The 1,147,285-nt window shown below is 45.1% G+C and overlaps 1 protein-coding gene and 1 long non-coding RNA gene across 3 annotated transcripts; both read right to left on the bottom strand.

Moving 5' to 3' along the window:
- Positions 1-202,979: 202,979 nt before the first annotated feature.
- Positions 202,980-737,794, bottom strand: LOC138284178 (aminopeptidase Ey-like). Of its 2 annotated transcripts, none has more exons than XM_069222674.1 (21): positions 737,427-737,794; positions 576,789-577,552; positions 558,044-558,186; positions 527,000-527,136; positions 526,787-526,913; positions 519,153-519,307; positions 509,155-509,268; positions 478,274-478,417; positions 468,160-468,225; positions 464,409-464,474; positions 446,285-446,460; positions 428,692-428,768; positions 414,605-414,744; positions 400,923-400,978; positions 398,549-398,696; positions 362,465-362,556; positions 320,570-320,680; positions 300,244-300,411; positions 262,920-263,060; positions 257,390-257,471; positions 202,980-203,696 (listed from the first exon to the last, which is right to left on the bottom strand). In XM_069222674.1, exons 2-21 carry the CDS (start codon positions 577,391-577,393, stop codon positions 203,547-203,549), a joined length of 2,898 nt encoding a protein of 965 aa, XP_069078775.1. In that variant the 5' UTR covers positions 577,394-577,552; positions 737,427-737,794; the 3' UTR covers positions 202,980-203,546. The 2 variants fall into 2 exon arrangements, with proteins under 2 accessions (XP_069078775.1, XP_069078776.1); XM_069222675.1 differs by lacking the exon at positions 737,427-737,794 and adding an exon at positions 735,929-736,072.
- Positions 737,795-807,198: 69,404 nt separating this feature from the next.
- On the bottom strand, positions 807,199-815,861 carry LOC138283211 (uncharacterized). The gene is made up of 3 exons (XR_011201131.1): positions 815,809-815,861; positions 813,432-813,552; positions 807,199-807,430 (listed from the first exon to the last, which is right to left on the bottom strand). It is a non-coding gene; the product is annotated as an uncharacterized lncRNA (long non-coding RNA).
- Positions 815,862-1,147,285: the final 331,424 nt, after the last annotated feature.

Below are 1,147,285 nucleotides of genomic sequence, written 5' to 3'. Positions count from 1 at the left end.
CCTGAGCGCACTGGGGGCCGGGGGCGTGGGCTTCCGTCCGTCGTTCGTCGGCCGGGACTCGCCGCGCGGCCGCTGAGACCTGGGAGCAGCGCTTGGCGCTCCCGAATCAAGTGAGGCGCCGGCATGACAGGATATCGGGGGCCCAGTCGGGGCCCGAGGCGCAGGGCCGCTCCGAGCAGCGACAAAGGAGCAACACGTGAGCCAGTAGCCAGACAGTGCTGCCCGTGGGTGGATGATCCACGCTGCGGTGTTCGACCCGAGGGGGAGCCCAGGCAAGGGGCTCAGGCTACCACCGAGCATGAAAGAGGTGAGGGGGAGAGTTATTGGGCGAGTCATTGCTTAAGTGTGGGGGAGCCACTGTTAACTCCCCCGCACTCCCCCCCTCCTTCTTCATATTCCTTCAGCTGCCGATGCGCGGCTTCAAAATGGCGCTGGAAGCCGCCTGAAACAAGGGAATACCCCGGGTCCGATGAACAAAGCAAAGACACAACTGCCAACACCCTGAAAGGCTGATTTACCCCAGAGGAGGGACCGCATCAAGGGCAGAGGACACCTATCTGGGCCCACAAGACATAACTCTACAAAGTGTGTACAGCTGTCTCTTGCTCTTTTAGAGCATTGCTAGCGACTACAAAGGGGTACCCGTAACCCGCCCAGAGGCCAAACATTTGCTTTTACCCTGGTGGTTCGCACAGCCCTACATCCTGTTTCTTGCTGCGCTCCCCCACACCCCCCCACACAATAATATTCCACTAGTCTACCCCTATTCAGTCATAATGGCTGGCAGGGCTAAGTCATCCAAGAACTTGGAATCGGACACGGCCAGCTCTGTATGCACAATAACGGGCGAGCTAGGTGGGCCGAAGATCCCCCCAGAGCTGCGGACGAACTTAAATCGAACTCACCTGCTCCCATGGACCGATGCCACTAATATTAGCAGATAAATGGAGATACAGGGGAACCTGTGGCGATGGCAGGAGTTTAGGCGAATGCACCACCAGCAAAGGGTATCCTTGGTGCAAATGAACAATTAACCATGGTGGGGCGGCCCGGGGGGCGACATGTGGGATGAGGGGGCGGGGCTTGGAGCGCACATAATACTGAGGGGCTCCCAAACAGCGGAAAGATGTGAGTCCTGTAAAAGAGCCACATCTGGTAGATATGATTACTCCACCATCGAAATCCAACTGGATACGGTTTTTTTTGCACACTTATAGTTTTAGTAGTTGCGCACTAGTTGTTAGGGGGGTTGGGGATCCACTTGGGGGGGCTGGGGTTAGTAGATTAGAAAATTCACACACGCCGGAATCACTCAAAGCACAGAGGAAATTACTGCACATGCCCCATCTAACAAATAGCTATGCCAAAGGGGCAATGACCAAGTGGGCCAAAATTAGGGACCAGGACCCATGCACAGTAGGACATCCCAAATACTCTAATGGCGCCACGAGGGAGGAATAATGTAGATCAGTTTACCATAGTGACATGGAATGTGAGGGGACTGGGTACACTGAGTAAACGGACGAGAGTACATGCGCGACTCAGGCGTATAGGAGCACACATTGTCATCCTGCAAGAAACACACATAGTAGAGGCGGACCTCCGGGAGCTGCGCGCGAGATGGGGTGGCCAGATTATAAGCACTACATACTTGGCCTTCGCGAGGGGGGTGCTGATCTGGATCGCAGCTAGGGTCCCATTTTTCCTGTCAGCCCACAAGATAGACCAAGGAGGTAGACACGTGATAGTGGAAGGCCGAACGGATGGCAGACAGCTGGCTGTAGTCGGAGTATACGCTCCAAACACTGGGATCGCAGGATTTCTGGGCTCTCTCAAACCTACACTATTGACAAACCCTATGGCTCCGGCCCTCTGGGGCGGAGACTTTAATAGCACCCCAATTGCAACGCAAGATAGATCTCACGCTCAAACGGGCTCGGGGGTAAATAGGTAAACCCCAGGCCCACTGCAGGAATGGGCAGGCGCTATGAGATTATATGATTTATGGCGCCTGGGGCATCCGCAACAGAGGGAATATTCGTTCTACTCAGTCCCACCCAAAACCCACACCAGAATAGACATAATACGGGGCACCCAGGATATAGGAGCACTGCTCGGCGAGTCAGAATACTTAGCAAAAACACTGTCTGATCATGCACCACTGAGAGTAACATTGAACTGGGGCAGGACGCGACAGGCGGTTCCTACTTGGCGCTTGCAGGCGGAAGCTTTGCGAGACCAAGCATTTGCAGATACACTGAAATCCACACTAAGTCAGTATTGGGAGGCAAATGCCATGACCGCAACAACTCGAGCTATTGAGTGGGATGCACACAAGGTAGTGATTCGTGGTTTCTGCATATCCTCCACGTGGGGAGTAAGACGCACTCTACAGACGGAAATTGGCAAACTAGAAAAGGAGCTCAGGGGGGCGGAGACTGTAGAAGCACGAGAAGAAATCCCCCACGCAGTCCTAAAAGAAAGGCGCACAAAATACAATGACGCGGACAGCAAACTCCGCTGCCATGATTATAACTATCATTTAATGCGCCTGCTAACAGAAGGAGACAGGTCGAGTAGAATGCTGGCGTGGTTGTTGCACGAGGATAGACAGCAGCCCCCAATTGGGGCCATCCGAACTGACGCACATGGCATGGTCACCACACAGGCGGAGATAAACGGAACGTTCAGAGAATATTACTCAAATTTATACATCAAACGCACCTCATGCACTCCCATGCAACTCAAGTCTTTTCTCGCGAAATCCCTCCTACCACAGCTTGCACAGATCGATAGGGAAGCAATAGAAGCCCCCCTGACAATGAGGGAAATAGAATTAGCCCTAGCACAGATGCCCAGGAATAAAGCGCCTGGCTCAGATGGCCTTCCAGTAGAGTATTACACTGCATACTCGGCCCGCCTAGGACCCCATCTCTTGAAGGTGTTCGAAGAAGTGTGGGCTAATGAATGCCTACCCACATGACAGAGAGAAGCAATGATAGTGGTGCTCCCCAAACAGGGCCGCAATCCCACAGATGTCAAATCCTATAGACCACTATCACTCCTAAACTTAGATTGCAAAACACTGGGCACAATTCTGGCAAATAGACTAGCTCCTGTCATGCACACCATAATACATGATGATCAAAACGGCTTTATACCAAGGCGCAACACCTTCTTAAATATTCGTAGATTACTGTGCATAATGGGAGACACACCCCCAGACGCACACAAAGAAATGGTACTCTCGCTGGATATTGAAAAAGCGTTCAATATGCTTGAGTGGGACTATCTGTTCTCTACAATGAACCGATTAGGGATAGGCCCCAACTACATACGCTGGGTCCGGACATTGTATTCTGGCCCACAAGCCAGGGTGAAGACGGGAGAGGTGATCTCCAACAGTTTTTTGATTTCTAGGGGCACGAGACAGGGATGACCGCTATCCCCGCTATTGTTTGCAATAGCAATGGAGCCAGTAGCGGCAAGAGTGTGCTCCATGGAACACAGCTGGGGAATAGTCAGGGGAGGGGTCCATCATACAATCTCACTTTATGCAGATGATGCATTAATGTATATCCGGAAAGGCCACGTGCTTGTTCCATCAGTAATATCTCTTCTGGCTGAATTTGGTGCCCTGTCGGGCTTGGTGGTGAATTGGGAAAAGTCATGTGTGTTCCCGTTTGTAAAACGGCCACTTGAAAGACAAGGGGCCCCTTCGATGGGGCGCCTGAAATGGTGCTTTGAAACGTTTAAGTACCTTGGGATAAATATATACCACAACACAGAGGATCTCAGAGATGGGAACCTGGGCAGGGCGTTGGACGCTATAAAAGGCTCGCTGCAGTTTTGGAATAAGCTGCCGCTCTCTCCGCCAGGGAAGGTGGCAATTGCGAACATGCTGATTTTGCCCTGGCTGTTATACTACTTCACGGCTTTGCCGATCACTATCCCCAAAAGCTTCTTCGGCAACTTGAACACAGCTCTCCTGCAGCTCATCTGGGGCGGGGGCAGAGCTTGGGTGGCTCTGGCCATGCTGCAGCGGCTGGTAGAAATGGGCGGCCTGGGGGCCCCTAACTTTGAATACTACTATGCAGCAGCACAGTTACAGTGGGTTCACAATTGGATCCACAGACCGGCCCTGGCGGAAGCCATGCAGCTGAGGACCTGGTTAAAAGGAACCCCCCTGTTAATGTGGCTGTCATCTAAGCACTCTAAGGCAGATATCGTTGTCCCGCTGCTGGCAGTGGCGCATGCCTGCTGGGTCAAATATGTGCAGGGCGGGAGCTTCAAGCTCCCCTACAACCCATACATACCGCTGGATCACCTACCGGGGTGGACTGGGGCGCGCACGCAGGTATTGGCGGTGTGGACGGAAGCAGGGGTGCAGACAGTGGGCGATTGCTTTGAGGACGGTAAGCTAATGTCATTCGAGGCCATACAGGCCCTATTCGACATAAATCCTGGTCAATTCCTGACATATCACACCATATGCCACGCAATTAAAAAAGCATGGGAGAAAGGCACCACAGAACCAGAATCATTCACTGTAATTCACTATATATTACAATATGACGCCCAATCAAAAGTAATATCAAACCTATATAAAATCCTAAATAAACCCCCCGAGCTGCAAGCGGAGAAAGCCAGGGAGAGATGGAACGCCATTCTCCCTGTCCTGATCGCACTAGCGGAGTGGCCGAATGCTCTGCAACACGTCCGTGGAGTGTCAAGGAATCCCAGATTCAGGTACACCCAGTTTAACTACACGCATCAAACATACTTGTCACCTGCTAGGATAAAACGCATGTTCCCAGACTCCGAACCGGTTTGCCCTAGATGTAAAGCGCCGCTAGCACACTTCTATCACATGGTCTGGGAGTGCCCTAACATACAAAAGCTTGGATGGAGGTGGTACAGGAGATCTCTGAACTAACGGGGCTGGCACTGGCGGTAGAACCCAAATCCTGCTTGCTGGGGCTTAGGTCAAGATCTAAAAAAAAAAGACACTTGCACAAATTTGCAGACCTAGCCTGCTTAATGTACAAAAGATTAATAGTACCCGTCCGGAAATCTTGGAGCACCCTAACATTATGCTGGACCCCTACAGAATACCAGGTATTAAAGAAGTTGGCGCGGGAGTGACAACAGCACACAGGGTGTACCGCTTGGGAAACACTGGTAGCCAAACTTGAGGCAAACAATTATGATAAACCCCCATGAACCGGGGAAAGCACGGACTGAATAACCAGCTCATGTCCCTCAGTGCACCCATCACAGGAGCACAACCCAACGTGCAGCACATCAGCATTAATTAGGCTTGCACACTCCCTCACAGGTACACTGACAGTACACTAACCCACCGGCACATGCACAATTATAATACACAGGGCCAACACCTAATCTCCATTAGTATCTATACTTGCAGGGCCCATTGAGAGCCCATAATAGGTGACAGGCAACACAGTTCCAGCAGCAAGAGGGCTCACACCAATCATACGTGCGATCCCTTAGCAGTTACTGAGTAGGCGCTAAAGGACTCAGTTAATGCAGCATATAAAGATTCTGAAGGATAAATAATGATCCGACACGTGTTTGTTGTGTGAGGTTTGGGGTTATTAGATGTTTTTCTTTTAAGCAGTTAAGTGGAATCCTGTGGATGCTAATTGTATTGCATGTAATGTGTTTCGGATATATGAAATCAATAAAATAAATGTAAAAAAAAAATACCTATGGCAGGTCACCCAGGTTCTCCTAAAACTGTTGAACTGATCCAACGCTATTTTTGGTGGCCTACCCTAACAAAATATGTAAAAGCAATGGTAAACAACTGTGAAGTTTGTGCTTGCATTAAAACAAGTCATTCAAAACCAAAAGGGTTGTTACATCCACTTTCAACCCCAAGTCGTCCATGGGAGCACATTTCTTTAGACTTTATTACCGGCCTGCCAGTGGTTCAACAGCATTCAGTAATTCTGGTGGTAATAGATAGTCTCACGAAATATGGACATTTCATTGCCTGTAAAAAATTGCCCACTTCTAGTGAGTTGGCAACTATTTTACTGAACAGAGTGGTTCGTTATCATGGACTGCCAAAGGTTATCCTCTCCGATCGGGGGTCACAATTTTCCTCCAATTTCTGGAAGACATGGTGCAAAACACTCCAAGTGACATCTACGCTATCTACTATTCACCATCCTCAAACAGATGGTCAAACGGAGAGACTAAATCAGACTTTGAAACAATACCTTCGTGCCTGCGCTGAAAAGGCACTTCATTCTTGGACATCTATGCTCTGGTTAGCTGAGTTAGCTTACAATAACTCATTGCACACTTCTATTGGCGTTACGCCATTTTTTGGTTTATTTGGCTATCACCCTGACACCTTGCCCATCACAATTCCTCAAGAAAGTTTTCTTACTCCAGCTGTGTCAGAAACCATTCAGCATTTACATCAAACCCAGAAACTGATTCAACAGCATTTAGAAAAAGTCAAACAAAAATATAAAAGGCATTATGACAAGAAACATTGTGAGGGACCGCAATATCAACCAGTTGACAAAGTGTGGCTTTCCACAAAACATATAGACTTCAAGAAGAAGCACATGTTTAACCCCAAATTCATAGGTCCTTATACTGTCCTTCAGCAAATCAATCCGGTGACCTATAAACTAAAATTGCCCAAATCCTTACAGATTCATCCAGTGTTCCACACTTCCCTCTTGAAAAAGGCAATCCAAAAGGTCCACCCTCATCCAGCTCCTGTTCTAGTACAAGGGGAAGAAGAATACGAAGTCAAAAAAGTGTTGGATTCTAAACTGAGAGGGCGTAATCTATGGTACTTAATCTCATGGAAAGGTTATGGTCCTGAAAGTAACTCATGGGTTTCCGCATCTGATGTTCATGCTCCAGTACTTGTGAGACGCTTTCATCGTCTTAATCCAAGCAAACCAGGCCCTAGAGCGCATCTGGGAGAGGGGAGCACTGTCAACACCAGAGCAGTACGCGCCCTATTGGCGACAAAAATGCAAAAACCCAGCACTCTCAAAACAACGTAATTTATGCATTGTGCTGATATGTTGTGGTTTAACCTTTTGCATTGCAGAGTTCAATCCTCAAAACTTATTTTTAATATGCTTACAAATACTGCTCCTTTGCAATGTATTGCTGCAGGTTTTCAGAGTGTGTTAGGGTGTGGCCCCTTTCCAGGGCCTTCCAGAGACTTTCCCTGCAACATGCCTGGGCATGGTTCTGGGCTGGGCCAAGACTCTATAAAAGAGAGCCAGCCCAACTCCCAGTGCTCACTATTCAGAGGTCCCGGTGCAGAGCAGCAGCTTCTTCCTGAGCTCCTGTCCTGGCGGCCTATTTGGATCTTCCAGTCTTCTGCCCTTCATCCTTCATTGGTGATCATTGTTTCAGGCGGTAAGACGGTGGTTGGACTGTCCCGACACCGTTATTGAGAATTTTCATATTCTTGGTTTAATTCTTAAATGAGTAACAGATTACTTGTGCACTACCATTTCTTGACATTTATATGGTAGTTTACAAATAGGCAAGATGCACGATTTGTTTCATAAAGGTTTGACTTTGTTGTTCATTGCGGGCTACCATTTCTTGACATTGGCATGGTGGCTTAAGAATCGGCAAGATGCGCAATTCGTTTTCTGGTGTTTAAACATTGTTGTCCATTGCGCGATACTATTTCTTGACATTTACATGATGTTTTACGAATTGGCAAGACGCGCAACTCGTTTCATGAGGATTTAACTTTGTTGTTCATTGCGTGCTACCATTTCTTGACATCTACATGGTGGCTTAAGAATCGGTAAAAGAAGGGCGATTCGTTTCATTGTACTTTGATCTTGTTATTTATTGTGAGCTGTTATTTCTTGACATTTACATCGTGTTTAATGAATCAGCAAGACGCGCGATTCGATTAATGATGATTTGACTTTGATATTCATTGCGCGCTACCATTTATTGGTATTTTACATGGTGACACTCGCATCGGCAAGACGCACGATTCTCTCCTCGAGTTTAATTCATGTTGTTTATTGTATGACACTGTTCTAAAATATTTATTATGTAATATTCGAGTTGACAAGTTCTGTGATTTGTTTCCTGAATCCATATTGTGTTATTCATGGTGCACAATCCTTTTATGGTGTTTACTATATATATATATATATATATATCTCTACAATATGCGCAATTTGTGTTGAAACATTTTAAGAGTACACAGAAGGCCAGAATTTCTAGATGCAATATTGTATGGTTCTAGTATACATTCTCAAAACAGGATTTATATGACTGGTTTAAAATGTTGTCAGAATGTTGTTCTGATTCTCATGTAAAGGAAAGTACTTGAATAAGAAAGTTTTCATTTAATTCATCTTGATTCCCCTACAGGTATCCGGCCATCTTGAAACTTAGTCATTTTAAACTTAACTCTTAGATTGTTCATGTTTTCAGAGTGACTAGGCTTAGAATCATAGTCTAGTATTGATTTCAGGAGATATAATTTTCATGTTGTGTGTTCTAATCTTTTTCTTACTACAGGTCTCCTTCCCAGCTGTTCCCTTCCTAATCCCCTCTTCCTCTCTTGAACTCTCTCAGTCTCTGTGATTTATCTATCAGAGTCTTGGAGCTGTTCAGTGGTGGACGTGTTGGGAACGTGCACAGACCCCAATGATCTGGTGACTCTGACAGTTGCCCTGCTTACTTTGCTTCCTACATTGGGGTTTATTGTGGAGACTATGCGAACCATATCCCTTTCTCCCCCATCTGCGATTCGTCTTTATCACCAGCATTGGATGTTTGGAAACATATACTGACTGTTGATTTAATGACTGTATTATAGCTGTTTCCCCCTTCTTTATTTTGTTCAGGGGGATCAAGGGTGTCTATTCCTTGATCCCTTTTTTCCAATACAGGTCATACTAGTGCTGGCATAGTACTATTAATACATTTCAGCTCATTTGTTATCCCTTGCAATTAATTAGTATGTACTTTACCCAGACTGTTATTTGCCGTCAGCACTTCTAAAATTGCTTGCATTCACACCTGCAAGCACTACATCCTCAGTCCCAGATCCTGCCACCTATACAGCCTTGCCCACAGTCACCACAACAGCAGACACCCAGACTAGCACCCCATTCACCACACGCGCAGTCACCATCACCACCATCACAACCACATGCAGCACACCCACCTCACTTGTGGACACCACCACAACATACATGCACACAACCTGTTTGTCCTAGCCCACCCTGTATGCCCCTCCAAAGAAACATAAACGCTCCCATTCAGACACTCAAGAGCCATCCAACTCACACATGCACAGTGTATATGCACCTGCCACCCAGTCCAGCACACCTACTCCCCCTACAACCACTCCCTCAACCTCCACTCTCAAACCTCTGCCCAACTGTATCTAAGAAACTTTTCCTTGCCCACCTTGACCTCTTCCCACCTCCTGACCCACCCTGTCTTGTCTAGAAAAGGAAGGTCCAGCTCCCCCAGTCCAGTACCTCCAGCTCACAATCCCCTCATAGCCCCCTTGTGTAACACGTCTCTCCTCGCTAAGACACCTCCTACTATGGGCCACAGGACAGCAACTCTGACCCCCGGCTCCAAGCACAGTCCTCTAGCCCCTAAACTGAGGAGCAAAGGCATCCCCTCTCCCAAACCCAAATCCAAGGACCCCCTTCCCAGAAAAACCCCCCGAACTCCGTGACCCCCCATGCCCTGAGGACTTCCACATCAATGTCCCTGCCCAGTGGAGTCACGTGGCCTGTCAGGAGTCAAGGTGGGCCTCTCATGTTGCCATGTGTAGTGGCATTGACACTTTTGGACTGGCCAATGGCCCTTTGTGTATATAGTTTGATTTAGTTATTGCGATCGCTGTTCTCACTGGATTACAATGGTTGGACCAAAGGTATTTGTCCTGGCATCTTTTTTACTTCTGGCTTCTACTGTTGTACATTTCAGCGGATTGTTCTCTCTGTGTGGTATGTGTGTGTAGTGTGTGTTGTGCGTGTGGGTGTGTCACTCTCCCCTCCCTTCCATTGCATGGTACAGCATTGGTAGGGCTTCCAGTTCGGGTTTCATGGCGGCCGCTGGCCCCTCTGTGTCCCTGGATTCAGATGGGACGTTTCTGCCAGGCTTTTCGTGGTGGTGGTCCCACCCCAGAAATCCAGGTGGTCAGATATGTTGTAATATGGTGGGTGGTGAATGGTGTTACGCCAGCCTGTAGGTGGCAACCGCCGTGATCGGTGGCCGGACTGCACTGGCGGTTGAGGCTGTGCATTGGCTGTATATGGGAGGGATCACCACCATCGTCATACTATGGCGGTCTTCACCACCAGCCTGGCGGTGTTACTACTGCCATTGCCAGCATGGCGGTCAGCTGACCGCCAATGTCATGATGAGGGCCAATATGCCGAGGGATGATTTGGAGCGCATTCAAAATACTGGTTGCAGGCATAACAGAAAAGCCAAGAATGTTGCAATGGAATGGAAATCTACCTACAGGGATAGAACAAAAGAGTGCATCATGCATAAATAATAAGGAGTGGCCATTTCAAATGCCCTTTTCAAATATCATAAGGATTATAAACTATAAATGACCGAGCAGTGGAATTTATTCAGATACCACAGATCGATTGAATTACACATGCGAAAACAAAACCAAGCAAAGAGAGCCATACCAAGTAGGTCAATAAGGGCCCTCCAGCAGGTGACTTTTCTTATCTTTTTAATGCTGTATTGGAAGCAAATACCTAGAGCTCAAGGAGAACAGAGGACCACATTGCCAGGAGATTATGACAAGGTTAAGCCTGGCCCCCTGCTATACCTGCATAAAACATTTTTAATTTGTGTTTTTGGATTATTAGAGAAGTAATTTAGCTTGGATACATTGCTGATCTGGTCCAAATTTTTCTGGACTACATTTTTAAAAGTGGTGGATGTGTTGCAGTTATGGTGTAATATTGCAGGAACCATAAAACCTATATACTTCATTTTGGTGTTACAATATAGGTTTTGGGGGTCAGGTAGTCTTGTAGAGACAGAAAATAATTCCTCGGAGCAACCCCTTTGCTATTTATCAAAATGGTGGCTATATTAGATGTATATAGAAATGAAACAAATAATAATGATTTTTAATCCTTTTATGTGTACACCAAACAATTTTTTTGATCTGAATATGAAAAGAAATATTTAACATTCCTGTTTTAGACATATTTTCATAGTTCACTTTTTTTGTTTGTTTCAGCAATAGCTTGTGGTACATTTGCAGAAAATTTCAGAAGAGCATACCGACAGGGACATCTTTTTTTAGCACAGGTTTTGCAGGTATACGTATGTGTAGGTTCTGTGGGTAAAGGCTTCAGAAATGTCTTAGGTTTTAGCACCCCATCAATATCTTCCCTACCAAATTCAAACTGATCTTTCTCTACATATGCATGATCCGAAACATTTACACATCTTCTGATCAAGAAGAACACACTTGTATCTAGGCACAGAATATGACATCAGTGGAAGGTCACTTAGCGGGACTGATCTATTGAACTCCCTGTACCGAAGACCCTAAAATGTGTGACAGTCAGAACTCTTTTCCACATACGCACAAGGTATTTTTCTACATCTTTAAAGTCACATTCTTCTTCTTTCTCAGCAAATCCTTTTAGAAACTTCACAGGTTCAACAGTTAAAGCTCCAAGCTTTGTTCCAATTTTGCTCATAGTGTCATCACCCGTAAGAATATGTGCCTTGATAAGAACACTGGGCATCTCTGGGTGAAGTTTCTTGTACAGAATATGAAGCTTGATTAAGTGTCTTTTCTTGCCTTCTCCATAATGATCCATAACTCTGATAATCCTTGATTTATGAACACTACAACAAATGTATGTAGCACAATATCAACATATGTGTCATTTGACAGTTCAGTGACTCACTTGGAACCATTTTGAACAGCTCACCCAACATTCGGCACAACATGAAGGTCAGCTTCCTCCAATTTGCCGTTAAGTTCAATGTGAACAATATGGCCCATACCTTTTGAATATATCTCTGCAGGTGTCAGCTCCTCATTGACAATCATTCTACTTGCAATCATTGATAATTCAGTGTTCACTGAAGCATCAACAATGTTTTGGTGTGTTAACATCTCCAAGTTCATCTTGTTCAATGTTGATGACCAGAATGTATCAAGTTGCACAGATATAGGTGTTGAATTTTTGGTGCAGACAAGGTCACTTGTTCCACTTGAAGACATTTGTCTGATCCTCCAACATTCTATAACAGATAACTGTCAAAGACAATGTGCAGTTCTTGCAAGATGCATATTGACTCCGATATCTGTAGAATAGTCTGAACGACCTCTCCAAAGTTTTGCATGGATGAATTCTTGACCATTCACAATTGTGACATATAGTCCACAACAACAGAAGCTTCCAATATGGACACCTTTTTTAATTGAAACTCTTTAGTTGAAAGTTTTTTTCGAGCTTTTGTACGAGTTTGTGCTTCACTGGTTTGATTGCAGAATCTCCATCAACTAATGCATTTGTTGGAAGAAGATCATGCGACAGAATGTTCTTGATAAATTCATCCCTTTCTTTTGCTACATCCATCTCTCTATGTGCTTGCAAAAGTTGTTTTTTTATAACCTCTTTTGTGGTGGCGGGCTAGACAAAACCCTTGCCATGGCAATTAAAGCGTGGAAGTTTAGCTTTAGTGATTATGTCAAACAGCTTTTCTCTTTAAATAAAAATCTCTCCTTCTTCAGTTCTGCATATAGTTTTGATCCATGTTACAGAACATCTAGTAGACGTGTTTTTATATCATTATCCACATATTGTTTTGTCAGGAAGTTGTGTAGTCACACAGACTCAGTCATTTCAAATGTGTTTCCTTGCTGCTGCATGAAATGAAGAAGGCTGTCAATATGTTCATTAAAATGTCCCATTCTCTTTCCCACAGGTTCGTGATGAGAAACAGTTTCACAATGCTCCATTAATTTTGAATTTGTCATCTCTCTGAAATCATGGCAAATAGGAAGCACTTCATGGTAAACTAGCTGCCACTGAGCAACATATTCACTTTTAAGTGTCTGACCAACAATTCCCTTGGAGCTTTTCTGTGATCTCTGGATCATCTTTTCCAGTTTCATATCTGGAGCCACGGCATTGAACCTTCCCTCTCTGTCTTTCACCAAAAAATGTCTTTGGATGATTTGGATGTCAGCAGGGCTGAAAACACTCTGGTCAACACGTTGGAGAACATTGGCTGGGACATCCCTGATGCCATGGCCACTGTTGTTTGGAAGGAACCACGTGCCAGGAAATGGAGCACTGACAGGACCTGCACTAGAGGAGGGATACCTGTGGGCTGGCGGATATCTGACATCAGGTCTGGCTCCAATTGGGCACACAGTTCTTGGATGGTGGCCCGATCAAGTCTGTATGTAATGATAATGTGTTGTTCCTCCATTGTCGCAAGGTCCACCAGAGGTCTGTACACCGGTGGATGGTGCCATCTCATATTCAGCCTAAGCGGTTGAAGCCTATGGAAGAGAACGGTGAGCAGAGGGACTTATTCCCACATCTATTGCACTAATGATGATTTGTTTACTTTACAAAAACAAAATGTGAACCCGACTGTCAGTTGCCGTGCCAATGTCTGCTGTGACGCAGTTAGGTGCCATGCCCTGTGCCCCCCTGAAATTTCGGATGCCTGACCTATAAGGAGGGACAAGTGGAAATGAGGTAATTGCACTGGCGTTGTGCGCAGTTGCGGTAGGCGGTTGATGACCGCTGCGCGACTTTGCATTGGTTATCATTGGGCCCCATGGGTTCCAGGAGCCAATGGCGATGTACGCCGGTGGTGACGGTACGCACCACCACGGACATGACAGCCATTTTCTATCTATCCACTCACTTGCTACCTGACCTTCAACAGGAGAGGACCTACGCTGCAAGTGCTGCTGTGACCTGTGTCTGGAAGCGACAATGGCTCATGTGTCTGGGGAAAGGGCCCCTGCCTTCACTGCGGAGGAGTCGGAGAAACTGGTGGATGGGGTCCTACCCCAGTACACGTTACTCTACGGTCCTCCAGACAAACAGGTGAGTAAACTGTGAGCATGATGCATGGGCCATAAATGTATGGAGTGCTGTGTATGTAAGCCACACATGGGGGGGGCAGAGGGGTCCTGGCCAGAGTGCAGCATGTAAGGTGAACAATGTATGTTCATCAGGGGATGAGAGGGTTCGGGTGGGCCATGAGTCTGACAGTCCGGCGGTTGGCTAATTCCCTTTTCTGCTGTCTTTCCCCTGCAGGTCAGCGCCCACCAGAAGAAGGGTATTTGGCTTGCCATCGCCAAGGAGGTGCGGACCCTGGGGGTCTTTGACAGGTAACCGCAAGAGGTGGGAGGACCTGTGCCGCTGGTTAAAGAAGAGGGCGGTGGCCCAGCTGGAGCTGACCTCCCAACGAGGAAGGAGTGCCCGTCGCACCATGACCCCCCTGATATTCCGCATCCTGGCAGTGGCCTATCCAGAGTTGGATGGGCACTTGAAGGCGTCACAGCAGCCACAAGGGGGTGAGTACAGAATCTGACTCCTGACTTTGCACAAGTTAAGAGGTACCTGGGTGGGGTATGTGGGCTATGGGTGCCTCTAGGCCAGGGCGAAGATGGCAGGGTAGGCCCCTTGTTGGGCAGGCTCTGAAGCACTCCTACCCCAATAGTGTTAGTGGGCATCTACTAATGGGTAGGGTCCTGTGGGTTTCTGGTGTCTAGCTGATGGCGTTAGGCATTGTACCCCATGGGCTGGTGACTATCTCAGTAACTGGTTGGGCATGGCCTAGTGCATAGGGCTGCTCCCTGAGTGTTGTGTCCGCCAACGGTAGTGATGTTGCTAGCATTGACCAAGTGTATCCTCTATATCTTCCCCCCACTTTTTATTTTGTCACCCTGTCCTTGTGTGCATTAGCATCATCTGGTGGAGGAGCAGAGGCACTGGCGACGGAGGGAGCTGCATCCCACGTGGGCCTGGAGGCTGAATCCACCGAGGGTGAGGGCACTAGTGGGACAGAGGGCGAGGGGAGCACCACGACGGGGACAGGAGGAGAGACCACAGACAGCGACTCCTCCTCCGATGGAAGCTCCCTGGTGGTGGCAGACACCTCTGTGCCCACCCCAACAACAGGTACAGCCGCCACCCCCCCTACCAGCACCACCCTCCCAGCAACCCCTCAGTGTGTTTCCCGTGCCTGCTCACCCAGGAGGGTGGGCATCTCCTTCGCCCCAGGCACCTCAGGCCCTGCCCCAGTCAGCCCTGCTGCCCTAAGTGAGGAGTGAGGAGGCTATTGACCTCCTGAGATCCCTCACTGTTGGGCAGTCAACCATTCTGAATGCCATCCAGGGTGTCGAGAGGCATTTCCAACAAACAAATGCATACCTGGAGGGCATTCACTCTGGCGTGTCAGCCCAACAGAAAGCATTTCAGGCTCTGGCCTCCACACTGATGGCAGCCAGTGTCCCTTTGTCTAGCCTCCTCTCTCCACCTTCCTCTACCCAGTCCCAATCCCCTCCACCCCAGCCTATCCCAAGAACACCTTCAGACCAGCATTCACCCAAATCAACACACAGAAGTGATTCAGGCAAACACAAGCACCATACATCATCCCACAGGCACTCACACAAGCACCATACCCATGCAGACACCAACATCCATTGCCTCCACTGTGTCCCCCTCTTTCTCCTCGTCCACCTCACTCCCAGTAGCGTCTCCACTCACACCTGCATGCACTACATCCTCATCCACTACCTCCATCACCAGCAAGCCCATCACTAGTCACCCCTCACTGGCAATCACCACAACCACATCCATTCACATGTCCCCTGTGTCCTCTCCCAGTGTGTCTGTGACCCTTCCTCCTAAAGTACACAAACACAAGCACACACCCACCCAACACCCAACCACCTCACAACAGCATCCAGCCAATGCACCTTCACCCAAACTCAGCAGACAGACACCTCCTACCTCCACTCCCTCTTCCTCCACTCCCCAACCCTCTCCCTCTTCCCGCCCCAGTGTGTCTAAAAGGCTTTTCCTGGCAAACATTGCCCTGTTCCCTCCCCCTCCCCCAGGTCCTTCTCCTCAGGCCAGGGTGTCCAGAACCCAGGCCATCACCTCAGCCACCAAGTTGGCATCTGCTGTGGAACCTCCAACTCCCAGAGGCTCAAAGGGGGAACCCACCAGGCCAGCCAGTGTGCCACCAACCCCTACAAAGGACCAAACCATTCCGCCACCTGCCAAGGTGAAGAAGGGGACGACATGCAGCAAGGGCAAGGAGCACGACCCACCCAGCAAGGCCTCCTCCAAAACTCCAGCTGCCAGAGCCCAGGTCACAACGGCATCTGCCAACGTGAGGAAGGGGCAGAAAACCCAAGGCAAAGCACGTCATCCGTCGGAGGCTGCAGGTAAAGGCCTGGTGCCCACTAGCAGAACTGCCAGCCCCGCCACCTGCACTGCCACCTGCACCGCCACCTGCAGCAGCAGCATCCCCAGTGCCATTAGCAGAACTGCCAGCCCCGCCACCTGCACCCCCACCTGCAGCAGCAGCATCCCCACCGCCACCTGCACCGCCACCTGCAGCAGCAACATCCCCAGTGAGCAGCTGTCCGAGGCTGCAGGTGAAGGCCTGGTGCCCACAAGCAGAACCACCAGCCCCGCCACCTGCACCTCCGCAAGCACCACCGCAAGCACCGCCACCTGCACCACTGACAGTAGGACCACTACCAGCACTAGCAGCCACAGTGGGCAGCCGTCTGAGGCTGCAGGAGATGGGCTGGAGGCTCCCACCACCAGTTTGCAGCCTTCGGCACCGCAGCATGGAGTCGAGCCCTGCCTCTATGGACAATCATGCAACCTGATCCCTGGAAATCTCGTGCCTCAGACACCCAGGTGAGGGAATGTGAACTACCACAACCCAAGTGCTTCATCGCTCGGCACAAGGCACCCTCCAGAACCAGTGGAGAAAGGCATCCACTCAACCTATCCTTGGCAGGATGAAGCAGACTGGGCACAAGGCCCCCTTTAGAACCACTGGAGAAAGGCATCCACTCACCCTATCCTTGGCAGAATGAAGCAGACTGTGCCCAAGGCCCCCTCCAGAACCAGTAGAAGAAGGCATCCACTTGAGAGACTGTGGCCTTTTACTCCCCAGGACCAAGCAGTGGCCAAACCACCTACTTGAGAGACTGCGGCTTTGCACTCCCCAGGACCAAGCAGTGGACAGACCACCCACTTGAAAGACTGTGGCCTTGCACTCCCCAGGACCAAGCAGTGGGCAAACCACCCACTTGAGAGTCTGTGGCCTTGCACTCCCCAGGACATCGCTGTGGGCATGGAGCCCCCTCGAGGAGCAGTGGCGTTATTCCATCTTCCGGCTGAGGTGCCCCCTCTTTCCCGCCCCCCTGAGGTGCCTGTGTGTTTTTGACCTCATGCCCCTGCAGTGTTCTCTCCGTATTGAGGCAGGAGTCAAGTGTGGGCTTGGCCCATGATTTTTGGGCCAGTGACCCACGGACATTTGGAAAGGACTATGTACAGACTTATGTACATATTGTATATTTCTGTAGATACTGTTTTTTTAATTGTTACGTATATCTGCCTATTTCTAAAATTACACTGATTTAACTCTTTCCCTTTTGTCCTTGCATTCTTCCAGGGGGTAACGGGGTGTAAATGTAATGTCACTCTCTTTTTCCTCCCCCTTCCTCTGTGTACTAGGTGCAGTACTCACATGGTCGTCGTAGCCATCTTTCGTATTCTTGGTAGATGAGGAGGTAGACCATCATGGGCAGGACCTGTAAGTCGGGCTCCATGGCGTCCTGGTACTTCGTTGAGTGTTTTGATAGGTGAGTGGTTTCCCTTCCAAACACTGTTTCCACAGTGCTTTTGATGGCGTTGGTACTGCCTCTGAAAAGCTGGCGGATTGGCGGGTTGTGATTGGGTGGGCGGTACATTGTCTTCCGTCTGTCTGTTGGCGGTGACCGTCGCAGTGTTTGTTGCTACCCCGTGGCGGTCGGAGTGTTAAAGTGGCTGTCTGTGTTTGCGGTTTCCTCCGTAGTCGTAGTCCCATTTTTTTGCCGCCGGCCTGTTGGCGGTATTACCGCCACTTTAACACCGACCACCAGGGTTGTAATGAGGGCCAAAGTCCCTCATTATGACATTGGCGGTAAATGCTGCTTACAGCCACGCTGACGGCCACCAACATACCGCTGTGGTGGCGAATATTCGTTTGCCATATTATGACACACACACACCAGTCTGACAGAATACAGCCACATACACAAATCCGCCAGCTCGAAGGTCAGTGCAAAAGTGGTGGTCCCAACATCCATACCGTTACGCTAACAGAACAACGCCCACCACATTATGACCCACGAATCACCACGGCGGACATTCAACGGCGGTAAATCATTGTCAGTACATCCGGCCGCGCTCAGAATGGATACCCATATGCAAAGCAACACCATGTTGGCCAATACGAAAAACACACACCTGACACACATACACACACCACACCCACACCACTATAAAACTCTCACCCACATTACCTACAACCCTTTATAATTACAAATCATTGCACCAGACTGACACCAAGACCACTGAGACAACTAGAGACACACCATACACTCACGCACCCCACATTGCACACCCCACCACATTACTCAACACTCTCTCACCAACACACACCACACAACACCCATGTCCCCACAAAGGCACCCCCGTTTCACAGATGATGAGTCAAGAGTCATGGTGGAGGAAATTGTCAGGGTAGAGCCACAGCTGTTTGGAGAACAGGTACAACAAATATCCATTGCAAGGAAGATGGAGCTATAGCGGAGATTCGTGTACAGGGTGGATGCCATGGGACGGCACCCAAGAATAAGGGACGACATCAGGAAGAGGTGGAACGACCTACGGGGGAAGGTATGTTCCATAGCAGCAAGGCACCAGCTCACCATACAGAGAACTGGCAGTGGACCCCCACAGCTCACAGTATGGGAAGAGCAAGTCTTGGCAATACCGTATCCTGAGGGACTCACTGGAGTAGCCGGAGGACTGAACACTGGTAAGTCAGCATTTACCACTTATCACCCCCATACCTGCATGATATCAGATCCCCTCACCTCACTCCCATCACTCCACTCTATCCCACAAACTGCACCTACACATATGACTAACAACAATGCCAGGCCCTGTATGTGATACCACTGCATGGACAGCCCTCCCAGCCCTGCATGGACACCCATCACAAAAGCATGCACAGCATAGGGAAACCAAAAATCCCACAATACATCACCATACACAAGCGAAAGGTGGCAGGGCAACACCAGCGATAGAGGAGCAGCCAGGGATGTACAATATGTCTTACAAATGAAGCATAATACATCCATTACATCTCACAGGTACCCCAGCCAATGTCAGTGGAAAGGAAGTGCCACGACTACCCAGTCCCCCAACAGAAGATGCCCCTAGTGATGACAGTAACTCTGGACTACAGGATCTGGATGAACTACCTGGCCCATCAGGGACCACTGGTCAGTCGATCACCCCAGCCCACTCCCAGTTAACCACAGAGCCTTCCCCATCAGGAACCATCATCACACCACCCACCCACCCAGCATACCCACACCTCTGTCCCTAGGACATGTCAATCAGCAGTGTGCCCACCTGTACAGTACCCCAGTCCATACCTCGCCCTCAAGACAACCAGGGACCTGGGGTCAGTGGCAATGGGCACACCGTTCAGGGGACAGAGGCACAGGCCATCAGGGACTGCTGTGCACCAAGGGAGGACAGGGCCAGGGAACTGACTTTCCAGGAGGCACTCTCCGAGATCCTGGGAGCCTACCAACATTCCCAGGACAGGATGGGCTAGATCCTTGACAACATGCAGGAGAACAGGTGGCTGCAGGAGGGACAGTATCAGGGAATCAGGGAGGACTTGCAGGCCATTAACACCACCCTCATCTCCATAGCACGGGTGCAGGCAAACATGGCCAACATCATGAGGGAGGCAACAGCACACCAGCGGGCCCCTGCCACCAGCCAGTCCATTGACCAGCCCTCCACTTCCACTGCTGCTAGTGGGCAGGAGGCCATGCAACAGGACCCACAGGCCACCATCACCCCTACCCCTGCAGAAGGTGAACAACCCCACAAATGTTCCCTGCGACACAGACAGAAGCCAGAGACACTTGCCAAGACCCCCGTCAGGAAATGAGACTCTCATGCTTGTCTCCCTTGTGTCCCACTCAGTGACCTTGTCCACTTTGAACTGCCTTTGCTCCCCTTCCTATGGCCCCTTGGACACTGGACCTGTGCTACAAACAGACTGAAACAATACCCTTGACTTTCCCCCATCATCACCCCATTCCATTGCATTTTCCCCTAAATTTCTTAGCACTATAATAAACACCCTTGAACACAACTCGACTACTAGTATTTGATGTGTTGAAAATGTGTATGCAGGTGACTCTGGTTACCCAAACCTATCATGGCTGCTGACCCTGTAAGGAATGCCAGGACAAGGGCAGAGGAACGTTATAATGAGTCACATGGTCGAATAAAAAGGATAATTGAAAGAAGCTTTGGCCTCGTGAAGGCCAGGTTCCAGTGCCTCCATTTAACAGGTGGATCCCTGTGCTTCTCACCCAGGAAGGTCTGCCAGATAGTAGTGGCATGCTGCATGTTGCACAACCTGACTCTCAGATGACATGTCTCTTTTCTGCAGGAGGAGGGGACTGGAGATGCCCGTGTGGCAGCAGTAGACCCGTGTGGACAGTGAGGATGAGGAGGCAGAGGATGAGGATACGGACAACAGAACATCAGTTATTCAACAATACTTCCAATGACACACATGTCATATCATTATCAATTACACATTCACCCATGCAACTATTCTAGAACTTTGTGCATTACTGAGTCCTGCACTGGCTACTGCAAATCGTAATCAGCATGCCATCCCTACTGAAGTGCAGGTGCTTTCTGTACTCCATTTCCTGGCCACGGGCTCATTTCAAGTGACAGTGGGCATGGGTGCAGGTTTTAATGTTTAGCATTATACTGACAAGATTCCTGAATACATGTGTACAACACCTGCAGTCCTATGTGAGGTTTCCCCAAAGCTCAGACCTCCCTGCCATCAATTCGGACTTCTATGCCTTTGCCAACATACCCCATGTGATAGGTGCCATCGATGGCACCCACATAGCTATCATCCCCCCAAGAGTTAGTGAACAGGTGTACAGAAACAGGAAGAACTTTCATTCCTTGAACATTCAATTGGTGTGTGCTGCAGACCATTACATCACACATCTGAATGCCATGTTCCCTGGTTCACTTATTGCCACCTAGCACACAGCCTGGCTGTCTGCCTCTGAGGCTTGTCATTTAAAGTTGTGTTGTGCAAATTTTTTTAGGTGATTCTGGCTATCCCAACTTGCGTTGGCTCCTAACACCAGTGAAGAATCCTGGAACAGATGCAGAGAGGAATTACAATGAGGCCCATGGACGTTCTAGGAGGGTGATAGAGCGCACAATAGGTCTCCTGAAGGCTAGATTTCATTGTCGACATATCTCTGGTGGTTCCCTGGCCTATGGGCCTGAAAAGGTGTGTAGAATAGTGGTGGCCTGCTGCATGCTTCACAACATGGCTGTGAGATATTCTATTGCCCTCTTGGAGGAGGAGGGTGCTGACCAACTTCCTCAGAGGGGGGATGAGAGTGATGGTGATGATGAGGAAGGGGAAGATGTAAATTCTAGGACCCAACTGATACACCTCTACTTCCAGTAACTAAGTGGGACAATTGGATGAGATTGGTGTCTGTGCATCATACTGTCAGTGTGCCTTGTCATCTAGGGGGGGTTGGATCACTACTAATTGCCACTGTGACTAGGTCTGCATAGGACAGATTACAATTTAGTCTATTATTTCAACACATACTTAGGCACAACAACATGTAAGGCGTATGGTGCTTTTCATGCTACTCAGGTACAAATAAAGGAGTTATCAACCAGGTGCATCTATACTTCACTTGTTCACACTTGATAACAGGGGACATTGTAACAGGTGAAAATTGTGTTTTATTTGGTGCAGGGATTAAATCGTGCAGATTACAGTGATGGGAGTGGGTCAATGGTGGTTATCCAGAATGGCATCATGGTAACAGCATTGTTGGCAGTACTGGTAGGTCCACCCATGCTTACATGAGTTTTCATTATATGTAGCACTGTTTGGTGGCTGATTGAGTGGGAGACTTGGTGGACAGTTTTTAGCAGAGTCACTTCTTAGAGGGACCCTTGGCAGGTGTTCCTGTCCCATATCTTGCCCTGAGGATCCATTTGGGCGCCTGTTGTTGGCCTGTAGGGGTTGAGATGGATGTCCCCTGTATTTCCTCAGAGTGTGAGGTTGATGTTGATGCTCTTGTTGTCCGGTCTGTAGCCTGTGCTGTAGTGGGGGCTTCCTGTTTTGTGTGGACCTCAGGCTGTGTTTGGACAAGCTGCAGCAGCGCACCTGCTATGCTGGCCATTGTGGCGTTGTGAAGTTTCCACTGCTCCATGGCCTCTTGGTAGTGTGCTTGCTGCATCCTCTGACTCTGCTCCAGGGTGGATACTATCTGGGCCAATCTGTCCTTGGAATGGTGGTAGGCTCCCAGGACCTCCGAAATCACATCCTGGGCTGCAGCATCCATCCTGTGGCCTCCCCCCTGGGCCACTGATGCCCTTCCACTGGACCTAGCCCCCTGTGCCTGTGTCCCCTGCACAGGTCTGGCGGTATCACTTGTACTGGGGCTATCATCTTCCTGCCTGTTGGTAGGGGGTGACTGTGGCCTCTGTACTTGTGTTCCACCAGTCTGTGGCCTGGATATACAGGCGTGGGGACGGTTGCCTTGGGCTGATGTTATTGGCTATGTGGTAGGGGTGTCAGTGGTATCCTGGGTTGGGCTGCTGGATGGTGACAATCCAGGACTGTGTGAGGGGCCAGTCTGATAGTCAATGTCCAGGGTTCCATCCCCAGTGTCCTGTGAGGTGCCTCTGTCTCCCTGTGGGGCACTGGCACTCCTTGTCCTGTCCCTCAGGGTGGCATGGGTGGTGCTGCCTGTTGGGGGAAATGGACATGTCTGTTACATTAGCATGGTCAGATGGGGTGCAGAGGCCTGGGCGGGTTTGTGCAGCTTACACACTTTCGGGCCATGCAGGATGCTTTGGTGAGGTTAGCATTGCTTTTAGCTTAGGATGTGGAGGTGCATTATGGGTGTTATGGGCCATTGTGTTTCCTTGCAGGGGTGGGTGGCTGTGCACAACGGGAGGGATGTGGGCCTCTTAGTGGGTTTGTGGGCATGCAGGGGGAGTGGATTGAGTGCCTGTGGGCTGGGTGGGGTAGTGGACCTGGTGAGTGTTGAAGGGGTGGGGTGGTGCATGCATTCTAGGTGGAATGGATATGGTGTAATGGTAGACGACTTACCCAAGTCCATTCCTCCAGTGAGTCCAGTGAGGCCCTCAGGGTGCAGGATGGGCAGTACCTTTCCCTCCCAGTCAGTGTAGTCGGGTGGCGTTGTTGGAGGTCCTCCCCCAGTCTTCTGGACTGCAATGTGGTACCTAGATGCTATGGCGCTGACCTTCCCCCGCAGGTCGTTCCATCTCTTGCGGATGTCGTCCCTGGTGCGTGGATGGTGTCCCACTGCATTGACCCTGTTGACAATGGCCTGCCATAGCTCCATCTTCCTTGCAATGGGTGTGTGCTGCACCTGAGCCCCGAATAGTTGTGGCTCGACCTTCAGGATCTCATCCACCTTGGTCCTTAGCTCCCTTTCTGTGAAGCGTGGGTGTTTGGGGGGTGCCATGGTGAGTGTCGTGAATGGTGTCTGGTTTGGATCTAGGTGAGGGTGCTCTTGTGTGGTTGTGTGTGAGTATCGTGGATTGTGGTGTTCGGTGTCTGCTTCTGGTGTTCTCTCTCTTTGTTAGCCTACTTTTGTTGCAAAGGATTGTGGGGTGTGTCTGTGAGTGTTTTATAGTGTTGTGGATGTGTGTCAGGTGTGTGGGTTTCTAACTTATCCAATGTGTGCACTTCTTACTGTTGGGTCCACTTGCTGCCCATGGCGGTCTGCTCCGCCAGTGGTCGTTCGGCTTCCACTGACCGCCAAGGTGATTTGTGCATCATTATTTGGTGGGTGGGGTGTTGGTGTGCTCGGCGGTGGTGGGGTTGGAGGTCCAGGATTTCTGCCGACAATGTCCTGGCAGAGACTGGTGGATAGCTGATTCTTTTCAGAATCAGATTTTTGATTCATTATATGGCAGGTTTCTGTTCACCGCCAATGGCGGTCTTCTGTTCACCGTCACCACAGCGGTTGGCGGTGTTTGCCGCTGTGTTCATAATGAGGGCCAAAGTTTGATTGCGTTTTTGCATCAGTTCACCTTAATTAGTGCCTTTGTTGGTGTCTTATTTCTTATCTGTAATCACCAACAACCTGTGGTCGGTGCGACCATTGTCACTTTGTCTCTTTGTCAACCGGTGATCCAATTTGACCACTAAATCAATTAGCTCTTCCCAAGAGTCGGGTGGATTAACTAGTTGAGTTAAAAGATCCTTAAGTTCATCTTTTAACCCTCTATAAAACAAGGACGCCCTCATCTCTGTCGGCCAATCTGCCGCAACCACCACTCTATTATGTATGTCAGCATATCCCTATTACCTTGCTTTAGATTGAGTTTTTCTGAGTCTATTGCTTTGATAAATGTATGTTTATCAAACAATTTTTTCATTTCTGTTTTAAAGGTCTGATAGTCATACAACAATGGCTCATCCTGTTCCACTAACAGAATAGACCATGAGGCAGCAGTACCAGCAAAATAAAAGAGAACAAATGCCACCATAGACTACTTATCGGGAAAAGAGGTTGGTCGACATAAAACATGAAGGTGACATTGATTTGAAAATATAGGAAACTTAGCAGGATCCCCTGTGTACCGATCTGGGGGGGTTAATGGCACCGGAAATGGTGTAGCAACCTGAATTACTGAGGCATTATTCAGTGATTGTTTGTGAGCAGCCCCCCACTTGAAACAGTTGAGGCCTTGCTCCAAAGAATGCGGGTTTACTTAAAGGAAGCTGTTTGTTGCAAGTGCTGAAGGGCATCTAACTGCTGTAACAGTATCTGGGTTTCATGTTGCAAACTCTCCAGCATGTGTGCCAAATCAGCTACGGAAACGTCTTGAGCCTCTATTGTGTGTAGGTGGAAATTTTAACGTAATCTTGCTGTACTATCAAGCATTAACCTGTTCGTCCCACATAGACACAATGTTGACCAAGCTGCTTGTTCCCCACTCCACCTAAACGTTGCGTCCCACCCACTTAAATACACGTGATCGGCACTGCAACATCCCGGGGGAAAGGGGAAGATGAGAGAAGGAGAGAGACACTGGAGTCGCATGGCTGGATCCGGACACCTAGTGATGGTTTTTGAAGAGCCGGTCTTTCCTATGATAAATTACACATCAGTCAAATAACTAATATCTCATAACCCATGTATACTCTACTGTTAAACTTCGATGTGCAAGCTATAAGTACCTGTTGGAGTCCCCCTTCCCATTTTTGATGGCTCTTCCTCTCTCTAGGAATTTTCAGAAATGATGTGGATTATCTTTATTAAATAAGAGCCTTGAACCTCCTATACTGTCTATAATTAGCCCTACTGTGATCCCAGATTAGTCCCTCGTCACCTCAATTAAGCCTACATAGATGTTCCTTAACGTTCAGTGGATATCTTGTGTGTTTCACCTTGATAAGATTTCCCAAGAAGCTGACTCACTTGACTCATAGACATTTACATAGGCAACTGTAATAAGATCAAAATCTCAGGGAATTAGGTTCTCGAGATATTCATGGGTTAATCATTGTACTGTGCTAGTATTGCGAGGAACGCAATTTAGTGTTTAAATCACACTGAAAACATAGGCTTAATATCAAGGATTAGGGTTCACGTTGTATACTATGAAAACATACGGTTAATCAATATCGTTCACTGTTACAACACAGCGTAATTTTGAGCATGGTAAAGATAAGCTTAAACTTCGTTTAACCCCCAGACACATTCCGCATCACCAGCAGCAATTTGAAATAATGCAAATGCCACTTAGAACTCAGAGATAATAACCATATTCACAGTACATCGTATCGCTTACAACAATAGTAATGCCACACTAAACTCAGCGATAATAACTACAATAAGCTTTATAGCATGACAAGCAGCGAACATCCCAATGACCTTAAAACCCAAAGATGTACCCTTTTAGGTGCTACAGATCCTGTAACATTTGCTTATCAAGTTTCAAGTCAGCAACTATCAAGTTTTAGCTATAAAGGTTCTTAGATTGAGCACATTGCTTAACTGCCTTTTTAAGGGTTAATTCTCTCAGTCTCTTCTTCTTCCAGTAGCGGCCTCCAAGACGCTGGACAGAACAGAATGTGAAGATCAAAAGCAGAGGAGTAGAGATTCCTTCTCTGCAACTGGTGATCTTTACAGCAAGCAATTCACTCAGGCCTGGTGTGGTTTAAATATCTGCTGCATCCAGCCACACCCATTCTGAGTCATAGGGAGCCACACCCAGTCTAAGTCATAGGGATGCTGGATGGTTGTGCATGCTCCTAAAAAAAACATTGGTCTCTAACAAGCATTAGTTCCAACAAGCATTGGTCTTTGCAAACAAGCATTGTTCACTGTAAACAAGCATTGGTCCCTGCAAAGGCAAATAATCAACTCAGAAGTTTTTTTCTGGGGCATAATCGGGTTTGCAGGCCCGACAATGGTGGGACAATGACAATCCGCAACAGAAACACAACTTCTTTTTCCATATAAACATTACTTTGTGTCTTTCAGCCTTGCCTGCTCTTCATGTTCATGGCTGATGTACTTTGGACAATTCTGGCCTCCATGTAAGCAGCTTGGCGATCAGCACGCTCTTCAACTCTGGCAGCCATGATAGTTTGTTCCAGACTAAGGGCCTGATTACGAGTTGTGGCGGTCCGAACGCCACATTACTGGGTTGGTGGGCAGCCCCGCCTACCTACAGCCGCCTCCACCGGGATCTTCGATCCCGACTTGCTGAAGGTGGCAGAGGTCAGAATCAGTGCTGCCCTGCTGATTATGGGCTAGTTTCACCACCATGAAAAGGCTGTCAGAGAACTGGTACAGTGGGCCATAGGGGAGGCTCTGCACTGCCTATGTACTTGGCATGGGCAGTACAGATGTCTTCCTGCCCAGCACCCTTGCAATGCTCACTGTCTGCTGTGCACCCTGCTGGCGGCAACATTGCCACCGCCTTGATTACAAGCCTGCAACAATGCTGCCGCTACTCTCCACTTGGGCTGACGGGCGGAAACCTTGGTTTCTGCCCATCAGCCCAGTGGGAAAGTTGTAATGGGCCCAGCAGGGAGGTAGCCAGTATGGCAGCAGCCTCCCTGGCGGAAGTTCGGCAGACGGGTCTTCCCATCCATCAAACTCATAATTAGGCCCTAAATTTCTCTCAGCATTCATCCTCTGATTGAATCTGACAGGCATTGAGCAATGACTCTGAGATGTATTGCTTCCTCATCATTACATTTCTTGAACCTACAGCGTTTGATGACTGTATTTAGTCTTTCAACAAATTAGTCTATAGTTTCACCAATTCTTTGTCATTCCTGACTGGAAATATGCCTTTTGTAATCTATAAACTATAATTGCCATTGGATTGGGCTTGAGGTTCAAGGATTCTTTGATTTGACAGTATGTTACCTCATCAGCTCACTGCATCCTTTTTATGACTTCATTTACACTCTAACCAGCAGGATTCCTAAGGTATTTGATCATCTTCTTATTATCTGTTCCTTGTAGTGCATCAATGAAATCATCAAATGTCTCTATCCATGTAGTCCATCTGTTGCCAATATTCTGCTTTTTGGTGGTATCGAAAGTGGTTGTGGTTTCAGGAAGGTGGCAGCATTATAACTATTTATGAGATTAGCTGAATCTGTGAATGGAGTTCTTTCTGATGCTGGTTTGTGATCTTGTTTATGTAAATCATCTCTGAAGCCTTGCTATGTGCTGGCCTCTGGGTCATCTTTGATAATTACAGAAATGTGTCCTCTTTCTTGGTCTCAATTGGAGCCCTTCACTTGTCTGGAAACTTCTGGAGTTGTTCTGAGCTGCCACCCGGCAGCTTGGTGTGCTGCTTCAGGGATGGATAGCTCCATAAGCACCACCCCAGACACTGCTTCTCAGGCCACCTCATCTAATGATGTGGTTTGATGACTTTCTTTGATCGGTTCTGGTAAGCAGATGATTATTCCTTGAATCTGGATCACTTTGCTTTTAAGCATCTCTATATACTGTCTGACACTTGCTTGACCACTGCCTCGCTGCGCTTCTAATCGCAGTGTTATCTTGCAGTTTACTGTCACTATTTGTTGCTCTTTCAAATCCTGGTTTTATCCACCTTTAGTGTTCGCGCTCCATTTGATGCTTTAGCTTGTGTAGTACTTCTCTTTATGGCTTTACCAGCAGGTTCTTGGCCAACAATGTGTAGACTTCTCAGTGAAGCTTTTGCCAGCTGGAGTTTGACTCCACATATGCCAAATGTTCATTTTGCACTTTGACAGAGGCACATGTGGCACTCATGAGCAGTTTGCTTGGACCACTGCAAACTCTCTGGGAGACACTGTTGATCTTCTGGTTACTTATCCCCTATCTCGTTACCAGTTGCAGCGTCTTCCCCAGCCTGGGTACATGCCGATGACTATGCCACACACGGAGCTGTGATTTATGTCTTTATTCATCTGCATGCAACCACAAACTCAACATTCTAAACCTGCATTCACTCCACTACTCTAACACTTACATCAGCATTCTACACAGTCAATCAGAAGCCAAAAAGGTTCTGTCATTAGTAACTCAGACAACACTACAAATCCTGAAAGAGAAAACCAAATTTAGACTTTTGATCATAAAAAAATGACCATTAATGGATTGTAGAACATAAGCACCATGTATTCTTTCACATTTTTTTTTTGGAAGTACGCATAAAAAGTGTTCTTTCAAATGATTTTAGATGGGAGGCCGGATTCTGGGTAGATTACAGGATCCTGGATGCAAGAGCTCAATAGTTGAGGGTACTGTGGCTTAAGCCTTATTAATGTTGTTGCTTGGTAGAAACTAAGGGCCAGATGTAGCATGCATTTTGCATGGTGCAAACTGCAAAAATCGCAGTTTGCGGCATGCAAAATGCCGAATACGATGCTCATTCACAATTTGCGAGTCGGTACCGACTCGCAAATTGTGAATGCGACTCGCAAATAGGAACGGATGTCCCCTCCCTATTTGCGGCTCGCATTGCTGTGCTAAATTGCTTTGTTACTGCGAATGCGCTCGCAAAGCAATTTGCAGTTACCACCAGTGTCACGCTGGTGGTAACCCATTCGCAAAAGGGAAGGGGTCCCCAGGGGACCCCTTCCCCTTTGAGAATGTTGCCAATAAGGGTTTTTCAGGGCAGGGAGTGGTCCAACGGACCACTGCCTGCTCTGAAAAACCAAAACCAAATGATTCCGTTATTTTTTTTATTTTGCAACTCGTTTCCCATTAAGGAAAATGGGCTGCAAAATAAAATAAAAAAACTGATTTATTTAAAAATCAGTCACAAACATGGAGGTTTGCTGTCTTCAGCAGACCATCATCCATGTGAGTGCAGGGACTCGCTATGGGGTCGCAAAATGCGACCCACCTCATTAATATTAATGACGTGGGTCTTTGCGACCCCATAGCGACTCGCAGAAGGTGTCTGAGACACCATTCTGCATATGCACCGACTCGCAATTTCCGAGTAGCAAAAGCATTTCTTGCTACATCTGGCCCTAAATGCTGATTGTTGTGTCTATAGAAAAATAGGTTTTGCTTTAAGGGCTTGCAAAGGGAATATGGTCAACAAGAAAGAGGTGAGAAAATTGGGATACTATCTGCAGAAGCAGGAATGGGAACTTTTTTCTGGGGTATGCAAGCTAAAAGGGGTGGTGTCTGCATGTCAGTGGCTGAACGTATACATGCAAATGAAGATGACATAATAAAACAGGAGGAGGAGAGAGCAAGAGTTACAGGAAAATTGTGACATGTGAGGCAACAGACAAATGTGAAATGAGGGATGAATTTTTAACTGAAGAGGAAAAGCATCATTTCTTTAGCTACAGGGCCCAAAGCGAGGAATCACATCTCAGTTTGTCATCAGATGTCTCCAACATGATCTTTTAGAAATTAGAAAAATCATACCTCCTGAGGTCAATAGATAAATACCTTACTTAAAGTAAGAAATATTGTATCCACGGTAAACCTTTTAGGCAATCATGAAATCTAGGTTCACTCAAGTAATTGTTGTCTTACTTCACCAAAGTTATCTATTATGCAAAAAGTAGGTCTTTAGTTTAAGGATTGATAGTGGATGATTGTAGCTAAAATTCGAATGCATCACACATTTCAGCAAAAATTACATGTTCAAAAGTAAATATGTTTCCCCACATTAGAGGTGTGCAAAATTCTCAAAATGTGCTTTGTGTAATTCAGTTAAATTTTGTCCAAATTGCGCAAAAATCCACTTAATTAAGTGAAATGCAAATCCATATTACTGTACGATATTTTTAAAGCAGAATGCATCCTTGAGTCAATTTTTGATGAGAGGATACATTTTTATGCTAAGAAAGTAAAAATAAATAAAAGCATAGCGCACAATAGCTACTCATGTTCTGTTGTTCCTGTGCATGCTCTGTATATTTTTAATACAAATGATACGTTTACTGCACATTTTTACACAAATGGTGCATGACTACACAAAGTGGTATAATGGCATATTGCAAAATTAACAAAATTACATGAATTATGCCAGAGTAATTTAAATTTCTCCCAGCCCTTAGCCAACAGGCACACTTTACCCAGTGTTGTGAGAGCCATGAACAAATTATTGCAATCAAAGGTCAAAGCATTTAAAATGATCATACATCAGACGTTTAGGCACAAAAAGACAAATAATTAGAGGGGGCATTGGTAATGAGTGATGACATTAAGATCAATTTTTACACAGTATTTTATGGACTATGGTATTGGTCATGAGTCCAATAGTGATCTTTGAACAGTGAATGTTTAAAGTTGTTGCCAGCCCTCTTTGAGTGATCATAAGGTACAGGGGTTATCTAGTGTAGAGATGAAACATTGTTACCTTTGCTCATTTTGTCATTACTAACAATCAACAAAAGACACTGCAGAATGCTCCTTTGTTTGATGCTGCTTGAGTTTTGAACATTATTATGACATCCTTCATCAATGGCCCTTTTAATTGTTTTTGTGAAAGTGAAGGATAATGTATTATAGACGCCTAGCATCATAGTCAGTTTCCTGTGAGGAAGCCAAAATGGGGTAGGGAGTAGAAAAGAGTTACAAATACTCATTAAGAGGGTGTAGTTTTGTGGTTCTCTCTTGGTCGAGCCATTGAACTGTTTTATATTGGGGCAGGCTAAGGCTAATTTGCATAAATGTGGTCCCGACCTGTAGTGGCACTGTGAAAAAATAAACAATGCACTGGAATATGGAGCAGAGTAATTACCAGTATCTGATATTAATTCAAGCATTGCACTGCCCAGAGAATAAGAGGAGTTATCCAATGCATCTCAGTGTTCACCACATGTTCACTTTTATTTTGCAATTGAAACCATGGTAGACTCGGGCAAATAAAATGTGGCGATATTTGTTATGTGAGGCCTGGAAATGGATGCCCACTGTCTCCAGGTTTTGGATGCATGATAACAGATCTGGTATGTTGTACCTTTGACCATAGTCTTTCCACTTAAGCAGCTGCTGTCATGCACATAGAAACTCAAAGGCATATTTCTTTAAATTTGGCACCGCATGGCATGCTATGTGCAAATCACACCTGCAAATTTGACATACCTAAGGATAAGTGTTTTTCCTGCTCACCTCTAATGACGTAAAGACTGCTATATGGCCACCGCAGCTCTAGCAGTCCTGTTCCAAGGACCCCAGGCACGAAGCTCTCTTCTCCCACACACCACCACCCATGGACTTGGATTTGAAAAGGCAGATTTTATTGGGAGCAAGATGAAACCCCATTTACTTCGGATGAGCTAACAATGCCCCGAACATTTAGTAACATCAGCATACTACACCAACTAAAATCCACCCAGCTACTAACTCTTCTCTTTGGCCTAACCTTTGAGCCCACAGCCCTAACTGTCAGAGCAAACTAACATCCTTGCATTATTCATCTGGTAATGTTAACCCTTGCTTGTGATACCTGTCCACATTTGGACCAAGCCAACCTCATTGACTCCTCCATCCATTGGCTGTCGCCCACCTTTTCCTACTTCTACTTCTCCACGTGTACTCATTTCTCCACCTTTCTTCCTCCTCCACCACCAGAAAAACCCTTTCCTGAAGTGTTATTTCTGTCCTACACTAGCAGTCCTCTACTGCACTTGTCAGCGCATCCATGTCCAACTTGTTTCCCACTTAGGACAACTGCGCCCCATCATGCCAAAACAGCAATAGACATGTGTACACTAATTCTTTGTTACTTATGATGCTTATGCTGTTTGTCCTACAAAATTGCTAGAGGCTTCCGTGCCCCCTCCACATACAGCTGGGTAGGAAGCGTGTTCAAATAAACTCTGTCCTCTCCTATACCCCTTTAACAATAACAATTGCTACTTCATCAACTTGATGAGCACCTGCCATTTTAACTGCACCAAGTCATTTTCCCTCGAAGAACGGCACCACCAGGCATACCCTCTGCCTCCTTAAATTCCTGCAATGCCGGTACTAAGTGTCCCCAATGCATCCCACCCAAACTGTGCCACTGTAATGTCATCTTCTCTATGTCCATCCTCAACTGCTTGCCTCTGAATAGCCATTCTGCCTGCACCTTTGCCCATTTAACATTTGAATGCTCAAAAATTTAACAGCCGAATCCTTTATCCAGCCACTCAGCTCCTAAAGAAGCACAAACAAGAATTAGCCACTCAACATGTGCCCCATATCCTGCCTCATGTAACCCTTCATGTAGTCACAATACCATCTTCCCAGCCTTTCAACCATTCATCAGTTATACCCAACCAAAATCCTTCAGTTGGTGCCCTAATGCGAAATAAATTTGTCCGATAACCCTCTATGCCCTGACTTTTCCAAGCACTTTGATATCACTGCTAGTATCTGCCTAGCTAACATTCTTGATCCATCATGGCGCCTAAGCGCTGACCCTTTCTCTATGGCCCTTCTCTGCAGATACCTCTCTAGTATACAAACCGGACACACATCCCTGAACCCTGACCACTTTAACAAGATCCTGTAATCTCTTCCTTTCAGATCCGTTTTGAATTTGTGTAGGTGTATCTGTGCCCCATCATAGTTCCAGCTCAGATCCTTCATCACCAGTACCTGGTCACCCTTGCCTCGTACCAGTTCAGGCACTCTGAATTCCCCAAAACAGAGTACTGCGCAATGCTGCCTTACAGGTGCACACACACACACAATTGTCACTGGATGAAGCACCTTCCTCACTAGCCCAATTAAAATTAGCTTCCTCTTTGGGTGCCAAGCTGCCCTCTCCCTCACCCAACCCTTTAATATGTACAGTGCCAGCTCCACCTCACAACGGTCATACCCACAATTCATCATGGCATAGAAGGCAATGCCTGCTAGCTTTCCCCTTGTAGTTACGGCCATCTACCCCTTCCCAATTTGTCCAATCACAAACCTCACCATGTCCATTCTCCTGTCTTCAAGGCCCTTTGTACAGTCAATCAGATGCCTTGTGCGTGTGTCCAAAAATTCCTTCCAGTCCTGCTGATAAGTCCATTTTATGGAAACTGCTAAAATGTTCTCAACCAGATGTCTCACTCTCACTTCCTAATCTCCCACAGCTCAATCAGCACTTTCAAGCCCTCTCTCTTCACTCTTGGGGCCCAACCATGGAATCTCATGCACTGCGAGTGAGGGAGTGTGTCAACAAGGCCATTGTCAAGATCAGGAATATGTGTAGCCCAGAAAAAAATGTTGTAGGTGCGGCTCTCTCAAGAACCACATTATCCACTCATTATTCTTTGCTATACTATTCAGGTGTCTCCAACCAGTCAACCAGTAGGTCCCAGAAACCTTGAGAGTAGCTCTCATCTTTAAGTTCATTTTTAAATAAGCATAATCTCACATTTTCCTTTTAAAGTTAAGGTGAGGCTATGTTTAGTTTACATTATTATCATCAGGCTGCAGATAGCAGGGTGTGATAACGAGCAGTTCTCAGTCAGATGTTTGACCCAGGTTGGGCACAGAGGTGAAGAAGTGGAGCTCTGAATTATTACATCTTAAATGAAAGTCCTTGTCAACTCAAAATTAGTGCTGAGAGCAAACTTATGTCGCTTTTTGAATGGAAGTAAATTAAAAAGATTTTTTTTTTTAATGATTAAGTTAACTCTTCATTTTAATTTTCTCCCATTTCACAGTGTTGCATTTACAAAGAGGCCTCTTGCTCCTCGTGGTCAGTAGACACTGTGCCATATTTATAACTGAAAAATTCTGTCTTTTTTTAATGGGAGAAGTTTAAAGTGAAGAAAAATATTTCTAGGAAACATTAAGGGCCTGATTTAGATCTTGGAGGATGTAATACTCCGTCACAAACGTCACAAATATATTGTCCGCCTTATTACAATCTTCATTGGATATAATTGGATCATAATACAGCAGACGAGACATATGTCCTAAAGGCCTGATTTAGAAACTGGTGAATGGGTTACTCAGTCACAACGGTGACAGATATTCCATATTTAACTTTGTGAATCGTGCCATCTGTTTGTGCCCTGCAGTACTGGGTGACTCTCCCTGCATTTCAAACAGTTGTGGCAAAACTTGCTTTGTTACCAGTAGCATGCCCCTTTGTTGTTGTTCCAGCAGGCCCTTGTAGGCTCCTGCCTGATAGTGCTGCTGATCAACCCCTCTTGGTGGGGGGTAGACCTTAAAATGGAATGTAGGGCACAGGAAAACTGTTAGCCATGTGAGCTAGGTGAATTGGATGGGTTGATATTGTGTATTTCAATCACAGCTCATTGTTAATGGCCCACCATGATTGCCCTCAGGTCATACTTTTCCAGGTCCTAAACTGCTCATCATACAGCAGCCATGCTACTTCTGCAAAACTAATGTGTGCTGTCCCAATAACATTTAAGTAAGCCAGTCCTTTAAACATGTTAAAAATTGCGTTACACCCAACTGACAACTTTAATTTACTTTTCAGTGGCTAGTAAAGTGCCTGTAAAGAGCCTGTAAATTAAATGCTACCAGTGGGTCTTCAGCTCTTGTTGCGCTACCTACTTAAGTACCCCTTTAAAACATTTCACAGTCCTGCTATTTCAGTTTTAAATTCCCATTTCAAACTGGCAAAAAACGCTTCTTACCAGTTCTAAACCTTCCATGTAAGTTACCAGTAGGGTAGACCCTCAATAGCTGAAAGGGCAGGATACAGTGTATTTAAAAAGTTAGAGACTTTTTTAGGCTTTGCATTTCCTGGGAGTCAAAAACTCTTGCATTCATATTTTTTTACTACTGCAAGGCCTACCTCTCAATTAGGATAACATAGGGTTACCTAATTACATTTACTAAGTGCTAACCTTTTTTGGTGGACAGGTAGCGATGGAAAGTTTACAGTAAAGTGAATTGCAATTTAAAGTCCTCTTTAATGGTGAATTTGGAGTTTACGTCATAATTCTGAAAATGCCACTTAAGGAAAGTTGGCATTTTTGTGTCCTGTTTTCACTCTGTTAGTGTTTGTGTACTTTGTCAATACTTTATGCATTACCTTTAAGTTGAGCTTGACTACTTTTGTGCCAAGCTAATAAAGTGTTACGCCCAGGGCAAACTGGAATACATTTAAGTACCTTGCTTTAAAATACATTTTAACAGACTGCATCTACCAATAAATGATAAAGTGATATTGGCAGCATGTCCCATTTCCAGATAAGAGGTACTGAATTTGTTAAAAGTGGGTTATAGTTTATTTAACATATTAGGTGTGGATATGAAGACATTTGGGTACTCTAATGAATGAGTAGCATAATTAGTGATTCATTTTGGGTTTTGCAGTGTTCAATGCATAACCTGATATGTCACCAAACTGCAGGGTGGTTTCTTCAGTAGCAGGTATAGCAGTAAATACATCTTTAATAAATATAGACACATCATTTGCATATGTCACAGCTTTTAAAAATTGAAAGTTAAATTGAGAGCTAAGGAGAACTGGGGACTGGGGATATATGTCTTTAACTTTAGTAATTACTTTTCTAGATTTAAAGCAAACAGCAAAGGTTATAATGGACCCCTGTCAAGCTCTTCTTTGTATTTTAATGCTAGTGGATTGTTTCTCCCTGATTATTATTCTAACAGAAGTGCTCAGGTACAGATTCTTGACCAAATAAATAAAACTTAGTTCAAATTTAGCATAGTTTTTAGCATCTGGGCCAATGTGATCCTCGTTGTGAAGTAGGTTTACATTTTTTAGAAAATCTTAAATCAATGTATATCTCCATGAGAGGGGCCAGACTACCATTATATACACTATCTGGTACGTCCATATGAAAACAAACTATTATATCCTGAAAGTTGTTATAGAATTTGACTTGAGTTTTATTTTAAGTCCCTACTGCCATTATTTACTTCTGGAGGGTGTTGAAGTGCCAGTGGTTGGCCATGTGGGGTGATAGGCGTACTCCAACTCTGACCTAGAGTAGTTTCCCACTATGTTTGGTGCTTGTTTTGTCTGTAGTATTAAATAAATGTAGTTTGTGAGTAACAATGGGCTTACTCTTTTGTGGGAGGGTGCATGTCATCCCTGAAGCCCCTCTCTAACCATACCTAAACCTCTCCCATTTAGTAGTATGAATCCCCTTTTGATTGAGTCAAGGAGTACTTCTAGTAGGACATGACTTTCATTTATATATCCGGTGAGAAAGGTTTACAGAAAATAGTTTTGAATTGCATAATGTCACACATGCTTTTGACCTACCAGAAATGTTTCATTATTGGAGGCACAGCCCTACAGAGGTATTATTGCAAGTCTCTTTGCACGGCCAGGGCATGTGATTTATGTTAATTTGTAATCTGTTTTTTTCTTTTTCTCTGGGTTGGTATTCTTATTATTGACGTATTCAACATTTAAGCTCACAAATGGCAATCTACATGTGACCACAGTGATATGTTGGCGTACAATTCTTAATAAGTAGTTTGTAAAGTGGGGCACTGAAGGCCTATATTGAAGTGCATTCACTGTAGAATAGTAGTGGCATTCCACTGAAACTTCATTTATATACATTTGTTTTGATATCATATGATATTTCATAGTGGTTATTAATAGAGTGCACTAAATTAATTTATTAAATGTCAGTAATGCAGTTCTGCATTGCACCTAATGAAAAGTATTAAGAGTTAGTTCGTTTTTAAATCTACTGTAACAGGAACTCTCAAGGAGTTTGTTAATAATGAGTTCATAATATTGATATTATATGTATCCTGATTATTATGAATGATCTTTCCATTTTAATGCATTTTGGTTAGCCTAAGTGAGGCTTGCAAGGCCCTGTTTCATAAACATGAGAAAATGTTTAGTCATTCTTGCTAACATGACATTGTTTCCAAATTTCATTCACAAAAAACGTTTGTTTGGGAATAGATATTGTATTCTTTTACCCATAATGAGCCTGAGAAATTAACCTTGAAGGGACACATGAGGAACCGGTGGATGTGAGCATTGGACATTTGATAAAAAGTTTGTTCTAATATCGTACAGGATGAAGAAGATGGATATTTTCCTATGTGGATCATGTGAAAATCTTCAAAAGTTGAAGATGCCCCATTGTGTCATAAATTATAATTGGTTAAGATGGATAGCTCAATGTTCGTGGTGCCACCCGAGAGCGAGTCAAATTGAACTTTGGACTTCAACTTACCATTCCCACCTGGATGAGCAGCACTTCTCTATTGGATTCTGAGAGGTACAGACCTCTCCACTTTCTAATGCTTTCATCTCCCAGACTTTGAAAGTACTTCTTTCCTTAGACTTCAACAGGTGCAGAACTCTCCTCTTGCCCCTTTGCTTTGCCCCTTTTAAATACTTTGCTTGGACATTGCCTTTTTTATGGACTTTATTAGGAACAGGCCTCTTTAATGTAGATTTTCCTAGTAATTTATGACGGAAAGTCTTAATTTTATTAAAGACACGGAGGCGAATATTATGCATTCTTTTCTTACTTTATTTTAAACAGCAGCAGTCAAGAACTACAACTTCCAAAAGGCCTACCAACAGGCTAGCCAATGGGAGCAAAAGAGAGTCAAACACTGGACCAATAAGGGGTCAACACAGACCATAGACTACACCCTTGACTGCAAGAAACCCTCTTTTTTTGAGTGAGCAGATCAAACAGAGTCATAGGACAAAGGGAAAATCAGCCCTATAATTGCCAAAGCGAGAGAGGCGGAGAAAAAGTCCTGAACACAGGCAACGAGCCAGGTAAAAGTTGGTGAAGAGCGAAGGTCCTGAGTAGGCTGGAAAGCGGAGCATTGAAGTCCTGCGTCGGGAGGAGCGGGAATGGAGGAACTGGAACTATCCCAGTGACGGTGGTAATGCTGGAGTCGCTGGGGGGGGGGAAGAAAAAATACATGTTAGCAAAAATAGCGGCAGGATAATATTTGCCTCCGTGTTTGTAATAAAATTGAGACTTTCCGTCATAAATTACTAGGAAAATCTACATTTTATTTCAAGACCGGAGGCTCTATTATGCAAGTTTAAAGCTTGTCAATAACTAAAGAAGTTGCAGTTTTAACAGGTTTGCAATAAAAGGTTCTGAAAACATTATCATTAGACCAATCAGTCGACCTGAGAATGTCCTCCAAACTGGAACCCAGTGAAAAAGCTTTGGAAGCCATTGCTCCCCTGGAAGAATGGGCACCAAAGGTGGAAATATCTATACTCGCTAAGGACATCACCCATTTAACCCAACGGGCTAAAGTGGCTGATGAAACTGGATTGTGAGGTTTACGAAAGGAAATTAAAATTTGGTGAGAAGAGGACGTTCTCAGGTTACAAGTTCTTTTTTCATATTCCTTTAAACAAAGACCCACACAGGGGGTCATTCCAACCCTGGCAGTCGGTGTTAAAGCGGCGGCTAACCCGCCAACAGGCTGGCGGTAAAAAAAATGGAATTCTGACCCTGGCGGAAACCGCCAACAGAGACCGCCACTTTAACACTCCGACCGCCACGGCGGGACAAACAAACAGCGCGGCGGTCACCGCCAACAGACAGGCGGGAGTCAATGTACTGCCCACCCTATCACAACCCACCAATCCGACACCTTTTCTGGGGCGGTAGCCCCGCCGATAAAAACACGGCGGAAACAGCCATTTCAAATGGAAAACGCTCATTTCTACACACCCCACGAGGAATCTGGACAGCATGGAACCCGAACTACACATACTGCCAGCTATTGTATTCCTGCTCCTCTACCAGGAGCACGAACGCTGGCGCAGAAGACAATGGTGAGTACTGCACCTACGACACAGGGGAGGGGGGAGGAGAAAAGATTACGGGCACACACATACGCGACACACCCACCCTCACCCTCACCCACTACTACACACACATCAATGCATAGCAACAACTCAGAGTGACACCCCCAAACCCCCCGGAAGAATGCAAATACCAATAAAATGATTATGAAATTTGAGATATATTGTACGGCTGAGTAAAAAAATATATCAAACATCTATAACTATATACATATATAAAATGTCCTGTCCGAATTGTGTATCAGCCATTGTTCGTAGGCCACTGGGCCAAAACACATGGGCAAAGCCCACACAGGATACCCGACTCCAATGGAGAGAACACTGCAGGGGCATCAGATAGGAAAACTACAGGCACCTCAGGGGGAAGGGAAGGGGGGCACCTCAGCCAGATGAGTCCACGACGCCAGATCCACGAGGGGCCTCCATGGCCACTGTTCAATCCTGGGGAGTGCAAAGCCACAGTCTCTCAAGTCTCTACAGTGGGTGGCTTGCCCACTGTGCCATCCTGGGGAGTGCAAAGCCACAGTCTCTCAAGTCTCTAAGTGGGTGGCTTGCCCACTGTTCAATCCTGGGGAGTGCAAAGCCACAGTCTCTCAAGTCTCTACAGTGGGTGGCTTGCCTACTGTGCCACCCTGGGGAGTGCAAAGCCACAGTCTCTCAAGTCTCTACAGTGGGTGGCTTGCCCATTGTGCCATCCTGGGGAGTGCAAAGCCACAGTCTCTCAAGTCTCTACAGTGGGTGGCTTGCCCACTGTTCAATCCTGGGGAGTGCAAAGCCACAGTCTCACAAGTGGATTACAAACTCCACTGGTTCTGGAGGAGGCATGGTGCCCAGAGTGCTTCGTGCAGCCCTGCCCGACACAGATGCGGGCCTGCCCCTTCTGCCAATGGGCCAGCGGTGCTTGAGACGGCGGTGCCCAGCGGAGCGGTGCTTGAGATGAAGGGCCCAGCGGAGCGGTGCTTGAGATGAAGGGCCCAGAGGAGCGGTGCTTGACCCGGCGGTGCCCAGCAGAGCGGTGCTTGAGATCAAGTGCCCAGCGGAGCGGTGCTTGACACGGCGGTGCCCAGCGGAGCGGTGCTTGAGATGAAGGGCCCAGCGGAGCGGTGCTTGAGATGAAGGGCCCAGCGGAGCGGTGCTTGATCCGGCGGTGCCCAGCGGAGCGGTGCTTGAGATGAAGGGCCCAGCAGAGCGGTGCTTGAGATGAAGGGCCCAGAGGAGCGATGCTTGACCCGGCGGTGCCCAGCGGAGCGGTGCTTGAGATGAAGTGCCCAGCGGAGCAGTGCTTGACACGGCGGTGCCCAACGGAGCGGTGCTTGAGATGAAGGGCCCAGCGGAGCGGTGCTTGAGATGAAGGGCCGAGCGGAGCAGTACTTGACACGGCGGTGCCCAGCGGAGCGGTGCTTGAGATGAAGGGCCCAGCGGAGCGGTGCTTGACACGGCGGTGCCCAGCGGAGCGGTGCTTGAGATGAAGGGCCCAGCGGAGCTTGAGATGAAGGGCCCAGCGGAGCGGTGCTTGAGATGAAGGGCCCTGTTCAGCGGTTCTTGAGATGGCGGTGCCCTGTTCAGCAGTTCTTGACTTGAAGGGCCCTGTTCAGTGGTTCTTGAGATGGCGGTGCCCTGTCCAGCGGTGCTTGACTTGAAGGGCCCTGTTCAGCGGTTCTTGACTTGAAGGGCCCTGTTCAGCGGTTCTTGACTTGAAGGGCCCTGTTCAGCGGTGCTTGACTTGAAGGGCCCTGTTCAGCGGTGCTTGAGATGAGTGTCCAGGTCAGCAGATCCGGTCATGCTATGGATTTCACTCGCCACCTGACATGTGGCTGCCGGGCCCTTCCTGCTCATCTGTCTTTTCGCTTGCGGGGCCCTCCTGTGCTGCCGTACCGGGCCTGTGGGTGTCCTCCTGCACACCTGGAATCGGGCTGGTGAGGCCCTCCTGGGCAGCTGGCCTGCTGCCGGACTTGTCGGGCGTGCTGCCCTTGACACCCTTCCCTGCTCGTCTGTGGCCCTTTCCTCCCTTTGGCGGTGTGCCAGGTGGCACCCCACACCCTGACGGAGCCAGGGTAGGGATTTTGGAGCCTGCTGTCCTTGGCCTCTCGCGCCGGTCACTGGCTTTCTTTGCTTTTTTTTCAGGGGGTGGGCTGCCCGTGTCTTTGCTCCTAGCCGAACTAGCTGGCCTTGAAGGTGGGGGACTCCAAAGTCCTTGGACTACTGTCTTTGTAGGTCCGGGTTTTGTGGTGGCTGAGGTGCTGATTGCAGTCTTATGAGATGGATGGGGTGGGTGAGTTGTTGGAAAGAGGTCAAGTTTGGAAAGGAAAAGCAATTTAGAAAGAGAGGGACGGGTAGGTGTAGTGGGTGTGGGAGTGGAGGAACAGGATGTGGTTGTAGGAGAGTGAAGTCTGGTGTCTTTGGGTGCAGGTGCAGGTGCTTGAGGCTGTAGTGAGGTGGATGGCTGTTGGGTGGGTGGCTGCCTGCGTTTGTGTGGTTTGGAAGAGGGGGTGACAGACACACTGGGAGAGGACACAGGGGACGTGTAAATGGCAGTGGGGGTGGTGACTGCACGTGTGCGGAGTGTTCTGGTGGGTGTGCTGGTGATGGACGTAGTGGCTGATGATGTTGTGCATGCAAGTGTGAGTGGAGACGTCACAGGGAGGGAGGAGGGAGACGAGGAGGAGGGGGACACAGAGGAGGCAGCGGCTGTTGGTATGTCTGCATGTGGATGTTGCTTGGGTGAATGCTTGTGTGATTTGTGGTGCTTATGTCTGGATGAGCTTCCCTTGGGTGTTGAGGTGTGTGCAGGCTGGTCTGATCGCGTGTGTGGGATAGGCAGAGGAACAGGGGTCTGGGTCTGGGTGGAGGAAGTTGGAGGGGGGAGGCAGGAGACAGGGACAAAGGCTGCCGTCAGTGCTGAGGCCAGAGCGTTGAACGATCGCTGATGGGCAGCCTGACCCGAATGAATGCCCTCCAGGTATGCATTACTCCGGTGCACCTCCCTTTCTACACCCTGGATGGCATTCAAAAGGGTAGACTGCCCAACAATGAGCGTCCTCAGGAGGTCAATGACCTTCTCACTGAGGGCAGCAGGGGTGACTGGGGCAGGGCCTGAGGTGCCTGGGGCGAAGGAGATGCCCACCTTCCTGGGTGAGCGGGCACGGGGCGAATGCTGAGGGGCTGCTGGGAGGGCGGTGCTGGTGCGCTGGGTGGCGGCTGTACCTGTTGTAGCGGGGGGCACGGATGTTGCCGCCACCACAACGGAGCTCCCTTCCGAGGACGAGTATGTGTCGCTGGTGTCACCACGTGTCCCCGTTGTGGAGCTCCCCTCGCCCTCCGTCCCACTGGTGTACTCTGAGTCCGTTGCATGGCCCTCCAGGGCCATGTGGGATGCAGCTCCCTCGTGCTCCGATGCCACTTCTCCTCCGCCTGATGATGCTAATGCACATATGAACAGGAAGACCACAAAAAAGGGGGGGGGGGGAGAAATAAAGACATGTTGAGTGCATGCATTGGCGACACCGTTGGCGGAGAGGACAGACACAGAAGCCCCCTGCACTACGCCGCGCACTTGGGGTATACTACTCAATCAGTGGGAAATGGCCTACAAGCCTATGGACGACAACTCCACACCTAGGTGACACAGGGCCATGATTAGCTGTACCAGGCAACCTACAGAGGTGGGGGGCGGGGGCACAGGGCCATGCTTTACGGAGGGGCCTACCCTACAGAAATCGCCCTGGCCTAGGGATACCCACAGCCCTCCTCCCCCACCCAGACACCTCCACTGCGCGCAAAGATAGCAGAATGTGCTTGTACTCACACCCTTGTGTCTGCTGTGATGTCCTCACGCGCCCATCCAAATCGGGGTAGGCCACTGCCAGGATCCGGGACATCAGGGGGGTCAAAGTACGACTGGCACCCCTCCTACGTTGGGAGGCCATCCCCAGCTGAGCCTCCGCCGTCTTCCTGCTCCAGCGTTGGATGTCCTCCCACCTCTTGCGGCAGTGGGTGCCCCGTCTGTTGTGGACCCCCAGGGTCTGGACCTCCTTGGCGATGGCACGCCAAATGTCGATTTTCTGATGGGCGCTGACCTATGTGACATGTACAGGGGGAGAAACAAATCATCACCTTCTGCATGCTCGATGTGAATGGCCCCCCATCCCCACCCTTGCCATGTGGCACATGCTCTCATCTGTCGTTTGATGCATGCTTCAATCGCTCCCCTCCCCACCATCTTTCATTCACCACACTCAACACAGGCATTGCTCACTAAGCATGGTCCCAGTGTACTTACCTGTTGGTCTGGAGGACCGTAGAGTAGCGCATACTGGGGGAGGACCCCATCCACGAGTTTCTCCAATTCTTCAGAAGTGAAGGCAGGGGCTCTTTCCCCATTCGCAGCAGCCATTGTCTCTTCCAGACCGAGGTCACAGCAGCACTTGCAGTATAGGTCCTCTCCTGTGGATGATCAGGTATCGAGTGATTAAGTAGATAGAAAATGGCGGGCACGCCTGCGGTGGTGTGTACCGCAGCGGTGCGTACCGCAACCACCGGCGCACATCGTCATTGGCTCCTGAAACCCATAGGGTTCAATGTTAACCAATGCAGCTTTGCGCCGCCGTCTTCGACCGCCTACCGCCATGGTGTGCCACGCCAGCGCATTGACCTCACATCCCACTGTTGCACTTCACAGGTCAGGCAGCCGCCATTTCAAGGGCCCACATGGCTTAATTTCTACTGCGTCACACATACCTAGGCCTTGCATCCACACTCATACAAGCCATTCAATGCATTGAGAATCGTGTTCTGTGCAAGCTGTGGGAACGTACCTGTGGGTTGATTGACTCTGTGCTCCATGTTGTCCTTCCTAGGCACCGTCCGCTGGGACATGCGAGGAGATGGAGGAATCTTCCTGTGTACAGACCGCTGGTGGACCTGTCGACAATGGAGGAACGACATGTCATACTGACATACAGGCTTGACCGAGCCACTATACGGGAACTATGTACCCAGTTGGAGCCCGAGCTGATGTCACCCATCCGCCAACCCACAGGGATCCCCCCTCTAGTGCAGGTGCTGTCAGTGCTCCATTTCCTAGCTAGTGGGTCATTTCAAACAACAGTGGCCATATCATCAGGGATGTCCCAGCCCATGTTTTCCAAGGTGTTGTCCAGAGTGTTGTCTGCCCTGCTGAAACACATGCGGAGCTACATAGTTTTCCCTGAGGTGGGGGATTTGCCTACCGTGAAGGGTGATTTCTATGCCCTTGGACATATCCCCAACATCATAGGTGCCATTGATGGGATACATGTTGCTTTGGTCCCCCCCAGCAGGAGTGAACAGGTGTACAGTAACAGGAAGAGTTATTATTCCATGAATATCCAGGTGGTCTGTTTGGCAGACCAGTACATCTCCCATGTGAATGCCAAGTTCCCTGGCTCTGTGCATGACGCCTACATCCTGCGGAATAGCAGCATCCCTTATGTGATGGGTCAACTCCAAAGGCACCAGGTGTGGCAATTAGGGGACTCTGGTTACCCCAACCTTTCCTGACTATTGACCCCAGTGAGGAATCCCAGGACCAGGGCAGAGGAACGGAACAATGAGGCCCATGGGAGAACTAGGAGGGTGATCGAGCGAACCTTTGGCCTCCTGAAGGCCAGGTTTAGGTGCCTCCATATGACAGGTGGATCCCTAATGTACTCACCAAAGAAGGTGTGCCAGATCATCGTGGCCTGCTGTATGCTTCACAACCTGGCTTTGCGACGCCTGGTGCCTTTTCTGCAGGAGGATGGTCCAGATGGTGGTGTTGTAGCAGCTGTGGAGCCTGTGGAGAGTGAAGAGGAGGAAGGCGAAGAGGACGACACAGAGAACAGGAACACAGTAATACAGCAGTATTTTCAGTGACCCACAGGTAAGAGTCCAACCCGTCATTTTACATATACTTCAACACTCCTACCTCTCTACTGTCTGACTTTGTTCCCCAGTGTATGGTAACTGTGTTGTGACTTTCCCGTCCGTTTACAGAGATGTGGGCCCCACTGCGTGACATCTGAATTGTTTCCCCATGGACTACAGCTGTGTGACAGCGGTTTGTTGGCATCACAATGCGAATGTACATTTTTGCTCGGTCATGTGTAATACATTTGTTAAAATCACAGCCAAACTCCAGATTGTTTTGTGCAACAAGTGTGTTTATTCAAGTGCTCAAAATTGGATGGGTGGTTGCAAACCGGTGAGGGGTGATGGTGGAGGATTGTCCATGGCAGAGTCCAGACTATCAGTATCACAGGTGCATTGTCCAAATGCCTGTGGGAAGTAGAGCAGGGGCAGTTTAAGGTTGGACAGGGTGACAATGTGGGACAGTGGGATGACAATCAGAGCGGTATCCTTTGCTGGTGGGGGTCTTGACATCTTACTCTGTCTTCTTCCTGGATCTCAGGGCCCGCTTGCGGGGTGGTTCTCCTTCTGCAGGGGGTGGGGTTCTGGTGGCCTGTTGATCTTGTGTTGGGGCCTCCTGTCCACTAGCACCGGCGGAGGTGGTAGGCATTTCTTGGTCCATGCTAGTGTCAGGGGCCCTTTGTGGTGCCACAGTGTCCCGCAATGTGGTGACTACCTGATTCAGGGCCACTACGATGGTACCCATTGCGGAACAGATGTTTCTTAGTTCCTCCCTGAACCCCATATACTGTTGCTCCTGCAGAAGTTGGATCTCCTGAAACCTGGCCAGGACCGTCGCCATCGTCTCCTGGGAGTGGTGGTATGCTCCCATGATGGAGGAGAGGGCCTCGTGGAGAGTGGGTTCCCTGGGCCTGTCCCCCCTCTGTCGCACAGCAGCCCTCCCAGTTCCCCTGTTTCCCTGGGCCTCTGTCCCCTGGACCGTGTGCCCACTACCACTGCCCCCAGGTCTCTGTTGTTGTTGGGGTGGTGGGTTAGCCTGGGTTCCCTGTAGTGGTGGACACACAGCTGATTGACGTGTCCTGGGGACAGAGGTATGGGCCCGCTGGGTGGGTGCTGTGCTGGTGTTCCCAGAGGGGGGAAGGTCTGCTGTGGCCTGTGACTGCCTGAGGGGAACCGACTGTCCCGAGGTCCCTGATGGACCGGGCTGGTCATCTAGATCCAGGTCGACAGAGCTGCTGTCCTCACTGTGGGCCTCTTCTGGGGGTGGAGTGGACATTTGTGGACCCTCCTGCGCGGTGACGTGGCGTTCGGGTCCTGCAGGGGTACAAAAGTATGATTATTGCTTCTGTGTGTTACATAGTGTGCAATGGGTGGGTGCCCGTGTACCCCAGGGCTGGCTTTCCGTTGTGGGGGCTGTTGTGACGGTGCTTTGGGGGGGTGTATGGGTATGTGCAGTGGGCATGCTTTGGTGATGGTGTCCATGGTTTGTGGTCGGATGCAGGGCCAGGTTTTGGGATGGGTGGGTTGTGATGGTGAGACATTTGCAAGGAGTAGGTGTGATGGGGGTGGGGGTGAGGGTGGGGGTATGATTTGGCATGCAGGTGGGGTGGGGGGGATAAAGTAGTTAATGGTTTGACTTACCAGAGTCCATTCCTCCAGCTACTCCCGCAAGGCCCTCAGGATGCAGGATGTTCAAGACTTGCTCCTCCCATGCTGTAAATTCTGGGGGAGGAGGTGGGGGTCCGCCGCCAGTCTTCTGCACCTCAATGTTGTGCCTGGATACCATGGAACGCACCTTCCCCCGTAGGTCGTTCCACCGCTTCCTGATGTCGTCCCGATTTCTTGGGTGCTGTCCCACAGCGTTGACCCTGTCCACTATTCTGCTCCATAGCTCCATCTTCCTGGCAATGGTGGTGTGCTGCACCTGTGTACCGAACAGCTGGGGCTCTACCCGTACAATTTCCTCCACCATGACCCTTAGTTCATCATCTGAGAACCTGGGGTGTCTTTGAGATGCCATGGGGTGGTGTGGGTGATGTGTGGGGTGGTGTGTGTGGTGATTAGTGTGGTGATATATAGTGGTGTGTGGTGTTTTGTGCGTGGGAGTTGTGTGGGTGATGGTGTTGTGTGCCTGTGGCTGCTAGTTTGTAGATGGTACTGTCTCTCTCTGGCCTTCTCTCTGTAATACTGGTCGTAGGGGTTTGTGGGTGATGTGGGTGTGTGTTTTATATTGTAATGGGTGTGTGGGAGTGGTGTATGTATGTGTATCAGGTATGTGTATTTTGAATTGTCCAATGTGATAGTGTTTTGTACAGGTATGTGTATTTTGAGCGCGGCGGTGTGTAGAGCCAATGAAATACCGCAGTTGAAATACCGCCGCGTGGATTCGTGTGTCATGATAGTGTGGGCGTATTTCTGTTGGCGTGACGGTGGAGGTTTGGTCATCGCCAGTTTCTCGCTGGCCTTTGGTGTGGCGGACTTTTGTGGATGTCGGGATTTTGGCGGTTTGCCTCTTGTGGGCCAGAATGACCGTGGCGGTTTACCGCGACCGCGGCGGTGTTATGGCGGTCTTCTGTCTGGCGGTAAGCGCCTTTTACCACCGAGGTTGGAATGACCCCCACAGAGTTTTGGTTTGTCAGGAAAAAAGGGGTAGAAGACAGAACGTAAATTGGTTTTGGTGCGTTTGGAAATGTGAAATAAGAAACCCGTAGGCATAAACTGACGGGCGGAAACATCTAAAGATTTATCATCTGAGACTCGTTTAATAGAAATTAAACACAACAACATTGTTAGCTTGGCAGAAAGCATTTATAATGAAAGACCTGAATTGTCCGGCCAATCGAGAAACAGGTTCAAAACTAGAGAAACATCCCAAATATGGGAATACTTGGAGGAAGGAGGTTTTGACGATTTTACTCCCTTCAAGAGTCGACAAATTAAAGGATGTTCCCCAATAGGCTTGCCATCGAATTAACAATGGTGCATAGAAATAGCAGATCTATAAAGATTTATAGTTCTATAAGACTTACCTGCGCTAGCTTGGGCAGCTAAGAAATTAATAATTAAATTTAGATCCGCGGAAAAGGGATTGGCACATTTTCCCACACACCAGCCTGACCAAAGAGACCAAGCTGATCTGTAGACTCGCCTTGTGCCAGGAGCCCAGGCGTTACTAATGAATTCTGAAGCCTCTGCCGAAATTGGAAAGGTCTGTTGGGGGACCCGGAGACCTTCGAAGCTGAAAGGGTTAATGGATTGCTGAGGATTAGATTGTGGGGGGATCCGGATGGTTCCAGAAGAAGAGACAGGAACACCGGAAGGAGAATGGGAAAATCTGTTGATAGCTCAAGAAGAGGAGAAAACCAGACCTGGGACTGCCAGAAGGGGACTACAAGGACCAGGGAGGTTTTTTGACGCCTGACTTGGGCAAGCACTCTGTTGATTAAAATGAAAGGAGGAAAGGCATAATTGAGCGACCAGGACCAGTCTTGGAGAAAAGCATCCGTGGAGATGGCCAGAGGATCGGGGCGCCAGCTGAAGAAGAGTGGAAGTTGAGAATTGAGCCGAGACGCAAAGAGGTCTATGCGAAAGGGGCCCCATTTGTTCACAAGTTTTTGGAAGACTGACGGATGCAATTTCCAATCGCTGGTGTCTTTGAGATAATGGGAATGCCAATCTGCTGTGGAATTCAAGGAGCCTGGGAGGTATTCGGCTAGAAGGGACAATTTGTGGGAGAGATAAAACTCCCAAAGGCTCTTGGCCAGGAGGACAAAGGGTCTGGATCTGGTGCCTCCAAGATGATTGATGTACCGTACTGCAGATATGTGGTCCATAAGAAGAAGGATGGAACACTGGGCCCTGTTTTTTGTAAAACCTCTGACCGCAAAGGAGCTTGCAAGAAGCTCTAAACAGTTTATGTGCAATTTTGACTCCTCTGTGGACAATAAACCGCCAGTCGATATCGAACCACAGCGGGCGCCCCAGCCCATGAGACTTGCATCTGATTCTGATACAAGATCGGGCACAGAGGGGAAGATAGATCTGTCTTTTCAGGCATCTAAATGGGATATCCACCACTGAATTTCCAGCCGGGATTCCTCGTCTAGAGAAACGAGGTCGGAAAAGGCAAGACCTCTGTGAAAGTGAAGGATTTTTAGGCGTTGCAGAGCGCGATAATGGACAGGCCTGGAAAAATGGCCTGAATTGAAGAATAGAGAAGACCTACCACTCTTGCGAGGGACCTGAGAGAAATTAAATCCTTTTGGAGCGTGAGATTAAGTTATTTTTTGATTGCAGAAACCTTCAATGGAGGGAGGAGGAGGGTGGCTGAGACAGAGTCTATTTGAAACCCTAGAAACTCTATTTGTTGGGAATGGACGACCAAAATGTTTTCGTTATTTATAAGGAAACCTAGATCGGTGAAGAGCAAGGTTGTGGTATGGAGATGAGAAAGAAGAGAAGACACGTTCTGGTGCATGATAAGAATGTCGTCAAGGTAAATTATGAGTCTGATACCCAGAGATCTGAGATGAGCTACGACAGGTTTCAACAGTTTCGTGAAACACCAGGGTGCAGAAGAAAGGCCAAAAGCAAGGGAGGAAAATTGCTAAGTTTTTGACCTCCATTGGAACTGTAAGAATTTCCTGTGAGCAGGATGGATGGAAATGGTCAGATAAGCGTCCTGAAGATCTAATCTGACTAACCAGTCGTTTTGAAAAAGAATGTCCCTGAGATGTAGTATAGTTTCCATGTTGAAATGTTGGTACACTACAAATTGATTGAATGATTTGAGATTGATTACTGGCCTGAGTTTTTTGTTCTTTTTGTGAACAAGAAAAAGGGAACTGATGAAACCAGAAGGATCGGGGAGAGAAGGTTGGATCGCGTTTTTGACTAACAGCGATTGAACCTCTGAAGTAATCAGAGAGGACATTAAAAGAGAGAATTTTGGAGGCGGGGAGGTTGGTACTGAAAAGGAGGAGAGAAGAGTTTGATGTAATAACCCTGAACAGTGTTGAGAACCCAAGGGTCTGATGAGATTGACCGCCAGTTTGGAAGGAAAAAAACGCCCTCCCACGGGAAGGCCAGAAAATCGGTTTACCTTGTAAATTGCTGGTTCTGGCGTAACAATGTCCACGGTTGCAGAAGCCTCTGGACCTTTGCAGGAAAAACTGCGGTTTGAACTCTTGACCGTAGAAATTGAAGGGGTTGGAGGAGCCTCTTGTACCCTGGTTTCGGTACGAGCGGCTGGTAAAACGGCTCCTGCCTCTACCGGCCCATGCAAAAACCCGTTGGTTGAAAAACCTTTTTTAAGGATTGTTGGGCCTTATCCAGTGACGAAAAGGTGGAAACGTAAGACTGAGGTCCTTAATGAAAGAGTCGCCAAGGAGTTTTCCATCAGCTTGAATGCCGGGATCCAGAGAGGCTAGGTTAGCCAGGTTAGGGTCCATTTTTAATAAGAGACCCTTCCTTCTGTCATGGATGATCGCTGAGTTGGCGTTTCCTAAGAGGCAGCAAGCTCTTTGAGTCCAGAGTGAAAGATCTGACGTCAATGGGAGAACCATCTAGTCTGGCTGACTCCACCAGATCGAAAATATGAGCCAGAGGCCCCACCACATCTAAAAGTTTGTCTTGACAAGTCGTCCAGGCCTTATCAACCACTTTGCGGGGGTCCTTATCAAACTTTGTGAAAAAGGTTATAAGGGACTAATCAATAGAAGGAGTGGTGGTGATGTTAGAGGCTAGGGAAGGTCTAGGGCACTCTGATCAGAGCTTTGCACGTGTTTGCTTATCCAAAGGGAGACGCAGACGGGATGAAATATAATGTCCTACGTGCACAGAATGAAGCCACTCGGTAGAGTTAGGATGGTGGATCAGGGAACATTGGAACACCCTCGGAGTCTACGATGTTGGATGAAGAATCACTGAGTGAGAGTTTTAGGCGCTTAGAAGGAGGAGAGGATGGTGGAAAGTTGTTGTCAGGATTGTCAGAATGAGACAAATCGTCCATGTCATCAATTTTTTAAACAATTATCTTTTATGGCGTATCAATATGTTTTGATTTAAATTTACATTTGGAATGAGAAGAAGTAAGCTTTTTAGAAGTATTCCCCTCCTTCACAGGAGGCCTGGGAGGAATCAAGTCTTCAGTCTGTTGTGATGCAACCTCACTGTCCATTTGAGCACCTTTAGTAGGTCTAGAAGTAGCCTGCTTGCATTTTCTGCCTTCCCCCGCAGAATGGGCCAGAGAATTGGACACCATAAACTTTACCGTATTCTCAATGTTCTTAGACATTTTTTCCATGGACGTTTGTAAAGCATGTCTCACTGACGACTGAATAAACATATTCAAATCCTGTTTAAATTACCTCCTCATCCTCATTTATTTCAGGCATGACAGGAGAACTGTCAGAATCCATAGAGGAATAATGAAATAATGTTTTGTGGTTGAATAAAAGAGAAAAAACACTATAAATGACTTTAGAAAGTCAGAAAAAGAAACTCCTGGCTAAATAAGGGTTAATTGAGAGAGGCAAATCTCTTCGACTGATAAACCACTCCCCGGGGGTGGGGCGGTGCAGGGAAACCGGAAGACGTGAGAGGCTGCGCTCCCAAACACTTCAATACGGACCGCAGAGGAAGCAGCGCGGTCAGCTCAGCGCTTGAAGCCGGAGAAAGCCGGTAAAAAGGAAGGTGCGCCGCCGGCAGAGAATGCGGAAATCACAGAGTAGTCAGGAGCGCGAGAGCCCAGCGCACTGACCGGGAACCGAGAAGAGCTGGCAATAGAACGCACTACGGTTGGTAAAGGCAACGAAGCGCGTGAGGAAAAAACACCTGAGGGGGGTGGGGATCTGAGGAAACGGGAAACACTAGCAGTAGCGGTCACCAGGCAGGTCGTTCCCCCCATCTGCCACGCAGCCCCCTGTGGGTTGAACCTCCGTTGCCGCTTTTGCCGCCTGACTACTCGCTCCCTTTTTTCTGTACCCCTGCGCTTGGCTTCTGTGCCACTTCGTTTTTTCATTCTGTGCCCCTGTGTTTTGCTTTCTGTACCGCCTGTGCTCTGTTGTCCTTCTCCCGCCGTTTTTTCCCTGGGTTTTCCCCAGGGTTTTTCCCCAGGTTTTTCCCTTGCTGCTGAGCCCCTGCTGAACCGCCCCCTTCACTCCCATTGGCCGCCCCGCTCCCACCTCCCAGCTGCTCCTCCCGCCCTCTGCCCTCATATGGAGGCCGCGAAGCGGGCGCGCAGTGGACGAGCACAGCGGGCGCGCCGCTGGTGTGCCGAACGCACTCCTAAGGCAAGCCCGTCTGCGCCTGCCCGCTCCTGGACCGCACCCAGCACCAGAACCCCTGGAACCCACACCCCCGCAACGCCAGACTGCACTACGACGCAAGCACCCTCCACGCACTCAACACCAGACGAGACCACCCCTGCTACCGGGCCACCCCGAAACGCACCCAGGGGCCTTTCACCTGCCGGAACTGCAGATTTACCAGCATCCAACCCTCCACACCACCAGCCAGAGAACCCAACCACCTCCGCTGCATCCTCCTCAACACCCGCTCCGCTTGCAAGCATGCCATCGAACTTTGGGACCACCTAGACTCCACCGCCCGACGTCGCCTTCCTGACGGAGACCTGGCTGAACGCCACCTCAGCACCAGACATCGCCATAGCCATCCCACAGGGCTACAAGATCTCCTGCAGAGACCGCACCAACGGAGTGGTAGGAGGAATCGCCATCACCCACATAGACTCCATCAAAATCTCAACGAACACCGATGACACCCTCACCACCGCCGAGCACATGCACTTCCAGATCCACACCGACCCCAACACCACCCTCAGAGGAACTCTCATCTACAGACCTCCCGGACCCCGCCCACAGTTCAGTGACACCATCGCCAACCTCATCAGCACCCACGCCCTCGCTTCCACCGACTACATTCTCCTCGGGGACCTGAACTTCCACCTCGAAAACAACAACGATGCCAACGCCACCGCCCTGATCGACAACCTTGCCAACCTCGGACTCAAACAGCTCGTAACGACACCCACTCACGCCGCTGGACACACGCTCGACCCCATCTTCTCCGCAAGCCCCCACGTCTCCTTCAACCACACCACCGAACCACACTGGACCGACCACAGATGCGTCCACTTCACCTTCAGAAAACCCACCACACACCACTGCACCCAACAGCTACCACGCCGCTGCTGGGGCAAGGTCACCGAGGACCAACTGACTACCGCCCTCCCCCTGAGACCACCCACCGACCCTACCGACCCAGACACCGCCGCGACCTACCTCACACAGTGGATCAACGACTGCGCCAACACCATCGCCCCTCTCAAAACCTTTACAACCAACCACACCAACAAGAAAGCCGCCTGGTTCACTGAGGACCTCCGGATCTCCAAGCACACCTGTCGGAAGCTGGAGAAGAAAGGGCTCCACGACCGAACACCAGACAACCACACAGCCCTCAAGAGCGCCATCCGCAGACATCACCAACTCATCAGGACCGCCAAGAAGACCGCCTTCAAGGACCACCTAGACAACAACGCACACAACACCAAAGAGCTCTTCAGCATCGTGAAAGAACTCTCCAACCCCAGCTCCATCACCAACGACATCCCGCCATCTCAAGACCTGTGCGACTCCCTGGCCACCTTCCTCCACCGGAAGATCACCAACATCATTGACAGCTTCAACCCCGACCCCCCCACACCCACCACCGAGTCCACCACCCCTGCGACTACCACTCGCACCAGTCGCCTGAACGTCTGGTCCAGCATCAGCGACGAAGACACCATCAAAACCATGAACTCCATCCACTCCGGATCCCCATCGGTCCTCTGCCCTCACCACGTCTTCAACAAAGCCAGCGCAGCCATCGCGCCCCACCTCCGGAAAACAATCAACTGTTCCTTCGAGACAGCAACCTTCCCAGAAAGCTGGAAGCACGCCGAGATCAACGCCCTTCTGAAGAAGCCTAAGGCGGACCCCAAGGACCTCAAGAACTTCCGGCCCATGTCCCTGCTCCCTTTCCCGGCAAAAGTGAGCGAGAAGATTGTCAACAAACAGCTGACCTGCTACCTCAAAGTCAACAACATCCTGGACCCTTCCCAATCCGGTTTTCGCAGTAACCACAGCACCGAGACCGCCCTCATCGCCGCCACTGACGACATCCGGACCTTGATGGACAAAGGAGAAACAGCCGCCCTCATCCTCCTGGACCTATCAGCAGCCTTTGACACGATCTGCCACTGCACCCTATCAGCACGCCTCCATGATGCCGGTATCAAAGAGAAGGCCCTGGCCTGGACCACATCCTTCCTCTCCGGCAGAACCCAGAGCATCCGCCTCCCACCCTTCCGCACTAAAACCACCGAGATCATCTGCGGCGTCCCACAGGGATCCTCCCTCAGCCTGACACTGTTCAATATCTACATGGCCCCCCTCGCCCACGTCGCACGACAACACAACCTCAACATCATCTCCTACGCCGACGACACCCAGCTGATCATATCCCTCACCGAAGATCCCCACACCGCCAAAGCTAACCTCCACCGAGGAATGAAGGCCATAGCGGACTGGATGAAGGACAGCAGACTGAAGCTAAACTCAGAAAAGACGGAGGTCCTCATTCTCGGACCCACCCATCAGCCTGGGACGACTCTTGGTGGCCCACGTCACTAGGCACAGCCCCGGAACCCACGGACCACGCACGCAACCTGGGGGTCATCCTCGACTCCACTCTCTCCATGACCAGGCAAGTCAACGCCGTCTCCGCGTCCTGCTTCAACACCCTCCGTATGCTCCGCAGGATCTTCAAATGGATCCCCCTCAACATGAGAAAAATTGTTACCCAGGCCCTCATCACCAACAGACTCGACTACGGGAACGCCCTCTACTCAGGAATTACAAACAAGCTCCTGAGACGACTCCAACGCATCCAGAACGCCTCAGCCCGACTCATCCTCGATGTCCCCCACCGCAGCCACATCACACTCCACCTGAGAGGCCTGCACTGGCTCCCCGTCAACAAAAGGATCACCTTCAAGCTCCTGATCCACGCACACAAAGCACTGCACAACACTGGACCCACCTACCTCAACAACCGACTCAGCTTCCACACCCCCACCCGAAGCCTCTGCTCAGCCAACCTTGCCCTCGCCACAGTCCCCCGCATCCGAAAAACCACCGCCGGCGGCAGATCCTTCTCCTACCTTGCCGCCAAGACCTGGAACACTCTCCCCACCATCCTACGACAGACCCAGGACCTGCTGGCCTTCAGAAGACTCCTCAAGACCTGGCTCTTCGACCAATAGCACCCCCCTCCCCAGCGCCTTGAGACCCTCGCGGGTATGTAGCGCGCTTTACAAATGCAGTGATTGATTGATTGATTGAGCGGTAACATAAACAAAATATGAAAAACAATAGTAGTAGGTAATTAAAAGAGACCAATACACGAATATTATTGAACACAGTTAATAAGGAACGTGAAAAGTACTTATCTTGACTGCGAGCAGCAAGAAAAGAGGGCTGCTTGCAGTCAAGGGTGTACTCTATGGTCTGTGGTGACCCCTTATTGGTCCAGTGTTTGACTTTTTTTTTTTCCCATTGGCTAGCCTGTTGCTAGGCCTTTTGGGAGTTTTAGTTCTTGACTGCTGCTGTTTAAAATAAAGTAAGAAAAGAATGCATAATAGAGCCTCCGGTCTTGACATAAAATTTTACTCTGCCCTGTCACATTGGAGAGCTAACAGTTTGATTTTTCTGACCCTGAGAAGACTCTTGACGAGCTTCTAAATCCTGCCACTTTCCCTTTTTACTTACTTTTTGCCGACCTTGGTTAGTCTTACTCGTCCTCAGATGTCATGTTCCAATTCATTTTTGTCTTTTATTTGCTTGCCACACTTTGTCCACCTGTGTTGTAGCCCAGCACTTATGACTAATGAATTCTGTGTTTAACAGAATAAAATTATCCTCTTAATGTTTTGTGCGGCTTTCACAGAAAGTTTAGTCTTTTTCCTCTTAATATTTTGTTTGGCTCTCATAGACTGTTTAGTCTTTTTGTTGTTGGTGCGTTTAAATTTCTTTAGGCACTTTGGGCAGCCTATTCTAAATGTGTATCTTTATAGTCTTATCCTGAAAATCAAATACATTAACTTGAGTCTTAACTTGTAATAAAACCCTTTATCAATTTTTTGACTGGATTCTCCTTGTATGGCCCAATAGGTCATACTATAAGAATAAATTGTTGAGGTGAGTTTTGTCTGACCAAACATTTTCTACCTTTAGCTGGGTGAAATGACCCATTGACCTCATCAATAGCATTGGCCACAGGGAAGTGCGAGAAAGTAGCAGAAGTGCTCTGGTAGCAGAGGATGGTTTCAAGCATCTGACTTCTAGATCACAGAGTAGGCACACTTCCGCAGCTATTACCTTATAGTTGATTCTAACAGTAACAGTTTTGCCCTTTTTTGCACCTGCTAAGTAAACATGTGGACCCTTGTTGCTTGCTTGATTGAACCTTATTAAAAGTATAGCTCTCATCATGGGGCCATTAGTATGTCCCCTCAGATGATGGACAGAAAGGTGGTGGGTGGGAGCTAGAGAGCCCAAAGAAGATGGCCCCTTTTGAAGATCACCCCAGCAGCCACAACATTCTAACTGCAACAAAAGATCTGAAATGCTTGCACAAACATGTACCTTTGGCCTGAAAGCAAAGCTCCACTAGATGTGCACCAGGAGACCCCTACTCCTACACATCCCTTCCTGCTGTGTGTTGGGGGAGCACCCAGAGGAAGGTGAACTCACTGCTGAGATGCTCCTGATGCCAGTCTAGTGACAGGTGATGCCTCCCTCAACCTCAGTGAGATATGAAATCCTAGCCCACCAACAAGTATTCAGAGAGGAAATGGGGCAGAACCCACATTAACCACATTAAACACCCACTCCCTAGCACTGCTGGCTCTTTTGTTGAAGGCGAAGATTTGAATATGATGGTGCCTCTCACTTGCTATGGTCCCTGTAAGAAATGAATTTCTTAGCAGACGTGCTTTCTCACTGAATCCATCCATACACAGGGCACTGTCTTTTATTGACGCCACAAGTGTTATGCCGTATTAAACTGCTGGAACAAGATCAGCCTATACACTTAAATACTGTGGATAATTTCCTTTGAGGATTACCTCGGGTAGTGGTGAAGAGATAGATGCATATACAAAAGTGTAATCCTAAACAAGGGAAGTTGACCTCTGAAACAAACAAAATGGCACACATCTTTTAGCGCCCCTGAGCTTCAGCCTATGGCAGTGGAGTCCAGCTCCTCAGAGACTGACAATAATGAAGGGTTGAGAGCACCACTGACACCAATGTCAGGTAAATTGACACACAAATTTACACTCTAAGCCAGAGATTGGATTCTATGAAAGAAAAGATCAGAGGTCATGAACCATGTATAGCAGCACATGAAACCTTTGTCTCCAATGTGAAGAACAGTGAACAATGTGGTCAGAGTACAGGTAGGTATGGCGTATGATCTGGAGTGGGTAAAAAAGAAAAAACAAAGATTTGGATGCAAGATCAGGCAGGTCTAGTATGTATCATACCAGTACCTTAACTGATGGCAATACGTACTGCAGAAGACTTCACAGAAAAATGCTGATTTCTATCTTTGGGTGAGAAAAAACTGTCACCAGTGTCTGTGGCTGAGACAACATATCACACATTGGGACCAAGACCCGTGTCAGGTGCTCCACCATGACCTATTTTGGTCACAATTATAAAGACTGAAATTCCATATTGGCGCTGTCAAGAGACATAAATGATATTAACTATGTAGGAGTGTTGGAGGCTGCGGGTTCTGGTTGGCTGAGGCAGGACCCTAGCCAGGCAGAACCGGCCACTCCTGTCCAGGGTGGGTGATTACACTTACTGGATAACCTGTGCTCACCCTTGGGTAGCTTGGCACCGAGGAGTCAGGATTATCACAGAGGTAATGTGTAAAGCAAAGACACAGCACTTCCCCACCAAAACCACGTTGCAAGGCACAAAGGAAACTTCACACAATGTGTATGTAGAAAAAGATTGTATTCAGCACGCACCTTGCCAACACAGTACAGCTATACTGCACCTCTGGGCCTATGCCCCTATTTGCAATGAAAGCCACTATGTGAGGCCCAACTGTGGTTAACACTACTACTGTATGTACATATGAGGGAAATGGTCAATTTCATCCCACACCCACATAAGGTGCCAAACGATGTCAGCATGAATCCCACCCTAGAATTCCCCACAATCCCCATAAATTCAGGGTGCAGCCCGGTTCCCAACGTTAACTGCAAAATGTAAATACAAGCTTTACAACACTTTCGCATAGCACTGCGGCTGAAGGCGCACTAGTAAGACATAATGCCAAATGTAGGAACTCCCTGACAGGATAAATGTGACCAGCAGTACCACAGTACTGCTTGCGCATTCACTTGCCCTCACCCTTGCACATTCACTCTTCCCTGCTGTGCTGTGCTACAGGTATCATCCGTCACTCGTACGCAGTCACTCCTGACACCCTAATGCGTGCAGAATGCAGCACACATAGAAAAAGCGAAAACAATGAGAAATGAAAGTATTTCTCCTTGTTGTGCCATGCTAAAGCCATTCCTGGAGTGAAGTTAGTTTATGATGCTGCCACAGATTTATGAATTCTAGTAAATCTGGGGCAGAATCAAAAGCAATGTGTGTTGCAGTGGAATGCCCACAACATCGCCCATTGCACATACCTTTGCTGCAGAAAACTGCATTGGAGGGACCCACATCTACAAAGAGGCATTCAGACACAAAAAATGGCTTAGCACCGTCTTGTGAATATGGTACAGTGAACAGCACCACCAGAGCGTCCCAAAAATTGATGCTCCAGTGGAGCTAGCAGCATGTAAATATGCCCCTGATTTTTCTGAGCACCCTGAGTCCCAAATCATCCCTCATCCACCAACCAGCTTCAACTATCCCGCCCACTCCATGACCCAAATATTGCATCAACCTTTCCCTGGTTACTGAACCGATTGCGGTTAGTCACCAGTCTCAGGGTTCCGGGGTCAAGCTGGGGGAAAGCAAAAACAGCAGCTGGTAAATAATTAAGGAGAAGACGTTCTGGCTTCCCACCTGAGGTTCACTCAGAGGTCTGCTAAACACAGGTGGAGGGTCACTGGGGCCGCCGTTAGACACCAAGGCACCCAGCTCAGCCAGACAGTTCAATGTTACCAAATAGTTGGCAATATCAGCACCTCTGGAACGGAGAGACACCAACGAGGCTTATTGACTTGAGTAGCCCTTGACATTTCCAGTTGTACACAACAAGTTGCTAGGCCTGTGCCTTCTGTACTAGAAGATGCCGCATCTGGGGCAAGAAGACTCAAGCAACCCCAGATGGTTATGAATTTACATGAAAAGTGCTCAGTGCTGTACCTCCGCAAAAAGGAGGCACAACATCAGAGGTCTGATGATGCGAGTCACCTTGACCGTACATTCACTCAAAAGCCAATTCCCAATGTAGTACCCCCTTGGAAAGAGGCACTAGTCTGGTGCATGATGACTTGAACTGCACCAAACAATCCCTGACTCTCCCACAAAGGATGAAAATCTTGCACGCCTCTGGAAGGCACAATGAATAGCATGTGAAGATTGAGTCGCACTAGTCTCTTTGGTCACACTCAGAACTTGGTTTCCCTACACCTCTGGAATGAGGCACACTGTCTAGTGCGTAATGACTTTAAATGCACCAGACTCCTTGGTAACACACTTCGACACAAGTTCGGCCATGTCATACGAGGCCAAGTGCAGCACAACTCAGGTTGCACCCTCACCCCCAAGGGTCACAGCCAGTGAACGGGGCACAACACACAGTGAGCATGAAGCCGAGGCTCACACAAGAAAAAAGTAACACACTCCGCAATAGTGAGCCCCGTAGGGTCCCCCACCTGGTAATCCTGCTCAAACCCACAAGATTTTTTCCTCTTCTGTTTAAGAAACATGGCAGCCATCTGGTGATCCACAAAAATATGCACCTTTCAATCCAACTGGAATTTGAGTTATACCAAAAAGAGCATTGCATGTTTGATTTTCATTCCTTGTCACTTTTGTGCACTGCAATGAATTAACAGTGCACTTCTTGTACTGAAGGTGTGGTCTGGGTAGAATGCAAATAGCTCCCTGTTGGACATGGCTCTGCTGAGGTAATTTTCCTGAAACATTTTGCTTCTTCCTCCCAGTCTTTGCTGACTCTGTGCATGACCTTAGGACCCTGGGTATATCTCTTTCCCTCTGGCAGTGGGAAAGTGGGTGTGCCCGTCTGACCTATGGTAGGAATGGGTTGGTAGGGACGTGTGTACGCAGGAGGGCCCTGTGAAACTAGTATACCCCAAACCTGGAATGGGTAAGGCACTGGCTACTAGGGGGACGTGCACTGGGTGTGCCACCCCCTAGAAGGTCCTGTTAACCATGTCCTAGGCTCATGGAGAGGCCTGCAGGGGTGCTAGTGCTCCTGCACTCAGGGTGGTAGTCCTGATTCCAGGGCCACCTCTGAGCTGCCTTACGCCTTCCCCAGAGGGCCCTGATGGTGAGGCTGCGGGTAGGCAAAGGGCAAGGCGGGGATATAAAGGTGTACGCTGTCCAGGCAGAGAAGCACTTCCATGTGGGTATCCCCTATTTAAAGGGGGGACCAAACACATACCGAAGGATGGGCCGGTCCTCTACTAGTGGCCATGGGCACTCTCCCTCTGGATGAGGGGAGGTGGTGCTGACCAACATGTGTGGGTCCAGCGATGGAAATGGCCCTGGGTGGGGGCAGAGGCCATGGGTCGTTCAGAGGTACTGAGCCTGGTATACCAAGCCAGCGGGTGGACACCTGCATGATGGAGGATTTCATGTATGTTGCGCCTGGTACAGCTAGCCAATAGGGACACCCTTGTCAAGGGGCACCGGAACATGTAGTGAGCCAGGCCCAGGGGGTTTCTCCATGTCCATGTGTATGTGGGAGCTCATAGGTAGGGGGAGCTTGGCATTCTGGCCTCGAGGTGCCTACTTGTGCCAGGGCAACATACTCTTAAAGTAGACTACCACAGCTTGCCAGTGTGTGCATACTTGCACATGGGTGTCGCCATGTGTGAGTGGTGACTAGTGACACTAGCCTGGGTGTGCAACTTTCACCCTGGTGTTTTTTCTACATGTTTGTGTGAGGCTATTCTAAGATAGGAACTGAGCCTGATGGAGCAGGTCACTATTGTTGCACTTGCACCTTTGTGGTGGCTTTAACAAAAGTGTCCCACATACCCAGTAGGCATGGGTATGCACCAGACCATATGTGCCCCAGGGACTAACGAATAACTATGCATGTTTACACTACATAGGAGAGATGCTCTGCCCATAAGGTAACATGGGAGAAATACTCTTCTTAAGTCTGGGTGCGATAGTGGATTTCAGGGGATCAGGCTCATGATGTTTAGTATTGTTGGATTCAGGATGACAAACCCCTTTGGATGGTGAAGGTGGTTTTGTCTTCAATGCCCTAGAAGTGCCACTTCTGTGGTTCTTGTGGCCTGTAAATTAGGTGTCATTCCATGAGCAACAGGGGAATATAAAATCTGTGTATTCCCCAAGCGACTGCTATAAAACTCCAGCATCCAGAATGACAGTACCCTGCCATTTGGGGCTTAGATAGATAGATTGAGGTGAGAGGTTTTTGACACTTGGCCTCTCAAAGCCAGAGCATGGCCCCACTAAAGATAAAGAGCTACATTCCAGAGCCTCAGGGCAGTCATGGAGAACATCTGTGGTTCAAAGTAGAAACCTTTAACCCACTCCCACTTCAATGGAACCATCTAGTATGAGTATGGGTACTCAATGTGTGCAAGGCAGAGTAACCTTTACGGTGATGTGGGACAGGTGCTGCTGGACCACGCAGGCACACTTCCGTAGGAATCTGTTGTGCCCAGGAGGATAACTGTCCAAGAGGTGATCTGCACTCCAGTTCCCACTCAGAGACTGGCCTGGGGGTGATTGCCTGTTGATGTGTAACATCCCAAAGGGTAACTTTTCAAGTGCACTACAAACTCATCGCAGTGCAAAAGAAAAGCTAACAAAATTAATATCAAACATGCAATACTCTTTCCCACACTGTCCCACTGCCAGAGGAATTGCACAAGGAATACATTGATCTTCTAACTCCAGATCTGTTAGAAATGTATGGGGAAGTGATTAAAAAAAGATTGCTGCCTCCCATGGAGAGGCGTTGGTTATAACGCTGCATTAAGAAGGGAAACTCCGTAAGATTGTAGCTCATGCAGACCACTGTCATTAATAAATACTGATAATATCACATGGGCAAAAACTCTGATGGGAAGATTCGTGCCAATATTACATGGGCTGGATTTACTGGACCAACCTGGATATATACTAGGATGATCTACTGTTGACAGCCTACAAAATTTGTTTACAGTTATATATCAATTAGACCATGGTATGAAGTCCATGGTTGTGTTTCTTGTCATCAACAAGGCTTTTGACTCTGTCGAGTGGCCTTATTTATTGATGGTGGTAAGCAAGATGGGATTGGGAAAAGCAATGTTTCAATGGAATTAGCTATTATACACTGCCTTAGGTGCACAAATATAAGTCAAATACATGATGTCAAACCCCATTGACATAAGGTGAGGCACTACGCAGAGCTGCCTCCTCTTTCCTATCACTTTGGTTTATTCCTGGAACCTCTAGACAGCTTGCAGAGAGAGCCCAATGAACGTGGGAGATTCAACTGGAGAGATCAAGGGTGCTGACTTTCGATATGTGGATGATATTCTGCTCCTGGTGAAAGATTCAGATACTCATCTAGAGGCAATCATTGTGGAGCATTGCATGAATGGTCATGCCTGAACTATTCGTCCAAATCATTGATGCAGCTGCTTGCTGGTGGTACAATTCCATTGTTATTCCAGCACCCCTTGAACTGGCAAGAACAGCTGATTAAGTACTTAGGAATTTAGATTCATTGAGAGTTGAATGTACTCATAGGTGAAAATTATGCAAGGCAATGTAAAACATAGTGGCCAATGTGGAGAAATGGATTAGATTACAGTGTTCCACTGAACCGTGCTTTTTTTGATTGATTCCGATCTCTGATGATTAAGTTTGTTTTGGCAGGATAACAGCCATACATTGGCTGGAAGGTACTTCAGAAGTCATATTACCAGGGAGAGTTTACTGTACCGCATTTCAAAACATATTACCCTGTGGCTTAGGCTCAGTTTGCTAAGCACTGGTTTCACAATAAGAAATGGGTTCCTCACCAGGCTTTGGAACTGGGGTTAGTGGCTCCTTGCAGTTTGAAACTGGGGTTGGTTGCTCCTTGCAGTTTGGCCAATGTTGTGCTAGCTGCTCTGATCAGGCCACTGGATGAAATTCACATGATCTGCTACATGACCTGTGACTGGTTGCACGTGTCATGGGTTTGAACAGTGTCCTCACTGTCGGAAAGTGGATTATTGGTAAGGGCAGGTAAGCACCTACATTTAGCAATTGACCACTAGGTCCCACTAGGTCCAGGTAGGTCTCAATAAATGAACCTCACCTCAGCCCTTGGTAGCTTGGCCACTAGCAACAAGGCTTAACTTAGGAGACAATGGCCCTCATTACAACCCTGGCGGTCGGTGTTAAAGCGACGGTAATACCGGCAACAGGCCGACGGAAAAAAAACTGAATCACGACCTTGGCGGAAATCGCCCACACAGACAGCCACTTTAACACTCCGACTGCCACGGCGGTAGAAACAAACACCGCAGCAGTAACCGCCAACAGACAGGCGGAGGACAAAGTCCTGCCCACTGTATTACAAGAGGCCTATCCGCCACCTTTTCCGGGGCAGAACCAACGCTATCAAAAGCACGGCGCAAACAGTACACAGAAGGGAAAACACTCACCTCTCAACACCCAACAAGGAACCAGGACCCCATGGAGCCCGAACTACAGGTGTTACCAATGCTGCTCTTCTTCCTGCTCTATCAGGAGCAGGACAGACGCTGTAGACGACCACGGTGAGTACTGCACCTACAACGCAGGGGGGGAGGGAAAATAGAGTGACACACACACACAACACGCAATACCCCCACTCTCACCCACCACAACATACACACAAATACATGCAGCAACATTACATATAATGGGGCATCAGATCGAAAATATACAGGCACCTCAGGGGGAGGGGGAGGGAGGCACCTCAGCCAGATGAACGCACAACGCCACTGCTGCACGAGGGGGCTCCATGCCCATTGCTGTATCCTGGGGAGTGCAAAGCCACAGTCTCTCAAGTCTCTCCAGTGGGTGGTTTGCCCACTGATTTATCCTGGGGAATGCAAAGCCACAGTCTCTCAAGTCTCTCCAGTGGGTGGTTTGCCCACTGCTTTATCCTGGGGAGTGCAAAGCCACAGCCTCTCAAGTGGATGTATCTCTCCACTGGATCTGGAGGGGGCCTGGTGCCCAGAGTGCTTCATCCTGCCAAGGACTGAGGTAGTGGATGTATCTCCCCACTGGTTCTGGAGGGGGTCTGGTGCCGAGAGTGCTTCATCCTGCCAAGGACTGAGGTAGTGGATGTATCTCTCCACTGGTTCTGGAGGGGGCCTGGTGCCCAGAGTGCTTCATCCTGCCAAGGACTGAGGTAGTGGATGCCTTTTTCCAGTGGTTCTGGAGGGGGCCTGGTGCCCATAGTGCTTCATCCTGCCAAGGACTGAGGTAGTGGATTAATCTCTCCACTGGTTCTGGAGGGGGCATGGTGCCCAGAGTGCTTCATCCTGCCAAGGACTGAGGTAGTGGATGTATCTCTCCACTGGTTCTGGATGGGGCATGGTGCCCAGAGTGCTCCACGTGCAGAGTGCCTGGTACAATTCCCTCACCTGGGTGTGTGTGCCATCAGATTGCTGAGGTACAGGTAGCATGATACACCATGGAGGCAGCGACATACCCCACACTGCTGTGGCGTCGCCTTCCACCTGCAGGTGCAAACAGTGATGGAAGTCATGCCTCATGGAAGCTGGGCAGGGTCCAGGAAGTCTCCTCCAGCCTCGGATGACTGACCGCTGGGGATGGTAGCCATGTCAGCGGTGGTGCCACTGTCCGAGCACGTGGTGGGCTGGTGGCGGTGTACGCGGTGGTGTCTGTGGCGGCGGTGCTGGCGGTAGTGCATGGGTCAGCACCTGCTGAGGGACACAGTAGGATGTCTCCTGCAGCCTCGGACGGCTGCCCACTGGGGAAGAGGCAGGGGACTGTCGCTGAGGCTGTAGATGTGCCAGTGGCTGTGCAGGTGGCGGTGCAGGCGGCGTGGCAGGTGGCGGTTGTGGGTGCGGGGCAGCTTGGGGTGTGCACCGCCGTACAGATTGGTGTGTTCATGGACAGACGGTATGACACTGGTCCCCCAGTCGGTGCCACCGTGCCCTGTCCTGACCTGCTCTTCTGCTTTTGTCCCTTCCCCACCTTTGATGGTGCCACAGTTGTCTTGCCACTATCCCCTTTTGCTTTTGCTGAGCCCTTGGTGGCTGGTAGGAGCGACTTCTGCCTACGGGATGCAGGCACCTTTTTCATCTTGGCAGGTGGCGGAATGTCCTTGCGCTTGCTACGTGGCACACTGGCAGCCCTGATGGGTGGTACACTCGATGACCCCACAGTTACTGGCACCACTGTGCCTGGGGATTTGGTGGCCGAGGTGCTGGGCTGGGACCTGGAAAGCCTGGCCCTAGGGGAAGGACGGGGGGGGCTGAAGGGAAGAGGTCAAGGGTTGCCAGGAAAAGTTTTTTAGACACACTGGGACGGGAAGATGGAGGGGGTTTGGGAGTGGAGGAAGAGGTAGTGGTTGTAGGAGGTGTACGTCTGCTGAATTTGGGTGAAGGTGCATGGGCCGGAGGCCTTTGTGAGGTGGATGGCTGTTGGGTGGGTGTGTGCCTGCGTTTGTGTACTTTGGGTGGAGGGCTCACGGACACACTGTGAGAGAACATAGGGGATGTGTGAATGGTAGTGGGGGTGGTGATTGCACGTGAGCGGTGTGTGGTGATGTGGTGGAGGTAGTGGCTGAGGATGTAGTGCATGCAGGTGTGAGTGGAGACGAGACATGGAGGGAGGAGGAGGACGTGGAGGAGGGGGACACAGTGGAGGCAGTGGATGTTCCTGTGCCTGCATGGGGATAGTGCTTGTGTGAGTGCCTGTGGGATGTGTGGTGCTTATGTTTTCTGGAGCCACTTTTGTGTGTTGACGTGTGTGCATGCTGGTCTGATGGTGTGCTTGGGATAGGCTGAGGTACAGGGGATTGGGTCTGGGTGGAGGAAATCAGAGGGGGGAGACTGGACACAGGGACAATTGCTGCCATCAGTGCTGAGGCCAGAGCCTGAAATGCTCTCTGTTGGGCCACCTGCCCCGAATGAATGCCCTCCTTGTATGCATTTGTTTGTTGCAAATGCCTCTCAACACCCTGGATGGCATTCAAAATGGTAGATTGCCCAACAGTGAGGGATCTCAGGAGGTCAATAGCCTCCTCACTGAGGGCAGCAGGGCTGACCGGGGCAGGGCCTGAGGTGCCTGGGGCGAAGGAGATGCCCACCCTCCTGGGTGAGCGGGCACGGGACACATGCTGAGGGGCTGCTGGGAGGGCAGTGCTGGTAGGTGGGCTGGCGGCTGTACCTGTTGATGTGGTGGGCACAGAGGTGCCCGCCACTGCAAGGGAGCTCCCATCAGAGGAGGAGTCGCTGTCACTGGTGTCTGCTCCTGTCCTCGCCGTGGAGCTCTCCTCGCCCTCAGTCCCACTGGTGGCTTCAGACTCTGTTGCTTCACCCTCTAGGGCCAAGTGGCTTGCAGCTCCCTCCTGCTCCTGTGCCACTGCTCCTCTGCCTGATGATGCTATTGCACACAAGAACAGGGAGACCACAAAAAGGGGGGGAAAGACAGAAGAAAAACATGTTCAGTGCATGCAACACCACTACCGTTGGCGGACACAACACACAGGGAGCAGCCCTTAGCACTACGCCATGCACTAACAGTTCCTAGAAAATTCACCTGACCATGGGGTACGAGGCCTAAGCCCAATTGCTGCACACCTGGAAGTCACAGGAGCCTGACTAGGTGTAGATGGCTCTTACCACTAGTGGGGTTGGGGTGCCACATAGCCTGCCTCACAAGGGACCTTGCCTACCAAGTTCGCCCTGGCCTAGGGGAACCAACTGCCCACCTCCCCCACCCAGACACCTCGTAATGCGCGCAGAGTCAGCTGAATGAGAGTGTACTCACCCCCTTGTGGCTGCTGTGATGCCCTCAAGCGCCCATCCAACTCCGGATAGGCCACTGCCAGGATCTAGTACATCAGGGAGGTCATGGTGCGACGGGCACTCCTTCCACGTTGGGAGGCCATACCCAGCTGGGCCTCCGCAGTCTTCTTGCTCCAGCGGCACTGGTCCTCCCATCTTTTACGGCATTTGGTGCTCCGCCTGTGGTAGACCCCAAAGGTCCGGACGTCCTTGGCGATGGCACACCAAATACCCTTCTTCTGGCGGGCGCTGACCTAGAGGAATGGTACAGGGGGAAAGGAAATTACTCACCCGTCTGGATCATCATACTCATTGCCCACCAGTTCCCACCCATGCCCTGACGCACATACACTCACCATCCGCACATGCAGGCCTCAGCCCTCCCCCCCCATATTTCTTCCATCCACACCACTCAAAGCAGGCATTGCCCATGCAGCATGCTCATAGTGTACTCACCTGTTTGTCTGGAGGACCGTACAGTTGCGTGTACTGGGGGAGGACCCCATCCACTAGTTTCTCCAACTCCTCCGAAGTGAAGGCAGGGGCCCTTTCCTCAGACACTGTAGCCATTGTCGCTTCCAGACACAGGTGACAGCAGCACTTGCATTGTAGGTCCTCTCCTGTTGAATGGCAGGTATCAAGTGAGTGAACAGACAGAAATGGCGGTCACGTCCACGGTGGTGTGTACCGTCACCGCCGGCGTACATCGTCATTGGCTCCTGGGACCCATAGGGCCCAATGTTAACCAATGCTAGAGCAGTTACCTCATGTCCCCTTGTCCCACCTTACAGGTCAGGCAGCCGCCATTTCAGGGGGCCACATGGGATGGATGAAAACTGTGTCACACCTATCTAGGCCGGGAATACAGACAGATACCAGCACATTGCAGAATACTAACATTTCTGCAAATAACACATTGTGATACCTCAGTGTTGGATGACTCTCTGCTCGATGTTCTCCTCCATAGGGCACGTCTGTTGGGGCAGGTGATGAGATGGCAGCATCCTCCGGTATACAGACCCCTGCTGGACCTGTCGACAATGAAAGACAGACACATCATACAGACTTGATCGTGCTACAATCCTGGAACTGTGTGCCCAGTTGGAGCCAGACCTGATGTCAGCTATTCGCCATCCCACAGGGATACCCCCTCTAGTGCAGGTCCTGTCTGTACTCCATTTCCTGGCCAGTGGGTCTTTTCAAACAACAGTGGCCATGGCATCAGGGATGTCCCAGCCAATGTTCTCTAACGTGTTGTCCAGAGTGTTGTCTGCCCTGCTGAAACACATGCACAGCTACATCGTTTTCCCTCAGGTGGAGGATTTGCCCACAGTGAAAGGTGACTTCTATGCCCTGGGACATATCCCCAACATCATTGGTGCCATTGATGGTACACATGTGGCATTTGTCGTCCCCCCCGCAGGAATGAACAGGTGTACATAAACCGGAAAAGTTACCATTCGATGAATGTGCAGATGGTGTGTTTGGCAGACCAGTACATCTCCCATGTGAATGCCAAGTATTCTGGCTCTGTGCTGTGCATGACACTTACATTTTGAGGAATAGCATCCCTTATGTGATGGGGCAACTCCTGAGGCACTGTGTGTGGCTAATAGGTGAGGCCAAGGTCCCAATACAGTTGACATAGGTGTCTGGGTATTGGGTTGTCCCTAAGGGTTGGTGTGTGTCTAACAGTTGTCCCTCGACATTTGCAGGTGACTCTGGTTACCCCAACCTGTCATGGCTACTGACCCCAGTGAGGAATCCCAGGACAAGGGCAGAGGAACGCTACAATGAGGCACATGGGCGAACTAGGAGGATAATAGAAAACACCTTCGGCATCCTGAAGGCCAGATTTTGGTGCCTCCATCTGACAGGTGGTTCCCTATACTACTCACCAAAGAAGGTGTGCCAGATAATTGTGGCCTGCTGTATGCTGCACAACCTGGCTTTGTGACGCCAGGTGCCTTTTCCGCAGGAGGATGGGCCAGATGGTGGTCTTGTGGCAGCTGTGGAGCCTGTGGACAGTGAAGAAGAGGAGGCAGAAGAAGAGGATATCGACAACTGAAACAACATCATCATGCAATACTTCCAGTGAGACACAGGTGAGAAGATGTCACTGCTTCCCACATCTCATATTATTGTTGGAACTAGCATAAGTCTGTCATTTTCACTCAGTTTATGGACACTGACTTGTCACTTTGACTTTCCATTTCACAGATCTGGGTCCCAGTTTGCGCCCTCTGCTATGTTTACTCCTGGCCTACAGCTGTGTTACATTGGTATGTGAACAATTATATTGACATTGCTATATTCCAAAGATATTGCAATTACACATTTGTGAAAGCACAGTCTGACTCCAGATTGTTTTGTGATTGAAGTGTGTTTATTCCTGTGCAAATAAATGTAGGGGGTTGTAAAATGGGCTGGGGTGATGGTGGAGGTATGTCCATGGCAGAGTCCTATCTATTTGCTTCACAGGTGCATTGTCCAAAGGGGCATAGGAAGTGGAGCAATGGCAGTATAAGGATGGACAGGGTGACATAGTAGGACAGAAGGGTGACATTCAGGGGGCTCTTATTTCCAGGCAGGGGTCTTGGCAGTGTTCTCTGACTTGTTCCTGGATCTCAGGGACCGTTTATGGGGTGGTTCCCCATCTGCAGGGGGTGGGGTGCCGGTGGCCTGTTGTTCCTGTGGTGGTGCCTCCTGTCCACTAGTGCCTGTGGAGATGGAGGGCTGATCATCGTCCAGGCTAGTGTCAGGGGCTCGTTGGCGTGCACCTGTGTCCCTCCTGGTGTTGAGAAGGTCTGCCAGCACCCGTGCAATGGTGACCAGGGTGGTGTTAATGGATTTCAAGTCCTCCCTGATCCCCAGGTAGTGTTCCTCCTGCAGCCGCTGGGTCTCCTGAAACTTGGCCAGTACCGTGCCCATGGTCTCCTGGGAATGGTGATAAGCTCCTATGATGTTGGAGAGTGCCTCGTGGAGAGTGGGTTCCCTGGGCCTGTCCTCCCCCTGTTGCACAGCAGCCCTCCCAGCTTCTCTGTTATCCTGTGCCTTTGTCCCCTGAACCGTGTGCCCACTGCCGCTGCCCCCCAGGTCCCTGATCATCCTGTGTTAGGGGGGTTGCCTGGGTTCCCTGTAGTGGTGGACACACTGCTGATTGGCGTGTCCTGGGGACAGAGGGATGGGCCTGCTGGGTGGATGCTGTGGTGGTGTTTCCTGAGGGGGGAGGTTCAGTGATGGTTTGTGACTGTGTCAGGGGAACCGACTGTTCGGAGGTCCCTGATGGGCCGGGCTGGTCATCTTGATCCAGGCATGCAGAGCTGCTGTCATCACTGTGGGTCTCTTCTGTGGGGGGACTGGATATGTCTGGCACCTCCTATCCGGTGTCATTGGGTATGGATCCTGTTGGGGTGTAAATGCATAGTTATTGTATCTGTGTGTGCCATCTTGTGCAATGGGTGAGTGATCATCTACTCCTGTGCTTCCATTATTGGCTTGGTCCTTGTGTGATTGGTGATTTTGGGGCATGAGTGAGTCTCTGTACTGGACATGCTTTGGTGATGGGTGTCCATGCATTGGTGTTACATGCGGGGTTTGGTTTTAGGATGTGTGGGTTGGATTAGAGGGGTATCTGTGGGTTGTTGGGGTGATGGGTGTGAGGGTAAGGGTGACGGTATGTGATGGCATGCAGGTGGGCTGTGGGGAAAAAGTAGTATAGATATGTCTTACCAGAGTCCAGTCCTGCTACTCCTGCGAGGCCCTCAGGATGCAGTATTGCCAAGACTTTCTCCTCCCATGTTGTTAGTTGTGGGGGAGGAGTTGGGGACCACCGCCAGTCCTCTGTACAGCAATCTGGTGTCTGGATACCACGGAACGGACCTTCCCCTGTACGTCGTTCCACCTCTTCCTGATGTCATCCCATGTTCTTGGATGCTGTCCCACTGCGTTAACCCTTTCGACAATTCTGCACCGTAGCTCCATCTTCCTTGCAATGGAGGCGTGCTTCACCTGTGATCCGAATAGCTGTGGCTCTACCCGGACTATTTCCTCCACCATGACACTGAGCTCCTCCTCACAGAACCTGGGGTGTCTTTGAGGTGCCATGATGTGGTGTGGGTGATGTGTGAGTTGGTGTCTGTTGTGATGTGTGAGGGGATGTGTTGGTGTGTGTTGTTTGAGGTGCGTGGATGTTGTATAAGTGATGGTGTTGTGTGGCTGTGGATGCTGGTGTTGTTTTAGGTAGTCTCTCTCTCTGGCCTTCTTTCAAATTTTTGGATGTAAGGGTTTGTGGATGATGTGGGTGTGTGCTTTATATTGGATTGGGTTTGTGGGTGTGGTGTGTGTATGAGTATCAGGTGTGTGTATTTGAATTGTCCAATATTGTTGTGTTTTGTAAGTGTGTTTGTATTTTGAGCACGGCAGTGTGTACCGCCAATGGATTTACGTGGTTGAACGACCGCCGCATTGATTCGTGGGTCGTGATAGTGTGGGCATATTCCTGTTGCGTGACGGTGTCGGTTTTGGTATCGGCAGTTTATCACTGACCTTTGGTGTGGCGGACTTGTGTGGGTGTCTGTATTGAGGCGGATTCCGAGATGTGGGTCGTAATACCTGTAGCGGAATTCCGCGGCCGCAGCGGTATGTTGGCGGTCTTCTGCACAGCGGAAAGTGGGATTTACCACCAGGGTTGTAATGAGGGCCAAAGTGTGTAAAGCATTCACATATCACAAAACAGTAAAAGAATAAAACACAGGAAACAGTTTGAAAATCCAAAACCAGTTTATGAAAATAGGAAATATTTGTATCTTTGATTTCACAACAAAACTAATAAAATTGGATAAGGGGAACCGGAAATATGAATTTTTAGAGAATAAATGTTTTTTAGTACTTAGAAACTGAGAGCGCCACTTGGCATATGTGGTTGAACCTCGACCGGTGAAAAGTAAAAGTTTGAGGCCGACTGCGATGGAGCCCTGCTCGGCTACAGCAGGCGGGAGGCCTCATCAATTTGTGACACAAACGAGGCGCAAACGTACAAAATATAATTGTATTTTTTAAGTTTGCACCGCTTTTGCATCAAACAATGGCACAAATGCAACACTAAAAAAGTGTAAATATGGGCATTAGTCTTTTTCTTGAAGATTCTTCTCACTGGGACGAAGTCGCAGATTGAATCTGACCTCCCTGGAGCCCTCTTCGTATACACATCGCAGGAGACCTTGGTGAAGAATTCCATCTTCAGACTTAGTCTATTTTTCTGCCCGAAGTTGAAATTGGGTCCGACATCCCTGGAGCCCTCCTTGGATACGCTGTGCGGGAAGTCCTGGTTAACTTTTTACATTTGGATTTTGTCATCTTTTTGGAGATTTTTCTCTCTGACGTCAAATGACCTTCCACAGCAAGCCTATTTCGAGTCAGCATCGTCGGATTACCTTTCCAGGAGCCCCCGGTGAAATCCTGTAAGTCTGGGGCTCCGGAGCTTTATAGCGGGATGAACCCGCAAGTCAGGCTGGATCACGGCTGACATAAGCCGGCTTGACTCACGATGGTGGGTTGGTCCCTTTATGGAGCTTTTTGCCAAAAGTAATCCAATCTTCTCCAAACTTCTGAGTCTTCTTCCAGAAGGTATTTAAAGGTCCTTTAGGAGTCCACAACTTACCCCAAGGTTCCAGAAGCTCAGAGTTTCTCCTTGAGGGTTAAGACTCCAACTCCCAGAATGCACCTGGCTCAAATCCAAAAGTGACCACTGGTCAGTGGTCAGCTGGTCAGTTTCTTCAGGGTTTGATGCAGGGGTCTCTGGTTAGCTATTTTCTACCTGTAGCAATCAAGGAGTCCCTTCTTGAACCGGTAAAGCCAGCCAAAGTCCTTTTTGTGGTGAAGCCCAAGTGTGCAGCAAGTGGAGTCCTTCAGAGTGCAGTGTCCAGGAACTGGTCAGGGGTCCAGCAGGACACTCTTTCTCCTTCTTGTCTTGTTCCTGGTAGGGATCTAGGGTGTTGGTGCAGCTCTGCCATATTTATGTATGCTCCTGGGGTGGAAAGCAGCACGGGGCAACTCTCCATTGACAGGCAGGCCACTACCCTCTTAGATGACCACTTCCGGGGAAGTGTGGCAAAAATCAATCTCAGGGAGCAATATTCTTTAAAAATCCAAAATGGCAGAAATTCAATTTTAGAGCTTAGGTCTGACATAGTCCACCCACCGGTATGGCTAAAATTCTTAACACGCCCCTTTCCTAATCTAATCAAGAGGGAAACTGGTTGTCTGGGTTTTCAGGAAATGGGGGAGTCCTGAGTTGCTCCAAATGTCCTTCCCTCCTTTGAAGTCCAGTTTGGCTGCTCTCCCCCCATTCTGTTTCATAATCTGCTGAGGCAGATCTCCTCCCCCAGGCACTCCCTTTGTCCTCATCCCAGACCACTTCATACCTCATCAAGAAAGTCTGGCCAGGCTACGAGAGGCTGGCTAATCTGAGAAGGGCACTACAGAGATGAAGTTGGAGATTTTCACCAAAATATCACTACAATAAGAGAAAAACGAATTTGGCTATTTTCCCTCACCAGGGATAATAAAACATCTTTTTAAGGTGCCTGCTTATAATTACACTGTACCCAACCCTGGGGGCACCTAGGCCACACCATAGGAGTGACATATATATATAAATAGGGTAGTTGGATTGCTAAAGACTTTATTCGGTCAATTAACCATCAAAGCATCACATACATTAAAGGAAAAATTTCAACTCATTTTATAATCTGTACAATAATTAAATAATTTTATAAAAAAAACACATAAATAAATACATACATGTGATATCAAAGTATTCATCTAAAATCCTGCCTGAGCACGCTTCATGGGTCCTTGATTAAAATGGTGATCACGTATATGCCATGCTGCCACTAAAAACTTGCTGACTGCTAAAATTAATTAATTTGATCTATGGCTTTTTTAAAACCCTTATTGCTATACTGCAATTTTCCAGCCCCATTTCCCTACAGGTTTTTCGAATCCATTTTGACTGTGGAAAAAAATATGTTGGGCAAAAAAACATAAAATGCATAAAATGTTCAACTGTTTCCGGGGCACCGCCACAAGCCGGACATATATCTGAAGTAGTGATTGGCCCCCAGTTGCAAGTTAAAGACAACATTGGTAAGGACCCAAAACGGAATCTAGCACATAAACCTTTGCCCTGTAAATCTAGTATAATATCTAAATAGGATTCATACTGCGGAAACCACTTAAAATCAATAAAAAGATTAGATAATCGACCATGAGTTTTACAACAAATATAATTGTTCCATACATTGGACCAGTAAGCTGATTTCAAAGCAGTTTTATGGGATTTCACTAAATGTTGGGGATTCTCCCAATAATCTCCGAACCCCAAGATACAAAACCAATTGGACACATATTTCATCAAGGAATAATAGCTGCATTTGGTCTCTTTAGCAGGTCAAGCAATGATGCTTTGTATAAATCCAATTCAGGGTGGTCCAAATCCTTATCCAATATAATAGAGGTCATAGGGAAATTAAATCAGCTACTTGGTTTAGCCCCAAATCAAGAAACATTGGGATCAGTGGTGTACTTCGGGGGCACACTATCAAAGCCCTCGCAAAATTGTTTTCTCCCACAGTTATATTTGTACATACATAGCTTTATTGGTTACTTTCAACCCTAAAAGCAAAACAACCACCGGTAGAAAGATAAAAGATAAGTAAAAATTAAGTTAAAAAGGAAATAAGAGGAATAAAAAAGAACATCCTTTACGGCCTTAAAACACATAAAAACCAAACACCTAATCTCCTACTGACTGTCATTTAAATCAATCATGGGGTATTGTTCCAGTCTAGGTGTGTGGTTAAAATTTGATGACTAAAACATTCCATTGTCAGTTTTTCATGTTGTCCTTATTTGGAAGTAAGTTCCGCATCAGCAACTTTCCCCAAGTGATTAATACGTACATGCCAGGCAGCTGTAATGTACTTACTAACCGCACAGGGCAAGGGGGGGGAACTTTCCCTCATCAGAATTCTTAAGGCAACAATACAATGTCTTACCCCCATATTTCTACACAATAGGGTAGTTATTTTAATTCCAAAGTAGAATTTGAATTTGACTTTAATTTAAAATCAGCCAGCAAGGCAGGTCTGCTTTTAAAATGAAACTGGGCACCCCAGCAGTGCACCTACGGGTGCTACACCTATGCTGGGGTCCCTAAAGCTACCTGCCCTACCATATACTAGGGACTTATAGGTAGGTTTATACTGCTAATTATAATTAATCTAATTTGAATATCCACTTTCAACTGAGCCCTGGCCCTAGGACTGATTAGCAGTACCCAGGGCACAGCCAAGAGTCAGTAACCACCAGTGTGTGTCCAAAATGCTTGGGTGCAACCAGGGCAAAAAGTAGGACTTTCTTATACTCACCATATATTAAGCCAGCACGTTACCTCTAAGCTATCAAGCACAGGTGAACTATTTTTGATACCGAACTTGTGAGACAGAAATATCCCAGAGGTAACAGATCTCTTCTTAGAGTGCAATTTTCTTCCATTTATCTGACAGTCATTGAGACCCTGTTAGAGAGGCTTTCCCTACATTTCTGAGGGAACTGAGGACTGGAGGGTGGTTAGCCTACTGGCCACTGGCCTCTGGTACGGCCCCTAAAAGAATGATCATGCTGATGAACAATATCACTGATGAATATGCCGTTTGGGACATACCAGACCCTAGACAGGTGGTCAGAGCATTTTGGAGTCCCATTGATGGAAGCACTGTGGAAATTCTGCTGTAGTCAGATTAAAAAAGTGTTGACAAACTGCAAGCATTGGATTTTGCACTATAAATCTCTTCATCAGATGTAACATCACTTACTAAATACAAACATGGTTGGAGAGAAAATGCTGATTGTGCCAAATGCAGGGCCCCAGAGGCAGTTTTTTTAGGTCTGGCATTAACCAAGGCCTTTTGATTAAAAAAAATATATATAGTTATAATATGCATATTTAAATAGTCTTTCTGCCATCTATCTGCATCCATTGGTCTGCTGATGTGCCCTTCACAGTTTGCTTCTGCCCACTGAACAAAAACATGCAGAAAGGGGTTAGCCTACTTCAGCCACTAGAAAACTTCAGTTTGAGTCACTGCATTTTGATATTTTTCGCTCTTTCAAAAGGAGCATATCCACACAGAATGTGGTTCTCTTCATTTGCAGTCTTTTTGTTTTTACTTTATTGCTTTGGTGTTGCCTTTATCTTTAGAGTCTGATGTCATAGCAGGGCGATTGCTCTCAGCTTTAGCATGTTGAACAAAGGGCATATTCCAGCTTTATCAGACATTATCTCCTGCTAAAGGTGTTGTAAATTCCTTTTGGAGTGTCCTGTTTTTCTGACTGCTACTATTTTACAACAAATCAAATTGTATCAGTTTTAAACCATTCTTCACAACGTTGCTGCTTTTCAAGCATTCAAGCAATGGAGTACATTTCAACTCCACTCCTGTATGTCATGCTGGTATGAATTTTAAATAAAGACTGCAGTTATAGTTGTACTTCAGTTTAGTCTATATGTCCTGCTTATATTGCATTCTAATGTGCTTTCAGTGCACTTGTACGTATTGCTTATATAAACATTTAACTAATATCATTACCATTACTAACTATCTATCTATCTATCTATCTATCTATCTATCTATCTATCTATCTATCTATCTATCTATCTATCTATCTATCTATCTATCTATCTATCTATCTATCTATCTATCTGTCTGTCTGTCTGTCTGTCTGTCTGTCTGTCTATCTATCTATCTATCTATCTATCTATCTATCTATCTATGCAGCTCTATCTGTCTAACTACACAACCCTGTAATTGTCTATACAACTCTATCTATTTATCTATCTATCTATCTATCTATCTATCTATCTATCTATCTATCTATCTATCTATCTATCTATCTATGTCACACTATCATTGCAAGCCTCTCTATTTGTCTGTCTTCGCAACACTATCTATCTTTGCAAGCCTTTCTGTTTGTAAGAACTTTTTGCAAAAATATTACAAAAAAATCAGCAAAGGCAGGAGGCTAGAAGCCAAGGTCAGACCAATTAGCTTTTTTATTTCAGGTGTTGACGAAGACCTTTTGGTTTTGCTACAATTATGAGTATAACACAGTTTCTTATAGAGGTTTTCAGCCAGGGTTTATCCATTAGTCTGTTGTTGTGTCATTCACATTTGTCCTTCAGTCTCTGTAGCACGTATCATGGGGAAGTGGGTTATAACACTTCAGCCACTGACTGCTTTCACTTTGAGTAACAGGATGCTGCCCTTTCACAAGGAACACATCCACACAAAGTAGTCTTGTTAAGCGTCAGTGACCACTGTTGTAATGAGTGCTTTTTTGAAACTAAAAAATATTTTTCTCTATAGCCAATCTTTGGGTGTAGGTGCTTATCTCACAGACTGAGTATTGACAGATTGGGCTATCACCTCTGTGCTCTCGCTAGATGCTAGGTATTAGATTACGAATACGTATTCATTGCAATATGCTGGAATTGTTCATCTTTTTCTCACTAACTGTCATAATCCTAATTTTGGTATGCTTCACTTTCCTAATAATTGCAGCTCATATAGTTTATTATAGATTGCAGTCTTTTCAATAAATATATTGACAACCACCCTGCATCTCTTTATTTCCTGTGTACATGTATGAGACCTTTTGCTTACGAGAGAAAGGGGTGAGGTCTGTTTACAGCAACATCCCTGAGAGGTAACAAGAGTGTCATGAGATAGGCTGCCATAAGTCACCTTTCCTCCATGGGTTGGGCCAGGTGCTGCTAGCAAGCAGGTAGGATTAGGCCAACAGCTGGCCAACTGATGTGGGAATGACTCAGTCACCCACAAGTGGTGGTGCTTCCTCCCCAAATCCAGCAGTCTTGTTCAAACAATGAGAGTCCTACAACACTCTCTTTTATGGTGTGACTTTTTTCAAATGCTTAAACTTGTTTTCAATGTTTATTCTTATTATCCCGCCAGGCATCACAATTATTTCAATATTTTGTGTTCCTGTAGCTGACTTCCTCCTGTTTCTTTACTAATCTGTAGCTTAAGCTTTCTTATGCTTGGTTTTGCTGTCCATCTCCCATAACATTAGTGCACGATGTAGACTGGTACTGTAAGACTAAGACACTAAGGGCCTGATTTATGAAAAGTTAGCACCACCTTAGTTTAATTTTTTGATGCAGAAGTGGTGCAAACATACAAAATATAACTATATTTTGTATGTTTGTGCTGCTTTTGCATCACAAAATGACGCTAAGGCGGTGCTAACTTTTCATAAATCAGCCCCTAATTTAGGTGATCTATTGTGGAGACTGCAGACTTTGCAGACCCAAGCAAGCTCTTCTATGCTTGTTTGCTGGGAAGGATTCAGAAATTTCTGTGGTCCTAGGGGGCCAGTAGCAATGTACTTATACTGTGCCACTTTGTCATTAAAAAAAAAGTGTTTGCCCAGAACATTCTGTGCAATTTGTCTTTTTTTTCTTTCTTGTTATAGCTACTCTTGCTTGACCACCACCACCAACCCAGCAGGCAATCACAGCCTGGCTCCAGTGGCAGAGGCTGAAGGCCTCCAGGGCACACTACCAGTGGCTGGTGGATGAGAAGGGCCCGGCACATGGCCCTCTCCTGGACCTGGGCCCAGTTCCACCAGCCAAACACCTGTGCCTCCAGCCTCCAGGCTTGACCAGCACTGCCAGCAGTTTGGAGCTGCCCATCCCTGTCCCTGTGCTGCCACCCTTTCAGATCAGCTCCACCATCACTGAGTGCTGTGCGAACTAGTGCACTTGGGCCGTCATATGGCATTCTTGAGGCCTGTTTTCAACATCTGGAGACCCTCATAGAAAATGCCCTCTATTAGCCCTCTTAATAATTTGTTTTGGTGGGAGGGAGTTGTGAGTTGAGAGGGTGGGAATTTGGAAAGGGCATTTTTCTTTGTAATGGACTCTTTGAATTTGGACATGGACATACTTATTTTGGAAAGTGGTTGGGGATGGGGAATGATGTAGGAGAGGGGTAGGCCTGTAGAGGTTGGAGAAGGTGGGTTTTACATTTAATTATTTATATTTTATATGTTAGTAAAGGGGAAATTTTCTAATCCACTTTGGGGCAGATTTATACTTTTTCACGCAAAACTGTGTTAGTGCAGTTTTACGTGAAAAAGTATAGCCCAGGCTAGCTCCATTCCAAGGCACCAGCCGGGGACCATATTTATAGAATGGTGCTAGCAGGTGCTAATGCCCTGTCAGCGTCCTTGGAAAGGACTCTAACAGGGTGTGGGAGGCAGAGGAGAAACCAGGGCTTTTGTGCCAAATCATGGCACTTTCCCTGGTCTCTGACCATGGAAATATGCCTACAGGTCCCCTTACACCTGCCCATGCCCAGGCATTGTATATTGGCACTAAGTAAGCTTAGCGCCATTATTTAAGGCCCCCATTCCTCGTGCTGTATTTTAGCTTGGGGGATAAATATGGTGCAAAGGCCATATCGTCCTTTTCTGGACGGGAACGCCTACCTTGCATCTCATTGATGCAAGGTAGGTGTTCATGTCCAGAAAACGACATCAACTCCATACCTTTGGCGCTAGACGTGTCTAGTGCCAAAGTATGAAATATGGAGTTAGGTTGCGCTGAATTAGCGTAAAAACAAAATGACGCTAATTCAGCGCAAACCAAGTATAAATATGGGCCTAAGTGTCTGAAGATTTTTTGTGTGTTTTACTTTAACCTTGCACTGATGCTTTTTCACTCAGCCTCTCTTTTTAAAATCTATTCCTCTAAGTGCATGCCAGTTAGGAGAGTATTCTGTCAATCCATATATTGCCTACAGAAACACAGATAAACAAGCACTTACCTCATCTGCAGTAGAAGTTAGTTATGTACTGACTAAAGTAGTTCACTTCACCTCATAGTTATCTTACCTGATAAGATGAAGTGATGGTTGACGGTTACTTCCTCTGTCAACCTTCCAAGTTCCAACACCTTACTGGAGGTTTTCCCAAGGTGTCCTCTTTATGGTAGTGGTAGTCCGATAACAAGAAAGGCAGCACACCAAGGTCCCACTCCCACCTAGGTGATCTCCAACTGTATGTTTAATCAAAAGTATTGCAGGCAACTAAATTAAAATAAACAAGTTAGTAGGTAATACATATGCATTTATATTATAGCTTTGGAAAGACTGAGGACAGGCTACTACCACCATGACACATTAAAGAATACCACAGAACACAAACTAGCAATACTAAGTTATTCTGAGCATGAAATTAGAAAATCAAAGTTATGAAATCCTAAAGTTAGGAAAAACACACTCAAAGTCTGTACTCTGTAGTTCACAAGGTTAAGCAATTTATTTATGCATAACAAAGGACTGAATGATGATGTTGATGTTGAGGAATGACATTCTTTCTTACTTATGCGTGGTTGGGTAAGTGAGGCTAGTGTGGGCTATTGTTCAGGTAATAAAAGATCCTGCAGTGAGTTGGTGATGCATTTAACCACAACTGCCCAACCAAGTGTGTGATCTATTTGGCGTAAATGTAGTCACACCTCAAAAAAATCACACAATTCGGGGTAAGAGGGTTAGAGGTTTGATGAATGATGAATTACCTACACAAAGAACACAGCATGTCACCACACACCCCGTCCAACCGGCAGACACCGGGGCAAAGTTACAGAAGCACAGCTCACCAACGCTCTCAACTACTACCTCCCACCGGACACAGCGGACACAAATGAAGCCGCAAGCAACCTACACCGCTGGCTCTAAAACTGCACCAACAACTTAGCCCCCCTAAGGAAATCAGCAGGGAATCAACAGAGCAAAACACCTAAGGGGTTAACGCCAGACCTTCAGGAATCCAAGCGCACCTGCAGACAATTGGAATGTAAATGGAGGCTCAGCAAATTCACCGAAGACAGCATAGCCTACAAAAAATGCAGTCACCATGTACCACCAGAACATCAGAGCCGCCAAAAAAGCCACCTTTTAAGCACTCTTCAACACCAACACTCACAACAACAAAGAGCTCTTTGTCATCGTCAAAGAGTTTACGAACCATGGGGCAGACACCTCATCCATTCCTCCCTCCCAAGACCTCTGCAACAACATCACCACTTTCTTTTACTGTAAAAACCAGGACATCTATGAAGGCTTCAGGAACTAGAGCCCACCAGCACCGCTCCCCACCATGGACCTTGCACCTCACCTGAACTCCTGGACCCCCATCACTACAAAGGACACCCAAAGACTGATGAACTCCATCCACTCGGGAGCACCCTCAAATCCATGCCTTCATCACATCTTCAACCTGACCAGTACCACCATAGCACCAGAGCTCTGCCGAACCATCAACTTACCCTTCAAGACTGCCACATTTCCCTCAGACTATAAACACACCAAAATCAGCCCACTACTCAAGAAACCCAGCGCTGACCCAAGGGAGCTGAAGAACTACAGACCCACTTCTCTGCTCCCTTTCCCAGCCAAGGTAACGGAGAAAGTCGTCAACCAGCAACTCAACGAGTTTCTCGAGACACACTGTATCCTAGGCCCTTTCCAGTCTGATTTCAGAAGCAACCACAGCACCTAAACTGCACTCTTAGCAGCCACCAATGGCAAACGCATCATACTGGACCACAGAGGCACTGCTGCACTCATCCTCCTCAACCTCTCTGCCGCATTTGACACAGTCTCCCACTCCGCCCTCTGGGACAGGCTTCACGACATCGGTATCCAAGACAAAGCCCTGAACTGGATCAGGTCCTTCCTCACCGGAAGAACACAGAGGGTCAGACTACCACCGTTCCCATCAGAACCTAAAGACACTTGCTGCGGAGTGCCCCAAGAATCCTCACTCAGTCCGGTGCTTTTCAACATCTACCTGGCCCTGCTCACTAAGATCGGCAAACAACACAAGCTAAACATAGTCTCCTACACCAACGATACCCAAGTGATCCTCTCCCTGTCCAAGGACTCTGCTCAAGAGAAGAGGAATTTCCACAATGGATGACAGGCAGTCGCTGCCTGGATGGAGGCCAGCTGCCTCAAGCTCAACTCAGCAAGACAGAGATCCTTGTGATCGACTCAACCCTTTCTTCCTCGAATGACTCCTGATGGCAACCGCTCTGGGTGATGCTTTCACCCCCACTGACCTTGTGCACAACCTGAACATCATCCTGAACTCCTCTCTATCGATGACCCACCAAGTTAACACCGTCTCCTCATCAAGCTTCCACACCATTCATCTCCTGTGGAAGATTTTCAAATGGATTTGCCCCGACACGAGGAAGACATTCACCCACACACTCATCACCAGCAAACTTGACTACAGCAAATCACTCTATGCCAGCACTTCCAAGAAACTTCAATCAAGACTACAAAGAGTCCAGAATGCAGCAGCCAGACTTATCCTGGACATCCCCCGACACAGCCGAATCTCCTCTCACCTTAGAGACCTATACTGGCTACGAGTCAACAAGTGCCTCACATACAAACTCCTGATCTACGTCTTCCAGGAACTGCACAACATAGGACTGGCATACTTTAACCACCGCCTCACCTTCTACGTGCCCAACAGACATCACCATTCCTCCCATCTTGCCCTTGCAGCTGTCCCCAAGACCCGGGAACGTACAGCAGGAGGAAGATCCTTCTCCTACCTAGCATCCGGACATGGAACACATTTCCCCTCAAGCTCAGGCAGCCCACATCACTGAAGCAGTTCAGGAAGGACCACAAGACCTGGCTCTTCAACTGAGCAGCACGCCTACATTCAGCGCATTGAGACCCTATGGGTGATAAGCCGCGCTTTACAAATCCATGATTGATTGAATGGATGGGAAAGGAGATTTGGGGAAAGGTGTGACAAAGAAAAGCACAACATAACAGTATTCATCAGAGTGATGAATAGCACGCCATCATCAATCGGTTTTGGAAGGAAAGCTAAATTAATTGCAAACGGTCCTTCTGCCCCCAAGACCCAAGCTATAGATATCTAAACGTTCAGTAATCTAGGTTTGAAAAAAATCTAATTATGGAGCAGTGAATTGAATTCACCCAGTACTAAAAAAATATGATTCTTAAAAGAAAAATGGTACTATATTGCCAAAGTGGGTGGTGGGTTCTCCTAGGAATGTCCGTCACTCTTCGGTGCCTGTCTGAATTGGTCTAGTAGGTGAGCAGAAGTGTTGAGCTTACCTTTTGCCTTTCGGTCATGCAGGAGAGGAGAAGGCCTGTGGATTTGAAAACAGTAACTGTATTACAGAGTCACGGAGAAAGAAAGAAGGTAGATAAGCTTCATGAGGAGTGTACCAAGAAGACTCAGAGGCAGAGCAGAAAACAAGAGGACTCAGAGGTTCACTGTTGCCACCAGTGCAATACACAAACTCATCAGAATTTCCCAAATCAACACACCTCTCTCCATTCCACATAGCTGAGTTCTAGGCCTCAGAGAGATGGTTTCTATTAGAAGTCGATAACTCCCTTCTTCTAGCGGTTGATGAGGTAGTCCCACCCTGAGTCCTTCCATCCTCCTCCTGAGTCAGAGTAACTCCGTCCCAGTCCAGACCCGAGCAAGATAGTCATGTGGTGCACTGCTTTTGAAGAACAAGTAGAGAAACAAAATTGCTGTAAGTTGTATAGATATGTGTTTGTTAGATTTGCAAATGCCAAACACCTTCAGGAAAAATGATCACCCATCAGGCACCAAATATGGATCAAAGTTTACTATTAATAGAATACCCTCTCTCACTGTCTGCCACCACATAAATCATCAATCATCACTCACAATCACTCAATTATTGTTGAAATAGTTGTAGTTAGTTATAGTTACCTTTTCCAATCCAAGTACTGTTAGGTTAAGAACCAAATGGAATTTGGTGTTGGCATTCTTGTAAATAAATGATCTTCTGGGACAGCCCTGCTAAGTGATAGCCATGCTAGGGAGGGAGGTATTGTCTCCAATGTCATGAAGGAATTGTGTAGGCTTCTTCACTGCACATTGGTCCAAAGCCAATCGAGCCATATATGTGACTAAAACATGGTGGGTCAGCATAAATCTAACATAAACAGAAATGGTCCACTAGCGACTGTTTTTTGCAAAGAAGTTCAACGACAAATAATGATAAAGTTTTGTGGTGGCACTGGATTTCTTACTCCAGGAAGTAAAGTTCATCCTCAAATTCAAGTGGTTCACCCAGAAGTTGGTCAGCTAACATACTTGAGTCTGACCAATCCTCCTGTAATGTTTCAGGAACAGTGTAATCAGGTGGTATGAATTGTTGGTTCATTTTGATCATGGTCAATCTTTCCATATTTTGAGGTAGGAGGAGGGTCACTCTCACTTTAACAGCTGTGCAAGCTGCACTGAACACATGCTCAGCAGACACACTGGCTACAGTACAGGCCAGTGTCCTGTTGGCGAATCTTCCCATACCAATTAATCAATGGGTTTTGATCCACATAGACTTCTTTTGGGTCATCCAGATACTCCTGGAACATCGCCTGAATAGTCATTGGAGCTGTCACTTGCTTGACCTCTTCTGCCTTTGCCTCTACAGTGGACTTAAGACATGCTACTTGATACCAAGCCTTACAGAGGTTGGGTCTGATTCTTCTGTTGCTGTTGTTGTCAGTTTTCTTGTTGCTGGTGCTGTTTGCAGCAAGACAAGGCTGTCCCCTCTGGAAGTTGAAGGCGGCACTCAATAACTATTCAGTGGTATTCTAACTTCTAGCCATTCTTACAGGTCTCCAGCTTGCTCAATAATCCACCTCTTGTATTTATTTTGAAACATCCCCTTCAGCATAGGGAATGAAAGTGGGAAGGATTTGTTTGTACCGTGGATCATGTAGTGTGGCACAGATGTACTCTGTGGACGAGATAATACAATTTTGCAGCCTTACATTTTAAGCCAAGAGTAAAGATTAAGCTCTCAACCAAAGCATGCGTTTCTGTGTCTTTGTTCACACCTCCGAGTGCAAACCTTTCAGACACCTTCTTCAGCTAGATCTGTAGCAGATGCAGCAATGGCATTGCTTGGGCCATCGTACTGTCCTCCTTCCTAAGTTCCGATGTGAATACCTAAAAATCGAGTACCATCTGTATCAGGCATTTGAATAGGCTCCATTTGTCTGCATCCATGGTCATAGCTTTTCCAATTGCATCACCTCCTCATAATCATTGATCTGTCTGTACTGCTCAAACAGATGTTGCAACATGTAAGAGGTTGATTTTAAATGTGTTGGCACCTCCTTTATCAGGGCTTTAAATTGAACACTGTAGGCACGCTGAATAATCCACATGTGCTGAATGGCTTAAATGAGTGCAGATTCATCTGCAGGTGGTAAGTATGTTGCTGACTGTGTCTTCTTCTTTGACAAAGTCTTGTACAACCAGGTTGATACAGTGTGACAAAAACAGGACCCTGACACATCCACCGACTGTCATGGCCTCTACTATGTTACTGCCACTGTCCATGGCAACAAAATCCAACTTGGAGACCTTTGGGTGGCAGCCATTCAGACACTCTGAGAAAGTCATCCTTTTGGCCCTGATCAGCCCCAAACCTTTTGACTGATACTGGTGGTCACTAACTCTGACTTTACTGTATGCACTGCTAACCAGTGCTCTTTTTATAATTGGCTTTGACAACCTACTTTTAAGTCCCTAGTATGTGGTAGGCCATGTAGGTTTAGGGACCCCAGGGTAGTCAGGCACCTGTGGGTGGACTACTGCAGGGTCTGGTGGCCTGCCTTGCTGGCAGCTCTTGAAATAAAATTAACCCCAATTTCAACTTTGGAATAAAACGTACGTCCAAAGTCTCAAGCTACCTTATTTTCACATATGTCACCTCTAAGTCTGCCCTAGGTGCACCAAGGGTTGGGGGCCTTGTAAATATAAACAGGGACTTTATAAAAAGATGTTTTATAAGGCCTGGTGAGGGACAACTGCCAAATGTGTTTTGCCCATTGTAGAACATTAGCTCCATAGGCTAACATTGGGAGGCTTTATTTAAAAATAATAAAGTTTCATTTCCGCTAGAAAAGAGCTAGATATGTCATGCTTAATGTCAAATTAAAAGTTAGAATAAATCCAAGAACTTGCCAATGTTGGATTTATTATAACTAGTACGAAGAAAGAGTTTTATAACTCTTACCTGAAAGTTAACAAAATCAGCCCTGTAGTGCTCTTTCCTGATTGGCCAGTCTCTGTCAGCCTGAGTCACACTACCTTAATGAGGTGTGAAGTGGCCTGGGCTGAAACAAAGGAAGCATCTGGTGGGAGGTGAACTGATGCAGAAGATGGCAGAGCAGGATGTGGGTAGAGTGGCCAAACTGGTTCTCAAAGGAGGGAAGCCACATGGAACAGAAACCAGACCTCCCCCATTTTCCGCTCCCCCAGCCAGATGGGAGGCCCAGTGATTAGATTAGGAGAGGGGCCGTAAGGGGTGTGTTAGGGAAACATAGCCACTCCAGTGGGTGGGATCAGCCAGCTGTAACCTCCAAGGAGATATTTTCTTCAGCTCAGATCTTTAGAGAATGGTGCTTCTGAGATTGATTTGGCCTATTGGTCAAGGGTGGCCCCCTGCTTGCCAAACCACGAATAAGGATAAATACTGTAGAGCTGCCCAGAAATTCAGATCCCTGCTAGAAGACTGGAGAAGAAGGACTGCCCTGCGGAACGCCTGGTGTGCACCTGAAGTACTGCACCCACAAGGACTGCATCAGCTATACACTCAAGGCTTCACCAAGAAAAGGACTTTGCCTTGCTTCTATACCACCAGGAGTGGGCTCCCTGGAAGCAACAGGTACAAAGGAGCTAATCAGAGTCCTTTGCCTGAAGTCCTGCATGAAGAGTCCAGCTGACCAGCTTCCCGCGGCCATTTGAGGATTCTCACTGGGTGCATTTTAGGAGCTGTAGTCCCAACTTGCAGGGAGCAACTCAGGGCTTCTGGAACATTGAATCAAGTTTATTAACACTTCAAGAACCCAAAAAGAACTTCTGGAAGAAGATCCAGAAGTTTGGAGCAATTTTGTGAAAAAGCTCTATAAGATGACCGACCCTTCGACAAGAGTCAAGCTGGCAATGTTGAACTGCGGCCAGTCCTCAATATCAGGTTTGTCCCACTGAAGCTCCAGACCTTTTCTCCATCAATGAGACTTCCTGGAGTTGACCAGGTACTTGCGCTGAGCCAACACAACGATGCTGCATCGCAAACCGGCCTGAAGAGGAGCCTCAACCGATGATGAGTGAAAAATCTGAAAAAAAGAGACTAAGGGGCAGATTTACAAGAAAGTGGTGCATCGGTCCTGCTGTGCCACTTTTCTTGATTCCCCCTTATCCCCCCAAACATCACCATCCATGGTTGCGCCATATTTAAAATATGGTGCACCATGGAGGTCGGTACTACAATAGCATCAACATTTTTTCAGGATGTTGTGGCGCTTTGCTGCACTAGCATCAAAAATGTTGATGCTAGTGCAGCAAAGCACAGGGAGGCAATAGATTTTTATGGGGGCATTACTTTAACTCCTTCCCGAGCAGGTGTTAAAAATGACAAAAAAATGGCTCAATGAAATCTTGTAAACTTCACTGCACTGCTTTTTCGGGCCTCCCTGCGTGGGAATGCTTCCTTGCATACATTATGCCTGACTCAGGCATAATGTGGTGCAAGGGTTTGCAAAGTGGTGCAAAGCATGCATTGTGCCACTTTGTAAATATGACAGGGGAATGGTCACCTTAACGCTGCCTTAGTGTCATAAAAATGATGCTAAGGTTGCTTAAGGCAGTGCTAGAGGCTTGTAAATCTGCCTCTAAGTCCAAAGGTAAAACTTTGACCTAAGTCTATGGCTCAGTGTGTCCGACTTGGGATCCATCACTATCAACCTCAAACCTTGACTTTGTCCTGGTCAAACACGACCAGATGTCCCCAATTGGTGCTTTTTGCTTTCAGACACAAGAAAGCACATTTTTACATGTAATGTTTGAAAATTCATATCCCTGGTTCCCTAAATTAGATTTTTTGTCATTTTGGTGTCATTTTAAAGATAAAAATATTTACTTTTTTTTATAAATCTGTGTTGGATTTTTAATATGTGTTGTGTTTTACCTATTTACTGTTCTGTTGATATTAAACGTCTACTAAGGTAATCCTAGCATCTTGTGGGCCAAGCTACCAAGTGTTGAGCAAGGATTCATTTACTGAGACCTTGAATGGACCTATTTTGAGATTGTGGCATATTACTAAATCTGACCCTTGCTCTTAGGCTATGTTTGCAGTATACAAAACTAAGAAAAAGTAAAATAAACAACACTCTTTGAAGCAGAATTGTCACTGAAGAAAAAGCAACTATTTTTAGGTAGATATCAAAGTGCTCAGGCTTTGTGCAGTCACTAAAAGTAAGGGACGTCAAAGGATAAAAGTGAGCTGACCTTTTGCACTATGCTGTATCCTCTTGTGTGTGGAAGCAAAGGGTGATTGGAAGCCAATTTAACAAACAAATGGATGAAACCTCTGACCAAAAGCCCCCTCTGAGTGTGTGTGGTGTATATCTTTAGTCTATAGTGTGGCAAGAAAGCTAAAGCTGGCATAAAAGCCAGACCGAAAAAGTACATTGTCCAAGTACGATCACTCCAATTTCTTTGAATTCTAAACCACAGAATTCTTGAAGGCTAATGATAGCACTTGACCTGTCTCTTATTAGGGCACTTTGGGGCGTGGATTCAACTGCGGACAGTTTTCAACCTCAAAATGTGTCAGTGGCAAATTTAGTCTGTTACTTGACAGATATTCCCTTGATTTGCCCGTTGTTTCAGTTACTTTCAAATGAAAGTTACTCAATGTTGAGAGATCACGGTTGCTGTGGGATGAGAGCAGGTGTCCTGTATGTGATTTCTGTTTTTCAAATATTGACCTGCTGCGGTAACATGGTATTCTCTCCACCCCCCACACATGAAATCAGGGTAGCAAGTTTTTGGCCTTCCATTCCATTGAGATTTTTTCCATTAAGTATTTATTTATGGAGTTGTCCTTTGAGACTACATTCAAGCTTCAAGTCGCCTTGTATGAGCAATCCTACGTGAACAATTATGTTTTTCATTGGGCTCAAAAACTGCAGGCATTGCACAGGGTGCTACTTCCTTTGCAGAGACTGGATCATGTCTCATGTATGTTCTGCTGGCTTGCTCACTGAGGCTTTGATGGTTCTGTCGTCTGCAGAGGTGGGATTCTCCTTGGACTCCCTTTCCACTAATGTGTTGGATGACATCATCGCTGCCATTGATGACTTTCAAATTTGGCATTTTTCAAACAAAATAAATTATTTTTAATTGGCTCTTTTTAGCTGTTTGCTGTCCTTGTTGGTGTGAGAATTTTATTGCTTTCAGGATTTTAGACATGTTGTTGTTTATTGGTGTAGTACTTTAGATGGTTAGTAGAATCTGTCTTCTCCGACTGGCAGGGGGAGGGTGTCATGAGGACCTCTAGAACCCGAGTTGGTCACCCCATGTTTTTGCTTTGTGTTACAGTTTAGATTTTATACATTTCAGCAAGGTTGCTCTTAGCAGTGAATTCTACATATTTTTATGAGCTTGTAGTTAAGGAATTCAACAAACAATCTGCTCATTTTGGGCTACATGTATGAAAGTTTGGTTTTGCGACTCGCAATTTGCGACTGCCAAAACCTTATGTTGCACAGTGTCAATGACACTATTTGCGATTCGCAAGGGGGTCGCAATTTGCAACCCCCTTGGAATGGCCGCCCTCACAGGGATGGTGGCTTGCTGGAGACAGAAGACCACCACCTCTGTGACTGCTTTTAAATAAAGCAGTTTTTTTAAATGCAACCAGTTTTCCTTAAAGGAAAACAAGGTGCATTTCAAAAACAAAAAATGAAATGTTTTCGTTTCATTTTTTCAGAGCAGGCAGTGGGCTCTGAATTTTTTTTTTTAACACCAGTCACAAAGGGCATAATTTCATAATTTTGGTTCTAGCCTTTTTGAGAACACTCTCTTCATAACCTCTATTTCGAAATTCCAGCTCATTAGTCAATAATCTTTTCTCAAACTGCTCTTGCTGGCTGCAATTTCGGCGGGCTCTCACCATTTCACCACATGGTATGGATTCTATGGTCTTCTTCGGTTGTGCACTTGTGGCATGTAATACACTATTGCATGCGGTGGATTTGACGAATACGTCACTGTGAATGACATTATTGTCTATAGAGAGCTGTAAATCTAAATAATCAATACTTTGTTTATCATATTTCAAAGTTAATTTCACATTAAATCTGTTGTCGTTCAAGAAGGAGAAATATGCAAGGAGATCGGTAGTACTTCCATTCCATATGATGATGTCGTCAATATAGCGGCCATAACAAATTATGTTATTAATCCATTTAGATTCATAATTAACAATACAATAATTGATTTGATTGATTATGATAGGAAGAATATTATGTTGGATTTGATGTGTATATAGCAACTGATGATTGTAGAGAACAGTGTATAATAACATATTGAATATCTTGTATATTTTTAGCCCTGATAAAGTCCAGTAGGATAAAATGCGTTGGCTAGTTCTATATGGATAAAGATCATCAAGACAAATTAATTAAAAAAAATGTTATGATGGATTATCTGAATACCTTTGATTTAGACATACAAATAAGGCATTATACAGTCAAAGATCATCCTTTGCAGATTGCGTGCTGAATTCTGCATTTATTGTATATCAGTTTGAACTTTATTAAACATTTGTAATCCTATAGGAGGACTCCCTTCTTTGGGCCACCCTTGAATTGAGTACTCTATAACTTTATTATCACAAGGTCCTTTGCAAGAAATTTCCTCCAAAACTCTTCAATCACACTCTTTCTGTCACTATTGTTCCAAAACACATTTGCCACCAAACAAGCAACATCTTGTGACTCTCCTTTACTAATTTCTTCTGCCTCCTCACAATGATGATGAGGACGTGAAAGAAAATATCTTCTTCTGTTCCACCCACCAGGGACATACTGAACATCAAAATGATGCTCAAACAATTTCACACTTAGGCCCTCATTATGAAGATGGCGGTAAACACCGCACCGCTGGTGGTGGCGCTAAAAACCGCCAACAGATGTGCGGTCCGGACCGCCACATAATTAACCAACTGAAACACAGGCTTCCTGAAAACCGCCAGCAGAGGAGTGCCAACAACGATGGCAGAGCCCGCCCACAAGCTGACGGAAAGGCCCTACCCGCCCATCAAATAATGAACTACTAGACCGCCGTCAGTTCCGGGGCAGGAACCACTGCCACGCAAAGCCAGGTGGAAACAATCCAAATATAAGGAAACACTCACCAAAGGCTAACACAACATGCCGAAGCAGACATGGATAGAGAGCTGCAGATCATGCCAGCCCTTCTCCTTGCCATATACCTCCATGACCCAGACCGCCGACGAAGACGACAACGGTAAGTACCGCAATCTACGAAACAAGGGAAGAAAGGGCACAGTTATAGACCCACCCACTCCACCCTCCCTGCAACGCTCCCAGAACCCTTCACAGCAGCACAACCCATACACCCCATAGCAAGAGGTACTTACCCAACACAAGGCAAATCCAACCTGTCCAAATTACATACATGTGCCCCACACCCACAAACAATGAAACGAGAGAACAGGGATCCAGAGTGTGCCGCTATAAACACAGGCCACATATTAACCTTTTATTGTGCTCACTGAGCAAACAAAGTGGATCTAATCCAATGGCCAGTCCGTCATAACACCAGTCCGATGGGCCACAATGGCCCCAACCTGACTCCCACAAGTGCTTCGGTACTCCACATCATAGGGGCAACAATGGGGCATCCAGGCACCTCAGGGAACAGGGGCAGGGGACAAGGTGGGTGTGCTTGGACCGGATGGAGGCAGATGGAACAGGCTCAGCACGGGGCTTCTTCCTCTCTGGGGAAGGGGCACGGGAATGGGAAGGGCGGACAGGAGCAGGCTGTGACATGGAAGGAGTGGATAGGGCAAGGAGGTGTGCACATTTAAGGACAAGATGGGGTGGGCCAGTGGGTTGGAATAGGTCAGCACAGGAGAGGAAAAGTTTCTTTGGTACAGTTAGGTTGGGCCTGGAGGAAGGCGTGGGAGTGGAAGAGGGAGTGGTGTAGGTGTGCGTGATGTGGGTGCAGGTGACTGGACAGTATGCTGAGGTGTGGTGGATGTGTGATGGGTGGGTGTTTTGGTGCATTTGAGTGTCTTGGGAGGAGGGGGGTGGACACAGTGGGACAAGACAGGGTGCCAGTGTGAATGTATGTTGTCTGGGTGTCTGCAAGTTTGGTGAGTGTGCTGCATGTGTCAACTAAAGTAGTTGTGGTGAGTGCAGGTGTGGTGTCTGGGGTGCATGTATGGATGTGTGCTATTGTGCAGACTGCAGGAATAGGCTCAGCAACAGTGAATAAAGGTGCAGTGCCTGGGGGTGTGCATGTAGAGGGGACAGACAGGGAGGCGGAAGAGGTGGTCACACTGGGGGAAGTGGATGTTGTTGTGTGTGTATGTGTATGTTGGCTGTGTGAATGCTCGTGGTGGGAGGTTTGGTGCTTGTGTTTTGAAGTGTGCTTCTTGTGTGTTGAGGTGTGTGCCTGCGTGTCAGAATGTGTGCTTTGGACGGGTGAAGGGAGTGGGGTGCTGGAAGGGGTAGAGGAGGTTGGAGGGGGGATGGAATGACCAGGGACACATGGCTGCCGTCCAAGAGGAGGCCAGAGCCTGAAAAGATCTCTGTAGGCCAGCCACAGCACCGTGAATGCCATCGGTTGTCTGCCCTACAGAGATGGTTCTCAGGAGGGCAATAGCCTCATGAATGACAGGGGCCAAGGAAGAGGTGCCTGGGGCGAAGGAGACGCCGACCCTTCTTGGTGGGTGGGCACGGGCACCTTGGTGGGGGGCAAATGGGAGGGCGGTGATGGTATGGGGGTGGTGGAAGATGACACAGTAGGGGTGGGCCCACTAGGGTTTGCCACCGCCAGGGAGGCCCCATCGGAGGAGGTATCGGAGTCACTACCTCCAGTGGTAGTTGCCTCCCGGTACTCCCCTTGCCCTCCAAGCCACTGGTCCCCTTGGCGTCGGACGATTCTGCCTCCGAGGATCCGTGGGCCGCTGCATCCCCACTCGCCAGTGCCGATGTACACAGACAACACAAGAGAACAGGGATGGGGAGACAAAAAAGCTGAGACATTTGGAAATAGCTGAATGGATTTAACATTGCGGTTCATACACACACCCACCCAGAAGACCCTCCTACAGGCAGCACCTACTGCTATACCCATGGCTATGCCCCTGACTAGTGCCCAGAACCCTGCTCTATAGCCATTCCCCAAATAACTGAAGGACCGACGTGTAGTAGACCTGACCAAAACACCTATATTCCCCACGGGGCCATAATGTAGATGGACATCAGTCAGAGTCCCTGAAACTAAGCAGCATAAGTCTGAATGTACACACACACATCCATCAAGGGACAAATAAATGGGATGGGTACTCACCCCCTTGTGACTGCTGTGCAGCCTTCAATCGCCCACCAAGGTCTGGGTACGCTACAGCCAGGATGCGTTGCATAAGGGGGAGGACTTCCCCAGCTGGCCCTCGCAGATTTTTTACACCAAGTGCCGCAGGTCCTCCCACCTCTTACTGCAGTGGGTGCTCCGCCGGTTTTAGACCCCCAGGGTCCGCACCTCCTTGGCGATGGCATGCCAAAGTGCCCTCTTCTGGTGGGCACTTACCTAAAAGGGATACACAGAAATGTAACACAGAGGTCAGGCACTGGCCAATCATGTACAGCTGGCTATACGTCCACTATGGGATGGACAGTACAAACCGACGAAAAGCACATACACACGCAGCATGTCAGGAACCCTGGCCCATCCAGTGTAAGATGTGCACACATGTATGCAGCCAAGACCAACCATTGCACACATCCATGGCCCCCAATCCTCCTACTCACTTGTACCTCTGGCCGTCTGTAGAGCTAAGCGTACAAGGGCAGGACCCCGTCCACGAGCCTCTCCAATCCTTCTTGGGTGAAGGCTGGGGCCCTTTTCCCTGCAACACGTGCAACTTCCATGACCAGAGGCAGGACACAGCAGTACACTCAGTGGAGTACCTGCTTGCACGAGTTCAGGGAGTCAAGTGAAGATGGGGTGATGACTTTGCGTACGCCCCGTGGCGGTGTGCACCGGCAGCGCTGGCAGCGATCACGATACTCTAGGATTCCCCATTGACATCCATGTTTACCAATGAATTGGCGCACAGTGGTAAACACCGCCTTACGCTGGTACGTCAACCGCTAGCGGTATGATGTCACTTCAAAAAACGACAGCAGGCATTTTGGCAAACACTACGCATTTTTAAAACTCACATCTGCACAATGCAGGCCCATTGTTCCCCAAAAACCCACAGGCATGTGGCAATGAACATTACCGCACCTGACAAGCCCTGAGCTATCATTGTGGTCAAGTTGCTGTTATGTCAGACACACTATGCATTTGAGTCAACGGCAATCATGCCAGCAGTACTCAATGACTGACAATGTCTGCTGATGTATGTGTGTTCTCACACATGTTTTCAACTCCTCCTAGGTACAGACCCTTGTGGCAAGTAACAGCCCCATCAGTGTACAGACCACTTGTGGATTTGTGGACCATGGTGGAGCATCACATCATTGTGAATTACAGACTCACTTGTACAACTATTCAAGAACTTTGTTCATTACTGGATCCTGCACTGACTCTGGCAAATCCTAATCAGCATGCCATCCCTACTAAGGTGCAGGTGCTTTCTGCACTCCATTTCCTGGCCACTGGCTCATTTCAAGTGACAGTGGGCACGGTTGCAGGTTTTTGACAGACAATGTTTAACATTATACTGACAAGATTCCTGAATGAATTTGTACGACGCCAGCAGTCCTATGTGAAGTTTCTCCAAAGTGCTGACCTCCCTGCCATCAAGTCAGACTTCTCTGCCTTTGCCAACATACCCCATGTGATAGGTGCCATTGATGGCACCCACATAGCTATCACCCCCACAAGAGTCATGGAACAGGTGTACAGAAACAGCAAGAACTTTCATTCGATGAACATTCAATTGGTGTGTACTGCAGACCAGTGCAGCAAACATGTAAATGCCATGTTCCCTGGTTCAGTCCATGATTCATTTGTACTGAGGAACAGTAGTGTGACACACAAGAAGGAGCAAATACAAGAGGACAGAGGGTGGATCATAGGTAGGTGTTTCTGTCACTTATTGCCACCTCGCACACAGCCTGACTGTCTGCCTCTGAGGCTTGTCATTTAAAGTTGTGTTGTGCACATTTTGCCAGGTGATTCTGGCTATCCCAACTTGCGTTGGCTTCTAGCACCAGTGAGGAATCCTGGAACAGATGCAGGGAGGAATTACAATGAGGCCCATGGACGTACTAGGAGGGTGATAGAGCACACTCTAGGTCTCCTGAAGGCTAGATTTCATTGTCTATATATCTCTGGCGGTTCCCTGGCCTATGGGCCTGAAAAGGTGTGTAGAATAGTGGTGGCCTGCTGCATGCTGCACAGCGTGGCTGTGAGAAATTCTATCCCCCTCTTGGAGGAGGAGGGTGCTGTATATCCAGACCAGCTTCCTCAGAGAGGGGATGAGAGTGATGGTGATGATGAGGAAGGGGAAGATGTAAATTCCAGGACCCAACTGATACAACTATGTGGGACAATTGGCTGAGACTAGTGTCTGTGCATCATACATCAGAGCGCTTTGTCATCTAGGAGGGGTTGGATCAGTACTAACCACTGTGACCAGATCTGCAAAGGACAGGTTACAATTGAGTCCATTATTCCAACACATATTCAGGCACAACAACATGTAAGGCGTGTGGTGCTTTTCATGTTACTCAGGTACAAATAAAGGAGTTATAAACCAGTTGCATCCATACTTCACTTTGTTTACACTTGATGACAGGGGACATTGTAGCAGGTGAACAATGTGTTTTACTTGGTGCAGGGATAAAATTGTGCAGATTACGGTGATGGGAGTGGCTCAATGGTGGTCATCCAAAATGGCAACATGGTGGCAGTATTGTTGGCAGTATTGGTAGCTCCATCCATGCTTACATGAGTTTTCATTTTTTGTTGCACAGTTTTGTGGTTGATTGAGTGGGGCACTTGGTGGACAGTTTTTAGCAGAGTCACTTCTTAGAGGGGGCCTTGTTCTTGGCAGGTGTTCCTGCCCATATCTTGGCCTGAGGGCCAATTTGGCTGCCTGTTGTTGGCCTGTAGGGGTTGAGATGGATGTCCCCTGTATTTCCTCATAGGGTAGTACATGTGAGTTTGATGCTGTTGCTCTTGTTGTCTGGCCTGTCTCCTGTGCTGTAGTGGGGGCTTCCTGTTCTGTGTGGGTCTCAGCCTGTGTTTGGACAAGCTGCAGCAGCGCACCTGCTATGCTGGCCATTGTGGCATTGTGCAGTTTCCACTGCTGCATGGCCTCTTGGTGGTGTGCTTGCTGAATCGTCTGACTCTGCTCCAGGGTGGATACTATCTGGGCCAATCTGTCCTGGATATGGTGGTAGGCTCCCAGGACCTCTGAAATCACGTCTGGTGCTGCAGCATCCATCCTGTGGCCTCCCCCCCTGGGCCAGTGATGCCTTCCCACTGGGCCTAGCCCCCTGAGCCTGTGTCCCCTGCACAGGTCTGGCGGTACCACTTGTACTGGGGCCATTGTCTTCCTGCCTGTTGGTATGGGGTGACTGTGGCCTCTGTACTTGTGTTCCACCAGTCTGTGGCCTGGATACACAAGAGTGGGGATGGTTGCCCTGGGCTGATGTTATTGGCTGGGTGGTAGAGGTGTCAGTGGACTGTGTGAGGGGCCAGCACGTTCATCTGTGTCCAGGGTTTCATCCTCAGTGTCCTGTGAGGTGCCTCTGTCTTTCTGTGGGGCACTGCCGCTCCTTGTCCTGTCTGTCAGGGTGGTGCCTATTAGGGGAAATGGACATGTCTGTTACATTAGCATGGTCGGATGGGGTGCAGAGGCCTGGGCGGGTTTGTGCAACTTACACACTTTGGGGTCATGCAGGATGCTTTGGTGAGGTAGGCATTGCTTTTAGCTTAGGATGTGGAGGTGCATTGTGGGTGTTATAGGTCATTGTGTTTCCTTGCAGGGGTGAGTGGCTGTGCACAGGGGGAGGGATGTGGGCCTGTTAGTGGGTTTGTGGGCATGCATGGGGAGTGGATTCAGTGCCTGTGGGCTGGGTGGGGTAGTGGTCCTGGTGGATGTTGGAGGGTTAGGGTGGTGCATGCACTCCAGGTGTGATCGATATGGGGTAATTGTAGACGATTTCCCCAAGTCCATTCCTCCAGTGGGTTCTGTGAGGCCCTCCGGGTGCAGGATGGCCAGTACCTTTTCCTCCCAGCCAGTGTAGTCGGGTGGTGTTGGTGGAGGTCCTCCCCCAGTCTTCTGGACGGCAATGTAATGCCTAGATGCGATGGCCCTGACCTTCCCCCGCAGGTCGTTCCATGTCTTGCGGATGTCATCCCTAGTGCGTGGATGGTGTACCACTGTGTTGACAATGGTCTGCCATAGCTCCATCTTCCTGACGATGGGTGTGTGCTGCACCTGAGCCCCAAATAGTTGTGGCTCAACCTTCAGGATCTCGTCCACAATGGTCCTTAGCTCCCTTTCTGTGAAGCGTGGGTTTTTGGAGGGTGCCATGGTGGGTGTCGTGAATGGTGTCTGGTGTGGATCTAGCTGAGGGTGGTCTTGTATGGTTGGGTGTGAGGATTGTGGATTGCGGCGTTTGGTGTCTGCTTCTGGTGTTCTTTGTCTTCGTTAGCCTACTTTCATTGCAAAGGATTGTGGGGTGTGTCTGTGAGTGTTTTATAGTGTTGTGGATGTGTGTCAGGTGTGTGGGTTTCTAACTTATCCAATGTGTGCACTTCTTACTGTTGGGTCCACTTGCCGCCCGTGGCGGTCTGCTCCGCCAATGGTCGTTCAGCTTCCACTGACCACCAAGGTGATTTGTGCATCATTATTTGGAGGGCGGGGTGTTTGTGTGCTCGGTGGTGGCGGGGTGGGAGGTCTAGCATTTCCACCGACAATGTCCTGGCAGAGACTGGTGGACAAGTGATTTTTGGCGGAATCAGATTTTTGCATCATTATATGGTAGGGTTCTGTTCACCACCAATGGCGGTCTTCTGTTCACCGTCGCCATGGCGGTTGGCGTTGTTTACCGCTGTGTTCCTACTGAGGGCCTTAATCTGATCAATCTGGCTGTTGCTTTGGTAGAATGCACCTTTGTTCCATTCAAAATGAAACTAGAGGTTTTTGGTCTGTGCATATCAGAAATTGTGCACCCCAAACATAAGCCTTGAATCGCTCAACAGCCCACATGCAGGCAAGCACTTTATGCTCAATGACTACGTATGAACTTTCTTGCCTTGCCAAAGTGTGTGAAATAAATGCCACAACTTATTCCGGATCACCTTTCTCTTGAGGCAGAGATGCCTCCAATCCCACACTGAACTGAAATTAACAGTGATGCATAGTAACGTTCCAGGGGAAAATGGGCTTAGAACTGGAGCCATACCCAATTTTATCTTTTACCTATTGAATGCTAAAGCATATGTAGAGATTCAGCTATATTTGCAACATTTTCAATAAACTCAGCATTATCCTCACACTGGCCTAAAAACTATTATAGTTATTCATGATTAGTAGGAACAGGTACCTCTTCTATCGCTATCAGTAACCCAGGACATGGAGCAATACCTTTGCCTGAAACAACGGGTTCCAGATACTCTACCTCTTGTGCTTCAAATACACACACGTCTTTCCTCAGTTTAAGTCCTTTAAGCTCCAATATCTCATCCTGAAATACTAAGGGCCAGCTTTACAAGGCCCTAGTGCCTCTTTGCACAACACTAGTGACTAAAGGAGACATTTTGCGCCATGCCATATTTACAAAGTGGAGCAATGCATGCATTGGACCACTTTGCAACCCCTCAAGCCACAATACGTCTGTGTCAGGTATAATGAATGCAAGGAGGGCATTCAGGCATAAGGAGGCCCACAAAAATGGCACAGTAAAATCTACAAAATTTCACTGCATTGTTTTTGACATTATTTTTAATGCCTGCACAAGACAGGCCTTCAAGTGACACACCCATTGTAATCAATGGGCCTCCTTGCACTTTGCTGCAGTAGCATCATAATGTTTGATGTTATTGCAGCAAAGTGCCACAATAATGTCAAACATGTTGATGCTATTGGCCTAAAGTGCACTATGGTATCATTAGGCAGGGCTGGAGTGACGCAAGAAAAATTGCACTACAGCACTGATGTACCAGTTTCTTGTAAATATGCCCCTAAGGCTCCAGGCAGACACTTCAACACATTGCTGATGACACTCTGGAACACAGAAGCTCCTGACATTAGGCCAAACAGCATTCTGCAGTATTGAAATACTTCACACAGAGTGACCAAAGCTGTAAGTTGCCTAGACTCTTTGGCCAAATCTACTTGATCGTTAGCTGAATGCACATAGATAAAAACATTTGCCCCAGCCAATGTAACCACCATTTCTTAAAGTTTTAGGGCCAGATGTATGAAGATTTTGCTTTGCGAGTCCCTAATAGCAAATTTTAAGAAATCGCTATTTCCGGCACGCAAAATGTGATGTAACAAAATTGCGAGTCGTAAATAGCGATTTCTTAAAAATTGCTACTGCAATTTGCGACGTCCAAATACCGAATCGCAAACAAAATTGCGATTCAGTACTTGAAAATCGCAAATTGAGAAAACGGTTACCTGGCACAGCCTGCTGACATCACAAGCAGGAAGTGAGTCAGCCCATGCTGTTTCCAGGTACCACACCCACAGGAGCAGTCAGAGAGTCACAGACCAGTCCCAGGGAGCAAGTGTGGGAGCAAGCTAGGACCTAACACCAACATGGCCGATGCTGGCAATGGGAAGGAGAAGGGAGAGAGGAAGAGGAAGCTGAAATTTAGTGAGCAAGAATTGGAGGTGCTCACTGAGGAGGTGGTCAGGAGCCATGACCGGCTCTTTGGGAAGAGCTCACTCCAGGTACCAGAGAGTGAGAAGCTGAAACTTTGGGCTGATATCCAGACCAAAATCTGCACAGTGGGGGTTGCACAGTGCTAAGTGAAAGAGATACGCAAGAAGTGGTATGACCTGCGTTCCCGTGCCATGGAGAGGGTGGCCAGCAAGCTAAAGGAGGCAAGGAGCACAGGAGGCGGACCATCCACCCAGACACCCTCCACCCCCTTGGAAGACCTGGTGGAGTCCACACTGCTTCCAAAAGCTGTCAGTGGGGTCACTGACATTGACACTTCCGTCACACCCAGCACCAGCAAAGGTAAGTCCAATAATGATGTGTATCCCCATATGTGCATGTACAAATGCCCCTTAGGAAATAGCAATTAGTGCAAAGCATTGTGATAAGTAGTCCATTCCACATCTTACATGCGGCACAACAATGCCTTATGGGAGTGGTAGTCCACAACCCTGAGCTGAAACTAGCACATAGATAGCAATTAAGTATACCGACACACAGAAGAACAAAACACACAGTTCATAGTGATACGATGTAAGTGTACATTTATTACCATTGTGCCACATTTGGTGATACATACATAAATGACATGCTGCACATTGTCGTTGCAGAAGGTTCAGGCCCAGTAGCAGCAGATTGTGCCAATGTGGGGGATGCAGAAACACAGCCTCTGTCCGACTCAAACACCAGCGAGTCATTGTGTATAGCACCAATGAGACGTAGGGCAAGTGTGTTACCTCTCCACGAGTTGAACCTGGACTCTGATGAAATGGCGGATGAAGGCCACACACCACCCCCAGAAGCTAGATCCACAGGAAGGAGCAGTCCCCGCCCCAGCGTCACTCAACTCCCCGAAAGAGGCCTCACGATGCAGGCACACAGCACACAGATGAAGGTGAGGGTCCATCATTCTTTGGTGGCCTTGTAGCGTCCATGCTCAAAGTGCAGTGCCTGCAATGCAAAAACATGAGGGCAATGCACAGGCAGTTGCAGTCACACAATGCCAATATTGGGGGACTGCACAAGCAGTTGGAGTCTCTGAATGCAAACATCTGCAATCTGCATGAGGGACAGCAAACAGCAGCAGATAACACCAAGGAACTGACAAATGTCATTAAGGAACTCTGTACTGAGATCAGGCATGAGCGTGTTAGCCACTGCAGGCGCGAACAGCAGTTCATGGGAATGTTCAATGGCTTTTGCAGATCTGTAAATCGTCTTGCTAAATCAACTGCCCTGATATCAGGACGTGCTGTATCCGCACCGGTGGAGGCAGCACATAGCAGTCGGGACATTGCCCAGGGATTGGTGCAAATAACCAACGTTCTGGATGCTATGCTGACAGCACGCAGTGCTACACCCAGCGAACTGGGTGCTGGGGATTCTGAGGAGTCATCTAGCCTCAGCAGTCGTGCAGTCCCCATGATGGATCCTAGGCGTCGCAGTGCCAGGCACAGTACTGCCTATGAGCCTGATACAAGAGGTGCAAGCGAGCCCACTGCGCACTCAAGTGGAATGCGTGTTCGTAAGAAGTGACATTGAGGGCTACAGGGGACTACCTTCACATGTAGCAATACAGTAAAACTATGATGATAATAGTGTGACACTGCCTCATTTATATTGCTTTGTCCTAGTGACACTTATGTTACCTGAAGTCAAGGTAATAAAGGTGCTAACTACTGGAATACATGTCAGTGAGGTGGTGTGGTCATTACTTACATCTGAAATGGTTGTGCGTGATGTCAGCACGCCTTTGCCTGCCCTCTGCTGCACTGGTCCTGTCTGCTGGCTGCAGGGGTGGTATGGGATCATCATCCTCATCTGAGTCTGGCTCCGATATTTCCACAGGTATGCCCCTGGTGGTAGCTATATTGTGCAAGAGCGCACATGTGGCCACTATTCTACAGGTCATGTCCGGGCTGTACTATAGTGCCCCTCCACTTTTGTGGATGCACCGGAAGCGACTCTTCAGCAGGCCAAAGGTGCGCTCCACCACATTGCGGGTTGCCCTGTGTGCTGAATTGTATCTCCGCGCTGCTGGTGTTGTTGGATTTAGGGCGTCATCATGTAGGTGCGCACTGCGTAGGCACTGTCTCCTGAAAGGAACAGAGGGTATAATGAATAGCTGTGCCATCTGACGTCACACTGCCATCAATGCAACATTGCAAAGTTGGAAATTACCTAGTAGATATACTTCACCAAATTCCCAGCTAGCAGTCTTGTGTGAATCCTGCTGTGGCGCAAGATGTACGAATCATGTGTGCTCCCTGGGTACCTGGCCATGAGATCAGTTATGATGTAGGAGGCATTGCATATCACCTGTATGTTCATTGAATGTTGGCATTTACGGTTGCGGTACACATACTCTGTGGTCGATGGTGGACAGATTGCAACAAGTGTCCCATCTATGGCACCTAGGACATGGGGGAACAGTGCTATCTGGTAGAAATAGATTTTTGTCTGCTGTATTTCCTGTGGGGTGTGGGGAATCTGATGTACTGGTGTATCCTGCTGAGCATGGCATTTAGAAATGCACTGAAAAATCTAGAGAGGGCACTCTGTGATACCCCTCCAGCTGCTGCTATGACCCCTTGATAGCTCCCTGAGGCAAGTAGATCTTCAAAAACAATTACATGTTTCTCCAAAATGCTTTGTAGACTAGATGGCACTTCTGTGACGGCATTTACATCATCAATCCCCAACACTTTTTTCACACACCCAGGTTTTAGACTTTTGCCCAAACAACCATGATGATGCCACACAAGAATGCCAGGACAAGAATGTGATACATAAACATTTCCAGTAGCAGATCGTCTTTTGAATAAAAATGTAGTTTGAAAAAAATCATCAAGATCAATTTCTGTCCATCCTAGCTCTGAGGAGTTATATCAGGAGATGACAAAACATTCTGCAATTTCTTTCAATTGACTGTCTTTCTCGAAATTATGGTTATCTTTGATCCAGAATCTGTCTGCAAAGGTATCTACACAACCTCTATGCAAGAATTCTCAATCGGATCACTGGGCTTAGGAAAATTGTCCTTGTACACCTGTATGCACAGGACTAGATTTTCCATCCTGCTGGTCACTCCATTTCATCTTCATTTCCATCAACAATTATACTTACGCCAGATGACTTGTCATTCCTCCGGAAAACTCTAGCAAATATGTTCAGTGAAACCACATTCGGAACATTGTTTACTAATGGCTGGACACTGTTTAAATGAAACAAGTAGAAATGTTGATCCACAATGAAATGCAAGCAATTTGAACGTTTCTTCTTCTGCATAACATTCACTTTGTTGGTCTTATTCCTTTTTGCAATATATACTGCACCCTAACTTTCCTTGTTTAAGACCTTAGCTGATTCTCTTGACTCTTGTCTACTAATGGCTATGTCTACTACTTCTTCAAGAGATTGATTTTTGCAAGTAAGTAACCTCTACTGTATTTTTTTGTTGAAGTATATTGTAACTAATTGATCCATGTTGATGTTGATCAGTAAGTGAATGAACTAATATTTGGATGCCAAAACTCATAAGGAAGCTACATACATATCTATGGTTTCTGCAGCTAACTGTTCTTTTGAAAATAACTTGTGCCTTCCAACTACTAAATTTGAAGGCTTTGAAGAATGTTTTCTTAGTCTTGTAATAGCCTCCTCATACTCATCAAGTCATTGCTTCTCATTCTCTGGAATAAAAATAGGTAACTGCTTAAAATGTGTTTATCCTTCTCCCATCCCAAGTAATGCTCCAATAGTCATCTATTTCTATCCCCTGTAAAATTGAACCCATCGATGGCACCTAAATGATCATTGAATGCTCTAAACCACTCCTTTCAAGAAATAACTTTTTCTTCCAGTGATTGCAGGTAAGGTGGATGGGGATTAATTGCTTGCATATTAATAAAGCTAAATTCCAAGTTGACAGTCTGAATGCATTTTCCATATGTACTCATAGTTTTAAGCAAACAATACGAGATAGATAAATACTGATGAAATTGTGCACTGCTGTCATTAGCACTTCTTACTAATTCAAAGAAGGACAGACAAATCCTTCTAGTGACAAAATGGCTGTCCAGAAATGCGTACTTTGAAATAAATGCAAATTCTGTCATCAACCCTTTATTAAAACAGATTTACTGTAATGGCAATTTAAATGCTGAGATCTTGATTCCAAGACTGGAGCCAAAAGAGTAGTAGCTGCCCTTCTTTGCCTCACCTGTGAACCCACCTCACAAAGACGTGCGTCATCCAATCAGCTGCTGCAGTGGCTGCTCAATAACTTACTGTATCCCTTTGGCTCCTGAACCAGATGCCAACAGCTGCCCTTTCACAAACGGGTATGAAACCACTCATTGTTTCGTTTTTTATGCAAAAAGACAGCACACGCGAGTAAAAAGTGTGTTTAATAAGTAGAAAGCGGGCAGCTATGCCTCTCCGTCCAACCCTCAGCAAGTCTCCTTCTCTTGTCCTCATTATCCTCTGACCAACTATTTTGTTCTGGAATCTTGATCAGATGCACACAGCAAAATGAGATAAAGATCACAAGAGTGTCCTTCAAGGAGATGACTCAATCAAAGGGACTGGACTGCGCTTTGGGCGTTATGAAGGCCCAGGACTGTAGAATGGTGGCAGGAGGACAAAAACAATGCACCAGGGATTCTTCAGCTCTTTCAGTCAGAGCAGGCACCACTCACAAGCAAGAAGGCTTGTAAGTATTCAGGGACTGGTAAAGGATGCCAAATAGGCCTCCAAGGTGTCGACCAGTGCTTCAACTCGAATCACACAATGAAAGCCAAAATACTCCCAGTTTGCATTCTCCCCTCAAGTAGATAAGCTTTCTACTCCACCCACAGAGACGAGAAGCCACAAGAGTTATAGAAAGCTGGGTAAGGGATGCAGTTCCTGACCAAATGCTGGGAAAACATCTCAAACAAGCTGCGCCAGAGGCTGTACAGTGAGTTTGATCAACCACATATTCTAGTGATCCACTTGAGTAAAAATGAATTACCTACCGTAGGTGGGAGTTACTTGACCCATACCTGAAGGAAACAAAGTATTACAGCAGTGGATGTATGCGGTCATATAAAATAACATGGTCTGAGATCATTCCTTACCATTTATGGCATGGGAGCCAGGTTAAAACTGCAATTGGGCTTTCTCCAGGTGAGTTGGCAGTGCTATGCAGAAGTCTGCAGTGCAAAGAGGCTTTGTTTTTTTAGAACACAACCTGATCAATGCTCATACAAAGAGCTATTTTAAGGAAGATGGGATTCACTTATCAGAAGTGAGCACGGCAATGTTCCTCTTGGACTTACAGGAGACACTAGTAACAGCAAGTTGCAAGTTAGAGGGGCACAGCAACTAGGTAAGGCATTTTAGAGGTGGGTTCAAAGTGGCTGTGGCCGCTTGTGTGGTTTGGAGAGTTACAAGGGTATCCAAATGATTTTAGTGCAGACATCAACCACAAGAGTGACCCAAAAGGATGGGGAGTTCATGCAAACTCCCCTTGAGTTTTCACAGCATGAACCTGTGATGAAAGCAATGGCACCCTGTTAGTTCAGTGGAAGTTGTGAACAACCCACTGGACTTGTGAGTGTGAGCAACTGAGGGCTTATTCAGTAGTACTCTGCACCTGCATGAACATTCTTAATCCTGGACTATGGGTTTCATAGTTTGACTAAACCTCAAAAGGCATAGCATATGATGGAGTGTAGTCTGGGTGCAGTTTGGCTGATCAGGTGGTTGGTTAGCATAGGTCTTATCCTCACTTGCCACCCTTTTGATCACCCATAAATTAACCCATTTCTTTGCCTATCTAAAATAAAACTGCAGCAACATTTACTCCATCACTAACTGTTGTAGTCTTACCTCTTTCTATGCATTATGGTCGTTATTCTCTGGGGACATGCATTCATTCAATTGCAGTATTATGTGTGTACCGGCCAATAGGATGTGGACGCTATACACTGGGTACAATGCCATAGCAAGGTTCAGGAAGTGATCCAGATTTCAGTACCAGCAATGAGGCAATGATGTATGAATGCTCACTGAGCAAATGACAGAAATTGCAGAAACTTTGAGCAATTCTTTGTAGATCACTCATATGTCGTGAAAGGTGGCTGACTAGATTGATTTTACTGATTTGTGATGTGTTGGATTGTGTTGTCAGTAAGCTTTACTCACTTAGTTATTTGCCACTGGATCAAACACTTTAAAAAAATGTAAAATAACTCCTTTTGTGGGTAATCTTCCATCAATGTACTGCTAGTAAGTTCATAGTACAAATCTTCTACACATCTCATAATGACTGAACCACTTAATTAGCCTAAGATGCCCTCTAGAAAGGCATCAATGAGATCCAGTATCACCTAATTTTGTACTTGTTTATTCTTCCTATCAACTGGGACAAAAGTAGCAAGGGTGAAATGTAACCAATGCATGAGGTTTTATGATATACATTCATTTTCGTTTGCACTGTCTATAAACCATATTAGTTCATCTAACACAGTCCTTTTTTGGCAGATAAGATATCTGTAATTTAAGTCTTAATTATGAAAACAAGCCCAAGAGGGGCACAGGATGAGGGAAATCTGTGGGAAGAAACCTGGCTACAGAGAGGGAAACCAGTCAAAGTGTTTAAGAAGGCCATTAGCTTGTCACGATGGGAGTGGTCCTGATGGAGGTATAAAATGAGACAGCAGTGGTAAAGTGTTTGAGAAAAAAACTTTCACAATCTTGGCATCAGAGAATCTGATACAATCTAATACCCTCTCCGAAAGAGAACTGACTTTGTCTTCATGCATGCATCATATCTGATCTTACTTTTGATTTCACTATGCTCAATGTTCATATGTATCCCACCAAGGTGTTGCCTGACATCAAGTTTAATTTTGGACAAGTTACTCAACCATGCAGGTTTCAGAAAATACAGTGGATATCTCCCTGTCAGTGCCGTCAATGTTGACATCCCAATAACACTATGAGCAGTGTTCTCGTAATACCACAACATGGCATGAACAGCATGAATCATGTCCACTTCTTCAATGATTGCTCCACTCACACACTCATGTACCAGTCCATTAGCTCTCTCAACTTGGCCATTGCTTTGAGGATGATGACGACTACATCTCTTATGCCTAATACCAGCGTCTCTCAAGAATCTTACCATCTCACATTAAACAAATTACACAGCATTATCTGAAAATAGTTTAGTTGGAAAACTGTCTCTTGAACAAATATCTGTCAGAAAAGCAATCACATTTTTTGTATTAGCATAATTCACAAACCTAACTTCCATCAACTTGGACAGGTGTCAATTAACACCATAGCAAAATGTTAATCAGTGGGAAGTATGCAGAAAGGGCCCAGAAAACTCAAGCTCACCTTGCTCCACACCTGCTCAGGACTACCTATGTCTACCATGGAAGGTGTTACTCACTTTAAACTCTTCTTATTCTTATTCTGTAAGCACACAACATATTTTTTGACAAAACACTTCACATCCCTGTCCATACCAGTACGTTTCCTTCAACCTTTTCTTGGTGAGTGTAATTCCCAAACAGGCCTCATGCCTCAGTTGTACAGGTTTGCACCTAATGCTGCTTGGTGGGATCAACTTGTTCTCTCTGAACAACAAACCTGGCTCAAGAAACAATTGTGATTACAAGTGACAGTATGGTTGTAAGGAAACCCATATGTCTTTGTTTTGGCCACCCTGTAACTATAAACTCCACAACTTTCTTCAAAAACAAATCCTGATCCAACTAATTTCTCTCCTTCAATTATACACTTGGTCTCACCCTCACAACACTTTGCCCCAAGCAATATTCATCATGGTGACCATTCACTTCCTCTTCCAGATCATCACCTGCCCAAGGAAATCGAGATATGCAATTTGCTTTCTTTAGTTTTTGCCAATCAGAGATATAATCCACTTCAAATTGATATTCCAGCAGTTTTCCACTTAATCTGACCAATCTGGCAATTGACTTTGTAGAATTAACATTAGAATGATTGATAATTAGTACTAAAGGCTTATGATCAGTTTTATATTACTCCACTGCCCATACACAAGCCAACATCTCAAATTCAATAACTGAATGGAGACCTCAGTGTGAGTGAAGCAAAATCAATGATACATTAAGAATTGCCTTTTCTTTGAGATAGAAATGCTCCTAGACCAACACTACTAGCATCAACTGTGATATGCAAAGAAGTCCAGGGGGACAACAAAGGAGCATTAGTAAGTTCCCTCTTGATCAGATGATAAGCAGCTTGTTGTGGCCCACCCCATTTAAACTTTGATTTTTTTAATAGACACATGAGAGCTTCTGCTTTAGTTGTAAAGCTGAGGATGAATTAGGCATAAAATTCAGACATGCCAAGGAATGCTTGGAGCTGTTCACAATGAATCAGTGTTGAAACGTTCTCAATAGTTGCATAGGGAATTCCCTCTCCTGACACAACATGACCCAAGTATTTAACTTTGTTCACATTAAAATCACATTTATCCCTTCTAAGTTTCAAACCTCATGCTTTGAGTGCAGGGAGAACTGTATTAGGTCTTGAAAGATGTTCAGTGTCATTATTAGCATATACTAGGATACTGCCCCGGAAAACCAAGACTCCCTTCATACCTTTCAGCACTTCCACAACTACTCGCTAAAACACAGCAGCCACTGATGCAAGGTTGAAAGGCATCAAACAAAATTGAAAAACTCAAGATGGCGCCACAGAAACAGTGAGATGCCTGGATTCTTTTGCAGGCATTATTGGTGATAGATTGACTTCATATCTAGCTTAGAAAAACATCTAGCCCCAGTCAATGTAATAATCATTTCTTCAATCCCGGGCAAGGTATTTCCATCCACCAATATGTTTTTTTTGAGGTTTCTAAGATCAATACACATCCTCAATTCATTGTTGTGTTTGCGGTCCACCATAATGGCAGATAACCCTAAAGATGACTCAACTGGTTCAATGACACGATCCGGATATAATTTAGATAGAAATATGTCCAGTTTGCCACTAATGCTTAATGGAACACATCTGAGTTTGTCTTTAATAGGTACACAGCCATCCTTAACCTTAATAACACACTCAAACTTGCTCAAATGACTTTTTTTTTTCAAAAAGTTCCTTATGTTTAGTTAACAGTGTTTCTAGTGTACAATTAATTGTAGGTGCATGTATATTATCCTCTTCTACAGATAACACATGGATTGCCCTCTCTACCCTCCACAAAAATCCTAATACCCTTGGTGATTCCAACCCAAGTTATCTGGACCGTGGTGCGAAAAATGCACTTTGCCTTGTACTTTTCACCCTTTGAATTGTCTCACTGAATTGATACACTCTCCCAACTCACTCTTCTAGCCGTTGTAACCCAAAGGGTTTATGCCAGGAGTCTCTAAAACATGCATGAAACCTTTACTCAAGAAAATCCCTTTTGAAAGAATAATTACTTTTGAACCTGAGTCTTTTAATAATGGTACCACTTTATCCCCAATAAGAACATTTTCTATAGGATCCTCAGACTTTAGTAAATCATTCTCATACACTCTCACACATAAAAGCATATTATTTATGCTAAGAGATGATTCTGATTCAGTATTCTCATCCACAAACTTTACACTATTCTTCCATAGTTGAGAATAGCAGACTCTGGCAAAATGTCTTGAAGTACCACACGTAATGCAATCTTTACCTAAGGATGGACTTTGTTTAAATGAAGCAATATGACATTTAGATCCACAATGGTAACAAGTACCCCCCACCACACACATATACACTTTGGTTCTGCTTTTTATCTTTAACTTTGTTAGAAGTAATTTTGCTTGTTTTGGCTAATAGAACCACATCTTCTATATCTTTATTAGGTTCTTTGACTTGATTTTTCAAATCCTGCATACCTTTGGCAATGTCCACTACTTCATCAAGTGAAGGATTCCTGCATGTCAATAAACTCTCCTAGATTTATTTTTATGACCTGTAGTTACCAATTAATCCCTGATAAGCTGGTCAGTAAATGTAACACATTCACATTTGGTCACCAAAACCCACAAGGATACTGTATTCAACAACGGATTGTTCTGTTGAAATAATTTATGTCTTCTAACAAATAGATTGGGAGGTTTGCAAAAATGTTTAGTCAGTTTCTTTACCATCAATTCATCTTCATCTATTTCATTGTCTACATCATCTTGAAATGGGTCAGGCAAATGTGCAAGAAATTCTTAGTTCAGCATGTCAAGTGAGTATCCAAAAATCCTCCCCTTCCTTTTTGGTTCAACCTTAAAACCATCAATTGCTCCTAAATATGCATTAAATGCTCTAAACCATTCCTTCCAAGCTTTAGGTGGTCCACCAGGACATTGTCAAAACGGCGGTAGAAAATTGATGGCTTGCATGTTGATAATAAAACAAAGGTGGTGATTTGACCAGCCTGGCTGTACTCAGACAAATAATACATCACTCACATGTGGGTCAATATCCACTAACTTGTTTGATATACTGTGACAGAAAAAAAACAAAGAAAATTGTGGTGGATAAAGAAGAATTGCGCCTGCATCTGATAATGATGTTGCCTGACTTCCGCGGTTGGATACTCCAGGTAGATGAGATGGCTGCCACAATGTCAGAATGCCTGACTCCTTTCAGACCTCAACAAACCACCTAAAATGGCATCTAGACATGCACAGTAACTTACTCATATGCAGTACCAAAACACCAAGAATTGGAATATAGATGTCCATAATATGCACAATGGGCACAAAAGGAAGTGAGCGGTTGCCTATATGGATTCCAGTAAGGTAAGCATGTATACGGCTGAGGCTGAGAAGTAGAAGAAGTGTTCCTTTCAGGTGGCAGACAAAACACTCTGGTGATCTGTATCGCTCCAGTGTTAAATTGAAGACACTGTGAGGGGTGTGAGTGGAAGTGGTTTATTCATGTAGATCTGAACAAAGGTAATGACCCACCGGCTCAGTAGTGTACTCTTTCATGCGCCCACCCTCCTCATCTGTTATTGAATGCTGACATAGGGCCTGATTCTAACTTTGGAGGACGGTGTTAAACCGTCCCAAAAGTGGCGGATATACCACCTACCGTATTACGAGTTCCATAGGATATAATGGACTCGTAATACGGTCGGTGGTATATCCGCCACTTTTGGGACGGTTTAACACCGTCCTCCAAAGTTAGAATCAGGCCCATAGTCTGCTTTCCAACACTACACAAGGACGATGGGTGTATAAGCACAAGCACGGAGAGTACAAGGGCAAGAACATAAAGGTAGGGATAGAAAACTCAACCTACAGTTGACAGGTAGGTGGCTGACAGATGGAGGTATGTCCTGGTTTCCTGAGTCACAGCATCTCCAAGACAAAATTGGGAACCATAAATTTATAAATTACAAATCAAGCACAGCTGTTTTCCAACTCCTCTGAGTCCCTATCTCATCTATTTCAGTTCCTCTACCTATATAATGCATAAATATATATTTTCTGAATAGTATATCTTGTGCTGCTTTTGAAAGGCTAGCTGTATTGATGCTCATCCTATGTGTTAGAAATTGGGTCTCTAGTTGGCAAGGGTTTGCACTCTGTCCAAGCTGGGACCACAATCCTAGTCAGGGCAAGTAAGATACACACTAAAAGTTTATCTGTGCTCAGCCTCTGGTAGCATGGCACAGAGATGTCAGGCTAAACTAAAGAGGTAATGTGTAATTTGTGCACACACACAGTAACACAGTAAAAGCACCCCAAAAAGGCTTTGACACCAGTTTAGAAAAATTGCCAATATTTATCTGAGTCAAACAAGTCCAAAACAACAAGGACTGGATTTGGCACAACGTGGCACAGCAGGTATCACAGCAGGGCAGCCCAGGTACTGGCAGCAAGATGCAGGCAAAGTCTTTGATATCCTTGCGATTTCACAAACAGAAGGCAAGCTTAGCCAGGCTCTTGGAGAAACTTTAGGTTGCAGGATGTAGAGAGTTGGATCCAGTCCTCTCACTTCCAGGCAAGAAGTAGCAGGCAGCAGGTAAACACAGCAGAGCAAACAGAAAAGTGTCAGTCCCTCCTGACAGTACAGTGCTCCTTCTTCCTGGAGTGTGTTCTGAGGATATGGTGTCCAAGGCCTATTACTTATACCCAAAATGTTCTTTGATGTAGGAGTAACTTCAAATGAATTCTCTGAAATGTACAAGGTTCCCTTTCAACCCAGTCCTGGCTCCAGACTACCAGTAGGGGATAATCAGTAGGGGTGGGTGGAGCTCACAGAGTTCTAGTTTATGTAATTCTGCAGAGTTAGCTAAAATCTCAGTGAAATTCTGCAGAGTTCTGCCAGCGGCAGAATGCTGCCTACCCTAAGACCCTGGCTTGAATGTGCCCAATCTCGGAAGCGCTAAGCACTGTCGGGCCTGGTTAGAAGTACTAAGTACTTAGTGCTTCTAAGATCAGGCACATTCAGGTCAGGGTGGTATGCCATAGGTAGCGAAAGCTGCAGTTTCAGGCCTCTGGTGCTGACACAACCCACCGTCCTGCAGTCTACTCCTCTCAACCACGCCTTCACACTTCCTTCACCAACTGCCCTTCTTCACAAATTTTCTATGGAGGGCCAAGCACACACCCAGTCTTGCACCAGCTTTACAATCACTTCCTCTGCACGTATGCACAACCTCCGGCCACCCTTTCTTTAGAGCCCAGGACTAGCAGCAGCAAATCAGCTCATCACCAGCAGCCTGGTATTTTCACAGTGTCTAGCCTTGCTTGCCACTGGGCTCTAAGGCACTCTCTTAGGCCACACGCATCTCTATCTGGTGGGGGCTGCCAGACTACCACTCAGCAGCTGATGCTCCACCCGTCTCCCGTTCTCCCTGCTGGCCTCAGCACCGTATCGCATAACACCACTTCTTTTCCCAGGGACTCTGGGGTGACAGGTTGTTTTCAAGTGGAGCTCTGACTGCAAGTTTCCTTTTTTTAAAAGCACAGACCCCTCTCATATGAAAATGCTTTCCATGCCCAGGGCCAGACTCCATGTGCACATACAAGAGAAAGGGAAACGAGGGTCTGACCTGAAGCTGGGTTGAGGGTCCCTGTTGCAAGCAGCCTGGATCTCTGCCCCATGCTTCCAGGCTGCTGAGGACAGTGAAAGGAGGGAGGCCTGGATCCAGTTCTAGCGCATTTGTAGCCCCACAGCAGCAGCTTGCAGCAGCTCCATGCTGCCAACCAGCAAAAGGCAAAGCCATAGCTAGCTGTCTCTTTGCCTATCATAGGGCAAATGTCGTCTTCATTTTGGGCTGAGGGTAAAGTGCAGCCCAGTTATGGGCCACACAGCACAAGTGCAGACTGCACTTGCGCTGTGTGGTCCATAACTGGGCTGCAGTGCACATGCCGGTGAACTCTACTCCACTGCCAGGCAAGTGGGGTTTTTGGTCGGACTCCGCACTCCAAGCGAACTGCGGAGTGATAACAACTCTGTTAACTCTGCCAGCAGAGCAGAGCTCACCGCTCACCCCAAGTAATCAGCCCTTTGTGGGAGAGCAGGACAGAGCCTATCCAGATGTAAGTGCAAACTGCCTCCTGCCTCTCCCTCTCCTTGCCCAGGATGACTCTCAGTATGCAAATGAATGCAGATGTATCTCCTGTCACCCCCAGCCCTTCCTGTTTGTGGCTGTCTGGAGAGAATGCACAAATGTAACTGTCACCTAAATCCAGATTTGTATTCAGAGACATGCTCGGGCACAGAATGATTAAAGTAAGAAAATGCCAATTTTCTAAAAATGTCATTTTTAGACCTGCAATTTGAAATCCAACATTACCAAAAGATGTATTTTTAAAATGTGAGTCCAGAGACACCAAACTCAATTTTTCAATGTCTTCCCAACTGGAACCACTTAGAAGATGTCCCAAGATTACCCTATGGGAGAGATAGTCGGTGCAATAGTGAAGAACTAATTTAAGAGTTTTTCACTACCGGGACATGTTAAAAGTACATGTCTGACTTTTTAAATACACTGCACCCTGCCCTTGACTTACATGTAATAAAAAGGAAGGTTTGGGGCTGGCAAGTGGATACACTTGCCAGGATGAAATGACAGTTTAAACTGCACACATAGACTCTGCAATAGCAGGCCTGAGACATGCTTGAAAGGCTACCGTAATGGGTGGCACAACCATTGCTGCTTGCCCACTAGTAGCATTTTACTTACAGGTCCTGGGCCTACATAGTGCACTTTACTTGGGACTTATTAGTAAATCACATATTCTAATCATGGAGAATCCAATGCTACCAATGTTTTAGACACAGAGCACCTTCACTTTAGCAATAGCAGTGGTAATGTGCACTGAGTCCTAAAGCCAGCAACAAAGAAGTTCAGCTCACAGTCAAAACAGGAGGTTAGATAGCAAAAAGGTTGGGGAAACCACACCAAAAGGTGCCAGTTCAAAGACTATGTAAACATTCTGTGTACTGTAAATCCTTCATATCTTTGTAACTATCATATCTAATTGTCATGCTATTGGTGTAAATATTTTGATGACTTTGGTCTTATATTGTACACTGTACAGCACTCTGAAACCCAGTTGCCTGGAGTCTACACTTTATTAAATAACTAATAAATATATAAAATAAAAAAATAAAATCTTCAGTCTTAGGGTACCACACCATTTTAACAAATGCATGAATCGCTATATGGAAAAAAGTATGCAAAGAAAGAATGGTGAGAATTGGAAACTCAGGCATCTTCAACAGCAGAGTCCCCACCCCCAACATTTTGCAAACTAAAAGAGTGTCTGTCAGGCTGAGCTCATGTCAGCCTGACATATACTCTTCATGCTCAGGTCATACAGTCATGTGCTGTCCATGCATTTAATGGGCAGGAGCCTCACTGCATGAGCTGAACTTTTCCAAGATGAAGTTTTTATAACCCTGTGGGTGTGACCTCCTCTGCCTGGTGAAGTACTTGGAGGCCTTCCTCCTCATAACAAAGGGATGTGTCATTGATAGACTCTGACCTGGGGGCTTCAGTTTTAAGCCCTGAAATGCCTAGGGCTTCAGTGACACTCATCAAATAGTGAAATACGGTCAGCAGCCTTATTGTCCCATCCCACTCTGTGATTAGTAAGGCACGGCCACCTCCTTTCATTATCTGACCCATAAGAAGGTAAACCAATGAGAAGAAGCGGCAATGCCAATCCCCCACGAACCACCAACCTCCCTCCACCCGAGAACACTGATGCGGCCCAGTCCGTTATTTTTTTATTGTTTTGTGCATGCATGTGTGCATTTGTGTGAATTAAATTATGTGTATTAGTGCATGTGTGATCTTTGTGCGTGTGTGTGTATGTATTTGTGGATGGTAGGTGTAAGTGTGCATGCTTGTGACTATATGGATGTGAGTGGGTAAGCATGTAGATGGATTAGTGTGAGCATGATTGTGTGTGCATGTGAGGTCTCTCCCCTCACACCCACATCTCCTACTCAAATTACCAGTTGCCACTGGGGAAACTGACTCAAAGCATGGGTTGCTGGGCCATTCAAGGAAGTAAATGAAACTAACTGATTAGGACAGTTACCTGAGATCAATGGTAATAAGGAAACAAAAATGAGGTTTCAGGTATCCTAAAACTCTGAAAGTTGTGCAAGCAGACATATAACTGCTTAAGTCTTTGGTTGGTGTAAAGTGAATCTTTTTGTTTCTTTCTGGGTTCAAAGAAACGCTGGGCGCTCTGTATATTTTGTATTTCGGTTTTCATATTGGTCCTTCCATCATCCTTACTTGTGTTTCTCGGGTTCACTGACTGAGCCGCTGTTTGTGGATACCACCATGCCATAAAGACACTAGTATCAAAGGTTTGGGGTGCATGGTTTAACACAGGCCCCTCCTGCATGGAGGGACACCAAACCTCTAGGGGGACAACTCTTTGGGGGGACGCTGGGGGCTTTTAGCCCAAGGCCAATGAATATTTGGAAGATATGGAGGACTGATTTGGGAGCACCTCATCAAGTTCTGCTTGAGGGGAGATGATCATTTTGAGTTAAGTCACCATGCCCCCGATCTCATGCTCCTTGTGAGATTTTTGGTACACCAAAGCATTGCCACATCATGCGTGGTGCAAGTTTATTTGAGCATCTCTATGTGAAATACAATGGAATAGTCTTGAGCAGCAATGAAAACCATGTTTTTACTCTGTTGGTGGCTGGCTCAACCCCTCCCGTTTATATGTAATCAGTTATAAAGGTCCAAAGGTGATATTTCGAAATGATAAACATTTTTAAAAGGTGAAAAAAAGATAACCAACCTTTAGAGTCAATTACTGACATCATAAAACCATGGTATGAGTTCCAGGATTAGGGTAGCAGCACATCCTCATTGGCACTTCCATATCTGGACGAAAGAAGCACAGAATGCACCGTCGCAAAGGGCGCAAAAGCTCTCTGATTTATATGCCCAAGGGCAGACTTCACAGACGGAGGTGGAGACAGTCGAAAAAAAGGTGTGTGTGCAGATTAATTTCCGGGTGGTTGCCTTAGTGAGTGGAAGCAGACAGAGAGCTCCCCACCTCTCCGAGAACTGAATCACATAAAGTTAGCACTGAAATTGCTAATTAACTCCCATTACAATAAATTGGTATCTAAGGCACACTTGTAAGGAGGGCCAAAGTGAGCACTGGAAAGGATAGCAGAATTTGTTGACATCTCTTAAGTCCACAAAGAGCACAACACAACACATTAACTCAGCAGTTGTTTTGTGTTTTGGTGAATCTAGTGACATTATGTTCTTGTTTTGTTGGATTTTGTTGGATTGTTTTGTTGTATTATTATGTTGTGCTGTATTGCTATTATTGGGGTGTGAGCTGTTGTATTAAGGTGATTTGTTGTGGTGGTGTTGCTTAAATATGTACCAATAATTTTTGTCACAATTTGCCACCTTCACAAGTCTGATTTAAAAATGTGGTGGTGAAAATGTTTGCACCAAGTACTACCTAGCTTACCGTAGAGGAAATCCACCAGTCACAAATATTTTTTAATCCACCATGACTCAAAGCACAGCAGAATAAATAAGCAAACAAGAGAAAATAAAGAGAAACTGTTAGACATAGGGTCTTTGTTTGGCAGTCAGGTTACCCCCTGTCCAGGCATGGACCCTCACTCTAGTCAGGGTAAAGGAAAATCATATTCAGTTAACCCCCGCTCACCTCCTTGGTAGCGTGGCACGAGCAGCCAGGCTTAACTCAGAGACAATGTGTTAAGTATTTGTACCAGCACACACAGTAATACAGTGAAACACTACAAAATGACACAACACGGTTTAGAAAAATATTAAATAGTTTAGACATATAAACAAGACCAAATACGATAAAAATCCACAGTATACAGTTACAAATATAAATTTAGCACTTACAAACAATAAAACAATGATTTGAGGTGAAACACTGGAAGTTGGTGTCGTAACAGGGTCGTTTCTTACTACGCAGCACCAATGGCGCCATTCACAGAGTCGGTTGACCCTCAGGTACAGTACCTTCAGAACAAGTAGAAAACAGGCTGGTGCACAGAGTCTGGGAGAGCAGCTTCACTGGGTCCGATGCGGCATCGGTTTCCATGCCACGGGCAGAAGGACTGCAGCGTCGCACAGCGGCGTCGAGTACTCTCTACAGGGCGGTGGATGTGGGGCGGCATCAGATGCGAAGTCGGTCCCTTGCTTCCAGCAGATGCGAAGTCCGGCGGATTTATGATGCTTTGGGGTGACCTCACGGGGTCGTGATGATGTCACAGGGCCGAAGGTGCTGCAATGGCGTTGGATCATCACGGACATTGGACTTACGACAGTCCGATGTCAGCGAAGTCAGCGAAGTCAGGCAGGATCAGCGGTTGCAGCGACGAGAGGCCCACGGGGTCGTTGGACTTCTACGAGGTCCATTGCCTCGGGGTAGGGGGTGTTGTGGTTCTGGGGTAGTTGTGTCAGCTCACAGGGCTGTCAGATTCACACTCAGCGAGGTCCATGGCCTCAGGGCAAGCAGTACTGCGGTTCTGGGCAGCGGCGCACTTTGTGAAGTTGTATGGTGCCGTCCGACGTCGCAAGCTAGAGTCCACAGCAAGTAAACTCAGGTCTGGTTGGTGAAGCCTTTGCTGTCCCTGAGGCTTCAAAACAGGAGGCAAGATCTACTCCAAGCCCTTAGAGTCACTTGTCAAGTAGGAATGCAACAAAGTTCAGTCTCTGTCCCTTTGCACAGGCAGAAGCAGCAACTGCAGGATAGCTTAGCACAATCACAGGCCAGGGCAGCACTTCTCGTCAGCTCTTCTCCAGGCAGAGATTCCTCTTGAATCCTTGAAGTAATCTAAAGTCTGGGGTTTTGGCTGCCCTTCTTATACCCCTTTCTGCCTTTGAAGTAGGCCTACTTCAACAAAAAGTCTCTCTTGTTTTTAAGACCCTGTCTTGCCCAGGCCAGGCCCCAGACACACACCAGGGGGTCGGAGACTGCATGGTGTGAGGGCAGGCACAACCCTTTCAGGTGTGAGTGACCACTCCTCCCCTCCCTCCCAGCACAGATGGCTCATCAGGATATACAGGCTACACCCCAGCTCCCTTTGTGTCACTGTCTAGAGAGAGGTGCAAACAGCCCAACTGTCAAACTGACCCAGACAGGCAATCTACAACCAGGCAGAGTCACAGAATATTTTAAGCAAGAAAATGCCTATTTTATAAAAGTGACATTTTCAAACACACAATTCAAAAATCAACTTCACTAAAAGATGTATTTTTAAATTGTCAGCTCAAACACCCCAAACTCCACATGTCTATCTGATCCCAAAGGAAATATGGGCTTAAATCATATTTAAAGGCAGCCCCCATATTAACCTTTGAGCGAGATAGGCCTTGCAACAGTGAAAACCGAATTTGGCAGTATTTCACTGTCAGGACATGTAAAACAGATAAGTGTGTGTCCCACCTTTAACATACACTGCACCCTGCCCATTGGGCTACCTAGAGCCTACTTTAGGGGTGCTTTACATGTATAAAAAAGGAAGGTTTAGGCCTGCCAAGTGAGTACACTTGCCAAGTCGAATTGTCAGTTTAAACTGCACTCACAGACACTGCAGTGGCAGGTCTGAGCCATGTTTACAGGGCTACTAATGTGGGTGGCACAACCAGTGCTGCAGACCCGCTAGTAGCATTTGATGTACAGGCCCTGGGAACCTCTAGTGCACTTTACTAGGGACTTACTAGTAAATCAAATATGCCAATCATGGATAAGCTAATCAACACTACAATTTAGACAGAGAGCACATGCACTTTAGCACTGGTTAGCAGTGGCAAAGTGCCCAGAGTCCTCAAGCCAACACAAACAGGTCAGAAAAAATAGGAGGCAGGAGGCAAAAAGATTGGGGATACTCCTGCAAAAGGAAAAAGTCCAACACAATCGTTTTGCATTTTTTTGACAGAAAGGAGGATCAGGGAATACAAAGATCACTGCAATAGGCATGATCAGTAATTATGCCTATTGCAGTGATCTTTGCAGCCTGTAAATAGCATCTTAAAACTAGTACATGACAACTTAGAACTCATCATTAAACTTCAAAAAGAAGCATTGTGTTTGGGCGCAGATGTCAGGAACACATCATTTAGGGGCCAGTTTACTGCCATGTGCACACCTATTAATTCTATGAGCCTGGTTTCTGAGATATTTGTACATTAATCATTTCCCGCCTCAGTGTGGCGCCACAAAATGTTGTGCTTGTCTAAATTACAATGTATACCGCCTCAAACATCAAAGGTTTCACTACTACCATTCCATCCAATCAGATGCACAACTTTCAGGTGTACTTACCACATATGCATACACGTAGTACAACAACCAAGTTTCCAAACTTAATTCTCAGTGTCACTGACAAATATAAGTATCTCTTGTCCCATCTGATATATATAGGCATCTCTCGTCCCATATGTAAAGACATTGTTCAGGTGATAACGAAGAAATGCATTTCTAACATTGCCTATTTACCTTTAATTTATCAAGTGGTTTGTGAATGAACTTGATATGGCGTTAATGAACAAGCGTAAGCAACAAGCTGAAGGCAAGACCTACATCATAGCAAGGGTGAAAGTAGTTTCATTCGTAAAATGAGTGAAGGGAAGCTGTAGGTTAAATCTAGAAAAAAAGTAAGTATTGCTATTATTCTGACATACCGTATTTGAAGACAATAATAGCCAGGTGTACAAACGTTTAGCAATTCGGTAACCAGTCACAAACTGGTTTCTGATTGCTAAATTAAAGATTTCATATGTATGAAAGCCCTTTTGGTCTTTTTTTTGGATGCGACTGAATTCGGAATCGTAATTTTAGTGACTTCAAATATCGAATTCCTATTACTGATGTCCTAATAGTGATTCAGTATTTGTACCCATGAAACATTCTCATACTAGTAGCAGAATGGTGTTTTTGCATGTGCAATTTGCCACCAACTCTATTCAGGTGGATGCTAATCAGGTGCAACCTATATAAACAGCTCCCAAAATGCATCAGGCCCTTTCAAAATGGCGGTTTTGTATGTGTTGGCGTGGAGAACGAGGATTTTGGCTGGTCTGCAGAGGTGTGGTTGAACAGTAGACAAGTGTATACTAGCTAGTGAGGCCATTATCATATATTTAATTGCAGATTTACAAATACTTCTAGACAGAACAACAGACAGAAGTAATATAATCCCACTACTTGTCCATGTAATCTGTTCAGTACACCTTTTAGATTCAGGACGTTACCAGGGAGTATTTGCAGTAGCAGCGGTAGTGTCACAAAATGCCTTATCACTATTTTTCAGTCAATGAATCCACATATATGTTTCCTAACTCACAAGAGGAGTTACAACAGACTAAACTTAATTTTTATCCTATTGCAGAATTCCCCCATGTTATAGGTTGTGTTGATGGAACTAAAATTGCTATTTGCCCACCATCAACATATGAGTTTGTGTTTCGCAGTCACAAAAATAGCCACTCCCTCAATTTCCAGGTCATGTGTGTGTGTGTTATGACAAACCTTGTAGTCTGGTTTCTACCTAAGTGGAATTTGTTATTGTCTTTTTGGAGCAGACTTTGGAGATGGATATATTCTTGGTAAGTGTGTTAAATACTGTGAACACATATATTTTTGTAAAACCCACAAGCTAGGGTATTTTTTCATTTGTAGGTGACAGTGCTTGTGCATCATGTCCTTCAGTTATGACACCATATATAAATCCCACCACCAGAAATTAGCGCAGATATAACCAAGTCCGTGAAAAGTACACGCTCAGTTAGAGGGCACACATTTGAGATTCTTAAAGGAAGATTCAGGTGTCTGCATAAAGGTGGGGCAGCTCTCCAGTACAGGCCAGATATCGCCTGCAACGTAGTATCAGCATGTGCAATGCTGCACAGGGTTGTATGACATTACAACGTGTGAGTTTACAATGCACGCTTTTATCACACATCCTTTACCCTGCAATGCCTTTATCACATATGTCTTTACCATGCATACACCTTTACAACTCGTATATATTCACTAAAAAATCACAGGTTACAGTGAAGTTATAGTTAAGTTCAGGTTTTACACACACAAAACCACAGAAATTCAGCAGTTATAATTAGAGTTATCTCAAGTACCTATTAGTCATGCCCTTCCATCCACTCGGGTATGGCCTTGCGTATGTAAAAGGGGAGAAGTTATGCAGCCCCATCCCCCGGCCTCGTTCAGACACGCAAACCCCATCCCCTAGGGCCGGATGTATGTGCATAGTGGGAGGGGGGCATGCACCTGCTTCCCTGAGCCATTAATGCACCTGGGGAATCAATTCCCCAGGCTAACTCATAGAATATATCCCACGGCGCCCTCTTCAGGTCATAACAGTTTCTCTGCCTGTAGGAAGCTGGCTCTTCACATCATAAATCAAAATGGGATACATTGTGCAAATAGTCCAAGGGCTCCCTTACCAGTGGATAGGGGCTTGCTCTAGCAATCCCAAGGTGTTCTTTTTAGGAATTAGTGTGGATGAACAGCCTTAGGCTTATCAGAGAGGAATGTTAGACCTCTGCAAATACACACACAGTCAATTACTGAAACAAACGACTCAAGAAGGAGATCCCCACCAACTTACAAAAATAGCAAGTATCTTTATATATGTTTTAGGACCAGTGTCAATATGATCAGGTAAGTACACCTTGCAAAACAAATCTTGACAGTTTTGAAAAGTTGACTGCAGTTTCTGAAAAGCTGCAGTGTTATCCTATAGAAAGAAACACAGGTACTGCATTCAGATATAGTACAGCGACTTACAAGACCAATCTCCTGGACTTAAAGTAAGTAATAGGTAAGGGTCAGGACCACATCAACAGGTCACACAGGACAGCACTGAAGCAGCCGGGTGCAGAGGTGTAGTATGGCACCAGGCACCCATGTTAGTCAATGGGAATCGGTCCAGTTAAAAAGTGGCTGCAGGTCTGGACAGGGAGTCCAGTCAGAAAAAAACAACAGGTGAGTTCAAGTCTTGAGATGCTCTGGGTTGGAGGGACACCTTTGGTCCTCTTCTTCATGGAACAGGGGTGCAGAGGTGTCCACCCGGAGCAGTTATGTTTGAGGGGCCTGTGGGCAGAGGCTGCAGGCATCATCAGTGAGTCCAGAGTGGCCAAATCAAAAGTGGGCTGGTGGACCATGTTGGCACCATTGGTCCACTTCAACTCAGGCTAGGCGGGACGGATCCAGTGGTTCTCCCCAGTGTCAGCTTTTCAGTGGTCCGGAGTACTCACAGTAGTCTTGGGGTGCCTGCAAGATGCAGGGAAGCAGCCCTGCTGCTCCATGAGAGTTCCTGGGTCTTTTTTGAAGGCAGGCAGTTTTTGGAGACACAGCAGCATGCAGGACAAGTTGACTTTGATGCAAATCAGCAGGAACAGCAGGCAGGCTGGCAGGGCTGTGGCCAAGTCAGGTGCTTCTTCCTGAGGCTTTGCTTTTGCTTTTCTTGAGTGTCTTTCTTCATAGGTCAGCCGGAATCTGGTTTCCTGGTGCCAGGGGTTCCCCTAAATACAGAATTTAGGAGCAGTTTGGGGAGTGTAGGGTAGGAGCCAATGTTCTACTTACCCCTGGGGTCACTACACCCCCTATATGATGACTTCCTGTGTGAAGTAGGCATAACCCTGTCTCAGAGTTCCTAAATCTGCCAACACCAAGATGGCAGATTTTAAAAAGTTGTGTCCACATCAGGCAGCGCACCTTAGAGATGGGACTGACCTGAGGGGATGGACACCCCCCTGAATACTAAGGGCCTTATTTAGGAAAAGTTAGCACCGCCTTTACGTCATTTTTTGACACAAAATCGCCGCAAAGTTACAAAATATAAGTATATATTGTAAGTTTGCGGCGCTTTTGCATAAAAAAATGACGTAAAGGAAGTGCTAACTTTTTATAAATCAGGCCCTGAATATCCCACCTGTCCAAGTGCCAAATGGGCCATGGGTTTGGGAGGTCAGCACCTCTCCTGTGAGTGAAGCCAGATTTAATATCAAGGTCAATGGGCTTCTTTGAAGCCACCTGCCTTGGAATGCTGGTTTGCAGGTCATCCTGTTGGGTGGGCTGTGTAAGCATCTCTCCCAGAGCAGGCTTTATGACCACCAAGAGCAAAGGCTTCCACCGTTGGGGGGGTCAGACTCATATTTGGTGGTGGCAGGCTAACTAAAACTGGTCAGCCTGCACACAGGTAGATGGTAGGTTTTCAGCACCTCTAAGACACCCCCGGAGTTCATGTATTAATAAACCCATCACTGGCATCAGTTAGGGTTTATCAATACAAGATGTTTGATACCAAACATTCCTACTTTCAGTGAAGCCATCATGTAGTGGGGGAACTCGTTTTGATATACTTGTCCAGCACATGTACTTAAAATGGCTTCCCTGTTCACTCCCTGTGTCTAAGAATCAACAAAGACATAGCAGGGGCATATCTACTTAGGCAGATATGTCCTCACATGTAATATAATGAACCCTGCTTTGGGGCTGCAAAGCCTGTTGTAAGGGTGACTTACGTATATTGCACTCAGTGTTAGGGGGCCTGGCACACAGGCTGTGTGTCATGTTGTGTTTTCAATTTTAGCTACAGCAAAACAGGCACCCTGCAATGGCAGTCTGCATGTGCTAGGTGAAGGATCCCTGAGAGTGGCACAATACATGCAGCAGCCCTGGGGGACCCTATTTTGTACCCATGCCCTAGGTACCAGGGCACCATTTACTAGGAACATATATGGGGGCAAAGGTATTGCCAATTGTGGAACAACTGCACAGTTTTAGGGAAAGAGACCTGGCTTTTGGGACCTGGTTAGGAGCGACCCAGTGCACTTTCAGTCAAAATTGCATTGAATACCAGACAAAAAGTGGGAGGGACCATGTCAAAAAGAGGCACTTCCTACACTGCCCTCACTAGCATCGGCAGGAAAACCTGTGCATCCTTTTGCTTGGTGGGAGCAATTTAAAACCTTCCACCAAGCAGGAGCAAACTCCAAGTCTGCTCCCAGTGGGCAGGAGCTTCAAAAATTCTCATACCCACTAGGAGCAGACTTTAGATCTGTTTCCCTGTCCACGGTGAGTGATGCAGGCAGGTAAACAAATCTAAATATTGCTCCCGCCTGCAGGTGGCAGCATTTTTAGCTGCTTCCTGTGGATGGGAGCAATGTCAACTCCTGCTGGGTGTGGGGAGTTGCCTCGGGCTACGGGGGCCTTGGGGCTCCCCCTGCAGGCCCCAATAATAGTGTGGTGGGTGCCATGGGTGGGCATCAGGGCACCCACCCTATGTTGTCCAAGCTTCAGCAATAGGGTCCATGGGGCCGAAATAGGCCTAGGGAGGGCAGACACTTGTCTCCCTCCGCCAAGAATATTCATGTCATGCCTCAGGGGATGGGAGTCCCTGGGACCAAAATCAGCCCAGGTGGGGGGTGCGTATCACCCCTCTCTCTTAAATATGGTGCAGAGCCCTCTGACCCCAGGGATGTGGTCGCTCTGGCTGAAATCCACCTGAGGAGGGGGCTGCATGCTCCCCTCCACTCCCCTTTAAATATGTTGCCAGGCCCCATAAGATGGGTTCTCCAGGGCCAAAAGTGTTCCGGGTAGGGGGTCCATATGCCACCCAGGAAAATGCACCATGACAACACATCACCACACATACCGAAAGCCCTGTGCAGCATGGGGTTGGTTGCCTTTGAAGGGGCTGGCCAGGAGGCCTGGCTGCAGGATAGGCCTTGTGGTCAACCCCCACTGCACACTGCCAAAAGTCATGCAGAGTGTAGGTAGTTAAAGTTAGGACCACTTTCTATGGAAAAAGCATTTTTTTTACTTGCCTATATCTTTTTCCCAAAAAGTTCAACGTTCACATCATTGTCTGTCTGGGAAAGTTTTAGGTGATCGGTGAAGTGGGAGCCAAGAAAAAGTGGGGGTCCAAAAACACTTTTTCCCCATTCATTTTCCATGGGAATTTTGAACAGGAATAGCACCCAAACCACTGGATGGACTTACACCAAATTTGGCAGAAAGGTAGCTCTTGGTCCAGAAAGCAACCTTTTTATTATTTGGTATACATCTGTTCAGTAGTTTTTAAGTACTTAAAGACAAAAAACAAATTTGTATATATAGGGGCGTGAAGGCTCTGCAAACCCTCCCGATTTGTGCTGAGATCTTATCTGCTGCTCACCTTCAAACGAGTCCCAGACAAAAATGTAAAAAATCCGGCCAGGGAGGGGGCCCACGTGGCCCCTCTTCCCCAGAAAAAAATACATCAAATAATGCCGGTCCCCATGGCATAGGGTCCCGGGGCCAAAATCACCCAGAGGAAGGGGGCATTGTGTGCCCCCTCACCCCCAAAAATAAAGAAGGCCAGGCCACAGTGGATGGGGTCCCTGGGGCCAAACTCAGCTAGGGGATTTGGCCACGCGGACCTGTGGCCAACTCATGCTGCGCATGACCAAAGGCCATGTGCAGTGCGGGGTTGAGTAGTTAGGGGTGTCGCTGCACAGACTGGGTGCAAGCCAGGCCCTGCGACCAAACACACGCGCATGACGGAAGGCAGTGTGTGGCATTAAGTTGGGTGGCTATAGGGGCTTGGCCACAGGGCCTGGCCACAGGCTGGGCCCTGCAGCCAAACCCCGCTGCCCACAGCCGAAGGGTTTGCCGGGCACTGGGTTGGGTGGATATAGGGGTTGGCTGAAGGGCCTGGCCCCAGGTCCTGTGGCCAACCTCCATCGCACACGACCAAAGGCTATGCGCAGAGGTGTTTGATTAATGTACAGTAATAAAAGTTACTTTACATTAAAAAAAAAACATAGAAATTCACTTAAAAAACAAAGGTACAGTGACGCTATAGTTATGCTCACATTTTAAACATACCAAACAAAAGAAATTCACCTGTTATAATTAGAGTTATCTCAAGTATCTAAAACTTGTGCCCTAAGGTAACTATAGCTCTCACCCTCCTCAATGCACTTCTAATTACCCCACAAGTTATATCACTCATGACATCGTTGAAACCTCATTGATGATATCAATGTAATATTTGCAATAACGTTTTTGATGAAAAAAGTGTGCATGGCGGGGCATGAGTTATAGCTACCTTAAGGCAGAGTTATAGTTACTTGAGATAACTCTTGGTTTTTTAGATGAATTTCTATGTTTTTTAATTCAATTTCCTAACTATAACTTCCCTGTAACCATAGAAATTCAGCAATTATAGTTAGAGGTATTTCAAGTAACTAGAACTTGCGCACTAAGGTAACAATAAAGAGTGTCCCCTCCATGAATATAGTTTAATATGGTGAAGATTAGCAGACATTACAGCAATATGCTTTCCTTTTGCATGTATTTTGTATTTGCAAGATACCATGTTTCATTAGAGTTGACATTTTGATTTTGGAGCCCCTTTTGCTGTCAATAACAATGATTTTGTGTTTTTGAATATTAGACTCATTAATAATTTAGACATTTCAAGGTGGCTCTGATATAACCATGAGATTTGCTGTCCTTCTTTTATGCTTATACACTCTGTCTGCACCTACGTAGCACTGGTGTTTGTTGGTTTTGTATATCATGAGCAAGATCGTTGTTGGTTGAAACGCATTGACGGGACAATAAGCTCTTGTTTGAGCACTCCTGAGCGTGTGGTTTTCTTGCTTTGTTCAAGGTCCTGTGTACACATACATACACACACACACACACACACACATATATACTGTATATATGTATATATATATATCCCCAAAATTCATATTGCATCAATAAGAGATCCGAACTCCCGTAGCAATTTGGTAAAAAGCTTTTATTGTGCTGAGGAACCAACAACATGTTTCGGCACAAGCCTTGTTCATGTTAGTAGTGCCATTCAATTTTCACTTTTTTTTATATACTACATCCTTTGTGACAACAAATCATAGTCTTATAAAGATAAAGGAAGGACAACAACATATTTTGCTCAGAATCCACCATCTTGAAATAGTTCTCGATTGTACAGAAAATTAACTAAACAACTTTTGCACACTGGGGTGCTGGCAGACATGGCCAACATCATGAGGGAAGCACACCAGTGGGCCCTTACCACTAGCCAGTCCATTGACCAGCCCTCCACTTCCACTGCAGCTAGTGGGCAGGAGGCCCCGCAACAGGACCCACAGGCCACCAGCATCCCTTCCCCTGCAGAAGGTGAACCACCCCGCAAACATTCCCTGCGACCCAGATAGAAGCCAGAAACACTTGCCAAGACCTCCACCAGGAAATGAGACTCTCCTGATTGTCCCCCTTTTGTCCCACTCAGTCACCTTGTCTTCTTTGAACTGCCGTTGCTTCCCTTCCAATGGCCCCTTGCACACTGCACCTGTCCCTAAACAGACAGGAGCAACACCCTGGACTTACCTCCACCATCACCCCATTCGATTGCACTTTTCCCTACATTTCTTAGCACTACAATAAACACCCTTGAACGTAACCTGACTACTAGTAATATATGTTTTGAAAATGTGTATCTATGGAAACAGTCACATCCATTGCAAATGAGCTGTACACTGTTAGAGCATAGAAATAATGACCTGTAGCTGGCTGTAATCAGCACATCAGTACACAGTTGTTATATCACCAACATCTGTAAAATGACAAATCATAGGTGACAGTAAGGTGAGATAATAAGGAAGTCAATGCCATTATGCCACAGCCCAACAGAATACACCAATGGTCATAAAAATGTCTCTCCTGTGTGTCATTGGAAGTAATGACTGATAACTGTGGTTCTCTTATCCTCAACCTCAGCCTCTTCCCCCTCACTGTCCCCAGGGTCTACTGCTGCTACAGGGCATCTCCAGTTTCCTTCTCCTGAAGAAAAGGTACATGGTGTCTGAGGGCCAGATTGTGCAACATGCAGCATGCCACTACTATCTGGCAGACCTTCTCGGGTTAGTAGCACAGGGATCCACCTGTTAGACGGAGGCACCTGAACCTGGCCTCCAGAAGGTCAAAAGGTCCTTTCGATGATTGGTCTGGTTCGCCAATGTGTCTCATTGTAACGTTCCTCAGCCTCTGTCCTGGCATTCCTCACAGGGTTTAGCAGCTACAATAGGTTTGGGTAGCCAAAGTCACCTGCAAGTATTGAGGGAGCACATTTAGCCACACACAATCCTATGGGTTTACCACCCGAAGGCATTCACTAACATACAGTGGGTGGGGACCAAGTCTCACCTATTTGCAACACCCTGTGCCTCTGTAGTGGGGCTATCACATTTGGGATGCTGCTATTCCTCAGAACAAAGGCATCAGGCACCGACCTAGGATACTTAGCATTGATGTGGGAGATGTACTGGTCCGCCAGCACACCATCTGTACATTCAGTGAGTGAAAACTCTTACGATTCCTGAACACCTGTTCATTCTGGCTGGGGCAAACGCAATATGTGTAATGTCAATCGCCCCAATAATACTGAGGATGTATCCCATTGCATAGAATCCGGCCCTCACAGTGGCCAAATCGTCCACCTGGGGGAAAGCAATGTAGCTGCACATGTGTTTTACCAGGGCAGGCAACACTTTTGCCAGCATGATTGAGAACACTGGCCGTGATATTCCTGCTGCCAAGCCCACTGTCACTTGGAAGGAACCAGTTGCCAATAAAAGGAGCACTGATATAACTTGCGCAAGAGGCGGGATCCCAGTTAGATGACAGATAGATGAGATCAGGTCTGGCTCCAATTGGGCACACAGCTCTGTCATTGTGGTGCTATCCACTCTATAGGTGAGGATAATGTGCCTGTCCTAGTGTAGCCAGGAGTCTGTACATGGGGGTATGTCTCCACCTCCTATTCATCCGCAGCGGTAGGTATCTAAGGGCCACAAGAGTGAGTAGGCTGACCTGAGACACTGGCCATGGATGCCCGAGGAGGCCCAGCTGGGGATGGCCTCCCAATGAGGAAGGGTTGCCCGTCAGACCCTGACCCCCTGATGGCCCACATACTGGCTGTGGCCTACCCTGAGCTGGATGGGCACTTGAAGTAATCATAGCCGCTACAGGGGGGTGAGTTCGTGATGTCTGCATTCTCTCCAAAACATTGGTTATTTCAACCAATCCTTGTGCAATGTCCCGACTGCAATGTGCCATTTCCACATGTTTGCCCACAGCACGTCGTGATATCAAGGCAGTTGTGGTAGTGAGCCGATTGACAGATCTGCAGAACCCATCCAATCTGCCCATCAATTGGTGATGGCGCCTACGGTGGCTGACATGCTCATGCTGCATCACAGTGCAGAGTTCCCTAATGGCGTTTGTCATCTCCTTTGCATTTTATGCTGCTGTTTGCTGTCCCTCATGCAGCTTGCACATGTTTTCATTAAGAGACTCAAAATGCTTGTGCATTACTCCCATGTTTTCATTGAGAGACTCAAACTGCTTGTGCATTGCTCCCATGTTTTCATTGAATGCATCCACCTGCTTGTGCATTGCTCCCATGTTTTCATTGAGTGCATCCACCTGCTTGTGCATTGATCCCATGTTGTTATTGTGAGACTCAAACTGCCTGTGCAGTGCACCCATGTTATGATTGATTGACACTAACTTCCTGTGCATTGACCTCATATGTTTACATTGCAGATGCTGCACTTTCAGCATGGAAGCCTCAAGCCCACCAAAGAGTGATGGGCCCTCTGTGCACTGTCTGCCTGCTTCGCGATGCCTCCTGAGGGGAGTGGACTGACGCTGGGGCAGGGGCTGCTTTCTTACTGTGCTTCTAGCCTCTGGGGGTGGTGTGGGTTCTTCATCTGGCATTTCATCAGAGTCCAGGGAATACTCTGGGAGAGGTAGCACTCTTCCCCTGCATCTAGTTAGTGCATGTATGAAGGACTCACTGGCGCTTGAGTCGGACTGTGGCTGAGTTTCGCTATCCCCCACATTTCCACCTTCTGCTTCATCAGGGCCCGAAACATCTGCAACAACAATGTGCAGCATGTCATTTTTGATTAGTACTCAAATCGCTGCATACTAGTATTAAGTGTACACTGGCATAGTATCACTAAGAGTCTTTTCTGTTTTTTCTCTTTTTGGCTTTACACTATCTTGCTATTGATGTGGTATTTGCACTTTAGGGGTGTGTACTACCACTCCCATAAGGCATTGTTGTGTTGTATGTAAGATGTGGCACAGCCTACTTATCACACTGTATAGTGCCAATAGCTATTTCCTAAGGGGCATTTGTAAATGCACATATGGGGAATCACATCATTACTGCCCTTACCTTTGCTGGTACTGGGTGTGCCTGTGGTGTCAATGTCAGTGACACCACTGACAGCTTCAGGAAGCAGTGTCGACACCACCATGTCCTCCATTGGTGTGGATGGTGTCTGGGTGGGTGGTCCTTCTCCGGTGCTCCTTGCCTCCTTTAGCCTGCTGGCTACCCTCTCTTTGGCACGGGAACTCAAGTCGTACCATTGGAGCGCTGCACAATACCCACTGCGCATATTTTGGTCTGGATGTTTCCTCATCTCACTTTCAGGTACCTGTAGTGAGTTCTTCCCAAAACGTTTGTTGTGGTTCCTGACCACCTCCTCAGTGAGCACCTCCAATTCCTGCTCACTGAATTTGAGCTTGCGCTTCCTGTCACCTTTCTCCTTCACATTCGAATCAGTAGCCATGTTTCTTTGGTCCTGACTGGCTCACAAGGCTGCCTTCCTGGTGCTGGGCTGTGTCTCTGTGCCTGCTCCTGTGGGTGGGGCTTCTGGAAACAGCATGGGCTGACTCACTTCCTGATTGTGATGTCATCAGGCTATTCCAGTTTGCAGTTTTCACAATTTGCGATTTGCAAATACCGATTCACAATTTTTTGCAATTCGGTATTTGCAACTCGCAAATTGCGTTTGCGAATTTTAAGAAATCACTATTACCGACTCACAGTTTTCATACATCCCATTTTGCATTTCTAAAATAGCGATTTAAAAAAAATCACTATTTAAGAAATGCAAACCGGGGGCTTGATACATCCGGCCCCAAATGCTTGAATGGATTTACACCAAAATTGGGAGAAAGCTAGATGATCTTAGTCTGGAAAGAGTGTTTTTTGTGATTTGGTGTAAATCCATTCAGTAATTTTTGAGCAATTCATTCTCACAAAAATGTTAAATTTCACACCACGGAGGATCTGCAGTACTAACAGAGCTCATGGAGGGATCTGATTGGCTGCTACTACATAAACACTGATTTAGCAGCAGGGTCCAATGCAAAATATTTTTTCTGAAGATGAGGCCCTCCTTCCTGAGCCCAGAGATCCCATTCCCCAGGGCAGAATGTGGTTGCTGCTTAGTGGATGCAGGCACTAGGGCTTCCAGCTATAATTCAAAAAGGCCCAAGGGGATGGGGCCTCCGAAGCCACAATAGGCTTGGGAAGGGGGGGGGGGCTTTGCACCCCTCTCATTTAAGTGAATTGTGGACTTGAAGGCTGGATTCCCTGGGGCCTATTAAAACTCGGGGCCCACCTCCCCTTTTAATTGGAATTTGGCCCTAGGAAATAGGGCCCCTGAGGCATATTAAGGCTCAAGGAGGAGGACTACACATCCCTCCCCTTAATATATATGTTCTGGCCCCAAGGGATGGGGTTCCTGGGTTACTATTGGCTTGAAGAGGGAGGCAGTGTGCTTCTTCCCTTAACATATATGGTTTTGCCCTGAGGGATGGGATACCCGGGGCTACTATTGGCTCAGGGAGGGAGGTAGTGCACCCCGTTCTCTTAACTAATAAATGGATTTCCTGGTGTGCCTTCTGACTCAGGGTGGGGGTCGATGTCCCCCCTCCCCTTGACAAATATAATTGGCTTCTGGCAATAGGGCCTCTTGGGGCCCAAAGTGGTTCAGGGAGGGCAGCTACGTGCCCCACTTTAAAAAAGTGCCCGAGGATAAAAGGATTTCAAGTATTACACAATTCACTCCCCACTTAACTTCTGTCTGTCTGTCTCTCTCACACACACACACACAAATCTACACACAGACACATACATGCAACCCCTCTTAGATAGATCAATTGATATACACTATGCCTTACTAATAACCCTCAGGTTATTTTATATGGACTGAGGCTGACCATCCAAACACACTGTGCCACATGTACAGCTCTGAAAACTTTGTTCACATGGCCATAAATGTTTCATTCTCCATTGGTTTCAAATGTGACACCCTCCACTATCGCTATGTTTCATCCTCCTGGGAGCACAAATAAGAATGCAAAACATGCACACATGTAGGATCATCATTGTTGTATGAACTACACAGCACAAGAGTAGAAACTTGAAAGTTTACTTTTTGTGTAATCCGTTGTGTTCCCTCTTTTACCTCCTTATGGATCCAACTAAAGCGGAAGTATGTGATGATTTAGTGGATGTGCAGACATACAAAAAGGAGGCTGGCACATTGGCCCAAACTTGCCATGGAACAGTGGTTCAAGATACTTTGTGCGTGGGGGTTGTTTTTATGATGTGTGCTTTATTCACACATCTTACCCTCCAGGGTTTACAGTGGTGTGTTTGTCAATGCTAATGCTGCCATTTGGCTATGTCTCAGTTCTGTGCAGATGGAATTGTGTTCCCATGCACATCACAATTAGTTTTGTGAATAAGGAAGAAGTAGTTCTAAGTTAGTATAGCTATTGATATATTTATTTAATGCTCTTCAAATAGAATAGTCTTAGCTTTTTTTAAGTAACAGAATAGTGCTCAGCTGACATATGTTTGTATTCGACTAATTTGCAGTGAACCTTTTTCAAGACTTTCGTACAGATGTCTAGTCAGAGTGGCGTTACTTGTCACGTTGTTTACAGCCCCCAAAATGTCTATCCATTTAAGTCTATTTAGTAAGTAAAGACTTAAAAAGACTGACCACTTGTTGACTGACCAACACAACGTAAGTGTGTTTGCTAAATAGGCACAACTTGGGTTACCTGCACTTGCAGAGGTTGTTTGTTGAAACAGTCTTAATCTAGGGCTTGGTGATGGGCAAAAAGATTTTCTAGGAACTGTGTCAACAGTCCTGGCCTCTTTTAACTGCCAGAGAACCTGAGCACTCTTTTCCACTTTCTGAAAGTACCAAAGAAGAGTCCACACAGGTCTATTTGATGTCACTGTTTTAGTGCTCCTCATAGTTATTTCAGAGAAATTGAGTAAGTGTTCTTCAAGTTGCAGTGGAACTCCAGTTTCTATTTCTGGCCCTTAACAGTTGGGAAGCAGTCTACTACGAATAAGAGACAGTGCATTTCCAGTGAGTGTGACGGTACCAGATGGCACTGAGGCACGCATGTGGGGCAACAAGGACATTGAGGGTGTGACCGCGTATTGGTGTGGCCCCACACCTCACCTTCACGTGGCACCATAGTCCATCAGCTCCTGAAGCCCCATCACTGAAACCAGGGGTGGGACTGCGATCTACTACCACCGGATACTGCTGCTGAGAGCCTGCATAGTGGTGCCCGCCAAGTGCAGGTTGAAGACCCCTGACCTTGGCCCCTATGTGCCTCGTATTTGACCTGGGCTCTAGGTGCACCTAAACGTATGTGAGAGAGTGCATGGAATGCCTCCAAACTGTACAGAGACTTTGCTTGTGGGGCCCCATTGTTTTCCCTCTCTCACCCCTGAACTGGTGTCTAGGGATCCTCCTCACCTGTAAATGGACTAGATTAGAATTAAGGGGTAGTACACCCCTCCATCATTCTGTGTCCCCCTAGTGGGACCCTTGCTGTAGTCCTATCTTGTGGCCCAATAAGTAACAGTGTGGGACCTATCTTGGCGATACCGTGGAGAGAGTTGGCTACTGCCCTGATCGACCAGAGACATTCCCAGGGGGCAGGGTTGTAACATGTTCACCCCATCATATGTTGCAGGTGGGGTTACCTTCTAATTGCTTGGGTGCATATGGAGGGGTCACCTGGAGACCGAAGGCATATGGAACAGGACAACCTGGCATATGCCGGAAGCTCTCTGGGACACTTCCAGCCTCAGTGCTATAACTATGGCCAAGGCAACGTGCAAGCACGAGTTATACTTTGGGGTCTCAACCCAGACTTGTGATCATGTGTACAACCTGCTGCTGCTCAAAGTGGAGACCCAGGGAGGTCCCATCCTCCAGGATATACTGCAGGCAATTTTGGCCTCCAGGGAAGCGCTAAAAACCAAGATCGACATACTGGGAGCGGATTTGAGTATTCTGAAGGATGATTATAGACAATATGCTGAGAGACTCACAACTGCAGAAAGGATGATGGCAAGTATGCAACCAGGCATCTTGGCTATGAGAGAGAGACTTACTATCATGGAGCACAAGGTGCGGACACTGGAAGTTAGGGTAGAGGACAGTGAGAACAGGTCGAGGAGGAACAACATTCAAATTACTGGCCTCCCAGAACACGTTGAGAGAAATGGCATCTTGTCATTTCTGGAATGATGGCTGACAGAGGATGTGGCCCCAGAGGGTTGCTCCTTATCCTATTTCCTGGAATGGGCACACAGAGCCCTGGCTTGTCTGCCCCCTCCCGGAGCACCACCTCACTCTGGGCACAGAGATCAAGATCATATACTTGTCCGAGCTAGAGTTAAAGGGGACATAAGAGTGGACAACAATAAGGTTCTTCCCTGAAGTCGAGAAACAGAGATCTACATTCACTGAAACTAAAAGACAACATTGTCAAATGGGCCTGCAATATGCCATGACGTTCCCAGCCCATGGTATTTCCAGAAGGGGTTTAGACATTTCAGACCCCGCAGGAGGCATGGGATTGGCTGGAGATGTGACCAGAGCTTGACCCTGTCAGGGGCCTCCATGAGAAATGCCAAAAACAAAAAGAAAGAGGCTCTGATGAGGCGCAGTTCTTGACTGGGCCCCAACTGATGTGGAAGTGCAGAGGGAACAGCAGAGGGCAGTAGGAGTAGCCGCAGCAATGAGTGGAGAGGGACATGGATCGGCCTCCTCGCTGGGTGGACAGGAAGCCTGGGACTCAGAATTGCCCTGTAGTCCAGGTTCCACTGAGAATTCAGACAACAAACTGCCTAAGGCACCCCTTGAATGGCCAATGGCCTTTTCTGAGGAAAACTAAGACTTTTACTGAGCCATAAGAAGGGGTTTGGAGTCTCCTTGTTCCACCTGAGCTCATGGGTTTCAATGATGATTGCACACCTGGGACCATGCTATCTCCTTCTGCTAGCAGGATTGGGTGGGGGGGGAGCTGGGTATGGTTAGCTGGCCAGTACCTCAGTTGATCCGAGGTTTTGGTGGGTGCTCCCACAAATGCTTGTTCTCTAGTTGTGTGTGTATGGATGGGATGTGTCGACCTGCTTGTCCTGGAGTGGGAGAGTTGGGGAAGTTTCTGTTGGTTGTCTAAGAGATGGGGAACCGTGTATGTCCTAAAGATTTACTGCATTAAATTTAGGAGGGAGGGACTCCTAGGTGAGGACACCATGGATACTCCAAGGGGTGTCCAGGGTCATCCTGATAGAGTATAATGGTGACCCCCGTAACATATCAAATTCTGACTTGCATTATCAGGGGGGTATATACAATAGACAAGAAGCACAAACTCAGTAGGAGGGGGTGTGAATATCGCTTCTCCAAGAGATGCATCTAGTAATCAAGGAGGGCATTGCATTGTAACGTGGATGGATGGTACAGGTCTATTATACCACCTACTCGGCCTATGCAATGGGGTGCTGGTATACATTTGTCCAGAGGCCCCCTTTCACCACACTGGACACTTGGTGGACCAGGAGGGCCGGTATGTGGTGGTCACAGAACACTTGGATGGCAGGGATGTTACTATAAGCAGCTTCTATGGCCCAAATGCAGACCAGGTTGCTTTTTTGAGGACCTCTCTCAGGTGCTGGCTCCCCATTTAGTGGGCTCTATAATACTAGGAGGCGACTATAATTGTGTGGCTGACCTAGGTTCTAATAGATCACATCCCCTGCTGCAAGACTCCCTGGCTTTTAGTGTAGCTTGGGTGTTCTCTGTGTGGCAGAGGGGGTGGGGTTTGCTGGACTCCTTGTGTTTTCATCACTCAGGGGAACAGGACTATTCTTTTTTCTCTGCCCTACATGAACTCCAAATCAGACTGAACGTGATGCTTTGCTCCCTAGACGTACACAAGCAGGTCCGCACCACTGAATATTTATCCCACACTATCCCTGACCATAACCCATTACTAATGGGACTTGAATGGGGGCAGAGAATGCCCCCGCATTCCATCGTGGAGACTGTGCCTGGAGGCAGTGGAAGACCCAGTCTTCCAGAACACAATAAGGAAGGCCCTCCGACAATCTTTTGGTGGCAATACTGGCACCGCAGCATCACCTCGGTTAGATTGAGATACGCTCAAGGTTGCACTTAGAGGCAGGTGCATTTCAGAATCAGTTAGAGTCTGGAGGATTCCAATGCAGGAAATTCTGCCTTCCGAGGCCACGTTATGCACTTGTGAACAAAGCAGACTTGGGCACCCAGAACTGCAGCCTGATATATTGGACGTTAAAGAGTGAGTGGCCGAAAATGTAGAGCAGCTGCTCTGTTTCGACTACCGGAACCATATGGTGTGGGCACATGAGGCGGGAGAGCATACCGGTCGCAGTTAGCATGGTTAGCATACCCAGCCAGACGGGGATCGGTGCTTGTGGAGTTGGAGGATGACAGAGGGTCTATAGGCAGGAGGATATCAATCACCAATTCTATGACTACTACGCTACCCTCTACCGCAGCATTGTAGGAGATGCTACAACTTCTATTGAGGCTTTTCTGACACCTTTGGTTCTTACTACTCTCACACTGGGCAAGGTTGCGGAGCTGGGGGGATATTACTCACCAGGAGGTCACAGCTATCATTAAAGCTATGGCGCGGAACAAAACGCCTGGCACCGACTGTCTGACAATTGTGTTTTACTTTGCCTACGTGGACGACTTAGCCCCCAAATTGGTGGACCCCTACATGAGAGCCAGGGAAACAGGTTGACTACCACATTCCACTCGTGAAGCCCTGATCATGCCTTTACTCAAACCAGGGATGGAGGCCCACGACAAAAAAAACAATTGACCGTTGGCGATGCTAAACACCAATTATAAAATATGAAATGCGGCACAAAATATTCGCAGGCTCTTTGTGATATTGAGGGCCACTAGGTATAACAGGGCGGAGGCAGTAGTCTTTGCTCTAGACATAGAGAAGGCCTTCAATAGCTTCGAATGGCCATTTTTGTACAGCATGATGACGCAGTTGAGTACTGGACAAGGATTCGTAACAGGGACCAGGTTATTGTACAAGGACCCATCGGCCAGGGTCCGGACTGGATGCATTATCTCAGACAGCTACAGAGTGGAGCGGGGCACCAAACAGAGCTACTCCTTGTCTCCTTTCTTATTTGCTCTGGCCATGGAGCCATTGGCTTGTTATGCTACAACTGGGAATATTTACCAGAGTATCAAGGTGGGTAACCAGATCCACTACATTCCACTCTATGCAGATGACCTACGGCTTTTCTTACATGATGCATGGTTGGCCCTGTCGAACACCCAGGAATTGCTGGGGGGACTTGGCTCCCTGTCAGGCCTCCGCTCTAACTGGAAGAAATCCTACTTATTCCAGACGCAAGAGTCCAGGGCTCCTCCGGAGGGGCTAGGTTTGTTGCAGTGGGAGCTCAACTGCCTTCCTCATCTGGGGGTTACAACAGTCCTGCAGACATACTGGAGGGCAACATAGGCAAGGCCATATGTGCCCTACGGGCTAGTATTGAATTCTGGTGGACACTGATGCTATCACTAGAGCCATTGCTAAAAATGGTTGGCCTCCCCCAACTTTTGTATCTCTTTGTGAGGCTCCCAATTTGGATCCCATGGGCATTCTTTCAGGACATTGATAAGATCATTATGAACTTCCTCTGTGGCTCAGGCCGTCACAGGGTGGCGTTGTCCACGCTCTGGCGGCTGGCGCCTGGAGGGCGCTTACCTGTGCCTGACTTCAAGTCCTACTACTATGCAATGCCGTTGCAATGGCTGATTCAATTGGTGGCATGTAGACTCTCTGCAAGGGGAAAGAGACCCCCACTGGGAACAGATTGACACAAACTGGCTAGAGTATTACTCAGACTTCCGAGCCCTTCAGAATGACACTATTGAATTCCAAGCCCTGTGCTGATGTTGGACCAGGTGCCTGCAGAAGATGCGGACACAGGTTCCATATTCTCATAATATTCTGATGAGATTCCTAATTGAGCTCCCACATGGAGGAGACTAGCTGGGACTGGCAGAGTGGGTGGCAACTGGAACAAAGAAGATGGAGGCCCTCTTCAAGACTGATGATTTCGCCTGAGGAACAACTTAACCCCTGGTCATTTTCTCTTACATAGGGCAGTAACAACAGCTGTTCATGGGCATTGCAGAGCAGGCAATGTGGAGTCTCCACAGGCGGCTTGCTGCCAGTATATGGTTACTATTGCAGGAACCTCTGAAGCCGTATCTTACTTATATAGGAGATTCCGAGGAGACATAGGTGGTCATAACAACCCTGGCGGATGGTGTTAAAGCGGCGGTAAGACCGCTAACAGGCCGGCGGCAAAAAAATTGTATTTACGACTGTGGCGGAAACCGCCAATAAAGACAGCCACTTTAACACTCTGACCGCCACGGCGGTACAAACAAACAGCACTGCGGTCACTGCCAACAGACAGGCGGAGGACAAAGTACCGCCCACAGTATCACAACCTACCAATCCGCCACCTTTTCCGGGGCGGATTCACCGCAGACAAAACATGGCGGAAACAGGACTTCGAAGGGAAACGCTCACCTCTACTCACTCCACGAGGAATTCAGACGCCATGGAGCCAGAGCTGCAGATCCTGCTAGCCCTTATCTTCTTGCTCCTCTACCAGGAGCATGAACGCCGGCGGCAAAGACCACGGGGAGTACTGCACCTACGACACGGGGGGGAGGAAAAAAACAGGGACACACACACACGCAATACACAACACCCCCATCCCCACCCTCACCCACGACAACACACACACTAATACATCATGATACATTATAGTTACATCCCCCAACCCCCCAGAAGAATGCAAAGACCAAAGAAAATTAGTGTAACCATTGTAATATATGAAAATACAGTACGCAAAAATATACATATATACACTATAAACAAAATATACACCAAGAATAGTAGTCCAGGTAGTGCTCCATTGAAGTCCGTGGAACACTGGGCCCACACGGTATGGGCGAGGCCCACACAAGATCCCCGACCATGACGGAGAGAACACTGCAGGGGCATCAGATAGCAATTAAACAGGCACCTCAGGGGGAGGGAAAGGAGGGGCACCTCAGCCGGTTGAGTGCACAACACCAAATCCACGAGAGGGCCACATGCCCACTGTTCAATCCTGGGGAGTGCAAAGCTAGAGTCTCTCAAGTTTCTACAGTGGGTGGGTTGCCCACTGTTCAATCCTTGGGAGTGCAAAGCCACAGTCTCTCATGTCTCTACAGTGGGTGGGTTGCCCACTGTTCAATCCTGGGGAGTGCAAAGCCACAGTCTCTCAAGTCTCTACAGTGGGTGGTTTGCCCACTGTTCAATCCTGGGAAGTGCAAAGCCACAGTCTCTCAAGTCTCTACAGTGGGTGGGTTGCCCACTGTTCAATCTGGGGAGTGCAAAGCCACAGTCTCTCAAGTCTCAACAGTGGGTGGTTTGCCCACTGCTTTATCCTGGGGAGTGCAAAGCCACAGTCTCAAGTGGATGACAGTCTCCACTGGTTCTGGAAGGGGCTTGGTGCCCAGAGTGCTTCATCCTGCCAAGGACTGAGGTAGTGGATGTATCTCTCCACTGGTTCTGGAGGGGGATTGGTGCCCAGAGTGCTTCATTCTGCCAAGGACTGAGGTAGTGGATGGATCTCTCCACTGGTTCTGGAGGGGGCTTGGTGCCCAGAGTGCTTCATCCTGCTCGTGGCGGACTCAGTAGCGTCAGTGCCCTTGGCACTAATGGGCCAGCGGTGCATGTGGAGGTGGTGCCCTGTTCAGCGGTGCTTGTGGCGGCGGTGTCCTGTTCACTGGTGCTTGTTGCAGCGGGGTCCTTTGCAGTGATTCAGCTGCTGGCGGAGCTTCATGGCCCAGCGGGGCTGGTGCAGGCGGGCGTGTCTGGCCCAGCGGGGCTGGTGCTGGCGGTCCTGTCTGGCCCAACAGGGCTGGTGCTGGCGGGCCTCTCTGGCCCAGCGGGGCTGGTGCTGGTGCTCCTCTCTTGCCCAGCGGGGCTGGTGCTGGCGGTCCTGTCTGGCCCAGCGGGGCTGGTGCTGGCGGTCCTCTCTGGCCCAGCAGGGCTGGTGCTGGCGGTCCTGTCTGGCCCAGCGGGGCTGCTGGCGGTGGCCTCCTGGGCAGCAGGGCAGGTGCTGGCGGTGGCCTCCGGGGCAGCAGGGCTGGTGGCGGTGGCCTCTTGGGCAGCAGGACAGGTGCTGGCGGTGGCCTCCTGGGCAGCGGGGCAGGTGCTGGCGGTGGCCTCCTGGGCAGCGGGGATGACGGTGGTGGCCTCCTGGGCAGCGGAGATGATGGCGGTGGCCTCCTGGGCAGCAGGGCAGGTGCTGGCGGTGGCCTCCTGGGCAGCGGGGATGACGGTGGTGGCCTCCTGGGCAGCGGAGATGATGGCGGTGGCCTCCTGGCCAGCGGGGATGATGGCGGTGGCCTCCTGGGCAGCGGGATGATGGTGGTCTTCTCCGCCATGCTGCTCTTCCCAGACCTGCTGACTTTCTTGTGGCCCTTCCCCATCTTGGAAGGTGTCACAGCTGACTCCACACTCCCACCTGTACCCCTGGGTGCGGCTTTGGTGACTGGAGTCTTCCCCCTCTCCCGCCGCGCACTGGCCAACTTTTGATGCTTCACAGTTGGGGGACTGTTCGTGCTGTGGCTCTGTGCCACACTGGCTGCCCTGGTGGCCGGTGCACTCCAGATTCCGGTGACTACAGGCACCACTGGTCCCGGAGATGTTGTGTCTGAGGTGCTAGGTTGGTACCTGGAGAGTCGGCCCTAGGAGACGGATGGGGTGGGGGAGGTGTGGGAAAGAGGTCAAGGTTGGACAGGAAAAGTTTTTGGGAAACACTGGGACGGGTAACTGGAGGGGGTTTGGGAGTGGAGGAAGAGGTTGTGGTTTTAGGAGGTGTTCCTTTGGTGACTTTGGGTGAAGGTGCATGTGCTGGAGGCTGTCGTGAAGTGGATGGCTGGTGGATGGGTGTGTGCCTTCGTTTGTGTATCTTGGGAGGTGGCATCACAGACACACTGGGAGAGGACACAGGGGACGTGTGAATGGCAGTGGGGGTGGTGACTGCACGTGAGCGGGGTGTGGTGGTGTGTGTGCTGGTGGCAGTAGTGGCTGTAGATGTGCATGCAGGTGTGAGTGTAGATGAGACTGTGATGGAGGAGGGAGACGATGAGCAGGGGGACACAGTGAAGGCAGTGGATGTTGGTGTGTCTGCATGTGTGTGATGCTTGCGTGAGTGCCTGTGGGATATGTGGTGCTTATGTTTGCCTGAGCTTCCCTTGTGTGTTGACGTGTGTGCATGCTGGTCTGAAGGTGTGCTTGGGATAGGCTGAGGTAGAGAGGACTGGGTCTGGTTGGAGGAAGTTGGAGGGGGGAGGCTAGACACAGGGACAATGGCTGCCATCAGTGCTGAGGCCAGAGTTTAAAAGGCTCGGTGAAGGGCCGCCTGACCAGACTGAATGCCCTCCAGGAATGCATGTGTTTGTTGCAACTGCCTTTCTACACCCTGGATGGCATTCAAAATGGTAGACTGCCCAACAGTGAGGGACCTGAGGAGGTCAATGGCCTCCTCACTGAGGGCAGCAGGGGTGACTGGGGCAGGGGCTGAGGTGCCTGGGGCGAAGGTGATGCCCCCCTCCTGGGTGAGCGGGCACAGGCAAATGCTGCAGGGCTGCTGGGAGGGCGGTGCTGGTACGGGGGGTGGCGGCTGTACCTGTAGATGCAGGGGCACAGATGTTGCCACCACCACAAGGGAGCTCCCATCAGAGGACGAGTCCGTGTCACTCGTGTCAGCTCCTGTCCCCGCCTACACTGTTCAATCCCTGGGACATGGCCTACAAGGCTATGGACGACATCTGCACACATGGATGACACAGGAGCCTAACTAGGTGTACTTGGCACTGTACACAGATGGGGTGAGGTGCCACAGGGTCTGCCAGAACAAGGGGACCTTGCCTACTAAACTCGCCCTAGCCTAGGGAAACCCACAGCCCATCTCACCCACCCAGACACCTCCACTGCATGCATAATCAGCAGAATGAGAGTGTACTCACCCACTTTTGGCTGCTGTGATGCCCCCAAGCGCCCATCCAACTCTGGGTACGCCACCGCCAGGATCCTGAACATCAGGGGGGTCATGGTGTGACGGGCACCCCTCCCACGTTGGGAGGCCATCCCCAGCTGGGCCTCTGCCGTCCTCTTGCTTTAGCGGCGAATGTCCTCCCATCTCTTACGGCAGTGGGTGCTCCGTATGTGGTAGACCCCCAGGGTCCGGACGTCCTAGGCGATGGCACGCCAAATATCTTTCTTCTGGTGGGCGCTGACCTACATGAATTGTACAGGGGGAAAAGAAAAGTTATTACCAAATGCACCGTCTCAGTCATTGGCCCCCATCCCTACCCTTTCCATGATGCACATGCACTCACCGTCGTTTCATGCACGCCTCAATCTCCCCCCCATCTTTCATCCACCCTACTCCACACAGGCATAGCCCATACAGCATCCTCCCAGTGTATTTACCTGTTTGCCAGGAGGACCGTAGAGTAGCATGTACTGGGGGAGGACCCCATCCACGAGTTTCTCCAACTCCTCCGATGTGAAGGCAGGGGCCCTTTCCCCAGACGCACGAGCCATTGTCTCTTCCAGACCGAGGTCACAGCAGCACTTGCTGTGTAGGTCCTCTCCTGTCGAAGATCAGGTATTGAGTGATTGAACAGATAGAAAATGGCGGTCACGTCCACGGCGGTGCGTACCGTCACCGCCGGCGTACATCGTCATTGGCTCCTGGGACCCATAGGGTCCAATGTTAACCAATACAGCATTGCGCCGCGGTCTTCGACCGCCTACCGCGACGGTGTACAACGCCAGCGCAGTTACCTCACATCCCATTGTCTCACTTTACAGGTCAGGCAGCCGCCATTTCAGGGGCCCACATGGCTTAATTTTTAACTGCGTCACACATACCTAGGCTTAGCCTCAACACACATACAGGCCATTTTCAGATTATGATTCGTTTTCTGTGTAAGCTGCGGGTACGTACCTCTGAGTTGTTTGACTCTGTGCTCGCTGTTGTCCTTCATAGGCACCGTCCGCTGGGACATGTGTGGAGATGGTGGCATCCTCCGGTGTACAGACCGCTGGTGGACCTGTCCACAATGGAGGAAAGACATGTGATCATCACCTACAGGCTTGACCGTCCCACAATCCAGGAACTGTGTGCCCAGCTGGAGCCAGACCTGATGTCAGCTATCCGCGATCCCACAGGAATCCCCCCTCAAGTGCAGGTGCTGTCAGTACTCCATTTCCTTGCAAGTGGGTCATTTCAAACAACAGTGGCCATAGCATCAGGGATGTCCCAGCCTATGTTTTCCAACGTGTTGTCCATAGTGTTATCTGCCCTGCTGAAACACATGCAGAGCTACATCGTTTTCCCTCAGGTGGAGAATTTGCCTACCGTGAAAGGAGACTTCTATGCCCTGGGACATATCCCCAACATCATAGGTGCCATTGATGGGACCCATGTGGCTTTGGTACCCCCCGCAGGAGTGAACAGGTGTACAGAAACCGGAAGAGTTATCATTCCATGAATGTGCAGATGGTGTGTTTGGCAGACAAGTACATCTCCCATGTTAATGACAAGTTCCTCAGCTCAGTGCATGAGGCCTACATCCTGCAGAATAGCAGCATCCCTTATGTGATGGGGCAACTCCAGAGGCACCGTGTGTGGCTAATAGGTGAGCACCTGGAAGCAAGTCAGTGGGAATGGTTGTCTGGGTCTGGGGATATCGCTACATGTTAGTGTGTGTCTAACAGTTGTCCCTCGCCATTTGCAGGTGACTGGTTACCCCAACCTGTCATGGCTACTGACCCCAGTGAGGAATCCCAGGACAAGGGCAGAGGAACGCTACAATGAGGCACATGGGCGAACTTGGCGGATAATAGAGCGGACCTTCGGCCTCCTGAAGGCCAGGTTCAGGTGCCTCCATATGATAGGTGGATCCCTATTCTACTCACCAAAGAAGATGTGCCAGATCATTGTGGCCTGCTGTATGCTTCACAACTTAGCTTTGCGACGACAGGTGCCTTTTCTGCAGGAGGATGGTCCAGATGGTGGTGTTGTTGCAGCTTTGGAGCCTGTGGACAGTGAAGACGAGGAAGCAGAAGAAGAGGACATAGACAACAGGAACTCGGCGATCCTGCAATATTTCCAGTGTGACACAGGTAAGAATACAAACCTGCTTACTACATGTACTTTAACACTACTACCTCTCTACTGTCTGTCGTTTTCACCCAGTGTATGGTCAGAGATTTGTCACTTTCCCTTACGATTTCACAGATGTGTGTCCCACAGTGTGACATCTGCTTTGTTTCCTCATGGACTAGAGCTGTGTGACATAGGTATATTCACATTACAATTGAAAGAGCATTTTGTCACTGTAATTGCTAATACACTATTTTGAAATCACAGACTGACTCCAGATTGTTTTGTGCTCCAAGGGTGTTTATTTAAGTGCTCAATATTGGAGGGGGTTGTAAAATGGTGAGGGGTGATAGTGGAGGAATGTCCATGGCAGAGTCCAGTCTATTAGTCTCACAGGTGCATTGCCCAAATGGGCATAGGAAGTGGAGCTGGGGCAGTTTGAGGATGGACAGGGTGACAAAGTGGGACATTAAGCTGACATTCAGGGTGGTCTCATTTCTTGGCAGGGGTCTTGGCATTGTTCTCTGTCTTTGTCCTGGATCTCAGGGACCCTTTGCGGGGTGGTTCTCCCTCTGCAGGGGCGGGGTGATGGTGTGGTGATCCTGTGGCGGTGCCTCCTGTCCACTAGCGCCGGCGGAGGTGGTGGGCAGTTCATCGTCCATGCTAGTGTCAGGGGCCCCTTGTTGTACCACATTGTCCCTCCTGGTGTTGAGTACTTCCTTCAACACCCCTATGATGGTTCCCAGGGTGGAATTGATGGCTCTGAGTTCCTCCCTGAAGCCCACATACTGTTCCTCCTGCAGGCGCTGGGTCTCCTGAAACTTGGCCAGTACCGTTGCCATCGTCTCCTGGGAGTGGTGGTAGGCTCCCATGATGGAGGAGAGGGCCTTGTGGAGAGTGGGTTCCCTGGGCCTGTACTGCCCACGTCGCACAGCAGCCCTCCCAGTTCCCCTGTGTTCCTGGGCCTCCGTCCCCTGGACCGTGTGCCCACTACCACTGCCCCCAGGTCCCTGTTGTTGTTGGGGTATTGGGCTAGCCTGGGTTCCCTGTAGTGGTGGACACACTGCTGCTTGACGTGTCCTGGGGACAGAGGTATGGGCCCACTGGGTGGGTGCTGTGCTGCTGTTTCCAGATGGGGGAAGGTCTGTAGTGGCCTCTGACTGTGTGAGGGGAACCGACTGTCCCCAGGTCCCCGATGGGCCGGGCTGGTCATCTAGATCCAGTTGGACACAGCTCCTGTCATCACTGTGGGCCTCTTCTGTTGGTGGTGTGGACATGTGTGGACCCTCCTGTCCGGTGACATTGGGTAGGGGTCCTGCAGGGGTATAAAAGGATGTTTATTACATCTGTGTGTGCCATGGTGTGCAATAGGTGGGTGACCGTGTAGCCCAGTGCTTGCATTCCTGTGTGGGACCTTGTGTGATGGTGGTTTAGGGGGGTGTATGGGTATGTGCAGTGGCCATGCTTTGGTGATGGGTGTCAATGCTTTGTTGTTGCATGCAGGGCTTGGTGTTGGGATGGGTGGGATGTGATAGTGGGACATTTGTGAGGGGTAGGAGTGATGGGGGTGAGGGTGAGGGTGGGGGTATGTGATGGCATGCAGGTTGGGTGGGGGATGTAATAGTAAAGCTTTGACTTACCAGAGTCCATTCCTCCATCTACTCCTGCGAGGCCCTCAGGATGCAGAATCGCCAAGACCTGCTGCTCCCATGTTGTTAGTTGTGGGGGAGGAGGTGGGGGTCTGCCGCCAGTCAGCTGAACCGCAAGGTAGTGTCTTGAGACCACGGAACGCACCTTCCCCCGTAGGTCGTTCCACCTCTTCCTGGTGTCATCCCTATTTCTTGGGTGCTGTCCCACTGTGTTAACCCTGTCCACTATTCTTCGCCATAGCTCCATCTTCCTAGCAATGGAGGTGTGCTGCACCTGTGATCCAAATAGCTGTGGCTCTACCCAGACGATTTCCTCCACCATGACCCTGAGCTCTTACTCAGAGAACCTGGGGTGTCCTTGCCGTGCCATGGGGTGGTGTGGGTGATGTGTGGGGTGGTGTGTATAGTGATAAGTGGGGTGATATTTAGTGGTGTGGTGTGGTGTGGTGTGTGAGGTGTGTGGAAGTTATGTGGGTGATGGTATAGTGTGCCTGTGAATGCTTGGTAGTTGTTTGTGGTGTCTCCCTCTGGCCTTCTCTCAGTAATTGTGGTCGTAGGGGTTTGTGGGTGTGTGTTTTATATTGTAATGGGTGTGTGGGAGTTGTGTGTGTATGTGTATCAGGTGTGTGTATTTGGAATTGTCCAATGTGGTAGTGTTTTGTAAGAGTGTGTATATTTTGAGCGCGGCGGTGTGTACTGCCAATGGAATCCAGCGGTTGAAAGACTGCCGCGTGGATTCGTGTGTCGTGATAGTGTGGGCATATTTCTGTTGGCGTGACGGTGGAGGATTTGTTTTTGCCAGTTTATCACTGACCTTTGGTGTGGCGGACTTGTGTGGGTGTCTGAATTATGGCGGATTCCGAGCTGTGGGTCATAATAGCTGTGGCAGAATTCCACGGCCGCAGCGGTGTGTTGGCGGTCTTCTGCATGGCGGTAAATGGCTTTTACCGCCAATGTTATAATGAGGGCCATAATGCTTTCCTTGACTGCTCTGAGGCTGAAAAGGAGGAGATTCTGGGTACTGCTATTCTTGACCAGGAATGGGAGAACATTCTAGAGTGTGTCCCCAAGGCCACTAGAAATGCTAGGTTCAAACTTATCAACTTCTGTGTGTTGCATAGAACATACCTTACCCCAGGGAGGATCAACAGATATTATGTGCTGTCGGATGCAAAATGCCCTCGCTGTGAAGAGGGAGGAGCCGAATTCTTCCATATGTTCTGGAGTTGCTCAGAGCTGACCAGTGAGACCATAGCAGAGATATTAGCTGAGACCACCGAGAAGGAAGTCCCATGAACCCTGGCCCACTGCCTCTTGAGTTTGTTCCCGCACACAGCGAAGACTAAGGCTACAAGCACATTTCAAGATTTAGCCTTTGTCCTGGCTAAAAGGGAGTTTGGCAGAAATTGAAAACTCTTAGGGGAAGAGAAAGTTGATTAAGTGGGCTGGGTATGAGAGTGAGGTGAGGCTTCTGGAAGCCAAGTGGAATCAGGGCTCCCTTGACGTGGCCCCGGCACTAGAAGACACACTGTAGCACCCTGACCTATCAACACCTGAGGAGACATATCAAATCCCCCTTACCTCACCAGCAGTTCTAGAGGGATAACCTACACAATGGGGTGCATACATAGACACTACTGGAAGCAGGACAGCCCATCAGATTTTGGGTCCCTGAGGCACCAGGCAGAATTTACTCCAACGATATGTGTCTTCACACACCCTACAGCAGTGGGGTACAACAAGGGTATGCACCAGGGGGGAGGGAAGGAATCAGGTGGGAGTTATGGCTCTTAGTTATAGGTGAGCATTGAGTGCATACATATCTAGGTAGGGTACAACATGCTTTCATAGACAGGAGGTCCTTGATCAAGCACTACATATGACCTGCATGAATTATCCTCCTGCTGATTCTTTGCTATGTGTAGTTAACCCTTGGAGTCCAATACTTAGAAGTCAATGTTCTGTAATGCAGATGTGCCTCGAGGGGAAGTATATTTGTTATGTTGAAAACTGCAATAAAATTCATTTTTAAAAAAGATGCTGGAATTTGTATGGCCGAAATTCTGGAAGTGGAGAAAAGCACTGACATGTTTACTGGTGTGTTTCCCACATATGCTCAGGACTTGGCAATCTCTGATTGAAGCCAGGGAAACACAATTCCCGGCATTCCAATGTCTAGACCATGTTTGGTGAGAGAACCTACTTCAGAGGATGGAGTTGTGAAAATAAATCTACGTCTTAGGCAAACTCAGGAATCTTTACACTTCCCCTTGAAATGCAAAGGTCAATTACTTCTCATAACTATATGGGGTCCTGTTACCCACCCTTGGCTGAGTCTGCCACAGGTCCACTTCATCCAACTGGGTCAGATTCACCCACCACTGTTGTACAAGCACTGGAAATGGCACCTTTGTGTACAGTGGGGATTTGTTACGAGATGTGGTCTATGGCAGAACTCTGCAGGACCCCTTGCAGAGCCTAGGAGTTAATAGATACAAGCTTTCATTTAAGTTTCCTAGTGGTTCCCAGAAGAATTATTTTTTATTGTATGGATTTGTGGGAGATATTGTGGGTTTTTCAGTATGGATTTTCTTTTTCCAATTTTGATGGTAAACGGTCACCTATTAACATTTAACTTTTTTATTTTTTCATATTGGTAGAATATAGATTGTTTGCTACTATTTTTCACCCATTGGCTCAATCTGCCAGAGGTGGTCAGTTTCTTGGCCAGGTATGTTGAAGTCTTGTTTCTGAAGACCTAATTCTTCTTCCAGCCCCAGATACCTGTATTGGAGAGTGCAAAGATGCTGGGGTGGGATGTGTTTTGATTGGCTTTCTACAGCATCAACAACACCTCTTTAGGAAAAGTTTGGGGGTTCTCAGATTCCTGGCTTATATGTGAGTTGTTTTCTTTACCTGGTCTCCAAGGAACCTGATGAACACCTTCTCATGTTGTGTGTTGAGGGGTCCTCTCCTCACCAAAGCCCTAAAGAGTCCTTTTTGCTGCTGCTTAGCTTTTGGTTCCTTAGCTAACAGGTAGCCCTCCTCATGTTGAATTTCTTCCCTCCAGGTGAATGAGTTAAGAACTCTCACACAACTCTGTACTGAGACCATGGACCATAGAGTGGAGCTCAACATGTGTAAAAGAGTCTGCAAAATAGTTTGCGTACTCAGAACCCCATATGTATATTTTTGCCGCAAAACTGCACAAACTCAGTTTTGCATCAAAAAGTATAGCGTAGGCTTGCGTCATTCCAAAGCGCTAGCCAGGTGCCAAATTTATGGAATCCCACAAGCCATCGCTAAGCGTGGGCTAGGCTCAGGAAAATTGATGGTAGCCATGTGGGGGTGGTGGTACGGGGGACAGGGGTTTTGCCTTAAAAAATGATGCCAGGCTGATTAGAGGCGGAAAAATGCTGTTAACCTGTTAGCATAATCTTTCATACCACATGACTCCTGTCTTATAAAAGACAGGAGTAATGCCCTCCACCTAAATGGCCAGCACAGGGCACCAGTGTCCCCTGGGCATGGCCATTGCACCCAGTGACATGCAGGGGGGGCATTTCAGGGCCCCCAATGTCACTTAAATAATCATAAAAAACTACTTAACAATACTTACCCTACTTAATTGGGATGGGCTTAATTGGGACTCAGCATGTGTCTACTAGTTTCAGAGTTCACAGAGATTGTGGACTTTGGAATGGTAATAAAGAGGCATATGAATGCTGGTGTTTGTGAATTTCAGCAGTGTTTTGTGGACCAGTTTTTTTTTAAACTTTTGAACTATGTGGGGCATTTGGGGGTCCCTGGCCTTGACCTGGGGACCAGGGGGTGGCCACCCTCTCTCTGTATATTGTCTTTTAGCTGTTTGCAGGATGCAGGGACTATACTCAGTACCAAAAAAACTCAACCACTTAAAAATTGCTTAAAATAAAATGTAGATGTATGAAATCTGACATTTTTGTGTGGTCATATGGATTCCTTGCTTTTTATAGTACTAAATATATTTTTACTGGCTTTATAACTATGCAATTTACTCCTGCTAACCTGGGATAAAGTGTTCCTGTAGTAAAGTGCTCCTCATTTAAACATGTCCTCATTGGAATACAGCTAGTCAGTATATTTAACTTACCTATAAATAGTATATGGTACAAATGTACCCAAGGGATCTGGGCATTAGATTCCACTAGTGGACTGCAGCACCTGTTGAATGGGGTAATTAATCATCTCTTATATGTATCTCAGTATGGATCCAAAGTAATCACGTAGCTCATAAAGGGTGACAAAATGCTTCACAGATGCCCTAAAGCTGACAAACTGTTTCACAGATGTAACTATTTATTAGATCTTCACAACATCTGTCTAATCCAGCATCCCCCTTCTATTCAGATGCAGAAATCCTCCTAGATGGAAAGCCTTCCATAATGAAGTCTCTAAATTGCGAGGCATCATTCTAAAAAACAAAACTGAATCTAAAAGCCCATATTTGACTATATGCTCTCACTTCGGCTAAAATATCACACTACCAAATCAAACTTCTCATGTATATGAACTACCTCATCACAGCAGATGATTTGAAACAGTTATGCAAATGCTAACCCCCTCAAATCTTAACTAAAGTAATCACCTGTTACTGGCAGCCTTAATATACACATTACTCTAACAGCCATGCTAATTCCTAAACTTGACTGATATCGGAATGCAGATGATTTGACCATATAACCCTGACCCAGTTTAAGTAGCAGGCCATAAAGGGTACAATAGTATTCAGACTAGACTGATTAGTCGATTAGAATACATGCAAGTCCTCAAAATCATTTAGCAAGCAAATAGGTCATCTCAGGTGATCCAGGATCCCTCTGAAGTGTGCACTATCTGTACCTAGAAAACCCATCCTTCAAAAATCAAAAACCCTGAATCAAACTTTGTCAGGAAGTGGGCCCTGAATATGTTGTTCAATTCTCCCAACATCAGATTCATTCATCACATAGTGCTTTAAAGTGAGATTTCAGAGTCCTCTCAAAGCCACTTTCAATTGGCAGTAACTTTTATATGGTACTGTGACAGCATGAGTATATGACTAAAATGAATAGAATATGCAGTGAAAAGGAATCTGATGTTGCATTGTGAGTTAGGTGAGAGGGACAATTTCTGGGTTTGCTGCTCAGCTACCTTTGAACCCTTACATTTGGAAATAGCCCTCTGTTAGAAATTGGGTTACTGGTTGAGCGGGTTGAAACCCTACTCAAGCAGCAAAGTTTCTGTTAGAGTGAAGTCACAAACAAACCCCAAATTAACCAGTCCTTAACCCTATGGTAGCTTGGTAGAAAGGCAGTTAGGCTTAACTTAGTGGCAATGAGTGAAGTATTTATGCCATACTTCAAACAGAAATAATGTGAAAGCACAACACAAGAAAACTCCCACACCAATTAAGAAAAATAAAATACAATTTAATAAGCTCATTGAGACCGAAATGACAAAATGCCAATCAGTAGAATCAGATATGCAATTTAAGGTTTTAAGTAAAAAAATAGTGCCTAAAAGTACAAAGTGCCACCTGCGGTTATCAGGTGTGCCAGACCAGGGCAAAGTCACAACTTCAGGCTGACCGCGATGGAGCATGGTCGAATACATTGACCAAGTTAGGTCAGCAGAACAAAGCACATTAAATCCTACTTGCCAGATCCCACGTCGAGGTTGTGTTGTGCAGCAATAGTTTTGAGGAAGCTGCGGACTGCGATGCAGAGTCCTGTGTCATTTCCAAGGATGCCATCGATGAAGTGCTTGCAATGGGAAGGCCTGAGTCAAGGATGCTTCTCACAGCATCGGTTCAGAGGAGACAGCGGGCTGCGAAGAGAGGTCCGGCACCTGGGAGGAGTCAAGCTGCATCAGTTCCGAAAAGGAGCTGCATCAGTTCTGCCCACAGGACTACAGCTGGGCTGGCAGAGCACCTTCTCGCCCACTTCCAAGGGTCCATGACTGGGGTGGCACTGATTAGGGGTAGGACTCACAGCAGACTGAGTCCAGGTTCTGGGTCAAGGTGAATGGAGCCTTTTCTGTCCCTTAGGGTCTGATCAGGAGGCCAGCCAACAAGCCCTTAGAGTCACTGTAGTAGTCCTGGGATTAAGAAGCAAGTCCAGTATTTTTACTGGTGCCCCAGGGCAGCAAGGAAACAGAGAAGCAGTCTGGTAGATGTTAGGTTTCTGGTTGGGGGAGGTATGCACCCTGTCCAAGTAGGACCATCAATCCTAGCCAAAGTAAGTCAAAAACATACACTAAATGAACCTGTGCTCACCCCCTGGTAGCTTGGCACAGAATAATCAGGCTTAACTTAAGAGGCAATGTGTTAAGTATTTATGCAACACTTCAAACAGTAAAATAGTGAAAACTCCACAGAAACAAAATGCCATTGCTTGTTAGAATAGAGCTTACTTTAATAAACAAAACAAGACCAAAATGACAAACATTCAATGCGTAAAACTGGAGTTATAATTTTTTTAAGAATAGACTGAAATGTTGTGTTTAAAAGTATAAAGTGCCAACCAGGGCCATCTGGTTGTGCTAGAGCTGAAAGGTCAGGCTGACCGTGATGGCGCATGGGTTGGATAGAGGGACCAGTCTTCGCCCGCTGTAAAGTACCATGTTTGCATCAACGTAAAGGGAGATGTGAGGAATAGAGGAGGCAATGCATTTTTGTTGATCCTTAGATTGGAGGCAATGCGTCAGCGTAGAGCCGCATAAAGTCAGAGATGCATCGGAAGCTGAAGATGATGCAGCAAGCAGGTGGCGAGGCAGTGTCCGCAATCCTTGCAGAAGTGGAGATCCATCAGCTGCGAAGGAGATGCACCGTTTTTTATCAGCTCAACAGCATTGATGCATAGTTTCTGGTAGTTGCAGCACTTTATACCCACTTCCAAGGGCCCAGGACTGGATAGGCACCAATTGGCAGGGCAAGACTCTCACATGACAGAGTTCAGGTGCTGTAGGTGATGAGTTTTATGTCTTTTGTATCCCTAAGACTTCAGAAAAACAGGAGGCAAGCCAGTAGCTCTGGTTCTGGGTTCAATAGTTGTGCGCTCAGTGCTTCTCAACCAGGCAAAGAGGGCAGCAGGCAGCGATTCAGTCCAACAAGAAAGCAGTTCTTCCAGAGCATCAGTCCAGCAGAGTAGCAGTCCTTGTAGCAACACAGCAGTACTTCTTCCTAGCAGAGTATCCACAGGTCCAGATATGTACCTGGTTTGTAGGGTCTGAATCCCAGCTTATTAAATGGAATAAGGAATTCTCAATGTTATCCTATGAGAGGGGTGGTCGGCCCAATAGTGAAAAAGGAATTTGGGAGTGTTTCACTACCACAACATGTACAGATTGCAAGTACCTGTCCTACCTTTTAATTACACAGCACTGTATTGTATGGGCTGCCTAGAGCCTACCTCAGGGGTGACAAATGTAATACAACAGGCGTTTAACAGTGTAATACTGCATGCAGGCTGCAATGGCAGGCCTGACGGATGTTTTGAAGTGATATCTAAGTGGGCGGTACAATATATGCTGCAGACCCACTAGCAGCCTTTAATTTAAAGGCCCTGGGTATATTGTATACCACTCTACAAGGGATGTAGAAGTAACTTACATATGCCAATCAGGTATAAAACCAATTAAACCTTGTTTTGGGGGTAGAGCACAAACACTTTGGCACTGGTTCGCAGCAGTAAAGTGCAAAGAGTCCTAAAGCCAACAAGAGCAAAAGTCCAGCAAAAGGTGGATGAGAGAGGCAAAAAGATTGAGGGTGACCCTGTTGAGGGGGTAATTTCCAACACAGTCCTTCCTGTAGAGCAGCACAGCAGTCCTTTGCCGTCTTCCACAGGTCCAGAGCTGTACTGAAGAGATAAATCTGAGGGTCCAATATTTATAACCGGTGCCACCTTTGAACCAGGAGAAGGTTCTGGAGGTTCCTACCCCCAGAGGTGCTTGGAATTTCCTGCCTCTTTGCCCTGGCCCAGCTTCCCTGGGATCACAAAAGACTATTGTCAATCTATTTGTGAGTATGCTCAGGCAGAGGCTTTGTCATGTTCATTTGTGTTCAAGGAGATGCATCAAGTTTCTCCACACAGCTCCAAAGTACTGTGGTTCCAACTGTGATGTACTGATCTGACCTTGTAGCAGCAGCGATGTGTATGAGTTGATCCCTAGAGTGGAGTCAATGGACCAGTTGTGATCCATGCAATGAGGACGATATGCCAGTTTTGTACCTGGCAATAGTGACGATGCATCAGTTGTGGCTGGAGCAGCACCTTTTACCCTCTTCCCAGGGCCCAGGAGTTGATTGGAACCACTTGGCAGGGCAAGACTGACAGTTGCCAGAGTCCAGGTGCTGTAGTAAGTGAGTTGGAAGTCTGTTGTGTCCCTGAGACTTCAGACAACAAGAGTCAAGCCAGCAAGCCCTTGGAGTCATTTTGGTTCTGGTGGGAGAGATGCAGGTCCAGTCCTTCCCACTACCAGGCAAGGAAGACAGCAGGTCAGCACAGTAGGAGTCTAGCAGAGTGGCAGTCCTTCTAACAACACAGCGGTCCTTTTTCCTGGCACAGCCTCTACAGATCCAGAAGTGTACTGAAGTGGTGGTGTCAGATGTCCAGCACTTATACTCAGTTGTGCCTTTGAAGTGGGGGAGCTTTAAGAGAGAGGACGTCGAAGTGCACAGAGTCCCTGCCTTACTGCCCTAGCTACAGACTCTCTACAGGGGGGTATGCAGCCCTTTGTGTGGGGACAGGGCACAGTCTAATCAGAGGTCAGTATCAGCATCTCCCTCGCATCCTGCCCAGGATGGCCCAACAAGCTGTGGATGGCCCATCAGTCACACCTAAGCTCCCTGTGTGTGTGGCTCTCTAGACGGAATGCACAAGACCAGCTGTCACCCATCCCAGGTATGTATTCAGAGATAGACAGAAGGTACCAAATGGTTAAAGTAAGAAAATGTTAACTTTCTAAAAGTGGCATTTTCAGAATTACAATTTAAAATCCGACATCATAAGTTGTGATTTTGAATTGTGATTCAAAGGACCCCAAACCTTGTTTTCCGATCCCTTCCCAATTGGAAACTGCACATATAAAATGTAATAAGGTAATCCCAATGTTATCCTATGAGAGAGCTAGGCCTTGCAGTAGTGAAAAATACATTTAAGAGTTTTTCACTACTAGGACGTGTAAAACACAAGAATACATGCCCTATATTTTAAATACACTTTACCCTCCCTTGAACTGTACAGGGTACACTTTAAGGGTAACTTGTATGTATTTAAAAGAAAGGTTTGGGCCTGGCAAGTGTGTTAACTTGCCAGATCGACAGAGTAGTTTAAAACTGCACATGCAGGCTCTTCAATGGCAGGCCTGAGACATGCTTGAAAATGCTAGTGAAGTGGGTGGCACAATCAGTACTACAGACCCACTAGGAGCATTTAATTAACAGGCCCTGGGAACAGCCAATGCACTTCACTTATAAGTAAATTAAATATGCCAATTGCAGTCACACCAATGATACCATGTTTTAAGCAGAAAGCACATGCACTTTTGCATTGGTAAAGTGCCCAGGGTCCTAAAAATGAGGTCAGCAAAACAGGAGGTCTGAAGGCAAAAGGTCAGGGGAAACCATGCTAAGGATGTCAGGTCTGACAGGTATTTATAAAGCACACACTCATCCTCTAAGTGACATCCTGGTGCATTACCACCAGCTCTAAATCAGATCTCCTGATGTTTTAGAGAGCATTCAATTGAAATACATATTTCAAAGACCTCACCTATGAAACCACCTGTACACACACCTGCACATTTATTTGGTGGTTTCGTTTATTTCCAAGCACTCTTGTATGTAGCAAATCAAATACTTTTGTATTCAACAGGGATGTGTGCATGCATACAAACTAGTATTGAGGTCGATAGCACAAAGGACCATAGAATAAATACCAAAACATATTTGTAATATAACACTAGCAAAATACTGCCTTTGTCAAGCCAGGAGAATGTTGGACCTGGACTTTCTGCAGGGTTGCCTTCAGACTCCTATTTCTGAACTTGTTTTTTTGGCTTTTAGGAAGCTGTGCACTTCACCACTCCTAATCAGTGCTAAGGTGTTTGTGCTATCATCCTTAAACATGGTGAAAATTGTGTTACACCCAATTGGCACAATTAATTTACTTGTAAGTCCCAAGTAAATTTTTACTACATATACCTATGGCTTATAAATGAAATGCTGCTAGTGGGCCTGCAGCAGTGACTGCACTACACACCTAAACATGTCTCAGGTCTGCCACTGCAGTCTGTGTGTGCAGTTTTAAACTGACATTTCAACCTGACAACATAAACCCTTCTTTACAATGCGTATAAGTCACCCCTATGGTAGGCTCTAAATAGACCATAGGGCAGGGTGCTGTGTATTTAAAAATGTGGACATTTATTTTTCATTTTTACATGCCCTAGAAGTGAAAAACTCTTCTTTCCACGTATTCCATTAAATAACTTTCATTTGGGATCAAGTAGGAATGTCAAGTTTGGTGATTAAAAAATGTAAAACCCTCTTTGGTGGTAAAGCTTTAAGTCACAATTCTGAAAATGCCACTTTTACAATGTTGGCATTTTCTTGTCCTAACCATTTGGTCCCTGCATCCCGTAGTATGGGCCACATGACTAGGTATAGCTATCAGTTGATCTTTGTGTATTGCTCCCAGACAGTGAGACAAAGGGGAATGGGTGGTAGCAGGATAAGCCATCTGTGACTTGAACAAAAGGACCTTAATCCTGGTTGTGTTAATGGAGATCGCTGTTGTCGATCATGCAAAAGAGGAAATGTGTGGATTTTGCCATGCAGTCATGAACATGCATCAAGTTTCTCCACGCAGCAGCAAAAGCGATGCAGTGGCTCCAAAGTACTGTGGTTCCAACGGTGATGCACCAGTTCTGACGGCCCCACTGGGTGACTGTAGCCAGCCCGCGCTCCATTATAGTCGGCCTGAACTCTTGGCTTTATCCTGGCCCATTGCAACCAGATATCTCAAGTAAGCACTTATTGCTTCAAGGCTATTTTATGGTTTATTCTTAATAAATTCATATCTCAAGTTCTACTTATTAAATTTTTGTCATTTTGGTCTTGGTTTGTTTATTAAAATAAGCTCTATTATTCTAAACAGGTATGGCACATTTGTGTATGGTGTTTTCATTGTTTTACTGTTTGAAGTGTTGCACAAATACTTTACACATTGCCTCTTAAGTTAAACATGACTGCTCTGTGCCAAGCTACCAGGGGGTCAGCACAGGTAAATATAGGGTGACAGGTAAACATAGGGTGTATGGTGACTAGGAACAACACCTTAAATAAATAAATACATAGTAAAATAATGGAAAATTCTCTAATTTCTGGTGTGTCATAGTGAGCGTAAAATCCACTAACTGAATTTACAAAAACTGCTCAAGTGGGATGTTATTAGGGTAATTCATCTAGTGTTTTTACATTGAGATTTCACTTTTTCCTTAGGAGAAATACAGTGGAAGTACTTCAGCTGATGGATTTTTCCAAATGTAGCATATATCGCCATACATCAGGGATTCTGCATTATCACCCTAATCCAAATCAGTTACTAAATGATTTTGGGAGACTTTAGCAGGACAGTCAATGTTGTGGGACAGAGACAGGCCATGAAGGACCTGGGCTCTCCTGCTGCAGCAATCAGAGTAACCTATTGGAAAAGTTACCTTCATTCTTATTTGAGAGCTATTGGTCAAGTGAACAAAGCCATCTAGTGTTTAGAAACACTACAGATCAGTAGATCACGGGCTTTGTGGCAGCCATTAAGGCCCATATTTATACTCTGTTTGTGGCAGATTTGCGTCAGTTTGTTTGACGCAAATCCAATGCAAACTTAACTCCATCTTTATATTTTGACGCTAGACCGGTCTAGCATAGAAAAATATAGAGTTTGCATCATTTTGAGGATGCATGAAACTGCCTTGCGTCAATGAGATGCAAGGTAGGCGTTTCCGTCCAAAAAATTACTCAAACACCTTAGCGCCATGTTTATCCAACAGGGTAAAAATGACACACGGGTGGGAGGCGTAATCTTCTGTCCATTGCTTCCTATGGGAAAAGTCTGGTTGTCCCTTTATACTAGAGTCTCTCCTCCAGGACTTGTGCAAGACTGAAGCTGCACACACCTGTGACCTCTCTTGTGCAACCCAGCCATGTGACTCTGCCCTGGCCTTAATGCTCCCTGGAACTGTTTAGAAGCTACCATTCCCTGAAGGTCCTCTTTGTGCATTGGAGAGTGAATCCTTTGTGTTCCAGAGCCCTTGTTGGATTGTGTTACAGTCCTGATTACGCATGAACCTGATCTCTGTTTACTCAGTCCTGTTCCTGCTTGTTCCAGTCAGAGTCCACTCACTGTTTCTCAGCCTTGTTAATGTTTGTTTCTGCCAGAGCCTACTTTCTGTCACACAGACCTGTTCCAGCCTTTGTGCAACCTGAGCCTGTTCCCTCTGCCTGTCTTTGTCTCCTAGTTGGTTCCCTCGCTTTCTGTTTCCTCTTGGGTTATCGTGTCTGGTAAGTGTCCTATCAGTCCTCACCTGTCTAGAAGTGTTTTACTTTGTATTTGGTCTGGCACCTGGTTTCCAGGAGGCAAATCCTGCCCCCATCCTTTGTCTAGTGTTGCATGTAGTCATTAGTGCCTAACAGCGACAGTGTGCTATGGCTGTATTCCATGAATTGTTACTGTGTCTCCAGCCAGACCAACAAGGGCTAGTCTTGTGTATGTAAGTACAATCCTTGTTTGTGCCCTAAGGGTCCAGACACAGATTCACTTCTGCTGCCAGCTTTCTATGGGGCTTGTGTGGTGACTAGCCGTAAGATTAATCTGCACAGAGGCACTGACGTTCCCTATTGCTGTGGGATGTTCTGAGCCCTACCCTGTGTACAATCTTAGTGATACGCCCTGCATGTTTGTCCATTACTGGCCCGTTCCATATTTGTCCACACTAAGGTTGCTCTGTCTTCACTTTTCTGTTTTTCCTGCCTTACCATAGCTGCCCTATCCCCTTGTAGGCCTTTAGCTGCTCTTCTGCATTGGTACACTTCTTCCTTGCAAGATACTCTGTGAACTCAAGGGTTGCCCCTAACAGACTCCTGACTAGACCTGCACGAATCCGTAACACAATGGAGCCCAATCCTGACACAGGGTACACATGCCCACACGCTTGAACTGGACACGTCTGTGGAATGCACATCTGAAAATATGTGAACACATGCAGCAGGTCCACCACAGCAACATGAGTAACATAGATAATTTTCATCAGTCAAACTGACACATACATAACATTTTTATAGGTGGAATTAAGGCACAGTGTCTCAAACACTGTACGTACCAAACATGTACACATGGCCGACATGTGGGTAGTTCACACACAAGTCACCATGAAGTCGTAGCCAAAAATCAATGGCATATGAGTGGTAACATATCCGACCTAGCACTCATCAGCCATCCTCAATCATCTGTGAGTTATGTTTGTCATGTGAAATGTAATGTCCCCAAAGTCAAACAAATACATACATCAAATGAGTCAACACATATTACAAACACATATCATGACTGTTGTATGTCACTGATTGACATCTGATGTAGATACCCATTTGTAACAAATTCTACATGATCATTAAGTCAAATGTATTGCATGCCGTTCCTTCAGAAGCACATATATTATTGTTATAGAACATTCACACACAAAACACACAGGCCATGATTTATACTTTTGTTGCGCCACATTGCCGTCATTTATTGACGCAAAAGCGGTGAAAACTTACAAAATGCAATTGTATTTTGTAAGTTTGCGCCACTTTTGCATTAGAAAATGAAGGTAATGCTGCACAAAGAAAGTATAAATCTGGGCCACAGTTGCATGCTCTACCACATGTGGCCAACCACTATACCACACACAGCAGGCCATACCATCCTATCTCCATCTTGATACAGGATGCATGCACGTTAAGTATTTGAAAATCACGCAAACACAGTTTGAGTCAAAAAGTTTGACCCAAATGCATCGAAAAACAACACAAATGCTAACTGAACATACATGGGCACTTAGCTTTAATTCCACCAGCGCACCACACGCATGCGGATATCCATTAAAATAAAAGTTTCCCGGTAATGCGTGGTATTTTGCAGAACATGTAGGTATGCATCAAAAATATTCACGAAAACATCGTATGCATAAAAAAAAAATACATGCAAAATGGAAAACAGGCCACAAAAGGAACAGGAAGTGATGTAATAGGAAATCCTGTTTACAGACATGGTACTGTGGGTGTACTTTCACTTTCACTTTACAGACGGTACAGTCTTTTTCTTGACTGTGTGGCTGTGTCTTGGTGGTGCTCGTGTCTGGATTGTGTTTCTTGTATCTTGCGGTGTTTCTGAGTAGGAAATTTACGGCCAGACCACTGACTGCTTTAAAAAAATTGTTATAGTCATAATATTGGGTTTTAAACACTTTCCGTTTACCTCTGATGAAATAAAACTGCATTTAAAAGAAAATATACATCTCTATTTGAAAGCAGTCACAGAGATGGTGGTCTGCTGAGCCCAGCAGGCCAGCATCCCTGTGCATTCCGCCATTCCCAAGAGGTTTGCAAAATGAGACCTACCTCATCAAAATTCATGAGGTAGGTCATTTGCTACCCAATTTCTGATTTGCAAACAGTGTCATTGACATAGTTGTACCTCAGCTCATCCTACATGCAAATTGCTAGTTGCTAAGTCTCGCAATGTGTGACTCACAAAACCTGATCTTGGGACATGTGGCCCTTAGTAACACATTTCAGGTGCAATGACAACACCTGTGCCCATGCATTCTGTAATGATGATCAGGTAAGACACTGTCAGCATAACACATTTCACAGTATTGGGACAGCAAAGTGGGCAATCCATGTTTAGCGCTACATTGTCATCATTACACACACATGATCCCTGCCATCATGTTGGCACAGGGGGCATATACGGCTTAGGGGACACTACCAATGGGGCAATTGTTACCTACATACAACTGTGCCACATCTGTTATGAGCCACTGAACGCATGATAATTGCTGACTAAACATCGAGCCACATGTCCATCACACAGTAGCTCAGTGTCCATTGATGAACAAGCCACAATACCTGAGTTACTTGTATTGCAGTGCAACACGGAAGTGCCATTGAAATTGTCACCCAATTACAAATCATAACATGGAATACCATCTGAAATGGATTAGCCACAAATGTTTGTAGTCAGGTTTAGCACCACATGATTGTTAGGCCCAGTGCATGTGTGCAAATGTGTGTCTATCACTCACTGGAGTGTCAGTGTTAATGTGAGTTTGCAGTGGTATGTCTGTTGGAGTGTCTACATGCAGGATCAGCAGCTCACTCATATAAAATGTTACACACTGATATGTTGTCCACATGTTTGTACAGTGATCTAACATTAAGCATGTATTTCTTTTTCCTGTCTTACAGGTGGACCGGCACCCTAAACCATCGGGGAAGTGGCTTGATTGCAGGACTCAGACGTATCCAGTAAGTGTGATAATGTCTGTCCTGTGTAGTGAATGCAGTGTTCCATGCAAGGGTTCGACATTCACAGGCAGAGAGTCATATCTTGGGAGTCTTGTGCTGTGCACCAAGCAGCAGCATGTGAACAAGGTGAATAGTAGCCACATGTAGGCCCACATGTGACTTGGAAGTGCTCCAGTGTCAGACTATTGTCACCTAGTCATACCCTCATTTTCACAAGCCAGTGATGCATCAGTTTTCGGCACAAAATTGTGCATCCCTGTATTGTAATGTACATGTAGGACTCTATGGGTAACTGTCCCCCAGCATCTAGCCGCATAAGTTGTACTCCATTTATGTCACACATATGTGGTATGTAATAGGCGTGCATGCAGGTCAAGGCCAGACGTGCGCTGTCATCAATGTGGGTGATTTTGGAATTGTTGTGGCAGGTCAGGTGTTGATGGTTGTCCACAACTGGACACATGAATGTAGATGTGATTGACCTATGGATACCTCATTCCTAGGTGGCAGCCCTCCTCACGTGTGTTCACTCACTAAATCCATGTACAAGTGGACATGGTTTTGTGGTTGTCCTCGACAGTTGTGATGATGTATTGCATGCCCATCCCACCTGAGGCACAGTGGTACGGGAAGAACATATATGTATGTAGATGTGATGGTCTCAGTGTAGATGACAGTAATCTCATTCAAGCACGCATGTGTCCCAAACAACACTGACCCCTGATGATTTGCAACTGCATACCATCCTGCCAATTACATTTACAAGTCACTGGTCTTGGGTGCCTTGAAGTTGACTCGGATGATAAAGATTAGTCGGTCTGGCCCATGTGAAGTACTTGCTGCATTTGCATTGTGACACATTGCACTACATCAATGCACAGATCACTTTATTTGGTCCACCTCTTTTTGTGCTTTGCTGTGCTATTAAATACTTGATGGGTAGGCAGCGTTGGCTCTTCATTCGGTGATTTGGACTGCATGTGCAAATTGAGGGAGAGTGTTAGATTATCATCTGTACATGCATCACACAATGATGACACTGATGGTTGACTGTCTCAATTTTACAGCTGCCAACATGAATGTAGCGGAGATCATGGATTTCCAGAAGCAGGCAGTGAGATACAGGCACATATTAGATGTCAAGTCTGGGTACCGGAGGATGGCAAGATGAGTTCAGAGAGAGAGAGCCACAGGAGAATGGCGGGGTTTTCAGCCAAGTGGGACTGACATTGGCCATAACAGTTGGAGCCACCACCACAACTGCACCCAGTAGCACAGCGGACACCATCACATTAGCCCCACCGTCAACCTCGGGACCACCAACCACCACACCTGCTGCACCTTCCACATCAGCACCACCGACCATAACACCTGCAGGAGCAACAACCTCTCAAACACAGACCACCACATCTGCTTCATGGGACATGGCGGACATTTCCGAGCTCCAGAGAGACATGAGAAAAGATTTGAGAAAGTTTGACACTCTACAGGGGGACGTGGACAAAAATACCCAGAGGCTCAAATCTATAAAGAAGACACTAAGGAGGGCAAACCTCTGAATCCATGCCTCCCCTCACCCCTAATTCAGTCCTCTCCCTCCTCATTCCTCATCCAGTTTTCTAGTGGGTTTAGGGGGTTTAGTGATAGATTAGAATAGGGTAGTAGTTTAGATAGGATAAGTAGATTGGGGGTGAGGAGGCTTCATATTATTACATGTTAGTTTGTGGGTGGGTGATTGGGCTGTTAATGTTGGGGCTTTGTGTATTTTAATAAAAAAAATATATATATATAACTTAAAATAAATACAAAGAAATATTTGTTTAGTATAAATTAGTATCTGTTTAGGTTAGTATATGTTGTCCTACATGTGTCTCGTCACATAAGTGGGGTGGGGGGAAATGTTTAGCGTGTGTTGTTAAATGTGGTAAGTAAGCTTAGGGCCAGTTGTGAGTAATGTATAGTTAGGATAGATTAGGTTAGTATAGGTGTGTTACATAGTTTTAAGTTCTGTTTTGTACATAGTTATTAAAGATTTAGGTACTCCCTTACTGCATGTGTCATATACTCGGGGCGCAAGGTCTTTGCATGAGTGTACAGTGCCAATTGTCCGTCCTGCATCCTCATCCCTCTCTCGACATGCTAATTCTTACTTCCAACTGAGCTGTCACATTGGCAGCTACAACAAATCTAAATCTCAATGCATCTGCCATCCATTGTACCCACCACTCAACGTGACTATGGTTCCAATGTATTGGACAGGTACGTATGGTTTTAAAGCTCTCCTCATTTGGGCACTGTCGGACATCTGCCTGCAGCCTGATGTTCATCTGAACACTGCTAAACTGAGTAGTGCCAATTTCAGATGAAGTCATATATACAAATTTCACACCTATGTGTTTTACTTGTACTCCCAGCTGACGTTATTGGCCAAAAACTCTTACATAGCCATTCCTGCTGTATGTTGTGGGTGCGGCATATATGTTTTAAAGTAAATAGACATACACAATGACTTTCTTGTAGGGGATGTGGCCAGCATTGAGTTTCATCTTGTAGATACCTTGGCCCAGAATTTTACTATTATTGCATGGTATTTGCCTCATTTTTTGACACAAAAGCAGCACATACTTACACAATGTAATGATATTTTGTAAGTTTGCGCTGCTTTTACTTAAAAAATGATGCACATTCAGCGCTGAAGAATTAGAAATCAGGGCCCTTGTGCGTAAATATCTGCCCACATTACTTCTGCAGTCTGGTATTGACACTCTGTGACCATAGACATGTGACATGCATCACAAATCTCCAGCAAAGTAGATGTGTAACATTAGATAGAGACAAAATGGATGTGTAGGTGCTGTTTATTTTAAAGTGCTGTAGTACAATATTTACAGGTTTGTGACCCCCATTAGTGTAAAGCATTTTATTGTGACGCAACTCAAGTGCAAGGTTGAGGGACATATCGTTGGACATACTGAGAGGAAGTGTTGTTCAGTGCAGAGGAACATAAATTGCCAATTGAGTAGTAAAAGGCAATTACAGTCCATAGTGGAAAGGTTAACAGTGTGTCGGTGAAGAGTGCATGTCACCAACTGAAGCAACACTGGCATGTTGTCAAGCACAAGACAAAGGAAAATCAGTGCCCATGTGGTATGGGCTGGTGGTAGTGGGTACTCCTACGGGTGAAGATGGTCTGTTCCACATCTTCATCCTCTGATGTGTGTGTCGTCTCCTCTGCCCTTGATGGTGGTGCTGGTGGGATTGAGGGGGCAACACATACTTCAGTGGTTGGAGAAGTAGACTCCAAATTCCCAGCAGCTGCCATCTGTGGAACTACATATGGCATAACTGCAGCAAGGAGGAGCTGCTGATTATTGAGTACGGCAGCAACATCTCTGTGGTAGGCAGCCATGTCAGCCCTGAGGGAGGCCAGTTCCCGGTGCATGGATTCCAGCTTGTTTTCATGCATGCAGCTGCAAGATTGGAAGGGCAGGTGTTGTGGCAACTCCCTCGCAGCAGTAGTGAGGTCCCTCACACACTGTTGGACTCCTTGCAGTAGGGAGTGTGTGACTTGTATGGCTGCTGACTGTTGTGCGGACGTCATCATGCACATGTGCATCCCCTCACTGCTGGCTGCCATAGTTTGCATCGCCACCTGCATCTCCTTGGCCAGCTCCCGTTGTACTCCCACTACTGTCCTCTCAAAGGTGGTCCCTGTGTCATCAGAGTCCTCAGCTGTGTTTGAGCTGGCAGGTCGTACTATTGGGGTGGGTCCTCTGGGATGGCTGCTACATGTGTGCTCCTTCTTTGCGACTGGAGGTGGTGTCTGGAGGGTTCCCAGGACATCTTGAAGGGTTTCCTGGCTGATGGTTGTCAGCTGGTCATCCAGATCATCAGGTTAGCCCAGGACAGACAGATTCACAGAAGTGCCATTGTCCTCTGCAATGAGATATTGTACAATTAGTGTGTCTGTGTTGTAACAGTTGTAATGTGACATCACTGACTTCCTATTGGTGGTACATTGTTATATTGATTCCCATGCATTGTTTCTGTCATTGTTTGCAGTCTCTCAGCCCTATGCCCCACCTGCATGTCACATGTAGTGTGGGCAGTTTGGGGAATTTTCTACATCACATCTTCTATGTGTGGGTTCTGTCCAAATTGTGGCTTGCCACCTTCTTGCCCTCATCAACCCCCCCTCTGCTTCCATTAGCCTGGTGAGGCCTTGCAATGATTATTGGTGTGCCGATGTCACATGCATCACACATAACAATATGGCCCTGTCCCAGTCTATCATTTTTCACATACACCTATGCAATGCTGAGACCTAGCACCATACCATGTATTGCATTTCCCTGAAACAATACAGGTATCACCATTGGTAGTTTCTCATTGATATTTGCGTATGTGTGCTACATTACATTGCACTGATGGAACTGGCAGAGTTCCATTTCCTCTTATGACGCAGTTTTGTGTCAAAAAGTATCAATCTGGCCTCAAATGGCTTTTGGAATGTACTGAGCTCATTTTGTGATTCAGTTTCTGGCTACCAAATTGTAAAATGGGTTTAGAAGAGCAAAACGTATCACGATTTGGATAGGATATGTTGAGGGTGCCCTACCAAATAGTGATTTTATATGCTGTGTGCTAATGTGCGGTAACCAAAATCCAGGTGCAAAACTTTGGAATTTTACTAACTCCCAACACGGGGTGGTAAACCGTTTGCAACAGGGAAAGCCCCCCAAGGTACCACTTCCCATTGTGAACGTAAAAAAAGTTGTGTTAAGGAGTAGGCAGTGGGTCAGGGGACCACCGTCTACTCTCGAACAAACGTTTGAAAATCTTTCTTTTTTTTAAGCAGCTCCCCTGCTTTAAAATATAGGCTGCATTTAACAAAAACATACTTCTAAAAAGTGCTGACATACATGGTGGTCTGCTGACCCCACCAGGTCACCATCACTTTGATGGCTACCAATAATAGTGAGTCACAATTTGTAACCTACTTCATGAATGCTCATGAGATTGTTTGGTTTGTGCCCACCTAAATTAGTGAGGCGTCAAAAATGTTTACCGCCGGCTAATGCCATTCCTACGCGCCATATTTAAGGAATGACGTTAGCCGGCGCTGCGGACTGGTCTGAGTAAAAAAAAATGACTCAAACCAGGCCGCGCCGGCGTAGGGGAAAATGGGGGTTGTGCGTCAAAAAATGGTGCAAGTCAGGTTTGAGGCAAAAATCATGCCTCAAACCGGACTTGTGCCATTTTTTGATGCACAATCCCCATTGAAATGACTCCTGTCCCCTGGGCATGGTCATTGGGCAAAGTGGCATGTAGGGGGGCCCAAATTAGGCCCCCCTATGCCACTTTAAAAAAAATAAAAATACTTACCTCAACTTACCTGTACTTATCTGGGATGGGTCCCCCCATCCATGGGTGTCCTCCGGGGGGGTGGGCGAGGGTGGCAGGGGGTGTCTCTGGGGGCAGAGAAGGGCATCTCTGGACTCCTTCCATGATCAGAGACCATGGAAGTGAGCCCACAGGTCCCTCAACGCCTGCCCTGACCCAGGCATTAAAAAACAGCGCACATCAGGCTGTGGGCTGTTTTTTAAGGCCTGCCCCTGCCTGTGCGTAAAAATGACGCAGGAGTATAAATAAGGAACACAGGCCTTAAAGTAATTTTTTGGGCAGCAACGCTTACCTTGCATGTCATTAACGCAAGGCAGTTTCCTGCATCTAAAAAATTACGCACACAGGGGAATTTTGACTTCCGCAGGCTCGGGCAGCAAAGTTTAAATATGGTGCACGGTTTGCGCCGAATGTGCGTCAAAATGTTTGACGCACATTCGGAGCAAACAGAGTATAAATATGCCCCTGAATTTTAGTGAACTGACCTATGAATACATAGGTTGGTTTGCAGAATTCTACACTTTTTCAAGCAAGTGATTTGCAACCAGTGTTTCATACATCTGTCCCCTGATTTCACAAATGGGAATTGTCTGTAAAAGGGAGGCAGAAGAAAAGTGTATTGTCCTTGTATCTGATTGATGGTCGTACCCGGTTATGTATTTTTTGAGCACAGAATGTTCTCTGCATTGTCAATGGTGCTAGGAGTTTCAGACAATGCCACTATGTTCATGGCCAAATGCTCCCAAACTCATGTTTTCTTGCATCAATGACAAAAGAGGCAGCCAAGTGCTCCTCTCGACCTATAGCTGCTAGTTCTTGGTTTTAAGGAGCTTGCAAAAAAAGCTATGTTCCTGGGTTAGAGTAATCTTCACACTCTTTTGAAAGACTGGTAGAGACCCAAGGAGATGCTGAGCACTTTTTGCTTTTATGACTATAGGAACTTTCAGCTGATAACCGGAGTACAGGACATTAAGGCCCGGATTTACTTCTTTTGATGCATTGGTGGTGCAGGGTGCTGACCCATATCTACAAGGCTACCCAAAGCCACTTTGTAGGAGTTTACATGACCTTGTAGATATGGAGTAAAGCAACGCAGCACAAGTCGCTGTGTAGCCTTATTTTGCTTTGGGGAGGCTTGTCTATGGGTGTTTCCATACAACACCCATGGATTTTGATGCATTCCCAGATTTACAAGATTTTGTAAACCAGGGAATGCCTCAAAGCCCTACACCACCCCAAGGGTTATGCATAAGTGATGCAACAGGGAGAAATATCTTTATTTCTCCCCGTTTTTCCTCTTTCTACGTGTGCTGCATTTTTCAGCACACATAGAAAAAGGAAAACTCCTCTTGGGATTGTTTTTGTGCAGACCGGTGCCCCTTCATCCCCACAAAGTAGGCACCCTTACACCAGGGTACAATGGTGCCTGCGTTGGTGCACAGCAGCAATTTGTGAGCCAGCGCAGGGGAAAAAGACAGGATTGCACCATATCTCGTAGATAAGGCCCTTTTGTTTTGACGCAGGGCAGCGCAGCAAGAAGGCTTGCGGCGCTGCCCTGCACCAAAACATTGTAAGTCTGGCCCTAAGCTTTGACAATGGCGGTAATTCCCGGTTTGTGCCACAGTGACGGCTGCTAACATACTGCCGCAGTGATGGATATTCGTTCGCCATATTATGACACACACACCAAACCAACAGAATACAGCCATACACACAAATCCGCCAGCCCAAAGGTCAGTGGTAAACTGTTGGTACCAACACCCATACCATTACGCCAACAAAACAACGTCCACCACACTATGACACACGAATCACCACGGCAGACATTCAACGGCGGTAAACCATTGGCTGTACACACCACCGCACTCGGAATGGACACCCAAATACTAAATTACACAACATTGGCCAATTCAAAAAACACACACCTGACACCAATACACACACCACACCCACCCACCAACACCACTATAAAACACACACCCACATTACCCACAACCCCTTACGAATACAAATCATTGCCACCAGGCAGACATCAAGACCACTGCAACAACTACACACACACACACCCATACATCCCTCACACACTTCACTATGCACACCTAACCACAGTCCCAAAACACACACACACCACACAACATCCATGGCGCCACAGAGGCACCCCCTTTTCACAGATGAGGAGTTGCGGGTCATGGTGGAGGAAATAGTCAGGGTAGAGCCACAGCTCTTTGGAGCACAGGCCCAGCAGATATCCATTGCAAGGAAGATGGAGCTATGGCTGAGAATCATGGACAGGGTGAACGCCGTGGGACAACATCCAAGATCAAGGGACGACATCAGGAAGAGGTGGAATGACCTACGGGGGAAGGTACGTTCTGTGGCAGCAAGGTACCAGCTCGCCATACAGAGGACTGGCGGTGGACCCCTACCTCCTCCCCCACAGCTCACAGCATGGGAGGGGCAATTCTTGGCAATACTGCATCCAGAGGGACTCACTGGAGTAGATGGAGGACTGGACACTGGTAAGTCAACATTTAGCACTTATCACCAACTTACCTGCATGCCATCTCACCCCCTCACTCACATCACTCCACTCCTTCCCACACACTGCACCAACGCAGATGATTAACCCCAATGCCAAGCCCTACATGCTATACCAGTGCATGGACAGCCTTCCCAGCCACGCATGGACACCCATGAACATAGCATGCACAGAATACGGGAACTAACAATCCCACAATACATCACCATGCACATTATAAGGTGGCAGGGCAACAGCAACAATAAAGGGGAAGCTAGGGATGTACAATATATCACAGGAATTAAGCATAATACATCACTTATATCCCCACAGGTTCCCCAGCCAATCTCAGTGGAGAGGAGGTGCCACGACTATCCAGTCCCCCAACAGAAGATGCCCCCAGTGATGACAGTAACCCTGGCCTTCTGGATCTGGATGAACTACCTGGTCCATCAGGGACCACTGGAAGGTCAGTCACCCCAGCCCACTCACAGTCCATCACAGAGCCTCCCCCATCCGTATCTAGCACCACAGCACCCACCCAGTGTCCCCACACCTCTGTCCCCAGGACACGTCAATCAGCAGTATGCCCACCTGTACAGGGACCCCACTCCACACCTCGCCCCAAGACAATCAGGGACCTGGGGTCAGGGGCACACCGTTCAGGGGCACAGGGCAACAGGGACACTGGGAGGACCGCTGTGCGCCAGGGGGAGCACAGGCCCAGGGAACTGTTTCTCCAGGACGCACTCACTAATGTCCTGGGGGCTTCCCAACAATCCCAGGACACGATGGGCCAGATCCTTGACAACATGCAGGAGAACAAGTGGCAGCAGGAGGAACACCATCAGAAGATCAGGGAGGACTTGCAGGCCCTCAGCACCACCATGATCCCCATAGCAGAGGTGCTGGCAGACATGACCAACATCATGAGGGAATGGACAGCACAGCAGCGGGCCCCTACCACTAGGCAGTCCATTGACCAGCCCACCACTTCCGCGTCAGCTAGTGGATAGGAGGCCCCGCCACAGGACCGACAGGCCACCAGCACCCCTCCCTCCGCAGATGGTGAACCACCCTGCAAACTTTCCCTGTGACCCAGACAGAAGCCAGAGACACTTGCCAAGACTAAGACCACCGCCAGGAAATGAGACTCTCCTGATTGTCCCCCTTGTGTCCCACCATGTCACCTTGTCCACTTTGAACTGCCTTCGCTCCCCTTCCTATTGCCCCTTGGACATTGGACCTGTGCTACAAACAGACTGGAACAATGCCCTGGACTTTCCTCTACCATCACCCCATTCCATTGCACTTTTCAGTCAATTATTTGCACTACAATACACACACTTGAACACAATTTGAGTGACACTGTTTTATGTGTTGAAAAATTGCATTTTTGGGAACAATCACACCTAGTACAAATGATCTGAACACCATGATAGCATACAATTAATGACCTGTAACTGTCTGTAGTGATCACATCAAGACATTGTTGTTATATCACCAACATCTGGAAAATGAGACGCCATAGGTGACAGTAAGTTGCAATGCAAAGGAAGTGAATGCCATCATGCTACAGTCACACAGATAAAAACAATAATCAGAGCAATGATCAGTTCCACTGTTTCACCAGTGTGTCATTGGAAATATTGACGTATAACTGATGTTCTGTTATCCACATCCTCATCCTCTGCATCCTCCTCCTCACTGTCCTCAGGGTGCGCTGCTGCCACAGGGGCATCTCCAGTCTTCTCCTCCTGCAGAAAAGGCACATGTCGTCTGAGGGTCAGGTTGTGCATCATGCCACTACTATCTGGCAGACCTTTCCGGGTGATGTTCTGCTTTCCTTCTTATCTCGTATCAGAGCTTACAGAACATATCAAGAATGCACTTCTGAGTTCAAAGAAGACCTTTATTGTTGTTAATTCTTCCCCACCCACAAGTTCGTGAGAGCCGAATTAATAGATTTCAAGCACAAAAGTAGTCACAGCATTAAAACAAAATATATCTCAGTTCTTCTCAGTTGCAATGTACACAGCAGGTTATATATATAATGCAAAGCAAAACAAATACTTCACCGTGTGAGAAACTATTTACAGCTTCATCTTTCTGGGGTCTGCAAGTTGATGACTCCGGTCAACTGCGAGAAAGAGATTATCTACCCACACGGGAGACTGGCAACTGGCACCAAGTTCCAGCCCGAAGTCAAGCAGATTCAAATCTAATTCTCTGAAGCCCGAGCCATCCTTACAAAAGCGTGCCCCCTCCTCTCAGACTCAGGAAAACTACGCAAGCCTTTGGAGACTGGCCAGATCTCCTAGACTTCTCCTCTTCCCAAGCCTGAGCAGAAAGGAAAACACCAAATGTACTCTCTCTTATCATGTCTAGTCTGCTGTGCGAAGAAAACAGCTTGGTTCATCTTGTGGAAAAACATAGCTTGGAAAAATACAGCTTGAATTCTCAACTGCAATGTCTAACCCCACGTTGAAGGCAATAGGCAGCTAACCTAAATATCAAATGTAATGTCTAATGTTATGTCAAAGCCAATAGGCAGCTGAGCTGAATACAAAATGCAATGTCTAATATCATGTCAAAGCCAATAGGCAGCTGAGCTGAATACAAAATGTAATGTCTAATATAATGTCAAAGCCAATAGGCAGCTGAGCTGAATACAAAATGTAATGTCTAATATCATGTCAAAGCCAATAGGCAGAATACAGCATGTAATGGCTAATGCCATGCCAAAGCCAATAGGCGGCTAGGCTGAACAAAACATACAATGTGCTGCTGGTGAACATTGAGCAACTAATATGCGCAGTGGTGAAACACAAAGTCATTGGTCAAACTCCATTAATAGCATCACATTCCACACTATGACCAATGAATTTTTGTTTTACATATCTCTTGTTTCAAACAAAAAAAACAAAAAAAACATCAGCACAAAAAAAACATTATCAGCAAATCAGATTTGAATGATCAAAGCAATCACTGCAAAGCAATGGAAATGGATTAACATATTGATCTCATAACCTTTCACATCAGATACATCTACACAGAAAAGACTGAAACTTTTATACTCTGAATAAGATGATAGTGTCTCTAAAATAGCAATTTGATGTAGCATGAGTACTACTCATGTAAAGGTGCACAGTCCACCTGAAAGGTATGCTGGAAGGTAAGTGAAAGTCAGAGTTCCATACGAAAAAACACAGACAGTTAACTGTTAAGGTTGCTTAGTTCCAGTGGAAGAATGCAATCAAACAAGTTGAACTTGAACTGAAGGCGCCATTTGCGCAAAATGGATCCATGGTGCTGGGACTTTACTCAGCCAGGTTCAGGTTGGGGGTTTGATCCCTTCCCCGACCGCACACGCACACACCCGAAGGGGGACCACACAGCACACTCAGGGACAGTGGCGAAACGTGGTAGGATCTGCAAAAGAAAAAAGTATGACTTTTCTTGCAAATAACATTTGTCATTCGAAATGTACCCTTCCTCTTTCTTTCCCTGTTTTATAATCAGCAGGACATTTTTGGGGCCCTTTGTTATAATTTCTGCAGGTTCTGGAGGGTCACTTGGGGCTTCAACCCACACCTCAGCACAGAGGTTTTTATCTGCTGCACCACAGCTTCTCTTTTCTTGCTCTGTCAGAGGGGCTGGGACAGACTCACTTTACCAAACCTCCATTCACTGCACTTTTGACAAGTTGGGCCATTCTGTCTCCAGTTTGTATGAATGAATAAAATTATTTTCTAGTTATCAGCATAATTTTGATTTCTCCTTGGTAATCTGCAGCAATCATTTGCCCTAAAACCTGATCAATTTGCCATTTCTGTCCTGGTAACTTTCCTCTCTCCAACTGCTCTGTGACTGCTTGTGGGACAGATTGCTTTTGTGCGTGCTGCACAGTTTTTATCAAATCTAGGGGAATGTGCATCTCTTTCATCTCTGCCCACCTGTAAGTGGCTTTTTCTCCCAGCTGTTCACATTTCTGGTGCACCCACTTAGCCATCCCCACTAAGTCAGAATTCTGGGTGAGCACTTCTCTCTCTGAATATTTCTCTTTAACATCTGCAAGGGAATTGAACCAGTTAGGTGCAAGCCATGTGGAAAACCAAACGGCTAAACCATTGGCAATGAACCAAGAATCAGTGTAAAAATGACACATCTCAAGCAGCTCTTGCTTTAAAATCTGACACACATTGTACAACGCTGTTCCTTCTCCTGTGCCAGAAAACAACATTTCAGTCAATGAATCATTAGTAAAACAAACATGCTTTTTATCCTCAGTGGACACGAATTCAAATGGTGCACTCAATTTCACTGGTGACTCTTTTACCTGTGGTACTCTAGCCCTGTCTTGCAGGTACCAGATCCAGTGTATGATCCTAGCTAGGGGCACTCTTTTCTTCCCCTGTTCTTGATTTACATGTAAATCAGTGTTTCCCTCTTGCACTGTGCAGAAACCTAAAGTCTGCATTATTTCATTTACCAAATCACAAGCGCGCAGCTGCATATAATTTTTCCCAGTGACCATATACCAAAATGTTAGGATTTCACTCAGATGAGGGCTATTCTGTTCCCAAAAATCAAACAAGCTAATGAAACTCGGTGTCTCTTGCTTAGTGCAAACAGTAAGAAACTCTAAAATCTTTCGGTTTACTTCATTTTGCAACTGTAACTCGTAAATCACATTCTGAGCATCGTCGTTCTCCGTGTTATCAGTTAAGGAATGCACTTTGACTGCCAAAAAACCTGGCTCACACGAAGGCTCAGAGTAGCTCGAAGCTGTCTTAACCCTCTCATTACTGGAATGGGAAAAGACAGATTCTTCTAAAACAGCATTTTTATACATTTCAGCATTATCTTGCATTAATGTATTCTGGCTAATTTGCTCACGTAAATTCTTATTTTCATGTTCTAACTGCCTACATTTCTCCTGCATTTCTCTGTAAGCAGATAAAAGTATCCAAACCCTTCTGTCAAAAACAAAAGGATCATCATCACTTCCAAAAGGCACATTTTCTAAATATGCTTCATCACAACAAAACATGTTTCTCACAGCACCATTAGGCAGTTTAACTACACATGCATTTTCAAACATGGTCTGCCGTGCTTCTGTAATTCTCCAAACAACAAAAAACAATTACACTTTTAAATTGTGCACGTAGAAATCTATAATTCGACCCTACCCCACTCCTGATACCAAAATGTTCTGCTTTCCTTCTTATCTCGTATCAGAGCTTACAGAACATATCAAGAATGCACTTGTGAGTTCAAAGAAGACCTTTATTGTTGTTAATTTTTCCCCACCCACAAGTTCGTGAGAGCCGAATTAATAGATTTCAAGCACAAAAGTAGTCACAGCATTAAAACAAAATATATCTCAGTTCTTCTCAGTTGCAATGTACACAGCAGGTTATATATATAATGCAAAGCAAAACAAATACTTCACCGTGTGAGAAACTATTTACAGCTTCATCTTTCTGGGGTCTGCAAGTTGATGACTCCGGTCAACTGCGAGAAAGAGATTATCTACCCACACGGGAGACTGGCAACTGGCACCAAGTTCCAGCCCGAAGTCAAGCAGATTCGAATCTAATTCTCTGAAGCCCGAGCCATCCTTACAAAAGCGTGCCCCCTCCTCTCAGACTCAGGAAAACTACGCAAGCCTTTGGAGACTGGCCAGATCTCCTAGACTTCTCCTCTTCCCAAGCCTGAGCAGAAAGGAAAACACCAAATGTACTCTCTCTTATCATGATTCTAGTCTGCTGTGCGAAGAAAACAGCTTGGTTCATCTTGTGGAAAAACATAGCTTGGAAAAATACAGCTTGAATTCTCAACTGCAATGTCTAACTCCACGTTGAAGGCAATAGGCAGCTAACCTAAATATCAAATGTAATGTCTAATGTTATGTCAAAGCCAATAGGCAGCTGAGCTGAATACAAAATGCAATGTCTAATATCATGTCAAAGCCAATAGGCAGCTGAGCTGAATACAAAATGTAATGTCTAATATCATGTCAAAGCCAATAGGCAGCTGAGCTGAATACAAAATGTAATGTCTAATAGCATGTCAAAGCCAATAGGCAGCTGAGCTGAATACAAAATGTAATGTCTAATATCATGTCAAAGCCAATAGGCAGCTGAGCTGAATACAAAATGTAATGTCTAATAGCATGTCAGAGCCAATAGGCAGCTGAGCTGAATACAAAATGTAATGTCTAATATCATGTCAAAGCCAATAGGCAGAATACAGCATGTAGTGGCTAATGCCATGCCAAAGCCAATAGGCGGCTAGGCTGAACAAAACATACAATGTGCTACTGGTGAACATTGAGCAACTAATATGCGCAGTGGTGAAACACAAAGTCATTTGTCAAACTCCATTAATAGCATCACAGGTGAGTAGCACAGGGATCCACCTGTCAGATGGAGGTACCTAAAGCCGGCCTTCAGGAGGCTGAAGGTACATTCGATTATCCTTCTGGTTCGCCTATGAGCCAAATTATAAAGGTCCTCAGCCCCTGTCCTAACATTGCTCACAGGGGTCAGGAGCCACAATAGGTTTGGGTAGCCAGAGTCACTTGCAAGTATTGAAGGACAACATGTAGCCTTACACAATGCTATCGGGATAACACCTGAAGGTATACACTGACATACTGTGGGTGGGGACTCTGGTTCACCTACTAGCCACACCCTGTGCCTCTGTAGTTGGGCCATCACATTTGGAATGCTGCTATTCCTCAGGACAAAGGTGTCATGCACTGACCCAGGATACTTGGCAGTTGTGTGGGAGATGTACTGGTCCACCGGGCACACCATTTCCACATTCAGTGAGTGGAAACTCTTAAGATTCCTGAACACCTGTTCATTCGGGCGAGGGGGACAAACGCAATATGTGTACCATTAATCGCCTCAATAATATTGGGGATATGCCCCAATGCATAGAATCCTGCCTTCACAGTGGCCACATCTTCAACCTGGGGGAAAGCAATGTAGCTGCACATGTCTTTCACCAAGGCAGAAAACATTCCTGTTGTCAAGCCCACTGTCACTTGGAAAGAACCAGTTGCCAGGAAATGGAGAACTGATAGCATTTTCACAAGATGGGGGATCCCAGTGGGATGATGGATAGTTGATATCAGGTCAGGCTCCAATTGGGCACACAGGTCTGTGATTGTGGCCCTGTCCAGTCTATAAGTCAGCATAATGTTCCTCTCCTCCAGTGTAGCCAAGTCCAAAAGGGGTCTGTACAACGGGGTTTTTCTTCTCCTCCCATTCATCTGCAGCGGTAGGTATCTAAGGGACACAAGAGTGAATAGGCTGTCACAATTTGAGCAATGGAACCTCCACCTCAGTGCACATAGTGCATTTATGTGATGGGACAGTGGGAATGGCAAGGTATGTGCAAATTTAGGCAGTGAAGCAGTTAACGTTAATCTGATCGTTGTCCACCACCATGAAAAGGCAACCGCCTGTTTCTGTATGTAAGCACAGGTGGAAGTGTGGTAACTCCGCCGATGTTGGTCGTCGTGGCATAAGGCGGTCTGGCCCTGCCATGCAATTCCTCATTGGATAATATGGGGCTCTATGGAGTACAGTGGCCAATGGGGATCAGCGCCGGCGGTGACGATCCACACCGCCGCAGACGTGACCGCCATTTTCTATCTGAATCCTCACTTATTTCCTGACCTTCAACAGAAGAACACCTACACTGCGTGTACGGGTGTGACCTGTGTTTGGAACCAACCATGGCCCTTGTGACCTGGGAAAGGGCCCCTGCTTTCACTGTGGAGGAGTTGGAGCAATTGGTGGATGGTCCTACCCCAGTATGGACTGCTGTATGGGCCTCCAGACCAACAGGTGAGTACACCTTGGGTACGATGCATGTGGGAAGGATGCATGGAGATGTGTGTGCATGCATCGTGTCATCAGGAGAGGGTGCACATGGTGGGTGCCGGGCGATGTGTGTGCCAATGGTGATGGAAACGGGATTGGTGGGCCATATGTGTAACAGGCTAGAATGTATGTGAAAAGGTGTCCTCCCAAATGTATTGCCTCTGCAGGTCAGCGCCCATCAAAAGGAGGAATTATGGCGTGTCATCCCCAAGGACGTGGGGACCCTGGGGGTCTATGGCAGGAGGAGCATCCACTATCGGAAACGGTGGGAGGACCTAGAGACGCTGGGCACGGAAGACCGCGGAGGCCCAGCTGGGGATGGCCTCCCAACAAAGAAGAGGTGCCCATCGGTACCTGACACCCCTGATGGCCCGCAGACTGGCAGTGGCCTAACCAGAGCTGGATGGGCACATGAGGGCATCACAGCAGACACAAAAGGGTGAGTACAGTGGCCGTTACAACAATAATTGGTAGGTGGCATGACATCAGGGTGGTGGGTGTCAGTTAGTGTGTGCCCCTTAAAGCCAGGCCAGACATTGCAGCGTGATCCAGCTCAAGGGTAATGGTTGAAAGGGAAATCCAGGTAACCTAGCTAGGTTGCATTCCATGTCAGACAGGGCTTAGTGGGACCCAGGAGGGGTGCAGTTGGCGGTGGTTGGCCCTCATCTTGCTGTGGCATCGAGCCAATTGATTGGCAGTGCAATGCATAGTGCTCAATCCTGATCCCTGTGTGTGATGACACTGTGTATGCCTTCTGTGGTGTTGGTGCAGGAATTGACATAGTGCTCCCTTTCTCTCTCCCCTCCTTTTTTCTTCTGTCATCCTGTCCATGTGTGCATTAGCATCATCTGGAGGAGGAGCAGGGGCACCGGTGACAGAGGGAGCTGGATATCACAGCACCCAGGAGGCAGAGTCCACCAATGCCAAGGGAACCAGACAACATAGACTCAGATACATTCTCCGATGGAAGCTCCCTGGTAGTGATGGACACCTCTGTGACCACCCCAACTGCAGGTACAGCCACCACCCCCGTATCAGCATCACCCTCCCAGTAGCCCCTCAGTGAGTTGCCCATGCCCGCTCACCCAGGAGGGTAGGCATCTCCTTTGCCCCAGGCACCACAGGCCCTGCCCCATTGAGCCCTGATGCCCTGAGTGAGGAGGCTATTGACCACCTGAGATCCATCTCTGTAGGGCAGTCAACCATTCTGAATGCCATACAGGGGCTGGCAACCCAGATGCAGCAATGCATTCCTGGAGGGCATCCACAGTGGATTGGCAGCCCAACAGAGATCGATTCAGGCTCTGGTCTCCTCTCTGATGGCAGCCATTGTCCCTGTTCCTACCATGCCCCCTCCAATTACCACTTCCCAGTCTCCTCAACCTCACCCATCCCATGCACACGTATAGACGAGCATGCACACAAGACATCACAGAAGAGTGGCACAGTCAAACACAGGCACCACACTTCAGCCCACTGCAACCAGACAGTTGCAGACACAACCACATCCACTGCCTCCACTGTCTCCCCCTCCTCCTTCTCTTCCCCCTCCCTCACAGCCACATCCACACTCACATCTGCATGCACTGCATCAACATCCGCCACCAGCATCACCACACCAAGCAACATACACACCTCACTAGCAGACACCTCCACAACATCCATCCACGCGTCCCCTGTCTCCTCTCCCACCCTGTCTGTGTCCTCCTCCCAAAGGACACAAGCACAAACACTCAGACACCCAACAGCCATCCACCTCACACACGCACACTGCCCATGCACCTGCACCCAAGTCCAGCAAACATACACCTCCAACAACCACTCCCTCAACCTCCACTCCTATCCCTCCTCCTTCTTCCTGCCCCACCATCCCTAAGAAGCTATTCCTTGCTCAACTTGATCTCTTCCCTCTCCCTCCCCTGTCCTGCCTGTAAGAGCAGGGTCCCAACGACCCAGCCCAGCACCTCAGCCAAACTGTCCATGGGGGCAGTGGAGGCACCTCCTAGTCATGGAGGCAAGACAGGATCCCTCACCACCAGCCAGGAAGGGTAAGGATCCCACGCCTCCTGCCATGAAGGGGAAGAAGCCCTCAACTCCTGCCATGAAGGGGAAGGAGCCCTCAACTCCTGCCATGAAGGGGAAGAAGCCTTCAACTCCTGCCATGAAGGGGAAGGAGCCCTCACCTCTTGCCATGAAGAGGAATAAGCCATCAACTCGTGTCATGAAGGGGAAGAAGCCCTCAACTCCTGCCATGAAGGGAAAGAAGCCATCAACTCCTACCATGAGGGGGAAGAAGCCCTCGACTTCTGCCATGAAGGGGAAGGAGCCCTCATCTCCAGCAGAGGCTGGCAGGGCACCACCACCCGTGGTCATCGAGCCCTCACCTCCAGCTGAGACAGTGAAGCCCTCATTTCCAGCAGAGGTTGCCCAAGAGGCACCTTCCCCAGCTGAGGCAGTGCAGCCCTCTGCTCCTGCAGAGGGTGCACCTTCACAGGCTGAGACAATGCAGCCCTCACCTTCAGCAGAGGCTGGCAGGGTAACACCACCACCACAAGTGGTCACAGAGCCCTCACCTCTAGCTGAGACAGTGCAGCCCTCACCTCCAGTTGAGACCGTGCAGCCCTCACCTCCAGCTGAGTCAGTGCAGCCCTCACCTCCAGCAGAGGGCATGTAGGCCACCCTCCAGGGACTGCTGTACAAGGATCACCCACCTCAGAGACTGTGAAATTGCACTCCCTAGCTAAGATAATGGGCATGGAGCCCTCTCTAGAACCAGTGGGCAAGTCACCCATCTGAGAGACTGTGACCTTGCACTCCCCAGCATAGGTATATGGGCATGGAGCCCCCTCCAGAACCAGTGGGTAAGTCACCCACCTGAGAGACTGTGAACTTGCACTCCCCAGCAAAGACAATGGGCATGGAGCCCCTTCCAGAACCAGTGGGCAAGTCACCCATCTGAGAGACTGTGACCTTGCACTCCCCAGCAAAGATAGTGGGCATGAAGCCCTCTCAAGAACCAGTGGGAAGGTTCCTGACTTTGGCTGAGGTGCCCCTCGCCCCCCATCCCCCTGAGGTGTCTGCCCAATTGCAAAATGATGCCCCTGCAGAGTTCTGTACAGATGATGTCAGGAAACAAGTTGGGCCTTGGACTGTGTCCTGTGACCATGTGGGCCCTTATTATTTCGGACTAAGCATTGGCCCTTTGTGGACATTTGTACATATCTTTTTGTTATCCAATTGGTTCATTTGGTGGATGTTCTTATTCAATACATTCTCATTACTATCTTCTTGTTGTCCTTGCATTATTATGCCATGTGTTGTGTGCCATTGCTTTTCGTCTGCAGCTGTTTGTGTGTATGGTGTGTGTGTGTCTGGTGTGTGTGTGTGTCACTCTCCTTTTCTTTCCTCCCACACTTGTGTGCGAGGCGGCTGTACTCACAATCGTCATCTTAGTTGGCGTTGGTGTTCCAGGTGGAGCATGGCGTAGAAGAGTATTGGGAAGACTTGAAGTTCCGGTTCCATGGCGGCGTTGTCTTTCTCTGTGTCTCTGATGGTGAGTCTTTTGTCTTCTGTGCAGTGTTTCCGCCAGGCTTTTGATGGCTTTGGTTCCGCCCCGGAAATCGTGGTGGTGTGCTGTGTCGTGATATGGTGGGGGGTACTTTGTCTTCCGCCTGGTTGTTGATGGCTACCGCCATCGTGCGTGGTGTTAACGCCCTGTTGGATGGTGTGGTACATTGGCTATCTATGGGAGGGATCACTGCCATGGTCATAATTTGGCGGTAATTACCACCAGCCGGTTGGCAGGATTTCCGCCACTTTATCACTCACCGCCAATGTCATAATGACCACCTATGTACGTTAGTGGACCACAAGATTAGAAGAAAGTCGAAAGTTGAGAGTGAATACTAATGGATAAATATTATCAATGTCCAAATTTCTCTCTTCATTGATTGGTACAATTTAAAGTCATGTCTGTCTGCTTACTTATCATCACTGATTCTTCTGAAGCGTCATAATTAATATAATGTATTTATCAGATTAAGGGGCAGATTTAAGAAAAGTGACGCTGCACCAGTGCAGCACCACTTTTCTTGTGACCCTTAGCGCCCCCCTACTGCCACCATGTATGCGCCGTATTTAAAATACGGAGCAGTATGGGGGTAATAGCGCCAACATTTTTGACAGTAGTGATGTACTGTTCAAGGTTAGCATCAAAATTTTGGCATTAACCCTGAAGAGTACACAAGGGCCCATTGTAACCAATGGTGTGCCCCCTTTTAATGCCTTCTCAGAGCAGGCGTTAAAAGAAGCCGCAAAAAATGATGCAGTGGAATCTCTTAACCCTCTTTGCATACATCATGCAAGGCGCATGCATAATGTGGCGTAAAGGGTTACAAAGTGGCACAATGCATGCATTGTGCCACTTTGTTACTGTAACGCAGCATTTTTGCCATAGTACTGCCACATTAGCAATTACAAAATCATGCTAATGTGCCGATTTATGGCCCGAGGGGATCTTAAATCTGCCTCTAAGTGACTCCGTGTGGATGTATAGTTTCTGGATATCAGTCTAAGGTGTCAAGTGTTGTGGAATGGCAATAAAAGTACATGGGCATAGTTTCTGCACTTCAAACTCCACAACAGTGCTGCACCAACTTCAAATGTGAAAAAGTATGTAATATTTTCACAATGTTTTGTGAAATTCCAAACAGATTACATACAATGATGCTATTATTGTGAAATGTGGTTTTCTATTATCGTATGTGATTTGTTTCAGGCAAGTGTGCAATGTGTTTAAAGAAAGTCTTGTGATGCCAGCAGACTGGTTTGTGCGGAATAATGTCTCCCGGCAGACATGTTCTATGCAAACGAGTCTCTGTGGCATTCTGGTGTCTTGTGCATGAGAAGGTTGCTGGAGGAAGATTCCAGCTCTGAACATTTGTGTGTACCAGTTGCTAGAAGTCTCCTTCCCAGTGCATCTACATTTAAGTAAAGCTCTTGCCTGCACATCGGACTCCATTGCGTCTTTTCACTGGTAATGAGGCTCCGGGAGGTGCCTGGTGGCAGTGTCATACCAGGGTGGGGAAAGGTAGATGATGATGAAGCATGACACAAACTGTGTGTGAGGCTTCTTCTTCAGAATGGTCTTCCCACGTATCCAAACAGTATTTCTGTGACATTACTAATTTGACTGTAACTTGTGCTCCTAGGGAGAGGAAACAGTCAATGTTTTATGATTGGATTGACTGCACCCATTTGTGATTTAGTGGATTGACCATAGCACAGGATAAATGCATAATTGGAGTCCCTGGTGTAGAGTATTTGGGTCATTGGATAGATGAGATAGGTATTTCACCCATAATAAAGTTAGTGTCAGTGATCGTGAAAGCTCCTTACCCCTTTTCCTGTGAACAAAGATCAGCTAAGGTTATTGTTAGACCTGTTAGCCTTAGGGTTGCTGTATCTTTTTGTTGGCCTTGAGACTCTAAGCACTTTACCAATGCTGACCAGCGCTAAAGTACATGTGTTTCTCCCCTAAACATGGTGACATTGGTGTGTCCACAATTGGCATATTTAATTTACTTGTAGGTCCCTTGTAAACTGTATACCATATACCTAGGGCCTCTAAATTAAATGCTACTAGTACGCCTGCAGCGCTGATTGTGCCACCCACTTAAGTAGCCCTTTAAACATGTCTTGTTAGGCCCTAGGTAGCCCACAGGGCCGAATGTTTGGTAAGTAAAAGGCAGGACATGTACTTTTAAGTTTTAAATGTCCTTATAGTGAAAAACTCCTGAAGTCGTTTTGCACTACTGTGAGGCTTACTCCTCTCATAGGCCAACACTGGGATTCCTTAGTATACATTTAAGCTGTAATTCCTGATCTGAAAGGAGTAGCTGCATCATGTTTCATATCATTGGAATGGTAATGATAAATCCTCTTTAGAGGTAAGGCCAGATTTAACATTACTATTTCATAAATGCCGCATGTAGAAAGTGGACATTTCTAAGCTTTGACTGCTCTGTGTGCCTGTAGCCTGTCGCCTGTCTCCAGTGCACGTCTGCAGTAGATGCATTCCCTCTAGATAGCCACAAACACAGGAAGGTTAAGTATGTCTGAGCACTGACCGTACATTCATCTGCATTCTGATGGTTCTTCGTGGGAAGGAAGGTTTGAGGGGAGCTGACAGGGCTAAGGAAGAAAGGACCTCTGTGGTCTTCAAAGACTTTGAAGTCACCCCCACTTCAAGGCACATCTGGATATATGAACAGTGTCTCTGATCCCCCCAAAATCAGTACCATACTGGACCTGTGAAAAACTCTGCCAGGAGTAAGGACTGCTTGCTGGAAGAATTGCCACTCTGCTGCACTGCTTTCCAAGAAGGACTGCTCTCTGCTTTGAAGAAGTAACCTGCTGCCTGCTGATCTCTGCCCTGCTGAGGAAGGACTGGACCCCTCCCATCTGAACCCAGAGTGACTCCAAGGGCTTGCTGGCTTGCACCCTGTTCTTCTGCAGTTTCAGGGACTTCATAGACTGCCTGAAACCAGCACCTGGACTCTGTCTGCTCTGAGCCCTGCTCTTCCAGTCCTTAGCCATTGGAAATGAGTGCCTGTGCTGTAACTCAACAAAATCAATACATTGACAACTTGCGGAACTGATGCATCTTCTCTCAAAAGCAACGTATTGCCACTGCTGCCCAAACCTCGGCACCACATTGTTGACTGAGCGACACATGATCCCTGGATTCTGACGCATCTTTGACCTTGCATGGCTCAGCACCAAAGAATTGCTCCAAACCAGTGGTTTGACGACAGAACATCACCTCATTGTCTAACGCTGCCTAATCTTTGACTCTGCCTCGACGCTGTGCAGCTCAGAACTGACATGTCCCCTAGATGTCCTCGATTGACAGTGACACGACTCCTCCTCTGCTCCATGCATCGAGCCCTCTACATTGACGCTTCTTTCTTCCAAGGTACTTTTTCAGTGGACACTGCATGGGTCTGTGGCTGGCCTGCCTCCATCGTAGTCGGACTGAACTTTGGATGTACCCCGGTCTGGCGTGACTCAAGTAACCTTTTTGCGCTATTGACGTCTAAGCACTATTTTTGGTGTGTTCCTTTAAAATTCATATCTCAACTCCTACTGATTGGATTTTTGTTGTTTTGGTCTTGTTTTACTCATGAAAATATAATCTAGTTTTCTAAATCCGTGTGGAGTATTTTTGTGGTGTCTTCATTGTGGTACTGTGTGTTGCACAAATACTTTACACACTGCCTGTTTAAATTAAGCCTGACTGCTCTGTACCAAGCTACCAGAGGGTTAGTACAAGTTATCTCTTAGTGTGTATCTAGCTTGCCCTGACTAGAAGTGGTGATTCCTGCTTGTACAGGGTGCATATTCAGACAACCAGAAATCCCAGTTCAAACAGTCATTCCTAGGTTTGGCCAAATATAATTCAAGATTCAGTCCTATGTTTGCTGACAAAACCAAATGCATGAGGGATCTTATGTTTAAGAATGAATATTTTGTGTAGTGTGACGAATATGAAAGGGAATTTGTTGGTTTAATGAAGGACATAGCATTGTTCCTGAGCTGAAACCATTTGGTACAAAGGATAAAACCATTTTGAACATTGATGCCTGCTTGGTGGGTCTAGGCGCAGTCTTGTTGCAATGTGGAAATGGTAAGGAGGTAACCATTGCATTTGCCTCTAGGCCTCTAAGAGATGCTGAAAAAAATGACTGTACCATTGAGAGAGAAGCTCTTGCATGTCGGTGGGGGGTGAATCATTTCAGGAGGTACTTGAGGGGAATGGAATTTGTGATTCGCATAGATCATCGTCCTTTGCTTGGAGTTTTCTCTACAAAGGGGACTCGAAGGACTATGCCTCGCCTTGAAGGACTACGCCTCAATGAGCAATGAGGCTGTTGAAGTACAATTACAAAATCAAATATATGTCTGGAAAAAAAACATACTAGTGACTGTTTGTCAAGATTGCCTCTGGAGGCAGATGAATGGAAGAGGTTGATCATGAAGAGTTGGCTGTGCTAGCGACTAGCAGGATCACTGAGGAGAACATTTTCCATGACATATGGATCAAGGCAGATCAAAATGATCACATTTTTCAAGGAGTGAAAAAATATGTGTGCGGAGGATGGCCTTTGAGAGGAAATGCTTTTGTGGATGCTGAATGTTTCCATCAGGTGGGTGTGGAGTTGTTGATAGTGGGAGATGCGATGAAGAGAAGTGAAGCGTTGGTAGTTCCTACCAAACTAAGAGGGCGTGTGATGAAGTTGGCCCATGAAAGCCATTTGAGCATGGGTGCTACAAAAAGACACATCAGGGCTAAATATTAGTGGCCAGGTGTTGATTGGGATGTGGAGCATCATATATAAGTGAATGGGGGCTTTGTGCACGGAGTGATGAGCCCCAGAAGGCTGTGAAGTATTCCCCGGTAGAATCGAATGAGTCAGATGGTCTTTGGAAAAAAATTGCTATTGACATCATGGACCAGTGTATACATTGGGCAAATCACAGAAGCATGCGCTTGTTGTTGTGTATTATTACTCATGCTGGCCTGTGGTAAAATTCATTGAATATATCACCACTAAAGTAGTGATGGATTTCCTGGAAGAACTGTTTGTGTGACGAAGTGCTTGAAGCCATAGTTTCTGATAATGGGGTGAGTTTTAGAAGCTATGAAATAATTTTTTAGGAAATATGGCGTTGAACATATCTGTGTGTTCGTTTATTACCTCCAAAGCAACGGCTTAGTGGAGAAGTGGAACAGGACACTTAAAGAAGGTTTACAATCAGCCTTTTGCAGTGGAGTGGGTTGGCCAAGGGCCATCAAAGACTTCTTGTGGTCATATCACACCGCTGGACATGGAGTTAACAGGAGGACATGTTTTGAAGTGATGCGTGATCGTAAACCCAGGGAAATGTTATCTAAAGGTGCTGAGAAGAAGGGTGTAAGGCACAATGAGCTTGTCTATCGAGTGGATTTGAAGGTTGGAGACTGGGTGGGAGTATTGAAAGGAGGAGGAATGGTCCACAAGTGCGAGTCTATTTTTTCCAGGCCTTTAAAAGTAAGGAAGGTGTATGCATATACTTTGTTGCTCAGTGATGGAAATGTATGGAATCAGAAAAAAATGTTAAGTTACCAAATTGTTTGGCCCAAGAAAGGCCAGTTTTTGAGGGAAAGGGTGTTTCCGTCATATTCTGTCTGGTGGCATGTCTGATGGTATGAGTCAAACTCCTTCTCTGAGCAATCGCAGAAAGATTAAGGTGGTCATTCTAACCCTGGCGGTAAAAACCGCCAGGGCGAATGACCGCGGTAGCACCGCCAACAGGCTGGCGGTGCACTGCTGGGCATTCTGACCGCGGCGGTTCAGCCGCGGCCAGAAACGGAAAGTCGGCGGTGTACCGCCGACTTTCCGCTGCCCTTGAGAATCCTCCATGGCGGCGGAGCGCGCTCCGCAGCCATGGGGATTCTGACACCCCCTACCGCCATCCTGTTCCTGGCGGGTCTCCCGCCAGGAACAGGATGGCGGTAGGGGGTGCCGTGGGGCCCCTGGGGGCCCCTGCAGTGCCCATGCCAATGGCATGGGCACTGCAGGGGCCCCCGTAAGAGGGCCCCACAAAGTATTTCAGTGTCTGCTATGCAGACACTGAAATACGCGACGGGTGCCACTGCACCTTCCCACTCCGCCGGCTCAATTCTGAGCCGGCGTCCTCATGGGAAGGCTGTTTCCCACTAGGCTGGCGGGCGGCCTTTTGGCGGTCGCCCGCCAGCCCAGTGGGAAACCCAGAATGACCGCTGCGGTCTTTCGACCGCGGTACGGTCTTCTGGCGGTTCCCGCTTGGCGGGCGGCTCCCACCGCCCGCCAATATCAGAATCACCCCCTAAGTTACCAAAGCAGTTGGAAGATTGTGAGTTGGATTAGTGTGCATGATCATCTTACAGATATCATTGTATTTAATTGGCAATGATTATATCTATGTAGTAATTACTATTTAGTGTGTTGAATTTGTACTTTGTTCCCATAGCATTAATTGCATCTGTGGACCTTTGTTAATTTGTTAATATTGTTTCCTAATTCCAGTTGTGATGTTAGTTTTTATTTCGTTTTGTTTGTTTTTGTTTATTAGTTTCATTAAGGAAGGGAGATGTGTGGCTTTCTGGTGTCTTATGCCTAAGAATGTTGCAGGAGGAATATTTCAGCACTGAACATTTAGGTGAGTCAGTCGCTCGAAGTCTCCCTCCAGGAGCATCAACACTTAAACATAGCTCTTACTTGCACATCGTTCTCTGTTGGGTCCTTTCAGTCTCCTGGAGAAGAAAGTACACAATATTCGATACTTTTAAATTTGAAGAATTTCACAAATGTTACCAGCATAACACGCAACTGAGATTTTGCCTAGGCCTAAGTACTACATGCCAAAGGAAGACTGTGCCCAATTTCTAAAGACATTTGCACCCTTGAGTTCAACTCTGTTGCACAAAGGACAGGATCTGCAAGTGTAAATCTATTTTTGGAGGTCCCATAGCATGGATTTAGAACTCTTAAAAAAACTTACCAACTGACATTTGTACAGGTGAGGAAATATCAGACAAAGAGCAGCGAAGGAGCAGGTTGGGAATGTTCTAGAACGTTTGTGCACATCTACAAAGTTACAAGTTTTTTATGGATTCACAAGCATATTCATATATCATTCTCAAACATTAAATGGGTGTATATGTTTGCATGTTAAGAACATGAATGAGTAAATTTGTGTTTAGGAACACTGGCAGGGGAACAACAGCAAAATGAGTGAAGATAAGAAACTATGCACCTTGGTGCATGACAATTTTGGTTTTACCCCCGGCGACCTGTAACTCATACAGCTTTCATATATACACTTGGAATCCTCCGCAAATTGAAGAACTAACACAGGTGATTTTAACAGAAAGAAACCTACATGCGTAAATGTCTGACTTCATTGGCAGGGCATAATGGAGTTGGAAAATAGCCAACGTTTGTGTTTGGAAAAAACTTTGGAACTGATTTAGAGTTTGGCAGATAAGTTCTCCATCGCAAATATGTTGGTTAGTCTGTCAACCTTACTACAGGTGGATTACGAAAAAGGATATATTCTTTCAACACAGATGGGAAAGGTATAACACATGGCCTGCTTTAGAGTTTGGCAGACTGGTACTCAATCACAAACGTGTTACAAGATGTGAGAAAATCCCTCTTTTTGACTCATCACTCCCTTATTTGTTGCTGATTGTTATTGCTGGTTGTAAGACCTGACAGCCTTAGGGTGGTCGCCCCTAACTTTTTGCCTGCCTTCCTCCACTTTTTAGATTCTGTTTTTGCTGGTTTTAAGACTCTGCGCACTTTACCACTGCTAACCAGTGCTAAAGTGCATATGCTCTCTCCCTTTCAACATGATAACATTGGATCATACCCAATTGGATTATTTAATTTACTTATAAGTTTCTAGTAAAGTGCACTATATATGCTCAGGGCCTGTAGATTAAATGCTAATAGTGGGCCTGCAGCACTGATTGTGCCACCCACTTAAGTAGCCCCTTAGCCATGTCTCAGGCCTGCCATTGCAAGGCCTGTGTATGCAGTTTCACTGCCAATTCGACTTGGCATTTAACAGTACTTGCCAAGCCTAAAACTCCCCTTTTTCTACATATAAGTCACCCCTAAGGTATGCCCTAGGTAACCTATAGGGCAGGGTGCTGTGGAGGCAAAAGGCAGGACATGTACCTATGTAGTTTACATGTCCTGGTAGTGTAAAACTCCTAAATTCATTATTACACTGCTGTGAGGCCTCCTCCCTTCATAGGCTAACACTGGGGCTACCCTCATATACTGGTTGAGTGGTAGCTGCTGATCTGAAAGGAGTAGGAAGTTCATACTTAGTATGGCCAGAATGGTAATGCCAAATCATGCTGGCTGTTGAAGTTGGATTTAATATTACTATTTTAGAAATGCCACTTTGTCTGCACTTAAATCCTTCTGTGCCTTACAATCCACGTCTGGCTGGGTTCAGCTGACAGCTCCCTTATGCATTCAATCAGACACACCCCAAACACAGGATGCTCAGCCTCATTTGCATCTGCATTTTGAATGGGTCTTCCTGGGCGCGAAGGGTGGAGGGCCTGACACTTACATGTCAAAGGACTGTAGCCTGGCCTCACACAAAAGACTGCCACACCTCCTACCGGGACCGTGGTAGTCAGGATTTAACTGAAAGGGGACCTTGTGCTCTTCTAAGCCACTCTTTGAAGTCTCCCCCACTTCAAATGCACGTTTGGGTATTTAAACAGGGCCTCTGCCCCTACCAACTCAGACACTTTCGGGAGAAGAGAACCTGAACCAGAACCAGAACCTGCATGCTGCCAAGAAGTTCTGCCTGGTTGCCCAAAGGACTCACCTGACTGCTTTCTGTGAAGGACTGCTGCCTTGCTGTTGCCCTGCTGCCTTGCTGCTCTCTGGCTGTGCAGACAGTGAATAGCTGTGTGGGGCTGTGCCAGGGGGCCCCTGCACTGCCCATGCCAAAGGCCAAAGGCATGGGCAGTGCAGGGGCCCCCAGGGGCCCGTGACTCCCCTTTCCTCCAGCCTTTCCATGGCAGTTCCTACTGCCATGAAAAGGCTGGGGGGAAGGGGACTTGTGATCCCTGGAGGATTAAAACCGCCGGGACCACCGTGGCTGAAAACTGCCGGGACCACCGTGGCAGAAAACCGCCGGTCCCTGCGGTGCGACCGCGGCGCTTCGGCTGCAGTCGCAATATGCGAGTTTGTACCACAAGCCTGTTGGCGGTACGACCTCCAAAACAGCCCTGGCAGTCTTTGACCGCCAGGGTTGTAATGAGGGCCTTTATATCTACAAGAAGGACTCCATGTGTGGCGAAAATAGATGCACAGCCTGCCAGAAACGAAGCACGGCCTGCATTGCGGTGATAAATTCACTGCACGCCGAACCGGACCAACACAGCCTGACTTTGCAATGAGAAGATCGATGCAGCGTAGCAAATGGAAATTCAACCCACGGCCCACTGGATCGAAGCACAGCAGAGCCGGAACGACACAGCCTGACTTCCAGAGAGGAATCGACGCAGCACCTGTCGTGCGGTAGAAATTTTCATGCAACGCTCACCGGATCGACTCAGCCCCTGTGACTTTGTCCTGTCAGTGCTGGAAATCTATGCATCATCCCCGCGGCATCCGAAAACCCTGCAACCCGAAGATCCATGACCGAGCGCCGGAAATTGCCGCACAGCCGTCCCTGCATGAAAACTAAACAACGCATCACCGTGTGCGGCCTGAGTATCGACACACACACCCCCATTTTCCATGCATCTCCTCCTCTGCGGTTCCTTGCTGAGATTTTGAACGTGAACCAGGTACTTTGTGCTTGAAAGAGACATTTATCGCTTTTAAAAGACTGAAGACACTTTATATCACTTTTACAGTGATATCTCAACATATACATATTGCATCTTAATAGTTTTTGGCCTGCATTTTACCATATAAATATTTTATATTTTTCTAAACACTGTGTGGTGTATTTTTGTGGTGTGCTGCTGTGTTATTGCATGATTTATTGCACAAATACTTTACACATTGCCTTCTAAGTTAAGCCTGACTGCTCAGTGTCAAGATACCAGAGGGTTGGCACAGGGTAATTTGGATTGTGTGTGACTTACCCTGACTAGAGTGAAGGTTCTTGCTTGGACAGGGGGTAACCTGACTGCCAACCAAAGACCCCATTTCTAACACTGGTTTTTAACTCTGCACTCTGGGGCACTGCAGTTCAGGGCCTTGTATATGTGCTCTGACCTCTAAAACATGATAAAACTGGCTAGTTCCTAATTGCCATATTTAACTTTCTATAACTGTCATGGTTTATGGTGTGCGAAAATACACCAATTGGCATGGAAAAGTTAAACATAACCTGTGAACAGCAGCACATGCTGTGCCATCCACTAGCCTGACAAAACATGGCTTCTGGCCTACATGTTAAGCCTGCCAACTGCAGCTTTTAAAGCTGCTGGTGAACCCTTTTTGATGGGAAAGAACCCAGCTTTTCAATATCAGATAAGTCACCCCTAAGTAGGCCTTGTTCCAACAAGGTAGACTGCATAGTATTTAAAACTGGTACATACAATAATTTAATGTCTGTATGTACCTACAATGACCAAGGCCCAAAAGCTATTTTCACTTTAAAGAGCAGTAGCTGTCCAATGAGAACAACAAAAATTCAGAATAAACTCATAGCTCTGTTACCTTTGGTTTTAACAGTCTACCAAAATGATTCAACCCCTATTTTTAATGTTGATTGACAATTTAATTAAATAATGAAGTTGGGTTTTAATAGATATTTAGGAAAAGTGACAGATAAAATGTTAAACATTTTCGTCATGAACCTCCTGAAGGCTCCAGCTGGGCTCTGTCAGTGCTTCCCAAAATGAGGTATGAAATATGAAATACTCCCAAAGAAGAAGCAATGGCTTAAGCATGCCAAAATCCTGCCCTGTTAGGAAGGGTCAGAGGTCCCTCCACTGGTTACCAATTAGAAAGAGTGCAATCTTTAAGTCTGTATGTTTAGTGCGTAAGGCTCGCCACCAGTGGGGTGCAGATTATCTTAGGTCCGCTTTTAACTGTTATGCCCCTAGCAGATTGCTAAGATCGGTGGCACAAAGAAAAGTTGCCATCCCCAGGTTTCATAAATCCAGATGGGGTAACGTGCTTTTTCAGTGGCTGCGGCAAGGCTGTGGAACAGTCTTCCCGAGCCCATAAGGACACTTGATCCATATCTTAGGTTTCAAAGGCAGATTAAAACTTGGCTATTTGTATTTACATAATCAAACAGCAGTTTTAATGTCTGGGTGGGTGGTTGTCTGGTCTTCACCAGTGTGCTGGAGTGTCTGACCTTAGCGCTTTGATGCCAATTAGTTATATGCCCTTTTTAAAATATATAAATACAAATAAGAACAAATAGACTTTTTTTACAGGAAGACCAGGGTGTGAGATATGTGACTCATTGATAAACACCTAAACAAACCCCTGGCAGGCAACTTCACAGTAGCCTTAATTGACAGAAAGGTTCTACTATATTGAATGTCCCTCTGAATAGTGAAATGTGGCATTGTTTGCTGTAAGGCAAACATGATGTGCTATGGAAGTGGGAAATTATGTCTTGGGAACCTTTGTCTTATTGGTTAGGGAATGTCCAGATGCACCTATCATCCACTAGCTACTGAGTCCTACAAATAGTAGCACCTCACCCACAGCTCACCAGAGTACCTGAGCAAAAACAGGAAGATGACTCGACCGTCTGTCTATGACATGTATGGAAACATAATGGGCTGTACCTCCTCCCAGTTCTACTCACGACTGAGAAGGGTACTCCAAGTGTTAGTTAGCTGACCTCTGGGGTGGCTGCAGGGGCACAACAAGTTGCAAGAAGCCTTTTTCCTGAAGTGACCAGCTGACCAGTAGCAACTTTCTCTGGAGTGAAACCCGCTTTTGTTCTCTGCTGGTGTCGCTGAAGTCCTGAAAGTCTTTAAAGAGTCAAAGAGGACCTGCTTCAGAAAGCCTGCAAATGCTTGTACACCCAAGATGTCTCGAATGCCAAAGGACCTTGTTACATAAAAAGAAAAAATTGTCAAAATCAGCTTCCAGCCTTACCCTCCTAGATGATTTTGCTCTCCCAAAAACAGGCTAAGGGCCTTAGTCAGAATTCGGAAGATGGAATACTCCTGTTAAACATTGGCAGGCTTTGAGAGGTTTCTGGAGGGTTGATGTTCACCCAAAAAGAAAAAAACATTAGTGACGTATATATGTATATAAAAAAAACACTATCAGTACTTAAAGGAAATAGAAATGAAAGGGCTCAAGCATAACTATGGAGATAGGCAAAAGCACTAAAACAGCTGTATAGCATCACCTGATATTGTCCATGTGACACAATAGAAGGTGCCATAATGAGGATGAAAAATAGCACTCCAAGATGTGCGCATCATCGCATGACATGCATCATCACATGACCTGATGGATGACCCAGTAAATGACGGTCGCATCACTGCAGTGATCTTGTGTCAGGAAGCACAGGATATGCTTCAAAAAAATGAAAAGACGTGCTCCTTCTACATCAAAGTCAGATGCAGGAGATTGGAGTGACATTTAGGAAAAAGGCTGGTTTGGAACCTTTGAAGAAGTAAGTTGGGGGACGAAGGAGTATGAATGAGATGTATGTTTGCTATAGACAAATCGAGTGGGCCTACTCTAAAATGCCCTAATATGTGCTTTTTAGCCCACGGTGTGTGACTCAAAGCCGAACCAACCCAAAAGTCCCCAAGGGGCATTGTAAAGTGAATGATTTGTGCAGATGAGGCTTTGATACTGCTTGGAGTCTGCTGCATGTACATGAACACACACTAGACCATTAGCCCTCACATGTACAGATAAAGAGAATAAAGAACTTACTCTTAAGGTCAGTAGTTTCTTTACCAAGTGCATGACAGTCATTGCCTTGCAGTGCTCGTTGAATGGACCAGAGTGAAAAAGAAATGTAGTTACTATGGTTAATGTACTAATGATAGTATGCATCTTTCACCTAGAGGTACCAACTACAAAACTGGGGAAGTACATCAGGATAATTGATAAAATTACATTGGCATGTATTTCCGAATGTTGACTGTGAATAGTGTGGCACGAATTAGGGTACACCAAGAAAAAAAACAGCAAGAATAATATTCCAAACAGGTTTGCTTAGAGTCGACATTCATTTTGGTCAACATGAAAGCCAACAGACCAGTTATTGTTGTTACTGTGGCCGAAATATGTAGACCTATGATGTTGGAGTGCATAATTAACTCCAAGAACATCACCTATGTTTTTAATCTTGCAGCAGTCAATCAGGAATTTCAATCAATCAGGAATTTGTAAAGGGCACTACTCACCCTTGAGGATCTCAAGGCGCTGAGGGGAGGAGGGGAGGGAAGGAAGGGGAAGGTGCTCCTACTGCTCGAACAGCCAGGTCTTGAGAAGTTTCCTGAAGGTAAGGAGGTTTTTGGTCTGGCGCAGGTGGGTGAGAAGAGTGTTCCACGTTTTGGCGGCGAGTTGCATGAATAATCTACCACCGGTTGTAGTTCTGCGGATGCGTGGGACGGTTGTGAGGGCGAGTTGGCGGAGCGGAGATGCCGGGTCGGGGTGTAGAAGGAGAGTCATCTGTTAGAGGTATTCTGGTCTGGTGTTGTGCAGTGCTTTGTGAGCATGGGTGAGGAGTTTAAAGGTGATTCTCTTTGGTGCTTATGAGGGCTTGAGTGACTGTTCTTCTGGTTTTGGTGGGTATCCATTTGTAGATCTTTCGGAGCATGCGGAGGCTGTTGAAGCAAGAGGAAGAGATGACGTTGACTTGTTGGGTCATGGATAGTGAGGGGTCCAAGATGAATCCTAGGTTGTGTGAATGTTTGGGGGGAGTCGGAGCGGTTCCGAGAGTGGCATGCCACCAGGATTCATCCCATGCGGAGGGGGTGGAGATGAAGATGAGGACTTCTATCTTGTCGGAATTGAGTTTGAGGGAGCTGCCCTTCATCGATTCGGCGATGGCCTTCATTCCTTCGTGGAGGTTGGTCTTGGCGGAGTCCTTGGTGAGGGAGAGGATCAGCTGGGTGTCATTGGCGTATGAGATGATGTTGAGGTTGTGGGATCGGGCGATGTTAGTGAGCGGGCCATGTAGACGCTGAAGAGGGTCGGGCTGAGGGACAAACCGCCACAGATGATTTCATTGGCCTCCGAGCGGAATGGGGTGAGGCGGACTCTCTGGGTTCTGCCGGTGAGAAAGGAGGTGACCCAGTCCAGGGCTCTGTTACGGATTCCAACATTGCTGAGGCGTGAGCGTAGGGTGTGGTGGCAGGCGGTGTTGAATGCAGCCTTACAGGTCCAGGAGGATGAGGGCTGCAGTTTCGCCGCTGTCCAGTATGATTCTGGTGTCGTCGGTGGCGGCAATGAGGGCGGTTTCGGTGCTGTGGTTGCTGCGGAATCTAGACTGTGAAGGGTGCAGTTCTCCTCGAGGAAGTGGGTTAGTTGTCTGTTGACAGCCTTCTCTATGACTTTTGCCTGGAAGGGGAGCAGGGAGATAGGCCGGAAGTTCTTGAGGTCCTTTCGGTCCACCTTGAGTTTTCTGAGGAAGGTGTTGATGTCAGCGTGTTTCCAGCTCTCCCGGAAGGTGGCAGACTCGAAGAACCTGTTAATGATCTTCTGTAGTTGGGGTGTGATGACGGAGCTTGCTTTGTTGAGGATGTGGTGAGGGCAGGGTCAGATGGAGAGCCACAGTGGATGGTGTTCATGATTTCGATGGTGTCGTTGTTGTTGACGGGGGTCCAGGAGAGCAGGAGGTTGGTCGGAGGTGAATCTGTGGTGTTGGTGGTTGCCGGTGGGGTCTGGGTGCTGAAGCTGTCATGGATGTCTGCAATCTTGTGGTGGAAGTAGGAGGCTAGAGAGTCGCAGAGGTCTTGGGATGGTGGGATGTTGTTGGCGTTGGAGCTGGGGTTGGAGAGTTCCTTCACGACGTTGAAGAGCTCCTTGTGGCTGTGTGCATTGTTGTTGATTCGGTCTTTGAAGGCGGTTCCCTTGGCAGCTCAGATGAGTTGGTGGTGTCTGCGGATGGCATTTATGAAGGCTGTGAAGTTGTCCAGAGTCTGATCTTGGCGCCACTTTCTTTTGAGTCTCTGGAAGCTTTGCTTAGATTCGTGGAGGTCGGTGTAAACCAGAAGGCCTTTCTGTTGGGGCGTCTGTTGGAGGGATTCTTGATTGGGGCGAGAGTATTGGCACAGGTGTTGACCCATTGCCTGAAGTTGCGGGCAGCTGCATCAGTGTCGGAGGGTCGTGATAAGATGGTCTTCGGTGACCTTGTTCCAACTGCGGTGGGGGATCCGTTGTGGGTGGTGGTGTGTTGTGGGTTTCTTGAAGGAGAAGTGGATGCAGCAGTGGTCCGTCCATTGGAGTTTGGTGGTGTGGCTGAAAGAGACGTGATTGCTGGTGGAGAAAATAGGGTTGAGTGTGTGTCCTGCGGTGTGGGTTGGTGTTGTGACGAGCTGTTTGAGGCCGAGGTTGGAGAGGGTGTTGAGCAGGGTGGCAGCGTTGTTGCCTTTGGTGTTCTCGAAGTAGAAGTTTAAGTCCCCGAGGAATATGTAGTCAGTGGATGCAAGAGAGTGCGTGCAGATGATGTCAGTAATGGAGTCGCTGAACTGCTGTCATTGGCCGGGGGGCCTGTAGACGAGAGTCCCTCGGAGGTTGGTGTTTGGATTTGGAAGTGCAGGTGTTCGGAGGTGCTGAGGGTGTCTTCGGTGTTGGTCGTGGTCCTGAGGGTGTTCTTGTGGATGATGGCGATGCCTCTTCCTGGTTTCTTGGAGCAGTCGCTGTGGGTGATCTTGTAGCAGTCCGGGATGGCTATGGCGATGTCAGGGGCTGAGGAGGGGTTTATCTAGGTCTCGGTCAGGAAAACGACATCTGGGGAGGCTGAGTTGAGTAGATTCCATAGCTCTACTGCGTGCTTGTGGATGTAGCGGGTGTTGAGGAGGATACATCTGAGATGGTTGCGTCCTGCCTTGGTGGGTGCGTCTTTGGCTTGGACGCTGGTGAAGGTGCAGTTCCGGCAGGAGAAGGGTCCGCAGGTGGTCTGCGGGGAGGCTTGAAGGCAGGAGGGAGATCGGCCGGTGTTGAGGGCTTGGAGGGTATTGGTGTCGTAGTGAAGACATGTGTGGCGGCGGTGGTGGGGTGGGAGCCAGGGGTTCTGGCGCTGGGCACGGTCCAGGCATGGACAGGTGCAGAGGGGCTTGCCTTTGGCGTGCCCGCTGTGTGCGGCTGCTGCACTGCCTTGCAGCAGCTGCCATTAAATAGGGAGGTGGGGGGAAGGAGAGGACAGCTGGGAGGCAGGAGGGGGATGAAAAACTGCACAAAAAAGGAAGCAGGGACGCGAGGGCAACAGCGGCATGGGAGAGAGGGAGAGAGTGAAAGTGAGAGAGAAAGCGGAGTGAGAGGGAAACAAGGAAAAGGAGCACTAAGGGACAGAAGAGAAGCAGAGCAGAGAGCAAAGAAAAGCAAAAGGAGAGAGGCAGAAGGTAGCCTAGTACGAAAACAGAGCTCTCCCACTAGACAACAGGGATGAGGTGAAGTCAGAAGCCTGTGGATGGAGGAGGGTCATGAACTCCTGACAGTTGTCAGGAGTTCAGAGGAGCCAGGGAAAGGGCTCTACTTACAGGGTGGAGCCACAGGAGGCAGAGCAGTGCACTGACCAGGTCAGTGATATTGCTCGACCTACCACGCAGCGGCCAGGGAGGTGGGGGGAGGAGAGGACCACTGGGAGGAGGGCGGGCTAAAAACAGCTTGAAAAAGGGGGCAGGCCGCGGGGCAGCAGTGGCGAGGGAGAGAAAGAGGGGTAGAGCGAATGTATCGTTATACAAACCATTCAATAAGCCTAAACACAATCTGGCCTGGTTACCCCACGGCAATTTTATCATACGGTCCCTCAAGAAAGTACCTTCAAGAGCTCTATTGCAGTTTTCAAGGCTGAACCCACCCACATACCTAGGTGTATCTGGTCATTGACTTGATGATGGAGCATGCCATTAATTGAACCAACCGTGAGTGAGAGTCCTTTCAAAAGCACAAACTTATGAGTTTCTCCCAGCTGGACCCAAATGTATCCCCATGGTATAGTGCATTAACTCCTATTTGATTTATTGGTGTGCAGATATTGGATGCAATTTGAAATGCTTTTGCCGCCCCTCTTTCTGATGTGAAATTGTATCCAGTCTATCATGTTATCAATGCCACAGATTAAAACATACTTATAATACAGCAGACGGGATATCTGCCACGTTTATGATTGATTATCCCATCTAATTAAGACGGTAAGTCCACAGGTAGAAATCTCGATAGGGCAAAGGCACAAAAAGTATCCCACCAATGAGAGGGTTACAGCACCTGTGAAAATGAATTTTCCCACTCAGAGATTTTCTCAGGAAAACCAAAGTCCTGATCTGGACCTCCTCCAGCAGCTATCCAATTTCGAGAGGACTTCTCAGGGTGCAGCCTGCAGCCTTCCCCCACTGGGAGATTTCAACTTCCATTTAAGAGACTACGGTCATGATTTATAGGGGGTTATTCCAACTTTGGAGGAACTGGTAATCCGTCCTAAAAGTGACGGTAAAGTGACGGATATACCACCAGCCGTATTCCGAGTCCATTATATCCTATGGAACTCGTAATACGGCTGGTGGTAAATCCGTCACATTTGGGACGGATTACCACCTCCTCCAAAGTTGGAATAACCCCCATAGTTTGTTGGGCAGGTTACACCATCACAAATGTGTTGGATATCCTGTACAGTTTATTACAAGTGCATTATAACCTATGGCCCTCGTAATAGGGTAGACGGCAGATCCATCAAATTTGTGATGGAGTAACCTGTCCACTAAACTGTAGCCTGAGTCAGAAGGTAAAATCTTTTACACAAACTGACCCTCTTGAGATATCCAGCATCCGCTCCATTACAACTGGCCTGCAGTCATGCCTAGGTTCCAGTCAACTGCAACTAGTGACTTCTGGTTGGTGCACATAATTTTGTTGTCATTTTTTGCCCTAAAACTTTGACAATTCATATCTCTGGTCCCCTTATTAGATATTAGCCAATTTGCTGTCATGTTTCTTGTTAAATATTTCTCTATTAGGGAAATTGGCAGTGGAACTTTTAATGTGTTATTTTTTGTCATTTGAATTGCTTTAGCACAACGGAATACTTTACCTTAACTTAAGCCTATCTTCTCTGTACCACAACTACCAGCTGTTGAACCCAGGTTTATTTACAGAATCTGCGTGCTAGACCTGTCTGAAATTTGAACATATTATTTGGGAAGGACTCACATCTTCCCCACCTAATAACCCCTTTCCTTACAAAAGTTCATTAGAATATAATGCACGTGTACTAGGCTGGCAGGATATCCATCACATTTGTGAAGGAGTACCCATCTCCCAAACTCTAAATCAGGCCCTTTGTTTTACCTTTCCCCGCTCCTAGTTCTGACTCCAATATTCATGGTGCTCAATGATGAAGGAATTATATGTTCTGGGCAATGGGTAGCAACAGATCAGATTCATGCAGAGAGTCAATTAGAATAGATGTGATATAACTGTACACTGTGTGTGTGGCTTCTTTAGTGGGGTTTAGTGCACTACAGAACATGCCTTACTTGTGCCATGTGAGAAAACAGAACCTTCTCTTTATAAAAACCAAACGTATTTATTATTTGTCTGCATCATTCTTTTTATTTCCATTTTACATCATACTGTTTACATCAGGGTGTATCATGTAGATTCATCCAAATAAAAATAGCTCACACTTTTTTTTTTACATTTTTACATCAAAACAGTGTGTAAAAACTAAAAACAAATATCTTGCAGAAGAGTTAAGGAAGGTGGAGGGTGACAGAGAGAAACAGATGGTATTTCCAAGAGTAGAGGAAACATTCCATCTCATAGTAAATTGTGAAGTTTGAATGTAGCTATAAGGTGGAAAAACATTGTGGGAAAGGAAGTAAAGAGAGGAATGGGCCTTACAAATAATCAGTGTAGGTTCACCCGAGAGATCCAAGATCATCAAACTGTAACAGGAACATCAGATTAGAGCAGCAACCATTTTTTTAAACATAAAGGTCCTGATTACAACTTTGGAGGAGGTGTTAATCCGTCCCAAAAGTGACGGTAAAGTGACGGATGTACCACCAGCCGTATTACGAGTCCATTATATCCTATGGAATTCGTAATACGGCTGGTGGTATACCCGTCACATTAAGGACGGATTAACACCTCCTCCAAAGTTGTAATCAGGCCCAAAATGTGTTCGTTCTCAATGTTGTTTGCATTTAATTTACTTAGGTTTACAATTACCTGTTTTTGTCTTTAAGATTGGTAATTTCTATTTTTATTTTCAATCGGAAATTTTCCCTGCTCTAGGTAGGCCTCAAGTGAGGACATCTCATGGACAGAAAGCAAAAGGAAAGGGTGGCATCACTTCAGGAATATACACTTCGAGCTCATAGTTCAGATATATAATACATAAAGTGTAATGATGTAATATGGCCCAATTTTGTAATCGAGAGGCTCTGGTGGCATCTTAAACGAAGGCTGAAACCAAGTAGTTTATACGTATCACCAGAACCTCGAGATGGCAATAGAGAACCACATTATACATGCTAGCTGTTATGATTTTTTTTTATATTACATGGATTATTCAGTACAGGTATCTTGAAAGATCTGTTTTCTTCAAAGTGCAGCTCACAATGAGCACAAATTAGATCTAGGATGTTTAGGTTTACTATTCATGGATATACAGTTGATAAAAGAATGGACAATGGTGAGAGAGAGAGGAGTTATGTGATTCTGTGGCGGCAGCATTAACCACATTCTGGATTTAATGCATTTGCCATTTAACATCCACATTTACAGATTTGACAAAAAAACACTGTTTCTATCTGAAATGGATGAAATGAATACTGCCAGAGAATATGTTGCATAATTTAGAAAACCTTGTTGCATAATTAGATCTTCCATTCTTCATATTTCTAGTAGCCCATTCAATGGTAAAGCTGTGGAGAGTGCTTTTGGGGGAAGCCATTACAATAATGCTATCTTAAATTCAGAGGTAACCATTGAATTTTCCCATATTTCAAGGTTCAATTTGAAATATGAGTTTTATACCACTGCATTTCGTGCAATAAAAGGAGCTAAAGAGAAACACTTTGGTGTAAAAACCGCGTAAATGAAGATAACAATCAGAGACATAAGGTAGGTTGGCTCATTCATTTATGTTGCATTAGGGTGGCCGTCCGCTGGTAAAGGTGATATGTTCTAAAATGTAATACTGAAGAAGGTATCAAACATACACATATTTCTGTAAAAGGTCTACTTAATTTGAAAGAAACGTAAGTAATGAGTTTAAATAATGCACGCTGCACATGAATAATATGGGAAACTGTTGAGGTATATTCTTGTAAAAGGTTTACTTTCTGTTCAGCTGCTTTCTGATGGCAATAATGGCGTTATCTTTCCAAAGCAGTTTGTGTGAGGGTCGGACCGCCTGCCTTCCACGTTTTCCTACACGATGATCTATCTACTGTAAAAACGTTCCCCCTATGGTTTTCGTGATAGAACCGCCCAATTTGCGATTTCTAGCGCGTGGTCAACATTTTCATACATGGATCAAGGAAACGACTATTACAGAGAGTTGTAGCCCCACCAAAGAGTCGGCTCCAGACGTGTGCTTTGCAGTTCCCGTCAACACCTCTCCTTTCCCCTCCAGTCGCCAAGAATCACCGTAGCAGCAGATGTGAAAAGCAGAGATGACGGTAGTCCTTTAAAGGTTGGCTTCAAACCACTGCCGCACAGGTTCACTGTTCTCCTGCACCCATTTGATGTTCGCTTTGGTCTTTTCCAGCGCCTGCTCCAGTGCCCGGGTGGCAGATCCAAAGCCAGTATCTTCATTGTCCTTTTTGAACTGCTCCAGCTACGAGAGAGAAGAGAGCTTGAGAAGTGTAATTTTAAGGCACAAAATGTGAATTGTTTAATTGATACATACGGGTTTAAACCAGAGTCGTTTTAAGGCGTGGGCAGAGTGGGCTCTGGCCCAGGGCCCGAGCCTTTTAGCCCCCACCATAGAACCAGCTCTGTTCTGCACAGAGGCTTGCCCTGATGACCTTGAGTAATTCTTAATCAGATTGCCTTAAATAGTGCTTTGCTTTCATAAATTTTTAATGTTGGGTGATGTGTGAGTCTATTACCGACATTTTGCAGAGAAATGTTGTTTATGTTTCATATAGCATCCATAAAACACTTTTAGATCAAAACAAGCCCTCACATTTGAGAAATTGGAGGGTGTCAGAAAGATTATTTGCAGTAATAATAATAAACTGCTGCAGTGTTGAAACACACCTCACTAGCTCTTATCATTAATTGTAAATACAATTAGAAATTGGACGAGTGACCTGACCTAATAAGGCATGAAAGAGCACAAATTGGATCAAAAGTTCAAAGCTCTTCAAAGCAGGGCCCCCGAAACATGTTTGGCCGAGGGCCAGCAAAATCCTTAAGATGTCCCTGGTTTCAACACTGTAAACACCCTGGTAGAGTTGTTGGAGCTGCAGGATGTTACACGGCTTGGCTGTAGTAAATGGCAGTTTTCACTGGGATCAAATAGAATGTGCTTCTTTATATTGAAAATGCAGCGGCATTTGTTAAAGTCTATGAAGGAACTGCACTCCACAACAGAACATAATCATATCATAATAAAAAAAATATAACACAGCAACATAACATGAAAAAACACCAAAAAAAGGAACGCAGCACAACACAAAACCAAAGCAATAATAATACAACCATAGAGCAACACAAGATACCATAATACAAAAACAAAAATGACACAACTGTGGAAATAACAACACAGCACACCACCAACACAAGCACAACAAACTGTAACACAGCCAATAAACACCACAATACATGACAAAAGACAAACCAATCTAACAACAGGAATCATAAATACAATACAAGGCAGCACAAAATTAGATTACAGCACAAACCAAAGGTAACAACATAGTAGCACAATAATACCACAGCAAAAATACAGCAGAGCATAACAAACACAGAATATAAGACTACCACAACAGAACACATCTCAACTACACAAACACAATACAATACAATATCAATAAGACAATGACGATTTCCCACCAAAAACGTCTTTAAAAGAAGAAGCCAGGGAAGAACATCTCATTTCACATCGTCCATCTACAGAGAAAGTGGCATATCTGCATCCCCCATCATCTAGCTGCACAGGAAGTGACATCACTTCACTCCTTTTCACTCCCTAAGTGAACTCTTTTGGGAGTCCCATCGCCTGGGCATCCCCTTCAAAGTGCAAACAAAGAGAAAACATTGCCTGTATCTGCCTATTATGGACTGAAAGGGTCTCCGGCCAGAACCTACAAGGTAAGACTGTAATCAAGTTCCTCACCTAGCATTGCATACTGCATGTCCCCATAATCACTGAGATGTAGACAGCCCAGACACTTGCATAACGGTCACACAACAAATAGACCCAACCCCACACACATCCCAATAACCTACTACACATCCTCAAACTAAAGAACTCACATCTCAGTTCATGCTCATTAATGCTCACTCTGCAGTACTCCATGCACCGGATATCACAGATTTCATCACCAAGCACAAGCTTGATGCCCTCTTCATCACAGAAACATTCACCCCCACATCTGCACTCATCCTACAGGGTCTATCATGTGGCTCATGCAGATAAGAGGGGAAGAGGCCTCGCTGTCCTCCACAATGTTGTGTCTCTCAACTCCATGGAGCTGCTGGCATGCCATTTCACTCTCCCTGCAACAAAGACCCCCAACCTTCATCTCATCTACAGGCCTCCCAGGCAGAATAAGGACACTCAACATGGTACATCATGTCATACAACCAACACACTCCAAAGGCCACATGCTTTATCTTGTCTTTTCAACATTACCGACAATCCAATGTAAACCATTCATACACTTTGACTGGACTGACCACTCTGCTTGCCCTATCTCCCTGCTCATCGTACTACGAACAAACCAAAGTCAACACAAGAGAGAAGACTTAACCTTCAGATCTTTCAAAGACTTCTCCATAGACAAACTAATACTTAAAATAATTTCTCAACTCATCTACTCCACAGCCAATACCAGCACCCTTCTATTAAATTTTTTGTAAAGCTATGTGAAAGTCTATGCCTCAATTACAACCTGCAGGGGCAAAGCAAATCCTTCGTAGGCAGTGAAGAAAATGGAAGGAAAACAGAATTCCCAAGGACCACTTGATACTGATGGTCCTTCATGCAGCTCTTGCTTTTCATCACATCAGCCAAATTAAAGTACTTTAACATCACCATCAGTGAAGCCCCCAGCAAAAGCATAACTCTGTGCAAGACAACCATGCACTGCATCAACCCACTACCAACTCCCCCATCCCTCAATCCACCGAGAAGTGCAATTCCTATTCTTCAGTAAAAAAATATATAGAAGATATGTCAGATTGAAGTTAACACGCCTCCTTCATCTCTCTCATACAGCCCCTTTCCTGCAGAATTCTCTGCGATCTGGCTGACATACTCAAGTCTTGAAAGAAAATTGTTTTGAAAATGATGTCTTACCATTGTGCTTCATCAAATCACTCTCTGAGAGTGCTATCTTACCCCTTTGTCAATGCCTCCTTTACTCAAGGCATCTTTCCAGAAGCAGTCAACTGCTTAAATCCTCCACCTCCTAAAGAAGCCTACACTCAACACTGACGGCCTTGCCAACTACTGCCCATCACTCACCTAATTTTCATTGGCAAAATCAGTGAAAAAGCAGTCTACGTTCAAATCACATCAATGCTAACCATCGTCTGCATGACTAATATTCTCGCTTCAGGTCACCCTGCAGCATGGAGACCACCATCTTACAAATGACAAATGATGCCCTATTGACCACAGATGAAGATGGCCTCAGATCCCTCCTGATATTGCTGGATCTCTCCGCTGCCTTTGAAACAGTAGACCTTCCGACTCCCATATGCAACACAAGTCAAGAGTGGGAGTCACCAGCAATGTCCTACACTGGTTTTACTTCTACATTTCCAACAGACACCAGCTTGCTCACAAAGAAACATCCAGGTCACAAAAAAATCCTTCTTGCCTGTGGAGTCCCCCAGGGTTCTATACTGTCTCCTGTCATCTTCAACCTTAACATGGACCTGCTTGATGCTCTACTCATTAATAACAGCATCAAGGTTCACCATTATGAAGATGATACACTACTCTACAGAAAAGACTCCTCTGCTTCAGACATCCAATGCCTCAAACACTGCCTGCACATCTTCAAAACCTGGATAGCCAGCTTCTACCTGAAACTCAACTCAACCAAGAAGGAATTCCTATGAATTGCCAAGAACAACAAACAAGATACAGTACAGACCTGGCTTTGAACCTCAACTCTCAATTAATGCCTAACAGCTTGAATCCAACAAAAACACCTACCTTCCCATCAAGGAGCACATTGCCAAAAAACATATACACCCTGGTACCAGCTCTCTCTTCTCAAAATGTCAAACTGTTTCTTCCAGAAAGCAGCTTCAGAACTGCAGTTGAAGAGTCCACAATGACACCCGAGGGGCATCCTGCATGCCACAGCACATCTCAACCAGGACCTAAAGAGATGTGATCATATCAACACTCCCTGGATGGAACTCCATTAGCTCCACTTTTCAGGCTGCAAAGTCTTCTAAACCAGTAGCATCATTTACAGAGCACCCTTGCATATCATGCAGGCAAGTTCACCATCTCTGGTGATTTATTTACACATGTAGACAGGATACCATCAGACTGCAGACTAAGAAATATAAAAAACACAAGGTTCACACTATAGATATGCCATATACATACAGTGCTACTATGACAACAACACAACAAACAATATAACACAGCACCAGTGCACCAGAAACACAAAGCTATGCAACAACACACACAATAACAACACACAACACCAAGAAAATAAAATTCAGGAACACAAAACAACACATCACATCTACAGTAGAAAATACAACAGAAAATAGTACAACAACACAAAGATAACACCGTTGCTTTAATTGCTGTTAGGTATTGGTTTCCCATAGTATTGTGTTGTGTTTTTATCTTTTTTTTTATTGCTGTATTGTTGTACTTTTGTATTCGTTTGCTATTGGTATTTTGTATGCTTTGGTGCTGTTAGGCACTATGGGGGTCATTCTGACCCAGGCGGGCGGCGGAAGCCGCCCGCCTGGCGGGAACTGCCACATGGCCGCTCCGCGGTCAGAAGACCGCGGAGGCCATTCTGACTTTCCCGCTGGGCCGGCGGGCGCCCGCCAAGGGAGCACCCGCCGGCCCAGCGGGAAAGGCCCTGCAACACAGAGGCCGGCTCCGAATGGAGCCGGCGGTGTTGCAGGGGTGCGACGGGTGCAATTGCACCCGTCGCGATTTTCACTGTCTGCTAAGCAGACAGTGAAAATCATGGTGGGGCCCTGTTAGGGGGCCCCTGCACTGCCCATGCCAGGGGCCCCACGACACCCGTTCCCGCCATCCTGTTCCTGGCGGTAAGCGCCGCCATGGAGATTCAGCCCAGCCAGGGGTAATCCGGCGGGAAACCGCCGGATCCCCTTTTCTGAATGGGCACTGAAGAACCGCCAGCCTGTTGGCTGTGCTTCCGTGGCCCTCCACCCTGGCGGTCATAGACCGCCAGGATTGGAATGAGGCCCTATATGTTGTGGTTGTTTTGTTAGTAAATTATAGCAAGGGTATGTTATGCTGTGTTTTCGTTTTGTCGTCATGTTGTAGTTTATTTTTTTTGCATGTTTGATTCATTGTGTAGTGTTGTAGGTTTTGTTTCAGTTGATCTAACTTCCATTCTAATCACTCCATTTTGTTCACGTTTGAATTCCTTAAGGAAGTGAAACTAAATCTGACGTTACAATGGTGAACTTTCCAGAGTGATAGAAGGCAGGTAATGTCAGTAGCTCTACGCCCCTAGTTCCTGTGAAATGAAATCCATACTTTCACTTCTCCAATTACATTTCTAGAGACCATTCTCTTGATGTTTAACCAAAATCCAAGGACATATGATAAGGTTGTGTAATGCAATCTGGTTCATATTAGTGGGACAATCTAACCAATTTTTAAGTTTTATCTTATGTGACCATTCAGCAGCACGAAATGTGGTATTAATCTATGGAGACATTTTCTTAAATTAGGCTTTGTTATTAGCAGCTTGTGCTTCCTCTCACGTGTTATGTTATGTTTCATTGATAGAGCCCAACTTTGACATATGTGTGCGCCCCTTCTATGTCCTAAGATAAGTTAACTAGATAATGCGCAATACCTCACATCTCCCTTCCTAGGTACAGTTCTTACGCATTTGCATTATCCCAACTCACATAAAAGAACTCCTGATTTAAACAGAAGACTGGCATAAGGAATCCAGAGTACAAGGATTATTTAAATAAACAGCTGAGTGGGGCATGTCCAAGATGGCGCCCGGGCGGTAATGACCTTGCAGAGCTTTGCTATTTGTCTTACTGCTTCTAACAGAGTTCGGGAGCCAGCCCACCATGCCGAATAGCACCAGCACAGCCTTCTGAGACATGCAGGATTGAGGAGGCATGCTTTCCTGATAGCATGGCGATCCCTGCGCCCGGATATCACACATCAGTCACCGTGCTTCGTGGCATGCCTGCTCTCAAAATGGTGGCTGCTCGGATCTGAACAGCAGAAAAGGCGTGGGCTGCACCACTGCCTGCGGCACAGTGTTTCTGCACTACAGGACCATGCTCCGTGGCATGCCTGCTCTCAAAATGGTGGCCGCTCAGAGCTGAACAGCAGAAAGGCCCGGGCTGTGCTACTGCCTGCTGCGTGGTGTTCCTGCACTATGGGCAGACCCTCCAGGGACTATTGAGGAGTGATCAACCAAAATCACCCATGACAGGTGAGCTTGGGACACCCCTGATTTTCCACCCTGGCAGCATGGTGCTACACAACGCGTGCCCCCACGCTACCTCAGACTCTATTTTCATGCTGCACGCCTGCCCTCTCCCAGGGTGGGGGCACTGGGAGCCTATTTCAAGGTTGAGAGATTGCTGTGGTAAACTTTGGCAGCGGAGAGCTGACTGGCTGTTGGTTTCGACTCCCCAAGGATAGCATGACATAATTGTTCGATCTTGGATATCTCACCAGCTGCGATCGGTTTGGTTGGCCGGGAGACTAGCTTCTTGGTGCACTGTGACTACAAAGACACTTTCTTCTTGAGGTGGACCTGGTGGCGGTTCGGCTAACTAATGAACAGCATCTGTCAGCCCCCTCCAGTTCAAGTTGCGTAAAACAGTAGGTACTGGGAACGGTAGGTACTGGCGGAAGGGTGAACATGGCAGGTCTGAGCAATCATAAGAAAGATGCCTCCATCAAGGTCCTCCTCGCCAAGCCCACAAGCAAAAAAACAGATCAGCATAGCGGGACTTCCCGCTCAGCATCATCTGTGGCTGACAGTAATGGCTCTGAGATGGCTGGTGGAACCGAACCAGTTACTCGTGCCTTCCTGGAGACCCTCTTTGGTGCTTTGCAGGCCGATATCGCTACCCTTAAGCAGGACATAGCTGCAGATATTAGGGGTCTCATGAGAGAAGTGAATGACATGGGACACCGGGTTACCAACCATTAACAAACCAGTGATGCACATGGAGAAGAACTGGATGCCATTGCGTGAACTGTTGGAGTTGCAAGATAAAAAAGCTCAGCTGTGCTACCAGGTAAAAGACCTTGAAAACAGGTCTCAGAGGGCTAATATAAGCATTAAGGGGGTCCTGCTGCAGGCTGCTGCTGGAGGCCTGGAAGATTATGTTGTTTTGGAGCTCGCACCTCAGGACATCGTGCTTGAGCGAACCCACAAAGAGGGACGTCCTGCTAAATCTCCTGGTCAGCCTCAAGACATCCTAACCTGCTTGCACTACTAGAGGCAGAAAAAAAACATCATGTCTGCCATACGAGACAGCAATGCCATAGACTTCGAGGGACACCAAATTCTGGTTGTATGAACACCTTTTTCCTATCAGTTTGCAATGTCATAGTCTGCTGCAACCCATCATAGAATTCCTACAAGAGAAAGGAATCTGCTACTGTTGGGGGCACCCATTCTGCCTTACCTTTGTATGGGACAGTAAAACTTGCAGTGTGCACATCTTGGAGGAAGCCTGTCGCTGTCCATCAGGGAGCAGAGTCATCTAGTACACCCCCACAGAGTCCCTCACACTCATCACCAAGCTACAGATAATCCATATGAAAGAATACGGCAAAATCAGCCAAGCCCACTAACCTGGAGAGCTGAAATGAAACAACAGCCCTCCTCCGCCAACTTCAACATCAAGATAATGCCTCCGATCCTGAAAGTGATTAGCTAATGTCATTACTGTAGCTCAAGCACAATAGCCCCTAGCCCTTCTCTTGACACTTGTGAAGATGTCCACTCCCCTGTGGCGGTTTGCAGCTTGTTTGGGACACATTTCCACTGTGCAGGGTTGATATGCGTCAACGGTGGAGCACCCTGTTCTGTAGATTGATGAACGACCCACCTTGGCTGCTACGACATGGACTCCAATCGACTGTTCAATGTTGGTTTCTGGAGAGACCACTTTGTTTCTGTTGTTTTTTATTGATCTTTATATCATTTTTCTTCTCTTCTTTTTCCCTTTACCAATCTACCACCTAAGAAGCAACATGGCCTACATACACTATCTGGGTGCAGCGCGCTAGTCCGACTTCCTCTGGCAGCATCTTGTCTGGACTCCTCACCCGCACTCTTACACCAGGTGTTCAATGATCCACATAATTAGCTATAATGATCAGGGTCTCCAAGCATCTGCAAAATGCTTGGTATTCCTATCTATGTTACTGGAGTCCAGGTGTGATATTTGTCTCATCCAGGAGACACACCTCCTTAAGGAAGACAGGAAGCGCTTGGGATCCCAATGGTTCAATCACTAATATTTCTCCTCTGCGCAGGGAAAAGGGCAGGGGCAGCTGTACTCTTGGCCTCCCATTTTCTTTGCAGGGTGGTTCAGATGCAGGCTGAAGTCCCTGGTAGACTTTTATCACTTTGAATTACCATACAGAAATACATATTCATGCTAGCCACCTTATATGCTCCAAACGATCACCTGATGGACTGGGGCGGGTGATGGCCACTATAAACACAGATGTTCTAATTAAGGGGGATTTTTATTTGGTCCCTGATGCAGGACTGGATAGGTCTGTACACTGAATGGGACAAACAGGTCCATTATCTTTCCAGGGTCTGATGCAAATGACCACTTATGGGCTTACAGACGTATGGCTGCCACCCTGCAGAGAAGGACTATACCTTCTTCTCGGCTGATCACCATACTTGTGCAAAGTTAGACCTATACCTTGCACCCCCAGGCTTTTGGCATCCACCACCACAACTGACATAGGAGCAGCAGCACTCCATGTCCCGCTTAACATCACCTTAAGTCTCCCAGGCCTCACCCCCCCAATACCATACCTGGTGTCCTAACCAAAGGCTCTGAACATGTGAAGCAGGAGCAATTAGTGACTTTCTGAACACCTATGATAACCCAGACACACCCATTTCACTCCTATGGGATACACTGAAAGCTGTACTTTGCAGCTGGTTAATTGTCCTGGCAGCGTGCCTAAACAGAGATAGACAGAAAAAGAGGGTGTAGGAAGTTGGCTCTGCATGTGCTATTTCAAAGTAAGGAATAGCATGCACAGAGTCCAAGGGTTCCCCTTAGAGGTAAGATAGTGGCAAAAAGAGATAATACTAATGCTCTATTTTGTGGTAGTGTGGTCGAGCAGTAGGCTTATCAAAAAACCCTTGTACCCAAAATTGGTTTGTGAAGAAGCTCTGGGCCCACCCTCCTGTGCAGGTTTTTGGGGGCCTGTAGAAGACTCTTTACTATTTTTGTTTTTGGATGTCTCAACACCTTTCCCCTGTGGAGGCCTTGTGACCCCTTTCTTTTGGTCACCCCCTGTGGAAGTCTTGGTCACCCTAGTCTTGACCCAATGGTCCGCCTTCTTTCCCAATTCTTGGGGAGAAATTGGTCCTAGGTCTACCAGATGCTGATGCAGTTTGTCATTGAAACAATTACTTAACAGATGTTCTTTCACAAATAAATTGTACAGCCCATCATAATCATTTACACCACTGCCTTGAATCCAACCATCCAGTGTTTTCACTGAGTAGTCTACAAAATCAACCCAGGTCTGGCTCGAGGATTTTTGAGCCCCCCTGAATCTAATCCTATACTCCTCAGTGGAGAATCCAAAGCCCTCAATCAGGGTTCCCTTCATGAGGTCATAAGATTCTGCATCTTTTCCAGAGAGTGTGAGGAGTCTATCCCTACACTTTCCAGTGAACATTTCCCAAAGGAGAGCACCCCAGTGAGATTTGTTCACTTTTCTGGTTACACAAGCCCTCTCAAAAGCTGTGAACCATTTGGTGATGTCATCACCATCTTCATATTTAGTCACAATCCCTTTAGGGATTTTTAACATGTCAGGAGAATCTCTGACCCTAGTTATGCTGCTGCCACCATTGATGGGTCCTAGGCCCATCTCTTGTCTTTCCCTTTCTATGGCTAGGATCTGTCTTTCCAAAGCCAATCTTTTGGCCATCCTGGCTAACTGGATGTCCTCTTCACTGGGATTATCCTCAGTGATTTCAGAGAGGTTGGTCCCTCCTGTGAGGGAAACAGCATCTCTGACTATTATGTTTGGAGACAGGGCTTGAGAGGCCCTGTTCTCCCTAGTTAGGACTGGTAGGTGGGAATTGTCCTCCAAGTCACTATCTTCATCCTCTGTGATGCCATCCTCAGAGGGGTTGGCCTTTTTAAACTCTGCCAAAAGCTCCTGGAGCTGTAGTTTGGAAGGTCTAGGGCCCATTGCTATTTTCTTTATTTTACAGAGTGACCTTAGCTCCCTCATCTTAAGATGGAGGTAAGGGGTGGTGTCGAGTTCCACCACATTCATATCTGTACTAGACATTATGCTTCTAAAAGTTGGAATACTTTTTAAGAATCTAAAACTAGTTATAGGTTCTAATTCAAACTTTCACAAAACTTTTAAACTCTAAAAGAAATGCTAACAGGGACTAACACAAGGCCCTAGCAGGACTTTAAAAAATGTAGAAAAATAGTTCAAATTGCAAAAATCAATTTCTAATGACAATTTCTGGAATTTGTCATGTGATCAGGTATTGGCTGAGTAGTCCAGCAAATGCAAAGTCTTGTATCCCACTGCTGCCACCAATGTAGGAAGTTGGCTCTGCATGTGCTATTTCAAAGTAAGGAATAGCATGCACAGAGTCCAAGGGTTCCCCTTAGAGGTAAGATAGTGGCAAAAAGAGATAATACCAATGCTCTATTTTGTGGTAGTGTGGTCGAGCAGTAGGCTTATCAAAGGAGTAGTGTTAAGCATTTGTTGTACATACACACAGGCAATAAATGAGGAACACACACTCAGAGACAATTCCAAGGTTTTTGTATAGAAAAATATATTTTCTTAGTTTATTTTAAGAACCACAGGTTCAAATTCTACATGTAATATCTCATTTGAAAGGTATTGCAGGTAAGTACTCTAGGAACTTTGAATAATCACAATAGCATATATACTTTTTACATAAAACACATTTAGCTGTTTTAAAAGTGGACACTGCAATTTTCACAGTTCCTGGGGGAGGTAAAGTAATGTTAGTTCTTGCAGGTAAGTAAACCACCTACGGGGTTCAAATTGGGGTCCAAGGTAGCCCATCGTTGGGGGTTCAGAGCAACCCCAAAGTCACCACACCAGCAGCTCAGGGCAGGTCAGGTGCAGAGTTCAAAGTGGTGCCCAAAACGCATAGGCTTCAATGGAGAGAAGGGGGTGCCCCGGTTCCAGTCTGCCAGCAGGTAAGTACCCGCGTCTTCGGAGGGCAGACCAGGGGGGTTTTGTAGGGCACCGGGGGGGACACAAGTCCACACAGAAAGTACACCCTCAGCAGTGCGGGGGCAGCCGGGTGCAGTGTGTAAACAAGCGTCGGGTTTCCTATGGATTTCAATAGGAGACCAAGGGGTCTCTTCAGCGGTGCAGGCAGGCAAGGGGGGGCTCCTCGGGGTAGCCACCACCTGGGCAAGGGAGAGGGCCTCCTGGGGGTCACTCCTGAACTGGAGTTCCGATCCTTCAGGTCCTGGGGGCTGCGGGTGCATGGTCTTTTCCAGGCGTCGGGATTTCAGAGTCAGGCAGTCGCGGTCAGGGGGAGCCTCAGGATTCCCTCTGCAGGCGTCGCTGTGGGGGCTCAGGGGGGACAACTTTGGTTACTCACAGTCTCGGAGTCGCCGGAGGGTCCTCCCTGAGGTGTTGTTTCTCCACCAGTCGAGTCGGGGTCGCCGGGTGCAGTGTTGCAAGTCTCACGCTTCTTGCGGGGATTGCAGGGGTCTTTAAATCTGCTCCTCTGGATACAAAGTTGCAGTCTTTGCTGAACAGGGCCGCTGTTCTCGGGAGTTTCTTGGTCTCTTGGAAGCAGGGCAGTCCTCTGAGGATTCAGAGGTCACTGGTCCTGGGGAAAGCGTTGCTGGAGAAGTTTTCTTTCGAAGGAGGGAGACAGGCCGGTAGGACTGGGGCCAAAGCAGTTGGTGTCTTCTTCTTCTCTGCAGGGTTTTTCAGCTCAGCAGTCCTCTTCTTCTGTAAGTTGCAGGAATCTAAATTCTTAGGTTCAGGGAAGCCTTTAAATACTAAATTTAAGGGCGTGTTTAGGTCTGGAGGGTTAGTAGCCAATGGCTACTAGCCCTGAGGGTGGGTAAACTCTCTTTGTGCCTCCTCCCAAGGGGAGGGGGTCACATTCCTATCTCTATTGGGGGAATCCTCCATCTGCAAGATGGAGGATTTCTAAAAGTTAGAGTCACTTCAGCTCAGGGCACCTTAGGGGCTGTCCTGACTGGCCAGTGACTCCTCCTTGTTATTCTCATTATTTCCTCCAGTCTTGCCGCCAAAAGTGGGGCCGTGGCCGGAGGGGGCGGGCAACTCCACTAGCTGGAGTGCCCTGCGGTGCTGGAACAAAGGGGGTGAGCCTTTGAGGCTCACCGCCAGGTGTTACAGCTCCTGCCTGGGGGAGGTGGTAGCATCTCCACCCAGTGCAGGCTTTGTTACTGGCCACAGAGTGACAAAGGCACTCTCCCCATGTGGCCAGCAACATGTCTCGAGTGTGGCAGGCTGCTAAAACCAGTCAGCCTACACGGGTTGTTGGTTAAGGTTTCAGGGGGCACCTCTAAGGTGCCCTCTGGGGTGTATTTTACAATAAAATGCACACTGGAATCAGTGTGCATTTATTGTGCTGAGACGTTTGATACCAAACTTCCCAGTTTTCAGTGTAGCCATTATGGTGCTGTGGAGTTCGTGTTTGACAGACTCCCAGACCATATACACTTATGGCCACCCTGCACTTACAATGTCTAAGGTTTTGCTTAGACACTGTAGGGGCACAGTGCTCATGCACTGGTGCCCTCACCTATGGTATAGTGCACCCTGCCTTAGGGCTGTGAGGCCTGCTAGAGGGTTGACTTATCTATACTGCATAGGCAGTGTGAGGTTGGCATGGCACCCTGAGGGGAGTGCCATGTCGACTTACTTGTTTTGTCCTCACCAGCACACACAAGCTGGCAATCAGTGTGTCTGTGCTGAGTGAGGGGTCCCCAGGGTGGCATAATATATGCTGCAGTCCTTAGAGACCTTCCCTGGCATCAGGGCCCTTGGTACCAGGGGTACCAGTTACAAGGGACTTACCTGGATGCCAGGGTGTGCCAATTGTGTAAAACAAAAGTACAGGTTAGGGAAAGAACACTGGTGCTGGGGCCTGGTTAGCAGGCCTCAGCACACTTTCAATTCAAAACATAGCATCAGCAAAGGCAAAAAGTCAGGGGGTAACCATGCCAAGGAGGCATTTCCTTACAGAGGGCCACACTCGAGACGCGGGTGAAAGAGATAGTAGTGGAACACAAACAAACGGGCTCACAAAAAATACGCCACCAACTTACTGCAGCACTTAAACAGCTTAAGCCTCTAGGCATGGATAAAGTAGAATATGCCCTCTTACGCACAAAACAGAAGCATTATGCATGGGTATTAAAGCAGGGCACATTGTTTGTGGGCCCAAGCTGTTTTACAATGGATAATTGAACTTCGCCAGCTTTAAGGAGAGTGCCTCTTCCAAGATGAACACATTGCCTACTCTTTAGAGCAATTGTACACCACTTTCTACTCCCCTGAGGACTTGGGGAGGAAGATGCCAGCTCATCTTTAGCACAGGCCACACTATAGCACCTAACACCACAAGATGCCTTACAATTGGAACAGAGCATTCACATAGATGAGTTGTTGACAGTGATTTCCCCCTTGAATTCCGGCAAAGCCCAGGGATAAGGACGGCTATACCTCTGAGTTTTAAAACCTTTTCACCAACTCTGTGGCCCCTATACTCACCTGACTATATGATTAATTTACCACCATGGGCTTCCTCAGAGACACCATGAAGCTCACCACCATAACAGTACTGCCTAAACTCGGTAAGGACCCTGTGCATTGTTCCTCATACCAGCCGATTTCTTTACTAAATGTGGACACCAAGTTTTTTAACCACCACCTTGGTGAACCGGCTGGCACCTTATATGCTAGGCCTTGTTGATGCAGACCAAGCTGGGTTTATTCTCAGAGAGAAGCTGTAGCGACAAAGTGAAAGGCTTATGCCATCTTTTAGGCAAGACCCAACATTCCAGGGTTCCAGCACTGTTATGGTCAGCAGATACAGAGAAACCGTTTGACCAGGTACATTGGCCCTACCTGTTCACGCTGTTCCAGAAGGGGGGCTTTGGTGAACAGTTCAGATGCTGGTTTTGGTATAGCTACAGAGAGTCCAAGGTAGCAGTTTAGGTTAATGGTTTGACGTCCTCCCCTCTTTGACACTGCCCATGGTACTTGGCAGGGCTGCCCCTTGTCCCCATTGCACTTCATGCTGTATATGTAAACCTATGCGGAGCGTATTTGTAGAAATTCCATAATTACAGGAATCCCCATGTGAAGGAGGAAACATAAGATAGCTCTCTATGCAAATGACATTATGATAGCTCTGATGCATCCTCTCAAGTCCTTGCCTCCACTCATGGAGGAACTGGAGGCTTCCGAAAATGCATATGGGTTTAAAGTTAACCTCCAGAAATCACAGATACTAAACATGACAAACTTATCCTTAAGCGCTGTTTCCCCTTTTATGGGCCAGGCAGGGAATAGTATTCATAGGACTCTGAATCCACTCCACAACGGTTCAAACAGGGGATAGCAACTATGGCACCCTTCTGACGAACGCACAATCAGATCTCTAGTCTTGGAGAGCCTATGCGCTTTCTTGGCTTGGACGCATTGCAGCGATCAAGATGACACTATTGCCTAAAATTCTGTATGTTATGCAGACATTACCTGTGCCACCCCGGCATGTGTTGAACAAATTACAACATCTTATTGAAGACCACATCTGGTAAAAAAGCATGCATAGCCAAAAAAAAGACCTACTTAACCCTGGAAGAAAGCAGTATAGGGATTCCTCATATCACACAACATTACCAAGCCGCACAACTTGGGTACATAGTAGAATAGACTAGAACATTCACAGAGAAACATTGGTGTTTCATTAATCAGGCAGGTAAGTATCTGGAAGGTGCCCTGACTGCCTAAACTCCATAGACCACCAGGGTTATGCAATTCACTGATTATTAGAGGTACTAGGGGAGCCTGGAAAAGTACAGATCCTGAAAAAGCTATCCACTCAAATTTCCCCACTCTCACCAATCAATGGCAACCCAGTATTTCCCCCAGTATTCCAGGGTACTAGTTATATACAATGGCAACAGGCTAACTGCAAAAGAATAAGTGATTTCTTTGATGACACAAGGCTATTAAACTTTCCTCAGATCCAACACCACTACAAGCTTCCATCCACAATTCACTGTCAGTACCTAGCTATACATCACTCGGTCCCTCAACCCTCCATCCGCCCTCATGCTAGTTGTCCTCTATTATCTCACCAGAAACATTGATAAGCACCTTATCTCTGATATTTCTCCCTTTCTCAGTGCACCACAGGCCCATGTCAAATCCTCAGCACAGCTTAGTTGAGATACAGAATGTGAAGGCCCCTTCACCACTAAAGAATGATCAGACATTCACAGATGAGTTCACTCCTCAGCACATAGAACTTTTTGTGGAGAAACACTCCTAATAGTGGTCCATTATTGGTACTACATGCCTCACCAACAGCTTGATGGAACAGTGACGGGATGCACATTGCTGGCAGGGCTATGGCCAGGAAGGAACCCTGGCACACCTTCTCTGGTGGTGCCAGAAGCTTCAATATTATTGGGCCGAGGTCCTCGATACCGTTGACCAAAAGTACAACAGTGAACTTCCTCAATTTCTGAGCTATATCTTACTGGGCCTTCTATATGCCTTAACTTAACCTTTGAAATCCACATGAGGGCGAGCCACCACTCTAGCGTTATGCACTGCTAAACAGGTCTTGCTGTCACACTGAGGTACTGCCAACATACCCACTCATTTAGATTGGCTATACAAAATCTGGGATCTCCTTAGCATGAGAAGTTAACGGCTTCAACAGAATAAACATTGCCATAATTCTACAAGACATGGGGGCCTGGTTTGAAGTTTCTATCACAGGAATTCCTAGAATTAACATGCCTGGCTTATCTACGCATCCTCCACCTTACACCTGTAGACCCAACCCCTGATTATCTCTATAGAGTGCTGCTATGGCACCTATGTTCAGTCACCAAAAAGTGTCACACATCGCTCTGTTCTCAAAAGCTACCCACTCAGCTTGATAGGTAACTTACTCCCCACCTTATCTTATAACCTTTCCTCGTTGACTACCCTTCTAATGCCTACCTTCTTCCCTATTGTTACTCACTGGCTGATGGATTTAGGTGAGACTTTTTTGTACTGTTTCGCTCCTCTATTAAAACTGAAAAACAGATTTGGATGTAAATAAATGGCTGAAATCCTTTTCCCAATGACCAGGGGTAGTTTCTCCATTAGAGAATATCAAGAATATCAACTAGATTTATTTATTTATAGATACGATTGTATCTCTAAATAAATCAATGCATTTAAGCCTGGGCTGCCTCTCCCAGGCTGACTGCTTTACCTCACTCTAAACTATGAATTGGAAGACAGACAGGAAATTAATTTTCTGCAATGAGATACATGGTCTAACCTTTCTTAAGCCTTTCTGTGCGATTGTAGCCTATGGTGGTACCTGATGTAGGCCAGTGGCACTATTAGCGACTGCACCCCTGTGCGAGATCAGACGTCCATCATTCACAGATACAGCGATCCCACACTTTTGTCACAAGGTAGGGATGGATTTGAGTGCTGTACGTGAGATTTGGTACCTAGTCTTTGTTAATAGTAAGTGTTATAATGTCAAACTTGTATTCTAACAGTTTTTAAGGTGACTGCTCGTTCACCAATGCTTTATAAACTTTCTTTCTTACTTTCTTAAATTCTTTATTAAAATTTGCTTTAAAATGCACCATTTGTCAATCTTTTTTCTAGATTTTCTCGGGAGGAGGACCCCAACCCCCAAACCCGTTTGTTCATTAAGCTTGCTTGGCTTGTTCACTACAAAAAAGTCATACCCAACATTTACACCCCACCGTTTTCAAATGCCATTAGCCTCCACTGCCCATGACATTACAACACGGTACAGTCTCTTTATAGCTTAATTATTTTAAGGCAAAAGTCAGGAAGAACGTCCTACTTAGAGGAGGGAGCTTGGGTGGTCTCTAGAGGATGTGTGTATTTGTTGGGGTCAGCTTAAGGGTGTTGACATTTTGAACACTCAAAGAAATTGAAACATACCTTACAGAATAAATAGACACATGAAAAAAGACACTAGCCCTAACAGAAATAAAAGAAAGGTCTTCAGGATTTGAAAAGTGTGTAAATTTATATTCAAAGGGCCCAACTGGCAAACGGTCTTTTGTAGTAAGTCCTACACTAATAAGGACTCACTCAATACAAAATGCAATTAACAAAATTTCGGCCAGAGAAATCCTATCTTTTGTGGGCTGAGATCTCCACTGCATTTGGCAGTTCATGTGGTGGGACAAGAGAGCAAGAGTGACTGGAAAATGGGGAATACTTACTCCTACACTTAAGGGATTAAGGCAATTTATGAAGGAGCTTGGGCGGAACATGCTAAGAAAAACATACGCCCACAAAAGATAAACAATTACAGTTCATAAAATACTCTTATGAAGTTACTATAGCCCTAAAGATGTCAAAACAGATATAGGGCCTGATTCTAACTTTGGAGGACGGTGTTAAACCGTCCCAAAAGTGGCGGATATACCACCTACCGTATTATGAGTCCATTATATCCTATGGAACTCGTAATACGGTAGGTGGTATATCCGCCACTTTTGGGACGGTTTAACACCGTCCTCCAAAGTTAGAATCAGGCCCATAATGTACTCCAGCCCAGTCTTGGAGTACATCAAGCACCACACATGAATGAATCAATCAATCAATCATTTGTAGAGCACTGTAATATCACCCCTGGGGGTACCTGAGTGCTGGGGTGCGAGGTCTCACCCGAAGGGCCAGGTCTTGACTTTGTTCCTGAAGTCCGTTACAGAGGGTGCTGTGCAGAGGTGGAGGGGCAAATTGTTCCAGGCCATAGTGGCAATGTAGGAGAAGGAGCGGCCACCGCTGTGGCTGCAACAGATTCGGGGGTGGGATAGCACGGTTAGCGAGGAGGAGCACAGGTGTCTGGCAGGTTGATGGAAGTTCAGTCGGTGATTGATGTAGGTCATGTAGGGCCTTGTAAGTGAGCGTCAGGATATTGAACTGGCATTCCTTCTGGATTGGGAGGCAGTGGAGGTCTCTGAGGTGGGGGAAAGTAGAGGAGGTCCAGCATGAGGTCCAGGATGAGTTGGGCTGCTGCGTTCTGCCTGGTCTGGAGTCTTTTGAGCAGTTGGGTGGAGATGCCGGAATAAAGTGTGTTAAAGTAGTCAAGGTGGCTGGTGACAAGGGCTTGGATGACTGCGTTCCTGGAGTTGACTGGCATCTATCTGAAGAACTTGTGTAGCATGTGGAGGGTGTCAAAGTAGGAGGAGGCGACTGCGTTGATTTGTTGCTTCATGGTTGCTTCACTGTCAAGGATGATGGCAAGGTTGCATGAGTGGTCTGCACGTGTAGGGGTGGGTCCAAGTTCAGATAGCCACCAGCTGTGGTCCCAGATAGCTGTGTTTCTACCAAATAATAGGACTTCTGTTTTGCCAGAGTTGAGTTTGAGGAAGTTCACTTTCAATGGCTATACCGGTGGAAAAGTTAGGGATGGCCTGTTCTAGGTCTGACAAGGCTTCCGGTTGGGAAGTGCTGAGGGCCCGGGTCCGCTGTGTCTCTGTTAACTTGCCTCAGTTGTGGTGGAAGGGGTTGTAGTGCATGGTGACAGTATGTTGAACAACGGAGATGGTGAAGTGAACTATGGTGTGGTCAGGCAAGGTGAGTTCTGTGATGTGATTGAATTTGACTTTGTTGCTGGAGGTAAAGATGGGGTTGAGTTTGTGTCCAGCTTTGAGCGTGGGTTCGGTGACCAGTTGAGTGAGGCCAATGTTGGTCATGTTTTCCAGAAGAGTGGTGAAGTTGGTGTTGCTGGGGTCATCGATGTGGAAATTGAGGTCACTGAGTAGGATGCAATTGTTGGAGATGATGGCTAGAGGGGCGATGTGGTTAGGGAATGCATTGCAGAAAGGCAGGTCAGGGTCCTGGAGATCTGTATACAAAGGTACCTTTTATAGTTGTCTTGGTGTCAGTTTGTAGCTGAAAGTTGAGGTGTTCCACATGACATGTGCAACCATTGGCACTACAACACACTCCTTAGAAATCAATGGAAGTAAGGAATTAAAAATGTCTTCATGTGATCTAGAGAATCATAGGAATTATAGAAACTAATGTTAAAAACAATTAAATTACCTCAGTATATTATCTATCTATGTATATTCACTAACTAGAAAGGTTAAAACAACGGTAAACTGACGTGAAAGTTAAAATAAAGCTATTTTTGGCTTTGAAAAGCAGGAGACTCCCATCTTAACTGGTGGTGTTAGCATGTATGTAATGCCACCTTAATTGTAAAAGAGTAACAGTTTTGTAGACAGAGAAGATTTTTCTTTAAATCGTAATGTAAATGCATGAGAAGAGATTTCTTGGATACACAGAGGTTCAGAAAACTTTTTGCAGGCAGGTCGCACATTTAAAAAGAATAGATTTGTGTTCTGATAGGTAGTGATGCCTTCCAAATGAGATGCTCTTTATCCATTTAATTTTTCATGTCACTTTTCCCGTTTATTTTTGTCAGTTGCATCTTCCTCATGAAGGTGCACTGTCTTTAAAATAATTTTTATTGTGAATTAATTTTAGGGAAATTATAAAACACATTTAAAAATATGTATGTATTGCCTAGAGAAACGTGTCTCTGTATATCTCATAAAGAACTACATTCAAATGCATTTAATTGAAGCATCTCAAAATTACCAATGATAATCAAGCAGAACAATGAGGCAACTATTTAAAAAAAAATTAAACTGTTGTGGGCTACACAATTTTCATAGACAGGGAACACTTTAAATATAATACAAATATGAGAAAAACAGTTTATTGGGAGGCTCATTTATTCCAGAAATTTCGATGAGAACCAGGTTAATTCAGCCTATGGAGAGGAAAGTAATGTTTCTAAATCTGTCTTCTCCAGCAGAATGTTTCCCAGTACAGGAATATTTTGTTAAGTAGGCAGACACCGTACTTAGGGCCGGATGTACGACCCCGAGTTTTGCGACTCGCAAGACCTTATGTACAACACTGTTTGAGATTCGTAATGGGGTCGCAAATGACCTACCTCATGAATATTCATGAGGTAGGTCGCAATTTACGACCCCATTGGGAATGGCCCCCCTCACAGGGATGGTGGCCTGCTGGAGACAGCAGACCACCAGTCTGTGACTGCTTTTAAATAAAGCAGTTTTTTTTTTTAAATGCATTTAAAAAAATAAATTAAAAGTTTCCTTTTCACTTTGTCAGAGCAGGCAGTGGTCTCTGGGACCACTGCCTGCTCTGAAAAAATATTTTCGCTGCCATTCACAAAGGGTAAGGGGTCTCATGGGAACCCCTTCCCGTTTGCGAATGGGTTAGCAGCAGTTTGAAACTGGTGCTAACTGCAATTGTTTTGTGACCGCATTCACGGTCACAAAACAATGCTACATCAGGCTGTGACTCGTAATTAGGAAGGGAACGCCCCTTCCTAATTGTGACTCGCAAACCTATTTTGCGATTCGGTAAATACATTACCGAATCGCAAAATAGGGTCTGTACATACCAAAATGTTTTTTTACTGTCTCAAATGGTCAGATTCTGTGAATTGTGCCATTTGCAACAGGAAAAATGGTACAAATATGTGCCCCAAAGTGCTTTATTAGAACTCTGTGATATTGACAGGTAGCTGTTAGAGAAAGAAAGTATAGTGATATGTAGGTGGCTAGTGTAATGTACTTTAATAAAAGCTCCTGGCTAGTTACTGAATGGTTAGGAGCCAATCAAAATGCAGCACTTTTACAGTGTACAGCTACCTGACTTGATTTAAACGATACATATAGCTGACAGAAAACACGTCAATTCTCACTATTATAGGGCAACACTTCTCTCCAGCATATCACAAGAGAAGGATATGTCTTGTCTCATCTCTTACTCCACCACACACACACACAAAAACGCTGAAAGCACATTTAACCACGCTGGCAGTGGAGAGCAATGACAGATTGTCTGCTAGGCTGCAACAACAGACTGCAGTTTTGGATTGAGAGGAGTTTGATTCTCAACAACATGTAAAGGGATATGGCCACCAGGTGAATGAGGTAGACAACACACAGCATAATTTATCCAATGTACTGTGCTCAAGGCTCAGTGTTGCATTAGTGTGGCTTCTTCCTCTGGAATCATCAAGAGTGGGTACACTAATTCAGTCAAATGGCAGCCCAAGAAGGTGAATCATATCAATTTTACCACTGCAATAATCCAGTTTTCAAAATGCCTGTTTTATGGCAGGTAAAAAAGGTTTCAGCTGTAGGAAAGTTTGTGTGTCATCAACATAATTATGCACAGGCAATCCTAATCGTGTTGGCTTTTCTGTATTAAAATGTTTTTAAGGTGCTTCACTAATACACATCATAGATAAAGTATAGGCAAGCACTTTGAACTTTTTTCTACCACAAATAGCAACAGAAGGTTCCTTCTCTGAGACACAATAGTTAAAACTAAGGTAGCAACAGTGCATTCTTCAGTTACGTACACAGAACAACTACAGCGTAGGCAGCACAGTTCATGTTTCCTTGAAACACCAAAAAGGTATTGAATGTGTGGCTGCAGTACACACTTTTTTGTGAGTAAGAGTGCACATATGTGTGTGTGTGATGGTATGGGAGTGTGTGTGGAAGGGAAACAGGTGGAACATGTTTTTATAGCATGTTGTGGGGTGGTGAGGAGAGAATGAGTAAGGGACTTAGATGGGGGAAAATGGAAAGTCAGAAGGGAGGGTAAGGTGATGTCATCAAGTGTGATATGATGATAAGAGAGTGAGGCAGTTATTGAAAAAGGAGAAATAAAAGTGGAAAAGTGAGGGCGCTGGTGAAGGGATACAAGGGATAAGGAATAAAAGGGAGGGTGTTAGACTTTTTAGTTTATGCAGGGTCATCCCCAATCTTTTTGCCTCCTGCCTCCTATTTTTTCTGACCTGGTGCCGTTGGCTTTTGAACTCTGAGCACTTTACCACTGCTAACCAGTGATAAAGTGCATATGCTCTCTGTGTAAATTGTATGTAATTGGTTTATCCATGATTGGCATATTGGATTTACTAGTAAATCCCTAGTAAGGTGCACTAGAGGTGCCAGGGCCTGTAAATCATATGCTACTAGTGGGCCTGCAACACTGGTTGTGCCACCCACATAAGTAGCTCTATATTCATGTCTTAGACCTGCCACTGCAGTGTCTGTGTGTGCAGTTTTAACTGTAAATTAAGACTTGGCAAGTGTACCCACTTGTCAGGCCTAAACCTTCCCTTTTCTTACATGTCAGGCACCCTAAGGTAGGCCCTAGGTAGCCCCAAAGCAGGGTGCAGTGTAGGGTGAAGGTAGGACATATATGCCCTCATTACAACCGTGGCCGTAAATGCCGCTGTGTTGACGGCCGCCAAGAAACCGTGACTGCAGCGGTAATCTGCTACGGGTATTACGACCCACACTGAGAAATCTGCCACTATACAGACACTCACACAAGTCCGCCAGACCAAACATCAGTGATAAACTGGCGATAGCAAAACCCACACCGTCACACCAACAGGAATATGCTCACAGCATCACGGCCCACGAATCACCGTGGCGGTCTTTCAACTGTGGTAAACCATTGGCGGTACACACCGCCGTGCTCAAAATACACACACATTTACAAAACACCACCACATTGGGTAATTCAAACTATACACAACTGACATATTCACACACCACACACTCACACCACTATAAAACACACACCCACATTACGCACAACCCTTTACAGCGAAAAAAACAATAGCACATAGAGAGAGACAAGGCAGGAGCACCCACTCAATCAGAGGCACTGAACACCATCACCCATATACCATCCACGCACATCACAGCATACACCACAACACATCACCCCACACATCCTCACACATATCACTCGCACCACATCCATAGCACCCCAAAGACACCCCAGGTTTTCTGAGGAGGAGCTAAGGCTAATGGTGGAGGAAATCATCCGGGTAGAGACACAGCTTTTTGGATCACAGGTGCAGCAGACGTCCATAGCTGGGAAGATGGAGCTCTGGCGGAGAATAGTGGACAGGGTCTACGCCATGGGACAGCACCCCAGAACAAGGGATGACATCAGGAAGAGGCAGCGAAACAGAGGACTGGCGGTGGACCCCCACCTCCTCCCCCACAAGTAACAACATGGGAGGAACAAGTCTTGGCAGTAATGCATCCTGAGGGCCTCGCAGGAGTAGCAGGAGGACTGGATTCTGGTAAGTCATATCTTTACTATTATATCCCCCACTCTACCTGCATGCCATCACACACCCGCACCCTTGGCCTCACTCCCATCACTCCATCACCTCACATATACCCCACCATCACAACCCACCCATCCCAATACCAAGCCCTGCATGCAACATTAATGCATGGACCCCCATTACAGACCTGCATGGACACCCATCACCACAGCATGCCCAGTAAATCACCACTCACACAAGGCCAAGCTGACAGGGAAATCACAATCATAGAGGGAAACACACCCACGCACAATATGGCCCACACAGATACAATAACACTGCATTTGCATCCCCACAGGACCCATACTCAACGTCACTGCAGGGGAGGTGCCAGCTACATCCAGTCCCCCCACAGAAGAGGCCCATAGTGATGACAGCAGCTCTGCACGCCTGGATCATGATGACCAACCTGGCCCATCCGGGGCCTCTGGACAGTCGGTTCCCCTGCCACAGTCCCAACCCACTACAGACCCTCAGGAAACACCAGCACAGCACCCACCCAGCGGGCCCATGCCACTGTCCCAGGACAAGTCAATCAGCAGTATGTCCACACTACAGGGGCCGCAGGCCATCCCAAAACACAGGACGATCAGGGACCTAGGGTCAGTGGCAGTGGGCCCACGGTTCAGGGGACAGAGGCACAGGACAACAGGGAAGCTGGGAGGACTGCTGTGTGACAGGAACCCACTCTCCACAAGGCACTCTCCAACATCCTGGGAGAATACCACCATTCCCAGGAGATGATGGACCAGATACTAGCCAAGCTGCAAGAGACCCAGCGACTGCAGGAGGGACAGTACGTGGGGATCAGGGAGGACCTAACAAAAATATACACCATCCTGGTCACCATTGCAGGGGTGCTGGCAGACATGGGCAAGACCATGAGGGAGGCAGTGGTACAACAACGGGCGCCTGACACTAGCCAAACTGAGGAACAGCCGTCCACCTCCGCCGGCGCTAGTGGACAGGAGGCCCCGCCACAGGACCAACAGGCCACCAGCATCCCACCCCCTGCAGAAGGAGACCACCCCGCAAATGGTCCCTGCTATCCAGGCAGAAGACAGAGAACACATTGTCAAGCCCCCCGCCAGGAAATAAGACTCTCCTGATTGTCACCCTTGTGTCCCACACTGTCACCCTGTCCATGTTGAACTGCCATTAATCCCCTTCCTATTCCCCATTGGACAATGCACCTGTGATACCAAGAGTCTAGACTCTACCCTGAACTTCCTTCCACCATCAGCCACGCCCCTTGCACCACCCCCTCGAATTATGAGCACCTAAATAAACACCCTTGGAACAAATACCAATCTGGAGTCCGTGAAATGATTCAAATATGTATTAGTACAACATTATCAAAGCATTGCAACTCAAAAGTACAGTGAAATATACTTTAGGATGACCTCTGGTGGGCAGCAGTGCACGTAGCAGGAGCCAGAGTGAGTCACAGAGATCTGAAAATGGAGATGGCAAAGGGTACAGTCAGTGGCCATAGACATAGGGAAACGGGCTGCCTTGTACAATGTCCAACAGATAACTGAAATGTTAAGTGAAGTTACAGTGTCTTACATGTGTGTCACTGGAAGTACTGCCAAATAATATTGGTTCTGTTGTCAACATCTTCTTCCTCTGCCTCCTCTTCCTCACTGTCCATAGGCTCCACTGCTGCCACAAGACCATCTCCAGGCACATCCTCCTCCAGAAAAGGCACTTGGCGTCTCAAAGCCAGGTTGGGCAACATGCAACTTGCAACGATGATCTGGCACACCGTCTTGGGTGAGTAGTACAGGGATCCACCTGTCAAATGGAGGCACTGGAACCTGGCCTTCAGGAGGCCGAAGGTTCTTTCTATAATCCTCCTTGTATGCCCATGTGCCTCACTGTAACGTTCCTTTGCCCTTGTTCTGGCATTCCTCACTGGGGTCAGTAGCCATGAGAGGTTGGGGTAACTGGAGTCACCTGCAAATATCGAAGGACAACTGTTAGACACACACTAACCCTTAGGAACAACGCCATACACCTACTCATACTGTGTGTGGACCTTTGGCTCACCTATTAGCCACACCTGGTACCTCTGGAGTTGGCCCATCACAATGGGATGCTGCTATTCCTCAAGCTATAGGCATCATGCAAAGAGCCAGGAAATTTGGCATTCACATGGGGTTTGAATGTAGTGGCCGCCAAACACACCATCTGGACATTCATTGAGTGATAGCTTTTTCTATTCCTGTAAACTTGTTAATTTCTCAGGTGGGACAAATGCCACATGAGTAGCATCAATGGCACCAATGATCTTGGGGATTTGTCCCAGGGCATAAAAGTCAGCTTTCACTGTGGCCAAACCCTCCACCTGCGGGAACACGATGTAGCTGTGCATGTGTTTAAGCAGGGCAGACAACACTATGGTCAACACGTTGGAGAACATCCCTGATGCCATAGCCACTGTTGTTTGAAAGGAACCACTTGCCAGGAAATGGAGCACTGACAGGACCTGGGTTGGCCGGAGAATGCCGCCATCGCATATTCTGCCTCAGTGGTTGAAGCTTATGGAAGAGAACGGTGAGCAGAGGGTCACCACTACTGTCTGCAGCAGCGTCCCTACTGGGCAGCCATCCAAGGCTGCAGGAGAATGGCTGGAGCCTCCCTCCACCACTGGCAGCACCAGCACCAGCACCTACACCACAGCCAGCACTGCCAGCATCCCCGCCGCAAGCACCGCGGCAAGCACCGCGGCAAGCACCGCGGCAATCACCTCCACCTGCATCGCTGACAGTAGGACCACTACCAGCACCAGCAGCCCCAGTGGGCGGCTGTCCTCGGCTGCAGGAGACGAGCTGGAGCCTACCACCACCACTGGCAGCATCCCCACCAGTACCAGCACTACCACTACTTAGCAGCCTTAGCCTCCGCAGGATGGAGTCTAGTCCTGCCTCCATGTACTATCATGTTATCTGTTCACTGCAAATCTCGTGCCTCAGACACCTAGGTGAGGGAATGTGTACTGGCACACCCCAACTACTGCATCACTGAGCACCAGGCTCCCTCCAGAACCAGTGGATATATGCATCCACTCACCCCCTCCTTGGCAGTATGAAGCACACTGAGCACAAAGCCCCCTCCAGAACCAGTGCAGATATGCATCCACTCACCCCCTCCTTGGCAGGATGAAGCACACTGGGCACAAAGCCCCCTCCAGAACCAGTGGAGAAGCCATCCACTTGAGAGACTGTAGCCTTACACTCCCCAGGACCAGGCAATGGGCAAACCACCCACTTGAGAGAATTGAGAGACTGTGGCTCTGCACTCCCCAAGACCAAGCAGTGTGCAAACCACCTACTTGAGGGACTTGAAAGACTGTGGCTTTGCACTCCCCAGGACCAAGCAGTGGGCAAAACCACCCATTTGAGAGACTGTGGCCTTGCACTCCCCAGGACATCGCTGTGGGCATGGAGCCCCCTCGAGGAGCAGTTGCGTTCTTCCATCTTCCGGCTGAGGTGCCCCCACTCCCTATCCCCCTGAGGTGCCTGTGTGTTGGATCTGATGCCCCTGCTGTGTTCTCTCCGTATTGAGGCAGGAGTCAAGTGTGGGCCTGGCCCATGACTTTTAGCCCAGTGGCCCACGAACATTTGTGATGGACAATGTACGGACTTCTGTACATGTTGTATATTTGTGTAAATACTGTTTTTGAAATTCTATAGTATATCTGCCTATTTCTAAAATATCGCTGGTTTGACTCAATTCCTTTTCTCCTTGCGTTCTTCCAGGGGGTTACGGGGTGTACCTGTAATGGTGTTGGATCTGTTTGTGTGTATGGTGTTGTGGGTGACGGTGGGGTTGGGTGGGGGTGTTGCGTGTGTGTGTCACTCTCTTCCCCCCGTGTACCAGGTGTAGTACTTAACGTCGTCGTCGCCGCCGTCTTTGGTGTACCTGGTAGAAGAGGGGGTAGACAAGCATCGGCAGGACCTGCAGCTCGGGCTCCCTGGCATTCTGGTTCTTCGTTGAGTGTTGAGCGGTGAGTGGTTTCCCTTCCAAACACTGTTTCTGCCATGCTTTGATGGCGTTGGTACCGCTCCGGAAAAGCTGGCGGATAGGTGGGTTGTAATGTGGTGGGCGGTACAATGTCTTCTGCCTGTCTGTTGGCAGTGACCGCCGCGGTGTTGGTTGCTACCGCCGTAGCGGTCGGAGTGTTAAAGTGGCTGTCTGTGTTGGCTGTTTCTGCCGTGGTCGTGATCCCATTTTTTTTACAGCCGGCCTGTTGGCAGTATTACCGCCGCTTTAACACCGACCGCGAGGGTTGTAATGAGGGCCATAGTAATGTGTTTTTTGTATGTCCTAAATTCGTTTTTCACTGTTGCAAAGCCTGTCCCTCTCATAGGTTAACATGGGGGCTACCTTTAAATATGAGTAAAGTGTAGATTCCCTTTGGGAGCAGATGGACATGTGGAGTTTGGGGTCTCTAAGCTCACAATTTAAAAATACATCTTTTAGTAAAGTTGGTTTTACGATTGTGTGTTTGAAAATGCCACTTTTAGAAAGTGAGCATTTTCTTGCTTATACCATTTCTGTGACTCTGCCTGTTTGTGGATTCCCTGTCTGGGTCAGTTTGACAGTTGGGCTGGTTGCACTTCACACTAGACAGTGACACAAAGGGAGCTGGGGTGTAGTCTGCATTTCCTGATGAGCCATCTGTGCTAGGATGGAGGGGAGGAGTGGTCACTCACACCTGAGAGGGCTATGCCTTCCCTCACACAATGCAGTCTCCAACCCCCTGGTGAGTGTCTGGGGCCTGGCCTGGGCCTGGCCTGGGCAAGGCAGGATTTCAAATTCAAGAGAGACTTTCCTTTGAAGTAAGCCTACTTCAAAGGAGAAATTGGGTATAAGAAAGGCACCCAAAACCACAGACTTTAGAACACTTCTGGAAACCAAGAGGAACCTCTGCCTGGAGAAGAGCTGAAGATCTGAGAAGAGCTGCCCTGCCTGTGACTCTGCTTTGTGGAGCTATCCAGCAGTTTGCTGCTTCTGCCAGAGTAAGAGGGCAAAGACTGGACTCTGTGTGCCTTCCATCATGTGAAGATCTCCAAGAGCTTGATTTAGAGCTTGCCTCCTGTTGTTTGAAGTCTCAGGGATTCTCTCTGCCAGCACCTGGAGTCTCTGGAGAGACTCCTACTATGCCAAGTGGTGCCCATCCAGTTCCTGGTACCCTGAAAGGAGAAGCTGGCAGTCTAAAAGGAAGAAATCCATGCACAGAACGCCGTGCAGGAAAAAGATGGACGCGACTACAATCTGCGACTGAAAAATCGACGTGCCGCCGGCTTCGTGGCTGAAAATCGACGCTCGCCTGCAACGCGACCGGAAGATCAACGCACAGAGCTGGGGAAACGATGTGCAGCATCGCTGACGGAGGCTGGGAGATCGCAACCAAGGCTGTGTGGTTTTCAGATCATCGTGAGGCTGGATTTCCGATGCAAGTACCGCTGGGCTTGTAAAAACAACGCAAAGCCTGCCGGGAACCGAGAATGCTGACCGGATCGATACATCGCTCTCCTGTGGAGAGAAGAAACGACACACCCGTGACCCGACAAAAGGAGAAACGATTCAAGGTCTCGCTCATGAGTGAAATCAACGCATCGCAAGCCCTTTGTGACGCACACTCGTCCGTGCAGGGTTATTTTTGACACACCCAAGGTACATTTTCACGCTAACAGTGTCGGTGTATGTTTAAAACTACACAAAGACTCTTTTTTGCTTTCTAATTGATAACTTGACTTGTGTATTGTGGATTTTTGTTGTTTTGGTCTTGTTTTGTTTAGATAAATATTTACTATTTTTCTAAACCTGTGTTGTGTCATTTTGTAGTGTTTTCATTTAGTTAGTGTGTGTGTTGGTACAAATACTTTACACCTAGTACTCTGAAGTTAAGCCTACTGCTCATGCCAAGCTACCAAAGGGGTAAGCAGGGGTTAGCTGAGGGTGATTCTCTTTTACCCTGACTAGAGTGAGGGTCCTTGCTTGGACGGGGGTAACCTGATTGCCAATCAAATACCCCATTTCTAACATAAGTAATGAAAGAAGGGTGCATTGGAAAAAAGAGAGTGAGGTAAAGAAAGGAGAGTTGGAGAGTAGAGATTAAATGAGAGCACATGGAGGCGAAAATAAGGGTGAACCTGGAACTAGATTTCCAGGTAAGAAGAACAGCAGTGCCTAAGGGGTGAATTGTGAAAGAGATGGCAAAGCAGTGCAAAAGCACTACACTCAGTGGGATTCTAGAGAATTGAGGAAGGTGATGGGTAGTGTGAAAAGTAAATTTTGAAAGATGTGCTAAGTATCAGAGGAGGCGCTACTTTCTGTTTTTTGATATACGCCTTTCAGCTCAAGTCCTCTGAAGTGTTAGGCCATTCATTGGCTTTGGGTTATCCTAGGTCCTCTGTGGCTTGACTAACTTATTGCCTAAAAGAATAATCAGCATCCAAGGAAAAGTTTTAATATAATGCAGGTAATTATGCCTCTGCTATTCATGAACTAAAGGAATCTGCCATAGTGGCAGAACATTAATAAATAGAGTGCATAGAGTGGAGGAAAAGAACGCCAAAACAGTCATTCTTTAAGGAGGAAAAAGCCCCTTTTGGACTTAAAGGGCATGCTACTGTTATTCGGATCTTCTGATTTTAGCCTGGTCTCAGGCCAGCAATCCTTTTTACAGATCCTGACCCTTTTGGCTGTTGACAGCAGGCAATGGTGGGTTAGAGAGGTAACACAACCTTCTTCAGATACACTGCCCTCACATGGAAAAATCAGAGTACACTACTTAAAACACTTATCCAGTAAGTCAGGCTATCACTATATTCTATACCAAACCAAGCATTGTTGCTGGCTGGTCCTAACCAGCTTGCCACCCCAGACATGATTCTGGATCCCTGGGTTGAGTGCTCCTCTCTGTGGGACCTGAAGATAAAGCCTTTCCTGGGAGGGATCACACCTCCTCCCCAGGAATGTGCTCTACTCTGGCAAGAAGCTTCAAAGGCCATGCCACCTTGGAACACCACTCTAGCCATTTGCAGCTTGAAGCAGATGTACACCCCCGTCCCAGGCCCCACTTTTGGCAGGAGGAACAGTGGGAAAATTAACACAGGACAGGGGAGTGACCACCCTCAGCCCCCTCTCCCACCAATCTGTTGCAGCAAAGGTGGGCACTCCATTTCATTTTCCTCCATTGGATGGCAGGAAAGTACCCTATCAGGGTTATGATTGTGACCTTTTCATTCAGGAAGTGGACACATAGTGGGTGAAACAACCCTAAGGAAAGTGCTGCATTGGCCACTACCAGGTACTCCCATTAACACCTGCTAAATGCAGTATTTAGTGGGCATCCCTAAACCTGCAGATCAGAAGACCAGTGACAAAGAAGACCCCAAGCTCGAGAACAGAATTCCTGCTGCAAGAAGAAAAAGGCTCCAAACTCTGCCGATGCACCCAGGACTCAACAGTCATCGCTGAAGGGGTCAACTGGAGAATTGAACGGACTCTAAAAAAAAAAAAACGACCTCCAGTCTTCTAAAAATTGCCAATAACCTCCCTCCAGAGGCATCACTCCCTGCAATCAGCAGGCAAGACCCAGTGAAGTCCAGTTCACTGACTGGCCACTGACAAATGAACCAGACATAGCAGCCAGACCAAAGTCCACCCAATGGACCCTTAGGACAAACCCTGCCAGCGTGCAAAGTTTGGTGGCACTGTGATCTCCAGTGGCTGAGACGCGCTGTAGACCGAGGTACTGGACCCCCAACAGGGACACCACAAGAAAATTCTACTCCGGACTCTCCGAGGACCAGAAGCAAGCTCAAGTCGAGGAACTTCAGGGCACCCAAGATCCACCCCCAGAGTTGTCCTGCTGAGCAGCAATCCACCCTCCAAGTTACCTGCACCTGGCTCCAAGGGCTCCAGGACACACAACTCTAGGCTGCCTATTTTGATCAATCAATCAATCAATCAATCAGAGTAATTGTAGAGCACACTACTCACCTGTGAGGGTCTCAAGGTGCTGAGGGAAGGGGGGGTGGCTACTACTCGAGCAGCCATGTTTTGAAATGTCTCCTGAAGGTAAGTAGGTCCTTTGTCTGATGCAGGTGGGTGGGAAGAGTGTTCCACATCTTGGCGGCGAGGTGGGAGAGTGATCTGCCACCGGCGGTCATTCTGTGGATGCATGGGACAGTGGCGAGAGCAAGGTCAGCAGAGCGAAGCTGTCGGGTTGGGGTGTAGAAGGAGAGGCGTCTGTAGAGGTATTCTGGTCCGGTGTTGTGCAGTGCCTTGTGAGCGTGGATGAGGAGTTTGAACGTGATTCTCTTGTTGACAGGGTGCAAGTGTAGGTCTCTCAGGTGGGCTTTGATGTGGCAGTGAAGGGGGATGTCCAGGATGAGGCGTGCAGAGGCGTTCTGTATGAGTTGCATTCTTTTCTTTGGCCGCGGTTCCTGCGTAGAGGGCATTGCTGTAGTCCAATTTGCTGCTTACGAGGGCTTGTGTGACTGTCCTTCTGGTTCCAGTGGGGATCCATTTGTAGATCTTCTGAAGCATGCGGAGGGTGTTGAAGCAGGAGGAGGAGATGCGTTGACTTGCCAGGTCATAGATAGTGAAGAATCCAGGAGGAATCCCAGGTTGCGTGCATTGTTGGTGGGTGTTGGTGCGCTTCCCAGTGCGGCAGGCCACCAGGAACGTCCCATGTGGAGGGGGTGGAGCCGAAGATAAGAATCTCAGTCTTGCTGGAATTCAGTTTCAGGCAGCTGTTCTTCATCCATTCGCCGATGGCCTTCATTCCTTCCTGAGGTTGGTCTTGGCGTTTGTGGGGTCCTTGGTGAGAGAGAGGATCAGCTGGGTGTCATCGATGTATGAGGCGATGTTGAGGTTGTGAGATCGGGCGATGTTAGCGAGTGGAGCCATGTAGACATTAAAGAGGGTCGGGCGGAGGGACGATCTCTGGGGTACACCGCAGATGATTTTGGTGGCTTCAGAGCTGAACAGAGGGAGGCAGACACTCTGAGTTCTGACGGTGAGGAACGAGAGGATCCAGTCCAGGGCTCTGTCACTGATTCCTGTGTCACTGAGGCGTGTGCGTAGGGCTTAACTTAGAAGGCAATGTGTCAAGTATTTGTGCATCACTTAATTACAGTAACAAAGTGAAAAACACCACAAAAAGACTCAACACCAGGATAGAACAATAAATAATATTTATCCGGTTAAAAGAAGACTAAAATGACAAAAATTCAATCAACAAATCCTGAAGTAATCATATGGTTATATAATTAATCAATAAACAGTGATTCTAAGTGGAGCACCTTTCAGAGCTTTTTTTGGTAATTACACTTCCCTCGAGTTTGGTGAGGTTCCAATTGGCCTTGCGGAGATCGGAGTACAGTCCAGACAAGGATCCACCTTCAGCTGCCCTGGAAGTTTTACAGGAGTGTGGGTGGGTCTCCTGGCCCCAAACACATAATCCCAATTGGGGGCGAGCCTCTACTCAAAATTACAGGCAGGCCTTACCCTGGAAAAGCGGGGGTCGGGCTGCAGCACAGATGTCGAGAAGAAGGTGAATCCAGCAATCCTCGGCTATGGCGGCCTGATGCACAGGGCTGTGTCGAAGGAAGCAAGGGTTACACAGCTGCAAGGCTCTTTGAAGTGAAGCCCGGGCTGGTGCACAGCAGTGTCTGACTCGCAACACAGTTCCTCTGAGGCTTTCACACATGCAGGCAGGGCTGGGGTACAGGGGTATCTGAACCAGTCCCTTGGCCTCAGATATTCGGGGCACATCCAGCGCATTACAATGGCAGAGTGACCGAAAGGACAATGCACAACCCATAACATGGCAAGGGAATTTACAGCCACTGACACAGTGCTGGCAGAGTGGTGAAGCTGCACTTGTGATTTTTCTTCAGTGCTCAAGTGGCAGTATTGGAGTGCAGTCCAATGGTGCTGGGACAGGCGAAGCACTGTGCCCTTTCCCTGAAAGTCCAGTCTGCCACGGTCTTGCAGCAGAGCATTCAGTACATGGGGTCTTTGATGTCCCGGGCACCTCTCGAGAACCGGTGGCAAACCTACAAGCCCTTGGAGTTTCCTTGAGAGAGTAGACATTAGAGAGGGGAGCCTTTATTTCCTCTCACTGCACAGTCAGCAGGCCAACACTGCAGTTCTAGTTACAAGTGGCAGTCCTTCCTGGTAGCACAACATTAAGCAGGCAGCGGGCCAACATAGCAGGCAAAGTGGTACTCCCTCCGGACAGTGCAGCTCTTTTCAGTTGCAGAGTCTCCTCAGGACCCTGAAGTGAACTACTTTCCTGGGTATAAGGTCCAGTACTTATACCCAAAAAAGTCCTTTCATGTGGAGGAGACTTCAGAGGAGTCATCTGAAGTGTACAAGGGTCCTTTGCATTCCAGTCCTGCCTGCCAGACTATCTGTGCCTTGTCTTTGTGTGGAGACAGGACACCCCCTTTTGAATAGAACGTGTCAACCCCTCCCATTCCCTCTGGCCAGGAAGACCCATCATCATGCAGATGCAGCTGAGGGCCCTGTGTTTGTGGCCGTCTAGAGGGAATTCACAAAGTGTAGCTGTCCCCAGCCCAGCCAGACATGTATTCAGAGACAGGCTAAAGCACAGGATGTTTAAAGTAAGAAAATGTAAACTTTCTAAAAGTGGGATTTTCAAATTTACAGTTTAAAATCTGACTACACCATAAATTGTGATTTTAAATTGTCCAGAGACACCAAACTCCACAATTGTACCTCTTCCCCACTAGAATTTACACTTAAAAGATGTTCTAAGGCAATCCCAATTTTAACCTATGGTAACCTGTGCAACCAGCAATCCCTTTCACACTTTCACACTGGTAGCATAGACTACTCAGAACAGCATCAGGATTGGCTGGGAGCGCCCAGCCAGGGCGCACCCAGGCAGACTCAGAGCCTGTGCCTGCTCTGAACACAGTGACAGGCTGGAAAGAGCCTGCTGCACATGTGTGTTTGACCAGCCTGAGACGGCTGCCAAATATACATGTGCACTGAGGGGAGTGCACAGTGCACTCCCCTCCTCCTCGTCATCCCCAATGCCCGCCCCTTTAAGAACAAAAACAATAATAAACATGGCTTATTGTCATTTTGTTTGTAAAAGGATTTACAGTGGCTGCTGCTGGCGGGGGGAACTCCTCTGCTCTAACGGAGGAGCTGCCGCTGCCCTACACCATGATAAGGGTCAAGGAAGTAGGTGCAGGAAAGGTCCAATCAGGCAGAGTGCAGTAACAACATCACCATATTTAGGACAATCTTTTCCCATGAGCATCACCACATTATGCTGTCATATTGCTCTTCTTTCTGTCTCTCTGCCCATGGCAAAGGCTGTCAACCTTTCTGGTCGGATGACATCGGAGCTCACCCACCCATTGACTGAATGTGTGATATGCATGAGTGGTGCATTTGCATATTGAAGGCTAATTCCATGCTCCTTACAGCTATGTGCATTGTGGTGCACTCTTTGGCGGATGCAGGGATACCTGTTGGAGGTTTGTAGTCCAGAATCGTGGACTGAATTTTGTGTTACAAGAATGTCGCAACCAAAATATTGAGGAACATGTTATCTCAGGTAACTATAGCTCATGCCCTAAAGTGACATTCACTGATAATGACCTCACATATTACATCACTCATGACATGTTCTATGAGATCACTGAAAGCATCACTGCAACATCTGAAATTACATCATTTACGACAACATTGTACATGCAGGGACTGTGGCCAGGCCCCCCCACCCAACCTCCCATGGGTGTCCACTGCCTCGCATGGTGGAGCTTGATTCCAGTGGTGTGAGAAAACAGGGCTGATTGCAGAGGCCCCCTAACTTTTTGCCCCCATTTTCCACTTTATGCTGGTGTTTTCCTGACTCTGATGGTGCCCTGGGTACTGCTAACCAGTCCCAGGGCCTGTGCTCTGTGTAAAATGGATATGCAAATTAGGCTAATTATAATTGGCTAAGTTAACCTACCTATAAGTCCCTAGTATATGGTAGGGCATGTAGGTTTAGGGACCACAGCATAGGTGGTGCACACCTAGGTGCACTGCTGAGGTGCCCAGTGTCATTTTAAAGGCAGGCCTGCCTTGCTGGCTGCTTTTAAATTAAAGTTATATGCAAATTCGACTTTGGAATTAAAAGTACTTCCAAAGTCTTAAACTACCTTATTTTTACAAATAAGTCACCCCTAAGGTGTGCCCTATGTGCCCCTAGGGCTGGGTGCCATGTAACTATAAGCAGGGACTTTATAAAAATAGATTTATAAGCCCTGGTGAGGTAAAAACAGCCAAATTCGTTTTTCCCTCATTGAAGTAAAAGGCCTTCATAGGCTAAAATGGGGAGACTTTATTTTAAATTTTAAAGTCTCCTTAAATGTTGCATACCAAGAATTTGGTATCAAATTAATTGTTGTAATATATCCCACAACTTCCAGTTGTTGGATTTAATATAACTTGTTCAGGTAAAAAGTTTAGACTTTACCTAAAAAGTTGCCAATTTCAGCTCTGCATTGTTTTTGCTGCTGTGCTCTGATTGGCCAGCCTGCAGCAGCTTAGTCAAAGCTGCCATGATGAGGTGTGAAGTGGCCTGGCTTCACACAAAGGAATGTGCTTGGGGGAGAGAATCTCCCCTCAGCAGATGGTGAGGCAGGAAGGGGGAGGGCTGCCAAACTGGTCTTCAAAGGCAGAGAAGGACATCTGGAGCACCCAGCAACACCCCCACATCCTGCAACCCCAGACAACTAGGTGCCCCCTTGATTAGATTAGGAGAGGGCAGGAGAGGGGTGTGTTTATGATTTTTAGCCACACCAGTGGGTGGGCTCAGCCAGATGTAACCTCCAAAAATCAGATTCAGCCATGTTGGATTTTTAGAGACTGTTGCCTTTTGGGATGGATTTTTGCCACACTTCCCAGGAAGTGGTCATCACAGGGGGACGACCCTGTACCTGATTGGAGGACCAGGACCCCCCTGCTTTTCACCCAGGAGCAAGGATAAAACTGGCAGACCTGCCCCCACACCTCAGATCCCCGCCAACTTTCAAGAAGAAGGAACTTAAGGAGAAGAAGGACTGCCCTGCTGGACCCCTGGCCTGCACCTGGACCCTGCACTCAGAAGGACTGCACCAGCTGCACACTTGGGCTTCACCACAAGAAGGACTTTGCCTGGCTTCAACTGGTTCAAGGAAGGACTCCCTGTTTGCTACAGGTGAAAAATTGCTATCCAGAGTCCCCTGCACCAACTCCTAAAAAAGAGACCAGTTGACCACTGCCCAGTGGCCAAAAAGGAGTTTGCACCAGGTGCATTCTGGGAGTTGAAGTCCGCACCCCCCAAGGACCATCACAGAACTTCTGGACCCTTGGGGTGAGCTGTGGACCCCAAAAGAACCTTAAAAGAACATCTGGGTGAAGCCCCAGAAGTTTGGAAAAGATTTGAGAATTTTTTTAAAAAAGCTCCAGAGAGGGACCGACCCGCCGCGGAAATTCTAGCCGGCTTGCCTCAACCGCGACCCGGCCTGACTTCGTGGTTCGTCCCGGTAAAGAAAAACATCCGAAAAAGAGACTAAGTCCGAACGTAAAAAGTTGACCGGGACCTCCCAGCCATCGTATCCGAGAAGGGCTCCACGGACGTCGGATCAAGATCCAGGTTTACCCCGTCGAAGGATTTTCATCTCGAAAAAACGACTAAGTCCAAAGGTAGAAATCACCACCGAGGAAACCCACATCGCGTATCCGGACAAGGGCTCCAGGAGGTCGGATTCAACTGGCAGGTTCGTCCCGGTGAAGAAAAACTTCAAAATAAAGACTAAGTCAGAAGGTAACTTTTTAACCGAGGCCTCCCGCGACTTGTAGCCGAGCAGGGCTCCATCGCGGTCGGCCTGAAACTTTGACTTTGTCCCGGTCCTGGTGCAACCAGATGACCCGATTGGCGCTTTTTGTTTCTAAGCGCTAGAAAAATAATAATACTTTAAAAATTCATATCTCCGGTTCCCCTGATCCAATTTTATTCGTTTTTGTGTCATTTTAAAGATAAAAATATAAACTATTTTTATAAATTGGTTTTGGATTTTTAAACTGTTTCCTGTGTTTTATTTAATTACTGTTTTGTGATATTTGAATGCTTTACACACTGTCTCCTAAGTTAAGCCTTGACGCTCGTTGCCAACCTACCAAGGGTTGAGCTGGGATTAATTTACTGAGACCTAACTGTACCTAGGTGGAGGTTAGTGGCTTGTTGCTAGGTGTAGGTACCTACCTGCCCTTACCAATAACCCATTTTCCAACATTTTTGGTGGCAGCGGTGGGATCCTGTACTTGTGTTCAGTATCACGTTACAGTTTAAGTAAAACAAATTAAAAATCCTTTAAATTGTCTTAGTGCAAAAAAAATTTTTTTTTTAATTATTATTATTTTTTTATTTTTTATTAATTTGGATTAATTTCAATTATTGAATTTTTGTAATTTTTCTAAATTCTTGTTTCCAATTTTTGCAAAAAAGTTTTTGTTGACACAAAACTAGGGAACCATGGAGCTTGATCTGGCTAGCCTACCCTCACTGACAGTAGTCCAGCTTAGGGGGTTGTGTATTGAAAGAGGGTTGCCTGCAACCACTGATCTCAGGAAGCAAATCCTGATTAAATCCCTGACAGCATGGGCTGAGGCCCAAGAGCTAGGCACAGAGGAAGCTCCAGAGGAGGAAGAAAAAGGGGAGGATGCTAACTCTAACCTCTCAGGGGAGGGAAGGCATCTGAGCCCAAGTGAGGATGATGAAGAACGGTCCTCAGTAAATACAGTCACTAGGGGCAGACCCAAAGCTAGTGGTGGGAAGGGGGTCCTTTCAGGAGGAGAGAACCCATCCATCAGAGAAAGAGAGCTGGAGGCCCAGCTAGCATACATAGCTTTGGAAGCAGAGAAGCTGGCCCTAGAAAAGAAAAAGTGGGCAAAGAAAGAGAAAAGAAATGGTGGCAGCGACAGAGAAGTTGAGGTGTCCATGGGTGGGGGAGGTTGCCCCAGATTACCCAAGGGGGTGGTTCCTGCCTATGTAGAGGGGGATGACATAGATAAGTGGCTGGGGGCCTTTGAGAGGGCCCTCCAGATGAGGAGAGTCAAGCCTCAGTACTGGGGTTCACTTCTTTGGGAGTTAGTTCCCAACTCTTGGAGGGATAGGCTCCTAACCATGAGTGGGGAGGATGTAGACTCATACCCCAGTATGAAGAGTTGCTTGACTAAAAAGTTTGGTCTGACCCCAGAGCAGTATAGGCTCAAGTTTAGGGACACCCAAAAGACAAGCACCCAGTCCTGGGTGGACTTTGTAGACACCTCACTTAAGGCACTAGAGGGCTGGATTATTGGTAACAAAGTAAATACTTATGAGGGGTTATACAATCTGATCATGAGAGAGCACATCTTGACCAATTGTACCCAAGAAAGGTTACGCCAGCATCTAGTGGACTCTAAGCAGACCAACCCTAGAGAGCTAGGGGAGGCAGCTGATGAGTGGTTGAGAACCAGGGTGGTTGTCAAGTCCCAGGGGGGAGACTCCAAGAAGTGGGGGTCAGGTCCCCAAAAACCTAAGGATGGAGGTGGTAAGCCCACCACAGAGACTCCCTCTGTACCCCAGAACCCTAAGAAGGAGGAGAGTAAATCCCACTCCCACTCTGACAAGCAGAGACAGGGAGACCCAGGGTTAAAAAAGCTCTTGGACAGTAGGGCTTGCTTTGACTGTCAGCAGACAGGTCACTTCAGAGGAGATGCAGCCTGTCCAAAGAAGGTGGTTAGCATTGGGCTGTCCAGTGTAGCCATGGAGGAGGACTCCTCAGATGATGAAGTCCTCCTAGTATTGAGCTGGGAGACAGGACCACATGGTAAGCTGGTGATCCCTGAGGGTGGAAGTAGGCACTTCCACCCCATTCAGGTGAATGGGATCCCTACCACTGGCCTGAGAGACACCTGTGCCAGTCACACTATAGTGAGTGACCGGCTAGTGACCCCAGACATGTATGTCCCAGGAGAGACAAAGAAAGTCAGGATAGCCACAGGGGAGGTCACCTCCAAACCTGTAGCCATAGTGTCCCTAGAGAGGGAGGGTATCCTTGACTGGTTTAGGGTGGTAGTCAGTGCTGACCTCCCCCTAGATTGTATCCTGGGCAATGACCTCCCAGAGGTGAGTCTGGTCCCAGATGGGGCGGTCGCCCAGGGCGCCCCCCCAAACCAAAGTCCTGGGGAGTTAGTCCCTACAGTTAGGAGACAGGGGTCCCCAAGAAAAGGAAAGAAGAAAAGGAAGGATAGGCCACTCTTAAAGAGAGTTCCAGGGAGCCAAAGGCCTTCTGCCCCAGTAGGGGGGGAGCCCAGAGTTGGCACTGGTGAGGCCTCCCCCGACCCCAAGGAAGTCCTGAGTAGTCAGGCAGCTGTCCAGATGCAGGGTGTTGCCCCTGCACTGACAGAAGGGAGAGTGGAAGGAGGGTGTCTGCCACAGGAAGTGGTAGCCCCCCACTCTAGACAGCAAGAGGGGTGCCAGGACCCCAAAGTTGCCCCTAAAGCAGCTCAGCCACCTGTCAGTGGAGAGCTTAGGGTGTGGTTCTGGGTACTGACAGCTGTCAGTAGCCTCTGCTGGGTGCTAGCCTTCCTGGCAGCACTGTACTTGGCCTGGGAGGCAGACCCCAGGGCCAATAGCAAAGTAGGCCCCCTGACCCTATTGGTCATGGTGGGGTTGCTCAAGTGTTGGGTGACCTCTTTGGGTAAGCTAGGTGTTGCCCTAGCAAAGTTTGGAGTAGGGGAGGTGGGCACCTCACTACCCAAGTTGGCAGAGAAAGAGGAGAAAGACCCTCCTAGAGGGAAGTTTCAGTTTGAGATGGGTCCTTTCATTGTTGGGGTGGGTTCACTACCCAGAGGGAGTGACCCTGACAGGAGGATGTAAGGCAGAGTAGGCCCTGCAAAGGGACAGCCAGTTTTCTTCACTGTCTTCCTCGCCTAACAAGCCAGGAAGACTCTCCCAGGGTTGGGCTGAGTCTCCTGGGCGTGTGGGCTGGGGGGGGGCTGTGTGAGAAAACAGGGCTGATTGCAGAGGCCCCCTAACTTTTTGCCCCCATTTTCCACTTTATGCTGGTGTTTTCCTGACTCTGATGGTGCCCTGGGTACTGCTAACCAGTCCCAGGGCCTGTGCTCTGTGTAAAATGGATATGCAAATTAGGCTAATTATAATTGGCTAAGTTAACCTACCTATAAGTCCCTAGTATATGGTAGGGCATGTAGGTTTAGGGACCACAGCATAGGTGGTGCACACCTAGGTGCACTGCTGAGGTGCTCAGTGTCATTTTAAAGGCAGGCCTGCCTTGCTGGCTGCTTTTAAATTAAAGTTATATGCAAATTCGACTTTGGAATTAAAAGTACTTCCAAAGTCTTAAACTACCTTATTTTTACATATAAGTCACCCCTAAGGTGTGCCCTATGTGCCCCTAGGGCTGGGTGCCATGTAACTATAAGCAGGGACTTTATAAAAATAGATTTATAAGCCCTGGTGAGGTAAAAACAGCCAAATTCGTTTTTCCCTCATTGAAGTAAAAGGCCTTCATAGGCTAAAATGGGGAGACTTTATTTTAAATTTTAAAGTCTCCTTAAATGTTGCATACCAAGAATTTGGTATCAAATTAATTGTTGTAATAAATCCCACAACTTCCAGTTGTTGGATTTAATATAACTTGTTCAGGTAAAAAGTTTAGACTTTACCTAAAAAGTTGCCAATTTCAGCTCTGCATTGTTTTTGCTGCTGTGCTCTGATTGGCCAGCCTGCAGCAGCTTAGTCAAAGCTGCCTTGATGAGGTGTGAAGTGGCCTGGCTTCACACAAAGGAATGTGCTTGGGGGAGAGAATCTCCCCTCAGCAGATGGTGAGGTAGGAAGGGGGAGGGCTGCCAAACTGGTCTTCAAAGGCAGAGAAGGACATCTGGAGCACCCAGCAACACCCCCACATCCTGCAACCCCAGACAACTAGGTGCCCCCTTGATTAGATTAGGAGAGGGCAGGAGAGGGGTGTGTTTATGATTTTTAGCCACACCAGTGGGTGGGCTCAGCCAGATGTAACCTCCAAAAATCAGATTCAGCCATGTTGGATTTTTAGAGACTGTTGCCTTTTGGGATGGATTTTTGCCACACTTCCCAGGAAGTGGTCATCACAGGGGGATGACCCTGTACCTGATTGGAGGACCAGGACCCCCCTGCTTTTCACCCAGGAGCAAGGATAAAACTGGCAGACCTGCCCCCACACCTCAGATCCCCACCAACTTTCAAGAAGAAGGAACTTAAGGAGAAGAAGGACTGCCCTGCTGGACCCCTGGCCTGCACCTGGACCCTGCACTCAGAAGGACTGCACCAGCTGCACACTTGGGCTTCACCACAAGAAGGACTTTGCCTGGCTTTAACTGGTTCAAGGAGGGACTCCCTGTTTGCTACAGGTGAAAAATTGCTATCCAGAGTCCCCTGCACCAACTCCTAAAAAAGAGACCAGTTGACCACTGCCCAGTGGCCAAAAAGGAGTTTGCGCCAGGTGCATTCTGGGAGTTGAAGTCCGCACCCCCCAAGGACCATCACAGAACTTCTGGACCCTTGGGGTGAGCTGTGGACCCCAAAAGAACCTTAAAAGAACATCTGGGTGAAGCCCCAGAAGTTTGGAAAAGATTTGAGAATTTTTTAAAAAAAGCTCCAGAGAGGGACCGACCCGCCGCGGAAATTCTAGCCGGCTTGCCTCAACCGCGACCCGGCCTGACTTCGTGATTCGTCCCGGTAAAGGAAAACATCCGAAAAAGAGACTAAGGGGGTGATTCTGCCAGGGTCGGCGGGAGCACCGCCGACAGGCCGGCGGTGCCCCGCAGGGCATTCTGACCGCGGCGCTTTGGCCACGGTCAGTGCAGGAAAACCGGCGGTCTCCCGACGGTTTTCCGCTGCCCCTAAGAATCCTCCAAGGCGGCGCAGCTCGCTGCGCCGCCGAGGGGATTCTGACCCCCCCTACCGCCATCCTGTTCATGGCGGGAAAGCCGCCATGAACAGGATGGCGGTAGGGGGGGTCGTGGGGCCCCTGGGGGCCCCTGCCGTGCCCATGCCAATGGCATGGGCACGGCAGGGGCCCCCGTAAGAGGGCCCCGCAAAGTATTTCAGTGTCTGCCTTGCAGACACTGAAATACGCGACGGGTGCCACTGCACCCGTCGCACCTTCCCACTCCGCCGGCTCGATTACGAGCCGGCATCCTCGTGGGAAGGGAGTTTTTCCCTGGGCTGGCGGGCGGTCTTTTGGAGACCGCCCGCCAGCCCAGGGAAAAACTCATAATACCCTCCGCGGTCTTCTGACCGCGGAGCGGTAAAATGGAGGGCGGAATTCTGGCGGGCGGCCTCCGCCGCCCGCCAGAATCAGAATCACCCCCTAAGTCCGAACGTAAAAAGTTGACCGGGACTTCCCAGCCATCGTATCCGAGAAGGGCTCCACGGACGTCGGATCAAGATCCAGGTTTACCCCGTCGAAGGATTTTCATCTCGAAAAACGACTAAGTCCGAAGGTAGAAATCACCACCGAGGAAACCCACATCGCGTATCCGGACAAGGGCTCCAGGAGGTCGGATTCAACTGGCAGGTTCGTCCCGGTGAAGAAAAACTTCAAAATAAAGACTAAGTCAGAAGGTAACTTTTTAACCGAGGCCTCCCGCGACTTGTAGCCGAGCAGGGCTCCATCGCGGTCGGCCTGAAACTTTGACTTTGTCCCGGTCCTGGTGCAACCAGATGACCCGATTGGCGCTTTTTGTTTCTAAGCGCTAGAAAAATATTAATACTTTAAAAATTCATATCTCCGGTTCCCCTGAACCAATTTTATTCGTTTTTGAACTATTTTTATAAATTGGTTTTGGATTTTTAAACTGTTTCCTGTGTTTTATTTAATTATTGTTTTGTGATATTTGAATGCTTTACACACTGTCTCCTAAATTAAGCCTTGACGCTCGTTGCCAAGCTACCAAGGGTTGAGCTGGGATTAATTTACTGAGACCTAACTGTACCTAGGTGGAGGTTAGTGGCTTGTTGCTAGGTGTAGGTACCTACCTGCCCTTACCAATAACCCATTTTCCAACAAGTTGCATAGTGAGCAAGGGAACCACATCTTGGCATACTCTTGACAACTTAAAGAGTTACATCAAACACTCGAAAGGTGATTTGATGGTGCTTGCAAAAGGGCTAACCACTGGCAGTCACTTGTGTAGCATTCCAATTCATCAACCTGACTGAAAAGCCCCAGCCAGGGCAAAACTTGTCTTGGATTGGTTGGTTTCATATCCAGAGAAGACCTGGCTTGGCAGGTGGGGTGGACTGTTCCTAGTGGAGCAAGGTCCAGACTGATTTGCATGCAGCTGGGGCTAATCTGAAGTGGCATAGTTGCCCAAAGAATGATGGGTTGAAATACTACCCTGACGGATTGTCAGTGGCAAGACTCGTCCTATCACCTTTTATGCATTTGAGATATGACTTTAAACATGTCAGCTAGGAACATTATCTTTCCTACCTTAAAGGACCGTATACTCTTTAATTGTTTGATATCAGCTTCTTCTCTCCATGTGTATTTATTTACTTGCCTGAGTTGCAATTAAACGTATATCAGAGAATTAGTTCCTTTTTCAAATGGTCATTCAGATGGAAACCTCTTTACTTAGTACCACCAAACACATCCACATTATTTTACACTAACAGTGTCCTTTAGTTAAAAATAATTTTAGTGATTTGGCATTCCCGTTTTGTAGATTTTCAATAAAGGTATAGTGCTAAGGCACCACTAGTAAGTAATGCAAAACAATCAAGTTGGGAGAGGTCATAAAGCAACACAGCTAGATAGTGATGAACATTCAGGAATGGTGTGAGATTGTAGGAACTCATGCCCACTTTAAGAAATTCTTGAAATTCAATAAAAAAAAAAAGATTTTATTGCATTTCTTAAAGGGTACAACATATCAACACAGTTACCATCACATCAGTCTGAAGGTACAATTATCCCAAAAATTTAATAAGTGAGCCACATGGCAATACATTACAAACAACATTGGATCAAAAATCCCCCAGATTCATTTACAGGCTGCCTGCCCTGCAGTATAATGTAATTTAGTCAAAACATAAAACAGCGGGGATATACAGCTCAGTAGTATTATTCAATATCAGCAATGGTAACCAACTAAAAAGAGATTTGAAAAAAACAGAAATAGAAATGAGAGAAGGGGAGGAGGGGAAAGAGGAAGAGGGGTCCGCACAGCATTAGCACCACCCCTAGAAGGGTATGGTGTGATTTTGTCCCCTCAAGGAGCGTTATCGTCTATTTATGTCTGATACCTTGCATCAGCGGCTACTTAAACCCCTACGGCTGGGACGTGGGAAAGGATCACAAGGGAGTCCATATGTCACGTGGCTGGGAGTTAGATGGCATCAATGACCAGTGAGTTGTTAGTTGTTCCTGACAGTACGCCGCATCTCTCAACTACACCTTACAGCAGGGTATCTGTTTCTTCCCGCAGCACATCGCCACTCTATGCTTGGCCAGCGCCAACAGAAGCCCCACTAGTTTCCTGTGGTCGGGGGCACTTCCCTTACATACCCTATGAAAACAATCTTGGGATACTGCAGCAGTGTGAGCCCGACCATTTCCTCAAGCGCATCTAGCACCTCCATCCAGTATCCCTGCAGCGCCCCACATCTCCACGCCAGGTGCAGAAAATCCACCTCCGGCGCCAGGCATCTCTCGCATCTATCATCCATCCCAATGCCCATCCTCATGAGGCGTCTTGGTGTATAGTACAAGGGGTGCAGGAAGTTAAAATGTATTAGGCGCAATCTTTAGTTGGGGGAAAGCTCTCGAGTATGCGCACAGCAGTATCTCCATACATCGTCCGGAATGGCCTCATTCAAGTCCACTTTCCAATGTGCTCGTCTTGGGTGCGACCTGGGCCACAGTCATCTGCATGCAGAGATATAGACCTGTGATGGGTCTACTTGGAGACAATGATTTGTACACCAGATCCAGCGCCGGGCACACCAGGGGCGCCTCGGGGAAGCAGTGGTATCTGGCCTGAAAAACGCCTTGATTCTTAAGTAAGTTAGGTGATTTAGCGCAGTATCTAGCGTCTCACCAAGCGTGGTTTCTGGGGATATGAACAAACCTTCCAGGAACCAAGACCCCAAGGTAACCATATTTAGATCGCGTAGGTATTCACATAACTGCCTTTCCTCCGGTATCAGCAGGTTCATGATGTCACGCATTGGTGTCGAGGGCGCTAAGGCCTCTCTAACCCCTTCATGCTTCAGGAGTGCCCCCCAAGCCTGCGCCGTGCATGCAACATTGTCAACTACTCTCGACCTGAGCCTGAGTTGTCCATAAATTACTTTAGAGAGCCTACAGGGCAGATTGAATTGTGTTCTGGAGTCAGAAGTGGTAAATATTTTGTAGTGTGCAGTCAAAAAATGCGCAAAATGGGCTTTGGGACAGTCATAGTAAAGTTTCAGATCTGGGGTCGCCAATCAGCCTAGCTCAAACGGAAGCGTCAGTATTTCCCATGAGATTCTGGGCTGCCGATCCGCACAGGCCAGAGCTATGAGTGAAGATCTAAGCCGTTTCAAGAAGGTGGATGTGAGGACAAGGGAAATGTTAACAAACAGGTAGAGAAATTTAGTCAAAATTACCATCTTGGCTATGGCTATGCGGCCAGTCAACGAGAGTCGAAGGGAGCGCAGAGCGCCACTTTATCCTCCAACCACATGATGGCCTTACCATATCTGGCCGACCGTAACTCAACCACGTCCCTGCTAAGCCATATGCCCAGGTAATGCAGCGGACCATCAGCCCAGCCCAAGGGATGTCTGGAACAGTACTGCACGTTTGCAGACGACAAAGGTAAAAGAACTGACTTGAACCAGTTGATCGTAATCCCAGAAATCCGGCCAAAGCATATTATCTCGTCTACCAATATATCAAGCTGGAGCTGTGGGTCCCATATATATAGTGCAACATCATCCGTGTACATGGAGACCAATATTGGGCATTGTCTAAACGCCAGTCCCCTATGGTTATGATGTTGTCTCAATCGTGCTGCCAGTGGCTCCATCACCACCGAAAATACCAGCAGCGAGAGGGGGCATCCTTGCCGAGTACCTCTAGCTATCAACAAAAGTTCAGAAATTGTCCAATTAATTTTCAGTCTAGCAGTGGGAGAAGACTATAGTAAGTGGATAAATTGAATGAATCTAGGACTCAGACCCACCCTGGCCAAAAGAGCGAACATATACGGCCATGTAAGAGAATAAAACGCCTTTGGTAAAGTCCAGGAACACAGCCGCCGTGCGGTCTTCAGGAGTGATCATTGGGGACACCACAAAAAAGGTACGGAGGTTATACAAGGTCGAACAACTAGGCACAAACCCAGATTGGTCCGGAAGCAGCAAAGACGGGAGCAGTGGTTGCAGTCGAGTCGCAATTAGCTACGCTAGTATCCATTGATAATGGCATATATGAGTTGCCAAAAAACAGATTTTTACCTGGTTTCTATATGGAAATGATGAGGGCCTCACGCCGCGAGGGTGGGAGAACCTCATTCTTGAGAGCCTCCACATACACCTCTAGCAGGTGCGGTGCCAAAAGATCTGCGTATTCCTTATAGAAGGCCGATGTGAGCCCATCCAGCCCAGGGGCCTTGTTTCCTGGCAGACTGCGTATAACCTGCATGACATCTTCAATCTTGAACGGAGTGTCTAAGTACTACCTGTGTGTGCTTTTGGGCCAGAGCAAGCTGATGTCATCAAAGTATTCTGTGTACACCGTAGAATATAGGGAAGAGTAGAAATCAGTCAAGACCAGCCTGACCTCCTCAGTGCCATCATGGTGTACTCCGGCCAAGTCAAGCAGCTCCACAACATAGTTCCCTTGGCTTCCTTACCCAGAAAGCAAACCTCACGAAGTGCCACTTCTTCATATTGTGTCAGCTTCACTCTTATTTCATCCAAAAGGGCACTAGACATATCAGCATACATACATTTCTCCATACTAGCGAGCTGGGCCTCTAGGTCTGCCAATTTGCGATGGATGCTCTAAGCACACCATCACTAACTTGAATGCCTCCCATAAGGTGCCTGCCAAGGACACCGACCCCTGGTTAACTGCAAAGTATTCCACAATAGTGGCTCGGACTCCCTCCCCAAAGGCCTGATCTCTTAACACACCATGCGGCAGCCGCCACGCAAACTAGCGGCGAGGGCCCCCGGGTATTATCAATTCCAATATAACCGAAGAGTGATCGGACAGAGTGCGGGGCATATGTTCAATAGATTCTGTCCAGAGCTCTACATCTCTAGTTCCGAGCAATCTATTAATGCGGGACCAGCTATCATGGACGGTATAAAGGCATGTTCCTTCTCTAACCGCACCATGCTTTACTCTCCATAAATCCACCACAGCACCCTCAGACATAATGAGGGATAAGGCCTTAGCAGCTGCCACAGGTTGCGGACAGGCCCTGCTTTTGCGATCTGCCTCAGATTCCAATCCCACATTAAAATCTCCTCCCCATCACAGGTACCCCGAGCCCAGGGAGTTTACCAGGCACCATACCTCCCCGAAGAAGTCCAGGTCATCAACATTGGGACTGTAAACTGATAACAGATGAAACGGCCTGTCTTGCAATGTACCCTTCAACATAACATAGCGGCCGTTCGGGTCTGTAAGGGCTTTCTTAGTATGCCACTGCAGTCACTTTCTAAGCAGGATGGCTACCCCCTCACATAATTTGAATATACTACTACATGGCTCTCCCCAATCCAGCCAGCCCTCACCCTAAATTTTGTGAAATTAGTCAAGTGAGTTTCTTGAAGCATGCAGATATCTATCACATGGCGCTGGATATAAGCTGATACCAATTTCATTTTACGACCATCATTCAACCCCCGAACATTCCATGTGAAACATCTCACAGGAGTTGCAGTTTTAGGAGCCATCGGGGTGCACATCAAAACTGCTCCTCAACCTCTCCCATCCATACTTGTATTTAATCAGCTTTGGGGAGGTGAACGGTACGGGAAGGAAAGAACAGAGGGAGAACATCAAACTTAGTAGCAAGCAATACACCTGCCGCCCCCCCCACCCACTCAGCCCCCCCAACTGGGACCATCCACCCATCCCACCCCCACCCAGAAACATAACTCACCTCAAAACTACTGCCAACTGATTAGGACAAATCCAACTGGGTGCTGGGACAGCCATCAGACTTCCCACCCAGCATGAGTGGGGTGCAGGACCTGCCAAGAAGTCCAAAGCTCCACGGGATGGCCTACCCCAAAGTGTAGAATGCCTAGGGGCCCGAGAGGCCACGGGGCACAGTCTAGACACACTGATTCTCCTTATGTGCTACTGTTCTCAGTCATTGTCACGTAGGCGATTTCCATTCTCCCCGCCTGCCAGGGTCAATTTTTTTGAGGGGGAATACCTTTCGGGAATTTTGCTGCCTATTTTCTGGATCTGAGAAAAAGTGCAATTTGCCTTATGTTGGACGTGCAACTTAGCTGGGTAAATAAGGGAGTAATTGGCGTCCGTGTGGCTCGGAGTGCGCTTAACTGGAAGAAACACCCTGCGGGCCATCTGCACGCCAGGGGTATAGTCAGGGAAGATGCTGAGTTTGTTGTTGTTATATACAATGGGGCGGCGGTCACGAGCAAGGCAGAGGATCGTGTCTCTATCCCTGTAGTTGAGGAGGCGTGCAATGACAGGACGCGGCGGTGTCCCACGTGACGACCGTGGACCCAGCGACCTGTGCGCCCGCTCCAACACCATCACTGGAGAAAGCTCACACGAGAAGAGCGCAGAAAGCATCGCCTCCACATAGTCCTCCATGCTCCCAATGGCTGTCGATTCTGGAAGGCCTAAGATGTGGATGTTGTTGCATCTATAGCGGGCTTCCAGGTCTTTGTTTTTATTCCGAATGACTTGTAGCACTTGCTCCATTTGAAGAAATCGCTTGTTCTCCCTGCGCCGACCATCTTCCAAGTCCAAAATGCGGGATTCCGTTTGATCAAGAAGGGTATCATGGTCTTCCACCCTATCTTTCAGCCGATCCATGTGATCGGTCAGATGATCTAGCTTAGTATATATGGCCCCCAGGCTGTGCTTGAGGTCCAGAAACATGGCCTTGACTGAGGGCAACTAGCATTCTTCCTCTTGGGGTAATTCGTCCATCAACCTGACAGCTTGCATGCTCTTTTTTTTGCCCTCAAATTACAGCTTCGATTGTTTGTGGTACCCCTTTCCCATCGTGACCCGGGTACACCCCTGGAGGGGGAAGCGGAAGGGGGGCCCTTCGTCCAGACTCAGTATCCCGGTGCCCGGGCCAGCCCCATGCACCCCCAGTCATCGCCACACAAGTCAACCAGGCGTCCCCCGCACTGAAGGCCACCAGCAACACACCGGGCAAGCCACCCGCTCTTCACCCCCTCACACAGCCTGGCCCAGATGCCACAGTCTCACAGTCCCACACCAAGGCTAAGGGATCCCAGCTCTCCATCCAAGGGAGTTCTCCTTCTAGGCCCTCTCCCCACAGCTGACCCATACAAGGCCACACATCCCGGGGGTCAGTCCGATAAGCCTCACAAGTCAGGGCTAGGCACGCCGACAAACACAAGCGGCGGGCCTCGGCCAAGCTGCCAATTGAAGCAGGGCGGCAGGGGCCTGGCAGCCAGCCCCCCGCCCCAGCCTCCACCTCCACTAGCTCAATCCTTGATCCAGCTGTGCACCCACCTGCCAGGCCCGCGATCCGGCCTGCACCATCGGCCCAGCCTCGTAGGTTCCAGCCGCCCGACCAGCACGGGGGATCCAGAGGCATTGCAACCCCGGCCAACCAGTCCGTGCCTTCGACTGGGGGGCAGTTGCCTGCCCCAGATCCTTCCATGACTCCACCGGCCCATGCCAGACTCCGCTCACACCGTTTGTCCCACTCAGCCCGCCGGGTCTCAGCTGCACCAGGCCGATCGGGTCAGCGCCTGGCCCCTACCGCCGAGCTGGCACCTCCTTGCTGGCCCACGCCACTGCAATCGCTGCATACCCAAAGCGTGCTGAAACCAGCACCTCAGTGCAGCCGATCTACGCGGATCTCTGAAGGGTTTATGCCCCTGCCCTGCAGAGCCTCACAAGGTGGCGGCCATTTTACAGGATGGCCAGGTCACGCGCCATAATAAAAAATATTGATATGGTAATCATCTTACTAACTCACAACCCCATCTAAGGTCTTGACAAAGCCTCACCTATGCCAGTCAGTTATACACCTTGACCTCCTCTACCAGAAATGCAAAACAGGGCCTCACACATTTAGTGTGATAAGATATTCCTGAAAACATAGGGCATAGCCACGGTCACTTCAGGAGGTGCAAACAAGTTATACTTCCTGTTCTTTGGCTGGAATCCTAAGGAACGTCTGAGTTTTTGATTAGTTTCTCGAAAGGCAATCAGATCTCTTGACAATGGCATGAGCAATGTATTTTTGCTGGTCTGCTGAAAAGTAAAGTTTCATCCAAAATGAATCAAAACCATTGACAGGCATATGGTGAGAACATAGAAATCTGACCATATATGTCCAAGTCTTTGGAACCTGCAAAGGAACACTGCAAAATTCCTCAGATGCACTCTACCAGCCAGTATGCTACACTTATTGATTCTTTCACCTATCTTCACTGCAAATCCACATCTCTAAATAGAGAGCAAGTACATGACCATGGGGTTACTGCCTAACATCCCTCACACCAACTTTATCTCGGACCATCTACTTTCCATAATTTGCCCCATAACTTGCCTGCTTCACACTAAGCAGGCCATTTCCCTGTACATTTGGCTTGTCACGCCCAACTGTCTATCAGGCAACTGACACTTCACAATAATTCTGCAAATTGCGTCAAATCATCTATGTAGATCCCTGGCTTTACCCACCATACACAAGTGCACTTCCTACAGGGGAAGAAACCTAGGCATAAACCTTTCATCTAGATAACTTCACAGCCAGGTACCTGCACTCTCCTCATCATTGTACCCATAAACCATATTTAAACAAGAAATAGTAATCTGCCCCTCCCCCGCCTACAAGGCCCTAACTTGAATGACTACCTGCAGTTTCCAACTTCAGTTTCATCAATGGTTGTTAGCTGCAAAGCTCCTCACGTAACAGACATCCATCTATTTTAGAAAGCTTACCATATGAACATAATTACATAATCATAACTGTAGTAATTAAACTGAACAGCAACAGGGGTTTTAACGGCCACATCCCCATTGCATATGCTGCATGTGAAACTAACCACAAGCTGAGGAATCGCTGCACTATATTAGACGTTTTGAATGTGTACTTAAACCTTAGGAAATGCAACAAGTACAAGGACCAACTACTTTTCCTAAAAGCAACCATTCTCAACATAAAAACAGAGTCCCCTCAACAACGGCAAGAGCTACCTCTTGTTTCCTTGTTTGCGGAGATTTAAACACCTACCATCCAGAAGACATATGGGAGGCAGCGAGAAGTACAGAGGAGAACATCCCCAGAACTGGGTAGCTCCCTCCCACTTCAGTAGGCGCAAGAAAGAGAGATTATTCAGCAGCCTCCTCACTAAAACACAGCTGAACTTCCTGAATGGCATAAGACAGCCCTGCAGTGCCCACATTTTGGAACAGTAGAAGATCTAGCCTGATCAGCTTTTTTCTTTTCCTCAGAGAAAGTGACAATGACCCTTTAAGTCTTAAGTGCGCCATAATGATCGGGCAGAGAACAGACAAATGCTTTGCTACCCTTATCACCCCTAAAACCAACAGACCTGCAGTAAACTTGAATAGAGAGAACCAGCTGAACAAGGAGACGCCCCTTAAAGCCTGCCCGGAACACTTTGTAGCCTGCACCACAGACAGTGATAAACGTAAGCAACATTAGGAAACAATACCAAACTTTCAAAGGAGCTCTGGTCTGCACCATGGATACCAAGGATCAAAAGCAAGAAACTAGATAAAAGCTGGTATGACAACAAGTACAAAGGAGCAATAAATAAGTTGAAGCAAGCGTATAGTAAGTGGCATGATAAAAAGTGAGAAGAGCTATTGGCATTCTTCCCCATGGGAACAGTCCAGCTTGAAATGCCAAGCCAGGTCCTGTCTGGACTGGAAACAAGCATCCTGGGACAAATTTCACTGTATCACCCCTCATCAGCAGGGTATCTCGAATCCAGTGGTGCAGCGAACAAGGGAACCATGTCTGGCCATACCCTATTCACTTAGGGCACACATAGCAACTAAAATGATGGATGGAGTGTTGAAATTCTTCAAACACTCATCCCCAGTCACTGATCTGAGTTTAATACATTGTTATTTTGCTACTATTTTGCTTTTGTCACCACAGTTGGGACCCAGCCATATGCAAATCAGTCTTGACCTTCCCCCCCATGGAAAAGTCCAGCCTGAAATGCCAAGACAGGCCCTCCCTGGACCAGAAACATGCTTCCACAGAACGGTTTCGGGTATCACCCCTCAGCCAGGCTAGTTTTAATCCAGTGGAGCAGTGAGCAAGGGGCCAATGTCTGGGCATACCCTGGCCACTTAGGGCTCACATAACAACACCACAAAATAAAATGATGGAGTGTTGAAACTTTTCAAACACCCAACCCTTGTCACAGATCTGGGTTTAATCCATTGTTGTTTTACTCACAACGTCACCCCAGTTTGGACTTAGCCATATGCAAATCAGTCTTGGCCCTCCTCCCCATGGGAACAGTCCAGCCCGAGCTGCCAAGCCAGGTGATGATGTACATTAAAACAATGTGTATTTTTACACTAGTTAAATCTAACATATTATTATTATGTTTTTGATGTTGGGGAGTTGAAACAACCAAATGGGATTTATTATAAACACAACTTTGCTTCGCCATGCCATGACCTTTGTTGATTGTTCAAACAGAAGAAGAGAAGGAAACCAACATCAAGTTGTACGGCATAAGGAGCAGCAGACTGGTGCCCACCAAGGGTTTCTGCCAAGAAGCCTAGGAGAGTTTCCCTGCCTTTAGCTCCTCTTGAAAAAGTAACAAATTAATCAAATTAAAGGAAAGTTGCAGGTTCAGTCGCCCTTTTGTGCCAAATGATAAAAGTGCTGAATTAGGCGAATGCAGTGATGGCTGTGATATCTAATGATTATCTTAGCTGAGCCAGTGAACTAGTTGTAGATGTAACAGAGAACAGCAAGCTTTTTCACATATTTATGGGTATATTGCTGGCCTATATTTTAAAAATACAGTCTACTAGACACCAAGAAAACTTTGCAGGCAGAGGCTTACCTGTTTTAAATCAAACTCTGAAGAAAACCTGCGCGTTACTCTTGTAACCAGGTTTGCAAAAGAAAATGATCCCGCACCATGCCTGCAAATTATGAGAAAAAATTTAGATGTTTATAGTAGCTTACGGCTGTGAGTAATAATTCTATAGAGACGTTCCATTCCTTTAAATTGCAGGAATGTCACATCCATTAAACTATTTACATAATGTTTACATATAATGTTTATAAAAAAGATACTTTAAAGTGCCTGTGCTCACAAGGTGCTTTCTGAAACGATGATTTACAATGAAGATACATTATTATGAGACTTAACATAAGCTATATGAGCATATGCCACCAAAACTGAATATTATTTTCCAAACTGCAGGAGACCTGTATTTGTCTGCTGCTGTAATCCTTTGACCTTTCACAACAATAATGAGGACACACAGAACGAAAAATGTGGGTCTCTGATTAAGAAGTCATTTACAGGACAAAGACTGAGGGGCTCATTTACAAGTGGGTGGTGTACCATTTCTGTCTTTCCTGCTTGGTCACCCCAGATTTTTCTCCCTTTTGTGGACCCACTTTTTGCTGGTTTTTGAACTTTGTGCACTTTGGCCCTTCAGTACAGGACTAAAGCTCTTGTGCTCCCCCTTTAAACATGGTTAAATTGGCTTACTCCTGATTAACCTATTTAACTTGCCTATATAGCTCTAGAATATTGCATAGGCAATACCCCAAGGGCCTCGAAGTTAAATGCCACCTGTGTATGCTGTCATCCACAGGACTGGTCTGTGAAACATGGCTACAGACCTATCATGTATACCCTGACTGCAGCAGCCTTATAACCTGAGGTCAAACGTATCAAAACCTCTGTTTCTAGATAACAATAAGTCACCCCTAAGTATACCTTGCCATCCACAAGGTAAGGTGCCTAAGATTTAAAAGAGGAACATGTTTGAAATTAGAATTTGTATGTTTGTCAAGTGATTAGGCCTCCAAAAGTTGTTTTCACATGCAGGGCAGTAGCTAAATCATAGAAAATGTAAAGGTGCAGATTATAATCTTTAATCCGTGACTTTGACAGGAAATGCCTAAAATAGTCATTCATGGACTATTTCATATTTATTAAAAGTCTAATTCGTTGATAAAATTAGGTTTGTATTAAATATTTAGGAGGTGTAGCTTTTAGAAAGCTACCTTTTCCAACCTTGCAACTCCAGGAGGCTATTTTTCATTAGCTCTTCAACAGCTGCCCAGTCAGCATTAAGCCTTAATGAGGTGTGAAAACTTCTCCAGGAGTAGAAACAAGGGCCTGTGTATAGTAGGTGTTTTTCTTCCCCTTGAGAAATACCAGTTAGAGTGGACCCAAGAACTTCATTAACTTGTAAAGAGGCTTACCCCATTTCACAATTTAATATAAGGTGAGACCTGGAGAAGGTAACCCTTTATGCTCCCACGTAGGCTGGCAGACAGAGGAGAGGTCTACTCATTTCCCCAGCCGCAACATTGGGTGAGCACACAGGCTCTGCACACGGAGGAAAGGGCTTCTTCATCTTGAATTTTAAGAGTGAGATGCACTGTTGGATTGTTTGCAGTAGGGCACATAGGAACATTTTACTCATTAGTAAGAAGTGTTCAGGGGTCACTCTACTCACTAGCTAGTGGCAGCCATCAATTTGGCACCCTGAGGAACTCTCCTCAGAACACTTTCTTGTCTTGTGGAAGAACAGAAGAGGACTGGAGCCTGCTTGCTTTAACTTAAGAGGAGACCAGCAAGACTGGACCTGCTTCCTCTTGTACCCAGGAAAAGCATGAGCTACAAGGGTGAGTTGGCTATATTCCTGTGTTGCTACAGGGTCACAAAAACATGCAAAAACAACTTTACTTCATGTGATCAGTTGGACTTGGATTTGATCTCGTTTGGGGCCTCTGCTGAAGTGAGTCTTGGCTCTTAAGTGTTGTGTGCCAGTGTCTGGGAGCCTTAGAAGTGAGCCAGAGGAACTGCTCCAGATACCCTGAAAAGTTAGGACTTAGAACATTTTTGGATTTCCAAGACCTCCAAAACCATCATGCGGACCTTGCTGCAAAGTTGTTCGATTTCAATGCACCTTCCTGTGATGCAGCTTCAGGTTTGCCCTGCTAGAGGATTGAGGTCCAAAAAAAGAGACTAAGGCCCAGATATAAGAAGCTCTAGCTCCACATTAGCATAATTTGTTTTAATGCTAATGTGGCGTTAGGCTTCAAAAATCGATGCACCATATTTACAAAGTGACACATTATGCATGCACCATGCATAATGTATGCAAAGGGGGCGTTCCCCCGCTCAGAGAAGGCGTTTGAAGAGGGCATGCCATTGGTTATAATTGGCCACTATGTACTGTTCAGGGTTAGCGTCAACATTTTGGTGCTAACCCTGAACAGTACATCAATAGCATCAAACATTTTGGCCCTACTGCCCCCTACCCTGCTCCATTGTGCACAGTATTTTAAATATGGCGCACTCATGGTGGCAGTAGGGAGGCGCTAAGGGGTGCAAGAAAAGTGGCACTGCACTGAGTGCAGCACCACTTTTCTTAAATCTGCCCCTAAGTTGGGTGGTAATATATTTGACTAGGACTAACACAGTTGCTGTATCTGACTGAAATCACACCTAGGTCCTCGGCAACCTCTTCCATAGCCTATCATTGGTTCTTAGTGCTCCTTGACGCTGTTTCTACTTTTGTCATTTTATTATATTGTAGTCTCTTTTTCTAATATGGTTTGGGATTTTTGTTGGTTGGTATTTTGATGTTATCACAGTTCTGGTGCTATATAAATAATGTATGCATTGTCCGTAGTTAAGTCTGTTTGCTCTGTGCCATAGCTACCAGGGGGTTAAGTTCAGGTTAATTTGCTGACTTAAGGGATGACCCCCACAAATTAGTGTTAATAATGCTTGAGATGGGCAGCCACTCTCCTCAAGCATTAATCTGCTTTCTAAAAGGGTGGTAAAGAGCCATTTGCCAAAAAGTCAGGAGATGCCAGACTGCTCAACTCTTAGATCGCCCAACTCATGCATAGCTGAGCAAACTACTTTGTATCAGATGGCAGAGCACAAGTTGAGTGAACCACATTCCTGATAGCCATGTGTTGGATAACTGCTTGCTCTAAGGTGAAAAATGCCCTGTCCTAGTATGACCTGATCTTCTTATGGCCTTCATTATGACCCTGGCGGACGGTGGAGAAGTGGCAGTAATACCGCCAACAGGCCGGCGGCAAAAAAAATGGAATTATGACCATGGCGGTTACCGCCATGGTCATCCGCCACCTCTCGGTTCCGACCGCCGTCACAAGACCGCCGGCGGAATCACGACCCTGCTGACTACCATGGATTTCATGGGGTTGGGAACAACCATGAAATCCATGGCGGTAGGCACTATCAGTGCCAGGGAATTCGTTCCCTGGCACTGATAGGGGTCTCCCTCACCCCGCACCCCCACCCCTGAGTCCCCCCTCCAACCCCCACCCCCCTGCCACTCCCCAAAGGTGGCAGGACCCCTACAGACACCACAAATCCACATACACGCACACATACCAACATACATACCAACATACACACACACACACAGTCATACACACACACATACTCACAGACATGCACACATACTCACAGACATACAAACAGACAGACATGCACACATATTCAGACACACAACACCCCCGCATGCATACATGCACTCACACACCCCCTCTACATACTAACACACACCCCCCCATGCACGCACACAACACCCCTCTCCCCTAATGGATGATCAACTTACCTGGTCTGTTGATCCTCCAGGAGGGGACGGGATCCATGGGGGCTGCTCCGCCGACAGCACCCCGTCACCAGAACACTGCCACGCCAAATCACGGAACGTGATTTGGTGGGCGGTGTTCTGATGACGGGGCGGTGGAGGTGGAGCAACCTCCACTTCCCCGCCACCCGATAGTATGGCTGCTGGCGGCTCTCTGTCCGAAAAAGGACAGAGGGCTGCCAGCAGTCATAATTTGCAGAGCGGAAATTCCCCTGCTCTGGCGGTCTTCAGCACGGCGGTTCCTCGGCGGTCTTTGAAGAAGACCGCCGAGGTCGTAATAACCTCCTAAGTTTCTTTTTACCTGGGCTCTTCGTGCAGGGGAAAAAACTGCTCCTGCATCAGGGATATTGATTACTCCTTTATGGGAAAAACAGCATTGATGGCTTCTTGCCTCAAATGTGCTTTGAAGAAAAAGGAATGCTGCAGCAGGAATCCTGTCACAATCACCCTCAACCACCATTGCACCAGGTAGAAGGTCTTTGGGGTTAGGACATTACGGGGCTCAGACAAAGGACCTTGGACAGGGCCTTTGCTCAGAAGGAACCCTTTTTCCTTGTTGATGCCCTCAGGAAGATGACTTGCATTGATGGTTCTTGTACTAAGCAGGGGAACTTGCAGGTTTATGAGGGCTGCACTTGTGTAGGATTTATGTCATAGAGAGCATGGGGTTGGGGTGGGAGCTCTGAGAGAAAGCAAGGGGCAGTCACCTTTTGGCTGCCAGCCAGTGGCTCTGCTGAGCAGCTCTGAGAAATAGTTGGACTATTTTACTGATCCCAGCGGCAACTAAAACTTTCCTTTTCAAAGTCTCGGCTTCAGGTTTAGCTTTTTTTGGCATACTTAATATTTCCAATGCATAACTTATAGTTAGAGTGAAGATTCAGTCAGTGCTTTGTTTATAACTTGTTGGATTTGTTGGCTATCTGAGGAGTTTTCTCTTGATTCAGTTGCTTTGTTCATTATTCTTATGTTTGTCCTGCTCATGAGCTTTATGGCCTCAGGATGACTTGTATCCTTCTGCTACAGACTGTGTTCATTTGCATGTAGTGATCTATTGAGGTGCTTGTGTTTCTTTGCCTTCCACCCCATTTGTTCATGTTCTCCTAATGCTCTCTGCACTCCCCTCATCCACTTCCAAAAAGTTGCCCATATTGCTCAATGTCCCGTTCCTGTTTTAAATAATGTATTATTTAAGTATTACTAGGGGCCCAGTAAACATAAGTACTACAGGGCTGCTCGCTCCATTCATTTTGCATCTTTTGTATATTTTCTTTTAATTAACTGTTCTAACATGGGCATATGCCATTTTAGAATGTGTGTGCATGGATCACAATGCAAGCATACATATTGGTGGCCATCTTGAAATGGGTTTCATTCGTCATGACAAAAGTGTCTTCATGCAAATGCAAAAAGCATTGGTAAATCCAATTAGCATTTTAGAGAGAACTATTGGCTTTGCAACTGCTTGTTGAAATATTGAAAGCTCTGTACTTTGCAAAGATTACAAAGTTTTCAAAATTTCAAATAAATGATGTCAAGTTGGCAGACGGCCAGCTTTACAATTTTGGACCTCCTTAGATAATACAACATATACTGCATTAGTAACAGGTAGGTTGACCATTTCAACCACTAATATCTATATCATTCCATCGTCTTAAATTTCAGCCCATGCCCAATAGGTATCGACTCCTGAATCCCTGGCAGATAACTTACTGACTGAAAAGTGTCTTCCAGTTAGCTCGAACAAAGTCCCAAGCGAGGCTCTGCCCGACGGCATTGTTGGCAATATAGGTAATGGTGGAAGTGCTGTCTTGCTTCCGGATTTTTGTGGGATCCAAGGTATATTGAAGATATCTAGGAAGCAACATATGAATGTATGACGAGTATTAGAAACAAGAGGACATGTTAAAAATCACATTTTGGAAAAATCTTCCTAAAAATATTAAAAAACTGAGAGTTACATGCAAATTAGTAAAGCTCTCAAAACCTGGCCAGTTGAAATTACTGGTAGGATGAGTTCTCTCTGTCTTTGGAATTCTTTAGCACCAGTACGACTATGGGCAATAGTGCGCTCAATAAATTGTATTTTCATTTCTGTTCATTTCACATTCCACTAAAATATTGCAGGAAGTTCAGGGCATCGTACACAACACTGTTAGATACACAGCAAATATTTTAGCAAATATGAGCACGTTTAAAGCATTTGGGAGTTTCCTGATCATGTTGCTTTAATTTGCAATCTGTAGTAAGGTAACCAATTATCTTTAGGGTAACATTGCAAAACCAATTTCGGATTTACTACCCGAAGGAATTTGCAAAATATTCTTTATAAAGAACAAGCATTCCTGTCCACATATTGTAAGGTTTCTGTTATGAAAACGCACCACAACTCTCATGATACACTAATATGTGACAATAGGATTGAGCAAATTTAATGAAATCCACACACTTTGTTGCAAAAGTATATATGTCTGTCAGCCATGCAGTAAATAGTGGGGTATTCATTATTCTTGAGCTGGTATTAGCACTGAGTAGAATTTGGTCTTAATAACAATCCTTTTGGCAATTTGTATGTTAATTATTCTGAAAGTAGAATTTATTTTAGAGAACTGAAAAAAACACATTCCATAATATTGATGCTATTTATGTGCACAGATTAATAACTTTTCCTTTTTCAGTCATAAATAATTAGGTCTGGTGTTATACAAGATCTTTTGTTTTTAGATAAAATCATTAAAAAATACATACCTATATAACATACATACCAGATGCTGAACTTGGCCCTTTCTGCAAGGTCATCTCCAGACTTTTTATCTTCCTCCTCCATTTTGCTGATCTAATTTCTGTTGGCCTTAGGACCCTGTTCACTTTACCACTGCTAACCATTGCTAAAGTGCTTGTTTTCTCTCCACTAAGCATGGTAAAATGTGGTTATACCCAATTGGCACACTTGATTCACGTGTAGCCTCTAGTAAAATGGTACTACAGGTACCCAGGGTCTTTAATTTATGGTACTAGTGGGCCTGCAGCACTTATTGTGCCACCCATTCAAGTAGTCCTGCAAGCATGTCTCAGATTGCAGTTTGTGTGCGCAGTTTTAAACTGCTATTTCAACCAGGCAAAAAAAACACGTTACAGGCCTAAGTCTTCCTTTTATTACATACAAGGCACTCCTAGGGTGGGCCCTGAACAGCCTGAAGGGCAGTGAAAAGTGTATTTAAAAAGTTGGACATGCACTTTTAAGCTGTAGATGTCCCTGTAGTGAAAAAAGATAAATGTGTTTTTCATTACTACAAGCCCCCAATCCTAAGTGTCTGCTGCCTGCATCCTGGGTCACATGACGAGGTGATCCTGGCAGTTGGTCTTTGTGTATTGCTACCAGACAATGAGACAAAGGGCAGCTAGGTATTGGCAGGATGGGACATTCAGGGTTATTGAGGGGGAAGGAGCTGTTACCTACCACACTCGCACACTACAAAGGCCCTGTCTCAGCACTCTCACAAAGGGGGTTGACACTTGGTCATTGTGACCCCTGACAATCTGGGGCTAGGGCAAGGAGGAACTAAATTGGAAGCACATCTGGGGGATGGAACCCTCAGAAATGTTCTTCTTATTCATAGTGGGCCCTTGGGTGCAAATATTGGACCATAGAGCCCAACTCTTCAGTACACTTCTGGATGTGTTGAAGACTCTGCCAGGAAAAACGACTGCCACCTACTAAGTGGTGCCACCCTAACCCTAGGCACTTGGAAGTGGGCCTGAGGCTGCACTGCCAATAAACCTATGGACCAAGCAGAACTGATGCATTTCCTGTGCTCCCTGGGGCAACTCCGAGCGGAACCAATGCATCACTTTTGTTGTGTGGACTTTCCTGGCATTACCGTAGCAGCCCGCAGTCTCATCGGAAACAAAGCTGCTCGATGCTTGCAGGCCCTCACATAGCAAGTCCCTCATTAACTGCTGCCTCGACAATGACGCAGGACTTCGCGTTGCAAGCCTGCAGCTTTTTTTAAACCAGCTGGTGTGGCATGCATCCTTGACACAGGACTTTGCATCGAAAGCACCCTCATCAATGGCCTCCTTGACAACAATGCAGGACCTCTTTGCTACAGCCTCGCAGCTCCCTGCAGCCAAAGCACAGTGATACATCTCCGACCCAGACCTTCTGTTTCCTTGGCTGCACAACAAAACCTTAACACAGGACCACACAACGCTCCGTAACCAGGATTTAAGGTACTCTTGTTCAGCTGACCTAACTAGGTCCCTGTAACTGCCCTGCACTCCATTGCAGTTTGCCTGAACTTGTGATTTTGGGTCAGTCCGATTTGTCCTTTTTAGCACTATATTCACTGAAATATTTCAAATAGCATATCTCCAGGTCTACTGATTGGATTTTTGTAGTCACTCTACTGTTCTAATCTGGTATTGGATCCTTTTTGTGTTGTGTCTTTTTCTTTATTGCTGTTGTGAAATGTTGCACAAATACTTATATACTCTCTCTACGTTAAGCCTGACTGCTCTATGCAAAGCTACCAGAAGGTTGATCACAGGTTAATCACAGGTTAATTTGGAGTTTGTATTGACTTCACCCTGGCAAGGACTGTGGTTGCTGTGATTGCTGCTTTAGTAGAGTTTCACCACCTCAACCAGTAACCCAAGTTGTTACATGGGGTATTTCAGTCAGCCTTCTTCATCTATTAATTTCTCTGTCTGCCATTCACTTTTATCTTCTTCTACATACTGACAAGCAACAAAGGAGTCCACAGACAGTTAATGCCAATGTAACAAATATCTTTGACCACATTTCTGCTTTTCCTACTCTTCCAACTCCCAATCAATCAGTGTACCTTTACTAGAAGAAACCAAATACACAAACTGCAGCCCAAGGCTTTGCTATCTTTCTCACAAATGGACTAATAGTGTGCATGTGCAGATACTTCCTAGTGTTGTCAGATCACTGCTTTGAAATGATCTGTGACTTTGGGGTTGCCATATTGCAACAATCCTTTCCTTTATTCAAAGTAGAGGAAGGTGTACCATCAATGCAGCCTAAGCACAATATTTTGAAAAGTAGAAAATATATTTGCTCACGTTCCTCCAAAAAAAGGTTGGACTTGGTCCTCTCTGCAAGGTTGCCCCCCCAAAAGTTTGGCTTTTCCCTTCCTGTTTGTTGGACTTCATTTGTGTTGGCTTTAAGACTGTGCACTTTATCACCGCTAACCAGTGCTAAAAAGCTTGCACTCAGTCCTTAAAATATGGTCAAATTAGTTTACACCCAACTGGCACACTTAATTTACTTATAAATTCCTACTATATTGGTACTCTATGCACCCAGGGTGTGATACCTAAATGCTAACTAGTGGGCCTGCAGCACTTATGGTGCCACTCAGTTCAGTAGCCCTTTGAAACATGTCCCAGGCCTTTCATTGCAGCCTTTGTGTAGTTTTAAACTGCAATACGACTTGGCAGAGTACAACTTCTTGTCAAGCCTAATTCTTCTTTCTTAATGCATGTAAGTCACCCCTGTGTTAGGCTCTACACAGCCCATACGGCTGAGTACATTATATGGAAAACATGGGACATGTACTTTCAAGTTTTACATGTCCTGGCAGTGATAAACCCGTAAATTCATTTTTCATTACTGCATGGCCTACTTCTAACGTAGGATAACATTGGGTTACCTTATTACATTTAATAGGTGTTAACATTTAAATGGGAACAGGCTTGAAACTCATGTTTGGTCTCAAAAGAATTGTAATTTAAAATCCTCTTTAATGGTAAAGTTACAATTCAGAAAATGCTACTTTTAGAAACTTGCCATTTTTTTGCCCTAAATATTTTATGCCTGTATCCTGGGTCCTGGGTCACATAACTGGGTGCAGCTGGCCTTTGTTTATTTCTCCCAGACAATGAGACAAAGGATCATTAGTGTTGAAAGGATGGACTATCATGCCAAGATGGAAGGGTGGATCTGTTCCCTGCCCCACTTACCTTTAAAAGTGGCTGCCTTCACACTCAGAAAGAACTTGACACCAACCAACTGTCACCCTAGACCTCTGGAAACCTGGACAAGGGAAGGGAAGTAATTTCCATAAACAGGTGTAGGAAGGCCTAGACATTTCTCCTACTTCAAAGGCTGGCATCAGGCAAAAATATTGGACCCTCAGAGCAACTCTCCAGTACACACCTGGACCTATGGAGGACTACAAGAGGACTGCCTTGTACTCATGGACTGGCCTGCTGCTTGAGGCCTGCAGGGCTTCTCAGAGGACTGCCCTGATGCTAACAGAAGTCTGCCCTGCTGCTTGAGGCCAGCCTTGTTCTTCAGAGGAATGCTCTGCTGCCTGAGGTCTGCCTTGCTGCTTGAAAGAGAGAGGACCATCTCCATTAACTCAGGGCTACCAAAGTGACTCAAAGGTTCAGTTGGCTGACTTGCTGTTCTGAGCTACAGGGAAACAAAAAGTTCCAGAGGCCTCCATGCAAATGTCCAGCTGGCTTGCTGCAACTAGACCTGCAACTGGATCTGCCTGTGCCCTACTGGCCTCTGCTAGAGTGAGTCCCTGATTGGCAAGCGGTACCTTTCTGGGTCATGGAACCTTGGCTGGCAACAGAGGGCACTTCTCTGGAAGGAAAAGGAGAAGCCTGATATTTTGGTCTCTACTCAACTGCAAACTGGCCTATTTGGACTGTGATTTTGGGAGCTGTCTGCAGTTAAAGTAATATGTGTGCCCATATTGCAATGCCATTCCAACTTGTATTTATGGTTTATTAATGAATAGCCTTCATTATTAGGGTGAGCACTTTAAATAGGCATTTTAAGGTCGCACTGCCCTTCTGACAGTGGTTCCAGTAAAAAAAAAGTGTACACACATTTGAAAAGTTTAACAATATGAGGCTAGGTATAATGCTCCCAGAATTCTCTCTGATTAGATGCAAATGTTTCCAGAAGCTTGTAAGCAAGAATGATGATTCTTTGCTTTAAAAATAAAATGTTCAGAAACAAATTCAAGTAGGAAAAAAACCTTAGTAAAAAGTGTTGATGCATGGTAGTATTTCCCAAAATATTCCTAATGAAACTAGTATAACCATTTTCAACAAGATTATGGAAAGCACGAAAATAAACAACCACTGGCAAAGCCAACTGATCTGACATTTTTGTGAGTCTTTTGGTTTCCTCAATGCCTGTCTTGTTTTGACATGGCTTTTGTAACACTTTATTGTTGCGAGAGTTGCCAGGACCCACTATTGTAACAAACAAAAAGGATAAAAGGGTTTTGGTCCCAGAAAGCACACATTGCCACCAATGGCGTAACAAAGGCTCTGCAACCCCCCTCCAGAGGGGGACCCCTCAGCACAGCACCTGCTCTGAGTGAGTCTGGAGGGTGGGGCCTCCATGTTCTTTTCAGGGGGGGGGCCCTCCAGTTTTACTACGCCAGCTGATCTACAACCCATACTGCAGCGCACCACACACAGGACCAATAGTATACCCACTCATGTTCAGGTATTATGCTCCATGCACTGATTAGCCTCAGGGAGCTACCAAGGGGTTAAAGCAGCAGCTGGAGGGGTCTCACATAGTGCTCTCTCATGATTTTTCAATGCATATCTCAATGCCATGCTGAGCAAAATTCAACAGCACATAAGATTCCCCAACACCCCACAGGAATTACTACAGACAAAATTTGATTTCTACCAGATTGCCTGATTCCCACATGTAATAGGCGCCATCAATGGATACACATGTAGCTATCTGTCCACCATAGGCCACAGAGGCCCTCATTATGACATTGGCAGTAAATCCCACTTACTGGCACACTGACGGCCGCCAACTTACCGCCGCGGATATCTGTTCACCATATTATGACACACACACCGTGCTCACAATGGACACCCACATATAAAACAACACCATATTGGACAATTCAACCAACACACATCTGACACCAATACACATACCCACACCACTTTAAAACACACACCCACATTATCCACAAACCTTTACGATTACAAACCATTGCCACCAGAGAGACATCAAGACCACTATTAGCCACACACTACTCACACCTATACACCTCTCATGCACTCCACATCACACACCCCAACACATTACCGAACACACCCTCACCAACACACCTCACACAACACCCATGGAACCACAAATACACTCCCGTTTCACCGAGGAGGAGTTAAGGGTCATGGTGGAAGAAATTGTCAGGGTACAGCCACAGCTATTAGGAGCACAGGTGCAGCATATATTTATAGCTAGGAAGATGCAGCTATGGCGGAGAATTGAGGACAGGGTCTAAGCCATGGAACAGCACCCAAGGACTAGGGATGACATCAGGAAGAGGTGGAACGACCTACGGGAAAGGTACATTCCATTTCAGCAAGACACCAGCTTGCTAACCAGAGGACTGGTGGTTGACCACCACCACCTCCCCCACAACACACAGCATGGGAGGAGCAAGTCTTGGCAATACTGCATCCTGAGGGCCTGGCTGAAGTCGGAGGAGGACTTGACTCTGGTAAGTCAACTCTCAACTTCTATCACTCACCTATCTGCATGCCATCACATACCCTCACCCTCACTCCCATCACTCCACTACATCCCACACAACCCATCATCACAACCCACTCCTCCCAATGGCAAGCCCTGCATGCTGTACCAATGCATGGACACCCCTCACAGCCCTGCATGGGCACTCGTCACTAAAGCATGCACACCATAGAGAATTAACTATCCCACCATACACTAACAGACACAAGTGAAAACTGCCAGGGCAAAGCGAACGATAGAGGGGAAGCCACGGATTTACAATATGTCAGACACATAAACCACAACACATCATTTACAACCCCACAGCTAGCCCAGCCAATGTCAGCGGAGAGGAGGTGCCAGCACTATCCAGTCCCCCAACTAAAGAGGCCCACAGTAATGACAGCAACTCTGGTCTTCAGGATCTGGATTACCTACCTGGCCCATCAGGGACCACTGGACAGCCAGTTACCCAGGCACAGTCACATACCACCACAGAGCCTCCCCCATCAGGAAACACCACCACAGCACCCCCCAGCATACTCATACCTCTGTCCCCAGGACACATCAATCAGCAGTGTGTCCACCTCTACAGGGACCCCAGGGCACATCTCGCCCCCAAGACAATCAGGGACCTGGGGTCAGTGGCAGTGCAGAGGCACAGGCCAACAGGGACACTGGGAGGACAGGACCAGGGAACCGACTCTCCAGGAGGCACTCGCCGAGATCCTGGGAGCCTATCAACAGTCACAGGACACAATGGGCCATATCCTGGACAATGTGCAGAAGAACAGGCGGCTGCAGGAGGGACAGTACCAGGGGATCAGGGAGGACTTGCAGGCCATTAACAACACCCTGATCACCATAGCAGGGGTGCTGGCAGACATGGCCAACATTATGAGGAAGGCAATCTCACACCAGCGGGCCCCTCCCACTAGCCAGACATCTGAACAGCCTTCCACCTCTGCTGCTGCTAGTGGTCAGGATACCCTGCCACAGGACTCACAGGCCACAAGCACCCCTCCCCCTGCAGAAGGTGATCCACTCCACAAACATTCCCTGTGATTCAGCCAGAGACAATTGCCAAGACCCTCGCCAGGAAATGAGACTCTCCTGATTGTAACCCTTGTGTCCCACTCAGTCACCCTATTCACCTTGAACTGCCATTGCTCCCCTTCCTATGTCCTCTTCGACAATGCACCTGTGCTACAAACAGACTGGAAAAATGCCCTGAACCTCCCTCCATCGTCACCCCATCCTATTGCTCTTGCCCCCTCTATATATTTGCACTTTAATAAACACCCTTTGAAAAAAATACATTTGGAGTATGTCATGTATATCAAATATGCATTCATTGATACAGGTACAAACAACTATACAGAGAATGAGCACTGACTAATGACCATTAGCTGGCTGTAGTGATCACACCAGGAGCATTTGTCAAATCACCAACATCTGCAAAATGAATTGCCAGAGGGAATAGGAAGTGGGCATAGAAGTGGAAAATATCAGCAAGCCATTGGAACACAAATGACACCCAAAGTCACTGGAATGTGATTTAAGACTGTCCTACCTGTGTGTCATTGGAAGTATTGTTGGATCACATATGTTCCGTTGTCCTTATCCTCATCCTCTGCCTCTTCATCCTCACTGTCCACAGGGTCTACTGCTGCCACACGGGCATCTCCAGCCTCTTCCTCCTGCAGGAATGGGACATGGCCTCTGAGGGCCAGGTTATGCAAAATGCAGCATGCCACCACTATTCAGCAGACCTTCTTTAGTGAGTAACACAGGGAACCACCTGTTAGATTGTGGCACCGGAACCTGGCCTTCAGGAGGCCAAATGTTCTCTCAATAATCCTTCTGGTTCGCCCATGTGCCTCATTATAATGTTCTTCTGCCCTTTTCCTGGCATTCTTCACAGGGGTCAGCAGCCATGATAGATTTGGGTAACCAGACTCACCTGCACATATTGAGGGGCAACATTTAGCCACACACTATCCCAAATGGCCCACACCATACCCATACACCAACGTGTACTGGGTGGGAACCAGGGCTCACCTATTAGCAACACCCTGTGACTCTGTAGTTGGACCATCACATTTGGGATGCTGATATTCCTCAGGACAAAGGCATCATGCACCGACCCAGGATACTTAGCATTGACGTGGGATATGTACTGGTCTGCCAAGCACACCATCTAAACATTCATGGAGTGGAAACACTTACGATTCCTGAATACCTGTTCATTCTGCCGGGGGGGGGGGGGACAAATGCAATATGTGTACCATCAATTGCCCCAATTATGTTGGGGATATGTCCCATTGCATAAAACTCAGATTTCACAATGGCCAAATCCTCAATCGCGAGGGAAACAATGTAGCTGCACATGTGTTTTATCAGGGTAGACAACACTCTTGTCAGCACTATCGAGAGCATTGGCTGTGACATTCCTGCTGCCAAGCCCACTGTCACATGAAAAGAACCAGTTGCCAGGAAATAGAGTACTGATAGCACTTGCACAAGAGAGGGGATCCCAGTGGGGTGACTGATAGCAGATATCAGGTCAGGTTCCAACTGGGCACACAGCTCTGTGATTGTGGCCCTGTCAAGTCTATAGATGAGGATAATGTGTCTGTCCTCCAGTGTTGCCAAGTCCACCAGGGGTCTGTATACGGGGTATGTCTCCATCTCCTATTCATCCGCAGCGGTAGCAATCTAAGGGACAAAAGAGTGAGGAGATGGTCATAAACTGAACAATGTAGCTACAACAGTAGTTTGTATCCAGTAAACATGTAATGGGTCAGTATGATTTGTCCAGTATGTGCTAATATCTCTTGTGACGCAGCATTATTCCAGGGCCTGCCCCACCCCTGAAATGGCATCCGCCTGTCTTGTGTGGAGGGACAGGTGGAAGTGAGATAATTCTGCTGACGTTGTGCGCCGTTGCAGGAGGCGGTCGGGAACCGCTGTGCATCTCCTATTTGGTTAACTATATGCACCGCCTCGGACGTGACCACCATTCTCATCATATTCCTCACTTGCTACCTGATCTTTCATAGAAGAAGACCTACACTGCATGTGGTGCTGTGACCTGTGTCTGGAACCTAACATGGCCCATGTCACCGGGGAAAGGGCCCCAGCCTTCACTTCGGAGGAGTTGGAGAGACTGGTGGATGGGGTCCTTCCTCAATATGGACTGCTATATGGGCCTCCAGACCAACAGGTGAGTAAACTGTGACTATAATGCATGTGGTATGAATGCATGGAGTTGTGTGCGGGAAGGCCTCATGTAAGGGGGGTGGGTGGATGTCCTTTTGGCGGCATACAGATTGTGTGCTGGGCCATGTGTGTGGAAATGGTGATGGGAACGGGTAGGGTGGGCCATATGTGTAACAGGCAGGACTGTTTGTATAATGGTATTTTCCTGTGTGAATTGCTTTAGAGGTCAGCTCCATTCAAAAGAAGGGTGTATGGTGTGCCATCGCCAAGGATATGCGGACCCTGGGGTTCTATGGCAGGTAGAGCATCCACTGTTGCAAACAGTGGGAGGACTTGAGACGCTGGGCATGGAAGATGGCGGAGGTCCAGCTGGGGATGTCCTCCCAACGAGGAAGGGGTGCTCATCGAACCCTGACCCCCCTGATGGCCTGCATACTGGTGATGGCCTATCCAGAGGTGGATGGGAGCTTGAGGACATGACAGCAGCCACAAGGGGGTGAGTACAGTGGCCATCATTGAAGGAAATGGCTGGAAGGTTAGTATCCGGGTGGTGGCTGTGTGTCAGTGGGTGCCTATAGGGCAGGCCTGACATTGCAGCGTAGGTCCCCTGTTGGCTAGGGCTCTGAAGGGATAATCCTGCTACCGAGCTCGTAGGCATCCACTACTGGTCAGGGCTGCGTGGGTCCCAGGTGTGCTGCATTTGGTGGTGTGTGCCCCTCCCCATGCCTTGGTGGCTAGCAATATCACTGGTAGTGCAATGCATAGTGCATAGGGCTGTTCCCTGTGTGTGAGTGTCTTCTCCCCCTTTCTTGTTTTGTCATCCTGTCTTTCTGTGCATTATCATAATCTAGCAGAGGAGCAGAGGCACCAGCGACGGAGGGAGCTCCATCCCACAGGACCCAGAAGGCAGAGTACACTGACGGTGAGGGCACCAGTGGGACGGAGGGTGAGGGGAGCACCACAGCGGAGACTGGAGCGTACAGTTCAGACACAGATACCTCCTCCGATGGAAGCTCCCTGGTGGTGGCGGACACTTCTGTGACCACCCAGCTACAGGTACTGCCGCCACCCCCATACCAGCACCACCCTCCCAGCAGCCCCTCATCGAGTTGCCCGTACCTGCTTACCAAGGAGGGTGGGCATCTCCTTCACCCTAGGCACCTCATGCCCTGTCCCAGTGAGCCCTGCTGCCCTGAGAGAGGAGGCTATTGACCTCCTGAGATCCATTTCTGTAGGGCAGTAAACTATTGTGAATGCCATCCAAGGGCTGGCAGCCCAGATGCAACAATCTAATGAATTCCTGGAGGGCATTCACACTGGATTGGCGGCCCATCAAAGATCTATTCAGGCTCTGACCTCCTCTCTGATGGCAGCCATTGTCCCTGTTACTACCGTTCCCCCCTCCAACTTCTACTGCCCAGTCCCATTCCCTTCAACCCCAACCTATCCCAGGCACACATACAGATGAGCATGCACACAAGCCAATCCCCAAGAGTGTCACAGGCAAACACAAGCACCACACTTCATCCCACAGGCACTCACACAAACACCATCCAGTTTCAGACACAACAACATCCACTATTTCCACTGTCTCCCCCTTCTTCCCCTCCACTACCTCCCTTCCAGCCACATCCACACTCCCACCTGCATGCACTGCATCATCATCCACTACCAGCATCACCACACCAAGCAGAACACACACCTTACTGGCAGACACCTCCACAACATCCATGCACACGTCCCCTGTGTCCTCTCCCACTGTGTCTGTCCCCCTCCTCCTAAAGTAGACAAACACAAGTACTCAGACACCCAACAGCCATCCACCTCATGACAGCATACAGCCCATGCACCTGCACCCACATCCAGCAGACAGACACCTCCAACAACCACTCCCTCATCCTCCACTCCTATTCCTTCTCTCACTTCTCGCCCCAATGTCCCTAAAAAGCTTTTCCTTGACCAAACTGACATCTTCTCTACCCCTTCCCTCTGTCCTGCACGTATGGCCAAGGTATCACGAACCCAGCCAAGCACCTCAGCCACACAGTCCATGGGCCCAGTCCTAACCGCTCCCACTTGTGGTGGAAAGGGGAGCAGGCAGGAAGGGCAAGAAGCCTGGACCAGCAGCTGTGATGGAGCCCCCACCACCAACCATGGTTGTGCATCCGTTTGAGGGTGCAGGGAATGTGCAGGAGCATCCCCCCACCAGCAGCACCACCACTGTGCATCCGTCCGAGAGTGCAGGGGATGTCCAGGAACCTCCCCCCACCAGCAGCACCACCACAGTGCACCTGTCACCACCGGCGGGCACTAAATAATCCTGCCTCCATGGGCTGCTGTGCAGCCTGCCCCCTCCAGACCCAGTGGGCAAGACACCCACTCGGGAGACTGTGGTCTATCACTCCCCACGACCAAGCACAGGGCATGTTGCCCCCTCCAGAACCGGTGGGGTATTCACCCACTCGCGAGACTGTGGCCTTGCACTCCCCACGACCAAGCACAGGGCATGTTGCCCCCTCCAAAACCAGTGGGGTATTCACCCACTCGAGAGACTGCGGCCTTGCACTCCCCAGGACCAAGCATAGGGCACGTTGCCCCCTCCAGAACCAGTGGTCTTGTTTCATCTCCCGGCTGAGGTGCCCCCCGTCTCCCTGAGGTGCCTGCCTATTTATGAAATTGATGCCCCTGCAGTGTTCTCTCCGTGTTGAAACAGTTGACAAGCGGGGCCTTGGACTTTGGCCTCTGGCCAGGTGGCCCACGCAAATTAAGGACTGAGCTGTGTCCCTTTTGCTGTAAATTTGAATATATGTTATGTTGCCTAACTTATTATTTCTATTGTATTGTTCTTATTACAAACACTTTGGCGAAATCGTTTTGTCCTTGCATTATTCAGCCGATTTACGGGGATAAATTGTTTTTCTTGTGCATATGGTTGTGTGTATGGCATGTGTGTGTGTGGTGCGTGTGTGTGTCACTGTCGTTCCCCCCCTCCATTGTATGCTAGGTGGCTGTACTCACCGTCGTCGTCTTCGCCAGCGTTACTGTTCGTGGTGGAGCAGTACGTACAATATCATCAGAAAGGCATGCAGTTCAGGCTCTATGGCGGCGTGGTTCTTCCCTGTGTTTCCAAAGGTGAGTCCTTTCACTTCTGAGCTCTGTTTCTGCCGTGCTTTTGATGTCGTTGGTACCGCCTTGGAAAAGGTGGTGGTTTGCAGTGTCTTAATATGGTGGGCGGGACATTGACTTCCACCTAGCTGTAAGCGGCTACCACCGTGGCGGCTGTTGTTTCCACCCTGGTGGTCAGTGTGGTACATCAGCTCTCTTTCAGAGATCTTTCTGCCATGGTCATAATTTGACAGTAGTTACTGGCAGCCTGTTGCCGGTATTATCACCACTTTATCACCGACCGCCATAGTCGTAATGAGGGCCAGAGTATGTTTATCGGAACTGTAAAAATTCACATTCCATGAACATAAAAGTAATTAGCAATGCCTCCAACATTATAACCCAGTGGTTCCCAACCTTTTGACTCCCGAGGACCCCCACTGAATCACTGTTGAAAGCCGGGGACCCCCAAACAATTTGTACAATTTAAATTTCAAGAATTAAAACAGTAATTTGCGGAAAATACACAAACAAGAACCCATCAAAAAAATACTTAAATTACTAAAGATATAATTATTTTATTTTGAAAATATGCACAAAAACAAAAGATTTTAATGGGAAGGTCGATACTGCATCTCGATGACTAACTTTTCAATATTTGGTTTTATGTAGGGAAGCAGAATCCTCTGGTCAGATTCTACATTTCCCAAGCCATTTGTTTCTATTTTTAGGTACACAAGAGCTGAGAAGCTTTTTCACATAAAATTTGTGGTGGGGAAAGGAAGTAAAACCATAAGGGCCTCTCTTCTCTCCATAACCTCTCTGTCACATGTAATTCATTTGTTTGATAGCACCTCTCATACCACTGTAGGGTGTCGGAGTGCTTTACAGTGGACTACAAAGTGTAGTATTCACGTCATCTATACTGGCATTTTGTAAGCGTGCTTAGTTTGGAGATGTGCAAATTCGGGATTCAGAACATAACACTGTGGTTAGCATTGACTTTAATAATAAGAATGTATGCCTATGAAAGCAAACATTTTTTTACATAAATTGCTCATTTCTGCCAGGCGGGTTGCATTCAGCTCTTTGACCGCAGTTCATAGCTCTCTGTGCTACATTACGATTGTAATTTATGAAATGCACAGTGACAAAATAATCTGTCACAAAAGCAGTAACCCACTGTGCTGTGCACATAAAATAATGTTCTTTGCATAATGTACGTTCTTTGCAGCAGGCATGTTAACCCTCTGCGCTACCTTAGATGAGTCAGAACTATCGCTAGTCAAACCTCCCATCTCTCTCCTGCAGGAACATTAATCATATGAGTTCTCTTGACCTTTTTATTTTTTGCGTGAAAGTTGGTGGATGAATTTGAAGTGCTTTTTAAACTGCTGCATAAATAAAGTAATTAATAGAAAAACATGCTCGTGTTTCTGGGAGGCCCCAGCTGGAGAGGTGTCTTCCTGCCAGCTCAGGCCTGCGGACCCCCTGGGAATGTGTCAGGGACCCCTGGGGGTCCGCGGACCACAGGTTGGGAACCACTGTCCTAGAGTACTCTCTGGTCTTGAGATTAGCATGTGTTTTTTTTTTTTTTTTATAGCTTTCATCCAGAACAGCGTCTTCGATACTGGAATGTTGGCTTTACCTATCTCTCAGTCTGAGAGTTTTACCAGCACTTGTATAGAGATTAATTATTTATTAGGGGCATTTAAGTGTGTTTAATCGTTTTGAGGTGATCAATGCTTTTTGACATATAGATATGTGATTCTGTGTCTAAAAATACACTCATTGCTGACACTTTAATAGCACTTGTGCTGTGTTTTAATATTATGTCCGGGCAAGAGAATTATCTGGTAGACAAGGAGGCACACTTGATGGATATCCAGTTTGGAATCCATTGAAATACATCTTAGCATTGCTCAGCTGTACCTATACCTGATTGTTGACTTTGATAACTCTATTCTCAGTTGTAGAGTCTTATTAGCACAAGTTACCCTGTATTTATATATGAGGGAAAGTCTAAATCCACTTAATGGTTGTGAGGTGGAGGAGATCAATGCTTTGTTACATGTAGATATGCACCTTTGTGTCTAAAAATACATTAATTGCTGGCACATTTATAGCACTGGTTCTGTACATTATGTTGGGGCAAGACAGGGAGGCACACTTGAAGGATAGCCAGTTTATCAACCATTGAAATGATAACGTTTGCAAAAAAATTATAAACTATACTGCTGGGGGCAAAAATTGAGTAGAGGGAAAGAGTTTGCAAACAGTTGCTGCGTTACTCCAAATGAATGAGGTCACAACCGGCAGATTCCATAGACCACAAAATAAAACTGTGACCTAGTTGGGAAAAAAAGGAAACTGGCAGGTAGCTCTCAATCCTCCAGTACTGAGTTATGCTAGGGTAGGTAAGAGTGCTAGAAATCAGATATGCCTATCAGAGAATCTCTCATATCCGGCTGGTATATACAGCACCACACAACAAATGCCAAATGCCATTTGTCTACAAATCATGTGCAACTACACAAATTAAGGCAAAGGTTAGGTAAACCCTAATCATATTTGTCATACACCCCAAACCTTCTAGCATAAAATATTTCTAAATTATACCCAGCCTTTAAACAGCCTGGTTACATTAGTTTGTCATAATATGCCAAAAGAAAACTTCTCTTGTTCCCTATCTTGACATCAAGCCTGAGGCTCGTACTTCACATTTGTGCATCCATCCAGCAACTGTTTTAAGTGTTTAACCCTGCCCCTTCACTGGTATCTTATGTATCTTTCTTATGTATGGTATTATATGTGATGGTAATAGATCATATCCAATATCTTTATTCGGTGAATCTCACCATCAATGATAATAGAAAAACAAGCAAGTATATACATAAAAAATCAGAGTAAAAGAAAGAGGAGAACAAAATCCATTGACATATTATGTATAGTAAAAACATACAAGAAGATAAAACAGCTTAATAATATATGCAAGAGAGTTAAAACGAGATATTGACAATCGAGTGGGTACCTAATAGTGCATTACAGAGCTTCCATTGAAGTGCTCTTTGCCTAATCCTACACATCGCCATCACGAATCTCTACACAGCAAAGAAAACAAATTGCCTGGTGTCGGATTACATAATTCTTTAGGCTTCTTTAAATTCCCTTACCCCAAAACTGTGACACAGTCGGGCAACCCATTTCATCCTAATGCTGTGATAAATGAGGCAGAAGAATAACACGTGTTCAATGGTTTCCTGCCATGAGTTGCAGAATGAACAATAACCATTTGATTGATTACTGGTTTGACCCCACCTGGTGGTGTTCGATGCAAGGAAAGAGTTTCATATCTGAAGTGAAGATAAAGCTTTCTTGCGTGCTAGGTTATATATCACCCATGAACTGCCCTAGTGCAAAATCTACTTTCTGCATAAGAAAGGCCTGCGTCATTGAACCCAAATTGGGATGACTATACAGTAAGCTGTTTTGGTATGACCAGTATGCCCTCTTAACTTGCTCTTTGGAGATCGTGCATGCCTGCTTTCAAGTGGTCCACAAACCTCAAGACCAATGGTCGTTAGTGTGGACCTCACATATTTAACCTAGACGACTTTGCCCATACTGGGCAGGCACAACACTTCAGACAAACCCTGTTGATAAGAGCTCAGCTCCGGTGATGACCAGATCCTCTTCCAAAATAGAAGGGGTCGTAACCTTGCTATGTTAGAGATCATTTTGAGCCCCAAGTCCATCCACAGGGGTAGCAATGTTGTAATTATTGGCAGGCCAACCAACTGTTGCATAAAGTGGTTCTCTGTAGTAATCAAGGTGGGTACCCCCGTGTCCCCAGAGCTCAACTCCATACAAAGAAGATCCCAGTGCCTGGTGATTATAGACCTGCAGGGCTGGAGAAATGGGACAGTAAGGGGAAGCCCTGTGCATTTCTAGCAGCCCCCCAGAGCTTTGATCTAGTTTTAGTTCACACCTTGCAATATGAGGCTGCCATCTGAGCTGCTCAGTCAGGATTACACTGAAATATTCAAAGTTATTGACTCACTCCAGAGGGCTCCCCCTCAGTGTTGGACTCGATTGGATGAAGTGGCAGGGATTAAAAACCATATACAGAGGGCCTTATTATGAGTTTGGCGGTCAGCTAGCGGGGAGGACACCACTGTCATACTAGTGGCGCTCCTCCCATTCGTATTGCAATGTTCCCACCGGGTGACTGGTAGGAACACTGTATTATGAGTTCCTGCCAGACTGACCGGCAGGAACAGTGCTTTGATATTGATCTTAGCTCCCTTAAGGGAGCCTAGGCCAATACTGTAGCACACCAGTTCCATCGGAATATGCACTCTCTGCAATGCAGATAGTGCACATTCCAATGGTGCCATTCCGATGGTGCTGAGCAGGGAGGCCCCTGCACTGCCCATGCTATGGGCATGGGCCGTGCAGAGGCCCCCCTGTGGCCCCCGGCACTGGCTTTCCGCCAGCCTTACAATTTTGGGGTAACTGCCATGGAAAGGCTGACAGAAAGCTGAGTTGTAGTCAGCACAACAGGAGCTGAGTTAAACTCAGACCGCCGTCATCCTGTCGGGAACAATGTTCCTGGTGGGGACAGCGATCCCCTGGTGGGCCCACCCACCAGTGTTGTAATGCGGTGGTCAGACCGCCTGGAGTGCGGAGGTCCAACTGTCACCACAAGTGTGGCGGTCCTCGGACAGCCACACTCAAATGAGGCCCTTAGTTTTTGCAAGGTTGTTGTCTAAGCCTTTCACTCTGCAGAAGTTATCAAATCTATTGAGAACGTTTTGCAGGCCCATGGGAGATTTGGTCAGAAGTAACATATCATCGGGAAAACCTCAGTGCAGAAACCCTGATGTTAGCCAGGCAGGGTGCGTCTGACTCAGTGTGATCTACTTATCTTACTAAATCATTTATGAACAAGGAAAATAACGAGTGCAAAGATGCACCCCTGCCTGACACCCCTATTAACCGGGAAGAGACGAGTCAGCTCCCCCATCTGCCTATATCTTACTTAGGCAAATATTATTATAGAGCCTTATGATCGTATTCAGCACATAATGCGGGACACCCATGTCTGCCAGAACTTGCCACAACTTCAAATGGGGGACAAGGTCAAATGCAGACCTAAAGTAAAAAAACACTACGTATAGGTGCCCATGCCCCAACGGTACAATAATTCTAGATAATAAAGATGGAAGACCTGTCCTAGTGTCGCGTAGGTTCTCTTTAGCTTAATCAGACTACTGGATTAGGGCGTCGCTGCTCAAAACTTGTAGAGGGACATCTTGACCAGCAGTGAGAGGGATTTAGGGACTACAGGTTGTTCCTCTTGGTCTGCTGTGCAGGATCGGCAACATGGTGTAACTTGACGTTGTCGATGGCGACAAAGCAGTTTTCTTTAGAACCAGGCACCGGTGGTAGTATAACAGTTCTGGTACGATGTATTCCCAGGACTGGTACAGGTGCACGATCAGGAGGACCAAACTCCTTTTTCACAGCAACTTTTTCACGTACTAGATTCCCAACCTTTGGAATCCAGCTGGTAGATGTTATTGATACAACCTTAATTCCTAAGGAGGCAGCACTGACAGAAACGTTGTTATCACGGAACTAATTCCTGCAAGACAGTGCATGTTCATTTATGTCAAAAGGTGTTTCTGCCACATCCACGCCAAGACCATCAAGATCTGGAACACACATTTGAGTTCCAAATAGGCACTTGTATGAAGTACAACCCCCAGGGACTATCTAGGCAGATTATTAAGTGCTCTCTGGACTCCATACATGTGATTAAGCAAACTACGACCTGTACCTAATACTTTGGCTGTTAAGGATTGCCTTCAATCTCGGTTTCGTCGATCCACAACACTATTTCCCTTTAGATGAAATGGAGACGAGTAATGGAGTTGGATCCCTAATGAAGCCATGGCGTCTCTGAATGCCCTTGAGGCGAAAGCAGGGCCCTGGTCCAAGTGGAAAGCCGCAACTGCATATGTGCCGATAAAGACTTGCATTTCTTTAATAACAGTCCGAGCGTCAGCCGAGCGTTGTGGCCACACCCATAGAAATCTGGAACAGGAGTCAACAGCGACTGAGATGTATTTGTATGCACTGTCAGGAGTCAGGGGACCAAAATGGTCCAAGTACACACATTGTAGTGGTTTGTGAGAAATTAGGAGGGGTGTCTGTGGTGAGAGTTTGACGGTGGACCCCTTAATTTTTTGCCAGATATCACAACAAAGGACATACTGTTTGGTCTGTTTGTATAGACCTGGCCACCAATAATGAGCCTGCAATAATGATATTGTAGCCGCCACACCAGCATGGGCAGAGGCAACTCCCTCATGCACAGCTTTGATCAACTCTGGTCTTAGGTCTTTATTGGGAATTACTCAAACTCCCACACCTGGAATTTTAACTTCTGCGTCAAGGAAGCCTCCATCCAGTAGGAATATTTAATGGTATATCCTTTAGGTAAAGGTGTGCCGTCAGCCTAGCTTGCACGGCAGCCAGTATTTCATCAGCCGGTTTCGTTCTAGAACGAGTTACCGCGGCAACAGAAGCCGTGGCTACTGTTGATTTGGCTGCTTCATCATCCAGTGTATTTCCAGCAACGTGTATTCCAACGTGCTGGTGTCCAAGTGTATGTACAACATGGACATTTGGCAACGTTTCCTTCAGATCCACTATTTTCCCCCACAGAAGTCTATGTTTGATGGTGTTACCTTTGAAATCTCTGAACCCATTCTGGTGCCAGTAATGCATATATTCATTGAAGGACTGGACACAATAATACGGATCACAACCAATCAGCGTTAGCAGGTCAGGATCCATATGTCCCAGTGCCATCACCAGAGCCTTTAGCTCTGCTAGTTGAGCAGTGCAATCCCTTAGGGTTTGAGTAAAGGTATGCTGTGGATAGAATTTATTACCACATACGACTGTGCAAGCAGCGGAGTATTGAAGCTTAGTGCCTATTGCAGGTTGTGCTGAGCCATCAGTGTACATGACTCTGATACTGACCAATAGGCAATGTATTTGCCGGAACTGGGTGTTCTAGTTCATACTGCAAAAATTCTTGAGTTTGTAACTTTGGGTCAAAAATATAGTCAATGTTAGTGGCTGTCAGAGACGTTGCCCCTTGGATCCAATGTGAATGTCATGTTTTGGTGTTTGGAACACTGGCTTTCATAACAGCCTCAAGGGCCAGGATTGAAGATACGACAATAATGCGTTTCCCCTGGGCTAGTGGTCTTTCTTTAATGACAGCCATCTGAACAGTAGTGAGAATTTTCTCAGTGGGAGCAAAATGTTGTTCTGCTGTTGAATACAAATGTGATTTGTATGCAATCAGGACTGTCTCACCCTCATTAAATGTTACATAGGTGAAACCAATGACACCAGCAATTACTCTGATGACCAGATGCTTTTTATTGTCCCTCGTGTGTAAGTGTTGTGCTGCAAGCATGTCTTGTTGCAATGGTCTGAGAATCCATGTGTGTTCAACTGTCCAGAATTTCCTAGAAAAGTCAGGATGTATTAAGTCATATAAGGGTTTTGTCCGTAATGCAAAACCTGGAATGTATGTTCTGCCCAAATTTTTGAAACCCAATAGGGATTGGAGTTTTTTAAAGGTATTTGGAGGTTGTTACTGTGCGCATTTTTCTAAGAATTGTGGCGGTAGACTCTTTCCTCCACTTAATAATTCGAATCCCAGAAAAAGGACACTAAGGAAGGCTATTTTTGTTTTTTTTAAGTTTAACTTATAGCCGAATTCGGCAAATCCTACAATAATGCAGGCTACCTGTCTTAGGTGTTGCAGTAATTCATTGTCTGCAAGGTAGCTATCATCTACATAGGACAATGCTTCACGGTCAATGTCGTGCAATATTAACGTTACACATGCCGCAAACACTCCTGGACTTTTTTTATACTCCTGTGGTAAACTACAGATTTTTTTCTGGGAGCCTAGTGCGCTGAAACTTGTTAAGTCTCTACTCTCAGTAGCTATACTTTGGCAGAAGAAGCCATTGGAAGTAGCCCATATTGTTTTGTATTTTTTGCACACCATGTTGTTCATAAGTGCCGTGTTATGAGAGTTTTGTATAGCATATGTGCATGTATGATTGTTTAAGTGGCTGTAATCTAAGACTATTCTGTGTGAATGGTCTGGATTAGGTACAGTGAATAGAAGATTATTCATTGGTGAGACACCGGGTTCTATTATACCCTGGTACTCTAGTTGTGTGAGGATTTCACTCACAGGTGCTTTAGCATCATGTTTTATTGGGCACTGGGGTTGAGGTTGGGGCTGGCTTTTAATTGGAATTACATGATAGGGGGAGTCTTTATCCCACCCTACGTGGTTGTGATTTAACATGGGTGCCTGCGCCAATTCCCAATCAATGGCATAAGATTCTGCGAGCTCATCGGGAACAAGAGGCGAGAAAGAAGGTTTGACAACCTTTTCCCCATATGGGCAAGTACAGACAATTTCAGGTGGTCAATCCTTCACGGCCAGTAAAATATTATAAATGTTAATGACGCGGTCCCAGACGATTGCGTCAATTGTGCGTTCAATGTCTCCTTCTAACTGTATCATTACTTTATACACCCTATCAGACGTGGAGACATGCATGCCTGCAGTTTCAACTTGTAGAAAGAAATTATCAGTTGCTTTCACCTCCAGATGCTCTTGAAGATTCCGGCGAACTATTGTGACCTCTGTTGTGCTGTCTAGCAGAGCTAGTACCCATGTCTTGTTCTTCAATAGAGCCCTCTTCCTAAGTGGCATGACAAATCCCAACTGCTGCCACTTTTTTCTTATTAAGTTGGGGTTTGTGTTGAGGAAGTTTCTCTTCTTTTTTAACAGAAACTTCAGTTGGGCATTGTGATTCCTGTCTCCATTTCACTTACCCAGTTCCTCGCTCTGACCACCCACCTCTCTCACTGCATTTTTCCAGTGAGTCCTGAAACGAACGAGATTGACCTGTATCAGTATATTGATATCTGTCAGGTGTTTTTACATTATCTCTGTTTCTGAGATTATATCTATTCTGAGAGATCTCTGAGTGCGGAGATTCTCCATTTTCTTTTTTAGGTCGAGCGTTAGCGTTCGGCCTGCTGTACACTAATGTATACAACAGAGTGAGTTCCAGCGTTCTGATTTGTTAGTTGTAGTGTCCTTCAAAAATCCTTGCTTGCAAGTGGTTAGTTTGCCTTTTTTTCACTTTGGGAGCAGCACAAAGTACTGTGTAATTACGCTATGTCCTGTTTATCTCTACTGTAAGGGACTTTTTTTGGCATTTGCCTGTTTCACCTCAACAGTGTGGGTGCTTGTTCAGTCCCTCCTCCCCACCAGCTCCCTCTGTAAACATAAACCAACAGCAGAGGGGGGCTTTTCCAGGGCCAGCTCACCCTCGCTCTCTTCCTTTTGTTGTTTTCAGTCTGTGTGGCAATAAAAGTCCAGTCAGTAATTTATAACAAAATGAGCTCTAACTCGAGCAAACACAAGACTATTGCATTCCAAATGCTTGTTTATGAACTACAGTTGAGCATTACACTTGTAAATGTGCCCATCTGCTTGTGCAATTTTATTTTAAATGCCCTAATGGCTGTTGAATCGGATCCTGGGAGCTGCATTCAGAATTCTGCAAGTTCCTGTTTTATCTGTGATAACAATTGATATGGGGCACGATTCTGGCATGAGACGACTTCCTGACCGAGAGGAAACAGCAAGGCTTATTTATTCTGAACAGCTGAGTCGAGCCAAGCCAGAGTGCTTGCTTCAAGTTTTTTATGCAGAGGTCAGTCTCTGCTGCGGGGAGCTACACTAGGGACTGGCGGAAGGGACGCGAATGCAGCGCTCAGAGAAACACAATGAGGTCACGTCCGGATGTGTGCCGGGAAAGCGGGGCTCCCACATCTGTGCTGCTGAATAACACATAGGCTGGGAGGCACCGTCTGAAGTAACTGGAATGGTGGCTTCATCTGCTGCCGCCACATCTTAATGGATTCAAATAATTTCAGTGAGTCACGGCACCCCTGCAGTCTTCACAACAACCGGAGAGCACTAGAATAAAAACACGCATTGGTTCTTTATTCTGTGAATTGGAGTAAAAACGCTTTCGAATATTTCCTAATGAAACAAATGCCTTTGATAGTTCTGATAGAACTATGCTTGTTTACAAAATGGGACCATATACAATTAAAGAACCGGATGTGTTCCTGGCTACATCCATGGATGATACTCCGTGTGGTAATATGTCGCACACTTTCCTTCTTCATGGCAAGGCTCTGGGGGTCTCATTACGTGTTGCGCAGAAGTCCAGTTTGCCAGTGCTTCATTTGTAAAACAATTGGTGTAGTGCCCAGAATTTTGCTCTGAAGCTTGTTTTGATTGCCTTTTCAGATTCTTAAAAGGACATCAAAACACACTGAATCCTGTTTCACTGCAGATGACAGTAAGTGGGACGTTAACACATGAATGGTGAAGAATACATCCGAAACTGACATTCAATGCCATTACATTTGAGTACCCAGGAGCCATTACTTTAGACCTACAGAGTACGTATTATTAAGCACAGCTAAACTCTTATGACGAAAGCACTGCAACTATTGCTTGAAGGTAGTGAGTTGAGGTGCTGACAAAATCAACTCTGGTGCAAGAATTCTTTGGAGCATCAGGCAAAACAATATTTTTCTGTTTGGCTGCTCCCCTTCACATAACAAGAATGTATTTTTTTTAATGAACGCTGATTCAGATTGGTGCCAACTAGTGGCCATTTTTGGTGGAGCCAGAAGCCAGCACCAGTTCCCTTAATGTAAAACCCTCCCTCTGTGAAATGTTCTACTGCTAAACAAATGCATCATGCTAGCTGTCAGTTGGCTATCTTGTGGGTTTGATACACAATGGCATACACACACGTCAGCAGCACTGTGTAAATAACACCATGATTGTGCAAACAGTTTACAGTTCACAAAAATTTCTTATATTCACCAAGACGTTGCGCATTGTGAGAGAGAACAAGGCAGTTGCACAACTCAACTTTGTGCAGTCGCCCTTCCTGATGAATATGTGCGCACATCCTGGGTCCATCTTATTTTTTGCCTCACCTTCAGCGTTGTGCTGGTGGGGCCAGAGGCATAGTCGTGGCAGCATGTCTCTGTTCTTGAAAGCAGGAAACTCAAAATCCTCAGGCTTTAATGACCTTCCTCAAAATCTGAATCACGGTGTGGCAGGCATTTTTACCTGCAGCCAATCTGACTTGACAAAGGGAAAAAGTGTTCACTATGGATGCAGAATGACAAGGAAGTGCATTGTGAAATTGAAATAACCCAATAGTGCACTCCTCTGCCCACACAGTATATAAAGGGGGTGGGCTCTGGATCTTCAAATACCTTTGAGAATGAATGAAAACAAAATAAAATAAACGTCCCTTTTATAAATGAAACGCTAGGTTGTATCAATTGCTGTAGGGCAACAAACATTGGCAAAGCCAATAGGTCTGGGTTTAATGTGCTAAGGCATGCCGCGTTAGCACATTAGAGTCAGACACCTAGGAGGGATCCAGCAGGAGTGGAGCTCGGTCTATAATTGTAAAGTACCCTTTCTTCCAGTACAATGCATAGGACCGACTTGACGCTGAAGTATACACTGAAACAGCCAATAGTATTAGGTGAGGGAAGAATGTTCCACAGGGCTAAGACGTGATTGAAAAAGTCTCAAGCCAAGAAATAAACTAGTTGAAGAAAGGCAGTGGTTAAAAGGGGAGATCGAAAGCCTTCTTAATAGATGTTGTTAGTGATAGGTCTCTTTCAGCAGAATCAAAATCCTGACCTAAAAGGTTCAATTGAGGTACTCAATACTGATTAGGTATTAAAAAAAACTATCACTTTTTTGGTGGTAGAAAAAGGTAGCAGCAAATATACTGTCATGCATGCAGAGAAGTGAGATGTATGCGTTTTTCTTAAATCTTCCATCATTGAAAGGCTAGTTAAGTTATTTGGTAATTCTATTGGTCAATCAACCAGGCAAATCAGTGCCATGCAAGCCTTAAAACTACATTTGCAGTTTTGCAAAGCTGGAAGACACTCCATCTAACTAAGTGGCATTGTATGAATGTAACCTCCAACAGGTTTGTATACTTGCAGGAACAATTCAGCCGTTCATCCTTCTAAGGTTGACACATTGAGGACCATAGTTCATGCTATTTAGAGTGCTTTATAACGTTAAAAACTCTGATGACCAGGACTACATAATTAATGCATTAGAATTATCATTGGAGTTTTGAGCAGACAACCTTTAAGTGCACCACAACAGTGCCTTAGTCAATGCTGAAACAAGGGCCAGAGTAGTCCTCATATTACAAATGCTCCTGGCCTATCAAGTCTAAAGGATTGTAATGGTTATTATCAGGGGGATTTGAAAAGAGATTATACAGCACATTTTGTGCCTTTTCTGCTTGTATAACAACATTTGACATATTACTTTGAGTCTTGACCTCAGAGTAAAATATATTTTTCCCAACTTTGAAAAAAAAAACAATTGTGAATGGGGACTCAGAAACCAGAATCTTGATGTCCTCAAGTAACACTGTAAGTTTTGCACTAAACAAAGTGGCTTGCCGAGGACAATCAAGCCAGTTGCCATCACTTTACAGAAAAGCAAGTCCTTAAAAAACAAGTCGCAGGACGAACTAAGACTTTTTTTTAAAACATTCTTTTTTTTGTAATGAGACTTTAAAGTACACACTGTCATCACACAAACAATGGTACAAATCTCCAGTCTGGAGAACTGAAGTAAGACCCTGTTTGGGGTCACCTGTGGGATCCTACTCACAGCTCCATCAGTGCACCATAGTTCACACACTCCAAGCCCTCAGACATGCCAGTGCCAGGAACCCCATACACGCTGTTTGCCAGAGCACCTCAGTTCTTGCAGTCAGTACACTCTGCTGCTCCAGTCCTGGGATCTCGGGCACAGCTCCATCAGTGCACCTCAGCTCATACACTCCAAGCTGCTCAGCCGTGCCCAAAGCCCACACACACTTTCTGCCAGAGAACCTCCTTTTTGTTTACTCAATGTTTTCTTTCTACCCCACTTTTCTCTTTCCAACTCTTAAAATCCACACATTAACAGTTTCTCTCTTTCTTTCAACTGTTTATTTCTACTTCTTTCCCTTTTTTTTATTTCTGTGTTCCTCTTGCTACCTCCTCTTTCAAACTCACAAAAACTTGTGTTCATTCTTTCACAATTGCTTTCTCTTCCCTTCATTCTTTCTTTGTCTTTTTATTTGCTCTTTCCTTTAACTTGGTATGCATTCTTCCAATTTTTATTTTAGATCTTTCTTTCTTCCTTTCTCTGGGGTTTTCTTATCTTTATCTGTCAATTCACATTTTAGTAAAAATTCCTCTTTTTACCATCTGTGTGTGGAGCCATAAGTTACTTGCTGGGACCCGAAGTGTGAAAGTGGGTTTCCAATTTTTCGTCTGTGCGAAATGTGTCAGTACATACGTTTCATGGTTCTTTCGCTGCTTGTTTCTTTCACCATCTCTCTTTTTTCTCTAATGTTCATTTTTCTCTTTTTTTAAAAACTTCTTTCATTGCTTTTTCCTCTTTATCTTTCATTCGCTAGCTTCCTTCCCTTTTTTCTTTTGTTTCACGTTTGCTCTATTTCTTCTCTTAGTTGTGTTTTCTAGTTCTTTCTTTCCCCTCTCTCTTTTATTTCTTTGCAATCCCTTCTCTTTCTTATTTTTGTCTGTTGTATTCCTTTCACTTCTCTTCTTCTGCCCCATCCGCTTTCTCTCCTGAGGTCTAGTTATCAATGTAGCAACAGGTGGAATGTCACCATGGCACAGAGATCTACAGACCTCACTCAACTCCAATTACTGCTGTATTTTCCTACTGAAATTGCAGTCAACCATTTTCCTTTCTTACTCCAGGGCCCAAGGCACCGTTACTACGGCAATCGTCCTCTCCATCTTTACTTCAGACTCCCTCTTTCCTTTCAACCTCCAATCTGTCCCAAATTATATTTTTGTTATGGTGTTTTGAGCATTACACTCTCATGGCAAATGTTTATTTCTGATAAAGGTTTATATGATAATTGTATATGTTTTAAGATAGAGGAAGAAGGTAAATAGAAATGGATTAGTTAAATGCTGGGCCACTGGAATTTTTATGGCAGGAAAAGAGGGTTGACCAATTTATGTGCCGAGAAGAGTCCAGTTATTAATTCAGAATGCCAATAGCTCTAACTCCAGAAAATGTGAGACCTATTGCATTGCAAATGCTTGTTAGGTGTTTGTTGTTTTTTATCCCAGCAATTTTTAGAACCCTCAGGTGTTTGCTTGATAGAATCTTTATTAGATTTACCCTGAAACTATGATTTTGTTGGTCTGGCCTCAAGACTATCTCAACCAATACTAAAGTAGGTCTCTGCAATAATCTTTGGCAACTCACAATCTTGATCCTGTGGAGAAATGTCCCGGAGCCGCATACGCACTGCTAGTGAAACTGCTTCCCCTTTAAGGTTACTTAATAGAATTGAAGATACCGTGGCAAAATTGCCCATAAGTTGCATCCCCAAGTCGAGGGCCGGGGCAGCCCTGTATTCATCTTGAATTTGTTTTAACACTTCCGGTAGATTGGTAAGTGTCAGTGTACCATGTGCAGTAGTATAGAGCAAGGCAAGTACTGTGCCCCAAGTATTGCAGTTATCTACTGTGGAAACCATGCTCTTCCCGTTTGGCGAGTACTTTACCCATGATCTAATGTACAGTCGCAGGATTAATACCTTGAGTTACTGCATGTAGTTGCAGTGGGGAAGCACGTTCTGGGTTTGTATTTATTTAATGTTTGCATTACAAACTGTTCTAATAGTCTGTATATTTTCATAAGCTCAGTATATAAGCAGCGAACCTCAGCTACCGTCAAGGTTGGTGCATAAGGGCGTGGTGTATATGTGGCCAATAAAAGCCAGGTAGGACCATTATTACTTAGAGGACCTAACCTAACATGCAAGACTGTATGTGGTAGAGCTCCAGCAAGCCAATTATTATGGTCTTGATAAAATAGAGATATTTCTAGATTTGCATATGCTCCCTCTCTCTCTCTCTATATATATATATATATATATATATATATACATATATATATATATATATATATATGGGGCCCAAGAATAGAACATTTCTATTATATACTAAATAAATGTGCAGTAAGGGGTGGTTGCATATTGACCACAATTGCTACCTGTTGCGGGTTCGCCATTATGAATGGTAAATTTTGTTCAGAGATAAGCACTCCAAATAGGGATTATCCTTTTAGGGTTCAAGCTTGAACAACCTACAGTGTTAATTAGGTACTCCCTACTTAGCTGAGGAGGAAAATCCTCAATACCACAGACATCTCCGTAAAAAGTACTGAGATGTCTTTGCATGTAGTGAGAGAGATACTCAGGAAGACCCGAAAATTAGTACCTGACAAAACGTTGGCGGCGCTGTGTCGCGTAGGTTCGCATTATCCTAATGAGACTACTGGATTCGGACAGCAGAATCACCTGACTGCAGGGAACTAAGTCTGATCCCACACCATGTGACATTTGTCGGCCTAATCCGGGTTTGTTCCACCTAACTAGCAGTGCCTCATCTCCACCCAAGAGCAGGGATGATTGGGCAACCGGGCGCATGACATAAATGACTCCTCAGGGAAATTGTGGTCACTCAGATCTCATCTGTTTCTCTTAGTTATATCAGTCTCACATATCCAAGGACAATCTGAGGCAGAGAAAAGCTCAATAAGGTTTTATTGAAGTAACTGCATCTTAGATAATAAAGCATGTATTGCAATAACTAGGACGATGAAGCACAACAAGATTAAAATTGTGACAAGGAGAGTAAAACACAAAAATAACACTACCATGTTGTCACTAAGGATTGATAGGGACAGTTCCTACCTAAGCTATGTTAGAGCACAGTATGTTAAGCTCTAATTCTGCCTTTAAGGTTTCCCCTGGGAAGACATTATCCCTCATACCTGAGGAAGAGGCCTGTAGTCTACATAAGCAGCTGCAGCAAAGCAATCAGCAATCAGCATACAGTCGTGGTCATCTGGCTGGAATCTCCATCTAATGTGCATGGGTCAAAGTAGTGTTTTTATAATAAAACAGCTGATGTTCCAAGAAAGGATCCCCATGTAAGATTGTGTATGTTTCTGTGAACATTGGAGACAAAGCCTACCACTTTTGCCGGCAACCTATCTTACTGCAGCCTTGAGAAAAGCACAGAGTGAAAGAAATGTCTTGTTTGAGAAAGCAAAGCTGGCCTATGCAAAGAACAGCTAGATAGAGAAAATAAAACAAGACCGCAAATGTGGCTACTGTTAAAATAGTTAAAATAATATAATTAAGCTAAAATAAAACATATCTAGGTTAAAGTGCACGGTGGCAGGCCTATTTTGCTAAAATAACGTGTATAAAACTATGGTTAAAATGGCTACACAACACTAGTGTGCTAGTACACTCTCTGAAGCCTGCTTGTAGCGGGGTCAGTATACCAGAAGTGGTCATTCAATCTTGGAGATTTCTCATGATGCGAAGACTTTCTGAGTGCTGTCAATGAGGCTTATCGGCCTATAACTAGTGGGGAGGATTCTGGATGGCTTCTTATAAATAGGGACAATCTCAGCTCCAGCCCACATTGATGGAATAGGGGCTCCTTTCAATATTGCATTAAAAAGGATAGCAAAATAGGGGGTCCATACTTCAATCTCATCCAATTAGAGGTCCATAGGAATCTTTATGCTGTGCAATGGCCTGTCTTACTTCCTCAAGACCAAAACTTATAGTCTCCTGCAGGCCATTTATCAGAGCAGATAATCTAATAATAGGATGAAGATCATTATAACTAACTGGAGCTACATCACAGTTATCTTAATCATGATATATAGGCTGTTCCTTGGAAGAATGCAAATTGGAAGAATATGCAGCCAATTCTGACATTGTAATATAATTTCCCACATGAATAAACAGCGTCACAGGAACCAGTTGCAATGATATTCCAAAACGATTGTGAGTCTTTTCTCTTGACTGCTGCAAGTAGGCAAGGCCCATTTCTTGATTTCCTACTCTCTCTTGCCCCCACATATAGCATCTTTATATGCCCTTCTGGCTATTTGAATTACTAGTCTGTTGCTCTATTTGATTGAACCTGTTAACACCTTGAGAGCCTGACTAGGGCCTCCAAACTGAGCGGCTAGCCTCTTTGAGGAAATGGCACCTTAATTTTAAAGACAATGGGGCATGGTTGAGACTCAAGTTGGTCAGATTCGCACTCTGATCTGCAGGTGTGTTTAATAGTGACATCTGCTCCTGAGTCGCCTCAGAAGCTGCTTTATAGACTTCAGCGATTGACTCCCTAGACCACGATAACTCACTCCCTTCGCCTTTTTGGGGCCACAGTTAACTTTCTATCAAAGGGCTTAATAACCTCTGGCTGTGCAGCTAGAATATGGCATCTTAGTTCGAGAGCCAACACATTATGATCACTATCCTGGCAGGGAAGGACCTCCATATCAGTTCACATAGGCCAAAATCGGAGGTCAAATAAAAAGTAATCAATTAGACTTGTGGACTGTGGTGTATTCGAAGGTATGATTGCCTTCTTTATCTGACTTGGGCCTACCATTACACACTCTCAATCCTCCATTCAATACTAAGGATTTAAGTTGGAGAGTCAGAGGGGTCAATTTGTTTATGGGGGGATGGCTATCTTAGGGATGTGCCACAATTGGTCTTCCTCTCTTAAATAAAATTCCACATGAGCATGTAGGGGCTCAAACTGACAATTAAAATCTCCCCCTACCATCTTAACAGTCTTGCCCGGAAGATCGGCCAAATGGACGGATAACATTTGGATCACTTCAGACTCAGATTTTCTTGCTGTTGGCCAGAAATAAACATTAAAGATAAAACAGATAGCCATACCTGGAGAAGTTAAAGTGATACACAAAATATCTGGGTAATCTAACACAATTTCAAAAATACTACATATAAGGGTAGTTTTGACCCAAGTTGTTAAACCCCCTGCTGGCATACCCCTGCCGAGAAAAATTGCCTCCTTGCTATATGTCACAAACCCTGAACAGTGCACTTGGACATATTTTCTAAAATATACATATATCATAAGTATCGATGAATGTAGATCACTTAGGGCAGGACAATTTGTATGTCAGACCATCTACATACCAGGATAACAACCTGGTGGTTGTAGTGATCAAGGCCGCACCTCCCCCACACCCCTACCCTCAACCTTGTCAAAAATGTACAAAACAGACCATTTTTCCCCTAGCAACTACATGAGAAAGAAGTAATACTACCCCAACATGAGGGGTACTGGCACTTTCGTCTGCATGAAGTGCAGCAGGTGCAGTTTCAACCAGTCTATCTTCCTTTAGCAGATCAAGCCCTCCCCCCAATGCCATCCATAAGGACCTCAGCCACTGCCGAGTTTAAAGCATCACAGTTCATCCTGTGGAAATAGGAACCTGTAGCTAGGCAGTCTGGCCCACAGGGTGTCAATCTTATAGAGGTGGATGCGCGATCTAGTGGGCTGGAATTCCTACAATGATTAGCCATCCCAGCAGCATTATCTTAGCGCACACACCCCTCTTTTCAGAAAGTCAGTCATTACCACCCATATCTGCTAGGACCTGGAATCTTTTTTGCAGGGGAAGGTTAGAGTGAACGTGCTGTCTGCTATGGGATTGAATTGAAGATTGACCCCAATCATTCCTGTGGATAGGCTGGGACAAATGTCTATAGAAGAAACCAAGCGGCAAGATTTTAATTAAACTTGGTTTAACCATACCATCTTTTGCTGATGCCAGTACTTGCCTTGCAACCGCAGGGTCGCGAATACTGAAGATTATAATGTCTCCTTGAAATTTCGTCCCCATATGGCCTATGCCCCCCACCCACCCTACATAAAGAATCTCATTATGAAAGTTCCCTTGGCAGCTCACATTATTGTTCAGCCAATGGATACTTTGTTCTTTAGGGCACTTGTTGGTTCAGGTGAGTCAATCACAAGGGTAAGAATATTGGCTAGGGTGATTACGTAATCGCGATCAAAGGGATCAAAGGGAAGGTAGCATGCCTTTGCCAGCGGCTTCCAGGCAGGCCACCAGGGAGAACTTGGGTCCCACTTCTCTGAGGCACAGTGTTGGCGACTACTCCTGAAGTCATGGCCCAAGACAGAGTTATGGTGTCTGCACCATCTCTAGACTCAGCTCCCCTTATATCAGATGAAAGCTGCATGGCTGGTACTGCACTGGAGGTTGGTGGATTAGCCCCGACTGCACCGGGTGCAGCAGGTGACTGTGTCATTTGTGAAGAGACAGGATCACATTCTCCTAGTTTGATTAAAAGGTTCAAATTGGGCTCAATGATAGCAAGGCGATCATAGATCGGACGTAGTTTGGAATCCAAAAATTCACTAAGACTCGTGCTCAGACCATCCCAGAGATTGATACTCGGGTGCATGAGATGGTCTGGTCATCGTTAGTTAGGTTGGTTTTGAGTTAATGTTTTTTTTGCTTCTGTGACCTTTTCCTTTGCTTCACCATGGGCTCAGGTTCAGGTGTGCACACTAAACTTGCGGAGCCACAGGAGCAGCGGCGGCCCTATCCCCCAGAGTATTCCATGCAGATCCAAGATTAATGTCAGTATTCGCCCAAGGGAGAGCTAGAAATGCATAGGCCTTGGTCAATGGATGTAGAGGGGTTGTTGCTGCTTGTGAAAGAAATTCTAGGTGTTTTAGTTAGGGGCAAGCTATCTAACTCCCTAGTTACAAGTGAAAGTTGGCATTTGGACAACTTTGTTTCATTGGAAACAAGGTCCACTGCCTGCACCAAGAAATTCTCAATGGTTGAACGAGTGTGTGTGAACTTGTGTGTCTAAGGCACTCACCATAGTAGCCTTTCTTTTTCCCATGATATATCCAAAGTGCAATATCCAAGGGCAAGTAGTGCAGTATCAAATTAAAATGACAGTTAAAAACCTTTAAGAAAATTCTAGCAGGTATTGCAGACAACCCAGGTAATCCAGGTAGTGCAAGAAGAAGTGCAAATAGTGCAAATTCTACCACAGTGCAGGTGTGGTCAATGCCGTGGGTGAGGGCCCACCAGGCCACAAGAACGACAACAAGCAGCAGAAATACTACTTGTATACTTCTCTACAGCAACAACAACTTCAGCAACCAATTGGCAGCAAACAACAGTGAAAATAGTCCACTTCCCTCCTCCCACTAGGCCTGCAGGTGCCGCCGCCTCCACGCACACACTCAGCTGAAGTTGAATCCTTTTGGCTGTACATCACAGGATAGCCTAGCACAACATGGCATGAGCTTCCCCCGCTGACCAACCACCTCCCATTGCCCTCCCACCGCCTTACCACCCTGTCGCACACTGTGTTTACCTGTCTCCAAGAGTGAGGCGAGGATTTAGAGTACAGTGGCAGCAGACAGGTAGAGCGACAGACAAAGCGGCAGCAATACTGCCTACTTTTACAGCATGGCAAGAAGTGGACTGGGGTAGAAATGAAGTGGCATATGGGAGATAAGGTGAATCCGAAACGGCCTCAAAGGCCCTGTTGTTCATGGCGCTCCCTGTGGCTTTACCTGGGTGCAGCACATGTGGCCGGCACAAGCACGGCATCAGAGTCAAGGGGGAGAGCCCACTAGGAAAAGAGTAAAATCATCATGCTTGGCTCTTGTTTTGTAAAAAGGATTTTGAACTAATGCTTCTTTTAAAAATGTTATTCAGTACTTCTCAATGCTTTGTCAGAAGTCTGCATTCTGGTGAATTGTGGGGGTCATGGAGGAGCCACAAATCACCTCAAAATCAAAACTTCTTCAAGGAAAGAAAAGCTGTAATACCAAAAGGTGTAAGTTTGCAAATCTACAGCTACAATGTGCTGAAAACATATTATTTTATTTTCAAACAAAATCAAAATGGCCAGGCACGTGATGCACAAAAGATCATCAGAACCAACATATTTAGCCTCTTTAGTGCAGTTGTCGACTTGTTGCCAACAGCTATACTACTTTAACAATGTGGTGATTCGGAAACAGTTGGTGGCTGCACAAGTAAATCAAAAGCTTCTGGTGAAAACATAAGAAGCATTTTCTTTTAAAAAATTAAAGTCAGAATGTGAGAGAAAAGATTAATTTGCATCTCAAGCTTAATATTTTCTTTGCTTTGTTATAACACCAACACACAGACACCAAAGCAAAACAAAGTGAAAGTAGACTGCACTAATGGTGTGATTTGCTCTCATTTTTGATTGGTGCTGGGGACATAACTCTGCCCCCTGCCATGAATCTCTGCAGGAGAGGCAGCAATGGAAAAGTCACTATGGGCCACATGTAGCAACATTCAGAATTGCGACCCGCAAATTGCGAGTCAGAGCGACTCGCAATTTGCGAGTCGCAATTCTGAATGTTGCATGGTGTCCCTGACACCAGCTGCAATTCGCAAGGGGGTTGCAAATGCCCACCTCATGAATAATCATGAGGTGCGTTGCATTTGTGACCCTCTTGCGAATGGCAGCCCTCACAGGGATGGTGGCCTGCTGCGGACAGCAGACCACCATGTCTGTGACTGCTTTTTAATAAAGCTGTTTTTTTTTTTTGTAATGCAGTCCGTTTTCCTTAAAAAAGGAAAACGAGATGCATTACAAAAGCGAAAAATGAAATGTGTGAATTTCATTTTTTCAGAGCAGGCAGTGGTCCTTAGGACCACTGCCTGCTCTGAAATGTTTTTGCAGTGCCATGCAGTGAAATGGGTGTAAAATGCGTTTGGTTTGCGACGGCGTTCGCGGTCACAAACCAATCCTACATTGCACTGCGACTCGCAATTAGGAAGGGAACACCCCTTCCTAATTGCGACTCGCAAATCCATTTTGCGATTCAGTAACCAGGTTACTGAATCGCAAAATGTGGTTTGTGCACTGCAATGTGTTTTTTGCACGTCGCAAACAGCAAAATTAGCTGTTTGTGACGTGCAAAAAGCTTGCTACATGTGGCCCTATGTCCTCTGTCTACGGCAATCTTCAAGAAGGGATCAACACCACTAGTCACCAGGAAGATCTTTTTTATTTTGTGGGTGAGAGGCCCCTTGTGCAAAAAACAATGCACCCCTCCAAACTGAGCAATACAATCTTTCTTTTGGGGGACTTTTCCCCCAAGGGAGAGGAAGGTCCACTAGACACCATGTTTTTGAAACTTAAAGGAATGGGGGCAGCTCACCCTGGCATCAAACCATGTCTTCATATAGTGTCCCTGGACAGCAGGAATTTATTTTTCGGGGGTGGAGCAGCTCCTTTGACAAGGGCCAAAGCGCCTCTTCACCATCCAGGGCAATACAATACTATAGGATAGGCCTATAGTTTTATGTGTAGAGGTCTCCACCTAGAATGTGGTATTCCCACAGTCATAAACTTACAAATATATATCTGTAAAAATACAGCGATGATTGAGCCACTGTGTAGTTATAGATACAACAAACTTCATATGAAGAGTGTTTTTTGTTTTGTTAATAGCCTTGGAGGGCCATACGCTGAATCCTAATAACATTTTTTTTTTTAAAGTACTTCCACCTCAGCTCCTTGAGAACGTGAATGGGAGAAGCAGTTGTTACTGTGATCAATATGCCTATTACAGGTTTACATATTTTCATTAATATGAAGGCTGTTTGAATGAAAAATGCCCTTGCTATGCATAGTCAAAAGACATCCTGACACAACAGCTCAGTCCACTAATTATGTTGATACAATCAATGTTTTGCCCTTTTTACATGCACTACAGTTCCGGGGGAATTTTTGCTTTGTGAATGATAAGAATAGAGTTATATGATGGGATTATCTAGCTCCTTTGATCAGCTGTGTGAACAACTGTAAAGAGAGCAAAATACTTTTTCGCAGGGATAAGCAACCTAGTTTTGTCCTATCAATATAGGGAAAGATCACTGCTTGGGCCATAGCTTTAAATTTTCAAGAAGAATACATTTCTTGATTTTTAATAACAGTGCTAGTTGACAATATGCCTTCTTGGATGTTTTATAAACAACTTTACAATGATAATGGAAAATCCAGAAGTAGTCTAAGCTATATTTTGCCAACATTGATCTAAAATCATGGATGTTTCATAAGAGAACAAAAATGCACTTAGTTATCTTTTGAGTGAAAATAATATTATCCTCAACATCTGAACCTTTCTGACACATAAACAGTTCCTTAGGCAGTGGATATCCTCTGTGGATGACTCCTGTAGATGTAGCTGGTTTTCGTCACTGTACTGGTGAATGGAGAAACTCATACCAGCCACAAGCTCTCCCAGCTGCTTGTCGTAAATATTAAAAAGTAAGGTGGGTGACAAGATCAATTCCCAGGACACAGTACATGTAGATGGCAGTTGAAGAAGTCTTGTTGAGATCATCTGGACAAATTGTTTATGTCCAGACATGGAAGATGTGGCTGATTCTAAGATGTACAGGTTAGAAAATCCATTACCTTAATGACATAAATTCAGAGAGCAGGGATAATTAGAAAGCTTGCTATTTGGGACCCTGTCATAGCAGAAAAGTGTCTCCCCCTTCTCAGAGTCAGGCAGTGAAAAATAATATGATAGTCAAACAATTTTATTTTCATTTTATTTATCACTGTCTGAGCCATGGAATCTAGGGCGGGGCCAGGCCATGTCAGGGAGGAAGAGTGGTGGGCACTGTAATGTGCGCATGTCGGTTTGGCCGGCTGTCTTAGGACAGCCAAACTGACACACATACCAAAATTTTTCCAAACTAGCTGAGCTACAAAGCCCGGTGGAGAAATGGCAGACTCCCTGTGCCTGAGAGAGCATCAGACCAGCCCGCTCAGGCCAATCCAAGCGCTCCTCTCATACCTGGTATAACAAGAGAGAAGCATCTGGATTTGGAGCCTGTGCTTTGTGCCCCAGTGACTGCCAGGAGGATGAGGAGCACCAAGGCGGATGGTGCCGGGGCCCAAAGCAGCAGTTACGTTTTTATTCTTTATTCTTGTTCCCCTAACACCTCATCACTTTACATTGGAGACAGCTGCCATTGCTCACCGGTTTAAGATCCAGGGTTCCTTAGTACAAGCCAGTGCTGCTCTCAGTTTGTCAGCCTCTGTTGCAACGGTGGCATTTTTGAACATTTCCCAGGCAAAATTCCACTCGTTTTCCCCACCTTTTGCTATAGCGTGGCAGTAGATGGTGGACTTCAGGTTTGGAGCAATGCTGTAAGAATAAAGGATAAAGACACATGAAGGTGCATAGTTGCACAATTTTTATGCATATTTTTTTTTAAAATTGATTAATATTGTTATTTACTAGTAAAGTTTACGTTCAGATTGAAAAGTAGTTTTCTCATGCTCCTATATGTAATTTCTTAGCTTTAGATACATTACATGTTAGGTCAATATTGGCTCAAATATTTTTATATTGTTAAGTAAAGAAATGTTGATGGTGTGACAAGCTAATGCTGATAGCACGGGGAGCAAAGCATGACGTCTCTCATGGAAAGCCTGATAGAAGAGTATATTCCATGAGAGTGACATGATTCATATTAGTATGGTTTGGAGTTCACATTCCATTGTATAGTCCTTAGTTTTACTTGTGTCTTTTGGCCTGTGTGGAGGATAAGTAAAGCCTTGTTCCACAGGCTTTTTTCAGTTGTCCACTGCTGTAAAGATACCTCATCCCTTGCTTCAATTGTCCTGCCTGACCAGTGGCGCATTCTGCCATCCTACCTGAGTAATAAACAGGTATGTGACAGTGGTGTAACAAAGACCCCTGCAGCCCTGTGATGCTGGGGGCCTGACCTTCCGGGGGGGCCCTCAGCACAGTACCTGGTCTGAGGCATCCTGAGTGAGTTCAGAGGGGGCCCTCCATGCACATTTCAGTAGAGACGCCTCAATTTTCACTAAGCCACTGGTATGACAAACCACTAATAGGATGTTTAAAATTTTGGGCCCCTTAATACTTGCTGTTCTATTAATCTGCATGCCCAAGAGGATCACCTCCTGAACTACACTTGTCAGGGTAGGAGCAGGCATTAAAAGACAGCATGTGATGAGACGGCTGGAACAGAATTATCAGGAGTTTTTTAGAGGATTCACTAAAGGTCAGCATATTCAGCCAAAACTATGATGACACTACCACCATCATGCTGAATTTGCACTCTATATCCCTATTGTGAAGTGTTCAGTTAAAAAAGAATTGATTCACTTTCACAGTTCTTTGCTTTATTTGTTCAGAGCATGCCGGATTAAAATGTTGCATGTGGTTTTATCAAATTGTGTTAGCATTTGCTCTATGTGTTTGGTATAACATTAACATCACTAACATCAATCACAGAGTAGCAGTGTCACACTACCAACAGCAGTTTCACAATTTTCATAGAGCACTAGTCACAGGCGATCAACAGGACTCTCACACTCTCAAAGCCTAGTACCAAAATCCAGTAAATTTGGGTGATAGCGAAAAGGCCTTTCATTGTTTGGTGAGTTTGTGTGTGTGCGTGTGTCAGAGCTACTGGCTTTGCCAATGCATGTATAATTTTATTGAGTAAGGCTAAGAAATGTATACCTCTATCCCCCTCCTAAGTGAAAGGATGTAAAAATCTCAGTATCCTTTTGAAGCATGCCATATTTAATTGGTTCCCTGCATATGTGCTATTTGTTGTAGTAAAGCTCAAGAAGCACTTAGTAGGTAAGGGTGTTTTAAAACAAGCTTGAAGATACAACCTCAGAGCCACCTCTAACAGAAATTACACAAATGACAGTAGGACTCATCACTTGCATGGAATGAACTAATACTGAGGAACCGAAGGGGGGCAGGCAGATGGGCCATACCATGCAGTACTGTATATAAATATACATTAGGAAGATATAAATGTCCTACTTAGTGTGGCATTAATAATGAAGTAGATAAATAACTACATTGAATTAAAATTGGTACAAATCTCTTTCCTATAACACATTTTCTTTTCTTATTCTTATGAGAATAACACATTGAAGAACATGGTTCCTAAAGGTTGTTGCTGGAAAATATAATCTCTATACCAGACAGGACCATAGCTTTAATGAGACTTTACTTCTGGTTCGGACTGATCAAAACTAGATATTGGAGATTCATTGTTGCTGAAGCTTGTCACTTGATTGGGGGGCAGCCCCTTAGGCAAGGGTTGCTCACCAGTGGGCAAATTGTATTTAGGCTATTTCGCCCCCCTATTGTTCTTAGACACTAGGTATTTTTTTGTTTGTTTATAATGTAGGGTCGCTCCCCTGGGGGGCATTTAATTATTAGGCATTTTCTGCCCCACCGGGGGCATATCGGCCTAGTTAAATTAGGCCGATCTGCCCCCCGGGGGAGGGGGCAGAAGCCACTAGACATCAGGGTTAATTTTTTTTTTCTTTTTTTTTTTTAGATGAGGGGAGCGACCCCTTAGGCAAGGGTCGTTCCCCTGGGGGCTAATTGTATTTAGGCCATTTATGCTCCCCTGGGGGGCACACTGGCCTATTTTTCTTAGGCCAATATACCCCCAAGGGGAGCAGAAACCACTAGACACCACGGATTTCCTATTTGAATGTCAACTTCATGGAAGGGGAGTGACCACTTAGGCAAGGGTCACTCCCCGGGGTGGACTAATTTATTTTAAACCATTTCTGCCCTCCTTGGGGGAAGATTGGCCTATTTTAATTAGGCCAATCTGCCCTCGGGGAGAGAAACCACTAGACACCAGGGTTTTTTTATTTTTATATGTTTTACAGATGGGGAGCGACCCTTTAGACAAAGGTCTCTCCCCTGGGAGGCAATTTTATTTTAGGCCATTTCTGCACCCCTTGGGAGCAGATGGGCCTCTTTTTCTTAGGCCAATCTGTCCCCAAGGGGGTGTAGAAGCCTCTAGACACCAGGGATTTTTTTTTGGACCAATTTCACGCAAGTGTCGCTCCCCAAGGGGGCAAATGTATTTTAGGTCATTTCTGCCCCCCCTGGTGGCAGATTGGCCTCTTTCTATTAGGCCGATCTGCCCCCAGGTGGGGCAAAAACCACTCAATCACCAGGAATTGGTGTGTGTATTTTGTTTAGGGGGGCAGTCCCTTGGGCAAGGGTCGCTCCCCATGGAGGCACATTACTGATGGCCATTTCTGCCCCCCTTGGGGGCAGATCAGCCTATTTTTGGAAGGCCCATCTGCCCCCAAAGGGGGCAAAAAGCCCAGCAGAGACCAGGGAAGATTTTTTTTTAAAAGAGAGGGTGGGGATATGACCATACCCCAACCCCAAATAAATGGGGACAAAGTTGTTCTGCCTGCCGGTGGGCAGATGTGGCAATTACCACCTATTCACTCACTGGGAGGGTTGGGTGGGCAGAAAACCTACTAGATGCCAGGGAATTTAAAGAGAATAAAAGAAATAGTGGGATGGTGGCTACCAACCAGTATGGGCATGGTTATGCCCCCACCCCAACTGAAGGGGGTAACAGTCTTTCAGCTCTCCCCCACACACTAAAACATCTTATGCCACTGCAAGCAAGAGGACATTTGATTATTTTGGGTTTTGGTTTTATATTTGGGCCTTGAGAGCTTGTCTAACTCTCAAAATCGTCCCACTTGGAATGGTGAGGGCTGGACTTTTTGGACTTTGGGACACTGCCATGTAGAAAAATCTGCGAGACCTAGACACATCTCAAAACTAAACATCTAGGTGAGTCCAGGGTGGTGTGCTTCACTTGCACCCTGCACCATTTTCTTACCCACAGTGCCCTGCAAACCTCCAACTTTGCTGGAAATCACACATTTTTCCCACATTTTAGTGATGAAACCTTCAGGAATCTGCAGGAATCCACACAAATCCTACCACCCGGCATTGTCGCATCTATACCGATAAAAATTCTGCCCCACTTGTCAGCTTCAAAATGTTTTTTTTCAAACTGCCCTTTTAAGCCCGCTTTGGTTCCTCCTCATTTTTGATATGTTTTGGCTCTATACAAGTGAGGTATTGTTTTTCCTGGGAGACTGAGGGGAGCGTTGGGTGATAGGAAATTTGTGCTCTTTGCTGAGGATTCTGGGTGAGAAAACACTGGGAGATCCACACCTCCCAGGACCCCCTTGGTGTCTAGTTTCCAGAAATGTTTGGGTTTGGCGGGTTTACCTATATGGCTGCTGAGCCCAGGACCAAAAACGCAGGTGCCCCCCACTCCATATCCCCCACCTAAAAACAGGTAGTTTTGTATTTGATAATTTTGATGTGTCCACATGGTGTTTTGGGGCATTTCTTTTTGCGGGCACTAGGCCTACCCACACAAGTGAGGTACCATTTTTATCGGGAGACTTAGGGGAGCACTGGGTGGAAGGAAATTTATGGCTCCTCTCAGATTCCAGAACTTTCTGTCACCGTAATGTGTGGAAAAAGTATTTTTTCGCCAAATTTTGAGGTTTGAAAAGGATTCTAGGTAACAGAACCTGGTGAGAGTCCCACATGTCACCCCATCTTGGATACCCCTAGATGTCAAGTTTAAAAAAAAGCACAGGTTTGGTAAGTTTTCCTAGGTGCCGGCCGAGCTAAAGACCATAAACCACAGCTTGGCACTTTGTAAGAAACAGGTCAGTTTTCTTCAGGAAAATGTGATGTGTCCATGTTGTGTTTTGGGGCATTTCCTGTTGTGGGCACTAGGCCTACCACAAAAGTGAGGTGCATTTTTATCTGGAGACTTGGAGGAATGCTGGGTGGAAGGAAATGTGTGGCTCCTCTCAAATTTCAGAATTAGCTAGGCTCTTTCCAAAAAACATGTCAGTTTTCAATGTACAAATGTGTTGTGCCCATGTTGCATTTCCATTTTGATTGGGAGACTCGGGGGAACACAGAATAGCAGAAGAAGTGTTATTGCTCTTGTGTTTACCTACATTTTTTCCTTCCAAATGTAAGACAGTGTGTAAAAAAGATGTCTATTTGAGAAATGCCCTGTAATTCACAGGCTAGTATGGGCACCCCGGAATTCAGAGATGTGCAAATAACCACTGCTTCTCAACACCTTATCTTGTGCCCATTTTGGAAATACAAAGGTTTCCTTGATGCCCATTTTTCACCCTTTATAGTTCACCAAATGAATTGCTGTATACCAGGTACTCAATGAAAACCCATTGCAAGGTGCAGCTCCTTTATTGGCTCTGGGTACCTAGGATTCTTGATGAACCTACAAGCCCAAGATATGCTCACAACCAAAAGAGTCCAGCAGATGTATCGGTATATTGCTTTTGAAAATCTGACATCACAGGAAAAACTTACAGAGTAAAACGTAGAGAACAATTGCATTTTTTCACCTCAATTTCAATATATTTTTATTTCAGCTGTTATTTTCTGTAGGAAAACCTTGTAGGATCTACACAAATGTTTAGCTTTCCGGGATCCAGCATTTGTTTCACACCCATTTCTGCCACTAACTGGAAGGAGGCTGAAAAAAGCACAAAAAGTAGTAAAAATGGGGTATGTCCCAGTAATATACCAAAATTGAGTTGAAAAATGTGGCTTTCTGATTGAAGTGTGTCTGTTGCTGAAAGCTGGGAAGATGGTGGTTTTAGCACCGCAAACGCTTTGTTGATGCCATTTTCAGGGAAAAAAACACAAACCTTCTTCTGCAGCCCTTTTCTCCATTTAAAAAAAAAAAAGAAAATGTTGCTGTAGTTTGGCTAATTTCTTGTTCTCCTCCAGGGGAACCCCCAAACTCTGGGCACCTATAGAATCCCTAGGATGTTGGAAGAAAGGACACAAATTTGGCGTGGGTAGCTTATGTGGACAAAAAGTTATGAGGGACTAAGCGCAAACTGCTCCAAATAGCCAAAAAAAGGTCTAGCACCTGAGGGGGAATAGGCCTGGCAGCGAAGGGGTTAAAGGATATATACATTTCTAACATTCCTAATAAAGGTATAGGATCTTGGTTATAACCAGATGACCTGATGTCAGCATTTTGAAGGGTGCAACCTTTAACTTTCAATTTTTCTTCAAATATTTTCTGATCAATGAATGTATAAGGCGAGCATGAATCTGCATATACTGTTATTTTTTACTCATCTAGAAAAACTTCACATGCAGTGTTGTGTAGCTATTTTAGCTAAATCTTCATGCACATTATTTTAACACACTAGGCCAGACCCCTGTGCACTCTAACCGAGATATATTTTATTCAGCTTTGTTTTATTATTGTTACAATAGCCACTTTTACGGTCTTGTTTTATTTTCTGTTTATCTAACTGTTTTTGCCTGACCAGCACTCTGTTTTCAAACAAGACATTCTTGCTCACTCTGTGCTTCTTCCAAGGCTACAGCACAGTACATTGCCGGTGAATGTGGTAAAAGTTTAGTCTCCAACATTCGTAGAAAACACACATTCTTACGTAGGGACCTTTTCTCAGAACATCAGCTGTGTTGTTATAAAAACACTTCCTTGTCCCTTACAGATTAGAGGGAGATTCCAGCCAGAGAATCACAACTGTATGCTGATGCTTCGCTGTCGATGCTAACGCAGATCGCAGGCCTTTGCTCAAGTATGGGGGATGATATCTTCCCAGGGGAAGCTGATGGGCAGAATTAGAGTTTAACATGCTGTGCTCTATTATAGCCTAGGTAGGAATTAGTCTATTGACCATAGTAACAATATCATAGCGTTATTTCTATGCCTCAATCTCCTTGTCACAATTTTAATGCTGTCATGCTGTGTCGTCCTGGTTATTGCAGCTCACGCTTTGCTATCTAAGATGCAGTCATTTGATTAAAATCATTATTGAAACATATACTGCCTCTGTTTGTCATTTATATATGAGACTAAGGTAACTCAGAGAAACGGATGAGACCTGAGTGACCACGGCTTCCCTGAGAAACCAAATATGACATGCGCTTGGCTGCCCAGTCATCCCTGCCCTTGGGTAGAGATGAGGCACTGTTAGCTAGCCGAAGCAAAACCCCTATTGGAACGTCAGGTGTCACCCGCAGTGGGTCAGACTTAGTCTCCCACGCCGCAGGCAATTCTGCCGTTCAAAATCCAGTAGTCTCATTAGAATAATGAGCCTACGTAACATGGCACCCGATGTTTGGTCAGGCTCTAATTTTCAGGTCCTCCGGAGTATCTCTGTCTGAATATATACAATGATACCACAGTACCGTATACAGAGACATCCGTGGTACTGAGGATTTACACTCCAGCTACTTAGGCTCTCCTATCTGAGGCTAGAGGTTATTCAAGCTTGAGCTTTAAAAGGAAAAACCCTATTTGGTGTGCCTTCTCTGAACATATCTTCTAACATGGCAAATCCGCAGCAGGTAGCAATAGCAGTCAATATGAGACAACCTCTGACTGCACACTTACTAGCAAATGGCCTAACGGCTCAGGAAGGTCCAGTCACATTTGTGGTGGATGCCCATTCAGCTTATAGAATAGAACTCTTCTATTCTTGGGTCACATTCCCAGCAGTTAATGGGAACACAAACACATTTCATCATTATACACTTGCAAACGTACCTGGACAATACAGGGCATATGCATATTTAGAAATACCATTATCTTATCAAGAACATAATAATTGGGTTGATGGCACCCTACCCCACACAATATTACCAGTAAGGTTAGGTCCTCTAAGTAATGATGGTCCTACCTGGCCTTTATTGGCCACCTACACACCACATCCTGCAGTAGCAAATTTTACAGTAGCTGAGGTTCGTCGCTTATATACTGAATTTACAGCGACATATAGACGATTAGTACAGTTTGTTATGCAAACATTAAATACAAACTTAGCACATGCTGCACCAGCACAACCACATGCAGTGATGCCAGGCATAAACCCTGCGACTGTACATTCGATTAAGGGTAAAGTACCCGCCAAATGAGATGAAACTCCGTTTTGGTTAGCACAAAAAATAAATGCGCTGGAAACAGTATTTCCCCATACGGAACCTCAGGATAAACAGAGAATTCTAATGATGTGCTTGCCATTTGGGATGGTCCCTACAGTGGATAACTGTAATACTTGGGGCACAGTATTTGCCGCGTTCTATACAACCGCACATGGTACACGGACAATTTCCCGGAAGTGTTGAAACAAATTCAAGATGAATACGGGGCTGCCCCAGCCCTGGACTTGGGGATGCAACTAATGGTCAATTTTGCCTCAGTATCCTCAATTATTTTAAGTAATCTTAAAGGGAAAGTGGTCGCACTAGCAGTGCACATGTAGCTCTGTGACATTCCTCAACAGGATCAGGAACACGAGCTGCCTAAGTTTATTGCAGAGACCTATTCTAGCATTGGTCGAGATAGTTTAGGGGCCAGACCAACTAAACCACAATTTCAGGGCAAACCTAACAAAGATTTTTCAAAACAAGCTCCTGAGGGTAATTAGAAATGCTGGGATAAAAACAACAAACTCCTAAAAAAGAGAGGGGAGAATCTCCACATATGGAGACCCCACAGAATAGATATAGGGCCATATGTACGAAAGCTTTTTCCCATAGACACAGAATGGGTAAAATCCTTTCGTACATCTGGACCATAATCTCAGAATCTTAGAGATACTATAAAAACACCTGATAGATATCAATATACTGGTACACACAATCTCGTTCCTTTCAGGACTCATCGGAAAAATGGAATGAGAGAGGTGGGCGATCAGAGTGGAGATCAGAGTACGTGAAACCGAGACAGGAATCACAACGCTCATCTGAGGTTTCTGTTAAAAGGGAAGAGAGCAACAAAAACATCAATTCAAAAAGAAAAAAGTGGCAGCAGTCGCAGTTCGACATGCCACTCAGGAAGAGGGTCCTCTTGAAGAACAGGAAGTGGGCACTAGCACTGCTAGGCAGCGCGGCAGAGGTCACAATAGTTCGCCGGAGTCTTCTAGAGCATCTGAAGGTGAAAGCAACTGATGACTTTATACAAGTAGAAACTGCAGACATGCGTGTTTCCACGCCTGATAAGGTGTATAAAGTAACGCTCCAGCTACAAGGTGACATTGAGCGCAAAATAGACGCAATCTTTTGGGATTGTGTAGTAAAGATATATGTTGTTTTGTTGGCCAAACAGGATTGGCCGCCTGAATTTGTCCGTACCTGCCCATATGGAGAAGATGTTATTAAACCTTCTTTCTCACCCCTTGTTCCGGAGGAACTCGCTGAATCCTATACCATTAATTCGGCTTTGGATGGGATAAAGAATCCCCCTACCATGTAATTCCTATTAAAAATCAACCACAACCTCAGTATCCAATTAAACATGATGCAAAAGCACCTGTGAGGGAAATACTCACACAATTAGAGAAGTAGGGCGTAATTGGACCCTGTGTCATCCCCAATGGATAATCCATTATTCCCAGTAGCTAAACCAGACCATTCATAGAGAATAGTCTTAGACTACAGACACGTGAACAGTCATACACGCACATATGCTATACAAAACTCACATATCACAGCACTAATGAACAATATAGTGTGTAAAAAATTAAAAACGACACTGGATATTTCCAATGGTTTCTTCTGCCAGAATATAGCGCCTGAGAGTAGAGACTTAACAAGTTTCAGTGCACTAAGCTCCCAGAAACAATTCTGTCGTTTACACGAGGGGTATAAGAACAGCCCAGGACTGTTCGCTGCTCATGTTACTGCAATTTTACACAAGATTGACCCTGAAGCATTGTCCTATGTAGATGATATTTATCTTATGGATGATTAATTACTACAACATTTAAGACGGGTAGCCCGCATTGTTGTTGGATTTGCTGAATTTGGCTACAAGTTCAACTTTAAAAAAACTAAAATTGCCTTCCTCAGTGTCCTGTTCCCTGGATATGAGCTGTCAAGTGAAGGAAAGAGCCTAGCGTCACAATTCTTAGAAAATGCGCACAACTACAACGTCCAAACACGATCAAAAAACTCCAATCTCTATTGGGTTTTCTAAATTTTGGCAGAACTTACATTCCAGATTATGCTTCATGCATAAAACCTTTATATGATTTGATACGTCCTGATTTTTCAAGTACATTTTGGACAATTGAACACACACACATTCTCAGAGAACTGCAGACAGACAAGCTTGCAGCACAACATTTACACACAAGGGACAACAAAACACATTTGGTCATCAGAGTAATTGCTGGTGCCATCGGTTTCACCTATATGACATTTAATGAAGGTGAGACAGTCCTGATTGCATACAAACACACTTGTACTGAGCAGCAGAATAACGCTTTGCTCCCACTGAGAAAATACTCACTGCTGTACAGATGGAGGTTATAAAAAAAAAAGACCTCTATCCCAGGGCAAACGCATAATTGTTGTTTCCCCAATTTCAGCCCTAGACGCTGTTACAAAAGCTAGCGTTCCAAAACGCAAAAGCATTGCATCCATGCTGGATATAATGGGCCATGTCTTTGACAGCCACTGATGTAGACTACATTTTTTACCCAAAATTACAAACTCAAGAATTTTTGCAGTATGAACTAGAATACCCAGTTCCAGCAAACACACTGCCTATTGAAAAATATCATAGAGTCACGTACACCGATGGCTCTGCACAACCTTCAATTGGCACAAAGCACCAATATTCTGCTGCTTGCGCAGTCGTAAGTGGCTATATGGAGGACAATACATTTTTCCCCTACATACATTTCCGCAAATGCTAGAGGATTGCACAGCACAATTGGCAGAGCTAAAAGTTCTGTTGATGGCACTGGAACATAGGGATCCTGCGCAGCCAACCCTGATTGTTTGTGATTCGTACTATTGTGTACAGTCCTTCAATGAATACCTGCATTACTGGCACCAGAATGGGTTCAGAGATTCTAAAGGTAACACCATTAAACACAGAGTTCTGTGGGGGAAAGTAGCAGAGCTGAAAGAAACCCTACCAAATGTCCATGTTGTACACACACTTGGACAACAGCGCGTTGGAATACACGTTGCTGGGAATACATTGGCTGATGAAGCTGCAAAGTCAGCAGTGGCTGCTGTTGCTGCAGTAACTTGTTTGAGTACAAAACCAGACGCAGATATGGACTGCCATGACAGCTACGGCGGATGGTACGCCCTATCCAAAAGGATTTCCTGACAAACATTCCTACAGAATGGGAGGTATGCTGAACGCTGAAGTTAAGATACCAGGCGTAGGGGTACGAGATATTCCCAACAGAGATATAAGATCACAATTGATTAAAGCAGCGCATGAAGGGGTGGCATTTGCCCATGCTGGTGTGGCAGCTGCAATCTCAATTTTACAAGCATGTTATTGGTGGCCAGGCCTCTACAAAGAGACCAAGCAGTATGTCCTTTGTTGTGACATATGCCAACAAATTATAGTTTCAACTGCCAAACGCCCGCCGCAGACACCCCTCTTGATTTCAAACAAACCCTTGTACACCAGCACGTTCGAATACACGTTGCTGGGAATACATTGGCGGATGAAGCTGCAAAGTCAGCAGTGGCTGCTGTTGCTGCAGTAACTCGTTTGAGTACAAAACCAGACGCAGATATGGACTGCCATGACAGCTACGGCGGATGGTACGCCCTATCCAAAAGGATTTCCTGACAAACATTCCTACTGAATGGGAGGTATGCTGAACGTTGAAGTTAAGATACCAGGCGTAGGGGTACGAGATATTCCCAACAGAGATATAAGATCATAATTGATTAAAGCAGCGCATGAAGGGGTGGCATCTGCCCATGCTGGTGTGGCAGCTGCAATCTCAATTTTACAAGCATGTTATTGGTGGCCAGGCCTCTACAAAGAGACCAAGCAGTATGTCCTTTGTTGTGACATATGCCAACAAATTATAGTTTCAACTGCCAAACGCCCACCGCAGACACGCCTCTTGATTTCAAACAAACCCTTGCAATGTGTGTACTTGGACCAATGTGGTCCCCTAACACCGGATAGTGCATACAAGTATATATTAGTCACTATTGATTCTTGCTCCAGATTTTTATGGGTGTGGCCACAACGCTCGGCTGACGCTCGGACTGTTATTAAAGATTTGAAATTCTTTATTGGTGCATATGCGGTTGTGGCTTTCCACTCGGACCAGGGCCCTGTTTTCACCTCAAGGGCATTCAGGGATGCCATGGCTTCATTGGGGGTCCAACTCCAGTACTCGTCTCCAATTCATCCAGAGGGAAATAGTGTTGTGGAGCAACTAAACCATGATTTAAAGCAATCCTTAACAGCCAGAGTCTCAGGTACAGGTCATAGTTGGCTTAATCACCTTTATGGAGTTAAGAGAGCACTTAACAATCTGCCTAGAAGGTCCCTGGAGGGTCGTACTTCATATGAGTGCCTGTTCAGAACTCTAATGTATGTTCCAGATCTTGATGGTTCTGGCGTGGAGGCGGCAGAAACACCTGTTGACATAAATTAACGTGTCAATGTCTTACAGGAATTGCAACAGTTCCGTGATGACAATTCTTCTATCAGTGCTGCCTCCACAGGAATCAAGGATGTACCTTTAAAGCCTACCGGCTGGATTCCTAGTCGGGGATCTAGAACATGAAAAGGTTGCAGTGAAAAAGGAATTTGGTCCTTCTGATCGAGCACCAGTACCAGTCTTGGGGATACACGGCACCAGAACTGTAATTCTACCACTGTTGGCAGGTGCCAAAGAAAGTCGTTTTGTCTCCATCGACAATGTCAAACTACACCATGTGGCCGATCCTGCACAGCAGACCAAGAGGAACAGCCAGTAGTTCCTGAATCCCTCTCACTACTGGTCAAGAAGTTCCTTTACATGTTGTAAGTAGCAACACTGATGCCTCTCTGAGCTTGGGGAGGGTGGGAAATGATCTTGCGTTGGTTCCACTAACATCGAATAATACAGAGATAATTGATCGATTCGATACAGCTTTAACACAAATGGATGGTGCTATTTATTCTGTGCCACCATGAGAAACACCAACTCCACCAACTAACACTGCTCCAGCTTTTGCACTAACTACTTCTGGATATTTTGCTGACATCAATGACGACGTCTCAGACTCATTCGCCTCTTCAACACTTGAACTGTCAAGAACACGTAAGCTAATGAACTGGCTTAAAATAACATACTTTATTTTTCCATGGAACTATCTATGGCTTTCCCTGACTGTACTAGCCTTCCTGCTTTGGATTGGTTTTGTTATCACTTTCTTTTTATTAATACATGGCCATTTCCTTCCTGAAAAAACAACCGTTGAATTGGTGGATGAGGTCTTAAAACCACATTTCTCATCACACAAGGTCTGAAGAGACTTATCTTTTGTGAACATTTCCGCAATACCAATTACTGATAGGATTGTTTGGGATAAAGTAATATTTGATATATACGGTCCCACGTAGGTTATTCAAATACCATTTGTGTTCAAACTATCTATGAATTATATAATAATACCAGGCATCGTTTCTGATGATTGGGATGTGAAAACAGGTGATTCTATGATGACTGAATTGCAGTATTATACTGTATTTTAAAACGAAGATGTTTATCAAGCTAAAGAAAATTATGGTGATATGTTTAGCTATAATTATTATGGGCACCATTTCATACAGAGAGCGAGCAGCCCCAAAACTGATTTTAATTATACACAATGGGAACATTGTCCAACTCCACCACAAGGGAGTTCAAAAACATATTCTGAAAAGTTTACATATTTTTCTGGGCATGATGTAAAAAATGCTGAGTCGTATTATTGTTAATTGCCACCTACTAAAGATATACATATGTTATTGCCGAATACGAAATTTATATATTCGGAATCCTTTGTTTCCCAGTTGGCTTTAGAAGGCTATGAATATTGGCTAAAGTCAATTGACTTAAAAAGTATATGGGGACCTAGACATTGGCAAATAAGGGGGAAGGAAGCTTTAATCAGAGCATGCCTGATACCTATACAAATGAGATTCTGAAATCAAACTGTACAACAAACAAGTTGTCTAGGCTTAGCAAAGATTAAAGAACTAAACACGCCCAGTCTACCAGCCCCTCCAAAATTTTATAAATGGCAAAAATATACAAGTGCAACTGAAGACCAGCTTGATGAATGGGTCCAGAATGGTACATTTAATGTTTCACTGACATGTCCTGGTGGGTGGTGATTGTGGCCAGTAGATACCAATGGGTGTCACCAACTTTTTATTAACTCCTCTGGGTTTTAGAACTAATAGGCCAGACCCTCGCTATATACCATCCGAACATGCGGGTATAGTTACAACATACAGTGTAGGAAAACTATTCCAGCAATGGTTAAGAACTTCCTCACTAGATGCTGTTAGAGAACACCTCAGTCTCCTGTCTAATAATACTGATTTACAGGATTTCCTGTTAGGCCGCAGAAAACACAGCAGAAAGCGTCTCTTATATGAAGTATATAATGACATTTGGAAGCTTTCCCAACAAGAAGCAGCTGCCTGGTTAAGGCAAGTAGACCAAGAAAATCTAGAAAAGGCATTAGCTGTTGTGGATAATGGGATTAATACCCTGCCTGACCAAATATAGACCTTAAATAACATTTTCTCTTCTGCTATAGACATTATACAAACACATATGTCTTCTTTACACCAATGACAGAGTCAGCTAAGGTCCATTATGCAGTTGGGTTGGACACTTCATACACTGAAGGCAGGTCGCGTTCCCTGGCAGCATGTCAGCGCAAGGGAAATAATTCCTTCCTTTAATTTAACGCAACAACAACAACTAATGGCTAAGAAAGAAGCGACTTATGTCATGTTAAATATCGAGAAATTAGAAAAGTTGCCTTTTACTGTGGCTGAAATACCATCTGCTGAGTGGCTAATACACAGGGTCATCAATCTCAATCTGCCTATTTCTACACTTCAGTTCACCTCCTGTTTAAAACACATTCCAGTAGGCACATATGAAAGGCTGGAAGATAGCTATATCCATGATGTGTGGGAGCTTCCCTTCTCATAAAAATGTCTCAGTGGCATGAAAGAAGTCTTTCTTAGCGGTAGTGAATGTGAGACTTCAGTCAGCCATTTGATAATTTGTAAACAGCTGTCCTTGCATGGGGTATGTAACGCGTCTGCAGCGAGCTTGGCTTGTTATCTGAAGGGAGTTCCAGTCCCGTTCATTAGACCTACGTTCCAGGTGCTTTCAAACAGAAGCTATGTCCTCCTCAACGGTGAAGACTGTTGTGGGATGCGAGCCGGAATAGTTTCTATTGTTTTGGTCTCTAATGTCTTTACATGCTGCGGGAAGGTACTTTTTCCCCCTACTAAGATAAACGAGGTAGCTGACATTTGACCTCACATTGCTACTTCAAATGTGAATTTTGACAAGTTGAGCAGACTCAAGGCTTTATTGTGTCAAAAGCATGTGGCCCCTACATCTGCACGCAAGACCTACGCACTTCAGGTGGCAAGGTCGTCAGCAGGAATACAGTCCCTTAATTACAAACTTTCCGAGACACTTTGGTGAACTTGTGGGACGGATATTTAATGCGCCCAGTATAACTGGAATCGCACATTTCTTTAAGGCTATTGGTTCTGGTTTCATTCACACTTTCTCCTCCAACTTCAGTTTAATACCATCAGCCATCCAATCAATTTTTTTGAGTATTTTGGAGGGATTTCCAATAACTTTGGCCTTATTAGCTGGCATTTTGCTGCTGCTATTTTTTATGCACAATGGCTGTCCTGCCGCAACAGGGAGGAATGAAAGCGCTCCCATTAGTGCAGCTGTGTCGTGAACGAATGATGCAGTATTTTGGAGCAACACTCCTGGAGCAACTGGAGTGTGGCTGGTCTCTGTCACTTGGACCGGTTTTATGTTGTGTGCAGCCCGTGTTTCGGTGCCTCTGGTGCTCTTTCGAACACGCAGTGAAAGTCTGTCTTTCTACACAGCGCTTGCTTTCATTGGACGCTGATCTGTTGATGTGCTCGCTAAGGGATCATTACCGGACATGTGCGTTGAGGTTGCGTTTGCTACGGGAAGCTACTTATGAGTTGCCCTTCCTGGAGGAGGTGGCTCTTAACTCATCTTTGGGTACATCACGGAATGCCACCTTGGCTGAAGCTGAGGCTATGGAACACGACTGCTCCTTAATCCTTCTTGGTGATGCCTTTCCAACTTTAACATCTGCCGAAGTAGAATATTTCCTGTCCTCTATGGTCCCGGAATTGATTGGAACTTTTCAAAATAACTTTGCCTTTTGAAATCCAGTCTTTAATGCCACATGCTCACGTTTTAAATTGTCCTTCTACATGCTCACGTGTCCCTTCGACTTGTCATAATTGCATTGACTTTAACATATATATCTTAGGTTGAGCTTTTAGTAGCAATTTTATATGTCTTTGAGCTTTGAACCACCTTCAACCGACCAGAGGAGGGTGTTGTGCTATTTTAGCTGTAGCTTTGTGCACGTTATTTTAACACACTAGGCCAGGCCGCTGTGTACTCTAACCGAGATATATTTTATTCGGCTTTATTTTATTATTGTTACAATAGCCACTTTTACGGTCTTGTTTTATTTTCTGTTTATCTAACTGTTTTTGCCTAGGCCAGCACTCTGTTCTCAAACAAGATATTCTGGCTCACTCTGTGCTTCTTCCAAGGCTACAGCACAGTACATTGCCAGTGAACGTGGTAGAAGTTTAGTCTCCAACATTCGTAGAAAACACTCATCCTTACGTAGGGACCTTTTCTCAGAACATCAGCTGTGTTCTTATAAAAACACTTCCTTGTCCCATACACGTTAAAGGGAGATTCCTGCCAGAGAACCACAACTGTATGCTGATTGCCGAATGCTTCGCTATCAATGCTAATGCAGATCGCAGGCCTTTGCTCAGGTATGGTGGATGATATCTTCCCAGGGGAACCTGAAGGGCAGAATTAGAGCTTAACATGATGTGCTCTATTATAGCCTAGGTAGGAATTAGTCTATTGACCACAGTGACAATATGATAGCATTATTTCTATGCTTCACTCTCCTCGTCACAATTTTAATACTGTCATGCTGTTTCGTCCTGGTTATTGCAGCTCACGTTCTCCTATCTAAGATGCAGTCATTTTATTAAAATCATTATTGAAACATATACTGCTTCTGTTTGTCATTTATATATGAGACTAAGATAACTGAGAGAAACGGATGAGACCTGAGCGACCACGGCTTCCCTGAGAAACCAATTATGTCATGGGCTCAGGTGCCCAGTCATCCCTGCTCTCGGGTAGAGATGAGGCACTGCTAGTTAGCCGGAGCAAAACCCAGATTGGAACGACAGGTGTCACCCGCAGTGGGTCAGATTTAGTCTCCTACGTCATGGGCGATTCTGCCGCTCAAAATCCAGTAGTCTCATTAGAATAATGAGAGCCTACGCGACAGTAGGATAATAATTTCTGGATTCTGACTTATCTGATGTTAATTGGAAAACAAACTTATGGACACAAATTTCTGTTTCTTCAAACGCATGTGCTTGCTTGCTTTCCATTTCCCCATTTCTACACACAACGGCATAATGACCTCTCTTATTACACTTCCTACAAATACATTATCTTGCTGGACAATTTGGGTTATTTGCTAAGTGGTTCTAATTTACACATCTATAACATTTACACTTTTCTTTCTCTTTAGTCTTTTTGATATCTGTATTTTTCTGAATCTGTGCAGTTCTCAAAATGGTATTCCCTTCCTTTATACATTCTGCAGTATGCTCAATACTTCTAGCGAAGTCCATTGCTTCTTTCAAATCAGGATTGCAAGCTAGTAACTTCTGCACATGGGGACAATTTGTGTGCCTTACAAGCTGATCAAGAATTAGTGAGCTACATAAGGGACCAAACTCACATAGGTCAGTTATACCCCTCAAGCATGTAATCTAACTAGTGACGTTTTCTTCTTTACCTTGAATTCTGCAAAATAATTTATGCCTCTCAAAAACAATATTGACTTTTTTCCAAAAATGCTCTTCCAGTTTATGCAATGTCATACCATACACATCTTCATGACCTTCTTCTTCACCCTCTCTTCTTCGAGTGCAGTAGACACCAAATTTCATAGACTCTCCTTCTTTGTACTCCAAGATTGTGCAGTAAAATATGCTGTTTCCTCAGTGAGGAGAACTTCTCTCCCCCAATAGCAATTAAGTAGAATTGGAATACCTTTCCATGGTAAAGATGCCTCTCCTTCATCATCCAGGAAGGGTGGTGGCTGCGACATATTACCGCAGCCATGAAGCTACTAAAAAGGAATTATACAATAACCAAACTCCAATACACACACTGCTAATTTCTAACAGTTTTAATGAATAATTAACAGGTCGTGCCTATAAGCGAGGCAGGCACTGAGCTAGAAAACTCTATATAGTACAAAGAGTGGCAAACTAAGTGGCAACATTATCCCCACACTTTAATTATGTGTAAAGTTAGATGTCATCCAAAATTTTGAAGAAATTTAATAGCTAAGCCTTTCAGTGCGACAGGCTCCGTAAAAGCACTTAAAGAGTTAAATTCCTATGATGTTAAGCTGTGCCTATCAGTATGATAGGTTCCATGTAAGAACTTGAAGAGCAGAGCATTAATGGTTAAAGAGGGCGTAGTCCCTTAAGAAGGGGCGTTTATATTGCCAGGCGGCTGCCAACCAGCATGACAAGCGCCATGGAGAGCAGAGCACAAATGGTTAAAGAAGGCTGGGCTCCTTAAGAGGGCACGGTTGAGTTGCCAGGCAGAACAACAGGTCTGACTCTGTCCGACTTTAGGAACAGGGAGGTAGCACTTTCAACCCTTCATCAAGAGGCTCCACAGCATCACGCTGTGATTGCTGAGGGAAGGATCATATGGTGAGTGATGAGGAGATTGCTTCAAATGGGCAATTCAAAAGCAATCACACTAATGTCCCCTTCACCAGGTATGTGGCAATTTCCCTTGAGATAAATGGCTATTATCTTGAGAGACGTTTATGCATAAGGATAAGCGCCGTAACAGCAAGATTTAACAATAGAACGTTCTTTACTGTGAGGCAGTTGTGGCCTTCAGGGCAGTTTTCTTTTCACACATTATGGGCCTCATTATGACCCTGGCGGCCGTTGGTACACCGGCGGTAACACCGCCAACAGGCTGGCGGTGTACCACCAGTGGATTATGACCGTGGTGCATTAGCCACGGCCATACCGCCGGCCCCTCCAACATACCGCCAGGTTTCCGTCTGGCAGTCATAATCCCCAACCCCAATCCCCAACCCCAACCGCCAGCCTATCCATGGTGGTAAACACCGCCATGGAAAGGCTGCCGGTAAGGGGGACTCGGGGTGCCCCTGGGCAGTGCAGGGCCCCCATGCACAGCCCAATCACACATTTCACTGCCCGAATTTCGGGCAGTGAAATGCGTGATGTGTGCTGCTGCACCCGCTGCACACGAACATTGCCTCCGGCTCTATTATGAGCCGGTGGCAATGTTGATGTGACTTTTCCACTGGCCCAGCGGAAAAGTCATAATAAGGAGCCACATATATCGGCGGTATAGTGTCTTCTAGTAAGACCGGCAAAGTCGTAATGAGGGCCTATATATTTTCCTTTTACCCATCAAAATAGTTCTTTGTAAATAAATTTAGAGTCCATGCAGAATAGTTCAACTCTTGATGGCAGTGGATTGTATAATTAAACAGTGCAGTATAAATATATGGCAGCGCAAGTTAACGAAGTATAATACGCAGTCATTTAATTAAAAGTCATAAATACAGTTTAGAAGGAGATTTTGCTCGTAGAGAGGGCATTGTTTCTCTTTACGTACCCAGTGTCTTCACAGCATTGAGGAGATAACTACCACACATCAATGTACCTTGCAATACATGGCTAAAATGGACACAGGGGTGATGTTGTTGTGCTGTTCCCTGCACTGCTGGATCTGGTTTCCCTACTATCATCACCAGTGTTGTAGTAAAGGTCAAGAAGCACTTAGTAGTTAAGGATGTATTAAATACAACCAGGAAAGATACTTCATCACAGCCACCTCTCACAGAAATTATAGTAGGACTCATCACCTGCATGGAATAAACTATTACTGCAGAACAGAAGTGGAGGCGAGGAGATGGGCCATACCGTGCAGAACCATATATAATATCCTACTTATTGTGACAATAATGAAGTAGATAAATAACTACATTGAATCAAAATTACAACACTATTGTTTGTTAATTATTGTTGATTTATGTTTCTTACTGGGAAGCAGTGAGGCTTGAGGGCTGCACCAATTTATTCAACTGTTTTAAGATACAACATTGTGTGGAAATCATCTTCCAACCATGTTCCATGCAATATATTTTAGTTTTTATCTGCAGGTAGAGGGCAGGGGAGATTTTACAATGTCACAAAATGGCATACGGCTTGACAGTAAGTCAAATGTAGAACTAAAGAAGGTTCAGAGAGACTACTTACGTATTGTGGATAGGATTGCTCATCCATTTCTTATAGAGGCCAGAAGCCAGCTCCCAGCACTCTGCCATATCACAGGTGCAGGCAGTGTTTATGGCATTAACTTCATTATACCTGAAAATAAAAATAACCGCTGTTAGACACAGAGATTAATTTTAGCTGAACTTTACCAATGAAACAGCAATTATCCCATATATCCAAATTGAGAATTGGGAATCATGGGTATTTACTATACCAGATAATTACCTTGCCCCGTGATGATGATATTGTCTGGTGTCACCACCCTACGCAACTCAACTTGGAATAATGGACTATGTCATAGAATGAAATGCTAAGAATGAGGATTTCTTGGAATCCCACAAAGTTATCGATGGAATCAACTATTCTGTTTCATTAATGAATCTCCAGCATTCCATTAAGAATCTCCAGCATTTGAACCCTCGGACTAAGAACAACAACTTTACCAACTGAGCTATCACAGCAGATTATTCAAACTGAAATAGACATCTCCTAAAGTATACATCACATATCCACTAGTTATCACCCACTTGCTAATATTTTTTACTTCATAGAGTGAATTGTCCTAATTTTACAAACCAAAACGCAGTTAACTTGAAAGTGCGAAATGTTATGCTAACACATGTATAATAAATGAGAAACTGAAGTAGGAAATCCTATTTAGGCACTGTAAGCATGAAATGAAGTAAAATCATGTACTGACTTAAGTTAGCCTAACTACTGATACTGTATTAACATTGATTTATACAAGAGGTTGAAAGGTCTGTTTTTCGCATTTAACTGTTGTTGCCACAACATGTTTTTCTCTTCCACTGCAGATGCTGTAACTTTCTGGAAGATCTCTTTTAGCTAGTGCTGAGACATTTGTTTTGTATTAGACATCTGATAGTGAGGTTCTCACTAGGAAGAGAGGAGATGGCATAAAATGTGACTCATGGGAAGAACTAAGTGAGCCGCAAGATGTGATTGAAGTAATTTTTCAAGGATGTGATTCTGAGGCCTATTGTGAAGACATGAGAAACTAGGGAGTTAACCTGCTCCCACGCTGTGCTGAAATCCAATTGGATGCCAAGTAAGGGGAAAGCATAAACTATTACAATCAACATTTTAGCAGATTGATATTAGATTGTGGCCCTGGAGCGGTTAGGATTCTTAGGATTACCTTTCTTCAGGAGAGATCCCCTTTGAGCCTTTCTTTTTGCAGAGATGTTCTCTGATTTAGAGCTCAGAATAAATTCTCTGTTGCATAAATGCTAAGACTTCATTCCCCAATGTTCCTATTCTCTCATCAGAACTCTCCATTGGGGTTTCTGAATTGACACATTTCTTTGCTTATTGAAGAAATTGTCATTCACATGCTTAATCTAGATTAGGAAATTCTTTTATGGAACACACTTGCTAGATTTTCTCTATTTTTGTTGTAATACTCACTAATTTGTTTTTTTACCTTGTCATCAAATACAGACTAATGGATTACTTGAATTTGTAATAATGATGACCAAAAGACTGATATTTACTGAGGAAAACAATGTAATCTTACACTAGGTTTGTTAATAGAAGCCTTTAACTCGCACATCTCTCTCTAGTAACATTTGCAAGGTCCCAGATGAACTTCTCTGTTCATGTTGTTAGATGTAAATTAGTACTCATTCTCATTTCTCCCTGTCGGCAGACAAAGGTTCACATGGCCATCGTGGGGGTTATTTATTGATTAAACTCAAAGACTGAGATATAAAAATCCCTGTACCAGGCACACTCAAGAAAAAGATGGTTAAAGAATTACTATGTATGGGAGCCATAGCTGTCTACTATTGTGGATGTTTTTATTAAAAAATCTGGTTATTACCAGCAACTAAGTTGGGGTAGTGAAAAAAGCTTTTTTTGTTCCTCTGTGGTGTAACATTGCATACCCCCTGATCTTTGTTTAGCAGACAGGAAATAAAATAAAATAAAATAAAGCAAAACCGCAGCTCTATAAAACCCTGCTGATAGATCCACGTAATCGTATCTTTCTTTGCTCTAAATGTTTTTTATTTTGCTTCGATGTTTAAAACAATTAACTCACACACGTAATAATAAAGTTTCGAAATTCTAAAAGCCGATTACTGTTAGTACACAGGTATAGGACTGATTAGAAGCTGAGAATAAAATAGGTGTTTTCACCTCAGCAATCTGACAACTCAAGCTTTGCTGTGATCTATCAGATTTCATTAGGAACGCCTCAGTAAAACATGTCCCCATTATTCATAGTCACACATCTATATTTTTATCATAATTCAGTATTAATAACTGTTAAAAATTATATGTTCTACTCTGAATTCCTTTGTTCAAAATACATTCAGAGAATTTGAAAAGGTATGATGGCTGTCCTTTGTCTCAGAGAAGAAAGATGGGGAGCGAATATGATTTACTTTCTATCAGATGCACTTTACTGTAAAGGTGGAAGTACAATTGTTAAGTTCATTTAGCTTCATTCGCCATCAACAATGCCAGCTGAAGCAGCATCTAAAAATGTTAATTCTTAGAAAGTTACATCCTAAGTAAGAGATTGCAAACATTTAGAATTATTGGCCCCTGTTCTCAAACTACATTTTGAAATATTTTTAGTAGTACTACATTAGCACTACTAAACGTACTACAAAAAGATTTCATTAACCTATGTGAGGATGTTTTTGCCTCTCCCATCTTATATGTGCAGCAATCTCCTTCCTGGCTGTGGTGATCCCCACACACACATACGTTTCAGTAATAAATGTGGGTGGGATGGGGCAGTGGCTGCAAAAAAGGAAATATTTGTAAATGGTAGGTTTTTAGGGAAGAGAATGTACAGGTGGTAGACCTGTAAGACTTAGGATGGTATTCCCCCCTTTAATCTTCACCCTCCTATTTGTATGCATTCATTTTTTTTTGGCTTTAGGACTGTGCAATTTACAACTGCTAATCAGTGCTAAAGTCCCTGTGGTCACTCCCTAAGACAAGGTAAAATTGGCTTACACGTGATTGGCATATTTATTTTACTTAAAATAAGTCCCTAGTAAAGTGGTATACCATATACCCAGGGTCTGTAAATTAAATGCTACTAGTGGGCTTGCAGCACTTACAGTACCACCCACTTAAATTGCCCCTTAAAATATGACGTAGGTGTAAGACAGGTCAGCCTTACTGTGGTCTTCACCCAAACTTTTTGCCTGCTTGCCTCCAATGTTGCTGAATTTGTTTTTGTTGGCCTTAGGACTCTGTGCACTTTACCACTGCTAACCAGTGCTAAGGTACTAGTGCTCATTCCCCTAAATATGGTTTGATTGGTACATACCTAATTGCTATATTTATTTTACATATACGTCCCTAGTAAAGTGCACTACATGTGCCCAGGGAGGGTGAAATAAATGCTACTAGTGGACCTGCAGAACTGATTGTGCCATCCACATAAGTAGCCATTTAAACATGTCCCATGCCTCCCATTGTAGCCTCAATGCAGTGTTACACTGCAATGTCAATTTGGTATTTACAACCCCTTGCCAAGCCTTAAACCTCCCCTTTTTTTACACATGTCACCTCCTAATGTAGGCCCTAGGTAGCCCACAGGGCATGGTGCTGTATAATTAAAAGGTAGGACATGTGCCTTTCTGTTTTACATTTCCTGGTAGTGAAAAAAAAAAAATGTTTCACTACTGTTAGGCCTACTCCTCTCTAAGGAATTCCTTACTACATCTAATAAGCTGTAATTCCTGATTGAGAGGTGGTAGATCTGTCATGTTTAGTACCTATGGAATTGTAATGATAAATCCTCTTTAATGGTAACGTCGGATTTATTGTTACAATGATGAAAATTCCACTTTTAGAACATTTGCATTTTTCTGTTCTTAGCAATGTGTGCCTGCAGCCTGTCTCTAACCACCTGTCCGGGGTGGGTGACAGCTGAGCTTTGTGTATTCCCTATAGAAAGCCACATACAATGTTCACAATGTGGTCGGCCTGAACTTTTGATTTTGTCTCGGTCTGGAGCAACCACATAGCCCCCATTGGCACTTTTCTTTGCTTGAGATCTCTTTTCTACAGTTTATTCTTTGAAATTTTATAACTCAAGTTCTACTTATTAGATTTTTGGCATTTTGATTTTTGTTTTATTTCTTAAATGAGCTCTATTTTGCTAACCAGATGTAGTATCTTTTTGTGTGGTATTTGGGTTGGTTTATTGTTTGAAGTGTTGCAAAAATCCTTTGTACATGGCTTCTTAAGTTAAGCCTAACTGCTCTGTGCCAAGCTACCAGAGGGTGAGCTCAGGTTAATGTAGGGTGTATTTGTGACTTACCTTGACTAGGAATGTGGTTCTTTCTTGATCAGGGTGTATACCTCTGTCAACCAGAAACCCCTGTTTCTATCCAAAGGACTGCCATTGCAGCCTACAGGCAATTATAAACTGCTGATTCAACTTGGCAAAATAACCTGCTTGCCAAGCCTTAAATTCCCCTTGTATTAAATATAGCTTGACCCTAGGGTAGCCTTTAGCCAGCCCATATGGCATGATGCATCATAATGAAATGGTTTTTCATGTACGTTTAAGGTTTACATGTTCTAGCACCGAAAAACTCACAAATTAGTTATTTTTCAATACTGTGAGGCCTACCTCTCCCATGGGATAAAATTGAGCTACCTTGTTACATTTAGTAAGTGATAATGTTTGATTGGGGACAGGTAGAAAAGTCATATTTGGCTTCCGTGAAATTGTAGTTTAAAACCCTTCTTTAATTGTAAAGGTGTATTTTAAATTACAATTATGAAAATGTCACTGTTACAAAGTTGGCATTTTCTTGCGCTATTTGTTGCATGTGGCCTGGTCCTTGGCCACATGACTGGGTGCAGCTGGTTGTTGTATATTCCTCCCAAACAGCCATACAATAGAGGGATTAGGTATGCCTGGATGGGTCATCATTGACAGGATGAGAGGAGTGGAGCTTCACACTAGTCCATTGTGCCAACAGCCAGATTGGAGCCAGGGCATGGAGCAAGGAAATTCCAAGCACTTCAAAGGGATTCTTTAAAAACGTATCCTACTTCAAAATTAGGACACTCGGACCCACTCTGGACCTATGGAAGGACACTCAGAGGCCTGCATGCTGCTGTGGCTTACGCTGTACTTCAGAAGACTGCTTTGCTGTACCTCGAGGGACTACCCTGCTACCTGAATCTTGCCTTGACGCCATAGAGTCCTGACCTGCTGCTTGAGTCCTGTTCCTCACCGGGAACCCAGGACTACCACAGTGACTCTAAAGACTAGTTGACTGGCCTCCTGATCAGAGCCTCAGAGACAGAAAAAGATCAAACCATCTTGAACCTGCACTTGGACCCAGCTTGAGTGAGTCCTGACCCTCCAAGAGGTACCTCTCCAGCCCTGGACCCTTGAAAGTGGTGCTAAAGTTGCCCGGATAGCCAAAGTCCAAAACTTGGGATCTCTGATCCTGGCGGAGACGGGTGTCTTTTGGTGGCACAACCACCAACCTCTTAATTTGACAATTGGACCGTCAACGCCGCAGCTGTCCAGACCATCAATGCGAGTCTGGCGGTCTAGGAACAGGATTGAAGTCCAAATGCAGAAATCTTCACCACAACTTCATCCATCGGCTCCACGAGGATGAAACTTCCTCCTCGGACACCACCTGCAGCCTTGTCGCCCTGAAAGTCTACTTTCTCAGAGACTTTTTCTTTTATTTATTTTTAAGTCCAAAGGTAAGTGCCAATCAGGCCAAATAAATTTTTTTTAACCAACTCACGCACCATTGCAGTCACCCATATTTTGTTTTGTCCATGATTGGTGCTTTGATCTTTTAGGTGCCAGTTTTTACTTGACAATTTAAAAATTCTTAACTCATGTTCTATTGATTAGATTTTTGTCATGTTGGTGTGAAATCATTTATTGAAATGTACTATTTTTTTAATTGGTCTGGGATTTTTCTTGTTTTGTATTTTCACTTTTTTACTGTTAGTGTACTGCATCAATACTTTATACATTACCTTAACAATAAGCTTGGCTCCTTTGTTCCTAGCTACCAGAAGGTTATGCACAAGTTAACGTAATAGCTTTAGTGGGTCAGCCTGGCAGGGATTGTGGTTGTTGCTTGAGCAGGGTAGCACCCTTTCGAACCAAAAACCCAATTTTTCACAAAAATCTAGGGTTCCAAAAATAGCTCACCATTCCATGTCTCTAAATTCTCCAACTACCAACATAAATCCTCTTTTGCCTCTTCCTCGTTACAGTCTTTTGTATTACAAAGGCCCCTTTTACAAAATGTGTTCTTTAATCTTTTCAAAATTGTATTGTAATGGCTACGTGAAAGCAGCAAGCATCAAAGATATTAAAATACCAATTGCCAATGCTAAATTCCTTAAACTGACCATCAGGGCCGGCTTTAGGGTGGTGTGACCGGTGAGGCCGCACTGGGTGCTGAAAAGCACCTGCTGAAAAGTTCCTTGTGCAGCCTTCAGGAAGCAATTAAAATGCCAATATAACTCTTGTGAATAATGCACTTGCTGGAGAGAAAGGGAAGTTTTTACTCAATATACAGTAGCGCAGAGGGATAATATGCCTGCAGTAAAGAACAGAGCTATGTTTTATGTGGAAAGCTGATCTGATTAATAAAGTCAGCCTTTATAAGGGCTTTAAAACAAATTAAATGTATGTGAGAGGGGCTATGGAGAGATGAGGGGCACTTTTGCCGGGTGGTAGTGAGGGGATCCAAGGAGATGGTCATGAGGTGGGGGTGCCAAAAAAGACTGTTGCACTGGGTACCACCAGCGCTAAAGCCGGCCCTGCTGACCATGGCTTGTTTGCGAAATTATTTTGTCATGCTCTCTTTCCTATTCAACACCTGCAACTGAACCTTCTCCATCTTTACTGTGTAACCTAAAAAAATCCAAAATCCTTCAAGGTATCCACACAGACATCCCCAAATTCACAATGAACTAGTTGTCACAAAAAAGTGTTGTTTTCTAAAAATACATCATCCTAGCATATCTGAAGAATGTTACTTAAATAAACCTTTAGCCTTACTATTCTTTCTTGCCAAAATGCCACCACAGGTTTCAATATCTTTGTGAAACACCAAGGCACAAGAAAGCCAAATGTAAGACACAAAACAACTGACATATATTTGAACTGAAGATAAGGACAACCCTCCTTCATCACAGTCACATAAAATCTGCATTCTTGAAGTCCATTTTCACTAACTAATTGCCTTCTACTCCTCTATCACTGGGGAAACGTTGTTGTTTTCTAGAAGCCACAGCATGTACTATTACTCCATAGCCATATTAGGGCATAACAACTCATTAGCTAAGAGATTTTCCCCTTCTTCTGGCCCTTCCCTAAATACTAGCACCTCTGAACAATCTCTTAATGGGGGTATGCACTTTATTAAAGGCAGTGAAGGTAGATATATATTTGACCAACTGTTTGGCCATTTCTACCACAGATAACAGACCCTTAACTTCATCACTTGCTTCTCATTTCACAGAATATACCAGTTTTGGGCTAATACCAAAATTCCTTTACCCTCTCTGTAATTAACCCTGGGTCAGCCTTGCCTAGACCGCAAATCACCACGTCACCAGCCTTTAAGTGATGTCCATTCCATGTCTGCTACTTTAACACATGCCTCCTCTGTGAAGCCAAAGATCAGTGCTAATTACCTGTACACATCTAGCAATTTATCTTGACATTGTGCAGAAGACCTTTCAATCCCTTCAGAGGGTATCTTCCCTATTTAAATGTGTGTGTTATGTAGGCACTCTTCCTCTTCTATAACTGTTAAGAAGCATTACACTGTCATAATCCCAATTTCCTCCTTCTCTAAAGGTTTCCTTAACTAGTAATGAAACTATTGTTACAAATTGTCTATAGGCTACCACTGTGAGCTCCAAAGGTGTCTTATCTGTTTAGGATTAAACAACTACTAACCCAAAGAGTTTTTCACATTATTTTAACAGAATGTTTTCCTTAATTCACATTTATAAAGTGATCTAAATTAAGGTCTTCACTCTCCAGATCCCAACATATTAGTCCAAATTGGATGGCACCTCACATTCAAACTAGAATTGCTGAAGCTCCTCATCAAGATCGGGCTAATCTGTTTTCTCAGCATGCTGCCACAGTCTCCTTTCTCACGTATGTCAATTCTGATACACATTTCCCTATTATTAAAATATCTCCCTCATCTTAATATTTCCTTTCCCTCAAGAACTTTCCACCTGATCGTTTGTGCAATCTGTCATCTCATTTTCCTCAACATCTTTTCTCTTAGCCTTCATAACCGCTTTGACCATCTCCTGAAGGAACTCTTGCAGCTACTTCTGAATAATTCCCCTAATTACTAACACTTCTATACTCTCTAAAATCTTTACTAATCTTCCTACATGCTCCTTTCTCATCAACCATTTCTTAAATGCTTTGATTTTGTTTTACCTTTCCTTCCAAAATATACAAAATCTAATTGTCTCTTTGCCTCCAGCCCCTTTTCATTATGAAAAGACAGCTGACCCATTGTCTAAACAGAAGGCAACAGATGTGCCTCCTCGCAAAATTTAATCTTTCAACTTTAAATGCGGACATGAAATGAAAGAGTCTGATTGTTGATATGTCCTACCAAAACTGTACCCAATTTTTGTGAGACCTGTGAGCAACTGCCTTTTTGTCATTGCACTGACGTGTAAACTCCAGGAAAAACTGAGGATCTGCATCATTTTCTGGCTGTGCTACATCCAACCTAATAAACTGCTTGTGGAAACACCACCTTCTGCCCTCTCACTAACGTTGTGTAGTAAAACCATCCATATCTTTCAGAATGTACAAAGTTTCTTAGAATAAAAACACATCCTTTTTTATCAGTCTGCTAAAGTATCATCACATATTACAGTCTCATCTGAAAAAAACTACCAAATCACATTCTCTACAAAAACACGTAAAAATGCATTCAAAATACTTAGGGGCATATTTATACTCTGTTTGCACCAAATTTTGATGCACATTCGGCGCAAACCTTGCCCCATATTTAAACTATGACACCCAACCCCGCGGACGTCAAAAAACCTCTGTGTGCGTAATTTTTTGAATGCGGGAAACCGCCTTGCGTTAATGGCATGCAAGGTAGGTGTTCCCGTCCCAAAAATTACTTTAATGCCTGTGTGCCTTATTTATACTCCTGCGTCATTTTGATGCACAGGAGGGGGCGGCCCTTAAAAAACGGCACACAGCCTGATGTGTGCCGTTTTTTAACACCTGGTTGAGGGCAGGCGTTAAGGGACCTGTGGGCTCACTCCCATGGTCTCTGACCATGGAAGCAGTCCATAGGTGCCCTTCCCTGCCCCCAGGGACACCCCCTGCCACCCTCGCCCACCCCAGGAGGACACCCATGGATGGGGGGACACATCCCAGGTAAGTACAGGTAAGTTGAGGTAAGTATATTTTTTAATTTTTTAAAGTGACATAGGTGGGCCTAATTTGGTCCCCCCTACATGCCACTGTGCCCAACGGGCAGGAGTCATTTCAATGGGGGTTGTGCGTCAAAAAATGGCACAAGTCCGGTTTGAGCCATGATTTTTGACTCAAACCTGACTTGCACCATTTTTTTACGCACAACCCCCCATTCTTCCCTACGCCGGCGCTGCCTGGTTTGAGTCATTATTTTTTACTCTAACCAGCCTGCAGCGCCGGCTAACGCCAATCCTTAAATAAGGCTCCCGCATGGCGCGTAGGAATGGCTTTAGCCAGCGTCTGCGCTGGTTTGCGTCAAAAAGTATAAGTATGGGCCTTATTGCGTGCTTGAGCCTCAGACAAAAGAGGAGTGTTGGGGTGCAGTCATTTACAGGAGTACACTTATTCTAAATCTTTTGTGAGTTGATTCTACGTTCTTTGAAATGCTGGAGGAGCAGAAAACTAAAGAGTGTATACATAATGCTAGCCCCCTATCTTGGCAGAAAAAAACCCAAAACTGGTGTAAAATTTTATTTTTACAGGGAATGGAATTCTGAGCTTTGAAATAAACACCAGACCTCCATAGCTTTCCACGTAAAAGACCTGGAAAAAATAGATAGCTGAGAAAGTCAGTGCATCAAAAAACGATTATGCATGTTATACCTCATTTCCAAGTTGAAAACTCAAAATAGGAGGCAGTTACCACACCTGGAAAATACCTCACCCTAGGGTATTGATATTTACTGGGTGCAGTAAGCACTCTCCATCCCGAACGCTTTACAATAAGGACCTTTGATGTCCTTTAGATAGCCATTACACCATTTTACACCTTTGCATATCAGATTGAAATATAAAAAATATAAAAAACCCTAAGTAACATTTTTAAATTGCAATAGACACCCCATCTCCTTACTTATATCATTAATTTACAATGCTTACCAGGTAAACTTAGGTGTAAACATTGCTCTCAGAGTTGGCATAAGAAGTGAAGAAATCATGTCAATTGCATTGTTTAAAATTAGTATTTTTAGACAATGTAGAAGAAAACATATAGAGGAGAACTATGTATTTCAAAGTCTCATATGTCTACCCAGTGTACAAACAGCATTGAACTTCAATAAGCAATTAATCTACTGAAGACTGAGGGGTACCTAACATTTGGCAAATTTGCCAAACGAGTTAAAAGAATATTCATTTTTAGGCCACTGCAGAAATTCACTATAACAATAGAAAATAATTCTTAAATGAAACAGTATTTTTATATGTAGATACTGTTGCAGCTTTGAAGCTTTCATATGTCATGGCTCTGTTTATACCACCAGCTACAAACGAAAATATATTTTACACCCAGAGGTTGACTCAAGGGTAGGCTGTTTATAGTAAATACTTTCTCTCTCTGCTCAGGATAAATAAACAAGTAGCAAGCTTCACCAAGACCACAATAGAAATCACAACTAGCAAACCAAACCCCTAAGGGGCTCATTTCCAGTTCCATTGGCCTGGAGTGTCACGGACTGCAGCCTGTAACTCATTTGCATTATGAAGATGTTTCTTGTCGAAATTGCTTGTGGTGACATGGCAGGAAAGCATTTAGTGGAGCTGCTCAATGCCGTCCAATCTGCCACTTCATGGTGGCTGCTGGAAATTTGGTTACTTGTTCCGGGGCATGATACCCTACTCAAGCAGCAGTCACAGTTTACTGTCACAGCAAAGTCACATGACAACCCCAAATTAACCTGTGCTTAACCCTTTGGTAGCTTGGTGCGAGAGCAGTCAGGCTTAACTTAGAGACAATGTGAAAAGTATTTATGCAACATTTTTAAAAGTAATAAAGTAACAACACAACACAAGAAGAATCCCACAACAACTTAGAAATATATAGTAAACTTTCATCAACTATTTGTTACCAAAACAAACAAAAATCCAATCAGAAGAACCAGAGATAAGCTATTTCAAAGTTTTAGATAAAAACAGTGCCAAGAAGCGCAAACTGTAGTTATCTGGTTGAACCAGACCAGGACAAAGTCACAAGTTCATGCCAACCACAATGGAGGACATGCTGGGTACAGGAACAAGGTTATGCCCACCCAACAAAGTACCTCAAATTTGCTTGAGGAGTGTTGCGAAATACCGCATCAACGATGCAGTTCCAAGGAGCAGCGAGACTGCAATGGAGGTCTTGTATTATCATTGAGGATGCCACAGATGAGGGGTTTGCATTGCAAAGTCCAGCGTCGAAGATACGTTGCACAGGGGTGGTTCTGAGGAAGGTGTGGGACTGTGATGTGGACTCCTATGCCATCGTCAAGGATGCTGTCTATCAGGGACTTCTAATACGAGCATCTGCATCAGTGCTGCATTGTGTAGCAGAGGTTCTGAGGCAGAGATGCATGGAATTGCATCCCACTGCATCGGTTCTGCCCACAAGACCACAGCTGGGTTGGCAAAGCCCATTTAGGCCCACTTCCAAGAGTCCAGAACTCAGGTGGCACCACTTGGTGGGTAAGCCTGAGCTTTTCTGCCCCATAGGCTCTAATCAGGAGGCCAGGCAACTAGCCCTTGGAGTCACTCTGGTGGTCTTGGGTTCAACATGCACGTCCAGTACTTCACTCTGGCAGTGTGCACAAGGGCAGCAGGGCAGTAGAGTAGCAGTCCTTCTTGCAGAGCAACGCAGCAGTTCTGCTGAATCTTCCACATGTCCAGAGGTGCACTGAAGAGTTGAGTCTGAGGGTCCAATATTTATTTCTGGTGCCCACTTTGAAGAAGGAGAAGGTTCTGAAGATTTCCACCCCCCAGTAGTGCTTGGAATTTCCTGCCTCCCTGACCTGGCCCAGCTTGTCTGATGTCACAATTGACTACTGTCATTACGTTTGTGAGTGTGCAAGCATTTTAGGTCACAGCTCCTCCCCCTCATCAAGTCAGAGATATCCCATCCTGCCAACACCTATGTCTCACTGTCTGGGAGTAATATACAAAGACCAACTGCCAGCTACACCTAATCATGTGACCCAGGAAACAGTCTGAAGATGCCAAATGGTTAGGACAAGAAAATGCCAAATGTCTACAAATTGCATTTTCAGAACAGTGACTTAAAATTCGACTTTACAATTAAACATTTTAAATTACATTTCTTTAGAAACCAAATTCTACATTCCTACCAGTTTCCAATTGAAAGTTATAATGTATTATCTGTAATAGGTTTAACCAATGTTATCCTATGGGAGAGGCAGACCTCACAGTAGTGAAAAACAAATTTAAGAGTGTTTGACAAACAGGGCATGTAAAACCTAAAAGTACATGTCCTACTTTTTAAACACACTGCACTCTGCTCTATGGGTGCAAGGCCTAACCTGGATGTGACTTTTATGCATTCAAAAGAAAAGTTTAGGCCTAGCAAAAGGTTTATATTGCCAGGTAGAAATGGCAGTTTAAAACTGCATACAGGCTACAGTGGCAGGCCTGAAACGTGTTTAAAGGGATACTTAAGTTGGCTGCACAATCACTGTTGCAGGCCCACTAGTGGATCCTGTGCACATTGTGTCACTAAAACCAAGCTGTACCTGGCTGAAGAGCCCATAACTAAGGTGAAACTGGTCCTAGGTTGATTGTGTTCTGGATCAAGGAGGAGATGGCTTGGCAGTTTGGGTTAGATTCTTCTCATTGTAGCAAGGTCAAGACTGATTTGCATATAGCTGGGTCTAAACTGAGGTGGATTGGTGTGCAACATAGCAATGGATATGGATGTGTACCAAGTGATTATCAGTGCCTGAGATTAATTCAAGTATTCCACCAATCACTGTTTTGTATACTTATTGTGCAGGTCCATTAGTAGCATTTAATTTACACTCCCTGGCAACATGTAGAACCACTTTACTAGGGACTCACAAGTAAAATAAATATGCTAATTGGGTGTTACCCAATTTCACCATATATCAATGAGAAGGACTTTAGCACTGATAAGAAGTCGTAGAATCCTAAAAGCCAACACAAATGGGTTCAGAAAATGGGAGGGCGAAGGCAAAAGGTTTGGGGATGATCCTGCAGAAAGGGCCAAGTCCATCACTGGACTCTTATGATTAATCATGATGCTCACACTCCCATTTTGAGTTGTGTTGAAAAATCTGTATTCCATCAGCCCCTAGGTATTTGTGAATCCATCTTATATATAATCCAATGTGTTGGAGAAAGTATTTTTGTACAGCGCCTACACTCCATTTTTCACTTTTGTCACTATTCACATTCACAGTGTCATTTTTGGAGCACCTGATATGTTATATGATCTGTTACATTAAATGTTTTTGAAGATCTTATCCAGTTTGTTAGTATGATTATATTTATCCTAGAAGGCCTAGGCTATTATCCTCCTCATGGAGACCAATTATTTTTTTGCATTTCAGTACCACAGGTTTCCAGGGTTACGCAGCGCTTAATTTGTAAATAAAAACGTGCCAGTTCTCAAAGCCCTCCTCTGAAACTCGAGGCTGCTGCTTTTACGCGCGAGAACGGAATACTGAGGCAGCGTAATCCTGAAGCCATCTCCAGACCCTTTAGTCCATTTAAAACCACTCCCTGCCCCTTCAGCTCACTCTTGCAGCTTTCTGCTTTCTACCTTTGTGACGTGTTTTTGTTTTTCTCGTCCTCCGTCTTTCCCATATGTGTCTTTTGCTCGCAGCTAATGCTTGAGGTAGAAGAATAAGCACCGGCCCTCAAAAATAAGTGCCGGTGCTCAGCACCGGAAACGAGAAGCACAAAAGAAGCACTGGGGTTACAGGGTTTCCCCAAACCACTTTAGCCCCATGGAGTTGGCAGCAGCCTTGTCACTCGGGACTGAAACACAGGAAATTTTGAAAAGCAAGTTCTAGGTTGTAGGAGGGTGGCCTGGCTTTTTTGTGGGTACCTGATGGTACTTACACCTTGTGCCAGGTCCAGTTATCCCTTATTAGTACATTAGTAGTGTTCTAGCAGATTAGGATGATAGAGGTAGCTATAGCAGAGCAGCTTAGTCTGAACTAGGAGACATGCAAAGCTCCTACTATACCACTTATATCATATAGCACTATATCATAAGAATCACAATACTCAGGGGGTGATTCTGACCGCGGCGGACGGCGGTCGCCGCCCGCCAAGCGGTTCCCGCCAAAAGACCGCTCCGCGGTCAAAAGACCGCAGCGGTCATTATGGCTTTCCCACTGGGCTGGCGGGCGACCGCCGATAGTCCGCCCGCCAGCCCAGCGGGAAACACCCTTCCCACGAGGAAGCCGGCTCAGAATGGAGCCGGCGGAGTGGGAAGGTGCGACGGGTGCAGTTGCACCCGTCGCGAATTTCAGTGTCTGCAAAGCAGACACTGAAATTCTTTGTGGGGCCCTCTTACGGGGGCCCCTGCAGTGCCCATGCCATTGGCATGGGCACTGCAGGGGCCCCCAGGGGCCCCACGACACCCCATACCGCCATCCTGTTCCTGGCGGGTGAACCGCCAGGAACAGGATGGCGGTATGGGCTGTCAGAATCCCCATGGCGGATTCCCATGGGCAGCGGAAAGTCGGCGGTACACCGCCGGCTTTCCGCTTCTGGCCGCGGCTGTACCGCCGCGGTCAGAATGCCCGGCAGAGCACCGCCAGCCTGTTGGCGGTGCTACCGCCAACCTCCGCCATGGAGGTAATTACCGCCAGGGTTAGAATGACCCCCTCAGTGTTATTAAAAATAAAGGTACTTTATTTTAGTGACAATGTGCCAAAAATATCTCAGAGGATATACTCCCTTAGGAGGTAAGTAAAATACACAAAATATACACACAAACCAAAAACAGGTAAGTAACCAGTTAGGAAAGTAGTGCAAACACTGTAGAATACAATAGGATGCAATATGCCTAGGGGCAATACAAATCATATACTAAGAAAGTGGAATGCGAACCACTTAGGGACCCCAGGCCTAGTGTAGTGTGTAGTGGGTCGCTGGGAGTGTAAGAAAACACTAAGGGTGTCCAAGATACCCCACCCAAAGACCCTGAAAAGTAGGAGTATAGTTACCTGACTTCCCCAGAAACACACTAAAGTCGTGATAGGAGATTCTGCAAAGACAACAACTGACTGCAAAGCACAGAAGTTGGATTCCTGGACATGAGGACCTGTAAAGGAAGGGGACCAATTCCAAGAGTCACGAAAGTGTCCAGGGGGGGCAGGAGCCCACTAAACCCCAGATGAAGGTGCAAAATGGCTGCCCCTGGGTGGAAGAAGCTGAAGATTCTGCAACAACGGAAGGTGCCAGGAACTTCTCCTTTGCATAGAAGATGTCCCACGGCATGCTGGAGGATGCAGAGTTGTTCTCACGCAGAAAGACCACAAACAAGCCTTGCTAGCTGCAAAGGTCACGGATGAAGAAAATGGGTGCTGCCTGGGCCCAGGAAGGACCAGGAGGTCGCCCCTTGGAGGTGGGGACAGAGGGGGTGCTCATTAACACAGAGAGCCCACACAGAAGTAGGCAGCACCCGCAGAAGCACTTGAACAGGGGTTCAAGAAATCTGAGCACGGCGGCCATCTCAACACTACAAAGGAGGGTCAACTCAGTGAGTTGAGCAATGCAGGGCGGAGTGCTGGGGACCTGGGCTATACTGTACAAGAAGGATTCCTTGCAAAAGTGCACAGAATACCTAGCAGCTGCAGTTCACACAGTACACAGGATTACTGTCTGGCGTGGGGAGGCAAGGACTTACCTCCACCAAATTTGGACAGAAGGACCACTGGACTGTCGGGGTCACTTGCAGGGTGAAGGCAGACAGCCCTCAGATCATGCACCACCAGGAAAGAGTTGAGAAAGCGGGCAGGATTAGGTGCTACAATGTTGCTGGTAGTCGTTTTGCTACTTTGTTGCGGTTTTGCAGGCGTCCTGGAGCAGTCAGTGGTTGATCCTTGGCAGAAGTCGAAGAGAGAGATGCAGAGGAACTCTGGTGAGCTCTTGCATTCATTATCTCAAGAGAAGCCCAGAGGATAGACCCGAAATAGCCCTCAGAGGAGGATTGGCCACCTAACCAGGTAAGTACCTATCAGGAGGGGTCTCTGACATCACCTGCTGGCACTGGGCACTCAGAGGCCTCCATTGTGCCCTCACATCTCTGCATTCAAGATGGCGGAGGTCTGGGACACACTGGAGGAGCTCTGGGAACCACCCTTGGGGTGGTGATGGGCAGGGGAGTGGTCACTCCCCTTTCCTTTTTCCAGTTTCACACCAGAGTAGGGGCTGGGGGATCCCTGAACCGGTGTAGACTGGCTTATGCAAGGAGGGCACCATCTGTGCCCTTCAAAGCATTTCCAGAGGCTGGGGGAGGCTACTCCTCCCCAGCCCTTAACACCTATTTCCAAAGGGAGAGGGTGTAACACCCTCTCTCAGAGGAAATTCTTTGTTCTGCCTTCTTGGGACTGGGCTGCCCAGACCTCAGGAGGGCAGAGGCCAGTCCGTGGGTTGGCAGCAGCGGTAGCTGCAGTGTAAACCCCAGAGAGCTAGTTTGGCAGTATCCGTGGTCCATGCTGGAGCTCCGGGGATGCATGGGATTGGCACCCCAATACCAGATTTGGCATAGGGGGACAATTCCATCATCTTAGACATGTTACATGGCCATATTCGGAGTTACCATTGAGAAGCTACATATAGGTATTGACCTATATGTAGTGCAAGCGTGTAATGGTGTCCCTGCACTCACAAGTCCGGGAAAATTGCCCTGAACTATGTGGAGGCACGTTGGCTAGTGTCAGGGTGCCCTCACACTTAGTAACATTGCACCTACCCTTCCCTAGGTGAAGGTTAGACATATAGGTGACCTATAAGTTACTTAAGTGCAGTGTAAAATGACTGTGAAATAACGTGGACATTATTTCACTCAGGCTGCAGTGTCAGTCCTGTGTAAGAATTGTCTGAGCTCCCTATGGGTGGCAAAAGAAATGCTGCAGCCCATAGGGATCTCCTGGAACCCCAATACCCAGGGTACCTAGGTACCATAAACTAAGGAATTATAAGGGTGTTTCAGTGTGTCAATCAGAATTGGTAAAAATGGTCACTAGCCTGCAGTGACAATTTTAAAGACAGAGAGAGCAAAAGCAATGAGGTTCTGTTTAGCAGATCCTCAGTGACACAGTTAGGCACCAAACAGGGAACACGATCAGGCCACAAACTATGAGCACTGGGGTCCTGGCTAGCAGGATCCCAGTGAGACAGGCAAAAACAAACTGGCACACAAGTAAAAATGGGGGTAAAATGCCAGGCACGATGGTACTATCCTACACAACGCCCCCCCCCCCCCAAACTAGGGACAATAAGGCTAACCTTGCCCAGATGAGTCTTCATTGTCTAAATAGAAATATCTGGAGAGTCCATCTGCATTGGTGTGGGTACTCCCAGGTCTATGTTCCACTGTATAGTCCATTCCCTGTAGGGAGATGGACCACCTCAACAATTTAGGGTTTTCACCTTTCATTTGTTTAAGCCATAATGGAGGTTTGTGGTCTGTATGAACAATAAAGTGAGTACCAAACAGGTACGGTCTCAACTTTTTCAGTGCCCAGACCACAGCAAAGGCCTTCCTCTCTATGGAAGACCAACACTTTTCTCTAGGGGTCCACCTCCTGCTGATAAAAGCAACAGGTTGATCCTGGCCCTCAGTGTTAAGCTGTGATAGCACTGCCCCCACCCCTAGTTCAGAAGCATCAGTCTGGACAATGAACTTCTTGGAGTAACAAGGGCTTTTAGGACAAGTGCAGAGCACATGGCCTGTTTGAACCCACCGAAAGCCTTTTGACATCTAGCTGTCCACAATACCGTTTTAGGCATCTTCTTAATACTGAGGTCATTAAGAGGAGCTGCAATGGAGCCACAGTTCTTAATGAACCTCCTATAGTACCCTGTGAGGCCTAAGAAGGCTCTCACCTTGTTTTGAGTTGTAGGGGGAGCCCATTCCATGGTGATCTGGATCTTCCCCTGCAGTGGTGCAATCTGTTCCCCACCTACCAGGTGGCCTAGGTAAACCACTCTCCCCCTGCCCTATCTGGCACTTTGAAGCCTTGATAGTGAGGCCTGCCTTTTGCAGGGCCTCCAAAACTTTCCATAGGTGGACCAGGTGCTTATCCCAGGTGGAGCTAAAGACAGCTATATCATCTAGATATGCTGCACTAAAAGCTTCCAAACCTTGCAGGACTGTGTTCACCAACCTTTGAAAAGTGGCAGGTGCATTTTTCAAACCAAAGGGCATCACAGTGAACTGATAGTGCCCTCCAATGGTGGGAAATGCAGTTTAATGTTTAGCATCTTCTGATAATGTAATCAGCCAATACCCTGCAGTTAAATCAAAAGTGGTTAGATACTTGGCAGAAGCCAGTGTGTCTATTAGCTCATCTGCCCTGGGTATAGGGTGAGCATTAGTTTTGGTTACTTGATTGAGACCTCTGTAGTCAACACAAAATCTAATTTCTCTTTTACCATCTTTACTGTGAGGTTTTGGGACAAGCACCACTGGGCTAGCCCATGGGCTTTCTGAAGGCTCAATCCCTCCTAAGTCCAGCATTTTCTGTACTTCTTGTTTTATGCAATTCCTGACATGGTCAGGCTGCCTATAAATCTTACTTTTGACAGGTAAACTGTCTCCAGTTTTGATTGTGCGCTCACACCAGGTAGTGGAGCCTGGTATCAGTGAGAAGAGGTCAGAAAATTTTCCTAGGAGACTTACACAGCTGTCCTTGTGCTCAGCAGTAAGGCAATCTGCAAGTACCACTCCCTCCACTAAGCCATCAGCTTCAGTGGTGGAGAAGAGATCAGGGAGAGGGTCACTCTCTTCTTCCTGTCCCTCATCAGTTGCTATGAGCAGGGATAAGTCAGCCCTGTCATAGTAGGGTTTTAGGCGATTGACATGGAGCACCCTAAGGGGACTCCTGGCAGTGCCCAGGTCTACCAAGTAGGTAACCTCACCCTTTTTCTCAACAATGAGATGGGGTCCACTCCATTTGTCCTGGAGGGCTCTTTGGGCCACAGGCTCCAATAACCACACCTTCTGTCTTGGGTGGTACTGGGTCAGGACAGCCTTCTGGTCATGCCATTGCTTTTGGAGCTCTTGGCTGGCCTGAAGGTTTTTACTGGCCTTTTCATGTACACAGCCATTCTGGATCATAGGCCAAGTACATAGTCCACAATGTATTGCTTTGGAGCTTTTAAAGGTTGTTCCCAACCCTCCTTCACAAGTGCAAGGGGACCTCTCACAGGGTACCCAAAGAGGAGGTCAAAGGGGCTAAAGCCCAATCCTTTTTGGGGTACCTCCCTGTAAGCAAAAAGGAGGCATGGCAAAAGGACATCCCATCTCCTTCTGAGTTTTTCAGGGAGTCCCATAATCATACCTTTGAGAGTTTTATTAAACCTCTCAACCAGACCATTTTTCTGCGGATGGTAAGGAGTAGTGAACTTATAAGTTACACCACACTCCTTCCACATAGCTTCGAGGTATGCAGACATGAAGTTACTACCTCTGTCTGACAACACTTCCTTAGGGAAGCCCACTCTGGAAAAGATTCCTAGGAGGGCCTTTGCCACTGCAGGAGCTGTAGTGGTCCTTAAGGGAATTGCTTCAGGATGCCTAATGGCATGGTCCACTAACACAAGGATAAACCTATTGCCTAAAGCTGTTGGAGGGCCAAGGGGGCTAACTATGTCAACCCCTACACATTCAAAGGGCACCCCAACCACAGGAAGTGGAATTAACGGGGCCTTAGGTGTGCCACTAGTCTTGCCACTGGCTTGGCAGGTCACACAAGAGCAACAAAACGTTTTAGTGTCCTCTGACATATGAGGCCAGTGAAACAATGGAACAAGCCTGTCCCAAGTTTTACTCTGGCCCAAATGCCCAGCCAAAGGAATTTCATGTGCCAAGGTTAGAAGAAACTCCCTATACTGCAAAGAGATAACCAATCTCCTGGCAGTTACAGGTTTAGGGTCCCTTGACTCAGTATAAAGGAGGTTGTCTTAACAATACACCTTATGGCTATCAGTGATATCCCCATTCTGCTGTTTGACAGCTTGCTGTCTCAACCCCTCGAGTGTGGTGCAGGTCTGCTGTGCCACACTCAGCTAGTCCCTAGCAGGCCCCCCTGCACCCAAAAGCTCAGCAGTGTCTGATGCCAGCTCATCTGGTGTATGTTCTACACAGGGATAGGATTCCTCTTCCTCAAAAGGGGAATCTTCTGGAGAGGGAGGGATAGCGGACAAGGATTTACCCTTCCTACCCCTAGATTTTCAGAGCTTTTGGTCCATTGTTCCAGGATCCAAGTTTCCCTGTCCTCTTTGCTTATTGGCCTGAGCCCTTGTCAAAGCAGAGATATGCCCAGGAATGCCCAGCATTGCTTCATGAGCCTCGAACTCCACTTCAGCCCAAGCTGACATCTCCAAATCATTGCCTAGTAAGTAATCCACAGGTAAATCAGTGGCTACCACAACTTTCTTTGGATCAGTAGCCCCCCCCCCAGTTGAGATTCACAACATCCATGGGGTGGCTAAGAGTGTTGTTATGAGCATCAGTCACTTGGTATTGCTGACCAAGAAGGTGTTGATCAGGGTGAACCAGTTTCTCAATCACCATAGTGACACTGGCTCCTGTATCCCTGTAGGTATTGCTGACCAAGAAGGTGTTGATCAGGGTGAACCAGTTTCTCAATCACCATAGTGACACTGGCTCCTGTATCCTGTAGGCCTCAACCTCAACACCATATATTAGGGGAAGTTGCTTGTACTTACCCGTATTAAGGGGACAAGCAACCAAGGTGGCAAAGTCAATGCTACCATCAGAGACTGTTATGTTACAGTTTATAGAGTGCATGGATACCCTCGGGTTTCCCAGCAGTAATGGACCCTAACCACAAAAACGATGAAGAAGACAAAATAAAAGCAGACCTAAAATAACCATGTTTTCAAGGCATTTCGAAACTCCAGTTCTTGATCTATCAACCGAAGTTTAAGGGGCAGCGAGTTCCACGGTTTGGCTCCTAAAAACGTCAGAGAGGACCCACCCCATCTAACTTTCTGTTTTTTTGTTACGGTTGCTAAAGCTATTGTAGCAGATCTCAAGTCTCTGTTCAGCTTATAGAAAGTAGCCAAGTTCTTAAGGAGCAGAGGTCCTCTGTCATGCCAGGACCTGTGGATGTGACATAGGGCCTTAAATTTGATCTGTTGCTCAACCGGCAACCAGTGCAAGGACACTAGCCCAGCTTGCACAGATAATCTTCTTGGGATGTTCAGTAGTAAACGAGCTACGGTGTTTTGAACTCTTTGTAGTTTATTTTTCACATAGACTGGGGAACCTAGGAAGAGACCATTCCCATAGTCTAGCCATGAAAGAATGATGGCCTGTACAATAAGTCTTCTAGCCAATGCCAGAAGGATGACAAAGACTTTCCTGAGAAGTCTCAGTAAGACAAAGCAAGTTTTAGATATTTTCCTAACATACAGGTCTAATGTCAAAAGGGGATCCAGACTGATTCCCAAGCTCTTAACTTGCATTTTGGGAACCGGGAACTGACTAAGTGCCAAAGGACAAGTGCGAAGGATTCCAGGCCTTGGTTCTGGACCCAATATCATCACTTCTGTTTTCTCCTCATTTAGGTTTAATTTACTCTGGGTCATCCAGCTTGAGACCGCTTGCATGCATGTGTGAAGAGCGGCTCCTCCTGAAGTAGGCTAAAGTAGCCTCTGTGGTCTCCTTAACAAGACCAACCCCAACTACATTACCAGTGAATGAATGAATGAATGAACCTCCTATAGTACCCTGTGAGGCCTAAGAAGGCTCTCACCTTGTTTTGAGTTGTAGGGGGAGCCCATTCCATAGTGGTCTGGATCTTCCCCTGCAGTGGTGCAATCTGTTCCCCACCTACCAGGGTGGCCTACCAGGGTGGCCTAGATAAACCACTTTACCCTGCCCTATCTGGCACTTTGAAGCCTTGATAGTGAGGCCTGCCTTTTGCAGGGCCTCCAAAGCTTTCCATAGGTGGACCAGGTGCTTATCCCAGGTGGAGCTAAAGACAGCTATATCATCTAGATATGCTGCACTAAAAGCTTCCAAACCTTGCAGGACTGTGTTCACCAACCTTTGAAAAGTGGCAGGTGCATTTTTCAAACCAAAGGGCATCACAGTGAACTGATAGTGCCCTCCAATGGTGGGAAATGCAGTTTAAAGTTTAGCATCTTCTGATAATGTAATCAGCTAATACCCTGCAGTTAAATCAAAAGTGCTTAGATACTTGGCAGAAGCCAGTGTGTCTATTAGCTCATCTGCCCTGGGTATAGGGTGAGCATTAGTTTTGGTTACTTGACTGAGACCTCTGTAGTCAGCACAAAACCTAATTTCTCTTTTACCATCTATACTGTGAGGTTTTGGGACAAGCACCACTGGGCTAGCCCATGGGCTTTCTGAAGGCTCAATCACTCCTAATTCCAGCATTTTCTGTACTTCTTGTTTTATGCAATTCCTGACATGGTCAGGCTGCCTATAAATCTTACTTTTGGCAGGTAAACTGTCTCCAGTTTTGATTGTGTGCTCACACCAGGTAGTGGAGCCTGGTAATAGTGAGAAGAGGTCAGAATATTGTCCTAGGAGACTTACACAGTTGTCCTTGTGCTCAGCAGTAAGGCAATCTGCAAGCACCATTCCCTCCACTAAGCCATCAGCTTCAGTGGTGGAGAAGAGATCAGGGAGAGGGTCACTCTCTTCTTCCTGTCCCTCATCAGCTGCTATGAGCAGGGTTAAGTCAGCCCTGCCATAGTAAGGTTTTAGGCGATTGTAATGGAGCACCCTAAGGGGACTCTTGGCAGTGCCCAGGTGTACCAAGTAGGTAACCTCACCCTTTTTCTCAACAATGAGAAGGGGTGCACTCCATTTGTCCTGGAGTGCTCTTGGGGCCACAGGTTCCAATACCCACACCTTCTGTCCTGGGTGGTACTGGGTCAGGACAGCCTTCTGGTCATGCCATTGCTTTTGGAGCTCTTGGCTGGCCTGAAGGTTTTTAATGGCCTTTTTCATGTACTCAGCCATTTTGAATCTTAGGCCAAGTACATAGTCCACAATGTCTTGCTTTGGAGCTTTTAAAGGTTGTTCCCAACCCTCCTTCACAAGTGCAAGGGGACTCCTCACAGGGTGCACAAAGAGGAGGTCAAAGGGGCTAAACCCCAATCCTTTTTGGGGTACCTCCCTGTAAGAAAAAAAGGAGGCATGGCAAAAGGACATCTCATCTCCTTCTGAGTTTTTCAGGGACTCCCATAATCATACCTTTGAGAGTTTTATTAAACCTCTCAACCAGACCATTTGTCTGTGGATGGTAAGGAGTAGTGAACTTATAAGTTACACCACACTCCTTCCACATAGCTTCGAGGTATGCAGACATGAAGTTACTACCTCTGTCTGACAACACTTCCTTAGGGAAGCCCACTCTGGAAAAGATTCCTAGGAGGGCCTTTGCCACTGCAGGAGCTGTAGTGGTCCTTAAGGGAATTGCTTCAGGATGCCTAATGGCATGGTCCACTAACACAAGGATAAACCTATTGCCTGAAGCGGTTGGAGGGCCAAGTGGGCTAACTATGTCAAGCCCTACACATTCAAAGGGCACCCCAACCACAGGAAGTGGAATTAACGGGGCCTTAGGTGTGCCACTAGTCTTGCCACTGGCTTGGCAGGTCACACAAGAGCAACAAAACGTTTTAGTGTCCTCTGACATATGAGGCCAGTGAAACAATGGAACAAGCCTGTCCCAAGTTTTACTCTGGCCCAAATGCCCAGCCAAAGGAATTTCATGTGACAAGGTTAGAAGAAACTCCCTATACTGCAAAGGGATAACCAATCTCCTGGCAGTTACAGGTTTAGGGTCCCTTGACTCAGTATAAAGGAGGTTGTCTTAACAATACACCTTATGGCTATCAGTGATATCCCCATTCTGCTGTTTGACAGCTTGCTGTCTCAACCCCTCGAGTGTGGTGCAGGTCTGCTGTGCCACACTCAGCTAGTCCCTAGCAGGCCCCCCTGCACCCAAAAGCTCAGCAGTGTCTGCTGCCAGCTCATCTGGTGTATGTTCTACACAGGGATAGGATTCCTCTTCCTCAAAAGGGGAATCTTCTGTAGAGGGAGGGATAGCGGACAAGGATTTACCCTTCCTACCCCTAGATTTTCAGAGCTCTTGGTCCATTGTTCCAGGATCCAAGTTTCCCTGTCCTCTTTGCTTATTGGCCTGAGCCCTTGTCAAAGCAGAGATATGCCCAGGAATGCCCAGCATTGCTTCATGAGCCTCGAACTCCACTTCAGCCCAAGCTGACATCTCCAAATCATTGCCTAGTAAGTAATCCACAGGTAAATCAGTGGCTACCACAACTTTCTTTGGATCAGTAGCCCCCCCCCCAGTTGAGATTCACAACATCCATGGGGTGGCTAAGAGTGTTGTTATGAGCATCAGTCACTTGGTATTGCTGACCAAGAAGGTGTTGATCAGGGTGAACCAGTTTCTCAATCACCATAGTGACACTGGCTCCTGTATCCCTGTAGGTATTGCTGACCAAGAAGGTGTTGATCAGGGTGAACCAGTTTCTCAATCACCATAGTGACACTGGCTCCTGTATCCTGTAGGCCTCAACCTCAACACCATATATTAGGGGAAGTTGCTTGTACTTACCCGTATTAAGGGGACAAGCAACCAAGGTGGCAAAGTCAATGCTACCATCAGAGACTGTTATGTTACAGTTTATAGAGTGCATGGATACCCTCGGGTTTCCCAGCAGCAATGGACCCTAACCACAAAAACGATGAAGAAGACAAAATAAAAGTAGACCTAAAATAACCATGTTTTCACGGCCTTTCGAAACTCCAGTTCTTGATCTATCAACCGAAGTTTAAGGGGCAGCGAGTTCCACGGTTTGGCTCCTAAAAATGTCAGAGAGGACCCACCCCATCTAACTTTCTGTATTTTTGTTACGGTTGCTAAAGCTATTGTAGCAGATCTCAAGTCTCTGTTCAGCTTATAGAAAGTAGCCAAGTTCTTAAGGAGCAGAGGTCCTCTGTCATGCCAGGACCTGTGGATGTGACATAGGGCCTTAAATTTGATCTGTTGCTCAACCGGCAACCAGTGCAAGGACACTAGCCCAGCTTGCACAGATAATCTTCTTGGGATGTTCAGTAGTAAACGAGCTACGGTGTTTTGAACTCTTTGTAGTTTATTTTTCACATAGACTGGGGAACCTAGGAAGAGACCATTCCCATAGTCTAGCCATGAAAGAATGATGGCCTGTACAATAAGTCTTCTAGCCAATGCCAGAAGGATGACAAAGACTTTCCTGAGAAGTCTCAGTAAGACAAAGCAAGTTTTAGATATTTTCCTAACATACAGGTCTAATGTCAAAAGGGGATCCAGACTGATTCCCAAGCTCTTAACTTGCATTTTGGGAAGCGGGAACTGACTAAGTGCCAAAGGACAAGTGCGAAGGATTCCAGGCCTTGGTTCTGGACCCAATATCATCACTTCTGTTTTCTCCTCATTTAGGTTTAATTTACTCTGGGTCATCCAGCTTGAGACAGCTTGCATGCATGTGTGAAGAGCGGCTCCTCCTGAAGTAGGCTAAAGTAGCCTCTGTGGTCTCCTTAACAAGACCAACCCCAACTACATTACCAGTGAATGAATGAATGAATGAATGAACCTACTATAGTACCCTGTGAGGCCTAAGAAGGCTCTCACCTTGTTTTGAGTTGTAGGGGGAGCCCATTCCATAGTGGTCTGGATCTTCCCCTGCAGTGGTGCAATCTGTTCCCCACCTACCAGGGTGGCCTACCAGGGTGGCCTAGATAAACCACTTTACCCTGCCCTATCTGGCACTTTGAAGCCTTGATAGTGAGGCCTGCCTTTTGCAGGGCCTCCAAAGCTTTCCATAGGTGGACCAGGTGCTTATCCCAGGTGGAGCTAAAGACAGCTATATCATCTAGATATGCTGCACTAAAAGCTTCCAAACCTTGCAGGACTGTGTTCACCAACCTTTGAAAAGTGGCAGGTGCATTTTTCAAACCAAAGGGCATCACAGTGAACTGATAGTGCCCTCCAATGGTGGGAAATGCAGTTTAAAGTTTAGCATCTTCTGATAATGTAATCAGCTAATACCCTGCAGTTAAATCAAAAGTGCTTAGATACTTGGCAGAAGCCAGTGTGTCTATTAGCTCATCTGCCCTGGGTATAGGGTGAGCATTAGTTTTGGTTACTTGACTGAGACCTCTGTAGTCAACACAAAACCTCATTTCTCTTTTACCATCTATACTGTGAGGTTTTGGGACAAGCACCACTGGGCTAGCCCATGGGCTTTCTGAAGGCTCAATCACTCCTAATTCCAGCATTTTCTGTACTTCTTGTTTTATGCAATTCCTGACATGGTCAGGCTGCCTATAAATCTTACTTTTGGCAGGTAAACTGTCTCCAGTTTTGATTGCGTGCTCACACCAGGTAGTGGAGCCTGGTAATAGTGAGAAGAGGTCAGTATATTGTCCTAGGAGACTTACACAGTTGTCCTTGTGCTCAGCAGTAAGGCAATCTGCAAGCACCATTCCCTCCACTAAGCCATCAGCTTCAGTGGTGGAGAAGAGATCAGGGAGAGGGTCACTCTCTTCTTCCTGTCCCTCATCAGCTGCTATGAGCAGGGTTAAGTCAGCCCTGCCATAGTAAGGTTTTAGGCGATTGTAATGGAGCACCCTAAGGGGACTCTTGGCAGTGCCCAGGTCTACCAAGTAGGTAACCTCACCCTTTTTCTCAACAATGAGAAGGGGTGCACTCCATTTGTCCTGGAGTGCTCTTGGGGCCACAGGTTCCAATACCCACACCTTCTGTCCTGGGTGGTACTGGGTCAGGACAGCCTTCTGGTCATGCCATTGCTTTTGGAGCTCTTGGCTGGCCTGAAGGTTTTTAATGGCCTTTTTCATGTACTCAGCCATTTTGGATCTTAGGCCAAGTACATAGTCCACAATGTCTTGCTTTGGAGCTTTTAAAGGTTGTTCCCAACCCTCCTTCACAAGTGCAAGGGGACTCCTCACAGGGTGCCCAAAGAGGAGGTCAAAGGGGCTAAACCCCAATCCTTTTTGGGGTACCTCCCTGTAAGAAAAAAAGGAGGCATGGCAAAAGGACATCTCATCTCCTTCTGAGTTTTTCAGGGACTCCCATAATCATACCTTTGAGAGTTTTATTAAACCTCTCAACCAGACCATTTGTCTGTGGATGGTAAGGAGTAGTGAACTTATAAGTTACACCACACTCCTTCCACATAGCTTCGAGGTATGCAGACATGAAGTTACTACCTCTGTCTGACAACACTTCCTTAGGGAAGCCCACTCTGGAAAAGATTCCTAGGAGGGCCTTTGCCACTGCAGGAGCTGTAGTGGTCCTTAAGGGAATTGCTTCAGGATGCCTAATGGCATGGTCCACTAACACAAGGATAAACCTATTGCCTGAAGCTGTTGGAGGGCCAAGGGGGCTAACTATGTCAACCCCTACACATTCAAAGGGCACCCCAACCACAGGAAGTGGAATTAACGGGGCCTTAGGTGTGCCACTAGTCTTGCCACTGGCTTGGCAGGTCACACAAGAGCAACAAAACGTTTTAGTGTCCTCTGACATATGAGGCCAGTGAAACAATGGAACAAGCCTGTCCCAAGTTTTACTCTCGCCCAAATGCCCAGCCAAAGGAATTTCATGTGCCAAGGTTAGAAGAAACTCCCTATACTGCAAAGGGATAACCAATCTCCTGGCAGTTACAGGTTTAGGGTCCCTTGACTCAGTATAAAGGAGGTTGTCTTAACAATACACCTTATGGCTATCAGTGATATCCCCATTCTGCTGTTTGACAGCTTGCTGTCTCAACCCCTCGAGTGTGGTGCAGGTCTGCTGTGCCACACTCAGCTAGTCCCTAGCAGGCCCCCCTGCACCCAAAAGCTCAGCAGTGTCTGCTGCCAGCTCATCTGGTGTATGTTCTACACAGGGATAGGATTCCTCTTCCTCAAAAGGTGAATCTTCTGGAGAGGGAGGGATAGCGGACAAGGATTTACCCTTCCTACCCCTAGATTTTCAGAGCTCTTGGTCCATTGTTCCAGGATCCAAGTTTCCCTGTCCTCTTTGCTTATTGGCCTGAGCCCTTGTCAAAGCAGAGATATGCCCAGGAATGCCCAGCATTGCTTCATGAACCTCGAACTCCACTTCAGCCCAAGCTGACATCTCCAAATCATTGCCTAGTAAGTAATCCACAGGTAAATCAGTGGCTACCACAACTTTCTTTGGATCAGTAGCCCCCCCCCCAGTTGAGATTCACAACATTCATGGGGTGGCTAAGAGTGTTGTTATGAGCATCAGTCACTTGGTATTGCTGACCAAGAAGGTGTTGATCAGGGTGAACCAGTTTCTCAATCACCATAGTGACACTGGCTCCTGTATCCCTGTAGGTATTGCTGACCAAGAAGGTGTTGATCAGGGTGAACCAGTTTCTCAATCACCATAGTGACACTGGCTCCTGTATCCTGTAGGCCTCAACCTCAACACCATATATTAGGGGAAGTTGCTTGTACTTACCCGTATTAAGGGGACAAGCAACCAAGGTGGCAAAGTCAATGCTACCATCAGAGACTGTTATGTTACAGTTTATAGAGTGCATGGATACCCTCGGGTTTCCCAGCAGTAATGGACCCTAACCACAAAAACGATGAAGAAGACAAAATAAAAGCAGACCTAAAATAACCATGTTTTCAAGGCCTTTCGAAACTCCAGTTCTTGATCTATCAACCGAAGTTTAAGGGGCAGCGAGTTCCACGGTTTGGCTCCTAAAAACGTCAGAGAGGACCCACCCCATCTAACTTTCTGAATTTTTGTTACGGTTGCTAAAGCTATTGTAGCAGATCTCAAGTCTCTGTTCAGCTTATAGAAAGTAGCCAAGTTCTTAAGGAGCAGAGGTCCTCTGTCATGCCAGGACCTGTGGATGTGACATAGGGCCTTAAATTTGATCTGTTGCTCAACCGGCAACCAGTGCAAGGACACTAGCCCAGCTTGCACAGATAATCTTCTTGGGATGTTCAGTAGTAAACGAGCTACGGTGTTTTGAACTCTTTGTAGTTTATTTTTCACATAGACTGGGGAACCTAGGAAGAGACCATTCCCATAGTCTAGCCATGAAAGAATGATGGCCTGTACAATAAGTCTTCTAGCCAATGCCAGAAGGATGACAAAGACTTTCCTGAGAAGTCTCAGTAAGACAAAGCAAGTTTTAGATATTTTCCTAACATACAGGTCTAATGTCAAAAGGGGATCCAGACTGATTCCCAAGCTCTTAACTTGCATTTTGGGAAGCGGGAACTGACTAAGGGGGTGATTCTGACCCCGGCGGTCTTAGACCGCCGGGGCCAGGGTCGGCGGGAGCACCGCCGACAGGCCGGCGGTGCCCCGCAGGGCATTCTGACCGCGGCGCTTTGGCCGCGGTCAGTGCAGGAAAACCGGCAGTCTCCCGCCGGTTTTCCGCTGCCCCTAAGAATCCTCCAAGGCGGCGCAGCTCGCTGCGCCGCCGAGGGGATTCTGACCCCCCCTACCGCCATCCTGTTCATGGCGGGAAAGCCGCCATGAACAGGATGGCGGTAGGGGGGGTCGCGGGGCCCCTGGGGGCCCCTGCCGTGCCCATGCCAATGGCATGGGCACGGCAGGGGCCCCCGTAAGAGGGCCCCGCAAAGTATTTCAGTGTCTGCCTTGCAGACACTGAAATACGCGACGGGTGCCACTGCACTCGTCGCACCTTCCCACTCCGCCGGCTCGATTACGAGCCGGCATCCTCGTGGGAAGGGAGTTTTTCCCTGGGCTGGCGGGCGGTCTTTTGGAGACCACCCGCCAGCCCAGGGAAAAACTCATAATACCCTCCGCGGTCTTCTGACCGCGGAGCGGTATAATGGAGGGCGGAAGAATCGCCCGCCAGAATCAGAATCACCCCCTAAGTGCCAAAGGACAAGTGCGAAGGATTCCAGGCCTTGGTTCTGGACCCAATATCATCACTTCTGTTTTCTCCTCATTTAGGTTTAATTTACTCTGGGTCATCCAGCTTGAGACCGCTTGCATGCATGTGTGAAGAGCGGCTCCTCCTGAAGTAGGCTAAAGTAGCCTCTGTGGTCTCCTTAACAAGACCAACCCCAACTACATTACCAGTGAATGAATGAATGAATGAACCTCCTATAGTACCCTGTGAGGCCTAAGAAGGCTCTCACCTTGTTTTGAGTTGTAGGGGGAGCCCATTCCATAGTGGTCTGGATCTTCCCCTGCAGTGGTGCAATCTGTTCCCCACCTACCAGGTGGCCTAGATAAACCACTTTACCCTGCCCTATCTGGCACTTTGAAGCCTTGATAGTGAGGCCTGCCTTTTGCAGGGCCTCCAAAGCTTTCCATAGGTGGACCAGGTGCTTATCCCAGGTGGAGCTAAAGACAGCTATATCATCTAGATATGCTGCACTAAAAGCTTCCAAACCTTGCAGGACTGTGTTCACCAACCTTTGAAAAGTGGCAGGTGCATTTTTCAAACCAAAGGGCATCACAGTGAACTGATAGTGCCCTCCAATGGTGGGAAATGCAGTTTAAAGTTTAGCATCTTCTGATAATGTAATCAGCTAATACCCTGCAGTTAAATCAAAAGTGCTTAGATACTTGGCAGAAGCCAGTGTGTCTATTAGCTCATCTGCCCTGGGTATAGGGTGAGCATTAGTTTTGGTTACTTGACTGAGACCTCTGTAGTCAACACAAAACCTCATTTCTCTTTTACCATCTATACTGTGAGGTTTTGGGACAAGCACCACTGGGCTAGCCCATGGGCTTTCTGAAGGCTCAATCACCCCTAATTCCAGCATTTTCTGTACTTCTTGTTTTATGCAATGCCTGACATGGTCAGGCTGCCTATAAATCTTACTTTTGGCAGGTAAACTGTCTCCAGTTTTGATTGTGTGCTCACACCAGGTAGTGGAGCCTGGTAATAGTGAGAAGAGGTCAGAATATTGTCCTAGGAGACTTACACAGTTGTCCTTGTGCTCAGCAGTAAGGCAATCTGCAAGCACCATTCCCTCCACTAAGCCATCAGCTTCAGTGGTGGAGAAGAGATCAGGGAGAGGGTCACTCTCTTCTTCCTGTCCCTCATCAGCTGCTATGAGCAGGGTTAAGTCAGCCCTGCCATAGTAAGGTTTTAGGCGATTGTAATGGAGCACCCTAAGGGGACTCTTGGCAGTGCCCAGGTCTACCAAGTAGGTAACCTCACCCTTTTTCTCAACAATGAGAAGGGGTGCACTCCATTTGTCCTGGAGTGCTCTTGGGGCCACAGGTTCCAATACCCACAACTTCTGTCCTGGGTGGTACTGGGTCAGGACAGCCTTCTGGTCATGCCATTGCTTTTGGAGCTCTTGGCTGGCCTGAAGGTTTTTAATGGCCTTTTTCATGTACTCAGCCATTTTGGATCTTAGGCCAAGTACATAGTCCACAATGTCTTGCTTTGGAGCTTTTAAAGGTTGTTCCCAACCCTCCTTCACAAGTGCAAGGGGACTTCTCACAGGGTGCCCAAAGAGGAGGTCAAAGGGGCTAAACCCCAATCCTTTTTGGGGTACCTCCCTGTAAGAAAAAAAGGAGGCATGGCAAAAGGACATCTCATCTCCTTCTGAGTTTTTCAGGGACTCCCATAATCATACCTTTGAGAGTTTTATTAAACCTCTCAACCAGACCATTTGTCTGTGGATGGTAAGGAGTAGTGAAATTATAAGTTACACCACACTCCTTCCACATAGCTTCGAGGTATGCAGACATGGAATTACTACCTCTGTCTGACACCACTTCCTTAGAGAAGCACACTCTGGAAAAGATTCCTAGGAGGGCATTTGCCACTGCAGGAGCTGTAGTGGTCCTTATGGGAATTGCTTCAGGATACCTAATGGCATGGTCCACTAACACAAGGATAAACCTATTGCCTGAAGCTGCTGGAGGGTCACGGGGGTCGACTATGTCAACCCCTACACATTCAAAGGGCACTCCAACCACAGGAAGTGGAATTAAGGGGGCCTTAGGTGTGCCACTAGTCTTGCCACTGGCTTTGCAGGTCACACAAGAGCAACAACACTCTTTAGTGTCCTCTGACATATGAGGCCAGTGAAACAATGGAACAAGCCTGTCCAAAGTTTTTCTCTGGCCCAAATGCCCAGCCAAAGGAATTTCATTTGCCAAGGTTAGAAGAAACTCCCTATACTGCAAAGGGATAATCAATCACCTGGCAGCTCCAGGTTTAGGGTCCTTTGACTCAGTATAAAGGAGGTTGTCTTCCCAATACACCTTATGGCTATCAATGACATCCCCATTCTGCTGTTTGACAGCTTGCTGTCTCGAACCCTCTAGTGTGGTACAGGTCTGCTGTGCCACACTCAGCTTGTCCCTAGCAGGCCCCCCTGCACCCAAAACCTCAGCAGTGTCTGCTGCCAGCTCATCTGGTGTATGTTCTGCACAGGGAGAGGATTCCTCTTCCTCAAAAGGGGAATCTTCTGGAGAGGGAGGGATAGCGGGCAAGGACTTACCCTTTCTACCCCTAGATTTTGGGAGGACTTGGTCCATTGTTCCAGGATCCAAGTTTCCCTGTCCTCTTTGCTTCTTGGCCTGAGCCCTTGTCAAATCAAAGTTATGCCCAGGAATGTCCAGCATTGCTGCATGAGCCTCCAGCTCCACTTCAGCCCAAGCTGACATCTCCAAATCATGCCTAGTAAGTAATCTACAGATAATTCAGTGGCTACCACAACTTTCTTTGGATCAGTAACCCCACCCCCCCCCAGTTGAGATTCACAACATCCATGGGGTGGCTAAGAGTGTTGTTATGAGCATCAGTCACTTGGTACTTGGTACTGCTGACCAAGTAGGTGTTGATCAGGGTGAACCAGTTTCTCAATCACCATAGTGACACTGGCTCCTGTATCCCTCTAGGCCTCAACCTCAACACCATTTATTAGGGGAAGTTGCTTGTGCTTACCCGTATTAAGGGGACAAGCAACCAAGGTGGCAAAGTCAATACCACGATCAGAGACTGTTATGTTATGTTATGTAACACAGTTTATAGAGCGCATGGATACCCTCAGGTTTCCCAGGGCTAATGGACCCTAACCACAGAAAAGATGAAGAAGACAAAATAAAAGCAGACCTAAAATAACCATGTTTTCAAGGCCTTTCGAAACTCCAGTTCTTGATCTATCAACCGAAGTTTAAGGGGCAGCGAGTTCCACAGTTTGGCTCCTAAAAACGTCAGAGAGGACCCACCCCATCTAACTTTCTGTATTTTTGGTACGGTTGCTAAAGCTATTGTAGCAGATCTCAAGTCTCTGTTCAGCTTATATAAAGTAGCCAAGTTCTTAAGGAGCGGAGGTCCTCTGTCATACAAGGACATAGGATGTGACATAGGGCCTTAAATTTCATCCGTTGCTCAACCGGCAACCAGTGCAAGGACACTAGCCCAGCTTGCACAGATAATCTTCTCAGGATGTTCAGTAGTAAACGAGCTGCGGCGTTTTGAACTCTTTGTAGTTTCTATTTCACATAGATTGGGGAACCTAGAAAGAGACCATTCCCATAGTCTAGTCTTGAAAGAATGATGGCCTGTACAATAAGTCTTCTTGCCAATGCCGTAAGGATGACAAAGACTTTCCTGAGAAGTCTCAGTAAGGCAAAGCAAGTTTTAGATATTTTCCTAGCATACAGGTCTAATGTCAAAAGGGGATCCAGACTGATTCCCAAGCTCTTAACTTGCTTTTTGGGAAGCGGGAACTGACTAAGTGCCAAAGGACAAGTGCGAAGGATTCCAGGCCTGGGTTCTGGACCCAATATCATCACTTCCGTTTTCTCCTCAATTAGTTGTAATTTACTCTGGGTCATCCAGCTTGAGACTGCTTGCATGCATGTGTGAAGAGCGGTTCCTTCTGAAGTAGGCTAAAGTAGCCTCTGTGGTCTCCCTAACAAGACCAACCCCAACTACATTACCAATGGTGAGCCCAGCTACACCCTTTGATTGGCTATTTGTAGTAGACTTTCCACCACCACTGCTATTACCAGGGGCACTAGAGGACGCAGTTGGGGTTGTGGTAGTGGGAGCCTTGGTGTTTTTCTTTGAACAAGTGGAATCACCTGCCCAATGGCCTTTACTCTTACATAAATAACACCATGGCTTATTTTGATTGTGGGAAGAGGATTTGGGCCCACCACCCCCAGAGGATTTTTGTGGGCCTGTTGAAGATTCAGAATGTTTTTTTATCTTTGTCCCCACCCTTGTCAGAAGACTTCCCATCCTTCTTCTTCCCATCCTTGTCACCCCCTGTAAGAACTTTTCTGTTCACTCTTGTTCTGACCCATTTGTCTGCCTTCTTCCCCAATTCTTGGGGAGAGGTCAGATCTGAGTCTACCAAGTACTGGTGCAACAAATCAGACACACAATTGTTCAAAATATGCTCTCTCAGGATTAGATTATACAGACTTTCATAGTCAGTCACCTTATTGCCATGTAACCAACCCTCCAAGGCCTTCACTGAACAGTCCACAAAGTCTGTCCAGTCTTGAGAGGACTCTTTTCTGGTATCTCTGAATTCTATCGTGTATTGTTCAGTGGTTAAGCCAAATCCATCTAAGAGAGCATCCTTCAAAACTTTGTAATTATTAGCATCACTTTCTCTGACAGTAAGGAGCCTATCCCTACCCTTACCAGTGAAAGATAGCCACAAGATAGCAGCCCACTGCCTTTGAGGAGCCAACTGTACCATACAAGCCCTCTCAAGTGCAGCAAACCACTTGTTAATGTCACCCCCTCCTTGTAAGGGGGAACAATCTTATGCAGGTTTCTGGAATATTGTTCTCTTACAGGATTGCTATCAAAAACACTGCTGCTGCCACCATGGGGAACTAACCCCAACCTCTGCCTTTCCATCTCTACATCTAGGGATTCCCTGTCTAAGGCCAGCTGCTGCTGTCTTAGCTTCAGCTGACCTCTTCCAACCTCAGCTTTCTGAGTTCCCTTTCCATAGTGTTATCCTCAGGGTGGGAGAATTGGGAATTCTGAGACACAGAAGAATTGTGGGAATTGGCAGAGTGAGACCTGTCTCTAACTGGCTGGACTCTAGTAACCTGGCCTTTTGGAGTGAAAGGCGCCCTACTAGTGTGTGACCCCCCTCCCACTACCAGTGTCACTAGGAGGCCTGTTAGCTGGCAGGTCTTTGGATGAACCCTCCCCAGCATCCTCAGGGGACTCCTCTGAGTCTTGCTGGGTACCCCCCTCCTCTACCGCCTGATCCTGGGATGGGCCAGACTGGTTCTGGTCACTTTCTAGGAGAAGGCTAAGGAGAAGATCTTTGGTAGGGTTCTTTCCAATGCTTAAACCTATTTCTATGCAGATACCCCTCAAACTTTTAAAGGTTAAACTACCATAGGTTGCCTGGATAACTGTGGGAGTACGTTCTACTGCAGACATGATTGTTAGAAAGGGTTTAGGACAGAGAGAAAAAAGCTTAGAAACTTTTAGAGAAAGGAGAAAATCTTTTTCAAACTTTTCAAAATGTTTGAAAACTTTTCTGAAACTTTTAAGAAAGTTTGTAGAAAGAAAGATAAACTGTTTAGGTTAACTGTGTATATTTTTAAGTATTTGGTATATGTTTTTCTTATGAAAAGCACCAATGACAAAGTGGTAAAGCAGTCACAAGTACTTTTCCCACCACTGCACCACCAATGTAGGAGGCTGGCCTGGCTTATAGTGGGTACCTGATGGTACTTACACCTTGTGCCAGGTCCAGTTATCCCTTATTAGTAGATTAGTAGTGTTCTAGCAGCTTAGGATGATATAGGTAGCTATAGCAGAGCAGCTTAGGCTGAACTAGGAGACATGCAAAGCTCCTACTATACCACTTATATCATATAGCACTATATCATAAGAATCACAATACTCAGTGTTACTAAAAATACAGGTACTTTATTTAGTGACAATGTGCCAAAAATATCTCAGAGGATATACTTCCTTAGGAGGTAAGTAAAATACACAGAATATACACACAAACAAAAATCAGGTAAGTAACTAGTTAGAAAAGTAGTGCAAACACTAGAATACAATAGGATGCAATTGGCCTAGGGGTAACACAAAACATATACTAAGAAAGTGGAATGCGAACCACTTAGGGACCCCAGGCCTAGTGTAGTGTGTAGAGGGTCGCTGGGAGTGTAAGAAAACACCAAGGGTGTCCAAGATACCCCACCCCAAGACCCTGAAAAGTAGGAGTAAAGTTACCCGACTTCCCAAGAAACACACTAAAGTCGTGATAGGAGATTCCGCAAAGACAACAACTGACTGCAATGCACTGAAGATGGATTCCTGGACATGAAGACCTGTAAAGGAAGGGGACCAAGTCTAAGAGTCACGAAACTGTCTGGGGGGGCAGGAGCCCACTAAACCCCAGATGAAGGTGCAAAATGGCTGCCTCCGGGTGGAAGAAGCTGACGATTCTGTACCCACAGTGTGCTGGAGGATTCAGAGTTGTTTCCACGCAGAAAGACCACAAACAAGCCTTGCTAGCTGCAAAGGTCACAGTTAAAGAAAATGGGTGCTGCCCCGGCCAGGAAGGACCAGGAGGTCGCCCCTTGGAGGAGGAGACAGAAGGGGCGCTCAGCAACACAGAGAGCCCATGCAAAAGCAGGCAGCATCCACAGAAGCACTTGAACAGGGGTCCAAGAAATCTGGGCATGGCGGTAATCTCAACACTACAAAGGAGGGTCCCACGAAGCCGGTGGTCAACTCAGCGAGTTGAGCAATGCAGGACGGAGTGCTGGGGACCTGGGCTATGCTGTGCAAGAAGGATTCCTTGCAAAAGTGCACAGAAGCCCTAGCAGCTACAGTTCACACAATACACAGGATTACTGTCTGGCGTGGGGAGGCAAGGACTTACCTCCACCAAATTTGGATGGAAGGACCACTGGACTGTCGGGGCCACTTGGATCCAGCTTCTGTGTTCCATGAACCACGCTCGTCGAGATGAGAGGTGACCCAGAGGACCGGTGAAGCAGAAGTTTGGTGCCTGCGTTAGCAGGGGGAAGATTCCATCGACCCACTGGAGATTTCTTCTTGGCTTCCAGTGCAGGGTGAAGGCAGACAGCCCTGAGAGCATGCACCACCAGGAAACAGTCAGGAAAGCTGGCAGGATTAGGTGCTACAATGTTGCTGGTAGTCGTCTTGCCTATTTGTTGCAGTTTTGCAGGCGTCCTGGAGCAGTCAGCGGTCGATCCTTGGCAGAAGTCAAAGAGAGAGATGCAGAGGAACTCTGGTGAGCTCTTGCATTCGTTATCTGAAGAGAAACCCACAGGATAAACCCTAAATAGCCCTCAGAGGAGGATTAGCCACCTAACCAGGTAAGCACCTATCAGGAGGGGTCTCTGACGTCACCTGCTGGCACTGGCCACTCAGAGGCCTCCATTGTGCCCTCACATATCCGAATTCAAGATGGCAGAGGTCTGGGACACACTGGAGGAGCTCAGGACACCACCCCTGGGGTGGTGATGGACAGGGGAGTGGTCACTCCCCTTTCCTTTGTCCAGTTTTGCGCCAGAGCATAGGCTGGGGGATCCCTGAACTGGTGTAGACTGGCTTATGCAAGGAGGGCACCATCTGTGCCCTTCAACGCATTTCCAGAGGCTGGGTGAGGCATAAGTGGGAAGGCTATGCCCAGACGTGGGTCCCGTGCTTCCCATGCCACTGGATTCAAGCTAGCCTGGCTGATGAGAGGTGAAACCCCGAAACCGGTCCCAGGATGCTTGTTTCCAGTCCAGGGAAGACCTGGCCTAGCAGTTCGGGCTGGACTGTTCCCATGTGGAACAGGGTCAAGACTGATTTGCATATGGCGGGGTCCAACCTGGAATGGCATGGGCAGCAAAAAAACGATGGATTTAGGCCCAGATCACTGTACTGGGGGTGAATGTTTGACAATGTTCAGCATTCCGTCCATCACTTGTTATGTTTGCTTTGTCGCCCTAAGTGGGAAGGGTATGCCCAGACGTGGGTCCTGTGCTTCCCATGCCACTGGATTCAAGCTAGCCTGGCTGATGAGGGGTGAAACCCCGAAACCGGTCCCAGGATGCTTGTTTCCAGTCCAGGGAAGACCTGGCCTAGCAGTTCGGGCTGGACTGTTCCCATGTGGAACAGGGTCAAGACTGATTTGCATATGGCGGGGTCCAACCTGGAATGGCATGGGAAGCAAAAAAACGATGGATTTAGGCCCAGATCACTGTACTGGGGGTGAATGTTTGACAATATTCAGCATTCCGTCCATCACTTGTTGTGTTTGCTTTGTCGCCCTAAGTGGGAAGGGTATGCCCAGACGTGGGTCCCGTGCTTCCCATGCCACTGGATTCAAGCTAGCCTGGCTGATGAGGGGTGAAACCCCGAAACCGGTCCCAGGATGCTTGTTTCCAGTCCAGGGAAGACCTGGCCTAGCAGTTCGGGCTGGACTGTTCCCATGTGGAACAGGGTCAAGACTGATTTGCATATGGCGGAGTCCAACCTGGAATGGCATGGGCAGCAAAAAAACGATGTATTTAGGCCCAGATCACTGTACTGGAGGTGAATGTTTGACAATGTTCAGCATTCCGTCCATCACTTGTTGTGTTTGCTTTGTCGCCCTAATTGGGAAGGGCATGCCCAGACGTGGGTCCCGTGCTTCCCATGCCACTGGATTCAAGCTAGCCTGGCTGATGAGGGGTGAAACCCCGAAACCGGTCCCAGGATGCTTGTTTCCAGTCCAGGGAAGACCTGGCCTAGCAGTTCGGGCTGGACTGTTCCCATGTGGAACAGGGTCAAAACTGATTTGCATATGGCGGGGTCGAACCTGGAATTGCATGGGCAGCAAAAAAACTATGGATTTAGGCCCATATCACTGTACTGGGGGTGAATGTTTGACAATGTTCAGCATTCCGTCCATCACTTATTGCGTTTGCTTGGAGGCTACTCCTCCCCAGCCCTTAACACCTATTTCTAAAGGGAGAGGGTGTAACACCCTCTCTCAGAGGAAATTCTGTGTTCTGCCTTCCTGGGACTGGGCTGCCCAGACCGCAGGAAGACAGAAGCCTGTCTTTGGGTTGGCAGCAGCGGTAGCTGCAGTGAAAATCCCAGAGAGCTAGTTTGGCAGTACCCGGGGTCCATACTGGAGCCCCGGAGATGCATGGGATTGGCACCCCAATACCAGATTTGGCATGGGGGGACAATTCCATGATCTTAGACATGTTACATGGTCAAATTCGGAGTTACCATTGTGAAGCTACATATATGTATTGACCTATATGTAGTGCACGCATGTAATGGTGTCCCGCACTCACAAGTCCGGGGAAATTGCCCTGAACTATGTGGAGGCACGTTGGCTAGTGTCAGGGTGCCCTCACACTTAGTAACTTTGCACCTAACCTTCCCTAGGTGAGGGTTAGAAATATAGGTGACTTATAAGTTACTTAAGTGCAGTGTAAAATGACTGTGAAATAACGTGGACATTTTTTCACTCAGGCTGCACAGTCCTGTGTAAGAATTGTCTGAGCTCCCTATGGGTGGCAAAAGAAATGCTGCAGCCCATAGGGATCTCCTGGAACCCCAATACCCTGGGTACCTAGATACCATAGAATAGGGAATTATAAGGGTGTTCCAGTGTGCCAATCAGAATTGGTAAAAATGGTCACTAGGCTGCAGTGACAATTTTAAAGACAGAGGGAGCATAAGCACTGAGGTTCTGGTTAGCAGAGCCTCAGTGACACAGTTAGGCACCACACAGGGAACACATTCAGGCCACAAACTATGAACACTGGGGTCCTGGCTAGCAGGATCCCAGTGAGACAGGCAAAAACAAACTGACACACAAGTAAAAATGGGGGTAAAATGCCAGGCAAGATGGTACTTTCCTACATAGGTGGACATATATTGATACAAACTACATCCTTTTCGCCTATCTTTCGAAGAGTCTCCTAAAATCAGCGAGAACTGCCTTCATGAGAAACGCCTTCTCTCGTGTTTTGCAAAGTTGTATCCAATCGAATAACGAGCGAGATTGTTATTAACATAGAAGCCGATTGGTCTATTATGCACCAACTCAAACAGTGCTCTTTTTCCACGCTATTGCTATTGTCAACCAGAGCCTTGAAATCTTTGATGTAATTCTTAAGTTTTGTAATTGTTGTATTTTCATGTCATTTTTTTTAGCAGATACTACATGCATGGGAATTGGGGTTTATTGTTTTTTTGCTAATTATACAACTATAATTCTCCTAGTTTGAAACAACTTCCGCACTTAATGGTGAGAAACATAAACTTCATATTACTTATTGCATGACACTCTGAAGTTTGCATTGCTGACGTGTAAACTTTGTAATTTTAAAATTGTGTGAGCCACAAAAAAACCAAACCAACCAGCTAGCAATGCAAGCACAGGTGACATGCATTTATGGTTTTCTGAGTTATATATATAGATAAATGTTCTTAATGTTGACACATTAGATTCCAAAATATGCTTAATTCTAGTAAAAATAAAATGAACGTGCCACCATAAAACTACTTAGGAAAGTTTAAAGCTTTAAATTGGTTTTCGCAAAATGCAGGAACTTGATCGTAGACGATTGTTTAGCTCATGTTCAAACTTTACTCTGATTGCTCCGATTATGTATTGAAATTTCCATTTATGGAGCGCTTAGTACCTCTGAAGAGGCTTTGAATTGTGACTAAGACCTTTATATAAAAAATTGTTTCTACCGTGAAGCAATTACCATCTCATCCAAGCACAAACACACAGAAAAAGAGGACATCTAAAGATACTTAGAAAAGAGTGAAGGGAAATTACTTTTCTTCTGTCTTTTCAGTCTTCTTCAATTTACATTAATGACACTCATTGGCTTAAACCTCCGCGGACACTGTGAAGACTGTTAGTTGATTGTTAATTGTTCGATTGTCCTAGGCATGCAGTTATTGAAGTGTGGGTTTCTTCTGTGTTGTGGCGTTGCTGTACTTTTATCAATGATTCTCTCTCGTAGGGTTTGACTGCCTAAAAGCCCATGAAGATCCAGTAACTTGGTGTGCACGGCTGGCCTGTTTCCAGTATCAACCAGTTAGCACTAAGGGAAGTAGCAAAATTATATTCTATTGTCTGCAGATCACTATTTGGCTCTGTCATCATCTTCCACAATCCTTCTAAAACACTTTGTACCAGTTCAAATAATAAAAAAAAAATCATAATACTATTCTTTTACTCGGAATAGACTGAAATAATAAAAGTTAGGCAGATACCATAGACGCTGACCCTGATTCAAAGGGAAGTGAAAAAGAAATAAGAGAACCACAACATTCTATGAACTTACTGATTCATCAAGCCATCTGGAAGGACTGTCCAGTTTCTGGTTACATTTTTGAAATACTGGAATAATGGCGTAACTTGCTTTTGAAGATATTTCTGTAAAGGAACCAAACATACTGTTTTATAACATCATAGCAACCTTAAAATGACCACACTGAACACAGGATAACATTTAAAGCTTATTTTTATGGATGGTATTAACTTCCAATTGAATCACATCACCAAGGCCTGACTTGGATCAGAAACAGCCCCTCAAAAACACGTTTTTGCCATCATTGAGCGCCCAAGTGAGTGTATCAAATCCAGACCCTTGGAAAATTAGTTCCCCACTGAAAATAAGTTAAGAAATGTACCCATTCAGCAATGTCAAACTAGTTCTGAGTCCAAGTCATGACTTTCAGATGTTTCCTGCGTCCAGTTGCCTAACCGCCAGAATCTGTAAAGTACGGCTTTCAGATATGCCCAGAAGACTTTCGGTGCTGGAGGTGGCTTTCAACCACTGATTGTGCCAATCTCCCAGATGTTGATTTCTGACACGCCCTGCAATGAATCCTCATTCTCCGAGAGCCAGTTCTGCATAGCCCTAAGGCGTTACAATAAGATTCTGGTGCAGGGCACGGCCTTTGGCCATTTATTTCCCAGTACTTATTTACCCAGAGGCCTCAGATGTTTCCTTGTACTGTCGCAAGGTGTGTCCTTTGGCCATCCTGGGGCTGATTTCCGGGCAATGTCAATTGGACTCTGGGGTTGTCTAGCCATGCTTGTTACTCATGCTCCGAGCTCTACTGTCCCCTGAGCACAATCTTTGATCAGTCATCTTGTACCTAGTCTTTTTTATTTATCTTCCTCCATGACCTCTAAAGGTGTTTTAGCACCTGAGTGTGATCCAAAAGTCACAATTCACAAATTAGTACGTGGTTTGAGAACCCTTATACTTTTTATCTGACAAAAACATTTTCTGTTCCTAATACGTGTGTATCTATTCAACCTCTGAGCTTTAGAGGTGGAAAATACATCTTGTCCCAACGAGGCCAATTTTTTTTCATATTGACTTTTGTAAACCAGAAAAAAATGGTCTATTCTACTCGTCAAAAAGGTCTAGTTTCTGATTAGTTACCCGGTTCACAAACACCACCACTTAACGTGCCGGTGTCTTCTGTCTACAACATTCAAATTCCACCACCCCAGGGAAAGCATGGCATTTCCATAGGCAAAGTATGCCAGGAATATTAGGGCATGACTTAGTGGTGGTGCCTAAGTGATAAAAGGGAAGGCCCACAAATTAAATCTTTATATTCAATTTTGTGTCATTAACGGAAAATCTTCACTTCATTCCTTGTTCCAGGGTCGTCGTGGTAACATCTGGAGTTTTGATTTCCCTGCGCTGGTCCCAGGAAAATGTTTTTAGAGCAAAGTCTAGTTTGTCAAATGACTCGAAAACAAAACAAATGTGATACATGTAAGATTTTTTTAAACTTTTTTCTCCTTTAGTTAAATTGAACGCCTAATCAAGAAACCAATGCTGAAATCTGAATATGCAGGTTGTATTAACGCTCATTCAAAAAAGCGCAGAGCTTCTCAAAGTTGTTGTGTACCCAGTCCATTTTTCGAATTCCAGGCGACAGGAGAAGGCATTTTCTTTTAAATATTTTTAAAAAAATGTAAGGCTGAGAGAGTTCCTCTTGTGTGAATGTGCTGAATGTGTACAAACTGACTAGTGCACGCCCACTTTGCCATAAAGCAAAAGCCGTGCTTCGGGACACATCAGGAGGTGCGCCATGAACAGATCTCAGTTAATCCACCATTCACGCAGTGACATGCTAAAATCTGTTGTAAGGCACCTTCTGGTGTACTCTACTGCTGCTGCATGAGAACCGGAAACGTAGGCAAAGAAAATAAGCATTAGCAACCAATTGGTCTGGATTTTGCTGCCAATTTATGACTTTTACAATGTTTGCAAAGAGCTTTCGTAAAACTGTACCGAGGACTACTTTTTGTGCGTAGCTGCACATTGGAGAAGTAAGACACTGGCTGAAGTGGGCTGACCCTGTATGCTGTGGTGGGCAGAACAAAAATATCAATGACACCCTGATAAGACTAATGAATGAAGAGAGCTTTCTCAAAGCCCTCATATGTACGTATATTTTATACATGTAATCATACTAAAATCAAAATATCTTTTCTTATGCCATACCTAACAAAAGTTGAAAAGCCAAGCAGTCCGACCTTTGGGACCTAATGGCTTTGCCAACGCTTTTTGAAGATGCTATACAGCATCAGCAAAAAGCATGTTCTGCCGATGCTATATGCTATGCCTTAGGGAAAAAGAGAAGATAAAAGTCCTGATGACAGCCTCAACTGAAAGACACATCGTTTTTTTGGTCGGGCCATGTGTGATGATGAAAGGCAACTGCATGCCTACGAAATGACACAGGCTCTGCAAATACAGAAATGAAACTGAAGTAGCACAAACTTTTTTTGATGAGGCAATGGTCGAAAACAATTGACAGCCTGGCCCTCCCAAAAAATATAACATTAAATAAAGGTTCGTACGGTGTGTGTGGGGATGGGGTAATGGAGGAGTAAATGAGAGAGCAGGTGGGGCAAAATAAAACAGAAATAAAGCTGAGGGGGAGGGGAAAAGCAGCACTTAAGATTGACAGTAACATGGAGGGTGGGGAACGAAGCATATAACGGCAAAAGCAAAAAGGGACGAGAGGAGGAGCACATGAGAGATAGCAAGCAGAACGAGGGAGGAAGAGTAACACAGAGTGTGTGAAAAGGGGGAGAAGCACACAAGGGAAAGAGCTGGAAAATACATGAACACTGATCCGCTACCTAACCAAAAAGAAAATACAGTTCCCTAAAGGTGAGCAGTGGATGGATATGTCAGCCAATGAAAAGGATAATAAAGAGGGTCAGGTCTAGAGTAGAGGCAAACACAAAAAGACAAAGGCCAACCAACAAAAAACAGTGAAAAAGAAGCAAGAAAATGAGGGTGACAATAAAGCCAATCAAGGGGACCAATGGATGAGCTCTAAATTCAATTTAAGTTCTTGGTAACGTCAGCATACACACTTGCAACCAGAGAGCTCGCACTGTCTGGTAGGTGAGATGTAAAATGACAAATGTCTACTCTGTTGTCCCTATACTCCACCGCTCAGGGAATGCAAGGGTTATGTGGTACAAAATTATATTTTGACATTCACCTAGGGGGTAGAAAAATATTCTGTCATACATATATGGCCTCAGTAAAGGTTGTACTAAGGATTATGATGTTTAAGAAGCTGACTTTAGATAATGAAGATTTTCAGCTAGTAATTCAGCCAACATTTTCAACACAATGGTACTGTACTAAATCTATGACCTTACAGAGTATAACAAGAGAACAATAAAATGAACTGCTGCTCCTCTTAGGATTCAACTATGAAAGATGAAAATAACTGAGCAAGCGTTTAAATCACTAATATGTTTTGATATGTTGTTATTCATTGGTGTCAATGCCGTGTGTGGGTGTGTCTGTGCATGTACATGTGCTTGTGCAGGACTGTGTTCCTGGACCCCGTCCTAATGTGGTCCATATGTTTCTGTGTGTATATGTTAGTGCAGCATGTAACACATAACAAACTTCTTTTTGATCAAAATTATGTTTTAAAAATGTATAAAATATATATGGGGCCAAAAACATTTAAAAAAAAAAAAAGATTTAAATCACCTTATTCCCCAGGGACAATTCTTTAAAAAAGGGGAGGGGTGTGTGGATCCCCCTCCCATGGCATTTTCTAGACCCCAGGGACAGGGACTTCCATCTCCCTGAGGCTAAGTAAAAACATAAAGGGGAGGAGGTGAGTGGACCCCTCCCTGAGCCTCCTGGAGGCCTCAAGGACACCACCCCAGGACAGATTATTTAAGTAAGAGGGGGTGGCACTCACCATGCCTCCTTGAAGTCTCAGGGATCCCATCCCCCTGGGCCCATAAATAGAACTGGGAGAGGTGGGCATGAAGCTCCCTTCCCCAAGCCATTGTACGGGCCCCCAGGACACCATCCCCCAGGGCTGGCTCAATTGCAGTGTCCAGGGGACCCTGAAACCCGGTGCACTGTGATTTCCCTGTCCACTAGAGCACCAGTGTCCCAGGTGGCCACTGAGACCCCAGGTGGCCACCAAAATGACTAAAATAATAGTGAATGAATGATAAATAATTTGACAAGGACCCCTCATTCATTAGTCACTGGTCTAAGCAAAGAGCACCCCATAGTGACCTGCAAGGGCTTTTAATAAAGGTTTTGAGTCTGGTGATGTTTCTTCAAAGAGGCAGGTGCACCACCTAGCATTTTCTTCAATATTTTAGGGGCCTGTAGAAAGTTCAAAAGCTCCCCAGCAACAGTGAAAAAACTCAGTAAGTTTCTTAGGTCATTTAATCCATATTCCCAGTTGGAGCTCTGTGCTCTTCGGCTGGAGTGAAGGGCCTTCTTTGTATTGTTTTTATGGCTGTATTTTTCGAAAAATGATAAAAGAAAGATTAAAAGATATGTTTTTTTTTATAAAACTTTATAACAAACTTATAACAATCACTTTTACTAAAGATGACACTGTGTGAATTAATGAAATATACATTTGAGTACGATATCTGGGATTTTTGTGACAACAACAATAGGTCTTTGTGAGAAACTGGGTTGTGGGTTGACTGGGGTGAGAATCATGGACAAGCAGCAACCACAATCCTTGTCAGGAGAGGGTCAAGTCAACCCTAAATTAACCTGTGCTCAAACCTCTGGTAGTTTGGCACAGAGCAGTTGGGCTTAAGTTAGAGGCAATGTGTAAAGTATTTGTGTAACATTTTCAAACTGTAACAAAGTAAAAAACACCACACAAAGAGCATCTCAATCCAAGTTAGAAAAATAGAGTGGATTCTGACAAAATACAAGATCAAAACAACAAAAATGGAATCAGTAAAATGGAAGATATGTACATTTATAGATTTCAGTGAAAATGGCATCAAAAGCACAAAGTGACAACTGTGGCTATCTAGGTCACGAGTTCAGGTTGACCCTGATGGAGCATGGACAGGCTACAGGGACCCAACTTGGTCAGTTGAACACAGTACCTTAATTCCTAGTACAATGGCTGTGCGGTTTTGCTTTGCAATACTTCGCATCATTTGGCGCTAGTTCTAATGAAGCTGTGCGGAAAGACTTTGCAGGGCTTTGTGTCAGTTGAGAAAGTTGTGCGGTGTAGCTTGACTGGGCAGTACATTGCTTTGCATCAGATGCAATCACCTGGCAGCTGTGCAATGAGTCTTTGCAGGGTTTTGCGTCACTTAGCGTCAATTCTGATGAGGCTGGCAGCTGCGCGTTGAGGCTTTGCAGGGCTTTGCATTGGTTATGACAGGAACCACAGATGGGCTTGGCAGAGCACTTTTAGGCCCACTTCTAAACTTCCAGGACTGAGGTGGCATCACTTGGGAGTGCAGAACTCACAGATGACAGAGTCCAGGTGCTGGGCTCAAGGTTGTTGGAAGTCTATTGTGTTGCAAAGGCTTTGATCAGGAGGGCTGGCAAATAGCCCTTGGAGACACTTTGCATTCCTGATTTTCATAGTTGGAAGTCCAGTCCTTCTCACCCAGACATGAGGGTATCAGGCAGAAGGTCAGCACAGCAGGGCAGCAGCCGTTCAGAGCAGCAAGCCAGAGAGTTGTAGTCCTTTCAGCAGCACAGCAATCCCTCTTCCTGGCAGAGTATCCACAGGTACAGTAGTGTACTGATGAATTGGTGTCTGAGGTCTAATACTTGAACCTGTTGCCCTTCTGCACGGTGGGAGAAACTTGAAGTCACCAGTCATCCTGCTTTCCTTGCCCTGGCTCCAGACTAAGGGCCACATTACGAGTGTAGCGGTTTTCAGGTGGTCCTAACCATCACACTTGCTGTGACGGTCAGGATCTCCACACATTAAGACCCAGGTGGCCAGACCACCAGGGTTCCTCCAGCACCGCCAGGATCCATGATCCCGGTGGCCTGGCTGTGTCAGAGATCATAATTTGCCAGGGCAGCGCTGCATGAAGCGTTGCCCTGCGGATTACGACCGAATGCAGGTGGCAGCAGGGGGGCCCCTGCACTGCCCATGCACTTGACATGGACAGTGCAGAGGCCCCCCCGCCCAGCACCGTCTCAATGTTCACTGTTTAATTTGCAAACTGCGAACATTGCTAGGGTGCTGGTGCAACCTGCAAGCAACAGCATTGCCGTCAGCTCGATTACGTGCCGGAGACAATGCTGTAGCCTGCTTCCCGCTAGGCCAGAGGATGGAAACCTCGGTTTCTGTCCACCAACCTAGTGGAAAACTCTTAATAGCTCTTACAGGATAGTCACCACAAAGGCAGTGGCCACCCTATCGGGTATTTGGTGGACGGGCTTTTCCGCCTGCTAAACTCTGAATAAGGCCCCATTTATAGGGGGTATGGAGCCCTTCATGGGGAAGCAGAATACAGCCTACACAGCATATTCAAGTGTTAATTAGAGATGTGGCCAGCTCCTTTCTCTCATCCTGCCAGTGATGGCCCATCCAGGAACAGAAAAGCTCTCTTTGTGTGTGCCTGTCTAGAAGGAATACATAAAGTCCAACAGTAAGTCATACCCATTCATGTGACCCAGACATAGGCTAGCAGCACTGAATGGCTAAAATGAAAATGCCAACTTTCTAAAAGTGACATTTTCTAAATTGTAATTTAAAATCTGACTTTATCATGAAAGAGTATTTTTCATCACAACTCTAAAGACCCCAGATGTGAACTGATTATTGCTTCCATTTGGAAATTAACACTTATTGGGTGTAATAAGGTTACTCCAATGTTGGCATATGGGGCAGGTAGCCCTTGTACTAGTGAAAAGGTTAAGGGTTTTTCACTACAAGGACATGTAAAACTACTAAGTTCATGTCCCACTTTTTAAATACACTTCACCTTGTCCTCTGGGCTGTCCAGGCCTATCCTAAGGGTGACTTCCATATATTAAAAAAGAAAGGTTTTGGCCTAGCAAACAATTTTTTTTGCCAGTTTATGGCAGTTTAAAAACTGCACACAAAGGCTACAATAGCAGACCTAAGACATGTTTAAAGTGTTGTGGAAGTGGATGGCACAATCAGTGCTGTATACCCACTAATAGCATTTAATTTACAGTCCCTGGGCACAGGTGTGGACTTACAAGTACATTAAATATGCCAATTGAGCATAAGCCAATTCTACCATATTTTAAGGAGAGAGCACACGTATTTTAGCACTGCTTGGCAGTTCACAGAGTACTGAGGCCAATAAACATGAATTAATCAAAAATTAAGGTGAAGCTGAAGAGTGCCCCAGACCTGTTAGTGCTAGAGATTGAGAGCAGAAATATGTTGGGTTCCTTGTGGATGGTATTTCTTTTTTGTTTTTAGTCTTACCTATAGTCCCCACAGAATAAAGGTCATACAACAGGGAACTGCAAGGTATTTTTTATGCACTAATCTGTGTTCCGGTCTTATCCAGTAGCTTTTATTTAAGAACTTCCTCCTGCTCTGAATTCATCAGGAGGTTGAGTCCACCCTGGTGGTATTATCCTACCAGGTTGGGGACAGGTAGCCGATGATGAAGCATTGCACTATTAGGTATGTGAGGCTTCCTCTTCCATAAGAAATGATCTTCATTGGATAAGGGCACCTGGGCAGGGACTCCACTCTTTCTCTTTGGTGGTGTTTACTCCTGCTTATTAGGAGGCACAAAAATGGAGTGGGTTTTCTACCAATAGCAGCCACCCTTGGTTGTGATGATACCCTTTATACTGTGACATTACATGCTGCACATGGCCTGGGACTAGCCTATGCCCATGTGCAGCATGCAGTTGGCAGCGGGCCTTGCCCTGAGCCCAACCCCCACTGGTGCCTAACCCCCTGCTATGCTCAAGCCATGAAGAGCAAGTTTTTGGGTGCAGGACCTGGCACCCAACCTCTGGAGGGCACACATAGCTGAATGTAAGGGGTGTTATTTTAAGAAAGGGAGAGCTACTGAGTTTATTAGAGGGTCAGAACGTCACAATATAAAAAGTGGGCCTTTAAAAAGGTGTCAGAATATCAACATATATAAAGCACATGTATTGTCTTTGTCAGAAAATGACCATAATTATAATGAATTGTATATTTCATTAATTCACCAACAGTTCAATGTTTAATAAAAGTGATTGCCATTAAAACATTTAATAAAACTTTACTAAAAGAAAGCAAGCTATCAACATGTCTTTTAGTGTTTTTTAAATTTTTAAACAACAAACTGCAGCCACAGAACTGATCAAAAGGGGGATCTGCGATCCATCTGAAGAGCATAGAGTTCATGTATTCAATGATCAATGAGATTACTGTGTTTTTTTTTAATATTGCTGTGGCGCTGCTGCATTCCCTACAGCCCCCTCAACATTATTATAAAAATGTTTGGTGGCAGCCCTTCTTTTTCTATGGGCACCACAAGCATTAAAATGTATTTTTGTAAAATGCCTTATGGCATTAGGAGGCGCTCTTGCAAGGAGCAGTAAATAATAAATGAGCTGCTCATGCCAATGATTTATAATTCCTTTTTTTCAAATATATTTTTGGTGTCCTTTGCTCACACAGGACACCCAGATCTTTTTTATGTTATTTTTAGGGGACCCCCGCCTGAACATTTACAGTCCAGTGGACCCAATCCCCTGGTGCCTCTTTTTTTAAGGGAACGGGGCAAGCCTCTCTCCTCTGCCAACTTCTTTGTTAGGATGTTGGCCAGAGGGGACGGCGCCCCCTACCCTCCTCCCCTTTTATTATTGTGCTGGGCCCCAGGGGATGGTGTGAGCGCGCCCTTGACTTTCTATTTTGTTATAATAATAGTAAGTGGACGCATCCCAAAGGTCGATTAACCTTTTGACTTGTTTAAATATATACAGGAGCTATATAAAAGGCACAACAGTATCAAACAATACAAATCCTTAGCGAGTCAATAAAGAACGCACCATGACCCATTTGGCCACAAATAACCACACCTTTAGTATCAAATTAAAATGTTTATTTCCCTGTATTAACAATGCTAAGGTCATGAAAATTAGTCTCAAAACCAAATGGTACAAATAAAGAAGCATCACAGGTTGCCCAAAACACCTAAAGAATCTCAATTTAAACAAAGCAAATAAAACAATAATTTAAATAGCGGAAACACTAATTAATAGCAGCAATATTTGAGTAAGAGAAATAAAATACATTTGTTCAACAATGGAGTGATGTCATAGCATAGGTATAGGGAGAACAACTCACTAACTTCAGATTAGCATTAGCATGTTGGGCTACATGCAAAAGTTTTATTAACACTAATTTGGAAAACATCTAGCTATGGCGCAATCAAAACAGCAGCAGTATCAAAACAGTAGCAGTTTGTGCCTCAAAAACAAAAGACAAACAACAATGCACAATTCATTCATATTACCTATCCCTAGGGAATCAGCAAAACAGCTTCAGCTTCATCAGGGGGTCAGATGCATCAGCATCAGGACTGGAGCATGGAAACGGAGACGGTTTAGAATTTGGACTATAAGATCACTAAACCATAAGATCATTATTCAGTATTGAACAAGCAAGGTGAACTCAGAAAATAATAAAGTACCAGAACGTCAGTAGACTGACTGGAAAGACATGAAGGGGGTCATTTTGACCTTGGCGGACGGCAGAAGCCGTCCGCCAAGGTACCGCCGCTGAATGACTGCACCGCGGTCAAAAGACCGCGGCGGCCATTCAGACATTTCCTCTGGGCCGGCGGGCGCTCTCCAAAGGAGCGCCCGCCGGCCCAGAGGAAATGCCCCTGCAACGAGGACGCCGGCTCAGAATTGAGCCGGCGTAGTTGCAGGGGTTCGACGGGTGCAGTTGCACCCGTCGCGTATTTCAGTGTCTGCAAAGCAGACACTGAAATACTTTGCGGGGCCCTCTTACGGGGGCCCCGCGGCACCCCCCTACCGCCATCCTGTTCCTGGCGGGAGACCCGCCAGGAACAGGATGGCGGTAGGGGGTGTCAGAATCCCCATGGCTGCGGAGCGCGCTCCGCAGCCATGGAGGATTCACAAGGGCAGTGGTAAAACGGCGGAAGACCGCCGGTTTACCCTTTCTGGCCGCGGCTGAACCGCCGCGGTCAGAATGCCCTCGGGAGCACCGCCAGCCTGTTGGCGGTGCTCCCGTGGTCGGTGACCCTGGCGGTCACCGGCCGCCAGGGTCAGAATGACCCCCGAAGTGTCAAAATGACAGGTCACAGTGAGAATCAGAAGTGAAGTTTCTACAAAAACTCTCAGCACACAGTTGTTAAATTAAAACTATCACACCTCTGCTGTTGGTCAGAAGCATCAGGTGAAGAACATTAGATATTGGCAATGTACTAGAAAAGATACAACAAAACATTGGCAATGTGATATTGGGTCTCCCCCATTTGCGTATCTCCAAACTATACTGAATGTATCATCCCGCTCTTCCTTCCGTCCACAATCAGTAGGCCTTTTTGTTCGGCACATTCCAAATACGCTGCTAGACCGTGGTTACAGAGACTGCAGAAACCTTCAAAAACACGTCAGTTCCTCAAAATACATACATTTTGTTAGTGCAAAACGTCTAGACAGATTTTCAACTCAAACAATAGAATTCTGTTACACAACGCACATGGAATCATTTCCTAAGTTACATCTTTCAGCACATTGGCAGACAATGAACTTTAGCTGTGGCCTTGCTTGCTTGAGACTCTGCTGCTAGCACAAATAAAACTCATATTATTTAACCATTAATATAACAGATTAATGCATTTAAAAACGAATAGTATTCTCAATTCAATAATAGTACATTATTTGTGAAAGATCATGTATGTGGGGCCTTACATATGATGGTGGCCAGTCAAGTAGGTACATTATGTGTCACACGTTAATTAATTTCAACCTTAACATTTTTCATATATCAAAAACAAAGGCAAAATACATACAAATAATTAAATATCTGGTCAACCTAGAGCTGGTCAGATACTGGGTTTTAGACCTAGTAAGCAAAATCTCATTTGAATGGGGAACCATTACAGTAAGGGGATAACCCATTATTGTATTCTAGCTCTGAGCGAGGCTCTGCTCAACTACTGCAACGGACCGCAAACAACCTGGTAAAGCTGCTGCGACTGGATCCAAAGTGGATGAAAAATATGCCACAAGTGATTCACACCGCCATGAGTTTGTGTCAAAAGAGACAAAGAACATGCATCACGTTCATGACAAAACAAAAGAAAAGGTTTTGTTTAATCAAGCATTCCCAAAGCTGGAGTTTGGCACAAACTCTTTCAAATCAGTAAATGCTTTCATACAGGCTTCATCCAGCACTAAAGGATCGTAAGCATCCTTATGAGTCAGCTTCTGTAAGGGCTTTGAGAGAACTGAAGAATTCGGGATCCATTGGCAGCAGTAACCCACCATTCCCCAAAACATTCTCACATCTTTGTGAGTAGTTGGTGCTGGAATTTGCAAAACAGTACTTCACTTCTTTCTGGAAATATTGTAATTTAGCCGGGAACACTTTATGACCATTGTCTCCCAAAAAGTTCAACAATGCAATTGTATCATATTTGTACCCTTCTCTAGTCCTGGACACGATCAGCAGATCATCATTTTCCCACAGGGCTTTAGCAGTCCCATTATCGGTGAATGACGCGGCCTTCTCAACACTTTCTTTAAAATTCCTTTCTCCACAAACTCTCCTATTAACAGTTTCACACCCTCTATTGCATCTTTTGACATGGTGTATTGTGGAGTCTGAGGGAAACCTGCATTGGGCTTAGCTGCTACTCTAACTGGCTCAGCTCCATTTATCAACCCAATGTCCTTTCCTGAAAAATCCCAAACCTTGGTCATGACACTTTTCTGGAAATCAGCAGGAAGATCTTTCACTGCAAATAATGGAAATAAACCAATTAAAGGAGCTTCCTCATTCACTGGCTTATCACAACTGATCAAAGGAAATTCTTCGGTCACTGACTCATTGTTAACAGTAAGTATTGGGTCTTCTTCATCTTCACTGTTTGTTTGCATTTCAATGCCCTCACCTGAACAGGTAATTGAGCATCTTGTTTTGCACAATAAATCCCTCCCCAGCAAGGACACAGGGCTTGAATCACAAACCACAAATTTGTGCAAACACTTAAAATTGCCAACTTTAACCAAGACTGGTTCAGTAATTGGGTTCGTCAAATATTGATTTGCAACCCCAACAATCTGAACTGTCTTGCCTGATAAAGACAGGTCTGGAACCTCAGCAGATCTCACTGTTGAGCATGTAGCTTCAGTGTCAACCAAAAATGAGACTTTGGCCCTCATAATGAACATGGCGGTAAACACCATTCCCCGCCGTGGCGACGATGAACAGAAAGCCGCCATTAGCGGTGAACAGAAACCAGCCATATAAAGATGAAAAGATATCAATCCGTAAAACATTTCCCAGCCACCAGTCACTGCCAGGACCTTGTCGGCAAAAATGCAGGACATCCCACCCCACCACCGCCGAGCACACAAACTCCCCGCCCTCCAAATAATGATGCACAAATCACCATGGCGGTCAGTGGAAGTCAAACGACCTTTGGCGGTACATACCACCATAGCCAGAAATGGAATCCAACAGTAAGAATTGCACAAGTTGGCAAGTTGGAAACCCACACACCTGACACACATCCACAGCACTATAAAACACTCACAGACACACCCCACAATCCTTTGCATCACCAATAGGACAACTGAGATTGAGAACTCCACAAGCAGACACTGAACACCACAACACAAGAATCACACACACAACCACACAACAGCACCTTCACCTAGATCCACACAACACACCACTCACAACACACACCACAACACCCCCCAAGCACCCATGCTTCACAGAAAGGGAGCTAAGGGCCCTGGTGGATGAGATACTGAAGGTCAAGCCACAATTATTCGAGGCACAGGTCCAGCACACACCCATCGCCAGGAAGATGGAGTTATGGCAGACCATTGTCCACAAGGTCAATGCAGTGGGACACCATCCACGCACGAGGGACGACATCCACAGGAGATGGAACAAACTGCGTGGGAAGGTGAGGTCCATGGCATCCCAGCACAGCACTGCAGTCCAGAAGACTGGGGAAGGACCTCCACCAACACCACTCGACTACACTGACCGGGAGGAAAAGGTACTGGCCATCCTGCACCCTGAGAGCCTCACTGGACTCACTGGAGGAATGGACTTGGGTAAGTCGTCTACAATTACCCCATATCCATCACACCTGTAATGCATGCACCACCCCAACCCTCCAACATCCACCAGGACCACTAACCAACCCAGGCCACAATCACAACATCCAGTCACCCTACATGCCCACAAACCCACCAACAGGCCCACATACCTCCCCCGTGCACAGCCACCTACCCATGCAATGAATCACAAAGGCACTAAACCACCCACAATGCACCTCCACACCCTAAGCAAAATGCAATCGCAACCTTTCAAAGGCACCCTGCATGGCCCAAGAGTGGAAAACCTGCACAAAACAGCCCAGCCCTGTACACCTCATATGATTATGCAATTGTAACAGACATGTCCATTCCCCCCAACAGGCACCACCACCCATGCCACCCTGACGGACAGGACAAGGAGTGGAAGTGCCCCACATGGAGACAGAGGCACCACCCAGGACACTGGAGAGTGAACTCTGGACATTGAGGAATACCCTGGCCCCTCACACAGTCCTGGACTGTCACCACCCAGCAGCCCCACCCAGGACCCCACTGACACCCCTACCACACACACACCAACATCAGGCCAGGGCAACCAGACCCACACCTGTGTATCCAGGCCACATACTGGTAAAAACATAAGGACAGAGGCCACAGTCACCACCTACCAACAGGCAGGAAGACGATGGCCCCAGTACAAGTGGTACCACCAGACCTGTGCAGGGGACACAGGCACAGGGGGCTAGGCCCAGTGGGAGGGTATCAGTGGCCCAGGGGGGAGGCCACAGGATGGATGCTGCAGGCCAGGACATAGTCTCTGAGGTCCTGGGAGCATGCCACCATACCCAGGCCAGATTGGCCCAGATTGTGGCCACCCTGGAGCAGAGTCAAAGGCTGCAGAGAGCCCAACAACAAGAGACTGTGGAGCAGTGGAAACTGCACAATACCACCATGGCCACCATAGCAGGTGCACTGCTGCACCTTGTCCCAACTCAGCCTGAGACCCCCACAGACCAGCAAGTCCCCATACTACAGGCTAAAATACATCCCAGCCAACAACAGGAGCAGCAACTGGACTTGTGCCACCATCTGAGGAAACACAGGAGACCTGCACCTCAACCTGTAGAGGCCAACACCAGGCACCCAGATCCCTCAGGCCCAGATATGGCACTGGGACACCTGCCAAGACTAAGGCCCCCTCTAAGAAATGACTCTGACAAGAACTGTCCTCCAAGTGTGCCACTGAACCACCGTCCACACTGTGCAATACCACACCCCAAAAACTGTAAATAACAGATGGACATATTACCACTGCCAACAATCGTTGAGACCATGTAGCCAATATGGACATCCACAAGTAGCCCACTCCCATCACTGTAAAGAGCACCATGGCATCCCTGACACCAAATAAAACATCTGTTCACCAATGTAAATGTCCCTTGTCATTATGTTGAATCAAATGGAAGTGTGCATGCAATTGTCATTGAAATTATTTATTCATTTCTTAATTGCAGGAATGGCACCCCACGCCTAACATGGGGTTGTGCCAACATAAATGTCAAACAAGTTGTCCATAATGTCACATGTCCCATGCAAACCTGGTCACAGTCACAATGTCTATAGACCCAACACCCCCATTGAGGATAAGACATACCAACAGTATGCTGCACAGACAGCAACAGCATCAAATAGTACCACTTAGTTACTGGAAGTACAGTTGGATCAGTTGGTTCCTGGAGTGTACATCTTCCCGCTCCTCATCATCACCATCACTCTCATCCCCTCTCTGAGGAAGCTGGTCTGGATATACAGCCCCCTCCTCCTCCAAGAGACGAATAGATTTCTTCACAGCCACGTGTACAGCATGTAGCAGGCCACCACTATTCTGCACACCTTTTCAGGCTCATAGGCCAGGGATCCCCCAGGAATATGGAGGCAACAAAATCTAGCCTTCAGGAGATCTATTGTGCGCTCTATCACCCTCCTAATATGTCCATGGGCCTCATTGTAATTCCTCTCTGCATCTGGCCTAGGATTCCTCACTGGTGTCAGGAGCCAATGCATGTTGGGGTAGCCAGAATCACCTGCAAAAGGGGGTAAAACAGGACTGTCACTGACAACCCTCAGTTGCAGACAGCCTGGCTGTCTGCTATGTGCCAAAAAGTGTCAGACACACTTACCTATGATCCATCCTCTGTCCCCTTGTAGTTGTTCCATCATGTGTGGCACACTGCTGTTCCTCAGCAAAAAGGAATCATGGACTGATCGAGGGAACGTGGCATTCACAAGTGAGATGTACTGGTCTGCAGCACATACCAATTGAATGTTCATGGAGTGAAAGTTCTTCCTGTTTCTGTACACCTGTTCACTTACTCTTGGGGGGATGAGAGCTATATGGGTTCCATCAATGGCACCTATCACATGGGGAATGTTGGCAAAGGCATAGAAGTCTGACTTGATGGCAGGGAGGTCAGCACTTTGTGTAAACCTCACATAGGACTGCAGGTGTCGTACAAATGCATTCAGGAATCTGGACAGCATAATGCTAAACATTGGCTGTGGAAAACCTGCACCCATGCCCACTGTCACTTGAAATGAGCCCGTGGCTAGGAAATGGAGTGCAGAGAGCACTTGCACTTCAGTAGGGGTGGCATGCTGATTCCGATTAGCCGGACTCTGTGCTGGATCCAGTAATGCACAAAGTTCATGAATAGTAGCACGGTTGAGTCTGTAATTGATAATGATGTGAAGCTCCACCATGGTGCCCAAATCAACAAGTGGTCTGTACAACGATGGGGCCCTCCCTCGCCACATGGGTCTATACCTAGGAGGAGTTGAGAACACATGTGTAGAACACACATACATCTGCCCAACATGTTAAATATTCAGCACTGCTGGCATACAAGTCAATGACACATATGCATGATAGGATGTTTAACTGGCGTGACCTGTCCTTAATGATACATCAGGGCTGTTGTGGTGAGTAAATGTATATTTGTTCATGTCTATGGGGGTTGGGGACAGTAGGGGGCAAATGAGAAATTAATAACTGCGTAGTGATGGCCAATATGTCTGTTGGCGTAATAGCATAAGGCGGTGTTCACAGCCGTGCGACCATTCATTGGTTAACATGGTTGTCAATGGGGAATATTAGCGTATCATGATCGCCGCCGGCGGTGATGGGGCACACCGCCGCAGAGCGTACGCCATCTCATCACCCCAACTTCAACTTCACTTGATTCCCAGATTATGTGCATGCAGGTACTCCACTGAGTGTGCTGCTGTGTCCTGACTCTGGTCCTGGAAATGGCACGAGTGGCAGGGGAAAGGGCCCCGGCCTTCACCAGCGAAGAACTGGACAAGCTTGTGGACGGGCAACTACCCCTGTACACCAAGCTCTATGGTTGACCAGAGGTACAGGTGAATAGGTGGATTGGGGGGCATGGATGTGTGTAATGGTGGTAGATGGCTGTAAACATGTATGCATGTTTGACACTGTACACTTGTGGGATTCATGGCATGCTGCGTGTGTGAGGTCCTGCTCTGCTGTTGTGAGTGTCCATCACATAGGGGACGTATAGCCAGCTGTATCTAATGTGCATTGTCTGACCTCTGTGTTACTTTTTCTGTGTGTCCCATATAGGTCAGCGCCCATCAGAAGAGGGGATTCTGGCACGCCATCGCCAGGGAGGTGCGGACCCTGGGGGTCTACAACCTGCAGAGCACCCACTGCAGGAAGCGGTGGGAGGACCTGCAGCACTGGGTAAGGAAGACCTGCGAGGCCCAGCTGGGGAAGTCCTCCCAGCGAGGAAGGGGTGCCCGTCGGGCCCTGACCCCCTTAATGCAATGCATTCTGGTGGTGGCATATCCGAGCCTAGATGGGCACTTGAAGGCTGCACAGCAGACACAAGGGGATGAGCAAAGAAACCATTGTATGCCTCCTTGATGGATGTGTGAGTGTGCTGTGGTATGTGTGCTGTCTATTGGCAGGGACTCTGACTGATGTCATTTTACATAATGGCCCCCATGGGAAGTAATGTTGTAAAGGACAGGTCTGCAGTACTTCAGGTCCCTCTTTTCTGTAGGAAATGACTGTAGAGCAGGGTTGTGGCCAATAGTCGGGGCATAGCCAAGTATATAGCGATAGGTGCTGCATGGTGGAATATTTGCTGGGTAGGTGTATGTGTGAACCAGTTATGCACCTCCATTCAGCTATTTACAAGTGTCTATCCTGTTTTGTCTCCCAATCCCTGTTCTCTTGTGTTGTCTGTGTACATCAGCATCATCTGGCGAAGGAGCTGTGGCACCGGCGAGTGGGGATGCAGTGGTCCAAAGGTTCCAAAGAGGCAGAGTCGAGCGACGCCAAGGGGACCAGTGGGTTGGAGGGCGAGAGGAGTACCACGGGGAGGCAACTACCACTGGAGGTAGTGACTCTGATACCTCCTCTAATGGCCCACCCCTTCTGTGTCATCTTCTGCCACTCCCATACCATCACTGCCCTCCCATTTGCTCCCCACCGAGTTGCGCGTGCCCGCTCACTCAGAAGGGTGGGCTTCTCCTCCGCCCCAGGCACCTCATCCCCTGCCCCAGTCAGCCCTGATGCCCTCACGGAGGAGGCTATTGACATCCTGAGGACCATCTCTGTAGGGCAGACAACCATTGTTAATGCCATCCAAGGGCTAGCATCAGAGGTGCAGCAGACCAATGCCTACCTGGATGGCATTCACGGTGCCTTGTCTGGCCTACAGAGATCTTTTCAGTCTCTGGCCTCCTCTTTGATGGCAGTCAGTGTCCCTGGTCATTCCGTCCCCCCTCCAACCACCTCTACCCCTTCCAGCACCCCACTCCCTTCACCCGTCCCAAGCACACATTCTGACAGCCATGCACACACCTCAGCACACAGGAAGCACACTGACAAATACAAGCACCACACTTCCTGCCACAGGCATACACACAGCCATCATACCAAGGCACACACACCAACATCCACTTCCCCCAGTGTGTCCACCTCTTCCGCCTCCCTGTCTGTCAACTCTACATGCACATTCACAGGCACTGCACCCTCATTCATTGTTGCTGAACCCAGTCTGGCAGTCACCACAAAATCAGACATCCATTCATGCACCCCATACACCACACCTGCACTCACCGCAACGACTTTGGTTGACACATGCAGCACACTCAACAAACTTGCAGATACACAAACAACATACATTTACAGTGGCAGCCTATCTTGTCCCACTGTGTCTACTCCCCCTCCTCCCAAGACAACCAAACATTCCAAAACACCTACCCAACACACATCCACCACACCTCAGTATACTGTACAGTCACCTGCACCTACGTCACGCACACCTACACCTGTCACAACCACTCCCTCTACATCCACCCCCACGCCTTCCTCCAGGTCCACCCCGATTGCCCCCAAAAAACTTTTCCTATCCCGTGTTGACCTATTTGAACCCATTGGCCCACTGCATCTCGTCCCTAAACGTGCCTACCTCCTTGCCCTGCTAACTCCTCCCACGTCACAGCCCGCCCTTGTCCGCCCTTCCCATTCCTGTGCTACCTCCCCTGTGAGCAAGAGACCTCGTGCTGGCCAAGCTATATCTGCCCCACCCCTGTCCAAGGCTGCTCCACCAGCTTCAAGACCAGACCCAAGCCCCCTCTACCTCCCCAATGTAAAGCCAAGCCCCCTCTCCCCATCGTAAGTCCCCACCCTCACCACCCCATGCCCCTGTTCCCTGAGGTGCTTGGATGCCCCATTGTTGCTCCTTTAAGGTGGAGTACCATTTGCACTTGTGGGAGTCAAGATGGGGCCATTTGGCCCCATTGGACTTTGAACTATGTACTGGCCATTGGACTTCTGTTGGACTTCTGTTGCTCCTGGAGCTTAATAAAAGTTTATGTGGCCAGTGTTGGTTTTGGCACACTCTGGATCCATGATTCATCGTTTCTTTGTGGGGGGGGGGGGTGTTATGCACATGTGTTTACTTTGGGCAGGTTGTCTTAGCCTTGTGTCAGGTAAGTACCTCTTGCTCTGTGGTATATGACTTGTGCTGTTGTGAGGGGTTGTGGGTGCTTTGCAGGGTAAGTGGGTATGTAACTGTGCCCTTTCCTCCCTTGTTTAGTAGGTTGCGGTACTTACTGTCGTCGTCTTGGTTTGCGGTCTCAGTCATGGAGGTATATGGCAAGGAGCAGGACTGGCATGATTTGCAATTCTTTATCCATGTCTGCTTCGGCGTGTTGTGTGAGCCTCTGGTGAGTGTTTCCTTATATTTGGTGCATTTCCGCCTGTCTTTGCGTGGCGGTGGTTCCTGCCCCGGAACTGTCTGCGGTCTAGTGCTTCATTATTTGATGGGCCGGTAGGGCATTTCTGTCAGCCTGTGGGCAGCCTCTGCCATCGTTGTCGGCACTCCTATGCTGGCAGTGGGTGGTCTTCAGGCTGCATTTTTTCAGGTGGTTCATAATTTGGCAGCCCAGACCGCCTGACTGTTGGCGGTAGTTACCGCCATCGCCGGTGGAGCGATCTTTCCCGCCGTGTTCATAATGAGGGCCTTTGTAACCATTCAGCTTTCCTTTAACATGAGGACCTTTCTGATTCACCTCTAAAGAAGTAGCAAACACACATTAATCCGCATCCAAACTCTCAGACACCCGAACATCGTTTATTACATCCTCACTGTGTAGTGGAAATTGTTGTACAGTAGTATTACTCTGATTCACTCTTTGACCTGTGACCGTCTGAGAAAGCATCACCTGCTGCTGATCCATAGGGGCTTGAGGTATCTGAATTTGCTGTCTAGGCATTTGAATTTGTTGTCCAGGCACCATTTGCACCTGTGGCTGCATCTACTGTAACTGGGGCATTTGTACTTGTAATGACTGTACAGTTTGCAAGGGCTGTAAAGGTTGGAAACCTTGCATCAGATTAACATTATTATGGAAATTTGGATTTTGACCTCTCATTCTCGGTCCTCTCACATTCTGAAAAGAACTGACATCATTCACTTGCTGAACAACACTGCCCTGATTTACCATCAGACACTCCCGTTTCCAAAGCCCGATGCCCCCGCAAGCATGACAAGGGGGCTCTCCTTTTATCATTACTGTATTCAAATCCGAACCACGATTAACACTTCCCATTCCACCACGACCTCTACCGCTACCTACATTCTGAAACGGCCTGTTTCCATGCTGCTGCTGAGGCTGAAAACTTCCCTGAATCCTTGTCTGTGCAGCCTTAATCTGCATCACTACTGCATTCTCTTTCAACTTTTTCTGTTTTAATTCAATCTCATCACTACAGTATTTCGCATACTGCAGCACCTCATCAATCGGCGTGGCTTGCCAACAAATCAAATGGCTCTTAATCATATGACTAATCTCTGGTCTGAGTCCCTCAACAAATCTGAACACAAAGTGAATCATGTCTTTCGGCTCAATTGTTTCTGTTGCCCTGTAATGTTTGAATGCTTTAAAAAATCTCTCATAGTATGCATTAATTGATTCTTTTGCTTACTCAGCTGTCCTGTCTATGCGCTGCCAATCAATGTTTTTGGGCGAAATTCTCTTTTTCAAAAACTCAATGACTTTATAGTAAGGTTTCATTACTTTAGGGGATGGTGCACCTGTTAGTGGATCTCTCGGCAGCTCACTTGTTGGCCAATCTACACTCCTTTTGCATTCAGTCCATACGTCTGCTGGAACAACTATCTCTACGAGAGTATTCAAATCCTCCCACAGGCATTTTAAAAGTTTCACAAACCTATCTGTTTGCTGATACCATTCTTTTGGTTTCTCCCTCAGCCTGGGATAATCATTTGCAAAGGACAAAATGTCACTCCTACTCCAAGGCACATGTACAAAATTCCCTCCTGGAATCTCTCTCATTGGTAAAACGTTAACTGCTTCCCTATTCTGCGGTGCTTCTGCAGAAGGTATTTCAGGACTCTTTTTTGGCTTATCCATGTTCTTCACCCATCTGCCTTCCCATTTGTCTAATGCTCTCCATATATGGATGCCATGAAGTAACTCTCTAATGTGTGTTTTCATCCCTGAGGATCTCATGTGTTCGAATTATTTTGCCTCAAAATCTAACCTGTAACTTCTTTTTAAACATTTCATTTTGAAAGGTCTATTCCATATTTATCTGCTATCTCTTCTAGCCTTTGGCGTACTTCATCCTCTTCCTTTGTGATTCTCGGGCACAAATATTGCAATTCTGCTTCAGTGTAAGACTCTAGTCAATTTACACCTTTGGTTCCCTCAACAAGTTCACCTGCTTCCAATGAAAGCCTAGTACAGTTAATATAATTCCCTCCACTAGAAGCATCTTGTGGAGTACTCAGCTTTTCTAATAATTTGGGTAAATGTTGAGCTGTCAAACCCTGTAATGAGATGTTATTAGGCTGAGCACTAGTAGCGATTGTACAGTTAAACTCGGAGGTTGGGGTGTTAGTAATTTCATGTTGGTGCCAATGTGAGACCCTGTTTCAGTATTCAAAAGAGCTCTGAAAGGGCTCAGGCTAACATTGACCCTGTTCCATCAAACGTCTGTCCCATAGGTGAGACTATCCTGGTATTTTCATTGATTCCTCCTCCCTCCAAACTCTGATTTAAAATTCCCTGACCATTTGTGCCATTGTTACCCTGGGCAAACAACGGTATGACGGGACCAATAGTAACAGGTACAGACACAGCATCTGGATTTGGTCTAGCAGTTGCGTTGTGAGACTGCATTACTCTTGTGTTCTGGCTCATTAATATAGACATATCTGTCTGCGTGCATGTTATAGGAGTGTATTTGGGAATTGCTTGTGGCTGTATTTGAGGCAGTAATAGTGGAGTTGGCTGTGTCTGAACCAACACTGGTTTCTGATAAACCTGTCGTGTTGGCACTATTAGATTAGTTGACGCATCTCCAATAGGCACATCTGGGTAAATCCTAGGAGTTCTCTGTGGTGGTATTTGATTCTGCACTGCAGGTGCAGTGGGCATGCGAAAGCTGCTCTCCATTGATACTTGGGCAAGAGGAGGACTAGTCTGTATTGAGCTCTGGGTCACGTTAGGATTAACCTGTACGGAACTCTCAGTCATGTTAGGGTTACTCTGTACTGGTCTCTGTGACACAATAACCGATGTTGGTGCAGAGGGGTTCACACTAGTACTTGGACGCTCTTGTGCCACATATGGTGGTGGACGATTTCTCAATAACTGTAAAATAAACTCATCATTGCCTGAATCCTCATCAGGAGTTAAAGACTTCATAGCCTCTTTTGATTTCTGCTCTTCATCCAAAGATGAACTCCCTTTCGATTTTTTAGAAGCTTTCTTTGCTTCCTTCTCTCTGTCTTGTGAAATCACAGAAAACATTCTAATACATTTAAAGGGATCTAATCTCCATTGTCTCTGCTCACTATCCCACCTAGTTTCTGCTATTGTCTTCTCTGTTCTTGTCATTTTTCTCTCAAATCTCAATGCTTGTTGTTGTCTGGCTACTAGCTCCCAGATTGCTAATGCTTCAAACTGTGCTGGTTTGAAACCATACATTACTTGTCTCAAATTTTCTAAAATTCTCAAATTCAAGGTTTCATTTTCCAGAAATGCTAAGCTTCCTTCTTTTCCTGTAATTTGGCACCAATTGTCAACATCAGGACAGTGCGCGCTCTACGGGCGACGTAAATGCAAAATCCCAGTTCTTATGCAGGGTCATAATTCATGCATTGTGTTTCTATGCAGTATGTTAACCTTTTGCATTGCAGAACTTTTACCTTGAAAAGCCATTAATGCTGTTCGTAATGTATTGTTCATTTGCAAAGCTTTGCTGCAGGCTTACAGGGTGTGGTTAGGGAGTGGTCTCTATTCTAAGACTTTCTAGAAGCCTTTCCTGTAGCATGGCTGTGTGTGGCTCGTGGGTGGGGCTTGGCTCTATTTTAAGGAGCCAGCCCAGCTCCACGTGCTCACAATTCAGAGGTCCCAGTGCAGAGCAGCAGCATTTTCCTGAGCTCCCGTTCTGGAGGCCTACCTAGGCATTTCCAGGCCTGCCCTCATTTCCTTGGTGATCCTCAAGCGGGGCAGTAAGGCGGAGGTCGGGCTAGGCCCCTGACTCCGTTTTCAGTGCCATTCGAGTTTTGGGCCTAATTCTGAAATCACGTATGCGATTGTTTTTCCTGGCATTTAACCTTGGCTTTCAGGTCGGCAGTGTGCGCGATCATTTCATGGCATTTGCATTGTGATGTTCAAATCGGCAACATTGTGCGCGATTCATTCCTGGCATTAAACTCTTGACATTCAGGTCGGCAGTGTGCACGATAATTTCTTGGCATTTCCATTGTGATGTTCGAATCGGCAACAGTGTGCGCGATTCATTCCAGACATTTACCTCTTTAAGTACAGATCGGCAGAGTGCGCAATCATTTCTAGATCTTGAAATCTTTGATGTACAGTTTGATTATTAATGTGCATAATATTTCCTGAACAATTGAAACTTAAGACTCTTAGACCGAGTGTGATGTTGTAGTGTTATTCATGATTCTAGTACAGTTCATTCATGAAGGAAAAAACATGTGTTCTTTGATCTTTATTATAATGTAGTGACTATTCTAAGAACCAAATGGAGAGTGTTATTCAATGGTCAGACTATTCTAGAAACCTAGATCAAACAGAGTGTTAGTCAATGTTTGGAGTAATATTAAGAATCAGACTCAACAAAGTGTTATTCAATGTTCAGAGTATTCTAGAAACTCAGATCAAACAGAATGTTATTTCATGTTCAGAGTATCCTTGAAACCCAGATCCAATAGAGTGTTAATCCATGTTCAGAGTATAAAATGTTATTCTAAAGATGCTCATATATAAGTTTGCATAATCCTCATTACTTTCCAGGTACCCAGATCTATAAGACCAAGTTATAGTGAAGCTCTAGGCCATTCAAGTTCTCAGTATAATGTTATTTGAAAACAAAGCTTATTGAAAGTCATTGTGTTTAATCTTGCAATTGTGTCGTTTAACTTGCTTCCACAAGTCTCCTTCCCTGCTGTTCCCAACCCAAAACCCATTCCCCCACTTGGTCATTCTTCAACTCTGTGAAATAATATCTAGTAGAGTTTGGAGCTGCCAAGAGGTGGACATGTTGAGAACACATACAAGCCCGAGGATCTGGTCTCCCTGACACCAATACTTTAACCAAAGACATGCTCAGGTGCCTTTCTCTTCAATAACGATATATGCCGGAGTACTTTCTGGTGGACAAATTTATCCTACCCCAGCTGCAATATATTTATCTCCCCTAACAGAGCTTTTCAAAGCTTTAAAGAACTTCATTTTCACAAATGTATGTCAAAAATCAATAATCAGGAAGTGACTTTTAATCCCACAATCCTCCCAGCCTACCTTCTCAACCAATTGCGCTTCACAGTTGCCCACTAATCCCTGCGTGACCCTACTCACTAACCAACCTATCTCAGTGCGGCTCAAATGACGTCACACTTACACACAGCGGCTGACAAAGTTGTGCGGCTTAACTCAAAAACACTCAAAATGAATGCAAAATTATTGCGCGTACTTCAACAACAAAAAAAAAAAGTGTCTGTTTACTACAGGTAGGGAAATCGCAACCTCTTGGGAACCTTACTGATTTGACATTGATGGCTTTCGTTCTAGCAGCTATGCTTTCTTAATCAGTTCTCCAGATTCGCAAGCACAATTCGACCTGCAAATTTTACTCTCAGCTGACCAATGGGCCTGGCCTGGTGCACATAGGACTCGCCGAATAACAGTCCAAAAGACAAATTACAATAAAAAACAAGAGTCTCAATACATTTTTAATATACTCCGGAGTCTTAGACTTCGCAGGGCCTGTTTACCGAAAACCACATGGACAGTTTTTGAGCACCAAGCGCCACACACATGTGAAGTTTGCTGACTTTCCTACTCTCAAACTGCGGAGTATGCAAAATCCTTCTGTAACACCATTTGGAGTACGCAAACTACCTAAACCCTCACAAACAACGCAATTCTCCTGCGATTTGCAAAAGCTGTGCAAGCGCATAATCTACTTCATTCAACCCGTTAATAGAATGCTGAAAACACTCCCCACCAACATAGGCAAACTCCAAAGACCGGGGAAAGTCACCTTGGGCATTTAGGCACACATCTTCTCCATATTCTGCATCAATATATTCAACAAATCTCAAACAAAAATCAAACTAACACCTTTATAATTTGAAGAGACATAACTGTCAAGCTCTGCTACCAAAACTGTGAGCGCACCCTGGCATATCTATTTTGTTATAATAATAGTAAGTGGACCCATCCCTAAGGTCGATGAACCTTTTGACTCGTTTAAATTTATACAGGAGCTATACAAAAGGCACAACAGTATCAAACAATGCAAATCATTAGAGAGTCAGTAAAGAATGCACCATGATCCATTTGGCCAAGAATAACCACACCTTTAGTATTCATTAAAATGTTTATTTCCCTATATTAACAATGATAATGTCACGAAAATTAGTCTCAAAACCAAATGGTACAAATAAAGAAACATCACAGGTTGCCCTCAATGCCTAAAGAATCTCAATTTAAACAAAGCAATTAAAACAATAATTTCAATTGTGAAAACACTAATTAATAGCAGCACATTTTGAGTAAGAGAAATAACATACATCTGTTCAACAATGGAGTGATGTCAGATTATAGGTATAGGGAAAACATCTCACTAACTTCAGATTAGCATTAACATGTTGGGCTACATGCAAACGTTTTAGTAACACTAATTTGGAAAACATCTAGCTATGGCACAATCAAAACAGCAGCAGTATCAAAACAGTAGCAGTTGGTACCAGAAAAACAAAAGACAAACAACAATGCACAATTCATTCACATTACCAATCCCTAGGGAATCTGCAAAACAGCTTCAGCAAGGGGTCAGCAGCATCAGCATCAGGACAGAAGGAGGGAAAGGAAGATGGTTTAGAATTTGGACTATAAGATCACTAAACCATCAGATCATTAGCTCCGTATTGAACAAGTAAGGTAAACTAAGAAATTGATAAAGTACCAGAACGTCAGTAGACTGACTAGCAAGACACAAAGGCCCTCATTACAACGTGGTGGTAAATCCCGCTTTCCACGTGCAGAAGACCGCCAACATACCGCTGCGGCCGTGAAATTCCGCTACAGGTATTACGACCCACAGCTCGGAATCCGCCACAATACAGACACCCACAGAAGTCTGCCACACCAAAGATCAGTGATAAACTGCCGATACCAAAACCAACACCGTCACATCAACAGGAATACGTCCACACTATCAGGACCCACGGGTTACACACCGCTGCGCTCAAAATACACACACATTTACAAAACACAACCACATTGGACAATTTGAAATACACACACCTAATACACATACACACACCACTCCCACACCGAATCAAATATAAAGCACACACCCACATCACGCACAAACCCTTACTAATAAAAAATTGAAAGAAGGCCAGAGAGAGAGACTACCTAAAACAACACCAGCATCCACAGACACACAACACCATCACTTACACAACATCCACGCACCTCAGACAACACACACCAACACATTCCCTCACATATCACAACAGATACCAACTCACACATCACCCACACCATATCATAGCACCTCAAAGACACCCCAGGTGCTCTGAGGAGGAGCTCAGGGTCATGGTGGAAGAAATCGTCTGGGTAGAGCCACAGCTATTCGGATCACAGGTGCAGCAGACATCCATTGCACTGAAGATGGAGCTATGGCGCAGAATTGTCGACAGGGTCAACGCAGTGGGACAGCATCCAAGAACACGGGATGACATCAGGAAGTGATGGAACGACCAATGGGGAAGGTACATTCTGTGGTATCCAGACACCAGATTGCTGTACAGAGGACTGGTGGTGGACCCCCACCTCCTCCCCCACAACTAACAACATAGGAGGAGCAAGCCTTGGCAATTATGCATCCTGAGGGCCTCGCAGGAGTAGCAGGAGGACTGGACGCTGCTGAGACTTATCTTTACTACTTTATCCCCCACACCCCACCTATATGCCATCACATACCCCCACCCTTAGCCTCACACCCATCACCCCAACAACCCACAGATATCCCATTAACACAAACCATACATCCCAAAATCAGGCCCTGCATGTAACACCAATGCATGGACACCCATCACCAAAGCATGTCCAGTACAGAGACTCACTCATGCCCCAAAATCACCAATCACGCAAGGACCAAGCAATAATGCAAGCACACTCACCCATTGCACAAGATGGCACACACACATACAATACCTATGTATTTACACCCGAACAGGACCCCTACCCAACGTCACCGGACAGGAGGTGCCAGACATATCCAGTCCCCCCACAGAAGAGCCCCACAGTGATGACAGCAGCTCTGCACACCTAGATCAAGATGGCCAGCCCGGGCCATCAGGGACCTCGGGACAGTCGGTTCCCCTGACACAGTCACAAACCACCACAGAGCCTCCCCCTCAGGAAACACCAGCACAGCACCCACCCAGCGGGCCCATACCTCTGTCCCCAGGACACGTCAATCAGCAGTGTGTCCACCACTACAGGGAACCCAGGAAACCCCACTAAAACAGGACGATCAGGGACCTGGGTCATTGGCAGAGGGCACACGGTTCAGGGGACAGAGGCACAGGATAACAGGGAAGCTGGGAGGACTGCTGTGCGACAGGGGGAGGACAGGTCCAGGAAACCCACTCTCCACGAAGCACTCTCCAACATCATGGGAGCATACCACCATTCCCAGGAGACCATTGGCACAGTACTGGCCAAGTTTCAGGAGACCCAGGGGCTGCAGGAGGAACACTACCTGGGGATCAGGGAGGACTTGAAGTCCATCAACACCACCCTGGTCACCATTGCAGGGGTGATGGCAGACCTTCTCAACACCAGGTGGGACACAGTGGCACACCAACGGGCCCCTGACACTAGCCTGGACGATGAACAGCCCTCCACCTCCGCCAGTGCTAGTGGACAGGAGCCACCACCACAGGAACAACAGGACACCAGCACCCCACCCCCTGCAGATGGAGAACCACCTTGCAAACGGTCCCTGAGATCCAGGAACAAGACAGAGAACATTGCCAAGACCCCCGCCAGGAAATAAGAACTCCCTGAATGTCACCCTTCTGTCCCACTATGTCACCCTGTCCATCCTTAAACTGCCATTGCTCCACTTCCTATGCCCCTTTGGACAATGCACCTGTGAAACAAATAGACCGGACTCTGCCATGGACATACCTCCAACATTACCCCATCCCATTTTACAACCCCCTCCACTTATTTGCACAGGAATAAACACACTTCAATCACAAAACAATCTGGAGTCAGTCTGTGATTTCACAAATGTGTATTTGCAATATCTATGGAATATAGCAATGTCAATTTACTTGTTCACATACCAATGTAACAGAGCTGTAGGCCAGGAGTAAACATAGAAGAGGGCACAAAGTGGGGCCCAGATCTGTGAAATGGAAAGCCAAAGTAACAAGTCAGTGTCCATACACTGAGTGAAAATGACAGACTTATGCTAGCTCCAACAATAGTATGAGATGTGGGAAGCAGTTACATCTTCTCACCTATGTCTAACTGGAAGTATTGCATGATGATGTTGTTTCGGTTATCGATATCCTCTTCTTCTGCCTCCTCTTCTTCACTGTCCACAGGCTCCACAGCTGCCACCAGACCACCATCTGGCCCATCCTCCTGCAGAAAAGGCACCTGGCGTGCAAAGCCAGGTGTGCAGCATACAGCAGACCACGATTATCTGACACACCTTCTTCGGTGAGTAGTATAGGGAGCCACCTATCAGATGGAGGCACCGGAATCGGGCCTTCAGGAGGCCGAAGGTGCATTCGATTATCCTCCTAGTTCGCCCATGTGCCTCATTGTAGCGTTCCTCTGTCCTGGGATTCTTCACTGGGGTCAGTAGCCATGACAGGTTGGGATAACTAGAGTCACCTGCAAATGTCAAGGGAAAACGTTTAGACACACACTAACTCATAGGGACAACCCCATACCCAGACACCTATGTCAACTGTATTGGAACCTTGGCCTCACCTATTAGCCACACACAGTGCCTCAGGAGTTGCCCCATCACATAAGAGATGCTGCTATTTCTCAAAATGTAAGTGTCATGCACAGAGCCAGGATACTTGGCATTGACATGAGAGATGTACTGATCTGCCAAACATATCATCTGCACATTCATCGAATGTTAGCTCTTCCGGTTTCTGTACACCTGTTCATTCCTGCAGGGGGGACAAATGCCACATTTGTGCCATCAATGGCACCAATGATGTTGGGGATATGTCTCAGGGCATAGAAGTCACCTTTCACTGTGGGCAAATCCTCCACCTGAGGGAAAACGATGTAGCTGCGCATGTGTTTCAGCAGGGCAGACAACACTCTGGACAACACGTTAGAGAACATTGGCTGGGACATCCCTGATGCCATGGCCACTGTTGTTTGAAAAGACCCACTTGCCAGGAAATGGAGTACAGAGGAGGACATGCACTAGAGGGGGTATCCCTGTGGGATGGTGGATAGCTGACATCAGGTCGGGCTCCAACTGGGCACGCAGTTCCAGGATTGTTGTACGATCAAGTCTGTATGTGATTATGATGTGTTTCTCTTCCATTGTTGACAGGTCCACCAGGGGTCTGTACACCGGAGGATGCCGCCATCTCATTACCTGCCCCAGCAGACGTTCCCTATGGAGGAGAACAGTGAGCAGAGAGTCATCCAACACTGAGATATCACAATGTGCTATTTGCAGAAACGTTAGTAATCCGCTATGTGCCGGTATCTGTCTGTATTCCCGGCCTAGATAGGTGTGACGCAGTTTTTTCCCATGCCATGTGGCCACCTGAAATGGCGGCTGCCTGACCTGCAAGGTGGGACAAGGGGATATGAGGTAACTGCGCTGGCGTTGTACACTGTCGCGGTGGGCGGTCGAAGACCGCGGCGCAATTTAGCATTGGTTAACATTGGGCCCTATGGGACCCAGTAGCCAATGACGATGTACATCGGCGGTGACGGTACGCACCGCCGTGGATGTGACCGCCATTTTCTGTCTGTTCACTCACTTGATACCTGACCTTCAACAGGAGAGGACCTACACTGCAAGTGCTGCTGTGACATGTGTCTGGAAGCGATGATGGCTACAGTGTCTGAGGAAAGGGCCCCAGCCTTCACTTCGGAGGAGTTGGAGAAACTAGTGGATGGGGTCCTCCCCCAGTACACGCAACTGTACGGTCCTCCAGACAAACAGGTGAGTACACTGTGAACATGCTGCATGGGCAATGCCTGCTTTGAGTGGTGTGGATGAAAGATACATGGGGGGGCTGAGGCCTGCATGTGCAGATGGGGAGTGTATGTGCGTCAGGGCATGGGTGGGAACTAGTGGGCAATGACTATGATGGTCCGGACGGGTGAGTAATTTCCTTTCCCGGTACCATTCCTCTAGGTCACCGCCCACCAGAAGAATGGTATTTGGCATGCCATCGCCAAGGACGTCCGGACCCTCGGGGTCTACCACAGACGGAGCACCCACTGCTGAAAAAGATGGGACGCCATCTTGCTGGAGCAAGATGACGGTGGAGGCCCAGCTGGGGATGGCCTCCCAATGTGGAAGGGGTGCCCGTCGCACCATGACCCCCCCCCTGATGTCCCAGATCCTGGCGGTGGCATATCCGGAGTTGGATGGGCACTTGAGGGCATCACAGCAGCCACAAGGGTGTGAGTACACTCGCCTTCAGCTGACTCAGCGCGCATAACGAGGTGTCTGGGTGGGGGAGGTGGGCAGTGTGTTCCCCTAGGCCAGGGCGAACTTGGTCCCATGTGAGGCAGGCTATGTGGCACCCCAACCCCAGTGGTAAGAGCCATCTACACCTAGACAGGCTCCTGTGACTTCCAGGTGTGCAGCAACTGGGCTTAGGCCTCGTACCCATGGTCAGGTGAAATTTCTAGGAACTGTTAGTGCATGGCGTAGTGCAGAGGGCTGCACCCTGTGTGTTGTGTCCGCCAACAGTAGTGGTGTTGCATGCACTGAACATGTTTTTCTTCTGTCTTCCCCCCCCTTTTTGTGGTCTCCCTGTTCTTGTGTGCAATAGCATCATCAGGCGGAGGAGCATTGGCACCGGAGCAGGAGGGAGCTGCAACCCACTTGGCCCTGGAGGGTGAAGCAACGGAGTACGAAGCCACCAGTGTGATGGAGGACGAGTGGGAGCTCCACGCGGGGACAGGAGCAGACACCAGTGGCAGCGACTCCTCCTCTGATGGGAGCTTCCTAGCGGTTGCGGGCACCTCTGTGCCCACCGCATCAACAGGTACAGCCGCCACCCCCCCTACCAGCTCTGCCCTCCCAGCAGCCCCTCAGCGTATGTCCCGTGCCTGCTCACCCAGGAGGGTGGGCATCTCCTTTGCCCCAGGCACCTCAGGCCCTGCACCAGTCATCCCTTCTGCCCTCAGTGAGGAGGCTATTGACCTCCTGAGATCCCTCACTGTTTGGCAATCTACCATTTTGAATGCCATCCAGGGTGTTGAGAGGCATTTGCAACAAACAAATGCATACCTGGAGGGCATTCATTCCGGGCAGGCGGCCCAACAGAGAGCATTTCAGGCTCTGGCCTCAGCACTGATGGCAGCCATTGTCCCTGTGTCCAGCCTCCCCCTCTAACTTTCTCCACACAGACACAATCCCCTGTACCTCAGCCTATCCCAAGCACACAATCAGACCAGCATGCACACACATCAACAACCAAGAGTGGCTCAGGAAAACATAAGCACCACACATCCCACAGGCACTCACACAAGCACCATCCCCATGCAGACACACCAACATCCACTGCCTCCACTGTGTCCCCCCTCCACATCCTCCTCCTCCCTCCCTGTCTCGTCTCCACTCACACCTGCATGCACTACATCCTCAGCCACTACCTCCATCACCAGCATGCCCATCACCACACACCGCTCACGTGCAATCACCACCCCCACTACCATTCACACATCCCCTGTGTCCTTTCCCAGTGTGTCTGTGAGCCCTCCTCCCAAACTACACAAACGCAGGCACACACCCACCCATCAGCCATCCACCTCACAACAGCCTTCTGCCCATGCACCTTAACCCAAATTCAGCAGACGTACACCTCCTACAACCACTACCTCTTCCTCCGCTCCCAAACCCCATCCATCTTCCCGTCCCAGTGTGTCTAAAACATTTTTCCTGGCAAACTTTGACCTCTTCCCTTCACCCCCCGTCCTTTCCCCAGGGCCAGGCTTTCCAGGTCCCAGCCCAGAACCTCAGCCCCCAAATCCCCAGGCACAGTGGTGCCAGCAACTGTGGGGTCATCAAGTGCGCCAACCATCAGGGCTGCCAGTGTGCCACGAAGTGAGGGCAAGGACATTCCGCCACCTGCCAAGGTGAAAAAGGTGCCCACATCCCAGAGGGAGAAGCCGAAACTACCAGCCACCAAGGGCTCAGCAAAAATAAAAGGGGATAATGGCAAGACGACTGCTGCTCCAGCAAAGGTGGGGAAGGGCCAAAAGTAGAAGAGCAGGTCAGGAGAGGGCATGGTGGCACCGACTGAGGGACCAGTGTCACAACTTCTATCCATGACCACACCAACCTGTACGGCAGCGAACACCGCTAGCTGCCCCGCCACCTGCACCGCCACCGGCATGTCTACAGCCTCAGCGACAGTCCCCAGCCTCTTCCCCAGTGGGCAGCCGTCCGAGGCTGCAGGAGACATCCTGCTGTGTCCCTCAGCAGGTGCTGACCCATGCACCGCTGCCAGCACCACCACCACAGACACCGCCGCCACAGACACCGCCGCTACAGACACCGGCCCCGTGACGTACTCAGACAGTGGCACCACCGCTGACATGTCTACCATCCCCAGTGGTCAGTTGTCCGAGGCTGGAGGAGAGTTCCTGGACTCTGGGCAGCTTCCATGAGGCATGACTTCCATCACTGTTTGCACCTGCAGGTGAAAGGCGAAGCCGCAGAAGTGTGGGGTATGTCTCTGCCTCCATGGCGTATCATGCTACCTGTACCTCGCCAATCTCGTGGCACACACACCCAGGTGAGGGAATTGTACCGGCCACACTGCACATGGAGCACTCTGGGCACCATGCCCCCTCCAGAACCAGTGGAGAGATACATCCACTACCTCAGTCCTTTGCAGGATGAAGCACTCTGGGCACCAGGCCCCCTCCAGAACCAGAGGAGAGATATATCCACTACCTCAGTCCTTGGCGGAATGAAGCACTCTGGGCACCAGGCCCCCTCCAGAACCAGTGGAGAGATACATACACTACCTCAGTCCTTGGCAGGATGAAGCAGTCTGGGCACAATGCCCCCTCCAGAACCAGTGGAGACTGTTATCCACTTAAAAGACTGTGGCTTTGCACTCCCCAGGATAAAGCAATGGGCATGGAGCCCCCTCATGCAGCAGTGGCGGCTTGCGTTCATCTTTCTGAGGTGTCCCCCTCACCCTGAGGTGCCTGTATATTTTCGGTCTGATGCCCAAGCAGTGTTCTCTCCATTTCCAGTCAGGTATCTAGTGTGGGCTTCGCCCATGCATTTTGGGCCCAGTGGTCCACAGACAATGATTGGTACACTATCCAGACTTGTGTAGTTGGTGTACATATTTGTATATACTGAATTATGAACTTTGACTATCTGATTTTTCAGGATTACACTGGTTACAATAATTTCACTTTGTCCTTGCGTTCTTCCAGGGGTTGGGGGGGTGTATATGTAATGTTGCTGCATGTATTTGTGTGTATGTTGTTGTGGGTGAGGGTGGGGGTGGGGGTATTGCGTGTGTGTGTCACTCTCTCCCCCCTGTGTTGTAGGTGCAGTACTCACTGTGGTCGCCGCCGCCACCGTTTGTACTCCTGATAGATGAGAAATTATACCAACATTGGTAACACCTGTAGTTCAGGCTCCATGGCGTCCTGGTTCCTCGTTGGGTGTCGAGAGGTGAGTGTTTTCCCTTCTGTGTACTGTTTCCACCGTGCTTTTGATCGCGTTTGTTCCGCCCCGGAAAAGGTGGCAGATAGGCATCTTGAAATACAATGGGTGGTACTTTGTCTTCCGTCTGTCTGTTGGGGGTGACCGCTACAGTGTTTGTTAGGGCTGGCTCCTGCTATGTCCCAGGGGTGCACACACAGTATGCATTTGAATATTATTTTGCCCATTGGTTTTCATGGTGAATACTAACCGTGATTACTGTTGTATGAATACAGTTACAGCTTGACAAAGCCAATAGGCTTGCCTTATATATTGATGTGGGGACCCCTTGATTAAGGCAACAGGTCTGCCTTATATATAAATCACACCCCTTTATATTGTGATGTCGATCTGGTATAAGTGGGGGGCATTTTGATTATGAAGTTCAGGACCCAATATGGGTGAAATGCAGTATAAGGCGTGTCACCAATGGTCTTTTCAGGTACCTCATGTATATATATATATATATATATATATATATATATATATTGTGTGTGTGTAATAAATGTACCTTTCAATGTTATAAGAAAAAGCACTGATTGGACAATAATTTATTGATGTGAGTGATTTTTGTATTGCTAGTTACACCACCTATCCTGAGTAGGCCTTGGACTGCTCTGCTTCAGTAGCCCAAGAAAGTCAAGTGGTCCCGTGGGTAGCTAATTCCAAGTATGAAAACAGTTGTGGACCTAGTACCTGTAAAAAGATCTTGCTTCATGTTAAGTTTTCTGAAAAGTGATGTTACAGTTAGGTACATAATAAAGACTTTAACTTACATATAAAAAAACTTAGAAATTCACTAAAAAACAAAGGTGAATGATTGTTATTTTATATGACAGTGTCAGCTATATTGTTGCTTTTTATACCTGAAAAACACAAAAAATCGCTAGTTATAGTTTGGTGAGCTAACTATAACTCATGCCCCTGCCATGCACAGCTTAGGACCTCACATATTCCATCACTCCTGACATAAGATGTTCAATGTCATTATTGATGATATAACCCATGACATCTCAAAAAACATCACTGATGACATCATCCAAATTACTGCCCTTCAGTCTATACAATAAAACACTAAAGCATTTCATATATGTAAAGAAGTACAAAATGGCACAGAATCGTGTAAAGCATAAATTACATACAAGTACGTGCATATATAAATTATTAAAGTGAAGTCCACAACTTCGGGGTACCAAAGACCACTTATGTGAAGAAGCCACTACTACACAAAGCCTTCACCCTGTACTCAACTGTTCACTGAGATCACATTCTCTCTAGACATCCAATACCCATCAGGCGACTAATACGAGCAGCCTTCACCCTGTGAAGATCATTTTATGGAGACCACACTCCCTCCAGATGCCTAGGCATGCTTTGGTGGTTGAGCTTCTACTACACTCAGTCTTTGCCTAGTGCACAACTCTTCAAAGAGAGCTCACTTGTTCCAACCTCGGGTACTGAACATAATTTTGTCCCAGACATGAAATAGTATTTGGAGAAGGCTGCACTATGCCAAAACTGATCGCCTATTACGTATTGGTTTGAGTTGATTCCAGATAGTCATGCTTTGCTAATACAAAATAATGTCATTCATGAGTAGACAGGATGGCCTATAACCATATCTATTTTTTATGTCAGGCACTATAACTATATGATAATGCCACATCTCAGGTATGAGTGTTATGTAATTACCTGCAAATTAATTACTTAGTTCACAAGATAGACAGTAATATGAATCCTACCTTCATGGGTCCGTAAACATTGCTGCGATCAAACATTATGGTGAAGTAATTCAAACTGCTAAGCGCAGATTCCCAAGGCATGTATTCCGTTTCATTTGTAAGAAACTTGGTCGTCTCCAATGCAGCTGTTGTTTGTATGTATTTAGCTCTAAAATACAGCAATAGATTATAATATAATATAATACAATACAATACATTCCACTGTGATATAATATGATATAATATAATATAATATTATATAATATAATATATATGTTGTGGCATAAAGCTGTACACATAGGTTTTTGATTCTTTTATCAATTGCAGCAATAGCAGTCGGGTTGAAGGCACAGGATAGGTGCGGTAGAGGGATGCAGCACAAGAGGTCTAATTTCATATTGTGGCCTTCTATGTGTGCGTAATCTTCGAATGCGTCTCTGATCTACTCCATGGAACATAAATAGCTCCTTCAATATGACTATGTGAAATTGGTACCTAGCATTTTCTCAGCAATGGGAAGCTAAACACAAAGGCCCTCCTTATGAACATGGCGGTCTGATTTACGGGCAGTGATATGCGCAACGGGTGCTGCTGAGCCCGCCGCACTGCTACATTGTTGACTGCTCCATGTGAAGCCGTCGGCAATGTACAGGCCCTGCATTCTGCTGGGACGGCGGGTGGAAACACTGTTTCCCAGCGGAATGTTGTTTATTTGGCTGGCGGGGTCTTCAACGTGCTGGCGGTTGTTGTTTCGACCACCAGCACCGAGCTCAGCAGGATTTCCCACCAAGTTCGTAATTAGGGCCCAAGTCTCGAAATGAGTTATTTTGAAAAGGTAACAGCTATGGGAGCATAGAGCTCACAGTAAAAAGGCAAACCAGGATTAAGGGAGTGATTTACATATTGGTGGACGAGTTACTCTGTCACAACGGTGACGGATATTGCGTCTGCTGAAATCTAAATTGCACAGGATCTAATGGAATTTAGATTTTGGCAAACGAGATATTCATCACCGTGATGAAGTAACTCATCTGCCAATATCTAAATCAAGCCATAAACCTTTGGCTGAGGCTGATTAGGCTTATTAGGGGAAACAACATTTGGTTAGGAATGGTTGGTTAAAATTAAAAAAATACGAAATCCAGAATGCAATATCTAAAACCCAATCCTTTAAGTGGTAACCATGAACCTGAAGGACACATCAAGATATACTTGGGTGTTATCAACATATGAGAGCTGAATATTCCTAACCCAGCAAAGAGATGCTACAACAGCTCTGCCCAGATAAGAGATCTACATCCACTATCAAGCAAATCCAAGTTATCTTCCCCCACAGCATCATGGCCTGGAGCTAGACTTGTACAAAGCTACCCAACTGCATCATAATGAGAAGGATCATTAGTGTCCAACCTGGCTTACTTAATAAAGCCTATCCGGTCATTAAATCAGACACACAGATACAGATAATATACCTGAACAGAGGCACTGACTATTCCACTAATAAATGAAAACATAGCTTTTGAGCACAAATCTTGTCAATGCATCTTCACCATCGGATGTTCTCATAAGGTTTGCGAACTATATGAACACACATTTTCATTTTGTTCCAGGAACGATGAATGGCGTCCCATGGTGAGGCAGAGTAGTGCACTTATCCTCAGTATCTGGCTCGTGGTGAGAATTGACTGATCCCAAAAAAATAATACATTTGTTAACGTTAGCATAATTAATGTAAGGCCATGGGCTAGGGTTACAACAATGTTCAATAGTTAAGAAAATATATCTTGACTGATTTTCTGAGGTAACTGTCAATTCTGTTGTTTTCTCAACTGTCTGCAAATACTGCCAATTGATTTAGTCCGACACCCTCATTAATTTATCTTTGAGTGATGAAAATGTATTTTGAATTATTTGATCACAATTAGTTCTAAATTGTGTTTATACTTGAGCTGCATTCAGCTCAGTTGCTGGGTTTTGCTAGAATAGAAAGAATCCTTGGTTATCCGAAAATCCTTAGCACCCTTCTTTGCTCCTAACCTGTCTCCCACTGCCCGTTGACTCTGAGCCTCCACCCTCTCATAACTTAAGGTGCTCATTGTTAAATACCTTTAAGATTCTAAGGTACTTATTAGCAGGCTTGGTCTACATCAACATGCATTCCTTTTATTCATGTATCTTTAATGTGTTGACCGTTCCATCCACTTACAGAAGCTAAAAAGGCCTAAAGCAAGAGAAGAGGCCTCACTCCTACTTGGAGATTCAAAGATGAGATTACAGTCAAGTAACTATTCATGTCGATTAAGCTCTTACCAGGTTTTCAATCCACATTATAAGTTATGAGTGCATAATTTCAATGAAGGACTTAGTAAACAAGTAGGACACACTTTGAACTTACCTTGCCAAGTTGAAGGCATCATCAATTATCTGTGCACGATTAATAACTGAAATAACCTGCAAAGTAATAGCAGCGGTTTAATATCAGTTATCCAAGGAGTTAGAAAGGAGTAGTTCTACCTTTTTCTAACATTTCTAAAAATATGGCTGAATGTCAAAATATAATCTACAGAAATATTGCACTACAGACAAACTATATCAAAAATATTTTCAACCAAAATATTCTGGAGATAGATATATATTGGTAAATATAGATTTACTATTCTTAACGCTGCATCCATGTACCATGAAGACAGATACGGTCAAGATTCATATATGTGCAATTAAGTATAGTGAAGTATACTAAACTGTGGAGTTCTATGCATGTCTGCATACCTATGCATCTCTAAGTTATCATTCACAATTTATTTACTTGGTGTTCCATATTATAATGTGTTTATCTATGCTCTGTGGAGTGTGGTAGTACAGTTGAAGGGTGTTACCTGATACTACTATGGCTGATGTGCAGACCAGAATAAACTTGTATGTATCAATTGTACTCAATCCTGTGGCCTCCTTCTTCACAATGGTAATGGGAAACTGTTGCACCACAACAGTGGCAAAAATATCTACTCTAATCTGCTAAATTTGAGTTATTGCTGGTATTTGGACCTGGACTATGTTGCACTAAAAGCTGTTAGTGCACCATTTCATTCTGTGGTGATTTTTACACAGAAATCTAATTAATAGCAGCTCAAGCACCTGCATCATGTTCAGGCAAGGTCAGACACTCAGTAAACTCCAAGCACAAACTGCAATCACACAATACCCATTGTCACTTTTAAGAAAGAGTCAGGCATTGTTCTAATTGTGTCAGCTGTATACTACTCATGTCTGTTAAACATTGTCCTAGTATCACCCTAAGCAACACGCAAGTGGTGGGCTCACATGCCCTAGGTGATTCCATATGCACACTTGGCAACTTTGATGCAGGAGCCACTGCAGGAGAACACATATCACTCACCATTACTTCAGTGGGTAGTTTTGTCTTAAATAAGGCACATTATGGTACTGCTAGGTGCATACACCTAAGGATGGCAGTTTTCTTTTACAAGAGCTGTGAGGTAGGTAGGAATTTTCATGATAAAGCTGCCATTTATTGTTATCGTGTTACTTAAGAAATTTAGGGACAGATGCACTATAATACTCATCAAAAATGCTAGTTGCAGTGTGAGACCAGTATTTTTGTGACAAGTAAATCATTAATTTAACCAACCTACCTACATGCCTCGGAATAGTTTGCAACGCTTTGGGATGGGGGTCAGCTGGGGCCAGCTTCCCACCATCTTTGTGATTTCCTTTCAATATTGCAAATGTTTATTTCAATACAGCACCTTTTTCTTAAAGGAAAAAACACTGTGTTTAAAAAGAATGGTTTACTTTTTTAAATAGTCTGAGAGATGGCATTGGTCCCATGGACCACTGCCTACTTGCTAACAATCTTTCCTTAAATTCATGAAGTGGAAGTGGAGCCAAGGGGAGCCTTTCTCTTTAAAGAATGGGTTGCCAATCCATCTTGGGAGCCATAATTTGTCTATGGTTTATGACTGCTATTTCAGTCCTAAATATGGAAAGGAATTGTAATTTGAAGGGCACCTACAAAATTTCACTTCCAAACAGTGATGCATTATCCATTTCTAAAACCATTTTATAAGTCCCAAAAGAGTTAATAAAATGGGCTTAGTATATTGCAAAATGCATTTTTGTGGTTGCTAACTATGAATCAGAGCCTTTGCAACCCCAAAAAGGCCTTGTATGTCTTGTCATTTTATTATAAAGCTTAATGTCTGTCTACCATCATTGACATACATGCAATTTTTTTTTTTTGGGGGGAGTAAAGACAACACATCTCTACAAAGAATACACCAACAATTTCTTCTCAACTATTGCTTCAGATGCAAAAGTGAGCTAATGTTGTGTTATCTGCTGCTGTTAACTTTCTAGTGCTGTGAATTGTATTTGGTATAGGTTGTTATATCAGTCAACTTCCTCAGTCTATCAGAACATTACAGCTTCACCATTTTTCCTCACCTCCCCCAGGAAACCCTTCTATCAAATGGCAATATAGAAGAATATAGTTGGTAAATATGCCAAGCAAGGTCTGTGGCCTCAACCTTCTAGCGGAAAGCTAAACCTCTCTAATCGTATGCATTTTCTAGGTGGTGAGGGTCAAGAAGATTTTAAAAAACTAGCTGAACCTGATTAAACAATTAGATGTAATGAGTATGAGCTGTGCATTAAACAATTAGATAACAACTAGATTTGCACTATTTACCCAAACCTGGAACTATGTTGGATTGCTGGAACTATGTTGGGGTGTTATGATTTGCAAATGAAGGAACAAAATTAGGAAGAAAGTGAAAGGAATACATCATCACATTGAGGAAGTTAGGCTTGCCCTGAAAATTTGGCATGGGTTTAGATTAGCTCATTAGGGAAAGGTTTCAATGGACTGTGTTGAAAAAACTGAGAAGGAATGAATGGGTTTAGCTGTAGTACAAAACATTGCTGTTAAAGCAAAGGAAAACTAAATAAGCTATTCAAATGTTAATTTCAAATTCAAGGGATATTGTTCAGTTATGGAACTTTAGGACACATGGCTAACAACAAGGGGCATCTTGCCATGAATGTGAGAGCCAAACAGTGTTAAAAAAAGGACACCTTGCAAAGAGTTGCAAAGCTGGGAAGCCATTTATAAAAGTAAATGAAGTAATCTATAAGGGCAATGTACTAATGTAGAGTGTTTTTTACAAGCCAAAGTGCGTGAGTTAAAGGGGCATCCCAAAGATATTGTAAATACTGGTGGTCCCACAACTGAACTGCTGTTCGAGTCTGGAACTTAGCATTAATTTCAAATGGGATGTATGAAAACTAATTGAAAGAACCTATTGTTCCAGGAGATTATAGCATAGCAGTGACACCAGGTAATTAATAGGATGTTCAATTTCAAATTGAATTAATGGGCCAACTATGGAGTGAGAAAGTTTATGTTCCTGTTTATGGAGACAGTATACGTACATGGCCCCATAAAAAGATGAATCATATTTGATCCCTATGGCAATCCATCTGCCAGATTTAGGAATGACTAACTCAATACTTAAAATAAAATTACATTTCTGGGGAGTTTATCCTAGATGTGATCAAAGCTGTTGCATGATATGAAAGCGAGTTTCAGTATCACACAGTGTTATTTCACTCATTGGGACACTTGAGGTTGTAATTGGAAATACACCCAGACAATGCAAAATTGGACAAGAGTAGCACCTTGTTGCGAGGGGCTGTAAGACCTCATAGTATTTGAAGTTGGGGAATGTGCTGCCTTGTAATGAGAAATTGCAAAGAGGAGTACCCCATAGTGTGCGAAGTCAGGGAAGAATAGTACCCTGTTGTGAGAAGTTCCATAGGGGATTACCAATGGGTGTGCTGTGGCGCAAGAGAAGTACCATGTCATGAGGGGTTTCAGGGGAAGTACGCTTAAGAGTGAAAATGTGGAGAAATGTAATACTGCGTGATTTTGAGCACACTTTTTACAGGAATTTGTTCTAAGACCAATTGTCTTCCTGTAGACATGGGTAATTTGTCAGGAGCGTGGTAAAGGAGGCTGAGTACATTTGTTATTGACTTGTGTTGTGTTTATTTCAGTTTGTGTGCAATGGAGTCGGTCAGTGTTGTGTCTGAATGGTAGAATCTCATGTTGCTCTATTGCATTGCAGATGAGTACTTTACCTGCAGATATGGTCTGGAGTTAATAGTTGTATTGCTAAGTGTTTGTTGTGTTGTGTGCACAGTTTTTCACGATCTATTAGACCCTGTCATTACTGTACTGGGAAGATGTCCTGACATTTTCTGATGCACTTTCCTGTGGGAAAGTTACAGGGTTCAGAATAAGTGCTTTATTCTTCCCAGCATTTGGCCATGTTGGGTCGGCTAGCTAGTGTGAGAGGGTGTGGGTGCAACTGGAGTGCTGAAATGACTTTTGTGTTCTGTTGTACCTTTGGTATGAACAACAGCCAAGTGACGATGTTCCTGGATTACCTAGTGGTGATTCAGGCTAGATGGCCCATCTTTTCTGACAGTTAAGAAGGCTCTGAGTGAGAAGGGCTCACACTACTCTCATGTGTCCTGCAAAACTGAAAATCTTGGAAGATGGCAAGTTGCATTTCTGCCAGGACCCAGAAGAAGCCTGGTCCTGGATTGAAGAGTACTGTGCTGGAACACCAAGGCCGTAGCAGACTGCTCCAACTGGCAGGGAACACCAAAGGACCAACTGGCGACCTCGATGGACCACATGGGACAGGACAATGTCCAAGCCCTCCAAATCTCAAACAGACTGAGACAAGGCAGCAGCCAGGATGCTGGAGAGCTGACAGAGGTCAGAGGTCAGGGGCACAGATAACGTGGTGGAACTCATCCTCAAGACAAAGGTTGGAAAAATCGCAATCAGACGGTCCTGACCAATTGGAGTTTAGTCCCTCTATAGTCACCCCACAAATGTCTGACAAGATTGTTTGAAATAAGTGATGTGGGCTCAAGAACATGAGGGGTACCACTCAACCCGCACAGCCCTCAGGCCAGGGTGAAAGTCCTTCTGGAGGCTGGTGAGGTAAGAGTGGAGTGCTGGAGGGACCTCAGGCCTACCCCTACCTCTGATCTCATACACTAGTCATGGAGTTCAATGGAAATTACTGTTTTTTAGCCTTGACTAGTTAGGGTGGCCAGCTGTTGCTGGTCTGCTCTAGGGCTCGGTTGCTGGGGTTACAGTTTTCACTTGCTTTTTGTTTGTTGGATTTGCTTTTTCACATGCACCTTTTATGTGGTGGTGGATGCAAGGAGGGACATGATGGAGTATGGGTGTCAGGGGCCCGGACATGTGCAGGAATCCATCACATGGGGTACACTACATGAGTTTAAACTCATAACTTAGATCATTCGTGGTATGTGGGTGGTGGCTGAAAGACAAAAGAAACAAATGCACCTCAGGTGCTGTGTGGTTCACATAACCATGCTTCAGAAAACCCACCTCAAAATAATAGAGGCTGAAAGGTTGCAATGCCACTGGCATAGTCAGATACATGCTACCACATATCCTGTTTGCACAGGGAGCACTTGTCTGGCCCCTTTTGAAGATCCAACAGGAATAACTGAAAAAGAGGGGAGATATGTCCTGGTGGAGGGTAGACTGTGTGGTAAAATGATATTACTTTGAAACATACATGCCCCAAATCAGGACTACTCTACATTCTTGACATCTCTCTCGACGCAAATGAGCGGGTTGACAGAGAGGGCCCAGCTTCTGAGGCAAGATTTTTTTTGTGTCCTGGGCACTTAGGGGCATATTTATACTTGTTTTGCGCTGAATTTGCATCATTTTTTTTAACGTAGATTCGGTGAAAAACTAACTCCATATTTATACTTTGGCTTTATGGAGGAAAAGTCATTTTCTGGACGTGGAAACCTACTTTGCGTCAATGAGACGCAAATTAGGCATTCCTGGTCAAAAAATGACTCTATGGCCTTAGCAACATATTTATTTACCTGTGCTAAAATCACGCACAGGGGAGGAGGGGTCAAATAATGGTTCAAAGCCTGCTTTGCACCATTATTTAAAGCCTGGGTCAGAGCAGGCGTTAGGGTACCTGTGGGCCTATTTCCATGGTGGAACACCATGGAATAAGCCCACAGGTGCCCTCCCCAGGCCCCAGGAACACCCCTACCCACACCACCCACACCAGAGGGACATCAGAGGATGGGGGACCCCATCCCAGGTAAGTATAGGTAAGTACAGGTAAATATTATTTTTTTAAGAACCATTGGGGGCCCTGAAATGGGACCCCCTACATGGCACCGGGTGCAATGGCCATATCCAGGGGAACCTGGTTCCCTCTGCAGGCCACTGGGGTGGTGGTAATGACTCCTGTCATGTGGTATGGATGGTTTTGCATCAGAAAATGATGCTAGGCTGGTTAGAGTCATTTCTTTTTTACTCTAACCTGCCTAACGTCATTGTTTGGAGCAAAACCCCCTTCTTCCATACCGGAACCCCACCCAGCTCATGTCATTTTTTTTACGCTAGCCTACCCTTTGCACTGGCTTTCACCATTCCATAAATATGGTGCCCGGCTGGTGCTCCGAAATGGTGCAAGCCAGTTTTGCACCAAAAAGTATAAATCAGGGCCTAAATTAGAATGCTCCACCCTGCCCTTGCCCAGGATACAGAAGTACAAGACAGCGAAAGGTAAGACAGATTGGCTCAATCAATCAATCAGTATTTGTAAAGCGCAGCCTCTCACCTGTGAAGGTCTCAAGGCGCTGGTGGGGAGGTGACGGGCCTCATCCGAAGAGTCACGTCTTGAGGTTCTTCCTGAAGATGGTGAGCAACGGGCTTTGTCTGAGGTGCAGGAGAAGGTTGTTCTAGCTCTACAGTGTAGATAAAAGATCGTCCTCCAGCGGTGGTTTTGTGGATGCGAGGGATGGTGGCCTGGGCCATCGCGGCAGAGCTGAGGGATCGGGTGGAGTGTGGAAGGAGACGCAGTGGTTCAGGTAGGCAGGTCCTGCATTGTGTATGGCCTTGTACATGTAGGTGAGAAGCTTGAAGGTGATTCGCTTCTTGACTGGTAGCCAGCTCACACATTGAGACATGGAAGACGTGTGGCACACACAATACACTCACAACAGGGACTACTCTTATTACTCTGGCATGCATCAACTGCTATACCAGGACAGATAGGTATATCTGCTCGAAGGGGACCTTGCTGATTTGTTAAACACACTGAATAATTGGGCAGAATGTTGTCAGATCACAGCCCTCTCAAGCTGACCCTGTAACCGGTTGATGAACGTCCTGCGATACCGACATGGAATCTCCATACAGCAGCCCTCAAGGACGTGCCGTTCCAGGATATGCTGTATGACTGGATAACCCACTACTTTGAAGATAACTCTGGTACTGCTTCAGACAAACTAGTGTAGTGGGATGCATTCAAGACAGTCATCTCGGGACACTGCCTGAGCCACACAGTGGGGATCCGCTGGGAGCTTAACTGAGAGTTGTCCCAACTAGACACCACACTTTATCGCCTAGGCAACACGCATGGCATAGACCCGGAAGCCCCTGCTAAACTGCTTGAAGCTCTTGATCAATATAAAATGATGATGGAACATTTGTGGTGTCACTATAATAGAGAATACGTGGCTTGCACACACAAAGAGGAGGGTAGACTGAGACGTATGCTGGCATATTTGGCCTGAAAGGAGGGTAGGGGCTCCCCGATCATACATGTGAAGTCAAGAGACTGGGCAATTCTCTTCACTCCCCTCCTGACATTAATGCAGTGTTATGAGATTATTACATGAAGCTTTACGGATTCCAAGGACTGGGCTCTATGGGAGACCTGGTGGCACTCCTGCATCGGGTGACGATGTGGAAACTTTCAAAAGTGAAGGATGCAAGGCTAATGGTAGAGATAACAGACCCAGAAATCAAGGCTACGATTTAGGGCATGGCATCAGGCAAATAACAGGGACTTGATGGCCTCCCACTTGAGTTTTATGCAGCCTATGCTGAGATACTGACCCCACACCTACAGACCCTATACAAGGAGGAACGCACGTTGGGGAGGCTTCTGAATTCGGCAATGGAAGTCTCAGCGGTGCCCTAGCCAAAGATCTCAGCACGAGAGGCCAGGGCAGATGATTACAGACTACACTTGATGCTTAATACCGACCTTAAGATACTGAGCAAAGCGCTTTCCTCAAGCCTGAAACCATACATGCCCGAACTGATACATCCTGAACATTACAGGTGTTGGACCGGGCCCTTTTTGCAGTGTTATCCCTAAACCTTTTGCTGCCTTCTTCCTATTTTTCTGACCAGTTTTTGTTGGCCTTAGGACTCTGGGCACTTTACCACTGCTAACCAATGCTAAAGTGCATGTGCTTTCTGCTTAGAACATGGTAACATTGGCTTAGCCAAAATTGGCATATGTAATTTACTTGTAAGTCCCAAGTAAAGGGCACTGCATGTACCCAGGGCCTGTATTCTTTAAAAAATCATAACTTAAGTTCTACTTATTGGATGGTTGTTTTTTTGGTTGTGTTTTATTTATTAAATTGAGTTATATTTTGCTGACCAGGTGTGGTATCTTTTTGTGTGGCGTTTTCACTGTTTTACTGTATGAAGAGCTGCACAAATACCTTACACTTTAATTAAGCCTACCTGCTCTGTGCCAAGCTACCAAGGGATGAGCAGAGGTTCATTTATGGTGTGTAACTGACTTACCCTGACTGGAACTGTGGCTTCTGCTTGGACAGTGTGTATACCCCTGCTAACCAGAAACCCAGTTTCTAACAGTCACAATGTTGCAAGCAGAAATATAGTCTGACATGAATGCTGTTTTCAAAAATAATTACCATTGAATGTAGATTTTGGAGTATTAACTCAAATGGGGCAGTATTTTCTTTAATGATATTTAGGAAAAAATATTTATGAAGCCCATATTCTGACAACAATACCATACCTGCAACACACCAAGGATGCAGGCTCTATACACCTTAAGATCATTAAAGAGGTGGTATTAGACCAACAATACCCATGTTTCCTGTTTATAGTTCCTGAATGAAAAATTCTCATTTCTACAATGGGAGATGGCTTGGGGGTGACCGTTAAAGTTTTCGTCCTTGGCGTGGTCTCAGTTAACCTTTTGCATCTGTTTTCCAGGTTATTGATGGGTGCTGGACTCTGATTTTACTGTTTTTTTTACTCTGGGCACTTTACCACTGCTAACCAGTGCTAAAGTGCAAGTGCTCCTTTACAAAATGTGTATGTAATTGGTTTATCCATGATTGGCATATTTGGTCTACTAGTAAGTTCCTAGTAAAGTGCACTAGAAGTGTCAGGGCCTGTACATCAAATGCTACTAGTGGGCCTGCAGCACTGGTTGTGCCACCCACATACGTAGCTCTGTAATTATGTCTCAGACCTGCCACTGCAGTGTCTGTGTGAGCAGTTTTAACTGTAAATTTAACTTGCCAAGTGTACCCACTTGCCAGGCCTAAACCTTCCCTTTTCTTACATGTAAGACACCCCTAAGGTAGGCCCTAGGTAGCCCCAAGGGAGTGTGTGGTTAAGGTAGAACACATAGTAATGTGTTTTATGTGTCCTGACAGTGAAATATTGCTAAATTAGTTTTTTACTGTTGCAAGGCCTGTCCCTCTCATAGATTAACATAGGGGGCTACCTTTAAATCTGATTAAAGTGTAGATTCCCTTTGGGAGCGGATGGACATATGGAGTTTGGGGTCTCTGAGCTCACAATTTAAAAATACACCTTTTGGTAAAGTTGATTTTAAGATTGTGTGTTTGAAAATGCCACTTTTTTAGAAAGTGAGCATTTTCTTGCTTATACCATTTCTGTGACTCTGCCTGTTTGGGGATTCCCCCTCTGGGTCAGTTTGACAGTTGGGCTAGTTGCACCTCCCACTAGACATTGACACAAAGGGAGCTGGGGTGTAGCCTGCATATCCCGATGAGCCATCTGTGCTAGGAGAGAGGAGAGGAGTGGTTACTCACACCTGAAAAGGCTGTGCCTGCCCCCACACAATGCAGTCTCCAACCCCCTGGTGAGTGTCTGGGGCCTGGCCTGGGCAAGGCAGGATTTCACATTCAAAAGAGACTTTACTTTGAAGTAGGCCTACTTCAAAGGAGAAATTGGGTATAAGAAGGGTACCCAAAACCACAGATTTAGATCACTTCTGGACATCAAGAGGAACCTCTGCCTGGAGAAGAGCTGGGGAGAAGTGCTGCCCTGCCTGCTTTGTGAAGCTATCCTGCAGTTGCTGCTTCCGCCTGTGCAAGGGGACAAAGACTGGACTTTGTGGTATATTCCTGCTTGAGAAGGACTCTCCAAGGGCTTGGACTGAGCTTGCCCCTGTTCTGAAGTCTCAGGGCCATCAAAGACTTCCCTTACCAGCACCTGGACTCTCTTCTGAGACTCCTGCCCTGACAAGTGGTGCCCTATCCAGGCCCTGGGCCCTTGAAAGGAAAAACTGGTGAAAACTCAAGGAAGTCGACTTCGGACGACTCCGGACAGACGCCGCTGCTGAATACGGTGACGCCGCCTGCATAAAACTCTGTGATCTTCGCTGGAACGCGACGACCTGTCAGGCCCGACACCGCTGCAGCCCTGCCGAAGTCCACAATTCTGTGGAAGTCACTGCACCACGCCGTGACTGATGCCGCTCAAAGTGCGCGGAATCAACATTTCGCACAGATGGCGCAATCCCTGACTTCACTCATCGGCTTGATTCCATTCTTCACCAAGGTACTGTACCTGGGGGTCTACGTGACTCCGTGGCCGGCGCCGCTGGTGTCAGATTGTTGGGAACAACGCCGTCACGATGCCGTGTTAACACCTCATCAAAGCATTTTGTGTTCCTAAGCGCTATATTTGGATTTAATCTTTAAAAATTCATAACTTGACTTGTGTATGGTGGATTTTTGCCGTTTTGGTCTTGTTTTGTTTAGATAAATATTTCCTATTTGTTTTAAACCTGTGTTGTGTCATTTTGTAGTGTTTTCATTAAGTTACTGTGTGTGTTGGTACAAATACTTTACACCTAGCTCTCTGAAGTTAAGCCTACTGCTCTGCCAAGCTACCAAGGGGTTAACCAGGGGTTAGCTGAGGGTGATTCTCTTTTACCCTGACTAGAGTGGGGGTCCTTGCTTGAACAGTGCTAACCTGACTGCCAACCAAAGACCCCATTTCTAACAGCGACCAAGAGGTGTCACCTGTTAACACATGCCTATTGCTTGTTTTTCAGTGGCTTGGAAGCTTTTTTACACTGGAAAGAAGAAACTTCAAAGATAACCCATATTGTGAGCTGGTTCATCAGTCTTTTCTACACAATGCTGTAGAGGCTAAGACCCAGAGAGATGCCATCTATTTCATTTTATATAGTTGCACTATTTAAAGGAGGAAAAGTATTTGGTAAAGAAAGTTTGGGTTAATCTGCAGTAAAACTAAATGGGACTGGGTGGGTTTGTAGCACATTGTGGTATTCCTACTGCAATGAAAATACCCCATTGACCATAAATCACAAACTGAGGCTTTTATCACTGCCTAATTTCTTTTGTAAATTGTAATTACAAATGCAAGACTTATCGAAAAGAAGGCCACAGTTGACCGACCATGTTTCCTGCATTTTGAAGCTCTTGTTTGTGCTTTATGTCCAATATGATATTTTCATTGTATGCTACAGGGTTAAAGTTTTTCAATCAGACAGTTCTGAAAAGCTTTCATTTGTCCTTAAATCTTCATAGCTCTCACATGCACACTTAGGAGCAGCATTAGTTGCAACTCTCAAAATAATTTGTTTTTGTCAATTAGGACTGGTAGATTTATCACAGAATGCTACTCCTGGACTGATGGGAATTTCAAACTCAATCAGGAATATAGTTGGATCATTCTACTTTGAAACTGGGAATGGCCAAAGATTACTAATGTAACATTGGAAATCGCAAACCCATTGTATTATGCTTCTGGGAATTGGTGAAGTTAATTTCCACCACCTCCTCTACCTCTAATGCATAAAAAGGAGAACAAATAAAGCTAAATGTTTTTGACAAGCATTTACATACATTTTGTCAAAATTCTCAGTTTATCAACTGTGTTTTAAAGTAAAAGGTACTGTTCACATGCCACCAATTAATTTGCAGTAATGAGGGGTAGCATTGAAATACCACTTATAATCAGGGCCTTATTAAGAGGTAGGTGGTAACGGAGCATCTTACAAAAATTAGCAGATGACATATCCACCTTCTTCTCATTTAGAGGTGGAGGAAACTCTATATCAGAAACATATTGTGACAACACAGCCACCACAAAATTGCCTGCTCTGTGGTTTTGGAAGGAGTACTTTCTACCCGGGACCACCGTGGTTGGCATGGTGGCCCTGGGCAAGAATAAATGACTAGTCTGTTTGGTACACTGGCAGAAAGCTTCAGAGACAGCAGGAGTACTGTTTTGCGTTTTTGTTTTTGAAAATACAAAAAAAAAGTCCAGGCACACCATGACAGAGTTCTATTTGGTGGTCGGTTAATAGTCCAGGCACACCATGACAGAGTTCTATTTGGTGGCCGGTTTGGATCTGTGGCAGGATGTTAAGCAGCAAGGAGAGCTTTGATTTAGGCAATGAACAAGAACTGACTAGCATCACCAGGAAGACGGTGAGGTGAATGTGTTCATAGATTTGGGGTCTAGTTGAACAGCAGTGGGCTGGCTTTTTCTGTCCAACACTAGGAGTTTAGTCATATCTCCTATCAACAAAAAAAGCTCTCTTTCTTCCAGTGTAATATATGTTCCATTAGGGGTGGTAGCCTGAATACATGGTTGGTTTCCTAACTGTAACTAGATCTGGATGATTTCACCACACTTTCAAACATTGATCCACTACTTTTCAAGATGTTGTGTTAAAGGTTAAAGCTAATGCATTTCATCTCAGGCAGACAATTGTTCCTTTTATTGGTAAATTTGATGCCAATGTATTCTTTGTTTTGTTTTATTTTGAGTGGAGCCAGGATATCCAAGATGAAAGATATATTGCAGTGGATGATTTCAAAACAAGCACCAGGCCTGGAGCATTTTGGGGAAAGTGTGTAGTTGGATTTTACTTCAGTGTAAATTATATCCAAATCATTGTTACTTACATTTTCGCAGTATTTTACAGGGTGTCTGGGCCCTTGAAATACTTCTAGAGGCTCTTTTCAAACACAGAAACGAAACAAATTTGATTTGTTCCACATACCAACTCAACAGTTCTGCTCCGCCGACCTAGCTACAGTACCCCGCATCCAACGCACCACCTCTGGTGGCAGATCCTTCTCCCACCTCGCCGCCAAAACCTAGAACCCCCTCCCCACCAAAATACGCAAGACCCAGGACCTCCTAACCTTCAGAAAGCACCTCAAAACATGGCTTTTCAAGCAGTAACCGCCCCCTAGCCCCCTCCCAGTACCTTGAGACCCTACCGGGTGAGTAGTGCTCTTAAGAAATGTATTTGATTGAATGATTGATTGATTGATTTGTATACCATTGCATTCAGCTTTGTGTTCCTGGTAGATGGCAGGAGAACCATTTTACACACAGTGGCGTAACAAAACTTGAGGGGGTCCCCCTGCACAGTACTTGGAGGGGGCACCCCTCCCCCAGCACACCACCTTACACATCCAAGATCCAGTCAGTGTACTATATTGGGGGGCGCATGGAGCTTGTGTCCACCTTCCCCCCCAATCACAGTGGCTGGGGGGACTACTTTTATCCCACTGTTTACAGGTCATTTTTACAACCTTGATAAGGACCATGACACTCATGAAACAATTAAATATGTTGAACTGGTAACAGTAGAAGAAAACAGATCTTTTGATACCACTTGCCCTGTGCTCCTCAGTCATTAAGGAGTTTTTGTTGACAATTGTATTAGCAGTTCATGGATTTAATTTGTCTGATTTTTGTTATTCTCAATATCGTATTTTTAAAGTGAATGTATAGATAACATACTCTTTAAAAATGGTAAGGAGCAGCTGGGGGATGCTGGGTATCATGCAGACTCTGAGAAAAGAGATGTGAGATGCAGGTAAATTCAAACCTACTGTATGGTCCTTATGCAACTGCTGAATAATCCTCTTCCAGTTCTTCTGGTCATAGTTAACTCTGTAATATCCAGTCATATTGAGGTTAGCCAGTATCCAGTCTGAGCTGCCCCCATCCACCTTAAATGCATCGTTCATAGCTAAGCGAAAACACAAAAAATAAAGTGTACTGTGAGGTGGTACATTAACAGTAGTAATACTAATAATAACAATAATAATAATAATAATAGTGATAAGTACATATAATACTTTCTATGCTTTGTTTAGGGAGTATAGAGAGCCATCAACTCATAAGAGGAAGCCAAGAAAGGAGACACACAACAACCAGCTACTTAGTGCCAATTAAAGACAACATGTTAGTGGTCAGCTGACTCCTGGGTCTGATATCTGCATCTGAGACACAGTTCTTTGCCTTAGTGTCTAACAGAGATTCTTTGGCTGAAGGTTGGAGGGGTTTAATTTCCTTCACCCCTTCTTCAATCACAGATTGATCCATACTAGGGGGATCTAGTTGCTGACACCTACAAAGAGATAGCCATCGGGACTACTGCTGTAGTTGCCTGATTCACAAAAATGTCTAAATCCATGCATCATGAACATAGCTTTTGGGGCCAGATGTATGAAAGCTTTTTTCATTCGCAAACGGTGTGAATGCCCGTTTGCGAATGCAAAAACCTATTTCAGAATGTATTAAAGGCATTCTGAAAGCAATTTTAAGGAATCGCTAAAATAGCGATTCCTTAAAATTGCGACCCTGTGTAGAGAGTTGCAAATTGCGACTCTCTAAATAAGAAATTGCAAATAGGGATTCCTTATTTAGGATTTCTAAGCACATGTAAGAAGCAATTCCTTAATGTAAATTGGGCATTAAGGAATCGCTATTTACCACCAAGTTGAACTTGGTGGTAACCATGTGCAAATTTTAAAAATGCATTTAAAATGCATTTTTAAAATGTACATGTAAAGCACACATGCCCTTTTGGCATGTGTGCACCTCGCATGTCCTAAAAAACATTTTGGGGGGCAGCAAAGGCGGCCTTAGGCCCCCAGCACCCTGGGGTTTTGCAGTTCCAAAATTGCGATTTCCAGTTAAGAAATCGCAATTTTGGAAATGCAAAACATTCGCAAATATGGGCCTATAGGCCCTTAGGTGCGAATGGGGCTGGTATTGCAATTTGCGATTCAGTAATAGCATTTGCGATTTTTAAGAAATCGATATTGCCGAATCGCAAAATGCCTTCCTGGTACATCTGGCCACTGGTTTGGTAATTACACACTTTCAGTGCTTCACAAAACTTTGTAGAATTTGTAAGGAAATGCACAAAATCATCACATTTTGGAGGCTACTCCAGGTACTCTTGCGTAATCCATCATATTTTGTGCATAGGAAATAATGTTCTGGAGTATAGACACGGGGAAAACATTTTCACTCACAGAGAGATTACTGCTGCAACAACCAGATTTTAATATGGGTGTCCTGCTTCTTTTTCCAATCTGGAAAGACAGTTCTACTTGCTTTTTGCAGATGTAGCTGTCCAGGATGGAAAACAACTGTGACTACATATTGTGACTACATACCATCCAATGGGTTCGAGGGAGTTCACACAATTATGCATTGAGAATGTCCATACAAAAAAAAGTCCACCTCCCTCCTCTAGACTCAGAGTGCTGGTGCGATGCAGTCTATGGGATACAACTAGTTCTATACCATGGAGCAAGTCATGAGGATGTAGTGACACTTCACTGTATACCTCTGCCTCATGATCCTGCCACGTTTTATATGAATATATTTAGTGGATACTAAGGAAAGGGGTTTACAATATGAGCCCTTTTCATTAATAAAAGTTGTTAAGTAATATGCTCAAAATCACAATTACATCTCTATACAAGAATGGGCATCCCATGTGCCCTGAAAATTGAGATTTCAGCTCATCGGGAGAGCAGTTACAGAACCGGGGTCCCAGGACTGCCTCTCATCGTACATCGAATTGAAGCAATTTATATATGTTTTCTCTGGTTGCAATAAAGTCAGAAAAACATTCCTTCCTTGGTATAAATGTGAGCAGTGTGAACAGTTGCAAAGGAGTAATAAATACAATTCCAGATAGGGGATGCAGGTGCGCCTCGACCTGATGTGGACGCAATGTGGGCCAGCGAGTACGTGTCCAGATGTCCGGCATGAAGGGCGCATAGTCCCTGTGTATTCCTGATTGGCTAAGTGTACCTAACTACATGTGGCAGTTAACTTTATGGTGTTTTGGCAATGCATGCATCCCTCTGGCCGTGTGAGTTTTATTGGGGCCAATCTCCAGGGACCATTGTAGTGTTGCTGCCTATCTGTGGGATCTGATCTAAGTCTTCATGTTTGTGTGTTTGGCTGCCAGCTAAGTGTTTCCTCACCTGTGACCTGTCAGTCATTAATCTTCAGGCTTGGGTCTCAGAGCCTGTCTGACCACGTATCTAATTGCGGGGGTTGATGGAGAATTCATGACAGGAGAATCTAACAGTGGTGATGCAACTTTGTTCATGTATGAAAATGTCTTGTTTGTGTATAAAAATGTCTTGTTATCATGCACATCCTCATTGATCAATACAACATCAACACGTACAAGAACGAGAGATTCTAATACAGAGAATCAGGTAACAGGCGCAGAAAGCTAGCTCCTCTAACTAGCAACCGTTATGAACATACTTTAAAAAGACCAGTAGAGGCATTGGTTATATTGCAGGCATTTTCAAAAGTGCCCTACATTGTAAAGATAGTTAGTAATAATAGTAATTAGAAGACTTTCTAGAATTCCACATTTCATAGAAATCATATAAACTGAGTCTGCATGATTTGTCTGTGTACATTAGGAAGTGAGCAAAACATTCTATTTGATTATTTTAAGTGAGCGTATGGCCGTGAATTCACTAAATTTCCAGGGGTAGTGCAAGTTACATCACACACTCTTTGACCTTAATTGCATCTCAATAAGTGACATAATGTGATCTTTGATCCTGAAGCTCCACAGGGAATGCTGTCATAAAGCCTTAACCACGATGACTTCACAATAAATGACAAAGCTGAAGTTTCATAATAATTATCACAGACAAATGTCTATATTATATGCCGCATATATTAGGTCTGTACTTAGTCAAAAACATATGTTTAATTAGACGATAGTCTTGAAAACAAATTCTAAAACCAAAATCGCACATTCATCCAATATAAACAATCAAAATGAACATAAACATAAAACAATAACATCTGGTGCATTCAGATATAAAATCTATATATTCTAAAACATGACTGTTCCTTAAAAAGGGAGCTCCGCTCTGATTGATTGACTTATCACCATTTGACTGTAGTAGATTATCAACAGAATTAAAAAATTGCCCCAAGGCACATGTCACATCAAAAAACTAATTTCAGCCAATAATTTAATAGCTTGTCCCCTATCCCTAATACCATATTTTGAGAAGATAGACTTTAAAAAGACCTTCCATTGGGATAGAAACCACAGACAATCCACAAGGACATGCACTGAATTCCCTTTTACATTGAGGCTATATTAACAGATTTTCCCTTCTCTTAATAGGATACCGTGATTCCCTGATATTTAAATTTGATTTGATCCACATTTAAATCTAAACAGGCTGCAACGTATCTTAATATTCGACAGTGTTTATAGGTAGGGGAAGAGCACACTTTTTGTCCATGAGCTCAATAAAGTGAGAGACTGATTGCCTTTTCCTCAAATAAGTGAAACTGCCTAGGTACCATACCCTTTTTAAGGTTTATTCATAAGGGGTAGTGATCACTCCCCTCCAAATGAAGGACTTCAAATTTCTCAATTAGGGCAAAGGCCCATAGCAGGACCAAGACATAATCAATTGAATCATTCCTATTACCATACCAAAATGTTTTCCTAGGGGGGGTCTCTTGAGGCACGCAACTATTTAGACCGACCAAGCCATTTAAAAAGAAGAAATCCATCAAAGAAACGGCCCATCCTGATGCTGCATTTGATGGTGTACAAAAATGTTGTATAGTGAAAGTGGCTAAGGAGTCCTCATATTTGTCATTCACTATCCCAGAAAGCAGTTTGTGATTAAAATCCCCTATCAGGATCATCAGGTTGTCGGCATTCAGGGCAGCTATATTAACTACATATTCTATAAACAGTTCAATAATCTCCTTGTAATCAGAGGTACTATATGCATACATATATACATTTAGAACAATAATACATTGCTCCCCGGGTCTCCATTCTCTATTGTATACCACAGGCTAAAATCCATTTGCACCATGTTTTAACGTGCGAGAGACTTGAAGTGATTTTGGAGGCTACTAACGTTGACAATCACCCTGAGGGCCACCCTGAAGAAATGTCTGCTGCCTTCAGATAAACTCCCAAAAATACATCTATACGCTGTGGCTCTCTGCACAGCCACGTCTCCTGGAAATCTAGAATAGAATACTACTTTTTAATTTCCTTAATCCCCTGTAATTACCATGGGTGCCCTTTATGTCAAGGATTACCTCTAGTATGCCAGTACCAGTCACAGGTGTCTGTAAGGCTAACAATTGCTTCTGTATTCCAGTGGCAGAAGTTTTCCATGGGTGCCTCTTATATGCCAATATTTACCACCAGTATGACAAGGCAAATGGCAAACTCTAAGTCAGGACCAGAGGCGAGGATTATGCCTTCTTTCTCCACTTTATTAAACAGCAGCCGAACAATACATAAAATTACTATTCCCATGAGCACTTGGGAATCAGAGTACCAAAACTAACCAATCAAAATAGAAAACAAAAAAACAATTAGGAACAGGCAGTCCAAATATAGTCCATTAACTATCTTCAGGCTTCCTCTTTCTTCGCTGCTCACAGCTGAGAAAAGTTATTTTCATTTAGTCTGCTCGCTTTATTTATGGTATTTGTATATTTATGTGTGACAGTTTTGGCGATTATTGAATTGTTTATTTGCTAATGTTGCTGGAATGTTTTTGTAACTTCGCAATTGTTTTTCATTGTTTACAAGTGTACTAGCGGTGTTCGAATGACACCAGGTGGTGCCCGTTTGAACACTCGCGCTGAGGAGACTCACGTCCCCCTTCAGCTGTGTTGAGTCTCTCTCACTTCTCTTTTCCTGGACAGTGATGCCCTTTATAAAAAAGGGTCTGTAACCATCATTTTATGTTCCGTTTTTACAGGGGGCAGTATTGTTTAATTTCTTACACCCTAAGAACACGCTCCCAGACAGCTTCCTCTAGTCATATATATATTATATATTTCATATGTTATAGAGAGGTTTCTACCCCTGTTAACTATTTTCTGTGCACTGGGAAGAGGTGTCCCAGGCTGAGGCCCTTGTACGTTACTGTGCTTTCACGCTTTAATCTTTAGCTGACACCCAGCTCCTATAAACTACTATTATTATTGTGTAATATAGTTAAGAACTCAATTTTTTCCTATTTGAATTTCATCATCTAGTTTATTATGGAACTAACAGATGATGAGGGGTTCTTTGATGCTGTTATTGCCTCTTTTTATAAAGCTGTTTCTGAGGCAATTGGTACCCTTGAAGACAGACGTTCTCAGCAGATAGCACATGAATGTGCAAAATTTACAACCTCTAAAATAACTCCCTCAGCACCACCTATATCCCTTATCGATTCTCAATCCTCCATCACTGCTGCAACTCCAGCAAAGCATTGTCGGGTGGCAGGAGTTGATCACAATGTTTTCAATCGTGCAAAAAATTCCCTTTTATCTCTTGCTGATTCCTCTTTTTCCATAGATTCTCCGTCTCTCCAATATGCTGACTCCTCTGGGGGCAAAGTTGATGAAGATGCCGGTCCATCGTGGCTTCCTTCCACCTCTCATCCTACACCTCAAGAGTCTATTTTGGACATTTCTGATATGTTAGACCCAGATGAGATTATTCATGCCAGGTCTTCCGAAAGGGCACCGTCTCAAAAGGTTGCAAATTATGTGGCGGGCCGCAATCGGAAGCCTTTAGAAAAATAATCTTGTAAGTGTCTTAGGGCTGAGTGTCCCCGTCCCTCTCTACCTGATAAAGTAGCCATAACTCCTGAGCTGGATTCCAGAATGTCTACATTCTTACAGAAATGCATAAAAGATCCAAAAAGGGAATAGATAGGTTGTGTCATGCTTGTCGGGATAAGCTTTTAGATATTTTAGGCCCTTTAACAAAAATTCTTGACATGGTCTGAGGATGTCAAATCCTCTGGTGTGCTTGTCTCTCCCAATATTCTCTCAGGTTGGGCTCAATGTGCTATAATTTTCCCGGGCAATGCAAATTGAGCGCTCTCTACTGAGCGGCGCCGTTCTCTTCTGATCAAAGTCGACCGCAAATTAGGAGATTTGGCTGACTCAGAAGCGGGCGCTGTAGATCAAGGTGGATTATTTGGTGAACCCTTCATTAAAGAACTGGGAAAGTTTGTGAAACTTTCACTTCACTGGATAAGGAATAGTCATCTATGGAGAGGGTTTTATCCACCCGTTTTTTCCACGGGGCAGGTAAAGGCAGGGGCCGCTCAACTGGCTGGACTCAAACACCAGCCTCATTCAGTGGCCAAGACTCGAGACAAAACTAGTTTCAAAACCATTCAAGATTCGCCAACTTCTACCCTACAAGAAGCAGACGCTTCAGGCATCGAGGTGGTAGAGAAGCTTCAACATCCATTTCCGGTGAGTGTTATCCCTTCTTCCCTTCAAAGGATACATGGGTCTTAAAAACAGTCAAGGGTTTTAACATAGAGGCGGTCATTCTTACCCTGGCGGTCCGAGACCGCCAGGGTAGGGTACCGCGGATGCACCGCCAACAGGCTGGCGTTGCATCCAGGGCAATTCTGACCGCGGCGGTACAGCCGCGGTCAGAAACGGAAAACCGTCGGTGTACCGCCGGTTTTCCGCTGCCCAGGGGAATCCTCCATGGCTTGCTGCGCCGCCATGGGGATTCCGACCCCCATACCGCCATCCTGTTCCTGGCGGTTGTCATAGGGCCCCTGGGGGCCCCTGCAGTGCCCATGCCAATGGCATGGGCACTGCAGGGGCCCCCGTAAGAGGGCCCCACCAAGATTTTCAGTGTCTTCCATGCAGACACTGAAAATCGCGACAGGTGCTACTGCACCCGTCGCACACCTTCCACTCCGCCGGCTCCTTTCGGAGCCGGCATCCCCGTGGAAGGGTGTTTCCCGCTGGGCTGGCGGGCGGCCTTCTGGCGGTCGCCCGCCCGCCCAGCGGGAAACCCAAAATACCTGCGGCGGTCTTTTGACCGCGCAGCGGTATTCTGGCGGTTCCCGTTTGGCTGGCGGCACCCGCCGCCAGCCAAAGTTGGAATCACCCCCAGAGTTTGTCGCCACTCCCATACAAGTTTTTCGTCCAAATCCCCTGGTTTTTTCCCTCTCAGGATACCATTCTGGTGGATGTGGAGGTTGTGGCACTGTTAGACAAAGGAACTATTTGTCCGACAATCCCACATCATCGAGGGTTCATCAGCAATCTGTTTTTAGTAGACAAAGATGATGGAAGTTAAAGACCAGTCATCAATCTAAAAGCATTCAACGAATGGCAGTTTCATCGCCATTTCAAAATGGAAGGACTCCATCTTCTTTGGGAAGTCTTGCGTCCTATGGATTGGTTAGCTCGTCTAGATCAGTAGGACGCTTATTTGACCATTACGATCTTTCGGCCGCACAGACGTTTTCTTCAATTCATGTGGAGAAATCAAACCTTCAACTTCACAACCCTTCCATTCGGTCTCTCCTCAGCACCATGGTGCTTCACAAAGATTCTCAGGCCTGTTGTGGAACATCTCAGTGCACATGGTATTTGATTAATCATTTATCTCAATGACATCTTACTCCTGGCTCAGTGTCCCAGGAAACTCTCTGCTCAACTTTAGATAACTGTCAACTTACTACAAGACGTAGGTTCTGTCATAAACAAGTCCAAATCTCTTTTAATTCCTTCACAAAAAGCGGTCTTCCGAGGTTTCACCATAGACCCAACTTCCGCCACCTTAAGTCTGCCATCTCGAAAGATGGCAAAGATCTGTCACGAATTGCGACAGGAGAGCAATCTTCGGCTCTGCTCCAGATCTCATAATAGAGTCAGACGCTGTCATGGTTTCGGGGGGGGGATCTGATCAGGACTCTGGTTGGGACACCCCTTGAGGTCACCGAATATCCTAAAGAGGTAGTGTACTGGGCAGAAGAGCAGCTAAAGGCATACACGGAAAGGACAGCTATGGACAGGCACAGGAAACAGGAAAGTAAAAGCAGAGCAACCCTTGTGTGAACAAAGAGGAAACAGATTACTAATGGACAAACACGCTGGGGTTGTACAGAGAGTAAGGCGCAGAACCTCCTACAGTGACAGGGAATGTCAATGCCTCTATGCAGTTTGCTCTTACAGATAGTCACCCTTCCAGCCCCATAGAAAAGAGGCAGCAGAAGTGATTCTGTCTCTGGACAAGGATAGTACTTACATACACAAGACACGCTCTTGTGGGTCCAGCTGGAAACACAGTGGCGATTCCTAAGATAACAGCAATAGCACACTGTCACGTATAACACTAGACAAGGATGGGGGCTGGAATTGCCTCCTGGAAACCAGGAGCCACCATAGTACAAAGGAGGACACTTATACACTGGTGAAGACTGCTAGAACACTTACCAGACACAAATACAGAGAGGAAACAGAAACAGAAGAGACAAACTAAGAGACAGAGGCAGGAACTGGGAACAAGCTCAGGCTGAAGCAAAGGCAGGACTAGGACTGGAAAACAAGGCGCAAACGTCTGGCTGGGACAAACAGAGACAGGACTGGGAAACAGAGAGCAGGCTCTGGCTGGAACAGGCAAGGACAGGGCTGGAATACAGCGAGTAGGAATAAGCAGTAGACAGGGCTGGGAAACAGAGAGCAGGTTTAGGCTGAAACAAGGCAGGACAGAGAAACAGGGAGCAGACTCTGGAAGAAACAAACAGGTACAAGGCTAAGAGATAGGGAGCAGACTCTGGCTGGAACAATCAGGAGCAGGGCAGTGAAACAGGATCAAACTGGAACAGAACAGGAACAAGACTGGAACTTCATCCAATAAAGGGTCTGTAACACAAAGGAATTAAACTCAAATGCACGATGGGGATCTTGAGGAAATGGCTGCTTATAAGCAGTTCCAAGCTGGGGTGCACAGGAGAGGTCTCAGGTGTGTGTAATTTCAGACACTTGCAAGTCCTGGAGGAGAGGATCTGATGAAAAGGAGGAACTGGACTTCTCCCATAGAAAACAATGGGAAACAGAATCCAGGTTTTTCTGACCACCAGACTGTGCATTATGGGCTTTGCAGTCCCAGGAAGCAAATGTAGTACTACAAAAGTATACCATGGCCACAAGAGAAAAAACCGGAGTCAGCAAGGGACTCTAGATAAGTGTTCAAGGTGATTCCCAGGCTTCCGACTGTCCACTTACAGCGCCCCGTGGAAATGGGACGACAGAGTCGGAACAGACGCCAGCAGATCAGGCTGGGGAGCTCAATTCAGATTTTTACTGGGGTAACATCGTCTCCGGAGGAACAAAATTGACATATAAACTGTTTGGAACTTTTAGCTGGTTCATTTGCAGTGAAGTGCTGGACCAAAGACTCAATCCACTTGTGTGTTCTCCTGAAAATGGACAATATTTCGGCAGTCCGTTATATGAACCATCTTCGGGGCACTTGTTCCAAGGCTCTTTCCAATCTGGTGACCAGTTTTTGGCAATTCTGCCTGGATCATCAAATTTCAGTCACTGCTCAATACCTTCCAGGCAGTCAAAATCAGATTGCGGATTTTCACTCCAGACATTTCAGGGACTCCAGTCTTTGGAAACTTCATCCGGAGGTGTTTTGTCATCTTCAGGATTTATGGGGTCCATTTACAATAGATCTCTTTGCATCCAGACTGGATGACCAGCTTCCCAGATTTTTCAGCTGGAAACTGGATCCTTTGGCAAACGCCACAGATGCTTTTCTTCAGGACTGGAGTTGGGAGAATTGTTATGCCTTTCCCCACTTTGCGATGATAACTCGAACGTCTGCTCAAGATCATGGCCAGCAAACAGACTTGGTCTTGGTGACACCAATTTGGAAGTCACAAGTTTGGCTTCCAGCTCTTCTGGAACTTTCTTGGGATTCTCCAATCTGACTCCCCCAATTTCCCTCGCTGCTTCTCAATCCGGACAATATGCCTTATCAGATGGTTCTGGAAGGCTCTCTATCATTGATGGCGTGGTGAATTTCCAGGGTCAATGGTCGGTCCCAGGACTTTCGCAACAAGCTGAGGGTCTACTCTCAAAGCCTTGGACTCCCAGTACGTCGAAGCGTTACAGATCAGCTTGGGGTCGATGGGCACGAAGGTGTTTGTGAAGGGCTTGAAATCCCGTGGAAGCTGATGTAGTTCATGTTTCTGGCTTGTCTTGCTTCTAGAGGAATGGCATATCAATCTATTATTACTTTCAGGTCAGCTATTTCAGCTGGTCATTGTATGGTTGATAGTGTTCCGTTAGGGGAACATAAACGACTATGTTGTCTCCATCGAGGTATTAGACTTTCCTTATAGCCTGAGCCCCGTTATTCTTCCCTTTGGGATGTGAATCAAGTACTGAATCTGTTCTTATCTTGGCAGCATAATCAATATCTTTCCAGGAAAGAACTTTCTACCAAGCTAGCCATGCTTCTCTGTCCTATATCCTGTAGAAGGGTTTCTGATGTCCGTGCCTTGGATGTATCTGATAGAACCTTCTCTCCTTCTGGAGTATCCTTCACTGTAAGTTGACAACAAAAACTAATACCAGAATAATTTATTTTCTGGCTTTCCCAGATGTTCCAAAGTTGTGTGTGGTTCGTTGCCTCAAAACTTATGAGGCGATGACTTCAGATATCTGTCCTCCTGAAGAGCGTCAACTTCTTATTGCTCTGCCTACACCGCACAAAGCAGTTTCCTCACCCACCCTTGATCAGTGGATTCTTTTTGTGATGCAGAAGGCTGGTATCAGTATTTCCGTTTTTGGTGCACACTCTACCCGTTGAGCTATGGCTTTTAAGGCATTTACTTTGGGTGCTCATCTGGAGGACATCATGAATGCTGCAGACTGGTCCTCGGATTCCACCTTCAAGGGATTCTATTTCAAGCCAGTTTTTGATATGGCTCAGTTAATGGCGAACAAGCTTTGAACTAGCATAATCCTTGCCTTCGGTCCTGACATAGAATGAAAAATTTCCTAGCTATCATAATGGAAAGTTTCAATTCTATTAAGGACTCGGAGGTAGAAAATTATCTATTTAGATTTATTGTGGTAAAACTTTTAGAATACAATGAATTATTTAGATTTGCTCCTATGTCTCTTCCTTTCAGTCCTTTTCTTCAATGTACCGAATACCTTGTTCTAAAACTTCCCTTTCTTCATAGGAACTGAAACAGCAAAACAGGATTCTTAACCATGGATGACAGTCTGGCTCACGCGACGAAAGATAAAGCCTGAAGATAGTTAATGGACTATATTTGGACTGCCTGTTCCGCCTCGAGTCCTTAATAGAATTGAAAAGTTCCGTTACGATAGCTAGGAAATGTTTCATTCACAAGCATAACAACATATTTTCACTTATGATCACTTGCATTTATCTGCTCATGCTTCTTCTCACTCAACTCCCACTCATTCATTCACACTGAGTTTAACTCACTCATTCTCAATCATCTATTGCACTAACTCTTAATCCCTCTTACTCATTCATAATCTGACTCACTGGTCCAGTCTCACTAACACTCGTTTGCAGTTGCTCTTACACTTACTCCCTCATTCTCACTCACTTTCCACTTATTCTCTACTCGTTCTGACTCACTAATTTTCACTCATTCATTCACACACATACCCTTGCTCAACCCTCATTCACACTAATTCTTACTCTCAATCATTCTTACATATTCTCAAGCACTGTTGCTCATTCATTTTCACTCAGTTACACTCACTCACTGTTGCTCACTCATTCTCATTCATTCTCGCTAACATTACCTCATACTCACCCTTACTCATTATCATTCACCCAATCTCACTCATTCTCACTTACTGATATGCAATCTCATTCATCCTTGCTCACTAGGAATCACTGGCTCTCACTTACACTTTCACACACACACACAACACACACACAACACACACACATATGCTGTCGCATATGAACAGGCACATGCTTTCATACAAATATGCTCTCTCTCTCACACAAACACAGTCTCACCACAAGCATGCATCCAATAAACATTTAAAATGATTTTTACTTACCATAACTGCCAGCGAAGGTATCATTCAAGTTCTTGGTGCTCCACTTTTTTATTACACTGATAATGCATAACAGACTATTGTTCACTACTAGTATATTTAAAAAATTGCAAAAAAAGGTGAGAGGAGAATATAAGGGTGAGCTGTCCTTATGTTCTTTGCATTCATTTTGCCACCTGTGAGGCAAGGGGTCACAAGGAAGTGTCAGGGCTTGCAAAGGGTAAGCCGGGGTCTCAGTCACAACCCCCTAAATGATGTCCAGGTGTGAAAGTAGATATGAGACTAAAATTGCTGAAAATCTAGTTTTTTGCATTCCTAATTCACAATGCAAAAACAGTGTTCTTTAATTGCAGCCTAGTGAAAACCTGCTTTCTATAATGACATTTTCATTCTCACTTTGTCAGAAATGTCCATTAGTCATTTCAGAAGATTTGTTTTCTCACATAGATAGTATTAACTTGAAAGCTTATCTTCAGTTTAGACTAAAACAAAAAATATGTCAGCCTGCGTTATTGCTCATAATAATTCCGACAAATGATAGGCCAGCTAGCTGAGAATCTGACATGAAAGTTTTTATCAAATGTTCATATAACATAAATCTGGTATTATTCATTACATGTAAGACAGCAGTACATAAGTAGAGTGATATTTCCATAAAAATGACTTAAAGGAATCACTCTGGAGTAATGGTGGTTGAAGGAAGCATGATAATAGGTTAGGGTTTTTAAGATGCTGGGGCGTAGCCATGGTTAGTGCAACAGGTACAGTGACACTGGGGATGTGAGGGACCCTCCGCATCTCATTGTGGCTGTAATTTCCCACCTGCATTGAATCACTGGGGCTGATTTCCAGATTCGATTAGGGTCCTTAGTACCCTTGCTGCACAAATGTTATGATAGCTTTTGGCACAAGCCCTTGAAAGGAATGATTACATATAGCATTAGAGAAGAGTACTATCAATAACTAATGAGTGGACTAGAAAAGGTATGTATGGCTTCTTTGTTGATGCTTGCACACATTCACTTTTAAGGATTCTAGACATCTTCTGAGGACAATAATGTTTATTAAATATTAAAAGCCACACAAATCAAGACGAGGCCTTTTAGAACTGTTATAGCCCAAGGCAGAAGGGCTATAATGCTACCCACTAGAAGCAGAATATTCTTCATTAAAAATGGAGAAACAGAAAGACAAACATTGGAATATTTGAGCAGACGATCTGTAGTACCCATGTATGGCCTTAAGCTCCTCCATTGCCTTCAGTAAATCTTCCAACATTTAGATTTTCAGTAACAGCATTTTGCCAATTTCCAAGAAATATAAGTTGCTGACTGTTCTGGGCCTGAGCTGTAAGACTGAGTCACAGGCAAGGGCCATTTAAATGGGTGAGCTCCATTAATAACTAGCATAGCCCGAGGCAGAAGGGCTTAGAACATTCCACCCAGGGGGTAACGTTCTAAATTAAAAGAGAGCATCAGAAAAGCAAATAGTGGAATGTTGAAGCAGAAGGTTTAAAGAAGCCATTGTTGACCAACAGACAATCTATTGTCTTTAATGGGCCTTGCAACATTTCACTTTTCTAATACGGTTTACATACACCAATTTCTAGTTTATGTTAGTGACAGTATTGGTTTGAAGTAATGACAGAAATCATACATGCTTCACAACAACTTGTTTTATCATTTTCCAACACTGTGAATTTGGCTGGACACTGTTTATTGAGGTATCTTATAGACAGCTGTGAGTAGGGTGTCCTATATGTTACCTGAGGGTTCCTGAAGCCAGTAATCCGGCTGTCTGCTTCCAGTTCTCACTGATGTGACTGGAACAATCCATGTGTAACTGAAACAAATAAAATATGATCTCTTTACTTTTTAAAAAGACCAGCCCGCACAATGGTCAGTTTTCCAGCAAAGCCTCATAGACTTTGCAGGACACAAACATAAATGTTCAAACTATTGTAGATGCTTTTCAGATTGCATGGGCTATGAAAAGCTTTATCCTGCATAAGGCATTATCAACTAAATATTTTGGACTGATGCTGCTGTTTTATTTTATTCTGGTTTACTGGGACTCTGCTAACCAGGCCCAGCACTTGTGCTCTGACCCCTAAAACATGTCAAAAGTGGCTGTAGTCCTAATTTGCATTTTTAACTTACTTATAAATCTCTAATATATGGTATGAAAGTACAGTGAGTAACTTGAATGTCATTTGTGGACTGCAGCACACATTGTGCACCACCAGAGTGGCAGTGCAAAACATGCCTGTAGGCCCACTACTGTAGCCTGTCTATGCAAATCTGAAACAGGATTAGCTGTTCCATAGGAAAGCCCTGGGATACATCAGTAAAGTTAATAAAGTTGTCTCTGTCAAGGAACCAGCTAACATATTAATTGTTAGACTTTTTGAAATATTCATCACAAGCCCAATTCATTGGTAAAACTGGATTTGTACTAAATATTGTACAAAAGGTACTATGATGGCCATGTAGGCAGTAGCCAGGAAGTTAATAAACTTAAAAAACCTACCCTGTCACAGGATGATATAGCTAATGCCCTGGCCTGCCCCATCCTTTTAATCTCTAGTCAGCTAGACAACAATTCCAGTGGGAGAGGAGCTTCCACCAGAACCGGGTTTGAGTAACCAAAGAGGAATGTTTGCTCATTTCCCTGGCCTCACTTCTGGAGTGGGCACAGAAGCTCTGCACAAGGGAGAAAATGTTCTGCCATATTGTATTTAGGCAGAGAGGGACACTGTGTTAATGTTTGCAGTTTGGCACAGAGAATCTACTGCAAAAGTGAGTAGGGTTACCGATGGTAAGTTTTTTCCTACTAATTTGGGAGGGGCCAGGAGTCACCCCCACCTACAGGGTAGTACCAGCATAAATGTGGCACCCCTGGCCGTGCACAATCACCCATAAAGGTATCACGGTGCTGGGCAGGTGTGAGTACCTAGCCCTGCCCATGGTAGGTAGGCAAATTGAAAAACCAGGTCCTCTGCTTCTCGCACTCTCAGAATTCAAGATGAAAGGAGGCTCTGATATGGTGTGGGAGGTTGTGGCATTCTTTAGGAGCAACGTAAGAGAAAGTCCATCCTCCTGATCTTGTTCTGTGTTTGAATGGAATGTGTGTGAGTAGGAGTCCAGCAGAGCACAGATGTTTGGGTCATTGGTGGAAAGGGATGTGACTATTCAGGTAGGTGGGGCCTTGAATATGTTTGTGTGAGGAGAAATGTGTATCAGGAGCCAGTGTATTTCCCTGAAGTGTGGTGTGATTTAAACTCTGTATGGGAGGATGAGGATGGTTTGGCTGCCAGGATCTGGATAGTGTGTATTCTTCTAGTGAACTGCTTGGTGACCCCAGTGTAGAGGGTGTTCCCCAAGTCCAATTTGCTGGTGGTTGCTGAGGTGGTTGGTGAGTCATCTGTTGATTAATTTCTATAAGACGTCTGCCAGGTACGAAAGGAGAGAGATGAGCCTGTAGTTGTAGAGTGTGGCTGGGTCAGCAGATGGTTTCCTGAGCAGGGGCATGATGAGGCATGTTTCCACTTGTCTGGGAATGTGCCTGAGTTGATGGAGGTGTTGAGATGGGAGTTAATGCTTCCGTAATCCGTAAGAGTCCTTTGCTGAAGGCATGGTGGAGGCAAGGGTCAGATGGAGCCCCCAAGTCGATGGTCTTCATGGTAGCAGCAATTTCAGTGCTGGTAATGGCACGCTACATGGTCAGGGTTTGTTCATATATTGTGATGGAAAGCCGAGTTGCAACAGTGGCTGGTCAAAGTTTCTGTGCATGGAAATCATTTTGTTACAGACAAATTCAAAGAGCTTGTTGGAAAGGTCTTCTGAGGGAGTGATGTTGCTGGAAGCAGCAGGAGGCTCAAATGTCTGGGTGGTTGGTGGAAAGAGATGTGACTATTCAGGTAGGTGGGGCCTTGAATGTGTGTGTCTGAGGAGAAATGTGTATCAGGAGCTAGTGTATTTCCCTGAAGTGTGGTGTGATTTGAATTCTGTAAGGGAGGAAGAGGATGGTTTGGCTGCCAGGATCTGGATGGTCTGTAGTGAAATCTTTGATGATGGGGAAGATTCCCTTGCTGCTGTTATCGCTCATGTTGGTTGTTTCATTCTGACTGCAGAATTGGTGGAATTTGGTGACTCGGCATTCTAGCTCCAGCCATGTTCCTCCAATCACCGTATGACAGAATATTTTTCCTGTGAGGCTCCAGTAATGCAAGTGTGAGCAAGATTGGGATCCCCTAGCATGATTATCTAATGTGGGCAGTCGCAAGTGGTGACAGTCAGATGGCTGCTTCTTGAGTAGATTTGCTGCAGCTCATGTAGATTTTCTGTTTGAGCAACAGCTAAATCAACTTGAATGACCATGAGCTCTGGCACACGACATAGTGACGTTTGTGCTAAAATTTCAGACCTGCTCATGCTACTGGAGCTAAATTGCAGCACGACTGGCATATTTTTCACCCGTAGGCAGAATCTCAGAGATTTTATGTGATGCTGCAAGATTCCGCAGAGTGAGACTCTGTGAGCTCCACCGACTCCTAGTGTTGATGTGGTCTGCAAGACCTGTGCTCTTGGTGTTCCATGTCTGCTAGTGGTAGCGTCTAAGGATTAAATTGAAAATGTCTAAACCCACAGTGTCTAGATTTGTTCTCCTTTTGCAATCTAGTTGCTTAAAGTAGCATTTCATCAGCCTGAGTCTGTCTGTGAACTAGCTGGCATGTGGTTATGCTCTTGTAGTTGGATTGCACTGGAGGGCAGCCAGGCGTTGCTGTATACAGTGATCCAACTTTTGAGGTTTCTGATGGGCTGTTACGGTTGTGGTAGGTCTGAAATGGTGCTGGATCAGTGGCATGGGGAGATCCAGGGTTACTGGCGGTGGGCATGGTCCAGGCATGGGCTAGCCTTCGGCACACCAGTGGAGCAACAGTGGTTGGTGTATCTGCTCTGGAGCTGCCATTAGATAGGCCTAGAGAGGAAGGAGTATTGCAGGGTACCGTGGGCAGGAAACAAGTAATGTCGCTTCCTGTGCAGATAGGCAATACGAAACTAAGTCCTCTTGCTTGGCCTCTCATTTTAAAGACAGTTTTGGCAAGAAATGGTAGTGTCACCTCCAATGCAGATGGATGTTGGGAAATCCAGCAATGTCACTTACTGTGCAGATTGATGATAAGAAATCTAGTAATGACACTTCCTGCGCAGACGAGCAATGGGAAATGAAGTCCTCTTGCTTGGCTTCTTTTTTTAAAGACAGTTTTGGCCGGAAACCACTGATGTCACTTCCTGTACAGACAGATGATGGAAAATCCAGTGATATCACTCCTGTGCAGATGGGCTTGGGGACTGAAGCCTTCTTGCTTGGCGTCTTCTTTTCAAAATGAGGTTTTGGAGGGAAACCAGTGGTGTCACTTCCTATGTATATAGATGGTGGGAAATCCAGTAATATTACTTCTTGTACACATTGATGTCTGGAAATCCAGTGATGTCACTACCTGTGTACATTTACTCACTCACACTTTCCATTACTCACTCTACCTCTTTCATTCTCACTCTCTCTCTCTCAATCACACTCTCTTTCTCTTATACTCTCTTACCCTCATTCTTGTTCATTCTTGCTCACTTGCATTTACTCTTAATCTCACTCACTCCTACTTACCGACATTTAATTTCACATAGGCTCAATCACTACCTGTCACTGACTCACTCATTTCACTCACACATGCTGACACACATGCTTATACATTCACACACAACCTCTTAATCATTTAAACATACTGTCACCCCCAGGCATGCACACAGCCTTCAAACCCATGTTTACTTACCACAGATGCCACCAATGGTCCAGTTACAGCTAATTGTGCTCCATGTTTTACACTAATAGTGAATAACAGAATATATGTAGAATATAAAATACAGAATGCCACAGGCAGACACATCCACAACCTCCCGTGATCAACCCACATCACACCCCACCTCAGGCAGCTCCAATGGCTCCCTCTATAGAAGAGATGCCAATTCAAGCTGCTGACCCACACACACAAGGCTCTACACAACCAAGGACCTACCTATATCAACCGCAGCTTGAACTCCCCATAACCGTTGAGAAGACTATGCTCCATCTCCCTGTCTCTTGCCCATACTACCCATATCTACTGAAGCAGTGGTGGGGTGCACTCCTTCTCCCACATCGCAGCAAAGACTTGAACTGCCTCCCCACGCTGCTCCGGACCACCACCTCACTTCCAGAATTCCGAAGGGCCCGCAAAACATGGCTTTTCGAATGAGCTGCCAGGACATGCAAGCATCTGGATACTCTACCAAGTGAATTGCTGAGCTTTATAAATCCTGATTGATTGATTGATTGATATCATTCTCTATCAGTATAATGAAAAAAGGGCAGAAAATAAGGAATGTGGAGCTGCCTTAAAGTTCTTCCCACTGATTTTGCAAACTCTCAGGTCAGTGATGGCAAGTGCAGTCCCCGGGTTTGCGAGGGACAAGCCAGGGATCAAAGCCACTAAATGACTCCCATTGTCACCTCAAATAGCATAACTATCTACCTCCCTTTGGAGAGGTAGGACCAGGGTTTATCTATGCCTGGTGATCCATGTGTGATGGCATTATTCTGTAACAGGAGTGCAAGATGCAGGGATTCCAAGAGTCTGACACGATTGCAGGGTGTGCAGGTTTTCAATCCACTTTATCTGATTGCATGAGCTATATTTTCCTCCTTCAAGGCCACAATTTCTTTCTCAAGGTGCAACTGCTCCTCTTATTTTCTAGATGCTGCCTCTTCAGAGTTAGCTCACTAGTCATAAGACTACATAGAAAGATTCTGCTCTTTGCTCTAAAAAGTGCACCTGAAGAACTGACGCTCTGCATATCCTGGTCCAAGTGTTCTTCACTTCTCATCTATCCCAAGGCCCTCTTCTTCACAGGCAATTTTCTGGTTTCACTGGTACCTCCCCATTGACTTTTTCAACTCAATTTTCTTGACTGTAGACCCATGAATTAACTTCCTTGTCTTGAACACCTGTAGCCAGACAGGGTAGTCAAATCGATTTACAACCAAAAATGAAGATCATAAAAAAAAAAAATGGGCATATTTATAAAAAAATCATGCAGTTCAGCAAGTCATCTTGCTGCACTGCATGATAGGGAATGGGCAGGAGTGTACCGTATTTAACATTATAAGGCACCTTCCTGTCTTTTTACTGCACTGGCGCACAATGTGCTGCATAGCGCTAATGCAGGCACCCTTGCCCCATGGTGCCAGGATATCTATGTTGTGGGTGTCTTCCTGCACAAAAACAATCCCTTGATGTATTTTCCTCTTTCTATCTGTGCTATATTCTGCAGAACACATAGAAAAGGAAAAAACAAGGAGAAATAGACATATTTCTCCCTGGTACGTCTCCCATAGAGATGCGTAGCATTTTGATACATTCCGAGCTCTACCAGTATTGGTAAATCTGGGAGCGGACGAAACCGATGGGTGGGTATGTGGGAACACCCTTGCTCCACCCAAGAAATGCCTCCCTGGGGCAGAATAATGTGACATAGTAATTTCTGCTGCGTTGAGTTACTCTCGATTTATCAAGCCACTCAGGGCCACGCAAGGTGGCCTTGCATGGCTTGATAAATCTAACTTAAGAGCTGCGTCGCTCTTGCGCCCTGTTGAGGTGTGCAAGGGCGATGCAACTCTTTGGTAAATTTAGCACTAAGGGTGCTCATGTTCAGAATGATGTTTGGGGCTAGTTTACCTTGGTAAATATTTTGAAGCAGGAAAAAGTCAAGCTCGCCAAACAAAAAGCTATGTATTACGTACACCATGGAAAATGTCTGGTTTGTGAAGTGGCAGGTTGCAATGGCTGCTGTTTTTAGAGTGAAAAAGTTTCAGAGTCGACTAACAACACATAACAGTTGGTCCAGTTTAACTTAGGACGTAACTAAAGGCCTCATTATGAGTGGCAGAATTCCACCTAGTGTGATCATTTTAGATGGGATTCCACCACCTGCAATTCTTAGCTTCCTCCCCCCAGACCTAGAGACATAGAACCCCGCTAAATGCAACAGTGGCTAAGGCTCCTGGCAAGAGCAATGCTGGACCACACCCACCCCTTACAGCAGCATAGGGGCGGCAAACAATGTCCTTTCTGGAAAAGCTTATACCAGTCTGTCACACTCATTGCCCTTTTTCACTGACATTTTCCATTTCCTTTGAAAAATGGAAAAGGTAAGCAATGTCATCCCCGGAATTGGGAAAAATACACATAAAAGATTCTAGTATTATCAGGTCTGTGTAATTATTCTACATTCTGGAAGGAAAATGTGAAAATGCTGAAATTTGGTAGGGGAATACCATCTGGAGTTGCAGATTTCATTTGCTTAGTATCCTCACACCAAATTCCAGCACACTCATAATGAGAGCCTTAGAGGTGGGAAGTGAGCAGACATCTGTCACTGTATAGAGAATTTGCTGTGTTACCAACTGCTAACTTACAGTTCAGGGAAGGTGGCAGAGCCTCTGTTGGCTCAGCCATGGGGTCTGCTGAGTATGCAGAGGAAGCCCCACTGAACCTAGTGACAAATTCATCACCAAATCTAGGGTCACCAGCCTACTACAATTTTCATTAGCTTTACCAGTCTGAAACATCACCTGTCGAGGATGTGAAGCAAAGTTTTGCTGATAACCTGGGAAACAGATCAATATGGATGCTGGACGTGTAGTCCCAGTTTGGGGGGGACATTTCTAGGACTCTATCCGTTCCATGGTGTCAATAGCAGTAGTGGGGGCAGGCATGAGGGGCAGAGGTTAAGTGAACAGGGTAGAAGGGATAGATATGAGAGAGAGACACGAACAGGGAACTGGGCAGAGGATATGGATATGAGCGGCAAAGACATACATGGGCAAGAGCTCTGTGGGCAGAGTAAACTAGCAACCTTCCCTGCATGACCCCCTGCCTGCAGGCAGGAGTCAATTCGGGGAAAATTTAGGGAACACTGCTTCTGTAGAATTAAAAAGGACCTGTTCTCTGCAGGTGTGGCAGAAATGGTATGTACATGCCTCTCCAAAAGACTGAAAGCCCACCATTGCTAGCACAGATGTATTAATAAAATTATTAATGAGTGTTCATGTATTCTGAATAATGGGTTTGTGTAGAAAATATAATAATGTAGAAAAGTAATGCACATATTTGACAATGTGATTACGAAGAATGGCCGTCAATGTTCACAAAGTGTACTTACTCATAAATTAATAGTGTGAAATGTGGAATATATGTTTGACTAATGTAGTAAAGCATCATATTAGGGGTTATGCATTATGCTCTAGCTTTATTAATTGTAGGCCTTAACATAGCGAATGTCTTGGCCTAGTTGCCAGGCCTCATGTCAAAGTGGTATTTCTTAACGTTTAATAAATGGCTGTCCTAGAGAGTTAAACTGTGATTTTTCATTTTGCATTGTCTAAATGTGCTCACAGCTGAAGTCTTTTCTCATGAGAACCGACTGCTAGGAGATGCTGTTCTTGCTAATGTAACATTTTGTGTGTAATGTGTGTGAGACTGACTTTCTCAGGAGGAGAACAATGAAGATACTGACTGGAGTGGAAGCTGAAACAATATTGTTACCTGACAAGCCGGACAATGAGGACATTGCAGGACAACCAATCAATGACATGTGAACGAAGTAATAGTAGAATTCATAGATTTGGAGTTTTAGTTTTATTGGACAAAGTGTGAACATGCAATTAACTGACCAATAGGGATTTGGGAAATAGTTTTACTAGTTTTTATTTAACAGAACTGCACAGGAAAGGGATAGCTTATTCGTGCCCATTTTGCGTCTTTGACAAGAGATGTGCCTAACATTAATGCTTAAAGACTTTGCATTTTCTGAACTTTGATGCTGAATCCTGATGCCTTGCTGATCAACTGATGTCCTTAGGACGAAGTCTGACTATGCTTGTTGATCCACGTTGAAGATAGGTATTATGAATTGGACTGCTGACTATCATGAGTATTTGCTTTTCCTTTTTAGGTACCAACTGCACCGTTTTGCTAGAGCCATAGTTAGATGCTTTTCCAAATTAGTGCTAATAAATTGTTTTGCATGAAGCTCAACAAGCTGATGCGAATCTGATGTTAGTTAAGGATCCTCTCGAATGAAGTTACGCTAAGAGGGAGTAATGCTAGATGAATTTGTCTGCTGAACTTAAATGTATGCAATCACTTTGACGCAGTTGACTTTGTTACTATTCTGCACTGTAACCTTAGAATGTGTTGTAGTTCGAGCTTTGATTAATTTACGTTTCTTCCACCGCTTGGGACAGCCAGTATTGTTTCTGTATGTGTTTCATTTGATTTTGAGATTAATCTACATGACCTTAGCATTGTTATTATAGGGAAATAAATATTCTGACTCTTACTAAAAGGTATGGTTATTCATGACTCCGTTGATAATCCTTGTTATTGATTGTTGTTGATCATTTATATTGTGTATTGGTTATTGATTATGTACTGAAGCTATGATAAGAACATCTTAATTGTGAGTCAAAAGGTTCGTCGACCTATTCGCGTCCCCTTGTAAGTTTACTTATTAAGGTCAAATGCGCTAACACCATCAGGGTGTCACTTATTTGGAACTTGAAGCGGTCCAGCGGGATGAAGGCTAAGACTTTCGAAGGGTTTGCTCAAGTTCTACTACAGTTGGTGGAAAATCACAGCAAGCTGTTTTTGTGAGAAACAAAACACTTAGAATGGGATGAGGTGGCAAAGCTATCTGATCGGAATACATTTCTACTGTTGGGTAAATGCTACTGTTCACTGTGGACTTCTGTAACCCACAAGTATGGTGGTTTTGTACCATAAATCAAAGCATTACCTCACAAAACAAAGTTTGAAGTCAAAACATATTTGAAGTGTTTTAAAGCGATTCTTCTGGACTCGCAAATGAGGCCCCAGGCTTCTACAAATTAGTTGTAACAACCTCTCCACAGCTATCTCCCCATAACTGGTGTATTTCTGAGGGTCTCTCTGGAAGTGCACCATGTTAACTAGTGTGAAGTCTCTTTTGATTCTTCTCACGCTACCTTAGTCTTCTACATTGTTTCTATATACATTGTCTTACACAAGCTAATATGTGCCTACATTTTATGCATACATTGTTTACACTTTGTTTTATCCAAACTAATGAAGTCTAAATCTAATAGTTTATCGATGCTTACCTTAGATGCACTATGAAAATAATTCCTCCACATCTCTAACTTTAAGAATTGATAACTTGATGCAAGATTGAAATGGTGTATGAGACGTGGGTGATAGCCAAATAACTTATTAAGGTTAAATATGAGGAGGCCTATTTCAATTCCGATACGGCAAAGAATGTGCAGTTCCAAAGAGAGCACGTGTTATTTAGATGGATGCCCAGACCTAGAAATAAATTGCTGCGGTGGAAAATTGCAGTTTCCCCAGGATGGTCTTTATCACGTTTTGATTTTATGTTCCAGCATTAAAGGAAAATGTGCAGGAGTTTATCTTCTGTTGGACTATTGGTGTTTTGCTCCTTCACAATGTTTTTATTTGTGCCTAATGTAGGAGTTTGCACTCATGAAGTCCAAATCCAGATCTCAAACGTGGCCACTGCTCTGGGCACATACCTCTGCAGTATACTTTGTTTGTCTTTAATTGTGTACAGCACTCTGCTGCATTTTGGCTAGGTTCACGCTATAGACATGTTTGCAAATTGCATTACATTTTTTGTATCTTAATTGTGCATGAGTTTGGAATATTAAGGCCTGCAACAAATCATTTTAATAAACATTTGAATTGAAATTTATGTGGAAATCATCACTTGTTAAGTAGATGTGATGTTCTTTTGACTATTGTTGAGTCCATTCGGGCCGATCTGAAGAATAAGTGCTGACCTGTTAAACCTCACTGGGGTGTACTGAGTGCAAGTGTCGGACGTCTTACATTTCTTTAATCTTTCCGTTCAGATGATCATCATGATCTGATTAATGATTTTTTTTTAATTATGAAGCCATTATCTATTGTGCTCTTTCACCTTAAATTGAAAGCAGCAGTTTATATTGATATTTTGTAAAGTGAAATTTAATAACTGTGCTCTTTGTCAGTAGTACTACTCTGTATGGTAAATCTGTCGCAATGACTGTACATTTTTTTTGGTAAAGACTACATGGAAAACAAAGGTCTACCGTTGTTTATTCAGTTACCAACAGAGGGACTACATCCTTCACCGCAGTCTCGTTCTCGGATATAAATATCCATAAAATGGAGTCTATTTTTCACCTGAACACTCGGTAAACTAGGAAGGGTCAGTGTGAATGAACCAGCAGTAATTTTCGAAACTTCTGGATCTAATGGACGGAATCCCTATTCTTAACATGCGCCCTCTTCGCATCTTTTTATTTGCTGAAATCGGAACCAGGGGCTGCGAAAGCACCAGCACGTTGGAACTACTTCCTTTCAATGTCCTTGTAACCCTCCTTCTCACTTGCAATCTACGGTCATGTGTATTGGCATTCACATTTCATAGCGATTCTCTTGGGCCAAACAATGGTTCTGCCTCCACAATGGTTCAAAATGTATCTTCCCTTTTCAGAAGTATTTTATATCCACAGATTAAAAGGCTGGTCTTTATTTCCTCACTGTTTTTGCATACTGGCTTCCATTGCCACAGTTATCTTCCAGTCTTCGTAGAATCCTCTGTGCAAAGACTCTAAGATCAAAGTGTAGAGATACTAGTATCTTGACTCAAACTATGGTGGGGTGGGGGACCCACTGTTCAATTACGGGTCTCCAGCCCCAGCAAACTCGCAGATTCCCCTCATCTCTTTTAGAAGAGGTGAAACTTAAATATGTTTGACACAACTCTACTGGCTCTGCCATCTTCGGTCTTGCTTCTGATTCTGCTGTTTCAATCTTTCAACCTGCACTTTTTCCTAAACAGAACCGCCATGCATAACATGGTGAAAGTAGGCATGAAAAAACGATCAGTGGTCCTCACACACAGGAAAAAAATGTATTTTTTTGGATTCAGAAACAACCTCCTTCCTCATGTAAAAGGTTTGGTTCTGAAATACAAATATACAACTAGCTGCTGTGACATGGCAGGCGGCACAGGGCTGGGACCCCGAATTTGGGATCTGGGAGGATCATGAAGAAGCATGAGCAGACCATAAAGATGAGTCGGGTTGTCCAGAGTTTCCCAGGTTTTTGAGAGGTAGGTCTGGGCACGCTGAATGGTCTTGTATGGCTGTAAGCTGCATACAATACCTATTGCCAGGTCTGTCTACTAATTTTAATACCGTATTTCTAGAGTTTTAATCCTATGTCTTGATCTCTACTGCTCTTCTCACATCACCATATTTTCTCTCTGTCTCCCCCTCCTCTTTCCTAATTTTATTCTCCTTTTTCTCAACCTCACCCTCCTGTCTCGCTTACCTCACCCTCTACTTCTTCACACCTCACTCTTCACCTCATCCTACTCTCTCTTCACCTTATCCACTCCTTTCTATGCTGTGCACCTCTTTCTCCACGTCACCCTCATATTTCTCTCACCTTAACATCCTCCATTTCTGACTTATCCTACCTTCACTCTATGCTGACCTCGCCATTCTCTCACTGTGTCAATTTACTTTCCCTCCACTTCATCCTTATATTTCCACCTCATCCTTCTCCTTCCACTCTCTCTTTCTCGCCCCTTTCTCTTCCTCATCCTTGTCTCTGTTCCTTGTCTTCTCACTCTTGCTCACCCTCCTGTATTTCTAACCAATCCTCCTTCACTCCCCCATACATGCTACTTTTTTCTCACTTTCCTCCTCTTGCCTTAGCCTCCTCCCTGTTATGATCCATCTCTATGCTTCACCTCCTCCTCTCTTCACCTCACCCTTCTCTCTCTCCACCTCACTCTGGACCTAGGCTCTCCACCTTACCCTCTTCTGTCAATCTCACCTTCACTGCTGCTGCCTATGGGGTAAAAATGCGTTTGTGTGAGTAAAGGAATGAAGGGTGAGCATTTGCTCATGTGGTTGCATGGGTGTGAGTAATCAAGTCTAGCACATTTCTTTCTCTGTTCTTACCTGGTAGCTCTCCACATTGTAAACAGTGGCATGACTAAGGACTGGATTATATAGCATACACCAATGAGCACAGATAGGATCTATGAAGACCTAATGTTATGTGTATTTTTTCTAAATAAGTGAGGTAACAATTGGAGGAGCAATCAAAGGTGGCAACCTGAGCAACAAAACCAAATCAGACAGATGTGGGCCTGTTTCATTTTCTACCCCTATCTGCCCACTTTGCTAAAAGTACATCTTCTGAGGTTGATGACTGGACTTGTTATTTGATGCCTAGGTTCTCAACCACTATTTTTTGCTACTCTTTTGAGCAGAATGAACCTTAAAGAGAATAAAGAGGAAATGCCCAGCTCATGTGAGTGCCTCCAAAATGAACTGTTTCTCCTAAGTAATGACTAGCATGCTTCCTCTTCTTCCAAATTTCTGGTCTCACACCAGCCTCTCTCGTTTCTATCACCCCTTCTTTACCTACCACCCTCCCTGTTCATCTTTCCTCTTTCTTGTTCAACCACTATCTTCTTGTTTCTTCACTCTCCTTCTCTGGCCCCTCCCCACCACTTATCATTTGCTCATTACCCTGCTATGTGACCACCTTCCTTTCCCATCATCCTCATCCTTCATAAGCTTGATCCTCTGCCTTCACCTTTTGTATTCCTCTTCCTCTGCTCATCTCGTATTGCTCTTGACGTGGTACATGCTTAACCACTCTCCTACTAAGCCTCTGATAGCTGAAGGTGCTGAGGTGTTAGACGTGACAGCCTTAGGGTGGTCACCCCTAACTTTTTGCCTGCCTCCCTCCACTGTTGAGATACTGTTTTTCTGGTTTTTAGACTCTGCACACGTTTCCACTGCTAACCACTGCTAAAGTGCATATGCTCTCTCCCTTTGAATATGAAAACATTGGATCACACCCACTTGGGCTACTTAATTTACTTATAAGTCCCTAGTAGAGTGCACAATATATGCCCAGGGCCTGTAGATTAAAAGCTACTAGTCGGCCTGCAGCACTGATTGTGCCACCCACTTCAGTAGCCCCTTAATCTTGTCTCAGGCCTGCCAGTGCAAGGCCTGTGTTTGCAGTTTCACTGCCGATTGGACTTGGCATATAAAAATACTAGCCAAGCCTAAAACTCACCTTTTTCTACATATAAGTCACCCCTAAGGTGTGCCCTAGGTAACCCCTAGGGCAGTGTACTGTGAAGGTAAAAGACAGGACAGGTACCTGTGTAGTTTACACGTCCTGGTAGTGTAAAGCTCCTAAATTCGTTTTTACACTACTGTGAGGCCTGCTCCCTTAATAGGCTAACATTGGGGCTGTCCTCATACATTGTTTGAGTGGTAGCTGTGGTCTGAAAGGATTAGGAAGGTCATATTTAGTATGGCCAGAATGGTAATACAAAATCCTGCTGACTGGTGAAGTTGGATTTAATATTACTATTTTAGAAATGCCATTTTCAGAAAGTGAGCACTTTTCTGCACTTAAATCTTTGTGTGCCCTACAATCCTCGTCTGGCTGGGTTTAGTTGACAGCTCCTTGTGCATTCACTCAGACACACCCCAAACACAGGATACCCAGCCTCACTTGCATACATCTGCATTTTGAATGGGTCTTCCTGGGCTGGGAGGGTGGTGGGCCTGCTCTCACACAAAGGACTGCCACACCCCCTACTGGGACCCTGGCAGACAGGATTGAACTAAAAGGGGACCTGGTGCACTTCTAAGCCACTCTTTGAAGTCTCCCCCACTTCAAAGGCACATTTGGGTATAAATACAGGGCCTCTCCCCTACCACCTCAGACACTTCCTGGAGAAGAAACCTGAACAAGAACCTGCACTCTGACAAGAAGAACTGCCTGGTTGCCCAAAGGGCTCACTTGACTGCTTTCTGAAGAGGACTGCTGCCTTGCTGTGCCTTGCTGTCTTGCTGCTCTCTTGCTTTGCTGCAGAAGTGCTCTCCAAGGGCTTGGTTAGAGCTTGCTTCCAGTTCCCTGAAGTCTCAGGACCAAAAAGACTTCTCTCCTGCAGCTGTAATCCCAGTGTGGCGAAAATTCGACGCACCGCCTGCCAAGAACGATGCACAGTCTGCTTGCGGTGAAAAATTCACCGCACGCCGAGTCCGGAATGACGCAGCCCGTCTTCACGACAGAAGATCGACGCAGTGCCAGCGATGCGACTGGAACTTCGACGCACAGCCCTACTGGATTGCCGCAACCCGACTCAGAACAGCGCTGTCCGATTTCCTGAGAGGAATCGATGCAGCGCCTGCCATGCGGAAGAAAATTCCACGCATCGCCTACTGCAATCAATGCAGCCCCTGGTACTTCGCTCCACAAGCCCAGGATTCCATGCATCATCCCCAGGGCGTCTGAAAACCCTGCAACCCAAAGAGGATCCAAGTCCGCGCACCGGAAATCGATGCAACGTCTTCCCCGCGTGGAAAATAATGACACAAGTCTGTGTGCGAAGGGGAAAACATGATGCACACTCACTGTTTTCCATGCATCTCCTCCTCTGCGATCCTTTGCAAGGATTTTTCAACGCAAGCCAGATACTTTGCCCTGCAAGAGACACTTGTTTCTAGGAGAACTTAAGACACTTTTTTATTGCTTTTACAGTAAGATTTTAACTCTAAAGACACTTGATATCACTTTCAGTGATATCCCTACATTTGCTTATTTAATCTTTAATCGTTTTTGTCCTGCATTTATCCAGATAAATATTATATATTTTTCTAAACACTGTGTGGTGTATTTTTGTGGTGTTATATTGTGGTATTGTATGATTTATTGCACAAATACTTTACACATTGCCTTCTAAGTTAAGCTTGACTGCTCAGTGCCAAGCTACCAGAGGGTGGGCACAGGATAATTTGGATTGTGTGCGACTTACCCTTACTAGAGTTAGGGTCCTTGTTTGGACAGGGGGCAACCTGACTGCCAGCCAAATACCCCATTTCTAACAATATGGGAGTGTGTTATGGAAATGACTAGTATCCTCCCATATCTAGCAATAAAAGCCAGTCTGAAGCAGGTCCTAGACCCACACCAAATGAGACAGAATTCTGGTAGGACAAATCAAGGTCTTTCAGCAGCTAGTGACTTTGTGATCTGACCCTGTTTGATCCATTTCAAGGGTGCAATATATTTACATGTGCCTCAGACAGGTCTTTCAGGTAGGTTATGACAACAGAAGTTGCAGCTGCCCTCACCCTGGATGTCCAGCTGAGCTCAAAGGAGTCATAACTGCCCATTCAGATCGCTCTATCTACCAAAGTGGTCTAATGTGTGACTCCTCTGAGTTATTTCACACATCAATAATAAAAGCTAAGTATGGACTGGGCAGCTGTTTGAGAACTAATGCAAATTAGTCAACAGGAGTTTTAGGCAGGCTAACTTTCTGAAAGGTACCTTTCATTTTTACCTAATAAAAATCCAACTTCATAATTCAATTGAATTTTTGTTTTTTAAACAAACTATTAAATATAGTGGTTTAATTATTTTCCTTGTTGGTCCCAAACCCAAGACAGCAGTGTTAATTATTTTCCTTGTTGGTCCCAAGCCCAAGATAGTGTTAATGTTCTAGTCTGTCCTCTGGTTTTCTGTATAGGACAGCCAGGTGAGCCTCAGTAAAAATAGCTTTTGAGGCCTTTTTATTGTAGGGACATTGTGACATTAAGTTTCTTTATGTCCCCACTTTCAAAATACAAAGCAACCTACTTTGTATGCTACAAGGCTTACATATGAGTGACTTTTTCATATTTAAAAGGGAGATCTTTGTCTATGGATATTTTTTTTTATCAGGTTCCACTTTAGGCTTTATATTGCAGCAGTGGGGTTACAATGGCATGTCACAAAGGTAGATGTTTTGCAGGTCCAGATTGTAGATCACACAATAGGTGCTACTGTCCACAAGTGACATTTATCTTCCATGCCCTGGGTGCATTTTCTTGGCCATAGGGTAAAGACTTATAGGCAAGGTAAATGTGTCACTTAGTATTAAGTCAAATTAACCATGTTTAAAAGTGGAGTCCAGCCACTTTGTTCTTGCTTAGTAGGGCTAAGGTGTACAGAGTACATAAGCCAGCAAATTCGTTTCCATAAAAATGCAACAAAATCTGGGGTGGCCATGCAGAAAAGGCAGATTTGGAAGACTGAGTAGCAAGATTTGAACTTGTGAAGTCACATATTGCAGGGACATCTCTGCAGCAGGTGAATTAGCCTAGTATATTATCTTGGCAGTGTAAAACCCTAGAAGCAGGTTAACCTTTTCCAGGTCAGTGTTAATGTGTAAAAATAACGACGCAATACTAACTCAAAATGTGCCACATTCCACTGAGTAATTTTTTTGCCACACAATTTAGTTCAGTGGCCTTGGACATAAGTTAGGAATAGCATTAGAGCCAAAAGAAAATATTACAAACTGAACTAAGACATATATCCTGATTGTATGCCCATTTCACTTAACTTTCTTGCAATGGCAAAAATCCTTCACACTATTTCTGCCATAAACTGTTTTCATTTCTTAATTACTGTTGTAAAGTGCTTTTTTTGGATGGTCACTCCCCCCCCCCTTTTGCTCCTTGATGCTGTTGCTTTTGACATGTAAGTGTGCTGAGGCCTGCTAACCGCACCTCAGCTCCAATGCTCTTTCCCTAAACTATACCTTAAAATTGCACAGGCCAATTGGCAAGGACTTTACCACTCTTGTAAGTCCCTAGTAATTGGTACCAGTGGCATCCAGGGCAAGGGTGGTAAAAGGGTTACCAGGGCTGTAGAACTGATTGTTACATTTTAGTAGTTTTTATTAACAGCAACTAGGTGCATCACAAGTCTACTCCAATAAGGAAGAAAGTTAAAGACAGATTTTTAAACATTTGCAGGATCCCATGTAGAATAACATGATAAAGATTCTCTCTTTTCTCATGCATATACACGGAACTCAGAAAATAATGACAGTCGAGCAAGTTAGGATATGTTTGTAGCATACTGAATTAACTCAACTGATTTATACCTTATTCACCAGGTTTTGCATTTAATTAAGTTAGGAGATTCCCAAGTGAAACACACAAAGATTTCCACATGTGCAACTATAGATGTTCTATGCATTTTCAGGTTAGCTTCAATACTGATATTTTGAAAACAGAATATGGCAAACCTTGTACATTTAAAAAATCTCTTATCTGCTCTAGACTATGTCCTTGCGACTCAATCTCTTAATATTCTTGCAGTTGCTGGGTATACATACTTAAATGTTGAGGGGCGGCTGACTTTTGAATCAGAATCCAGTAGAAAGTGTTTCTGGGTGATCAGGCCACTGCTGGTGTTTACTGTTACAACTGGGAAGCCCATCTGGAGAGTCCAAGTGTCCATGATGCTTTTGACACTCTTGGGTAGTTTCACAGCTGTCTGGTTAGCTACAGCCTGCACATAAAAAGTGGACAGAAATACAAGTACCCAATATTTGAGTTTTTATTTTGGAAAATGTAGCAGTGGCAGTAAAAACAAAATGATCAAAGACAGCGATAAGCGCAAAAGCTAGTAAATTATATGTACATGTTGAGAAATGCTCTGGGTGAGTGCCAGGTTAACTAATATGGAAAATAAGATAAAATTATAGATGTTAAATCAAAAGGCACCAAAAGATTAAAACATCTGAAAGCAGTAAGCTGCAGAGGGAACAAAAGCCACGCACATGGGGTATTTATTTAATTATTTATTTATATTTGTGATTTTATATACCACTGACTTGACCCAATGGCATCAAATTAGTTTACAGAAGAACCAATACCAAACAATCACATCAAGAAGGGATCGTAGATGCAGTCTTTTGGAATGAAAAACTGGAAATTAGAAGAAAGTGAGAGATAAGTGTACAGTTGGTGCATGGGTAATTTTTAAATGCAAGAACATTCAAATTAAAGTACAAATTTGAGAGCAAGTGTAGGCAGGAGAAACTTAAACCAAGTGTGTTTCAAAGAGAACAGCTTAAAGATCTTTTTTCAAGATAGCATGGCATGTCGTCATGTGGAATGTTGGAGGTAGTTCTAAATTCATGTGCCAGTATCGGAGAATGATTGATTCATGAATGATGATTTGAAGGTGGGAGGCTCAAGGAGGAGAGATGGAGCATTTCTTAACTCCCTTTTAGGAACCAAGTTGACGTTTATCAGTTAGGTGCCTGGGCAAGGTTGAGTGCAATGCTTTGTAAGTGGTGCAGGTGGTTTTAAATTGGATTCTCGCCTCAAATGGGAGCTACTGGAAGGCTAACAGCATAGGAGTGATGTGATCAAGTTTCATTTAATTGATCACAAAGTGTGCTGCAGAATGTAGAACTGCTTTGAGTGGACCAAGGTGAACTCTGGGGATCCCTGAGAGGAGTACCCAAGTCTGGAATGAACTATAACCTTCACAACTTATTTTAGGTATTATTCTGGGCTGAGTTGCCTGATGTCCCATAATAGCCTTAGCTGGAAGTGAGCGCTCTTGTCATGGTGGCAATATGACTCGGGGGTTGAGGGAGAATCATAGTAATGTTGCATGCTAAAAAAGCGGGGGGTGGTCCCCCAATGTGGGGAGGAGATCCATCCAATCTTGGACTAAAGGACTGGCTTTATCCAGAGACATAAGAAGGAATTCTGTTTTCACAGGGTCTAGTTTGAGGTGGTGATTTGACATCCATGATTGAATTCTGGTCAAGGTATTGGATAGGATGTTTATGTCATCTAGGAATAGAAACGTCAGGTATATTTAGGTATGATCAGAGTACATGTGGAATGGGCTCTTGGAGTTCCTAAGGATCGCTATAAAGGGTTAGAGATTAAAAATGGTTGGAGACTCTCTGAACCTGTGGCAGAAGAAAAGGACCATACCTGTGCCCACTTGTACCCATGGCAAAAAAGTGGACTCCAAGGTTCAGTTGACTGTCTTACTGGTAGGCTGCAGGGCCACACGCTTCAAGTAGCCTTTTCCTGAAGAGCCCAGCTGCCCAGTTCCAACTGGACTTTCTCCAGACCCTGCTGGTGGTTTCTGATGCAGTGAGTCTTGATCTATAAGTTCAGTCCCTGAGGTCCTGGGACTCTTGTCTGTGTTAATGTGTACTCCTCCTAAAATTCTTAACCATCTGGTCTCAGACATTTTCTAGCTCCACTGCGCTGAAGATTCAGGTTTTACATGTTATGAGCTTTTCTAAAATGGCAAATCTGTTTCAGTGGGACCTCGAGGAGAGGGTATCCAATCTTGCAGATTCCACTTTGGCTACAGCCTGCAACCTTGTCCCAGTGGAGGAATTCAAGCCCAAAAAAAGTGACTAAGTCTAAACGTAGAGAACTGGACTGGGCAAAGATGACAAAAGTGAACCTGAATGTTTAAATGCTGGCTCCTGCACACTGAGAGCTGGACGATCATTCTCAACTGAAAGCTGGAACACTGTCTGGCAGCCATCTGCCTTGAAAGGCCTAGGACTGTAAACTGGCTCACAAGGAGTGGTGGTAATAAAGATAGGCACATCAACCAGACTAAAATGGGTCCTTTGCAAAAACTTCAAATGCAATATGGTCCTGTTTAAAGACATTATTGATCTAATAGATGATTAATATGTGCAAATATTGTTATGCAATGACTAACATTTGATGGCTATCCAATATAGCTGCGACATTTGCTATGTAAACACTCTTCAATTTAGGCCACAAGATAATTATTATAACCATGGGGTACCACCGGAGCATCACATTTTGTGGCGCTCTGGTGGTGCTGTGCCTTTTGCCATATTTACAAGGCATTCCTAAGCCACATTTAGCCTGTGTTGAAGGGATTGATTGTTTATGTGCAGAAAGGATTTGTTACGTCTATGTGTGCTGCATTCTGCAGCACACATAAAAATAGCAAAATGCCATGAATGATTGTTCATGTGCAGGAAGGTTTTCCTTTCTGCACATGAACAATCATTCATTAATGATGATTTGCTACTTCTATGTGTGCTACGTTCTGCAGCATACATAGAAGTAACAAATTACCATTGTAGATTGCTTATATGTAAGAAAGGATAACTTCCTGCACATAAACAATCATTCCCTTCAATGCAGACACCACGCACTATGGTGCAAGGATGCCTGTGTTGGTGCGCCAGCTCTAGGGGAAACACAGAGGTATGCCATATTTGTGTAAATGCGGTGCATCCCTGCGTTTCAGAAGTCACCCATTGTGGCACTGCCAATTTTGGCGCAGCGCTGCACCACTTCTGTGTAAATATGTCCCTATATGTTTCTTATCATGGGACTTCAGATAGGTATAAGTTGGCCCAAAGGTAAAATGTGGTTAACTCACGCTCTTTCTAGCATTGTTAAACTAGTGATCATGAGCTGTTCTGTTGGGCTGAAACTTGCCTGAAGGCAGAAGCATGCTGGGTTTCTTAAATATTTCTCGGTTCAGAAGTTTAACACCCTCCAGCAGGATGGACTTTGGTTCTGCTACCCAGCTACCTAATTCAATTCCACAATCAGGCCAGGAACTAAGCTAAATAGTTAGGGTTTTACACTGAGTAACAGGAACTCAGACTTGTAGCCAAATGCAAGGAATATTTGAAAGTCGAAATACTAAGCCTATTTGTACCTTCTCAAACAAAAGGTCGAGGCAGGTTATGACCTGCCCATCTGGTCCGTAACACACCTGAAGATGCTATTGAGTCCAAGAGGTGCTTTACCGGGGCTATCATTAAGGCAATGCACTTTACAAGAGATGCATGAAGTGCCACATTAATAGTAATTTTAGTACCAAGTTTAACTTAATGAAAGCAAACTTATCTATGCAAGGTGGTTTGGTTGCAGGCTCACAGAGGTAGTGTAGTGATTCTAGAAAGAGAAGCCACAGACCTCAACAATTAAGTATCATCCTAGTTGCAACCACTGGGAATTTGAAATAGCAGTGTGGAGCTATGTCTGGAGAAATGGAGTAAGAAAACATTGTATCTTGGGGGGACATTTAAAGAAACTTTGCAATTCGCCCAGGCTCCTCTCTTCTAAGCTGTCACCTGATGACCCACACAGGTCAGTAATCATAAAACCTAAATTCAAAGATGACGTTCTACAGACTGCCACAAGGCTTAGTCCAAGAGTCCTATTTTGTCTTGATTACACACACGCATAGTACAAAGATTGCAAAAAGCTCTCTGAAGTTGGGGAAGAAGGGCCTGTGTTCAATGTACATTGTTAAATACTATGGGGCACTGTTTGTGATGCTCTGGTTGCGCTAACTACTGCTCCATATTTACAAGGAGGTGTAACGCCACTTTTTGTGCAATTGTGCCCCTCTGACACAGTTTTCTGCGTCAGAGGGGCATGCAATTGGTGTTGAAATGGGGTTCCACTGCAACACCCACTGTTTTTGATGCTGCCACAGATTTGCTTACGAGAAATCATAAATCTGTGGCAGTGCCAAAAACTAACGCCACCCCAGGGGTGGCATTAGCATGGCAAAACGAGGAGGAATGCTTTTATTATATTTTGCAGCACAGATAGAAGCAGCATGCCATGGATGATTGTTTATGTGCAGGGAGGTGTCCCTTCATGCACATAAACAATCATTCCAAAATTGACGCTTTGGCATTTTGCAGCACACATAGAAGTGCCAAGTCTCCATTATAGATTGTTTATGTACAGGAAGGGACATCTTCCTGCAGATAAACAATCTATCCCCTCAACGCAGACACCTTTGCAGTGTGGTGCAAGGATGCCTGAGGTGGCACAAGCAGCTTAATTCAGCGCCGGCACAGCAGGGGTGCGTAACGCATAAATGATTTTTCCATACATGCAGTGTGACAGGATTATACACGAAGCGGGGCAGGAGGGGCCCTTGAGGAGCAGTAGGAAGCGAGAGGAATGTGGATTGTGAGGGGTAAGTGTAACTCAAAAAAAATTTAAATAGTAATTTTTAAGGCTTTTAAAACAGAGACGAGAGTGGGTATGTTTTTGTTCTTTTTGTCTGCATGTGTATGTAAAAATCCCAAGTGAAATCCGACAAACACCTGACTGTACCCGAATTAAAGAACCTTTACCCAAATATTTACTACAGAAAACATTTATTAGGTGGGTGTTACACCCGCCCTAAAGCTAAGCCCCTGTGTGACCATATCCTTCATTGGTGTTCTAGCTACTATCCTAGATATTTCATTTTTTTCCATTATACTTTTTCTTTGTTCATTGCCAATGTGTTTTTTCTTTTTTCCCCATCGTTTTCCAGTTGAACTACGCTTTTAAAATATTTATCCAGGCTTTGTAAAACAAAATTAATTCTTTAACTATTTGGTAGATATTTAAACACAACAAATTATAATATTTATACAGTTCCAAAATTGTTTAATTGGTTCAATGCCTGTTTACCTGCGCTTAATAATGCTTTGCCGATGGTAACGGCATTAGCTGTGTTAGAATTACAGAATAATCATTCTTCTCTAGAGAAACAAGTGTTTTTGTCCTTTGTGAGTAATGTTCCCAGATAGTAATATCATTAAATAATTCAATTATAATTAATTGTAACAAAACAATATAGTTAGCCGGATAGGTCATTATCTTTATTTGATAAGGACACTAAATTATTTTGGAAGGTATTGATGGGCAGTGGAAGAGGTACGGCATAACCGTCTGAGCAGCCCACTGTGTATCTGGGAAACCAGGTTGGATTCCCGACGATACCTCAACATCCTTTGATTCCAGCCACATCCCTTTAAAAGTCGGATGCCTATAAAGCAAAATAAAAGTTTAATGCAATCTGGTGCTTATGTAAAGTGCCCCGATGCCCTAGAACCAAGTTCTTGCTACATAATACTAGAAATATAATTAAAATAAATAGGCTGAGGGATGTCACCCTGAGCATCAGGCTGGGTTGACCCTCATAGCATTTCTATGTGTAATCAGAATAGGCTTTTCTTTTTGAATGACAGATCGAAGAAAAGTGGGGAAGACCCGACTACTATAGGGCTCAAGCTTGGTTTAGGTAGTTGCTTGTTTACATAGAAGGCAACACAACTAATCATCATGATTTATCATTCTTAAACTGATACTTCTGATTAATACTTCCCACTTCATGCCTATCATTCAGAATTATAAAAAAAAATTAAGAACATTGTTATGTTTTATAGCTAGGTATTTCCAATTAGATCACTTTATATTTGGGAAAAGGTATGCTTTCGCCAAGTAACTGCAGAATATTTGAAAGATTATTTAAGCACAGCGAGGGTGATATTAATGATGGCATTGCATTAGCATGGGAGTTTGTTTCCATTTTACAAGAGACATAATTATTCAAAACGCTCACATGCAAAGCGCAATGCTGTCTCAATGTTGAACAATATAAAAGTTTCCTTCAGGTACTGATGTACAATTAAAATGTTTTAACTTCCTTGTCCACTGCAACCTATCAGCGGCAGTGCATAGGATGCCATTTAAGGATTTAATTAAGACATTACACTTGATCTAGATGATTTATGCTTTTTAAGTATCTGTCAAGCAAAAAACACCATAAGCTCCTGAAATGTAGTGTTCACCACGGATCCATATTGCTTTCAGTGTTGTTCAATGTATCCATGAACTGTCTCATCTTGCACAATCCTCAAGGAGAGGAGTCCTTGATTATGCAGATGTCATGCATTGATACCCAAAGCAATCCATGGATCTGGATCAGAATATTTCTTTGTTGTTACGTTATCTGCCCATATAGAAACACGCATCATAATGAATTCAGCAATTTAATTAACATGGGCACCCTGATGAACAAGAGGAAAGTAACAGGTATGAGATAAAGATCCAGTTTAAATTGGTAACCATGTCTCCCTTGATGAAGGGCCTGAAAGGCCCAAAAGACTAATTTTGCATCAAACATTGGGCCCACCTTTGTGGGGCCATTTATGGTCCACCGAATGACAGAGCACCTGCACAGACACTGAGCGTAGAACTTGTTCCATTGTCAGCCTTTCTACTGCGGCCGCCTCAGCCTGATGTCGAAAGAAGTAACGTCCCTGAGGCCTTTTCTGCCCCCTCATTAAGTACACCAGAGTGGGTACACTATCTATTCCCTAACTCTGGTATGGTGTACAGTTTGCATGTCACTCCAGGATATTTCGCCTGCATACGTGTATCTGCAACATGGTACAAGAGTATGAGAAAAGCCATTCTCTTTCTTGCATGAGTCCTGTGCAATGAGAATAACAGATGAAGAATCCGTCTGCAGAAAGAACATGTTCCTAGGCCTGCCTTGAAAGAACAGGTGTCCCAGAGGCCCTTGTGCCCCTCACAAGCAACACTGAAGGGGCACTCTATCTGTGCTCTGCTTCCATTGTGGCACACAGTCTGCATGTCCCTCCAGAGTCATTTTGCTTGTCTGCCTGCATCTGTAGAGTGGTGCATGCGAGCAAGTGCATTCCCATACTTACTGACCACTGCATTGAATATTACATATGGAGGACCCCTTGCAAAAAAATCACCTAGCCTGCCTTTAAAGGTTAAAAGAAAGTAGACCCGAGGCCTTTGTGTCTCCCTATCAGCAAACCTGAGGGAGCGCACTATCTATGTGTTGCCTCCTGCGTTGGGCACAGCTTGTGCATTCCTCCATGTTTTTTGACCTGCATGCCTGTATCTGTAATATCATACAAACATATGTGCAAAGGTATTCCTTTGCTTGCACGGTCCCTTTGTAATGAATATTACAAGATGGACAGTGAAGAGTCCTCTGAAATACCAAATAACTCTTTAAGTGGAAAATAAACTCAAAAGCGCGCTGCAGTCATAGGGCAATTTGAGTAATCCAGCCCCCTATGGGTTCTTCCATGTGCCAATGCAGCCATCTACAATATTAATTACATTAAGACTTTTTGTACCACTACACATATTGGAGTTTCACAAAAGGTTTCTCGTGTAAGGTGTGAGTACCTATTTCTGATTATTTTCTTCAACATGGGGGTGGTTATCTTTCATTTATATTGTGAACTACAAATGCCCAACTATTGTACTACAAAGACAAACAGTATGATAGGGTAAACTACTCATACCTGATATGGGGCAAATTCAGACCTTTGTTGTCATTGGTTCTCACCCTACCAGCATATCAATGAACATCCAAATAGTCAAGGTAGTCTTACAATGATGTTTGATTTACACTTCCTTAAAAAGAAAATGTTCGATTTCCTCTAATCAGGTCTGTAATCAGTAGTCCTAAAAATACTCTCAACTCAGATTGAGCACTATAAATTTAAACGATTCAGTGCAGAAGTAGTATTGCTCTGGAATCCGACATTTTGAGTACATAATTTGCAAATAGCTTTCTGGCCAGGTGTTTCAAGTCCAAATATTTGTAAGGGCCACACTATTCCATCACCCACAAAATAACCTATTAAAATGTCTCTAGTGTCATTCAGTGATGCTATTTAGTGATCTTAGATGCAGATTAGCAGAGGGGAAATGGTGCTTGGCAAAGAAACAGGTGCACAAATTGTAGAAAAACAAAGGTTACCCTAGAACATTTGATGACATTCAGCTAAGGCATGAAATTACTGCTATTCTATGGCTATGTATACAGCTCCAAAATTACCCTGTTATTGAGGATAGTACTCTAAATGTATATGCAATCCAATGGTCTCGAAAGCCAATGAACAATGAATTACATTGATGAATGGTGATTTGGCATATTTGCAAATTAATTGTCAGCAACAATATTTTTGATTCATATAAAATTTCCTTCAACACTAAAGGTTAATAAGATTGATCCATTGATCACGATAGGAATTTAGTTTGTGCTTAGGCAGTGTACCTGGTAGCAGAACCAGAACACGTTTTAAAAGCACTGCATCACACCCCTGCTGAACCGTCCTATACCACAATGAATAGGCAGTCCAATGCCATTTATAGCTTCTTCAACAAAAAATACAGAAAACATAATAAAGCCAACTCTAAACCTGTTTCTCCTCTGATGCCCATGCCTCCCACTATATTCCACAAAGGTCATCCCTCACACCCAGATCTTTCAAAGACTTTGCTGCCACCTTCAATTCCCTTAAAGTCACTACCAAGAAGATGATGTGTTACTCTCATCCCACTTTTTTAAGAAGCTCTCTCACCACTACTCACCATCCTTAATGCCTTCCTCTCTCCAGGGATTCTCCCATTAGCTCTCAAAACAGGCCCAAGCCCCAGGCCAATCCACACTATATTAAAAGATTATCTGTCTCATATACAAAGCCATCATAACCCACATCCTTGAGTCCCTGGCTTACCAGTTTACCATTTCCAGGTGCTCCTGGGACATCATCAGACTGGAGACACAGCAATGCAAAAAAAGGCAAAATACGTACTCCACCTAGGTAACTAGAATCTAGAATCACATCTCTGTATCCATCAGAACTGTCCCAAATCAGCTCTTACTTAGGAACAAGCTGAAGACTTATCTTGTTTAACTCTACTGAATCATGATGTAGGAATAGTCCACTTTTACTGTTAGATACCAGCTACATCATCACAGGTTCACTATGTCTTTGCCTTTGGCCCTGTGTGGTACTCTTCTGCCTTTCAATTAAATTAATGCTATATAATTACCATATACAGAGATAAGAGGCCAAATTAATGGTTATCAGAGCACCTTACACTCCTCCCTGAAGCAAGTTGTGATTGTTTTAATAACTGGCAATCCAAAAGTCTTCATTGATTTAAATCCTGAAACAGGTACTTAAAATCATGCAGTACATACATATGTAAAGGAAATGTGCTCCACTGGTGGTATGATATATGCAGAAAAAAGGGTGGGGAGTCCGCATAACCCTACGTGAACCTGAGCATCTCTCTCATATTGTCAACAGGGGTTCTCCATAGGGATTGATCTGCACTAATTATTAACTCAATAATAGAGATTATTCACTATTGAAGAACCCAAATGATATACTAACTCTTATATATTTCATTTGCTTTTGTTCAGAATAGGATTGTCACATCATAGTGTGTATATATATATATATATATATATATATATATATATATATGTATATATATATGTATATGTATATATATAGCTAGATAAATGTATATATATATATATATATATATATATATATATATATATTATTTTTATTTATTTTTTATTTTTTTAAACATGTTTTTATTGATTTTTCAAGACGAGAGCCATACATTTTCTGGCACACATAGTCATTGATAACAAATTATCATTGGTTACAGTCTATCGTCTGGCTCTCCCATATTAATGGTAAATGTATATATCAAACAGCTAAGAACTTGTGTGCACTTCCCGGTCCGCTGATTCTGCCCATCACTACCGAGGTCGCCGCCACGTAGGGCAAAGCTTTCAGTTGCAATATGATTCTATTACCACTAGCGACAGGGGCCCACGTGACCACACGGGCTAGGTCGGGGAGCAGAGGAGACAGGGGGGGGGGGTCAAGGCGGAGGGTTATGGCACTGTAGGTTTTAGCGCAGGTGTCTATTAATTGATTATGCAGGCCTTTTGATGCTGTGGCGTGCTTGCATGGGGGGATGGGCTACTAAGCTGTCAGTGTTGGCGAGGCATTGATGATGGGTGTGTGTGCGTCCCCAAGTGTAGTATTGCCTTTCTGCCGGGGGCAGGGCCCGCGGCCTTCCAGGTGGATGCAGCTATCTGTAATTCAGGGGGGTCTTTCATCGTTTTTGGCTTCTAGCCTAGACACTAAGACGCCCCAGGTCTCGCAGCCCGCCTGCCGCAGTCCCCTACGGGTTAACTTTGTTAATACCTGATGCTCAGCTCGAGCCCAACGTAACGTAAGAGCAAGCCAGACTTTTAAGTCAGGCGCGTTGCAAGCCTTCCAGTTCATTGCTATCAATCTTTTGTACATTACATACGCTAGATCTACAAACCTGTGCAAGTGTTTATTTCTTTTCGTCCTTGTCCTTAATCCGAGTAGACAGGATTTGGGATTCGTGTCCAGATTGAGCCCCGTGATTTCCGCTAAGGCTGTGACCGCCCCCTCCCACTCCCCCCTTAACCGCGGGCACTCCCAGACCATGTGATAGAACTGTGCTGCTGGTGTTTTACATCTGGGACAGGCTGGATCCGATCCGGGGAACATGCGTTTAATCCTGGCTGGCGCCAGGTATGTCTGATGTAGATAATTGAACTGTGTATATCGGAATCTGGGGTTTCTTGAAACCTCACGTGTGTGACACAGAGCTTTTGGCCAATCTGTCCCTGAGAGCAGATTAGGCAGTACGATGTTCCACCTCTCCCTAGCTTTCTGCAAGTTGTCTTCTGGGGGACGATTCAGAAGTTTATAAAGGTTTGAGACTGCTTTTCCTTGGGGGTCCCAGTTCAGCATGTGGTGCAAGGTAACTGAGATATCAGGCTCTGCGTCGCCAGATGCCCACGTTTTCCTGATTGCATGGCATATCGCGTGATATGCCAAGAAATGCCCCGGATTGATCTCTGTAAGGGCCTGTATAGCTTCGAAAGTCATTAATTTCCCTTCCTCGAAACAGTCTCCTACTACACCAATACCCGCGTCTGACCAGGTTGTAGGTGAATATGAGCCAGCTTCCACCCACCCGGGGAGCCTATCCAGCGGGAGGAGTGGTGAGTAGGGTAGTTTTTTAACTCCTTTTTGGATATACTTCTTCCAGTATGTGTGTGCCACTATCATCAGCGGGTTTGTGCATGTGCTTTTAGTCTGCTTATCCAGCAGCCAAGCTAGTATGGGAGCGCCTTGGAGTTGGGATTGTAACCATATAGTTTCTGCCGAGCTAGGTCTGTGGAGCCAATTTAAGATCCACTGCAGCTGTGCGGCCGCAGAATAGAGCTCAAAGTTTGGGGCGCCCAGTCCACCCATTGCTACCGGATGATGTAGCGTGGTAAGTGCAACTCGCCTTCTGCCCTTTCCCCAAACCAGTTGTAGCAGGATGGAATTCAAGCCGACGAAAAAGCTTTTGGGGATAATGATTGGTAGGGCCGCAAAATAGTACAGCAGTCTGGGTAATATCAGCATGTTTGCTATAGCTACTTTACCCAGTGGGGAGAGAGGTAATTTATTCCAGAAGCGTAGTGAGCTCTTAATAGAGGACACCGCTTTCCCCAGATTTCCATCCCTTAAATCTTCCGCCCTGTGGTATACGTTGATTCCTAAGTATTTAAATGTGTTGAAGCACCATTTAAGGTGGCCTGGTGGGGCACTTTCTTGCCTCGCAGGAGCCCAGCTGGTTAGTGGGAATATGCAGGATTTCCCCCAATTAACTATTAGACCAGATACCCTTCCGAACTCAGACAGCAGCGACATCACTGGGGGCAGCGACTCCTCCGCTCTGCGTATGTATATCAGGGCATCATCTGCGTATAGTGATATGGAGTGGAGAGTGTCGTTCCTTGACACCCCCCATTCTTCTTTTTTGGCCCGGACGCGTGCAGCTAGTGGTTCCATCGCTAAGGCAAATAGGAGGGGGGAGAGGGGGCAGCCCTGTCTTGTTCCCCTGTTAATCGGAAAGCTTTCTGATATTTCTCCTCCCGTCTTCACCCTAGCCTGTGGGGCAGTGTACAGAATGCGTACCCAGTTTGTGAATTTTGGGCCGATACCCAGTAACTGCATAGTGGCAAACAGGAAGTCCCATTCTAATGTATCAAACGCTTTTTCTATGTCGAGCGATATTACCACCTCCTCGAGTGCGGTCAGGGGAGTGTCACCCATCACACTGAGCAGCCTCCGAATATTTAGGAAGGTGTTACGTTTCGGGATGAATCCATTCTGGTCATCGTGTACCAAGATATGCATGTAGGGAGCTAGTCTGTTAGCCAGGATTTTGCCTAGTATCTTGCAGTCTAGGTTCAACAATGAGAGAGGTCTGTAAGACCTGACGTCAGTGGGGTCACGCCCCTGCTTTGGAAGGACCACTATCATTGCCTCTCTCATTGAGGGAGGCAGGATACCATTGGTGCCTGCTTCTTCAAACGTTTTTAGGAGATGTGTGTTAAGGTGCGCCGCGAAAGTGGAGTAGTATTCCGACGGCAGGCCATCTGTCCCTGGGGCTTTATTCCTGGGTAGTTGTTCAAGAGCCTTATTAAGTTCCCCTAATGTGATGGGGGCTTCCAGTGTCTCTCTGTCGACATGCATTAGTTGGGGTAGGGGAGAATCTGCTAAAAAGGACTCAAGTTGTTGGATGGTACATGATGTGCTTTTGGTGTATAATTGTGTATAATATTCCCTAAACGCATCATTTATTTTTACCTGTGTAGTAGCTATTGCACCTGCGCCTGTTCCTATCGCCCCGATCGGAGAGCACCGCCGGTCCTCCCGCAGCAGCCATGCGAGCAGCCTACCAGATCTGTCGCCCTCCGATTGTAGCCTAGCCACGTGGTGTTTGTGATCGTGAAGGCGTAATGTAGCATCAGCCTTTGCATGTTCCGCGCGCATTTCCTTCAGGGCCGTGTATGGCGTTGCATTGCGGGCAACTGCGTTTTCTAGTGCTCTTAGTTTCTTCTCCAGCTTGCTAACCTCTGCATGGAGTGTGCGCCTCACCCCCCCATGTAGTGGAAATACAATGTCCACGGATCACCACTTTGTGTGCATCCCACTCCATTGCTCTTGATTTTGTGGTGCCAGTGTTTAATACCCAATACTGTTTCAGCGCTGTTCTCAGTGAGTCTGTGAACGCAGGGTCGTGTAAGGCTTCCGCTTGTAGCCTCCACGTTGGGATAGCCTGGCGCTTCCTGCCCCAGTCCAAAACTATTTTAAGCGGTGAATGATCTGACAATGTCTTGGCTAGGTATTCTATTCTACTGGTCCCTGTGCAGATCTCCTGGGTGCCCCACATCAAGTCTATCCTGGTGTGTACCTTATGTGGTGCTGAATAAAATGAATATTCCCTGTGTCGTGGGTGTTTCATGCGCCATATGTCATGAAGGCTCATGTTACTAGCCCATATCGATAATGGGCGGCTGGGGTGTCTGATGACTATTGAATCTGTGGGGGGATTTGACCTGTCCAATGCTGGATCTGGCGTGCAATTGAAGTCACCTCCCCATATGGCGGGTGTTTCAGGGTTCGTTAGTAACGCTGGAGTGAGTATGCTCAGGAACTCAGGCAGTGCGCTATTGGGAGCGTATACCCCTATGATTGACAATTGTCTGCCGTCCAGCTTACCCTCCACTACCACATATCTGCCCTCGTGATCTATCTTGTGCGATGTTTGGATAAAAGGGACATTCCCTGCTATCCATATAAGTACCCCCCTCGCGAAGGTTGAATAGGATGTGCCCACAATCTGAACTCCCCATTTACTGCGTAGATCCTGCAGGTCTGGGTCCCGCAGGTGAGTCTCTTGTAGTATTGCAATATGTGTGCCATGGCGTTTGAGTCGTGCATGCACCCTGGACCTTTTGCCCGGAGTCCCCAGTCCCCTGATGTTCCAAGTGACTATGTCATATTTGTATGCGCTATGGATTGTGGATTGGGCCATATTCAATTTGTGAGTGCATGTCTTGCGCCCCGGATCCCGGGAAGGCCCATTGGGTCCCCTCCGCCCCCGCCGCCCCCCGTGCGGGCCCCTTGCCTCCGGGCGTTTAACCAGTGTTGCGAGCAGACCGGTAGTGCACAAACTAATAGTTACCCTCTTTCCCTCCCCAACTGGATCCCAACCCCAACTATGAACTTGCAACAGGCTACACACCCATTTTAGGTGCGTGCCAAGGTGTATCCGTATGGATATCTGCGGGGGAGCAATAATACTATCCGGATGCGGCTCATTTTAGGGGCTCGCATCCTTCTGCAGACACGGTCCGCAATTGGCTTGGGGCACTCCCAGGGCACAGCCATCTGCCCCCCCACCCCACGCCGCCCGCCGCACACAATATGAATAAAGGAGTTATCTCCAGGAGCAAACGTGCAAGGATACATAAGTTCAGGTGATGTGACCAACCACATCAGGAGGAGGTCGCAAAGTTCAGTTCTGTATTCAGGCTGTGGCGGTTGGTCCCCCCCGGGGGGGATAGTTCAGTAGTGTTTGTTCAGAGTGTGTCTGCGGACCTAGGGGTGAGCTCCGGGCCCCTCAATGCCTCCGTTAATGTAGAGTCCGAGCTGACCGAGTCAGAATCCAAGCACTCCACTGGCTGGGTCCTGAGCGTCTCAAAGGAATTCTGAGTTAGTAGGGGGGTTTCTTTAAGGGCCCTGGCTCTCTCCTCTGCAGCCTGTTCTTCCGTGGGTTGACCCCTGGCTCGCCTTTTGGATCGTTTCCTAGGTTTCATCGTTGACCAGTTCTCGCCGGTGCCAGCTGCCTCGCGGGGTTGGGCGAGGCCTTTGGCATGCATCCACGTCCAGGCATCTTCCGGTGAGGTGAACATATGAATGCGCTCATCTGTTGTTACACGTAATTTAGCGGGGAACATTAATGCGTATTTTATGTCATACTCCCGGAGGCGTTGTTTAACTTGGGTGAAGGAGTTGCGTTGCCTTTGCACTTCCTGAGTGAAATCTGGATAAGCGTAAACAGTCGAGTCCTCATACCTGTATGGACCTTTGCTGTGGAACTGTTGAAGTATCGTATCCCGGTCCCTGAAGTTTAGGAACCTAGCTATCAGTGGTCTCGGAGGTTGGCCCGGTGCCGGGGGGCGTCCGGGGATTCTATATGCTCTTTCCACTGAGAAGAATTTGGATGGGTTCCCATTCAGGACCTCTTTAATTAGCCAGTGTTCCAGCAGGAGCTCTGAGCTTTGATCCAGTGATTTTTCAGGAAAACCAAGAAAACGTATGTTGTTGCGACGGGATCTGCCCTCCGCCTCCTCTGCTCTTCTCATCAGTGACTTTACTTCTGCATCTAGACGGAGAACTTGTTTTTGGTTATCCGCTACCGAGGGGGCCAGGTCACTTAGCACCGCCTCCGCTGTCTTCACTTTATCAGATAGTTTGCCATGGTCTACTCTGAGGATGTTCAGGTCTTGCGATACCGTGTCTATCCTGGTCTCCAGTGAGGTTTTAGTGTCCATGATTGCTTGTAGTATTTTCTCGAATTGCGAGGAATGTGACATGAGCGTGGACTCCAACGACTGCAGAGAGGGCGTATGCTGTTGATCTCCGGGAGCCTGGCCTGGCGTGTTCCGGTCCTGGTTTTTAGCTGATTTGAGCCTACCGGCCATTTTGACTTATCTGTTGCTGCCTGATTCTTCCCAGGATCTCGCGCTCACCTACTTTCTCTGGGCCCTGTAAGCGAGGAGGGCATATATGTCCCCGCGGAGCCACGCCGGTGCAGATTTCAGTTTTTGAGGTTTCGGCTCTACTGTTGGTTCTCTTAATGAGATCTTATTCAGGTGGTCTAGTGCCTCCCGACGCTGGGTCCACGTGCGTGCCCCGAGCCCCCGGTCATCAGCCAGCTCCAGGCTCTAGGTCCACTTTCAGTGTGGAGTAGAGGAGTGGTATTCCCAGGTGTGTTTACTTAGTGTGATGCGGGCTCGCACAGTTCTTTAAGCACTGTTCCTCCCTGTGGTGCAGGTCGGCGCCATTAAACAGAGGATATGGCTTAGCTTGATCCTGGTCGACCCTGCGCAAACCATGTCTATGGTAGCTTCGATATCCAGCTGCAGGTCCAGAGACGATTCCTGGGACGGACGCTCCACGCCAGCCGCTATAGGATAGGGAGGCACCCCCAGTGGCCCTCAACAGGATTCGTCTCCCGTCCTTCTTCCCCCCTCGCGGGCAGGAAGGGGTAGGCGATGCAAGGCGAGGGCAGTGACCAGTTCCCCTCGCAGCGGTCCCCGCAGACGCCGTATGTCCGTCTCACCTTCAGGACCTCCAAGTCTGGCGCTGAACCCCACCCCAAGGGGAGACGGCGCCAGCGGCCTCCAGGAGAGGGCGCGTCTGCTGTGGCCGAGTGCACAGCCGCCCGACAGGGCCCGCGGCCATGCGTAGCAACTGGGGAGTCCAAGGAGCGGATCCCAACCCGCTCATGTAACAGATACGCCCCTGGCCTGTTGTTGTGGTCCCACAGGGCGTTTTGCGGAGTGGGAGGCGCGTCTCTCCGCTCGCTTCCAGTCACGGCGGCGAGGTCCACCCGGGGTCCCTGCAGTACCCGCCGCTGAATCGCCGCTGCTCCTTGAGGCTCCCCCGCGCCTGATTGGGGGGGAGGGGAAACTCCGGCGGCCGAATGGCGTCGAGGAGGGGGGGCACCCAGGGCGGAATTATAGCTTAATATGGGTTTATCACCCTCACGAGGTGGGCCGCTCCCCGCTTCCGCGCACCCACCTCTCCTTCAGTCCTTAAGGCCGCATCCAGCCCGACGCGGCCAGCAAAATGGCGGCCGCAGCTCCCGGCTCCGAGCCGCTCCGCGGCAGTCCCTCTGCCCGGCCGCGCGATCACGCCCAGAGCCGCCAACGAGAGGAGAGTGGTCACAGCCGCGGATCCCGCCGCAGGGCTGCGACAGCGGCGCCCCAGAAGCGCCCCGCAATTATTTTCGAGGCGAGCCCGAGAGGAGCGCTTAATCAAGCGTCCTTCCCGGTCGCCATCTTGGCTCCTCCCCATATATATATATATATATATATAGATAGATATAAATATATAGAGATAGATAGATATTAATACATCAATAACGGCCCCCTATTATTGTTCACTGGGCTTCTATATTTCCTTTAGCTGTTGAGTCATTGTTTACAGTCACCAACAAGTTGCATGTTGGGAAATTATATATATTATGAAAACGTTGACGTATTTCATCCTTCCTAGTTTTTCCGTTAACAATGACTAAACATCTAAAGGAAACATAGAAGCCAAGAGATTGAACATAGGGGCTGTCTTGGATGGCTTGGGAGATGACCATTAGGATGGACTTAATTTCTAGATGTTTTCTTTAAGAGACACCCAAACTTGAATGAACACACAAGGCATGTGTGATGTCTATATAACTTGACAGGACTTAAGTATTTTCTGTTACATCTTGTTAGCTTTCATTTTATATTCTGGTCCAATGTCTAATGTGACAATCCTTTTATGAACAAAGCAATTTAAACTAGTAGTTAATCATTTGTATTCTCCAATAGTGAAATAATCCTCATTGTTGAGTTGATAATTAGTACAGATCAATCCCTACAGATAAACCTGTTGACATTATCACTGGTGGCACGAAGCTACTTGTGAGACATCAAAAACACATAGCTATCAAGTACTACTCAGTTTCACAATTCATCTCTATAATATCAAGTGATGCAAGGGTACACTTTCACCCTGCAAAACCAACCATGGATGCTCCATTTCTGAATATGCATATGAAGAAAATGTTTATCATGACCTCTGTTCGACCACCCAGTGAATCTTAGTGGAATTCTTCTAACCAATCCATGTAGCTTTACAAACATATTTCGCAGAAGTTTCTCGGACTTACCTTTTGCAAATGGACCCATAGATCATCATAAATGGTGTTGTTATATGCGAACGCTTGAAGATAGGACTGTAAAAAATAACAGAAACTGAATGCACAAAGTTTGTTTGGTATTAAATGTTACATTTTTGAAAAAATACTTTTCTGGCAGTTCTACCCTTGAACCAATGACTTTTCTCGAGAGGAAAATTAATCACTTTTTTTTGCAATAGTGAGAAACCAATACTGGAGCTTTGCATTAAATATAGAATACCGGGCTAAAAGAGAATCATCCAGCAAAATTTAGGTTGCCTGATTCTTTGCCCAGAGGTGCAAACTGAACACCTACGAATTATTGCTACTGTGGTATCTGGGAAATAGAAACTGACCAATTTGAACCAAACTATAAAGTGCATGAATGGCGAATTGTGTACTATTTTGCTATGATTTATGTGTGCGGCAGTGCACAAATCAGATTTGCATCTAATTTGAACATGAGATGAGTGGAAGGTTTTATCTGAAATTATATTTGTGTACAAATGTAATCCTGGCACTAGGACTATAATCAGCTCCACCCCAATTATGTAGCATTGGATTATCAGATTACGCAGCAGGATTGACAAAATTTTGTGGTAAAGAAAGCCTAATGAACTTGAGATGTGTGAAATTCACATAACTTGTTTTTTTGTGTAAATATGCAGATTTTCAGGAAAATTACATGTATTTTTGTAAAATAAGAATTTATCATTTAGTGCTATATCTTAGCGCAAGATGCATACTCATGTCGATTTTTGACTTGAGGACTCATTTTGTGGTTAAAAAATAGTACAAAAAACACAAGTGGTGGAAACAACAACCACTTGTGTTCCAGTCGTTTGCGTTACTTCGTGCTCTCTCAAAAATGTTTCCCAAAGTTGTCTACAATTACATGATGACATAATGACCCAAATTTGAGAATTTAACATAATATGCATAACATGAAGCTCTCAAATTACTTCAGCATATAATTAACCAACATTTAATTGCCATGTTTTTTTAACAGCGGCTCAGTATAATCCATTTCATATTTATTATGTATGTGACGCTACCTACTTATCTACAAAATGGGTCTTTAAAAAGAGATGCAACATAATGCTGATTCTTCTATTGAGAACAGGATTAAGGTAGGTCACAAAAAGCAGATGCAAATTGTTCACCATCTTATTGCAACCTGTCTGTGATTTTGCAATGCAGCTTATGTACCAAGAGGTTGCCTTGCAAACTCTCCAGTCGAGGGGATTGCAGGATGACTTGCCTAAATAATAATACTTCAGCAGGTAGCTATTTGCGATCCCCTGTGATTGACTACAATAGAGGTATTGTGGCCTGCAATTAACAGCAGACCACCATCCTTGTGTTTGCATTTCCAACGAGGAACCCTTTGGCCTGCCAGAAACAGAAGACCATCATCTATGTGTATGCATTCCCAAACAGGAAACTTTAAAAATAAACAGTCCATATTACTTAAAGATACAAGTACTACCTTAAAAACGAAAAGATTCCTGTTTGAAAAGACATAATGGGAGCAGGCAGTGGCCTTCTGGACCACGGCCTGTTCCTCCGAGGCCACATGACATGATTCTTAAAGGGGACACTTTTCCCTTTGTGATTCTGTTATCATCCCTTTCAGAAGTTGGTAACATTTGAGTCATTTGCAACTGCAAATGTGATTTTACAGTTGCAAACCACTGATACATTTTATACCAAATCGCAGTTGGAGGAAGCCCTTTTTCAGCCCCCCTGCTAATTGTGATTCTGAATGAGTCACAAAACACCTTTGGTTATTCTGAACGTTTTTTCTGAATCACAAAAAGGTGTTAAGGTGTTAAGTAAATATTAATATGTGATGTTTGTGGTCCCAAACTGAGTTTCTAGAAAGTACATGATTTGCAACCACAGAATGCTTTATCACTTTACCCTTAGTGCCCTGTTAGGAAAACCACATCTTTGAGAAGGGTTTTGTGATGCATGCATACATTTGTGTATCGTGAAAAAGAAGGAATCATCCAATCCATCGTGTTGGAATTGCATTTAAGATTTAAGGTGTTGGGACCAGAAGTAAATACAATCTGTTGAGTAAAAGTGGTGGCAATTTGCACACTGATTTTTGCCGAACGCATAAGTATTTTGTGAATGAACCTATGTACCAGTGCTTAATTTGTAAATAAAAAGGTGCCGGTGTCCAAAGACCCCCCCAAAACATGCGGCTGCTGCATTTAATTGTGTGAACACGGAAAACGGAGATGGCATAATCCTGACGCCATATCGGGCCTCTTTAATCCATATAAAGCCACTCCCTGCTCCTCCAGCTCACTCTTGCAGCTTTCTACATTCTCCCTTTGTGACGCTTTTTCATTTTTCCCTTCTTCCTTCTTTCCCATATCTGTCTTTTGCTCGCAGAAAACGCTTGAGGCAGAAGAATAAGCCCCGACCCTCAAAAATAAGTGCCGGTGCTGAGCACCGGAAACAACAAGCACAAATTAAGCACTGCTATGTACCAATAGGTCCATTCACAAAATACCGAATCGTAGTGGGTCACAATTCGACCTACCTCTTGAAAATGAATAAGGTGGGTCACAAATTGAGATCCACTATGATTCATAACCATCACAGGGATGGCGGTCTGCTAAAGTCAGCAGACCACTATATCCGTGATTGTTTTTAAATAAGGCAATATTTGTTTTTAATTCAGCTTATTGTACAAAAATCTCTTCAGTGCCACGTATACCCCATTTACATGCTCTACCCAAATACATTGCTGCCTTTAGTCTTTTACAACCCTCTGAAAGGCGGTGCCAAGGAGAGCCGTGGTAATGAGGAAACCACATTAGTTAATGTTTTATTTTGTTGTCCTCTCATAACTTTATCTTCCACTACATTCAGTCCCCAAAACAGATTCAGAAAAAAATACCAGTTTTTTAATTTTATTAATCCAAGAGAATACATTCAAATGGAGAGAACAGTTCCGTTAACTAAAGAGGCTACATATGATCTTCACGTGCCATACCCCTTATTGAAATAGATTTCAAACTGAATTGAAAAGTTTGCTTATGGAACTCAGTGTTTCGATGGCTTGAAGTCCAGAAAAACAAAATGGGCGCTCCAATGAAACCCTGAGGAAGGGAGGGGGGTTCCCAGAAACACTGCTGTGACACAAGTTGTGGACTATGAACAATTACAAAATCTGTGTTTCAGACCAGAATTCAAGCATGTATGCTAACTGTAAAAAACTGAATCGAGGTATGACACCTTGAACTTTGTCATTTTTCAGAACTTTGAACGTTTGGTGTGGAGTCGTGACAGTTTTTGTGGATTATGAGCAATTTAAAACCTTCATCTCTAATCCAGAATCTAAGGTTGGACGATATATGTAAAAAAACGGATGAAGTATGAAACCTTGAACTGTGTTGCTTTTCTGGTCTTTGAGAAACTCATTTTCACAAACTTTTATTGGGAGTAGGCAGAAGACCCATGTACCACTCTGCTAAGAACCTTAAAAATGGTGACCATGAGAAATTCTCCAAAGTACAAGGTGACCATTCACATTCAGGTGTCAATATTATTTAGTAGCGTTTGATCAACTACAGTTCAAACAACTTTTGCTTTAATGTGTAAATTATGAAGCCGATTATGTATTATGTGACGATTGAAGAATCACACTCATGCAGACAAACCCGGTAGCCAATCATTTATTTGTTGTGTATTTCTGCAGAAAATTAGTTTGATATATACTTACACGTAGGCCTTGTACAAACACTGACTCTGTTAAGAATTCTGACAACATCCGAATAACTGCAGCACCCTATATCAAATGAAACAGAGTTAAACAAGGATTTGTATTAGTTGGAAATGTGCAGTCTCATAAAATAATTTTAAGCGTATTTTATGGTATGGAAACCACAATCCATGCTTTCAACTTTGATAGAGTAATGATTATCATTGATATATTCAGACTCTGTAAGCCTGATTCACGAAGCTACCTTCGCTTGCAAATTCCATTTACGCGTGTAAATAACCATTTTATGAGTGTAAAGCCACATAATGTTACTCAAATAATGTGGTTTTACCCTAAAATGTCTGTTCTTAAGATTTTAGTGTGAGTATCTTTTATTCAAGGAAAGGAGAGTGGGTGTTCGGGGGCAGAAATGTCCTGGAAGTTTGGGAACATGCGCAGAACTAATTATTCGTGGGTTGTTGCAAATATTTTCTCAGCTCATTTCCACCCTGGAAAAGGTCATAGACTTACTCATGACAAAAGCAGATGTAAACCGTTTTACAGAGTGGGAACAGAAATGGGACAGCCTCAAAACTGTTAGGAGGTAATGGGCCAGGGGTTTCACCAAAATAAAAAATATTTCCTCTTGGAGGAAAAGCTATAAAGTGCAGTGGCACTCATACAAGACATTAAACACGAGGATTCACAAAATATTTATAGCATCACTCTGGAAAGCTGCTACAACCACGACTTGCCAAAAGTATTATTACAAAACTTTGTGAATTTTAAAAATATGTACATCTCTATCTTCTTAGGTAAACCTAGGCCTCCAGATTTACATTTGTTAAATAATTTGGCCTGCTGTTGTGCCACTCTCTCCCACCTTACTCATCGATTTACCTCTCCAGCTCGACTGGTAGGCTATATGTTGTGATCAGAACTACACTGGTTTTGTACAGCAGTATACATATATTTCACTAGAGAATTCTGCTGCTTGTCTAAAGAATTTGAGTGTGTGTGCGAAGCAGTCACAAATTATCAGTTATTCATTTAAGATGGCTGCTGCTTCTCTTTTCTCCATCACTATTTTTGTAGCCTAGGCAGAGACTATCTTTATGAGTATTGGCATCGAGGTCTCCAATTCAATTACTGGTCCTGTGGAGCATCTTTATACATACAATACCTCTTCTTTACTGTGTCTCGAGTGCCTCCCACAAATGCTTTAGTAGGTTGCATTTCTTCTGAACAAGCTGCCAGAACTGATAGCCTAACAACTGAACCACCTACGGGTTGAAACAACTGCATTGCTATTTAATTCTTAACACGTCAAGGGTCAGATTTAAGAGCCACTTTAGCAGCACCTTTTTGATGCTAAGGCGGAGATAAGGTAGTCTTTTCCCTGCATCATATTTACAAAGTGGTGCAATGCATTCATTGTGCCACTTTGTAACCCCTTGCGCCACAGTATGCTTGCGCCAGGCATAATGTATCCAAGGGTGGCGTTCCCCCGTTAGGAAACCCGAAAAAATGGCGCAGTGAAATATAAAAGATTTCACTGCACCATTTTTTCTGTCATTTTTAACACCTTCTCTGAGCAGTTGACGCCTCCATCTAAATCAATGGGCCTCCTTGCACTTTGCTACACTAGCGTCAAAATTGTCGACGCTATTGTTCTAACTACCTCCATGGTGCTCCATATCTTAAATATGGCGCACAAACGGTGGTGTTGGGGGGATGGAGGCGGGGGTGCAAGAAAAGTAGCGCTTCATTGGATGCAGCACTACCTTTCTTAAATTTGGCCCCAAATTCAACATTCCCTAACTTACCCGCTTGGATACTAACGATAAAGGCTTGTGTACTTTCCTTGTGGCATCAAAAAATAAAAATAAATAACAGTTGCTCAGATGCTATTTTTAAATGTTCCTTTGCTTCTCATTATTCCAAGACAGTGATGTAACATTTCAACTGAAACTGGAATTGTAAAATGTGAAACTGTGCCTGATATCAGCGTAATTTAAAAGTTCACCTTTTCACCCTCCATTTTGAACTTGTGACCTTCCTGTTTTGGGTGCACACATTGTCTCTCATCATCCTTTTAACCCCTACTTTCTTCCTTCCATTCACCCAGCCTGCTCACCTGGAGAGAAACTTCACATTCCAATTTCACCATTATTCTCATGCAGTTGAAAAGGACTATTGTTGCAGGACTAGGATATTAAAAACGACCAATAGATTAACAAAATATAGTATACTATTGTAGATTTTTCCTCCCTGTGACAGGATCGCAGGATATTGTTTAACTGTAAAATAATGTATAAAAGGACAGGTCATAATTTGTTTACCAATTGGTGGCTCCTACAGAAGGGTCGTTTTGATGTATCCCTTTATAATTGATTTGATGCGTTAGCATCATGGTTGACTTGTTAAGGATGATGTGGGTTCTACTCCTTTTACTTTTTCCCTCTGTCTCATAAAGGGGGAAGCAACATTCCTGCTACATTCATTGTGTATGGTGTGTGGCAGAGCACACCCATGTTATTCTAAAATGTGGCTTGAATGTCTACTAAACAAGCTGAACTAAAAGGTTCACACTTATTCATAAGAGTAACATCATTTTACTACTGGAAACATGGTTTTCTGCCCCCATTTATGTCAATGTTTATATCTCCTCTTACATCATAGCTACCAAGTATCCTCATTCCGTTTGTGACTAGCTAGTCCAGTGCTTTTTTTTCTAAGAATTCTGGGCTTGTAATAATGATTTTATAGTGTGTCAAATAAGACTACAAATCTCTCAGTCTTAAGGAAAATCTGGTCCTAGCCTAACTAGTCACCCATGAACCTGGGAAGCTTGACAGCTGTGTTACAGTCCAGAAAAAGCTACAGAATTTGGTCACCAGTTTGGAGAGTGTGGGGGTGTTTTAGGTGTAAACATGAAGTATAAAGTAAAACTGAATAAATTCCTACAGGATCCCATAACTCCTAAGTGGTATTAGTTTCCTGTGGGGAGGTCAAAAGTTCTGTTTGACATTAATTATTAAACATTATGGTCAAGCTGTATCCCTTCATTTAACTGACCTTGCAGGGTTTCTAAGCCTATTATTCTCTCACATTAGTCATAATGGCATCAAGTTGGCCAAATGTTATTGTTATGAGGGATTTCAATGCCAAAATGGAATGTGGGTTGGACGTTGTCTTATTGGACATTGATGTGGATGATTAAGATGATGTCCTAGAGACCATTATATCAAATACTTCAATGGACAGCATGATGACTTCTTACAAGATTTCCAATTAGGTCTTTACAGCTGTGCTGCTTAGATTGCACAACAAAAGACCAGCTGGACCAGATTTCAATTGTTGCCTAAACCAAAATCCATATGTTTCCACATATTACCCCATATGTTGTTATCAACAGTAATGATGACAAAAAGTTAAACCACACATCCTTGGTGTGGTAGTTCCCCACAATTTGTGCCTTCACCCCTCCTGTCATCTGTATTCATTTTTGCTTGCATTAGGCCTCTGTGCACTTTGCCACTGCTAACCACCACTAAAGTGTGTGGCTCTCTCCCATAAAATGGAAAACTTGGTATACATCTGATTCGCATATTTAATCTACTTGTAAATATCTAGTACATAGTACTATAAGTACCCAGGACCTGTAAATAAAAAACGCTACTAGTTGGCCTGCAGCACCCATTGTGCCACTAACTAAATTAGCACTTTAAAGCATGGCTCAGGCCTCTCATTGGAGCCTGTAGTACAGATTTTAATTGCTGTTTCGACCTGGCAAAATAAACCTTTTGCCAAGCTTTACCCTTCCTTTCTAATAACTGTATGTCACACCTAAGGTAGGCCCTGAAAGCCTGTAGGTCAGTGTGCATGGTATTTTAAAATAGAACAAGTGGGTTTATGCTTACTTGTCCTGGTAGTGGAAAACTCCTCGAGTCATTTTCACTATTGTGAGGTAAGTCTCCCCAATACACTAAAACTCGGTTAACTTGGTACATTTATTAAGTGCTAACTTTCAATTGCGAGCAGAAAGAGGTGTCATGTTCAGACTCAAATGAATTGAAATTTACAATCCTCTTTAGTGGTAAAGTCAGATTTTAAGTCACAGTTCTGAAAAAAGTCCTTTTAAAAAGCTGGCAGATTCTTGTCCTAACCATTTGTACCTTCTGCTAGTGTCTTCGGTCAGATGACTGTGAATGGCTCTTCTGTTGGTGTTTATATAATCCTCCCCGACAGTGACACGAAGGAGAATCCTGACAGGATGGCTGGAGGCAAAGTTGTACCATTCCCCACTTACTCTTTAAAAATTGGCCTATGTCTGATACGTGTGTATTTAATTTACTTGTATGATACTACAGATACCCGTGACCTGTAAATTAAATGCTACTAGTGGTGCATAAAGTGATCACAAAATGCAAATAAGTGAAAATAAACCCAAACGAAACCAGCAAATGTGATCTGTACAAAACCAGTGTTAGATTGAGTGATGAACAATTAAATGTAGCATTCCGATTGTAACAGACTACGTCCATACATTGTGACTTTAGAAAGAATCAAAAGGTTTCATAATTGACCATCAAAGTTTCAAAAATAGGGACATCAAAAAACAACTGCCTGAGTCTAAGGGAACAACTGAATGTGCAGTTCAATCATTACATCACATGCTCACTAGTGATTTCTTGAATGAAGAAATTTACAACATATCACCAAAGAGGTAACCAGTATTATATGACACATCGCCTTTGCTACATCGAGCACTGGCAGACATATCTCTTGCAACATTGAGATTTACATCTACCAACTCTTTAGCTGAAAAGTCCAGAGCAAAGCAGCCATAACAACTCAAATGGAAAGAATGATTTGTTCTCTCCATTAATCAATCCCATGTGCTACTGACAACACTCATTCTCTCAAAAACAGTAATTTCATAAAGGGTAAACCATTTGGTTGAAACAATAAAGTTGAACGCACTGCTAGTGTTGTATAAATGCAATATCTTATCGCTAAAGCTGTGTACCAAGGTTTGTCCAACCCCCAAAATAACTATATCCATCGACCCTTTCCTCCATGGTATGTCTTGCCCTTAGGAATGAAAATTAAAAGACCCCAATTTTCATTCTTTGATGGATGTACTTTTTAAACACAGCCACCAGTTTATTCAGAATTATTGATTTATTGATAAATGCTGTGAATAAGAGAGTCTTGTCTGTTATGTCTGCAAGGCTGTAGCAAACAGAAATGGTTAAAACCCTATGACAGGTGAATCTGAGAAACACCCAGACGGCAACTTCATATATATATATATATATTTATATATATATATATATATATATATATATATATATATATTTTTTTTTTTTTTTTGCTGACGCAACAAGTACGAATAATTTCGGAAAAGCTAGGGCCCAAACTTCCATGAATATGAAGTAGAGCAATTACTGAGTCTGCTTGTACCAATATCCTCCCGAAATCATTATTTTGAAATGAGCTAGCATGTCTGTGAGATTCTGGCATACTGCAAACTATAAAAACAGATCTACTTCATGCAAGTACCTTAGCCTTCAAAAGGAAGTACTCAGTTTAAGATTAACTTTCACTACTGACAAATTGTCACAGCAGAATAAGATGCCACAGTCTCATATTCCTTAACCCCAAATGTAAACAGCTACCAATAGTGGGATTTTACTTTTTTTACTCAGAGGAGTGTGAACCATTCTCATATCAATGTTCCTTATATCAATGTTAACCATTACAAATCATGCTTGAAAACATCAGTAGAAGTAAATAGCTCCCCGTTGGAAGAAGTCCTTATCAAGGAGCATTTGGTAGTCAGTAAATCAGTCCATGGTCTCTGGAGTAGTTGAGTATTATAGAGTATGTAATTTTTCACCTCACCCTAAAAATTGAGTCTGCAAACATTCACAAACTTTCACAAAGAACATTGTTCAAAAATGTATTACTCAGAGAACAAATTTGCTTTCTTCCACTCACTACTTGAACCACTTCACATTATTCATATGAAATCTTTCAAAACACAATCTTGATCCATTCCTCGGCCAGTCCCTCTCAATCACCAAAAGATTAAAATGCAATGGGCCATAGACTCTTCAATGTGGGCTTCCTGCACCTACAATAAAACCATTTTCTGGTTTCCCCCACCCCACTGAAATTCTACTGCACTGAAAGTCTCAAATTGTGTGCTTGATAAATAACAGCCCATTGACAGCTCTCTACAGTGGTTTGGTACAGAAATTATCACTTGCTGTGAAGGCACTTTTTCTGATAGTAAGAGCACGAAGTCGGACACGTGAGCAAAGCTAAGCTAGCCAAAGAGTTGCTGCAGCCAAAACATATGAGATAGCTGATTTAATTCAGGAAGCTCTTGTGGGTGACATATGTTAGACCTGTCAGGCTTAGGGTAGTTATTTTGCCTTCCTCCTCCATTTTAGCTAATCTCATATTTGCTGGCCTTTGGGGTCTGTGCATTTGACCACTGCTAACATGTGCTAAAATGTGCCTACTCCTAAAAACATGACAGAACTGGTTTACACTCAATTGGCCTATTTAATTTACTTGTAAGTCCATAGTAAATTGGCACTACCTATGCCAGGGTTCTTTAAATTAAATGCTACTAGTTGGCATGCAGCACCATTTGTGCCACCCACTTATGTAGCCCTTTAAACATGTCTCAGGCCTGCCATTGCAGCCTGTGTGTGAAGTTCTAACTGTCATTTCAACAGGATCCTTTTGTCAAGCCCAAATAGTCCTTTTTAATACATATGTCACTCCTAGGGTAGTCACTGGACAGCCGAGAGGGCAGGGTGCAATGTATTTAAAATGTTGGAGATGCACTATTACATTTTACTTGTCTTGGTAGTGAAAAACACCTAAATATGTTTTTCACTACTGCAAGACCTACCTCTCCTTTAAGATAATACTGGAGTTACATTATCATATTCATTAAGCTGTAACTTCCAATAGAAACAGGTAACCAGGTTCATGTTTAGTGTCTTTGGATTGTGTTGAAAATTTCTTTCTGATGGTAAAGTCGGATTTTAAATAAAAAAAATTGCATTGCAACTTTTAGAAAGTTGGCATTCTCCTGCCTTAGCCATTTAGTTGCTGCAGCCTGCCTTTGGGTTAAATCAGGGTTCCGCAAAGTCGGTCCTGGAGAGCCGGGTCCATGCCAAATTTTTAGCATATCCACATTTAGAAAACTGTAGATTCTGAAACATCTTTTTTCTAAATGTGGATATGCTAAAAATCTGGCATGGACGCTGCTCTCCAGGACCGACTTTGCAGAATCCTGGGTTACATTACTGGGTGGAGCTGCCAGCTGGGCTTTGCGTATTCCTTCTATACAGCCACGCACAATAGAGAGCTTAGGTGTGTCTGGATGGGCCAACACTGATAGGATGAAAGGGCGGAGCTAGGCACACACCCACACTTACACTTGAATAGGCGTGCCCTGCCTCTCCACAAAGGCCTGAACACCCCCTGCAATAAGTCTGGAGCCAGGGCAAAGGAGGTGGGACTCCTGTGCACTCCAAAGGGAAACCTCTAGAAGCTTCTTCCAATTTAAGGGATGGGTGTGGTATAAATATTGCACCTCAGACCTCTTCAGTATACTTCTGGAGATTCTTCCAGGTAGGAGTACTGCTGTGCTAATCAAAGGACTGCTGCTCTGCTGCACTGCTGCCCTGTAGGAGTGCTGCCTGCTGTGCTGACCTGCTGCCCTCTTGTCTGGTTGAGAAGGACTAGGCCAGCAACCTCTTCCCAGGACCACCAGAGTTACTCCAATGTGCTAGTCGCTTGTAACCATCACCTGAACTCTGCAACTGTGAATTCTATACTGCCAAGTGATGCCACTGGAAGTGGGTCTAAAGGTGCTGTGCCAGCCCATCTGAAGAGCCAGCAGAACTGACGCATCTCCTCTGCTGCGTGGTGCAACCCTCAGTTGAACTGATGCATCGCCTCCGCTGTAAGGATTCTTCCTTTGAAAGGACTTGGCTTTGAGCTCATAGCCTGCATCGCAACTGTCGTGGCACAACAAAATCTAGATGTAGGCCCTCTCAATGCAAATCTCTTGTTGATGGCACCCCTGATGATGACACAAGTTCTTGCATCGCAGCCTTGCAGCTCCTTGGAACAGAAACATTGCCTCAGCTGCATGACGCATCCTCAACACCTGACTTTGCAACACAAACCCTTGTTGATAGGAGTCTTGACAATGATGCAGGACATTGCATTGCAGCTCCTCTGAACGAATGCATTCTCTGAGGTGCACAACGCATCTTTGAAGCGGGACCTCACAAACCTCCTCAACCAGAATTTAGGATACTGTTGTTCAGCTGGCCAAATAAAGGTTCCTGTAGCAGGCCCTCACTCCACTGTGGTCAGCCTGAACTTGTGACTTTTTTCTAGTCTGGCACAACAAGATATCCGCTGTCTACTTATTGTTTTTTTTTTGTTGTGGTCTTGTTTTATACATTAAAAGCTACTCTATTTTTCTAACTCTGTTGTGGGATCATTTGGTGCGTGTTTTCACTGTGTTACTGTTTGAAGTGTTGCAAAAATACTTTACTCATTGCCTCTAAGTTAAGTCTTACTGCTCTGGGCTTAACTACCAGAGGATTGAGCACAGATTAAATTATGATTTTCTTATGACTTCACCCTCACAAAAACTGTGGTTCCTGCTTGAGTAGAGTTTCACACCCCTCAGCCGGTAACCCAATTTCTTACAATACACATCAGACAATTGGCCCTTGTCAAAGTTTCTACTCTGGAACTTTGCATGGACTTGTGCTTGAAATGACCTAGCCGGTGGAAGTCAAAATACTGTATGAAATGAGGGTTTCAGAAGGTCAAAAACCCTTTGAATAGGTTTTGAGAATTTGAAAGAGCCTGAATCAGAATGTGTCTATTCAGAAGGTTGTGAATATGACAGCTTCTATCTTCCTTTTCAAGGAATCTGAAAATATGGAACTCTTGTTCAGCAAATGTGGTGTGTCTCTAAAGCTGAAAATTAACATTCTCTTGGCATATAACGATGGTTTCTTTTTTATTTATCCTAGTGGACTCAGTGAGCTTGGAAAGGATTGTGATGGCTGATCACCACAGTACCATCAAACCTTCAATAGCATGCCATTTGACTGGGATTCTGTGGACTGGTCAGCAGGCTACTCCAGTTCCAGACAGTTTTAGAACTAAAGTATTTTTGTCTTGTTGGGGGATACGTTTGCCCACCACTAGTCAAAAGCTGTCTGTCCTAAGTGCAAAAGAAGACTCATATCTCCACATGAGCCAGCAGCAGTTTTTGGTTCCAAGCCCTGGTGGCACAGAATTTCATGTAAGAGGAAAGAACACTTCCTTAAATGTTCGTCTGAACTATTCAGTAATGTGTAACAAGGTATTTTAAGAGTTTTACTAAAATTGGTTTGGTGAGTAGCCCTTATAAAATATCCTAGAACATACCGCAGTCTTTCCTCCCACATTTGTTGTACTGAGACTGATTATTACCACTAGAGTGACTAACAAATCTCCAATAGATCCTTGGAAGCATCTCTTGCTATTACAAATCAAATGAGAGCATGTCATTTAAAAGAGTCTCACTCTGCTTTCCTACAGCACACTCAGAAAATGTATTTGTACAGCCTATTTCAATAAGCATATTCCACTCTCTTCTGCTTTTCTGCGGGTGATGTGTGATTAAGGATACCTTGGGATTACTCTAGATATAGATGTGTTGTGAAACAGAAGACAGTGGATTTAGAAACATGGCTTACTAAACAGGGAATTACTACTTTGGAACCAATGAATTTCTACATGCAATTGTCTAGACGTGCAGATGACATCTTTTAATGCATGTTTCACTCGTCTGAGTTGTTTATTTCATGGTCAACCACATAAATATGACTTGCAAAATAAACCACTACTTAGGTCAGTCTAGAAAGAGAGAGAGAGAAAGAGATTACAATCGCATCATATTAACATGCTGATGCCAATACTTTGATGACCTGAAAAAATATTTAAATACTAGGTCATTTGACCTTCTGACAGGGTTACACAGGGTTACTGTGATAGTAAAAAAGACAGAGAAGGTAGAATAGAAATATATTACCTTACTGTATGAGATAGAATCAAAGAGTTCACTGATCTCAGCTGAAGTATTGATCTCTTCCTCCTTTGTTGATAATGGATGGGATGAAGCCAGTGCATCAACACCCATGACTCTGTAGATGTCATTCAGCACAATCAGATCTTTCTGTAACAAGCAATGTGGTAAATTAAAATAAGAAAGAATAACCTGTAGTGCATACATGTAAAGCTTTTTTGGTGTGTTACAGCATAACCTACTAGCTATTAAGTAAAATATATGTAACATGATTTCACTGATTATCATTGTGCACTTAGGTGTTGAAATCATATTATGAACTCAAACATTGTTTTTTCTTGTTAAGGTGTTTTGGACAGTGACACGCTTTATCCTAAAGTTACTTCAAAGCATAAAACAAGGCTGGGGAATAATGCTGTCAAGATTAAGAGATGGTTGAGAGAGTTGTTGATCACTCTCTTACATTCTTCAGTCACTGTTCTTGCTTCAGGCCACTACTGAATTACAGTTTCATTTGAGACATCTGAGTGACATTTATGAATAGCCACTATTGCACTTACAAGTCATACTTCCACTCTCTAGCCATCCATAATCAGAAGCAACAAAAATGTGTTAATATTTTCCTTGGTGACGTACCTGTCTTATCAGAGGCATCATATTGACTTTCAATAAATTGGCTATTGATAAGGTGTTCTCTTGATTAAGGCAAAACTTTATTTCAGATGTAGAGGGAACAGTCTTTGTTAAGATGGCATTCTGTTGTCATAGATTATCCACTTTGGTCAAAAATAAAGAATTAAAGATGGACAGGGGTGCTTGAATTGTCTATTCTACCACTCAAACCCTGAGGTGAAAAACATCCATGTTATTCACTTTAATCCTTCTTTAACATTATGTCATGTATGGCCCACCCCACCGCCTCTACTCATTGTGAGTTGAGCTGCACAGAGGTAAAAGGGTCCATGGGGTGTCCTGCCACCAAACTCACCTCCATACAAAAAAGTAATCCCATACTTGGTGTCCCACCACCCTTCCCATTCACCCGCTGCAATAGCCTCCCCCATCTCAATAAAAAAATCTTTACCTGCCACTGTACATTGAACTGTGGGCTACCTGTTAGAAGCAGATACATTAATTTAAGGAGAAAATATATATTACACCACAAGATACTTGTGTATATCAGACATTACCCCAGTTGCTGCTTCTGTGTACAGATAGGTGCAAATATAGAATAGATTGTTCCTGAAACTAAAACTTTAAGAAATATCATGAAAATGTACAAACTTCCTCACAAGATAAATGTGCACATCAGAACGTGTGAATATTATGCACATGGGGTATTTATCTAGAGGGTTTTTTCTCCAGCCGATACAATCTTATAATGTGTCACGTGCATATGTGTAACTTCAGTTTTTTATATTAAAAAAATCCCCCCTTCGACCTTTGTCCCATCTCTCCTCTCTGACTCACCCCAAACTGGTCTGACTACTATGAACCCCCAAACCTCCTCCTCAAGCTTTCCCCTCCTTCTTTAGCCATGTCACCCAACTAACAGGCACACATAACCACTACTTCAAAAAACAACTTACTAGTTCCCATTTTAAATCCAATCTATCATCCTATCTTTGCTCTAAACTCCACTAAAACACAAACCTAACACAACTAATGCACAAAGAAAAGAAAACATAACTAATCCACTAACTATTAACCTCTAGTCTTGGGTTCTGGAGTAGTATGCTACATGCCACAAAGTGCTTCAGGGCCTCATCAGGGGCAGCAAACACTATATAAATCCAATTTACAATTACAATCAATATTACAGGTAGAATACTGTCTTTTTAATCATCACCCTCAGCACTAACCCTCCCTTCCCAAACATAAAAAATACTACCAGGTGTACTACCACCCACCTCCACCAATCCTTCTCGAATACCCCTCCTTCATCTTGCCCAAATGTTTTAAAGAAGGTACCTGGCCACCTATCTTTCACTGCCACCAAGCTGTGCCTTTTCTGTCCCTCTCCAGTAAGGCTGGACTCTCCTTCAGAGGTCTGAGACCCAGTTCTTCACTGACAATGGCTCTATTAGAGCCAGACATTAGTGTAGAATGTTTTCGTGTCAATATGAGTCTGCTTAGACCTGCTGTATGACTGTGGAGGTGGTGGTCAGTAGTGTAAGAGTGGTTTCTGCATTCTCCTTTCTCCCTCTGGTTTGTGTGGACCTGAGAGAGGAGAAAGGAAGGCAAGACTGCTGCCAGCCATTTAGCTGCACCACTTTGGTCTTTGGGACACAACATTAGCAGAGACCACGGGTGAAGCAAGTGATTCTCCTTATAATATAGCACTAGTGAGAAGAAAAATATATTTCTCACTGTTGCTATGTCACAGCACTGAATAGCCAGGATGTTTTTCATCAACATGTACTGAGTGACATCAAATATCAATGAGATGGAGCTTGATGAGGTTCACCTGCTCTAATTATCAGGCTAGAGGTACAAGGGTAAAAGAGTAATGGAGATGCCAATACCAACATGTGCTTGCCTTCTTAAGCCACACTACCCCACTACCCCAAGATACATAAATATTACAAATGAAACCTGGTGTCCTACCTCCCACATAACCACTCTCGTCCTTTTTCTTCTTTCCTCCAACCAAATGTCAACATCAATACCTGGTGCCTGTCACCCACCTCTGTCACCCTTTATTATACACCACTTCACTTCTCCAAATAAATAAAAGCCTAGTACCCTGCCACTCACTCTACCAAGCTCTGGAATTATTCTCCCCTTAACAGCCAAATATTGAAAGGTTACCTGGTTCTGCCACTCCCCGCCACCCCTCACTGCCCTTGATATTGCCCAACCTCCATCATCCACATATAAGAAATTCAAGTCCCTGGTGTTTTGACACCCTCCCACACCAGCTTTGCCCATTACATCTCTCTCTCCCATCCCAAAGTCATCTACTCCTCTGTCACATGAAGATCAGAAAGATGGTGCAGCACTGACAGCGGCTCTGTGATAGCTGTTCATAAACATGGACTCCCTTTTCCTGTCAGTACAATTCTGCCGAGACCCACAGTGACAGGGGAGAGGGCAGATGGGCACATAGGAGCACCACCAACATTAACATACTTCTCTCTGGGCTTTGAGAACCAGGGAAGGCAGCAGATCACTACCACACAGAGCACAGATTTCACTTTCTTGCACTTTTATGCTCTGATGTCAGAGTATTGAAAAAAGAAACAGATGTTTTGACTAATCTAGCATCAGAAGAGTGAATAATCAGGTATCAAAATTATGGTTTGTGCTAATGGCTTCTGATGAAAGGAAAACATAACATATGCATTGAATGGTTGGCAGAAGAACAGCAAATTAAACTTGCATCACATAGAACTTAGTCACTTTAAATCTGTGAAGAGTTCAAACACCTTTCCAATATTAATCAAACCAAGTAGGATTAGATGGTTCTTTTGGAATTGATGGACCAGATTTGCTACCAACTAGTTAGAAAGGCTATTTTCCTTCTTTATCTCATTACGTTCTTTGTTTATGTTAAAAGCACATTCACAGCATCCCTACTGCCAAGTCTGACAGTAAGGGGTTAACAGATTAGCACACACATTGCTTGCAAGGTTGGGGAACATTCAATTTAGCAACACTTTTACCTCACACCTGAATGTACAGTGTGTGAAGGGGGATGGGCAGGTGTAAGGTTAGAGAACCACTAACAATAGTAACAGCTTTAAGAAAGTAGCTCTCTGTGTACTCTGTGTACAGCTTGGTTGCCATATCTCCATCTCCTCTGCTCCCTCACTGACATTTTCAGAAAGAGGCCGACTTAGTTGGGATAACCAGCATGTGGCAGCCATTAGAGTCTGCAAATGTCCCTGCCCTCACAGTTGCCTTTGCTTCAACAGTAGCCCTTCACCTGTCTCTTGCATTGGCACTCTAGGATGCTGGTGCACATGCCATGTCAGGGCTCAGAAGACTAAGAGCTGCTCCGATTCTGTGATGACAAGGCACCATACTGTTTGGTCAAGTGGCCCCCAGTAGGCTCCTCATTTTCTATATCTAACAATTTGTTGTAGTGGTGCTTCTATGCCCAAGGAGAACTCACCTGCAGAAAATGTACAATAAAGCAGGAAATCCAGCTCCTAATAAATCAAAGAACAACACTTATATCTGGACAGTTAACAATCTGTCAGGAATATCCCAATGATATACAGTGCAACTAGTACTAAGATAGCAAAGACATATAGGGGGTCATTCTGACCCTGGCGGCCGGTGACCGCCAGGGTCACCGACCACGGGAGCACCGCCAACAGGCTGGTGGTGCTCCCGAGGGCATTCTGACCGCGGTGGTTCAGCCGCGGCCAGAAAGGGTAAACCGGCGGTCTCCCGCCGGTTTACCACTGCCCTTCTGAATCCTCCATGGCTGCGGAGCGCGCTCCGCAGCCATGGGGATTCTGACACCCCCTACCGCCATCCTGTTCCTGGCGGGTCTCCCGCCAGGAACAGGATGGCGGTAGGGGGTGCCGCGGGGCCCCTGGGGGCCCCTGCAGTGCCCATGGCATGGGCACTGCAGGGGCCCCCGTAAGAGGGCCCTGCAAAGTATTTCAGTGTCTGCTAATATAAATCAAAAACATCCACACCCACACAAAACTGTCAGAGAGAAGGAACGACGAATGTGTGTGTTATATGCACATTTCCTCAGAAAATATTTGTGCGACTATAGGTGTAGGAAATTCACTTTCCTGACCTTTTTCACACCATCTGCTAAACCAATGGATGTTTCAAAGAGCCATAATAACTCACATGAGCAACTTGTGTTAATATTTTGCTTTCTAACTGTGAATTTTAAGAGCGCAAAGGTTATCTAGGACGACAAGATAGCCTTTTGGGCAAAGGTCCTGCTGCAGAGGTCCCTGTACAACCTGCAAGTTATGCCGGACCATCTTTGCCTTTGCCTTTGATACAAACATGTACCAATGTATGCTGGCACACAGTAACCAACAACCAAACCCACATTAACTTACCTTCTCCATAATTTAGTCCTTGATATCTTGCCCACAATATTTTAGTAGCATGATATTCTGGAGTTGATATTAGTAGCAGTGAGAGTAGTTACAATGTGTTGATTTAGATCTTGATCTTTAAACAATTACAACATGAAAACATTTTAAATATTCCATAAAAGCTATAAAACCCTTGCTTGAAAGGAAAACAAATTCATAAAATCCATTTCATTCAATTTTCCATGCATTTAATAGAACTCATGTCTTTAAAACTTCATTAACTGATATTATGAATCTCCGAGGGCATGGTACATCAACATATCTCATATCAAATAATACAATAGCTGCTTGCCTACTATTTCTGACATCATATTTCTTTAAAATGGGTCTCAGTGTTTACCACTGTTCTAAAAACCAAGTGCAGTCTACAAAATTGTGTATTAAATCACATTTCTTTTTTATGCCACACTTGAAAATTTATTCCCATCTAAAAACAACCACTAAACCTTTGATTTTAGCACTGCGTTTACCCTGCATCTAAATTTTAAGAGGCCCAGTCAAACGTACATTGGGCAGGTTTTCTAGATAGGGGAATCTTTCTCATTTATTCAGGAAGGTATGAGCAATGATACAGATCTCTTGTCTTTAAACAGCTCAAATCATCTGCCCTTGCAATATTTTTCATCAACATTTGAGGATCACCCTAGGTAATTTTTATTGCATCCTGCACATTATGGGGGTCATTCTGACCCTGGCGGTAAATACCGCCATGGCGGAGGTTGGCGGTAGCACCGCCAACAGGCTGGCGGTGCTCCGCCGGGCATTCTGACCGCGGCGGTACAGCCGCGGCCAGTGGCGGGAAGCCGGCGGTGTACCGCCGACTTTCCGCTGCCCATGGGAATCCGCCATGGTGGCGCAGCTTGCTGCGCTGCCATGGGGATTCTGACACCCCATACCGCCATCCTGTTCCTGGCGGTTCTCCCGCCAGGAACAGGATGGCGGTATGGGGTGTCGTGGGGCCCCCGTAAGAGGGCCCCACAAAGAATTTCAGTGTCTGCTTTGCAGACACTGAAATTCACGACGGGTGCAACTGCACCCGTCGCACCTTCCCACTCCGCCGGCTCCATTCTGAGCCGGCTTCCTCGTGGGAAGGATGTTTCCCGCTGGGCTGGCGGGCGGACTTTCGGCGGTCGCCCGCCAGCCCAGTGGGAAACCCAGAATGACCGCTGCGGTCTTTTGACCGCGGTACGGTCTTCTGGCGGTTCCCGCTTGGCAAAGGACCTATATCTCTTTCATTTCTCATCCAACCTCGCCACAGCCAAGTTTGCCCATTTAAATTCACAATTCTTAATCTCCCTTTTGCAAAAAGTAGAAGCTTTTGGGAAGCCACCCTGGTCTATTCTCATCCATAATCTGATTGCCTGCGCATAAGATAAATAACCATATGTCTTTAATCCAGTCTCCGTTCAAATGTCTTGGACCATTGTGAAGGGTGGCAGAGACATTAATATTTTTAAGCATCTACCCTTCTCAAGATCCCACTTTCTTTTTCCACTTGAGCAGAAAACTTCAACTCCATAGTGAAACTGTGTGCCAAATCATTGCCTGATAAACTGCCAATACAGGAACGAGTGCCTTCATTACATTTTTGCAAACTTCTTAAGGTCACATACTGACAAAAGGGATTTTCCTTGTAATGGTTCTATGTGATCTTTCCATATTAAATTCTTCATGAACCACATCCCCAAATATTTTAACCTACTAATGACCTCAATTTCAGTATTATTGAGGATCCACTTGAAATTTACATTCTTTTTCCCAAATGTCAATACTTTCGTTTCCTCCAAGGTTATAATTAGTTTTTTCCTTCTACAATAATTTGAGAAAACATCTCTGCAGTCTGATTTCTGTCAGACCCATGATGACCAAATCATCTGCATAAACACGACAATATGGGAATCTTTCATTTTAGGACTAAAGCTGTTTGATATACCTAATGTTTTAGGTAGGTCAGCTAAAAATAAAGAGAATAACAGTGGTGCCACGGCACAGCCTTACTTAAGGCCATTCATGATGATTAGTCCCAGTGAGAGCTTCCCTACAGCATCTATTTCTACTTGTGCCCTATTTTCGCTGTGTATTTCTTGTAATATCAAGAGAAGGCCTTGTGGTATTTCATAATTTCTCAAGGCTTCCCAAAAGAGGCCATGATCAACCATCTCAAAAACTGAGCTAAATTCCACAAAACAACAATATAGACCATCACTTTGCTGTATTGATTTTTTAGATATAGGCCACAGGCTGAAGCAGTAGACTGCTGCACAATGCCTCACACTCGAAACTAACTTACTGATTTTGAATATACCCACTCTTTCATTATTGCTACAAATAGTTTCAAAAAGATTTTCCCACATATGTCTGAAAAATGTATTTGCCTATAGTTTTGAGGGCTTGATGTAGCTCCCTTTTATGTATGGGTTTAATCACTTGTCCCTTCCGAGTATCCGGGAAAATCCTCGTCTTTAAAAATCTTTGAAACAGTGGATAAAACAAACAAATCCACTACTCAGTGTTCGTTTTCATTATTACCAGTGGTAAATTATCAGGGTTAACTGCTCGTGTGAGGTTTAATGATGATATAGTGAGGGGGCGTGGTTGGAAAAATTACTCACAACACACTTTATTTCTGGCTTCCTGACCCCATTCAGCATCCTACGACATCCTACAACAATACTGCTTGTAGATATTGGCGATCCGAGGGAGGAGAGCTCTGGGGGTCCTCCAGTGACAGTGACAGTGGAGGTTGTCCCCATCTCTGCCACGATGAGGCCCATTGGCCTAGAAATAACATGGCTGCCCTGATGCGGTGAATGCCTAGGGCGATGGCCTGCTGCATCTTGACCCCCAAGTGATGCCTGTGCTGAGGCCAACACCGAGGTGAAGGCTAGACAAGCCTGTCTGTGCTGCACTCTGGGCCTCGAGTGCCAGAGAAACTCCTGCGCTGAGCTGCTGGATGCAGAGGACTGCTTGTGGTGCACTATGGGTAGTGCTTGCAGCCTCTGCTTCATAGTGGGGCTGTGAGGAGACGCAGGTAGTGCTAGCCCCTGCCTTGCCCATAGAGATGCCGGAGAGGGAGTGAGTGAACTGATTATCCACAGCAGCCCCTCAATAGGTCTGGGATGTGGAGCTCATATGCAGGAGTCCAGCTGCTCTGGGGCTGGTTGGAGAAGCGTCGGAGGCCCCATAGGTGTTTGAAGAACTAGTGATAGGCTCCCCTACTTTTAACCATTGGAGAAGGTTGCGGAGTCACGCTTGAGGACAGGGGCCCATTGGACCAGAAGTAAGTGCCCAGCAGGTGGAGGGGGGGCTGCGGAGATTCTCCCTTCACTCTCCACTGGCTTCCAGAGCTGACTGTGTGGTGGTGCGGGGTGACCTTCCCCCCATTGGTGTGGCCTGCAAAGACTGTAAAATCAATGTAGGAGGCTCATTCTCCCACTTCTATGGCATGACACCCCTTCCTCACCTGGGAGTCTGCCTTGGATGGATACTTCAAGTGGGGGAGCAAACTGCATAGATGCTTGCTTGAGAGGGCCCTCCTTGCAGTTCAGGTGGACACAGAGGCCTGACCTCCCCCCAACCCACCCATTTGCCACCCAGGGTGTGTCTGTCTTGGCTGAGTGCCCCCCTAGCAAGGAGGACCACAGACTGCCTGAGTCCAGTAAGACTTTGTTCTTCACTACCAGAGCGACCAGGTCACTTGTGGAGGACAGCCTGGGCTGGTCAACACATGACTGATTATGGGAAAAGACAGTTAGCTCTGGAACATCTAGCAGGCAAAAAATGTACCAGTTCACAGCGCCTGGCCCCGCAGGGGTTACCTCATACCTGGAGTGACTGGGGGTGATGCTGGGGTTGTATTGCCCAAATCCACTGGGGCACAAATCCTTGTGGCCATTAAACTATTCAAGAACACACTTGAAACAAAGGTAGACATCATTGCCCTGGATGTTAATCTCTTGTGAGCAGACCTTCGTAAAGTGTTAGAGACGTTGCAGGAAATGGAGGAAACTGTAAAGCTGCTCCAGGAGGACATGCAAAATCTGAAAGTCACTGGATCTGAACTGTCAGATACCTCCAGATGATGCACAGAAGACGCAGAGGGGCACTCAAGGAGCAGAAACTTCAAGCTTCTTGGGAGTTGAAGGTGCAGAACCCGAACAGTTGTTGGAGAAATGAATCAGGGCAATGACATTTTCCAGGATTACACTGAGAAAATTACACTGGGGGTTCTTCACAGCTGTTAAACAGCAATTTAGGTCTAAGGGCCTACATTACATGCTGTTGTTCCCAGAGTGACAGAAGGTCCTCCACTGGGGGAGTCCTGACTTCTTTGTTGCCCCAGATGAGGCATTGAGCTGGATGCAGGTGACCCTGGGAACCAGGGCCCTGGCTGAGATGGGTGACACCTTGAAGGTTTGGAGGCAGGGTAGGTGCCTGGCTAGATCCTGGGAAAGGCAGACTCAAAAGAACACACAGACGGCAGCACGGGCTGTTGTGCAGCAAGATTTTATAATAGAAGTTGAATGTTGGAACATTCAGAGGAAGGAGGCCAGGGCCCTGGTGAAGGTGGTAACAATGGGAATGACTGATGACTTGGTCACCCCATAGGGGAGTGGACTGCCAAATACATCCAATGGGACTGCATGATAACTGATGGATGATGAGCATTCAGGATACACAGGCACACGGTTGGGTCCTTGCCTGAATGGGCAAAGGATTCTTGCTGCACCCCTGCTGTGGGGAAATTGGCCTCAAGGGACCACCATGGATTCTACTGTCCCTGAGAAATGTGACTGGGGGATCCAGAGTCAGTGACTTTTGAGCCTCCCAATGCAACTACTGCGACCCCCTGCACTTGGTTTTTCACTACTTCATCTAAACTAGGGAATTTTGTCTCACGCCTTGTGGTGAGGGTGGGGGTGGCAGAGGGATGTGTATCATGGTGGGGCAAGAGTTGGGTCCTCCCTGACTGCAGTGGGGTGAGGTCTTGCGGGTGCGACACAGCCCGCAATGTAGGTCCCAATAAAATGGTTACGTGGAATGTTTGTGGCCTAAATAAATTTGCTTAGCAGTACAGGACACATACACTGCACAGGTGACACAATATCCACATTGAATTGCCTTGCCCACCTCGAAACAGGCCCCTTAACCTGTCTACACTGCCTCAGCTTCACACCAAAACCAACCACCTCTGCCGGACCTCGCAGGACGCCATCTGAAAAGACCAAGAATCGGCCACCTGTATTGATGCAGATCCCACCCACCCAACTCAGATGCCTCCTGCTCAATGCCAGATCACTCTGCAAACAGTCCATCGAAACCTGGGACACCATCTCCACCATTACGGAACCTTCATTACAGAGATATGGCTCATCCCCGCATCGACCCCAGACATCATCACAGCAACACCCAGCAGCTATGAGATTGAAAACCGCAACTGCACAAACAGACACAGAGGCGGCATAACTATCATAAACAAGGACACAATAGCCTGCACCATCACTGATGACAAAAGCACACCATCATGGAACACATGAACTTCCAGCTCCACACCGACAACAACTCCATAATCAAAGGCACCTTCACCTACAGACTGCTAGGACCACGCACCGGACCAAGCAATGGCATCTCTGATTTCACCACCCCACTCACCATCGAATCTGAACGCTACATTTTCCTGGGAGACCTCGACTTTTACTAAGATGACACTAAGTCCACTAACCTTTTAGAGAGACTGGGCAACATTGGCTTCAAGCAAGTAGTCACCAACCCCACGCACAAAGCAGGACACACCCTTTGACCCAATTTTCACATCTAGCAACAGAATCCAATGCAACCACACCTCTGAAATCACCTGGTCAGACTACTCCATGGTACACTTCACCATAACTGGACACTACAGCACCACCTCCAGATAACTCAGCACCACCTTCCGCAGCTGATCCAAGGTCACACAGCAACAATGGACGAACATCCTCAACAGCACACAGTCTGCAGGGACCACTAACCTAGGCCTCCCTGTTCACAACTTCAACGACTGGATCACAAACACTACCAACCAAGTCGCCAAAACACACAGAACCATCAAACAAGCAACTAGTACACCATGCAAATCAGTACATCAAAATTGAAGTTCAAACAGTTCAGGGAAGAAGGTGCACCAGCAAGGACTGCACAGATAGAGCCACCTTCAAACCAACCATCAATGAATACCATTGTCAGATCAAAGCAGTGAAGAGAGAGGCCCTAACCCATCACATCGATACCTGCGCTAACCATACCAAGGAACATTTTACCAGCGTCAGATAGTTCACCTGTCCAACAGCCACGGAATAATTGATCCCCTCCTTGCAAGAACTCTGCGACTCCCTTCCCAACCACTTCCACAGCAAGATAGCAACCATCTACAAGAGCTTCGATACCCAACCCACCAACCCCCGCAGCCTCTGACCAACCACCACTGCTGACTTCACGCTCAACACATGGTGACAGCTCAGTGCACAAGACACAGCCACCCTTATGAACTCCATCCACTTGGTGCACCTACCGACCTCTGCCCTCACCGACTCTTCAACCTAGGAAAAGATGAGATCAGCCCCCAACTCTCCACCATTATCAATGCATAGCTAACCACTGCCACCTTCCCCAATGCCTGGAAACATACAGAAGTTGGATCCCTCCTCAAGAAACCCTTGGCATCCCCAGCAAACTCCAAAACTACAGTCCAATCTCTCTGCTCCCATTCCCCACCACGGTACTGGAAAAGGACACCAACCTACAACTCACCGACCACCTGGAAAGAACCAACCTGCTAGACCCTCCCAATCAGGATTCAAAATAAATCACAACACAAAGACAGCTTTGATCTCCCAACCAATGACAACCGCGCCCTACTTGACAGAGAAGAACCAGCTGCCCTGATCCTGCTTGCCATTGCCACCGCCTTCGACACTGTCTCCCACCAAACTCTCATCAATCGCCTACACCAGATTGGAATAACAGACCATATGCAGAGATGGATGGCATCCTTTCTCACAGGATGCACCCACAACATCTGTCCCCTTAATTTGCATCACAAGCCAAGCACATTGTTTGTGGCCTGCCCCGAGGCTCATCCCTTAGCCCCACACTTTTCAACATCTACAGGGCCCCTCTTGCAGACATCATCAGAATGCACAACATCAACATCATCTCCTACGCCAACGACACTCAGCTAGTCTTATTCCTCTACGCCGACCACTCCGCAAAGAAGTTTAACTGTCACAGCTGTATGAACGACGTCTCTGCATGTATGAAGGACAGCTGCCTAAAACTCAACACAGACAAGACAGAAGTCCTCATCTTCATCAACAGCTATCTGAAATGACATCTGGTGGCCCTCAGAACTCGGACCCATGTCCACACCGAAAAACCACACCTGCAACCACAGGATCATCCTAGACAGCAAGCTCTCTATGAAACAACAGGTCAACACAGTCTCCTCAGTCTGGTTCCTCAAGCTCCTCATTCTCCACAAAATCTTCAAGTGGCTACCCATTGGCACCAGGAAGACAGTGATGCATGTTCTCAGCACCAGATGAATGGACTATGGGAATGCTCCCTATGCAGGCACTTCCACCAAACTAATACAAAGACACCAGTCAATCCAGAATGCAGCTGCCAGACCGATCCTTAACCTACCCAATAGAGCAAACATCATTAAGCATCTGAAAGATCTTCACTGGCTCCCGGTCCAGAAGAGTTGCCAATTCAAACTCCTGACCCATGCCTACAATGCCCTCCATGATGAGGGAGCTGCCTACTTGAACCACCGGCTACACTTCCACCATCAACTTTCTGAGCTGGGTGTATTTATGGGAGGTCCTGCACAGGATGAACTTCGGCCCACAATTCATGTGCTGGGTGCGACTTTTATATCCAGTGCCCTTGGCTAGAGTGTGCATAAGGAACATTGGCCCTCATTCTGACCTTGGCGGTCGGCGGAGAGGCGGCGGTCGGACCGTGAACAGACCGGCGGTATTAAAAATGGCATTCTGACCGCGGCGGTCACCGCCGCGACCGACCGCCACTTCCCCACTCCGACAGCCACGGCGGTCATGACCGACGGGCTGGAGTCTGCGCACTCCGGTCCGGCGGTCGACCCAAGACCGCCAACGGTATCATGACCCTGCTTACCGCCGCGGTTTCTGGCGTTCGGGAACCGCCATGCGAACCATGGCGGTAGGCACTATCGGGGCCAGGGAATTCCTTCCCTGGCACTGATAGGGGTCTCCCCCACCCCCCACTGCCCCCCCGAGTCCTCCCCCCACACCCTCCACCCCCCTGCCACCCCCCAGAGGTGGTACGAACCCCCTCCCCACCCCCACCCCGACATGCACATACAAGCACACCGACATGCACACACACCCAACATGCACATATACACACCCCCTACACACACACATACACAACGGGGACACATACCCGCACACATACATGCCGACATGCGCACCCGCCGAACTACACACATTGCCCATAGGCACAGCAGCACTCCCCGCCCGCATGCACGCACTCACACACCCCCTCTACACACTCACACGCACACCCCCATGCACGCACACATCACACAACACCCCCCCACCCCCTCCCCTCACGGACGATCAACTTACCTTGTGCGTTGGTCCTCCGGGAGGTGACAGGAGCCATGGGGAGGTGACCGCCAACAGAAGACCGCCAACAGAAGACCGCCACACAGAAATGTGGGTCGTAATTCTGTGGGCGGTATTCTGCTGGCGTGGCGGTGGAGGTTGACCAGTCTCCACTTTCCCGCCGACCGCCAATGTGGCTGCTGGCGGTTTTCCGGCGGAACGCTCCCAGCGGTCAGAATGCGCACAGCGGCATACCGCCGCGGTCGGCGGTCTTCACCGCGGCGGTAACTCGGCGGTCTTGCGAAAAGACCGCCAAGGTCAGAATGAGGGCCATTGTCTTTGACATCATAGGGATAGCTAGGGGCACCCGGAGATAATGCCACTATCCCCATTGATATACGCCCTGGCAGTGGAGCCACTAGCAAAATATCTCTGGGCTCATATGGATGGCTGGGGCATAAGAATTTATCACAGAACACATGTTGTGTCTATGCAAACAACACCCTTGTATACTTACCACAGTCCAGGACAGTGGTCTCCATCCTTCTGAAGATTGCGGAGGCATATGGTGCCATGCCTGGCCTCCAGGTAAACAAGCTGAAAACTGTAGTATTCCTGCTCAATGAAAAATGCTGAGAGAGATCTAGAGAGACTGGAGTCAATGGTAAAACAACTGATTGCCCTAGCGCACGAAGATACCCATCCCACTCTAGGGATGCGATGGACCATCAGGGAACAAATAAAGACTTTAAAAAATGATGACATAGTTTTCCTAATCATTTCTGAAGGGAACGGCTTCCTTAGGTCGGCATTATTTTGTATTTATCTTGAACAGGTTGGTTTTGGACTGTTAATAGCTCCCTTATAATATAGTTCTTCAAAAAATAGAGTCAATGCATTTTCTCCCATCAAACATCTCAGTCTTCTTTACCTAAACCATGTTGCCCCAACTACCAAAATGTCTTGATATTATTTGTCCCTATGACTGGTTTTCCAGCATTTCTCTTGGTGAATCAGCTTCTTATTACGCATTAGCCCTTTGAACTGTGTTTTAATTGCCTTATTTCGAGGGAACCTTCTATATAATTTTCCAGTTTTCTTGTTCGCTTTTTTAGGCCCCTACGCTCATTATCAAACCACTGGTTTCTATTTCATTCCTCAGATATTTTTCCCTTTACTTTTTTATTTATTGCCTTACTGTCAGCCTTTAGGCATGCTACCGTTTGTTCAATATCCTCATAGCGACCGACAATTCTTGCAGGTGTTTTTCCTTCACTGATCAACACATAACCCTGCTTTAAATATTTAGTAAATTTAAATACCTCCCTGTTATTCTCCTTCTAAGACTTCTAGGAAAAATTATTTATCAGGAGTACTTGTTCTCTTTTTTTATAAATTCCTATATTTACCTCTGTATGTAAGTATGTAAAGGCCAATAGTCACTATCTTCAATTTGCAGGGCCTCAAACTGTTTAACATACTTTTATGCACTGATATGCACAACTATGGGGCTCATTACAAGTGTGGCGGTTGGACAAACTGACCACCAAACTTGCGGGGATGAGGCAGCTGTCAACCCGGCTGCCTTATCCCCCTCTATATTACGATGTTCCCTGGCTAACTGGCAGGAACGTTGCATTATGACGTTTCTGCCAGTCAACCCAGTGGGAACAGTGCTACCTTACTGAGCTCTACTCCCTTAAGGAAGCTGAGACCAATCCCGTAGCACACCAGCACCCTCGGAAGGTGCACTGTCTGCAAAGCAGACAGTGTACATTTTGAGGGTGCTGGCAGGGGGGCACCTGCACTCCCCATGCCCTGTGACCCCCCTGTGGCTCTCTGCACTGTGTTTCCACCAGCCTTTCCATGGCAGGATCCCTGCCATGGAGAGGCTGCCAGCAAAAGGAGTAGTGATCAACACAATGGCGCTACATTCAGCACTGCCGTGGCTGACTACGAGTCCGACCGCAATCAGCCCATAGGGAACCTTGTTCCTAGTGGTTACAATGATCCAAACAACAGGGTTCTAATGTGGCGGCCGGACCGCCTGCAGTGTGGTCGTCCGACTGACCATGAATCTAGAGGACGGACTCGTAATGAGGCCAAATATAATTATTGGGACAATTCTAATTGCCATTCAAAAAGGGTTTTGCTGCCAGGATAACCATAGATCAAGTTCATTTATACTAATTAGTCCATTTTAGGTGAAAAGTTTAACGTTAAACTATTCCTCAGGCTTAAGTCACATTCTGGATAAATGGCAGGATCTATATTGCATGCCACATTTCTTAGTACATTACATCCATCTTACATGGGCTAGTCTATGACTAAAATCACGTAACAGCTCAAACTTGTGCTGTGGATACATTTAGAAGATTTTAATCATATCCCTAAAAAATTAGATTTCAGCATCATAGACTGAGGAGCCCCTCTTTTGTAAGCAGATATAATAATGATACACTCAAAGCCCAAATTTCCATTGTATAATTGTACAGCACATGTTGGTGTCTAGGTGCTCCCTGTTCTAATTCCCCATAACCTAGTAGCAACATTTGTTGATACTAAAATGAGGATTACACCTGCGGAACGACCTGAGGTATTATTTGTTGCTCTCTGTGATGCTATCAGAGGTGGTTATACACACAGCCATGTTTACTGGAAACATACGATCACATACAAATCAAATATCTGTTTAAACACCTGTTGTTTCATTAATTTCTGGAGCCCATTAATTTTCCAGGAAAGCATGTTAATTTCGTGCTTTGACCTCCACCCCCAGTCTACATCACTTAGAACATACCTTTCCTACTTATCTTACTGCTCCCACCTCAGGCATGCATATCGATTCAAATCTAAACTATTTTGTCAATCACTACTACAACCTCCTTGTGACAATGTAATCCTCATGGTACCTTCCCTGTCATTTTGTATGTGCCTATGTCCCTATCATGAACCACTGTGGCACTGTAGAAAGAACTTGTGGGGATTTTCAAAGCCTTGAATTTCCACTCCTGGGACAAACTTTATTCCTTGAGTTTTCAGTTTTCTTTTGGCTTTTAATAGGGTATTGTAGACTGAGAGTGAACACAATAAAATCGTTGTCACCTCAATACCCAAGTTATTCTGCACAAAACCCACTTGCAGAATGTCGCTATGTAATGATTAGGCACTTTGAAAATATTTGGAGCAACCATGACCTATTAAGGGGCTTTAATTTTCTTTGCCATTTACTCCTCTTATTTTCTTGGTGATGTTCGATGTGTAGACATAAATTATTTACGACTTCACTTCTTATCTCTATGTTTCCTTTTTCTATCAAACATCCTGTCATACATCCTGTATTACCTACTGTGCTTCAATATTTCCAAAAGTATTTTTCCTTGTGCCAGTCCTTTTAACTTTCTCTGGTGCCCTGATTTCAGAGATATCTTTTGGGTCTGGGTATATCTTCTTGTTCAAAATCACGACCTCTTTTCCCTTCCTTCAACTGTTCACCATTTCGCTTACCCACTTCTGACCTCTTCTCATAGTGGTCCACCTTAACCTCTCTTGCCCTTTCCCCACTTTTGTCATATTTGTTCTTATATTCTTTTATTTCAGTATCACTCTCTGTGCATTGGGTTTCTCCTTGTTCTATCAACCTTTATAAACACCTTCTTGTTATTATTGATGTTCTTACCTTCAATCTTTAAGGATTTCAAGATGTCTTTACTTTGGCTAACCTGGCTTTTCTTTTCCATAATTTTCCTTCGGCCCCTTTTAGTTCCATTTCTTTGCCTTAGCCTCCTAAAAATAGTATTATATTGTAAGGAATAACAACTCTGCCTTTTAAGTAGCATTGGATGTTCGGACACATATACCAAGGGCGAAGCAGATGTATCTTCCCCCTCTGTCTCTCTCTCTCCCTCAAACTTAACATTTTCTCCTTGTGTACCACTGGTCTTACCAATTTTAGCATACAGCTTTTAGATTTGTGAATTTTTATAGTTATAGCCTGCAAATAGGTTTTATGAGTTTTTAAAGTATGAGTATTCAAGATTACTGAATTGAGCTGACATTAATGTGGATTACCTCTTCTTGACGGGCAGTCAATAAAGACCAATTCTAGCTAGGGTTGCATGAGTGATATTTCCAAGGCAGTCTACTCTGTGAACTGCAACATTTTCTAAACTGACCCTATCAGGTATTTATTAGGGAAATATGGCACACATAAAGGATAGATGGAAAGAACTCTGTATTAATGATAATCTATACTGCTTTCATTATAGTTGCCTATTGTATATAAGCTCACAGGGGGTTTTAAGGAGGTAGTACCTGCTTTTAAGAAACATGCAACAGTCTGTATTCAGGACGTGACACAGAGGCTCTTATGTGTAATGGAAGGTCATTCTACATTTTGGGCCCAAAGTAGGAGAAGGCTTGACTGCTGGATCTGGTTTTCCGCATGCACAGGATGTGTGCAAGTACGACTGCAGACAAGCCGAGGTGTCTCGATTGTTGAGATATGCTGGGCCAGTGTTATGTTTTGCCTTGAAAATGTGGGTGAGGAGCTTGAATTGTGGTTATTTGTACATAGGGAGCTCCTTTATATGTTGTGTGAAGAAAGGAAGGTGTGAAAGGTTGAAAGTTAATCTCTCTGCTGAGTTCTGAATGGTCTGCAGCTTCTGGTGAGCTTTTGTTGATCCGGGCAGAGATGGTATTCCTGTAGTTCAGCTTGCTTGTATCAAGGGCATGCATGATGGTTCTCTGGGTGCTGATTGGGAGCCATTTGAAAATGTTCCTCAGCATGTTCAGGGTATGGAAGCAGAAGGCAGTGATGGCATTGACTTGGACAGTCATGTTCAGTTTGCTGTCAATGACGATCCTGAGATTCTTAGGGTGCATGGTGGGTGTTGGTCTTCACTCGGTTAGCCACCAAATGTAGTCTGACGATGGAGTGCAGCTCCCAAAGAGCATAATTTCAGTTTTAGCAGTTTTCAGATTCAGACAGTTGGTCTTCATACAGTGGGTGATTTAATTCATGCAGGCATTGAACTTGATCTGGGCATATTGTCCGTGAGGCAAGAATGAGTTGCCAGAGGTCGGCATAGGAGAGGATGTTGATGTAGGGAGATTAGAGAATACTGGCTAGAGAGGTCATGTAAGTATTGAAGAGGTTCGGGCTCAGGAAGAATTCTAGTGAAACTCCACAGATGAGGTCATGAGTGTCCGAGGTGTACAGTGCCAGGCTGACTGACTGGGCCATTCCAGGCAGAAAGGAGCAGATCAATCTGTGTGTGTGTCCTCGGTTTCAGATTTTGTGCAGGCATGGGATGAGGATGAGTAGAAGACTGCGTAAGTAACCACAGAGAGATCCAGGAAGATTAGTGTTGCCTTGTCTCCTCCATCTAGCATCATGCGTATGTCATATGAGGTGGCAAAGAGGGCAGTTTCCTTGATGTGGTTAGGTATAAAAGAATATTGAGTGGTGTTGAGGAGTTGGTGGTCACTGAGGTATTTGGTGAGGTACCTGTTGATGAGTTGATACCGGCGGTATTTGGACCCGGCTGACCGCCATGGATTTCATGCGGTTTGAAACCGCCATGAAATCCATGGCGGTAAGCACTATCAGTGCCAGGGAATTCCTTCCCTGGCACTGATAGGGGTCTCCCCCATCCCCCACCCCGACTCCCTCCCCTACACCCCCACCACCCCTGCCACCCCCCAAAGGTGGCAGGGCCCCCCTCCCCACCCCGACCCCCAACATCAGACTCACTCACACACAACATGCATGCAGGCACCACCAACACACATACACGCACACACACCGACATACATGCCAACATCCACACACACAGTCAGACACGCACACCCACATTCAAACATACACGCATACATCCATACAGACATACCCATAGACATACACGCATTCATTCTCAAACACGCAACACCCCCGCAAGCATACACGCACTCACACACCCCTCTACATACACACACGCACACCCCCATGCACGCACACAACACACAACACCCCCCTCCCCTAACGGACGATGGATTTACCTGGTCCGTCGATCCTCCGGGAGGGGACGGGAGCCATGGGGGCTGCTCCCCCGACACCACAACGCCAACAGAACACCGCCACGCCGAATCACAGGATGTGATTCGGTGGGCGGTGTTCTGTTGGCGTGGCGGTGGACCAACCTCCACTTCCCCGCCGCCCGCCAGTATGGCTGTTGGCGACTCTCCGTCCAAAAAAGGATGGGGAGCAGCCAACAGTCATAATATGCCGAGCGGAAAACCACCACCACTGGCGGTCTTCAGCACGGCGGTCCCTCAGCGGTCTTTTCAAAAGACCGCTGAGGTCATAATGACCCCCATAATTTCATAGCCATAAAGACCCATTGGGGGATTTTGTAGGCATAAGCGTTAAGCAGATGTGACAATGAACTTCCTCCATTAATAATATTACATTTGTTTGGTGCCCCAGCAGAAAGGGGTGTTTTAATCTTTAGAATTTTAAAGTGTTCTCACAAAAGAGCAGCCTTAAATATTGTACGTTGTAACTCTTTCTACTATTTCCTTGTTAATTTTTTTTTATACTTTACTTGTTTCTTATCAAACACCATTATTTTCCTTATTTACATTCAAATTATTATCCATGCAATACTGCCCCAACGCATCCAGTTTCCTCTGCAGACTGATTTCTGTATAATCAAACACATTTAGATAAGTACACCACTGAAATATACACAGTATATAAATATCATTTGTCTTGGAGGAAAAGGAAAGTGTTCTTTTCAAGGCTGAAGACAAATCAGTAATGTAAAGACTAAAAAGAGCCCACGTCCTTGCCGTAACTCATTTACTATCTCTATTCTCGTCAACAAGTCTTCTGATAAATGTAATTAAACTTGAGCCCAATTGGGGGTATTTAAAAGTTGAATAAATGATAATAGGTCAGATGACATGCCCCAGTTGAAAATAAAATTCAAAGAAGACCCTTACCCACCGTATCAAAAGGTATTCAATAGTCGACATGACAGCAGCTTCATTTTTTATTTATTTCTATAGAGAATGGAACATAAGCCCTAAAGGAAAAACAATGGTCAACAGTGAAATGCCCTTCACAAAAGCCACACTTTTACAAAGGCATAAGTCTGTTTTCAGTGATCCACTCTTTTAGATGTGACAAGATTATATTTGCAAATATATAAGATACTGTGTCAGTTAACCTTATTCATATATAGTTACTTGGGGAGTTTCCACATCCTTTTTTGAACATAGGTTTTATAACTGCACCACTCCAGGAGGTTGAGATTTCCACCATCTCAGTAACTTGTTGAAACCAAGGTATCAAGCTCCCAACCCTCTAATCAATATTATATTTATTATAGCTACCGGCATGTTATCAGGTCCTGTATTCCTACTAAGTCTGAAGGATACAATAGTCTTTCTAACTATAGCTTCTGAGATCAAATTAATAATTTCTGGTTGGTTTTATACAGCTGGATTTTCCAATGTTATTCTGATACTGTACACAATAAAGAGGTTGGAACTGAAACAGTAAAGGGAGTATGAGATTGATATGGTTCTCTGAGAATTAAACTTCCCTCACCACCATTTTTCTCCTCCCCTCCCCGGACCCTCCACACAGACCCCTGCCTCCCAGCGGGAGAAAAATACAGGCTGTATCATAAGTGGGGGTTGGCCAGATAAAAGGATGTAGAAGAATCTAAGACCAGTTTTGCTTCAAAATTAGACCACGCAGATGAGGGAGAACCACCAGCCTAAAATTCAACATCATTGCCATATAGGCAACTGGAGGCTAAGCCAATTGAAGATCTGTTAAGTGGGTAACCTTCTACGGGTTGCATGCAGTGCATTACAAGCTTGCATTACCTGCCTGATGTTTGGAATGGTATGAATATTCTCTGCTCTCTTCTGAGATGGAATGTGATACAATTTTGTACGCACCAGCTGTACAGATCTACCAACTCACATGTTGCCATCATGTGTCACATGGTTTTGGCTCTCTTCACACGGTCACCCGGTGAGGAGTCAAAATCACACAGTGGCAGGTAAGAGGAGATGGAAACCACTGAAGAGAGTAAAATTGAAACTCCTTTTTGGCAGCTGATGTCCATTACGAGGTGTGAAAACATTGCAGGACATTGGCTGAAGCCCAGCAACGTTTGTTTTTTTGTTTTATGGGAGGGGGAGGAGGTAGATTGGGGCAAGGCATAGGGGCAGATGTGCTTCAAAAGGTATCTTTCAAAATAAAGCCCCACCCCTAAAAGGGCACGTCCCCTTTCACATGGCACATTTTATGTACACGTTGGCAGGTGTGGTACCCTTCAGGACGGATGACTGCATAGGCTTGCATGTCAAAAATGTTCATAGATATGCTTTCCAAATTGCATTTGAACGTATTGTTTTTTTAAACTGATAAAATGTTTCTACTCAAAGTAGGTTCTGCTCCCATAAAATTGGCAGTTTGGAAGCTTTGGAGCAACATATTCAACCACTTTTAACATCTTGATAATGCTAGACTTGTCGTTTTGGTCAGAGGAGACTGAAGGGACTTATACTCTTTCTTAGGGGTATCATGTTAGAAGTGGACAGATATCACATGTAATAAATAGGGTTGCTGTACATTACTTTGCTATCTTTACCGTGAGGTATATTTACTACAGTGTTTTTACATTTTGCCTGTTGTTACATTATGAATCTGCTCATCAGGATTCATTACAATTTAACAAGTTAAGGTCTTATAGAATTATTTGTTAAGTGGAGTAACACGTTAATACATTTTAAACAAATAGGATATTATAATATGATAATATTTTGTTTTAAAAACATCCATAATGTGAATATTTTTGCTTGAAACACTTAGAGGTTTCAATCATTTTTTTTAAATGTCAAAGAGTTTATTAAAGATATACAAAATAATATTTGTCATTCTGAACACATAATGCGACATTTCATAATGGTTTTAATATTGTCTTAAAAAGTCAAATAGATTATTACAAATCTTGTGATACACATTCGCAAAGCATAATTGGTCAAATATTTCAAAAATATAATTTATAGTGTGTTATATTGCTATAATTTGTAGCAGGGCAATACACTTGTTGGACTTTTTAGACACCAATTTTACACTTCGTAAAATATTTAAAATGTTTTCAAAGTTTTTGAAATTGTTTAGTTTATGTAAATAAATAGGCCTTATTGAGATAGTTTTAAATGTTTTTCTTTTTATCACCACGGGCATACACTGTAATTAACTGAAAAAGAAGCATTTTCTGTTTCTCACAGTCCTTCTATGTTTCTGTTTCTTTAGTTGAGTGTCACAATCACGAAAGGATGAATGCCATTCTAGTGTTCAGGTAGGAAACCTAATTTGCCACTTTTTAAACACATTTGGAGTGTGTCTATTACAGAATAAGGATTGTTAGGTTTATTATAAGGATAAACAATTAGTAAGGGATTGTTGTCCTCTTTTTTGTGTTTTTATTTATTTATTTATTGCAGATTACGGGACTTATCACCTATCTCGACATGTGGCATATCAAGCTCATCATTTTTGAGAAGTGGGATATCAGGTGTTCCCCCCTATAAAACATGCCTCCCTCCCTTCATTTTTCGGTTTTCCTCAGGAGTTTTTTCACAATTTTCTTAAATAATTTTTGAGTTTTGGAAGGCTTTGAACATAGGTTGAGGAGCTGCATGATGTCGAGAGGATTAGATTTTCAAGGAAGCAGGTGTCAGGGGGTCTTCTCTGACAGATACACGCTCTTACTTTTATTTTCTGTTTTTTTTCTACAACATTTTTTCCACACCTTTTAAGTACTTTTAGGCTTAGATGGTTTTGAACACAGACTGTACAGGAATTACAACTAATTTAGTGATCAGGACTGAAGATTTCTAGATATGAGTTTTATAATAAAATGTAATTATGGTATACCAATTTTGATATTATAAAGTAAATTATGTTTTGTTTCTGCAATAGAAGATGGGTTTGATGGGGGATGTGTCGGACAGGATATGGGGTGGAGAATGTTTTTTTTAGTTTTCAAATAAATCCTAAGTGACTAGGGCTTTAGTATTATCAGTACAGTATACCTGTGTTCTGAATTGTTAAACTTTGGATAATAATTGTGCATTCAAGGTAGTCTTCACCGAAAATGTTCTAAATTGATGCACTCTAGGTAGTAATTGTGAATTCATATTTTTGGGGGGGAGAAATTTTCAGTTGCAGACTTCCAGAGACAGACCAAGATTTTCTTGTTAGTTTGAAAAGTTTCCATAAAATTTTAAAAGTAGGGTGGCATTTTTGCTTGTGCAACCAAAGAATTATGCCAACTCTATTGCTATATTAGTTTTACAACCCCCACTTAGCAGAACATTTAGAAGTACATTTATCATTATCTCACAGAGGGTAGCAACCCACTTTCAGTGATGTATCTTGGTCAATTAGACTGGGGGTGTGTGATGTTCAGATTTTCCAACAATCACATAAGCTTGCAGCGCTGCCCTGGTGGATTAGGACCGCCGTAACAGCCAGACCGCCGGGATCTCTGATCCTGTTGGTGCTTGGTCCCACCATTGCCCATCCACCACAATTAAAATATGGCAGTTGAACAGTCACATTGGTAACGGTCCGATCGCCATCCGCGAACCGCCAGGTTCGTAATGACCCCCGTAGTAAAGGTATACAATATAATGAATGATAACCTTTGCAGGTAAACTATCACACTCTATAAATCTGTAATAATTACATACACTCTTCCAATAGAAGCTAAAGAGTAGCTGAATATAAGAAAAGTAATGCCTTGTGAAGATGAAGCATGTTGCTTCAAAGCTGGAATCAATTAGTGAACAATTTTCCTTTGAAGCTGTCCTGTTTACATTGTTTTCTGCTGCTTTTATTCTTAGTTGCTGACAAGCGAATCTATCTTGAAAACAATTAAATAATACATAACAGATGGGGGTTGGAGAAAGAGAGAAACCAAACAGTAACTCAACGTTACAGCTGCTAGAAAAACGGAATATATTTTGCTTGTGGAAAAGGCAATATGTGAGAAATACCTTCCTTCAAGCTACATTTTTCCATCTCAAATGTTCACTATGGGGGTTATTACAACTTTGGAGGAGGTGTTAATCCTTCTCAAAAGTGACAGTAAAGTGACGGATATACCACCAGCCATATTACGAGTCCATTATATCCTATGGAACTCGTAATACGGCTGGTGGTATATCCGTCACATTTGGGACGGATTAACACCTCCTCCAAAGTTGTAATAACCCCCTTTTTCAGGTAAAAATAACTAGAACTACATGTAAACATTTCCCATTCCACATGAAAGCACAGAAATTTCATCCACTCTGATATGCAGGGAAAGAATGTTCTGTAGAGGGTGACCTGTATGGCAGGCTTTCCTTGCAATACATATGTTCCTTACAAATCAGGCTGAATGCATGTGCTAAGGACCTGAATACGACCTTGCCAGAGGGTATTAATCCGTCACAAATGTGACAGATATTCCGCCTGCTGTATTAAAAATTCCATTATATCCTATGGAATTTGTAATACGGGAGGTGGGATATCCGTAACTTTTGTGACAGAGCAATCCTCTCTGCCATGGTTGTAATCAGGCCCTAAGCTCTTAGGAGTCTAATTAGCAAATACTGTTCCAGGCACTACTCTTAGTCATCTGCATTTTTTTGCTTTTTCTTGCTTTATGATCTATGGTCATGTTGCCACTCTGGTCTGTCTCTGTCACATTGAATCAAAATCTCTGTTGTGGTCTGAATAACTTGGTTGCACTGCACCTCCATCACAAGCTTAGGAAATAGGAAAGAGCAGCACTTCAAGCTTGGAGAATAAAAAAATATCCAACAGTCATATGAGGCACAGAAAGAGACAGAGACTAAATTAGTCTGTGCAAATTTGTGCATGCCCCTGTTTGCATGCTTTTTCATATTAAGGTCAGAATGTTGACACTGCTTGTTGGCAATGTGTTTAAGGTCTTCATAATTTCACAATTTTGAAAGAAATGAAGTAAGAACCTACTGAATCCAATCTAAAGCATTAAAACATGTGTATGTGGTACTGATTTCTGAAAATCAGGTCCAGGGTAGAGGGCTTTTCATGGGTAAAGCAGGAGCAGTGTTGTAATTGGTTCCTGGTCACTGTTATAATCGAGGAAACAATCATCATAATTGTTTTTTGTTTTGTGGTGGATATTATAAAATTTGCAATTCCAGTGGTGTAGATGCTATGTTGTGAATTTCCACAGTGAGGCATCTGAAGAAGGTTGAATGTATTGGGTTAGTCAGTTAGCATTTAAGGAACACCCTAGGAAAAGCCCAAACAGTTTGTCTGTACTATTGCAGTGGTTAGATAGTGGTATGGAGACGAGCAGAACCAGTTTTCCATTAGTGCAACTGTGCCATGGCCACAGTCAAGTTATGCCACATGCTGTCTACTCATAGTGAATCAGGGCTTTCCCCCAATATGCCCTCAGTCACAGGGCTACATTTTCAGGACATGCACTAGCAAATTAAATCCCAATGTTATTAAAAATGACAGCACCCCAAGCTTAAGGAATAAAAATCAGGGTGCATACATAGAAGACACAAACATAAAAAGGCAATATACAAAATATTCATAAAATCACGTGTGATCAATTAATGAATTTAAAGATGTCCTGTACTTGGCTGTTGCAGCTAAAAAGTGGCTCATGGACCTGCCTATTAGTGAATTATCAAATAGTTGCAGAAATAAAAATGCTGGTCTACATATTTTAAACCCGGTCATATCAACAATGGAACTAGGAATTTAATGTGAATATTTTTATAAAATTTACAGGAAAAAGGAGAAAATGCATTAGAATTTGAATAGATGAACAATCACATGGACAAGGATTAAAAACATAAACTTTTGTCCAGCTCATAGGAAAAGACAAAAAAGTATAAAGAACTCATCCTCAGTATAGACTATAACCATAGGGAGCAACAAAAAAAAGTCAAATAGGTCTCCAAACCTGGACCAGTCTTCACAGTCAAATGGAACATAATGGAGGATTTAGTGAGTTTATCACCTTCTCTGCTCAAGGCAAAATGTAATTCCAATTCCCTTTTCATCCAACCATGATCTTTTTATTGTAGGGTCCAGCGATAAGTAAACATTTCCGATATCCCTAGCTTCCTGACATTAAATTGTAAGAGAACTATCAGGCTTCGAATAGTCCTTTATATTTAACTGGTTTAATTAAATTGCCACATTACATCAGACAGAGAACCATAGTATTAAATGTGCAGAGCAAAGGTAGTCATCCAATTATTGAATCCCTAATTCACTGAGACAATGACAAGATAAAGGCTGGTGGAGACTGGATGCAGAAGGTTCCAGGGGGGGGCCTGCACTGCCCATGACCCAGTAGGTACTTGAAAAGATTATTTTCAGAAACCTGCAGGCCGCTGGCATTTTCATTAGCTCAGATTTAAGCACCACAACTAACTTTGGAAATCTACTTGCTGTTGTAAATGTCAATATAAATACACCACAACAGGAGACATCCTTAAACCCAGTTGAGACCTGGGCAACACACTACAGTGTCACAACAATTATTTTTAATGATCTTAGTCTATAATCAAAAACTAATTGAAAACAAGGGAACGACCCAAGAAAAGGTAGTTACAATTAAATTTCAAAAAAAGGAGAAATAAAAAAAAACTTAAAGGCAGCATCAACACTGTTTTGTAAAATGTGCAATAACGAGTAAACACATATTTCTCATGAAAAAACGTGTACTACGACGCAAACGAAGCATGAGAGAAAGGTGCGAAGACTGGGGCCTTCCTTCATCACATTAGCGTCATTTTTTTATGCTAATGTTGCGTTAGGAAGACTATTTTGCAGCATCGTATTTACAAAGTGATGCAATGCTCGCCTGCGGCAGACATAATGCATGCAAATGGGGCATTCCAGCGCTAGGAGCCCCGCAAAAAAGGTGCAGTGAAATCTACAAGACTGTACCATTTTGGGTGTCATTTTTAGCTCAAAGCAGGTGGTAAAATGACACACCCTTAGAAACATATGGGCCTCCTTGCACTTTGCTACACTAGTGTCAAGATTTTTTCCGCTAGTTCAGCAAAGCGCCACAATAGCATAAAAAATTCTGATGCTATTGTTCCAATGACCGCCATGGTGCTCCTTATTGTAAATACAGAGCACCCATGGTGTCATTGGGTGTGGCAGGGATGACACAAGAAAGCTGGCGCATCAGCACTGATGTGCTCGTTTTTTGTAAATATGCCCCTAAGTGAGTTATTACTTTTCAAGATATTCATCAGGACCCAAAATGTCACATTGAGTGTAAACGGCAGCCACCAGAATGCCATCACATTTGATTGACAGTACGTTGAGATGCAAAATTCCTTACGTGCAACATCAGAAAATGTTTCAGAGCACAAACCACATTATGTGCAAAAACAAACTTCATATTTAGGCTACCAAACACAGGTAGGTGCAAAATCACCCTGGGCACAAATTCAACATGATTAAAAAACATTAAAATGCAAAAACACGCTTAGGTGTAAAAATACTCTTATTGCAAATTCAACAGGAGAGTAGACATGCTTTTAGATGCAATAAACATGTACAGAAGCAAAAATCACATTTACATACTGAAAATTATTCAGGTGAATATTCACTCTAGGTTAAAAGTCAGCATGGGTACACTGTCGTATGTCAGTGCTCACTATACTCAGTATAGAGTACATAGATGCAGTAGTAAGATGCCACTATTGGTGCAATATCTGCTAAAGCGTACAAAACCTAAAGGAGTAGAATTAACATTAAGCTGCAAAATCACGTTTAGCTACAATATCTCTCTTGAAGCAAAGTAAGTTGCACTATTGAATCACTTTTAAGAGCAAAGTCACATTCAAGTGAAAAAAATACTAAGGTGAAAAATCACTGTTTATGAAATAATAACAGGAGTTTGGAAACACTTTTATGAGCAAAAATCACATTTTGGAGCAAAAATACATTTATGTGCAAAATCATATTAATGAGCAAAAGCTTTGTTAATGCATCATTGACGTGAGTGTTGAAAAATATCTAAGAGCAAAAATACGCCTCCATTCCAGTACTTTCATGATTTGCTTCCTCGTATACACTGCAACTGAAAGCACTCTATACGCAGGCAAACCAACACCCCCAAAAGCCAATAGTTAACGTTGACACTAAAATACTCCCCTGGTCTATTCCAAAATGTGAATGGCACTTGCTGCAAGCAATGGCTGAAATAGACTGACCCAAAATAATATAAACAAATAACACAATATAGTATAATGACTGAAGTTCGGTGAACCAAATGCCCTATTCTCAGCAACAGTTGTGGCAAGCATTTATATTTCCCTTAGCATACCTAGAATTCTGGTGTTGGAAATTCACATGGGCACTGTTACGCTGTCCCCATTGTCTCCTCCACTGACGCCACCACCCCAGAACTATCAATACTAGGTGCCTCAGCAACTGAAGGGGTGGGGTTACCGGGATTACAAATAGGAACCTAAGGATGTCCAAAAAATTCAGAATTACTGGGGGATTGCTAATTCTGATCTTGATTGCCTTGGTAATTGCTGATTGTTTCCTGGTATTTTAACCAGAGAGGTGAAATCTGCGAGTGAAGCACAACAGATCTGCTAAGTTACCAGGGATCCTGTATTCTTAGTTCTGCAGGTAAATCAAGGTAATGGCTGAACAGAGATTACCGAGGAGCTTTAAATGATTCCCTTTATGGCTTCGCCAAACTGTTTTATTGAAAACCAATGTTCACTACACATTTCTGAAAATATTTCAGGGAACGAAAGATAAACAAGCAGTGTTTCCACCTCAGTACACCACGTCCATCTCTTACCCCTTCTATATGGTTGCATGCACTTCAAAATGACAGTGCCATACATTTAATGCAGCTGGACAGAGCCTTCTGCCATTTATGGATCAGGCAAGAGTTTTGGACATTCAGCTTTAGGGACCTGAAGTGCATTCGATGCTTAATTATAGCTGAAGTTGCAGGTGGGGCCCCAGGCACTTATGTTTGGGGCCATGGACTTATTTTTCATCATCAGGTTTTGACCCAGACAACAGTGAGAATGGCAGAAAGGGGGGAAAGAAGGAGAAAGAGAGTCACGAAACAGTGACAAAGGGAGAAAGCAGGGATGAAAAAGAACCTACAAAATGAGATAAAGGAACGAGAGTGTATAGTGGTGGATGAAAGAATCATCAAGTAGAACAAAGACTAGGCAGCCTAAGTATTCAGCAACTCCAACATTCGGTATCGACCGCTGCTTGCTTCCGAGAAATCTTTGGGTCTCAGCACTAAGGCCCAAATTTATGAAGGGCCTAGCGCCACCTATTGCCATATTAGTTTCATTTCTTTTACCGTGATGTGGTGTTACTTTGCCAAACACACCACGCCAAACTTACAAAGCAGTGCAATGAACGCACTGCGCCACTTTGTAACCCTTGCGCCACATTGTGCCTGTGCCAGGCATAATGTATGCAAGGGGGGCATTACTCCATACGAGGCTATAAGATTCCACTGCACCATATATAGCATCTTTTTTATCGCCTGCTCAGAGCAGGCATTAAATTGAGGCACACCATTGTTTATAATGGGCCTCGATGTACTTTGCAGGATTAGTGCCAAAATATTTGGCTCTAATCCTGCAAAGTACCACAGTAGCATCAGAAATAATGATGCTATTGATCCTATTGTGCACCATGTTGTGCTGTATCATTACCATAGTGCACACATGGTGGCGTTAGGGGGGCACAATGGGGCACAAGAAAAGTGCCACTTTTCTTAAATCTGGGCCTTACTCTTTTACAAATTAAGCATTCAATACTGGAATACATATATTCTTAATTTTTCCAGACACATTTTCACAAGCATATTTGTTTCTAATCTTTGAGATTTCAAAGAACATATACATTTTTTACCCTGAGATTATATTAAAGCGCCTTCTGTTCTGCTACTGGTGTGTAGTATGAAATCCTACATTCTCGATACGTAAGACACAATGTGCACGTATTCAGAAACTTTCACTAATTTAATTGAGCTCAAGCATGCAATGGGGTGTAAAGCCGCCCTACAGGGTCGGGTCAGAACATGTGGGGCTTTCTGCAACTTACGATGTTCCAAGATGGCTCTGCTTGGTCAGCCCCAAGGTACTCCACATAGGAGGCAAATCCCTCGTTGAGCCAGAGGTCATTCCACCACCTCAATGTCACAAGGTTTCCAAACCACTAAAGTGAAAGAAAGCACATAATGAAGCATTAACGAGATGAGACATTTTGTTCAATTAATCTGTGTTCATTGGCATTAATTCAAAAACAATCAGGCTTATTTCTTATAATGGGAAGAGCGCTCCGCTCCGCTCCTCACGAATCAAAAGCCTTTAGCTAACAGTGGACTTTGTCAAACTCACAGCTGCAAAAAGCTGTGCCATGACAGCACCTGACTTCAATTGTAGGTAATTTAGTACAGCGTATCCCAAAGCTTCACCTTCACCTCTGTCTCAGCAGCCAGGATGCTAATTTTATGTGCAAGGGTGACTGCAAAATGAAACAAGCATTTGCAATGTAACATGTCTCGCGTTTGCTCGTGTTAGAGCTGATAGTGTTGTAAACTCCTAACCCGACTTTTCACTGGTAATGAAACCTATTGGCAAAAGTGCATTTATATACGTAACCCGAAAAAGTGCAATTAACTGTGTAACAGGGCCGATATTATGTAAAGCGCTCGACTTCTGCCAAATGAGATCGCGCTGGGAAAATAGAGAAAAAGTAGTCCACGAGCCAGACAGAAAACAGTGAGCCTCGCATGTTTTCTGTACTTGGTCGATGCGCTCGAGAAGGGCTATCCACCGGAAAAGGCAAGACATATGCATGCCTTCCACTAATGAAATCAAGAACATTCTAACAGGCAAGCCCACAAGCCAATGACAGACACTGACGTGACGTGGACAGGGATCTGAGCCCTTTTTAATTACTAAAGCGTCTCGCTTAGCGAAATGCATGCGCAAGCGCATGCGACGTAGGCTCAACCCTAAAAACACAGGCTAAGACAGCCAACAAAGTACTTCTTTCAATTAAAAGGGTAGGGCATAAATGACTTTGATATAAATATATAATCTGCATAATCCACCACACATCCTCCTCTTTAGACACAATGTCACAGCTTTCATGTGAAAAAGACCGACTTGAGGTACAGGTATATGCCTTCCACAGTTTCCGGTCTTCAAACAGCTGTGAATAGGAGGGAGGGTCGAGAGTAGAATCGAGTATTTCTCTTTTTGTTTTATTTTTCATCTTCATTTTTTAGGCAGCATTTTTCCACAGCTATAGAAAGGTACAAAAGAAAATGAAAAATTGAAAAACAAGTTATACTCAAACTAATAATGCAGGTTTGGAAGAAAAGAGGGTGTTGAAATGGCCCTCGAGCTCCTCACAACCCCCATGGTTGCAATTAAAATTGAAAAAGTGGTAATTAAAAATAACGAAAAAATCTTTCTAATATTTTGTACTTCCACTTTGCCCTGTACCGGGCAGTGTTACAACTCCATTCCAGCACACCATTGAAAAGCGTCATAATCGTCGGAAGAATCAGTCCATAATGTGTACATAGGGTAAGTCAATCAAGCATATTTCCTTTTTCAGAGTGAACATGTTGCTTAGAACAGTACTTCAATTCATTTGAAGTTTTTCTAGTTTTTATTTGAATGTTTGAGTACAAGCTACTAAATATGATTATTTTTAAATATAATATCAATGATGCTATTATTCACATAATCCACCGAACACAACACAAATAAGCATAAGAAGGCCCTAGAAACAGGAGATTCTGCAATATTCAATGTCAATAGCATAACAACATAACATAAGACATTCCTTTTTATAAAAGTCTTAGGATTCTGATGTGACACATGCACAAACCCACATGCATACACATCACCCAGAGTCTAGGAAGAATCACTAAAAAGACTCCTGGGGTCATACTACAGAAAATGCCCCATGGGTACACTTTTACACCCACTTCATAAGCCCCTTGTGTAACTTGGAAATATAGAGGGGATCACAGATGTTGGTGCAACCACTTCTACAATATGAAATGTGCTGACGTGATCATAGGGTGACTTTCATCATGTGACTGGGGACACTGCATAGGGAAATGAGGGACACATATGCCATTGCTTGCATTACATCCTCGCCACATTTCAGACGGACGTGCGATGCCGAAAAAGAGTTCAGTGAGCTCCCCCGCCGAAGTGAGGCCAGCACACCTCAAATGAAAGTTGGAGCTGCAATTTCAAAACGCAGACCTGTCTCTCACTAATGCACTCTACTTTCTGCACTTTTGTACAGGTGCAAATTGTCAGAGTTCAAGCCTGCATGTTTTTCTGTATAATTGGAACTACTGCCCCAGTCTGTGCAGACATACCAAATTAACAGAGTACCATGATGCAAGCAGGTAAAGTACACCTGAATTCAGGCACTGGTGACCCTTCTTAAACAAATTTAAAAAAATAAAAACGTATGCGGCCCAATGCGAGGCTAACCATCTGTTCTACGCGCCAATATGAGAACTTCTTCCTGTGAGGATTTTGACGGGATTTGGCCTGTTGATTCTGCCTACCTGGTCTAAGAATCATAACTTATGCATCCAAAGCTTTACCCGACCTCTTCACAGCTTTTCAAACAGGACTGAACAATCCAAATATTCTAGCCTTTAAGTAAGTGAGGAAAGGATTCAAGAGACCTATGGAGTATACTGCTATTAAGATGCAGCATGGATGATGCACTCATCATCATCTTCTGACTAGCCCACAGAGGCTGATCTAAGGAGTTTACCCCAGGGAACAAACTGTTTACGGATGTTGAACATTTCTTTTGCACACTACCACCTGACTTGACACCCAGCGCCCAACCACAAACTGCTGTCACTCCCAGCAACATCATCGCTCCAGCTGTATACCAATACTGAGTTAAAGAGATAAATATGATGAACATTGAACGGAGCCCTCATTCATGAATTCATTCAGCAATCTCCTGGGGCTATTGTGTCCTGTAGCTGCAGCCTTGACTCGCCCTAAACCTCATTTTACTACTATAACTTCTAAAATAACACTTCTTATACTCTTCACTCCTATGTCCCTCCTTTAACTTATCCCCAACCTCATTTAATGTATATGAACTTCCAAGTAACACTTCCCTCCTTTATTCCTCCATTGTCCTATTCAATCAAACTCACAGACTTACATGTCCGCCGCTCAAATTAACAATTCATATTTCCCTTTACTAAGCCACCAATTACCTTTTGAGTTCTGGAGTCGCGAGCTATTGGCCACAAGGCACTTCAACGCCTCGTCAGAGCAGCAAGCACTATATAACTACAATTACAACGTTCCACTATATAGAAATATAGCAGTGAATGCTTACTGTTGCCAAAGAAATGGCAGCACAAATTATGCTCCACCCTGTGACCCTCAAAATAGTTCTGGATAGCCCTATTGACAAAATTTCAATCACTCTGATATTTATGTCTGTAATATTTATCAGCTTGCTATCAGTGTGAATCCATTCAATGTATGATCCGTGAGCAGGACACGTCTAAATAATGTTTTGATTCTATGAAGACTGCAGCTTTAGTAATAACATGGCCCGTGCTGGAAAGAATAAGTAATGTGAGATGATAAGAATAATGGAGGAGAAATGTGTCTGCTTTCATAAACATAAGATTGTCCTGCTCGTATGTGGATTATATCTCTTATCTGACGCAAGCATCAAATCTTTATTACTATCCTTGCAAACGTAAAGTTGAGAAGTCCGAAACGCATGTCTCCGGGATAAGTATTGTAATTCTTACGCAATTCATTTACTAATTTTCCACTTGCCCTGGTATTTCGATTCTTGTTTTTCTTGAAACCGCCGCAGCCCATCTGTCCGTCGCCCATGGGGGTTACGCAATCACTGGCCACGATGCACGGTTCTCATTACACTGAGACCACCTATGGGGCGCAGCTGGACTGCACGACGCCACCATTTCATTTGATGCACATCCCTGCGGCGGCGCCACGTTTTGTGTTTGTATGTTTCCCGTTTCACTGGATCACTTGTCGACACTTATGTTTATTAATTGTTCTAAACACGCGTTAGAAAAGAGCACATTTAGGTTTTTTTCTTCACAGCTGCATGCGGCCGCCTACATTTGGTTCCAAATGCAGGTCTTGGCATAACCATCCATAAAACATTCTCTTCGATTTTTACCTCACCGCTGAAGGTGCAACAAGGGATATGTGCGTGGGGCTTTTGTCATGCATACTTCATGAGCAGTGCTTAATTTGTAACAAAGTGCCAGGGCCCTCGTCAGGAGGCCACTGCAGCTTGCACCACCCATTGCCCATTCCAGCGCTGCCAATAACAGCACCAGCACAACTACTAACCATCACACACCTACAAGTATGAGAATTCAGACTTTTCCACACCCACAAAGCAATAAGAATGACTTGGGCTGCAGGTATTAGTAATTTTAAATGTATACTGAATTAATAAACAACTGTTGTTGTGCTCATCTCCAAATTAGACAAACAGGGTCAACATGTGGTAGACTGTCATAAGTGCCAGTGCTGAGCCCTGGAAACCACCGGCTCAAATTAAGTACTGTTCTTGAGGAGCAAAGGTCTCCCTGCTGTTATCTGCATTACCTCAGTTTGCACAAGTCACTAAACAAGACAAAACACTGTCATGGATATATGTTATATTATGGGACAGTTGTTTAAATAGTGTTAGCGACCTCGAGCGGAGAATTACAAAACAAAAACAAATATTTTTACATCTCTCTCAAATTTGTTTTCTTTATAACTTGGCCCTAAATATCTAGATTTATTTTCATATAGTGGAGACCGTTTCCCCCTAACAATGTGTTTCCAGCTGTATGTTTTGGGTTGAAATACAAGTAGATGTGGATGACTCTCAATCCTTGACAGTGATCCTCATTACACACGATCTGATTACTTTAGTTACAGAGTGTTTTGGTATGTCATATACAAACAAGAGAGCATGGACACTATCTTTTTGAGAAGAAGAGGGAGATTGATAGGATCCGCTATCAGAAGAGAATAAGGCTCCATCAGAAGAACAGCTCTCCACTGGACCCCAGGAGGCAAATGGCAGGCAAAAGAACACCTAGATGTGATCCGTGGAAATGGAAATAAAGACCCTAAAACACAGCTGGTGCACCATACAGGAGCATGCCCAAAACAGAAGTGGAGTTCCTTCACTGCTGCCCTTCAAGCCAGTCAGCATAACAATCAGAAGTAGTAGCATTGTTCTGGTATGTGGCATTTGGTCTGTGTATGCAGGTAAGGGGAGGTTAGTGCAGTTGGGTACAGGATGACACCCATCACCAGCACTCTTAAACTGCAACATCATTTCTATGTGGTGATCAGTCAAAAGCAAGCATTAGGAATTCAGTGTTAACATGTTCCTGGAGTGTGTGATTCTAGCTCCTGCATCAGTCCAGTTTCATTGCATTCAGCAATTTGTGGACTTGGGCTCCCAGGAATGTGCCTCCATATTTCGGGTGCCAGCATGTAAACTGATTACTTAAGTGTCTAATTATCAGTCATAAGATCCTGCTCAGCATTCAAAGGCATCAGTTAGCTTGTTTCATTTGTTTTTGTCAATAAACAAAACACAGTCATAGAACTAAGCATTGCAATGTTCTGATGTAGAACCTTCTGGAAAGGCTAAGGAGAAAGATCTGAGTTGTTACAGTTGGATATTGACTGTGGATGGGGTGCTTACAATTAAACAGACTCTGCTCTGGACCCAGTGCCCTATCATTCTGTAACTTCACAGCACTGTGAAACAACTTCACAGCCTGCAACGGTCTGCTAAAAACAGGTCAACATTTTGCTCCTACAGATGCACAAACTTTCACTGAATCATCAACCTTCACCAGAACATTGCAAACCCCCCTTTTATGATCATACTGTCTTCATGTTCTCCTTCAACTTCCTCCATTTTTCCTCATTCACCCATGTAAATCCCCATTATATGGGGACAGGTTTTCCCCAGATATTGTCATATTTGTGGAGCCACTATTGGTGTAAATAGAAAGGTAGCTCTCCCACAGCACTGTTTGGGTGCAGAGGAGCCAGAACTCATAGATTTGTCTGATCTGGACAGAGACTCAGCAAAGGGGAGTGAATGATCTTGAAAATTAAGTTAGAAAACCATTATCTTCTATGAGTCCCGACCATTAGGAAACTCTACCATTTTGGATGGAGGATTCAAACTGAGGGTGCATCAATAGACAATTATGTCACTGATTTTTTTTAAATGTATGGTCATTTGTAAATTTGGGTCTCAGACAGAGGAGAGAATAAAATACCAGTTCCTGTTTCATCATCATTCAGAGAAAGTCCAAGAAGAATTATGGTTGAAAGATAAGCCGACTTTGAGTAAGGTGCTGATTGCAGAAAAGAGGGCAGAGCATATTCAATTGTGTGTGAACAACAGCAAAAATGGTGATTGTGGTGGTGTCGATGCAGTAACCTCTAACGCACAAAAGAATAAATGTAGAGGTTTTAAGTAAATTCAAAAGGGCAGTGTTACAGATGTGGCATGGTAGCGCAATGGACAGCAGCAATAATGTCCAACACAAAAATAACTATTTCACAAAATGATGTTGGAGACTTGGAGGAAAGAACAAAAAAATCAAAGTGTTCTGTGATCAAATTGTGCTACAAGCATATAAGTTGACATTTGTTTTCTGAGAAGATTAATGAAACGTTATTTAAGTCAAAGTGCAGGCTGATGGGCATGGATGTATTTCCTGGTGGCTATTGGGGGCACAGTATACTTTTTTTTTTTTTTTTAAACAAGCACTGAATATGGTGGGAGGAATATGGATGGGAAAGTGAATGCACCAATAGAGGAGGTGAGATTTTGATTGCCTTCTAAGGAACCTGGCACTGTTTTAGACCAGAATGCAATCCCATCCATTGATTTGAGAGCCTGGGATGAATGTAAAGTGCAACAAGTGGATGTCCCATATGTGCCGTTTACGTGTCATTTGTAATATTGTTTTCACTGGTTTTCAGAGAGGAGGTGGTATATATGTAGAGTTAGGTACACAGAATCAAAATGAAAAGCCATGCCCTGTGTGTTGTCTCAAAGGTCAGGAAGGTGTCAGTTGCTATGTATGAACCTGTACAAGTTGAGCTGCAAAATATATGTTGCTTGGATGTGATTGTGCTTTTGGAAGCCTCAGAGTGGTTTGCTCCTATTATCATGGTAAAGAAGGACAGTGGTGAGATCATACTGTGTGGTGACCTCAGATCATTCAATAAGGAGGTGGTGGTCAAGAGGTTACACATGCCAAAAATCAATGAGCTGCTTTCACAACCAGTGCTGCAGGCCCACTAGTAGTATTTAATTTATAGGTTTTGGGCACACGTAGTTCTACTTTACAGGGACTTACAAGTAAGCTAAATACACCAATTGGGTGTAAGCAAATGCTTTCATGTTTAAATGACAGAGCACATGCACTTTAGCACAAATTAGAAGTAGTAAAGTGTGCAGGACCCAAAAGCCAGCAAAACAGGAGGATTGAAGGCAAAAAGTTGAGGAAGAAGCACAGCAAAGATGCCTGATCTAACATTTGGTACAGGCGTGCTCCACTGTGTTAATTTTTAACAAATGTAGATGGCTGGAACAGAGAATGACTTACCTGTGAAACTCAACTACAGGTGCCACGAGGGGGTGAGAAGGATGTGGTAACTATGAGGAAGAGGTCTGACGGTGGAATTCAGAGCATCCAGTAAGGATATTGAGGGGTGGACCACTTCAGTTGTTTGGCACCAGCAGCAGAGAGATAATTGATTGCCACTGCAACTGACCTGGGCCAATCGGAGCCCATTTCCTGAGGCAAAACACCAGCAAGACTTAAGGGGTTGACCATCAGGGAGACACAAGCAGAGAGGGATCCAGGACCCAGCAGATACATTAGAGTCATTTGGAGAAGAACTGGGAAAGCAATAAGCAGAATTCTCTCAGAGCACATTAGATGGAAGCAGTCTCACCATGTTCCTGAAATGTGACTGACTCTGCCCCAGCCATATCCAGCTGTCGGAATGGTGCATCATGTATGAATGACTGATGGTCCCTCCCCTAGAGGTTTTTGGAAGGTGTGCTAGGTATGCCCTTGATTCTGCCCTTGTCCTACTAATCTTTTATAGTTGTATATGATCAATGGCTAACTTTACTCCAGTCCTACAGCCTAAAGGAGGTGCACCTCACAAGTGACTAACATCAGCCCTCCTCCAGTGATCTCTAAAAGATTCTGCTAATATGTCACTGACTGCCCCTAAGATCGATCTGCCTGTCCGAGTTACCGCAGACATGTAACTGACTCTTCTTCAGCACCACCCTACAGAGCTGTGTACCTGACATGTAACATATTTTGCCCCTCAGATTTGCATCTACTGGCATTTTGGATTTGCGTCTCGTATACAATTCATATTATATAAGGCTTAGCTGACTGCATATGTGCACCTGACACATGTCTAAGTCTGATCCAGCCTTACTGCCAACTCAAAGGTGTACTTCGCTGATTGGTGTTTATGCCCAGCTCACATGGCCTCTATTGAGGTATGTATAGCATGTGATGACTGTGCCTGAGCCCTACAAACATGCAAGAAGCATATCTGACATGTAACTGCTTCTACACAAGTCTACTGGCTTTTCAGAGGCAAGGTCCTGTTGGGAATTCTCTTAGTCCCCCACTGACAAGTCTTCTAGCCAATATATTTTAAGACCTAAGCTCTATTTTGATCGTTATGTTCTCTTGAGAATGACATAAAAAGCACCTAAGGGTTGTTTGTTAATACATCATCTATCACTGTCACAATTCCTCTTAAACGGGCTAGATGTCCTTTGTGTTTGTTTTAAAGCAATGCAAATAGTGGGTTTCAATTACACCTTTTGTCATATTGTCGGTTAGTAAAAAAGCACAGAAGACTTCACTTCATTAACAACTGTAAATGTGGGAATGTACAGGCACTGCTCAGGCCCATGGGTGAAAAATCACAGCTGCAGAAAAGCATAAAAAATAAAAGAAGATATCCCTCCCTACATGAACACAGGTCACTGATGCACCAAAGAAATGGCTACATGTCTATGCAGTGGCAAAGATCATAACATCAGGAATAAGAGTTACAATCATTCCATAGCTAGTGGATGTATTAAATTACCTTTACAACAACCAGTGTGTGGGGGTTGGAGGGAGAGGAGAGTAAAATGAATGTCCCTCTTTATAGAAAATACATGAAGTATGTGAGGCACTTAAATCTGTCTGCAAGATGTAGACTCTCATTGGCAAATCCAAAAGCAAACATGCCACCTATGGTGGCCATAGGCATGTAATATAAACTTAAATAAAAAAATTAACCATGCATATGCCTTTAATAGAACAGTATCAGTGCTTCCTAGTAGCAAAGTTGATACACCTCACAGAAAACTTTAGGCCTGATTTATATTTAGGCAGACAGGGATACGCTATCATCAACATAACGGATATCCCATCTGATATATTACAAGTGCATTTTCTCCTATGGCACTTGTAATACGGCGGTTGGGATAACCATCAGATTTGTGATGCCAAGTCCGCCAAACTCTATATCAAACTTTTCGATTCTTAATGACACAAAGAAAAGGGACTATTGTCTTTGAATTGCTGGAGATTGTGTAACCAAGAAGGATTAAAAAATCCAGAATTAAGAAGGAAACAAAACAAGCATTGGTTAGTAAAGGATTAGCCTCCAGTCCTGGCAGAAAAGTGCACTTCTTTTAAAGACCAACGTGCACATGTGATCAGGCAAAATGCTGTCACTCACAGTGCGTGAGAGACAATGGCTGAAGTAGACTTACCCCTAGCCTCTTTCTGTATGTTAAGGTAGTTAGAAACAAAATGTAAATGCAGATTAACAACACAGTGGATGAAGAAGGATGAACTAAATGCACTGTATGTATGGATATATTTTTTTACGCTGTTTTATTGCATGGGGCTGAAAAAACACATGAAAACATGATGCAGTTTTGAAGTATTTACATGGCACTGACAGTACCTGGTGGGCAAGTTCATGAGCTATCACAATAAGTACTCTCTCTTTGTTCCCAATGGACGAAACCTTTGGTTCATACAGCAGGGCTGTCTCCCTGTAAGTGACCAGCCCCCAATTCTCCATTGCTCCAGCACTGAAGTCTGGAAGTGCTATTTGGTCTGTAAAAAAATGAATCGTCATTAATACAAGTTTCCCAGCTTCATTTTTCAAGTTAAAAACAGTGTATAAATCCAGTCTGGTTAAATGTCTAACATTGTAAGCACTAAATACCTTTCCTGCAGAATTCACCTTCAAATACATTTAAATGTCATTCTGTCAATATTAGCCAATGTTTGGCTGCAACAGAAAACATGGATTAGTGCGCTCCCTCTTGTCACAGAAGTAATCAATATGTGACTACATAAGCATTATGTTAACCAAAGTACTAATAGTTTGAATACAGAAGCTGCGCAGAGAAGTCAATTTTAACTGTGCATTAGTTTAGAATAGTGTTAGAAACCTTGCTAGTTGTGTTCATAAATCAAATGTTTGTAAGATAGCATGTTATAATTTAGACCTTAGACTAACAGAATGTATTGGAATTATATTGAATTTCTAATGCTTGATGATTTAAATATATGTGCAAGTATAGAGAAATGCAGTTCTGTGTTATACTGATTGAAAAGTAGTAACAGAGTCCGTTCGTTTAAAGTGAATATAACCAGAATATTAATGAAGCATTATTAATGTTGATTTCATAAGTCTCCATATTAAATGTGCTTATTAGAATATATTAATGAACATATATTGCTTTAATTCACTTGCATTAGCCTAAGTGAGGCCTGCTAGGCTTTTATTTTGTGACTTTGCAAGAAATGCTGATTCATTTTCATAACATGAGCTTTCTCTCAGTCTTCGTTCCCATGAGAAGACTAGCTTTGGTAAAAGACCCTTACTGTTTTAGACATAGAAAGAATTGAAATAGTGTGCTTGAATGTGGAACATCCTGAACCATGGATTAATAAAATGTACAATTGTTTCAATCCTGTGTGGAGCTACATGGTTGGATGAGGCTCTAGGACAGACCTGAGAATATGTCTGATGTTTCAACCTGGAGTCTTGAGATCGATGGCTACTGGATGACGCCCCTTCAATGTAATATGGACTGCCTCTCAGAGTGAATCAGACTGCTGTATGAACTTTAGTATGTCATTGACCAGTTTGACTTTGGTTACATTCTCCCATGGTCACTCCGCCAGAAGACTTTCCAGAACCTTTTGCTGATGAAGAACCCTGAATGCTGAGCCCCTTGGAGGGGTATCTTCCTTTCTGCTTTTTCCTTTGAAATGTCCTGTTGAGTTTTAGAGATTTTTTTCCTAATCCCTGTAGAAGACTCTTGAATGAGTTTCTGACATGACAACGCTTTCACTTTTTACTTATCTTTTGCCCAACTTGGATTATATTCTTCTAAATTATTTTTGCCCCTTCTGACCTTTTTGTCTTTTGCCCACTTGTGTTATTGTTAATCCTTAATTTGGCAATGGTATGGTTTCCCCTGTGCTCAGCTAAATTATAACTCTGATGATGACTGATGCTTGTCAAGCCTGGGCAACGCTTAGTTTCTGTATCACAAATAATCTTATTAATGTTTTGTACTCTTCTTATTGAATACTTCATTTTGTTAATGTTAGTCTGCCTGAATCTATTTTATCGCCTTGGGCAAACTTGGTGATTCCATATCTCTATAATTTTGTTTTGAGAGTTCTCTACATGACTTTGAGCTTGAGCTTGTAATAAACCCCTTACTTTTATACCTGACTGGAGTTTTCCTTGTATGGCCAAATGAGTCATACTGTGCAATTAATTGGCTTGCATTGAAATTGAATTGTATGGTTCTACCACACCCTCTTGCAAGGTCCAAAGATCCCTTGATGAGCATTGATTCCTGTGAAGGATGAAAATTCTCCAGCAACATCATTCATGCTATTGGCATAATTCACAGGATCTAAACAAAATACAGTCAGATTTGAAAATGTGCTACCTCAAAATGAGGTGTGTGTTATGGCAGCAGTGAAGGGCACCCTACACCAAAGGTCACACTTCAAACATTGTCCACATTTATGGTGATTGGTAGTTGAAGCTGATTATTGCTCCAATGATTTTATTATGGTCTCTTACGTGATGACATTTTTATTTGATGATTTTTAGGTTTCCCCTAACAAAAGACAGATTGTGGACATTTTCAATGACAGATTTTAGACAATGCAAATACTTACAGTGTGCACTGGATTTCCTTATTGCTTACCATTGATTACATTTTTTGCAATCCCATTTGCTTGCTTCTTTATCAATGGCTATCCTTTCTCTTGTGTTTGTCCCTTCCCTGGATCACAGATTAATTACCATTCTTTTGACTGGATGGCATTGATTCTTCAACTGTGTACATTCAGGAAACAACTTGTTCTTTTGCTTTTGCTCGTGGTGTTATTTTGCTCTGTCCTCCTCTACCCTGTGTGCTGCTTCCCCCTTACACCCTGACTCCCACGCTCTCCATATTGCTCTCGCACCACTAGCTTACCCATCGCTTCCACCTCCACCTCCCCTACCTGCTCAGCTTTACTTAATAACCCCCATCTCTATTGCTCCTATGCCCCTCACAGTTCACATTCCCCTCCCTATGGTGCCATTTACTTGATCACTTAACTCCAGTGTTGCGCAATGACTTATTACTCATATGCATCATCATAGTCTAGTGCATTGGTCTTCAAACATTTTAACGACGAGTCCCTCCCAGTGAAAAAAAAACACTGGGGCCCCACTCTGAATTTTTCACAATTATTCCATGTTTAAATATGTCTGCCCCTCTTTAAACATTGCAGTTAAGTTTTGTTACTGTTTTAAAAATGCAATCAAATACATAAAGCCAAACATACTATTCAGGCCAGTCAGGCCTTATTAACGTGTAAACGTATCCACAGCATGATTATTAAAAGTGAGGGTGGGGGTTCTAAAGAGTATTTGGAGTCCATTTCCTTTTGCCACATACTCCCAGCTTGGATATAAATGGCAAAACATGTAAGTAAGGGCCCATTACAAAGCTGTTTAGTGCTGCTCATTTCTTCAACTTAAAACAAAGCCCTGTTTTTAGCATAATGATTCTCTTGGCCAGAGCCTGGCACCCCCCCTGGATCACTTGAGGCCCGGATAGGGGGGCCCGCCCCCAGTATGAAGACCTGCACTCTTGCGTCATGACAAATACATGCACATGCATGATGACACATGCCCACATATGCATCTTTGCCGTGTTTTTAGTTTTTGCCACTGTTTTTTCAGCATAGGCAATGACCATTTTTTTCATCAATTCCTAAAAAAATCAGCAAAAAGCATTCAACGGCTAATAGGTCTGAATTAGCAAAGTCAAAAGGCGAGACCTACTGGTATTGCAAATGCTTGCTCTTCCGGTAATCAACTTTCGCACCAGTAATGCAAAAACCCCTTTGGTAATATATTTAGAGCTAGCATGTTTTTTTTACCTCCGACCATAACCAGAAAGGACTTGAATGCTGCAATGGGTGGTATTTTACTGTTAGTTTTTTGTGATTTACAGATATGACCAGTGATATTTATCATTAGTTCGTGACCCACTTCTCACCAGACATCATGTTTATGCGTGCATGTGAACTAGATTAAGCCTGATTCCATCAACACTAAGAGCTTTATTACCTATGTATGTATGTAAACCCTCAGATGCCTCCTGGTTGGTATTAAATAAACTGCGGTAAGATATTTTTTAGCAGAGGCAGAGTTTCTAGGACTGTTAACATACACATATGGCCAGAGACAGAATTAGTATTTCACATAAATGGTTCTCAAGCCACTCTGGTAGAAGTACATGCAAGCATGATGCCTTCAGCTTCAAAAGCTTCATTGCTGTTGTCACTGTCAAAGACTAATATGAAAGTTGAATGTGCTTCTGACATGCCAGTGCGCTTCTGGATGAATGGATGGCAACTGCTCTCCTGGCACCTATCTCTGCTCCCAGTAACATTTTTATGTTGGGTAAAATTTGAAGATAGCGACTTTAACTTGACATTAAAGCCTGGTTGTAAATTAATTGAATCAGTTTATTTATATTGTTATGACATTACATACATTATTTACTATTGACCAGCTCATCATCCCAATGTGGAAACATATGTATGGCTTGTTGCTGTAAATGTGCTGCCAATAAAACTACACATTTTGTAAACACCCTTGGTTCAGATTTTATGGAAGTACTTCAGATGTAGAGTTGCCAAATATGCTCCTTGCTCCAGCAATGAGATGAAGTACTGTAATGTCATCTTGAATCCTTGGGCCTTTAAATAGTGATGCAACTGCCTTAAATCTAGCATTTGTCTTGATATCATATACATCTTTAGAATAAGGACGTACGCTAAGTAAATGTCATGATCCCACTCCTCTAAAGGTACTTCTTTAATTCCTTTCTCAAGACACTGTATTTCTAGTTGTAGTAAGTAAGTATGAATGGCCACATAAAGTGCTTTGCAAGATATCTGGTCATTTCTGTTTTAGTTTAGTCACTTTGGACTATTAATTAAACCCATGTACATACAGATATTGCCTCAGATACCTCTGCATTATCCCTCAGGTGCACCTGCCTGGAGTTGGATAGTGTAGAGGGAGACAATGCATCAATCTGAGACGGGAAAAGTCTCCTGGGCTCTGGCCTCTTACCCTACTTCTGCCATGAAATAGATGTCTCTATGTATTAATTGTTACCATGATGTACCACTTTGCTATCCATCCTGCCTATGTTGTTCATGACTTTGGAATGGTAATGATAAATCCTCTTTAATGGTAAAGTTGGATTCAACATTGGTATTTTAGAAATGTCACTTTTAGAAAGTGGGCATTTACTGTTCTTACTGCTCTGTGAGCCTTGCAGCCTGTCTCCAATAAGCATCTGGGGTAGGTGACAGCTACACTGTGCATTCCATTTAAACAGCCACAAACATGAGAAGGCTGGGTGTGACAGGGAACTCATCTGCATTCACCTGTATTCTGATAGCTCTTAATAGGCAGGAGAGGGAGGGGGAGCTGACACTTACATCTGAATAGGGCGTGCCTTTCCCCACAAAGAGGGCTGATTACCTCCTATTGATAGTCTAGAGCCAGGGCTGGGACGAAGGACCTCTGTGCACTTCAAATACTCTTCTTGAAGTCAAAGACACTTTTGGGGAAAAGTACTGGGCCTCTGACCCTACCAAGATATTACACTACTGGACCTGTAAAGAACAATGCCAGGACTAAAGACTGCTGTTGAATGTTACTCTGCAGGACTGCTGCCTTGGAAGGAGTGCTTTCTGCTTTGATGAGCTTCCCTGCTGCCTGCTGATTTCTGGCCTGTTGAGGACAAGGACTGGACCTATTTCCCCTGAACACAGAGTGATTCCAAGGGCTTTTTGGCTTGCCCCCTTCTTCAGCAGTCTCAGGGTCATCAAAGACTGTTTGCAGCCTGCAACAAGCACGTGGACTCTGTCTGCTGTAAGTCCTGCTCTGCCAAGTGGTGCCAATCTAGTCCTGATCTCATGGAAATTAGTTTCTGTGCTGCAGCCTAAGAAATTCAATGCAGCAACAATGTTGCGGCGATCAGAACTGGTGCATTTCCACCCAACACCGATGCATCACTGCTGCTGCTCGAGCCACGGGCAGCACGTCGCCGACTTCATGGCACATCGTCCCCAGATTCTGAAGCTCTTCGATTATGCACAGCTCAACAATGATTCATCGCCTCCATGCCCACCATAGCTTGACTTCGACTCATCCTCGATGATGTGCAGCTCGAAACTGGCACGCCGCCTACATATCCACGATCGACAGCGACGCATGTCCTCCTCTGCCCCGTGCAACGAGTCCTCGATGTCGATGCTCCTTCCATCCAAGGTACTTTTTCAGCAGGCCCTGCGTGGGTCCTGTAGCCGAGCTACCCTCTATTGTGGTCAGCCTGAACTTTGGATTTACCCAGGTGTAGCACGACCTCAAGTAATCCCTTAAGCGCTTTTGACTTCTAAGCACTACTTTTTGATTTATTCTTTGAAATGTCATATCTTGACTCCTAATTATTGGATTTTTGTCGTTGTGGTCTTGATTTACTCATAAAATGTTTTTTTTTTTTTAATTGTGTCGAGTTTTTTTTTGGGTGTTTTCATTGTGTTACTGGGTGTACATGTGTGAGTTACACAAATACTTTACACACTGCCTCTATAGATACACCTGACTGCTCTGTGCCAAGCTACCAAAGGGTGAGCACAGGTTATCTCTGTGCCTAATAGCTCACCCTAATTAAAGTTGTTGTTCCTGCTTGTTCAGGGTGTATGCTCTGACAACCAGAAACCCCAGTTTGAACAAGATTTATATATTGACAACATGTTCTCGCATAATAAATTCAATACTCATCGAGTCTGTGTTATTGTCATTCCTCTCATGTTTTTTAAACATTTTAATTAAGTTTGCATTGTCAGCAAATGTGCACTCATTGTGTCACTCATGGATATCGTATTTTATATATGATGGGGTGGCATCAAGTCACCTTCTGACCTCTGTCATTCACCTGTTTTCTCCTTCATTCCTCCCACTGCCTCTCTATTGGCCCACTTTGCTTCCTTGTCTCCCACTGTTGTCAGTAGCACATAAAGAATCTGAAAATGTTGGTAATTTACTGGGCAATTGTGGGTACACAGCTGACATCACCAGCCACAGGTGAAGCCACAATGACTTCACTTGTGACTGACACAAAAAATATATTATTTTTTATGGACAAAGTTTCTAGATCCAGCTATTAGATGGGAGCATGATGCCAGCATATGAACCTACATTCTTCACCCTGAAATGATGGATATTTTAAGCACCTGAAAACTCATTTGAGGTGCCAGGGAGGTTGCTTGGCACAGAGCCCAGGTAAGTGAGGAGCCCTCCAGACTTCAGTTTTGTCCATGTTTTAATAATAAACTGTATGTAAGGGGGCCAATGTCCTTGCATGCATTAAAGCCATGCTACCCCTTCCCATTATTTTCTATTGTTAGACATGTAAATTGTAATGGTTTGTAAAAGAAAAGCCTAGGAATTGAAACAGGGTGTTGCAGTAACAAACAGACATATGGGTATTCTGGTTATGCATCAGGAAGATATGTTAACTGTAGCAACATATCAACATCAAATGAAGAATTGTCTTCAAAAAGAAGGTTTGTAAGTAAAGAGGACATGTTCAAAGTAACTATTTAGAAGCTGAAGGGCCTTTATTCATAGTTTGCGTGACAGGATACACCATCTAAACATGATGGACTCCCATCCGCCCTAGTACAAGTGCCTTAGGCTACAATGCATTTGTAATTCAGCAGATCGGATGTCCACCATGTTAGTGACTGAGTATCCTGTCTACTAAACTCTAAATAAGGCCCTAAGCCTTTTCAGATAGGGAGCAGAGCTAGACAAACTGAGGTTCTCACTGGGAAAAGATTGGTTGAGGCCTTCAATGTGCAAGAGCAGATAAGCTAACCTGTAAATCTTGCTAAGTGTGTTTTTTAAATCATGAAACACCTGCAAATGCATCTTTATTTCATAACCTCTTAGAAGTAAATTAACACGCCTCAACTGACCAGACTTCGGCAGTGGATAAGGTAGTTGGTAGTATTTTTCATAAAAGTTGAGAATTGGTCCTGTAATATTTAAGGCATACACTCCTTGGCCTTCCTCAATGGCTTTCTTGCGAGCCCAGATCCGGATCTGAAATTAAACACAAGAAATGTTTATTTAATGAGTGGCATAGTCTCCATTGATTGTGCTTTCTACACTCAGAAATACATTTGTACCTGTATGTTGTTTTCGGTGCGCTCAATCTTATCGAAGTCACATACTATGAAAGCCAGGAGATAGGTGGACATTTTTGGAGTTCTTTCAAATCTGGTGACATGCCATGTGATAGAATCAATGACCTGCGGGGTTGTGCCTAAAGACAAGATGATTTGAACAAGCATTTACTAATGTGATACAGTTGATCTAATCCAACAATTTACAAATCCTGGACATTGGCAAATACTTATCCTTTTGGGTTTTGGAGACAATCGTCAGCAAACCAGATGAACTAATATAGACAACATGTATGTTCACTTGCACATTTACTTCTTTTCTTTGAGTCCTAGTGGATTCTTCTCAGATGGACGTGAAGGGGAAAGAAGTTGCTCAACATGAAGCATATATACAATAGTTAGCATGTGCACTAGATCATCACTCCAAAAGAGCAAACAATGGTTTTGTAACAAGGGCTGAGTAAGCATTCACTGTATCCTATATATGCACAATTATATAGTTACACCTGACATGTAGTAAGTTGTGATATTTCTACATTATGCAAAGGTTGATGCTAAGAAATGAGGGGCCTATTTATGAGAATGTCATGCAGTGCAATGCAAACAAGTCTGTGTGACAGGGAAACAGCAGGAATGCACAATAGTTAAGGCAATATGGCGCATTTGTGCCTTTTCCCCTGCACTAGCATCCTTTTGGCAGCCTAGTGCCAATGCAGGACCCCTGGAACCATGGTGCAAGGGTGCCTGCGTTGCATGCAAGATTGTTTTTGTGCAGAAAGGGACACCTTCCTGCACAAAACAATCCTGAGAAACTTATTCCTCTTTCTATGTGTGCTGCTTTTTGCTTTCCCAGGGCTACCAGTTCTTGTGAATCTGTGAATGCGTCAAAAACCATTGGAGCTTTGAAGAAACGCCCACGCAATGCCCACGGAACACCGTGCCAGAAAACAGTAAGGCAACACAGTGATTTATGCTGTGATTTATGGAGCCATTCAGTGCAAAGGGGCCTTGAGTGGCTTCATAAATCACAAGTAAGGTTTGCGTCACTCTTGCCACACGTTACCTGGTGCAAGAGAGTTGCAAACTGGCTCATAAATAGACCCCTAAGTGTGTAAGGCACAAAGAAGCAAGTAGGCTGAGACATGACATGGGACGGGCTTAGATGGACTAGTTCAGTGGTTCCCAACCTATTGTCTGGGGACCCCTGGGGGTCCGCCAAGCCTCCTCACGGGGGTCTGCAACTGCTTAGAAAATTAAATAACACTAACAGATTAGGTTCTCAGCTTTCACTAATGACTCAGTGGAGCGTCCCCAGATTCCAATAATGACTCAGTAGGAGTTCCCGGGTTCCAGTATTGATAAAAAAGGGGTCCACAGAAGTCAAAAGGTTAGGAACCTGTAGGATTAGTTCACGGAAGTCACAATTTTCCAATGCATTGAGCACATAAGTGCAGAACTACATGGATTTTATATCAATGAAAAAACAGAACTAGAGATCTCATCTGTTTTGTCGATCTCACGTTTCACTCAAAATGTCCAATAAGGTATGCAAACATTACACATAGGCAGACTGGAATCTTAGAAGAGGGAAGATTCATCTCTGCTTTGGTGTTTTTCCAAGGAGGTGAGGTTGGTATACGCAGTGGCAAAGACATGTCCCCTGCTTCCTCTCCCCAGACAGATGTCCAAGGCACAGCTAAAGACAAGAGGGCCTGTTTATAGGAGGAAGAAGGTAGAATTGTTGAATACTTTTTTGTTTAAGAAAGTGTATACCTTTTAAACAAGCTTGTTTAAAAAGAAACTTACATGTTAACTTGTACAGTTTAACCAGTCATACCACTAAGAAAAGTGCAGCAGGACAGATTGAGAGTAACAATGATGCTGTGGTGTTTCTTGCTCGAGAGCTATATATTGTTGGAAAATGGGTTATTGGTAAGGGCAGGTAGGTACCTAACTTAGCAATAGGCCACTAACCTCCACTTAGGTCCAGTTAGGTCTCAGTAAGTTAAACCTTTGGTAGCTTGGCAACGAGCGACACGGCTTAACTTAGGAGACAGAGTGTAAAGCATTCAAATATCACAAAACAGTAATCAAATAGAACACTGAAAACAGTTTAAAAATCCAAAACCAATTTCTAAAAATAGATTTAATTTTAACTTTAAAATGACACAAAAACGAATAAAAATCGGATAAGGGGAACTGGAGATATGAATTTTTAAAGAATTATTGTTTTTTTAGCGCCTAGAAACAAAAAGCGCCAGTCGGGTCATCTGGTTGCACCTCGACCGGGGCAAAGTCAAAGTTTAAGGCCGACCGCGATGGAGCCCGGCTCTGCTACAGCCCGCGGTAGGCCTCGGTCAAAAGTTTACCTTTGCACTTAGTCGTTTTTCTGAAGATTTTCTTCAGCGGGACGAACCTGCCAGTCCAATCCGACCTCCTGGAACTCTTCTCCGGATAGGCGTTGCAGGAATCCTCAGTAGAGATTTTTACCTTCGGACTTAGTAGTTTTTTCGAGGTGAAAATCCTTCGACCGGGGTAAACCTGGATCTCGATCCGACGTCCTTGGAGCCCTCCTCGGATACGCTGGCTGGGAGGTCCCGGTCAACTTTCTACGTTCAGACTTAACCTCTTTTTTGGATATTTTCTTCACCGGGACGAACCTGCAAATCAGGCCGGGTCACGGTTGAGGCAAGCCGGCTAGAGTTGCTGTGGCGGGTCGACTCCTCTAAGGAGCTTTTTTTTCAAAAGTTCTCCAAACTTCTTGATTTTCTCCCAGATGTTCCTTTAAGGTTCTTTTGCAGTCCACAGCTCACCCCAAGGCTCCAGAAGCTCTGAGATGATCCTTGGGGGTGTGGACTACAACTCCCAGAATGCACTGGCACAAACTCCTTTTTGGCCACTGGACAGTGGTTAGCCGGTTGATTTCTTCAGGAGTTGGTGCAGGGGACTCTGGTTAGCAATTTTTTACCTGTAGCAAACAGTAAGTCCCTCCTTGAACCAGTTGAAGCCAGTCAAAGACCTTCTTGTGGTGAAGCCCAAGTGTGCAGCTGGTGCAGTCCTTCTGAGTGCAGGTTCCAGGTGCAGGCCAGGGGTCCAGTAGGGCAGTCCTTCTTCTCCTTTGGTTCTTCCTTGTTGGAATCTGATGGGGATCTGAGGTGTGGGTGCAGGTCTGCCAGTTTTATCCTTGCTCCTGGGTGAAAAACAGGGGGGTCCTGGTTCTCCAATCAGGGGCAGGGTCCTTCCCCCTGTGATGACCACTTCCTGGGAAGTGTGGCAAAAATCAATCCCAGGAGGCAACATTCCTCAAAAACCCATCATGGCTGAAAGTGATTTTTGGAGGTTACATCTGGCTGAGCCCACCCACTGGTGTGGCTAAAAATCATAAACACACCCCTCTCCTGCCCTCTCCTAATCTAATCAAGGGGGCACCTAGTTGTCTGGGGTTGCAGGATGTGGGGGGTGTTGTTGGGTTGCTCCAAATGTCCTTCTCTGCCTTTGAAGACCGGTTTGGCAGCCCTCCCCCTTCCTGCCTCACCATCTGCTGAGGGGAGTTCTACTCCCACAGGCACATCTCTTTGTGTGAAGCCAGGCCACTTCACACCTCATCAAGGCAGCCTGGCCAGGCGGACAGAGGCTGGCCAATCAGAGCACAGCAGCAAAAACACTGCAGGGCTGAAGTTGGCAACTTTTTAGGTAAAGTTTAAAACTCTTTACCTGAACCAGTTATATTAAATCCAACAACTGGAAGTTGTGGGATTTATTATAACAATTAATTTGATACCAAACTCTTTGTATCTGTCATTTAAGGGGACTTTAAAAATTAAAATAAAGTCTCCCCATTCTATCCTATAAAGGCCATTCACTATAATGAAGGAAAAACGAATTTGGCTGTTTTTACCTCACCATGGGCTTATAAAACTATTTTTATAAGGTCCCTGCTTATAGTTACATGGCACCCAGCCCTAGGAGCACATAGGGCACATCTTAGGGGTGACTTATATGTAAAAATAAGGTAGTTTATGACTTTGGAACTACTTTTAATTCCAAAGTCGAATTTGCATATAACTTTAATTTAAAAGCAGCAAGCAAGGCAGGCCTGCCTTTAAAATGACACTGGGCACCTCAGCAGTGCACCTATGGGTGCACTACCTATGCTGGGGTCCCTAAACCTACATGCCCTACCATATACTAAGGACTTATAGGTAGGTTGGGCTTAGCCAATTATAATTAGCCTAATTTGCATATCCACTTTACACAGAGCACTGGCCCTGGGACTGGTAAGCAGTACCCAGGGCACAGCCAAGAGTCAGTAACCACCAGTACCTGTCCAAAAAGTGTGGGGGTGACCAGGGCAAAAAGGAGGACTTTCCTACATATATCCATTATCCTGCTTTGCCAGACGCAAAAACTCCTTTAAAAGCCAAGCAGCCGCATCATACATGACTATTTCGAAGGTGTGTTTGTTGAGCATCAAGCATACTCTCCAAGACTGGTCCATATACTAAATACTTATAATTTTCACAAATTCCACCAATATAGCTTTTTCTTTTTTCTTTAAGACCTGTTTTGTTCACAACAAAATAGTATATCCTTCTGGTATTGCCTTTTGATACCAGATTCTAGTAAATATCTTGCCAATAATTGTCTGTGGGGTATTTCACATCAAACTCCCTGAAGTGATTTAAGAAACCTGCCGTGGCTATAATATGTAGATATTCACAGCAGTAAGGCTCTCCTTTTTGTTTCTTCAGTCAAGTTGTCATAGTGCAAATTGTAAAAAAAACATGCAGTGTTTCATTTGCAAAAATAAATAAGCGTCAGGGCCTATGTTTTTTTCTGAGAAGGAAGATGCCCACTGCCATTGCTGGGAGACCACATTTGAACAACTGGCACCACCCACATAGCCAGGTGTATCCACTGCTGCATAGAGTTAACATCGTGTAAGCCACAAATAAGAAATTAGGGGGGTCATTACAACCCTGGCGGTCTCTGACCACCAGGGCTGTTTTGACGGAAGCACCGCCAACAGGCTGGCGGTGTTTCCTGGGGAATTATGACCGCAGCAGAAACGCCGCGATCGCACCGCCGGGACCTGCGGTTTCCCGCCACATTAGTCCTGGCGGTTTCAATCCCCCAGGGCAGCGCTGCCCAGGGGATTACGAGTCCCCCTCCCGCCAGCTTTTTCATGGTGGTTTAAACCACCATGAAAAGGCTGGCGGAAAGGGGAGTCGCGGGGGCCCCTGCCACGGCCCCATGCAGCTAAAGCACGACGGGTGCAACTGCACCCGTCGCACAGCCGCAACACCGCCAGCTCCATTTGGAGCCGGCTCCCGTGTTGCGGCCGAGATCCCCGCTGGGCTGGCGGGCGGAAAACAGGTTTCCGCCAGCCGGCCCAGCGGGGATCTCCAAATAGGCCCTGCAGGAGTGCGGCCGCGTTGGCCGCCGCCCAGCAGTTTCAACTTGGTGGGCGGCGGTTGCCACCCACCAAGGTTGAAATGAGGGCCTAGGTCTTTAGGAAAATGGGGTTTTAGTTGGGAAGGATGTGAATACTGTGGGTAGGTAGTGAAATACTTAGCTACTGTATGTCACTGCACAAATACAAGTCCTATTCTCACCGCTGATCACCAATGTTAGAAATGGGGTTTTTGGTTGGCAGTCAGGTTACCCTCTGTCCAAGCAAGAACCCTCACTCTAGTCAGGGTAAGTAACACACAATCCAAAATTAGCCTGTGCCAACCCTCTGGTAGCTTGGCACGAGCAGTCAGGCTTAACTTAGAAGGCAATGTGTAAAGTATTTGTGCAATAAATCATACAATACCACCATATAGCACCACAAAAATACACCACACAGTGTTTAGAAAAATATATAATATTTATCAGGATATGTGTAGGTCAAAACGAATAAAGTTGCAATGTGAATTTGTAGAGATATCACTGAAAAGTGATATATAGGCCTCATTCTGACCTTGGCGGGCGGCGGAGGCCGCCCGCCAAAGTCCCGCCGTCAGGTTACCGTTCCGCGGTCGAAAGACCGCGGCGGTAATTCTGACTTTCCCGCTGGGCTGGCGGGCGGTCTCCTTCAGACCGCCAGCCAGCCCAGCGGGAAAGAGGCTTCCACGATGAAGCCGGCTCGGAATCGAGCCGGCGGAGTGGAAGCTGTGCGACGGGTGCAGTTGCACCCGTCGCGTATTTCACTGTCTGCGCAGCAGACAGTGAAATACATGTAGGGGCCCTCTTACGGGGGCCCCTGCAATGCCCATGCCAGTGGCATGGGCACTGCAGGGGCCCCCAGGGGCCCCGCGACCCCCCCTACCGCCATCCGGATCTCGGCGGTCCGACCGCCGGGATCTGGATGGCGGTAGGGGGGGTCGGAATCCCCGCGGCGGTGCAGCAAGCTGCGCCGCCGCGGAGGATTCAATGGGGCCGCGGTACACTGGCGGGACCCCGCCAGTGGTGCCGGTCCGACCGCGGCTTTACCGCCGCGGTCGGAATCCCCATTGGAGCACCGCCGGCCTGTCGGCGGTGCTCCCGCGGTCCTCCGCCCTGGCGGTCAAAGACCGCCAGGGTCAGAATGACCACCATAGTGTCTTAAGTCCTTAAAAAGCAAACAAAGGGGGTCATTCCGATCCCGTTGGGCGGCGGGCGGCGCCCGCCGGGCGGAGACCGCCAGAAGACCGCACTGCGGTCAAATGACCACGGCAGTCATTCTGACTTTCCCGCTGGGCGGGCGGGCGACCGCCAAAAGGCCGCTGCCCGCCCAGCGGGAAAGCCCCAGCAACGATGAAGCCGGCTCCGAATGGAGCCGGCGGAGTAGCTGGTGTGCGACGGGTGCAGTGGCACCCGTCGCGATTTTCAGTGTCTGCTTTGCAGACACTGAAAATCTGAATGGGGCCCTGTTAGGGGGCCCCTGCAGTGCTCATGCCAGTGGCATGGGCACTGCAGGGGCCCCCAGGGGCCCCACGACACCCTTCCCGCCAGCCTGTTCCTGGCGGTGTAAACCGCCAGGAACAGGCTGGCGGGAAGGGGGTCGGAATCCCCATGGCGGCGCTGATTGCAGCGCTGCCGTGGAGGATTCCCTGGGGCAGGGGAAAACCGGCGGGAAACCGCTGGTTCCCCTTTTCTGACCGCGGCTTTACCGCCGAGGTCAGAATTGCCCCAGAAGCACCGCCAGCCTGTTGGCGGTGCTTCCTCCGTCCCCGGCCCTGGCGGTCCATGACCGCCAGGGTCGGAATGAGGCCCAAAGTCTCTTTCAAGCACAAAGTACCTGGTTTGGAGTGGAAAATCTCCTCAGAGGGCCACAGAAGAAGAGATACGTGGAAAAATGGTGTGTGCGTCGATTTCTCCCCAGCACACACGGACTTGCGTCATTATTTTTCAGGCGGGGAAGTCGTGCGTAGTTTTCCGGCGTGCGGACAGTCTCTTTCTGTGGATCGCGGGGATTACCAGATGTCCCAGGTCTGTGCGTGGATTCTCCTGCTTGTTTTCCGGCTGCGCGTCGTTCTGCGGGGCTGCGCGTCGAAGTTTCGCTCTCACGGCAGGCGTCGCATCGATTTCTCCTCTGGAGGTCGGGCGGCGTTGTCCTTGCGAGGCCGTGCGTCGAAGTTCCAGTCGTCCCGAAGGTGTCGCGTCGATCAGCGTCGGTGTGCGGCGTTTTTCTCGCCACAGAACAAGCTGTGCGTCTAAAAGTTTGCCACACGAAGCGTCCAAGTGAAAAAGAGAAGTCTTTTTGGTCCGGAGACTTCAGGGAACAGGAGGCAAGCTCTATCCAAGCCCTTGCAGAGCACTTTCACAGCCAGGCAAGTTCTTCAGCAAGGCAGAAGGCCACCTGCAAGGCAGCCGACCTTTGTAGAAAGCAGGCAGGTGAGTCCTTTGAGCAGCCAGGCAGTTCTTCTTGTCAGGATGTAGTTTCTGGTTCAGGTTTCTTCTCCAGCAAGGGTCTGATGAGGTAGGGCAGAGGCCCTGTTGTATACCCAAATGTGCCTTTGAAGTGGGGGAGACTTCAAAGAGTGGCTTAGAAGTGCACCAGTCCCCTTTCAGTTCAATCCTGTCTGCCAGGGTCCCAGTAGGGGGTGTGGCAGTCCTTTATGTGAGAGCAGGCCCTCCACCCTCCCAGCCTAGGAAGACCCATTCAAAATGCAGATGTATGCAAGTGAGGCTGAGTACCTTGTGTTTGGGGTGTGTCTGAGTGAATGCACAATGAGCTGTCAACCAAGCCCAGCCAGACGTGGATTGTAACGCACAGAAAGATTTAAGTGCAAAGAAATGCTCACGTTCTAAAAGTGGCATTTCTAGAATAGTAATATTAAATCGGACTTCACCAGCAGCAGGATTTTGTATTACCATTCTGGCCATACTAAATATGACCTTCCTGCTCCTTTCAGATCAGCAGCTGCCACTTCAACAATGTATGAGGGCAGCCCCAATGTTAGCCTATGAAGGGAGCAGGCCTCACAGTAGTGTAAAAACAAATTTAGGAGTTTTACACTACCAGGACATATAGCTACACAGGTACATGTCCTGCCTTTTACCTACACAGCACCCTGCTCTAGGGGTTACCTAGGGCACACATTAGGGGTTACTTATATGTAGAAAAAGGGGAGTTCTAGGCTTGGCAAGTACTTTTAAATGCCAAGTCGAAGTGGCAGTGAAACTGCACACACAGGCCTTGCAATGGCAAGCCTGAGACAAGGTTAAGGGGGCTACTTAAGTGGGTGGCACAACCAGTGCTACAGGTCCACTAGTAGCATTTAATCTACAGGCCCTAGGCACATATAGTGCACATTACTAGGGACTTATAAGTAAATTAATAGTCCAATCAGGTATGATCCAAAGTTACCATGTTTAAAGAGGGAGAGAGCATATGCACTTTAGCACTGGTTAGCAGTGGTAAAGTGCGCAGAGTCTAAAAGCTAGCAAAACAGGGTCCATAAAGTGGAGGGAGGCAGGCAAAAAGTTAGGGGTGACCACCCTAAGGCATGTCAGGACTAACAAGCAGTAAGTCCAGATTCATCTCAGGTCAAACACAAATGGGCTCAGCGCCTTGCTAGCTATTAGACAGATCAGTCAGACTAAAATAACGGAACGAGGAAACCATTTACCAGAACCAAAACAGCTAAAACACAAACACAACAAAAACTCCCATAACCAACTTATAAAAATAAAAAAATGTAACAGGAAAAACGACACAAAAATTATTAAAACCCAAACATGGGAACTACAGATATGAATATTTAAAGTTGTAAGTTTGGTTAAAAAATACCAAGAAACAGCATAGTGTCTATGAGTGTGTTTGACCGAGTCCAAGACCTGAGTGGATGCTCACTGCACTGCACCGAACGCCAGCTAAGCCTTCTGGATCAATATTTGTGTTACCAGATAATTTTCAGTATGTACTAATCTCACTGTCAGCGTATTTTAAACTTTCTAAAAGTTTCATGTGTAATAAGTGAGAGACTTCTATGCAGCAGTGGCCTAGTGAGGGGAGCATTGCAATGTTGTAATAGAGACAAAAGGATAACACACAATTCGTCAACGGCATGGGTGACTTTAGTGCCAATGATGAAACATATTGGTAACAGTCTAGTGTGGAGATACATGAAACAGAAAGAACAGCCTGACAGAAGGACAGCCACACCGACTGTAGGAGGCACTACCTGTCTCATCCAAATCAGCTACATGTGTCATGCACTCTTTTTAAGCATGGCCATCATCCACTCCCCTTAGATACATTAATTCAAACACTTTTAATTCTGGCCACTGAGCTGACTTTCACTCAGCGTCTTTTGGTTAGGCTAAGTGCTAGCTAAATTGTCGTTTACTTTCTCCAACTAATTCCCATCATATAACTGCCTCTGGACCACAATATTTCAAACACTGTGACTGCTTAGTTCAAGACTGATACTACTTTGGCATGTAGTCTTTCTTATGCCAAAACCTGAATTTTACCTACTTGTGTATGCTACTCTCTTGAAATGTTCTGAGCGGTTGTACACTCGAGCAGTGTGCCGGTTCATCTGTGCTTGTTTTTTGGAGCACCCAATACGAATCTATCAAATCAATTTTAATAATACATTTATGCTATGCATATTTCTTTATTTCGGGTCCCAAGTATTCTTGTTTCTATATGATGTTCATAGTCTTGTTTTGGAATCATGTATTTTGACTAACATTCCATTTAATTGTTGGAAAGTAATCCTAGTTAAGTGAACCCAAAGGAACCACTGTTTATGTATTCCTAATGCTCGACTGCAGCAAGTGAGTCAAGCGAGCACGCAAGTCCTTGAGTGTGGTTCGGGGCATTATATCCCTGAGGAATTTTAAAAAATGTACCACAATTTACAGACCAACTTCCACTTAAGTATGTTAGAATGTCAATGGCTTTTAAAGAGTTCTCTGAGGGGGCACTCATGAACTACTCCAGTACTTTTTAAGTCCAATTTGGGGGATGGGAGGAGAAGGGCTGGACCCAGCATCACAGACCGCCACAGATAACAGCTCATGCAGTGAGAGAAAAGATTCAAAGACTGCGCAGAAGCAGGGACATCTTAAAGAATTTGGGGGGCCCAGACCAATTATAATCTGGGGTCCCTTGCTCGGAACAACTCTGAATTTATTATCCATTATGAGCTCATTCACATCCTCAGCAATTGTGATGTATTCATTGACAACCATCTTTTTTGGTCCCAAGTCCTTCAGGGTGGCCCACGAACATTAAAGGGGTCCCCAGTCCTTCTGGGGGACCCTTTTCCATGCAAAGCCTTCTAATATTTAAGAGCTATTGGCGATTTCGGAGCTACTTTTCATATTGTGCAGGTGTCCCCATCATTTTTGCTTAATGCCACTATCTGGGTCTGTCCTGAAAGCTTAATGTTGGAGCCCTAGAAAAGTGGGGTCACTTTGCCCACGCCTTAAAATGTTTCTGCGTAAAACGGTCAGCCACAGATGGCATGGCCACTTGGTTATGATGAAGTACATTGGCAAAACTTTGCTTCAGCCTAGCCCTTGCATACTGGGTGCTGTGAGTTATACCATGAGGTGCATTGGCATATCTGTGTTTTGGAACCAGTCAATAGATAAAGGGTCCTGGGTCATGGTGAGGTACATTGCCAGACTTTTATTTTGGCCCAGTCTTTGGAAAAGTAGGGCCGAATTTAGAATTTGGCACATGGAGTAAAGATAGTCAGGGTGATGGGGAGCTTTCCATCTGCCACTTGCCTTTACTGAGCCTGCCAAATCGAGAGCTCACTGATGACCCAGCAGTGAACTTTGTGGATTTGTTTGCGTCACTGTCATCGTCATTCTTTGGTGTGTTGGTCACTGTTGACAGATTCTTACACCAAACTTTTGACACTTATTTTTCCTCATAAAACAAACACCCAAAGTGGGATTTTTTTAAATTGTAAAACTAATGGTGCCCACACCCTGGCAGTTTTATCCCTAAGTAGTGGGATCATTTTTTTTCTTACTATCGCTGACTGACATATAGCAATAAACAGCCCACTCTAAATTGGGTGGATGGTCAGATGGCTTACTTCTGACAACCCATACTCCGTCCGGCGGTAATTAGGGTTTGTCAGTGATGAAGCCAGAGTACACTACTTTGTTAAAATACTGTTGGTCCAACCAACCCTAAATCAAGTGGGTGGACTGAGTGTTTGTCAGAGGGGGTACTCTGTCACAGTTGCAATGGAGCACCCTCTCAGCAAACCCCTAAATCGGGCCTTGGGTAGTTCTCGATACGCTGTGAGGTGCAATGGCAGACCTGAGCTGTGGTCCCAGCACATGGATACTGGGTGCTCTGGGTCTTTGTGATACGCAATTGCAGACCCTGAGTACTTAGCACACTGAGTCATTCTGTGAGATGATTTGGTACAGTTCTGTCTTAGGGTCCTATCCCTGGCAAAGTTTTTTTTGGGGTCAAGATGCGAGTAACATGGGTATGCTACTGGGATGAGAGTGTTGTTAACTGATACAAAGGGTGAAATGAATGAGTTTGATTGGGGTAAGTGGTGAGGAGTGTGGTATCCAATTGTTATCCCACCTGTCACAGCAGCATGCGGAGAAAGCTCTATTATGTGAACCGTCCTGTCACCAGTCGCTCCACTCTTAGCTATGCACAGGCAGCAGCATGGAAAATGCAGTACATGTGGTGGATACCTGCTGCTGTGTGTAGTGGTCTTGTGCTTCACTCTGAAGGCACCTTAAAACATGGTTGTCTCTCTCCTGATTCACAGAGCTTCCTTTTGCTTCTGATCCAAGCACTTGATTGTGGCTGCTTCACTTTTTTAGTATCACACTATGCACCGTGGAGAAAGTAACCATAACCTATGACTCATAATTTCAAGTCTTGTGCCTCAACCCAGAGGCATGGTGCCCTAGTAAACAGCCATGGGCTCTCTTGCGCCAGCACCTTTCGATCAGCACTAGGGGCCTTGGCCTTTCTGCTTAGTGACCAGTCACTAGATGCCTCTTAGTGTGCCTTTGTTTTTGTCCCTCAGTGCAGCTAGGACCATTACTTCAGAGTAAGACTGCTGACATTATCATTCATTCTGCCTGGAGCCCAGCAACCCCTGCCACTTGCTGTCTCAGCACATTTATCCTTTGAATCACTCCAGGCTGCCTAAAATATATTTACTGTTTTCTTTCCCAAAACTATGAGCAAGACGGTAAAGAAATTCAATATCCTATTATCTAACATCCTGTTTTAACGTTATGCATGGTTTTCTGTACTTCTTACCTGAGGCCAGAGTGATACTGGTGCTCTGAAGTACAGTTACACAATATCAATGTGTGGCAGCTAGTATGGGTAGTGATGCAGCTTCAGGCAGTGTGGACGTGCAGCCTCTGGGCTCTAAAATCTTTTTCCTAAACAGTATGGTTCGGAGACAATAAGGGAGTCCAGACCATGCATGCTTGCAGCATGCTGCAGCACACACAGAGAGGTGGAACAAAAATTGGTGAAATGGACACACACTGACCAATTAGGAGGTAGCAAATAAGAGTGACAATGAAGGCAATAAACGGCAAGCAATGGGTGGACTCTAAAGCCCCTTGTAGTAAACAATTTATTTCTCAAGCAAAAGCGCATACATACTCTCTTAGGCAACATCTAAAAATGGCCTGCCAGATCATAAAACAGACCCACAAACAGCCAAAAAAAGTTCACTTAGTTGTCTATATGTTAGAAAACACAACAAGAGGGAGGTGGCCAGTTTTACTTGCTTGTACGTTCCTTATCACACCTGCTGTGCCAGTGGAAGAACTTCTCTGAGGATGGATATAATGCTGAAATAAGTCTCTAGTAAAGTGCACTAGAGGTGCCCAGGGCCTGCAAATCAAATGCTACTTGTGGACCTGCAGCACTGACTGTGCCATCCACATGAGTAGCCCTGTAAACATGGCTCAGACCAGCCACTGCAGTGTTTGTGTGTGCAGTTTTAAACTGCCCATTCGACCTGGCAAGTGCACCACTTGCCATGCCCAAACCTTCCCTTTTACTACATGTGAGGCACCCCTAACTTAGGCCTTAGGTAGCCCCACGGGAAGGGTGCAGTGTATTAAAAAGGTGGGACATGTACTGGAGTGCTTCACGTGTCCTGATAGTGAAATACTGTCAAATTCAGTTTTCACTATTGCCAGGCCTATCTCTCTCATAGGTTAACATGGGGACTGCATTTAAATAGCTCTTAAGTGCAGTTTCCCATTGAGAGCAGATAGGGATATGGAGTTTGGGGTTTCTGAACTCACAATTTTAATACATCTTTTGGTAAAGTTGGTTTTCAGATTGCAAGTTTGAAAATGCCACTTTTAGAAAGTGGGCATTTTCTTGCTTATCCATTCTGTGCCTCTGCCTTCTTGTCAAATCCACATCTGGGTCAGACTTACAGTTGGGCTGTGTTAGAAATGGAGTCTTTGGTTGTTAGTCGGGTTACCTCCTGTTCAAGCAAGGACCCTCACTCTAGTCAGGGTAAAAGAGAATCACCCTCAGCTAACCCCTGCTAACCCCCTTGGTAGCTTGGCAAAGCAGTAGGCTTAACTTCAGAGTGCAAGGTGTAAAGTATTTGTACCAACACACACAGTAACTTAATGAAAACACTACAAAATGACACAACACAGGTTTAGACAAATAGGAAATATTTATCTAAACAAAACAAGACCAAACAACAAAAATCCACAATACACAAGTCAAGTTATGAATTTTTAAAGATTAAATTCAAAAATAGCGATTAGAAACACAAAATGTTTTGATGAGGTGTTAACAGGGTGACGTGACGGAGTCGTTCCCAACAATCCAACACCAGCGGTGCTTGCCACGGAGTCACGTGAACCCCCAGATACAGTACCTTGGTTAAGAGTGAAAACAAGCCAATGTGCGAAGTCGGGGATCATGGCGTCCGTGGAAAACATTGAATCCGTGCACTTCGAGCGACAGCGGTCACGACGTGGTGCGGCGACTTCCAAGGAGTCGCGGACTTCGGCAGGGCTGCAGCGGTTTTGGGCCTGCGTAGGTCATTGTGTCTAGCGAAGATCATGGAGTCAGTTGCAGGTGGCGTCACCGGATTCAGCAGCGGCGTTGGTCCGGAGTCGCCCGAAGTCGATTTTCTTGAATTTTCTAAAGCTTTTCCTTTCAAGGGCCCAGGGACTGGATAGGGCACCACTTGTCAGGGCAGGAGTCTCTCCAGAGACTCCAGGTGCTGGCAAAGAGAAGTCTTTGCTGTCCCTGAGACTTCAAACAACAGGAGGCAAGCTCTAAATCAAGCCCTTGGAGATTTCTTCTCAAGATGGAAGGCACACAAAGTCCAGTCTTTGCCCTGTTACTTTGGCAGAAGCAGCAACTGCAGGATATCTCCACAAAGCACAGTCACAGGCAGGGCAGCTCTTCTTCCTCAGCTCTTCAGCTCTTCTCCAGGCAGAGGCTCCTCTTGTTTCCAGAAGTGTTCTAAAGTCAGTGGTTTTGGGTGCCCTTCTTATACCCAATTTCTCCTTTGAAGTAGGCCTACTTCAAATTAATGTCTCTTTTGAGTGTAAAATCCTGCCATGCCCAGGGCAGGCCCCAGACACTCACCAGGGGGTTGGAGACTGAATTGTGTGAGGACAGGCACAGCCCTTTCAGGTGTAAGTGACCACTACTCCCCTCCCTCCTAGCACAGGTGGCTCATCAGGAAATGCAGACTACACCCCAGCTCCTTTTGTGTCACTGTCTAGTGTGAGGTGCAACCAGCCCAACTATCAAACTGACCCAGACAGGGAATCCACAAACAGGCAGAGTCACAGAAATGGTATAAGCAAGAAAATGCTCACTTTCTAAAAGTGGCATTTTCAAACACACAATCTTAAAATCAACTTTAATAAAAGATGTATTTTTAAATTGTGAGCTCGGAGACCCCAAACTCCACATGTCCATCCGCTCCCAAAGGGAATCTACACTTTATTCAGATTTAAAGGTAGCCCCCATATTAACCTATGAAAGGGACAGGCCTTGCAACAGTGAAAAACTAATTTACAATATTTCACTGTCAGGACATATAAAACACATCACTATGGCCCTCATTCTGACCTTGGCGGGCGGCGGAGGCCGACCGCCAAAGTCCCGCCGTCAGGTTACCGTTCCGCGGTCGAAAGACCGCGGCGGTAATTCTGACTTTCCCGCTGGGCTGGCGGGCGGTCGCCTTCAGACCGCCAGCCAGCCCAGCGGGAAAGAGGCTTCCACGATGAAGCCGGCTCGGAATCGAGCCGGCGGAGTGGAAGCTGTGCGACGGGTGCAGTTGCACCCGTCGCGTATTTCACTGTCTGCACAGCAGACAGTGAAATACATGTAGGGGCCCTCTTACGGGGGCCCCTGCAATGCCCATGCCAGTGGCATGGGCACTGCAGGGGCCCCCAGGGGCCCCGCGACCCCCCCTACCGCCATCCGGATCTCGGCGGTCCGACCGCCGGGATCTGGATGGCGGTAGGGGGGGTCGGAATCCCCGCGGCGGTGCAGCAAGCTGCGCCGCCGCGGAGGATTCAATGGGGCCGCGGTACACTGGCGGGACCCCGCCAGTGGTGCCGGTCCGACCGCGGCTTTACCGCCGCGGTCGGAATCCCCATTGGAGCACCGCCGGCCTGTCGGCGGTGCTCCCGCGGTCCTCCGCCCTGGCGGTCAAAGACCGCCAGGGTCAGAATGAGGGCCTATATGTCCTTCCTTAACCATACACTGCACTCTGACCTTGGGGCTACCTAGGGCCTACCTTAGGAGTGTCTGACATGTAAGCAAAGGGAAGGTTTAGGCCTGGCAAGTGGGTACACTTGCCAAGTCGAATTTACAGTTAAAAACTGCACACACAGACACTACAGTGGCAGTTCTGAGACATGATTACAGAGCTACTTAAGTGGGTGGTACAACCAGTGCTGCCCGCCCAGTAGTAGCCTTTGGTTTACAGGCCCTGGGCACCTCTAGTGCACTTTACTAGGGACTTACAAGTTAATCAAATATGCTAATTTTGGATACACCAATTAACAATACAATTTACACAGAGAGCATATGCACTTTATCACTGGTTAGCAGTGGTAAAGTGCTCAGAGTTCAAAAGCCAACAGCAACAGGTCAGAACAAATAGGAGGCAGGAGGCAAAAAGATTGGGGATGACCCTGCATAAGCAAAAACAAGTCCAACAGGCTGTTTGTGAATTCCCCCTAGACAGTGACACAAAGGGAGCTAGGGAGTGTCCTGCATATCCTGATGAATCTCCTGGGCTAGAGTGGAAATGGAGAATCTGACACCTGCATCTGAAAGGGCTGTACCTGTCCTCGCGCTATGCAGTCTCCAACCCCCTGGGGCCAGGATGGGCAAGGCAGGTTCTTGTCAACAACAGAGCCTTTCCTTTAAAGTTTGCCAACTTCAAAGGCAGAAATGGGTATAAGTAGTGGACCCAAACCCCCAGACTTTTAGAACACTTCTAGATCAAAAGGAACCTCTGCCAAGGAGAAGAGCTAAAGAGCTGGAGGAGGGGTAGTGCCCCTTTGCTGTGTGTGCTCTGCTGGGTTGGCCTGAAGTTGCTGCTTCTGCATTAAAGAGGGCGAAGACTGGACTTTGCTGTGTATCTTGCTTGTGAAGTTTCTCCAAGGGCTTGGACTGAGCTTGCCTCCTGTTAAGAAGTCTCAGAGACAGTAAAGACTTCACCTACCAGCTTCTGGGTTAAATTGCTGTGGACTCTAATGCGCCAGGTGGTGCCTACTCCAGTTTCAGGGCCTTGGGAGTAAAAGCTGGTTCAAAACTGTTAGAAATGGGGTTTTTGGTTGGCAGTCAGGTTGCCCTCTGTCCAAGCAAGAACCCTCACTCTAGTCAGGGTAAGTCACACACAATCCAAAATCAGCCTGTGCCCACCCTCTGGTAGCTTGGCACGAGCAGTCAGGCTTAACTTAGAAGGCAATGTGTAAAGCATTTGTGCAATAAATCATACAATACCATAATATAACACCACAAAAATACACCACACAGTGTTTAGAAAAATATATAATATTTATCTGGGTATTTGCAGGTCACTTGGGGAACACGTGCATCGTTTTCCTGCACGCGGACCGTCTCCTTCTATGGGTCGCGGGGATTACCAGATGTCCCGGGTCTGTGCGTGGATTCTCCTGCTTGTTTTCCGGCTGCGCGTCGTTCCGCGGGGCTGTGAGATGAAATTTCGCTCTCACGGCAGGCGTCGTGTCGATTTTTTCTTTGGAAGTCGGGCGGCGTTGTCCTTGCGAGGCCGTGTGTCGAAGTTCCAGTCGTCCCGAAGGTGTTGCGTCGATCAGCGTCGGTGTGCAGCGTTTTTCTCGCTGAGGAACAAGCTGTGCGTCGAAAATGTCAGCGCACGAAGCGTCCAAGTGAAAAAGAGAAGTCTTTTTGGTCCTGAGACTTCAGGGAACAGGAGGCAAGCTCTATCCAAGCCATTGGAGAGCACTTTTAAAGCCAGACAAGAGTTCAGCAAGGCAGCAGGCCAACAGCAAGGCAGCAGTCCTTTGTAGAAAAGCAGACAGGTGAGTCCTTTGAGAAGCCAGGCAGTTCTTCTTGGCAGGATGTAGTTTCTGGTTCAGGTTTCTTCTCCAGCAAGTGTCTGATGAGGTAGGGCAGAGGCCCTGTTTTATACTAAGTTGTGCCTTTGAAGTGGGAGTGACTTCAAAGAGTGTCTAAGAAATGCACCAAGCCCCCTTTCAGTTCAATCCTGTCTGCCAGAGTCCCAGTAGGGGGTGTGGCAGTCCTTTGTGTGAGGGCAGGCCCTCCACCCTCCTAGCCCAGGAAGACCCATTCAAAATGCAGATGTATGCAAGTGAGGCTGAGTACCCTGTGTTTGGGGTGTGTCCGAGTGAATGCACAAGGAGCTGTCAACTAAACCTAGCCAGACGTGGATTGAAGGGCACAACAAGATTTAAGTGCAAAGAAATGCTCACTTTCTAAAAGTGGCATTTCTAGAATAGTAATATTAAATCCGACTTCACCAGTCAGCAGGACTTTATATTACCATTCTGGCCATACTAAATATGACCTTCCTGCTCCTTTCAGATCAGCAGCTGCCACTTCAACAGTGTATGAGGGCAGCCCCAATGTTAGCCTATGAAGGGAGCAGGCCTCACATTAGTGTAAAAACGAATTTAGGATTTTTACACTACCAGGACATATAACTACACAGGTACATGTCCTGCCTTTTACCCACACAGCACCCTGCTCTAGGGGTTACCTAGGGCACACCTTAGGGATGACTTATATGTAGAAAAAGGGGAGTTCTAGGCTTGGCAAGTACTTTTAAATGCCAAGTCGAAGTGGCAGTGAAACTGCACACACAGGCCTTGCAATGGCAGGCCTGAGACAAGGTTAAGGGGCTACTGAAGTAGGTGGCACAACCGGTGCTGCAGGCCCACTAGCAGCATTTAATCTACAGGCCCTAGGCACATATAGTGCACTCTACTAGGGACTTATAAGTAAATTAAATAGCCAATCATGGATAAACCAATCAGTAGTACAATTTACACAGAGAGCATAGGCACTTATAGCACTGGTTAGCAGTGGTAAAGTGCCCAGAGGTCAAAAGCCAACAACAACAGGTCAGAAAAAATAGGAGGAAGGAGGCAAAAAGTTTGGGGATGTCCCTGTCAAAAAGCCAGGTACAACATGACCCCCTACCAGCCTAAAGCCAGGGGAGAACAATCACTATCCTGATGTACTTCCCTGTTTGAGGCAACAGAACATGGACCCCGGCCCACAACAGCAGGGGCATGCTCCAGTTCTTCGCCTTCCTGACTCAAATTGGATCCCTCTGTCCATACTCTCAGGGCCCACTAAGCCAACCCATGGGGAACCTTTCTCCTTACCTGCGGATCCCATCTGTGCAGCACCTAACCTTACTTTGCTCACAGATGTATCCCAGGAGCAGGATAGTACCACCAGGACCAACACAGTGGTGTTGCCCAATCTACCCCCTGGGTGTGACACTTCCCCTCCCCAGGGATAACTCTGTCCACCCAGACAGCAAGCCACAGTGGTTACTGACAGCTGCCAGGGATGAGAGCCAGGCCCCAGGCCTCTCAAAGCTCTCCCACCACTGTGGCTGTGGAGAGTGGGGGGCGGTAGCCGCAGGTGCTGGGCACCCTTTAACCACTCTCCCTTCCACCAGGTCAGGGATGACAGCCTGAACCTGGTCCTCCCCTCTGGGGCTCTGTACCCTCCCTCCTGGAGCGGTACCCCCAGAGTCCAACATGGTTAGGGTGCTTATAGAAGTTGCCCTGTACCATTCCTCCACCAGTGCAGGACTCTTAACCTGCAACTGGCCCTCCAACCTGGGGTCTGTACCTTCAGGTTGGACTAGGGCCCGGGGTGAGGCTTCCCTCCCCCTGCCCTCCCTTCTGGGGTCCAGCACCCTCCAACTAGGAGTGGCTTCCTCAAAAGACAACATGGTAGGGGCACTGTTATCAGTAGCCCCTCCCTCCAGGTCCTGGGGGACACCCTGAACCTGGCCTTCCAGCCCAGGGTCTGTACCCTCAGACTGGATCACTGCCTGGCAAACCAGGACAATTTACACAGAGAGCATATGCACTTTTAGCACTGGTTAGCAGTGGTTAAGTGCCCAGAGGTCAAAAGCCAACAACAACAGGTCAGAAAAAATAGGAGGAAGGAAGCAAAAAGTTTGGGGATGTCCCTGTCAAAAAGCCAGGTACAACAAAAACCAAGAACATTCAAGTGTACCAACTTTGGATGATGCCCTGACTGATGCCGCTGCCTGACCCCTTCGACGACACCTGCTATCAAAGCTGTGTTTCGCGATGGGATGCGATGACCCCGACTGACATTGCAGGCCTGATGCTGCAGCAGCTATTGATGTCCCGTGAATTTTTGAGGCCAGAGTGCCATGTCACTGATGTTCGTGACACCCGACTCCGTCCTGATTCCTGCAGCCCTATGGCATGTCCGTGACCCCGTTAGGTCCCCCACCACGTCTTGACCCACCGGACATCAACCCCGCCGGAAGCATAAGGAACCAATGCTTCACAACGATGCCGCCTCATCCCCACTGCTCTACAGCAAGGACCCAATGCCTCACACTGACGCCTATGCTCCGCAGCACCGGAATTGATGCCTCACCGGATCCAGTGACGCATTGCTCCCTGACTCGGTGCACCAGCTTGTTTCCTCACTTTCACAAGGTACTGTACCTGGGGGTCCGTGAGACTCCGTGACCGGCACCATTGGCATCAGATATTTGGGAACAACTCTGTCACAATGCCATGACCAAACTGCAGAATTTGTGTTTCTAAGCATCATATTCAAGTTTAATCTTTAAACATTCAGAACTTTGCTTGTGTATGTTGGATTTTTGTTGTTTGGGTCTTGTTTTCAGATAAATATTAGCCATTTTTCTAAATTGGTGTTGAGTACTTTTGTGGTGTTTTCACTGTGTTACTCTTTGTGATTGTACAAAAACTTTACACGTTGCCTCTGAGATAAACCTGACTGCTTGTGCCAAGCTGCCAAGTGGGTGAGCAGGGGATATCCGAGGTGTGTATTTCCATTACCCTGATTAGAGTGAGGATCCCTGCTTGGACAGAGTGTAAACTTACTGCTAACCAGGCACCCAATTTCTAAAACATGGTATGGTGGGATGTTATCTGATCTGATCGTATGTTATGAGAAGTAGTGTGATATATGGCTGTATTAGGTCATGCTCTGACACAACACTTGATAGTGCCCTTTATTGTTTGCTGTTATATCCTACTTTGCTGTTCTAGCATGCCTGTTGTTCTGCATGATGATTCATTACCACTGTATTTAGTTTGATCGCTTTCACGTTCATATAAAATGTTCAAGCGATAGTCTGCAATATAGATGACAGAACAGTACATTAAACAATAATACTAGATCTATAGGGGCAAAGTGTTGGGATGGCTTATTCAGCACTCTGGCACTGCCAGATGGGACAGCCTGAAAAAGACTGCATGTGGGCCGGGTTTTTTGTTGTGTTGCACCCACAAGGAACTTTATGCAATATGGGCCTATTAAGGAAGATAGGCGAGTGGGTGAAGAAGGGGGAATTCTTGGTAATAGGTGGGATTATGGATAGGTTGCTGTCATGACAGATATTAGTATGGCATGGTCGAAAGAGCTTGTTTATATTGTGTGCTCTGGATCCTAAATTGCTATTTAATTAATTTCTCCTGTGTTTCTACCCTTATCTGCTGCGCTGCTTTTCGACTGCCTCACTCGATCACTAGCCCTTTGGCTGTGTTACCTTGCTGCAGCTTTTTTTTATCTCTCATGCTTCCCTCTCAGCTACTCACTTCAGCTACTCTCTCAAGCCACTCTGCCAGCTCCTCTGGCCCAGCACCAAGATGGCCCAGTAACAAGACTTGCATGCTCATGCCTCCTTCCATCATACTAAGGTCCAATTCACTTGCTAGCCCGCAGGAGGTGCTGAACCGGCTGAATTGGCCGGCTGGATTTGGAAGACACCTCCATCAATCCGCAGTAATGAGCAGGCATTACAAATTTCATGAGATAGGTGGGAGGAAATAGACCTCACACCTCCGTGGCCCCAAGGTCGACACTGCAGCACCAATCCCAGCACCAACTCCAGCCTGAATCTATCATCAGCCTGCTCTACCTGAGATCATCTCCAAAGTGGCAAAATGCAAAAACAAGGAACAAAGGCAATAACAAAGGCAAAAGCAAGTAAAAAAAGCTACTAATCCACCTAACTAAGCAAAGCCAAACAAAGTATTAAAGCTAAGGAGCCATAAGGAAGCAAAACAAACCTTGTAAAATGTGCAACTGGTTTTTTTTCATTGCAAGGGGGCAGCCAGCCAAACCCATGAGGTCAGGATATGTAAGGGGACTACCCCGTACCAGCCTGGAAAGGTAAAGCGCAAAAAGATGGAATCTGCAGAAGAAATGAGACAAGTGCAATCACTAGACCCTCTACTTACGTTCGACTCAGAAGCACAAGGCCCATTGAAGAGGACCACAGATGACTGCTGCCACTGCTAAGAGAAACCTCACTCAGTCCATTCAACCAAAAACCTACTCAAAATGTTTCTTCTTGAAAGATGCAGGCTCCACCATTCTTTCAAGCAGCAGTGAAATTCAAGGCCTACAGGCATCACTTCACCCTCTACAGCTTCCACAATTTCAGGAGGCATGTAATCAGGCAGATGAGGCTCTCATGAACCCTACATCCCACAACATCCTAAAAACTTAAATAAATAGGGGCAGCAGTCCAGCTCGAGCACATGCACCAACCATCCTATGCGTTCGAGTCAAGAAGGACAAGAGGTAGGACATGTTTCGAGAAACCAAGGGGTGGCACAGTTGCCGACCAATCGGGCCATCTAGACAGATCCCCAGTTCAACTTAAAAGAGTCCCTCGCCCGACCCAGGAAAAGTGAACGGCCAGGGCCCTGATCGCCAACACTGACCAAGACATCAGTCCAACTGCTTCTAAGATCTCTCAAGGTCCACCATCATATACTGGCTCACCAAACTTACAACCAAACTCGCCACCACCTGTGTACCACGAACAGCAAGAGTACCAAGGGGGCCCTGAGGAGAAAGAACATCAAGCTGAAGAGCAGGGGGCCCTCTCATACCTAGGAGTGGGCAGAGATGCTGGCCTTCTGCTCACTGGATTCACCACAGGGACTTTCCCCCTCTGTCATCACCCAAAAAAACAGAGGAGAGCCAGAACTGGACATTGGGAGTAGGGCTGATACAGGCAGAATGGCTGTGTTACAGACAGAAAACATGCGGACGTCCTTGCTAAACACCATACAATGATCAGTGGCAGCCCTTCAGTAGCAGTTCCATAAAATGAACATTCAACTGAATTTACGTAACACCTTGGCTGTATATATCACTGGCATTGATGAGAAGGTGGGGTACCTAAACTTATTGATACTTCTGAGGCAAAATTAATCTGCAGCTGCGGCCCGATTGTGGACAAACTGTCCAATCTTTCCTCCATGCTCAATTTCTTAAATGAACTCAAGGAAAAGCCCCTTATTGGAGAGGGGACTCCAAGGTCAAATGCCGCAGACCACAGGGAGCCATCTACTGCCTGTCTTTCCACTGCAGATTTTCCAGGAACTTCTGGCATGACACCACCCCCCACCCCCTTCCCCCAGCTTGTGGCTGTCCCAGCCCAAAACTTAAAACATAGACTGATGCAAAAAAGGATGGGCCGGAACAAAAAAAACAGCCATGTACTCCCTCTTTTGCCAACTACAAACTAATTTAGAGGATACACCTTCTGGCCCATATCTCCAATCTCCAGACAACCTAGAATCCACTCGACAACTGTCCCCATAAGAATCCCTCCACTCTCATCCAAACCTCAAGAGGGCAGACAGGCAAGAAGCACCAGGAACATCTTCATCTGATGATAAAAAGATCACTTTACATCTGAATTGGGGCTCTCCAAGCCACGCCCCACCCAAATGATTCCTCTCAGGAGGAGAGTTCAGCAAGGAGCCTGGAAGTGGGCAGAGGTATCACCAACACCAGAGAAAGGCTCAGCAGGGAGCAGATGACAGCACAGGCAACACTCAATGGTCTCTCAACCGCATTAGTGGATAGGTAATTTTCAAAATCTTTTCTTTTATTTGAATTTGAACGTCGTTTTTCGCACTCTGCAGTGTTTGTGAGACTGCTTGGGGGAACAAATCACAACACTATATTGTGTGAGGGGGCGGGGCTATGCCACCTTCAGCTATAAATGTTTGAAGTAGCACAGACGTGCAGCAGTCACAAGTAAGTGAAATTGCCGAATTACCTGCACCTTCCTGCTTGCCCTGAAAATTGTTTTTCTCCCTGTCATTTTAAAAATCTTTTGCTTAACTTGAATTTGAATGTCGTTTTTCGCAATCTGCAGTGTCTGAGAGGCTGCTTGAGGGGAGCGGGACTATAACAGCTTAAGCTATATATGTTTCACACACTCATGACCACGCAGCGGTCATGAGTGTGTGAAATTGCTGAGTTACCAGCACTTTTCTGCTTGCACTGAAAATTGTTTTTATCCCTGTCAATATAAACACTTTTCGTTGACTTGAATTTGAGCATCATTTTTCAAACTCTGCAGTGTCTGTGAGGCTGCTTAGGGAACTAATCACAACGCTCTATTGCTTGAGGGGGCGGGGCTGTAACAGCTTTAGCTATACAGTTTTGGAAGTGGCACAGGTACGCAGTGGTCAAGAGTGAGTGAAATTTCTGAATTACCTGCACCATTCTGCTCGCACTGAAAATTGTTTCTATCCCTGTCAATTTAAACATCTTTTCGTTTATTTGAACTTAAACGTAATTTTTCGCACTCTGCAGTGTCTGTGCGGCTGCTTGAGGGAACTAGTCAACAAGCTCTATTGTTTGAGGGGGCGGGGATATAGCAATTTCAGCTATAAATGCTTGAAGTAGCACAGACACGCAGAGAACGCTCTCTGGCGCACTGAAGGCACGGGGAAGGCACGCTTATCAGGGCCCGTCTGCGTCCGGCCGGGGCCAGGAGCCAGCCATTATGTTAAAAAATCGAAATTTTTAACCAACTCCTCATCGGAGATAAGACATCTTTATTTAACTGATTATGAATTAGCTCCCTCCATATCACAGAAAATCGACCATATAGGCATACAAAAAAAGAAGGCAAAAAACTAAGGCTCTTACCGCCACTCTCATAGTATGTTAATTATCTCACCTTGAGTACAGGAAATGTAGCATCTGATGTAAGCTCCAGCACTCACAGCCTCAAATCTAATCATTCAGCAGTTATTTTTTTAAATATTCGATTCATGGTGAAACAGCAATTAGAAATCTACAATGTGTTAGATTCTGAATCCCCAGATGTATTATTACTCACAGAAACACGTTTAACTGGAGAATCGACACCTCATATTCTCGTCGCCTTACCTAACAACTATTACATTCTTTGTGCAAATGGCTCGATGGGTAAGATAAGTGCCGGTATAGCACCCTAAGGGACGGGCCGTACATCATACCCCCTTCCCAATCCGCAATCGGACTCTTGCATCTTCATCTTCGAATCCAAGAATAAGTTAAGAGGCAGCTGTGATGTCCTGAATCAAGGCAACATTCTACTGCGGCTGTCATCCATTTCAACTATGGCTGACATAAGGTCAACTGACCTTCTTGCAATAGAGTTTATTAGTCCAAAAGCACAGTTTCTACTTTAAAAATGAATACCTGTTTCCCATGGTTTTTTGTCCTTTGGTGTCATTTTGTTTATTACATTTTACCCTATTGAAGTAATTAAGTATTTAATTGGTTTGCATTTTGACATTATTACTGTTTTGATACTGCATAAATACTTTACATATCTCCCTAAATTAAGCCTGTCTGTTCCATGCCATATTTACCAGGGAGTTGTGTTTAATTTAAGCTAGCAGCTTTGAGGGTTCACTCTGATGGCTGTGATTATTCCTGGAGGTGAGTGGTCACCCTCCCCATCCAATTGCTTATATTGGAGGATCCACTGCTCTATTTTTCTGTGATTCACAGCCTTTTTTTTATAAATGTGTTAAAAGACTCACTGAAAGCAGAATTCTGAAGTTTTCTTAGACACAATGCTAAGGTATTTCACAAGGTACACTGCTTTTGCCCCACCGATTTCAGTTGCAAATTGGAAAATTAGTTGGCTGCCTGATGCCTTCCTTGAGTACCCAGCTCTCCTGCCCCAGGACAAAGGTTAAATTACTTTTTGCTGTAATTAGGCTTGTCATTTAGTGAAAACTAATATAGAAAATTCGATCATAACCAAAAGAGCTTTACTGCAGATAGTAACAAATTGTGCATTTTATAGAGCACACTTCCCTTGAAAGATTTAAAGGCAATGTTGACGTTTTGTAGTTGATTTGACAACTTACTTGCTGGAAGTTATAGTACATAATTAAAATCGTGGATGGTGTTGTTAAAATTTATGCCATTAGGAGCCACTTTGTCTGTTTCTGTTGGATTGATTTCTTCACCAAACATTGCATAACAGCACATGGAATGAGTATTTTGTATGTGTCAAACCCTAAAGGAACCTTTCTTTTTCAGGTTAAAATACCATTCTCTGCAAAGTTATTTCAAGGCGTTTTTGCCAGCTCATCTATAATATTACCAATTATTCAGAACTTAACCAATTTCAGGACCGAGAAAGACATCAAGGATCAAAATTGTGATTTGCTATTCACAAATGCCAATATAAGATGTATTAATACTGTACGCTCCTTATTCTGATACTTATATGTGCAGTCTTAGACATGCAAATCTTGCTGCATCTCCCTGAAGCCACACTGAAACCATATCATCAGTTAACAATGGGATAGGCCCACCTTTCTTAACTTGAAATGAAAATATTTCATGAGCACATTGCCTTCCACAAAAGAAAATGTGAAACAATTGTCAAAAAGAGGTCTTTGCCTTTAAATACCTTTGCAAAAACTATGTAACTCGATGTGATTCGAATCCTGAGACACAGCTTTTTAATTGTTAATGTACAGAATCCCCTTTTCAAACATTACTATCAGTAGCCTATTACGAGTCCAATTCACAACACATATTTGTTCTAACCGTATAGAGCTTGTTCAATACATTTAAGTACATACATTGTCATTTTAGTTTCTCATATTTGCGGACATCTCCAGCGCCGCATCTCAAATTGTTTGCCACATCCTCACCGCCGGAGGTTTTAGCACCCGAACAGAGATGTGACAGGGAAGAGATAGAGGGGTTGTGAAGAGATGAAGTAAAGAATAGGTGTGGAGTTTGTAAAGTGGTGGTGAACTGAAAATAGGCAAGGGCCGTGGAAGGGGCTGCAGTATAAAATGAATGGCGGCACCCTACTTCAAAGTTGCTGTGGAGCTTTTTATACTGAGGATTTGTAATTTACTATGTTTGACCTTATGCGTCCACGTTCTCTCTACAGTGTCACTTACCTCAAACCAAATAACATTATCACTTCCAGCCATGCCATTATATGATTATCAGGGGATCCCACGTCCCAAAAGACACAATGGTCTAGCCTAGAACTATTCTTTTACACACACCTGTAATCCAGTTCTATAGTCCAATTGTTGTCATTTATGGGACTCAAGACTAAAACTATCACAATGCATTATGTTGTAGAATAGACGCCCAGGACTGCAACACTGCATCCTTGGTGCCATGGAATGATCTGGTCACTTTAATAATGTAGGACATGCCTGTGTTATTTCTTTAATTAAAACGCATTTATATGTTATGCTATTACAAGTAAGAGTTGCAACAGCCAGATCTGATGTATGCATACTGGGACTTGTATGTCCCTTACTGTAATACAATACAATGTAATTGTACTGTAATGTAAAGATGGACAGTACATGATGTAACATGCATATATTACATCATGTAAACCCCTGTTACATCATATACTTTCCATCATATATATGTATTGTATATATATATATATATATATATATACACATATATATATTCACTGAAAAAAACTTTTTTTTGTGGACATTGGTGCACAAGAGGCCCAAAACAGCAGCCTTCGCTGCCTATGGCCCTGGCCTGAGCCGTAGACAGGAAAAGCTTCCATTTCAGGCCTCTTGTACACAACCAGACTGCCCAGGCCTCCTGTGCACCGTCCTGCCCCATGAGCAGTGCACACTGGACAGGCTGGTGCACCAGCGGACTGAAATGGCAGCTTTCACTCCCTACGGCCCTGGCCTGAACTCAAGTCAGTGTACACAGGACAGTCCAGTGCACAAGAGGCTTGAAACAGCAGCTTTCACTGCATACAGCCCTCTCCTGAATGCACCCAATCTCGGAAGTGCTAAGCAGGGTCGGGCCTGGCTAACCAGGCCGGACCCTGCATAGCGCTTCTGAGAGCGGGCGCATTCAGGACTCCGTAGCTCATGGAACTTTGCCTGCACGGATTTCCATGGAGTTTTTATTCAACTCCGTGGAACTCCGTGGAACTCCACGGAGTAGAATTCCATGAACTCCGCCCAGGCCTAGTAAAATCTGAACCTAACTATAATGTCCTTGTTACAAAGTTATGGCATGTGGCCCTAATCATAATTTACAAACTTCAGTAGTTTTCTAGTTTGTAACAATAACTCCACATAATAGTATACTTTTTAGTGACTATCAAATGTTTGTTTTTAAAATACCTTAATGTTTTATGACCAAGGCTTAACCATTGTTTTTCTTCAGTGATATTTTTTATCATACACCACATCCTAGAATCCTATTCACCTAACCAACTATGAGCAACCACATCCTACTGTACAAAGCCTTTGGCTGTACACAGTGAGGGTTAGCCAGAAGGACTGGCCTTGTGCCAACCATCCCTACACAGTGAGATTGGCCACAATGCTTAGCCTTCAACCTGCTCTGTTGCAAAACCCTCAAAAAGAAGCAAACAACTCTGCGGATTAATGTTGACCATGTGATGCCAGGATTGGCCACAGGAGGCAAAGTCCTGTCTCCAACCTGTAGCATACAGCCAGTCCCCATTGCACAAGGCCACAGGCTGTGTGCACCTCAGACGGCCAACACCCACTGTGTAGAGCCTTCAGCTTTTTGCATCAAGGTTGATGGCATCGTTGGATTGCTGCCAGGCCCTGCTATCATTCCACCTCATGTGACAAACTCCCACTTGTGGCTTTTGGCTAAATGTAACAGTGGTGCACTGAATTATTTCTTCCCCAATTTTGTACAGGACTTGTGACTACTATGCCAGATTTGTAAACCCAGAGAGTCCACAGAACTGCTGGATCCAGGGAGTTTTCAGAATCAGTAAATTCAGCTTATATTATTGTCATGGCAGATCTAGATGTCAAGGTAAGTTGACCCTTCTCCCTTATTCCCTCTTTCTTTTTTGTTTCTTCTAGCACTGTGATTGGTGCACCCTGCCGGGTAATGACGGTTGTAAAAGAAATAACTTTTTGACGGTTATCCACTCATAGTGTGCCAGATTCACAAATATGCTGCTGTATTTCAGAATTTGTAAAGACCGATTGGAGAAAAAGCACTCTGATCCAATGGTTCTGCGAATTAAAGGTCCAAATAGCTGTAAAATTTAGCTTCTTCATGGTAAGAGGTCAACCCTTTTTGAATGCTAATTTTTCAAAAACGACTTAACCTTAACGGATTTGCACCAAACATAGCAAAGGTGCTTTTTTGTGAAAAGTACTTTATATTTGCTTTATATAGTTTTGTGTAATTCCAGTCAACTATTGGAAGAATAAAAAAGCCTATGGCATGAAGAACTCAAAGAGGTTGAGTTTTTAGAAAGCTTCATGCTGATTCATTGAATGGTGTGTGTGAATATATACATATATATATATATATATATATATATATATATATGTATATATATATATATATATATATATATATATATATATTACATGTTTGGGTGCTTTTACTGCACAAATTATAAGGACTATAAATCCATATCTACTGATACCGGTAGCCACCCCCTCCAAACCCCAAACCATTCACTCTGTTGAGCTCTATGATTAGTGGAAATGGAGGACCACATATGTTTCATGGTTATTTAGAATGTGCTTCAACAATGCAAATTTTCTGGCAGTAATATTTTGGTCCATTTAATCTAGAAACTACATTTTTGTAAAATGTTCAAATTAAATGCATTACAAGCTGGTAAGGCTGCTGTCAGAGAATCGATAAATCTAACGGACTTCATCCTGTCTATTGTTTTATTAGCTATTTATTCATGAAAGGTAAACAAAACCTAAACATTCAAATTTCAGTCTTTTCCAATTTTAAGTTGCACTTTATATAAAAAACAGCTTTCTCAAATCAATTACTTCCAAAATTAATATATAAAATAAATAAAATTGATGGGTTCTCTATTGCCATTTCAAAGTTCTGGTCGCATGTCACTACAACTCCTGGATTGCGATATTGGACCACATTACTCACTATATATGTTACAAATAAAAATTTGAGTATATATATATATATATATATACATATATATATGTGTTTGTGTGTGTGCAAATGTACATACACACATATACGATCCACTTCACTTGAATGGGTTTTCTGCCAATGCAGTGTCAATGCTTATTCTTATTCAGCTTTGTTCCAATTATGTGGTAATACTTCAAAGAAAAAAGGAGCACTCACAGGAATAAATTCACATGATTTTTTTTTAATGTGGGAAAACAACGTTTCACCTTCACTGCAATTCTCAAATGTGACACTTGAGGAGTAGAAATAGTTACCCCACATATTGCGACGAACTAGACCACTCGTAATAAGGGCCTGCCTCACCTCGCAGGTAATCAAACACAATTTTCGTAATTAGATCACTGCAAACAATACCTCCAGGAGGAGAAGAAACAACAGTCTCAGACTCTCATGACTTGTGGCTCAAACTTTAATCGCATTCCTCTCTTATCCAATCCGATACTGTATCTAAGAAGGGCAGACACTTGTTTGGAAGTTGTAAAGTGGAGAGAGGGAAAAAGTGTTCGAAAATATTTCAGTGCAGTCAAGTGTGTACTTTTGCCAAAGGTAGTCGCACTTACTGATATTCGGCATATTTGACAGCGCCACGAACTGAGGCATGTGGATCAGAGTGATATTGAATGTGGCCTTCATGGCTGGTTCATCAAAACAGGGGAAGGACTTCCTGGCATCAGGGGCCTGCATTTGTGTCGTGGCAATGATCCTGAAATGAAATGGACATGCTTTGTAATGTGGCTACATTCTGGGCTTATCACAATAATGTGGATTTGAGGTACACAATCACAGCATCTGCTCTGGGACAGCAAGAATGGTAGGAGATAGGAAAGTTTAACGCATAAAAAATGTCGAAAACTTTCATGAAAGCAAATCTGAAGGGCATAGCACCAGGACAGTTTTTGTTTAAATTTCGATACTTCTTCAATAGAACACAGTGGGCCAGATATACAAGGCCTTACTGCCTCCTTGCACCACATTGGTGTCATTTTTTTGTATGCTGATGTGGCTCAATGAGGCAAAAATCGCTATGCCATATTTACAAAGTGGGACAATGCATGCATTGCACCCCTTTGTTACCCCTTGCGCCACATTATGCCTGCACCAGGTATAATCCATTACTGTGTTAGAAGGCCCGCAAAAATGCAGCAGTTAAATCTACAAGATTAAAATCAATGGGCCTCCTTGCACTTTGATTTGCAGTAAATATGGTGCACCCATGGTATCGTTACCTGGCATGGGGGGCAAGAGATCTTGTGCACCAGTACTGATGCGCCAGAATCTTCTAAATCTGGGCCTGTATGTTTATAAGGTAGTGTTTGGTAACACAAGCTTGCAGCTTTGCACTACTGTAATGTCGGAGGTACATGAAACAGCCTTAGGAGGTTCCCGTTTTGTCAACTTCTGATTATAGAGATGGCAGCATCCACCAGACGAGATTCATCTGTATACAGATCTCAGCATCAAACGAATCCACTCTTGGCCTGATGCGCAAAAGAAAAAGCCTTTCAAAGGCCAGTAATTTACACCCATGGTTTTGGTAAGGTTCCTTTGTTTTGGGGACTCCCAACATTCCTGTTGACTACCTATATAAATATTCATATCTTACATGCATGACAAATCCTAAACTGGTGGACTGTCTATTAGAGGGCAATCCACAAGTTTAGAATTAGTGTTAAACTGCAAATGCACATTAACTTTTTCTCCACAGAACAAATATTTCCCATGTCAAGAAAACTCTTCCCTTTTCATCCCTGATAATAAAGAGGTGTTGTGGCTTCTTGACAACCACTTACTTCTACTATCATATTTCAGCATTATAGAGTTGAGATTCCACATCAAGCCGCTTCTCAAGAAAAAGAGCCTTTACCCACCCAGACCAGAAAACTATAAGCTAATATCTAATGCCCATTCCTCTGTAAAATATTTGAAGGAATAATTTTTGCTCAATTTTCAAAGTTCACTGAGAAAATTGACTTGATACAAGAATATGAGTCTGAATTCAGACCAGATGGAGGGGCAGAATCAGCCTTCACATCCATAAGGGATGATCTAAAACAAATATATGACAAGAAAGTACTGGTGGCCCTATTGCTTCTGGAAACAATAAGCGTACATGCATTTGATAGAAAAAACAATAAGTTGGAAATTTCCTATTGGAAACAACTAATTTCTCATCATCAGTTTGAGCCAGCTTTTAACACCTCCTTTTGCAGATTACAAGAATCAGAACGTTAATATTGTTAAAAGAAAAAGTTTACAAAAACGGAAGTCATAGTGTATGGTGCTAAATTTCTTTTATAGTGCATTGATGCTTTAAATATTTTTTTCCAGTTTTTCATATATATATATTTCTCCTTATAAATATACAAGATCATACTTCAAACATACGCATAATACAAAAACAATCTCTCTTGTCTCTCAGTGTATACTTTTCGGAAAACAGTGATGAATACAATATTATCCACCTAATCCATAAGGAGGTCATCCATATGGAAAACAGGGAAATCTACAGAGGAACAGTCTCTCCAAGCATTGCTTTAAATTCCTCACTAATGTTGTAGTTTACACCGCATTTAAAATCATCAGGCTCCTCCGCATGAAAGGTTGACGTGTTTCGGCCTCAAACATTCTTGGCCTCTTAATTACTCATTAAAATCAAAATGGACTTCTACTTTTTACCACTTCTCATGATTCACCTACGGGTCTGACAAGCTACACAAAAGTGCATCGCTGTGTCACTTTTTTTTTGTCGAAGGGTCAACTTATACACAATATAACAATTAGTTAATACGTGTCTGTGTGCACCTTTCCACGCACAAGGCCATTAAATGTGGCCCTCCACCATTGTCCAAAAACAGTATGGACAAAGATCCTGGTGATATGGAGCTGCAAGTGGGTTTTCAAATACCAGGCACAAGAAGGATGCTCTAAGTTAGGACACCCACATGCAGAATTCACTGGTTGAGACACTTCCACAACTCGCCAACCGGCAATTAACCTCTTTGTCCCTATCAATGCACAAATCTGTCTAATTCCTCTTCAGTACCCCGTAACCTACTATGCATGTGCACTAGAGTAAAACTCTTTTATACAAGACTTCCTGTATATCACATATTATTAAACTTAAAAATCCTTTATTTACACCTGAGGTGTCTACTTGATTATCCACTTGTGGAATCCCCTAGTGTACCAAGTGCCAGCAGTAATATTCCTCCATTCGAAAACTCACACGGCGGGAGAGCATGCAGATAAGTGCTCTATTCCCCAATGTGTCTCCAGCAAGTCTCATCTGTATGTGTGCGAACTAGAGGGGCACACAGATGTACAGCGTGTTCACAAGGCATACTGGGAAGGCGAGGGACCCAGGAAGATGGCATGCAACATTGCGGCCATTTTAACAATCTCTTCTGACCCATTTAAATGTATATCTCTTTCAGTTCTATTTTAATGTCTTCCAAAAACTCTTTTCACTTAAATATTTACCAAAAAAAATTCAAACCGTTTTTACAACACATTTACAAACGTTCCTTTCAACTATACACATACTAGGAATAGACCTTGTTTCTTAGATGTCCCTGAATCTTCACAAGAGTGCCTTCTTCACTCTACACTGACAAAATAGAAACATTAAAGGACTCCATTCAGTTGAGAAAAATTGAGGCCACCAACATGGCAGCCATCTTGGACCAAATCTCTTCTCTCCTTATTATAATCCTTTGCATTATCTAATTACACCCTCATAGCTTACAGTGTCTCTCTTTCAGAGGACGTGTTGATTTTAATACGGTGAAACAAGCATATTTATGTACAACAGGGGCATGCAGGTTCTTATCAATTTGAGGGCAGAAACCCACCCTCGAGGATTTTGTTTTAAATGGCAACACGTAATCTTAATATATAACAAATTAGAGACCGAATTTTGTAAACTTCACTGAGACCAAAAGTAGATGTGTGGAACTTCTCAAACAATCTTGCCTCCGTTTTTTATGGAAGGTACTGAGCCCCTCTCCTAACAAACTGCACTACAAATAGAACAGACTATTGGAGGTAATTTTCTGAATGGCTCAAATACTGAAAATGTTTCACCAAAGGTGCACCCGGAGTGCAGCATTTTATCATTGACCTGTGCAGCAGCATCCAGGATTTCACTGCCTGGGTTTTCTGGCCTTAGTACTTTTTCTCACAGGCATGTGATGTGGTAGACCACATTTTCTGTATTACAATTAGAAAATTCTGTTTGTGCAAATACTATTCCATTAAGTGAAAGATTTTTAGTGTCAGATGTAAAATTGCATACCAGACAATTTCGACAACAGAAATGTCCCACAGGGTTAGGTATATTTAACATTTGCAAAAGATTTTAAGTCCACTATGCTAGCGCAGGTGTTTTAATAAAAATGATTAATGAGTGTTCATGTATTCTGAATAATGAGTTTGTGTAGAAAATATAATAACATAGGAAAATATTGCACGCTTTTGAAAATGTGATCACAATGAGTGGCCGCCAATGTTCACAAAGTGTACTAACTAATATTCTAATACTGTTAAATGTGGAATATATGTTTTACTAATGTAGTAATTTGTCATATTAAAGGTTATGCATTATGTCCTAGCTTTGTTAATTGTAGGCCTTAACTTGGTGAAGGTCTTGGCCTACTTGCCAGGCCTCATGTCAAAGTTGTATTTCTTAATGTTTAATAAAAGGCTGTCCTAGAGAGTTAAACTGTGATTTTCCGTTGCATTGTTTAAATGTGCTCATAATTGAAAGTTTCTCATGAGAACCGACTGCTAGAAGATGCTGTTCTTGCTAATTTAACATTTTGGCGGTCATTCTGACCGCGGCGGTCGGCGGTCGCCGCCCACCAAGCGGTTCCCGCCAAAAGACCGCGGCGGCCATTCCGGCTTTCCCGCTGGGCCGGCGGGCGACCGCCAGAAGACCGCCGGCCGGCCCAGCGGGACAGCCCCTTCAACAATGAAGCCGGCTCGGAATGGAGCCGGCGGAGTTGAAGGGGTGCGACGGGTGCAGTGGCACCCGTCGCGATTTTCACTGTCTGCACAGCAGACAGTGAAAATCTTTGTGGGGCCCTGTTAGGGGGCCCCTGCACTGCCCATGCCAGTGGCATGGGCAGTGCTGGGGCCCCCAGGGGCCCCACGGCACCCGTTCCCGCCATCCTGGTTCTGGCGGTGTCCACCGCCAGAAACAGGCTGGCGGGAAGGGGGTCGGAATCCCCATGGCGGTGCTGCAAGCAGCGCCGCCATAGCGGGTTCCCTGGGCCAGCGGGAAACCGGCGGGAAACCGGCGGCTCCCCTTTTCCGACCGCAGCTTTACCGCCGCGGTCAGAATCGCTCAGGAAGCACCGCCAGCCTGTTGGCGGTGCTTCCGCCGCACTCCGCCATGGCGGTCATGGACCGCCAAGGTCAGAATGACCCCCTTTGTGTGTAATGCGTGTGAGACTGACTTTCTCAGGAGGAGAACAATGAATATACTGACTGGAGTAGAAGCTGCAACAATATTGTTACCTGACTAGCCGGATGATGAGGACATTGCAGGACAATCAATCAACGACTTGTAAATGGAGTAATAGTAGAATTCATAGATTTGGAGTTTTCGTTTTATTGGACAAAATGTGAACATGTGAATAATTGATCAATAGGGATTTGGGAAATAGTTTTAGTGGTTTTGATTTAACGACACTGCACTGAGAAAGACACCGTCATTGTCCATTTTCTTGCTGGCCCGAAAGGTCAATATATTCTTGTGCGTCCTGACAAGAGACATGCTTAACTTTAATGCTAAAAGACTTTGGGGGTCATTCTGACTCCCGCCGGGCGCGGTCACCGCGCGCCCGGCGGGAGCCGCCAAAATACCGTACCGCGGTCGGAAGACCGCGGTGGGTATTTTGAGGTTTCCCCTGGGCTGGCGGGCGGCCTCCAAAAGGCCGCCCGCCAGCCCAGGGGAAACCGTCCTTCCCACGATGAAGCTGGCTCGTAATCGAGCCGGCGGAGTGGGAAGGTGCGACGGGTGCTGTTGCACCCGTCGCGTATTTCACTGTCTGCCAAGCAGACAGTGAAATACTCGTAGGGGCCCTCTTACGGGGGCCCCTGCAGTGTCCATGCCAGTGGCATGGGCACTGCAGGGGCCCCCAGGGGCCCCGCGACCCCCCCTACCGCCATCCGGTTCCCGGCGGGCGGACCGCCGGGAACTGGATGGCGGTAGGGGGGGTCGGAATCCCCTCGGCGGCGCAGCGAGCTGCGCCGCCTTGGAGGATTCAAAGGGGCGGCGGTACACTGGCGGGAGACCGCCAGTGTTGCCAGTCTGACCGCGGCTTTACCGCCGCGGTCAGAATGCCCTGCGGGGCACCGCCGGTCTGTCGGCGGTGCTCCCGCCGACCCTGGCCCCGGCGGTCTAAGACCGCCGGGGTCAGAATGACCCCCTTTGTGTTCTCTGAACTTTGATGCTGAATCCTGATGCCTTGCTGATCGACTAATGTCCTGAGGACGGAGACTGACTCTACCTGCTGATCCATGCTGAGGATAGGTATTATGATTTAGGCTGTTGATTATTATGCATATTTGCTTTTTCTTTTTTTTCTAGGTACCAAATGCACTGTTTTGATAGAGCCATAGTTAGATGTCTTCCAAATTGGTGTTACTAAATTATTTTGCATGAAGCCCAACATTCCGATGCTAATCTGATGTTAGTTAAGGATCCTCATTAATGAAATTGTGCTGATAGGGAATAATGCTTGCTGAATTTCACTGCTGAACTCGAATGTTTGTAATTATATTGACGCAGTTGACTTTGTTATTAATTTGTACCAGAATGTGTTGTAGTCCAAGCTTTGATTAGATTACGTTTCTTCCGCCGCTTTGGACAGCCAGTATTGTTTCAGTATGTGTTTCATTTGATTTTGAGATTAATCTACATGATCTTACAATTGTCAATAGAGGGAAATAAATATTCTAACTTTTACTAAAAGGTGTGGTTATTCATGACTGAAAGGTCATGGTGCGTGACAATTACCTACTCTATTAATTATTACTGTTATTGATTGTTGTTGATTATTGATATTGTGTATTGGATATTGATTAATGATTTGCATGTATTGGAGCTATGGTAAGAACATCTTAATTGCAAGTCAAAGGTTCATCGACCTATTAGCGTCCCCTTGTCAGATGCGCTAACAGAGATGGTAGCAGAGGATGGTTAGTCTCCTTAAAATCTTATCATAGTCGTCCAGTACAGGATAACAGGTGTTAACGTTGTTGGTAAAGAGAGTTGAAGGTTTGTCTCCTTAAGAATCCATGATAGATTTCCAGAGATAGTAACAGAGGTGAAGGTTCATTCCTATTGAGATTTGGATTTTATTTTTCAATTATGCTAAGTGGAGAGAAAATGTTTCCTTAAGTCGAGAAATGACTTTCTTAGAATCCTGGATCCTGCTAATGGTTGCTTGAGGATGTTCTGGGCATTCTAGTGACAGTGTGAATGAAGTAGGTTGTGCTTGCACAGCTTATGCAAATTGCAGGTGAATTGTGAGGTTTGTGAGGTTGAGGGAGTTTGCATACTCCAAATAAAGTTGTAGAAGGAGTGTGCGTACTCCGCAGTGTGAGAGTAAGGAAGACGTTGAACTTCACATGTGTGTGGCGCTTTGTGCTCAACAATTGTCCATGTGATTGTTGATGTACGGACCCTCCGTGGTCTAAGACTCCACAGTATATTGAAAAGTGTATGAAACACTTGGTTTTAAGTTGTAATCTGTTTGGTTTAGTAGATTGATCAGGCATGGTCGACAAGTTAGAGTGCGAGTCAAAGTGAGTGAAAGAAAATTTCGACTGAGATCTGGTGAGTCCTATGTGCACAAGGACAGACCCACTGATCAGTTAAGGGTAAAATTTGCTGGTCGAATTTTGCTTGCGAATCTGGGAGACTGAGAAAGAAGGAGTAGCTGTAAGTATGGGAAGAGCCATCAGTGAAAAATCCATAAGGTTTCTGAAGTAATTGTGTTACCTTTCCTGTAGTAAACCAACAGATTTGGTTTTTGATGTTTGGTTTTTGATTAGTGCTTGCAATTTTTGCATTAGTTTGTGTGAATCGGAGTTTGGGAGGACAAGTTGCAAGACTTTGTCAGCCGCAGTATGTGTGAGTGTGACGCCACTGGAGCCGCGCTGGGATAGGTTGGTTAGTGAGAAGGGTCGGGGACAGATTGGCAGCCGTCCGTGAGAGGCAATTGGTTGAGAAAGTAGGTGAAAGGAATTTTAGGATTAAAAGTCACTTACTGATTTGATTTTGAATAACAAAAGGTTGAAAAGATGAAATTATAAAAACTTTTCAAATGCGTGCTTTATTTTTCTACCTTATTATTTTTTCCACACAAACTTATTATTCAGAATATAGGAACTTCTCATTAATAATTTTTATTAATACATCTGCGCTAGCAAACCCAATGATTTTGGTGCAGTCCTAGACTTACAAAGAGTTGTAAAACTGGTAAGGTGTCAAAATGGTACACCTCCCAGAGGTGATGTGTGAGTTATTAATAACAGAACCCTTTTGGCTCCCGATGGACTTCGTAGAACTGTGACATAGGTGTTAAGAGAGTGTGGTGAAGTGAATGCAGGTTTAGAATGCTGAGTTGGAGGTTACACGCAAACGAATACAGACGTATAATACCCAGCTCCACATGTGGTATAGTAATTAGTGCGTACCCAGGCTGGGGAAGATGCTACAATAGACACAAGTGTAACAAGGAGAAATATTGTTATTTCTTCTTGTTACTTTCTTTATCTAAGTGTGATGCATTCCACATCACTCATAGGTAAAGAAAATTGTCTTGTTTTTGTGCTGAAAGGTGTCCAATCCTGCTCATACTGCAGGCAACCTTGGCCCATAGTGCAAGAGTAGCTGTATTGGCTCTAGGCAGCGCACAGTGTGCCAGCACAAGGAGGCAGCAGAAGTGCACCATATCTTTGTAAACATGATGCATTTCAGATGTCTTCCTTTAACGCAAGGCAGTGCTGCAACTTACCTTGATCTATTGCGATGCGTAAACTGTTAGTAAATCTGCTCCAACGTGTTTTGCTTTTTCTTGATGTACATAGTTGGGATGGAAAATACTTCTGCCTGGTCAAGACATGTATCCCTGCCCTGAATGATCAACTGTATTGTTGTCTGAATAACAAATGCTGATTTTTGTCATAGGCAAACACGGATCATGCGTGTGCTCCATGACATAGGCCTGTCTCACGGATTGCAGTTTTGTTGCACAGGGAAGGGCGCCTAAAGGACTACCCTTATAGTGGTGGAAGTCTACTGCCTTCTCCAGGAGTTAAACATCCCAAGTATGGTGGTGGCAGTATACCGTGTAGTGATCAGCAGTAGAGAACAGGTCGTTTTTACCCTGTTTAACTAGAGTGAGGCCTATAGGCTCACTCGCCTTTTTAAAGGTTTGCCTGCTGTGTGTTTAACTCACCCTTGACCTACATCAGGTTGGGGTGGAACTGCATGTGGGATAAAAACATTTGCTGAATGGATGTAGGCATGCATCTCATACACTACATATAGGGCGCAGTGTTGAACAGTGTGCACATAGCAAATATGTGTGTGCTGGCAGTGTATGATTAAAGTGACACAGTGTGTGATGCAGTACAGAGAGACTGCAGTATTGAACAGAGTGCGCAGACAGTGAGTGTGCTGCATCTATGAATGCTGGTAGTAGCATGGTACATGGGCACAACAGTACTAGACAGTGGAATGTGCTAGGAATGTACACTGAGTATGAAGTGCCTGCACTGGTACATTACATGAAGGACCTCAAGTTCCATTTTGGAAAGCCCAGGCCTGCCTGGTGAAAACATGAGGAGTAGAGGAATTCCCTCAGAAAGTGTTCTCTATTGCTGCATTTCTGTAAGCTGTGTAAGACAAGCACTAGATGAGGGCGCACTCTCTATGCATTTGAAAGGGTTTTTTGATTCAGTGACAGACCACAAGGATGTGGCCTGGACACATCTCAGGAAGGATGAGGGGGCTGATAAGGGAATTATGAAGGATAGGGCCCAGCATTAACTTTAATGCACATAGAACTGTGGCTGACATCCTGGTGTGAACTTTGTTCACTGCCATGAATCTAGTGTCTGGTAATTAATCTTTTGAGCCCTGCCTTTTGTTACGGATGTAATTTCAGGAGGAAGGGTGAAGAGGAGAAATGTCAATTTTAAAGAAGCAGCACCCCAACATAAAACTTCAAACGTCCAGGCCCTATATCACATTTGTGGTCCTAGTAGGCAACTATAAGTAATGGAGTTTGAGACCCCCAACTTTATCATCTTCTGAGAAGCCAGCCAGGCTGCATGATGAGGAATGGAAGGTCTGCAAGACTTCTGCCTGTGACAGGACTAGGGACGTGACCTCACCCAGGGAAACCAACACCAGTTGCCCTTCAGTCTGAAGCACCAGTACCTGCCTGCTTGTCAAGACTGGTGTACCTGTGTGAGAGAGAGAGATCCAGAGGGGAGGCCGGACTTGTGGAACTCCTGAGCCACATGTGAGGAGCTCTGCCGCACCGATTGGGACATTGCTCATGTGCATTGTTGTGAGTTTGGCAACCTCATATGCCAGGAGGTGCTGCTATGCACCAAAGACAACTGCTGCATCAATCGGTCATCGCTCTTGTGCAGCGTAGTGAGTTTGGTGACCCTATATGCCAGGAGGGGCCAGCATGCACCAAAGACAAGTGCTGTATCAATCGGGTCGTTGCATGTGTGCAGCATTGTGGAAGTTTGCAATCCCATATTCCAAAAGGAGCCACCATGCACCAAAGACACATGCCGTATCGATTGGGTTATTGCCCATGTGTAGTAATGTGAAAGTTGTTGCCTCTGGTACACAAAGGAGGGGCTGCCGTGTTCAAAGGAATCCTCCATGTGTGGGAAGTTGCTGCATCCCCATGTGCCAGGAGGGTCTATGGGAGAGGCAACCTAAGTCTAGTGAGGTTCGTCTGAGCGACCCCATATGCCAAGAGGGGCTGCACAGAGCACTGAGGTCAGAGGTCCAGGTCATTGCCTGTGACTCGAAAGTACTGCTACAGCCAAGACGTGGGGAGTTTGATGTCCATTGAGACCTAAGGACAGAGGAAGCGCCATTGGAGCATGGAGACTGCACTCATCCTCGAGAAAAGTGAGAAACAACTTACTGCATGTAGCTGGAGCCGGAGCAACTCTGATTGTCAGACAATTGGTGGGTGGGGCTCAAGAAAGAGAGTCGAAGCCTGCCAGGAGCTGCACATGTGAATGCATGTGGCCCAAATTTGCTGATCTGGGCCAGGACTGAGTACCGCCAGAGCGGATAAGCTGAGAACTGGCCCTACCAGGCCTTGTGGGATATATCACCTTTGGTTTTGCGACCCTACTTGACTCTAAGTGACTACACCTTATTGACTGAGTACGAGAAGGGGATACCCCATGAAATAACCTAGTAGGTTACACTCCTTGGATGTCACCATGTGTGAAAGGGGAATAACAACACTCATTACATAGGCATTGTGTATCCGAGGTGTAGCCTGACAACTTCTAGAGTGCCTACCTCACAGGAGAATGGTGTTATTGTTTTTTGAATGTTGTTTACCTTTTGCACATTGAATTATCAGTCGTGTTCACTGACCTGTATCTACAGTTTCTTCTGGAGGAGTATTGACTGCTCGTGTCATGCCATTATCTGTGAGTCAGGCGCAGAAGGGAGTGCTTGACCCAGTTCAGCAGGATATATAGTAGGGTGGGCCCCTGGACCTCAGAAGTAAAAGGCCTCAACCACCTAGCATCCTTAGGGCCCTGAATATTTGCATGAACAGACCTATTTCCCCCCTTGGCCAGGGCTCTATGCTCCTCAACTGTTAGGGGCATAGGCAAAGTCCAATTACATAATGCACATTTCCAAGACGCAGAATTGCCAGACACCAATTTATAACCCCTAGCCCTCTGGCCCGCTCTGGTGCAGACGTGAGCAGGCGGGCGCTGGCGGGCTCGATTTTGGCGCGCCAGCGGCGCACCCGCTGCGCACATCCGCTGCACGGCTGTGTCACTGCCGGCATTTTATTCCCTTGCCAGAGGCCTAGACCGCTAACAAACTGGAACCGGAAGCGGTACCCGGCCGGGAACAGGAAGCGGGCTCTAACAGGCCCTAACTTCCCAAGAGGTCCAGAAAAAATGAAGACCCCCCAGTCCAGAGAAAAAGAAAAGGCACCCTAACAACCCCCCAAGGTAAGCGCCGTAAGGGAAAGGCGCGCCTGTTGCGAACCAAAGCAACCAACTTTAAGACTTTAAAAGTTGAAAAATATCACCCATAAAAAAGTCAGCTTAAAAACGTAAGAATTTTGAAAATATCACCAGAAAATAAAATAAAAACAACAGCTTTAAAATCAAAACAGAATGAATATTTCAAGATTCAAATTGCAGTCAAGCGCGCAAACACATGCGTTCACCTTAGTCTGCGCAGCTGTGTCACTGCCGGCATTTTATTCCCTGTGCTAGAGGCCTAGACCGCTAACCAACTGGAACCGGAAGCGGTACCCGGCTGGGAACAGGAAGCGGGCTCTAACAGGCCCTAACTTCTCGAGAGGTCCAGAAAAAATGAAGACCCCCCGGTCCAGAGATAAAGAAAAGGCACCCTAACAACCCTCCAAGGTAAGTGCCGTAAGGGAAAGGCGCGCCTGTTGAGAACCAAAGCAACCAACTTTAAGACTTTAAAAGTTGAAAACTATCACCCATAAAAAAGTCAGCTTAAAAACTTTAGGAATTTTTAAAATATCACCAGAAAATAAAATGAAAACGACAGCTTTAAAATCAAAACAGAATGAATATTTCAAGATTCAAATTGCAGTCAAGCGCGCAAACACACGTGTTCACCTTAGTCTGCGCAGCCGTGTCACGGCTGGCATTTTATTCCATTGCCAGAGACCTAGACCGCTAACCAACTGGAACCGGAAGCGGCCCCCGGCCGGGAACAGGAAGCGGGCTCTAACAGGCCCTAACTTCCCGAGAGGTCCAGAAAAAATGAAGACCCACCGGTCCAGAGAAAAAGAAAAGGCCCCCTAACAACCCCCCAAGATAAGCGCTGTAAGGGAAAGGCGTGCCTGTTGCGAACCAAAGCAAGCAACTTTAAGACTTTAAAAGTTGAAAAATATCACCCATAAAAAAGTCAGCTTTAAAACTTTAAGAATTTTTAAAATATCACCAGAAAATAAAATTAAAACAACAGCTTTAAAATCAAAACAGAATGAATATTTCAAGATTCAAATTGTAGTCAAGCGCGCAAACACATGCGTTCACCTTAATATGCCCCTATGTTCCTAATTATTGAAGTGGTGTTTATATGCCTGTTTACTTACAGAGATTTCTTGAATTCTTCAGTACAATGTTTTAATTCTACATACTTTAATCTCTCAAATTCACGAATTATTTATCTCATATTTCGTAAAGATTATGATTTGTTGTTCTTTTATTAAAGTCAAATTATGTTTTCCCCATTGGAACTCCAACTCCCTGAAAATAACAATGTAAAATAATCATTCTCCTATATAACGACCTCCCTCAACACATCATAGCATCCTTCTCACTTCTTTTTGAGTTCTGCAAGAAACTAAAGACCTGGCTCTTCCAGTAAGCACCTTGGGCACCTCACACCTACACACCTGCCCAAGTGCCTGGATACCCTCTCGAGTGATTAGTGTGCTATACAAATCAACATAACATAACATATATATGCACAAGTATAATCTCAAGTTGGGGGAAGATTCAAATTTCATTAATAAATAGTCAATTCTTCAGTTTACACTGTAGAACACTTTTCCAGTTATCATTTTATCATTAGACATGGAAGCATGCTGTTCCTCACAGGGGGCAATATTCCTAAAAGAAAGAATTCTAAAATCTCCACTGACACCCAAGCTAACTTTAAGTATCTTCTGTTTCTTTGTTAAACCTTGTACACCTTTGTCCCAGAATAACTATTTGGTAAGCCAAATCCACAATGCTTGAGAGTGTAAGCATGATGGTGAAATCAGGGCTTTTCTACTTTTCCTAGTCTAAGAAAATGTTATCAGAAAGGAAGGGTATACCTTGTAGTTGTCTTTAGCCATAGGTTTTTATAGACATGTGTAATCATTGGCAGCAGTACAATTTTATTAGGTTTAACGTAGCGCATAAACCACATTAAAATGCTTTGTTTTCTTCTTCATCTAGCCAATTCGAAGTTCTTGAAATGTATTACGAATCCCAAAATATTGGACTTTTCCCATTTTCATATGCAAATAGTTAATCTAGTCTGGACTTTGCATTCTGGTAATTGTAGTCCTGGGTTTATAATAATCAGGATTACAAGTATCGGATTGCAAAGAAAACACCTAGATGGGATAGCAGTGTCAGGCTGATACCAAAAGCATGTTAACAAAAAAATACCTTTTCCAGCCCAATTTGACAACAAGCAAGCAAGGCAGACTCTTTGCAGGGGGTGGGGGTTACAGGCCCCATTCACTGTACAAACGTAGGCCAAATTGTGTATATTACATCACAATTGTTTCAAGGTGTGGTTTTATTGCCAAGTCTGAAAGGGTGCTAAAAAATGTGCCTGTACTTCATTATGGTCAATGTCAGAGCCCCCTTCAGTGGGCCATCGGGCATGCAGGAGCTACTGGGCCCAACTGTGGTGGCTGATACCTTTTACATCTGATATCTCGGGCCCCACCTACTATGATCCCACCCAACTGGGCTAAGTACCCATTCTCCACTTGATTCTCAGTGGTAGCTATGGTTGAGCAGTGAAGGCTCCCTTGGGATGGGGGATGTAGATATGGGTTAGTGAACACGACTCATAACTCAAAGTGCAAACAGTACGATCAGTAAATCAATGTTCAGCAAAATACTTGCTTTTATAAGAATAAGTAGTAATTTATTTCTAACTCTACACATGGAAATAAATGCGATGTTCAATGCGACAAGACAATCCATCCTTAAAGTTTGGGCTCTAATAGTTGTCAGGCGAATCCATGTCACAACTTCCTTTGTGTAACATGTTCAGTGTTATTTCCCATTCACTGGTTGCCACGCGTCAGGGAAAGCAAACTATTAGGCCATACTAGAGTTCTCCCTTTTGACCCTTTAGGAACTTAGTCAAATGTGTCTCTAGTGCTGCAGTACCATTAGCAGCGAGTTTTCCCTGGGCCCAACTAGCCTAATTCACATCTTACTGCTCTCATAATACAAAACAGTTCAGAGATGCAATGGGTGTCTGCTCAGTTCTGAGAAGTTAGACTGCTTGTGGCCCACATTGTACCCCCCATGTCACAGGCTCTCTCTCAAGAGCATTGCTGCCAGACGTCTCACAGATGTCAGAGCAGTTTCCAGCTCTCAAAGATCCAGTTAGTTTACTTTGCTCAACTGGGGAAAGGAATCCTTTCTTCATCTACCAACTGGCACAAGCAAGGGTGCTACACTGTCCATGGCATCTCAAGCAGTCCTCAGTGGTGAGTCATAGGCAGCTCCTTCACAGTGTGTTTCCCAAGTACTTTGGCAATGTTGATACCGGCAGCCTCTTCTGGCAAACGGGGTTCCCAAGTACTGGTTTATCCAGGGGCAGGCTATCACAGCACACACACTCCGGCCCAGTCAGTCATAAGTCTTGGCCCTCCTTGAAATGGTTACTTTACTGGTGCCCCCCTGGCATACAGGGTCACCATAGTGTACTTGTATGGGTGTAGCAAGACCCACACAGCACTCAGCACATGGCTCTCCTGCCATACAGAGGTCGCCCAAAATAATCTTGCATAAGGGTTATGGCCCAAACAGACCACAGACAAATCCTCACCCCCTGCTCAGGGAGACCTCATCATAGGGCTCCCTACTGGACTGATTTCCCTCCAGCACTCTCCTCTTCCTCACAGGGCACACTGGTCTTGGCAATCAGCCAGGCACTGGTGCTCCAGGCTCCAAGAAAGGTGGTACTGAGTGATGTTCCCTCACCGAGCACGGAGACTATCAGGCCTTGCACCCCCCTTCCTCCCCTGTCTCCAGTCCTGGTCACAGGCATAAGTCTTGTAGAGCTACCCCTTCTCACACAACTAGTCTGCCAGCTTGACAGATGGCAAATTCCTAGGGAATTAACCCCCCTTTTTTATAGTCCTTTTCCAGACACCACATGTGACTTAGGGTCTAGGTCTTTGAAGTTTTATGTTTGGTTCTGTTTTTTTGTAGTGGGCACTTCTTTTCATCTTCCTTCATGAAAGATGTCTGTTGCAGTACAGCACTTTGACAGTGCTGTAGTCTTTTGAGTTAGTGAAGCAGAGGTGGAATCTTTTCTCATGCACAAAAGCATTACCAGCACAGGTTGGTGCATCTTGCCAACGTTCTCATACACAGCTCCTATAGCACAGACAGGGAGCAGCAATTCATGCCCCTCTACACATTCAGAACAGATACAGCAAGAGTAGTGGCACAGAGCAAGCCTCTCTTGACAAATATAAGAGTTTAGAAGATAGCATGACATTGACAGGAGATAAATAGAAATACATCATTTCGATGGAGCCAGGAGCTGTAAGCTGCAGTGATTGAGGTATTGGAAATAGGAATCCAAAATCAGGACATTTTAATTAGTGGCGTGACACTCCTCCACCCTAACAGAGGAGCCGTGTCTGCCTACACAGCCCTTCTGCCTCTAGAAACAGATTTTGACAAAGCCCAATCATTTACTGCTGTCATAACTACGGGCCATGGTGCTGGTGTACTGAGACACAGGCAAGAGCAAGGCGTAATTGTGATAGCCCTAGAAGGGTAGCAGTTTGGGCATTCATGCTCCATCTTGAACCTCCAGGAACCATGCACCATGGTACAGAAGAGATGGTGAAACTGCAATGCTGGTACACTGCTGTCAATAAGCTAAATATGTACTGCAATCCCACCTGCAATTCTACCTCTGTGCTGCCCTTCAACATGACTCTCAGTCTCGAGTGAGACTGAAAGCCTAGAGATTAGGTAGCACACAGTCCATCTGTTGCTGGCTGGATGGGAGTCACTGGGGACAGAACGGGCATGCAAAAACTGTCCTTCAGACCTTCAGCCCACTGTGGTTTTGTCTCATGGATGGTGTTGTATCATAGCAGTAATATAATAGAGGGTAAGGAAAACCAAGACTTTGTGAGTGCACTAGCTTCAAGGTAAACGACTTCAGTGAGGGAGGATATGAACCAAAAACTACACCTTTGACCTGTCACGTAGGAGATGAGTCACTGGGCTGTTGTGATTCTTCTAAAGTTGCATATGCGAATTTATCGTTGATTGTGTTGAGGACTTCTAGAGATAATGATAGTAGAATGTATGTGGGATATTTGATCAGAGAGTATTCACATGTGTGGGTGTGCTAAATACAATGTGCATGCAGGAACTTTACAAAGCATTAGGATTGATGTACGTGTTGGGCTCTGTGGGGCAGGTGTGCCAAGTGAGATGTAATGGGGGTGGGGTGGGGTGGGGTGAAGATCAGTTCATGGGAGGAGAGTGTTCATGAGAGAGAGAAATAGATTGTAGTTTTCAAGCTTTACATCAATTTACACGGGTAATTCAGTTTCAATTTGATGTCAAGTAGTTCATTTTGGGGAGTGGTTGAAGAGATTTCTGCACTGCTCAGTAGGACATAGCTGTACTGGGACACCTAAAGACATCACAGCATAATATGCTACATTTCTTGGCCACAAAACAAGAAAACTGAGGCCAAAAAAGCAAAATGAGTAGTATTTTTGGGAAGCCAACTATATGCATGTCATGCTAACACTGTTCGCAGCCAGCAAACCAGAGTTGAACAGCAAGCATGAGGTGTGGAACGAGTTGTTTGATGCTAGCGAGAGTGAAGAATCCAGTGTAAATGTTGTGCTCTCTCTGGCACCACCTAGACATGGTGCTTCCCAGCATGCCATACGGGGCTGGAGGGAGCTGGTAATATTCCCCCCTGCACCCTCCTCTCATCTTAATGAAAGGTAGTACGAGGGTGAAGAACAGTATGTATGTCAGGTTACTCAATGATGCGGTGGAGCAGAGGGAGAGCAGAAAGGTGATGGGAAAATGAATCGGCCATCTAGGGTAACGGGAAGGGGACAAGATATAAAGGTGATGGGCAAAAATCAAAGTAGGAGGACTGACAGTGAAATGCGGGTGGGGGAGGGCAGGAACACATCACCGGAGAGGAAAGGGAAAGAAGGACGAGCTAAGGAGACTGGAACACTGACGTATCTGATGTGTCAAAATCTCCAGTAGTCTTTTGCTTCTTTTTTTACAGACTTGGCACAGTTTGTTTTGAGGTTCTTGGTGGCAGGCTCTACCTCCAAGTACCTTAGAGTCACATTACAGTGCAGGAGAGAGAATGAAAACACTTTTCTCCTGCCCACCCTCTTTTTATAGACTCGGTGCACAGCTGGGTCAATTAAAAAAAGAGGGTCAATTAAGTTTCTGGTGATGGGTTAGTAAAATGAAGGCCAGTTCAGCTTCCAGTCTTAAACGTTAAGCATTAACCATCCATCAACAATTCCAAATGTATCATATTCCTTGGCACTTACCCATCCACTAAACTCTAAATTGGGCCCAAAGTATCAATTAACATTTCTGCAAGTGAAACAGTTTGCAAATGAATAGATTTTAAACAAGCATTGGCAATTACAATAGATCTGACTTATGAATGCACTGTCGAGCCAGACCGAATAATCCATGTAGGTTAATGAGTGTCCTCCTCCCATCTGTGCTGCTGCCACAGGAAGACACCATAAATGATCTAGTTATCTAAGATGCTTTAATAACATTACAGTGGCATGTGTGTGCTCAAGTTCAGGCACCTGGATAAATAAATGAAATGATCAGACTGTGTGGAGGACATGCACTTTTTTCGTGGAAGCTCACAACTTCTGTCCAATCACAACATGCCTCCTGGCTCCCAACATCTGGGCAGAGCCAAAGCCCCTCTCCTGGTGCTTCTCACATAATTTTCTGGTGACTACTGCGCTGCCTGGCAACAAACATGAGTTCAACAAATGTGGGAAAGTATAAGTGTGCAGTTCATTATTCAAATACATTGTTCATGATCTTTCGGAATTAACAGATATGTTTCATTGGTAGTAGTGAGGCAGCATTATTTAAGCTAATCGTATGTATGGAAGAGCTTATGTGCATGTTCAAACATGAATACCTCACAAGATAATAATTTACTGAAGGACTGAGCAGATTCCTTTTGTACATATTATATTTAAAAAACTGCAAAACACACACCAAAGATCTTACCTGGTTTCATCGCCCTCCTTGTATTCACTTCTGTAGAACCCGGCCAGGTCATCTGCCAGCTCTCCTGTGAACTGACTGTATAGAGCATATTCTTTACCAACTTCTAGATATTTGGTCAGCTCCACTACCAAATACTGGGTCGGTACCTCCAGCCATGTTTTTGTAATGCCTGGAGCAGTAGACCTATATCTGGCAACCAGTGAAACGAGAAACTCGCCCTGCATTGTGTAGTTCAGCTTGTTGCTGTGAATCAGGATAAGGTTTGTGGCGACATCGCATCTGAAATACACAATGCTTTTCCCTTTAAAGATATAGAGGCCTTCGGAGTTCTTCTCCAGGTAGGGCTGCAGCTCCACATCATAATGTTGTGGGGTGATGGATTTTGGGAGACGTCTCCTGTTCCACGGGTTGTTAGGCTGTGGAGTGGTGGGCTCTGTGGTTGTTGATCCTGCCCCATCTGTGGGCACGGTGGCACTTGGTCTCATATTTTTATACATTTCTTTCGAATATACGACGGACAACCCAATGATCGTAGCGATAGCAGTCACGGCAAACAGGATGCACACCATGGCCAGCAAGTTGCTGATGTAGAAACCTTTCGCCATTTTCAGAACGGATAATTACTTGCAAAATGAGAAAGTGAACGACTTTGTGATCCTGTTGAATGTCTGCAAGCCACTGCCAGCAGAAGGTCGACGAGTCCACAGCTGACCGAGAAAATATTAACTTGAGGGCAGCAAGGTAAAGCTGGGAACCAGCTACTCCTGTTGAAAAAATACAAAAATCACTGATGCTGAAAAGTAGTGTTAGTCCATAAATCCAAACGTCAATCTATCAGGGCTCACATTTCTGTAATGAAGAGCTTTTCAAGTATTCCTAAAGTGCTGTTTAGAAAGCTAGAGTGCTGAGATATTTTCTATGATTGCTTCATTGTTTATAAACCCATAATTCACAGTGGACTACACATATGATAGGCTTATGCAGAATAGAATGCAGCTATAGCTCTAACAATTACTTGGAAATAAAAACGCCATAGCCTCTCAATCATGAGCCCAGCATCAGCTCCAAGCGGAGATCGCATGAGGTTTAGGACCCTTACAATCGTACAACCTTGAAAGATTGCACACGAGCTAAAGATTCTTATTCATGCCACACCTGTGGACGTAGGATTTGCCCTGCTTCACTGAGACGTCTATCTGTCCCTCCTTTCATGAAGTTGTTGAGGAGGTGGTCCTAGAAAGTCTGAGGTCTTAAAAGCCCACTAACATCAGAAACCAGTCCGCTACAGAACATCTTTTTCCCACATTAGATCAAAGTATCTGATAACATCAATCTGACCAGTCACTGATCGTAAGATACATCAAGCCAATATTCAAGATATACGCTGACCTAACTCCAGGTTTATCGCAACAAAGACACAGTTTTACTCTGTTGCTTAAGCAAATTCGACTTTTTTAAATCCATGTCCAAACAGGGTAGTCAGCTGGCCATAGTTGTCACAAAAGCAAGGGACACACAGATGTCAGGAACTTAAACAAAAACCAGCAGCTATGGAAGGACTACCATATATGTTTCTGGCTTATTTGACCCTGCCATAGGAACTTAAGTCGTACATCATTAATCTAGTCCTCCCTCATAGAAAGAAACGTAGGTCAGCTTGAATTGGTTTCTACTTATTGCTGTTAGTAGATATGTTTTGATTGAATACATGAATGCATGAATGAATACATGAATGAATGGATCTGTCATTTATATAGAGCACGAATCTGTCATTTTTTATAGAGCAACTGTTACCGCAAAAAGAGCTGTCCTATTGCGCCCAGGCCAGCCCATAAGCACGGAGGAGAAAGGTCCATAACTAAACAAGGAATAGTTAAACAGTTAAGTTGAACAGGCACGTTTAACTGTTTTCTGAAACGTTAATAGTAGGCTGAGCTCGGAGGAACGGAGCGATGGCATTCCATGCTCTGAAGGTTAAAACGGAGAGGGATCGGCCATTCTGTTTTTTTTTTAATATACGTATCTAGGGGCTAACATCAGATGGTGGGCGCTAGGACGCAGGGCACAGATGGGATGGTATCGAACGTATGTGGAAGATTCACCGTTTCTAGCCTGGTGCTGTTTACTGGCTTGTGGAAGTGACATAGTACCCTAAACAGGGCCTCTGAGCAACTAGCAACCAGAGACACAGGTGAAAATGAACAGAAATCATTGTTGTAGAACCTATTAAAAATCCCAAATATGGACGGGTCACAATATTGTGACCACAATATCGCTGGACAAACTTTCAAACAGTTAAGTGCACAGAGGGAAGTAAGGATTCACTATTCTCGACTCCACATCTTCGTACCTTGAAGATATATATATGTATCACCAACGTACATGTATGTGGAGTTAGGTATAAAAAATGTATAGCAACTTAACTTTCAACATTTTGATCCTCTATATTGTGGTCACAATATTGTGACCTGTCAATATTTGGGATTTGATATTGCCAGCCCACACCATAGAAATAAATGATTTTCGTTTTTGCCCCAAGATCAAACAAGCTACAGCGTTGTGTAGTACTTACACCCTGTGAAATAGATATTTTTGCAAATAAATAATTGCATTACAGATCATATTACCATGTTGGTCGTAGAGAACATACAGAGCATGTCTCTGGCACAGTCAAGGTAAGCATGTGGAAAGCGTTCCTGATAAAGGACCACAAATGGCCACAACTTTTAAAAAAATTCCGTAATGCTGGATGCATGGAGAGTCCAAAATACAAAATATGCTTTTGCCTGTAGCTTTGAATAAACTTGCCTCAGCCCTCCCAGCAAACACAAATTCTACATTGCCAGCATTTTGAGGAAAAAGGAATGTTTAGTTCCGGGACATCGCTTCCTATAAGTGGAGAAAGGGGTTATTTTCCGTGGAGACTCTATGGCTAGATGTTATCGTAGGGGACAGGTAGGAAGACTCCGGCCAAGAAGAGTTGGGAAATTCCCTATGTGGTGCTTGTCGGTGGCTGTGCCCTGTTATGTTGCACCTCACTCAAAAATGTAATTGAATAATTTGGCTTTCAGGAACTTTCGGGAGAACAAGTCATATGGTTCTTGTCTCCACCAGATGTATTTGTTCTTAGTGCGTGCCTTAACTGTTCTGATAAAAGAGTTAGGGCCACATTTATATAGTGGTAGGAGCTCCATTTCTCTACCAGGGCAATTGAGTAAATTACTGTGTCACCCTGATGGAGATGCCACCAGCCAGATTTAGAAATGACCACCAAGCAAGTGGCCACTTCTAAAGCATTCCAAGAACAGCTATCATGGTGGGACCTGTCAATGCTTTTTGCTGTTTGGTGCAGGGCTCACCCCACATGAGGGAGCCTTGCACCAAACAGTTTTCTTGTTTTTTGAAAAAGAGAATCTCTAAGCAGGATTATCTTTTTGAAAATAAAAAAGGCAATGGTGACGCCCCTTGGCCATAGTAGTCACCTCCCATGGTGAGGGGGTATTTTGTCCCGTCCCATCAGGGTTTGCTTGTCGATCACAGGCAGTTAAAAAAGCTATATGTCCATCCTTCGTAATTGGAAGGATGGAAGTATAGACAATTCTGCAATGGCCCGACAGAGTAAGGGCCGTTGGAAGAGTTTGGCTACGGGGTGACGGAGTAGTCAACGCCGTACCCAAACCCATGGTCCGCCTTCTTTAACATTGGGTAGGTGGACCACAGTGGTAACTGGGAGGGAACTCTGTCTCTTTTGCCATTGAGTTCATTCTCAGCCAACGTCTAAATCAAGACCTTATTCTTTTGATGGCATTGAAGTCCTCAGTGTACAGTGCATCTACGACAGTGGCTAGGAAGAGGTGTTTCAAACATTTTGTGATGCTGCAAAGGCTCACATAGAGTCAAATTATTAGCCCACTTGTATTAGGTGTATTATGTGTTATATTTTAATACCTCTGTGCCGTAGCATAGTTCCCCATGCAAACTTTCACTGCGAGGGCTAGCTTGCAATCAAAATGGATCTGCCATTTTCTCACAAGCTAGTTAGAAAACTGTTTTGCTCATGTCTACGAGCCTAATTTATATTTTGGTTGAGAAGGAACTCCATTCCCAGGGTGGCAGAGTTGCCTCTGGCCCAACATAATGGTCAGCCCAACTGGTTTAGAGTCAGAAAGACTATAGTTTTGATGATAGCGGAGACTGCTCCAACTCCACCATGGTCATACCCCACCGAACAGCCTGACAGAGGTAGGGCCACTGGAGGTTTGGCAATATGTCTGCCCACCTAATTTAGATGGTAGACCTATAGCTGGTTTTCAAAGCCCCTCACCACCAGGAAAAAACTGGTGGTGAGTGGCACTAGGAAGTGCTCAATTCCCTCCTCGTCATGGTTTTCCTCGCACGGCAAAAGGTGTATTGACATTTTCATTTTTTATCTTTTTTTAATTCTACTCTGGGATTTTGTTGGAAAGTTGCAAGTTGGTGTACTGTTTTGTCGGATTTACTGAGCTGTCAGTCGAACTTACAATGCATTTCCAGGAACTGCAATTCCTGAAAAATGAAGATATGTGAGCAGAGACAGCTGACATCTCTAAATATGGCGTAGTATGCTTGCCTTGGCGGGAGTAAAGTACTCAGGCAAGGCAACGGTAATTATTCTGTCTGCCCAAATATAAATCAGCCCCTGCGAGTGGATGGGTTTGGGAAACGTTTTTTTTTATAACTTATAAGTGGCATCAAAGTCCCTATTTTAATGTGTAAAACTACATGCAGAAACATGTGTGAAGTACTTGTAGCAAAGTATTCATGAGAATTAAAAACTTTGTACCATCTATCTGAACATGACTACCAGTGTTGGACTGGCCTGTTGAGCAGTCTGGCTATCAGGTGGACTAGCCTGGAAAAGCCTGTATGCCTGCTGCTTTTTTTGGTATGGTTCATGGACATTGATTCACCAAAATGCCAAGGGTAGCAGAAGTAATATCATATACCCTTTGACCTTAATGATATGACAGAAAGTGAAATCATATGACCTTCACTCAGAAGTTTTCTAGGAAGTCATGTCACATGACATTAATCCCAACAACATCCTCATAAGTGACATTGATTAAGTTCCATAATACCTGCATGATTAATATAACAAAATAACCTAAAGGCCTATTTTAGATCCGCCTATATTATGGTGCTGACTTGATCTTTGAAAGTTCTGTGTCATAATAGGTGCCTTGAATTGTTGTAAGCAAGCAAATTGAATAAGCTAGACCTCTTCTATGTAGTTTCTGCCTGTCAGAAAATTTGAAAAGAATGAGGTCCAATAATTAATTTTAAAGGAGTATTTCACACAAATTTGCTAAAATCCAACAGACCTTCCAAGGGCACTCAATACATATTCATATCATTTCATGGTGTGCCAAGCGAATGAAACCTGAGACTCCCCAGGAGTTGAGCCCATTTATTCAAAATGTACTATGAGGGCCATCATATGTTAAAAGTTATCTCTAGTAAGTGGTTGGTGCCCCCATATGCCATGGGTGCCCCTAATACCAATGTCAGAATTTTGCCATTTATGCTGTTCATGTACCGTAGGTGATCCTTATGTTAAAAATGACCTCAGTACGTCAGGGGTAGCTTTTTGTCATGGCTGCCACCATCCCATATGTCAGTTTGTCCTAATCTATACCAAAAATTATTTCCAATGTCTAATACCAGCATTTTGCCATAGGTGCCTCAGCCCACTAATTTCCTCAAGTATTCCAACATTTGCCCATGGGTGCCCACATCTCACAAATTACCCTAGAATGCCTGTATCAGTATTTTACCACAGGTTCCCATTATGCCAAGAATTACCTCCAGTGTGCCAATATTTTCACACACTAAGTCTCCCATGAACATACTTACCCGCAAGCATGCACACACCATGCACTTATAGACATTTTTTAATTATCTCAACTGCCACCAAAGGTCCAACCCAGGTAATTGTGCTTAATTTTTTTACACTTACAGTGAATACTAGACTGTTATTCACTATTAATATAATGAAAAAATAGACAGAAATAAAGAATGCAGAGCTTCCCTTTTATTATTGGCGCTGACTCTGCCACCTCTGAGGCCAGAGGTCACAAAGGCATTGCAAGGGGTCGCAAGTGGCATGCCAGGGATCCCAGTTGTGAGGGGGTTGCACAAATGTAAATTAGGTGTAGATTGTAAACAAAATAGCTAAAATAGCTAATGTAAATTTCCCTGAATCCTAGATCATTTACAGTGTTTGTTTTTCTCTGACAGCAACAGAGATGTGGGGATGGTAGTTATTAATGTAAGACTTCAGAGTGCAGTTTTGTGTGTGTGAAAGCGCAGGTCCTAGAATCACAAGAGGTGTTTTAATAGTTTTTTACTACCACGGCATGTTAAACTTGAATTACATGTCCAACTTTCCAAATAAATTGCACCCTGCCCTTAGGGCTACCTAGCCCAACCTTAGGGGTGGCTATATGTAATAAAAAGGAAGGTTTGGGCCTGGCAAATGGGTAAATTTGCCAGGTCATAATGGCAGTTTAAAACTACACACACAGGCTCTGCAGTGGGAGGCTTGAGACATGTGTACAGGGCTACTGTAGTGGGTGGTACAATTAGTGCTGCAGGCCTACTTTAATGGGCATTTAATTTACAGTGATAATTCCTTTCCCCCTGCGCTGGCAAACAAATTGTTGCCTAGTTCCAATGCAGGTACCCTTGCACCATGGAGGCAGGATGCCTGCATTGAGGGGATAATAATTTTTATGCAAAAAAAAATCACAAGAGGTGTTTTAATAGGTTTTTACTACCACGGCATGTTAAACTTGAATTACATGTCCAACTTTCCAAATAAATTGCACCCTGCCCTTAGGGCTACCTAGCCCAACCTTAGGGGTGGCTATATGTAATAAAAAGGAAGGTTTGGGCCTGGCAAGTGGGTAAATTTGCCAGGTCATAATGGCAGTTTAAAACTACACACACAGGCTCTGCAGTGGGAGGCTTGAGACATGTGTACAGGGCTACTGTAGTGGGTGGTACAATTAGTGCTGCAGGCCTACTTTAATGGGCATTTAATTTACAGGAACCAATAATGCACTTTACAAGGGACTTACAAGTAAATTAAATATGCCAATTGTGGGTAAGCCAATACTGCTATATTTTAAGGAGAGAGCACAAGCAATTTAGCACTGATTAAAGTGTACAGAGTTCTAAAGCAAACAAAAGCATGGTCAGAAAATGAGGAGGAGGAGGAAGACAAAGAGTTTAGGGGTGACCCTGGAGAAAGCATCATTTTCAACAGTGGCCCTCCTGACCAAACCATGGGAATAGACAATTTGCACTATGATACTATTAGACTCTATTGGTAGGGGTTTTATATTGTTTGGGCAACTATATTTTGAACATATTTATAATTATATTATGATATACCTGATGGTTGCGTTGTTGTGTGGCTAAGAAATCAATACCGTAGGTCTAAGGTGGTCATTTTGACAAACCAATGATAAAGGGTATAGGTTGATTATTTTTGATGAAAGGTCACAATAAAAAGCAGGAGTCCTGGCTTATTGATTGTAAAATGCATATTTTAAAGTCAATAGGCATTTAAGGGACAGTTATTGCTCTGTATTAAAGCCTATATTTAGGTATTTTGTTAATAGAATCTCACTGAATACTATAGTAGGCAAGGGTGCTGGTGCTGGTTACTACCTCTTACAAACCACATATAGCTAACACCTTTTAGGAGAGATTCAGTTTTGCTTTGCCAACTGTAATTTTATGACTGTGTGCCCAATGGTTGCGTTGTGGGAATGCTTATGCTCAGTACAGGAGGCCTAGTTGATTATGGTGGGAAGCCAAAGACAACAACTACAGCCCTGATTTATTCACTAGGATGAAATATTTCTGTTGGCACAGGTCTGATGCGTGCAATGAGAAATGTTATGATGAATGCATTAGGCCTGACATATCAACAGTGAAAAGCATAGGCTAAAATCAATAAGCATGTAAGGGTGGATAGTTATTTTTCTGTATTTAAGCCTACAGGTAGGTTTTTTTGTTACATGAAATGTCACAGATTGACTTTGTAGGGAATGGTTTCGTGTTGGTTATTGCATCTGACAAACCCTAGTGGGAAGAAGATTTGCACTGTAATAATTCTTACTGGAATCTCTTTTTAGCTGTCTGACAGTATCTTGTAATAAAATATAATTAAATAATGCAGGCATATATATATATATATATATATATATATATATATATATATATATATTGAAGAAACATAAAGAGACAGAGTTCTGGGGCTAAAATATGGTGGCCCGGGTCGGGCTCCAGTAGCCCTTCACATAGTCCAACACAACTTTCCACGGCATAAGGAAGACACTTCAGGTTCAAGATGCAAATTAGTTTAATCCAGTATGCACCTCCTCACTCAACTCATTTCGGCCATAGTCTTGATCACGGTAGGAAGTAGAAACTGACAAAGACACTATAAATATAGGTGTAATAACATAAACAAAGGACAAGCATTATCCAATATATATAACTGTGTAGGACGTGCCAGTCATATTAACCTGATCCAGGTTCACCACGGTTAATCAGTGTATGAATAATATTCATGAATATCATGGCAGCAGTAATACGAAAGAAAGAAATGCTCCAAAAAATATATTATGTAGTACATATATTGCTGGTGCTTTCCACAGATGTAAATGGAGCACCCAGGTCATTTTAGTCAGGACACGAGGAAATCATAAATCAAATAACCTTCTTCAGTACTACCTCATAAAGCAGGCAATCAACCACACATGTATACATTAGATCTCTGCTTGCAGGTAGATACTAGCTGAGAAACCACATTATGTTATACTCCATTTTATATTATACTGGTTACTGCAGCATGTTACAGCACTAATGTTTATTGGAAGCACATCCTCTGAGCATAGTGTAAAATGTAATCTCAATTGAACTAAGCCCACTCCCATAGTAGATTGAAGTACATTACACTGCGTATATTATTATGCAGGACAAAGCGCAGTCGCTTGTTGGAAGCACATCCAAGTAGCATAATGGAAATTATTATCCAAAACCTACATAGCCCACTCCCATGGTGTTTAGATGAAAAATCTCCTGGCCGTACAGGAGGCCTGTGACATAAACTCTACCGCCCTGAGAACAAGAGTCAAATTCAGCCCATATAGCAACCGGGTCTAATGGTTCCTGTGCATAAATAAAGTAATAAAGGTTAACCCATGTACTCACACAGCCTAAAAGTCAATGCAGGATGTAACTCATAACCTTAACTTCCGCCTCAGTGGGCAAAGTGTGTCCATACACAGATCAGTGTAGGGAGGCCAATCTCAACACAGTGCTCATCAACATCATACCACACACTTGAAAATCGTGCCCAGTCAACTCAGGCGAATAGTGTAGTGAAAACTGCATGAAGTGCTCAAAAGGAAGTCCCTGAACTCACTCAATACACGTGAGGAAACTGGGCTGATTGCAGTACCCCTCTTGCTTTTTGCCCCCATTTTTACGGGCGAGCCTAAAGTACTCCGTTCCATATTGTTATCTCTCTTTGGGCCTCAAACCATGCCCATGTCACGTCAGTGTCTTTCATTGGTTCGTGGACTTGCCTTTTAAAATCTGCTTGCTTTCATTAGTGGAAGGCATGCATACATCATGCCTTTTCCAGTGGTTAGCCAACCTTGAGAGCAGCGACCAAGTACTGAAAACATACGAGATTCGCTGTTTTCCATCCGATTTGTGAACTACTTTTTCTCTTTTTTCGCAGCGCGATCTCGCTTTGCAGAAGTCATGTGCTTTGCATGACATTGACTCTGTTACGTAGATAATTGCACTTTTGCCGATAGGTTTCACTACGAGTGAACTGTTATTTCCGTTTGTGTGTCTGCTTTGCACTGATGTCAGCTCACTTATGTGAAACTTTAAAGTTTATATGGCAAGAAAAGTCTAGTTAGTTATGTGAAACTGTTTTATTTTCAATTTATGTGGCAAGAAAAGTCCAGTTAGGAGTTTACAATGCTAATTGCTCGAGCTCAAGCAAATGTGAGGCCGTTTGCATTGCAAATGCTTGATTATTAATGTTGGTGTTTGCTGACTCTGATTGTGCCCTGGGCACTGCTAACCAGTCCCAGGGCATGTGCTCTGATTAAAATGTGGTATGCAAATTAGACCTAATTATAATTGGCTCTGACAACCTACCTATAAGTCCTTAGAATATGGTAGGGCATGCAGTGTAGGGACCCCAGTATAGTTAGTGCACCCATAGGTGCACTGCTGTGGTGTCCACTGTCATTTTAAAGGCAGGCCTGCCTTCCTGGCTGCTTTCAAGTTACAATTAACCCCAAATTCGACTTTAGAAGTGAAAGTACATCCAAAGTCCTAAACTATCCTATTTTGTCATATGTCACCCCTAAGGTCTGCCCTAGGTACCCCAAGAGTTGGGTGCAGTGTACATATAAGAAGGGACTTTAGTAGAGATGTTTTATAAGCCTTTGTAAAGGGGAAAAAAAAATTGTTTTCCCGACTGTAGTCAATAGGCTCCCTAGGCTAAAATTAGGAGATCTTATTTTAAAATAATAAAGTCTTATTTCTAACAGAGAGGAGCTAAATATATCAAATTTGGTATCAAATTAAATGTTATAATAAATCCAACAACTTGGCAAGGTCGAACATATTATAACAAGCACAGAGATCAGGTTTTAGAACTCTTTCTGAAAGTTACCAAATTCAGCCCTGTAGTGCCCTTTCCTGATTGGTTAGCCTCAGGCAGCCTGCGCCAAGTTGCCTTGATGAGGTGTGAAGTGGGCTGGGCTGAAACAAAAGAAGCATCTAGTGTGAGGAAAACTGCTGCAGCAGATGGCAGAGCAGGATGCAGGAGAGTGGCCAAACTGGTTTTCAAAGGAGGAAAAGCCACCTGGGACAAAAACTGGACCTCCACCATGTCCTGTTCCCCCAGCCAGATAGGAGCCGCACTAATTAGTTTAGGAAAGGGGCTGAAGGGGGTGTGTTATGGAAACTTGATCATACAATTGGGTGGACTATTGTAAGTTCTACTACACCTTTACACCTTTCCTCACATGCACCAGGTGCTCTGCTTTCGGAGGGGGGAAGATGGTCGAGGGGGAGGGTGTTGGACTGGGGGGGATCTCGACTAGCAGAGGGGGATCACGAAGTACAGTCAACCTGAAATCATGACTATATATAATTCTTACCTGGAATTTGAGAGGGATAGCTAATGCCTCCAAATGCAGCAGAATATATAACTACCTTAAGCGTCATGCAATACACATTGCAATACTCCAGGAGACACACCTTACAAAAAATGAACTCAGCAGGGTAGGAATTGGCTGAGAACAATATATGGCACTCAAGCATCAACATACGCAAAAGCACACAAATAGACAAGGAAGGCAGGTATGTTCATTTGGGGGGCGAACTGGATGGTAAGCAATTGACCATAACAGGAATTTTTGCACCCAATATTAAACAGGGAGATTTTTTATTATCCACCTATGCAGCCCTAACATAGGACCCGTTAATACCCAGCATTTGGGGGGGAGATTTCAACTGCTTTCCAGACATAAATATAGACAGATCTCACCCTCCGCTTGAGGGTGCTCAAAGTAGAAGAATCTCTCAAGCGCTGCGAACATGGTTGACAGAGAGGAGACTCCACGATGTTTGGAGGAACCTACACCTCACAGACAGAGAATACTCCTTCTTCTCCCCGGTACACCAACACACCCGGATAGATCTGTTATTATGTTCCAGTGAACTCACTCAACTCATGGACAAGGCAACATACCTAGCTAAAACTATATCAGACCACAGCCCCCTAGTTACTGCAATGCGATGGGGTAAGACAATGACACGTATTCCTACCTGCCTCCTGCAACCCTCTCTATTACGGGATCCCCCCTTCCGTGCCTAGCAGCAGAGGGTATAGATTCATATTTTAAGATAAATGCAAAATCGACATCATAAAGAGCAGTCGAGTGGGATGGGCATAAGGTGGTAATACGAGGTTTATGTATGTCGGCGACAGGCGGTGTCAGACGTACGCTGATCAGGGAACTACATGATGTGGAGGGGAGACTGCGGGAGGCGGAGAGGGGGGTGGAAAGAGGTGGGGGAGACAAGAAAGAAGTGACGGAATTAAAAGCATAATAGACCGAGACTGGCGCGCGCTTGAGGAAATTTGACTACCGGCATTATACGGTAAGATTACATGCTGAGGGGGATAGATCCAGCAGATTGTTATCATGGCTGGTAAAAGATGAGCAACAACATTCCACCATAAACGCCATTCGGTTAGATACGGGCGACATAGTCAATACACATAGGGAAATTAATGAGGCTTTTAAACAATACTACACCACTCTGTACAAAGCAGGCCCCACCCTGTTGGAGGAACAGTTGGGAGAATTCCTACAGGCATCCCTGCTGACCCGCCTGACGGAAACACAACTATTAGATTTGGAAAAACCAATAGAAATAGACGAGATTCACAAGCCCTGAAGCAAATGGCCCATAATAAAGCCCCAAGTGGAGACGGCCTCCCAGCAGAGTACTATCAGGTTCTTTCAGCAAAGGCGATAAAACCATACCTAGAAATGCTGCAAGAGGCATACGAAAAAGGCCACCTCATAGAATGACAACGAGAGGCGATTATCGTGGTTCTCCACAAGAAAGGACGTGGCCCTTTGGATGTCCGGTCCTATCGCCCCTTATCTTTGCTGTACTCTGACTGCAAATTGCTGGGGAAGGTGCTGGCAAATCGTCTCCTCACGATGATGCCGGCATTAATTCACCCAGATCAATCGGGTTTCATACCCAGCAGCAGTACTTATATCAATATCAGGTGCCTTTTAAGATTAATAGCAGAGACCCCGGAATCAGACCATTCACGAACGGCGTTCTCACTAGATGTAGAAAAAGCATTCGATACACTACGCTGGGCATACCTGATGGAGGCCCTTAAATATATGGGTTTCGGAAACACATTTACGAGATGGGTAACAACGCTGTATGCAGACCCGAAGGCCAGAGTTAAGACAGGTGGGATTATATCAGAGAGATTCACGATTAGCAGAGGCACCAGACAAGGTTGCCCATTATCGCCATTCCTGTTCGCATTAGCAATAGAGCCGCTTGCGGCTCAGCTACGATGTGAAGCTCCACAATGGGGTATTCCCGATGGGGGTGAATACAAAATCATCTCCCTCTACGCAGATGATGCATTAATATATTTACGTAATCGATCTGAATCCCTGCCTGACCTACTACAACTATTAGATTTATTTGGGGACATATCAGGCCTACTGGTGAACTGGCCAAAGTCATGTCTGTTCCCGTTGCAACAGACTCCGAACCCCCAGAGAGAAACCTCCCCCACACATAATTTACAACGGTGTTACACCACCTTCAAATATTTGGGAGTGCAAATATATCATGACGAATTGGACCTCAGAGAGGGAAATTTATATAGGATGATTAGATCTATCAGAGGCTTGATGCCCTTCTGGTGTTCACTCCCACTATCACCCATCGGAAGAGTAGCAATAGCTAAAATGATCATATTACCTAGGATCCTATACTATCTGTTGGCCTTACCGTTAAAACTCCCCAAAAACTACTTTGTGCCTCTGTCCAGCCTACTGACAGAGGCACCGAGTTGCCGAGTGGAGCTAGATAAGACTTATATGCCACTGGAAAAGGGGGGACTGGGAGTACTGCAGCTCGAGTTGTACTATGCGGTGGCACAAATACACTGGATCATGGATTGGATGTGCAACCCAAAAGGCTCAGATGGACAAATGGTGTATGCACAGCTGGGACACTTAGACGTGTTCCGATGGCTCATAGGCCAAGAAAACCCACTGCCCTGCAGTAATATTTTGATGGGAGTGGCAGAATGGGTGTGGAGCCGATACGTGATGAAGAAAGGGCAGAAAACACCATACTCACCCAAGATCCCATTGCTTGCTACTCCTGGTGCAAATAAAATAAAAAAACAATTTAAATTGTCCACCTGGGTCGACAAGGGGGTGCAAATTATTGGAGAAATATTCGAGGAGGGACACTTCCAATTGTATGAGACACTGGCAAACACACACAACTTAGGAAATGGTGAATTTCTCACACACAGGGCACTTCAACAGGCAGTGCGCAATACGTGGGGTAATGGCAATGGCGAACCGCACACATCAGCGGCACTTCATGAATTACTGCTGGGTGCGGGTGAGCAATCGGACATATCTTGGTTATACAAGATATTACAGGATTACCCAGAAGAGATACAACCACAGGCTAAAACCAGATGGGAAGCGGCCCTGCTATCGCCGTTATCCACGCAAACGTGGAATATAGCGCTCACAACTACACGTGACGTATCGAGAAACGCCGGTTTCCGATACACCCAATTCAATTACCTACACCAGACATACCTCATCCCAGCTAGGATAAAACGCATGTTCCCACAGTCGACCCCAGACTGCCCGAGGTCCCTGGAGGCTGACTTTTTACATATGACATGTACTTGCCCACCAGTACTCCGCATATGACAAGAAGTAATGACGCAGACGGCTGACTGGTCGAGATTGCCCCTACTCCCGTCTCCGGAATCCTGCCTATTGGGGATACGCCCACGGCGAGGAAAGGACAGACAAAAACATCTGTGTGCTGACCTCGCGTTCGTTTTATTCAAACAACTAATAGCGATACACTGGAAATCGCCCAGCACACCAGATATACACCGATGGACATCAGAATTACTGCACTGGGACAGGATAGAAGCACAAATAATATGCGAAATGCGCGACAGCGGAATGGAAATCAAGGGGGCGGATATATGGGACTCCCTTATAGAGCAGCTGGAACAGAAAGATGACAACCGGCCTCCATGAGTTAACACTGCCCCAGGTACATACATTTACACAAATCATCCTCATGTTCAGCTTGGAGTCTCATAGAGAAGGGTAGCTCACCTTCTCCCTCCCCCTCCTCGCTCCCCCCCCCCTTCCCCTTACAGGCTTCAGCCCCCACAGCTCCTCCCTCCCATATAGCATGGAACATGTGCTGGGTCACTAGCGTGTGATCATATTTTGAAATGGCGCTTCACTGTTAACTTTCTTTCTCTTTTTTCCTTTTCTTAATCTTCCTTTCTATTCTGTTTGATTGTTAATTGAAAGATCTGCTAAGTTATATAGCGGACAGCAGAGTTATTCTAGACGCAAGATAGTTTGTTACAATAACTCGATGTTATGTTTAAAGCAATGTGAAATAATTGATCAAATCAATAAACAGATTTTTTTTTTAAAAACTATTGGGTGGACTAAGCCAGGTGTAACCTCCAAGGAGAGAATGTCCCCAGGCTGGATTTTTAAAGAATGTTGTTTTCTGGGATTGATTTTTGCCACACTTCCCAGGAAGTGGTCATTCCAGAGGTAGGCACCCTGCACTCTATTGGCCAGTGGTGCCCCCCTCCTTACCAACCCAGGAGCAAGGATAAATATGGCAGAGCTCCCCAACAATTCAGATCCCTGCTGGAAGAAGATACTGGAGAAGAAGGACCACCCTGCTGAACCCCTGGTCTACACCTGACTCACAAGGACTGCACCAGCTGCACACTTTGGGCTTCATCAAGAAAAGGACTTTGCCTTACTTCTCCAATCCCAGGAGTGGACTTTCTGTAAGCTACAGGTACAAAGGAGCAGACCAGAGTCCCCTGCATTAAGTCAGCCAAGAAGAGCACAGCTGACCAGCTCCCAGTGGCAATTTGAGGATTCTGACCAGGTGCATTCTGGGAATTGTAGTTCCAACTCCCCAGGAGCAACTCAGAGCTTCTGGAACCGTGGTTCAAGTTTGTGGTCACTTCAAAGAACCTCTGGGAGAAGATCCAGAATTTTGGAGCCATTTGGAGCAATTGTTGTATAAAGCTCCATAAGTTCAAGAGGTGCATTATGGATGTTGTAGTCCCAGACCTCAAGAAGCAAACCAGAGCCTCTGAACCCTTGGCTGGTAATGTGGACCACTTTTCTAAATCAAGAAACACTTCTGAAAGTAAGTGTAACAGTGTTACATCGTGGGTGAACTCTGGACTTTGCTCCTGTTCAGTGCAACCTTTTTTAAACCTTTGACCGCTCCTTGCTTCTAAGCGCTAGTTTTATTTTTAATCTTTAAAAATTCATAACTCTGGTTCCCTCCCTACACTGGATTTTGGTTATTTTTATGTCGTTTCAAAGCTAAAATTATTTCAAATTTTTATAAATTGGTGTTGGATTTTTATTATGTGTTGTGTTTTAGTTACTTACTGTTTTGTTGTTATTAAATGCTTTGCAAACCTGTCTCCTAAGTTAAGCCTAACTGCTCGTGGGCCATGCTACAAGGGTTGAGCAAGGATTAATTTATTAGACCTTACCTGGTCCTAGGTGGGGGATGGTGATGTGAACTCCGTTTCTACATAAAAAAACTCTAAAACTCTACTAGTACCCATAAATTACACATTAACCCAAATGTACAGACAGTTCCTTACTTGAGTATAACCCACCAGGAGTTAAAGTATCGAAATCCAGAAGATAAGTGGATTCCAAAACTCACAGTTTATGTTCTCTGTCTCCACCCCTAACATCAGGGTGAACAGCATCAATCACAACAAGTTTCAATAACTTTTCATTCTGCACTTCAGTGAAATGCCTGGTCACCGGGTATTGCTGGCCCTTAACCTTAATCGCTCTCTAATGTTCCAGTATACTGTTTTCTCTCTGTGGATCGTGCTGTCTATATACAATTTGTTAGAAGGGCATATAAGGCAGTGTACTCAATAATCAGTGTAGCAATCATACTTGCCTGGGATTATATATTCCTGTTTGCAGTTAGGGATTTTAACTTTAGTGCAGCTGGAGTTGTTAATACATGCTTTGCACTTCATACAAAAGAAGAAACCATTAGTCATATAATGCTGTCTACCAAATTCCTGCGTGGCCATGTTGTGACTAAGATCATCACTGATTGACTTGCTTTTATGAAAGGTGATCTGAGGAGTATCTTGCTAGTACTTGTTCAGTACTGCATTAGTTTTAAGTATATGCCAATTGTTTCTGAAGATCTTTCTGATGGGATGGGCACAGTCAAAAAGGTAGTAATGAATTTCACCTGCTCTGAGTCACCCTTCTTGAAGTTCCTCACTGAATGTAGCAATGTGGTGCGAGAGACATCTGCCTTCCTAGATGCTTGATCTATCACTTTACTGCTGTAGCCTCTCTCTTTACATCTGTCTCTCATACTCGTCTTTTCAGCTTCAAGTTTCCTGGGTGCTGCAATTGTGTTTAGCTCAAAGTAACTCCCCATATGGGACACAGTAAATTAAACTCGATGGATGAGCACTTGCTGCATTGAGTAAACTATTGCCAGCAGTTGGCTTACAGTGTAACTTGGTATTCAATTGCCCTTTGCTGGCATCAATCTCCACATCCAGAAATATAATAGAATCCCTGCTCAAATGACCTGTGAGTTGAATGTTGTGAGTGTTGTCATTAAGGATGGAAATTAAATTGGTAGCAGAAGTCTCACCCCCTTTCCAGATAACAAAAATGTTGTCTATATAACTAACCCACATGATCACGTGGTTATCAAACTAAAGCGGACACCTGCTCCTCCTACTAAGCCATGAACAAATCTGCGTAACTGAGGGAGAAGCAGGTACCCATCGCCGTTCCTTGTAGCTGTATGTAGATCTTGTTATCAAACAGGAAAAGGTTGCTGGGAAGGCAATACACCATCATGTCAAAAAGCATTTCTGAGTGCAGCAGCAGAGAAATAGATCTTGATCTCAAGAAGTGTCTAGAAGCAATAATGCCTAGCTCATGTCTTATGCTTGCATAGAGACTGCATTCATCTTGTGTTATTAACACAGCCCCTCCTCTTCGCAATGTATTTTCTCAATCAACGTAAAGGAGTGTGTAGTGTCTCTGAAATATGCTGGTAAGGCTGTAACAAAAGGTCTCAGGTAGTGATCTATATATTTCGCAGTATTTTCCAAAAGTGACCCCATGGTGGATACAATCGGCATGCCGGGTGGTTTGTGACATTCTTGTGCTATTTGGGCAATAAATATAAGACTGGAATGTGTGAGTGGTCACACTTAAGAAATAAGTATTCCTCCCACTCAAGGAGCCCCTTATCCTTCCAGTTCCCCAACATTTCCCAATAATTCTGGCTGGAATCAGCAATCTCTAAATATTTGGAGATAGCATACCAGACAGGCTCACACAATAGTCTCCTCCCCTCCCAAAGACAGTCTACTTTGGAGAGAATCATTACATTTCCCCCTTTGTCAGAGTGTCGTATGACAATAGATTAATCATTCTTGAGGCCCTGTAGTGCACTGCGCTGATTCTTGGAACAGTTGTTACTCCTGTTATCCCCAGTTCTGTATCTTAATGTCTTCAATTCACTGGTAATACTTTTTTCAAATACAACAACTGCATCACAGTGAATCAAAGGTATAAGTGTTGATTTAGGCTTCAAAGTACTAGAACAAGGGTAGTCAACATCAATATTCAAATTTAACAGATTCAAAAAAGAATCTTCATGATAGTCACTCTCAGTATCAAGTATAGCCAACGCATGTAAGGTTTCAATATCCTCAATGCATAAATTAATCAAGGTTGGACTACACGCTAGATAAGGGGCTTCTCTGATTTTTTATGGAACCGTTTCTTGAGTTTAATTTTTCTCATTAAGCTAAAGAGTTCAATTCTAGTTTGGACTTAATCAAGCCTACTAGTATGGCATAAAGAAAGTCCCAGGGTTTAGATAGATTGATCACATTAATTCCTCCTTTCCTTAGCCTGGTTTTTGACTGCTTGTTCATCTTGCTTTTCCTCATCCTCCTTTGCCTCATCCCCTCCAGGATCTTTGCTCCGTTTGGTGTTCTGTTCTTTCCTTGTTTAGCAGTTGGAATTGCCTTAAAAAATGTATTCCTATTGGTATTGTAACTCTGATTGAGGTCCCCCATAATTAGTGTTCCCAAGATGTCAGACAGATTACTATCTTAGTTAGTTATAGTTTTGTTCTGAATTTACTTCTACAAAACCTTAGAAAGTCTCCAGATATATTTATAGTTATTTCAAGTAACTATAACTCATGCCCTGAGTATAACTGGCAGCCCCACCACGCACAGTTTTTATAACATATTAAATAATTTAAATAATTTTAGAACAAATGTTACAGTGATGTTATCAATGATGTTATAAAAGATGTCATGAGTGCTGTAATATCTGGGGTAACTAGCAGTGCATCACATGGGTGTGAGTTATAGTTTCCTTAGGACATGGGTTACAGCTACTTGAAATAAATATAACTATAACTGGTGAATTTCTGTTTTTAAGTGAGTTTTCTGTAATTCTATTTCCTAACTATAATGTCGCTGTAACCTTTGTTTTTTTCCGTGAATTTCTATGTTTTGTTTAAAATAAAGTAATTTTCATTACTATATATTATTTCAACCACTCCCTAACCAACCAATCCCCAGAGAGAGAGAGAGAGAGAGAGAGAGAGAGTGAAAGTGAGGGATTTAGATAGAGATTGTGATTTAGGCTTTGCTGAATGATACACTTAGAATGAGCTAATTCCAGAAACAAAATTGAAAAGAAAAATGTTTTTGAAAATTATGAAGAGTGAGATCTCCTTCCAGTATGTAACTCAAATATTTAAAGTTGAAAATAAACTAAATCAGGAAACGACCACAGACTCACCTAGTCTAGAACCCTTAACCTTTAATTTGCATGTTTGAGACCTTAATCTCTAGGCCAGAAGTGACCACCTACTGTGCAGTGTCCAGACTTAGCTGTGACATTCAACCCACAGATTGTGAGTGGAAAAGGTCTTCAATGTTCCAGTACTAGGAATGTTTAACAGTGAAACACTAGAAAATAAACACACACTGCCAGGCGATTCTAGGATTTGAATCTTCAGTATACTGAGTAACAGCACAAGACCTTGACCATTAGGACAGAAGTGACTCTGTTCTGCTGTGCATCCAGACATAACTATAAGATTCTCATCAAACATCTTGCTAGTCTGACTCTTTGAAGTCATTGTATAGAGAGACCATTGCAATGACAATTTCTCTCTCTTTTCCATCCCTTTATGGGATGGAAGAGAGATAAAAAGTTACAGGACTGTTCGCAGTCCTAATTGGTTCCCTACATCCTGTGAGAGCCGGCATTGCTCCCGCATGCAGGGAGCAGCTGTAAATAGCAGCTCCATACTTGTGGAATCAATATTTTCATCTGTTTCCCTGCATGCATATTTGTGTGCAGGGAAACAGATGAAAACTTCACTTTCTGCAAGTGAAATGTTTGCTCTGACTTGGTAGGAGCTGTCAAAACTCCTGCCAGGGCAGAGCAAACAGCTATGTCCCGGGGGTGGGCACCCTGGGACACAGCAGGAGCCGGCCCTAGGGGATGGCGGTCCCCAGGGCCATAATTGGCTCTTCGAGGGGGGCCATGCAGCCCCCTTCCAATGTAAAATGGCCCTGGGGAGGTGGTGGTCCCTGGGAGTGCGGGGGGGCTGCGCAGCCCACCGTATAAAGTTTTATATTTGTCCCAGGGAGGTGGCAGTCCCTGGGACTGCAGAGGGGCCAGGCGCCCCTCCCTTGCATACAATTAAGTCATTGCCCTGGGGAGCTTGCGGTCGCCACGGGTGCGGGGGGGACCTTGCGGCCCCACCACATAAATTAGTACATTTGCCCGGGGAAGGTGGCAGTCCCCGGGGCTGTGAGCATTCCATGCGGCCCCTCAAATTGTATTTGATTGCAACCGCAGGTAGGTGGCGGTCCCTGGTACTCCGGGGGGCTGCGTGCTCCTCCCTCATTGTATTTGATTACAGCCCCAGGGCAGTGGCAGTCCCCAAAGGTTTTGGGGGGCCATGCCAACCCCCATATTTATTATAAATAAGCCCCAGGGAAGTGACAGTCCCTGGGGCATCAAACTGCCCTAAGAGGGGGGCCCCGTGCCCCCCACTCCTTCATTTCAAAATGCCCCCAGGACTTGGCCCACCCAGGTGCTTCTAAAAACAAGTGCAGGCTTGTTTTTTTTAATTATTATTTTTGCCTCGAATTTGAAGATCCACTGCAAATTTGCAGCATTTAAAAAAAAGAAATGCTTCATTGCCCTGGGGGGTCCCTCTGGAACCCCGTCACCAGAGTTAAGGGGTCAGGGAGACCTTACCCTGCCCCTTTTCTTTTTTTGTGGGACTCAGCTGAAGCCGAGTCCCAAGATGGCTGCCAACACTTCCTGGTAGAAATGTTGGCAGCCAATCAGAGCTCTGCATTTCCCTGCACAAGTTTGTTATTATTTGCTAACCCTTTGCGCCTCTAGATATGTATATTTCGTTTTCTTTTAATATTTCAAAAAGTACGGAACGGATTTACACCAAATTACAAAAAACACTCTTTCTGGATCAAGAGTTATCTTTCTGCTGAATTCGGTGTAATTCTGTCCAGCAGTTCGGGCTGTAATCGTGTCTAAAATCCCTAGGGGAATTATAATGGGAAATGCAAATTTTTTGACCCCCCCCTTTTTCTCAGCCACTGCTTGACAGATCATCCTGAAACTTCCTATGAACAACACGATTCACTGGAACACTTTTATTGGCAAATTTCGTGAAGATTCATCAAACGGCGCCAAAGATATAGGCAAGTCAAAAAATGCTTTTTCAATGGAAACATGCCATAATTATAACTACCTACTGGTGACCTCTAGTAGGTAAGACATATATATATGTACATATATACACCCACACATATATTATTATTATATATATATGTGTGTGGGTATATATATATATATATATATATATATATATATATATAGACTCAATGCGTTTCGACCACGCAGGGTCTTGCTAATGATACAGCTGAACAACCATAAATGCTCATTAAGTACAGTGTTACCGTGTGACTATAAAGGAGGGACCAAACTTGGTTTACTCGCATGGGCACCATCTTACAGTATATAGATAACATAGAAACAAATATTAATACTTCAATCTCTAGAAAATACCATTATTGTATCCTAGAAGCACCACAATAAGCTCCACTAGTTGATTGAGTTTATTTCACTGATTTGGCTGTTCAAATGCAATTTTCAACACAGAAGCGATTTCCTCACATAGGCACCATCTTTTGATATATACATAACAAGAGAAAAACACTGGTGTTTGCTACAGCTTTGGGACAAATGAAAATGTTGTTCATTATTTTATATCCTATTGTACTGTTTAAAGCACCTTGGTGTCGGCACAATACAGTCAATCCACTAATGGAACCCATTTACTCAACACTGCAATATTGTTATGTCATTGTTCCAACCAACACATCTTACACTAATATTCTTCACCGTTATTCTCAATCATGATTACAGTACATATAAGCCAGCTCACACTAGAATCCAATAAAGCTCATTTGGACAAATTCCTCTCTTCTAACCCTTATATTTCTATGTTCTCAATATGACACAATAAGATTATTTAGGCACCGCTCCAACGAATATAGCATTGTAGCAAAATAGTATTGTAACACAAAATCTTATTAAGCATATTGTTGTATTTCCTGGATTATTTAGACTATGTAATAAGATGAAGGATGATATGCATTTGTACTGAAATATTAAGATTTGTTTTTATGTTGTTTCTATGTTATCTATACACTGTAAGATGGCACCTGAACCGAGTTTGGTCCCTCCTTTATGTTCACTTGGTAACACTTACATAATGAACACCTATGGATGTTGAGCCATATCATGAACAAAACTCTGCGTGGTTGAAACACGCTGAGTATTATGGTGCGATATATCTGTTTTTCCACAGCACACCTGAGTGGGCGTTCCCACTTTGTTTAGTTTGGACCTTTGGAATGTGATCGGCAGCTCTGCCGATAGATACACCACCCCCACAAGGGCATAGGAATCAGGAACATTTCATGGAGGAGTTTACATTTATATATATATATATATATATATATATATATATATATATATAGATAGATAGATAGATAGATAGATAGATAGATAGATAGATAGATAGATAGATAGATAGATAGATAGATAGATAGATAGAGTTATGTCTGCACTTTTGGATTTGCCAGAAGTAGCCTTATCCACCTCGGCTGCATCCTGGAAATTTCAAGGATGATCCATCAAGCAAGGATAAAGAAAAAGGGGAGGCCAAAAACACTTTTCCTATTCATATCTTTATAGGAAAATTGAAAAGCAATACTGCTAAAACTGCTAACAGAATTAGACATATTTTGGTAGAACGTGTGCATTTTGTGAATTGTTGTGAATCTGTCAGTAGATTTTGAGAAATAAGTATTCAAAATGTATGAATATGTGATCCGTAGAGGATATGCAGAGGTTCTGTGATGGATGAGCAAGCTCAACCACATGTTGTGATTGGCTGGCTGCAGCCTTAAGGAAATGTTGCAGCTTCCATCTTCGGACTTGGGACTCAGTCCCTGAGCCCTACAAAATAAAACAAAAATACCATATAAAGGGGCAGGCTAGGGGCACCGTGACCCCTTGGGCCTTGTGGGTCAAATTTAAAGAAATTTCTTTTGGGGGGAATCTGTGGAGTCACAGATCTACTGCAGTGGCCAGTGCAACACCCCTGGGCCTTCACCATGGATCCGTGGATCTGTGGATCTTGACCGAATCTCCAGGAGTGTCACTCTGAGTGTCACAGTGTGTCGCGTAGGCTCTCGTTATCATAATGAGACTACTGGATTTTTGGGTGGCAAGATCGTTTACATTGTGGGGGACTAAGTCTAACCCACGGCAAAGGACCCTTGTCACCCCAAATCCGGGTTGAGCTCCGGCTAACTAGCAGTGCCTTATCTCTCCCAAAGGGAAGAGACAATTGGGCAGCCGAGCGCATGTCATCTTAGTGCTTCCCAGGGAAGTCGTGGTCACTCAGGTCCCAACCAGTTCTCTCATACACAGTGTAGTCTCATATATGAATGACAAAGGCAGTTTAAGTTTTAAAGATTGGTGTTGGACTTTTGCTTATGCAGGGTCATCCCCAGTCTTTTTTCGCCTCCTGCCTCCTATTTTTTCCTGACATGTTGCTGTTGGCTTTTCAACTCTGAGCACTTTACCACTGCTAACCAGTGCTAAAGTGCATATGCTCTCCTGTTTAAATTGTATGTAAGTGGTTTATCCATGATTGGCATATTTGATTTACTAGTAAGTCCCTAGTAAGGTGCACTAGAGGTGCCAGGGCCTGTAAATCAAATGCTACTAGTGGGCCTGCAGCACTGGTTGTGCCACCCACATAAGTAGCTCTGTAATCATGTCTCAGACCTGCCACTGCAGGGTCTGTATGTGTAATTTTATACTGTAAATTCGACTTGGCAAGTGTACCCACTTGCCAGGCCTAAACCTTCCCTTTCCTTACATGTAAGGCACCCCTAAAGTAGGCCCTAGGTAGCCCCAAGGGCAGGGTGCAGTGTATGGATAAGGTAGGACATATAGTAATGTGGTTTATATGTCCTGACAGTGAAATACTGCCAATTTCGTTTTCACTGTTGCAAGGTCTGTCTCTCTCATAGGATAATATGGGGGCTACCTTTAAATATGATTAAAGTGTAGATTCCCCTAGAGAGTAGATGGACATGTGGAGTTTGGGATCCCTGAACTCACAATTTAAAAATACATCTTTTAGTAAAGTTGATTTTAAGATTGTGAGTTTGGAAATGCCACTTTTAGAAAGTGAGCATTTTCTTGCTTAAACCATTCTGTGACTCTGCCTTGTTTGTGGATTCCCTGTCTGGGTCAGTTTGACAGTTGGGTTGTTTTTTTACCTCACACCAGACAGTGACACAAAGGGAGCTGGGGTGTAATCTGCATTTCCTGATTAGCCATCTCTGCTAGGAGGGAGGGGTGGAGTGGTCACTCTCATCTGAAAGGACTGTGCCTGCCTCTGACAATGCTGTCTCCAACCCCCTGGTGTGTGTCTGAGGCCTTGCCTGGGCAAGGCAGGATTTCACAAGAAGGTGTGAGTCCCCTTTGAAGGAAGGTGACTTCAAAGACTAAAATGGGTATAAGAAGGGCACCCAAACTTACAAACTTTAGAAACACTTCTGGAACCAAGAGGAACCTCTGCCTGAAGAAGAGCTGATAGCTGAGGAAAACGTGCTGCCCTGCCTGTGACTGTGCTTTGTGGAGCTTTCCTGCAGTGCTGCTTCTGCCAGAGTAAGAGGGCAAAGACTGGACTTTGTGTGCCTTCCATCTTGAAGAAGAAATCTCCAAGGGCTTGATGTAGAGCTTGCCTCCTGTTGTTGAAGTCTCAGGGATAGCAAAGACTTCTTCCTGCCAGCACCTGGAGTCTCTGGAGAGACCCCTACTCTGCTCTGTGGTGCCCTTCCAGTTCCTGGGACCCTGAAAGGAGAGGCTGGCAGCCTAAGGACAAAAATACACGCACCGAGCGCCGTGCGGAGAAAAGATCGACGCGAATCCGATCGCGGCTGAGAAAACGACGCGACGCCGGCTCCGCAGCTGAGAAACGACGCCGCAGGAAACGCGACCGGAGAATCGACGCCCGGAGCAGGAGAAACGACGCGCAGCATCGCTGACGAAGGCTGAGAGATCGCAACCTGCGCCGCGGGACTTTCGGACCGTCGCGTGGCTGGCTTTTTCGACGCGCATCGCCGTGCCGAGTTGTTTTCGACGCATATAACCGTGCAGGGTTATTTTCGACGCACACCGCCCGTGCGGGGTTATTTTTGACGCAAACCAGGTACATTTACACGCTAGCAGCGCTAGTGTGTTGTTACAACTACCTAAAGACTCTTTTTATTTTAAACCTTTAAAAAAATCATAACTTGACTTGTGTATGTTGGATTTTTGTCGTTTTGGTCTTGTTTTGTCTAGATAAATATTTCCTATTTTTCTAAACTGGTGTTGTGTCATTTTGTGGTGTTTTCATTGAGTTACTGTGTGTGTTGGTACAAATACTTTACGCCCAGCACTCTGAGGTTAAGCCTACTGCTCTGCCAAGCTACCAAGGGGGTAAGCAGGGGTTAGCTGAGGGTGATTCTCTTTTATCCTAACTAGAGTGAGGGTCCTTGCTTGAACAGGGGGTAACCTGACTGTCAACCAGAGACCCCATTTCTAACATTGGTGACCAGCGGTCGGGATTGGACTTGTATTTGTACTTGACATACAGTGATTAAGTGTACACTACTGTTTTGATCTCAGACCACTACGTGACCACATACTACTTGTTTGGTGATCTTTTGATTTTTCTCTTAAGGACTCTTTTTATTCTACTTCCATGATTTTGCTGATCCCTTGACTGATTCTTTTTACTTCATTGGGAAATTATTTTTTTCTGCCTTTTGGAACTTTGCACTTGTGACCATCATGTCTCAATCTGGAGATGCAACAGCTGGAGCTGTGTTTGAAATGGAGAAACTGAAGGAGAACTCAGTTGCTCAATCGAAACAGTTCCTTAAAGATCTTGACTGTCCCACTGAGAGCTCCACCAGGGAGGGGGAGCTGCAACAGGCACAGAGGGCCTGGGTGACAATCAAGAAGGCTGGAAGGCACACAGAGGAGGAGAATATGGGGGGGGAAGTGCAGAGGATACACAGTGGTGTAGTGGAGGAACCTGTTACGCCTGGGGGGAGGGTCCCCAGGAGGGATGGCAGGGTGTCACCCAAGGGTCTGACTCCTGAAGAGTTACAGGACAGACAGGCAGAGAAGGAGTACCAATGGGAGCTGAAAAAGCTCGATTGGGAGTTGGAAGAAAGGAGGAGGAACTTAGAGATTAAAAAAATGATTTATGCTTACAAGCTTAAATTGAAAGAGCTGGAAGTCATGAGGGCTGAGTCCAGCTGGAATGGTGGCAGCAACAATTGTATATCCAGTGATGCTGCAGAAGTGCACATGCCCAGAGAGGTGGTGCCCTACTTGAAGGAGGGAGTTAACACACGCCAGGAGGTTCAGGGGTATGAGGTAGCTCCAGTGATGCACAGGGTCCCTGAGGTGGATTGGGGAACTGGCATGGGGAATCATATTCCTACTGGTGGGAGGGACACTCTACTGACTCTAGGTGAGAGTGACAGGGAGAGGGGTTCCCCCCAGGTAGAAGTCCTGGTTATGGAGTGTGAAGACATCCCAGAAGAGTGTGGGTTGAGTGTCAGGGACAGTCAGGTACTGTCTCACCAGTCTCAGGAGGGTGATGTGGGGTGCTTTGTCAAAGCAGAGTCACTGGATGGTTGGGTGAAGGGTACTTTGGTTAATTCATGTGAGGGGCTGAGTGATGTAATTGCTGGAGAGCATATGTCTAGTCCTTATTTTCCAGAGCTATGCCAACACCAGGTGGAGTGTGAGTTCTCTGACCCCAGGGAGCTTACAATGGAGACAGACTTCTGGGTGAGTACCAGAGAGTCTGAAGAGGCATTTGGGGGTGCTCCTGAGAGGAGTGGTCTAGGTAGTTCCCAACCAGGTGAGGTAGGGAAGGATTGTAGTGTCCCAGGTAGGTCCCAGTGTAGTGGGATGGGTGAGGGACCCCATGTCCAGTCTCAGAGGAGAGGGAATGGGGATGGGTTGAGGCCCAAGGTGCCCGAGATCCGGTCCCAGGTCCTGGAGGGTTCCCTGCGGGAACACCAGGAGGGGAGCCTAGCCTGTACCATAGGGACATCTGTTGAGGGAGACCCCACAGTGTCAGGAGAACTTGGGGGGGCGGCTGTAGCCAGCGTCCCACCAGTTCTGGTGTCTGGCAGTACCACTCCTAGTGAGGGGGTGCAGAAGTCCCGACAGAGGGTTGAGAGGGGGTTGCGGACCCCAGTGGAGAACCTGGAGGGTCAGGGGTCAGCTCTGAGAGCAGAGCCCCCCATGAATGACCTTGGTGAGACCATTTCTGGGTTGGGGGGAATCCAGACTCTGTCAGATGGGCAGAGGTCAGGGGACCTGCGCCCGCCAGACTCTTGTGTGGCCCTTCGGGACAGTGTGTCCCTTGAGGGGGGTAAGTGTGCCCCCCTGGAGGCCCTGGTGTGCCAGGCAGTGGTTCAACCGCAGGGTGGTGACCCTGGGTTGGATGACCAGGTTCAGAGGGTAAACTCTGACCTGGTAGGGGGTAGGTATGCCCCCCAGGAAGCCCTGGTTTGCCAGGCAGTGATCCAGTCTGTGGGTACAGACCCTGGATTGGGAGGCCAGGTTAAGGGTGTCCCCCCTGACCTGGAGGAAGGGGCTACTGCTAACCGTGCCCCTACCATGTTGTCTTCTGGGGGGGCCACTCCTAGTTGGGTGGTTCAGGACCCCAGAAGAGAGGGCAGGGGGAGGGAAGCCTCACCCCTGGCCCTGGTCCAACCTGAAGGTACAGACCCCAGGTTGGAGGATCAGTTGCAGGTTAACATCCCTGCACTGATGGAAGAATTGTGCAGGACTGCTTCTACAAGCACCCTGACAGTTTTTGACTCTGGGGGTGCCGCTTCTGTAGGGAGGGTACAGAGCCCCAGAGGGGAGGACCAGGGTCAGGTTGCCATCCCTGACCTGGTAGAAGAAAGAGTGGTCAAAGGGTGCCAGGCACCTGGGGCTACCACCCCCCACTCTCCACAGTCACAATGGTTAGAGAGGCCTGAGGTCGGACTCTCATACCTGACAGTTGTCTGGGGCCACTGTGGCTTGCTGTCCTGGTGGACAGAGTTGCCCCTGGGGGGGGGAGGACGAGAGTCACACCCCGGGGGTGGAGTGGGCAACACCACTGTGTTGGCCCTGGTGGTACTATCTGCCCATTACAATACATCTGTGAGCAAAGTAAAGTTAGGTGTTGCGCAGATGGTGTCTGTAGATGTGGAGAAGGGTTCCCCATGGGTTAGCTTAGTGGGCCCTGAGAGTATGGACAGAGGGATCCAACTGGAGTCAGGAAGGCGTAGAACTGGAACATGCCCCTGCTGTTGTGGGCCTGGGTCCCTGTTCTATCGCCCCAATCAGGGAAGTACATCAAGGTATTGATTGTTCTCCCCTGGCTTTAGGCTGGTAGGGGGTCGTGTTGGACTTTTGCTTATGCAGGGTCATCCCCAGTCTTTTTTCGCCTCCTGCCTCCTATTTTTTCCTGACATGTTGCTGTTGGCTTTTCAACTCTGAGCACTTTACCACTGCTAACCAGTGCTAAAGTGCATATGCTCTCCTGTTTAAATTGTATGTAAGTGGTTTATCCATGATTGGCATATTTGATTTACTAGTAAGTCCCTAGTAAGGTGCACTAGAGGTGCCAGGGCCTGTAAATCAAATGCTACTAGTGGGCCTGCAGCACTGGTTGTGCCACCCACATAAGTAGCTCTGTAATCATGTCTCAGACCTGCCACTGCAGGGTCTGTATGTGTAATTTTATACTGTAAATTCGACTTGGCAAGTGTACCCACTTGCCAGGCCTAAACCTTCCCTTTCCTTACATGTAAGGCACCCCTAAAGTAGGCCCTAGGTAGCCCCAAGGGCAGGGTGCAGTGTATGGATAAGGTAGGACATATAGTAATGTGGTTTATATGTCCTGACAGTGAAATACTGCCAATTTCGTTTTCACTGTTGCAAGGTCTGTCTCTCTCATAGGATAATATGGGGGCTACCTTTAAATATGATTAAAGTGTAGATTCCCCTAGAGAGTAGATGGACATGTGGAGTTTGGGATCCCTGAACTCACAATTTAAAAATACATCTTTTAGTAAAGTTGATTTTAAGATTGTGAGTTTGGAAATGCCACTTTTAGAAAGTGAGCATTTTCTTGCTTAAACCATTCTGTGACTCTGCCTTGTTTGTGGATTCCCTGTCTGGGTCAGTTTGACAGTTGGGTTGTTTTTTTACCTCACACCAGACAGTGACACAAAGGGAGCTGGGGTGTAATCTGCATTTCCTGATTAGCCATCTCTGCTAGGAGGGAGGGGTGGAGTGGTCACTCTCATCTGAAAGGACTGTGCCTGCCTCTGACAATGCTGTCTCCAACCCCCTGGTGTGTGTCTGAGGCCTTGCCTGGGCAAGGCAGGATTTCACAAGAAGGTGTGAGTCCCCTTTGAAGGAAGGTGACTTCAAAGACTAAAATGGGTATAAGAAGGGCACCCAAACTTACAAACTTTAGAAACACTTCTGGAACCAAGAGGAACCTCTGCCTGAAGAAGAGCTGATAGCTGAGGAAAACGTGCTGCCCTGCCTGTGACTGTGCTTTGTGGAGCTTTCCTGCAGTGCTGCTTCTGCCAGAGTAAGAGGGCAAAGACTGGACTTTGTGTGCCTTCCATCTTGAAGAAGAAATCTCCAAGGGCTTGATGTAGAGCTTGCCTCCTGTTGTTGAAGTCTCAGGGATAGCAAAGACTTCTTCCTGCCAGCACCTGGAGTCTCTGGAGAGACCCCTACTCTGCTCTGTGGTGCCCTTCCAGTTCCTGGGACCCTGAAAGGAGAGGCTGGCAGCCTAAGGACAAAAATACACGCACCGAGCGCCGTGCGGAGAAAAGATCGACGCGAATCCGATCGCGGCTGAGAAAACGACGCGACGCCGGCTCCGCAGCTGAGAAACGACGCCGCAGGAAACGCGACCGGAGAATCGACGCCCGGAGCAGGAGAAACGACGCGCAGCATCGCTGACGAAGGCTGAGAGATCGCAACCTGCGCCGCGGGACTTTCGGACCGTCGCGTGGCTGGCTTTTTCGACGCGCATCGCCCGTGCGGGGTTATTTTTGACGCAAACCAGGTACTTTTACACGCTAGCAGCGCTAGTGTGTTGTTACAACTACCTAAAGACTCTTTTTATTTTAAACCATTAAAAAAATCATAACTTGACTTGTGTATGTTGGATTTTTGTCGTTTTGGTCTTGTTTTGTCTAGATAAATATTTCCTATTTTTCTAAACTGGTGTTGTGTCATTTTGTGGTGTTTTCATTGAGTTACTGTGTGTGTTGGTACAAATACTTTACGCCCAGCACTCTGAGGTTAAGCCTACTGCTCTGCCAAGCTACCAAGGGGGTAAGCAGGGGTTAGCTGAGGGTGATTCTCTTTTATCCTAACTAGAGTGAGGGTCCTTGCTTGAACAGGGGGTAACCTGACTGTCAACCAGAGACCCCATTTCTAACAATTGGTTTAATAAAACGACTGCATTTTAGATAACAAGGCGTGAGCCGCAATAACCAGAACCATACAACACAGTAGGATTGAAATAGTAACGAGGAGAGTGAAACATAAGAATAACGCTTTCATGGTGCAACTAGATTACGTTCCCTCCTCTAAGTTCTATCTTGAGCGCAGCATGTTGAGCTCTAAGCCTGTCTTTCAGGTTCCCCCGGGAGGACATCAACCCTCATACCTGAGCAAAGGCCTGTGATCGGGATCAGCATCTGCAACAAGGCAATCAGTGTCTAGTTGTGGGTTCTTGGTCGGAATCTCCCTCTTACGTGTACCAGGACTAGGAAGTGTTTTTACAGCTAACACGCCGGTGTTCTAAGAATCGTCCCTACGTAAGAATGTGTACTTTCTACGAACCCTAAAGACTAAACTTCTACCACGTCTATCGGCAATGTACCAGACTGTATCCTTGACTGAAGCACAGAGCGAGCGAGAATGTATTGTTTGAGAACTTCAGTGCTGAAGTAAGCTAAACAGTGTGATAGAAGAAAATAAAACAAGACCGTGAAACTGGCTATTGTAAAATAACAGTGCATCTAGGGCAAAGTGCACAGAGGCCTAATACTTTAAGCAAACACGCAGAAAGCTACATTAAAAATGGCTACACTACAAGTGGATCTCCAAAAGAGATAAAGAATGGGGTTTTGACAACTGCAGGGTTTTGGATTCAGGGCTTGCTCTAACGTAACTTTAACTTTTGTCCATGCCATGTGCTGCTTATGATGTCACATATTACTTTACTCATGACATGTTCAATGACATCATTGATAACATCTCTGCAACATCTGAAATTACATAATTGATGACAACACTATGCATGGCGAGGCATGAGTTGTGGTTATTTTAGGGTGTGAGTTATAGCAAATTGAGATAAATATAACTCGGCTGATTTCATTCCCCCCCACCCCCCGGTTTGGCCAAGTCACCTGGTTGCCCTGGGTACCCAGTGTGCATGATGGGGACTGCGGTGGAGCATCAAGGCCCCTGTGGTCCCAGCCAGCTCCCCACCTCCTGCGGAATCCAGCATTGCTCTTGCACACAGGGAACTGCTAAAAATGCAGCTCCCTGTGTGCAAGAGCAATAATTTCATCTGTTTCTCTGCCCGTATCTCTGCACGCAGGGAAAAAGTTGAAACCCCTGCTTCCAACGGGTGAGAGCATTTCACAGCTCTCGCCCGCTGGAGGCAGAGTGTTTGCTCTGACTTGCTGGGAGCAGTCAAAACTTCCGCCAAGTCAGAGCAAACAGTTATGTCCCAGGAATGGACACCCCGGAACATAGCAGGAGCCGGCCCTGGGATGTGGTGGCCCCCCTCCAACCTTTAAGTTAGCCCCAGGGAGGTAGTGGGCTCCTGGGTTGGGGGTCCGCAAGTGACCCACTTTACCATAATTTAGAAGCCCCGGGGAGGTCCGCCCCTTAATTACAATTGATTGCCCTGACAGGTGGCAGTCCCCCGGGCTGTGGGAGCCCGGGCGGGCCCATCACATACATTTCATATTGAGCCCTTGGGAGGTGGTGGTTGCCCAAACTGTGGCGGAGGCCGTATGAGCCTCTTCCATTACAAATACACATTTTGCCCCGGAGAGGTGGTAGTCACTGGAGCACAGGGGTGCAGCCCCCTGCATATTTTAATATCTGCGCCCCAGGGAGGTGGTGCCCTCTGTGACTAATATAAGCCCTAGGAGGGGGTCCCTGTGTGCCCCCTCTTTTTTTCACCCCCCAAATGCCACCGGGATCTGGCCCACCTCGGGGCAAAAAATAAAAGCAAGCGCAAGCAAGCAAGCATTTTTTTTAAATCATGGTGACATTTGTGGATCTGCTGGGATTTTTGCTGTTATTTTTTTAAAAATACATTTTTAAGCCTTAGGGGGTTCCCCGTTGATCCCTGCACTAAGGCTAGAAGGGATAGGGTAACAGTACCCTACCCCATTTCCAGTTTTTTATCATTTTTTTATGAGACTCGCCTGAAGCAAAGGCTCAAAATGTCTGCCAACACTTACTGTTTGAAGTGTTGGCAGCCAATCAGATCTCTGCGTGAGATCATGATTATTTGCGAAGCCTTCAAATCGCCAGGTTTCTATATTTTGCTTTCTTTTAATGGCTGAAAACCTAGTGAATGGATTAATACCAAACAACAAAAAGGCATCTTTCTGGACTAGAAGCTACCTTTCTGCCAAATTTGTTGTAATTCCATCCAGTAGTTTGGGCTGTACTCATGTTCAAAATCCCTGAGGGAATTATAATGAGGAACGCACATTTTGTGACCCCCCCTTTTTCTCATCCCTGCTTAACAGATCACCCTGAAACTTTGCATGTACAACAAGATTCTTGGAAACACTTTTTTAGGGAAATTTTGTGAAGATTCTTCAAACTGCACCAAAGATATAGGCAAGTCAAAAAAGGCTATATCTATGTAAACATGGTCCTAACTATAAGTACCTACTGACGACCCATTTTTGCCAGAAATGTTACTGCAAATATTACATTGATACTATCAATGATGTTATCAAAGATGTCATGAGTGCCATAATTTGTGGGGTAATTAACAGTGCATGGCGAGGGCGCGAGTTATAGTTACCTTAAGGCACAAGTTATAGTTATTTGAGATAACTCTAACTATAACATGTGAATTTATATGGTTTTGTACGTTTAAGATGTGAGTCTAACTATAATGTCCCTGTAGCCGTTGGTCTTTTTCAGTGAATTGCTATGTTATTTTTAACGTAAAGTAATTTTCATTCCTATGTTAATCCAACCACTTCCACGCATGGCCTTCGACTGTGCATGGTGGCAGTTGGCTGAAGGGCCCCTATAACCACCAGACCTTGTGCCATGAATGGCCTTCGGCTGTGCACAGTGGGCTTGGCCACAGGGCCAGGCCTGCGGCCAGCCCCCTAATTACCCAACTCGACGCTGCACATGGCCTTTGGCCATGCACCGTGGGAGTTGGCTGCAAGTCCTTATTACCCCTTCCCCCAGTCGATTTCAACCTCAAGGACCCCATCCCCCAGGGCCTGGCTGTCTAAAATTAGTTTTTTGGGGGCAGGGAGGCCACATGGCCCCTCCCTCAGATGATTTTGGCCCCAGGAACCCCAATCCCCCAGGGCCTGGCATTAATATTTGTATTTTTTTAGGGAGTGTGCCATGTGGCCCCCTCCCCTAGCCAATTTTGACCCCGGGGACCCCAGTGCCCAGCGTTAATTTATATTTTTGGGGGAAGGGAACCACGTAGCCTCCCTCCCCAGGCCGATGTCAGCCCTGGGGACCCCATTCCCCAGGGCACAGCCTAAACATTTTATTATTGTGGGGGAAGGTGGGCTGCATGGCCCCCTCTCCTAGCCAATCTCAGCCCCCTGGACCCCTCAACCAGGGACCTAGCTATGTCACCTGGGTATCCCCCAGAGCACCTAGTCTCCACAGTTGGGAAATGCAGGGGGCGCTTGAAGGCCCCCGCGGTCCCAGCCAGCTCCCTACCTCCTAGGTGAGCAGACATTGCTATCACAGACAGAGAGCTGCTAAACATGCAGCTCCTTGTCTATGGGAGCAATAGTTTCCTCTGTTTTCCTGCCTGCATCTTTGCAGGCAGAGAAACAGAGGAAACCTCCGCTTCCACCAAGTGAGCGCTGTTTAACAGCTCTCCTTTGCTGGAAACGGAGTGTTTGCTCTGACTTGGAGGGAGCTGTCAAAGCTTTGGTCCACAGGGCCATTACTGGCTCCACAGGGGTTGTGGGGCATCCCTCCTTCAACATTTCAATTAGCTTCATGGAGGCGGTAGTGCCCGTAGCTTGGGGCCTGAAATGGAGCCCCTGTCTTATTCAAATTTAGCTCCGGGGAGGTGGTGGTCCCCAGGGCTTCCGGGTGGGGGTGCTGAGCAACCCACCACATTTCATTATACCTTAGCCCCGGTGAGGTGTCAGTCCCTGGAGCTATGGGGGGGGTGGGCAGTCCTCTGCATTTAATTAGACATTAACCCCAGGGAGGTGGGGATCCCCAGCTTTGCCGGAGGAAAGCCCACCCCACCCTGCATTTAATTAGACAGTAGCCCTGCGGAGGTGGTTGTCCCTGGGCTGCGGGGAGCAGGCTGGGTGCCCCCCCAGCATTTCATTAGATATTAGCCCTGGGCAGGAGGCGGTCCCCATGGCTGCGGGGGTCCTGGCGGCCACCAGCATTTCTTAAACATTAGTGTCGGGGATGTGGCAGTCTCCGGGGCTGCGTGGGGGGCTGGTTGTCCCCCATCATTTCATTAGACATTAGCCCCAGGGAGGTGGTGGATCCCAAGGATGCATTTCAATGTCCCCGGGACCTGGCCCACCCAAGGGCTTAATTTAAACAAGTGCGGGCCCTTGCTTTTTTTTTTTTTTACTTTTACCCGATCCGCAGATCCACCGCAGCTCCCAGCAAAAAGTTTTTAAACAATGTTTTTTTTTTGCTCTGGTGGGTCCCTCTGGGGCCCCAGCACCAGAGATAAGGGGTCAGGGTGTTCCTTCCCTGGCCCCTTTACTTTTTTAATCTTTTTTCCGGGACTCATCTAAAGCCAAGTCTCAAGATGACTGCCAACTCTTCCTTGTTGAAGTGTTATCAGCCAATCAGAACTCGGTACCAGATCGGGAGGGTGTGCAAAGTCTTTGCGTCCCCATATATACAGGTTTGTTTTTTCTTTAATTTCTCAAAAACTATCAAACAGATTAACACCAAATAACAAAAAGGGAGCTTTCTGGACCTAGAGCTACCTTTCTGCCAAATTTCTTTTAATTCCATCCAATGGTTTGGGCGCTATTCCTGTTCAAAACCTTCTGACAAAAAAAAACTGCATGGGGAAAAGCCTTTTGGGACTCCCTCTTTTATCGCTGTCCCTGCTTGACAGAAACCCCCCTAAACATTCCAGACAGACGATGAAGTGAACGTTGTATGTTTCTTGGAAATTTTCAAGAAGATCCATCAAATGTTATTAGCAAAACAAAAAAATGTTTTTTGTGTAGAAACTAGGTTCTAACTATAACTAACTAGTGGGAACCACCACTGGGTTTTATATATATATATATATATATATATATATATATATATTCCCTACAGATACATAGAGGACCATTGTGTCCCCTATGCCATTGGTCTGTCTGTGTGTCATTTACACTCTGCTTCCATACATGCAATGAACTGCAAGGGTAATGATCCAATCTTCATCCATCATTGGCCCTCTTGTCTCTTGTCCTGTAATTAATGGAATTTTTTATCACATGGGTTCATCCACATCCACATGAAAATGAGTGCACTTCACTGTCAGGGCTAGTTGGCTACTCCTTTATTTAGCTGTTTCTCCTTTTATAGTTCCCCTTTCATTTCTTTGCTTCTCCTCTTTTTATTACAATCTTCTTAAGAGGATACTAAAGCTCACAATTCAATGCAATTGTTTGCTGCTCATTTCATATGTATTGCATCGCATTCCAGGTGGCAACTTCCTCTAAACTTGGAGAACAGTAAGGAATGCTTTTATCGATAGTGTATTGTTGTTTTACCATCCCAAAATGGCCAATATGCTGGTTCTAAATCTGGCAGTCATGCATGAACTGTAAAAAAACAATGAACTATCTACAGTACCTTTGCAAGACAGGCCGCATGTTTTCTTTGTTGTACTTGTATTGTTTTCATGTATCTTGCATATGCTATTGAGTTTGTGTGTGTTTTATTGCAGTTAGAAGGTTGAATGACTACATGAGTGCAAAGATAGGTGACAGAGTTTATGTATGAAGACATAATTAGTGCCTAAACCCATCAATGACACAAAAGGCACTTTCATTCCTAAGTCAGACCTATTAGCATTGCCAGTGCTTATTGAGTGGGCTACTGCAACTATTGTACAGTCTAAATGATGAGCTGCTCACTTTTGAGAATATTTGGGACAACTTTTTACAAAACAGCATAGACTGCAATTTAGACCGGTATGATCCCCTTCTAGTTTTATGGCTCTCTTTCTTTATAGTAATAAAGCAGCGTACTTCCTTACCCGTTGACCCACTATCTTTATTCTGTTTTGGAGAAATGTTCAATGGAATCATGTCCAAGGGTATTTCTAAATTGATGAGTGAACACTTCCTTTGCTGTAAGAGGACTGTCATATGTCCCTCAATGTATACACATCATATGTTACTTTTGGGCCTAGTATTATCGTACTCTCTCTGTCTCTTCAGTCTAATGTCTTTTCATGTCCTACCCTCTCTCTATTAAGTCTTCACTCCCTCCTGCCTTGGTGATGTGCTGGCCACAAAAATGCAAACTCATATCCTTACACATGACTCTCTCCCACCTTCATCTTAATACTTGCCCCATTCATCCGTGGCTTGTACTTTGGAGCTGAGGGGACACATCCCCACACCAACTGCCCCTCAAGAAGAGTGTCTGTCAGGCTGAGCAAAGGTCAGCCTGACACTCTTTATTTTCAGGTCAGGCAGCCAAGAGCTAGACATGCGCTATTTGTGCAGGTTCCCGGCATCCTGAGCTGAAATTTGCTGGGCTGAAAAATTCACAACCCTGTGGACGTGACCTCTTCAGCCTAGCAAAGGTGCCTCAAGGCCCTCCACCCTCATGATAAGGGGCAACATCACTGATTGCTTCGGACCCGGGCTCTTCAGTTTTAAGCCCTGAAGCGCCCAGAGTCAAATGTCAATCAGTGACACCTCGTCACAGAGTGGGTGGGGTCAGCAGTCTCACTGACCCCACCCACTTTGTGACGAGTTGGGACTGCTGCCTTCCCTCATTGGCTGACCTTCAGTTAGCCAGTGAGGGAAGGCAACAGTCCCAACCCTCCTGGGACCCACAAGGCAGAGCTGAAGGTAAATGTGTTTTTTTTAATGAATGTTTGGTGAATGCGTGTATGTTTGAATATTTGTTAATGAATACTGTGAATGGATGTGTGTGTGTGCGCATGTGCGAATGAAGGAGTGTAAGTATGCATGTGTGCCAGTGTGTCGCGCTCACCCCCTTCCTCCTAAAATTACCGCCCGCCACAGGCCCCATCTCGAATTATGCTAATATCACCCTATCCCTTCACTCAACCCTGACTAATAATACATTGTCCTCCCAGTGGGCTTGATGGCTCAATTTATGCCCTTATACTTTGCTTTTTGCATATTAGTTTCAGCAACCACCTGCATTACACTGATTCCTCTTTCTGATATTCTCTCATCCCGTGGTGCATATACTGTACATTGCAACCACAGAATCTTCTGTCCCTCTTGTGTGTCTTCTGTAACTGCCTGTATCATAATACAGTGACATTTATTCTGATAGTGCTCCAGGGTTCATTGCTCCTTCCAATACTCAACAAGAATACAGGGGTATGTGTCTGGACCTAAGTCAAATTAGGTTTTGCTACCCATTAATGTGTTTCCATCCCTATGGTACTGCTATAAATCCTGTGCATCATGTGTTATTTTCAGAACAAACAATGACTTTGAAAAAAATATGGCATAAATTCTCTTGCCTTGAGACCACATTCCAAAACTGGTCTTTGCAACAATCCTAACAATCGCCGCTTATCTCCCTTTTAAATTTTATCATGACAATTTTGGGTTGCTCTTTAGAAGGTAGCCACCTTCTGTGACAGCCAAGTCAAATCTATATCCTGCTACGCTCAAATTATCATCATGTTTGAGTCTCACACTGAACCTATCACTGTAGGAGGTCCACAGGTTGCAAAAGTGACCGTGTGTCCTTTCTAACTTTTCAATAAAGTTCAACTGAGATTTCAATATAATTTTACATGGTGCTCCATGAATGATGCGCTAATGTGACTACCTATACCGTGAGTGTGAAGGCACATGAATAAGGCTGGGATGTGTGCTTCTCTCAGATAATGTAATACTGCGTGTAGAGGTGTCTATAGTGGGTCGTTTAATGGTGAAAATGAAGCTGCAAACACTGAACTCTTTTTTGTTGTATGTGAAGGTGTTGGAGAAAGCTGATATGCTGGTGATGACAGCACTTGAATGTTTGTCTAAGTGAATTCAAAAATGAATACTTCGTAGAGTGAGTGTCGAAACGGTTCCTTATGCCGCCAATTAGTGCGCCAATGTGTACATTTGTCAGTGTGGCATTTCTGCATCCGACATGTTAATGAGTTGGCTGGAAGTTTTTTTGTTTTTTTCTACAGTTCCATGTCTGCTGCAATGTCTTGGAAAGCGCAGGCACAAGCGTGTGGGACACATGGATGATAATACCTAATGTACATGCATCATATAGTTTCTTGGTAAGACTTTAAGGCACTATAAGGCAGTGAGTTGAAGATGATTGTATGGGATAACTCGCTGGCCTGTAAAGCAATGCATATTTCTACGACAGTCTCATCCAAAGTGAGAGACATGCATTTATGAGCCAATATGATGGTGAGTGCGCAGCAGCATTCGTGAGGTGGTATAATGGTGAGGACTTGCCCCGAGGTGAAAGCCGCTTTCGTACTCTCGCTCCCCTTCCCACCTTGTCTACGGGTATTTGGCTCCCTACAACTTCAGCACTGTTTAATTAGGGGCTTGTGTGGACGAACATTCATCAGGCAGTATGACGGCGTGTGGAGGTGCTTTTATAAAATAGTTTTGTGATGGATGTTAAGAGACCTTTAACATAGGACTTTTTGAGGATCTGGGGATGGATGAACTTGAGCTCGATTAGGGCAGAATTACGAGACGGCTAGGATGGGATTATGGAAGTGCTTATACTGGTTAGGTTGATTTTGATAACGGAGGTGTAACGCAAAACGATGCCCTCCTGAGTCTCCCTTTTCTCGTAGCAGTTCATTTATCCAGCCCAGAAAAGGGACACCCTGAAGGTTTAAGGGGACCCCTGAAAGGTTGGGTGTGTCCAGCAATGCAGGGACTTGTATTACGCCCCTACTTGAGAGTGAAGTTGTCTTTCTGGGATCATTTGATGATGAGTGAATGCTTTTATTGGATTGTTGAGGGTGGGAGGGTGATTTTTGATGTCTCACTTACAGGTTTGTTTGGTAGCTGAGGTAAGTTCATAGCACACTTAGTCGGGATGTGTGGAAGCTTCTTGCTGCTGAGGCTTGGTTTGGAAGCTGGTGATGCACTGGTAATTTCATCACTTATAAACAAGGAATGATTCCACCAAGAGAGTGGATCCCTAAGGATCCAATTCGAGTTCAAAGATTGCGTCACCAGAATTCCCTTACTGAGGCGATGCGGATTAAATCAGCCTTCTTGCCTGGTGCAGTTGCGTGCAGAGAGAACATCTGTTTGTTAACCCCAATGCCAATAACTTCAATGAACCGTAAAAACTGCAACATTTGGAACGTTAATATTTACAAAGTATCTCAGAGAGAATCTTCAAACACCATTTAAATTGCCCCTGAAATCTATTTAATTCAGCCAAGCACCTTAGCAAAAGGTATTTTTTAAATGTGCTGTTCTATCTTTATAAATACGAGGAAAAATCTCCAATAACCTCAAACCCTTTTGGTAGATGTATCTTTGGCATTGCTTATCTTCTGGCCACACCATAAGCCAGTGGATGCTTTAGAGCAAATCTGTGTGAGCCGTATTAGAAAAAGGTTCTCCTGAGTGCCCACCTTAATGCCCCCCTTACGAGGTGCTGGACCCTCTTACCTCCATCAACAAACATTAGTCCAGTTGTGCCACTGAATAGCAGAAGGATTCAGCAACCCTGGAGCCTACCAGTGTATAGAACACCAGTTAAAAAAACAAGATATGATCTTGATTCTTTTATGAAAACTGAGTTTCCTGTAAATTGTGCAAAAGAATGAGGTGTGTCTGATGTTTAGCTCTACTCTGGGATTTATATAAAAGGTGTGGTCTAATTCAGGGGTTAAAATATGAAGAAACGTGTGTTTATCAACGTATGTGCCTCAATGATTTACATTCCAGTTACGCGAGAGCTGTCTGGACAAGTACGAAAACGCATTGGTAAAAACTGAGTAGTGGAATGTGCTTATGTTTCTGTATAGTAGTCGTGCTGTCCCGTGACATCATACAGTGATTTTGAATACTGCAAGCATATTTTGAACAATAGCTCACAGGCGATGCACATTCTCAGACGAATCAGGATTAGCAATTCTCACAGGGTGACTAATTGAAGATAATACAAAACCCACCCCTAAAAGGTGTGACATAAAGCAAGATGACCCTCACTAGGCCTAACTGGAACACAAAAATGTATCACTTGTCAGTGATAAGCCTTATAACTGTCCAAAAACTACACAGTGAACTAGTGCAGCCATTAATGGCCTTCTTTTTTTAGAGATTTTAAAATGTTTTATCTCCAATTACTGAAATTTTTAATTTGTATGGGAATAGGAAAGTAAGCACTGTTAATTGTTGCTGAAGGAGATAAATTGGTAACTATGTTGAGAACAAAACTACAGGAATGCAAAATGTTGTTGATTAAAGAGCCAACACTGGCTGAAGGTGGAACACCGGACTTGGGACACTAGTTAACTATGCTTATTACCAATTAGAGTTAGATCATTAATATAAATATCATCCTGGCATCAAAGCTGGGTAACGGGTTGCAGACAACTAACTGGCACTGCTTTGGTTCATACTTCACTTCAATGTTTCTTTATACAAAAAAGAAGTTGAACACAGTAGGGAAGGTATATACATTTTCAGCTGTGCTTAAATAAGCACTCAGAGTGCACTGTGTGTACATGAAAAAGATATCGCAGTTATTTCAAAATGTGCTCCACTGGCCCACATCCTGAGTTTCTGAATGATGGTGACAGACAGAGCCACTCCGTGGGTCTCCTGCGGTGTTTACTGCACCTTAATATAGTTCAAACATTTCTCCTAGTCATATCACAAATGACTGGGGGTGAAAGTGAACCTCCCTGCATCAGTGCGTGCTTGCATTGGTGAAAGGGGGGATATAACGAGAGGTGTGGTGTTATGCAGTGGGCAGGTGGCAGGTGGCCTCCTCGTGAGATTTTAGTGCAGGCTCGTGCACTGGGTCTTCACTTTCATGTTACATGGTTCAGGAAAAAGATGGAGTCCTGCAACCCTAGTCAAGGACAGACATTGAGGTGAAGATCAGCTGCCAACAAAGGTCAATATCCCCCTCTCCCGCCATGACATAAAAAGAACGAGGTAGGACCAGAAAGCCAGCATTTGTGGGGTCCTTGTGGCCATACTGGTTTGTGGGTCCCCCCTCACCAGGGAGGGGCAATGTAATATTAGTATCACCATAAACCCCCCTTAGGGGTCCTATCTTTGGATTCTATGGACCTGGGGTGATATGGGTACCAGTGACGGTGCACACCCTACACACACATCGGGGGCAGTGTCCTAGTGTACAAGCAGAAGAGCACACACCCCTGGAGCAGGGGACCCCATTTAAGTAGGGTACAAAGTGAGCATTTAAGGGCTCAGCTGGTGATCCCATGCCTAAACAAAGACGAAGCAAAAGCAGCCTTCGTAAAAGCTCTTCTTCCAAAAGCCCTGTTTGTGTTGTTGGAAGTAGCATTGCCAAAGCATGTAAACATTGTGACACTAACTTGCTCATAAACAAATCGGTCTTTTACACATCATCAGGTGTTCGATTCCATTCCCAAGGCTCTGACAAAGCAACAGGGAAGGGGAGAAAATGGTTAATGACAGTGAAAATATCAGCCAAAAAGTAAAACGTTGTGTCAAACACAACAGCTAGCACTCACAAAGAATCAAGGGTGAGGAAATCCGGGGCCATGCCATCCCTGCGCCATCGCCCCTTGCCCTGTGGGTACCAGTGCTCTCATGGCAAATACTGCAGCTCCAGAGCTCCATTAGACAGATACGTTTACAAAACCACTATAAGCCAAACGAGTCTATGGCACGCAGAGAGCCAGACGTTTCCACAGTCAAGCGCATCCACCACTCTGCCTGTTTTGAACGTCATTTAATCCAGATTAGCTCAATTAAGGAGTTTTCTCATTTCAGGAGGATTTTAACATCCACATTTTTTACTATGTGATTAACCGAATGAGTTTTTTTTAAATATTCTTTTCTAAACACTGCCTCGCGAATCAGTTAGTGCTTGAGAAAATAGCTTAACAAAATAAATGCTGCTAGATTCATGAGGTTACCGATGTTCTCTGAGAAGATCTTAACGGTACTGCGTGAAAGATTTCTATATGAGTTTTTGGTAGTAGTCGCACTTTGCGATTTCAATTGTATAATGTATGATGTTAAAATATATCAGAGTTGTATTGTATCAATTGTAATACAGAAATAGGGGACAGTTTGATCACTAAATGAAAGACTGTGCAAATGGCACCTGAGGCATGTGTACACAAGTAGCCTGGGGCACAACCAAATTTCTATGGATCAAGATTGGACATTATGAGAGCATGCTAAAGGGGGCTCCGCACGAGGCTTGCATTCACTGAACTTCTCTGCAAACAGAATCCAGTGGCATAACTGCAGGATAATGAAGAAACTCGCTGGGTTAAATTCCTGTTAAAGCAATCACAAATAGGGAACACAGGACCTAGATTGGGGCACTTTCAGGGACACTAAGGGGTGGAGAGTGATGGGCCACTCCACGACCAGTGTGGAGGGTGGCAGGGCAGCATGCTCAATGTGCGTGACGAGTGCCAGATTTGGGAACAGACATCACACAGGCCAAGGGGCGCCTTGCTGTGGACAGTGTCTCAGCCGTCACAGGCCTTGTTTGGTTCTCCGTGAAATGTTCACAGTGCCAGGCAGTGCCGTGACGGGTGGTGTGACGTAGCTCATGTTTGTGCCTGTACCTGGACTATTTTGCTGCTGATACGTATATGCGCATTCACAGTTCGACGAAAAAACATACAAAGCAGTGACTGAAGGGGACTACCTCACAGCCCTGCTCTGCTGTTACTGTTTCTGCTATTACTATTCATAACTACAATACGCTGACGGACATCAAAAACTATCGATATGCCAGATCTGAAAATTAATTGCCTATTCCTTTATTTTAGCAAGCCACGACCGTTAGAACTTCAGGCACTGTTTCTAAGCTGCAAAGCAAACATACATAGCAGCACACATTGAGCTGTAAGTGAATACAACTCTTCTATGACAGAAACTGTGTAATGAATGATTTCATGACTTTGTTTGTGTTTGTGAGTTTAGTCCCAGGTCGACAGAAGTGTAAAGCAAGCAACAGGTATCATGTCTTGGCTGGAAATTCTTAAATTATTTGCATGACGGAAACTGCAAATGCGTCAAATCTCTGTGACAACTGCAGCAAGAAAAGAGTTCAATATTTTTAACACACCAAAGGGTGGCGGGAGCGGAGAACTAAAGAGCAGAGTGTTTGGACCATGAAGTCTTCACCCCAGACTGTTAAAATGGTTCGTGTCAGCACCACCTACATATGGGTGCCATACCATTTGAATACCACTATTATCTAGGTTTTGGGCAAAACGAAGGTTACAGAGTGAATGGCGATATTTCCATTTGTTCCCCTCAAAATAAATAATAAGATCAAGGCCCGAGGAGGAAAAATACCTGACTATTAATGGACTGGAACTTGTCTAAAACTAAACTGCATTATCTACCTGCCTGCACCAGAAAACGTTTACCAATAAAATTCTCATATCTTACCTAAACCGCTGTAACTCCAATTGGCTGTCGCCGTCTCCTCTCTGTGTCGTGATATAACTTTCAGGTTTCGCAGGGCTCCCGGCAGGAAATATATTAAAATGAACCAGAAACAACTTCCGCGAGCTCTATTCCAGCTTGCAGCGGATAAACACGCCCTGCTCACGGCAGGCAGGTACCAGAGCGCCTTTCATTAGCTGGGAAACTACTCAAGCAGTTCGCTCTTGGACTCGATACAAAAAGGAAAAGAAATACGAATCAATCTCCAGCCGAACGGAAGGAGTGGTATGAGGAAGGATCACTCGCCGTGCCTCAGTGGTCTCTTTATAAGTTTATAAATCGGAAGCTCGCACGTGCGGCCCTCGCGGGACAGCGACTGCAGCCTCTGCAGGGCCTGTTTTGGTGCTCAGCTTAATTCACTCCAAGCTCAAGGCCCGGGATGGGCTCAGGAAGAGGGTCAGCAGCACGTTATTTATCTCCTCACAGCCCCTCTTTTGACATTTAAATTGATGTTGCTCCCATTGTGCTGGTCAATATCTTAAGCAAACCCATTTGTTCATCCAGGGAGTCAGATTCGCACACTTGCGTTAGTAAAGCTGTCCTTGCCTTCTCAATCACAGTGCTATTTAACCCTTGATTGCCTTTCTGAAAGTCCGCAATTTAATTTTGTAGCAGAAATTACATTTTATAGCGCCTACTACCTTACGCAGAAAGTAAAGAACTAAGGGCCAAGTGTACGAACACATTTTCCAATTGTAAAGAAATGGCTCCCTGTTGCAGTTACCCCCCCACTTTTTGCCTGATACTGATGCTGACTTGACTGAGAAGTGTGCTGGGACCCTGCTAACCAGGCCCCAGCACCAGTGTTCTTTCACCTAAAATGTACCATTGTTTCCACAATTGGCACAACCCTGGCACCCAGGTAAGTCCCTTGTAACTGGTACCCCTGGTACCAAGGGCCCTGATGCCAGGGAAGGTCTCTAAGGGCTGCAGCATGTCTTATGCCACCCTAGGGACCCCTCACTCAGCACAGACACACTGCTTGCCAGCTTGTGTGTGCTGGTGGGGAGAAAATGATTAAGTCGACATGGCACTCCCCTCAGGATGCCATGCCAACCTCACACTGCCTATGGCATAGGTAAGTCACCCCTCTAACAGGCCTTACAGCCCTAAGGCAGGGTGCACTATACCACAGGTGAGGGCATAGGTGCATGAGCACTATGCCCCTACAGTGTCTAAGCAAAACCTTAGACATTGTAAGTGCAGGGTAGCCATAAGAGTATATGGTCTGGGAGTCTGTCAAAAATGAACTCCACAGCTCCATAATGGCTACACTGAATACTGGGAAGTTTGGTACCAAACTTCTCAGAATAATAAACCCACACTGATGCCAGTGTTGGATTTTTAAAGAGATGCACACAGAGGGCATCTTAGAGATGCCCCCTGTATTTTACCCAATTGTTCAGTGCAGGACTGACTGGTCTGTGCCAGCCTGCTGCTGAGAGACGAGTTTCTGACCCCATGTGGTGAGAGCCTTTGTGCTCTCTGAGGACAGAAACAAAAGCCTGCTCTGGGTGGAGGTGCTTCACACCTCCCCCCTGCAGGAACTGTAACACCTAGCAGTGAGCTTCAAAGGCGCAGGCTTCATGTTACAATGCCCCAGGGCACTCCAGCTAGTGGAGATACCCGCCCCCTGGACACAGCCCCCACTTTTGGCGGCAAGTACAGGAGAGATAATGAGAAAAACAAGGAGGAGTCACTGGCCAGTCAGGACAGCCCCTAAGGTGTCCTGAGCTGAGGTGACTCTGACTTTTAGATATCCTCCATCTTGCAGATGGAGGATTCCCCCAATAGGGATAGGGATGTGCCCCCCTCCCCTCAGGGAGGAGGCACAAAGAGGGTGTAGCCGCCCTCAGGGCTAGTAGCCATTGGCTACTAACCCCCCAGACCTAAACACATTCCTAAATTCAGTATTTAGGGGCTCCCCAGAACCTAGAAACTCAGATTCCTGCAACCTAAGAAGAAGAGGACTGCTAAGCTGAAAAACCCTGCAGAGAAGACGGAGACACCAACTGCTTTGGCCCCAGCTCTACCGGCCTGTCTCCCCACTTCTAAAGACACTGCTCCAGCGACGCTCTCCCCAGGGACCAGCGACCTCTGAATCCTCAGAGGACTGCCCTGCTCTAGAAGGACCAAGAAACTCCTGAGGACAGCGGCCCTGTTCACCAAAGACTGCAACTTTGAAACAAAGCAGCAACTTTTAAACAACTTGCGTTTCCCGCCGGAAGCGTGAGACTTGACACTCTGCACCTGATGCCCCCGGCTCGACTTGTGGAGAACAATCACTTCAGGGAGGACTCCCCGGCGACTGCGAGACCGTGAGTAGCCAGAGTTGCTCCCCCTGAACCCCCACAGCGGCGCCTGCAGAGGGAATCCCGAGGCTCCCCCTGACCGAGACTGCCTGCTCCTCAGATCCCGACGCCTGGTAAAGACTCTGCACCCGCAGCCCCTAGGACCTGAAGGATCCGAACTCCAGTGCAGGAGTGACCCCCAGGAGGCCCTCTCCCTTGCCCAGGTGGTGGCTACCCCGAGGAGCCCCCCCCCCTTGCCTGCCTGCATCGCTGAAGAGACCCCTTGGTCTCCCATTGATTTCTATTGAAAACCCGACGCATGTTTGCACACTGCACACGGCCGCCCCCGTGCCGCTGAGGGTGTACTTTCTGTGTGGACTTGTGTCCCCCCCGGTGCCCTACAAAAACCCCCTGGTCTGCCCTCCGAAGACGCGGGTACTTACCTGCTGGCAGACTGGAACCGGGGCACCCCCTTCTCCATTGAAGCCTATTTGTTTTGGGCACTACTTTGACCTCTGCACCTGACCGGCCCTGAGCTGCTGGTGTGGTAACTTTGGGGTTGCGCTGAACCCCCAATGGTGGGCTACCTTGGACCCAAACTTGAACCCCGTAGGTGGTTTACTCACCTGCAAAAACTAACAAACTCTTACTCCCCCTAGGAACTGTTGAAAATTGCACTGTGTCTAGTTTTAAAATAGCTATATGTGATTTATGTGAAAACTGTATATGCTATTTTGCTAATTCAAAGTTCCTAAAGTACCTACCTGCAATACCTTTCATTTGAAGTATTACATGTAAATCTCGAACCTGTGGTTCTTAAAATAAACTAAGAAAAGTTATTTTTCTATACAAAAACCTATTGGCCTGGAATTGTCTTTGAGTGTATGTTCCTCATTTATTGCTTGTGTATGTACAACAAATGCTTAATACTACTCCTTTGATAAGCCTACTGCTCGACCACACTACCACAAAAATAGAGCATTAGTATTATCTCTTTTTGCCACTATCTTACCTCTAAGGGGAACCCTTGGACTCTGTGCATACTATTCCTTACTTTTAAATAGTGCATACAGAGCCAACTTCCTACATTGGTGGATCAGCGGTGGGGTACAAGACTTTGCATTTGCTGGAGTACTCAGCCAATACCTGATCACACAACAAATTCCAAAAATTGTCATTAGAAATTGATTTTTACAATTTGTGCTATTTTTCAAAATTTTTAAAAGTCCTGCTAGGGCCTTGTGTTAGTCCCTGTTAGCATTTCCTTTAGAGTTTAAAAGTTTTGTGAAAGTTTGAATTAAGTTCTAGAAATAGTTTTAGATTCTTAAAAAGTATTCCAACTTTTAGAAACATGATGTCTGATGCAGAAGAGAATGTGATGGAACTCGACATCACCCCTTACCTCCATCTTAAGATGAGGGAGCTAAGGTCTCTCTGCAAAATAAAGAAAATACCAGTTGGCATAAGACCTTCCAAACTACAGCTCCAGGAGCTGCTGGCAGAGTTTGAAAAAGCCAACCCCTCTGAGGATGACCTCCCAGAGGACGAAGCTAGTGACTTGGAGGAGAATTCCCCCCCTCCAGTCCTAGTTAGGGAGAACAGGGTCCCTCAAACCCTGACTCCAACTGTGATAGTCAGAGATGCTGCTTCCCTCACAGGAGGGTCCAGCACCTCTGTAATCACTGAGGATAGCCTCAGTGAAGATGACCTCCTGTTAGCCCGGATGGTCAAAAGATTGGCTTTAGAGAGACAGCTCCTAGCCATAGAAAGGGAAAGACAAGAGATGGGTTTTGGTCCCATCAATGGTGGCAGCAACATAAATAGGGTCAGAGATTCTCCTGACATGTTGAAAATCCCAAAAGGGATTGTAACTAAATATGAAGATGGTGATGACATCACCAAATGGTTCACAGCTTTCGAGAGGGCTTGTGCAACCAGAAAAGTAAACAGATCTCACTGGGGTGCTCTCCTTTGGGAAATGTTCAATGGAAAGTGTAGGGATAGACTCCTCATACTCTCTGGAAAAGATGCAGAATCCTATGACCTCATGAAGGCTACCCTGATTGAGGGCTTTGGATTCGCCACTGAGGAGTACAGGATTAGGTTCAGGGGGGCTCAAAAATCCTCGAGCCAGACCTGGGTTGATTATGTAGACTACTCAGTGAAAACACTGGATGGTTGGGTAACTGGAAATGAAGTGCATGACTATGTTGGGCTTTATAATTTGTTTATGAAAGAACACATTTTAAGTAACTGCTTCAATGAAAAGTTGCATCAGTATCTGGTAGACCTAGGTCCAATTTCTCCCCAAGAATTGGGAAAGAAGGCAGACCACTTGGTCAAGACTAGGGTAACCAAATCTTCCACTGGGGGTGACCAAAAGAAAGGGGTTACAAAGCCTCCCCAGGAGAAAGTGGGTGACACTAGAAATAAAGAAAAAGAGTCCTCTGTAGGCCCCCAAAAACCAGACCAGGTGGGTGGGCCCCGAGACACAACCCAAAACAAAGGTGGGTACCAGGGTAAGAACTGGGATGCCCCTAAGGCATGGTGCCATAACTGTAGACAGACAGGGCACCACACCAAGGACACTTCTTGTCCCAAAAACAAACCCCCTAGCAAAATCCCAGGGGTAACCAGTGTAGCCATTGGGGATGACTCCTCAGATGAGGAGGTCTTCATAGCCTTCAACTGGAAAAAGGCCCCAACAGGTAAGTTGGAGATTCCAGAGGGAAGTAGACACTTCCACCACCTACTGGTGAATGGAATCCCAGCCACTGCCCTGAGAGACACTTGTGCCAGTCACACTATTGTGCATGACAGGCTGGTGTTCTCAAACCAGTACCTCCCAGGTGAGGCTGCCAGAGTAAGAGTTAGCCCAGACAGGGTCACTGATAGGCCTGTGGCTTTTGTGCCCATAGAAGTGGGTGGGACTTTTAGCTGGATAAGGGTGGTAGCCAGTACAGACCTCCCCCTTTGTTGTCTCCTTGGAAATGACTACCCAGAGGTTAGTCAGAGCCCAAGAGAGGAACTGGTCCAGTGCCAGTCCTCTCCCAAGGATTCTGGAGGTCCTGCCCCTGCAGTAACTGCAAGCAGGCCCCAGAAGAAAATGAAAAGTAAACAGTGTAGGAAGGGTGGACAACCTTTAGCCAAGGTTCCAGCAAGCCAAGGAGATTCTGTTCCAGTAGGGGAGAACTCCAAAAGTGGCACTGGTAAAGTCCAACCTGACCCACAAGAAGTCCTGGCTAGAAAGGTAACTGTTAAGCCTGAGTGGGTGGCTCCTCAGTTAACAGAAGAAAGAGTGGGAGAAGGGTGTTTACTACAAGATGTAGTAACCCCCCACTCTAACAAAGCAGACAGGCACCCTGAACCCAAAGAAGCCTGTAACTTAGCTCCTTCCCTTGCAGGTGAAGAGCTAAAGGTGTGGTTCTGGGCACTGACAGCTGTCAGTGGCCTCTGCTGGGTGTTAGCCTTTATGGCTGCCCTATCCTTGGCATGGTGGTCTGACCCCATGCCAAATAGCAAGTTAGGCCCCCTGACCCTATTGATCATGGTGGGGTTACTCCAGCTCTGGGTAACCTTTTTGGGTAAGCTAGGGGTGACCCTGGCTAAGATAAGATTAGCAGAGGTGGATACCTCTACCCCAAAATAGAGAGAATGGGTGAAGACATTAAAAGCACAGACGAGAGGCAATTCAGACTAGGTCCTATCACTGTAGAAGTGGGTCAGTTCCCCAGAGGGAATGACCTCAACAGGAGGATGTAAGGCAGAGTAGGCCCTGCAAAAAAACAGCCTATTTCCTCTACTCTTCCTCGCCTGACAGACTAGGAAGACTCTCACAGCTTTGGCTGAGTCTCCTGGCCTGTGGGCTGGGGGGGCTTGTGTAAAGAAATGGCTCCCTGTTGCAGTTACCCCGCACTTTTGCCTGATACTGATGCTGACTTGACTGAGAAGTGTGCTGGGACCCTGCTAACCAGGCCCCAGCACCAGTGTTCTTTCACCTAAAATGTACCATTGTTTCCACAATTGGCACAACCCTGGCATCCAGGTAAGTCCCTTGTAACTGGTACCCCTGGTACCAAGGGCCCTGATGCCAGGGAAGGTCTCTAAGGGCTGCAGCATGTCTTATACCACCCTAGGGACCCCTCACTCAGCACAGACACACTGTTTGCCAGCTTGTGTGTGCTGGTGGGGAGAAAATGACTAAGTAGACATGGCACTCCCCTCAGGGTGCCATGCCAACCTCACACTACCTATGGCATAGGTAAGTCACCCCTCTAACAGGCCTTACAGCCCTAAGGCAGGGTGCACTATACCACAGGTATGGGCATAGGTGCATGAGCACTATGCCCCTACAGTGTCTAAGCAAAACCTTAGACATTGTAAGTGCAGGGTAACCATAAGAGTATATGGTCTGGGAGTCTGTCAAAAATGAACTCCACAGCTCCATAATGGCTACACTGAATACTGGGAAGTTTGGTACCAAACTTCTCAGAATAATAAACCCACAGTGATGCCAGTGTTGGATTTATTAAAAAATGCACACAGAGGGCATCTTAGAGATGCCCCATGTATTTTACCCAATTGTTCAGTGCAGGACTGACTGGTCTGTGCCAGCCTGCTGCTGAGAGACGAGTTTCTGACCCCATGTGGTGAGAGCCTTTGTGCTCTCTGAGGACAGAAACAAAAGCCTGGTCTGGGTGTAGGTGCTTCACACCTCCCCCCTGCAGGAACTGTAACACCTAGCAGTGAGCCTCAAAGGCTCAGGCTTTGTGTTACAATGCCCCAGGGCACTCCAGCTAGTGGAGATGCCCGCCCCCTGGACACAGCCCCCACTTTTGAGGGCAAGTCCAGGAGAGATAATGAGAAAAACAAAGAGGAGTCACTGGCCAGTCAGGACAGCCCCTAAGGTGTCCTGAGCTGAGGTGACTCTGACTTTTAGAAATCCTCCATCTTGCAGATGGAGGATTCCCCCAATAGGGATAGGGATGTGCCCCCCTCCCCTCAGGGAGGAGGCACAAAGAGGGTGTAGCCGCCCTCAGGGCTAGTAGCCATTGGCTACTAACCCCCCAGACCTAAACACACCCCTAAATGCAGTATTTAGGGGCTCCCCAGAACCTAGGAACTCAGATTCCTGCAACCTAAGAAGAAGAGGACTGCTAAGCTGAAAAACCCTGCAGAGAAGACAGAGACACCAACTGCTTTGGCCCCAGCTCTACCGGCCTGTCTCCCCACTTCTAAAGACACTGCTCCAGCGACGCTCTCCCCAGGGACCAGCGACCTCTGAATCCTCAGAGGACTGCCCTGCTCTAGAAGGACCAAGAAACTCCCGAGGACAGCGGCCCTGTTCACCAAAGACTGCAACTTTGAAACAAAGCAGCAACTTTGAAACAACTTGCGTTTCCCGCCGGAAGCGTGAGACTTGACACTCTGCACCCGACGCCCCCGGCTAGACTTGTGGAGAACAATCACTTCAAGGAGGACTCCCCGGCGACTGCGAGACCGTGAGTAGCCAGAGTTGCCCCCCCTGAGCCCCCACAGTGACGCCTGCAGAGGGAATCCCGAGGCTCCCCCTGACCGCGACTGCCTGCTCCTCAGATCCCGACGCCTGGTAAAGACTCTGCACCCGCAGCCCCCAGGACCTGAAGGATCCGAACTCCAGTGCAGAGTGACCCCCAGGAGGCCCTCTCCCTTGCCCAGGTGGTGGCTACCCCGAGGAGCCCCCCCCTTGCCTGCCTGCATCGATGAAGAGACCCTGTGCCGCTGAGGGTGTACTTTCTGTGTGGACTTGTGTCCCCCCTGGTGCCCTACAAAAACCCCCTGGTCTGCCCTCCGAAGACGCGGGTTCTTACCTGCTGGCAGACTAGAACCGGGGCACCCCCTTCTCCATTTAAGCCTATGCGTTTTGGGCACCACTTTGACCTCTGCACCTGACCGGCCCTGAGCTGCTGGTGTGGTAACTTTGGGGTTGCGCTGAACCCCCAACGGTGGGCTACCTTGGACCCAAACTTGAACCCCGTAGGTGGTTTACTCACCTGCAAAAACTAACAAACTCTTACTCCCCCTAGGAACTGTTGAAAATTGCACTGTGTCTAGTTTTAAAATAGCTATATGTGATTTATGTGAAAACTGTATATGCTATTTTGCTAATTCAAAGTTCCTAAAGTACCTACCTGCAATACCTTTCATTTGAAGTATTACATGTAAATCTCGAACCTGTGGTTCTTAAAATAAACTAAGAAAAGTTATTTTTCTATACAAAAACCTATTGGCCTGGAATTGTCTTTGAGTGTATGTTCCTCATTTATTGCTTGTGTATGTACAACAAATGCTTAACACTACTCCTTTGATAAACCTACTGCTCGACCACACTACCACAAAATAGAGCATAGTATTTTCTCTTTTTGCCACTATCTTACTTCTAAGGGGAACCCTTGGACTCTGTGCATACTATTCTATACTTTGAAATAGTGCATACAGAGCCAACTTCCTACACCCATTGATACAAAATGGGAAAATACCCTTTGATACATCTGGCACTAAATTATGTTTTGCGCTGTATGTGCATTTTAGGAGTCTGCCAATTGGCAGTGTGACAAATAATTAGGGCCACTGGTATTACGTGTTTCTCTCGCAGCAGCATCCTACATAACCATGGATTTTCTTAGTTTGCCACATAATGCACCTTCTGTTTCATAATTTCAGTATTTTTTTCCAAAAATAAATTTTGTTTCTAGCAAAAAGTGCTCCATGTTATGCTGAGCAATTGTAATAGTTGCTAAAATGACATAATAAAGGAAGAATAAATACTGCTACAAATTGTGATGCATTATGCTACATATATTCCTTCTCCTTGATGCATAATTTTGTTAACCACTGCTGTAAAATTGCATACCATGCCAGCCACTGTTCCTAGCTTTCCATCCAACAGCGAGTTTGTTAGACCTGACAGCCTTAGGCTGGTCTTCCCCCAAACCTTTTGCCTACCTCCACCACTTTTCTGACCTTGTTTTCTGCTGTTATTAGCACTCTGTGCACTTTACTGCTGCTAACCAGTGTTAAAGTGCTCGTGCTTTCTCCCCTAAACATGGTAATATTGGTCTATCCCCAATTGCAGTATTCAATTTACTTATAAGTCCCTAGTAAAATGGTAATAACTGTATCCACAATTGGTAATTTAACTGCTACTAGTATGCCTGCAGCACTGATTTTGCAACCCACTTAAGTAGCCCTTTGCCATGTCTCAGGCCTGCCACTGCTGAGATTTACACTGCCATGTCAACCTGGCGAAATAAGTCTTTTACCAGGCCCAAACCATCCTTTTTTATACACATAAATCACCCATAGGTAGGCCCTGTACAACCCAGAAGGCAGGGTGCAATGTATTTAACAGGCAGGACATGTACGTTTATGTTTTATATGTCCTGGTAATGAAAAACTCCCTAAGTTGTTTTTCACTACTAGAAGGCCTATTTCTCCCATAGGACAACATTAGGATTACCTTACTACATCCTATAATTGTAATGCACAATCTGGAAGAGATGAACTTTTCGAGTTTGGTGTCTCTGGAATCACAATTTAAAATCAGATCTTATGGTGAAGATAGATTTAAAAAAGGCCTGGGTGGAACACATGGAGTTTCACTCTGCGAGATCCCACAGAGTCACCTAAAAACTCTGTCAAATTCTGCTGAGTTCCTCCTGCGGTCAGAGTACTATCTTCACCATTAGTCACAAATGTCTGTCTTGTAGAGGCATCGTTGAGCGAGTCAGACCATTTAAAAAGTGTCACAGATGAAAGGCTGTTGAGAATATATATATTTTCAAAAAGAAAAAAATGACCACGTCTCAAAAGCAGGAAAATACTTAAGTGCATTAAAAGGCTGTGTAATGAACTTTAATCTCCACAAATGTGCAGAAATATGGAAACCCATTTCTGAGAGGTGGCTTTGAAAGCATCACAACCGCCACTCCAGCCTCGAAGCCTACCTAATGACTCCATTGTTGTGACAGCCAGGCCAGGCTTCAAGCGTCGGCAGGGCACGCCACCCCTCGCATTCATATTCCAGATTGCTGTAAAATTAAACTTGAATTCATACAAATATAACAGGCCGTAGAAAAGCTGCAGGCTAGAGGAGGAGGCAGTGGTGGCGGTACACTCTGTGTGGTCTTCTGACTGTGTGAAGGTCTGGCATGAAAGACCATCAATTTCACCATGAAATTAGCATTTTCAAAGGTTTTGTCGATTAAAATATTAATAAGAAAATTCTTGCACAGAGCGCTGAGCAATACAAGCAATAGAGCCAATTCATTCCCAAAATAGAGTTTGAGTGAGACCCGAAGGAGGTCTTTGTATTTGAGGATGGGGGTGATTTATTAGTGCAACTCAAGAGAGCTCCTCACCCAGCACCTCCACAACAGTGTTAACACTGGACGGTGAAGGGTCTGGGACTCGGTCATCCATGACAAAAAAATCAGACGTGCTCACTTTCAGATATATTAGGTGCAACTCTGCGCAGGCCTCTGATACTCTACACAACACTGGCCAGTTTAAACAGGTACTACTACTAATTAAGAACTGTTGGGGTCTTCCTTACAATGTCACATAGCTGCAGGCGTGCCATAGTCCTGCCGTCCCAGCTGGCTGATCACTTTCAGGGCAGAGTCGACACCGATGGCGGTCTTGTCCATGCCCAGCTCAAACAGGTACTTGCGGCGTTCTGGGGCATTGGTGCTTCCCGAGCTGGACATGCCCACCGCAAGTCGACTCTGGGAGGCGGCAGCGGCAAAGGAGGACGTGGCGAGCAAGTCTCAGAGGTGCCACTCACTCGATGTGCAGCGCGCCCACCTACAGGAAGGGATCACCTCCTCCAACAGCATCTGCCCCCCACTAGGGATTCTGGGATTGCCAGCCTCATTCTCCGCCTCCAGAACTCTGGAAAATGTAGTCTTCCATAGTCTGCTTACTATTAGTATTCCTAGTGAACAACTGAGGTTGCCGGTAAGCTCTGCTCTGCCCACTGTTATCAGAGTTTTTGCTGAAGCGGTTAGTGGAGTGGCAAAACTCTGTAAACTCCGCCAGCAGATCCGAGATAACCGTACACCCCTAATTTTAAATTACAATACTGAAAATGCCTCTTTTCGAAAGTTGGTATTCTCTTACTTTAGCCATTTCATTCCTGCTGCCTGTTTCTGATCACTTGTCTGGTGTGGGTGACAGCTGGGCTTTGAGCATTCCCCCAGACAGCCACATATAATGGGAGCTTAGGTGTGACTTGAAGGGCGATCCTGGGAGGATGGGAGGGAGGAGCTTGATACAGTCTCACTTACACCTGCACAGGCTGTGTTCTGTCCCCACACAAAGGGCTGCATAACTAAACTCATGTAGTGAGTCTGGAGCCAGGGCAGGAAGGACAGGACCTCTGTTTACTTCAAAGGCCTGGCTTTGAAGTCCTCTTCACTTCAAAGGCCCAACTGGCTATAAGTACTGGGCCTCTGACACCACCACTTCAGTACACTTCTGGACCTGTAAATAGCCAGCTGAGAAGAAAGACTGCTGTGCTGCTGAAGGACTAGTACTCTGCTGGACTGCTGCTCTGTGGGACTCTTGCATTGCTGTACTGCCCTGCTGTCTGCTGTTCCAGTGCCTAGGTGAGACGGACTGGATCTGCATCACTTGAACCCAGAGTGACTCAGCGGGCTAACTGACTGGCCTCCTGATCTGACCTGAAGTCTCAGGGACATAAAAGACTTCCAACCACCCTACTTCTGCACCTGAACTCTGCCATCTGTGAGTCTGCCTCGCCAAGTTGTGCCACACCAGTCCTCGACCCTTGGAAGTGGGCCTGTTTATGATGGGTCCCGAATAACTGGGTCAACTACTACTTCTTACAGCACTTGACAGTCAGGGGATGCAATGCAGTATAAAGGCCCTCAGAATGAGGTAGGTGTAAAGCATACACTGGCTCAAGACTCAAAGTACAAATAGCAACAGGAATATGCCGAATGTCTAGTCAAATAATTGTTTTTATGAAAAAATGAATATTTAATGTCAACTCTCAAAGCATGTAATCAACATACCAAATAATAGATACACTTCTTATAATGTCCGTGCACTAGCACTATCCATAGCAGAGTCGCAAAGTCCCTCTATCCCTTCTCCTGGAAATGATTATTCCCATTCAATGTTGGAGGCAATTTAGGATTTGTTAGTAGCTGTTAAGAGCTAATTTCATGCAAGTCTCCAGCAAACCAACTGGCCTGGAACAGTCTTACCTGACCCAAAGGCAGCAGGCAGTTCTGGGGGGACCGGGACACTCCTTCGCGAGCTCTGGCCTCCCAACTCTGAGGGCCTGCATCCCCTTGCAAACTCTTCCTGATGATGCATTCACCTCATCAGTCTCCGGAGGGCCTGTTTTGATTTCAGATGTCTCTGCCCAGCTCCAGGGGCTATGAGTAAGTGTTCCTCCTGGCTCCACTGTGTTTTCCCCCTCCTGGTCACACAGGTGGTAGTGGAGCTCGGTCTGCACTTAATAACAGCCTTTTATTTACAGAAGCACCCATCTGGTGACACAAGAAGGGGGGTTGGTGACTTGCGTGCAACCATGGGCAACAGCCCCCACTTCAAGGCGTCCCTCCTCTCCTGCAACACGGGGGTTGTCGAATTTAACACAGCTTCACATTTTGCTCACTGGGATCCACTCTTCAGGCTCCTCACTGGGCCTCACTCCCTTCGGGCATTCTACTTCTCCTCACAGGGCACATGGGTCGTAGCAGGCAGGCAGGCTCTAGGCGCTGTACTCCTCCTCACAGGGTCCTTTGGTATTGACAGGCAGAAGGCTGGTGCTCCCGGCTCAGTACAAGTGGTTTTGACTTCCTGGGTGATGGCCCTTCTCTCAGCAGGGAGAAAGCAGGCCTTGGTCCTCAGTCTGGTACCAGCCACTAATAGTCTTGACAATCTTCCTTCTCTTGGGGAGACAGTGCTGTAAAACAAATTATGGGACTTATGCTCCCACCTTTACATTCCAAACCCAGACACAAAAGTGATTTAGGCCCTCATTATGACTTTGGGGGTCTGTTCAGCAGACCGCCGAAACCACAGGTGCCAGAAAACCGCCAGTGCAACTGGCAAAAGTGCAAATATCCATGTAACAGGATCAATGTCATGCAAAGCGCTCAACTAGTGCCCAGAGAGATTGCACTGCCTACGAAATAAAAATAAAAAATGGTCAAGATACCATACTGAAAACATGGACCCTCGTATGTTTTCAGTAGTTGGCTGGTGCGCTCGAGGAGGGCTAAACACCGGAAAATCCATGAAGTGCGCATGCCTTTCACTAATGAAATCAATCGAATTTTAAAAGGCATACCTACGAACCAACCAAACTTATGGGCAAGACATGGGCGTGGTTAAAAGCCCACAGAGAGATTACGCCAGGGACAGAGTGCTTTGTGCTCGACTCTAAAAAGGAGCACCTGTGTTTGCAAGTCTCACACTAATGTCTCCCCCTCTGCAAATTTCAAGATTGGTAGAAAGCATCCATAATGTTGGCATTTCATAGCTTAACAACCCAACCGATACACTGTTCAATAATAACAGTTCAAACTTAAAGGTTTGCAGGGCCTTCACATACCCAGGATTGCAGGGTAATTCAAATAGTTTGTGATTAGCCAAGTATGGTTGTCTGAGCCTGACTATAACTCTCACCTCATCAAACTCAGAAATTAGAAACTAGACAGGATTACTGATCTACCAGAAGACAACTGCAAATATCGTGGAAAACACAGCTATCGGATTTTCGTTGAAACCAAGATAATCAGCGTTGACACGCAGAGTGTGAGTGGGCAAAAAACCCTTATCATGATAAAAATAAGTCTTCGTCATGTATAATCTTTTCATTGGATGCTGTTTCCTCTCACGGATTAGATGGGCTGCAAAGGGTGTCTTGAATTGCATGTAATGACAACCTACTGGATGCTGACAAGCAGTCAGGATGAAAATTATGAGATGTCACAGAAGTATATGTTTTTGAAAGAGGGATATTTTGTAAATGTCATCTTCCAATAAATAGTTCTGTATGTATGAATAGAAATCATATCTGTTGGTCACATTCAGAAGCAAACAATGTACAGTTAGATTCTAAAATTACTAAAAAACACCCACCTGCACATACGCCACTGAAAAGAACTCTATGCAAATTATTTTTCTCCTTCCAATGGGTGCAGTCATCTTTCAGATCTTCGGGGATGCTGAGAGTCTGCTGCACCTGCATTGAATCTTAACGATTAGTGTTTCCTTTCATATAGCACTTTGAGCCTGTTTATGTTACAGCCTACGATGGATTTGATTCATCATAGCTGTCTCTTCCTTATGTTAAAGAGAAGGTATACTTGTTTGTACTTATAGCTTAGTAAGGTGAAAGAGGTATACACGTTTAATTTAATTCATTGCATTGTGTTATGCTATGTTATTCAATAGTTGTGAAATTCAAGGAACCTCTCAGCACTAGATAACCGTTGACATGACTCTTACAACTAAGTGTGGAAAAGTCTTCATTGGTGACTTAGTATTTATTGAACAAGTTCATCAATGAGTAGGGGTTTGAGTTGTGTTTTTTTGAGCCAGGGTTATTTTTACATTTCCAGAATAAATAAAAAGACTATTGCGAGTGCTCTTGGATATTCTAAAAGACTAGACATCCGAGGGATGCTTCACTATACTGAAAACGTTAATATAGTTATAGCCTTTGATAGATTTTCTGGTCCGTGTTGTAGTTTTATAATAAGTAGGCACACAACGTGTAGTGGCAGATGCAAACAATAAAGCTTTGCAGGGCTGTGCCACATAAGAGTGCCTGACAATAATAGAAACCTGGCACTCTACCATTATTACTGGTAGAAATAATGATAACTTAGCACCTGATGATGCACTTCTGTCTTTTCTAAGTGCTGGAAATATTATTATATTATCTACATCAGGGAGCCAAAAGTCAATTGGAAAACTACAGAAAATCAAGCAACAAGAATATGCATCAATTTAAAGAAATCTGAACACATCTGAAAGAGCTTCTCTGTTTTAAAGTAAAATTCAAAATGCCGTGCCCCACTTTCAAAGCTCGGGAAGGCCGCGGCCCCAAATATCTTCAGGAGCTTTTAGTTCCCTACACGTCCTGCAGAAACCTGAGATCTGGCAAGGATAACTTGGTTTCTCAAACAAGGTTTAACCTGAAGAAACATTTCATTGCCTACACTACCTGCTGAAACCTGAGATCTGACAAGGATAACTTGCTTTCCCAACGAACTGTTAACCTGAAGAAATATAGAAGGACATTGTTCAGGGTCCTGACTGCTCAACCTTAGAATTCGCTTTGCCCTTAAATCAGGACCTGCCTACCCTGGCAGTATTCAAGAAAAAAACGAAAACAAGTCCGTTCAAAGAAGCTTTCCCGTGTTGCTATACATTCATTTGGGACCAATACGTCACTCTCGCTATATTAATCAGGGACGGATACCCCACCATGCTCTGGATGGACACAGCCGTACGTAGCAGAGAGCAAAACTGATCATAGTAGAAGTCCGGTACAATGCGATTTACTGGTAACTTCTGATTCACCAGCCATTTGGGCCTCCGGCTTAGAAAGAAGACAGGCATAACCAGGTCACTGACCCACCCTGTAAGTGGTTGTGGTAGCCAGCCCGCGTTATCCAAATGCAAATTTATAAATACATCATAATAATACTAAAACTGTACTCATTATTAAATGATACTAATCCATCACTAATTCTTGTTGGGTTCCGGAGTAGCGTGCTACTGATCGAAAAGCGCTTCGACGCCTCGTCAGGGGTAGTAAGCGCTATATAAATACGATTACAATACAATACAATAAATAAGCCCTTGTAATGAATGTCGCAAAGTACGTGACGTTAGCAATATTTCTGTAAAGAAATCACCTGTTTTGCAGCAGAAGTTGCAAAGGAAGTTCACAAACCCTTTCGAAATGTGCCCTTATTGTCTGTTTTTTGCTGACTTACTGCTTTATGGAACATGCACCTGAATTCTTCAAAAGGGAGGGATCTGGAATGCACTAAAATCAATACTGCAATGTATGCAGCAAAAGTAAAGGATTTTCAATGGAACTGGTGTTGGAGAACAACTGCAGTAATATCTCCAGGTAGCAGTATATACGAAATGTGTAGGCTTCCAACTGAATCCTAATCTGGCAACATCATGGTGGTGCAAGCCTGTTCTATACTTGTAACAGCATAAACAGTCACATGATTGTTTTAACGAGTCAGTCTATCTGGAGGCCTTGTCTTTGCGTCAATCATTGGCATGGCAATCTGATGTAGGACATGCTTTCCGGTGATCTTGTGAGCAAAGAAAGGGGAGGAGGATACTACATGGTTTAGTGATTCAGTGGGGAGCTAAATACATGAGGAGCACCGTTAAGTCGGAATGGAAGGCACGGTAGAGGGGCAGAAATGCAGACTGTTCGCTGCGAGGGAGTGGTCTCATTGCGGTGGACAACGCCATTAATGAGGTTTTGCAGACTGTTTGTGACTCAATGCAGAAACAAAAGTTGCTATACCAATTCGTAATAGAACACCTGTAATGACACAAAGGATTTGAGAACTGACATCAAACAATAAGTTCAGCCATCACCCGGAATTCTTGATGCAGACAGACTGCAATCGGTAGCAACGGTGGTCTTTCCAGATCCTGAAGCATCAGGGCTATTTAGTCCTTCTCCATTAGTTGTCATACTTTTTCCCATCTTCACGTTTTCAGGCGTTGCAGGTGTTCAGGGCAATTGCCCACACTATGTTCTACATGCTAAAGGCCGAGACCAGCAAGCAATGGTAACATTTACAACCCTAAATCGAACAGCATATGATATCATACACTAAAAGCAAAAGGAATCAAAGAGTATTTAAAGACCAGTGAATATGTGCTCCTGATACCACATCAAAAACACAACAAATAACCGGGTCTGTAAACTATCATGACACTTGTTGTCACTCAGTGAAAAATGATGTTGTCTCTAACCTGTTGGAAATACATTTTCTTAGGATCAGAGCCATCACCCAATCTTGGGTGGCATGCTTCATCATAGGGTTTCTCCTCACAGCACAGGTGTGGATGATGGTGCAGAGTGTGATTGAGAAAATTCTAAAATTATTTGGAACTCCACTAATACATTATGTTCAAACAGATAAGGCTGAAAACAATAACATGAGAAGAGGTTCAACCCCACAGTAAAAATCTAGTTAACCTGTTTCTGCCCCGTGTTATCCTTCATAAGGTGTGGGGGCAGGTGACAGACCTCGATTCCAGGATGCCTGGCAAAAACAGCAGGGCTGCAACTTTGCTATGCTCCTGTGTCGCAGGTGCTTGCCGGGTATGTCGGCTGTCACCCTACATGCCACATACTGTATTTACTTCTTTCATATACAGCATGTGATCTGTACATATCAAGTCTTTTAAACCAACACCAGAAATAACAGAATCTTTCTAAACATTTTTTCAATCACCCCGTTTCCATGGAGGACCACTTGTCATATTAAAAGATGCCCTCAGGGGCAGTGGATGCACCGAAGGCAGGGCAGATTGTTGAGTGGATTCGTTTGTTCCAGAAACACAAACATGCATTGATCCTGGCATTCTGGAAGATTTCTGTCTATGATTGAGGGCCATTGATTTTGTTTGCTGCCTTGGACTTCCAGGCCTAGCCCTGCCCTAAATAGGGTGGGACTACTATTAGTGAGGCTTGGCGGTCAAGTGGCAGGTGGGCCCCCAAGGGAAGATTTTCTGCTGGCAGAGACACTTGAGGCTCTGCCAGCAGACGACCTGTGGAGAACCACCCATTTTTGCCAGCTGCCTTGCATCCGCAAACCTCTAGATTATCCCATATTTGTTCATATTTGGTTATAACCAAAGTACACACCTATATTTAATCACACGTATTTTGTTTTCAGCTACGTAATCTTACAGATTTGGGCCATACTATTACACAATCATAAGCATGCCTGTTAGCATCTAGCATTTTATGAATGTGTAAATATTCTGCATGATGTACTTAATATGCACAATCATATGCACTGATTTTATAAAGTTTTGAGACTCGAACATAGGAAAATATCTGACTGCGGACAGTGAAAGGCAAAACACAGTTCCTCAGAAAAATTCTGAAACTATTCTACCTCTGACTTCATGACTCTTTTTTAACTAGAAGGTTACTTGAAGTGATTAACTTTGTTGAACTCTGATGCTTACCAGTCAAGGCTGGATTAACCATAGCAAAACAGGCATGTGCTTAGAGCCTCAAGGGAAGGTGGGCACCACAGACATTTTTCATTGCCAGATTTACCATGGACCATATGGTGCAAAACTGCAAATGGTGCAGCTGAACCAGGTTTCACAAAAAGGGGCTCCCACAATAATTGAAAGAAATACATAGATATATGTATGATACTAAAAATAAAAATAACATTGTAATAATAGAAGTTAATGATATACATTAATCTTGGGCGTACAACAAAATTTGAATCTGGCAACTGCCATATGGTGTGAACTTCACAATGTGTGCAGATCTGTATGAATCATTATCTGACCAACTGAGCAATTCACCAAATTAATTTAAAAGATATGAAGCAGATACAAAGGAAATGCTACTAAATGTTGATTACAAGGCAACTCAAACTTGCAAATGTATTATAAAGAAGCTACTCAATGATGGAAATGCTGCACCAGAAGTATATCTGAATGCCAGAGATAAATTTCATATAATCACCACCTTTTACACAATTGTTGAAAAATTGAAACAAACTGAGATGAGGAGGGGAGAGATATACAGAGAAATATCAGAGAGATTTTCTTTTCTAAGTGATGTGCCACATAATGTTACTTCATCATCCACTGAAATTGAAAGGTATTCTCAGTGCTGTCAAAAGCTGATTGATGCTGACCTAGAGGACTTGAACACTAATTTCTCAGCTGAGCATAAGCAGTTTCACTTGTGTGTGTGTCATAAGTTCAGTGCAACACAAGTTGTAAAACAACAAGATTCAGACATACTGAACTTTATAAAAAAGAATTGTAGAAGACAATATTGAGTGTGCCTTTCCAAATGTAGACATTTGCTTTTGTATATTTTTAACATGAATGGGTCACAAATTGCTCAGCTGAGCATTCATTTTCTCAGATAAAATATATTAAAAATCTCAACCGAAGGCAGTGTCCTCCCTCCCCCCATGTGTTTAAAAGGCTCCCTTGAGCCAATGAGCTGACAAGTGCACCTGGGATGCAGTACTGTGACCTGTGAAGACGTTGGCAGCATTTCAGCAACCCCAGATGAATTGTCTCTGCACTCTACTACTTCTGCTGTCTACTGATGAAGGGCTAAACCCAGAAACACATGTCTAGAGACAACAGCACTATCTTCACCAACTTTGGTAAAAAAAAAAAAAACCCGCAACTTTGAAATAAGCATACTACATTTATCAGGATGCAATAGAGTGAACTGTGCTAGGATGAGAGGCAGTGTGCACCCTCCCCCTTGCCTTCCTTATTGATACATATAAGTCACCCCTAAAGTAGGCCCAAAAGGCACACAGGGCAGAGCACATTGTATTTAAAAAGTAGGACATGTAGGTTTAGATGTACTAGCAAATAAAAAAACAAATTGTCATTTTTACTATGATTTGAGTAGTGAAAAACTATTAAAGTTGTTTTTCACTATTGCCAGGTCTATCTCTCCCATAGGAAAACATGGGGTTACCTTATTGCACTTAATGAGTGATAACTCAGGTTTGGTTTCAGATAGGAAAATGATGTTTACTCTCAAATTCATTGTAATTTAAAACTCTTTTTCATGGTAAAGTCAGATTTTAAGTCACAATTCTGAAAATGCCACTTTTAGAAAGTTGGTATTTTCTTGTACCATTTGTGCCTTCTGTCAGTAACCTAGGTCACACAACTGGGATTAGCTTAGCTGCTTGCCTTCGTGGATTTCTCCCAGACAGTAAGACAAGTGGGGACTAGATGTTGGCAGAATGGGCCTTCCTACCAGGATAGTTGGGATGGAACTGTTCCTTTCCCCACTTACATTTCAAAGGACTTCCTCCAGCATGAACATACAGGAACTTGACACCAGTCTTTCAGCACTCTAGACTACTTGACAGGGTAAGGGAAGAACTTTCCAGAACCAGACGTGGGGGTAGTATATAGAGTCCCCGACTTCAAAAGCTGGTGCTAGGTATAAATATTAGACCTCTTCCCCCTCTCATCAAATCACTGCAGGACCTGTGGAAGACTCAGAAGATGGACTGCCCTGCTGCTCTGCTGCTTGAAGGACTGTCCTATTGTCCTGCTGCCTAAGGATAAAGCCCTGATGTGTTCCTTGAACCCAGGACCATCAGAATGACAAGGACTAACTAGCTGGCTGGGCTCCTCTTCTGAACAACCTCGAGGGCCCCTGCAACTGCCCAGCTGAACTGCTGCAACTGTACCTGCCTGAGCCCTGCTGGCCTCTCCTAATCCTCAAGAGGTGCCTCCTCCGGTCTTGGACTCTTGGCTGTCATCAGAGTGCACTCCTCTAAAAAGAAGGTTGAAATCCAGAAATTTTAGGCTCTTCATGACTGCTAACAAACCCATTCACGGCAAGACTCTGCTGCCCGCAATGACCACCAGTGTGAAGCTCTGTTGAACCTTATGCTTTGTGCTGCACTGGCTGCCAAAGATGACCAGCAGCACAAGGTCTACACTTCCCACTATAGCAATGACAGCCTGTGGTGACTGCCAATGTGACGCTCCAGCAATGATCATCAGTCGCCAGATAGGATCTTCATGCAACAGGAATGACCATCCACAATGCTCTTCCTACTCCTCACACCCTTTACCACCATGAACTTGTCTCTCCATGCTGGACATTGCAAAGGAACCAAAGGAAACATTTTCAGCTGGACTTACCTGGTCCCTGTATCTAGCCTTGCTCCATTGCAGTCAGCCTGAACTTGTGACTCCCATGGTATAGCACGGCCAGATAACCACAAGTGGAGCTTTGCACTTTTCAACAATATACTTACCTACAACTGGATGTTTGTTGTTCTCCTATCATTCTATTTAATAAAATGTACTCTATGTTTCTAAATTGGTTTGGGATTTTGCTTGTGTTGTCTTTTCACTTCATTACTGTGTGAGTACTGCATAAATACTTTACACATTGCCTCTAAGTTAAGCCTCATCGCTTTTGTGCCAAGCTACCAGAGAGTTAAAAAAAAGGTTAATTTAGTGACTTTTTGTGGATCACCCTAACTGGGATTGTGTTGTTGCTTGAGCAGGGTCTTCATCCCCTCCTTCAAAAACCCAATTTCTTACATACATAGACACCACAACATCAACACTGTTAGCAGTACTAGGTAGGGGTTTCTATGCAGGATAAGGTTAAAGTCTGGGTTAGGGTATGGGGTAGAGTCAGTCCTGGATTTAGAGGAAGGAGGTTATGACAGAGATAGGTTTACACTTATGCCAATGTTTATGGTTAGCCATAGGTTGATATAAAGAATTGGGTCAGGGTAGGTTTAGGCTTAGGCTTACGGATGGTTCAAGGGTAAGGTCGACTCATGGTTAGGCTTAGGGAAAGTTTTCAGTTTAGGCGTAAGGTCATGGTTAGGTCAGACACACAATTATTTTTAGTATTATATTTATATATTGTATTATATTTTAGATTTACTCCTATTGAAGGGATTATGATAAAGGATAGGAATAAGTGTTTGTATGTGAGGATCAAAGTATGGGTATTGGTACCTGGTGAACTTTAAAAGTGATGATTTGTAATTACCTGCCAACATTCAGAGTGTGGTAAATAGTCTTCACTGTGAGAAGAGTTTGAAAATGAAAGAGACAAAAAATGTATCTGTGAGCATAATTTTCACATGCATTGAATATAAATCTGAAGGGTCTAAAGGAGCTTTAAAGAAATATTTCAATCATTTTGTGGTTTGCAAAACTAGACCATGCCCAGGGGTGTTTGGGCTCACCCTTTCCAAGAAAACTTTGAAAACTCTGTGAAAGTTGGTTTTAGAACAGTGGATTTTACAGCAGTCTCTAAAAATAATTAGCTGAAGAGCTATACATGGAACAGGCAGTTAAACAAATCTTAATATAACTGTGCCAAGACCTATCTGTTTCACTTTAATAATTCATGCTTTTCCTTCCAAGTAGATTCTTAGTCATATGTTATGAATAAAACTTTGTATGGGAAGAGTAGAGTGGAAAAATCTAAAGTTATGAAAAATCTAACAATCACAAACGTGGCAGAACAGAGGAATGTAAATACTCAAGCACATTCAGAAATGCCACTGCTAAGTTACCTAGGACTTAAGGGAGCAGACAGCAGAGAGGTTACATCAGTCATCCATGTTCAAGCCCCAGTCATTACTAATGATTCTAGAAAGCTTTATCACTATAGATGACGAAATGCTTCCACATAAGTCATGAAATAAAGATGGTAGTGAGTGTTATCCAGGACCCAAAATCAAAAATAGGCTTTGGACCCCAAATCAGCAATAGGCTTTTGGAGCACAGCATGGATTGTCCTTTATAGTAAATATATATTTGGCCCTTAAATTTCAGATTCTCATTTCTACCAAGCACATTTACTATTATTGCTCACAGATAGACTCTGCCTTTCATTCTACTTTGTCAGCATGCTAGGGATGTTTAGATTATTGCAGGGAATTTGACTGCCATTGTACCAGGCATAACCAGAATTATGTCAAGAATGGCAAGCATAAAACAAGGATAGGCCCACTGTGTCAGTGAAAGAATTATAGAATGGTTACTCACAATAAAGCTCTCTATTATGCCAGGGGATAGTCAGAATGTTGCTAACAATGACTGTAATATTTAAAGGATGGGCCACTGTTATGCCCTGGATAGGCAAGATGTTGCAGAGAACGACCAATATATTTCAAGGATGGTATGCTATAATGAAAAGGTTTACTATAATGTGATTTATAATGTTTCCATTTTAAATGATCAGCCGTTACTAAGCCAAGACAAACCAGTTTGCCATGAAAAAAACAGGATAGTCAGGTGGAGAGAAAATTACCCTGTAGAAATCAGTCAGAGCATGAGTTAATTACAACAGCCCATTCAGACACAGGAGTAGCACAGCAATGTTTTAGAATGGAGCTAATGGTTTTGGTGTTAACTTCCCAAATACATGTTAATGACCAAAACTGCATTACAACATCTGTGTTTTCACTGCAAACGCACATTTGTGAAGTGTTCAACACAAATTAGAACAGCTTTAGGCAGCTGTCACTGGCTCACCTACATCAACCTGTGGCATGGTACGTCAGAGAGTTAGCGAATCAGCATCTGTGACTCTCTCAGACGTCGTTGGCCAGTGTATGTTATTCCATCTTTGTGAGAAAGGTAATTCAAAACTTGTTACTGCAATCCTATCATACTGTATACAGACTGGATAATAACCACAGTATTTTCGATCCTCCTGCTGAGGCCCCTTTGTACATGGGGCAGCCATTTCATATAAAGGTCATAGAGATGAACCCCCAATGCACATGATTATATAATTATATTGAGAAAGTATGTTTAAACTTGGATGATAATGAAGAATTTAAAAGTGGTAAATACTGTATCAGTTCCCTAACTAGTATGGATCCACTATTATGGATAGTCTTTGCTAGATCAAGGGTAGTACTTAATGACATTATTTTGAAACACCATGTCCATGGCAACGCCTTTTTGTGTTAAGATATATATCTTTATGCAGTATTATTAAGCAGACAGGGTTTATGTACATAGATCTGTGTGTGTGTGTGTGTCCACTGAAAAAAACAAAGGTTACAGGAACGTTATAGTTAGGTAATAGAATTAAAAAAAACTAGAAATTCACTTAAAAACCAAAGGTTACAGGGACATTATAGTTAGGCTCACAATTTAAACATATGAAACCAAAGAAATTCACCTGTTAGAGTTACCTCAAGTAACTATAACTCGTGCCCTAAGGTACCTATAACTTGCGCCCCCACATGAAGAGTTTTTTCGTCAAACATTTTACTGCAAATATTACATTGATCAATGATGTTATCAAAGTTGTCATGAGTGCCGTTATTTGAAAAAGAGAGAAAGAGAGTGAGATGGAGAGAGATAGAGAGTTTTACAGGCTTTGATACACGACATACTTAGAATAAGATATTTTTTGACAAATAAAAAATAAAAAATATTTGTCGTTTAAAAAGAGTAAGATTACTTTTCAGTATGAGCCTTAAAGATTTGTAATAAAAAAAAACGAGGGAACCAAGCCCGGCTGGACTAGAACCCTCAACGCGAAGGTCTAGGAACTTCACACTGAGCTATGCATTTCTTTTTATTTTGCCATTTTTAGCCCTTTATAGGCTATCTGGGACTCTATTTATTTAATAATATACCATTACTGGCTATCTTGGACTGCGGGGGAGCCTCAAGGCCTCCCCCATGGTCCAAGGAATTTTTTTTAATTATCTGCCCTTAAATGGCAAAATAAAAAGAAATAAATCATATATTAAATCCTAAAAAACTCTCTATCCCTCACCCTCTCACTCTCTTTCTCTCTCTTTCAAATTAGGGCACTCATGACAACTTTGATAACATCATTGATAATATCAATGTAATATTTGCAGTAAAATGCTTGATGAAAAAACTGTGCATGCGGGGGCGCAAGTTATAGTTACCTTAGGGACGAGTTATAGTTACTTGAGGTAACTAACTATAACTGGTGAATTTCTATGGTTTCATACGTTTAAAATGTGAGCCTAACTATACCGTCCCTGTAACCTTTGGGTTTTTAAAGTGAATTTCTGTGTTTTTTTTAATTCTATTTCCGAAGTATAACGTCCTTGTAACCTTTGTTTTTTATATATTAAATTAAATTAATTATATCAATTATATAAATATATGTATTTGTGTATATATATATTTAATTCTTCTTCAGTTTGAAGGAACGCTGGGAGGAAACTCAAAATCAACTTGTATATGGAAAGAGCCATACCTGGACTAAATTAAGTTTGGAGTAGCTTAATGGGATAGAGCATTCAACATTACATTATTCATTTAGCTCATGGGTATCTGTTATTAATTTGAAAATCTAACCAAGTTCTTTATATAGTAGATTGCCCTTCATTGCCACTGTTGCCCAATTTCTCGATTACTCCCTACAGTGAATTACTGACTGTGTGTTGTCTCTTTAAAAATGTTTAATAGATTTTGTTGTTACTTAAGTTATGTTCCAAAATATTGATTCCTACTTGTTGTGTAATCATCCTATATATTTCAACTGAAAAGAGTTTGTGAGCATATATACAACTTTATGGCTGTTTCAGTTTCACTGGGACCTCTGGTCCCCAAGGGTGTGAAGCCCCAGTTGCAAGCTTCTAGATGGTGTGGTATGTGTACACATGCTGCAACAACTACAATGGTGGTGAACTGTTACCCCTGGACGGCTTGACAGTGTATTCAAAGGGGTTTGTTGTCCAAGTGTTTGTGTCAACTACTTGGTCATTTATGCTTCTCCGTCTCTTAAAGCCAAACAGTGGTTTAGACAAATTGTGGTTATTTGATGAAAGAATTCACCAATGCTTGTTGATAGATTGGTTAAACCTGAGTAGGGTGGATAATGTGGTTACACACATCATTCAAGTTTGGAGAGCGTCGTATGTTTTAAGTAAACTCACCATGATTATCCATCATAGGTTTTTGTGCTCTTCATACCATTTTCTTAGGATATCATTATGCTTCCAATTACTTAGTAAGGGTTTGTGTGTGGTTATAAGATGTTTAAAAATCAGAGTTGCTATTTGGTATAGACAGCTGTGTGTAATCTGCCCCTCCAACTGTAATCTTCATATCAGGACAGATAAATTAATATCTGCTCCTGTTAGAGGTGAATTTCAGATGTTCTTTCTTAGCGCTGAAAGAGTTAAGGAATTTGTTTATACTATGTTCATTACTTTCCCAAATCTTTGAAATGTGTTGATGCACCAACACCATAAGTAAGTCTTAACGTTGAATGTATTGGAATTATATGACTCTGTGTTCATTTTGTAATATGGATTGTTATGCCAGCAATTACATCTATATACTATGGACAGGCCACTAGTTTGTTGAGGGTAGACAGCATATCACAAAGAATGTTCACTATATGTGAAGCAAGAGGTGTTATTGTGCAAAGTATCATTAGAAGGTGATCAAGCATGCGCACAATATGTCAGGCAGGCTACTATTATGCAATGAACAGCAAGAATATTACCAAGAACATCTACTAAATGTCAATAATGAGCCACAATTTTCCCAAAAAAACAATAATAGTTCCACCGAGAATCTTACCATATGTCAAGGAGGGGCCACTACTATGCCAGGGGTAACAAGAATGTTGCCAAGAAAGCCCAAATGTATCAATGAAGGGCTACTTTTAGACAAGGGATAGAAAAATGTTGTCAATGATGCAGCACTATTATTATGGAAGGGATATACAGAATCTGTTCAACCAAACAACAAGGGGTAAGGGGGGATTTTAAGGGTCAACAATACACCTAACCTATTCAAATAACCAGTACCAAAAATACTTTTTTCCTGTTCAAGTGCTTAAGAAGTCCTTAATCTCTAATGGCCTGATTTAGAATTCGGCAGATGGATTACTCTGTCAAAACAGTGACGGATATCCCATTCGCCAAAACCTAAATCCCATAAGATATAACAGAATTTAGATTTCAGCGGATGGAATATCCGTCACTGTTGCAACAGACTAACCCGTCCGCCAAGTTCTAAATCAGGCCCTACAAATTAAAATGCTTTTAAAATGCTTTTTGATGTGTAAGTCTACACTCTGACCATTTTGAGTAAGAAATGAAAAGTCCCTGTAAGTGGAACACAGTACCTAACAGACTTCATATTGGAATGGGGAGGGTCTACTTTTCCCCCTTCAAAACCCACTCACTCTCCAAATTTTTTGATTGAAGACATTCCTGATTTCGATGACATTATAACAAGTGTTTACTTTTTTAGACCTGGTTATCACATCATTTGAAGGAATTCTTCCCATTGATACACATCAAGTATATTTAACATTTCCATTCTTTCATATGAAAGCTTCTATCCAAGAGCATTACAAGAAAATGTAATGTATGGTCAATACTTTAGAATTGGAAGGACGTTTTCCAAGATTAAGGAGTATGAGACCCAAGTTGAAAATGTAGCATCAAATTGAGGGCTAGACAGTATCTCAGTATAATAGTATGATACATAAGGAAACACAATGGTAAGAATAATAGGAAATGCCTTCTTGAAACCCATATCAAGACCCCCAAGGAATGCATTAAACATATTGTGGAGCATAATCATGTCACCAGTAAACTGAAGAAAATCATCAATAAGAGTTTGGGATGTTCTGAATCATGGAAGTATCAAATGTGAAAGCCTTTGTCCACCTTTAAAAGAGCTTCTAATTTGAAAGAGCAAGTGGTGCGCATTAGACCAGCAATTACAGAGTCTAACCAACTATAAATATGTCTAAAATTTAGGGTCACTTCTCATACGGTTTCTATGGTGTGTATAAACATGCAACAGTGTATTGATCAGTATTGATCAAGGATGGCATACTCTGGCAGAACAAAACAAATTCACCATGCAAATAAAGTTCAGATGTTGTTTGTGGTATATATTGGACCTGATATCCTTGGCCTGGGTTACCACCAGCTTTTTGCCTTCAATCCTCCTATTTTCGCTGACTTCGTTTTTGATGGCGTTAGGAGTCTGCACACTTTACCACTGCTAACCAGGTTTTTGCCTTCAATCCTCCTATTTTTGCTGACTTCGTTTTTGATGGCGTTAGGAGTCTGCACACTTTACCACTGCTAACCAGTGGTAAAGCGCTTGTGCTCTCTCCTTTAAACATGGTGAAATTTCCTTACACCCCATTAGCACATTTAATTTACTTTAAGTCCATAGAAAAGGTAGTACTACATGTACCTAGGGCATGTACATTAAATGGTACTAGTGGGCCTGAAGCACTCATTGTGCCACTCACTTAAGTAGCCTTTTAAAACATGTTTCATGTCTGCCATTGCAGCCTGCGTGTGAGGTTCTAAAACTGTCATTTCGACCGACCAAAAAAACTTTTTGCGAGGCTTAAACCTTCCTTATTAATACATATAAGTCACTGTTGGGTTTCGAGTTGGCAGAGGTCAGCACCCTGTCCAAGCATGAACCGCAGTCCCTGTCAGGGTAAGTCAGATACACACTAAAAGTTAACCTGTGCACACCCTATGGTAGCTTGGTACAGAGCAGCCAGTCTTAACTTAAGAGGGAATGTGTAAAGTATTTGTGCAATACAATACACAGTAACACAGTGAAAACACCAAAAAAGAGTCCACACCTGGATAGAAAAATAGATTATGATTTTATAAATAAATAAATCAAGATCAAAAGAATAAAAATCCAATAACTAGAAGTCAAGATATGACATTTTACAGAATACATTTGTCTGTAGCACTTAGAAGCATTGAGCACCCATGGGGCTTATCTGGTCACAATGGACCAGGGCAAAGTCAAAAGTTAAGGCCTACTGCGATGGAGCGGGGACCAGATACAGGAGGCACGCAGGCCTGATGAACACAGTATCTTGTTCCTGGTTGCAACAGTGAGGTGGGGGGGGTAGCTAGGTGATGCATCGGTGTCGATCCCACAGTCGAGTTGATGCGTTGATTTTCTTCACAAAGTGGCGGTGATGTATCAGTTCCAAAGACGATTCTCCGAGCCGAGAAGCCTTGGCTCTATAGATGATGCACCAGGTTTCTCCACACAAGTCGAGGAGATGCATCAATACTCCCACACTCAGCAGCAGTGATATGATGGTTGCAATGCATTGGTTCTTCAGGGGAAGTGCTTGCCCCAAGTGTGATGCACCAATTCTGCTCCTGCAACACTGACAATGCATTGGTTCTGCTTCCAACAGACGCAAGGTGCATTGTTTCAACTGGAGCAAGAAACAGGTCCACTTCCAATGGGCCTGGAACTGGTGCAGATGATGAGACTTTGATATTCAGGAGGCAAGCCAACAAGCCATTGAAGATCACTATGGAGTCCAGCTCTCCCTCAGCCGGGTCAGAGCTAAGCAGGCAGCAGGGCAGCAAAGCAGAAAAGCAGTTCTTCCAGAGCAACAGTCAAGCAGCATGCCAGTCCTTGTGGCAGCACAGCAGTCCTTCTGACAGAGGTTCTTTTAAAAGTCCAGAAGAGTCTGATTTGGTGGGATCAGAGACCCAGTACTTATACCATGTTGTGCCTTTTACCTAGGGGGTGACTTCAAAGAAGGGTCTTTGAAGAGCACAGATGTCCTTTCTTCCTAGCCCCTGGTTCCAGACTCACTACAGGGGTTATCAGCACTTTGGTGGGACAGGACACTGCCCATCCAAGTGAAATTGTCAGCTCCTCACTTCGATCCTGCTCAGAATGAGTCATCAGGATGCAGATGCGCACTCAGCATACCTACCCTTCTGTTGTGTGTGGATGTCTAGAGGGAATGCACAAAGTCAAGCTGTCACCTCCCCAGACATGTGTTGGAGACAGGTAACAGGCACAATCAATCAATCAATCCAAAAATTTATAGAGCGTGCTACTCACCCGTGAGGGTCTCAAGGCGCTAGTGGGTATCAAGGGGGGGCAGGGAGTGTCACTGTTTGAACAACCATGTCTTGAGGATTTTTTCGAAGAGCAGGAGGTCTTTGGTTTTGCGGAGGTTGGTGGGGAGGGAGTTCCAGGTTTTGGGGGCCAGGTAGGAGAAGGACCTGCCTCCTGTGGTGGTGCGTTGGATGCAGGGGATTGTTCCTAGGGCGAGGTCGGCTGATCGGAGGTTACGGGTGGGAGTGTGGAAGTTCACTCTGTCGTTGAGGTAGGTCGGGCCGGTGTTGTGGAGGGATTTGTGTGCGTGGATGAGGATCTTGAATGTGATTCTCTTGTCTATGGGGAGCCAGTGAAGGGATTTGAGGTGTGGGGAGATTCGTTCATGGCAGGAGAGGCCAAGGACGAGCCGTGCGGCTGTGTTCTGGATTATCTGGAGTTTGCGTTTGAGTGTAGTGCCGGCATAGAGGGCGTTACCTTAGTCTAGTCTGCTGTTGATGAGTGCATGGGTGACTGTCTTCCTGGTCTCTGGGGGAATCCATTTGAAGGATTTTTTTAGAGTTTGGAGTGTGTGAAAGCAGGAGGTGGTTAGAGCATTGATTTGCTGTGTCATGGAGAGGGAGGGGTCAGGGATAATGCCGAGGTTGCGTGCGTGGTTTGCGGGGGTGGGTGCGGGGTCTAGGGTGGTGGGCCACCAGGAGTCGATCCATATGGTTTTGTTGGGGCCGAAGATGATGATCTCGGTTTTGTTGGAGTTAAGCTTCAGGTGGTTATTTGACATCCAGTTGGCGGTGTCGAGGAGAGCAGCGTGTAGGTTGGTTTTGGCGGTGGTTGCAGGTGAGGGAGAGGATGAGTTGGGTGTCATCTGCGTAGGAGAGGATAGTGAGTCCGTGTGATCGGAGGATGTTGGCTAGGGGGATCATGTAAATGTTAAAGAGTGTGGGGCTGAGGGAGGACCCTTGGGGTACTCCGCAGATGATCTTGGTAGCGGTGGAGTGGAAAGGAGGAAGGCGGACTCTCTAGGTCCGGTCGGTGAGGAAGGAGGCCAGCCAGTCTAGGGCTTTGTGGCGAATTCCTATGTTGTGCAGGCATGTGCGGAGTGTGTGGTGGCAGACAGTGTCAAAGGCAGCGGAGAGGTCTAGGAGGATGAGTGCGACAGTCTCGCCTTTGTCGACTTTGGTAATGATATCGTCAGTGCATGCAATGAGAGCGGTTTCCATGCTGTGGTTCTTGCGGAACCCAGATTGTGAGGGGTCAAGAGTGTTGTTTTCTTCGAGGAAGTGGGAAAGGTGGGCGTTGACTAGTTTCTCAGCAACCTTGGCAGGGAAAGGGAGGAGGGAGATGGGGCAATAGTTGGAGAGGGTCTCTGGGTCAGCTTTGTTTTTTTTTAGGAGAGCAGTGATTTCCACGTGCTTTCAGGGGTCTGGGTAGGTGGCGGAGTCGAAAGAAGAGTTGATTATGTTGCGGAGTATGGGGCCGATGGTTGGGCTGGCTTTTTTGTAAATGCAATGTGGACAGGAGTCAGAGGGGGATCCGGAGTGGATGGAGTTCATGGTTTTTTCGGTTTCTTCGTGTGTGGTGGGTGGCCAGGGGGTCAGTGTGGTGGGGGGTCATGAGTGGGGGTTGAGTTGGGTGAGTGAGGGGTGTGTGTGGTGGGTGTGTGTGGTATGAAGCTGTTGTGCATGTCCAGGATTTTGTGGTGGAAGTGGTTGGAGAGGGCGTCACATAGGGGCTGTGTGTGTGAGGGGTCTGTGCTGCTGGCTTTGGGTTTGGCTAGTTCATTAATGATGGTGAAGAGTTCTTTGCTGTTTTGAGAGTTGTTGTCAAGGCGTGTCTTGTAGTGATCTCTTTTGGCGGTGCGTTTGAGTTGGTGATGGGTGCGAATGGTGGCTTTGAGGGTGGAGAAGTTGGTTGTAAAGGGTTCTTGTCGCCATATTTTCTCTGCTTGGTGGCATTTGCGCTTGGAGTCTTGGAGTTCAGGGGTGAACCATGGGGCGTTCTTGATGTTGCGGGTGGCGATGTGTTTTCTGAGGGGGGCTAGTGTGTCTGCGCAGGTAGTGATCCATTTCGAGAGGTTGTGTGCTCCTGCACTGGGGTCGTTGGTGTGGGGGGTGGTTGTGAGCCAGTTGCAAGTTCAGGCGCTCTGTGTGGCTCTTGTCCCACATGCGGTAGGGTGTGGTGTGTTTATGGTGGTGTGTGGGGGGTTTGGTGAAGGAGAAGTGGACGCAGTGGTGTTCAGTCCAGAGGAGTTCGGTGCTGTGGGTGTAGGCTATGTGTTGGCTTGAGGTGAAAATTGCGTCGAGCATGTGTCCTGCTGAGTGGGTGGGTGCGGTGACCAGTTGTTTGAGTCTGAGGTTGGTGAGGTTGTCTAGGAGGGAGATTGAGTTGTGGTCTTGTAGGTTCTCCAAGTGAAAGTTGAAATCACCGAGGAGGATGTAGTCTGTGAAGGTGAGGACGTGCGAGATGATGGTGTCGGCCATGGTGTCGCAGGAGGTGGGGCGTGGTCCTGGTGGTCTGTAGATTAATGTACCTATGAGGGTGGAGTTGTTGTTAATGTGGATTAGTGTATGTGTTCTGTGTTGTCAATAGTGTCTTGGGAGCTGGTGGTGTCTTTGCGTTGGAGTTTCTATCCCTTGGGGGTGGCGATGGATATGTCGGGTTCCAAGGAGGGGTTGGTCCAGGTTTCCGTGAGGAAGGCTATGTCAGGTGAGTGTGATGTGATGAGGTCCCAGAGTTCTATGGCATGTTTGTGAAGGGAGCGGGTGTTGAGGAGCAGGCAGTTGAGGTGGTTGTGGTGGGTGGTGTTGGTGTGGTGCATGGGGGTGTTGTTGTGGGGTGTGTTCTGGTTGTGTGGTGGTGTGCTGCGGGGCTGGTTGGTGGGGTTGGGGGCAGAGCAGGTGTGTGTTTCGTTGGGGGTGTTGTGTGTGTTGTCGGGGGTGGCTATGGTTGGTGTGTGTTGTGAGGGATGAGGAGCAGGAGAAATTACAGGTGAGGCAAGTGAAGGGACCATGAGTGTGTGTGGGGTTGGAAAGGGTGCAGGTGGGGCGAGGGTCTGGGTTGAGTGAGTGGAGGGTGAGGGGGGAGTAGGTTTGTCTGAGAGGGCCAGGATGAATGGCGCTGGGCGCAGTCTTGGCGCGAATGGGTGCAGACGGGCTTGCCTTTGGCACGCCTTCAGCGCACCAGCGGCGCGCCCGCTGCACATCCGCGCAGCAGCTGCCATAAATGGGGGGGTGGGAGGGATTGCCAGCTGGGAGGAGGGAGGGCTGGACGAATGGGAAGGCTGGGGGGGTGGGGACGCATGGGATGCTGCGGCAGGGGAATTTGCAGAGTGAAAAAGGAAAAGAGGGTGAGGAGGAGGGGGAGGCGGGAGGGGCCGCAAGGGACGCAGCGGCAGGGGAATTTGGAGAGTGAAAAAGGAAAAGACGGTGAGGAGGAGGGGAGAGGCGGGAGGGGCCACAGGGGGCGCAGCGGCAGGGGAATTTGGAGAGTGAAAAAGGAAAAGACGGTGAGGAGGAGGGGGGAGGCGGGAGGGCCCGCAGGGGACGCAGCGGCAGGGGAATTTGGAGAGTGGAAAAGAAAAAAGACGGTGAGGAGGTGGTGCTGGGCACGGGGCGGGGAGCAACCTGCCTGCTAATGCAGGGTCAAGGGTTGATCCTCGTTACCGCGCAGCAGCTGCCATGAATGGGGGGGAGGGAGTGTCAGCTGGGAGGAGGGATGGCTGGACGAATGGGAAGGCTGGGGAGGTGGGGCCGCAGGGGAAGCAGCGGCAGGGGAATTTGGAGAGTGAAAAAGGGAAAGATGGTGAGGAGGAGGGGGAGGCAGGAGGGGCCGCAGGGGATGCAGCGGCAGGGGAATTTGGAGAGTGTAAAAGGAAAAAGACGGTGAGGAGGTGGCACTGGGTGGCAGGGCGGGGAATGACCTGCCTGCTAAAGCAGGGTCAAGGGTGGCTCCTCGTTACCGCACAGCAGCTGCCATAAATGGGGGGAGGGAGGGAGTGGCAGGTGGGAGGAGGGAGGGCTGGACAAATGGGAAGGTTGGGGGGATGGGGCCACAGGGGATGCAGCGGCAGGGGAATTTGGAGAGTGAAAAAGGAAAAGACGGTGAGGAGGGGGGGAGAGGCGGGAGGGGCCGCAGGGGACGCGGCGGCAGGAGAATTTGGAGAGTGAAAAAGGAAAAGACGGTGAGGAGGAGGGGGAGGTGGGAGGGGCCGCAGGGGACGCAGCGGCCGGGGAATTTGGAGAGTGAAAAAGGAAAAGACGGTGAAGAGGAGGGGGGAGGCGGGAGAGGCCGCAGGGGACGCAGCGGCAGGGGAATTTGGAGAGTGGGAAAGGAAAAAGACGGTGAGGAGGTGGTGCTGGGCGGTGGGGCGGGGAGCGACCTGCCTGCTAAAGCAGGGTCAAGGGTTGCTCAAAGGCACACAAAGCTTTAAGTGCAGAAAAATACCAACTTTCTAAAAGTGGCGTTTCTAAAATAGTAATATTAAATCAAACTTCGCCAGCAAAGAGGATTTATCATTACTAGTCCAATGAGATGAAACATAACATAGCTGCTCCTTCTCAATCAGGAATTACAAGTTACAAGTATAATATGGAATTCCCTCTCAATATCAACCTATGAGAGGCCTCACAGTAATGAAAAATTAATTTAGGTGTTTTTCACTACTAGGACAAGCAAAACTTTAAAGTACATGCCCTAACTTTTTCTTACATAGCATCCTGCCCTATGGGCTATCTGGGACCTACATTAAGGTGGCGTATGTGTAATGGAAGAGGAGTTTTAAGACTTGAGAAGGGCTTTGAATGCAAAGTCAGCATGGAGGTAAAACTGAACATACAGGTCCTGCAGTGGCAGGCCTGAGACATGTTTAAAGGGCTGCATGTGTGGGTGGCACATCCTACTACCATCTAATTTACAGGCCCTGGGCACAGACAGTACCCTTTAATAGGGACCTATAGATAAATTAAATATCCCAATTGTGAATGAACCAGTGTTATCATTATTTTGGGGGGGGGCACATGCACTTGAGCACTGGCCATCAGTGGTAAAGTGCTCAGAGACCTTAGGCCAACAAAAGGAATCAACAAAAAGAGGAGGTAAGCAGGCAAAATGTTTGGGGGAAGACCACACTAAGGCTGACAGGTCTAACAGTCACCCCTAAGGTAGGCCCTAAACAATCCAAAGGGCAGGGTGCAATGAGTTTAAAAGGGTTCACATGTACTTTTACATTTTGCATATCCTGGTGGTGGAAACGTCTTAAATACGTTTTTCACAACTGCAAGACATAGCTCTCTCGTAGGATAACCTTTGATTACCTTATTACATTTAATAAGTGATAACTGCAATTGGGAGCAGATAAAAATATTGAGTTTGGTATCGACTGTAATTTAAAACCCTCTTTAATGGTAAAGTTAGATTTTAAGTCACTATTCAGGAGATCCCACTTATAGAAAATTAGCATTTTCTTGTCCAAATATTTGATGCCTGAAGTCTGTATCCTGAGTCACATGACTAGGTGTAGCTTGCAGTTGGTCATTGTGTATTGCTCCTAGACAAACAAAGGGGTAATAGGTGTTTGTAGAATGGACCATCTCTGACTTGATGGGGCAGAGCTGTAATCTACCACACTTGCACATCACAACGCCTCTGCCTCAGGACACTCACAAAGAGTTTCACACTAGTCTGTTGTGTCCCCAGGCAAACTGGGGCCAGGGCAGTGAGATAGCCATTTTCAAGCACCTCTGGGGGTGGAACCCTCTAGAAACTGTTATTAACTCAAAGTTAGCACCAAGAATGAATAGTGAACCCTCCCACTCAACTTGTCAGTACACCTCTGGACCTGTGGAAGGATCAGAAAGTCGGCCCTGCTGTGAGTAGGACTATTACTCAGCTGCCCTTCTGGCTGAGAAGGAAGACTGTAATCTTTCATACCAGGCTGAAGTGATTCCAAGAGTGAGTTGACTGACCTCTTGCTCTGAGCTACAAGGACACAACAAGCACCAGAGGTCTCCATGCTTCTGCCCAGCTGACCTGCCATGTGGACCGGCAACTGTGACTGCAACTGGGACTGCCTGAACCCTGCTGGCCTCTGCTGAAGTGAGTTACTGATCCCAAAGAAGTGGCCCTAGGTCGTGGACCCGTCGTGTGACTTCAATTGAGCTCCCTCTTCCAGAAAACCCTTAGGTTTTGGCCTCTTCACAATTGCAAACCTGCCTGTTCGTATTGAGATCTTGCTACCCATGCTGACTGACTATGTAAAGTTTCAGTGATCCCGACTCTTCACGCTACAGCCACTGCCAGCAACTGCCAGCTATGACCGACAATATGAGATCTGTACTTCACAATACAGGATCGACAGCCTGCTGGGACCAACAACACAAATCTACAGCAATGACCATCTGTGACAGCAGACAGGGTCATTTTTCTACAGTGACAATGCACTGAACTTTCAAAGGTACTTATTTCAGCAGAACTAACCCAGTCCATGTATCTGGCCTGCACTCCATCACGGTCGAACTGAACTTTTGAGTGTGGCACGACCAGATAACTGCAAGTGACAATTTGTACGTTTAGGCTTGATTCTTACCTGAAATCTTAAAAACTGCATATCTGCTGTTCTACTGTATAAACACTTTACATATTACCTTTAAATTAACTCTTACTGCTTTTGTCTTAAGCTACCAAAGGGTTAAGCACAGGTTAATTTGAGGTTTGCTTGTGTTTCACCCTGACAAGTATTGCAATGCTGCTGGAGTAGGGTTTCACCCCTTCCCCCCCTCAACTACTAATCCAATTTCCTACAGTATATATAATATTACACTATAAAGGACTGACCAGCAGACCAGTCAAGTTTGCATTCTAGAACGTATGAGTAAATAAAAAGGTGCATGCATAACCATTTTGTTACAGGCAATAAAGATAAAGACACTCTCCCCTGAAGAGGTGCCCTGGTATAAGCTGGAAAAAAGATACCTCTGTTATGATGACTACATCAGCACATGACCATCTTCTTATTCAGGAATAAAAAGTGATATTCAGGATGCCCACATATAAAAAAAGATTGAATTATGAATTTGAATGGAATGCCATGACGTAGATGACGTGCACAAATATGCATCTAAACTAAATTTTAAATATCTCTTTAAGTATACTTGAGTAACCTGATAAGGATTTAAAAACAGATATAAAAAACTTCGAATATGTTAACAGGACTGGAAACCAAGCCTCTTCATAGGTGCATGATGGAATAAGATCCATCAGTTTCATATTTTCAGGCCAGCTTTTCTATAGAGACAGGAACTGGGAATGCAAATTCAGCTCTTCTATCAGTGCACACATTCTATGAACGCTGACGTTTCTACGGAAAGAGATAAAACAAATTCCTTTCTCCCGCACCTAGCCACTGCTTCAGGACAATGTGCCAGCAGGACCAGAATGGACTAAATGATTTACTATAAGTTTAAGCATTCTCCTTCGCAATTCAGTGTGTGAAAACACTCTCAAATAGAAGAAAAACTGACAAACTGAAAACAACAGTATTAGGTGGATGTACACAATACTCCCTCGTTTTCAGCATCCTTTTTTGCATCTATAACAACATATCTACATATTTAGGTCGTTCCCAGTCCTGTAAAACAGAAGTGCAATGCTAAAAGATTTAGATAATGTAGAATGCATTAGAGGACAAGAGCACACAGTGTATTATTCCTCCTAGGTAAGACAGAACACTCCCCCCTCCGACCGATGAGCAGCAGGGATGGAAAAAGGCAAAAGATACTTAAATGCCCTGATTTTTAACAAGTTGCTGCCCAAGGAAATGGAAAAATAAAATGTTTACTATAAGGTTGATAAATATAAATTGTGAAGTCAACACAGTTTTTGCCAGACTTGAAATGACGGTTATATTGGTGTTCCCAGGGGCATGCACCAAGATGATTGGACTGTTTCTTTTTCCCTAATTTCCACAGGTACTACAGGCCCAATCTGGATTACAGAGTGAGAGTAGTTCTTGGTGAATTTATTTGGTTAATATATATTTATGTTGTCCCCGATGATTGACAGAATAACAATCACCATAACGGTTTTTTTTTTGCTCTGAAGAATGCTATAGGCATTTGCAATATATGGTGTAGAAATAAGTTGGCATATTGGCATAATATGGGCTAATACACGTCCTTCCCTACCTTTTTAAGTAACGGTGGGGAGAGTCCAGAATAAAGTGGATTTTACCCATTTTACAGAACTTTAGTCAGTAGGATTAGTTGTTAGGTGAATCATAGTGAAAGGACCTTGCTTACGCTACATTAGGAAACAACTATGGGATGGCGAAGGCATGAACAGCAAGTGAGCTAGTCGGTTTTTCTACTAAAGCATTTTTCAACACTGACCACTCCAGTCATACTATTAGCTTTCCTGTTAATGTCTTTTCTCACACAACAGCAAACCCATGGCTGAAGCTCGCCTCCTAATGTGCTGGAGGGTTTGGACTCCTTTTAAGTGCAACTTTGTTGCTCCAGAAACCATCCATTATTGCCACAATATTTGAGAGGCAACTGAGGGATTTCTAAAGGATTTGGTAGGGAGAAAATAGTGATCTATATTGAGGTCATATCAGGGAGGTTATCATTGGTACTGGACCAATTTTCTAACTGGAGTGCTGGCCAGGGCCATCTGTTCACTAAAATTGCAGGGATTCCAAAAAGGCAGGTGTTCCTGAAGGAGCAAGTGCAGCAAATTAACAAAATATTTTAAGTGGGGAGTGTAACTTTGTGGGAGGAAAGAAGGTGCATGAGATGTTAGCTCGAGACATTTTTTTGTGAAGATGCAGTTCAACCATGTATTATGCTTGAATATTCTTAAATATATGGATAAACTGTGTCAATTTGAGTAAAAAGGACGTTTCGTAAGGAAGGCCAATAATCAATGAGCTTGGTTTTAGCCATGTGTGCACACAAGGTTTAAATAAATGTGTATTGGTTTGTTTCCTCACCCTAATTCAGAGGTCATCTAGGTGAGGTGTGCCCCCTGTGGCGTCTTTAACCGATCTCCTAGGAAATGGAGACAAACATTGTGGGCCACTCTGCAATGTGAGCCGTTGTTTAATGAGCCATCAGTACCATGCTTTGCCATTCATGCTGTGGCTGGGAGTAAGATAAGGACGAAAGTAAGTGGTGGGAAATAACCCTCAAAATTCCTCCCTCCTATTTCCGATTAACGATCATACTGTGTGTGGCTACTTTTAGACATTTACGGAGCCTGTTGTCAGTGTAATTTTGACAATCATATATTTGATTGCATTTTTAACAGAGATCGCCAAACATAATTTTAATGCTTGATTGTTAAATACTTTCTGAGCTAACAGTTTGAATAATTGTGAGAACATCTGGGGCGCGAAGGAGATGTTTTTTTTGCACACATTTTTTTGAAGACCATTTCCCTACTTCTCTACTTGCCTCCCACTATATTCAGCAATTAAAAGGCCCAAATAATTCCTATTTTTTAATATTTGTAAACATAAAAATGTAGCTCTGTTTACATTAGTGCATTTCATGTGCTTCATTCTTTCATCCTCCCTAGCACCCAAAGAGTGACAAACCTTTGCAACCAAACAGCATCTTTTTGAAGCCATATAATGTGTATCTAAACAGACATGACATGCAAATGCGCAGTGTTTGGCTAAAACGTTTTTCTCAGTGGTCTCCTTAATTGCCAAGGACCTTTTGTTACATTTGAAAGGTCTCATTATTCTCCATTGTCCTTTTGCCCTCCTCCAGGTATGGGATTGCCGCAGCACCTGCCGCTCCTCTAGCTCCTGCCTGGAGGCGATGGTGCTTTTTCGTTAGTTTCCCCTTTTCTGACTACCTGCATGAAGGTATATCTACTGTGCCAACAACAACACCAACCTGGAATGTCCCTGCCGATCCTCCTGCCAAATGTTGAGGTTATTATCTATACAGCTGTTTATATTTATACAACACGTACTTGTTCTGTAAATGTTTGACATGCATCACTGCATGTTGGTTTTGTTTAATAAAACGTTGAAAACGTCATCCGTGATTTGTGTCACATTTGAGGTAATAAAACAATAAACATAGGAGTTAGTTATTCCCTACAACAGCAATACCGGATATAATGTGTATAAAATATAAACTGCATAATGAGAAGAAAAAAACTACTTCACCTTGATTTCCTTTTTGTTTAAAGTCTACCTACATTTTTAAGACTGAAACTTTCTTTCTGCACATCTTAGTTAAACTTAGCTACATACACCATATGTATTACTTAAACCACATTCTATATGAAAGGCTATCTAGGGTGTGACATACCAGGAAAACCAATTTAGTATATCACATACTGGGCATTTTTCAGTGTAGCAGGCCACCACAAGTCTCGCACCAGGTGGCTCTCCACCACAGGTTGTCTTCCATTGGTCCTGGCCACTCTTTTCTTTCTATATTACCATTGTAAAATGCAGTTTGTGAGATGCACTATTTATCAAACACAAGCTTTACTCAGTATACTGTTGGCCAGCTGAGTAGTTTTGCTTGACACAAATCCTCAGACCAGTGATGTGTAGGTAGCCACCATTAACACCAAGTATTCTAGTGTGTGAAGTGCCAATACAAAAAACAGCTTATCATACATGTTGGTGTGGATCTGGATGCTGTTTAATATATGATGGGCTATAGTAGCTCTCCATACACTGAGCTGAGGGCACCATCTAGCATGTGGCAGTCCATCAGGAGCAATCTATACACCAAGCAACATAAGAGCTCCTTGCTTATAGCATTTGCTGTATCATGTGTTTTCACAAAAAAATGAAGGTTAGTTGGAATCTTAACAATCTTGAAAAGCACTGATTTATAACAACTACAGCTTGTAGCTTGAAGGCGTTCTTATTGAGAGAACTCCGGGCAGTCACCACCAATGTTAGACTGCTTTCGGAATGCTTTTAGCACCATTGTTAATGGTCCCTCTTTAGCTCTTGCAGTACTACTAAAGCATCAGAGTTTGTGGCAAGCCATACCTTGAGTTGGCTCTCTATAGCAAGTATGTAGTAGTCTCCACGCTCTGGGTGATGCCACTGAAAGCCTGGAGAGTCAGTGTATTTTCAGACCTAATCCACCCTTTTTTGTAGGCATATCCAAGGAATTACATGGATACCATGAGAAAAGGGAGGTAGAGTGCCAAACTGGGACATTCATATGTGACCATTGCAGAAATGGCAGCGCCAATACTTTGGGGCAGTTACAAAACAGATAGGGCAGTGGTGGGACAATAAACCCCTTTCTTTTATGACAACAGGATCACAGTCTAGAGGGAAGGGAGACTACCCAATCAGGACTTGACTGATAGGATCAAATGAAGAAACATTCCACAGGTTGCCGAGGCAAGGACTGATGTGAAGGGCTACTTTAGTCAAGAGAATAATATTATAAAACCTAATCAGGAGAAGGGACAACACAACAGTCTAGATGTGTGTCTGACTGCTGCCTTCACCTTCTCCTTATGAAACAATATCAAGACCCTAAAAGAGAGGCATCAGACTACCAATGTGATACATTGGAGTCTTTGCTCCTCATCAATGAGGTGCAGCTTCAGGTTTTTGGCACATTGAGCACAGGACCACTGTCTGGGCATACCTGTCACACAGAGGAAAGCAAACAAGTCACGAGTAAAATGCCTGCATTAATCCCAGCCACTGGTACTTACCTAGACTGCTCTGCTGTCCATAATTGTTTGCCCACCATCAGTCACATGGTGGTCAGACTTGGTCCTCCTCTAATAGGACTAGACCAGCCCAGGCTGCCATAGCAGCTGCCTTCTGAATGAGAACACAATTAATCCCAGACTGCTATTGGCCTACCTGGGGCTCCTTACAGAAGTGCAGCTTCAGCACTATGGCATCTGTGAGCTTGGGACTCACATCTTGTCATATCAATCTCATTTGAGGCATCGCTCTGAGGAAAACCAAAAAGTGATGGGTGGAATGCTTTGAATTGACCTTACCCACTGGTAATAACCCAGAGCTGCATTTCAGGCAATGATATTTTTTTTGCCCGCCATGCCACCTCGGACAGAAAATAATCATCTGCAAATCAACCAGGGCCTTCTGAAGTCATTATCAATTGGGATAACAGTAATAATATCAAAAACTTTTTTTCAATTGTGAAAATTATGTAAGTATTTTAATTATTCAGACCTGGTAAACACAGACATCCTACCGTAAAGTAACATACTTCCACAGTTAGAAATATCAAATATAAATACAACTATAATACCTTTTAAATAACTCATATACATTTTGTGAAATAAGATAACGATTAAATTACATTCTCCTAGAAATTTAATTGTGTTAATTATTTATGAGACTAAGAATATATTTATGGGAAACATCCTTTTTTACGACTTTTTTTTTACGAAAGTCGTGGTTAACGAAAGCGCAACAACGCTTTTTTTAACCACAACTCCGTTTTTTTGTGCCTTAACTACGTATGTTCTGAACAACGAACATGCGTGGTTAAGGTACAAAGAAGGGAGTTGGCGAAGGTAAGTGGTGCGTTTAGGTTTTGGGGAGTGGGTGGGGGGTCAGGGGGTTTTAGGTTTTGGGGTGGGGTTGGGGGGGTGGGGCGTTTTTGGTTTTGGGGATTGGGTGTGGGGTCAGGGGGTTTTAGGTTTTGGGATGGGGTTGGGGGGGTGGGGCGTTTTTGGTTTTGGGGAGTGGGTGGGGGATCAAGGGGTTTTAGGTTTTAGGGTGGGGGTGGGGGGGTGGGGCGTTTTTGGTTTTGGGGAGTGGGTGGGGGTCAGGGGGTTTTAGGTTTTGGGGTGGGGTTGGGGGGGTGGGGCGTTTTTGGTTTTGGGGAGTGGGTGGGGGGTCAGGGGGTTTTAGGTTTTGGGGTGGGGTTGAGGGGGTGGTGCAATTTTGGTTTTGGGGAGTGGGTGGGGGGTCAGGGGGTTTTAGGTTTTGGGGTGGGGTTGGGGGGTGGGGTGAGGGATGTAGGGTGAATGGTGCCTATTGCTAATGATTTTATCAGGAATGCCTTTACAACGAAATATCGTTGTTAAGGCATTCGTGGTAAAATCATTAGTAGTAGCAACGAGGTCGGTGTTCCGACCTCGTTGTTAAGGCAGTAGTTGTTTTTGAAGTCGTTGTTTCTTCGTACAATCTATATTTATAAGTTTGTTCATATGTTTTCAAAAATGCTTCACACCCTATGTAGTCTTGCTATTTCAAGGGCTTAGGTGAATTGGCCAAAGGTAAAATAAAATCAAACAGTAGCACAAATCAACAGTAAAATAGCAGGCACTAGAATACATGTAATATTTGGCATAACAAATTAACCTCCATATTTACTTTACGGGGTTCTCTGAAAGTTGATGAAGAGAGAGAGGAGGAGTGCCTTTAATTGTTGGACACTCTAGTATGGTCAAGTAATTTGTCATTCGTAGCACCCTTGTCAGTGATCTTACAATATGTGTTCTTTGTTCTTAGACTCTTACAAATAATGTGTGCTGCGCTCCCTCACTCAAAGCCAGTATCCTTTCTCCCACCTGGTGCCATCTTATGTTTTCTTCCTCAGTATGTGCCCTCTCCCATCATCTGCACTCTTCCTCCCACTTTGTACCGTCTTTAGTACTGTAAACTCCTTTAAAGTCAAGTGCACGTTACCACAACTATACATCCCTTCTCCTACTCTATTTATCAAGTGCCTTCTCACGGTGTGTAGCCCCTGATTCAAAGACCTGTTTCTCAAGAATTATAAAATTAGCCCTTCTTCTTACATGTTGTAGGTTTCATATCACATTATTACTCTCAAGTGGACACAGTTTAGGATCCAGAAGAATGGGGAGCCCATCTTGCTGTTGTGCTAGGCAAAGCTAGTATTCACTGTAAATTCTGTCATGCCATGGGAGAAGTGGAATAAGTCACAAGTCCACATATGTGACCTCACCCGCATTCAATCAAAAGGCCTCCCTGCTAGAATACCCACCCAAGAGTTTCAGCGCCTCAGTGGTCTCCTTTTAATCTCTCACACCTTTCAAATGTCCAGGCACTTACAGTGTTAAAGAAACCTTTCTTCCCTTAACAGTAAATTCAATGAGCATGCACATTAAAGTAAAACTAAAATTATTGCAAATATCTATACTTAATGAACCTAATTTCGTCATTCCTGGTGTGCCAAATCTTTCCATATGAAGAGTTTACCAGACATTGCAGACCAGTAAACCTCATACCATCGGAATTTCATCATATTAGATAGCTTTTTAGGTGAACCTAAATAAAAACTCAAAAGAGGCATTGTGGATATAAAATAAAAGTGATACACCACAAGAGGCAGAGGCCACACGTAATGCCAGGACGCAACAGCCTGAAATTAAGAACAATTTAGCTGAATTCACAGGAATGATAAAGAGGAAACCACTAGTCAAATGTTCCAGCACTTCTTGCACAAGTCATGCTGATACATAATCCTGGTAATTCTAACTCAAAGTAGTGATGAAATATATCTACAACAGCAGCTTTTGTGAGCGAGAAAAGGTTGATTTCTCTTGATGTAGATGAAAAGTGCTGTGTGACTATAAGTCTGAGTCTATTAGTGGTCGCGCTTTCTGAAGAGAGCTGATGGTATACTGATAATAATGAGCCATTTTCAACAAAGTGGATGGATGTAACTACCATTTTCACCGATTTCCACCGATTTCCACCAATTTCCACCAGTCTATCGGGTCATTTAGTGCTTGTTGAAGCAGAAGTATACTGACATAAATTGGGGAAAGCTCTGCTGAACACCGGCCTGCCGCCACCCATGAAAAGAAGGCAGACCTGCCGATTGTGCACCAGAGGTAGCTCCACCAGGTGGCCTTTCCGCACAGAAGGTTCACTTTTAGTGCTTTGAAACATCCACCCTGCAAAAAGCGACCATCCCAAAGCAGAAATAAACACGTCCATCATTGCATAGGATGTTAACTCCCTGAGTGTCAAAGCCATAATTTTATTGGTTCTGGAATGGAAGGCCAAGCTGGTCGCAGCTACAAGGTGGTAAGTGCTTAATTTGTAAAATAATGAGTGCCAGTTGCCAGAGAGCTGCTCACAAGCCAGCGGCCAGACCTTGTAAATTTCAGCGCACCAAATTCCAAGGCTGCATAGACCTGAGTCTACCTCAGGCCTCTTTAAAGCACTACCAGACACTCCCTAGCCTTAACTCACTCTCGCTCGCAAGATCCAGCTTGGTGACAGGTCTTCCATCTTTCTCTTCCTCCTTGTCCCTTTGTGTGTTTTGCTCTCAGGAAATGAAGGATGAGTAAAAATAATGCGGGTCCCCAAAAATGCGTGCCAGCTGTCATGAGTTCGGCATACATTTTTGCCAAGCGTGCTTATGCTTCGCCGGTAGAAGCACTTTCGGCAAAAGACATCCTTGCCAAAATTACATGGATCTCTAAATTCAGTGGGTTGTACTTTGCTAAAAGGACAGGTGTGAGACTATTGCAAGCCAGCAGATCTAATGGGTTACTACTCACCTGTAAATGAGGCTATAGATCTCATGTGTTTGGCATTTCCTTTTATGTTAATGGGCACTCACATAGTATTACAAACAAAGGCTCTCATTCTTCCCGGGCTGTGCTTGGTTTACATTAATTCCACACCCAATAAATACAGATACTGTAAATGGGGTATTTACTGGACACGGTATTACCACATCAGTTCGAGTTCCGCACTTCGGATTGGGACATAACCTGCCGATACATTGTGTTCAACCCCATTCAGAGGCACAAGACTCACAATGTTGCCGTTTTCCCTGCACAACTTCTGCCAGGTTTTACCTGGAAAAAAGTGTACCCTGAAAAAACCTGAAGTAGTCCTTTGTTCAAGAATGATTTCCTAATAATGGAACCTGACAGTGGCATAATGCACAATGATGCCCCCCTCCCCTTGCAAAATATGAAGAGCGATTCCTGGGTCTCCCATATTTCACAGATATTCATTGACCTTGCGCTGAATAAGGGCCCCCTGAAGGGTTAGTGGCGCACCGAAAGGTCAGAGGTCTCCCTGCAGTGTAGGGGCTGCAAGCGCCTGTGACACCCCTAGAGTCAGAATAAAGCAGTTCAAATGACTATTGTTTTTAGTTCAAATCGTTTGGCCCACAAGCAGGATGAGGAACTCCCAGAACTCAGGTGGAGGAATGAGGGTCGTGGGAAGCAGCCGTTTCCACTGCAAAGCATTATTGTATCATATGCCCAGCTTAGTGAATTATCAAAGAAGCCTGTACATCAGCAAGAGTAGCTCTCCACAAATTGCAATAGTTAAAAAAACAGTTGTAAAGTGGTGCCGTCTCAGCAAACTTGTGCCCCCAGAACCAATGATTCAGCTTTGCCACACCTGTTTTTTTAAGTCATGATCCATTGCACAATAGCACTTTCACAACTGCTTTCAGTTGAAGGCTATTTGACTAATCCTGGAGGAAGTGAAACTGCAGCTAGGGACTTTTTTCGTGCCAGTTTATGCTGGCATGAGAGCAGAAGGCAAGAGATACCTTGCTTCATCTGTAAATACGCATTTCATAGTTGACTGTGACAAGACAATAGACAGTTTAAGAATACAGGGTGGTTACTGGTATATAACTGTGAGGCGAACAATCGGTCAGCTTTAACTCTGGCAATGCTCCATATGATGATAAAGTGTTGCAATACATTTCTATATATTGCTTTTTAGGGTCAAGAGCGCGCAAGCGCTCTGGGCCATGCTGTAATCCCTCTGTGGGCTTCTAACCACGCCCAGGTCATGCCCGTCACTTTTATTAGTTCGTGGGCTTGCATTTTAAAAATCGATTGATTTCATTTGTGAAAGGCGTGCATACGTCATGACTTTTCCAGTGTTCAGCCCTCCTCGAGCGCACGGTAAACTTCTGAAAACATACGAGGCTCTATGTTTTCAGCTGGATTCTGGACTACTTTATCTTTTCATTTCCTGCACAGCGTGATCTCGTTGGGCAGAAGTTGAGCGCTTTGCATGACATTGACCCTGTTACATGGGTAATTGCACTTTGCTGGTTAAATGGATAATTGCACTTTTGACGGTAACATGGATAATTGCACTTTTGCCAATAAGTTTAATTGAGGGCGAACTTCTGTTTCCTTTTCTGTGTCTCCTTCATGCTAATGGCGACCATCAGCATATGTGAAACTGTTTTACTTTTCATTATTAGTTTATGTGACAAGAAAAGTCTGGTTGGGAGTTTACAAAGCTAATAGCTGTAACAATAGCAAACGTGAGACCTGTTGCTTTGCAAATGCTTGTTATAGTATTGTTGCTGAGCCAAATAAAAAATTTACATTAGCATGGAGACATAAGCGAGCAACGTGCACATTAGCGGGGAGTACAATATTTACTTTCTCTCAAACTAAGCCAACAACTTGCATCATGTATAGCTTATAGAATACATATTTTAATGTAAGTATATAGCACACCTGATGGATGGAAATTAGTTGTTTGGTTAAGCAGTTAACTTAAAGAAACACAATTGGGATCTTTATAGGTTGTTTTTTTAAATGACATTTTCTCACATTATTTCATTTTAAATAGAGCCTCTTTTATTGGACGCCTCAAGATCAAGAATAGTATAGGGCACTTCAAATTATGCTAGCTCAAGAAACATGCCAACGACCACACAACAGTGTTTGCAGCAGAAGGAAAACAGGACTATCCTTCGTGCAGAAGGATACAACGCTTGCTGCGTACTTATTATTCAATACCATGTATTTGTGACAAATGCCTATAGGTATTCAATAACCCACATGGCCTGGATCATGAATGAATTGTTTTTTTCCACTACAGCATTTACCGGGTACACAAAAAACGAACCAGTTTAACTGGCTGGAAATCCGGTCAGTACAATAGCTTTGGGACCAGGCTCAAATGCAACCGAGGCCCATTCTCTCATTCCTCACACCTCAATCCAACACCCTCAGCCCACCACCAGCCCTCAACTCACAATTCCTCCCCGCTTAACACAGGTGGTAAAGGTGACCTGGTAAAAATGGGTCTGCATAGTTATTTCTAATTCTGTGGCACTGATTTGTAGTTAAACATTACTAGTGTGCTTTTATCACACAGCACCAGTGAAACTGTTAGCGCGTCAGAGCCTTAATAAGTAAACTTACAAGGGGACGTGTTTAGGTCGACAAACCTTTGGACCGCGTTTGGAGACTTCCCAGTACGAAGTTTTTTCTTGGCAATCATCAATCAATTAATCAATAGACAATTAATAATAATAATCACTAATCAATAAACAGTCAATAAGAATCAATAATAGAACACACAATGACCTTTCAGTCATGAATAACCACACCATTTTAATTAAATGTTAGGATATTTATTTCCCTATTAGTAACAATCTAATATCATGTCTGTTAATCTCAATAGCACTAACACATCAAAAGTACTATTAATCAGCAATCAGAGCGCAACTTAATCAAACATAGATTATACTCATCCAGAATTTAAGCACATCATTAATATGAATCAACTTAGCAGAGTCTCATTAGTACATGGTTCAACAAAGCAAGAACTCAGTCATTTGTCTATTTGCATCAGATATTAGTGAACACCTTAACTAACCTCGAATTAGCATTAGCATGTTGGGTTTCATGCAAAACATTTTAGTGAACACAAATTTAGAAAACATCTGTAGTAAGGCCTCTATCAAAATAGCAGTTGGTACCTAGAAAGAAAAGGCAAACAGACAATCACAATTTGCATCGGACAGTTACCAATCCAATAGATCAGCAAGCAGTGCCAGTCTTCGTCCTTGCGACATCAGTTCATCAGCATCAGTAATGTAGGACGGGGCAAAGTCTCAAGATAGCATAGCTAAGGAACATTACTTCCCTCAGATGGAGGAGAAGATAATCTCAAGCAAAGGATGGGCAGAGGATGGTTTGGTGATAGGACAAATAAAATCAAAGACTAAAGTATGAGTATGGAGTGTCCGGAAAATGGCAAAAGACAAAAGTCTTATGGCAAAAGGAATGGCAAAATGGAGAAAAAAAATGGGTTGTTTATTCTCAGGTCACACCGTTAAATCAAAACTGTCTAACTATTCCCTAATTCCTTACTGGATAATATTTGGTGCATCGTTATCTCTGTCCAATAGTTCGGTTAACACCTTGCTAGAATTTTCCACAGTTCACAGTTCCCATGTCACGGATTGGTCCATGTTATTGATGTCTTCAACGGTTGGAATGTCAGGTAGAAAATGTTACACTTTGCGCTCCAGTCAGTGTCTTCATTGTCTTCTCCTAGTACGGTTAACCTTGCACCTTGCACCTGTTACAAATTACACTGTTGCATCCAGCAAGAACATTGCCTTGGGCAAGCTGGTTCTCATGAGAAAGAATTTACTACGGCTACACACATATAACTCCTGGAAAAAAACAGCTTTGTGTCCTTCAGGAAAAACAGCACACTACACGTTAGAAAATGTAATTCAATATGAGGCCAGGCATCTATGCCCAAGCCCTCACTATGTTAAAGCCCTTTTTGTTTAATGAAACAAACTCTTAGCACACAACCCTAATTATGGTATATTAATACAAATTCTAAACATTATTGCATTATAATTCAGAATTAATGAGCCTTTTCATTAGTCTTCGTATACTTTGGTAGCCACTCCCCGTGGGCACATTTCAAACGTGTGCATTATTTTCTATGTTAACACAATTTCTATGCGGCTTTATCACACATTATATTTCAAGCTTTGTATTAATATTGCTTTTAAAGGACACACTCCAACATTACCACGACGTCAGGACAGTACAACCCTTAATCAAGGCCTTCATGAATATGTATGTTGTTAATATGCATGTTTTCCAACTGCAATAATTATAAATATTACTTAACAGTGTTCAGTCCACTGTGTGTTTGTTTAATGCTTGTACGGTTATGATTTCAGTGTTTGCAAACAGTATTTGCTTTCATTCCGTTGTTGATGGTCGTAATATGGAGCACGCAAAGGATGTGCTAGGTTAATGAGAATTTATTAGTTTACTGCCAATCTGAACAGCGGATGCTCCATCTAATTTATTTTACTCTAAAAAATATTTTTGTTATCATACATATTACCACATGGGACTGCAATGTTATGAAGGGATTCACAGATTTTAGGAACATAGCCGGTCGAAATCCAACCAAACATGTTCATTACAACAGGCTACTCAAACAACGGCAACATCGACTATCACCATAAAGACAGTGATGCATTTATAGATTTACTTCGTCTCTAATAACTCTTATAACATCATTCTCAGTGTGGCAGGTTCCACTTCATACCCAGATGATCTATGTCAAGCATTAAAACCTCTAATTATGCAAATCATCAAGACATTTTTAAACCACACTTGTAGTTCAGCTAAAATGATCCTGGATCATCCCTGTGTTAGAAAACCCTGCATACTGCTGTCTTCGGGATTCTTTAAAAAACACCCACTCAACAATATGACCCACAGGAACAACAAAAGCATGTCCTTGGCAATTGCAGCATGCTCCTAGGTCAGCAAGGGCAACCAGCCAGCTTTAGGGGAGACTTAAAATTCCGCACTGCTGGCAGAGCTAGGAGAGTTTTGCCCACTCTGTGTTACTCTTGGAGTGCAGAGTTCCGGTAAAACTCTGCCAACCACTGTGTGGCAGAGTTTTTTCTCATGCGCGACTCTCCAACATTATATTGGGGAATGAGAATTTGCATCCCCTAGCGCAATGTTCAGGCACTGGAACACCTTCCGGCGAGATCTCTCAACATGATAGGTCGTGGCAGGTAGCAACCATTCGTGTTGCGAAAGCTGCTGCTAAATTAGAAAATCTACTAGAATGGCAGAAATAAGCAGTGCTAGCTAGCATGCAGCATGGTGCTGTTCACGCTGATTTTACAGTGCAGAAAAGGCGCCTGGTGCTAAACTTCACTCACAAAAAATTATCAGCAGGAAAGGGACAAATTCAATAGTTATTACATAGAACCAAATATTTACTCTTGGTTCAAAAGGGTAAGACTATTTCCCTTATTTATTTCATATAATAATACGCAACAGTAACAGAGTCAAAGGCAACCTGCCTGTATATAAACTAATGACACTCAGGTGAACCTATATACACTTATATACACATTTACATTAATAACAGGCATGTGGGACCGACAATACATACAATGTCTAAAAACATGTGCCATACTCCAACATTTTATAAGAAAGTCACAACAAAACAATAAACGTAGTGATCAATAAACATATGGTGACCAAGGGTCTCGCACCCAGCTGTATACTGCCTTGAATTTTTTGTAGAAGGTAGTAAGTAGTGCTATGAACCAATTTATTGGGAATCAATTCATTATTTGCCCAGACTCCTTGGACCCAAAAACTTCAGCAGGAGAAGTGCAACATGCCGGAGTTCCGCCCACTCGCTGACCTTAATGGAATCTAGCAGAGTTTTTGTGTAACTCTGTGGAATTGGGGATGAAAAACTCCATGAATTTCACTCTGGCCTAGCCTGCATCCCTCTGAATCACCAAAAATCTGATCATAGTCCTTGTTAAAACCAAACTAAATGTGTATGTCCTCCATCATCCATCTTCACCTGAACAAAAATGCACATGCACATCGCCCCAAAATTGAAAAGACCACATTGTATTCCAAATCTTGGACTACCTGCAAGCTTCTTACCATTCCACACAAAGCTGTCTTTGACTACTACACAAATCTGAAACAGACTACCAATATTTCTGGAATCTACCCGAGTCACCTGGGATGCATGTTCTCACTGTGCTTCATGTGCAATGCACCCTGACAGTATTCAAGTACACATCTGTGTCCACTTACTTCTCCTATTCCAGAAGAACAAAACATGAATGTGAGTTGCCCCACACACAAAGTGCATCATTTCCTATAATTTATAATTTTTATTACTAATATTATTATTATTATAATAGCCAGCCTTGCTGCCAGTTGCTCTTCAGATCCGTTCGAGACCTTCTGCACCAGGATGCGCTATGCCAGAGAATAGCTATTTAAGATTGGTAAGCAGACCACTAGTCCTCCCTTAAAATCTTTTTTGGGGGATCCTCAACTATTTTCTCCCCATAATAGTGAAACCGTGAAGGCTAACATTTAAAGATGCTGCTTACTTATGGTAAGATTGTTAGTGAAGCATTAGACTGAAATTCGTTTGCTATTACAATCCCGGGACTATTAAAAAAATAAATGCGCAGATGAGTGCCAAGGGTGCCAACCTGGTATGCCACCTAACCTGCAACATTCATCAGTTACGCGACCTGGAATCCCAGCACCCATTAAGGATCAGGCTTATCATGGCCTCTCTCTTCCGTGTCACCGTATGAAGGATAACTGGAACTACTTCTCCTTCATAAAATTGGCACTTTCATGCTACCAACCCTAAATACAACACTGCTCTACCTCATGACGAATTCACCCAAGTTTATAACCTTTTGGAAATACTTTGGCAATTTTACAAGTAACAACACTGACTTTTACAGCCTTGAGAAAGTCCTTGTGACGAAACAAGTGTCAGCTGTTCATCGGATGTATCACTGTTTCAGCAAGAAATAAAACCTCAATCAACGATCACACAGTGTCTTTTGGATCTTCCACTTATTTCTACATTTGGAGTGACAGTTTGGACTACTTCGGTGTGCTCTGGTTTTATATTTCCTCCTTGAGACTCTCAGTGTAGGACAACATTTTCCCATATCCCTTTAACAAATGGGGACCATCCCGGGGAAATGTAAACATTCCATACATCAACCAATCTGCCTTCATAACCCAACAGCCAAATTCTCACATGTTGAACATTGGGCGCCATGATGGCTACTCCCAATTGCTCTACTCTACATTTCACTTTACAGGACACCCACATGGAAATCCCCCTTTTCCCCCAGCACCCCTTGAGGCCATCCCTTCTTGCTCTGAGTAGCCTGGGTATAGTTTTCATTAAACCCATTTACACTGACTCCCTCAGCAGCCCAGGTTTCCTAGAAACAGCAAATGGAAACCTTCTTTGAAAACTCTAACGAATCATGCTCCTCAATTTTACCAGCCAGACCAGGGATGTTCCAAGACAGCACAAACAGATATTCGTCACCTCCACAGCCCATCATGTTCACTTCGGAGGAGTCTACTAGGACTAGAGCAGCTGTCTCAGGAGGCAGAGTTGACCATACTCAATCCGTACACCCTCCGCCATACTCTCCCGGGGAGGGGGCCAATGCTGCCGCTAACCACAACCAGTCTCTAAAAGCAGGCTTTATATCACTGCTCTCTGGGTTTAGCACCTCTATTGTCCTTAATATTTTCACAACGTAATGTGCAAGTTCTCATGTACAGCTTCATTCATAATCTCATAGTCACTCTTCGTCAGCCCGCCAGAAACTTGCAGGTTGAATGACACTCCTGGTGCTGTTTGCACTTGATGAAGACCTGGTGTAACAACACCCTCATAATCACACCCTGAGCAGGGCAAAACATTAACCCCCATAATATGAAAATCATCAACATGGCTGAGCACCAGTCTGGGTATACCGGGCAGGGTAAAATTGACCTTTGCGATGTAAGCAGTGTTCCCCCTTGGGGCTAGCCTTGGATCTTTGGTGGACAATTTCACTGCATTCCGGTTGCCTGACGAGATCACTCTTAACTCAGGTATTGCATAAAAGAGGGTCAACAGTCTAAATCTATTTAAGGTTTTTGCAGAGCCAATGACAGGAAAGAGATCAATAAACTCCAGGCAGCAGCATGCTGCATCCTGGTCAGCTGGAGAGTTCTGCTGACAGTCCTTTTTAAAGATTTTGCCCCCATGGTACTTTCTGCCTCTACAAAGACGGGAACCAGTGGATTAAGACCAGTTACTGTTCTAGCTGCCCCTGTACAGTTAGCATTCTGTTACCCAGACTACCCCATAGTGGGGCTAGATTCTGTTGTTGTCGATGGCCCAATATTTTCTGCCCTATCTGGGTGGGTCACTGCTGCAACTCTTTTTATAAGATAAGTTCACCTCTTGGCTTTCTTTTTCCTTTTGATTTGCATTATGGGTCTTTTCACAGGATTCTTATTTTCGGGATCTTAGTCCACGCCGCCGAGCAAGGAGATGCCAGCGCATTAATGGAAAAGGCGTCATTCCCCAAGTCATATGGATTGCAGGAGATTAAATCAAAGGCCGCTTCACTTTATGCAGAGCCAGTCTTTGCCGCAACATCTCTTTCAAGCACTTCATTCTTATCAGCACCTTTATTTCCATTTCCATTTATATAGCGCAACTGTCACTCCCAAAGGAGCATCCTGGCGCTGAGGTGAATTGAAATGTCTGTTAAGGAGAACCCTGCTGTCTAAATATCAAATATTCACAAAATGAGAGAATAGCAAGATGAATCCAGGATCTCGTAAATCCAGGTTTTGGGCTGTTTTCAAAATGTAGCTTCCTCAGTTAAAATTCTTAAATGTCTAGGCAAGGAATTCCAATCTTTGGAGCCTAGGACTGAACAGGATTTCACACCTCCATTTGTCAATCTGAAGACCAGCGATTTAAGAAAATTCACCTGTGATGATCTCAAAGTTCTGCTAAGCTGATAGTGAGTGAACCTTGGACCGGTAGCAGTAAAGGGCCTCAAAGTCACAAGAAGAAGTTTAAAAAAAAATCTCTTATAAACCGGCAGCCAATGTAAGGTTTCTAAAGCAGCAGAGGCAGATGATTTAGGGGAATATTTATACTCCGTTTGCGCCGAATTTGCGTCGTTTTTTTTGACGCAAATTCGACGCAAAACTAACTCCATATTTATACTTTGGCGTTAGACGCGTCTAGCGCCAAAGTTCATGGAGTTAGCGTAATTTTTTGGTGTGAACACCTTCCTTGCGTTAATGAGATGCAAGGTAGGCGTTCCCGTGTAAAAAAATGACTCCCAGGCATGTGCGTGGTATTTATACTCCCGGGCAAAAATGACGCCCGGGAGTGGGCGGGGCAAAAAACCCTGCATGTGCGCCTGAATTTAGGCCCGTATTTATACTTTTTGACGCTAAACTGCGCTAACGCAGTTTAGCGTCAAAAAAATTAGCGCCGTCTAACGCCATTCTGAAGCGCCATGCGGGCGCCGTATTTATAGAATGGCGTTAGCCGGCGTTAGCCGACCGGCGCTGCCTGGTGTGCGTGAAAAAAAAAACACGTACACCAGGCAGCGCCGGCGTAGGGGAAAATGGCGTATGGGCGTCTCAAAATGGGGCAAGTCAGGTTGAGTCAAAAAAATCGCCTTAACCCGATTTGTGCCATTTTTTACGACGCCCATCCCCCATTGAAATGACTCCTGTCTTAGCAAAGACAGGAGTCATGCCCCCTTGCCCAATGGCCATGCCCAGGGGACTTCTGTCCCCTGGGCATGGTCATTGGGCATAGTGGCATGTAGGGGGGCACAAATCAGGCCCCCCTATGCCACAAATTTTTTTTTAAAAAAATACTTACCGGAACTTACCTTAATGTCCCTGGGGTGGGTCCCTCCATCCTTGGGTGTCCTCCTGGGGTGGGCAAGGGTGGCAGGGGGTGTCCCTGGGGGCAGGGGAGGGCACCTCTGGGCTCATTCTGAGCCCACAGGTCCCTTAACGCCTGCCCTGACCCAGGCGTTAAATTCAGGCGCAAATGCGGGTTTTTTTTGCCCCGCCCACTCCCGGGCGTCATTTTTGCCCGGGAGTATAAATACCACGCACATGCCTGGGAGTAATTTTTTTACACGGGAACGCCTACCTTGCATCTCATTAACGCAAGGAAGGTGTTCACGCCAAAAAATGACGCTAACTCCATGAACTTTGGCGCTAGACGCGTCTAACGCCAAAGTATAAATATGGAGTTAGTTTTGCGTCGAATTTGCGTCGAAAAAAACTACGCATATTCGGCGCAAACGGAGTATAAATATGCCCCTTAACGCCTGGGTCAGGGCAGGCGTTAAGGGACCTGTGGGCTCAGAATGAGCCCAGAGGTGCCCTCCCCTGCCCCCAGGGACACCCCCTGCCACCCTTGCCCACCCCAGGAGGACACCCAAGGATGGAGGGACCCACCCCAGGGACATTAAGGTAAGTTCCGGTAAGTATTTTTTTTTTAAAAAAAATTGTGGCATAGGGGGGCCTGATTTGTGCCCCCCTACATGCCACTATGCCCAATGACCATGCCCAGGGGACAGAAGTCCCCTGGGCATGGCCATTGGGCAAGGGGGCATGACTCCTGTCTTTGCTAAGACAGGAGTCATTTCAATGGGGGATGGGCGTCGTAAAAAAATGGCGCAAATCGGGTTAAGGCGATTTTTTTGACTCAACCTGACTTTCCCCATTTTGAGACGCCCATACACCATTTTCCCCTACGCCGGCGCTGCCTGGTGTACGTGTTTTTTTTTCACGCACACCAGGCAGCGCCGGTCGGCTAACGCCGGCTAACGCCGGCTAACGCCATTCTATAAATACGGCTCCCGCATGGCGCTTCAGAATGGCGTTAGACGGCGCTAATTTTTTTGACGCTAAACTGCGTTAGCGCAGTTTAGCGTCAAAAAGTATAAATACGGGCCACAATACATAGTTAAAGAACTGCTCTAGCAGCTGCGTGTTGGACCATGCTGACGTTTATGTATAATCTGCTTGAAAAAACCTACATACAAACTATTACAGTGGTCTAAACTAGAGGTGATAAGTGCATAAGAAACTGCTTACCTTGCTATTAGGGACAAGAGATCAAAAATTGTCTTGAGCGATTTAATAAGATTGAAACAAGTGCCTGCTACTAACAAAGCCTGGGGTTGGAAAGACAAGGAAACATCAAATTTCACCCCTAAGTTTCTAACAACTTCCACTATGGCTGGAGGAAGGGCATGGATCATTAGTTTTGCCAAAAAGCATAATCTCAGTTTTCTATGTATTACATTTCAAATGATTAATATGCATCCACTAGATGGTGGCATTTAGGCAACTTTAAAGATTTTGCTCAAAGCCCAGAGTAGATTTATCCAATGATATTATCAACTGGGTAGCATCGGCATAGGATACAGTGTCAATTTAAAATGAATAGATTAAGGAAATTAAAGGAGCCATGCATATGTTGAATAGAACAGGGCTCAAGAAAGATCCCTGCAAAACACCAGATGTGCCAGTAGTTCTTTCAGAAGAATACATCTGTCTTCTGTTGTTGAGAAATGACTTTAGCCAAGAGAAGACTAGACTTATGATTCCACGATCTCTGACACACTGAAGGAGGATTTCATGAGAAATAGTGTCAAACGCTGCAAATAAGATCAACAAGATCAATAAGATCAACACAGCAGTTTTACGAGCAACCAATGTAAATTTTATTGTACCCTCTACTTCCACTAAAGAAGATTTTGTCAAATGATTAGGGCGGAAACTGCACTGTCGAGGGTGTGATACCTTAGCTCTTTCTATGAAGGTGATTCATTGGGAATTCACCAGTTTTTCAATTATTTTACCCAAAGCTGGTAACAATGAGATAGAGCGAAGATTGGATAGCAGAGTGGGATCTAAATTAGATTTCTTCTTCAGGGGTTTTACCACAGCCAATTTCTATTTATTAGGGACCTCTGCTGTTCTCAAGGAGGTGTTAAGTATATGGTTTATCAATGGATTGACTATATCCATGACCTTATGTAGGATGTGGGGGGCTGGGAGGGGGGCAGGGATCATTCGTTGATCCAGATTTACACATTAGGATCGCCTGACGAGATTGGGCAAGCAAGATTTCTTGGAAAGTTTCTAAGGTATCAATTTCTCTGTTTGGTGAGTTGTCTATTCCTACACTAAATGAGAGAGAAGTGCATGTCGTAAAATTCTTTTTAATGGCTTGTATCTTGTCAAAGAAATAAGATAAAATCTGTTTGCAGAGAGCCTGAGAAGGTGGGGTCTGCACAGCACATACTTCAGGTTTTAAGAAGGTATTTGCAACTTCAAAAATAACCTTTTCAACGTAAGTGTTGCTCTTTCAGTGCTGAGAAATCTAGGGGGTAGATTTAGATAATTTTCTAGCTGGAGTAGTAGAAGTTAGACTAGTACCTGTGTGCAAGATCCAATTATTAAAAGATGAGATGTTATCCAGGAAGCAACTTTATAAGATAGGGGTGGAGCCATGTAACTGTTTTGCAAAATTAGGATCTTTTAAAAGTTTACCCCATCTAAAAGTTACAGAGGTTATGATTGAGGGGGACAAGACCATGAGTTTACCTGCTCCTGATTGATATAAAAAAGAAGAAGCGAGTGGTCTGACCAGCTCAACCGAAGAGGGGGCTCAGCAGATAGCTTAGTACTATTAGAGCAAATAAAGTCAAGGGTGTGACCTCCCTGATGTGTAGGTCCTGATGTTTTTCTGCAAAATCCAAGAGGGTTTAGGGTATCAAAAAAACGAATAACCTCAGGATTAGTTTCTAGCTCCAGGTGTAGGATGAAGTCCCCCAAAATGGTCAAATTAGAATAGTAAAGTTGTGGGGGTAGTGCTTCTCAAAGGGAAGTTAAAAAAGCAGTACTGTGACCAGGGGGATGCTGGATCAGTACCACAGCAAATGATTATGAGGGACCGAGCTTCAAACATAATCCTAGACTTTCTGCGCCTATCAAAGAGCTAATGTTAAAAGTTTCTACCTGAAGGAAGTCTTTGAAAATAAATGCAAGATCTCCCCTTTGAGAGACAGGTTGATCCTGCCGGGAAAGGCTATTTCCGTTAGGCAAAGCCAGAGCAATGTTCGGATTGCAACACTCTTTTAACCAGGATTTCATAATGAATAGGAAGTCCAACTGACATTCGATTATAAGGTCATTCATTTCTTGGGAGTGTTTACTGATGGTCAAGCATTAATCAAACCACCCTAGAAAGTGCATACTTCCTGAACTACATTTATTGCTTGTGGAACCCGAATTATTAGCCCAAAACAGAATTTACACTTGATACGTGAAAGAGGGCCTTCAATGTTCCATACAGCTCCTATATTGTGACAGTGGGAGCTAGACTTACTACAGGTTTTTAAGAAGTTGGCAGACATGAAATTGCCTGTAGGAGAATGAGCAACATGGCTGGTGCTGGTCGCGGAACAGTCGCGGAACAGTCGCAGACAGGCGCAGACGGGCTTGCCTTAAGTGCCTTTGGCGTGCCAATGGCACCCCCGCTGCGTGCGTCCACACCATTCAGCTGATTAAATAAGGTCCCTTGTGAGAAGTAGAAAGATTAGGGCACCAAAAGTCAAAATGGTGGCTTGAAATGTCCTTCCCAGGGACCAAGAAGTGACAGCCAAAAGAGAGCGAATATAAATGAAAACCAAAAGGGGGTTTCACCTTCCCATAAAAAGCATTTAAAACTACTATAGAAAATTCACTCAAAGTTCCCCCAACAAATTCCTAAATTCCCACAAAAGCTAAAAGTGATTCTCTTTAATAGAAAAAATAACCACTTTAGGGAGTATTCGGGAAGAGAAGGGCCACTGTTCCCCTTTTAATTTGTTTGCCCTTCTCTGTGATCCTTACGATTAAACTGGCACTTTTATCGTTGGTGGGCAGCAGTACGTGGGTCCCTAGATTGCACAATGGAGCATCAGCATGCCACCGAGGGGCAAGTGGACCGGGTTTAGTTTCACAAACTTGGATTGTGGCAGCCATTGTTAAGAGTTTGGTATGGTGCATTAAATCATGGGCCACTGAATTACTCAAATCCTTTGGGGGTTCTGTCTGCAAAGCTGGATCCTGTTTCCCAGCAGAGTGTGCTAGAACATAGAGCAAATTAGTCAGCAGAGATGCTATATGATCAGACCCACCCAGCAACTTTTATAGGTGGGAGAGGATTGAAAACAAAATTCTATTGAGATAGTTCATAGCATCTGAAAGAACAAAGTCTAGCGGAACCTCCAAATTGGGTGAAATATGCCCCAGGGAATGGTTTCCCATCTTATTCTAGAAGACTGGGTCCCCACAATGAGGACCTCCCATAAAGGCTCTGCTTACTTTCTGCTGGTGGAGTATCTGAACCAACCTGGGCCTCCACTGAGTCTTACAATGTGGTTGGGTCCACTAAGTTCCACAATCCCTCTTTAGGCCCTCTTTGTGTGCCTCACCAAAAGCTGGACCACCAAGTGGCACGTCAGGCAAGGTATAATCCAGAAACATTAGGGAACTGGTACTCAGCAGATCATTTTATGGACATTTATCCACTCGTTGGGCAGGCACTCCTGCAAGGCTTGCAAGGGAGTTGCTAGCCAGCTCATAAGAGGGAGAGAGAAGGACAGGATTCTTCCTAGACTTCTCTACAGGCTTCATCGGGGACTCCACTAGATGCTGTAAGGCATCCATTACCCTTATTTAGGAAAGAAGTCAATTTGGCCCTTTGCGATGAGAATGGGGCCCTTGGAAGGCACTGCCACCCCCATACTCACTGATACGCTTGTGGCCCATCTCTTCTCGAGATCTAATATCCATTCTATCTTCACCGAGAAGAGTAGATCTGCTTTCTCCAGGAATCTATTCTAGAGCAATATGTTTTCCAGGACAGCTACTAAAAGGAATTGCAGGGCTCTGCACCTCATCTTTGGGTGGTACTGGTACACTCTCTTTTGCAACCTTCTGACAGAAAGATGTCATTAATTTGGGAGCAGATCTGCCTGTAGCCTTGGAATTCAGGAAGGCAGTATGATGTGCCATCTCAGAATCTGCACACATTTTATCATCCACTGGTTCGGAGGCACTTATGTTATCCCTTTGTATACTGCCTTTTTCTTTTGGATAGTTTGACAGTAATTTGTTTATTGATTCTCAATGAGCACCTCGGGTCATCAGTTTAATAAGTTTATTTGTTAGTGTCATGAGAAGGCAGCAGCATTGTAGTGCTTTTTAATATACAGGAGACTACCTTCTTCCTGCTTCACCAAGCAGACTATAATTATAATTCTCCTGTAATCACAACAGATGCAAAAGACTACTGCCTCCAAGTCCTCGCACAGATGCTCAACACAGTGACAGATTAGGAGGAGCGAATCCAGGGTCCAGTGGGGTCTGATAGGGAGGGGATGGGGAGGCTGTAGCTATTATTCATTTTTGAAGGAGAGCAATGCATTTGGCAGGATTCACGATCAAAAGTTCACAAATTCAAACTTCATAATTGCAGAGTTGTAAGAATCAAAGCGGGGGACAGAGTGGAAGCACTCCCCAGGCTTCAAGCCACGCCTGAACGTAGTCAGGCCGCTTCTACTGCCAGGGGGCTCAATCTAGTGCAGCTGCTCTAGCGGGACTGTGACCCTAGTGCATCCCTCAGTCGCAAGAGGGGAGGCCTGCCGTCAAAGCCCCACACAGGTCTGTATGCCACAAGTCACCAAGCAGGAACAGGAGACCCACAGTATGGAGAAGGCACTCTCATTGCAGTGTGGTCCTCACTTTGGGGTAATACTGGCGCTGCTCATTTCAGATAACTTCCTTTCACATCCTTGAAGCAAAGCTCGCTTGCTGGCAAATAAAGTGGGCCCACATCAGTCCTCATGGTAGGAAGTAAGGGAAAGGTGGCGGTGGTGCGGGCTGACCAAGTATATATGGTATGGGTAGGAGAGAGTGAAGCCACTCGGCCCAACTTCAAACCCAACTGCCGCCTCACTCCCGGAATGCGAGCAACAACTAGCAACAAACAGCAGCAGCAACAGCAGCAGTCTCTAGCAGTCTCTGGCAGATTGCGGTGCTCCTCACCCGCCACCACAGGGGGGAACCGAAGAGCGGCACAAGGGCAACTCCGGAACCCAGGCCGCAACCCACACGGGCCCACGGATGGCAGGGAGCTGGCCGGTAGGCAAACAAACACTCTCTCCAGGGCTCACTCCATGCTTCCCCAGCACCTATTACTGGATTCCAAGCAGCCTCTGTACAGCCTCCGTACGGCCTCTGTCAGGGCCCTAGTAGGGCTCTTCCTCTCCGGTGAAGCGCATGCAGGTTATATGTTGCATTTCTCCATCTCCTCTTAGACACTTCTTCCACTGTAAAAAATTGTGTGAAAAGGTACACCTGTCGACATCAATTTAGCGGAGCAGCAAAAACAGGTAACTGGGACCACTCAGTAGTTGAGTTCTTAACAACCTTCATTACCACCTGAGACCCTTGCAATCACTCGCTGTGGAATTGCCACAACACTCTCTGTCAGTAATTGAACGGAGTAGTCAAAAGCTCCTGCTCTCTCTCTCCTAACCTGTCACTTCTGGAAACTGATTATAGGATGGAGATGGCAAGAGCATTTTCCATGGACAATTCTGGAATAATGAACGTTCAGCTGCACAGGCCTATCTAAGACACTGATAACCAGTTTACAAAGTGCCGAACCAAGATGTCAGACGTTGCCTAAATCTCTGCAAATATGATCACAGTAAGTCTACCCTGAATGTCATTCACTGGATTCCAGTCGATTAAATGATTACATTTAAAATCTTATACTTAAGACTTAATTGGGTAAAGATCCAAAGTAGCTGCAGAAATTGACTTCTCATAGGCCAAAACCTGAAAAATCTGTACCTGCCCTCCTGATCCAACAGCAACCCTTCAACAGATCAAAACACGAAGGCAGATACTTATGGGTTTATGGCCCTAAGGCATGGATTACCCTCATCTCTTCTCTGCGGTCTGAATTGAACAGCCTATGTTTCAGAAAACTTTAAAGAGCAAACTATTCACATTTGTTTAGGGCTGCTGGTAACGGCATCTGACAGCACCCATTTATTGGGACATTAACTGCCCCTATTTATTTATATATGTATATTTAGGAAGTTCTCTATAGCACATACTTGGCTCAAGGGTGTTAGAGTGCTCTACAAAAAGGCCAAATAACAACAGCACTATATTTGAATACAGAGATTACCAAACTACATGGAAAAACACAAAGTAAAAAAACAGGTAAAATCTCTGGTTAGAACAGAATAAAAAGACGCTCAGACCAATTCTCATACCAACTTCTCACACATAACATAATAGTCTATGAAACAAGAGGGCTGCGTACAGGACCCACATCAAAAAGAGATGAAAATAACAAATAAACAAGACAAAGCATAAGTAAAAATACATAGAGTAAAACAAGCTTCCTAATCTTAGTAACCTCTCAGATGCAATCAAAATGTCTATGTAACAAGATTTTCAAGGCCTTTTGAAAGGCGTGAAGGGAGAAAGGCATGGGGTAGTGCACAGATGTGAATGATGTGAGTTCAAAGTTCCTGTGGCACTGACCAAGAGTGATTGCTACATATATCAATCTTTTTTTAATGTGGGAGGCTCAAGGAGATGAATTGAGCATTTCTACATTCTTGTTGACCTCTGCTACGAGTTCTCGGCATATGTCGGACTTTATATATTGTACTCACGCTTCAATGGGGAGTCATTGACATGATGTTAGGGCTAGGGTAATGTGGCCAAATGTCTTAGAACCCCAAACGAAATGAGCAGCAGCATTTAGCACTGCTCTGACAAGAGGAGATGGACTTAGGTATGTGAGAAGAGAATTCTCATAGTCCAGTGTAAAAGAACCAGTGCCTTAACTTATGACTTTAGATCCTGGTTAGGAATGAATTTCTGATTCACTAAAGTAGTTTGAGTTAATAGCCCTCGCATTCTGCATCAAATATCGTGGGATATTGTCAGTTTATGATATTCTGAATGCTCTGAAATAACCAAAAGGCAGCAGACAGCGATGCACAACATTCACATTAACTAAATGAATAAATAGGCCCTGTTATAGAGGTCAGGCTGCTGTCTGGTTTCTTTCAGGTCTGTGGACACTCTTTGAGCCTTTCCTCTTCTCCTCTAACCAAGTTCGAGACGATCTTAGGACCTCATTGAGGGTTTGACAGAACAGAGGGAATGTTGTAAACTGGTGGCCCTTCAATCCCATCGAACCTGCTGTTCCCCATCTCTATTAAAAGTTGAGGGAATTGCTGAGCTACCATTGGTGGAAACTCTATTGACTCTGCTGGTGGAAATCCCCGTGCCAGCAGTCCTTTTTTCATAGGAGTGATGGGTCACAGTCCTTCCACCAGACTGAGGGTAGGATTACTGCCACTCTTTTTACCAAGCTCACACCTGCCCAGACAAGCATGCGGCATTGGGCAGGGACTCTTTTAATGGCCCCCACACGCAGGGAAATATCTAATTTGCTCATCAGTGCCATTTACTTTTTGTTCAGAAAAAATCAGCTCTGGCTTCTGGTGTTTGTTTTCTCAGAACAAAAAAAGTTTGCCGACCAGGTGTTCTATACTTGACGTCCACTTGGCAAACTTCACCACTGTGAAATTAGTCAATGCAGCTGGTGGGAATCTGTACATATGCCTGGTGGTTCTCCACTAGAGGAGAGGAGGATATCACTCTGCTGACCTGGCAGGATAGGAAGATGCCCACCCTGGACTAAATCAACCCCTTAGATGACTGCTGTCTATGCAGCCGCCAATATCCCTTCTAATCCTGGCATTGGCTATTCGAAGAAGACAGCGTCCTAGCCTGACCCACTACTTTCTCCCTCCTGCTTTCATTTTCTTTGGATGCAAGAGGTCACCTGATCCAGCTACTGAAAGTACACTCAATTTTCATTTTTTTCTGAAGGGCTGATGGTCACTCTGTTCTCGAATGCGGGCAGTGCAAATGGCACTTTAAAGATCTGCCCAAACAGTGACCATAAAGTAGACAAACTGAGGTGGGCATAAATTTACCATCCTCAGGATTTTTAAGAATGTGAAATATGTATTTTTCTCCATTTCCACTAGGTGATAACTGATATTTTGCAGAGAACTCATCCTTCCCATCATCGTAGCTAAACGTGGGCTTTGCAGTGGAAACAGAAGTCAGAATTCATTTAGCCATTCTATGGAATCTACCAACATCAAACAACCCTGCAATTTTATGATTATACCTACAAACTGTATATGTTTGCATCGATTCTGCAATTCCCAAAAATCACTGAATCTGCAAAGGTCAGAGATTTTCAAGTATTCACCTAACCATCAGTGGAACATTGGCCACTTTACGATGCGCTTGAAGTTGTGAATACACCAGATTTTTATAACTTTTTAGCTCCACGTGGAATACATTTCCATATGGAGACACTCCTTCGATTACATTTCCATCAAATAAGAAAACCTTTGTGCATTTTTCACACATATTTTGTACTTTTAGTATGGCCTTTTGAGGTACTAGAAGAACATGTTAATATAGGTGTCAAAAACCTAAATGAGAAGTGGTGTATGAATACCCACAACATTGCAACTTTGTGGGTGTCCACCAGTGTAATCAAGATTTTCAACTTACACGCGCAAATTCAACTTTTGCATCTCTAACATCAAAGCACAACATTCCAAGGCCCAGATTTACACAGGCGCTTGTGTCACCAAGATGAACATAACGTCAGCCAACATTTGTACGTAAATAGTTTTTGTGCCAAAAGTTTCTAAGCACAGCTCTTTACAGCATTGCATCACGTATCGTAAAGATTGTGCTAATGTATGTGAAGTGGTCAGTACCATATGGAATGGCACAATTGCTGACAGGCATCAGCACAAAACCACAGCTAATAAAGATACACAATGTAGCATGGAATACCAATGGCAAATGAAAACAGTCACATACAACAGGTAAACGTTAGGGTGGTTGATATTGAATTATTTTGTACCTGCTATACATGCAACAGTTGTGAAAAGTATGCATATCACACCATCTACACTTGGGCTGGCAGAAATGCTCCTGAAGATAATGGTCACGTGAGGTACCCCCAGGGTACCACGATGTTTACTGTCGAGAGCGCGGCATTATTTGTGTTTGCATCATGTCCCGGTTTTAGAGATGGTCGCCTGAAATTGTGGAAGGTGATTTTTTTGTTTTTCAAAGAAGTTATAGCAGGAGTTATAAGAAAGCAATTGAATAAACATGCATTTTACTCGCTTTAAAAATTGCGTATTATTTATGTAATTCGAGCCTTCTGTAATTCTGTGCTGATGAGCGCTGTCATTCTGTGTGCTCGTTTGAAGTAAAATTGTAGTCCTTCTTCTATTTTGGGGGGAATTTTGTCCCTGTTTTGGTCCTTATAATCTGGTTACCCTGTGCTACACTAAACTTTCCATTTGCGTAAATCTTAGTAAGTCTGTCGCCACACTATTGTAGCTCTCCAGTGCTTTAAACTTGGGTGATTTGTACAACAAAATAAGGCATTTTCACATGCAATAGTAGTTATTTTGAAATTAGCAGATTAGAATAGGTCCACGCTTTATACCAGTTTATGAAATCCTCCTTCGGACAGTGTGAGATGTCTCCTTATCTGGAGTTGCAGCAACCTCCGTGGAAAATAACTCCCACCGTGAACCTCCCTTGAAACAACATTCCAGCCTGCAGCTGCATGGGAACACGCCTGGTGCCAGGCAGCTTTTGGAAAATTAATCAGTAACCTGCGTGTGACGGAAAACACAAAGCAACAGCTTGTAACGCAGAACATACCATTTATTTGGTGTTTCAATGCAATCTTGGAAGGTTTTCTAAGAAGGTTTATTAGTTGTGTTGACAGCTGTATCGAAGAAAACCATTTCGAATTCAGGAGCCTGTGTTCTGTCCTGATAATGGGAGTGTTACCATCAACCCTCTGAAACTTCGTATAAAACAAAGATGGAATGACAGCAAGTTAACTTAAATTGTCTTCTATTTAAACGTAACAAAATGGAATCCAGATGTTCTAATGGTCACGCGATGCATGCTGCTCCAAACTTCACCCACATCATCTTTTGGGCTACAGCTACCTTTTGCACTACCCATCACGACAAGAACCAGTGACAATCCCCAAACTTTGCGTGCATCCCAGGTTGAAAAACCAAGATGCATGATGCAAACTCTCCAGATTGAGGCGAGAGACTCTCGATGTTTTCAGCCAAAAATAATCCTTTTTTAGCCTTTTCCTACCTAAAACGTCCTTCACTTAAAAACAAGTTAGTGTGGCAGTTACATTCCTCTACACCAGGGATACTCAAAGTACCGCCCGCGGGCCTCATGCGGCTCCTCTCACCTTTACATTCGGCCCCTGGGGCAACAGGAGCACTGGGCAGCTGTTTGCTCGACTCCGCACTAACAAAAATATTTACACACACAATCATTTATTTCAAACTTAACTGGTGCTAAAGAAAGGAAGTAACTAGGGACTTCTGCACTTAACTTTAAAAACGCCTTCATTTTTAAAGACATCTTGCAGCATAAATGTAAAACTAAGACAGTCTCTTCAAAATTAATTGTGTATTTAGTTAACATGCAGAACCTTTTTGCCTTAGTACAATTTATTTTATCAGTGCATTGAGATGTATTCCTTTAAAGTGATAGTTTTCAAACATAAATTTGGAAACATTAATTATTTCCCTTACCCTGAGAACACCACCAATAGTAAATTAAAGAGGCAAGTCACTTGGTATGTGCACTTTATGGGTGGCCTGGGTTCCTATCATACAAATAACAACATTATAGTTTATTAAATCAAACATAGAAACAGGTTTTGCGCAACGCACACCATGAATCATGTATTTCAAGGTCATCTTAAATGTGATAATGCAGAAAAAGGAGGGAAAGTGACACTAAACAATTGCCTAGGATCACACAATTTGGAAAAGTGGGTAAGCCAGGATAAATTCCAGGTTTTCTGGTTTCCCATTGTTTATTTCAGCCACTGGATGTATATCCTTTGCTTCCCCTAATCCCCCTAGTCACCCCACCCGACCGCCACCGCCCTGGCATCAATGCTGCCCCCAAGCATGTTACAGACCAAACTTTTTGGTCCCTGGGAAAATGTTTGTGAGTACCCATGCTCTACACCCTCTACATTTTGGCTCCAAATATCCCTCCGAGGTGTTCCAAAATGTTGGAATGTGAAGATCCATCCATTCTACTGACATGTTTTTATTAATTTCTATCAGACTACAGTTAGCAATTTATGTAACTAACTACCAAAAGAGAATGATCAAAAGTCAATGGCATTAGAAACAGATTACAAACCAGTCAGTGGCTAAACAGGAATGGTAGCTCAGCTTCCCAAACATTTGGGTGTCCGAAGGTAGTGTATTCCAGAGTCTTGTTCCTAGCACTGCATATCTACGGTCCCCTCTCCACTACAGCAAAGCTTTGCTTGCCTTTACGAAGAAATCTGAGGTTACCAGATCTAAGGCTATGAGCTGGTAGATTTCTTGTGATTTTTTTAAGTACGTAGATAGATCAATGCCAGCTATGAATTGGTATACCAATCAGGCTAACTTTTTAGTACAGAAGATGTGACCTAATGGCCAGAGCTGCCGACCTTGGAAATAGGGAACCAGGTTCAAGTCTCGACGTCGGCACAACATCCTGTGACACTTAATCTCACCAGGCCTCCTAAAAATGAATGTGTCCTTGTGTAACGTGGCTGGTGCTCATGCAACGAGCTCCAATACCTTTGGAGTTTGAGCTATCTAAAACTGCAAAGAGAAAAAAAGTGCACTGTCAATGGGGACGTTTTAAGCCTTATTTAATACTATCATACCTTCCTTAATTCAGTGTTAATCTTGCCAACAGGTTTTGGTCATGCTGCAGTTGTGCAGATTGGGATTTAGGGAGACCACACATAAATGCACGGACATAGTTCAATTTTGAATAATTAGTTATCCCAATAGGGAACAATCATCGACAAAGGCATTAGGTCAGGTGTTGCCCGCCAGTCTTTTTTGTTGGCGAAGTTGCTGGGACCTCGTCAATTTACAAAAAAATGACAAAAAACTAAAGTATTTTTTAGTCTCTATAAGTAATTGAATTAGGAATGGGGCTGTGAATAATCAGATCCGTAGTACGTAATCACAACCCCTAAGGTCATTAAATTAACCTGAGCTCAAGCCACCTGCTTGCTACAGCACAAAGCAGCCATGCTTCATTGAGGGCACTATGTTAAATAATTATGCAATATGAAAAGAGAAAAAAGTCAGACACCAAGGGAGAAAAATCCCAAACTGAATCTAAAAATAGAGTAAATGTCAGTAAATAGAAGGACAGCAAAACAACCAAAATCAAATAAGAGGAAGGGGGGATATCATTTTAATTTTTTTAATGGAAAATAGCTCCAAAAAGCGCTAATACAGATCAACTGGTCATAATAGATCAATACTTAGGCGTTATTTCAGGCTGACCTCAATAGAGCATGGGTCAATTACACCAGTCAAGGGCAACCCGGCCAGAAATTTAACCATGTGATATAGCGGCTGATTTAGAGTTTGGTGGACAGGTTACTCTGTCACAAAGATGACAATATCCCATATGCTATATTACGATTTCCATAGGCTATTATGGGACCATAATACGGCGGACGTGATATTTGTCACATTTGTGACAGAATAACTCCCTCCGCCAAACTGTTAATCAGGCCTATAGTCTCAAAAACGAAAGTCAAACTCTTTCAGCGGGGTGAGGCAGTTGACTGTGTCCCAGGAGGGCTTCATGACATCATATAGCAATTGGACAAGGTCCAAGTAAAGCAGTAGGTTTAGTCAAGAAAAGCTCTGAGTGGGAAAACTTGAACCTCGTGCCCCAGGAGGTCCTCACTCTGGTCAAATATTTTTGGCCACTTTACCCAGTCAATATTTCTACGTTCGGACTTAGGGCCCTGTTTATATGTAGGAGGACAGCTTGTTTCTCTGCCAGGGCGACTGAGTAAATTACACCCTCACCCTGACGGAGAAGCCGCCCTCCTAATTTAGAAGTGACTGCCAAGCTGAACATTATTTCTAAAGAATTGTCAGGAACCGCTGTCACAGCAGTTTCTGTCAATGCTTTTTACAATTTGGTGCATGGCTTTGTCGACATGAAGGAACCCTGCACCAAACTGTATTCTTTTTTCCCAAAGTGGAATTATTATTATTTAAAAAAAAAAAAAAAAAATTTATCCTCACTATGGAAGTCCTCTCACATGGCAACAAGAGCATGTTGCAATTTTCCCTGCACAGTGAGCACTAACCTTTAATTCCACCCATTTATTTAAAGTTACCTTTAACAGCCCTTACTCCGCAGGGCCATGAGGCAGATTTATTCATGGCGTGATGAAGTAGTCTACATTGCGATTAAACCTGCCCACATTTAAATTGGGTAGGTAGACTACTTTGCATGGCCCTGAGCAGCTCCATAAATTGAAGTAAAGCAGCGCAGCTCAAATTGCTGCATTACTTTACTTTGCCAATGGGAAGATGTTCCACAGGCATGGCGTGGGTGTTCCCACACAATTACCATGGATTTTGACGCATTCCCAGGTTTACCAGGCCTGGTAAACCTGGGAATCCACTAAAAAGCTATGCCTTCCCAGGTTACTTCCTCTTTCTATGTGTGCTGCATTCTATGTGTGCGGCATTCTGCAGCACACATAGGCAAAGGAATATGCTTCAGGGAGTTGTTTTGTGCAGGAAGGTAATCCTCCCTGCACAAAAACAATCCTGCAGGTAATGGAGGCACACTTGCACCATGGTGCAAGGGTGCCTGCGTTGGCGCTAGGCAGCCCATTGTGTGCAAGTTCTAGGGAAAGGACGGGAATGAGACATACTGGGATATATTCAGCGCATTCCTGCCTTTACCTGTGAGGCAGCACAGCAAGGTGGCTTCCTGTTCTACGCTGCGCCACATCCATCTAAATAAATATGCCCTTGAGTCTCTTTTTCTGAGCTCAGAATCTTCTAGTGGAGCAATACTTCAGGCTCTAAATGAAGGGAGCTCCAAGGGACTCTCAGCAGGAGAAACCTGTTTCTTCTGCCCAGCAGCAATGCACATTGGGATTGGCTTGGCAGGTTGGTCCCTGTCCACCAGATGTCTTAAAGTATAAAAAGTTTCTAAGTCCCAGGTTTTTAGCAGTGGTAGGAGAAGGCCAATCAGACACAACTAAGGGTTCCAGGACCTCAGAAACAGGGCTTAGGGTCAGGACTAGGACTGGGTTAAATTGTATTCAATCCAGCATAATCAGAGTAATTTCAGTAATTATGCATTACTCATGAGATGCAAAATTACATAAATTATGCCATTATATCAGCTTGAGTAATTGAAAGAAATTTGGGGTAAAAATCCTACCGCATGAGAACAGCAAATCAAACTTTGAGTGAACAAGCAGCTTATGGCTACTGCTGTTCATGTCCTGTAGGTTTTAGTGTTATTTTCTTAGCGCAAAATACATTCTCAGGCCCAATTTGGGTACAAGCGTACATTCTGCACTAGAGAAAATAGTGCTAAATGCTGGATTATGCTTCTCGCATAACTACTCATCATTACAAGTAATTTTGCAAGAATTACCAGTAATTACATTAGAGAGAATTACGCAAGTCATGCCACCCCTAATTTACTCATGTCAGAAGAGTCTATGTCAGGTCCAGCTGCTTTTGGTCTGCTGGAAATTTGCAGGAAAATTCCTCTTCTAGGTTTTTGTAGCTCTTCAGCCACACAAGAATCCAGCCAACTGACCATTACAGTCCATTTCTTTGTCCTGGTCCAATAGGGAGCAGGTCCAATACTTCAAGGTTTTTCTCAGGATGCAGACAGCAAATCCAGTCCTCTTCTGTTCTGAGGAGGGTGCCAGGGAATGGCACATTTATGCCAGGCACTAGCTTTGGGTGGGGTGACTATGGCTCCTCCGTACTATTGGAGTAAAACTTCCTGGGGGTAACACTACCTGCTTTTGCAGTAGTTCCTCTCCATTCTACTGCAACCTATCCCACAGTACCTCTCATTCCTAAAATACAAAATGATGAAACTCTCCTCCTCTTGTGCAGAGCATGTGTGCCCACCCAGGTATGGCAAGGGTGATGGGAAGCTCCTCCTCTGTGGACATTCCAATCCAGTTCTTGCTGTAGCTATCCTCCCACTGGGTTTGGTGCCTGTCTGACTTAGAGGAGAAAAGAGGGGGCCTGTCCAGTTGTCAGCTGAAATACTCATGACATGGGAGGCCCCTTTGAAGCACAATACATTTCCATACATTTCTGGGTGTAGACCAACTGATGTATCTGACAGAGGACAAAAGTACCTCCTCAAACTCAGGTCTTTGCTTCACACTGGGAGCAGTTTTCATATCTCATTCAGGGCCATTCACCAGCTAGGTGGCAGTTGTAAGGCTCATCTAAATAGTCTTCAGAGGGTTCAGACAAGAAAAAAGTCTCCTTCTAAAACTTACTTTTCCTTATTTTCTTTAGAACTATGACTTCAGCATTAAGCATTAAGATTAGTGCTTTAATCAGCAATCTAGCTGGTCCCTTCCCTGCAATAGCAGAATTAATATTTAATATTGCTTCCCATTGTTTTGATATGGGCCAGCCAGCCTTCTTTATGTGAAAATAGATTTTGGGTGCTAGTTACTGTAAGAACCTGTTAACTTTACATTTTTATATGTCCTATGTTGGACCTGGCTTTTTGACGGGGTCATCCCCAAGCTTATTGCCTCCTTCCTCCTGTTTTTTCTGACCTGTTGTTGTTGGCTTTTGAACTCTGGGCACTTTACCACTGCTAACCAGTGCTAAAGTGCATATGCTCTCTGTGTAAATTGTACTGTTGATTGGTTTATCCATGATTGGCTATTTGATTTACTTGTAAGACCCTAGTAGAATGCACTATATGTGCCAAGGGCCTGTAGATTAAATGCTACTAGTGGGCCTGCAGCACTGGTTGTGCCACCCACTTCAGTAGCCCCTTAACCTTGTCTCAGGCCTGCCATTGCAAGGCCTGTGTGTGCAGTTTCACTGCCACTTCGACTTGGCATTTAAAAGTACTTGCCAAGCCTAAAACTCCCCTTTTTCTACATATAAGTCACCCCTAATGTGTGCCCTAGGTAACCCCTAGAGCAGGGTGCTGTGTGGGTAAGAGGCAGGACATGTACCTGTGTAGTTTATATGTCCTGGTAGTGTAAAACTCCTAAATTAGTTTTTACACTACTGTGAGGCCTGCTCCCTTCATAGGCTAACATTCGGGCTGCCCTCAAACACTGTTGCAGTGGCAGCTGCTGATCTGAAAGGAGCAGGAAGGTCATATTTAGTATGGCCAGAATGGTAATACAAAATCCTGCTGACTGGTGAAGTCGGATTTAATATTACTATTCTAGAAATGCCACTTTTAGAAAGTGAGCATTTCTTTGCACTTAAATCTTTCTGTGCCTTACAATCCACGTCTGGCTAGGTTTAGTTGACAGCTCCTTGTGCATTCACTCAGACACACCCCAAACACAGGGTACTCAGCCTCACTTGCATACATCTGCATTTTGAATGGGTCTTCCTGGGCTGGGAGGGTGGAGGGACTGCTCTCACACAAAGGACTGCCACACCCCCTACTGGGACCCTGGCAGACAGGATTGAACTGAAAGGGGACCTGGTGCATTTCTTAGCCACTCTTTGAAGTCACCCCCACTTCAAAGGCACAATTTAGTATAAAACAGGGCCTCTGCCCTACCTCATCAGACACTTGCTGGAGAAGAAACCTGAACCAAAACCTACATCCTGCTAAGAAGAACTGCCTGGCTGCTCAAAGGACTCACCTGTCTGCTTTCTACAAAGGACTGCTGCCTTGCTGTTGGCCTGCTGCCTTGCTGCCTTGCTGAACTCTTGTCTGGCTGTAAAAGTGCTCTCCAAGGGCTTAGATAGAGCTTGCCTCCTGTTCCCTGAAGTCTCAGGACCAAAATGCCTTCTCTTTTTCATTTGGACTCTTCGTGCGCCGAAAATTTTGACGCACAGCTTGCTCCGCGGCGAGAAAATTGCTGCACGCCGACGCTGCTCGACGCGATGCCTACGGGGCGGCCGGAACTTTCACGCACGGCCTCGCATGGACAACGGCGCCCGACTTCCAGAGGGGAAATCGACGCGACGCCTGCCGTGAGAAAGAAAATTACACGCACAGCCTCTCGGAACGACGCGCAGCCGGAAAACAAGCCGAAGAATCCACGCACAGACCCTGGGACATCTGGTAATCCTGCGATCCATAAAAGGAGACGGTCAGCGTGCCGGAAAACGACGCACGTCTTCCCCGAGTGAAAAATAACGACGCAAGTCCGTGTGTGAAGGGGTGTAACTGACGCACACACCATTTTTCCACGCATCTCCTCTTCTGCAGCCCTCTGCGGAGATTTTCCACTCCAAACCAGGTACTTTGTGCTTGAAAGAGATTTTGTTTGCTGTTTAAAGACTTAAGACACTTCATATCACTTTTTAGTGATATCTTTACAAATTCATATTGCATCTTTGATCGTTTTGATCTGCAAATACCCAGATAAATACTATATATTTTTCTAAACACTGTGTGGTGTATTTTTGTGGTGCTATATTATGTTATTGTATGATTTATTGCACAAATGCTTTACACATGGCCTTCTAAGTTAAGCCTGACTGCTCGTGCCAAGCTACCAGAGGGTGGGTACAGGATCATTTGGATTGTGTGTGACTTACCCTGACTAGAGTGAGTGTTCTTGCTTGGGCAGAGGGTAACCTGACTGCCAACCAAAAACCCAATTTCTAACATCCTACTTTTAGATACCTTGAAGCCTGCCTTGGGGGCTAAAAGACTTACCTAGCCGTGACTTTATTTATATTTAAAAGGAGGTTTGTACCTATCAAAAGGAGTTTATATTTACAGGACACAGTGCAAGTGTTGCACTGTTACAGTCAGGCTACAATGGTAGGCCTAAGGCCATGGCTGCACTGTCACTTTGATGGATGGCACAATCAGTGCAACAGTCTAAAGGTGGCCTTTAACTTCTAGCCCCTGAGTACATTTTGTCCCATATAGTATGGACTCACAGGCAAGTTAAATACACTGATTAGGAGTATGATAGTTCAAGAATATTTAAAGGGGAAGCACAGACACTATAGTACTGGTTAGCAGAGGCAAACTGTATAGGGTTGTAAGACCAGCAAAATAGATAGGGCAAAAATCGGCGGTAAGGTGGGAGGCCTTCATGCAAATGATGGTAATTTCCTATGGTCTCAAAAAGCACACATTGCTGTAGAAGTCTCTGACTTTGATTTGAATTACTTTACATATGGATGTGCTCCTTGTGAAAGGACAGAATGTCGTAACTCACAGTGAAGTTAGCCATTGCTGCTCCATGTTGTATGCTGCATTAGGCACGAGACAATTGTGAATGACACAATAACAGACCAAAGGATGAAGAGGCTATAAGCTCCTGTATCACATAACCCTATGCACTCACCAGATCTAAAAAACAGTGAACATTGTTGTGACGTAGAATTGAAACCAGCATCCAAGTTGACACCCAGGTTCTTTTTTTTTTTTTTGCCAGGACATATTGGACTCCTCAAATATTTTAGAGTCTGAGGCAGTCCATTGCAGGCTTCAAGTTTCTGGCTCCAGCACTTAAGGATTACATCCGTTTGGCTCTAATAAGTTTAAGGCCACATTCCAGGAGGCTACCTCCTTCAAACCTATTTTGAGATTAGAGAAGTCCTATTTCTGGTCCTTGAAAAGTACATGAAACAGCATGTTATCTGTGTAAAAGTGAAACCAAGCACCTCTAGAACTGCCCATAGGAACCCATGATGTGATGAAGATATTGAATATCAAAGGTGACAGGAGGTGATTGGGTTTCTCACATTTGACTTCAGCTTCAACAGACTGGAAGGGACAGGGTCCAATCTACTGCACTTTGTGTAACACTTTAAAATGATTCCAACCACTTTAAAACTACCTACAACATAGTGGCCTCTAGTCTGAGTGATGTGGCAATAGGACAAAGCTTACAGAGCAAATGCAATTACAATGATAAATCACCTTCGTCAGCTGCAAATAACACATCATCAAGTATAGACATAAACACTGTCCCCATACCATGATGTAGTCAGAAGCCTGACTGGTGGTTATTCAGATGTTGATGTATTTTTGCATTTGAGAAGCCATTATCCCCTACAAAACCTTTGGCACTCACGGGAGCCCATCAATTTGGTGGAGGCTTTGGATAACCAATAAAGCTTTTGTAATTAGGAGGTTCAGCAAGGATTTTTTAAGACAGGTTGAATGATGTATTCACTAACTATATTATACATGGACAAATAATCATATTATTGGCTACCAATCCAGGAAGCCCATCATAGCCATAACATATTGATGTCTTTTTTTCCGGAGTCCCTCAATTTCTCGGACTATTAATTCTGTTAACAGAAAAGGAGAAGCTAATTAATTTTCTGGGTCGCCCAAGCCAATATTGTCCTCAATCATTATACTCTGTGTTTGGTATAAGTACCAAGTGACAGCCTTGGGGTGGTCATCCCCCATCTTTTTGCCTGCCTTTCTCCACTTTTCTGAAACTGTTTTTGCTGGTTTTAGGACTCTTCACTTTTTACCAATGCTAACCAGTGCTAAAGGGCAAATGCTCTCTCCCTTAAACATGGTAACATTGGTTCATACCCAATTGGCATATTTGTTTTACCTATAATTCCCTAGTAAAGTGTACTATCTGTGGCCAGGGCCTGTAAATTAAATGCGACTAGTGGGCCTGCAGCACTGATTGTGCCACCCACATAAGTAGCCCCTTAACCATGCCTCAGGCCTTGCATTGCAAGGCCTGTGTGTGGAGTTTCACTGCCACTTCGACTTGGCATTTAAAAGTACTTGCCAAGCCTTAAACTGCACTTTTTCTACAAATAAGCCTCCCCTAAGGAATGCCCTAGGTAACCCATAGGGCAGGGTGCTATGTAGGTAAAAGGCAGGACATGTACACATGTGCTTTATATGTCCTGGTAGTGACAAACTCCTAAATTCGTTTTCCACCACTGTGAGACATGCTCCTTTCGTAGACTAGCATTAGGTCTGTCCTCATTTACTTTTAGAATGGTAGATTCTGATCTGAAAGGGGTAACTAGGTCATATCTAGTATGGCCAGAATGGTAATAAAAAACCCTACTTATTGGTGAGGTTGTTTTTTTAATTACTATTTTAGAAATGCCACTTTTAGAAAGTGAGCATTCCTCTGCACTTAAAAACCATCCATGCCTTACAGCATGTCTCCAATCAACGCCTGGGCTGGGCTGGTTGACAGCTCCCTTGTGCATTTCACCCAGACAACCACAAACACAGGACACTCAGTCACACCTGCACTCATCTGCATATTGAATTGGTCTTCGTGGGCTGGAAGGGTGGAGGGCCTGACACTTACATTTCAAAGGCTAGTGGCCTGCCCTCACACAATGGACTGCCAAACCACCTACTGGGGCCCTGGCAGACAGGACTGTAATGAAAGGGGAACTTGTGCACTTCAAAACCACTCTTTGAAGTCTCCCCTACTTCAAATGCATTTTGGGGTATATAAACTGGGTCTCTGACCCCACCAACTCAGACACTTCTGGACCTTCACCTGATCTCTGTCAGAAGACCTGCCTAGCTGCCCAAAGGACTCTCTGGACTGGTCTGCTGCAAAGCACTGCTGCCCTACTGTTGCCCTGCTGCCCTGCTGGCCTCTGACTGTTCCGGAAGGACTCTGCCTTCCCCCCAAAATGCTCTCCAAGGGATTGGATGGAGCTTGACTCCTGTTCTGTGGCCTCAGGGACTACAGAGACCCCCACTGCTAGCTGTTTGCTAGTACACCGACTTCAGCGACTTCGGAATGACTTCAGTGACGCCATCTACGCCGCAGCCTGCTCCCACACCTTGGACCTCGCTGCACACAACGACTTTGGCCTGCAACGCAAGTCCGAAATTTCCGCGACTCCGCTAATGTCACTCAGGGTCATTGCGACCCTGAATGACTGACACCAGCGACCCCACCGGGTCACAAGGAATCAACGCATCGTGGACAATGACTCCTCATCTCCCCCTGCATCCGAATGGAGCCAACGCTGCACCTCTACCTGCCTCACAGCTCGGAACCCACTCCTCTCTCCTAGGATGCCATAAGGGACTGATGCTGCCCCAACTCCACCGACGCCTCTTTCCGACTCCGTACGGCGTCCTTGTTCTTCTTTTTCAAAAAGTACTATCCCTGGAGGTCCGAGAGACTCCGTGATTGGCACCGGTGGTGTCGAATTGTTGGGAACGACTTGGTCAATGACACCATGATAGCCCCAGTTGCAGCTATTGTGTTTTCTAGATGCTTCAGTTGGATTTAATCTTTAAAAATTCATAACTTTGCTTGTGTACATTGGATTTTCATCGGTTTCAGCAGTATTTTATTCAGATAATCTCTATTTTTCTAAACATGTGTGGTGTCTTTTTGTAGTGTTTTCACTGTATTACTGTATGATTTATTGCAAAGGGTGGGCACAGGATAATTTGTATTGTGTGTGACTTATCCTGACTAGGATTGTGGTCCCTACTTGGACAAGGCTATATACACCCCTGCCAACTATAGACCCCATTGCTATCAGTATCAATTCTGTTGACAAGCTATATTTAAAGCTGAATCTCCAGAATTTTGTTTAGGCCTGGGAGTCATTTTAAGTATACCACTGTAATTACACCACAGTAATCAGAGTCATATTGGTAACTGTGCATCACTTTTTAAATTACCAATAATAACATGATTACTCCCACTCACATAATTAAAAGAAATTTCGCGGAAACATCCTACTGCAAGAGCACATTTAGAAAGAATGAGTGGCTGTTCCTGATGCTGTTTGTGTTCTGTTGCATTTAGCACTATTTTCAAAGTGCAAAATACACCCTCGCCTCTATTCTGGAATCAAGAGTGTTTTTTTTTCTAAGAATCTAATGCTAAACAGTGGGAGTAAGTAACGGGGGAAAATCCTACCCAAGAACACACTTAGCAAGTATGAGCAGCTACTCACCAAAACAGCCCTGATCACAGCCACCAATGACATCCGAATGCTTCTTATCTGAGGAGAAACAGCAACTTTAATCCTCCTCAACCTCTCAGCAGCCTTTGACACCATATCCCACCACATGCTGATTGGTAGACTCCACCACATCAGCATCCAAGGGGAGGCGCTCAGATGGATCACCTCCTTCCTCACCGGAAGAACCCAGGAGATTCAGCGCCCACCTTTCTCCTCTGTACTCATGGAGATCACCTGCAGTGTCCCCCATGGCTCATCCCTCAGCATCATCCTATTCAATGCATATAGAACCCCACTGGCCAACATCATCAGAACCCACAGTCTCAACATAATTTCCTATGTAGATGATACCCATCTCACACTCTCACTCACCGACTAACCCTCCACCACCAGAACCAACTTCCACAGATCCATGACAAGCGTCGCTGATTGGACAAATAAAAATTGCCTGCAGATGAACACAGACAAGACAGAAGTAATGATCTTTGGCAACAGCAGCAACATATAGAACAACTCCTGGTGGCCATCAGAACTAGAACCTGCACCCACTCCTTCCGACGACACCTGAAACCTCGGAATCATCATTGACAACAAGCTTACCCTGAAATCAAATATCGCTGTCTCCTCTGCCTGCTTCCATTTCTATAGTACAAACCTTGCCAAATGTCAGCAGACCACTGTGCAGGGTCAGTGGCAAGCGGGTGCTGGAAGTGAAGTTGAGAGCGTGGCAGATGAGTTCAGGCATTTGGATGTCTATGGAGAATATTGTGAAGGTCTTCTCTTTTCAGTTAACCTTGGTTTCTTGGTAGGACACCGAGCAGGGAGATAAGAATAGTGAAGTAGTCTGTTCCATCTAGAGGTATTGGTGGTTTGCATTGGGTTGCTGGCGTTGTTGAAAAGACAAGGTCAAGAATGTGGCTTTTGAGGTGGTTGTGTGATGAGCTGTACCAAACTGAGTGAGCCAAAGAGCTTAAGGAGGATGTCTCCTGTTTGTTTTTAGCTAGTGTCGCTTGGAGGCTGAAGTCACCCAAGATGGTATTGTGGGTATGTCAGATATATGAAATAGCAAAGAGATCTGAGAATTCATCAATGAAGTCCTTTTTCTGCCGGTAATGCCTGTAGGTGAGATGGAAGGTGGAGGTCTGAATTGCAGAGTGGGGGAAATAGCATGATAGCAGCCCCATGAAGCTGGAAGTTACTTACTTGTCTAGGGTACAGGACCAGGAGGGTGTATAGATGACAAGTCCACATTCCTTCTTATGTGTGTGGTTCACAAGATGGATGCTGTAGATTCTGGCAAGAGGGAAGTTTCGAATGTGGGAGGATGTAAGGATGAACCATATTTCTGTGATGAAGAGGGTGTCCAGCTTGTGATAGCTGATAAGGTCTAGGATGTCTGGTATGTGGAGTACTGCACACTAAGCGCTAAGCCTGAGTTGTCATGTGTCTTGTGTACTTTGAGGGTCTGTGGCAGTTAGTGTGATGTGTTGGAGGTTGGGTCTAAGTGTTGTGCTACTGTTAATTGAGTATTCAGGTCCTCTAGATTTGGGTGTGGATGAGGAGATTGGTAGTATGGAGTGCTGGGTAATGCATATGATTATATTATACCTTTTAAATTTAAGTGGAAAACAGGGTTCTGGTCCAATCTCTTCTTGAGCTTAATAGGCTCAAGCAGACAACGCCCTCGTCTGTCTCTTCCCCTTACTGGGGATGCCCAGGTTATGGGAGGGCCTAAAGGGTTAATTTAAGTTGAGAGAAGTCAAACAGTCATATCTCTTCCTGTGCAGATGGATAATGGTAAATTAAGTGATGTTACTTGTTGTGTAGATGGATGATATGAAATGAAGCCCTTTTGCCTAGCTTACTCCTTTAAAGACGCTTTTACTGAGAAACCAGTGATCTCACTTTCTGTTCAGATGGATGATGAAAAACAATTTCATCAGTCCTTTGCATCCTTATCTTTTCACATCCCTTCAGATTCCATTCACATTATTTCATTAATTGATAGACTGCCTGAATACCTGTTATCGTCCAGTCTAAATGTACTGCCTATTCAAATATTGGAGCTCACGTCTAGTTTTGCTGAGAAGTGCAGTTTCTTTGGATTTTTGCATAATCCCTTAAAATCTCTTAATGGTGTATTATTTTATTTCTTAGCACTTGAGTCATTTTATCAGTTGTGCAAGCGTATACTCTTATAATGTATATTAATCCCCTAAAATAGTTTTGGGGTGCAAATTAGTGGAAATGTACGCCTTATTTCTTCTATTGTCAAATAATAGCAAACAGAAATGAGTGTCATTGTCATGAGATCTTAAGCTAGTGCACTTGTACCAATCAAATCGACATTAAATATATTGACTCAGAAACTCTCCCAATGACCCCGAATTACAAACCAGGCTTCCTTCACTTACATAATTTTGGGATTTCCCTGCTCAGTCCTCCTGACAATAATATAATCTCAAGGGAGTTTACAAAAATATGACATACAAATAGATGGTGATACATAACTGTGTGAAATGTAACTGAAAAATAGAAACAGTTTAGTTTTTTTTTTTTAAATTGGTTATTTTCGAAAAATCACTTTTATCTAGACTTTAGACACTAACTCATTGACTTTTTATTTCGAGGTACGTACTGGAATATTTTACAGTCCACACTGAAATAGTCTAGCTTTCCTATCGTGATGTGCCAGATTTCCTTGCAATCAGTAAATTCCCAATTCCATCAGACAACGTCTGGGTAACCTTCCACTCCACGGGCAGATAGGCAAATTTTAAAAAGCTTCTGCCTTCTAAATGTGACCAGCGGGGATACTATTTCCTTGAGAAGACACCATAATTAACTGTGTTTCTTATTGCACAGTAGACCACGTTTCTTCTCACCCTTTCAAAAGTGATTGCTTTTACTATGAACACCAATAACCGGACAGCATAATTAACTAGCACTGGCGAATCTAGTAGGTCTCAAGTTCTCTGTCTATATTTTGAGTTTACTAATACTTTCTTATTTAGAGCTGCTGCTTTGTTATAAAAACCCAATTAAAAATAACATTCTGTGAAGGGAAATACATGCACTAAAATGCATATGCTCTTATGGCAATTTTGAAAATATTTATGTAATACATTTTATGAAAACCATTGAACATGGATACTTATATCTGCGCGTGCCAGCCAGGAGCAAGCATGTGTGTGCTTATGCATTCATAGGCAGCCATCCATCTTAGGTTTCAAATCACATACAAAGATTGCCACTCATAGGTGCTGCTTGCATTGCTTACATGGGATGAAGAGCAATGCAAGCAGTAGTAAGGTTTGGTAACTGTGTTTGGGGGCTGCTGTGCCCTCACTAAGTTAAAATAAATTGTATAAAATAACTTTGGATGAAGGTCTCGGTGGGTCTGGAAGCCCATGGGACTATATATATGTAAAAAATTATTTCATTTGACTAAAATCAAAAGGTGTTGGCTAACACAAGGCATAAAAATCATTAACAAACTCTGTCTTGTAAACCTGATGACTACATTTGCACCAATAAGCTGCAAAGAACTGATAACTCTCATAATCCAATCAATTGAAGACTTTTCTAAACCTTTAATCCTCGATTCACATTTTAGAAGGCCTATTGATGCATTCGTTTCCTGAATACGATTAATAATTAACTTGACTTTATACTTTCAAATCCGGCCTGTCCCTGTTAATGGTAATGATCTGCCATGATTTTGTGCTCAGAATTTTCAATAGTTTGTCCTTGGTTGGTTTCATCTTTATTAACAACTCTGTGCCCAAAAGGCCTCTGTGGGAACATGATTGCTGCAGAGGCTCGCAAAAATCAATGGGATGACTGACCTTAGTTCTCATAAAAAAGTACACATTTAGACCAATCATGTTGCAGTTCTCTGATCAATAAGCAAACTGATAATCCTTTGTTGCCACTGGGTGAAAGTGTCCCACAGTTAAGGTTGTAATGTCTGGCATCCTGCATGCCAAATACTTCTATCATTCTGGTACACACAGATACATGAGTATATCCTCTGGCGTTGTAAATCTACATAACTGCGTCTGCAGCTGAAATGAGAGGCCATTTAATTGGACAGAAGCCGTGCCTATCCGGCTATCACTTGTGAATTATGAGCTCTTGTTAGCAGTGCTGGCAACCTCAGTTTGAAGGACTGTTAGTTAAAAACCCAGTTCAGATATTCTTCAAAACGTGATGATAGCTAGACCCACGTTTCTAAAATACATGAACAAATAAGAAATAAATAAAGCACAACTTGTATGAAGGAAGAATTTTAGGACTTTATCGACGCTTCCGGCTTGACCTGGCAATGCTGACAAGGAGCTATGTCGCAGGCTGACTCTGCCCTTTTCCACTGTTGGTTTTGCATGTTGCAATGTACTCTGTGGTAGAATATCCTTTTTGTGTGCATCATTCACCGTGACTAAGAAGGTAAACCAGTGTGATATTTCAAAAGATCACCCGGAATGGAGCTCTTGTAATCCTTTCCCGCATTGGCTCTGTTTACGTCTCTTACAGATAATCCCACAGACAATGCACCTTTGTTTTTAATGTTGCGCCAAATTAGTTGAAAACTTCCTGTATGCCTGTTGGAGTGTAGATTTTATATTCAATATTAACATGAAATGCTTGCAAAATAATGTATAATGAAGCTGCATAGAAAACGTGATAGAAGAAAGATTGATGTACGCATCTGAAATGTGCCCGCGGGGGTGGCCACCACTGCATACAATGACTAATGAAACTGACTAATGATGAATTAATAATGTACTCATGTATGACTTTGTACTAGCTTTATGAATTATGTAATAAAGTTTTGCTAAGTTAAACACTAGGCCTTAGTTAGCAAGGTTCTGGGCCTAGCTGCCTGATCTCATATTAACTGTGTTTTTCCTAACGTGCAATGTGCTGTCTTCCTGAAGGACATGGAACTGTACTTTTCCAGAGACTAGAGAAATGTGTGTGTGTAACCGTAGTAAATTCTTTCTCATGAGACCCGACTTGCTAAAGGAGACATTCTTGCCTAATGCAACAGTGTAATTCGCAACAGGTACAAGGTCGCCTAAACTGGTAAAGACAATGGAACTACTGACTGGAGCCGCGAGTGTAACTTTTCTTACCTGACATTCTACCCGTTGAAGACGTAAATCACAGGAGCCAATAAACTGCATGAGAACTGTCTTAAGTGAAAATTCTAGTAAGGTGATCAACGGATTATTGGACAGAGATAACGATGCACCAAACATTGACCAATTGGAAATTAGAGACTTGTCGGGCAAATTCAATTTAACAATGTGGCACCAGGAGAAATCGGCCATTAGAGGGACACTCTGCTGTGACTCTGATATTCCGCTTTAGGACTTTGCTGTTTGATATTTTAAACCATCCTCACCTTTCTTGCCTTGCTCGATACTTGCTTCTCCTCCTTATGAGGGAAGAATTCATTTTGCCCTATCCTGCTGAGACTTTGCTGTCTATCCTGGCTGATGGAGAATGAACTGCTGTCCTGAGGGCGAAGACTGACTCTGTATGCTGACCCATTACGGAGGGTAACTATATGATGATAAATTGTAATTTTCTGTTTGCCTTTCCTTTCTAGGTACCAACTGCTCTTTTGACAGAGGCCATAGTTAGATGTTTTCCAAATTTATGTTGCTAAATTGTTTTGCATGAAGTCCAACATGCTTATGCTAATTAGAGGGTAGTTAAGGAATTAACTAATTGGATGCAAATAGACAAATGACTGGATCTTTGCCTTGTTGAATAACGTGCTAATGATACTCTGCTAAAGTTGATTCATGTTGACGTCGTGCTTTGTTCTTATGTTTATAATCTTTGCTTTGATAAAGTTTTATTCAAGTTGCCATATTGTCACATTGTTAATGTGTTTGTTGGTATTGAGACTAATGAACTTGCTAGTAGAGTGTAACAAATAGGGAATAAATATCTTAAATCTTATTAAAGGTTGTGTGGTTATTCATGGCTGAAAAGGTCATGGTGTGTTTTGTTTATTATTAATGTCGTTAACTAGTTGATTAATTTGTTATTGTGAATATTGATGAGGTTATTGATTTATTGATTGCAATGCTGAATAGATATAGCGTCTTAAGGTGTCACCAATCAGGGTCAAAAGATTCATTGGCCTAAAACGAGTCCCGTGTAAATAAAGTACCTAGGTCGGGACGTGTTATCATGCCAAAGGTACCGGATTTATGTGGGATGTTCCGGATTTTGCTACAAATCTCAGGCTCTTGCATTTTAAATCTTCATATTTCATCGGGGCTGAGTTGTACTGGAACACATCTGTCATTTATGTCCAAAGAGGTGGGGTTGGCACTAGAGAAATGGCAGCCTTCAAGGGTGGCGTTCGTGGCAAGATACAAAGGTGTTGTGCAGCTTTAAAAGGCTATTTACAATACACTATTGTAAAAATATAATCAGCACATTCTAACAGGAAAATCCACAATTGTGCCCAATAACTACTCAGTAAAAGAAAACTGCTATACACATACTAATTGTAGATTTGGCCTTCAAGCACCCAAATCAAGAGACGGGACAGTACACAAACAAAAAACAAATGTGTTTCAATCAGCACATTTTAAAGGCAAAGTCAATGGGGAATATTCGAGCGTTTTGCGACTGACAGCATCTCAAATTTAGCCACTGTAGTAGTGCTTAATTTGTGCTTGTTGTTTCCGGTACTGAGCACCGGCACTTATTTTTGAGGGCCAGCGCTTATTCTTCTGCCTCAAGTATTTGCTGCGAGAAAAAGACTCATATGGGAAAGACGGAGGAAGAGAAAAACGAAAAAGCGTCACAAAGGGAGAAAATAGAAAGCTGCAGGAGTGAGCTGAAGGGGCAGAGAGTGGTTTTATGTGGATTGAAGAGGCCCAAGATGGCTTCAGGATTGCGCTGCCTCAGTATTCCGTGTTCTGTAATTTAATTGCAGCAGCCGCGTGTAAGGGGAGGGCTTTGGGCACCAGCACCTTTTCATTTACAAATTAAGCACTGCACTATAGCACACATCAACTAGTGATACACTTAAGGCAGAACCCAAATGCAGATTTGCATGTATGGATGCCGATCTTATAAAAAAAACATGGTGCAGCAACGTTCTTCTTGAATCCAACAGGCCAGAGAATATTAACAATATATACAAAATAGTTTCCTGAGCGGGTTGACAAAACTTGCACATGCGCAGTCTGCTGTCGTTCCGAAACCAGAGTATGGTACTTGCATAATCATGGATTGTAGGAAGTAGGCCAGTGTATTGACCATGTACCTTTGAGGTGCAACGTAGGGAGCCTCTCACCGTTCAGGGTTGCTCCATTTAGCCGAAAACCTAAGAAATTCTGTGAGATATCGGAGTCTCAGGGTGCCTTGCCACATCCTGCAGCGAGACCCCATCATTTTGCGTTACGCTACTGCCGTGCCAGAGTCCGGGAAGTACCCGAAGCTAGAGGCATTCTACCAAAATACCGCTGTGGATATATCAACATATACCGAGGCGATTATGCAGGCTCCAGAAACATCATCATGCTGGAGTTAATAATAGAAAGTCTGGATTTGCACACACCTCAGATTGTAGGCGAGAGCCATGGACGTGCTCCCTTTGCAAGCTGTGGTGTGAAAAGAATCGAATTTTATAAACATATCGTAATTCAGCTATTAATATTGTTTTAGAATTTGAAGTATGCTTTGGTTTACCTTTTAAAGTGCATGGGCTTATATATATTTTTAATTTTAGGGGTCAGTATCAAGAACAACACATTTTTACAATAATTTATTGCCAAGAGGGAAGCGGCCAGTAAAAATGAAAACAGGCCAGCTGACTGCCTTTCAATGCCCGAAATATATGTGCACGCGAAAAGCAGCGTTGTAGGCTAGCCCACAACATGTGTATAAGTAAGGAACCTTCATTCTTAAGGGGAAAAGGGAAAACCAGAGGTGGGCTTGTTGGTAGCTATGACGTAACGCAATAGGCATACTGTTGAGGAATGTACTTCTTGGCATTGTTTCACTTCCAAATAAAGTCTTGTTAATATAATCACGTATGGGCCCCTAGGCATCTGCTTCCAATGCAACGATAAATAAAAAAAATCTATATCAATGAATAATACACTGCTGTAACCCCTGCCCCTCCTAATCATGACGCAGTGTTACTTGATACTAGACACACCCACTGCCCCCCATGGTGCTAGCATCTGCCTTGCACTACAGGGGCTGCAACATCAGTATCACAATGTGCAGATTAAAACCTTCGGCAAAGCAGAACTAGTGGTGTGGCTCTCCCACGGACACCTTATCAAAGAGCAAGCTGCCATGCGAAACTGGCTCAAATTGAGATTACCAGTGTTCCAGCATATGGTGCAGTTCACACGTTTTACATGCATGTGTTTTGCAGATGACACCTTCTGCAAACTGTGTGGGTAAGTAGCACTCTCTTTGGGCTTACACACTTCAGACCTGGGGGAAAAAACACATACAACTAGACTGTTTTCCCCTTTCTGAGGTCTGAACTCCAGCATGATGTGGCAATTGAGCACTGATGAACTGCAGCAGTATTGGCATGGAATTGTCCCATGCATCCTTCCCTACCCTAAGTGCCCAACTGAATGCATATCGGATGCTGTTATACAAGGGGTCTTTGGTTGGCAGTCAGATTACCCCCTGTCCAAGCAAGGACCCTCACTCTAGTCAGGTTAAAGGAGAATACATTCAGTTAACCCCCTCTCACCCCCATGGTAGCTTGGCACGAGCAGGTAGGCTTAACTTCAGAGACCAGGTGTAAAGTATTTGTATCAACACACACATTAATACAATAAAAACACCACAAAGGGACTCAACACAGGGTTAGGAAAAAAGCCAATATTTATCTAAACAAAACAAGACCAAAACAACAAAAATCCGACATATTCAAGTCAAGTTAGAATTTTTTAAAAATTAAACTCAAAAATAGCACTTAGAAACATAAAATGCTTCAATGAGGTGATAACACTGTGTCCTGATGGAGTTGTTCCCAACAGTGCGACGCCAATGGCGCTGGTAACGGGGTCACGCAAATCCCAGGTACAGTACCTTAGGAAAATGTGAGAACAAGCTGGTGTGCGAAGTCTGGGATTGTGGCGTCGCTGGATCCGAGGCGGCGTCAGTTCCGGTGCTGCGGTGAAGGAGTGGAGGCGTCGGGTCCTAGCTGCGGAGCAGTGGAGGTGAGGCGGCGTCGGTGCAAAGCATTGAATCTGCGCACTTCGGGCAGAGTCGGTCACGACGTGGTGCGGTGACTTCCACGAAGTCGCGGACTTCAGCGGGGCTGCAGTGTTGTCAGCCCAGCAAGGGTCGTCGCACTCCACCCAGGGCCACGGAGTCGGTTGCAGGCGGCGTCACAGGATTCGGCAGCGGTGTCTGTCCGGAGTCGTCCGATGACGGTTTTCTTGGATTTTCACCAGCTTTCCTTTCAGGGGCCCAGGGACTGGATAGCGCACCACTTGTCAGGGCGGAGTCTTAGCAGAGAGTCCAGGTGCTGGTCTTTGTTGGCCCTGAGACTTCAGAACAGTCCAAGCCCTTGGAGATTCTTCTAAAGCAGCGATATACCACAATGTCCAGTCTTTGTCCCCTTCACAGGCAGAAGCAGCAACTGCAGGACAGCCCAACAAGGCACAGCCACAGACAGGGGGAGCACTTCTCCTCAGCTCTTCTACTTGGCAGATGTTTCTCTTGATTCCAGAAGTGATCTCATTTTCAGGGGTTTCTCAGTGCTCTTCTAATATCCCTTTCTGCCTTTGAAGTAGGCCTACTTCAAAGAGAAGTCTCTGTTGTTTTCAAAATCCTGCTTTGCCCAGGCGTGGCTCACTACAGTCCCTGTTTATGGAAGTGCACAGTATTCACCAAACCCACACAAAAGGATTGAGCTAAGACTATTGCCTACTTGCTGCACAGAGGGGTAAATGCTGAGAAAAAATGAACTGTACACATTTAACTTGTGGGAAAAACATTAAAAATTGCGCCAGAGCCAGATTTATGCTGCCCACACAAGCAGGAGTGGGGGAGGGGGACTATCAGAGAGTGGTCCGCCAGATGAGATCAGCAAGGGTACCCAGTGGGTGAAGCGCCACATGGGAGGATTGCACAGAGTCACTGTCCTGTATAATGAGGTGGATTGTGTAGTATATGGTAGTGTTTTGTACCTCATTTTCTAATAAAACAGGTGCTTGGCTAGACACTGCAGTAATTGTGCCTTGGTTGATTGTTGAGTGCTGAGCTCAAGTAGTCTGCACTACCTCCATGAGAAGGCTGTGTCTGCTTGCCCTTGCTACCTTGAAAGTAAAGTGCAGAAAGGATTGTACATGGGCCATTTTGCAGATCCATAGTAGGACAGGCCCGAAGACACTTTGGTCAAATGACCTGCACCCCCACAATTAAGACCCAGTAGTCCCTGTCTGCCCTGTGAAGCCTGAAAAGGGATATAACAAGCAATACCTCAATTTGCAGATATGCCTTCACTAACTATTACTAGCCCTGGCATTTAATTAGCACCTTTTAGTTGTGTTTCTGGAACAGCAGTAGTGTGTCCCCACGATGAAACATTTGCAATGTAATGGGTCTCACATATTTCAAACAAGTTAATGTCATCTTTTGACAACAGAGCCCACGAGAAAAAACAAAAAAGAAAACATGAATGGAAATTGAGAAAAGACGACTTAACAAAATAAAATAAAATTAGCTTAAAAAATTTAACTTTGCAATTTTGTTTGCCACGCTGGGCAAGTTTTTGCCAGTCACAAGAGGAGCGGAAATTATGCCTGACATGTCTTAATGATTTACGAGGCGGTAAAGAAGAGTGCCATGCAAACCAACAAATCGTGAGCAACAGGCAGGTTCCAAGCCCTTTACTGAGCACAACAATGTCTCGCATGCGCAAGCGCATGCACTCGCAGGCTGGACCCTAAAAATTATTCCATCAACAGAAAATTCTGAAATGAAAGAAAATACATGTGATCACTTTATTTGAAAGCTACTGCATACACACCATACCAAGGCCCAAGGCTGCCTGTGACACAATAAGAAACAAAATCAGACTTAAGTTGGGAGGGTCCCTGGGTGTTGTAGAGGCCCATAGCCAGGAGTACATGTTTGAGGGAGCGCAAATGGTCCCCAGTAATGAAATGTCAGCTAAGAGAGGTTCTGAATGTGAATTGTCCTAACATTTCTAGGAAGACAAAAGTGCAAAATAATAAGGTATTAAAGCATATGATTGGTTATTGGTGGTATTCTACTCAAAGGAATAAATTGTGCCTTTTAAAAAAAAAAAAACATTATAGAGCTCCACTCAATGGCCAACTTTATGCACAGCATGATGAGATTTAAAGTGTAGGTTACAAAGCAGGGAATTGGGTTGACTCACATGTTTATACACCCTTAGAAATAAAACACAAATCAGTAATCACCAATAGAGGGCTTTATGAGCTAAACTTCACCCTGGACAAAGGACGAAGGACAAAGTGTGCGGTTTCTCTGATTTGTGTTTCAAAAGCCATTCTAAACAAACAGGTACATGGTCACAAAAGAGGAGAGCCCCACCATAGCAGCAAACAGATTGTGCTGTTCGGCAATTCAAGAGAAAACAGACAGACAGTGAGAGGCTTCGATAGGATCTCTTTGCTAGGAGTCTTTTGGGTTCCAGTCTAAGATCACTCTTAGAAAAGATGTGCAGATGTTTTCAATTGAAAGTGCATTGGTTGAGTTACATTGGTTAATACTTGATAAGTAAGCTTTAAATTCAACACAATGGCTCTGATGACCTTTTCTCCAACTGCCTCTCTATTGCACGCTCTCACTTTCCAGTCGCAGTGGCAGGGAGGGGGAAATAAAAAAATAAAAAAAGTAAAATCTAAAAAAAAACGTACCTGAAACTGACCGCCTCGCCACCGCACCGCCACTCTCCGTCGCACTCCAGGCACCCAGCCTGCCCTGCGGCCAATCATGACACTGCTCAGAGCAGCATTATGATTGGCTGGAGTGCCGTGGCTGGGCGCTCCAAAGCAGACTGGGAGCCTAGGCTTCCTCTCTCCAACCCTGCAACACAGTGTCAGGTTGGAGAGAGCCCTTGTGCGCATGTGTGTTTGGCCGGTCTGAGACAGCCGGCCAAACATACATGCACACTGAGGGGAGTGCTCTGTGCACTACCCTCAGTACTCATCACACCCATGGCACCGCCCCTTTAAAAATAAAACATTAATAAGCAGTGTATATTATTGTTTTATTTTTATAGGTTTGCAGCTCCTGCTGCTGGCGGGGAAGGAAAGCTACTCTACTCTGCCATAGCAGAGGAGCCGCCCGTCACTCTCTCTTTCTCTCATTTTGCTTCTTCATGCTCATCTCTTAATATGTTAATTCTGCCTCTAACGTCATGTGTCCCTGTACGATTTCCTGCTTTTCTGTATGTCTCTCTTCCCCTATTGCTCTCTCGTGTTCTCTCATTCTGGATTCATTTTACTTCCTCTCTCCAACTCTTTGCCTTATTCCTTGACTGTCCTCTTACATTTATTATAAAAACCCATTATACACCTTATGTACTCCATTAACTCTGTTAATTACTCCTATTTATACATATTGGTCTCTTTACATATCTTTTCATGTCATTTCCATATTACACCTTCTCTTTCTATATCTTCATCTTTCTCCCTCGCACTTTGTCTTTGTGCTCTCTCACATTATCATTCTTGTACCTTCTCCAGTCTTGTCTTCTTCCTTCATCCTGGCAACTTTTTCTAGAAACTCTTTTTTTCACATATTCTCTTTATTCTTATTCTAGCCTCTCTTCCCAAGACTTCTTTTTTATATGTTTATCTCCTCACAATACGTTATACCTGTTTTTCTGTCACACTGCTCCTTATGTCTTGTTGAAGATAGCTTTAGTTCTAAGAGTTCAGAGTGAATGGACATATTTAAAAGAACATTACAAGCTGTAAATACCATCAATCTTATTAATTTCACAACACTAAGCTGTAGCACAACATTTAATTGGATTCAAAGTTATCTCCTTCCTCTGCGCAGAATAAATCCACTGTACCGCCACTGCAGACAACACCACCCCAATCATGGAACCCCTCAAATTTAAATTGCAAACAGATGGCAAATCCACCATCAGGGGCACCCTCGCTTATAGACCTCCAGTACCACACCCCAGCTTCTACAATGCCATTCCTGACTTCATAGCCCCACCTGTCATAGACTCCAAGGACTATGTCTTCCTTGGAGATCTCAACTTCCACCTCTACGACCTCAACTTCACCAACAACACCAATGTTCTCAAAGGCATGAACAACACTGGCCTCACCCAACTAGTCACTAGTCCAACACACAATACAGGATACACGCTTAAGCCCATGTTCACAGCCAGCAACAGAGTCAAGTACAGTCATGTCACTGAGCTCACCTGATCAGACCACACCATTGTCCACTTCATCATCACCAGATCCCCAAGCACTGCCTCAGAGCAGCCAGTGACCTCCACTGCAGCTGGAGCAAAGTGTCAGACAGCTAATGAAGTGACGCCCTCAACACTTCCCACCCTGACACTGCACCCGAGCTGGAACAGGCTGTCAAGAACTTCACTGCCTAGATCACTGACTGCGCTAGCAGAGTCACTCCCATCAAGCCCAGTAAACGCAAGAGATCCACCAAACAGACCAGCTGGTACACCATGGAGCTGAGAACTACAAAACACAACTGCAAGCAACTAGAAAGGAAATGGTGCACCAGCAAGGAAACTACAGACAGGGCCACATTCCAGATATCTCTCAATCACTGCCACAAGCTCCTGAAGGAGATGAAAAGGAACTCCCTGGTGGACCCCAGCAAAGCCATCTCCAACCACAGCAAAGAACTGTTCAACATTGTCAGAGAGATACCCAACCCCTTACCCAGCAAAAAACATCATCACCCTTTCCAACTTTGCAATACCCTAGCAGACTTTTCCATGACAAGCTCTCCACCATCTTCAAAAACGTCAAACCCCAGCCCACCCCCTCCAAGCTCCTAAGCCACCTTGCTGCCACAGAAGCAAGCCCCGACCATGACTCACTCGACTTGTTTACTTGTTTAGTAGTTTGTCCTGGAAGGATACCTTTCTAGTACAATGCTTGTGCTAGACATGATGAAGACACGCAAAGGTTTGCCAATGGCTCTAGGAAGCTTGATCTTAGCAAATTTGGTGTCCTCCTGCTCTCTCCCTCTCACACAGCACAGTGCTGCAATACACGAGTTTTTAGTGAATATTCCCCATAGTGTTATATTCTAGAACGCAAACATAGAAAGAGTTAAATAACATTTTATGGAAGAACTATCTTCCTTGTGATGAATGAGGGTGTCACATTGCATTGACTCAGTCCCCGAGATAACCCCTCAGTAAAGAGCAACTCGTGTTTTTATTGTGTGCATTTCAAGGTGAATGAACAGTTTTCCCAAGAAGATCTGACAGGGTTATTTCGGAAGTCAAACATTAATATGGGCTTGCCCCACCCTCAAAGCCCCCTCTCCCGTCACGGCTACGGCCCTGGCGCTGGGAAGCTCTTTTAAGTGAATACGGAATGACACTTTCCAAAAATAACTGTTGTTCTGCTTGTTTAAGATGAAAAATAAGCAGAGGTAGATGTTTAAGTTTGATACCATTAAATGAGGGATCATGAGGGTGAAACAAGAATCCTACAGGTATCTGACAACGCAAGAGACAGGAGAAGAAATGTGTCTCTGGTGTATACAATAACAAAACCGCAGTTTGGATGACCTTGAAAGAGCATACAAGGGCATAGGTGAACCGTGCAGCAGCCTCAGGCAAAGAGTTACAGGAAGAACATGGCGACTGGCAAATGTCGGTCCACCTGCCAGGTGTGGTCGTCTTCTATAGAGTAGGTGGAAAACTTGAAGGAACAAAACATGTCTTTCCCTTTACTGAGCTCGTCTGCACGCAGAGGCATGCCAGATTTCGGCCTGGGAAGCAGTCCCAGGACCTTACAAACATGCATGTGTTTTACGTTCCAGTGTACTCAGCCATCTCCTTCCAATGTTTATACACCTTCTGATTTTATTTACATGGCGCCCGGACAGTTTACAGCTTGTAAGGAAGAGAAGAAAATGCTGTATCCGCAGCGTCTTTGGACTTGCAATTGGCTCAAAAACGGTCACGTTACATGGCAGTGAATGTGTATATTTGCGACTTTGTTTTGTATGCGCAGAAATCATCATCGACCTTGGTTTACAGAAGAGAAACTGTAAAGATTTTGAGAGGGTCACTGGAGCCAGCAAGAGAGCTGATGTGGGCAGGAGACTGACACCTCCTCCCAGTCTCACAATGTCTGCACTATGCTGTAGGAAAGTACTATCTTTCTTGGCATGTTACCCCCAATTTTACTTGTATGTCAGTATGTTTTTGCCTGTCTCACTGGCTAGCCAGGAACCCAGTGCTTATAGTTTGTGGCCTAAATGTGTATGCCTGTATAGTGCCTAACTGTGTCACTGAGGCTCTGCTAATCAGAACCTCAGTGCTCATGCTCTCTCTGCCTTTAAATTTGTCACTGTCGGCTAGTGACTACATGTACCAATTTCAATTGGCATATTGGACCCCCATTATAATTCCCTAGTATATGGTACCTAGGTACCCAGGGCATTTGGGTGCCAGGAGATCCATATGGGCTGCAGCATTTCTTTTGCCACCTATAGGGAGCTCAGACAAACCCTTACACAGGACTGCCATTGCAGCCTGCGTGAAATAGTGTGCACATACTATTTCACAGCCATTTTCACTGCACTTAAGCAACTTATAAGTCACCTTTATGTCTAACCTTCACTTACTGAAGGTTAGGTGCAAAGTTACTAAGTGTGAGGGCACCCTTGCACTAGCAAAGGTGCCCCCACATAGTTCAGGGCCATTTCCTCGGACTTTGTGAGTGCGGAATGCCATTACACGTGTGCACTACATGTAGGTCAATACCTATATGTAGCTTCACAATGGTAACTCCGAATATGGCCAAGTAACATGTCTAAGATCATTGAATTGTCCCCCCATTCCAAATCTGGTATTGGGGAGCCAAATCCATGCATCCTGGAGGCTTACCATGGACCCCCAGTACTGCCAAACCAGCTCTCTGAGGCTTGCACTGCAGCTACAGCTGCTGCCACCTCACAGACAGGGTTCTGCCCACCTGGGGTGGTTCCCAGAGCTCCTCCAGTGTGTCTCAGACCTCTGCCATCTTGTCTTCAGAGGTGTGGGGACACTCTGGAGGCCTCTGAGTGGCCAGTGCCAGCAAGTGACGTCAGAGATGCTTCCTGATAGGTGCATACCTGGGTAGGTAGCCAATCCTCCTCTCAGGGCTATTTAGGGTCTCTCCTGTGGGCTTTTCTTCAGATGTCGACTTGCAAGAATCCACGAGGACTCCTCTGCACTTCTCTTTTTGATTTCTGACAAGGATCGACTGCTGACTGCTCCAGGACGCCTGCAAAACTGCAACAAAGTAACCAGAAGACTTCCAGCGACATTGTAGCGCCTAATCCTGCTGGCTTTCGGGACAGTTTCCTGGTGGTGCATGCTCTGAGGGCTGCCTGCCTTCACCCTGCACTGGAAGCCATGAAAAAATCTTCAGTGGGTTGACAGAATCTTCCCCCTGCTCCAGCAGGCACCAAACTACAGCCTCACCAATACTCTGGGTCCCCTCTCATCCTGACGAGCATGGTCCCTGGAACACAGGTGGTGGACCCAAGTGACCCCGACTGTCCAGAGGTCCAACTGTCCAAATATGGAGGAGGGAAGTCCTTGCCTCCTCTCCCCAGACAGTATTCCTGTGCACCATGTGATCTGCAGCTACAAGGGCTTCTGTGCACATTTCCAAGAAATCCTGCATGCACAGCTGAGCCTAGGTCCCCAGCACTCTGTCCTGCGATGCTCAGCTCCCTGAGTTGACCTCCAGTGTCGTGGGACCTCTCTTTGCAGTGCTGAGATGACCACCATGTTCAGTCTTCTTGAACCTGTGTTCAAGGACTCCTGTGGTTGTTTCCCTCCTTCCAGTGGGCTCTCTACATTGCTGAGGGCCCCCTCTGTCTCCCCTCCTGAGTGGCGACATCCTGGTCCTTCCGGGCCCGGGCAGCACCCTTTTTCTTCAACTGTGACTCTTGCGGGTAGCAAGGCATTGTTTGCAGTATTTTGCCAAGGAAACCACCCTGCATCCACCAGCACGCCGTGGGACATCTTCTACACAAAGCAGAACATCCTACCTCACTCCGTTGTTTCAAAACCAGCATCTTCTTTCAATGGGAGGCAGCCATTTTGCACCTTCATCCAGGGTTTAGTGGGCTCCTGCCCCCCTGGACACTTGAGCGACTCTTGGACGTAGTCCCCTTCCTTTACAGGTCTTCAGGTCCAGTAATCCATTTTCAGCGCTTTGCAGTTTTGTGTGGTCCTTGCAAAATCCTTTATCACAACTCTAGTGTGTTTTGGGGGAAATAGAGTACTTTACTCCTGCTTCCCTGGGTCCTGGGGTGGGGTCTCCTCTATACCCTTGGTGTTTTCTAACACTCCCAGCGACCCTCTACACACTACACTTGCCTAGGGGTGCATTCGTGGTTCGCATTCCACTTACTTAGTATATGGTTTGTGTTGCCCCTAGGCCTATTGCATTCTATTGTGTTCTACAGTGTTTGCACTATTTTCTGTCTGTTTTAGTTACATGATTTGTTTTCTTGTGTATATTTTGTATACGTTACTTACCTCCCAAGGGAGTATATCCACTGAGATATTTTTTGCCCATTGTCACTAAAATAAAGTACCTTCATTTTTAGTAACTCTGAGTATTGTGTTTCTTACGATATGGTACCTATGTGATATAGTGGTATTGCAGGAGTTTTGCATGTCTCCTAGTTCAGCCTTAGCTGCTCTGCTATAGCTACCTCTATCAGCCTAAGCTGCTATAACACTTCTACACTCTACTAATAAGGGATAACTGGACCTGGTATAAGGTGTAAGTACCATTGGTACCCACTACAAGCCAGGCCAGCCTCCTACATATGCCCCTGGTTCTCTTTTGGTGTTATGTCCTCATGTGTAGTGTCGGCTACAGGGTTTATTTAGAGCTAGGCAGTAATGGCCATCCACCAGAAATCAGTGGATGCCCATCCTTCCCACTGTTGAGTCCCCCAGCCTTACTTAGAGGACTGGAGGTTTGAGAATCTGTTTGTTTCAGAAAGTCTGATGCTCAACTTTCAAAAACATCTTCCTGACATCCAGTGTCGGCCTGAGCTAAAGGACAATCAGAGTGTGCACGGGTTGGCCTGGCAGGCCAGTGTGTGGGAATTGTTTATACTATTTGTGGTCCTGTTTATGATTTGCTATTCTGGGATTTACTGTTGATTTCTCTGATATCAAAGGAAGCTGCCTGCAGCAAGCTCCAATCCATGCAGTTCTCCATACTCTAGAAAAAAACAGTTACACAGCTTATCTTTCCAAGTTCAAAACTGCCCCAGTTTGCAAACAAGAGCCAATTTTATACCTTCCTAATTCACTAATGGAGGCCACTTTTATCTTAGTGCTCAGGCTTATTTTCTGCTCCAGTTCGACCCTGCTGACAGCCCAACCACCATAGAACTACCAGCTCTACTGCATCGGAAATCGTGCCTTATTAAGAACAGAGCTTCCAAAGCTGTTTTTAATGCGAAGCATGGAAGATCTGGCTTGGACAAAAGAACAGTGCCCTGATGCATTGAGAGAAATTGCCTGGAATGACAAGAACTTGCATTATCTTGGAAAGACAGACCCGCCTTTCCACCATGATGTGGCAGATTGGCCGGCATTGTTCATTTTCACTGAGAGTTCTCCAGGCGGCCTCTGTGGAAACACTTTTGCAAAAGAAACCACAACACCACTCCAGGAAAATTACAATAAGGCAGAGGAATGTCCTATGTGGCATTTTTGTGTCCTTCGGCTACAGTTAACACATGTTTTCTCTGCCGAATTATTAATGATTTTTCTTGGGTATTGTTGGATTGTCTCCCAATATGGTGATTCTAACACAACATTTATTCTCAACTAAGTACTGATTCTCATTGATCCTTAGATTTTGGCATGTATCTTTACCTTAGACAGTTCTAATTCCCCTTGATATCACTTAGCTCAAAATTGGTTTCTAATCTGAAACAAAGTGCATGACAGGTGGCACAAAAGAGGTAGTTTCTGAATGTAGTGATAATAAGCCCATACCTCAATCAACCTCCAAACTCAATCTAAGAATGCTAGGCATAAGCAAGAGAACTTAATTTTAATGGTCAACTGTCAAGGAAATTGGCAAAACAGTATAAATTAGGAAATGGCAGCTACCACCTCATCTAATAAAGACTAAAACAAAAAACAAACGAGAGTTACAGGGTCAGAAAGACACCTCACATTACTGTGCAAACTAATGAGCCGCAGACCTAATGTCCAAAATCTACAAGCCCTTAACACACACATATACTTAATGCAGATTGTGGTTGTGAAATCACACAGTAACCCATAGCTAGAAACCAAGTGAACCCTGGGTATTTATAAAAATGTGTCAATTTCTTCATCAGTTCCCAAAATATTCACATGTGGTATTGACTAAACATTTAGGATATTAATCATTATGATACTTCACATCTAGAGTTCAAATACTTCAGATCAGTATCTAAAGGTATGTTTCAAGCCACATAGAACATAATTTGGCCTATATTCCTTAAAACCCACAAGCGCCATACACTTCAGTGATCCTTTGCCCCTTCGATGACGCAAAGACAAACAGAAAAGGTTTCCTCCACTTTCACTGCAATATCAGTTTTTACTGAAACCACTATTACAGAGTTAGCAGAATTTAAATCATACCGTATTTGACCCCTGACAACAGTTCTGAGTCTTGTTCAATTTATGTTTCTGGGGCTACCTTCACGATATCTGAGATTCAGAGTAGAGTTTCCGGGGATCCTAATATGAAGCCACAGATAGCAATTGATGCTTTTAACTTAGGCCCATGCCTGAAACTCATAAAGGAGATTCTACTTCTTAACCTATGGACTCATTTGGAGAATTGGGAGGAGCCAGGCATGATCTCAGAAAGATAAACATAACCTTTGTCTAAGCAGAACATGCACAGTTGGTACAGAAACGGACCAATATGTCAGCAGATAGGCCACTGAATAAGCAAACCCACTGGAAGACAGCAGGACCTGGAGAATGTCCTTTCTCACTGACAGCTCTTAAAATCAGTCTTTGCTAGCATCCATCTTGTGACGCTAAGACAAGGAAATTATATCCCTTAGACAGATGATCCTCTGTGGTTTGGAAATGGAGCAGAAAACTTTGCAGGATACGTGTTCATGGACAAGGAGTCTGAAGATATTTTGTCTAATTCTCATTCAGCTATCATCAAAAGGAGAGATTAGCGCTGCTGTGAACAAATGTTTTTACTTTGATGCACATAAATCAATACATGCATGCACAGGAATGTGTATAGATTTGCTACTTCTTTCCAATCATTTAATATTCCCCAGAAATCTCTTATCACATTTTCCATGTAGGAATTGAACACAACATCCATACAATCCCAATCCTGCCCACAACACATGATGTGACCAGAGTCAGCAGCCCTTAACACTCATGCTACACCTATGACCCTGTATCTCAACATACATTTACTAGCCTTCACAAAAAGGGCACAGATCTTAAGACAGACGCAGAGGTCCTAAGACCTAAGCTGAGAGAAAAAGAATAAGGTTTGCCAGGTCAACAGACCAGTCTTTGTCACACTTTCAAGACGTAAGTGCCATGGTTCTACTCTTTGGGGTGTTTATAGCTGGTTGAGCTCTCCATTCAAAACACAGGAAAGAGCAATAGGCAGTTGTTTATGGGTGCCTGATCAATGTTCTACAGTCGTTATGAATCCCTGAAGAGCAATGGACCACTTACACAACGTCTATTTAGTGTGACGGAAGGAGGTAACTAAGTCAGAGGTTGTGATCAGTCTTGGTCTCACAATTCTAGCATGAGGGTTTTGTTAGAACTTGTAAGGGGCAAAACATCTACAGAGAGTTTTCATCCAACAAAAAACTGCTGCCTCCCCCTTAATAATAACCTATAAGGGGGTTTCGTGGATTAGTCCTCAGCCTTGAATAAAGCATTCATCTGATTGATGAACAGTCTACCTTGGGCTATGCAGCAGAATGGTAGTGTATAGATCTTTTTTGTTCCCCACAAAGCCTTTTTGCCTAATTAACATAACTGGCAAAGGCTTAAAGATACAGAGGCTCAGTACGTGGACAATACAAATAGTCTCATAAAGCACAAAATGGTACCCACTATCTGATAGAAAATTTCTTGGCTGCTCTCTAGTCTCCTCTCTGACTCCTAGTGGATTGCTTTTAAATAGGATTTTCATTTATGGAAGAATATAGGATTATCACCTACATATGCTTAGTCTGCAACTTATACAGTAGGAGCTAAGAGGTGCTAAAAGGTGTGGATATGTAATGAAAACGTGTCAAAAATCGCAGAATAGCTGGATCAGGTTAAAGGGAGTGGGAATGGGGCCTTGAAAGAATTTAAGTAACAAAGTTTAAAGGCCTCACTGTGAGCCAGGAGTTTCTCTGGATTACTCAGGCTGAATCCGAATTAGAAGCTCTGAAGGGCCACTGTGCTCCTGATTTTTTCTGCGCACACATTTCTCCAAGACAAGAGTGATGAAATGTGCTGGGAAAAAAGGGTCTGGAATGGTGAGAAGACAGTGTCAGTATACAAATGCCAATATCAATTTTTATTTTCCATTCCTCGAACAAAGCACGAAATAGTTCTATAATATTGCACCCAGGAATTAAAGCACCACAGAGTACTGAAAAATGTAGGCACAGTTTTATGGCAACAGGTGTTAGGAAGAGGCAATAATCAGTGCTTAATTTGTAAATAAAAACGTGCTGGTGCCCAAAGCTCTTCTCTGAAACACGCGGCTACTGCAATTAAATGTGCGAGCACACAATACTGCAGCACTGTAATCCTGAAGTCTTCTCTGGCCTCTTTAATTTATTTACAGCCACTCCCTGTCCCTTCAGCTCACTCTTGCAGCTTTCTGCTTTCTCCCTATGTGAAGATTTTTTCATTGTTCTCTTCCTCCGTCTTTCCCATATGTGCGTTTTTTCTTGCAGTAAATGCTTGAGGCAGAAAAATAAATGCCGGGCCTCAGAAATATGTTCCTGTGCCCCACACCAAAAACCACCAGCTCAAATTAATCACTGGCCATAATTATTTATTTTACATTACATGTAAGTTAAGTAAAGCAAAAAATATATTCTTTAAATGGTCTAGTACAATAAGTAGAGTTCTGTCTGAAGGGAAACTGCATTGTCTGGTGATTCTCACAATAGCTGTTGATAATTCACAGTTTAATGATACTCATTGAATTTAAACCTGTGAGTGGCAAGATCCACACATATCTCTTTAACTGATGCATTACCAGAAATAAAGAGTGGCATGTAATTGTAAAAGGATGAAAGGAAAGTGTATTCTTTACAATTCTTCAAAAATTGTAGATTCGACATGACAAGAGCTATAGTCCTTGCACTGCCACCCTACCAAGCGTGTTTCTGAAAACAATGAGAAGGTTAGAATGACTTCCCATACTTTTAACATGTCACGTCCTATTAGTCAACTACCGAACCAAGGCCCTTATTTATACTTTTTTAGCGCTGCATTTGCGCCACTTTTTGACGCAAAAGCGGCACAAACTTACAAAATGCAATTGTATTTTGTAAGTTTGCGTCGCTTTTGCATCAAAAAATGACGCAAATGCGACGCTAAAAAAGTATAAATATGTTCCCAAGTGCATTTGGATGGTAGTATTCAAACTTCATCATATGAAAGTCCCTTAATTGATGCCTGGAAGAGCTACTTATCCGTGATGTGCAACAAACACAGCTATTGATACACATCTGTGCATCTGGCCCTCAAATGGCCAAACGATATTGAAGCAATTTGAATTTCTGTCACAGAGGTTTTATTTAACATTAAAACCCGAACAGTCTTAATACTTACTTTATTGTGTGAGCTTAAGCATTGCAGCTGTGGCCAGCTAACATGTGTAAAGTGGCCGGCTGATCAGGGCGGCTCCTCCACTAAGGCGGAGGAGCATTGGATCTTGGGGAAAGGAAAAATAAAATGTTACGTTATTATCATTTTATTTTGCCTGGGAGAAGGGGTGGGGCTGGGATGGGCAGGAGGGAGGGGGCCGGAGGAGGGCTATGTGCACACAAAGTGTTGGGCCAACCAAAAAGACATGCACACTTTGCATATTCTCTACCCGGCTGTATAGCACAGCCAGGTGGAGAACATGCCAAGGCTCCCATTCCCAATTTGAGCAGCGAAGCAGTCCACTCAGACCAATCACAACACTGCTGTTGCCTGGGAACAGGAAGACGAGGACGGAGGGGAGATGAATGTGTCTCCCCCACAGGTACACTTTTAAAAAAAACAAATTCACCTTGTTGACCCCCCCACCCTCACTCCCACTCCGCCATGCCACCCCCATTGAGTGGCAGATGCCACTGAGGCTAACATTTGCAAAATGCCTGATAGGACGTTGCACCATTGTGCATTGTATTTAATAACCTTTTATTTGTTTCAGCTAGATACACATATTTTTCATTGACGTTGTAGATTCAGGCCTGTCATTTACAATTTCTCATAAGTATTGACATAGAGAATCAAAAGATGTCAGTGAAAGTTGCAAACCCTTCCATCTTTAACCACCAAATTATTTTTTTTACCTGTTAAGTTCAATGATAGATTTAGGGAACATGAAGGGGAAAAAGAAGAAAGTTTAGGTGTGTTCCTGCTAATAATTTTAGAGGCAAAAGAAGTCCTTAGACCCTTTGAGTCTGAACCAGTGCAAGCAGGAAGGATTATAGAGACTATGCAAGTGATGAGAGAGAAAGGAGAAATGTAGTACGTTTGATTACTGATTGAGGGGAGTGAAACCCTACTTAAACAGCAACCATAAGCTCTGTCATGATGAAGTCACAAGCAAACCCCAAATTAACCTGTGCTCAATACTCCTGGTGCTTGGTACAAAAGCAGTAAGGCTTAACTTAAAGGTGATGTTCAAATTATTTATGCAACACTTCAAACAGGAATAAAGTAGGAATGGGCAGAATTTGCAGAGTTTAATTCCGCAGATTTACATAAAAACTCAGTGAGATTCCACAGAGTTCTGCGTGCGGGCAGAAATCAGTACATTGCGCTGATTTTTAGCACCAGGAGCCTGTTCCATGCTGAGAAATCAATGCGATTCGCACCACACGGTGCACCAGTGGGCGCTGCTTCTCAAGTTGGTTTTACTGTAGCTTGAGTAGATTTTCTGCTTAGGCGACAACTTTTCCAACACGAAAAGTTGTGACAAATCGTGACCACCTGCGTTGGCAAAATCTCACCACGTGCCCTCCTACCACCTGAAAATCACATTAGGGGATGCAAAAATCTCGCCTGTTCTTGAGAAAAAACGTTAACACGCAGCAGTCGGCGGAGGTTGGCCAGAACTCCACATTACATGAATAATACAGACTGGCCAAAACTCTGTAAACTCCACCGGTGGAGCAGAGTTTATCATCCACTCCTAGAAAAAAAGTGAAAATAAAACACAAAAGAAAAATCCCACACCAATTTAGGAAAATAGAGTAAAATCCAATAAATTATTTGGGATTTGAACAATATAAATCCAATCAGAAGAACTGAAGATATGCAATTTCAAATTTTAAAGAAAAATAGTGCCTAGAGGCACAAAGTGCCAACTGTGATTATTTGGTCACACCAAACCGTGACAAAGTCACAAGTTTAGTCCAACCACGATAGAGCATGGGCCAGATACAAGTTAGGCCCACTAAACAAAGTATCTTAAATTCTGGTTGCATCTCACAGCGGCGGTTCAGAGGAAGCTGCAATGTAGAGGCCTGCACCTTCATTGAGGATGCCGTTGATGAGGGGCTTGCGATGCAAAATCATGCATTGAAAATGTGTCATGCACCTGCCGTTCTGAAGAAGCTGTGGGGCTGCTATGCAAAGGCTTGCATCATCTGCAAGGATACTATCAATGATAGGCTGGTGATGCATCAATGATGCATTGTGCAATGGGAATTCTGAGGATTCTGTAGGCTGTGATGTGAGGTCCGGAGTCAGAGGATGTTTCAAACAGCATTGATTCTGAAGCAGAGCTTCGAGGAGATGTGTTGTGCTGCCTAGATTCTGCCCACAGGACTACAGCTGGGCGGGCAGAGCACCTTCAAGCCCACGTCCAAGGGGCCAGGCCTGGGGGCACCAAATGGGGGGAGAAATCACAGTAGACAGAGTCCAGGTGTTGGGTTCAATTTTGTTGGAGCCTTTTCTATCCCTGAGGCTCTGATCGGGAGGCCAGTAAACTAGCCCTTGGAGTCAGTTTGGTGGTCTGGGTTCAAAGACCAGTCCTTTCTCTCAGGCAGCAGTGCCACAGGGCAGCAGGGCAACAGAGTAGCTGTCCTTCTTGCAGAGCACACAGCCATCCTTCTGAGTTCTCCACAGGTCCAGGAGTGTACTGAAGAGTTGGGTTTGAGTGTCCAATATGTATACCTAGTGCCCACTTTAAAGTAGGAGAAGGTTCTGGAGGTTTCCACCCCTGAGCTGGTGCTTGGAATTTCCAGCCTCCTTGCCCTGGCATCAACTTGTCTAGGTTCACAAATAACTACTGTCAAACCCTTTCTGAGTCTGCTCAAGTGTGGTAGGTGGCAGTTCCTACCCGTCATTAAGTCACAAAATGCCCATCCTCCCAGCACCTATTCCCTTTTGTCTCAGTGTCTGGGAGCAATACACTAAGACCAATTGCCAGAAACACCTAATCATGAGACCCAGGATACCGGCTGCAAGCACCAAATGGTTGGTACAAGAAAATGGCAACTTTCTAAAAGTGTTAAAATCTGAGTTCACCATTAAAGAGTCTTTTACATCACACTTGAAATTCCTATTAGCTCCCAATTGAAAATTAGCAAGTAGTTAATGTAATAATGTAACCCAATGTTATCTTATGGGAGCGGTAGGTCTTTCAATAGTGGAAAAATTAAGTTAATAGTTTTTCACTACCAGGACATGTAATACTTGAAAGTACCCGTCCAACTTTTTTAACACATTACACCCTGTCCTCTGGACGGTGTAGCACCTATCTGAGGGGTGATTTATATTTACTGAAAAGGAAGGTTTAGGCCTGGCAAAAGGTTTATTTTACCATGTTTATTTGGAAGTTTAAAACTGCAAACACAGGCAATGGCAGACATAAGACATGTTTAAAAGGCTACTTAAGTGGGTGTCACATTTAGTGCTGCAAGCCTATTAGTAGGATTTAATTTACAGGCCCTGGGTACATGTAGCAGTGTCTTACTGGGGACTATCAAGTAAATTAAATGTGCCAATTGGGTGTAAGACAAGTTTAACATGTATAAAGGAGAGAGTACAAGCAGTTTAACACTAGTTAGAGATGTAGTCTCAGGGTTACGTTTTACACCTTGGATCTCAAAGACCTTGGGCCTATTGCTGCCATCCGCATCACACCAAACTATAATGTGTTCGTCATAAAATCACTACAGTTCACTGTTCCTTAAATTCTAAAAGTGTGATACTATATACCATGAATTTAAATTACCGGTATTACATTTTTCATTCCACTTTACTCCAAAAAATTGCTGACACAACGGTAACAAGACAGCTATGCAGTGCATTTTCAAGTAGTAGTGGATAATTTCTTATGAGGCTACCAACCATGGATGTGGACCCACAAGCATAGTATCTGACTACTCATCTATGATATACTGTCGTTATCCCATGTAGTCAAGATTGATTAGGTCTCCTTAATATGAAGGACGAATGAGTTCATCAATTTCTTGGAGTGAAAGTGAATACCACCATTTTTCTGACAAACTGAGGATAGAATCTTTGAATCGCTGCTGTTTCAGATAGTGACTCAGGCATTTGATAAATCTTGGATTAAAAAAGCTCCAGCCTCTGTATTAGTCATATTCTAAAAAAAAAAATATTGGCATCCTGTGAATGGTGTACAGAAATCTTCAAATGCATACTTTCCTCAGGTGTTCTAAATCATATTAACCACTCAGAGTGATATATTGATTCTTTTTTATAGCACAGGCATGCTATTAAAATTAAGAGCAAATTGTAGACAAAATAATGGAACCTTCTGTAGTATTTGCAGAGTTGTTATGGGTAGCACTATGGTAAAGTAAATATAACACACAAACTGTCTACGCCATCTTCTCAGAACAACTCCAGTAGCATTGCTCGTTATAGATATTAAAGTCAGCCCCTTAAGTGATAATGGATAGTACTTTTTGTGAGTAGAATAAAATGACCTTTTTGTTCAACTTTGGTCAGAAAATCTTCTTTCAGATGCTCACAACAATGCATGGCACACATTTTGTCACAAGACTGTCCTACCACCATAACAAATTCAAGTGTGCACAGTGTGCTCAAGATGACTCATAAATACACATATTTTCTTTAAAAAAACATAAGCAAGTAGGATTGGAATATTTTCTAAGTTCCCAACCATGGAGCTTCCATGCACGGTTCCTGTTGAAAACTAAGAACCATTTTGCCTTCTACAAATGTTTACAACATTTCTGATCCTAGAACAGCACAGCTGGATTGGAGTATGCAATGCTGTGGAGTCTCAATGTATGTAAACGTATTTCAGTGTATTAATATATTAATATATACAATGAAAGATTTAAAATGAGTAAACAGAATGATTTCAAACTCTATATCAAATTAATACATGTTATGAAGGCCCTTGCATACAACAGCCTATACGTCTTTCCTTCAAAATGACAAGCTTCATCAATTTACCAAAATCTGGTAACAGACAGGATTGTGCATTTTTTTTTAATTAATTAGAAGACATATTTGCCAAGAAGGCACAGTTAGTCAAAGTTCACCAAAATAGATAAATGGTATTTAAGCATGAGTATTGACATAAACCCTCTCTGAGAAGCTGGTTTTTAATGGTGGCCATTAGGTACAAGCTTCTAAGAAGAGATGTGTTATGGTCACTGAGCTCATAAGCTAATGAGCTGCCTTCTTGCCAATTGGACAAAAAATCATATTTCTTGTGGTGGTAAGCATACAGGCCCTTAGGTTGGAATGAGGAAGACACCAAAACTCAGCACGTTCCTCACCTGCAAACCCGGTTATATAGCTGCTCTATTTACTGTATCCTGGTTGGTGAACTTGTTATTGATAGATAACCATCAGACTCTGCTAAGATCTGCAATTAACTTTGTAAGCCACTGGGGCGATCAATCTCCCAATGTAGGGTGACTAGTCTGCCACCATGTCTGACTTAAATAACTCTAAGAAAGACTGTGATTAAAATGTTAGTGAGAACAGATAAGTACCTTGTTGTGTAGCGATTTTAGTTATAGCTCCTTGCACGTTCTTTTAGCACACTAGGCCTGCCGCTGTGCAGTTTAACCTAGATATATTTTATTCAGCTTTGTTTATTATTTTAACAATAGCCACTTTTGCAGTCTTGTTTTATTTCTCTCTATCTAGCTTACGCCAGCACTACGTTCTCAAACAAGACATTCTTGTTCACTCTGTCCTTCTTTCAAGGCTGCAGTAAGATAGGTTGCTGGTGAACGTAGTAAAGGTTTTGTCTCTGGTATTCATAGAAAAACACACATCCTTACGTAGGTACAACAGTTGTTTATTATATAAACACTTCCCTGTCCCTTACACGTTAGAGGGAGATTCCAGCCAGAGGACCACGACTGCATGCTGATTGCTGAACGCTTCCCTACAGCTGCTTATGCAGACTTGAGGCCTTTGCTCAGGTATGGGGGATAATGTCTTCCCAGGGGAACCTGAAGGGCAGAATTAGAGCTTAACATGCTGTGCTCTACTATAGCCTAGATAAGAATTAGTCTACTGACTCCAGGGACAATATGGTGGCGTTATTTCTATGCTTCACTCTCCTTGTCACAATTCTAATCTTGTCATGCTGGTTATTGCAGTACATGCTTTGCTATCTAAGATGCAGTCACTTCATTAAAACCTTATTGAAACATATACTGCCTCTGTCATTGTGCATGTGAGAATAATGTAACTGAGAGAAACGGATGAGACCTGAGTCACCAAGATTTCCTTGAGGAGTCAATTGTGTCATGTGCTCGGCTGCCCAATCATCCCTGCTCTTGAGTAGAAATGAGGCACTGCCAGTTAGCCAGAGCAAAAACTCAGATTAGGGCGACATGTCACCTGTAGTGGGTTAAGACTCAGTATCCCACACCACAGGTGATTCTGCTGCTCAAATCAAGTAGTCTCATTAGAATAATGAGAGCCTATGGGACAACCTTACATTTCAGGAAACATTCCCAACATGATAGGGATACATGTTTTTCTGCACAGACATTGTATCCTAACTTTGTGGGTACAATTCCAGTGCCCAAATGTTCTAAGACAGAATCTACAAGTATCAATTTCTAATACAACCAAAATATTACTCCACTAAAACGGATGGACATTTTTCTATTCCATCTTTAAACAAATACCGAGCTGTTCTTCCTATCCACACACTTTGCAATAGTGAGATATGCTTCATATCCTGGGTGATTTGCTTTTTAATGAAGGCCACATAAGTCACATCTTACTCAAATGAAGACTGTACATGGCAGAGGCTGGCCTCTCCTGGGCGGACAAAGGAAAGCCATGCCTCTCTGCTGAACAACAGATAGGGTTTCTCCTATGAATTCTCAAGAGACAATGTTAAGAGAGAACTATGTAGATAACAAGATAATTGTGATTTTCAGCCCTCACCTTATTTACAGTTTACAGACAGGGCTCTTTAACTGTCTTGCCTTTACGTTTTGTAAAGTGCAAGAAGCCACTAAAGATAAGGATGCATATGCACCACTAGCAGACTATAGGGGTCTGTTTTGACGGAAGCACCACCAACAGGCTGGCGGTGCTTCCCATGGTATTACGACTGCGGTGGAAGCGCTGCGGTTGCACCACCGGGACCGGCGATTTACCACCACGTTGGTCCCGGCGGTTTTACTCCGCCAGGGCAGCGCTGCTTGCAGCGCTGCCCAGGAGATTACGAGTCCCCCTACCACCAGGCTTTTCCTGGCGGTTTGAACCGCCAGGAAAAGGTTGGCGGTACGGGGGGTCGTGGGGCCCCTGGAGGCCATAGCACTGCCCATGCCACTGGCATGGGCAGTGCAGGGGCCCCCTGACACGGGTCCGTGCAGCTTTTCACTGTCTGCTATGCAGACAGTGAAAAGCACGACGGGTGCAACTGCACCTGTCACACTGCCGCATCACCGCCAGCTCCATTTGGAGCCGGCTCCTGTGTTGCGCCCGAAATCCCCGCCGGCCCAGCGGTGATCTCAAAATGACTGCGGCGGCGGTCAGATCTTTCGTCCGCCAAGGTCGTAATGAGGGCCTATGTGCATTTCTTAAGTAAGTTCTCGCATATTCAACATTTGGGTGGTATATTAACTTCCATTGGATAAACAAAAAAACATAAGACCCCTTCAACTTTTTTATCCAAATCGGACATTTGCAAGTTGATTTATCATTTGGAAGTTTTGTCCCCTGTGTCTATAATCTATAAAACGTTTGATAACATTTTTGTAGCCACCACCAGATAATTTACTTACAACATGAAATGTAGAAGTAGCGCATCTGAAAGCAGGGGTAGGTCAGATGCATCTGGGATGCACAAAAGTGACGTACGATCTGCATAGCTATAAATAAAATAGCCAATATTTGCCAGACCCATAGGCCCATATTTATACTTTTTTTTAGCGCCGCATTTGCGTCATTTTTTGACGCAAAAGCGACGCAAACTTACAAAATGTAATTGTATTTTGTAAGTTTGCTCCGCTTTTGCGTCAAAAAATTACGCAAATGCGGAGCTAAAAAAGTATAAATATGGGCCTTAATCTAAGGGCATATTTGGACAAGGGGTGACTGTGTACTGCAACCAATGTATAGAGCGTCGTACTTATCAATATTTTCCACCTTCCATTGCTCTGCCGTAATGTGAGACCCACCTCATATAAACGTGGACTGAGCTGGGAATTAAGGAAACCCGAATTTAGCAAAGCATATCAAGTCTTAGGTTTGGCCAGTTGGCCTCGGACCGCAGCAGAGTGCACATATTAAAAGTCAAAAAAGGCACCAATTCTGGGACAGCTCATTGGCAATTGGAATTTCTTTCACTGACACATGAATAAGATGCAAACCTCCAGAATGTTTTTGCTGGGGAAGAGGTTTCATTCGTTATGATTCATTGTTTGTCCTGGGACAAATTCAATAAACTAGAAAAGCTGACTGTCTCAAAATTGCCTACAAAACAAAATTGTAACACAGCACCATAACAGTTTCTAAATCCAATCCTAGACATGTTGACTAGGCACAACCCCATAAAGCAGAAACAGATGTCTGAAATGTGACACAGACGAGTCTATTTTTCTGGCAGTATTAGAAGAAAAACTTCAATATCAAAGGGCTGTTAGTAATTAAAGAAACGTATTCTTCTAGTAGCCGTCTAGATTAATTACAGGAATTTCTATAATATGTAAAATATTGTCAGATTGACAGCCAACATTTTGTCGAAAATCATCTTTTTCCAAATCATGGTAAGTTGTTGCCCACCGAAACGAAACAATTATAGAGTATCTACTGCCATTTATATATTCCAGTGCCAAAGAGATGAATTATTGTCAAACATAATTTCGGATACGAATCAACTGTTTGGGAGGAGGTATTTACCCACCGACTCGTTTCTTATCTCCTAAATGACTTGCTAGGCCGCCTTGTGTCAGGAAAATAGCAAGAACTCCCTTGCACTACCGTGTCTGGTTTTGGACAAGAGGAAAATTGATGTGCTGTGGAGAAGCCCAAACACTCAGTTATTTTCTTCCTCGCACAAGAATTTGAAGAAAATGGCATTAGCCAAGAGTGAGAGGAATGACTATCTGGAGATAAAGTGGAATGAATTGCCTGTGAGCTCACCATAACTGAACGTTGGGCATACTAAGTGAACTCAAAAAGCTAAGTTATAGCATATGTGGAATTAGATATACGATGTGGGAAATCCGTAGATATACGATGTGGGAAATCCGTCTTTTTCAAGCTTTGAAACCATATTTTTTCATCTTTATCTGGAACCTATATTTTTGCTGGCATTCAAAATCTGTGCACTTACACCCTGCTACCCAGTAGGAAAGTGCATGCGCTCCACCATTTAACATAGTTGTATTGACATTTTCCTAATTGAAATATTTAACTTACTAACAAGGCCTCAGTATATTGTATTAAGGTGAACCCAGGGCATGTAAATTAAATGTCACTAATGGACTGTACCTTTCATGACATCCTGTTGTGCAAACATCATGGTTATGCAAACATGGCTTCAGGCCTACCAGTGTAACATGACCGTAGCAGTGTTAAAAACTGCAATTCCTCCAGTCAAATAACCCCTTTTGACATGTAAGAATCTCTCTTATACATATAAATGTCACCCCTATGTAGACCTTTTCATTCACATGGCAGGGTTTACAGTATTTACATGTAGAAAGTATTTGTTACCACGTACTTACAGTGACTAACTCCAAAAAGCAATTTCTCACAGTGGCAGTCCTAAATGTCCTATGTAGAAAACTAAAATACAGATTAAAATTCTAATACTGTATGTCTGGATTGGAACTAGCTGGAAAAATGATTAAACAACTATTGTTATTAGTTAACAGAAATCCAATGTAATGATGAAATCAGATTTGTAATAAATATGAAGGAAAATAACTTTAGAAAGTTACCTTTACCCTGCCTGTGACCTAAAAGGAGCCCAATTGGACTGGGAAACCCCAGATAGTGCTTTGTGCTTTTGAGCACAATCATATCTAAATATTAAAACTGCACATCCCTGGTCCTACTGATTAGAATGTTGTCATTTTGGTGTCAAATAATTACTAAAAGTTATTCAATTTTTCTAAATTGGCGTGGGATGTTTCTGGTGTTGTGTCTTCACTTTATTTGTGTGCTGCATAAATAATTTACAAATTGCCTCTAAGTTAAGCCTGACTGCTTATATGCAAAGCTATAAGAGGTTTGAGCCCAGGATAATTTGAGGTTTGCTTGTGTTTTGCCCTGACAGGAATTGTGGTTGCAGCTTGAGTAGGGTTTTACCCCTTCAATCGTGTAATCCAATTTCATACAATATCATATTATTAAGTTCACTGTCAACAAAAAGGGAAAACAGAACAGCAAGAAAGAAAGTTCAAAAATAAATTTCTGGGAGCACCGCAGGCCCTACTAGGCTTTCAATCAGAAAGATTGATTTGTATGCACAATGGTGGCAGTGCTCTCAGTATGGTATCTGTTCAGAGATAAGCCCAAGGTAAATGCTGCATGTCAGTACCTTAAGGCCTACACTTGCAGTATCGCCCATTTTCATCAGGTTTTACCTTTGAAAGTAATAATGTGCCCTCCTGAATGTTTCCAAGTTTACAATAGAAGATATGTTTTTAAAATAAATTTATAGCAAAAGCAATACTAGCTTGTACATTGCATTTTAAAAAAATGGGCAGCTCTTTTAGTGTTTTCCAAACGTTCATTAGGTAGACATTGAATGTTGTCATCAACAGAGATCTAAAGATGCAATATGAATGGTTGCCTTGAAGTTCAACTTAGGCAAATTTAACATCTCATGATCTAATAAGTGGCCGCAGTCAAAACTACTCAAAACCCTATTTCTAAATCTACACCCAATCTCATAGTCAGTTGTCAAACTTTTACAATTCCACCACATATCAACCTCTATAATATTGTCTTTGTTCACACTATCCCTAAAGCTACTACTTCTTATAAACTGTTACACGAGCTAACCATAAAAAAAATTAAATCAGCTACAGAGCTTAAATGTGGAAGTAATATGCAGCAAACATTTGATATATCTACTTGGACAATTTTTTAGAAGAAACTCTTTTGCACTTTCAGATCTGCTGCAAATGACACAATTCTTAATATTTATTTTTATTGGCTTCTTTATAACAACTATACGTATAGTAACGTTTGATTCCAATGCTTCCAATTCATATTGGTCATGTACTAGAGAACCAGGTAGATTACTATATATGTTATTTAAATGTCCCAATGCGTATATCTATAAGATATTGGTTTGGGTTAAATGTTCATTAATATTTAAGTTTTCATTACATTTACATTTTATAACATGTTTCTTGATTCAATTGTTATCTCTAATTATTCAGCATATAATAATATTGAACTATTGGATCTTTTTCTCGCTATTGCTTTTAGGCAAAATAAAGCCTCCTGGAGACATTCCCCCGCTTTTTCGGGTTATTCTTGGTGAGATCATACAATTGTTAACCTTAGAATTGACTTAATTTCCGTTCAAACTGTGAAAACCAAGACCGAGTTACATTTAATATGGCTACTACTTACTACATACTTATAATAAACTACACATTCATTCTTCTTTCTTTTTTTCTGTATTTTTCATTATTTCTCTTATCTTTTCTTCTTTTTTACAAGGGGCTTTGTTGTTATAATATGCATATTTTCACATTTTGAACATGTTGCTTAATATATTAAATGTTGTTTATTACCTTATAATGTTACAACCTCATGTACACCTTGATATATTATGATTGCATAGTCGTCTTTGTCCTCAATAAAAACCTTGTTAAACTGAATAAACTAGATATGATGGTAACAAAGCAAAGTGTGTTCGGCACTGCATTTCAAGTTACAAGGAATTTCTTTCTTCAAATTTGATTTCAGAATTTAACAGATTGAATATTAGGCATCCAATGTGCCTTTGAATTTTTATTTTTACAATTTAAGCAAAAAATATACCCACCTTGAAACGTCCTCTTCCCACACATAATGGATTAATTAGAATTCTCCATATGCTTCCCCTTCATTTCTTATTATTTAACTAGCATATTTAGCAACAAAATGTTCCCTTCCATTATTTCTTTTATTAGTAAAAGTAAGCCAAACGACACTTAAACATGTTTCTGTGCCATTTCGTTCTAGCGCTTTTCTTTCTTCTATTTCGATATCTTTCCACCGTGTAGTTCACTTAGTTCATAGCTGCAGGTATCTCTGAATACACGTAGTCGCTTCAATTACTAACAGCTCGGGTTTTGTTCCATTCAAAACATATTTTCTGCTACAGTTTGATATAGAGCTGGGCCCAAAATGTTAGTATTGGTGTTATTGGCACATTTGAGCAAGAACTCTAGGCGTGGAAACTAACAAGTAGTTGCAAGTCCTGGCATTGCCGTTACCAACATCCTATTAAGAACCCTTCCCATTCATAGCAAGCAAGGAAAAATGAACATGTGATCTGCAAGCTTCCCCTTAGATGAAACACAGTTGAACTCCCAGAGCTATACCTGCAGTCTTCAGGAGGAGTTATCCTCTTCTAACTCCTAGCACCACCGCTAGAAGACAGACGTTACTTCCAGCTCGAAATGAGTGGGCTTTCAGGGAGTGCGGGTTTGTCCTTTCTGTGTGTGCCTCAGCCCTCCTGTTCCTTTGCCAGGACCGTGCTGGCTCCGGGCCCGTGCAGTGAGTTAAAAGACAATTTAAACCCCATGTGGCGCATCCTGTGTGTTCTGAGACAATGCGTTTCAGTTTTGAGACAATGCGCTTAAACTAAAGCAGTCAGCGCTGTTATCTTTGGATACGCTGCATCCTTTAGCCACGAAAATATACAATGATTTGATGAAAAGACGCCGTTTGAATTGTGGCGCGCTATGGCAGTGTGGTAGAGTAATATTTTATGATATGGTATAGTATGTTACCACGGTATTCCAACGTTGAATGCCTTTTAATGTTACGACGGTATGCATGTGGTGGTGTTAGGGGATGCTTGGTTGTTAATGAGCCAGCCTTATATGCGCAGAAGAGGACACAACTTTAGAGTGGTTCCCCAGTACACGCTCAGAGAGGTAAGTGCTGAATAAATAGGGTTTAGCGGAGAGGATACATATTTAATGAATGTGTCCATTAGACCATGACTCAGAGCAGAGTGCACACTCGGTGTTTTCTCCAACATGCAGTATGTCTAATGGGGATTTCAGCCGGACACAAACGCCTAAATACACGTTTTGATAGTAAAGTAAAGCTGCAGCATGTGCACGTGCTTGTGGATACATTTTCAGGACCCACACTAAATGGTTTGAGATTAGGGGTCATGTACTTCATCACCTGAGTTCCTACTTGACCTAAACATATGATATAACGGCACGGTATGCCCTGTCAGGGCGGGCGTGCTGGGCTCCCCTCCTCCTGAGTCTCACAATACCTTTGGGGAGTTACGTGCGGTCGTCAACACACCAAAACAGTGCTAGTGGTTTCAGACTTCAGCTTTTTATGAAGAAATAACTGAAGATCGAGCAAAGGTGGAGATCTGGTCTGGCTATGGAACTGAACAGCTTGAGTTCTATTCACATCTTTTTTACCAGACAACATTGTGTGACCCTCAGCAGATCACAGCATTTCATTGTATCTCTCTGCGCCCCTATCTGTCAAAATTGGGTGAACACAAAGCTTAATACTGTAATACTGTATTAAACATTCTACAGACATTTATCATTTCACAGCACTGCCGCTTCCTGGGGTACAGGCAGATGCATTACATGGGCCTGGCTGCTTTGGACATTATAGAAGATGGAAAGATGTGGATATGGGGAAAACACCTTTTGTTCTGAGCTGCAGCAGACAACTATGGGTAAGCAAAGATAAAGTGAGCACAGAGGTGAAAAACGTTAGAGCTATGCAGAGGTCGTGCACCATGTACCCTGCAATGCGAAGATGAAACACAAAGAACACTCACTCCGGAGCACCTCGCCAACAGCAACAGTCTTGGCCCCAGCCACGTTCACTTACCTTTAATTATTATTCTCTGAGGTGCTTTGCTCCGTTGAAAATTACAGTCAGCCAGTCAGAAATGCGAATCCATCGAAGCAAAAAATATTGCTTTGTGTCCGTTTCGTAGTCGATTTCCTAGAAAGCAGATGGTGGGACTCGCGACTTCTACTGGAACGAGTATTGATTGTTTGTTTTTTAACGCAGTTACGCACCCCTCACCCCCTCCACTACTCTGTCTCACACACTGAAACACACACGATCACACACCCGAACTCGCCATGTAGCGTTACTGAAATTCCCTCAAATTAACTGCTCTCTCTGCCTCTTTAAATTAGAAACGGGTGTTTTTTTTCCCCGCAGAATTTAAGAGACAAGTAACCTGACCTACTGTAAAGTATGAGCAACGGCGCACTTTCTGTGTTAACCTCTTCGGTCCTCGCTCATGGTAACTGAAGCACTGCCCAAGCCGCGGGGGTGAACGGGCGTTTTGTGGTCCCAGATTCACTTGAATCACATGCTATTTACTCAATGGAAGGTTCTTTACGAGTGACATCATTGTGGTTCACTACACAAGCTGTTTTTCAGTCTTGAGCAAAGCTTGGAGGAAAATATTATTCAGTAGTCGAACATGAGTAAGGCTGACAAGCCATGACGATGTGACAGTTCTCATAGTCAAGGTCTTAAAATGATGGAAGAAAATCATAACATAGGGTCATTCGCAGCCCTCGACCCCTTTGACCTCTAAGGTACTGCAGCACGGTAGCACCCCTCCTGGAAGAATGTATGCTTTTATGTTAGTGTAGAGTCGAGAGGCTCCACAGCCACGCGGGAAACAACCAGAACCGGCCCTGGCTCCAATAAAGCCTTGGGCAGAAATAATTGTGCCGCCCTTGCTAGTGCCGGTAAATAAAATTAGGTAGCAGCCCGTTTTCACATGTCAGTCCCTAGCTGGGATCATCAGAGGAGATCCTAGCCTCTAAACTCCTCCCAGACGTGCTAGATCTCCCCATTCCAGCTGTTCCTTGGGAACCTCTGGTTCAACTCCCATCCTCTTCCCTATAGCACAAACAAAGGTATTGACTCGTACATCATCAACACATAATCATCGCAATACTCGCCATCAAGTTCAAAGCACAATAAAAGGTTTATTTGTCCTTCATGTTACCCTGTGTTTCGCATGATATGTTACCGGTCGCTGTTGTGCTATCCGTCTGGCTGTGTTTTTTCTACGCTTCACTCCCAGACTTGAAACCTGTGGCTCCGATGCCCGCTTCTGTAGAGTGGGCGAGTCAGTACTGGGGGGGGGGTTGCATGTTCTGCGGGTGCCATCCTGCGCCCTCTGTAAACCCGGCAGTGCCCATTGTATTCACCCTCATTGGCCGGTTTGAAGAATGCCAGCCAATCCACTCACTTTTCTTTCAGGGGTTTGGGCCTCTTGTGGCCTGCTGGTCCCTACCTTCGGGATGCGTTTGTCTCGGGCCCCAAACTGGTCTGCTGCACAATACGGCCTACAAACTAACCCCTCCTAGATGTGCTTGAGACCATCTCCCCATCCCGTCCGTTCCTAGGGTACCCCTGGTTCAACACCCCCCTCTGCTCTCTATAACACAAACAGAGGGGAGAGATTATTGGGATAAAAGCGGCTGCAGTTTATTGACTCATACATCATCAACACATAGAAATCGCAATACTGGTCATCAAGACCAAAGCACAATAAAAGGTTTCTTTGTCCTTCATGTTACCCTGTGGTTCGTATGTTATGTTACCGGTCACCACTGTTCCTGCAGAGCCTTTCTTCCTGAGGGCCCTTTGGTCAGGTAGTCAGCCTTTTTTTCGGCGAGGCTTCCCTTGCTACCAAATTGGAGTGGGCGGCCACCTGGCCTTGCCAGGGCTGCAAGAGCCGTGTCCGTCGCTGCTAGCCCTTGTTGGCCTTTGTCTGCTCCTCCGTGTCCTTGCAGTGAGGCCTACCAAGGACACTAGCTGAGCAGCTGTACTTCTTTAGGTTATTGTGCTATCTGTTTGGCTGGTTTTTTTCTCTGCCACGCTGCATGTGGTTACCTGACCACTGGCAGTTCCTTCTTTCTTTCCTCTTCTACTGGAACCCTATGTGTTCTAATGCTTCAATTATGTTTAACAAGAACTTGTCCATGCCTACCCCTGTCAGGTGGATGCCACCTGACTCATAAAACCACAGTGTCCTGAGGTTGACGAACCTCTGCCTCACGAATCCCCAGGAGTTGTCCCTGCATAATTTGGCAATGGAGATGATTCCTCCTGGATCTATTCACTGCCCGTGCTCCTTGGCCTCCTCCTCTCTGGCCTTGCTTTGATTTCAGACCATAAAATGGTCAGCAGGGCGTAACAGTCGTGCCACTGCTGTGAGCATCCAACAAGGCCTTCCTACCCAGGCAAGTTAGGTCGTTGCCACCCAGGAGTATTACCATGGCATCTGGTCTGCTTTCCCACCACAAGGTGCTCTGCACGACGGGGAGCAACTGGGCCCATCTCATCCCAGCCTGGCCCAGCCACGACACCAACGTGCTTCACATCCCAAATCCTCCACAGTTCCACAGTTCTTTTGTGCTGCCAAACTCTGTGCCCACGAGACATATGAGTGGCCAACAATCTATACTCTGCATCCAGAGTTGGGGGTGGCTGCCGTGAGGAAAAGAGAGGGGGGACGTTAAGACTTAGGGGCCCCCAGGTCAGATGTAATAACCCTTAAATGCACCGACACCCAACAGCTCAGTCTTTTTATCTGATCCTCGCCCAGCCCACTTGCTGCAGAAGAAGTGAGCCCAAACCTGTCAGGGGGTAGCCCAGCTTTTGCAATGAGCATTTTGAGCACTGTTATGAATTGAAAGCAGCTGAGGCAGGAGCTGTCCTCATGCCGGAACAGCAATAAGCCGTTTTGGACCTAAGCAGGTGGATTGTCATATGTCCATCCCTCATGAGTACATCCTGTCCCTTGAGGCACGCCCACCTGGGTTTGACCTGGAGGATGCAATGAGCTCACAGTTGCAATGCACCAGTGTGAAAGTCGCTTTGAACAGCGTGATTTCATGTTCTGTCCTGCATACGTTAGGTAGAGCTGCTTTTAGCCACCTTAACATGGGGAATTCAATGGGTTGTAACTGGACTGTGCCTGGGCTGTAGTCTACCCCACCCTTTCACGGACACCCTGCCGTAGAAGGAGTTTGGGGGGGTCCATAACCCAAGGATAACTTTACATAGTATGAGACCATGCTCCTCAACGCCACAAAGGTCCAGTGTATAAACCTTTGTATCTCCTCAGCAGTGACCTCGCCCTTCCCCTTTGAGCCGGTGACTCCCTGGAAGACCTTCCAGCACTTACTGTATCTTGCTGCTGTCTTAGGGGCTAATGCGTTGTCCACCAACATTGTCAGGATGGTTCCACTAGTTCCCACAGCAGTCCAGGTACTAGGGTCATGCACGAGTCCGCATGAGGAGTCAACTTCCTGAAACTCTGCTATCGGAAACAAGATACCACGTCAGCCACAGAGTTTTCGCTACCGGATATATGCCTAGCCTTCACTGCAATGTTGTTCCTTAGCTGACAGCCCTTTAGATGGCGTAATAGGTGCACTAACTGGGGGCATCTGACTTCCTGAGATTTAACCCCTGGACCACCGGGTGATTGTCAGACCATTGCATGATCTACCTGTTCGCAAGTCTGTCCTCCCATATTGAGTAGACATCAACAAGGCAGAAGAGTTCCATGTTCTTGGTGACCCCGCCCGCATTCAATGAGGCTGGCCAGATGGCTGCTGTCCATGCTGATCCCAGGGCTTCCCCGAAACCTTTTCCCCTTGCTGCATCTGTGAACAGTTCGAGCTGCCTTGCGGAGACCCATGGGTCTCTCCAGATTAGTGCTCCATTAAAGCGAGTCAGGAAACTCAGCCACTGCTCTAGGTCCTTCTTTCCTCCCTGTGTGAGGCGTACCCTATGGCGGTTCTCCTTGAGGCCTTTTCTTAAACAAGTTAAACACCTAGCAAAAGGCCTGCCTGTAGGTATCACCTTATTCGTAAAATTGAGCCTGCCTAGGAGCTGCTGGATTTCACCTAGCGTGACCTTCTTCTTTGGCAGCAGGGCTGCATTGTCTCACCGTAGCTCTTCTACCTTAGATTGGGTGAAGCTTGCACACTCCCTCTATAGTATCCAGCTCTATGCCCAGAAATGATAGGCATGTGGATGGGCCTTCAGTTACCTCTGCCAAAGGTACCCTCAGCCCTTTAGCTAGCACAATAAAAGCCTGCAGTAACTCCTTACACTCACTCCCAAAGAATAGGAAGTTATCTAGATAATGTGTGCACCCCCCTTTTGTGCACCTCTGTAGCAGGACCCATTCCCAGAAGGATCTAAATGTCTCAAAGTACGGACATGAGGTGGCGCAACCCACTGGCAGGCATTTGTCGAAATAAAAGCAGCCGTCTAGGTAAAAACCCAACAGATGATAACTGACGGTGCACTTACAAAAGGTGGAAGGTGGATTCAATGTCATTCTTTGCTAGCATAGCGCCCTTTCCTAATGCTCTAATCCATAGTCTACTGTAGAAAAGATACCAAGTAACTACCAGGTAAAGCCCATCGTTCATCAAACATCCCGGTGGCGTATGACAGGTGATGACTGTCTGATTTTCCCTCCTCTTTTTTAAGAACCACCCCTATGGGGGAACACTATGAGGTTCTTGGGGAGGGTGTGTGTGAAAAAGGGCTTCCCTTCCTAAAGACAGCTCCTTTGCCACCTTCTGGCTAGCTACCATTGGGTTGTCTCTGAATGATTTCAGGTTCTTGCACATGCAGTGACACTGGGGGCCCTTACATGGGATGGTGAATTTTACTGTAAAACCCTCGACCAATAGCTGCCCTTCCTTCCTTCTTGGGTACCCACTGAGTAAGTATAACAGCTGCCTGATGTGGATGAGGGTGGGCAGAGACACAGGGTTTCCTGAATATACCAATAAGCTCTTTTCTGCATATCCTTTCCTTCCCCACCAGTGGGATTAGTCTAGCAAGGCCTGCTTCCCTGGCCATTATGGGTGGCTCCCAGGGGATGGTCGGATATATTCACTTGCTGGTTTTCCTGTTCACATCTCTTGGGTTGCCCCTGATACCCAGGCCTTTGTGGGTTCTGTCCCCTTTGCAGGGGGATCAACCTGAGCCATTGCCTGCACCCTTCCTTGCCATCTTCTTTAGCTTTGTCCTGTTTGTCCCCAGGTGCATGTCCCTCCTTGTCAAGTGCACCTGCCACCCCTGACTCTGCAGCTGTGTTTCTGCTCATTTCAGATTCCTTCCCGTTGGTGGTCCCTCCCATGGCCTGGCCCTACCAGGGAATCATGCCTGGCCAGCACCATGGTGTATAGCATGGGTGAACTGCAGGTGCTGAGCCTGTGGAAGCCCACCACTGGCTGCCTGCGGGAGGTGTCAAAGGGTGTGGTTGCTGTGTCTATAAACCCATCCCCCCACCCATGGGCCTGATTGGATATGCTGGGGGTAACTGAATGTACCTTGCTGCCCAGGAGGGTGTTGCTGGGTACTGTTCACTACCCCCACCTGCGTGCCAAAATGTGCTATGTCCCTGTTCTCCAGCCCCACACTGCATGCCAGCTTTACGCTGCTCTGCTTGCTCACCCTCCTGTGCTGTCTGCTGCTCCTGTGCTGGTTCTGTGGTCTCTGCCGTACTGGCTCCAGGTACCCTGCTCTGCTTCCCAGTCATCATCTCTGCACCCTTTGATTGTCCTCTCACTCTCCAGAGGGGTAGGAGGGATGTCCCCTTGATTTGGTCTGATGCGGTGGGACCCAACTTTTGAGGGTCGGGCCATCGCTCTGCCGTTCCCCCTCTTTGGGCCCAGGGATGCTGCATACTTGACAGGGGGTGCAGTTCTGGCTGCAGCCAGCCTGCGCCCTGGGCCCTTGGGGGGAGCACTGTTCTTCTTGTCCAGCGTTGATTGCTTCTCCGACCTTCTTCTTGCCCAGTCCTCTGTCTCTTAGCTAGGCCCTGCTCAGGTGGACTTACATCCCTCTTAATTTCCATGCCACCATACTGCCTGACCAGCAGCTCTCTTGCTCTCCTTAATAATTCCTCAAGCTCTTCATCCAACTCCGCCTCCTGGTGCATTCCCTCCGTGGCTCTTCCCATTTGTCCTCCAACTGCCCTCACCAGTGCCTCATCATCATCCTGTTAACGTGCAGAGGGCTTTCTTACTCAGCCTTTTCTCAATGGCTTGCTCATGTTATCCATCCCCACTGCCCCTGCTCGTGCAGGCAAGGGCACAACCTTTGTTACAGAACCCTCCACTGCAGGTTTTTCTACTTGGAAAATAAGCGAACTTAGAAGCAGTTATCTATGCTCTGGAGCGATGTGTAAATTAAATGCAACCCCCTTGGAAGGTGTTCAGTCCCCGTCCACGTCCAAATTAGGCTTGCAGAATGCTGGTGCTGTCCCTTTAAATTCCAAATCTTGGTAGAGTGTTAGCCTCTGTTCCTGCCTTATGCCCTCCGCCTACCTCCGTTGATGCTGGCAGCTTGAATAGGTCAAGTGTAACCTCTTTTCAGTCCCAAGTCTGTGTCAATTTAGAAAGTACAATGCAGGTGCTGTTCCTTCAAAAAACAAATCTCAGGAGGGCGTCTGCCTCTGCTCCCACCTCACATCCTCCACTAACTTCCAAGGCTTCTGGCATCGAATGTGCTGCCAGAACTTTACTCCCAATGCCGCTTTCTGCTAGTGCCGCAACCAAGCCTATGGTGTCTTGCAGCCAATGGCCTGCGCTCCCTTCACAGCTTTCTTCGATGCCTTTATTCCCCGCTTCTCCTGCTCACCGCTCCTCGTGTTCGCTGGCCAGTCTTCAACGTTGCTGCCGACCCGGCGCCTGGTGTTACCTTTGACCCGCAGTCTTGGCTCCTTGGCGACACATCCACTCCATTCACTCTCACCAGAGTCAGCTTTGGCGCTGCATCCATGAGTCTGCTTCCCACGGAGAGGTAAAGTCTTCTCATGTCATCAGTGCTGGAAGTTGCTCAATGCTGTGGGGGTCGCTTGTTCTTTGGGTGCCATCCTGCACCCTCTTTTAACCCCGCAATGCCTGTTGCCTTCACGCCTGATTGACCGGTTTGAAGAATGCTGGCCAATTTGCACACTTTTTTTGCTGGCTTAGGCCTCCTGTGGCCCGCTGGTCCCCACCCTCAGGAGGCGTTTGACGTGGACCCCAAACTAGTCTGCTGTGCTGACCGGCCTGAAAACTGAATGCACATCTACCCACCTCCCCCAGCCATCTCACCTGAATCGCCTACTATGTAGCCCGTCATGCTGGTTCCAAGTGGGTTGGGGAGGATGTGTTAATGTGTGCCAGCAGGGGGTTAGAGATAGATGGGAGGGCAAGATAGAGGTCTGATACAGTGCTAAAAATAGCAGCTGTGGCATGTTAAAAACGATTTGCAGCACTTTAAAGAAAGTCTCTAGAGCCAAGTTAGAGGAGTGTTGCTGTTTGTAGGACTTTTATGCAGACAGTGTTTTTTACCCTGCTGAATATTGGTGCCCTGGGCCCATCTCGCTCATGCTAGTGGCAGTCACCTCTGTGCAAGAGGATAACTGCTCCCTGGTCAGCCCTCACCTTCTTAAGTATCCCTCAGTCATTCTAACTCTAGAACAAAACAGACACACACATCAGTGTGGACAGGAGGCAACAGCACCATAAGAATAAGAAATGGCATAAGAAAATCAAAAGTAAAAATAAATCCCAATACAGCAAACCCCCCTCATCAAAAAAACATTAGCCTACAAAATAGGCCCTCAATATGATTTTGGGGGTCCGTGGATGATTTTGGCAGTCCGCCGTCGGGTTGGCAGTTGGACCGCCAGATTACAAGTCATGTGGGCCTATGGAGCAAAGACCGATGCAGTCCCGCTGGCACCACCAGGCAGCACAGGCCGCCACAGCCACGAGGCAGCAAAAACATGCAAGCGAAGCCTGTGTTGCCGCCGGGCACATTATGAAGTTGCACACCGCCAATGCGACCATGGGGGTCCAACCACCACATCTCAGCAGGCAGAAATGGACAGTATAATGGGAAACACTCACCTGCAGGCAGCCTTGCATGTCCAGTGCCACCATGGGGCCCGTCACACACGTCCTGCCTCTGATCATCGATAAAGCACAAAATCCACAGCGCTGCGGGTGCAACCGACCGTAAGTACACACACCTACCTGTGTCATTACACTCAACAATAGAATGTCGCGCCGTTATCCACATCATTGGGGTGTCACACGACAGGCACCAAGTACACTTGCCATTGTGTTACGTGTCAGAATCAGACGCAAAGAAGGACACATTCACAGTCACAATACGCCCCCTTTGGGCAAGTCACTCCCACTGCACTGCAACACTACATAAAAACATGTCTGCTCATCTCAGGCACAGGGACAGTAAAGTGTACACAACATTGTCTCACACAACACCAACAACACAACAACATCACATCTACAAATACAACTCAGAAACTCACATTCCTCACGTCATGGACTGTCATCACATTCAACACACATATTTATGGATGTGGCATGGAACACAAACACCACTACCAGTAAACAGCCCTGCAATGGACATACACATCACCCACATTGCAACACAATGGAAGGACAATGGGATGCACAATAGACAGAGAGACAAACATGCAAAGCTCACTATACAAACAATACCTGCACAATTGGGATGGGGCAATCAGGAGCACTCAGGGAAGGAGGCTGCACTGGGACACATATCATTTTGCACATGCCCCTTAAACAACATTTGCATAGGAACTGGCTCTACATGAATCTCAGAGACAAACAATACTAGACCCAAATGACATGCTTATCTGCACAATGTCAAAGTGCAAGTCAGCAAAGCATATACAACTCCAACTGCATGAGACATACCTCTACATGAAGTAGCTGCAAGGTACACATAGCTAAATGGACACATGCACAGTCAAATGCAAACAATGCAAACAAAGGTAGCACAATCGAGCTCACTCCATGTCTGCCCAAACAAAACTCAAGCTGCCACACGTTAGATGAATCCATAATCCATATCAGGGGGAAAAGGCTAACACCATACATGCTCACATTGGACAACACTAGATGAAATACTCGCTATCGCAAAATTACACAATGCCACAACGCAACTATTGCATTTACAACCACATATCCATACTGTCAACATATACCCTTGTCTTGGGGGATACCTGCACTGCCCACAAAGTCAGATACTGCAAACAACAGCAAATGGATCAGCAAGCAGGCTGAAACACACAACTGTAGGCAGACAACACAAGTCACTCAGGAACAACATAAAGGTAGAAAATGAATTGCCGGGCAAATGTATACCCAAAGAAAACAACTGTTTGAGTTTATTTCATTTAAACTTGAAAAGTCCAAGGCTATTGGACAGTCCATTGTGTTCCACACAGGCACATCACTGTGCTGTCACTTGACTCCTAACTACCAGAGAACCTCCACAGGAAGGGGCATCAAGTGGACAGGCAGGCACCTCAAGGATCATTTTTGCTGTTGAGGGGTTCGGATTTAGGAGGGGTGGACTGCTTCTTAGGAGGGGTTGACTTCTTCTTTGGGGAAGGCATTTGGGTGCTTGCAGGGGGTGCAGGTGTGACAGGGATGGACTTGGAGGTAGAGGGGAATGGTTTGGAGGTGGGTCTGGCCTCTTGGGTTTGGGATGGGGGTGGAGGGAACAAGGCAAAAGTCAAGGTCAAATAAAAAACTTTCTTAGGAACACGGGGATGGTCAGCAGAAGTTGGTGGGGATTTGGAGGTCTAGGGAGTGGATTTGGAGGTAGAGGGTGTGGATGTTGTGTGAGTGGAGGAATGCTTGTGTTTGGTGGTGTCTGTTACGTGGGTGTGTGTGTGCGTTTGTGGGTCTTGGGGGCTGGGAGCTAGAGGCAGTCACGGCTCGCATTGTTAATGAGTAATAAGGAGGGGGTGGGGGCGGCGCACGCAGGGGAACAGGGTACAGGTGTGGGTCAAAAAATTAATAAAATAAAATAAAAAAAAAACGTACCCGCTCCTTGCCGCACCGCACCTCTCCTCCATCTCCTTAGGCTGAAGGCAGGCACAGGCTCCCAGCCCGCCCTGTGGTCAATGCTGATGCTGCTCAGAGCAGCATCAGGATTGGCTAGGAGCGCCCTGCTGGGTGCTTCCAGGCATACTGGGAGCCTGTGCAGGCTCTGTCCAGCCGAGCAACCGTGTTGCTGGGCTGGAGAGAGCCTACAGCGCATGTGTGTTTGGCCGGCCCGAGACAGCCAGCCAAACACACATGCACTCTGAGGGGAGTGCACAGTGCACTCCTCTTGGTCCTCGTCACCCCCATGGCCCCGCCCCTTCCATCACGAAGGGATAATAAATATGGTTTATTATCCCTTCGTGGTGAAAGGTTTGCAGCTTCTGCTGCTGTGCGGGGCGACGCTTCTCTGCCCTAATGGAGGAGCCACCCCTGGGTAGAGGTGCTGGGGGATGGCGTGATGGATATGTGTGTCTGTTGGGGAGCTGTCTGCGGGTATGCTGGTAGTGGTGATTGTCTGTGTGTCTGTTTGGGTGTTGTCTGCTGGTCTGGTGGTTGTGGTGGCTGTCTGTGTGTCTGTTGGGGTAGTGTCTGCAGATATGCTGGGTGTGTCACTGACTGTTGTGGTGGTTTCTGTGGATATGCTTTATGTCATGTATGGGCCAGTGGGGGTGGTGGGGGTGTCTGGGGAAGTGGTGACTAATGTGTGTGTGTGAGTGTCTGATGTTTGCTTGTGTACCAGTGTGTTTTGTGGTGCTTGTGTCTATAGGCCAGATGTAGCAAGATACGAATTTCCGATTCGCAAAATTGTATGCAGAATGGTGTCTCAGACACCTTCTGCGAATCGCAAGGGAGTCGCAAAGACCCTCCTCATTAATATTAATGAGGTGGGTCGCAATTTGCGACCCCCTTGCGTTTCCCTGCACTCATAGGGATGGTGGCCTGCTGGAGACAGCAGACCTCCATGTCTGTGACTGCTTTTCCAATAAAGCATTTTTTTTTTGTATTGCAGCCCGTTTTCCTTAAAGGAAAACGAGTTGCAATACAAAATAAAAAATGAAACCATTTGGTTTCGTTTTTTTAGAGTAGGCAGTGGTCCATTGGACCACTGCCTGCTCTGAAAAAATATTTTGTGTGACATTCCCATGACATTCAAATGAGTTAGCACCCACTTCACCTGGGTGCTAACTGCAAATTGCTTTGCGACCGCTTTCGCGGTCACAAAGCAATTCTGCCTCGCAGTGCGAGTCGTAAATAGGAAGGGAACACCCCTTCCTATTTGCGAGTCGCATTCCTATTTTGTGAGTCGGTACCGACTTGCAAAATGGGAATGTGCATTGCAATGCCCGTTTTGCATAGCGCAAACTGCGAAAATTGCAGTTTGCGCCATGCAAAACGGTTTGTACATCTGGCCCTATGTGTGCTGCTCTTGTGCGTTGAGGTGTGTGCATGCAGATCAATCTTTGTGCTTGGGGTAGGTAGGGGAATGTGGGATTTGGATTGGTAAGAGGGAGATGGAGGGGGGATAGAAAGTGGGGGTGACTGGCTGCCTTCAGTGTGGAGACCAGAGCCTGAAAGGATCTCTGTAGGCCATAGACTGCACCATGAATGCCTTACAGGAATGCCATATGCATGCATGCCATCTCAACTGTCAACAGTTGTCAAAAGGAGAATCAGGATCTCGACAACAGCAATTGCATGGCTGGAATTGTACAATCACAGTAACCATTGTACTAGTAGGAGACCTCATCACCCTCAAAGCTTTGCCCCATGGAGCAGACCTCAGTTGCCTGTTGTCATACAATAGAAGGCCAATGCCAACTGCATTCCCACACATGGTCATTGCCACATCTATTTGTCACATACACTGGAAGCAGTTCCACAATGCAAACCTCACCAAGTGATATTTGTCCCAGTGGAGTCATGGAGGTAGTACTAATGTTGCTCAGATAGGCCACACATATAAATGTCCACTGTAGACATCATGTGCAATATGTCAGGGAGAGATGTCCCTAAAGCCCACAACATAATGAATCTGCAAGCCGCAGCTAAATCACCATAATGTCTGGCACCCCTTACAATGACATACTCTGAATCGATCAGTAGACACCATTAGTCCCTTGGATGTTGGAGAGGCCCAGAGATTTGCAAGTACTTGTTGAAGACCTTCAACATGTTTCCAGCTACATCATTGCCTCCATTATGATCATGCAGACCCAGATGTCTGTGGATGAACATTTGTACCCAAACATACGTGATTTCAACATAACTGCAAGTCACTCCATGATGCAGGTCAACAGTGAGGTTGCAAACCTTTCCCATTTCACATGTGCATTGGACTTTGCTACATGATGCCTCATCATTAGCATTGAAATGCACATTGTCGCTCAAAACGCTAGGGCTACCTGTCATGTTCCTCATTGCTACTACAGTTGTACATGCCAAATGACATGCTATGACGCATGTGGATATATGTCAACCAATAAACAATGGTGACACACTCCTGTATGCTGCACAACATAAAATGTACCCCATTGTAAATGTATTTTTCCGCAAACAGACATCATCCCATCAACACAGGTTGACCATGCATGAAACCGCAGCTTACAAATGTTTTGCCAATGAGAAAGGGGCACATGCTGACATGTAAGCACAAGGATTGTTGGCAACAGTGCTGGCACATAAATTATATCAATGGACATGCCCCACTTACCAAGGGAAAGTATTGAATGATAGATACACCCAAAGTACAATGTACACTCTGTCACAGTATGATGGCCATCTTAACATTACAGACTATAGTTAGGCATCAGCACCCGTCATACACTGAAGACACGTAACCTCTAGGTGGCAGATGCCAAAATACTCATTCACCCAGACACATGGCTGCGGACAGAGATCCATCACTTACTTACTTTTGGGCTGCAACATTGTTCTGTTGCACAGAATTTGCACACAGTACAATAATAATCAGTACTTGATTGATCACTGTCCACAGCCATTTGTCGTCCCTGGTGATCAAGTTGTTTGTGGAGAGTACACAGTTGTTTCCTAGGTCCCTTGGCCAACAGGCAAGGCACATCAGTATACAACACATGACAAGTCTACACAAACAATTACTCATCTACTGTGCTACACATGGCTCATCCCTAATCGCCAAGGAAAGCTGTGAGAACCTAGCACATTCACTTCAATGTGAAAGGCAAGCATATGCCCAATATTCACCCCCTGGTGGCTGCTGTGCTGTCTTCCAATGCCCATCAAGGTCTGAAAAGGCCATCGCCAGAATGCAGGCCACCAGGGGGGTCATGGTCGTACTGGCATCCAGCCCACTTTGGGGGGAAATCTTCCCTCTTCCGGACCCAGCGTCTCAAGTCCTCTCATCTTCTCCTACAGTGGGTACTCCACCGTCTATGGACCCTAGGGTCCACACCTTCTTGGCGATGGCTCTCCATAGTTCCTTTTTTTGATGGACATTGACCTGCATGGACTCAAAAGACAAATCAAGAGATTACAATCACAAATGGTTGAGTCACATACATGTCAGTAACACCAAGCTAGGACATTTCTATTTGTTAATAATTCCCAAGTGTGAAACACACAAGCCAATGCGTACGAGGACATGACTACAGACATATTATTTGCATCTTCAGACTTACCCACTACCCTGCTCATGGCCTGCAATGACCAAGCAAGCTTACTGACATCAGGTAGCCCATGCTCAAGCAACTTGTACTGTGATGTGAGCCACAATGAAACACTACACACCTATGTGGCTTCTGAAGGGGAAACTCCTTAGGCATGAATCGACCCACACATGCACGCTCTGTAAGAATGCCTCACTGCATGCAGTCCCTACAGGCAACTGCCAGAGCACAAACTTCAAAATTACACATGAGTAACAATGAGGGGGCTGACATGGTGGGTACAGAAAATGTCTTCCTTGTGGGTGTGTAGTCATGTGGCCTACCAAATGTAGAGTCATGCCACTTCAGGGGGTGGGGTTCTGTGTTATGTACTAGTACCACAGAACACTTCTTTGGACATGTGTGTCTATCCTACAGATATGGCATCCAACAAACAAAGGCACGCATTGTACAGTGTCTGCTATGTGACCAAGCTACTAAGTCACATATTTTGGCCTACCAGGAATCAACACATTGGCTGCACTGTGGGACTGTCATTTATGCAATATGCCTGTACAGGACAAATATCACCTGTGTGAAGGTGCAAACAGAGCTGCGGGAGTAAGGGAAGTGTCAAGAGTCTAAGAGGAACAATTGACAATTATGCTAAATGCACATGTGAATTATATTGATGATCTACCTCTATCCCCATTCTAGTCTAATCTAGTCAAAGAAATGAGGCATTCAGGGCAGGGTTTGCCACCAGAGCCTTACATTGGCCACATGACAGGATCTGCTGGGGTACAGGTAGTGGGCACAATGCCACAGTTGCATAGCCACAGTGACTCCACCACAGCCTAGACTAGGTTCCATACTGAGAGATACATTTGACAGGCCCTGGTCTCTGCAGGCTGAGCTGACAGAACCTACATGACACTTCATTCCCATCACTTCCATGCATGACAGTATGTGAGAGAACAGGACTGATTGCAAAGCCCCTAACTTTTTGCCCCCATTTTCCACTTTTTGCTGGTGTTTTCCTGACTCTGATGGTGCCCTGGGTACTGCTAACCAGTCCCAGGGCCTGTGCTCTGTGTAAACTCAGTATGCAAATTAGGCTAATTATAATTGGCTAAGTCAATCTACCTATATATGCTGGCTGCATTTAAATTAAAGTTACATGCAAATTCGACTTTGGAATTAGAAGTAGTTCCAAAGTCTTAAACTACCTTATTTTTACATATAAGTCACCCCTAAGGTGTGCCCTATGTGCCCCTGGGGCTGGGTGCCATGTAACTATAAGCAGGGACCTTAAAAAAATAGTTTTATAAGCCCTGGTGAGGTAAAACAGCCAAATTGGTTTTTCCCTCATTGTAGTGAATGGCCTCCATAGGCTAGAATGGGGAGACTTTCTTTTAATTTTAAATGTCCCCTTAAGTAACAGATACCAGAAGTTGGGTATCAAATTAATTGGTATAATAAATCCCACAACTTCCAGTTGTGGGATTTAATATAACTTGTTCAGGTAAAGAGTTTTAAACTTTACCTGAAAAGTTGCCAACTTCAGCCCTGCAGTGTTTTTGCTGCTGTGCTCTGATTGGCCAGCCTCTGGCAGCCTGGCCAGGCTGCCTTGATGAGGTGTGAAGTGGCCTGGCTCCACACAAAGAGATGTGCCTGGGGGAGGAGATCTCCCCTCAGCAGACGATGAAGCAGGAAGGGCTGCCAAACTGGTCTTCAAAGGCAGGGAAGGACATTTGGAGAAACCCAGCAACACCCTCACACCCTGCAAACCCAGACAATTAGGTGCCTCCTTGATTAGATTAGGAGAAGGCAGGAGAGGGGTGTTTTAGGATTTTTAGCCACACCAGTGGGTGGGCACAGCCAGATGTAACCTCCAAAAATCACTTTCAGCCATGATGGATTTTTCAGGAATGTTGCTCCCTGTGATTGATTTTTGCCACACTTCCCAGGAAGTGGTGATCACAGGGGGAAGGACCCTGCACTTGATTGGAGAACCAGGACCCCCAGTTTTTCACCCAGGAGCAGGGATAAAACTGGCAGACCTGCACCCACACCTCAGATCCCTATCAGATTCCAACAAGGAGTAACTACAGGAGAAGAAGGACTGCCCTGCTAGACCCCTGACCTGCACCTGGACACTACACTCTGGAGGACTGCACCAGCTGCACACTTAGGCTTCACCACTAAAAGGACTTTACCTGTCTTCTACTGCTTCCAGAAGGGACTCCCTGTTTGCTACAGGTACAAAGGAGCTGCCTAGAGTCCCCTGCATCAAGTCCTGCAAGCAGAGCCCAGCTGACGAGCGTCTAGTGGCCATTAGAGGATTCTGACATGATGCATTCTGGGAATTGTAGTCCCAACTCCCAAGGAGCAACTCAGAGCTTCTGGAACCTTGGATCAAGTTGTGGACACTTCAAGGACACAAAAAGGACCTCTAGAAGAAGATCCAGAAGTTTGGAAACGTTTGAGCAACTCCATAAGTTGAAGAGGTGCATTGTGGGAGTTGTAGTCCCAGACCCCAAGAGGCACACCAGAGCCTCAGAACCCTCGGCTGGTGCTGTGTACCACTTTCCTGAATCAAACACTTCTGAAAGTAAGTGTGAAAGTGTTACCTCGTGGGTGGCCTGAACAATGGACTTTGTTCCTTTCCAGTGTGACCTTTTTTAACCTTTTGAGTGCTAGTTGCTTCTATGCGCTAGAAAGCATTAATTCTTTAAAAATTCATATCTCCGGTTCCCCTTATCCGATTTTATTCGTTTTGGTGTCATTTTAAAGATAAAAATATAATCTATTTTTATAAATTGATTTTGGATTTTTGAACTGTTTCCTGTGTTTTATTAAATTACTGTTTTGTGATATTTGAATGCTTTACGCTCTGTCTCCTAAGTTGAGCCTTGTCGCTTGTTGCCAAGCTACCAAGGGTTGAGCTAGGTTGAATTTACTGAGACCTAATTGGACCTAAGTGGAGGTTAGTGGCCTATTGCTAAGTGTAGGTACTTACCTGCCCTTACCAATAACCCATTTTCCAACACAGTACATCATGTAGCCAATGTCAATTTGTCGTGTAGTGTGTGGCATCCTGAAGGGCAGATCAACTCACGATATGCCTTCTACACAACAGTTTAGAAAGAGCAGATGTGGTTTGAAAGATATGTGGCACTATAGATATTGCTCACATAACTCTCAACTGACTCATACACAATGCATACACAGCTCATGCTGTCATGCACATACATGTTGTCTGACACTTACAACAATCATGAGGAAGGAGATGTCAGCGGATGGCAGTAATGTCTCTTTACCTAGTTATGTGTATCCAATACAAGGAGGATCTAGGAACCCAAAGAGAAACCTCACACAACACAATGTGACTGAACTTAAGATATGGCACTGACCACCAATACCTGCACATTGTCCAACTATTGATTGAAGGTTGTAGATTGTAATTGTATTTATATAGCGCTTTCTACCCCTAAAGAGGTGTTGAAGCGCTTTTCTGCGAGCAGCACGCTACTCCGGAAACCAAAAGGATTAGTGGTGGATTAGTATAGGGAATATGAGTACAGTATAAGTATTAGTATAGAGAGGTATGAGTTAGTTTGAGCGGAGGACATGTGAGTCTGTTAGTTTGTTGAATAGAATAATGGAGGGATAGAGTAGGGAGGAATCCAGACGTGTTAGTTGATGCCACACAGACTGCAACCACATGCACATGAGTAGTCTAAGTGGCACACATGGGCACATTCTAGCTTGTGAGAAGGGAAAGGATGGGGAAGTACAGAGGAAATTGTGCACATTAGGTACTTACCTGCTCCTCTTGTGAGCCATAGAGCTGTCCATAGAGGGGTATGACCTCAGTCACCAGTCTCTCCAGCTCCTTTGGTGAGAAGGCAGGGGCCCTATCACCTGCTGGACATGGCATGATTACTCCCAGGGGCAGCACACAGCAGCTCAGGTCGTGGAGGTGTTGCAGGCAGAAGTGTCAGGAGTCAAGTAAGTGAATCTGCAGAGCATGGCGGTCATGTCCACCATGTACACGGTTGTCACTGTCGGCGGACACAGCCATTGGGCCTCGACCACCACTGACAACAACGTTAGCCTATGGCTGTGTCTGCCGCAGATGCAACCGCCTACCTTCATGAAGACCTCCGCTAGCGGTTGCAGGTGGTTCCTAATGTCCAGTGGAGTAGACCAGGCAGCTGCCGTTTTGGCGGCCTTAAGTGCTGTATTGGGCTTTAGAACGTGCGTCACTCCTGCAAGAAAATTATTTTTGACCTCACAAACATCCTTATCCTGTCTTCTTATGTAGGTCCTACTACTTAAACAGCATGGTAGTATGTTACAGGGCACTGATGGCATTTAGCAATGGGGCACGGTTCACCACCATGGCTGCCATTTTGGTGGTCAGGGTATCCAGTAACATTTCAAGGGGCAAGTGTGTTGCACATCTTTCGTTTGGTCCATATACATGTTGTAGACATGTGTGGAAAACCATGGGTCACATGTGACCTTTGTGTTATTTGCAGCTGTGATGTGTACTGGTTGCCATGTCGGTCCATTCAGAAATGCCTTGTCACATGATATCATTGATATGCATCATGTATGTTGCGGTGTACACACTGACTCATGTTACAAATCATGTTTTGTCGTACACAGATACCCAGGGAGAGGGAGGATGCGAAAACCTCCTGTCTACCATTCACTGCCAGACCTTCAGACCATGGAGCTGTTGTGTAGCCATTTTATTTATAGCTTCATACACATTATTTTAGCAAACTAAGCCTGCCACTGTGCACTTTAACCTGGACATATTCTATTGTTTTATTATTTTAACAATAGCCACATTTGCGGTCTTGTTTTATTTTCTCTCTCTGGCTGTTCTTTGCCTAGGCCAGCACTGCATTCTTAAACAAGACATTTCTTTCACTCTGTGCTTTTCTCAAGGCTGCAGTAAGATAGGTAGCAGGCAAACGTGGTACGCTTTGTCTCTAATATGTTCACAGAAACATACACACTCTTGTGTGGGGATCTTTTCTTGGAACATCGGTTGTTTTATTATAAAAACACTACTTTGACCCATGTACGTTAGAGGGAGATTCCAGCCAGATGACCACAACTATATGCTGATTGCTGAGCGCTTTGTTGCAGCTGCTTATGTAGACTCAGGTATGAGGGATGATGTCTTCCCAGGGGAACCTGAAGGGCAGAATTAGAGCTTAACATGCTGTGCTCTAACATAGCCTAGGTAGGAGCTATTCTCAACGATCCTAGTGACAATGTGGTAGCATTATTTTTTATGTTTCACTCTCCTTGTCACGATTTTAATCCTGTTATGCTTCATCATCCTAGTTATTGCAATACATGCTTTATTATCTAAGATGCAGTTACTGCAATAAAATCTTATTGAACTACATTCTGCCTCTGATTGTCCTTGCATACATGAGACTAATGTAACTGAGAGAAACGGATGAGATCTGAGTGACCACGATTTCCCTGAGGAGTCAATTGTGTCATGCACTTGGTTTCCCAATCATCCCTGCTTCTGGGTGGAGATGAGGCACTGCTAGTTAGCCGGAACAAAACCCGGATTAGGCCGACAGGTGTAACCTGTAGTGGGTTCAGACTCAGTCCCCGACAGTGCAAGTGATTCTGCCGCCCAAATCCAGTAGTCTCATTAGTATAATGAGAGCCTATGTGACATGGCGCCACCAACGTTTGGTCAGGCACTAATGTTCGGGTCGTCCTGAGTATCTCTGTCTCTCTACATGCAAAGACACCTCAGTACCATAAACGGAGACGTCCGTGGTATTGAGGATTTTCCTCCTCAGCTAAGTAGGGAGTACCTAACTAACTCTGAAGGTTGTTAAAGCTTGAACTCTAAAAGGATAATCCCCATTTGGTGTGCTTATCTCTGAATAAAAATGTACCATTCATAATGGCAAACCCACAACAGGTAGCAATTGCAGTTAATATGTGATCACCCCTTACTGCACATTTATTGGCACATGACCTAATGGCCCAGGGGGGTCCAGTGACATTTGTTGTTGAGGCTCATCCAGCCTTTAAAACAGAAATGTTCTAGTCTTGAGTCACATTTCCAGCAGCTGATGGGAACACAAATACATTTCATCCCTATACACCTGCAAAAACTTGTGCACAATACAGAGCATATGCATATCTAGAGAAACCTCTATCTTAGCAAGAAAATAATAATTGGCTTGATGGCGCCCTACCCCACACAATTCTACATGTTAAGTTAGGGCCCTCTAAGTAATGATGGTCCTGCCTGGCCTTTATTGGCCACATATACACCTTACCCTGCTGCAGCAAACTTGACGGTAGCTGAAGTCCGTCACTTATATGCTGAGCATACGGCAATTTACAGACGATTAGTACAGTTTCTAATGCAAACATTAAATACAAACCAAGCACGTGCTGCTCAAGCGCAACCACATGCAGTAACGCCAGGCATTAATCTTGCGACTGTACATTCGATCATGGGTAAAGTACCCGCCAAATGATAAGAGATTCCGTTTTGGTTAGCTCAAAAAAGAAATGCACTGGAAGCAGTATTTACCCATGCAGGACCTCAGGATAAGCATAGAATATTAACTATGTACTTGCCATTTGGGATGGTTCCCACAGTGGATAACTGCAATACTTGGGGCACGGTATTTGCCACGTTCTACACTACTGCACAAGGTACACCGATACTTGCCAATCTACCAGAAGTGTTAAAACAGATTCAAGATGAATATGGGGCTGCCCCGGCCCTGGACTTGGGAATGCAAATAAGGGGCACTATATCTTCCATTATACTGAGTAATCTTAAAGGGGAAGCAGTTGCACTAGCAGTGTGCATGCGGCTCTGGGACGTTCCTCCACAGGATCAAGAACATGAGCTGAGAAAAAGTATCGTGGAGACCTACTCTAGTATTGGTCCAGATAGTCTGGGAGCCAGACCCACAAAACCATAGTTTCAGGGTAAATCTAATAAAGATTCTACCAAGCAAGCTCCTGAGGATCTAAGAAACGCTGGGATAAAAAACAACAAACACAAAAAGAGAAAGGGGAAAATCTCCACATACAGAGACCCCACAGAATAGATATAATCTCAGAAATACACATAATATAAAAACGCCTGATAGATATCAATATACTGATATACGCCAATCTTGTTCTTTTCAGGACTCACCGGAAAAACGCAGTGAGAGAGGTGGGCGGTCAGAGCGAAGAACTGAGTACGTCAAACTGAGACATGAATCACAACGCTCTACAGAAGTTTCTGTTAAAAGAGAAGAGAAACTTCCCCAACAAATACCCCAATTTAAAAAGAAGAAAGTGGCAGCAGTTGGGATTTGTCATGCCACTCAAGAAGAGGGCTCTATTGAAGAACAAGAAGTGGGCATTAGCGCTGCTAGACAGTGCAGCAGAGGTCACAATTGTTCACCGCAATCTTCAAGAGCATCTGGAGGTGAAAGCAACTGATGACTTCTTACAAGTTGAAACTGTCGACATGCGTTTATCCACGCTTGACAGGGAGTACAAGGTAACGTTACAATTAGAAGGAGACATTGAACGCACAATCGGCACAATCTTTTTGGACCGCGTCATAAACATATATCATATTCTACTGGCCGAAGGGGATTGGCCACCTGAATTTGTCTGTACTTGCCCATATGGGGAAGATGATATCAAACCTTCTTTCTCGCCTCTTGTTCCTGATGAGCTCGCAGAATTCTATGCCATCGACTGGGCATTGGCGCAGGCACCCGCATTATATCGCAACCACGTGAGGTGGGATAAATAGTCCCCCTATCATGTAATTTCAATAAAAAAATCAACCTCAACCCCAATATCCAATAAAACATGATGCTAAAGCACCCGTGAGGGAAATCCTGACACAACCAGAGTACCAGGGTTTAATCTAACCTTGTGTCTCACCAATGAATAATCCTTTATTCCCAGTAGCTAAACCGGGCCATTCGTACAGAATAGTCTTAGACTACAGACATTTAAACAGTCATACACGCATATATGCTATAGAAAACTCTCAGAGCACTCATCAACAACATAGTGCGCAAAAAATGTAAAACAACACTGGACATATCCAATGGTTTCTTCTGCCAAATTATAGCACCTGGGAGTAGAGACTTAATAAGTTTCACCGCACTAGTCTCCCAGAAAAATTCTGTTGTTTACCCCAGGGTTACAAGAACAGTCCAGGACTGTTTGCGGCTCGTGTGACTTCAATATTGTATGACATTGACCCTGAAGCATTGTACTATGTAGTTGATATTTATCTCATGGATGATGAATTACTGCAACACTTAAGATGGGTAGCCCGCATTCTTGTAGAATTTGCCGAATTTGGCTATAAATTCAACTTCAAGAAAACAAAAATAGTCTTCCTTAGTGTCCTGTTTTTGGGATATGAGCTATCAAGTGAAGGAAAGAGCCTAGTGCCACAATTCTTGGAAAAATGTGCATAGTTACAACCTTCAAATACCATTAAAAAACTCCAGTCACTATTGGGTTTCCTACATTTTGGCAGAATTTACATTCCAGATTACGCATCACATATAAAACCCTTATATGACTTAATACGTCCTGATTTTTCCAGTAAATTTTGGACAGTTGAACACACACGTATTCTCAGAGCTTTGCAAACAGACATGCTTGCAGGACAACAATTACACTCAAGGGACAATAAAAAACATCTAGTCATCAAAGTAATTGCTGGTGCCATTGGTTTTACCTATGTAACTTTCAATGAGGGTGAGACAGTCCCAATTGCATACAAATCACATTTGTACTGTACTGCAGAAAAACGCTTTGCTCCCACTGAGACAATTCTCACTGCTGGTCAGATGGCCGTCATTAAAGAAAGACTACTGGCCCAGGCGAAACACATTATTTTCATATCTCCAATTCCAGCCCTGAAGGCTGTTACCAAAGCCAGCGTTCCAAACGCTAAAGCATTACATCCACGTTGGATTCAATGGGCAACGTCTTTGACAGCCACTCATGTTGACTATATCTTTGACCCAAAATTACAAACTCAAGAATTTTTGAAATATGAACTAGAATACCCTGTTCCGACAAATGCATTGCCTATTGAGCAATATCAAAGAGTCATGTACACTGATGGCTCAGCACAACCTACAATAGGCACAAGGCATCAATACTCCGCTGTTTGCACAGTCGTAAGTGGCTACATGGAAAGTAATACATTTTATCCATAACATACTTTCAGGAAAAACCTAGGGGATTGCACTGCAATACTGGCAGAGCTAAAGGCTCTGATGATGGCACTGGAACATACGGATCCTGCACAGCTAACACTGATTGTTTGTGATTCGTACTATTGTGTCCAGTCCTTTAATGAATACCTGCATTATTGTCGCCAGAATGGGTTCAGAGATTCCAAAGGCAACACCATCAAACACAGGCTTCTGTGGGGGAAGTAGCGGATCTGAAGGACACGCTACCAAACGTCCATGTTGTACATACACTTGGACACCAGCGCATTGGAATACATGTTGCTAGATATACACTGGCTGATGAAGCAGCCAAATCAGCAGTAGCCACAGCTGATGTTGCTGCAGTAACTCGTTCTAGAACGAAACCGGACAATGACATTTGGGCTGCCGTGAAAGCCACGGCTGAAGGCAAACCCTTTCCAAAAGCATTTCCTGCTAAATATTCCTACCGAAAGGGAGGCTTCCTTGACGCAGAAGTAAAAATACCAGATGTAGGGGTTTGGATAATTCCCAATAAAGACCTAAGACCAGAGTTGCTAAAAGCAGTGCATGAGGGGGTTGCATATGCCCATGCTGGTGTGGAGGCTATAATATCATTATTACAAGCACGTTATTGGAAGCCAGGTCTATACTAACAGACCAAGCAGTATGTACTTTGTTGTGAGATCTGCCAACAAATTATGGGCTCCACCATCAAGCACCCACTGCAGACACCCCTCCTAATTTTCAACAAACCTTTACAATGTGTGTACTTGGACCATTGTGGTCCCCTAACACCCGACAGTGCATACAAATACACCTTAGTCGCTGTCGACTCTTGCTCTAGATTTCTATGGGTATGGCCACAATGTCTGGCTGACGCTCGGAATGTTATTGAAGATTTGCATGTCTTTTTCGGCACATATGCAGTTCCAACTTTCCACTCGGACCAGGGCCCTGCCTTTGCCTGAAGGGCATTCAGGGACACCATGGCTTCGTTAGGGGTCCAACTCCATTACTCGTCTCCATTTCATCCCGAGGGAAATAGTGTTGTGGAGTGACGAAACAATGACTCAAAGCAATCCTTAAGAGCCAGAGTATTAGGTACGGGTCGTCGATGGCTTAATCACCTGTATGGAGTCCATTGAGCACTTAACAATTGTCCTAGAAGGTCCCTGGGGGTCGTACTTCATACCATGTGGCCGATCCTGCACAGCAGACTAAGAGTAGCAGCCAGTAGTTCCCGAATCCCTCTCACTACTACTCTACAAGTTTTGAGCAGCAACGCTGACACTTCTCCGAGCTTAGGGAGGGTGGAAAATGATCTTGCATTAGTTCCACTAACATCTGTTACAACAAACAACACAGAAATTATTGATTAATTTTACACAACTTCTACACAGACAGATGGCATCATTTACTGTGAACCACCGCGGGAGACCTCTACCAGTTCTCCACCTTCAAATACGGCTCCAGCTTTTGCACAAACTGCTTCTGGATACTTTGCCGACATCCACGACACCTTCTCGGACTCATTTGCCTCTTCTACATCTGAACTGCCAAAAACACGAAAGCTGATAAATTGGCTTAAAACAAATTACTTTATTTTCCCATGGATCTATCTGTGGCTTTCCTTGACTATATCAGCTTTCCTCCTTTGGATTGGCTTTGTCATTACTTTCTTTCTATTAATACCATCTTGCCTGGCATGTTACCCCCATTTTTACTGTATGTATGTTTGTTTTTGCCTATGTGTCACTGGGATCCTGCTAGTCAGGACCCCAGTGCTCATAAAGTATGCCCTGTATGTGTTCCCTGTGTGGTGCCTAACTGTATCACTGAGGCTCTGCTAACCAGAACCTCAGTGTTTATGCTCTCTCTGCATTTAAAATTGTCACTGCAGGCTAGTGACTAATTTTACCAAATCTGATTGGCCCACTGGAACACCCTTATAATTCCCTAGTATATGGTACCTAGGTACCCAGGGTATTGGGGTTCCAGGAGATCCCTATGGGCTGCAGCATTTATTTTGCCACCCATAGGGAGCTCAGACAATTCTTACACAGGACTGCCACTGCAGCCTGAGTGAAATAACCTCCACATTCTTTCACAGCCATTTTACACTGCACGTAAGTAACTTATAAGTCACCTATATGTCTAACCCTCACTTGGTGAAGGTTACGTGCAAAGTTACTTAGTGTGTGGGCACCCTGGCACTAGCCAAGGTTCCCCCACATTGTTCAGGGCAAATTCCCCGGACTTTGTGAGTGCAGGGACAACATTACACGCGTGCACTACATATAGGTAAATACTTATATGTAGCGTCACAATGGTAACTCTGAACACGCCCATGTAACATGTCTAGGATCATGGAATTGTCACACCCCAATACCATTCTGGTATTGGGGGGACAATTCCATGCATCCCTGGGTCTCCAGCATGGAGCCTGGGTACTGACAAACTAACTTTCCGGGGTCTCCTCTGCAGCTACTGCTTCTGCCAACCCCTCAGACAGGTTTCTGCCCCCCTGGGGCCTGGTCCCAGGAAGGCAGAACAAAGGATTTCCTCTGAGAGATGGTGTTACACCCTATCCCTTTGGAAATAGGTGTGAAGGGCCTGGGAAGAGAAGCCTCTCCTGGCCTCTGGAAATGTTTTGAAGGGCACAAATGGTGCCCTCCTTGCATAAACCAGTCTACACCAGTTCAGGGATCCCCCCAGCCCTGCTCTGGTGTGAACCTGGACAAAGGAAAGGGGAGTGACCACTCCCCTGACTAGCACCTCCCAGGGGAGGTGCCCAGAGCTCCTCCAGTGTGTCCCAGGCCTCTGCCATCTTGGATACAGAGGTGTGAGGGCACAATGGACAGCTCTGAGTGGCCAGTGCCAGCAGGTGACGTCAGAGACCCCTCCTGATAGGTGCTTACCTTTCTGTAGCCAATCCTCCTCTGTGGGCTATTTAGGGTCTCTCCTGTGGGCATCTCACCAGATAACGAAAGCAAGAGCTCACCAGAGTTCCTCTGCACTTCCCTCTGCGATTACTGCCAAGGATCAACCCGTGACTGCTTCAGGACGCCTGCATAACTGCAACAAAGTAGCAAGAAGACTACCAGCAACATTTTAGCGCCTCATCTTGCCGGCTGGTACCTCTCTGTAACTGGTCTACATATTTCGCATCTAAGTGGTCCAGCCGGATCCAATGACGCTTCTTCAGGACCAAAGAAAAAATCTACTCCAAAATCTCAACTCAAATAATCATCAATGTGTGAGAAAAGGTAGATAGTCACTTACTTAGTTCTACTCGTTAAATACAGTCGCCTATCCCCAGTATCAGGATAGAGCTCATAAAGGATCACATGTCAGGATAAGGAACTAATATTTTCAGATTCCTTTCCGTAGGCAATTTCACCTACCCTTCCGACATGTATCCCCGAGGATTAGACGCAAAACATGTAGACCAGTTACAGAGAGGTACCATATTTTGTTCTATCCTGCTCTTTTTTAGTGAGAGTAGGTGATCATTAATTATCACCTGTTACTCTCTTGTCTGTTTTTAACCTTGGTCCCCATCACACAAAAACTGATTAAATTATGATTGATATTTGCTGAAGGTGAACCAATTTTAATATCCTATTCTCTCCACCTGTGCTTGGGTACTTACAATTGGGCACCCGATCAAAACAAATTGTTTTGTTTGTGCTACCGTCTGAGCACCTCGGCTAAGAGCACCCCCTTTGGGGGAGCCCGTTAGGCATTGCAGCACCGGCCTAACGAGGAGCTTTCCCAATGATGAAGCCAGTCATCCAATGTGATGCATGAGGGTTCCTGCTCCTGCAGAATTCGGTTCGCTCTAAATGATAATTCTTGTTTGGAACAGTGTACTATTTTAAGCTTAGAGACACCAGAAAAGAGTCCTCTCAAGACTGGACAGACTTTGTAGACTGTTCAGTGAAGGCCTTGGAGGGTTGGTTGCATGGAAGTAAGGTGACTGACTATGAAAGCCTGTATAATCTGATCCTGAGAGAGCATATTCTTAACAATTGTGTGTCTGCTTTGTTGCACCAGTACTTGGTAGACTCAGATCTGACCTCTCCCCAAGAATTGGGAAAGAAGGAAGACAAATGGGTCAGAACAAGAGTGAACAGAAAAGTTCATACAGGGGGTGACAAGGATGGCAAGAAGAAGGATGGTAAGTCTTCTGACAAGGGTGGGGACAAAGATAAAAAACATTCTGAGTCTTCATCAGGCCCACAAAAATCCTCTGGGGGTGGTGGGTCCAAGTCTTCTTCTAACAATCCGAAAAAGCCTTGGTGTTATTTATGTAAAGTAAAAGGCCATTGGGCAAGTGATTCCACTTGTCCAAAGAAAAACACCAAACCTCCCACCACCACAACGCCAACTGCAACCTCTAGTGCCCCTACTAATAGCAGTGGTGGTGGTAAGTCTACTACAAGTAGCCAATCCAAGGGTGTAGCTGGAATCACTATTGGCAGTGTAGTTGGGGTTGGTCTTGTTAGGGAGACCACAGAGGTTGTTTTAGTTTCTGATGGTGGCATTGACTTTGCCACCTTAGTCGCTTGTCCCCTTAATATGGGTAAGTACAAGCAACTACCCCTAATCAATGGTGTTGAGGTTGAGGCCTACAGGGACACAAGATGCTAGACTTAGGAGTGATTGAGCCTTCAGAAAGCCCATGGGCTAGCCCAGTGGTGCTTGTCCCTATACCTTACAGTAAAGATGGAAAAAGAGAGATGAGGTTTTGTGTTGACTATAGGGGGCTCAACCTAGTAACCAAGACAGATGCTCACCCTATACCCAGGGCAGATGAGCTCATAGTTACACTGGCTTCTGCCAAGTATGTAAGCACTTTTGATCTAACTGCAGGGTATTGGCAGATTAGGTTATCAGAAGATGCTAAACCAAAGACTGCATTTTCAACCATTGGAGGTCACTATCAATTTACAGTAATACCCTTTGGTCGGAAAAATGCACCTGCCACTTTTCAAAGGTTGGTGAACACAGTCCTGCGAGGGTTGGAAGCTTTTAGTACAGCATATCTAGATGATATAGCTGTCTTTAGCGCCACCTGGGATGATCACCTGATCCACCTGTGGAAAGTTTTGGAGGCCCTGCAAAAGGCAGGCCTCACTATCAAGGCCTCAAAGTGCCAGATAGGGCAGGGGAAAGTGGTTTATCTGGGCCACCTGGTAGGTGGGGAACATATTGCACCACTGCAGGGGAAGATCAAGACCATTATAATGGACTCCCCCTGCTACTCAAACCCAGGTGAGAGCCTTTCTGGGCCTCACAGTGTACTATAGGAGATTCATCAAGAATTATGGCTCCATAGCAGCTCCTCTTAATGATCACACTAGTAAGAAGATGACTAAAAAGGTATTGTGGACAGCTAGCTGTCACAAAGCTTTTGATGAGCTCAAACAGGCCATGTGCTCTGCACCTGTCCTAAAAAGTCCTTGCAACTCCAAGAAGTTCATAGTCCAGACTGATGCTTCTGAATTAGGGGTTGGGGCCGTGCTATCACAGCTGAATACTGAGGGCCAGGATCAACCTGTTGCTTTTATCAGCAGGAGGTTGACCCCTAGAGAAAAGCGTTGGTCTGCCATAGAGAGGGAGGCCTTTGCTGTGGTCTGGGCACTGAAAAAGTTGAGACCATACCTGTTTGGTACTCACTTTATTGTTCAGACAGACCACAAACCTCTACTTTGGCTAAAACAAATGAAAGGTGAAAACCCTATATTGTTGAGGTGGTCCATATCCCTACAGGGAATGGACTATACAGTGGAACATAGACCTGGGAGTACCCACTCCAATGCAGATGGACTCTCCAGATATTTCCACTTTGACAATGAAGACTCATCTGGGCAAGGTTAGCCTTATTGTCCCTAGTTTTGGGGGTGGGGGTTGTGTAGGAGAGTACCATGTTGCCTGGCATGTTACCCCCATTTTTACTGTATGTATGTTTGCTTTTGCCTATGTGTCACTGGGATCCTGCTAGTCAGGACCCCAGTGCTCATAAAGTATGCCCTGTATGTGTTCCCTGTGTGGTGCCTAACTGTATCACTGAAGCTCTGCTAACCAGAACCTCAGTGTTTATGCTCTCTCTGCTTTTAAACTTGTCACTGCAGGCTAGTGACTAATTTTACCAATTCTGATTGGCACACTGGAACACCCTCATAATTCCCTAGTATATGGTACCTAGGTACCCATGGTATTTGGGTTCCAGGAGATCCCTATGGGCTGCAGCATTTCTTTTGCCACCCATAGGGAGCTCAGACATTTCTTACACAGGACTGCCACTGCAACCTGAGTGAAATAACGTTGACGTTATTTCACAGCCATTTTACACTGCACTTAAGTAACTTATAAGTTACCCATATGTCTAACCCTCACTTGGTGAAGGTTACGTGCAAAGTTACTTAGTGTGTGGGCACCCTGGCACTAGCCAAGGTGCCCCCACATTGTTCAGGGCAAATTCCCCGGACTTTGTGAGTGCATGGACACCATTACACGCGTGCACTACATATAGGTAAATACTTATATGTAGTGTCACCATGGTAACTCCGAACATGGCCATGTAACATGTCTAGGATCATGGAATTGTCACCCCAATACCATTATGGTATTGGGGTGACAATTACATGCATCCCTGGGTCTCCAGCATAGAGCCTGGGTACTGACAAACTAACTTTCTGGGGTCTCCTCTGCAGCTACTGCTGCTGCCAACCCCTCAGACAGGTTTCTGCCCCTCTGGGGCCTGGGCAGCCTGGTCCCAGGAAGGCAGAACAAAGGATTTCCTCTGAGAGATGGTGTTACACCCTCTCCCTTTGGAAATAGGTGTGAAGGGCCTGGGAGGAGTAGCCTCTCCTGGCCTCTGGAAATGCTTTGAAGGGCACAAATGGGGCCCTCCTTGCATAAGCCAGTCTACAACGGTTCAGGGATCACCCCAGCCCTGCTCTGGTGCAAAACTGGACAAAGGAAAGGGGAGTGACCACTCCCCTGACCAGCACCTCCCAGGGGAGGTGCCCAGAGCTCCTCCAGTGTGTCCCAGACCTCTGCCATCTTGGATACAGAGGTGTGAGGGCACAATGGACAGCTCTGAGTGGCCAGTGCCAGCAGGTGATGTCAGAGACCCCTCGTGATAGGTGCTTACCTTTCTCTGTAGCCAATCCTCATCTGTGGGCTATTTAGGGTCTCTCCTGTGGGCATCTCACCCGATAACGAATGTGAGAACTCACCAGAGTTCCTCTGCACTTCCCTCTTTGACTTCTGCCAAGGATCGACCGCTGACTGCTCCAGGACGCCTGCATAACCGCAACAAAGTAGCAAGAAGACTACCAGCAACATTGTAGTGCCTCATCCTGCCGGCTTTCTCAACTGTTTTCTGGTGGTGCATGCTCTGAGGGCTGCCTGCCTTCACCCTGCACTGGAAGCCAAGAAGAAATCTTCTGTGGGTCAACGGAATCTTCCCCCTGCTAACGCAGGCACCAAACTTCTGCATCAGCGGTCCTCTGGGTCCCCTCTCATCCTGACGAGCGTGGTCCCTGGAACACAGGAGCTGGGTCCAAGTGTCTTCAACAGTCCAGTGGCCCTTCTGTCCAAATTTGGTGGAGGTAAGTCATTGCCTCCCCACGCCAGACAGTAATCCTGTGTACTGCGTGAACTGCAGCTGCTCGGGCTTCTGTGCACTTTTGCAAAACTTCCTTTGTGCACAGCCTAGCTCAGGTCCCCAGCACTCCGTCCTGCATTGCCCAACTCACTGAGTTGGACTCCGGCGTCGTGGGACCCTGTTTTGTGACTCTGAGTCCTCAGATCTTCTAAGTGCCTGTTCAGGTGCTTCTGTGGGTGCTTCCTTCTTCTGCGTTGGCTCGCCCTCTCTGTCTCCTCCTCCAAGGGGTGACCTCCTGGTCCTTCCTAGGCCCTGGCAGCACCCAAAATCCTCAACTGCGACTCTTGCAGCTATCAAGGCTTGTTTGTGGTCTTTCTGCGTGGAAACAACTCTGCATCCTCCAGCATGCCGTGGGACATCTTCTGACCAAAGGAGAAGTTCCTGGCACCTTCCGTTGTTGCAGAATCTTTGGCTTCTTCCACCCGGAGGCAGCCCTTTTGCACCTTCATCTGGGGTTCAGTGAGCTCCTGCCCCCACTGGACCCTTGCGTGACTCTTGGACTTGGTCCCCTTCCTTTACAGGTCCTCAGGTCCAGGAATCCGTCTTCAGTGATTTGCAGTCAGTTGTTGTCCTTGCAGAATCCCCATCTCAACTTTACTGTCTTTCTGGGGTAGTAGGGTAACTTTACTCCTACTTTTCAGGGTCTTGGGGTGGGGTATCTGGGACACCCTTAGTGTTTTCTTGCACTCCCAGCGACCCTCTACACACTACACTAGGCCTGGGGTCCATTCGTGGTTCGCATCCCACTTTTTGAGTATATGGTTTGTGTTGCCCCTAGGCATATTTCTCCCTATTGCATTTTATTGTGATTCTACATTGTTTGCACTACTTTTCTAACTGTTACTTACCAGATTTTGGTTTGTGTGTGTATATATTTTATGTATATTTCTTACCTCATAAGGGAGTACATCCTCTGAGATACTTTTGGCATATTGTCACTAAAATAAAGTACCTTTATTTTTAGTAACTCCGAGTATTGTGTTTTCTTATGACATAGTGCTATATGATATAAGTGGTATAGTAGGAGCTTTGAATGTCTCCTAGTTCAGCCTAAGCTGCTCTGTTATAGCTACCTCTATCAGCCTAATCTGCTAAAACACCTCTAATCTACTAATAAGGGATAACTGGACCTGGCACAAGGTGTAAGTACCACAAGGTACCCACTGTAAGCCAGGCCAACCTCCTACAACATGGTTGTTACCTTACTGAAAGATCAACAGTTGAACTGGTGGATGAGGTCCTAAAACCCCATTTTTCTTCTCACAAGGTCCGCAGAGACTTGTCTTTCGTGAACATTTCCACTATTCCAGTTCCTGATGGTATTGTTTGGGATAAAGTCACATTTGATGTATATGGCCCCACGGAGGTCATTTAAATACCATATGTGTTTAAACTTTCTATGAACAATGTAATAATACCCGGAGATGTTTCTGATGGCTGAGATGTAAAAACAGTTGATTCCATGATGACTGAATTGCAGTATTTTACTGTATTTAACCCCTTCGCTGCCAGGCCTTTTCCCCCTCCTGTGCCGGGCCTTTTTTTGCCTATTTGGGGCAGTTCGCGCTTAGGCCCTCATAACTTTTTGTCCACATAAGCTAACCAAGCCAAATTTGCGTCCTTTTTTTCCAACATCCTAGGGATTCTAGAGGTACCCAGACTTTGTGGGTTCCCCTGAAGGAGGCCAAGAAATTGGCCAAAATACAGTGAAAATTTCGTTTTTTTCAAAAGAATTGGAAAAAGTGGCTGCAGAAGAAGGCTTGTGGTTTTTCCCCTGAAAATGGCATCAACAAAGGGTTTGCGGTGCTAAACTCAGCAGCTTCCCAGCTTTCAGGAACAGGCAGACTTGAATCAGAAAACCCAATTTTTCAACACAATTTTGGCATTTTACTGGGGCATACCCCATTTGTGCAATTTTTTGTGCTTTCAGCCTCCTTCCAGTCAGTGACAGGAATGGTCATGAAACCAATGCTGGATCCCAGAAACCTAAACATTTCTGGAAAGTAGACAAAATTCTGAATTCAGCAAGGGGTCATTTGTGTAGATCCTACAAGGGTTTCCTACAGAAAATAACAGCTGAAAAAGAAAAATATTGAAATTGAGGTGAAAAAACCATCAATTTTTCTCTACCTTTTACTCTGTAACTTTTCCCTGCAATGTCAGATTATCGAAAGCAATATACTGTTACGTCTGCTGGACTCCTCTGGTTGCGGGGATATATAGGGTTTGTAGGTTCATCAAGAACCCGAGGAACCCAGAGCCAATAAATGAGCTGCACCCTGCAGTGCGTTTTCATTCTATACCGGGTATACAGCAATTCATTTGCTGAAATATAAGGAGTAAAAAATTGCTATCAAGAAAACCTTTGCATTTCCAAAAAGGGCACAAGATAAGGTGTTGAGGAGCAGTGGTTATTTGCACATCTCTGAATTCCGGGGGACCATAGTAGCACGTGAATTACAGGGAATTTCTCAAATAGATGTCTTTTTTACACACACTCCTATATTTGGAAGGAAAAAATGTAGAGAAAGACAAGGGGCAATAGTACTTGTTTTGCTAATCTATGTTCCCCCAAGTCTCCCGATAAAAATGGTACCTCACTTGTGTGGGTAGGCCTAGCACCCGCGACAGGATATGCCCCAAAACACAACGTGGACACATCACAGAAAACAGAGCTGTTTTTAGCAAAGTGACTACCTGTAGATTTTGGCCTCTAGCTCAGCCGCCACCTAGGGAAACCTACCAAACCTGTGCATTTCTGAAAACTAGAGACCTAGGGGAATCCAAGGAGGGGTGACTTGTGTGGCTCGGACCAGGTTCTGTTACCCAGAATCCTTTGCAAACCTCAAAATTTGGCTAAAAATACACATGTTCCTCACATTTCTGTGGCAGAAAGTTCTGGAATCTGAGAGGAGCCACAAATTTCCTTCCACCCAGCGCTCCCCCACGTCTCCCGATAAAAATGATACCTCACTTGTGTGGGTAGGCCTAGCACCCGCGACAGGATATGCCCCAAAACACAACGTGGACACATCACAGAAAACAGAGCTGTTTTTAGCAAAGTGACTACCTGTAGATTTTGGCCTCTAGCTCAGCCGCCACCTAGGGAAACCTACCAAACCTGTGCATTTCTGAAAACTAGAGACCTAGGGGAATCCAAGGAGGGGTGACTTGTGTGGCTCGGACCAGGTTCTGTTACCCAGAATCCTTTGCAAACCTCAAAATTTGGCTAAAAAAACACATGTTCCTCACATTTCTGTGGCAGAAAGTTCTGGAATCTGAGAGGAGCCACAAATTTCCTTCCACCCAGCGTTCCCCCACGTCTCCCGATAAAAATGATACCTCACTTGTGTGGGTAGGCCTAGCGCCCGCGACAGGATATGCCCCAAAACACAACGTGGACATATCACAGAAAACAGAGCTGTTTTTAGCAAAGTGACTACCTGTAGATTTTGGCCTCTAGCTCAGCCGCCACCTAGGGAAACCTACCAAACCTGTGCATTTCTGAAAACTAGAGACCTAGGGGAATCCAAGGAGGGGTGACTTGCGGGGCTCGGACCAGGTTCTGTTACCCAGAATCCTTTGCAAACCTCAAAATTTGGCTAAAAAAACACATGTTCCTCACATTTCTGTGGCAGAAAGTTCTGGAATCTGAGAGGAGCCACAAATGTCCTTCCACCCAGCGTTCCCCCACGTCTCCCGATAACAATGATACCTCACTTGTGTGGGTAGGCCTAGCGCCCGCGACAGGATATGCCCAAAAACACAACGTGGACATATCACAGAAAACAGAGCTGTTTTTAGCAAAGTGACTACCTGTAGATTTTGGCCTCTAGCTCAGCCGCCACATAGGGAAACCTACCAAACCTGTGCATTTCTGAAAACTAGAGACCTAGGGGAATCCAAGGAGGGGTGACTTGCGGGGCTCGGACCAGGTTCTGTTACCCAGAATCCTTTGCAAATCTCAAAATTTGGCTAAAAAAACACATGTTCCTCACATTTCTGTGGCAGAAAGTTCTGGAATCTGAGAGGAGCCACAAATTTCCTTCCACCCAGCGTTCCCCCACGTCTCCCGATAAAAATGATACCTCACTTGTGTGGGTAGGCCTAGCGCCCGCGACAGGATATGCCCCAAAACACAACGTGGACATATCACAGAAAACAGAGCTGTTTTTAGCAAAGTGACTACCTGTAGATTTTGGCCTCTAGCTCAGCCGCCACCTAGGGAAACCTACCAAACCTGTGCATTTCTGAAAACTAGAGACCCAGGGGAATCCAAGGAGGGGTGACTTGCGGGGCTCGGACCAGGTTCTGTTACCCAGAATCCTTTGCAAACCTCAAAATTTGGCTAAAAAAACACATGTTCCTCACATTTCTGTGGCAGAAAGTTCTGGAATCTGAGAGGAGCCACAAATTTCCTTCCACCCAGCGTTCCCCCACGTCTCCCGATAAAAATGATACCTCACTTGTGTGGGTAGGCCTAGCGCCCGCGACAGGATATGCCCCAAAACACAACGTGGACATATCACAGAAAACAGAGCTGTTTTTAGCAAAGTGACTACCTGTAGATTTTGGCCTCTAGCTCAGCCGGCACCTAGGGAAACCTACCAAACCTGTGCATTTCTGAAAACTAGAGACCTAGGGGAATCCAAGGAGGGGTGACTTGTGTGGCTCGGACCAGGTTCTGTTACCCAGAATCCTTTGCAAACCTCAAAATTTGGCTAAAAAAACACATGTTCCTCACATTTCTGTGGCAGAAAGTTCTAGAATCTGAGAGGAGCCACAAATTTCCTTCCACCCAGCGTTCCCCCATGTCTCCCGATAAAAATGATACCTCACTTGTGTGGGTAGGCCTAGCGCCCGCGACAGGATATGCCCCAAAACACAACGTGGACATATCACAGAAAACAGAGCTGTTTTTAGCAAAGTGACTACCTGTAGATTTTGGCCTCTTGCTCAGCCGCCACCTAGGGAAACCTACCAAACCTGTGCATTTCTGAAAACTAGAGACCTAGGGGAATCCAAGGAGGGGTGACTTGTGTGGCTCGGACCAGGTTCTGTTACCCAGAATCCTTTGCAAACCTCAAAATTTGGCTAAAAAAACACATGTTCCTCACATTTCTGTGGCAGAAAGTTCTGGAATCTGAGAGGAGCCACAAATTTCCTTCCACCCAGCGTTCCCCCACGTCTCCCGATAAAAATGATACCTCACTTGTGTGGGTAGGCCTAGCGCCCGCGACAGGATATGCCCCAAAACACAACATGGACACATCACAGAAAACAGAGCTGTTTTTAGCAAAGTGACTACCTGGAGATTTTGGCCTGTAGCTCAGCCGCCACCTAGGGAAACCTACCAAACCTGTGCATTTCTGAAAACTAGAGACCTAGGGGAATCCAAGGAGGGGTGACTTGTGTGGCTCGGACCAGGTTCTGTTACCCAGAATCCTTTGCAAACCTCAAAATTTTGCTAAAAATACACATGTTCCTCACATTTCTGTGGCAGAAAGTTCTGGAATCTGAGAGGAGCCACAAATTTCCTTCCACCCAGCGTTCCCCCACGTCTCCCGATAAAAATGATACCTCACTTGTGTGGGTAGGCCTAGCACCCGCGACAGGATATGCCCCAAAACACAACGTGGACACATCACAGAAAACAGAGCTGTTTTTAGCAAAGTGACTACCTGGAGATTTTGGCCTCTAGCTCAGCCGCCACCTAGGGAAACCTACCAAACCTGTACATTTCTGAAAACTAGAGACCTAGGGGAATCCAAGGAGGGGTGACTTGTGTGGCTCGGACCAGGTTCTGTTACCCAGAATCCTTTGCAAACCTCAAAATTTGGCTAAAAAAACACATGTCCCTCACATTTCTGTGGCAGAAAGTTCTGGAATCTGAGAGGAGCTACAAATTTCCTTCCACCCAGCGTTCCCCCAAGTCTCCCGATAAAAATGATACCTCACTTGCGTGGGTAGGCCTAGCGCCGGCGACAGGAAACACCCCAAAGCGCAACGTGGACACATCCTAAATTTTGGAAAAAAACAGAGGTGTTTTTTGCGAAGTGCCTACCTGTAGATTTTGGCCTCTAGCTCAGCCGGCACCTAGGGAAACCTACCAAACCTGTGCATTTCTGAAAACTAGAGACCTAGGGGAATCCAAGGAGGGGTGACTTGCGGGGCTCGGACCAGGTTCTGTTACCCAGAATCCTTTGCAAACCTCAAAATTTGGCTAAAAATACACATGTTACTCACATTTCTGTGGCAGAAAGTTCTGGAATCTGAGAGGAGCCACAAATTTCCTTCTACCCAGCGTTCCCCCAAGTCTCCCGATAAAAATGATACCTCACTTGCGTGGGTAGGCCTAGCGCCGGCGACAGGAAACACCCCAAAGCGCAACGTGGACACATCCTAAATTTTGGAAAAAAACAGAGGTGTTTTTTGCGAAGTGCCTACCTGTAGATTTTGGCCTCTAGCTCAGCCGGCACCTAGGGAAACCTACCAAACCTGTGCATTTCTGAAAACTAGAGACCTAGGGGAATCCAAGGAGGGGTGACTTGCGGGTCTCGGACCAGGTTCTGTTACCCAGAATCCTTTGCAAACCTCAAAATTTGGCTAAAAATACACATGTTACTCACATTTCTGTGGCAGAAAGTTCTGGAATCTGAGAGGAGCCACAAATTTCCTTCTACCCAGCGTTCCCCCAAGTCTCCCGATAAAAATAATCCCTCACTTGTGTGGGTAGGACTAGCGCCCACGACAGGAAAGGGCCCAAAACACAACGTGGACACATCACATTTTTTTATAAAAAGCAGTGCCTACCTGTGGATTTTGGGCTGTAGCTCAGCCGACACCTGAGGAAACCTAGCAAACCAGTGCATTTTTGAAAACTAGAAACCCAGGGGAATCCAAGATGGGGTGACTTGCGGGGCTCTGACCAGGTTATGTTACCCAGAATCCTTTGCAAACATCCAAATTTGGCCCAAAAAACACTTTTTCCTCTCATTTCGGTGACAGAAAGTTCTGGAATCTGAGAGGAGCCACAAATTTCCTTCCACCCAGCGTTCCCCTAAGTCTCTCGATAAAAATGGTACATCACTTCTGTGGGTAGGCCTAGCGCCCACAAAAGGAAATGGCCCAAAACACAACGTGGACACAACATATTTTTTCACAGAAAACAGAGGTGTTTTTTGCAAGGTGCCTACCTGTGGTGTTTGGCCTGTAGCTCAGCCGGCCCCAGGGGGGGGGGGGCAGAAATGCCCTAAAATAAATTTGCCCCCCCAACCCCCACCCCCCCCCCCGGAGCGACCCTTGCCTACGGGGTCGCTCCCCCTGCGTGACATTGGCGCCAAAAAACAAATCCCCGGTGCCTAGTGGTTTCTGCCCCCTTGGGGGCAGATTGACCTAAAATCGGCCAATCTGCCCCCAGGGGGGCAGAAATGGTCTAAATACAATTTGCCCCCCAGGGGAGTGACCCTTGCCTGATGAGTCGCTCCCCATCTCTAAAAAAAAAAAAAGAACAAAAAAAAAAAACACCCAAAATTTTTTTGCCCTGGTGCCTAGAGGTTTCTTCCCCCCCTGGGGGCAGATCGGCCTAATAATAGGCCGATCTGCCCCCAGGGGGGGCAGAAAAGGCCTTCCCAAAAAATTGCCCCCCCTGGGAGCGACCCTTGCCAAAGGGGTCGCTTTGTTGCGTGACATTCGCGCGCAAAAACAAACTCCCTGGTGTCTAATGGTTTCTGCCCCCCTTGGGGGCAGATTGGCCTTATCAAAATAGGCCAATCTGCCCCCAAGGGGGGCAGAAATGGCCTAAATATATATTGCCCCGTAGGGGAGCGACCCTTGCCTAAGGGATCGCTCCCCACCTAAAAAAAAAAGAATTCATCACAAAAAAAAAAAAAAAAAAAAAAAGGTCCCTGGTGCCTAGAGGTTTCTGCCCCCCCTGGGGGCAGATCGGCCTAATAATAGGCCAATCTGCCCCCAGGGGGGGCAGAAAAGGCCTTCCTAAAAAAATGCCCCCCTGGGAGCGACCCTTGCCCAAGGGGTCGCTCCCTTTTGCCAATTTCAAGAAAAAAAAAAAATCCCTGGTGTCTAGTGGGGTTTCAAAAGCCGGATTGCAAGCAATCCGGCTTTTGAAACCTGTGAGAGACTTCAAAGGGAAGGAAATACATTTACTTCCCTTTGAAGCCTCTCGGGGCCTCCCCCATGGGATTGAAAAAGAAATGCAAAAGCATTTCTTTTTCAATCGCGCTGGAAGCTCTGCTTCCAGCGCGATGGGGGAGACCCTGTGACTAATCAGCGCGCGCTCGCGCGCTGACGTCACAGGGGGGGTTGGGGGGGTCGGGGGTGGGAGGGGAAGGGCTTCCCCTTCCATCCCTGACTTGGGGGGGTGGGGGGAACCCCACAGAGGGAGCGAGAGCGCTCCCTCTGGGCTCTGTGCACAGGACGTAATGGTTACGTCCTGGGCACAGCAGCACTGTGCCTCAGGACGTAACCATTACGTCCTGGGCACAGAAGGGGTTAAAAGTGAGGATGTTTATTAATCTAAAGAAAATTATGGTGACATGTTTTGCTATAATTATTATGGATACCATTTCATTCACAGAGCGAGTACCCCAAAGACTATTTTTACTTACATACAATGAGAACATTGTCCAACTCCACCTCAAGGGAGTTCTAAAACATATTCTGAAAAATGTGCATATTTTTCTGGGCACAATGTTGAAAATGCTGAGGCATATTATTTAAAATTGCCATTGATGGAAAATATACATATATTATTGACAGATACGAAATTCATTTATTCGGATTCCTTTGTTTCCCGGTTGGCTATAAAGGGCTATGAATATTGGTTTAAGTCAATTGACTTCTAAAGTGTGTGGGGAGCAAACAATTGGCAAATAAGGGGAAAGGAAGCTTTATTCAGAGCATGCCTGATACCTGTTCAAATGATATTTTTAAATAAAACTGTACAACAGACAAGCTGTTTAGGCTTAGCAAAAATTAAGGATTTGAATGCGCCCCGTATTCCTGCCCCGGCAAAATTCTAGAAATTGCAAAAGTATCTAAATGCAACTGAAGATCGGCTCAATGAATGGGTCCAGAATGGCACGTTTATTGCTTCACTTTCACGTCCTGGTGGATGGTTATTGTGGCCAATAGATGCCAACGGGTGTCATAAACGTTTTATAAACTCCACAGGGGGTTTTGGAACAAGTAGGCCAGACCCTTGCTATGTGTCACTATGTGTCATCTGAACATGTGGGTATAGTAACAACATACAGTGTACGGAAACTATGCCAGCAATGGTTGAAGAGTTCCTCACTAGATGCTGTTAGAGAACACCTCAGTCTCTTGTCTAATAACACTGACTTACAAGATTTCCTGTTAGGCCCCAGAAAACATTGCAGAAAGCACTTCTTATATGCAGGTCATAACGAAATTTGCCCCGTTAAGGCAAATAGATCAGGAAAATTTACAGAAGGCATTAGCTGTTGTAGATAATGGGATTAATACCCTGTCCGACCGGATATACACCTTAAACAACATTGTTTCCTCTGCAATAGACATAATACAAAGTGACATGTCTTCTTTACAGCATGGACAGAGTCAACTAAGGTCCATTATGCAGTTGGGTTGGCCACTACAAGCACTGAAAGCAGGTCGCGTTCCCTGGCAAAATGTAAGCACAAGGGACATATCTTCCACATTTAATTTAATGCGACAACAACAATTTATGGAGAAGCAACTTATGTCATGTTAAATATTGAGAAATTGGAAAAGTTGCCCTTTACTGTGGCTGAAATACCATCCTCTGAGTGGTTGATACACGGGGTTATTAATCAGCCTATTTCAACACTTCAATTCATGTCCTGCTTAAAACACATTCCAGTAGGTAGATATGAAAGGCTAGGAGATAGTTACATCCTTGAGGTGTGGGAGCTACCCTTCTTGTACAAATGTCTCAGTGGCATGAAAGAGGTCTGTCTTAGTGATAGTGAATGCAAGACTTCTGTCAGCCATTCAATGGTTTGTAAACAGTTGTCCTTGCACGGAGGGTGTAACGCTTTGGCAGTGAACTTGGCTTGTTATCTGAAGGGAGTTCCAGTCTCATGAAATAGACTTATGTTCCAGGTGCTCTCGAATGGCAGCTATGTCCTCCTCAATAGTGAGAACTGTTGTGGGATGTGAGCCTGAATAGTTTATGTCGTTTTGGTCTCTAAGAGTGTTACATGCTGCAGGAACATACTTTTTCCTCCTACTCAACAGAAGGAAGTAGCTAAGATTTGGCCCCATATCGCTACTTCAAATGTGAATTTTGACAAGTTGAGCAGACTCAAGGCTTTTTGTTTCAAAAACATGTGGCGCTCACATTTGCACGCAAGATCTATGCGTTTCAGGTTGCAAGATCATGGGCAGAGATACAGTCCCTTTTAAGTACCAACTTTCTGAGACACTTTGGTGAGCTTGAGGGATAAATATTTAATGAGTCCAGTACTACTGGAATCCCACATTTCTTTAAGGCTGTTGTTTCTAGTTTCGTTCACACTTTCTCCTCTATATTCGGTTTAATACCTTCAGTCATCTCCTCAATATTCTCCAGTATTTTCGGGGGATTTCCTATAACTTTGGCTATAATAGGTGGCATTTTGCTATTGCTACTTTTGCTGCACAATGGCTGTCCCGTCACAACAAGGAGGACTGAAAGTGCTTCCACCAGCACAGCTATGTCGTGAATGCATGATGCAGTACTTTGGAGCAACACTCCTGGAGCAATTGGAGTGTGGCTGGTCTTTGTCATTCTGACCGTTTTTGCATTGTGTGCAGCCTGTATTTCGGTGCCTCTGGTGCACTTTTGAACATGCACTGAAAGTTTGTGTCTTTCTACGCAGTGCTTGCTTTCATTGGACGCTGATCTGTTGATGGGTCTCGCTGAGGGCTGATCACCAGACATGCGCGTTGAGGATGCGTTTACTATGGGAAGCTGCTTATGATTTGCCCTTCATGGAGGATGCAGCCCTAAACTTATTGTTGGGCACACCACAGATTGCTGGTGCCTTGGCTGGAGCTCAGGCTTTGGAACACGAATGCTCCTTGGTTTTCCTTGGCGATGAACTTCCTACCTTACCACCTGCCGAAGTGGAAGATTTCCTGTCTTCAATTATCCCATTTTAGTTATAGCTTCATACACGTTATTTTAGCAAACTAAGCCTGCCGCTGTGCAATTTAACCTAGACATATTTTATTCAGCTTCATTTTATTATTTCATCAATAGCCACATTTGCGATCTTGTTTTATTTTCTCTATCTAGCTGTTCTTTGCCTAGGCCAGCACTGCGTTCATCAACAAGACATTTCTTTCACTCTGTGCTTTTCTCACGGCTGCAGTAAAATAGGTTGCTGGCAAACGTGGTGTGCTTTTTCTCTAATGTTCACAGAAACATACACATTCTTGCGTGGGGATCCTTTTTTGGAATGTCGGCTGTTTTATTATAAAAACACTACTTTGACCCATGTACATTAGAGGGAGATTCCACCCAGGTGAACACGACTGTATGCTGATTGATGAGTGCTTAGCTGCAGCTGCTTATGTAGACTACAGGCTTCTTGCTCAGGTATGAGGGATGATGTCTTCCCAGGGGAACCTGAAGGGCAGAATTAGTGTTTAATATGCTGTGCTCTAACATAGCCTAGGTAGGAGCTATTTGTAATGATCTTAGTGACAGTATGGTAGTGTTATTTGTATGTTTCACTCTCCTTGTCACAATTTTAATCCTGTCATGCTTCATCGTCCTAGTTATTGCAATACATGCTTTATTATCTAAGATGCAGTTACTTCAATAAAATCTTATTGAACTGTATTCTGCCTCCGATTGTCCTTGCATACTTGAGACTAATGTAATTGAGAGAAACGGATGAGATCTGAGTGACTACGATTTCCCTGAGGAGTCAATTGTGTCATGCACTCGGTTGCCCAATCATCCTTGCTTTTGGGTGGAGATGAGACACTGCTAGTTAGCCAGAACAAAACCCGGATTAGGCCGACAGGTGTCACCTGTAGTGGGTTCAGACTCAGTCCCACACAGTGCAAGTGATTCTGCCACCCAAATCCAGTAGTCTCATTAGGATAATGAGAGCCTACGCAACAGAGCAATGCCTCATAATAACATATTACAGCCTGGATAGGCAAACAGTAGTGTACTTATGTCGTCAGTAAGAGACAGATCTGATGCCAGCTATTAGTTATCCAAACAGCATACCAACCATTGTACAAGTCATGTCAGGATTGCACTTCCTGGCCACAGGGTCCTGCCAACATACAGTGGCCCTATCTGTTGTTATGTCCCAACCTTTGATCAATCTGGTGTTGAAGGATGTCCTCTCAGCAATGTTGAAAGCACCTTGACATCTGTATCCAGTTTCCCCGACATGAGGATTTAGCCCACGTGAAGGGTGGCTTTTATGGTTTTGCATACATCCCACATGTGCTGAGGGCCATTGATGGCACACATGTTGGTTCAGTCCCACAGCAGGCCAATAAACAAATATATTGCAACAGAAAGAACTTCCATTCCACCAACATGCAAGTTGTCTGTTTGGCAGATCTCTACATTTCACATGTCTGTGCCTGTCATTCGGGTTCAGTCCATGCTTCCTTCATAATGCAAAACAGTGCCATACCCCAGCTGATGTCACAACTGTGCCCAGAGAGGGCATGGCTGGTTTGTAAGTCACATCTGTCCTGTTTGTGTGTGTGCAATGCCTGGTGCTACAGTCATGAAGTGAGTGACTCATTGTTGCACATATGTCCTATTCCTTAACAGGCGACTCCGCATATCCGATTCGTCCTTGGTTTTTGGCACCACTAAGAAATCCAACTGAGCCAGGGAATGTCCACTTCAATGATGCCAGTGGAAGGACACAGTGGGTAGTGGAGCGGGCTTTTGGGTTCCTGAAGGCCAGATTTAGGTGCCTGGACAAGACTGGTGGAGCCCTCCTTTACTCACCCGGAAAAATGTGTCAGATCACTGTGGCATGCTCCATGCTTCACAACATTGCCCTGCAAAGGAATATCCCATACTTCCCAGAGGAGGGGAGTCTCAGTGCCACTGGGTGAGAATCCTGAAATGGCAAGTGAGGACGACAGTGGTGAAGAGGAAGGAACTGACTTGTGGGAAGATCTCATTAACAGCTACTTTTCATGAGTATAAGTATGTCATGTGATGTAATGACTGTGACAGTACAATAAACTGTAGTTGTGAGAATGTGTGGAGTTGAGTGTTTTAGCAACAACTAGGGAGCTGATATTCTGCAATATTCAGCCAAAGGCTACTTGAAGAGTTACCATTTGATATATCCCCACCTTGATGATATTGCTTTGTTTGTATTTCTTCATCATATGGTTCACATCTCTACATAGAAAAATGTTGAAATTAAGAAAGCAGACAATAAGTTTGTGATTGGTGAATTTATTACAGTGCTGAGGCAGTAAATAACATTCTGACAGAAAAGAAGAAAAATAATGAAGTGAAGGTGCAAGGCATTGTGAATGAAATCATTGGAGTGGATGCCACACCATTGGGTGTCCAAAGTCTAGAGTACTCCTCCATTGGAACTGGTAGATAGGTCAGGATCAATCAACAGAGTGAATGTGTGGCACACAAAGGAGTTCCTTTAGGAAGAGATCACTTGCTTGCAGTGGTGGGTGTCTTGACATCGGCAGCTCCTTGACGTCCCCGCTTGCATGGTAAAGGGGGATCGGTTGCTACAGAGGCAGGGGTGTCTGGGGCTTGTTCCACTGGCAGGGCCTCCCTTCCAGTGGCTGACACCAAGGAAGAAGGGCCTGGTGTTGATGTGCCAAAGGAAAGGGTAGAGTGGTATTCTAGAGCCCTGCTCAGGGTGGTGTTGATTTGCCTCATCACCCCTGTTAGGGAGGCCATGTTGGTATTTTGAGCCTCCCACTGTTCACACATATCCCTATGGGTGTTCCTCTGTAGCTGCTTGATTTCCCAGAGTTTGGTTACTACCTGGCCCTTCACGTCTTGGGACTCCTGAGGGACACCCAAGACATGGCTGATGGTGTCCTGGCCTGGAGCAGCCCCACTGGCCTCGCCCAGATTAACCACAGCATCCCTCTCACACACCCTACCCCCACGGGCCTGTGCCCTTGCCACAGGGTGCCCTTTCCCACTGGGTCCTGGACCCTCATTGTAAGACGTGTTGCACTGCAACTCAGGATCTGTGACTGGGGGACACAAATAGTAGACACTGTGCTATGGACACAGGTTGGTGGGGTGAATGGTTGCCTGAGATGTTGAATCAGCTGGGCTGGGAGGTGTTGATGGAGCTACAGTGTGACTCTCTGTTGGCGTCTGACCAGGTTGCCCAGATGGACCAGTCGGGTTTTGGAGTTATAGAACAGTGCCTGCTGGGAGTTGTGCTTGGATGTCAGTTCCTGTACTACTCACACTATACAAATGTCATCTCCCCAAGTGAGTACACTTCAAATGTGAGTTGCCAAATAGAGGTCTTTGGACTAGTGGACACTGTGCTGGTGAGTGGAGCGACAGTGAAATTGTCAAAAGCTGAGCTGTGAGCATGCATGACATGGCATTTTTGTGACATTTTGGCATTTTAGCTTACCAGACTTCACTCCCCCATGTATTTCTATGAAGCCCTAAGGATGCAGGATGGCCTAGACCTCCTCCTCCCGGGGAAAGAGATGTAATGGGGCACTGGGAGGGCCACCACCAGTCTTTTTGGCCTGCCGTTGGTGCCTGGAGACGAGGGAATGGACCTTGCCCCTGAGGTCGGTCCACCTCTTCCTCATGTACTCCCTTGTGAGCAAGGTGGTGCCTACAGCATTGACTCTGTCGACGATCCTGTCCCACATTTCAATTTTCCTACTGAGAGGAGTATGCTGGACTTGTGCTCCAAACAATTGTGGCTGTACTCATGGTTTCATCCACCATGTCTTTTAACTCATCTTCAGAAAAAGTTTGGATTTTTTAAACGTGCCATGGAAACACACAAAAATGGGTGACAGTGACTTACTAAACAGGGGAAGTGCAAAAGCTTGTGACTGGACAAAAGTGTGGGCAGGGTGTTGTATGGGATGGTGAAAAAAGTGGTGCCTAGTATCTGTACTGTTTGGAAAAAAGTCACTCTGGCTTCTGTATGTTGCAGTGTAAATGCAAAGGATTGTAGTGTGTAAAGGGGTGTCTTATTTTGTCCTTTGCAGGTTTGTCCCATGTGGCAAAGTGTGTCAACTGTGTTGTTTTCAAATTCATCCAATGTGCAATTGTGTATTACTTTGTTGACTGTGGACCCCATGGTTCTTGCCACCATTGGCTGACCGCCGTGGCCACTGTGTGTTTGTAATATGGTCACAGGTTGGTTGCGGTGCTGATTGCACTCAAGCCCAGACCACTTATAACCAGGCCTCCGCACCACTGCTGGTCTGCCTTTTCGGTAGGTGGCTGGCAGTCCTGCCTGTGTAACTCATAACAGGGCAGTCTGATAGACCACCAAAATGTCTATCTTTTTAGGACCACCAACATGGTGGTCTGGTGGTCTGGCGGTCTGACCACTAAACATTATAATATAATGAGGCCCATAGACTGGGAATTATTTTCACTTTCTGTGTGACTGGTGAGAAAAAGAGAATGTTGAATTGTTATAAAACAAGTTTTAGAGAAATAAAATTGATGGGTTGATTTGTGATTGGAGGACAAAGTGTGAAGATTTTAAAGATATGAGGATCGTTTTACTTATTTAAATATGTGAAGATCGTTACCATAAGTATGCCTTTTGGATCTTTGAAGAGATTCTTAGCTTGTTTTGGATCTCGTTAATGTTTAGGTTTTTTGGGCTGAAATACATTTTTCACATCTTAAAATAAAAAAGGAATTGATCAAGTTTTTAATGCTTCTCTGGTCTTTACAAGTCTATGCATTTTGCTGTGTATTTGCCGTTTTTCAAAACGTATTTGGGTTTGCTACTGAAAAATTGGTTCTGCAAACACTTTTCTTTGAAATTGCACTTGTATTAAAAGTTGAAAACAACAAGACAAAATTATATTTAGTTTCATATTTCATCAGTTTTTCAAAATGCTTCATTTATACAGTTTTTTGCTCCTTTGGTGTCCAGCACCTTCCCCGAGTTGGCCCGCACTGGAGTTTAGAATTGTAAATCTGCCCCCTTTCAATGTCCAGCACCTTCCTTCAGTTTGTCCTCACTAGAGCTTAGATAGTATATCTGTTCCCCTTTTTAATGACCACCACCTTCCCTGAGGTGGCCCTCAATGTAATTTAGTATAGTGTATCTGCCTCCTTGTCAGTGTCCAGCACTTTTTGTGAATTGGTGCTCAGTGGAGTATAGAATAGTAAGGCCCAGTTTTACAAGAATCTGGCACAATACACCATGGTGGACGTTATACCAATAGCGTCAACATTTTTTATCTTATTGTGGTGCTTTTCTGGCGGGGACGGTGGTCTTTAGGCGTGTCCACCCACCAGGACTGTAATGTGGCAGTCGGACCACTCAGTTGCAGCAGTGTGACTGTCACCGCAAGGCTGGTAGTCCTTGGACTGCCAGCCTCGTAATCAGACCCTCAGTGCCTATCCCCAAATATGAGTGCTGGTGTGCTCCACCTGCAACCACTGGCTCAAATGAAACACTAGTCACATAGCGCTCAAAAGAAGACCCGGTTGTGGGATCAAACACACATAGGAATTGTATGATTGTGCTTTTTTTGGAGCATGAATTATGTCAGTTGTCAGATGTTTTAATCTTTGCAGTCACCATATGGTCTGCAGTCCCAGTCTATTGAGACTCACACTGACCATCATTTTGATACTGACAACACCCTTGTCACCGTGAGAAGGGAGAAGCATGTTGGTTTTTTATTATGACAGCCATCTTGGAGAGGGTTGAGCCCTACCCTTAATCTATTTGCTTGCTCCCGCTATATATATATATATATATATATATATATATATATTGATACAGGTGATTGATTTGAGCAGGTAGACAGGTTGTTGTCAAAATTACAGTAGTGCTTGAACTCTGTTTGCTATGGTGTTATGAAATCATATCTACTGGTGAAAATGACATCCTGCATTCGTTGGAAGTGGGTCGGTGCAATTAGGTATAGACTGTGAATACGTGCAGCATAAGAGAGTGGCCATGTTGAGTGTAGTCATCCCCGTTCTCCAATGGCTTGCTTATTTGTTATACATCTATAGGCAGTTGATTGGAGCAAGTTATTACATTTTTCTAAACAAAAGGGGCAATTATTTGCCTAAACTTTGTATGCTGAGGTATTTTATTATTATCGTTATTATCATTATCATTATCATTATCATTATTTGTGACATCTTATCTGCCAATGAAGCTCTGTCCCACAAACACAATCTGTTGTAGAGGCACAGGGCCAGGGGAGAGTTGGTGGGAGGGGATGGTGCACTGTAACAAATTGGATATTATTGGTCTTCTTGGAGTGACATGCTATTGTATTCATGCATAAACAATACGTTATTATGTGATTCGTTTCTTCTAGTTCCCTTATAATTGCCAGATTGTTTGTAATCCATGGTAAGCATTTGTTGATGATTACTGATTTATTCATTCCACTGTTCGTAATCAAATAAAACCAAACATTTTGAATCAAGTGTAGTGATTGTTAGTTTTATGCTCATCATGTGTATACACTTTCTTTGTATTGTTTTCATAGTGCCTTTGTTGATGCTTGAGTTAACCACTTAACAGTATCACACATTTAATCAATTTAGTAGTATTAATATAACTTCAAATCCAGTTAAAGTATGCTCTTTGCGGTTAGTATAGGTTTTGTAATACATTTCAGAATTTTGTAGGTTAAGAATTAATCAGCATATATATTGACAAAAATCACACCAAACTAATGAGCAAATCATGTAATTTATGTAATGTAAATTTTTCTTGAATCCTATCACCCTTATTGTTAGTGTAAAGGCCTATTTATTATATGATGATATTAGTATTGCTCGAATATACATTTTTGCATGGTTCTGGCATAGATTGGAAGCAACTTGTTTTGATATTCATCGGGTATTAAGATCCCCTCATGGGGTAGAAGGTTTTCTTTTGTGCCAATAGTCCTGTTTGGAATATTAGCATTCTTGTAAGGACCAAGGACCTCATTGCAAGTTTGGCAGTCTGACAGTAAGACTGCCGCGACTGCTGCCACCAAAAGACTGCCATGTTGGCAGTCATCCGACTGCTGTATTAAGAGGCACACAGCTCAGACCACCAAAACACAGCCAGATTCCCAAAACCGTTAGGACACTGGTGGACAGAAAAAAAGGCAGTTTGACCACCAGCACCGTCAGCCCAACAAAAATCACCCAATCTAATCACGATCCACAAATCACGAGAGCGGTTCTTCCATGATGGAAAACAATTGGTGGTGTGAACCGCGGCCGACTCAACACACACCAGTCAGAACACTACACCAGATTGGATAGTTTGAATACCCCACACCTGATACACAGTCATACACCGGACACACCTACACACTGCAGTATAAAACACATCCCTGCACAACCCATAATCCTTTGCCACCAGAACGCCACACACAGCCAGAGAGTAGCCTAAAAGATTAGAACTAGCTAAACAAACAATAGGCACCCCTACACATTTCACTCAGGACTCATCCCACGCTTGCACAACATACACAACACACAATGTTCCTACCCACACAGTACACAACACAGCACCCACACCTCATCACTAAATTTGTTTAACCTTTTTTCATTACCTCACCGTCTTTACCACCACTACCATATCCCCATAAAAACATCCCTGTTTAACTGATGATGAGTTGAGTGTCATGGTGAACAAAATTGTCAGGGTAGAGCAATAGCTATTCGGATCACAGGTCCAACAAACATCAATAGCCAGGAAAATGGAGTTGTGCCAAAACAGAGTCGTCAGGGTGAATGCTGTAGGCACTTACCACACACAAGGGAGGCCCTCAGGATGAGGTGGGATGACCTCAGAGGGAAGGTATATTCCATGGCATCCAAGCACCAACTGGCGGTCCTCAAGACTGGCAGTGGGCCCCCACAGTCCACATCATGCCTCATCTTGAGAGCCTGACAGAAATACCTGGGAAAGTGGAGTCAGGTAAGTAACAACAACATTCATGTCACCAAACAGTTTTTTCTTGCATGCTCCCTCATCACCTTTCCTTTCCCCACCCCAATGACCAAACAACCCACCACCCCTCTGTCTAAATCTCCAGATACCCCTCTCTGCGATGCCACATGTCAAATAAACTCACCTCGGGCCACAGTGTTCGGGAAGGGCATGTGAAGTCCTGGGAACTCACAGCATTACAACTCCCAGAAGGCACTGTTCCACCATTAACAAAACCAAAACAGTGTATTAAATTTGAAATGTCTTATATGGGAAACTAACAATCAAACTAGTCCATTCTGAATGGTCCACCATTTAACAGTTCATGGCAATGACAGCTATGAAACGGCCCACTATCAGTGCTATTGCAAGAAAATCACAGCTACAGCTGTGTCCCATACCAAACTGGGCTCTGAGAAAACCTACCTAATAATGTCATATACTCACCTAGGGGGACAACTAGATGGCAAACTGGATGACCTTGCAGTACATCCAGACAGAGGCCCAGTACAAATAGTAATTCCTATATTGTGTGCCAGCTCTGACACCACTGTGCATTGTTCAGCTTCTAGTTAACTCAATTGTGCCATACACCTTACTAGGAGAGAAAGGTACATTGTCATGTATTTATTCAGATAGGATATGAGGGTATTAGCAACCATCTAAATGCCAACATGCTATAAGAGCTTGGAGCATGCTGTATGCAATTGCAAATCTCTGTCCCACATTGCACTAACCCAGTATAAGCAGCAGCTGTCATTGTCACTTCAGGGGATCATGTAAAGGCAGTATGTGCATCTCACTTACCATGTTTAGTTGTCTAATTTATACATCTCTTGTTGCATCACTTACAGCAACTGTGTGTTCCACTTCTCCTATAGGTAACCTTGCCATTCCCAACATGGAGAAGACACCAGAGACAGACAATACCCCAATGGATGAAGGCCCCAGTGAGTTAAACACCCCTGCATGTCTAGATACTGAGGACAAAGCTGGACCATCAGGGACACCTGGTCAGTGAACAACTGTCAGCCTCACCCTGTCCACAACAACTCTTCCCAGCTCTGTTGCAACTACATCACAGGAAATCATTCGCCCCCAAACCCGTATCCCAAGGACAGTCTCTTCCATCATGTTCTCACAGTAAAAGTACCTGAGTATCCTAATGTCACCCCTAACGATGATGGTCTTGCCACCAGTGGGAGTGGGCACATAGTGCAAGGGGGAGAGGTACATGAAGATAGGGTGGTTGGGAAGGATGGTGTGGGCCAGAGGATTGGGGCTCCAAGGGACACAACTGACCAGGAGAACATCTCCCAAGTCTTGGGAGCCTACCAAAGTTCCCAAGGCATGATGGGCCAGGTACTGGCCATGATGGGGGATATCCAACAGCTGCAGAGGGACTACCACCAGGAAGCTATGCAGCAGTGGAAGTCTCAAAATGACATCCTGGCTTCCATTGCTGGGGTGCTGAGGGACAGGAACACTACCCTGAGTAGGTTTGGCACCCAACATCAGGCATTTTCTACTCGCAATGAGTCATTAGGCCCCTCAACATCTGTGGCTGCTAGTGGAATTGAGGCCATGCCAGGGGAAGGGAATTCCTCAGACACCCCACCCTCGGTAGCAGAATATGCAGAATATGTCCATCCAGACATCCAGGAGGAGCAGATGTAAAGACTAAACCCAATGCCAGAAAGTGAACATCTCTTGATTGGTTTCCCTTGTGTGTCACTGATACACCCTGATGACTGTTCTGATACCTAACTCCATTTTCCTATAGTGCTAGGACACTGGACTTGTGTTTCCAAATAGTGTAGCAGCTACCCTGATGGTTTCATCCACCATGACTGAATCCTTCACTGTTAACTGTTTTAATTTTCTGTGTCAAATCACTCATTTTGTTGTGCACTCGGTAATAAATACCACTTAACCACAGATCCTGTGTAAGTGTGATGTATCAACCATATACACCTGTCATGTATGACAACTATTGCACCACAATGTTCCTCTCCTATTTTATACCTTTGTTATGGTCATCAAACATGTACTGGACAACCATGATACATATTGCATTGGGATTGTAACATAGACATGACATAAATCACCTATATTGTGCATCTTCACATATTTATTTAGAGAATGGCAATCAGCATATTGTGAAGCCATGCTGTGGACTTCATTGTTTCAGTTCAGGTGTCATTCACTACCAACCCTTAGAACACAGACGTTAGGGACATGTCAGTCTATCACCATCCCTGGAGACAGACAGATTGGTTCAATGTATCATCAGCTAAAGCCTTATCGCATACCCATAACTTATCCTTCTAAATTACCATACCCCATGAAACAGACAGAGATTTTTACTGATCTCCCCAGTCATGGAACCTTCCACTTACCATGGTTAAGTATCTGTTGGCTTGCCACTCAGCTATGTTAGTATTCAGACCATGCACATTGGTCTGCAATGAGGGAACACACTGACAGCTATGCACACGTTAGGTCACATACAACACAAACCATAATGATGGTAGAGGGTCTGGATACCACATTATGACATGTGTTACACACAAATGGACACCCACATGGCACCAATTTAGCCACCTCCAATACTAAACAGGTCTTGTTTGGGGAAAAAGACACTTCCAAACCACTGTCCTGGCAGTCTGAGTATTCAACTCACACACCACAAATCTCATTCTAAACAGTACCTGGCTTAATCCATGTCCACTTCTCATGTCAGTCGGCAAATGCCATCTGCCTGTGACACTGTCTGAGATTGCCAACCAATCTGCAAATCTTTGATAGACAATGATAAGGTATAGGCCAGAATGGAACACATACATCACATTGTCTATTCATAACTACAAATGTGACTTTGATTGTGCATTTTCTAAAAAATAGAATATATACATAACAGTGTACACAACTCCAAGTAACAATCGGCATGCATAACTGAGTCATGGGCTTTGGAGCCACTTAAGACCACACTGATGGTGGTAAAACAAAAATTACATGGCATGCATACCCTCAATAATACCCCAAAGAATCTCTATTGTAACATCACATCATATACATTGAGTCAGTTAAAGTACTGATTGATGACATCTGCCCTGATGTCTCCAGTGTCATCCTCATCATGCTCATCCTCACTTGGCAAATCTGCACTTCCACCCACAGGTTCTGCTGTCTCCCCCTCATCTGTTATGAATGGTATCTGACGTCTCTGGGCAAGGTTGTGGAGCATGCATCAGGCATTAATTATTTGACATACTGTTATGTCTTTAACTTAAGTGTTTGTATGTCTGAATGGTAAAATGTAGATAGAATGTGATGAGGTAGGAGAGAATGTTGTAGGGCTGGAATGTTATCACTTGAATTAGAGCATTTACAGCTAGCGAGCGGATGTGTTGGCCTTACAGGAACTATACTTCAAATAAAAAAATAGTTCAACTTGTTTGGAGTACTTACTCAACAAGATTTTGCGACGAGTTGGAAGCAGTTAACCTACAGCAGCTGGATCACAAAGGTGGCATGAACAAATTTGATCATTTTACATGGGTTGTGAGTATGTTGCATGCTGGGCCAACACATTTCGCAGATAGACTTATCTGACACACAGGTGCAAGCAGTCTCTCTATAATTTAAATATGGGAGAATTGGGTGACGCAAACCCCAAGTAGTCTCTATATGACTTCAGTGAAGGAGAGAGGGTTATTAAGTGACAAGTGCGCGCACAAAGATTGTGGTAGTGCGAAGCTGGTGAACTAAGAGCATGACAAGCAGTATAATCATTTGGTGGAATTGCGCACATTAGGAGTATGAAGCTAGCAAAGAATCAAGCGTGAGCGGTGATCATTTGAAGAAACGAATTTAGCGTGAGCAATCCATCGTGCACAATGACCCTCGAAGATCGCAAGAAGGTGCAGCTGGCAGCAAATCTGGCATGTGTGATACATTGAGCACATTATATAATGAACATTTAATACCATTTCTTACCACAGTGAACTTATTTTGGTGGCTTCGGTTGCTTTGTGATTCATTGGCTATTAAGTGACACTGAAGAAGTATGCTCTGCGGGTGGTCACTTCCTGGACAAATGCTAGTACGTCAAGGTAGAGACAAGGAGTTCTATTTAGTGGCCATTTTAAAGTGCCCACACTGAGACGCTCCAAGCGAGTTCTTCTGCCTTTGGTGATTCACACACCTGTCCAAATATTGATTCTGTTATGGAAGTATTGGGATAAACAATGCCATGTTGCAGTGCCTACACTGAAACGCTCCAAACGAGTTCATTTTCAGTGATTGGCACACCTGTTCAAATATCCATTGCATGTTATTGGGGTAAATACTGCAGGTTCCTGGTTCGAACACACCAGACCTGGTTAAGTTATTTGGCCTTTATTCAACACAATTATTAAAATGTGTGCATCACAGATATTTTCTCTCACTTCTCCACAACTATACTTTAAGCTCATCAGGGGAACCCTTGAATAAGTGGCATGAATGGAAGGAGTACTTCTTGAATTATATAGAGACTATTGAGGATGAACATTAACACCAGTCAAAAAGAAGAAAATTCTGTTGCATTGTCTGGGAGCTTAAGGTCTTAAAGTTCACAATTCTATGGAAAAGAAGGTTCAACAAGATGATGACTCAAATGTTTCTTGCATACGTTAGAGGACATCAACAAATATTATTTCACATCTGTTTGTATCGCTGTTGATAGATTTAATTTCTTTAAAAGGAAACAAGGGAAAACAGAATCAATTGACGAGTATGTATCCGATCTTTAAAAACTTGCAATAACGTGTAGATTTGGGTATTTACATGATGAAATTATACGAGATCAAATCCTAATGCATGTAAACAAAGATCATATTCAAGAAAGGTTATGGGTGCATGGAGTGTCCCAATTAGAAGAAGTTATTGCCTTAGTTAAAAAAGCTGAAATTTCTAATAAGTGAACAAGGGCTGTTACTAACTAAACGAAAGTGTCACAGAATGACATCATTAGTAAAGTCAAATATAATAAAGGAAAAGATATATAAAAACATGACAGCTTTAAGAAGGATAGGTATAATGGGAAAATGGAGACATTTTTTAATACATATGGGTTAAAGAACATCTAGCGTATAGTATAAAATGTCCTGCGTTTAATCAAACTTGTGGTGAATGTGGCATTAAGGGTCATTTTGCTAAGGTTTGTAGGAGAAGAAGGAAAGTTTCTATGATTAACAATGAATCTAACTCATATTCAGAATCTGAGACATTGATGGGAAGTAATTTTTCAAAAGAACAGGATTCTGTACTAGGTAATAATAGTTCTGATGACATTAAGGAAGGTGGGGAAACTAAACTTGAAGGCGATTGTTGTGTTAAGCACCTGAACATACAATCCAGAAACAAACCTATTTGCAAATTGTGTTGATGAGGTCTGGAAATACTTATGGTGGATGATTCTGGTTCCCTGTTTACAATAATCGATAGGAGGTTGTGGGAGGAAAGATCAGTAAGTGTTATTGGTACTTCATTGAGTCCATCAGATGTTGCTCTAGAGAGTTTCGCTGGAGAATCCATACCCGTGATTGGTTACAGAAAAGTTGTTTTTGAATTCAAAGGAAGAAAGGCATTAGGTAAATTGTATGTTGCTGAAGAGGGACCGGCAGTTCCTAGATAGATGGATCAGAGAACGCTACATATCATTTTGGATCCTAATAGTGAAGAGCAAGTGAAAATGGTGTGTGGACGCGAGGAGAATAGTGCCAAATTAAAGAACAATTTTTCACAAATGTTCTCTGGGGAAATTGATACTCTGAAAGGGTACTCCCATAAAATCATATTAAAAAAAGATGATGTACCGAAAATACATAAATCTAGAAGCATACCTTGGTTACTAAGAGAAGAAGTTGATAAGGAACTGGAAGGTCTTTTAAGGCAACTGAGTGGATTTCTCCATTGGTGGTAGTTCGTACAGCCAATGGAAAAATCCAGTCATGTATTTATTTGAGAGAATTGAACAGTAACATCGTAGTGGAAAAGCTTCCTTTACCTAAGATAAATGAAATGCTTGCTATGACTAAGGGTATGAAGTGGTTTACGTCTATAGATTTGTCATCCGCGTATCATCAGATTAGGCTGCATGATGCTAGTAAAAATTTGACTGCATTAATGACTCCTCATAGGTGTTATCGTTCTGTTTGCATGCCGTTTGGTCTTGCCTCGGCTGCAGCGTTTTTTCAGAAATTAATGCATAAACCTTTCAAGAATGTGGTGGGAGTAATCTTCTTCCAGGATGATATTTTGACTATGGGGAATGGTAAGGAACAACATGATATAAGAGTAGAAAGAGTTTTAAGCAAATTACGATAGAATGGGTTAAGAGCAACATTTTCAAAACGTAAATTTGGTGTGCAAATTTTAAATTACTTAGGGCATGAAATTACAGCTGAAGGTATTAAACCTAAACAATAATTAATGGCTGCTATAAGAGATGCACCAGCACCTTGTAACAAAGATGAGTTGAGATCATCTCTTGGGCTAGCAGAGGTTTATGCCAAATTTGTCAGGATTTTTACAGAAAAAACATTCAATACGAGGCAATTGTTAAAAGACAAGTGTACATTTTAATGTTCAGAAATTCTCCAAGAGGATTTTGAAAGAATAAAAGTTGAACTCTGTATGGCAAAGACTTTATCTGGATTTGATCCTAAACTTATCTCTGTGCTAACAATAGATGCTAGAAATAAAAAGGTATTGGACCAATTTTAAGTAATTGGCAAAGAGGTCACAATAGCTTTTGCCTTATCACCTGCAGAGAAAAAATATTTAGTCATAGAAAAAGAAACCCTAGCAGTAGTTTGGAGATTAGAACATTTTAGGAGCTTTTTGTGGGGTCTCAATGTAGAGGTTAGGTGTGATCATAAACCCTTATTGAAAGTACTGTCCACTGAGGGTCTATTAAAAGCTACTCCTAGGATTGCTACGATGCCAATCAGATTATTTGACTTTAGGTATAGTTTGGTGTACTTACCAGGTGTTAAAAACAAGATTGCAGATCTCTTGAGTAGGATGCCATTACATCTTGAAGAAAATTGTGAAGAAGTGGAAGAGATAAGTGTGGCATGGGCAGGAAGTAAGGAGTGGGATGCTATTGGTAGCAAAGACTGGATCAAGGCTAACTTAAATGACCACTCATTAACTTCTTTAAGGAATTATATTCAGAATGGATGGCCAGAAAAAAATATTGACTCAGAATTAAGGAACCTTTTTGAGATATGCAACGAGTTAACTGTAATCCAGAACAATATAGTAAGAGGAGACAGGATTTTACCACCAAAAGATTTAAGAGAAACCATTATTAAAATATGCCATGAGGGGCATTTAGGTATAGTAAAGACCAAGAAAAAAGTGAAGGAGAACCACTCATGGCTGGAAATGTGTGTAGAAATTGAAAGAGTCATTAAGGAATGTGACTTATGTCTGAATGCAGATAAGTCCCTTGTTCCTTTAAAACCAATATTACACCCCATTCAGGGCCCATAGATGGCTCGGGAAGTTATTGGTGTAGATATTATGGGCCCAATTGTTAAGGAAAATGAGAAATCATATACAATAATGGCCAGAAGTTAAATTTGTGAACAAGGCTAATTCTGGAACTGTATTGTTATTCTTTGATTAACTGTTTCAAAGAGAGGGACTGCCAAAAAAGTTATTATAGACAATGGTGTATAATTAAAAAGTGAAGAAATAGAAGTTTTTATCTAAACGGAATGGTATAGAACATAAATTAATTTCTGTTTATCTCCCGAGTGCGAATGGAGAAGTGGAGAGATTTAATCGTGCCTTCAAAGAATCTTTGCAATTGGCTAACTATAACGGTCTAAATGGGAAGTCCAGTATACAAAAAATTACAAGGATGTATCAGACTACATCAACTGTTACTGGTCACAGTCAATTTACTATCATGAAAGGAAGAATACCTTTCACAAAGGACAATCAGGGATGATTGATTAATTCTAGATAAAAGGATTGGTCACTTTCTGAAGTAATAGAGAACATTCAAAACGCACAAGATGACTATAAGGTGTATGTGGACAAAAAGAAAGGAGCTAAGGAGATTGATTTAAAGAAGGGAGAAGTAGTGCATGTTAAACTACCACTTAAAGTAAAGAAGGGAGAAAGCAAATATTCTGAACCGAGGGTTGTGGTTCAAGCTTATAATAATTCTGCCAAACTAAGTGATGGTCTGGTTTGGCCATGGGTCGTTTTGTAAAATGTAAAGAGGGTAAAAAGAATATGTGTGATGATTTAAAAAAAACATTATTGCTGGTTAGACTTGCATCAAAATATTGATAGTAGCATGACAACTAGGGAAGAGTCTAGGATTTGTGTTGAAGAAGAAATTACTACTCAAGAGAATGCAATTACTTCAGAGGGAAGTCTAGGACATGATGCGATGAGGAAATCATATAAGAGTAAACAGGGTAGAATTATCAAACGACTTTTGTATTTGCAAGATTATATAACAAATTAGACTGTTCCTAGAGTTGTATGTGTTTTTATTTAAGCGAATATGTAACTTTAGTTCTAGTTATGTTTATACTTATTCCTTTTCACTCTCTAAGAGAGGAGATCTGTTATGTCCTCAACTAAATTGTTTACATGTCTGAATGGTAAGATGTAGATAGAATGTGATGAGGCAGGAGAGAATGTCGTAGGGCTGGAATGTTATCACTTGAATTAGAGCGCTGACAGCTAGCGAGCGGATATGTTGACCTTACAGAAATTATATTTCAAATAAACGAAGAATATTTCTACTTGTTTGGAGTATTTACTCAATGCATACCTCGTAGGGTGAGTAGAGGAGGGCCCCTCCAGAATTGTCTACGCTGCGAAATCATGCCTTCAGGAGCCCAAAAGTCTGCTCCACGACACACCTTGTCCTTCCATGTGTCTCATTGAAGCGGACTTCCCCTGGCGTGGATGAGTACCTCACTGGTGTCAATAACCAAGGATAGTTTGGGTAGTCAGAGTCCCCTGTAAGGTACAGCTACACCAATCCAAACTTTAATTTTGGACATCCACATATATGTAGTAGCAAAAAGGTACAGACATACATGACATACATGACTTACCAACCAACCAGGCCCTCTCTGTGCATAGTCATGTCTTCAGCAGTGGGATCTTGCTTTTCCAAATGATGAAGGAATCATGGACTGATCCAGGATACCTCGCCAAACAGACCACTTGGGCGTTTATGGAATAGAAGTTTTTCCTGTTCTTAAATACCTGTTCATTAGCACTTGGGGAACTAAGACTACATGAGTGCATCTATGGCTCCACCCACATGTGGAATGTATCCCAAAGCATAGAACTCTACCTTCACATGGGCCAAATCCTCACGTTGGGGAAATCTGATGTCGCTGCCCAGGTGTTTCAACAAGGCAGAGAGTACAGCCTTCAAAACCAGACTGAACATGGGCTAAAACATCCCTGCAGTTAGGGCCACTGTATACTGAAAGAACCTAGTGGCCAGGAAGTGCAGCACTGACATGAATTGAACAATGGGAGGTATGCTTTTGGGATTGTGAATGGCAGGCATTAGATCTGGCTCCAACATAGATCCATAATTGTATGCCTATCCAGGCGATGTATTCGGATTACATGTCACAACTCCATGGTCTTCAGGTCTGCTAGTGGACAGTACACTGGAGGTTGTCTTTCTCTCCTCAAGCCAGGGTAACTATGTGGGACGACACCATAATGTATGTGAATGACTCAATCTATACATCATAAATTTGATCACAACAAAGTCACACATATATCTAAATCATGTCACTTCAAATAGTGAGTATGTGGTATTCAGCACATAGTGAGGCAAATTAGGAAAGTGTACTGGATTCAAATCCCCTAAACCCTTGCATGTTCTCTAAATGTAGATACATGTCACCGAGAGTGAAAGTTACATCGATCTAGTTGACATGTTAAACATATTTGATGCACCTTTATCATCTTCAAATTGTCATTTGTATGGTGACAACACTGTTTTATGTACATAACCCTAAAAACCTAATTTCACTACCTCTACTAATGACATGCACATTGATACTTTTAAACAGTAAGCCAGCACTTCACACATTTCACACTTCACACATTTATATACGTTTTCGGTAAATGACGCAACTTTGATTACTTTATCATACATTTATGAGCCACAAGATAGCAGCTGCCTCATCTACTGTGTAGGACAGAAGGAAGTGACCTGACTCCACCGGTGGATGTCATCATGGCGGTAGGCGGTTACAACTGCGGTGAACATTGCCTTTGGAACACATTGCTGCCTTTCGTAGACTTGGGCCAATGGCGACGTCTACTGGCGATGACGGTCCTGTACGTGGTGGATGTGATCGCCATCTTCTGCACAATCCCTCACTTGACTCCTGACACTGTTGCCAGCAAGACCTCCACGACCTTAGCTGCTTTGTACTGCCTCTGGGAGCTATCATGCCATGTCCTGTAGTTGATGGGGCCCCTGCCTTCACCCCTGAAGAGCTGGAGAAGTTAGTGGAGGAGGTCCTACCCCTGTATGCACGGCTATATGGTGCACCAGAGGAGCAGGTGAGTCCAGTGTTATATCAATGTGTGAAAGGTGTGGTGTTTAGCGGTGTACTGTTAATGTAAACTTCTGAAGGTGCTGATGCATGCAGATGGTATATCGTGAAGGTGTGCTGAGCAAATGGGAATGTGTGGCAACTTGCTGTGACTGATGTGTACTGTCCACTCCTATTGGTATGGTGCATGTGAACATAACTTTCTCCTTTTGCCTGTATCCTCCATGCAGGTCAACGCCCATCAGAAGAAGGGGATTTGGCATGCCAGCAGCAAGCATGTGTGGACCCTGGAGGTCCACAGCTGGCAGACACCCACTGTAGGAAGCAGAGGGAGCACCTGAGATGCTGGGCCCTGAATACCGCTGGGGATTTCCTCCAAACGAGGGAGGGGTACCCGTCGGACCCTGAGCCCCCTAATGGCCCAAATTGTGGCGGTGGCTACCCTGAGGTGGATGGGCATTTGAGGGCAGCACACCAGCCACAAAGGGGTAAGTGTTGACAGAACCCATGTACTTTCCTCTGATGGGTGTATGCTGACTCAGTATTGCAGCTGTGACAAAGTTGTAGGTGCTACAGGTATGTTGACTACAGGGAATACATGGTACTCCAGTTGCCAGTATACAAACAGAGATCTGTCCTTTGGATTGTGCACGGTAACATGTTGATCACCTGAGTCCAGCAAGATGTATGACTGCATGTGAAGATGCACATGTGACTGAGCCACATGTTTGACTACCCAGCCATATATATTTGTAAGCTGCTGTGTCATCCTTTCCACCTAATGTCCCCAGGTCCAATCATTCAAATCATGTGTTGTGCAGCTCTAAAGTGTCAGACCACTCCCATTCAAATGGATCAGCTCTATGTGCAACATTGGCCCTGACATATTAGTTACAGGACATAGTTATCCAGTGTCCTGAAACAGTTGCAGATGTCATGTGAGGCTGGCATCCAATTGCGGCACTTGATATGGCCAGTATAGTACTGTCCCTATGAGGTTTGAGGAGGTGTCCCCATTGTCATGTTACAATCATAAAATGGGGTATTGTGAAGTTTGTAAAGGATGGATATTCCACAATGGGGGACTCATGTTGTCTATTAGCCCTTAACATTTGTTGGCATTACATTGATATGTGGACAAATAACTTTTATCCCAATGCCTTTGTTGTAGAGAAGGCAATTGGCTAGGCAGTTTGACCCTTTGCCTATGTGCATTGTCCATGCTAGATATGCCAAAGCCATACCTATAAAAATGCTGTGTGTGGCATTGGCTGCCTACATCATGTCTCAATGGATACTTTCTTGACTGATCATGTATAGTAGGCTATGTTTTCCAACACTTACCTTAGCTGATCAGGGCTGTTTGGACGGGTTTGTTTTTGGCACAGCTCATACTGGCATTCATTTAATGATTTAGCAGACGTTCCATTCCACATACACCTGTTGGTGTTTTTGGATATGTTAAAGTGTTGGGGGATCCATGCAAGCCTAGACTCCTCCAGTCGTCTAGTTTTCAATAATGTCTGGGTTTGGTGGGTTTCCCTAGATGACCACCGCACCTGGGACCAAAAAAACATGTTTTGTAATAGATCATTTTCATGTGTCCTTGTTATGTTTTGGTGTATTTCCTGTTGCGGGCACTAGACCTATCCACACAATTGAGGTACCATTTTTATCAGGAGACTTGGGGGAGTGCTAGGTTGAAGGAAACTTGTGGCTCCTCTAAGATTCCAGAACTTTCTATTACCGAAATGCGAGGAAAAAGTGTTTTTGTTGCCAAATTTTGAGGTTTGCAAAGGATTCTGGGTAACAGAACCTGATGAGAGCCCCACAAGTTACCCCATTCTGAATTCCCTCAGGTGTCTAATTTTAAAAAACATGTAGGTTTCCTAAGATTCCCTAGGTGCCGGCTCTGGTAGAGGCCTAAATCCACATCTAGGCACTTTGCAAAAAACAGGTCAGTTTTCTTTGGGAAAATGATGTGTCCATGTTGTGTTTTGGGGCATTTCCTGCTGCGGGACATAGGCCTACCCACACAAGTGAGGTACTATTTTTATCAGGAGACCTGGAGGAATGCTGTTTAGAAGGAAGTTTGTGGTTCCCCTCAGATTCCAGAACTTTCCATCATCGAAATGTGAGGAAAAAGTGTTTCTTTGCCACATTTTGAGGTTTGCAAAGGATTCTAGGTAATAGAACCTGGTGGGAGCCCCAAAAGTAACCCCATTCTGAATTCCCCTACTTGTCTAGTTTTAAAAAATGCACAGGTTTGGTAGATTTCAGTGTAAAAATGTGATGTGTCCATGTTGCGTTTCCTGTCGCGAGCATCAGGCCTACCCATGCAAGTGAGGTACCATTTTTATCGGGAGACTTGGGGGAATACAGAATAGTAAAACACTTGTTATTGCCCATTGTCTTTCTCTTCATTTTGTTCCTTCCAGATGTAAGACAGTGTGTAAAAAAGATGTGTAATTGAGAAATGCCCTGTAATTCACATGCTAGTATGGGCACCCTGGAATACACAGATTTGCAAATAACCACTGCTTCTCAACACCTTATCTTGTGCCCATTTTGGAAATACAGGGGTTTTCTTGATACCTATTTTTCACTCTTTATGTTTCAGCAAATGAATGGCTGTATACACGGTACAGAATGAAAACCCATTGCAAGGTGCAGCTCATTTATTGGCTCTGGGGTACCAAGGGTTCTTGGTGAACCTACAAGCCCTATATATCCCCGCAACCACAAGAGTCCAGCAGACGTAACAGTATATTGCTTTCAAAAATCCGGCACCGCAGGAAAAAGTTACAGAGTAAAACATGGAGAAAAATTACTGTTTTTTACCTCAATTTTAATATTTTCTTATTTCAGCTGTTATTTTCTGTAGGAAAACCTTGTAGGATCTACACACATTACCCCTTGATCAATTCAGAATTTTGTCTACTTTTCAAAACCGTTTAGCTTTCTGGGAACCAGCATTCATTTCACACCCATTTCTGTCACTAACCGGAAGGAGGCTGAAAGCACAAAAAATAGTAAACATGGGGTATGTCCCAGTAAAATGCCAAAATTGTGTTGAAAAATTGGGTTTTCTGATTGAAATCTGCCTGTTTCTGAAAGCTTGAAAGATGGTAATTTTAGCACTGCAAACCCTTTGTTGATGCCATTTTCAGAGAAACAACAACAAGCCTTTATCTGCAACCCTTTTCCCCCATTTTTTAGAAAAAACTAAATCTTCTCTTTATTTTGGCAAATTTCTTGGTCTCCTTCAGGGGAACCCACAAAATCTGGGTATCTCTAAAATCCCTAGGATGTTGGAAGAAAAGACGCAAATTTGGCGTGGGTAGCCTATGTGGACAAAATGTTAAGAGGGCATAAGCACGAACTGCCCCAATTACCCAACAATAAGGCTTGGCACCTGAGAGGGAAGAGGCCTGGCAGCGAAGGAGTTAAAAGTGCGTGGCCAGGCTCTTGCACTCTTTGCTGGCTCATATCCCAGGAACAATACGCTGAGAAAGGCTATTTTAGTTTTCCTAAAATTCAATTTGTAATCAACTGCTGCCAATCCTAGAAAAACCTGATCGACCCTGGCAAGGTGAATGTTGAGGTCATCATCTGTGAGATAGATGTTATCCAGATAGGACAACACCTCAGGATCAATATCATGCAATATTGATGTTACATGGGCTGAAAACCGCCGTGGGCTGTTCTTATAGCCCTGTGGCAAACAACAAAAGATTTTTTGTGAGCCAAATGAGAATGCACTCAGGTCCCGACTTTCGTGTGCTAAGTTTTGGCAGAGAAAACTGTTGGAGATATCCAATGTTGTTTTATATTTTTTTACGCACTATGCCGTTTATTAGTGCTGTGCTGTGTGAATTTGGTATTATGTATGTGCGCGTATGACTGTTTAAGTGTCTGTAATCTAAGGCTTTGCTGTATGAATGGTCGGGTTTTGCAACGGGGAATCACAGGTTATTTGTTGCAGAGACTCATTGCTCAATGACACACTTATCCTTGAGCTGAGTGAGGATCTCCCTCACTGGAGCATTTGCTTTGTGTTTAACAGGCTATTGGGGCTGAGGCTGGGGTGTAGACCTAATAAGTATTACATGGCAAGGAGAATCCTTGTCCCAACCTACATGATTGCGGTACAACACAGGTGCCTGCCCTAAAGCCCAATTGAAGGCGTTGGCTTGTTTTATTGCTTCTGGAACAAGATCAGAGAAAGAAGGCAAAATGACATCTTCCTCATGTGGGAGCTTACGGACGTGTTCAGGTGGCCAGTCCCTTTCGGCCAGCAGGATATCACAACCAAGTTCATCCCAAAATATCACACCCATGGTGTGCTCTATGTCTCCCTCACTTTGGATATTTAAATCATAAACCCTGTCGGGTGGGAGAAAGCGGCAATCTGCAGTCTCAACTGCAATAAAGTAGCTAGTTGCTGTCGCATCCAGATGATCTTTCATATCATGACTTCTGCCATGTTGACGAGCAGTGCCACTACCCATGTATTGTTCTTCAGCAATGTTTTCAAGTTTACTAGCATGTTTAATTGACAGTGCTGTGACCTTTTTCTTTTTAAACTGTGGCTTTTGTTGTGTGGGGACTTATCTTCTTTTTTATCTGAAGAGTGTGGTGAGTCTTTCTTCGGTTTCACGTAGTCAGGACATCGCCCTGACCAGTCCATTCTCTCGCTACATGTATCCAGTGTTTCCTGAAAGGAATAAGAGGGATGTGAATCAGTATATCTGTCAGGAGCTTTTATACTTTCTCTATTTCTGAGATTTTGGCCCTCATTATGATGTTGGCGGTGTGGGCCGCCATGCGGGCGGTGGCTGGAAATTCCACCAGCCGGCATGGCGGCCCACACCTCCAAATAATAAAGCCATACACCCACTGCCAGGCTGCCTCCGTCAGGCAGCCTGGCGGTGGACGGCATCATTATCCAACAGGGCAGCGGTGCTGCCCCTCGGATAATGATCCCTTAGCCTCCAGCCTTTCGACCGCTGTGTTCATAATGAGGGCCTATATCTCCTTTTGGAGTTCTCCGGGTGTGGAGAATCTGCTCTCTGACTTCGTCTGTCTTTAATTTGCTTTTCTTCATCCTAGCTCTTTTTAGAACCCTCCTGTGCTTGTTTAGTACCTTCTTTAGGGTGGTACTCTGTACTTCAGACTTCTTTGGCTTGGCTCCCAAATTATCCCATCATATACTGGCATACATATCGGAAATCGTTTTTGGTAGCTGTTTCTTCTCTTCCAAGTGTGGAATCTCTCTGAGCCGCTGGCGTATAGCCAATGCTGCTGCTTCCTCTTTAATGTTACTAAGTATTATTGAAGAGACTGCGTCAAAGTTACCCATTAATTTCATTCCCAAATCTAGGGCTGGTGCAGCCCGTGCTCATTCTGAATTTGTTTAAACACTTCCGGTAGATTGGCAAGTGTTGGTGTACCATGTGTGGTACTGTAAATTGCAGCAAAGACTATACCCCATGTAGCACAGTCATCCACTGAACCATCCAGAAAGGAAAGCACATTGTGAGAATTCTATGTTTTTCCTGTGGTCCCGTGTGGGGAAACACAGCTTCCAGCTGATTAGTTTTCTGGGCTATGGGCACTTTGCCCATGATGGAATGCACTGCTTGCGGATTAATCCCTGTAGTGGCCAATTGGTATCCAGAGCCTGCTGGTGGTGCTAGACGCGCTGGTGTTGTGTTCAGAGTTTGCAATATGAGCTGAAGAAGTCGTCCATATAGTATTACTAGCTAAATGTATAGATTGTGCAGATCTGCTGCCTGCATGTTTTGTACACCAGGCTGTGGTATATATGGGGCAAAGATAGGCCACGTTGGCCCTTCGTTACCTAAGGGACCTAATCTCACGTGTTGTATTACATGTGGTAGGGCACCAAAAAAACAGTTGTGGTGTTGTTGATAAGTGATCGGAATTTTGAAGGTACTGGTATGCGTGGTACCCTTGTGGTACGTTTGCAACTCTGTATGTGTGGAATGTGAATGATCTACGGTCCTCCTGTGAAAAGGTGACCCGAGAGTAGAATGTTTCCTTTTGGTATGCTTCATTAGCTTCTACTATGAATGTGACATCCCCACCTTCTTCTGATAGGTCATGCGCTACTAGATGTAGTGTTAATGCTTGTCTGGCATTCTCAGGAATGTCAATGGCGTTAGCCATATTGTGAAATTGGTAAAGAGGTGGAACACCAAGTGGGGAGAAAGTCTTTTTAGGAGTACAAGCTTGAAAAACCTACAGCCTAATTAGGTGCTCCCTGTTCAGCTGAGGAGGATCTTCACCAAGACCACGGACATCTCCGTATATTGGTACTTAGAGAACCTGTTGTGTGTGAGACAGAGATTCTCAGGGCATCCGTAAATTAGTCTCTAGGCACCATCAGTGGTGGCGCCATGTCGTAGTTGGACTCTTGCTCTAGGCAACACTGCTGGTTTAGGGATGACAGCACTTTTGTTTGCAGTTGACTAGGCCAGTCCTACAACAAGTCCTAACTGTTTACCCAACCTTACGAGCTCACAAGCAGTACCTCACCAAAAACACAAACAGTAAAAGGTGATTTGTGACAACTTTTAAGCATGAACTCAAGAGTGCAACATCTCAGGGGAGTTGTGGTTAAACCGAGATTGCTCTTTTTTCACATGAGCAACATGTCTCAGTCACACACAGGCAATGAAGAAGATGCAGTAAAGTTTTCCATAGGTTTTATTAACAAGACTTCAATCTACTGTAAATTGCATTGGCTACAATGATTAGGATAATGAACAATGCAAGAAACAGAATTGTAAAAACGAGTTTCATGAATACAAAGACCGCCACCATCTTGCAATTACATAAGATGTAAAGTAGTTGTTAAATAAACCCTAACACTCTAGCCTGATGAACCTAATCTCTAATCTAAAGAGAGCTAGGTGTTTTAAACCTAATCTGCCAGTACCATGTCCATGAGAAGAGCCCCCCAACCGGAGATACCTTGGAATGAGGTCTCTAGAGCAGACTCCATGGTGACAAGAGGGCTGGGTCTGTATCAAGGCACCGTGTAGCATAGATGGTGTTGATGGCATCTGGTAGGAATCCCTCTGATAATCCTGTCTGTGTGAGGTGTATTTATACAGATCTTGTAGGACCCCTGACAATAGTTCCCAAACAATAGATAAGAAGGAATGCTTGGGGTGGCAATTATATAGACAATTCACTGAAAAGGTACATTATGTTACTGTCACATGAAATTTGTAAAGTACATGATGTGAATACCTACGTATCTCATTTATCTTTGACACTGATAGTGACGCCTTTACAGAGTGGCACTGGTAACATGAAACTAAAACATCTTCCGAACTATATAAATAGCAGCCATCTTGGAAGAAATAAATAGATAAATGTGCTAAAACACAGCAAGGTAAGTAGGTTAAAAGTCACTAGGTGATGAGAGCACAGGCCTGCAAGCCAGAAGGCCAAGCTAAACTCCTGATTCCCATTAAACAAAAATAGGATCCACTACAGTTTTTTGGATAGTAGTGGAAAGTTTTTTCTTAAATGTAAGACTCAATTTTTACACACTTCTTAGCAAGATAACATTTCACATCAAGGCTACATTGTGTGAGGCCTGGGTTTGTCATGTTCTAACCCAGGAGTCATGTTCCATGCAGATGTCTTCTATCCTGTCAGTGAAGCTATGTGCTCTGCAATGTATGTACATTTGGCTTTCAAATATTATTTCTGGACACATTTCTGTCATTCTCCATGATATCCTGACAGCCATATGCAAACCAGCTTCATCAGAAGTTTGCAATGAGATTGTTAAATCGGTCCCAGTATTACTTGTAATTGTACTGAGTGGTACCTCCACAAGAAAATATGCGGTAATACATTTCCAGATATCTTATAATAAAGGCCATAGTTCTGTCTGTATCATTGTGCCCCATACTTCTCATACTACATGCTATTGTACCACAACCTCCTCATACTGCATGTCCAAATATTGCATTTATTCTGTTTTTTGTGCGTGTTATATTAATTTGTGAGCATGTCATATGCGTCTTACAGCATGTAATGTAAACTTTAACACTTTACATTTGTTTCAAAGCATTTAATCATCATTTCAACACATCACATATTCATTTCAACAAGTTCAATGTATGTTATATTCACTTCAAAATAAATGGGTCATATTCATTTCAATATATATCAAATTTGTTTCACGAAATATTGAATTAATTTAGGCATGGGTCATCAAATAAAAGGCATAACACATTTTTTAACGGAGATTATATTACTTTTAATGCATTCCATATTTTTTTACCACATCATATTCATATCAGCATACGCAATATTTATTTTAAAATATGTCACATGGCTTTGAAGATAGGTCATATTAATTTCAATTTACATCACAATCAATTCACTGTCTATCATGTTCATTTCAATGTAGGTCATATTAATTTCAATGACTGTCATGTTCGTTTTAGCTCAGAAAGTAGTAATTTTAGCAATGGTGATATTTATTTGAAGGTGCTTCTTATAACTTCAATGCAACACATATTCATTTCAACAGATGACATAAATTTCAAGGTGTGTCATGTTCCTCTCAATGAATTAAATATTGATTTCAATGCATGTCACATCTAAGCATAGGTTGTACTCATTTTAACTCTTATCCTAATTTCAGGAAGATTCATATTCATTTGAATATTTGCCATACTTATTTGAAATGAAAATGAATGAAAAAGTGATTTTTTGAGCGTACTTATACCCATTGGGTGTCTTGGTGCTAAGGAGCTACTAGGGACTGCAATAATTGTGAAAAACCTTAAGAAACTGATAATTCAGTTGGAAAAAATATTTTTAAAGTATTCATAAAGAGAGTAGGGCTGTGAATAGATTTAGGACCTCATCTAGAACTTGTAAAAGAACAATAGAATGTAGTCCAATAAAGCCTCAGTGGGAGAGGGACCATTGAGAAAGCTTTTATAACAACAAATACGCCCACTGGCTATGATTCCATAGAAAGACCCCAACCAGTACATCAATCCTGTGCGTCAATAATTTCTTCACCTAGTTTTTATGGTTTTTCACAGAAGTCCTTATAAAATAGTTAAACACATTTTCCTGACAATACAATTTGCCAGAAGAACATTTTGTCACATATCAATAGAAAAGACACAACTATTTACTTCCACAGCATACACGTTACAAACAGAAAACATTTAATACCCCAACATAGGAACCAACATTATTACATTAATCTATTTATACTCCTAATAAGTCCCATCATTAATTTCAAAGTTCGTTAGCTATCCATGATATAATCCTTGGATTAGCTATTGTCTCTCCTGCCCATTGGTAAAAGGGCAATATGAATCCAAGAAACACGTATGACCCCCGTGTCCGTCAACAAATCACTGCTTCTTTGTCTTCTTACAAAATGCATTCAATGCTTGAGAGGCAAACCATCAGGCACTCCCCTTGACTAAAAAGTTGCCAACTAGTTTTGACCTTTATATGGCGGGCACTTGTATTCAAAATGAAGTTATCATCAGGGCTTGGCTCTTTCGCATCAGAATGCGGGCTCTAATGAACAAATATAAAAGGAGATGAAGAAGGGTTTGTTTATCGCTTTTAAAAACCCAGATACCCTATTATGTAAACCAATTGTGTAAGTTACCACCAGTGAAATCCAGTCTCTAAGGGGAGTTATGACATTCTTAGCATTCCTATTAGACCACCTGCGTGAGTATCCCCGTAGTATCTTTACCCAGGGTCAATATCTTCCCAGTTTATAAAAGCAAAAACCCATGGTGATTTTCGTGACCAGAACCCTTGTCAACATATAATACATGCATTTAGTTCCTTTTTTCTGCACCGCCGTGTCATGGTGCTGCTTGTTCCCAATGTCCAAAATCATTGTCATAAGCAAAGCATGCACGCCCCACCTTGTCAACGTGCTGCTTGTATTAAATAGGCTTGGCATACCTCACCATATATTTTAATTACTTTTGGAAGAGCATGTCAGTTCTCATACCACTGTTAAAGGAGGACAATATACATTTCCAATAGCAAATTGTTATCTTCTTTCAGAGCACCTACATTTCGTTCCTTATTTTGTTTCATATCACGTCTACTTTACCATCGTTCTTGCTGACTATTCTGTAAAGCGGAGCATTCAATTCAGTTCCTAAAGGGAAACTGGTTGCATGTTATATATGTATGACATCACTAATGCACCATTCAGTTGTGGACAATGTAGTTCATCACTATTTTCCTCAGACTTTATAACAAAGTATCTATCTTTCACTGAGGAATTTGTTTCCAATGTTTCTTTCCACATAATGCCACTACATTTTGTATCTAAAACCCAGACTCCTATTCACGTCTTACTGATTTATGGTATTTTAAGTATAGTCGGTGGTGCTGCTCCTGCTCATTGGTTTCCAGAGTGGCAACCTAATCCAGAGCCCATGGGGAAAGTAGTGGCATAAGCATTGTACCTCCATGTAAGTATATAATTGTAGTGGGAAGTGTCAAACAAGTAGCATGGAGTCAATATAGTGCTGGTCAGGTATGTAAGCCCTGCTATCCAGACCTTGGTTCTTGAAGGAGGATACCATAAGAATTTAGCTTTAATCCTTATAGGACCTACATTATGGGAGTGAGTAAGTATTAGAACTAGATTTATTTATAGCAACCGTTTCTTCTTGATCTGAAAGGATGTAACTCAAAAGGCCCAATGCTTTATCTCTGTTCTCTAACTGACTAAGGCAGGTGTTCAACACAGAATGTTTAACCATGTAAAAACTGAGAGACCTGCGCTGGCTCCCCATCAACAAGTTAATCACGTTCAAGCTCCTCACCCATGCTCATAAAGCACTGCACAACGCCGGACCCGAATACCTCCACAGACGACTCTCTTTCTACACTCCGACCTGCCAGCTTTGCTCCACTGACCTTGCCCTCGCCACCATTCCACATATCCATAGAACGACAGCCGGCCGCACATGGAACACTCTTCCTATCCACCTGCAACAGACACAGGACCGCCTAACATTCAGGAGACACCTCAAGATCTGGCTGTTCAAGCAGTAGCAGCCACCCCCAAGCGCCCTGAGACCCTCACGGGTGAGTAGTGTGCTTTACAAATGCTATGATTGATTGATTGATTGCAACACCACTGATAGGTCGAACAGAATAAGTGCTGCTTTCCTACCGCTATCGTCAACATATTTTATTTAATCCATGGCAGTGATAAGGTACGAATCTGTGTTATGATTGCTTCTAAATCCAAAATGGGTTGAATCAAGGAGCTCATGCTTATCTAAAAATGGTGTGAGCTCCTGATTGATTAGTTTCTATAGCATTAGATGGGACTGTACTTCTTCGGATTCAGTGCGCTAGCTGAATTTTTTTTTACCAAAGGAATAACCGTTGCTGATTTGCAGGCTTTAGGAAAACAGCCTGTATTGATTGTAGTATTACAATTTTCTGTGAGATTCCTTGCAAAAAAGAAGGAGCTAAATGCTGAATTTTGGGAGGGCAAAGGTCCGATGAGGTCCCTGATTTGATGGACAGATCACATTCTTTAGCTGATTTTCAGTAAATTTAGAGACATTTTGGAGCAAACCAAAATGTGCCTGCATCATACTTGGAATAACTTGACTAGATAATGCAAATTCTTGGTAGACCATGTTCAATTTATTTTGGAAAAACTCTGCTAACTCATTACAGAAGGACTGAGTAATACCACTATCATTGGTACTGGAATGATAAGTAAGAGTTGTAATTGTAGTGAAAAGTTATTTCGAAGACTTTTTAGCTAAAGCAAATTTGGCTAAAAAGTAATTCGGTTTTTCATGAAAAACTAGAGGTTTATATTGATGAATTACAGCATTTTATTTCTCCTTTTTATGGACACTTTCCACACCATTTTGTTCCTGCCTTCAGCAATTTTGTCTGAAAATCATAAGATGATCGAAGAACCAAGGAGCTATAGCTCCGTTTTGAATAGAGCTATAGATCCAAGAGCATTGGCGACCCAACATGCACAATCCAGAACATTGTACTCCACATCGTCACCAAGTTTTAAGTTTGAATTTGTCAAAGCATCATTCAGAACATCTGGTGTAATTTTATGCCATAAGCTCAATGTTTGTGCAGTCCTAAAGTAAAGACGAGTAAAGAATTTTTTTAAATAAAAAAAAATACCACTTTATGATCTGATCAAGTGAAAGGGGGGGGTGGAATCATACTTCAAAAAGTGTTCATTAGAGAAAATACCATCTAGCATATGATCATGGACGTCAGGTCACCAAAATGCCACAGGTATCAGAAGTGACATCACGTGCCATTTTATCTTTAAAACACACACATGCTTACATAAACACACATTCATTCATACACAGATTTCTCTTTTACATAAGCACATTGTCACCCACAAGCATGCACACAAGATACATTTAAAAGTGTTTTTACTTACCTCAGCTACCAAGGAGAGTCATATTCCAACTAACTGTACTCGATTTTATATTACACTAATAGTGACTAATATATTATTCACTATTAGTGTAATTAAAAAAACTGATTGCAAATAAAGAAGTGGAGCCCCAAGCACGTCCATGAGAACGTGCTGCCCCTGTGCTCCTGGCACTAATTTTGCCACCTCTGAGGTCAGGGGTTGCAGAGGGAGTGCCACGGGCCCCAAGGGGTAAGCTGGGTGCCACAGCTGTGACTCCTGACGACCCCATATGATGTCCATGCGTATGATTAGCCAAATGAGTAGAATTATTAACACATTGACAGAATCCCAAACTTTTCATTGTATCCAGCAAAACTAAAGTATCATTACTCCCACCACACTCTAAATGGAAGTTAACATCTCCTTCTATAGAAATATTCATAATGGGAAGCAATGCACTCAACGTTCTTAGAAAACCCACTTTGGAGTCTGGGCTGGGGGAGAGGGGGTCAGGAGGGGCACTAAATTAACAGACCAGAAAAATAAAGATTACCAGTGATATTAAATGTGTGAGAAAAAGCTTTGCAGTTAGAGTCTCCACCTGGTAAGCCGTATGATGCTATCCTCTGCTGCTGCTGCAGTCGTTGCTGCCACTATACAGAATGAGTGTGACTCTAAACACTACAGGGAGAAACTAGCTTGCTCTATCACTCTACACAGTACTACTGTGAACTGGAACTTGCTGAGAGATGTACCATCTTGGTGCAAGAACAGTGGAGTGCCCTCTTGTTGTTTTATCCGAAGGTAGTTCTGTGTTAAGCATATTGCAGAACTCAGGTAATGTTGCCAAGGCATGTGAAGTTTCCCTTCCCTTCCTGATCATTTTTTAACGCCTCACTCTTCGCATCGTGCAAACATCATCTAGTTGCAGGCATTGGGTACGCGGATTGCACACGTATGGGGCTATAATGTTGTAGTGATAGATTGACATGAGGGCATTAGGACCTCGCATGTAAGGAGAGAGCCTGGGGCAAAGGAAGTAGTCAGGGAACCGGAAAGGGGGAGTTAATCAGATGGGGATACAGTGGTGACTAGGAAAGAAGGAGCATGCTGAGTACCAATGAATGTGTCTGCAATTAAACACCTTCCAATAACTAAGAGTGACATCTGTCATTTGGTGAATTCACAACAGAACAACTGACACCCAGTGGCCATCCACATCATCGTGCCCTGTGGTCTCCTGTTGCAACAGCATAAAGTCAGGAGCCTACCCTGATCGCGTGGAAGAAAGCCGTCATGAACCGAGATGCGACTTTTGGAGCCTACCCCGATCACGTGGACACAGACTGCCATGAGATGCGGAGAAGGGAGCCTTCCCCGCTAATGTAGAAGCTGACTGGCAAGAACCGTGACTTTGGGAACCTACCCCGGTCGCATGCAGCCCTGTGTCTTACTCCCCTCACTGTGCTGAGCCATAGCAACCTACCTGCAGTAAGATTGCTGCTGTCTTCCCATGCCTCCAGCGTTGCCTGAATGCTTTGAAAAGACTTGCAAGAGTGCAGCTCCTCTCGGCGGACATCTTAGAGTCAGACGCTCCTCCAATGAGCCTTGATGAACTTTTGGAGGCCATTTTGAGGTCAGGCGTCACTGTAAATTCTGTTCAAAGGGCAGCAGGAGGGGATTACAACACTACTGTAACCACTCACTCTCACTTCAGGGTACACCCCTGGCAAGTTATCACCAGCAAAAGACATTACCTTTCTATGCACATAAGCCACATCTCGACGGTGCCATTTACAAAATACTGCACATAACTAGACGCATCAACTAAGCACCTTTTCCAAGGACACTGTCACATTGACTGCACACAGATACTTCTGCAGAGCCACCTGCTTAACCAAAGACATGTCAACAACTCTAGACTCGACACAACGTGCAGGACCCTGCACAGCCCAGGACATGTGAACGTCACCAAACCCAACTCCCAAAGTGGTGGAAAGAACAGCCATGCTTGATGTGTCATTCCTGTACCCATCGGAGCCTCTGGCCCTTGCATATGGTGGTGGTATGGGCCTTTGCTGGCAAGAATAATTGGAAGATTTTGAAGACTTCATGAAGGGGTCTCAGGTCTTTCACCCTGCTCAACAACTCATTGCTCCGCGTAGCTTAATAAGCAAAGAAGTTGGAGAGACCATCAAGGAACTGCCAGCTGATGTCAAGTCATTCCACCAAGACGTCTGTGAAGCACTTAACTGGAAATTTCTCCACAAGAGGAACATTGTCTATGTATGAGAGACCTTCAATCTGGCCTCTCAGGAAAAGGATGAATCTATGCAGTAGTTTAACTCACTTCACAAATGTCTAGCCCGCTACTGAGCTTTTTACACCTCCACGACTAAAGATGCCCTTTGTCTGTGGATAATAAAGGAATGTCAATCAGAATCCCTGCATCGGCATCTCCTAAAGAAGAGCTACTCCCTGGATGAAATCAAATAAATGAAGAGAGTCAATGATAAAGTTGAAGAACATGCAAAGAAATTGAAGGCAGAAAAAGTGGAAAACCTTGAACAGGCTTTCAGACCTCAAGCTTGTCATAATGAATGTCATCCGTCCGAAAGGCCAGAAGATGTCCAAATCCACAGATCGCCCCCACCTGGCTGATCGTTGTTGCTAAAATGCTACCGCTGCAGAGAGCAATCCATTCATGCCGAGTCATGCCCTGTCATGGGTCAGAAATGTCGCTGGTGTGGAACAGATAATCATTTTGAGAAAGTATGCCAAGCATCTCAAAAAGACATCAAAGAAAGTCAAGGGAATCCAGGACTCGACATGCAAAGGCAGTACGTGACCTACAAGAACACTCCACTAGCTCCTCACAATCAAGTCTCCACTCACATGTTACATACAGATCTCAATACTCTGTATCTCATGAGTCACTATACCTCATGTCAAACTCACAAGACAGAGAGGAATATGTCTGCATGGTAGCCGATCATGACAGATTAGAGAAATATCCCAGAATGCATATCCAAATGGGAAAACACCTGCTAAAATTCACGCTAAACAGTGGAGCATCTCTCAATTACATCTGTGTCACAGAGTACAATAAAATGAATCCTAAACCTTTCAGCCTCCGTGCTGCTGCATCCTTCTGTATCCTTGATGTTGTGTTTGGATTTCTAGGCACTGTCCTGATTGTTCCCAGATGGTTGGCCACCGTCTCCTTCTCATGCTCACAAAGTTGCTGAAAGACAGAATAAATGTTGAATTATGTTGGTTTTTTACTTCTACACCTTTCTACCCCTTTAGAAACTGTATTAAACGTTTGAAATAGCGTAAACATTGTCTGAAATATGCAAGACATTAACTATTAGAGCTCCTACTATATTGTAATAATGTGTTGGTTTGCCAGACTTGTCAATGCACTAGCAACATGATATCTTGTCTTCTTGTAATATGGTTACCCCTTCCAAATTCATTCTATTCAATTAGGAAATCTGATTTATACAATTATATTGCTTGTTTCATTCCACAGATAAAGCTTTGATATCTGCTTTACATATAGACTTACATTTTTTTAGCTGAGGTCATCTGAATTTTCAAACTTCTGTATGTCAGTAATCATTGTTTAATTTTAAAATATGATCCTACCTTTTAAGTGTGTTTTCACCTCAATTTATTGAACCTGTATTTGTATATCAAAATGGCTACTTGTAAGTATATCTAACAAAGCCATTGTTAGTCATCGCCATTACTCTCACCTCCTCATCTCTTTACATAAAGCTGCCTGCTAAGAAAGAGCACAAAGTTGAAGTTGTAGGCTTGGAGAGTACAACAAAACCAGATCACAAATATTTGAAATATATAATAAGGTATATAGAAGATATTCACAACGTCATTGTAATGTTGCTATATCTATCATGTTTGTGATGAAATATCCGGCTCTACATAGTCAAATCAATGGTCTTCCTTTTTGACAAATTACATTCTTCTGACACACATTTTTAATATGCTAAATAATTGTGTGTCATAGATCCAAGTTACCTAAGCACATCATATGAAACTGCTGCACATCTCAGATTGCTATATTTAAAAACAGAGTTGAAAATGTAATATACACAGAGTATTAAAATGAATTATCATATAGTTCCCTATTTTGTTTACAGATTTTTAGACTCTTTCACAAAGACAATATCAATCTCATTTCAAAGACTTTACTTGTTCACATGATAGCAGTTTAGTTTCTCATACTGAAATTTTCACAAACATCCCTGAGATGGTACATGAAGTCTTGTGGAAATATGCATAGTTACATCATAGAATTGCAAAAGATGTGGATAAGTCTCTCTGAAATGTATTTAAAAATATGTTCCTCTGAACTTACTGTTTCTTGCCATGAATGCATACTTACCTCACATTGTGAAATTGTAACTATTGGAGTGGAAGCCATTCTGTACATTGAGAATATTATCTTGACAGATCATAGGTGATGAGATCATTTCACTAGGTACACACTACGACATATCTCTGCATAATGATAAAGCAGTTTTACACATCTGTGCCTCACTTTGAAAGTATAGGAGGGCTTACTCCATCAAGTTGAACATCATGTACTTTGTACTTATATCAGTATGTTCATTACATCTAAACCTATTTAAATATGAAGAGTCAACTGGTTTATTTTTCCCTATACCATTACATAACTCTAATAATGATCAAATACATATTTTGTGTCCTTCCTTTGAGATTTGTGAGTGGGAAATGTAGAAAATATGTGATTTGCAAACAAAAAACATGGGTCATTTTCATAATCTAAGACTTTTGAAAGCCTATTTGAATTTAAGAATAATGTTTACAATTGTGTTATGTCAAGTCTTACTTTTTCTATGTTTTTCCCTATATCACAACAAACATCAGAATTAACAAGTAATTACATAATAGTTTGACACGCAAAATGTTAATAATTTAGAGAAGCAGTTTGTAATAGGGTTGCCACGGAGGGTACAGTGTTATAAGGGTTAAAAGGGTTCTATTACATATTCAGGCCAGTCAGGGGGTGGTAATAGTCAAGAACCTATTTATTCTGTTAATTTCACAGGGTTTAAAAAATAAAGGTCAGTGGTAGGTTCACTCTGTAGCCCTTCCTTGTTTTATTCCTTTTCTTATTTGTTGTCTCCTCTCCTCCACGGTCTTCTCACGCCCTCAGAATCGTTCGTCAGCCGGGTTCATGGAGAGGAAGAAGACAAAGGCAGTGGTCAAGTAAGTGGTCTTTTCAACTCTTTTGTGCATGCAAAGGAGGCGGGGGGTTGTGTCTGAGGGGTTTTTTGTGTGCCAGAAAACACAGACAGTCGCCATTCTTGTGCACTGGCTCTCAAGCCAAACAGTATTCTCCCTAAAACGTCACCTTTGTGAAAAAAGGGGGGTGTTCCCTGTTAGTTAGTGCTACTGCAAGCCAGGGATGACTTAAATGCCTATTTCAACCTTGTAAGAGGTCACGTACCTGGAAAAGCCACGTCCCTGCTGACAGCCTCTTCACGTGTCCCGAGGTTTTTCGTTCCGTCCTGTTGTTCTCCCTCCGCTCCACTGCCTCTCTGAGTTGGCTCTTAAGTCACGTCTGACTGCGGGACACTCCCCTCATGGTCCAGTTGCTCCTTGAGTTCTCCTTCGCCAGGCCGTCTCAGTCCCAGCAAGCTCGAGCCATCCTCCTTCTCTCTTCCTCAATACCCTTCTGTTTCCTTTTCATCCCCCAGACGTCAGTACGCTTACCGATGTGATTCTTCTGATCGTCTCCCTGGGGCACAGGCCAGACAGGCCAGGGCTCTCCAACCCATTTTCCTCCGTAGCAGGAGGAGACTCCCTGTCACCCAGGTTTTAAAAAATATTAACATAAACAAGTGAAAGCAGCACACCAATATGATGAAAACATATGCAGACGAGCCAGAGATACACTCCAACATGCAGCAAACAGAGCATGGAGCCAATCCCAAAAGAAGGGCGGAGTATATTGCCTAGCATTACGAGCACACAGTGAGCCCAGATGCATTGTAGTAAATGCAGTGCATGATAACACTCACTTCAGGTAAAAGTTTTTAGTATTTACCATTGTTGGTGCAGCCAGTGTTGCGTAAGTCTAACAAATGAAACACATGCAGAAAGGCCAAAAACAGAGACATTATGATACAAAATGTGTATAAAATGTAATCAAACTCAATAGCCAATAAAATAATGTATTAAGGTACAATTAAAAATGGAGTGTGATACATTTTTCATAAGTATTGAATAAGATGTAAAATGCAAACATTTTAAAACATATCATTAAACTTCAAAATTAGCCACTGATTTAAAAGTAGATTTTACGGCAGTACATGTGTGAAGTACTACATTTAAATTCATTTTCCGCATGTGACCGTTAATATTTGACGGAACATTTTCAAGGCAACAATAATTTTTTAAACAACAAAAATGTGAAATTGTGACAATTATGTACACTATTTTAGGTGACTTTACTGTTTACATTGAAGTTTTACATGACATAGAGCATGCTACATCAAACAATATTGTTGGACTTGGCCGTCTTTGCAGGATCACCCCCAAACATTTGGCTTCACCCCTCCTATTTTTCTGAATTTGTCTTGGGACTCTGTGCACCTTACCACTGCTAACCACTGCTGAAGTGCTTCTGCTCACTCCATATCACATGGTAATATTGGCCTACATCTGAGTGGCAGCATACCATATACCCAGATTCTGTAAATGAAATGCTAATAGTGGGCCTTTTGCTCTAATTGTGCCACCCACTTAAGTAGCCCTTTAAAACATGACCCAGGCCTGTCAGAAGTTTTAAACTGCTGCGTTTGGCGAAATAATCCCTTTGGCAAGCCTAAAGTTCCATTTTAATGCATATAGGTCAGTCCTAGGGTAGGCTCTAAAAAGCCTACAGGACAGGGTGCATTGTAAATAAAAAGTATGTTTAAGTACAGTGGTAGTGATAGTGAAAACTCACAAATTTGTTTGACATTACTGTTAGGCCCATGCCCTTATAGGATTGTATTGGGTATCTTATTACATCTAAGAAGTGCTAACTTTTGATTTGGAGCCACATTTCATGGCTGAGAAATGATGACTTTAATGATAAAGTCGGATTTTAAGTCACCATTTTAAAAATGCCACTTTAAGAAAGCTAGCATTTTGGTGCTGTAACCATTTGCTACCTGCACCCTGTTCCTAAGTCACATGACCATGTGTGAGTAGCAGTTGGCCTTGGTATATTTCTCTCAGGCAGCCACACAATAAAGGGATTAGGTGTGCCTGAATGTGCCATCTCAGGCAGCATTGGGGGGGGCAGAGCTGGGCACATCCCCACTTATAAATCGATGGACTGAATCTTGCTCTCACACAAAGAACTTAACAGGAATAAATCGTACCTTTAGCCAGGCTCGAACCAGGGGAGGAAGGCAGGAAATCCAGACACTTCTGAGGAGGGAAGCCTCCAACATTTTCTCCCTCTTCAAAGAAGGCATCATGGATAAAAAGGGGACTCTTAGACTCACTTTTCTGTTCACTTTCTGGACCTGTGGAAGTGCTCTTGGAGGTCTGCTTGCTGCGGTGGTTTGTTGTTTATTTCTAGACTGCTTTGCTGCACCAAGAAGGACTGCTCTGATGCCTGGAACCTGCCTTTTACCCCAGACATCTGTCTTGCTGCTTGAGTCCAGCACTTCTTCTTCACCCCAGGAGTTCTAGATTGACTCTAATTTCTAGTTGCCCGGCCCCCTGATCAGAACCTCAGGGACAGAAAAGGCTCCAATAATCTTGGGCTTGCACCTGAACCCTGCCTGAGTGAATCCTAACCCTCCAAGTGGTGCTTCTCTAGCTCTGGTCCCTTCGAAATGGTGTCAAAGGTACCCAAATAACCCAAATCTGAAACTTGGGACTTAAAAACTTATTGGCCAAAAAGTGGTTTGAGCACTGAGAGAAGACCAGAACCAACCTGGGTGTTGGTCTGCACACATACAAAATTGTTATTGTGGTGTGAGTATTCATTGCCAAATGAATGCTGGCATCTCAATGACAATGTCATCACACTTGTCACCATGTCTATGTGTGCACATTACTAGTAAACCTGTACCTATGATATTGTGAGTGCAGTTGTGGATGTGAGTCAGTACGTGTAAGTGTGTATGTTTTGGATTGGCAGGCTGGTCGAGGTGGAATTAGCTGGAGTGGGTGATGTCGTTGTGTCTGTCAGCGTGCCAGTTGCATATGGGTCTGCTGTTTGTTGTGTATGTTTAGGCGGATGTTGTGTTGCTGTGTGCAACACTCAGGTGAGTATTGGTGTTGTGCTGTGGTTATTGTCATGACATGTGTAATTTTGCTTGTGTGTGTGTGTGTTTGTGTAGATGAGTGCGTAGTTGTGGGGGTTGCAGTGGCAGTTGTTGTGTTTGTATCATGTGTGGGTGCAGTGTCAATAATGTGTCTGTGTTGTTTCATGGATGCATGGCAATGTGTGTTTTCGGCATGTATATGTTGTGTGGTATTGGAATGTCAATGGATAATAGTATGTATGCAGTGTGTTGTGTAGTGCGTTGTGCAGGTGGACACATATGGTGCATGTACAGTGTGTGTTTGTCACTTACCTCTATTCCATAGCCCCTGCCATTGTACGATGTACATCGGGTCCGGTGACTGCCCCCCTCCTTCAGAAATCCCCCACCAGTACCCGACCTGCAGGACTGTGACATCTAAATAGGGTTGGCAGGAACCCGCAAGCCTGACAGCTAGGTAGAGCGCTCTGTTGTGGCGGTCTATAGCTCAGCCGCAATACATCTAGATACAGTGGGTGATACTTTGTCAACTTGGCGGTGTTTTCCAGTCTGCCGCCACAGCAGATTGGCAGTAATACCACCAAGATCTAAATTAGGCACTAAATTTAGGAACTAAAATTAGGAACTAAGGGACAGATGTATCAAGCGATTTTGCATTCGCAAACAGTGCGAATCGCAAAATTCGGCCGTTTGCGAATGTAAAAAAGCCTTTCAGAATGTATGAAAGGCATTCACAGTGTAATTTTAAGGAATCGCTAAAATAGCGATTCCTTAAAATTGCGACCCCATTTAGAGAATCGCAAATTGCGATTCTCTAAATAGGAAATCGCAAATAAGGAATCCTTATTTGCGATTTCTTAAGCACATGTATCAAGCATTTCCTAAATGCTAATTGGGCATTTAGGAAATGCAATTACCACCAACAAAAGTTTGCTGGTAACCATGTGTAAACTTTAAAAATGCATTTAAATGCATTTTTAAAATTGACATGTAGCGCACACATGCCCCTAAGGCATGTATGTGCTTCACATGTCCGTAAAAATATTTTTGGGGTGCAGCAGAGGGGGCCTTAGGCCCCCAGCACCATGGGATTTGCATTTCCTAAATTGTGAATTCCTAACTGCAATTCGCAATTTAGGAAATGCAAAACCATTCGCACCAGGCCCATAGGTGCAAATGGAGTTGGATTCTCTATTTGCGATTCAGTAATAGCATTTGCGAATTTTAAGAAATCGCTATTACCGAATCGCAAAAATCATACATACTATTTTGCATTTCTTAAATAGCGATTTCTTAAAATTTGCTATTTAAGAAATGCAATTTGGTTTTATGATACATCTGGCCCTAAATCCTATTCTTCACCACAACTTCATCCAGCAGCTCCTCAACGATGATGCCTCCTCCTCGGACACCGCTGACTGCCTTGCCCCACGAAACTTTACTTTCTCAGACAATTGTTTGTGAAATTTCTACTAAGTCCCATGAAAAACGAAGACGGGGCTCAATCCACTTTGTGTATCTGAACAGCGCTCCATCACCGTCGACAACAGCTATTGACTTTCTGCCAGTCTCATGCTACTAGATGTCCATGGTCGGTGCTTTGATCTTTTAGGTGCTAGTTTTCTCTTTAAATGTAAAAAAATCACAATTCTGGTTCTACTGACTGGATTTTTGATGTTTTGGTGTAAATTGTTTTGAAATCTACTTTATTTTTCTAAACTGGTTTGGGCTTTTTGTTGTGTTGGGTTTTCATTCTATAACTGTTTGTGTGCTGCATATATACTTTACACATTATCTCTAAGTTAAGCCTGACTGCTTCTGTGCCAAGCTACCAGAGAGTTGAGCACAGGTTAATGTAGTGGCTTTTTGTCATTCACCCTGATGGGAAATGTGGCTGTTGATTAAACAGGGGTCACCCCCCTTCAACCAACAACCCAAATTGTTCCAAAAGAAATATTAATTTTACATAATTGTAAAATTATAATAGCACACCCTTCATTATAGGGACACATAAAGCCAGGGAAACTAGAAGAGCAAAGAAAAAGCAATACACTCACCAATCTGGCTACCACGCATAAAACAAACACAAACCCAGAGAACATTATATTAGCCAACATTGAACTATAATTCAAAAGCAGCACCACTTTTCTTAAAGATGCCCTTTAGAATCATAAAATCCAAAGCCGATCAGGAGGGTAATTAGAACATTAATTCCTTCCATTTGCCAAACTCAAATGCAGCATCTTTTATATTCTGGCCATTCTGCCATCATGCTAATGTGGGAATCCAACCGCTTCAATAGCATGAAACAGCGCCCTAGTTATTTTCCCAAATACTTACTTGATCAACCTGATTTTGTCCAATATTTTCAAAAATAAACTAAGGAATTCATTTCAATTAATCGAGGATCTATTCACCCTTTAGTAGTCTGGGATGCTAGGAATGATTTCATTACAGGCATTTCACAATTGTTTATTTCTCAGATATTAAAAAAAGACAGAGAAGCAGAAGAATCAGTTAGAAGATAGTTGGACAGATAAATCCAACCCCATATAGCAGAGATCACTTCTCATTCTGAGAAGCACAAGGAACAAACCTAGAAATAATGGGCCTTCGAGAGCATATTCCTGCACTAATAACTGCCCAACATAATCAAGGAGGGTTTCAGTCATGAGTTAAAGTCTGCGAAATAGGGGAAAAGTTTGGGAAATTACTTGCATACCTCAGCCACCTTGATGCACAGAAAACCACAATCTCTCAGATAAAAAATACAACCGCTCTGGGATTCTTTTGATTTTCACAAGTTACTACACACTATTCTATCAAGAGGAGACAGCTGGCAATCTGTCTGACATTCATGACTTTTTAAGGTCTATTGCTTTGCTGAATCAAACAATAATGATAGTGAAATACTCAGTGCTTAGTTTTCGGCCAAAGAAGCCACAACCATTGTTGCTAATTTTCTGCTAGGGGAGGCCCCTGGCTCTGATTGAAGTCTGGCCGAAATATATATGATTTTGATCAGTTTAGGGTCTCCAGTGCTGCTAGATGTACTAAAAGAGTTTCATATTATGGGTCACATTCCTCCATCCTGGTCTGAAGCTATTATAACCATATTTTTCAAAAACAGATAAAGTTTCCTTTGCAGTGCTACGTATATTGTCCTATATCACAGTTCAATGGCAATTCTAAGAAACCAAACTTCTGGCTAATAGGATTAACACAATTATTCCACAAATACCATCAACTGAGCAATTTTATTCTTATACAAACCTTATTCTTGCATTATTAGATTGAGCTGAAACTTTAGGGGGACTGCTAAACATTATCCTATTAGACACTGAAAAGGAATTTGATGGGGTCTCTTGGCAATTGTTATGGTAATTGCAAAATGCAAATAAAAATAATAACAGCAGTCCTCAATTTATTAAACTGATGCGAGCCGTATATCAAGCACCCTAGGCTCAAATACATATGCAACAAGCACTCACTTCATTCATCTCAACTGTGCAAGGCACCCAGTAAGGCTGCCCAATGTCACCCAACTTATATGCTTTATATATATATATATATATATATATATATATATATATATATATATATATATATATATATATATATATATATGTATAGAGCCATACAATATGTTTCTACAAAAGAATATCCCTAGTAATCCTCTTATACCTCTGGCATCTCCTCTTGCTGTATATGCAGACAATTTATTAGTATTTTCACATTGTACAAACTCTACTTTGACTATTATCGAACAAGCTGCCGTCGAATTCAGCAAGATCTCCAGTTATAAGTTATATTTTCCTAAAACTCTGCTCGTACCACTAGCCAATATTCTAGAGTTGTTACTAGAGCTAGGTACTTGGATATTACTATTGCGCCTTCTTTAGAACTCTACTTTGAATACAATCATACTTTACAATTACAGCAGATAAATGCTTTACTGGCTAAGTGTATGTATCTAACTATCTCCCTAATTGCGCACATTAACTTAGTTAAAATGAACATCTTACCTAACATTCTATTTTTTTTTCCAGTATTACCTCTTTATATTCCTAATAAAAAATTCATACACTTTGACTCTATGATAGCTAAGCTCATCTAGAAAGAGAAAAAGGGCAAAGAACAATTACTTTTCTAAAACTCTCTATAATGAGAGGTGGTAGGACACTTCCTGATCTCTATTACCGGGCAAGTATTGCTAATAGTATCAAGTTGCTATATGATCATAGCTGAGGAAACTGGAGACGTACCATTTCCGCTAATTATAATCCTTGCACTACCAGAGGCAAATGCAACACTGAGAATTTGCTCAAACAAATTAGACTGGAAACCTTCAGAGCTCTAGCTAAAACTGGGCAGAAATTTGAAAGTTCTTAAACATTCCAGCAATGCATACATATACTTCATTACTGGACAACCATAAACTACCTCACTGCTTTACATCTCTGTACTTTGGTACCAGGTGTGGAAGAAAAAAAGAGAACACGCTTAATTTACTTGTAAGTCCCTAGTACAATGGTTCAACATGTACGCAGTGCCTGTAAATTAAATGCTACTAGTAAGCCTGTAGGACTCATTGTGTCACCCACTTAAGTAGCCTTTGAAACATGTCTCAGCCCTGCCATTGCTGGCTGTGTGTGCAATTTTAAACTGCCATTCCGACCTAACCAAATAAACCTTTCCCGAGCCCAAACTGTCTGGGCTGAAAAGCCCAGAGGGCATGGTGCAATGCATCTAGAAAGTTGACATGTACTTTTTAGTTTTATAGGTCCTGAAAAACATTTAAATTCATTTTTCACTGCTGTAAGGCCTGGATCTCCCACAGGATATCATTGGAGATACCTTATTACATTTAATAAGCTGTAAATTCCAATTGGGAGCAGGTAACCAGTTCTCTGGAACTGTAATGAAAAATCCTCTCTTATGCTAAAGTCGGACTTTAAATTACAATTTTGAAACTGCACTTTTAGAAAGTTGCCATTTGCCTGCATTGGTCATTCAGTGCCTGCATCCTGGTTATGGCTCACATGACTGGGTGCAACTGACAGCTGGGCCTTGTGTATTCCTGCGAAGCAGCAACACACACAGTAGATAGAGAGTTAGGTGTGCCTGGATGGGCCATTTCTGGTGCACAGCCCTTCTTACACTTGGATAGGTTGTGTCCTGGCTCCACACAAAGGGCTGCATACCCACTATAGTTAGTTTGGAGCCAGGACATGGAAGGCGGGAAGCATGTGTACTGCAAAGGGAAACTCTCCACTTGAAAGGAAGGTCCAGGTATAAATACAGGACTTCAAACACCAACTCTTCAGTACATCTCTGGACCTGTGGATACTGTGCCAGAAAAAAAAGGACTGCTGTGCTGCTGAAAGGATTAGAAATCTGCTGGACTGCTGCTCTGAAGGACTGCTGCACTGCTGTGCTGACCTGCTGTCTGCTACCCTCTTGCCTGGGTGAGAAGGACTGGTCCTGCATGTGTTGAGCCCATGACCCCAGAGTTACTCCAAGGGCTAGATGTTTGGCTTCTGACTAGAGCCTCAGGGATAGAAAGCTCCAACAACCTTGAACCCAGCAGCTGAGCTCTATCACCTGTGACTCCCACCCTGCCTAGTGGTGCAACCCTAGTCCTGGACCTTTGGAGGTGGACCTGAAGGTGCTCTGCCAGCCCATCTGTGGACTCAGCAGAAAACAAACATCTCCTCTGATGCTCGGTACAATCCGGAGCAGAATCGATGTGCTGTGACGACTTTCTCAGCACAGGCACACCGCATCAACCTCACAGCCCACCTGAAGTGCCACCTGTGCAAAGCTCTCCCGATGCAGGCCCTCACATCTCAAATCTCTTGTTAACGGCAGCCTCGACGACAATGCATGTTCTCCCATCTGAGCCTTACATTTCCTCAGAACCGACACAGAGCCTTGACTGTACAACGCATCCTCGATGCCTGAATTTGCATTGCAAGCCTTCCTCAACAGGATCCACGATGACCACTCAGGACCTCGCACTGCAGCTTGGCAGCTGCTGGGAACTGGATGCATAGCTTCAGCTGCACAACACATCCTCGGTGTGGAACTTCACAAAGCACTCCAACCAGAATTTAAGGTGCTCTTGTTCAGCAGCCCTAACTGAGTCCCTGTAGCAGGCTTGTTCTCCATTGCAGTTGGCCTGAACTTGTGACGTTGTCCTGGCCTGGAGTGACCGGATATCTTCAGTTGGCACTTGGTGCATGTTGGCACTATTTGCACTGAAATCTTTAAAATTTCATATCTCCGGTTCTACAAATTAATTTTTTGTCATTTTTGGTCTTTTTTATTTATTAAAAATTACTCTATTGTGCTAATCTGGTGTGGGATCCCGTTTTCAGTTTTACTCTTGAAGTGTTGCACAGATACTTTACACGTTGGCTCTAAGTTAAGCCTCACTGCTCTGTGCCAAGCTACCAGGGGATTGAGCGCAGGTTAAGTTAGGCTTTGCTTGTGACTTTACACTGACATGCATTGTGGTTCTCATTGAGTAGGGCTTCATCCTCCTCAACCAGTAACCCAGTTTCTTACAGGACTTAATCCAATATGCTTCATTGACCTTATCCATCTATGAAGGGACACATCTTTTGACCTATTAAAGTGTGTGTGAAATGATATTAGTAAGTCCTACAGGTCTGTACATGGGGACACCAACTGATTTAAAGTTAACTTTCCTAATTGAATTACTGTGATGATCTGTACTCCCTTTCAGCTTTTGCTACTTTTTAAAACTACACTTGCAGCTTAAAGGGCAGCTTATAGTTTCATAAACCTTGGTTGAATAAATATGAACATTTTAAGACATTTAGGCCCTCATTATGACATTGGCGGTAAATCCTACTTACTTCCATGCTGACTGCCACCAACATAACACCGCCACGGCAGATAACTGCCAACCATATTATGACCCACACATACCAATCCGTCACTATACAGCCACACACACAAGTCCGCCAGCCCAAATGTCAGTGATAAACTGGCGGTAGCAAAACCCACACCGTTATGCCAACAGAACTACGCCCATCACATTATGACCCACAAATCACCGCAGTGGACATTCAATGGCGGTAAACCGTTGGCGGTACATTCCGCCGTGCTCAAAATACACATACTCAAACAAAACAACACCACATTGGACAATTCAAACTATACACACCTGACACTCATACACACACCACACCCACACCACTATAAAACACACACACTATCCACAACCCTTTACCACTACAAACCATTGTCACCAGAAAGAGATACAGCAAGAGCACCCTCACAACCAGAGCCACATAACACCACACACCATCCACGCACCTTACATCATACACCCAACACATCACCCCACACACCCTCACCCACACCACTCACACTACACCCATGGCACCACAACAACACCCCAGGTTCTCTGAGGAGGAGCTAAGGGTCATGGTGGAGGAAATCATCCGGGTAGAGCCACAGCTATTTGGATCACAGGTGCAGCAGACATCCATTGCTTGAAAGATGGAGCTATGGCGGAGAATCGTGGACAGGGTCAACACCATGGGACAGCACCCAAGAACAAGGGACGACATCAGGAAGAGATGAAACGACCTACGGGTGAATGTGCGTTCAGTGGCAGCAAGACACCAGCTCGCAGTACAGAGGACTGACGGTGGACCCCCACCTCCTCCCCCACAACTTACAACATGGGAGGAGCAAGTCTTGGCAATCATGCATCCTGAGGGCCTGGCAGGAGTAGAAGGAGGACTGGACTCTGGTAAGTCAAATCTCTATTACTATCAAACCCCCCTACCTACATGTCATCACAAACCCCCACCCTTCCCCTCACTCTCATCACTCCACCACCTCCCACATCCCCCACCATCACAAACCACTCATCCCAATACCAAGCCCTACATGCAACACCAGTGCATGGACACCCCTCACAGACCTGCATGGACACCTATCACTACAGCATGCACACTAGAGAGAATCACCTAGCCCACCAAATAACAACTCACACAAGGAAAAACTGCCACGGCAAATCCAACCAAAGACGGCAACACACCCATGCACAATATGTCACAAACAGAAACAATAACAATGCATTAACATCCCCACAGGTAACCCAGCCAATGTCACTGGCGGAGAGGTGCCAGCAACGTCCAGTCCCCCCACAGAAGAGGCCCACAGTGATGACAGCAGCTCTGTTCGCCTGGCTCTGGATGACCAACCTGGCCCATCTGGGACCTCCGGACAGTAGGTTACCCAGGCACACTCTCATGCCACCACAGAGCCTGCCCCCTCAGGAAACACCACCACAGCACCCACCCAGAGGGCCAATACCTCTGTCCCCAGGACACGTCAGTCAACAGTGTGTCCACCACCACAGGGACCCCTGGCCACCCTACAAACACAGGACGATCAGGAACCTGGGGTCAGTGGCAGTGGGCACACGGTTCAGGGGATAATGGCACAGGACAACCGGGAAGCTGGGAGGACTGCTGTGCGCTAGGGGGAGGACAGTCCCAGGGAACCGACTCTCCAGGAGGCACTCACCGCGATCCTGGGAGCATACCAACATTCCCAGGATACACTGGGCCAGCATCTTTTACACGACCAACAGGCCACCAGCACCCCTCCCCCTGGAGAAGGAGAACCACCCCGCAAACGTTCCCTGCAATCCAGGCAGAAGCCAGAGACTATTGCCAAGACCCCAGGAAATAAGACTCTTCTGATTGTCACCCTTGTGCCCTACTCTGTCACCCTGTCCACCTTGAAATGCCATTGCTCCCCTTCCTATGCCCCCTTGGACAATCCACCTGTGATACAAATAGACTGGAACAATACCCTGGACTTTCCTCCATCATCACCCCAGCCCATTCCACTACCCCCTCTACGTCTTAGCACTTAAATAAACAGCCTTTGAAAAAATACAAGTGTGGAGTATGTCAAGTGATTTGAGTATGTATTTGTTTATCAAGGTTTAAACATTGCAATTCAACTGTACAGAAATGTATACATAAGAAAAACCTGTAGTTGGCTGCATTCAACACACCAGGAGCGATAGTGGGGCACCAATATCTACAAATAGATATGCCAAAGGGTACAGTGAGTGGCCATAGAAGTGGGAAAAACAGCCTGCCAGTGACAATCTCAAACACAAAACTGTCAATTAAATGTGAAGTTACACTGTCTTACCTGTGTGTCATTGGAAGTATTGATGAATAATTGTACTTCTGTTGTCCTCATCCTCATCCTCTGCCTCCTCATCTTCACTGTCCATAGGGTACACTGCTGCCACACAGCCATCTCCAGCCTCCTTCTCCTGCAGGAAAGGCACCTGGCGACGCAAGGCAAGGATGTGAAACATACAGCATGCCACAATGATCTGGCAGACCTTCTCGAGTGAGTAGCACAGGGATCTACCTGTTAGATGGAGGCAACGAAACCTGGCATTCAGGAGGCCAAAGGTCCTCTCTATAATTCTTCTAGTTCGCCCATGTGCCTCATTGTAAAGTTCCTCTGTCCTTGTCCTGGGATTCCTCACAGGGGTCAGTAGCCATGAGAGGTTGGGGTAACCAGAGTCACCTGCAAATATCGAGGAACAACTGTTAGCCACACACTAACCCTTAGGGCCCACACCATACCCATACACCAACACATACTTGGTGGTAACCAGGGCTCACCTATTAGCCACACCCTGTGCCTCTGGAGTTGATCCATCACATTTGGGATTCTTCTATTCCTCAAGATAAAGGCATCATGCACAGACCCAGGATACTTTGCATTGATGTGGGAGATGTACTGGTCCGCCAGGCACACCATCTCCACATTCATGTAGTGAAAGATCTTTCAATTTCTGAACAACTGTTCATTTTGCCGGGGGGGGGCAAATGCAATATGTGTTCCATCAATAGCACCAATAATGTTGGGGATATGTCCCATTGCATAGAAATCAGCTTTCACTGTGGCCAAATCCTCCACCTGGGGGAAAACGATGTAGCTGCACATGTGTTTAATAAGGGCAGACAACACTCTGGTCAGCACTATTGAGAACATTGGCTGAGACATTCCTGCTGCCAAGCCCACTGTCACTTGGAAGGAGCCAGTTGCCAGGAAATGGAGCACTGATAGCACTTGCACAAGAGGGGGGATGCCGGTGGGGTAACGGATAGCAGAGATTAGGTCAGGCTCCATTTGGGCACACAGCTCCGTGATTGTGGCCCTGTCAAATATATAGATGAGGATAATGTGCCTGTCCTCCATTGTTGCCAAGTCCACCAGGGGTCTGTACATGGGGGGATGTCTCCATCTCCTATTCATCCGCAGCCGTTGCAAACTATGGTGTAAAATAGTGAGCAGCTGGTCATTGTCTCTTAATTCCAACCACTACAGTTCAATGCATGTTGTGATTGTAACAGTATTTTGCTGGAGATGTCCAAATGATGCATTTGTGTACTGTGATGCAGTTAGTATCCGTGGCCTGCCCCCCCATGAAATGGCGTCCGCCTGTCCTGTATGGAGGGACAGGTGGAAATTAGATAATTCCGCTGATGTTGTGTGCCGTTGCGGGAGGCGGTCGAGAACCGCCGTGCAACTCCTCATTGGTTAACATTGGGCCCTATGGGGTACAGCGCCAATGGTGATGTGCGCCGGCGGTGACGGTATGCACTGCTGCGGACATCACCGCCATTTTATATCTAATTTCTCTCTTGCCACCTGACCTTCAACAGGAGAGGACCTACACTGCATGTGCTGCTGTGACCTGTGTCTGGAACTGACAATGGCTCGTGTGACTGGGGAAAGGGCCCCTGCCTTCACCTCAGCAAAGCTGGAGCGACTGGTGGATGGGGTCCTACCCCAGTACTGAATGCTGTTTGGTCCTCCAGACCAACAGGTGAGTACAACGTGAGCATGATGCATGATGCGTGAATGCATGGACTGCTGTGTGTGAAGGCCTCATGTAGGGGGTGGGTGGTGGATGGGCCCAGGGCAACGTGCAGCATGTAGGGTGGGCCATGTCTGTGCTAATGGGATGGGAAAGGGCATGGTGGGGCATGAGTGTAACAGGCAGGATGGTCGGACTAATACCTTTCCCTGTGTCTATTTCGCGGCAGGTCAGAGCCCATCAAAAGAAGGGTATATGGCGTGCCATCGCCAAGGACGTGCGGACCATGGGGGTCTAAGGCAGACGGAGCACCCACTGTCGGAAACGGTGGGAGGACCTGAGACGCTGGCCATGGAAGACCACGGAGGCCCAGCTGGGGATTGCCTCCCAACGAGGTCCAACCATGACCCCCCTGATGGCCCATATACTGGCGGTGGCCTATCTGGAGCTGGATGGGCGCTTGGGGGCATCACAGCAGCCACAAGGGGGTGAGTACAGTGCCCTAATATACAACTTGCACCTGGTGGGGTGGTATCCGGGTGAGGGTTGGGCGCCCTGTGGGTGCCCCTAGGCCAGGCCTGGTATTGCAGGGTAGGTCCCATGTTGGGCAGGGTTCTGATGTGAAAGTACTCCAACCAAGCTAGTAGGCATCCACTACTGGGCAGGGGTCTGTGGGTCTTAGGTATGCTGCAATTGGCGTTAGGTGTCCCTATCCATGGCCTGAGGACTAGCATTGTGACTGGTAGTGCATTGCCTAGTGCGTAGGGCTGTTTCCTGTTTGTGAGTGTGTCGTGTACGCCAATGGTGGTGTTCTTGGTGTTGACCAAGTGTATCCTTTATGTCTTCCCCCTCCCCTTTTTGTTTTGTCACCCTGTCCTTATGTGCATTAGCATCATTTGGCAAAGGAGTAGAGGCACCGGCGACGGAGGGAGCTGCATCCCACAGGACCCAGGAGGCCGAATCCTCCGATGGTGAGGGCACCAGTGGGACGGAGGGCGAGGGGAGCACCACGGCAGAGACAGGAGGGGACAGTTCGGACATGGATACCTCCTCCAATGGGAGCTCTCTGGTGGTGGTGGACACTTCTGGAACCACCTCAGCTACAGGTACAGCCGCCACCCCCTGTACCAGCACCACGCTCCCAGCAGCCCCTCAGCGAGTTTCCCGTGCCGGATCACCCAGGAGGGTGAAGATCTCCTTCGCCCCAGGCACCTCAGGCCCTGCCCCAGTTAGCCCTGCTGCCCTGAGGGACCTCCTGCGATCCATCTCTGTTGGGCAGGGAACCATTGTGAATGCCATCCAGGGTCTGGCAGCCCAAATGCAACAGACAAATGCATTCCTGGAGGGCATTCACACTGGCTTGGTGGCCCAACATAGATCAATCCAGCGTCTGTCCTCCTCTCTGATGGCAGCCATTGTCCCTGTTTCCAGCTTCCCCTTCAACTTCCTCTTCCCAATCCCATTTCCCTCAACCCCAACCTATCCCAAGCACACAGTCAGACCAGCATGCACCCAGGTCAACCCACAAGGGTGGACATGGCAAACACAAGCACCACACTTTATCCCACAGGCATTCACACAAACACCATCCAGAATCAGACATACCAACATCCACTGCCTCAACTGAGGCTCCCTCCTCCTCCTCGTCCACCTCCCTCCCAGTTTCGTCTCCACTCACACCTACATGCACTACATCCTCACCCACTACACCCATCACCAGCACACCTAACAGCACACGCCCCTCACTGGCACTCACCACCCCCACTTCCGTGCACATGTCCTCTGTGTCCTCTCCCACTGTGTCTGTGCCCCCTCCTCACAAACACAAGCACTCACACAGCCAACAGCCATCCACCTCACAACAGCATCCAGCCCATGCACCTGCACCCAAACACAGCAGACTGACACCTCCTACAACTACGCCCTCTTCCTCCACTCCCAAACCATCTCGCTCTTCCCACCCCAATGTCCCTAAGAAGCTTTTCCTCTCCACCATTGACCTCTTCACTACCCCTCCCCCCGTCCATCATGTCAGGACAGGGCGATCAAAACCCAGACAAGCACCTCAGCCACCCAGTCCACAGGCACAGTAGTGTCCCCAACTACTCCAGCCAGGCACACGGACAGGGTGCCAGCCCCAAGTGTGTCGAGCAAGGGCAAGGAGTCATCCCCAGCTGCAGGACGGAAGGGCAAGGAGGCAGCACTAGCTGCAGGACGGAAGCACCAGCTGCAGGACGGAAGGGCAAGGAGGCAGCCCCAGTTGCAGGACGGAAGGGCAAGGAGGGAGCACCAGCTGGAGGAAGGAGGGGCAAGGGGCCTGCAACAGCAGGCAGTAGGGACAAGGGTTCTGGTGCAGGTACTCAGTCGGAGCCCCCACCACCAACCATGGTGGTGCAGCCATCCGAGGCTGCAGGGGAAGGGCTGGAGCCGCCACCCACCACTGCCAGCACTGCCACCTGCACCGCCACCTGCATCGCCACCTGCACCGCCACCTGCACCACCACCAGCACCACTACCGGCACCACTGCCAGCAGCAGCAGCACCAGTGGGCAACCGTCCGAGGCTGCAGTGGATGGGCCGGAGCGTTCCCCCACCACTGCAAGCACCGCCACCTGCACCGCCACCAGCACTATTGTCAGCAGCAGCAGCCCCAGTGGGCAGCCGTCCGAGGCTGCAGGGGAAGAGCTGGAGCCTCCCCCCACCACCTACTGCCAGCACCGCCACCTGCACCACCACCTGCACCACCACCAGCACCACTGCCACCAGCAGCAGCCTCAGTGGGCAGCCGTCCGAGGCTGCAGGGGATGGACTGGAGCCTCCCCTCACCACTGCCAGCATCACCACCAGCACCGCCACCAGCAGCAGCAGCCCCAGTGCGCAGCCGTCCGAGGCTGCAGAGTAAGGGCTGGAGCCTCCCCCCCACCACTGCCAGCACCACCACCTGCACCACCACCAGCACTAGCACCACTGTCAGCAGCAGTAGCCCCAGTGGGCAGCCGTCCGAGACTGCAGGGGATGGGCTGGCGCCTCCCCCACCACTGCCAGCTCCACCAGCAGCATCACCACTACCACCACTGAGCAGCTGTCACTGCCGGCAGACAGTGTGTAGTCCTACCTCCATGGGCTGTTGTGTGGCCTGGCCCCAGCAAATCCTGTGGGTCTGACACCCAGCTGAGAGACTGTGACCTTGCACTCCCCAAGATCTGCATCACAGGCCACAATGCTCCTTTCAGAACCAGTGGAAGAAGCCATCTACTCACCCCATCCTCCACAAGTTGAAGCTCACTGGGCACAATGCCCCCTCCAGAACCAGTGGAAGAAGCCATCCACTCATCCCATCCTCCACAGGATGAAGCTCACTGTGTACAATGCCCCGTCCAGAACCAGTGGGCAAGTCACCCACTTGAGAGACTGTGACCTTGCACTCCCCAGGACCAAGCAGTGGGCAAGTCATCCACTTGAGAGACTGTGGCCTTGCAGTCTCCAGGACAGAGTAATGGGCATGTTGCCCCCTCCAGGTCCAGTGGCGTTGTACCATCTTCCGGCTGAGGTGCCCCCCCATTCCCCGTCCCTCTGAGGTGCGGGCTATTTTCAAGCTAATACCACTGCAGTGTTCTCTCCATGTTGTTGCAGGAGTGAGGTGGGGCCTTGGACTATGTGATGTGGCCCACAGACATTGAGGACTGGGCAGTGTCCCTACCTTTGTAAATATGTATATACTTGTTGATTTGGATGCACGTATTTATAGTATTTTATCTTATTGCACTCACTTTATTCAATAAATTTTTTCCTTGTATTATTCTTGAGGGGTACAGGGTGAATATGTAATTTTGGTGTGTATGGTGTTGGGGGTGGGGGTGTTGCGTGTGTGTCACTCTCTGTTTCCTCCCCTGTGTGCTAGGCGGCAGTACTCACCGTGGTCGTCTTCACCGGCGTTGGTGTTCGTAGTGGAGCAGAAGGTAGAAGACCATGGGGAACACATGCAACTTGGGCTCCATGGCGGCGTGGTCCTTCCTTGAGTGTCCAGAGGTGAGTTGTTTCCCTTCTGTGCATTGTTTCCACCAGGCTTTTAATGTCGTTGGTACCGCCCCGGAAAATGTGGCAGATTGGTGTCTCATAATACAGTGGGCGGAACATTGTCTTCCGCCTGGCTGTAGGCGGTTACCGCCGTGGTGCCTGTTGATTTCACCCTGGCATCGGAGTGTTAAAGTGGCTGTCTGTCTGAGCGGTTTCTGCTGTGGTCATAATTTCATATTTATTACTGCCGGCCTGTTGGCGGTATTACCGCCACTTTACCACCGACCGCCAGGGTTGCAATGAGGGCCTTTGACTAACAAAGAACATCAACGACAGACAGATGCTTTGAGATGTTATCATTCCAAATGATGTGAGCATTTACTTCAAGATAATCAATCTTAAAAATGCTTATTATTTCAAGTGCATCCCACATAAGTTAAAGGTTAATTATTTGGATCATATAGTCCAGTACTAATTTATTTGCATATAAATACACACTCTAACTTAGGCCAACACGTGTTTCCTGACGTTTTAGCTAACTAACCTCGTGGCATCCTCTGGGCCATAACAATTTATATCTGTAAATTACTGGGTCAAAGTTGTCTTTTTACATTATTGCTTTCTTTCGTAGAGTCCCAAAATTGTTGGCAAGATTTCAGTTTTCTTTGGTTTATTTGTGTGGCAACAGTGTTCACCTTCTACGTTGCGGCTGTATAGTCGGTGTCATCATGGTCCTCATGAAAAGACATGATAGCCTTCAGATTTGTGTCCCAAAGCATATGTCCGTTTATGGTATTTTATAGGGTGTCAGGGCCAGAACGCAGTCTTTCATCACCTTTGCTCATCCTAATCAGATGATATGCACCTCGTAAATAAAACTTTATTTATATAGATTAATTACTTACCTAGGACATTAATTCTGATATTAATGGCAATGGATAACAGTTTTTCTAATAACAGTATCCAGGGATTTCCAGTCAATACAGGTTCAATTATCCACTCTTCCTCGGAACAAAAAAAAAATACATGAAGAGGCTGGAGATTGTGAATGGCGAAACCTTTTGTAAGTAGTTTCTACAAATACTTTCTAATGTATTGATTTTCCTTTTCAGTGAATGCATATATCCAACTGCAAGGTATGGTGGATCCAGAATTCACCATAGTGCAAGGGTGTCTGCACTGAGGGGAGTGATTGTTTATGTGCAGGAAGGTACTGGATTCTGTCTCCCAGAATACTTTGCAAACCTGAAAAATTGGCTAAAAACACTTTTCCCTCACATTTCCGGGCACCAAAGTTCTGGGATCTCAGGGGAGCCACAAACGTCCTTCCACCCAACATTCCCGCAAGTCTCCAGATAAAAATGGTACCTCACTTGTGTGGGTAAGCCTAGTGCCCACAACAGGAAATGCCCCAAAACACAACGTGGAGACATCACATTTTTCCAATGAAAACAGATGTGTTTTTTGCAAAGTGCCTAGCTGTAGATTTTGGCCTCTAGCTCAGCCGGCACCTAGGGAAACCTACCAAGCCTGTACATTTTAGAAAATTAGACATCTAGGGAAATCCAAGATGGGGTGACTTGTGGGTCTCTCCCTGGGTTCAGACACCCAGAATCCTTTGCAAGCCTCAACATTTGGCTAAAAAACACTTTTTCCTCACATTTCGGTGCTGCAAAGTTCTGGAATCTGAGGGGAGCCACAAACTTCCTTCCACCCAGCATTCCCCCAAGTCTCCTGATAAAAATGGTACCTCCCTTGTGTGTGTAGGTCTAGTGACCACGACAGGAAATGCCTCAAAACACAACATAGACACATCACATTTTTCCAATGAAAACGGATGTGTTTTTTGCAAAGTGCCTAGCTGTGGATTTTGGCCTCTAGCTCATCCCGCACCTAGGGAAACCTAGCAAGCCTATACATTTTTAAAATGAGACATCTATGGCAATCCAGGATGGGGTAACTTGTGGGGCTTTCAATGGGTTCTGGCACCCAGAATCCTTTGCAAACATCAAAATTTGGCTAAAAACACCTTTTCCTCACATTTTGGTGCTGCAAAGTTCTGGAATCTGAGGGGAGCTACAAACTTCCTTGCACCCAGTGTTCCCCCAAGTCCCTGAATAAAAATGGTACCTCACCTTTGTGGGTCACCTAGTTTGTACTGTGGTGATAATGATAACTGAGGTGAGGGTACTAATTAGTCCTGGGATCTGGAACCATTTAGGGGAACCTACCAAAACCAGACATTTCTAAAACATAGTTCCCCAGGGAAGTCTTCGGAGGTGTGACTTGTGTAAATTCCCCAAAGTTGTTTTTACCCAGAATACCATGCAAAGGTGAAACATTGAATAAAAAGAGTATTTTTTCTTGCAGTTACGTGAAGTAAACTACAGGAATATGCATGGATCCACAAACATCTGACCACCTAGCATTCCCCAACTTGTCCTGATAAAAACGCCACCCCACTGGTGTGCCTGGGCCTAGTGCCCATGACAGGAATGGATCACACAAGGGTCAATGGTATTCCTTGTATTAGGGTTACTGTTGACCCTGGAGTGATCCATCCCTGACGCAGGCACTAGGCCCAGACACACACGTGGGGTAGTGTTTTAATCAGGACAAGTGGGGAAACACTGTATGGTAGGAAGTTTGTGGATCCCAGCACATTCCAAGGAAAAACAATGTTTTAATCAACATTTCACCTTTTCAGGGTATTCTGGGTAAGAAAACTTTGAGGCATCCAAACACGCTACACTTCTGTGGACTGCCCCGGGTGTCTAGTTTTCAGAAGTGTCTGGGTTTGGTAAATTTCCCCATATGGCCACTGAGCCCAGAACCAAATACACAGGTGACTGTCTTACAAAACCAGACTGTTTTGTGGTAGGTAATTTTGATGTCTCCACAATCTGTTTTGGCCACGTCCCTGTCACAGTCACTTGCCCACCCACACAAGTGAGGCAACGTTTTTCTCTGGAGACTTAGTGGAACGCTGTGTGGTAAAACATTTGTGGTTGCCTGCAGATTCCAGGACTTTCCCTCACTGAAATGGCAGGCAAATGTATTTTTTAATCAAAGTTTGTGATTTCAAGGGGATTCTGTGCAAAGGAAAACTGGTCCTGCATCCTTGGACTCCCCTAGTACTAGTATGTTAAAGTCAATCCACCACTCACACTGGTTGGTTTTAGCACCTCCAGGAATTATGGTTTCAAAGCATGAATACTTATCAAAGTATTTGAATATTGAAGCCAGGCCTTCTGAAGGTGAGCCATAAAGCCACTTCCAGGCACCAACTGCTTCCTGGTACATTCACACGCCATTCACACACAACAATAAAACACTCTCATAGCACCGGCCAAAGGCCCAATCCAACCAATCACTGTACTCACATCAACTTACCACTGCCAGACATGGGCCCATCATATTCATACGCCACAGGATGGAATAAGTGACTACGTTTTACCACCTGCCAAGTAACCACCTCCTTCTTCCTGAACATTACCAAAAGCATGTGTAAGGAACCTTTACTAATGGCTCCCATGACAGCCACCTGAGGCTCAGGAAGACATGTTTCACTGTGCTAAATCCAACTCCTTCCAGTTTGTAGATGCAAGTTGGGGATGTCTGAGTATGTCTTCAGAGGCCTATTCCTTGAACTGAGCGAGCGTGTCTACCTTTGAAACTAAGGCAGACATGCTGGGGAATTTTCACAAAGTTCCCTAAAGAGAAGGTCATAAGCTATGAAAAAGGGTAGTATTTGGCACACAGGGTAGTCCGTGAGAACGTAGCGTATGTCCCAGCCACCATTGTGTACAGTGCTGTGACTGTAATGCACTTATCACACAGCAAACTGACCATATACTAAGTTCTGATGGAGGATGAACATGGCAAGCAGGTTAAACACTGACCCATACGTGTCATTGTCCTTCAGTGCAGGGTGGCACCAATGGGTTTGAATCCATAGGTGTAGATGATGTGCATCTCTACTGCCTTTACTATCTGCCTTCTACCTGTGCAATATCCCTGTGAAAGTACACCTACCATAAGCTTTTCTTACCCGTTCATGTATCTGCCCTCATCAGAGTCCTGACTCATCCTGTATAATTGCAAAGTGAACCTATATTAAAGCCTTCTGTCATTAGCTACTTGAAGCTCAAGAAAACATTTCTTTTAGGCACCATCAGGACACTTAGGGCCTTATTTATACTTTTTGGTGCAAAACTGCACTAACGCAGTTTTGCACCAAAATGTTTTGCACCGGCTCGCACCATTTTTTAGCACCAGCTGGGCACCATATTTATGGAGTGGTGCAAGCGGTGCAAAGGGTAGGCTAGCTTAAAAAAAAAAAGACGTTTGGCAGGTTTGAATCAAAATAATTGATTCTGACCAGATTAGCATAATTTTTTGACGCTAAGGGGCATATTTATACTCTGTTTGCACTGAATTAGCATCATTTTTTAAACTCTAATTCAGTGAAAACGAACTCCATATTTATACTTTGGTGCTAGACCCTTCTAGCACCAAATTTATGGAGTTAAAGTCATTTTTTGGAAGTGGAAATCTACCTTGCCTTAAGGAGATGCAAGGTAGGCGTTCCTGTGCAAAAAATGACTCTATGGCCTTAACGCCATATTTATACTCCCATGCAAAAATGGTGCAAGGGAGGGAGGAGGGGTCAAAAAATGGGGCAAAGCTTGCTTTGCCCCATTTTTTAAGACCTGGGTCAGGGCAGGCGTTAGTGGACCTGTGGGCCTAATTCCATGGTGGAACACCATGGAATAAGCCCACAGGTGCCCTCCCCAGGCCCCAGGGGCACCCCCACCCACACTAGAGGGACTGCGAGGATGGGGGACCCCATCCCAGGTAAGTACAGGTAAGATTGCATTGTATTTTTTAAAGTGCCATAGGGGGCCCTGAAATGATCCCCCATACATGGCACAGGGTGCAATGGCCATACCCAGGGGACCCCTGTCCTCTGTGCTGGCCTTTGGGGTGGTGGGCATGACTCCTGCCTTTTCTAAGGCAGGAGTCATGTGGTATGGTAGGTTTAGCACCATGAAATGACGCTAATCTGGTTAGAGTCATTTTTTTTATTCTAACCTGCCTAAAGCCATTTTTGGGTGCTAAACCCTCTTCTTCTATACTGGCAGCCCCACCTGAGTAAAGTAATTTTTTTAAATTCTAGCCTACCCTTTGCACCGGCTTGCACCATTCCATAAATATGGTGCCCGGCTGGTGCACAGAAATGGTGCAAGCCGGTGCTAAACTTTTGGGGGCAAAATTGAGTTAGTGCAGTTTTGCAGCAAAAAGTATAAATAAGGGCTAATATTTTGTAAGTTTGCGCCTCTTTTGCGTAAAAAAATTACGTTAATGCGGCGCAAAAAAAGTATAAATCAGGGCCTTGGTGCTAGACTGGTCTAGCACCAAAGTATAAATATGGAGTTAGATTTGCACCGAATTAAAGTAAAAAAAATGACGCTAATTCGGTGCAAACAGAGTATAAATATGCTGCAGAGTATAAATATGCCCCTAAATATGGTGTTAAGGCCATAGAGTCATTTTTTGCACGGGAACGCCTACCTTGCATCTCATTAAGGCAAGGTAGGTCTCCACTTTCAAAAAATGACTTTAACTCCATAAATTTGGTGCTAGAGGGGTCTAGCACCAAAGTATAAATATGGAGTTAGTTTAGCACCGAATTAGAGTTAAAAAAAATGACACTAATTTGGTGCAAACAGAGTATAAATATGCCCCGTACTTTGCTAAATCCAACTCCTTCCAGTTTGTGGATGCAAGTTGGGGGTGTCCAAGCATATCTACAGTTGAAACTGAGGCAGACATCATGGTGAATGCATCTTAAGGACTCTAAAGTAAAAAGTCAAACATCCTGTGGGACTCATACACCAGCACTTCTACTTTTGCTTTGAAAGTGAAGCTACAAATTGAGTTTACACACTTTCAAACAAGTAGAAATGTTGGTGAATATGTCCGACAGGACATTTGTTTGACTTATTACACTTACTCGGGTTCTCGTTGGCAATCATAGTGGTCCTTGTGTAGCATACATAGCTTCCCTAACAACTACTTCAAAATTCAGTCATACCTTTAACATTTTGTCACACAGGGTACTCCGTGACTATTTGGCATATGTTCTGTCCACTAGTATGTGCAGTGTGGGGACTATAATGCACGTTAATCGAACAGAACACCTACCAAGTTCTGACAGTGGATCTAGGTGTTAAACAGGCCATAAGGAAGTGAATTTTGCTTTAGTATGATACAATAGAAAGCAAGTAGGGACACAGAGGCGTGGCTGAGATGGGCACTGGGGACAGTAATACCGACTGTCCTGCTGCTTTGCATGCTTTGAGCACACTTTACAGCGATGACATTGTCCTGTCCCTCAGATGCTGTCTTGGTATCTGCCTTCTCAGTGTCTGATCCTGCCTCAGAGCTGTCCGCCATAACCCAAGTTACTGCTTCAGCAGCAATCATCCAATGAGTCGTCATCTCTGCCACTGGCTGAACTGTCCCTCTAGAGCAGTAGCCTACTTAGAAGGCAGACAGGGTCACAACATTGCAAGGGGTGTGTGTGATGTGTGCAACAGTAAATGTCAAGTCACCTTACCTTCAATTCTTCTTCGAATCAGCAGATTCTCTGAAGACACTGAAAGAAACAAAAAAGACACACTATTGCTTCACCTTACCACATACCCATCATCACAGGCTTTAGCACTGGTGGCACCCAGTGCGACAATCATTTTTGGTGGTATCCCTCCCATGCCCGTGTCAGGAGGGCTGACTCCAACATTTTCAATTATTTTACTTTTTTAAATGTTCCCCCCAGGGGAAACCATTCTTTTTTTATGACATATTGCCCCACTAGGATGTCGGCCTGTGTCAATAGGGCCGACCCCAACATTTTCAATTTGTTTTTCAAATATCCCCTGTGGGAGCATGATGACTTCCCACCCCCGCAGGAAACAATTTTTTTTACTACTATATAATGGCCCCCTATGGGGTTGTCCCATGTAAGGAGGGCTGACCCCACCATTTTGAATTTCTTTGGGGAAAAAAATCCGTTTTACTACCTGGGGGCACTATCGCCCCACCAGGAGAGCCCCAACCTTATTTCTTTTTTAAATAATGCCCCCACAGGGATGGGGCGAGTCCCAATTATGCAAGGGCAGACCCCCCCAAAGCAATCCCTGGGGCCTAGTGCTGTTTCCCCGGCCCTGGATTGTGGATGTTCTCCCCTTTCCATCAATGCCTCCCTGGCATCTGGGAGGCAGTTTTGGCCTTTTTTGCCCACCGGAGTGGGGAGAGGAAGCTTACCTGCTCCTCTAATGGGGAAAACTGTGGCATCAGCGCACCTCACAGCACGCTGATGTCACAGATGGGCAGGAGTGTGGCGGGGGAGATGTGGAAGCTCCTCTGCGTCTCCCGAAGGGATTAAAAAAAAATCGCTCCCTACCTTCGGCTAATGTTCGTGACCCGCACCAGGGAGGGTGTGCATGGATCGGCCATACACACACTGATAGGTTTAAAGAGGTAGAGAAGAAAATTCAATACATTGGTGTAGATAAGCAAACAAATATTTTTTGCTCTACAAGTTAAATGACATACAAAGAACATTAACAAAAAGAGGGGTTCCACAAATTACAGCATCCAACAGCATAATGACCCAAAGACAATCCATTCAAGTCCATGGTTAGGGCCAGAAGTACTGTTGATCCAGTCTTACTAGACAACAATTCAACTGGGACCAAATCCGTTGATGACAGAATTATCCATCTGTTGACAAAAGCCAAACTAGTTTTAAAACAACAAGTGGTGGACCACCTGGCTTTACCCCAGAACTTAGGTTCTGTATGGACAACCGAGGTTTCCATTCTGTCTTTAAAACTGACAAACAACCCATTTCCTGAGCTGATGAGCTCATACACAGGCTGGGCACTGTCAAGTTCTTCAATAAATTTGATCTCACATCAGGGTACTGGTTATATAGGTCTGCAATCTCAACCCATGAGGGCCATTTCCAGTTCAGGGTAATGCCCCTTGGCTTCAAGAATGGCCCTGCCACCTATCAGAGGTTGGTTATCAGGCTCCTGAATGGGAAGGGGGTCTTCTGTGCTGCCTACCTAGATTGCATAGCTGTCTATAGTTCCTGATGGGAGGAACACCTGTCCCACCTCCAGGAGGTGTTTCAGGCCATGCAGCAGTGGCCAGTAAGTGCAAGATAGGGCAGGGTATCATGCTAAATCTAGGCCACATGGTGGATGGGCCAAAGTGCAGCCCATCCAGGCTGAGATTGAGACTATATTGGCCTGGTAAACCCCGAAACTCAGACTGAGGTGATGGCCTAACTGGGTCTCCCCATACATTACAGATTTGTTAAGCATTGTGGCACCATTGTTGCCCCTTTAACTGAGCTGACTTCAAAGCAGCTGCCCAAGAAGGATAGGACATGGACAGAGGCCTGACAGAAAGTATTTGACTCCATGAAAGTAGCCATATGTACAGCACCTGTACTCTTTTTTTTTATTTTTATTTTATTTTTGCGCAGGTGCAATCATATTACATAAATCCAACAAACATTAATTTTGCAATGTGAAACTACACTTATCCTTACAGTATTATCTATAAATCAATTTTTGAAAACTTGATTACTTGCCGATACTCCTGGCACAAAAGTATCCAAACCTCTCCATCCCAGAGAAGGTCCCCGTACCTTGGCCCCCAGCTTCCCCCGCTCTCACCTACCCCACCACTAAATTATTAATCTTTCCTCATACACCCTGGTATCTACGTAATGCTCCGGTCCGTTGAGCATACAATTTTTCTTTCACCCTCGTTGCCTCCATCTTTGCCTTCCATGCCACATACGTGGGGGGCACTGATGATTTCCACACCTGCAGAATCAATGATTTGGCAATCAAAGTGTACACGAATATTATTTGTCTAGAAGCGATGGGCAAATTTGTACTTTGCGTAATACTCCATAATGCCACTAATGGGTTGGGCCTATCTCGTACGATATCATTGTACTGATCTGTTGGAAAATTGCCTCCCAATAGCCTACCAAGTGAATACATGCAAAGCACATATGGAGCCAATCCACCTGAGTCCCTGCACAGACCTGATGACTCCGGGTGCATTTCCTTGATTCTAGAGGGGGTGTAGTATAGCAGCCATTTAGAGCACAGGGCGATTTTTTAAAAATTCGCTCCTCTAAGTGCTTTTTGAGACACCCCGTTGTACTTGCGCCATTATTGTACCCCTATTTTGCACCCAGTTATGCTTTCTACTCTAGTCAAAAGTTGAGAGATTGCCTTCTTTGAACGCCCACCCTGAAATATCTTGTACCATCTGCCAATACCTACTTGATTTTTTTTTAAAGCCTGGCCAGTAGCTTCAAATGGGCTGCCTCTTGCTTTTTCCATTGTTTGTAAGAAGTGTTGGATCTGACAATAAGAGAATTTCAAATTTGCTGGGATGTCCCTTTGTCTCACCATGCATTGTACCCATGTTTTGATATGGTCCCCTATGTAGAAATCCGCTAGGGTCTTGATACCTACTTCCTCCCATGCTTGGACATCGCGTAAATTGAGTTCCAAACCTATCATCCATACATCCCTGACTCAGATAATCGGATGGATCTTGTGAAGTTGGTACTTTACCTGTATTTGGAGAATACTGAGCTGCAACATTACTGGCAGTTTATATCTTACCCGTTTGGGTGATCGGGGAATCTTAAGGAATCGATTAAGCTGGATGTTTGATTCTGCCAGCATCTGATTGAGATCAAAATTAAGATTTGGGTTTTGCACAGCCCTTGATGCCCAATCCAATATAGAAGCCTCATAATAGGTTCGAAAGTTGGGGAGCGCCAGGCCCCCTTCTTCAACGGAAAAAGCTAGTTTTTTTAACTGCAGCCGGGGCTGCTTGTGGTTCCATATGAATTGTAAGATTAGTAAATCCAACTTGTGGAAAAACTTCTTGGGGACTCTCAGAACTACACTGGAGAAAAGAAAAATCAATAACAGAAGAATCATCATTTTGATTAGTGTGGTCCTTCCTATAAGCGTCATAGTAGATTCCTGCCATTGCAAAAGTAATCCTTGAACCTTTTTGTGAACCCTTGTGTAGTTCAACTAAAACAGATCTGCCGTGTCCCTGGACATATATATACCTAAATATCTAATGGGACTGTAGGAGGAAGATACTACCCTAATATCTTTTGGCAGGACTGATGTTTCTGCATTATACAAGAAAGCCTCTGATTTGGACTTCTTGACTCTGTACCCCCCGCAAATCTGAAAAAGCCTTTATCTTAGAAAAAGCTCTATCGATGTTGTGTGTGTCCGCATGAAGGTACAAAATCATATAATCGGCGAATAACTTCCCCTTAGGTGCTAAAAGAAGCGGAGCCCGTATATGTTGATCCTGTCAAATTGCTGCAGCCAATGGCTTGATAAAAAGTACAGTACGGGCGGCAGAGGACAGCCATGCCACGTGCCCCGTGATATCTGTACCAGGCCTGCAATTTATGTGTTTACCAAGATCTTGACTTGGGCCCCTGCGTATAGCCTGCGTAATACTTGAATAAACTTAATTGGGAAGCCAAACTTGCCTAAGACCAAAAACAACACTTCCCATTGGACCAACTCAAATACCTTTTCGGCATCAAGCATTATGATCACTGCCGGATGATGATTGTGGGAAAGATAGTCTATCGCCTGCACCAGAAAGTTAGTGTTGGTAGATAATAGCCTCCCCGGCAAAAATCCACATTGATCCTCTTGTACTAACCCTTTGGCCACCTGTGCGAACCACAAGTATTTTGGTAAACAATTTATAGTCCTGATTTAATAGGCTAATCGAGCGATATGAACCCGGATATTCCGGTGATTTGTCCTTTTTAATAAAGCTAACAACTACAGCTCTTGAAAATTCTTGAGGGATCACAGCTCCTTCTAATATTTCATTGAATAGTTCTACTAATATTTTGGCGATCTGACCCTCTAATAGTTTGTAAAACCCCACAGGGAGGCCATCTTCCCCTAGTGCTTTCCCATTAGGATCTCCCCTGATTGCCTCTACCACTTCGTTAAGAGTGATAGGGGACGCTAATATGTTCTGTGCCCCTGCGTCTAAACCTGGCAGAGTCACTGCAGCTAAATACTGTTTGATTTGCGAGATACTTGCTTGCTTCGTCTCGGTATACAGCATACGGTAATACGAGAGAAATACTTTATCTATTTCTTCAGGGTGACTAGTCATTATCCCCCATTCCTCATCAAAAATAGCTTTTATTAAATTGGAGTTGGATCTCTTCTTGACTGACCATGCCAAAAATCTACCTGCATGCTTTTCTTTCTTCGTATTGCCTCTGGAAGCTAGGATGCCTATTAAGTATCTCAAGCGACAGATAAAAATCTCTTAATTTAGCCTGAGCCCTGCCCAATACCAATTCTGTCTCCGGACTGGGTAGTACTTGATTATTTTTTAGTGCCTTCTCTAGCTCCCTTGGGAGTAGGTTGCTTCTTTCATGAGCTGCTTTCCCTCGGTGGGCCTTAAAGGAAATTGCCTCTTAGAATATAAGCTTTGGTAGCCCCCCAAATATTGAAAAGTGAGGCTGACATCTTATTTACTTCCAAGAATTCAGAGACAGATGTTTTAAGCTTTGCTACCCAACCTTTGTCTGTCAAAAGAGATCTATCAAAACACCATTGCGGGCGGCGCTGCTGGCTTACTAAATCAGCCCATGGTTCTGAATGATCAGAGGAACAATTTGCAAGTATTCCTGACCCCTGCCACTTCAGTGCAAATGAGGTTAAAATATAATTGATTCTTGAAGCAGTATTATGCCTTTTAGAGTAGCATGTATATTATTTTTCCTGGGGATGATCAGCCCGCCACACATCCACTAGTGCTAAATCCGTGCACATTTTCCGGAGCATTTGACAGGCTCTTGGTTTATTCTACATTTTATTCTGCCGTGATGTGTCCCATTGGATGTTTGGTATAACGTTAAAGTCCCCTCCGAATATAAAGTACCCTGGAAGTAGAGACAAATGTCTATACAGAGCCTGCATTGATGCTACATCGTCCTCTATCGGACCATAGAAGCTAACAAAATGGATTACTTTATCTGCTACCATAGTAGTAACTACTATCCACCTTGCCTGCGGGTCCCTAAAAACACCCTTTATCATTCCTGCTAATTTTCTAGAAAACAGAATTGCCACAACTCGTACTGCGGCTTCAGCCGACGCGAAGAAAGAGTGGGCAATATCTGCAGGAAGTTTCGGTTGCTTGCCTTTGACCTTCAAATGAGTTTCCAACAGGAGGACAACTTGTATCTGAGATGTTGCCAGCCAGTTAAGAACAGCTTGGAACTGTTTATTATTATTGGCCCCATTAAGATTACATGAGGGTACTCTAAGCCTGGACCTGGTCATTTCTGGTTATTCCACCCCATCCCTTCCATGACCAATTGTGTTGTGACTGCATTCTTCCCTGCACTCTTCTCCTGAACCTTGCCCTCGGATACCAGATATAGCTGATTAATTTCCACCTGCTTTTTTTGATCTAGCTCCACCCTGTGCTCCCCCCATAATCCCGTGCCCCTCCTCCAACCCCCCCAACATGGCCCTTCCATTCCCTGGCCCCTCCCTCTCTTCCCCCGGAGGGTCCAACTCATCACAACCCAACCAGACAGTAGACCACCCCCCTCCCCCGTACCCTCACTCATGAACCCAAGTTCTGAGTGCAGTAACATGGCACCCCTAGAGACCTGGTTTCAGAAGAGCAGTGCGGCGGCAATTTACCGAACAGAAATCAGTCACCTCGCCACCCCCTATTTGCTTCTAGTGCCTAATATTCCCACCGGGCAGCAAAAGTTCAAACACAGTAGTATCATTTCCAAAAAAACCTATAGTGTACAATGACCAATAGCTAACAATAGCTTTTACCCCGCTTTAACCCCCACCCCCTTATCTAGTGCCCCCTCCTTGTTTTTTTAAGAGTTCCAAGAAATGAGTTGCTTCCTGAACATTCTGGAAAACTTTTGCCTGGCCCTTATGTCAAACTTTAAGTTTAGCAAGTTGCACGATACCAGTCGGTGCCCCCAATCTTTTGAAGCTGTCTATTAGACCAACAAACTTGTGGCGCTGGTGTGCAGCCGCAACTGACATGTCTGGAAAAATACGAAAAGTAAATTGATCATCAGACTTAAACTCCCTCTCTTTATTGCTCCTTAATGCGAAAGTCTCCAAACTTAACCAGAATGGTGCGTGGATATTTAGAGTTGACAGGGCAGGTGAAGGGTACCCTATGACCCCTCATGATAGTGAGGTCCCCTCCTGTTTTATCCCTATCCGGGAGGACGACTTTATGGATGAGTTTCGAGATAATGTTAGCCACTGATGAGGCTGCTTCAATCCCCTTTGGGACCCCAACCAATCTGAGATTGGAACACCAGGACCAGTTTTAGCTGGAGGTCTTCCAAATCAGATTGGATCCGAGACGTTGTTGATTTAATTTGATTCTCAGCATCTTCTAGGTTGGAGACCCTCTGTTCCCCCTGTGAGACTCGAGAGGAGGAAAGAGTTAAGTGAGTATTCAATTGAGTAAGCTGGTCCTTTGTCTCTCTACGAGTCTCTTCCTGGGAAAGTTTTATAGCTCGAAGCTCCACCAGAATCTGTCCCATCAATTCCTCCACAGTTGACGAACCCTTTGTCCCACTTGTCGTATAAGCTGAATTTAGGAGGTTAGGAGAGGAGTCGAGGGGCAACCCAGTATTTGTTTTGGAATTGACTCCAGATGAAGAGGGAACTTCTGCACATGGTCCTTCCGTCGCAGAATTTAGAGCCAAAGCAGAAGAGTCCCCAGTGTTTGACAAGAATGCTTTGCTTTGGAGAGTTCTCCTCTCCACCCCTCCTTCTTTTGCACCCCTCATGCTCAATATAAGTGCTCCTTTGTGATTACTATTAGGATTTGAAAACAAGGGATATGCAGGTTTCTCTGATTGTTTCTCATTGGGTTGGGGGGAATTGAAAGTCAGTCCAGAGGGAGATTGCCTGGTGTCGCTGAGTATGTGACACAGAGGGAGATTCAGTGACTGCGCCTATCAGGAAGGTAGAGAAAGATTGAGAGTGTGATTGAAGAGATGGCTCCATGGATCGTGATGGACACTCGGCAGGCAGTTCCACATGCTCCATGATATTGAGCTCGGACATAGAAGTGGGACCTGCGGAGGACAGTGAAAGATCCTGAGTCTGAGGAGATTCCCTTAAGGGGCCTGTCGGGTCTTGTTGGCTAGAGCTTTGCCTGAGCTTTCCTGAAGCTGGGGTCAGGGTCTTAGATTTAGATCCTTTCAGAAATTTGCCCATTGCCCGAGGTTTAGACCCTGTATCTCGCACCATGCGTTTCATTGTGGAGACAAAAACTGCTGAAAAAGGAAGGTCCCGATTTGTAGCAAAAGCAGAGCCAGGAGGCGGGCGTGGAAAGATACCAGAAGCATAGAATGAGTCGAGGGGGCACCGGAGGGACCACAAACCACATCCACTTGGATCGGGACCGCTTTGGTCGATCCCTTGTAATGGACTAAAGATATGGTTGGCTAGAAGTCATCCAAAACTGATAAGCCCTCAGAAATCTCATACGTTGCTGGTGATTTTAGCTACATTTTTGTGGGTCTTAAGTCAATGCAAAGCCAGAGTTAATAAGTCACTTCCAACATGCCTCCCATATTAAAAAGGGCTCCACTCTAAACCCCCCACCGCACTACATGTGTTGGCACAGTTTTGTTTTATATATACATATTTTTTTTAAAGCTTTCCTTGACACTTAACTGATTACCTGCAGCACTAGTCAGTCGCTCCTCGTCACGCTACCTCTTTCGTGGCCGTGGGTGGAAAGGAATTCTCCACATTCCTCCAGAAAAGAAGAATACATGTGAAGCACAAACCGGTAATTGTTATCGACTCCACTGTGTCACTTCTGCCAGAAGTTGCGCAGCCCAGCCCACCGCAGGCTTGGGATGGTCCGCTCCCCCAGCCTTCAGCCGGTTCCTATATCGGGGGGAGGGGTGGCATCTGTCTTTGAGCGCCGCACAATGCGGTGCGTTCATCATTCGTCTGGCACTCCGACCGGCATTATAGGGCTTGCCGCTCGGTGCTGCAGGCTCGATCCCCCCGAGCCTCCGAGCGTTGTCCGGCGGCCGTAGAAGATGGAGCCGCTATCCTTTCAATGTGGCGAGGCGAATTCAGCAGCGCGTCCTGCCACCATAACGCTGCTCCGAAGGTCTCTCAGGCTTGGAGCATGACGGGAGCTCCTGCACTGAACTACACCACCTGTACTCAAGTCTCCGGACTTTTCAGGTTTTCATTGTTCAGAGCATGGAATGGGGAGCTGACTTAGCACAGTTAAATGAGGAGGGCCTATACCAACCTGCAGCCCAGCCTTCATTATCAAGAGGTTACTTCCACAGGAACATATTTGGACTTTAATGTGGTCTGGGCACTGAAGAAGCTGAGGCCATACCTGTTTGGGACTCACTTCTGGAATCAGGTAGACATAGTCCCCTCTGATGGATCATGCAAATGAGGGTTGAGAATCCCAAGCTGTTGAGGTGGTTAATTTCCCTACATGGAATGGACTTTACTGTGGAATACCGTTCTGGGTCATACTCCGCCAATACTGATGGTCTCTCCAGGTTCTTCCACCCCAGTAAGGAGAACTCCCTGGAGATTGGGTAGTTCTCCCCACTTTCAACTGAGGGGGACATGTGTCAGTCTTGTCAGGGTGGTCTTCCCCCAAACATTTTGCCTTAACCCCCCTATTTTTGCTGATCTTTCTTTTGCTGGTCTTAGAACTCTGTGCACATCACCGTTGCTAACCAGTGCTAAAGTGTGTGTTCTCACTCTCTAAAACATAATATCATTGGCTTCCCTCCACTTGGCACACTTAATTTACTTGTAAGTCCCTTTGTACAGTGGTTCAACATGTACCCACTGCCTGCAAATTAAATGCTACTAACTGGCCTGCAACACTCATTGTGCCACCCACTTAAGTAGCCTTTATAACATGTCTCAGGCCTGTCATTGCAGGATGTGTGTGCATTTCTAAACTGCCATTTTGACTTGGCCAAATAAACTTTTCCCCAGGCCCAAACTTACCGTTTCAATACAAGTAAGTCACCCTTGGGTAGGCCCTGGTCAGCCCCGAGGGCAGATTGCAGTGCATTTAAAAAGTTGGACCTGCACTTTTTAGTTTTATAGATCCTGAAAAACATTTAATTCATTTTTCACTGCTGCAAGGCCTAGATATACCTTAGGATATCATTGGAGCTACCTTATTACATTTAATAAGCTGTAACCTCCAACTGGGAGCAGGTAACCAGTTCTCTGGAACTGTAATGAAAAATCCTCTCTTATGGTAAAGTCAGACTTTAAATTACAATTTTAAAAATTCCACATTTAGAAAGTTGCCACTTTCCTGCATTGACCATTTAGTGCCCGCATGCTGGCTATGGTTCACATGACTGGTTGTAGCTGACAGTTGGTCTTTGTGCATCCCTGCTAAACAGCATCACACACAGTAGAGCATTAGGTGTGCCTGGATTGGCCATTTCTGGTAGGATGGGAGTGGGGAGTTGGGCACAGCACATCTTACACTTGAAGAGGTTGTGTCCTGGATTCACACAAAGGGCTGTATACCCACTATAGTTAGTGTGGAGCCAGGGCAGGGAAGGCAGGAAGAAGGTGGACTTCAAAGGCAAACCCCTAGGAGCTTCTTCTCACTTGAAAGGAAGGCCCATCTATAAATACTGGACTTCAGTCTCAAACTCTACAATATACTTCTGGATATGTGAAAACTCTGCTAGGAAGAAGGACTGTTGTACTGCTAAAAAGGACTGGACCTCTGCTGGACTGCTGCTCTGAAGGTCTACTGCCCTTCTGTGGTAAGCTGCTGCTTGCACCATCTTGCCTGGGTGAGAAAGACTGGACTTGCATCTGTTGAACCCATGACCCCAGAGTGACCCAAAGGGCTAGTTGGCTGGCTCCAGGAGGCTATACTACAAGTTCTGGAGACTGCTCTACGTGAAGCCCCTGGTAGTCTGTCCACTCCAATTTCCTTTATTATGCAATGTGCCACACTGGCCATGACAGAATTTCATTTTCAGTTTGAGGATCAGTTTTTCCATCAGATCCGTGGTACTTCAATGGGCAGTACCTTTGCACCGAGCTTGGCTTGCCTCTACATGTACGATTTTGAAAAACAATATATTCTGCCATCTACGAACCCATTTCAGGATTACATTAAACTTTGGTGGCGATATATTGATGATATCTTGATCGTGTGGCAGGGACCTCTAACTTATGCCAATTCATTTACTGAATGGATTAATACTCTTGATCCTTACTTGAAATTTACCTCTACGGTCTCATCTACACAATTGTCTTTTCTGGATCTTATGATCACTATTGACAATGGTAAACTGTCTACATGCACGTATCATAAACCAACAGATCGTAACAGTTTTCTTCTTTACGATAGTCACCACCCTAAATCCTTACGTGACAACCTACCTTGCGGTCAATTCTTATGCCTAAGACGCAACTGTAGTTCCCCACGCTTGTTTGAACTCAAGCTACTGACCTTCAGACTAAACTCCATGAATGACGTTACCTACCAAAAGTTGTCAGTTTAGCTCGCAAGAGGGCAAGAAACAAATATCGGAATGCCCTTCTGACGACGACTGCAAGGGAACGCGATATCCGCTTGACCTGTGTATCAACGTATACTCCACTATCCAACAATATTAAAACGTTGATTACCAAAAGATGGTCCATCCTAGTTAGTGTTGGTGTCAGCATTCCTAGACCACTGTTTGCATTCAAGAGGTCTTCTAACATCAAAGACATGGTGGTACATACTCACCCATTAACTGACCGTAACAATTCCCCACAAACGACTTTGTGGAATCTCCCTCCAGTGGTGGGGCATTATCCATTTGGCCAATGTAATGTCTGCCCCCTGACCAATCACCTGGAGACGCTCGATCTGGAACCTATTGGAAGATGGCGTCTCACTAAGCATACTAATTGTAACACTTGCAACTGTATCTATATGATCACTTGTCCCTGTGACTTACGTTACATTGGTATGACCACCAGACCAGTGAAAATAAGAATTGAGGAACACCGGAGTAACATCAGGTGTGGTCGTCTCACCACTAAACTCTGTGCACATTTTGTAGAAGCTCCCCACAGCCCTGACGATCTATGGTGGGTGATTTTGGACGTTCCTAAATTTAGATCAGATAACTCACGCTCCTTATTTAGGCTCGAACAGCGGTGGGTCTTTAAAATAAGGACCAGTATACATGGATTGAACAATGAGATACCATGGATTAGTCTTTCTCAGTAACTTATACCTACAACATCCATCATTTTCGTTTTTATTTTTCATTCTCATCTCTTTGTTATCCTTGCATAGTTACTTTTGACTGTTGAGAGATCAATGATTAGCCTCTTTCAGTATCCATTACCATGAATACTCACCATTTTTTATTCTCATTTGCATCATTTTATTATTTTTGTGTAGTTACTTTTTGACTCAACCCCCAGTTATCATGGTCTTTCAGCCTCAATGCTGATTGACAAACTGGGTAGCTCCTTTTACATATACACATCATAGGAAAAAAAAACTTCTATTAATGTCAGTAAAAATAATTTTAAAATCTTTCATTGTTATAACTGTATTTGGGCACTGTTTAATCACTGTCCCTTTACCCTCAACCATTTATTATGTACAATGTTGCCTTTATATTGATACTTCTGCCACACTGATGTGCCATGACTTCCAATGGTGGGCCATCACGGTGATTCCCATTACATACTAACACTACTAGTCTTTTTTCCATGTTTATACTACCAGAAGGAGAGAGGTTTGCCCTCCCTCCGTCTTCTCTGTCATTTGCCCTCTAGACGCGCGAGCCGGAAGTTTTCATATGCTTCTGCCTATGCCGCGTATAAGTTGCTCCGACAGTGCTCCAAGTTTACGATTCAGGAGCACTGCCGGAGGGTAGGTCCTACAGTGCGGACCTGTTGTCAATTATGTGAGTACTTCACGAATTTGTTTTTAACATTGAGCATCGCCGGTCACTTTATTTCTTGTGCGGCCGGCTCCACCATACGAGGCCATTATAAGCACAGTACTTTTGTACTTATACATGTATTGCCCCACTTTGTAAGCTATACAGATCTTCATTAGTTTGAGCTACCTCTCCGCTTTTCAGTGATTCATACTTATGAGTGGGTTATAATTTGGGCGCTTACTGCCTTGACCCACCTCCGTCCATAGATAGGCTGATGACTATTGCATTATTTTGGTCACCCCTTTACTGACTATAGTTGAGACTATATTTATCATGCAACCATTGCATTGGGTGTGTCTTACAGACCTCTTCTAGCAGTTGAGTGTATTTGTGTATATTGTGAAAGTGCTGTCCATCCTGATATAGGTTTATGATGATTTTCATCATTTGTTTATGGTTTCTGTTCTTGATAATAGCAGCAACAGTCCTAGGCATGTGTTTTCCCAAGGAGCCTTTTACCAGAATTGGGAATGGTAAGCTTTTTAGCAGTTCCCACTACCACAACACTGTCTCCACCCCTTTTTGTGCACCGTTTGCCACGTTTTGGGTAATATAACATCACACAACTTTGTCTTGATCTATACTAAACAAATCCTTGTTTTACAGGGCGACCTTCATTTTTAGTTTGACCGGACTTACAGTATGCTTAAAGTAAGTGACTGTTCCCTAGTATATTGACTAGTGAGACTTATTGGTGTCTGTATATTAATTGTTTTGATATAGGAGAAGTCGTTTTTTGGTCCTGATGAAGCGTCAATGGATCCGGCTGGATCACCAGATGCGAAACATGTTAGAGGTTCTGTGATAATTTCCATCCTCTTATTTATTCAGAGAGTGACTGAGCATGATTTCTCAACCATCACTTTCAATTTGTTTTTAACCTTGGCCTACACCTTATATTAGATGAATAAAACTGGTGCTGTTTTTTGAGGTTTAGAGCCAATTTTAGATTTTCCCTCTCCTGTTTATTTAGTGTCTGCATGTAGGCATTGTCCATAAATATATTCTATTACGGCAGTCACTACTAAAGATCTCCTGCAAAGAGCCCCCTTTCGGGGAGCCCGTCAGACATTGCAGTGCCGGTCTGATGAGGAGCATCCCCGATGATGAAGCATGACATCCGATTGGAAGTGTGAGGGCTCTTGCTCCTAAATATTTAGGTTTCCCTGCTTCTCACCCTTGGAACAGTGTACTCTATGTTTTTGTGGTTGGCTGGCTCCTGACTACAGCCTCAGGGATAGAAGGCTCCAACAACCTTGACCCCAGGAGCTGAACTCTACCATCTGTGACTTCTACCCTGCCAAGTGGTGCAACCCCAGTCCTGGACCCACGGAAGTGAGCCTGAAGGTGCTCTGCCAGCCCCCATCTGTGGACTCAGCAGAACAAAAACATCTCCTCTGCTGCGCTGTGAAATCTTGGGCAGAATCGATGTATTGTCTCTGCTCTGATGGTTTTCTCAGCACAAGGACATCGCATCAACCTCACAGCCCACATTGGAAGCGCCGCCTGTGCAAAGCTTTCCTGACACAGGCCCTCTCGTCTCAAATCTCTCATCAACGACAGCCTCAACAACAATGGAGGTTCTCACCTCCGAGCCTCACAGTTCTTCAGAACTAACTCATAGTCTGGGCTGCATAACGCATTCTTGATGCCTGAATTTGTATTTCAAGCCCTCATTGACAGAATTCTTGATGACCACTCAGGACCTCGGATCATAGCTTGGTAGCTGCTAGAACCCAGACGCATAGACGTAGCTGCACAACACATTCTCGATGTGGAACTTTGCAACGCACTGCAACCAGGATTTAAGGTACTCTTGTTCAGCAGCCCTAAATGGGTCCTTGTTCTCCATTGTGGTCGGCCTGAATTTGTGACTTTGTCCCTGCCTGTTGTGACCAGATATCTACAGTTGGCACTTGGTGCTTGTTAGTGCTATTTTTAACTGAAATCTTTAAAATTGCATATCTCCGGTTCTACAAATTGGATTTTTGTAATTTTGGTCTTTATTAAATTTATTAGAAATTGCTCTTTTGTTCTAATCTGGTGTTGGATCACTTTTGCAGTTTTGCTCTTGAAGTGTTGCACAAATACTTTACACAGTTCCTCTAAATTAACCCTGACTGCTCTGTGCCAAACTACCAGTGGACCAGGGGGTTGAGTACAGGTTAATTTAGGCTTTGCTTGTTACTGTACTCTGACAAGCATTGTGCTTATCATTGAGTAGGGTTTCACCCTTCTCAACCAGTAACCCAATTTCGTAGAGGACTTAATCCAATATGCTTCATTGACCTTATCCATCTATGAAGGGACACACACTTTTGACCTAGTAAAGTGAATGTGAAATTATATCAGTAAGACCTACTGATCTTTACATGGGAACACCAACTGATTTACAGTTAACTTTTCTAATTGAATTACTGTGATGATGTGTACTCCCTCTCAGGTTTTGCTACTGTTAAAAAGTACACTTGCGGCTTAAATGGCAGCCTACAGTTTCATAAACCTCGGTTAAATAAATATAATCATTATAAGACACTTTGACTAACAAAGAAAGTTAATTACAAACACATGCTTTGAGATTTATCATTCCAAATTATGTGAGCATTAACTTGAAGATAATCAATCTTGCAAATGCTAATAATTTAAAGTGCATCCGATATAAATTCAAAATTCTGCATTCGGATTATATAGTCCAATCGTCATTTATTTGCATTTAAACACACACTCTAATTTAGGCCAACAGATGTTTCCTGACGTATTAGCTAATCATCCTCGTGGCATCCTCAGGGCCATAACAATGTATATATGTAAGTTTTTAATTTTTCTCTTAATTCAATAAAGGGCATTAAGGGGTCGAAGTTGTCTTTTTACATTATTGCTTTCTTTCACAGAGTCTCAAAATTGTTGACAATATTTTAGTTTTCTCTAGTTTATTTGTGTGGCAACAGCTGGTGTCATCGTGGTACATTATATTGGGTCCTCATGAAAAGACATGTAGCATCCAGAGTTGTGTCTCAAAGCATGTGTCCGTTTATAGGGTGTCAGGGCCAGAACGCAGTCTTTCACTCATTTCTTCTGCCACTGCCCATTCCTGGATATCCTTAAGCCACCCCTTTACACAAGGCACCTCAGTACTCATCCAAGCGATCGCTACTCGGTGCTTGGCTAATAATACAGCTAACTGCATAAATGTCTGTTCCGTTTATTTACCTTTCTGTTTTTTTAATAGCCCCCAGTAAACACTTTACGGGAGTCAGTTTAAAGTTCCACGCCCCTATACTTCTTAAAGTTTGGACCACAAAGCCCCAAAAGTTTTGCACTGTAGGACAATTTCAAGCTAAATGTAGGAAGGTTGCTGGTTCGGGTGTGGCACCTTTGACAGCTATCATCCTTACTAGGGCCAATTCTATGTAGAAAGACTGGGTAACATATGTGCGATGTATATAATTAAAATGTATTAGCTTAAATCAGGCATTACACAGCCCCTGTCGGAGCAGGGCACATGTTGTCTTCCATTGTGTCTCCTCCAGTGGCACGTTCAGCTCAGTATCCTAGGCCTCCCTGGGCCATACAATGTGTCTGGGTGTGTGTCTGCCATCATGGCCCTATAGATATGAGATATAATATGCTTGCTCCCCCCCCATATTCCAGGAGTACCCTAAGCATTGCCGATGAGGGAGAGGCCTCAGGTATTTGGGCCACATCCCTCTCACGATATTGAGTATTCTGGCGTAAGTCAAAAACTGTCCCTGATTCACCCTGAATGTGTCTTGAGCTGCCTCAAAGGTTACAAAAGTCTTGCTGGGGTAAAGGGTGTTAGGCACTGACCCACTTGCCAATGTCGAACATCCACCATAGTGGTCAGGTGTCGAATCCCTGGAAGGTCCCAAAAATCAAAATGGCGCCCGCTGTAAAACCACCTTCAGTTAATGCATCCAGAGTGTTGTTGTGTATTTCATTATGTATGTAAGCTTGTGGCCCCACCATCCCCAGAATGGAGCAGCTGTGCTAGTGCTTCAGTTCAAGATTCATCCCAGGGAAGAGTTTTCTCCCAGTTGTCCCCCTCTTTTAACCACCACGCTGCATGCTGTAAGTGGGAGGCTAAAAAATAATACTCTCAGTTGGGCAATGCCAATCCTCCCTCCTCTAATGGGAGGTGAAGGGTCTCACATTTCACCATACTGAGGTCCCCCGACCAAACCAGAGATAGTAGACAGGAATGCAGACGCCTAAATATCAAGCAAGAAAGTGTGTCCAGAGAATTCTGAAAAGTATATAGGCATCGAGGCAGAAACACAATTTTTGCCACTGCTACACGCCTGTGACCGACAAGGGGAGGGTGTTCCAAAATTGCAACGATCCCTCTAACCCCAACAGTACTCTCTCAATGTTAAGCTGATTTCGCAGTGTGACTGTGTGAGCCACCATAATTCCGAGATATCGGAAGTGGTCAGTTTCCCATCTCAGGGGCATACGTGATAGAGCTTCCTGTGGGAGTCTCACTAAGCTCCCCAGTGGAAATATGAATGATTTTTTGACATTAATACATAGGCCTGATAGTCCCCCAAAGGATTCCAGCTGTCTGAGCAAAATAGGAACAGAGGATCTTGGCTCTGTTAAGTAAAAAAGAGTATAGTCTGTGTACAGAGACAGTAGGTGGTGCGTCTCGCCCAATGTGATGCCCCATCTCTCCAGGCCCTGTCTAAGACTCTGCGGCAATAGCTCCAGAGCCATCGCAAAAAGCAAGGGTGATAAGGGACCCTCTCTATTTTCAGTCTGTCGGAGCATTGTCCCTCCATGCGGCCCTTACTAGAATTTTGACCCATCTCAGGAATTTTGGCACAAACCCCACATTTGGGAGGACCTCCAAGAGATACTTCCAATTGACAGTATCAAACGCTTTCGCAATATCTGTCGAGACCAGTGCCAATTCCTCCTCCCTATCTTCCACTTCATGGAGCACATGCATCAATCTACGGGTATTCATAGTTATATTCTAACCAGGTATGAACCCACTTTGGTCAGGATGGACCAGCCATCTCTGGGCCAAGCTGTTTTGCAAGGATCTTACTCAGTATCTTTACATCTAGGTTGATCATAGTGATAGGCCGGTAGGCCACCGGATCAGAGGAGACCACTCCCTGCTTGGGAATCATAGCAATAATCCCCTCCTGCGTTGTTCTGGTAATATATTATCAGTAAATACTTCGTTATACACTTCTAAAAGCCAAGGAGCGAGTTCAGTCGCAAATGCCTGATAAAGCTCGGCTGTAAAGCCGTCACTACCAGGACTTTTACCCACTGGGAGAGATTTAATAGCCGATTTAACCTCTCGAGCATAAGATCAGAGTCCAGCTCCTGCATCCCCGTCTCACTCAGGTGGGGGAGGACTGCTCCATTTAAGTATTCCAGCAAGCTGTCTCGATCTGGGTCCCCTGGATTGGCATACACTCCTTCAAGGTGGTCATGGAAGACCATAACTATACCCTGCTGTGTCCTTTCCTCTCTCCCCTGGGGATTTGCGAGGTGAAGCACTAAGGAGCGCGTCTGATCCTGTCGGAGGATCCATGCCAGGAGTCTCCCCGATCAGTCGCCCTCTCGATATAGAAGCTGTTGATATGATTTGAAAGTGTACCTTTCCAGTCTATCTCTAGTTTCCGTCAGTTTTCTGGTGAGCTGAGTTTCCTCCTCCTTATTGCACCTCTCTTGCATTTGGCATTGTTGGCACTCCGTCAAAGTGTCCTCCCTCTGAGCAAGTTCTGCCTGTGGTGCTTTCGTACTCCACAGGTAAGCCCATCACAGCTTCCCAGAAGCACCGTCTTACATGCCTTCCACTCTGTTGCCCGCCTTTGTATAGACATCCAGGTATATGTCATATAGGGCCTGATTCTAACTTTGGAGGACGGTGTTAAACCGTCCCAAAAGTGGCGGATATACCACCTACCGTATTACGAGTCCATTATATCCTATGGAACTCGTAATACGGTAGGTGGTATATCCGCCACTTTTGGGACGGTTTAACACCGTCCTCCAAAGTTAGAATCAGGCCCATAATCTGTTATTGATTGTGCAACCATGTCTCTGCCAACCGGGTCTTGGAGAATCTCTGATGGGAATCTCCAACTATATAAAGTTCTGGAGTTACCTCCCCACTGGAACACACATGTCACTGGGGCATGATCTGATAAGTATGGTGTTAGATAGGATACTTCCTGTATCCCGTGGGTTGTGTGTTGTGTGTTGCATCAGCAATATCAGATCTAATCTGCTGAAAGTGCCATGTCTATTCGAATAACAGGTGTACTCCCTGAGGCCCGGGTGCGTGTCTCTCCAAATGTCCCTAAAGCCCCATTGTGACATTACAGCTTTCAAGCTCGCAGTCATTTGTGGTTTGGTGCCCTGCATAGGAGGGTGTCTATTCATGGCCCCATTCATAATGCAATTAAAGTCACCCCCCCCCCCCCAGAAAGTATCAATCCCCATGTGCATAGACAGTTCACTGGCCAACGTGGGGTAAAATGTATCATCATCTATGTTTGGGGCGTATGAGTTCAGTATCTCCAATTCCTGACCATACAGTGTTCCCCTAAGCAGGATGTATCTGCCCTTGATGTCTGTCTCCACAGAGTGCAGGGCAAAGGGCACTCCCAGAGCTATTCAGATGTGCACCCTCTTGGCGAAGGTGGAGAATGTAGCATATTAATTCTGTCCCCTCCATTTTTTTGCCAGTTTCTGCACTTCCGGGTCCGTCAGATGGGTCTCTTGAAGACAGGATATGCTGACTCCTGTGCTTGAGCATTGACATCACTCTATATCGTTTCGTAGCATCTAAGTGAGAAGTTTAAAGATGTTGTGGACTACCATGGTGTTGTATAATCTAAGCTTACCCTCTGAGGGGTCATTTCCGGTGGGACATGGCCATATTGTGCATAACTAAACAATGTAATAAACAAAGTAAACCTAACCCACAACAATCCCAGTTCCCTCCCAGAGACAACCGTAGCATTAACATTAATATATCGGAGCCCACCCAACTTTGTGGGTGGACATAATCACTCCCCCTACTGGTCCAACTGGGACACTTCACCTTACATTTGCTGCTCCCACAGTGCAACATCCGTTACCTTCATGTGCACCCTTGTAGCTGACCACCCGAGAGTGGGGCCAGCGAACAATGGGAGGACCCTCATGTTATTTCAAAGTCAGGTCTGCATTATGATGCCACAGATCTCCTAATGATTAGGGAGAGCCGTTTGTAGTCTCAACATGTCAGCCAACAGTTCACCCCTGTGCAGGTGGTGCCCTAGAGTTTAAAGTAGGAGAATGCAATGGTTCCTCTCCGGCGTCGTAGTCCTCAACCCTCCTGGAGTCCCCCCTCAAGCAGGGTTGTGTCGGGGACGATCTCCGAATCGGGGCACCAACTGTGCGAGATGACCTCTCCCGAGGACACCCGCTCCAGAGATGAGCCAGTTCTCTCTGAAGAGATCGATTGAGTGAAATGCATAGCACCATCCTCCTCTATACAATTCTATGTGGAGGGGACGAGTTGTCTTCTGTGATCTCATTGTGGACGTCCGCAGTTACTCCGAGTGTGCGAGCACTTTGTGGTCCTTTCCATCGTCGACCCTCCCCGCTCTGGCCTGCAGCCCCAGGAACTCCAAACTTGAGCCAAATAGCTTGTGGCGTATCAAAGAAATACAATTTACCATTACAGATGACTTTCAGTTTGGCAGGGTACAATAACATGTAGGTCAGCCCCATGGCCTTTAGTTTTTGTTTTGCTGCCAAGAAGGATTTGTGCTGTTCCTGCACTTGTTTGGTGTAGTCTGGGAATATGGCAATCTTACAGTTCTCGTACTGCAGCATTTCCTGTTCCCAGGCTGCTCTCAGAAGTCCCTGTCCCTGTAGTTAAGGACTTTAGATATAAGAGCTCTCAGAGGGGCACCCGGGCAGGCAGGGGGAACCAGGGCTCTGTGCACACTCTCAATCACAAAAATCTCTGAGAGGCCCTGGGGTTTCAAGGACGACCTAATCCAATCCTTCAGAAACCGCTCCGCCGAGGCACCATCTGCCTTTTCCGGGAACCCCAGCACTCGAATGTTAGTACGGCAGAAGCGGCCCTTCATGTCCTCTGCCCTCCTGCCCAAGTCGGTCACCTCGGTACTTACTGCGGTCATCTGTCTCTTCAGGACAGCCAGGTCCCCCTGGAGGGTCCCTTTGTCTGAGACTGTGTGCAGGTGTGCCCATAACAAGTTGACATTGATTGAAACAGTCTATCTGGCGTTCCAGTGCTGATCGGAATCCCTGATTAGCTTGCAGCAAATCTGCCCTGGTGGGCTCCATTTTGTCCCCGTCAGGGGGTTCCCATTCCACATCTCCTGTCTGTCATGTAAGCCATTGAGCGGGTTGTTTCAGGGTGGTGTATTGCGTTATGGCGTGTGAGCCAGCCGCCCGCTCCGCCCTATCCTTCCCCATAAGGGCTGGTGGATCCATCCCTTGGGGTGTCATATGATAGTCCCCTTAACAATCTGGTGAGTGTCCACAAGACCTTCAGAGTCCTGCCACAGAGGGCCCGTCGGCACCTATGCAGTGTTCTCACATGTGCCAGTTAAGTAGACGTTATTCAGAGCCCGTCAGGTGGCCCCTAGTCCCCTCCTGCTAGCAGCTGCAACTTCTAGGCACACAGAAGAGCCATTAATTGCCTTCCTGCTGGTGCTGCTGGTGTGTCACCATTACCGTGCCCTGGCCACATTTGCCGTCTCCCCTCCAGCAGGCAGCGCAGCCCCCAGGTGGAGCCCCCCAGTCTCTCCTCACTTCGCCCTGCCACTAAGAGGAGAGGCATCCCAGTGCTCCAATCCCTCGCAGGGCTGTATCATTTCCAGGCCCCCCAGGGGTTCATCCCCAGCCAGACCATCCAGGCTCCCCGCGGCGATCGTGCCTATCTCCAACACCAAGCCAGGGCAGCGTCCGCTGCACCGTGCCCTCCAGGTTTCCCCTGCCTGATCCAGCGGGTCTTGTCCGAATCGGACGCTGGGCCCAATCTGAGGGTATCGCCAGCGTCCCGCTCTGCCAAAGTGTCCCCCCGGCATCTCCCACACAGTCTTCTGCTCCCAGGACCCACTGCTCACAGCCACCCGCCGGGAGCCCTGGGAGTCTTTACCAGTAGTGTCTCGTGTTGGGCATCTGGTTCTGCCGCCTTCCGCTTGTCGCCACTCAGTCCGCTTCTCAGGCCACGTGCGCGGGTCGATTTCTACTTCCCCCGGAGCTCTGACGGAGGGCCAGCCCTCAGTGTGGCCATCTCACTTCCTGGGCCTCCAAGGGTTGTAGCGAGATGCGTGGCTCCCTAGCTGCTACGGGCCCTCAATCGATCATCGCTGCTGCCATTCTAGCATTATTACGACTGCAGGATATTCACACAAACTGGCCCCTCAACAGGTCGCACAAAAAACAGGAGGATTCTGCAGGACTTAACTTTTTACCAGGGGAGAGCTAGGGGATTCGCGTCCTGTGGGTCATTTTGTCAGGCCACGCCCCCCAACCTTGTGACATGTTAACAGAATTTCCACAATGCAAACAACTATTTTGTCCTCCTTTCAGGTCCCTCTATTCCTTAGACAAAGAACCACTCACTTCACCAAACAGCTAAGGTTAACCTTATTCAATCTTAGAGAAATGTCTTATTTTCCTTTACCAAGATTAACCGTGGCACCTTCCTATTTTTTTACTATCTTCTCTCAGACAGACAGCGTTAAGGTTCACTAAATAGTGCCATTCAATGAGACTCCTTCAAAAGGAGAAGATAACTTCTTTAACAAGCAGAATATTCCATTCATGATAGATCAGCAAGTCGGTAACTTGACAGTCTTTAAATTAACTATGTTGCAGTTAAATTATTAATGATACTGTGTGGATTAGTTAAGGAAACACAAGTTGAATTAGCATACGTAAATTTAGGGCCTGATTTATTTCTTGTGGGTTGCTTTTGGACCGTCAATAACTGACATTTTATTTGTCTGCTATTAAAGCTGTCTTCTCACCTTATTTATGTGTAGGCTGACATGATGGAAGAAATTCTGTGCTTTCTTCTCTGTCTCCATCGCATGCAGACTACTCCATCAACTGAGTATTTGGTGAAAAGTGGCTGATGGCAGCATGCCAGCCACAAGTCTACCCACCCAATCAGGATGTTTTTTAAAGCCAGCATCACCATGGCACCATGGCGGTCAAACCTCCATACCTGAACTGGTGGTTATCAACTATAAAAGTAGTACACAGACACCACCTACCTCTCCAATTCTACCATTCACCTTGAATGTGCTCTTGCGCGGTGCTGCTTACCTCCTACTCGATATGGATGATGAGTCACCACACTGCAATTAAATAGGAGGAATGTATTTAAATCTCTCATACAGACTTTAGTAATTTGATTTTATCTGTTCCAAGGTCCAACGCTGTAGCTCATTAATTTAGTAAGTAGTTTGTAGTTTGTTAGTTTGTAGTAAAATGTAATTTTTACATCCTTACAGAAGAAGTTGTCATATGACAGTCAATATACATTGTAAATGTGTTGTGACCCTCTATTATCATGTTAGACAACACAAAACATATATGCAAGATATATGTAAGCAACTGGAAGATTGTCACACAAGAAATACATTTTAAACAACATCTAACTTTATTCCTCACACATAGATTTGTAAGCAGGGGTGGCTGCCGGCTGGAAGGGCTGGTGGGGCAGTGCATAGTGGGGGCAAATAACTAAAAACAAAAACACCTACCACGCTGCGCCACCTCGCCTCCACCGCCTCAGTGTTTCTGCCCTCCTCCCTTCCCCAGACAATGCAGACACTTTTTTCATGCTGTTACACAGCATGAAAGAAGCGTTGGGATTAGCCTGAGTGCCCTGAAATGCTACTCAGGGAGTGAGTGTGAGGCTGCACTTGGTCTCCGCCTGGCTGTGTAGCACAGCCGGGTGTGGAGTACTAAGTGAGCATGTCAGTTTCCCTGGTCTCAGATGGCGGGCCAAACCGACATGTGCATTTGGAGTGCACCTAGCCATAGAAGAGAGGCTGCCCCTGCTTGTTAGTCTATGCTAAGTTACCTTGTATTGCATGTGACATTCCATATCACATATGTCAGCATGATTCAAATGTAGTACAAATATTTGAAAGAACATTGTGTTGAATAGCAAATCTGCACAACTTGTGCAATTTTTCACTGATTATAACACCTCTCAGCCTTTGTTGAAGTGTTTTAGAAAATTTGCTCTTCTCTCCTTTTTAAATTCAATTATGTAAATTCTTTTGAATCAGCACTCTGATGACTTATCTTCTCTTAGCTCTACAAATTGCCGCGTCTAATGTAAGTGCAGTTTTCCACACAAATGTGCAGGATGTATACAAGCAATTACAAGTCAACGCTAACCGTGAACCAGCATTACTTATTGTGGCACCCACTAAAGTAGCCCATATAAATATGTATTATGTCTCCCATTACACCCTTTGTGCATTTGTATGCAGTTATTTGTCATGTTCATAATAATGATCATAATGATACATCGTGTAGCTTTTGTTGTTGTGGGGCCTTTTTGACTTAGGCCTCTCTGTAGGGTCACCCCCTAACTTTTTGCCTTCACCCTTTGTATTTTAGCTGAATTTGTTTATGTTGACCTTTGGACTCTGTGGACTTTACCACTGATAACCAGTGCTAAAGTACTTGTGCTCGCTCCTCTAAACATGGTAAAATTGGCTAATGCCTGCCTGTCATAATTAATTAACTTTTAAACCCATAGTAAAGTGGTGTATCATATACCAAGGACCTGTACATTAAATGCTACTAATGAGGCTGCAGCACGTGTTATCCCACCCACTTAAGTAGTCCCTTTAAAAATGTCCCACGCCTGACATTTCAGTCTGAATGCAGTTTCAAACTGCCAATTTGACTTAGCAATATTACCCCCTTGCCAACCCTTCATCTCCCCTTTAATTGCATATAAATCATCCATAAGGTAGGCCCCAGGTAGCCCATATGACAGAGTGCATTATAATTAAAAGGTTGGACATATACTTTTAAGTTTTACATGTCCTGGCAGTGAAAACCTCCTACATTCGGTTTTCACTACCGAGGCCTACCTGTCTCATACGATAACATTGGGTAGCCTTATTACATTGAATAAGTGCTAACTTTTGATTGGGAACAGGTAAGCATTCCGTGTTTGGTATCTGAGAAATTATCATCAAAAATCCTCTTTCATCGTAAAATTGGATTTTAAGTTACAATTTTGAAAATTCCACTTTTAGAAAACTAATCAAAAAACAAATGGCTTATAAGTGGATCAATCAAAACATGACTCATACATTGAAAACAGACTTGATCAATGTTGTGTACATATGCAGAAAGTGTTTCTTTTTATGCTGAGCATTAAAGTGGTAGAGAAGAAAATTCAATACATGTGTGTATAGATAAGCAAACAAATATTGTTTACTCTACAAGTCACATGATATACAAAGAACATTAACAAAAAGAGGGGTTGTACAAATTCCAGCATTGAACAGCCTAATGACCCAAAGACAGTCCATTCAAGTCCCTGAATAGGGCCAGAAGTACTATTGATCAAATCAAACTATACAACAGTTCATCTGGGACCAAATCCGCTGATGACAGAATTATATGTGTGTTGACAAAAGTCAAACTAGTTTTGAAAAAGCATGTAGTGGACTACTGGGCTCCACTCCAGAATGTAGGTTCTGTATGGACAACAGAGATCTCAGTTCTGTCCTTAAAAATGACAAACACCCCATTTTCTGAGGTGATGAGCTCTTAGACAAGCTTGGCACTGTCAAAATTATGAATAAATGTGATCTCAGATCCGGGTACTAATCAGACTGAGGAGGCAAAATATAGGTCTCCAGTCCCGATCCCAAAGGGCCATTTCCACTTCAGGGTGATACCCTTTGGCTTCAAGGATGGTCCTGCCAGCTATTAGAGGTTGATGATCAGGGTCCTGACTGGGAAGGAGGCATTATGTGCTGCCTACCTAGAAAGCATAGCTGTCTCCAGCTCCAGCTGGGAGGAACACCTGTCTCACCTTCAAGAGGTACTTCAGGCCATGCAGCAGGTGGACCTATCAAAGCCAGTAAGTGGCAGGGTACCATGGTATATCTAGGCCACTTGGTTGTTGGGCCAAAGAGCAGCCCTTCCAGGTGAGATTGAGACTATACTGACCTGGCAACAACCCCCCAAAACTCAGAATGAGCTGAGGGCCTTCCTGGGTCTCACCAGATATTACAGATTTGTTAAGTATTATGGCACCATTGTTGCCCCCTTAACTGAGCTGATTTAAAAATAGCAGCCCAAGTAGGATAGGACATGGACTGTGGCCTGTCAGAAAGCATTTGACTCCTTGAAGGTAGCCATATGTACAGCACCTGCACTCAAGTCTCCAGACTCCTCCAAGGAATTCATTGTACAGATGAACATTTCAGAGCATGGAGTAGAGGCTGTCCTAGCACAGTTAAATGAGGAGGGCCTACACCAACCTGTAGCCTAGCCTTCATCAAGAGGTTACTTCCCTAGGAACATATTTAGCCTTTGCTGTAGTCTGGACACTGAAGAAGCTGAGGCCATACCTGTTTGGGACTCACTTCCGGATTCAGGGAGACCATAGTCCCCTCAGATGGCTCATGCAAATTAGGGTTGAGAATCCCATGCTGTTGAGGTGGTCCATCTCCCTACAGGGAATGGGCTTTACTATGGATTACAGTCCTGAGTCAATCCACGCCAATGTTGAGGGTCTCTCCAGGTTCTTCCTCCTTATTAATGAGAACTCGCAGGAGATTGGGTAGCTATCCCCACTTTCAACTGGGGGGGGGCATGTGTCAGTCTTGACAGCTATAGAGTGGTCTTCCTCCAAACTTTTTTTGCCATCAACTTGGCAAAATAAACATTTTTCAGACCTAAACCTTCCTTTTTATTACAAATATGTCACAGCTACATTAACTCCTAAACAGCCCGTAGGGCAGGGTGCAATGTATTTAAAATGTTGCATAGACCAACACAAATGCTAGGGAAATGGAGAGGGTCAATTCTTCTTAGGCCTCATCCAATAGTTTACAAGTATCCAAAGATATCTGGATAGGCCATCTCACCCACTTTTGTCATGGCATACCTTATCATAGGTGACCTACCACACCACGGTGGACTCACTCATACTCTGGGAGTATTTTAGTAAATGGTACTTGACAAAGACAAGGACCAAGATCTAAAAATACCTCAGGACCTCCCATTTTAAATTTTCCTTTAATTGTTGGGTGACTTGGGCATGATTAAAACAAATGTGTGGATAGTAATTGATATCTAATATATCATCCATTCCTGATATTCACATTACATGTAACTAGCCAACATGTTTCAGCCCAATTGTTTAGCCTATGGGTCATGCGGCCTTCACCAGGGATCCCTGTAATTTCCCTGTCTACCATGCTCAAACCATGCTACTAATTGAGGCAATGCCTCTCCTATCTAAGTACTCAGACTTGATTGTCACTTGTAAAAGTTCACTACCTGTGGCCATTACAAAGCTTATGTACGTAAAGGCAGCAACCCACTTGCTCATAGACACTTGAAAAATGAAAATACAACCATATGGAGTTCCAAGCGTGCTGGATGGGGAGTAAGAAATTACTTGTGATCATTCTAACGTATATGTATGTAAAGGCAGAAACCCACTTGCTTGCAGACAGTTTTAGTAATCAAAATATGACCATGTTATATGCCAACCATGCTGGATTTTGAGCATTCCACACTGCAATTGTTTTATATCCAAGTGGTGTTCATGCATGTGTAAGGTAGTGTCAGCCTTATTTTTGTAATTAGTGGTGCATGCATGTGTGTTTCTGTATGGAGTCGATATGTCTGTGGTGGTGGAGAGTGTGGCGGAAGTGTAAGCTTTAGTGTGTATATGCCTGTGTTGGTGTTTTGTGTTTTTTGTCAGCAGTGTCTGTGTGTGCTCCTGTGTGTTTATGTTTCTCGGAATGTCTGTGTGTGGTGTGAATGTGTAGTTGTGGAGTGGAGTTGTGGTTGTTGGTACAGAGGTGGTTTGTGGGGTTATAGTGATTGCAGGGAGGATGTTTGAAGACGTAGGCTCCTGAGAGGAATGATCAGGTGGCGGTGGGTGTATGGGAGTGTGGTCTGAGGAGGATAGAATGTGGGCCATGCCTCTCTGTATGGCACATACTGCACTGTGTATGCCATCCCAGAAAGCCAATATTTGTGTCAAGTGTTGATTGACCCTCTGGATGGCACACAACAGTGAAGTCTGGCCAACAGAGCTGCTTCTCAACACATTCAGAGCTTCCTCAGACATCAGTGATGGGGAGACAGGGGCAGGCGCAAGAGCAGAGGTGTCTGATGCAAAGGAGAGCCCAGCGTTTTTAGGAGCTGGTCATTGGGCAACATTAGGGGGAACAGGAGGGAGGGTGCTAATGTTACTTGGGGTGGTGGAAAAAGATGTAACAGTCCTAAATGGTCTAGGGTCCTCCAGCACCACTTGCGGCTGGTCCTTGTTGGAGGCCTCTGAATCAGAAGAAGTTGTGGCTTTGTTTCCAGCCCAATCACCCTCTGTGCCACTGGGTGGCTGCCTGGTGGCTAATGTAGATGATCCACAGAAAGTTATAGATGACCCTCTTGTAGCTCTACATATGCTGTTAGAATCATCTTGAACCACACCAGAAATGTAACACAATATGGATAGCTTTCTTTCCATGAGGTCATTTTGCTCCCTTAGCAACCAGCTTTGCTAGCCCAGGAAGTCATTATTTTCTTTCAGGAGGCAAATGACCTCGCCCATCTGGTCTTCATGATTGGAGGCTACTCCAATGATGTAATGGCCCATAGTTTGAAGTAAACTATGGGCATCAGTAGACTCACTCAGGTCTCCCAATTGTGCTTTACTCCCACTATATTATGGCCTTTGAACTGTGTGCACTGTCGCAGTGGATCCACAATCAACTGCAGAAGTAGTTGTTGTTGGCAACACAGGAGCCAGGACAGGGGTGCACTCTACAGTGGTAGACGTGGATGTTCGGCCACAGGGAGCTGTCAAACTATAGGCTGTTGAGGCAAGGTAAAGACTACATAAATAGTTGTAGAAAGAGTTGCCTGAGTGAGGGTCACCCTAGCACCCTATCTAGACACACCTGATGGACAAGCTGCTCCTTCCCCAGATGTGGACTAGCAGGAACTGGTTCTCCATTAACAGACTCTGCAGAAGTTGGAGATGTGGCAGCAACATTTGTTGTTGAATCCTGGGCCTCAGCTCTGGCTGGTAGTCCTACAATGTTAAATGATAAAAATGGTTAGTGGCACAGCTGTAGATGAATATATTGTACAACGTATGTATACATGAATGACATATATATTTTTTAATTGAAACCAGGCAGCTCTTACTCTTAAACTCAACATGAAAATCCTTATTATGATCCTAAATTAAGTTGGACACCCGATTATTGTACTCATAACATTACATCAAAGTGCTGTGTGGTTGAGATGAGATTGCTCATGCCGTATAGACATACAGTGGTGTACAGAGTGTACATCTAAACAATCCAAAGTGTGGAATAAAAAGGAACTCTCTCTGTGCTTTTGGTCAGAGGAGATAGAACAGTTGGTAGACATATTTTGAGTATGATGTCATACCTCTTTACTGGTGTTCCTTCTATTACATATGTAGTGTTATGCGTTTTTCACTATCTACACCTAACTTTCCACACAGATGCATTATTGGAGATGTGGTCATTGGCCATTACTACTTTTGAAGTATCTGGGGACTACATTAAGAATGCTGTAGCAGCAATAAACCACCTGTATTACACATCTGCTCAAACCTTTTTCATATTAGGTCAAACAGCTGTTTCTGTGTTTGAACTGAGTCTTACATTGTGCCTGGCTAAATGGGGTTTCTGAGTTATTATAAAAGGGATTATACACTCAACAACCAACAATCCTGGTTACTGATTTGCAGAGTACAACACAGATAAATGTACATATAGGTGAATGTCAAGATGAAATTCTAAACACTGACAAGTAAATTAATGAATACAAATACATATTGTATGTGAGAGAGCGTAGTTTAACCATGACCTATTCTTAGATGTGAAATGCTTATATTAACAACGCTGCATTAATAATACTATTCATTGAAACGTATTTTAAACGTGGAGAATTATCATATACAGATAGTGGGGTGTAGTGACTATCCAATAGAATTTTGGGGGAATGTATTATAGAAAAGGGATAAAAACCCATGACACAAGAGACTTGGGAGCACTAGGTAGGGAATGATATTGATTGCATCCAGAAACTCTGTCACTTTGTTTGGTGACTTGAGACTTAATAAAACCATCCTCACCCTTAGTCGCCCCATTGCATTTTCCTCCTTATGAGGGAGGTGTCCCCTGCCCTTAGACTAGATAGACTGACGGCGATCTAACTGATGTCCTGAAGACGAAGACTGATCCTGTATGTTGACCTATTCCGAGGAGGGTAATTATGCTGTTGCTATTGAAATTCATTTATTTGCCTTTTCTTTCTAGGTACCAACTGCTGTGTATTTTTGATTAGAGACCTTAGTCAGATGTTTTCCAAATTGATGTTCTAAATTGTTTTGCATGAAGTCCAACATGCTGATGCTAATTGTGGTTAGATGAGGCATTTCATCTTGACTGACGTAACTGATGTGACTGACGTGGTGCTATGCTGAACTAAAAATATATGAGGTTTTACGCGTTTAGATTTGTTTATCTTCATATTACTATCTTATGTTTATGATCTTTGCATTATTACCACATTGTGACTATGCTCTTTTGCTTCTTGGTTTTGAGATTAATACATTTGCTATTAGATTGTAATCAATAGGGAATAAAATTCACAAAACTTCAATAAGGTGTGGTTATTCATGACTGAAAGGTCATGGTTGCGCCGAAGGTTTAACTAATGTCTAAAGTGAAATGTATTGTGGTGATATATGTTGACAGTATTATTGATATATTGCTTGATATATTGATCAGTTACCTCATCTTACGGTGTCTCATCACTGGGTCCAAAGATTCATCGGCCTAAAACGAGTCCTGATGTGTAAAAATTAACATAGAAGGACGCGTTAGCAGTTCTGGTAGCAGAGCGACGGTTTGGCCCTTGGGGGCCCTAGGACGGAGTTTCATTGTTTAATTTGTTTTTCTGTGATAATGCAATTTGGAGATATGATGGGTTGCTAAGTTCGCCATGGCTTTCCCGGGATCTCGGAGCCTGCCTAAATGAGTTGGGAATGTTCTCGGCGCCATAGTGTGCGTGGTTAGGGTCTTTGCGCTTACCTAAGCTTATGCATCTTGCAGGTGGTTGTGAAAATTTTGTGTGTATTTAGGCCAAATTAAGTGTTGTTTAGCAGGAGGAGGCGTACTCCACAGCATGAGAGTAGGGAAGTTGGCATACTTCATGTGAATGTAGCGCTTATTGCTCAAAAATTATCCATGTGGTTGGTTGTCGTGTACGGACCTGTTGAGGTCTAAGACTCCGGAGTATGATGATAAATGTGGTTTATGTTGTAATCTGTGCGGTTTAATAGGTCAATCGGGCATGGTTGACAAGTCGAGTTTGAGTTATGATGCATGTATGAAACCTTCGATGGAGATTTGACAAATTCTAAAGTGCACTAGAAGGAGTCATTGACAAGTCGAGAGTAGAATTTACGGGTCGAATTCTGCTTGCGTATGCGGGAACTGAGAAGGAGAGAGTAGCGGCCGAGGCTTCAAGTGAAATCTCTGTAAAGTTCTGAAGCGAATGTGTTACCTTTCCTGTAGTAAACCGACAGATTTGTGTTGTCATTTTAAGGTGCTCGCAATAATTTGCATTAGTTTGTGTGAGTTGTAGGGGTCAGTGAAGAGTGGACAAGCCGCAAGACTTTGTCAGCTGCTGTGTGTGTGTGAGTGTGACGTCAGTGGTGCCGCGCTGAGATAGGTCGGATGTCGAGAGGGGTCACGCACGGATTGGCTGCCGTCCGTGAGAGGCAATAGGTTGAGAAAGGGCAGGTGAAGAGTGTCCTGGGAACTAAGCCATTTCTGATTAAATACGAAATAAAAGAATCACAAAAAATGAATTTTGTCAAGGCATTCAAGAGCGCTCTAAAGGGAGATGTGTATATTGTAGCAACTGATGGGGAACCTACACCACCTGAGGGTACTCCGGCTTACATGGTGATGGAAGAGAAAGGTGTCGCACCTTGTTTATGGATGAAACAGTGGCGCAAATTAACAGAAAAAGAAGGGTGTTTAGCGTTTCCAGAGCATGGGATGTTTAATCCAAAGGTACTAGAAAATCTGAGGTGGATGTTAAGTACACAGAAGCCACCTCCGAGACCGGCACAATACGAGGCTTTAGCGATTTGGGACTTAATGGCTCTTAGACACAGACAAGAAAGGTTTCAGAGAAGGCTGAGAAGGGCAGAAAAATCATATGCAGAGGCTAGGTGGGACAACGAGAGCAAAATCTGGAGAAGGGGAATCGTAGATGGGTTGAAGTTATTCCCAGCAATAACCCAGGGAGAAGAGACACAGGGAAAGAAAGCCTCCTGTAAAACCGACAAAGATTCAGGCAAAACTAAAGAAAATAAAAGGTCCTGGGAAGAGGAAGATGATTCAGATGATGAGGAATTTATGGATAGATTGTTACATGATCGCCCGCCACCGTATGCGGTGAGCGACAGCGCTCCAAGCACTAGCTTGGATCCTGGGAACCAGACGCAGGAGAAGGGAGTTACTGATACGGTACAGACTAGCGATACAGTTTTGATACAGAATGGTGTCAGTGTACCCACTGCACCAGACTTGCCGATACAGTTGCAGCCTCCACCGCAGATAAAGAGAATATACCCTGATGTTCCAGTGCTTGAGACTACTACGAACTTGATAGTGCCGCCAGACCCGATATACACGAAGCCAAAATTAATACAGATTGAATCGACCCGAAGCTAATGTCTCAACCGCCACAGTTGATACCAGGGTATAACCCTGTAGCGGGACCACCGTTAGTACTTGTATCGGGTACACTGGAGCAGACCTATAGTGTTGCGGTTCCAAGAAGTCTGTGTCCAGGTCAGACACCTGCCGCTATATCGTTACCTATTACTGTTGGTCCCCCAGTGCCATTGTATGCACAAGATAAAACAGGGATGTGTGATCAGGGAGTTATGACTCAGGAAGCGATAAGAGGAGGGCCTATGAGAACTCCACAGATAATGGCCCCGGGAGAGCAAGTAAATGAGCCACCGAGACCCTTGATGGACCTTAGTCCAGTAGGGGCACCTCTCGAAGCAATGCATCAAGCAGGGTTGGGAGTTTTAACTCCCCAAACCATGAGTACAAATACCTCACACTCTCCAATGATACATGCAGGGAACATTTCACTGCAGGGTTTTACAGTACAACAGTTAAATGAGTGGTTAGGGAAAACTTGTACCTCACAAAAGACTACAGTGACCACAGTTGAACCTGAGAAAGAGAAACAAGACGAATACTTGAATTTTGTACGACTAGGGGCAGAAGCTGCCGAGCTAGTGGAAGGAACAATGGGAGTAAATAGGTTGGAATCATACACTGAGGCAGAATTGAGGTACTTATGTCCCAAGATTACCAAAGAGGTAGGCAAAGTACATCAGAGATTAGCGAATTTGGCAGACAAATACAATATCGATATCGGAAACACTAAACATTTGAAAAGAAGTTACAGATTAGATTTTGATTCCAAAGATTTTGAACACATGAGATCTGCAGGTATGAAAGCACATCTGAGAGAACTGTTGCAAAGTGCACAAATTTGGGGTGCATTGGAGAAATGGGAAGGCCGATGGGCAAAGAAAAGAGATAAGGGAAAGGGAGATAGTCCAGGGTCCAATGAAGTTAGGACCTCACCTAATCTGGATTCAGTAAAAATCTTACCTATGAGAGAGACAGCTGGTGGTGTTTTAGTGCATGTGCCATGGACTAGAGGAGACATTTTATCCTTTACAAATGATTATCCTAGGCTAAGAGAGAAGCCGATCGAATGGTATCAACAAACAGACAGGTTCGTGAAGCTTGCAAAGTGTGTCTGGGAAGACTTGAATACTTTGTTTGAGATCATTGTTCCGCCTGATTTGTGGCTCGAGTGCAAGAGAGGGGTAGATTGGCCCACGAAGGAGCCGGCAAGAGATAAGGTGACTGGAGCACCATCAGAAGAGGTGATGAAATATTATCATAAAGTAATTGAGTTCTTGAAACAAAAGGTGTCGCCGAAGGTGACCGATTGGCAGAAAATCGACCGGACCTCTCAAGAGGTTGAGGAGTCAATACATGCTTATTACGAGAGATTATTGAAAGCGTTCAAACATTACAGTGGTACTGAGACTATCGAACCGAAGGGCATGAATCACCTTGTGTTTAGATTTGTTGAAGGGCTGAGACCAGAGGTTAGCCAGATGATTAAGAATCATTTGATTTGTTGGCAAGCTAAACCGATTGATGAGGTGTTGCAGTATGCGAAATACTGTAGTGATGAAATTGAATTAAAGCAGAAAAAGTTGAAGGAGAAAGTGATGGTGATGCAGATAAGGGCTGCACAAGCTGGAATACAGGGAAATGGAGTTCAGCAAATTATACAGCAACAACCGCAAATGAATGGTGTGTTTCAGGCACAGCCGAGAGGCAGAGGTCGAGGGTTTGTGAACCGTGGTTCGGACATGAATAATGTTGTTATTCAAAATGACGGTCAAGGAGTGAAAAAGATGTCACCATGTCACGCGTGCGGGTGCGTGGGGCATTGGAAACGGAATTGTCCGAATATGGTGCAGGATGGTGCAGTTCAGCAAAGCATTAATGTTGGTACATTACAAAATTCACGAGGTCCAAAAGTGAGACATCAAAACCAAAATTTTCAGAATAATTTGGTACAAATGCAAGGGGTACAGCCCATGCAGCAGATGCAAATGCCGCGTTTTCAGTCAGTACAAATGCAACCAGTACAGCAACAGATTCCTATGGTGCCTAGACAGCAAATGCAATTACCAATGGCTCCGATGGGACAGCAACAGGTGATGCTTCCTCAGCAGGTCACAGGCCAGGTAACCAATCAAAATAACACTGTGCAACAATTCCAATTACGAGGTGAAAATGGCATGAATGAGGATTGGTCAGATGACAGCTCAGACAGTGAAGAGTGCAGGCTTGCAGCATCTTTAGAGGTGGATCAGAGAGGCCCATATGTAGAGGGAAAAGTAATGGGCTATAAGGTTTCATTTTTGGTCGACACAGGAGCTACACGCTCTACAGTTCGAAGTGCAGAAGTCCCGAGATTACCTCTCTCAGGGCATACTATACGAGTGGTTGGTGTGGCAAACCAGTACCTGACTAATCCGATTACTGATCCGGTGCAGGTTGAAATTGGCAATTTCCAAGGCCTGCATAGATTTGTTGTATGCGATTCAAGCCCAGTATCCTTACTAGGAAGGGACTTACTGTGTAAGACAAAATGTTCAATTACCTGTTCCAACGATGGAATAGAAGTACAGACAAACAGTGACGATGAGGGAGATGAGAGTCAATTTGTAGAGGAAGAAGCAGAAACAAATGAAGACTACCCTTTGATTACTTTATTCCCAATGCATACTTTGATCGACCTACCTGTTGATCTACATGGGACCGTAACAGAGAAAGTGTGGGATTTGACTGGGAAAGAAGTAGGGTTGATAAAAGGAGTAGAACCAGTCAAGGTTCAGATAAAGCCGAATGCAGTGTTCCCACAAGTGCCACAATACCACATGACCCAGGATGTCCTCATTGAGGTGTCACAAATAATTGCAGATTTTCTCAGACAGGGAGTCCTGAAAGAAGTTTTGAGCAGTCCGTGTAACTCTCCCATAATGGGTTTAAAGAAGCCCTGTGGAAAAGTTCGAATTGAGCAGGATTTGAGGAAAGTAAACGAAATTGTGATAAAATGCTGCCCTGTGGTACCTAACCCAGTGGTAATAATGTTCCAGGTTCCTTGTGATGCTGAATGGTTTACTGTGGTAGACCTATCACAAGCATTCTTTTCGATACCTCTTCATGAAGACAGCCAATTTTTGTTCAGTTTCAAATTCCTGGATAAGGTGTACAGTTGGTGCAGAATTCCTCAAGGGTTTTCTGAGTCACCATCCATCTTCAATCAGATATTGAAAAAGGATTTGGAACCTCTTGTGCTGCCTTTTAATTCGACTCTTGTGCAGTACATTGATGATTTGCTAATTGCATCCAAAACCAGAGACAGTTGTAAATATGATACCATTGCATTATTGAATCATCTGGGAAAGAATGGACACAAGGTGTCGCCCAGAAAGTTACAATACTGTCAAAAAGAAGTGAAATACTTGGGACATTTGATTGAGAAAGGGTCTCGAAGAATATCAAAGGAAAGAATAACAGCTGTTTTGCAAATGAATCCCCCAACAACAAAAAGAGATGTCAGGATGTTTTTGGGAATGGTGGGCTACTGTCGCCAGTGGATACCCAACTTCTCGATCATCTCAAAGCCTTTAATAAAATTGACAGGAAAATAAGTCAAGGATGAGCCATACACAATAACTTTGACAAAAGAGGAGCTTGAATCATTTGTAGAATTAAAAGAATGCATGTGCAGGGCACCAGCATTAGGAATGCCTGACTATGAGAAACCTTTTCTGTTGTTCTGTCATGAACGTGATGCTTGTTCTTTGTCTGTTTTAACACAGGTCGACGGAGATGCAAATCGCCCTGTAGCATATTTTTCAGCTACCTTGGACCCTGTCGCAGTAGCCTTACCGGGTTGTTTGCGGGCAGTTGCAGCAATTGGTCAAAGCCTTTCACAATGTGAAGGCATAGTCATGGGATACCCTCTGACAGTAATGGTTCCACATTCAGTTGAAATTCTGTTGAGACGAACTAAGACACAACACATGACAAATGCACGACTCACTAGATATGAGACGATTATACTGGGGTCACCAAATGTCACACTAAAAAGATGCACTGTGCTGAACCCGGCAACCTTACTTCCCAATGAAAATATTGAAATCAAAGATGGGGAAGAATTTGATCATGATTGTCTTCAGGTGACTGAACTTTGTACCAAACCTCGCCCAGACATACAGGATACCCAGTTAAAAGAAAACGATTGCATTATGTTTGTTGATGGGTCCTGTCTAAGAGATTCAGCGGGAACATTGAGAGCCGGTTACGCTGTATGTACCATAACTGGCATTGTCGAAGCCTCCTGGCTCGAGAAAGTGTTTTCTGCACAAGTGGCAGAATTAATAGCTCTTACAAAGGCATGCCACGCAGCTGTAAATTTGAAAGTCACTATCTATACTGACAGGTTTTGGAATTGTGCATGATTTTGGCCAACTCTGGTCACAAAGGGGTTTCATGACCTCCTCTGGTTCTCCTGTGAAAAACGGTGAACAAATAAGAGATTTGTTACATGCGATTCAGTTACCTCTCGAAATTGCTGTGGTGAAGTGAAGTGCTCACACCAGATCACAAGATTTTGTGTCTATGGGAAACAGCTATGCAGATCAAGTCGCAAGATTTTGTGCATTAAACTGTATATCGTTTAAAGAGCAGTGGGAATTGTTACCACAACCTGAAAACGACACGAGTTTAAGTCTAGTATTACGAGTGGTTGATACCTTAGACGAACTGAAAACATTACAAAGTCGTGCTAGCAAAGAAGAGAAACGTTCCTGGCAGAGAATGCAATGTGTACAAAGAGCAGATGATTTATGGGTTTCAGAAGAGGGAAAATTGGTTTTGCCAAATAGTCTTTTATCTCAGTTTGCCCGGCTCTATCATGGCCAGGCACATCTGGGAAGAGATGCCATGATCAGATCCTTTGAGATTGATTGGTTCAATCCAAAATTCAGACATGCCGCAGAAATCACTTGCCACAGATGCGTCATCTGTTAACAGATGAATGCTGGAAAAGGAACCGTGGTAACTTTGAGCCACATTGGGAGAGCTGGAGGTCCATTCAACAAAATGCAAATGGATTTTATCAAAATGCCTGTTTGTGGAGGATTGAAGTACGTGTTGGTGATTGTGTGTGTTTTCAGTCATTGGATGGAGGCATATCCCACACGTAGGAATGACAGTCTTACAGTTGCAAAACTACTACTCAGGGAGCTGATACCAAGATTCGGGTTTCCGGTTTCTATAGAATCAGATAGGGGGAGACACTTCGACAATGAGGTGATTAAACTTTTGTGTGCCGCACTCAACATTGAACAAAAGCTGCATTGTAGCTATCGCCCTGAAGCATCAGGACTAGTTGAACAGATGAATGGTACCTTAAAATCAAGAATAGCAAAAATGTGTGCAGCAACAAACATGAAATGGCCAGATGCCTTACCTCTTGTACTGATGTCTATGAGAAACACCCCAGATAAGAAAACGGGACTGTCCCCGCATGAAATCCTCATGGGCAGAGCAATGAGATTACCAGCGGTACCTGCAAATGCACTAGTGAATATTACAGATGATATGGTGTTGGATTACTGCAAAGGCTTGGCTAACGTGATTCGCTCTTTCTCTCACCAGGTGGAAGCTAACACGTTGCCACCAATTGGCGAACCAGGTCACTCTCTGCAAGCTGGAGATTGGGTGGTTGTCAAGAAGCACGTGAGAAAATCGTGTCTTGAGCCGCGTTGGAAGGGGCCGTATCAAGTAATATTGACGACCACCACTGCTGTGAAGTGTGCCGGGGTTCCCAACTGGATACATGCCAGTCACGCGAAAAAAAGAGTAACGTGTCCTCTTGAAGAGGAACTTGAAGTTTCCCGTACAGCAACTTCAGGAAGAGAAGTCTCAGAGTCAGAGATCAGTCAAGAAGGAACTGAGACTACTGGAGAGCCCACTGAGAACAGCCTTGTCCCTCAAACTGTCGATGAGTTTGAGAGAGGTGACAGAGTGCCTATCTCAGTCGAGGCAGCAGGAGAACTAAGCCAAGGAGAGGTTCTCCCAGAAGTAGACTAGTACGGGTTGGAGTCCGAACTCAACATAGAACCAGAAGACGAAAGAGAAGGAGAAACTGTAGATACAAATCGAAACGTGTCAGAGTCTCCTAAACCAGTTGCAGGTCCGTCAAGAGAAAACACCATATCACAAGAGGAGGGTGCTGTCCAACGTCCTGAAGGAAAACATCGAACCAAGACACATAGAGGCGATAATTGGCCAGACAAGTCACATCCTAAAATAAGAGAGGTATCGAATGACACAGTAATAGAAGAAAGTGATACTTCACAAGCAGATGATCTGAGTGAAGGAGAACAACAAGGTGAACGAAGTTAAAAAGAAAAAGAATAGCAAACAGAAGATATACAGGTCCTGAATGGGCATATGCTACAACCTCTGAATGGCAACAAGAATTCCTAGAATTCTGTTTTGATCGAGAAATACCAGGCCAATATTACGGAACCTGAAGATATTCAAAGGGAAAACTCGACTAAAATTGAATTTGTGAAAGCTGAAAAGAGAAAGAGACTTTAGAAACTACTGGAAGTGACACTAAAACCGGATTTGATTTTAAAGAAACCTGATTACGACAAGCTGCTAACCTGAATTGACGAAAAGGGTCCTGGAGTGAGTGAAGATGCTGTAATATACGCAAAGAGTTTTTTTTTCTTTTTTTTCTTCCTCAAGTTGATTGTTGATCTGCTATTCTGATTCTATACAAACATGGCTTACAGTAGCAAAGGAAGTAAGGTGTGCGGTTGGTTAGGTCTTATAATAGGTGTTGTATGTGCAGTAATGATTGTGGGAGTGATTGTGGGAATGCCATGGAGAGAGAAAGAAACTATTAATGCAACTTCGAAACCTGAAACTACCACTACTAAACCATCACCGTGGGAGAGATTTGAGCAAGATGCAAGACATATGCATGAGGGAACTAATGCAAAAGGGGAACTTTCTACTAATGTCTTCTATCGCTTATTAAATGAGTATGTGGAAACTATGGATGCGAAAGATTGTTATGTATGTACTAAAATTCCTTCATCTGTGCAGGAGGCAGTTACTTATCATAGCCTCCCTCTTACTTATGGAATTAGATGCAGCTTGCTATTAACAAGATTCTATAATCAAGAGCATGTGCAATACTTTTATTCAAACTTGGATGTTGTGTTTTCTTTTGTACCTGTGATTGAATTCTTAAATAGATTAGCAAAAGAGCATGATATAAAAATAGTTAGAGGATTCTTTGAGCCAACACTTACATTTGGAACTGCTGATGCACATCGCAACAATTTGACTTGCTTATTGTCTCCTGTAGAGAAAGGCTTTTTAGATCACACAGATGATAGACGCAAAGCACTGAAAGAAAGATTAGAAAAAGGACTAGAAAAACGTACTTATGCAAATGGTTATGCTTACACTGCAATCAAAACACAAGACAAACTAGCTATAGATGCATTACACGTAGGTAGGCTCTGTATATATAGACCAAAATCTGATCAAGACAATTTGTTTGTGGGTACAAGTGAATGTAGGCATGTTTTTTTGTTTCAGAGTAAATGGACCTTTATGTTGAATGGACAAGATCCAGCGATCCCTGGAATCTATTATATCTGTGGACTAAATGCATATTACCGTCTCCTTAAGGGATGGTATGGGACATGTTATTTGGGAATAGTATTCCCAAAGATATACCAGATTGATGACTTGAAACAAATACCTAAAACGTCTGAATTACAACATCCTAGACAAAAACGAGAATCAGTGGCGGCTGTCATTGGTGATATATTTGGAGCCATAATCCCATCAGTGGGGGTTATCTTGAATTCTATGAAAATTCAAAAGTTGTCTACTATTGTGGATAACATGCTGACAAATTTTACAGGAGCCATACTCCTGATGGATACTGAACTTGCTGCAGAAAGAGCTATGACTCTTCAAAATCGGCTTGCTTTAGACATTCTTTTAGCAAAGAGTGGAGGTGTCTGCAAAATGCTTAATGAGCGTCATTGTTGCTCATTCATACCAGATAACAGTAAGAAAATTAGAAGCATGCTTACTAACCTTACCAGAGATAGTACAGACTTGAAGGATTTGAAAGAACCTGGTGTTTGGGAGAAATTTGGGAAAGGAATTGCCCGAGTGGGAAGCTGGTTTACCAACATTTGGAATGGGGTACTTGCAAAAATTATGATGGGTCTATTAATTGTTTTGATTTGTCTATTAGGATTATGGGGGGCATGTAAAATAAATGACAAAGTAAAAAGAAATTGGACTAAAAGAACCAAAAGAAATGAAGAAAGTGAAAGAGAGAAAATGTTCAATGAAATATGGGAAAGCTCACATAAAGGGCAAGATGTTGAAATGCGTATTATGCGCAAGGTGAAAAATTAAGATCAAAGAGAAAGATTGTGTGATGACGAGCGTCATCAGAGGAGGGACTGAGAGAGCGTAGTTTAACCATTACCTATTCTTAGATGTGAAATGCTTATATTAACAACGCTGCATTAATAATACTATTCATTGAAACGTATTTTAAACGTGGAGAATTATCATATGCATAAACTAATGTCGACTATAAGAAATAATTGCTTGTATTTTGATTAATTGCATATGTTAACACGTACGATGATTGCATTTATTAGAATCCATAAGCCTTAAGTTAGCGTGAGTCGAAAACTAGCTGTGTAGCTCTCATATTAAAGCATATTTTTCTGTTTCTCCAGTGTGCTGACTTGCAAAAGGCCATGACCCAGCATTTGTTCTTTTCTCCGCTTATTGTATCATTGACCGTTATATTCTCATCCGCATGCTAGTTGCTTTAGTATAAAGTTGTACGCTTTGCAACAAAATATGGACACTTTAAAGGACACTGAACTACGGAAAAGAGAACTCTTGACCCGAAGAACGTGCCAGAAAATGAAGTAACCCCGGATGTGCCACCTACGAAAAACGTCAATTATGAAGACCAATCAAAATGTTGTAATTTATCGTAAAATGACAAATGCATTACTTAATGTATAATTTGATAGGTTACAGATAGTGGGGTGTAGTGACTATCGAATAGAATTTTGGGGGAATGTATTATGGAAAAGGGATAAAAACCCATGACACAAGAGACTCAGGAGCACTAGGTAGGGAATGATATCGATTGCATCCAGAAACTCTGTCACTTTGGTGACTTGAGACTTAATAAAACCATCCTCACCCTTAGTCGCCCCATTGCATTTTCCTCCTTATGAGGGAGGTGTCCCCTGCCCTTAGACTAGATAGACTGACGGCGATCTAACTGATGTCCTGAAGACGAAGACTGATCCTGTATGTTGACCTATTCCGAGGAGGGTAATTATGCTGTTGCTATTGAAATTCATTTATTTGCCTTTTCTTTCTAGGTACCAACTGCTGTGTATTTTTGATTAGAGACCTTAGTCAGATGTTTTCCAAATTGATGTTCTAAATTGTTTTGCATGAAGTCCAACATGCTGATGCTAATTGTGGTTAGATGAGGCATTTCATCTTGACTGACGTAACTGACGTGACTGACGTGGTGCTATGCTGAACTAAACATATATGAGGTTTTACGCGTTTAGATTTGTTTATCTTCATATTACTATCTTATGTTTATGATCTTTGCATTATTACCACATTGTGACTATGCTCTTTTGCTTCTTGGTTTTGAGATTAATACATTTGCTATTAGATTGTAATCAATAGGGAATAAAATTCACAAAACTTCAATAAGGTGTGGTTATTCATGACTGAAAGGTCATGGTTGCGCCGAAGGTTTAACTAATGTCTAAAGTGAAATATATTGTGGTGATATATGTTGACAATATTATTGATATATTGCTTGATATATTGATCAGTTACCTCGTCTTACGGTGTCTCATCACTGGGTCCAAAGATTCATCGGCCTAAAACGAGTCCTGATGTGTAGAAATTAACATAGAAGGACGCGTTAGCATATGTATAATTGTAAGGCAAATGTTTTCAATTGATACATACATATATCTTACTTTCATACTTTTAAAGAGCTGTACAACAAAATAGACATCCTAAAAATCAATGGCCAGATGTACAAAATTGCAGGTTTGCGATTTCCTGATAGCATATTTTAAAGATTCATTAATAGGAAATTGCAAACAGTGATGTACAACATTGTGTTTGACACTGTTTGCGATTTCCAGTTGGTTGCAAATGGACCTTCCTCATCAATATCCATTTGGTAGGTCGCAATTTGTGACCTATTGGGAATGACCAAAAGTCACAGGGGTGGTGTGTTGTGGCCTCTTGCTATCTTATGCATTCTGCCCAATAACTTAATGTTCCCTGCTGCTCAGTCAGTGAGTGAGGTCATTGGATGGTTGGAATGTAGACAGTGTTTGTGCTTAGATGAGTGGACAGTTGGAGTGAGAAGGTCTGAGCTTCAGGATGCTGTTCCTGGTGGGGCCTTATCTGTAACTTACAACTAAGCTAATAAACCTACCTCTTTTATAACCTACGAGTATCCATCTTTGATTACAACACTGGCGATGATTAAAGGAAGAACTAGTGTGTGAAAGAAGAAAGAAACTGGACCTACAGAAAATCTAAGGAGGAACCAGTTTATAGAAGAAATCCAAGGGAAGAGAGATTGAAAATCTAAGAGAAAAATATGAAGCAAAAGAAACTGAAGATTGAAGTGAAGAAGAATGCCCTAGAAGCCCCACCAGTGTCTTTTCTACCAGACAGACTGTACTCAATAGACGTTGGAGGACGTCTGACCTTTTTACCTTCAAGGCAAGCTGTTTAATCTAAAAGTGCGAAGCAAACAGGAAGTGCATTGGCCTGCAGATTGAGAAGGTGTTCTGCTCAGCTGTGCACGGAGCCAGACCTGATGTACCTGCTTGAACTGACTGGGTATATTGAGGAACTGGTCTGCTGAACTGTGTGTGTACAGAGTTAAAAATGTATGGAACTGATCATTTGGCAACCTAGTGCAAAGTCAGCTGGAGGAACAACTGGTGTCAGCATTTAAACACTATCTGAAGAGTGATCAGTGAACCTGCACAGCAGCCACTTGAAGCGCTGTGCTTAAGGGCACACATTCAGTCTTCCTGTTGACTGGGTTGCTGAGTTTCCCCACCCTCTATTCTGCAAGAGAGGTCATTGGGTACCTGATCTGTTTCCAGGAAGTTTTATGAGAGGAAGACTAGAGCGCATACATGGCAGGTACATGAGGACAGCTTGTGTGCAGTGGAGAGCATGTGTGCCAATTTTTTGTACGAGGATATCGAACTGTGCGTGCATTTAAATGGATTAAAATGTACAGTAGTAATGTATGGGGATGAGAAGTTGCTCACCAGCGTGGTGTATTTGACTATTCTGGAGAATAATTTAACTTTAGATATACTGTTATCGCATTTTACTCAATACTGTCAATACTATACATTGCTCGAGTGTGTTTTTCAATGCTGCTATAGTATAGTTTTAATGCTTTATTGAATTGAGAAATTTTATGCCGTTACTGGTGTGTTTTTAAGTTGTTGAGTCGTACCATGTATATTACGAATGGGAGGTGCACCCTAATGCTATTTTAACATGACATTTTCTTTCCATATTTTGTGTGTATATTGGTCTGAAGTTTTAAAGCCATGCTTCATTTTAGAGATGTATAATTTGAGGTTGGGTGTTAGAGTCACATGCAGAGTGACATTTTAATGTTGTGATATTAATATCTTGGTCTGTACTTAGAATCGTGTTTTTTACCATCCTTCCTAAAGAGTTAATGATGTGGGGGCAGTGTGTTAAGCGGGTACTCCCCAGTGATGTGTCAATCCTTCCTATGGGGTTAAGGACGTGGGGGCAGTGTTTTAAACCCAATGTTAAGATGAGTACATCCCAGTGATATGTATCAATCCTTCCAATGGGGTTAAGGATGTGGGGACAGTGTGCTAAACCCAATGTTAAGGGGGGTACACCCCAGTGATATGTGTCAAATTGTGTGGGTTGAATTGGAATTCTTTCTTGTGTAATTGTGTGGTGTGTAATTGTGTGGTGTGGATTGGATTTGTGTAGTGGAAATATGTGGTATGGTGTGCAGTGAAATTATGTGTATAGAAATTATGTGGTATTGAGTGGTTGTTAATACAGTGCAAATGAAATAGACTCATTAATTGTATGTGAATCATGTTTTTAATTGTAAGCTAACAAATAAGCCATGACATTATTTAATTGCTCCTACACGATGGAGACCTGGTGTAAATATGGAAGTGGTGAAAACTTGCAGTAGGGTGCTCGAAGTCCTTTTGTGTAACTTAACTCAAATGTTCACATATGTTAATGGATGTGGCGATAGGAACCTGTGTCACCAGATGTAGTGTTTGCAGCTGTACCTTCTCTTTTTTGTAAAATGGAAAAACACATGATGACTAATCTTGTTTTTAAAATTATTGTGGTATTTTAAAATAAAAGTATCACGTACAAGGACAACATGTTGCATACCATCAATCAATTTGTTTGCATGGGAATGTGTTTGCAGTGACTATGTTTTGCTTGTAAGTGAAAGATAGCACTCGTCTGCTTATATCCCAAATGTATTTATCTGTGTGAAAAGCACTGTGATGTATTTTATGTTTTAATTAACATCATATAATCAGTGCATGTATGTTCAAAGATTGTACATAATTTTTAAAGTGTTGAAAGGCAGTATTTTTTGCAGTTTATTTGCATATATTTCCTGTAATGAAATAGAAATGTTAGACTCGCAGCTTTGAAGACCAAAAGAGAAAACTTTCTAGTAATTGCATTTAAATCCCACAGTCGGTTAGAATAGAAGCATAGTGGAAAGAGGGGTTTAACGTTTTTTTCGTTATAATAAAAATTAATGCCAGTGCATTCCCCACATCGCCGTCCAATTCCAAGCAATATAATTTGTGTTGTTGTGCTAACCAAACACAATACTTGTGTTTGTATTATGCTTAAAGCAATAGACTAAACCTAAACATAAACTTTTATGTTAAAGCAGCCACTGTGTCCAGAACTGAACCCCGGGAAACAAATTCATTTTCACAAGCAACACAGTAACGTGCCCATTGTTTACAATGTTTATTGCTTAGTGACAAATATTGTAAAATTTACCAAAACTACAAATCAGCAAGATATCATGTTGGAATCTTTAAAAGCTATTTCTGGGAACACTTCCTTTGCGACCACTAAAGATGATTGACTATGATTGACACCACCTTCTTTAAAAAAAATTAAAAAAAGTTCTTTAGTAAATACACTTTAAATCCGTAGTTCTTCTTAACTTTAAAGGAAATTAAAGATGCGACACACGTGTTTTAATAGCACTGTATTGAGAACTTAGGGCCATATTTATACTCTGTTTGCGCCGGATTTGCGTCTTTTTTTTAACGCAAATTCAACGCAAAACGAACTCCATATTTATACTTTGGCGTTAGACGCATCCAGCGCCAAAGTTCATGGAGTTTGCGTCATTTTTTTTAGCCTGGACACCCACCTTGCGTTAATGATATGCAAGGTAGGCGTTCCCGTCTAAAAAATGACTCCGAGGCATGTGCGCCGTATTTACACTCCCGGGCAAAAATGACGCCAGGGAGTGGGCGGGTAAAAAAAAATGACGTCCAGCCGCTTTAGCGTCATTTTTTAACGCCTGGTCAGGGCAGGTGTTAAGGGACCTGTGGGCTCGGAAGGAGCCCAGAGGTGCCCTCCCATGCCCCCAGGGACACCCCCTGCCACCCTTGCCAACCCCAGGAGGACGCCCAAGGATGGAGGGACCCACCCCAGGGACATTAAGGTAAGTGCTGGTAAGTATTATTTTATTTTTATTTTTTGTGGCATAGGGGGGCCTGATTTGTGCCCCCCTACATGCCACTATGCCCAATGACCATGCCCAGGGGACATGCCCCTGGGCATGGCCATTGGGCAAGGGGGCATGACTCCTGTCTTTGCTAAGACAGGAGTCATGTTAATGGCGTCTGGGCGTCAAAAAAAAATGGCGCAAATCGGGTTGAGGCGATAATTTTGCCTCAGCCTGACTTGCCCCATTTTTTGACGCCCAAGCTCCATTTTCCCCTACGCCGGCGCTGCCTGGTGTGTGTCATTTTTTTTGACGCACACCACTCCGCAGCGCCGGCTAACGCCGGCTAACGCCATTGAATAAATACAGCGCCCGCATGGCACTTCAGAAGGGCGTTAGCCGGCGTTAAATAGTTTGACGCACAACTGCGTTGGCGCAGTTGTGCGTCGAAAAGTATAAATATGGCCCTTAACCCTTAGAGAACCTATAGTAGTTTCAATGAATTTCGCAGCCTTTCTCCCCTTCTTTGTCTCAAACCGGCGCGATTGCCTAGGAACGTAGAGAATCTGCCAGTTTTCTTTTGAAATAGGCCACCTGGAACAGATGAGCCAACAGATTAGTATGGCTGTAAAGATTGTTATCTCCTTTACTATCTGCATTTTTTTTGTCACTAAACCATACAGTACATTACCCAAAAACGCTGAATGTGAAACCAGCAACCCAGACAAGCACCCTGGTTACCAAGCAGTATCAATAAAGGCACATCTGTTTGTTTCTGTGTAGCTTAAACTGTGTGCATATTTCCAATGTACTATCACACCAGGAAACAGAATTGTGTATTATAACCTGATGTATTCAACTATGGACTGCATGGATGAACAAGCAATGCAACGGGTCTCGCATTTGCTCGAGTTCGAGCTATTAGCGTTGTAAAGAAAAAAAAATGCAGCAGGATCGCACTATGAAAAATCCAGCGCAATCGGGCTGCGTGGAAAATAAACAGATAAAGTAGTCCGGACACCATGCTGAAAACATCGAGCCTCGTATGTTTTTAGTGGTTTACCGGTGCTGTGTAGGTGGGCTAAACACCAGAAAAGGCATGACGTATGCATGCCTTTCACAAATGTAAGCAAGCGGATTTTAAAAGGCAAGCCCACGAACCAATTTAAGTGGCTGACGTGACATGGGCGTGGTTGGAAGCCCAAAGGTAGATTACAGAAAGGGACGGAGTGCTTTGCGCTCGCCCATAAAAAGTGCAAGACCGCCTGCTGCTGTTGTTGCAGTATCCACCCCTCAGAAGGGTCTCAGAGGTGCATTGTTTGTGCCTGTCCTTTTACTTTTAACACATTTCACAACTATGACATGCTAAGTGCAGCAACCATCAGACAGCGCTCTTTAAAACCTAATAACCCAGGAGATGAAGTGCAATGTTAAAGTGGCTGCTGGTCATACTGCCTGTTAGACCTTTCATCCTTGGCATGGTCTCCCTTAACTTTTTGCCTCTGTTCCCCAGGTTGTTGATGTGTGCTGGACTCTGATTTTGCTGTTTTTGTTACTCTGGGCACTTTACCGCTGCTAATCAGTGTTAAAGTGCAAGTGCTCCTTTACAAAATGTATATGTAATTGGTTTATCCATGATTGGCATATTTGGTTTACTAGTAAGTCTCTAGGAAAGTGCACTAGAGGTGCCAGGGCCTGTAAATCAAATGCTACTAGTGGCCCTGCAGCACTGGTTGTTGCCACCCACATAAGTAGCTCTGTAATCATGTCTCAGACCTGCCATTGCAGTGTCTGTGTGTGCAGTTTTAACTGTAAATTTGACTTGGCAAGTGTACCCACTTGCCAGGCCTAAATCTTCCCTTTTCTTACATGTAAGGCACCCCTAAGGTAGGCCCTAGGTAGCCCCAAGGGCAGGGCGCATTGTATGGCTATTGTGGAACATATAGTAATGTGCTTTATATGTCCTGACAGTGAAATATTGCTAAATTCATTTTTCACTGTTGGAAGGCCTGTCCCTCTCATAGGTTAACATGGGGGCTACCTTTAAATCTGATTAAAGTGTAGATTCCCTTCGGGAGCGGATGGACAATTTTAAAATGCATCTTTTAGTAAAGTTGATTTTAACATTGTGTGTTTGAAAATGGCACTTTTAGAAAGTGAGCATTTTCTTGCTTATACCATTTCTGTGACTCTGTCTGTTTGTGGAATCCCTGTCTGGGTCAGTTTGACAGTTGGGCTGGTTGCACCTCACACTAGACAGTGACACAAAGTGAGCTGGGGTGTAGCCTGCATATCCTGATGAGCCATCTGTGCTAGGAGGGAGGGAAGGAGTGGTCACTTACACCTGAAAGGGCTGTGCCTGTCCTCACACAATGCAGTCTCCGACCCCCTGGTGAGTGTCTGGGGCCTGGCCTGGGCAAGGCAGGATTTCACATTCAGAAGAGACTTTACTTCGACGTAGGCCTACTTCAAAGGAGAAATTGGGTACAAGAAGGGCCCCCAAAATCAAAGACTTTAGAACACTTCTGGAAACAAGAGGAACCTCTGCCTGGAGAAGAGCTGAATAGCTGAGGAAGAAGAGCTGTCCTGCCTTGAGACTGTGCTTTGTGGAGCTATCCTGCAGTTGCTGCTTCTGCCAGATTCAGAGGGCAAAGACTGGACTTTGTGTGCCTTCCATCTTGTGAAGAAATCTCCAAGGGCTTGATTTAGAGCTTGCCTCCTGTTGTTTGAAGTCTCAGGGACTGCAAAGGCTCCTCTCTGCCAGCACCTGGAGTCTCTGGAGAGACTCCTGCTTTGACAAGTGGTGCCCTATCCAGTCCCTGGGCCCTTGAAAGGAAAGCTGGTGGAAATCCAAGGATATCAACTTCAGACGACTTTGGACCGATGCCGCAGCTGAATCCGGTGACGCCGCCTGCACCCGACGCCGTGACCTTCGCTGAAATGCGACGATCTTAGCAGACTCGACACCGCTGCAGCCACACTGAAGTCTGCAACTCCGTGGAATTCGCCACAGCACGTCGTAACCGACGCCGCTCGAACTGCGCGGATTCAACGTTTTGCACTGACGCCGCGAGCCCCGACTTTGGCATCGACTTGTTTTCACTCTTCACCAAAGGTACTGTACTGTCCGTGTCCGGCGCCGCTGGTGTCGACTTGTTGGGAACGACTCCGTCACAACGCCGTTTTAACACGTCATCGAAGCATTTTGTGTTTCTAAGTGCTATTTTTGAGTTTAATCTTTAAAAATTCATAACTTGACTTGTGGATGTCGGAGTTTTGTCGTTTTGGTCTTGTTTTGTTTAGATAAATATTTCCTATTTTCCTAAACTGGTGTTGTGTCATTTTGTAGTGTTTTCATTAAGTTACTGTGTGTGTTGGTACAAATACTTTGCACCTAGCACTCTGAAGTTAAGCCTGCTGCTCTGCCAATCTACCAAGAGGGTAAGCAGGGGTTAGCTGAGGGTGATTCTCTTTTACCCTGACTAGAGTGAGGGTCCTTGCTTGAACAAGGGGTCATCTGACTGTCAACCAAAGACCCCATTTCTAACACTGCCCCAAAAAACAAACACATTTTGAGGGAAGTACTGGTGCTCAGTGCACATTAAGAGTGCCTTGCTAATCCAGCAACCAGTAACCAATGTTGTTTAAAACTTCATAACCATGAACGTCAATTCACCAAAATGCCAGGGGTAGCGGAAGTGACATCACACACCATTTGACCTTTACTTTCACTCTCACACATGCTTACATATATTTACACATTGAAACAGACATGCACTGTCACTCACATAAACACAGTCTCACCGGCAAGCACGCACATAACATACATTTGAAATTTTTTTTTACTCACCTCAGATGTCAGGAATGGTCATATTCAAGCTAATTATACTCCGTTCTTAGCACGAGCTGCCACTGTATTCCCAGCACTGATTTTGCCACCTATGAGGCCAGGGGTCGTAAAGGCAGTGCCAGGGGTCACAAGGGACAAATCAAGCAACCTCTGGCGACCCCTAAATGACATCCACGGTAATACCCAGGAAATGAAGCGTGATGGTAAAGCGTCTGATGGTTATACTCAAACACATTTAGAGGGAAGTGCACCTTCAGAGTGCCCTGGTAAGCCAGTAACCATAAGCAGATGCTGTTTAAAACGTATTAACCCAGGAGATGAAGTGCAATGTTGAAGCGTCTACTGCGGTCAGACTACCCCCTAAAACAAACACTCTTTGAGGGAAGTGATTGTGCTCGGTGTATGTTCAGATTGTCTTGCTAAGCCAGCAACCATCAGCCAATGCTGTTTAAAACTTAAAAACCCAAGAGATGAAGTGCAGTGTTAAAGCACCTACTGCAGTCATACTACCCCAAAAACAAACACACTTTGAGGGAAATGCTGATGATCACTGCATGTCCTGAGTGCCTTGCTCAGTGAGCAACCATCAGCCAATGCTGTTCAAAACTTAATAACCCAGGAGATGAAGCGCAATGTTTAAGCGGCTGCTGGTAATACTGCCGCAAAAAGAAACATACTTTTAGGGAAGTGCTGGTTTTTGATAAGCCAGCAACCATCAGCAGGTATTGTTTAAAACGTAATAACCCAGGAGATGAAGCGCAATGTTAAAGTGCCTACTGCGGTCATACTGCCCCAAGAAACAAACACACTTTGAGGAAAGTACTCATGCTCAGTGCATGTTCAAAGTGCCTTGCTAAGCCAGCAGTCTTCAGTCGATGCTGTTTAAAACTTAATAAATGAGGAGATAAAGCGGGATGTTAAAGTGCATACTGCCCTCATACTGCCCCAAAAAACAAACACACTTTGAGGGGCATATTCATGGTCGATGCACGTTTAGAGTGCCTTGCTAAGGCAGCAACCATCAGACGATGCTGTTTAAAATTTTATTATCCAGGACATTAATGCCCATATTTATACTTTTTTAGCGCTGCATTTGCGCCGCTTTTTGATGCGAAAACGGCGCAAACTTACAAAATACAATTGGGCCATATTTATACTTTTTGACGCAAAACTGCGCTAACGCAGTTTTGCGCCAAAAAAATTAGCGCCGGCTAACGCCATTCTGAAGCACCATGCGAGCGCCGTATTTATTCAATGACGTTAGCCGGCGTTAGCCGCCGGCGCTCTCTGGTGTGCGTTGAAAAAAACGACGTACACCAGGCAGCGCCAGCGTAGGGGGAAAATGGCGTATGGGCGTCCACAAATGGTGCAAGCCAGGCTGAGGCAAAAAAATCGCCACAACCCGATTTGCGCCATTTTTTTACGACGCCCATCCCCCATTGAAATGACTCCTGTCTTAGCAAAGACAGGAGTCATGCCCCCTTGCCCAATGGCCATGCCCAGGGGACTTCTGTCCCCTGGGCATGGTCATTGTGCATAGTGGCATGTAGGGGGGCACAAATCAGGCCCCCCTATGCCACAATTTTTTAAAAAAAAAATACTTACCTGGACTTACCTTAATGTCCCTGGGGTGGGTCCCTCCATCCTTGGGTGTCCTCCTGGGGTGGGCAAGGGTGGCAGGGGGTGTCCCTTGGGGCAGGGGAGGGCACCTCTGGGCTCATTCTGAGCCACAGGTCCCTTAACGCCTGCCCTGACTCAGGCGCTAAAATCCGGCGCTAATGCGGGTTTTTTAGACCCGCCCACTCCCGGGCGTCATTTTTGCCCGGGAGTATAAATATGACGCATATGCATCGGAGTCATTTTTTAAGACGGGAACGCCTACCTTGCATATCATTAACGCAAGGAAGGTGTTCACGCAAAAAAATGACGCTAACTCCATGAACTTTGGCGCTAGACGCGTCTAACGCCAAAGTATAAATATGGAGTTAGTTTTGCGTCGAATTTGCGTCGAAAAAAACGACGCAAATTCGGCGCAAACGGAGTATAAATATGCCCCAATTGTATTTTGCAAGTTTGCGCCGTTTTTGCATCAAAAGATGACGCAAATGCGGCGCTAAAAAAGTATAAATATGGGCTTAAGTGCGTTACCTAGAAGCAGTGCCCCACTGATCCTGCGCCAAAAAACACACACACTCAAGGAAGTGCTTGGTGCTCGTTCACAAGGTGCATGCTAAGCAGAGCAATAATCAGCTGGGGCAGTTTTAAACGTAGTAACCCAGGAGAGGAAGTGCAGTGTTGAAGCGGCTGCTGTGGTCATACTGCCCATAAAAACAAACACACTTTGAGGGAAGTGCTTGTGCTCGGCCTCGGTGCTCATTTAGAATGGGCGTTGATAAAGTCAGCAGCTTAGGGAACCGCTTGTTCCAAATGAAGCTCAACAACCATGATGAAGGTGCCACACAAACCAGGTGAAAGAGTACAAGTCGCATTAAGAATGTAAGAAAAAGGTTCCTAAGCCAAGAACTAAAATAGAACATGTGGAAGAGTACAATTAGTATTAGCATGCTCCATGGGAGTGACCACCAGATGAAAAGGTGGAACAAAAGTAAAGAATAACCACTTAAGAGCAAGGAATTTCAAAGGACAGAGACATAAACAAATGAAAAGCAGTGGGCTGGCTGTAATTCCACAGAGTGAATAAAGCATGTATTGAGGGATATCGTATGTGTGTTGCCTAGGTTCGACCTAAACAGGAAGGTGTTGACCTGGCAAAAGGTTTATTTTGCCAGGTCAAAATGGAAGTTTAAACTGCACACACATGCTTCAGTGGCAGGCAGGAATCATGTTTAAAGTGCTACTTAAGAGGATGGCACAATCAATGCTACAGTCCGACTAGTAGCATTTCATTTACAGGCCCTGGGCACAGGTATTACCACTTTACTAGGAATTTACAAGTACATTAAATTGCCAATTGGGTATAAGGCAATATTTTCCACGTGTTAAGCAGAGAGCACAAGCACTTTACCACTAGTTGGCAGTGGTAACGTGTGCAGAGTCCTAAAACCAGCAAAAACAAAGTCAGCAAAACAGGAGGTCCGAAGGCAAAAAGATACGGGGATCCCCCACCACTGATGCCAAGTCTAACACAAGGGAATGCACTCTCTCCCGCAGATCATTCCAGCACTTTCTAATTTCCTCCTGTGAGCACCTGTAGCTAAATACAGCATTCACTATTATGACAATTCTCTCGAGCATTTGCTTTTTCTGGGTAATGGTGGTACTTTTTACAAGGGCTCCAAACAAGTGTGGCTTTACACTAATTATCTCATCCACCAGGATTGTTGATTCTGTAGCTGAAAATCTGGATTTTCTTCTTCCAACCATGGTGCAAAAAATGTAAATTGTTAAGTAAAAACCTTTGGAGAAATTGCATTTAAGCTTGGAAAATATACACTGATATAATATACAGCAACCTAAACAAACCCCCATATTTTGTGAATTCATAACAGGAAAGACAAAAGATCATGGTATTGACTGAAGTGTTTTTTATAGACTAGTGTGCAGGTGTATTGAGTTTGTGCATTCATATCTGTTGCTTGAGCTACGCAGTTGTATTCACCATGAATGTATATGTCACAGAAAAACAGGTCTGGAATGTTTTTACTCCTCCGCTACACCCCTTCGAAGCCACCTCCATGATGGACATATATAGATTTGGCAGACTGTATACTGCTGCTACAATAATGGAGTAATAGTGTTGAATGAAAAAGGATTATATCCGGTCGGCAGAGGGAACTGCTGGTAACACAATGCTACCTCCATTAAGGCTGACAGCAGTTCTCCCATCCTAGATATAAACCAGGAAATAGATAGTCTGAATGCCCGATGGACAGGTTGAAACCTCCATTGCTGAGGAGCGACTGGCTGACCACCAAGTTATAAATTGTGCCCTAAGTCCACATCTATCAAAAGCTTTTGTCTTTCTCTGATGAGTTTGATATATACAATCAACAGTATTTTCCCACAGTCCACAGAATTACAATGTCAGCTTGTGTCTCAAGGTCTCATCCATATTTGAATTACTCAATCTATTATATCGGCATCCATCTGGTAATCCAAAAAGGGAAACCAAAAACTACCTGAAGAGCCAAAGTGGCCTTACTTGAAGGCAAATCAACAATATCCAACTCCACTGGGGCCAGACACTCACTATCCAAAGGGCCTGTGGAGAACTGAGCCAATCCCATAGGAAAAAATAAACCTTCAGTAACAGCTTTTATTTGTAACACATAGAAACCATGAAAAATTGGATAGGTACTCAAACTTTCAGTTTAATATTTTTTGTTGACAGGCAAACTTTATTATTATTATTATTATTATTATTATTATTATTAATAATATTATTTATTTAACAGTGTGCAGTTAATTAAAACCATGACACAAACAAAAAACAAAATTTTAAAACCCACAGTCTACAGCATCTCACAGTGTGAAACTTCTTATAATCAGTTTCATTAACAACATTTTCTAGTTACAACCTTTTAGATGATTTTACTCTAGAGAAAGCTGTGAGCGCGTCTGACATTATTTGTTTTTGTATGATTTATTTATAAGGGGATGTGTTAGAGGTTCAATAGATCTTTTGACTTTGCTTAGAGGCATCTCACCATCTTTACTCTCAACTCTCCTGTTCTCCCAAATTTAGCGACAACAACATATACAACAATCTATTTGTCAAAACCCTTGAGTCAGTAAACTTCACGCATCATCACCTATATTGCCATGATTAACCACACCTTTTCAATAAAAGTTAGAAAGTTTGTTTCCCTATATTAACAATGCTAATATCACTTATATTAGTCTCAATATCAAATTATTAACATAGATGAACAACACTGGTTGACCAAATCTCCTAAAGAATCTCAATTTAACTAAAGCATTTACAATTAAACATTCACAGTACAAATCAATAGCAACAATAACTGAGCAACAGAAATGATACACATCTGTTTTCAGCAGACGACCGAGATCAATTCTTAGTTAATAACATTTGTCAGCATTAGGATTTCTCACTAACCTTCGAATTAGAATAGCATGTTTGGACTTCATGCAAAAGTAATTTTAGTCATAGTTAATTTGGAAAACATCTAACTATGGTTCTATCAAAATTAGCAGTTGGTACCTAGAGATATAAAGAATGAAACCTTCAACAAACAATAGCATTCTGTCATGCCTCTCTTCAATGAAATCAGCAAGCTGCCATTCTCTTCGTCAGTTGGACATCCCTCTGGCCAGTTTCAGCAATGGGTAGTGAAAGGAAAATGGTTCAACAAAGTGGGCTCTAAGCTTCTGAACCATTCAAATTTAGCAAGCTAAGGAATCAGCATTAACACAATTTACTCTATGAGGATGGCTGTAAAGGAAAGACCATCAGGAACTGTTCAGCTCCCCAAACAGAATAAGACAGAGGAAGAATGGCAAAAAAATTGCACTGAACTCTCTCTGCAGTCAAGTTAGAAAACATCTTCCCACATCGTCATTGGTCAAAAACAGTTGATCCAATGGAAACTAAAACCCAAATCTAAGATATAACTAAACTGTCTTTCACACGTCAATGACTGGCTCCTCTTCTCCTGTTCCCATCTCCTTTGTTACAATCCATACTCTTGTCAGTGCATCCATTGTGGATTCCTGGGAACTATGATGTCTCACGCATCAAGTTTACTTCGTTGCATTTTCGAATACAGCATGATTCTTTAAGCAGTTCTTGTAAGAAAGTTAAAGACATCTGAAAATTGTTTGGCCAGCGCAGTGCTAACAATTAGAGCATTAATTTTCTAGTCTGGTAATACTTTTCCCATCATTTATTAAACATTGCAGCTTGACATGAGGTTGTGCAAACTAGGCCCAGACCTCGTCACCTTATGGCTTAAAGTTAGTAAATCAAATACATAACATGAAACCATTAATATGACATACTAATACAATTTTCTCTACACGTGCACAATGACTAATAATAATATGCATTCACTAAAAACATTTACATCATTAATGGCGGCCACTCAAGTGGGCACCCTTTCCAAGTCACACATTATTTTCTATGTTAGCCTAATTCCAGGCAAATTCTTACTTATTAATAAACGAAATCATTAGTAATTAATTTAGCTTTGACAATCCGTCCTCTGATGACTAAATATGTCATCACACTTTACATCATTCCATACAAATTTTTTGTTCATTTACAATTTTGTTTCACTATAACTTTTAATTCTTCTTTCCCTTTTCGAATTTTCTCTAAAGTATTTTTCCCTTTTAATTTCTTCCCTCCCCTGATCATTCTTCAGTTTCTTAATTTTACCCACATGATACAATTTATAAATTCCCCATGCTCCAATTATGCAAATCACAATAATCAATATTATCTGTATTAGTTTCAAAATTATGGGCCAGATGAATCAAGCGTTTTTGCATTCACAAACGGTGCGAATAGCCGTTTGCGAATGCAAAAATGCCTTTCATTATGTATGAAAGGCATTCGCTATGCAATTTTAAGGAATCGCTAAAATAGCGATTCCTTAAAATTGCGAGCCCGTTTAGAGAATCGCAAAGTGCGATTCTCTGAATAAGAGATCGCAAATAAGGAATCCTTATTTGTGATTTCTTAAGCACATGTATCAAGCTTTTCCTTAATGCAAATTGGGCATAAATGAATCGCAATTACCACCAAGTAAAACTTGGTGGTAACCAAGTGCAAATGTTAAAAATGCATTAAAAATGCATTTTTAAAATTGACATGTAACGCACACATGCCCCTATGGCATGTGTGTGCCTTACATGTTCTGAAACATTTTCTGGGGTGCAGCAGAGTGGGCATAGGCACCCAGCACCCTGGGGTTTTGCATTTCCTAAATTGCGAATTCCAGATACGAATTCGCAATTTGGGAAATGCAAAGAAATTGCAAATATGGACCTACAGGCCCATAGGTGCGAATGGGCTCAGAATCGCTATTTGCGATTCAGTAATAGCATTTGCGATTTTTAAGAAATCGCTATTACTGAATCGCAAATATGATACATACCTTTTTGTGAATCAGAAATAGCGATTTCTTAAAAATCGCTATTAGAGAATCGCAAAGTGGTTTCTTCATACATCCGGCCCTGTATCTTTTCCTAGTTTGCTCAGCCTATTTTCCACAGAAGCAAAACCTTTGCCAACCTTTTTCCAAACTCCAGGCTCTTTCAATTCGATCAAATCAGAGCTACCATTAGTTAAAGTGTTAATAAGGCTTCTAACTTTCTTACTATTGTACGGAATGAAAGTGCAACAATGTTGCAATTTCACCAATTTGCAAACTCCGCCTTCCTTTGCTAAAAGGATGTCTAACACAAGGTGGTTCTGAAGAGTCATAGATCTTACTGCAGCTATTTCTGTATCCATCAGGATCACGGCTCCTGAAAAACTATTCAACATGCTATCGACAATAGTAGACAATTTGTGAATTTTTACTGAATTCAAAATAACTCCCACTGAAGGAATCATTGCTCAAAAATATATCTCCAACTAAGCCATAATAAGATTCTCCCTTAGATCTAGCATGATATAACCCTTGCAGGTTCTCAAGTTGATAAATCTTTGAGAAGACTATACCCAAGTAACATGTGCCATACCATCCTTTTGGGAGACAGTAATACGCATTTGGTCCACAGGTGTAATAAACTCCTGGAATTGCTGGGTCTTGTCCATTTAACATAAAAGTCCATTTACTGTGGAAAAGGAACACATGTCTACATTCACTCGTTCCCACAATGTGACAGTTCTAGATTTAGGCCTATTTATGAAAAGCTTCCCTACATGTTGCACATCTAAAGCTAATTTCCCATGTGTCTTGATTTCACTAAATGCATAGTCATTTTTAGATGTCCTTTTCTCTAAGCCCTTTTCTAACTTCTCTTTCAGTGCCTTTCTCCTGTCATCAGTCTGATCCAAGAAGCTCTTTTCTACTGGTGTTAGTAAGCATGCCAAGTTGTTGCGGTGGACATAAGCCATCCCAAATGTTAAAGTAGGCTTAAAGAAACTCTCAATAATTCTACATTATTTTCTTTAGCTATTCTACTCCAATACTTAATCATAGGAACAAATTAAAACACCACATCATGATTCGAAATATTGAATATAATCCTGGTTATAGAATCTTTTTAGTAAAAGCTTGCAACTAATCCCATATGTTAATGGCAGGCTATGATAAGTAATCCCTTCCTCTACTGATGAAGGAATTAGTGTCAATACATAACACTCTCTCATATTCATCATCTAAACACATTAATCTAATAAGTGATAGAAGACATTAGAAGAAAGGTCTCCCTGTGTTTTATTGGCATGTAAATATCTCTCATACCTCTTAAACGTCTCTAATTCTGTAAATGCAATAGTTGTCCCTAAAGCAGTAGCATTAATGGCCATAGTCTTCTCAATCAAATTCACACTCACAATCAATATCAAACATACTGTCAAGCGTACAATTGCCAAGCCAATACCTATGTATCTACAATACCTACTCTCCCTAATTTGTTTGTTAGAGTAACTCATGGTCTGTAAAGAATTAGAAAGTAGGAAGAACCCAAAAAATATAGCTATGACTCAAAACAAAAAAAACCTTTGCAGAATTTTTTACAGCTGTCAGTCTGTCTTCCCAGGACTTTGCCAAAATAGGTAACTTGTCAAAATCAGCACTTGTTGCCACAATTGGTTTAGCAGCTTGTCAAATCAGTTAATTCAGAATGTCTCTTACAGCTAATTTAAATTGTCTCTCTTCATTTCTTAGTTTCACAACTTTACAAAGTTCAGTTCCTTGATTTCCTTCATGTGCCAAAATATTGACCTAGAATCTCGCGATCAAAACAAAAAGACAAAAATTCACTTTGCCATCCATTTGTCGTTGCATACGCCCATTCAGGACCTGCGTACCTTCTGCTTGCAAGTCATTTTCCTTTCAATCTTCAATCTCCATTTAACTCTCCATCGCTCAAATCTTCTTTTCTTCTTGTGTCTATTTTTTTCTTCAATTGTTGTCACTGTAATTGCTTCCCTTCTCTTGGCTTGTGATTTCGGTCACTTATCTCCTTTCAGTGGACCCTTGGTCAATGCTCTTTTCAACTTTGAACTTTCAACTTTTTCTAGCTCTGCAGGATTTTGACTCAAGGCACCTGCAACTTCTGTAGCAAGAGTCAGATTGTTTTGATTTTGATCTGCCTCAACTCTTTCAACTTTTTCAGAACTTGTTACTTGTTCTGTTTGTCCTTCAACGCCGTCTGCTTCTGGGACAGCTCTCCTCTGACTAGACTCTCCTGTTGTCTCTTATGAGGTTGGTTCGCTGTTATCCTCCTGTATGTCTTCCACTTCATCTCTCACAGGAGTGCTTGAACCACCTTCGGTCTGCTCATATTTTGGTGCTCATTCTGAGTTTGGCGGTAACTGAACAGCCACGCCGATGGCGGCCTTGTGACTGCCAGCAGGGTGATGGTGCAGACCGCCAAATAACGAGTGAGGCGGGGAACCCAACTCAATACAGACAACTCACCACCAGCACCGCCACCGCCGTCGAGTAGCATCCGCCGGTGGAAGACAAGTTCAGGCAGGCGGCAGCCAATGTCCTGCCCTCCATATTCCGAGTAACCATTCTGCCAGGATATCAGGTGGGGCCTTACTGCCATGAAAAACCTGGCCTAAACAGAAGGTACAAAAGGAAACACCCACCTCCAGGCACAGAGACGCCGTCATGGCAAATTAACTGCTAGTCATCCCAACGTTGTATCTCGCCATACACCTCCAGGACCACTGACAACAACGAAGACGACAACCGTAAGTATACCTAGCAGAGGGGGAGGGAAATGGCAGGGATACACACATACCCCGCACACACAGTGAAGGCCACACAAATGCACACACAACATACGTCAATGCCAAATACACAATACACACACAAAGCCATGCAGATATGTGCCAAACATACAGCACAACGCACAACACCACCAACACACCCCATAACCACACAATGACAACTACCCCACAAACACCTCAACGCTGGCATGGACGGGCAAGTTGTGTGACACCACACATACACACACCATAAACTCCATGTAGCAATGACATACAATCAATAGCTGTTAAAACACATCCAAACAATCGTACAGGTGACACAACACGTACAATCAACAATCAAGGAAATACACACATGCAGCACTAGACACTCGGACGCACACAACACCCCATACAAACACACAAGCAAGCAGACACACACATCACAACATCCCCATGGCCCAAACCATCTACCAAGCACATACAACAACACAGACATAATCCACTCACAGACCTCACACACCTTTGCACACAGATGTCACACCACTATGTAGAAGGAAACCAGGACAAGCATCTTATCTTGCCAACCACAAGAATGTGGGCAGTTGTATTCAAACAATAAATAAACTATGTACAAAATGTGCCAATGGCAAGTTCAATGTCCACTTCAGCAGTGCACATTGTCCATTAATATGAGCCCAACTTGACTCCTGATTGAAAATAGGCTTCCACTTCACAGGGGGAGCAATGGGACAGGCAGGCACCTCAGGGTTGTGGGGATGGTAGAGGAGGCATGGATGTGGAAGGGGCATGTTTTGGTTTGGGCTTGGAGGGGCGACCTTGGCACTGGGAGGGGTGGATTTTTTGCAGGGTGGCGGAGCAGGGGAAACACCAGAAGGGGTACCCAAGGAATGGGAGGTGGAAGGGCCTGAGAGGAGTAGGGGGACACACTGTTTACGGGGAAGACGGGGTGGGTGAGGAGAAGGGAAGAGGTCAAGGGCGGCAAAGAAATTCTCTTAGGTACACAGACGGTCACATGATTGAGGCTTGGGAGTGGAGGTAGGGGGAGTGCTCGTCTGACGTGTCTTTGTGATGTGCGTGGATGCTGGTGTGTGCAGTGTATGGATGTGTGTGGTGGCTGAATGTTGGATGGGTGAGTGGGTATGTATGCATTTTTTGGGAGGGGGCAGAGATGCAGGGAGAGGGAATGGGTGATGTGTGAGTGAATGTTGTGGTGGTGTGTGCAAGTGAGGTGGATGTGCTACAGGTGGCAGAGATGGTAGTCGTGGTGAGTGTGGATGTGGTGTGTGGGGTGTGTGACTGTGAGTCTGCTGTTGTGGTGATTGAGGGGATGACAGGAATGACAGCAGGACCAGTGTGCGATGATGCAGTGCTGGCAGGTATGAGTGGAGATTTGACTGTACTGGAGGAGGTGGTGGGAGAAATGTCTGTTGCTGTGTTCCCGTTGGCTTCACTGCTGGCCGCCTCCTGGGTCCTGTGGGCTGCTGTATCCCCACTCGCCGATGCCCTTCCTCCCTCGCCAGATGATGCTAATACACACATAGACAGAGGAGGAGAGAGAAAAGGAGGATGGCAGAAAAAGGACAGGAGGAAAATATTAGAACCCACACATCCACTTCACTGAAAAACTGTGCAGATAACAGTCACTGCCTGTGAAATTATAGACCAATTAGCAGTTACTCCCAAATAGAGTCATGCAAGCTATGTTCAAACCCATCTCAACCCTGCGGACCAAACTCCTGCATGAAGACAACTACATGCCCATTACTACTCCTAGAATCAAGCCCAGGACTATACCCAACCACATGTCATCCGTTACAGGATGATACTGATCAAAGCAGAGAGGGTCTCAGGACACTAACTAACTGACAGGAATGTGAGGAGAACATGTGGTACAGGAGATCCATTGATGTAGGAAGTGATGCAACTGCAACCTTCACGTAACATGACCACTTCATACTACTACAGTGCACGCAGAGAAGGAGGATTCAGCCACTGACATGATAGCAGACTTGGAAGACCCATACCTACAGCTGAACATGTGGCACAGTACCACCACTTCTTATCCTATATGGCTCAACATTGTGACTGTCAAACACTCCTACTTTGTGGGTGTGGCAACCAGGACTGTACATTCCCTAAATCACATCTGACTACGTTCATTCCGAGTCGAAGGAGGGTGACAGAACACAACCATGCAGTAGTGACCTTACAGTCAACACTTACCCCATTGTGGCTACTGTGCTGCCTTCAAGCGCCCATCCAACTCATGGTACGCCACTGCCAGTATACGGGCCATTAGAGGGGTCTGGGTCCGATGTGCACCCCTCCCACGTTGGGGGACCGTTCCCAGCTGGGCCTCTGTGGTCTTCCGGGCTCAGCGTCGCAGGTCCTCCCACCACTTCCTGCAGTGGGTGCTCCGCCGGCAATGGGCCCCAAGGGTCCGCACTTCCTTGGCGATGGCTCGCCGCAATCCTTTCTTCTGGTGGGTGCTAACCTGATTGGGAAACAGTGAGAAAAGGGAAGACATGATGTAAATGATACCAATCCAGCAGTAAGCTTTGGCGACACACAATGAACACTGCATATCATGTGCATGCTAAACGCCTGATCAGCCATTACATGTCAATGTGCACACACATACATCGTCAAACCCCACCCAACATGTGGGACTAAGGACATTGTACTGAACTGTTGTCCTGGAGCTCTGTACAACCACCCATACAGGGGTAGGACCCCTTCCACAAGTTTTTCTTGCTCCTCTTTTGAGAAGGTTGGGGCCCGTTACCCTGCAGTGCATGCCATTGTTGCTCCAAGAGGCAAGACACAGCAGCACACAAAGTGCTGGTCTGTCTATCCCGAATGCCAGGAGTCAAGTGAGCTGTCCCACACAAAATGGTGGTTAAGACCGCAGTGGTCATGACAGTCACTGCCGGCGGTGATCGTCATTGGTACCAGTCTCCCATTGACATCAATGTTAACCAATGAGGAGTTGCACGGCGGTTCTGACTGCACTCCGCCACGACGACTGTCGCCGGCTGAACAAGGTCACTTCCAGCAGTCCAATGCATGGCGAACACGCAGATGCCATTTTAGTCTGTGACATTACTGTCCTGAGTTTACACAGCGGAACTACCTGCATGTTGTCACAAAAACATTCTTTAGGTCTGACATGGTGAATATAGACACATGTAGTGCTTGTATTGTGAAATTTCCACACTTGTCACAACAATTGTCAGCATATTTGATCAGTACAGTGGAACACAGGGAAAGTGTAGGTGTACATGTCCTGTATACGTCCATTCCCAAAGGAATTATTTGCCATCATCTGGTTAGGTATGGAGGGTGGAGTAATTTGTATTCCCACAACATGACAGGCAACTTGCATGACTATTACATAATGACTGTTGTGTGTCATACTGAATAGTCTACATTGTGAGAGATTCCAAAATTGTTGTTTGTGTCCCCGCACAGATTTGGCCACAATGGGGTGATTAGGAATGCACCAATTTACCGGCCACTCGTAGATCTTGAAACCATGGAAGAGCACCACATCATCATGACCTATCGACTAAACCGTTTGTGCATCAAGAAACTGGTCGCCCAGTTGAAGCCAGACCTCCTGCCGGGTTTGAGGAATCCCAATCCAACAGTTCAGGTGTTGTCAGTCCTGCATTTCCTGGTGAGTGGTTCTTTTCAGTCACAGTGGGACTGGCTGCAGGGTTTTCGCAGCCCAAGTTCTCTAAGGTGTTGCAGGATGTGCTGGATGCCCTACTCAAGCATGTGCACAGGTACATTAGGTTCCCACTACCTCCAGATTTTCCCACAGTAAAAGCAGCCTTCTATAACATCTCAAATGTCCCACATGTAATTGGGGCCATTGATGGGACTCACGTTGCCCTGGTACCTCCGAGGATCAATGAACAGGTATACAGGAACAGGAAAAGTACATATTCACTCAATGTACAAGTGGTGTGTCTTGCAGACCAATACATTACGTATGTGAACGCTAAATTCATAGGATCAGTACATGATTCTTACATCCTGAGCAACAGCAGTGTCCCTGCAATGATGTCACAGCTACAGGGAGAAAGGGCCTGGCTCATAGGTATGTGCACTACTCTCCATGTCAGAAGTTTATACACCTCATGACACAGTCAGCACTCCCCCTAGCAATGTTATCTATGCACATGTTTCCTTTTCCACACAGGTGACTCCGGATACCCCAGCCTGCCCTGGCTCCTGACACCTGTGAGACATCCAACTACATTAGGGGAGAACAGGTACAATGAGGTCCATTGGCCGGACAAGGCGTGTGATTGAACTGACTTTCGGTCTCATGAAAGCCAGATTTCGCTGTCTTCCTGTGTCTGGTGGTGCCCTATAGTATTGTTGTACTGTATTGTATTGTAAGAGTATTTATATAGCGCTTACTACCCCTGACAAGACGTTGAAGCGCTTTATGGCAAGTAGCACGCTACTCCGGAACCCAAAAGGAATTAGTGGTCGATTAGTACAGGGAAATATGAGTACAGTTTTAATATTATCACGAGTTAATTTGAGCTGCAGATATGTGAGTTTGTTAGTTGGATTGACTGGAGTAATGGAAGAGTAGAGGAGGGAAGAACCCAGAAGTGTTAATTGGGAGTTTATAGTAATAGGTTTTAGGCTTGGGATGAGTAAAGGGGGGATGGAGGAGGGAAGAGTCTGTGGAAAGGGTTAGGAAGATCATAGTAGAAGGAGGGGTGTTGGATGAGTCAAAAGTGAGATGAATGAGGGAGAATTTAGTAGGGTTGTTTGGGAGATCATGGTAGTAAACTGAGGTTTGTGTGAGTTAGATGTGGAAGAGGAGGGAAGAGCTTAGGCAGGGTTATTTAGGAGATGAAAGTACTAGAATGGATTTGGGATGAGTCAGAGTGGCAATGGAGGATAGATTGATAGAGACATGTCATATGGTGATGGGTAGACAAAGTAAAGCTTACGAGAGAGTAAAAATATGATTTTTTTTATTTATGATTATATATATATATATATATATATATATATATATATATATATATATATATATATATATATATATATTTATATATATATATAAATATCTCCAAAAAAACGAAAAGCCCAGGCACCAGTCCATGTTAAAATCCAAGCATTTAATAGCATTTCTGAGCAGCAAGACAGAAAATCCTGACGCGTTTCGGCAACAGCATGCCTTGTTCACAGGTAAGTAAGAGCAGGTGTGAGTGAGCCAGTGCTTTTTAAGTACACAGTCATGTGACTTCAATAACCAAACTCCAACTCCCATAATACACTGTTCCATATAAATAACTTCCTGAACTGGAGCGCTTAATTTCCATATAGCTGCAATAGCGTCACAGGCACTTCAGTTCACCATATAAATGTTCTTGTGTGCATTAGGTATCCAATACTTGATGGTCCACTTGCTTTTACAGTTGCTGCCCAGCATGATAACAGCTATACAAGGAATACATGAAAAGTAAGAGGAGAGGCACTCTGTCTCCCTCCTATCCCTTGCTCACCTCCATCACAATATATTTCTCGGATAAATGCCTTGTTTGCATGAAGGAGAGCGGGTCGGGCCCCTTCCATAAAACTATCATTGACACCTCCTGCTCCGAATGGGGCCACAGACCCTGCAGGGCGGCCTGGGTTACTGGGGCGAAGCATCCCACAGAAAATATCTACAAAAAAACAAAAAGCCCAGGCACCAGTCCATGTTAAAATCCAAGCTGCTGCTCAGAAATGCTATTAAATGCTTGGATTTTAACATGGACTGGTGTCTGGGCTTTTCGGTTTTTTGGAGATATTTTCTGTGGGATGCTTCGCCCCAGTAACCCAGGCCGCCCTGCAGGGTCTGTGGCCCCATTCGGAGCAGGAGGTGTCAATGATATATATAAATATATACACATTTGTGTTCATTATTTTTATTTAATTTATTTATTCATTATTATTATTATGATTAATATATCTTTTTTTAGTTTTTTAAAAAGTTTATTTATAAATTAAATTTTATTTATAGATTTTCTTTTATTTGTATTTGATTTTTTCTCTAGTACAGTAGGATATGTAAATACATAGTAAGAGAATATATGTCCAAGGAATATAATAAACAGTCACGGCTTAATAACTTTTATAACATGTATTTATCTTTACTCAATTTTCGAATAGCTAAATGCCTATGATAATAAACATTTGATCAGTGTAATATAAAATGAGAGCATGGATTCATAAGTATCTAATATAACAACTTATCTAGGAGCTATGCAATGACCTATGAGCATGTTAGGCATAGAATAACATACATACAAGTATATGTATGTATATATATATATATATATATATACATACATATATATACACACACATACACACATAAATATACACACATATACGCACATATATGTACATACATATTTTTTAACCATGAGTAAATATACATTAGTTAAACAGGTTTAAAGAGTATGTGTGTAATTTATTGTTATGACATAGTAGCGATACATATTTCCTAAAGAACTATACATATCTATAATATACACATACTCAGATAAACAATATTTATCAACACAGGCATATGCAGTCCATATCTGTTTGAATATGGTGGTTATGAAGGAAAGAGCCAACTCTTGAGTAGTCTTCTGGAGAGGTGGTCCGAGATCATCTTGCCAGGTGCACAGTGGGTCATAATTTTTCCAGCCAAGAAATCCACTGATCAACGGCTCTGAGGAAACTGAAGATTAGTGAGTTTTCAATGTTTTTGGGGCATTCTAATTTAAGTAGTTTTTGTGTGTTATCTGCATAGTTATAGCATGTGAGTTTAAAATCATTGATCAGTTCTGGTAATGATATCATGTAGATGATGAAAAGCAACGGTGAGATGATTGATCCTTGGGGGACCCCTGCTTTTGTGAGGTAGGGTTTGGATGAGAAGGGTGGAGAATAGATGATATTAGTTCTTTTTTGAAGGTAGGATGTTATCCGGTATAGAGCAGTCCCTCCAATGCCGGCTTCGTGGAGTCTTTGAATTAGGGTGTCATGGTCAACCGTATCAAAGGCAGCGTAGAGGTCCAAGAGAAGTAGTGCACCAACTCCATTGTGGTTGACTCTGTTTTTATAATCATCCCAGATTGCTATGAGTTTCGATTCAGTGCCTCTTCCGGAGTGAAATCCAGTTTGGTAGTCTGAAAGTATAGAATTGTCTTCAAGGAATTGTGACATCTGGGTGAATGCCGCTCTTTCTGTCAGTTTGCCCAGGAACGGAAAATCCAGGGAAAGTCTGCAAGATCAATATTGCAAGCTGCATGCTCCATAATCTGGCCCTCAGAAGGCACATCCTACTTTTGGAGGAGGGGGACATTAATGCTGGAGCAGTGTTTGTGGCCGGTGACTCTGATGCTGAAGGGGAGGCTGACGAAAATGAGGCACATGACAACAGGACTGACATGATTCGTCACTACTTTCCTTGATATACAGGTATGTCTGCATTACATATCATCTGCACATGGGAGATGTATTGCTGAAGCCAATCTGTATCCAGTATTTGCATGCATCAAGGTATGTGTGGGGTCTGGAGCCTTACATATTGGTTAACGACCTTGAAGGGTAGGTGACTCACCATGAGAGGTAGTGGAAATGCACAGCTGCTAAATTAATTTGTGCAATGCTGGTGCCATCCTTCTAGTTGTACTAAAGGTTTAGGGTCCACAGGCTGCCTGTTTGGGGATATGTTAGGGGGACTTATTAGTCTTGTCCTGCTGCGTAGGCATGTCATGAATTGCCATCTCCAGTGTGTCAAGTACCTGTCCCTGACTACTCAGGGAGTTGTGCAATTGAGGATGTTACCTATGTTTCATCTTCTTTCCTGTCCCACACGTGTGTGAATGCCAATGCAGACCCTTACATATGGTGTAACATAGCTTCTGGGACTTTCATCCCGTGTTTGTGTTCAACTGCTGTTGATGTATGACTGTGGATTAAATTCCTTACAACATTGTACCTCATTCCATTTATTTATCCCTTTTCAGGTGACATGTGTGTTAGCTGATTTGACTGTTGGCAGTTGACAGTGGATGTTAATGCAATATGGATGTACTTACACACCTGCTGGAGTATCCCACTATATCAGTAACTTTGACATTTTTGTTATGTAGACATATGTATTCTTTTGTTGTTCTGTAACATATTTTGCAATACAAACAATAAAGAGACAATGCATCATGACTTGTAATAATAGGTGTTTATTTAGTGTAGAATTTCACAGTCCAGAGTAGTGGGGTAGTGCTCTAGGTGATGATCAGAGTAGGTGGTCCAGCTGTTAGGTTCATAGGTCATGTGACCATTTGCCCTGGAATGATGTGACCTTGGTATTGGACAGCCAACAGGGTGTAACAGTGGCACACAATGGTGACATTTCAGAAGAGGGATCACTTCCTGGTGGGGGATTGGTCTTGTCCTGAGGTCCTGAAGGATGTCTGGATGGGTGACTTCTTTTACGGGGTGTTCCTCAGCTGCACGGGTAGGGGTGCTGGTGTCCTGTGGGTCCTCCTGCTGTGCCTCCATTCCAGTAGCAGGTGCTGATGTTGAGGGCAGTGGTGTTGACTGACTACTAGATGGTGCATGCTGTTGGGTGGAGAATGTCCGCAGGATGCAGCTGAGTTCCTTGAACTCCCCTAATATGGAGGTCATGGTGGCAGTGTGTGCCTGCCACTGCTGCCTAGCCTCCTTGTGGTATTCCTCCTGCAGCCTTTGTGTGTCCTGCAAGGTGGTGAGTATCTGGCCCAACTGGTCCTGATTTTGCTGGTAGGCTCCCAGGACTTACCAGTGTTCATTCCAGTAGCAATTCCCGTCAGCTCTTCTGGATGTAGTATGGACAGGACCATCTCCTCCCACGGTGCCATTTCAGGGGAGGCTTGTGGGGGTCCTCCACCAGTCCTCATGATAACCAGTTGGTGCCTGGAAACCATGGCCCGTACTTTCCCTCTAAGGTCGTTCCACCTCCTCCTAATGTTCTCCCTTGTGCGTGGATGGTTCCCCACTGCATTCACCCTGTTGACTATCCTCGGCCATAAGTCGTTCTTCCGGGCTATGGATGTCTGCTGGACCAGTGCTCCAAAACAGTCACGGCTCCACTTAGACTATTTTTTCGACCATTACCCTGAGCTCCTCTTGTGTGAATCTGTTTTTTTTGTGTGGTGCCATGGCAGTTGTGTTGTAGGGTGGGGCTTATGGTGTGCAGGGATTCTGGGTGTGCTGTTTGTAGTTGTGAATATGCGTAATGGTATGTGCGTGTGCTCTGTGGTGTTTGTGTGCAGTGGTGTGTTGTGTTATGATGCTTAGTATGGTGGTGCCTTTGGTATCTAGGTGCAGTGACTCCTTTCAGTGTGCTCTTCTTTCTCTCTATCAGGGCTCAAGCAAGGCTTTAGGGTCTGTGTGGGGGGGTGTTTTGTAGTGCTGTGGACAGGTATGTGTATGTGTTTCAGGTGTTGTTGTTGGTTTTATCCTATCTGGTGCATTGTTGCTGGGGTGGTGGCTATTTATTTCCGCAGCGGTTTGGACCGCCAATGGATTACCGCCATGTTGGTTTCCGTGATGCTGATTTGTAACTCGGAATTTGGCAGGCAGAATTTTCTCGACGTGGCGGTGGTGGTTGTGCAGCCGCCTCCTTCATACCGTCGTTTGGGCCGACGGTGTTGTTTTTTCAGTCTATTTTTGGCGGTGTTGTGTGGGTCACTCGTAATGTGGCAGTCTTCATTCCACCATCGCTGGCGGTGTATCGGCTGCCGTTTGCATGGCGGTGTTCAGTAATGACCGCCAAACTCAGAATGAGCACTTCAGTCTCTGATCCTCCCGTTTCCTGCTCTTTTTCTGGAGAGCGTCCAGAAGTTGTTGGTACTCTCAACAACTCACCTTCATTATCCAGAGGACAGGGTACTTTCCGATTATAGCTTGCATGAATCCAATTCAAAACTCCTGCACACTTCACATCTGTAGTAGTAACTAGAACTACTTGGTACTGGCCTTTCCACCAAGGTTCCAAGCAAGTCTTCCTCATGTGTTTTCGGATCACAACCCAATCTTCCGCTCTCAGGTTGTGGCTTTGATCTTGAGACGGTTGTAGAGTGGTGGCTTCCACCTGGTGAGAGAAAGTGCGACCCACATCAGCCAGACCCTTGCAGTAGTCCAACACCATATCATATGTTATATTCACAAGAGCATTTGCAGGAACCGCCAGCAATCTCATTGCTCTGTCCATGAGGATTTCATGTGACGACAGTCCAGTCTTCCTGTCGGATGTGTTTCTCATACTCATCAGTGCTAGGAGTAGTGCGTCTGGCCATTTCAGATTCATGGACACACACATCTTTGCAAGTCTTCACTTCAAGGTGCCATTCATTTGCTCAACAAGTCCTGACTCTTCAGGGAGGTAGCTACAATGCAACTTCTTCTCAAAGTTTAAAGCTGAACTTGGAAATTTGATTTTGTTGAAGTGACTTCCTATATCTGATTCTAAAGAGACCAGAAACTGAAAACGAGGTATCAGTTCCCCAAGCAGTAGTTTTGCCATAGTAAGACTATCATTTCTTTGTGTGGGGTAAGCCTCAATCCAGTGAGTAAAAATGCACACGATCACCAGCAAATATCTCAATCTTCCACACACAGGCATCTCAATAAAATCCATCTGCATCCTGCTAAATTGGCCTCCCACTCTTCCAATGTGGCTCAAATTGAACACTGTTCTCTTTCCCACGTTCATCTGCTGACAGATAATGCAATGGTGGCAAACTGCTTTGGCAACCTGTGTAAAATTTGGATTGAACCAAAACTGTTTAAGTGTAAAAATCATGGCATCTCTTACACCATGTGCTTGACCATAATAATATCTCGCCATTTGAGTCAACAAATTATTTGGTATAACCACTTGTCCCTCTCCCGACACCCAATCATCATCTTCTCGCTCTACACATTTCAACTTTACTCAAGTTCTTTTCTTGTCTTTATCAACTTTATCCTGACGCTCTTTCAACTCTTCCCAAGTGTCAGTCACATTCAAGACAAAATTGGCACATGGCTCTTCCTCTGGCAACAATTCCTATTTGTGTTTGAAAGATACACAGTTCAGGGCGCAAAACTTGCGACTTGATCCGAATATCCATTTCCCATTGACTCAAAATCGTGTGTTTTCAGATTTGCATTGCATTTCACCACAGCAATCTTTTCAGGCATTTTTAAAGCTTGTAACAAATCATAGATTCTCTCACACTGGCGAACCAGAAGAGGTCAGCAAACCTCTTTGTGACCATAGCTTGCTAAAGTCATGGACTATTCCAAATTCTTACTGGCTATCAGTACAAATGGTAACTTTCAGTTATGCAGAAACATGGCATGCTCTAGTAACAGCCAATAATTCAGCCACCTGAGTGGAATACACTCCTCGAAGCTAGGACGCTTCAAGTATGCCAGACATTGTGCACACAGCATATCCTGCTCTCACTGTTCCCTTGTTATCCCTTAAACAGGAACCATCAACAAAAATAATTTGGTCCTTTTCTTCCAATCATGTATCTTTAATGTCAGGTCTTGGTTTTGTGCACATTAGTTAATTCCAGGCAGTCATGTTCACTTTCCTTTAATTTATCAATTTCAGCATTTTCATTTGGAAACAAAGTTGCTCGGTTAAGCACTGTATGCCTTTTCAGTGTTGCATTCGGAGAACCTAGGATTAGTCTTGTATCGGGTCAGACTGTCATTGGTTAAACGTTGGGTCTTGGTTCAAGTAAGCAAAACTTCAATGAAGTGAGGGACCATGAAAGTTAAAGGATGTCCCATCACAATGCTCTCACTCTGAGTGGGGATTTGTCCAACGCTACAACTGTGCACAAACAGCCAGGCAGTGCTGCTGCAACTGGGTCCAAAGTAGCTGAAAAATAAACTACCAGGCGGTTTACACCACCATGGACTTGTGTCAAAACAGACAAAGAACATGCATCACGCTCATGACAAAACAGCATGAAAGGTTTGGTGTAGTCAGGCATTCCCAAAGCCGGGGCTTTGCACAGACTCTCTCTCAAATCAGGCTTTCATACAGACTTAGTCTAACACTAAGGAATCAGTAACTTCTTTGGGAGTCAGCTTCTGCAATGGCTTTGAAATGATTGAAAAGTTGGGAATCCACTGACACCAATAGCTCACCATTCCCAGAGACATTCTGACATCTCTCTGTGTAACAGGGGGAATCATCTGTAATATAGCTGTAATCCTCTCCCTGGAAATTTTCCTAGCGCCCTTCTCAATTTGATGACCCAAATACTTTACTTCTTTCTGACAATACTGTAATTTTGCTGGGGACACTTTATGACCATTCTTTCCCAAGTGATTCAACAAGGCAATGGTATCATACTTGGTTGCTTCTCTTGTCTTTGAAGCGACCAATAATTCATCAATGCACTGTACCAAAGTCGATTAGAAAGGCAATTCCAATGACTCCATATTCTTCGGTTTGAAAATGGATGGTGACTCTGAAAAATCCTTGTGGAACTCTGTCGATGAATTTAAAGCAAAAGAGAAACTGGATATTCTCATAAAGAGGTACAGGAAAGAATGCTTGTGACAGGTCCACTACGGTGAACCATTCAGCATCGCATGGGATCTGAAACAGTATCATGCTGGATTTGGCACTGTGGGAAAACATTTGGGGCCAGATGCACGAAGTACTTTTCAAGTCGCAAAAGGCAAATTGGGCCGTTTACGACTTGAAAAATGCTATTGGGATATACAAAGCCCAAACTGCAATTCAGTAACTTGTTACCAAATCGCAGTTTGGGTTTTGTGATTCGGTATTAGGAAGGGGCATGACAAGGGCGTCCCTTCCTAATACCAAATCCAGATGGTATGTATGATAGATTTGTGACCGCAAATGCGGTCACAAAACAATCACAGTTAGCACCAGTTTCAAACTGGTGCTAACCCATTCGCAAACGGGAAGGAGTCACATCGGGACCCCTTCCCCTTTGTGAATGGTAGCGAAAATATTTTTTCAGAGCAGGCAGTGGTCCCACGGACATCTGCCTGCTCTGAAAAATTGAAAAGAAAACTTTTCAGTTTTGATTTTGAAATGCATCTCGTTTTCTTAAGGAAAACGGGCTGCATTTAAAAAAAAAAAAAACTGCTTTATTTCAAAGCAGTCACTTCCTAATACCAAATCCAGATGGTATGTATGATTGTTTTGTGACCGCGAATGCGGTCACAAAACAATCACAGTTAGCACCAGTTTCAAACTGGTGCTAACCCATTCGCAAATGGGAAGCGGTCCCATTGGGACCCCTACCCCTTTGTGAATGGCAGCAAAAATATTTTTTCACAGCAGGCATTGGTCCCATGGACCACTGCCTGCTCTGAAAAAAGGAAAAGAAAACTTTTCAGTTTTGATTTTGAAATGCATCTCGTTTTCTTAAGGAAAACGGGCTGCATTTAAAAAAAAAAAAAAAAGCTGCTTTATTTAAAAGCAGTCACAGACATGGTGGTCTGCTGTCTCCGTCAGGCCACCATCCCTGTGAGGGCAGCCATTCTTAATTGCGACCTACCTCATAAATATTCATGAGGTAGGTCATTTGCGACCCCATTGAGAATCACAAACAGTGTCATTGACACTGTTGTACATCAGGTTTTGCAACTCGCAAATTGTGAGTCGCTATGACTCGCAATTTGCGAGTCGCAGAACTTGAATTTTGTACATGTGGCCCTTGAACACATTATCATTTATTTTCCTCAGGTCCTTGACAATCCGATATTTCCCACAGGATTTCCGTAAACCCATTATTGGTGAGTTACACAGGCTACTCAGTACTTCTTTTAAAACTCCTTGGTGTACAAATTCTGCAATTATAAGTGCAAACCCTTCAATTGTGTCCTGTGTCCTGTTGTACTGGGGTATCTGGGGAAAAATCGCATTCGGCTTGACTAGGACCTTAACTGGCTCAACACCTTTGCCTAGACCAATGTCTTTTCCTGTAGAATCCAACACTTTCATTTTAACTGTTCCCTGTAAGCCAGAGGGTAAATCTCCTATTGTAAAGACTGGAAAGAAACTGATCAAAGGGTACTCCTCATTCACTGTATCACAATCTGCTTTGTCAAGCAATTCATCTTCATCATCACTGTTTGTCTGGATGGCTATGCCATTGTTTGAACAAGTAATCGCACATCTTGTTTTGCATAGCAAGTCTCGTCCTAACAAGGAAACCGGACTTGAGTCACAAACTAAGAATTTGTGTAATCCTTTAAAGTGTCTAATTTGAACCTGCACTGGCTCTGTAATTGGGTTTCTCAAATACTGGTTTGGAACTCCCACAATCTGTCCTATTTTCCTTGAAAGAGGCAAATTGGAACTTCTGCAGTCCTCACTGTAGAGGGTGTAGCTCCTGTGTCAACTAAAAATTAGACTTTGTGACCCATCACATTTCCCTTCACGTATGGACCCCTTTGATCCACTTCTAATGATGCTACGTACATGCATTCCTCCTCATCTGATCTCTCACTCACCCAATCATCATTCGCTTCATCCTCCCTGTATAGTGGGTATTGGTGTATCGTGTTTTTACTCTGGTTAAGCCTTCGACCTGTGACCTGCCGAGGAAGCATCACCTGCTCCTGCTCCTTTGGGGCTTGAGGTATCTGAATTTGTTGCCTAGGTACCATTTGGACTTGGGGTTGCATTTGTTGTAACTGGGGCATCTGCAAACCTGGCATTTGCACCTATTGCATGGGCTGGAAACCTTGCATCTGGTTCACATTACTTTGGAAATTTGTATTTTGACCTCTCATGATTGGTCCTCTCATATTTGGAAAATAATTGATTTCATTTGTCTGCTGAACAACACCTTCTTAACCTAACATCGGACACTGCTGTTTCCAATGTCCAAGGCCTCTGCAAGCTTGACAAGGTAACATCCTCTTCATCACTTGCACATCATTCTGAACAAATCAGGATCACAGTTCACATTTCTAATTCCACCATGACCTCTACCTTTCGCCCGGTTCTGCGACCACACGCTACCCTACTGCTGCTGTGGAAAACTTCCCAGTATTCCTGATCGTGCTGCTTTCATCTGCATCACCATTGCCTTTTCTTTCAACTTTCTCTGTTTCAACTCAATCTCATCACTACAGTACTTTACACACTGCAACAATTCATCAAGTGGCTTCGATTGCCAACATATCAAATGACTCTTAATCATCTGGCTAATTTCAGGTCTCAACCCTTCAACAAATTTGAACACAAAGTGACTCATGTCTTTCGGCTCATTTGTCTCTGTCCCACTGTAATGTTTAAATGCCTGCAACAATCGCTCATAATACGCATGTATCGACTCTTTCCCTTCTTGAGCTGTCCTGTCTATTCTCTGCCAATCAATATTCTTGGGCGAAATTCTCATCTTCAAAAATTCAATCACCTTATAGTAATATTTAATTACATCAGGAGATGGTGCACCTGTAGCTGGATCTCTCTAATGTTCTCTCGTTGGCCAATCTACACTCCTATTGCATTCAAACCATAAGTCTGCCAGAACTACTATTTCTAAAGAGTGTTTAAATCCTCACACAGGCATTTTGCAAGCTTCAAAATCTATCTGTTTGCTGGTACCATTCCAATGGCTTCTCTCAACCTGGGATAATCATTGATAAACGATAATATGTCGCTCCTGCTCCCAGAATTTCCCTCATTGGTAATATTTTCACTGGTCCTCAATCTGCTGCACATTCACAGTACGATTCCCAGAACCCATTTTCTTCTTGTCTTTTTTCTTTAATCACCTGCCTTCCCACTTATCTAATGCTCCCATTGTTTGAATGTTCTGAAGTAATTCCCTAATGTGAATTTTTATTTTCTGTATCCTCATGTTCTCAAAGTCCTTTGAGTCAAATTCTAACCTGTGATTCCTCTTTAAATGCTTTGTTTTTTCAATTTCCACATCGTATTTCTCTGCCAGATCTGCTAATTTCTGATGTACCATTCCTGCTTTATTGGTGATCAGTTTTGCGAATCACCTCTGATTTTTTGGAGGCGTCCTAAAAGAACACAAATCTATCAACTGACTTGTTCCATCAAATGTCGGTCTCATGGGACTCATAATTTTTGCGTTTTCATTAGCCCTCTCCCTTTCTATGCTTGGGTTCAGTATCTTCTGTTCACTGCTCTTATCGTGTCTCTGGGCAAACAATGGTATAACTGGCCCTATGGTAACCGTTACTGACATGGCAACTGGACTTGGTCAGACATTTGGATCTCTAGGATACATTATTCCTGTATTCTGACTTGTCAATGCAGACATCTCTGTCTGAGACCCTGTTATGGGGGTGCATCTCGGGATCGTCTGGGTTTGTAGTGGAGACATTACATTAGGGGTAGACTTTGTTTGGATCAGCGTCGGCTTCTGATGAACCCGTCTCACGTGGGCAGTCTGTCCTGTCGGCACTACTAAGTTTGTTGCAGTATGTATAATAGGTACATCAGGGCAAATTCTCGGTGTGTCAATCTGCAGCATAGACATATGAATCACAGAAATGGTAGGGACATTATGGCTAACCTGTAGCTGTCTCTATGTAGATTCAACACACATCGGAGCTGTAGGGTCTGCACTGGTCCTTGAACCTGACTCATGTGCTGCATACGGTGGGGGACGATTCCTCAATAATTGCAAAGTAAACTTTTCATCATCTGAGTCCTTATCCAAAGTCAAAGTTTTCCTAGACTCGTCGATCTCTGCTCTTTGTCCTCAGAAGGATAGGAATCCCTCTTCTTAATACTTTTTCTAGCCTTCCTCTCGTTCTCTGGTGTACTTGCAGGAAACAACTTAATTCCCTGTAAAGTCTCAATTCTTCAAATGTTCTGCTCATTTTCCCATCTTCCCTCAGCTAAACTCTTCTCAGCCTTTCTCATTCTCCTCTCAAAATTTTGTTGCTGTCCGGCCATTAATTTCCAAATAGCTAACGCTTCAAACTGTGCAGGTCTCGGAGGAGGTTTTGAAACATACAGTACTCTCCTCAAATTCTCTAAAATACTCAAATTGAATGTTTAATTGGCAGGTAATGCTAAGCTCCCGTCTCTCTCTGTTTCTTTCCACCATTGTTTCAGTCAAAGACATGGCGCAGCACCTTGTTCTTTGAATAGAATATATGCGGGTATACCTTCTGGTGGGGTAATTTCTCCTATTTTAGCTGGAATAAACGGATCTTCCCTTGGGGCACTCTATAAAGTTTTGAAAAATGTCATTTCTGCAATGTACGCTATTTTCAAATCAGGAACTGAATTTCAATCCCAAAATCCTTTTTGCCTACCTTCCTCGCCAATTGCGCTTCACGGTTGTCCACCAATCCGTTTGTGACCTTTCTCACTAACCGACCTATTCCAGCGCTACTCTAGTGATGTCACATTCTCAGGTACAGCGGCTGACAAAGCCTTTTGGCTTACCCTCACAAACTCAGATTCGCGCAAAACTAAATGCAAATATTTTGAGCACTAAATAAAAATCAGCACACTTATCTGTTTACTACAGGTAAATATCACTCGTTTCAAAACCTTTACTGAATTTTCAACTGCGGCATTTCGCTCTGAAAGATACTCCTTCTATCTCAGTTTCCCTGACTTGCAAGCAAAATTCGACCAGCAAGTTTACTCACAACTGATCAGTGGATCCTCCTGGTGCACACAGGACTCGCCAAATATCTGTTGAAAATCTATCACTCACTTTACCACGCACTCTGAGTCTGTCAACCACGCCCTATTGACCAACTAAACAGACAAATTACAATATAAACCTAGTGTCTCATACACTTTTACAATACTCCGGAGTCTTAGACCATGCAGGGTTTGTATACTAACAACCACATGGCACCACACACATATGAAGTTCGACGACTTCCCTACTCACACTCTTTTGGAGTACGCACACTCCCTAACAATTTAATTTGGAGTACGCAGACTCCCTATCCACTCACAAACATCACAACTCACCTGCGATTTGCTTAAGCGCAAAACTTGTTTCATTCACTCTTTCACTAGAACGCCAAGAACATCTTCAAACAAGCATTGGTAAACTCCAAGGTTTCGGGAAAATCATGTTAGGCTCTTAGGGATACATAGGGGGTGATTCTTACCTGGCCCCGCCAGAACACCGCACCGCGGTCGTCAGACCGCTGCGGTGATTCTGGGTTTTCCACTGGGCTGGCGGGCGACCGCCAAAAGGCCGCCCGCCAGCCCAGTGGAAAACAACCTTCCCACGAGGACGCCGGCTCTGAATGGAGCCGGCGGAGTGGGAAGGTGCGACGGGTGCAGTTGCACCCATCGCGAATTTCACTGTCTGCAATGCAGACAGTGAAATTCAAAGTGGGGCCCTCTTACGGGGGCCCCACGACACCCCATACCGCCATCCTGTTCCTGGCGGCAGAGTATGGGGTGTCAGAATCCCCATGGCGGCGCAGCTCGCTGCGCCGCCATGGAGGATTCTTTCGGGCAGCGGAAAACCGGCGGGAAATCCGCCGGTTTTCCACTTCTGACCGCGGCGGGGGGCACCGCCAGCCTGTTGACGGTCCTCCCGCCAACCCTGGCCCCGGCGGTCCATGACCGCCGGGGTCAGAATGACCCCCATAATCTTAATTTCTTATACAACGGGGACAAATCATCCAACTCTTTTATCAAACTGGGAAATACTAATCCTCTTAAGGAGATGAACCATTTGAATGTCCAAAACTGAAAGATGACCACCTCGAAAAATGATGGTGTCCTCTTAAGGAGATGAACTGTGTTACCAAAACTGGTCAAATGACAAACTGAAAAAACATTATGGTGTCCTCTTAAGGAGACAAACCATCCGCTTCTACCAGAAACTGTGAGCGCGCCTGATATTATTTGGTCTTTTATCATTTATTCATAAGGGGACGCTTTAGAGGTTCGATAGATCTTTTGACTGTGCTTAGAGGAATCTCACCATCTTTCCTATCAACTCTCCTGTTCTTCCAAATTTAGTGACAACAACATATACAACACTTTATTTGTCAAAGCCCTTGAGTCAGTAAACTTCACGTATCATGACCTATATGGCTATGATTAACATCACCTTTTCAATTAAAAGTTAGAAAGTTTATTTCCCTATATTAACAATGCTAGCATCACATATATTAGTCTCAATATCAATGATAAACTTATATGAACAACAGTAGTTGACCAAATCTCCTAAAGAATGGCAATTTAACTAAAGCATTTACAATTAAACATTCAAGAGTCACAGTACAAATCAATAGCATCAGCAACTGAGCAATAGAAATGACATACATCTGGTTTCAGCAGGTGAACAAGATCAGCTCTTAGTTAATAACATTTGTCAGCATTAGGATTTCTCACTAACCTTCAAATTAGAATAGCATGTTTGGACTTCATGCAAAAGTAATTTTAAAGAACGAAAACTTCAATGAACAATAGCATTCTGTTGTACCTCTCTTCAATGGGATCAGCAAGCTGCAATTCTCTTCGTCAGTTGGACATCCATCCGGTCAGTTTCAGCAAGAGGCAGTGAAAGGAAAATGGTTCAGACATGGTGGGCTCTAAGCTTCTGAACCATTCAACTTTAGCAAGCTAAGGAATCAGCATTAACACAATTTACTCTAAGAGGATGATTGTAAAGGAAAGACCACCAGGAACTGTTCAGCTGCCCAAACAGAACAAGACAATGCACAAGGAAGAATGGCAAAAAAAGGGCACCGAACTCTCTCTGCTGTCAGACTAAGTTAGAATTTCCTAAAACATCTTGCCACATTGTCATTAGTCAAAGAGTTGTACGTCTACAGTTGATCCAATGGAAACTAAAACCCAAATCTAAGATATAACTAAACTGTCTTTCACATGTCGATAATTGGCTCCTCGTTTCCTGTTCCCATCGTCAGGCTCATCAGGTATCTCCTTTGTTGCAATCTGTACTCTAGTCAGTGCATTCATTGTTTATTCGTGGGAACATTGCTGTCTCACTCATCAAGTTTACTTTGTTGCATTTTGTAATACAGCATGATTCTACAAGCAGTTCTCATGAGAAAGTTAAAGACATCTGCAAATTGTTTGGTTAGCACAGTGCTAACAAAGAATGCATTAATTTTCTAGTCTGGTAATACTTTCCCATTCTTTCTTGCAGCTTGACACTAGGTTGTGCAGACTAGGCCCAAACCTTGCAAACTTATGGCCTAAAGTTAGTAAATCAAATACATAACATGAAACTGTTAATATGACATACTAATACACTTTTCTATACACATGCACAATGACTAATAATAATATGCATTGACTAAAAACGTTTACGTCATTCATGGCAGCCACTCAAGTGGGCACATTTTTCAAGTCACACATTATTTTCTATGTGAGCCTAATTCCATACAAATTCTTACTTATTAATAAACAAAATCATTAGTAACTAATTCAACTTTCACAAGGCTAAGGTGCTGGAGAGGGAAGTCTCAATGTATATGGTAAGTATACAGAGGGCAACGAAGCGGAGAGCGATCGTATAGCAAACTTGATTTCCCTCTTTATATTACTGAAACAGTGGAGTTTGAAGATGAAGATGACAAAAAGAATCGTCAGCAGGCAAACTCTGAGCAGAGCCATAAACGTCTGTACAACAAGTGTGTGTAAGCCCGGTCATTTCTATGGTGCCGGGCATCTGGCAAACTTGTCCTCCAGAAAGGCCCAGTGGCAACTTTATAGATGTCCGAGGATCCTTGCATAGTGCTTCTCGACACAGGTAAGTACATCCATGCCAGCTGGCTGTTCATGGAAAATAACTTACCCTGCCTGGCGCCTGCCAAATTCCCCTGAGCTGCAAGCCCAAAGAAAACTGATGAGCCAGAATTTTTCATCTACACAGCTGCAAGCCAGGGCTGTTTGCTCACTGCCTTATTCCGGATTGTGTGTAGTAAGATAACAGATTTTTGTCTAAAGATCCACTCCTGATTTGCAGGAAGCAATGCTCATTTCCAGAAAAGGCTTTCAGTACTTCTTAAAACATTTTAGAAATTGAGATCATTTGGAAAAATGGGTTTAAGCGCTGGATCAATCCAGAGAAGATGCAACCTCCCATGTGTGCGCCAGCATTAAATCTGCTCTGGCACTAGTCCTATCCCAAGACCCTACCAATTGCAATTGTTTATTTTATATGTAAGACATAGTAATGGAGTTGTACATAGAATGACCTTGGGGTAATGGTCAGAAAAGGTCATGTTGGAGAGATATTGGTGTGTCCATCTTGGGTAAAATGCCAAGTTTTACCAAATTGAGAGGGAGGCCATAGGCAACTAGTTACTATGTAAAGACATCGTGAAGCTTGTCTTTAACGCACTTTCATCTTTAATGAAGAGCTTTGCAGTAAGTGTAAAGAACCAGTATCGACCCTGCAGGTTTCCTCAATAAAGGAGATGTTGAATCTGATAACATTAGGTCACCTACCTTGTATCTACTTACTATCTACTTGGGTAGGCCTACTTAGCATGTTGTTTTGTATTGATGAAACTTTAATAAAGATATCTGGGGAAAAATGAGATGGTTCTCAAAATGTCAACACACCTGTGGTGCCACTAGTACAATAAGGCATGAGTTTACAAACCGAACTATTAAGGTCAACAATTCAACTGAACAGACAGTGAGGGTATGAATAGGGCTGCTAGAGCCTCTTGGAGCGCACATAAACCTTTTGAGATTTTTGTTGTCTCAACCCAATTGAACTGTATGTCCAAAGCTGTCCCAGATAAAACCTATGTTGTTCCCTTTCTACAGAAGTGTAAGAGAGCAAGAAAGCTCAAAAGAAAGCATTATCACCTAGCTACACTACATCACGAACAAACCGAAGATGTGCAAAGAACATTACATTGTGTTTGTTGAACGAGTGTGGGGCTTCACTTCTCATATCCCATGGAATTTATTAATCCTGGTTGCAGATCTGACACCTAAAATTAGCCCCTGTGTTATCTTACTTCAGGTCAAATAAATATATTTGCACAACACGGAATGTTGACCACACAACATAGAGATTGTAGCCATAAGCTGGCTTGGTAAAATCAGAAACATGTTTTTAGATTAGAGTTTATCATTTACAAATGGCAATGTGAATAGAAAATTATATGGAAGACCCACTCCATACAGACAGAAGATAGAGATGTGCCTGACCCGTTCAGTCAAGCTAATTTGAGGCCAATCTAATATGCCACAAATCAGTCAGAAATTAAGTAATGCTCCTTTACCTTATCATCGTTGTTCCTCATCCCAATTCTTATGAATGAGGCTTAGCCCTCCATTCAGTGCCATTACATGCGTAATACCCATGGAAGTCTTTTTATTTCTTCACTACCCATAAAGCCCCTCCCTGCTCTCAGGCGCTTCCTGCTTGCTATTTGTTTTTGTATCAGGACACACTTAGGGTCATGCAGGAGGCAGGGGCAATTATCGTTTTCTTTTAAATGGGTGGGATCGCAGGGGTGACGTGTACTGAGGGGGACTGTGTATGTATGTTTGGCTGGCTGTCTCGGGCCAGCCAAACACACATGCGCACAGAAGCCTGCACAGGCTCCCAGCCAATCCTGACACTACTCTGAACAGCGTCAGGATTGGCCACAGGGTAGGCTGGGAGCCTGTGCCTGCAGGGTCAGCGAGACGGAGGAGCAGAGGAGCGGTGCGGGAGTGGAGGTAAGTGGGTTTTGTTTTGTCTTATTATTTTATGTTGTCCCCCCTCTGCACGCCGCCTCCCCCTTTTGCGCCCAGCAAACTGCCACTGGTCACTTAGACCCTCACTCTAATAATTAAGGGTTCTGGTCCCGGTGTCTAGAAAGTTGAATTCATTCTTAGAAGTATGAGAGCATAAGGTTTAGAGTTTTAAAGAGCCCCCTAATAAGCATAGTGACTGGGTATTCGAAAGGAAAAAAAAGGAAAAAGGAAGGAATTAAATTCTAGAGGACATGATTATTTATTGTCCAGAGTGAGTTACCAATTAACTAATTAGCTAATGTTTGGCTCTTTACATACAACTGCCTAGCTACAGTTGGGTGGCATACAGAGTACAACTTAAGTCAGTGCTATTCAGACTGATAGGGGGGTATCTGCAGGACATTAAGGAGCCAAAGAAAAGTGTTTGGAGTCTCGGGAGGTACAGAACTGAAGTCTCTGATATAAGAGGAAATGAATAATGCATTGCATGAATTGTATCAGAAGAGACAAGGCGCAAAGGCTGGACTCTGAGGAGGAGACTGGTGAGGGTCATAAAGAAAAGTATATTTCAGGTCATCAGTTAATGGAGGTGGCGGCTCCCATTAGAGAAATATTGACGTTTCGGGATAAGCTTCAACAAGAAGGGGAGGACTTTCCTGAGCTGCATGCAGTTTGTGAAGCAGATGTGCTACCATTCCATGAGGTGGTTAAATCTATGGTGCTAAAAGAGTAGAAAGACTTGGAAAAATCTTTTTTCCCTGAGGTTTTGATACAAAGCTATCCACTGGAGAGGTTTAAGGAGAGCTTTTCCCACGACCTGGGGTTAATACCATATTAGCCAGTATCGCATTCACTTGATTTTAAGCCTTAGAGAAGTTCTCTCTCACAGAAGCTGTAGAGAGGAAAATGAAGTGTGCCTTCAAAAGCAGTTATTTGGCCTGACATTTTGCCCTGAGAGCCAATACATGTGCTGCTTCACATGTGTTTTTAAAGACATTTGATATTGCCCTCTGACTGCAATTGGAGAAAGAGCCTCCTGAGGTGTTGGGAAAAATAAAGCTTCTTGCACAGTTTTTGTCAGATACTGTTAGAAATGGGGTCTCCAGTTGGCAGAGGTATACACCCTTGTCCAAATAGGGACCACATTCAGTATGTAGATGAGTGCAGGTGTGACTGAGTATCCTGCGTTTGTGGTTGTCTGGGTGAAATGCACAAGGGAGCTGTCAACCAGCCCAGTCAGACATGGACTGGAGACAGACTGTAAGGCACAGATGGATTTTATGGCCATTTTGGCCATACTAAATATGACTTGGTTACCCCTTTGAGATCAGAACCAACCACTCAAACAGTATGTGAGGGTAGACCTAATGCTAGCCTATGAAAGGAACAAGCCTCACAGTAGTGGAAACCAAATGTAGGAGTTTTACACTACCAGGACATATAAAGTACACATGTACATGTCCTGCCTTTTACCTACATAACACCATGCCATATGGTTTACTTAGGACTTACCTTAGGGGTGACATATGTAGAAAAAGGGGAGTTAAAAGCTTGGCAAGTACTTTCAAATGCCAAGTCGAAGTGGCAGTGAAACTGCACACACAGGCCTTGCAACGGCAGGCCTGAAACATGGTTAAGGGGCTACTTATGGGGGTGGCACAATCAGTGCTGCAGGCCCACTAGTAGCATTTAATTTACAGGCCCTGGGCACATGTAGGGCATTGTACTTGAGACTTACAAGTAAATCAAATATGCTAATTGGGAATGAACCAATGTTACCATGTTTAAGGGAGAAAGCATATGCACTTTAGCACTGGTTAGCAGTGGCAAAGTGCACAGAGTCCTAAAACCAGCAAAAAACAGTGTCAGAAAAGTGGAGGGAGGCAGGCAAAATGTTGGGGGATTACCACCCTAAGGCTGTCAGGTCTAACAGATACTGTTTTTGACTTCTTGTGGGGAGTGTCAACTGCTTCAGGGTCTTCATTTGCTGATAGTGGACTGTTGTAGCTTAAGCTTTGAATGGTGTAACAGTCACAAAGTTTTTTATTTCAACACCTTCCATTTCTGGATGACAAGTTATTTGATACACAACACGATGAGATGGTTAAAAACAGCTGAAGAAAGGAAGATGCTTTATTCTTTCCAAGTCCCTCTGCCAAAGAAGTCATGTTTTTTTCAGAGAAAACCATGACAAATTTCGCAGAACAATAAAATTCCTTTCGAGACAGGGCAGAGTTCAGGGGGCTGCACTTTGTTCAAAACCCAACCATAGTCTGGCAATCAGCAGTTAGGGAAATACTGGCAATATAGGCATAGAACCTAGTTATCAGGAATGGGTTCGAGCAGTACCCAACAAATGAATATTGGAGGTGATGAGAGTTTGCATCCCAAACCCCACAATGTCATTTCTGGAGCATGCTAGTGCCGAATGATCCACTGAAAAAGTAGGCAATGCTGGAAGGAGTGCAGACAATGCTACAAAAAGAAGCCATAGTACTGGTACCAGACTCTCAGGAAGGGTGTTGTTTATTCAGTCATCTTCTTCATGCCATAACCAGGGGGGAAGTACACAGAGGTTTTAGACTTACAGTGCTTCTACAAGTTTATGCAGTGCACACCGTTCAGGCTGTTTACATTGCAGAAGTTAATTCTAATTCTGTCGAAGAACTTCCTAGCAACCTTGGACTTGTAGGGATCATATTTCCACGTCCCAATAAGGGAAAAGAGTAAGCAATTTCTAAGGTCTGAGATTCAGGAGAACCATTTTAAATTCAGAGCACTCCCCTTCAAGGTGTTATCATCACCGAGGGTGCTTACCAAAGAACTTGCCTCCAGTTGTTTCTTTTCTGTAGCAACAGGGTTTTCAGTTGTTTCTGTTGCTCGATGGCCGGTTGATTTCTGACTCTTCCCTTTTGAAGGTGGAGCCATGTGTGAAGAAGATGTGCTCTGTCTGGAGGATCTGGGGTTCATAATGAACTATTAGAAGTCCAGGCTGATCCCAGAACAGTTCAAAACATTTATTAGGGCACTCATAGTCAAACAGATGAGGCAGATGTCCTTGCAGTAAAGCAGGATTCAATTACTTTAGTCAATGGTGGCCCAGATGGCATAATTTTCCAAGGTGACAGCCAGAAAATAGTTGGCAATCCAGACGCTGATGTCAGCAACAACAGTTGGAGCTTCATGGGTACGGCACTTTGAGTTAGTGATTATCTATCTGTTGGACAATTGGTCCCCAGTCACACAGAAGTACGAGGCACTGTTTCCAATGTCAATTGAGGTAAAGAGTCTCTTTCAGTGGTGAGTGGATCCAACCAGCTTAGGAAAGGTGGTATAATTTCATTATCCAGGCTCAAGAGTCATAAAATCTGATGCATGTGCATTGGTTGGGTGGCTGCTTTTGAAGGGTTGGCGGCAAAAGGAGACTGGTCAAAGACAGACAGAAAAGATAAACTTCTTCAATTGGAAATTAGTTAATGAAGTATGGTATGCCTTTCAGGAGTTTGCGCCCAATGTAGTGAATGCTGCGGTCCTGGTAAGGACCAATAACCAAGTGTCAAAAACATATCTGAATAAACAAGACGCCACATGGAACAGAGATTTGGCAGGATTGCAATGGAGATTTTCACATGAGCAGAAGGGTACCTTTTAGAATTGAGAGTGATGAATATTTTATGGGTGGAGAATGTACTGGTGGACAGGCTCAATCTGCCAACTTCAGTGTCATACCAACTGAGGGGAGAAACTTTTCAGTTGACAATAAAGAGATTCTGAAGACCTTGGGTGGTGTTCTTTGCCTCCCCAAGCAATGCCCTTCTACTCCACTTTTGCTGAGAAACATGGTATTAGAATGTGTGGGTGGTAGACACAATGCCATTTCACTGGCCATCAGGGATGATGTTTGCATGCCTTTCAGTTCCCCTCTTTTGGAGGGCATTGCAGAAGGCATGAAGCAAACAGGTGCAGGTGATTGTGATAGCTTAATTTCGTCCTAGTGGCATTGTTCTCTGCAACTGAACGAGTAGGTGAAGGGGAAATATCTCCAATTTGCTCTTCAACTCTCACCCTTTCTGTCCCCAACACTGTCACTAGAGCAGCTGAAGACTTTACATCTCACACATTGGAGGTTGAACAGCAAGCACTATAGGGCTTAAGGTGTTTGAAGGAGGTAGCTATTGGCATCCAGACCTGTAGGAGGCCTTTAACTCTTGCATTGTTTACAAGGCACGAAATAATGTTCAGAACGGGTGCCAAAAGAAGTGGGTGAATGCAAGGTCTTGTGACCAGTTCCTTATTATGGATTTTTAGGTGATGGTGTTGTGTTTGATATGTCCTCTTCAACACTGATTGTACAGTAGGCAGCGATTAGAGTTTGCAGAGAGCCATCTGTTCATATTGCCATCATTTTCGACTTTCAAACTTTTGAAGCGCTTAAAGCTACAGACTAGAAACCTAATCTCCTGCAGCTTCTTGGGATTTTTGTATGGTTGTTAAGAGTTTGCTGGGAAACACATTTGAACCATTAAATCTGAGGACATGGCTTGGATCTTAGCAAAGGTGGCTTTTTCATAGGCGATAACACCAGTCAAACATTTGGGGAGCTGGGTGCATGGATTAACAATTATCCATACCTGAAGTTCCTTGCAGGTTGGGCAGTGTTGATACCTTAACCTAAGTTCAGACCTAAGATTCAGAAGCAGTTTCACTGTTTACAGGAAATTGTCCTACCAGTGGAAGCTGATAGGATAGACTGGGGGGTCCCTGAGTCATTGGACATCAAGAGAACTTTGGTGGTCTATTGTGACAAAAAGAAGGATTTCTTTTTTCCTCAAATGCCTTATTTATGGCCCATGGCGCAGCACATAAAGGTAAGAAGGTTGCTAATGCAACATTGACTAGATGGGTAAAAGAGGCCATCACTCAGAGAAATGTTTCTGCGGGGTGTGTGTTCGCAGAAGGTTTGCAATCCTGGGCAGAGTCAGCTAGTGGGTTGCTACAGGAGATATGTAGGACAGCCTCTTAGTCCACCCCTAATACATTTGTGGCACATTGTAGGCTGGATGTGAATAAAGCTGGCTTCTTGAATTTTTCTACATGGGTATTTGAAGCTACAATGAAGTAATTGTGGTGAACACTGTGATTGGTTGACCCAGATGTTGTTTTGAAGAATAAAGTATCTGTGAAAATTTATCAGGGTGTAAGAGAGGCGTGTCTGTACCCTCATTCATGAGAACTGGTACAAGGAGTAACTAAACGGAGATAATGACATTTACTTACTAATAATCTTCATTACTCCTAATCAGAAACTCCTCATTCTAGCCCTTTCTAGCATGAATCAAACTGTCTTGTTTAGGCAGGAAGTGCCTGAGGGCAGGGAAGGAATTTAAGGGTAGTGAAGAAAGAAAAACAATTCTGTGTTATTGGGCATGCCAGGGCGCTGCAGGTAGGGCTGAGGACTGGGATGGGAACTCTTGGTTTCAGAGTAATGAAGATGACCAGTAGGTAACAGATTTTTTAATCTGTCATGTAATAAAAAATCAGGCCCAAGCCATTCTTTACAAATGTCAGTCTAATGTCCTATTCCAGAATATTCTGTAAGCATGCCCATACTGAAAGAGTCAGAAGTCCATGTTTTACTTTTGTGGTTGCAAAACCACAAAGTATTATAATCTCCTTAACTGCTGTATTAAGCTTTATCAGGCGTTTTTCATTCTCATGGTGGCAATTTTGTCCTGCTATGAAGAAGGGAGGATTCCTGATATATAAGTCTTATCTCAGGAATGCCGATAAGTGTTCCCTTTTTGAGCACAGTTCTAAGTTCTCTCGTAGAACAGAGTCCATCTCAGTTCTACTTCAGCTCGTTTTAGGATAGTCCTTAATAGAATTGAAAATTCTTGATGCGTAAGCTAGAATTCTTTTTATTCTATGTCAGGACCAGAGGCCTAAGATTATGCTAGTTCAAAGCTGATCCACCACTGCAGAAACAACATCAAAATAGGTTTGTGATAAAAAAAACTTTAAATGTGGAATCTGAAGACCAATCAGCAGCTCTCATAATGTCTTCTGAACAAGAACCAACCGAAAATGCCTTTGAAGCCATGGCTCTACGAACTGAATGTGCTCCAAAGATAGAAACATCTATTCCAGCCTCCCCTATAATCCATCAAACCCATCTGGCTAGAGTTGTCACCAAAACTGGACCAAAGGGTTTTCGTAAAGAAATGAGCAATTGCCCATGTATATCTCTGCAAAATGTACAAGTACACTCTTCATAAGCCTTTAAACATTTGACAATGCATAATTTCTGATGATGAGGAAATGCTGGATAAGCTACACATCTAGAAGCTGTCTTCGTACGGTTAGAAATAGTGAACGAAACTCCTGAAGGAGTAAATACTCTACCTGCTAAATCCAAGGCCCGAACAGCAGATACTTGTCGACCAGACAGAAGACAAAGCAAAACAGTTAGCTTTTCTGATAATTGTTTACGAAAAAGATCTTCATTACATGGCCAAGCTCTCAAAAATCTTAATACCACATCTACATCCCATGGAGCAGAGTATTTGTGTTGGGGAGGTTTTACCATTCTAATACCAAGCATCAACTTACATATTAACGGACGTTCACCTACAGGTTTACCTTCTAAGTGAGGGTTACCCACTGAAATAGCAGATCTAAAATTGTTAATAGTTCTGTAAGCTAGACCTTGAGAGGCCAGGTCAGAAAGAAAATTAACAATCACACTAATATTTGTCCCCAGGGGGATCAACACATTGTTCACCACCTCAACTAACCCATCTTTTCCATGAAGAGTCATACCTCTTGGGGGTGGAAGGGGCCCAATATTGGAATATGAAGAACAAAGCTTTGTCCGAAACTCCTGGCACTTGTGATCATCTCTGGAAATTCTCCACGCCATGAGCGACAATTGCCCCAGTATCACCAGAGGATGTTGAGATCCCACTAGGTCCAGCAATAGACTCAGATCCTTGGGGATAGCTATAGGTTGAGCACAGGACACTGCAACTGGGAACCAAGGCTGAGCTTTCCAAATTGGGGTCACCAGAATCAACTCTGACTTCTGTCTCTTCGCCTGAGATAGTGCTCTCTGAATCATGGAAAAAGGAGGAAACGCATGAAGGATTCCCTTCTCCCATGATTGCAGAAATGCATCCATTCCCGACGCTAGAGGATCCGGCCTCCAACTGAAGAAGCGATCTAGTTGGGCATTGAGTCTCGAGGCAAATAGGTCCATTGAACAAGGGCCCCATTGAAGATTCAATTGTTGGAATGCTAGAGGGTGGAGCTTCCAATCTCTGCCCTCCCTGAGGAATCAAGAGTTCCAATCTGCTATCAGATTGGCACGTCCCGGTAAATATTCTGCTGTCACCGAAATGTGGTGTTGAAGGCAAAACTGCCAGAACTCTTATACAATCTCCACCAGAACAGAAGATCTGGTCCCCCCCAGTCGATTGATATATTGAAACGCCAAAATGTTGTCCATACGTAGGAGGATACAACATTTCGCTTGTCGAGGAGAAAGGGATCGGATTGCAAAAGCCCCTGCTAAAAGGTCCAGACAGTTGATATGTAGTTACAGTTCCTCTGTTGACCATCATCCCCCTGTAGAACTGAACCACAATGAGCCCCCCAGCCCCATCTGCTGGCGCCGGACTCTATGATCATCTCCGGGACTGATGCAAAGATGGCTCTGCCATTCCACGCGTCCATGTGTGCTAGCCACCAAGCTATTTCTGCTCTGGCTTCCTCTGACAGGCCAATCTGTTCCACATAGGATAGGCCCCTGTGAAGATGTAAGATCCTCAGACATTGCAAGACTCGGTAATGAAGAGGTCCTGAAAAAATTGCTTGAATGGATGAGGCTAACAGACCCACCAAGCGTGCCAAGGTCTTCAATGATATAGTCGGAGAGGCAAGGGCTCTCCTCAACTCTTTCTTGATGGAACTCCTCTTCGCAGGAGGCAATAATAGTTGGGCTTTGACAGAATCTACCTGAAAGCCTAAGAATCCTATAACTCTGGACGAAATAATTACCGATTTGTCAGAGTTGATCAGAAAACCTAGATTCTGCAGGAGATGGACCGTCCAAGAGAAATTTAACAAGACTGACTCTTCTGTTTGGCCCATGATCAGAATGTCGTCCAGGTATGTAATGAGGCGAACACCCGTTTCCCTGAGATATTGCACCACTGGTCTTAGAAGCTTGGTGAAACACCAAGGAGCGGAAGACAGCCGGAACTGAAGAACGGCAAACTCGTACCATTGATCTCGCCAATGGAATTGGAGGTATCGACGATGGGGTTCGAATATAGGAACTGTAAGGTATGCATCTTTGAGATCTAACCGCACCAGATAGTCTCCTTCTTGAAGAAGATCCCTTATTAGATGGATACCCTCCATCTTGAAGTAACGATAAACCACGCAGGAGGTGAAGTCCTTTAGATTCAGTACAAGACGTGAACCACCTCCCTTCTTTTGCACCAGGAAAATAGAACTGACAAACCCGGACGGGTGAGGGATTGATTTGATGATGGCACGTTTATGAAGAAGGGCCTCTATCTCTGTGTCTATGAAAGAACTCTCTAACTGGGAAAAAAGAATGGGACGAGGAAAGTATGTCTGTCGAGGTCTGTCCAGCACAGAAAAATTTGCAACATATTTCCCTAAGTCCTTGGCGAATTTGTCGCTGAAGAGCAAATGGTTCGCCAAAGAACCTGCTTCATTAGTGGCCAATTCTGCTAGTGTAGGATCAATTCTCATCAATAACAAGCGTCTGCGCTCCGTAGACTTAGCATAATTAGCAGTGCCCATTCTTACACAATCTGTGGATCCAGAGAAGTGTTAGATTCTTTAGCTTGAACAGCCAGCTCTAAAATCTTTGTTAGAGGACCAGATATTTCTAAGAGGTTGTCCTGACAGCTTTTCCAGGCTCGGTCTAAGCCCTTTTTGGGGTCCTTAGAAAACCTCCTTATGAAAGTAGCCATATTTGGATCGAGCTCAGGTGTCTCTGCCATCTTGCCCAACAACAAGGGCCGTGGGCATTCAGAGCGCAAAGTATTGCGTACATCCCGATCAAAACCCTTTCTGATTCGGGCCTGTACATACTGTAATGTGCCACATCTGCACATGGGATCCACTCCGTGGATCATGGATGGATTATGTGTTCCGGGTCAAAAGATAAAGTGCGGGGAACCAGGTCATCCTCATGTGTATTATGCGACTTACGTTTGCGCTTACCAGAGGGTTTGGGTTCATCTTGGTCATTATCAGAGCTGAAGATAGGGAGATTGAGAAGGGATTCCCTTCTGTCTGAATAGATGATTCTATCCCAGTCTCTGGGACTTCCAGGGTCGGAAAGGAACCATATTTGTGGTCCTTTATCACAGATGCAGCCATATGCACCAGGATCTCTGCAGATGAGGCTGGTCCCTTAGAAGCTCATCGAGTAAAACCCACATCCAAACTCTGGCCATGCTGAGAACCAGTTTCAGGCAGTGAACACCCTCTCAATTCACGGTGACCAAATCTTGCAAGCGGTTGAATAAAGGGCTTTAAAGCCATTATAAGAGCCTGACTTGATGAGTCTTGGACATGATAGCCCAAGGCTTCCACCAATCTCTTCTGCATTTGCTGTTCATCAGCTATTTCAGTAAGATCCTGTTCATGTTCATCCTCTTCGGCGTAGTACGCCATGACTCTATTGAGGATGAGTGAAGGAGTTCAATGGGAGGAACAAAAATGTCCCAGCAGGAATAGACTCACAACTGAGTCAATCAAAATACATATATATATATATATATATATATATATATATATATATATATATATATATATATATATATATATATATATATATATATATTTTGTATAATGCAGGCTAAAATGTTGTAGAAGCTCCTGCCAATAAGACCAAGGCAAAGCCCCAGTAATGCTTATTCACCCTGTCGGCATTCAGGGGCAAATAATTTCAGAGGAAATGATTGAGCGCACGTAGAGCCGACAATGGTTTGAAGCACCACAACACGCTTCAAAGCCCCGCTCCCACTCCACGCTGCTAGTATGAGCAAATGTGTAATAAAATTACGTTTTAACAGAATAACAAGAAGGATAACTTATCTTTAGGCTGCGAGCAGCAAAGAAAGAGGAATGACTGTGTTGGCAGAGATAGATATACAGAGAGCAGACCTGTGATTGGTCGACATTACGCACTACGAAGGTTCATGGGAAATGTAGTTTTTTTGTGGTAAAGTGTTTTGATTGGCTGCTGTTTGTTTGCAGTGAAGAGAGAGGAAAGCATAATCCTGGACTCCGTGTCCTTAATAGAATTGAAAATTCTTGACGCGTAAGCTAGAAATTGTTTTATCATCACTGTTGACGGTTAGCATCCTCAGCAGACTGCCAAACAAAAAAATGGAAACATGGGAATGCTTGTCCTAGCTGAAGTCAATTTATATTGAGGTTGGTAAGAAAAACATATCACCCTGGTTAGAATTCCTGGAAGAAAGGGGGAGACTGAACATACATAAATGAACACCATTAGAGGTTCCATGTCTGTTTTGCAAAGGGAGATGTAAAGCCACTAGCACAAATACACCTTTCCCGACGCCCAAAGAAACAGATAAAGATTCCTTGGGAAAACAATTACTATAGCCGAGAAAGCAATTGTCACTGCATGTGCCTCTACAGGAGATGTTGCTCTGAACAGCTGCGATGAGAGCGGTTGTCGAAGACACAACCATGGAGTTTGCAACCAGGGACAATGGGAACCCCATAAATGTAACTGCTGTCCTCTAATAGTGCAGAAATGTACATACCAGCATTTACTGGTACGTGACGCCACTACTCCAATACTCTCCATCCGTACATCCCTGAAAGTACTCTAGTCTAGGGGAAGTGGATAACAACTCACCTGCCCAAGCGAGGGCTGGGCTCAGACAGAAAGCCTGCAGTAGCCTCCTGCACAATGGAGGGGATAGTATTGTGCACGTGGTGTGGGCTTGAGCTGCGAAGCATGAGCATGACACCGACTTTTAATGTATTTTCAGTCTTCGTAATGACAATATATCTTGGTAAATGACAGTATGTATGCTTTTCCAGACAAAAAAAATCCACATTTGAATGCTTATTGTTAGAAATGGGGTCTCTGGTTGACAGTCAGGTTACCCCCTGTTCAAGCAAGGACCCTCACTCTAGTCAGGGTAAAAGAGAATCACCTTCAGCTAACCCCTACTTACCTCCTTGGTAGCTTGGCAGAGCAGTAGGCTTAACTTCAGAGTGCTAGGTATAAAGCATTTGTACCAACACACACAGTAACTTAATGAAAACACTACAAAATGACACAACACCAATTTAGAAAAATAGAACTATTTATCTAAACAAAACAAGACCAAAATGACAAAAATCCACAATGCACAAGTCAAGTTATCAATAAAATGCAAAAAGAGTCTTTAAGTAGTTTTAAACACACACTGCTAGCGTGAAAATGTACCTGGTGCGTGTCAAAAATAACCCCGCAGGGCAGGTGTGTGTCAAAAATAACTTTGCATGGCGGTACGTGAGTTGGAAATCCAGCCGCACGATGATTCGAAAACCCCGCAGCACAGGTTGTGATCTCACGGCCTCCATCAGCGATGCTGCGTGTCGTTACTCCTGCTCCGTGCGTCGATTCTTCACTCGCGTTTCCTGCGAGCGTTGTTTCTCAGCTGCAGAGCCGGCGGCACGTCATTTTTTCAGCCGCAGATCGGATTTGCGTCAATCTTTTCCCCGCATGGCGCTCTGTGCGTGGATTTCCTTGTCTTTAGGCTGCCAGCTTCTCCTTTCAGGGTCCCAAGAACTGGATGGGCACCACAGGGCAGAGTAGGAGTCTCTCCAGAGACTCCAGGTGCTGGCAGAAAGAGGTCTTTGCTGTTGCTGAGACTTCAAATAACAGGAGGCAAGCTCTAAATCAAGCCCTTGGAGATTTCTTCTCAAGATGGAAGGCACACAAAGTCCAGTCTTTGCCCTCTTACTCTGGCAGAAGCAGCAACTGCAGGATAGCTCCACAAATCACAGTCACAGGCAGGGCAGCTCTTCTTCCTCAGCTATTCAGCTCTTCTCCAGGCAGAGGTTCCTCTTGGTTCCAGAAGTATTTCTAAAGTCTGTGGTTTTGGGTGCCCTTCTTATACCCAATTTCTCCTTTGAAGTAGGCCTACTTCAAAGTAAAGTCTCTTCTGAATGTGAAATCCTGCCTTGCCCAGGCCAGTCCCCAGACACTCACCAGGGGGTTGGAGACTGCATTGTGTGAGGGCAGGCACAGCCCTTTCAGGTGTGAGTGACCACTCCTTCCCTCCCTCCTAGCACAGATGGCTCATCAGGATATGCAGGCTATACCCCAGCTCCCTTTGTGTCACTGTCTAGTGTGAGGTGCAACCAGCCCAACTGTCAAACTGACCCAGACAGGGAATCCACAAACAGGCAGAGTTACAGAAATGGTATAAGCAAGAAAATGCCCACTTTCTAAAAGTGGCATTTTCAAACACACAATCTTAAAATCAACTTCACTAAAAGATGTATTTTTAAATTGTGAGCTCAGAGACCCCAAACTCCACAGGTCCATCCGCTCCCAAAGGGAATCTACACTTTAATCAGATTTAAAGGTAGCCCCCATGTTAACCTATGAGAGGGACAGGCCTTGCAACAGTGAAAAACAAATTTAGCAATATTTCACTGTCAAGACATATAAAACACATTACTATGGCGGTCATTCTGACCCTGGCGGTCAAAGACCGCCAGGGCGGAGGACCGCGGGAGCACCGCCGACAGGCCGGCGGTGCTCCAATGGGTATTCCGACCGCGGCGGTAAAGCCGCGGTCGGACCGGCACCACTGGCGGGCTCCCGCCAGTGTACCGCCGCCCCATTGAATCCTCCACGGCGGCGCAGCTTGCTGCACCGCCGCGGGGATTCCGACCCCCCCTACCGCCATCCAGATCCCGGCGGTCCGACCGCCGGGATCCGGATGGCGGTAGGGGGGGTCGCGGGGCCCCTGGGGGCCCCTGCAGTGCCCATGCCACTGGCATAGGCATTGCAGGGGCCCCCGTAAGAGGTCCCCTACATGTATTTCACTGTCTGTTGCGCAGACAGTGAAATACGCGACGGGTGCAACTGCACCCGTCGCACAGCTTCCACTCCGCCGGCTCGATTCCGAGCCGGCTTCATCGTGGAAGCCTCTTTCCCGCTGGGCTGGCGGGCGGTCTGAAGGCGACCGCCCGCCAGCCCAGCGGGAAAGTCAGAATTACCGCCGCGGTCTTTCGACCGCGGAACGGTAACCTGACGGCGGGACTTTGGCGGGCGGCCTCCGCCGCCCGCCAAGGTCAGAATGAGGGCCTATATGTCCTACCTTAACCATATACTTCACCCTGCCCTTGGGGCTACTAGGGCCTACCTTAGGGGTGTCTTACATGTAAGAAAAGGGAAGGTTTAGGCCTGGCAAGTGGGTACACTTGCCAAGTCGAATTTACAGTTAAAACTGCACACACAGACACTGCAGTGGCAGGTCTGAGACATGATTACAGAGCTACATATGTGAGTGGCACAACCAGTGCTGCAGGCCCACTAGTAGCATTTTATTTATAGGCCCTGGGTACCTCTAGTGCACTGTACTAGGGACTTAGTAATAAATCAAATATGCCAATCATGGAAAAGCCAATTACATACACATTTTGTAAGGGAGCACTTGCACTTTAGCACTGGTAAGCAGTGGTAAAGTGCCCAGAGTAACAAAAACAGCAAAATCAGAGTCCAGCACACATCAACAACCTGGGGAACAGAGGCAAAAAGTTAACGGAGACCACGCCAAGGATGAAAAGTCTAACACGTGTCCTCCCCAGCTGAAAGTGGGGGGAAACTACCCAACCTCATGGGAGTTCTCATCCCCAAGGCAGACCATCAGCATTGGCGTGCTCTGTACCAGGACGGCGTTCCACTGTAAAGTCCATCCCCTGTAGGGAAATGGACCACCTCAACAGTTTTGGAATCTCCCCCCTCATCTGCATTAACCATCTGAGGGGCCTATGGTTGGTCTGAACTCAGAAGTGAGTCCCAAACAAGTAGGGTCTTAGCTCCTTCAGTACCCAGACCACAGCAAACGCTTCACGTTCTATGGCACTCCACCTACGTTCCCTGGGTAGTAACCTCCTTCTAATGAAGGCTACGGGTTGATCTAGGCCCTCTTCATTAAGCTGTGAGAGTACTGCTCCAATACCATGCTCTGGGGCATCTGTTTGCACAACAAACTCCTTGGAGTAGTCAGGTGCCTTCAGCACAGGTGCAGTGCACATGGCAGCCTTCAGGGCATCAAAAGCGTTATGACAAGCCTCTGTCCAGATCACTTTCCTGGGTTGCTTCTTAGAAGTCAACTCAGTTAAGGGGGTAACAATGGTACCATATCCCTTAACAAACCTCCTGTAATATCCTGTGAGACCTAAAAAGGCTCTCACTTCAGTCTGGGTCTTGGGAGGCTCCCAAGCCAGAATTGTATCAATCTTAGGCTGTAGGGGTGCCACCTGGCCACTCCCCACCTGGTGTCCTAAGTACACCTCCGAACCCTGTCCTATTTGTCACTTGCTCGCCTTAATAGTGAAGCCTGCCTTCTGCAGGGCCTCTAACACTCTCCAGAGGTGTTGCAGGTGTTCCTCCCATGTGGAACTAAACACAGCAATGTCATCCAGGTAGGTGGCCCTGAACTTATCCAGTCCTGCCAGCACCTGGTTGACCAGCCTCTGAAAGGTGGCAGGGGCATTCTTCATCCCAAATGGCATCATTTTAAATTGAAAGTGTCCATCTGGTGCAGGTAGAGAATGCTGACCTCTACTTGGCCCCCTCAGTTAAGGCACTCTGCCAGTACCCAGATGTTAAATCAAACATACTGAGGTACTTGGCAGCTCCCAACCGATCAATGAGCTCATCAGCTCGGGGAATGTGGTGTGCATCAGTCTTGCTGACCGCATTGAGTCCCCGGTAGTCCACACAGAACCTGAGCTCTGAAGTGGCACCAGGTGCAGCAGCTTTGGGGACCAATACCACTGGGCTGGCCCAAGGACTGCTGGAGTGCTCAATAACCCCTAACGTAAGCATTTTGGACACCTCATCCTTAATGCATGCCCTGACCCTGTCAGTCACCCTGTAAACGTTCTGTTTAATAGGTGTACTGTCCCCAGTGTCCACATCATGTGTGCACAAGTGTGTGACTCCTGGGATCAGGGAAAACAGTGAGGAAAACTGCCCCAACACGTGGCGACAGTCACCTTGCTGCTCCTCAGTCAGGGAGGGGTCGAGAATCACTCCCTCCACTGACCCATCTTTTTCTCCTGCAGACAGGAGGTCAGGAAGAGGCTCGCTCTCCTCCTCCACCCCATCATCTGTTGCAAGGAGCATTGACAGCTCAGTCCGCTCAAAGTGTGGCTTGAGGCGGTTGACATGCAGGTTCCTTGGAGACCGCAAGTCCACCAGGTAGGTGACTTCGCTCTTGCGCTCCACCACTTCAAATGGCCCAGTCCACTGATCTTGGAGCGCCCTAGGCTCCACTGGCGCCATCACCCACACTTTCTGACCAGGTTGAAACTCGACCAGAGTGGCGTTCCGGTCGTACCACCATTTCATATCGCCTGGCTTGCTTCTAGGTTTTCCTGAGCTAGACTCCTGAAGCGGGCAGTCTGGTTTCCTAAAGCCAGCATGTAGCCAAGTACATCCTGGGGTGGTTTACTAGGAGCTTTCTCCAAAGCTTCCTTCACCAGACTCAAAGGTCCCCTCACAGGGTGGCCATAGATGAGCTCAAAGGGGCTAAAGCCAAGTCCCTTTTGAGGTACCTCCCTGTAAGCGAACAGACGGCATGGCAAGAGGACATCCTGCTTCCGCCTCAAGGCCTCTGGCAGGCCCATGATCGTGCCTTTCAAGGTGCGGTTGAATCTCTCAACCAGACCATTACCTTGGGGGTGGTAAGGGGTGGTAAACTTGTAGGTTACACCACACACCTTCCACAGAGACTTCATATACGTAGATATGAAGTTGGTACCCCAATCAGATACCACTTCCTTGGGGAACCCCATGCGGGTAAAAACCCCCATCAAGGCACGGCCTACCACAGGGGCAGTGACGGTCCTTAAAGGAATGGCTTCGGGATACCGGGTGGCATGGTCCACCAAGACCAGGATGAACCTGCTGCCTATGGCTGTCTTGGGATCCAGAGGCCCCCCAATGTCAATACCAACCCTTTCAAAGGGGGTACTAACTACCGGAAAAGGTTGGAGGGGCGCCTTACATTTACCCCCACTCTTGCCACTTGCCTGACAAGTTTGGCAAGACCTACAATAGGTATCAGAGTGATTTCGCATTTGGAGCCAATGAAAGTGGGTGACAAGCCTGTCAAAGCTCTTGCCCTGCCCCAAGTGTCCAGCTAAAGGCACATCATGAGCCAGACCCAGTAGGAAGGCCCTAAAGCACTGGGGTACCCCCAGCACACGGGCTGACCCAGTCTCAGGAACCTTAGGCTCGCTATACAGGAGGCCATCCTCCCAGTAGATTAGGTGTGATCCTGGCTCCTCACCAGCTGCCTGGTCTGCAGCCTGCTGCCGCAGCCCCTCTAGAGTAGGGCATACCTTCTGTGCCTCACAGAATGCCTCTCTGGTGGGCCCCCCTTCCTGCTGCCACTGCGACAGCTCAGGGACCTCTCCCAGTTCAGCCACCTGTTCCCCTGTAGGCTCCGGGGCGTCACCCTCAGGCTCCGTCTTCTCCCAGACCATGAGAACTTCGGAGGGCGTTTTCCCGTGCCCCCTGCCCTTCCTCTTCTTGGCAGTCCCCTGGGCCACTGTTTCAGGCTCCAGGGGCTCTTGATCACCCTGACGAGCTGCTATTGACCGGGTGGATACGCATACCCACCCAGGCAGACCCAACATCTCCAAGTGAGACCTGTGTTCCACCTCCTTCCAAGGGGAATCCTCCAGGTCATTGCCTAGCAAACGATCAACAGGCATGGTTGGACTCACAGCTACTTTCAAGGAACCTGAGACCCCCCCCCATTCAAAAGGAACCTGCGCCACTCTGCACAGGCGCTCTGAGTTGTCCACTGCAACTACTTGGTGAAGTACCCGGGAATCTATCTGCTCTTCAGACACCAGCTGACTCCTCACTGTAGTCATACTGGCTCCTGTGTCTCTCAGAGCCTCCACCCTCTGTCCATTAATGGTCACCCACTGCCTGTACTTCTTAGTGTTTTCAGGCACTAGGGTTCTCTGGACCATCTCACTGTCCCCTAGTGAGACAAGGGTCATTTCAGCTGGTTCCCACCCACCTGAAACCAACTCTTCCCCAATCGCTACACTGGCCAAACCCTGGGACGGCACACCAGTGGGTGCCGGTGTACTTTAGGGGCATTTGGGGTCCCCATCACATGACCCACCTGGTCATATACATAGCACTTACGTGGGGGACCACCTGCCACTGGCTTCCCTATGGAGAACCATGGCTTCTTCTCACTGGGGGGTTGGGAATCCTTACCCTGGGAATCAGTTTGGGGCCCTTTAGAGAACTCCCCCTGTTTACCCTTACCCCCCCTTTCTTCTGAGAGGGACCCTGCCCACCCTTGGCGTGGTCTCCCCCATACCTCTTTTGGACCCTGGTGCTCTCCCAGCGGTCTGCTTCCTGTGCAAGCTTCCTGGGATCAGTCAGCTTGCTGTTAATCAGGTGCTGGCTCAGCTCTGGAAAACATAAACTGTACAAGTGCTCCCAAGCAATCAGATTGTAAAGCCCCTCATACGTAGTTACCTTACTGCCCTTCACCCAACCATCCAGTGACCTGCAAAAATAATCTACACATTCCAACCATGTTTGGGATTCCTTTTTCTTGTAGGATCTAAACTTATCCTTCTACTGCTCAGGGGTGAGACCATACCTTGTGAGTAGGGCACCCTTCATGATAGTGTAGGTGAGATCCTGAACATCCTCTAAGGCTGTCAGTGTATCTCTCCCCTCTACCTCAAAGTGCTTCCACAGAGCCGCCCCCCAATGAGCTTCAGGGACCAGATTCATGTGGAGAGCAGTCTCATACCCCTTGAACCACAAGTATATGTCATCCTCCCTCTTGTAATGCTTCACAAGATCCTTTGGTATGTGTACTCTTCTTTCAGGCTGCACTGTAGTAATGCTGCCACCATCTCTACTAGACTGGCTCCTCTGATCTAACTCCTTTAAGTTAAGCTCATGAGCCAGCTGCATCTTCTTTTCCTCAAGGGCTGCTCTCCTCTCCTCCCTCTTCCTCTCCCTTTCCCACTCCATCTTTAGACTGAGCTTTTTCAGCTCCAACTGGTACTCCCTCTCTGCCTGTCTGTCCTGTCACTCTTCAGGGGTCAGACCCTTGGAGGACACACTGCTACCTGCCCTAGAGACTCCCTCCCTGGGTATAACAGGTCCACCCACTATACCATTGTGAATGGATTGCCCCTTTCCCTCCTCATCCTCCTCATACTCTGTGTGCTCCTCAGCTTCTGTGGCTGTCACCCAGGCCCTCAGCACCTTTTGCAGCTCCTCCTTCTTCGATGAGCTCTTAATGGGACAGTCAAAACTTTTACAAAACTGCTTCAACTGAGCCTTTGTATAGCTCTCTAATTTCTCTAGGTCAAAAGCAGCTTCAACTGATGCATCTCCAGATTGAGACATGATGAGAGGTTTAAGCACAAAGTTCCAAAGGCAGAAAAACAAGTTCCCAAATGAAGTTCAAGAAAAGTAAATCAAAGGATCAGCAAAAATGGAAGTAGAACAAAAAACAGTTCCAAAGAGAAAAAGCAAAAATCACAAGATAAGTAGTATGTGGTCACGTAGTGGTCTGCACTCAAAATAGTAGTGTACACTTAATCACTGTATGTCAAGTACAAATACAAGTCCAAATCCCAACCGCTGATCACCAATGTTAGAAATGGGGTCTTTGGTTGACAGTCAGGTTACCCCCTGTTCAAGCAAGGACCCTCACTCTAGTCAGGCTAAAAGAGAATCACCCTCAGCTAACCCCTGCTTACCCCCTTGGTAGCTTGGCAGAGCAGTAGGCTTAACTTCAGAGTGCTAGGTGTAAAGCATTTGTACCAACAGACACAGTAACTTAATGAAAACACTACAAAATGACACAACACCAATTTAGAAAAATAGAACTATTTATCTAAACAAAACAAGACCAAAATGACAAAAATCCACAATGCACAAGTCAAGTTATCAATAAAATGCAAAAAGAGTCTTTAAGTAGTTTTAAACACACACTGCTAGCGTGAAAATGTACCTGGTGTGCGTCAAAAATAACCCCGCACGGGCGGGTGTGCATCAAAAATAACTCTGCACGGCGGTACGTGAGTCGGAAATCCAGCCTCACGATGATCCGAAAACCCCGCAGCGCAGGTTGTGATCTCCCAGCCTCCGTCAGCGATGCTGCGCGTCGTTTATCCTGCTCCGTGCATCGATTCTTCTGTTGCGTTTCCTGCGAGCGTCGTTTCTCAGCTGCGGAGCTAGCAGCGTGCCGTTTTTTCAGCCGCAGATCGGATTCACGTCAATCTTTTCCCCGCACGACGCTCTGTGCGTGGATTTCCTTGTCTTTAGGCTGCCAGCTTCTCCTTTCAGGGTCCCAGGAACTGGATGGGCACCACAGGGCAGAGTAGGAGTCTCTCCAGAGACTTCAGGTGCTGACAGAGAGAAGTCTTTGCTGTCCCTGAGACTTCAAACAACAGGAGGCAAGCTCTAAATCAAGCCCTTGGAGACTTCTTCTCAAGATGGAAGGCACACAAAGTTCAGTCTTTGCCCTCTTACTCTGGCAGAAGCAGCAACTGCAGGATAGACCCAAAAAGCACAGTCACAGGCAGGGCAGCTCTTCTTCCTCAGCTATTCAGCTCTTCTCCAGGCAGAGGTTCCTCTTGGTTCCAGAAGTGTTTCTAAAGTCTGTGGTTTTAGGTACCCTTCTTATACCCAATTTCTCCTTTGAAGTAGGCCTACTTCAAAGTAAAGTCTCTTCTGAATGTGAAATCCTTCCCTCCCTCCTAGCACAGATGGCTCATCAGGATATGCAGGCTACACCCCATCTCCCTTTGTGTCACTGTCTAGTGTGAGGTGCAACCAGCCCAACTGTCAAACTGACCCAGACAGGGAATCCACAAACAGGCTGAATCACAGAAATGGTATAAGCAAGAAAATGCCCACTTTCTAAAAGTGGCATTTTCAAACACACAATCCTAAAATCAACTTCACTAAAAGATGTATTTTTAAATTGTGAGCTCAGAGACCCCAAACTCCACATATCCATCCACTCCCAAAGGGAATCTACACTTTAATCAGATTTAAAGGTAGCCCCCATGTTAAACTATGAGAGGGACAGGCCTTGCAACAGTGAAAAACGAATTTAGCAATATTTCACTGTCAGGACATATAAAACACAATACTAAGGGGGTTATTCTAACTTTGGAGGAGGTGTTAATCCGTCCCAAAAGTGACGGAAAAGTAACGGATTTACCACCAGCCGTATTACGAGTCCATTATATCCTATGGAACTCGTAATACGGCTGGTGGTATATCCGTCACTTTACCGTCACTTTTGGGACAGATTAACACTCCTCCAAAGTTAGAATAACCCCCTATATGTCCTACCTTAACCATACACTTCACCCTGCCCTTGGGGCTACCTAGGGCCTACCTTGGGGGCGTCTTACATGTAAGAAAAGGGAAGGTTTAGGCCTGGCAAGTGGGTACACTTGCCAAGTCGAATTTACAATTAAAACTGCACACACAGACACTGCAGTGGCAGGTCTGAGACATGATTACAGAGCTACTTATGTGGGTGGCACAACCAGTGCTGCAGGCCCACTAGTAGCATTTAATTTATAGGCCCTGGGCACCTCTAGTGCACTGTACTAGGGACTTAATAATAAATTAAATATGCCAATCATGGATAAGCCAATTACATACACATTTTTTAAGGGAGCACTTGCACTTTAGCACTGGTTAGCAGTGGTAAAGTGCCCAGAATATCAAAAACAGCAAAATCCGAGTCCAGCACATATCAACAACCTGGGGAACAGAGGCAAAAAGTTAAGGGAGACCACGCCAAGGATGAAAAGTCTTACATTTATGCTTTCAAATTCCTTGCGCTTTCTGCAGTTTAGATAACAGTTGTAGTCGTACAATCACGTTCATGGCGCAGTACTGCATATAACCAGCTGTTTCCTCTCTTCGCTTCCTGTATAGTCGCCAATTTTAATTTGACGAAGAAGCACAAATCTGGCCTTTCGGAAAAGAATCAACCACACATTCAGGTAAAATGTAGATAGCTTTAGGAAAATAATCTATTTTCTTGTATGAAAAAGTGAGTTCAGTATTTTTTAGCCAGATGCATCAGAATTGGGAGCGAAATGGAGAGAAAAAGAGAGAGTAGCCTACTACATGAAAGATGTGATGTTTGTCATAATATATACCTTTTACACACTGGTACGTGGAATTTAAATTTAAGTCCAGAATTCAACCTCCTGCATACACGATAAGGAAAGACTAAGATTAATGAGGCCCAGAACCTTCACATAATGGCTAGCTTTATCCATGAACGTCCTTGTAATATGTAGTCAGTCTTTCCCTAGAGTGAGTGAGTAAATGAGTGAGGTAATTTGAGATCACCTGCTGCTCTCTTCAGTAGGTGCCAGCATTGCGAAAATAAACGTGCCTAGAGTTCTAATCTTTTTTACTTCTTATTGCCAGTGTCACCGACCCTCCTTTCAGATGGCACGCACTGCCACCATCCAGTAATAAAAGTATGTGTACCTTTTTTTAAAGTGTGGATGAGGCAGTATGCTCTTGAGTTATGTAGAGCTGAACTTAGACAGACCTCTGCATTAGAACTTGAAGGTTTCATCAGTGAGGCAAATGTGGAAAAAATGTCAGATGACTCATTTCTGTGGCGAACATCCTTCTCTAAACCAACACTAATTTTGGGGATTTTTAGACGTGTCAGCCTTCGGGTGGTCTTCCCCCTAACTTTTTTTGCCTTCATCCTTCTTTTGCTGACCTCGTTTTTGTTGGCCGTAGGACTGTGCACTTTACAACAGCTAACCAGTGCTAAAGTGCTTGTGCTCTTTTCTCTAAACATGGTAGAATTGGCTTGGACTCATCTGGCACATTTAATTTACTTATACCTCCTATGTAAAGTGGTAGGCCATGTACCCAGGGTCCATAAATTCAATGGTAGTGTTGGACTTGCAGCACTGCTAGTGCCACCCACTTAAGTAGCCTTGTAAAATGTTATGAATGTCATTCCTTCCCCAGTGGCACCTTTCTGTCTTCAGTACTCCAACGCTTCCCCTTCCCTGTAGGCATGAACTATTGGCCCTTTAGTTCCATTGCTATGCACGTTTAGGTAATTTACCACCTGCAGATATCACATTCTCTTTTTGGATAGTCACGTTTGCACTGTGAACCATTGGGTTGTACCATTATGCGCTTGGGTGTTAGAAATTGGGTCTTTGGTTGACAGACAGGTTACCCCCTGATCAAGCAAGGACCCTCACTCTAGTCATGGTAAAAGATCACCCTCAGCTAACCCCTGCTTACCCCCTTGGTAGCTTGGCAGAGCAGTAGACTTAACTTCAGAGTACTAGGTGTAAAGTATTTGTACCAACACACACAGTAACTTAATGAAAACACTACAAAATGGCACAACACCAGTTTAGAAAAATAGGAAATATTTATCTAAACAAAACAAGACCAAAACAACAAAAATCCGATATACACAAGTCAAGTTATGGATTTTTGAAGATTAAACAAAAAAATAGCTCTTAGAAACACAAAATGCTTCGATGAGGTGTTAACACGGCATCGTGACAGAGTCTTTCCCAGCAAGCCGACACCAGCGGTGCCGGACACGGAGTCACGTAGACCCCCAAGTACAGTACCTTTGGTGAAGAGTGAAAACAGTTTGATGCGCGAAGTCGGGGATCGAGGTGTCTGTGCGAAACGTTGAATTCGCGCACTTCAAGCGGCATCAGTCACAACGTGGTGCGGCGGCTTCCACGGAGTCGCAGACTTCAGCGGGGCTGCAGAGGCATCGGGCCTGCGAAGGTCATCGCGTTCCAGTGAAGATCACGGAGTCAGTTGCAGGTGGCGTCACCGGATTCAGCAGCGGCGGCAGTCCGAAGTCGTCCGAAGTCAATTTCTATGGATTTCCACCAGCTTTCCTTTCAAGGGCCCAGGGACTGGATAGGGCACCCCTTGTCAGAGCAGGAGTCTCTCCAGAGACTCCAGGTGCTGGCAGAGAGAAGTTTGTGCTGTCCCTGAGACTTCAAACAACAGGAGGCAAGCTCTAAATCAATCCCTTGGAGATTTCTTCACAAGATGGAAGGCACACAAAGTCCAGTCTTTGCCCTCTTACTCTGGCAGAAGCAGCGACTGCAGGATAGCTCCACAAAGCACAGTCACAGGCAGGGCAGCACTTCTCCTCAGCTCTTCAGCTCTTCAGCTCTTCTCCAGGCAGAGGTTCCTCTTGATGTCCAGAAGTGATCTAAAGTCTGTTGTTTTGGGTGCCCTTCTTACACCCAATTTCTCCTTTGAAGTAGGCCTACTTCAAAGTAAAGTCTCTTTTGAATGTGAAATCCTGCCTTTCCCAGGCCAGGCCCCAGACACTGACCAGGGGGTTGGCGACAGCATTGTGTGAGGACAGGCACAGCCCTTTCAGGTGTAAGTGACCACTCCTCCCCTCCCTCCTAGCACAGATGGCTCATCAGTAAATGCAGACTACACCCCAGCTCCCTTTGTGTCACTGTCTAGTGTGAGGTGCAACCAGCCCAACTGTCAAACTGACCCACACAGGGAATCCACAAACAGGCAGAGTTACAGAAATGGTATAAGCAAGAAAATGCTCACTTTCTACAAGTGGCATTTTCAAAAGCACAATCTTAAAATCAACTGTACTAAAAGATGTATTTTTAAATTGTGAGCTCAGACACCCCAAACTCCACATGTCCATCCGCTCCCAAAGGGAATCTACACTTTAATCAGATTTAAAGGTAGCCCCCATGTTAACCTATGAGAGGGACAGGCCTTGCAACAGTGAAAAACAAATTTAGCAATATTTCACTGTTAGGACATATAAAACACATTACTATATGTTCTACCTTAACCATACACTTCACCCTGCCCTTGGGGCTTCCTAGGGCCTGCCTTAGGGGTGCCTTACATGTAAGAAAAGGGAAGGGTTAGACCTGGCAAGTGGGTACACTTGCCAAGTCGAATTTACAGTTCAAACTGCACACACAGACACTGCAGTGGCAGGTCTGAGACATGATTACAGAGCTACTTATGTGGGTGGCACAACCAGTGCTGCAGGCCCACTAGTAGCATTTGATTTACAGGCCCTGACACCTCCAGTGCACTTTACTAGGGACTTACTAGTAAATCAAATATGCCAATCATGGATTAACCAATCAACAATACAATTTACACAGATAGCATATGCACTTTAGCACTGGTTAGCAGTGGTAAAGTGCTCAGAGTTCAAAAACCAACAGCAACAGGTCACAAAAAGTAGGAGGCAGAAGGCAAAAAGATTGGGGATGACCCTGCATAAGCAAAAAAGTCCAACAGGTTCCATTGTACTTGTTGGCAATTACCATTTGCACCTGCTTCCTGTTAAGTCTTATCTGTTTGTATGTAACGTGACTTTCCCTAAGTTCCTTTGGAAGTCTCCACATAAGACACATGCCCTTCTCGAGCACTCTTGGCTTCGTGTATAAATAGCCCCTCTGAACTTGCATCGGGGCTTGGCCTCTTACCTGTATCCTGACCCGCACCAGATCCTGTCAAGTCCTGCACAAGCAGCTTCCCTGTACTCACCTTCTCAGTTGCCCAGATCTTCATTACTTTAGTCCCGTCCAACCTCGTCTATGCACTTATCTGCTGAGTCACCCGGAAAACTTCCATCACTCTAGTTTTGCAAGTCCTTTCCGGTGACTCAGAGACCCTGTTTTCTGCAACGCCTCCAGTGTCTCCCTCCATGAGCTATGATTCCATCTCTTCTTGAACTTTTTGCAACGACCTGCTTGCTGGCTTTGAACTCCAGTAAAGTGCTAATCCAGGCTAAGTGCTTGCCCCCAGGTTAGTGCACACTAATCCTTAGTAGTATTTGCAGGCCTGTCTGTTATCTCCTAGCTTAGTCTGACTCTGGACCCTCTCTCCAGGTTCTTGGCTCTTCAACTGTGTTGCTCTGTACTGAGTGTAATCGTGTTTTCTAGCATACCTTGGGAGTGCCCCGACTCCAGCCTTGAACCAAGTGTAACTGTGTTTTCTGGCATATCTTGGGAGTACCCTCAACTCCAATCCATGAATCAAGCATAACCCTGTTTCTAGCATACCTTAGGAGTGTCTTTAGCTCCAATCCGTGTTTCAAGCACAACCTTGGAAGTGTCAGTTACTCCAACCTTGTACAGAAATGTAACCTTGTTTTATGTATTGCCTTGTTAATGAGTATAGTCATTGTACAGAGTACAACACTGGGAGTGCCAGTAGCTTCATCCTTGTGCGAAGAACAATCTTGTTTAGTGTGTAGTCTCATTATCGAGTTTAACCAATGAATTGAGTACTTCTTGGATGTGTCAGGAACTTCACCCTGGTGCCACGTATAGGCCCTCATTCTGACCTTGGCGGGCGGCGGAGGCCGCCCGCCAAAGTCCCGCCGTCAGGTTACCGTTCCGCGGTCGAAAGACCGCAGCGGTAATTCTGACTTTCCCGCTGGGCTGGCGGGCGGTCGCCTTCAGACCGCCAGCCAGCCCAGCGGGAAAGAGGCTTCCACGATGAAGCCGGCTCGGAATCGAGCCGGCGGAGTGGAAGCTGTGCGACGGGTGCAGTTGCACCCGTCGCGTATTTCACTGTCTGCGCAGCAGACAGTGAAATACATGTAGGGGCCCTCTTACGGGGGCCCCTGCAATGCCCATGCCAGTGGCATGGGCACTGCAGGGGCCCCCAGGGGCCCCGCGACCCCCCCTACCGCCATCCGGATCTCGGCGGTCCGACCGCCGGGATCTGGATGGCGGTAGGGGGGGTCGGAATCCCCGCGGCGGTGCAGCAAGCTGCGCCGCCGCGGAGGATTCAATGGGGCCGCGGTACACTGGCGGGACCCCGCCAGTGGTGCCGGTCCGACCGCGGCTTTACCGCCGCGGTCGGAATCCCCATTGGAGCACCGCCGGCCTGTCGGCGGTGCTCCCGCGGTCCTCCGCCCTGGCGGTCAAAGACCGCCAGGGTCAGAATGACCACCATAGTCTTGTTCAGAGTTCATCAAATTTTGAATGTAATCCATTTCTGAAAGTAACCTTTCTCAAACATACCTTGAGAGTTGTGTAATTTCAACCTATTTGCCGAGAGTAGCCTGATTTACTATTTCCTTGTGATTGTTTATGATTGCAATCTACGTTCCAAGTGCAGTCTTGGGAGTAACATTCACTCGAACCTTCTTTGAGAGTTCCAGAAGATTCCATTTGAATATCTGGTTGATCTGTTCCCATGTTGTGAATGCTTAAGAAATCTGTTAGTGTGAAACATTGAAGGTATTTTATTGTAACCTATGTGGAGGATTTTATGCATTGATGGTAATTGCCTCTTCTTGTTGTTTCCAGTCCATTGCATTTAAATGATAACCAGAGGTGTTATCTCGCAAACATTGACCTTCAACTAAATCAGATCGTCCCAGAAGTAACAATCCTGTTAAGCAGAGTAACACCGTTGCTGAGCAGGACCAGTACCACAAGTGTTCTTTTATTATTTTTTACCTTGCCCCTCTGGAGGCCTCCTGGAACTATGGAGTACTATCGCTGGGTCGGTTTCTTCCTGATTGGGAGTGGGGTTCTAGCATCAGCTCCAGTGTCGTCCCCGCAGTTGGAACCAGGAAAGTGCATACCATAAAACATGTCCAAGGCCTGCCATTTCAGCCTGTGTGTGCAGTTTTATACTGCCATTTCGACCTGTCAAAAGAAAGCTTTTGCCAGGCTGTAATGATATGGGAGTTTTGACCACTGACTCCACGTTGCACTTAGCCTAGCACTACGCCTTCACATCAGTGACCACCAACTTCAGTTTGCCTATTGACTTTATTTTAGCATTAGCCACTGCCACGTTAAAAGCTGCAAGTAGTTTTCCACGTTGTACTGTGCTCAGTTTTTATTCTTCATGTTTTTTCAAACCAAGGACTTAGGCTGATAAGAATGTACTCAGACGGCAGGGACAGTCTTGTTTTGAATTGGCACCTTGGGATTGTGGCCGAGTCCCGACGTGTTATTTTCAAAGCTGGCCTAAAGCAATCAGCATTTTTTTAATGTTAGAAATGAGGTCTTTGGTTGGCAATCAGGTTACCCCCTGTCCAAGCAAGGACCCTCACTCTACTCAGGGTAAGTCACACACAATCCAAATTATCCTGTGCCCACCCTCTGGTAGCTTGGCACTGAGCAGTCAGGCTTAACTTAGAAGCCAATGTGTAAAGTATTTGTGCAACAAATCATACAATAACACTATATAGCACCACAAAAATACACCACACAGTGTTTAGAAAAATATATAATATTTATCTGGATATTTGCAGATCAAAACGATAAAAGATGCAATAGGAAATTGTAGAGATATCACTGAAAAGTAATATGAAGTGTCTTTAAAAAGCAAACAAAGTCTCTTTCAAGAACAAAGTACCTGGTTTGGAGTGAAAAATCTCCGCAGAGGGCCGCAGAGGGGGAGATGCGTGGAAAATGGTGTGTGCGTCTGTTTCACCCCTTCACACACGGACTTGCGGCGTTATTTTTCACGCGGGGAAGACGTTGCATCGATTTCCGGCACGTGGACAGTCTCCTCTGTTGGTCGCTGGGTTTTCAGACGCCCCGGGGTCTGTGCATGGAATCCTGTGCTTGTTGTCCGGCTGCGCGTCGTTCCGGTGGGCGGTGCGTGGAATTTTCTCCCTCACGGCAGGTGCTGCGTCGATTTCCTCTCTGGAAGTCGGGCGGCGTTGTCCAGGCAGGCCGGGCGTCGACGTTCCAGTCGCACCGCAGGCTCTGTGTCGATCTTTTCCTTGCGAACTCGAGCGGCGGCGTCCCGGGTTGGCTTGCAGTGAATTTTTCACTGCGGAGCAAGCTGTGTGTCGAATTTTTCGCCACACAAGGAGTCCAGTTGAAAGAAAGAAGTCTTTTTGGTCCTGAGACTTCAGGGAACAGGAGGAAAGCTCTACCCAAGCCCTTGGAGAGCACTTCTGTAGCAAGGCAAGAGTTCAGCAAGGCAGCAGGCCAACAGCAAGGCAGCAGTCCTCTGTAGAAAGCAGTCAGGTGAGTCCTTTGGGCAGCCAGGCAGTTCTTCTTGGCAGGATGCAGGTTCTGGTTCAGGTTTCTTCTCCAGCAAGTGTCTGAGGTGGTAGGGCAGAGGCCCTGTTTTATACCCAAATGTGCCTTTGAAGTGGGGGAGACTTCGAAGAGTGGCTTAGAAGTGCACCAGGTCCCCTTTCAGTTCCATCCTGTCTGCCAGGGTCCCAGTAGGGGGTATGGCAGTCTTTTGTGTGAGAGCAGGCCCTCCACACTCCCAGCCCAGGAAGACCCATTCAAAATGCAGATGTATGCAAGTGAGGCTGAGTACCCTGTGTTTGGGGTGTGTCTGAGTGAATGCACAAGGAGCTGTCAACTAGACCCAGCCAGAAGTGGATTGTAAGGCACAGAAGGAATTAAGTGCAAAGAAATGCTCACTTTCTAAAAGTGGTATTTCTGGAATAGTAATATTAAATCCAACTTCACCAGTCAGCAGGATTTTGTATTACCATTCTGGCCATACTAAATATGACCTTCCTATTCCTTTCAGATCAGCAGCTACCACTTCAATAATGTATGAGGGCAGCCCCAATGTTAGCCTATGAAGGGAGCAGGCCTCACAGTAGTGTAAAAACAAATTTAGGAGTTTTACACTACCAGGACATGTAAACTAAACAGGTACATGTCCTGCCTTTCACCCACACAGCACCCTGCCCTAGGGATTACCTAGGGCACCCATTAGAGGTGACTTATATGTAGAGAAAGGGGAGGTTTAGGCTTGGCAAGCACTTTTAAATGCCAAGTCGAGGTGACAGTGAAACTGCACACACAGGCCTTGCAATGGCAGGCCTGAGACAAGGTAAAGGGGGTATTTAAGTGGGTGGCACAACCAGTGCTGCAGGCCCACTAGTAGCATTTAATCTACAGGTCCTAGGCACATATAGTGCACATTACTAGGGACTTATAAGTAAATAAAATAGTCCAATTGGGTATGATCCAAAGTTACCATGTTTAAAGGGGGAGAGCAAATGCACTTTAGCACTGGTTAGCAGTGGTAAAGTGCGCAGAGTCTAAAAGCCAGCAAAAACAGTGTCCAAAAAGTGGAGGGGGCAGGCAAAAAGTTAGAGGTGACCACCCTAAGGCATGTCAGGTCTAACATTGAATAAATAAACTTCTGCACTTAGAGGGATGTTCTAGACTTTTCCTCTCTTGTTTGTTCAAAGTATAAGAGGCCCAAACCAGATGGACCAGGGACAGAGCGTGTTTGCAGATCTAAGGCACATCCAGGACGCTGGAGTGTGCCATCCTTCCCGTGAGGATAATTCATTTCTCTCTCCTCGATCAATTCTGGGAACTGGCGATCTGATGCTGAATAGGAGGGAGATGAAGCAGTGATGTCCTTTTCTCATGGTGATGCATATTTTTTAATTCATTATTTGCTTTGCATTATAATATGGATACACATATTTGGGGTGTATATTGCAGTGGAGAATCATTTGTACATCCTTTCATTTCATTGCTGTGACCATTTTTGAACGTGTGCTTTCAGCATGCTAATCTTCCTTTAGGACCCTTTCGTAGTATGAATAAAAATGTTTTCTTTGGACTAAGAAGCGCATTCCAGAGATTTTTGTCAGTGCATGAGTGTTTCGGCTTGGTCATTAGTGAAGCAAAACATTTTGGCACAGTCTGTATTCTAAAGGGAGGTTGGAAATCGAAAGTGTATGATTTAAGAGTAAAAATATGTTTTTATTTAAAGAGTTAAGGGAAGCACCGCAAACCATTTATGAAAATGCATGTGAAATTAAAATGCCTTATGATGTCTTGGCAAATGTGTTTTCTTGTTTATCAGGACTTTCTAAATTTTGGGATGGGTGCTTGGATAAAACAGATTAATAACTGTACTTCCATGTTTAAAAAAGGTGCTTTTTGAATGGAATGATGTCCCTTTTTTTTCTTGACAGGAGGGTTTGGATACTTTTGTCTGCTTACAGAAAAATGCATGAGAGGTGTGAACAGTTAGAATATGAAAATCAGAAATTAAAGACACAGATAGAGACAAAAAATACTGTACCTATACTGTGTTTGTCTGAATATGGTATTACAAGATAAGGCTGATATCTACCAAGCCATCACAGGGAAATCAGATTTTTCACATTCCAGTAATAAGGAGGTTAAAAAAGGTGGGCGCCAGTGTGCGCTACATGAGCAGAACGTAGTTCGTGCACAGCCAATATTTAGACAAAAAATACAGAGTAGCCCACAGTTAACGATATATTCACAAAGCTTTTGCAGAGTAAAATGTGGCCAGGACATAGCGAGGTGTTGCTACAGAAAAAACAAAAGATTCTGGAGTTTGCTACTTCTAGCACTAAGCAAGAGACACCGCGATTCATGAGATTAGTTGATTTTTGGAGACAGCATGACCCTCACCTGAGTAAAATCTTAACCCTTTGGTACAAAGTGACAAGAAAAAAACATGAGTTTGAATGGGGTGAAGTGCAGCTGTGTGATTTTGATTTGGCAAAATAAATAATTCAACAGTGTTAGACTTTTCATCCTTGGCGTGGTCTCCCTTAACTTTTTGCCTCTGTTCCCCAGGTAATTGATGTGTGCTGGACTCTGGTTTTGCTGTTTTTATTTCTCTGGGCACTTTACCACTGCTAGACAGTGCTAAAGTGCAAGTGCTCCTGTTTAAAATGTGTATGTAATTGGTTCTCCATGATTGGCATATTTGTTTTACTGTTAAGTCCCTAGTAAAGTGCACTAGAGGTGCCCAAGGCCTGTAAATCAAATTACTAGTGGGCCTGCAGCACTGGTTGTGCCACCCACACAAGTAACCCTGTCTGTAATCATGTCTCAGACCTGCCACTGCAGTGTCTGTGTGTGTATTTTTACACTGTAAATTCGACTTGGCAAGTGTACCCACTTGCCAGGCCTAAACCTTCCCTTTTCTTACATGTAAGGCACCCCTAAGGTAGGCCCTAGGTAGCCCCAAGGGCAGGGTGCAGTGTATGGATAAGGTAGGACATATAGTAATGTGGTTTATATGTCCTGACAGTGAAATACTGCCAATTTAGTTTTTCACTGTTGCAAGGCCTGTCTCTCTCATAGGATAATATGGGGGCTACCTTTAAATATGATTAAAGTGTAGATTCCCCTAGAGAGTAGATGGACATGTGGAGTTTGGGGTCCCTGAACTCACAATTTAAAAATACATCTTTTAGTAAAGTTTGTTTTGAGATTGTGTGTTTGAAAATGACACTTTTAGAAAGTGAGCATTTTCTTGCTTAAACCATTCTGTGACTCTGCCTTGTTTGTTGATTCCCTGTCTGGGTCAGTTTGACAGTTGGGTTGTTTTTCACCTCACACTAGACAGTGACACAAAGGGAGCTGGGGTGTAGCCTGCATTTCCTAATTAGCCATCTCTGCTAGGAGGGAGGGGTGGAGTGGTCACTCTCATCTGAAAGGACTGTGCCTGCCTCTGACAATGCAGACTCCAACCCCCTGGTGTGTGTCTGAGGCCTTGCCTGGGCAAGGCAGGATTTCACAAGTAGGTGTGAGTCCCCTTTGAAGAAAGGCGACTTCAAAGACTAAAATGGCTATAAGAAGGGCACCCAAATTTACAGACTTTAGAAACACTTCTGGAACCAAGAGGTACTTCTGCCTGGAGAGGAGCTGAATAGCTGAGGAAGAAGAGCTGCCCTGCTTGTGACTGTGCTTTGTGGAGCTATCCTGCAGTTGCTGCTTCTGCCAGAGTAAGAGGGCAAAGACTGGACTTTGTGTGCCTTCCATCTTGAGAAGAAATCTCCAAGGGCTTGATCTAGAGCTTGCCTCCTGTAGTTTGAAGTCTCAGGGACAGCAAAGACTTCTCTCTGCCAGCACCTGGAGTCTCTGCAGAGACTCCAACTCTGCCCTGTGGTGCCCATCCAGTTCCTGGGACCCTGAAAGGAGAAGCTGGCAGCCTAAAGACAAGAAAATCCACGCACAGAGCGCTGTGCGGGGAAAAGATTGACGCAGATCCGATCTGCGGCTGAAAAAACGACGCGCCGCCAGCTCCGCAGCTGAGAAACGACGCTCGCAGGAAACGCGACCGAAAAATCGACGCACCGAGCAGGAGAAACGACGCGCAGCATCGCTGACGGAGGCTGGGAGATCACAACCTGAGCTGCGGAATTTTCGGATCATCGTGCGGCTGGATTTTTGACTCAAGTACCGCCGTGCGGAGTTATTTTTGACGCACACCCGCCCGTGCTGGGTTATTTTTGACGCACACCAGGTACATTTTCACTCTAGCAGTGCTAGTGTGTTTTTAAAACTACTTAAAGACTCTTTTTGATTTTTAATTGAGAACTTGACTTGTGTTTGGTGGATTTTTGTCGTTTTGGTCTTGTTTTGTTTAGATAAATATTTCCTATTTTTTTCTAAACCTGTGTTGTGTCATTTTGTAGTGTTTTCATTAAGTTACTGTGTGTGTTGGTACAAATACTTTACACCTAGCACTCTGAAGTTAAGCCTACTGCTCTGCCAAACTACCAAGGGGGTAAGCAGGGGTTAGCTGAGGGTGATTCTCTTTTACCCTGACTAGAGTGAGGGTCCTTGCTTGAACAGGGGTAACCTGACTGTCAACCAAAGACCCCATTTCTAACAAACAGGCTTTAGACTTGTGGACAGTGCAGGAAGGAGACATTGTGCTGCATGTAACTATCCAGGGATAATATGTAGATTGGAGCAGGTGGCAAAAGCATAGAAGAACAGGAGTGCCCCTTGGGTTCTGGATTTAAAAAATATCTGATGGGACTTTGAAAAACTGGAGTGAGCATTTAACTGAAACCTTCCAGATTCTGAATAACAGACATTCCAAAATACTGAACCTGCCCTGATGCAAATGTTAACCCTGATACAACCACATGTGGCCATCAACACTATTGTGTACTGGGAAATTAAACCTAGAGTATCAGCTCTTTACAGAGCCACACCACAATCTGCAGGTCTTGACCTACATGCTTACAAAATTTCCCAACTTGTCATAAGTCCACTGTATGGAGGATTGGTGAGGAAGGGGACTGCCCAAGCCCTTCTGACAGTACAAGAAAAAGGAGGTTTTGGTTCAAATGACAAATACCCTGATGCTAGGGTATGGGTGGAATTCCAAATGGCCCTCCACAACCTGCAGAAATTATAGCCAAGGGCCCTAATAATATTCTGCTGATCATAAAACAAGGAAAGGAAAAGGAGAGCACATTTCAGCTGACATGTTATGTGCAAGAAAGATAATACTTGTTCCTCTTACAGATCATACTATGGCTTGTGTTTGAACTTGGGTATGCCGTGTGGTCTCCCTTTGGGCGTGGGCGTGGGCGGTTGCGTGAGACAGCACCCCCAACCTGAACCTGATTGATCAATTACGTTGCGCAACAACCCTGCTGCTTTTTGAAGGGCAAAACCTATGGATCCACATGGCGCTAATTGTGCTTCACAGATCACAGTTCTACATGGGGATAATGCAGAGTACCAACGATGTTCTATCAACCCGTTTGAGTGCAATTCTAATGGAACAAACGTCATGGCTTGTTATGAACTGATGACTGCTGCCAGTCAGGTTAAGAATGTTTATGTTGACAGTGGGCTGATTATTCTCGTATGGAACCTCACTTTTACTTACTTCCAGCAAACCTTACAGGTGGACCGTGTACCTTTACATGATTAGGACTCATGATGTTTCCATCTAACTCTATACCAACTTGTTATCCTAGAGACACTATTCAATCAATTATTATCGCAATCAGAAAATATAAGCTTCAGACTCTTTACTATAGGTGCGCCTGGTTTAACTGTTTATAATCCCACTTTCATTGCTCTATAGTGATTGTCCTTGTCATTTCGTTATGTTGCTGTGTACAATGCATACCTAATTGGCTTGTAATGGTTTTATTTTTAAGAAAAACTGAGAAGTTGATTTTAGGACTACAGGGTATGAGTCATTGGTCAAAAGGGTGTAATGTAATGATATGTGAGTTTTGACCACTGACTCCATGTTGCACTTAGCCTAGCACTACACCGTCACATTAATGACCACCAGATTCAGTTTACCTATTAACTTTATTTTAACATTAGCCACTGCCATGTTAAAAGCTGCAAGTAGTTTTCCACATTGTACTGTGCTCATGTTTTTATTCTTTGTGTTTTTTTGCCACCAAGGGCGTAGACTGATAAGAATGTACTCAGATGGCAGGGTCAGTCTTGTTTTGAATTGGCACCTTGGGAATGTGGCTAAATCCCGACATTTTATTTTCAAAGCTGGCCTAAAGCAATCAGCATTTTTTGAATAAATAAACTTCTGCAGTGAGAGGGATGTTCTAGACCTTTCCTCTTTTGTTTGTTCAAAATATAAGAGGCCGAGACCAGATGGACCGGGGACAGAGAGTGTTTGCAGATCTCAGGCACATCCAGGACGCTGGAGTGTGCCATCCTTCCTGTGAGGATAATTGATCTTTCTCTCCTCGACTGATTCTGGGATCTAGCGATCTGATGCTGAATAGGAGGGAGATGAAGCAGTGATGCCCTTTTTTCATGCTGATGCATATTCTTTAATTCATTATTTTCTATGTATTATAATATAGATACATATATTTCCTGTGTATATTGCAGTAGGGAATCATTTGTACATTCTTTCATTTCATTGCTGTGACCATTTTTGAACGTGTGCTTTCAGCATGCTAATCTTCTTTTAGGAACCTTGTGTAGTGAAACAATAAATGTCTTCTTTGGACTAAGAAGCGCATTCCAGAGGTTTTTGTCAGTGCATGAGTGTTTCAGCTTGGTCATTAGTGAAGCAAAACACAGGCCTAACCTTCCTTTTTAATACAGATAAGTCACCCCTGGGGTAGGTTTTAAATAGCCTATAGGGCAGTGTATATAAAAAGTCAGACATGTACTTTTAGGTTTTACACGTTCTGGTAGTTAAAGACTCTTAAATTTGTTTTCCACTACTGCAAGGCCTACCTCCTCCATAGGCTGCCATTGAGTTCCCTTATTACATTTAGTAACTTTCAACTGGGAGCAGGTGGACATGTTGAGTTTGGTGTCTAAGGAATTATCATTGAAAGCCCTCTTTAATTGTAAAGTCAAATTTCAAATCACCATTCTAAAAATGCTATTTTTAGAAAGTTAGCATTTTCTTGTACTAACCATTTGGTGCCTGGAACCTGTTCCTAGGTCACATGACTGAGTATAACTGGCAGTCGGTGTTTGTGTATTGCTCCCAGATAGTGAGATAAATGAAGACTAGGTGTTGCCAGGAGTCGGTTTGGACCACTCAAACTCAATGAGGGGGAGAAGCTGTCATCTAACATACTAGCACATCACAAAGCCTCTGCCTGAACACATTCATGAAGGGTTTGTCGCCAGTCGTGACAAACTGGGGCCAGGGTATGTGTGAGTGTGGGGGGGCGGTGCCTGACATCTCATCAAGGTGGAAACCTCCAGAACCTTCTCCTACTTCAAAGGTGGCTCCAAATGTAGATATTTGAGCCTCAGACCCACATAGCTGGTTCTGTGGAAGACTCAGAAGAATGACTGCTATGCTGCTTTGCTACAAGAAGGGCTGCCACTCTGCTACCCTTCTGTGCTGCCCTACTGCCTGAGTGAGAAGGGCTGGGCCTGCATCTTGAACCCAGGACCACCAAAGGGACTCCAAGGACTAGTTGGCTTGCTAACTGATTAGAGCTTCAGGGACAGAACAGACTCCAACAACCTTGTACCCAGCACCAGGACTCTGCCAGCTGTGAGTCGTGCCCTCCCATGTAGTGCCACCACAGCCCTGGACCCCTGAAAGTGTGCCTGAAGGTGCTCTGTCAGCCCAGCTGTGGTGCCAGTAGGGCTGACATAGTGTGACACATCACCTCCCAGAACTCTGCATCAGAACCGCAGTGTGAAGCATCCCATCACCAAACTCCACATTAGAGCCTCTGTACAACATATCACCAACACAGGGCTTCTCTTTGCAGCCTGCAGCCTCCTCAAAACAGCCACTGTGTGATGCATCCTTAATGGTGGACTTCACATCGCAAGCTCTGCAACTTCTTCGGAACCAGCCAATGTGTGCCACATCTTCGATGCAGGACATCACATGGCATGCCCCTCAACGACCGCACCCTCGATAACAATGCAGGACCTCTCTTCCAAGCCTCGCAGCTCTCCCCAGAACCTCGGCTGCACAATGCATCTTCACACCAGGACCTTGTATCACCTTGACTATGCAACACATCCTCAACGTGGGATCTCACAATGCTCTGCACCAGGATTTAAGGTTCTCTTGCTCAGCTGGCCTAACTTAGTCCCTGCAGCCTTACTGCTCTCCTTCGAGGTCAGCCTGGGCTTATGACTTTGTCTCAGTCCGATGTGACTGGATAACCACAGTTGGCGCTTTGTGCTTTTTGGCTCTTTTTTCACTTGTCTTTAAAATTGCATTTCTATGGTTCTACTGATTGAATTTTGTTGTTTTGGTCTAAGATTATTTATTACAAACAACTAATTGTTTTAATTGGTGTTGGAATTTTCTTGTGTTTTGTTTCACTTTGTTACTGTTTGGACTGAACCATAAATACTTTACACCTTCCCTCTAAGTTAGGCCTGACTGCTCTGTGCCAAGCTACCAGACAGTTAAGCACAGGTTAATTTAAGGTTTGCTTGTGACTTCCCCTGACAAGAACTGTGAATTGTGGTTGCTGCTTGATTAGGGTTTCACCCCCTCAACCAGTAACCCAATTTCATACAGGGATTTTCTCTCCCTATTCCCACCCGTAATAGTGATTTACTCATTCCATTAACATGATTACACCTCATACGATATTCATGTGGGACACTGACATATAAATGTTTGCAAATAACCACAAAGTCACGGTTTTCGAGGGGTTTACAAACTCTAAATTGCTTTACACGCAAAGAACAAGTGCACCCTACATAATATTATGTCATATCATTATGTGAACACAAATAGTTAATTTTAACTTCTGAAATATGCCATTTTCATACTAAGTGGAGCATAAATGGCTTTGTGAATCAGACTCAAAACGATTCTAGCAACACAACAGTCCAGGAGACAATTCTGATTCCTGCAATAGTCTCAGGCCATCTGTTTCAAGTTATGAACCTCTATTCTAAAGAACAGCTGAAGCAAACAAGATGTTGCAAGCTGCGTAATTTTGAAGGGCAGTTTATTAAAAGATAGTCAGTTAAATATGCAGGTTTTGTCCTTTAGTAAAACAAAATCAAATGAGAAAAGGAGTTTTCCAAACAAAAGGTAGAGTGATGTATTGGGTAATGTCCTGTTATAGTAAGAATGAACTTTAGAGCAGCAGGTTTTTTTGTTATTTTAACCATGCGACAATATTTTGAAAAATAGAACATTCATATCTCCTTTGCATCACCCTAATATCGAGAAACAGAACTTAAATCAAGGTAATTCTTCAACAATCATGCAGTTTCTTGTTAGGGTTATAAAATGCTCATAGTTGTCCACCATGCAAAATAAAATGTTCCAAGAATTTCTTTTATTTTACAGCCGGTTTCTATGCACATATGTCCTTACATGGCTCTGAAAGCTGTGTTGCTGTGCTCATCCATGACCTTGACTGTCCAGTTGCTTGTAAACCTTCCTAGCGGAGTCAGTCTCTGAACTCACAAGTGCTACATGTTTTGTTTTGTTCGCCACAGAGCACAAGGCTCTGCTGGCCTGTGCTCCCACCATTAGTTTAGAGCAGCTACTTCCAGGGTTGCCCAGGATATGTAATGACTGCAGCTGGCAGCAGGTCAGGCGCGGCCCATCCTTTAGGGTGGAGGGGCCACGCCCCCCCACCTTTTGCCCCTCATGAAGAGTGTCTGTCAGGCTGAACAAAGGTCAGCCTGACAGACACTCTTCATTTTCAGTGCAGACAGCCAGGAGTGAGACATGCACGATTTGCGCAGGCTCCTGGCTACCTGAGCTGAACTTTGCTGGGCTGAGGAGCTCACAGCTCCTATGGGCGTGACCTCCTCGGCTCAGCAAAAGTGCCTCAAGGCCCTCCCCTGGGTGACGAGGAAAGCGTCACCCATTGACTTTGCCCTGGGCACTTCAGGTTTAAGCCCTGAAGCACCCAGGGCGAGTGTCAATCAGTGACACTGAATCACAGAGTGGGGTGGGGTCAGCAGTCTCACTGACCCCATCCCACTCTGTGATGAGGCTGGGACTGCTGCCTTTCCTCATTGGCTGACCTTAGGTCAGCCAATGAGGAAAGGCAGCAGTCCCAACCCGCTTGGGACCTCGAAGCTGAAGGTAAGTGTGTGTGTGATGTTTTAAAATGAATGTTTGGTACGTGCATGCATGTTTGAATGTTATGAGTGTTGTTAATGGATGTGCGTGCATGTGTGTGTGTGTGAAAGAATGAGTATGTGTGTGTGTGATGTTTTAAAGTTAATGTTTGGTGCGTGCGTGCATGTTTGAATGGTATGAGTGTTGTTAATGAATGTGCGTGCGTGCATGTGTGTGTGAAAGAATGAGTGTGTGTGTGTGAACTTTTAAAATGAATGTTTGGTGCATGGGTGCATGTTTGAATGTTATGTGTGTTGGTAATGGATGAGTGTGCATGTCTGTGTGTGAAAGAATGAGTGTGTGTGTGTGTGTGTGTGTGTGAGTGCCTCCGGCCCGCCCCCCTCCCTCCTAAAGCTTCTGGCCGCCACTGCGACAGGTGATCATATTTCCACAGTCCCAGGCATTTAGACATGGAAGTAAAGCAGCATTAAGACCCCCCTTTTAAAAAATCTCTGGACTCCCTCTAACTGGGACCCTTAAGTCTCCCTAAGTGGTGTCGGCAATTGAGTGTGTGTGATGCAGCATTTTTTCATTAGTGAGAGGGGGATTTGGAGAATTCCTTCACTGAAAGGTGTTTCTCTTCAGATTGTATTTTCCCATCCTGAAGGACATTTCCAACCTTCATGGTGCTGTGTCTTTGGCTTAGTCCTGAATAGATGGTAGGAGAGCTGGAAGAATATATATCTACCTTCGGGGCAGACCAATCCTGCCGGGCACAGAACATCAGATCAGCTGACCTTACACCATCTGTTTTGTATTGATCATTTGCCTAACAAGGAGGAGAGCTAAGCAAGAGACCCTGGTTTCAGTCAGTGGCTAATCCATATGGACTGGAAGGGGCAGCAGTACAGCTTATGGTGAGAAAAGGCACAGACCCATGGCTATTAGAACAGGGACAAAGAGCCAGCCAACTGAAGACCCCATGAAGGTTTATTTCAAGGAGTGAGACATCAGCAGCCTTGAGTACCATGAAGCCCAGTTGGCAAAAATGACCCAAGAAGTATTTCTGTGACCAGAAGCTAAATTACTTTCAGGAAAGTACATCAAGAAGCAATTGTGATCCATAAATAAGTGTGCAGTTCCGCAATGATGGCCTACTAGACCAAATGCTGGTTACCGAAATCAGTCGGGTTAAATTACAATATTCTTTGTAGGAAGCACTCCTTCACTGTGGCATGCTTCATTATTGGAGCGTGCTCGTCGTTGGGCAGGCGCTGCAAAGCCCAACGGTTTTATGGGGATAAATTTGAAAATGGTAAATTGGACTGAATGATGGAGAGTTACGCGCACACCAGAGTCTTAACTATAGACTAATGGCCATTTGGGAGTCTCTCTCCCATGACTTTCCAGGGATCTGAATACCTTAGAATTTGAATCACACACCTTTGTAGGAAAGTAGCTCATAAATAGGGGAGTATGTCATACAAACAATTTAGTACACTTATTTAGATCAATAATGGTTGGCTCTAACCACAAACCGTAGGGGTGCCTTAAAAATTACATTAGGCATTCCGTTTTGGTACTGATGAATTACCATTGCTCTTTTAGACGGCATATGCGGCAAGAAATATGTTGATCATCTGATGAATTCTGGGATTATTATCACTCCATGAGTACCCACCATTTTTAAACTTGAACAAGGGCATCCACTTCAGTCTAATCTATCACTGGTATTGCAGAGGCTGTCCAATGAGGAGCAAGGCCTAATGATGAAGCAAATATAGGCTGCTTAAAACCAAGGCTAGTCTTGAATCCACCTCATCCCTCTTTAATCTACTACTCGTCAGCCCATGCCGATCTAACGTGCCAGTGCAGGTCCCTGTTTTCTCAATTTATTTTTTTTCTCCATCTTTTTGCTTAGTATTTTTTTCCCTTTCTTGCTCTCCGTGAATGTCTGATTCAGAAAAATTAGTTTTGGTCCCTAAAATTGAGTGTCGTGGCCCCACCAGCTCAAGCTCAAACACTGATGCCTCTGAACTTTTTGCGGCAGCTTTGTGGATGAGGTTTCAGGGTGTCTTCTCATCCACGTTAACACTCACTTTGCGGACATTCCAGGTTTACTTATCTTTGTGAGATTGTTTTTTAAAACTAACTCGCTTGATCCATTCGCTGTCTGGTGCACGTATCTGTTCTCTTTGGGCTGTAAAATGTCTGTCAGCAAGTAGTCTGACTAGAGGGACGTCAGGGCCTCAAAATTGTAGCTGGTGACGATAGCATTAAGAAGTATAGCGGCCAAGGTAGGTGAGCATGGCAGGCTGGTAGATCGGTGTTTAAGAGAAACCCCAGATGTTTCATCCAACAAAGGCTGGTGAGTTGAGTGTTATTCTTGGATAGAGGACATATCTACTATATACATCTACTATATTCAACCTGATGCATTTTCGCATTCTGTTGGGCATCCCTGCCCCGTTGACGAGGTGTAGTAAACTTAGCCCATACTTTATAAGCGTTACACTTATGTTTGGAGTCGTATCTCAGGCCAAGAAGGCACTACATATGAAGTCTTCCACATACAGTAAGGGCCTGATGGTGGTGGTACCGTAACTTCATGGGTGCCAAGTCCAGGGTCTCTGCGACTCCAGTGGTGCTGTTGCAGGGCCATTTATGGTGAAGCAGTGGCACTTCTGCACTCTTTCAGACCATGACAGAAGAGTGTCATTCCGTGAAGAGTCTGGGTGCAAAATGTCAACAGATCATTTGTATGACGTAACCTCTGCTTTCGATGCTTATGATCAGAGCAAACCCCTTGAATTGTTGACTATTCGTTCATAATTATTTTTATTGTCCTTCTATGTCGGCTTTGTTTTGCAATTGCAATAAGGCCTGGGTCCAATGTCCTCCATCGAGTCAAACACCAGTTTGTGTCTGTCTGGTATTTGTTTCTACAGCCCTGAAAGGAAAAAAAAAACTACAGCACTAACTAGTAACCTTGCAAAGAAAATAACACACAAAGGCACTAATTCTGAAACCTCTATTTAAATGTATTCATTGATGCCTTTCCCCACTATTAAAAAGCGACATTTGTTTTTTTTTTTTTATTACTGCACTAGACATGAGACCTGCTTCTGCTGAATGCCGTGTTTTAGTACTCTGAAAATAACCCCTCCCAGATGTGTGAGCGACCGCCAAACCCCTCACGGCCGTTCTTCATTCATGCCTCCGTAGCTTTTTCCAGTCCCCAATCACTCTTCCAAACAGACCAGAGGGGAGACATTGTTGGAGTATTAACGGGTGCAGATGTATTACATAAGAAAATACATGGTACATAAAACGTCGCAACGAGTGGTCCTAAACACGTTCCCACGTATGATCTATTTGCTTTTCCGCTTCCTTATTATCCTTAGGTTCATTTATTTCTATTGTTTGTCACAGTGTAGAGTTTCACCACAGTCTCCTCGGCAACAGCCCGTAGGCCAGGTATCCAGCGTTGGGTGGCTAGGCTCCCACCAAGTTACCAATTTCTGTGGGCGGCCCTCCTCGGCCTTGCACGGGCTGCAAGTGCTGTCCTCCTGCTGCTTACCCTTTGCTGTCCCCCTGCCTGCTCCCTCATTCATGTTTTGCTTGTGCCACGCTGCTTGTGGTTTCCCCACCACATGCGGCTCCCTCTTTCTCCAACAACACCCCCAGTATGCTCAATAAGGACATGTCCATGCCCACTCTAGTCAAGTGGACACCCTCTGCCTTGAAGTTAACTTGAAGTGGACACACCTGGTTTTGATCCTGTGACCCTGAGGTCAAACCTCTGATTACCCAGACCGAAAGTCACCACATCCTCACCCTTTCTTCACAGTTAGCTCCCCCTTTTGTGAAGCGGTACCTCCCTCTCTGCCTGAGGTCACAAGCTCAGGCAAAGGTCCTGGTGGTTTCACGACCAATGGCAGCTCCCCCTTTATTGCTAGGCCCTCTTTGCTTTTGGGTATCCCACTAGTTTGTGAGTGCCCATGTGCACAACTACCCCTCACCCTGGTGTCCCTGCTGTTAGGCATCCCAAGGCCCACCAGCTTGGCAAACCTATTATTCCTTAGGCATACTGGCCGTACAGTGATTCATTTACTTGTGAAGCTATGCTGCTTCCCTTAATTTGCTCAGTGTTGCTGCCTCCTGAGGAGGGGTTCCTTTAAGGAAATGACTGTCTTGCATGCTAACCCCACAGTTGTTGACTGACATTGATAGTGTTCGACTTTGAGAGCACACTGAGACATGTTAACCATAATTCAGTGCCAGTGTCTAAACCAGTTACAAGGTATATGTCAAATTGGCTATCTCCGATTACCAGACACTGATTTAATCATAATTTGTGTTCTATGGAATGATTTAGGGCAGGGCCTTGACTCAGCAGACCCCGGGGCTGAAAGAGTGTAGCATCATTCCTCATATACCACCTTCGTCCGATTGCCAGTCCGAACTAATGTTTCATCTCGCTGGTTCAAGTGTACTGACTGAAAAGCCAGGACTGGAAATCAGGGGGTGGTTAACCTTTTTGCCCAATATACTCAATATGCTCCTGTGTAGACACGGGAGGCTGTGCCTTTAATAATGTCTGCTCCATACGCACTGCAGCTTGTGCCAGAGATGATGCATTTTGCAGCAGATGCCTTGCCACACAATCAAGTGGATTGCAAGAGTGGGGGCAATTTGTTTACTGTGACTGACCTCTGATCTGGCCCCTTTCTGCCTCATCCTTCGACGTCTGGCACTGGGACTAATTGGATACTCGTTGACCTAAGGCATATGAGTTCTCCTGCGCAGCAATTGCTGTTCGAGATGTTTGTGGGACGTTCATTGGGCTTACACCTACTTTGGATGCCTGCATGAGTCCACATTGACTTGCCCTGCATTGCTCACCCTCATCCTTTCTGGGCTCTTAAATGCTATTCCACTGCCACATCAGGGCTCAATATTAGTTCTGACACAGCCACTGTCTCACAGATCGCCCCACAGAGGACATAGGCCCTCATTACAAACCTGGCAGTCGGTGATAAAGCAGCGGTAATACCGCCATCAGACTGGCGGTAAAAAAAATGAAATTATGACCATGGCGGAAACCGGCAACACAGACAGCCACTTTAACACTCCGACCGCCACGGTGGTAGCAACAAGCACCGCAGTGGTAACCGCCAACAGCCAGGCGGAAGACAATGTACTGCCCACACTATTACAAGAGGTCAATCCGCCACCTTTTCCCGGGCGGTACCAACACCATCAAAAGCACGGCCGAAACAGTACACTGAAGGGAAACGACTCACATCTCGACACTCAAGGAAGAACCACAACACCTTGGAGCCCGAACTGGAACATTTTTCCAATGCTGGCGTACCTCCTCATACACCAGGAACACGAACGCCGGCAAAGACGACCACGGTGAGTACTGCACCTAGCACAAAGGAAGGGGGGGAGGAAAAAGAGAGTGACACACACACGCAACACCCCTACCCCCACCCTCACTCCCAACACCATACACACAAACAGATGCAATAACATTACATATACACCCCGTAACCCTCAGGAATAACGCAAGGACAAAAAGAATTGGAGTAAAATGAGTGTAATAGTAGAATTTAAGATAAATACATCCTTAAATCAATAAACAGTATGTACAATATATACAAAAGAAGGGACTATGCCCACTCCAAAATGTCTGTGGCCCACGGGGCCATAACACATAGGTCAAGGCCACACTTGACTCCTGCCTCAATACGAAGAGAACACTGCAGGAGCATCAGGTCGAAAACACACAGGCACCTCAGGGGGACGGGGAATGGAGGGGCACCTCAGCCGGAAGATGGTACAATGCCACTACTCCTGGAGGGGGCCTCATAACCTCTGCGCTGTCCTGGGGGGTGCAAGGCCACAGTCTCTCTAGTGGGTGGGTTGCCCACTGCTTGGTCCTGGGGAGTGCAAAGCCACAGTCTCTCTAGTGGGTGGGTTGCCCACTGCTTGGTCCTGGGGAGTGCAAAGCCACAGTCTCTCTAGTGGGTGGGTTGCCCACTGCTTGGTCCTGGGGAGTGCAAAGCCACAGTCTCTCAAGTGGGTGGTTTGCCTACTGCTTGGTCCTGGGTAGTGCAAAGCCACAGTCTCTCTAGTGGGTGGTTTGCCCACTGCTTGGTCCTGGGGAGTGCAAAGCCACAATCTCTCAAGTGGGTGATTTGCCCACTGCTTGGTCCTGGAGAGTATAAAGCTGCAGTCTCTGGAGTGCATTGCTTCTCCACTGGTTCTGGAGGGGGCTTTGTGCCCAGTGTGCTGCATCCTGTCAAGGAGTGGGTGAGTGGATGCCTTCTTCCACTGGTTCTGGAGGGGGCTTTATGCCCACTGTGCTTCATCCTGCCAAGGAGGGGGTGAGTGGATGCCTTCTTCCACTGGTTCTGGAGGGGGCTTTGTGCCCAATGTGCTTCATCCTGCCAAGGAGGGGGTGAGTGGATGCCTTCTTCCACTGGTTCTGGAGGGGGCGTTGTGCACAGAGTGCTTCATCCTGGATGGTGCAAGGTCACAGTCTCTCACCTGGGTGTCACACCTACAAGTGTTGCAGGGGCCAGGATGCACTGCAGCCCATGTAGTCACGGCTACACACAGCACGCCGGCGGTGATGGCTGCTCAGTGGATGTCAGTTGCAGTGCAGGTGGCAGTGCTGTCAGTGGTGGGGGGAGGCTCCAGCCCTTCCCCTGCAGCCTCGGATGGCTGCCTACTGGGGCTGCTGCTGCTGGCAGTGGTGCTGCTGGTGGTGCAGATGGCGGTGCAGGTGGCAGTGCTGGCTGCGGTGCAGGTGGCGGTGCTGCCAGTGGTGGGGGGAGGCTCCAGCCCTTCCCCTGCAGGCTTGTACGGCTGCCCACTAAGGCTGCTGCTGCTGGCAGTGGTGCTGCTGGCGGTGCAGGTGGCAGTGCTGGTGGCAGGGCAGGTGGCGGTGCTGGCCGCGGGGCTGGCTGCGGTGCAGGTGGTGGTGCTCTCAGTGGTGGGGGGAGGCTCCCGCCCTTCCACTACAGCCTCGGACGGCTGCAGTGTCATGGATGATGTTGTGTGCCCCTTCCTGCCCTTGGTATATGGTGGTGCCTCCCTGCTTCTGCCAGCTGGTGTTCTCTTCCTGCCCTTGCTGGCTGGTGGTGCCTCCTTCCCCTTGCTGGCTGGTGGTGCCTCCTTCTCCTTATTGACTGGTGTCCCCTTCTCGCCCTTACTAGGTGGTGGCCCCTTCTTGCCCTTGGCAGGTGGTGCAGGCACACTGGCTGTTCTGACGGGTGCCTCCTTGGAGCCTCTCACACCTACAGTAGCTGCAGAAACTACAGGGGCCGTGGACTAGGTGGCTGAGGTGCTGGGCTGGGTTCTGGCCACCCTGGCCCGAAGTGAAGGACGGGGAGGAGGGGCAGGGAATAGGTCAATGGTGGCGAGGAAAAGCTTCTTAGGGACACTGTGCCGGGAAGAGGGTGAAGGTTTGGGAGTGGAGGATGAGGGAGTGGTTGTAGGAGGTGTCTGTCTGCTGTGTTTGGGTGCAGGTGCATGGGCTGGATGCTGTTGTGAGGTGGATGGCTGTTGGGTGTCTGAGTGCGTGCATTTGTGTACTTTGAGAGGAGGGGTCACAGACACAGTGGGAGAGGACACAGGGGACGTGTGCATGGATGTGGGGGTGGTGACTGCCAGTGAAGGGCGTGTTGTGATAGGTATGCTGGTGATGGAGGTGGTGGATGAGGACGTAGTGCATGCAGGTGTGAGTGGAGACGCTACTGGGAGGGAGGTAGATGGCGAGGAGGAGGGGGACACAGTGGAGGCAGTGGATGTTGGTGTGTCTGCATCTGGATGGTACTTGTGTGAGTGCCTGTGGGACGAAGTGTGGTGCTTGTGTTTGCCTGAGCCACTTCTGTGTGTTGATTTGGGTCCATGCAGGTCTGAAGGTGTGGTTGGGATAGGCTGGGGTTGAGGGGATTGGAACTGGGTAGAGGAAGTTGGAGGGGGAGGCTGGAGACAGGGACAATGGCTGCCATCAGTGAGTTGGCCAGAGCCTGGAATGCTTTCTGTTGGGCCACCACACCAGAGTCAACGCCCTCCAGGTATGCATTTGTTTGTTGCTAATTCCCTGCTATACCCTGGATGGCATTCAGGTTGACTGCCCAACAGAGATGGATCTCAGGAGGTCAATAGCCTCCTCACTGAGGGCAGCAGGGCTGACTGGGGCAGGGCCTGAGGTGCCTGGGGCGAAGGAGATGCCCACTCTCCTAGGTGAACGGGCACAGTAAATATGGTGAGAGGCTGCTGGGAGGGCAGTGCTGGTACGGGGGTGGCGGCTGTACCTGTAGTTGGGGTGGGCACAGAGGTGTCTGCCACCGCCAGGGATCTTCTATCGGAGGAGGAGTCGCTGTCGGTGCTGTCCCCTCCTGTCTCCGTCATGGTACTCCCCTCACCCTCCGTCCCACTGGTGTCCTCACGTCGGTGGATTCGGCCTCCAGGCCCATGTGGGATGCAGCTCCCTCCATCGCCGGTGCCTCTGCTCCTCCGCCAGATGATGCCGATGCACACAAGGACAGGGTGACAAACCAAAAAGGGGGGGGAAGAGACAAAGGATACACTTGGTCAATGCAAGCAACAACACTACCGTTGGCGTACACAACTCACAGGGAACAGCCCTATGCACTAGGCCATCCACTACCAGTTACAATGCTAGTCACCAGGCCATGGGGTACAATGCCTAGTGCCATTAACTGCACACCTGAAACCCACAGGACCCTGCCCAGTAGTAGATGCCCACTAACATTATTGGGGTTGGAGTGCATCTGAGCTTGCCCATCATGGAACCTACCCTGCCTTGTTTACCCTGGCCTAGGGGTACCCACAGCCCACATCCCCCACCCAGGTAACACCTTAACGCATGCAAAGTCATCAAACTGAATCTGTACCCCCCCCCCTTATGGCTGCCGTGATGCCTTCAAGCGCCCATCCAACTCCGGAAAGGCCACCACCAGGATGCGGAACATCAGGGGGGTCCGGGTATTACAGGCAACCCTTCCTTGTTGGGAGGCCAGTCCCAGCTGGGCATCCGCTGTCTTCCTTGCCCAGCGGCACAGGTCCTCCCACTGTTTGCGGCAGTGGGTGCTCTGCCTGCCAAAGACCCCAGGGTCTGCACCTCCTTGGCGATGGCAGGCCAAATACCCGTTTTCAGATGGGCGCTGACCTGCGGAAAAAATACAGCAGGAAGGGTATTATTCATACCGTCCGGACTGTCATACTCATTGACCACCATACATGCAGCACTCTGCCCAGGACCCTTCAGCCCCACCCTACACGAGGTTTACACACACAGCACTCCATGCATTCATGCCCCATGCATCGTGCTCACAGTGTACTCACCTGTTGGTCTGGAGGACCATAAACTAAATGGTACTGGGGAAGGACCCCATCCACCAGTCTCTCCAACTCCTCCGAAGTGAAGGCAGGGGCCCTTTCCCCAGACACTCGAGCCATGGTCGCTTCCAGACACAGGTCACAGCAGCACTTGCAGTGTAGGTCCTCTCCTGTTGAAGGTCACGTAGCAAGTGAGTGAACAGATAGAAAATGGCGGTCATGTCCGCGGCGGTGAGTACCGTCACTGCCGGCGTACATCACCATTGGCTCCTGGAACCCGTAGGCCCCAATGACAATCAATGCAGTGTTGCACGGCGGTCGTCGACCGCCGCACACAACGGCGCACAACGCCAGAGGAATTAACAAATTTTCACTTGTCCCTACTCACAGGTCAGATGGCCACCATTTCAGAGGCACCTAACTGCGTCACAGCAGACATAGGCACATCAACTGACTTACAAGTTAACATACTGTTTCTGTAAAACAAACATAGCACATTAATCTGAGTATATGTTTGAATATGACCTTCTGCTCACCGTTTTTCACCCTAGAGTTCAACCGCTGAGGACGGATAGGAGATGGAGACATACCCCCGTGTACATACCCCTGGTGGACTTGGCGACAATGGAGGACAGGCACATTATCCTAACCTACAGACTTGATAGGGCCACAATCACAAAGCTGTGTGCCCAATTGGAGCCAGATCTGATTTCTGCTATCCGCCACCCCACAGGTACCCCCCCCTCAAGTGCAGGTCCTGTCAGTGCTCCATTTCTTGGCAAGTTGTTCCTTCCAAGCGACAGTGGCCATGGCATCAGGGATGTCACAGCCTATGTTCTCAAACGTGCTGACCTGAGTGTTGTCTGCCCTGATGAAACACATCCGCAGCTACATCGTATTCCCCCAGGTGGAGGATTTGTCCACAGTGAAGGCTGGCTTCTATGCACTGGGACATATCCCCAACATCATTGTGCTATTGATGGTACACATATTGTCTTTGGCCCACCCGGGAGAAATGAACAGATGTTCAGAAATCAAAAGAGCTTTCACTCTCTGAATGTGCAGATGGTGTGTTTGGCGGACCAGTACATCTCCGATGTCAATGTACAATATCCTGGGTCTGTGCATGATGCCTTTATCCTGAGGAATAGCAGCATCCCATATGTGATGTCTCAACTCCAGAGGCACAGGGTGTGGCTAATAGGTCAGCCCATCGTCCCCACCCAGTTGATATAGGTATATGGGTGTGGGGTTGGCCCTAAGGGTGAGTGTCTGGCTAACACGTAGCCCTCGATATTTGCAGGTGACTCTGGTTACCCCAACCTCTCATGGCTACTGACCCCAGTGGGGAATGCCAGGACAAGGGCAGAGGAACGTTACAATGAGACACATGGGCTTACAAGGAGAATTATTGAGCGAACCTTTGGCTTCCTGAAGGCCAGATTCCAGTGCCTCCATCTGACAGTTGGATCCCTGTACTACTCACCCAAGAAGGTGTGCCAGATCATTGTTACATGTTGCACAACCTGGCCTTGAGATGCCAGGTGCCTTTTTTGCAGGAGGATGAGCCTGGAGATGGTCGTGTGGCAGCGGTGGAGCCTGTGGACAGTGACAAAGAGGAGGCAGAGGAGGAGGATGCGGACAACAGAACTACTATAGTTCAACAGTACTTCCAGTGACACACAGGTAAGACTCTGTAACTTCACCTTCCACTGTAGTTTTACGCTGGACATTGTACATGGCAGCCTGATTTCCCTATTTCTATGCCCACTTACTGTACCCTTTGGCATCTCTATTTTCAGATATCTGTGCCCCACTCTGGCTCCTGGTGTGTTTACTGCTGCCCACTACAGGTAATACCTATGTAAATATAACTGTACATTTGAATTGCAATGTTTACAGCTTGTTAAACTAATACATATTTCAATCAATTGACAGACTCCATACTTGTATTAGTTCCAAGGGTGTTTATTTCTGTGATAATAAGTGTAGGGGGTATTGCAATGGGCTGGGTTGATGGTGGAGAAATGTCCAAGATAGAGTCCAGTCTATTGGTATCACAGATACATTGTTCAAGGGGGCATAGGAAGTGGAGCAATGGCAGTTCAAGGTGGAAGGGTGACAGAGTGGGACACAAGGGTGACATTCAGGGGAGTCGTATTTCCTGGAGGGGGTCTTGGCAATGTTCTGTCTGGATCTCAGGGAACTTTTGCGTGGTGGTTCTCTTTCTGCAGGGGGAGGGGTGCTGGTGGCCTGTTGTTCCTGTGGCGGGACCTCCTGTCCACTAGCATCGGCGGAGGTGGAGGGCTGTTCTTTGATGTGGCTAGTGTCAGGGGCCTGTTGGTGTGCCACTGCCTCCCTCATGGTGTTGGCCATCTCTGCCAGCATCCCTGCAATGGTGACGAGGGTTGTGTGGATGTCTCTCAGGTCCTCCCTTATCCCCAGGTGCTGTCCCTCCTGCAGCCGCTGGGTCTCCTGCAACTTGGTCTCCTGGGAATGGTGGTATGCTCCCAGGATCCCTGCAAGTGCCTCGTGGAGAGTCGGTTCCCTGGGCCTGTCCTCCCCCTGTCCTACAGCAGTCCTCCCAGCTTGCCTGTTGTCCTGTGCCTCTGTCTCCTGAACCGTGTGCCCACTGACACTGACCCCAGGTCCCTGATCATCGTGTGTTTGTGGGGTTGCCTGGGGTCCCTGTAGCGGTGGGCACACTGCTGATTGATGTGTCCTGGGGACAGAGGGATGGGCACGCTGGGTGGGTGCTGTGCTGGTGTTTCCTGAGGGGGGAGGCTCTGTGGTGGTTTGGGAAGGTGTCTGGGTCGCGGACTGTCCAGAGGTCCCTGATGGGCCAGGTTGGTCATCCTGAGCCAGGCGTGCAGAGCTGCTGTCATCACTGTGGGCCTCTTCTGGGGGGGACTGGGTGTGGCTGGCAACTCCTCTCCGGTGATGTTATGTGGGGGTCCTGTGGGGATGTAAATGCTTTATTATTGTTTCTGTGTGTGCCATTTTGTGCATGGTATGTTCCCCTCTACGGTTGTTATTAGCAAGGCAGCTTTGGCTTGTGTGATTTGTGATTTGGTTGGCTAAGTGATTGTCACTAGTGTGCATGCTGTGGTGATGGGTGTCCATGCAGGTATGTGATGGGGGTCTATGCATTGGTGTAGCCGGGCTTGGTATTGAGATGGGTGGGGTATATGTGAGGTGGTGGAGTGATGGGGGTGAAGGAAGAAGTTTGTGATGGCATGCAGGTATGGGGGGATAAAGTAGTAAAGATTTGACTTACCAGAGTCCAGTCCTCCTGCTACTCCTGCCAGGCCCTCAGGATGCATGATCGGCAAGACTTGCTCCTCCCATGATGTTAGTTGTGGGGGAAGAAATGGGGGTCCACCGCCAGTCCTCTGTACAGCTATCTGGTGTCTTGCAACCACGGACCGCACCTTCCCCCGTAGGTCGTTCCACCTCTTCCTGATGTCATCCCTTGTTCTTGGGTGCTGTCCCCCGGGGTTGACTCTGTCCACGACTGTCCACCGTAGCTCCATCTTTCTAGCAATGGACATCTGCTGCACCTGTGATCTGAATAGCTGTGGCTCTACCCGGATGATTTCCTCCACCATGACCCTTAGCTCCTCCTCTGAGATCCTGGGGTGTCTTTGTGGTTCCATGGGTGTAGTGTGAGTGGTGTGTGTGAGGGTGTGTGGGGTGATGTGTTGGGGTGTGTGTTGTGAGGTGCGTGGATGGTGTATGGGTGATGGTGTTTTGTGGCTCTGATTCAGTGGGTGCTCCTGGCTTGTCTCTCTCTCAGTTGTCATTTTTTTTTTCGTAAAGGGTTGTGGGTAGTGTGTGTGTGTGTTTTATAGTGCCGTGGGTTTGTGGGTGTCAGGTGTGTGTAGTTTGAGTTGTCCAATGTGGTGTTGTATTGTTAGTGTGTATGTATTTTGAACGCAGTGGTATGTACCGTCAATGGTTTACCGCGGTTGAATGTCGGCTGCGGTGATTCATGGGTCATAATGCTGTGGACATATTTCTGTTGGCTTCACGGTGTGGGTTTTGTTACCGCCATTTTATCACTGACCTTTAGGCTGGTGGACTTGTGTGTGTGTCTGTATAGTGGTGGATTTCTATGTGTGTGTCATAATACTTGTAGCGGTATACCGCTGTGGTCGTAGTATGTTGGCGGCAGTCAGCATGGCAGTAAGCAGCACTTACTGCCAGTGTCATAATGAGGGCCACAGTCTGCTGTCTCCCACTCAGGCAATTGCTACTGTTCACTGTTATGGAGCAATGCCTGCGCTTCAACCGACTGACTAGAAATGTGTACTGTACTTTAGCCATAGACCCTAAACTCATCAAGCTAGGCATCGTTTGAATGATAGAATATTCCCAAGAACTTTTGTGAATCTCTAAGCCTCCTCCCCATCGATATCAAGGGTGTACTGTTAAACCAAATAGTACCAAAATAAATCTTATACTCTGCTGCATCAGTGCAAAACGTTCCCCCCACTTCCCCAGGGACTGGGTTGTTGTGGACGATTCAACACAAGGGTTCCCAATGATGCAAGTCAAAATTCGACAGGGATGGAGGGCCAGGGTCAAAAAACTCACAGAGAGCTGCATGTTTCAGACCTACAGATTTGACTCAACCCCGGAATGTGCCCTGCGGCATAACCAAATGTGGTTAACTCAACTGTGGAGAGAAAATCTAAGCCTACCAAGGATTGTGGCGGAAAGGAGACATGGATCCTCCAGTAAAAATTTAAATGAAGAAGTCTAGAGTTATTAGGAATGGTCCATCCAGCAGGAAAGTAAATTGCCCTCTTATTTAAAGGAGAAGGACTCTGCTACCTGCCACTTGAATTTGTTCTTAAGAATAACCCTTGTCCTTACAGTAAAATAACCTGTCACCCTTTAGCAGCGTGCTCCGGCAATTTCCAAGGGGAGGGAGGATGACATGCTTGAGAAAATATCATTCAAAAACTGGTATTATGCTGCCTGTCCATCATTTTTTTCCTTCAACATATTTGAGGAATAAATATTTCAGAGGCACCCATTCACTTTTGCCAGACAGATTTGTTCACTACCAAATATACATATAATACTGCCCGCCTGTCTAACGTGCCAAACTACGCCAACTGTACTTACATATAGTTGTCCCTTCTGTTGACACCAACTGCGTTATCTTCAGATTTATATCTGCGAGTGTGTGAACCAAGACAACCAAGAGTGCCATGGTAAGTGATGTGCCAACAGGGTGATACTTTCAGCCCACTGTCCTACTGTCCTCCTGTCCTGAGAATTTGCATGTGCACCATTCAATAAGGCGTATGGGCTTTTGAAGAATGTGCTACTGGTGAAAAGCGGAGTAATGATAGGTGAATACACTTGGGCAGCATTCAAGAGAGAGGTGTGTCTAATCGTGGATTAATGAGGCATGAAGTGAAATCACTACTAGACTACCTTGGTATTCAGCCTGTCGACATTAAATATCACCGTCCATTGGCTCTTAAACAAAAAACCTTGGGCTCTGGCACTCATTCGTTTACAAATTAAACACTATACGAACGTGGGTCCTGTGAGTGTGTCTGACCTTATTTGGGTTCTTATTGTTGATTGACAAGGGGGCACGTTAGAAGTTCGATGGACCTTCTGACTGCACTTAGAGTAGTTCCCACCATAAGTCTCAAATTCAATATAAATAGTCAATAATATCAATCAATAGTAGCAATAATCTTTGGAGTCAATAATTTCACACACCATGACCCATCTGGCCATGAATAGCCATGTCTTTATGTAAAATTTAGAATGTTTATTTCCCTATATTAACAATGCTAGTATCATGTAAACCAGTCTCAAAACCAAATGGTACACATATAAGAACAGCACTGGTTGACCAAATCTTCTAAAGAATCTCAATTTAACTAACAATGAATTATTATGCATTCAAGAGTTACAGTACAAATCAATCGCAATATCAATTGCACAATAGAAATAGCATAATCTAGGTTCAGCAACTGAGCAAGGTCAATCATTTGTTAATTAGCACTCGTTAGCATTTCAGGGCTTCCCTTATTAACCATCTAATTAGCATTACCATGTTTGGACTTCATGCAAAACAATTTCGTCAACATTAATTTGGAAAACCATCTAGCCATGGCTCTATCAAAACTGCGGTTGGTACCTAAGAACAAACGACCACATTACAACAAGAACAATACCATTTGTAATACCTCTCCTCAGAATGGATCAGCAAGCTGCGATTATCTTCGTCAGCTGGTCATCGGTTCGGTCTGCATCAGCATCGGGACATGAAAGGGAATGGTTCGGAAAGTGGGCCCTAAGCAACCCGAACAATCATAAAGCAAAATTTAGGAATCAGTATTCCACCTAAAGATTTAAGCAATAAAGTCCCTGGGAACTCATCAGCTCCTTCAGCAAAATAGATCAGAAAAGAATGGCAAAAACAGAATGGCTCCGCTCCTGCTCTGTAGTCGCTTTAAGTTAAAGTTGTCCAAAGAAACTTCCCACGTTGCCATTGGTCAGAAAATTGTATGTTTACAATTTGACCAATAAGAACTCATTTCTAAATCTGAGATATAACTAAACTGTCTTTCACATGTCAATGATCGGCTCCTCTTCTCCTGTTCCCACAGTCAGGCATCAATTTTATATCACGTTCTCCAGTCAGTACATCCATTGTTGGTTCCTGGGAACATTACACTCTCATGTATTAAACTATACAATGTTGCTCCTCTTATTACAAAATATTCTAGCAAGCAGTTCTCATGAGAAAATGTAAAGTATCTACTAGCATTTGGTCAATGCAGTGGGAAAACAATACAAGTATTCATTTTTTCAAACGTACATTTCTTTTGGCAATAATGAGGGTTACACGAGAGTGCGTTTGTCTGAGATGTTGCATGGGAAAGGTGTGGAGGATGACCATGAGGGGTACGATGAGAATGATGTGGAGTTGGACTATGGGGATGAGTCTGATGATTGGGAAGAAGGAGAGATACGCTATGGCGAGGGGGGAAGCGATGGCCCGAGGGGGGAAGGGCACAGAAGCAGTGCAACACCCTCTTCGACTTCTGTGTTACAGGAACAAGTAAGCAAGGGGAAGGTGAGGATGGCCATTGGCGCGGGAGAACGGTTTCGCCCATACCAGAAGGGGGCGCAAGGGAAGACTACATGGTTACGAGGTACGAGAGAATGGTGATCAGTGTTGGGGGATGGCGCAAAAAACATTTGTGTCAACTACGCACAAATCAGTGGGAGTGGGCGATCACTCTATACATGAAGTACCTGGTGCGGCCCAGGTCGGGGGCGTTACACCGACTGTTTCGGATGAGGCAACAACAGGGGACAAAGGAGGGACTGTGAAAGAGGTTGTGAAGGATATTGATGACAAGAGTGGAGAGGGGTTTAGGATGTGGGTCACGTATATGGGATTGGCAATGCCTTTGGGTTCTCACGTGGTAGAAAAAAACAAAGGCCAGGAACTAGCGCCCCAAATATGTAGATGTGTTTAAGCTATTACACAGGGACATCCAGGCCAAGGAGAGCTCTAAAGAGGATGAATGGGAGTTAACATGTAGGCTAGGGGGCGATTACGATGGATAACTAGACGTCTGCATTTTTGATATACGCCAGTATCTATTGTGAGAAATTTCCAGACAGGGCCATTGCACTTTTTAAATACATTGACATTATACCTAAAGCGCAAATGCATTTCGGGGGTTTTGCATGGTTGAATTACGATGAGTAATTCAGGGCAAGGGTCAGTGTGAACCCAGACAAGCCATCGGGGGATGTCGATTCAGAACTGTGGATGCAGTGGATGGCTTCTTTGAACTCGGCGGCATCCACACATACAGCTAGCAGGCTGCCGGTAATATACAAACCATTTCAGGTGCGTCCTGCCCAAGGGGGGACGGGTGCTCCACAATGACCACAATTGGCCACGTCAGGGGCATGCTGGAACTTTCACAAGGGTTTCTGCTCGCGCCATCCATGTAAATTCAAGCACAAATGTTCTAAATGCGGGGGTAGACACCCAGTCATGCAGTGCTTCTCTCTCGCAAGTCCAGCAGAGCAGTGGATGTCAGCTAGAGGTAGATGGACACAGGGCATTACTGCGCCAAGGGCTCCTATGCCAATTAAGCTGGGATTTATGCTCCCCTGGTTGTGTATGTACCCGGAAAGGGACATTGCATGCAAGCTGGAATGGGGTTTTAGAGAAGGTTTTTGGATAGGGTACCAAAGGCCGAGGCAGGAAAGATGGGCAGACAATTTGCGGTCTGCCAGAACTCTACCAAAAGTGGTTGCCGACAAAACAGTGAGAGGAGTTGTGGAAGGTAGGATTGCGGGTCCTTTCTTTGACTGCCACCTGGAAACATTGTTTATTTCCCCACTCGGCGTGGTGCCCGAAAAGAGTAAATGTGAATTTCACCTTATTCACCATTTGTCATGGCCAGAAGGGGCATCGGTGAATGATTTCATCACGCAGGGGGACACTTGGGTGGTGTACGTGTCAGTTGATGATGCCATCCGGCTCGTTTGGGGGTGCGGTAGAGGGGTGGAGCTGGCTAAATGTGACATCTTGGCAGCATACGGGCTGTTGCTCATCCATATGGAAGATTTTTCCTTATTATGGATGCAATTGGATGGGCAATTTATGTGGACAGGGTTCTTCCTATGGGTTGTGCTATTTCACATGTGCTTTTTGAAGCCTTTAGTACTTTTCTACAGTGGGTCTTTATGAAGGCGTGTGGACATAGAGAAGTGACGCACTACCTAGGTGATTTCCTTTAATTTGGGCGAGCAGGATCACATGCATTTAGTAAGGCTTTGGTCGGTTTTGAGGTCCTAGCCACAGAAATGGGGGTTCCATTGGCTCCCATGAAGACCGAGGGTCCTTGCTGTACTCTGACATTTTGGGGGATTGAATTGGTTACAGGGCATTGGTAGCGCGTTTGCCAGCAGGTAAAGTGGCAGAGATTTTGAACTTTCTAAGATAGGTGAGAAGTTTGCACAAGATTGATTTGCGTACGGCTCAGCAGCTTTTGGGTTTCCTCAACTTTGCATGCAGGGTAGTGCAAGGGGGAAGGACTTTCTGTAGAAGATTGGGGCTTGCTATGTCGGGGCGTCCCTTCCCCATCACAGGATCGGAGTGTCAGTGGGGCTTTGAGAAGAAGACATTAGAGTATGGGAAAACTTCTTGGCTAGCTTCAATAGTGTTTCCAGGACCTTCCGGGAGGAAGACACGATCTGGCAAGTGCAGATCTTTTTGGATGCGGCAGGAGCTTCGGGTTTCGGTTTGTTCTGGGATGGCAGGTGGTGTGCGGAACAGTGGCCAGCGTGTTGGCTGACACAAGGCAGAAGTATTGCCTTATTGGAATTCTTCCCACTATTGGTAGCTTTGACGGTCTAGGGTGGTGAACTCGCCAACAGAACGGTAGTTTTTTATGTTGACAATATGACAGTAGTGGAGTTGGTGAACAGACGGATAGCGAAGGATCTGGGAGTGTTGCGTTTGTTGAGATGTTTATGTTTAGATGCTTATCTTTAAATGTTATATTTAAAGCAGAGCAGATTCCTGGGGTGAACAACGCTATTGCAGATTCCCTGTCTCGTTCACAGTGGCAGCGTTTTCACAGTTTGGTGCCAGGAGCGGAGCGATTTAAGACAGAAGTCCCTGAAGACATTTTGGAGTGGGGGGCGAGATGGTCATTGGGCTGGTGGAGAAGTCTTTAGCAGATTCAACACGGAGTAATTACCGACTGGTCTGGTTGGAATTTCAGAGTTTTGAGCATTGGGAAGGGGATTTTTGAGGACAGAGTGTGGATATGTTACGGTCTTGCACGTTGTGTTTTGTTCTGTTCTTGATTCAAAAAGGTCTATCACCTGCAACAACTGGGGGAAATTAGCAGGAGTTTCCTTTTATGGAAAATTGTTGTTTCGTTGTGACCAAGCACAAGATGATATATTAGGTCGCATGTTTAAAGGGGGGGGTAGGGTGTGGGCGGAGAAGGGTCAGGCAGCAGGGGAACCAGGTACGTTTGACTTGTTGCTAGAATTGCTGCATGTGTTGCCGGCTTGTTGTGCTGACCCTCGTGAGCTGGCATTGTTTTGCTTGTGTATGGTGTGGATGTTTTTTGGAGCGTTTCGGTGTCAGAGTTGTTGGGGGTTGGAAAAGGAGTTGGTGTGCGAAAGGGTGATATTTGTTTGCAGGAGGAACGCTTGGGGATATGGTTCAGGAAATCTAAGATGGACCAGTTGGGGAAAGGGAAGTGGGCGTGGTTGAGTTGAGGGGGAACGCAGCGGCATGTCCGATTGTTGAGTGGAGCAGTTTCAGGGCAGCATGGCTGATTGGTGATGTGGGCGTTTTTAGCCATGCGAATGGTACAAAGCTCATTGCTTTTTAGTTGCTGGCTGTGTTGCGTATGATGCTGAGAAGAGTGTGGAGACGGGCACAGTGTTATGGGACGCATTCTTTTAGGATTGGGACAGCCACTGCCGCAGCGCAGCTGGGTTGGGACTGGTCGGCTATCAGGAGTATAGGCAGGTGGAGGTCACGGTGTTGTGAACGTTATGTCAGGGCTTGAGTGGTTGTGGTATATTGCGAGAGTGGGGGGGTGGTACTCTGTTTTTTCTAATATTTGTTTTCTTTGCAGGTTGTGTGGCTGGTCCCAGCAAAGGGAAGATGGTCATTTGTTTTGTCGGGCACTCCTTCATCCATTGGGCGGCGAAATACGCGGAAAAGCAGATATATGAACGTTCTGTGGGATTGTCAAGTGGACGACATGAAGTGTTATGGTGGGGAAAGAGTGGCATGAGGTGGGGCAATTTGCTTCCTTTTCTAACGTCGATGCTACCCAATTGGGGATGTCAAGATATGCTGTGTTTGCACTTGGGGGAAAATTACTCAGTGAAACTTTCTGGGCTCACCCTACTGCAACATATGCAGCAAGATCTCGAGTTGCTCAGCCAAAGGATGCGTGGCGCATGCTTAATATGGACCACGTTTGTACCTCAGAGAAAATGGAGAGGGGCTTTGAAGCATGGGACCGTGGAGAGAGCTCGGAGGAAGCTCAATAGAGCCATGCGGGTTTTCTGTGGGGCGCAAGAATGATAGAGTGGTGGATGCCCGAAGCAGGCATAGTATGGATGAAAAAGGAGGATGTGTGGGTCAAATTGAAGTGAAAGATGGATGAATGGAAGCTATTGGAGGGATGAGTGAAAAGAAGACTGGAGAGGATTTATAAGATGGGGGGTGTTTTAAAAAAAAGATTTGGTTAAAAGTTTAATGATAACATTATTGTATACAAGGCAATCCTGTCCTAAATAAATGGCCTTTTACACTTTAAGAACTCGTGTCACTGACTATGTCCCAATATACTGTTGAAATATACATGAGATGGATGCCAAGGCATCGAAATGTCATGCTACGTCTTCTTTGTTCTATCAGAGTGTAATAAAAACTGAAACCACACTTAAGAACAGCCAAATGTGAAGTAATAAAGGGGGTGAAACAAGTGTGGATATGAAAAGGTTGAATATTTTTGAAATCACCACATGGATTAGTTGAGATTTTTCTTTGCACAGGTAGCCATAGCTCTCATGAAAAATCAGGAATAAGTTAAACAAAGTGAAATATTTCTTTCTACGAATAATGATGAGCTGTAAGCACCCGACCGCTTTACCGTTTCTACACCTTCCTGGGCCTTAGGTATTTTATCAATAATCTCTCCCCCTATGTTGCCAGCTGGGTATGTCTGGATTAGTAAATGCTAACATTACAACATGATTTCCTGTCTAGGGGACATCATATCTTCTAAACTGTTAATTTGTAACCTACGTGCCGCCCTGATTTTCAGTCATCTTGCCTGCAGTGACTGCTGAGATTGAAGTCTGATATGGGAAGTAATGCCCCAGTCTACGTAGTTAATTTGAATGGCTATGTGAACGCCTCTGTTCAGAGCCGAGCACAATTAAACAATGCCATGAATGCTCTACTATGTGGTAGGAGGAGCCTTAATGTGCTTACCTCCCAGATCGGATGCTACTGCCCGAAGCTATTCATACCACTTGGTATTGTGCCAATGTATTGGGAAATTTGAGTTGACTCCTTCAGGAGCCCAGTAGTTGAACCTAAGGCTCTGTAGAATGGGGTTGCTGAGCCCCGCCGTGGTAATTCACCACGCTAAAGAGGGACAGGTGCGATCGTCCCTCGATACCTCTTTGTTTGCCGCTGCCCTGTCCATTCTTTGTGTGGTGAACTTTTTTGTTAGCCACCACCAAATGCTTTTACTACACTGTGCTTGTGGCCCTGCAGCTGGAGATCGCCACCCCCTCCTGAGCACCACTGCCCCGCTGTTTAGTCCACGCTTCTTGGTGAGGAGTGCTCCTCAGGGACCAGCCTCTGTCCTTTGCTTGCTGACCGCGCACAAGTCCTCAGCACGGTAGGTACCAACCATTGTGGGGGGAAGCGTCATTCTCTTTACACCTCATCCCAGGGTTTGGTGGGCAGTCATCGATGACACATGGTCAGTCTTTGTTGGGGAGATCGAACCCGTAACCCCTTTTGACCTCTCTAGCCACTTTTGGTGGCTTTTAATAACGCCCTCAAATTACTGTGCCCGATTTTCTCAGGCTTCCGACCTCACAAGGCTTGTCGGCCCGCCTTTGAAAAGCGTTAATCGCAGGCCTCAAAACTGGTCTGCTCCGATGACCGACACACGACAAAGAGGTTTAAACTGTTCAAAGATAATTTGTGGTTTTCTGTAGCACAAACTGTGCAGTAGGAATCCTGTTATATGTGTGTTGTTTTTTACTCCAAACTGACGGAAATTACAAATCACATCAAGTGTACTGGTGTGAATATTTTTAGCACTTCACATGATCAACTCAAAAGGGCTGACTTTGAAGTCCCTTTCAAACCAGATTTCTTGGCATCTGGTCCTTCTAAAATGCATCCATCTTAATGCCATTCGAGAGACACCTGTAGAAGTAACCCTGTAGTTAAGGCAGTGTCGGCTGCCACAAATCTCAAGGGGGGGAAAAGAGGAAATAATAATTAAAACAAAAAATTTGTACCTGTCCTGCCGCTGGCTGCCTTGCTCCTCTTCACTTCTGATGGTGTCCCATCAGTCCCTGGGACTTCAGTACAGGCTCCTCACGCAATCCTGGTGCTGCTTTCATGCTCTACTTGGAATGTGAGCAGTGCCGGGATTGGTCTGAGCTGCTTGGTCTGCCACGCACACAGTGCATTGGAGTCTGTGCTGTTTCTTCAACCAGGCTGTGCAAGGCAGATAAACCTAAGTGTGCATGCTGTTCGGCCGGCCTAAGACAGCCAGGGAAACTGACATGTGCACTTAAGTACACTGCACTCCACTCCTCCTCCCTCCTCCTATGGCCCGCCCCCCCCCCCCCATTCCTGCACAAGCTGGCTCAGCCAGCAGCTGAAAAATTAAATAATAATAAAATAATAAAATATCGTCTTCTTTTTCAGCTGCTGGCTCTTAGCCAGTGGGGCGGCGCTCCTTCGCCATTGTGGAGGAGCAGCCCTTGAGTTTAGGACTTCTGGCATGCCATCTTCTGTCAGAGAGCATTAGCATTCCTTAACTGCACCCTTTCATAGGAGACCCACAACAAAAATGCATCCTACCTTTAGAAAGTCATTTGACCTCTGTTTATTGATGATTAATAGTCACATAACTCACAGGACTGAATTTTTCAACAGCAAAACCAACAATCAGGTAAAACAGAAACTGATAATAGTAATATTTATTATGTTATTATTATTATTATTATCTTTATTATTATTATTATTAATAATAATTTATTCTAGAAGAACCTATAGGGCTTATGGGTATCCACACAGGATCTTCCAGCGCTAAAGCGCATCAGAACTGAATAAGCCAAGGAAGAACTGTCAAAAGATTCAACCATAAAGCCATGTTTTAAGACCTTTCCTAAATGTTAGCTCATCGGCAACCGTGCTCATAGTAGGAGGCAGCCCAATCTAAAGTTTGGAAATTAAAAAAGAAAAGGAGCGACCGTCACTCTAACTTTTGCAAACTCTGAGGATCACGGCCCAATGACTGAGAGGCTATGACTGATTGGTGTTTTGAAATCCTTGTTAAGAAACGAGATACAACATTTTGCACACCCTGTAGTCTATTCAAGATAAAGCGCATTTCCATAATTTAAACAAGAGGTTGGTAATTCCTTGATCACAGTTCCTTGAGCCAACTCTGATAAAAAATCCAGGACCTTTCTGATCGACCTCAAGGTACCAAAACAGCCGGGGCAAGTTTTTTGGCTTGTGTCTCAAATGTCACATTATTATCCAACCACATTCCCGAATTCTTAACCTCTGCCTTAGAATGGTATTGAGGAGTTTAGGTTATTTCCAATTATCATCACTTCTGTTTTCTCCTCATTGAAGCAGCAAGATGACATCCATTTAGCTACTGCAGTAAGACAAAGATTTAATAAACTTGTATTGGAATGTGATTCTGGTGCCCGAGAAATTATAATCTGAGTATCATCCACATATGAGACCAATGAAAGGCCAAAAGATTCAACAGTGGTATGTTGAAAAGGACCAGAGTTTCTGGCCACCCATCCAGTCCTTGATGCAGATAATAATAATGTGTTTTATAGCTCTTCTTACCACATTTGTCCTAATCCTAAGAGCTGTAACTATTAGCTGTTACTAATATCCAGTTTAATGCAACCCCATGTACTCATCTCAGAAGGATGAACACTGAGTAAGCCTTGCTGGGCTTTCAATTCATGATCTGCAGATCACCACATTACTCAACGGAGAGTATTCGACTAACTGAGCTATGTTGCTTGATATCTGAAATACCTGTTCCAAATTTTGATAAAACTATGCATTTGATGAGGAATGTGTGTGCAAGTAGCCTTAACATAGGAAACTGTCTTCAATAAAAGTGTACTTAAAGGTAGAGAACAGTTTTTAAGGAAAGGGTAACCAAACTCCAACAGAAAAGGACATTTCAGAAGTATTTAGCATTCCTATAGTACTTCATACCTCAGATGAAGTAGCAATGTGCTCCAATTTGCTTCAGTTTCTCAGCACCCTTTGGGAATACTTGTTTGGAAAGGGTGCCTACTGCACTTTGACCTACATGGGAGATATTGATTGTGGTGCACATGGCTTGGAGAAATACTCTAAACATGATGCAGAGACAGCCCTATGTTTAAGCAAGAAGGGCCAGATTCATGTAATCTTTGCATCAATGCAATGTCATCAAAAAGTGATTCAAACTGGTGGAATTTACTTTCCAGCTCAAATTTTGATTTGCACAGCACAGTAGCCCTAAAGTAACGCAAAGTAGCACTTTATATTTGTTTGTGCTGCTTTGCGTCAAGGGGGCATCCCATGGGTTGCACATGGGTGTTTCCAGCCAACTAGCTATGTTTTTTGATGCAAAGCTTTCTCTACAAAAAATGGTAGACAGCTTTGCACCAAAAATTTACACCTCTCAGAGGTAACATTCGAAAAACGTTTTCTTTTCTAACGTTGCACATGTGCTATAATGTACAACAAACCTACAATATTAAAACAGTTTTAAACTATATAGAAGTCTATCATTTTGAACTGGAAGCATATCCTTCCAGGACAAAACTTGTGTTGAACACTATGGTGCAAGGGGTGTGCACGGTGAGAGGTAGCTTAACATGTACTAGCACAGAGGATGACAGCAGCAGTTCTGTATCTTTGTAAATATGGTGCTGTCCTGCTGTCTCCTTTTTCAGGAATCCAACACAGCAACTCTAGTCCTGCACTGCATCATTTGTGAGTAACTCTGGACTGAAGTGTTTAGGACAGTGTAAGAATAGAAGCAGTCACAGAGGATTGTTTAAGCAATTGGGTAACTGCTTGACCAGGGTGTAAGACCTGGTCAAGCAGCACCACAATCCTTGTCAGGGTAAGGCAGAAGTAAATCCCAAATTAACCTGTGCTAAACCCTGTGGTCGCTTGGTACGGAGCAGCCAGGCTTATCTTAGAAGCAATGTGTAAAGTATTTGTGCAGCACTTCAAACAGTAACACAGTAAAAACACTCCACAAAGGTACCCCCACACCAGTTTAGAAAAATAAAGCAGAATGTAATAAATAAAAAAAATAAAAAAACATAAAGAAACCAATCATGGGTTATGATTTATTTTAAAATGTTATTGAAAAGAGTGCCTAAAAGCACAAAGCACCAATTTGGGATATCTGGTCATGCTGTACCAGGGTAAGATCATACTTCCAGTCCGATGACAATGGAGTGGAGGTCAGATACAGTCACCAGGTTAGGCCCATTGAAATCTATCTTTTCAAATCCTTGCAGAGAGTCCCATTTGCATCAAAGAAGGGAGTGAGGAGCAGAAAAAGAGCATCGCAAGCGGCTGTCAGCATAGTGCAAAGGGCTGGCTGGTGCTACGGGCGGGCATTGCTGGAGCTTTGCACTGGTAGTCCCCACCAGCGGTCGATGCTGCAGTGCAAAGAGTCAGGCTGATGGAGCTTCATACTGAATTGCAGTGCAAGCTGCGAGGTCTCGTGCAAATGGACCTCTTTGCAGTTGTGTAGATCACAAATGCTTGATTTCCGCTCACTGAACCACACCAAGTGTCCAGGACCTGATGGGCACCACTTGGGGAAAAGGAACTCTCTGCAGCTGGGTCCAGGGGCTGGTGCAGGATGTTGGAGAGCCTGTTTTGTCCCTGAGTCTCAAATCAAGAGGCAAGCAGACTAGCCCTTGCAGCCACTCTGGTAGCCCTAAGTTCAAGATGAAGCTGCAGGTCCATTTCTTCTTCCCCTGGCAAGAGGGCAGCAGGTCAGCACAGCATAGCAGCAGTTCTTTCAGAATGGCATTCCTTTCAGCAGCCCAGCAGATCTTCTTCCTGGCAGAGTAACCACAGGTTCACAAGTGTACTGATAGGTTGGAGTCTGAGGTCCAGTATTTATACACTGCTGTGCCTTTGAAGGGGAGAGAAGCTTCTAGAGGTTTCCCTTTGACGTCCCCAGGCATCCTGCCTTCCCTGTCCTGGCCCCAGACTAACTGCAGAGGATAGGCAGGCCAAAGTGTGGAGCCAGGATACAGCCTATTCAAGTGGAAGTGGGGCTGTGCCCAGCTTCTCCCTCCCATCTTGCCAGTGATGGCCCATTCAGGCTCACCTCAGCTCTCTAAAAGGAAAACACAAACCTCAACTGTCAGCTACACTCAGTCATGTGAACCAGGTACAGGCTGCAGCCACCAAATGGATGAGGCACGAAAATGCCAATTTTCTAAAAGTGACATTTTCAAAACAAAATTATAATTTAAAATCTGACTTCACCATCAGTTAGGATTTTAAATTGTGATTCTGGGTCTCCTGTTCCCATTTCAAAATTACACTTATAAAATGTAATAGGTTTACTCCAATGGTATCCTTTGGGAAAGTAGTGAATACTAAATTTAAGAGTTTTTCATTACCTGGACATGTAAAACTGAAAAGTACATTTCCTACGATATAAATACATTGCAGGAAGGTTTGGGCCTGGCAATAAGATTTATTTTGCCAGGTCGAAATCGCAGTTTAAAGCTGCACACTCATGCTGCCATGGCAGGCCTGAGACACTTTAGTGCTCTGTGGGTGACACAATCAGTGCTGCAGGCCCACTACTAGCTTTTAATTTACATGGCCTCTGTACCTGTAGTAACACTTTACTAAGGACTTATAAGTACATAAATATGATCTTTTGATATAAGCCAATGTTACCATGTTTAGGATGGAGAGCACAAGCACTTAACACTGTGCTAGCAATGATAAAGTGCGCAGAGTCCTACAGCCATCAAAAACGAGATTAGTAAAAATGGAGGAGGAAGGCAAAACATTTGGGGGGAAAGTGCTGTAATGCTGACAGGCATAACACTTATATGTCTTTGAATAGATTGTGGGGCATATTTATACTCCGTTTGCGCCGAATTAGCGTCGTTTTTTTCGACGCAAATTCGGCGTAAAACTAACGCCATATTTATACTTTGGCGTTAGACGCGTCTAGCGCCAAAGTATGAGGAAAGAGCGTCATTTTTTTGCGTGAACGCCTTCCTTGCGTTAAAGAAATGCAAGGTAGGCGTTCCCGTCTAAAAAAATGACTGCGCCGCAAATGCGTCGTATTTATACTCCCGGGCAAAAATGACGCCCGGGAGTGGGCGGGGCAAAAAACCCTGCATTTGCGCCGGATTTTAACGCCTGGGTCAGGGCAGGCGTTAAGGGACCTGTGGGCTCAAAATGAGCCCACAGCTGCCCTCCCATGCCCCCAGGGACCCCCCTGCCACCCTTGCCCACCCCAGGAGGACACCCACGGATGGAGGGACCCACCCCAGGGACATTCAGGTAAGTTCAGGTAAGTATAATTTTTTTCTTTTTAATATTTTTTTTTGGCATAGGGGGGCCTGATTTGTGCCCCCCTACATGCCTCAATGCCCAATGACCATGCCCAGGGGACATAAGTCCCCTGGGCATGGCCATTGGGCAAGGGGGCATGACTCCTGTCTTTACTAAGACAGGAGTCATGTAAATGGCGTCTGGGCGTCGTTAAAAATGGCGCAAATCGGGTGGAGGCGATTTTTTGCGTCAACCTGACTTGCACCATTTTTAAGACGCCCTAGCGCCATTTTTCCCAAGGCCAGCGCTGCCTGGTGTACGTGGTTTTTTTCCACGCACACCAGGCAGCGCCGGTCTGCTTGCGCCGGCTAACGCCATTCAATAAATACGGCGCCCGCATGGCGCTTCAGAATGGCGTTAGCCGGCGCAAAAATTTTTGACGCTAAACTGTGTTAGAGCAGCTTAGCGTCAAAAAGTATAAATACGGGCCTGTATAATTAAGTGAAGACACCATTGATGAGAACAATGGGGTTCACCTACAATATGTTACAGGTTAATATCCATGAGAGACAAAAGTTATACTTCTCAAGACTTTACATGAACCTGGATGGCGAAAGACAGACCTACTCCTTGATAGTGAAAATGTCACAGAAAGGGACATTACACTGCCTTTTACCCAGGGCCTCAGGAATTATGCGAATCTGCTGCCACTGCCTTTTTTGGCGTAGTTGTGGATTTGCCGTGGTGGCCACATAGTCCATCATCTGCTGCAAAAACCTGCAGGTTTTAACAAAAAATGTGTTTCCAGCACAAACAGAACAAAAGTTATTAGTGTGGCGACACGGGTCTCTGTGTAGAAGAAAGCCCCACACAATGTTGACTGGTCATTCAACTGCTTATTGCTGTATTTGGGCATTAAACTGGAATAAGGTGAAACATTTGCCCAGACAGTGTTACGTTGCGTAAAAATGACAAAAGAATGAAATAATGACAAAATGTGATCACTACACCGCATGATTTTTCTATGTGAGAATAGCTTTTGAAGATGTAGAGTAAATAATGCAGAGTGTTTTCTGTTACAGCAACACGTATCATATGTGCGATGGGCAATCAGAGGGTTTCACATAATGTTTAATCATTTAAATACATGATAAAAATACATATTTTTTACTTTAGGTGGACAGTTTTGGAAATACATTTCAGAAAAATCTTTTTATGTTGAATTTATTATATGCAATACAAATTCATTTAAAATTACGGTAATGATGCTACAATTTTTCATATTATTCCACATTTAAAGCAAACATATAAAATTAATTAACACTGATATTAAAAACAAAAACAAAAATTCAGTTTTTTATCATCTTTAATAAACTTTTACTGTTCTTTTGACTTTACTATGGTGGGATCTCCTCACCAGTAGCAGAAAACCCTGCCTCGTCTACACTTCTCAGTAACATTTGTGTTGTAAATGGTGAAAAGCCTACATTAGTTATGTTACTCAAAAGTGTAAGAGTAAACTTGCAACATTTTCAAATAGTAGTCATTGGAATTTTGCATCCACAAATTAGGTATTATGGTTACAAATGGCAGACTCATAATTACCAGGACGCATTGGCAATAAAAGAGTCATCTCTGGTAATACCATCAGAACTCTAGGAAAGTCCTGCTCTGTTGCAGCAAATCCTTTTCTTTATGCTCATCCCAGATTTGTTCACTTTTTTCAGACACTATTTTTTTTTTTTTAACGCTGTGCACTTTATCCCTACTTAACAGTAGTAAAGAGACTGGGTTCCCCATTTAAACAACTGACAAATTAAACTTGACTTTAATTTCCTAGTATATGGTGTGGAAAGTGCACACAGGGCCTGGAAGTTAATTGTTTCTTGTGGAATGCAGAACCTATGGTGCCATCCAAAGAGCTGATCTGTGAAACATGGCTTCAGACATGCAATGTGCAACCTGACCTTTTCATTGTCTGCAGCACCTGAAGGCTAATTTACTTAGCCTGTTAGTGTCTACCCCACACATGTGTGAAAACTCTCACAGAGCAGGACATTGGTCACCCTCACCTCAGGAAGGGCAGCTGGATGGGCTCAAGAACTTTGATAAATTAAAAGGGACAGAGGAGGGGCCTGCTCATTCATCGTTTAGTGTGAGGAGAAACCTGAAGAAGTGAAAGCCCATGACTTTAAGGCACACACTAGCCAGGCTGGGTCCGAACCCAGTGGGAGGGAAGCTACCCCCAGAACTGGTATTGAATGGACACAGTGGAGAGGACTGCACTTCTGCTCATTTCCCTGGCCACACATCTGGATGGACAAAAGATTTCTGCACAAGGAAGCTTTCCCAATCTTGGATTGTGAGAGTGATAAGTGCTGTGGGATTGTTTGCAGCAGGGCAGACAGGAACAGCTGAAAGATGGGTAAGGTAGCCCCTGGGACCTTTTCCCCCATTGGGTATGGACTATCTGGGACTCAACCCCACCCACTGGCCAAAGGAACCCTCTTTAGAACACTTTCCAGACCCAGAGAAGACCAGAAGAGTACTGGGCCTGCTCCCACTTGTACCCAGGACAAAGAAGTGGACTTTAAGGACCGTTTGCTGACTGCCTGAGTGACTACAGGAACACAATAAACTGCAAGAGACCTTTTTACTTGAAGTGAACAGTACCAACTGGACCTGGGCTGGGCCTTGCTGGTAGCTTCTTCTGGATTAAGTCCTGGTCCCTAGGTGAAATCCCTTAGGTCCTTGAAACCTTAGAAGTGACTGAGAGGAGCTGCTCCAGAAGAACTGAAAAGGTGGCACTTAGAAACATTTAGGACTTCTAAGACCTCCAGAGCGGTTAGGGTGACCTTGTGGTAAAGGTGACTGATTTCAATGCACTTTCCTCAGCCTTGCCCCACATCAGGATTTTGAGCTCCATAAAATAATCTGAAAGTAAAATCTTTGACTCAGACGAACCCGAGTGGTCTATCTAACCTGTGCTCATTCAAGGTTGGCCTGAAATTGTACCAGGGCCCCAGTCTACCATTTTCAAAAGTGGTGCTTAGTGCTTTTGTAACACTATTGTTTACTTGAAACCTTAAAAATTGATATCTCCAATTTACCTTGCTGGATTTTTGCCCCTTTGTTGATATTCAGTTTTGTTTTTTAAAATGTTGATTCTATTTTTCTAATATTGCCTTATAGCTTGCCGTAGCGGGCTTTCCCGGCCATTAAAGGCCTGCTCCAGCGTGAAAGACCTGAGCCAAAGGTGAGGGCCATTAACAAGGAAGCAGGCCTTTAATGGCCGGTTAGCCCAGCTGCAGAGGGCAATAACGCTATTAGAACAGTACACCACTAGAGGGCAGAATGTTCTAATAAATAAAACAAAGACCTCACAGAGCCCGAGGGGATTTCAAACCACTTGGGCTCCGTGTGGTCTTTGTGAGACAAACATTGGAATGTTGGAACTCGGGGCTTTTACCAGCCCAGAGCCCCAACCCTGAGAACACGATTGTCTTCAATGGAGTGCCCAATATTTCAATGTTCTAATTCTGTTTAGGATTTTTATTGTTTGATATTTTAACTTTATTACTAGCTTGGTAATGCATAAATAATTTACATATTGGTTAAATTTAATCCTATTTGCTCTGTGCCATAGTTACTCTGCGTTTAGCTCAGCTTAAATTAGTGACTTTGGGTTCACACTAACAAATAGGTGTTATCTTTCTGATGGCCAACTGCCCACCCCAAGTAATAATCCACTTGTTTACATCTTCCATTTAGGATGTTCCATACATGTGCAGTAAAGCATACACCTTAAACAGGGTTGGTCTCAAACAGCTTCTTTTTCCTTGGTGAAGGTTTCTCATATTTTGTTTGCTAAGTTGTCATCTCCACACTATTGATTGACACAACTGAATTACTGGAATGAGTGAATGTGTAGTTTTGTGAACATAGAAAGGAATGAATCAATCAATCAATGAACAAATTATTTATCCCCCAAACCTCCAAACAATGAAAAAGAAATGTTTTCCAGGTTGAAGTAGTGGTTGGTCTGAGGAAATAGGAAAAGTGCTTATTTAATTTCCTTCTGTAAGATACGTGTTTAGAAATGTATTGAGCCTTTGTGTGGGTGTTCACAAGTAATGTATCACACTGTCAGTGTCCTTAAAACAGATTCTAATTTTCTTTTGAGCTGCAACATGTTCAGTGTCTGGTAAACATGGTGGAAGCTCCTGTTGTTTATAAAATGAGTATGTTTGTGTAGCTGGGGTTTCCAGTTTGCCATGTATGCATTTGTGGGTGAGGGAATGGCGTAAAATGTAAATGGGAACAGGGTGGGAACCTGCATTTTTAGCACCCACTAGAAAGAGGCTGAGACTGAAGAATTTCGCTTTTCATAGGTTTGGGTATTTCAGAGTTTTTGTAAAGAGTTAAATGCCATTATTTAGCAAACCTGACTTGTATGGGGATGAGAAGTCAATAAGTTGTAAATGTGTGAAACATATGAAGGTGTACATCAGATGACTCCCTCCTTATTCTGACAAAGCCTCATGGCTAGCCTGGAATAACGGGAAAGGCTTGTAGGAGACCCCCTGAAGGTTGTTTGGTTCTCAATGTGAATCAAAGCAAAGCCTTGTCAGGTGTTTGACCAGCATGATCAAGAAGGGATGAGAAAGTCATGAATCCAGCGGGGTAAGCAATATTTGGATGTGGTTTTGTGGAGGAGAATGGCATATCCATCTCCTAGTCATGAATAAACAAAATGACTCTTCAGTCATTTCTAAAATTTGGCTAGGCCCCACTCGAACCTGATCTTTGGTGAAACATTATTCCAAAGTGTAGAACTTTGGCCATGTAATTAAATCTTGTGAATCGTCTCTGCTTCACTGTGCAAATGGTGAGCAGGATTAGGGAGATCATCTGCATGAAACTAAATGGTGGTAGGGCTTGAATACATTGGTCAAGTAATCAGCCACACAACCAAGCAGTGACTTTTAAAGTAGGCACAGCGTTTTAAGCAGTTCTCATTCCTTAACCAGGTATCAGTTTAATACCTTGAAAGTAGTTATGATTTTGTCTTGCTGATTTAGGTTGAAAACAGGCTGTCTGGTTCGATTCTGAGTTCAGAGATGTTTTTTCAACAGTTTGGTTTAAATGGGCCTGCAATGGACCACTGAAGAGATTGCTACATTGAGCAGAAGGACAACTTTCAAAGCGTGTTTCAAATATCACCAATGTGTGTGATTTAAAACCCTTAACTCTCTCACCTTTGGGCTCAAACATTTTAATGTTTGGCCTTAGTGATTATTCACTCTGATGATGGTGTTATGCTGGACTTGCATCACTCTTTATACCCTACCAGAAAGTGGTACACCAAAGAAACAATCTATTAAACATTTTGATTTAAGACAGCATAAGCACCAGGCCAGGTGCTGTGTGTATGAAAAATGTATACTTAATGGTAAGCTTTATTAAAAATAATCAAAGTAGACTTACGTGATATGTACCATTATTTAAAATGCAAAATTACACTGAGATGTTTCTGGGACTGATTGGGTTTTTGCTTCTTCCTGTCTCGGTGCTCGTAAATAGAATCCAGAATCCCTTCAAGGATGGCTTGATGGATCTAAGGTAAAACTCCTCTACAATGCAGGGAATTTCTTTGACTGAAAACAGGGTCCGCTTTCACACTCTATGTTGAAATTGGAATATCTTCTGAATAGTAAACAGGAGTGTACTACTGCCTTGAATGAACCAACTGCATATGAAACTAGTCTCCCGACCTTTTGTTGGGCCAGCTGTCACACTAATTTAGCATGTGCAGTAAGGTGTAGGTCAGTTCATGGTAAATCTGAGATTCAGAAATTATTCTGTGACCTGGAATGGTGCACCAAGCATGCCTCTTAACTGACCTGAGACTATTATCCATGTCAGGGTTATTGGCACCCTGTTGTTCAATATAATGATCTGTGTTAATATCAAATGCCTGTATGTACCAAGTAAAAAGTAGTGAGACTCCATGTGATGCAGATAGTCTGATTGCTCAGACAAGTATGGTTTGGTTTCGATTTCGTTTGGCTAGTGTGGTACAAGACTGAAAGTTGGAGATAGCTGCACAGACAGTGGAAGTGCATTACTTGCATTCCTGCAGGTGGAGTATGGTGTCTCACATACTCAAGTGAATAAGGATGGAGGCAGGGCTACACTTAATTATGGGAAGAGAATCTTTTAACAGAATTTATGATTAGTCCTTCTTGAGAAACTGATATTTAGTGAATAGGGGGTCAAGAGTTTGGATCAGCAGGTTATGCTGTTAAGCGTGAGGACGTTTCTAGATATGACATTCTCTTTTGTCTTTCTTTGATTGCTACATCAGGATGTTTTATGACATCCCGGTTGCTAGATCTGAAATCTTTGGCATGGTATTCCCCCAAACCTTTTGCATTTAGTCTGAAATCATGTCAGTGGGCTTTCAGACACTGTGCACTTTACCACTCACTGCTAACAAGTGCTAAAATGTTTGTATTCTTTCCTTAAAATTTTGAATATCACATTTGTTTGTACTAAGTGGCACATTACATTCACTTGTAAATCACTAGTAAATGGTACTATATGTACCCAGGGACTGTAAATGAAATGCTACTAGTAGACCTGCAGCACTTATTGTGCCACCGACTGAAGTAGCTGGGAGGAAATGTGGTTTATTATATGGTGTGGTTGTGAGACCTCACTGTGTAATAAATTCACAATCTTGTCTTAGGTCCATTCAGGCTTGCTTGTGAAACCTTAGTTCAGCCTTGGGTAGCTGTGGCTTCGAACAGTCAGCAGTCAAAGGAAACTAATACAAAGCTTTAGGAAGTAGCAAAACAATTAGATAATCAAGAAACAGAAATCACAAGAAATCTGACACCAATGTATAAAAATAGGCAGTATTTTTATAAATTTATAGACACCAAAATGAACACGATCCAATGGAGATATAACTACTTGAAGCAACAATAAATCACAGATTTGACTTAACCACAAACAAGCATTGGCAAGTAACAAGAAAATGGGTACCTCTTGGGAAACGTTTACCAAACTTTGACAAAGTTGTATATGGTTACTTTGAGTTACTTTAGGTGATGAAATTTAGGATAGAGCAGGTCAAAGAGACTAGCAAAGTCCTGAGGAACACTTACCTTATACCTTGCAGAAAAAGCGATCTCCAGTCCAGTTTCAGCATTAATGGCAACTTACCATTGTCTTCAGGGAGTGATCCTGATGCCAGGAACGCTGGACGATGAAGAAGCTCAAGTATGGTGCATTTGTGGTTCTGATGATAGGGGTCTTCTTGGGGCCACCCCTCGGTCTACAAATATGGTGTGGTGCCTTCGGCCACAGGTGTTGATGTCCCTTGAAGTCCAATTGGAATCCAGCCAAAAACCAATTACCACTGGTCTATCAGTCTCCTGTGGTGACGAAACCAGTGGTTCTCTTCAACTAGTGATAACTTTCCTTCTGGGAGAACAAACTGCACTCTGATCATTCTCCCTGGTCCAGCAGATTTGGGTGCAACTTTTGAACATGGGGACTTGATCTTCCAGGCTTCACGTTGGTGGTGACCCATGATCCAGTGTGCTGGTCTACCAACTTGTCAAAGCAGGCTTCTTCAGCTATTGTGGCCCTGATGCTGGAACAGGAAGTCAAACAACTGACTCTTGGAGACTCTTCTTCTGTTTAAGGCTTGAAGATAACTTTTCCTCAAGCAGGGAACCATTGGCACAGTCCTCTCTTTGTAGCCCACGAAGTGGCAAAAGCAGCTCCTGAGGGCTTCAAGCCCACCGGGAAACCAGTCTAACCATTGGTTCCCCTTCTATGTCCCCAACGCCTTCCTGGCTATATGAACAAATTAGGCAGTCCTTATTGTGTGTGCTTGCCATTTGCCCATCAAAGATGGCTTCACCTTTTGGACCAAGCACCTGTTTGGCTTTTTCCCGCCATGAGAAGATAAGACTTCCTACATGGCAGTCCCTTTATTCTCCTTCCTGAGGGCTGTTCACACCTCTTACCACGAGGCCAGGAAAGACAGTCTTTGTATGCAGTGGCTTGCCAAAGGCCCCCACAGCACCTGCAGTGTGGGGAAGCCTGAGCTCCAGGCCCCCCCTCAGCACAGTACGCTGGCCTGAGAGCTCTTGACTGAGTCAGAGGTGGATCCCTCCATGTACTTTGCAGGGAGACCACCTGAATTTTCATTACGCCACTGTTTGTGTGCAACCGTAAAGGGCACTGGAAAACCTTTGGCAACAATTGGCATCTTACTAAAGTTGCACTTTACCTACTAGCGACATCAAATATGATTGAACAATTAAATTGGATTTAATGCATTGATTCATTTGTTACCTTGAAGTACCAACCTTAGTAGTCCTATTAAAAAATTAGCCTGTGTGAAGTTTCAACATATAACTCTACACTCACCGATGGAGCTACTAGCCTTTCAACAGTAAAAACAGAAGGGTTTTTACTGTTAGGACCTTTAAAACATGAAACTACTACTCCAACCTTTCAACATAATGCACCCAGCCTTTGGGACACATTATGCCTGATTTAGGGATGGCTTAGAAACATTAAAAAGGAAGGCTTGGTCTTTGCCATGGCTTGATATGGCAAAGTTCAGTTTGCAGTTTAAAACTGCTCTGCCAGCCAGCAAAGACAGGCTGGTAGTCATGCTTTTATTTGGTCACACTTGTGGTGGTATAAATAGTGCTGCAGTCCACAAGAGACACTTTAACTAGAGAATTACAAGTAAGATAAGTTATACCTATTGTGGATAAGCCAGGTAAGCATAGACTTAAGGGTCAGAGCACATGCACTGAGCACTGATTAGCAGGGCTCAGGGCATTACAGAGTTGTTACATCAGTGCCTAATAGTCAAAATGGGGGCACAAACAGGGGAGGGAAACCAGTAAAAAGGCTGTTCCTTTACAGTAACCTTTTAAAACATGTCTCAGGCCTGCCACTGCAGCCTGTAGTGCAGTGTTAAACTGCTATTTTGACCTGCCATAATAAACCTTTTGTCAGGCCAGACCTTTATTTTGTAATACCTATACGTGGCCGCTAAGGTAGGCCCTAAAGGTCCATAGGGTAGGGTACATTGTATTTTAAAAGTAGGACATGTGTACTAAAGTTTTACATGTCCTGGCAGTGGAAAACTCCTGAAGTAATTTTCACTTCAGTAAAGCCTATCTCTTATTGACTAACATTGTTTGCAGGGGTGATGGTATGCCCCGACCTCTTGGAACATCTCTCTGCACTTCCTGGTGGACACAGAAACCCCAGCAGGTGTCCCAAAAGGAAAGGGGGAGTGGAAGAAAAAGAGACAAAACACTGCCATGTCTTGCCGGTCCAGCAAGGCACCCTGTATCTTCGGGGGGCAGGTCGTTGTTGACAGAGTGATAGTAGAGTTAGTGCATTCAACTTCCTTGAAACTGAATCTCTTCTTCTGATATTGGCACAGGAGCGGTAGAAGAACACCGGGATGCTCCAGCACTTTTCTTGGATAATAATAACTGTTGGCACAATTACTAACACTGCATTACCAACAACCCAAACTGAGTACCAGAATAATAGGTACTGCAACACTAGGGCTGGCTTCACAGAGATTCACTGTTGCACACTACAATTAGAACTGTGGTTGCACTTATCATGCACAAAAAAGACAAACAAGGGCATTCATTATATCACATATAACTTTCCTGCATGCATAGGGTTAAACTAAAAGGAACAAAAACAATCCAAGAAATACAAATGTCAACCCTGGGTTTAAACAGTTAGGGTAGCACAGTTTGGTTTGGTTTTACTGTGTGTGTGAAAAACCCTTCAAAAGCACATTCCTCAAACCTGAAACACAGGCATGACTGACACAATTTAAATCCAAGAGTTATGCTATTAGAGAAAGAAAAGTCATGTAAATGCTCTTTTAAAATTGCACTGTCACTTTTTGTAGTACTTGAGCCCAAATAGATTTCCTGAAGCACATTTAGGCAAGTAACTACAATAATAATGTAGAATGTTCAGAAATGCATTTGTCTCTTCAAGATAAGCACTAGGCCAAAATACGAGGTCTGAAATATACCAGCTGTTCTAGGAAAGCGCAGTGCTCAAAGAACAAACTCACTGGAGAATACTAGTCACTTAGCTGCAGTCTTTTCCGGACTGCTGGAGGAATGCCTGGTGTCAGCCGGTACAGGAACGAAGAAAAGAATTGCCTCTAAAGTCCTGAATATGAGGATGACAGCAGGGCTGGACTGCCAAATCAGATGATGAGATCAGGAAGCAAAACACAGCAAAGCAGGGAGGCATGCTTCACTCTGCTATTTATAGCCAATCAGGAAAGCAGTTGAGTTTCCACATGTGGATGAGTCACCAAACCTAATTAGAAACACATGTCTACACCACACCAAATTAGAACATGTCTTCACCTGCTCACATTAGCAAACAAGCATTGGTAAAACAAGCATTGATAAAAACCAATTGTGTAACACAGCACATTATGTTTACTTAGAAACATGAAGGTTTTACCAAGAACAGAGATATGATTTAACCCTAATCTCTGGGGATGCTGACAGATAACACAGGAGGCACCTTGGGGATTCCTGACAAACACTGGGTTACCTTATTACATTTAAGAAGTGATAACTTTAGGTTGGGAGCAGGTAGAAATCTGCCTTTGTACACTCAAATGAATTGAAATTTGAGATCCTCTTTATTGGTAAATTCAGATTTTAAGTCACACTTTTGAAAATCCAGTTTTCCTTGTCCTAGCCATTTGTGCTTTCTGCTAGTATCGTGGGTTACATGACTGTGAATGGCTCAGCTGTCCAGGGTTTGTGTTTTCCTCCCCAACAGTGACACAAAGGGGACTATGTGTGGGCAGGGTGGGTCGTCCTGCCAGGATTGCTGGGGGCGAAACTGTACCCTGCCCAACTCGCACTTAAAAGGGATTGCCTCTAACACACACAAAGGAATCTGACATCAGCCTTTTATCACCCCACACTTCTTGAATCCTTGACAGGTTAGGGAAGGACTTTCCAGAACCAGATGTGGGGATAGGATAGGGTGTCCCCACACACACAAAGGCGGGCACCATTCATAAATATTGTACCTGGAGAGCCACTCTTCAGAATGCTCCTGGACCTATTGACAATACAGAAGAAGGTCTGCCTTGCAGCTTGAGGACTGCCTTACTGTCTGTGAAGGAAGCCTGGACCTACTTACCTTCATCTCAACCTGAGTGACTTCAAGGGTCAGTTTGCAAACCTCCTATTTGAGCCACAATGAGATAACAAGTTCTAGAGGCCTCTCTGCAACTGCCCAGCTGATTTGTTTCAACTGGATCTACATCTGGACCTGTCTGAGCCTTGCCGGTTGTCACAGGCAGCAGAGTCTCAGCATGAAGGGGCCTGTTTGCAGCCACAAAGAGCCCAAACTTCAGGATTTCACCCTCTCTTCTTGGGAGGACCTGGGGAGGCATCACTTGGGGATCAGGAACTCATTCCAGCAGAGGCCACAAGGGCTCAGGCATTTCAATTTGTAGGTACAGGCAGGGAGCCCTCAAGCAACATGGCAGCCCTCTGGGGGTAAATACAGACCTCAAGCAGCAAAGCAGTCTTCTAGGGAACAAGGCAAGCCTCTATCAGCACAGTAGTGATCTGGAAAAGAAAGCAGGCCTCAAGCACCAGGTCCAGGAATGTACTGAAGAGTAGCTCTGAAGATCAAGTATTTATACCTAGTGCCACCCGTTGAAGTGGGTGATTCCCTAGTATCTGCACATTTGGTTGTAGAAAGTTCTCCCCTTCCCCTGTCAATGGTCCAAGAAGTCTGTGTGCAGAGGCAAAGCCCTTTGAATTATAAGTGGGGCTGGGTACAGCTCCGTCCCAACTCTCCTGGCAGGATGGCCCAACCTGTCCACACCTGATCCCCTTTTGTGTCACTGTGCAGAAGGAATACACAAATCCCAACAACAGAGCCATTCACAGTCATGTGACCCAAGACCAGGATACTGTCAGAAGGCACAAATGCTTAGGACAAGAAAATGCCAACTTTCTAAAACTAGCTTTAGAATTAAAGAGGGATTTAAATGACACTTCATTTAAGTCTAAACAGCATATCTCTATCAGTCACAAATAAACGTTATCACTTATTAAATGTAATAAGGTAACCCCATGTTAGTCAATGGGAGCGAAAGACCTTACAGTAGTGAAAACTGACTGTAGGGTTTTTTCACTACCAAGACGTGCAAAAGTTAAACCCACATGTTGTACTTCTTAAATGCAAGGCACTCTCCCCTATGAGCCTTCAGGCCCTACCTTAGGTGTTATTTATACGTGTAAAGAAGGACATTTTAGGACTGGGAAAAGTTTTATTTTCCCAGATCGAAATAGTAGTTTAAAACTGCACAACGGTTTGTAGTGGTAGCCTGAGATATGGTATGAAAGGCTTCTTAAGCTGGGGTAGTATGTGCAGAGTCCTAAAACCAACCAAAAACAAATATAGCAACAAAGGTGGAGTGAAAGCAAAATGTTTGGGGGAATACTATGCCAAGCGTGTCAGATCTAACATGTGCCATCCCCCTCATCTCCCCACAACTGGAAGCGGGAAGAAGCACCTAACTTCCTAGGAGTTCTCATCACTAAGGTGGAAGAACCTGGAAAGACCATAACCATTGATGTGGCCAGGGGGATTTTCCATCAAAAAGTCAATTCCCTGATGGGAGATGGACTACCTCAGTAGTTTAAAGGATTCTCATCCTCATCTGCATTAGCCATCTGATGGGCCTGTGGTCTGTGAACCCAGAAGTGAGACCCAAACAAGCATGGCCTTAACTTCTTCAGTGCCCAGAACACTACAATCACTTGCCTTTCGATTGCACTCCACCTCTGTTGCCTGGGAAGTGATCTTCTACTGAAATTGAGTCACTGGTTGCAGGGGTGAAATCCTTCTCAAGCAGCAACCACAATTCTCCTCAGGGTGAAGGCACAAGCAATTCCAAAATTAACCTGTGCGCAGCCCTCGGGTAGCTGGGCACAGGGCAGTTAGGCTTAGCTCAGAGGTAATTTATAAAATATTTGTGCAATACTTCAAGCGGTAACGCAGTGAAAACACACCACAAAAGGATCTAACACCAGTTTAGAAAAAAGAGTATTTTTAATCAATAAAACAAGACCAAAATGGCAAAAACTCAAATTGTATAAGCAGAGAAATTTAATTTAAAAGAATTTAGTAACAATAGCACCCAAAGGCCTAAAGTACCAACTGTGGATATCTGGTGGTGCTGGACCAGGACAAAGTCACAATCTCAGGTTGACAACAAAGGAGCCCAGCCTGGCTACAGGGACCCAGTTAGGCCCACTGAATAGGGTATCTGGTTTGCAGAGCGTTGCGATGATCTGAGTCAAAGATTCATCGCATCGCATCGGCTCCGAGATGTGACCAAGTTGTGATGCAAGGAACTGTGTCATTGTCAAGAATCTTATCAATGAGGGCTTGCAATTTGAAGTCTGATGTCAAGAATATGTCATGGAGTCGACGCAATTCATTGGTTTTGAGGAGCTGCGTGGCTCTGATGCGGAGTCCAGCATCCTCATCAAGCTGGGATGCGAGGGCCTGTGCCGAGGATGCATTTTGAAGTGGTGGTGCCGATGCAGCAACAGGCTGCGATGTGATGCAGGTCTTGGCGGAAGTTCTGAGCCACACATTAGGGGCAATGTGTCAGTTCTGCTCAGGATTGCACAACTCAGGAGATGCGCCAGATCCACTATATCCACAAAGGATGGTAGATCATCTTAGGCCGACTACCAAAGGTCCAGGACTGGGGTGGCACCACTTAGCAGGGTAGACTTACAGATGGCAGAGTTCTGGTGCAGGGTTGTTTGGAAGCCTGTTGTGTCCCTGAGGCTTCAGATCAAGAGGCCAGCTGACTAGCCCTTGGAGTCACTGAGGTGTTCTTAGTTCAAGAGATTAATGTCAAGTCCCTCTCACCCAGACAAGAGGGCAGTAGGTAGCAGGTCAGAACGGCAATGAAGCAGTCCAGCAAGGCAGGAGTCCAGCAGGGTAGCAGTCCAGTAGACTGGCAGTTCTTTTAGCAGCACAGCAGTCCTTTTCCTTGCAGAGAATCCACAGGCCCAGAAGTATACTGAAGAGGTGGTGTCTGATGTATAATATATTAATTTAGTTGTGCCTTTGAAGTAGGGGAGAGGCTTCGAGAGGTTAATATTAGAAGTCTTGAAGCATCCTATTGCCCCTCCTCTGTCTCCAGACTAAATACAGGGGCTATGAAACCCTTTGTGAGGAGGTCAGACACAGCACTTTAAAGCCTTTAATGCCTGCCTGCCCGGGCCTTCTGGTCCCATTTCCCAACTCTGTGGCTACGCCTTGGCCCATTTTATCCTACTGGGAGATTTTAACCTATATATAGACAAAAAGGAAAATTCTGAGGTGATTTCCCTCTAGGATAGTATATGCTTACTGGCTTTTTCTCAATTTGTGCTCAGCCCCACACACCAAGCAGGGCATGTGCTGGATCAGATATTTTCGAATAAGCTATTAGATGTTGATTCTCCCATCCGGAAAGGTTTGGACAGACCACCATTTGATTAAATTTAAATGGGCGACTGTAGGGAAAGTTCAACCACAAGCAGTAATAGCCCCTGTGTGCCTTGTCTCTAGAGCGTTTCATAAAATCCAGCGAGAAGAGTTCATTAGTCTCAAAAAATGTGCTCACGCTCTTTCAGACAATGTTGAAAGAAGTGTTTGTCTGCTGCACAGGTAGATTGGCACTACTGTCCATGAACTGGCACCTGAAATTCCATGGTCCTCATGTGAAGCTAATCCATCTTGCCCTTGGTTTACAGAAATACTTGAAGGGGGCAAGAAAAAGTGTAAGATATTAGAAAGACAGTGGAGTAAACCATACCACTACAATGTTAAAGTTAGATACAAGGAGGCTTTAAAGAAATATTACAAGGAGGTCAAAATTGCAAAAAAAGACTACTTGGAAGATAGAGTTGAAAGGGCTGGTATTAAGTCCAGAGAAATCTTTAAAATTGTGCAAAGCTTTATGCCCCCTGAAACCAGTTCTAGGCATCAGGAACCCAGGGCTTAATGGTGCAAACACATTACTTCCAGAACAAGATCATGAGCATTCAGGCCAGTCTCTCCTCTATTATGCAGTCGGAGGAGATTGAGCTGGAAAAATTGTGGGCAGATGAGACACATATGCCTACTGCGACTCTGTTGATGTATGAACCAATCTTCCTAAAAGAAACGTGGCCTAAAATCTGCAACCCCAGTGGACCATTGCCCCGCCAACATGTTAGTGCTAAGGGCAAGTGTCATTAATCCCTTGGCCAACAATTCTTTATCAGCTGCAATAGTGCCTCACACCTGGAAACAGGCTATAATCTTACCTTTATTGAAGAAACCCCAGGCAGACACAGGTGAACAATCCAGCTACAGACTCATATCTCTCGCTCCAGCTTCATCTAAAGTTCTCGAGAAGGATGTCAGTCGTTAGCTCTGTCAATACCTGGAACGCAATAATTTATTAAATCCCGAGCCAGTCGGGGTTTTGGCCCAGCTTCTGCATGGAGACGGCGCTACTTGAGGTGGCAGATTTCACCATCTGCACGTTAGATATCAGTGGGAAGGCAGTCTTAATTATGCTAGATCTTTCTACAGCCTTTGACACAGTACCCCAGGCTGCACTTCTAACCCCCCTTCAACCTATTGGATTTGCAGGTTGAGCTCTGGAATAGCTGGGTTTGTTCCTTGAGGGACAAGGTCAAGAGGTTTGGATTCCTCCTTTCTCATCTGGGGAATGGGAATTGTGAGTGGTAGTACCACAGGGCTCTGCCCTGAGCCACCCTCTATTTAACATTTGTCCTACTCCAGTTGACCTACTCGTCAACACTCTGGGTGCAAAAATAATGTCATATGCTGATGATACCCAGTTACTTTTTTCCTGGGATAGTGCCACAGGTTTCTCAGGGGAAAAGATAAGAGAATGCCTGTCAGCCATCTTAAAGTGTTTCACCCAACATCAGCTCAAGTATAATGCAGAAAAGACAGAGCTGCTTTTCTTTGGCATGGAGGCCCCGGAGACATGGCAGACCTTTTGGCCTGCAGACACCACTCCTCCTGGGTGGCAGGCCAGCTCAGTAAGGAATCTGGGCAGTACAGTTAATGACTGTCTCTCTTTTCTACCACAGGTTAATACCGTGTTAGGGACCTGTTTTAGAATGTTGTGGATTTTAAGGAAGTTTTTACACTTTCTCTCTCTGTCAGCCAGGAAAATGGTCATACAGGCTCTAATAATCTCAAGGTTGGACTATGACAATGCCTTATATTTGGGCCTCCCTGAATATCTGTCCAATAAATTGCAGGTGGTTTAAAACTCAGCAGCTTGCACTTTCTTGGCCTTGAGAGCATGTGTCCATGTACTCTAGAGCTCTTCATTGGTTCCCTGTAAAAGAGAGGATTTCATTCAAGACTCTTATCTTGGTCCACAGAGCCCTTCAACAGTCTGGTGCAGGGTACCTCAGGACTAGGATTAGTTTCTATACTCCTTCTATGTGCCTGCATTCGGCCAATGCATTTTTGGCCAAAATCCCTGGATCGGGCAATCTGGGGCCAGTGGTAGGGACTTCTCCTATTTATGGACGGCAGCCTAGAATAACCTGCCTTTGGAGTTGCAGGCCATTTCAGCCACCACTCAGTTAAAAAAAAAAGCTGCTAAAGTGGTTCTTTAATCAGATGTAAGAGTTTCTTGCTATACTGGACATTTCAATAGAGGTGCAGAGCGCCAGGATACTCCTCAGAGTGGCAGTGTGCTATATAAGTGCCCTTTCATTTCATTTAATTTTCAAAATTGTAATTTAATATCCATTTTTACCATAAGAGAGAATTTGTCATTACATTTCCAAAGACACCAAACAAGAACTGATTATCTGCTCCCATTTGGAGGAAGCTCCAATGTTATCCTATGGGGAAGGTAGGCTTTGCAGTAGTAATAAAAAATAATTTAAGATTTGTTCAATCGCAGGACATATAACAATTAAAATTATATGTCCTACTTTTTCCATGCATTTCAACCTGCTATCTGGACTTTCCAGTGCCTACACTAGGAGTAACTTATATGTAATAAAAAAGATAGTTTGGGCCTAATAACAGGTGTATTTGCCATGTCGAAATGACATTTTAAAACTGCACACAGACGCTGCATGAGCAGGTCTGGGATATGTTTAAAGGTCTGCGTAAGTGGGTGGCACAATAAGTGCTGCTGACCCAATGGTAGTATTTAATTTACAGGCCCTGGGTACATGTAGTACCAGTATACTTGGGACTTATAGGTAAATTAAATATGCCAATTGGGTGTAAGCCAATTCTACCATGTTTAGAGGAGTGGGCATAAGCACTTTCACACTGGTTAGCAGTGGTAAAGTACACAGAGTCCAAAGGCCAGAAAAAAACAAATTCAGAAAAAAAGTAAAAGTAAGGGGTAAAGGCAAAATGTTTCTGGGTGACCCTGCAGAAAGGGCCAGGTTCATCACTACTGTTGTAGGCCAGAGGTTGGTCTAGGCTCTCTTCGGTCAGCTGTGAGAGCACACCACCTATGCCATGCTCTGCCATGCCATGCTCTGAGTTGTCTGTCTGGACAATGAATTCCTTAGAGGAGTCAGGCCTCGAACACAGATGTTGTGCACATGATCTTCTTCAAGAAGCCAAAAGCACTCTGGCACACCTTTGTTAAGACAACCTTTCTGGGATGCCTCTTAGAAGTCTGCACTGTCATGAAGCAGCAATGGTGCCATACCCTTGACAAGCTCCTGTAGTATTTGGTGAGTCACAGGAAGGCTCTCACCAGAGTCTGGGTCCTTGACCATCAGTGGAACGTTGTGCTTTTAGACGCTACATTTACTTAAAACTTTGAAATCGCATATCTCTGGTTCTACTGATTGGAGTTTTGTTGTTCTGGCATTTTATTTATTAAAAGTTACTCATTTTTTCCAAACTCATTAAGGATTGTTATTGTGTTGTGTTTTCACTTTATTACTGTTTGTGTGCTGCATAAATACTTTACACATTTACTCTGAGTTAAGCCTGACTACTTTGTGCCAAGCAACCAGAGGGTTTAGCACAGGTTCATTTAGGGACTTTTGTGGCTCACCCTGACAAGGATTGTGGATGTTGCCTGAGTAGGGATTCCATCCCTCTTGACCAAAAACCCAATTTCATACACTGATGCAGAGTTTTCACACTTCATTGTACCCCTGTTTTGAGAAGCTTCTGTTTGGTGCCATCATTATTACTATCTGCTGTGGAGCTGCCACCTTGTACAGATGATGTGCCTGCACTGCAGCCGGAAATAGACATTTGGAAAGGAACCACCTCCAACAGGTTCTGAAGCTTTAGGCAGTGGGTGGATCAACATTGCCTGTCTGGAAAATAAGTATTAAAGCGGGACCCAAACCATCCCACCATGTTATATTTTCAGTTTCAATTCTTCATGACCAAGGAAGGAAGTGTTCCAGATGGTACTTAAAGAGCCTCACAGACGTGGGGAGAAATCACCTGAAGTCTCCACAACGTGCTGGAGAGACTGTGGGACTTCCAAGAGCCCAGAGTCTTTACTGCCTGCTCAGAGAGTTCCTGGACCAGCAAAACGTGAGACTGCCCTAAATAAGAAGCCCAGCCATGCTCCCAGCATGTAGGGTACCCAGAAATGCTTTCTGATGTCAGGAGTGCAAACAGCTCCACCCAAGTTGTGAGGCATCAAACGGCCTACTTACATGCTCTTTTGACTACCCTAAAACAGCTGTTTCTGCCCACTTGTATCATATAGCAAAGTATCCTGGAGTAGGGTATACATTGGAAGGTTGGACTGCTGCTGTGCACAATTGAAGACAGAGAAGTGGGTTCCCAATACTTCTGGAAATGCTACATGGGTCATTTAGTTTAGGATGACACCTATGGCTTGTTGTGTGGTTAGGCAGGAAAACATAGTGGTAGGCATGACGTTTTGTAAATAAGTGTGAACTTTTTAGCACAGATTGTCAGGCAGCATTTTAATGCAAGGCAGATAATTTTTTCCAATGGCGTACCATCCTAGATTATGTCATCTCGGCATTCAGTGTGAGCTCCAAGAACATAAAAGCCACTCACACCAAACACACCATCTGCACATTCATAGAATGGTAGCTTTTCTGGTTTCCGGTGTGACACAGTTATTTTGCTTGCCATGTGGCCCCCTGAAATGGCGGCTGCCTGACCTGTAAGGTGAGACAAGGGGAAATGATGTAACTGCGCTGGCGTTGTACAGTGTCGCAGTAGGCGGTCGAAGACCGCTATGCAATCCAGCATTAGTTATCATTAGGCCCTATGGGTTCCAGGAGCCAATGACGAGGTACGAACCGCCACGGACGTGACCGCCATTATCTATCAGTCCCCTCACTTGATACCTGACCTTCAACAGGAGAGGACCTACACTGCAAGTGCTGCTGTGACCTGTGTCTGGAAGTGACAATGGCTACAGTGTCTGGGGAAAGGGCCCCTGCCTTCATTGTGGAGGAGTTGGAGAAACTGGTGGATGGGGTCCTCCCCCAGTACATGCAACTGTATGGTCCTTCAGACAAACAGGTGAGTAAACTGTGTGCATGGTGGATGGCACATGATTGTATGGAGTGTCGTGGATGGAAGAGATTGGGGGGGACAGGCCAGCATGTGAGGATGGTGTGTGTATGTATATCTGGGCCAGGGTGGGAGTTTTGTGGGCAATGTGTGAGAAGAACTGTACGGGAGAGTAACATCCATTATAACTTCACTTTTCCTCTAGGTCAGCGCCCACCAGAAGAAGGGTGTTTGTCGTGCCATCGCCAAGGAAGTGCGGACCGTGGGGGTCCACCATAGACGGAGCACTCACTGCCGGAAAAGATGGCAGGACCTGCGCCACTGGAGCAAGAAGAGGGCGGAGGCCCAGCTGGGGATGGCCTCCCAACGCGGAAGGGGTGCCAGTCGCACCATGACCCCCCTGATGTACTGGATCCTGGCGGTGGCATATCCGGAGTTGGATGGGCGCTTGAGGGCATCACAGCAGCCACAAGGGGGTGAGTATACTCTCATTCAGCTGACTCTGCGCACATTACAAGGTGTCAGGGTGGGGGAGGTGGGCTGTGGGTTGCCCTAGGCCAGGGCAGACGCGCAAAGGTAGATCCATTGATTTGCAGCCTCATTCCCTGTCCAACCCTAAAGGTGGTATTTGCCCTCTACCCCTAGTCAGGCTCCTATGGCTTCCAGCTGTGTATCAAATGGGTCTAGGCAGAGTCCCCCATGGGCATGTGCCTTTCCCCTGCCCTGTCAGTGCATGGCTTAGTACATAGGGCTGCTCCCTGTGTGTTGTGCCCGCCAATGGTAGTGGTGCTGCATGCATTGACCATGTGTCCCCTCTGTCTCCCCCCCCCTTTTGTTTTGTCACCCTGTCCTTGCGTGCATAAGCATCACCTGGCGGAGCTCCCTTGCGGTGGTGGGCACCTCTGTGCCCACCGCATCAACAGGTACAGCCGCCACCCCCCTACCAGCACCGCGCTCCCAGCAGCCCCTCATCGAGTTTCCCGTGCCCGCTCACCCAGGAGGGTGGGCATCTCCTTCGTCCCAGGCACCTAAGCCCTGCTGCCCTCAGTGAGGAGGCTATTGACCTCCTGTGATCCCTCACTGTGCGGCAATCTACCATTTTGAATGCCATCCAGGTTGTTGAGAGGCATTTGCACCAAAAAAATGCATTCTTGGAGGGCAGGCGGCCCGACAGAGAGCATTTCAGGCTCTGGCCTCAGCACTGATAGCAGCCATTGTCCCATTGTCCAGCCTCCCCCCTTCAACTTCCTCCACCCAGACCCAATCTCCTGTACCTCATCCTATCCCAAGCACACCATGTGACCAGCATGCACACTCATCAACACACAAGAGTGGACATGGCAAACATAAGCACCACACATCCCACTGGCACTCACACAAGCACCATCCCCATGAAGACACACCAACATCCACTGCCTCCACTGTGTCCCCCTCCTCCACGTCCTTCTCCTCCCTCCCTGTCTCGTCTCTACTCACACCTGCATGCAATACATCTTCATCCACTACCTCCATCACCAGCACGCCCATCACCACACACCGCTCACGTGCACTCACCTCCCCCACTACCATTCACACACCCCCTGTGTCCTCTCCCAGTGTGTCTGTGAGCCCTACTCCCAAACTACACAAACACAGGCACACACTCACCCAACAGCCATCCACCTCACAACAGTCTCCGGCCCATGCACCTTCACCCAAATTCAGCAAACGTACACCTCCTACAACCACTACCTCTGCCTCCACTCCCAAATCCCCTCCATCTTCCCATCCCAGTGTGTCTAAGAATCTCTTCCTGGCTAACATTGACTAACATTGACCTCTTCCTTACACCTCCCCCCCGTCCTTCCCCCAGGGCCAGGCTGTCCAGGTCCTAGCCCAGCACCTCAGTCACCAAATCCTCCAGCACAGTGGTTTCAGCAAGTCCGGTCACATCAAGGGCGCCACCCCTCAGGGCTGCCAGTGTGCCACCTAGCGAGGCCAAGGAGCAGGCCATACCGCCACCTGCCAAGGTGAAGAAGGTGCCCACATGCCGGAGGGAGAAGCCGCACCCCCCAGCAAGCAAGGGCTCCTCCAAGCCAAAAGGGGACAGTGGCAAGGCACCAGCAGCCACATCAAAGGTGGGGAAGGGACACAAGCAGGTCAGGACAGGGCACGGAGGCTCTGGCTGAGGGACCAGAGACACCCCTTCTGTCAATCAGAACAGCAACCTGTACGGCGGTGGACACCGCCACCTGCACCGCCACCTGAACCGCCACCAGCACCGCCACCTGCATGTCTGCTGCCTCACCAACAGTCCCAGCATCATCCCAAGTGGGCAGCCGTCCGAGGCTGAAGGAGACGTCCTGCTGTGTCCCTCAACAGGTGCAGGCACATGCACCAACGTCAGCACCTCCACCACAGACACCACCGCAACCACCGCCACCAGCCCCGCAAAGTGCTCAGACAGTGCCACCACAGCTGACATGGCAATCATCCCCACTGGGCAGCCGTCCGAGGCTGCAGGAGACATCCTGGACCCTGCCCAGCGTACATAAGGCATGACTCCCAGCACTGTTTGTACCAGCAGGTGCCAGGTGAAGTCGCAGCAGGGTGGAGTGTGTCTCTGCCTCCATGGAGTATCATGCTACCTGTTCCCAGGCAATCTCGTGGCACATACACCCAGGTGAGGGAATGGGACCTGCCACACTGCATGTGAAGCACTCTGGGCACAAAGCCCCCTCCAGAACCAGTGGAGATTCACATCCACTACCCCAGTCCTTGGCAGGATGAAGCACTCTGGGAACAAAGCCCCCTCCAGAACCAGTGGAGATTCACATCCACTACCCCAGTCCTTGGCAGGATGAAGCACTCTGGGCACAAAGCCCCCTCCAGAACCAGTGGAGAAAGACATCCACTACCTCAGTCCTTGGCAGGACGAAGCACTCTGGGCACAAAGCCCCCTCAAGACCCAGTGGAGAAAGGCATCCACTTGAGAGACTGTGGCTTTGCACTCCCCAGGATAAAGCAGTGGGCTAACCACCCACTGGACAGACTTGAGAGACTGTGGCTTGGCACTCCCCAGGATAAAGCAGTGGGCAAAGCACCCACTGGAGAGACTTGAGAGACTGTGGCTTTGCACTCCCCAGGATAAAGCAGTGGGCAAACCACCCACTGGAGAGACTTGAGAGACTGTGGCTTTGCACTCCCCAGGACCAATCAGTGGACATGGAGCCCCCTCATGGAGAAGTGGCGTCATTCGTTCATCCGGCTGAGGTGCCCCTCCTCCCCCTCCCCATTCCCCTCCCCCTGAGGTGTCTGTTTATTTTCCATCTGATACCCCAGCAGTGTTCTCTCCGTTTCGAGTCAGGTATCTTGTGTGGGCTTCGCCCATGCACTTTGGGACACTGATCCACGGACAATGATTTAATTAAAATCCGGACTTGTGTAGTTGGTGTACATATTTGTGTATACTGATTTTTGATTTTGGCCTATCTGATATTTAATTGATTAAACTTGTTACAACCATTTCCTTTTGTCCTTGCGTTCTTCCAGGGGGTGACGCGTGTATATGTAATGTTGCTGCATGTATTTGTGTGTATGGGGTTGTGGGTGAGGGTGGGGGTGTTGCGTGTGTGTGTCACTCTCTTTTCCCTCCCCCCCTTGTGTGCTAGGTGCAGTACTCACCGTGGTTGTCACCGGCGTCTTTGCTGCTCCTGATACAAGAGGAGGTAGACTAGCATGGGCAGGACCTGTTATTCGGGCTCCAAGGCGTCCTGGTTGTTCGTAAAGTGTCGAAAGGTGAGTGGTTTCTGTTCCGAGTCCTGTTTCCGTCGCTTTTGATGTAGTTGGTACCGCCCCAGAAAAGGTGGTGGATAGGCGTGTTGTAATACAGTGGGCGGAACATTGTGCTCCGCCTGTCTGTTGGCGGTTACCACCACAGTGTTTGTTTCTACTGCCGTGGCGGTTGGAGTGTTAAAGTGGCTGTCTATGTTGGCGGTTTCCGCCATGGTCGTGATTACTGCTGCTTTAACACCGACCGCCAGGGTTGTAATGAGGGCCTTAGTCTTTGTCCTCTTTTGAGGACACCTAGAAAGGACTGCAAATAAATTAATGTAATCAGTTCAGCTAGAAGGTATCATCTTAATAAAATGCTGCCTAAAACTACACTGAATGGAATTACAGCAAGCTTCACATGAAACTAGAACTCTACTCAAAAAGTTCCGTTGCTTGGTTTCATGAAAATTAATTGAGTATTTTTTGAGAAAGTAGTGTTACAAAATGAATTGCTATGGTTTGAATGTCTAAACAATAGGGATAGCTTTACAATTGCAAATTGAAAACAGTATTTTTAGATCTGCAAATAACTTTAGCACTGTTTGATAAACGTGCACAAACTTTGACATACACTTAGCACCTTTAGCTTACTATTGTTATATTTAAATTTGTGCAGATCCATTGTGAGTACAGCTCAAGGCATTAATTTGTTAATTGTTAGACCTGTCAGTCCTTGGCACGATATTCCCTGTCTTTTTGCTCCTGACCTCCTGGTTTTGAACCTGTGTTGAAGTTAGTTTTTGCTGGCTTTAGGACTCTGGGAACCTTGCAACGGTTGACCAGTGTTAAAGTGCAAGTGCTCCCAGTGTAAATGGTATTGGTGATTAGTTTCTCCATGATTGACCTATTTGATTTACTAGTAAGCCCCTAATAAAGTGCACTGTGTGTGCCCAGGGCCTGTAAATCAAATGCTTGCCCATATAAGTACCCCTGTAAACCGATCTCAGACCTGTCACTGCAGTGTCTGTGTGGGCAGTTTTAAACTGCCATTTCGACCTGGCAAGTGCACCCACTTGCTAGGCCCAAACCTTCTCTTTTGCTACATGTAATTCACCCCTAAAGTAGGCTAAAGGCAACCCCATAGGCTGTATGCAGTGTATTTAAAAGGTTCAACATGTACTGGTGTGTTTTACATGTCCTGATAGGGAAATATTGCTCATTTGTATCTCACTATTGCAAGGTCTGTCTCTCAAAGTTAGAACACTTCTGGACTGTGGACACTGTGCCAGGAAGGAGAGTTGGATGCTGTAGGATGGACTGCCACTCTGCCTGTTGCTTTCTTGTACTGGCCAGCTGCTTGCTGCTTCTGTCTTGGGAGTGCAAAAGACTGGACTTTGCTTTCTACATCATGCTTTCCAAGGTTCTTCAAGGGCTTCAGACCAAAGCACAGCATGAACACTGTCCTCATCGCCACCAGGGATGACATCTGCATGACTCTGGACAGATGAGACATGACAGCCCTCATCCTTCTGGCCCTCTCCCCGGCATTTGGCATAGTCTCCTACCCCATAATCATCCAATGTCTACACAACTTTGGAATCCAAGTACATGCTTTCCAATGGATCTGCTTCTTTCTGCCTGGTAGGACCCAGTCAGTCAGCCTGGCAACCATACACCTCGAATGCCCACAACCTCATTTGCGGAGTTGCACAAGGATTTTCCATGAGCCTGACCCTCTTCAATGCATACATGATCCTTCTAGCCAGCATCATCTGCTCTCACAACATCAAAGTCCTCTCCTATGCTGACAATACACAACTCATTCTCTCCCTCAAGACACACAGGACGCAGATCAAGTTTGATGTCTGTATGGTTGAAATCATCCACTGTATGTAACCACTGTGTGAAGTCAAACACTGACAAGACAGATATCACGTTTTTTGGTAAAAACACATCTCTGTGGGATTCCACCTGGTGACAGAGCTATGACTTACACCCACCTACACCAAGACCTTTGTGATCATTAAACTTGACCACCCAAATCAATGCCCTCACCAACTCATGCTTTCATACCCATCAGACGCTAAGGAGGATTTTCAAATAGCTTCCAGTCAGCCCCCGGAAAACTGTCAAGCACGCCCTGGTCATAAGCAAGCTGGACTACAGGAAAACCCAGTATGTCGAAAGCAACAACCCACGAAAAGGTTGCAGACCATTCAGAACTCAGTGGCTACAATCACTTTCCACCTCACCACCACACTCAAATCACGCCACACCTGAAGGTGCTCCACTGGCTTCCCATTCAGAAACAAGCACAACAAGCTCTTCAACCACACTTTTAAGCCACTACATAACATTGGCCCAGCTTAACTCAACAATCGCATCTACACAAATCCCATGCATACAGAAAAACAGATTTGGCAGTCTAAACTTCTCTTACATCACTCCTAAAGTGTGGAATAACCTGCTGCTACATATAAGAGCTTCCACCTCACTTCTTTAATAATTCCGCAAGAGATCTAGCTTTTCGAGAACTCCCACTAGGCCCTAGTTTGAGCTAGAATCACACGTGCTTAGCACAAGGATAACCTCCTGCATGAGAGTGCACTCTACAAATCTACAAATCTGCATGAGATAACATAACTGTGTGATTTAATGAAATGTAGATTTTATTATAAATATTGGTTCATTATTTTCATTTGAAAAAATCTGCTTCATGTATTGATATGGTGACACCTTCACAAATCCAATAGATCCAATGTCTATGTTTTAGTGTTATGGCCTGTTGAAAAGTCAGAAGCTCTGCCTTACTTAAAAATACACCTGTAAAATCAGCAATGCTAGCCCACTGGCGATTGGGTTCCAGGCCCTGCACTGAACAAGATTGTGAGCAGTGGGGTGGAGCTGTTAAGGACCAGTGGGGTTGGGCACGGGGCCTGCTCTGTGTTGGATGCCTGTGCGTTCCCATTATGGAGGGTAATAAAATATTTGTTTACATTAAAACAAATAACCTAGAAATACACTGAAAAAAAACAAAGGTTAAAATGACTTTATAATTAGGTATAGTAATAAAATCGTGCTTTGCATTAAAAAACCTTACAAATTCACTGAAAAAACAAAGGTTAAATGGACATTATAGTTATGTGAAAATGTCTGTTAAAACATACCATTTGAGACAAATAAAAAAACTGAAATTCACCATTTATAGTTTGCTCAAGTAACTAACTCATGCTCTAAAGTAACTATAACTTGAGCCCTCACCATAAACTGCTAATTATCCCACATATTACATCACACATGATATAATGTATGGCATCATTGATAACATGACTACAACATCTGAAATGGTATCATTAATTACAATACTGTGCACCACCTTATATCTTAATTTGTTTTGTTTTATTAGGACTTGGGGGCTAAGCCTCCTAGTCAAAAAATGGCAGTTGCTACATTTCCTTCAGGTTCTAGCCAGCCAATCACAACTCATGGTTAAGATCTTTTGCCCTCCATGGAGTGACATGTACAGCCTTTTTTAGCTTTAAGTTTTAAAAAACGATTGCACGGATTTACATCAAAACGCAACAACATGCTTTCTGGACCAAGATCCTGCTTTATGCCAAGTTTACTGTAATCTGTTCAGCTGTTTTGGCTGTATCTGTATCTAATTTACCTATGGAAACATGAATGGGGAAATTGTGTTTAGAGAACCCCCTTTTTCTCTGCCCCTGCTTGATGGATCACCCTGAATATTTCCAGATAGGAGATGGGGTGAAAGACTATTTTTTATAAAAGTTTTGTAAAGCTTCGTCAAGTGATGTACATGTTATAACAAACCAAAAAAATGCTTCTCCTATAGAAATATGATTCAAAATATTAAAATAATTAAAATGAAAAAAAACATATATACTGAATAAAATGTTAAAGTGGCATTATAGTTAGGTGAATTTCTAAGTGACAACGTTAACGTTTGGACTATAAAACCCACCGAAATTCAGCAGTTATAGGGCCTGATTCTAACTTTGGAGGACGGTGTTAAACCGTCCCAAAAGTGGCGGATATACCACCTACCGTATTACGAGTTCCATAGGATATAATGGACTCGTAATACGGTAGGTGGTATATCCGCCACTTTTGGGACGGTTTAACACCGTCCTCCAAAGTTAGAATCAGGCCCATAGTCAGTAGCACTAACAATAACTTGCAAACTGTCATGCACTGCTTATGATCTCATGTATGACATCAATCATGACATGTTCTATGACATTTTACAGTTTAGCTAGTGGTGAGTAACTACCATATTAATTCTACGTATGTTTGTACAGTTAATGGGTGTAGGTGTTTACAAAACACTTGTGTGCTAATGCACTATAGCTGTGTAGAGGTGTTGAACATGTTATGAATGTTTGCGTTCAAGAGTAAGTCTGTGTGTGTAAGTCACAGTTGACTTGTGTTCATTATGCTCCACACAACCTTTTGTTTGTGCAGAGGAGAAAGATTCTATGCAGTAGATACTGAATTTTGTAAGCAGCCATGAGTTATTAAAGTGAAGTTTGTCAGCATGATAATTTATACTTAATACTTATAGCGTGTGAGTGCAGCAGGTACAAACCTTTATACGCATGCTTGTTTTGTTTCAGAAGAAGGGCTATCTGTAATGTTTTCACCACATTATGAAGGGTGCAGGTAGTGTGATCTTTAGCACGTTCGGATCTTGGTGATTTTTCACAAATAGTTTTTTTTTCTTTTTGCCTTTGTTTTTTTCAGTAAATGTCTAAGGTTTTTTTCAATCGAACACTCATTTTTATTACACCCAACTAAAATGTTAATTTAACCTTTGGGTATTCCAGTGAATTTCTAGGTTTTTAAAACAAAATAAAACTGTATTTAAAATACACAGGGCCTCATTATGAGTCTGGCAATCACCAGACTGCCAGACTCACAGATGGCGATCGGACTGCCACCAATGCAGCGGTTCAAGCGCCACATTACAACCCTGGTGGTTGGGCAACCAGGGTACCACCAGCTCTGCCAGGATCAGAGATCCCGGCTGTCTGGAGGTAGGTGGCAGTCCTAATCCAGGGGATTACGACCCCTTTCTCCACCAGCGGTTTCATGATGGTAAGTCCACCATGAAAATGTTGGCAGAGAATGGGCGCAGGAGGCCCCAGGAGGGCCCCTACACTGCCCATGCAATTGCCATGGGCAGTGGAGGGGCCCCTCTGGCCAGCATCATCAGAATGTTCACTGTCTGCTTTTCAGACAGTGAACACTGCAAGGGTGCTGGTGCACCCGGCGAGCTACAGTTTTGCCGCCGGCTCGATTATGAGCCGATGACAATGCTGTAGTCTGTTTCACGCTAGGTTGGTGGGAGGAAACTGATGTTTCCTCCCAACAGCCTAATGGGAAACTCTTAATGGGGCTGGCTGGGAGGTATTCTGTGTGGCGGCAACCTCCCCATCAAAGGTTCGGCAAACGGTTGTCTTCAGTCAGGCATAGGCACCTACCAGACACCAGGGACGACTAGGGGCACGAGTACAATAGAACCAAGCGACACGCTTAGGGACTACTTCCACCCATCTTGACGTCTGGAGATCAAAGGTCTGCTCATGCCCCCTGGAGAGAGGAGCAATCCAGGGTGTGGCAGGGCCCAGGGTAGATCTACATTGACCTGCCACTGAACGGGACTCACCCCTTCACCCACCCAGGCATAGTTGACTAATTAACTTAAAGTGTGACTTTTCACCCCCAGGGTTATCCAGGCGATTTTTCGTACTAGTGGCTTCTTGACGAAAAGCCAGGTCTTTATCTTCTTCCTGAAATCAGGGAGGGCGTGGGTGGTCTGCAGGTGTAGGTCGTTCCATGACATGGCTGCGATGTAAGAGAAGAAGCAGCCTCAGTAGGCAAGAGAGGCTGACCAGGGTTCTCTGGTGGATTGGTGGAACATCAGGCAGTGGTTGATGTGTTTGGGTTTGATGTTGTGAAGGGCCTTGAAGGAGAGGGTCAGGATTTTAAAGTTGCATCTCTTCTGCATGGGCAGCCAGTGTAGGCTTCAGAGGTGCGGGTGACGCTTATGCATCTGGGGGGGATCCAGGATGATTCTTGCGGCAAAGTTTATACAGTTTGGAGGCCAGTGAAGAGTTGGGTAATGACTCAGGTGTAGAGTGCATTGACGTTCTCCAGTCTGCTGGTGATGAGGGCCTGGTTCACCGTCTGTCTGGTGACTACAGGGATCCATCTAAAAATGTTTCATAGCATGCAGAGGCAGAGGAAGCAGAAGGCAAGCATTGTGTTTAACATTTGAAGGCGAGTCCGCTGTCGATGATGATGCCAAGGATATGGGTGTGGTGTGTTGGGGTCAGGGCTTCCCCAAGCTCAGAGGGTCACCAGGTGTCATCCCAGGGGGATGTGTTGTTTTTGAAAATGATCACGTCTGTCTTGTCTGTGTTCAGTTTCAAGCAGTTGGATCTCATCCACTCTGCCACGTTGGTCATGGCACTGCATTGCTGAAATTGTGCCATCGGGGAGGCGTGGTCATCTGAGAGTGAGAGGATGAGTTGTGTGTCCTCCGTGTATGAGATACTGTTGAGTCTTTGTTTGTGTATGATGTCTGCCAGTGGCGTCATGTAAGTGTTAAAACGGGTGGGGCTGAGGGAAGATCCCTGGAGGATGCCGGAGATGATGTTCTTGGGTTCAGAGGTATAGAGAGGTCGTCAGACTTTCTGGGTGTGTCCTGTGAGGAAGGCATGGATCCACTTGAAGGCACTGCTCCAGATTTGGAGGTGGTGAAGTCTTGTGATTAGGGTGTGGTGGGAGATGGTGTCAAAAGTTGCTGAGAGGTCAAGGAGGATTGTCGCTACCTTTTCTCCACTGTCAAGGAGGGCTCTGATGTCACCCATTGCAGTGATCAGGGAGGTCTCGGTGCTATGGATGACTCTGACCCCTGCTTGGGAGGCATCCAGTAGACTATGTTCTACTAGATGTTCGGAGAGCTGTTGGTTTCTAGGACTTTGGCAGGGAAAGGTAGCAATGAGATTCGCTGGTAGTTTTTGAGTTCACTGGGGTCGGTGGATGTTTTTTTCAGAAGCGGTTTTACATTTGTGTGTTTCCAAGTGTCTGGAATGGCAGTTGTGATGGAGGTGTTGAGAATGGGGGAGAAGGCACTACTGATCTCTCTCTGCCCAAGGTTGAAGCTGTGCCGGGGGCACGGGTCTTTGGGTGGTCTGGAGTGGTTGCACACATGTAGGCTGATGTTTCCTGACTTGTTATCAGTTTCCAACCTGTGATCAGGTGGCTGTGAGTCGTGTCTGCTGGAGTTAGAAGGTAGTCGATGCTGGTGATTTGGGGGGGAGGGAGTTGCTATAGGTGGCTGCTATTCTGTCATAGAAGTAGTCTGCCAGAGAGTCACTGAGGTCTTGGGAGGGTTGGATTGTGTTCTCCATGGCTGCCGGGCAAGAGAACTCTCTCACGATGCTGAAGAGTTCCTTGGAGCGGTTGGTGCTCTTCTTGAAGCAGTTGATCAGGACACCCTTTTTTGTTCCCCTAAGGTGGTAATGGTAGTTGTTGAGGGCCTTTTTGATGGTAGGATGGTCTGATGGGTTCTTGCTAGTGCGCTGTTTTCTTTCTAGTTGTTTGCATTCTCTCTTATGTGGGGCGAGTTCTGGTGTGAACCAGCTGGCAGGGTTTTTGGATCTTCTTGTGTGGGAGTTTTTTGAGGGGGCGATTTAGTGCAGTTGTGGATTCAGTAATGGCGTTTGCAGGCGTCTTGTTCTGTGTTGCTGGTGGGGTTGGGCCTATTGGTGTTAAGGGCGGTGGTCCATTGGCTCTTGGTGATTTTTCCCCAGTTGCAGTGAGGGAGGGCACGTGTTGTGGAGGAGGGTTCAAAGTGCTCACCATGTTGAAATGTCTAATGTGGTGGTCGGTCCAAGTTAGCTTAGTAGTTTGAGAGACTTTAATCTTTTCGCTAGAGGTGAAGATGGGGTACAGTGCGTGGCCAGCGTTGTGCGTGGGTCTGATGACCAGTTGCTTGAGTCTGATGTTGTTAAGGATGTCCAGGAGCGTGGTGGAGTTTCCGTCTTCTGGGTTATTGAGGTGGAAATGGAGGTTTCCCATGAAGACGTAGTGCTTGGAGTTGAGGAAAAACAGCAGCACAAGCAGAAAGAAACAGGAACAAGGCACAAGTAAGCAGTGATACAGACAGCTGGACAAGATAGCATGAAGAACGGACCACAGAGCATGAAGAACACGAGCACAGAGCACAAAGTCAGTGAAGCAGCAGGAGATGAACCGAAGCAGCAAAGACAAAAACAGCAGCGCAACAGTGACAGGTGTGTAGAGGAATGCGGGAGGTGCCCTGAGGTAGCAATTCTGCAGGGAGCTGATGTGCTGAGACCAGGTTCAGGAGGGGAGGCAGCCAGATGGCAAGGGTGAGCAGAACCAAGAACCTTCTCAATGGGATCGTGCTGCAGCCTCCATTGAGTAGGTCCTGGGGTGGGAGGGGTGGCGTGTGATGGTGGCGGGTGGTGGTGGGCTGGTGGGAAAAAAGAGCAGAAAGTAGTGGGAGGGAGCATGAGGGGGACAAGCATGGCTCAGAGGGCACCAAGAGGAACAAGGTCAGCAAAAAAGAAAAAGAAAAAGAAAAGGAAAAATAGCAGCACAAGCAGAAAGAGACAGGAACAAAGCACAAGCAAGCAGTGACACAACCAGATGGACAGGTGTTGGAAAATGGGTTATTGGTAGGGCAGGTAGGTACCTACACCTAGCAACAAGCCACAAACCTCCACGTAAGTACAGTTAGGTCTCAGTAAATTAATCCCAGCTCTACCCTTGGTAGCTTGGCATCGAGCGTCAAGGCTTAACTTAGGAGACAAAGTGTAAAGCATTCAAATATCACAAAACAGTAATTAAATAAAACACAGGAAACAGTTTAAAAATCCAAAACCAATTTATAAAAATAGCTTATATTTTTATCTTTAAAATGACACAAAAACGATTAAAATCGGTTCAGGGGAACCGGAGATATGAATTTTTAAAGTATTATTATTTTCTAGCGCTTAGAAACAAAAAGCGCCAATCGGGTCATCTGGTTGCACCAGGACCGGGGCAAAGTCAAACTTTCAGGCCGACCGCGATGGAGCCCTGCTCGGCTACAAGTCGCGGGAGGCCTCGGTTAAAAAGTTACCTTCTGACTTAGTCTTTATTTTGAAGTTTTTCTTCACCGGGACGAACCTGCCAGTTGGATCCGACCTCCTGGAGCCCTTGTCCGGATACGCGAAGTCGGTTTCCTCGGTGGTGATTTTTACCTTCGGACTTAGTCGTTTTTTCGAGATGAAAATCCTTCGACCGGGGTAAACCTGGATCTTGATCCGACGTCCATGGAGCCCTTCTCGGATAGCCCAGCCTTGATGAAGTCACTTGTGTGACGAAACACGTGTTGGCTGTCTATCTATGATGTTACTAAGGCTGTCTATCTATGATGTTGCTATGTTCTACAACACTCACGAATAAAGACATCATCTACCAATGAGAGCCAGGACTTTTCTTCAACCTCATACTTACTCTGATTTTCATTACACTATCAGGGATCCTTATCCTTGCAACACTATTGGACACTATATTCTGTGTGCTTTGGCCAATTCGTTCCAGTTTTTCCCGTGGGTACTTTGTTACCCGTTTGGTGCCTTTTGGGTAGTAGGGCACTCGGCCAGTTTGCACCAGACTTTGCTTTCTTCTTAAGATATTTGTTAAAAATAATTGCTTTACTACCTTTAAGTGCGGCATTCTGTACCCTTACTACCCTTGTGTTTCTTTTTTCTAAAAACCCTTCTCGGATACGATGGCTGGAAGGTCCCGGTCAACTTTTTACGTTCGGACTTAGGCCCTCATTCTGACCTTGGCGGTCTTTTCGCAAGACCGCCGAGTTACCGCCGCGGTAAAGACCGCCGACCGCGGCGGTATGCCGCTGCGCGTATTCCGACCGCTGGGAGCGTTCCGCCGGAATACCGCCAGCAGCCACACTGGCGGTCGGCGGGAAAGTGGAGACTGGTCAACCTCCACCGCCACGCCAGCAGAACACCGCCCCCAGAATTACGACCCACATTTCTGTGTGGCGGTCTTCTGTTGGCGGTCTTCTGTTGGCGGTCACGTCCCTATGGCTCCCGTCGCCTCCCGGAGGACCAACGCACAAGGTAAGTTGATCGTCCGTGAGGGGAGGGGGTGGGGGGGTGTTGTGTGATGTGTGCGTGCATGGGGGTGTGCGTGTGAGTGTGTAGAGGGGGTGTGTGAGTGCGTGCATGCGGGCGGGGAGTGCTGCTGTGCCTATGGGCAATGTGTTTAGTTCGGCGGGTGTGCATGTCGGCATGTATGTGTGCGGGTATGTGTCCCCGTTGTGTATGTGTGTGTAGGGGGTGTGTATATGTGCATGTTGGGGGTGTGTGCATGTCGGGGTGCATGTATGTGCATGTCGGGGTGGGGGTGGGGAGGGGGTTCGTACCACCTCTGGGGGGTGGCAGGGGGGTGGAGGGTGTGGGGGGAGGACTCGGGTGGGTAGTGGGGGGTGGGGGAGACCCCTATCAGTGCCAGGGAAGGAATTCCCTGGCCCCGATAGTGCTTACCGCCATGGTTCGCACGGCGGTTCCCGCCCGCAAGAAACCGCGGCGGTAGGCAGGGTCATAATACCCTTGGCGGTCTTGGGACGGCCGCCGGGCCCGAGTGCGCAAACTCCAGCCCCGCGGTCATGACCGCCGCGGCGGTCGGAGTGGAGAAGTGGCGGTCGGTCGCGGCGGGGACCGCCGCGGTCAGAATGCCATTTTTAATACCGCCGGTCTGTTCGCGGTCCGACCGCCGTCTCTCCGCCGACCGCCAGGGTCAGAATGAGGGCCTTAGTCTCTTTTTTTGGATGTTTTTCTTTACCGGGACGAACCACGAAGTCAGGCCGGGTCGCGGTTGAGGCAAGCCGGCTAGAATTTCCGCGTCGGGTCGGTCACTTTATGGAGCTTTTTTCCAAAATTTCTCCAATCTTTTCCAAACTTCTGGGGCTTCACCCAGATGTTCTTTTAAGGTTCTTTTGGGGTCCACAGCTCACCCCAAGGGTCCAGAAGTTCTGTGATGGTCCTTGGGAAGTGCGGACTTCAACTCCCAGAATACACCTGGCGCAAACTCCTTTTTGGCCACTGGACAGTGGTCAGCTGGTCACTTTTTCAGGAGTTGGTGCAGGGGACTCTGGATAGCAATTTTTCACCTGTAGCAAACAGGGAGTCCCTCCTTGAACCAGTGGAAGTCAGGCAAAGTCCTTCTTGTGGTGAAGCCCAAGTGTGCAGCTAGTGCAGTCTTTCTGAGTGCAGGGTCCAGGTGCAGGCCAGGGGTCCAGCAGGGCAGTCCTTCTTCTCCTTGTAGTTCTTTCTTCTTGAAATTTGGTGGGGATCTGAGGCGTGGGTGCAGGTCTGCCAGTTTTATCCTTGCTCCTGGGTGAAAAGCAGGGGGGCCCTGGTCCCCCAATCAGGGACAGGGTCGTCCCCCTGTGATGACCACTTCCTGGGAAGTGTGGCAAAAATCCATCCCAGAAGGCAACAGTCTCTAAAAATCCAACATGGATGAATCTGATTTTTGGAGGTTACATCTGGCTGAGCCCACCCACTGGTGTGGCTAAAAATCATAAACACACCCCTCTCCTGCCCTCTCCTAATCTAATCAAGGGGGCACCTAGCTGTCTGGGGTTGCAGGATGTGGGGGTGTTGCTGGGTGCTCCAGATGTCCTTCTCTGCCTTTGAAGACCAGTTTGGCAGCCCTCCCCCTTCCTGCTTCCCCATCTGCTGAGGGGAGATTCTCTCCCCCAAGCACATTCCTTTGTGTGAAGTCAGGCCACTTCACACCTCATTAAAGTAGCCTGGCAGAAGCTGCTGCAGGCTGGCCAATCAGAGCACAGCAGCAAAAACAATGCAGAGCTGAAATTGGCAACTTTTTAGGTAAAGTCTAAACTTTTTACCTGGACTAGTTATATTAAATCCAACAACTGGAAGTTGTGGGATTTATTATAACAATCAATTTGATACCAAATTCTTGGTATGTAACATTTAAGGAGACTTTAAAATTTAAAATAAAGTCTGCCCATTCTAGCCTATGAAGGCCATTTACTTCAATGAGGGAAAAACGAATTTGGCTGTTTTTACCTCACCAGGGCTTATAAATCTATTTTTATAAAGTCCCTGCTTATAGTTACATGGCACCCAGCCCTAGGGGCACATAGGGCACACCTTAGGGGTGACTTATATGTAAAAATAAGGTAGTTTAAGACTTTGGAAGTACCTTTAATTCCAAAGTCGAATTTGCATATAACTTTAATTTAAAAGCAGCCAGCAAGGCAGGCTTGCTTTTAAAATGACACTGGGCACCTCAGCAATGCACCTAGGTGTGCACCACCTATGCTGTGGTCCCTAAACCTACATGCCCTACCATATACTAGGAACTTATAGGTAGGTTTACTTAGCCAATTATAATTAGCCTAATTTGCATATCCATTTTACACAGAGCACAGGCCCTGGGACTGGTTAGCAGTACCCAGGGCACCTTTAAAGTCAGGAAAACACCAGCATAAAGTGGAAAATGGGGGCAAAAAGTTATGGGGCCTCTGCAATCAGCCCCAGTTTCTCACAACAGGAGAGTGGGACAGGAACAGCGCACAGAGCACGAAGAGTATTAGCACAGAGCACAAAGTAATTGAAGCGGCAGGAGAGGAACCAAAGCGGTAAAGGCAAAAACAGCAGCTCAGCAGTGACAGGAGTGTGGAGGAAGGTGGGAGGCTCACTGAGGCAGCGCTTCAGCAGGGAGCTGTGGTGTAGAGACCAGTCTCAGGAGGTAGCCAGATGGTGAGGGAGCAGGCCCTAGGACCTTCTCTGATGTTGCCTTAATATCCGGGGCTGGCTGACATCCACAACTACACTATTCCTTGGCCTTCTCCCCACCCATCAATCCAAACTTAGTTTTGAGAGCGGATGCCCTACCCGGCAAGCAGACAGAGGTCTACATCACAAGACCTCTCCAAAAATTCTTAGGAGGAGTAACACCATGACATCAATCTGAAAGAGCTACTAATTGATGTGAAAACTAGCTTGAAAGCAATAGATGCAAAATTTGACATCCTAACAGATCACATGGATCAAGTTAAGCAGCTTGCAGACAAACAGACTGGAGAAATGTGTCTCAGACGCAGATGACAGCGAGACAGAATCCAGAGAGCACTTTCTGCGAATGTATGAAGTCCTGGATCTAATCAAATCTAAAAATTAAGACCTCAAAGCAAAATCCAGACTTAGCAACCTCATAATTGTGGGGATGTCGGAGTCCACTGCCATAACAAAGATGGAAGACTATGTGGAAACTTTGCTCCGTGTCCTCTTTGAGGAGGCCCTGTCCCCGATATTCATCATCGAGCAGGCTCATTGCTCACTGGGAGCAATGGCTTGCCCCATTATTGCACGATTGCTACACTATTGGGATCAGGACACGGTCCAGTGGCTTGCATGTGAACACCAGAAGATTCAACAACAGGGAGACAAGCTTTCCATCTATCCATATTTTACTATGGAGGTCCAGGCCGCCTGCCATGAATTCTTACCTACCCAAGACTGCTCAGCAAGCTTACATTCCCCACTCAATATTATATCCGGCTAAACTGTGTGTATTCCATGAAGGTAGACCTTATTTCTTCCCAGATGCAAAATCGGCCCTCAAACTCGTTAACATGTCAGCAAAAGCTGGCCGTTACCTGGGACCTCGCTGAATGCCCCTGATGAACACCCTCTCAGTGACAATGACTGATACCCTGACGAGCTGAGCGCTCTTCAGGTCCGGCCACCCCAGGCAGAACTGACATGACCCAAGAAAATTCTCCCCTGTATCCCGTGAAGAACAGGCAATTCTTGATTGAGTCCTACCAGTGTTCACTGCAGCTCACACTGCATATCTTAGAAATTCCAGCCTACTGCATGCCACCTATGCAGGGTGCTCTCCATTCGGCCTCTCGTCCTACCTGGTTGGGATGTTTGTCCAGTTCTCTTCCGCCTCCAGATGACTCTCAATTGTGCCTTTGAACTGATTTTGGGATTAGTTGGTGGGAATAGGGTTTGTTAGTCTCAACCATGTTCAAAGGTTGGAGTAGGTGGCGGGTGGAATGGGACTGTTTCTCATTTTTGTTGCAGATGTTTTCCCTTCCTTCTACGTTCCTGTCACGTTATATTACCTTACTTCAGCACGTTTATGTGTCACCCACTACACTGCACACTGACGGAACCAACAATCCTCATCACTCAACGGCAACATGACCTCAATGACATGTCTCACCTGAAACATCTGGGGACTCAACGACTATAGGAAAGCCCGTCTGATCCATGCACACCTCACTAGACATAAAGTTGACATCTGTTTCCTGCAAAAACGACACTTCATAGATTTTACTGCTCTGGTGCTACCTGCTGAGGGGTGCGGCAAGACCTACACATCACTATATTGCAATTGCGCAAAGGGCTCCCATGGAAACAAGCGCACACTATCACAGATAGAGAGGGTCATTATGTGATCTTCGCAGGCATACCAACTAGACAGCCTTTGATCCTCACAGCAGTATATGGCCTGAATGCAGATGACTCCAACTTTCTCACCAAGGTCTGGCAGCGGATCACTTGCCTGGTGCCTAAAGCTATAATCTGGGGTAGCAAGTTTAATGTGCCACTGGACAACCAAATGGACAGTTCTGGAGTCTCCAGATGCCCACATCCTAATGCAGCATCAATCCTTACCATGCTTATTCAGGATAATTATCTGCAGGACATCTGGACACACACACACACACCAATACAGGGGAGGGTACATGCCTTACAGCACACCATAATGCGTGGTCATGAATCAACTACTGGCTGGTCTCTCAGGACGTCCAGACATGGACTATGAATTTATCACACTTGCCCCACATTCTCTCAGATCATTCTACAGTTAAACTCAAACTGCAGATTTTCCAGGCTGCCCCTCTTGTCTTCACCTGGCACTTACTTCCAGGCGCACTTTGGGACACTGCGTTCTGCAAGGATATTTGTAAGGTGATAGTGGATTATTTCACATTCAATAAGGGCTCTGCACGGTCAGCCTCCATGCACTGAGAGACCTTTAAAACTGTCATTTGGAGCACCTGCATTGCAAAACAAGCTGGGGTACTCACGGTCATCTGAGGGTGGCTCTCACATCTGAAGTGTGATATTCGTGAACTGGAAACAGAGTACTCTCGTTCAGATGACATGGCCTTAGTAGCCAAAATTCATGACAAACTTTTGGAATTCTCAGAGGAAGCTTTCCGAGAGACTTCCTATCTGCACCAGGCGCAGAGGCCTGACATTACCGGGAGGGAGACTGCCCAGCGAGACACTTCCGACACCACACGCCACAAACCACTTACTACATCATGGAATTGCTAGACTATGACTCCAATTGTGTGTCTTTCCCTCGGGCTGCTAGTCATGATGGCTTCCTTTCACTCCAACTTATATACCACCACTGTAGCCTTAGATGTGTTTGGTCTGACTGTGTACCTAGACATAATCCAACTGGTATGGTTAGACTGAACTCATCATGACTATTTAAACTCACCCACAGTGATTGAAGAAATAGTCCAAGTTATGCAGAGCTTGCTTGGAGATGAGATACCCATGCTAGATGGCCGCACCACCGCCTTTTATAAGAAATTTGCCCCCACGTTGGTGCCACACCTTTTGGTAATGTACGAGGAGTCCCTTGAAACTGTCACATTGCCTCCATCACTCCAGGAAGAGGTTACTGTTACTCTCCTCAAACCGGGCATAACAGCTTCACTGTGCAACTCCTACAGGCCCCTTTCTCTGATAAATGTTGACAATAACATTTTTGTAAAAATTCTTGCAAACCTCTTGCTACCACTATTGGCAAAAATAGGGCAGATAAATCTGGTTTCATCCCTAGCCACTCCACATCCCGTAATTGCTGCACTAATATTCCAGCCATGCATCACCTCGACCCTCAGATCACCGCAGTCGCCGCCCTATTAGTCGCCACAAAGGCATTCAATACTCTACAGTGGCCATACCTGTTTCCATTGCTCTCGTGTATCAGCCTAAGCCTGCGCTTCATCCGCCAAATCCCACCACACAAGACTCAATGGGTTACTGCCTGAACCCTTATAGATTGCGTGAAGCAGGGCTGCCTGCTATCGCCAATTCTTTTAGCAATAGCCATGGAACCATTAGCAGCAAGACTCAGACAGCACCATGCACATCGCGTCATGGGTTTCAGCATGAGGGAACTGGTAGTGTTGATGCATGCAGACGACCTCGCCCTGTACGTTTGTGATCCGCAGGAGCACCTAGCCCCCATAAACAACCCCAGCATATTGCAATAAAAATGAATATATAATTCCTACATAACGCCTATTGTCTAGCCTCTAGAAAGAGCATGGTGATGTAAGCCAAATCTGTCCATGCAGTGTCCATGAGAAGCATACCCCACCCCCATTACCTTAGTGCAAGGTCAGGCCACAGTCACCAGATCAGGCTCCGTAGAGACACAAAGTCCGAGGTTGGCTGCAAATTGACATGCAGCATGGATGGAAAATCCTGCCTAGAACACCCTCTGATATCCTTTTGCCTACAAGATTTTTATATAGGGAACATGTTTTGTTCTTGCAAACTAAGTCTGAGGCAGTTATGTACCTAAGTGCAGGACTATTCATGCAGACTTGTGGTGGCAATACAGAAATTATTCTCCTGTGTACTTCACATTCTGTTCTTGTCAACCCAGGGCAGAAGAACATGATGAAAATATGTCATCCATAACACTAATAGTGATGCTCTTCGAGAACAGCGACTGATTATGAAAATAAAAACATTACCACTAAAACAAGTTGTTCTAAAATGAATAAAAATGAAAAAATAAACATAGAGCAAGTTACCTGGATAAAAGGGCACAGGCCACAAGCCCAAGCTAAGCAAATATTGTGCCTAGGCAGGGAACTAAAAATGGATCCACTACAGTACTGCCCAAATTTCTCTACTTGTTCCTCATCATACCCATTCCTCTCATGGCCCAATTCTTCCAGCGCTAGAGAACTGCCATAGTAACCTTAATTTGGTCTGGCAAACAGCTGAGCATTTTGCAGAATCTCTTCACACTCACGTTTACCCGAGGATGACTGGGGACCCCTGACATGAAACTGTATGCACTTTGAGCTGATGCTCAATACTTGCATTACTGGGTTTATCCAACACCATTTCAACCCCATTTTGCCATAGAGACAGATCGGGCAGCCCTGTGTCCCCTGTCTACAGCACTGCACATGCCATATAAGGCCCCAAGGGTAGGCATAGACACAGTGGAGACAGTGTGCTAAGCATGTGAGGGAATGAGAAAGAGAGCTAGATTACCATGTCTCTATGCTCCTTCAATTCCATCTGGAAACAACCCACTCATACCACCAGTACAAGGCAAGGGAGCTAGGACGAGGCCGCACAACCATAACATTACAGCATATTCCAACCTATACCCTGAGAACCAATTCCTCACGCCCCCTGACCCGGCCATATCACTGACCCCTACCATGCTAGACATGTTAGTCTATTGCCAACTCAGAGCTACTTGCCGAACCTTACACAACATGTTCTCAACCCCATCCACACCACTACCTGCATTGGAATATAAGGTTACCACTCCCTCACCGCACAAACAGGCAACACCCTCTACACTATTATTTAGTTCTTGGCTCTCCTTGTCACACCTGTGGTGCACGCAGCATGGGAGGCTGACATAGACCCTCCCATTACTAAAAAACAATGGTTATATTGCTGCAGCCAATTACAGGCATTGACCCCAATCTACAGATTTCTCCTAATACAATTTCTTCACTGACTCTATCGCACTCCCATTCAGCTTTTCAGGATGGGGCTCATCGCTGACCCTGCTGCCTTAACTGCGCTTCATCCTAGGGCTCGTTCATTCATCTCATGTGGCGCTACCCAAGAGCTGTGAATTTCTGGGAGGGTGTATTCTCAACTATCCACTTGCTCACAAGTTATTTGCCCCACCGCAACACCTAGGTGGCCCTGTTGGGCTATGTAAAAGATGCACCACCTAGCGACCGCTGACTAACTGCCAGGGTGCTCCTACTGGCCAACCATAAGTTGGCTATGCACCGGGACCAGGGCTCTGCTCCAACCATCCAGGCATGGCTGCAGGATATAGCATATTGCCAACAACAGCTGTCACATTACTAATTACTAGGAACAAGTGCCCCCCACTCATGCCCAAAGGATATATGACCCATTCCTTTAATTTCTCAGACAACAGGAACCCCCTCCGCAGCACCGCACATTATCATCTCTGACAATAGTTCTGCACCCGAGACCAGCCCAGCGGATGCCTTGGAGATTAGAGCAGGCTTCCCCTTCACCATGACATGCCCCTCTGTTAATCGTAAACCTCTACCCATGACATCACCCATTCCTAGTATGATTCTTAGGCCAGGAGATTATACTTCTAATTCCAGACTCTATGCTGCCCCTGTCGGCAAAAACTATGTTCTTTACTTATGTCCTATTTAAAGATTGTAATGGATTAAACTGACCACATGCATTGAACAATTCAAATCAGCTCTCTTTCATTACTGTGACATCCCCCATTTTCCCTCTCCTTGCCCACTACCTCCCCTCATTCCTGGACCCATCCTATGTATATATCCCTTTTTCCTACGGTTGTTAAGACTGTTGTATTGTTTCTTGCATTACATGCAAATACGGAGATATATAATAAAAAGAATACATTATTATGCTGACACAATTCTCTCTAATAACTCAAGGATGCTTACAAAAGTTAGTATCTGCTATGTAGAGTGTTTTTAGTGTTTGAAAGTTTTTCTGCAGAACCAAAATGTTGCTGAAAACATAATGAATACAACTCAATTGTTCCTTGAACACGGAGTTACTCTGCAATGAAAATATTTATAATGTGTTCAAAACCTGTACCTATTTATGGTGCATTAGGTGCACATGTATTTTTTACCATTAGCTGGACCTAGGCTGTATAAAATTAGGTAGAAAACTACTATTGTACCTATCTTCCACTATGTAAACTGCAAAACAAACTAGGAGGCTCATTGAATGATGTCATTAGTGGTGCCATCAATGATGTCATCAATGATGTCATTTGAGATGCCATCAGTGATGTAATCAGTGATCTCTTCAATGATGTCATCAATGATGTAATTTGAGATGTCATCAGTGATGTCAGAAATTATGTCATAAAACATGTCATGAGTGATATCATATGGGAGGGCATAAGCAGTGAATGGCAGGGGTGCAAGTTATAGTTAGTTCTGCTAAATATACTGGTGGATTTAGTTCAAAATGTTAATGTTGTCACTGAGAAAATCACCTAACTATATGTTACTGTAACCTTTGATTTTTTAATTGAATATATACATATATATATAATTAGATAGTTATAGTTTAGAACCATGTTTCTATAGGAAAAGCGTTTTCTTGACTTGCCAACATCTTTGGCACTGTTTGACGAATCTTTACAAAATTTTCCCAAAAAAGTTTTGTGGTGATTCTTATTGCGCATAGAACGTTTTGGGGTGGTCCATTAAGTGGGGGTCGAGACAAAGGTGGCTCAAAAAAGATTGCGTTTCCCATGTTAATTTCCATAGGATTCTTTGGACACCACTGCAGGCCGAACCACTGGACAGAATTACATCGACAACATGTCAGTACGCAGATTACACTTTTGCTTATTCGGTGTGCATCTGTTGAGTACTTTTTGAGATATTGAAGGGAAAATAAATTTGTATATATATGGCCGCGAGTACGTGTGCGAGAAGAAGTGTTGCAATTGGCTGACCGCAACCTGACTACAAAGTTGCTGCCATTTTATTTCACGGGACACGGTCCCTGGGGTGAAAATTCAAATTGAAAGCGGCATAGAGGGTCAGGGTGAAGGTACCCTGACCACAGGGGTGTAATATAGGTGTGTTTTAGGTGAGAATTATGGCTTTAAAATAATTTTTGTCACCATATGCAACATTTGCGAAAATTTGTGAATTTTCACAAATTAACCATGTTTATGGAGAAATTTAAAAGAAAAACTACAGACTCATCCATACACTAATTAATTCACTCATACATGCACTCAGACTCATGCATCCGCTAACACACCCACTCAGAAACTCATGCACCCCCTCACACTGACTCAGACTGACACACCTACTTTCTGACCCACTCAAAGACTCAGGCACCCACTCACCGATCCACTGACAGAGACAGGCCCTTTGGCCAACCTGCACTGCCCACAGCCAAAGGACATGTGGGGCATGGGGTTGGGTGGTTATAAGGGCTTTCCTGCTAGGCCTGGCTGCAAGCCAGGCCTTGTGACCAACCCTGGGGGTTGGCATAATGTACAGTAATTAAAATTGCTTTACATTAAAAAAATATGGACATTCACTGAAAAAAACAAAGGTTACAGGGACGTTATATTTACCTACTGGCGATCGCCAGTAGGTAGTTATAGTTAGGGCCATTTTTTTTTTCCAGAGACAGCATTTCTTGTTTTGCCAACAACTTTGGCGTTGCTTGACGAATCTTTGCAAAATTTTCAAAAGTTATACTTTAGTCAGGTCATCTGCTGTGTTGAAAGTTTCAGAGTGATCCGTAAAGCGGGGACCAAGAAAAGCGGGATTCCCAAAACACTTTTTCCCCATTCTAGGTCAATGGGATTTTTCAAATTATTGAACATGACCACAGCCTTAACCGTTGAACGGAACTGCATCAAATTTGGCAGAAAGGTAGCTCTTGGTCTTTGGTTATTTGGTATACATCTGTTCAGAAGTTTTGGAGTAATTAAGTTTTAAAAATATAGATATTTAGGCATGCAGATAATCCGCGGATCCAACTGTCCTCGTGCTGATATCTGATTGGCTGCCAACACTTCAACAAGAAAGTGTTGGCAGTCATCTTGAGACTTGGCTTCAGCTGAGTCTCACAAAAGAAAGATTAAGAAAAAGAAAAGGGGCCAGCATAAGGTCACCGTGAGCCCCTAGCCTTGTTCTAGGGGTCCACCACGGATCCCACCAAGACTAAAAAGTAAATTTAAAAAATCTCAGAAAAATCTGAAGGCTTTTCAGAGATTTTTTTTTAAAAAAGGGCGGTCTCCCGGGCATTGGGGGCTTTAATTAGTCCTGGGGACCGCCACCTCCCCAAGGCAAACATCGAATTAAATGCGGAGGGACCGCACAACCCCCTTGCAGCAGCAGAGACTGCCAACTCCACAGGGCAAATATTAAATTAAATGTGGGAGGGGATGCAATGCCCTCCACAGCCCCAAGGACCACCACCTCCCAGGGGCTAAAATGAAAGAATGACGGTGGCCCATTGCGGACCCACGTCCCCTGGGACCATCACCTCCCTGGGGCAAATACAACATAGGAGGGGGGCCACATGGACCTCCTCGTGGAGCCATATATTGCCCTGTGGACCGCCACCCACCAGGGCCGGCTCTTGCTATGTCCTAGGGTGCCCATCCCCGGGATATAGCTGCTTGCTTTTGCTTGGTGGCCTCCTGCTAGCTCCTGCTTGCAGAAAGCGGAGTTTTCATCTGTTTCCCTGCATGCAAATTTGCATGCAGGGAAACAGATGAAAACATTGCTACGGCAAGCAGGGAGCTGCTATTTAAAGCAGTCCCCTGCTTGCAGGAGCAATGCTGGCTCCCACAGGATGTGGGGAGCCAGCTAAGACCACAGGGCATTCAGGCTCCCTTGGTAGTCCTTCTTTGGCATTACGCATCCTGCTTGTATGTCCCTTTGAAGTTATTAAATGGAGAGACTATTGCAAAACAATAGTCTCTTCATAGAATCACTTCAAAGCAGTACATGAGAAAGGTGTTTGCTTGCAAATGTTATAGTTATATTTTGAAGCTCACCAGAATAGAGTATCTTCTGGCCCACTGGTAAGGCTCATCGACTGTTATTTAGAAGGTTGAAGGTTCAAGACTTGGTATGTCATACAGTGTGTCTGTTTATTTCCTAGTGTTTTGAATGTTAAACATTCTTAGTGATGTAATATATAAGTCTTTTTCACCAACAAAATCTTTGACTTGAATGTCAAAGTTATATCTGGACTCTATACACTAAGTAGTCATCTATCGACAATTGGTTAAGATCTCTGACCCTTACAGTGAAGGTTGAGGGTCTTTATGTGTCTCTGGTCGTTTGCCTAATTTAATTTATTTTCAAACATTTAAGGTATATACTGGAAGGTGATCTCACTCTTTTTTACTTGACAATTACATTTTCTCTTTTCGATTTGTCCTAGAAATATCATTCTAACTATATAATTTATTGAAGTTTAGAAAAGCTCTCCGGTTGGTTGCAGGCAGTTGGCTGCAAGGTCGTGCATAGTGGAAGGCTGTGAGCAGCACTGGAATGGGTGGTTATTGGGGTTGGTCGCAGGACCTGGCTGCAGATCAGGCCCTGTGGCCAACCCCTGCGAAGCATAGCCGAAGGCTGCGCGCGGCACAGGGATGGGTGGGTATAGGGGCTGGGCTGCAGGCCAGGCTCTGTTACAAACCCCCGCTGCGCACAGCGGAAGGCCAGGTGCTGTGCGGGGTTGGGTGGTTATAGACATTGTAGTCTCCCCTGTACACGGCCAAAGGCCGTCCGTGGCGGTAGTTGGATTAACACATAGGGGGTCATTACAACCTTGGCGGTCTGCCTTGAAGACCGCCGAGGTTGCAGGAGCCAGAATACCGCCAGTGCTGGCAGTATGGCTGGCTCCGTATTTTGACTTTTCCGCTGGGCCAGCGGACGGTAACATAGTTACCGTCCGCTGGCCCAGCGGAAAAGTCATAGCAACATTCCTGCCGGCTCGTAATTGAGCCGGCGGCAATGCTGATGTGCAGCGGGTGCAGTAGCACCCGTCGTGCATTTCCCTGCCCGAAATTCAGGCAGTGAAATGCGCGACGGGGCTCTGCTTGGGGGCCCCTGCACTGCCCATGCCAAGTGCATGGGCAGTGCAGGGGCCCCCAGGGGCCCCCTGAGTCCCCTTACCGCCAGCCTCTTCCTGGCGGTGCAAACCGCCAGAAACAGGCTGGCGGTAGGGGAGTTATAATCCCCAGGGCAGCGCTGCTTGCAGCGCTGCCCTGGCGGATTATCACCGCTGGGGCTAAAATGGTGGAATACAGCCGGCCCCGGCGGTGCAGCCCTGGCGGTGCGACCGCGGCGGTACCGCCGTGGTCAAAATATGGGTTTTCGTACCGCCAGCCTGTTGGCGGTACGAACGCCACAGGGTTGTAATGACCACCATAGTAATTAAAATTACTTTAAGTTAAAAAAACATAGAAATTCACCGAAAAAAACAAAGGTCACAGGGACATTATAGTTAGGTAATAGAATTTTTAAAAACCCTAGAAATTCACTTAAGAAAAGTGAGTGATTTCAAGAAACTATAACGCTCGCCCTAAGGTAACTATAACTTGCGCCCTCGCCATGCATTGCTAATTACCCCACAAACTACAGCACTCATGAATTTTTCATAACATCATTGATAATGCCACTGTAACATCTACAGTAAAATATTGATCAGATAACTGTGCATGGCGGGGCGGGAGTTACTTGAGAAAACTCCAGCAGGTGAATTTCCAAATTTTTTACGTTTAAAATGTCAGCCTAACTATAACACCCCTGTAACCTTTGTTTTTCAGTGAACTATGTATATATATATATATATATATATATATATATATATATATTTACAAAGGTTAAGTTACAGTGGAATAGAGTGTTGGACAGTGGAGCGGCGTAGGGTGGAGTATGGTACAGTGGCATAGACTGGGATGAAGTGCAGTTGAGTGGAGTATAGTAGAGCAGAGTACCCTGGAGTGGGCTAGTGTGCAGTGGAGTAAAGTGTCATAGAGTGGAGTGCCATGTTGTAGACTATAGTGGCATGGAGTGCAGTAGAGTGGGGTGGCATAGCATACAGTTGAATAAAGTGTCATAAATTGGAATACCGTGTTGTACAGTAGACTGTAGTAGGATGTCATACAGTATTGGAAAGTGATTTAGACTACAGTAGAGTAGAGTGGCATATATTCTAGTTGATTTTTGTAGAGTGGAGTGGTGTACAGTACAGTGTTGTAGAGTATGGTAAAGTGGACTGGAATACAGTGTTATATAGTACAATGGCATTGGGTGGCTTAGAATAGAGTGGTGTACAGTGGAGTAGTGGAGTAGAGTGGTGTACTGTGTCACAGTAGAGTGGAGTAAATTTGGGTGCAGAGGCATACAAAGAGTTGCATACAGTGTTGGATAGTGAACTGGAGTATTGTAGAGGAGACTGAAGTATAGTCCTGCACAGTGGCATACAGTATAGTACAGTGCTCTACACTGGAGTGAAGGGGTATAGACAGGAGTAAAGTACTGGAGAGTGGCATAGAGTGTAGTAGAGTGTTGTAGAGTGGAGTTTCATAGAGTGCAGTAGTGTGAATCAGTGGAGCTGCTTAGAGTGGTCTGGTTTATAGTAGTGCAGAATGAGGTAAAGTCTTGTACAGTGGAGTAGAGTCAAGTTGAGTGGTGTAACGTAGTGTAGAGTAAAGTACAATAGAGTGTATTAGTGTGTCATAGAGTAAAGTGGCATGGAATGGAGTGTACTGGCGTAGCGTACGTCATAAACTATTATAAATTGGAGTGGGGTTACGTACAGTAGAGTAGAGTGCTGTGTCATAATGAAAAGTGTTGTATAGTGGAATAGGGTGTTGTACATTGGAGTGTATGGGCACAGAGTGGAGTATAGAGTTGGACAGTGGACTGTAAGGGGACAGAGTGGAGTAGAATGTCATAGAGTGCCATGGAGTGTGTTAGACTTTATAGAGTAATGGAAAGTGTCTTACAATGGAGCGACATAGAATGGAGTGCCATACAGTGTAGTGGCATAGAGTAGATTACTGTAAACTGGAGTAGCATACAGAAGAATAACATAAAGTGGAGTGACATAGAGTGGAATACATAGAGTGGAGTGGCGTATAGTTGAGGTGCGTGGAGTAGGGTACAGAGGATTAGCATGGAGTGGGGTGGGATACATTAAAGTGGTGTAGCCTAGAATCAAGAAAACTGTTATAAATTGGAGTGATGTCTCATTCAGTGGAGTGCTGTGTCATACAGTGTCGAAAACTGCTGTAGAGTGGTGTACAACAGAGTGTATGGACTTAGAGCTGAGTGCACATTTGGACAGTGGAGTGTACAGGGATAGAGTAGAGTAGTTTCTAGTACAGAGTCACAAACTGTAGTAGAATTGTCTACAGTGTAGTTATATACAATGGAGTGGCATAAAGGAGAATTGCATAGAATGGATTAGCATAGACTGAAGTAGTATACATTTGAGTGGTTTAGGGTGCAATAGTGTACAGTGTAGTGGCGTACAGTTGAGTGTTGTGCAGTGTTACAGCATATAGTGTAGTAGTGCACAGTGGAGTAGAATTCAGTGAAGTACTATAGACTGGAGTGGTGTATTGTGCGGCGGGATAAGGTGTAATAGCATACAGTGGAGTGGGGTATTGTGGTATACCATACAGTAGAGGGGCAAAAATTGAAGTTGCATACAGTGTAATAGCATAGAATGTAGTGGTGTATAGTGAAATAATGAAAAGTAAAGTATAGAGGACTGGCTACAGTAAAATAGCATAGATTGGAACAGCATAGAGTAGAATAGCATAGAATGGAGTGGAGTGGTGTACAGTGGAGTGGTATAGACTGGAGTAGTTTGCAGTGGAGTTGGGTAGAGTGAAGTAGCATATAGTGAAGTGGCTTAGAGTAGAGGGGTGTAGAGTGAAGTGGCTTCCAGTGGATTAGCGTAGAATGGAGTGGCACAGAGTGGAGTGGTGTACACTGGAAAGGCATAAAGTGGAGTAGCATACAGTGGAGTGGCATAAACTGAAATATTGAGGGGTGGAGTGGTGTACAGTAGATAGGCAAAGACTGAAATAGCTTATAGGGGAGTGTCCTGCAGTGCAGTGACGTACAGTGAAATGGTGTAGACTAGAGTGCCGTACACTGGAATGGGGTAGAGTATAATAGCATACAGTGGAGTGGCATCCAATGGAATAGCGTAGAATGGAGTGGGGTACAGTGGAATGGCATACACTGGAGTGGCATACAGTAGAGTGCATACAGTGGAATGACATACAGAAGGAGTGGCATACAATGGATTTGGGTAGAATGGAATAGCATATACTGGAGTAATGCATATGGGTGTTGCACACAGTGGAGTAGCGTACACTCAAGAGGCATAGAGTGGAGTTGCATGCAGTGTAATGGTGTAGAGTGTACTGGCACAGAGTGGAGTTAGCATAGAGTGGAGTGACATAGAGCAGTGTGTTGTACAGTGCAATGTGTAATAGTGTATAGTGGAGTAGTATACAGTGGAGTGGCGTATAATGGATTGGCGTAGACTGGAGCTGTGTACAGTGGTGTGGGGTAGAGTGTAATAGCATACAGTGGAGTAGCGTACTTTGGAGTAGGGTCCAATTGAATAAGGCTTAGAGAGGTGCGCCATACACTGGAGTGGCATAGAGTGGAGGAGTGTACAGGGTAGTAACATACGGTGCAGTAGCATACAGTGGAGTACTGTGGAGTGGAGTGGCATACAGTGAAATAAAGGAGAGTGAAGTGGCATAAAGTAGAATGGCATTGGGTGGAATAGCGTATACTGAAGTAGTGTCCAGTGAAGTATCATACAGTAGAGTGATGTAGACTGGTGCAACAAACAGTGGTGATGCATACAGTGTAATAGTGTAGAGTGGAGTGACGTAGAGTGGAGCCTTGTACAGTGGAGGGATGTAGAGTGGAGTGGCATAGAGTGGTACAGTATATAGTGGAGTGGCTACAGGGGCATGGCATACATATATATGTGAAATTTAGCAGCAATGCAGATTATGGTTTGCAGAGTAATGCAAAACAGCGAATTGTGCTGCCTTGAGTTTCTCCAATTTTACCAGTCAATGCAGGACCACGCATGCTGGCCTTTCATTCCTTCGTAAATCTAACTTAAGTATTGCATTTTCCATGCAACATCATGAGTGATACAAGAGTACTGCAATCTAATATTACAGCTAGAACCTAGTTATAGTTTGGGCTATGGTATTCCCTGATACCTTTGCAGTAGACTGTGTTACATAATATTGACAAGCCAGTATATAATTGCGTAATGACGGTTTTTAGAGATTGAAAAGGCAGCCATATTGTTTTTACTACACTTTGGCTGTGTCCAGTGTTAGGGACTTAGATATAGGTGAGAAGCAGGTTCCTACCTATTGCAACTTTATTTAAGTGGTAATAGGTAGGGTATTTATTGATATATATATATATATATATATATATATATATATATATATATATATATATATATATATATCCAGAAAAATTACCCGGCTTATCGAGGCTCAATCCTGGCGGTCTTGATATGGGATCGGGAATCCCATAAAATATTTGCAAATTATTTCACCCAGTTGGACAAAAATCAAGACACCAGACAGACAGTTCAAAATATATTAAAGAAAGTCGAAAATGTTCTTCCACCCAACGCGTTTCAGCCGTAGCCTTGTTCACGGATGGGGGTATGTTACACACAACACATATAAATACACATACAAATATATAAACATAAACACAGAACAAGGCTACGGCTGAAACGCGTTGGGTGGAAGAACATTTTCGACTTTCTTTAATATATTTTGAACTGTCTGTCTGGTGTCTTGATTTTTGTCCAACTGGGTGAAATAATTAGCAAATATATATATATATATATATATATATATATATATATTTTTTTTTTTTAATAAGTTACCACCGTGTACCATGGTAGTTTCACAAACGCTTGCGAAATCCTGCAAAAATACTGCAGTGACAGATATCACTAAGCTTAAATGTGTTATAACTTACACAATACTTATCCTACTTCATTGTATTACCCAAAAAGCATAATTTCTGCACCATAATAGAGAATACTGCTGAATTCCATGTAAATCCATTCAGCCATTTTCGCGCTACGTCAAATGCAATAGTCTATTAAAATGCATTGGTGGAAAAATGCATTTTGGGACCCCCTTTTATCTTTGCACTCCCTTGAGGATTCATCATAAAAATGTCCATCATATCAAAATGTAGAAAATGCTATAGGTTTGAAATGTTTTGAGGTGATTTGTTCTGGTGGGTGGAGAGTTATTAGGGAGCTAATATCTGAATACTATTCTTTGTGAATACTAACTTTAACTACGAAGTAGCAATCAGATTTATTGTGATTTATTTATTTTTATCGTTCATGTTTGTTATGTATTTGTAGTTGTTCATGTAGTAATTCTGAAACTTTACAAATGCAGTTTACTTTATTTTTTGGGTTTCCTTGCTACTTTTAGTAGGATTGTGCTACATATGAAGCCCAAAGCTAATGGAAGCCAATTATTGTTGTTATAAAAATTAAGATTGTTATTTTTTTTCCTAATGGCAACATATCATGTCCTCCATATAGTTGGTTGTGTAGTTTGCTGCTAGGACACTTTTCCATTTTCTTGCACAGGAGTACATAAAGGAAGATTGTTTTTGTTTGGCTTGTTGGGCACAGTCATATTTTACAAGCCACAAAGCACACAAAGAAAACTGTATTTAGTGTAAGATGTATTCTAGTTGTTATGTATTTGTTAATAAATTTCCATTAGTATGTGACCATAAAGGGGTCTTTCAGTTGTTCATGTAGTATATCTGTAACTTTATATATGCAGCCTAGTTTATTCCTTAGGCTTCCCTTCTGCGTTAGTGGGGTTGTGCTGCATATAAAGGCCAAAGTGAATGAAAGGCAAACATTGTTATTGTTATAAAAATGGGGTTATTTTTTTTCCTAGTGGGCAATTATCATGTCCTCTAAATAGCAATTTGTGTGGCTCACTGCTAGGGCAGTGTTTCATTGTGTTGCACCATGGTGCATAAGAAAGATAATTTTTGTTTGGCTTGTTGGCCTTCTTTTATTTTGTGAGCCAGAGAGCATGCAATGAAAACTTGTGTAGATTAAGATATATTCTAGTTGTTATATAGTTGTTCATAGGTTTCCATTAGCATATGACCATAAATGTGTCTTTCAGTTGTTCATGTAGTAAATCTGAAACTTTATATATGAAGTCTAGTTTATTTTTTGGGCTTTCTTGCTACTTTTAGTAGTATTGTGCTGTAAAATATCACCACTAAGTCAAAAAAGTATAACTTAAGAAGCTTACTCTACTTAGTGCAGTACCAAAAGAATCATCTGCACACTCTAATATCTAATGCTGCCAAATGTCAGCAAAATCCACCTTGTTGTTGTTGTGCTATGCGACAAACAAAAGTATATGTAAAATGCATTGGTTTTCAGGCCCATCTCCTCTTTTATGAACCACTTTGACATAATGACACAAAACTTTCAGTACTTTGAAAATGGAATGGGGTCAGTAGGTTTACAAAGTTTCACGGACATTTTCAAATGGGGAAAAAGTTATTAAAGGACAAAAAGACTGAAGTGAAGTTATCCTTCGATATAAGACTTTAATGTACACTTAAAATGACTTAGAAAGTCCCTGAAAAGAGCACAAAGTGCAGCTATGGCTAGAAAAACTAAACCTTAAAACATATTAAATTCACCAGTTGTGGTTAGGTAATGTACTGCTTATGACCTTACATATGACATCACTCATTTTAAAAGATATCAGTGATAACATCTTAAATTACATCATTTCACAAACCAAAGGGCAAACAGATAAATTATAGGGTAGATTTAATACTTTGTGCTGTTGCAAAGTCACAGAAAGTGACATAAACACACGCAAAGGACCTAATTTCGAGTTCGGCAGACAGGAGAGCCCGTCCGCCAAACTCCCAACAGGGTGGCCGCCCCCTTCGGGGCGACCACTGTGCTGGAGCTATTAAGAGTTTCCCGCCAGGTCGGAGGGTGGGAACCTCAGTTTCCGCCGCTGGCCTAGCGGGAAACAGGCTACAGCATTGTCTCCGGCTCGTAATCGAGCCAGTGGCAATGCTGTAGTCCGCAGGGTGCACCAGCACCCTCACAATGTTCACTGTCTGCAAAGCAGACAGTGAACATTGCGACGATGCTGGGGAGGTGGGCCCCTGCACTGCTCATGTAAAGTCCATGGGCAGTGCAGGGGCCCCCCTGTGGCCCTCTGCACCTGTTCTTTGCCAGCCTTTTCATGGCAGTGTTACTGCCATGAAAAGGCTGATGGAGAACAAGGTCGTAATCTGCAAGGCCGTGCTGCACGCAGCACTGCCCTGGTGGATCACGATCTCTGCCAGGCCACCGGTATCATGGATCCTGCCGGTGCTACCGGTTCCCTGGTGGTCTGACCACCAGGGTTTTAATGTGGCAGTTGGACCGCCATCCCAGTGCAAGATCAGCGGTTCTGACCGCCACCACGAGTGTGGCAGTCTCGATACCACCACGCTTGTAATGAGGCCCAAAGTGTTGATAAAGTATTTTGTTTCCAGCTAGCAGCCATAACAACAACGCAAATGTACTTTGCACTGCATTTCCTTATTTAACATCAAGGGGTTGTCCCACGGATGGTGTATGGGCATTCCCATGCTAACACTGTTAGAAATTGGGTCTCTAGTTAGCAGAGATATGCATCTTGTCCAAGTAGGGACCATAATCCTAGTCAGGGAAATTATTTCTTCCACCTTAGAATAAATACTTGGGGGGAGATTTACTAATTTGTAATGCAAGCCCACACAATGCAACCAAAATTGCTATGCTATGTTGCTTCAGGAGGAGAGTGGGGTATGTCACATCTACTCCACTATGGGACCTCCACTCTCTTCCCCTGTGATGACACTCTTTTCATGCGGACTAGCACCACACATACATACCTTTGCATCATGGTGCAAAGGTGAGTGTGCAATGTGTACCATAGATTTTGTGCTGGAAGGTTGCCCTTCCAATACAACATATTATGCTAAGATATGCTTTAAAACTCTTCCCACGTTTGTTGTGTGCTGTATAGTGCAGCATACATTCGATGTTGAAAAGGTTAGGAGAAATAAAAACATTTCCCTGGTTTGTGCCTGCCTTAAAAAGGTGTTCATTTTTAGTGCAAAGCCCTGTTACCGATTGCTGATAGATGGGGCTTTGCATTAAAAACCAAAGGTCGCCCAATGGGTGGTTGTTGGAACTGACAGCCTAAGTGTGGACTTCCCCAATCTTTTTGCCTGTTTGCCTCACATTTTTTATGTATACTTTTGATGGCTTTAGGACTCTGAGCACTTTACCACTGTTGACCAGTACTAAAGTGCATATGCTTCTCTCCAAACATGGTAACACTGGTGCCTCCACAACTGGCATATTTAGTGTACTGGAAAGTCCATTGCACAGAGCTATAACATAGACCCAGGGCCTGTAAGTTAAATGCTACTATTGGGCCTGCAGCAATGATTGTGCCACCCACGCAAGTAGCCTATCAAACCTGCCACAGGCCTGACATCGCAGGGCCTGTATGTGCAGTTCCACTGCCACTTCGACTTGGCATTTTAAACCTCTTGCCAAGCCTTAAACTCCCCTTTTATTACATATACGTCACCCCTAAGGTAGGCCCTAGGTAACCCTTGGGGCAGGGTGCCATGTAAGCAGAGGGCAGTGCATGTACTTGTACGTTTTACATGTCCTGGTAGTGAAAAACACCCAAAGTCATTTTTCACTATAGTGAAGCCTGCTCCTCTCATAGGCCAGCATTGGAAATTTCCTTATATGCTTTTAAGTGGTAATTTCTGATCTGAAAGGAGTGGCATTGTCATCTTTGGTATGGTTGGAATGGTAGTCAGAACTCCTGCTTACTGGTAAAGTTGAATTTAATATTACTATTTTAGAATTGCCACTTTTAGAAAGTAGGCATTTCTCTGCACGTACTGCTCTCTGTGCCTTACAGCCTTTCTCTAATCCACATCTGGTGTCTGCTGGTTGACAGCCACCCTTGTGCATTCCACCCAGACAGCCATAAACACAGGACACTCAGCTGCATCTGCATTCATTTGCATACTGATGAGCCTGACCTCACATAAAGGACAGATACCCCTCCCCCCCCCCACAGATCTCCTGGCAGACAGGACTGGGTTAAAGGGGGAACTAGTGCACTTCAAAACCACTCTTTGAAGTTTCCCCCTCTCCAAAGACTCATTTGGGTATATGTACTAGGTTTCTGACCCCCTCAAATCAGACACTCTGCTGGAAGGACTCTGCCTTTTCCCATAAGTGATCTCCAAGGGCTTGGACTGAGCTTGCCTCCTGTTAAGAAGTCGCTGGGCCATCAAAGACAACACCAGACAGAGAAAATTGATGCACCACCTGCAAAATTCAACGCAGAACCTATCTCGTGGGTGAAAAATCACTGCATTGCCTACCGGATCGACACAGCACCTTTCATTCCCCCAGCACGTTTTTGATTTGCCACACATCATCCCTGGGCATCAAATATCCCGCACCGAAGTAAGGAGCCAAGGCTGCTCACCCAGAAATCAGCGCATCGCCTTGGCTGCGAGGAAAGATTCAATACATCACCTCTTTGCTTTATTTTCACCTCTTCTTCGCTCCTCTGCATCACTATTATTGACACATCCCAGGAACTGTGTGTAAAAAAAAAAAAAAAACAACCATTGACTCTTAAGGATTAAGGCCCATCTAACCCTTTAAAAAGTGACAACTTGACTTGTACATATTAGATTTTTGTTGTTTTGTTCTTATTTTATTCAGATACATAATATTTATTTTCCCAAACTGGTGTGAAGTACTTTTTGTGGTGTTTTCACTGTGTTAGTATATGAGTTATTGTACAAATACTTTACACATTGCCTTCTAGGTTAAGACTTCCTCTCTGTGCCAAGCTACCAGAGAGGGAGCACAGGATAACTTAGGTTGTGTTGTGACTTAGCAATTACTATGATTGTGGTCCCTACTTGGACAAGGTGCATACCTGTGCCAACTAGAGACCACATTTCTAGCAAGAACCTATAAGTGAAGTTAGCAAGACTGTGGAACAAAAGCACCAAGAACTTGCAGAATTTAGTCACATTGATGAGGCACTGACAGAACCTAAGAGATCGAAGAGAGAAAGGAGTGTGAAAGAAGTACACAAGTCCCGATTGAACTTATTTAGTGAAAACGGACAATGAAACAGATAACTGTTTATCTGAACCTGAAACCTGTGTGTCATGAGTTACATAAAAAGCAGGCTACACTGAAAGAGATGCTTTGACAAATGAATGCCTTGATGCCATGAGGCAATAGTTAGAGGACCAGAGTTCCCTTTGGCATTCATTTGACATGGCAATGATCACCGTAGCTTTTGCGATAGGGTAGAGACTGTGGGATGAGTAATAAACTTTCAACACAAGTACTAAGAATCATTTGATTTGGTGCATGATGAGAATGGCACAGGAATCCTGCAAAGTTGCCTTGGTAATTTTGTAGTTGCCGTAGTTGTTTCGGTGGCTGGATGTTTGTTAGACCTCTGTCTAATGAAGGGAGATTCATTTCCGCAGCAATCTAACAATAACATTTTTATTGCTGTTAACAAGAGCCCCATAAGAGTAGATGTTCCCATGTCCCCCCAATCCAGAGTGTTTTCAACTATAATGTATGTTATTTGATGTGTTCTTAATATACTAAAACTGTGAACATTAATGATTGCGTTGTATGCTTGTATCTTCCAGACTCAGCAGCAGAAGGTGCTGCCTACTTCCATCTTTCCCTTTTCTATGCCTTCTCATGCAGCATGTTCTTGAATCTGTTCTATAACCAGAGTTCCATTAGCTGTTGTATAGAAAATATGAACGTGTGTTAAAAAATGTACCATTCACAAGAAATTCCAATATGTATCTTTGGGCACTGAAGCATGCATACTGTTTTTCTAAAGTATTTAAGCGAGTGTACAAGTGAATTGCCATTGTAACTAATGCCGAGATTACTAAAGTCAATGCCCAATAACTAATTTGCTAATTCATCAAGCCGAGAGAACCTCTGTGGACGAACGAAATGAAAGGATTAGGAACGCAAACAAAAAGGTGACTAAGGTAAGCAAGGCGAAGGGGGGAAAGACAGAAAAGAACGGAAGGATGCACATCCCAAGTTGAGTCTTGACATGGAAAAGAGAGGGAAGCTATGTATGATCCGTAGACAAGGAAAGGAACGAGACAGTCGAAGATGTAGGATGGAGCGAGTGTGACAGTACTTGGTTAGCCACAGGTAGAATATTTGCTGAATTAGAAGTGAGCAATAGGGGTATATATTACATGTGTGGTAAGTCAATTTACATACATTCCCAGACTAGACAACCAGCTTGAAAGCTATATAACTAACATCACCAAAGTTACTTACGAGTTGAAAGATTTTGAAGAGACCAGTTTCTGAGAAGGAATAAGCTCAGTATTTAGCTCTATTGAAAGGGGATTTGCCAAAATAAGTCAATGGATAGGTGGTATAGGAGGTGGAATACTTATTGATTTGACTTTGATGACCCAGCTTGTGCATATCTATATTTTAATTAATTTGAATACATCTTAAAACTTGTCTGTCGTTATTTACCAGGTTGCTTTGTTCATTTCTTCTATACTTTTGCCACCTCATCTTTTTAAGAGAGACAGGTCCAACAGAAAGACCAAAGTCCGGTAGGGAATACACCTCTCCAAATCCGGTGTCAATGCACAAAAAGAAAATTTATGTATGAGTTTGCACACGAACACTACCAGTTCTGAAAAAAGAATAAAAAAGGCAAATTTGTCTAATTTGCATTAGTCATTAATTACCAGGAAACAGAAGGAACCCATTTTGTAAACCATTGCGCCTGCTACGAATGTGCTGCCCCAGGTCTCTTGGCTGTTCGTGAAGTACGAAATTTATGTAAGCCAAAGAATGCATCAGCATCATATACTTCACACACACAAACACATGTTATAATACTCTTTAATTGTCCTTAGTGAATGATATTTCATTCGTGGCTGCATAACTTCCAGGCAGAAGTTTAAGTACTCTACTGAAAATCAAATAAGGTTGTGATTTAGATTTCCCAGGCTATCCTTTTGGTTTTCCTTCTGGACAGCTATATAACAGACGATGCTAGAATGTTGTAAATAAAAATAATTCTCATATTATAATTACTTCAGTTTGTCAAAAACTTTTACAATTGTATTTCTGTTTCAGGCACAGCTCTTGCTGATGGTCAGTTTCTTAATTTACAATTCTTTCTGCAGGAGCTTTGTTAAGCTATTACTTTGCCTCACCTGGTTCCGCTGCTACCAGTGTGTATGCATATTGTGAAACGTCTAGTACTTGTAAATGTAGTAGGAACAGAATTACTAAAGAAATGTGATCAACTAGCACCCTTCAGAGCGATTTTTTCAAAACTTGACTTAGGGAATGGGGCATCTGAATATCTTTTAATTTTTGTTTTAATAGGCCATATTAGGATGAGGTCTATGCTGCTGTTTCAGTGTGATTTAGAATGCACTATTTGTCAATGCTAGCCCCAGAAACTAAAGCTTAAAATTCAATATTCTGGTAAATCTACAGACTCAGGACCTCATTACAAACCGCGACTGCCACCTTACGACTGCAGCGGTAGCACTGATGTCAGACCATCGGCACCACCAGTTTTCGTCGACAAGGCAGTCTGGTGGTGCTGGCACTGACATGAAAAGTCTGGTGAAGACAGGGTGCAGGGTGCACCACGGGTGCCCCTGCTCTGCCCAGGCACTTCGCCCCCCTGGCCTGCCCCATCGCAAAGTTCACTGTTTGCAGACAGTGAACTTTTCAACTGGTGCTGGTGCACCCTACGCACTACAGCATTGCCGCCAACTCGATTAAGAGCCGGAGACAATGCAGTAAGCTGTTTCCTGCTTGGCCAGCAGGAAACTCTTAATGGCCCCTGCGGGGTGGCAGCCACATTGGCGGCAATCTCCCCGTCGGAACTTCAGCAGACGGGCTTTTCGATGTGTGTTAGAATGCAACGTTTCTAATTTTTTCAGCTAAAACCACTTTTACTTCAAATATTGTCCAGAAAATGACACCCCATTTAAAACAATGTACCAGAAGAGTAAAGAGAGAGCGCCAACAAATTCTTTTGACTTGGGCTTTGAAATAGGTATTGCTCCCCCGCCCCCTGCCAGAGGTGGAGATGCCTCGCTGCTTGCTACTGTTGATATTTTATGTATTTACAAACCACAAAAATAGCTCAGCATGTGTAAAAAGGAAACTGAATAAAAGCAGTGGCGGTTTCTTCATTAGGGTGGCAGGGCTCCGCCCCAGCTTCAATTTCTGCATCATTCATAACAGTGTGACCCTCGCTCTGCGCGAGGGTCAGGCAAAACTACAGGCACTTTTGTAAGACAAATGTGCTGCAGCGCATGTGCTGGCCGTCGCAGGATTTATAGGGCTTACCTGATGTCAGCCCTGGCCTCCGGCAGCCCACAACACTGTAAGGCACTGCCTCTTATGACGCACTGAAGCCTCGGTGAAAGAAAACAGCCTGGGTGCTTTAGCATCAGCCCAGGGTTTCGAAAGCTGGCTGTCAGTCAGCAAGGCTGTGAAGCACTGCAGCCCTTTGTCACAGGGTGTGTGGGAACAAGCCTCCATGGCCCCACCTCATTCTGGGAGTAGCTGGGAAAGGATTGCAGTGTACACGAGGCTGGCTGACCACGACGTGATCTGCATGCAGTGGCCACGGGGAAAAGGTAAGTATTTTACTTTAAAAAAAAATGTTATTCCCCCATCCCCTGCCTCACTCCATGCCCCCTTAACGCCTCCGTCCCTCCCTTTGAGATTTGCGGTCAGGTCACAACTTCTATGTCCAGAGCAGGCCTGGAGGCAAAGTCAGGAGTCAGGACGAATGATCTATATGTAAAGATAGGTGTGCAGCGTGCGCCCACACTTCTTTAAGCATTTAAAAACAACTTTTATAAAAGCCAAAAGCATTCATTTTGGATAATTCAAACTTTGGTCCACAGATACTACAACAGTCAGTTCACACACGTGCTGACTCGTCCGATCTCATTCACTCACTACTAAGTGATGATTATGCTCGGAGTTTTTCTTTTCCATAACAAGAACAATAAAAGGAATGCCTGTGCAGCAACCACAAGTGCTTTTCAAATCGGAAATACTATTCTTATTTCACACATTAAAGTGCAGGAATTTAGAAGTCACTGGCACCAAATAAGCAATGTTGTTTTCCACTTCCTTGGCAGGAGGGGATAACTGGGAGGGGAGTGTGGGCTAAGAGTAGAGGGGGGATGGAAGCCATGGCGAACATCAACAGCTGTTTCCAAGACAGATGGCACGCACCTTGTAAAAAGAAAAGTCAGCAAAACCTAATGAAAAGTTACTGAAAGGTTACAAAGAAAATGCATCTGAAAAGGATAACGTAACTGGTGTAACAAGAATGAATATAAATTAAAATCACTACACAAACTGTTGTTGATCACTAAGATCACACTGCTGAGAGCTGCTGTGCATTGTATATTTAAGAAAGGAAGCAGAGTTTTTGCACTGAACCAGGATTGGTGGAGGGTGGACAGAGAAGCCAAGGAGACTGCTACGAGCCACAGTTACTAGTAAAGTGAAGTTGTTTCTATTCATGCTTTCCCTTTAAATGGCATCAGGCCTCTTCCTATGTAATCCAGCTTTTAATTACACTGGCCAGCACAGGATTTGTTTAGCTTTGCATTCACTGCATGTAATGGTTGTGCTGCACAGACTTTCAGATATTCTGCTTTCTGAGCAGGACGATAAATTATCCGGGCATGTTTCATGATTCCCCGTTTTTTGGTGGCCAAACTGCAATCCATTTTTAGGATTTAATTTGCCTTTCCTTTCTCGCGCTCGTGTGCTCTACTACTCTCCTTCGCTTCCTTCCTGGGCCCTATTGAGGGGTTGGAATCCTGTAATCTCCCTGTGCCTAAAAAGAAAATGACTGGAATGTGACCTTGTGTGATGTAATCTTGCGTTCATGTGAAGCGCTCTAATGCCGTCGGTCCTATCTCTCGCAGCGCTATATAACACTGCAAAAATGTCATTAAAAAATTGCAAAATGGGGCATGTAAGATAATATTTCAGGAACAATCTGGCAAATAGAAAGAAACGTCTGTGAGGTAGGAATAGGGAGATGCATACATGTCAAAATAAGCTAACATGAAGAGTTGTCTGACTATTATTAAAATGTTAAGTTGAGGAAAGAAATCATACCTTATAAATCAAAAGTACCTGTCAGTGTCACTGGGTTAAAATGAGCAGAATTTGCCGAAACTACATCTTAGAAAGTTTGGAGTTCCAATCCAAGGAGTTAGCTAAGGGAGTTTTCTGGGTGAGCAAGGTAGAAGAGATTTGTAAAGTGTGTGTTTGTGTGTGTATGTTTGTGTGTGTGTGTTTGGTAATCTAGGCCTGATAGAGCGGTCCGTAGTAATAATTTACCTGCGTTTGGACGCTCTTTAGGCCGATGAATCTTTTGACTTAGTGGGAACTCTTTGTACTCTTCATCGATCAATTTAATCAAAATCAATAATCAATAACGAACATAAGCAACACCTTGAACGACATAACACTTTACAATTAATCCAGAATACATTTCGGCGAACCCTGACCTTTCAGTCAGGAATAACCACACCAGTTTATTGCAAAGTTAGTGAATTTATTTCCCTATATTAACAAAGCTAGCACAATATAGATGTGTCTCAACACTAAATGATAAACATATATGAACATTAATAGCTGTCCATAACGTCGAAACAAGTGTAATCTATGAAGCATTTGAATCACAAGGCATTCGATAATGGCAATGCAAATCACTAAAACGATAATCTGTAATGAACTAATGGCATACATTTAGTCAGCATAACAAGATCTCAAATTGCATCGTGCGACATATGGAAACCTCGTCTAACCTCAAATTAGCATCGGCATGTGGGACTTCATGCAAAAACAATTTAGCAACATTAATTTAGAAAACTCCTAACTAGGGCTCTTACCAAAATCAGCAGTTGGTTACCTAAAAGAAACACAATGCAATTTTACAATTTCTTTCATATTTACCAATTACGATCAGCATACAAGGAAGTCTTCGTCTCACAGGTTCCGTTCTTCGGTCAGCATAGGTACCGTTTCGATCGGCATAGGACGGGGCAAAGGGGCAGGGGTGGACGGGGCAATTGCCTCACGGCGGCAAGGTAAAACTACTACTTCATGCAAAGGGATCAAAGTTAAAGTTAAAGTCTCTAGGGCAAGAATCATTTAAAGTCTCTTTCTCTCGATTAGAGAAAGCATCAAAGTCTCTCAAAATGGCGTCGCAGCAAAATGGGCCATAATAGCTACGAAGTCAAAATGGCGGGATGTCCGATGATAGAGAGCTCTAGTTTCCTCTCGTGCACCTGGGTTTTATAGACAACAGTTCGAATCCAGTAGGGTCTCCATTGGAGGGTTCATAGGTTAGCTTCAAATAGACCAATCAAAAACGACAGTTCTCAAGCTTTTACTTAAGCATACATTATCCTTGGAGATGGGTACGCAAGTTGCAACATTGTCTCTCAATTAGCTCACTTTCAGAGCCTCCATTGTCCGCACCTGCAAGTCGACCTTGAATTAAAGAGAAAATATGCCAGGCTGGCACTAACTTTAAGATAAGCATGTGAACAGTTTCTGTGGAAAAGTACAGCTTCAAGCAAAAATACACGTTTATTAGCACAGTGGAAAAATACGAGCATCTAAACCGTGAGACCAGGCAACTAGGCCAAAGCCTCCGCTAAAGTAATGCTAAGCTAAAGCATTTCAAACAAGCAAATCGTAGCACACGTTTATGATTATGTCGGATTAGTGCAATTCTAATTCACCATGTTATATAAAGCACGCGTATAAATGATGGCAAACTACTCTTAGGGCACATTTTGTCCCCGTACAATCTTTATTAGTCCGGTTAATGTCACACATGATTATTTCACACTACGTTTAAGCGTTAATAAATCAAAACCTTCATTTTCTGCTTCATCAATCCCTCCTCTGATGACTACTTGTCATCACACCAAACCACGCCCACAAATTTTATTCCATTAAAATTCTGTCAGTTCCCTTTTCCTTTTAGTACCCCTAGTTTGCGCTTTGTATTCTTCTGCCATTCTTTTCATAATTTTCTCTTCTTTTCTTCTTTTAATTCTTTCCATAATCATTATTATTCCCCTTTTTATTCCCCAAATTCCAAATACACAAATTATTACTATTAATATTCCTTCTATTATTTTCAATAATATTCCATTCCAAATTCCCCCAATCCAATGTCCCACTGAAGCAAGTCCCTTTCCAACCTTCTCCCACACTCCTGGTTCTTTCAATTCCTTCAAATCTGCACTTTCCTTTGTTAGATTAGCAAGCATAGTTTTAATCTTCACACTATTATCAGGTATATAGGTACAACAGTGTCGGGCACCAATCATTTTGCAAACGCCTCCATCCTTTGCTAAAAGAATGTCTAAAGCAAGCCTATTTTGAAGAGTCATAGCTCTTTCCGCTGCAAGTTCAGCATCTATCAGTATTATAGCACCTGAAAACTTTGTCAGCATGTTATCCACTATAGTAGACAACTTTCGTATCTTGATGGAATTCAACACAACTCCCAATGAAGGAATCATGGCTCCAAATATATCTCCTACCACAGCAGCTGCGGTCTCTCTCTTCTGGATACGATGGGATCCAGATGTCTTTTGAATCATCGATACGTCATCCAGTTGATAAACCTTTGGGAACACTATACCCAAATAACATCTCCCCCACCATCCCTTTGGAAGACGATAATAGGCATTATGCCCACAGATGTAATACACACCTGGAATGACAGGGTCAAGTCCGTTCATCATGAATGTCCATTTGGCCTTAAAAATAAACGTATGTTTACACTCACTCGCTCCTACAAAAATATTGTCATAATAGGATTCACCTCGATATATACAAAATTTCCCTACATGCCAAGCATCTAAAGCTATTTTCCCTTGTGTCTTTATAGCAGCAAAATCATAATTATCTACTGAAGTCCTCTTACTTAGCTCCTTTTCTAATTTCGCATTCATTTGTGCCCTTCTATCATCTGTGCGATCTAAAAGCTTATTTCTACAGCAGAGACTGAGCAAGTAAGGTTCTCCCTATGAGCATGAGCCGTTTCAAAAGGTTGCATTGGCTCGAAAAATTTCCTCATTATTTTGGCATCCCAATCTTTAGCCGTCTGGCTAAGCTGCGCTATTATAGGAACATAAGCAAAGGTAACATCATAATTCGAGTAAAAATACTGTATGTTAGTTTGACCATAAAACCTAGACATTACTATACTACATGTAATCCCATATGTAAGAGGCATGTGGTGATAAGTTACCCCTTCCTTTACTGATGTCGGTATCTGTGTACACACATAACAATCCTTCGCATCCATAGTCTCAACATACTCTGTTAGTAAGCAATAGAAAACGTTATACGAAAGCTCTTTCTTATCGTGCAAGAGCCTCTCATCCAATGCTAGTCTTTTCAATGGGGTTAGCTCAGTGACAGTAACAGGAGCAATAGTAGAAGCCTCGATATTCTCACTTTCACCCTTTCCATGCATTCCAAACACAATTGCCATTATTATTATTACACATGTAATTACCAAGCCTATACACACATATTTACAATATCTCTTTCTATTATTTTGCGTAGCGTAGCTAGTCATGATCTGTATAGAATCAGAGAGCTAGAAGCACCTATAAATGAAACTATTTAGCAATTCAGTTACAAAGCTGAACAAGCGCAATGTTCACACCGTCTTCTTCAAAAGGCCAGTCACTTATCGGTTAGCAGCATTTGTATCAATTCGGCAATAACACAATCTTTATCGGTTTAGCAAGTCTCATCCGGTTTAACAATGTCTCAGCTGGTTGTTTCTTTCACGTTAGATTGTAGTGAGCAATATCATTTACTACTCTTTCAATCGACAGAGTCTATGAAACTTTTCTTTTCTATTGGTATCTCTTCTTCTTCTTCGTTCTCGATGCTTAGAGATACAAACTCGTCAGTCCAATCATCATTGACTGCATATGCCCATTCAGGACCGGAATACCTTCTGTTCGGTATCCTTTTCCTTTTCAATTTTGCTTCTCTTTTCGATTCTGCTTCGCTGGTACTTTCCTCTTTTGTCAAGTCTTTTTCCTCACTTGACGATTGTTCCACGACAGTCACTTCCTTTCTTTTCTCTTTCACTTTTGGCCTTCCTCCTTCGTTCAAACTTTCTTTACCCTTTTCTTTTATTGGTGAGATACTTAGGCCCTCATTCTGACCTTGGCGGGCGGCGGAGGCCGCCCGCCAAAGTCCCGCCGTCAGGTTACCGTTCCGCGGTCGAAAGACCGCAGCGGTAATTCTGACTTTCCCGCTGGGCTGGCGGGCGGTCGCCTTCAGACCGCCAGCCAGCCCAGCGGGAAAGAGGCTTCCACGATGAAGCCGGCTCGGAATCGAGCCGGCGGAGTGGAAGCTGTGCGACGGGTGCAGTTGCACCCGTCGCGTATTTCACTGTCTGCGCAGCAGACAGTGAAATACATGTAGGGGCCCTCTTACGGGGGCCCCTGCAATGCCCATGCCAGTGGCATGGGCACTGCAGGGGCCCCCAGGGGCCCCGCGACCCCCCCTACCGCCATCCGGATCTCGGCGGTCCGACCGCCGGGATCTGGATGGCGGTAGGGGGGGTCGGAATCCCCGCGGCGGTGCAGCAAGCTGCGCCGCCGCGGAGGATTCAATGGGGCCGCGGTACACTGGCGGGACCCCGCCAGTGGTGCCGGTCCGACCGCGGCTTTACCGCCGCGGTCGGAATCCCCATTGGAGCACCGCCGGCCTGTCAGGCGGTGCTCCCGCGGTCCTCCGCCCTGGCGGTCAAAGACCGCCAGGGTCAGAATGACCACCTTAGTCTTCTCTTTGCACCATGTCCATTTGATGGACCTGCGACCTTTTCTGTGGAATCTTGAACCTTTTCGTTCTGTTCTGCCTCGTTCCCTCCTTCTGGGGAATCAATCACGTTCTCTTTTTCTGTATCGTCTGCTTCTGGGAAAGCCCTCCTCTGATCAGGCTCTCCTGCCCTTTCAACTTTTTCGAGCCCTTCGTCACCGTTACTTTCGTCAGGCTCTTTATCACTTTCAGCTGCTTCAGGCTCCTTGTCACCTTCAGCTGCTTCAGGCTTTTTGCTACCCTCAGCTGCTTCAGGCTCTTTGTCACCCGCAGCTTCTTCGTCGCTGTCTGAACTTTCTCCTTGGTCTTCCCCAAGTGAGTCGGACTCTTCGCCCTCCAATAATATCTCTTTCTCTCCTGCTTCTGCCTGTTCACTTTCAGTTCGCTTTTGTTCTGTCTCAGCACTCGGCACTGTTTTGTCAGGCACTGGTAGTTTCAGCGCTTCAACTTCCTCATCTGTGGGACACAACACCTTCTTTGTGTGACTGGCGTGAATCCAGTTGGGAACCCCCGCACACTTCACAGCGGTAGTTGTCGTCAGGATCACTTGGAAAGGACCTTTCCAACGGGGTTCCAGACACGATTTTCTCACGTGCTTCTTTACCACGACCCAGTCACCTGCTTTCAGTGCGTGTCCTGGACCTTGGATCGGTGGCAAGGTGGTCGCTTCCACCTGGTGAGAGAAAGAGCGAACCACGTCAGCCAGTCCTTTGCAGTAGTCTAACACCATATCATCTGTAATATTCAAAAGCATGTTTGCGGGAACTGCAGGAAGTCTCATAGCTCTGCCCATGAGAATTTCATGCGGAGACAATCCAGTCTTTCTATCAGGAGTGTTTCTCATTGACATTAGCACTAAGGGCAATGCGTCAGGCCATTTCAAATTTGTCGATGCACATATTTTTGCCATTCTCGATTTCAGCGTACCATTCATCTGCTCCACCAGTCCTGAGGCTTCAGGGCGATAGCTACAGTGCAGCTTTTGCTCAATGTTCAGCGCTTCGCAAAGTAACTTTATCACCTCGTTATTGAAGTGACTTCCCCTATCTGATTCTAAAGAGATCGGGAATCTGAAACGTGGTATCAACTCCCTCAACAATAGCTTCGCAACTGTAAGGCTGTCGTTTCTACGTGTAGGGTATGCCTCAATCCAGTGACTAAAAATGCACACAATCACCAACACATATTTCAGACCCCCATGCACAGGCATCTCAATGAAATCCATCTGCATTCGACTAAAAGGCCCGCTTGCCCTACCAATGTGACTCGCGTTCACAACTGTTCCCTTTCCTGGGTTCATCTGCTGGCAAGTGACACATCGATGGCAAACTGCTTCTGCAGCTTGACGAAATCTGGGGTTAAACCAATCAGTTTTGAACAATCTTATCATGGCATCTCTCCCTAGGTGAGCTTGCCAATGATAGAACCGCGCAAGCTGTGATAAGAGACTATTTGGCAAAACAAATTTTCCCTCATGTGAAACCCATAACTCGTCTTGTCTCTTTATACATTGTGATTTAATCCAGGAATCTCTTTCATCCTCCCTGACATTGTTCTGCAGTGCTTTTAGTTCATCTATTGTATCTACAACCTTCAAGGCAAATGCTTCAGCCGGTTCGAGTTCTGGCTCATTTATCGTATTCCAATCATCTCTCAGTAATATACAGTTCAAGGCACAAAATCTTGCGACTTGATCCGCATATGCATTTCCCAGAGACACATAGGGGGTTATTCTAACTTTGGAGGAGGTGTTAATCCGTCCCAAAAGTGACGGAAAAGTGCCGGATTTACCACCAGCCATATTACGAGTCCATTATATCCTATGGAACTCGTAATACGGCTGGTGGTATATCCGTCACTTTACCGTCACTTTTGGGACGGATTAACACTCCTCCAAAGTTAGAATAACCCCCATAGTCCTGTCCTTTCGTGTGAGCACTACACTTTACCACTGCAACTTCAGCTGGCACTTGAATGGCATGTAACAATTCCCTTATCCTCTCCCCGTTCTTCACTGGGGATCCTGAAGAAGTCAGGAACCCTCTCTGTGACCATAGTTGTCCAAAGTCATGCACAATCCCAAACCCATATTGACTATCAGTGTAAATGGTGACTTTCATCAATGCAGACAGTTGACATGCTCTGGTGAGGGCTACAAGTTCTGCTACTTGTGCCGAATAGACTCCTTGGAGCCATCCCGCTTCCAAGACCCCTGTTACAGTACATACAGCATATCCTGCTTTCAAAATCCCCATCCCATCTCTTAGACATGAACCGTCAACAAAAAGGATTTGGTCATTTTCATCAAGCTTGGTATCCTTGATGTCCGGTCGAGGTTTTGTGCAAAATTCAGTCACCTGAAGGCAGTCATGCTCGACGTCTTCAGCGTTCTCAATTTCGGCATTTTCTCCAGGAAGCAAGGTTGCTGGATTCAACGTAGTACACCTTTTCAGCTGCACATTCGGTGAGCCCAGAATTATCGTTTCATACCTTGTGAGTCTTGCTCCAGTCATGTGTTGCGTTCGGGAGCGGGTCAAAAGTATCTCAACTGAGTGAGGGACCATGACTGTTACTGGGTGTCCCATCACTATTCCTTCACTCTGAGTGAGGCTGATACCAACTGCTGCTACGGCGCGCAAACACCCTGGGAGTGCTGCTGCAACCGGATCCAAAGTAGCTGAAAAATACGCCACTGGTCTGTTCACGCCACCATGGGCTTGGGTCAAGACAGACAAAGAACATGCATCACGTTCATGACAAAACAATGTGAAAGGCTTCGTATAATCAGGCATACCTAAAGCTGGAGCCCTGCACATGCATTCCTTTAATTCAACAAAAGCATCCATCTCGTCTCCTTTCAGCTCAATTTCATCCAAGGCATCCTTTTGGGTCAATTTCAGTAGGGGCTTTGCTAGAGACGAGAAGTTGGGGATCCACTGGCGACAATATCCCACCATTCCCAAAAACTTCCTCACCTCCTTCCTTGTCTTTGGTGGACTCATTTGGAGTATACTTGTAATTCTTTCCTTCATTATTCTCCGTGACCCTTTCTCTATTTGGTGACCCAAGTATTTCACTTTCTTCTGACAGAACTGTAATTTGGAAGGAGACACCTTATGTCCATTCCTTCCCAAATGGTTCAACAGAGCAATGGTATCGGCTGTGCAGCCACTTTCTGTCTTTGATGCAACCAGTAAGTCATCGATGTACTGTACTAGAATTGACTCGAATGGCAATTCTAATGCTTCCAGGTCTTTCTTTAGGATCTGATTGAATATTGACGGTGACTCAGAAAACCCTTGAGGAATTCGACACCAACTGTACACTCTGTCTAGGAATTTGAAACAAAAGAGGAATTGGCTGTCCTCATGAAGAGGCACAGAAAAGAATGCCTGTGACAAATCGATGACTGAAAACCATTCAGCATCGCAAGGAACTTGAAACATTATCACAGCTGGATTCGGTACGACAGGGCAGCACTTGACTATGATGTCATTTATTTTCCTCAAATCCTGCACGAGTCGGACCTTTCCACTCGGCTTTATTAGTCCCATTATTGGTGAATTACATGGACTGCTTAACACTTCTTTCAGTACCCCCTGCTTTACAAATTCGTCAATGAGTTGAGCAACTTTCATGAGGGTATCTTGTGGCATGTGGTATTGTGGGGTCTGGGGAAAGATTGCATTGGGCTTTACAGTCACTTTCACTGGTTCCACTCCTTTCATCAATCCCACCTCTTTCCCTGTCATGTCCCACACTTCCTTTCCGACTGTCTCCCGTAATTCAGCTGGGATGTCTTCTTCAGTTATCATCGGGAAAAGACAAATCAGAGGATACTCTTCATCTACAGTTTCCACCTCATCCCCCTCTACACTGTCCTCTTCTTCCCCGTCACTGCTCGTCTGGATTGTTATTCCTTCGTTCGAACACATGATCGAACAACCCAATTTGCACAATAGGTCTCTTCCTAATAGTGCTATCGGGCTTGAGTCACATACCACAAACTGATGCACCCCTTGATAGTTACCGATGCTGACTGGTACCGGATCTGTTATTGGGTTCGTCAGATGTCTGTTTGCTACTCCCACCACTTGAACTGTCCTCCCTGAGAGTGGCAAATTTGGTACTTCACTGCTCTTAACTGTTGAACGTGTGGCTCCTGTGTCAACCAAGAATGAGACACGATGACCCATTACTCTTCCCTCTACGTACGGACCCCTTTGATCAACTTCCAAGGATGCCGCAAGCACACAATCTCCTTCTTCTCCTGAGCTTTCACTCTCCCATACATTGTTTATTCCACTCTCACTGTGTAATGGGAACTGTTGTACGGTGCCATTTGTACTCATTACCTGACCCGTTACCTGCGGAGGAACCATCACTTGCTGCTGACTCATTGGTGCCAATGGTATTTGCATTTGCTGATTAGGTACCATAGGTAACTGCTGTTGTATCGGCTGCATTTGCGTCATCTGCATACGAGGCATCTGCATCTGCTGCGGCTGCATAGGTTGTAATCCCTGCAATTGATTTACAGTCTGAAAACTTGGGCTTGGACCTCTCAATTTCGGTCCCCTCATTGTCTGAAATGCATTGACATCGTTGTTTTGCTGACCAACACCTACACCTGCACCTGTACCTACACCTGCACCTACACCTGCACCTTCCTGCACTACCATCGGGCACTCGCGTTTCCAATGACCGACGATTCCGCACACGTGACACGGCATCACCTTCTTCATCGCCTGCACACCAGTCACAACAGTGTTCAAATCCGGACCATTATTCACAAAACCTCCTCTGCCTCTGCCTCTGGCCTGTGGCTGAAACGCCATGTTTCCCTGCAACTGCAGCTGCGGTTGTGGTACGTGCTGTTGGAACCCTTGTATCCCTTGCAAGCCTTGCAGACCTTGCAGACCTTGCAAACCTGTTTGAGCTGCCTTAAGCTGCATCATCATCACCTTCTCTTTCAGCTTTTTCTGTTTTACCTCAATTTCGTCGCTACAGTATTTCGCATAAGTCAAGACCTCATCAATCGGTTTCGACTGCCAACAAATCAGATGCGACTTTATCATCTGACTTATCTCTGGCCTCAGCCCTTCCACAAATCTGAAGACAAAATGGAGCATGTCCTTCGCCTCTATTGTTTCCGTGCCACTGTAATTCTTGAACGCCTTCAACAACCTCTCATAGTAACTATGAATCGATTCTTTAGTCTCTTGGGCAGTTCGGTCAATCTTCTGCCAATCCACGTTCTTCGCGGGTACCTTCGTTTTCAAATGCTCAATCACCTTATAGTACAAGCCCATCACCAAAGGTGATGGTGCACCTGTCTCCCTGTCCCTCTCTGGTTCACTTGTCGGCCAACCTACAGCTCTTTTGCAATCCTCCCACAAATCTGCCGGAACCACAATCTCAAACAGAGTGTTCAGGTCTTCCCAGAGACACTTTGCAAGCTTCACAAACCTATCAGTCTGTTGATACCATTCAATCGGTTTCTCTCTCAGTGTGGGAAAATCGTCCGTAAAAGACTGAATGTCGCTTCTGTGCCATGGTACATGTACTAATTTTCCCCCTGCTGTCTCCCTCATTGGTAACATTGTTACTGTATCACTACTCTGCGGTCTTTTCTCATTGTGCTCTGTAGCACTGTCCCTCCTCTTTTCCTTCCTCTTTACCCACCTGCTTTCCCATTTGTCTAAGCACCTCCACACTTGTGCACTCTGCAGCAATTCTCTAAGGTGTGTCTTCATGCCTGCTGACCTCATGTGTTCAAAATCTGTGGTCCCAAAATCTAGCCTGTAGCTCCTGCTCAAGTGTTTCGTCTTGTCTATGTCAACCCCGTTTCTGTCAGCTGCTTCCTGCAAACTCTTGTGTATCTTGTTCACTTCCTTCGTAATCCTGGGACATAGATACCTCAGCTCTTCTTCTGTGTAGGACTCTAACCTGTTCACACCCATAGTCCCTTCCACCAATTCTTGTGCTTCCATGTTCAACCTGACCCTATTCATATAGTCTTCTCCTTTCCCACTAGCTGAATTTTGTGTGGAATTCAGACTGTTGAACCACTGTGTCAGCTGTTGCGCATTCACCCCCATCAGGGTAGCGTTCACATCGACTGCCATCGATGGCTGCGGCAGCTTTTCAGTGTTCGATGTGAGAGGTATTATCAGTGGGGGGCACGACCTCACCAGTGTTGACTGAGCACATATGGGACTAAACTCCATCAAGGACCCAGACCCAGTTGGCTGAGCCGCTATCGGAGTTATCCCTGGAGTTTTTTCTATGCACCTTCTTTCTGTCCCATTCTGCAGTATTGATCCCTGACTGTTCAGACCCGAATTAGGCTGACTATACAGAGGTACCGCTGGACCTACAGTAATGGGTAAGGATATCGCGTCTGGGTTCTGTCCATTCCCCATGTTCTGTGGCATGTTCATTCCCACACCATGGGTCATCACTGCCGGCATGCCCATCTGGCTCCCCATCATTTGAGCATGTGCGTTTCCTCCCTGCATCTGCTTTTGAGGCATCAAAAACTGAGTTGATTCAGCTTGTGCCATTGTTTGGTTGTAACCATTCTGTACTCCCCTTACGGTTGGATCTAGAATCCTTCCTGCACCGTTATCACTACTGTAGTACCCTGGCATCTGCGGCTGATAATTTTCTGCTGGTTTCAACACGGGCACATCTGGATATATTTTCCTAACCTGCGGTATCTGCGGGGTGAACAGCAGACTCGGGTCCTTGGATCCCGATGATGCTCCTGAACTCTGGGTTTCATTGTTCTGTACCGATGCCGGAGGGGCAGAACTGGTACTTGGACCTTGTCCATTCTCTGCATAAGGCGGTGGACGGTCGTTCAGCAATTGCATTATCAACTCCTCATCCTCTAACTCCTCTTCTCTTCTCAACTTTTCCTCTTCCTCTCTATCCTTGGAACACTTCCTGTCTGTCTTACAGGTTGCTTTCTTACCTGTCTCCTCTCCTTCCTTAGTAATTGCTGGAAACAATTTTATCCCCTGCAATACATCTGACCTCCAGACCTTCTGTGCATTATCCCACCTAGCATCCGCTAGTGTCTTTTCTACCTTCCTCATTCTGGTCTCGAACTTCTTTTGCTGTTGCTGTCTGGCCATTAGTTCCCAAATTGCTAGAGCCTCAAACTGTGCTGGCCTTGGAGGCACCTTCATGTCGTACATCGTGAATCTCAAATTCTCTAAAACCCTTATATTGAATGTCCCATGTATCGGGAACGCTACGCTCCCATGTTTCTCTGTCCACTTGTGCCATTGCTTTAGCCACAGAAACGGAGCTACCCCCTTCAATTCCATTACAATGTAAGCTGGTGTACCCTCGGGCGGCGTCTCTTCTCCTACGCTCGCTTTAATGTAAGACTCCCCCTTCATCGCACTCCTGAATGCTTTAAAGAATTTCATTTTCTCGTCTTTTATTTCACAAAGTTTATAATCAATAGGTGACTTTAATTCCACAAAAATTTGTAATCAATAGGTGACTTTAATTCCCGGAATACTCTTCACCTGCCTTTCCCCTTCCAATCGAGTCCCACGGACTGCGTCCAATCCGTGCGCGACCCTTCTCTGCAACCAACCTATCCCAGCGCGGCTCTTAGTGACATCACACTCATACACACTGCGGCTGACAAAGCCTCGCGGTTAGTCTTCCTTCACTCACCTCTTTTCGTAACAACTTCTGCATATATTGCGAGCTACCAAAAATAAAACAGATCTGTCGGTTTACTACAGGAAGGGTAACACAGTCGCTTCAGGACCTTAGGGACCTTTCACTAGCCTCGGGACCTTTCACTAGCCTCTGGCCGCTATTCCGTTTTTCTCAGTCCCCACATTCGCAAGCAAATCTGACCCGCAGACCTACTCTCAACTTGTCAATGATCTGTTCTAGTGCACTTAGAATCTTGTCAAAGCCCGAAGTCGAAGTTTCTTTCACTCCCTAACACACGTACCAACTTGTTGATCACGCCCGATCAACCTACTAAACCGCCCAGACCACAACATGGATCAACATACTCCGGAGTCTCTTGACCTCGCAGGGCCCGTCTCAACAACAACAACCACGTGGACCTTTTTATGCACAAAGCGCCACACGCACATGAAGTTCGACGACTTCCCTACTCTCACACTCGGAGCCGCACCTCCGCTATCTCTATGAAGTTCGACGACTTCTCTACTTCTACACTCGGAGTCGCACCTCCGCTATCCTCTAAAAAGAAAAATCCTCACAACCTTTTCACACACCCTGCGGCAATAAGCTGTGCAAGCGCAAACCCTAACTTCACTCATACCATCACTAGTACCGCCAACGCTGTTTCCACACCTCCGTTCTCTCCATTCGCAAGCTCCGAGATCCCGGGAAAGTCGCGGTGGACCTAGCCCATCATCATCTTGTCAATCCGTTTCATCCAAGAAAAATCTAATTCAACCTCTCGAATGGGGTCTCAAAATGCGTAACCGTTAATTCAACACCATGTACTTTAGGAGTACAGGGTCCCAAAAGACGTAACCGTCCTCTGCTACCATCTACTGATAGAGCGGTCCGTAGTAATAATTTACCTGCGTTTGGACGCTCTTTAGGCCGATGAATCTTTTGACTTAGTGGGAACTCTTTGTACTCTTCATCGATCAATTTAATCAAAATCAATAATCAATAACGAACATAAGCAACACCTTGAACGACATAACACTTTACAATTAATCCAGAATACATTTCGGCGAACCCTGACCTTTCAGTCAGGAATAACCACACCAGTTTATTGCAAAGTTAGTGAATTTATTTCCCTATATTAACAAAGCTAGCACAATATAGATGTGTCTCAACACTAAATGATAAACATATATGAACATTAATAGCTGTCCATAACGTCGAAACAAGTGTAATCTATGAAGCATTTGAATCACAAGGCATTCGATAATGGCAATGCAAATCACTAAGACGATAATCTGTAATGAACTAATGGCATACATTTAGTCAGCATAACAAGATCTCAAATTGCATCGTGCGACATATGGAAACCTCGTCTAACCTCAAATTAGCATCGGCATGTGGGACTTCATGCAAAAACAATTTAGCAACATTAATTTAGAAAACTCCTAACTAGGGCTCTTACCAAAATCAGCAGTTGGTTACCTAAAAGAAACACAATGCAATTTTACAATTTCTTTCATATTTACCAATTACGATCAGCATACAAGGAAGTCTTCGTCTCACAGGTACCGTTCTTCGATCAGCATAGGTACCGTTTCGATCGGCATAGGACGGGGCAAAGGGGCAGGGGTGGACGGGGCAATTGCCTCACGGCGGCAAGGTAAAACTACTACTTCATGCAAAGGGATCAAAGTTAAAGTTGAAGTCTCTAGGGCAAGAATCATTTAAAGTCTCTTTCTCTCGATTAGAGAAAGCATCAAAGTCTCTCAAAATGGCGTCGCAGCAAAATGGGCCATAATAGCTACGAAGTCAAAATGGCGGGATGTCCGATGATAGAGAGCTCTAGTTTCCTCTCGTGCACCTGGGTTTTATAGACAACAGTTCGAATCCAGTAGGGTCTCCATTGGAGGGTTAATAGGTTAGCTTCAAATAGACCAATCAAAAACGACAGTTCTCAAGCTTTTACTTAAGCATACATTATCCTTGGAGATGGGTACGCAAGTTGCAACATTGTCTCTCAATTAGTTCACTTTCAGAGCCTCCATTGTCCGCACCTGCAAGTCGACCTTGAATTAAAGAGAAAATATGCCAGGCTGGCACTAACTTTAAGATAAGCATGTGAACAGTTTCTGTGGAAAAGTACAGCTTCAAGCAAAAATACACGTTTATTAGCACAGTGGAAAAATACGAGCATCTAAACCGTGAGACCAGGCAACTAGGCCAAAGCCTCCGCTAAAGTAATGCTAAGCTAAAGCATTTCAAACAAGCAAATCGTAGCACACGTTTATGATTATGTCGGATTAGTGCAATTCTAATTCACGATGTTATATAAAGCACGCGTATAAATGATGGCAAACTACTCTGAGGGCACATTTTGTCCCCGTACAATCTTTATTAGTCCGGTTAATGTCACACATGATTATTTCACACTACGTTTAAGCGTTAATAAATCAAAACCTTCATTTTCTGCTTCATCAGGCCTAACTGACTCACAGACTTGGTAATAGGCCTCGAGATGTTGCAGGTCCATTGGTTCGACCTTTATTGGATGTGTACCCAGGGTTTTTACAAGCCCTTTAAGGGGTGCTCCCAAAGGTTTAGCCTGATAGCAACCTTCATTTTCTTTATGGGAAAACAACTGCATTATTTTCCTCGGGATAAATGTTTTCAGTGACTGAGGCCTTATTCCCTGGGGGATTAGAGGGGCCTCGAACGGTTGTTAATAAAATTAAAAGTTAGTGATTGGAGGAGCTGGGAGAGAGGAAAAGGGGAAACAAAGGTAAAGGTTAGGGGTACGAACTAAAAAGCTGAAAAGCAAGGAATCTTGAAAAAATGCCACTCTCCATGCAGCATCCCTTCCCAGTGTCAGGATGGAGACAGCGGGCTGCTTGTTAGGGAAGCCTTGTTTAATACTCCTTTGTATTGACTTTAAACTATCACAAAATTAACAAAAATCAATGTGGTGGTCTAGTGGCTGACTTGTCGACTTTTGAGTCAGAAGAATCACACTTCTAAAGGTATATTAATAAATAAAGAAACCTGTGAGGTACTAGAATTGTTATCTCATACTCTGTTATGAAGTTCTATGGTTAAATTAAGTAAGCAGCTACCTATGTTGTTATCATATGAAATCTCTTTTGTGATGTTTATAACTACACTTTCACAATTGATTTATTAACCTCCTTGCTTTCTCAGATTTGCTTGAAAATGCACCATTTGCCTGCTCTTTTTTCAAACTTTTCTCGGGGGAGAACATTCACGAAACCCTCTTATGTTAGGCTGGCTGGCTACGCTCACTTTTCACAGTGCACTCACCAGCAACTTTTATGCCCCACTACTTTCAAATGTCACCAGCCGCCACTGAATAAAAGGGAAAAACATGTAGAATGAAAGTAAAACACTACAAATACGTTTGCTTTTTTAATGCACCCAAGACGTCTGTATCTTAGCTAGGCTTCCCATTGCACAGTTCAGATTTCGACCAGCATGCAAGCCCAAAACTATACCATCCTTGTTTAACTTGCTGAACGCTCACATATGATAGTGAGTCCAGAAACTAAGCACATATGCCTGGTTCTTTTATTTTATCTTATACTTTATATTTCACACGTGTAGAACTTCAGCCTGTATAGAAGTTAGGCACAATTCAATTCTAAGCGAGTCAATTTTCTCCATTACCATAGCACCGCACTGGAGGGCTTCGGAAATGTCAGAACACAAAGAGGAACACGTACACAATGTCATGTACAAAATAATGTAAGTATTAAAACCGCAAACATCTGGTAGCTATGTTAACAAGTCAATAACAAATGAGCATTAGCTGAATGTGGTACCTTTTAAGGTCACAGCCCACTCTAGAATGTGATTGTCTCTACTTTTTTTTAAATAGTCAGTTATGCAAGTCATTAAGTGCAAAGTTTAAAAAAAGAGAAGTTGAAAGGAAACGTGTGGTCGATCTGAGGCTGTGAAAGTATTTCCTTGCGAATGGCGAAAAATAAGGTCACTAACATGAATGCTAAACAAAAAACTAGAGCGAGGGAGCAAAGAAATTCTATTTATCATATGTCTTGGAATACTAACATTAGAATAACAGTAACAACAAGCATTTGCAGTGCAATGGGTCTCCAGTGTGTTCGAGTTAGAGCTATTAGCTTTGTAAATTCTTAACTGGACTTTTCTTACCACATAAATTGAAAATGTAAAGTAAAACAGTCAACATAAGCAAGTCAAAGCGACACGGCCACCATGAGCATGAGTGCAAAGGAGAGACACAAAAGGAAAAAGAAGTTCACTTGCAGTCAAACATATCAGCAAAGTGTAATCATCCATGTAACAGGGTCGGTCCCCAAGGCGGTAACAAAACTGCCCCAAGACGGGACAAATGTAGAGCATTTACCAATGTCATCAAAGGAGTTTTGAAAGGCAAGCCCACGAACGAGTGATAGTGATGGGCGTGAGGTGTGTGTGGTTAAAAGCCCAATTAAATATCAACAGAAAAGCAGAAATGCTCGTCATAATAAAGGTAACTGATGGTGCATTCAGCTAAGCTGGCTAAATGTGTAACGTCCTGAAAGTCACAACCTCGTGCATTTTTTAGAACAATATCAGCTTTGCTGCTAATGGAACATTTTTGCTGCTGGGCAGGACTGTGAATGCGTCATTCTGCAGGCGCTTAGTGTTTTCAGTAACTCTGAGCTCCGTTTTCTCTCCGTGCTGCTGGAGAAAGGGAACTTTTGTTCAAGGGGTGGTCGAGCAGAAACTGTTATGTCCACCGCTGCCACTCAGGAATTAATGGAGAAGCACTATTCCCTGTTGTTGGGAATGGCCTCTCTGCAGGGTCACCCCCAAACTTTTTGCCTTCCTTTTCTTTTTCTGATGTCATTTTTGCTGGCTTTTGGACTCTGGACACTTTACCACTGCTAACCAGTGTTAAAGTGCATGTGTTCTCTCCCTAAAACGTGGTAAAATTGTCTCATAGCCATCTGGCATATTTACTTTACTTGTAAGTCCCTAATAAAGTGCACTACATGTGACCAGGGCCTGTGAATTAAATGCTGCTAGAGGGCCTGCAGCACTGGTTGTGCCACCCACATATGTAGACCCTTCACCGTGTCTCAGGCCTGCCATTGCAAGGCCTGTGTGTGCAGTTTCACTGCCACTTCGATTTGGCATTTAAAAGTACTTGCCAAGCCTTAAAATCCCCTTTTCCTACATATACATCACCCCTAAGGTAGGCCCTAGGTAAACCATAGGACCGGGTGCTATGCAGGTACAAGGCAGGGCATGTACATGTATGTTTTATATGTTCTGGTAGAAGAAAACTCCTAAATTCGTTTTCTACTATTGTGACGCCTCCTCCTTTCATAGGCGAGGATTAGGGCTACCCTCGTATACTGTTTGAGTGGTCGATTCTGATCAGAAAGGGGAAACCAGGTCATATTTAGTAAGACCAGAATGGTAATAGAAAATCCTGCTTATTGGTGAGGTTGGATTTTGTATTACCATTTTATTTCTTTTGTTAGAAAGTGAGCATTTCTCTGCACTTAAAATCCTTCTGTACTTTACAGCCTGTCTCCAGTCAACGTCTGGGTTGGGCTGGTTGACAGCTTCCTTGTGCATTTCACCCATACAACCACAAACACAGGACACTCAGTCAAACCTGCACTCGTCTGCATACTGAATGGGTCTTACTGGGCTGGAGGGTCTGACACTTAACATTTCAAAGGCTAGTGGCCTGCCCTCACACAATGGACTGCCAAACCAGCTACTGGGATACTGGCAGAAAGACCTGAACTGAAAGGGGAACTTGTGCACTTCAAAACCACTCTTTGAAGTCTCCCCCACTTCAAAGGTATTTTGAGTATATAAACTGGGTCCCTGACCCACCAACTCAGACACATATGGACCTGAACCTGCAACCTGTCAAGAGGAATTGCCTGGCTGCCTAAAGGACTCATCTGGACTACTTTGCTAAGAAGGACTGCTGCCCTGCTTTGCCTCTGACTTTACTGAGAAGTGCTCTCCAAGGGCTTCTTTTTTTAATCTTGCAAAAGTGATATCTCAACTTGTGCTTATTGAATCTTTATCATTTTGGCCTTAATTTAACCAGATAAATATCCTATATTTTTCTAAACCTGTGTGGTGTATTTTTGTGGTGTTTTCACTGTGTAACTGTACGATTTATTGCACAACTACTTTATACATTGCCTTCTAAGTTAAGCCTGACTGCTCAGTGCCAAGCTACCAGAGGGTGGGCACAGGGTAATTTAAATTCTGTGTGACTTACCCTGACTAGGATTGTGGTCCCTATTTGGCCATCGGTTTACACCTCTGCCAACTAGAGACACCATTTCTAACACCTGTACTTTGATGGCTCATCAATATTAGGATGCGACATCTGGCTGCAAGAAATTGGCCTGGTTAGGGGAAGTGAAATTATGCCAGTTTTAGGGTAATTCGGGGAACTCTTTGGGAAGGATGAAATTCCCCATGACTTGGACATAAGAAATTACTTCACCCACCTCTATTTAAGAAGCATTTTCAACTTGTTACACCCCACAATAAATTATTATGGTTCTGAGATCACAATGCCTGCTGCCAGATCATTCAGGGAGCATATTTAAAGCAGCTGTTTAAAAAGAATAAAAAATAAATGTGTCTTTACTTTCTTCTGCCCGTTTTTTCTAGCTGTACAGTGAAAAGCAGAAAGGAGACATTTATGGTAGCATGATTATTTTTTGCATTTCATAGGTATCTTTTGAAAGTTACACTTTTTTTGCATGTCTCTACACATTCCGAGCTACTTCACTTTTTAAAATGATTTGAATTGAGCTGATTCTAATATCTTTTTACAACAAACATGTAACAGCTTTTTTGAGATTCTATCTTTATACTTCATGCTTGCAAATATGCTCTGTCTTTATATGAAAGAGGTACGCACCAAGACCATGGATTTAGGTGTTTGTGTGAAAGGTGATTGTGTGGCCATGTAGCATAAGGAACAAAGTATCCTCTGCCATACATGATAAGGATATTGCAAGTCACCTCAGAGTTCAATAACTTTATAAATGAACTTGGCCTTAGGCTTCGTTCCTCTACACAATCACAGAACCCCTCAGTGACTTGCAATATCCCTATAATGTACAGCAGGAAGACCTTAATCCCATATATGAAAGGTTAAATTGTGTACAATTTCTTACAAATACATCCCTGTTTTAGAATGGTTCAGTCACATCCTCCTTAGTTATCATTGACACTAAGCCTAGGTTAAATTTCCATTAAGCTCGGGTAATCTTGCAAAATGTCTGCCATTTTGTGTTACAATTCTGATGTATAATGACTGAGATTTTGGTATTATCCCATGTTGCAAGAGATTTAAAACAAGTAAAAAACTTTGGGGCAGATGTAAGAGCCCCTAGCGCTTCCTTGTGCCACATTAGCGTAATTTTTTACGCTAATGTGGCCCTACGCGGCCAATATCACAGCGCCAAATTTACAAAGTGGCGCAATTCGTGCTGTGCAGCTGTGGATAGCCTTAAATGGATGTCAAATTTAGGGTATTTTATTGTATGCATCTGTCTGTGGCAAAGGATGGCGGGGCAACTGGGAGTTAAGGGGCATCAGGAGAGTATGCCGAGAAAGCGTGCAATTTTATTTTTGTGTAAGAGGGAAGTGGTTGATTGAGACTCTTTTATGATTTAGACTTGGGTAATTGTTGCCTAGTGCTCTAGGGTTTGGGTCTTTCTATATTTTATTTTATGTCAGTTTTTGTCAATTTTCATGTCTCTCTGCTGTCATCATTCTTGATTTGTATTATTCTTGTTTTTTATAGATTTTTTCACATTGCCACTACTACTTGACTGGTGGTGTTTGAACTTGTGGATGGACCTAAGCACATATTGGGATATATTTATTCATTCCTTATCCGGAAGAACTGTGTGTGGTTTCGGTGACGGGTCTAGGAGGGACTTGGGGGCACGCATGCATTTTCTCTTTGTCCTCCATGCCTCCTCCTTGCTTGCCTTGTGCTCTTCCATTATTTTGTGACACTAGTGTGAGTCTATTAGGCAACCATTTTCTATTTGTTCTCCATGTCTTTGGCTTCCTAAACTAACCATGAGCTTGCCCATCTTTTGTGAAACCACTGTGTGTTAAACAGTACATTTCCCTTTTTTTAGCTCATTTTTCATCCTTTCATATATTTCATGTGGCTTTGTGTTGTTGACTGTAAGCCATTATTACTATTGCTGACTAATTGTTCATTTTTAAGAATTTGTTTACATTTTCCGGCAAGGGCTAATGTCATTATTTATAATTCATTTAAATTATTTTTGGCAGTCTTCCCCTAGCTCTTATATAGGTGCTATGGTCCTTTGTGCATGTTGTAGTGGTATTATATCAGACAAATGATATCAACTGTTAGTATCAAGACCATTTTGTGACATAAAAATGTTTTTACATTTCTCTCATATTAGTTTTCCTTTCATTTTTTGTCTGACTAGTTCCTGGTCTAATAATTCATTCATACATCAGTATTATTGGTATATGTTATGATGACGGGTATTGCATTCACTCAAATGGCAAAGTGTGACTATCTTGTTTCCTATTTTGTATTGTTGGCAGGTGGACAAGATTAAGACAAAGACAGGTCTGTGAATTAACTGATACCACAGTCCAGAGACCTCTCTGGTAATTTCTTAACCAATAAGAAGTCAGAAAGATGGCACTCAAAAAACAAGCTCTTTCGGAGAAAGCTGCTATGGTGAAGAAGTCTGTTCCCACAGTTGGAAAAAGCACTGGCATAAATCCCTCTATTGTTTTCTAGTAAGGTGGGCAATTTGGAGTGCCTGTTGCATCCTCTTTCGTACAGAAAGACATAGGATCACCGCCTGGATCAATGGTACCACCACCAGCACCAAAATCAAAGACAATGGGGGTCATTTTGACCCTGGTGGTCTTTTGATCACCAGGGTAAATGTGGCAGTCCCACCACCAACAGGCTGGTGGTGCAGACAGCCACATCTCCACCCATACCACCATGGCAGTCGGGACTGCCAGGCCAAAGAAGATCATCTCCAACCCAGCGGTCCACAAAAGACCACCTGCGGTATTAGGAGCCGGCTTCCCGCCATGGTTTCCCCGGCAATGGCACACCAGATCCCCTTTTTCTGATGAGCATTGACGCGTGTGGATGACACAGACAAGAGGAGAAAGTTATGTCCACATACACCATCCCAAAACAAGAGGGGTGAAACAAAAGTTAGTGCAAGTAGCCAAACATACACTTCCACCATCATCCCCTTTTATGTGGAATGACCATCTGCAGTCAGGCCATCTGTGAAGTGGAGTCAAGCATACAACATTCATATCCAGTACCAGGTGTTGGCTAGAAACATATGACCAGACTACAAGCATGTCATTAAACATGGTATAAGTATACAACTATTTCTAACACCACCTTCAATTATAATGTTATACAGTTTTTAGGTGGTCAGGGTAAATACATCACACACTCCCTACTATGTATCAGGGATCAAAACTATCTAAGCACATGTGCACATGTCCATCTACCCACACATATTATCCCAATCATTAATTCCACCACATTTCATCAACATCATCATACACTCAACATTTCAAACATTGGTATTGCACTGCACTTATCTGCTCCTCTGGTGTACCATAGAGCTGTTCATACAGGGGTAGGACCTTATCCACAAGCTTATCCAGCTCATTAGGTGAGAAGGCAAGGGCCCTATCACCTGTAGGACGTGGCATGATTGCTCCCAAAGACACTACACAACAGCCTAGTTCATTGAGGCATTGCTGGCAGCAACGTCTGAAGTCAAGAGGGCAATGAAGTATGAGATGGCAGTCACGTCCGCCATGTACAGGACCGTCACCGCCGGCTGACGTCGCCATTGGCCCAAGACCACCAAAGGGAGCAATGTGTTCCATTGGCAATATCTACTGCGGTTGTGACTGCTTACTGTTATGACGACATCCACCAGCTGAGTTAGGCCACTTCCTGATGTCTAGTACAGTAGATCAAGCAGCTCACATATGTACGTTAAGGTTACGAAAGGTGTGTCATTGACTAAGAATCATATTTATGATAATGTGTTAACTGCTGACTTTATGCAAACATGTAGCAATGTGCATGTAATATGTAGAGGATGTGAAAATTATGTATCCTGAGTTATGTAAATGAAACAGTATTGTATAAGTGTCCTCCTTTGTACTGGGGTTGGCTCCTGGTCTCCTGGAGGCAATTCCAGCCCCCCTCCTTGTCTAGTGTTATACGTTGTCTTTCGTGCCTAAGAGTGACAGTGTGCTATTGCTGTTGTTCCAGGAATCGCCACTGTGTTTCCAGATGGACCCACAAGAGCTTGTCATGTGTATGTAAGTACTATCCTTGTTTGTGCTCTAGGGTCCAGCAACGGAATCACTTCTGCTGCCTCCTTTCTATGGGGCTGGCAGGGTGACTATCTGTAAGAGCAAACTGCACAGATGCATTGACATTCCCTGTCACTGTGGGAGGTTTTGCGCCTTACTCTGTGTACAACCCCAGCGTGTTTGTCCATTAGTAATCTGTTTCCTTTTTGTTCACACAAGGGTTGCTCTGCTTTTACTTTCCTGTGCCTGTCCATAGCTGTCCTTTCCGTGTATTCCTTTAGCTGCTCTTCTGCCCCAATATACTACCTCTTTAGAATATTCGGTGACCTCAAGGGGTGTCCCAACCAGAGTCCTGATCAGACCTGCCCGAAACCGTGACAGAGACAAAATGAAAGGAAATTATAAGAGAGCATAGTTGACCATGAAGAAAATGAACAAGTCACTGTTAATATTGAGAGTGGCACTAAGGGTGTACAAATCACCTCTCTCCAGCCTGCTTCTATACCGCCACCACCTACATCCAACTTTTCAGAATTCCAAAGACTAGCACCAACAATCAGAATGATAGACCCAGCCAGCCATTTGCAAAATCAAACCAGCTTAAACCACCGCAAAATCTTTTGATAAAAGTTAGTTCTTTGCAGCGTAAGAAGAACCCGGACTGATGGAAGGAGATGATGATAATAAAGAAGCAGGCCTGCCCTTCATAGTGTATGCTCATCGCCAACAGCAACCTCTTCTTGGCACAAGTGGAGATTATTTTGAAGAAACACTTATTAGGTTGTAACAATAAAGACCATCCAATCGAATCATTGAATAATTCATTCTTCTTAATTATACCAGCTTGCACTGGAGACACTTTAATTAATAGTCTTGTGTTACGCCAACGTTTCTCTCATAAGAAAGCATCCCCCATCCTGGCCTTCTCTACTTTCATGGGTACTGTCAACTTTTGTTACACCCCTTAAATTTCTTATCATAACCCAATCTTCTTGATATATCCTTACCATTCACATCGTGAGGATCATTACGAGTTTGGCGGTCCTAGAAATGCCATGTTGGCGGACATACAGCCAACAGTATTGCAGAGAAGACCACCTAATTATGACATTGGCAGTATTCCCTATGGAAATCAGCCAAAGCTCTGCCAGCACCGTCACTGAGGTCAGACCTCCACGGATGACTAAAGGCACCTGCAGGCCGGCAGAGACCATGTTTCCACCGGACATATTACGAGGATGCACACCGCCAAGATTTCTGCAGCAGTCGCACCACCACAGAAACCCAGGCGGAAATCACAGGAGTCACTCACCTTCAGTAAGCCATACTTGTCCGGAGCCGCCATGGAACCAGAACTAGATGTTATCCTGCCTCTCCTGCTCACCGAAAGACTTTGTGATCTTCGCCGCCACCGACAACAGCAACCATAAGTACACACACTTACCTGTTACTGTTGTATATTGGTAATTTTTGTACACTTACACAACATACCATCAGGAAGGGAGTGTGAGGGCGACACTCACAAGTAACTGTACACTGAAACACACACCTACATACAGCCATACAGACAACCGCACATACACAGTACCCACAGTACAGCCAGCACAAAAATTTCAAAAACACACACTTACGCACGGAAACACAGCACAGGCCCACTCTCACACAATCCCACATAACATGTCAGAACAACACCACAACCGCACCATTGTCAATATATTGGCAAGCAGTCACAATAGACTGTGCCCAGGGACACATCACACACACACAACACAATGTACAAACAACATGGAACAAACACACACAATTACACAATCATACAACTTACCAATCAACACACACATTAGAAACACAGCACATTATACTTACCCATTGTAGCCAGTGACCTACCCGACGGCTGCATTCCAGGCAAGGGACCACGTTGAAATGTAACAATGACAGTCCTCTGGTTCACATTTTTCCCAACCAAGGAGCCCTGTCCTCAGTATAGGAGGGTCCTCACCAATTTAGTTTCTGATTTGTGTAGGGCAGTAAGTTATATTTGCCCTATAGATTCCTAATGTTATTAGGGCATGTAGTGTAGCTTAGGAGATTTTTTTTTGGTACTGATGAAACGCCACTTGATCCGTAGGGCTACCTCAGATGTGAAACATGTTGACCTCATTTAATGACTGAAGGAAGATTTCTCCTGTCCGCCCCTCTTGTGTTGGTAGAGTGGTGGAACATTACTTCTATCCCACTCCCCTGTGTTTTTAACTAAAACACGCTGTCTTGGGGCTCTCAGGCCAATTTTAACTTCCTTTTTCTCCTGCTCCTTTCAGGCTGTAGGTTTGAATTTATTCCTATTCCTAACCACAGCATGCACTTCAAATCAAGATCTCTAGCAAAAAGGCCCCTTGTGGGACCCGTCAGACATTGCAGCACCACTGTGACGAGGAGCAAGCCTTATGATGAAGCATGACATCCAGTGGATGTGTGAGGGCTCTATCTTCAAATTTTAGAAGTTTCTGTAGGACCCGTGTTCTTCCCTGTTTTTGTGGAACAGTGTACTTTACTGATTTGTAAAAATATGATAAGTCAGTACTTATTCCCTTGTGGCTGCTGTGCTGCCCTCAAATGTCCATCCAACTCAGGGTAGGCCACTGCCAATAGGCAGCCCATTGGGGGGTCAATGTCCAAAGGGCACCCCTTCCTCCTTGGGAGGACATCCCCAGCTGGGCCTCTGTGGTCTTCCAGGCCCAGCGTCTCAGTTCTTCCCACTGCTTCCTACCTTGGGTGCTCTGCCAGTTGTGGACCCCCAGGGTCCACACTTTCTTGGCGATGGCACACCAGATCCCCTTTTTCTGATGAGCATTGACGCGTGTGGATGACACAGACAAGAGGAGAAAGTTATGTCCACATACACCATCCCAAAACAAGAAGGGTGAAACAAAAGTTAGTGCAAGTAGCCAAACATACACTTCCACCATCATCCCCTTTTATGTGGAATGACCATCTGCAGTCAGGCCATCTGTGAAGTGGAGTCAAGCATACAACATTCATATCCAGTACCAGGTGTTGGCTAGAAACATATGACCAGACTACAAGCATGTCATTAAACATGGTATAAGTATACAACTATTTCTAACACCACCTTCAATTCTAATGTTATACAGTTTTTAGGTGGTCAGGGTAAATACATCACACACTCCCTACTATGTATCAGGGATCAAAACTATCTAAGCACATGTGCACATGTCCATCTACCCACACATATTATCCCAATAATTAATTCCACCACATTTCATCAACATCATCATACACTCAACATTTCAAACATTGGTATTGCACTGCACTTATCTGCTCCTCTGGTGTACCATAGAGCTGTTCATACAGGGGTAGGACCTTATCCACAAGCTTATCCAGCTCATTAGGTGAGAAGGCAGGGGCCCTATCACCTGTAGGACGTGGCATGATTGCTCCCAAAGACACTACACAACAGCCTAGTTCATTGAGGCATTGCTGGCAGCAACATCAGAAGTCAAGAGGGCAATGAAGTATGAGATGGCAGTCACGTCCGCCATGTACAGGACCGTCACCGCCGGCTGACGTCGCCATTGGCCCAAGACCACCAAAGGGAGCAATGTGTTCCATTGGCAATATCTACTGCGGTTGTGACTGCTTACTGTTATGACGACATCCACCAGCAGAGTTAGGCCACTTCCTGATGTCTAGTACAGTAGATCAGGCAGCTCACATATGTACGTTAAGGTTACGAAAGGTGTGTCATTGACTAAGAATCATATTTATGATAATGTGTTAACTGCTGACTTTATGCAAACATGTAGCAATGTGCATGTAATATGTAGAGTATGTGAAAATTATGTATCCTGAGTTATGTAAATGAAACAGTATTGTCAGCAGAGTAATGTCGATCTAAACATAGGATGTGAGTTCCAAATATGTTTCACATGTTAAGTAAGTTGATGTCACTTTTACTGTCAGTAATATGTTTCTCCATTTAAAGAACATGCTAGGGGTTAGAGGTTCTGATTACAGTTTTTAATCAGATGTTGCCTAGGTATGTACTGAGTACAACGTTTTCACTGTTGCATGTGACATAATGTAGCGTTATCTGTGACGTTGGTGTGATCATACTTATGAGGTATATATAGATTGAGTCAAACCCATACAATCTGGGGATGTCCCATAGTTACCCTGACATGACAAGAACAAGACAACTTCCAGTATACCATCCACTTGCAGGCCTGCACACAACAGATTAGCGACATGTCATCCAAATATACCGCCTGGATAGTCAGGCAATTATAGATCTTTGTCATCATTTGAAGCCAGATCTGATGCCTGCCATTCGTAATCTCAATAACATACCTTCCATTGTCCAAGTCATTCCAGTGCTGCACTTCCTGGCCACCAGGACCTTTCAAAATACAGTGGCCCTAACTGCAGGGATGTCTCAGCCCACAGGCAGTCTGGTTTTGAAGGCTGTACTCTCTGCATTGTTGGAACACTTGGACAGCTACATTAGATTTCCCCAGCGTGAGGATTTGGACAAGGCAAAGGCTGATTTTTATGCTTTGGGACACATTTCACATGTGGTTGGAGCCATAGATGGCACCCATGTATCCTTGGTTCCCCCAAGTGCCAATGAACAGGTATATAAAAACAGGAAATACTTCCACTCGATCAGTGTCCAAGTGATCTGTTTGGCTGACCTCTACATTTCACAAGTTTGTGCAAAGTATCCTGGGTCAGTCCATGATTCCATCATCATGTGGAACAGCAATAACCTACTGCTAATGACACGACTATACACAAAGAGGGCCTGGCTGGTTGGTAAGTTATATATGTCATGTGTTTCTGTACCTTTTCTCTGGTACTATATGTGTGGATGTCCCTCACAGGGGACTCTGCCTACCAAAATGGTCCTTTGTTGTTGACACCAATGAAGTGCCCAACCATGCCCGGTGAAGTCCGCTTCAATGAGAACCACAGAAAGACAAGGCGTATAGTGGAGTAGACCTTTGGGCTCCTGAAGGCAAGATTTTCCAGCATTGATAGGTCTGTAGGAACCCTCCTCTAATCACCCAACTAGGTTTGTAAAATTATTGTTGCCTGCTGCACGCTCCACAACCTCGCCCTGAGACATCAGATACCATTCCTGCCAGATGAGGGGGAGCCAGCAGATCCAATGGGTGAAAATGCAGATTTGTCAAGTGAGGATGAGCATGATGAGGATGACGCTGGAGACATCAGGGCTGATCTCATCAATCAGTACTTCAACTGACTCAAGGTATGTGATGTTGTCACATAGGCTCTCACTATCCTAATGAGACTACTGGATTTGGGCGGCAGAATCACTTGCACTGTGGGGGACTGAGTCTGAACCCACTACAGGTGACACCTGTCGGCCTAATCCGGGTTTTGCTCCAGCTAACTAGCTAACTCATCTCCACCCAAGAGTAGGGATGATTGGGCATGACACAATTGACTCCTCAGGGAAACCGTGGTCACTCAGATCTCGTCTGTTTCTCTCAATTACATTATTCTCACATATACAAGGACAAACAGAGGCAGAATAGAGTTCAATAAGGTTTTATTGAAGTAACTGCATCTTAGATAATAAAGCATGTAATGCAATAACTAGGACGATGAATCATGACAGGATTCAAGTTGTGACAAGGAGAGTGAAACATAAAAATAACGCTAACATATTGTCACTAGAGTCATTAAAATAGCTCCTACCTAGGCTATGTTAGAGCACAGCATGTTAAGCTCTAATTCTGCCCTTCAGGTTCCCCTAGGAAGACATCATCTCTCCTACCTGAGCAAGAAGCCTGTAGTCTACAGAAGCAGCTGCAGCGAAGCACTGAGCAATCAGCAAACAGTTGTGGTCAACCGGCTAGGAATCTCCCTCTAACGTACATGGGTCAAAGTAGTGTGTTTATAATAAAACAACTGATGTTCCAAGAAATGATCCCCACGTAAGAGTGTGTATGTTTCTATGAACACTAGAGACAAAGCGTTACCATGTCTGCCGGCAACCTATCTTACTGAAGCCTTGAGAAAAGCACAGAGTGAAAGAAATGTCTTCTTTAAGAACACAGTGCTGTCCTAGGCAAATAACAGCAAGACAAAGAAAATAAAACAAGGCCCCCAATGCGGAAATGTGGCTATTGTTAAAATAATAAAACAAAGCTGAATAAAATATATCTAGGTTAAAGTGCACAACGGCAGGCCTAGTTTGCTAAAATAACGTGTATGAAGCTGTAACTAAAATGGCTACACAACAATGTGATGTAATAAAAGTGATTTATTGAGGTATTGGTGAGATTAGAAATGCCCTATAAGGTTCTTATTATGACCCTCAGATAGGTCAAAAGTGGCTCCAAAGCCCATGACTCATATATGACGGCAGATAACTACTTGGAGTTGTGTACAGAGCTGTTATATACATAGTCTAATGTTTTCACAATACACAATCAAAGTCACATTTGTACATATGATTTGGCAGTTTAATGCACACGTATCAATGTGGCCTATACCTTATGTTTATCAGCTACAGATTGCAGATTAACTGTTTGGCTCATCCTCATTTGGCAATAACAAACAGTGTAACAGGCAGATGGGATTTGCAGACTGACATGTGAAGTGAACATGGATTAAACCAGATACTGTCTGGCATGAGATTTGTGGTGTGTGAGTTTGTAGTGAATCCTAGTTTGTTTTAATGGGATACAGGAGTTAGCTTGCCTTTGGCTTGCAGACTCATGCCCCCGTCACCTAGTGAGTTTTACCCTACTTAGCTTGCTCTGTTGCAGCGCATTTATTTAATTAAATATTTTAAAATGACGGCTTTGTTTATAGTTAGGCTCATGTTTTAGTTTTGCGTTATCAGTGTCACTGCGCTTAGGTGTGAATATAAAGCGACAAAGATAAACAAACTGTAGGTGTTCACATTACGTAGTTTCCCTCTTCACACTTTAGAGGGACTTGTTTATATAAATTACCATCCCAAGCATGTCTTGTTATCTATTGTTTGGGAACAGACCTACACCAGTGGTCCAATCAGATCTGTATAAATACTCCTCACTTAAACAGATAGTCAGAGGGATTCCAACCAGATGCCATCGCTGCAATCGATGCTGCACGTCGCCTTGACACTGACCCAGTCTTCATGTTCCTATGGAGTCTCAGCTAGAGACCTCATTTCAAGGTAATGGGGGTTGGGGGCTCTTCTCATGGACATGGCATTGGCAGATTAGGTTTAACACACCTAGCTCTCTTTTAGGTTAGAGATTAGGTACATCATGCTAGGGTATTAGGGCATTTTTCACATCTCATGTCATTTTATGTCATTGCAAGATGGTGGAGGTCGTTGTATTAATGACTCTTGTCTTTACCAATCAGTTTCTTGCACCCTTCATTATCCTAATCATGGCAGCCCATACAACTTATACCAGATTGCAGTTTTGCTAAATAAAACCTATTGAAAAGTACTGTCATCCTTAAACCAGCAGTCTTGTCTAATGCAGGAGTCAAACTATGACATGGGGCCATCAACGACGGTGTTTAGGCACTAATTTATGGGTACCCTGACAATCACTGTCTCACATATAGTAGGTAGCCTGAGTACCGTTATATGGAGACGTCCATGGTCTTGGGGAAGATCCTTCTCAGCTGAACAGGGACCACCTAATTATGCTGTTGGTTGTTCGAGCTCGAACTCCTAAAAGGACTTTGCTCCCCGTTTGGTGTTCCGTCTCTTTTACCCATTTCACAACATGGATAACGCCATAGAAATTCCTGAGAATGCTAGACAAGAACTAACTCTACACCTAGTAGGGCATGGCTTAAGAGAAGAGGGCTGGGATGTTACATTCATAGTGGAAGCTAGTGAAGCTTACCAAACAGAAATATTTTATTCCTGGGTTCACTTAACTAAGGAAGACAACACTACATTCACATTCCACACATACAGAATTTTAAATGTACCAATACGGTATCAAGCATACCAGTATCATGAAATACAGCTCACTTATCAGGAGCATCAGAACTGGTTTGAAGGTGTCCTACCATATGTAATACAACCTGTGAGATTAGCTCCCTTAGGTAATGAAGGACCAACGTGGCCTATATTTGCCACATACATACCACATCCAGGTATTCAAAACATGCAGGCAAAAGACCTGCGAAACCTATAGCTTGAACTAGTAACACTTTATAGATAACTTGTTCACTTCATAATGCGAACTTTGAACACTACACCAGCACGTCCAGCACCACCAGCACCTGCTGGATACCAATTGGCTACTGGTATTAATCCACAAGCAGTACATACTATCATGGGTAAGGTACCCATAGAACGGGAGAAAATACCATTCTGGATAGCCCAGAAAACAAATCAGCTGGAAGCTGTATTTCCCTATATGGGACCACAGGAGAAACATAAAATTCTCACAACGTGCTTGCCGTTCGGGATGGTTCCCTCGGCAGATGACTGCGCCACATGGGGTACAATCTTCGCTGCAGTTTATACTACCACACATGGTACCCCGACACATGCCAATTTGCCGGAAGTGTTAAAGCAAATACAGAATGAGCACGGGGCTGCACCAGCCTTACATTTGGGGATTAAATTTGTGTGTAACTTCAACGCAGTCTCCTCAATAATACTCAGTAATATCAAAGAGTATGCGGTAGCACTGGCTATATGCCAGCCCCTTAGAGAGATTCCACATTTGGAGCAGGAGAAAGATCTACTGAAAATTATCTCCGACACCTATACTCTTAGAGGATGGGATCATTTGTGAGCTAAGCCGAAGAAGCTTGAAATACAGAGTTCCACCCCTAAGGAAGGTACTAAACAGGCACAGGAGGGTTCTAAGAAGAGCTGGGATAAGCAAAAACAATTTAAAGATAGATGAAATAAAAGAGTAGATTCTCCACATGCGGGGAACTCCGAAAGCAGATATACTGTCAGAAATAGAGAAAGTATAAAAGCTCCTGACAGATATACTGATTCACGTCCCTCTTGTTCCTTTCAGGATGCACCGGATAGACATAGCAAGAGAGGGGGCCATCCTGATCGACATCCTGAATACGTGAAACAGAAGAAAGACTCACAATAGTCTTCAGACAAAAAAGAAGAAAAGTACCCACAACAAAAGCTACAGTTTAAAAAGAAAAAGGTGGCAGCACTGTCGATTAAAAATGCCAGTACACTTGAGAACATTGCCGAAGAACAAGCATGGGCAATGACACTGTTAGACAGCGCAGCAGAGGTCACGATATGTCACCAGAGTCTGAAAGATCATCTGGATGCGACAGCAACTAGCAATTTCATTGCCGTTGAGACTGCGGATGGACGCGTTCTGCCACCCGACAGGGTTTATGATTTAAATATCCAAAGTGAGGGAGACATAGAGCACACCATTGGTGTGATATTTTGGGATGAACTTAGTTGTGATATCCTGCTGGCCGAAAGGGACTGGCCACCTGAACACATCCGTAAGCTCCCACATGAGGAAGATGTAATTTTGCCTTTTTTCTCTGATCTTGTTCCAGAAGCGGTAAAACAAGCCAAAGCTGTCAATTGGGCTTTAGGGCAGGCACCTGCATTGTACCGCAATCATGTAGGCTGGGACAAGGAGTCTCCTTGTCATGTAATACCTATCAGGTCTACACCCCAACCTCAGCCACAATATCCTGTTAAACACAAAGCAAAGGCTCCAGTGAGGGAGATCCTCTCTCAGCTCGAATACCAGGGAGTAATTGAGCTCTGTGTCTCTGCAATGAATAACCTGTTATTCCCTTTTGCAAAACCAAACTATTCGTACAGAATAGTCTTAGATTATAGACACTTAAATAGTCATACATGTACATACGCTATGCCAAATTCACATAGCACAGCACTAATTAATAACATAGTGTGCAAAAACTATAAAACAACATTGGATATTTCCAATGGTTTCTTCTGCCAGAACTTAGCACATGAAAGTCAGGACCTGAGTACATTCTCATTTGGCTCACAAAAACGCTTTTGCCATTTGCCCCAAGGCCACAAGAACAGCCCAGGGCTGTTCTCAGCCCATGTAACATCAATATTACATGATATTGATTCCAAGGCATTGTCCTTCGTGGATGACATCTATCTCACTGATGACAACCTCACCATTCATCTTGCCTGGGTCGATCAGATTTTCTGACGATTCGCAGCCCTTGGCTACAAATTCAATTTTAGAAAAACTAAAATAGCCTTTCTCAGCATAATGTTCCTGGGATGCGAGCTATCAAACAAGGGGAAGAGCTTGGCCCCGCACTTTCTAGAAAAATGTGCTCGAGTTCACCCACCTAACACTCTCAAGAAACTACAGTCTTTACTTGGCTTCGTCAACTTTGTCAGCACTTACATTCATGACTATGCACAACGTATCAAGCCACTTTATGACTCAATATGCAGTGATTTTCCTAGCAGACACTGGACAATTGAACACACATGCATCCTTAGGAAATTGCAACAGGACATGCTAGAAGCAAACCCCTTGCACACCTGTTGCAACAAAACAAATTTGGTCATCAGAATAATTGTTGGTGCCATTGGGTTCACTTATGTCACCTTCAACGAAGCAACACAGTGTCCATAGCATATAAATCACATTTATACTCAAATGCAGAACAATGTTTTGCACCTACAGAAAAAATTCTAACTGCAGATCAGATGGCTGTCATTAAGGATAGGCCACTTGCCCAAGGGAAACGTATCATTGTCGTTACCCCGGGGCCATCACCACAGCAAGCATTCCTAACGCTAAAGTATTACATCCACGCTGTATACAGTGGGCAACCTCCCTGACTGCCACTGATGTTTATTACATCTTTGATCCAAACCTTCAGACACAAGAATTTCTCCAATATGAACAGGAGTACCCTGCTCCTCTAGATATATTGCCTCTTGACAGATACCATACTGCCAGTTATACTGATGGTTCAGCATAACCAGCTGCAGGTAAGAAACATCAATATTCAGCCACTTGCGCAGCCTTGAGTGGAGTGATGAAGGATGGAGTTTTCCTACCTACATGTAGATCCTAGGGGACGGCACAGCTCAGCTGGCTGAACTCAAAGCCCTTATTTTAGCGCTAGAACACACAGAGCCAGGACTGCTGACTTTAATTGTCTGTGACTCATAATACTGCGCCCGGTCCTACAATGATGACCTCAATCAGTGGAAGATGAATGGGTTTCGAGACTCCAAAAGGAACACCATAAAACACAAAACATGTGGGGGAGGGTGGCTGATCTCAAGGATAAGCTACTGTGTGTACATGTAGTACATACATTGGGCCACCAATGTGTAGGTGTACACGTTACCGGCAACACTTTGGATGATGAAGCAGCCAAATTGGCTGTAGCTACGGCTTCTGTGGCTGCAGTGACTCGTTCTCAGATGAAATTGGATGAGGAAATTCTGACTGCCGTGAAAGCTTCGGCTGATGGCAAGTCCCTTACAAAAGCATACCCTACAAAATACTCTTACCACATCAGTGCACAGAATGTTGCCTATGCAACAATTCCTGGGGTTGAAGATCACGCGATCCCCAATCAGGACTAGAGATTAGATTTAATAAAAGCAGTGCATGAGGGTGTTGCTTCTGCACATGTGGGTATTTCTGCCACAGTAACACCCTTACAGAAACGCTTCGGGTGGCCAGGTCTATACAAACAGACAAAACAGTACGTCCTTTGTTGTGACATTTGCCAGCAAATTAAGGGCTCAAACATCAAATGTCCACCGCAGACACCCCTCTTGTCCAGCAGGCTACTACAATGAGTGTACCTGGACCATTGCGGTCTACTTCAACCTGATGGTGCATACAAATACATCTTAGTCGCTGTAGATTCTTGTTCTAGATTTCTGTGGGTATGGCCTCAGCAGTTGGCTGACGCGTAAACTGTTATAAAAGACTTGGTGATCCTTATTGGTACATATGGGGTTGCAGCATTCCATTCAGACCAGGGCCTCTAAGGCATTCAGGGACACCATGGGGACAATGGGTGTTGAACTCCATTACTCCTCACCATTCCATCCCGAGGGAAATTTGGTCGTGGAGAGGCGAAAAAGTGATCTAAAGCAGTCCTTAACAGCTAGAATATTATGTTCTGGCCGCAGCTGGCTTCATCACCTTTATGGGGTCCAGAGAGCACTGAATAATCTGCCAAGACAGTCCTTGGGGGCACTCCCTATGAGGTTCTCTTTGGGATACCTATGTATGTCCCAGATCTTGATGGCCCTGGTTTGGTTGCAGCAGGTACACCTTCTGACATAAATGAACGTCTCACTGTTTTAGAGGCGCTTCAGCAATTCCGTGATGAGAAATCATTCGCCAGTGCTGCCATCTTAGAAATAAGGGATTTACCAACAACTTTTACTGTCTGGATTCCTTAAGTCGGGGATCTGGTTTGTTAGAAGATCGCTGTGAAGAAGGAATTCAGTCCATCCTACAGAGCACCGGTCCCAGTCCTGGAAGTACAAGGTACTAGAACTGTCATCTTACCACCACTGCCTGGTTCCAGAGCAAATAGATTCCTTTCCATTGATGATGTCAAAGTTCACCATGTGGCCAATGCTGCACAGTAGACCCAGAGGTCCCTTGGGTAGTTCCCGGTCCCCTCTCATTAGCCAACAGGACATACATCTTCAAAGTAGAAATAACAACACTACTTCGGGCTGTACAACTATGACCAACGATGCTACAAATACTTCCTCGAACGTGGGAAGGGTGGAAAATGAGCTCTTGCTGATTCCAGTTACCACTTCAACGACTGCACCTGTCCAAGATTTGGCTGTTTTCTACACCAACCCTACACAGACTGACGACACTGTCTACTATTAGCCTCCAAGCGAAGTGGATCCATCCACCGATAATGCACCTGCTCCTGCGTTTGCAGAGACTGCCTCTGGTTATTTAATCGGCATTGATGACTTTTCTTCAGACTCATCCACTCCTGTAATTGAAAATGTTTCAAAGACACGTAAGCTGTACCTATGGCTTAAAAATAACTATTTAATTCACCCATGGAACTATTTATGGTTCTGCTAGACATTTTTTGCATTGTTTCTATGGATTGGTTTTGTGACTGTTTTTTTTAACTTATAAATGGCCATTACCCTCCTGAACGCTCCTCAGTTGAGCTTGTGGATGAAGTCTTAACTCCATATCATTCCTCACATAAGGTCAGAAGAGACCTGTCCCTTGTGAACATTTTAGCTGTACCAATTCCTGATGGGATTGTATGGGACAACATTCCGTTTGATATGTATGGGCCTACTGAGGTCATTTAAATTCCATATGTCTTCAAAATTTCTATGATTTATGTAATTACACCTGGCATTGTATCTGATGATTGGGATGTCCAAACAGTTGATTCTATGTTAACTGAAATGAAGGACTATTCAGTGTTTGAAAGTGATGATGTATATAGACATACAATGAATTATGGGGACATGTTCTGCTACAATAACTGGGGCCATTACTACCTGAATACTGTTCAACACCACCTGTGGGGAGCCCAAAACGTTATACAGATAAACTTACTTATTTTTCTGGGCATGACACTAAACATCCAGAGTCATATTATTTCAAATTACCTCCTTCAAAAATTAGACACATGTTTTTGATACAAACGCTGATTTATTTGGATTCCTTTGTTTCCAATCTTGCAGTTGCAGGTTACGAATACTGGAGGAACACTGTTGATTTAAAGAGTGTATGGGGAACACAAGAATGGCAAATACAGGGTAGGGAAGATGTATTTAGAGCATGCCTGATTCCTGTGCTAATGATCTTTTTAAATGAGGCCATTCAACAGACATCCTGTCTGGGGTTAGCAAAAATTAAAGAAATGAACACGCCCAGTATCCCCACACCAGCAACGTTTAAAGGTTGGCAATTCTTCCTGAATCTTAAACAGGAAGAGCTAGATGCAAATGTTCAGGCTGGTAGGTATAACTCTTCACTTTCCAGTCCCGGAGGGTGGTTGATTTGGTCAATAGACACCAATGGATGTCAGGCACATTTTTTTAATTCCTCAGGGGGTTTTAAGATTGGCCAGCCAGACCCTCACTTCGTCTCGGGTCAACACATGGGTATAGTCACAACATACAGTGTGGGTAAACTGTGCCAAAAATGGATACAGACTAACACGTTAGTTACAGTTAAGGAACATCTTAACACTCTTTCTGAGGATTTTTTGCTAGATCCTAGGATGCCACGCTCTAAAAGATTGATCTATGCTATTTATAATGAGATCTGGAAGCTTTCACAGATAGAAGCTGCTGCGCGTTTAAGCCAGATAGACAAGGAAAACTTAGAAAAGGCTTTAGCTGTTGTCGATAATGGCATGAACACTCTGTCCAACAAAATGTATTCCCTAACAAACATAGACCCTCATTACAACACTGGCAAACGGCAGTATTTTGGAGAAAAGTACTGCCAACAGGCTGGCGGTACATTTACGCCAAACCGCCAATGTACCACTCCGTCCACCAGAGTGGTAAAAGCCGCTGGGATAGAGACTTCAGTCTCCAGCCAGGCGGCCGTCACTGTCCCACCCGCAGTATTATGACCCCACCTACCACCATGGTTTTCGTGGCTTCCTTAACGCCACGAAAACTATGGTGATAGGTACTATCAGTGACAAGGAATACGTTCCCTGTCACTGATAGGGGTCTTCCCTGCCCCTCCCCTGGTTTCCACCCCACGCTTCCCCTCCCACCTCAGACCCCCGCAGACAAACACCCACATTCACGCACCATCATACACACGCATACACACATTCATATCCACATTCACCCACGTATGCATACATACATTCACACACACACAGACAAGCACCCACGCATTCACACAACACAACATACACGCACACTCACAACAATGCATGCACACACGCATTCCATATGCCACACACCTGCATGCATGCACATACAAACATACACCCAAACCCCCACACACACATAACAACACCCCCCCCAGCCCCCACCCCTGTCAGAGCACCCGACTTAGCTGATGTCAGGGAGTTCTCCAGCAGGAGACGGTACGGGCCGCTGCTGCCAGCAGCAGTGTCCGCCAGCAGAACACCGCCAGGCCGTATCATGGGTCATAATACGGTCTGTGGCGGTCTACTGGCGTGGCGCTGCTGCTGCCAGCAGCACCACCATACCGCCGTCCACCTCCAAGGCTGCAGCTGGAATTCCGCCAGCCTGCAAACTTCAGAAGATCTTCAGATGGATCCCAGCAGAGTGTGCCAGGACAGTCACCCACGCTTTAGTCACAAGCAAGCTCAACTATGGGAACACCCTCTACAACTAGGAATGTAAAAAAACTACAACTCTTCCAGAATGCCGCCGCCAGACTCATCCTGGACCTCCCATGCCGAGAACACATCTTCCAACACCTGAGGACCCTCCACTGGCTCCCAGTCGAGAAATGAATCACCTTCAAATCACTCACCCCCACGTACAAGGCCATACACAAAGCAGGACCAGCCTCCCTGAACCACTGCGTCTCCTTCCACACCCCACCAGATCCCTCCTCTCCACCCAGATGGCCCTGGCCGCCACTCCTCGCATCTGCAAAACCATTGCCAGAGGATGACCCTTTACCTATATCACAGCAAAGAGCTGGAACAGCCTCCCCTGCACCTCAGACAAAACCCGTTGCTCACCATCTTCAGGAAGAACCTCAAGACCTGGCTCTTTGGGCGAGGCCCCTCACCTTCCCCCCAGCATCTTGAGCCCCTCACGGGTAAGTAGCTGTACTTTACAAAAACCAATTGATTGATTGACTGACAATGCACCATGGTTACAGAGCTGGCAAACAGTAGGGCAGTTACCATTTGACCTGGGCCTTTTTAGGGATGTACTGCAAGTACATCCAGTTTCCAATATAATTTCCCTCCCAGGTGAGTAAATGACATTGTTAGGAAGGTTTTCTCAAAGGCCAGTTTGTTAGGGGACATGGCTGTAGCTGTGTGCTGCTTGTAATAGTACTGGTAGTGGGCCATGGCATTGGTGTCATTGCCATTGACTGGTAAACAGTGGTGGATTCAGGGGGGGGCTACATTGATTGTTAATTTCACATGGAAGACATTTGAAACTGCAGTACACTGTTCTGGTTTTCTTACAGGTGGAACAGTGCCTGCTGCGAGTTGTAGTGTCTGAGTCCCTATACTTCACATGCCATACACAAACACTGTGGCTCCAGGTGAATTTAGTTGACATGTGGCATGCCAGAGAGGGGTATTGAGACATTTGAACCACAGGGGTGGTGGGTGGTTTGGTCATTGAGGTGAGGAAAGGTGATTGTGAGCATGCAAGACAAAACATTTTGGTGACATGAATGGTTTAGTGACTTACAGACTCCACTACTCCAGATATTCCTGTCAGGTCCTCAGGATGCAGAATATCCAAGATCATCTCCTCACATGATGTGAAAGTAGGGGGAGGAGGTGGAGTTCTCCCCCTGTCTTGAGGACTGCCAGCTAGTGTCTGGCAGCCATGGAAGGGACCTTCACCCGGAAGTAATTCTTCCTCTTCCAGATGTTATCCCTTGTGCCTACAGAATTCACCCTGTTGACTGTCCTTTGTGACAACTCCATTTTTCTGGCTATTGATGTTTGCTGGACCCATGTTCCAAAAAGGTATGGCTCTACTCTGACAATTTTGTCCATCATAGCCCTCAACTCATCATCAGTAAAACATGGATGTTTTTGTGGGGACATTACAGTGATGGAAGGGACGGTCAGGTACTGAAAAATGGGAGGAAAACATTTCAGTGATGAAGTGTGTATGCTGTGATGTGAGTGGGTTATGGTTGTTGTGTGTTGTGCGGGTTACTAAATTGTGTGTTGTGTATGTTGTGCAGGTGTGGGATGAGTGCTAAGTGAAATGTGCATGGGTGTCTATTGTTTGTTTTGCTATGTCTTTTTTTTTTGGCTTGTCTCTGGCCATGTGTGGCATTCTGGTTGCAAAGGATTGTGGGTTGTGTAGGGGTGTCTTATATAGTGCAGTGTGTAGGTGTGCCAGGTGTGTGGATGTGTGTCAGGTGCGGGGTATCCAATGTGGAACAGTGTTCTGACTGATGTGACTTCAGACTACTGTGGTTCCCACCGCCAATGGTTTTCCGCCATGGAAGAACCGCTCTTGTGATTTGAGTATCGTAATATGATCGGAGGTTTTTTGGCAGGCTGACGGTGCTGGTGGTCAAACCGCCTCTTTTCCGTCCTCCAGTGTCCCGGGGGTTTCAGAAATCTGGCTGTTTTTTGGTAGACTGAGCTGTCTTTTAGTGGCTGCCACCGCGGCTGTCTTGCCCAAAGACTACCAAATTCATAATGAGGCTCTATGTCTCTGATCATAATTCTTTTTCATTTCCATTTGTTTTAAGGCTACTGTGGTAGCTAACCTTTCTTTGCTTATCTCCTCAGAATGAGTACAATTATTCAATTTGTTTAGCCAATTTGGATAAAAGCATGTGTGTACATTGTGCCCCGTTATTAAGGTGAATGGAACTTCTTCTGTTGTACTATGAGGAGTAATATTGTAAGACCAAACCTTCTCCTTTAAAAATGTTAATACATATTGGCCTGAGGTAAGAGCTGTTTGTATTCCTTCCTTTATGAATTTGTTTGCTTTTTCCACTAAACAAATATATGTTGGTGAATGCAAGGCAACTTTCACATGTTCTATATCATGATGCTTTAAAAATGAACACATTTTGGTTGATACAAAATGTGTCCCGGTATCAGTGACAATTTCTCTTGCTTTTTTATTCTCTTGTTATTGCTGCACTAGTGTTAGATGGCTCCGTAAATGAAAAAAATAATTCATTTTGAATAATAATCAATCATTAACTTTAGATATTTCCTGTTATTGGAAAGCAAAGTGTATGGTCCTGCACAATCTAAACTGGCTTTATTCCACGAAGCGCTCGGAAATGCCACAGGGCGTAAAGGTGTCCCTCTACATGTCCAATGTTTATCTGAAACTAAGCAATCAGAACACTTATCAATAAGGTGTTTCATGTTGGAGTCTATTAATGGCCACCAATAATGCTGTTTTAATCTATGACCAGTTTTGGAAATTCCCAAGTGACTTCCATGAGCTAATTGTATTAACTTATTTCTTAAACATACAGGTGGAATGTAAAACTCTACCCCATCAGTAATTCATTATTTACAAACAGTTTGTCTGCTACTTGTAAAATACTTTTAAATTCTCCAGATAAACATCTTGTTTGTGGCCACCCATTAAGTACATATCTCTTAGTCTCTTGCACGTTTTCATCTTCACTGCATGCATGTAACAATTCTTCTTCAGAAATATTATTGTTACTACCACTCACTGCATTAACTACAGCCACAACACAGTCAGGCCCTCATAACGACTTTGGTGGTATCTGGGCAAGACCGTCGTGCAGAACACCACCACCATCCCGTCAGTGCCAGCAGTACAGTGACCACCAGGGTGAAAACCATCCCAAAGCAGCCAGAAATGCAACACCACCAGGACAGCCGACGACGAAAGAATGACTGTCCAACCACCAGCCCCACCACGCCAACATGATTCCGTCCACCCTATCACGTGTCAGTTCCCTGCCCAGTGGTCCATGCACAATGGACGATTCCAAATGGTCCCGCCAATAGTAGGTAACACCACATTGGAAAGTTTGAACACCCCACATGTGAGACATATACAAACCACACACACCTGCTCATGGCACTATAAAACAGCCCCCCACACACCCACAATCCCTTGCGAATCCTAAGAACAGCACACATAGCGACGACCCATTTACACAGATCCCATACACCACAGGCATATTCACACTGCACACTCAGGACACACCACACAACTGCACGTTTTGCACTAGGCACACATCACACTCACATACCAAAACCACAAACCACCTGCACCCACAACCAAACACCCCTATCAAAATGGCACGTCAAAAGCACCAACGTTTTACTGACAATGAGTTGTGGGTCATGGTAGATGAAATCATCAGGGTAGAGCCACACCTTTTTTGAGCCCAGGTCCAGCAAACATCGATGGCAATGAAAACTGAGTTATGGCAAAGGATAGCTGACAGGCTCAACTCAGTGGGCACACATCCATACACAAGGGAGGACATCAGGAAGAGGAAGAATGACCTACCGGGGAAGATGCGTTCCATGGCATCCAGGCACCAGATCCCCCAGAACAAGACTGGCGTTGGGCGACCACCTCCACCCCTTGAGCTAACATCCTGGGAGGAGAAGATCTTGGACATCATGCATCCTGAGGGCCTGACTTGAATCATCGGAGAGATTGACTCTTGTAAGTCAACAACACCCCCCAGGAGTCCCCACCATCAATCACTCCCCAATACACCCCATCCCACACCTCTGTGCTTCCCCAGGCACCCCATGGCCCTACCGTACATGCCATATCCACCCCACTGCCACCATCTCCATACAGTCACCCCCTACGGATATCAAGCACAATGCCAAGCCTCACAACTCCCACAATGCAACACTCCCTACTCATCAGAGGAACACAGTCCCACTTCACAGTGGAATACCTGCATGGAAAACCAAACTACATGCCACACCAACTGGCAGCCTTGACTGCATTCCAACACATAGCAATGACAGCAATGTTATCCACTATCTTCAACCCTCAGTAGCACATGGAAACAATGGCACAATCCGCACCCCCCGCAAACAATGTCTGCATCACTGCAGCTGTCATTACCATCACTGGGAAGCAGGTCAGGCTACACCATGCATCACATGATGTGGCCAAAAAATCTACAAAATTGAGCTCACTTCCTTTCCATCCACAGTACCCACTGCCCCTGGCGGGCCATTGGGCAGACCCCCAGGATCCTCACTTGCTTGGCGATGGCCCACCAAATCCCCTTCTTCTGATGGGTGTTAACCTGCATGGATGACACAGACAGAAGGAGAAAGTCATGTAGAGTGGTGTCACAGGGACAGCAGTGGACAGCACACATCTCACACATCTCATGGCCACACTCACATGTCCACATGCCACTAACAGTCAGACTCCTCACCCATCTCCATGCATCCACTCCTGTCACGTCCCAATGCCTTACATCCACATGCACATCGCTATCAGACAGGACGTGACATTAGACACAGCTGCTGCTCTGGTGCCTCATACAACTGTCCATACAGGGTTAGGACCCCATCCAAAAGCTTCTCAAATTCCTCCGGAGAGAAGGCTGGGGCCCTATTACCTGCAGGATGTGGCATCTTGGCTACCAGAGTCAGAACACAGCAGCACACGTAGTGGAGGTTTTGTGTGCAAGAGTGTCAGGAGTCAAGTGAGCATTGCTACATGAAATGGCGGTTCCATCCGCCGCGACACCACTGTCACTGCCGGCGATGATCACCATTAGCTCAAGTCTTCTGTCGGTATGAAGTCACTTCCATTTGCCCTGTGCATGCAGGACAGGCAGCTGACATTTTACGTGTATGTTGTGAATAGGGGCTGAATGTTAGCTGCGTCCTGTGTGAAAATTGTAACTTTTGCACAACTTTACTGTGTCCACAGAGTCAATGCAGTTTGTTTTGACTTCTCCCCCTCCTATTCCCAGATATAGGGGGTGATTCTAATCCTGGCGGGCGGCGGAGGCCGCCCGCCAGAATTCCGCCCCCATAATACCGCTCCGCGGTCAGAAGACCGCGGAGGGTATTATGAGTTTTTCCCTGGGCTGGCGGGCGGTCTCCAAAAGACAACCCGCCAGCCCAGGGAAAAACTCCCTTCCCACGAGGATGCCGGCTCGTAATCGAGCCGGCGGAGTGGGAAGGTGCGACGGGTGCAGTAGCACCCGTCGCGTATTTCAGTGTCTGCAAGGCAGACACTGAAATACCTTGCGGGGCCCTCTTACAGGGGCCCCTGCCGTGCCCATGCCATTGGCATGGGCACGGCAGGGACCCCCAGGGGCCCCGCGACCCCCCCTACCGCCATCCTGTTCATGGCGGCTTTCCCGCCATGAACAGGATGGCGGTAGGGGGGGTCAGAATCCCCCATGGCGGCGCAGCAAGCTGCGCCGCCATGGGGGATTCTGAGGGCAGCGGTAAACCGGCGGGAGACCGCCGGTTTACCCTTTCTGACCGCGGCCAAAGCGCCGCGGTCAGAATGCCCTGCGGGGCACCGCCGGCCTGTCGGCGGTCCTCCCGCCGACCCTCGTAGAATCAGGGCCATAGTACGATGCTGATGATGAGACATGCTTCTGTGTACCGGCCCCTAGTCGACCTTGCCACCCTGGAAGAGCGACAAGTCATTCAGACGTATCGCCTGAACCGTCAGACCATCATGGAGTTGGTGACCGAGTTGAAGCCTGATCTGTTGCCTGCCATCCTGTATCCCAATACCATTCCTCCCACAGTACAGGTGTTGTCAGTCCTCCACTTTCTTGCCACATGGTCAATCCAGATGACAGTGGCTTGGCAGCAGGGATGTCACAGCCGATGTTCAGTAACGTTTTGAGGGATGTACTGTTTGCCCTGTTAAGACATCTGCCCTGCTACATCAGGTTACCTCAACGTGCTGATTTAACTATTGTCAAAGGTGCCTTCTTCAAATTTGCACATGTCCGTCATGTTATAGGTGCCATGGATGGCACACACAATGCCTTAGTGCCTCCCAGGAGAAATGCACAAGTGTTAATGAACCGTAATAAATTTGATTCCATCAATGTTCAGGTGGTGTGTCTCGCTGACCAAAGTATCTCACAAGTGACTGCCAAGTTCCCTGGTTCTGTGCATGACTCCTACATTCTGCAGAACAGCAATGTCCCACACATGATGGCACCACTACAAAGGGACCGGGCCTGGCTCATCGGTATGTATCCAATAACATGTGGGCCCCTGCACATTCAACTCTCTTCACACCCAGCCCTATCTCCCTCCCGGTTTTTACATGGTTCTTACCTCTGTGTATACAGGTGACTCTGGCTATCCCAACCTTCCCTGGCTACTGACACCTGTGAGACATCCGACTACAGATACTGAAAAACGTTTCAGTGAGGCCCATGGTAGGTGTGTGCTTGAAATAACCTTTGGCCTACTGAAGGCCAAATTCTGGTGTCTACAGATCTCTGGAGGTTCCCTACTCTACAAACCACACAAAGTGTGCAAGATTGTGGGTGCCTGCTGCATGCTACACAATCTGGCCTTGACACGTCACATCCCATTGCTGGATGCAGAGGAGGTGGCAGCTAGACCAGTGGCTGATGAAGCGACATGGAGAGTGAAGAGGATGAAGATGATGACGATGCAGCTGACTCAAGAGCAGAGATGATGCAACAATACCTCCACTGAGATACAGGTATGTTTCAGATGTATGTTCCGTGCCCTGTACTCATGGCAGCCTTGTGACATTGATCCTCTGGTGTCTGTTAGCACTGGTGGAATTGGGATCAGCTCTGCTTCTGGGTGGGTGGGTTTGTGGGATCACATTTCACCTGTGCACATTTCAGTTCAATCATCCCCCTGCTGTTGTGTTGCTTCACATGTTACATGTGTGGTGTGAACAGTATTGCTACCTCTCCTAAGAGTACACATTGGGAGGCAGTGCATCATTACTGTATTGACTGTGGAGCATGCCTTAAGTTCAGCTTTGCCTTCTGTGATAGAGGGATCATTGGGGATGGTTGTCTTGGAAATGTGGGACTCACATGGGCATAAAGCCACAGCTGATACTTGCCAACTAACCCTTGGGACTTTGTTATTGTGGTGCATGTGTGTTGTGAGGGAATTTTTTATTTCTACAGTAAATGTTGTTCCTGTCTTTTTCTACTTGCAGGGCATTTGTGTGGTGGACTCTAATTCCTGCATCACCTGTTGCCTCCCTTGACACGTGTCCAGCCTCTGTCTGCTCCACTATCATCTACATTGCATATTGCTCCCCCTTCTGTCACTTACACAAACTTTGGCAGGACAATGGGTTGACAGTTAAACATGTAATGCCACAACAAATGGTACTTCTTGCACTATTTGTGACTGACACGTGCAAGGGGGATTGGTGGGGTCATGGCAGATTAACTCATCATAGTAGTCGGGCCAGCTGTGTGTAGTCAAGGTCCAGTTTAGGGGGCCATGGGAGAACAGAGAGATGACAGTGACAGTCAACAGGGTGTCTCTGTGGCACACAAGGGAGACTGTTCAGGAGAGAGTCACTTCCTGGGGGTGGTGTTGGTCTTGGTATCAGAATCTACAGGATGTCTGGTTGGACATCCTTGCTTGCGTGGGGGTCCCTCAGCTACAGGGGGAGGGGTGCTAGTGGTCTGCGGGTCCTCAGGAAGCGCCTCCATTCCACTAGCTGCCGCTGTAGTGGAGGGATCTGTTGGGATGTGGCTAGTGGAAGGGGTCTGCTCATGGGTGGAAGACTCATGCAGGATGCTGGTCAGTTCCTTGAGCACCCCTGCAATGGTGGCCATGGTGGCATTGAGGACCTGCCACTTCTGCATTGCCTCCTGATGGTGTTCCTCCTGCAGCCTCTAGTTCTCCTGCACTGTCGTGGGAATCTGGCCCATGGTGTCCTGGATTTGTGGTATGCACCCAGGACTTGGGAGGGGCCCCCCTGGGAAGTCTGTTGTTGTGCCTGCACTGTCCCTTGGACCACAGGTCCCTTCCCACTAACCCTGGCCCACTGTGTCTGTGCCCCTGGCACAGTGTGCCCACTCCCATTAGCACCTGGACCTTCATTGTCTTGAGTGTGTGCCCTTGACTCTGGCCACTCTACTGTGGGGCACACTTCTGATTTACCTGTCCGTGGGGCACTGGTTTGGAAAGGAAAGGCTGGCTGAGGTGTGGCTGCCACATGGGAGGGGGAGTCCAGTGTGTCCAGGGTGGGGCTGCTGGGTATGGACTGACCAGTTGTCAGTTGTCCGGAAATCCACTGGGACCTTTATCCTGGGTAGGGCTGTGTGACCCTGCCTTCCCTGGCCTACCCTGAGTTGGATGGGTGCTTGAGGGCAGCACATCAGCCACAAGGGGGTAAGTACACACTCTCAGCTCATTATTGTGTTGCTTAGGTGCTTCTGGGTTGTGGACAAGTGGGAAGCTGTAACATCGGTACTGTCCACTAAGGGTTTCAGTCACCCTGCCATCATTGGTATCAGAGATGTGTGCCCATACCATGCAGTCAGTGACTTATGAGGGCAAGTACTTCCAATGTATCATTTGTGTGTTCACCCTCAAAGACATTTTGGTACCCAGCTCCTGCCAACACCATCAGTACACCTGGGGTGTCAGGTCATTGTCATCTGTGTTTTCCGACCACTGTGCCAGGGACGCTGCCTTCTACTGTATGTGTAGTGAGGCAGAGTGGGGCAAGATGTCAGTGTTCTAGATGTCACTGGCTTAGTAGGCATGCTACCTACCCATGCAGGATTCAGTTGGTACAGGAGTACAGGATTTGGTTCCCTAAACGGCCATATGAATTTGGCAAGTACTGGGCATATGTGACTAGTGTGATTCACATCAAGTACATGGGTACAATTTTACCGCCATCAGCAGTATAGATCAGCATAGCTGTAGTTTGCCCCACGGTGTCCCACTGTTATAGAATGTATAGGTGAGGGTGTGGCGTGGCATGGCATGGCAGGAGATGATGATGTTATTACACTGTGTGACTGTTGTGCTGGCATTGACCCATTGCATCCTGTATCTCTCTTCCACCCTCCTGCTCTCCCTCTCCTCCTCTGTCTTTGTGTGCATCAGCATCATCTGGCAAAGGAGAAGGGGCACCCGAGAGTGGCAAATCCACAGCCCACTGGACCCTGGAGTCTGAATCTAGCACAGCCGAGGGGACCAGTGGGACGAAGGGCAAAGGGACTGCTACAGAGGAGACAGGATCAACCACACCATCTTCAGATTTCTCCTCCAATGGTGGTTCCCTGGTGGTGGCAGACCCATCTGGGACCACTCCAGTTACATCCTTGGCCGCCACCCCCCTTTCCAGCTCCTTTCCTGGAACGCATTCACGGTGCCTGGCTAGCCTGTAGAGATCGTTTCAGGCTCTGGCCTCCTCCTTGATGGTAGTCAGTGTCCCTGCTTCTTCCGTCTCCCCTCCAGCTACCTGTTCCCAATCACACATCCCTTTCCCCTCACACATTCAAGGCACATTATCTGACCCACAGGCATCCACATCAGCAGACATGGTAAGCAAGGACAGACATAAGCACCACAAACGCCACCACTGCCATGTACACACACAACATTCCGATGCAGACATGACAACATCCACTCCCTACCCTGACTACCCCACCACCACCCCCCCCCTCACAGGCACTACACCACTCACACCTGTAGTCACCACCTCATCAGTCCCAGGTCCTGCCACATTTGCACTCACTGCCACTGTCACCATAACCTCAGACCCATATACATGCACCCCACACACCACATGCACACTCAGCACGACTGTCAACACCCCCACATGCAGCACACCCACATTACCTGCAGACACCACCACATTCACTCGCACATCCCCCCTGCCATCTCCCTGCATCTCCTCCCCCTCCTCCCTCTACATCCAAATGCCCACAGTCACCCACCCAACAGTCACGCAGCCCACACATGGCATCCAAGCACACACCTGCACCCAAATCACCTCCATGTACTCACCTCTGAATCACTCCCTCTACCTCCACTCTCATACCTTTCTGCCATGACCATCCCCATGTCCCTAAGAAACGTTTCCTATGACAGTTTTCCCTGTTCCCCACCAGTGAACTTGTCTATGCCCCCCAAGTGCCCTGTTACCCTCCCCACACCCCTGCCTTCTACCTCCGAGTCCTCCCCTGGTCATGGCCCTGCCCATTCCGTGCCTAAGACTTCCACCACCACCAAGATCACACAGTCACCCCTCCCAAGCCCATACCAAAACCCACTCTTCCAAAATCAAAGTTTAAGCCCAAACCTCCCCTTTCAAGCCTAATGACCCCCCAAAGCCCAAACCTAAGGACTCCCCCTCCAAACTCAAACCACCACCCCGCCTCCCCTCACCACTGAGGGTCCTGCATGCCCCATTGATGCCCCTGCCCAGTAGGGGCCAGCAGTTTGCAGTCAGGAGTCAAGTTGGGCCCTCATTATGTGCCCAGTGTGAATGTGGCACAATGGACATAATGGACTGGGCCTTGGGCCCCACTGTACATTTTTTCTTATGTTGCGATATACAGCACTGCAACATTGGTGTAGATGGTTACAACCTTGTCCTGGCTTTCCTTCCACATGTATGTGTTGTATATATGCGATTGGGCATGTGTGTGTGTGTGTGTGTGTTGGTATGGGTGTTTTTTGTGTGTGTGGGTGTGTGGGTGTGTTGTGTGTGTACTAATATCCTAACCTCCAGTGTGTGCTATCCTGTAATATCCTTCCCTCCAGTGTGTGCTTACGGTTCGTGTCTTCATCGCCGTTGCTGGTCCTGGAGTTAAATAGCCAGCAGGAGCATTGGGAAGCCTTTCAATTCGCATGCCATGGCACCTGTAGATGTGCGTATGTTCCTGAAGGTGAGTGTTCCCTTTTGAGTGATTCGTTTCCACCAGGATTTTCATGTGGGTGCGACCGCCCAGAAATCCTGTTGGTGTGCAGCCTCGTAAAAGGGTTGTGAGAAACAGCCTCACTGCTGGCCTGGAAATGCCAGCCACCGCCCGCAGCAGTCTGTCTGTGGTGGTGGTTCGGGTGGCCACTTGGCTGTGTTCAGTTGGTTCTATCTCCGTACGCATAATATGGCGGTCCTATCAGCCGGGGCAGCGGCGGTGCAACCGTCACCTCCACTGCCAGACTTGTTATGACCACCTCAGTGTCTTCAATATCAACATAATCTTCCTCATACTCCAAAGGCATGTGTGACAAACAATCTGCTCTATAATTCTTACCACTAGAAAGGTGTTTGACCTCAAAATTGTATTCTTGCAATTTTAAAACTAATCATATTAGTCTAGCTGATAATGCATTGGTACATATGCCATTAAGAATGTTTACTAATGGTTTGTGATTCAAACCTTCAACCCCATATATAAATTCTAAATTTATGTGTTGTCCCTACACAAGCTAATACCTCTCTTTCAATTGTGCTATAAAAAATTTCAGAGCATTTGAGTGTCCTGGACACCAATCCCACAGTGTGCTCTTTCCCATCAAACCATTGTATCAGTACAGCTCCAAGTCCTGTAGAACTTGCATCTAAAGTAATCATGCACTTGTCACGAAAATTATATGGGTGTAAAGCTGGTGCACCAATGATAAGCTGTTTACTTTTACAAAAGGCTTGCTCCACTTCAGTTGACAAAATGAATTTTGATCCTTTTCACAGGAGGGATCTCAATGATTCAACTACCTGAGCATATTCTTGCACAAAATGTACATAATATTCAGCCAAACCCAAGAAAGATTTTAAGGCGTTTTTTTCTGTTGACCGCTTCACATCTCAAATTGCTTTAATCAATAATAATTTTGGTTTAATACCTTAAGATGAAATGGTATGGCCTAAATATTCCAATTCTTGTAATCCAAAATTACATTTGCTCCGTCTGATCATCATTCCCACTTGTTCTAACACGGTTAATACTTCCTCCAATGTAACATTATGAATTTCCAAATTTTCAACAAAGATCAAAATGTCGCCCTGATATGCTTGTATGCCCTGCATATCACCAAACACAATATCCATCAATCTTTGAAATACACTAGCAGCCAACGCTAAACCAAATGGAAGCCTTGAAGACTTGTATGCTCCAAAATTTGTTATGAATATAGTAAAATCTTGTGAGTCAACTGCCAGTGGAATTTAGTGATACACAGAGCGTAAGTCGATGATCGAAAAGCACTTAGCATTACCAAGATTGGCCAATGGTTCCTGGATTTTGGGAATGGGGTGACAATCAACAACTATATTTTTGTTAAGTGTGCATAAGTCCACACATAACCTGATTTCACCTGATTTCTTTTTTACTACAACAATAGGTGAAAGCCATTAAGAGGAGTCAGTTGGAACAATTATGCCCTCAGAGCACATATCATTGAGAACTTTTTTTAAATCATCTATAACACTTATGGGTATATTTCTTACTTTTTGAATGATTGGTTGAGCCCCTGATTTCATTTTAATTTTATGCTCAAACTCTATTACCTTATCCACTTGTTCTTTAAATTTGTTACTGTGACTATTTAAAAGATTTTCAACACTATTCTTCTGAACCAATATTCACATGTTCACTTTCAAATTCTTTCCCATACCCTTCAGGTAATTTTCCCAAAACTACAGGACTTTCTGCCCCAGGTATTAGATATATTCCCATTTTGACTAGATCGTGCCAATCTATGATGTTTTTTCCACGCACATCTACATAAACGTTAGTTTTAATTTTCCTTCCTAAACATTCCACTGCTGAGAAAAAATATTTTATCATTTCAATCTCTTTTTCTCCTAACACCATGGGATTCATATCAGATGGTATAAGATTTACTTCTTTCTACTTATCAAAAAATGTAGAGTCTCTTAATATTCTTATAGGAGACCCTGAATCAGCCATCACAGAAAGATTTACCACTCCAATGTTATCTTTTACAATTGGATCTTTTACCATAGGCAGAATTGCACTGAATTGTTAAAACCACCTTGCTAAGTTTTTCTTCACAAATAACTTCAGATGCTTCTAAACTATTAATTCTAATGTTATTCACACTAAAGGAAAATTACCAATTTTTTTACATGCAACACAATATTTCCCAATGGCCGCAGAAGTCAAAATATTGCTCAAATGATTCTTTGAACCACACCTGTAACAGGCTACATTAGTTTTTGGAGTAATTTTTACTTCCTTTTCCTAGTCCTTTACAGACCACACATATCTCATTTTTATAAGATTTTAAAGTGACTTGACTGGAGGTCTCCACAGTAACTGGCGCTTCACTATTGAGTACTTTGGAAGATATAATTGGTAGTTCAATTCATTTGGCCAAATCAATAAGTTCTGTGAGAGTAGGATTGTGACATGCCAATAACCTTGCCTGTTATTGGAAAAACAATTAAATACATGTTGATCTTGAATACATATATATCAATGCTGGCACCAAATTCACAAGTCGCAGCTAAAATTCTTAAAGCTGAAAAATATTTCTCTACAGATTCTTCTGCGTGCTGCACACATTTAAAAAATCTATGTCTCTCCAGCATAATGCTTGGTTCATCTCAGTAGTGCATACAATCTCTCCACTGCTTCTTTGTATTGGTTCCAATCACCTTCTCCTGATTCAGCTTGAGGAGCAGTAATTAGAGGTAGGTTGTCGAAAACTTTCCGAGCAGCATGTCCTAAGCTTCTGTGTAACAATGCTAATTAACATGCAGGTGAGTACCCTGTTGCGTCTGTTGCCACCAAATAATTTTCAAACAATTTGAACCATAGTTTCCATTTTAGTAAGGGTTTCCCAGGGTTTTGTAGAAAAGGCAGTGGTTGTATGAACTGATGAGCATTAGAATCCATGCTTAAAAGTAAAGGAAGATGTTTATTTACCAAGCTTGTTATAATATTGCAGCCAAAGTGTGATTTAGCAACAGTCAGGAAGAAAGAAACTCATTTTTTCTGTAATAACTGCACGTGTAACTAGATCATGAAAACTTGCAGTTGGTTATTTTTTGTAATACTGTCGACATGGAATTTCATATGTGTCCAATAAATTTGTAAATTTAAATTACTTTCAATACTATTCAGTAACTAATGCAGCTTCCTGAATAGCTATAAGTTGCCAAGAAACATTGCAGCATATTACTGCCGCTGATGTGTGGAACAAATTCTGAAATTACTGAAGGCAACGTGTCCTGACAGCATGCGATGAAAGATCAGCTGATAAACAAAATGTTGCTAGGATATTCCTACGCACGTCGTGAGTGCTGATGTGTTATGCACAATCAAAGTGAAGACGCACAGCTTACTCTCTATTGAAGTAGCGCGTGACCATTAGAGCTCGCACTGAAGTATTTAAGCTCGTGCCGAGCCAGGCAACATACCTTGTAATCTCCCAAATCATAAAGTTGTCACACTAGCAACCATCAACATGAGATCAGAAAGTCGCGGAGCGGACCATCCTTCATCAAACTTGCTGTCACGATTTCTTTTTTCCAACGAGTCACATACCAGGTTAAAGCATGGTTTCATCTACGGGTACTGCAAACCACTTTCTCCCTCATCGCCAATATGTGAAGATGAGGTAGGCACACAACAATTGAAACTTGAGAGAAGTTTATTGAGTAAAATGCCCCCAACAGGAGACACTTCAAGAAGTGATCCCATCTAGCAGCAACTTCTGCACCCACTGTCTCCAAGACCACAAGTTCCAGTTCCAAAGGTTCTAAGAAAAGAACAAGGAACTCGTGCTCTGGTTAAGATACTATATAGTTAATCTATAAATACACTACTTTACTGCATTAACAATATAAATATGTAGACAATATTACAACAGCGGTGCCACCAGTGCTGAAGTGTTGAATGCGTTTGGCAGAGTTCAACAGTTGCAGTGCTTTCCATAGAGAAAGCATGTATTTCTGCAGATGTTCTGAAAACACTCAGTAACAAAATACACGAAAGGCTTGATCCCAGGAGCCTCCGACAATGGCAATAACATTGTCAAAGTTGTGGCAGATGGTGGTGCTCTAATTTCCTTATTTTATCAACCTGCTTATGCAGCACTCTCTAAAATAGTAAGTAGTCCACAACATACGTTTAATCTGTGAGAGAATTTGCACAAATTGTAGCCACTCCTTCAGAGACCTGGTGATCATTTTAAGATAATAGAGTCTCTGTAGAAGCCCTCTTACAGGATCCCTTTAACTTGCTGCAACACAATTCTTTTTTATACATTTACCAAAGTTAATGAAGATGCAGCTGGTTTAGTGAACAGCTTACTTATATGTTTGCAAACAGCATTCTGCAACTAGAGATTGGGCCTTCCAAAGAATACTTGTTTGTTACTACAATGGATCCATGGTACACACCTGGGCTATCTACTTTCATACCCTATTCATTGCTAGATGTCTCTATTATTAGGGGCTGGATAGATAGGAAAGTGTCTGAACTTTAAGATGAAAGGCTGCGTCAATATGGGCAAAAAAGAATTCAAGTGCTCTCTTCACCAACCTGTGCAAGCATAGTGGTGACTCTAGCAGCATCCCACATTGGTAAACAAATTACCTTTATAAGCAATGTTATCTGTTTAGAAATCAGCAGCAACCTTTTTTACAGAAATATCTTCCGCTCTGGGTAGATTTTAGGAGTTTCCGGGCTTACATCAAGCGCATAGATGAAGGAACCCTATGAGAAGCAAAGGTAAATAATGAAGGTTGAGAAAATAATAGAGGAGTACTTAATCGCCCAAACAAGATTGCCAGTAGATCAAGGCCCATTGATCCTATGAATGGAAAAAGTTCAGTGGGCAGAAGTCAGCAGGTTGGTAATAAATTATTTAGCGTGACCAGTAGTCAGTGCATGAATGAATTAACTCTTTTTGTAAATTGTAGAGTGCATCCGCTGCCAAAGAAAGGGTGTCCAAGCTCTTGCAACATGAGTAAAGATACTACTCCTAATACTCAGTTATATATTTGAGAACAGCCATGTTTTAAGTTGTTCCAGGCATTTGCAACTAACAATGCAAATGACTTTCCTCCTCTCCTGTTCAACTTGATATTCAGGATTTCAAAAAGAATGGAACACCACGATCTTAGATTTCTGCTTGTAATGTGATGTTTAAACCAGGACATATGATATTTTTTTCCTGTTCCAAAAAAACCCTTGTTCAAAAATCAATGATTTAAAAAGAATATGTTTTTTCACTTGCAACCAATGATGTTGTTTAACAGGCGTGAAGAAGTTTAAGAACCTTTCAATCTGCAGAATTCTGAATACCCTATAGTCAGTTGGTAAGGTGTTGGTCAAGGCCAAGACAAAGGCTAGTTGCGTATCGTTGAGTCAATAAGGGCATTAACTGCTGTCTTCCATTATTCTAATGGTAGCAGGTTTACAAACTTTCTCATTGTGTCAAATATCGGAAAACATATTCCTCACACTGCAATAATTTGTGGTCAAAAGTATAAAGTTGGGTCAAATTTACCACCCAGGTTTCTCGATACACGTTTGTGGGGAAAGAAGGGGTAGTCCTGGTGGCCGCCAGTCCAGGGTTGATAACTTACTGCCTTTTCCATATAAAAAGTATCTCAGTCTTTTCTTTGTTACATTTAAGGTGGCTTTTGTTTATACATTCAGTTATTATGATAAAACAGCTAATAAAAGTAAATTCTGTCTTAATGGGATTTTGCCAAGTGATGGAGTTAATTTGGTATAATCAGCATATATCACTGGACCCCAAATGATTCAATCAGAGAAGCCAAAGGTTCAGTACAAACATTAAACAGTGAGGGTCCAAGGGAGGATCCCTATGGGAATCCATACTTGAGTTGTTTGTTTTCAGAGCAGAAAGTGGAGATGGACACTGCCTATTTTCTATTGGAGATAAAATATTACAACCATCCTAAAGCAAGGGTACAGATAGCCATCTCTGCTAACCTTTGCAGAAGTAGCGTGTAATATATAGTTTTGAATGCCACTGACAAGTCTAAAAGGATAAATATGTCATCCAGTCCAGTGTCCAGGGCGAATTTAATTGTCTCAGACATTTCTGGTAGCACAGGCCCAGTGCTGTGCCGGGGTCAAAAATCTGGTTGAGTTGAATGTAATACCACACTTCCAAATAGCCACAAATTTGTCTGGTTATAAGTTTTTCCAGCATTTTTGACAGTTCAAGAAGCAGACAAAAGGTCTAAAATTGGAAGCAATATCTGGATTAGCGAAGGGTTTTCTGAGAAAAATCTGACTAGCTTTTTTCCAAACATCCAGTATGTGCGTCAGACCTAAGGAAGTATTAAATAACTTGCTGGTACATGGATTAATTATGGGTAGCTTTCCTTAGCACATCTGGAAATCATGGCATCCATCCTAACTTGCAACATTGAATTTTATGGCAAGACAGGAGGCTAGCATTATGCATAAACCTTTATTCACCACTTGCAAGCAGTCTTTAAAGAACTTCAAACTTCAAATAGAACACTAACAACAAAACAATGTAATAGAACTCTAAAGTCGTAAATTAACTCTTCCAGCCATATTCTTTCTCTTTAGTTTGCTGCTCCTGAGCAGACAAGTATATGTGCTTTTAATCATTAGCTATATTATTATTGCTGTAATGACTTTTATTGACTTTTACAGCAGTTGTAAAGCTTTTTCAGAAAGTTTGTGTGTACGGTAATCCAATATGTGGATTTTGTAGGTTTCTGAGGCAAATATGTTATAGGTTATATTTTATAAATAGCTAAAAAATAAGTACTTCTAGTCAGAGATTTTATTTTATATTATAAAACAGACTTTTGTTGAGCGGCAGACCTTTTAGTATTTTAATAAGGGAGGATTGTAGAGGTTTGATGTTGGCGTGTGAGCAACGAGTTTGGCCGGTTTAAAATAAAATTCTTGCTTTTCATAGATCTTCAAAACAATAAAATTCAAAATGTTTTGGGAAAGAAATGGTGAATTAAGTCTTTACCTTAGTCGGAGCCCTCTGAAGCAGCAGTTTAACCGTTATTCATGCTGTGCACACACACGTTTTGCGGAAAGAAAATTCCCTGTCTGACTTCAAAAGGGGAAATAGTGCGGGCGTCCATCTTTAATCAGGACATGCCGCGCTTTTCAACGTTGTTGCTATAGGAATTCAGGATGGAAGGTGCTTTACAGTATGAGAGTTCAATCAATCAATCAAGGCATTAATAGAGCGCGCTACTCACCCATGAGGGTCTCAAGGCGCTAGGGGGGTTACTGCTTCTCAAAGAGCCAAGTCTTGAGGCGCCTCCTGAAGGCGAGGTGGTCCTGGGTAGTTCTTAGGTGAGCGGGAAGGGAGTTCCATGTCTTGGCTGCCAGGTAGGAGAAGGATTTACCTCCAGCGGTGGTTCTGTGGATACGAGGGACGGTGGCGAGAGCGAGGCTGGCTGAACGAAGCTGACGGGTGGGTGTGTAGAACGAGAGGCGTCTGTTGAGGTATTCGTGGCCCCTTTTGTGGAGGGCTTTGTGTGCGTGGGTGAGGAGCCTGAAGGTGATCCTTTTGTTGACGGAGAGCCAGTGCAGGTGTTTCAGGTGGGCGGATATGTGGCTGTGGCGCGGTATGTCGAGGATGAGGCGTGCGGAGGCATTCTGTATGCGCTGAAGACGTTTCTGTAGCTTTGCGGTGTTTCCTGCGTATAGGGTGTTTCCGTAGTCCAGGCGGCTTGTGACGAGGGCGTGGGTAACAGTCTTTCTAGTTTCGGCGGGGATCCAGCTGAAGATTTTTTGGAGCATGCGAAGGGTGTGGAAGCAAGAAGACGAGACTGTGTTAACTTGCTTGGTCATGGTGAGGAGGGGGTACAGGATGAATCCGAGGTTGCGTGCGTGGTCTGAAAGGGTTGGTGCGGTGCCCAGGGCCGTGGGCCACCAAGAGTCGTTCCAGGCGGACGGGGAGTGTCCGAGGATGAGGACCTCCGTCTTGTCTGAGTTCAGCTTCAGGCGGCTGAGCTTCATCCATTCTGCAACGTCTTTCATTCCATCCTGCAGGTTGGCTTTGGCGGTGGCTGGGTCTTTGGTGAGGGAGAGTATCAGCTGGGTGTCGTCGGCGTAGGAGATGATGTTGATGTTATGTTTGCGAGCGATGTTGGTGAGGGGGCTCATGTAGATATTGAAAAGGGTAGGGCTGAGTGAAGAGCCTTGTGGAACGCCGCAGATGATCTCGGTGGGTTCTGAGCGGAAGGGCGGGAGGTAGACTCTTTGGGTTCGGTCAGAGAGGAACGAGATGATCCAGTCCAGGGCCTGTCCTTGGATTCCAGTGGAGCGGAGGTGGGTTATTAGGGTGCGGTGGCACACGGTGTCGAAGGCAGCCGAGAGGTCCAGGAGGATGAGGGCGGTTGTTTCTCCGTTGTCCATCAGGGTTCTGATGTCGTCGGTGACTGCGATGAGGGGGGTTTCTGTGCTATGGTTGCACGGAAACCTGATTGGGAGGGGTCGAGCAGGTTGTTATCTTCAAGAAAGTTGGTCAGTTACTTGTTGACGGCCTTCTCGATGACCTTGGCCGGGAAGGGGAGAAGAGAGATGGAGCGGAAGGTCTTCAGGTCGTTGGGGTCAGCCGTGGGTTTTTTCAGGAGAGCGTTGACTTCCGCGTGTTTCCAGCTCTCGGGGAAGGTGGCAGATGCGAACGAGCTGTTGATGATGCTCTGGAGATAGGGGGCGATGATGGAGTCGGCTTTGTTGAATACGTGATGGGGGCACGGGTCCGAGGGGGAGCCGGAGTGGATGGTGTTCATGGTGATTCTGGTCTCTTCGGGGCTGATGGGGGTCCAGGCGTTGAGGGTAGTGGCTGGGGCTGTTGGTTCAGTGGTGGGCGGCGGGGTCTGGGGTCCGAAGCTGTTGTGTAGGTCGGTGATCTTTCGATGGAAGAAAGTAGCGAGGGAGTTGCAGAGTTCCTGTGAGGCGTGATGGTGTTGGAGCTGGCGTTGGGGTTGGAGAGCTCTTTGACGATGTTGAAGAGTTCTTTGCTGTTGTGGGTGTTGTTGTCAAGTCTTTCATTGAAAGATGCCCTTTTGGTGGAGCGGATCAGCTGGTGGTGTTCACAGGTGGCGATCTTGAGGGCTGACATGTTTTCTGCTGTGTGTTCTTTGCGCCAGGTTTTTTCGAGGGTACGGCAGGTTTTCTTGGATTCTTTGAGGGCGTCCGTAAACCATGGGGGTTTCCTGATGTTGGTCTCTCTTGGGTGGCTTCTGAGAGGGGCAAGGTTGTCGGCACAGTTGGTGATCCACTGTGTGAAGCTGAGGGCTGCGTTGTTGGCATCGGTTGTGATGGCTGGTTGGTTATGGTTTAGAGTTGAGAGTAGCTGTTCTGTGGAGATTTTGTTCCAGGGTCTGCAGGGGATTTGTTGTGTGCGAAGGTGGTGGGTCTCACGTTTGAAGGTGAAGTGGACACATCTGTGGTCGGTCCAGTGTAGCTCAGAGGAGTGGCTGAAGGATATCTGGTTGGTGGCGGAAAAGATGGGGTCGAGCGTGTGGCCAGCGTTGTGGGTGGGGGTGCTCACCAGTTGCTTGATTCCGAGGTTGGCGAGGTTGGCGAGCAGGGTGGCGGTGTTGATGTCGTTGTTCTTCTCCAAGTGGAAGTTCAGGTCCCCAAGGAGGATGTAGTCTGGCGAGGCTAGGGCGTGCGATGTGATGAAGTCAGTGATGGATTCGCTGAATAGGGCGCGTGGGCCAGGGGGCTTGTAGACAAGAGTACCTCTAAGGGTGGTTCTGGGGTCGGTGTGGATCTGGAAGTGCATGTGTTCGGCTGCGAGGGGGGTGTCTTCGGTGGAGGTCGTGACGTTGATGGAGTACTTGTATATGATGCCGATTCCTCCCCCGATTTGGTTGGCTCGGTCCTTAAGGGCGATCTTGTAGCCGTCGTGGATGGCTACGGCGATGTCGGGCCGAGGAGGTGTTCATCCAGGTTTCTGTGATGAAGGCGACGTCAGGTGCTGTTGTGTCCAGGAGGTCCCATAGTTCGATGGGGTGCTTGTGGATGGATCGTGTGTTGAGTAGGATGCACTTGAGGTGGTTGTTGGTGTGAGGGCCGGAGGAAGGTCTGCAGGCACGGTGGAAGGTCTACTTGCAGGCTTGACAGGCGAAGGGTCCATGAGTGCGTTTAGGGTTGGCTTGGTAGCAGGTGGCTGTTCGTCCGTGGTTGAGTGCGTTGAGGGAGGTGGCGTCGTATCTAAGATGGGGGTTTTGAGTGCAGTGGGGGCCAGGGGTTCTGGTGCTGGGTGCAGTACAGGCGCGGACGGGTGCAGACGGGCTTGCCTTTGGCACGCCCGCTGTGCGCGGCCGCACAGCGGCTGCCATAAGAGGGAAGGGGGAGAGGGGTTAGCTGGGAGGCGGGAGGCAGGAGGGAGGGCAACGAATGGGAGCAGGGGGGCAGGGCCGCACAGGAGGCAGCGGCGGGAAAGCGGGAAAGCAGGAGGCGGAAGAGCGGGAGGGGGAGAGCGGGAAAGCGGAACCGGAGGGAAATGGAGAAATGGAGCAATCAGAAGACAACAGGCGAGAAAATTGAGAAATAGAGAAGCACAACAGGAGAGAAAATGGAGAATATACAGAAGCACAACAGGAGAGAAAATGGAGAATATACAGAAGCAAAACAGGAGAGAAAATTGAGAATATACAGAAGCACAACAGGAGAGAAAATGGAGAAATACAGAAGCACAACAGGAGAGAAAATGGAGAATATACAGAAGCACAACAGGAGAGAAAATGGAGAAATAGAGAAGCACAGCAGGAGAGAAAATGGAGAAGTACAGAAGCAGAACAGGAGAGAAAAATGGAGAAATCAGAAGCGGAGCGCAAAGGAAAAACCTAGGACCTACAGACCAGTGGCAGGGGCCTGGGCAGGTGGAGCTGCAGCGGCGGGGAAGCGACCTACCCGAGGGTCAAAGGTCGCTGTCTCTGCTGCGCAGCGGCCGCCATAAGAGGGAAGGGGGGGGAGGAGGGGTCAGCTGGGAGGCGGGAGGTGGGAGGGAGGGCAACGAATAGGAGCGGGGTGGGGCTGCACGGGAGGCAGTGGCAGGAAAGTGGGAAAGCGGGAGGGGGGAGAGCGGGAAAGCAGAACAGGAGGGAAATGGAGAAATGGAGCAATCAGAAGACAACAGGCGAGAAAATGGAGAAATAGAGAAGCACAACAGGAGAGAAAATGGAGAATATCCAGAAGCACAACAGGGGAGAAAATGGAGAATATACAGAAGCACAACAGGAGAGAAAATGGAGAAGTACAGAAGCACAACAGGAGAGAAAATGGAGAATATACAGAAGCACAACAGGAGAGAAAATGGAGAAATAGAGAAGCACAGCAGGAGAGAAAATGGAGAAGGACAGAAGCACAACAGGAGAGAAAAATTGAGAAATCAGAAGCGGAGCGCAAAGGAAAAACCTAGGACCTACAGACCAGTGGCAGGGGCCTGGGCAGGTGGAGCTGCAGCAGCGGGGAAGCAACCTACCCGAGGGACAAGGGTCGCTCATACTGTAATGCGTAGAGGATCAGGAGACGTATCTCCTGCAGATCATACAAAATAATTTAAACTAACTGGATATTGACTATAAAATATTGGATGAGAGAAAATAATACTGTTTAGAGTCACTTAACAAATTCATAGTTCTTGCCTTTATTTTAAAGAAAGTAAAGGTTACATTCAGAGTTGCTAGGTCACGGTTTTACAGGAGGCTTTATATTGAGTATTCTAGGACCCATTTTAGAATTGTGTTAATTAGAGTAGTTTTAAGATTTTTTAGCTTAAGGTTGTCTAGGTTTTTTCAGTTTACAATAATTTTGGAAAATACTTTAACAAATTATTTGTTAATTATTAGTACATAAGTAATAAAAATTAAATATGACTGTCCAAAAATAGCGCAGTCAAACCAGGCAGTCAGTGTGAAAAATGCAATAACTCAAGATTTGAGAGAGTTAGTTCAAGAGTCACTCAGATTAGCATTGCTGGAGAAGAGAAAGACTGGGTTCTGGTGCTGGGCACGGTCCAGGCGCGGACAGGCGCAGACGGGCTTGCCTTTGGCGCGCCCGCTGCGTGTGGCCGTGCAGCGGCCGCCATAAGAGGGAAGGGGGAGGGGTCAGCTGGGAGGCGGGAGGGAGGGCAACGAATGGGAGCGGGGGCCGGGCCGCACGGGAGGCAGCAGCGGGAAAGCGGGAAAGCAGGAGGCGGGAGGGGGAGTGCGGGAAAGCGGAACAGGAGGAAAATGGAGAAATGGAGCAATCAGAAGACAACAGGCGAGAAAATGGAGAAATAGAGAAGCACAACAGGAGAGAAAATTGAGAATATACAGAAGCACAACAGGAGAGAAAATGGAGAATATCCAGAAGCACAACAGGAGAGAAAATGGAGAATATACAGAAGCACAACAGGAGAGAAAATGGAGAATATACTGAAGCACAACAGGAGAGAAAATGGAGAAGTACAGAAGCACAACAGGAGAGAAAATGGAGAATATACAGAAGCACAACAGGAGAGAAAATGGAGAAATAGAGAAGCACAGCAGGAGAGAAAATGGAGAAGTACAGAAGCACAACAGGAGACAAAAATGGAGAATTCAGAAGCGGAGCGCAAAGGAAAAACCTAGGACCTACAGACCAGTGGCAGGGGCCTGGGCAGGTGGAGCTGCAGCGGCGGGGAATCGACCTACCCGAGGGTCAAGGGTCGCTCCTACTGTAATGCGTAGAGGATCAGGAGACATATCTCCTGCAGATCATACAAAATAATTTCAACTAACTTGATATTGACTATAAAATATTGGATGAGAGAAAATAATACTGTTTAGAGTCACTTAACATCTTTCATAGTTCTTGCCTTTATTTTAAAGAAAGTAAAGGTTACATTCAGAGTTGCTAGGTCACGGTTTTACCTGTACTTAGCTTGGTGACAGTTTCTTCCAGTCAGTTGGCCAGGAGGCTTTATATTGAGTATTCTAGGACCCATTTTAGAACTATGTTAATTAGAGTAGTTTAAAAAAAAATTAGCTTAAAGTTGTCTAGGTGTTTTAGGTTACAATAATTTTGGAAAATACTTTAACAAAATATTTGTTAATTATTAGCACATAAGTAATAAAAATTAAATATGACTGTCCAAAAATAGCGCAGTCAAGTGTGAAAAATGCAATAACTCAAGATTTGAGAGAGTTAGTTCAAGAGTCACTCAGATTAGCATTGCTGGAGAAGAGAAAGACTGGGTTTAATTAAGAAGAGTGTTATTTCTCGATTTCAGAAGGAGAGGACAGGAATATAAGAGAACCAGGGATACACGTACAAGAAAAGGAAAGTTTTATGTGAAAAGAGAGGCATCCTAAGCAGCTCACAAAGACTGGGGCCCTCATTCTGACCTTGGCGGGCGGCGGAGGCCGCCCGCCAAAGTCCCGCCGTCAGGTTACCGTTCCGCGGTCGAAAGACCGCGGCGGTAATTCTGACTTTCCCGCTGGGCTGGCGGGCGGTCGCCTTCAGACCGCCAGCCAGCCCAGCGGGAAAGAGGCTTCCACGATGAAGCCGGCTCGTAATCGAGCCGGCGGAGTGGAAGCTGTGCGACGGGTGCAGTTGCACCCGTCGCGTATTTCACTGTCTGCGCAGCAGACAGTGAAATACATGTAGGGGCCCTCTTACGGGGGCCCCTGCAATGCCCATGCCAGTGGCATGGGCACTGCAGGGGCCCCCAGGGGCCCCGCGACCCCCCCTACCGCCATCCGGATCTCGGCGGTCCGACCGCCGGGATCTGGATGGCGGTAGGGGGGGTCGGAATCCCCGCGGCGGTGCAGCAAGCTGCGCCGCCGCGGAGGATTCAATGGGGCCGCGGTACACTGGCGGGACCCCGCCAGTGGTGCCGGTCCGACCGCGGCTTTACCGCCGCGGTCGGAATCCCCATTGGAGCACCGCCGGCCTGTCGGCGGTGCTCCCGCGGTCCTCCGCCCTGGCGGTCAAAGACCGCCAGGGTCAGAATGACCACCTGGGTGTCTAAAGCGACATTACAGATGAACAGGTGAACCCTGTGTATCATGATGATGTAGATGAGTACACCATGGATTTAGATTATATAAAGGTTTTTTTGATGAGGCATGGGATGGAAATATCCAGAGTAAAGAGGCTTCAAACAGTATTGTTACAGACCCTTTGGGTGAGAAGTTATTCAACCCAAAGTAGATTAAACATCCTTGGGGATCTGAATGGTGGCCCCTGTCTCATGTAGCTAAGTACATTACAAATTGATCAAGAAACCTTTAGAGAAGAAGGAACATAGGTTTATGAGGGAGGAATGTTCATGCCTAGTATATGGGGAGAAGGAAACTCTTACTCTCAATTTGGACCCTGAACTAATTACATACTTATTTTTTTAAACTAGGACATGATCGTAGAAAAGGGTTAGAGCATTTTCTGAAGCAATGTCAATATTAATCATTGGATGTCCTGATCCTCTAGCCAGGATATTTGATTTGGTTGAGGGGGTCTATGTGAAAGGCACTGATTTCAATATTAACTTATTATGGGGCTGGTGTCAGCTCATCATTTGTTTCTTGGGAAACAGAAATGCAGGACTGATAGAACGAAGGAAGGCAGAGCTTATAGGTATTAACCCAAATTTAGGGGATTTAGCAAGGAAAGAACCTAGTGAAGGAGCAAAAGGGATTCCTTTTCAGCAAGGTAATAGTGAATGTTCTGGGGAAGTATGTACAGACTTTTACTGCCTTAGATAAGGTGCATTATTTGATGAAAAAAGATTTTGCACTAAGTCATTTATAGGCCAGGGCTGGGAAAAGTCGTGTTAGACCTGGTATCATTTGGGTGGTCTTACCCCAGACTTTTTGCCTTTCACCTCCTGTTTATTTGCTGTATCTTTTTGTTGGCCTTAGGACTCTGAGCACTTTACTACTGTTAAGCATTGCTAAATAACATGTGCTTCTCCCTTAAACATGATAACATTCCACAACTGGCATACTTAGTTTACTTGTACGTCCCTTGTAAAATGGTATTCCCTGTACCCAGGGCCAGTAAATTAAATGCTACTAGTGGTCCTCACACCAGTTAAGTTCTAAAGAAATTGAAGTTCTGGGTACTGGTCTATCCTTTGTGCCAACTCATAGTTATGACACATTTTTTACTCAAATAGAGTTATATACATTTTTAGGACCTTGAGACTTAAATTTTGGTTTACCAAAAATTCACATGTGAGTCCAGAAAGTATCACAGGCTTCTGATGTGCCACTACATTTTTTCCTCCGACTAACTTGATGCCAAAGGAAATTATAGCAATTGAGAATGCAGTTTTGTTTCAAGTAAAAAAAGTATTCAAGGAACATAAATATGTGCAGTACAACTTTACTAGAGCTCAAAATGAAGCTTTATCCTCTCTAGCCAGCAATGAAAATATAGGTGCTCATTTTGACTTTGGTGGTAAAAACCGCCTACAGCCGCAGTGACGGCCGCCAAAATACCATCACAGCAGCTACCATCCGCCCGCCATATAATCAGCGCTGCCGCACTTCTGCCACAAGAAGGGTGGTAATCTGTCAGTGTTCAAGTTGAGGGACAGTGGTAAGGTGGCATTGCTACCACCAGCACCACCACGCCAGAAGAACACCGCAAGCCGGTATTCTGCTGGCGGGGTGCTGCTGGCGGTAGCAGTGCCCCTTCTTGTTCCCTTGCGGAAGACCTCCTTGCAAAAGATAAGTCGGGCTTCCGACGTGGGAGGGGGGTGATGTGAGTGTGTGTCTGAGTGTGTGCGTGAATGTTTGAGTGAGTGTGTGAATGCCTTTGTGTGTGTTGTGCTGTTTGAATGGTTGTCTGCGTGTGAGTGAATACGTGCATGTCAGTGTGATTGTGTGTAAGAATGCGTGTGAGCATGTCTGGAAGAATGCGTGAATGCCAGTGTGAGTGATTGGGTATGTGTGTGTATGGGGGGCAGGGTGTGTGTTTGAATCGGTGCATGGTGTATTTGAATGTCAGGTGGGGGGTTACTGTGCGTCTGGGGGTCGTAGGGGCTTTAGATGGAGGTGGGCTGGGGAGCATCTGGTGTGTGTCGGGGGGTGGGGAGCCACCTACCGGTGACATGGAAGGAATTCACTGTCACCGGTAGGGCCTACCGCCATAGTTTTTGTGCTGTTTCTAATGCCAGGAAAACCATGGTGGTAGGCAGGCTTATAATGCAACTGGCGGTACTGTGCCGGCTGCCAGGCTTGAGGTTGACATCTCCGGCCCAGCAGCTGATACCGCCATGGCAGCATGAGTGGAGAAGTGCCAACCGGCTAGTCTCATAATATGGTGGTATATACTGCCAGCCTGTTGGCGGTAATGCTGCCACATTAATACTCAGCGGGTGGTCATAACTACCCCATAGTTATCAAACCTGACAATAAAAGAGGGAACATCATTATTCACGATAGAACAGATTATGAACAGAATGTTTTAAGACAACTACATAATCCTTCACATTACCACAAGCTAAAGAAAGACCCTACACCATCCATCAGAAGTGAAATTTATGAGGTGACCAATAAGGGTCTGCATGGTGGGTGGCTAAGCAAAATGGAATATGACTACCTTAATAAGGATGATTTTGCCATACCAGCCTTTTATGTTTTATCTAAAATCCACAAAGATACAAAGAAGCCACCAAGGAAAACCGCCGTGGTTGGCTGCTAGTCTGTTTTACAACCACTTGCCAAATATGTTGGTTGTTTCCTCAAACCGTTTGTACCTCTAACCAAGTCATACACAAGAGATAGTCTGTCTGTGATCACTCAAATAGCAGTGGCTCCTTTAGTCCTGAGGTTGACATCTTGGTTACAATGGATATAGAAAACCTCTACACCAATATTCCACAAGGTGAGGTAATTATCACCATTCTTGACTCTAGACCAAGACCTCATAGGGTCCCCACTGATTATATCACACGTTGTGCTCAGATTGCACTGGACCTCAATTACTTCCTATTCAATGATGAGTTCTTTGCACAAATAAAGGGAGAAGCAATGGAGCAATTTTTGCTGCTGATATTGCAAATCTATATGTGGACACTTTTGAAGCGTATACCATCTATCAGGAGGGCAATCCTTATGGCAGTTACATCTCAAAATGGTTTGGGATATAGATAACATCTTCTTTATTTGGCATGGTCCAATAAGTGACTTACTACAATTTCACACATGGATTAATAATCAAAATACAAACTTAAAATTTACCCTGGAGTATGATACCCATTCCATTAATTATTTAGATTTAAACATTTCAGTTGATGAGGGTGAGCTGTATGTAGGCCTATACACTAAACTCACTGCCAGAAATACTCTTCTGAGATATAATAGCCATCATCCCAGGAATTTAAGGGACACTTTACTGTTTGGGCAATTCTTAAGGATTAAACATGATAGCACCAAGAACAACTACTATTTGTGGGAAACCAAGACTCTAATGTCCAAATTGATTAAAAGAGGCTATCCATATAGATTGGTTAAAAGATTAAACATGCCTGGTATTATGATCAACAAGCCTTACTCTAGGTCAAAGAGACAGCTGTTAACTCCCGTATGACTTGTGTTACAAGTTTTGGTTCAGAGTCAAATGGAATTAAAAATATTGTTTAAAAAAATTAGCATTTATTAACCTCTCTTGATATTCCACTTGAGAAACCATTATTTGCCTTCAAAAGGGGAAGAAACGTGAGAGACAGTCTAGTGAGGGCCTACATTGAACCAGAACCACGCACACTGAGTAACATCTGCGGGCTAACACCAAGGGTTGGACATTACCCGTGTGGGAACTGCAGTGCAGGTGCTTCCATTAAAATTGTAAAAACAAGTTGTCTAACTGAGAGAACTTGGCAGCTAAAACAGTTCACTAATTGTGGTTCTAAAAATGTTATTTATTGTATTCAATGCCCATGTTTTTTGTCTTATGAAACATGCCCCCAACGATATGCACTGGTTTGACTCGAAAAGACGTGTAAATGTGGACCGCCTGTTGACCATTAAAGAGAACCAATGGATTTGGCTTGCATATTCAGTTAAAAAGGTTCTGAATCAACAGGTGGAATGACAAATAGTGGCAATGTCGTAGATAGACTACCTTCCACGGAACAGTTAATGTGATGTATTCCACATAGAGGGTTATGGATCTTAACCTCCTTTCATGGTTCTGTGATTGCAATTGCAGTGACTGAATCGATATCTAGTAGTTCTACTAGAGAGGGTATGGTCGCTTTCCTATTGTGTCCTTTTCTTTCTTATGGTTGGTATGAGGGCTGTGAGTCCCTTTATCTGTACTTTCATTTCTGACATTTAGTTGTATTGGTTGTTGTGGTTGCTGGCTAATAATGTTCTGAGTTGGTTAGGTCAATCTTTTCTTTCTGTTCTATGAATGAGCTAGACTCTAGGGCTACCTACAGCATGGTTGTGAAAGTAGATTTAGTATCAGAGAGCATTTATATGAGCCATTATTACATTTAAAGATGGCAGCCACAGTTATTGCATTGGTCATGTGACATGTGACTACCTGAATGCTCTGCAATAGCGAGACAGACAGCATGTGTATCTTACTAATATGGACTGAGTTGATGGCCCAAATGGATATTTTATTTATTAACTTACTGAAGTCCACAACAGTATACTTACCCTAATTACAACTGTCTCCAAATTCTGGGTATTAGTTAGGCATTTTTACCAGTTTAAGATGGCCGCCATAGTCACAGGAATAGTCACATGACCTTTCCCTTCCTTATTTAAACTCGCCGCGCAGGCCAGCAATGTTTGACTCTGACTCGTATGTGTTGAGCAGATGCGGATGGAGACAGACATTAGCGGTCCCATATTTATAAGGTATGAGTACGCTGCAATGGAGGCAATGTTTTTCTAGAGTTTATGTCGTATGACGGTTAAGCAATTTTGTTATTTTGATATTTGTGGATTTGTTTACTTGGGCTTGTAGGTTGAAGTCCCCTTGTGTGTTGCTACAGAGTCTATTTTTGCAACCTGTTGTAAGTAGCAGAATATAGCTGACAGTGTAGTTTATGGTGCACATTTGCTACATTTTTAAAGGATTTTTTTCAACTTTCCTTGTCATATAGGTGGTAGCTTATACTAATATCCACACCTGTGTTTGTGCTGTTTTCTTGGGTTCAACAGGCAGGAGACATGGTGTGATTTGATAGATTGCACGTACTGTTTTATAATTAATTTTCCTTATGTGTAGGTATTATTTAACAACATTGAGTCCAGATAATGGTCTGATGGACTGCCACCACAAGCCGAAATGTCAACATTACCTTCTCATTTGATAAGCTGAATTGAAAGTCCATGATACTGCTTGAACTGGGACTGAAAACCAGGCAATTACTGTGCAGGACTGTATGATGAGGAGGTTTATAACCCCTTCCTGGATCTTCTGTTGGGATTCAATCTTGTGATCTAGGGGGGGTATATACAGTGTTGTTGTTTATGAGATGGACATTTCTTGGATTTGTTGTACATTTTTCTGAACTTCCTGAATCCTATTGAGTGATATATTGGATTGTAACAGTACGGAGTTGTCTTATTCATTATTTGAAGACTGGATCAAATGTACACATACTATATCCAAAAAATTCTTCTAGGAGCATTTTTAAGTGAGACTAGTGGGCCTTTAGCACTGATTCTGCCCCCACTTAAGTAGCTCTGTTATGTCTCAGGCCTGCCACTGCAGATCCTGTGTGTGCAGTTTCACTGACACTTGGACGTGGCATTTTAAACCTCTTGCAAAGCCTCAAACTCCCCTGTTTGTACATAAAGTCACTCCTAAGGTAGGCCCTAATAGCCCATAGTGCAGGGTGCCATGTAGGTAAAAGGCTGGACATGTACATTTAAGTTTTACCTATTCTGGTAATAAACAAAAAACTCCCAAAGTTGTTTTTCTTTACTGTGAGGCCTGCTCCTCCCATAGGCCATCATTGGAAATTGTGGTCTATATTTTTAAACTGTAATTCCTGATCAGAAAGGAGTAGCTGCATTATGTTTTATATCATTTGAATGGTAATGAACTTATAGAAAGGAGACATATCTCTGCTCTTACTGCTCTATGTGCCTGACTCCAGTATACATCTGTTGTAGGTGACCACTATATTTGTGCATTCCCTGCAAGCACCCTACAATACAGGGTGACACACACAACACAGACTTGTTAATCTGGGAATGCGTCAGATTCTTTTGAGTTTCATGGGTGTTCCATGGAACGCCCCTTTCACTCAGTGTTGTGTGCGAAAGGGGTCCATATTTACAAGGCCAAGAAAAGCCACGTGAGGTGGCTTTGTGTGGCCTTGTAAATATGGGCTGGCACACGCCGCCACTGGAGCGTAAAAAAAAAGTGATGCTTGAGTTGGGCAGTGTGCAGCTACGTCATTGGTGAAAAGTGGTGAGGATAGGACTTGGGCTTGTGCAATACCATATAGTAATTCTGTGTACACTATTACTCACACCCAGACCAACTCAAATCAATTGTCCCAATCCCCATTGGAATTTTTTTCTTTTCCTACTCTCTTCAATTGGCATTTTTAATTTTTCAATATTCCCTGATTGCCATTTTGTTTTTGCTTTTTACGCTAAATCATGTCTCTGACTGGAGGTTCTGCATCTGCACCTGCGAGAATGGAGTTTAAGCTTCCTGTAAAAAGCAGCATCAAGAAGGTGAAGCTGCAAAAGGGACTGAGAGCTTATTCAGAAGCCCATGTTGCATAGAATGAGACCTCAGAGGATAATGAGTCCGAGGAAGAGCGGGATGTAGAGGATGATTTGGAGCAGGGCATAGAAGGAGGTCTTAGGCTGCAGCCTGAGGGAGAGGACTGCAACTTACTTACAGGAATAGGGCACCTTCCAGGGTAGGGAGCAGCATGTCATCCAAAGGCCTGTAACCAGAGAAGCTCGAGGACAGGCCGGAGGGGAAGAAATTAAAATTGGAGCAGGCTAAACTCAAATTGGAGAAAGAGATGTAGGCAAAAAGATTGGCTAACGAGGAGAAGAAGTTGATGTTTGCTCAGGAGTTGAGCCTGAGAGATCTGGACATAACAGCCCTATGTGAGGGGTCCAGCAACAGCAGTATTGATGGCAGCATACCTGCAGTATCTGCATGTGAGTCCAGTTACCACATCCCAAAAGATATGGTGCCCATTTACAGTGTTGGGGATGGCACAGATAAATGGTTGGCAGCCTATGAAGTGGCTTTAAAGGTGCACAGGGTCCCAGAGGAGTTCTGGGGGTAGTCTTTGGAGGTGTATACCCACGTGGGGAGGGATACACTCCTTACACTAGAGGTGGAGGACCAGACCAACTACACTGCCATAATGATCATTTTAGTCAGTAAGCATAGGCAACGGTACAGGGCTAGTATCAGGAATTCCCAAGGTGCCTCCTGCGTTAGCTGTCAGCATCCCCAGGGATTAGGGTTAAATCATATCTCTGTTCTTGGTTAAACCTTCATGTTTCTAAGTAAACATAATGGGGGTCATTCTGACCCTGGCGGTAAAAGGCAGTTACCGCCGGTCAGAAGACCGCCATAACACCGCCGCGGCCGCGGTAACCTGCCAGGGTCATTCTGAACCACAACAGCCAAACCGCCAAAAACCCGACCTCCACTGAAGGCCGCCACATCAGCGGTCAGCGATAAACTGGAGATGACCAAACCTCCACCGTCACGCCAACAGAAATACGCCCATGCCATTACGACCCACGAATCCACGCGGCGGTCTTCCAACCGCGGTATCCCATTGGCGGTACACACCGCTGCACTCAAAATACACACACATCTATAAAACACTGCCACATTGGACAATTACAAATACACACACCTGATACACATACAAACACCACTCCCACACAATCAATACGATATAAAACACACACCCACATCACCCACAAACCCCCACAAATAGAAATTCAGAGACAAGGCGCAATACACAGAGAGAGAGCACAGGGAACGCAAACCACAACACACACAGGAACCCAACATCATCCCCCACACTACATCTACGCACAAAACACCACACACCACTACACTCATCACCACAAACACCACCCCACACATCATCCACACCACCCCATGGCACCCCAAAGACACCCCAGGTTCTCAGACTAAGAACTCAGGGTCATGGTGGAGGAAATAATTAGGGTAGAGCCCCAGCTCTTCGGCACACAGGTGCAGCACACCACAATAGCTAGGAAGGCGGAGCTATGGCAAAGGATCGTCGACAGGGTCAACGCTGTGGGACAGCATCCCAGAAATCGGGAAGACATCCGAAAGCGCTGGAACGACCTACGGGGGAAGGTGCGGGCGATGGTGTCAAGACACAACATCGCTATGCAGAAGACTGGCAGCGGACCCCCACCCACTCCACCCGAATTCACAGCATGGGAGCAAGAGGTCTTGAACATCCTGCATCCTGAGGGCCTCGCTGGAGTAGGCGGAGGAATGGACTTTGGTAAGTCTAATCTCAACTACTTCACCCCCCCCCCCAACCACCAGCATGCCAACCCACACCGGGCACCCAGGGCAACCCACCACCCCAACAACAACAGGGACCTGGGGGCAGTGGTAGTGGGCACACCGTCCAGGGGACAGAGGCCCAGGAACAAAGGGGAACTGGGAGGGCTGCTGTGCGACGAGGGAGGACAGGCCTAGGGAACCCACTGTCCAAGAGGCCCTCACCACCATCATGGGAGCGTACCACCACTCCCAAGAGACGATGGCGACGGTCCTGGCCAGGTTCCAGGAGATCCAGGCCATGCAGGAGGGCCAGTACATACGGTTCCGGGAAGAACTGCGTAGCATCAGTTCCGCAATGGGTACAATCGTGGTGGCACTCAACCAGATTGTCACCACATTGCGGGACCATGTGGCCCCCCAAAGGGCCCCTGCCACTAGCATGGAGGAAGAACAGCCCACCACCTCCGCCGGCGCTAGTGGTCAGGAGGCCCCGACACAACAGCAACGGGCCACCCGGACCCCACCCCCTGCAGAACATGAACCACCCCGCAAGAAAGGCCTGAGATCTAGGAAGAAGACAGAGTAGGATGTCAAGACCCCCGCCATGCACGGATCCCCCCGGATGTCATCCCACTGTCCCACTTGTTCACCCTGTCCAACCTTGAACTGCCCCTGCTCCACCTTCCACAGGCATATGGACAATGCACCTGTGCAAACGAGAGTCTGGACTCTGCCATGGACATGCCTCCACCATCACCCATCACCCTTTTTGAACTATACACCAATTTTTGCACTTCAATAAACACAATTATTGCACAAAAACCATCTGGAGTCTGCTATTTATTTTTTTAAACCAAATGTATTCGATATAACCAACCAAAAATGTCCAATTACATTGTGATGACAACATACCAGTGTCACACAGCGGTAGTCCATGGGGAAATAAACCAGAGGGCACTCCGTGGGGAGCAGATCACTGAAATAGGAAGGCAAATTCACAACTAAGTTACCATACATTGGGGTGAAAGGTCAGACAGTAGAGAGCCAGTACTGTTACAGATATAATAAAATGCAGGAGTAGATTCTTACCTGTGTGTTACTAGAAATACTGCAGTATCACTCTATCCCTGTTGTCTGTGTCGTCCTCTTCGTCTTCCTCCTCTTCACTCTCCGCAGGCTCCACAGCGGCCACAACACCACCATCTGGACCATCCTCCTGCAGGAAAGGCACCTGGCGTCGCAAAGCCAGGTTGTGAAGCATGCAGCAGGCCACGATGATATGACACACCTTCTTTGGTGAGTACATTAGGGATCCACCTGTCATATGCAGGCACCTAAACCTGGCCTTCAGGAGGCCGAAGGTCCGCTCGATCACCCTCCTAGTACGCCCATGGGCCTCATTGTACCGTTCCTCTGCCCTTGTCCTGGGATTCCTCACTGGGGTCAATAGCCAAGGCAGGTTGGGGTAACCAGAGTCACCAATTAGCCACACACGCTGTCTTTGTAGCTGTTCCATCACATAAGGGATGCTGCTATTTCGCATGACGTACGCGTCATGCACTGACCCTGGGAACTTGGCATTTAAATGGGAGATGTACTGGTCAGCCAAACAGATCACCTGGACATTCATCGAATGATAACTTTTTCGGTTCCTGTACACCTGTTCATTGTCTTTTGGGGGGACCAAAGCCACATGGGTACCATCAATGGCACCAATGATATTGGGAATGTGTCCAAGGGCATAGAAATCACCCTTCACTGTAGGCAAGTCATCCACCTCAGGGAAAATGATGTAGCTCCGCATGTATTTCATCAGGGCAGACAACACTCTGGACAATACCCTTGAAAACATAGGCTGAGACATCCCAGATGAAATGGCCACTGTAGTTTGAAATGATCCACTAGCCAAAAAATTGAGTACTGACAGCACCTGCACTAGAGGCGGAATCCCTGTGGGTTGGCGGATGGGTGACATCAGGTCTGGCTCCAGCTGGGCACACAGTTCCTGTATAGTGGCACTGTTGAGTCTGTAGGTGAGTATGACATGTCGTTCTTCCATTGTCGACAGGTCCACCAGCGGTCTGTACCCGGGAACATTCCTCCGTCTCCTCGCAAGTCCCAGCGGACGGTGCCTAGGAAGGACAACATGGAGCACAGAGTCAATCAACCCACAGGTAAGTTCCCACAGCCTGCACAGTACACGAATCTCTCTGGATTGAATGGCTTGTATGAGTGTCGATGCAAGGCATAGCCATGTGTGACGCAGTAGGAATTAAGCCATGTGGGCCCTTGAAATGGCAGCTGCCTGACCTGTGAAGTGTGACAATGTGAAGTGAGGTCATTGCACTGGCGTGGCACGCCGTGGCGGTAGGCGGTCGAAGACCGCGGCGCAAAGCAGCATTGGTTAACATTGAACCCTATGGGTTTCAGGAGCCAATGACGATGTGCGTGGTGGTCGCGGTATGCACCGCCGCGGTACGCACCGCCGCGGGCGTGACCGCCATTTTCTCTCTGCTTAATCACACGAGACCTGAGCATCCACAGGAGAGGACCTATACTGCAAGTGCTGCTGTGACCTCGGTCTGGAAGTGACAATGGCTGCTGCGACTGGGGAAAGGGCCCCCGCCTTCAGTTCCGAAGAGTTGGAGAAGCTCGTGGACGGGGTCCTCCCCCAGTATGCGCTACTCTACGGTCCTGCAGACCAACAGGTGGGTACACAGGGGCCAATGCATAGTGGGCAATGCCTGTGATGAGTGGGGTGGATGTACGATGGAGGGGAGGGGAGCGAATTACGAATGCATGGCACGACAGATGAGAGCATGTGCCACATGGCAAGTTTGGGGAGGGGGGCCACTCACATCTAGCATGCAGAAAAGTGATGATGTTTCTTTTCCCCCCCTGTACATGTCACATAGGTCAGCGCCCATCAGAAGATCGATATTTGGCGTGCCATTGCCAAGGGCGTCCGGGCCCTGGGGGTCCACAACAGACGGGGCACCCACTGCCGCAAGAGGTGGGAGGACATCTGCCGCGGGAGCAGGAAGACTGCTGAGGCTCTGCTAGGGATGGCCTCCCAACCTAGGAGGGGTGCCAGTCGTACCTTGACCCCCTGATGTCCCGGATCCTGGTGGTGGCCTACCCCGATCTAGATGGGCGCTTGAGGACATCACAGCAGACACAAGGGGGTGAGTACCAGCACATTCAGCTATATTTGCGCGCAGTGGAGGTGCCTGGGTGGGGGAGGAGGGCTGTGGGTATCCATAGGCCAGGGCGATTTCTGTAGGCTAGGCCCCTCCGTGAGGTATGGTCCTGTGCCCCCGCCCCCACCTCTGTAGGGTGCCTAGTAACGCTATTCATGGACCTGTGTATTCTGTGTGGGCAGTTGTCGCCCATAGGCTTGTAGGGCATGTCCCAGTGAATGAGTAGTGTACCCCAAGTGCGCAGCGTAGTGCAGGGGGCTTCTGTGTCTGTCCTCTCCGCCAACGGTGTCCCCAATGCATGCACTCAACTTGTCTTTATTTCTCCACCCCCCCCCCAATTTTCTTTGTTTTTCTGTGAATGTGTGCATTAGCATCATCAGGCGGAGGAGAAGTGGCATCGGCGCAAGAGGGAGCTGCATCTCACATGGCCCCGGAGGGCCATGCAACGGACTCCGACATGAGCAGTGAGACGGAGGGCGAGGGGGGCTCCACCACGGGGACCCGTGCAGACGTCAGTGACACCGACACGTCCTCGGATGGGAGCTCCCTTGCGGTGGCGGAAACATCCGTGCCCACCGATACTACAGGTACAGCTGCCACCCAGCGCACCAGCTCTGCCCTCCCAGCAGCCCCTCGGCCTTCGGCCCGTGCCCGCACGGCCAGGAAGGCGGCCATCTCCTTCGCCCCAGGCACCTCAGGCCCTGCCCCAGTCACCCCTGCTGCCCTCAGTGAGGAGGTAATTGACCTCCTGAGGACCATCATTGTTGGGCAGTCTACCCTTTTGAATGCCATCCAGGGTGTGGAGAGGGAGGTGCATCAAAGCAATGCATACCTGGAGGGACTTCATTCGGGTCAGGCTGCCCAGCAGCGATCGTTCAACGCTCTGGCCTCAGCACTGACGGCAGCGATTGTCCCTGTCTCCAGCCTCCCTCTTCTAACTCCCTCCACCCAGTCCCACTCCCCTGTTCCTCTGCCTATCCCATCCACACCTACAGACCAGCCTGCACACACCTCAACACCCAAGGGAAGCTCATCCAGACATAAGCACCACAGAACACACAAGCATTCACACAAGCAACATACAGATGCAGACATGCCAACAGCCACTACCTCCTCTGTGTCCCCACCTCCTCGTCTCCCTCCTCCCTCCCTGTGACGTCTACACTCACACCTGCATGCACACCACCATCAGCCAGTACACCCATCACCAGCACACCCTCCAGACCAGTCCGCACACATGCAGTCACCACCCCCACTGCCATGTACACGTCCCCTGTGTCCTCTCCCAGTGTGTCTATCACCCCCGCTTCCAAACCACACAAACGCAGGCAGGCACCCAACCAACAGCCATCCACCTCACATCAGCCGCCAGCCCAAGCACCTGCACCCAAAGACACCAGACTTGACTCTCCTACAACCACATCCTCTTCCTCCACTCCCATACCCACTCCAGCTACCCTTCCCATTGCTCCTAAAAAACTATTCCTCTATAAACTGGACCTCTTTTCCTCACCTGACCCACCCCCTCCATCTCGTAAGAGTTCCAAAAACACCTCAGCCACCACCAGCCCAGCAACTCCCAAGAACGTCATGCCTGGTTTTTGGAGTCCGCCCTTTCCTTGGGCAGGGACATCGGCCAGCAGCAAAGGCACAGCCAGCCCCCCCCTGGGAAGAGGAGCAAAAAACTGAAGGGCAGGCGCGACAGGCCTGATACGCCTGCCCCCAAGGAGGGTAGCCTTGCACCGTCACCTGCCACATCGGGTAAGGGAGCCAAGGGCCACGGAGAGTCAAGGAGGGCAAGGGCAGCAAAGCGCAAAAGGCAGGGAGCAGCCGACCTGGCCATGAGGGCCCCACCAGCCCCATTCCGGGGGTATCAGAGGAGACCCAGGGCCCCAGGACTCCATCACAGGAGGGCCCCGCAACGGAAAGGTCCGATGCTGACTGAGCGGGAAGTATTGGCCAGGTGTGGTTCACTCGAAACACAAGACAGGCACCGCTGAACAGGGCCCCGCCGTGAGGAGCACAGCTGAACAGGGCCCCACCGTGAGGAGCACCGCTGAACAGGTCCCCGCCGTGAGAAGCACCGCTGAACAGGGCCCCGCCGTGAGGAGCACCGCTGAACAGGGCCCGCCGTGAAAAGCACCGCTGAACAGGGCCCCGCCGTGAGAAGCACCGCTGAACAGGGCCCTGCCAAGACAGGCACCGCTGAACAGGGCCCCGCCGTGAGAAGCACCGCTGAACAGGGCCCCGCCAAGACAGGCACCGCTGAACAGGGCCCGCCGTGAGAAGCACCGCTGAACAGGGCCCCGCCGTGAGAAGCACTGCTGAACAGGGCCCGCCGTGAGAAGCACCGCTGAACAGGGCCCCGCCAAGACAGGCACAGCTGAACAGGGCCCCGCCGTGAGGAGCACCGCTGAACAGGGCCCCGCCGTGAGAAGCACCGCTGAACAGGGCCCGCCAAGACAGGCACCGCCGAACAGGGCCCTCCTGTCAAGCACCGCTCCGTAGGGCCCTCATCTCAAGCACCGCTCCGCTTGGCCCTCCTGTCAAGCACTGCTCCGCTGGGCCCTCATCTCAAGCACCGCTCCGCTGGGCCCTCCTGTCAAGCACCGCTCCGCTGGGCCCTCATCTCAAGCACCGCTCCGCTGGGCCCTCCTGTCAAGCACCGCTCCGCTGGGCCCTCATCTTAAGCACCGCTCCGCTGGGCCCTCCTGTCAAGCACTGCTCCGCTGGGCCCTCATCTCAAGCACCGCTCCGCTGGGCCCTCCTGTCAAGCACTGCTCCGTAGGGCCCTCCTGTCAAGCACCGCTCTACTGGGCCCTCCTGTCAAGCACCGCTCCGCTGGGCCCTCATCTCAAGCACCGCTCCGCTGGGCCCTCCTGTCAAGCAACGCTCCGCTGGGCCCTCATCTCAAGCACCGCTCCGCTGGGCCCTCCTGTCAAGCACCGCTCCGCTGGGCCCTCATCTCAAGCACCGCTCCGCTGGGCCCTCCTGTCAAGCACCGCTCCGCTGGGCCCTCCTGTCAAGCACCGCTCCGCTGGGCCCTCATCTCAGGCACTGCTCCGCTGGGCCCTCCTGTCAAGCACCGCTCTGCTGGGCCCTCATCTCAAGCACCGCTCCGCTGGGCCCTCCTGTCAAGCACCGCTCCCCTGGGCCCTCCTGTCAAGCACCGCTCCGCTGGGCCCTCATCTCAAGCACCGCTCCGCTGGGCCCTCCTGTCAAGCACCGCTCCGCTGGGCCCTCATCTCAAGCACCGCTCCGCTGGGCCCTCCTGTCAACCACCGCTCCGCTGGGCCCTCATCTCAAGCACCGCTCCGCTGGGCCCTCCTGTCAACCACCGCTCCGCTGGGCCCTCCTGTCAAGCACCGCTCCGCTGGGCCCTCCTGTCAAGCACCGCTCCGCTGGGCCCTCATCTCAAACACTGCTCCGCTGGGCCCTCCTGTCAAGCACCGCTGGCCCATTGGCAGGCCCGGTTCTGTGTCGGGCAGGGCTTCACGAGGCACTCTGCCCACCATGCCTCCTCCATGACCAGTGGACTCTGTAATCCACCTGATGGACTGTGGCTTTGCACCCCCCAGGATGGCACAGTGGGCAATCCACCCACTGTAGAGACTTGAGAGACTGTGGCTTTGCACTCCCCAGGATGGCACAGTGGGCAATCCACCCACTGTAGAGACTTGAGAGACTGTGGCTTTGCACTCCCCAGGATGGCACAGTGGGCATGGAGGCCCTTCGTGGATCTGGCGTCGTGGACTCATGTGGCTGAGGTGCCCCCCCTTCCCTTCCCCCTGAGGTGCCAGTATTTTATTTTTGCGATGCCCCAGCAGTGTTCTCTCCAATGGACTCGATCTCGTGTGTGGGCTTTGCCCATGTGTTGCTGCACATTGGCCCACGGACATTTGAACTTTGCAAAACTGTGCCGGACTTTTGCTACTTGTATATATATAGTTCTAAATGTGTAATAATTCTTTATATATTGCTAAGTTCGCTATACTTAATTATTGCTATAATATAGTTCTATTTTTACAATCATTGCCTTTTGTCTTTGCATTTTTGTTTTGGGGGTTTGGGGGTGTCACTCTGACTTTTTAATCTGCATTGGTGTGTAGGTATTTTGGTGGGGGTGAGGGTGGGGGTGGGTGTGTGGCATATGTGTGTGCCCGTAACCTTTCCTCCTGCCCCCTCCCCTGTGTCGTAGGTGCAGTACTCACCGTTGTCGTCTGCGGCGACGTTCGTGATCCTGGAAGAAGAGCAGGAAGGCAATGGCGGGGAGGATGTGGAGTTCCGGTTCCATGCTGTCCCGATTCCGCGTGGAGTGTGTCGAGGTGAGCGTTTTCCATTGGAAATGTCTGTTTCCGCCGTGTTTTTATCGGCTGGGCTCCCGCCCCGGAAAAGGTGGCGGATTGGTGAGTCGTGATAGGGTGGGCGGTACATTGTCTGCCGCCTGGCTGTTGGCGGTGACCGCTGCGCTGTTTGTTTGTGCCGCCGTGGCGGTCGGAGTGTTAAAGCGGCGGCCTGTGTTGGCGGTTCCCGCCAGGGTCAGAATTCCATTTTTTGGACCGCCAGCCTGTTGGCGGGTTGGCTGCCGCTTTAACACTGACCGCCAGGGTCAGAATGACCCCCAATGTGCCTTGTTACACAATTGGTTTTATCAATGCTTGTTTTACCAATGCTTGTTTATTAATGTGAGCAGGTGTAGACATGTGCTTCTAATTGGGTGTGGTGACTCATCCACATGTGGAAACTCAACTGCTTTCCTGATTGGCTAGAAATAGCAGAGTGAAGCATGCCTCCCTAGCAGAGTGAAGCATGCCTCCCTTGTTTTGCTTCCTATTCTCAGCATCTGATTTGGCAGTCCAGCCCCTGCTGTCATCCTCGTATTAAGGACTTTCGAGGCAATTCTTTTGTTCATTCCTGTACCAGCTGACACCAGACATTCCTTCAGCACTCTGGAAAAGACTGCAGCTAAGGGGCTAGTATTTTCCAGGGAGTGCTTATCTTGAAGAGACAAATGCATTTCTGAACATTCTACATTATTATTGTAGTTACTTGCCTAAAGGTGCTTCAGGAAATCTGCTTGAGCTGAAGTACTACGAAAAGTGATAGTGCAATTTTAAAATAGCATTTACAGGACTTTTCTTTCTCTAATAGCATAACTCTTGGATTTAAACTGTTATTCATGCCTGTGTTTCAGGTTTGAGGGATTTGCTTTTGAAGGGTTTTTCACACACACAGTGAAACCAAACCAAATTGTGCCACCCTAACTGTTTAAACCCAGAGTGGACATTTTTATTTCTTGGATTGTTTTTGTTCCTTTTAGTTGAACCCTATACATGCAGGAAAGTTATACATGATGTAATTAACATCCTTGTTTGTCTTTCTTGTGCATGATAGGTGCAACAACAGTTTTAATTGTAGTGTGCAACAGTGAATCTCTGTGAAGCCAGCTCTAGTGTCTCAGTACTTTTTGTTATGGTACTCATTTTGGGTTTCTGGTAATGCAGTGTTAGTAATTGTGCCAACAGTTATTATTATCCAAGAAAAGTGCTGGAGTATCCCGTGTTCTTCTACCACTCAGGTGCCCATATCAGAAAGAGAGATTCAGTTTCATGGAAGTTGAGTGCACTAACTCTACTATCACTCTGTCAACAACGACCTGACCCCTGAAGATACAGGGTGCCTGGCTGGACCGGCAAGACGTGGCAGTGTTTTGTCTCTTTCTCTTCCCCTCTCCCTTTCCTTTTGGCACACCTGCCCGGGTTTCTGTGTCCACCAGGAAATGCTGAGAGGAGTTCGAGGAGGTCGAGGGGCATACCATCGACCCTGCAGACATCCTGCTTTTCAGGTGAGTGGCCCCAACTCGACATAAAGCCAAGCCACAACATACAGGGCTGCCTGGGCGATGGATTCCTCAATGGGTACTTTCAAAGGTTTAGCTCAGGTTTTACCAGCTGATCAGGATGCTTCATCTTTATTAGATTTGACTAGGGCCCTAGCAGGATTACAGAAGGAAGTTATTTCCTTAAAGCAAGAGAACCTGGAGTTGCACACTGAACTACAGCGGTACAAACCACAAGACACCCCCTGGGGAGGAGTCAAACTAAAACAACGATCTCCAGCACTACAGGCCCCTCAGTTTGACCCGTCTAATCATGTTTCTAGACCCGATTCAGGCCCAATGACTTCCACCACACCACCCATGCAGGTAATGGTCACAACACCAACCCCTATGCCCTTAGCTCCTCCAGAAAGGGTTTTCGGAGATAGTGCCAAGTTCAACATTTTTCTTAACCAGTGCCAGCTACAGTTTTTGTGTCGGGCAGCTGCATTCCCCAACAATGATGCAAAGGTAGCTTTGATTATCTCTTATTTGGGAGACAATGCAGCTAATTGGTCTATTCCGCTGGTGGAACTCAATTACCCTATACTATATGATTTCAACCGGCTCAAGGAAGCCTTGCGAAAACTGTTGGCCAAACACCTCTTTGTGCAACCCGGTGACAATGAGTTCGGATTTTGTGCCAGGTAAACAATGATCTACTGTCCTATATCACCTCTTTCAATTGGTTGGTGGCAAAGACTGAGTGGCCAGAGAAGAGGACCACCCTCTTCTATCGTGGCCTTCGGGACGATCTCAAGGATGTTCTAGCCCAAATTGTGGAATCTCCTACGGAGTGTTCCGAGTTCATTGACCTGGTGGCACGATTGGATCACCGCTTGAGTGGACGTAAGGGAGAAAAATTCCAGGGTGACACACGCTTAATGGTGCTCAAAACTGAGAAAAAGGAGTCCACCATTCCCACTCATGATACACCTGAGCCCATGCAAATTGGCAGTGTGCGGGCCCACTCTCTAAAGAAGAGAAAGAACATAGGAAAAAATTTAAACTGTGTTCATACTGCGGTAAGGCAGGGCATTTTTATCTAGAATGTTCTAACAAGCCTACTGCTCTAAAGAAAGCCATCGGAGCGGTAACAGGGCATGAATTCTCTCTTCCTGACCTGGCGGAAAACTAACTGGCTCGATAACTTCTGAGACCATTTTATCGAGCGCTTCTTTCAATATGGTCTCACATCTTCTGGCTAATACCACCAGTCCAGTATCTCCAGTACCTCAACATCTAATTCTTATTGTGACGTTAGTGTTGTCCCCTCAGGTTTGTAAGGTCATTCCCATATTGCTTGACTCTGGGGCTACTAGAAACTTTTTAGACTTCGGTTTGGCTAAAACCCTAAAAGTCAGAAAACACGTCCCTGAACCAGTCAGCCGTGGATGGCTCAGAAATGTCCTCCAGGCTTATTGTTTATCAAACAACACGCTTGTCCATGCTTTGTGCAAACAACCATACAGAACAAATTCAGTTTGACCTCTTAGATACCCCAGTATTTGGAGCCATTTTGGGGATACCCTGACTTCAGTCACACAATCCCAAAATTGACTGGGCAGCAAGGACAGTGACTCTAAACAATTCTGGCACTCCTATTACCAAGACAAACCGTTACTATTGACTCCCTTGCATTGTGGGTGGGTCCACACATAGTACTCTTGTGTAGCCATTTTAGTTAAAGCTCCATGCACGTTATTTTAACACACTAGGCTGCTGTGCACTCTAACCTAGATATATTTTATTTGGCTTCATATAATAACCAGTTTTACGGTCTTGTTTTATTTTCACCTATCTAGCTGTTTTTGCCTAGGCCAGCACTCTGTTCTCAAACAAGACATTCTTGATCACTCTGTGCTTCCTTCAAAGATACAGTTCGGTACATAGCCGGTGAACGTGGTAGAAGTTTAGTCTCCAACAGTCGTAGAAAATACACATCCTTGCGTAGGGACATTTCTTAGAATATTAGCTGTATTATTATATAAATACTTCCTTGTCCCTTACACGTCAGAGGGAGATTCCAGCCAGGGAACCCCGACTGTATGCTGATTACTGAATGCTTCGCTACAGATGCAAACGCAGACTGCAGGCCTTTGCTCAGGTATGGGAGTTGATGTCTTCCCAGGGGAACCTGAAGGGCAGAATTAGAGCTTAACATGCTGTTCTCGATTATAACCTAGGCAGAAACTAGCCCATTAATAATAGTGACAATATGATTGCATTGTTTTTATGCTTCATTCTTCTTGTCACAATTTTAATACTGTCATGTTGTGTCGTCCTGGTTGTTGCAGCTCATGCTTTGCTATCTAAGATGCAGTCATTTTATTAAACTCATTATTGAAACATACACTACTTCTGTTTGTCATTTATATATGAGACTGAATTGTAAGTGAGAGAACCGGATGAGACCTGAGTGACCACGACTTCCCTGAGAAGCCAAGTATGTCATGCGCTCGGCTGCCCTGTCATCACTATCCTTGGGTAGAGATGAGGCACTGCTAGTTGGCCGGAGCAAAAGCCGGACTGGAGCAACAGGTGTCACCCGCAGTGGGTCATACTTAGTCTCCCACACTGCGGGCGATTCTGCCGCTCAAAATCCAGTAGTTTCATTAGAATAATGAGAGCCTACGCGACATGACGCTGCCAACGTTTGGTCAGGCTCTAATTTTCGGGTCCTCCGAAGTATCTCTGTCTTATTATATAGAAAGACGCCTCAATATTGTATACGGAGACGTCTTCGGGCACTGAGGATTTCCACCCCAGTTACGTAGGCTCTCCTATTTGTAACTGGAGGTTGTTCAAGCTTGAACATTAGGAAAGCCCTATTTGGTATACCTTCTCTGAACTTATACTTTTCATTACAGTGGCGAATCCACAGCAGGTACAAACAGCGGTGAATATGAGACAACCGCTAACTGCACAGTTATTAGCAAATGGCCTAACGGCCCAGGGGGGTCCAGTTACATTTGTGGTGGATGCCCATGCAGCTTATAGATCAGAACTTTTTTATTCTTGGGGCACATTTCCAGCAGTTGATGGGAATACAAACACATTTCACCAATACACACCTGCAAATGTGACTGGACAATACAGAGCATATGCAGATTTAGAAACATCTTTATCTCATCAAGAACATAATAACATAATAATTGGCTTGATGGCACCCTACCCCACACAATTTTACCAGTAAGGTTAGGTCATCTAAGTAACAATGGTCCTACCTGGCCCTTATTGGCCACTTATACACCACATCCTGCAGTTGCAAATGTAGCGGTAGCTGAGGTTTGTCATTTATATACTGAAATAACAGCGATATATATACACGATTAGTGCAATTCGTAATGCAAACATTAAATATAAACCCAGCATGTGCTGCTCCAGCACATCCACATGCAGCAACGCCAGGTATAAATCTTGCAACTGTACATTCAATTATGGGCAACGTACTGGCCAAACGAGAGGAAACTCCGTTTTGATTAGCACAAAAGATTAATGCGCTGGAGGCAGTATTTCCCCATACAGGACCTCAGGATAAACATAGAATATTAACGATGTGCTTGCCTTTTGGGATGGTCCCTACAGTAGATAACTGTAATACCTGGGGCACGGTATTTGCCGCGCTCTACACAACCGCACACGGTACACCGACACTTGCCAATTTACCGGAGGTGTTGAAACAAATTCAAGATGAATATAGGGCTGCCCCGGACCTGGATTAGGGGATGCAATTGATGGGCAATCTTTCCATAGTTTCCTCAATCATTTTAAGTAACCTTAAAGGGGGAGCAGTCGCACTTGCAGTGTGCATGCAGCTCCGTAACGTTCCGCAACAGGATCAGGAACGTGAGCTGCCTAAAATAATAGCAGAAACCTTTTCTAGTATCGGTCGAGATAGTTTAGGGGCCAGTCCATCGAAACCACAGTTTCAAGGCAAACAGAATAAAGACTTCCCCAAACAAGCACCTGAAGGTTGTAAGAAACGCTGGGATAAAAAACAACAAACTCCTAAAAAAGAGAGGGGAGAATCTCCACGTATGGAGACCCCACAGAATAGATATTATCTCAGAAATAGAGATAATATAAAAAAGCCTGATAGATTTCAATATACTGATATACGCCAATCTCGTTCCTTTCAGGACTCATCGGAAAAACAAAATGAGAGAGGTGGGTGATCAGAGCGAAGGACAGAGTACATGAAACCGAGACAGGAATCACAATGCTTTTCAGAGGTTTCTGTTAAAAAGGAAGAGAAACCCACCCAACAAAAACCACAATTCAAAAAGAAAAAAGTGGCAGCAGTCTCAGTCAGACATGCCACTAAGGAAGAGGGTCCTCTTGAAGAACAAGAAATGGGCTCTAGACCTGCTAGACAGCGGGGCAGAGGTCACAATAGTTAGCCGGAATCTTCTAGAGCATCTGGAGGCGAAAGCAACTGATGACATTATACAAGTAGAAACTGCGGACATGCGTGTCTCCACGCCTGATAGGGTGTATAAAATAACGCTACTGTTAGAAGGAGACATTGAACGCATAATAGACGCAATCTTTTGGGATTGCGTAGTAAACATATATGATGTTCTGTTGGCCCATATGGAGAAGATGTTATTAAACATTCCTTCTCACCCCGTCCCAGAGGAACTCGCTGAGACCTATTCCATTGAATTGGCTTTGGCACAAGCACCGGCATTATACAGACACCAAGTAGGATGGGTAAAGAATCCCCCTACCATGTAATTCCAATTAAAAGTGAACCTCAGACCCAACCGCAGTATCCTATAAAACATGAAGCTAAAGCACCTGTGAGAGAAATACTCAAGGAGTTAGATTACCAAGGTATAATCGAACCCTGTGTCTCTCCAATGAATAATCTGTTATTTCCAGTAACAAAACCAGACCATTCATACAGAATATTCTTAGACTACAGACACTTAAACAGTCATACACGCACATATGCTATACAAAACTCACATAGCACAGCACTGATGAACAATATAGTGCGTAAAAAATACAAGACAACACTGGACATTTCCAATGGTTTCTTCTTCCAGAATATAGCGCCTGAGAGTAGAGTCGTAACAAGTTTCAGTGCACTAGGCTCCCAGAAAAAATTCTGTTGTTTACCTCCGGGGTATTAGAACACCCCAGGACTGTTCGCAGCTCGTGTAACTGCAATTCTGCACGAGATTGACCCTATGTAAATGATATTTATCTCACAGATGATGAATTGCTACAGCATTTAAGACGGGTAGCCCGCATTGTTGTTGATTTGATGAATTTGGCTACAAATTCAATTTGAAAAAAACGAAAATTGCCTTTCCTAGCGCCACAATTCTTAGAAAAATGCACACAGTTACAACCACTAAATATGATTTAAAAACTCCATTCGGTTTTCTAAATTTTGGCAGAATTTACAATCCAGATTATGCTACGCGCATAAAACCTTTATATGATCTGATACGTCCTGATTTTTCAAGTAAATTCTGGACAATCGAACACACACAAATTCTTTGAGATTTGCAAACAAACATGCTTGCAGCACAACACTTACACACGAGGGACAACAAAACACTTTTGGTCATCAGAGTAATAGCTGGTGCCATCGGTTTCACCTATGTGACATTTAATGAAGGTGAGGCGGTCCTGATTGCCTACAAATCACACTTATATTCAGCAGCAGAACAACGCTTTGTTCCCACTGAGAAAATTCTCACTGCTGTTCAGATGGCTATCATTAAAGAAAGACCTCTTGCCCAAGGAAAACGCATTATTGTCGTCTCTCCGATCCCAGCCCTAGAGGCTGTTACAAAAGTCAGTGTTCCAAACACAAAAGCATTACATCCGCGTTGGATACAATGGGCTACGTCTTTGACAGCGACTGATGTAGACTACATTTTTTACCCAAAATTACAAACTCAAGAACTTTTACAGTACCAAATAGATTACCCAGTTCCAGCAAATACATTACCTATTGAATAATATCATAGAGTCATGTATACCGATGGCTCAGTACAACCTGCAAAAGACCAATATTCAGCTGCTTGCGCAGTCGTAAGTGGCTATATGGAAATTTTGTCCTCTACATACCTTTACGCAAACCCTAGGGATTGCACAGCACAGTTGGCAGAACTAAAGGCTCTGCTGATGGCACTGGAACACACGAATCCTGCACAGCCTACGCTGATTGTCTGTGATTCATATTATTGTGTCCAGTCCTTTAATGAATACCTGCATTATTGGCGCCAGAATAGGTTCAGAGATTCCAAAGGCATCACCATCAAACACAGACTTCTGTGGGGGAAAGTAGCAGATCTGAAAGAGACACTACCAAATGTCCATGTTGTACATACACTTGGACACCAGCGCGTTGGGATACACGTTGCTGGAAATACATTGACTGATGAAGCCGCAAAATCAGCAGTGGCTGTGGCTGATGTAGCTGCAGTGACTCGTTTGAGTTCAAAACCGGACGCAGACATCTGGGCTGCCGAGACAGCTATGGCTGATAGTACGCAGTATCCTAAAGGACTTCCTAACAAGTATCACTACCGAATAGGGGGTATGCTGAACGCTGAGGTTAAGATACCAGGCATAGGTGTGCAAGACATTCCAAATAGAGATACAAGATCACAATTGATTAAAGCAGCGCATGAGGGGGTGGCATCTGCCCATGCTGGTGTGGCGGCTACAATTTCGATCCTGAAGGCCCGTTACTGGTGGCCAGGTCTTTACAAAGAGACCAAGTAGTATGTCCTTTGTTGTGACATCTGTCAACAAATTAAAGTTTCCACTGCAAAACTCCCACCACAGACATCCCTCCTGATTTCAAACAAACCATTACAATGTGTGTACTTGGACCATTGTGGTCCCCTAACACCGGACAGTGCATACAAGTATATTTTAGTCGCTGTAGATTCATGCTCCAGAGTGTGGCTACAACGCTCGGCTGGCGGTCGGACTTTTAATGAAAGATTTGCGAGTCTTTATCGGTACATAGGAGGTTGCAGCTTTCCATTCAGAACAGGGCCCTGCTTTCTCCTCAAGGGCATGCAGGGACGCCATGGCTTCGTTGGGGGTCCAACTCCAGTACTCGTCTCCATTTCATCCCAAGGGAAATAGTGTTGTGGAGCGATGAAACCGTGATTTAAAGCAATCCTTAACAGCCAGAGTCTTAGGTACGGGTCGTAGTTGGCTTAACCACCTATATGGAGTCCAGAGAGCACTTAATAATCTGCCTAGAAGGTCCCTGGGGGGTCGTACTTCATATGAGTTCCTGTTTGGAACTCGAATGTATGTTCCGGATCTTGATGGTCTTGGCGTGGAGGCAGCAGAAACACCTTTTGACATAAATGAACGTGTCACTGTCTTACAGGAATTACAACAGTTCTGTGATGACAATTCTTCTATCAGTGCAGCCTCCACAGGAATCAAGGATGTACCTGTAACACTTACTGGCTGGATTCCTAGAATCAGGGATCTAGTACGTGAAAAGGTTGCTGTGAAAAAGGAATTTGGTCTTTCTTACCGAGCACCAGTCCCAGTTTTGGGGATACACGGTACCAGAACTGTAATTCTACCACCGTTGGCAGGTGCCAAAGAAAATCACTTTGTCTCTATCAACAATGTCAAACTACACCATATGGCCGATCCTGCACAGCCGACCAACAGGAACATCCAGTAGCTCCCGAATCCCTCTCACTGTTGGCAAAGAAGTTCCTCCACAAGTTGTTTATACCAACACCAACACCTCTCCGAGCTTGGGGAGGGTGGAAGATGATCTAGCATTGGTTCCACAAACATCAAACAATTTAGAAATATTTGACTGAGTTGATTCAACTACAACACAGACGGATGATGCTATCTATAGTGTGCCACCACAGGAAACACCAACTCCACCACTGACCACGGCTCCACCATTTGCACAAACTGCCTCTGGATACTTTGCTGACTTCAATGATGACTTCTCAGACTAATTTGCTTCTTCGACTGCTGACTTGTCAAGCGCACGTAAGATAAAAAAACTGGCTTAAAGAAACGTATTTTGTTTTTCCATGCAACTATCTATGGCTCTCTTTGACTCTCCTAGCCTTTTTACTTTGGATTGGTTTTGTCATTACCTTTTTCTTGCTGATACATGGTCACTTTCTTCCTGAAAAATCAACAGTTGAACTGGTGGAGGAGGTTTTAAAGCCACATTTCTCATCACATAAGGTCCGAAGAGACTTATCCTTTGTGAACATTTCTGCAGTGCCAATTCCTGATGGGATTGTTTGGGACAAAGTAATGTTTGATATGTATGGTCACACTGAAGTAATTCAAATACCGTATGTGTTCAAATTATCTATGAATGAAATAGTAATACCAAGCATTGTTTCTGATGATTGGGATGTGAGAACAGTGAATTCTATGATGACTGAATTCCAATACTATACTGTCTTTGAGAACAAAGATGTTTACCAATTTAAAGAAAATTATGGTGATATGCTTTGTTATAATTATTATGGGCACCATTTCATAAATAGAGCGAGCAGCCCTAAAACTGTTTTTAATTATACGCAATGGGAACATTGTCCGACTCCACCGCAGGGGAGTTCTAAAACATACTCTGAAAAGTTTGCATATTTTTCTGGGCACAATGTGAAAAATGCTGAGTCATATTATTTTAAGGTACCACCTACTAAAGATATACATATGTTAATGACCAATACGAAATGTATATATTCGGAATCCTTTGTTTCCCGATCGATCTGAAAAGTATATGGGGAACTAAAAATTGGCAAAGTAGGGGAAAGGAAGCTTTGTTTAGAGCATGACTTATTCCTGTCAAATGATCTTTCTAAATGAAACAGTACAACAGACAAGTTGTTTAGGCTTAGCTAAAATTAAGGAATTAAACATGGCCAGTATACCTGCCCCGCAAAGTTTTATAAATGGTAAAAATATACAAATGCAACTGAGGATCAGCTCGACGAATGGGTCCAGAATGGTACCTTTAATGCTTCATTGACACGTCCTGGCGGTTGGTTATTGTTGCCAGTAGACACCAATGGGTGTCATCTACGTTTTATTAACTCCTCTGGGGTTTTTAGAACTAGTAGGCCAGACCCTCGCTATATATCATCCGAACATGCGGGTATAGTCACAACATATAGTATAGGAAAACTGTGCCAGCAATGGTTAAAATCATCCTCACTAGATGCGGTTAGAGAACACCTCAGTCTCCTGTCTAATACTACTGATTTACCGGACTTCCTGTTAGGCCCCAGAAAACACCGTAGGAAGCGTTTCTTATATGAAGTATTTAATGACATTTTGAAACTTTCCCAAAAAGAAGCAGCTGCCCGGTTAGGGCAAATAGAACAGGAACATTTAAAAAAGGCATTAGCTGTTGTGGATAATGGAATTAATACCTTGTCTGTCCGGATATATACACTAAATAATATTGTTTCTTCTGCTATAGACATTATACAAACAGATATGTCTACATTACATCATGGGCAGAGTCAGCTAAGGTCCATTATGCAGTTGGGCTGGACGCTTCAAACATTGAAGGCAGGTCGCGTTCCCTGGCAGCATGTCAGTGCAAGGGAGATTTTTTCTTCCTCTAATTTAACGCGACAACAACAACTAATGGCTAAGAAGGAAGCGACTTATGTCATGCTTAACATCGAGAAATTAGAAAGGTTGCCTTTTACTGTGCCTGAAATACCATCTGCTGAGTGGCTAATACACGGGGTCATTAATCTGCCTATTTCAACACTTCAGTTCACCTCCTGTTTAAAACACATTCCGGTAGGCAGATATGAGAAGCTGGGAGATAGTTACATTCATGAGGTGTGGGAGCTTCCCTTCTTGTACAAATGCATCAGTGGCCTGAAAGAAGTCTTTCTTAGCGGTAGTAAATGTGAGACTTCAGTCAGGCATTCGATGGTTTGTAAACAGCTGTCCTTGCATGGAGCATGTAACACGTCTGCAGAAAACTTGGCTTGTTATCTGAAGGGAGTACCAGTCCCCTTGATTAGACCTACGTTCCAGGTGCTTTCAAACGCCAACTACGCCCTCCTCAATGGTGAAGACTGTTGTGGCATGCGGGCCGGAATAGTTTACGTTGTTTCGGTCTCTAAGGTCGTTACATGCTGCGGGAACGTACTTTTTCCCCCCACTAAAATTAAGGAGGTAGCTGACATTTGGCCTCACATTGCTACTTCAAACGTGAATTTTGACAAGTTGAGCAGACTCACGGCTTTACTGTTTCAAAAGCATGTGGCCCTTACATCTGCGTGCGAGACCTGCGCACTCCAGGTGGCAAGGTCGTCGGCAGAGATACAGTCCCTATTTAATACAAACTTTCCGAGACACTTTGGTGAACCTGTAGGCCGAATATTTAACGCGTCCAGTACGACTGGAATCGCACATTTTTTCAAAGCTGTTGGTTCTGGTTTCTTTCACACCTTCTCCTCCGTATTCGGTTTGATACCATCAACAATCTATTCAATTTTCTCTAGTATTTTTGGGGGATTTCTGATAACTTTGGCTTTATTAGCTGGTATTCTGCTGTTGCTGTTTTTATGCGCAATGGCTGTCCCACCACAACGGGGAGAAACAAAGGCGCCCCCATCGGCGCAGCTGTGTCATGAACACATGATGCAGTATTTTGGAGCAACACTCATGGAGCAATTGGAGTGTGGCTGGTCCTTGTCATTCAGACCGGTTTTGCATAGTGTGCAGCCCATGTTTCGGTGCCTTGGTGCTCTTTTGAACATGCACTGGAAGTTTGCCTTTCGAGGCAGCACTTGCCTACATTGGACGCTGATCTGTTGATGTTCTCGCTGAGGGTTCATTACCGGACATGCGCATTGAGGTTGCGTTTGCTGTGTGAAGCTACTTATGAGTCTCCCTTCCTGGAGGAAGCTGTTCACGGCTCATTACTGGGCACACCATGGAATGCTGCCTTGGCTGAGACTGAGGCTATGGAACACATCAGCTCCTTGCTCCTCCTCGGCGAGGACTTCCCGTCTTTAACATCGGCCGAGGTGGAAGATCTCCTAATCTCCATGACTAGGACTAGATTGGAACTTTTCTAAATTGACTTGTTCTTTGAATTCTGTCCTCTCAGGTCACCCGGGTGAGAAAAAGATGTTGGATCTCTGTCAAAGATGGTTTTGGTGGCCCACGCTTGTGCAGGATGTCAGAAGTTACGTCCATCTGTGTTCGGGCTAAAACCCCACATACTCCAGCCACAGGATTGTTACTTCCTATGCAAATTCCGGTGGCCTCATACCATAAATATGGATTTTATTTCTGATCTCCCAGTTTCGAATGGACACACTGTCATATGGGTGGTTGTAGATTACCTAACTAAAATAGCTCATTTTGTTCCATTAAAATTCCTTCCTACGGCTTCCAAGCTCTCTGATTTGTTTGTCCAACACATTGTACGGCTTCTTGGGTTGCCCATCACAATTGTTTCCAATCATGCCCCCAATTTATATCACGGTTTTGGTGTAGCTTCTGTTCCTCTGTTGGTATGGATGTCCGCTTGTCCTCTGCATATCATCCACAAACGGATGGGCAGACAGAACGTGCCAACCAATAGCTGAAACAAATCCTGAGGTGTTTCATTGACACATGGTCTACTGAGTGAGATAAGGCTTTACCTCTTGTTGAATTTGTATATAACAACAGTGTCCACATGGCTACAGGAGTAGCCCCATGTTACTGTTTGTTTGGTCTGCACCCAAGAATGCTACCTATAACTGGGTCCCAGACATCCACAAGAGTCCCATCAGTACAGAAACATCATAAAGAGTTACAGGAGATTCAAAAACAAGTACAACACCATTGAAAACTCTACAAAGCTCAAGTAAAAAACAATCGGAAAAAAGAAGGAAACCTGCTTCCTCTTATCAGATAGGAGATCAGGTGTGACTCTCATAAAAAAATCTCCATCTTGCAGGATCCAGAAAATTAAACCCCTGATTTCTAGGCCCCTTTCCTATTGCCAAAATCATCAATCTTGTGGTAGTAGAACTCACATTGCCAGATGATTTCAAGGTACACCCCGTGTTTCATGTGTCGTTACTCTGTCCCTATTCCCCTGATACCCGCAATGCCCCACCATCTCCTCCGGTAAAAGTACACGGGCAATGGGAATTTGAAGTGGCCAAAATTCTTGACTCCAGGTGCGTCCATGGTGATCTACACTATTTATTGGCTTGGAAAGGCTATGGGCCTGAGGACAATTCCTGGGAACCCGCGTCCACAGTTCATGCTCCACGTCTTACTAAAAAATTCCATCTCCTGCATCCTTCCAAGCCCTGCCCTTTGAGAGGGTCCTTGGTGGGGAGGACTGTCAGGAATCCCCAAGGTGCCTCCTGCGTTATCTGTCAGCATCCCCAGGGATTAGGGTTAAATCATATCTCTTTTCTTGGTCAAACCTTCATGTTTCCCAGTAAACATAATGTGCTGTGTTACACAATTGGTTATATCAATGCTTGTTTTACCAATGCGTGTTTGTTAATGTGAGCAGGTGTAGACATGTGCTTCTAATTGGGTGTGGTGTAGACATGTGCTTCTGATTGGGTGTGGTGAGTCATCCACATGTGGAAACTTAACTGCTTTCCTGATTGGCTATAAATAGCAGAGTGAAGCATGCCTCACTGCTTGGCTTTGTTTTGCTTCCTGATCTCAGCATCTGATTTGGCAGTCCAGCCCCTGCTGTCATCCTTTTATTCAGGACTTTTGGGGCAATTCTTTTCTTCATTCCTGTACCAGCTGACACCAGGCATTCCTCCAGCACTCCTGAAAAGACTGCAGCTAAGTGACTAGTATTCCCCAGGGAGTTTGTTCTTTGTTCTTTCAGGCCACGTATTTTGGCAGAGTGCATATCTTGAAGAGACAAATGAATTTCTGAACATTCTACATTATTATTGTAGATACTTGCCTAAATGTGCTTCAGTAAATCTGCTTGAGCTCAAGTACTACAAAAAGTGACAGTGCAATTTTAAAAGAGCATTTACATGACTTTTCTTTCTCTAATAGCATAACTTTTGGATTTAAATTGTGTCATTCATGCCTGTGTTTCAGGTTTGAGGAATTTGCTTTTGAAGGGTTTTTCACACACACAGTGAAACCAAACCAAACTGTCCCACCCAAACTGTTTAAACCCAGAGTGGACATTTGTATTTCTTGGATTGCTTTTGTTCCTTTTAGTTTAGCCCTATACATGCAGGAAAATGATACCTGGTATAATTAATGTCCTTGTTTGTCTTTCTTGTGCATGATAAGTGCAACCACAGTTCTAACTGTAGTGTGCAACAGAGAATCTCTGTGAAGCCAGCTCTAGTGGCGCCATACTTATTGTTATGGTACTCAGTTTGGGTTTTTGGTAATGCAGTGTTAGTAATTGTGCCAACAGTTATTATTATCCAAGAAAAGTGCTGGAGCATCCCGGTGTTCTTCTACTGCTCCGTGCCCATATCAGAAAGAGAGATTCAGTTTCCAGGAAGTTGAGTACATTAACTCTACTATCACTCTGTCAACAAAAACCTGCCCCCCGAAGATACAGGGTGCCTGACTGAACCGGCAATGCGTGGCAGTGTTTTCTCTTTTTCTCTTCCACTCCCCCTTTCCTTTTGGGACACCTGCTGGGGTTTCTGTGTCCACCAGGAAGTGCTGAGAGGTGTTCCAGGAGGTCGGGCATACCATCGCCCATGCAGACATCCTGCTATTCAGGTGAGTGGCCCGTCTTGACAGCTAGTCACAAACTCTCTACACAAACATGGGTGGATTTCTTGGACTATGCTGGCAAGGGACTGAAGAGGTGGGTCTGGGGCAGCAAGGTTGATGTTTTTGAAGAGCTGTACAACTTGTGTTTGAAGGAGTACACGCTTGATAATTGTTTTCCAGAGCTGTGCCAAAACCTGGTGGATAGCAAGCTGATTGACTCCAGGAAGAGTGCTGAGGAGAAAGAAATCTAGGTCAGCATCAGAGTTTTCAAAAAGGTATCTGCGGGGAGTCTCAAAAGGGTGGTTAGGGTTCCCAGTAGAAGAAAGAGGGAGGCGATAAAAAGAAAGAATTCTCTAAAGGCCCTCAAAACAAATCACAGAAGAAAGGGTCTAGTTCTCAGTCCCTTTTATCTGGCCACCAGAAACAAAACTACCCTGATAAAAGTCAGAAGTCCAAAAGTCCTATGAGTGCAACAAATTTGGACACTGCAAGGGGGACCCCAAGTGTCCAAAAAGAACACACCCTCCCCCTGAAGGTAAAAATCCAGGGGTGGCTAGGATAGTGCTGGGGGCAGGTTGTCCCAGTTAGTTGGGGTGAGTTTAGTTGGGTTAACCTAGTGTCCAGGTGACAGTGAGATGGGTGCTAAGGTCCATGTGCCCTCTAAAACTACAAAGTATAGGCAATGGGTCACCATCAGTGGACAAAGTGTTGAGGCTCTGAGGGACACAGGTGTCAGTGTAACTATGGTAAAGGTTCAGCCGGTGTCCCCAGAGTGGGTGATTGCCCATTCATTCCACAAAGCTGTGGTGGCTGACAACAGAGAGGGTCAATATCCCATGGCCCTTGTTCCATTTGAGGAGGGGGGTCCAGACTCTCTGAGGGTTGCTGTCAGCCCTGCTATGCATGTGGACTGTTGACCTGGAGTCTACTATGTGGAAGTCAAGACTCATGTGGAGATGTTGGGGATACCTGATTGGATCTGTGCTACCACAAGTTCTGTAGCTGCCTGGGGAGAAAGTCAAGAAGGGCTGGAACCTGGAACAATGGCCCAACTAGCTGCTAAAATGGTGAAAGATAGAGGGCCTGGGAAACCAGCCCCTGAGTATAGCCAGTGAGATGGATGAGGTACCTGCAGTGGCCGCCCCGGAGTCCACTGAGGAGGGCACTGCCGCCCTTGGTGACCTGCCTACACCTGCTGATTGGCATGTGAAAAGAGGATCCATCAAGGAGGAGTTCTGTAGGGCACAGATGGAGTGCCCAACCATTGAGAGCACGAGGAAACAGACCAAAGCCCAACACCAGGGAATGTCTCTGGGAGCTGTCACATTTACTGGGAGGACAACTTCCTTTATAGTGAGCC

This window comes from Pleurodeles waltl, chromosome 3_1 (assembly GCF_031143425.1).
Source record: "Pleurodeles waltl isolate 20211129_DDA chromosome 3_1, aPleWal1.hap1.20221129, whole genome shotgun sequence".
NCBI classification, from domain to species: Eukaryota; Metazoa; Chordata; class Amphibia; order Caudata; family Salamandridae; genus Pleurodeles; species Pleurodeles waltl.
Note: the sequence above shows the minus strand (reverse complement) of the source record. Positions and strands in the feature narration are given on the sequence as shown.

Coding starts and splice junctions, on each gene's coding strand:
- LOC138284178 (XM_069222674.1), bottom strand. CDS start 577,393: ATGGCGAAAGGTTTCTACATCAGCAACTTGCTGGCCATGGTGTGCATC. Junction 257,472..262,919: donor TGGAAGACACTTTTCAGTCA/GTAAGTTATCTG, acceptor CATAATTTGCAG/GCATGGTGCGGGATCATTTT. Junction 203,697..257,389: donor CAGAGTTTGATTTAAAACAG/GTAAGCCTCTGC, acceptor TCTCTCTCGTAG/CTGGAGCAGTTCAAAAAGGA.